General features: G+C 35.2%; 2 protein-coding genes, 1 non-coding gene and 1 pseudogene across 3 annotated transcripts; all 4 read left to right on the top strand.

The window, feature by feature from the left end:
• Positions 1–22032: 22032 nt before the first annotated feature.
• LOC105099628 (mediator of RNA polymerase II transcription subunit 16-like) lies at positions 22033–30408 on the top strand (annotated as a pseudogene).
• A 64849-nt stretch (positions 30409–95257) lies between these two features.
• On the top strand, positions 95258–869271 carry SPAG16 (sperm associated antigen 16). Its single transcript, XM_031451824.2, has 16 exons — positions 95258–95445; positions 109008–109054; positions 110480–110575; positions 117195–117313; positions 123839–123976; positions 132465–132572; positions 137394–137511; positions 141671–141740; positions 148347–148456; positions 237399–237526; positions 470509–470652; positions 513144–513329; positions 567231–567357; positions 640500–640565; positions 661046–661172; positions 868949–869271. Exons 1-16 carry the CDS (start codon positions 95319–95321, stop codon positions 869122–869124), a joined length of 1887 nt encoding a protein of 628 aa, XP_031307684.1. The 5' UTR covers positions 95258–95318; the 3' UTR covers positions 869125–869271.
• LOC116153197 (U6 spliceosomal RNA) lies at positions 104252–104358 on the top strand. Its single transcript, XR_004136985.1, has one exon. It is a non-coding gene; the product is annotated as a U6 spliceosomal RNA (small nuclear RNA).
• A 3577-nt stretch (positions 869272–872848) lies between the features above and the next one.
• VWC2L (von Willebrand factor C domain containing 2 like) lies at positions 872849–1009509 on the top strand. The gene is made up of 3 exons (XM_010992481.3): positions 872849–873298; positions 894635–894764; positions 1009258–1009509. Exons 1-3 carry the CDS (start codon positions 872909–872911, stop codon positions 1009404–1009406), a joined length of 669 nt encoding a protein of 222 aa, XP_010990783.1. The 5' UTR covers positions 872849–872908; the 3' UTR covers positions 1009407–1009509.
• Positions 1009510–1058735: the final 49226 nt, after the last annotated feature.

The following is a 1058735-nucleotide window of genomic DNA, read 5'->3' as shown; positions in this document are numbered from 1 at the left end:
TTAGATTAGTTCTAAGAAATACTTGAGGATACTGTGGGAGTCTGATATGAGAATCTGAAGAATTAACTTGGGAGGGTATCAATGATAGTCAAGGTATGGGATTAAATTCAAAGTGATGTAATGAAAGCATTGTAATATATTTTGACACGACTCATTCATTTGATATATTGTTTATCATATCTATGTATTTCAGGAGGTCATAGTCATAAACTTTGAATATCCTTTTTAAAAATCTCTGATAATTGAATGAAATTAACTGTGATGTGAAATAATAAAATTGTAAAAAAAAGTACTATAGCTTGAAGATTATTAACTATTACTGAGCTTTGATTCTTTACTCAAAGTTGATACGTTGCTTCCCATCGCCATGGACAGAATGTGTTTCAGAAAAATTATCCAATATATCTTTTAATAAAAGCCAGAAGATCTTTTGAATAGAATTAATAAATATTGCTTAGATTTATTTTTAACAAAGCAATTTTTATCAAGACTTGTCTAGCCAAGTAAAATAACAACAATAAGGGGAAAATCAGAATCTCTCTCATTACCTGCTTCTATAATTGTGCATGCATAAAGTGTGCTTGAAGCCTTTGAAAGGAGAGATTGTGCAACTTGAATACTAATTTTTTGAGTACTGTAATTTCACGTCTGCTCTCCATGTTCAAGCTGGTTGTGCTTTGAGGAACAGCTGAAGCTTTATGGAAAACTTTGTAAAACATTCTATTTAGAAGTGATTCTTTTTCTTTGCATTATGTGCTCTGTATTTTATTTTGAGAACATTTGTATGCAGACAAGATCTTTGTTTCTTATAAGCACATCTGCTCTTGCTGCTTACAGATTACAAGAAGTCATCATCCTCTGTGACATCATAAGCATTTCCATGGCAATCTGTTTGGCTTGCTTTTTTTTTTTTAATATAAGAAAAAGTTGCAGAATGTCAGCAGCAACAAGGTGTTTATCTCAAAACACATACATGGTAACTTCCCAGTTTTCTGCCCCCACTTCATGTGGCCTGCTCATTGCAAAGCACCAAAGATTTAGCCTATTGCATTTAATTCCCTTAAATTCCACAAGACTGTCAATTCCAGTTATCCACAATTTAGAGAAAAAATAGGATGCCTGGGGAAACGAAATCTGCCTCATCACATGGCTTGGCGGGTGTCAGTTCAATGAGGGAGGAAATCCATGAGACCTTCGTGTTTTATGTTCTACAGTAAATAATGACATAGATTTGAATAGCAGCTGGAAGGATCCTGAAGCCCTTTCCTTGAAATGATTTTATGAACCGTCTACATCCACTTAGCCTCTTCAGTGCTGTCACTAATGTGATGAAATGTAGCCACGAGAGATCTCAGAACATAATCATTTGGATGTTGAGCCAAGACTAGTAAAGAAGACTGGAACTAGGAACAGACTTTGTGGCATGTCCTACTTACATCAATATTTGTCAAAATCATGAGCTTTTAGTCACAATAACCAAATAATCCATAAGAAAATGTTTATTGAGCACTTGCTATGTGCATAATACATTGAAGGTGGTGCACACCTCTGATCTCCCAAGCCCTTCTTTGAGATTAATATCTAATTATTAGCATCACCTTTTTTTTTCCCCAGCACTGCTTAAGTAGTTTTGAATTAAATCCTTTCCCCTCTTATTTAAACTATCCCATTTTATTTTAGAAAGTGTTCATGTTTGACATGAACCACATTAGTTCAGGATACTGGTGAGCTGAGCCAGAATAATTTGTACTGTGTTGAATACTAAGGAAATTTGGAAAGAGAGGGCTCAGAGGCTGTCTGGACAAGCTTGGATTCAGCATGACAGCAGTAAGATACATGATCCTGGACCTGCGCATGAAGCAAGTGTCAGTTACACTGGTAGCAAATGCAAAATCGTGAGTCTGAAGACAGGTCAGGAATGAGAAGATGCGCACAAATACTAAGGACAAAGCATCCAGACCAAGGGAAGAAGTCCTCGGGGATTTATATGGGCAAAGGACATAATGGCAGGCAAATGGAAGAAGTCTAAACAGTGGGGTGGGTGATACCGTAGAGGTTCAACTGCATGAATCAGGGACCCAGTCAAGCAAGACTGAGCTCAGACGTAGGTGGTACCAGGGGACAAGGCAGGAACCAACTGAAGAGGGTCTAAAGTGTTAAATGTCCAAATGAGTAAGTGTAGTTTTTGTACGTATTCAGATATTTATTTATTTATTCCCTTGTTCAGTGCCAAATATTCTGACACAGAAGTTAATGAAACTGACAAAGCTGACCTTATGAAACACGTTACACTGGATGAAAAGTGAAGAATTAAGCAGATAAAGGTACAATTAAAATATGTATTACATGTCATGAAGAAAATGCCTCTCCCTGGAAAACAAGAGAAGGAGGACAGCAGAGGATCGTGGGGAAGGTTCCTACAGGCCAGGCACAGAACTGCTGTGCCTCCTTCGCTTCCGCCCACGTTCCACTGGACAGAGCTCGGTCCCGAGGCACACCTAACTACAAGGGAGGCTGGGAAACACAGTATAACCATGTACCCTGAAGGAAAACAGAAATCGATTGTGGTGACTGCAATAAGTGCAATAGTGTAACTATTTATTTAACAAAAAATTCATTTCACTCTTTTTCCCACACAAAGAACTTACTCATCCTCTCCCTAAATGAGCTCATCGAAGACTCCATCCATGGAGTCACTGAGAGACCATGCTTTGGTTGAACCAAAAGCTTATTTTGAACAGAGTGAAGGCAATAACATTCTAAGAAATACAAAAGACCAAGGAACATTATTAGTATATCCTTTTTTTTCTGGCACTACCTTTCCCTGCGTTAGCCAACCACTTACTAAAAAACAATGTGGAAGGAACGGGAAAGGTCAAGCCACCATAGTTCCTTCTTTCATTTCTTCCTTACTCATCAGTGAGCCAAAGGTAGAGACTTATTGAAAGGATGCACAAGCATCGAGAAGCAAAATAAAAACAGTTGGATTAATTGTGTGCATTTCCACTGTTCCGGCAAGCACAAAATGCATATGCATATTCGAGCCACAAAATAAGAATTGTGCAATTTCAGTAATTCCACATTTGAGTTAAATGTTCTCATATTTGCATTTAAAACTGGCATTGCATCATATAAAGATGAATTGCAAAATTAAGCACTTATTTAGAATGACATTAAGTAGTAAATATAAAATATCATGATAAGTCAAAACATGCTGTAGAAGAAAGCATACGGTTTTATATTTTAGTAGCTTTAATGGCAACTCTTCTCAGGCGCGCCACATTTTTATTTTGCAAAGGGCCCTGCAAATTATGTAGCCTTCCCTGGGTCCAGTGATTTATGTCCTTTCCCCAGTATAACTGCAATAAAAGCTTCTAGTCAGAAAAAGGAGGAATGGGATGCACACAGCGGTCCACAGTCCATAGAAATGATTACTCCTTCTAGATAAGGGTTAGAGTTAGGGTTAGGGTTAGCGTTAGATGTGCCAAGATGTGGATAGTTTCTTGTTTTGTCCCTGATTCTGTTTCCTATGGACCTTGGCTCCCCTCTCTGAGAGCATCTCCCTTAACCATTATCATCTGCAGAAATATCTGAGATGGTTGTTAGGGACTATCCCCTCCTTGTGGATTGTGAACCATTCATATCTTGTCTAAGGGTGGTTTTAAGACCGTTTTTAGCCCTGGCTCACAATTTCTTTGGCACTAAAATTTCTTCCAAAAAAATTTTTAGTAAGTCTCTGATCTGTTTGCTTCCAGTTAGTTCTAAGTGCCAAGGTTCTTTACTAGGCATAGTTATTAAACTTGCCTTATTCTTTGTTTCTTTGTCCCTGTGTTTCTCCTTCAATTTAATGGCAGGTGACTTGAATCAATCAGCAACAATATACTATGGTGGAAAAGACCCTCTCTTAATCTGATGTTTACTGAAGGGAGGAGTTACTTGAGAAATCTCACTAACCCTTTGTCATTCAGAGTCATTCTTCTTAATTTCAGATCCCAAAGCTATCAACTTTTTCACCATGGAAGACCCTCGATCCCTGAATTTTCTACTCTCCCAATTCTCCACCTAAGAATCAGCCCAAACTCACCTGAGTGCATGGCTTTCTTGATTCAGGAGTGGCCATCACACTATCATACTGACAGTTCCAGCTACTTTCCCTAGAGCTACAGGCTCGAGAGTTCGCCGTCTGCCTTCCAAGTCCTCCCATGACAGCTTTACTGAAAATTTGCTGGTGCATGGCAGAATTCTCCAGATACCCAGCTCGCTTATTGTATCTTCACCTTCTGCTGGCCAGTCCCTAAACCGATGCTACTTGTTTTGGGGTTTTGTTACAGCAGCAGCACATGTCCAAGTACCAGTTTCTGTTCTTATCTGAAAAGGATAGCTGGTGTAACTAAACACTAAAATCTCAGGGCCTTAGCATACTAAGCTTATATTTTTGTTCATGTAACACATTCTGTGGGTTTATGAGGAGTGACATACAACTCAGTGATTAAGAGAATCAGGCTCCTTCCATCTTACATTATTTCATGTTGTATTAGTTAAACTTATATTTCTAAAAATCTAGGTTTAAATTTTTTTTTGTTGAAGCAATTCAAAGGTCTGTTTAGAAGTTCAGTTTATTTTAATACTTATATTTAATGGCTGTCACATCTGAAAAAGGGCCCCTCACAATCAGAAGTAGAAGCAAACAGAAGAAACATGTATTTGCCTGCACTTAAAAAAGATGATACTCAGTTTTCAATCCTGTTCACAAACTCATACAAAGATTTTTTTTTTGAAACTTTACTTGGAAATTTAAATTTCCATCTTCCTTGTTGTCAATTAGTGGTTCTTACAAACAATCAAAAGATTGACTATTTTGATTTTAACAAATGCACTTCAAACTTAGTGAAATATTTTTAAGCTAGTCAGAAAATTCTGCTATTAAATTTTCTAGGTATGAAGATATGAGAAGTATTTTTTAAATATAGCTGATTTGTTTACATTGTTTAAGCTGTAAAAGTTATAGTAAAAATTATTCCAAAAATCCTCAAAATGCACCCTCCACACCAAAAGTTTTTTTGAAAAGTAAGCGCTATTTCACTCATTGTTAAGACGTTACCTTTACTGTGAGGGATTGATGATTTATATTTTCCTAAGTGTCTGCAAGGCAGTTTAGCCACTGGCTGTCACAGAAAATGTCACCAACCAGAAGCTGAGAGACAAAGGAGCCCTCGGGTGTGACCCGTAGTCAGTCTTTCAGGGCACAGAGGAGAGTGTAAAGGGGTGAAAATAGTCGATGTGGAGGAGCCGATGAATGATATCTGGCACACCCATAAGACCACCCGGTCATATGCATGTAATTGGTAAGAGAATGAAATGAATGAATGAGTGAGAGTACCACTGTCCAGCCCTCCAGCTGTGGAACTCCTACACTTCCCTCAGAAAACTTCATGTTATCATATAGGATAAAAGACTGCTGGAGTCTCTCCGAGCAAATTGAGGAATAAAATGACTTGTCGTATAGGCAGACATATGATCATTTTTATTATTAAAAATCTAGGTTAGAGAGTGTAACTTAATGTGGGAGCCCAATGGGCCAGCTGACAGGACCCCAGGATGAGCAGCCTTATGCACTCAGTCTAGGCATTGCTAAACTGGGGCAGGCCTCCCCAAGAGAGAACTCCACAGGGGTGACACTGACAGCATGGGGTCAGGGGGTGGAGAGACTAAAAATTCACCCAGGAAAGTCCCTTCTGATAGAAGCAACATGTGAGAAAGCAATGTCCCCTCCACCGAAGATCACTTAAATAGATCTAGTGCAGGGCCAGGGTCAACCCACATATTAAATATCAGTAATTTTAATGGATTTCTTTCCAGATAAAAATATATACAAGTTCTAATGTTTTCTTCCTTTAACTGCAAGAGATTTTTCTGCAGACCCCTAAGGGTGCACATTCACCACCTTTGAAACCACTGGGTTAAAGAGTACACTGTTGGACCACTGTTGGCAAGTTTAGTCCTTGCTCAGTTCCTGGTACACATCCTGGCCAAAGGCAGGAAGGATTTCGTACCTTGTTAGTTTGCCTCTAACACTACTTTGACTCTTATCTAGGTGTACCAGAACCAGAGTCAACCCCAGGGCTTCTCCCAGCCGAGTTCAGGCCCATCCTCCACCGAATGTGTTCTCTGGCTCTTTGCGGATAGTTCAGCATCAGCCTGTCACCACTGCTCAGCTCTGAGCTGAGTGCTATTGACAGCATGTCAGCCTTATGATTATATATGAAGGACAACACATTATGTCAATGCACTTAAGTCATCTTTTAATCTGGTATGAATGTTGGAATGACTCTTAATTTTTTATCTGCTTGATTCTTGGCAAATCAAGCAAGAGATTTTAGAAAGAAAAAGAAGAAATATAAGGCAGTTTATACAATGAATGGGATTTTAGGTTCCTACCCAATGGCTTCATAGTAAGAGGATCTAAAGCAACCAGAAGACAGAGGGAGACAAATGACATCAATCCATCCTTCTATCTTTTTTTGACAGGAACCATTTTTTAAACAAATGTTTAATTTTAGAACAGTTTTAGATGTATGGAAAAACACTGCAAAGATAGCGTAAAGAGTAGGCTGTATAATTTCTCACCCAGCCCCAAACCCATTAAAAAAAAATTATTTTGCTTGTTTATTTGCTTAGATTGGTTTACTTTTTATTCTTTGAAATCATGTTCATTTAATGTCACTTCAGCAGATCAGGGAAATAATTCCAATATTTGTGTAAGGAGATACCACTGCTATATTCCAGGGATTTCAGGTAACAAAAACACCCTGCTGAGTTAGAATAAGAATTCAGAGCTATGACCTATGGCCTCCTTAAGAAGATTTAGGAGAGTTTAAAACTGCCCCTCTGGGCAAATATTTTAGGAGTTGATGAGCATTCAGCTTCATTTAAGACACAGCTTGTCATCAATACACCCAAGAGACTAACAATTTCTACTTACTGCTTAATGAGAGATAGTGAGCCTGGAGTCTACTAGAGTTCCTTGCCAGCCCTGGAACAGAAAGGAGAATCATTCTGAGGAGTAGACCAGTCTTTCTAGGAAGGTCACTAGTTTGTAGTAGCTTCGAAGCTTGCTGTCTAATAGCCCAGAGAGAAGAATGAATGAACTCAGGATGAGGGAGTGTTGACTGCCCCTTTTCCACTCAAACCTCATGCCTTTAAAATATGAACTACTTGGGGGCAGAGGTCCTGATTCTCCATGTAGAAATTATGCCTGACAAATAGTTGGCACTCAATAGATATTTGTTGATTGACTGACTCCAAATAAACTTGGTTAATTCTTATTTGTATAAAGAGTAAGAAGAGGCTACTGAATTGTCAACATGAGAGAGAAGCCCTAAAAGGAAGAAATTCATGACTTTGCACCATATTTTTAAACATTTGGCATCTGTAGGGAAAATGCACCCATGGTCCAAGAAGCAAACAAAATTTAATAGCCCCTGCATAGAACATGAAAACCATTTCTCACTGGAATCTAGAGTGTTTGAATATTTGAGTGTAGTTGAGAATGGCCATTGGCTAAGAGGAGAGTGGACACAGAAAGGCTTGTCAGTAGAGGTCGATGGTGCTGACCACAGCTGGTGATCGCAATGGGCTCTCATCTCCACAGAAGATTCTCATTACCTAGGATGCTTTTGTATCTACTTGTAGTGGGGCATGAAACTTGGTGTAAGAAAGATTCTTCTTTGGACAGTTCTCATTGTTTTACATTATGAGACTTGAGGTCTTTGCAAGCTACCTGTTGCAAAACATGTATCCTCATATTTTGTGTAATAATGATTGACATGCTGTAGGCTCAGTGTGCACCAGGGGAGAGTATTTTTCAGTTCTGAGGTAGACACCACATGGCCACATAGTAATCCCTTAGAGTGACAGGTCCCCATTATATTATGGATATCTGATAATAATAATATTTACTATTTATTGAGCACTTACTAAGTGCTCAGCAGAGTGTGAAATACTTTGCTCTAGTCTTAAAAAAAAAACCCATATGGTTTATAGTATTACTATCTCTATTCTAAAGATGAGGAACTGAGACTCAGAGAAAAGTTAAGAAACTTGCGCATTTTCACAATTCTAATATGTTTGGACTGAAACCTAGATTTTGTTGATTCTAGAGCCCACATCACTCTGTTAAATTCATAGAAAGCATAATAAAATGAACTGTGGTGCATTCTTTTTACATTGTTCCATTACTTTGTTACGATACAATGTAATTTAAAAACAATGTAGTATAGCCGTATGAATGGGGGTTTACTGCCTTAGAGCCAAGTTATTCTTCATTTACTTCATTCATCTGTTCTGTACTGTGCCCTCCTTATGAACTTAGCACTGTATAGAGGATACAAAGAAACATAAGACACAGAGCCTACGCTCAAGGCTCTTGTGTTCCGGAGAATAAGAGCCCATACATACACATGACAAATTAAGTAACTGTAAAATCTACACGATAAGTTTCCAAATGAGTTGTATAGACACGTGCCATGGGAGTTCAGAGGGAAAGGGACCACCATGTGCTTGAGTGGGCACAGATGATCTTGTGGAGGTGGAAGCTGAATGATTCCTTGGAGAGTAAGAAGGATTTGGATAAATACAGAAGTAGGAGTAGCTTACTTCTGTACCTACTTCTTCCTGTAGGAAAGAGGGTGAACAAAGATTACAAAGTAAAAACAATCAATGATGTGTCCATGGGGTAGTAACTAAACAAGTTTAACTAGAAAGTTTAATTTGTACTGGGGAACAATAAGAGAGAAAATGAAAATTAGAAGCATGTAAGGAAAGCCTCAACAGGCCAAAGTTTTCCCCTTGTGGGGCAGGAGAAGTAATCTGTGGCTTAGAAAGTTGTAGCAAGAAGGGTCAAGGGGATTGGGTGAAGTGCAAGGGATCAAATGACTAAGCTCCGGATGGAGGGAAAATAAAGAGCAGGTACAGTGGGAAAGGGACAGGTGGTAGATAAAGTTATGGTCAAAGAGGGTGAGGATAAATACTGAAATATTGTTTAGTCTGAACCCTATGAGAATGCCATCTGCAAAGAATTGGCGATGTTGGCAGGGAGCCATTGTAGAAAAGACATAGCTTAGTGGATTTAACGAAAGCAAAAAATTTAACTATATAATATAAGCATTCAACAATCAGTTTGAAATTGTTGAGGATGGTACCCAGTTTTAAATACAAAGGGAAAAAACTAAGCCTGATTCTGAAATTCTAAAAATAAAAAGGAAGAGTTAGTGTTTCTTGGGGGGAGGGTGGGTAGAAGCAGAGAGAAAAAAGGAAGTGCAAAAAGGTCAAAAAGTGGTATATCTGGATTTTCTAAATATCAAAGGAAAAAAATGGGAATTATAATGGTGAGTTAAAGATCTGGAGACCCAAGAACTAGTCAATTTCTATTTTCCCCATTGAGTGATAAGAGGAAGGGCAAACCAAGGAGGAATCTTTACTAGAGACTAAACATATGCTGTGGTATTTTCTAAAAAAAAATAAATAAAATCCAGTCTTGCTTAAGGGAGTGGGTGATGAAATAAGGTCAGAAGACAATGACTTTATTTCACTTTTTGGGTGACAATTATACATACAAAGCCGTGTAAGGAGAGTTGAAATAAATACAAGTTTTTAGAAGATGTAGTAGACAGAATGGACTCACTGTGGGAAATGGAAACAAAGAATGATAGAATCAAATCTGAGACTTAGCAAGATGTTGTGGAGGAGCTCTGGACCTCAGACGTTCATATGATGAAGAGGAATTAGGGTAAGCGGTTAGTGCAGAGGCTTCTGAAGAACATTAGAGGCATTTCCAGGGACAGGATATCAGGAGAGATAAGCCTCTCCACAGTCATGTACACACAAGGGTCAGCTTCAGTATTTAGCATAGAATGTTTCAGTTTTGGAAATTTTGACTTTGAGAAGTCTCTTGGGCAAGCAAGGAATGAAGGGGAGATTCTTTATGAGATGCAAGAGCCAAAACAATTCTGCCTCTAGGAATACCATTCTCTGTATGAAACTAAATTGACTCTGGGGGACTTGAATAACTGACTTTTCATTGCTTCTTCACTCCAGAAAATTGAATATAATGATGTCCTTAACTTACTAAAAGATTTTGAAGTGCGCCCTGAAATCATCAAGAAAAAATGGATTATTATGTATGTGTGTCTTGTTCTTCAGTGGTCACCACAACTGCTGTTTCTTTTAAGAAGGCATTTGCATGGAAAGGAGGGTGTGTATGGAATGCATGGAGTGAACTGGAGTGGACAGAGTCGGTTGCCACCTGGTATTCTTTCTCCATTACCCTCATTGTCTAGAAGCCCCATGTTTTGAGTGAAATTAAGCTTGTCTAACCTCTTTAAGATTGGACTCTGATTAGCTGATACTAATCTGAGTGAGGCCCCCTTAAGTGGAGATTGGTCCATGGACAGTGGGTCATGTGAATCAGGACCTAAGCCAACTGAATACATGGAATTCCCCTGGTCAGAGAGATTGGCCAAGAGTCAGTAGAGGACTTACGTAGTTCAATTCGATGGAAGGCCTAGACTTTAGTTACTATTTGGGGCAAGAATTTAGTCAATCCATCATTCTCTTACACTCCTTCACTCCCACCCTCACTGTGGTTATTGGTAATTTGGTAACCACAAGGTTAACTGGCCTTGGAATAAATTTTCCGCATTAGAAAGAAAACTGGAAAGAAAAAGGAACTGCTCCTTGGTGAATACCATAGAACTGCTGGATCAAGCCTTGCCTGCAACTTCTACTACAAGTGATATTCTGATTTTGTGAACCAATAAATTGCCTTTATTGTCAAGTCCAGTCAACTATCATAACTGAGACACCTTTCTGAATTACACTTGTACTCATCTACTAAAATAATTTATTTTTCCCATGTATTTGAATCTCAACATAGGCTTTCTTTCACTGAATTTATTTGCCTATATTTCTTATCTTTCTGCACAATTTTTGAGCTCCTTGAGGGCAAATACAGCAATTTACATAGTGCCATGTTTCTTCTAGCTTTCAGAGTACTGCTTGGCATTTAGTAGTACTTAATAAATATTTGTACAATGTATAAATCAAACTTGTGAAAATGTGCATTTGATCTCATTAGCATCACACTCTAGTTAACACATGTTAATAATTCTAAAACCATTAAATGAACTGAATATGAAACCGTCATTATTTCATATTTTGTTTGCTTGTTTCTCTTCCTTGCTACAAGAAAAGCTGTAACAGTGATTTCTGTTTTGTACTTTCTTCCCCATGAACCACAAAAATTCCTGAGAGGTCATGACAATTCATCTAAAGTTCCAAAGATTAGCAAGAAATAATCAGTGTTACCAGTTCTTTGGTGTAATTCTAGCCAAAAGCTGAGTATCTTGATGTTTTAGTTAGCTAATGCAACCTTATCTTGAGTAAAGAAAAGATTTACATTAGAATTTCTATACATTGAAGAGAGCCAAAGGCAAAAAGGAATCCACTTTGCTTTTAATTCAAATCTTGACTCTTACTAGATATTTGACCTTGGCAGAATTACTTTATTTCTCTTGGTCTCAGTTTTCTCACCTATAAAATGGTGATAATGTTGGGGGATTAGAAGCACTTGAACTTCTTATTTTATTTTATTAAAACCTTGTTATAAGCAGCAAAAAAAATATTATCAACCTTATAAGATTGTGATAAGGATCAAATGAGTTCATAAAAGTAAAGCACTTAGATCAATTTTAGTTATAATAGACACTTAATCAGTGTTATTTTTCTTCTTTCCTTCCAATTCTTCCTCTCTTCCTTCTTCTTTTTCTCATTCTCCACTCCTCCTCCTCTTCTTATTGCTTTACAAATATTGTTTTGATGTTATTATTATTACCGTCCAAGTTGGGAAACAAGCATAGTTTTTCTCCATGCAAAAATTACTTTCTTTACTTTCAGGTGCAGTAAAACATTGTATTTGCTGCTTCAAGATAAAAATATAATCTTGCCACCTATCTGATATAGATAAACCTGGCTGATCTCTTTTTCAGTCACATGCCCATGCAACATATAAGCCTACCTACGAGAATAGTAACAAATGAGAGGATCCTAGAAGAGAGTACCAAAGTTACAAAAATAAAATAATTATGTAAATATAACGTACTTCTCCAATAAGGCAAACACAATGGCTTTTAAAATAAATTCAATAAATGAAAATTTTTAATTCATAAAAAGTAGTTTTTTAAAAATTAATTTGATTTTTATTTTACTTCAGTGTTTAATAAAGTTAATTTAAAATTGTGTAATTACCTTTCATTGAAATTTTCACTGAGGTAATTATATACTCACAGGCAGTTGTAAGAAATAATACAGAGAGATCCCTTATATACACTTTGTTCAGTTTCTTCCAATGGTACGAGTTTGCAGAATTATAGTATAATGCAACATCACAACCAGGATGTTGACACTGATTCAATCCAGCCATCTAATTCAGAGTCCCACGGTGACTTGTCCTCATCACCAGTGTTAATTCCCATATTCGCCGCCACAGGCAAGATGCTGAACAGTTCCAACACCGCACCTCTCTCGAGTCCTATATACTTACTTTTTAAACTAAAAATAAGTTAATAATAGCACAGAACAAAATGAATTATCAAACAAACGAATCTTATGAATTAGGCACCCCAGCGCATGCTAGTTCTACTACTATTACAAAAGACCAGGTTCATTTGCAAATGGTCATGTGCTTCTGATGTAATTTCCCTGAGCAACACTCATTAACAGGCACACCTGACTATGTATTTCTGCGAATGTACATGCCTTTCTCTAGCATCTCTATACATATGTATCTCTGTCTAGGATAGAATTGAAAACACAAGGACTCATTTATTTACTCACTTCACACTCAGCTGTCATTTATTTGAATTACAAGAATCTATTCAATATTATTAATGTCAAACCAGGGAGGGACTTTGCTATCTGGTGTAATCACCCCAAATTCTTATCTCATCTTTTATATACAGCATTTTACCCATGTTAGTCAGATGTACATGACATTAAAGTCCATATAAGGAAAATAGTAAAATATAAATACATATTATATTTTGTTTGTATTTTAAATAGAAGTTTATTTAAATGTATTTTTCATAGAAGATGTTAAAAATACAATATACTTAGATTTTCAATATCCTTTAAGAGTAAAATTATGATTAAAAATGCCTATCAGCCAGAAAATACTTTGATCAAAGTGTGACAAATTATAGAAAACTTGACATTTCTGGCAACAAAAGGGAAATACAGGATGATGAACTCAGAAAGTGTGCTGCCAATTCTTCAAATGATTTCAGTGCAGAGAGACGAGGCACTCAGGAGCTACTTTGGAGAATAGTTGCCTCACTGTGTTCCCTTCCCAGTCATCGGTCCTGTCAGCTGAGACGATCTCTTGAGGTTTTCTCACCAGGAAATGGAAATAAGTCCATTATTTTTAAGAGATTAAATATTGATCACAATTTTATATTTATTTCATATTAAAATCTATATGTAAGTGCTTCATTATTGAGTTCAGTTTCTGTATGATTGTTCAGTTCAAAAAGCAACACGAGAATTTGCTTCTACTGTCATGTAAAAAAAAAAAATGAATACTGCATCATAGAAAATGACAGAGATAACATTAGGTGTCATTTTGCAAGGTGTGGTGTTTGAGATTTAGCCCTCACCAAAAAGTAAATGTTGACAAATGAATGGCTAACATGATAAAATATTGGAGGCAGCATAAGTGAAAGGAAAACGAACACAGTGCTGTAGTCAGACTGCAAGTGTTCCTGGCTGTGCCGCTGAACAAGCAAAATTCTCAAACTCAGGGCCTCAGTTTCTTCATTTGTAAAATGGCAATCATCATCATCATCATCATCATCATCATCATCATCATCATCATCTACTTTGTAATATTGTGCAGTTTAAATTAGTTGATGCGTGGATAGCCCTTAAAAAGTTCCCAAGTATATGTTGATCACTCAGTAAATGTGAACTGTTATTAAACAAGACATATTTTTTAAAGTAATCTGAATTTGTATCCTGAGTACCTTAATTGTGTAAAATTACACCGAGAAATAGCATTTACAATTGTTCAGAGAGCTATGTTGGAGATCTTTCTATAATACTCAGAAACAATCATTAAAAATTAGTTGATCTCTGCTATTAGAAGAACTACCTCTTTATCCTAGGAACTGACACGGAGCAACACGACTCTGTAGACCACAGAATTACAGTGGAACCCTTATAAAAGTTTGCCAACCACCTTCCCCTACCACACACACACATATGCTGATAAGGAGCAATCTCTAGAGATCTCAGTGTTGCACAATTTCACAAGAAAATGGTCAGTGTAGTGGAAAGATTGGGGGAGAATGGGTACAGAGGCTGTAAGCCTTGGTAGGATATTTCACTTCCCTTTCTTTTATCTCCACTGTCATCATTTCTCGACTCGACATTTCCCAGCACCTTGCTATCCGTTATTGCTTATTTATCATATACCATAGTTAATGCCAAGCATGACATTGTATTGATCAACCCATTATGTCTTTCCAGCTTGTCCATCTCCTCTGTTCTGATGGTTTTACACATTAGCTCTTTTGAATGATGGTGTAATTTGATTCAGAGTCTCCTGGTACCTACTGTTTCTTGAGAATATATTAGGCACTTCAGTATGCTGCTTCAGTTCTTTCTGGGCAAACGGCAGTACGTTTTGCTTTCACCTGCTGATCCCTTATTCTCCTATGCAAGCTTTTCTTTCTCGGCCTGTCTTTAACATGTCTTTTTTTTTTTTTTTTTTCATGTTTTTATCCTAAATTCTTCTCAACGTTTTATCTTCATGGTCTGCTTGAATGAGCTTGTCCTCAATAGCTCCAAATATAATCTGTATGATAAATGACTGCAAAATCTAAGCCCCTAAGCGAGACCTCTCTATGACTGGCTTTATGAAAACTCCATGTGAGTATTTTGACAGTGGAGTTTGTTAAACAGGAGATTTAGATTTTCTTTCTGGGTCCTTCTCATTTTGTTTATTTACTTCATGACACATTTCATGCTATTTATCTCAAATGCCACGTTGCTGGTGAAATCTTGAGTCATCAGTCCCAGGCTCCTTAGATCTAGAGCAGTGTCACTTGGGGCAGCAAAAGAACAAGCTAGAAATACTCCACTTTTTAAGTATGTTTTTCAATGTATGTAAAGATTATTTTTTTTATTACCTTGACATTTCTTCTTTTAAACTAGGAAGTTGGTACACTGTATGTAGCTGCTAAGTTATGGGTGGCTTATGAGTTGTCATTGCAAGAGGAACTACCAGGTTGCCTTAAAATGACCAAGTTGAACATGTTTGGGAACGGTCTTGGGGAGGACAATATTAGTATATAAGGAATATCAATACATTAGCTTCGATCAGTTCTCAGAATTTAGACCAACAGGTTGAAAGAGATTTTTTAAAAATCCTTTTCCACATATGGTAAAGAAGGCTTATTTTACCTTAATTTTTTAAAGTAAAGCAATAATTTCAGATATAATAAAAAGAGCCACAAAAGTAATTTATTAGGGAAATAACAGTGTAGAAAAATTATATTCTGAATAGTCATGAACCAAATTTGTCGCTGAGTGAATCTAAGGATCACAGGGTTACAGTGGGATGCTAAACACTGTCTGCGTTAATTGCCCTCTCACTGAGGGCAAAAGGTTAGCTTTTAGCCATATGCCATAATTTTTAAAGTGATTTTTTTTCTTGTCCGGAAAACGTACGAAGTATATAACTAAAAAGCAATGGAAAATATTTCACATTAAGACCAGAATGATTACTTTATAGCCAAATTGAGGTTATAATTTTCTCTCTTGTTAAATTCTTATCTTTCTTTCTGTTCTTTGTTCTCTCTTTCTGCTCCACCTGCCTCTTCTTTCATGGGTTTACATGTCTTATGCTATTTTTTTCTTTTTCCTGCAGAGCATAGATAGAATTTCCTGTGTGGCACTCAATATATCCAAGACCTAGGATGCTCCTTGAGAGATATGGTACTATTTTGAGGTAAGTTATAGTGTAAAACTGCATTAGCTACCTCATTTGTGAAAATTATACCAAATTCCCAGATATGTGGTAAGCAGTTGCTGGTAAAAACACAATCCTAATGGTTTTCATAATTGACGTTTTCAAAACCAGAAATAATTCTGACCATGTTGCATCCCCCTTTTAGGACTTTAGTGGTGAGAAAGATTTTGTGTTTTATGAGGTTTAGTAGTATTATATTTAGACTTTTTTTCCGCTGTATTTTTGTAGCAGAAGGACTTTAGAAGTTTTTCTTACACTGGTTTCTGAAACACTAATGGAGATTATATATATATGTATACATTTTTTCTACTTTTATTAATTCATTGAGGGCTCTCTCAGTTAATTTTTAAATTATTTTGTCCTACTGTGGAATAGCTTTTGGAATTAAACTTTCTGCAGTCCTTATTGGTCTACACATTAATTATAAACTGCTTGACCTTAATCAATTTCTCTTCTATCTATTAGTCCAAGCTTATACTTAGTATTTAAATAACTTAAGGTATGTGATCTGACTGAGTCAAACTTCCATTGACTTTTACTGGAGTCGGTGAAATTTTGTCAGACATCCAGAGTCTAAGTTGTTGTGACATCCCAGAATACAAACTATAAACGAGAAACTGATGAACATTGTGCCATACAGCAGGTTAATGTTCTTTTAATGTTTTTCCTTGTCTCAATGGGACTTTTTGATAAATAGGTAGCATTTATAATGACATTTAGATTCCTGGTAGATAAGTAATTTATAATTACAAATACTTAATGATTTTATTACATAAAATATTAACATTACCACTTATTATTATCATTATTGTTATTTTTCTTTAATGTCAGTTTCTAGGCATCCTAGTTAAATGGAGTCTGTGTACAGAAACAATACATTCTTGCTGATTGTTCATTCCTAAAATATTTAGGCATAGTTTGAAGGATGATATTGGGTAGCTGAAAAATGTTCCTTGTGTAGATGGAATGAATTAAAGATTACCTAAAGTAGGATGAACCACAGGGAAGCTAACAAATCCAGAATGGTGGTGGCATAAAGGCACACGCTACCCTCAACCAAAAAAGTCCCTCTTTGATCAAAGTAAAGCAACCACAGGGGAAAGGTGAAGTGAGATGTGGGGGGAGGATGCTTACTTTGGAAATGACACCAAACACAGACCACAGACGTCAAAGACTTCTTTCCAGAGTACAGTTTAGAAGCAAATAAAAGGAAGATGCCATTTTTTTCTTTCGAGAGTATAACAGGCTTATGGAAATTGCGGCGGGAATCAGAGGGACAAAGATTGGAGCTGCAGGCAGACTCAGAAAGGATGGGGCCTTGGAGCCTCTTTCCCACCACAGTTCAACAGCATTCCAAGGCCCCGCTGGCATCCCTGGAATGTGAAGTGAGCACTCAGCCAGCCCCTCCTCACTTTGTCTCTCTGATCTGGCTTTTTGATAGTTGCCCGAGTTCCAGGCGAAGGAGGGAATCCTCCTCCTGTGAAGGGGTAGGTCTGAAATGGAGAGGGACAGGCATAAGGAAATCAGAGGAAGCGGAGAAGAAAATATCCTCCCAAGGCAACAAATTAAAACAGAGGGGGCAGCAGAAAGCATGGAAAACTGAGACTGACGTGACAGGAATAAGCTTGCTCTGCAGTCGGTTACCCCAGGGTCCCAATCCTGGGTCACTGATTATTACCAGGTGTGTGCAATGGAGCAAGTTTCTTAACCTGTTTGTGCCTCAGTTTCCTCATCTATCATGTGAGGATAATAAACCCTATATGTGAGGATTAAATGGTACTGTGTCAATTAGATTCAAAGGAATGATGACAGCACCTAGCACAGACTGTGTTCCATAAATGTGATTGCTTTTATTAAGTGAAATAATTCTATACATTTAGTTTAAACTATTAAATGAAATATTGCTATGATTAAATCTAAATGAACATGGGCTTAAACAACACATTTATTTAAAAGATGAACCCTCAAGTTAGGTCAAAAACAGCTTCAGTGTTGTATAAAAGAAAGCCAGCTGAAACAAAATGACTTAAAATTTAGAAGAAAATGGACAGTATGGTAGAAAAGCTGGCTGCTGTTACCCAGGCACAAGAACAACATCTAATGTCATTCCAACCACAGGATAAGGGCCATAGTCTTTATCCCTTGACTCTGGCCTGTCCCTGGTTGTAGCTGATTGAATCAGATACAGATTCATAGATAACCAAGGACAACCAAGCCACGGTCTGGCTAGTGGCCTGTGCTTTGTCTCTTGGCTGAAAAAAGGCTTTGGAGGAAATCAGATTCATTTCTTAAATTTGTGAAATTAAATGAGCTGAATGTGGAAGACTGTTGTTGGAGTGAACTCCTTGTGCCTTAAATGCAGTATAGCAGGAAGAGACTCATGGAAGGAGGCTTGTCCTGGCCACCAGGTGGGGAACAGACAGGGAAATATGTGAACATAGTAGCTCCCTGTAGCAGGAAGTGGTTTCTGCTCCTGCTTCCTGCTCAGAGACCACTAAGTGACAGCAGCAGAGTCCTCTATTAAGCCCTGTTTCTTTGGTTGAGATTGGGATCCTGACAGGGAAGAGTGTTATACTGGAGAACGTGGGGGGGGGGGGGGGAGGGTAACTGGGGATTGTTGGAACCCTAGCCTCTCTGTGGTGCTTTTCCTTACAGGTTCCCTCCTGCGTGTGATGAGACTTCTCTGTATAAATTCATCCTGTGACCAAAGCTTGGAATGCAGCACGGGCTTTTGGAAGTAAGCAAAGGCAGATTAAGGAAGAAAGGCCTTTTACTGGGAGTCCTAACTGATGTTTCCCTTCAGGGCCCTGAGGCTTAAACCTTCATTTCTGGAAGAATGGGGAAAGGAGGAGCTAGTCCCATTTGTTGCTTAGCGACCAAAGCTTTGCAGGCCTGTTCTCAGGTCACGTTTGCAGCTATTGAGAATCAGTGACAAGGTGCATGTAGCAATGCAGGGAGGAGCCTTTCGTTTCAGAATTTCTGGTTCTGTGATTTCAATGATGGCGTTCTCAAGAATAAAATTGATTGGAAACCTATCAAAGTTCTTCAAGAACAGTACTTTTAGAAATAAGCCAGGCCTGAGAAGGAGGGGGTACATTTCAGACTCAAACCAACACAACAGGGCATCTTATCTCCCATACAAAGTCCAGGCCCAATGCAAAGGATGCCAAGAAAAACTGAGAAATATACTAAATCTGTGTGAAGACAAAGCAGAAACCAACCAACTAAAGGAAGAACGTGAAAGGATATCAGAACAAATGGAAAGACATTGCATGTCCTTGATGGGAGGACAGATACTATAAAGGTGTGAATTTTCTACCAATTTATTTGTAAATAAATATACCACAGAGATTCCTTCTGTTTGTCTTTTCTTTGTTTTGTTTGTTGGTTTTTTTTACATGACAACATAATCCTCATTTATTTGGAAGAATAAATATGTGGGATTATTTAGAAATATTCTTAATAAAGAAGAGCAATGAGTAGGAATTTATCAAAGACATATTAAACCATATTATTAAGGCGTGACAATTGAAACTGTGACAACAGCATAGGAATAAACACGCAGATTGATTGAAGACATCAAAGAGTCCAGAATTAGACACAAGTGGGAATTTAGCAGGCACTATGGGTGATAATTCAAATCAATGTATTGAATGAATTTTCCAAAAAATGTTTTGGAACAAATAACTTAGCATTTGCAAAAATATAAAGTTGAAAACCTACCTCCTATTTATGCCAAAATAAATCCTATCTTTATTTCAATATTTAAAATTAGAGATTGAAATTGAAAAAAAATAGATCATAAGATACAAGAAGAAGACTTAGATGGATCATGTTATAACCCCAAGGGAGGGAAATGTATTAGTCTGCTAGGGCTGCTGTAGCGAAATACTACACGCTGAGCAGCTTAAATCACGGAAATTTATTTCTTATGGTTCTGGAGGTTGGAAGAGCAAGATCAAGGTGCAAACAGGGATGGTTTCTTCTGAGGCTTCTCTCCTTGGCTTGCAGATGGCTGCCTTTTCACTGTGTCCTCAAAATTTGTTTGGCGAAGCCCTAACCCCTAGCATGACTATGTTTTGAGACAGAGCCGTTAAAGAGACATTTAAGGTAATAGGTCATAAGGAAGGGGCCCTAATCCAATATGACTGCTGTCCTTATAAGAAGAGGAGGAGGCACCAGGGATGCAAGTATGCAAATAACAGGCCATGAGAGGAGATAACGGTAAATATTTTCTAAGTATTATCTCAAACGCAGAAAACGGTCATTAATTTCACCAGAAATAAAAGGCATTCAAATAAAGTAATAAAAACCTCACTGTTCATTGATTCAGTTTTTTAAAAAAATTGTCCCAGGTAGGTGGGAGAGTCAGCTGATATAAATGCTGTGCAGGGCCATGTGGCAATTTGTGACATATTAAAAGAATGTGTATGTTTCCTAGATTTCATCCTAAAGAAATACTCCAATGGGTGAGCAAAAATGTATATACAAGCATGTAAGATTGTTTTGGGTAATAAAAATAAAAAACAAATCTAATGTTAGTAAATAAGGGATTGAAGGAACCAGTTAGGATGCCAGTTATTCAATGAAATACTCTTTAGTCATTAAGAAATATTCAGTAGATCAATTCTCTGGATATGGACGTAGAATCTTTAAGATCTAATGTTAAGTGAAAAAAGCAGTTTAGAGTAGGTTCCTGTTTTTGTAAAAAGACTATGAAGAGAAGTACACATGTTGAAAAGCGGTCATATGTAGTCTGAATTGCTTACATTAAACATACAATATTTTGCTAATCAGAAAAGAAAGCTACTTTCTTTTTTTAAATGTTGAAATAAAAATCATATTCTATATACAGAAAGCATATTTTTAAAATGACAGAAAATGAAGGTAGACACAAGACTCTTGCTTGAGAAGCCTCAGAAAATAGAGAAAGGGCCTTGTAAGGTCTATGGGTTTAAACATTTAGGGAGCACACACTTAGGGCTGCCCTGTGAAAGGTGTATGCTGTCTACAGAAGGAATGTGGCAACTGAGAGGCGCTCTTGACACTGATGAGAAAGAGCTTGAGAAACACAGTCGAATGATGGAGGAGAGACCTCCTGCCACCTACCAAGAGCTGTCCTTTTAAGTGCATCTCTCAAGATGGAGGTTTATCCCTAATGTGGGGACGTGTACTTCAGATTTTCAAAATCAATAACATCAGCTATTAAGTTTAAAGAAAGTTTTAAGTCATTTCTCTCTTTATTACGACATGAAGTATTGCTTGCTTGCTTGCTCTCTGAAGTATTGCTCACTAAGCAAGTTTTTGAGTTCAGATTTTTTTTCTAAGGGGCAAAATTGTTTTTTAAAAGATCAAACATGTCCATATTATATATGTATACGAAGTTCTTCATTGGCAATCTGTACTATACCTTCTATTATGTGACTTTTGTCAATTTTATTTTCTTAATTTTTTTTTGCTTCCTAATAAGTAAAACGTATATTTAAAAATATGCAAAGTTCACTCTTTATGAACTCAATACTCAGTCTGTTGTGTTGATCCACAACATACTCATGATGCTAAAAATTCCATGCTGGCATTTCACATGGGATTGAAACAGCATACTGAACTACTTTCAGCAAGCCTAGTGCCAAATGATGAAAAAATATATATTTTTATTTATCATGAGTCCACTGAAGTACCAACATGTCTGATTTTTGCATTTAGTATTGAGAAGGAAATCAACAAGGAAGGAAAGAGCATTAGGTTTTGATTATACATCATACTCTCCACCACCTCACCATTTTTGTTTTCTTTTGAAAAAAGGTATGTGCAGATGGGCAGCCCCATCTTCAAGTCTGCATTCATATCTGTTGGATGAAATGTTTTGGCAGTAAGGGTGCAGCAAGAAAGGGCTGGGAAATTTGCAAGAGAGGGAATCAATCAGAGGGAATTGATTATAAGGGGTTATGACCCTGTGGAAGGTGAGTTCCAAACCCTGGAAACCAGAGAGAGAGAGAAAAACAACCAACCAAAAAAAGGTTGAAAGATGAGAATTGGTAAGTGCAAGGGAAGTTTAGTATTTGGAAGCTTCTTCATTACAACTACTGTCTGTCCTTTCCCCAACACATATCCAGCAGAAGTGCTTTGCTTTTTTCTGAGGAATGTATTGTTTTAATTCATGACATTTTGAGACAAGCACTGTACAGAAACATTCCATTATAGATGTATTACTTTTTAGAAAGATAGAAATTGTTCCTTCAAATATATTATACACGGATCTAACATTAGCCAAGAGGTTCAAAAGAGAGATCAAAGCAATGCCTGTTGTTTAAGATATTAAGACATTTTAAAAGAAGCAAAAATGTACAAGCAATTTAAGCAGTTCAAAAGTCAAATTTAATATGGGAAAAATATCTTTTTAGAAGATCATAATCAAAGAAAATTAGAAGTGAACTGTTATGAAAATTTTCTGAATATTTTATAAGTGATTAGTCAAGAAATAAAAAAAGTAAAATGGGCAGAGGATTCAGGTCACTCCTCCTGTTTCTTAAGTTATATATTCATGTTTAAACAAATATTGCCTCCAATAAATTTACTGTAATTATGTTGCATTAAAATAACTTTTAAAGAATTACAAAATAAAATTTATATTAAAACAAACATAAGTACAAATACTACTAAAGAAAAATATTTAAAAGTTTTCAGAAAATGAGATAGCCTTTATAAATCAGTTTGGTAGATTTGTTAACATAAAAACTTGTCTTTAATTTTCAAAAAATGTTTTAGGAGATCACTGTTTCCCAATCCACTTGCTTTTTAATGGGCAGCTAAAAAAACTTTGCACTTCATAGTCCCTTTTTCATATAGTAAGATTGTCAGAAACTTTAGACTTTTATGGTCAGTTTTTCTGACTTTTACTATACTCATTTGATACATGTAACTTGTTATTTAGAATGCAGACTTGCCCTTTAAAAGCATTCCCAAATGAATATATCCACAGTTTTCAGACTGTAAACAAAAATGATTCCTTGTTTTGAGGTAAAACTACTCTGTAAAAAATTTTTGGTTAAATATCTTTTAACAATGGAAAGTTTCTGAACTTGAGAATGTTACAAAATATAAAGGTTAGGTGGAAATAACTGTGATTACACAGCTAAGCACATTTTTAAGTACTAATGAAAAATTTCTGAATGAAATGTTTATAAATTCAAAATAATCCCTGAGAATCAATAGGTTTTAGACAAAATCAGTATGAAAATAGTTGTATTTTCTTCTTTAATCTAGGAAGTAATGACTCTAATCATTTGGGAATATAACATTGTATCTTTGATTCTCATCTTGTATTTGTACACCAATTAACAGTATTCAAAGCCCTCTCATTTACATATTTAATTTTACCATTGTATAACATTGTTCAGTTGAAATATCATCCTCATCTTTCAGATGTGGAAACTGAGAGATACTCATTCTATCAATCATTATATGTTAATTGACATTATATGACAGACACTGCTCTACTCTGGAGACACAAAAGTAAACTGGGCATCATCCTTGGCTCTGAAAATTTAGCAACAATGACAATGGCGTATGAGAGTTATAAAGATAGCAGTGTGTGTGAGATGTGCTGAGAACACATAGGAAAGAAAACAAATTCAAAATTGGATCAAGAAGGGCATCTTAGAGAGTAAGGCTGAGCCGAGTATCATGAACAGACATTAGACAGGCAAAGAGGAAGAGTGAAAATATGAGACATTTTTTGCAGAAGCAGCAACGTGGGTAGAGAAACCAATGACAGAGTATATTGCCTATTCTAGGAACAGCTAAAGAAGTACAGGTGTCCACTTTAGGTTGGGATGGGAGAGGGGAGAAGAAATGGTGAGAGATGGGGTAGGAAAGATATCCAAAGACTAGACTTTGAAGGACCTTGTGCATGATGCTAAATGGACTTCATACTGAAGGGTATGAAGAACCACAGCAATTCATCAGACTCAATTCTCTGAAGAAAAGAGAGGTTTTGGAGAGGAAGCAAGATTGTAGTGAGTCTTTTGGGGTGACTATTGTAATACCAGATACAAACATGAGTAAGGATCCAAAGTAAGGTAGCAGTAGTGAGAATAGAAAGAGATCAGTTGAGGTTATCTAAGACATTAAGCAATTGTTTAAACTGAGAATATACTGCTATAATTCATAGTGTAAACAAGTTAAAATGAAAAAGACATGTGGACCGCTAGTTCAGATGTCCAGGGTCATTTGTTAAATTCAACATGCCAAGGGGATTTAGAAAGAATGGCTGGATAAGAGTAGCCAAGAAAGATTTTAAAAATAAAGAAAGAAAATAGGAGGCTTGTATTATAAGATAATAAAGCATAATAAAGCTGGCACAATAACACATTGTGACTCTGGTACAGAGTCAGATCAATGGGACAGACCTCCAAACAACAATAGATGTATGTCTAAAAACATCATAAGCAAAATTAAAAGGCAAACAACAAACTGGAAAAATATATTCACCATATAAGAAAGACAATAAGTTTTTTCATAACTTTAATGAATAAAGATCTATTGAAATCCGGGACTTCAAAATTGTAGAATAGATAAACAAGATTATACTGTATAGCACAGGGAAATATACACAAAATGTTATGATAACTCACAGAGAAAAAAATATGACAATGAGTGTGTATATGTCCATGAATGACTGAAAAATTGTGCTGAACACTGGAATTTGACACAACATTGTAAAATGATTATAAATCAATTAAAAATGTTTAAAAAAAAGCTTTTGAAATTACAAAAAAAAAGGATATAACACTGACAGAGAATACAAACTTTTCCAAATATAAACAAGTGGGCAATAAGCATGTGTTTATTGAATGAAGTCCAAATTTATATAAAAAAAAGAAGTGTCTGAAATAAAGACAGGTAAGAATGGAAGGATCTAAATGAGCACTTAAGAAGTGTCCTACACTCTAGTCACAAGAACTTTCATTGTATCATTAAAGTGAAAGCAATGTAAATTTCCATCAATTTTGTATTTGATAAATAAATTATGCTATGTCCACTCAACGAAACACTGTGAATCCCTAAGAAAAAACACAGTAACAGAACGCTATATCATGATGTAAAAATGTTCACAATACATTTTAAATCGAAAAATCTGGTTAAATCAGCAAGTATGAACTGATGTTATGATATCAATTCGGCTTTGTCTAAATCAATTATTTTTTCATTCTTGGGAATGACTAAGATCTATGTACTGCCTAAAATTTTTTTTTATTGAAGTATAGTCAGTTTACAATGTGTCAATTTCTGATGTATAGCATACTGTTTCAGTCATCCATATATATATACATATACTCATTTGCACTTTCTTTTTTATTATAGGTTACTACAAGTTATTGAATATAGTTCCCTGTGCTACATAGTAGAAACCTGTTAATCTATTATATATAGTAGTTAGGATAGATTTATGTACTACTTTCATCATTTTTTTCCCCACAGTATATCTTGCTATATTCTCCTGAGTTGTACTCAGGCTGCAGAAGACCTTACTTCCTCTCTAGAAATTATTTCTGTCCATTAAAGAATTCCGGCTATCCCAGAAGTCTCCGGGAAGCGGCTGCTCTGCGCCCGCGACTCGGCGCTCCTGGGAAGATGGCGGCGCCCTAGGCTGAGTTGTTAGGGCGAGCGCAAGCCGCGGCCACCGGCTCGTCTAGGCCCACTTGCTGGCCCAGAGCGGGTGAGCGCCCTCCGTGTGTGACCTTGGCAGGTGGGCACGAAGGACCTGGCTTACGTCTGTGAGTGGGAGAAATGGCCCAAGAGCACCCACTGTCCGTCGGCGACCCTGGCCTGTGCCTGGTCCTGCCGCAACCTCATTGCCTTCACCTCAGATCCCCGCGGAGACGACCAGGTCCTGACCCGCGTGATCCACATCCTGGACACGGAGCACCCCTGGGACGTGCACTCCCTCAGCTCCGAGCACAGCGAGGCCATCACCTGCCTCGAGTGGGACCCAGCAGGCTCGTGGCTCCCGCCGGCCGATGCTGGCGGGCAGATCCAGTGCTGGAGCGTGGCTGACCACCTGGCCAACAGCTGGGGGTGCCACGTGGGCAGCCTGGGGGAAGGGGGCCCCATCGTGGCCTTGTCCTGGCTGCACAACGATGTGAAGCTGGCCCTGCACGTGGAAAAGTCGGGCGCCTCCAGCTTCGGCTAGAAGTTATCCCGCGTCAAGTTCTTGCCTTCACTCACGCTGTTTGTGGTGGGGGCAAGTCCACGGAGGGCTGGATCGCAGTGTGGGTCCGCGGCCTGGTCACCGTGTCCTTGCTCAAGCCCAGTGGCCAGGTGCTGATCTCGACGGAGAGCCCGTGCCGGCCGCGCGGCCCTAGCCGACACTACTTTCACGGGCGGCGGCAACATCGTGGTGGCCATCGCGGACGGCAGCAGCGCGTCCCCCACGCAGTTCTACAAGGTGTGCGTGAGCATGGTCAGCAAGAAGTGCCGCATCGACTCGGAGATCCTGCTCTCCCTCTTCATGCACCGCACCACCGACCTCAACCGCAGGGACCGCCTGCCCTCCATCACCCACCTCAAGTTCCTGGAGTGGGACATGTCAGAACAGGTGCTCTTGTGCGCCTCCAGCCAGACGAGCAGCATGGTAGAGTGCTGGTCCCTGAGCAGGGAGGGGCTCCCTGTGAACGACATCTTCCAGCAGCTCTCGCCCGCGGTTGGCGACAAACAGCCCATGATTCTCAAATGGCAGATCCTGTCGGTCACCAACGACCTGGACCAAGTGTCCGCTGTGGTGCTGCCCAAGCTGTCCATCTTGCTCACCAACACTGACCTGAAGGTGGCCAGCGACACCCAGTTCTACCCTGGCCTCGGGCTGGCCCTGGCTTTCCATGATGGAAGCATACACATGGTGCACCAGCTCTCGCTGCGGACCGTGGCCGTCTTCTACAGCTCTGCAGCCCCACACTCAGTAGACAAGCCGGCCATCAAGTGCCCTTGGACCACGGGCCCACCGTCCATTTCAAGGCCATGCAGCTCACCTGGACCTCCCTGGCCCTCGTGGGTATCGACAGCCATGGCTGGCTAAGCATGTTACGCATCTCACCGTCCATGGGGTCACTTGCTAGACATGGGGTCACCGCTAGACCCAGCGGCACCTGCTCTTCCTGCTGGAGTACTGTATGGTAACTGGCTATGTCTGGTCGGACATCCTGCTGCACGTGCAGCCCCGCATGGTGCAAAGCCTGGTGGAAAAGCTGCATGAGGAGTACATGCGCCAGAAGGCCGAGCTGCAGCAGGTCCTCTCCACCCAGATCCTGGCCATGAAGGCCTCACTGTGCAAGCTGTCGCCCTGCACTGTGACCTGCGTGTGAGATTACCATACCAAGCCCTTCTTCATCCCCATCAGCTCCACGCTCAAGTCACTGCTGCTCCCGCACATCCTCAACATGCCAGAGAAGAGCCCAGGAGACCAGCTGACCAATGATCAACCTCAAGACAGAGGAGTTTGTCCTGGACATGAACACACTCCAGGCACTGCAGCAGCTCCTGCAGTGGATGGGTGACTTTGTACTCTACCTGCTGGCCAATCTGCCCAACCAGGGCTCCCTACTGCAGCCAGGCCACAGCTTCCTGGAGAATGGCACCTCGCTGGGCATGCTGTGTGAGCTGATGGTCTTTATCCACATCTCGGGCCTGTTGAAACCCAGCTGCCTGCCTGTGTACATGGCCACCTCAGACACCCAGCACAGCATGTCCCTGCTCTTCCACCTGCTCACCAAGCTCTGGATCTGCTGCTGTGAGGAGGGCCCCAGGAACCAGCCGGACAAAGCGCTAGTTGATGAGTACGGCCTGCTGCCCAGCCAGCTGGTCATCCCCAGCCTGGACTGGCTGCCTGTCAGTGATGGCCTGGTCAGCTGCCTGCAGCCCAAGCGTCTGCACTTTGGCAAGACACCCGCTTTGCCCGGCAGCACGACCACCTTGCAGCTGGACGGCCTCATCAGGGCGCCAGGCCACCCCAAGATGGACCGCCTGCGGAGGCAGCACCTGGGTGCTTACCCTACGGAGGTGTGCAAGGCCTGCACCAGGTGCGGCTGTGTCACCATGCTTGTCACCCAATAAGATGACCGCTGTCAAACAGTGGGAGCAGCACTGGATCAAGACCTGCCCGTGTCGGGGGCTGTGGAGGCAGGTGCCCCTGAGCACACCCGGCCCTGTAAGTGGAGGCTCCGTATGGCCTTTAATTATTAGTTGGATGATTTCTTTTTTTATTTTTATTTTATTGAAGTGTAGTTGATTTACACTGTTGTGTTTCTGGTGTACAGCAAAGTGAAACAGCTCTACATATATATTCTTTTTCAGATTGTTGTTTATCTGTTTTATATATAGTAGTTTGTATATAGTGTTTGTCTGCTAATCCCAGACTCCTAATTTACCCCTCCCCACCCTTTTCCCCTTTGGTAACCATAAATTTGTTTTCTATTTCTGTGAGTCTGTCTCTGTTTTGTAAATAAGTTTATTTGTACCATATTTTAGATTCTGTATATGTGATATCCTGTGATACTTGTCTTTCTCTGTGTGACTTCACCTAGTATGACAATCACCAGGTCCATGTTGCTGCAAATGGTATTATTTCATTCTTTGTGGCTGTATAGTATTCCATTGTATATATACTCCACATTCTCTTTGTCCAGTCATCTGTGGATAGGCATTTAGGTTGCTTTCATGTCTTGGCTATTGTAAACAGTGCTACTGCAAACATTGGGGTGCATGTATATTTTTGAGTTAAGAGTCTTCTCTGGTTATATGCCCAGGAGTGGTATTGCTGGATCATATGGTACGTCTGTTTTTCATTTTTTAAGGAATCTCCATACTGTTTTCCTTAGTGGCTACACCAAATTACTTTCCCACCAACAGTGTTGGAGGGTTCCCTTTTCCCTACACTCTCTCCAGTATTTATTATTTGTGGACTTTTTGATGATGGCTACTCTGACTGGTGTGAGGTGATACCTCATTGTGGTTTTGATCTGCATGTCTGTGATAATTAGCAACATTGGGCATCTATTCATGTGCCTGTTGGCCATCTGTATGTGTCTTTAGAGAAATGTCTATCAAGGTCTTCTGCCTATCTTTTGATTAGATTTTTTTTTTTGTTACTGAGTTGTATGAGCTGCTTGTATATTTTGAAAATTAATGCCTTGTCATTTGCATTGTTTGCAAGTATTTTCTCCCATTCTGTAAAAAAACCCAAAGAATTCTAATAATAATAATAATGTAATTATTATTGTAATTATTATTATTCACTTCCTCTGCTTCTTTTCATACTTTGTTTTGTTTGCTCTTGTCCTTCATAGGCACTGTACCAAAATGATAGAGGATGAAAAATTAATGTTTATTCTGGGTGAAAGCCTCTTTCTGAAATTTCTTATCAATTACCTTGCCTGTTGTATTAGTCACTTTGAGCTACCATAACAAAATACCATAGAGTATGTGGCTTAAACAATAGGAATCTGTTTCTCACAGTTCTGGAAGCTGGGAAGTCCACGATCAAGGAGCTGTTCAATTAGATTCTTCAGTGAAGGCTCTCTTCCTGGTTTGCAGATGGCCACCTTCTTGCTGTGTCCTCAGATGGTGGAGAGAGAGCTGAGGCAAGCTCTCTGGTGCCTCTTCTTATAAGGGCACTAATCTCACCATGAAGGTCTTACATCCAGACCTCACCTAAACCTAATTACCTCTCAGAGGCCCCATCTCCAAGTACCATCACATTGAGGGTTCAGCTTCAACATATAAATTTTGGAAAGACACAATTCAGTCCATAGCAGCTATTGTCATTGATTTTATGGAATCATAGATTCGTAGTTCAGGATGAAATTTAGAGGAACTCCAATTCAGCCTTTTACTCAAAAGTAGCAATCTTGGCTATAGGATTCCTGAGAAATGATAGTACTACTTTATATTTAACATAGGAAGTTTACTAGACAAGAAGAATCTTTTCAGATGGTATATTTGTCTGTTAGGGAGAGAACAATCCTGAGGACAAAGTGATTTTAAAAATCTTAATACTAACAACAATAGCAAGTGCTTATTTTGCTCTTACAACGTGCCAGTCTTAATTAATCCAAGCACTTTTCAAATGTTAACATATTTAATCCTCGCTCTAGTCATATAATGTAAGTGCTATTAGTGTCCTTACTTTATAGACAAAGAAACTGAGGCACCAAGAGTTGGAACAACTTGCCCGAGGTCATGTGGTTAGTAAGCGGTGGAACTGGGGTTGGAAATCTAGCCATCTGGCTCCAGAGTCTGTACTCCTAAACATGACATCAAGAGAATGATTTCCAGAGCTTCCACTTTTATTTCCTTCATTCTCATTTGCCATTGCTCCTTTATTTTTCATAAGGTTTCTCTGATCTCTAGGCCAAATGAGGTTCCCAAAATAACAATTTTAATTTTCAAATCGAGGGCATGATTTCTAAATGGACCAAGTTATTTTTGTGAACCCTACATAAAATTCAGGAACAGAACCTTGGGAAGGAACTTCCAGATGGCAGTAAATCTTCACAGTTCAGTAATTAAGCCTTTTGAGAGTGTTACTCTGTGATGGAGCCTCTGCCTGATTAACTGTACAATATCAATTATATCAAACGGCACTACTTTAATTCTGTCAAAATTTAGAGGAATCTGACATGCTGACACGAGACTCTGTGAAGTGTGATAATGAGCTGCCAAGTGTCACAAAGTGCCACGGGGGGGAAAACACCCTTGCTTTCAGACTAAAGATGTTTTTTCTTTATTCATAATATAGTATGCTTTATTAGACACTATGAGCATCCAGGTACACACACTTGTATTTCTTGAAATAAATTGTCTACTCTTTTTTTTTTTAGATTTCATGAATGAAGTTCAAGTGGTAATAGTCCAATGTACAGAAGAAAATAAATATAGCATATATTTTTGGTTGAGAAAGATTATATACCTAGGAAATTAGGCCCTTATACCTTTTGTTCCCTCATTTCTGTGAAGACTGGTTCTCAGAAAGTTAACTGTAACTTTCCAAAAGTTTAGAGTTTGACTTGCCTAATTTTACAGTGACAGACACTTGTCTGGTCATTAAGGACAAATCCAGGCTGTTTAAATAGTAAAGCTGGAGTTATTAAGTGACAGGATCTTTCAACAAAGTTTGGCTTTCTTGGAAAGAAATGCCCTTTTCACAAAAAAATAGAAGCGACTTTATTATAAATACAATAGGTATCATCAAATGTAAGAGCGTAGGGTTTCATCAGTGAAGTAATAAGAATAGTTAAAAGGCACTGGCCACTCCGTTTTGATTTTTCCGTCATTTCTTTAATGGAATATTTAAATATTTTAACTTTCTGTTTGTGTCCTGAGGTAGACAAAAGGAACTCTGCATTGTAACATAGAGAGATGTATGGATGTCCTTAATGCGCAGCTCACTATGGAAAATTCATTCCCTTTCATAGATTCAGTGGTCATCTCTTTCTGAACAATGATCACATCCATACTCCTTGACCTTCTTTTTACCTTCTTTCATGCATTCCAGTTACCTCCTGGATATTTCTATCTGGAAATTCCAGCACTCCCTGGAACTCCCATGTCTAGCCTGTCGGTTTTTCCAGCCCTCTCCCTCTCTTTCCTATGCTTTAGAGAATCATTGTTTTCCAAGTCTGCCACGGTTGAAACCTCAAAGTATTCTTTATTTTTATATTGGCTGACTCACTTTCAGCTTTCTATGGATTTTTAACCTATTGTTTGAATGTTTTGGACTTAGTAAGACATAATTACAAAAAAGGTTTTATGTTTCTCAAATCACTGCTCACAAGTAACAGTCAGAACTTTGCCATCCCTTAGTGACATTTGTAGAAGATTCATTCTCCCGGAGCTCCCTGCACCAACATTGGTCGGGTTTTCCCTTTTTCAGAACTCTTCGGTTCCTGCAGTTTTCCTCCATGGTTACTCGCTGCTGATCTTCCCCTTACCTGGAAGCCTTTCCCTTTTTAGATACCAGCAAGATGGAGCAAACCTTTCACTTTTGTTTCTTGGCTCATAGAAAAATTTGGCAGCCCTGCCATGATAAATGACAGAAGACTTGGCTGATACATCACCTTCTTGTCTTTGTCCTGTTATGATTTTCCAATTATATTTCTCTTGGCTCTGGTAGGCTCAGGGGAAAACAACATAGCTATTTGCTGAACTGGATGAGAAGAGATGTAACTCTCTGCTTTTGGCAGGCATTTTCAATTTTTTATGAATGGTTTGCTTGGAGTTCTTCTCTTATTGGTCTTTGGTAAAGGAAGAACTCTTTAGCCCACTGTCTTCTTCCACCTATGGAGAAGGTGAGGGTAAATAAAAACCACAGCACTTCATTCCTCCTGTGTTTTGTCATATGGATAGTAAGACAGTTTATACTGGGATGATAGTTGTTGGGAGAAAATTGCTGGTTTAGCTGCCTCTTATATCCAAAATGGGTACCTTGCTCCTACTATTCACTCAAATATTTGCTACTTTATTTAGAGAGTAAGGTTACCTGAGGCTTCTTTTTTTCTCAATGTTGAGCCTTTGTAACCAATTCTGGGGCAACAGAAAGGGGTCTGTCTTAAGATTCTATTACATATCAATGAGTTGTGTTGACATTTCCTTCAAAATATTTTTCACATTCATAATAGGGGCAAGAATGTTATCTTATGAGCTTACATAAGATTTTTCTGTGCAAATGTATGTATGTGTAAGTGTGTGTAGGAAGGGTCATGGGGAACACTGCTCTGTTTAAGAAAACTCCTGGGTGTCTCCAAGTAGAATATACATTGCAAATAAGCAATATAGCCAACCGATGTCTCTGCTATCCACTAGGTAGTTGTATGTACCTACCTCTGGGACTTCAAGATCGCATTATACCCTTTGAAATCAGGAAGTACATTTCAGTGATGCTATTTCTCACCATCGTCCCTGGCCTGCATTGGTCAGATTTTACAGTGCTTGTCAAAGATGCTGGTGGCCTCTTATCATGCATTTATTAATGACTGAAAGAAAGCAGTACACAGTGGGTCCTTCTGAGGGACCAAATGAAAAGGTGGGCATGCAGGACACATACGATACATCCACTCTCACATTCTCATCTTCCTAAGCTCCCGATTCTTTCCTCAACATTATTTAAAGGAAATTCTGGAATCTCACCCTCATTAAACACAGTCTATCACTGAGTTCAGGTTTCTGTTAAGCAAACAAACTAACACTTAGATTCAGCTGTTGAAGCTTATACATTAAACACATAATCTCTGACAGGTACATCATACTGATAACTTTGTTCTGAGTCAATGTTTATTCCATCCCACTTGAGCCCACATTGTTAGAATCCATATTCCTCAGAAATTTGTCACTATAAATTAGCAAAATCTCACAGTTCATTAGGTATGGTCAGACTTTGTACTTTTCTCTGAGATATACTTGGATTTGACTGTGGTATAGGTCTAGAGATCGTGCAGAGTGTTGGAGGGTATTGAGAAAAATAGGCTTTACTTTGCAAGGTGGCTCTGTTACTGAGGTGATTATAGGATCTTCAAACAAGGAAATGGTTGTCTTTTCAGATGCTTCTGCTGGAAAGGGAGATTTAGGGAGATTTGACAGCTCCAGTTCCTTATAGTTGTCTGATTACACCCAGATGTGCTCATTCCACATTTAGAGGTCCATTAATTCCCCATCAAATTCTAAATTTCATACAAAGTATTTGGCAGTGCTTTGAATCCAAGTTATATTTTAATACTGTACAATACTCACTTAACTGTTGAGTTCAAGTTCCAGCCATTTCTGTGTTACACCTAGCTATCATTCAAGACACATTTCCAAAGAAGATGAAAGTCTACTACTGAAGGACTCTTGCTGAAATAACCATGTACTGAGAGAGAAACTGAACTAAGTAAAATGAATTAAATGCAAGTAGCAATGTTGGGCAAAGATATTGGTGAAGACTTAAGAAATCAAATTAAATACTGAATGTGAAAAAGACTATTAAGGAGGGGCGAGTATAGCTCAGTGGTAGAGCACATGCTTGGCATGCACAGGATCCTGGGTTCAATCTTCAGTACCTCCACTAAAAAAATAGACTATTAAAATAATCAATATAATAGATTTGATTATTACTCAGCAAATATTCATTCACTCTATACTCTTCACATGCATGGGAGGACTATAATTCTCCACCTCACTGATGCTGGGCTTGGACTTGTAAATTACTTTGGTCAATGGAATCCTAACAGATGTGATGAGAGAAAAAGCTAAAAGGCTTGAATGTGTGTTTCTGTTGCTCTTTTAAGATGAAAAGAGTATTCTTTGGGTAGCCATTGGTTTAAGTAAGATGAGAGACATCTGGAGCAAATCTGAACCTGATGCATAGCTTGGACTGAATGTTCAGTCCAACCAAATCCAGCCTAGCTCAGTTATACCCAGATGACCCAGACACATGAGTAAAAAATTATTGCTTATTGTTGAATGCTCCTAGAATTTTGTAGTTGTCAGTTAAGCAGCAATACCTGATATTTTAAATACTAATAAGTGTAAAAACAGAGAAAACTGGATTTTAAATATTTTAAGTTCCTTGAATTGTTTGGGAGAAGACATTGGCTAACATAATGTTAGTAATTATCGCTTTGTTTGAAAATGTAATATAGGTATATTGTACAAAATTTTAAATGTACAAAGGGTATTCAGTGAAAAGGATTTTACTTTCCACACTTAATTTCACATGTGCCTATTTCTTCTCTCCAGAGGCAACCACTACCAGTTTCTTAGATATACTTCCAGAGATATTTTGTACATGTTCATTCATTTGCATATATGAGTGCATGTACAAAAATAGTAACATTTTATACACACACAAAAATGTTCCTTGCATTTTCTTATTAAACTTCATAACTCAAGATTGCTCTGTATCAGTAATACAAAAATGCCTAATTAAAAAAGAACATTTACTAAAACCTATTGTTTGAAGTAAAATAAATTATTTAACTAGTTCCCTCTGTATAATGATTATCTTTAAATTTTGTTAATTGAGTAAGCATGGTGTATAATAAGGATAACCATTAAAATTCTAGAAATTGAATAAATAAACTTTTAAGCCAATTAAGGGGAAAAAAGGAGAAAGAAAAATCACCTACCCATTAGAAAGCAGGAAGAGTGAAAAAAAAAAAGCAAAGAAAAAGCATGGTAAATGGAAAGTTTGAATAATACGGTTGAAACGAATCTAAATACACTCAGTAACGTTACCATACTGTATATTAGTAAAGCTTGCTAGTTAAAAGATAAAGATTCACAAATTTTTTGAAAGCCCAGCTATATGTTGTTTATAAGAGATTCATTTAAAACATGATTGCATAAAACATTCACTTAAAATACAATTGAATGTATACAGATGGAAAAAGAAGTATCACAAAATCATTATCAAAAGTAATCTGGCACTGGTAGTAACAAAAGAGAAAATAGACCTTAAGAAAAAAACATTAATGTTAATAGAGTATGCATATAATTATAAAGTTTTAATTCACCAGAAAGATAAAACATTTCTGAGGCTATAGGCATATAACAACATTGCCTCAAAATATATAAAGTAAAAATGGACAGAATTGTAAGAAGAAACTGACAAATCCACCACTATAATTGGATAATTTAAAACCTTGCTCAAAGATCAATAAATTCAAGCTAAGCAAAAAGTGGTAATAGTAAAGAAAATTTGAATAACACATCTTAAAACTCAATCTGTTGGTCAATTATGCACTCAAAACAGAGAGTAAACACTCTTCTCAATCACATATAGATTATTTATAAAAAATAGTTCACACATTAGGTTCAGAGGAAATACCTGTAAATAATGAGGAATTTGTATCATGTAGAAGGCATTTTCAGACCAAAATGCAATTAATTTATAATATAAATAAAGGAAGAAAGCTCTGAGTCCTATCTTGGTAAATGAAAAAATTAAATTCTAAAAATTGTGAGTGAAAGCATAGATAATAATGTAAATTATGACATTCAGAACTGTGTATCTGTGAATGTGTTACATTAGAAATTTGTGGGACCCAGTTATAGGAGAGACATTTTTATCTCTTTATATATATCTAAGGGAAAACAAGAAAGATAGAAAAAATAATGAAGTAAGCATTGAACTTGGGGAGCTAGACTAAGAACAACAAAATAGAAGCAAGAAAGTAGAAAATAATAAGCAAATGCACAGAGTAAACAAGATCAGTAAAATAAAAAACTAGTCGAGACTGGCAAATCTAAGAACAAAAAGAGAAGGTACAAATAACAGTATTAGTAATGAAAATGGGGACATAACGAATAAATTAATGATTGGTTTGTATGAAGGTACAGTTTAAAAAATCATCCTATGTCTTATACTGGATTCTTCTATGCTGTTCATCTGATTCATGCTTGTTTTGAAGCTGTGAAGAACTGTCAGATTCTCTTTAAATGGCACTGCATCATTGCCCTTGGCAAACTATCATAGAGGCTTTTTGGACACACACATTACTGCTGTCTTTTGGTATACCTTCAAATACATCTTTAATGTAGTGCAGCTGGGATTCTGTATTGACCAGTACCATTATGAAAGGATTGAATCTTTTGAGGTATATGCAGGAGATCCCACTTTTCCTTTTCCTTTTGCATTCTGTATAATCTTTCACGATGCCATTTTTCCAGTATTGAAAGATTAGTCAGTTGACAGCCATTCTGAGAATTTCCTTTGCTCTCAATTTCTTCTTCCACTTACCAAAGACTTATCTCAAAGATAAGTTAGAAATAAAACAATAAACTAAGTTGTTTGTAACTCATCATAGATTAATGTAATAATTATTCTAATATTATTTGCATATAAATGGTTTTAAATCAGATAAATTACATTTTAATGGAATTATAGGCATCAAACATAGTGAAACAGGCAAGATATTTTTAAATGTTTGAAAGTTTTAAGTACTCAGAAACATCATGAAAGTTTTAAAATTTGAGGCTGGAATTGCAAAAATGATGTCATGAAGTTCTAACGCAGTGTTTCTAAATCACCCCAGTCCAGATTTTATGACTTAAAAATACATAGAATTTGTTCTTGGAAGAAATGTTCTCAGAACATGAATGAGTACAAATCCATCTAAATGACTTAAAAAGTAACAAATTTAATCCATATGAGAAATCAGAACCAGCTTTCTCTGGACAATCTTTTGCTTGGCTAATGCAGAAAAAGAAACAGCTAGAACCAGTTTGGGCAAGTCCGACTGCTAAGTGAGTCACCACAAGCTATAATGCTAATCTTTTTTTGAAATAACTGATTGTTTTCCCTTCAGGTTTGTTCCAGGGTCAAACAGAGTTTCAGCATTCCAAGAAGAAACATGGAAGTACCTCCTTGTTGTGGAACCTTTTGTCTTCACATCACAAATACTGATGCATATATTCAACCAACTGCTATTTCCTGATAAGAAGTGTTTCAAGACTATTTTCTCTATTTACATTTCACATGAAGAAAAGACTACTGTCCCTTGAGAAATCTATTTCTTCACTAGGGCAGGTTCCATACCTGATCATTTTGTAAGATCTGAAGGTAAAAACAAGGCTGAGTATGAAATAATTTTTGTGCAGTAAAATAAACTATCAAAAATTTCATTAGGAGCCCATGACAGAACTGAAATTAGAACTTGAGTATCTGCATATATGGAATATTCCAGAGCTTGAGGACCAGAACCCCTAATTTGTTTCTGACCTATAATACACTGCTGCAACTTCTATGTTAACAAAGAAATCTTATCACTATGTAATTGTGTAAACATGGAAGGAGACTATAACTGCATATTTTCTAGTTATAGGTAACTTTTTTGAGTATTTAGTATGTCACAGCCACTGAAAACACATCATCTCAGTTAATCCTCTATAACTATTGTCATCATCTCCATGTTACAGATGAGGAAAACGAGGCTTAAAGAGGTCAGAGTGCAGGACTTCCAAAATGACAAGAACAGAAATGCTCTCCAGGAAAAAAAAGTAACTGGTGAAAATGACAAAAAGCATTCATTTAAACCTCTGGCAACTACCCTAAGGGCATACAGCAAATAGGGAAGCATTTATTTGAGAACATCTTCTAAATCTCAGTAGGAGCAATGAGAGTCTATAGCACTTGAACTATGACTCTATTATTCAGCTTGGTGTCGTGAGAACTCTTTCCCAGAACGTGCATCTAAGAGAGGGGTCCCTATCTCTCCAGCTCCCTGTCTGGGGCTACAATATCCTTCTGTGAGGAGCAGGCCACCAGAAGTTCTTTTTCCCCCAGGTCCAAGGTGTAGAAGTAGGTGTGGCTGAGAGAATGCACTTTCCACCCCGCTCCCATTTATAAAGCAGAAGCTCTGCCCCAGGCACAACAGACAGAGAATATTGAGTTCTGGTTATAACCTTCTCCTTTCCCCTGCTCTTCTCCTAGCTGACTCATAGTGTTGAAATCCCATGTTGAGAGGGTCAAGCCAAGAAGACTGGGACAGCTGCCAATTGCCCCTAATACCCCTTGTAGAATAGGAGTATCATTTCTGGAAAAAACAGACCCCACCCCCAGCTTTGGTGCAATGGCACAGGGGTTCTGCCCAGGCAGAACCACAGGAAGGCCACAAGGAAAAGGAGCTCTCCAGCTCTACCTGAGAGGACTGATCTTATTTGGAACAGAGTAAAGAACTCCTTACCTAAGGCTGTTGTTATGAACAAGGAAGATCTTGGTGGAGAGCAATTAAGAGAAGACTGATAGTTTTGATCCTAGCAGAATTGCAGAGTAGTGAGAAATTTAATAGAACCAGGGAAAGACATCCAAGAAAACCCCTCCTGGGATCACAGTCGGAAAGGATGTGCACATAATTGAGGTTGTACATACTCAGGAATAATCAATCTCAATTCCTTGGTACTGGTGACTCCTCTCTTCCTTTACTGACTATTCCTTTCTTCAACTTTCTCCATTTTTGAATGACAGTGTCAATTGTTATCCTGTGTCTGCTCCATCATTGTGCTTTGGGGACAGATAACTTGTTTTCTAGATTCACAGGTCTAGAAATAGAAAAAATTTGCTCCCAAATTTATAGAAGTAAAGTAATTTATATACCAATAATGCTATTTAAGAAAAGATACAATCTGAGCAGGGATTGGAAAACTTTGGCCCACAGGCCAATTGTGGCCCTTTGCCTGTTTTTTATACAGTATGTGAGTTAAGAAGGTTTTTACTTTTTTTAATGGTTAAACAAATTAAGAAAAGGATAATATTTCATGATGTGCAAATTATGTGAAGTTCAAATTTCAATGTCCATTAATACAGTTGTACTGGAACACATACACACACATGATAAAGTAAGATTTTTAAGGTTATTTAAATAGTAAGAAGCAGACTTGAATTCAAACTCAGCTAGACTGAGTTTGGACCTCTCTAATATGACCTTCACAGAAGTCCTTTAGCTACAGTCATAGAAATGGGACTCAATTCAGATAGGTTCTGAAATACAAAGCCACCATCAACAGCCAGCACTGAGACGAGTGTTGGGAATGGGGACTACAAATGATCACAAGTGTTAACTAGTAGAAATTTTATGGGGAGGCAAAGGCAGGAGAGTTTTATTTCATTCTTGTTTATGGCTGAGTAGTATTCCATTGTATAGATATACCACAACTTCTTCATCCAGTCATCCATTGATGGACATTTAGGTTGCTTCCATGTCTTGGCTATTGTAAATAGTACTGCTATGAACATTCGGGTGCATGTATCTTTTCAAATTAGACTTTTCATCATTTCCAGGTATATGCCCAGGATTGTGATTGCTGGATCATATAACTCTATTTTCAGTTTTTTAAGGAACCTCTATACATTTCCCCATAGTGGCTGTACCAATTTACATTCCCACCAACAGTGTAGGAGGGTTCCTTTTTCTCTACACCCTCCCCAGGGTTTATTGTTTGCAGACTTTTTAATGATGGCCATTCTGACTAGTGTGAGGTGATACCTTGTTGTAGTTTTAATTTGCATTTCTCTAATAATTAGTAATGTTAGGTGTCTTAATATGCCTGTTGGCCATCTGTATGTCTTCCTTAGAGAAATGTCTGTTTAGGTCTTCTGCCCTTTTAAAAATTTAAAAAAATATATTAAGCTGTATGAGCTGTTTGTATATTTTAGAAATTAATTCTGTGTCAGTCTCATTATTTGCAAATATTTTCTCCTATTCCATAGGTTGTTTTTTTGTTTTGTTTATGGTTTCCTTTGCTGTGCTAAACTTTTAGGTTTAATTATGTCCCATGTACTTATTTTTGCTTTTATGTCCATTACTCTAGGAGACTGATTGAAAAAAGTATTGCTGTGATTTACATCAAAGAATGTTCTGCCTGTATTTTCCTCTAGGAGTTTTAGAGTATCTGGTCTTACATTTAGGTCTTTAATCCATTTTGAGTTTATTTTTTTTATATGATGTTAGAGAATGTTCTAATTTCATCCTCTTACATGTAGCTATCCAGTTCTCCCAGCACCACTTACTGAAGAGACCATCTTTTCTCCATTGTATTTAGTCTTGCCTCCTTTGTCATAAATTAATTGACAGTATGTGCGTGGGTTTATTTCTGGACTTTCTATCCTGTTCCATTGATCTATATATCTGTTTTTGTGCCAGCACCATACTGTTTTGATTATTGTAGCATTATAGTATAGTCTGAAGTCTAGGGGCATGATTCCTCCAGCTCTGTTCTTCTGTCTCAAGATCGTTTTGGCTATGTAAGATCTTTTCTGCTTCCATACAAATTTAAATTTGTTTTGTTCCAGTTCTGTGAAAAATGCCATTGGTAATTTGATACATTACAGTGAAACTGTATATTGCCTTGGGTAGTATGGCCATTTTAACAATATTGATTCTTTCAATCCTAAAACGTGGTATATCTTTCTATCTGTTTGTGCCATCTTCGGTTTCTTTCATCAGTGTCTTATATTTGGAGTACAGGTCTTTTTGCCTCCCCAGGTAGGTTTATTCCTAGGTATTTTATTCTTTTTGATGTGATGGTAAATGGGATTGTTTCCTTAATTTCTTTTTCTGATATTTATTGTTAGTGTATAGAAATGAAACAGATTTCTGTGTATTAATTTTGTATCCTGTAAGCAGGAGGATTTTAATGTCTTTATTTTCTACAAGGAAATTTGTGACCTAAAGAGTAAGCTAGGAAAGGCTCTTTACATTAATGCACTCTGACCCCATGAATACATAGAACAGGAGTATGTTTTCCTATGATAGGTTGCCATGCAACTTCATCTAGCATTTCTTTTTATTGTTGCTCCTTCACTCAAGGGATTCCTGCATGTATGCAGACAATTATATACCAAATATCATTTTACTTGTTTTATTTAATGAGTTCTTTGCTTACATAGAAGTATACAGTTTTCAAGAATATGAACAAACTTTTACAAAGTCTATGTGGAAGAATCATGATTTGAAACCAAGTCTGTCAGTCAACAGAAGCTGTGTTTTTAGTATACCACATGGCTTCTCACAGCAGCACAAAATGGGATGATTAATAGTCTTATTCTTTTCTTGCTGCAGAGAAGAATATGACTTTTTGGTTACTGAATGATTTATCTGCCTACGTCTATGCTTCTCTTCATGTTTGAGCATATGCAATGTATTCTGAACTATTTTGGCACCTATAATAATTCCCTAGTCCTTTCTTGTGAGCAGCTGTTTGTATCTGAGAGCCATCTAACTAGAATTTGGACACCATCTAAGGCAGAGACTTATTTCTACAGGATCCAGGCAGGTAGTATAAATGTGTGCAGTAGGTCAGATGTGGGACAAAAGAGAACAGTGTTGTGTCAGAGAGAGCCACAGTCTGCACAATATCCATTCCTCTTTTTATTCTAAATAATAGAACCTCGAATTTTACTCTGGGTGCATGACTCCTTGGAATAATGCTATCATTTCAAAGCCTCCTTGTAGCTACGGATGGCTCTGTGTTAAAGTTCTGGACAATGATATGCTGGAGTTGCCTGGGCTTGGCAGAGACAATTGTGCATGTCTGTCCTAATTTTTATTCAGTGATGTCAAGTTGGTAACCTGAAATCAGCATGGCAGGAGAATTTAAACAATGAAAATTACAGGGCTGTTTATCAAACGTTAACCAACACGCTACTGGTTTGAGACAGTAAGCTCTGAACTGCATTACTCTAAAAACACCTTGCATAAACCTCTCACCTTTTCTTTCTCGCATTTTTCTTCATCCTGCTGGTTGGCAGGGGGAGGTGATGGGTGGGTCCTGCCAAAGCAGCCTTTTTGTACTGCAAAGGTGGGAAGAGACTGGGTCCTCTTCATATAAGGACCATATTATGTATTTGTTGGCTTCCAGATGCTGCTGATGCAGCTGGTCTGGGGACATACTTTGAGAACCACTATTACTTCGGATTTTTTGTTTTGGGCAGCTGAATCAAATCATAGCAATTATTGGCAAGAGATTCTGGTGAACTAGAGAAAACGTGCCTTGTCTGAAGGCATTCATAGTCAAATTTTTAAAACATGAAGCTGATTGCTAATACATACCAACTACCCTTATTAAGGAGTGGAAAGAGCTGCAACCTTGGCCCATATAAAGCGCTCTGCTGTCAGCAGTTAATACCTCCTACCCCAGGGATCCATAAAGAAGGAATAAAGGAAAATACAATGTATGTGTAAATAAATTTAAAAAGAGTAAAGATGGGAAAGTAAGTTTAAACAGTGACCAGTGTGTAGATTAGAGTGGAACCAGCCATTGTGGGACAGAGCCAGAGTTACCCTCCATAAGACTTTGTACCACACACCTGCTTCCTCTCCTTTCCTCATGAGACCTATTTCCCTATTCCTCAGCCAGTTTTTCCTGGGAAAACTTCTAGTAATCATATTCACATGAGTCCTCATGTCAGAGTCTGGGGAACCCAACTTAAGACCAAGATAGTAAGAATTTTAATCTTCCCAGAAAGCAGTGGAAGAATGAAGATCAGTCATCTTGTTCTATCTCTTTTGAATTTGAGCTTCTCTACCAAGATGTCTCAGATACCCAGATACACTTGGGAAGAAAACCAACTCATTTTGTAAATCCAGGTTCATTTAGGAAGGTGGAAATATATATCTGGGTTTTAGGAGAGAGGCCAAGCCTAGAGGTATATTAAATTAAAACAGCTGGGTTGTCAGCTGATAATGCATGAATTAGGCTGATTTACTTTTCTATGAACTACTTGTCCATACTCTCCTAATTTTAAAATTCAGTACAGCTGTGAGTTTCATTAAATGTTTATGATCCTATTATAGGATATATTTTTAGCCTTACTAAAAGGAAGTTGATAAAGCTTCATTATCTGTCGTTTCAGAGGAAGAGTAAAATATCTAACATCTACCAAGTGAGTCTATAATATGTCATCATAAATCTTCTATTTCCCAATCCTTTGTCTCTCTCTGACATCAAAGATAAATGACTATTACTAGAATTAATATCTCTTAAATATATCATGATTCTTAACATTATTAGCCAAAAGGCTGTTATGAAAACTTCACTAAAATAGAATTTGATTTTCTTTCTATGAACTGTAAGGGTGACTGCGATTTTTTTTTTTTTTTTTTTTTAGTACCTGTAGTAGAACTGTCTTCCATATTAACTCAGCAGTTCTCTTAGGGGAATAAAATTATTTTATATGTGAGAAAGGAAATTATGCAATATAGTGGCAAAGTTATTCTGGTTTTTTTTTTTTAATCTTTTAAAAACCATGATCATTTAAATCACTTAGAAGAAGTTAGTATCACTTTCAGGCTCTGAATCTTGCTTTAAAGTGGTATGAACATGGTAGCAAAAAAGTACAACTTAATTGACCTAGGGAGAGCTCTTAAGAAACATCCTCAAGATTTTTGAAGTACTCCTATTTCTCCTACCAGAAACAAAAGATAATTTCAGGTAAGTTTCTTTGTACTATGGTGAGTTAGAAACATAATTTCTCTGGAAGCATATGTCCATGTAAAATCTCCTGTAACAATTGCTATGAAACTGTTTCTAATGCTAACATTATTAAGGCTTATTTTGGATTGGAAGGAAATACATCTGCAAGACATTGAAAATCGCTTCCATAATTTGGAACTGAGGAAGAAAAAAAACTGGGGAGTGGCAAAAACTGGAAGAAAGTAGTTCAAAATGTTAGTTACACCTGAAGATTCTATATGTTTTAATAGTGATAGTGTCAGAAAAGCAAGTATTTTATTACTATTATTTACTACACCAGCATCAATGAAAAGATATTTTAACTTCTGGGATTAGGACATTTTTATTTAAAAATTACATGAGAATTTACATACATAGGCAGAGACTGACAATACTGGCTCACATTAAGTTTTAGAAACTTGCTTCTTTGTTTTCAGGTATATTCCAGTGGAAGCAAAATTGGGAGTAAATCAAAGAATGTGAACCTCCTCTATGTCCCATAGGAACTGAGGGATTTTGATGCTTTCTCCACTCTTTCCCATGATGAAAACCTTACCTCTGATGGCAAAAGACAAATATATCAATTCACACTAAGATGAGAATCATTAGCTGCTGAAAAAATTACACCCAAATATAATGCCATGCAAACTATTTACCAACATTTCCCCTGACATCCTTTAATTTTCATTCTCCATATTTTCCCTCTTGTTCTAATTTTCCTGCTTAAGTTTTTCTATTTACTCTGGAAGCTGCCTCAAATTTATTTTGACATGAAATTGAGATATGGATACAGAAATAGAACTAAAATGAATGATAAACAAAGACTATATGATAATTAGCATTGTCTCAGTTTTATAGATGAGAAAGTTATTAGAACAGAGAGAAGAATGACTTGCCTCAATTTAGTGGAAGTATTTTTAGTTGCAAATTAAGGTCTAAAACTCAAGCACTTCTGATTCTGGACCCAGTATTTCTTTCAATGGAAACTCTAGCTTTTCTGAGGGTATCTTTGGAGCCAGGTTGGTTGTAATGATCATAATATGTTTCTTTTTTTAATTTTGGAAAGTAAACTGTTAGCTTTCTGAAACATATCCCTTCCCTAGTTTGAAATCATCCATCTTAAAAATAGTTGGTACACTTTTAGGTGCTCCTAGTCTTCCTTTCTGAGGATAAGCCCCTTGTAGAACAGGAGAACACAGGTAAAACCCACCATATTAGGTGGTTTACAAGGAGGAAACACTTTATAGAGTGGTTGACTACCATTAAAAAAAAAAAAAAAAAAAAGCAGGGAAAAAGTGTTGAAAACAAATGGGCTTCTTTATGTCAAGATCAATACTTTTCCATTATATCGTTGTCAAACCATCCCTCAAGCCAGTTTGCAAATTTTTATTCTCATAAATGAAGTATATAAAATGTAATAAAATTTAGTTTCCACTCTACCTTTGAATTTTATTTTTAATATTAAAACCAGATGCATGAAAGGATATGAGTTAAGTTATAATTAAAACTATATCATATTTGAAACTTGAAAGTTTTTCCCCAATTTTTAATTTTCTCAGATCTTCTGGATAAAGTTTGACCTATTCATGCAGATTTTTATCATCAAATTGTAGATTTTGAAAACATTTTCTTCATAATGCTCTGTTCTATTTTTAAAGTCAATGCTTACATTTAAAACAGAGTATTTTTTTTTTTAATAAAGTGTGCCAGTAAATAACACGGCAAAATAATGAATTAAACAACCGCAGGTAACTGGTGTATATGCTTATCAAATACAGTGTTACTAGAATGAGAGAAGAAATCTGTTGTAGTTCCAAGGTAAGGAAGTAAAAACTAATAGAGAAAAAGATGGTTATACGATTTTCCACTGAAATTTCTCTGTTGTTGAGATTGCTTTTAGAACCAGTGTTCTATTTTTATTATCCTCCTTTTGCCCAGATTTGACATTTTTAGAAAGTTCCCCTCATCAGAAATGCTATATAATTTCTGTGTACACTGCTTTCACATGTATTTTCCAGAATAAGTGTTGCCTAATTAAAGTAGAAGTTTTTATGTCACAATATCTAGCTTTTTATCCATTCTGAATCTACCACTATTAATATAATTGAAACAGCTATACCTGCAGAAACTCAAAATACCAAATGATAAAAGGATGTATTTAAAATTTTCTACCTATTAAACTGGAAGAAAAGATTAACTAAAATATGCTAGTTGATATAAATAAATTTAAAGCTAAATATCATTTTAAATATTGATCTCATGCTGAAAATACTGCTTTGGAAAAAGACAATTTAACGAACTAGCTGTTTAATCACAGTCAGGTCATTTAACATTTTCAAGCATCATTTTTTCAAATGTAATATTTGATGTTGAATTAGATGAATTCCATAACTTTTTCCAACTTTAACTTTACAAATGACCCTTCTTTCAATGTTCTCACTTAAAAATTATTTAAGATAATAATAGGGATAAAGGGACATTTTCCTCCCTGTATTTGTCAAAACCTAATATACTTTTGAGGGAATTTCATTAGATTAATCTGGTGAGACCATCTGTGGGATTTTTTCCCCCCTGTGCAATAGCTAGGGGCCAGAGTAGTTGAAAAACATGATTAATAAATAAAACGAAACTGAGATTGTGACTTAAGGAAGTCAATAAAGACCTGAGAGGCTAGGAAAGAGGGACTTTATGACTAGAAAACACCACAAAAGAATATGATTACCCTTGATTCAAAAGAATTATTGGCTTAAGAAAAAAGAATCTGTTACTTCATCAGCAAAATGAGTTTACACAGGGAAAAGCAGAGAATTGCAATCTGGGACAAGCAAACTGTGTCGAACCAGAGGCCAGTCCAGAGAACAGAGTGAGAGGGGCTTGCTTTTGTGAAGGAAAGGAGGATGTTGGGGAAGGCTGTGGTGGTTCTTCGTTAGCTGTGGGCGGTGGAGTGGGCAGTGTGTTGTTGCCGGGTGGGAAGGAAATCTTTCTTCCTCCTTGGGTCTGTTAAGCTGCCCTGAGTGATCCACGCAGGAGCACTCTCCCTTCAGGGCTTCTTGACTTCATTTTAAATGAGGAGTTGATTTATTTACACAGAAACAGAACTTTTATTATGAAAAGTAGAGTAGAGCTGAGTGTTAAAAAGATATAGTTCTCAGGGAAATATATAGAATTGTGCAGAGTATTTGTGTGAAGCTAAAAGGAGATTAGAAACAAACTTGGCACTATATCATAGTGGTTACCAGAATTGCCTTGGGCTCCTGTCCTAACTACATCCCTCATAGTTGGAGGACCCTGGACAATTTATTTTAATCTCTCTGTGCTTCGGATTCCTCACCTACAGAATGTGCATGATAATACCTTCTTCCCAGGGTGACTATGAGGATTAAATGAAATTAAACATGAAATTCCTGGCATAAAGGAAATACTCGATAAATATTAACTATTATTATCACTGTAGGAGTGTTCTAATGAGGACCTGACCAAAGAAAACGAATAGGTTAAATTCACCCAGTGCAAATGACAAAGCACACATTCCACTGAAAATCTCATTTCTTGACAGCAGAGCATTTGATAAATTCTTGTCTTATCTCACGGATAGTTTCACCCAGTAAAAGGTAAAGAAAGTTATTAGGGAAATTGGTACACGTGACCTATGCACTTGCATATTGGTGGCTTAAAAAAAAAAAAGAACAAAGTATGAAAAAGAACCCGTGTAACTTCCCAGGAAATTACTGACAGGATCAGATTTTAAATTGGCAAAACCTAAGAAGAAAGGCCACATACTTACACATTACGGTGATACTGTCAGGATAATGTCAGAGGTGCTAAAGTCTACAACGAATGGTGATATATGAAAAATGTTAAGGTTAACAAAAATCTTTAAATATGTAAGGGGATTTCCAGGAAAGCAGAATTAATATATGTGATGTATATTCTTTGGCAAAATGCTATTAATGAGTCAAGCATAAATCCTGCTGGTGAAGGAGGTGGTGAAGCCTGGTTGCTATTTGAAAGAAAAGGGATCAAGACCCCAAACCCCCTTTACCTGTGATTCAAAGTTGTTGAAATTTGTAGGGATAAGATGAAGTAGTTTTGACCTAGAACTCGTAGCATAGAAGGGCAATCACTCCCTAAAATAAAGTCAGCACTGAGGTGGGAAGAAATGGGGCTGTTGGGTTGACCCCTACCCCAAGTCAGGCGGGTGAATTAGAGTGAAGATTCTGAATCCACGAGGCAGTGGAATCCATGAGGGACGCTGAACATGTGTTGTCCCTAATAACCTGTGGGCAGGCTACATAAGGCAATCCAACAAGCTTGAACACTGGCAACCCAGGCTGAGGGTAACAATGAGAAAGGTGTTTGACAGTCAAGGCTTTGCAAAACTATAATGGGCAGAAACAGCACTTATTATTGGCAGCCCTGGTAAGGTTTTAGCAAGCAAGGAGAAGCTGCTCTAGCACCAGTCACATGGAAGCAGATGGAATCATGACGTCCACTAGCCAGATTTCACACAAAACACCAGGCAAAATTTGGGGTTTGGTGACCCTACTGATATTATGGCTATATGCCACCAAAAAATGACTTTAATTCCTCTGACTCAAGGGGTCAGGTATGAACTTGAGTGTTGAGAGAATGAAATCAAGCCTGACCCTTTGAATATAAATAAGCACAGGGAGAGTCCATCAAGGAAGGAGAGCAGAGGCTCAACTCCCTGTTAATCTAGGTAGATGTAGCCTGGAGTAGCCCTTCTCAAACTGTGGTGAAGCACCGTTACCCACCCCCACTCCCTTTGTGGACAGATACTTTTGTAAAACAATAAGGATGAATTACCTGAGAAAAATTTAAAAACCCCATAACTTAAAGCCTCATTTTTATTATTGGATCCAACAAACATAAAATTAGAATTCAATAAATCAGAACAAACATAACCTAGGGAAAAATAAGTACAAGTTGCACAGGTTGTTCATTGGAAGGGTGTGTATGTGTGTATAGGTGATTAGTATACAGACACACTGAACTAGAGCCCTAAACAACTAGCCTGTACCGCCCACCCTTGGGGCATGTGGTACCCATTGAAAATGACAAGTGAATGAGACCACTCAAGCCACTCCTAGATGCATCTCTGAGCCTGGGAAAAAGATGAGGCTAAGCTCATGTGGTCACATGAATAATGTACTGAAAGAACGCTTCTCTTGTTTGTTTTATTGGGGGGGGGGGGCATGCATGTTATAAGAAAGAACATTTAATTGCAGTCCTCCTTCACCAATATTCTCTCTAAGATCAGCTGGTTGCAAATGACATTGAAAACCTTGAAACAAATCTTGTTTTACCTAATATAAGTGATGAGAAACTTGGATTCACTTGCAGGCATGCAAAACTCTTTCAGGAAGAACCCGTACTATGATAACACCAGGATGCCAGCATCCTGCCCAACTGGGAGCCTGAGTTTTAATGCTGAAATCCTCTCACTGTATTAAAATGCACTATTCTTAATGTATTACCCTTCATGTTAAAAAGAGTTAACACTAAATTTTATTTATGCAAGATTTTTATTTTCCATTTAATTTAATGAGCAGTATGAAATTTTATGGTTACTGTTTTTCAATTTTTAAGACTCAAATGACATCGGTCAGGTGCTGAGTTGACATAAGGAGCAAATGGTGTGATCAGGTGTGGAACTCTGGAACGCCCTCCTCCTGAAGCAAAGGTCTTGTCAGGGAATAGGAAATCAAGATCTTCCTTTATCCTCTTCCCTGACTCGCTCTAGGTGATGCCTATCCATATGACAGAAGAAGTCAAAGCTCTAAAACTCTGGAAATGAGGAGTAACAAAGCAAGTTTATAGATGGGGTCTGTGAAGCAGAGGGATGGTGAATGGAATCACCAAACACATGGCCTAGGCAGAAGCACTGGCACGAGTGCGCTCTGTGGCCAGGAGCTGTGGATCTGGGTCCTGGCTTCATCACTGCTTATCCATTTTGTATCACATGTTGAAGTTCTCTGTAATGACAGCATCGGTATTAATATGCTATTTGAGGAAATGTGATGGACCAGAGGCTATTCTGTGATTGGCTGCCTGCCGTTATTGATAAAAGAGAAGATAATCGACCCCAGTAATGTGGGGTCCTCACCACAGGCTCAAACAATGTTTGCCTTTCTGGAATAGCAGTGGCTGAGCACTGCTATGTGCCGTGTGAAGGACTAAACACTAAAATGTATTATCATCTCTTTTAATCATTATAATAACCTTGTGAGATAGAAACAATAAACTTTTTTAAAGAAGAAGAAATAATAATAGCGTTTCATGTAATGTGCCCGAGGTTAAAAAGTGAATAAGTCACAGAGCTCGTATTTCAACTTGACTGTCTAATCCCAATATTCCTAGTTTTATGCTCCTCTCTGTTGCCTCTTGATTTTCTTCTCTGGCGTGTTTTAGGAGTGACACCATGAGTTCCCACTGGTCCCCACTGAGTTATTCTTCCCTCCTTTATCCGATCAATCACCTGAAAGAATTTGAAGTAAACTCAAGTTCAAACAGAAATAGTTGAAGGATCAACATTTCATAACCCCCAGGAATGTGTCCAAAGAACTCAAGTTTTCTGCTGATTATGTCATGGAGGCTCAGGCTCCTCACCAATAAAATGAGAATGATACCTTTCTTGTAGGATTGTTGTGACCATTAAATAGACTAACTTATGTTAATTGCCTAAAATCGTGCCTAGAATATAATAAGTAGCTGTTATTATTGTTGTCCTTGAGAGACACCTGTTTTCTAAGAGTGAGGGAAAGCGGGGAGCAGAGCTTGAGGAAGGAGAAATAATGGAAGGAAAGCCTGGGTGTTTTAAAGAGAAGAGTTCAAACATACGTGTGCCTATGCCATGCATATACTTTTTCAGTCCTGGGGTTACACAAGTTCTCTCCTTCCTACTACTCTCCTTGCTGAAAGCTGTGTCCTTTTAAAGCATATGGGTAAGTATCATATTGTGTGTGAAAATCAAAGAGGCACTAGTCTAAAAATATGTAACCTGGATTCTATTCCTGGCCTAGCTACAGACTCCTGTTAACTTATTAATATGTGTATGTCTCAATTTCTTATACATGTATAGAGTTAACGCCTTCTCCCCCACTTAGAGGAACTTCAGAGTGATGACTGAACATCCACAAACCTGTGCTTTGGTGACAGAAAAGGGATTCTATCTAAATGCTTATAAGCAGAAAACTGTGTTCATTTAATTGGCATTGACGTTTTTGATGAATTTTTGAGTTTTTATATAAAAAGCTTCTGATATTTAACTTTTCCAAAATTAAAAATGCTTGCACACTGAAGAAAGAAACTTAGCAAATACGCCCTTCACCATAGTGATCTTACACCGGGGCAGACATGATTTAAAGAACATTATCTAAGGGCACAATTTCAGTTGATAGTTGCATTCCATTTATTAACTGTAGGTAAATAAGCCACAACTTTGGAATTGGAAACATAGAGTATATACTTGAAAAATTATTTCTCCACTGTATAGTCTTGCTTTTTTAAAAATTATCCTCGACTTCTCTACAAACAGTTTACAATCAGGGCATGTAATGCCTTGTAGAGATCCAAATTTAAAAAGCATTTAATATGCATATGCCTGCTAGAACCTCAACCCCAGAACTTCTGATTCAGTTTGGCCTGCTCTGGGATCTATAAATTGAAAACAATCTACACGTGATTCTAAAATGTGACCTTCCATAAGCTGTGAGGTGAGTTTCACAGAACTTTGTGATCTGAGGGAAAGGTGAGCTTTGCCCCAGTGCTGGCAGCCACATCAGTAGAGAGAACATGCTATTGATTTCCCAGAAATTTTATTTTCCAATCTTATGTGTGTTTGGCTGGAGAGGAAAATAAGGACGTGTGAGAGAATGAATAGAACGTCTTGATTTGTGAGGGCCCGGTACCAAGTTCACATCTCTGCCAACTAGAGCTGCTTTTGTGTTCTTTTGTCTTACAGCTATCTATCTATTCCTCATGAAATTTCCCCAAACAAGCACGCAGTATCCTACTGCGGAAGCACTCGTGTTTCGGATTCTCTGAGTTTGACAGTGTTCCGTGAGAGCTCAGTGTAATGTCGCAAAAGTATTTTTATCTTACGTGGTGTTTTCTTGGACTTTGCTTTGATTATACTACTCCTTAAAATTTAGTATAATACCCACTCCAGAGGATTGTTGTTGCATAAAATATGGTCAGGAATGAGCACAGCACTTTGTAAGTTGAAAAGTGACATATGAATGTTGAATCTAATTAAAGATCACCTTCCTGAATTTAATGATCCATAGCAAGCCAAACCTCGAAGGACATCGTATTGTATGTATTTCCTTAAACCCCACCTTTTGCAAAAAGCTAATAAGACAGTTTTCTTAGAGAACATAGTTTGCCTTCATTAGAGGAAATTGTTCAAGGTAACTGTAAAAAAAAAAAAGGCTTTAAAAATAATTACCAAAGTACTATACGGTGATTGCAATAAATGCAAGCAATGCAGAAATTGAAAAAGTAAAAGGTATGGTTCCTACTCTTCCCTGTACCCCATGTTCCATAGGCAATAATCATTATTATATTGCTATGTACTATTCCAGAATTTTATGTAAGCACCCCTCTCTGTCTCTGTTTCTGTCTCTCTTCCCCCTTTCCTCCTTCTCTCTCTCTCAGCAGTTTATTTTTCCTATAAAAAATTATCCCTTTTTACATATTAAACATGTTCTCAGCAAATGTTTTAAGGCACTTCTAAGTTAGATGCCGAAAGCTCAGGTAATGCTGTGCTTGTGCTAATTTTTTGACTCTGAGGCTATCAAGAGCAAAAAGCTGTTGGTACCCAGTTTTTCTAAGTGTCAGGGAAACGCACACCTGTTTTCATGTCTTTGCATCTCTGTGTCTCCCCAGGGGATAAAGCTTTTACTCAGGGGATTTCTGGTTGGGGGAAAAAGGGTCTACACCACAGTCTCACTCTAAGTGATTATTATCACACCGGTAAGTTTCCACTGTGGCTGCTGGGTGCAGGCTGTGAACACATTTGAAGTCAGCAGGGGACCGTTAGAAACCTCCCCTTTGCTGAGAGGAGCTGCAGAAACCTCTGCTTCACTGAAGCATGCTTGCAACCTGCGGTCAGTCGTTTCTTTTTTTCATGCAGTGCTGTTTTAAACTGTCTTCTATCCCACAGAGCAAAAAACATACCCAACAAAAAACAGTACAAACAATCCCCATGAGTGTTTTTAAATTTTCCTCTGCTAATCTTACTGTTAATGGTGTGAGGTCTTGCCAGGAGTCATTTGTGGTTTAGGCACACAAAACAACATAACATTCACACACTTTAAAAACAATATCAAGCATCAAACCAAAGGCTACTTGATGCAAAACCTAGACTAATTGCTTTCCTACCTGTCTTCTGGAAAAAGCATTTAATCTTCCTTACAGGTTGCTGATTGCTATATGAGGAGGCATATTTAGTAATCTGTAGAAGATACAGGACGCTATACTTAATAATGACATAATTGCATAAATTGCATACTGTGCAAGTTTGCATATTAGAGTATTAGCAAAAGAGTATCTTATTTAAAATAAAAATGATCTCCAGTAGTTAGTGGAAAGTGATTCAGATCTATGTTCCCCCATCTCTGTTTGTCCTTCGCTGGCAGTGAATTTAGCAGCACTTAAATTCCTATTTGGTACAAATTGAAATCATGTTGTCCTTGGTTGAAAGCATTGATTTTTCTACCAAATGGAATTTAGGTAGAATTACCATGATTAGTAGAAATTTCAGGAAAAATTAGAAAGTCATATAAATAGAAAGGATTCTGCAACCATTAAGCCTAAACCACCGAGGACTGATTAATCTTCTATTAAGGAATACTTTAAAGTTTGCACTGCATGCAAAACTTGGTATGGAGAAGTTGGCGTAGTTACAGGTTTCATTCTTCTTCTCAAGTAATTTAAAAACTAATGGTAGCAGCAAATTAAATCCCACCACCAAATGACTACTGAAACAATGGTAGATCACGCTGCTGAGGTACTACCAGCAGGCTATTAGTTTTATTTGTTTATATATTTTTGTCCTATTCATAAGTCATAATATTATTGTATCATAAACTTTGAAGTAACTATTGAGATTCGGGCAAAAAAGTAATGTAGTGATAATCTTATGACTTTTACTGACTCAAGGGACAGCAGAAAAACTAGTTAAGTAAAGAACCATTAGTTTGAAAACAAAACTATGTAAAAATGTATCTTTCAATGTATTGGTCACTGATGCTGTCATTTGATTAAAATTATCTTTGGCATTTGTACTTAAAAGCACTGACTCCAATATTTGGAACAGTGAGATTGATTATAGGGGCTCAGAATTTCATTATCACCTTCACGTGATTTGGGGCCAATTATTTATCTTTATGAGCTTTGCTGGGCTCCCTTGGAACCAGATAGGATTATGTCTGTCTCATTGCTTTGCTTTAAGAATAACTAAGGCTTTCTGGGCAGGAGAGGGAATTTCTCTGCTGCTTTCCCTTCCTGAGGGAAAACTGCCCCAGTCTTCACTGTTACTTCTCTCCCCAAGGAGTGGGGTCAGCTCTCTGATTGGTTGGGACTTTCCCTCTTTAAAAGCATTCTTGGTATTCCTGATTCTGATGTTCCAAGTGTTCTTTCTGCTTCTTCCCTTCAGAAACTGCCATTCCCTCTTATGCTTCTGGCCATGTTGGATGACTGAGCTCAGCCTTCCAAAACTTTGTAAAAAGGGAGAACCTGATGAAGGGATAGGAGACAGCTCTGACAGTCTTAGGAGATGTCATGAATAATATAGTTTTGAGGTTTTTCTGAGGTGAGGCCCACATCTCTGTGGCAGGGGGCCCTTGGAGGGAGGCAGTAGTGACTGGGGAGAGTGAGGTCTCCACATCGTTGGCTGCTCCTCGTTATTTCTCAAATTACCTCATTCACACTCAGGAAGAATTCTTTCAAGAGATGCTCAGTTAGCTGGCGGAGCTTCTTAATTTTCTGTGCTGTTGATAAATTATATTGTTTGTTGTGTTTCCATGGATATTTCATTGGGAAATAGTTCACTGGAAAGGCAGAGGAGACTTAATCACACACATGGTTAACTAACTGCCAGAAAGAATCCAAAATCTCTTGACTTGAATTAAAAATATTTTTTAGCAACTAATACCTGCTTATTGTAGAAAAGTTAGAAGACAAGGATATGATTAAAATCATAAATACATTCTCACAATTTATATGGCTGTTGTTAAATTTTTTTGTATATTCTTTTAGAGTGTGTGGGTTATAGGCAAATAGATAATATATCTATAGTGTGCATTTGTACAGGGATATTTTTAGTTCATATTAGACATTCCAACTTCCTATCGTTTTGCTTTTTCCCTACCTTAACATATTTTTTCAGTTTATATATCATTGATGCTGCCATTTGATTTAGCAATTGCAATTAAAATATTTAAGCATAGAGTTTTTTTAATATTTGAATTTTGTTCAATAAATGTATGTCATTTTCACTATCACTATTTGATAATTTGTCCAATTTCTTTTTTCTTTTAAGATATAAATATTTGCCTGTCCAATTTAAGTACAGTATAAGATCTGTTTTGTCACCATGGATTTGCAAATTTCTATCTCTTTGCATTTGTGGTTCAACCACTCTGACCTGTAGAATTCTGAAGTCTGAGTCTACAGTCATATTTATTTTATGTTCAACTTGAAGACCCATCAAAATGGATGGTATTATATAAATCCTTAAACATACAACAGAATGAAGAACAACCAGAGATGTTTATTAAAATCAAATTTTTCTTTTGCATAGCTAATAGCTAAAGTAATTATAATTAGAAAGGAAGCTTTTTGCTGGTTCAAGATACTATGAATATGGGTATATATTTCTGTCTTGAATCACTGAAGTTTACAGTTTTTTACTTAGTCTTTAAGGTGAAAATAAGTATGTTTATCACACAATGAGTGACAAGAGAAATAGTGCTTCTTGCAGCATTTTGAGATTCCCAAAGAAAGGGCTTTATATCCATGAAAGGTCCTATTTTGATTTATTTTCATTGTGTTTAGTTTACCTCCCTCATGGCTCACTGAACCACAAGAGAATAAATTTCCTGAAACGTTAACTTTGGCTTTCAAGAAATCACTTTGTGTCAAATCATTCATTATTCTGAGACAACTTCTTATTCTGCTATTCTCTAGACCTAGTGAATGACCTGACCTCCCCGTTCATAATGCGAGGGGCATTCTGAGTAACTAATCACAAAATTGGTAGAGTATGTGGGGCTTTTCTTTTCTGAATAAGCAGATTACTTGTAAAAACTATTTTCTTATTGGAAGGAGGAATGTTAACTTGAGGAAAAGATAGTGTGTCATTTTTTGTGGGTCATCAATTAGATTTCCTTTTCACATAGGTAAGGTAGCACCCTTCTCTGTTCTTTTTTTCAATTAGAGGATATAGAGAGGCCAGAGGGAATCATTTGGACATATTTGGTAATAGATTTGAAGGTTCAGCTGGTCCTCCCAGCTCAGTGTTTATGTGTCTAAGGCTAAAAATAGATCAATCAACACACGCATGCCTTTTGTTTCTTTAATTAATCTAATTTTTCTAGTGAGGAGACTTTTAAATGCATCATGATTCCTTTTACATGCTGACTATTATACTATCTCATACTTTTATAGTTTATTTTTAATGGGGGGGGGGGAATAGTGCCACACTTAAGCCTGTGATAGAAGAGGCTCTGATACAATTAAAATGAGCCCAACAGCTGTGGACATATTTCTGCACCTCCTTGATGAAGAAGTAATCTAGTTTGATGGATGTCTTTATTTCTATCTTAATCACAGCGTGTAAGATTAGCAATACGTGTGTTTCACTTCAGTTAATTACTCAGAACGCATGCACGAATACAGGGCTTTACTTCAATTAATTACTTTGAATTTCAATGAACATAGAAGAGACCACACCGAAAATATCTGTGAGAGATAAAGCTAATGAATGTTAGAGAAATCTTGTTTAACAGCCTCCTCTGGGTCTAGATTTTCTGCCATCACAGTGAAAAATCTGAAAATATAAACATGTGGAACAATAAATCAGATAACTGCATGACCTAATATCCTGTCTTTAACCATAGTCATTACTCGAGTGTTCAAAAAATAGTGAAAAACTATTGGATTATCTGTGCCATGGTTATAGGAAGAAAAGGAAAGGCATATGTTCTTACTCATACATTGATCTACCACTTATGGCCCTAAACATAAATTTTATTAGTGACTATTCTTTTGTCCTGGCTCTGGAAAAGTTTTAGACTTAAGACAAGATTATTTTCTCATTTTCATTGTATGTGCTAAAATGCCACGTCCTAAACACATCCTGATTGCTGGGCACCACATAAATAAACAGAGTTCTTTTATAGTTGGAAACTAGAAATGATCCTTTCACTGGCTCTGGGTTATGAGGAAAGCTTCAAAATTGAGAAATAATAATAATAACGATAGAATGTAGACTATAAAGAAACAGTCTAGAAAGGAAGACAAGTAAAATTTAAAAAGCAGTTTAAGCTTCAGGTTCATCTATCAGAGACAAAGACTGGTAGCTGGTTAAGTACACCCTGGAGAGAAGTCAGCTCACCAGCATGGATGCTGGAGTTCATTAAAAAAGGTACCTTCTAGAAACATGACACCAAAAGTAACAATCGTGTAAAAATCAAAATTTATTAGAAAGAATGGTTGCTGGGTAAAAGGAAAGTGACGGCGGCAAGTACAATAGAAAATGTGCCAAAAATTAGGCAAAGAAATTTGTTCAAAATTCCCCAAAAATAATGACTGAGAAGAAATCAGTTGTGGCTGGGACACAGTTAATTCACTATAACAACTAAAGTTGAGAATTGTGGAAATCTATGTAGTAAAAATGTATCCATAACCAGCTTAACACTTTCCCATGGGCAGCATTGCAGATGTCTTCACGAAAGAAGGAAGGACATATTTGTATCTGTTTTATATTAAAGCTAATTCCTATTTTTAGGAGAAGGGCCAAATCTCCTGAACTGGGAGGAACCCATCCAGGGTGCCTCACAGAAGTTAGTACCAATTTACCCCCTCTAAGCTCTGGGCATTTTCACGAGAAGTAAAAATGCAATATTGAATATATACATATATTTAATACCCTAAGAGCACACACCTCAGTGGAGCTTAAATTCTGCCCTCTGATAAAAGTTGTATTGTAACTCCATTTGTATCATCCCTTAAGGGCACATTTATTTATACAGCAGAGTTACAGTCACAGGAATTTCAAGTTTGGAAAAACATTCTTAAGGAATTACCTTCCTAGTTTCACTTTGACTCCTTTGTCAAATGAGCATTTAAAAACAGTTAAAAAGAAAGTGAAGCAAAGTAAAAGAAAACAGTAACAGAGAAGCCCGCACAGCTTTCAAAAACTCTAATAAAAAACTATCGACAATAAATGGGAAAAACATCAATTTATTTTAGGGGTTACATTCACAATATGACACAAGTTCAAGTGCCCCTTCTAAAAAAACTTAACAGATGAAAATACTTCATGGATTGCTGATGTATTCTTGAGAAAGAATATTCTGGTAGAAAGAACAGTTGCTTTCTGACTTCTGTTAGAAAATCTAAATTCCAACATAGTTGTTAGATGAAACTATACAATCCAAACCTCCTCTTATTGAAAATGGAATTTGGCTTTGGGTAAATGACTTCATTACTCATCTGTTAGTTATTCTTTGAACAAAAGCAGTTTTGTTGCTCAACCTAGGATTGGAACAGATAAATGCCTAACATCCCTTGCACTGAGGCTTGGGATGCTGGTAAGTGCCATGATATTAAAGGGTCTCAAATCAGATTCATTCACATTCAATGTCCATGAGAAGCAAAATACACAAATAATTACTTCTCCTGAGATAACTTAATTTTAGACTTTTCTCTGGTTACTAAACTGGAAAGTTCAGCTTTTCTGAAACCAAGATGTCATGTGTCCTATTGTCACAAGTACAATTAGACATAACTGACATTATAAAAATGGTGATTGTTCCAGAATATTTTGAAATGAGACAAAATGAGGCTCATTTTTATCCCTGAATTAATATGACCTATCCAGATAATAAAAAAGAGAGTTAGATTGTTTTTAGGTTACATTGGTTGATAAATGAAAGAAACAGTTGTAAACACCAAGTTATTGTGAAGGTACAAAAAAGGGTGGATTTCCCATACTGTATGTTTAGAAACCAGAGACATATACAAAGCCTTATTTTTATATCAGAACAATGTTAGTGGCTGATGACTTTGATTTTGATTTAAAAATAAGTATATATTAAAAATGAAATACAAAAGAAAAATTATTTTTATTTGTTGGCACTATTCTCATTTGACTTAATGTTAATACTTAAATTAAAAAAAAAATTGAGCCTGAAAAATAAGTGAATATTCAGAGCTAAAACTCTCTCTCTCCTTTTAGAGAATTTTTTTTTTTTTTAGTACACCTGCCCTGCCTATTCTTTTTGGACATTTCTGTTTGAAAGCATGGTTATTTTTGTAAATTTCCTGTTTATATGCATTGCATAGAATGTGAAGATATGCTTCAAGACCCTACAAAATATCTATAGTTAGAGAAATTTTTGTTACTTGAAAGTCAGTAGGCATTTAAAAGTGAAATATTTATTAGTCTGTATCTATGCACATATGTACATACATATATACATTAATTTTATATATGTGTGTGTGTACATGTATGTGTTTGTGTGTGTGTGTGTGCATATATATATATATATGCTCCTATTAACCCCAGAGAGATTAGAAATAGTATGCATCTTTTTTATTTGAATCTATTTTCACCCTATTATGGTCTGAAGTCTCTTTTATTGAATATCTGAAAACATAGTAGATATTCAATAAATATTTATCAACTTTGCAAAATTATTTGTTTTACACACTTAAAATAATGTCCAGTATTTGAGCAATTTCATTTATTTTTAGAAATCACAGGTGAATTTTAAAAAGTAAGTTGCCTTTATTTTAAAAACATTGTGTCAGGGAGGTGCCAAGATGGCAGAGTAGAGAGACTCACAGCTCACCCTCTCCCACAAATACACCAAGAATTAAATCTACAAACCCATTCATTGAATTGCACAGAACATCTACTGAACTCGGGCAGATTGTCTCTTTCTTCAAAATACAGGAGGATTCTCACAAAACTTGGTAAGAGAAAAAAAGAAAAAGGAAAAATCAGTGCAGGACTGGTTCTGCAGAGAGGGAGCAACATAGGAAGAAAGGAACCCTCACACTGGGATGCCCCCTCTCCAGCTGCGAGGTCAGCAGGGACAGAAGCAGAGCTTCCAGAGCTCAGAGGAGAAAGTGGCAGGTGCTTGGCAGACAGAACTAAGGGAAACTGGCACAGAGAGTCCCTGCAATCCCCAGCCCTAGATGCAAGCTGGCAGGGGTAAGCCAGGACTGGCTGCTGGAGATTGGTGAGGAGCCCGGGCAGAAGGCTGGAGCCCACACAGAGGAGGAGTCAGGGGACTGGAGGCAGCATGAGCTCTGGCTGGGGGTGTATGCAGAACAGAACAGCCTGGGACACCCCCCCCCCCCCATAAAAAAGCCCCACTGCTAATGTGTGTTGGGGATGGGCACAACACAGCTGCACCATAGCCACTTTCTCCTTTTGGCTCCATTGTTGGTGTGTTCTTGCGAGAAGAGAGGTGGGGCTCAGTCACAGCCATCACTGCTGCATGGAGGTGGGGCTGAAAGCTGAATCCATACCTAGGGTCCTGCAACTTCACATATAGGACTAAGATTTGTTTACAGCCCAGGCAGAGAGGGTAGATTTACTCTCTCTGGACCCTTTGTGGACCCATGCCTCTGGGACTAACAAGTAGTGAGCGGAGTTCTGGCACAAGGTAGGGAAGAGTATGGGTATTTAAAACATTTACAACAGGCCAGCATATGCAGAGGCAGGACTGGAGTCTGCACTGACCCTGTGGTGCCCCACAGATTGAGGTGTGTGACTGCATGCTTGCTACAACGGGTCCTAGTGCCTGACATTGACAGATCTGCACTGGTGGTTCCTGGGGCCCAGAACCTGGGGGACACCAAAGCAGGTATCAACACTTCTGCAGCTAAGGCAGGGACAAAGGCAGCGTCACAAAGAGTACTTTATAAGCCCATGTAACGAGTGACAGACAACACCACAGAGGGCACTTCCCAGTGGACATCTCCTTCTGACTCTTCCAATGCTGTCTACCACAGAACAGCTCAGAAACTGGTCTAGAAGCCTCTATTCCAGCAACAGGGGAGCAGATCTGGCCCCTGTCAGGGCTGTGATAACCACAGAACAAAAAAGGAGGTCCTGCTCAAGAACAACAATCAGGGAAGCTCTTATTACCACAACACCAGCCATGCCCCCAGTCAAAGGGTAACAGCCAACACACATGGAAGAAAGACATGGCAGCCATCCATACTAAGAACAGCCCTCGCAACAAAAGTTTAGACACACTGTCGACACAGGAACAGTCCCATTTAAAAACAAAAAACAAAAAAAACCCCACAGCCCTTAAAGACCACAGTGGATAACTGATGCTCCTAAATCCATAGAGCCAGAGATATATAAGTAAAATGAAGAAGCAGAGGAACCACTCCCAATTAAAAGAACAAGAGAAGTCCCCTGAAAGGATGAACAATGAGCTAGACCTCGACAGTCTACTAGATCATGACTTCAAAAAGGGGGTGATAAAAGCACTGAAGGAAACAAGAGAGACTATGAATAGAGACACAGAATACTATAAAAAGGAATTAGAAACTATAAAGAGGAGCCAATTGAAAACAAAAACTCAATGGCTGAGATATGAGCTGAGCTAAAGGCAGTTAAAAGCAGACTAGCTAATGCAGAGGAACAAATTAGTGACTTAGAAGACAGGATAACAGAAGTCACCCAATCAGAACAGCAGATGGAATAGCAAGTAGAAACCAATGAAAGCAATATAAGGGACCTATGGGATAATATAAAGTGAGCCAACCTACGCATAATAGGGGTCCAAGAAGGAGAAGAAAAAGGGGATTGAATAAGTATTTGAAGAAATCATGACTGAGAACTTTCCAAACTTAAAGAAGGAAACAGATATCCAAGTACAAGAAGCACAGAAGTTCCCAAACAAGAACCCAAACAGACCTACACCAAGACATATTATAATAAAGATGCCCAAAGTTAAAGAAATGATTCTAAAGGCAGCAAGATAAAAACAAAGAGTTAATTACAAGGGAACCCCCATTAAGCTTTCAGCTGATTTCTCTACACAAACACTGCTGGCCAGAAGGGAGTGGCAAGATATATTCAAAGTCCTGAATGAGAAAAATCTGCAACCTAGGATACTCTATCTGGCAAGACTATCCTTTAAAGTAGAAGGAGTGATGAACAATTTCACAGATAAGCAAAAGCTAAAAGAATTCAGCAATACTAAACCTATTCTAAAGGAAATATTGAAAGGTCTACTCTCAATAGAAAAGAAGCAAGAAACTATAGAAATGAGAAAATCATAATTGGAAATGCAATAACTACAATGAATTGCAGGAGAATAAATATGAAGATGTAAAAAAAAGACATCAAAATTATAAAAGGTGGGAGTGGAGCAAGAAAATACAGATTTTTTTTTCTCTCCTTTTTTTTTCTTTTTTTTCTTCGTTCTTCTTAGTATGTATTTGAGCCTGCATGACTTACCAGTCTAAAGCAAACAGATATAGTAATGGATTAACATACTTGAAAAACAGGGTAACCACAAGTCAAAAACATACAGTAGAGTCACAAAACCAAAAAGGAATCAAGCTAATACAAAAGAAAATTATCAAACCACAAAAAGAAAAACAAAAAGGAAAAGGAAGGAACAAAGAAGAAATACCAAAATCAACTGGAAAACAGTTCAAAATGGCAATAAACACACATCTATCAGTAATTACTGTAAATGTCAAATGCTCCAATCAAAAGACATAGAGAGGCAGATTGGATAATAAAACAAGAGACCACAAGAGACCCACTTTAGAGTGAAGGACACACATAGTGAGAAGATGGAAAAAGATATTTCATGCAAACGGAAACAAGAATGTGGGAGTAGCAATACTCATATTAGATAAAACAGACTTTAAAATAAAGGCCATAAAGAAAGATAAAGAAGGACACTCAGTGGTCAGTGCTGAAGTTTGTTTCTGTTCTTCCTTTCAGTATATTACCGCTTATTTAAATGAGAGCTTCCTGGAAGAGACAGTGGTTACGAATATTGGCACTTAACCCAGAAGCAGAATTTGAATGAAATGTGGGAAAATAAACTCCTCTTTACCTTGATTTCAGGATTGATATCAGCAGGCAGTTGTCTCAGCTATAATTGTTTTCTGAATCTGCTGCTTTTTGAAATTACATTCGGTAAAGAAAGCATTCTAGTGAAGTGATGCACCACATGGATCTCCCTCACTTCTTTTTTGTCACCTGATCTGTTTGCCTTGCTGCAGTAGTGTCTTCAGTTTGTCACCCTCAGACCACTATCCCATGACTAGCTCCTGATATTTCAGGTAAGTGTTATTTCAAAACCTGTGTTGTCCTCACAGGCTGGTTCCTGGATGGGACATGGGGACCCTGCAGAACTAAAACTGGCCATGTGATGAGGAGAGACTGGGCAGCGGGGGGAGCCCAATCAGGTGGTGCAATCTCAGAATCCAGAGGATTCTGGCAAGAAGCATTAGCCAGAAGTCTAGGCAGTTAGGAGTCAAAGTGAGGACAGTAGTCATGGGCATGGGGATTTGGAAGGAAGTCTTCAGTATCAGGAGAGTGTGGGAGGCATGGGCCTGCATTTCGGTCCTAGAGCAACCACAGTCCTGGATGGGAACACAAGCAGAAGCAAGAGCAGCAAGGGAGAAACAAGACTCCCCTACCAGGAGGGGGGCCGAAGTGTCTAATCTTAGTTCTTAGGTTCACAGGTTCTTACTCCAAGAACCTCATTTTTAGAAGCTGGGTTTAAGGTCAGAATGAGATTTGATTCCAGGCTGACTCTTGGGAGACTTAAAATTTTCTTGTTTAGCATCAAAGATTTGTTCCAGAATCAGATACCAGAAACTAGAGAATTTAGTTGACCTATTCAAGATCACAAGCTAATTAGTATGGAGGCCAAAATTAGATCCCAGGTTTTCCATTTTCAAACCAGGGCTCTTTATGCCACACCAGAAACACATATAGAAATATTTAATTGTTTCTGATATGTTCACCTGTCACTTCTTTCATAACCATAAAGAGAATTAATAATTAGGGACAGATTACTGGAGAGAGAGAGCAACTCACAGACACATCTAGTAAAACTATACACAAACTTGTCTTGGATTTTCAGAAAGCCTCAGAAGTGATTGATTTTTCTGATTATTATTTATACATCTCTATGAGTTGATTATAGATTCATTATAGATTGTCAACAATCATAAGATTTTCACATTGGAAAGCTCCATTGCAAGTGAGTTACTAAATAATACATAATTCCTTGTGTCCATCTTACTGACAACTTTTTCTTTTCTTTCATTCTCTAAACTTTGCATTAAAGAAATTTCTTGAAATTCTATGTTGTCATGAGTTGAGCTTTTCTGTCCTTATATTGCTCTAATTACCAAATTTTGAATTAAAAATTTATACAAGATAGATTCCTACATTATCTGAAAAATCAACCATTAATTCAAAGCAATTAATACTCTATCCAGTCATAATTGCATTTATAATTTTGTTTTCTGTTTTTGTCTTATAACCCTTAAAGTTAATATAGACCCCCTCTTTTCATACATGAAATCATTTCACCTCCATCTTGCAGAATTGATGTAAAAGGAACCAATATTTTTTATATTAACCAAAACATAAAACAAGTACTATTTTGAAATTTATCAGATGGTGGTACTTGGAAATTAAGTACAGGATTACAGCATCGTTGCCTTAGAGATCTCAGGGTTTTGTTTGTTTTTAAGCAGAATTGATTTTTTTACCAGCAGAATCATGGAGCTTCCTGACCTTCATGGGCCCAGGACACTGATATGACAGTTTCATCTTTATTACACAGAATCACACTCAGCTGGAGACTAAGCTCTGCCATCAAGGTGCCTAGGGGAAGCTGCAGGTATGGAGAATGGGAAGAGAATGGGTCAAGGTGGAGAGGTTTTTGAGAGAATTTCTGCCACTGAGAGTAGAGATTCAGGTAGTCCACAGCAATGGGAAATTTTGATTTATTTATACCAGCCAGGGAAGAATAAGCAAAACATGAATGGCATGTCCAGAGATTGGGAGAAATATTTGAAAGAGCCAGAAAGAGAAGGAGAAAACATGATGTGAGAATATCTAGAACAAGCTGAAGTCTACTGTCTTGCTACTGAAAACATGAGTCGAGAGCAAGCAGCGTCAGCACCAGTGGGAACTCGTTAGAAATGCAGCCTGTTGAACCCAGATCTGTAACTGAACAATATCCCCAGGTGGATGGTATGCACGTTAATGTTTGAGATTTAAATTTGGGGAGCTTTTTTTGACATTAAAATGAATAAAAATATAAATTCAAACATGATCAAAATTACTTAGACTTTTTTTTTAAAGTTTGCATTTTACATTTCAAAGCTCTAGGAAAATGTTAGAGAGCTTACCAAATTCTTTTTTTTTTTTTTTACTTGTAATTCACTCTCAATTTTTTGCCTATGAAATATTAATTATCAAGGTATTTATGAAGTGTGCTTGGTCCAAAGCATCCCATTAAATGTTTTATTATAATACTAAAATCTTTTATTTTTTTAATGGATTGAAATGTACTATGAGCTTGTTTTTTAAATTACAGTTGCATACTTCCCCCAGTTTTTGATGGTGAATTTTTCTTTTACAACATTAATTTTAATAAATGTGTGAATTTAAGCTTTGAGATTGCTTTACAAGTGTCACATTGCTTCCATTATGTTTACTAGATTGTAGCCCCCACGCCGTACTTTGTTTTGTTTTGTTTTATTTTATATTTATTTTATATCTCATTACTCAGCTTAACCCAATCACCTATTAGTCTTGGCTGAAAATACTTTTTAATGCTGTTCAAAAAACTCAAAACCCACCACCCAAAGCAAAGTTTTGCCAAAAAAATAGTCAAAAAAATGTGCTACCAGCATCGAAAGCAGTCTGCAAAGACGAGTTTTAAAAAATATTTTCGACAAGGGCAGTACCAGTGGGTAAATGTCAGTTTCCCCACGTGTCTGCTTTTAAGGAGTTTACATTCAGACATGTGTATAATTCTGATATATTTGCTAAAATTATCTATTTCATTGCCTTGAAAATATAGCAAAAGCTAAAGGGAGAAAAAAAGCTAAAATTCAAATTGTACCTTTCTTTCTTAATTATAGATGAAAACTTGTCTCACAAGTAGACACAGGGTAAAGCAGTTCATTATAAAAATGATAGAAGGTTCTAGGTCAAGCTGACTATTGGAAATAAAGCCACTACGAAGTTTCATCAAATATTAGGATTCAGTGCCAAGAGTTTTCATTATACACAGGGTATGAAGTACTTTATAAATCACCGTATCTGCTGACATTCAATTACATTCAGTCTTATTAATATGAACTGGAGAGTGTTTTTAGGTGTCTACTGGCAGTAAAACCAGCCTTTTTATTAAAAAAGCTGGGCGTTCACACATAGCCCAAAAGTTCACATTACACCTTTAAGCATCCAAGGTATAAGTGATGATTATTTTTAAATGTTTCAAACTACAGACTAATTACCTAAGAACCTAAAAAATAAACACCTGTCCATATGCCCAGGGTCTGACTGAAAGAGCGTACCAGAACCTGTGTAAATCGAGTAGTGATTTTTCCAAGAAAAAGTAGTCCTTCCACATCTCTTTCTATGTGATTTCTATTTATTTTACACAGTAATACATTTTTGGGAGTGAATCTGATATGATTTTTAAATAGTCTCAAAGTCTCTAGGAGAAGAAACACCTGCCCTGGTTCTTGCAATTCCACAATAATAGCCCCTGTGCAGAGCAAGTGATGTTGAAAATTATGACTCAACATTTTACCATTCTCACACTTCCTGGTAGTGTGGACTCATCTTTTCTCTCCATTCTATATACTCTCTTCCAGCTGAAGAATCCTTACATATACCTTATAGATATTAGAGGTTTGAAACATTGGCTGTATTTGAATCATTTATAAAACTATCGATTCCTGGACCTGATATTCTGATTTAATGTCCTGTGGGATACTCAGAGATGGTATTATTATAATTATTGTCATTACCCCTGGTAATTCCAATATGCAATCTGGATTGGGAGATGCCCTTAGACCATGGCTATGAAGAGCTGAAAAGCCTCTTTGTAATTTTGCAAGTAGTACAAGAGAGAGGAGATATTCTTGTAAGACGTTCTTGAGGCCACCACAAATTTTATGGCATTTATATTGAACCGCATGATCTTTTGAGATTTATTTGCATACTTATATTGAAATAAATATAACAAATGCACTTATGCCACATGTTTAGAAAGAAATAAGTATTTTGTTTAAATTAGGTTTAAATCATTTATTCAAAGCAAGATACTTCAAACGTTAAAATACTCTCTCTGGTGTCTAAGGGTTTTGATGAGAAATATTTTCCATGACCACAAGGGGGTGCTAATGAACTGTGAATGTAAATGGTGCACTTCAGAATTCAAGTAAAATTGGTAATCTTATTGCAAGTTGAAATCATTGTTATCAGCAAATTTTTCTTCTTTCTGGAAATAAATGTTATGATTTATAGTGACAGTAACATAAACTGCTTTTTATGCTGTATATATATTTTCTGCACGGCCGCAATAGAATAAAGGATTCTCTTTCCTGGGAAAATATTTTCCTATAGAAATGTTAAAGTTTTCTAATTTAAATGCTTGGCTATTGTTAGAGTATAGATTTGTTAAATATGTTTTAAAGGGACAGATAAAAATGTTTCCTTCTAATTTTAAAATTATTCTAATGCCCAACTTGTTTTCCATGAAAATATTGTAGTTTTATCAGATTAAAAGTAACATTTATTTTTCTTATGACTAAGAGTGACTTTGAGAAGATTTAATTGTTTGTTTCCTAACTTGTAAACTCAGCATTGGAGTGTACTCAAAATTGACAAATGTGAAAATAATTTTTTTTTAGGAGCATTAAGAATTTGAGGAGATAACTATTTTACTTGGTTTGGACATTAAATAATTATTTCCGCAAACTTAATTTTGTAACAAAAGAACATTCTAAAATATAAACACAGAAATCACCTATGGAATTTACTACAATAATTATGAATGCCTTTTATTTTGAGGCAGAAAGTGCTAGGATTTCATGAATAAAGAAGCCATGTTTCCTATTCTCAAGAACGTGTGTGCAGTTTAGTAAATTTAAAATTACTATTATAGTAGAGATTACGAGATTTGTGATTCCCTCTCTTTCCTCCCCTCTCCCCTGCATCATCTGGTTAGGCCTCAGGATGAGACATCTTCTCATATGCGAAGACTCAAAGCATCCATTTTTTGGAATAATTGAATTTCCATGCAGCATGATGAGTTTGTAAGGAAGCTTGAGTTCCGTCTTCCTGAATGCCCGTACCGGACTGAGTTCTCCACAAGGACGTTGAGCTGCTTCCATGTTGAAGCCCTTCAAAGACCTTCTTTCGGAGATTTCAGAGCCCTTCATAGCACACCTCCTTTAGTTAAGTATTTTTTTCCATTTTTTATCATGTGCAAACTTCTGCGCATTTCTATTCTGAGGACCTGGGCTGGATTCACTGTGAGGCTGGTCCATGCTTCGGAAAGTTTAAAATAGTTAAAAGTCTTCAGAGATGGAGCTGAATGTAGTTATCATCATTGTCATTTAAATCAGGATTTTCTTGCTGCTGAGCTTCTCCAACGACTGCAGAAAGAGCTGAGTGAGTTTTGGCCACTCCTCTGTCTGGTCTCTTAGCTTGGGGTCAGGATTCCTGTCCCCTGGTCTCACTGACCACCAGCAGCCTGAGCCATATATGTTCCATGATGACTTGCCGAGATGCCTTTCCCTATGCGATGGAGATTCTGGTCTGTGTTTCGACTTTACTAACCTGTTGTTGGATCCTGTGGGTTCTGATCCTTGCTTAACTCTTTTGACTTGAATCACTTATTTGGCTGCAGATACGTCCCAGGCCATTTCTGTACCTGACCACTACCTTGATTGCCCAATCTTGAACTGATGTGACTTCTCCAGTGTCCACAGGACTCTGATGCATCCGTAGCTAACAGGTTGCACCTTACCTCACGATGTGTATTCTCTGCTTTCTCATGCCAGATTTTCCTATGCCACAAATGCAATGGGGTTATTCTCCTATGTATGCTTGGACACTTGCACTTCCCTTTTTTATGACATCATCTATTGAAAACGTGACTCTTAAAACACTATTTCTACTTCCAAGACCTTTTATTTCACTAGAATGTTTCTCTTGTAAACATAGAATTTTCTTCTGTCCCATCGTCTGAAACATACCCGTCTCTTCATATTCTGGCTATTTCTTTGTTGCCTAGATTTGAGTCAGATCTTTCCTTCATTGCTTTCTGGAGATGACAAGCTTGCCTTAGCATCAATCCTGGGTGCAAGTTATTAACTTTAAAAGGTTAGTTAGGTTCTTCGTTGAAACTAAACCTGCTGCTGGCGGCTGATTTTTATTGAAATGGAATTTGTTTTAAACAAGTTGATTGCTATGCAGAGGCTTACAATCAGTGAATGCACCAAAATTAAGTTACATTTTAGTTTATAGTGGATAAAAACTGCCTGGATAGGAAACAAAAAATAAAAGGGCAGTCTAGTTTCTGCTGGATTCAGGACAGATGCGTATCACTGCAGAAGATAATGTAAAGGAGCAAAACTGTAAACAGAAAAATGAGACAAAAAAGAATAAAGCTGTGAACTCAGCACAGAGTCATTCAAGTTAACTTCTATGACTGGTGGGCCAGGGGATTCTTGACAGAACCCACGGAGGATGAATTTTAGTCTTCAGTACTCCACATTCCTAAGTAATGCTTTCGCTCGAGGTTAGAGAAGTCAGAATGAAATAAGATGAGAAAATAGACTTTGGGGACTCCTGAGTGAGGTTAAAAACTGGTCTGAATTGTGGAAATGGATGGAGAGATTTTTATAACTCTTAGAATAACCCAGTAAAACCTATCTTCAGGTAGCAAATGCAGAGCTTTCTGCTGTATATCAGCGACATCCCTACATAGTTAGAGCTTACTCCTTCCGTCCCTCTACATTTCTGCACCATAATCAGAAAGTTTCTGAACTTTAGTCATAATAACTTCTTATGGTGTTTATATGGGCTCACTATTGACAGAGTACTGGAGTAAATAAGGAGCATAGCTGTGTCCTTTAATTGGACGATAACATCATGGCAATGGTCACACTGATACTAGCAAGGTCCATGCGACATGAGGATCTCCCTACCCTTTATCACAGTCCAGTAAATATCTTAGAAATATCCTGCATTAAAAACACTATGGCAGAGTATTCTTGATTCCAAATTTTAATAATACAGACAATCAATAATTTTCTTGCTAATTGCCCATTGTAACACTGATATCAATAGACTTAGCAAGTTTAGTCACGTCAGGTCACATTTCATATTTTTTTTAAAAAAGTATTTGTTGACAACTAAAGCCTGTTATTTTTTCTAAGTCTGGTTAATTTTTGCCAGCATCTCAGTTTATAAGCTCTTTGTGACTTACATAACAAATGCAATAAGTCTGTATGCCTTTTAATTAAAATTCCATGTATGTGGTCTATTTATTCAGGGACTTCAAACTTTCTCCTCAATAGGATAGTTAATATAGAAAGTACATTAAGGGATTCTCAATTGTCATTTAAAACTCATTATTGGCGATGTGTAGCAGCAATACAGTAAAGTCATAAACACTTCTATATGCTTCTTTTACTATCTCATTTTGTGCAATTTTCTCTAAAAACAAATTTTCTGAATTTAACAAGGAAAATTTCATTGCTAATTAGATTGAGAAAATGGTCTAGGAACTAATGGAAAAAATAAATTTAAGAAGAGGGGGCAATTAGTTCAAAATTATCCATGAAATCTTTACTACTACCATGTAAGGTATATTTTCCAATTTACTTTAACATTCGTAAAGCAGGGCTTAAGATAATAAATGCATGCATACAAAAATGACTGGTGGAAGAAAGCGTATCTTATCTATATGGAAAAATGATCTCATATTCTTGTATATTTTAGAAAATTTATACTTACTATCACATAATTTGAAGATTTAAAAATCATGGTATTTGATGGAAAAAAAATCTACTGGTCACTTTTAAATGAGTGATACCACATATTGACAGTAGATGGCACCATTGTCATTGTCTAACAATGTGCTGCGTCAGAGTGGGCGGAGGCTCACGTGAGCGCCCGGTTTGTGCTTCAGGAGGCTAGAAGGAGGCTCATCCAAGAATCAATCTTGAAAGTCGTTATTAATTTGAAGTAACATCAAAGTTCCATTCTTTTGTCACTCTCTGTTTTAAGAGGACAAAAATTCCCTTATCCTTTTGCTGTTCACTGCTCCATGGGGGGGTCGCCTAAAATTCTTTTAGATGTAATGATTTTCTTTTCAATGATGTCAGTGCTTTTGCTGGTACGACAGAACAAAGTCTAACAGAAATGACTCTGAGGAAAAACCCATCTCCTCATGATAAGGATGACAACACTCTTTATTCATCTTTGGTATTTATTATTCCTGTTCAGTAGCTTTAGGTGTGTAGTGTGGCAATTATCATAAAGGTTAGAGACAGTTTTCATTAGCAAGATTATCTGTGTTTACATTTTCTTACAAATTGCTAAAATTACCTCCCACCAGCTCTTTTGTCAATCCCCAATCCATTTACTGCTAGTTTTTCTTTTATCCTAAAACAAATACCACAATAACAGCGACAACAATAAAATTTAGTTTACTACTTTTCCCTGCCATGGTTTGCTGCTTCTTTTGTCCAGTTTAATGTCGAGTCAGCCATTAGTCACTAATGGATTAGTCACTTGAAAAGGTGGATGTTATTGGCAGGCAAAAAAATGGATATTGAAGCATTTCTCTAAAACTCCTTACTAATGTTCCTTTCACAGGAACCGTTAAGCCTGCCAATCCCTTCTGGCAATATTTGGGTTTTGGTCCAATTGAAACGATAAGGCTTGCTCTCCTGTGATTTTCATTTTTCTTTAATCATGGAGAACTAGCTTGCCTTCCTAGGATTTTCATGGTTGATTGATGGGGTGAAATAATGCATCGATAAAAGAAAAATTTGGAGACAACTCCAGGAAGATGACCTGTTTTTGTTTTACTTGCTGTTATGCTTCCCTCTAACTCAAAAAACTGACTGACGACTGTTATACTTGAGACTGTGTGTATGTGTATAATTTTCCTTCTCGTTCTTGAGATGTCTTTTATCTGCTACAAACGTGTATTTTATACGAACTAATTTGGGTATAAAGAGGGCATCTTCTGATTATCTGATTCACTGTATCTCATCTACTACTAGAGCTAAGGAAAAAAGCTAACTTTAAAATATCTGATTTGACAATCACATTTTTAAACAGAAGTGGTATAAACAAAGGTGAAACATATTTTCTAGGGCTATTCAAAGAGATCAGACATTGCATTTTGCTTAGATCAAGCATCATTCGACTCTGCTATCCTACTGGTTTGGCTGAATCAGGACGGAATTACTGCTATTCTTAAAATTTAGGATTGACATTAGATACCAAATACCTGTGGCTGCTATTGAATGCCTCAGCCTTTATTAATAAGTGGAGCAATCTGAGACAAAATCATCTCTAATTTCTGTTTCAGTTTGATTCAGCTCAATCATGCTCAGGAATTTGACCTTGTTTTCATCAGAATCCACATAAGACTTGGCTTTCATTTCTGCAGATGTGCTGGGTGCTGTATACTAAAGGAGAATGCCAGGTGCTATGCTGCAAGTAAAATAAGACAAGTCCTCACATGCTTCTTGAAGTCAAGGAATGTTCTTATTTCTCTTTGTGCCGCACAGCTAGTGTGATGCCTTAGATAGGCTGTTGCATAGTGTGTTGCTTCTTGAATACTTACTGAAGCTTTGAACAGGACAGCTGGCTATCTGATCAGCCTGGCAATTCAAAGTCCAGTCTACCTTGGGCTCCCTACCTCAGTCCATCTTCTAAGCCGGGTACTGATCCTCTCTTCTACCCTCTCTAGAGACAAAGACCTTCCCTAAAAACAGTATTCTGTTTGACTTGGTATATGTGCCCTTCTTTAAAAAATACTTGGAGATTTTTATTTCTGGGTTGCATTTATTTTTCAATCTGAGATTTCATCAAGACAATACAAAAGATTAATTGGGAAATACAGAAACCATATATGTATATAGTATTTGATTTTTCATAAATTATAGACTCACATGTGCGATCATAGAACTGAACTTAGAAATTGTGATCTAGTTATGTCCAGGCAATGTAAGTCTTTTTCAAGATTTCTCTCAGGCATTTGGGATTTAAACTCAGTTAAATTCAGGGTTTTACCTCTCTCCTTTCTGTCTGCATTTGATTTTAAGTCATGCAGGTGGCACAGGGTATGGAGGGGCTTGTCTTCCTCAGTTCTCTGCAGATCTCTGCTGAGACATGCACCAGCTCTGTACAGTTCTCAGGCAGTGAGTTCCTTCACTTTGGCACTTGCTAAGAGTTATTAAGCCTCATTGCTACTGACAGAGAAGGCTCAAGTCTCTTTTCCTGTGGTACCCCTTCCTCATATCTGAGCGACATCTGCTAAGTGTCTCTCTCTGAGAACTCTGGCACTTTCCTCACAGGCGCTGGGAAGGGACACCCCTCTCACGTACTTCCTCAGGATGATGGGAAAGTTGCTGGGGCTACATCAGGTTATCCGCTGGACCCTGCAGCCCATCTGCGCCCCTGCTGCTCAGCATAGAGGCACGTGTGAGGAGTTCCAGGTGGACAGTGAGCCATTCTTCTCTCCCCTGGGGGGATCAACCGTATTAAGAGGACCACGCTTCTCTCTGCCTCCCCTTCCTCCATCATCACCCCCTTTCCCTAATTGAGAACAAGACGCAGGACTTCCCATCCAGGCTGTCCATCTCTTACTTTGAATCCTCTGATTCTTTTCCACCTAGCTTGGAAGCTCTTCCTCGTTCTACAAAGTAGGCAAAAAGTGAAGTAAAGCAAACACCGTCCTCAGTAGACATTCTTCCAAGTGCTTTACACGTAGGCTGGCTTTTTAAAACTTTAGACTTTGCTCTAGGTTTTCTGATTCTTCCGTGGACATCTCTCCCTCTGGAAATGTTGATCTACAGAGTTCGAGTGTGTGTGGGAGTGAGAGATGGAAGGAAATCTTGAGCTCGTGCCTCACTACCACCCCAACCCTAACACGGTATAATGAACCCTGGGAGGAAGGCACCCTGGGGCACTGACTTAAAAAACCTTTATCACCATTCTATAAATAATTACTGTTACCTTTTACAAGTGAGAAACTGGAGATTTGGAAAGATAAACATGTCGTAAGACCAAACGACAGAGGAGTATGATGGCAGTGTGAATTCAATGCTACCTGTCAAACTTCTCTTCCTTGGGTGTTAGGGGAAAATTTTAGGCACAAATGCCCAGGGGATAGATTTCCTAGTTCTGGCCTGGTTGTCTCCTGCTGTTATTCCAGTTCTACGTCATCTGCTTCTACAGTCTGGGAGGGTCCACAACCTCATTTTGATTCACACTGGTCCACATCAGAGTGGCTCTTTCCTGGCATCACTACTGACGGAATATTGTAAGTCCATCTTCTCTCTGACATTCTTAGTGTAGGCCGGGTTTCTCAGCTTTGCCATTACTGACATTTTGGGCCAGACAATTCTTCAACGGATTCTGATAATTTGGACAGTCATGGAGGACTGTTTTGTGTATTGTAGCAGCATCCTTGACCTTTACCTACAAGGTACCAATAGTACTCCCTCCAGACACAACAATCAAATATGTCTTCAGACTTTGCCAAATCCCCCTGGGAGCTGAAATTGACCACTCCCATTAAGAACTACTGTGTAGGTTTTTTTGTTTTTTGTTTTTTCCATCTCTGACTCTACTGTACTATACTGCTTCAGTATTATTTCTACTTACTTGAGACTGCAGAATTCTGTGTGAATGCTTGTACTATGCTCAGGGGCAGTCCAGTTTTGAAGGGCTTGAAGTTTATGTAGTTTAAGGGTCCCTAATTAGGAAAAGGAACACAGAATTATGAAAATAAAACTAAGCTTTAATAATAAGTTAGTAACTATTTGAAAGGACAAGAAAGAAATTACAATGAATCACAAGTTTTAAAAAGCTAATAAATACTACAAATACCATAAAATCCAGAAAAAGTACAATACATTTATTAATTAGCTGTTTATAACACTCTTTTGGACTGTATTTTTAGCTACCTATTCTTTGATAGCCTTTAAAGTTATTAACATTATTTTTTATAGAGAGAATAGATCATTTAGGTTTTCTCTACCATGGGTAGATGTGACATTTGTTTGTTATTCTTGATGTTTATGAAAAGTTTATTTCAGCCTCTCAACTTGTCATGCTTGTGATCCAATATATTGCAATGCATGAAACATGTGACTTTATACACAGATGTTTTTCTACTTTCAGTACTGCTACAGATTGGTGTTTTGTACAGGAATTCTGATGCATTCGATCTCATGTGATTGCCATCAAAAAAGAGATAAAATGGGGAGAGTGTTTAATAATAATAAATGTGGGGCATTATTGAGCTCATTCATAACAAGGGGGAATTCTGATTTGACTAGTCAACCAAGAGAACAAAATCCTTTGCTCACAATTTTACAGGTTAGATTATTGGAAGAATTTTCTACCGACTAGCTTCTAGATCCACACATTTCAAACCTTCTTCTTCTTCCACTTCACCCAGTCTTTTGCTTATCTTGGTGTCATAGGATGCATTCACATAGAAATACAACCCCTATTTTTCACAGCAGTATCACTATCCTGGGTAAGTCCACAAGGCACACAGTGGGCACAGTACACCAGGAAGGCTAGCAGTAATGTAATTATGCACAGAACTGCCTGCTAGCCCCATGAACATATCCCACTTTACTCAAACTAAATATATTCTCTACTCTCCTTGCTCTCAGAAGGAGCCCCAACATGCCGTGGCCACTGCAACACACCCTTATACAAGATGGAAATATCACAGGGAGGACATTGGAGTGGAAAGAGATGGAGGTCTTCTTTGATGGTAATGAAAACATCTTACTTTTTGCAAATTAAAAAAAATACATTTCGATGGTCTCTCCCCGGGCCTCAGAGGTTACATGCGAAGAAAGAAAGCTGAAACATTGACTTAATTTAAAGCAAACACATTTTAACCATAGCTACAGGTTCAGGGGAAGATGGAGGAGAGAGGATGAGGACAAGAGATTTAAAGTGGGTCACAGAAAACAAGTGGAGAATAAAGAGGTCATGTTTTCTAAAAAAATGGAAGGAACATTTCCTACCAGTAGTCAATATGTCAGTTTTATGTTTTTATCTTAAAGCTAATAACACTCCCTCCCTCTGAAACAACACAGAGGAAGAAGGCATTTTGTAGTCCTTGAGGTACGTGGTGCATTTTCACTGGGTTAGGCGCCCCCTTGATTGGTTTTACTTGCTTTTAGAATTTCATATAAATGGAATTATATAGTATATACATTTTTGTATCTGGCTTTTTTTTTTTTTTTTTTTTTTTTTGCTCAGCATAATGTTTTTGAGATCATCCATATTGCTGCGGATTTATCAATTATCTATTTCTTTCATCTCTGAGTAGTATTTCACTGAATGCTGTACTATGATTTGTTTATCCATTCATCTGTTGATAGATATTTGGGTTATTTCCACTTTTGGGGTATTATAAGTAAAACTTCTATGAATGTTTATATACAAGTCCTTATGTGGCTATATGGTCTTGTTTCATTGGGTAAGTAACTAAATTGGATTATAAGGCAGGCGTATGTTTAAAGAAATATTATGGGCAAATTAATTTCTCTACACCTCAGTTTCTGTAAAATGGATACTTCGGTATCTAATATATAGGATATGATGAGGCTAATCTATGCAGAGTATTTCACAACAAGTCTGGTAGATAGTATGCATTTAATAATGAGATGATGAAAGTTATTATGAAAAAAAATTTTTTTTTTCTCCAGGGCAGATGAAAATTGAGGTGCCAGTAACTAGGGTTGTAGGTTGCTTTCTAGATGCAAAAGGAAAATCAAATTTTTTGGAGCCTACTGTCAGGGTTCTAATGCCAGCACCATCACTTGGTTGCTTGGCATTTTTAGGGAAATTCTTAACCTCTCTGTGCACAGTTCCCTCATCTGTAAAACTGGAGAAATTCCTGTATTATTATTAATATTATAGTATTAATAGTACTAGCAGTATTCAATTATATTCAGATTTTAAAGGTAGTCTTTTATGTCGGGAAGGCATATTGTTCATACAGATTTTGTGTAGCCTGATATTCAAACAGAAGATGGTGAACTGCTTTTGATAATTGAGTTACTTTGTACAGGTTTTGTTTTTTTTTTTAAGTATAATGGACTGTTTGCCTTTTTTTCCTTCTGTAAAATGCCCCTTATGCAGGAGAATATCTTCCCCTATAACCTACAGGTTTCATAGTCTCACTCAATCAAAGGATTCCCTTAAGGAGATTGTTCATTTTTTAAAACAACCTTGTTGGTGTTTATGGACATATATTGATGGAGATCTTTTTATCCTTAGCTGCCCTCTGAGATTTATATAATTTAGGATTTTGTTTTGAAGTACCTGACAGCTGAGGGAGGACATGGAGTTGAATGGCACTCTCAGACATGTAAGTCAGGAGCTGTGATGCATCTAGAGTTTTTATAGCCCAATTTCTGTAGCACATAAAATATCAAAAGCTCAAATTCTGCCTCACCTAGTAATGCCTGAATATAGGTTGCTATGGCATTAGAAGGGGCTGGAGTGATCGGGAAACCAAGGAGCTACTGTGATATGGGAAGAAAGGGACTTGCTTATATAAGCTTTCATGGAAAATTCTTTCTTTCAGCAAGAATAGACATACTGCATAAACTGGTCCCAGGAGGCTGCTGGGATTCCAAGTTCAGTGAAACATCGTTCACTTCTGTAAGCCAGAGCATCTCTGTTTTCATTTTGTGTCTTGATGTTATGATACTTCCATTTCCTATTCTGTAAATAAGATAAAATAAATAAATTTTCAACTAATTTTAATAAAAATAATGATTATAAAAACCTTAATTGCTTAAGTATGCACATGCAGTAGTTAAAGTTAAAAAGTGGATCCTTCATGAAGTCTGATAGGTTCATCCTCTAAATTCCCCATAGAATTTGGTTTATGCATTTGTCTTCTGCTGTTTATTCTGATTGTTGTCCTCCCAGCTGATTGCTAGAAGGCAGCGATCATGTCTCACTCATGGATAGCTGGTAGGACCTAGCCGAGTCTTGGTTTTATTGCCTGAGCTCACACTATGATTGAATATAAGAACATACCTGTTATTCTCAGTAAAACTCCAATTAATTCCAAGTTTTCTTCAACATTGTATCTCTGATGCCTAGTACACCACCAGCTTAAGGAGAAGCTTAGGATAATTTTAAATAAATGAACCACTTATTAGTCTTATTAAAATTTAATGGAAATATTAGATAAGGTTTTTAAACGTAATGGTTCATATGGAGAGGGTGAACAGTAAGCGTGATACAAAACACTTGTGAGTTTTTACATTGAATATGAATAATCTTTTTAAGTGTACGATAGAAAATTCTGGTGCAATGTGGACTATTGATGTTTCTGTTTGTAGAGCAAATGACTTCTGTTGAACTTTTTAGAATTAAAATTTAGCTTCAGAATAGTTATCTTCTTAATATGAGATTGCATCTCAGCAATATTGCTTGTTCTATCTGTCATGTATTAATTACTTAGGGTTAATAAATTACTGCTATTATCAAGAAAGTTAAAAAGAAGTGTTTAATCACCAGGTCATGAGTTATATTAGTACTGTGTCTTGGCTACAGGTAAACTGTAAGTAACATAATTTGACACCCTCATCACCTTTTGGGACTAACATTTGGGCTTATGACCAAATCCACGTCAGGACCAGCTTCTTTAAAAATAATGAACTATAACTGTGCATTGATAATTTGACTTGTTGATCACTTTAATTGAATTTTAAATAATTATTTTTAGTTTATAATGCACCCTGTACTCATTAGTTTTGTTCTAATTATACTAAAAACATAGTGTATGGTCATGGGAGCAAAAGAGCATTATAGTTTTAGAAACAGTAGTTGAGAGCTCGGACAGAAAGGAGGAAAGATGTAACTTGAACAGTGATAGCTCTTTGGGGGCTACTGGTATAATCAAGGGGGCACTGAAGCTGTTTTATCTTATAGATAGAGTTATATAAACTCTGTACAATTCTTATGTATTCATTATAAGCTGATAGATTTACTGGGTACGTTGAAGTGATTTAACATAGAAACAAGCTCATGTGAAATCAGTATTTCAGTATATTCTATTTTTCTTAATGGGTCCAAGGCCAAAAAATTCATCAGATTCTAATTCAAAAGGCTGGAAACTGGTTTGTGGAAATGATGTAATGAATGATGTAGGGGAGAAACTATCCGTGTTAATTATGTTTGAGTGCTTTTCTGTGCCTGCTCAGAGCCGTTCTAATTTGCCAAACCTTCTCTGACTGACGCTGGCTGAAGGTTAAATTTAAGAGCGTTTCTGTCAAAGTATTTGGTAGGTTGAATTATTGGGTTCCAACTCTTCAGTCCTTGAGATGACCTTATGGCAGGTGCCATGGCTTGGTTTTTGGGCTTTATTTTGGATCAGTTTTTGGATTGGAGTTTTGAGTTTTCCTTTAGTCAGTGGGAGTTTTAGTAGGTGTGACTTTACTGTGTGCTGGTCTCAGCCTTTAGACAACCAGTGTTGCGGCCTCGCCCAGGTCCCCTTGTGGTTCTCATTATCATTGCAAAACGCCCCCAACAACCACCGTAGGGAAACTTTGAAAAAACAGGTTTATTACTTACAAGTCCTGGAAATTACATGGCACCCCTGGGGCCACAGAGCTGGGCTCAGGGAGGGGCAGAGAGAGAGAGAGCGTGTGCTAGAGAGAAAACCAGCCTGGGGTTCTGCTTTTATTGGGGTTGAGGGTGGTTTCAAGGGCTCACTCTTTACTGGTGAGTTTAAAACATAAGAGCAGGATTTTAGAGTGCTGGAAGAGAAAAATAAGTAGCCCAAATGGCCAGTTTTAGGAACCAACCAAGAGCTCTAAAACAAAGAAGCCTGAGCTGGGAGAGGGGTGGGGAAGCCTGGTTCTTTGTCTAGTCATGTGATAGGCAATGTGTTTATTCAAGGTAGCCATCTTTGAAGTGGGTGCCTCTTGGAAATGGATGCTGAGGTAACCAAAGCTTGTCAGGCACTTATACAATAAAGAGGAAACCCACCTGTCAGAGCTCATGCTACAGACTTCTGCAAAGGCCTGAAATGCACTTGAGTGGCTGAAACGGCCTTCTTGTTCTCTTTTTACCAAGAAAAAAACATGCATTGTGGTGTCACTTGTCAAGGAGGAAAGACACCTGGAAAATACCTGGATTCAACCCAAACTTTGGGGTCAAACCTAACTGCCCAGTATAGAGCAGCTGAACCCCAGGCGACTCAAATTCATAAGCAAGAAAGAAGTCCTGCCTGCTGCCCACTCCTGTGGGACAGCTGACTGGTAAAGGATTCAAGGTGTTCCGACTGCCAGAGAAAAGTCTGGGCTTCATTTTGCTAATGAGACTAACGGATTAAGTGATTTTTCTGAGGTCAGACCAAACCTCCCACAGTAATCTGAGGCTACCTGGTCAACATTACTTTTCTTTGAGCCAGGAAATTTTAAATCAAACTCCAAACTAATAAACATCTTTGGTGTTTGCTTCAAAATATTCTTGCAAAGCAATTTTCTGGGCAAACAATTTGCTCATCTGGGTAAATAACTATCTAGTCACCATATCAGTTTGCTCACCTGAATAAACGACTCACCTATGAGGACATCAATTAGTTTATTGAGATGAACTTTAAGACTTCCACCTCTGATCCTAAACAGTCCAATTCCAACCAGATTCTCCCTTGGAAGACCCACCTTAAACCACTTGCAGGCTCCCAAGCTCTCTAAATGCTCATCTCAAACCCCTATTTTTGAAATATTACCAGGACTCTCAAGATGAAAATCCCCTTTTGCTGAAGTAAATTTCATGCGCTTAGCGTTGCTTGATCAGCTGGTTTTCCTGGTGGTCTTTGGGTAGGAATTGGCATTTAACACACATTGGAATGATTCTGTTGTGCAGTAATTAATACATACACTAATAAGAACAGCAAAAAGCTAAGACTTTATTGGCTTCCAGTCTTTGCTCCACCATTAACTTACACATCAAGCTGATATCTATAAAGGAAGGGAGAAAAGGAATCATCTTTAAAATTTCTGTGTCTAAAACTATGATTCTGTGCTTCTGAGGGAAAAAAAATTACTGGAACAATTTTTTTTTTTGGTTGTCCTTGGTCTCTCTTAATAAGGAGTGCACAAATTGTAACATAATTTAAAATGATTAGTCTACTTTTTTAAATTAATTAATTAATTAATTGTCTATGATAAATGCCTTTAAAAACACAGATATAATTTGTCTTTTAAATTAAAGGAGTTTTTGGTTATATAATTAGTTTACATTAGGAGTCTGAACTCAAGTATATAATTTTCTGATGCTATTTGTATCATCCTCAAATGATAACATTTGACACGTTTAGAATTCACTGGCGAGCAACATTGCCTACCCTGGATAGAAGTTCCATCTTCCACCCGGAGGAAAGCAAAAAAGTCTCCTGCTAAAGAAGTATTACCTAGCTTACTGGCACCTTGTTTCATTTGGTCTTCTTTTGTAAGGTGTTTCTTGTTATTTTGCACAATTCTAACATGTGTTCCACAGATTAGAAACAGTAAAATCATCTCTGGAGTGGACCTATATGTAGGCTTACTGGGAACATGTAGAAGTTAGCAGTTTGCAAAGGAGGAAACCCCATAATGATTGAAAGTACCTATCTGATCACAGAGTACAAAGTCTAGACACATTTATAAGGGGTCAGTCCCTACATACCTTTAATCTATGGATAGTGAAATAGCATATGTTCGTAACAATGGCTTCATCATCTGTAAGTTGACTTAGAGTTTTAGCAAAATCCTTCATTTAAAGATTCAGAGAAATGTGCAATACATTTTAGAAACATTCAGGTACCAAAATTTTACTTTTTAACTTTTAGAGGCAAAGCATCACACTCCTGTAAAATCTGAGCATACAAAACAGCAAATTCTTTGAGGAGTTCCATATAGCTGGAGCTTTACAATACTTTACTTTTTGGAATAGTCGCTAATGTCTTCTGATATACTCTTTGTTAGTTTTATACCAGATTTCATTTTCAAGATTTTATTTATTATATATATAGTCCTTTAATATCTTGTAATCAATTCATATTTTCACATTGGCAAGAATAAAGCTTTGTCTTTTACTTGTATTTCCACCACTAGCTTTATTTCTACCCTACTCTTTTCCTTTCAAAACTCTTTATTTCAGATATATCAGGAGGATCTTATATGTGATTCACTGAGCAAAGGTCAACTCTAAATAGGGAAATGTTACAGTTTTGATTTAATCTATTTTGGTGTGGAAGTAAATTCAATTGGGAGATTTTTTTTCTTCTAAATGAAAAACTTTATTTCTTATAAATAAGATATAGATTGATTACACTTTGTACTTCAGTTGTAATGATTCCATAGACTTAGCCAGAAACAGTCCAGTCTCTTTGAAAGAAGTCACAGTAGAAAGTAACTTTAAAGTCAGGTGTTGGCCTTTTTCGGTAATTGTGGCTGCTGAGCTGCAGTCTCTTTCATATGTGAAATAATAAGGGTGTTTATACAAATTACCTGGAGTTTTAAAATAGTGAGCACTAAGCTTTTTACTGCTTAACTTAGCACTGTGAAAATAAATGTAGAAATGGATGAAAGGATAGGTAAAGGAAAAAAACTAAACTCTCAGATGATAGGTGAGATGAATGAGAAAGAAAAGAAGTTATATTTTGGAATTTACAAATGGAAATTTCCTAGCACAATAATGATGGTTATGACATAAGGAAAAATTTATTAACCCCCCAAAATGTTGATATTACTTCTGACATAATGCTGGTTTATTTCTTGACTTGTTCATTTAAATTAACAATGGTTTGGGCCATTTTATTTAATAAATAAATTGATTTATTTTTTGAATTCTCTGTAATTATAAAATATTTTCTGACAGGGTGAAAAATAACTGTATAAGTCCCCGTTCAGTAGCTCTATAGGTAATATTGTTGAATTTGTTTGAGAGCAAACTTTTTTTAAATAAAGGAAACATACTGCCTTCTACAAAATTAATCACTGACTCCTGTTTTTGGGTGGTGTCATAATATGTCTTTTTCCTTTTGTAAGTATATTTTGTCCTTTTTATACAAAATATTACCTGTGTTTATATATTTAAATGTCAAATTGAAATGAAGTAGACATAATTTTGTTTTTAAAATTTGACTATGAGAAAGATAAACGGATACTTCCCATGGTCTCAGAAACTCAAGACTGCGAATTGATTAACTGCAACATTATAACTCATGTTTTTAATTTGGTGATTAGATAATTAAGTGTTTTCAAGTATTTTGAGAAGGATGAAATCCAGGTTAAGCTCAATGCATCTGATAATTCACTATCAGTTTCACTAAATTTGGAGATATTTATTTGAGAAGTTGTGGAACTCTCACCTCCCTGGGCGACCTGTTAGAATTTTTCCTAAGATTTTCACTCTACTGGGGAGAATTGTCTTCTACTTTAAAACAGATATAAATAGAAATATAGGAATTATTTTAGTGAAATTTACTTTACAGATGGCTGTAACACACATTGAGAAGCAATGCCCTCAGGCTTCCTGTTCTTGCTCGATTCTTCAAAATGTTGAAAGAGAAACTTTAGGGCAACAGAAATCCAGGGGGAGACATCTGGGCACGCTTCAGAGAAAACCACGTGCAGCATTATCATTACGCTAGTAGTTAAAGTTTGGCAGATCTGCTAAGCTCAGGAGGCATACCAGTCTTAGATTAGTCTAAAAAATAATTACTAATATACAAGATTTATTAAGCTCTTAGGATGTTCCAGAAACTTTGCTACAACTCCTTAAATTATTTTATAATCCCATTTTATGGATGAGTAACTGAGGTGCACAAAAGTTAAATAACTTTTCCAACATCACACTGGTGGTGAGTGTTCCAGAGCTTGCAGTATTTATATATATGCTGTATAGCTTGTAGTCACTAATATTTTCTTCTTGTCTTTGGGGTTTTCCTCAATTCTGATGCCTTACGACTCTGACAGTCATCAAATGCCCCCTCAAAAAGCTGTTTTTAGATCTTCGTCTGTCTTTGTCCCACTTCACCTGCCAGGTGACGATGATGAAGATCTAGTACTGATAATGAGGCTTCTGGTTTGGTTAAGAGGCATAATATGCCTATGAAACTTTTATTTAAAGGTCAGTAAAATTAACAGATAAAACTCTGTATATTAATATGTAAGACTGATTTTAGCTTTAAGAGTTCATTCTTTTACTTAACATACATGCAAATCTTACCTGGATGAAATCCATTCAAATGCTCCCTATGCACTCAGATGCATCACTTCAGTAGCAAAAGCAGGGTTTGGATTTCGCTAGTTTTCTCATTTGTCTTGCTCAGGTTCCTAGCTATTTAGGAAGTGTCATATGAGGCTGTTGAAATGTGTTCTCTCTGCATATTTTTTGTCTTATTTTATTTCATTTCATTTTGTTTTGGAGACTATTCAATACTATTTGTCTCTTTTGTAGGTACTTGCCAGGGCACTATAAATAATAACCATTTTGGAGGTGGAATTAATGTCATTGTCTCATTTTGTAGACAATGTCATCTGACCCCTTTTGGATAGTAATTAAAGTAGCAGTGGGATAGTGATCTACTGGGAAAAGCTCTTGTGTTTGGGAAGTAAAAGATAGGCTGGATTATCTAGAGATCAAAATTTGTTAAAGAGTTATCCTGCCTATGTTGGTGACCCACCAACTACTTGTGTATCCAGAGAGAACTCCAATATCTTTTAACCACTTAAAAGCACCGTAACAAACATCTGTTTATAAGTACTTTTTTCCATCCTTTTTCCATCCAAATACATTGAAGACACCTGTTGGAAAATAGCAGGAAAAATGTATTAGAGCAATGGTTCTTAAACTAGTGTCTGTAAGAATCACCTAGACTGTTGGTTAAAACACAGATTACTAGCTTTCACCTCAGAAATTCTGACTCAGTAAGTCTGTATTGGGCCCTAGAACTTGCATTTCTGACAAGTTCCCAAGTAATGCTGCTGCTCCTGGTCTGAGCACTATACTTAGAGAACCATTTGCAAGAAGGGTGCTTGTTTTGTACCTTGAAATTTTATGATCAGTTTACGGTTTTAAATAGAAACTCAACTATGACAGCATACATTTTTAAACTTATTTTCAAAATGTATTCAATATGGTTACACACCATCATGTATTATATAATGCACTTTTTCTCTCTTAAATTTTTAGATATTTTTTTTCTCCTGTTAGTCTACGTTTTATTCTTAACCAAAACTCTCTCCTCTGTGCCTCCTTTCTGTTTTGGTAACATTTTCCAATTTTATGCTATCATATGTTCCGTAATATTCATTCTTTCTTGAGTAATTTTTCAAATTAGAATTATCTACTAGATTGTTGGCTTTAGGAAGAAGGAACCTTCTGCTATTCAGTTTTGAATTCCTATTCGCCTCCTCTCACAGATGCCTGTGCTCAGTATTGTACATAGAAGAAATCCTGAGTATTGTACACAGAAGAAATCAATACATATGCCTTGCCCTGAATATTACATTCTTGCCTCTACTTTTTTCTCCTGAAAACCAAAAACGTTATGTGCAGAGTTTCAAATAGCCTGTAGTTTCAATATGTGAAAGGCAAAAAAAGGAGGAAGAGATGAATAGAAGGCAATAGGAATCTGTAGGAATAGAGTGTCATATGCAATAATTAAACCTGAATCAGTGTGGACCTTGACTTATTAAATTTTTTGTTTGAATGAGCCATGTTACTTTATTATTTATTTGGTATTTTATAGTGCCATATATCAAGAGGCAGCAATCAATGAAGATATATTGATCAAAAATGAATTAGAACAGAACAAAAAACTAAATAGAATTTTACCTGAAAATAGTTTTTAGATGACATTGATTAAGTTCAATAACTATTAAACAAGTCAGATGAAATGAAATCATAGAGAACCATTCACAGGACAAAACAAAATGATTTAAATTAAGGAACTCATCATAACTGGGAGTTGCTATGTATGAAATGTTTTCCCAAGCAAAACAATAATTTAATCTCTGTAAAAGGTATATATAAATGATTTGTAATACTTTTATATATGTTTGAAATATTTCATGATATAAAATCTTACTGAAAGACATAAAACAAAATCAAACAAATGGGAAAGCCTACTATGTACGTCCTTGGATGGAAAGACATTGCTAGGAATTCAGTTCTTCTGAAATTAATATTATATATTTAATACAGTTCTAGTTAGAATCCCAGTGTGGATTTTTAGGGGGAGGAGGCATGTAAAAACAATATTAATGTTTATGCCCCAAAAGACCTAAGAATAACAGTGAAGCAACAAAAGGGACTTGATGTTCCAGATATCAGAACAGACAAATGGAAAAATCACTAAACACAAATCAATACAGCATTAGTAAATAAAGAGACAAATATATTACAGGAATAGAATAAATATTTCATAGATAAATATCAGTAAAAATGAGAATTAAATGTATAAAATGATATATTCAACTTGGAAAGGAGAAATTGTTTTGAAAAGTTCTGGTGTTATTGGCTATCCATCTGGAAAATATAAAATTGGAATATATTTTATCTCTTACACAAAAATTAACTCCAGTTGGATTAAATATAGAAAATAAAAAGTAAAAACTTGAGAGTTTTTAGACTTTAGGAGAGTGTTTATAATATCTAAACTTTGGCAAATATTCTTAATCAAAATGGTAAATAGAAGACAAAAATAGTCATAATTGACTATAAGAAAACGGAAAGTTTTTCATTTTAAAATACATTATGAATAATGCCAATAACAAGATGATAAACATAGACATATTTGTAACAGAACTGATAGGCTAAGACCTATGTCAGTCATTTACAAACAGTTCTCACAATCTGACAAAAAATATAGAAAAGAGGAAAAGGATAAAAGACACTTTTCAAATTGAAAAGGCAACAAACATGAAAGACACATTGTAGTTCACTAGTTGTCAGGGAATGAAAATTAATATAATTTTGAGAGGTCATGTTACCCCCAGCAGAGGGTCATAAATTAAAAGAAATCTATACATGTCCCCACTGCAGATATAAATGTGAGGTTTTATAGTTTTTTTGATGAAAATAATATAGCAACGACTACTGAAATTAAAAATAAATGTATCCTTTGACCCAGATCTTCTACCAGTCTACAGAATCTATACCATAGAAATTAAAGCAACATTATTTAAGGCTGTATGTACATGGATTTTATTCTAGTATTGCTTATGGTGCCATTTTATGGTAGAAGTTTAAATAAATAGTATTATTTGTACATTAAGGAATAAAATACAAAAAGCTGAGCTTTATTTATACAAATAATCCAGTCTCCCTCCCTCTGGGGAGCAAGCAGTTTAACTGGTGGTCAAATTGTGATTTGTAATCAAGTTGCAGTCCTCTCGACCTACCTAGTTACATATGTGACTAGAGAAACTGCTCAGTAATCAGGAGCAGTTAAGCTTTGTAAGCTTTGTAATTCGATACAATCAGCAAGAATATTAAGTGATGCTTAGTGGCCATAGTGGGCTGCAAATAAAAAAAAAAAAGTAGAAGGACATCATCTTGTTAACATGGATAACCTTGGTAGGAGTGAGCTGATGTGGGGAAAGGGTGAGGAGAAGGGAAAGTATGAGGCAAACAAAAAAGAAATGAAAAAGACTATATATAATAAACACACAGATCATCACATACACATGTAGAGGTATATATGCACATATAAATGCATTTATAATTATATATTTATTTAAAAGCAAAAGTTACAAATAGTTTTTTAAAAAAGTTACAAACCCTAAAATCTGGGCATTTTATTCACTTTTTTAAATCCTTTAGTGGTCTCCCATTAATTTTAGGGTCATGTCCAAATAACTTGCTATGGGCTGTAGTCACTTACAGGTATGACTCCTGCTGAACTCTGCATCTTCATGTTTGGTTGCATCCACTGAGTTATACCAGACGTTTCCTATATCACGACTGTGTCAAGAATCATGAAGCAAGAAAAGTCACATGTTCACTCATTGATTTGCTAACTTTTAGTCATATTATAGTTGATTTAGAAAGGTGAGTTTGAGAAGCTGTATGTCTCCACTTCTTACAGTTTTTGAGTTTCTCTAATGTTGCAAAGAATAGCACAAAAAGAACTCTGCCAAATATGCAAATAATTTTAGCACTTCTGTTTATTAAAATTGACTAATCACCACACCCTAAGCATTAATTTTTTAAGATGGAATGCTTCTTTGTTACTTTGAAGAACTATATTCATGAATACCAACAATAAGAAAACAAGTTGGGAAACTTTGCCAGAAGAAAGAATTTTAGAATTCTCTCTGACCCTTTAATTGTGTTGCATTTAATTTTTGAAAACATTTTAAAACACAAACTAATTATGAAACTTTGAGTGTTATATTATGTATGTAGGAGAAGCTTCCATACAATACTCAACAATGAATTGACTGAAGGAATTCCAGAGGTAGAAACATTCCCCTGTGTGCACATGGTATATTCCTGAGCCTTCCACCCCAGTCAAATTTGCTTAGAAAGAAGGGCCAGATGACTCGTCTCATTCCCAGTTGGGATGAAGTGCCAAGACTTGAAATAGAACCGGAAAAATGGCCTGAAATCTGCTTAGACAAATCATGACATAGCTAGATAGAGGAGTGCTGTAGAGCCACTAAAAAAGGTGCCATTTCTCTGTCTGACATGGATCAATGTCTGAAATACATCGTTAAATAAGTGTATCTTTTTTATTGTTGAGGTATGATTGACATATCACATTTTATTAGTTTCAGGTGTACAATGTAATGATTCAGTATTTATTTATACTGTGAAATGACCACCACAATAAGTCTAGTTACCGTCAGCCACCATACAACGTTACAAGCTTTTAAGATTTACTCTCTTGGCAACTTTCAGATATGCACTACAATATTACTAACTCTAGTCACCATGCTATAGATTACATCTTCATGACTTATTTATTTCATAACAGGAGGTTTATGCTGCTTGACCTGCTTCATCCATTTCACTCACCATTCAAACCCTCTCCCCACTGGTAAACACCATTGTTTTCCCTGTATGATGAGTTTTGTTTTGTTTGTTTGTTTGTTTTTGTGATGCTCTCCCAAGTCAGACTTTCCTTTCTACCTACCCCTTCTCCAACTCCTTCCTCCACCCCCTCACTGCCCTCTGTACAATTCCTCTCTCCTTCCAGTCACTGCGATTGTTTCTCCCTTTAACTTCACCACTTCTTTTTATCTTTCTCTTCTCAGTCTACAATGAGGAAGTGCCTGCCTAGTGGACAAGTTAGAGGAGCATACCCTGGACATTGAGACTAGGTCAGTAGTTCTCCTATGTGTGAAAGAAAACTATATTTCTTCCAATTGTGTAGGGGGGATATGCCTTTTCAGATCTAAATGCATGTAGACATGTTATATCAGACAGTTTTAGAGAAGAAATCTTTAGGAGTGAAATCTATCTTCAAATAGTTTAAAAAAATAAAGATACTCTAGTCAACATATCAGCTAGGTCTTGCTGAATTGCAAGTGACAGACAGCCCAACAGATACTTGCTGAAGGAAACATAATTTATTGTTTCAAATAAGAGAAAGGTCAAGGGGTAAGCTTTGTTTAAAGCAATGCTAGAATCAAGATGCAAGTAATTTTTTAAAAATAAACTTTTCAAAAATAGTTTTAGATTAACCCAGGAGTTACAAAGATATAGAAAGTCCTCAGATAGCCACACCCAGTTTCCATGTATGGGACGTTTGTCACATTTATTGATCCAATATTAATGCATAGCTAAATCCCAAACTTTATTCAGATGTTCTTAGTTTTCACTTAATGTCCATAGTTTGTTCTGAGATCCCACATTACATTTGATCATCATGCCTCCTTAGGAGTGTCTGGCTCACACTTCCTCTGTTTTTCATGATTTTGGCTCTTTTGAGGGATACCAGTGAGGTGTTTTGCAAACTGTCCCTCAACTGAGGTCTTTGTTTCATGCTTTTCTCATGATTCGTCTGAGTTTATGGGTTTTTGAGGTAGGGTTTGTCAGGTTTCTCCACTGTAAATTTACTCTTTTTTTTCCCCCTTCCCATCTTGTGCTCTTTGGAAGAAAGTCATCATCACGTGCAGTGCACACTTAAGGACTGACGAGTTATGCTCCATTCCTGGAAAGTGGCATATCTACATCCATTATTTGGAATTCTTCTTCACAGGAGATGTGTCCATTCTCTTCTCTTTATTTGTTTATGAAATCATTTATTTGTATCAGTATGAACTCATAGGTACTTGTTTTGTACTTTGGAATACTCTCCAGCACTGCTTTATTAGTTTTGTTGCTCAGATTGTTCTAGCTTTGTACATTTTGGGGGAGCTCTTTCACTTGGCTCCTGTGTCCCATTATGGTGGGATTTTTAGGTAGGGGGCACTTTTTTACTTTCTGACACTATAAGATGCTCCAGGCTCATCTTGTACATTCCCAGGCCAGCCCTATATCCAGCCATTTCTCCAATGGTATTCTTTTTATTGGAACATGGTATTTCGAAACCAAGATCTGGATAGTAGGTGTGATCCTTGCTGTAAGGGTGTTTTTGCTTCAAGCCCCTGTTGGCTGACAGAGCAAGGAAATAGGTAATATACATTCTAGAGTTTCTTTACGTGACTTTATCTGGACTCAGATTTTCTGTTTCTTCCAACTCAGTTTTCCATATTTACTCAATTCTTGGATAGAGATTTTCTTCATACTTGCAAAGTGACTGGAGCAACTCTAGAACTTAAGTCCCAAGGGATGAAGTAAGAGTCATTTTACCAGAATTTCCAACAATTTTCCATCAAGTCTCATTGGCTCTTTTTATATCACATGCCGAGTTGGCCCCTGATCACTGTAGCTAAGAGAAATGAAATATTCTTGTTATTGAACTTGGATCATGTGCCGCTCACTCAAGTCAGAGGATTGGTCCTATTTGAACCACATGGACTAAGAGCACAAGAGACATGAATTTGAGAATGGTTGTTAGTGAAAAAAAGGGAAAATATAGCTGTATGGCTGACCATAGTCAATTACCACTACTTCTATGAATTCTGAAATTCTAAAACTGGCTACCACTTAGTGTGAGGTTTTGAAAGAAAATGGGATATTTACTTTTATGAAAAGATGCATCAGTAAATTGAACAGTACTTTACTATGTCTTTGCATATGAATATTTTCTGTTTGAAACTATAAAATATGGAGAGTAAATCCATTGTCAGATTCTCTTCTGGTTTTGCTTTTAAAAATAATTTCACTTTTACAGAAATGGAGCATTTAGTCTGGGAGGAAATAAAGTCTGTTGACCTTTGTGGTTGTTGCTTCATTTTGACTGTCTCCATTGGTTTTCTTTATTTACCTCTTTCAGGAACATATTCAAAGAGAAATTAGATGGATTGATGTTCATTCATCAAAATGTTAAGGCACTTTCTTTTTTTCCCCTACTTCAAGGAAGTTTGTAAAATATTTTAAAAAGGAAGGGCTATAGGATGGAAGAACTATAGGATAGTAGTATAACTGAAACCACTACTGTGATCTGAAGTTTTTGGTTTTTCTTAGTAAGGCTTTCACACCCAAATTAAACCAGCAATTACCAGAACAAGAATTCCAATTTAAAAGGATTATTTTAAAATTCATCCATTGCAAAAACATACTAGTTTAAGATACTAGCAGTCACTACAGAATGCTGCATTCCAATTTTTATCTGAAGGCAATTATTGGTTCTGTTTATATTTGTTAAGATTACTTTTGCTTTCATTTCATTGCTTTTAAAAAATACTACTCATCCATTGTAGAGACCTAAAGTTTTACAAAATAACATATTAAAGACTCCACTAATTTGAAATTTAAAATGCACTGGTCCCAGTGAAATGTGTTCACATTTTAGTCAAGCCACACGTCTTGGGTGACATCTAAATTTAAATTTCGTGAAATGAACACAATCACAATCAAATTGATATCTCTGAATTAAAACTTTGATTATTTGGAACCCTTAGAAAATGAGATGTCTAGAATTTAAAAAAAACCATTTTTTTGAGGATTACAATAATGATACTTGTTTAAGTTATAATATATATAAAATATATATTTAAATCTTTTGACAAGAATCTTTCCCACTTTTTCTCTTTCTTAAGCAGTGGATACTGGTCATAATTTATTTGTTTTCTTCTGACTCTTAAGATCTTTTTTTGAGTGCTGGATATTTCTAAAACTACTCAAGTTTTGTCTTAAATTTTTTTCTATACGTGTAAGTTCCTTACAACTATAATATCCAATTCAGGATTGGCATATTCACTCAATATTTCAAGTAAATTTTGTTAACAATTATCTATTGAAAATATTTGATATACTAGACATGGTGATAATAAGTGCTTCTTACATATTTCATTTAACCTACATTTTAGTAAGGTGGGTATTAAAATATTTGTTTTAGAGAAGAGGAGACTAAGGCTCATAGAGCTTAAGTTAATTAAGGTCATACTGAAGAGCCAAGATTCAAACCTATTTGTAGAACATGACATACTATTTCTAAAAATTAAGAGAAGAGCTGTTATAACACACACACACACACAAATCAAAGTAACCATTAATTGTTCAGAGAGATCCCCCTCTGTGATTCGTTCTTGTTTCTACATGTGTCACCAAGTGTGCAAGGCCCAGGCACTCCTTACCCAGGCCTATCTCAGGCTTGTGTTCATAGGAAAGCAACCCCGAGGGATGAGGTAATATCTCCCTTTGGAAGGAGGAGCAGGCTCTCTATAAAAGCAGTGGATTCCCCAATTTCTCCTTTGTATTTTCAGCCCCTTCTAATTGTTCCTTGCATCTTAATGAGCACTCAGGATATGTTTGACATGAGAAATCAAGGGCAAAGAATAAGTTATTAAAAGAATACTACTACTAGGAATGAATTCTCCAACTATTATATCTAATTGTGACCCTTGAGTATAATAATAAAAAAAAAACCAAACAAATACAAATAATAGCTATTTCCTAGTGTCTACTATGTGACTAGTGAGTTCTTAATGCTTTATATTGTTTTAACCCTTGCAACAACACTTTGAGATAGGTAAGAATATCTCCATTTTGCAAATGAGGAAACTGGGACCTAGAGGCATTGAACAGTTTGTCCAAAGTTTCATATCTAGTAAGCGGTGGACACTGGTTCTGAATGCAGCCTTGCTGCTACCAACACCAAAGCTCTCAATTATCTCAGTAGGAAGTTACTGTTATTTTATTTTATTTTATTTTTTTGGTAATAAATGAGAAATTTTATAATGAGCTGTTGTTTGGCATCCAATTATCATCAAGAAATGTAGGATGAAAAAACAATCTGTGGGAAAAAAGGGCCTGGTAGATACTTCTGATACATACACAATATAAATCCCAGGAAGATTCTGTCTTAGAAAGACTGCACATAATTGGGCAAATATCATACTGTAATAGAAAGGAACAAATCTGACTCCATTTTAGATCTGTTCCTTTGGCTTTAACCCTGTGCTCTGTTTCCTGAGCTGGTTCTGCACCTTTTGTAAAAGAATTTTACCTATAGGCTGAAGTATACAGGATAGCCTATTCTCAAGGCTCTGATCTTTAAGGTTATTGATACTTTTCTATTCATATAAAGATATAAAGTTGCAGAATAGAAAATATTTATTTTGTTGGAGGTTTACAGGGACACCATGACCTGACCCACGTGGACAGTTGCAAGAACAAAGGATTCCAACACCAAGCAGTTTGCAACAAGCATACCCCCTCCCCTTTTTAGTATACAAGGAGCCTGAATTCTGACTTGGGGAAGACGGTTCTCCTGGACTTTAGTCTACCATCTTCTTGGTCTGCTGTCTTTCCGAATAAAGTTGCTATTCCTTGCCCCCACACCCTGTCTCCCAAATTATTGTCCTGTCCTGTGGCGAGCAGTAGAGTTTGGACTCCGTAACAATACATTATTTTAGGACCACTTGTACCTCATAATTTTTCTGGAAATGGCTTTACTTTGGTAAGAATCAACCCTACAAATATGGTTACAAGTTCCTGAGTATAAAACCAAAGTCAAACAGATGTACAGATACTTTAAAGGAGCACAAGATTGGAATTGACCAGGGTGACCATCCTAGTTCTTTATTGGTATTTCCTCTGGGCCAATCTCTCAATTAGGATTACTGGGACCTCCCCCCCCCCCCGCCCCTCTCAATGGGCACTGAGTTTGCCCTTAGTTTTCCCTGGTGACAACTAGGACTACATATATCTAAAATCTGGGGACTGATGATGGGCAGGTGAGAACCAATAGAAAGGCAATTTAGAGAAGAAAACGAAGGAAGAAATGCTGGGGTCAAAACTAAAGAAAACCGAGCCGCCTGGGGAAGAAAATGTGTGCAAACCAAGTCCACTGCTTTATTTTATCTCGTCCACTCCTGGAGCTGCACCCTGAGCGTCCAGGGTAACTAGGCAACGAGGTTGCCTCGGTAACGTAGGAAGCACGGAGGGCGCCAACATTCAAGGCTCAGGGCGGCCCTTCTGGGCCGAGCCCGCCCGGTGGGAGGGGTGAAGGGTGCCAGGCTCTCGCGAGAGCTGCGTGGGCTTGCCGGCCGCCGTCTTTGCCGTTCCCCTGAGGAATGCGGTTGGCCGGTCAGGGTCTGAAACCCCCGAGTGCTGTAGATGGCGGCTCAGCAAGGGATGCCCACCTCCGCCCTGCGGGGCCGGGAAGAAGCCTTGGGCATGGGCATGACGGTTTCCGGGGACACCAATGAGGCGGTTGCCGCCGAGGGCGCCTACTACCTGGAGCGTATCCTTCCGGTGTAGGCGCGGCCCCCACACGCTGGCCGCGGTAACGGGTGTTGGGGGCGAGGGCGGCCGCTTCCCACTGGGGGTGCCCCGTGTGGCTGGAGGTCACCGCGCCTGTTGAGAGATACCTGTTGGACCTCAAGGTGGCTCCTCCGCCATTCTGACCCCCTGATACCTAACCCACTGTAATTTTTCGCCTCTCAGTAGTCGTAGCCCGCTGTGTTCCTGTTGGAACAAGAGTAGAAGACCTTCAGGAGCCTTCTATTTAGTAGTAACCAGACAATAAACTTTGCCGTTTTAATTTAAGTAGCACAACAAATTCACTCTATCCTCTTTTCGCTCAGTAGTTTTCTTAAGCCCTCCAAACCTTCAAAATGCCGTGAAAGCAAATTCCATCGGGAAACGTTAGGAGATTAGGGAAAGACCCGTGCCTTTGGCTGTAAGAAGAGGAAGCTCGGACTATCAAACCGGATCCTGTCGATGGCCCAGTTGTCTAATGCTTAAATGATTTGGTAGCATCGACTTAATGGGAAGTTTCAATTTTGGCTATTTAATGAAAATAATTATTTTTCTCCTTTAGCAGCTAAGTAGTAACCTGGTAAGTTGATAAGGCTCAGAGATGTTAAGAAGAAACCAGATCAGATAGTGATGAGCGATTATCGATGGAAAAAAACAGAAAAATTGAATAGCCATAGGTGGAATAATTGGATTCACTGTTTCTTGTGTAAAGCATTGAGCTCCTCTTCTGTAGGCATATAAATTAATGGGGAAACGGGGAGGGTTCATGAAAAAGTGGTATTTACTCCATTATTCAGGCAGGTGAGAGAGAGGGTTATCTTTTATTTTTAAAGATATCAAGGAAATTCCAAAAGCTACCTTTTTTCTCTTTGGTCCAGATATAATCCCCCTCACCCAACTTCGATTCAGAGAGTTCAAGGATCCAGCAATGATTCATTTTGGGGCTTTGGCAAACTGATGAACCTGTTCTGACTCAGCCCCAGTGCACATTCCTGCTACAGGGAGCTTTGAAGAACTTGGTTGAAAAGCTCAAAGAAAATATATAGTATCTTATTCAATGCAAACATGATTTTTACAAGAATATGTTTGAATAGTTTGAAATCAATTTAAATGAAATATGTGGGTGCTCTAGTGTCTTCAGTGAGGTTTTATACTCTATTTTCATAGCACTTAATAAACTGTAATACTTCTTTTTAAATTCAGAAATAATCCAATGATTTTTTTCAGAGCTTACCTACATCAAAGTATGAAGTTTTACAGTGTCCATGCTAGAGAATGATAACCAGGCATCTTATCATATCTGTCTGCATTAAATGATTTCTATCACATATAGTTAAATTGTTAACATGAGGCAAACAGCGAGGTAACTTGCAAAAATCTTTTTTGAAATAAATGGTGAGAATTTAATATAACACAACTTTCACTGATGAAAGTCAGGTTTACTTAGTTTGCAGGGAGATTCCTGAGTTACAATTGCTAACATATAGCAGTTTGCAAAAAATCTGTCTTACAGACAGGTTTGATTTTCCAAGTAATCATATTTACAAATACAAGCAACTGTAACTTTTCAGGATTTTTTTAATTGAAGTGTAATTGATTGACGTTACATTAGTTTCAGGTGTATAACAATGATTCAATATTTTTATACATTATGAAATGATCACCATTATAAATCTAGTTACTGTAAGTCACCATATAAAGTTATTGCAATATTATTGATTATATTCCCTTTGCTGTACATACAACACCATGGGAGTTGTACCTCTTAATTCTCTTTATCTCTTTCACCCAAACCCCATCTCCCTCTTCTCTGGCAACCAAAAGTTTGTTCTCTGTATCTATGAGACTACTTCTGTTTTGTTATGCTTGTTTGTTTTGTTTTATAGATCCTGCATATAAGTGAAATCATACAGTATTTGTCTTTCTCTGTCTGACTTACTTTGCTTAGCATGATACCTCAAGTTCCAGTCATGTTGTTGCAAATGGCAAGATTTCAATTTTTTAATGGCATTGTGTGTGTGTGTGTGTGTGTGTGTGTGTGTGTGTGTATAACCACATTTTTATCCATTCATCCATTGATGGGCACTTAGATTACTTCCATATTTTGGCTATTGTAAATAATGCTGCAGTAAACATATGGTATATACATCTTTTCAAATTAGTGTTTTGTTTTCTTCAGATAAGTTTCCAGAAGTGGAACTGCTGGGTCATATAGTAGTTCTATTTTAAACTTTTTGAGGAAACACCATACTGTTTTCCATAGTGGTTGCACAATTTATGTATTCTCAACAATAGTGTGCAAGGATTCCCTTTTCTGCACATCCTCGCCAACACTAACAATTGTTATTTCTTATTTTTTTGATAATAGCTATTTTGACAGATGTGAGGTGATAACCTCATTGTGGTTTTGATTTGCATTTCCCTGATGGTTAAAGATGTTGAGAACCGTTTCATATGTCTGTTGGCTGTCTATATGTGTTCCTTGGGAAAATGCCTTTTCAGGTCTTCTGCCCATTTTTAATTGGATTGTTTATTTTTTGATGTTGAGTTGTGTGAGTTCTTTCTCTACTTTGAATATTAACCCCTTATCAGGTATATCATTTGCAAATATCTTCTTCTTCTATTCAGGAGATTGCCTTTGCCCTTTTCATTTTGTTGATAGTTTTTGTTGCTATGCAGAAGCTTTCTAATTTGATGTACTCCTGCTTGTTTATTTTTGCTTTTGTTTCTTTTGGTTGAGGAGAGGGATCCAAAAAAAAAAAAAAAATCAAAAGCACAGTACCTATGTTTTCTTCTAGGAGTTATATGGTTAAGGTCTTATATTTAAGTCTTTAATCCATTTTGAGTTTGTTTTTCTATATGGTGAAAGAAAATGGTCTAATTTCATTCTTTTGCTTGTGGCTGTCCAGTTTTCCCAACACCATTTATTAAAGAGACTGTCTTCTCTCCATTGTATGTTCTAATTGACCATATAAGTATGAGTTTATTTCTGGGCACTCTATTCTGTTCCATTGATCTTTGTATCTGTTTTTGTGGCAGTGTCTTACAGTTTTGATTACTATAGCTTTGTATCATAGTTTGAAGTCAAGGAGTGTGATACCTCCACCTTTGTTTTTATTTCTTAAGATTGCTTTGATATTCAGGGTATTTTGTGTTTCCATACAAATTTTAGGAGTATTTCTTCCAATTCTTTGAAACATGCTAGGTTGTTATTAGTGCAGAGAAAGAACAGATTTCTGTATATTAATTTTGTATCCTGCAACTTAATTGAATTCATTTATTATTTCTAATAACTTTTGGTGGAGTCTTTGGAGTTTTTCTATAAATAGTATCATGTCACCTGTAAATAGTGAACTTTACTTCTTCCCTTCTGATTTGGCTATCTTTTACTTCTTTTTCTTGTGGCTAGAACTTCCAATAATATGTTGAATAAAAGATGTGAAATTGGGCATCCTTATTTTTTTCCTAATCTTAGAGGAAAAGCCTTAAGTTTTTCATCCTTGAGTTGGATGTGATCTGTGTGTTTGTGAGATATGACCTTTATTATGTTGAGTTATGTTCCCTCTATACCCACCTTGTTGAGAGTTTTTATCATAAATTTATATCGAATCTTGTCAAATGCTTTTTCTACATCTGTTGAGATCATCTTTTATTTCGTTAATATGGTATATATTACATTGTTTGATTTATTGGTATTGAGCTATACTTGCAATCCTGGAATAAATGCCATTCAATTATTATGTATGATCCTTTTAATGTGTTGTTGAGTTCAGTTTGCTAATATTTGTTTAAGATTTTTACGTCTATGTTTATCAGAGATATTTGCCTGTAATTTCCTTTTTTTTTTGTAGTGTCTGTTTGGTTTTGGTATCATGGTGATCCTAGCCTCGTAGAGTAAGTTTGGAAGCATTCCCTTCTCTTCAATTTCTTGGAATTGGTATTAACTCTTCTATAAATGTTTGGTAAATCTCCTTGTAAAGCTGTCTGGTCCTGAACTTTTGTTTGTTAGGAGTTTTTTAATTACGAATTTAATTTAATTATTAGTATCCAGTGTGTTCAGATTACCTATTTCTTTCTGATTCAGTCTTAGAAGATTATATAATTCTAGAAGTTCATATATTTATTCCAGGTTATCTAGTTTGTTGGTGTGTAATTGTGGTAGTCTCTTTGACTATGTTTCTATGGTATTGTTGTAACTCCTTTTTCATTTCTGATTTTATTTATTTGGGTTCTCTTTTTTTATTCAACAGTCTGGCTGAAGTTTTATCAATTTTCTTTATCTTTCAAAGAAGTAGCTCTTTATTTCATTGATCTTTTTTCTTGTCTCTGTTTCATTTATTTTTGCTCTGATCTGGAATTGAAGTGGGCTGGGAAAGAGGGGGATCCTGGGCCATGCTGAGTGGGGGCTGCCTTGGTAAGGCAGCTGGAGATGGAATGGCCACAGGCTGGGAACATGCTGGGATGGCTTTGGTAGGTCAGTGAGAGTGCCAGGTGCTATTCAGTCTGCTGCATATGTGCTGATACTCAGAGTCAGTGAGTTTGTGCATGAGCCCTTGAGAGTGGAGATCTGGTTTCTCATAAGAGCCCTCTAGCTCTTCTGTATGTAAGCCCCACTGGTTTTCAAAGCCAGACCTTATGGGGGGCTCATATTCTTGATGCAGGTCTCCTGGCCTGGGGTTACCAACATGGAGCTTGAACCCCTTGCTGTTTTGGAAGGGCCTCCTTTGTGTTTGTGATACCCCTTCTACTAGTGGGTTGCCACACTGGGAGTGTGGGTCCTGACTAGATCACACCTCTGTTCCTTCTACTGTTATGATGTAATTTTTCCCCACTTATATCTTTAATAAGAAGAGATGTTCTTCTAGTCTTCAAGTTATTCTCAAAGAGTTTTTCTGTATGTAGTTGTAGTTTTGGTATCTCCATGGGAGGAGGTGAGCTCAAGTTCTTCCTACTCTGCCATATTGATCCCACCCTTCTTTCATGATTTTATTATCTTCTTTATGAATTATCTGGCCACTTTGCTCTTCTTCCATTTCTCTTTGGTTCACTATTTGGGGTTTCAACCAGAAGGTAGTCAGGAGATTACTAAACATTTAACCAATTAGTTTTTTCTACATTCAGTCTTCAGGTAAGAGGTTTAGTCATGTGAGAGGCTTTAACTCTTAGTTAAATGAAGTTTGAGAATTACTTTTGAATTCCAGTTATCCCTGTATCTCTGAGCTGTCTTAACATGCATAATTAAGAGTTGACTATATAGTTTTATTTGACATGGTTCTTTAAGGCAATTATGATAGTTGCTGAAGTGAGTCTTTTCTGGGCTTAAAGTCTTTAGTTTTCAGGTAATTTAATTGAGCTATTGTAGTGGATAAATAAAAATGTTAATACTCACTAATGAATCAGAAGTCTGATGTTCTTTACTTTGCACATATACTTAATCATTTCTAATCCACTGCATTTCGTCCTGGACATCCCTTATTTATGACTGAACAGATGCTCCTAGAACAGTAGGCAATGAGCTATCAATATTGAGCAAGGCTTTGAAAGAAGTTGACTTAAAATTCTCTAGGAAATCTCCCTTTTCTTTGCTCTTTAACATTCAGACATAAATAACATGGATAGGTTAGTGTGGTCCAAACCAGAAGCATAGCCAAGATCCACATTGGTGGGGAATGGCTTCATTAGTAGAAACCTCACATTCTTTATGACAGTTTAGAGAATGTGTCCAGGAAATAGAATTCTTACCCCTATGGCAACCCTCCCTTGTAACATCTTCGCTATAATGGTGCCACCTGTTTCTCTTCTGAAGCACTTCATGATATCATTGCTTGTGAGTTTTAAACTTGCATAAGGCGAGATATAGACATACATGACTATGTCATGTATGTCTACTCAGCTTTCTCCAGAACATTAAGAAATCTAGTCATGGGATATACAAATCCTCTAGAGAACTCTTCATTAGAAAAATATTTGCAGCTTCGTAAAATATAAGGCTAGATTTTACCTATGTGATCTGTAAAGGGGCAAGTAGGTATCTTTAGTAATTGTAAAGAAGGTTGATCGTCTTTTGTGAATGAATCCTCTATTAAAAATCAGTACAACTTGGGTGAGGTTTTCAATTGTAGTAGTGACCAGGGGTTGCCTTTTAATGTGTGGCTGCAGACATCTGGGAAGTGCAGTCTGGAACGTATTGTATTAAGAAAGCTAATGCTTAATTGATTTTTTTTTTTATTTGTCTAAAGAAAGAACTTGTTCAAGGAAGAATAGTGGAATGCATGGACTCTAGGGAAGTGGAGCTCCCAAAGTAGTATTGTTTTTGTTACCTACCTGCCTTTGCATTGATTCTCTGATCCCCTAATAGGCTTTTGATTATTGTTTTATCTTTCTAGGCATTTTAACACTAAGAATTTGACTTCTTAGACTGTGGACATAACTTTGCTGGCCCCTGAAAGGGTCTCATCTGGCCCCAACAACAATTTCTGAGGGTTGAGTGAGTTTAAGACAGTTCTTTGAGGCTAAACAACTCTAGGTGCAGTCCCAAAGTCAATTATTTCCAAACATGCAGAATTAAGGATTACAAACCCTGAAATATGGTGATCACACTAAATTTATACCTCATCTAAGGGTGCATGCTTTTCCTCTTAGGTGATATCCTTAGCCATTTTCTCACTGCAGTAGTAATGTCTGCTGATAACTTTGTTTAATTAAAACTGAACTTTTGCTATTTTAAAAAAATTATTTTATTTGTTGCTTTTAACATTTAGTTATTTTTCTCCTCTAGAATGTTACTTCTCTGGAATATTTATAGTATTAAGTGAGAAGATACTTGTAAAATCCTTAATAATCATTAGGTTCTCAAGTAGTGTATTCTTTATTATCATTGGAAAACTGAATTTGCCCATGGGTGCTTTGTTGCATCCTACATGTATTCAAATAAAAAGGATAGATAATCTGAATGTAGAATGTAGATCAAGAGGCATATTACTAAACTGGGAGTGCTGAATTTGACATGCATAAAAATTTTGGAGACAAAAGTTTGTATTTTGTTCTGTGTCCTCTAGTCTGGGCACACTTTAATGTGCATATGAATCAAAGACATATATCTTTAAATGGAGATTCTAATTCAACATGTCCGGGTCTGGGCTGACATCCTGCATTGTTAACAAGTTCCCAGGTGCTACTGGTGCTTCTGGTCTAAGGACTATAATTGGAGTAGCAAGGCTGTATTGTATGGTAACCTCTAGCCTTTATATTTTCAGATAGAGGTATAATATGTAGACCCCATATCTTTGGGTCTCCTGATTTAGAAGTTGGAAAAACTTACACCACTACTCCACTATAAGAACTATGAGTCCTATACATTGAAAGAAAATTGGGGAGGAAGGTATAACTGAATGGTAGATCATGTGCTTAGTATGCACAAAGTCCTGGGTTCAATCCCCGGCACCACCAGTTAAATAAAATAAATAAATAAATAAATAAATACCTAATTACCCCCCCCCCTCAAAATAAACAAAAGAAATTTAGAAAAATAATTTTTATATATATATTAAAAAGTTATCTTCCAGCTTCTGAGGCAGAGATGTGCAATAGCTGTTTAGGGTAGGAATGGCCAGTAAATTTCCACTCTTGCTAATTCTGTTGAATTGGTAGTGATTCCCTGGCATGTGGTGTTAATAAGACTGGAAAGGAAAGACTGAAGGAGGCAAACAGCAGTGGGGAATGTGGCAGCAAGTTTGCCAGTTATTTGCCACCTTTGGTCTATATTGTTCAGTTAACTATTTAAACTGGCTTTTCTAAGAAAGGGAACATGACTGTGATGTTTGCTCTTTACATTTCTTTTTATTTCAATGTAATGAGTAAAATGCTGATCATGGAGGATCCAGGCTAGATTTTAGATGCCTCTGTGTGCATTGATTCTGCAGTGATGGCAAAGATTATAAGGCAATTTCTGTCTATAGTAGCTTGGACGTCATATAAACTATAATTAGCTATATGTTTCACTCTGGTTCTTTATAAAGATGGTGCTACTAGCAGTGATCACTGCCTACTAATGCTTGTGAGGAACTTTGTAGGCTACTCTCATCTGAAAATTGTTCCTTTCTTTCTGGCTGTGGTCCGTTTGCAGAACCTTGTTTGTAACCCCATCATACCAACTGTCACCTCAAGCTCTGCTCCATTAGGCCAGCTGAAATGCTTCTCTGAAGCTTCTTGCAGTTGTGTCTTCTGTGGTGTGGTGATAGATTTGGGGCTTCCTGGCAGTTTCACTGTGGGTGTATATTGGCCTATTTTCTGACAAGATCTACAAGGTCAGGATCTGGTGCAGATTCTGCTGGTGCAGAAGCTACCAGTTAGTTCACCCAGGGTGATGAAGTACCAGGGAACTAATTCATAGTATACAAACTCACAAGTACTACTAAATTCCTTGCAGAGCAAGTGGAGATGTGGAGGAGTAGGACCCTTAGTCTGAGTCCAGGCTGTGACCCCAGGATATAGCATCTGGCCTGGAAGGGTGTGTTACTGTGGACCGTGGCTGCAGGCCAAGGGGGAAGGGAAGCCACAGATAGTACCCTGGGCAAGATCAGACTAGAAAACCAGGCACAGTATTAAGTGTTAAGTCAAGCTCAAGCAGGCAGAAAGGCAGGAACTAGATCTGAGGGGAATAGACAGAATAGAAAAAAATGAACTTTGGAACTGGAGTTCAGTAATATTTTTTGATGGAATACTAGGCAGGTAATGGGAAGGGAGTTTTGTAAGGGCTCAGAGTCAGCTTGGCTAAGAAACTGACTTTTGTGCTCATTTCAGCAACACATTTACTAAAATTGGAATGATACAGAGAAGATTAGCATGGCCCCTGTGCAAAGATGACATGCTAATTTGTGAAGCATTCCATATTTTTTTGAGATGTGCATACTACTATATACAAAATAGATATACAACAGGTTTTTTTTCTGTATAGTACAGGGAACTATATTCAATATCTTGTAGTAACCTATAATGAAAAAGAATATGAAAATGAATATACATATATATGACTGAAAAATTATACTGTTCACCAGAAATTGACACATTATAAACTGAACATTATATACTTCAATTAAATTAAAAAGAAAAAAGAGAGTGCTTTTAGGCCAGAAAGCCAATTTATTATTCTGCAGTGGAAAAATAATTTTGCATGAAAATTGTGACCAGTTTAATTGCATGGACGTTTCCTAGAGAATAGGCTCACCGAAGAGATTAGACAACAGATGAGAAAGTTGCTTAGTACAAGTAGAATCAGAGTAAAGGGTTTTATCTTTCAGGCAACTCTTGATGAATTGCCCATTTCCACTCTACCAATATTGCTTCTAAAGCACCTTTTTCACCTTTTTCACACACAGTGCTCCATCAGATCCTGCTTCATTCTGTCTTTTCAAGAGGATCAATGTCTGTATGGTCCACAGTGTTCTCTTTATGAGAAGCTAAGGGTGTAATTTCTCTCAGGCTTCTGATCCAGAAATTGCTATACATCTGCTGAGAATCTCATCTGTTTTCATTGGATGGATACTGAATTGATCTCTGATTACATTCCTCTCTTTACCCTGACTGCTGGGAAGCTTAGAATCAAACCTGTGGCTTGTATTTAACAAAGTTCATGAAACTTTATGGCATGTACTGCATCTTTAGGTTTCTTTTACTTCTATTTCCCTTTCTCCTCTAATTTCCATGTTCATTTATTTTTATCTTCCTGTAGCTGTCTGCATATTTGTAAACTGACACAGAATTGTTTTGGGATTTGTTTGTGCATTTGTCCATGTGTTTCTAGCCAGCTAGCCAGCTAGACAGATGCATACAAACATACATGCCAAAGTACATTTACTTCTTCAGTAACAATGCAACATCACGTTTCAGCTGAGTTGCTTCTGGGAAGATTTTCTGTACAAGTCATATTGTCTGTACTAAAAATAATTAAGGAGGACACTGATTCCTGCTTTGGGTATTTGTCCTCTGCTTGACCTTTTGTTGGGTTAATCTCTTGCCCTTGGTTTATTTAATCTTTGGGTGTATAGCCCTGTAAATCTTTTATACTTCTTCCTTTAGGGTCTTCAAACTGAGCTATTTAAAGAATTTAATTTATCTGTTAGTAATATAACACTTGAGAGTTTGGAAAACAAACAAGTGAGGGTTCATTACTGAGGATATTGGTAAAAATTGCTTATTGCTATTGTGTCACTGTAGAAACAATAGCGTGTCGTTGAAGAATCATGTCATTTGATTCAGGAAACTTTGTCACTTGTAGCTATGATTTTGGCCAAATCTGTTAATCTTCCTGATTCAGTTTCCTTTTTTTTTTTTTTTTTTTCAATTTAGAAGTGACTATATCTGTGCTATTCAATCTCACAGGGTTATAAGAGTATATGTGTTTATGATCCATGTGACAATACTTTCTAAGCTTTATAAAATGGTAGTTATTTTTTCATTTACTCTTTTTGATTGTGGGGAAACAATATATTATTAGAGATTAAAATCCATTGCCTAGAATATTTTTTGGCTAGCAGTCTACAAGTGTTGTTTGATATTTCCAAATCATCGAGGACAAATCACTTTTTCCTCTACATATAGCCATATTTAAGAAGCTTTGCTTTGATGTTTCTTCCTCATAGTAATCTTGTCAGCAGTTGGCTTATTTATAATTATAAAGTCTATCCAGATCATTTTATATTTACTTCTTTGTGAAATTTATTATGATATAAGCAGTGATGAAGGATGGCATTACTTTTCTAACAACTTAAAGGCAAGTGACTGCCTACAAAATCAAACTCCAATAGCTGTTTCTCAGAAGGGGATGTATTTTCCATAAAAAGAGGCTGAATTTCTGTAGCTGAACCTTAGGAAATTTTATTTCATTAAGTGAAAATGTATCAGAAAAATAGAAATCTAGAAAAGGAAGAAAATTCAGAATGTCTTTTATTTATCCATTTATCTTAACATATGGAGGAACTAGATCATGGAAGACTTAACGAGGCCTCTCCACAGGTTCTCATCTCTTTCTAGAACAAGGAAAATAATAACAGATACTTGTATAGCATTTACTATAAGCCAGGTACCAGTCTGAATGATTTAAGTATGTTAATTCTTTAATACTCTTGAAACCTTATGAGTTAGTATGGTAGCCAGCCTCCAAATGATACCCATCTCCTGGTATAAATGCTCTGATATAGTATCTTTACATACTGAGTAGAGTTGACATATGTAACCAATAGGATGCTGAACAAATGATGATATATGACTTGTGAGGCTTGTTCATAAAAGACATTGTGGCTTCCACTTTGTTTTCTGGAATTGCTTGTTTTGGAGGTAGCTAGCCACCATGTCTTGAGGAGGCTTAAGAAGCCTGTGAAGAAACCCACATAGGGAGGAACTGAGGCCTCCAGCCAACAGTGCCAGTTAGCCATCTTAGAAGTGGATCCTGTTGAATCATTTAAGCCTTTAGTTGACTGCAACCTTCATTGCCATCTTGACAGATTTCATGAGAGACCTCGAATCAAAGTTTTCCAACTAAGTCACTACTGAATTCTTAACCACAGGGACTTGAGATAAAGGATGCTTATTGTCTAAATTTTGGGGACTTTGTTGTGTAGATTTTGATATCTAGAAATGAGGTTCTAATGTAAGAAATACCTAAATACCTCAGAATGGCTTTGGAATTGAATATTAGGCAGATGGTGAAAGCACTTTAAGTAGAATGTTAGTGAAAGCTAATACCTTGAATGTTAGTGGTAGCCTGATGGTCTTTAAGGAGGTTGCTGGCAAGCAATTAAAGGAAGTGTGAGGCAAATGCTATTGGAAACTGTTGTGAAACAGTGGATCACTAATGTATAGGTGGGTAATTCTCTCCTGGTGCTTAGTATGAGCAAGTTCAGGCTATGGGGTGGACTGCAGGTGTGCAATTTTTTGTTTGCTTCTTGTTTTTAAATCTACTTTTACCTAGTTATTTTTTTTAGCCTAAATTACTTTTCACTATATTAATGGGAGAGACACTCATGTTTGACAATTAAATACTGGTCCTTTGACAGTTATCTGGTGCCTGAGGATTGGTGACAACTGAACTAGGCTTAAGTGTCTCCTTAAGTAGTAAGACAGACGGTGACGTTATTGCTTATGGTGGGGCTGAGAAACAAGAATGCATTATCTTTTAGAGGTTTAGAACTGTGTGTAGGATAGTTGGCAAACACTTCAAGTGTTTGTATAGCACAGCAAACCCATATAGAATAACAAGAGAAATAGTGTAGCACAGTGAAACCTGAACTCCTGGGGCTGATTCCCAACTCTGTTAGGCCCTGGTTGTGTAACTTTGTGCCTTTGAGTCCTGATCTGTAAAACGGAGATAATAATAGTTCCAGCCTCATAGGTAAGATGAGGATGAAGTAAATTAATGCATGTAAACTCTCAGGACAGTGCCTGGCTCCTATTAAATACTAAATAAGTGTTATCAGTTCTTATTACAAACAGCAGAAGTTCTTATACACAGCTTCAGCTTACTCTTGGAGGATGGAATAACAGAGACAATTTCTTATAACCAGCAGCAAAATGAAAACTAGGCTAATCTCATCTTTGATTTTCATAACCACTACTGTGCATTGAGGTGTTTTATTTTATACCTTTATACTTGGCATAATCAAGTCTGTACATTTGAAAAAAATGTAAACCTACCAACCAAGCAACAAAGCAGGATTACTGCTATATGTTGTGATTTCTTTTAAAACTAAATGTTACATTGAAGTCTTCATTTGTAATTAGAGTAACTTGTAATTTTTGAAGGTCTTACAGCAATGCTATTAGAATTTTTATTAGAATGATTTCCACTGATATTTTAATGCTGATATATCTTGATAATTTATGAACTACTGAATTACTACTATATAGTTTATATTTGCTTAAAAATTAGACTGCCTTTCCTGAGAGGATAATTAAATTTTAAAATTGAGATATATAAGAAAGAGAGTGGAGATGTGATTAACTTTTATGGATGAAAACATTGAAGTCTATTTTTTAACTTATATTTGAATCTTGGTGAGCTTTTGTTTTTTCATTTGGAACACTTTAAACCAAAAAAAGAAGTCACGCTGAACTGGGAACGACTCAGGGACTCTGGAAAATTTAGTGTGGTTTGAGATAAATTTGAAAAATTTACTGTTACAATTTTCCTGTCCATCATTTCTTATCTCTTCCTAATTTATTTTATGATGCTGTGTACATTTTCATTAGCCTTCTTAGAATCAAGTTGGAAATTATTAGATAGTAAATAGATAAAAATTTAGTTTTTCATGGGTTTGGGTTGTGTAGAACAATAATTTAAAATAACAATTAAAATTTTTTGTTTTAAAATATTTCCTATAGTTGTAAGCTGTACGGGAAGACAAATTTTAAAAATAGCTTTAATTTACATATATTTACTAACTTGGTGAAATACTCAGATCTACTACTGTATTTTAACATTACATCAATTTTTAAATATAATAATTTTATTTCATTTATTTTGAGATTAAAACTTGACAGTATATTTAGAGGTCACCCTAACTGAAGCATCTGAAGATGATTATGAATATGAAGAGGTAATTTGTTCATTTTACATCCTTATTTTGTAAATTCATTACAGTCATTTTTGTTAAATACTCATTTTATTTTTAATCAATTTTTTTCTTAAGTGATGGTAGTTTTTGAACTCAATTTAACTAATATCAGCTGGTTAAGAGTAAGGTGTGAAATTCTATTTAAAAATTTAGATTTGTTAATACATCTGGCTCTTTTGGTTTTCCTGTTACTTGTCCTTCAGAGTCAGCTCTTTATCACCCATGGATCTGAACCACACTCTGTCATCTCTGTCTAGCAGGTATTCCTTATCATCTAGTCTGCAGGGTTTCCAGATTCCTGCTACCTGCTGGAGCTCAGATCCTATGCTTCCTTCCAACTTAGCTATTCTTCTGTCTAATGTGGTTACTATTTCAACCTTTCCTTTAATTCATTGTTCCAGTGGGACCAATCATTACCTCTGAGACTTGGAGGGCAGAGTCACTCCTAGATGACAGAAGCTGTGAATAAAACTGTCTGGAAGCCAGCCTGACAGTTGTGGCCTGGGCAAGCAGGAGACAGGGTGAACACAGAAGATAGGCTTTGTATTACTACTGGTAAAACAGAGAGAATATTAATACATAACTACCTGAAATTACTGCATGAGTTGATAAATGTAAAGGGCTTAAAACTGTCATCAGTACACAAGAAGCAGGCAATACGTGTTAACTCTCATTAATATCATAGTTAGAGTCAATTGCCTTCTTCCAAGAACTTAACATTCAGGCAGTGAGTTTTGTTTTGTTTTGTTTTTTAATATTAGACTCAATTTAACAGAGATTTGCAGTTGCTAGTAGTTATGAAAAAGTAATGGTGGAGAAAATCTGGGATGAGGAGAGAATGATGGCTTTTAGGTGGCCTAACATCTTTTTTCCAGCAGTTGTTAGACTACATTTGTCATTATAGATAAAAGCTATTGCCCATAAGCTAATCTCAAGTTCATTAGAAGTGACATTGAGTGATATTTACAAGGAAGTCAGAGGGCTGCCTGCTTGTTAGTTGTACATTTTTCATAGATCTTCAGAATGACATGGTATCTTACATAAAGTGTATTTCTATGATCCTTTGTTTTATAAGGAAAATTATTATTTTTTTTGTTTCCTAGGTTGACCATCTTTTTTTTTAAACATTTTTTATTGATTTATAATCATTTTACAATGTTGTGTCAAATTCCAGTATTCAGCACAATTTTTCAGTCATTCATGGACATACACACACTCATTGTCACATTTTTTTCTCTGTGAGTTATCATAACATTTTGTGTATATTTCCCTGTGCTATACAGTGTAATCTTGTTTATCTATTCTACAATTTTGAAATCCCAGAGGGAAAATTATTTTTAAAATGAAAATAAAGTATTTTTATATTCCTGCTAACTCTTTCTATCCTTCTCTTTCTCTGTGATTTAGATACCAGATGACAACTTTAGCATTCCAGAAGGTGAAGAAGATCTGGCAAAAGCAATTCAGATGGTCCAAGAACAGGCTACAGATACGCAAATTTTGGTGAGAATTTGGAACAGAACTATAGCCTATAGTTCAATGGTGCTACTTTTTTATGTGAAGTTTCAAAAGTCATGTAAACTTTAATAGCAGCTAAGTAAGTAAATGGATAAATGAATCACTGAATGAAAAAAATTATGATCCAAACTGTAATTGCATTTTTCTATCTGGTATCATGCTAGAAGGTGTTTGTAAATCCAAAGATGAATCCAAGAAAGACAACTGGGGAATAAATACAGTGTAGTAGCCGTCATATCTACTGAACCAAATATCAGTAACTCTTTTTTCACCAATTTCTCATGAGCTTTCTTTTACTATAACCTTACAAGTGTTAACTCTCTAGATTTGTGACATATTTATAGCTGGTTGACTCTTATTTAAGTTTTTACATTTTTTTTTGAGTTCTTTGAAACAATGCTATGCAGAAAATTCACAAAAGTTTTCCTTAAGCATTTAAAATTAAATATGGATACATTTTATGAAAGTCATTTATGTATTTCTGATTTAGATTTTATTTCTATAGTATTTTGTCTTCAAAAACTAGCTTTAAGTTGTACCATGGCCTTTCTGTTTTAAGAATATTTATTGCTTATGAAACCAACTTCATTTTGTTACGATTTTATTACATCTGTTCGTAAGCAAGATACATTTTCTTCTATGCTAGAGGATAGTAGTAGTTCCTATTCAATGAGGACTTTTAAAATTTTCATTAATGATTGCAGGTAAAAGATCATCATACTATTAAGAATGTTAAATATAGTTGAAATTATTGAAAAATTGAAAGTTTGGAAATAAAGTAAGTAGTTGTATTAGTTAAAAAATTAACAAGGACTATTTTTCCAATAGTTGACATTTAAATGAATTCTTATAATCTTCTTTAAACCTAGGTAATACATATGAAAAATTTGATAATTGATGCATGCTTTATTTCATAATTTTAGATTGTCTATATACTATACAGTATCAGTTTCTGAGGGGTGCAGTGGTTCTGAATTATGATTTTAAATATAGTTTCATTATTTATAAAGTGAGTATTGAAAAATTAAAATATAAAAAATGTTATTATCTATAACAAATGTATAATTTGTTTATATTGTCAATTGTTTCTTGATTTTTTTTTTTTTTAAGTGGAGGTACTGGCGATTGAACTCAGGACCTTGTGCATGCTAAGCATGCACTCTACTACTGAGGTATACCCTCCCTGCTGTCAGTTGTTTCTTGAAACTAAAGTGTTTTTTGTAAGTGTGAATATAAGTAGAAACAGGAATACAGACCCCCCCCACATGCATATACACACAATTATATTCCTTCAAAATATTCGTATGTAATTTTATGATAAAAAGTCTACTTACATTCAAGCTGGATTTTCCCTTCTACACTGTGAGCCTTCCTGTTAGCATATTATTGCCATTTTGGGAGAGAATTCTTTAGCTGCTTTGGTTCTTGATTTTTTTTTAATTTTGGGGGTGCAATTTCAAAGGCCCTTTGTCTTGCTATAATTCTATAATAATATAATTTTTATAAACTTATAATTTTGATCTTTAAAGATAACAGTAACAAGGCACCCAAATCATATAATTATTAAGTTTACTGACATCTCCCCTCCTCCTCCTCTAAAAATAGAAAGCATTTCTTTGAAATATTCAAGAGTTTTTTGAGAAGATTAATTGGTAAATGAACCAAACCACTATATTATTTAACATATTTATCAATAGTTCTCAAAGTACTGTTGGATATTTGGTAGGGGTCCCCAAGATTCCTTTCAGGGGTTTTGAGTTGTCCTCGATTTTTTGGCTACACATCTGGCTGTTGGATTTTCTTTTTTTTCCCCATCTTTTAAAATTGAAATATAGTTCGTGTACAATATTATGTAAGTTATAGGTGTACAATATAGTGATTCACGACTTTTAAAGGTTATACTCCATTCAAAGTTATTATAAAATACTGTCTATATTCCCTATGTTGTACAATATATTCTTGTAGCTTATTTTATACACAATAATTTGTACCTCTTAATCCTCTACGTCTATATTGCCCCTCCTCCCCTTCCCTACTTGTTCATTTTCTATATCTGTGAGTCTGTTTCCATTTTGTTACATTCACTAGTTTGTTGTATTTTTTGGATTCCCCATGTAAGTGATATCATACAGCATTTGTCTTTCCCCGTCTAACTTATTCACTTAGCATAATATTCTCCAAGTCCATCTGTGTTGTTGCAAAAGTCAAAATTCCGTTCTTTTTTATGGCTGAGTGGTATTCCGTTGTATATATACACCACATCTTCTTAATCCATTCATCTGTTGATGGACACTTAGGTTGCTTCCACATCTTAGTAATTGTAAACAATGCTTCTGTGAACATTGACTCCCCTGTATCTTTTTGAATTAGTTGTTTTTGTCTTTTTTTTTCCGGATACATACCTAGGAATGGAATTGCTGGATCATTTGGTAGTCAAATTTTTAGTTTTTTGAGGGACCTCCATAATGTTTTCCACAGTGTTTGCACAAATTTACCTTCCCACCAACAGTGTATGAGGGTTCCCTTTCCACCACATCCTCGTGAAACTTTTGTTATTTGTGTTCTTGATGATAGCCATTCTGACAGGTGCAAGATGTGGATTTTCTTCTTATAGCTCAACCAAGACAGCATATCACAACAGGTTGAATGCAGAAGCAAATATCAGGATCCAGCCATGTCCCCTAGACATTTGAAGAGTTTTGTAACAGTGCCACTCTTCCTACTGTTTTTTTGTTTGCAATATTTTTTTTAATAAAAATATGTTAATCTGTGGTACTGTGTAAAAGTTTTATTACAGTTATTTAAAAAATATTAAAATATTTAATTTCTAATGTAGTAACTGTCGATAGAGATAATATAAAAAAAGCTGTTTGGGGTCTTCAGTAATTTTTAAGAGTATGCAAGTGTACTGAGAACTTAATGTATGAGAATTTTATAGAATTTTATTCTAAGATATTTTCCTATATGTTTATTAAGAATTACTATCAAATATTTTTCTTGATAAAATTATGTTATAACAAAAAAGTATTCAGGATTAGTAAGTTTGTATTCCTTTCACTTAGACTTTGGTTTCATGAAAGTTCAGTGCCTTTATTTTAAATCTTACATATCATAAATGCTAATGAATTAAATACATAAAATAATTTTCATTACTTTTATAGGCTCAGTGACTTAAATCACAATAAGAGGAGCTGTTTATCACTGTTGAGCTTCTAGTCCCTTGATGTACCCATTTAATTTCAGTTAAAGAACCAGGCTACTTGTACCCCAAGTCTCGCCTATAGATTCTCCAAGCCGCTATATTTGATTTGACTTGAATTAAAGAGTTGATTCTCACTAGTCAAAAAACCAAAAAACAAAAACAAAACAGTTTTAAAAGGAACTCACTGACTTTGGAATAGTTCAAAATATATCAAGACACTTTTGATGTATGGTCCAGTAATTCTTTGCTATTCAACATTGAATTAATCCTTGAGTCCCATCGGATTTTATGTTTTCAGCATATTTCATATCCTTGTCCTTGCTTTCATTCCTCACTTAGTTTCCCTTAGATTCACCTTCTGTCTTCTCTCATCAGAGCTACTGTCATGCTGCTGGTACTGTGTTTCCTTCTTCTTCCACCTAAGAGAGGTTTTTAAACACAAATTTGAATTTATCGCTCCTCTGCTTAAATCACCAGTGTCTCCATCCTTCTGTCTGCCTTTGCCTTCTTGATATGCATTTTGTCTGGCTTTTTAACTTTCTCTTTGGCCTTTCTTCATAAGACTTTGACTTTGAATGAAATAAACTCGCATTCTTTGTCTTTGCCTCTGATGTTTTTCTTGCCTCGAATTTCCTTCCATCCTTATTCATCCCTTGAACTTCCTCTTCTGTAAACTCCAACTTAATAATCTTCTTAATAAAGCCTTCATTCACCTACCCAAGATCAGTGAAATACTTTTCACCTTTATCTATTACTTTACCAAGCCTACCTCTAATTTTGCACTCATCACACTATCTAGAAACCTGTCTACTTAGAAAACTGCAACTTTATAACTTTCATACACAAAAATAAGCTACATCCTAGAGCTACTTTTATTATCCAACAGATTTCTGAATTACTTGTGGATGGATTTTTTTTTTTAATAATTCAGCATTCTGCAAAGTGAGGCATGTTTGCTGGTTTTTAGAGTGCTTTCTCTTTTTGTGATTATTATGAGGTGTTTTATTAACATCATCATTAAATTAATTATAAAGTTGTAATAAGAGTTGTATGTAATATATAATTGAGATAAAAGTGCAACTTAAAATTATGTAAACGTACCTATTGATTTTGTGTATGGTAACTGTGTAGACATATAAACAGCTTTTATAATCAAACCTAATCACAAATACTGGAGCTTCTGTATTGTTGTTTTTGTTTACATGTATTGTTTTTACTCAACTAGTCTTTCAATTCTTTGAGACAGGGACAATCTCTTATTCATATTTAATTCCTAACACACATAGTGCCTGGCATATGGATGATGTTCAGCAAATACATGTTAAGTGAATATTATATGTAAAGATAAAAAAGACATTTATAATCACAGTACAGCTAGGAACGTGTGTGTGTGTGTGTGTGTTGTGTGTGTAATGCTGAAGGACTATGGATTAGACACATAAATATATTGACAGGATTATAAATCTCAATGTGTAAGTAAGAACTATGGCAGTTCAAGGTGGTTGGATTTCTGTTTTGGGTGTTTCAAGGTGTCTGTATCATGTGTATTCAGGAAGAGAAACACATTTATTTGAGAGCACAGGAATCTTGTATGTTGCAATCATATATACATGCATCCTGTAAGCAGCCCTTGGGCATCTTTAGAAACTACAGTAGGTACAAGCTCTCTGTCTTCACTTTCCTCCTATGTTTCTGATTCCTTCAGCCTCCATCCATCTCATCTTAAAATATCTTATTCAAATTTATTGACCCAAAATGCCAAGGCAACATTTATTATTGCATAATGAATGTTTGCGTCTACCTGTATTATACCCTCACCTAACAGTTATATATTTTAATCTTGTACCACAGTGCAGCTACTTGATGGATGGCAGGCATGGCATGCTGTACTCTGCTACTTTGGCATCTCCCATGCTGTTTGACATAGATTCCTACATGTAATCAACATTGTTATATAATATAATTTTTAATGATCTTAGGAAAGAGATTTGAAATTATTCTGCATGAGCTTTAAAAGTTATTTAAGACCCTATCATTTGTTGGGAATTTCCTGTAGCCCCCCAGATTTGCTTAAACTCACCACTATTTCTATTGTCATAATAGCTATTAGTAATCAGCATCAGCATGAAAGTGTTTATAGAACTTTTGAAAAGGATTTTTTTTATGGCAAAAAAGATTCTCTTTCCTCAGTGCCTTTCTAGGTAAGCATTCTGTGTAACTTAGTATGTGACCAGTACCAAGTCGGGAAGGAGAAGTAGAAAGGAAAGTCCACTGCTGTGTTTCTATAGGTGAAAATAGCTCTAACTATTCAACTGGTCTGCAGTGAGATTAGTGAGTTCTTGCCCAATGAGAAGAAAATGAATGTACTCCGGAGACACTGGTGCTGTTGATAGTTTTAAGAATCTACCCATTACTTGATTTATTTTATATACTGACTTATGTGATATGGTAGTTTTTATGACTGTCCCAATTTCATATCTCACTTGCTGAAATAACTCCTTTTTTCTAGTTCAAGGATCTGTAAACTTGTTCTTTCAAGGGTCACATAGGAAATATTTTGTGTTTTAAGGGGCATAAGGTCTCTGTTGCAACTGCTTAACTATCTCATGTAGTGCAAAACCAGCCATAGATAATATGTAAAAGTGGGCATGGTGGTATTCTAATATGAACTTTATTTACATGGACAGTTAGCTGACCCTTGACCTAGTTGATAGACTGACTGACTTCCATTATGATTTGATAGTAGTGCCAGAGCCCTGTATTGCACATAATTCCTTCCAGAGTGTTCCTAAAAATCAAGGCACCGAAACCACATTTCTTTTTATAATGATAATAATTAAAAGAAATGAAAAGATCCATCCTTTTTTTCTTTTTAAAAAATATGTTAAATGCCATGGCCAGAGCAAGCTGACCCCCCTTATTGCTTTTCAGACAGTCCAATCACATGCTTGCCTGCCTTTGTACTTGCTAATGCTGGGTCTGGAATGTGACTCTACCTCTTCTCTAGATTTATGCTCAGAGGTCACTTTATCAATGAAATTGTTCTTCATCACCCTCTATACATAGCAGCCCAGCTCCATACGTATATCTGCTCCATACCTGGCCTTCGCTTGCTTCAGTCCTCTACTTTTACCCCCAGACACTTAGTCCATCTGCCATACTGTATGTTTTTAATTTACCTACTCATTTTCTGTCCCCATCCACTTTTCTGTTAGTTATGAAGACTGAGTCTTGTCTGTTTTCATTACTGGTTTATCCCTAGTGATTAAAATAGTTCCTGGAACATGGTATTGAACAAAATTGTTCAAAAAAATGAATGACTGACTGAATGAAAGGCCTATCTGTACCATTAATCAAAACTTTGATATTTTCAAAATGAATAACTGTGCACTTAAATTTTAGGAGCAGAAAACAGTCCTTTCTTCAAAGCATGCAGTACCTGAAGCAATAGAAGACTTTCTCTGCAATTTCCTGATCAAAATGGGAATGACCAGAACTCTTGACTGCTTTCAGTCTGAATGGTAAACAATTAAGTGGATAAACAGTTCTCTAGAAATACTACCATTATTTAACGTGCATACTTTTAATCATCTTAAACGACTTTGAATGATTCAGCTTATGCAAAAATGAATGCACTGGATAGAAACTTTCCCCATCATCACCACTGAAACCACAGCACACACACACACAATCAGGATATCAATTTCAAAGAAATTTTTATTAAACGTCTTTTCTAAATATTTAAATTTAGGTGGTTTTCAAGAGTCAAGAAAATGGAGTGTCTCCTGGAGTTATATAACACAAAACTATTTTATGAAATATTTAAAAATATCTTTTGCATAATTATGAGGGTATTATTTCCTGCATTAAGACATCCTACTAACAGTACTACTTGGCTTGTTTTAGTTAGAGTATAATGACTTGCTTTTCTCGCCTCACAAAATGACTGATTCTTATTCTATAAATATTCCTTCATTTAGAAGTAAGTTGAATTATATTTTCAAATGATACCTAAACGTAAGGTTTTTTTTGTTATAATTGAAAATTTTAATAATTACTGATTATGAAAATCAGCAGGCATACTGTCGTTATTCCTTTGCTGTAGTGGTAATGTTACCAGGCATGCTTTTAGAGTCTTAGCATTCTTCAGTGGAGTATTACTAAATAATTGGATATTAAAATGTTTGATTTTTAAAAGCCATTGCATATTACCAAAAGAAGGAATAATGTGGTATGTAAAGATATTTATAGTATTTTGGAGTTCAATTCTAATTTTAAACATAGGGGCAATTTGTAATTTATACTAATCCAACTGCAATTAAATTTTTATATTCCACTTTTTTGGTTCTCATCTACTAAGACCATGCACATAGGAGCAATCAATTTCGTTATTTTAAAATGCATATCTAATATTAATAAATTTAATGAAAAGGACCATTTTTCATTAATATAGTTTAGGAAAAAAAAGCAATTTTTATAGTAGAAAAACAATAAATACCCTTCCTATTAAATCTGGAAATTGTGTGAATGATTTTTAGAAAAATGTCCCTAAGAAATAATTACACATGTATTAGAAAATACATTTCTGTAAAAGTAGGTAGATGATTCATTTGCAGGACTAATGAAATGAAAGATTAATGTGGTTCAGTTTCCTTTTTTCTTCTAAGCATACGTGTTAGGACATTTAGTGCTTCATGTTTGGCCAGTTTGAAATGTGAAATGATTCCCTGGGCGAAATTGGAACCAAGTGTACTCTTAACAGTTAGGTACTTGTTGCCTAATTGTCCATTTAGATTTAGCAACTTGAATTGAGATGAAATTTTAGGAAACTAAAATAATATTACGATTTATAGAGCCCCTAAGTAAGCATACCATTTAGCATAATACTACAATCATAGAGTAAAATTTGTGTAAGGTATCTCTTCATTATATGGGCTTAGTAATACCACGGTTCAAATACTTTTATCCTTCTTCCTAGGTGCCAGTTTGTAATGAGATTACAAATTATTTGTAATGAGATTATATTGTATTGGATGTTTTTATTTCAAATGAAACATTTTTTACTTTGATCAGAAACCTTTACTTATTCTGTATAGTAAAACTATAAAATATTATATATAATTTTAATAATTTCTTATGGAGAAAAACACTTGTAATGTATCATTGCTATGAATCTATTTAATCTTACAAAAGGTGATGAAGCAAGGTTTCTCTATTGTTGGTTTGTAAAAACAAAAGCAAAAACAAAAAATACTCCAAAAATTTTTTTAAAATGGGCAGTAAAATTTGACTTATGTTCTTTCATTCCTCAAAAAGTAATTGCAGTAAATTTACTAAATCATTAGTCAGCAAACTAAGACCCTAGGGCCAGATCTAACCTGCCCCATTTTTGTAAATAAAATTTTATTAGAACACATCCGTGACTTATCTTTGAGGTATTGTCTGTGGTTGCGTTCATGCTGTAACAGTAAAGTTACTTAGTCATAACAGAGACCATATGACCCAGAAAGCTTTTTTTTTTTTTTTTTTTTTTGTGGCAAATTCCAAATATTTATTTTCTGGCCATACAAAACTTTAAAGATTTTTTATATATATATATTTAATATTTTATGAACCACAAAAAATGTCTGCAGTGTGGATTTAATCAATGATTTTTATATGACCATTTTAGAAGTACTATGGGTACAATGATAATTTCCCTGGGGGCATAATTAAAGAAACGGTTAAAAATGGAGAAAGTATGGTAGTGCAGTTTAGCTACCCTTTCCTGAGTATATGTCAACCATCTCCTTTCCTCCACTGGACTATTTTGCTGTCTGTTAACAAGGTCAGGACTCCCCCAGAGCATACATTCTTGCTCTTTGCCTTTTCCTCTTATTACCTCCCACTCGCTCCAATTCTTCTTCCCCTTACAGCCAAATGTTTTGGAAACAGGGTCTTTATTTCTTTCTTTACCATTTTACTCCTATTTAATCCTTGGTTCTTGCCAGTTTGGTTTCTTTTCCTCCCATTCCACTGAAGGCTGGATGGTAATAAAAATGCCATCACAGGTAATAATGCAATTTTTTGTAATATTTAATTGCTATTTTGATTTTTTCTTAGTTATAGAAGTTATAAATTAGTAGTATATTTTAAAAATTTTCACAAAAGGTAAATATTGCTCCTTTAAGCCAATAAAATTTAGCTTAATATATAATTACTCATGTGAGTTGCACAGTTACAACTTTCTGGGAATGGCTGGGTCTTAAATACAGAGCCTAGAATTAAAATTACCCTGGAAAAATCCCTTATGTTGCCCAGTATGTGTGAGACATATGTGTGGTGTTGTGTATACATTACTGATTCTCAGTGAATACTACACAACTATGTAGTTCTTCTTTTAGCATTTAAAACTATTGCTGTTCAATTAAAGTAGGCTTCCAGTTATGTGTCATGTAGGAACTTTTTTCTCCAATCAAGATTAAGTTAAACACAAGAATGTTGTAATTCTTCTATAAATCTAACTTTTACTATGCTGCAATATGCTAAATTTGAGTTCTGTATATGCAGAGATCTAAGTGCTGCATTGTCAAGAAGGCAACCTAAGTGAATATTTAACATAGCTTAAATTTTATAACCAAAATTAATATAGTGTTTATTAAATATGAAGGATTTAAAGATATTTAGGAAGATGAAGCCTTAGGCTTATCACTCAGGAAAGTACTTTGTATTATTTTTATTTGTACAATATGATCTCATGCTTTATCTCATTTACTTCTCCCAACAACTATATGTAACACAAAACTACTGTCATATCTCCATTACATGGATGAGGAAATGGGCTCAGTTAGGGAAGTTAGGAAGTCTGCCAGTCACAGCCAGTAAGTAGTAGCGTCAACCCAGGCCAGGTTGATTTCCCTGTTTTTTATATCCCATGTCTTGGGTGCCATCATGAAGGAAAAATAATTCTTACTCTTGACACCATTTAAATGTTTACTGAAATTCTACCAAACTATTTGTCATTTATGGCTGTAGGTCTTAAACTCTTTGGTATATATACAAATCTTATGAAAGCCTAAGCACTTTCTGCCTGATACACATATTCTCCATTTCAGTATCCTTTAAGTGGTTTAGGGACTTTATGGTAAATATGAAGACCATTAATGTAATTTTATGGCGATAATTTCTTGGCAGTTGTGTTGGTAGTAAATTTTATTTTCAGGTCCTTGTATTTACCACACTCTTTTTTCCCATCTGAATACATTTTAGTCTTATTCCAAGGATGAGCAAATAAAGAGGAAGAAATAAAATGGCCAGGATATTTCTTTAAAAACACACATGCACACACCAAAATAACAAAAAGAACCTTATGTAGGAAAAGGCAGGTTTTACTGAGAAATATATTTCTGGAGTTTGGAGATTATAACAGTTTTAGTGAGTTTAAAGTCATCTTTGATAATTTTATATGGATGGTAGAAATTTTGTGTGATAAATGATTTTTGAATGTTCTAGGATATACATGATGTAGGTTGTATGTTTGATTTGTACTATTTTACCACATATTAATTTATTTACATAACATTTCATTTAAAGGACTACATATCACTTTTTTTCTTATTGAAAGACTTTCTTTAGTGACTTTTCTGTATTAAAGCAAATTGCTGAAAACCAATTTTATGATCAGAAAAAGTATGGTTCAATACTTCAATCAATCTTTATATCTTCTCTTCTGAGATGAGTATAAAGCACATTCCAAATATGGATAGAAAATAGATTTTTTTTGGATTAAATGGTTATCTGTTGTTTTATAAGTTGTGGCAATTATCATTTAATATTGATATGAATATCTTTTGGATATTCTGCAGGGGTTCTCTTTCATATCAGATAAGTATGTAATACAAAAACATATGGCTACTAATGTATGTAATATATTAATACAGTTAAGATTTATAATATGAACATACTGGTAATAAACATTTTTAAACGAATGTTTAGCTTAACTCTAGCAAGCCTTGTAGTGATTTCTTTGTTAGTATCTATTACTTGAGATGTTTTTCTAGGCTGTGGTTGTTTTTTATTTGACTTTATTAATTGCTTCATATAATGATTAAAATTACAATTATTTACAGATTTATAAATGATTTTCTGATGTTCCTTATTTCCCTGAGATAATAGAAGTACCACAACCCTTGCCTCCTCTCTACCGACCTGCTACCTCTGTTCTCAGGCTTCACAGCCGCTGAGCCATACACACATCTAAGGCCAGCTGTCCTCTTGTTTACTGGATCCCAGCTGTCTCACCTACTCAAGGGCATTACTCCTGCAATTGTCCCCTCTCTCTCCTGCATTGTTTACATTTTCCCTCTGCTGGATCATCCTGATAAGCAATCAGATGTACACTAATGTGTCATATTAAAACAAAAAAGATAAAAACACCCTGGACTCCACTTTCTCTTCTAGGTTCATCTGATTTCCTAGGCTCTGCTTTATAGCACATTTCCTTGAAAGAGTTTGTTGCTACTTCCTCATTTCCTACTCTCTCATTCCTACTCTAGTTACACTCATCTCTGTGACTCTACTAGAACTTTTTTCAGTGACTTCACATTGCCAAATTCAATGATTGATCCTCAGTACTCCTCTTATGCATCCTCCTTCCATCATTTGTCACTGTTGTTCATTTCTTCTTGGAACACTTTCTTCACTTGGTCCCTTAGCGACAGCACTCTCCGATTCTTTCACTACTTCACTGCCTCCTCTTTTTCTTTGTCTCTATTTGGTAGTATTTCCTTCTTTTCCCAATCTTGAAATCATCCTAGCACTTCCTTACTTCTCTCTTTGCATTCACTCCCTAACTGTCCTCACCCAATCTTGTGACTTTAAAGAATTTCTATCTACTGATAATTGCCAAATTTAAGTTGTATGTCCTGACTTTTCCCCTGAACTACAATGTTCATTTCACTTAATTGACCAGGAGACATAGAAAGAATTCTGACTCCTTGATTTCTCCAACCACCCAGTTCCTGTTGCATTTGTCCTCATCTCACTAAGTGGCTGTCTGTTGCTCAGCCAGAAACCTTGGAGTTATTCTTGACTTTTCTTTCTAATCAACACCTGACATCTGTGCCCCAAGAGGATCCTGTTGGCTCCACCTTTATAGCATTTCCAGAAGGGACTCATTTCTCATAATCTTTTCTACTACCAACTTTGCTTAAGCCACCAATCTGTCTCTCCTGAACTATTGCAGAATGCTCTCTGATTCTACTCTTGCTTCTCTGGAATCAGTTTCTTCAAACAGATGCCAGAATAATCATTTTAAAACATAAAGCTGATCAGCATCACTTGTTTCTCAAAGCCTTCCAATGGCTTCAGTCTGATTCAGAGTAGAATCACATTCCTCTCTCTGGCTCCCTGCTGTCTTCCTGACTATCTCACACCTCTTTCCTTCTTGCTCTTAGTTGGCTCCGTTTCCAAATACTCCAGATATTCTGGCTTTTTGCTTTATATTGTACATGTCAAGTACCTCCTTGTTTCAGGGTCTTTATATTTACTTTTCTATCAGCCAAGAACACTTCTCTCTCACATATCCACATGGATTGGTCCTTCAATTCCTTCAGTTCCTGCTCAAATAGTGCTTTGTCAGCCATATTTTCTCTGGCTACTTATATAACCTAGCACAGACACCCCCATTACTCTCTACTTCATCTTCTCCGTTCCTCTTATCCTGCTTTGTGTTCTTCATAGAATGTATTACCATCCACATTAGAATGAAAACTCCATGAGATAGGTAGGGACTTGGACATTTTTGCTAATTTCACCAGTATCTGAGTTTGTGCTTGGAACATAGGAAATGTTAAGTTATAGTTTATGTACCATGATGATATTAGTACTCTAGCCATTAATATTTTATTTTAAAAATATATTATGAATATTGACATTTAATTTAATAAGTAATAATGCAACTTATTACTATAAACATTACCTAAGACTTAACTTTTTGTCATGTACACAAATTAAATCAGCTTAGTAGAAGGAAACAACTTAAAGCCTTTTGTTTGATTTTATCCTAGGTATGAGTTACTGCAGAAGGGAGTGGCTGAGCTTAGAGATGTTGGGAACGTTCCAGACGTCTACTCGCAGAATATGCTTTTAGAAAATGAGAACAAAAATTTGAAGAAAGAGTTGAAGCACTATAAACAAGCAGCTGAGTATGTTATTTTTTAAATTATTTTCTTTTTCTTTTGGATTAAATAAAAGTAAGGCATTGAATATGCTAATATGTGGATGACGGTTAATGTACTGGAGCTTTAGTTCTGGAGAACTGAATTATGTTTCGGTTCTAGTTGGGAAGAATGTGAAAGGCTTCACCAGAGAATCCATTGAACAGATGACCAGAGCTATCACAACTGCAGCTCACCAGCAAGAGTGGCTTGCAGAGGGTTGTGTAGGAGGTTGTATATTTGTTATGTAACATTAGCTTCTTTATGTATTTAGATAATCTTATCATGGCTTGAGGAATTCTTCCCTTATGAGGCTAAACGGGTTTCTGAAATAATAATAAAATTATAGAAAGCATAGAGAAAGAAAGGAACTAGTGTAGTTTCAGTAGAGGAATTTCAGTATTTGAAATTCCCCAAAGAAAACTGTTATTTTGTAATTTCCTAGCATGTATTTATGCACAGAGGAGAAACTTAACTGAAACCAAATTTCTCTGCATGTTTCTTCCTTTGTAAAATTAATGAAAGACATTCAACTTTTGGCAAACGAATTTAGATAAATGGGCAGTGTTATTCTGGCAAAGACAAATATGTGAATGCGTTGACTTGGGGTGAATCTACTTATCTCAGACAATGTTAGATGAAAAATCGATGCTTAAATATGAAGTAGAGACAGTTCATGCTTTGCTCATTAATTTTTATTAAACATTTAAAGAGGGACTTTCTCTGTGAAAGAATTGTATTTAAAAATTAGATAAACAGAACTACCATGTAGGGACATATTTCTAAGATCTTTGTAAAAAAGATTAGTGCAAAGAAACAAGACTGTATTGCAAAGTAAAAGAAACATTTAAAATAAGCTCCTACTTTTAAAAGGTGGTGGTAAATGAAAGATAATTTATATGATCATTTATTCAGTTATTTTATGCACTTATAGAAATAAGTTTTGCAAGTTATACAAATTTCACATTATCTATGGATGTACTATTTGGGATTTTACATTTTAAATAGAAGTTTATGATGATCCACAGAATGATGTTACTAGAACCAGCATTCTCTCTATTCTTGGTTCTATTTCTCAGAAGTGGTTTTTGCACTGTTGGCCCTGATGCTAACTGTGATTTTGTATAGATACATAATGGATGCAATGGGAATTTGACACAGCAAATTTTTCAGAGTGCTGCCTGGCAAACTGTCTCAGGTCTTGATCTCCTTTGAATTATTGCTTGAGTTTGCTAATTTCTTTTGAATAGAGCCTCTTTGTGCAATGAGTTTTGCCCCAGTTATATTAAATAATCACTTTTTATAACTAGTTATTTATTGAATATTATATTTAATAACTATAATCAAAACCATATAAACTATTACCCATGTGAGTTATTAACTTAATGTTAAAAGAAACTATGACTAAAACAGATATCACTCAAATGAAAATGATCTCTTGTTTGTGTTTACTAAAATATCAGATCACTAAATATTTATAAAATATAGTTTAAGTTTCAATGGGCTATGGTTATCTCTCAAACCTATCTTACTTGATATAACTAAGCTTATACAAATTAGAAAAAGAAAACACTTATTTACTTTAATCTACCTGACATGGAAAATTTGAAGGAAAGCTGCTTGACCCTTAGTCAGTGCCAGATGTTTATATCATTGAATGAATATTAAGCATACTGTGCTTCACAGCACCTTTTGATGAAGTGTGTCCCTGTGGCCTAATTTTGTTGGATTCATTCTTAGAAAATGGAGAATTAAGTTTTGTAAAAAAAATTCCCACAACTACATCTTTCATGCTACAAGTTTGCCCCAGGTTGAAATGTTTCATCACAAAGGTTTTCAATTTGACTTGTGAGGATATTTTTCCAGGAGGAATTAATGATAAACATGGGATTCTCTTTATGAAATTTGCATTAAAATTTTCTTCTTTAGGATTAAGACTATTTCTTAAAGCAAGATAAGTATAGATGTTAAATACTTTTCTAACAATAATTAATATTTAATATGTAAAAAGAGTCAGTTACAGATCTGCTATATGTTATCTTGCTTAAACTGGTAGCATTTAGTGATGTATAGAAAAATCAGTGAAATCGTATAGCTGTAAGCTTAATATTTATCTAGGGGATTGTTGCCATGGAATGAGTACTGAACTTAAAGTTCAAATACCTAGCTTCCTTCCACTGTTCTGCTACTTATTAACTCAGTTTTCTTATTGTTAAACTGGGAATAATTATGCATAATATTATTAACTCTTAGGGACTGATGTGATAATTAAACAAGACAATCTCTGTTAAAGAGCTGTATAAATCACAAAGTTCTTTGAAAATGTCAGCTGTTGCTATCAGTATCTCTAAAGGCTGTCATCCCTAGATTTTTAAAAATTATCACAGTATTTTTTTTTTGAAATTCAGCAATGGTGAAGCATGAAGGAAGACATGAAAAGGGAAAGTACATCACTCAAAAATATCATTTGAATTGCTATAATTAAAAAAGAAATTGACTTTTTCTCTGCTGTAAGCAATGCCGATTTTAAAACAGAGGTTTTGCTCAGCCAGTTGTACATCTGTAACTAATATAATGTTATGGGGTCAGTTACACCTTGGAAAAAAAAAGTTTAGGGAATAACTGGAAAATTCCTTTATAGATTTTTTAAGGGAAAAACAGAATTATTAAAAAGATTTAATAATATATGATATGCTAGACACTAGAGAAGAATGATATAAGCAGTAGTTTTATATTCTCTCTTAGAAAAATAGAATATAACTACTTTTATACTGAAACATGGACCAATTATTATTTCAAATACAGAGGTCTATAATTTAAGTGACCTCTCACACACTTGCAGATAACTATTAGTTGAATGAAGATTAAAAATCATAACTTAGAGTTATAATATCTTTCATGGTTAAGACACTATTTCATAAACCTTGTTTTATTTGGTAGTTGACATGCCACAGTATTCACCTAAGCCTGAGGTGCATAAAAACAATTACAGGTTTTATTAAGTAGAAACCTGTATCTTGACTTGCATTTTATGTATCTTTCTAATAATGTAGACATTGCAGATATTCTCACTTTGATGACTTACTCTTAAAAGCATCATTGTACTTGTATTATAGCGTCCCATAGTCTGGCTTTCACCCCATCTATTCTACTCAAGGGTGCATCCTATGTTCCATTCTTCTTCTTCAGCTTCTGTGAGAACATTCTGTTCTGCCTTTACTTCTGTCTCAGTGAAGGCTTCTTACCTCCACACTGTTTAAGCTCTTGAAGCCTGTGCTGTCCAGTAAGATAGCCACTAACTACACGTGGATGTTGACAGTTATAATGTGTCCAGTCAGGTGGTGGTAGGTGCTATAAAGGAAACTAACATGGGTAAAGGAGACAGAGATAAATGATGGGCTGTTTTATACAGGGGGTGAGGGAAGTCCTCTCAGATATCTGAAGAAACTGAGGGAGAAGGCCATATGTAAAACCTAGGAAAAGGGAATTCCAGACAGAGGGAAAAGGAAGTACAAAGAGTGTATGGTAGGGACAGTGTGGCTTGTTAGAGGACGAGCAAGACCATGGTGACTAAATCCAGGGGTAATGGTAGAGGCCTTTGTTAGAACTTTGCTTTTTTCCTCTGAGTGGTATTGTAGGCTAATGGATAGCTTTGAGGAGAAGCATGATGTAAGGTGGCTCCTGTGTAGAAATAGACTAGATGGAGGGATGCAATGGAAGCAGGGAGAACATTATATCCTGTATCACCTTCTTATGGGTTGACTTATCTGGTTATAACATAGTAACAACATCAAAGTAGCTCCTTATGTGACAACTAGGTTCTTGAAAGGACAACATCTGGTGTTCTCAAATTTTGCATTACTTATTAACCCCACTCAAGCTTTGGTTCAAAACAGATACTGATATTAGATCAGGTATTATGGATAGAGCAACACAAATACATGCTATCTGCCATTTATTAGATATAAGAATGTAACGATCTGTTTTCTCATGTGTAAATGAGGTATACCACCTATCCTTGAGTGAATCATTTTAAAGCGTTTAATACAATATCCATCACATGGTAAGTGCTCAATAAGATTAATAAGTATTCTGTGTTATAGCATCCTCTTTTTTCCCTTTTCACAGCATCACTACAGTTTATGGTTATATATGTTTTATTTCTGTATTCATTTTCTCTACCCTCCTGTAAACTTGAGGAGGGCAAATACTGTGCTTGTCTTACCCATCACAGTATAATGAACCTTGTACCTGGTGCACAGTTTATTAAGTGGGTGGAATAGCATTATCATCTTCATCAACCTTATTATTAGCAGCAGCAGTAACAGTGAATAAACACCCCAAAGTGGTATTTCTCCCAGAAGGCAAGTACAGAGCAGTTTGTTTGTTTACATATATCAACTTTTTAATTCTAAACAAATATCAAGCATATAGAAAGTAAACAGAATAGAATAATGAACCTCATGGGCCTGTCAGACAGTTTCAACATTTATCAACTTTCTGCCATTCTTATTTCATTTCTGTCTCCACACATATCCTACCCCATACCCAGTTATTATATTATTTTTTACAGTTTTTTAAGTTATAATTTACATAAATTGAAATGTACAAGTCTTAGCTACATAACTTTGACAAGTGTTTTAGTCTTCTATTTATACGATATCTCTCTCCGTTCATTCGGGTATCTTTAATTTAATACTCTGTTCATGAAGGAGCTTGAAATTTGTGCCTTGTACATCTAATTATCTAATGTATACATTTTGTTGTTACATTGTGAGCTCCATATAATAGAGACTGTGTCTTGTGCTCAATATATCCCCAAGACCTATAGCTGTGCTTGGAAATATGAGGGGCTTAAGTCAATGTGTGATAATAACATTTTGGCTCTTTAGTTAAGCTTTTAATAATTCTTAGTGGTTGGTTGATTTTTGCCCCTTTCATAGTATTCTTTAAGAGTAGGCAACATTTTCTTTTCATGATGGGCATTTAAATAACTTTTGCTAAAGCTGTCTTGTCCTGTTTAGAGGACTGTCTTCCTTTGCTGGGCTTTTACATTAAGGAAATATAATGCAGACCAGAAGAGTTTTATTGAGAGTTCTGAAGATTTGGCAGAAAATAAAACTGACTGGGATTACTAATTAGATTTAAATGTACCATTTTAAAAATAATGAAATGCTTGATTTTTATCTTCTACCAGAAAATATAGACATAAAGAAAACTAAATGGCAATTAATATTTAGGAAAAATTAGGTGCTTTACTAATGGGCCCTAATTTCACTCACAAAATTCACTTCTATAAAAGGTCAAAGGGTACACAGCTTTTCAGAAGACCCATTTAATTTAACGACTTTCAGAAACACACACTGTGGAAATAAAAGATAATTGTGAGGCCCATAAAATTTCATGCCTTAGTGTTTAGGTAATTGCTTGTTAAATTAAAAAGGTATTTTTTTTCTGGACATGGATATACCCTTCTTTTTTGGTTAAGAATATAGTGAAAGTTTGCCTCTAATCTGGTTGAATTACAACAATCCAACTATTATTCCAATATTAATTTTAGTGGGTTAAACTAATTTATTTATAACCAATTTAAGACAATGAAATAATTGGTCATTATGTAGTACTGTTATCAGAAATTACTTTGATTCAAATTTGCAAGTAAGAAAAATACATGACAAAGATGGTCTACTTTGGTGCATGTAAACAGGAAAATGTTTATGTGCTACCTTTTGTCAAATTAAGATAACAAAAAACCCAATAAATCTGTTATTAAATAGTCACTCTAAAATACTTAGTTAAAACTATTCAGTTAATAAAAAATTGTTTTACTTTGGGCATTCAGTTAGAAGTAATTTTTTAGAGTACATTATTAAATTACATTTGTATGTTAAACGTGGAGTTTTGGGGACAGTGCTTTTATAGTATGATGAAAATATGAGTATCTTGATATTTTATAATTTAAGTATAAATTTTGGTGTGCTGCTTTCCTGAAATGGAGGAGTTTAATTGTCATTCTGCCATCTCATTTAAGAAAAGCATTAAAGAAGTGTGTTCTTTATGATAGACAAATCTAAATAGAATGTTTCCCTGAATAACTCTTACTTTATTATACTTGAAATAGAATTACTGTATTTGATATGTGACTTAATAAAAGTTTTTTTTAACCCTAAGATGCTCTACTAATATAATGAGAAAATACTATGTGGTTTAAATATTAATTGGTTATATGAATATTTTAAACTTCATTGCACAACTTTTATTTTCCTTTTATTAAGCAGATGGGCAGCAGGAAGGTCATAATAGGAGAAGCATCACCATGAAATGAATTTAAATTATTTTACTGAGTAGACTTCATTTGTGCAAACAGAAAGCAAGCCCCTGAAAACCAATTTAATGGTCAGAAAAACTTTAAGGTCTAACACTTCGATCAATTCCTGTGCTTGCTTTCCTGGGATGAGAACAAATAGGCCTTTAAATGTATATTAAAACAGTGAGTTGACGCAATGCTACACATTTGTGGTTTTGCTTAAGAAACTTTGCAGCATTATTTTTCTAAGTTTTTTTAACCTTTTTTTACATTTTAGATAAGATAAATAAAACATAAGCTAGTTTCTATAATTCATTAAGTTGTTGGAAATAAGACAGTTTTAGTAGACTCAAAATAGATGTTTATCACGTTTAAATTTTTTAAATAAGATATACAGTGTTACTGTTAATCATGTGTACTGATATTTTTGGTCCATTAGAAGATAGTGATCTACTGGCATGCCCCCTATTTTGGGTAGATAAATCTAGCTGTTAGAGGAATTGAATATACCAGTTCTATTATATTAAATAGTAATAGTAGTATGATGATGATGATTATAGTAACATTCATTGTCTATTTTCTGTGTGTAAGACTGTATCTAATCCACTTTACATACTTTCCTAAAGGAATGAGAATTCAGGTGATGTTTTTGTGTTTTCACAACAAAATGTCAACTCAGCCATTTATTTTTTCCAGTCACTCTACTTAATCTCCCTTCTCCTTTTCACTCACTACTCTACTCATTAGGCACGTTGTGGTGGCAGAGGGGTTCTCTCTTTTTTTGGCATCTTCACTCACACAGAGAGAGTTAAAACCTGGAAAGAATGAACGTTTATCTAATAATTGGAATATTTCACAGATGATTTTTCAAGTCTGAATATTTTAATCAACATTTTCTTGTGCCTTCAAGATTGTTGACATGGAAATGAATCTGAGGATTAGATGGTTAGACTGTGATGTACTGTGACACACTGTTTATTTACATGTGATCAAGACTACACCATTAATAGTAGAATGAAGAACAATACAGGTCATCCAGAAAAAGTGGGAGGTGGTAGGGTGACAGACAGAAACTTGGAAGAATGGGTGAGACACTTTCACCATATGCCATGTGTGACTTGATCCTGCAGCAAGAAGTCTCACGATCATAATATGCTCCATTAGAAGCCTGAAAACCTAAACTCATACCACTACTTTGGCTTTATCCAAGCCACCACTCCTCAGTGAGTGCAATGACGTAGCTCCTAAAACAGAAATCTATTGCATGCATTTATTTCATATGAATCTGAATTTTGAAATACATGAAGCCGATTTATTCCATTCTGATCCTTTTGTGAGATGTCAGTAGTCTAATTCAGTCTATCCGTTCTATCAGAACGTGAGAATCTGAATGCGTAGAACTTTGTCAGTTAACTCAGGCTGTTAGATAACTACTTTCACATTATTACCTTTTACATTATTATAATAAAGCTAACTTACATTGTAGAGGTAGGTGAATCATTCCCATTAATTTTTCGCATACGCCTGGGCTTATAAAGAGTACTCTTGCTTGCTTTATGCCAGGGGTCTGCAGAAGATATATGCAGTTGAAGAATGCTTCTGTATCACAACCCTGATATTGAAGACTCTTCTCACTAAGCTACCAATTATTCTAGTAATATGATCTGTATTCAGTGTACTATTTCTCATATGCATTACCAGAATAAAATCTTGGTTTTCTAGAACTTATATGCTTTCTTTTTCACAGTTTTCAGAACTAAGTAACCCACTTAACCGTATATTCTAGCAAGTTCAGAATTAAATTTTGTAGTCTTTTTCTTTATTTTTAATTATTTTGAATTATCTTATTTTATATGTATTTCAATTTTTTAAACAAATTGTCTTTGGAAATAGATGGACGATAGGTTATTGTGGCAGCATACCTTAAATTTTTTTTATTTAAATGAAATGTGAATGAAGATATTTTTGAAACTACAGGTTTTAGCCTGTTCATCCCCCACCCCAATATATGTTATGTTGATTGGGATAGTTCAGTGAGAATTATAATAGAATCTTTGCTTTTCGATTGTCCTTTGGGTTCCTTAGGACTGGATTTGAATTGGTAAGTAAATAATTTTCAAAAAGAAATTATCAGTGATTTTTAAAGTTATTATTATTTTTATTTTTCAGCAAGGCTAGGGAAGATCTGCTGAAAACTCAGAAAGTACGTGATTTTCATCGAATGCACCACAAGCGAACAGTCCAGGAGAAAAACAAATTAATTAATGACCTCAAAGGGTAAGCCGATAATATTTGTTGGCATGTTTATTAAAGAGCTATTTAATTTGTGTTAAGCAGCTTGGCTATCTCAGAAGGTTCCAGGTTGTTTTTCACTGAACATTTATTGAACATCTACTGTCTGCCAGGTATTATACTATGTGTTTAATACAAAGATGAGCAAGTTTAAATCCTTGCTCTCAAGATCCCCAGAGACAATTAAGGAGCTCGGATTTGGGAGTCAGTTAAATATTGGAAGCCTGGCTCCACCACTTACCTTTGTGTGCTCGTTGTTCTGCTTCTTATCTGTAAAAATGGTGATTGTATAAGTACCTAATACAGGGTCTGGAACATAACGGACGATAAATACTTTGCATAATAGTGAAAGTATGTGTTAAATATATACTATTTCATATAGACTTCCCAGTTCTTTTTTTTAGAACTGTATATTGTATTTTGTTTTTAAAAGCTTCCTTTTATATTTGGGAATTATTCTACTCTCAGGACAATAAAGAGGCCTGTGGCTCTTTTGAAGTCACATAGAAGTCCTGGAAAGATAGCTATGTGTTTTCTTGTCCGAAGATAAATAATTGCTGTGCCATCAGGGTGAGATAACCCGTTTGGCAGGAGGAAAAGCCTAAAAGCATTTTAGTAGGGGTGTGTGGGTGTGTGTGTGTGTGTGTGTGTGTGTGTGTGTGTAAGTACACATACACATTTAGTTTGAATCACAGTGTATTCTTCATGGGAAAAATCTCAGATTTGGCTCTATTTCCACTCTCTGTGCTGATACAAGCAGCCTTCAGTACTTAAGTTGCTTGGATTGATGACAGTCTAAGAGCACCTTTGTGTCCATTTGTGGCAGCTGAAATATGATTGTTCACTGTTGCTGCTTGGATGTTCTATTCTTTGGTAAACTGTTGTTTGAGGCTTTAAATTTTTTTTTGAGACTCTAGCATATGTTTAAAAATATATCATACTTATTAAATTTCCTAGTATGTTTAAAGGGAATGCTGTTATTTATTTCATGTAAAAATTCAGCATTTTCAGATTATACTTTTTGTAAACCTTAGGGGTCCCAGTGAAGAAGCCCACATTATGTTGGAATAGGATTATATTTAGTGTATATTAAGGTAGCGTTTGTTTCCATAATTAATCATTAAGAATAATGTATCTATTTAACGATCTGGGTGAATCATTAATTTTTTTTCTGTAACAAAAAAAAGTGATGTCCTGAGAGTCACAGCAAAGCTAGTCATGAAGTTAATCACCAGTGAAGTTAATCAGTCGTCAGTGAACATCTTGTCTAGTAATTGTGCCATTGTATAATAATTCAGCTATAGAGAAGGATGTTTTTGATTCTAGGATAAGTTAGGGTCAGAGTTCCCTATGTCTTATTTTACTCAAATATTTCAGTTATGTATTTATGTTTCCTTTTATCATAAACCACAAAAAGTCAACTTTAGTTTTTTCTTTGAATTGTTCAGCTAAGTTGTAATTAGTTGCTTTTACCTATCAATTTTACAATAGTTCTCATTTAACATGAGTGCCTTATTATGAATGTACTTAGTTTCAGAATTAATACTAAAACTTTGAACTTATAAGCAGGTGAAATATGAAGTACTTACAGAATATATCAAACGGATACACTCTTTCAATCTGATTAAACAGAAGGTTTCTTTGAATGTTGTTTCCTTTTTATACTCTATTGGTATTTATGTGTTGCTGACTCTTTGCATGGGGGATAATCAAGTCATATTTCATGAATGAATTAGATGTCAGAGTCATCAATAATAGTGATGCTTCAATTGCCCACAAATTACAGCACACATTGTGTGCTGAATATATGTTTATAAATGTATAGTGTTCATAGAAGTGTATAGTATACAGAAAAATGTATATATGCCAAGTTCATTAAGTGGAATGGGCATGAAACTGTATATACTACTTATATTTTTATTTTATTACTCTCACTTGCTTTGCTGAGTATGGCTGAATTAATACCCACTAAATATATATATAATATTTTATATATAAAATTACATATAATTATACATAATATAATATATATGGTAACTTTAATGCTTAGATTTTATTACTGTCATCAGTGAAGTGTAATAAAAATTATGTTAAGAGAAAGAAGATTTACAAATCAACAACTTTCCTAAACACTTTCATGAAAATATTTATTGTCTAAAATGAGGACTGTTTTAATTTTTAAAAATAAAACAAAAATAAAACAAATTTAGTATTATTTTGGGAGACTTCTGTGTTGAATCATGTCAGAGTAACTGGTATAAACCTAGCTCTCCAACTAGTACTGGACTAAGCTGTCCAACTGTAATGAACTACAAAACTGGACAAAAGTTTTGGCAGTTTTTCGGATGCTGGAAAATTGCAGAGTGAGACTGTGATGCCTAAGAGAAGAGAACACACAAAGTGAGCAGTATGATAACCCCAGATTTCTTCATGGAGTAACTCCTCAGATAATAGTGTGACGAGGTGGAACCCAATTAGACAGTAGTCTTGATGAGCTGACTAGGCAGACATTGTACACAAAAGGAGGTTGGTGTGTGAAAAGAAACTTAAGAAAAAGTTTTTCCTTTTATTCTTTGACCATATACTAAGTTGTGGACATATGTGGTGAGAGAATATGAGGCCTGCAAGGAACAGCTCCTGGGAAACTGTGAGCTACATGCAGATTCCATTGATTGCAGATGTAGTTCTGACCAGCCAAAATGGCAAACCTCACTTACTACTCTGAGCATTCAGTTAAGACCCTTGATAAACCATGCCAGAGGAACAGAGCTATTCTAGTCCTAGAGAAGGAACTGTTTTAGACTTGCCCTAAAAGTAAGCTTTGAAAGGTGTCTGCAGCAGCTTGCAGTGCAGCTGAAGTGATACCTTTTTTTAGGGTAGCAGGGTGACTTCTGCAAGCCCACAGGGCTTGAGGAGGAGGATTACAGAAATAACATCGTCAAGGATATCCTGAGAAACAGAGAAAAAGAGGTCATTTCATACGGATACGAGTCAATTCATCAAGAAGGTATAAGAGACTTGAAAATATATGAAGCAAAACCTAATAAAGTAGAAAGGAAAAATAGATATTTCCAGTTATAACTGGAGATTTTAACGTTTCTCTTTTAGCAGTTACTTGAAAAATAGGCAAAAAATGCTCAAGTCTACAGAACAAGACATAAATTAATTGAGAATAATTGACATTTCCTGAATTCTACTTTGGACTTTTCAAATGCATATGGAATGTTCACCAAAATAGGTCATATGCTGAGCCATAAAACAAGTCTATAAATTTCAAAGAATTGATATCCATACAAAATACGTTCTCTGACCACAACCAAATTAAATTAAATTATCAATGACAAAAAGCTTTCTGGAAAAGTCCCAAATACCTGGAAATTACATAACACACTTCTAAATAATCCATGAATCAAGGAACAAAATTAGATTATATTTTAAACTGAATGATTGAAAATTCAATATTAAAATTCATAGGATTCAGCCAAAGCAGTGCTTAAAGTGAAATTGATAGCTTATTATTAGAAAAGAAGGAAATTTTAAACCAGCGATCTAATTTTGTATTTTTGTATCTTAGAAGCTCAAAAGTGAACAAATTAAGCACAAAGAAAGAAAAAGAAATAAAAATAAGATTAGAAACCAATAAACTGGCAAAATTATAAACATAAGAAAAAAATCAACAAAATTGGTTGTTTTCAAAATATAATAAACTGATAAAATTGATAATTGTCAAACCCTAGATATACTACTTATCACCAAATGTTGGCAAAGAGGTAAAGTAACCAGGACTCTCATATATTGCTGTTTTAAGTATAAATTACAACCCAGCAACTAAACTCCTAGTTATTGTTTCTAAGAGAAATAAAGATATATAACCACAAATATCTTTTATGACTTGTGTAAGAATTTTCATAGAAACGGTTTTCATAGTAGCACCAAACTGAAAACAACTCAGTTCTTCATCAGCAGAATATTGGATAAACACATTGTAAAATGTATGCACAAAGGAATACTACACACAATAAAAAGAAATGAATTATTGATATATACAACAACATGGAAGAATTTAAAAAATATTTTCCTGAGTGAAAGAAGCCAGTTTCACTGAAATGTTAGAAACGCTCCATATTTTGATAACAATATGGATTAATTGGGTATGCATATTTCTGAAAATTCTGAACTATAATACTTGTGACCTGTGTATTTTACTCCATATAAATTACACTTTGACAAAAAAGTAAAAAATTATTTTGAAGGCACTTTCAAATAAAATAGATTATTTAAAGTTATATGTTGAGATAAATTTTTCTCCTATGAGATATCAAAATATTTTTAGACTTAAGTTTCTTAATAGGAGCTTAATCATACTTGTTTTTAAGACAGTCCTTTATTTTGTTTTGAATGACACTCTGTTTAATCATCCATTGTTTGTAGCCAGTCTTTTTGAAAACTGTTTCTGAGTTAAAGAAAATGTAACTTTGTTTTCTCTCAAGAATAGCAACTTCTGAGTGCATACTCGAATATGCAGAAGGAAATAGAGAATTAGTTAACTGCATACTAAAATACACAGAAGGAAATAGATTATTAGTTAACTCAAGAGAAATGTGACTTTACCCCGCTCCGTCCTGGTTGCAGGGAAGTTGCATGCCAAATAATACTTCTTACACTTCTTAGCTCTGTTGTGTTGACCTTTATATAGTTATTCATTTTTTATTCCAATGCAAAAAAAGAAAAAAAAAGATTCAGATGTTAGATGGAAATCACTGATTTAATTCAACTACCCTTTAAGATGCCCTTTATTTTTCATAGGTTGAAGTTACATTATGCATCTTATGAACCAACTATAAGGGTGTTACATGAGAAGCACCACACTTTACTGAAGCAGAAAATGCTGACCTCCTTGGAAAGAGACAGAGCAGTCGGACAGGTAAAGAGACCATCAAAGCTACCTGAAAATGATTTTTAATCATTTGTTTTTTTTTTTTATAACACTAATGGAAATATTGGTTTTGTTTCTGAGATAAATTTTGAAAGACTTCCACCAATTGTCATGTTGTAAAAAAAGATTCATTTGGAAACATTCAGGGAATTATTTTTTTCCATTTTAAACCTACAAAGACTTACTGAATTGAAATTATTTAATTAAAATATAAGTTTTTAGGAGATCATTCAAATATAGTTAGAAGAAAAAATCCAGCCATTATTGTCAAACAAACTTGGGTTTAAATGCCAGCTTTGACAGCTATAAACCTGGACCTTACCTAAACACTTTGAACTCAGAACTCTCATACATCAAGTATAGCTACAATGACCTACTTTTTAATATTGTTGTGAAACTTAGATGAGATAATGGATAGAAAGTCCTTGTAATTCACCTCCAAATGAGTTCTTGACACACCAAGTTACTGACTCAGTTTTCAGTCGTGTTTGCTGTTAACACCCTTTCCGTTCTTCCTGCAGGAGTTTTGCCTAGGTGTAGGCCTAGGGCTATGATGAGGAACCTCTGGTACAGAATTCAAGAAAAATAAAATGTTTATTGGCTACATTAAAACTATGCAATCGTTTATTAGAAAATATAAAATTGCTACCATGCTTAACATTCTCATACTGTTTTCTGGAGATTTTAATTTTTGGCTAACTTTAAGAAGGTCCAAAAGCTTGAATGATGGTTACAAGAGCTTGAATGATTTTATTAAGACATACTTTAATCAAATGTATATTGCCTTTTCTTGAGTGTAATTTTTAGCTACTAAAATGAAAACATCTCTTGTTTCCTTGCTTCTTTGCATTTGAAATTTAATTTTGTGTCTTCAAATGTCTGAATTGTTTTATTAGTAATATTACTTAAAATGAGTTTAAAAATAATTTATATTTTTAAGGCATTATATTATCAAACCATCAGAATTTCATCTCCTTGCTCCTTTTCATCTAACCTGTCCCCTCAGCTCCCAACAAGAGGCACAACCCTACAGCTTGGATTCCTGTGAGCTAGAGTCAGGTTGCTCCTACTTCTTTTCCTGCCACAAACTCAGCTTAGACTTTTGCTGCCCATCTTACTCTCCTTATCCCCCTGTTCTCATGCTTATCTCCCTATTACCCTTCTCCTGGGAGGAATCCCTCAGTGAGCTGGCCATACATTCCCCAGTGACCACGTATACTTTGGCATCTCTGACAGACCACTCAGACTAAGTTTCACTATTCAAGGATATCAGGGCCCTCCAGGCATCCATGCTGGCCAGTGCCTACACTTCCCTCCAGATTGTTGATTTCTATATCTTCAACCTGTCTGTCATTAGATCTTCTACTTATCATCTGTGTGATACGGGATGTTATCTTTCTGTAAAAGCCATCAGTTCCCCTCTCTCTAATATGTTGGATGAAAGGCCATATTGAAAACATATTTAGGCCACATACAGTCTTTGGGTTCAGATTGCTCTTTGCTAGTTTAGTTAAAAGAGCTAAGGATTAGGAGTGGTAGAGATCGGCCCCAATTGTGCTGCAAAGTAGCCATGTGAACATTCACCTAATTTTTCATATATGTCTGTTTTCTTACCTATTAAACAGAGATAAAGTTACTTGCCTTATGATTGATATGTATCTAAGATGAAAACATGTTTAAAAATTAAAATCACTCTCTGAGGCAGGGTTGAATTTTACACACTGCCATTCAGATGTGCAAAGAACTATATCTTTATTATCTACAACTTATTTCGTCTTTGAACCCTACTCCTGCTGAAGACAAAAGAAAACATAACTTGCTATTACAGACTATCCAGATCTTTCTGGGTAAAACAGTGTCTTTGAGTTTAACACAGGATATTTGAATGTTATATTTTTAACTGATTATTTAGCTAAAACATAACTATCAGTGTTAATTTTCTCCCTTCAAATGGCATCCTCTTCTCATTCTTCCCAGGTGGTTTGTAGTACAAGGGCCACTTAGCCACTGGCCCAAAGTCTACATGCTGTTCTCTTGGCCTTCATTTTCTAGAGTAGTGTGAGTGGTTTGGTTGTATTCCTGATTTTGAGGTACGTGGTTCTGAGTGGGTTTTTTGAGTGTAAACCTAGTACACCTTGCTCATTCCGTGGCCTCTGCCAAGCATGTGTGAGACCCTTAACATCTATGACCTCATTGTCCTGACTCTTATTGTCATTTCCCTAAAAACTTTATCTTAATGAACTTACTGTGTTTCTCTAAACATACAGACCTCTCAAATACTTTGCATGAGGAAGATTAGATTTTAGAATCTTTTAGTGCTATTTTGTTTGTATATCCAGAAGTTAAAGTATACTGTGAGATGACAAAAATCTAATAAGCATGTGTTTTCAGGTTCTTTGATATGGTAACTTTTAAATTTATTTAAATCTTACAGAAACATATATAATTTAATTATTTTCAGTTTCACAGAATTACCAAAAACATCAATAATTCTGAATTAGAGCTCTATGTTTGAAAAAAGCTAAAATATAATTTATTTCTTAGTATATATTTGTATAATAAATTAAATTTTATCTTTTTTGGATCATGGGGTTTAATTTTTTTAAGAATATTTATATATTTATTAAAATTTCATTTATTTATTTATTGAGGGGCAGGTAATTAGGTTTATTTATTTATTTTTAGTGGAGGTACTGGGGATTGAACCCGGGACCTCTTACATGCTAAGCACAGGACTCTTCCACTGAGCCATACCGTCCCACCAATTCAAGAAATATTCTAAAAATCTGCTGAGAGGCTCTGTCTGCTGAGAAGGTCTAGAAGTAATAATACTGTAGTGGCAGTGCTTATACCCGGTGCCCAGATATTGATTTCTAATACTATTCTCCAATAAAATGAAATAGTGTTCCTTGGAGAAGTGGCTGATTGTAGTCTCGGCAAGGAAAATACAAGATGAGCTGGATGAGCATTTGGGACATCTTGTGTTAGAAAGTTAGGTAATGTTCATAAAGTGAAAAAGCAAAGAAGAAAGGAAAGAAGGACGCAAGGAAGGGATGAAGGAAGGAAGGAAAGGAAAATGAAAGAAAGAAAGAGGGCAGGAGGAGGGAGAGAGGAAGGAAGGAAGAAATACCCAACACACTAATGGGGTATGTCAAGGGACAAAGGAGCTATTGTGGGCACCTACAGATGGACCACCAACCAAACTGGTTTGGGTATTGAACCTAATGTTGTACCATGGTAATGCATGACATTAACAGGGGAAATGGGGTGCAGGGCATATAGGAACTCTCTGTTCCATATTTGCAACTTTTATGTAAATTTTTATGCTACTCTAAATAAGAAATTCATATAAAATTTTTATAATCCACTTGGCATCTAAGAATAGATATAAATCTTTCACTTTTTTTTCTAACCTAGGCATTTCATGAGTGCTAATCTATAGATTACAATTTATTATGTGCTATTTTCTATTAGTAAAGAAATGTTGCTACTCAGTGATAGCAGAAGAATGTGTGTATCTATATATAATTAAACAGATGATATTTTTGTTAGTATAATGATATAAGGGATGAGATAGCTTTTTAAGATTGAATTTTTAATTTAAGTTTATTATTCAGGAAATATAGGTAAATGGTATGCCACCAAACAAATGTTCTTAATTATAAAATATGTTTAATAAAACAAAGACTGTTTGTGGGTGGAAAACGAGCTAAGAGGTTTAGGATAATAAGAGTCTCTTCATATTTTTCTTCCTAACTAAGACTTACCTCATCTTTTATGGACATAAAGATGAATTAAGTTGTTGTGAAGCAATTTCAACAGAGGAGAAAGCTCTCAAAGTAGAGACCTAGATAATTATCATTAAAAGTGTGCAACATTCAGGTTCAGGAAACTATGCTTTGAAATAAATATTTCTGATGCTTACCCATAATAGATACTTAATACTTGCTTGTGGAATTGAATTTACATTTAAAATTATGTTTTCTTTTGTTGAAATTAATGTTTAAAAAATTTAAAATACATAGGAATTAACCCAAGAGAGATTAATATTTTCTATATTTTGTAATCAATATTTAAACATTGAATTTTAAACCCTTTTTTGAGTCATTTAGTATATAACCCCATATCTTTGGATTTTATTTTTTAGATTTATGGACTTCAAGAAACATTGAAGCATATGGAAATAGGGCATAGTTCCCATGCTCCTGAAATTAAAGGTAAAAGTAAAATGTGATAAAATTCTAATTTTTTATTGGTTGTTTATTTCTCAGCCTTATCAGAACTCAAAATTCTAGAGATATTTAAATTAATAAATGGTATAGTAATTCTTTTATAAATTGAAATATTAATGAAAATATGAAGAAGAAATATAGATGTAATATTGTATTTTAGAGAAACATGTGAATAAACCATAATGGGAGGACTTCTGCTTTGGCCCTGATAGAGTATCTGGTACTAGACTAGCTCTCTCTTCATAAATAACTTAAAACTGGACTATATATGAGGCAACAAATTTTAGGTGTTGGAAAATTGTGCAAATCACAGAAGGCAAATGACAGAAGGAAAATTTATAAGTATCTCTATGGCTTTTTGTCTGGGAAATTTTCAAACCAAACTCCATGGAGATGGAGGTCAAGAAGAGCACGGCATCCTGTATAAACTGAAAAGACAAAGACTATACTTTATAAGTTGTTGAAGCAACCAGAATCTGTAGGAAAGGGCAGCAGATAAGAAGGTGCTACAGTGAGCACTGGCCTGGTTTGTGAGGGTGTTTGCTATGAGTCCTTAGTGGATGGCTGGGCTACACATGCAAGACTACCTGAGACTTACCAGAGAAAGAGGACTCTATAGGATTCGGAGGGGACAAGGGGTTCTAGACGTCAAGCAGTCATGGGATGCATTGTTATCTGTCCATGCCTGGATGGAGAGACTTTTTTAACACCTTGGTAACATTAAGCATCCTGTACCCAGCCTATAAAACCAAATATAAAGGTTACACAGAATTCTTGGAGGAAACGGGGTTTAGATTTTCAATTTTGCCAAACTAGAGAACCTTGAGAAATACTTAAAGCTTTCCATGGATCCACTCTAACAAAGCATAAAATTAGGCCTAGAATTCAGGGTGATTATCAAAAAATTAAACTGCCTGCTGAACAAAAATCAGCACCATTAGGATTAAGGTAATTGTCTAGAGTCTTTATTATCTATCATCATACTGCCCAGTGTATAATTTCTAGTTTGGTTATAGAAACTGGAAAATGTGATCCACAATCAAGACAAAAAGCAATAAATGGAAACCTACACTGAGATGGCCCAGGTGTTGGATTTAGCAGATAAAAATGCTAAAGCAACTATTTTCGATATGATCAAGAACTTAAAAGAAAATATGACATTGATTAGTGAAGAGACAGTGAATCTTGGCAGATAAATGAAAAGTCAAAACAAAAAAAAGGAAATAGAAATCTCGTACTGAAAAATACAATAACTAAAATTAAAATTTGATACTTCATAGTAGATTAGAGATGACAGAAGTGTCAGTGAATTTTAAGAGCCATCAGCAGAAAGCATTTATTCTCAGGAAGGGAGAAAAAAATTGAAGGGAAATTTGCCTGTTTAACGTACAGATATTTGGAATCCCAAAGGAAAAAAGAATGAGAATGGGGCATAAAAATACTAAAAGAAATGACCTAAAGTTTTTCAAACTAGATGTAAAACATCAAATTTCAGATCCAAAAAAATTAGCTAACTATAAACACAAATAAAATCATGCCTGGCTGCATCATATTCAAAATTTATGTGAGATAACCTTGAAAGCAAGAGAGAAAAGACATGCTATCTATAGGAGAAAAATCATACAAATAAAGGCTAATTTCTCATCAGAAATAACGCGGGTTATAAACAATGAAATGACATCTTTAAAATGTGGAAAGTTTTAATTTGGAATTCTATATTTAATAAAAATGTCATTCAGAAATTAGTGTGAAATATATTTCAAAATTAATGAAAGCTGAGAGATTTTGTTTCAAGTCATTCTAAAGTACAGGAAATACTGAAGTATTTTCTTTGGGCCTAAAGAAAAGTAAGCCAGAAGGAAACTCAGATTGGCCGACTTGACTGCTGTACAGAGATTTAGAAATGTTAAATTCTAGTTGATACAATGATTAAGATTTCCTCTTAATTTCCTTAAAAGGAAAGTGACTGATAAAAAAAATTACAGCATTGTAAGGTTATGTTTATAACGTATATAAAGGATAAGAAAACAGTAATTTGGGAGGTAGTACAAATTTCTATATCTTGATTTTGCTGGTTAGTTTTGTATGCCTACTTTGTCAAAACTTATCCAAATCTACACTTAAAATGTGTGAATTTTATTGTATGTAAATTATCCATCAATAATGTTGATTTAAAAGAGAATGATCTAGAAATACTGCAAAATGGTGAGTTTTCTTAATAAACATAACATCCTGTTATTTCCAGATAACTATTCATTGTGTTCTCTGATTAATTAAGGCTTCAAAGAAATATGTAGCATCCTTACGTTTGAAATTTTTTTCCTAGCCTTGATTTAGTAGTTCCTCTCCTAATATTTTATGTTAAAGAAATACCAGTTATGCTCATTGATGCCTAGAAACAATGTGCAAGGATGTTTATTGCAGTCATATCTATAGTAACAAAACAATACAAGCAGTCTTAATGTTTAGCCACAAGTGAATGTTTGAATATAGTTAATCATACAATACTAGGAAGTCTTTAAAAATTATGCATAAGAAAATGCTCATATTATAATATTAATTTCAAGGAATAAAAATGTTTATATAGTATAAGAGCAGTCTGTTAAATATATGCAAAGAAAAGTGATTGGAGGATGTGCACCAAAATGTTTATATAATTTTCTTTGTGTGATTTGATTATTTTCTATATTTTTTCTCACTCATTTTTTCAAACAGTATATATTTCTGTCACATCAAAAATTATTTGTTTTATGTGTAGATAACTTTTAAGAAGATTGTAATTAGATATGAAAGGAGAATGTGAAACTACCATAATCTCAGGAACTTTAACTCTCAAAATGACTGAAGTTTATGAGAAAAAATATATACAAGAAGGCTTAAAGATTGAGGAATTATGCATTGGGTAGATGCTTGTATCAGTTAATCTCTAATGTTACATTCTATTGTAAGAGTTTATGGTTTTATTTATCCTTGGCATCTCTATTAAAATAAACAGATGGTTAGATAACTCCTTTATGAAGTTATCTCCTGGTGTTTAATCTAGTTCATAAATGAACATACTACATATTTTTCTAGACTGACATTTATAAGTTACTTTGAAGATCAAGTTTGTAATTATATTTTTATCTGTGATATGTTTAATTGATTTTGATCGAAAGAAATAAATTCCAACCCTTGAAGAAAACAGGGTTCTTTTAGTTGTATAATCTCAATTACCTGAATAAAGTTTCTAAAATTCTGTACTGAATAATTTTGTGCTCCTTATAAACATGCATTCTAGTTTTAGATATGAGACTTGCAGTACCTTTTCCTAAGCTTTTTGTGTCAGTATTTGGCTGTGTGATCTTGGACTCTGTCATCACTCAAATTGGTTGATCAACTTAGAACCTTACTTAAGCAAGGACTGTAATTTGAAAAGAAGTGGTTTATTGATTAACTGGTCGTTCCTCATAAGTCCTGCTGTCCTTCACAATTGTTTTCATATGTTTAACTCCTTCCCTCTTCATTTTCATATTTTAGTTTAATTTTTAAAATATTTTTTTTCTGTCTGTTCATTCATCTATCCGTTTTTTATTTATTTTGAGCAGAAGTTGGTATGGCAGTAGAAATTCTTCAGATTAAATGTAATTCACTCTGTAGTTAGGAAACAATGAATTGATTATCATTTACTCTGAACTTTAGGAAAAATACAAAGTAATTGTTATTTAATCTGAATTTAAGGAATAAGATAAAAGTTGGACTCTATCAAAGAATTTTAAACATACTGTATTTTTTGACTATCAAAGTGACATGCTTATTACAGAAAATTTAAATGATAAAATAAGTTTAAATAATTATCCACTATTGCTGCCACCTAGAGAGAATATTATAAATATTTTAGTACTCAACTTTCTTACCTAAAAAGGGTTTATAATTCTGTATTTGCTCTTGTATGGTATGTAGAATTTAAGAAAATCTAGGAGAAGCTTTGAAATACTGAATTATTATCAACTACATATTTGAAGTAATAGTTTTGTGTTACATTTTTCTTTGTCATGAAAAATAGTTAAGTATCAAATACAAGAACTACACAGAAAGCACTTTACTATTACATATTATGAGATAAAACTTTTGGGGCAAGTTACTTAAGTTCAAAAGTTTATGAATATGCTGGTTTTATTTGTATGTTTGTGTTAGTTATTTACATATATTACTTTGATTTCATGTGAGGGTACAATTTGAATACAATAATGCCTATTTCCAAAGCAGGTTATAAAGATACATATAATTGGTTTTTATGCTATCTTATAATTTATGATAGGAAATTATGAATTCAGGAAGAAAAGCTAGAAATTGGAAACATTTTATGAAGTGAAAAAATGTGAAAGCTGACTTCAGAGCTTCACAAATAGATTTCCTATATAGTAGAGCAAAGTATTCCTTAAGGTTTAGTTTAATTAACTGCTCCTTTTCAAGTTGGGTATTTATTGCTGCTCAGAATTGCACTACGAGATGTCAATGTCTTATGATTATATGGAGTATATGGTCTAGTTTAGAAAGGTAAATGATCTCTTCAAATATAGCCTCTTCCCCTTTATCTCTATACCTTTTTCTGAATTCCAGTTGTGCACTTGATCTCATTTTAGCTTTCTGATCTCTTAGATATTTTCTATTTATCTCTGTAAGGTAAAGTATGGATAATTTTTTCAAAACATTTTTTCAGTTGAATAATTCTCTTTTCAGCTATGTTTAATCTATAATGGAGGTGTGGACTGGCACAATGTAGAAGCTTAAGTATTTGTTAAATGAATATATTCATACATTTCTGACATTTAGCCAGGGTCCTGAACATGTTCAGTTAACATTGGTTGAATGTGTGCATGCATGGAGAAATGGTTAAAGGGGTGAAATTTAGCACTGAAAGTACAATAATTATAATTTCTGTAAGTGAAAATGTGTTCGTTTATTTAATGTTTGTTTTATTTCTGTTAAGGAATTGTACCTTCCTTAAGATGATGATCGTACTCAAGAAAAATTTGGGAAATAGCATAGCATCAGTTGGTCCTATAGGCCTTGTCATTAATAGGCATTAGATGATGAAGATGAGAATGCTGTGATAGAGACATGGACGTTGCTAGGATCTTACAAAACATTAAGAAGCACTATGTGGAATTTGAAAATTATAGTCACTTAACCATGAATGTGACACAGACCTTAACATTTGAGCCTCTCATTTGTTCTACAAATCTTTATGTAAATAAGAGTTGCTTATCTGATGGAGAGTGGAAATCATTTATAATTGGTACACTGAGAAATAATAAGTGTTTCTCTGCCAATTCAGCATACATTCTTCAATGTTTATTCTTATTTTGGTTTCAAATGTTGAATTTTTTCCTAAAGTCTTGTTAAAGTGTACATTTTTAAAATTTTGCTTGTGGAACAACTATATATATACTCATAAACCAAGCCCTTTTTGTTTTTTTACTTTCATTTATCCGTACCACTTTGTTTGTTTCTTGTTTTTATTTTATTTCCCTTATGAAGTGGTGCTTAATAATGTTTTACATACTACTTGAGATCTATTCATATTCCTAGAATTACCTGCTAGAATCCTGAGTTTCACTCCTTACTGCTTTCTCCTTTCTTCTTTATATATATTACTATACAAATTCTCCTTATGTATAAAAGGGAGCAAATGGTAGTGACCTTCACAGGGTTATTGATAAGATTTCATGAAATAATACATGTAAATTGTTTAGACCAGTTTTCTCCTTTGCCTGAAACTGGACTGAATAAGAAAAATTAGATCAGAAAAGACAATGAATGCCAGCATGCACTTCCTTACTTACCTTCATAACATCAGGATTGTTTGAGAGCCTTGACATTAAAGCTATCCAGATATTTTTTGTCTTTATCATCTTTTCTCTATTATAAATTAGTGTCATAATTTATAACATTGAGTTCTTTCTTTTAATTATGTGTTGATGATTATAACCATATTCATTATTTGAAATCAGCTTGTTGTTTAGAAATACAGGGGGAAATTATGTGTACTTAAACATGTATATGTATATGGAAACAGACTTTTCCCTTCAGATGCTTCCTTTAGGGCTGCCCTTTACGTCCAAGAGAGTTTAGAGATCAGTGTTCAACTGTATTGGAATGTTACGCTGTGTTTTCCTAAACATTGAGAAGCATAGAGGATATTTTATTAATACAATATTTATTTTAGAATCTTTTATTAATTATCCAGTTCCACTTGGGAAATTTTGTCGTTGTTTACCATTGTCTCCTTTGAGCCCCATCAACTTTGTTTATAAACACTTGAAACCTCATGACGACAGGAAGTTAGATGTCATGTAGCTAGAGATTGTCTCCTATGTTCTCCATCTGACTCACCATTGCCATTTCACTAAGCTTGCAGCAATGCCACCCTCCTCTTTTGGGAAAGGAATTTGAGTCTTCATTTACAACATTTTGGTATGGTTTTAATATTATTAGTTTGATACCTCAAAACATATGTGTATAATGAATTTGGCTTTTTTTTTCTTTTGGCTGTAGTATTTCTTACAAACAGTATCAATGTTAAGCGTAAATTGTATTATCTTATAGTTGCTCCTAATTGTGAAAAGGAAAATGCACCAGAAGGTCCTACTCAGAAAGGTCTTCGTGAAGCCAGAGAACAAAACAAACGTAAAACAAAGATGAAAGTTAATAAGAAGGTATGATATTTTTGTTTCCATTAGTTCATTCTTAACTCTCAGATGTTCAGACTCATGGACTAACGTTGTATCATTATTTTATTGGAAGAGGAATTTAGAAGTTATGTATTTCAAGCCCCTTGGTCTATAGATGGAAAATGGGGGTTCTTTAATGTTCCTAGTAGCTAGTTAATTGAGGGACACACACTTACTAGTGGCAGAGACAGCTTAATGAGTCACTCTGCCACATACTCCAGCTTAATCATGGATGTTTCTGCTCACCTGCTCATTTTTCTGTTTAAAATAATCTTTGTCCAAAAGAAATCACTACCAGATCATTACTTATTTTCTCGTAGTATAACTTTAGACTTTTCTTAGTATTTTTAAAAAGCAGAATGGAAAGAATTATGTCCCATTTAAGAATCTCCTTATATCTGAGTGCCTCTTCTTTGTAATCAGGCTGGTAGTTAAAATCTGCTACAGTGATTACAGAAAAGTAGTATTAAAAATGTCTGATCACACAGACAAAGAGATCAAAAATGAGGAAAAAAAATTACATAAAACCTATGAGGGGTTTAGTTTCTTGTCATGAAAATTGAATCAAAGTCCAGCTGAGGTAATGACTGTTTTTATAAAGTAATTGTTACCTTTGAGTTCTAAAATATCTGACATTCATTTAGGAATGACAATATTTATAATTATAATTTTTCAGGAGTAGTAATGCTATAAGAACAATAGATTTTTATGAATTCAAATGATAAATCATTTACCTAGCTAATATCGATAACATTTTTTCCTGAAAGGTATGCATTGGAATGCTAGTATGATATACAGTATTTGAATATAATACAGAATAAATACTTTTAGGTTATGCTAAGTCTTTGATAATCACTTCTTTGTGATATTTAAATTACTATTTTACTGTTCCTCTGTTATCAGTATTAATTTACAGATTTGTTATGTTTGAGGGAGATCTCTTTTCAGCCTGCCTCCAGCTTCCCCATGCCTCCAATGTCCCATCAGGAGGGACCTTACCTCTTTTGCTTCCATAAAGCTTTTTCACTCCTTCGCCTGCCTTTAATTCAATTCTCTACCAAGTGCAGGCAGTGATGGTGGACAACTGTCTTGCTGTCAGTAGTAGTTCTTCTTCTTGTGGTTATTAGTTTTTTCTCCACAGAGGTTATTAGTTCAAGGAACAAGTAAAGCACTCACAATAATAAAACAAAAATCAGAGTTAAGCATTTTGGGTATGATAGTGGTGGTTGTCATCAGGAACATTTTTGTGTTCTAATGCCATAGACATTCTTTTTCAAGTAGTAAGTCATATTTAGAAATGATATGTTGATTCACTCACTAATTGCTTATGGCTTGTAAGCCATATATTAGTAATGCAAGATTGGCTTTTTATGTGACAAAAAGTTGCTAAAATATAGAACAAGTACATTACATGTTTATGTATAGTATGTTCTTTTTCAGTGTTGCATCAAAATATTTAACATAATATCTACAACATGGTAGAAAAACCATGACTTACGAAAGTGCCAAATGTATAACAAAGTGAATTCTTCCCCGCTTTACCAAGTAATAATTTTTACTAGTATTTTTCTTTTAATTTTTTTCCTGCAAGTTTGTACCCTTTGACCAACATCTCCCCAATCCCTCCACCACCTAGTCCTTGGTAACTACCATGCTCCTCTGCTTCTATGAGTTCAGCTTTTTTAGATTTTCCATCTGTCTGTCTATCTATCTATCTATCCATCCATCCATCCAATCTATCTATCCACCTATCCATCTGTCTCACATCCTATTTATCCATTCATTCATTGACAGATACTTAAGTTGTTTCCATATCTTGACTATTGTAAACGATGCAGTAATGAACACAGGAGTACAGATTTCTCTTCAATATCCTGTTATTATTTTCTTTGGATATATACCTGGAAGTGAAATTGCTGGATAGTATGGTTTTCCTATTTTTAATTTTTTGAGTAATCTCCATAATATTGTCCATAATGGATGTACCAATTTACATTCCCTCTAATAATGCATGAGGGTTCCCCTTTCTCCACATCTTCACCAACACTTGTTATTTGTCATCTTTTTGGTAATAACCATTATGAGAAGTGTGAAGTGATATCTAATTGTAGTTCTGATTTGCATTTCCCTGATGATTAGTGATGCTGAGGATCTTTTCATGTGCCTGATGACCATCTGTGTGTCTTTGGAAAACCATCTATTCACATCATCTGCCCATTTTTAAAAATCAAATTGTCTTACTTTTGCTATTGAGTTGTATGTGTTATTAATATATTTTTTATATTAACCCTTTATTGGATATGTTGGATTTGAAAATATTTTGTCCAATTCACTAGAAATTCATTCCTATTCAGTAGGTTGCTGTTTCATTTTGTTGATTATATCTTTTGCTGTGCAGAACGTTTTTGGTTTGATGTAGTCTCACTTGCTGATTTTTGCCCTGGTAGCTTGGGCTTTGATGTCATGATCCAGAAAGATCAGTGGCAAGACATATGTCTAGAAGCTTTCCCCCTGTTTTCATTGAAAGTTTTATAATTTCAGGTCTTATATTTAAGTCTTTAATCCATTTTGAGTTGATTTTTTTTTGAGTGGTATAAGATAGTAGTCCAGTTTTATTTTCTTGCATATAATTATCCAGTTTTTCCAAAAGCATTTATTGAAAAGGCTATTCTTTCCCCATTGATTATTCTTGGTTCCCTTGTCAAATGTTAGTTGTCTATATTTGGAAATTTATTTCTGGGTTCTCTATTCTTATTCTCTTCCTTTGGCCTGTGTGTCTGTTTTTATGTCAATACCACATTGTTTTGATTACTATAGCTTTGTGGTATAGTTTGAAATTGGTAGTGTGATGCCTTCAGCTTTGTTCTTCATTCTCAGGATTGCTTTGGCTGTTTTGAAGGTCTTTTGTGGTTCTACACAAATTTTAGCATTTTTTTTCTATTTCTGGGAAAAATGACATTGGAATTTTGATAGTGATTGCATTGAATCAATAGATGGCTTTGGGTAGTATGGATATTTAAACAATATTTATTTTTCCAACCTATAAATATTGGGTAGCTTTCAACTTGTCTTACTCAGTTTTTTTTTTTTCATCAATGTCTGATTGTTGTCATTGTGCAGATCTGTTACTTCCTTGGTTAAATTTATTCCTATGTATTTTATTGTTTTTGATGCTATTGGGAATGGGATTGTTTTCTTTATTTCTTTTTCAGACATTTCACTGTTAGGGCATAGAAACAAAACTGATTTCTGTATGTTAATTTCATATCCTGTAACTACCAAATTTGTTGACTAGTTCCAACAGATTTTTCATTGAGTCTTTAGGTTTTTCTATATATATAGTATCATGTCATTTTATAGAGACATGTCATCAAATAGAGACAATTTTACTTCTTCCTTTCTGATTTGGATAACTTCTATTTTCTTGTCCTGCCTGAATGATCTAGCTAGGACTTCCAGTACTATTTTGAATAAGAGTGATGAGAGGTGGGCATCCTTGTCCCTTGTCTTGTCCCTGATCTTAGAGGAAAAACTTTCAACCTTTCATTGTTTAGTATGATGTTAGCTGTGGGTTTTTTTTTGTGTAGGCCTTTATTATATTGAGGTATATTTCTTCTGTACCTAGTTTGTTGAGGGTTTTTAATCATGGAAGGATGTTGAACTTTTTCAAATCCTTTTCTTGCATCTATTGAGATGGTCATATGATGTTTTTGTCTCTTTCTATTAATGCAGTATGGCATTTATTGATTTGCTTATGTTGAATCATCCTTACATCCAAGAGATAAATTCCACTTGATCATGGTATGTGATCCTTTTAGTGTATTATTGAATTCAGTTTTCTAATATTTTGTTGAGAATTTTTACATCTATATTCATCAGGTATATTGTACTGTAGTTTTCTTTTCTTGCAGTGTTCTCTTCTGCTTTTGGTATCAGTGTAATGCTGGCCTCTAAAAATGAGTTTAGGAATGTTCCAACCTCTTCAGTTTTTTTGAAAGAGTTTGAGTAGCACTGGTATTAATTCTTAAAATATTTGATAGAATTCTCCAGTGAAACCATCTGGTTCTAACCTTTTCTGTGTTGGGAGTTTTTTGATTACTGACTCAGTCTTCTTACTTGTTACTGATCTGTTCAGATTTCTGATTTCTTCATGATTCACTCTTGCTAGGTTTTATGTTTCTTGAAATTTATCCATTACTTCTAGGTTGTACCACTTTTTGGATTATAATTTTTCATAGTAGTCTCTTATCATCCTATATATTTCTGCATTATCAATTTTAATTTCTGATTTTAGTTGTCTTCTCTTTTTTTAAGGTAGTCTAGCTGAAAATATCAGTTTTGTTTATTTTTTCAAAAAACAGCTCTTAGTTTTGATCTTTTCTATTATTTTTCTGTTTCTATTTTTTTTAATTCCTTCTCTGATCCTGTTATTTCTTTCCTTCTGCTAACTTTGGGCTTATTTTGTTCCTCTTTTTCTAGTTCCTTGAGGTGTATAGTGAGGTTGATTATTTGAGATCTTTTTTGATCTTAATATATGCACTTACTGCTGTAAACTTCTAAGAACTGCTTTTAAAAAATCCCATAGGTTTTGGTGCATTGTGTTTCCATTTCCATTGTTTCAAGATTTTTTTTTTTAATTTGACTTTTGATTTCTTCTTTGATCCATTGGTTGCAGGAGTGTGTTGTTGAGTTTCCACATGTTTGTAAATTTTCCAGCTTTCCTCTTGTTGATTTCTAGTTTCATGTTATTGTGATCTGAAAAGATACTTGGTATGATTTGAATCTTCTTAAAGTTACTAAGACTTGTTTTATGTGCTATCATATAATCTATCCTAGGGAATGTTTCTTATGCACTTGAGAAGAATGTATATTCTGCCACTTTTGGATAAACTGTATATCTGTTAGGCCCTTTTGGTCCAAAGTGTGATTAAAGTCTAACATTTCCTTGTTGATTTTCTGTCTGGTTGATCTATCTGTTTCTGAAAATGGAATAGGGAAGTACCTTATTGTTTTGTTTTGCATTTCTTCCTTCAGATCTATTAATTTTTGCTTAACATATGTAGGTGCTGCAATGTTGGATGTGTATATATTTGCCATTGTTATATCTTCTTGATGAGTTGACCCCTTTATCATTATATAATGATTTTCTTTATCTCTTGCTACTATTTTTGACTTAAATTCCATTTTGTTCCATATCAGTATAACCCCACTTTTATTTGGATTTTTATTTGCATGGAATATCTTTTTGTATCCCTTTGCTTTGAGCATATGTGTGTCTTTAAAGCTTAGATGAATCTTTCATAGGGAGTATATAGTTAGGTCTTGGTTTTTTTTTTTTTTTTTTTAACCCATTGATCCACTATGTGCCTTTTGACTGGAAAATTCAATCTGTTTACATTTAGAGTAATTATTGACAGGTAAGGATTTACTAATGACTCTTTTTCATTTGCTTTCTGATTGTGTAGTTCAATTCTTCCTTTTACCTTCTATTGCTGCCTACCTTTGTGAAATGGTGAGTTTCATGATGGTATACTCTGATTCTTTTGTCTTTATCTGCTGTGAATATATTGTAAGTTTATGCTTTGTGGTTACCATGACACTTATATATAAACATCTTATAAATTTAACAGTCCATTTGTATTGATAGCAACTTAACTTCAGTTGCATATAAAAATGCTACCCTTTTACCTTCATTATGTTTTCACTGTCACAATTTACCTCTTTTAAAATTGAAGCATAGTTGATTTAAAATATTACATTAGTTTCAACTGTACAACATAGTGATTCAATGTTTTTATAGATTATACTCCAGTAAAAGTTATTATAAAATAATGGCTAACTTTTTCTGTGCTATACAATATATCCTTGTTGCTTATCTATTTACACATAGTAGTTTATATCATTTAACCCCATACACCTATCTTGATCCTCTGCCTTTCCCTCAGCCCATTGGCAACCACTTGTTTGTCCTATATATTTGGGAGTCTGTTTCTGTTTTGTATATAACACATTTACTGGCTTTATTTTTCAGATTCCACATGTAAGTGGTAATATAGAGTTTTTGTCTTTCTCTGTCTGACTTATTTCACTAATAATGATACTTTCTCGGTCCATGCACAGTGTTGCAAATGACAGATTTTCATTCTTTTTATGGCTGAGTAATATTCCATTGTGTGTGGGTATATATATATGTGTGTGTGTGTACTCCATTTATGTGTTGATGGACACCAGGGTTGCTTCCATATCTTGGCTATTGTTAACAATGCTGCTGTGAACACTGGGGTACATGTATCTTTTCAAATTAGTGTTTTCCTTCTCTTCAGATATATGCCCAGTAGTGGAATTGCTGGGTCATATGGAAGTTCTGTTTTTACCTTTCTGAGTAACCTTCATTCTGTTTTCCATAATTGCTGCACTAATTTACATTCCCACCAACAGTGTATGGGTTCCCTATTCCCCATATCCTCACATTTTTATTTGTGTTCTTTTTGATGATAGCCATTCTGACAGGTGTGAGTTGATATCTCATTGTGGTTTTGATTTGCATTTCCCTGATGATTAGAGATGTTGAGTATCTTTTCATGTGCCTGTTGGCCATCTGTATGTCTTCATTGGAAAAACGTCTATTCATGTCTTCTGTTCATTTTTTAACTGGATTGTTGCTCTTTTGATAATGAATTGTATCAGTTTGGTTATTAACCCCTATCAGTCATACCATTTGCAAATATTTTCTCCCATTCTGTAGATTGTCTTTTCATTTTGTCAGTGATTTCCTTTGTTGTGCAAAACTTTTAAATTTCATTAGGTCTCAATTGTTTATTTTTGCTTTTATTTCTGTTGCCTTTGGAGACAGATCCAAGAAAACATAGCTATAATTTATATAAAAGAGTGTTCTGCCTATCTTCTCTTCTAGTAGTTTTATGGTTTCAGGACTTACATTTAGGTCTTTAATCAATTTTGAGTTTATTGTTATAGATGGTGTGAAAAAATGCTCTGATTTCATTTCTTACATGTAGCTGTCCAGCTTTCCAAGCACCACTATTGAAGAGACTACCTTTTCTCCATTGCATATTCTTACTTCCTTTATCACAGATTAATTGACCATAGATGTGAGGGTTTATTTGTGAGCTCTCTATTCTGTTCCATTGATCTATATGTCTGTTTTTGTGCCGGTTCCATGCTATTAATTAAGTAGCTTTGTAATATAGTCTGGAGTCAGACAGTGTGATACCTCCAGCTTTTTTTTTTTCCTCAGGTTTACCTTAGCAATTTGGAGTCTTTTGTGGTTCCATATAAATTTTAGGAATATTAGTTCTAGTTCTGTGAAAAATACTCATGGGGATTTTGATAAGAATTGGATTAAAATTATAGATTGCTTTGAGTAGTATGGACATTTAAACAATATTAACTTTCAATCCACGAACATGGTCTATCTTTTTTCTTCTTTATATCATTTACAAATTCCTTTATCAGTGCTTTATACTTTTCAGAGTATAGGTCTTTTACTTCCTTGGTTAAGTTTGTTTCCAGTATTTTATTCTTTTTGATGTGATTTTTAAATGGGATTATTTCCTTGCTTTCTTTTTCTGATAGTTAATTATTAGTGTAAAGAAAAGCAACATAATTCTGTATATTAATCTTGTATCTTGTGACTTTAAAGAATTCATTTATTACTTGTAATTGTTTTTTTTTCCCCCTTTTATTCTAGTTTGTTAACTGGTAAGGTTGAAATTGGAAAAAGAGCTGTAAGGAGAATAGAAAAGATAGTCTTTGACTCTAACTACTTTATGATGACTTAGGATTCTTGAAACCTGGCACATATGAAAAGCCATTGTCCTTATGGGCACTATCATGGCTCTTCAGAATCCCCTACCAACTTCTCTAAGGAACTTCCTTCTCTGGAGCAGTGCCTCCCCTTGGGTCAGCCTCCATATTCTCCCTAGTGGTACCCTTCATAGTTTCTGTCTTCTTGGATCTCTTATCCCTGTCATGCTACCCTCTGAGTTGTTTTTAAAAGCAATTGCAGGACTCACATGAGGGCTTACTCTGAAGAAATCCTCCTCACACATATTCTTCATATCTATTCTCTTAACCCTCTTATGTCTTTAATTTTATGAAAAGTTTAAAATTGTCAACTGTTTTTAGTTAAATCTTTAAAAATTTTTGAAAATGGTCTAATATTTCCATTGGAATATAGGAAGTGTTGAATCCTGGTGTTTTTGTGAAGAAACAGCCTTGTCTTTCTATTCCCTATTATCTTTTAAGTATTTTTCTCTTTTTTGAGGAGTTGTCAAATTTCTACAGAATATAGCCATCTATTTTGCATCCTGATATATCTTTTCATCTTTGCCTCCTTAACTTACTGCTTAGGAATTGGCTTTATCCAGTTTATCACTAACAATGTGTTGAATATGTTATTTTGAAAATTTGATTCTTCATTTCCAAGTTTATTTCTGCTTGTCTTCATCCTTATCTTACTTTGTGTTTTATTATTATTACTTCTTCATATGACTCGGGATGCTTGGTTGAAAATTCAAATTCATGAATTAGAGACTCGATTAGGCAATAAAATTGGTTCAAGTCAGTAGTTACAGATAATTCGGTTCTGTTTCATAATCAGAACTCCAAACTGGTATGAGTTTCTTGTATGTTGAAGGATGTGTGAAGGCTGAATGTGGGCTTTCAATAAGTGGGTGAGCGAGTCAGCTGCCAGGGACTTTGGAGCAGAGCAGACAGGAAACCTGGGCAGGCTGCAGCACCAACAGTGGCCAAATAGAGAAATTCTGGAACTGTCCAGTTAAAACACATTAGTATATTTTACTGAGTCTGCCTTTCCTTTCCTACACCCCACTCTCATAGCCTGTCATTCTCTCCCATGGAAAGGTGGTAGATCTTGCGTGCATGTGTCAGGGGCAGGGGTGCTCTAGTGTCACTCCAAGCTTTATTTTTCCCTCCAGTCCCAACACATATGTGTAGGTCTCTCAAGGCAGTTTACCTGCTTTCATTAGGGATCGATTGCTTGGGTTTTAGTCTACATACGAAAGCTTTATCATGTATCCTCTGTATAAAGGTGAAGGAGAAATAGGGTAGGAGGAATGTTTTGTTCACTTTTGTAATTTTAAAAGCAGTTGTTAAATGACTGTTCCTGTTGTTTTGCTTTGCATTCTGACAAAGACAGAAAAACATTTAGGGTTTAAGTCAGAAAAGAACTACTTTAGATCGTTTGAATAAAATAGCTTTAATACATGGAATTGGTTACGTAGTTAATAGAAGCACTAAGATGTCAAATAGGGGACAGGCAGACAACTCAGAGATTGGCAATGGCAGGATACTTTTTGTGTTGGAGGCACAATGGGAGAACTTTGTTGCCAGAATCCAGGAACTGGGTCCATCTGGTTGGAGGACTGTAAAGTCAGGGACTGTCTAGTAGTAGCTGGAAACATTGAAGGGATACGTGGTATGGCAGAAGGAACTTCTAACACTAGGAGAGGGATTTGAAAAAAAAATCATTAATATATATGTAACAAAAATATTCAGAGCTGAACAGTCTATTTCCAGTCCTGACATGTATTTGCTATGCTTCTTTCTTCCTTTAATGCTCATCAGGGTTTGTGTTTTGCTTAGCCAGCACTGACTGGAATTCTTTGTATGGTGAGTTGATGCATATCTTTAATCCTGAAGGGTCTGAGTATTTATTAGTCCTGCTATCTTGGATCATTGTAGTTTTCCATCGATGTTTACTAGTTAACATGGAAGTACTAAGATGCGCCCCAGATTTTTGGCTATGTTCCAGAAAGTCCTTTTTAAATCCACCATTTAGCAGCAATTCTATCAAAGAGTGCCAGACTGTCACAGAGATCCCTGAATCACTAGATGGCAGAGTTAACTTATAATTTGATGGTGCCTTCTGTATGTGCCACAATAGAAACATTCTTCCTTTTTGAATGAGGCCATCTAGTAGCAGAGCCTAATGTTGGGGCAGGAAGCAGGATCTTTGCAGGTTGGTTATTAGACCTAATAGTTAGAGGGGCTACTTCTATTTCTGTGAACCTTTGGTTTCCATGACTATGTGAGAACAACTTTGCAGGTGTTTTTATGCTAACACTGTAACTGAATTTTTAAAAAGCTATTCCACTATTCTGTCAGGCCATCTGTTTCTGGGGGATGAGCTATCATTGAATCTGTGGATATTAGCCCATGAACATATTTACTGTAAAATGCATATTCTGGACATAAGCATGAATTGTGGGGATACTTCATGACAATGAAAGAGGGAATTTGTAAGTATGTGTGGATTGTGGTACATTCAGAACAATGAAGGCAAATATCCAGTCAGAAATAGTAGTTACCATTGTGGACTACACCTTATTAATTCTATGGTAATTCACATTCATTTTCTAAGATCCGTAAATTTTCTGTATAGGCCAAACTGGTAGTTAATGAGGGTGTGATGGGTATCTGTCCTTTATATCTTTCAAATACTTCATTGTGGCACTAATTTATATAACTCCCACAGAACTGTGATTTAGTTGCTAGTTTACTTTCTTGGTGGGGGTGGGAAGGCCTGGGGCTTTCACTTGACCCTTCCTGCCATAGTAGCCCTTACTTCATAAATCAGTGAGCCAGTGAGGAAATGGAACTAATTGACTAATATATGGCTATTCCCGGTACACAATCAGAAACTGAGGAACTAACCAGGGCATGCGTCCACCAACCCACTGGGCTTACTGTGAAACAGCCTTAAGCCAAAATACCATTTATCATGAGGCTATCATAAGCCTCTAGTTTGGCAGTCAGATGGTGTTTTTGTGTTTCTAGCAAAGGGAATTCACTCAAAGTTAATATCTAATTGTTCCTGAAATGTCTGAGGTAAAAGAATTGCCCTTGTTGTGGCTGCTGTCCCTGTGGAGGAGACATAGAAGGTAATTTAGAGTCAGATTTTTGTTTTCCTGAGTGAACCCTGCATGATAAATATGAATACATAAATGGCCAGTGAAAACAAAACAGTAATCCCTCCAAAATGGGAGAGATCAAGCTAATGTCTACCACCAGGTGGCAGGCTGGTTTCCCGTGGTAAGGTGCCGTAACAAGGGTTCCATGTTGGCTTCTCCTGTTGGCAAGCTGGACATTTAGCACTGAGCCAGATCAGCTTTGCTTTAGGGGAAGTTGCTGAGCCTGTGCATAGTCTTCAGATTCGACATTATAGCTTCTTGGGCCAAATCAGCATGGGGGCCTCTTTGGCAGAGTTACAATCCAGTGACTGGCCTTTGGTAGCAGGGAAGGCATATTGTGCGAGCCCATTTAGACAGTAGGCTAGATTTTTAAAAATTTCTCAGTTACCTGGTCATGGTGAACTTCTAATAAAGTCAGAGATTTAGTAGAAGAACATGTGGCATTGAAACAGGAGTAGAAATTTGAGATTCTAAGCTACCTGCTCATGCAGTTTGCTCATGCCTTTCTGATGTGCTCAAGCACAATTTCAATATAATTATTACTTCTTAAGGTGAACTGTTTTTGCATATCCAGTTCATTAGCTTTGAGAACAGATAGCATTCCTGGTTCATGATAAGCAACTCAGGTTATACAGTCACTTGGTATTATAAGTCCTCAGACTCTGCCAGAGCTCAGAAACATACTGGGAGCTGACTCTTTAAAGGAGAATAGATAGGAATAGTGATCGACATAGATAACGTGACTTCTCTAGAAGTCTAGAGGTCAGTACTGTAGTTCTCCTATTGGAGTGTTTTGTAGATTTCCTTACAGCATCCTTATTTTCCATAGATACTTAGAGCACATTGGATTTGCTGGGCCATAAGACCTAAGGGACAGGTATGATACGATGTCTTGCATCATACCCTAGACCTGTTACAAACTTTCACTTGGTCCAAACATCATTTAAACTATGTTTTTTCTTCAGTAAGGAGGATACAGTAAGCAGCAACTTGCCTTTTATTTAGAAGCACTATCTCAACATGCTGTAGTCCTCAGAATTTTCTTAGTGTCTGTTTCTTCTCTGGCACACATGTGTCTTATTAAGACATCCAGGGTTCTTGCCACTTCCTGTTCACCACATGCATTCAGGGTGATTTCATTAGCACAGTGGAATGTAAAGATAATCAAGAGTACTATAATTTGATGGAAAATAGAAGAACTTATATGGCCCTGAGGGAAAGGAGTTAACTGTCTTTGCCATGCAAAGGCAACTTTTTTTTCTTTTTTTTAAATCTCTACTGATGGGAATTGAGAAGACAGTCACCAAATCAGTAGCCTGGTAACAAGTACTAGAGGATGTGTTAATCTGTTCCAGTGAAGATGCCACATAGGCACAGCTCACACATTCCAGATCCTTAGATGATATTCTTAATTTTGCATCTGAATATTTTCTGTGTGCTCAGTTTAATTCTTGAATAATATTTATATAGTAAGATTCTGCTCTGATCTCTCTTGTGCTGGGCTGGGCAGTCTACTTTCAAAGTGAGCTGATATACTGGGTAATATATGTGCAAGTGCTTTGTAAATTATAAAAACATTATGTAAATGCAAAGGTATTATATTTTTAATGTTGTTGATGTTATTCTTGTTATCATAAAATATGATAAAAATATATCTCCTCACCATGATGCTAAGGTTCAGAGTCCAGAGTACCTTGCTGACCTGTGTTGATCTAACTTCTTTCTCTACTTGTCCCTAGGCTTTTCATAATGAAATGCAAACAAGAATTTAAGGGTCTTATGGATTGAGTTGGATGTCAAATAAATTTTTCACTTGTTCAAAAGGTTTCAGATTTTAATCAGTGTATTTAAAGATCATATAGATCAGTGAGTAGTGGTGTGTACTCATGAGTAGATATAAGGCCTGAATGAATTCCCCAGAGGTAGCTGTATGTTTCTGTTATAGGACCTTACATTCTCCTGACATCTGAAAACTGTATCTTTCCTTAAGCACATCTATAGACAGTCAAAAATGTGGGTCATGGATTTTTGTCCTGTTTGCATCAACCCGCTCTAAGGATCAGAAACTATCTTGTTCATCTATTCTGATTAACATAATATAGTGCAAGTGATGTTCTGTGATATTTCTAGCTAGTAAAAATCCCTTCAGATGATCTTCCTGACTGTGGGTGCAAATGTTAATTTGGACAAGAGTGTAAACATATTCTGTTGTCTGTCCCAAGTGAGTACATACTGCTTCTGATCCTACTTTCTGATAGGACAAAAAAAGAATACGTTTTTAGCTCAATGACTGCACACTATTTACTTGAGGACATGTTAACCTTCTCCTGCAAAGATACATCAGGCAGGATAGTTGCAGTTGCAATTTAGGCTACTACTTGATTGAGTTTGCAGTGGTCTGTCATCCTCTGGGATCTGTGTGTGTGTGTGTGTTAAGTTTAACTAGGATAGCACCTGATTGTTTTTCTTGTGATAAAATGTACAAAACATAAAATTTACCATCTTAACCATTTTTAATTATCTGGTTCACTGGTGTTAAGTACATTCACGTTGTTGTGAAACCATCATACCACCTACTGACAGAACTTTTTCATTTTCTCAGACTGTAATTCTGCGCCCATTAAACAGTCACTCCATATTGTCCCCTCTTCTCAGCCCCTGTAAACCACACTTCTACTTTCTGTTTCTATGAAACAGACTCATCTGGGTACCTAATATACAAAATTTTTTACAGGAGCTAGACGAGGGGATTACATGGGAGTATGATGGTAACTGCCACATCGACATCCTTTGGCAAATTTCTGCCAACACTCCCCTTGCCCTGTCCCAGTTTGCAATATTATTTTTGGTTGTCTTGATCAGAGAAGAGAGCAGTTTCAGAGCCTTTCACTTGGCATTTCCAACTACGGCAACCCTTATTCCACAAGTCACAGGTTTATGGTGGGGTTCTGACAATTACCAAGTATATCTTTTCAAATTACTTATTTGGATGCTAAAGAAATGGCCATTAAGTGGGTTCATGGATCCTTCCTCTTGAGCCAGACCTGGGCAAATACTGTATTTTCTAGCCTCCATCTTCCTCAGCTCCACTGGGGAGCATCATAACACTGCAAATTTTTGAGTTTCAATACCATGCTAGACCCTGTTTTAATAGTCTCAAAATGTGTGGGTATTCCTTCTTCCACTGTATATAGTTGTCTGAGTAAATTATCATATATACTTGCCTTTGTGTTGTAGGACCCTTGTATCTTAGGGACCTGGCCTCTTCTTCAATCAGTAGGTTCAGTGTGTAAGAACTGGCTCAGGTCTAGAAATCCGGCAAGAGATGGCAAACTTTTATGGGATGGCTACCCTCAGCATCCTGATAATCTATCCTCAATTTCTTCTGATTATACAGATCAAGCAGTACCTTTGTTGGCTTCCCATGTTTCTGGCCTATAAGGTTGTTCATTCTATTAATTATCTACCTAGCTCTCTCTCTGGATCAGGCTCTCCTCATAGTTACTCTGCCCTTTCCCATGATTGTCCTCACCTTGCTTCTGCTGTTTACATGCTCCCATCTGACCTCTCTTATCACTGGCTTCTATGATCCCCATTGGTTTCAGGGAGCCTGGTTCTCTAATAACATCTACCATCATCCTAGAGGAGAGCCACAACTGAGTTTCTCAGTGATGTTGTTGCCCCCCCACCCCCCAGCACAATCTTTGATGCTGTCATGGTTGCTGTGTCCTCTGGTCATCTTGTGGTTATCTCCTGGGTTTTTCAGCCTCAACTGCTATATCCACTCTCACATGCTTATTTCTCTGAGTCTTCTGATCCTTTTTTCCCACCATTTTTCATGGTAGCTTTGGCATTTCTACCTTATTGAGTTAGGCTATCACTTTTTGAAGCTTCTAGGAGCCATCCTAACATCTTATTAACACCAGGGTCCTTAATCCTATATCATAGTAGAGTACTCCCATATTTATAAGCTGTCCCTTGTCCAACTTTATGTTCTACCTCTCCTGCCTCAACAGCCTCAGAATCTAGACCGATTGTGCCCTCTTGGCACTCACAGGTACATGTTGGCTAATTCTTGCAGTTCCTTTGGATGTAGTTCTTTTTCTCTCTTAATAGAGTCAGTTCTCCCCTTGCTAGTTTATATTGTGACTCAAATGGATTTTGGTCAATTGTCCAGGGATAAGGTGGGGAATGTATTGTAAGAGGGGTATGAATTTTCTTGCAAAGCAGAGGACTGAATTGCTCTTGGTCAAGGAAGTCATGCTAGCCTTTAACAGGGAGGTGCAGGCCACTGAATTTCAGGGAACTCTGAAGACGCAAGATTTTCAAGTGCATTTTCTCAGATTACTCCTTACCATCTCTATCTACTATATATTTTCCCCCATGCTTTTCTGCCAAAGTGTGTTCTTGTTGACAAAGTAAAACATTAAAAGAGAAAATATTTCACAAGTACTATAGATGGCTCAAATTAAATTAAGTAATATTCTATAACTCTTTTTGGAACTCAGAACGCATTAATTTTCTCCACTAAAGCCATGTTTAAATAGAGTTGGTTTTCCTAAAATGACTTATCTAACTTCATAATATGTTTTCAAATATAACTTCTTTGCTGATGGCTTTCCAACCTACATGTTACCATACTGTAGTTTTATACTGATACTTCAGCTATTTATATGAATTTCCATTTTCAGATACTATTACTTCCTAATTAACATAATTGACAAATCATCATCTTATTTCACAAATAGGCGAATTTCTTTATTTTTGAAATGCCTTTTAATAGTGTCTGCATTCACTGGATAATATAGCATTATCATCTTCGATTCTACCCTTCCAGTGCCTCCCAATCTCCCATTGATGCCTTTTTCACATTAATTAGCAGGTTCTGAATTTTTAAATGGTGGGTAGGGTTGGGAGGGGAGACTTAGGGGTTAAACTATGGTTGGAAAGGTCTTAAGGAACTTACCTTGAAGCTTCATCGACAGAGCAAATTTACTTAAGTTAAAAGTTTATTTTGGTTGGTGGAGATTATGGGGGGCTTTCGAAAACTACCTTTAAATCATCTGTTTCATTGCTCCTGTTTCCCACTCTTCTAAAGCTGCTCTCCCTGGACGACCTTAGCTGCCCTCTGGACTATTCACTGAATGTCTCTTCCTGAAATTTGCCTTTATAAACTGGATTAATTTTTCTTAGGCAATTGTATAACTTTACTTCTCAGGCCAGTTAGATTTCTGGCTTCCTGACAGGCCATACTAATTTCTCTATATTTTTCCATAACATGAGATTATACTCTAAAGTTAATTCTTATGGTTTAACTATTTTCTTTTGAATTAAGGAAACAAATTGTATGAACACTGGGAAAGCAGTTTTCTTATGTCTTTAAGCCAATCAGTGTGTTACTAAAATAGTCAATGGATTAGTTTTTGTGAAGATAACTACATTCTAACATTTCCTTCTGTTTGTGAAATATATGTTACTCTAAAAGATATAAGAATCAGTATACAATTAATTGACTGTCTATTGCAATCATATAAGTCACAGTTAAGAGAAAGGAATTACTACTTTATTGAGACTTTGATGATTAAACATGTGAAACTTTAAATGTATCAACATATATATTAAAGAGAAACAAAATAGAGGTATTCCATATAGATTTGAATAACTTTAAAAGGTAATATTAGGTGCATAGTTTATTTTTCATTGTAGAGGGGGCAAAAGAGAATCATATGGAATCCACTGTAGCTCATATCTGTTGCTTTAATGACTCCTTGAAGAGTTAAATTGGGAGCGAGGTTACTTTTTGTATATTAAAAATCTACCAGTCACCTTGTGTTCTGACCTGTGTGTGATCAGTGATGATGCAGGAAAAGTGGAAACACACACACACACACAAACACAAACATAAAAACCAGCATTGAAAATATTTCAAGAAAGTGGGGAAAAATTAGGAAAGATAAGGGACTGATAACTCTTCCCTTTCACCCTTTTGCTGCCTGATTTAATTCCTAGTCTCTTCTGGGTCAGAGTGTAGACATGCTCTTTTTTTTTTTTTTTTTTTTTTTAAATTTAAGTACCGTCAGTTAGAATGTGTCAATTTCTGGTGTACAGCACAATGTCCCAGTCATGCATATACATACATATATTCATTTTCATATTTTTTCTTATTAAAGGTTATTACAAGATATTGAACATGGTTCCCTGTGCTATACAGAAAAAACTTTTTTTTGAAATCTATTTTTATATATAGTAGCTTACATTTGTAAATCTCAAACTCCCAAATTTATCCCCCCCCCCCCTTTCCTGGTAACTATAAGATTTTTTACTATGTCTGTGAGTCTTTCTGTTTTATAGATGAGTTCATAGTGTCTTTTGTTTTCTTTTCGGGTTTCTTTAGATTCCACATAGGAGTGATATCTTATGGTATTTTTCTTTCTCTTTCTGGCTTCCTTCACTTAGAATGACCATCTCAAGGTCCATCCATGTTGCTGCAAATGGCATTATTTTATTCTTTTTTATGGCTGAGTAGTATTCCATTGTATAAACATACCACAGCTTCTTTATCTAGTCATCTGTTAAAGGATATTTAGGTTGCTTACATAGACATGCTCTGTTAAATGAAAAACTTCTATCTAGATTGTTATGCTTCTGTCTGTAAACAGGTTAATGTTTTAATACCCCTAAAATTGTTTCTGCTGGAAACCATGTTATAAAGTATTGTAAAGAGATGATCAAGAAAACATTGATATTTTTTATCCCAATGGGTAGGAACAGAGGACATGTTGAGAAGGATATAGAAACATTGCAATATATGCAACAAAATCTTCAAAATATTTTACATTGTTGAATATTTAAATATCAAATTTAGAAACAAGTAACTATTATATTTTGGGAAATATTTTTATTATCTTTATATTCAAATAAAATTTAACAATCCTATTAAAGGAGCAATTAAGAAGGCTATACTAAAATTATAGATTATTTACCCAGTCAACAGCTGGGATTAGCAACAATTATTCAGAGCTTATTACAAGGAAACTTTAGCTAAATTTTAGGTGTTTCCTTTAAGGTAGCTTTCAATTGCAATTAATAACTTAAATTACATTAGTTTCTAATCATTTGATTTTGCTCATTAATCAATAATACATGTTACTTAAGATGAGTTTTCAAAACCTAGCTTATTAACCAATATAAATATTAAAATAACTGCTTTCTCATAAGTTTGGATGAGTTTTCATATGCTGTTGATTAGTTTTTATATTTGTTCATTTATCCTAACTTCTTTTAGGTCTTTAGAAATTGTGTGTATATATATATATATCATATCTTTTGGAGCAAAGATACTATTTTTTAGCCTTAATTTAATACTTTAATAACTTATCCTTGTATGAGTTAACTATGAGTAACACTAAATGGAAGTCTGTTAAGACTTCTAGATTCATTACTTTTTAACCATTTTTGTCATTTTACTGTATCATGGCTTGAATAATTTAGCAGTAGTTTTCTCTGATTTAGATATCGTTTCTCTGATTCAGATTATATCCACACTGAGATATGGACATTAGAGCATTATGGTGATAATTCTGATGTTCTAATGTTTGCATGTTTCCTGTCACATGTTTGAAAGTACTACTATGATTACAAAAATTGTGCACAACTCTCAACTTCTTTAGAGGCTATTTTATATTTTCATTCACTTAATGAAAATATGGAATCTTATTTAATATTTTTGTCATAAGATGTGTTGGTGTTTACATAAAATAAAATTTAAATATAATGATATGAAAATGTGGAGAGGAGAGAAAGTACTTTTCAACTCTGATGTGTGAGTGTACGTCATCATGTTGTGTTATGTCACGTTGGCCATGCTACTGGTGCACTTCAAGAGCAAATAAACACACTCACATGCTGATATCTTGCTTATTAGAGCTAGTTTAGTAGCATTTTGGATAGTATCCTTGAATATTGCTAAGAAGTTATTATTGTTTTTGCCCAAAGTATTGTGATTCTGGCACCAACCAAGGATCTGGTTGACATTTTGCCAATATTTATGAATATTACATTAGGATGTTAAATCATTCTATTTATCAGACATAGAGTTGCAAAAAAAGAAATTAGTTTTGCATTATTTTTAGAGTTTAGAAATATGAAATGTATTAAAAATTCTAAAACCATGTACAAATGGGAATTTTAATGCCTATAATTTGATAATAATGTTGAATGTCTTCAACAGTTGAAATAATTCATTAAAAATCCCTGAGGAAATATATTAATCAAAATATTTATTCATAATATCACAGCATGTTAAATACATAAGGATTAAGCCAACTTGCTTATAATTCTGAGTAGAAAATCAAATAAATAGAAATACTTACATTATTACACTAAATATATTCTGCTTTACATAAAAAGAAGTAAATGTTGATTAGAATAAAAGTGATTAAGAATTACTAATTATTCTCAGGTTTTTAGCTCTACTGTTTGTTTTGAATTATGCATAAGCACGAATGATTTAGAAAATACAAAAATGAGATTGCAATGAAAAAAGCTTCAGATTTTATAACATTCTGAAAACTTCAGTCAGTATCATAAAATACAGATAATATTATCTATATTATCTGTATTTTAAAATACCACTATGAAAATTTATGGATTTGTGGATTAAATATACCACAATTTAAAAAATAAATGTGTCCAAGTACTGTTTCTTTAAGTTAAGTAAACTATGAGTATATTTGACTGTAGCATATAAATATATAAATTATATCTATTTACATATATATAAATAACATAACTGCAAGTTATATACTACATATGTAGTCTTATACAATGTGCTGTTTTCTTTTGGTGTTTTGTTTCCAAGGTTCTTCCATGTCTTTGTGTGTGGCTGTAATTCATTTCACACTATTTACTTTTATATTCTGTTATTAATGGATGTTAAAGTTGTTTTCAAAGCCTTGTTCCAATAAATAATGCAGTCATGAATATTCTGGTACACATTTCCAGGTGTACATATGCAAAGATTCCTGTGGGATGCTAATCTAGGGGTGGAATTGCTGAAGAGATGAGGATTTTACTAGATAATATCGTATTATTTTTCAAATTAGTTGAACATATCCACAAACCCACATGTAGAATTCCTATTACTCTGCATCCTCTCCAGCACTTGGTGTTACCAGGATTCTTTATTTTTGCCAATCTAATGAATAAAATACATTACCTCGTGGGGTCTTAATTTTCATTTTTATGATTAATAATTAAATTGAACATGTTCTCTTTTATTTATAAGCATTTCATGTATTTGCATCTTTGGAACATCAGTTCATATCTTTTGTCCATTATTCTATTAGGTTCATGACCTTTGAAGAATATTTGTAATGTATTTTAAATACTAATTCCTTGATCAGTTGCATGAATGTAGATATCTTGTCCCAGATGGTGACTTGTATTTTCTGTTTCTTTATGGTGTCTTTTAATAAATAGAAGTTCTTTATTTTGTCATGTTTTATATCTTAAATATATATGACTTTTATTTTTTAAAAAGTAACCCAGAAAAAATGTTCATCATTTCAATGTAGTCAGATTTGTCAATACTTTATTTTATAGTAACACTTGTTGTCTCTTGCTTAAGAGATCATTTTCTATCCTAAGATCAGAATGCTTTGCTTGTGTATTTTGTTTTAGTATTTTTGTTTATTTTTTCCCTTTACCACATATTTCAGCTTGTAATTCCAAAAATATAGACATTCTCTTACATAAATACAGTATAACTTTTAAATCAAGAAAGTGACTTTGAATACAGTACTATACTAATATTTAATCTACAGAATTTATTTAAATTTTTCTGTGTTCCACTAATGTCTCTGTAATTTTTTAAAAACCACCTTTTTATTTTGAGATAGTTGTAGATTCACATGCAATTGTAAGAAACAATACAGAGAGATCTTGTATACTCTTTATCTACTTTCCTTCAGTGGTAACATCTTGTAAAACTAAAGTACAATATCACAATCACCATATTGGCATTGACACAATCAAGGTGTAGAACAGTTTCATCACCAGAAAGATCCCTGGTGTTGCTCTTTTATGGTCATATCCACCTTCCTCTACTCCACTCCCCCTAATCCCTAGCCCTTGAAACCACTAATCTCTTTTTCAACACTACAATATTGTCATTTCAAGATAGTTATTTAAATGGAATCGTACACTATTTAACTTTTGGGGGTCGACTTTTACACTCAGCATAATTCCCTTGAGGGTCTTCCAAGCTGTTGCATGGGTCAATAGTTATTTTTCTTGCTGAGTAGTTGTTAATTCTTTTTAAAGTATCTGGTAGACTTCTTCAAAGAAACCATCTGGAACTGAGGATTTCTTTATTGGGAGTCTTTTAATTACAATTTTTTTTAATGGTTGTAAGGCTATTAATATTATTTAATTTTAATAGAGTTTTGGTAGTTTGTGTTTTTTGAAATTTTAAGTTTATGAGCAGAAAGTTGTTTATAATATTCCCTTGTTATACTTTTAATAACTGCATGATCTATAGTGAGATCTTCTATTCCAGTATTCTTGGTATTTGTTATTTTTGTTTTTCCCCTTTTGAATTTTTGTCAGTCTTGCTAGATAGAATTTTATTAATTTTACTGACTTTTTTTTTTAAGATACTTTTGTTTAATGATTTTCTGATTTGTTTTCTTGTTTTCAGTTTCATTGAGTCTGTTTTTAATTCTTACAGCTTTGGGCTTCTTGTATTCTTTTTTTCCTACTTTTTTGTTAGAAATGTATTAATTTGAGGCATTTCCTCTTTTGTAATACACGCATATAGTGCCGTAAGTGGCTGTCTCAACACTGCTTTAGCTGCTTGTCACATATTTTGATATGTTGTACTTTCATTTTTGTTCAATTCTGTATTTTTATTTTTATCTTCTTTGAGACTTCCTCTTTGGTCTATGGATTATTTAGAAGTGTGTTGTTTAATTTTCATGTGCTTAAGAGATTTTCCTCTCATCTTTTTGTTACTGATTTCTGGTTTGAATTGATTACAATCAGAGAATACATTACCTTTTGTTTCTAGTTTAGGGATTTGACCTGAGTTACCTTCTGTTCAATAGGGAGTGGTAAAATACCCTGCCACTATGCTATTCCTTGAATCCTGGTATCTTGAACTAGTTCATCCCTATTTCCACCTTTCAGAGTTCTGCTTTTGTTATGTCTCATGTTATTTCCATGGTTTATAGTTGTACTTAGCAAGGAAGAGCTAGGGGAGAGGTAAGTCTACTTCATCTTGTCTCCACTGGATGTCTCATCATAAAATTTTGCTTTCCAGTTGTAATATTGAAACTACCTTGAATTTGAATTCAAAATCAGTTACTTCAAAACTGAATTTTTCTTTTTAATATGGAGTATAGTAGGAATCCAGTTTCACTTGGTTTCACTCAGATAATTGCTATCTCAGAACAATGTATTCTACAGATCTTCTTTTTCCCAATGGTTTGTGACTACCAGCTGTCATTTAACTAGTTCTGTGTAGACCTGGGTTTGCTTTTGGGCTTTCTTTTATGTTCCGTTGGTGAATTTGTTTACTCCTTTGTCAGTGCCGTATTTCTTTTTTGAGTAAATTTGACATGTAACATTGTGTAAGTTTAAGGTATACAGAATGTTACTTGTGTTACTTGATATATTTATATATTATACATTGATTGCCAATATAGCAATATTTATCACATTACATTATTATAGTACAATATTATTATTGTATTCATTGTACTGTACATTAGATCTCTATGGTTTAATTACTGCTCATTACAAGTTTGTATTCTTAAACACCATTACTTTTATTCTACTTCCTCCATCCCCTGGTAACCATCATTTTACTCCTCCTGCTTTTTTTTTTTTAAAGGTTTAACTTTTTTGGATTCCACATACAACTAATATCATACAGTACACCATACTTTAAAATTATTACATTTTTAAGTAAATTTGAATATATTTTAGGGCAAGTCCCTCAATCTTATTCTTGTTCTTCAGAAATATTTTAGCTATTCTTTAGTTCTCCATAAATTTTAAAATGGGCTTGCCAAATTCCTAAAAAAATTTTTTTCTTGAGGCTTTTATTAGGATAGCTTTGGTTTTATACATTGATGTAGAGGTAATTGGCATCTTTATGATACTGAGTCTTTCATTGCATGAATGAACATGGTTTATCTCCACATATATTTGAAAAATGTCTTTCAGTAATATTTTTATACTTTTTCCACACAGATCTTGTACATGTCTTTGTTAAATATAATTCTAAATGCTTTATAATTTTTGCTATTGTAAATGGTGTTTACAAGTAGTTAAAATAAATAACTTGTCCCTTTGTTGGCTTTGAGGCCTCCTTCAACAGAAATCAAGAGGGAGCCCATGAGTTCAGTGCAAGATCAGCCCTCTGTCCAACTCCATGCTTCCATCATCAGGAGTGGAGAGGGAGCTCTCAAACTTGGAATAAGATCACACCTCTGCAGGACATCATTGGCAGGAGACAACAGGGTGCCCCAGCACTCAAAATAAGACCACTCATCTACAGGACATCATACCTCTGTCAGCAGGAGCCAAAGGGGAAATTCTGAGCAACGTATGTTTGTGGTCTTTTCTCCCTCAGTCCTTTTTCTTCAATACCCATAAGGAGTCTTGGACTCCCAGTTCATCATTTATTCCAGAACTCTAATTTTCCTGAAGATTCCCTGTGTCACTTTTTCTGACCCAATCTCTTCCTCCCCTTTCCTGACTCCTAAATCCTTTTTTGTGCACTCTCTGAAATCAAGATCATTGACCAGCAAAATCCTCTATATTTTCAGTTTCTACTGTGAATGTTCCCTTCATCTTCTGTGCTAATGGAAATTCAGGTTTTCCCTTCTTATAGTTTCTCCTGCAGCGAGGTGGGTTCTAGTAAATGTTTAATGGTCAGCTCTTTTGGGAAAAAATGCCTTGATTTGTAGTATTTTCCAGTTTCTATGGTATAAATAATCATGCCATAGCCATTCAAGCTACCATCTTCCTTCACCAAATGTGGAATTGATAAGTGATGTCCGTAGTCCACTCTCCTGAGATAGCTCCAGTACACCATGACCTACTGTGCTCTCAAAGTTGACTTCTCTCTTCTCCCCACTCAGCCATAGCTTTGGACCTGGAGGTGAGATGAATGTCTCCTTTACTTCTCGTTGCTGCCTTTGGTCCCTTTGGCCTGTATTCTTGAATACATCTTGCCTTGAATCTCATATAATAAGATTATCCCAGTCAATAATAACCCCTTATTACAGGTACATTTCAGATCATGCCTTGTAAAATTAAAAAAAGAATCGCTGTGACATTTGTCACTGTTGTAAAAATGATTCTTGCCATAATTCTTTTTTCATATTTACATGGGTGGTCCTTCTAACACTCTGGATTTTCATTTCTTTCATAACCTCTGTTTTAAGTGATCCTGTTCTCCAACCATTCTTAGCCACTCACTTTTTGCTCATTTCCTTGGCCTTGCTATTACCAATAACTGCCATTATTTTTCACTTCCTTTGCTAGTTGTTCCTCATCTCTCCAGCTTCTCTGAATATTGAGATGTTCCAAGGCTTAGTTCTGGGGCCTCTTCTTTTTAGTGTCATCACTCCCTAGGTTATCCCATCCAGTCTCATGGCTTTAAATTACCTATATGTTAGTGACTCTTTAGGTTACCTCTTCAACTGAGATTTCTTTCCTGTACTATAGTTTTATATGTCCAACTGCATACTTGCCCCTTACAGTTAAATACCCTTTCTCCACTATAACTGTATCCCCTGCAATTTTCTCCACCTTAATTAAGGAAAACTCTGGCCTTCCGGTTACTTATCCAAAAACCTCTGGAGTAATCCTTGAGTCATTGCTTTCTGCATCAGATATGAAAAGAAGTTATTTGGGTTCTATCTTTGAGGAATACCTGTACTTCCATCTTTTCTTATCACCAGCAGTGTTGCCTTATTTTTTTTTCCATCATGTCTAGCCTGAGTTATTGCAAAAGCCTCCTTTTTTTTTTTTTGCTTCCTGTTTTCTTTGCTTTCCTTCAGTCTTTGAACATAGCAACCAGAGTGATCCTTTTAAAACATAAATCTATCCATAACATTTCTCTTTTGAAAACTTTCTAGTGGCTTCTGATCTTTTTCAGAGCCATAGGAAAGTCGTTATAGCCTCTGAGACCTTCCAAGATCTGGCCCCTTTTTACCTCTCTGACCTCATCTCCAGATACTCTCCCGTCTTTTACTCATTTGCAGCCACACTTGCCTCCTACGTGTTTGTAGCACACTCAAAGCATGCCCTGCCTCCAGGCTTCTGCACTTGCTGTTTTCTCTGCCTGAATTGTCTTCCTTCAGATATTGGAATGGCTTGTCCCCTCACTTCCTTTAAATTTTTAATTAAATGTCTCCTTTTAGGGAGACCTTCCACAGTCACCCAATCTAAATTTCAATGCTGCCCCCCATTCCCTTTTTCTTCCTGGATTTTTTTCCTGCTCTGTTTTGTATGTCTCACATATCATTTTTTTATATGTCTCACATATCATTCTCTTACATACTGTGTTGTAGTTATTAACTTGTTTATAGTATCACTTCCCCACTAGAATGTAAGCTTCACAAGAGAAGGAATATTTATCTGATTTATTCGTTGCTGTATTCTCAGTGCCAAAAAACATGACTGGCCGGTAGTAAGTATTCCATAAATATCTGTATTTGAATGAGTGGATAACTGAAAAATATGTGTTCTGTTAGTCGCTCTTACATAGAAATAAAATTGACTAAGTCGATCTTAAATATAGGGACCTTGCTGAATTTTTCTATTGCAAAAGTTTTTTTTAAATTTTCTTGTAAATAATGATATTATCTATGAACAGTGATAGTTGTGATTTTCCTTTCTGATCCTAGAAAATTTTATGCATATTTCTTATCTTTGTGCATTGTCAAGGGCCTCTCCACAGTGGCTAAGTTGAAGTGGTTGGAATAGGAATTCTTACCTTGTTTATTTTAGAGGAAATGCTTCTGATGTATCAACACAGAAATAGTGTTTATTAAAAACCTTTGGTAGACATACCTTATTAGGTTAAAGCAGTTTCCTTTTACTTATACATTTGCTTAGTTTGTGTTTTTTATCATAAATGAATACTAAGCATTTTATCATGTGTAAGCATTAATTTTTATTTTGTCATGAATGAATATTGAATTTTCTGCTTCTGAATTGATTTTCTCAATTAACATTTTAATGTGAATGACATTATGGATTTTCTAATGTAACATTCTCTTCCTTGGCATAACCCTAACTCATTTATTGTGTGTTATATTATTTTCATATCACTGGATCTAGGTCACTGTGTTTTCTTAGGATGCTTCTACTTTATGAGTAAAACTGGCTTTTAAATTTTTTTAAAGTCACTGTCTTTGTATAATTTTGTTATCATTAAATGAGTTGTGGAATATTCCTTCTTCTTCTTTTCTTTGAAAGAGCTTCTATATTGTGGAAGAAGACCTGTTCTTTAAATGTATGGGTAGATGTCTTGGTGAAACTAATAGGAGCTGCTGTGTATTTGTGGGAAAATTTCATGCTGTAGATTCAGATTTTAAAATATAGTAGAACTCCAGAGGTATTTTTTCTTAAATCTATTTTGGTAATTATAAAGTAATATATATTCATATGAATTTAACCATTTTATCTATGTTCCAGATTTTCCAGCATAAAGGTATTTGTTACATTTTTATATTTTAAATATCCAATGAAACCATAGTTATATTCTCTTTTTATATATCTATTTTCCTCCCTTCTTAATGTCCCCGCTCCCAAACTCTCCCCCATCTCTCATCTGTCTTCCTGGAGATTTATGAATTTTATTGGTATTTTCAAAGATCCAACTTTTGAGTTTCATGATCCTCTATTACTATTTTTTCCATTACTTTCCTTTTTTTTTTTTTTTTTGGAATGGGGAGGAAATTAGGTTTCCTTATTTATTTATTTTTGGAGGAAGTACTGGGGATTGAACCCAGGACCTGGTGTATGCTAAGCATGTGCTCTACCACTTGGGCTATACCCTCCCCACCTTTTTCCATTACTTTGTGCTTTCATTGTTATGATTTCCTTCTGTCTACACTCTGGGTTTATTCTTTGTTTCTTTTTCTGCTTCTTAAGTAGGATACATAACTTACTAATTTTTGGCCTTTCTACTAAATATTTAATGTTATAAATTTTCCCCTAAATATTATTTTAACTATATCCTATAGGTGTTTATATGTAGCATTTTAATTTTTGTTCAGTCTTAAGTATTTTAAGATTTCCTTTATGATTTCTTGTTTGTCCCATGGTTTATTTAGAGGGTATTTTCAAATTTACATATGCATGGTTTGGAAGGTTTTTTTTTTTTTTTCGGTTATTATATATTTCTAGTTGAAATAAATGTCAGAACACATAATCTGTATAAAATCTATTCTTAAAAATGTTGGGATTTGTTGTGGAAGAGATTGCTAGTTCTCCAACAAAATATATTTTCTTTAATCCATGGTTTTTATGATATAGCTAGGCATGTAGTTAGACCTTATATTTCTCAGCCTCCTTCACACCTGTGTATGACTATAATGCCAACTTTTGCCAGTAGAATAAGCACTTACTTGGTGTGTGCCTGTGAAATTATTTTTCAGAAATATTTACACTTTACCCTCATTTTCAAGGAAGGATACTACTTTAGTCATCAATGCAGAGCTTGATTATGTACTTGTTTTGGCAATCAGAACCTGGTCCTCTGACATAGCAGATGATTGGATGTGTTTGCACATTTTGGTTTGCTCTCTTTACCTCTGCCATGGACATTAGAAGAACATGTCTTAGCTAGTCTCTGGTTCAGTGAAAACATGAGGATCAGTGCTGCCATAACTGGGCCAAGTCCATATCAGCTGAGTTCCAGCTTATCAACAGGGCATGAACCGGAATAATGCTTCCTGTGAGAGGATTATTTCCTGTTTTTTTCAACCCACCCTTTTTGAGATCTCTCAACTTTTGCAACTTAAGGTTTATCCTAATAGTACAAGTGCTGTATCAACTAGTATATTGTCTATTTTTGTAAATGTGTGTACTTGAGATGAATATGTATTTTCTAATTTTGGAGTTTAACATTTCAAATATATTTAATGCAGTTTGATTTTCATATATTCATATCCTCTGTATCTATACTATATTTTGGTCAATATCAGTATTTGAGTAAGTTGATAGATATTTTTATTCTTTTCCTACAATTTAATCAATGTTTGCTTTACACATTTTTAAGCTATTTTATTAGATGCTTATAAGTTTAGAAATGTTATATCAACTAGATGAATTGAAACATTCTTTGTAGTAATCTTTTCTATTTCTTTTTCATTTTCTTTTCCATTATGTATTACAAAACAGTGAATATAGTTCTCTGTGCTGTACAGTAGGACCTTTTTGTTTATCAATTTTATATGTAGTAGTTTGTATCTGCTAATCCCAGACTCATAATTTACCCACCAACCCCTTTCCCCTTTGGTAACCATAAGTTTTTTTTCTATGTCTGTGAGTCTGTTTCTGTTTTGTAAATAAGTTTATTTGTATCATATTTTAGATTCCACATATTACTGATACCATGTGGTATTTGTCTTTCTCTCTCTGGCTTACTTCATTTATTATGACAGTCTCCAGGTCCATCCATGTTGCTGCAAGTGGCATTATTTCATTCTTTTTATGGCTGAGTAATATTCTTTTGCATATATGTACCATATCTTCTTTATCCATTCATTTGTCAGTGAACATTAGATTGCTTCCATATCTTGGCTATTCTAAATATTGCTGCTGTGAATATTGGGGTGCCTGTATCTTTTTGAATTAGTTTTCTCTGGATATTTGCCCAGGAGTGGGGTTGCTGGATCAGGTGGCAACTCTATTTTTAGTTTTTTAAGGAACCTCCATGCTCTTTTCCATAGTGTCTGGACCAATTTACATTCTCACCAGAAGTCTAGAAGGGTTCCTTTTACCCATACTTCCCCCAAGATTTCTTATTTGTAGACTTTTTAATGATGGCCATTCTGTCTGGTGTGAGGTGATACCTCATTGTAGTTTTGATTTGCATTTCTCTAATAATTAGTAATGTTGAGTATCTTTTCATGTGTCTGTTAGCCATCTGTATGTCTTCCTTAGAGAAATGTCTATTTAGATCTTCTGCCCATTTTTTAATCAGGTTTTTTGGTGTTTTTTGTTATTGAGTTGTATGAACTGTTTGATATTTTGGAAATTAAGCCCTTGTTGGTTGTGTTGTTTATATATATATTTTCCCCATATTGTAGGTTTACTTTTTGTTTTGTTAATGGTTTCCTTTGCTGTGCAAGACTTTGAATTTGATTAGGTCTTCTCCTTTTTTTTTTTTTGCTTTTATTTTTATTGCCTTGGGAGACTGACCTAAGAAAACATTGCTATGATTTATGTCAGAGAATGTTTTGCCTGTGTCTCTCATCAGTGGAACAGAATAGAGAGTCCAGAAATAAACTCACACACCTATGGTCAATTAATCTTTATTTATCATAGGAAGCAAGAATATACATTGGAGAAAAGGCCATCTCATCGGCAACTGGTGTTGGAAAAGTTGGACAGCTGCATGCATGTCAGTCAGTGAAATTAGAACACACCCTCACAACATACATGACAATGAACTCAAAATGGCTAAAAGGCTTAAATATAGGATATGACATTATAAACCAACTTTAATAATGAATACTTTCTCTAAATTCCCCTCTAATATTTTTATATACATATGTAAAATATATATTTAAATGAATATGTAGAACAACACTTACATATTTTTGCAAGTAAAGATGCTAATATGATGTATTTTTACACATTTTATATACTTTTGTAAATTTATTTTTCATCTAACAATGTATCATAAGCATTTCTCGTAACATGTATTTTTCAGACACACTAGATTTGATGTCCTTGTAATACTTCATGATTTGTATATTTCATAATTATTTATCTCTTCATATATACTCAATTTGGTTGTTTCCTTTGTTTCATTGTTTTAAGTAATTTCATGAAGTCAGTCCTTGTACATAAAAGCAGTGTTTATATATCTGATTATTTCCTTAGAATAAAACTCAGGAGTTGGCATTTTTAGGTCAAAGATTACAAAAAAGTGTTTTAGAGTATGTTTGAAATTGAAATATAAGGACATTTCCTTTAAAAGCTGCTCCTTTTCATTCATTTTTATTTTACACATTTTTTTTTCTTTACTTCAAATATCTCTGTTACTAGTAATGCTTTGCCTTGTTTTCTATTATATACCTACTTCATCTTTCTTTGATCAGTATTTGCTTGGTAAATTTTTTTCATCCCTTTATTTTGAACATTTTCTGATATGTTTAGTTGTTGTCTCTGATAAATAGTACATAGATGAAAATCTTAATTTGGCTGGTAATTTTCTTCTGTTACATTTATTTATTTTATACTTATTATAAATATATTTGACTAATTTTGGTCATCTTATTTTTTTGCTTTGTATTTTTCTTATCTTTTTATGCTTTTATTTATCTTTCCCTGCTTTAAAATGTATTGATGTTTTCTACCATATAGTTTTCCTGTCACTTTCTTTTTTTTTTAACTTTTTTTTATTGACTTATAGTCATTTTACGATGTTGTGTCAAATTCCAGTGTAGAGCACAATTTTTCAGTTATACATGAACATACATATATTCATTGTCATATTTTTTTTTCACTGTGAGCTACCACAAGATCTTGTATGTATTTCCCTGCGCTATACAGTATAATCTTGTTTATCTATTCTGCATATGCCTGTCAGTATCTACAAATTTTGAAATCCCAGTCTGTCCCTTCCCCTCCCCCTCCCCCTTGGCAATCACAAGTTTGTATTCTATGTCTATGAGTCTGTTTCTGTTTTGTATTTATGTTCTTTTTGTTGTTGTTGTTGTTGTTTTAGTTTCCACATATGAGAGATTTCATATGGTATTTTTCTTTCTCTTTCTGGCTTACTTCACTTAGAATGACATTTTGCAGGGACATCCATGTTGCTGCAAATGGCGTTATGTTGTCGGTTTTTATGGCCGAATAGAATTCCATTGTATAAATATACCACATCTTCTTTATCCAGTCATCTGTTGTTGGACATTTAGGCTGTTTCCATGTCTTGGCTATTGTAAATAGTACTGCTATGAACATTGGGGTGCAGGTGTCTTTTTGAAGTAGGGTTCCTTCTAGATACATGCCCAGGAGTGGGATTCCTGAGTTATATGGTAAGTCTATTCCTAGTCTTTTGAGGAGTCTCCATACTGTTTTCCACAGTGGCTGCACCAAACTGTATTCCCACCAACAGTGTAGGAGGGTTCCCTTTTCTCCACAGCCTCTCCAGCATTTGTCATTTGTGGATTTTTGAATGATGACCATTCTGACTGGTGTGAGGTTATATTCATCGTAGTTTTAATTTGCATTTCTCTGATAATTAGTGATATTGAGCATTTTTTCATGTGCCTATTGATTATTTGTATTTCTTCCTTGGAGAATTGCTTGTTTAGGTCTTTTGTCCATTTTTGGATTGGGTTGTTTGCTTTTGTCTTATTATGTCATATGAGCTTGTTATATATTCTGGAGATCAAGCCTTTGTCGGTTTCATCGTTTGCAAAAATTTTCTCCCATTCTGTAGGTTGTCTTTTTGTTTTACTGATGGTTTCCTTTGCTGTGCAAAAGCTTGTAAGTTTAATTAGGTCCCATTTGTTTATTCTTGCTTTCATTTCTATTGCTAGGGTAGACTGCCCTAGGAGAACATTTTTGTGATGCGTATGAGATAATGTTTTACCTATGTTTTCTTCTAGGAGGTTTATTGTATCTTGTCTTATGTTTAAGTCTTTTTTTTTTTAACATTTTTTATTGATTTATAATCATTTTACAATGTTGTGTCAAATTCCAGTGTTCAGCACAATTTTTCAGTTATTCATGGACATATACACACTCATTGTCACATTTTTTTCTCTGTGAGTTATCATAACATTTTGTGTATATTTCCCTGTGCTATACAGTGTAGTCTATTCTACAATTTTGAAATCCCAGTCTATCCCTTCCCACCCTCCACCCCCCTGGTAACCACAAGTCTGTATTCTCTGTCTGTGAGTCTATTTCTGTCCTTTATTTACGCTTTGTTTTTGTTTGTTTGTTTGTTTTTGTTTTTGTTTTTTAGATTCCACATATGAGCGATCTCATATGGTATTTTTCTTTCTCTTTCTGGCTTACTTCACTTAGAATGACATTCTCCAGGAGCATCCATGTTGCTGCAAATGGCATTATGTTGTCGGTTTTTATGGCTGAGTAGTATTCCATTGTATAAATATACCACTTCTTCTTTATCCAGTCATCTGTTGATGGACATTTAGGCTGTTTTCATGTTTTGGCTATTGTAAATAGTGCTGCTATGAACATTGGGGTGCAGGTGTCATCCTGAAGTAGATTTCCTTCTGGATACAAGCCCAGGAGTGGGATTCCTGGGTCATATGGTAAGTCTATTCCTAGTCTTTTGAGGAATCTCCACACTGTTTTCCATAGTGGCTGCACCAAACTGCATTCCCACCAGCAGTGTAGGAGGGTTCCCCTTTCTCCACAGCCTCTCCAGCGTTTGTCATTTGTGGATTTTTGAATGACGGCCATTCTGACTGGTGTGAGGTGATACCTCATTGTAGTTTTGATTTGCATTTCTCTGATAATTAGTGATATTGAACATTTTTTTCATGTGCTTTTTGATCATTTGTATGTCTTCCTTGGAGAATTGCTTGTTTAGGTCTTCTGCCCATTTTTGGATTGGGTTGTTTATTTTTTTCTTATTGAGTCGTATGAGCTGCTTATATATTCTGGAGATCAAGCCTTTGTCGGTTTCACTTGCAAAAATTTTCTCCCATTCCGTAGGTTTTCTTCTTGTTTTACTTCTGGTTTCCTTTGCTGTGCAGAAGCTTGTAAGTTTCATTAGGTCCCATTTGTTTATTCTTGCTTTTATTTCTTCTAGGAGAAAATTTTTGACATGTATGTCAGATAATGTTTTGCCTATGTTTTCCTCTAGGAGGTTTATTGTATCTTGTCTTATGTTTAAGTCTTTGATCCATTTTGAGTTTATTTTTGTGTATGGTGTAAGGGAGTGTTCTAGCTTCATTGATTTACATGCTGCTGTCCAGTCTTCCCAACACTGTTTGCTGAAGAAATTGTCTTTATTCCATTGTATATTCTTGCCTCCTGTGTCGAAGATTAGTTGACCAAAAGTGTGTGGGTTCATTTCTGGGCTCTCTATTCTGTTCCATTGGTCCATATGTCTGTTTTTGTACCAATACCATGCTGTCTTGATTACTATAGCTCTATAGTATTTACTGAAGTCTGGGAGAGTTATTCCTCCAGTCTCTTTCTTTCTCTTCAGTAATGTTTTGGCAATTCTAGGTCTTTGGTGGTTCCATATAAATTTTATTATGATTTGTTCTAGTTCTGTGAAATATGTCCTGGGTAATCTGATAGGGATTGCATTAAATCTGTAGATTGCCTTAGGCAGTATGACCATTTTAACAATATTGATTCTTCCAATCCAGGAGCATGTGGTATCTTTCCATTTTTTTAAGTCTTCTTTAATTTCCTTCATCAGTGGTTTATAGTTTTCCTTGTATAAGTCCTTCAACTCCTTGGTTAGATCTATTCCTAGGTATTTTATTACTTTAGGTGCTATTTTAAAGGGAATTGTTTCTTTACTTTCTTTTTCTGTTGATTTCTCATTAGTGTAAAGAAATGCAACTGATTTTTCAATGTTAATCTTGTAACCTCCTACCTTGCTGAATTCTTTGATTAGTTCTAGTAGTTTCTGTGTTGATCTTTTAGGTTTTTCTATTTATAGTATCATGTTGTTTGCATATAGTGACACTTTTACTTCTTTTCCAATTCGGTTCCCTTTTATTTCTTTCTCTTGTCTGATTGTTGTGGCTAGGACTTCCAAGCCTGTGTTGAATAGGAGTTGTGAGAGTGGGCAGCCTTATCTTGTCCCAGATTTTATTGGGAAGCTTTTGAGTTTTTTCACTATTGAGTACTATGCTGGCTGTAGGTTTGTCATATATATAGCTTTTGTGATGTTGAGATATGTTCCCTCTATACCCACTTTGGTGAGAGTTTTTATCATAAATGGGTGTTGAATTTTATCAAATGCTTTTTCTGCATCTATTGAGATGATCATGTGCTTTTTGTCCTTTCTCTTATTGATGTGATGTATTACATTGATTGATTTGCATATGTTGAACCACCCTTGTGTCCCTGGGATGAACCCCATTTGATCATGATGTATAATATTTTTTCTGTGCTGTTGGATTCTATTTACTAATATTTTGGTGAGGATTTTTGCATCTATGTTCATCAGTGATACTGTTCTGTAATTCTCTTTCTTTGTAGTGTTTTTGCCTAGTTTGGGTATGAGGGTGATGGTGGCTTCATAGAATGAGTTTGGGAGTATTCCCTCCTTTTCAGTCTTCTGGAAGAGCTTGAGAAGGACTGGTATGAGTTCTTCTTTGTATGTTTGGTAGAATTCCCTAGTGAAGCCATCCGGTCCTGGACTTTTATTTGTAGGGAGGTTTTCTATTGCTAATTCGATTTCATTTCTAGTGATCGGTTTGTTCAAGTGGTCAGTTTTTTCTTGGTTCAGTATTGGTGGACTGTATGTTTTCAGAAAGTTGTCCATGTCCTCTAGGTTATCCATTTTGGTTCTATACAGTTTTTCATAATATTCTTGTATGATATTTTGTATTTCTATTTTATTTGTTGTAATTTCTCCATTTTTCCTTTCTTGTTTTGCTTATTTGTGCTCTCTCTTTTTTCTTCTTTGTGAGTTTGGCCAGAGGTTTGTCGATTTTATTTACTGTTTCAAAAAAACAGCTTTTGGTTTGATTGATTTTTTTCTTTTCTTTTTTCTTTTTTCTTTTTTTTTTTAGTCTCTTTTATTTATTTCCTCCCTGATCTTTATTATTTCCTTCCTTCTGCTGCCTTTTGGGTGTTTTTGATCTTCTTTTTCTAGTTCTTTTAGCTGGTGGGTTAGATTGTTTATTTGAGATTGTTCTTTTTTGAGGAATGCCTGTATTACTGTAAACTTCCCTCTTAGAACTGCCTTTGCTGCATCCCATAAATTTTGTGTGGTTTTGTTTTCATTTTCATTTGTCTCAAGGTATTTTTTAATTTCAATTTTGAATTCATCATTGACCCATTTTTTTTTAATAGCATGTTGTTTAATCTCCATGCTTTCCTTTTTTTCTCCTTTGTTTCTCTGTTGTTGATTAGTAGTTTCATGGCATTGTCGTCAGTAAAGTTGCTTGAGATAATTTCTATCTTCTTAAAATTGTTAAGGCTTCTTTTGTGCCCAAGTACATGATCAATCCTAGAAAATGTTCCATGTGCACTTGAACAGAATGTATATCCTATTTTTGGGGGGTGTAATGTTCTGAAAATATCCACCAAATTTAATTTTTCTATTGTATCATTTAATTTCTCAGTTGCTTATTCATTTTCTGTCTGGAAGATCTGTCTAGTGATGTTAATGTGGTGTTCAAATCTCCAACAATAATTGTATTCCCATCAATATCCCCTTTATCTCTGTTAGTAATAGTTTTGTGTACTTAGGTGCTCCTATATTGGGTGCATATATATTAACAAGTGTAATATCCTCATCTTGTATTACTCCTTTAATCATTATAAAATGTCCTTCTTTATCTTTCTTTATAGCCTTTGTTTTAAAGTGTATTTTGTCTGAAATCAGTACTGCCACATCTTGTTTTTTGGCTTTTCCATTGCATGGAATATGCTTTTCCATCTCAGACTATATGTGTCCTTCTCCCTAAAGTGGGTCTCTTGTATGCAGCATATTTAAGGTTCTTGCTTTGTTATCCAGTCTGCCACTCTATGTCTTTTGAGTGGAGCATTTATTCCATTAACATTTACAGTAATTAATGATAGATGTGTGTTTATTGCCATTTTGAACTTACTTTTGCAGTTGATTTGGTATTTCCTCTTTGTTCCTTTCTTCTTCCTTTTGTGGTTTGGTAATTTTCCTTTGTACAATCTTGGATTTTATTTGATTTTTGTGACTCTCTTATAAGTTTTTGGCTTGTGGTTACCCTTTTTTGTAAGTCTTTTAACCCATTTCTATAACTGTATTAAACAGATAGTAATATAAGCTCAAACACATCCTACCAAGAACAAAAAATTTGAAAAAGAAAGAAAAAAAATACTCTATATTTTCTTGCATCCCTCTCCTGCTCTTAATGATTTAAAAGTCTTCTTTTACAATTTTCTGTTTATTCTATTTGTAATTCATGGTAATTATCACCTTTCCAGTTATGAGTTTCTCATTTCTGTAGCATCCTGCTTCTTTTCTATTTAGAGCAGACCTGTCAATATTTATGTTAGCATGGGTTTTAATGTTGCTAAACTCCTCTAGTTTTTGTTTGTCTGTGAAATTCTTTCTCTCTACTTCTATTCTAAAGGATAGCCTTGCTGGATAAAGTATCCTAGGCTGCATCTTTTTTCATTCAGGACTGTGAATATATCTTGCCACTCCCTTCTGGCCTGTAGTGTTTGTGTAGAGAAATCAGCTGAGAGCCTTATGGGGGTTCCTTTGTAACTCACTCTTTGTTTTTCTCTTGCTGCCTTTAGGATCATTTCTTTATCCATGAATCTGGCCATCTTGATTATGATATGTCGTGGTGTGGGTCTGTTTGGGTTCTTCCTGTTTGGGACCCTCTGAACCTCCTGTACTTGGATATCTGATTCCTTCTTTAGATTTTCCTGTTTCTTCTTTTAGTTTTTACCCTTAAAAATTTAGCATGAACATCTTATACAACCTAAAGTTAATTACTTGAATAATATAAAGATCTTCAAACCCTGAACAAAACACTCCCAATTTGCTTTTTTTTTTTCTCATTAGTTAGTTCGACTTTTGTATTATAACAAAATAGACATTGTTATTTTATTAAGGCAGTTTGGGCTATAAATAAAATATTTGTTTAGATTTATCTGTAGATTTATTAAATGCAGTTTTGTGAGTATTTTTAGGATTTCATCTTTGCCTTTTCTGTCTAGAAGTTTCACCATAATAGGTATAATATTTTTTATTTATCCCATGGAATATGTTATGATTCCTGTGTTTGTATAGCATTTTAAAAAATTTTTTCAAAGTTCTCATTCATTATTTCTGTAACTATCGCCTTTTTTCCATTTTAAAAAATTCCTTCTTTCCAGGGCTGCAATTAAATATGTTATACTGTCTCATTCTATCTTCCATACTTCTTAAGCTCTTTTTTGTATTTTTTATGTTTTCATCTCCTTGTGCTGCATTCTCAGAAATTTCTTCATTTTTACCTTCTAGATCTCTCTTAATATTTGTTGAATCTTCTTTTTTAAAATTCACCCAGACTCACCCTTTTATTGTAGAAGGGCTAAAGACTAAGGTCTGAGACTGGTGCTATGTCACAATGAGATTGTAGGAAAAAAACAAAAAAGAAACCACCATAGTATAAAACGTAGAAGAGTAGGAGAAAAATACTATAATAAGGGGACATAGATCCAAGAAGGAGAGATAAACAATAGTGTCACAAAGAAGAGACCAAAGAGTGAAAATTTGTAAATCTTTAATTATCTCATTCAAAATGAGTTGGAAGGTTAGTATTAAATGTCATTATGAAATTGATTTTTTTTAAGATCTGGAGTATTAGACTTATAGTACCATATTCATACATTATATATCTGTAATATGAGAAACTTTTTAATCTGTAATATCAGATATTCTTGGGTTATTGGATAATGGTATTAATTAATATATTGATACAATACTATAAATGGTTTTACTGAAACAAAAGAACAGATTAATATTTTTACCATTCTTACTGCATTTTCTTAATATATGTCTCCTAGAAAAAATGCTATGCTGTTTCCACAGAAGCTCATACATATAGACTCTACTGAAGTGCTCATATATTTATTCTGGTATCCATAAGATTAGGTATTATTTCAAAAATTTATTGTTGAAATACTGCTGCAACAGTGGATAAAAAATCCAGTGATAGTTTTTGTTTCTAGAAAAATTATTGTTTTATATGTGTGCATGTATGTTTATGTGTGTATATCTACATACTAATTAAAATATTTGAGTATCCCACTATGTGCTAGGCATTTTACTCGGTGTATTATATATATATTTCCTAACTTTAAATTGCTCTATTTAAAATTTAATAACTTTCTTAAAATTGTACAGAAAATTATGTATACTAGTTAAAATTATTTACATTTTTTAAAGTAATTTTTAAAAAGATTAATTTTAAAAGTAGGTGTTTATAGTAGCAAATTAGTTCATAATTAAAGTTTCTGATAAATTAGGTGATTTACAAAAGAATGCTTATGTTTGTAGTGAGCAATGATGGCAGGGTAAAGTAACATAACAGGAACATGTGGTACTCTACACATCATTTCTCAGAAGTATGGACCTGACTATATCATCAATATATTTAACTATGACAACACAAGCCCAGAATTTTACTTATTTTCCATCTGATGGGATTTAGTACCTCTTGTAACTATGTTGTCAATTCTCTGGGAAACCTCACTATGCAGTAGAAGTTGTGCTAGATTGAAAGCCCTGGGTCTAGAGATATACTGGATATAAGTAGCTGGTCTGTTTTTATCACAGCATCATTATTTGCCAGATATCTACAATCTTGATGTTTAACTCTGTGTGTGTAAAAAAAATAAAGGAATAGTTAAATGTGCTTTCCCATTTCATTCATATCTCCTCAAATAACCATAAAATGTTTATAATTTATTTTAGCCAGTCTCTTCTAATGTAGAAATTGGGAAATATTAAATGCAAAACTTGTATAGTAGATGGTTGCCAAGGATAATTCCCTCAGTGAGCCATGTCTCCCGATATTCACACCTTAGTTTAGTTCTTCCTACAATGGGTCTCATTTAACCCTGTGTAGCCAATGGAATGTAGTTGAGTTGATATACATGACTTCTGATCCTAGGTCATAAAAAGGAAGGCAATTTCCAGAAGTGTCTCTTAAACACTCTACATGGGGGAAATGGCCACCATGTACCAAATGTGGCAATCCTGAGACCATTGTACTTTGAGGAAACTCACCGAATGGAGAGGTCACATATGGAATGAGATAAAGAAATGTGGCTAGCTATTCCAGCCATTCCATCTGAGGCACCAGACATGTGATTGAAGAGTCCATCTTCAACATCAAACCAGTCAAGGCTTCAGATGTCTCCAGCCCCAAGCACTGTCTGATTATAACTGCAAGAGACACACCACATGAGAACCACCCACCTGAGCCCAGTAAAACATGAACAATAATTATACACAGTCATTTTAAGCCAGTAAGTTTTGGGGGTTTCATTAACACAGCAAGAGATAACAGTATATACTAAGTGTTTTGTTAGCTTTCATGAGAGAATCTGTCTCTGCTTTATCACTTCAACCTAAAACAGCATCCTTTCCTTATGGTCAAGGGCAGGGTATTCACTATTCATGAGACAACTCTGTTCATTTTAGGGTAGAATGTCAGTCATCTGCTTTATTCTATAGAGACTGCCCCCTAGCCCTGCCCCTACCTTAGATTTCTCTCTAAAATACATGGAATATGCCTACTACTGCTTTTTACTAAAGCTCTTCAAGTATTTAAATATGCATTTTGTTATATGTGCATCTGTATCATTTCAGCTTTATCTTCACGCTTCTTCCCTTTGAAGCTCCTTCAACAGTTTCTATACTCTGGAGCCCCATTAGGGCTCTCAAACAAAAATACTGTTGGCACACAATACTTGGAACTCTAAGTTTCCACATCAGTTATTACTGGATGCTTTGTTATGGGATTTTAATGTACATTTTTTTCTGTAATTGACTCTGACCTAGATAATCATTAAAATCATAGTATGTTGCAGACAGCTTTATATAATTTAGATTTGAGAATGTCTCTACCTTAATATATTTTCTTTGAGCAAAGGTGATATTCTTTACTTAATTGTACCCTTAGGTGTTAAAACATTTTGATTGTTGTTATAATTTGATACTCTTAGAACTTGAAAGTTGTAAAAATGTCACAAGGGAAAAAATATGCTTTCTTTTAGAATTAATTACCTGGAAATTATTTGTCATTTGTTTTTAATCCATTTTATCTAGTTATATGAAAATTTCCTCATGATTTTAAGATTAGTTCTTGATTAATTTGGTTTTTTAACTGTAGAAAATGTATAAATCTCAGTTCTTTAAAATAAAATGTATTTTTATTTTTAGTTTAAGTTGTTTCTTAAATATATTCAGTTTATGGTATTCTTATTTTAGATGATTAATTTTGAAGTTTTCAAATTCTCCTTTTAAACAATGAAATTAATATAACAGTGAAGTGTTCAGGGAAAATTCTTTTCTCCATATCAAAACTATCACATGATTAGTTTGACACAAAAGTGATTTGGGGTTACAAAAGTGATAAATTCCCAGTTGTGATATACTCCTAATGCAAAAATTTAAGCACTGTGCCTTCAATAGGAAGTCAAGGCAGTTTGATTTATGTTTAATATCAAGTAAATAAGTAATAAGTATTAACTCCTGATAAACTATTTGACCTAGATCCTTCTAAATGATAAATGAGAACTTCAAGCTCTAATTTGTTTGTACCTAATGTACTGTATTTATATATATAAGTAGCTGATGCCACTGCTGCATTCTTGGTGGAGTGTTCTGTGCAATTTTTTAATGCAGTAAAAAAGTACACTTGACTAAGAATCTGGTGACAGGTTTTGACTTTGCTAAAAAATAATGGTTTTTGTCAGTACTCTCTTAGGACCCTATATTTTTGTAAAACAAAGCTTTTTTGTTTTGTATCTTCTTCTCTTCTATTTTAAATGATACGTTTTTCCCATAGTTAAAAATTATACTTAAGAGATAATTGGTAAAGTATCTCTTAATTTAATTAAATTAATAATTTATAAATTAATAATTTTAATTAATAATTAATAATTTAGTCTATTAGATAAGTAAAATACCACTTTTAATATTCAGATAATATGTACTTATAGAAAATTATATAAATGAACATATTATCTAATAAAGTTTAACATCTATTTAATGGCTTTAAGATTTTCAACACTAAATATTTTGAAGACTGCTTTTTAGAGCAGTTTTAGGTACACAGCAAAATTGAGAGGAAGGTACACAGATTTCCCATATAACCTTTGCTGCCACACATGCGTAGCCTCCTCCATTATCATCTCCCACCAGAGTGGTACACTTGTTAACAATTGATGAACCTACATTGTCTCACCATAGTCATCGAAGTCCATAGTTTACATTTGGTTCACTCTTGGTGTTATACATTACAGAGATTGAAAAAATGTATAATGACATATATCCATTATTATAGTATTATACAGAATATTTTCACTGCCTTAAAAATCCTCTGTGTTCTACATATTTATCTCTCCCTAACTCCATCCTTAGTTCCAGAAAACTACTGATCTTTTTACTGTCGCTACAGTTTTGCCTTTTTCAGAATGTCATATAGTTGCAACCATACAGTATGTAGCCTTTTTACTGGCTTATTTCACTTTGTAGTATGTTCTTAAGTTTCCTCCAAGTCTATTTTTGGCCTAATAGATTATTTAGTTTTAGTGCTGAATAATATTCCATTGTCTGGATGTATCATAGTTTATTTATCCATTCACCTACAGAAGGACATCTTGTTTGCTTCCAAGTTTTGGTAATTATGAACAAAGCGGCTATAAACATTCCTGTGTTGGTTATTGTGTGGACGTAAATGATTACCCAGGAACATGACTGCTGGATTGCACAGTAAGACTGTGTTTAGTTTTGTGAGAATCTTCCAAAGTGACTGTACTATATTGTATTCCCACCAGCATATAATGAGGTTTTCTCTTGCTTCACAACCTTACCAAAATTTGATATTGTCAGTGTTCTGGATTTTGGCTTTTCTAATTGGTGTGTAGTGGTATCTCATTTTAAGTTGCATTTTCCTGATGACATATGGTGTGGTGCCTTTTTCATAGTTTTATTTGCACTCTGTATATCTCATTTTATGTGGTGTTTGTTAAGGTCTTTGATCAATTTTTTAATTGGGTTGTTGGATTTCTTATTGTTAAGCTTTAAGAGTTCTTTGTATATTTTGAATAATAGTCCTTTATCAAATGTGTGTTTTGCAAATATTTTCTCCCCGTCTGTGGTGTGTCTTCTCATTCTTTTCATACTGTCTTTTTCGGAGCAGAACCTTTTTAATTTTAATGAAATATAGCTTAACAATTTTTTCTTTCATAGATCATGCCTTTGGTACTGTATGTAAAAAGGCATCATCATAGTTTTCTCTTATGTTTTAGGAGTTTATAGTTTTGCATTTTACATTTAGTCTGGGATCCATTTTGAATTAATTTTTCTGAAGGGGGTAATGTCTGTGTCTAGATTCTTTTTTTTTTTTTTTTTTTTTTGTATGTGCATGTTCAATTGTTTCAGCACCATTTGTTGAAAAGACTATGTTTGCTCCATGGTATATTGCCTTGGCTACTTTCTCAGAGATCAGCTGACTGTATTCTGGGTCTATTTCTAGGCTGTTTATCTTGTTCAGTTGATCTGTTTGTTTATTCTTGTGTGAATACTACAGTGCCTTGATTACTGTAGCTTTATAGCAAGTGTTGAAGATGGGTAGTGTCAGTCTTTCAACTTTGTTGTTCTCCTTCAATGTCATGTTAGCTACTCTGCATTTTTGGTTTCTGTATATTTAGTTTAGAATTAGTTTTTCAGTAACCACAAGATACCTTGCCTGGTTTTTGATTGGCACTGCAATAAATCTATAGATCAAATTGGGAAGGACTGACATCTTGACAATATTTAGTAATCCTATTCATAAACATGAGATATGTCTCCATATATTTAGTTCTTTGATTTTGTTTATTCATTTTATGGCTTTCTTCACATTGATCTTATACATACTTTGTTAGATTTATACCTGAGTATTTTATTTACAAGGGTGGTAATGTACATATTATAGTATTTTTAATTTTAAATTTCACTTGTTCATTGTTTGTGTATAGGAAAGTGACTGAATTTTGTATATTAATCTTGCGTCCTGAAATCTTGCTATAATTGCTTATCAGTTCCAACAGTTTTCTTTTTATCAATTTTTGTGGATTTTCTACATAGACAGTCATCTGTGAACAAAGACGGTTTTATTTCTTTCTTCTCAATCTGTATACTCTTTATTTCTTTTTCTTGTCTAACTGCATTAACGAGGACTTAACACTATGATGTTGAAAAGGAGTGGTGAGACAGAATATTCTTGCCTTGTTTCTGATTTTAGTGGGAAAGTTTTGAGTTTCTCACCATTATATGTGATACTAGCTGTAGGTGTTTTGTAGATTCTTTATCAAGTTAGGTAGTTCCCCTCTATTCCTTGTTTACTGAGAGTTTTTATCATGAATGAGTTGCATTTTTTCAGTTGCTTTTTCTGCATTTATTCATGTATGATCATGAGATTTTTCTTCTTTAGCCTGTTGAAGAACTGGATTACATTAATTGATTTTTGGATATTGAACAAGCCTTGTACATCAGGAGTAAATCCCACTTGGTCATGGTTTATAGTTCTTTTTATACATTATTCAATTTGCTAATATTTTGTTGAGGGTTTTTGCTTCTGTGTTCACCAGAGATATTGGTCTGCAGTTTTTTTGGTTGTAATTTCTTTTCTGCTTTTGGTATTAGGGTAATGCTGGCCTTGTATTACCCTAAGGTAATATTCCCTCTGCATATAATCCTCTGAAAAAGATTGTAGAGAATGGATATAATTTATTCCTTAAATATTTCATGTAATTTACCAGTGAACTCATCTGGGTCTGATGCTTTCTGATTTGGACAGTTATTAATTATTGATTCAGTCTCTTTAATAGATATGAGCCTAGTCAGATTGTCTGTTTTTGTGTGTGTATGTTTTGGCAGATTGTCTTTCAAGGAATAGTTCCATTTTATCTAGGTTTTCAATTTTGTGGGCATAGAGTTGTTCCTTTATTATCCATTTATTGTCCATGTGATCTGTAATGATGTCCCTTTTACATTTCTGTTAGTAGTATTGTGGCCTCTCAGTTAGCTTGGCTAGAGGGTTAGCCTTTATTGATATTTTTAAAGAATCAGCTTTTATTTTTATTTTTCTCTATTGATTTCCCTTGCAGTTTCAATGATCTCTGCTCCAATTCTTATTTCTTTTCCTCTGCTTACTTTGGATTTAATTTGCTCTTCTTTTCATAATTTCCTAAAGTGGGAATTTAGATGATCCATCTTTTTTAATACATACACTCAATGCTATACATTTCCCTCTAAGCACTACTTTCACTGAATCTAACACACTGATAAGTTGTATTTTCATTTTAATTTATTTCAAACTATTTTTAAATATTCTTTCGACAGTTTTTTCTTTGACTCCTGTTATTTAGATGTGTCTTGTTTACTCTCAACATAATTTGGGATTTTCCAGATGACTAAATTTTTTTGAAGACATAGTGGGTGCTGGCTGACTTTGCATAGAAGTAAATAAATCAAACACAGTTCCTGCCTATATGTGACATAGATTCTAAGCCTTGAAATCAACCAATTGAGAGAAACAACTGCAAAGCAATTATTAAAACTTCTCTGATGAGGGAAGTATAGTTTGTTAAAGAAGCACAGAGAAGCATGTACTTCATCTATGTTTGGGGGATCACTAAAGGCTTGCTGCATCAGTGACATCCCAGCTGAAGCTTGAGGAGGTAAGTAGAAGCAAGCTAGGTAAAGAAGAAGAGAGGCTCTAGCAGCATTGGCAAAGACCTAGAGATCAGCCCAAAGCATTTCAGTGTGGGAGGGGAAGCACGCAAGGGGCATGAGGTGTACATAGCTGACATGGGCCAGGCCATGCAATCCTTTTGAAGCCATGCTGATGAGATGGGACTTTTTTTTTTTTTTTTTTTAAGATAACCCCTCAGGCTTCCACTGAAGGGGCTATATTTAGAAACTTTGTGCCTGAAAATATTTTTTCGCCCACGCAAAAAAGTTGAAGTGAAGCAAAACTGGAAACAATGATGCCAGGTCAGGGATAAATGCAGTGATTCCTGTGAGAGAGGGGGACAGTTTGTCTAGAAAAGTAACAGGTAGGGATGGAGAGGCATAGGCAGATTTGTTACTTAGGCTAATTGGTGAGTCTTTGTGGTTGATTCCCTGTGTAGTGTGTGAGAGCATGTGAGGAAGCTCTAAATGTCTTTGGCTTTAGCAGCAGGATTGATGGTGTTCTCATTCACTGGATGAGGGGAAGATTTTGGAGGAAAGAATTTTAGTTGGTTTGTGACATGATGAAATTTGGGTGTCTGTGGTACATCTGAGTAAAGCTGCCTTGTTGACTGTTGTACACATGGGACTGGAGTTCAGGATAATAGAGAAGATCACCACAGGCTCTGTGTGGTATAAGGAAATGAAGGGTCTCCATTGCTGTGAGGGAGTGGGGCCTTTTGGGAGGGGGCCCGGTTTCAACTGAGGCAGGAAGCTAAGGCAGTGCTTTGTGAACATGTTGCGGACACAAGAGAGTTAGTTAACCATAAAATTGGAAGGACCTGAGCACACAGAGAAAAGGATTGATTAAACATAGAATGGTGTAAAGATGAGATGGTGGGAGAGAGTAGAAAGCCAGAAGGGGTACACATTTTGAATGGTCATCTGCCTGAGCAGGACATCATGTATAGTGAATTTACTGCTTGAACTTGCCAAAAAGCATCAGTAACAGATGCCCTTGTTGGATAGGGTGTGCGTGTGGGTTGGGAGAGGCTCTAAGTCATCTCAGGAGTCTGAATAGAGTAGATTTCCAAATCCTAGCCAGTGGTAAAGGGGGAGACTCCAAATATAGCCTGATTGTGTCACCCACACACAAATTGTCTGTGAGCCACAGACTGCTCTTTACACAAACTCTCAGAGTACATTGGAGGCCAGATCTTTGTGTGAGTCCCAGTAGTTTTTAGGAGCCAACAGTAGGTCATAGACCAAATTTATTACTGGAAAACCAGATGAACTTTAAATACCACCTCAGGGTATGTGGCATGCTCTTGGTGCTATGAGCACAACATGCCACAAAACTGAATGTTTTAGGTGGTACTTTATTTCTTCCCTGTGGCATTCAGGTACAATATTTATATGGCCAACTGAGATAAACAGACAAGGCTTTTCACAGATGGAGGAATCAGAGGTTGGGTCCTGGCTGCCTTTGGAGCTAAAAAGAATCAGTATTTGGGGCTTGGCCATAATCCATTTGTGGCAAACCAGTTGGGAAGCCCTGTGTTAGGAGGACACCAAAGTGAGTTAGAGGTAATATTAGATCTGTCCTCAGGGTGCTTGGTGTTTTAGGGAAGGGGACACATCTGTGTGACATATGATTTACCAAGATAATAAGAGGTGATGATTTCCAGAATAAAGATGTTAATACAGTGCTATGGCTGTTAAAAGAAGAAAAAAAATCCCTATGTATTTCTAAAGTCCTTAGATGATAATCCTTTTTTCTTTACTCTTCTGAAGTTCATAGAACAGTAAGTCACAGAGAGATCATGGATATCAAATCCTCAGCATTTCTGATTTGAGGTCAAAGCTGTTGTAAATACCAGGAACTTCTGACAACGCTTAGTGATTTTTGCTTCCATATATTCACATAATTTGCTTTCACAGTATCTCTTACAGAGAAGACAGTATTATGTATCTAAGAAATTATCGTTGTGTAATGTACATTACACAGCAAAATGGACATGTTTTACTCCTTTTTTAACTATAGCATTCTCAGTGTGACATGGTCATATACAAATATTCAATGGGTGTACCTTGCTTTATGAAAAACTATATACCTGCTGACATAGATGTGAATTAATTTTAGTATAGTAAAGTATCTGTAACTTAAATAGCTGCAATTTTAAAATAGAAAATAATGTATTCTCATTATAAAACATTCAGAAGTTATAGAAAAAAATAGAAAATTGTCATAAAGGAAGTAAAAATCAAATATAATTCTACTATTCTGTGGTAGTCATTATTGTCATTTAAGCAAATAGTTCTTTATTTGGTTGACAATACACAATTGACAAAAATACATAAGTAACGTAATATTTACTTATGCATTTGCTTGTTTTGGTTTTGCAAAAATGGGATCCTATTATGCATAATTTGAAAACAACCTTTTCACTTATGTTTTCTTATGAATAAATATATAGTTGATTCATCGTTTAAATCAAAGTTCTGCCTCTTCAGCTATTAAATGGGAGTTAGGAATTAATAAAGAAACATGATGTAGACAGTAAAATTTCTTCTTATTAAAAAAAATGACAGTATTATTTTAATTTGATTTGCAGTGTTTCGTTTGTCTTTTGGAAGTATGTACTGATAAAACAGACATGGTAATATTCTTCAGCTTAAAATTTGATTTCTTGAATAGTCTTTATGTCTATTTTAAATTATTAAAATAATTTGGGGAAAATAATTCACTTGAGTAGGAATTACAATTCTTAAAGGCACTTTATGAAACATTATGAAACATAAGTTCAAATAACATTTTTTGTAGTTACGTTGAGAGAGAGGGGCAGTTATCTGCACAGATTACTTGCACAGTAATCTGTAAGTGTTGGATTATGTTTGGTTTTGCTAAAATTAGGTTACTTGATAATGCAGGGCTATCCTGTGGACTGTTACTGAGCATAGGTAGAAAGAGGTAACTAACATTTAAATAGTTTGCACTGTGTGTCAGAAACTGAATTATGTGCTTAGATTACATTATTTTAATTTTGCAAGCATTTTCTATTTTAGAAATAAACTCCTATATAAAGAATGTAAAACTTAGTTGGAAATATACATAAACTATAGCCCCCACAGTATGTGATTATTTTATCTAACTGTATTTTGTAATATACATGTTAAGTGTATACAATTAGTTTGCTTCATAGGCATATTACTTTATATATAAATGGTATGCTAATTACATTGTTAAATATATTATAGATCTGTATATTGTACATGCACTATTAAACATCATACACATAATATATGTGCATGCAATTTTATCTGTAGATATATATATATATATATAATATATATATATTTATACATCTGTCTGTCTAGATGTGCATGCGTACCCAAACACGCACACACACACACAACTATGTCAAGAGCATCCAGCTTTGTTGTAGGAACTGTAGCCCCTAAAGGGTGTCCCCAGCTCATTTGAGAGGATTTCCAGGGTGGGCTACAGGGCTTCAGGAGGAGATGAAGTGGATTTTTTTGAGTTTTTCCGTGGCTTGTTCTTTTAAGCTTGCTGCTCTGCTCAGCGTGTGGGTTTTCTGCTGTTAAGTATTTTTGAGCATTACACTTGCTCATGATTAAAGACAAAGGAAAAAACAAGTTGTACAGAAGAGCCTACAAATGCCCTGCACTGCTCTTAGCTACCTCAAATTTTCCTTTTGAGGGACAACTATCTCTGAAAATTTGTCTTTGTGCTTCTTTTCGTAGTTAACTTCCACTTCTTACTAATATTGTCATATTTTATTTTTTGACTTGTCAACTTTAGGTGTTGTTAATTGACTGCCTGATATGTTGGTTGAAAATTTAGATTATTTACTATTTTAACCTTCTTGTTCCTCTTGATACAATTGCATCACTATCTTTATTCTTCCTGGTAAATAGAATAAAATACTTAATAGTCACTAGTATACTTAAGCCTTTATTTTTAGATTCACGAATTGTAGTAGCTCTAGTTTCTTTCCTTTGTGAGCTCACACTATTTGAGCTCCTCTTTGTTTCTTTACCTCTCATTCTCTCTTCCATTTCTTAAAATCCGGCAGCTGTGCCTTTACATTTTTCAAGATTGATAACATTTAGTTAGGTAACATTTTAATCTGCAGCCAATTTTTAAACCTTTTGTGCTCTCCCCATAGGTTGTTTATACAAATTGAACACTAATAAACTCCTCTTTCATTGCTATGATGATGTAAGTATCATTTCTTCTACAGCCAAGTAGTGTTCTGTGAATATGTATTTCTTCTTTACGTCAGAGCTCTGGGGCTACTCAAAGGAGACCATCCGCACACAGTGTCCTGTTTTCACTCTCCACCGAATACTCAAAATACTCAAGAAATCCAGCCACATACTGATTTTCTTCATATTTGTAGCATGTTTTTTTGGTTTTTTTTTTTTAAGTACAGATTTTCCACTCAAATCTGTAATCACCTTTCCAGTTTCCTGTAGGGAGAAGAAATATATGCTTATTTTCTGTACTTCTAATATTTATTATATCTATTGCCTGGAGTATATGTCATTCTTCTGTGAAGACAACTGATTTCTTGTTCTAATAAGAGTTGTTTGCTTTATACTTAGATGCTAACTTTTCTATGGAGGTTTTTATTTTCTTTTATTTCTCTTTGCCTTTATATTTCCTCATGTTCTGTTCCTCTATAATGTGCTAAAGCTTTTCAAACTTTCAAACATATCATATTATCTAATTAATAAGGTCCACTTTCCCACTCTCCCATAGCTTCAACATTTTCCTGGAGATCTTCCTTACAAAACTGTTCAGGAGTGGTTACTCTCTAGGTCTGGTGCCCAAATGTCATTCTGGCATTTCCATTCACTGCTTTCCTGCATGGATGTTTTGTTTCCTTTTTATTGGGATTCACTTTATTTTTACTAATGTACCTTCTTGAGTAACTTGCTAAGAAAAAGTGCAGTGTGTACTAATCTGAATTTTGGCCAAGAATGAAATTCCAGATTGAAAAACTTTTGGCTCAGAACTTTAAATGAATTGAACTGTTTCCTTCTAGCATCCTATGATGCTAACTAGTACCAAGTCTGAAAACAATCTAATCATTTTTCCTTTTGTGAGTTTTGGTTTTTAAACTTTTACCAAAAGTCTAGGTGCTAGCATTTTTAAATGAACACTTTAGTAAGCAATTTTATTTTAGAGAATTATGTGCTGTGAAATAAATTGAACCTTTTATTTTTTCTCTTTTTCTGGAACTTCTAGTTTTTTGCTGGTCTTCCTATATTAATCCTCTCTTTCATTTATACTTTCTCTTATTTTTCATGTCTTCATTTCTCCTGAAAATTTTTGTTTTGAGAATATGTCTGATTTCAAAGAGTCCCTGTTTTGTGATATTTCAATGGCCTCTTCTTGTTTAATCAATCTTAATGAATGTAACATGTTTTTTCAAGGGTAATAATTAGATTTTTTGTATTATATTTTGATCCTGGCAGTAATAATTAATCTAGAATCTTGCCTTTATTTTTTTAAAATATTTTTTGCCTTCTGTCATGGTGCAGGATTCTCTTAAATGGCTTCTGATTATTGATGTGATGCTTACTTTTAAGAATGACGCTCAATATTGTTAAAATGGTCATACTGCCTAAGGCAATCTACAGATTTAATGCAATCCCTATCAAATAACCCAGGACATATTTCACAGAATTAGAACAAACCATAATAAAATTTATATGGAACCACTAAAGACCTAGAATTGCCAAAGCATTACTGAAGACAAAGAAAGAGCCTGAAGAAATAACTCTCCCAGACTTCAGACAATCCTATAGAGCTATAGTAATCAAGACAGCATGGTATTGGTACAAAAACAGACATATGGACCAATGGAACAAAATAGAGAGCCGAGAAATGAACCCACAAACTTTTGGTCAACTAATCTTTGACAAAGGAGGCAAGAATATACAATGGAATAAAGACAATTTCTTCAGCAAACAGTGTTGGGAAGACTGGACAGCAGCATGTAAATCAATGAAGCTAGAACACTCCCTTACACCATACACAAAAATAAACTCAAAATGGATCAAAGACTTAAACATAAGACAAGATGCAATAAACCTCCAAGAAGAAAATATAGGCAAAACATTATCTGACATACATCTCAAAAATGTTCTCCTAGGGCAGTCTACCCAAGCAATAGAAATGAAAGCAAGAATAAACAAATGGGACCTAATTAAACTTACAAGCTTCTGCCCAGCAAAGGAAACCATCAGTAAAACAAAAAGACAACCTACAGAATGGGAGAAAATTTTTGCAAACGATGAAACCGACAAAGGCTTGATCTCCAGAATATATAACAAGCTCATATGACATAATAAGACAAAAGCAAACAACCCAATCCAAAAATGGACAAAAGACCTAAACAAGCAATTCTCCAAGGAAGAAATACAAATGATCAATAGGCACATGGAAAAATGCTCAATATCACTAATTATCAGAGAAATGCAAATCAAAACTACAATGAGGTATCACCTCACATCAGTCAGAATGGCCATCTGTCAAATGCTGGAGAGGCTGTGGAGAAAAGGGAACCCTCCTACACTGTTGGTGGGAATACAGTTTGGTGCAGCCAAATAGACTTACCATATGACCCAGGAATCCCACTCCTGGGCATATATCCAGAAGGAACCCTACTTCAAAAAGACACCTGCACCCCAATATTCATAGCAGCACTATTTACAATAGCCAAGACATGGAAACAGCCTAAATGTCCATCGATAGATGACTGGATAAAGAAGATGTGGTATATTTGTACAATGGAATACTATTCAGCCATAAAAATGACAACATAATGCCATTTGCAGCAACATGGATGTCCCTGGAGAATGTCATTCTAGGTGAAGTAAGCCAGAAAGAGAAAGAAAAATACCATATGAGTTCGCTCATATGTGGAATCTAAAAAACAAACAAAAAAAAGAACATAAATACAAAACAGAAACAGACTCATAGACACAGAATACAAACTTGTGATTGCCAAGGGGGAGGGGGATGGGAAGGGATAGACTAGGATTTCAAAATTTGTAGATACTGACAGGCATGTGCAGAATAGATAAACAAGATTATACTGTATAGCACAGGGAAATATATACAAGATCTTGTGGTAGCTCACAGTGAAAAAGAATGTGACAATGAATATATGTATGTTCATGTATAACTGAAAAATTGTGCTCTACACTGGAATTTGACACAACATTGTAAAATGACTATAACTGAATTTAAAAATATTTTTTAAAAAAAGAATGATGCAATATAAAATCTTAGTGGGATCTCTTCTTGTATTAGTTGGGTCTGTCCTCTGGCAAGCGATCTTTTAAATGCCAGAATTCAGGAGGTTTTGCTCCAGGCATCAGCACCTATACTCATGATTAACTGACTGACTTTTTACTTTTCCCAGCATTTAGATCAATTTCTTTAGAAATGGACTTTTTTTTTTCCTCCAAGATCTAAATGCCTGGCTCCTGATCATTCTAAGCTGTGGGAGTAGTATGGTGTAGGGGTGGAAGAGCAATGAAAAGTGGGAGTAAAAGGGTAAACTATGCTGGGTGGATCAGTGAACCCTCACCTGTTAGCCCCTCTTCTCACTGATGCTCTAAATAAATCTTCCCTGCTTTTTTCTAGTCCTATTCTGTGTGTGAATATGCAAAGCAAGTTGGTTGTCTTTGAGCTGTACCGCCTCCATGAAAATTCTAGGCTATGGTTCCCTGTCCTTGCTTCTTTAGTCAGTATTTTCCAATTACTTTTTCTCTTTTATCAATATCCCATTTGGTTTTATTTTTGTGGAAATATAACTTTTTATTTTCCTTTATATTAAATATTTTAGCCAGTGCCCTTTTCCCCTTGCTTTTTCATCCTGCCACCATTCTCTTCCTTAATATGTTCATACACCAGATTATTTTAGTGGCACTAATTGAGGTCAAATAAAAATAAGTGGCACAAAGGACGATATTTATAAGAAGGGATCACATTCTGAACTTTGTAATATTTGTATGGTACTTAGGACCTGACAGGCCTTCAGTAAATGATGAGGTCCAATAACATTTAAAAGGTGCACAGTTTTTGAAAATGAGTACTGTTTTTCCCTTTAAAATAGTTGTGCATTAAAAGCATACACTACTATTTTTTTTCTTTGAGAAGAACCAGTCATAGTACATATATGCTTCTTATTGTTATATGGACTACCCTGTGGTTGGGCATAGTAGATGATAGGTTTTGAATGGAAAGTATGACTTAAAATAATATGTTGAACATCAAAATTAAGATAGTTTAATAATATAAGAAATCACTGTGAGCAAGTCATCTTATAGACATATCTTATTTCAACTACTTCAGTAATTGGACTCTGTGGGACCTCCATATGCAAAAGGATGCATTAAGAGAACTAGTTATATATACTTTTCTCCCTGTTCCTAAAGCAGATTAACAAATGACAGTTTGCATTTGTAGTAATCTCTATGGATAATATTGCTTTCTCAGTTAACACAAGATAAAGTATACATTTTTTTTTATCGAGCATTAAACGATAGTAAAAGCACTATTCTTGGTTTACAACTTTCGTGTATACTGTATCTCAGTGGCATTTTTGCCTAGTGTGTGACATATCTCCCACTGACATTCGTAATGCATGTCAAAATGGCAGTGATGTTTATTACTTTCTTTTGGAACTTACTCTTTACAGAAAAATAAACCCTGGATAAATGATAAATTTGATCTGATGATGAAGGATAAGAGCAGTGATATGTATTGTTTGGAATAATCTATCACAAGACACTGTCAGATAATCCCTAGAGAATGCACTTATACTTTATATATTGTATTTTTCTTCAGAGACAGACATTACGCACTTTGAGATGACAAAAGTAGAGCAAAAGAAAATAGGTTTCTGTATGAAGCAAAGATGAGTGTATTATTACTCACAGAGTGTTATTATAAACTGGAAGACACAGATACACTTTTTTATTTTGAAAGATAAAGGCTAAGAAGGTATTTAGAATTTACACAGTAATGCAGGATGTGAATATAGAAATCACACAAGTTGCCTTAATACTCTTTAACAAATTAAATCAGTTTCCCAAGTTCATTCTGTGCAAACATCTGTTGAATTATTTTGTGTTACATGAGGTTCTTACAGTTCTTTTAATAACCTAAAACCCTTATAGATTTTTAAGAAGCATTAAATAATTGGTATAGAATGGCTTCTGGGTTAATTTTAGTAAATTTTTGTTAGTTTTTAAGAATTTATTTTTGAAAAATTAATCATGCTTTTCTGTAGGAACTTTTGAAAAAAGAAAGAAACAATATCCTAAGCATGCATGTTCACACACACACGTAGAGAACTGCCAAGCTGTTTATTTGGTACATAAATGGGAAAATCAGAGTTGGTACCTGGTGTCACAGGGCCACTTCCCTCTTCTGCTGTTCCCGTACCCCCAGCTATGCCATTCTCCAGTTTTTGACCCAAGATAGAAGATTCCTGTAGGCTGTGCCTTTTGCTCCTTTGCTGACATGAAGTTAATGGATAGTGTAGATCAAAGCTTAGCCCTCTGGGTACCATCTTTTCCATCTCGGAGCCTTAGTCTCCAGAGGTGGATAGAATATCACCAACATCAGCTCAGACTTTCCAAATACTTCCCTCCTTGCTCCGGCTCTTATCTGTCTTCCCACTAGTGCTTCTCTTTCCTCAAACACTTGAGGCTTGTCTACTTATTTCTTCTTGTGACTCAGGCAGAGGAGAAATGATTTGTCTATTATTGGTTTAACATCTTTATCTCATTTGGGGGAGATGGATCATTCTTTTCTCTTGATTGTCTTGCTCAGGACAGAATTATCTCTTATGGTATATTTTGAGCCAAAACATTCTTGCTACTTAAAGCCTGAGCATTTCTCTGGCCTTCTTTTCTATTTCTTTTCCAAGGGTAGAATTAAACATGAGAAGAAAATTCCTGTTCACAGACCAAAACTTGCTTTATTTTCTTTATGTTCGACTCACAATATTAGACATACACAAATAAATGTTAAAAAAATTAGTTCACTATTAGGTCACCTAAAAATTAATGGCATAGTATAGCAGGATCATGAAGATCAAAGACTGGAGAGAAGGATAGTGCTTGTGCTCAGATGCTAGGTTGGTCACATACTAGCTGTGTGGCCTTGGTTCAACTAAGTAGATTACCTGTGCCCTACTGTCTTCATCTATAAAACATGGCCAAGGACTGTACCCACATGTGATGGCTGTGAAGTTTAAAGTGTTTAGAACAGTTCCTGTCTCAATTGTTAGCTATTATAACTAATATTTTAATGACAGTATAACACTATTAAATACAGACACTTTATTATGTTGTTTAATTTTGGTTCTTTCAATAATCCCAAAAGAATAGATGCTATTCCTGTTTTGTAGGTAAGGATACTAAAGCCCAGGAAGTTTCATTAAGTTGTACCAGATCATCCATTTAGCGCTGGGGTAAAGCTAAACTCAAACTCAGTGCTCTGCCTCCAAATCCTTTGTTCTCTCCTCCAATAGTCTTTCTTCTTTTGCTGTTTTCAGGGTCTTCAGTGAAGACTTTAGAGGAAACTGTATAGTATTAGTATAGTGACTGGTGTTATGAAAGACTGGTATTATTTTTATAGAGCATTTCAGTGGTGTACATACGCTATATTCACAACTGGCCTTAAAGATCATTGAACTACGAGATATGATGTGGGAACCAAAAGGGCACTTTCCATAGGAAACCTAATTTCCCTGTATACCTATTCTAGAGATACAGAGGAAAGGGGATGGACCCTGGGATTATCTCAGAGGGAAGTAAGTCCAGTCAGCAGTTATAGTGGATGCTTTGAGCCTTGAAAGGGTAGCATGAGAAAGGTTAGGAGAAGGAACCAAAGGGTGGGAAGGAACATGGGATGTGAAGTTTTCAAACACATTTCAGCTGCTTCGTAATGTGATTTAGGCAAATCGTTATTATAAATAGGTATGAGAGAAGATGAAATGACTTTTAAAAATGAAATAATTCCTGTGAAAGAGTTTACCCATTATAGACCCAACAACTTCAGTCTACAACTAATTATGTTCATTTTTTAAAACCTGAATTTTTGACACAAGATGGACACAACTGTTCTTTGCATTAACAGAGTTATATTAAAAACATTACTGAAATACTCTTCAATTAATTAAATGAGTGATTTTCTCTTTATAGCAGATTAACTGAAGGAGGAGTTATCTTTTTGAGATACTAGATCTTATTTTAATGTGTACTCTTATTCTTTAATAACCCATCTTTATTTTAACTCTGAAGATATTAATTTCCTGATGCCTAGATGACTCTAATGACATGGAAAATGCCTGTCATTTATGTATGCTCAGTATGTTCTATTGGCTGATGTTCCATTTCATACCAATAAGGACCTGCTCTAAGGATGGCATATTCCTCATGCTTTTCCAAAGATATCCCAGTAGAATTGGAGCTTTGAGAATCTGGGATTTTAGGGGTCTTGTTCAGTGGTTCATCCTCCTCTTAGGCTGTGGGTTTAAAAAAGGAAACCTCTGGCAGGTTGAGAATCTGGCCTCTGAGTGGCAGGCTTACCAAAGGGAAATAGGACATAGGAGTTAACCTGAAGGAACTACCAATGACCAAAGCTGTAACAATCTGAACAGAAAACATGGAATTATTTTGTAATTCCAAGTATAAAATTAATATGCATGAGTCAATACTGATATAAATAAATTCAAGCAAATGATTATATATATTCATACATACATACATACATACATATATACATAAAGGAGAAGGGACAGCTGTTTATTACATAAGAATTCCAAAATAATGTAAGAACATCTTTCCATGTCAATCAGTGTTGTTCTACAATATGATTTTTAGTATTTGCCTGGCACACCATTATTTAAATATAGCATAATTTATTTAGAACACACATCTTCAATATTTAAGTTCTCTTCTCTACTTCCCTGATATAAATTATTGCCACTCAGGTCCTTTCACACATATTTTTAGTCCATTATTGATTTCTGTATCAGGAGTTTGTGACTGAAAGCAGCAGAAATGTATACAACTTAGTGGAAGTATAACAATTTATTGAAAGGAAATGAGTAAATTCACAGACAGAAAGGAAGATTTAAAGCCCTAGGTCTTGGAAAGGGGAAATAATAATACTTCACTTCTGGAATGACTAACTTCTGTTATTTCTCAGTTTTTAGGTCTTAGTTTTAGTTTTTTAGTTTTAGCTCGGTGTTAACTCCCTATAGGGAAGGTATCTTGCCAGCTTAGTTTGGGTCATCCATTGGAAGGCAAGTTACCTTGGATGACTCCAGCCAAGACTGCAATGTCAATAGAGAATTAATTCCTCCAAGCACAGTATGACTGCTGAAACCAGAATGAGGGAAAATGGATTTTAGTGGTAAAAACTGTGAAAGCCTTCACTGCATTACCATAGCATAACTTTCTCTAAGTGGAATTTCTATGTCCAGCAGTATATGCATGTAAAATTGTTATATTCATTACTAAATTTACCTCAGGTGAGGATATAAGTGTTATACTTCCTGTAAAAATGAGAGTGTGCTCATTTCCTCATATTCTCACCAATACTTGTTTATCAAATTTCCCAACACAGCGAAAGAAAAGTATTTGCTATTATTATTCAATCAGAATTTCTTTAGTAGTGAATTAACATTGTGTTATATTTATTGGTCATTTGCAACTCTCATTTAATGAATTCTCTGCATATGTTCTTTGTTTATTCCTTGCCTATGTGATTTATAAGTGTTAGTTATTGAATAAAGATACTTACTCCTTTCTTCTGTGTACCTTGAAAATAATTTTGAAGGTTTTTTCTTATTATTTTAAATTGGTTTATGATAATGTTCACCAAATAAACTTTAAAATTTTCTTTTGTCAAATTCAGCACTCTTCTTATTTTATTGGATTTTTTCTTGATATTTTCATAAAAATTCTTTCCTCATCCATATATTATATTAATCACCAAATTTTTTTCTAGTACTTTCATGGCTTTATAGTTTACATTTATGTCTTTAATTTGTTTTGGCATATCTGGTGTAAGGTTGTAATCCAACTCTCTTTTTTCCCTGTGTCTAGTAAGTGATTTGTTTTTCTCCAATCCATACAGATTTAAAAAATCTACAGTCTACACAGCCCAAAAATGTTCTCAAAATTTGTATTATGTATTAGCACTCCTAATTTGTTTGAATAAGAATGACGTTTTTAATCCATATTTTTTGCTTCTCTGTTTAGAAGGCAGATATTATAACCTTCTCTGGTACTACCATCATCTCTATAAATTTTCTCCATGAACTGCTCTTTAAAAGGTTAGAAATGTCATGTATATATGTATCCTATTTTAAAAGGCTACAATCATTGGAATCTTTTCTTTGGGAATTTGTTCTTTGAATAACCAAGGTTTGTTTTTTTTTCTGTAATATGAATGGAGTTAAAAATTGAATTTCAAATAATTCTTACTGGATTTGTGGCCCCAAAGCAGTGAAAGTGAGGATGATGGATGAGGATGCTAGTCTCCAGGGATAATTGCTGTATTGAATTATAGGAATATATTCCATGATATCTCAGCTTTAGTTATCAAGACTAACTATCTTATCTGCCTTACAATGATTGTTTAGGAAAGACTGTTCTGGCAAATGGCTGTCATTAAAATATTCAGTGCAAATTTAATTTCCTTTGCTGAATAGAAAATTCATGTAATACTGCATCTTATTTTGTAGATAGTGATTTTTGAGGGAAATAGTGCTGAATGGAGAATAAACATTGTTATCTCTTATTATGTAGTTAAATCAAACAAATAATCAAAAGCTGATACAGAAAAACAATGGGATAAATTGTATTTAATGATGATGATGATTTCATTTTGTTATTTGGGCATTTTTCATCCCTATGGAGCTTAATATAATTTTCTTTAGTATTTATTAAATCTAAAAAGGTTGATAGAATTGTATTACAATGCACCAGTTATTCAGGACTAAAACCAAATCTGAATGTACTTGACTACATCAAATTATCTATTTTAATGTGTTTCATCAAATAGCAAAGTCATACAACATGTATTTAGGACCAGAGTTGGCCATCTTTAAGATGTGTTTCCCAGCTCTCTTAAAATCCTAGTACAACTCACTAGCTATGTAATCTTGGACAATTAACCCTAGCCTTTGGAACCAGCTCACCTTTCACTTGGGTATCTTCTCTCCCTTGTATAAAAGGCAGGTATGTCCTTATTCCTTTAATCCTTTGTGTCTTTTAATTCCTGTCTCCTAATAAATTTAGATGTCTGAGAATTATCCGAATTCATTCCCAAATTTTTAATCAGATGTAGTTGAAAGTACACTGGGCTTAGAGTCATAAGCCCTGAATTTCAGTCCTGTCTCCTGTTATTTATCAGTTGTTTAATATTAAGTAAATCACATAATCAGATTTTGCTGCAGGATTATGAGTAGGACTACATTGGACAATTGAAAACAATTTTAGTGGTTTTCAAACTTGAGGGAGTGAGGAGAAATGCCTAGGGCTAGTGGAGGCATTGGGTAGGGAGGGAGATGACACAAAAGGTCACTGTGGCTTTTTTCTGAAAGCAGTCAAATTTATTTGAGCCCCATATGTCAAGCAACGAAGATACTGGGTGTTTAGAAAAATATATGGTACTGTAGACTTCTGATAATTGTATCATTAAACCTATATAATCTAACACAAATAAAATTGCTTTTAATATAATTGTGTAATTGGATTATTTTACTCATACTATACTGTTAGACTTGACTTAATGTCTTATCCAGTCAAGTAGTTTATGAGTTATTTAAGGGTCAGAAATACAGGTTGGATTGTATTATGCATTGTTATTTCTTGATGTTACCCACATCTAGCAAATCTTTATCTGAAATAATGTTCCTTTCCTAATACCACTTAATTCCTTTTCAAATACCATTAAATTCCTTTTATGTGAACATTTGCATTAATCATCGTTAGTGGCACCCCTGGACTAGATTTTTCACATGTCTTGATTTGCAGTGTTTTCATTCTCAGCTTAGCATGTGCAAAAAGCTGAAAGCCCTCTTAGTCTTTAAGCATTTTAATGAAAAGTATGAGAACCACATTACCCATGCCTGTCTCTTACTTTCTTTGGGACCTTGGGCAAGTTAATTTCTCTGACCTTCAATTTTATCATCTATAAAATCAGGAGTGTAATACCCTTTTTTAAAATAACTTTTATTAGAGTTAAATATTAAAATGTCTGTGTAGAATTCAGTCAGGTGCTCAGCACATGGCAAGCCTTCATATTGTTACTGTTAATAAGAATCTATATTTTTAATTGTTTCTTAAAAATATTTTTTTTCATCTTATAAGCTTGGGATTCCTGCTTAAACCCAATTTATTCTACCACAAATCCTGTCAAAATAAAGGTGACTTCAACATTAACACCTCACTCCATCTTACAGACCCTTGACTTGTTCTGCTTCAGTGAGCTTTACTTTTTTACTCCAAGCCCACAGTTGTGCCCTGGTGTTTTGTTTTATGTGGCCAGGGAAATTCGAGTGCTTGAGTTAGGGAAATGCTTGGTAACTCTTGATTGACTTTCCCTTGATATCAAAGTGCTCTCCCTGCCTGTTCCTTTATCTTATTCCTCATGCTGTTCCTTTGCCCACTTTGTGGCTCAGAAGAACACGTGGGCATCTTCTATTAATTAATGCAGTAGAAATTGTGGCCCCTCTGTCCATGTCACTTCAGGCTCTTTTGGTTGATTGTGACAGAAACCCATCTCAAGCTAGCTTATGTCAAAACTCATTTCACAGTAGCTTAGTTTTACCTAAAAGATAGGAAATCATTGGTCAATGTAATTGAAAAGCCCACGTGCCAGTTCTGGATTTAGGGATGGTTGGATCTGAGAGGTTCAAGTGATGCTATCATGTTTTCTTTGTTTCTCTTCAATGTTTTGTCTCTCTCTCTCTCTTTTTGCCTTTCAATCTAATTCAGTCTTTTGGCTCTTTGTCTCAGTTAGGTTTTATTCTCAAATATGTGCTAGTTGGAAGTTCTGGCCCCTGCATTGCTCACTAAATCTTGTACAAAATTCCCAATCCCCAGGGCCTTCTTTTGGGTACTCTGATGTATCACTGCGTCTCTTGTGACTGGGCCTTTGCGTTGCACTAACCCAACTTAAAGTCACTTGCCTTTGAAAGTGGAGCACTGTATCAATCAGACTAATAGAAGTTATTTTCCAAATAATGATTTTTCCTGTTATCATTAATATAACATAAAAAATACTACAGAAGCTTCCAGGTTGGTGAGCCAGTGCATCCATGTGTCAGGCCTCAAACTCCATGGACAGGAGGCCCTGCGTTCAGGACCTTGATGTGTGTGTTTCTCCATCTAGCAGTTCATTCATATCTGTGTTAAAATCACTTATAATAAACCAGTAATCTAATAAGTGAAAGAAAAGAAAATGCCATATAAAATATTAGAATTTGAGTTTTCTTTTGGAGCGATCTTTTTTGAATGAACAATTTTTAAGACTAATTCCTGTGTTTACTTCATATGTCAGCTCACTCATCATTTCCTCAGGAAAGTTTTATCTGGCCCTTCATTCTAAGTCAGGTTCTTTTGTTATTCTCTACTTCATAAAATCTAGACCATTGTTTCTGTTTTTCTTAGGACATTATGTCAGTTTGTAATTCTACATTTCTTGATACAACTTTTGATTGATGTCTCTCTTCCTCATTGTAAACTCAGAGCAGGGCCTCTGTCTCTTTTTACTCATTGCTGTCTCCAGCCTATCACAATGTCCGGTTCATAATGATAAATAATGATAAGTGATTTTTGAGTGTCTGAATATAAAATGTTATTAAGTGAGAGAGCTGGTATTTAAAATCAGATCTGACTCTGAAACCACTGTTCTGTGGTAACAGTATTTTTTAGCTTATTAGAGTAATAAATTACCATACTGAATCGTCAGTACTTGTCCTAGATATACTTAAAAGCAATATATGAATCCTTAGCCTTTCCAGTTTAATCAGACTATTTTCATAATTTGTAATATTAATGAAATGGGGAATTGTGGTGAGAGATGGTGGGTGCATGCGGAGAATTTTGGAGGATGAGATGTTATGGGCAGACACTATGGCCAACTGCCTGCCTGGCTTTGGTAGGCCAGAGGGCAGAACGCAGCTCCTGGTTCCAGTACTGGGAGGACTCAGGCAAGAGGCAGTGAGCGTGGCATGGACCACTGACTTGTCTCCTCTCTGGGCCCAGTGTCCCAAGTCCCAAGTAGCAAAGTGAGTCAATGACAATGAACTGGTTCCAGGGGAAGGATATAAGCATATTATGGAAACACATGGGTGGATTTTATGTTGTTTGCAATTGTACCCAAAAATATCTCCAAGAGAAGCAGAGGGGGATTCTGTATTAAAAAGTGAGTTAACTGCAGACAGAATTTAATATTTGTTCTCATTCTCTCTCTCTCTCTCCTTCTTTCCCCTCTCTTCTATTCCTATCTTTCTGTTCCTTCTCCCCACCCCCCTGTCCCTGCTATGACTCCTTATACTTTACTACAAAAGTATTAAGTAATATGACCCCAAATTAATATCATAGGTTAGATTTGCTTCTTTGCCTCTATTCTTACTCAGAGTTTCCCCAGAATAAAAGATACTTGGTTGCCAGGTGGATAATTATATTACTTTAAAGTGACTCTTTGAGCATCCTGAGGTTGCCTATTAACTAGAGATTCTGACTGGGCTGCAGGATTTGTTGCTACCAATGTGTGAGGCAGTTTTTCTGATAAGCCTGATATAAGGCTGAGCTCCTCTTTCACAGTCTCTGTGATGCATACCCAAACCTAAAAATGGAGTGGTCAGGTTGAGCCTGCCCTTAGATTTAAATTATATATCTCAGTATCTTGTTTATTTATTGCCTGATTAGAAAGGATGAAATCTTGTAACCCAAGCACAAGTCACTTCACAAGATTGCAGTCAACTAACCTAATTATGGTTTCATTTTATTCTGAAATGTACATATTCTTCCCATCTGTTAGGCACACATCTCTTTTAGAGGTTTAAATCATATTTGGTCTGTTTCTCATGGTTTTGTCTGATTCTTTACCATAAACTTTCATAGTCATACTAAAGAGACCTAGAAAGCATCTAGAGTTAATTCTAATTTAGTGAGAAAAAGTCATTTTAATGTGTTATTTTTAGAAATATGCCAGATGATAAAATCTGTCCAAAATTTGACCTTTTACCCAATTTTCTTATCCCATTAACTAGAAAGAACCTTGAAGTTCTCTCATTAATTAAATTTCTTAAAGAATATGATAAAATTTATCATTGTAATCTGAAGTTTTACCTGAGGAAAAAGAAAAACTCAAATGTACTTTTTTGCATAAGACCCTTTATAAATGTTATATACTATATTGTTACTCATAATATTGTTATAGAGATAAGATTTTTCATACCTCCTACTTCTAGCAGTATGTTTAGAAGTTTGAATTCTATAATTACACACTTTCTTAATCATGCTCTTCTTGCATATTCCAGTGCTACCAGAACTGTTTACCTTGAACTCCATTTGTGATCTGTAACCTGGAAAAACACAAATAGTGGGATTCCCTTTAATTCCAACCTATACTAAGGGAGCTCTATTCAGTATGTGTGGCTGGGGAAAGAATATCAATAGCTGGGAAGGGAACTGAGTAGAAGGAAGAAGCATTTACAAGTATCTGAATGCATATGATTGAGTCAAAGAGGGCATGTGGGTTCAAGTAATTATTAGAGAAGTGCATAATCTACGATCATATCCCACAAGGTCTGAAATAGCATGTGGGTCTAATGCCAGAAAAGTGCAAGCTATTAGTGGATTAAGATTGTTTCTAGGCAATTTTGGATTAAAAAAAAAAAAATCCTTCCCTCAAAGTGAAGCCATACTGATTAAACCTTAAGTTGGCAACAGGAAGTCTTTTTTCAGTCTCTCTCCCAGCCTACAACACGCATACACACACCCTGGCCAAGATCCTTGTTGGAGAGGCTATGGTGGATCATCATTGTTTAAGTCTTCTAGATTCTTCAGAGTTGAAATATCTATGCTCATATACACCCACTTACAGAATTTTCTCTCACTAATGTGGTATATAAGTTCTTGGCACATAGTCCATGCATTGTTTTATAATCAAAGTCTCTGTTGACTTTTTAACAAAGACCCCATATAAAAACAAAACCTATTCCTGCTTCAGAAACTAAGGGAAAACTTTTGTGGAAAGAGAAAAATGGCTGTATGTGCAGAGAAAAGTTTAAAAAGAAAAGGCTCAAATTGAAAGAAGCAGAAAACAATGAATTAAAAAGATTCCATGGATCAGAAAGGATAAAAAATAAATTCCGAGGAATAGGAGACTGTGCAAATCCAAATGTTCAGGACACTACTTATCCACAATTTCAGTAATCTTGATCCCTGGACTTTTTTTTTTCTTTTTTGTAAAGCTACTTTTAAAATGAAGTATAACGTGCATTCAGAACAGCAGAACACAAAGTTTTAGCTAATTCCTCGTGTCCCCTCCTAATTTCCATTCCCTCCCTTCTCCTCAGCACTAGCAACTAGCCTTCCATCAAACACTGCAGTCACATTTGCCTGTGTTCACAATGTGTATAAATACCTACAGTAGGTATGCTTTTGTGTCTGGCTTCTCCTCAAGAATATGTTTGTGAGATTCTTCCATATTGTATGTAACTATAGTATGCGCATTTCTATTGCCGTTTAGAATTTTATTATATGAATAAACTAGAATTTATTTTTCTATTCCACTGTTGTTACATATTTATACATTAGTCATTGAGTCTTCGCCAATTTTATTTTAGTCTTAGACTTGTAATTATATATATTAAAATGGTCACTCTCATTTCTTTTACTGAAGAATCTACAGTCAATTGTTGGTTGGATGAAGCTCTTAATAGATTCCTCAAGAGGGATGTGAGGTACAGAATTATCTAAATTCTTATATGTTTAAAATTGCTTTTCTATAGCCTTGATTTTTGAAGGACAGTTTGGCCACATTTACAATTTTTAGTTCATACTTACTTTTATTAAACTTTTTTTTAACATGTTGCAACATTGATATTTTTCATTTTTTTTTAAAAAAGGGAAATGCCACTATACCCTCTCTCTCTCTCTCTCTTTTTTCCTTTGTAAGTTATTTCATCTTTTTACCTTGGGACCTTGAAGATTTTTTAAAGAGCTCTAGTAGTTTTACTAGGATATGTCTCAGATTTGGTATTCCGGGTTAATATTTCCCAATTGTCACTGGACTCTTTCCTATATGTAGGCTTGAGCCTTCTTAAAATTTATGGAATGTTGTCTTGAAGTTCAGTTTTAAATATTATTTTTGTTTCATTGTTTTATTTTAATTCTATAGACACTATAATTTTGTGAATGTTCTCTCTTCTTTCCCTGTCTTCCATTTCCCTCACTTTCTTTGAAATTTTCTACTAACTTCTTTCTCATTTTTATCCCCTTGGTTTTTTTTCTACCTTTTTTCAGTACCCCTCAATAAATTTTAATTTGAATCTGTTTTCCCTTATTTTTCATTTCTGGGATAATTTTGTCTTGTCTTTCATTTCCTTCTTGAGTTCAGAGAAATCTTTTTTATTTCTTCCCTTTTTTGTCCATTTCTGTTTTTAACTTTTGAACTTCCAATTCAAGATGCTTTCCCTTCAAGTGCTTCTTTGAGTGTCCACAAGTTGAGTTGAATTGTGTCATACAGTTTTCTTCCAGTTCATGGTTGTTTTTGAAGGGGAATTTTCATCAGCTGAGAGATGACCAATCTTTTCCCCTAATTTTGGGGGGATATTAATCCTGTATGTATTAATTTTTTCTTCTGTTCATTTTTGTTGATTTCAGGTTGTTTCCCAGATTCCTAATTCACGAATGCCCCTCTCTTTCTGTATATAAAAGCTGGTTTCTTTAGTGCATTTAAAAAAATTTTTAGGCAGATCTATGTGTCCTCCAATTTTTGATTCCTTTTGTGTTGTAGGATCCTAAGTTTTTCGACTTGTATTTTTTCCTTTTCACTGTTCATCTGCCAGGGGCCACATCTCCCTCTCTTTTTGGCTTTTTCTTCCCAGAAATTATACCTTTTGAAGATAATGCCTTAATGTTGCATATTTTTCAGATTCCTTCCCCTAAAACCCCAGTCCTCTCCCAGGGAGTGATTTTCTTATTTTATCATGTAGGATGGACTTGTTCTTTCTGTAGATGGATATGCCTGCTAGCATCCTCTTTCCTCACGGTTTTTCTTAGCTTGCCCTTGCTCTCCAAGAGAAATATTACAGCCATGGGGAGGTGTAAGAGGTTGTTTGCTGTAATCTGGCATTTAAAAAATTTACTTATGGTGATTTTTAAGTTTGGATGATTATGACGAAGGCTTGATTTTTGTAGTTTCTTCTTTTTTGTGCTCTTCTGTATTATTTTTGGTGAAATTTTGTGAAATGCTCTTATTATTCTTGAAAAATATGAAGTGTATATTTTGAAGCATTGTGCAGAAGAAACCTTAGAATTGTTATATCTACCCAGTGAATAAAACTGATTAATATCCTGGATGTTCCTTTTCAATTGTTTTTGTGAAAACTTTTTTACTTTTTGTTTAGAATTTGGTACTAAAGTCCGCCTACATTATTCTAGCCAGGTCAGGTTTCTTTTTGGTGTTTGCATGGTGTAGATCTTTTCTTTTTTCTTTTATCTTTCCTTTTTTTTTTTTTTTTTTTTTTTTTACCATTTTTGTTTTCATGTATTTTAGTTTTGTGTCTTGAACAGCATATACTTGAATTTTGCTTTTATTTTCTGTCTGGCCACCCATGTACTGGGCTAAACTTTACTTTCTGATTATTTTCTTTTTACATGTCTCTCTTATTTTATATCCCTTTTTTTTTCTTTTTTTAGAACTAATTTTTTTTTCATTTTTTTCCCTACCAGCTTGGTAATGTTTAGTGGACATATTAGATATTACTCCCTGAATCCTTTTCTCATCAGATTCTAGTACAAATTAGTATTTTTGCCTTTTCCCACGATCTGAGAATTTTATTTATTCCCTTTACATATTTACTATTCCACTCTTGTCAAATATCATCATTTATATATATATTTTAAAATCTATAAACCTTCATATTATCATTAATACAATTAATTTTTAGATATACTTAAATATTTACCTATTTCATTTCTCATCATTACTTCATAAATCCTTGAGATTCCTTTTGAAATCATTTTCCTTCTAACTCAAAGTTTTAAAAAAATTTCGTTCAATGTAAATCTACTCATAAAAAATTCTCTCAGATGTGTTTGTCTGAAAATGCCTTTATTTTACCTCCAGTTTTGAAAGATACTTTTGCTGAGTACACTGTTCTAGGATGGCAAATAAATTCTTTCAACACTTTTAAACTACTATGCCCTCATCTTTGGCTTCCTTTGTTCTGTTGAGAAATTAGCTGTAATTCTTACTATTCCTCCCTTGAATACAATGTATCTGTATTTCCTTCTGTCTGCTTTAAAGATTTTCTCTTTGATTTTCAGCAGTTACATTGTGGTATACATAAGTATGGTTTTCTACTGCATGTGGGTTGTTGTTTTTTGAATTTGTGACTTGATATTGTTTATCAGTTTGGAAAATTCTCAGCCATTATCTCTTCAAATATTGCTTCTTCACCACTTTCTCTCTATTCCTGTGATGCCAGTTTACATTTTTTATAATTTATATAATTTATAATTTACCTTTTATTCATTTTGTCTCTTACATTCTTTTCCATATATTTAACCTCTTCCTATGTCAGTCAGGTCATTTCCTTTGGATCCACCTTCCAGTTCACAAATTAACATCTGAGACTGATTTCTTCATCATCTGCTTTCTTGGTGGGTAAATTTTTAATGTCCATCATTTCTCTTGGGTTTTGGTCACATTATCTTCAGTTTCATTTGCCTGTTTTTATTTGCTTTTTTGTTTGTTTGTTTTTTGAGTATCAGAGAATGTTTCCTTAAAAAATGGAAGTCTAACTTGAGGTCTGAGAGTGATATCTTTTTTTCCAAATAGGATTTTTCAAAGACATCTTGAAGGCAGCTATGCTAGGAGCACTGTCAATTGCCTATCACCTTATTCCAATCAGTGATTGGGAAAATTCAAAATTTAGCTCTGGTCTTTGGAAGGTCAAGTCTATTTGTAATTTACTCTCATTCCTCAGGCTCTCAATGCAAAGCCTGGAGTGTGTACAGAACCCATCCTTCTGCTGGGTCCAATTTTAGTCCTTCTAGTCTGAATTTCTTAGCCTCCTTTATCAAGATTATGTGACAAGCGGCCAAATCATCAGGAGAAAATGAACTTCAAATGCCAGGCTCGTCTCTATGTGTCTTTCTTCTTTTGGATCTTGACTTCATTATTCTTCACTAGATTTTAAACATTCTGATGGTTTCAAAGGCATCTTCTAAAAATGTTTTCGCCATATTTTCTATTTGTTTTCAACTGGAGGGCTCTTCCATGTTTCTTCATTCATCATTACTGGAAGTCATCTGCCTTGAGAAATATGTGTGGGCTTAACTTTTTATATTTACACGTAGGGTATACCATCTATTGAATAACTTAAAATAGTACACTTTGTTGAAAATTGTGATATATTTTGTTGAATTGTGTTTTTCCCCCCCAGAAATTTCAGTGCCTTCAGTGTCTGTTAAAGTCCAACTCTTTTACTGGTCTTCTGGATCCTTCATGGTCTTCTGCTGTTCACCTTTCCAGCCTTTCCATCCTTACCTACCCGTACCTTCTGTTTATGCATTTTCACTTGCATTTGGATTTCATATTTCCATACTCTCTCTGTCTTTAAAAATATCTGCAGTACCAGATTTTGATTTTCCCAGAGTGCAAATTCTTTTTATATTAATGCATGCTGTTTGCTACCATCTTATTCAAATGCCATTTTCTGTCTATAAGACTGTGATCCCCTGCAGCTTGAAACTAATTGGTCTGTATTCCTAGAACAAGCCTAATTATTCTGTCAAGATAGGTCCCTATCAGATACTTTGCTCCTTCCTAGTTATGTCACTCTGCTGAAAATTGTCTGGCTGTGGATGAGGGTCTTCATTCCAGTGTATGTGCCTGTTAGTGTTGCAGGAACACTCAGACAGGGATGAGGAAACCTTCAGGCAGAGAGATTCAGCTAATTTTGACCAGAAGACAAATCTTTAAAATCAGTGAAACACAGGTTATCTTGAATTATTGCTGCCTAATCTTTGATTTTGTTATGAATACAGAGTAAATTTGGCATATGTATGCATGGCTAGAAGTCAAAAGATAGAAGTTGAATCAGGGTCTCTGAAAGGTATTATTAAAATATAAATGTGTAATGGCTTAAAAATCATATTTACACAGTGTTGGTCATTGTAAATCAGTAGGTGCATTTTTAGAGTCACTAAATCTTTAACACTCATTATCATTCCATAGTGCAAAAATGAATAATGTTTCTAGCTTGCCTCGTGTAGGATTTACCACCTACTGATTGAATTAGGGAAATAAAATTCCTAGGTAAGTTCATGCACAACCATATAAATTATAAAGTTATTTTATACCATTTCTACCTCAGAGGAATATATTGACTCCATTCCATGAATGAGATATGAACAACACATCGACTTTTGGGAAGGCCATTTGTTCACTAAATACTCATTTATAGAGTGCCAGTTATGTGTAAGATGCTATGCTGGAGAGACAAAAGTGAATAATATTCTATACTTGTCTTCAAATGGCTTGTAGTTGAATGGAAGGACTATGCTATGACACAATTACAATATTTTGTAATAAGTACAGTTCTACATTAGTATCGGGGTGGCACAAAGAAAGAGGTAATGTGACCTGGCTGTTTATTTAGAGAAGTAGTCAAAGATGAAATTGAAGAGACAGGCTGGAGTTACTCCCTTGGATGGGCTGGTGTCATAGGAGTTTAAACTTTACTCTGTGGACAGTAGGAAGTCATTTGATGGTAAGACGTAGAGGAGTGATATATGATTTTCCAAACCTTTTAGTAATGTCATTTTATGTGGGGAAGGGAGACATGTTAGGGGCTGCAGCAACCTCTTGTAGAAAAGGACGGAGACCTATAAGGAAGGAGCAAGTAAATGCAGAAGGGAGAATTAATTTTTAAAATGTGGTTTAAGAACTATTAGAATGATGTGAAATTGCAGACCTGCAAATGAAAAGTAGTGCCATTAATCATGGTCATTAATTGAGAAAGTGAAACTGATTTGGGTGAAAGATAAGGAAAAAATGTCTGGTATTAGGCAGTGAGGCACATATGGAACATCTAGGTAGAATTAGATGAAGTCAGCAAAGATATAGGGTAAATCTCAGCCATGGACAAAAACACTACAGTCACACATGCAGAATGAAAAAAGACAAGTGTAGTTACGGACTCTGGAGAAGCTCAGTGTTTAAGGGACAGGTCTATAAATGTAGACTTCTGATGAATAAACTAAATATAGTGGCAATACCTGGAAAGGCCAGAGAAATTTATGGCTAACATTAGATCATTGGTCATAAATGAGACTTTGGTAAATGTTGAAAAAATATGAAAAATTTTGCATTCTGATGATTACCTTAAGTGTTGATACTGAGATACACAACAAATGAGTAAGAGGCAAAGGCATTGTGTTGTGCAAATTTGACGGACTGACTTGTTATCTTACCCTGTGTTATCCAAGCCCACTTCTAAAGAACTGATAGTCTTTGGAGATGGAACTCCTACAGTCAAAGGCAATCTTTTACATTAAACAGAGTGCGTATAAACATGCAGAAAGTATTTGGAATTAATTTCAGCTGAACAGATCGTATTCCATCATTCCCTAATTTGACACCTACAGCCTTAAAAGAACCTCAGCACAATTCCTAGAAATTGAGTGGCTTCCCATTTTAGGTCTTTTTTTAGAAGTTGGATACAAAATAAAACCCTGATTGTATTTGGGAGAGATAACTTGTTATGTGGGATTATGTATCAGGAATCTTACAAAGATAAAAAATAAACAAGTACATGTAAAATTATGTGATTATATCAAATCATTATGATTCTAATAAACAAATCATTTGAGCTGTTTTGTTGTCTTAAGTCTAGCCATATGGCAGAATAAAACACTATGTCAATGCAACAATACATGTGAACTGTCTTTGTAAACTTTGTAATGTCATAATTATAAGTACTGTTTTTATTACTAATAGAAACATAGTTAACAGTGTTACTTAGTGGGTGATGGTAGCTAGTATGTATAAATGTAGTCACTCACTCCCTATTCTTTACTTCTGAGGATCACAATTCATTAACGGCAGTTTCTCTTCAGGTACCTGTAAGTTCCTTGAGATCAGGGAATACCTCCCATATCTCTGTACTCCCACTCAACTAGTTCACTACTTGTACATTAATACATTTTTCCTGTATGTAATAGAGAAATTAACAGAAACCATGTAACTGTTCTGTAAGTTTCTGCCCTATTTCTACACAATGAGTGGGGGAAAAAACTAAAAAGGATTCATTATGAATATTCATTCATCTTCTATATACTCTTAGGAAACTTCAATGAAACTGACAGTTTTAAATAATCCCAACTAAAAAAAAAATAGCAGGTTTAATAAGTTATAGATCAGGGGTAGGGATAGAAAAGTGGCAGTCCATAGATGTATTTAGTTTGTCCCTCCCAATGTGACGTTTTTCCAAAATTAAATAATTATTATATAAATTTGTTATCAACATTTACAGTCAATTCTAATTCCCCTAACAAATGTATTATTCTCCTTCCTTCTTTTCCAACCACACTGACCTCCTTTTTGGTTGGAACACACCATGTTCACTCCATCCTTCAGGTCTCTGAACTGGCTTTTCCCTCTGCCTGAAATACTGTTCTCCTAAACAGCTTCATTGTCAAATCCATCACTGCCTTCAAGTCTTTGCTCAAATGTCATCTAGGCTTACCCAGACCACTGTATATAAAATTTCACAACCATCCTCACAACACACTCTTCTCCTGTCCTGTAAGCTCCCGGTCTCTCTTACTCTGCTCTTTTTCTTCCTGTCTATAGAAGTATTTGTATTCTAACATTATATGTGATTTACCTATTGCTTATGTTTATTATGTATTTTATGTCTTCCCAATATATTGTAAGCCACACGTGGGCTGGGATATTTGTTTTTCTGTTTGCTTGCTAGTATATTTCAGACAGTGGGAATAGTGCCTGATAAATTAGGAGTATCAACACATATTTATTGAATGACTCAGTAAAAACCTCAAATAGATGGCTCCTTTAAAAAAATGTACTATATTTTAAGATTGGGATTGCATTCACACTAGATTCCCTCCGTTGTTTGGGACTTAGTGCCAACTGATACTTAAACAAGATATGCATGCATTCCTCAGTCTCTATAGTTATCACCACCCCAGTTGTCTTCCCAGGACTACTTATATACATTGAAATTAATCTTAATATCTCTGCTTTCATTTTTGTTATAGTAGAGGGAAAAGTTAATTATGTTTTGTACTCATATCTTTACCAAAAGAGGGAACATGGGATTAAGAGAGAACAAGAAAGTTGTATGCTTATTAAAAAGTGGAGGCAAGCATTCTTCTATGTTGAAGTGAAGAATTTATCTATGAATTAAATATAAAAATGTATATCTTTCAGTGCCTGCTTAATTAATTCATTTGAATTATCTTCCTGGCTTTTGAATGTCTGACCCTGCTCTACGTAGTCAAAGCTGCAACCTTATTTACAATTCAAAGAGAAGGACCACTGAAGCATGTTTTAATAAAAAGAAGATAAATATTGCAGAAGAGCATCTTGATAGCAAATACCTTTAGCAATGCAGAGTGGAAGTTAGTTATTTTACTGTGGAGCCTCATAACATTATGTCACCAAGAGACAAGCAGATCATTCCTGTGGATATCAATAGCCACGAAAACTTCAGCAGCTGAGATGGTTATCACTTTAGGTGTAAGCTTGCATTTGTATGTGTACATGTAAAACAAACAGATGTCAATCAGTTGGAGCAGAAGTATTAGGCATTTCCCCTTAGCCACTGATGAGAATAACTCAACCTTGCTACAGCAAAGTTTTGCATTGCTTTTGAAGGATGGAAACAGATAAAAACAGTGAGGAGAGATGTCAGTAGTTACCTATACTTTCTATCCCCAAAGCTAATCCAAAAATCCTTGACATTTACTCAGAGAAATGCCATAATTCTAATAAATTTAAGTTGATTTGTTGAATTAGGAAATGGATTGAAAACAGGACCCACCATTTTCAAAAGCTGCTCCATTTATTGGCTTCTGCATAAAGCCTTGCCTAGCACTGCTTCAGTGTTTGATGCTATGATAGAAATGGTCACTCGTGTCAGCATCATGGTAGACTTTCATGAATTCCATGTGCTTTCTTCTACCTGTGTCTCCATTTCATTCACCCTCCTTTTGAATATTTTTGACTTTGCAACACTTTCCTGTGATGATAACAGTGTTGAACAGAAATTCTTCACTTTAAAACACAAGTTTATTGATGTTGTCATAGTGTGATTTTTGTAAATGAAGGAAGAATCAGAGTACTATTGTAATGGTTACTTTAGTTGGAGATTACAAACAGTAATAGGTTATCTTGACTTGGTAATGAGCAGAGAAAATGAGACATTACCAAATATCTCAGTGTGTGTGGTCTTATCTACATCAGTTTGAAATTTGAGCATCTTTGCACAAAAACAAAACGACTCAGATGTCTCAGTGGCTTAAAACAGAAAAACAAATATCTCACATATACTACTTGGCCTTTGTGGGTCATGAAAGGGGCTCTACTCATCATAATCACTTCAGAATACAGGCTGATGAAGAAGTGCTTGTCACGTGCTTTCGCAGTATTGAAGGAACCAAAGAATTGGCACTGGCTTGTTCCCTGAAATGCCACATGTGGCTTCTGCTCACATTTCACTGGTCAGGTAAATCACATGGCCACACCCAGGTTCAAGAGGGCAGAGATGTGTAATCCTATCCCATATTGTTTCTCTATCATACATATATTTAATATCATGCTTTCCTAAATGTTAAAAATAATCTCAGTTCCTTACAGAAAAATTTCAAAATGCAGAATTGAGTACAAAATAAATAGCATACAGAGTAGTTATAGTTACTATTAATATTTTGACAGTCTTTTAGTTGCACATGCATATGTGTTTGCAGGTATGTTATATGTATGTCTTCTATATTAGTGGATACTTTTGTATGTCTATAAATACTCTTTGTGGATGTAATTTTTAATAGCCAAAACATGTCCCATCACTTGGATGTATGGTATCCTGTAATTCAATTAACTAATCCCTTTTTATTAGAATTTAGGTGTTTCTAGTACTTAACTATAATAAATGATGCTCCATGGAATATCTTTATATACATCTTGGCACATTAATATGAATATTTTCTTAGAATGTATGTTTAAAAATAGGCTTACTAATTGGTATTTTGTACTTGTTTGTTTCTTAATATGTTTGATACATATCATCAAATTTCCCTCTAGAAAGTTTATGTAAAATTTTGGCATAGGCTTATTCCCAGAAATGCCACATGTGGCTTCTGCTGACATTTCACTGGTCAGGTAAATCATATGGTGAATTGGTAAACTATATTTTCAAATGAAAAAATTGATGAGGTACTCTCATACACTGCAAGTAGTGTATGGTTTAACATTGAACTCTACTCCATCTGGAATTAATTTGGGGGCAGGATAAGATGCAATCTACCTTTTCTTCCCAGATTGTTAAGCCAGTTTTCACAACAACTTTCATTGATTAATCTACATTGAGTCTTCTGTAGACTCAGTCACCATCGTGCTACCGTGTACAAGATCTTAATAAAGCAACTTATTGGCGTAGTTAAGAAAATGTTCTTAATTGACTTGGTTGTAGTATTTTGTAGCTTATAGCAGATTAGAAACTACACAAAAAGGGGACCAAGAAAAGGGTGGAAACTGCTATAATTATTATAATTAGGAGACAGAAAAACTAAAAAGTAGACAAAGTTATTCAACAGTAGGGTTCATCATGATTACCAACCCATTAAGGAAACAAAGGTTTCATTATCCTTACTCTTTGTTTAAGAAACCAAATTAAAAAAAAAGAAAAAGTTTAAAACAACAGGCCTTGATGAAAAAACTGGGGAAAATATGGTATAATGAAAAGGATTTTGCAGTCAAACAACCTTAGACTTTAATTTGAGGTTCTCAACAAATACATGACATTAGGAAAGGGATTAGATTATTTTAGCCTAATTTTACCTATCTGTAAAATGAGCATGATAAATGATCCTTGTATGGCCACGTTGTAGTGAAAATGATTTACAGTCTCATTATGCTCATCCCTCATTTACCTCCTCCTCACCTCAAAGGCTGCTTCAAGGTGGATTTCTAAATTTCTAAAAATTTCAGGTCGTTGTGGCATTCTCCTCAGCAAATTCAGGGGCTCAGTTTTGTTTGTAGTTTGTAGTTATGACAAATGATTCTTTTAAGCTTGAAGAAAAGTCAGGTGTCAAGTATTTCATCAATGGATCTCAGTTAACAGGATCCAGTTAGAGACACAAGAATACTGAAGTAGATACTGGAGCTATGAGGCAAAGAAGAGATAACTAGGGCTTTGGGGCCGGGAAGATGGAATCTGACCCCTGGTCCTACCACTGCCCACTTAGTCATTATCCTACCTGAGCTGTATTTTTGTCCATTTATAAAAGAGAGATGATATCCAACATGCAGAACTGTTGTGAGGATTTGCGATGGTGTATATGTAGTCTATTAAATAAATGATAGCAATTATTATTTTCAATATTAACCTTAACTATACAGACTTTCACTGCTCTTCTTGTCTGTTCCTCTCCTGAGTTTTGGTGATAAGTTGACTATTTACAATGAGGATAATTATGTGAATAAAAGTTAATATATATGATAAATAAAAAAGGTGAGGGTTTTCTTTCATCTAAAAATATTAAACGTTTTTCAATTGAGTTCCTGCCTGGCAAGTGTTTATTGATGATACTTCAGTGAGACAAATATTGAAAGGGTATAATGAATCATATAAATTCCTATGCATTATAGTTTTTTATTAATAAATATAAATTCCTTTTGATATTATAGAGGTTATTTAAATATTAAATACCCATAATTTATTTCTTTTCTCTAGTTCTGATTGTATGGCATATAGGTTTCAGCTATTATAATGATGCTTAATGCTTTATAAATCTTTTAGCTAAGCTTGCTAAGTTTTGAAAGATTGATTGTTGATCACATAACCTCAGTGGTTCTCAAATTTTAGAGAGCATCAAAATCACTTGGAGATTTATCAGAAATATCAGAAATACAGATTGCTGGGCCCTATTCTCAGAGTCTCTGATTTAATAAATTTGGAGTGCAGTTTGAGAATTTGTACTTCAAATAAGTTCTCAGCTGATGTTGATACTCTGATCAGAGGACCACTCATTGAGAATCACTGAAATTGACTAATGGAAGTTAATTTTAAAAGAATATTCATTATTATTCAACATAGTAAAAATGTACATTTGTTTAACTTTAGAAGTTACATTTTTTGAAGCATGTCAATTTTTGTTAATGTTCGATAGTATCCTGAGTATTTCTTAAAATAATTTCTTTCATGCAAAGTCCTGTATAGACTAAGAGAATGTATAAATCTACTTGTCAGTCTCTGTTTTTAAATCAAGCAAAAATTTGATCTCTGTTCTATTAGTAAGTTTATGACACAAATAAGCAGTTTAGCCAGAAATATATTTTTAAAATGTAATGAACTAGGGAGTTTCCAAGTGATAGTTTATTTGTTTTACATTTTGTTTTTGTTGTTCTTTTTACTTCAGCCAATTTGATATGGGTCAAAGTATAGAATGACTCAGTGATAGCTTTAAAATACATCAACACTATTTTGTTTGATATAATAATATACAGTAGATACTTCAAAGGATTATTAGATACCTTTAGAAGTATTAGATCAAAAATGCCTAAATACATGTGAAAACAGCGTTTTGCAAGTATAATCCTCCCTATAATCAAAAGTGACAATAATGCAAACAAACATAAGAGTCAAGCGATTGAACAAATACATAAATAAGGAAGGGAGACTTTCCCTGACTCACCTTCATTTTCATTCTTAGACTATGAATGTCAATTAGCTCAATCAAGTCTTGCAGATAATGTCAGCTGTCAGTCATCCCTAGGTAGTGATGTGTGAACTTTGTCAGCAGGCAGTGGACTACTTGAGCGATGAATGAAATAATGAGGGCACAAAAGCCTGAACAAAACTTCTCTGTTTCTGCTTAATTCCTCTCAATATGGGAATTTAGAACAGGGATAGAAAAATCACATTAAAATCCATTTTAATGCTGTGTTTATTTAACACAATGTCTATTTTTAAAAATTCACCTTTTAACTTTGTATTTTTAAAAATTAATGGAAATGTCTTAATGATGACTAGGAATCATCATTTTCAACTATATTGGTGAGTGTAAACATTAGCTGCTACAAGGGATAAACCCACAAATCAAAAGTCCCTTTACAACTAAGGTTCGTTCTAACTGGGGGTGGTGTGACTCCTCTGTGTGGCTCTCCTCCATTGAGTGACTTGGGTATATGGGTAGCCATCTGGTAGCTGCATCATCTGGAACAGTCCTCCAAAGTCACTGTGGCAGGAGAAGGGAAGAGGTGAACTGTGTTGGGATGTGTGAAGGCTAGGACTGGAAGTGGCCTCATCATTTCTAGTCACATCCTGTTTTTCAGAACCAATATCTTTAACTCAGTTTAAATGCAAGGCAGTGAAATGTAGAAGAGCTCTTAATAGTCTCTGCTATACCTACTAAACTTGTTTTATTGAAATAGTCATTTAAATCTAGGTTTTTAACTATATCATATCCAGTTAAGCCATGATTTAAAAAAAAAAACTAGTTTCAAATTAAAGGACATTTACTATGTGTAGACTAGATTCTTTATATACATTACTTTATTTGAAAACTTAAGGAAATAATACGTCTATGATAAAAATAATACGTACTTAAGATAAAAACAGTAAAGAATGATATAAGAAGGAATTCTATTCCCTTTGCTCTGATTTCTGCTTACTAACCCATTGGTGACCACTGGTTTAGTTTTCTTTTGGCTTTAAAAAAACCATTTATTTATTGTCTTATAGTTCAGGAGGGTGGAAGTCTGAAGTCGATGGGTCAGAGCTGGGTTTCTTTGAGAGGCCTTAGGGGAGAATCCTTTCCCGGTCTTTTCCAGCTGCTAGAGGCTGCTTATAGATTCCTTGGCTCATGGCCCCTTTATCCACCTTCAAAGCACATCACTGTAGACTCGATTTCCATCATCACACCCCATTCTCTGATCCTGAACCTCCTGCCTCCCATTTAAAAATTTTTAATACTTTCTTATTTAAGTATAGTTGATTCACAATATTATACTAGTTTCAGGTGTATGACAGTGATTCAATATTTTTATATATTATATTTAAAGTTATTATAAAATATTGGCTATATTCCCTATACTGTGTAATATATCCTTATGGCTTATTTATTTTATATTATGGTTTGTGCCTCTTAATCTTCAACCCCCATTTTTCCCCATACCCTTTCCTCTCCCTGCTGGTAACCACTGGTTTATTCTCTATATGTGAGTCTGTTTCTGTTTTGCCAAATTCATTTGTTTGTTTTATTTTTTAGATTCCACATATAAGTAATAACAGGATGTTTGTCTTTCCCTGTCTGAATTATTTCCCTAAGCATAATAACCTCCAGGTCCATCCATATTGTGCAAATGGCAAAATTTTTAATCTTTTTTATGGCTGAGTAATATTCTATTCTATGCTACATCATCTTTATCCAACCATCTCCTGCTAGAAAATTAAGTTGCGTCTATATCTTGGTTATTATAAATAGTGTTGCTTTGAACATAGGGGTGCATGTATATTTTCTACTAGTGTTTTTGTTTTGTTTAGATATATACCCAGGAGTAAAATTACTGGATCATATGGTAGTTCTAATTTTAGTTTTTTGAGGAACCTCCATACTGTTTTCCATAGTGGCTGTACCAATCTACATTTCCACCAACAATGTATAAATGTTCCCGTTTCTTCACATCCTTGCCATTATTTATTTGTAGACTTTATGAAAGGCATTCTAACAGGTGTGAGGTATAGCTCATTGTGGTTTTGATTTGCATTTATTTGGTTATTGGTGATGTTGAGCATCTTTACATGTGCCTGATGGCCATCTGTGTATCTTATTTAGAAAAATGACTTTCAGGTCTTTTGCCCATTTTTAATTGGGTGGTTTGGTTTTTTGATATTGAATTGTATGAGCTACTCATGTATTTTAGATATTAAGCCTTTATCAGTCATATCATTTGCAAGTATCTTCTCCCATTCTGTAGGTTGTCTTTTTGTTTTGTCAATGTTTCCTTTGCTATGAAAAGTTTTTTAATTTAAATAGGTCCCATTTGTTTATCTTTGCTTGTTTCTTTTGCCTTGGGAGACTGATCCAATAAAAACATTGCCATGAATTAGTCAGATTGTTCTGCCAGTGTTCTCTTCTAGGAGTTTTATGGTTTCAGGTCTTACATTTAGTTCCTTAATCCATTTTGAGTTAGTTTTTTATATGATGTGAGAATTTCATTCTTTTACATATAGTTGTTCAGTTTTCCCAGCACCACTTACTGAATAGAGTGTTTTTTTCTCTACTATATATTCTTGCCTCCTTTGTTGTAAATTAATTGATCATATATGGTGTAGATTTATTTATGGGCTTTCAATGCTGTTCCACTGATCTATGTATCTGTTTTTGTGCCAGTACCATACTATCTTGATTACTGTAATTTTGTGCTATAGTCTGAAGTCAGGGAGTACAATACCTTCAGCTTTGTTCTTTTTACTCAAGGTTACTTTGGCTATTCAGGGTTTTAAAATTTAGAATTATTTGTTTTAGTTCTGCGAAAAATATCATGAGTTTTTAAATTGGGATTGCATTAAACCTGTAGATTGGTTTGAGTAGTATGGACATTTTAATATTAATTCTTGCAGTCTGTGAACACAGGATATTTTTCAATTTCTTTGTATCTTCTTCAGTTTCCTTCATGAATGTATTACAAGTTTCAGAGTATAAATGTTTCACCTCCTTGGTTCAGTTTATCCTATGGTATTTTATTCTTTTAGATGTGATGTTAAATGAGGTATTTTTCTTGCTTTCTATTTCTGATAGTTCATTATTACTATATAGAAAAGCAATTGATTTCTGTATTCTAATCTTGTTTCCTGCAACTGTACTGAATTCATTTATTAATTCTAATAAATTTTTTGCTGGAGACTTTAAGGTTTTCTATATATAGTATCATGTCATCTGCAAATAGTGAGTTTTATTTATTCCCTTACAATTTGGATGGCTTTTATTTATTTTCTTTGTATTGTTGCTGTGGCTAGAACTTCCAACGCTATGTTAAACAGAAGCGGTGAGAGTAGGCGCCCTTGTCTTGTTTCTGATTTTAGACAAAAATCTTTCAGCTTTTCAATATTGAGTATAATCTGAGCTGTGAGTTTGTCTTAAGTGGCCTTCATTATGTTGAGATATGTTCCTTGTGTACAAACTTTGATGACAGTTTTTATCTTGAATGGATGTTGAATTTAGTCAGATGCTTTTTCTGCATCTGTTGAGATGATCATGTGATTTTTTTAATCCTTTTTTAGTACTATAGTTTATCACACTGGTTGATTTGCTGATGAACTATCTTTGCATCCCTGGAATAAATCCCACTTGATAATGGCATATGATCCTTTTTATACATCATTGAGTTTGGTTTCCTAATATTTTGTTGAGGATTTTTATATCTATATTCACAGAGATACTGGCCTGTAATTTTTTTTTTTTAATAATGTCTTTGCCTGGTTTTGGTATCAGGGTAATGGTGGCTTTGTAGAATGAATTTCAGAGTGTTCCCTCCTCATCAATTTTTTGGAATCGTTTGAGGAAGACAGGTACTAGCCCCTTCTTTATATGTTTTGTAGAATTACCCATAAAGCTGTCTGGTCCTAGACTTTTGTTTCCTTGGAGATTTTTGTTTTAATTACAAATTCAATTTCACTACTTGTGATCGGTCTGTGATTATCTGTTTCTTCCTGATTCAGTCTTAGAAGATTGTTTCTAGAAATGTATCCATTTCTTCTAAAACTGTCTAATTTGTTGACATGTAACTGTTCGTAGTTTTCTCTTATGATTTTTTGTATTTTTTGTGGTATTAGTTTTTTTTCTCCTCTTTCATTCCTTATTTTGTTTATTTGCGTACTCTCTCTTTCTTTCTTTTTTTTTTTTCCCATGAGTCTGGCTATAAGGGCTTATCAATTTTATTTAAAATTTCCCTCTTAGAATTGTTTTTTGCTTCATCCTGCAGATTTTTGAAAGTTCTGTTTTTATTTTCATATTTCTGTGATATTTTCTGATACCCCCTTGATTTCTACATTGACTCATTTTTTTTAGTACCATGTTTTTTAGTCTCCACATGTTTGTTTTTCCCATTTTCTTTCCTGTAATTATTTTCTCGTTTCATACCATTGTGGTCAGAAAAAATGCTGGTTGTAATTTCTATCTTCTTACCTTTGTTGAAACTTGTTTTCTGACCTAGCATGTGCTCTATCCTGGAGAACATTCCACATACATTTGAAAAGAATGTGTGTTCTGCTGTTTTTGGATAAAGTGTGCTGTAGATAATTTAAGTTCAACTGGTCTAATGTGTCATTTAAGAACACTATTTCATTATTTATTTTCTATCTGGATGACCTGTCCATTGATGTAAGTGGGGTGTTATTATACCCTGTTATTGTATTACTGCCCATTTCTCCCTTTATGTCTATAAATATTTGCTTTATATATTTAGGTGCTCCTCTGTTAAGTGCATATGTTAGTAAGTTTTATATCCTCTTCTATTATTTTATACTACCCTTCTTTGTATTTTGTTATAGACTTTATTTTAAAGTCTATTTTGTATGTTATGAGTATTGTTACCCCAGCTCTTTTGTAATTTCCATTTGCATGAAATACCTGTTTTTGTCCCCTCACTTTCAGTCTGTGTGTGATGTCTTTAGCTTGTGAGTCTCTTGTAAGCAGCATATAAATTGATCTTTTTAAAAATCACATCAGCCACCCTATGTTTTTGAGGGAGCATTTAGTCTGTTGATATTTAAAGTGAATATTGATAGGTATGTATATATATATCCCAATTTTGTTACCTGTTTTCTGGTTGTTTTTGTAGTTCTTCTCTGTTCTTTTTGTTTTTAGTTTCTTCCTTTGATTTTCTTTATTGGTATGCTTGTGTTCCTTTTTCTCTAGTTTTTGAATATCTATTGTAGGCTTTTGATTTGTGGTTACCATGAAGTTCATATATGTTGACCTATAACTATATCTACTTGGTTTAAACCAGTAATCATTTAAGTTCAAACATACTCTAAAAGATCTACTTTTTAAAAAAACTCTGCTCTCCTATATTTTGTGTTTTTGATCCCCTGTTTTGCATCTTCATGTTTATCCCTTTACTGTTGTTTGTAGTTTAGTTGCTTTTACAATTTATTGCCTTTTAATCTTTGTATTTCCTTATTTCAGTTGTCAGTCCACAGCCTTTGCCATATATTTGTCTTTACTAGTGGGATTGTTTTTCCTATGAAGTGTTCTTTAGATTTTTCTTTTTCATCTAGAGAAGATTCTTTAACATTCCTGTTAGGGTCAGTTTAGTATTGATGCACTCTTCCAGTTTTTGCTTGTTTGAGAAGTTTTTTTTCTCTCCTTCAGTTCTGAATGATAATCTTGTTTGCTGGAGTATCATAGTTTGCAGGTTTTCCCTTTTCAGCACTTAAATATATCATGCCCTTCCCTTCTGGCCAGTGAATTTTCTTCAGAAAAGTCAGCTGATAGCCTTTTGGATGTTGCCTTGTATGTGACTTTGTTTTTCTCTTGCAGCCTTTAGAATTCTCTCTTCATATTTAACTTTTGTCCTTTTGATTATGATATGCCTTGCTGTGGGTCTTTTTAGGATATCTTTTTGGGGACTCTCTGTGCTTCCTGCATCTCTATATCTGTTTCCTTTGTCAGGTTCAGGAAGTTTTCATCCATAATTTCATCAAATATATATTTGACTCTTTTTTATCTTCTGCTTCTGGGACCCCTATAATGAGAACGTTGATATGCTTGATATTGTCACAGACATCCCTTAAACTGCTTTCATTTTTTAAATTTGTTTTTCTTTTTTCTATTTTGATTAGGTAATTTTTATTATTCTATCTTCCAGATCACTTCTGTGTTCCTCTCTATCACCTACTGTAATTTATCACTTTTATTTCTTTCTGGTGCATTTTTCATTTCAGTTATTGTATTTTTTCAGTTCTGTTTGGTTCTTTTTAATAGAGTTCTAATCCTCTGAACTCTTTACCTGGTAAATTCTGTATCTCTGTTTCATTAATTGTTTTTTCAGGGTTTGTTGCTGTTGTTGTTGTTGTTGTTGTTGTTGTTGTTGTTGTTGTTGTTGTTGCTGGGTCCCAGGGCTGGGGCACCCAATATGTGGTTCAAACTGCTCACTCCTGAGGAAAGGTCTCCAAGCCCATGTATCCCCACTCTTACTCTGTGACCCTTCCTAGGAGCTCAGGTCCCGATCTGATTGCTTCTGTACCATTCCTATTTGACTATGTGTGGATCTTTCTTATAGTATTGTTTGTATAAGAATCTTTCTGCCAGTCTCCAGCTTGTTTTCTGTGAGAATTGTTTCACATGGTGATGTATTTTTGATGTGTTCATGGGGGTTGGTGAGCTCCGCATCCTCCTATTCAGCCATCTCTTCCTGGTGACCACTTTTAAGATTCTTTCTCTGTCTCTCTCAGAAAACGTTTCACACATACATTAGCACTTACCCATATAGATCCTTTTTTATTTTATAAAAATGGAATAATTTTGTTTATATACTATTTTGTAAATTTCTTTTTAAAAATTAATAGTTATGTCATAAAGATAATTTCATATAAATTAGAATTATATTCAGAATATTTAACAACCATTACAGCATGAGCACTGATTAGTCAGAATGGATGCTGGATATAGGGGAGGAGAAAGTTCCTGGAGGCCGGGTGTGCCAGGCATTACCTTAATTAGGGAACCATAGTGAATAAGTCAGGAGCAAAGGATGTACCCAAAGAAGGTGCTGTGGTGGTGGGGGAGAGAGGAACATGGAGTATGTGCCCAGGGTATAAGCTGTTTTCTAAGTAGTATGAATATCTTTCAGTATTTTAACAACCGAGAAGGCCATACTGGTGCACTAGGGTTATATCAGCGCTGCATTACCTCATTCTATTTAAGGTAGTATATGAGAATAGTACATGTTTTTTAAATAAATTAAGGTATTGATGCACAATTAGATTGTTTTTAATATCTAATATTGTAAAGAATGCTGGGTATTAGAAAACAAAAGCAGGAACCACAAAAACAAACTAAAGTACCTTAAAAAAAAGAATACTTTCATATATAATTTGATGAAACTTTGTGAGAACATCTGTAAGGCAAATTCCTAGCTGTGGAATTGCCAAGTCAATTTTTATTCTCTAGCTATTTAAAATTTGCTCTTTGGAAAAGTCAAATCAGTTTATACTCACCCCAAAAGAAAATATTTTTTCCAATCTTGGCCAATAGTTTGCATTTTTATATTATCAAAACTTATATCTTTATTCAATTTTATAGTTGAATGATTAAAGAAATAATTTGGTCTTGTTTAGTCATCATTTTGTAACAGATGAAAAATTGTTAGATTTGGGGTCATTTAGACCAGACTTTCTGCTTGTATTTGAACTAATTACTATAAGTTGGTTTTCTCAACTGTAAAATGGAGAAATTATGAATGTCAAAGCAATTTTGCCTAGTTTGTTATTCCAGATTAATTTTAGATTGATTTTCCAAGGTTTCTGAAAATTCACACCAAAGTTTTTATTTGAATTGAATTAAATATTTAAGTGAAACTTCTTAAGAAGTTCATCAGTAGATGTTCTGAGTCCATGGAGTATCCATATTAAATCAGACCTTGCTTTAAGTCTCCGAATAGAGTGTAATATCTTTCTTCAGGTTTAGTACATTTCTTACTAGTGTTTCATTAGGTACTTTATATCATATTGTTGCTAGATTTAATAGAATATTTTTCTTTTATATATTGTGTTCACTCATTGTATATATGAAGGTTACTAATTTTTATAATTTATAATTTGTAGTACATTTGTAGTAATATGACCTCTTAATAGTTCCTTTTCCCATGTGGCTTCATACACATTGTCTTTCTATCTCTATTATCTATCAATGTAATCACAATATATGTAATTAATGATAATTTTATCTGTTTCATTCCATTAGTTTTATTGCTTATTCCTTCACCATAGTATCTTTTGCATGTTTCTACTCTAGCTTTTCTTTTTCATTTATGTTGTTCCTTAATAAGACTGTGAGTGCTTGTAATGGAAAGGAACGTATTTTACTTATATTTGTGGTATGGTAACTAACCTAATGCTTGATACAGAGTAAACACTTAAATATTGAGTGAGTAATTTTGAGCTTCAGTTCATGCGTAATTCCCATGCATGTTAGCTCAATGGAAAGCAATGAACAAGATGGAGAATCAGACACAAGTCAAATGGCATAGATACAGAGCCTGGGTACCCAAGAGACTCATGTGGAAGGAGGCCAAATAGATAATTGGCTTCCCAATCAGGATAGATACAGAGGATGCCTAACTGATATGTCACTGAAATGGAGAGAAAGTTACCCATCTGGTCTTGCATCCTGTGAATATAAGCAACAAGTTTGTATTTAATCCCAACTGGCAGGCCAGTGAAGCAAGAACTCCTTTGATTATTGATCCTGGGACAAGTAGAGATAACCAGTAGTTAACTAGATATGGAACTGGGATTCTGACAGCTGGGATCATACTGAAGTCTGCTTTAATCAATATCTGAGGAGAATTTAAACCTGCAATTTGGTTAAGATAGAATATTTTATAATAAGTAGAGTATGAAATAACTCATAATGAATTTACTCACTTTTTACTCATCAGATGAAATTAACATGTGCCACTAATTGCAGCAATAATAAAAATAAACACAGAAATATATCTAATGTTTGTTAAGGATTAACTAATGTGGTCAGTGCTTTACAGAAATTCTCTCATTTAATCCTCACAGCAGCCTATGAATCTGGTATGATTTTGGTTATATTTTACAGATGGAAAATACAGCTTAGAAAGTTTTTAAAGTAGCTTGGCTAAATCTATATACTAGTATGTGGTGGAGCTGAACTGCAAGGAAAAGTCAAGATTTTCAGTCCCGACTTATTTCACAGTGATTTCTTTAAAATAAATTCCAATGTCAGACCCTCACTTTCAGGGATTATTAATTGGTCTGGAGCGGGACCTGGTGATATTGGTATTTTTTAAAAAGCTGCCTGGTGATTTCAATGTGTACTCACCAGAGTTGAGAACCACTGAACTATCAAAGCATGTTACTGAGGGTTTAGCTTTTGCCCTCCAGTGTACTTTGTCAATACAAAGAAATGATAATGGTTATGTAGCTTGAAACAATAGTTTTGAGATTTATTTTGCTTCCTGTATCCTTTACACCTCCTCCTTATTTATATATCCCACATTTACCTCACTGATCCTGCCTGCCAGTTTACTGGCTATCGTCTTGTGGAATGTTTCAGTGTACAGGCTGGGTTATAAGGGTCTTAGCTTTTGCCTCTGTAAGTGCATCTGTGTTTTGATAGGATTGCTGTTACTAGGCCTTTAATTTTCTTTTAAATAATTGTCCAGTTATTATTATATTTTCCCAAATTCTTCTCAGCTGTACCAAAAATTCTATAGTTGATTAGGTTTTATGCAATCTAGTTGATTAGGTTTATTAAAGGCCTCATTGTATTAGATGATCAGTTTAACAGTGCTTATACAAATTGCTGTAGATAGTAAGTTTATGGTTCTAGATATATCCATGTAGTCAAAAAATTATATTAAGAGCAGATTCTGCTCCACCTTGCTTTATTTTTCAAATAGTAATTTACCCTCCCTCCATTTTCAATCCAAGCAGTATTATTAAAATGAAGTGTCATCACAACAATAGGAAAATGGACAAAAGGTATAAAATACACAGTTAAGAAAAAATGAAGTACAAAAAGAAATACAAAAATAGTTTAATCTAAGCAATTAATTGAAGAAACAGGAAATACAGCCTTATATATGAATTAGCAACAGTATTTTTCAGACTTTTTACCTTATAATTTATGTATTTATTATTTTTATTGTTCATAGTGTCCTCATGCTAGAATGCAGGATATGCAAGGGAGGCAATGTTGTCTGTTCTGGTCAGTGATATATTGAAAGAGCTGGAAGTAATGCCTGTCCTGAAATAAACACTCAATAATAGGTAATAGTCAAAGAAATAATTAAATGTGTGTATGTGTGTGTGTGCATCATCACAAAGATGTGGTAAATTGTACACGGTACTGTCTAACTGGAAGCGATATGAATTCATACAATTCTGAAGAGTAGTCTGTGAAAAGGTATCATGTCTTTTGTTAAATATTTTATTTGGATTATCATTTATTTACACTTCTAGAACTACTTAATGATGTCATCAGTAAAGTGCAGATTTGTAGACAGAAAACTCTATTCACAGCATTGATAATCTTAAGGGAAACAGAAATAGCTGATGTTAAGTAAAATATGGCATCTTCATTCTTTCAAAACAGACTAAATAATGTAAAAATGCAGTGATATAATGTTAAGTGAAAAATGGAGGGTTGATAATAGAACATGGTTCCAATTTTTTAAAAATTGAGGGAGAGAGACAGACAAATTGTTAAACCAAGTGATAATAGTTTATATCTAGGTGGTAAGAGTAATTGTTTTCTTTGTAGTGTTATAAAATACATAAAATTTCTATATGAATGTATAATACTTTGTTAATCTGAAAAATATTTCATTCACAAAAATTGGCTTTATCATTTTCTACCTGAGTATATATTAAAGAATCTATTGTAATGTAACCTCCACAAGGGCAAGTCTTCTTATCTGCTCTGTTCATTGGTGCATTCCCCATGCCTAGAATAATGTTTAAGGTAAAATAGCACTTATAAATATTTTTTAATAAATGAATGAGTGTACAAATGAATGGTATGTCTTCCTCTGTTAAAGGCAATTTTAAAGTGTTAAGGGTAAGTGGATCGATGACTCCCTTTTCTTTGTCAAGTAGAACAATTAATCCATCCATCATTAATTACGTCCTATCCATAGAGTGTCTTCTTTCCACTGGGGAGAGACCACTTTCTCATGGACTGAAAATGATCTTTGATCTCTAGTTAGAGTTTGCCATGTGGGGAGGGAAGTGACCAATGCATGACAGATGTGGATTCTAATGTATGTGAGATTTAAAGCGATTATGACAGAAATCTTTTACCTTCAGTAAGTGCCTTTAAAATAGCCCTGTGTCCTCAGATTTAAAGAATAAAACCATAATTAACAATTAGCAAATGTTGTAATTTTGTTATTATAATTAACATGTTTTTAGTTCACTGTTTATAGAGGACAAAAGAAGTATAAAAATAATCCCAGATTTTGCTGATGTTACTGTTGAGGATGGAAACTTATTGAAAAATGATAATAGACCAATAATATAAGACAACACTGTTTTATGCTTCATTGTAATTCAGTAAGGGAATGTATATGAGTAATTTTTACCATGTAGCATGCAGCTTAGACCTATGCAAGTAGATGTATACCTTATTTAAAATTTTACCTTTTTGCATATTTTCTCAAAGCTAAAATTAGGAATGAAGGGCTTAAGGTAAATTCTGATGGATTATAAAAGTAATGTTTATTTTATAATTTAATATTAAATAAGACTGTATCAGTGTGTACAGTGAGTTGTCTATTTTACACAGAGCTCTTGCTTTATTTTTTCTCTAGGATTCAGAATTTCCCACAGATATGCAACCAAATCCAAATCTGTCTTTGTGTAAAGAAAATATTTGTCCAGCAAAATTTGACTACAAGCTGAATAACATATTGAGACTTCACGAACTTCCCGTGAGCTGGTAGGATTTTTGATATTTTATTAATGCTTTTGAGATTTTATTGTCATGCCTAAATTATGATGCTCTTATAGCCATTCATGGTCGAAGTGGTTTGCCCTCAGCCTTTTTCCAAACTGCTACTCATAATACTGGAAGCATCTGCTTATAGCTGCTGCAAGAATCTTAAAACTAATTGGTTTAGGCGCTTGGTGGCAGTACAGACTAAGTGCGCTACTGGGCATATTTAATGTAGAGGTCGCAGTTCTGGCTTAAAATAAAGCACATACCGTTTTTAGACAGTTTTGTAGGATTTATTTTAAAAATAAGATCTCAGTAACCATGCATTTCATTTGTTTATTTTACTTATAATTTTACCAGTGTATTTTTTTCTCATTAACAAATTGTTATGTTTTGTTGTGAGGACCATAGTTTTGTGAACCATAACCACATCAGTTTAAAGAAAAAACTTATTATTTGGTATTTATTAAAATGCATTATTTTATGAATTGCCTATTTACATTCATAGGAAATTTATTTTAAATCTTGTAAAATTTATACTACTATTATTCATAGTTTTTAAGAAAAGTATTTCTGTGGGGAATCTGTAACTATACATTCTATCATACAGTTCTATGGTTCATTAAATTTTAGTTAGGTGATTAGCTTTTATTAGTCAGATAATTGTGGATATATCATTTTGATCATTGTTTAGGTAAGTAATATTATTTTCTTGCAATTGTTAATATAACCCATATATATCATTGGTCTTCAAGAAATCTGATATCTGTACAAAAGGTAAGGCAAACATTATGTAACTGCTTCTGTTATACGTAATGAGGACAAATATCTCAGAATAGGATGTTAATCAACTCTAATAACTTAACATACATTTATCTGTGGTGGGTTTTGTTTTTTCATTTGCAAAGTTTCCCTTGCTGTTGATGACTGTGTGTGTAATTTACCTTCTAAACCCTGTTTGATTATTTTTGTGTAGCAAGAATATTGTCTATGGCACCTTACCTAAGAGCACAGCAGATGAGATCTTATCCGCCATGACCAAACCAGTAGGTTAATGAATTGAAAAGGTCTGTTATAAAAGGAAACATAATAATGATACATTCATACCTTAAGTATTCTATTTCAGCTTAAAATAGTTCATTTGCATTCACATGCCAGTCTTTGATGTAAGGCCATGGCTTTTTCTTTGACTAAGTGACTGTTGATTGGAATTCTACATCGTATTTCTGGTATAAGCTATACCAATAATGTATCACTAACAGTTACAATTTTATGATTTCCTTAATCTGAAACAAGAATGTCAGACACTCAGATGATGATCTCCTCACCTTTCTGTAGCATTAATTTAATTTGCATTGACAGCAGTTCTCCATATCACACTCATATTTCATCACCTTGATTAATTTTTAATTGCATTTTAATAGGAAACACAACTGGTTTATGAGGTTTAGTAACAGACTCCTTTGACTCTTTGTAATCATGAACTTGCTGGTGGGAGTAGCCTTGCTGGTCTACTGGTGTGTGGCCTGGGAGCTCTGAGCAGTCGAGGTGCTGCGAGTGTTTTACAGAGAGAGTGGGAAATATTGATCAATGCAATGATTAAGTGGAGGATAAGAGGAAAGCATTTATTAAATGAAAATGTGGGGAAGAGAAAGAGGGAAACATTTAACTCTTAGTCAAAGACAAAATCTGGACTTCTGCTTAATTTATTTGCAACCTTTGGAAAAACACCTGCCCTGGTAACTGCTACTGCAACCCAGGGAATAATTTCTCTGTCGTAATTTTTGCTACTTAGCCCATTAAAAGATAAAATTCTAGCATTATGAGTTAGGCAGTAAAAAAATGAATCAGTAGTAGGAAAAATAATCACTATTCTTTTAGTGATACCCCAAAGGAAGATTAAGCTGTGACTTTAGGACAACTCATTTACCTGGGCCTTTTGTTTCATTTTACTTTATTTTTTGCTTGTCTTCTTCATTTCCAGTTTACCTCAGTTTTTGCTTCCTTATACCCCCATTTCTTCTTGGTCACATGTTTGTTTCTCTCCCATTTATTTTATTCTACTGCTTTCTCTGTACTCTTATTCTATACCAACAGTCCTTAACTGGCCATAATATAAAATTCAATTGTAAATTTCTAGTGTTTCTCAGATAATTTCATATTCTCTGTTCTTAATTTTGAAACCGAATCACCCACTTATCCCACCCCACATGAACACACAGGACTTTATAGGCCTTTAATAATATGTTTATTGACTCATGTTTCTTTAAAGAATTAAAAAAGGATTTTTTTATTTTATTAGTAACTATGAATTTATTTAGTTTTTCAATTATTGTCAGTGGGATAAAATTCCTTTTCTATGGTGTATAGGTTCCTTAACTTTATCAAAATAACAATAATAGTAATGATAATGATAATGAAAGAATATCAGTAATAACAATAAACTGTTTACTAAGCATCTGTAAATGCCAGGATTCAGCTACTTCCCCCCCCTCATTTTTCTCCCCTCTCAATCTCTCTCTTTCCCTCCCCCTTCCTCCCTTCTCCCTTTCTTTCTCATACACACACACACACACACACACACACACACACACACACACACTCCCCCCTCTCTCATATACACACACACAAATGAGGCTCAGAGACCTTCAGAACCAGAGAGAAAGAATTTGCATCAGGTCTGGTTAACTTAAAAGTAAACCATAAAACAGTGGCTAAGCCGCACATTATTTTAAAGACAATAACGGATGAAGTCATTTTTATTTTTACACTTAAGCATATAAGTTCTCCAGTAACATACAATTATATGACCTTTGAGTTTGGCTAAGATCTATTTTTCCCCTAACAAGCATGGCCTGGGATAATTGTTTTAAACTTGAATATTAAAATAATTAATTAGATTGTGTTTAATTGCAAAATTTGTTCATTATATGTTCTTTCCCTGGAAAAAACAGATTTGTTAAAATGTACTTTTACTATGTTTTTGTAACGGGGTCATAATAAAATAAATGCATATTAAATTCCAGATAATTTTAAAATTCTTAATGTCTCACTAATTTGCATTTTTATGGAGTGCAATTTCATAGGCTGAAGAACCAGAAGGATTTTAAATCAGATAAGTTAAGAGAATTTTTAAGTTCTGATTTAGATAGATATCTTCCTCCTACTTTTGCAGGCTGGTCCCCATCAGCCTAGAAAATATCCTCAGTAACTCCCATTAGTTAAAAAGAAGATTTTTTTTCTTGACCAGACAACTCTCTACCAAATCTATCCTGTTTCCCCAGAACCTGCTGTGCTCACTTTCACTGAAAAAAAGAAAAAAGGTTGGCAGAAGTACTGACTGAACCAACAGCCTCCACTTGGTCTTCCCATTCTCCCCACTGGTGGTGGAGTTCCCTTCCTTTCCTCTGCTCTAGAACTAGTCTTGTCAGTCATTTGCTGCTTCCATGCCCACCACCAGTGGTCACTTATGTCTTCTCATTTTCTTCACCTCTCAGCTGCAGTCAGTACAGTGCACCACCTTGCTTTTCCTCTCCTGACTCCCATTATTTGTATGGTTCTGGTCTTCCTGCTGACTCCCAGGCTGTCTGCTCAACGTCTCCTTGGCAGGCTGCTTCTCTTCTGCCATATTTCTGGTTGACAGATGGTCCCCGGTTCAGCCTCACAGTTTCATCTCTTCACTATCTACACTTTCTTAAGTGGCCTCTTCCTTTTTCATTTTTCAAATCCTCTCCGGAGATTGATAATCCCCGTGGGGATATCACTACCACTGCCGTCTCCTTTGAGCTTGAATATCTATCAGGCTCCTCCAAATTATCATGTTCAGGAAGAACTCCTGTTTTCCCTCAGAAACCTGGCTCTTCTAATATTCCCCATTTTTGAAAAAGCAAAATGTGAACTTATGTGAATTTACTAAGCTAAAAGCCTAGGAGTCATTTTGATTACTCATTCTCTCACCTCACAATTCCCATCATTAAATCTCAGAGTAAGTCTGATAGGCTTTTCCCCCAGAATGTACTTACAGTTTTCCACTTCTCTCTATATTACTATGGCCATCTCTCATACTGTTGCAAAAGCCTACTAATTCACCTCACGTTACCCCACAATAATTCACTCACTTCACAATAGCCAAACAGATCTTTTAAAAATGTAAATCAGATGATGATTCCCTGCTTTAAGTAGGATAATGTCTTCCCCTTGTTTTCAAATAAGATCCAAGCTTCTTACTGCAACCTACCGGGCTGTGCAGGTTGAGACTGTTGCCTGCCTCCTGTTGTACTGACCACAGGCTCTCCCACCATCCCTTGCCCAGTACCACCAGCTACCCTGTCCTCTTACTGTTCTGCAAACCTGCCACACTTATTCCTGCCCCTAGATCTTTACACTAGCTCCTTCCTCTACTTGTGCTGTTATTTCTCCAATTTGTGCATGTTTGGCTCACTCTTATCTCTAAAATCTCAGCTCAAATGTCACCTCCTTGGAGAGGCAGTTCCTGAAATAGGTAACTAATTTTTCACTCCTCACTCCTCGAGTTACTTGAAATCCTATCATTCTACTTTATTTCCATCATGGTTTTCAGTAGATATGCAGCATAAATTTTAAAGTATTTTATAAAAATAAAAAAGAACATGAAATCTTAGTGTTTTCCTAGTTTATGGGTGGTGGAGACAGGCTAGATGCCCAGTTTCCTCCTCCCTGGGCCCTTTGGAAGATTTTCTCTCCCAGGTTTCTGAAGTGAGTTAAACCGTGTTACTAATTCTGACCAAAGCGAGCGTATACCATGTCTAGGCTGAACCCCTAAGACTTCTGCCTACATTCTCTCTGCTCTTTCCATCTTCATCCTCATAGCTGGAATCAGAGGACTTTGAAAGTGATGAGCCACATGCTTAGAAGGAGCTTGGATCCCTGGGTCATATGTTGCTTGGAGAGTTCCCCAACCTTCATTAAGTTTTGCCTGAGGTACTACTTTAGTTTCCCTGACTAATAATGCACTATATTTTTGTGAAAATAGATTAGTTAGATGAACAAAATTCTTTTTTAAAAAGACTGAAGGTACTTTCACATTGGCTCCTTTATTCTACAAAAATTTATTAAGCATTTATCAGGCACTATTCTGGACAATTAACTAAATACAAAGAAATCTGTTCCCAGGGAGCTTATATTTGTTGCAGAGAAGAAGTAATAAACGAATAATGAACCCATATATGCTACAGTATGCTTGATGCCCATAAGTGCTGTAGGGAAACCTAAAGCAGACAGAAAGAATTAGAGTACAGAGTGGCTTGAGGTTTAAACACAAGTGTCCAGGACTGTTCTGAAGGTGACATGTAATGAAAACCTGAAGGGTGAGGAGGTGAGACAAGCAAGGAATAAGGAAGAAAATTAGAGTTGGGGGAACAGCAAATGCAAAATCCCTTGAGGTGGGAGCACATCAGAATGTTCCAACAAAGAGGCCCGCATAAACAGAGTCAGTGAGCTTGCAGAAGAGGAGGAGGTACTTGCGGGCCAAAGGGAGTGTGACTTAGGGCCTTACAGATCGTAGTAAAGAGGACTGTGAATTTCATTCTGAGAAGGCTGGAAAGCTATTGGAACATTTTGAGAAGAATTATGCAGTTTGGCTTTATGTAACAATAAGATACTCTTACTACTGTGAGGAAATTAGTCTGGCATGAGGGTTAAGGGTAGAAGCTGGCAGACTAGTTAGGAACTATTTCAGTCATTCAAGAGAGTTAGGCAGATTTTCTGCCCTAGGATGTTAGTGTTATGGAGCCTAAGTGGTAAGATTCTTTTTTTTAATTTGAACTATAGTCAGTTACAATGTGCCAGTTTCTGGTATATAACATAATTTTTATTTTTTGATGACAGAGTAAACAAGATTTTTGGAGAGGCTAGTTGTAGGGTGAGAGAGGATTTAAGGAAAACTCCAAAGTTTTTGGTCAGAGCAAATGGAGGTTGGGCGTGTTAAAGTTCACAATGCCTATTCAACTTTTAGGTGTACTTAGATGTGAGTGTGATCCCTTAGGCTGTGCTATGAACACAATTCACAACTATGTGTGCTGTGTGGCAAGTGATTAGGTTCATGTCAGTACGATTCCATGCCCTTCCATAGAAGCAGCACCAGAAATAAAGAAAAAGTGACCAAGTAGCTTCTGATGCTAAAAAATGGGCATTATAGAAATGTATTTTTTTAACATGAGTCAATATAAAGTTTAATTTGTCTTCTTGTTTTAGCTATAAATTATATATGTTTATAAGAAACTACTACTATATTTTAAAGTGTGAGTTTCCAAGTTAAATAATGAATCATTTTTATAAGTACAAATTTGGTATTTTAAATGTATATTTACAATAAGCTTAAGTTATACTGTAATTTTTATGTTTTTCTCCCCAAACAAATGAGCAAAGTGTATATTCAAACTTTGAATTATCAAAGAAAAAGAACTTATGGTTTCTTGAAGCTTCAAGAAAATTCTCCTTAGAAGAGTAATAATTATATGTAGATAAAAATATTTGTAATCATTACTTATAAGTAGTGTACTGAATAATTTAAAATATCTTCTATAATGTAAAGATATATTCTGCTGGTTTTTTAGTTTACTATCAAAGTTTTAAGGTATTCAGTTAGCTTGCATTAAATGGTGATGAAATTTATGCCAGAATCTTTTACATGAATTCATTGTAAATTCACGTACGTGAATTTACAATAAATATAAACATACACTTTTATGACCCATTTATCTTTTTGGAGTGTGTTCCATGAATAAATACATCATCTAGATTAGGAGATTAGATTTTCAATTTATTTCAGATTGTGTTCAGTGTCCTTGCATGTATCTGTCTTCTGCTTCAAACCAAGTTTATTTAGGCACTTTAGATTTGTTTAGCAGCTGTCATCTTCCAGAACGTGTTTTGATTTGTTTTGGGGTTGACTTACAGCTAAAATTACAGAAAGGCCTTTTCATTGGTCACGGATGATGCACAAAGCATGTTCAACTCCAGGGTTTTGTAGACTCAGAGGGAGATCAACAGTTGCCCTTCTGGGGCTGTAATAGTTTTTCACTCGTTTAATTATCTAGAGCCATAATAATAACCACAGTGACCTACAAGAAGGCATTGTTGGACATATTATAATTACATATAGCAATTATGTGTAACACCAACAATGCATAAAAATCCCACTTAATAACTAAGGTCGGTAAAAATGAAACTATGGTAGTCTCCCTTAGGACATAGTTTCACTTTTTGGAAAAACAGAAGTCATTAAGTTTTTGCATAAAACTTTTTCTGGTGTGTATTATTATAATAAAGCAAGTCAGAGTTCCATGGAATGACAATGCAATAATAATTTTCCAGTAAATGTGGAAACTATCTCTCACTCTACTTTCTTGCTTAGCTGCTTACTAGTATTTCCTATTAACTACTGTATAATAGAAAGGGAGATGGAAGTTAAAAGCAAAGGTTAATCTTTGTAATACAGTCAGGGAAGATGGTTTAGGACGAGCATCAACAAACATTTTTCTTTTTAACAATATAGTGTTTCAAACTATATCACATTCACACATATACTAATAATTCTGTTTAAATAATTAGAGATGGCAAGATTTGATGAATTACAAGTAATCAGTGGCTCTATCAGTTTCTGTCATTACTTGGTGGAGCACCTCACCTAACCTTGCCAAGACCTTGTCTTCGATCCATGATCAAGTCGATGTATGTGGAATGGGATCTAATAATTTGCTTCTTTCGCTGTTCACAATTATATGGTGAATGAGTTATAAACATTAGTGCTTGTACCAGTAGGTTTAAACCAATTTTGGCAATTTTTTATGTGGCCATGACTAGGATGTTGATGCCATGCTCATTTTATATTATTATTTTTTTCATATCAAGAGTTTTATAATCTAAGAGTAAGTAATAAAGTTTTTTGTTAGATTTATGCATCCAACATATGTAACAATATTTGTGTTCTGAAGTCGACTTGAATTTAAAACTACTGACATTTTCCCAGGCCAGTCGCTGTTAATGCGGAGTACCTCGTGAAACAGGACGTTTCAACTTGCATGTCTTGTAAGCACCTCAGACTTAGCAGTTTTCAAAGCCAGTTCCCTCTTTCTACCATCCTCTTCCCCTCCACCCTCACTTTCTTCTTTCTCCCATTTTGGTTTGTGTCATTATCATCTACGTAGTCACCTAAGATGATCTGTGAATCTTAAGTCATCCTAACCACCTACTGTCACATTCAGTCAGTCACTTAAGGCTGTGTATCCTCTCTCCAAAATGTGTTGTGCAGCTATTCATTTCTGACAGTCCATCACCTGTCACTTAGGCTCCCCCAACAGCTTCCTACTGGTCTCTCTGCCTCCAGTTGTTCTTCCGACTTAAATTTATCCTCTTTACTGCCATTATAATTATCTTTCTAAAATGATCTGATATCTTGTGTCTGCTTTAAAATTTATATTTGAAGCCCTCCAGACACATGTGGTTCTTTCCAATCTAGCTCCAACCTATTTTCCTAGCCCTTCTTGTACTCCTTGCATCTGTACAACTATGCTGCAGACTCAGTGAAGTCTTTTCACGTATTCATGTCTTGGATCATGTTCCTTTGACTGGAATGCATTTCACTCTTTTTTCTATTAGCAAATATCAAGCAACCTAAAGAAACCCCCAGCTACAAATCAGAGCTTTCTGTTCTCTAGATACTAGATGTGTAATATAATAAAGGGGCACAAAGAAGAGTTTCTTTTGAATCCCAAACATTTATTTATGTGTTTATGTCTCCCAAACTCTCAACAAGGACTTATGAGGGGACAGACCATATCTCATTTTGAATAGCCTCTGACATATCAGTGGTGTTTGGTGTGTGTTCAAGGAATGAATGCATGGATTGAATGAAAATATTGTGTGCAGTCATAGTTCTAGAGCCAACTTTAAAAAATATCTTATCCACTTAAAATTTAGGTGTCACCTGATGTCACCCTGTCCTTTAAATTTAATTTGGCTTAAATATGCAGTGATTTTGGTGAATGTGATATAATTTTTCTACTCACATTCGTAGCCATAAGTTGCATATTCTGTGTGAATAGATTAGCATAAATGGTACTTTCACAGAAACTGGAGCTACTTCCGTCGTGCTCTCAAGGCCCAGTTCATTCGGCAGGAAATGTAAAAGAGGCCCCTTTAGCACAGACTGCCTTCTTTGCCTGACTTCCTGCTTTTCTTGGTCTTCCTTGTCTGTGTCCTCAACAGTCAGTCCCCCATTCTCATCTATACTCTCTCCTCCCAGTTCCCGCATCTGACTTTTTAAAGTATTCCTAAGACTCTTCCAGGATTCCTGACTCTTCTGCTTTCCCCTCACCTAGTTGGCCTCCTTAATTTGTTTCTGATACCTGCCAGCTAACTAACTTTTAACTCTGACCTTGGTGACCGGAACCTGGGCTTTCTCTCAGTCATCTCCCAAATCTATTGCTTCCCTGTCCAACTGTATATTCTTGGCAACTATATTCCAGATTGTTTGCCATTTTAGAAGTGAGGATATATCTGACAGACCTAAATAATGCTTTTATGGAGGAATTCAACAACAAATATAAATTTAGTATCTACTGCCAATTCTAGAATGTCTCCATGAACTTAAAACTCTTTAATTGATAAAGAATACGTGAGAAGGAAAATTAGGCATTCCAGGTACCTTTGACATATGAATGTTGTGGATATGAGGCTAGGGGGAGTAAAATATAGTAAAAATTTCCTCTCTTTTCCAATTAGATCACACCTGAGAACAAGGGGCATTGATTTGGTCAAGGAAAGGACATGATTATATCACATTGCTAATACCTGGAGCTATACGTGAGAGGAGATCAAGTGGTTTTGAATTGGGACAAACAGACTTTTTCCCATTCAATTTCTTTATTCATTCAATAACGGTATATTAAATGCCTACCATGTGTCAAACTGTTGTAAACATTGGGGATAAAATGGTGGGAGAGTGAGAGAGAGTTCGACTGATTTCTGGGTTTCTATTTATTATTTCAATATTAAGACATAGAGACCCAATTATTGACTGTGGGCCTAGAAGAAATGGATGGGGGAGGATTGATGTCATTTTAGGCATTAGGGTGGAATTTTAGGAGCAAAAGGGGTCCATCTGTTAAATCTGAGAGTAGAGATTAAATAGTTTGCATTTGTCCAGTGTGTTCTTTCTGAATATTTTCTTCAGAAGAAGCTCATGGGTACCTGAGGAAGGATATAGGCCTCCTAATTTCCAAACAGCTTCAGCTTCGAATCACATCAGAACAATGTCTGCAAAGATGGAGGAATGTTTAAACTGTATGTGCCAAGGGTAATGAGAAATACGGTTTATGATATCGAATGCAGATTTTTTTCTGAACAAATACATGAGTGATTCTGGGGAAGGGAGACAGACCCTTCCCAGAAGAAAAAGGTAACCGTAAATTTCTGATCTCAATATGAAATTCTAGATTAAACCTTTTAAAGTTGTTGTATCTGAGACAGTTCTTGAAGCTGCCACTGACACCATGTAGATTTTATAACTTTCACAATATTATGTTAAACCGGGCTAGTATCAAACATTTCTCAAGGTAATAATCACTTACCTTGATTTACTAAAAATATTTAACATTTCTTAAACTGAAAATGTTAACTGCTTGAGAACTTGTCATCTTGGAATAGGAAGAATTTACCTGCATTTGCTTTACATTTTTGCTTAAGGAAACCCAAACAACCAACATATCACTCGAAAAATACTTGGGAAATAGTTACATCTATTTCTAAAATTTCCATTTTTACTTACAATATTTTCTAATGTAAAATATTCTCAGAAACTGCCATTTAATGTCAGCAGTTCTCTTTAGAGGAAGCCAAATGTTGCATGTCTTAAGACTTGCTCTATGTATTTAAATAGAAGGAAAGATTGAGAAATGAATCCATCACAATTTCTTGGTGGTCATTTTGAGAACTTCTTTTGAGGAGGGGGAGCATACTTCAGTACATGTAAACCTAGTTGTCTAGTACATAATATAGAATATATATATTTTTCCTTTTGTGTTTGATAGAGGAGATATATCTATTTGTAATCCCTTTGTAGATTTTGAAAATAGATATTGGACTAATTATACTGAATCTTAGTTATTCTAGGAAACTAATGTCATTGATTTTAATCTTTGCTGCTAGTTATCTTGGGATTTATCTATTTTTCTTTTTAAAATAAAACCAACTAGAGAGAAATTCTGAAAATTGTTGTCACAGATTTAGGTACCAGTTTAGTCCAAATGAATGAAGTCTTAGGCTATTAACCAAAGTCATTTAAGAATTACATGAATTTATTTTTGTTTAGCTGGGCATTTCCAAGATGATTTTTTTATGTTAACGCATGGCTTTTACCCTGGAGTTGTACACAGTATGTATTTTTTTTCCCATTTCAAAAGTTTTACCTTTACACAAGAAGCTGTACTTAATAATTTATTTTTTAATGTTTGACCCTACCACAGTGTCAATTAGCTGAAAGTTTAAATTTTGAAATAATAGGCTAATAAATAAAATAGTAGTTTATGAACTAGCTTACTAGTTTCTCTTTACTGTATCAGTCAACTAACATTTGATCTTAAATCTTGGGTGATGCTGATGTGAGAGTAATCACAGAGAATATTTATTGAGTTGAGCCAAGTACACTGCTAAAGATTTCTCACATACTGTCTCTTTTAATCCTTATTAGACATTCTTTAATATGGTATTGATATTTACCCATTTTACAGAGAAGGAATCTGAGATTTCAGGATATATCTTACTCTTTATTGATTCTTGTGTGTTTGCTTCATCTGTATTGCCAATTAGTTTGAAATTTTTTAAATTAAAAAGTGTAAACTTAGGGAAACAATATAGGTGAAGATGACAAATGCCAGTGCTAGATGGCCTGTGTTCAAATTGTGATTCTACTACATACTAACCCTGTAGCCTTGGGCAAGGTACTTAACCTTTTTTTTTTTTTTTTTTTTTGCACTAGCCCTATAACCTTGGGCAAGTTATTTAATCTCTGTTTACCTCTATCCCTCCCAAATCAGAATTATTATTATACCTACCTCATTATTTTATTATATACCTCAAAAGCTGTTATGATGTCTAAATGAATTAAAATTTGAAAATAACCTAGCATGTTGTTAATTCTAAATATGTTTATTTAATAATAAGTAACTTAAAGGTCTGAAAAGAATGGCAAATTATATCACTTCTATTAGGAAAATTTTACAGATAAAAAATTTACAATTTTTGGTAAGGAGTATTTCATATTTCAAGATGGAAGAATTTTATATTTAGAAGTTTTCAGGGTTTACTGAGGAATATAGTCATATGAGGTTTAAAACTTAGAAAGAATTTTTTTGATTATTTTACCTTATTAGATTAAGGAATTAAGAAATGTCATGATTTTATACAGACCTAGAGAAATAAAAGAGAAATGTACCGTAGTATTGTTAGCATTGTTAAAAATTATTTAAAGGAGTTAAAATATATATTTAATACAGTAAACTAAAATAAAATAATTAAAATAATTATCTGGAAAAAAACAACATGCTATGGAATATATTTGACTCTGGGTATATGTAACTGAAAATAACTCTTACTTGGCTATTTGTTAGAGATCAGGGATTAGAAATGTATGTTCTGTAGTTATTATAGCTGGACCTCACCACTTGCTTATTGTTATATATTCATTTGCTCAGGCTGTCGTAACAAAATATCATAGCCTGGAAGGCCTAAACAACAGAAATTTATTTCTCATAGTTGTAGGTACTAGAAATCCAAGATAAAGATTCTGGCAGGGTTCAGTTTCTAGTGGGACTCTCTTCCTAGTTAGTTATTTTTTCCCCTAATTCTTTCCCATCACTCAAGGTTCAATTTGTGTCACTACCTCAGAAAGAGCTTCTCTGATACCCAGAGAATAATCTACATTATTCCCTTTATAGCACTGTATTTCTTTTCTTTATAGTTTAAGCCTCAAAGCTCAACTTATTTTTAATAAGTTTTCTCTTTCACACAAAGCTGTCCTATTTGGTATTCAGATGTTTACACATTGACTTATATTCAGGCTGACTGGAGAGAACATTTTCATATGATGTTATTGACTTCTTATGTCAAGTAAACCAGGATAGACTGCCAGGTAGGGGTCTGGATTTTTTGAGCAGGAATGACTTTCAAATGCCACCACTTTTAAAGTATAAATGAAAAAAGCTAACATAATTTGAAGGCCAGTTTGAGAGAAAATACCATTGTTTCCAGATACAGAAAATATATGTAGTTAAATAAATCACTTGGTGTCTTTTTGAACTATAATCCTGCATTTTTGGTTGTAGCGTTTTGAAGTAAACTGGCTCTAAAATATTTGATCTAAGAAAATAAATATTAGGTTCTTCTACTGAATAATTATTATTTTATTTTTTATTTTTGTTTAACCCTGAAGCACATTGGAATGGATTGTTACTGCTTAGAAAGGGCCTTTGTATTATGATTAGTTTTCCTCTGAGATTTTTTATCCTTGATATAGTAATATTTTCCTAGAACTATATTTTAAATTAAAATGTTTCTACCATCAAGCTTAAATTATTCTGTTGATAGTTCTTACCTTTCAAAAGTACAGTACTGTATTTCCTCTAGGGTCTCATGTTCATTCTAGTCTCATCTTTGATAGATATAAAGTAATAGATTAGGGCTATATAAAATAGAGGAACTAATCTATAAATAAGGAAATATAAATGTATTATGTATTTTTCCAAATGTTTATTTTGTATTAAAATATTTGTACTCATATGATTCCAAATTCAGTTTTCCTTGTGAAGCCCAGTAAAACATTACAGATGTGCAATTATTCTTTTCTCTTTAGGAGAAAATGAGATAAAATACTATTACGTTCTTGTTTCAGAGAAGTACAGATTATGTTTTAGCTTGATTAGCGAAAATGGCTATTAATATAGAAAAGTCACAGCTAAAATCTGTTATTGCAACGATGAAACAAATTTTCAATGGCATTGAAAAGTCAGTGATATGTAGAAATGCATATAAACGGGGAAGAAGGTAATTTACACAACAAATAAACTAGACTTTCAGATAAGGTGGTATACATTTATTGATTCTACTCCAGATATGTAGTATGATAAATGTGGCTTAATCATTCTCTACGTTGTATGCAGCACTTTGAGGAAAGGGACCTACGAGCTCTGCAAATGTCTCTTTCATATCTCTGCCTCCAACATTCCATTCTTAGATATGTTCTTAGGCAATTTGAGGTTCAGGGCCTTGTACGGTAAGTTTATTTCTCTTTCAAACCTGGTTAATGGAGATTTTCCTGTTTGGATAGCTTTCCTGAGCATCTCTTTTCCAAGTGTTGATTCAGGAAATCTCAAAGACTTAGGTCTATTTTTGTAATTCTGGCATTCTTTAACATATGAATTTTGAGGTTCTGAAAAGTATGAAAAAAGTGTGAAATTTTCCCATGAGGGTTTCATGGCTAGCGCTGGGAGTGTTACACACCTCCAGAACTTAGTTGCATGATACTGAGTTAACTGCAAGGGAAACTGGGCAATATATGCTGAGGTTAGTAAGCACATAGCAAAATCTCTGTCCTGTCATTTTTCTGTTTTATAATTAGGCTTATTTCCTTCATGTTTATGAAATGATTGCAGCAGCAAATGTATATCCAGCAGGAAAAGGAAAGAAATCCTCTCTTCTAACCACGGGCTGTTAAGTCTTCCCTTACAGCTTTGGTCACAAGACATTTTGCTATGTAGGGGAGCGCTGAATACCTGGACAAAATCAGGATTCTATAAAGGAAGGAAGAAGTAGTGAACAGAGGCCAGGCAGGTTGACTGTGAAAATGATAAATAGCCAGGGCAGAATGGTATCACAAAATCCAAGAGAGAAGAGATTTGAAAAGATGGAGCAGCCGATCTTCTGCAGAGTTCAATAATATGAGGATTTTAAAGAGGCTGATTAGAAAATTAGATAGTCCTTAGTGAATTCAGTATAAGTAATCCAACAGAAATGATGAGATTATTTCTCACATTGTGGTTTATTGAGGAGTGCCTGGTTGCTGAGGAAATGGGCCCATGGTTTTCACTCATAACGCTGCCGACATGCAGTTGACTTTCCGAAATGAATATTTCATTCTCAGTGAAAGTTTAGGCTAAATACAGTGAATGCTGACCTGTAAAAATAATATAAAAATATGATAATTGTAGTTTACTTTATTGAGAAGTTAGTTCTATTGAAATTTAGCATAATGTCAATATATTATTTTCAAGTTTTAACTTTTCAATTTCATAGATCTAAAGTGAAATATAATTTATAAAATTGATATTATTTTATGACAGTACAGATACAAATCTATGCTAATTGCTCTAATAACCCAGATAATTAATTATTATGCATTCCTAAAATGGAATCCCATTAAGTTATTTTACTATGATGGATGTAATCATTTTGATAGTATAAGTAATCTACACATTTTTCTAAATTAATCACAGATGCTGTTCTAAAGCTGTTTTAATGTGATGAATTATAATAGTTCACTTATTATCAACAGCAAGTGTCCTTAAATGCTCTTAATAATCATATTTAAATTTTATCACTTAGAAGTAAATTGACTTTTTACTCAAAATAACATATCTAAGAGGACTTATTTTCTACAAAACAGAGAACTTGTATGTAATCATGAAATGAACTAAATAAATATTAAAACTATTAAATGAATAGTTTATATTGGTAAAAGCCCATGCTATCTGAAACATTGTAAAAGTTACTTAAATTAGGTCTTCCTGATTTCTTACTTGGACTCAATAGCCCCCCAGTGATTTCTCGTACCTGCAATTCATCCTTCAAAGTCACTAAATTCTTCTTTCAAAACAGGAAAACCCACCCTATAATATCCCTATTTTAATATCATATTGGTGATATTGTTACTGATGTTACTGAAGGATGAAAGCCAAATTCGTCTGTACTTTGACCCCTACTTCCAACCCCTATTTCCCTTGGTAGCTTCATGTCCCATTTCTGTCATACTGAGTGCTTCCTGAGCCATGCTTGTGCATCCGCTGTGTCCCCTAACACAAGCATAAAGTATGTGAATCAAAACTATTTAAATTTTAACTGACTTTTTTTTTTACCATGGCAATTCCTTTTTCCTGTTGCCTTTATCCCACCTGGAGTAGTTTGGTTCTGTACTTCTGCCCAGGGGGAAAGATATGACAGAAAAACTAGAGAGAGAAAAAACAGAAAATCTTTCTTTCTTAAGATAGCTTGGGTTCTTGGAGGAGCAGAAAAGGCTCCTGGCACAGTTAAAACACATTGGAGAAACAACATAATGAGTTAAGAGCAGTGCCCACTCCCTTTCCTTTACTTCCAGATAATTTTGTAGAGTCCATGAACACAAGAGATCTGTGCCCCATTTCCTAAGTATAGCTCTAGGGATAAGATCTCAGAAAAGAAACCACTTGCATGGTGTGTCTAGACAGAATCACAATTTCCGTTCTCTACTATGGAGTAGGAGTTGCCAAATGATTCCTATGTCCCCAGTAATAGAACAGAAGTAGCAGAAAAAGAGCTACTGAACCAAAACAGGCCACAGAACAGGACCCAAAAGTTTTTCTTATTGAGTCTTTTGTGAACTATTAATGTATTATTTCAGTGGTGCCTATAAAGCCAGAAGATACTTAGGTTCTTACAGTCTCATTCCCAGCATTGATATAGAATGGGATACCCTAAAAAATTATGCTCCAAGGAGAAACTCAGTTAATGCAGAGAAAGATAAAGAAGGTACTTTTCTTAATGCACATGAAATTTTACTCTAAAATTCATATCAGCTATGGAAATTTATACCTACTTTATGTATCTGTTTAAGTAATGGCATAATAAAAATAAATCACTACTGAGGCCCAGTCATCTATTTTTTTTTAATAGGTAAGAATTTTAACATTTACTCCTGAAAATGACCTCTCTCCACCAATGTAGAATGTCTTTGTATTCAGTTCTCCTGTAGAATCCATGTAAGACAATAAAATTAGAGCAAACATGTTTTTGTAGAATAGTGTTCGTTTCAAGTTGAATTGTGTCCCTCAAAAAGATATGTTAACCTCCTAATTTCTGGTACCTGTGAATGTGATCATATTTTGAAATAAGATTTTTGCAGATGTATGTAATCAAATTGAAGTCATACTGGATTAGGATGGGCCTAATCCAATATGACTGTGTCCTTATAAGAAGAGAAAGATACACACATACACACAGTCATACAGGGAGAGCACCATGTGACAATGGGGACAGAGATCGGAGTTATGCTGTCACAAGCCAGGGGATGAGAAGGACTGCAGATGACCACCAGAAGTTAGGAGAGAGTTGAGAGAGTCATGGGACAGTTTCTCCTTCACAGTCTCCAGAAGGAACTGGCCTTGCCCACACCTTGATTTCAGACTTCTAGCCTCCAGAACTGAGAGAATAAGTTGCTGATCTTTTAAGCCACCTACTTAGTGGTACTTGTTGTAGCAGCCCTAGGAGACCAATACTGTATTCATTCCCATTGCCTTGCTCATAGACTTCTTAGAAACAAAATTTTTCCAAGTTAAGACAAAAACAAAGCAACCCACAAGTTTTGCTTTTATTAGTCATTTATATAATTTGTGTTTATTCTGCATAACTTCCTAAGTAAATTATTGTCACAGCAAGTTGTTTGGAAGCAGTTACTCAAACGGAGTTTCAGGTGTGTTTATTAAGGATCAACAGCCATCTTACCCTTATCCTTAGACATTTTGGCCTTCTCCTCTTGCCCTGAGCCCCACTATTTGCAGTGACTTTCTTGAGATTTTTCACTCCTCCTTTGGTGTTTGGAACTGTCTGGGGCTAGCAGAATGTCTGCTGGACAACATGCTTGGCATTTCTATTTCTCCTTTTTGGAGTCTTCTTTGATCCTTTCAACAGGATGCCTTGAGGGGCTCCTGAACTTGTGCCTATGGGTCTTTTCAGGACTCTAATGTCAGGATCCTGGGGTACATAAGGTGGTCTGGTCAGAAGAGTGCTCCTGCCTACTGATATGATAACATTTCTATAGGATCACTGTATTGGGCTTTCAGAATGGTCCTGACATGCTGATTCTGGATTCCTTCTGACTTTGTACATGGGATCACTTAGGGGCCTGGGTGTCGGATCTTATCCACCTGTGTGTCTGCTCTCCTCTGTCCACTTTCTTACTTACAGTGCTAATTCCAGTGTGTAACACTGGAGGATGGTCGCCCACCTCCTCCTCAGGCTTGGAAGCATATTTTCAGGCAGTCTGTATGGCAGGGCCTATCCCTTTTGAGGGCTTTTGAGACTGTGCTGCACAAAGCTGATAGATTCCTCCAGTTGATAGCCTTTCTTTTGTCTAATCCATGTGGTTATATTATATGCTTCTAAGTCAGTCTGAAGCCATGCCTGATAAAAGACAGACATTGCTTGCATGAGTGGGACTGGTCCTAGGCCCCCTGCCTGTCTTCCCTACTAGTGGTGTGTGTAGAAACCCAGGGTCAACATAGGAAGAGATAGTATTCTAGAAATGCACTGATTATGGCCTAAAGAGTCTAGCAGTATGCATGTTTGAAAATGTGTTGTTTTACATTTATGCTACTCCTATGGTGTAATGTGTTGCTTCACATTTATGTTACCATTCCAAATGGTAGAGTTAGCATAACCACACAAAAAAAAATGATTATTTATGCTTTTCTGTGTGCTCTGGGTAGGACTTGCCTTTGTGGTCAACATCAATGAAGCATAGCAGTATCGCTTGAGAGTGTCATTGGAAGCCAATATTCATGATGGATGATTCAGCATCCTGAGCAGCAATGTGAGCAACAAATAATAAACAGCTTAGGGAACTGCAGAGCCAAGAATATCTGTATTGTTCAGTATGAACAAGTTCTGAAGAATGATGGCATTGTGATTAATAATCGTATAGCTATCTTTTTTCCTGTGACTGGATAAAACAAATTAGCCATGAATGGCATATTTGAATGTAAGAAACTAGAAGATGGTTGCAGAATCTGAACAGGAAGAGATGGAGCCTGGATACTATGAAGAATCTTTTCTTTTATTGATTGCATAATAAACAAATATATAAATACTTCTCTATTCTTCATGTTAAATCTTTATTGGTAACTCATTGCACTTCACATGACACAAGCTATTTTAAATAAGATTGTTCTTTTAGACAATATATGTTTGTATATACAACAACATATGCAACATATAAACAGAAGCCTCACAAAAATATTTGCCCTAGGCCACATGTCCCTAGGGTGGTCCTGTCAATAGCTGTGAAAGGGAGACATGAGGGGAGCAGGATTGGGTGCAGGGCGTCAGCCAGCCCAGTGGGGTTATGCCCCTCTCCTCACTGAAATGGTCTTGCCTTCAACCTCTGTCTTTCTCGGTTACTGGCCTTGGAGAGATATGGCCTTGGGCAAGGTGGCCCTTGAAGCTGAGGACGACACTGAAGATGCTGATAGCTGGTGACTATCTGCTGTTCACACTTCCCCCAGGCTGGACATTGCTTGAAATGGGAATCTAGAGGGCATATCTTTGTGTCTACCACAGTTGCAATTTCAGATAACCTTTCCTCAGAGTGTTGAAGTACAATGTCTTATAGCTTGAGAATGTGTAGGGGCTTGTCCAGAAGACCTCATCATAAGGGGAAAACTCAAAAGGTCAGTATCTACCATGTTTTCTCTACAGGCTAATTTATGTTTTCTAGAGAAGTGTCCAATGACCTGATTTGGCTGATGAGGGAAGATGAGCGAAGAATCTCACTATTCAAAATTTAATTTCAGTTAATCTCTCTGTTGCCAGTGTTGATTCTAACCCTTATTCTCAGGGTGTCTGGTATCCTTGAGGCCACATCCATGGTGATTTAATGTCTTCAAAGGGTAGACATTTACCTTCTGCCAAGGAGGTTGCATAGGCTGGGGAGGGACATCAGGGTGCCGAGGAAGTCTATTACTGATGGTAAGTTTCAGTGACTGCCAATTTTGAGCTTTACTCAGTGTTTCATACACCCTTTATTTCCATCTGGGAGAATGAACTGACTTGCTTTTTGTGCATGTTTCCCCTGCAAGCTGTTTGTTTTCAGCCTTTTCTGGACTGTTAGATCAGTTAACATTCATACGCTTTGCAGTTTCCAAAATTTCGTCGTCTCTCCACTGCTATTGCTCTTGTCTGTGACTTTGTGGGATTTTTTTCTATTTATTTCTTATCATCATTTTAGTTGAAATTTGAGAAGTTAAGCGTGTGTATTTAATGTGTCATTTAAAGTGTAACTTCTGATCAGCAGCTTCAGTGACATTTCTGCCCTTTTTGTCTGTGTGCTAAAATACTTCTTTTCCTGAAATTGCAAATATTGATAATAGTACAAAATATTCTGATCAAATATGGTAACTGCCTTCATTTCGCCAGAAATGTTGAAATCTCTCATCCGCCAAGGGTCATAATTTTGTTCTTATTTTTATGAATTTATTTCATTTTTTCCTATTAATAATTTGAATGTGAATGGGAACTTGAACTGAAAACTTCATTATCATCGGACTGTTAAATGATAAACCCATTTGTGATACTACCATCATAATGAACAATTTCAGTGCCTCTGTGGGTACTATTCACATTGCATCTGGTATATGTATATAATGATGGTTTTTGGATGTTGATATGAACATTAACCAAGTACTGAGCATTACTGTCAGGGTTTTTTTTGGGGGGGAAATATCAATATCAGGAAATTATTGTCCTCTAAACGTGTACCATTTGTAAAATTTTTGTTCCAATTTCGGTTTTTAAAATTATAAGCATTATGTATGAAGTCTGAAGTATATTTAGGAAGATCTCTTCATTTGGAAAAATAAAACAAAATCTTATGTATTATTACAGTGTTGTGTTGCTGGATCTGATTCTATTTTTATCACAATCAAAATATAAGTTTGCATTTCTTAATGCTTCTTTGGCCAAATAATCTTAGAAAAAATTTATACTCATATTATTTAAGCCCAAAATACAAGGATTATTTCTTTATTATATGTTATTATTCCAAAAAATAATTTGATCTGGGGAGGGGCTTAGGAGCCCAAAGTAATTGACATACTGAAGATAAATTCAGTTTATTAACTATGAATTTCACTTACTATTGGCTTAATTGAATTTCTAAAACGTGAATATTATTTTATAATAAGCTATAATTTTATTTTCTAAGTATTTTAAAACAGATAATGTAACTCACTCTGTTACCTCCTAACCATTCATAGTTACTTAATTGAATAGTCATTTAGAAATTTACCCTGTATTTTAATATTAAATAAGTTATATAAGAAATAGGTGTTCACATTTTAGAACTAATTTTAGAACTAATATAGTTGGACAAGAATATAAATATTATTGTCCTCATTTATTTCTATGTATACTGTTATGAATACAACTAATTATTCTTAGAATTCAGTTTCTCTCCATCACAGAATAAATATCTGTAGGAGTATACATAACTTTAATGTGTGTGTACATATTAAATATGAAAGTTAACATATATGTGCATGCATGTAAGTCAAATATAGTCACCTATGTTTCAGATATATGCAAAACATAACTAAAATATGAGTGTAGGTAGTGTATATACACCCATCTTTGTATGTATGTATCTGTGTGTTTTTAAGGCCAGATTAAGCCGAGTGCTTCAGTCTTCCCTTTTCCTCCCATACCTTGTTATTCTGCAGCATGCATTCACTCTTATTGAGTAGTTAGGGTTAGGCTGACACTTTTCAGGCTGAAAGGCAGAAACATTTATCTTCACTGACAAAAAATTTGGAAGTACCTTTCTTGGGTTGCAAGACACTTGCTCTAACATAATTCTCATTCTATTCTATTATGAAGCCCCTGCAACACTTGGCACCTTCTTACTGTATTTGCATGTAATGAGCCAAATGACACCAGAGGTTGACTGTAATCTGTATTAAAAGGTTTGTGCAGAATTTTGTCTTTGAAATTTAAAAAGTAATGTAGAAATTCTTTTGTGTACATTTTTTGAGGAAGAAACATTTTACTTTTCCTCTGAATATAAATGAATTATGTGTTTCTATTAGAAACTATGAAAATATGAAAAAATACCAAGAAGAAACAATATCTACAATCTTGCTAGTCAAAGATAATTGTTATTGATATTTTATATATGTCCTTTAATCATATTTATGCATAATTCTGAATTATGCATAGGTGATAGTTATACTTGGAGTCATGCACCTTATATTTACGGACTTTTTTACTTAATTTGGATGGCATCTTATATGTTATTTATATGTTAAATAGCTTGATAGCTTGTTTTTTAATGGATGCATGATATTCATTTGATGTAATTCTGGCATATAATCATCCTATATTATTGGATATTTATGTTATTTTCATTTTTTGCTCTTATACATTATATTATGATAAAATCCATTTATGAATTTTTATGCACATCTACAATGGTTTTGGTTATTTTATTTATTTTGTGTAATCTGATCACATTCTTAAACGTTTTTTATATTTTAATATGTCTTTTCTTATTGATTTAGAAATTAAAAGTCTTTTTTTTTCCTTTAATGGTATTAATCTTGGGGCTATCCTATATGTTGCAAATTATTTTTCTTACTTGTTTGATTGCTTTATAATTGTGATCATTTTTGTTATGTGCTTTAGTTTAAAATGTCTACATTTAGTAAGCCTCTATGGGGAGAAAGTTGGCAGTTTCTCAAAAAGCTAAACACGCATATACTTTATTATCCAGCAACTTTTCTCCTAGGGATTTACCCCATGTAATTAAAAATATATGCCCACAAAACAGTTGTAAAAATGCTGTTATAAAACTCTTTATAATAAGATATTGGAAACAACTTAAACTTACACCAGAAAAGAATGGAATGGATGAAAAAAAATGTGATATATTCATAAAATGCTCAGAATTGAAAGAAATGAACCATAGATTGACACAACATAGAAGAATCCTAAAAACATTAACGAAAGAATCAAGATAAAAAATAATACATAATGTGTAACTTTATTTCTGTTATGTTCAACAACAGGTGTATGTGATCTTTTTTGGTTATATTTATACTCTAAACATTTTATCAGCAGAAATATACTGTTTAAACATCACAGTGTTCTATAAAAATGCATTTTATTTAATTTCTACTTCAAAGTATATATACAGTGGTTATCTTCTAAGAGAAGTGATACACTTCTTGAAATTAAGACCTGTCTTCTGGCACTTTCAGGCAGAGTTTGAACAATGTTTTACCTGATTGAATTTATGGTAGAAAGGCAGAAGTACTCTTAAATACTGTCAATTTTACAGATGCTCAGTTTAACACACCTCTTCAGTGCTGGTAAAATCATCTCTTTAGAATTGCTGGTTTTAGTGATAGCAGTGAATATCAAATCTAAAATAGTTTATCTGTGGCAATGGGACACTGTCCCTTATGGCCACCTTCCAAATCTCCAATATGCGTTTTATCTGAAATTAACAGCACAAGACAACAATGTTTGAATGTTTACTAAGTATATAGACTGAACATCAATAAGTTCAAAGTAAAATTTAACTGGCTTAAAACATAGTACTGGAGTCTCTTTTCAACTTACACAGCTGTCATTAGATGTTTGTGAAAAAGTCCAAACAAGTTTTCATTATAGAAATGTTCGTTTTTTGTATCCCTCAGGCATATTTTGGTGTCTGGCAAACACAGCAGGCAATTATTATTTTTGACTATTATTATTATTGTTATATGGCTTCCCCTTAGAATAAGAATAGTTTAGCACTTCAGTGATTTGTAACCTTAGAGAAAGTTTGTACTAGAGTTGTCTTTGTTAACAAAAACCGTATTATTAAATGTATTAATTATGTTAAAAACTTGAGTAAACAAATAGTAATAATGTATACCATAAATGAAAATTATTTTCACATTGTTACTGATATTAAGCAATTAAGATATTGTAATTTTAAACAATTTGCCAAAAAACAAATTTAAATACTAAGACTGGCATCATGAGTTTTTAAATTTCGTCTTTTATACCATTATTTTTGTCATAAATATCATAGCACAATTTAGACAAATGAAGTAAATAGAGCTTTCCTATTAGCACAGTGATATTTCAATGTTGAAAGTCAAATGAAATGAGATCTATTGAGTTAAAATCACAAGACCACAAACAACTTAAGGCTATTGCTTTTTGTTTTGTTTTTTTTTACTTTAAAAAAAACCTTCATTAAAAAACATTGTACTTCTTTTTTTTGATTGAAGTACAGTCATTTTACAATGTTATGCTAATTTCTGGTGTACAGCATAGTGATTCAGTTATATGTGTGTGTGTGTGTGTGTGTGTTCCTTTTCATATTCTTTTTCATTATAGCCATTACAAGGTATTGAATATAGTTCCCTATTCTGTACAGTAGGACGATCTTATTTATCTATATTGTATATAGTAATTTGTATCTGGTAATACCAAACTCCTAATTTATCCACCCCATTCCCCTTTGTTAACCGTAAGTTTATTTTCTATGTCTGTGAGTCTGTGTTTTGTAAATAAGTTCATTTGTGTCATTTTTTTAAGTGACACCATTTTTTTTTCTCTTTTTGGCTTACTTCACTTACTATAACAATCTGTAGGTCCATTCATGTTGCTTCAAGTGGCATTATTTTTATTCTTTTTTATGGCTCAGTGGTGTTCCATTGTGTATATATACCACAACTTCTTTGTCCAATAATCGGTCAGTGGACATTTAGGTTGCTTCCATGTCTTTGCTATTATAAAATAGCACTTTTATGAACATTGGGGTGCATGTATCTTTTTGATTTAGAGTTTCCTCTGGATGTATGCCAAGGAGTGGAATTGCTGGATCATATGGTAAATCTGTTTTTAGTTTTTGTAAGGAATCTCCATACTATTTTCCCTAATGGCTGCACCAAACTATATTCCCACCAACAGTGTAGGAGGGTTCCCTTTTCTCCACACCCTCTCCAGCATTTATCATTTGTGGAATTTTGAATGATGACCATTGTGACTGGTATGAGGTGATACCTCATTGTAGTTCTGATTTGCATTTCTATGATAATTAGCGATACTGAGTATTTTTTCATGTGCCTATTGGCCATTTGTAAAAAAGAAAAAATTATTTCTAACTGAACACTTATGTTTCACAAAGTCTGAAGTGATCCAAAAAACACTATATTTTTTGAACTTGGGAATACATGTATGAATAGAAAAAGAAGAACTGATAAACCCAAAGCTAGTAGAAGGAAAGAAATTATAAAGATCAGGGCATACAAAAATGAAATGAGATTAAAAAAAAAAGTAGAAAATCAATGAAACTAAGAGTTGGTTCTTTAAAAATATAAACAAAATTGGTAAACCTTTGGCCAGACTCATCAAGAAAAGATGAGAGAAATTCAAATCCATAAAATCAGAAATGAAAAAGGAGAAGTTACAACCAACTCCACAGAAATACAAAGTATCATAAGGTATTACAATAAGCAATTATAAACCAATAAAATGGACAACCTAGAAGAAATGGATAGATTCCTAGATAGGTACAATCTCTCAAGACTGAACCAGGAAGAAATAGAAAATATGAACAGACCAATTGCCAGAAATGAAATTTAATCAGTAATTAAAAAAAAAAAAAAAAACTCACAGAAGACAAAAGTCCAGGGCTTTTCTACCACAGGTGAATTCAACCAAACATTGAGAAGAGTTAGCACCTATCCTTCTTTCAAATTCATTCTATGAAGCCACCATAACCCTGATATCGAAACCAAAGATTACAAAAAGAAAGAAAAATAGGCCAATATTGCTGATGAACACAGATGCAAAAATTTTCAACAAAATATTAGCAAACCAAATTCAACAATACGTTAAAAGGATCATATACCATGATCAAGTGAGACTTACCCGAGAAATGAGAGGATGTTACAATATTCTCAAATTAATGTGACACATCACATTAACAAATTGAAGAAAAAAATCATAAAACCATTTTAATAGATGCAGGAAAAGCTTTTGACAAAATTCAACATCCATTTATAATGAAAACTCTTCTATAAAGTGGGTATAAAGGAAACATACCTCAACATAATAAAGGCCATATATAAGGCCTCAGCTAACATTGTACTCAACAACGTAAAGCTGAAAGCATTTCCTTTAAGATCAGGAACAAGACAAGGATGTCCACTCTTCCCACTTTTATTTAACATAATATTGAAAGTTCTAGCCACAGCAGTTAGACAAGAAAAATAAATAAAATGATCCAAATTAGAAAGGAAGAAGTAAACTGTCACTGTTTACAGATGACATGATAGAATACATAGAAAATTCTAAAGACACCACCAAAAAACTACTAGAGCTTATAAATGAATTTTGTAAAGTTGCAAGATACAAAATTAATATAAAGCAATCTCTTACATTTCTGTACACTAACAATGAACTATGAGAAAGAGAAATTAAGAATACAATCTCATTTATATTCACATCAAAAATAATAAAATACCCAGGAATAAATCTAACTAAAGAAATAAAAGACTTGTACTTGGAAAACTCAAAAGACACCAATGAGAGAAATTGAAGGTATCACAAACAGATGGAAAGAGATATACTGTGTTTATTCATTGGAAGAATTAATATTGTTAAAATGCCCATACTACCTAAGGTAATCTACAGATTCAGTGCATTCTTTATGAAAATAGCAATGGCATTTTTCACAAAACTAGAATAGATAATCCTAAAATTTGTATGGGAACCCAAAAGACATTGAATAACTGAAACAATCATAATAAAGAACAAAACAGGAGTTACTATTCTCTCTTGTATATACACAGCAGAATGTTATTCAGCTCTAAAAAAGAATGAAATCTTGCCATCTGTGACAATATGGATGGACCTAGAGGGTATTTTGCTAAGTGAAATACATCAGACAGAGAAAGATAAATACTGTATGATTTCATTTATATATGAAATCTAAAAAACAAAACAAATTTCAGCAATTCACTGGTGATCTTGGAACATATCCTCCCAGAATAAAGGGGGGGGGGTCTACTGTATTTATTATTTTTATTGTCAGAGACTGAAGTCATACTAATCTAAACCTGACTGGTCCAATTAAAAAACTAATTAAATGTTTTCATTTTCCAAAATCAATACTCAAGTGGTTATACAGAAAAGTATTTGATATTTTGAAAGTTTATGTTTCAAGTTTGTGTGCTTAAATGATATGTCCTGTTGGAGTGAAATGATATTTGTTTATTTATTTCTTACTCCTTAGAGATGTCACATAAATTTTTGGAAGTCATGTTCCAGGACTTCCTCAAATACCTCTACCACTCATGACCTTATTAGGTCATATTTACAGAGAAAGTGATTTTTTGACTTTGGGGAGTCAATTTATATTTTAGAATAAAAAGTTATCAAGAAAGTGAAAGATTTATAGTGTGATAATCTATAATACTTTATATTGTCTTTTCTTTTGGACGAAAGTAATTAAAATGTTAGAAATCACCTGTTAATTTCTTCCACTCATCCTTTCTTTCAGCTAAACTTGACAAGTCTTTGTGTGTCTCCAACTCGTAAAATTTTCCTGGTATGCTAAAAAAGACATCAGTCTCTTGTTTGGGTGCAGTGGTTCCCTGACCTACCCAGGAATAAAGAGATCGAGGTAGATAGAAGACCTAAGATGAAAATGAAAGTATACTTCACCACTTTTAAATATCATTTGATGACCAACGTGGATACCGGTGAACATTGTTCCTCGGGATAGTTTTGCCAATTAATTAAGGAAGTGTGAAAACGAAAATAGGAAGAAGAAAGGTGGAGGAGTAGAATCTGGGGCTTCAATGGAAAAATGGAATTTGAAATGCATCAGCAAGTAGTCTCCATCTCTCTCCCTAATTTTTCATTTTCTCATTGTCTCTCTGTGTGTGTGTTAGCTCATAGAGTTACAAGACTAGAGGTGGCTTACCTCTGCATAGCTAATATTGGTACATATGGGTTCTTTCAACCATTGATTAGGTCAGTACTATAAACACCATGATCCTTCTATTCTTATGTCTAACACCTCCGTGGTGGTTTCATTTTTGTATAATTAATAGTAAAGTCTGAGAATGGAGGCCACAAAGAAACAGAAATCCATGCAGATAGGGCAGTCAGGTGTTTGAAGGGGGTTTTAGGGAGATAGCCCCTAATCTTCAGAAGGAAATCCCTCAAAAACTTAAAGTCAGGGTGTAAAGAGAGCACACTAATGTATGAAAAAATAAGTAATGAAAATATAGAATGTAGAGTTATATCATGGAGAATTGCACAGTTAACTACCAGATTTGTGTTACAGATTGTACAACTGCTTGTTCCTTTATAGGAGGAAGAGATTGCTGAGGGTTATGGCTCCCAAGATTCCTTAAACAGTGGGGAATGTTAGGCTAGATATAGAAGAGTGAGAAAGACCCTTCCTGGATATATAATAAAAATAAAAAGCAAAACTATCAGACCCCTGTCAACACACAACTAAAATGAAAACAATGGTAGTTTTTTCCCTTTTGCAAAAAATGATGGGCATTTTATGTCTTCTTTTATCTAGATAAAGGAATGTATTCTAATAGATGAGAATTTTGTTTCACAACTTTAATTATACCCACAGAATCCTTCCTGAGTGAGGGTGGAAGTATAATAAGACACCACCTTTATGGCTATCTTAATACTCCTGAAAATCACCCAGGTGCCACTACCTGTAATGCAGCAAATTCAGGCTTAGGTTAATCCAGAAAAAAAACTTAGTTTTCATAGTTAAATCCTCAATATTCAGCCTGAGCTTATATTCGATCTTTTAAACTAGCTTGATGGGAATTTTCATTTTTGATTGGAAAACATAAATAATGTGTATTTATTTGGGGAACTGTCTCAGTGAATGAGTAAGAAATTTAAAAATCTTTGCTATTATGTAATTTTAGCTAAGTTAATACATACTAAATTCCTTTGAAGATGACATTAGTTATGATAATTTATCCCTTTCATTCTTATTTTTTGTTATGTGAAATCAGGCAAATATAATTATTTTCATAAAGTTTTACTTTCTTTAGTGTTTTACTATTTATTAGGAAGAAAGCATTATCTTCACACTATTACAGTTTACTTATGAGATTAAAACCCTATCCAGTCCAAGATTAAAATAAAGAAAAATAAGGAACAAAATATTGAGTTACAGTTGCTACTTAGTTTTTGTTTACTTCTTTCCTTGTCTGTAAAATCCCACCAATAAGCCTTTGCATTAGCACGACTTTCTCAATTACTTTCCCTCACTGTTGTCACTAATTGTGACTCATTAATCATGAGAATGCTAACAGAAGGACCAGAAAAATAAAAACAACTCATCCTAAGTATAAATATTCCTAATTAAAAGATGAGGCATATTTTCATTGCCTTTATGCAAAGGCAAAGGGGAAAAATGAGATGATTCAGGTATGTTTGTCTCTGATAGTGAACTTAATGTTACTAAATATAATTTTTAACTTTAAATGTTCCATTTACTCAGTGCTATGCTTTTTCTTATTTTACTTGAAACATGGAAATATTTATGTCAGTGAAGAACAACAAGTTAAACCCAAAGTAAGCAGAAGAAAGGAAATAATAAAAATAGAGTGAATCAATGAAATAGAAATAGAGAAAGAATAGAGACATCAGTGAAATGAAAAATTGATTGTTGGGGAAGATCAGTAGAATTGATAAATTTCTAGCCAGACTGGTTAGAATAAATGGAGAGAAGATTCAAATGACCAATATCAGGAATGAGAGAGGATCCATCCGTACAGATTCTACAGACATTTAAAGGAGATTCAGGGAATATTAAGAACAATTTTATAGCTGATAAATACATCAAATTAGATAAAATAAACAAATCCTTTGAAAGAAGCTGTCTCACTCAAGCAGAACTAGATGACCTGAATACCTTTTTATCTAGTAAAGAAATCAGTGAGGTTTAGCATCTCATTTTAAGCTCATTGCTCTTTTATGGATGTCCTTTTCATACCTTCTGCCCATTTTCTGTTGAACTCTCAGTAATTTTCTTTTCATTTGTTGAATTTTATTTTTTATTTTATACATTGATTACTTGTCAGTTTTAGACATTTCAGGTAACTTCTCCCTATTTTCTATTGGTTAATTTTATCTATGATGTCTGTAACTGAATTAAAAATGCTTAATTTCATGCATTTAAATTCATTAAATTTACCCCTTATGGATTTTAATTTTGGACTTTTATATAATTTTCCCTACCCCTAGGTGGAGAAGATACTCATACATTTTCATTTACTGGCTTTATACATTTCCATTTAGATTTATGTCTTTAATTCCTCTGCATTCTAGTCTGTTTGAGATTTAATATAGCAATCCATCTTCATATTGGTACTTTTCTTAGCTTTCTATGCTGTTCTATTGGTCAATTTGTCCTTGGCCAAACAGCTTTATTACTATAGCTGTTTAATATATTTTAATAGTTTAATGAAACTCCCTATTTCCTTTGCATTTTTCCCCCAAACTTGGTGCAAGCTTTAAATGGACTTTAGTTTTCCTATATATACTTTTAATTAAATATGTTGTCTTCCTCAAAAAAATACTCCATGTGAAACTTTTATTTGAATCATGTTGAGTTGACAGGTTAATTTGGGGATAACCGAAAGAGTTACACTGGTTTTATCCATGCACATGGTATGCCTTTTAAAACATCTTTCATGTCTTTTAGTGGAAGGTTTGTATATATATCAATGACAGTCTTGTGTACTTTGTTTAATTTCTTTAGGTTTCTCACAGTTTTCTTGCCTTCTCTTTCAAGAATACATAGTACTCAAATATTGGACCTGTTTATTTGGCTTTCTGATTTTATGTCTTTTTCTCTCCTACTCAGTCAATTATTTGTTTTTAACATATTGTCCCACTCTGAATAACTTCTGTGACATTATTTTTCAAACACTTAATTAGCATTTTAGTTTTTACTAATATATATTTAATTTGAAAACTTTTTTATTTTTTTGAGTGTTCTTTCATTATGGTGTTCCTGTTTATATTGAATGAATATTTTATGGTTCAGAGAATATTTTGGAATTTTTGAAGTATTTTTCTGCTTGTAGCACTTCCATTTATTCTGAGTTGCTTATTATTCGTTCATATATTTTGAGTCCTGTTTTTCGTGTGGGAGGCTATCCTCTGATATCTGGTGATAATTGGCTGGCCATTCATGATTAAGAATGAAACACTTCACGCATAGGAGGAGCTTGTGTGATTTGTCAGCCACCATTTTAATAGGGGCTTCCCAAATGTTGATGTCTCTAGGTCTTTTCTCTCTGTAGACATTGGGCTACCATATATGAATATCCATGAATATAAGCCTGGTTTCTGTTGTCCCGGAGCTGATTAGAAGAAAAGGGCTTGCAGAGGGGTCTCTATCATTCAATTTGTAGAATATTACTTAATCACTCTGTAGTCTAGCACCTCACCTTTGCCCTACTCGATAATTGGGTCCCCAAGTTTAAAGCCTCTACTGTTGAATATCTTGCAACTTTTCTATTCATGAGAAGAGAATGGAACCAAGGACTCTTAGATCTAACTGCTCCTTAAACAGACTGCATAAAGGTTCCTGCCTTTGCTTGAATCTTTTCTTGATTCTTTCTCCTCCTTGTTATCCCTCATTGTGAGCACTTAGGTTTCTGCGTTTCTTCTCTGCAAAGTCATTACTGTTTCTCCGTCTGTCTCCTGTTTCTTATATTGTAGGTTGGGATTACAGATGCCTCCTGCTTTCATCAAGCATTACGTGTGTTATTGCTCTGATTGTTTTTTGATATATCTTTGCCTTGCAGCATTAGAGTGAAACTCAGAAACATATATTTTCCATTACCCATTTGTTCCTAGTGGTCATATTAGTCTTTCCACATAGGAAGAGTTCCATAAAGCTTTCAGATCTAATGTGTATCTGCCATAACATGTATAAACATGTAGTGATAATAATTTGATTTAACAAATATTTTACTAAGTGTCAGTCACTGTGCTAGGTAATAGGGAACTACAATCTTGTGAATAAGAAATAATAAATAAGAACTTGTATGACAGTTGAAGTTGGTGATAAGTGCTACAGAAAAAAATATAGTAGATAAGGTGATAATAACAAATTAGAAAGATGTATTAAGCAAGTTGTTCAAGGAAAACTCTTCTCCTCTTCCTTACTGCTTAATATTAAAAAAAATACGTGTATATATAATTAACCCAAGGGTCAAGTGAGTCACTAAAAATTTACTTAGAAATAAAAATGATGCTTGTAATGGTTAGTAGGAGTTATAATTACTTTTCAAAATTGTATCTCTCCTTGGTTTCCATTTTTTGGGAGAATTGGAAAAATAAAGCTGTTTAATGAATTATGGTTTAAATACCCTTTGAAAATCCAAGTTGCTATTGAAAAAGATGTATACTGCAGTTACATTCTTTTGTTTATAAAGCTGGAGGAGGGAAGGAAAGAAACCTGAGGCTAATAGAAATAGATTGAATTTCACTTATGGAACATTGATTAAAATAATATATTTTATTGTGGATTTCCCTTCAGAATTTAAACTAAATATCATTTACTTTTTCTATTTAAGTAATAGCCTCAAGGCTTTTAAAAATCATTATCAGAAGAAGACCTAATATATCATTGATATAGCTTCTCCCTATCACAGTATCATTGACAAAAATATCATGTAAGCAATATCACCTTTATAGTCTTGAAATGATAAAATAAAAAAGGGCTTGCAAAATGCACTTTTTCCAGTAAAAGTAATCCTGGTATATTCTCTATGGTCTTGCTTTATTTTATTAAAAGAGAAACAAATATCAAATACTCTCCTGTCCATTGCTTTGAAAGTGAACATTTATTTGTTCCATTTAAATTCATAACGTACTTTCTTTTGAATATCTTGCAGATATTTATTATATGATAGTGATTTAATGTAAAAGTTTCTAGTATCAGTAGTTTTCTACTAAAATTATTAAACATAAACATTTAAAGGATTTTAACCTCATTTATTATTGTTTCACTTATTTTTAAATAAGAGTATCTTTGGCAAATAGAAGGAGTGTGTTTTTAAAATGAGGAGTATTATTAAGTTTAGGATTATATCAAATATATAGTTCCCAAGTTTAATATATAAAACTAGGTACATATTGACTGACATTCCCTCTCCCTCTATGGCTCTGCCTCTCACAATGGCCCTGCCGACACCCAGTCTCCGTACCCTATGTGGAGGTAAACATTTATTGTATCTTGTGTATCTTTCTGAAAGTTTTATTCATATATAAACAAGCTTGAATATATATTCTTGCTTGCCCTTATTAATGTAAAATTTATATTTAAAATTGTTCTGTACATTATTTTTATTATTTGTGTCACATAAGTATTTCTGTATTTGTATCATAAAGAGCTTTCTCATTTATTTAACATCTTCATATTATTAAATTTTATGGTATCCTAGGAATTATTTAATCTGTCTCCAATTGATGCATATCTAGCTTTTCCCTAATCTTTTATTACTACATTCAGTGACATATACAGTTGATCCTTGAAAAACATGGGTTTGAACTGCATGGATTCACTTGAATGTGGATTTTTTTTTAATGAATATATACTACAGTACTACATGATCCTCTTTGGTTGAATCTTCAGACTTGAGGATACTGAGTGTGAACTGTAAGGTTATATGTAGATTTTTCACTGCAGGGAGGGTTGGAGCCCCTACCTATGCATTGTTCAAGAGTTAATTGTACTTACATTGTTCTGCACTTATAAATCTGTAGAGAATAGCCCCTGAAGAAGGAATTACTGAATACAAAGGTCCAGATTTTGTAATTTTGATGAATTTTGATATTACCACAGTTTCCCCTTTGTATTACTTTGTATTCTCCACACCAAAAATTGAGACAGGTTATTTCCCTACAATATCTTTTCAAGCTTTTGAGTTTGTACAAATATGATAGGTGAAGGATAATACCTCAGGACAGTTTTAATTTATATTTCTCATATTATAAGTGAGATTGATAATCATTTTAACAACCACCATTGTATTTCTTTTTATGCAGGCATATATATATATATATATATATATATATATATATATAAACCATTTTTCTTTAGGGTTGGTTTTATCAATTTATAGGAACTCTTTATGTATGAAATGATTTATCTTTTCTGTGCTATAAATTTCAAATATTTTCCCCAGTTTTTTGTCTTTTGAGTTTGCTTATTATCTTAATTTTTAAATTTTGTATCAAAAATTTAAAAGCCTTTCCCAAAGTTTCGAAGGGATATTCTCATGACTCCTGATATTTGTAACATTTTGCTGTACCATCTGTACTTGGGCTAGCTGTATAACTGCCAAGGGTGGTGAGGTTATGGAGGATATGTGCTCCTGCACCCATTAAAAACTGCTTCTTTGTTTGCTGCAGTCCTGTGGGACTCATGAAAGCAAGCCCCATTGGCCACTTGAGCCAGGTGATCCAGAGGCCATCCCTTGGGCGGCAGCTACAAAAGCTGGTAAACCAGACATGTACACAAATTCCTTCCAGGGAGATACTGGAGACTTGGAGTGGGCTAGAGAGAGAAGGCGATGCTGGTGTCCACAGGTTTCCCTGGTCTTTGGGGAAGATCTCAGTCAGCCCCTAAGATGTGTGTATGTTAGAAGCTTGACCCTCAAGCAACAGCTCTTAAGGTATGCAAATATAGCCATTTATAGGAAAGACTGGAAAATGGATGTTTCTATTTGTTTCCTCTGAGCTTTGGGGTGATAGCTACTCATGAATTGTGTATTTGTTTGCTACATGCAAGATCATTGGCTATAAGAGCCAGGAGATCCAGGGAGCTATCCCTCGGGAAGCTAGAACAGCTGGGACATACATGTGTATATATGTTCCTTCCAGAGAGACATTGGCAATTTGTAGCAGGCCAGTGGGAGAAGGCCGAGAAGGTGTCTGCTGGCTTCCCTGGTCTCCAGGATGGATAGCAGTCAGTCCCTATACGTGTGCTAAATTAGAAGCCTGACCCTTAGGCAACAGCTTTTAAAAACTATGCAAATAAACCTTTTTAAGGGGAAGACAGATCTGGGTGTTTCTGCCTGCACCCTCTGCTCCGAGCCAGGGGGAGAGGGAGTGGTTGTGGGCACAAGCCCTGTTGGCTTTCAGAGCTAGGCAGAAGTTGGTGTTTTGGGGACTTGTGCTTCAGGTGGGGGGTCTTAAAATTGGGGCCATAGATATGGGATCCAAACACTTGCTCCTCAGACAGAAGCTGGGAGTCAGGTGTTTTCTCTTGATTGTACGGACTGTATGGTATTGTGCCTCCAGAGATGGCTTTTGCGGTGAGAGAGTCTCAGCTTCTCATACCCATTTCAGTGTGGATATTTTCTTGTTTGACCAATGTGTCAGAGTTGCTCAGCCTGTTTCTGGATTTTCTTTTCAGAGGAAATTGCTCCATGTGTAGCTGTAGATTTGGTTTGTCTGTGAGAAGAGAGGGGTTCAGGAGCTTACTATATCATCATCTTGGACTAGAACCTGAATATGCGTGTGTGTGTGTGTGTGTGTGCGCGTGCACATGCTCAGTGATAAATAGTTATGTACTTCATTCTTATACCATGTTTATATTGTTCCCTTCCTACTCTTAAAATATGCATCTGGATTTTGTTTTTATGTAACATTTGAATTAGGAATATAACGTAGTAGTTTTTCCATATGGCGAATTGACCAGCATCTTTTACTGAATAATGATACTTTTCCACTAATTTTTGAATGCTACAATTACCATGTTCTAAATTCTAGTTTTCTTTGGTTATGCTCTGACATTATTTTTCACTATTTAAATTATGTGATAAGTTTTAATATATATATAAATGTTTACCTTTTATCTTAGAACTTTCATCTTTCAGATAACCTTTTACAATTTATTTGGTTCATTAGCAACATAGGCTGCTGAAATTTTGATTTGGAGTGTATTTTATTTTAGAAAAACACTTTTTCAAGATAACGTATTTTTTCAATATTGAGTAATGCCATTGAAGACTATGTTGTATGACTCCATTTATTCAAGTGTTCTTTTAGATCTCTCAAGAAACTTGCCATTTTTATCATATCAGGTGTACAGAATTTCTGTTAAATTTATTTTTAGTTATTTTATATTATATTCACTGTTGTGAGTAGTATGTTTCAACATTTATTCCTCTGATTTCACTTACCCATCTAAATGTGTTTGCCATAATTTCCATAAAAATATCTTTATGAAAATAATGAAACTAACTGTGAGCCCCTTTATATTATTTATTCCTGACTTTAAAGATAATCCCCATCTAGTTTTAATAGTAAGTATCATACTATGTATTTGATATATACATTTTTAATCATGTTTAAGCATTACCCTCTTATGTCTATTTTGTTGATTTTTTAAAAAGATCAAGATTGATTACTTTTTGAATTTAGGGTATTTCTAATAAACATTTTTTCATCTATTAATATAATTGATTGTATTAAGACATTTTCTAATACTGTGTCATTCTTGCATTCTCAGACTAAATCTCACTTGGCAATGTTGTATTTGACTTTTATACTTCCTTATTTGGGTGCTAAGGCTGTGAGTGACAGAAACCCAATTGAAATTAGCTTTAAAAAGCAAAAAGAGATGGGTTAATTTGTTGGAAGAATAGAGAAATAGCTCATGAAATCAAGATATTTTATAAAAATTCTGAATCTTCCTCACCCCAGTAGCTAGGGAAGTTGAAATCTAGTTGGGATTCTGGTTGGAATCTTTCCAGCTCTTACTATTTTCTTCTTCTTCTTCTTTTTTTTTTTTTTTTTTTTAATATGGTCTTCCTTTTCTTCTACTGCAGATAGCTTTCATGTGACAGAAAAGAAAGCTATAGAGAGCTCCAGTCCTTTGAGAGAGGTTCCTCTGAAGATTTTTCTGGCCCAAAGTCCAGAAATCTTCAAAAAGGCTTTTCTCCCAACTCTTGGGTCAGTTTCGACTAGGATAAAAATGCTTCATTGCACAAGATTGTTGTCAGCAATTAGGTTCATGTCTTGTTGCAGAAAGATTTCAGAGAGGTGACATGGGGGGACAAGAAAGTAAAGTGAGCATTTATTGAGCAGTAGGTAGTAGGCTCTTCAGGGAAGAGTGGGCAGGCTCAGGTGAGCAGCTGTGCTGAGTTTGTTCGGCAGGTTGGTTACTTAGGCTGTAAAAATTAATAGCAGAATATTCATTGGGGAGGGATGGGATTGGGGTCATATTCCCTGATTTTCATCCCAGCTCCACTGTCCCAAGGGGAGGAGGGATTTTTGTCCTTATTTAACCTTGGTTGGAAATGTCATGGTATCAGTGCATAATGGGTACTTCTAATCTGCAAGGCTAATTTTATTGTAATGAGAGCATACGAAGCAAAAAGTTGCATTCAGAAGCCAAAGATTCCTGCCTTTTCCCATCTTCCTTTGCTTGCCTCCAGGACACTTGTCACCTCAAAAATGTGTGACTTCTTATCAGCCAGGAAGTTTCTTCTTTTCTTTGTACATCCAAGGACCCCTGTTGTTCACAAGATGAATGGTTTCCTGCTGTTCGGCCTGTGCCCCGTTTCTCTGCTCATATCTAGCTATCTGCCTCCTCTAACAAGATGATGGCTCCTTCAGTACCCATGTGATTTTTCACTTATGCTGGGGAGCATTTCCCAAGAAATGCTGCCAGACAGACGATTCTATAGGTCATCATTCCAAGCACCCAACAGTGTTTTACTTGCTAAATATTATTTGTAGTATAAGTGAGATTAGTCGATGGGGTTTAAACATTTATTATCACTATTTTAATAAGGTTTTGGTATCAGGAATTTGCTGGCCTGATTAAAAGAACTTGGGACAATTCTGTGATCTCATAGTTCTATTAATGACCTGGATAATGGATTTTTGACAGCATAGAGTTGGCACCTCTAACCCTTGTATTGTTCAAGGTTCAGCTGTATAGAGAGTGCTTCTAAGAGGGCACTATAAGGGAGGGACGCTCACTTGTTCGCTGGCTAGTTTCCTTTGTGTGTTTGCTATATTTTGAGTAGTGACTGTCCTACCCCACTTCTGTTTTTGACCGGGACACCATTTTTAGAAACCAGCTGAAGTGATGCCAGACCCTTGCCTTGGCTTGTCTTACCTCGCAGATAATGAGTGAGGACGAATACAGTGCTCAGAAGCTCCGATGAGTATTATGCCTAGCAGCACTTCCCAAGATCATTATAGGATTGGGGATTGTGTGTCACTTGCCTAAATCTGCTTCTACACCGTGAAATTTGGCTGTCCTTTCTCCACCTTCTTTGTTATTTAATATCAACTGTTTGTAGGAAATAAGGAAGTGGGAAATGAAGATGGTGTGCAGAGACATTCTCTGCCTTACGAGAAGCCTCTTTCTCCTCTCTATTCATCCTTGTTTTCAGGTCCAAGATAGCTTAGACACTCTGGCCTGACTTATCTTGCTTGCTTCAACATGCACACACTCTCCACTCAGTATATAATGGAGGCGAGTGTTAAGTTTACATTTTGGATTGCAGATCCTGGAGGTTTCTAAAATTGCTTGATTTGCCCAGCCCCTAACCAACTAACTACAGCATATACTTACTGTCCTCCCAAGCCTGGCTTCTCCAGGCTCGGTACTTATCTACAGAAACTGAGGAGAAGAATTGATGAGTCACTTTCCTGGTGGGATTCTCCTTGGCATATGCTCTACTGGATTGGATTCTTTCTTTCCTCAATTTAGTTATATTTCCATCTTGACTTATAGAATTTTCTGTCCGTTGATCAGCTCTATTTTCTAGACCTAAAATAATTTTATTCATTTAAAACATATGTTCTGGTTGATATTTGGAAGGAAATAAGTTTAAATGTTTAAGGTAGACATGCCATTTTAAAACAAAAAATTTCCAATTTTTTATTTCTTAAAAATATTTTGATTTTATATGCTTATTTGAAAATTATACCAGGAATATTGACAGGAATCTCTTACAATTTTGTGGATATCTTGACATAAAAATTTAATGTAGTTCTTAACCACTTGTACCAAAATCTTTTACTCTATCCAGTCTTGCTATTTAAGTGAATATTTTATCTTCCAAATTTGTTTTCCTTTTTTTCCCAATATCTCTTCTATAACTTAATTAGTATATGTCATTGAGTAAAGAATGTGACTTTTTTTGTTTTAATTATTTATTTGTATTTATATCCAATGGGACATCAGATGTCTTCCTTTATCATTTCTCAGCCAGATGCCCCACTGAAGTCTAAATTAATGAAAGCCCTGCTTATACTTATTTCTTCATTGACTATTGCCTTAAGATTCTTCTCTTGCTAGTTTTTTCCCTAGAGTAAAACCTCTCTTCAGTGAGAAGATCATGTGTTTCGTATAATTTGAGTGTTCATTTAATTGTTTCGTACTCTAAGGGGAACAGACACAAATCTGCTTACAAGTTGGTGTTCTGCTTGTACTGGTTTTCTGTCTTCCTTTTCATTCATTTGCCTGATACAGAATAATATTGTTTCTGTTAACATTACATCAGGAAGTCAAAAAATATTCCACTAAAATAAAATATTCCACTAAGCATGATGATTGGAACATACTAAAATTAGTAGAGCTAAATCAAAAATGTCATACTTATATGTTATTTGTGATTTTCCCTCAGTAAATGAATTCCGTTTGCTCAGATGACTGAGTAGTGAACAATCAGAATGATATCTCTTTAGAGCTCTTGAAATCTACCAGCAGATAGTATCTTCATAATAATGATCTAACAACTTCCCTTTTTAATCTCTTAGTTGCCCTTTGCTTTTCTCAGTCTGTTGTTGTTTCCTTCTAAACACCCACATGCAACCTCCATTCCCTTTAATTTTATATATTTTGGGACAATTTTGAATAGCTGGAAAATTTTAAACTTTTCAAATATTTTGCCTTATTTCCTACATTTTTATGAAGTACAATGATATATCCATGGGATAATATTAATCATTAAGAATGAAATATTTTGAAAATTTAAATATTGTTAGATCTTCCCAGGATACGGTGTATGGAGAAGTAAGAATTATAAATAAAAGGATAAAGAAAGTTATAAGTGATAAAATGATAATAAAAAGCAGATGATTATATACCTTTAATGAATTTAGAATGAAAAAATCTTTTTCTAATTCAAAAAAACCTGTACTGACTTGTCTAAAATTAATTTTCTTCTCAAACTTGAATACATTTAAATGCATTGTTTTGGTTTGGATTCACAAGCATAATTCTATTATCTCTTAGCAAAGATTTTTTTGTTTGTTTTGTTTGAATGAGGAAGAAGTCAGGAGAATAGAATAAAGGGTTCTTTATAAGTGTTTTGTGAGTTTTTATTTCTAAAGTGTATATGTCTTCTACTTGAAATGTAAGAAATTTTCTTTTGAAAACAACATTCCACAGTAACAGGTTTAACAGTGATCCAATAACTTAATAGAACTTTATCAATTATGTCTTTGTAAAATTTATTAATTTTTTATAACTATACTAGTACTGGAATGAATATAAATATATTAGTGACTGATAAAGTAACCATGTGAAATCCGTTCCACAGTCAAATTTACTTTCACCTCCCATAGAGCATTATACTAACAAGTTCTAGAAATTAAACATAGGAAAGAGAACTCATCATAATATATTTAACTATGGGATAACTTTTAAATATCATCAAAAACTTGATTTAAAAAATATATGGTTTTATGATGAAAAGAACAAATTGGAAGCTTTTTATGACATTGATATTATTAAATGTTAATAAAATGTTTTCATTATTTATATTTCTTGATTTAGTTTGGTTCATTTTACTAGCATTTTGTTAACATTTTCTGCATGTTAGGTACTAGGGATGTGGAGCTAAAGACAATGTAATAATAAAGTCTTTATCCTCAAGAGGTTGATAATCTATTTAAGAATATAAGCAATACAATATGGATCTATAAGAAAAATATTAATCATCCACACATGTGTTACTTTTGATTCTTTGAGGTCTTTAGCTATGTTAAGAATATCTTTTTAGTTAATTTTATTTTTTCATTATAAAAAAAATCAAACACCCATAAAGTAGAATAGTACAATGAACCTCCGTGTTCCATTACTCAGCCTCGAAAACCATCAGCTTTTTATCTTTTAAAATTTGTTTCTTCTATTTTTTCTTTCCTGAAAGGTTTTAAAGCAAATTCTGACATCATATCACTTCACTCATTAATATTTAAGTATGTATCTCTAATCAGTTTTTATCTCTAGATAAAAAATTTAATATATGATAATATTATCACATGAACAATATTGACAAGAATTCCATATGTCATCTAAGACCTAATTCCTCATTCACTTCCTTCAGTTACACAGAATTCATTCTAACCATTCAAAGTGTGATTAAACTATCAAAGAAATAAGACTATTAATTTTATCCTTTCATCACAATAAGAAGAAAATAATGAGTACTAGTTTTCTATGCCTTTATCTTCTAAAGCAAAATAACAATTGTTGTCCTACAGAGATCATCTCTGAATTATCTACAAAAATTCCAAATGGAATGGCTGTGTTTATTCTCATTTCAACTTAGAAGATCAGCAAGTGCATAAACTTCTTACCTTGTAACGGTAGCGTGATGTCATGCAGGTTTTCAGAGAAAGAATGTAATTAGTGTCAGCTGCATCAAATCAGTGCAGTCATTTTTAAGGAGAAATAAGAGGAAAGAATCTAACCAACTGAAAGAAAAAGGTAACAGCTATATGGCAGCTTTTGTGGGCCCTTGTTACTCAGCAACTAAATTACAGTGGGAAGAAGGATCATGATATAAAATCAAATTACATTACATATCTAAAAATCATATTCTAATTTAAAACAAAATGTTTGCCTGTCTGAATGCTTACATGTTTAATCAAATCACAAATTATGTTTTAGTCACTGAATGTTCATTACATTTTAAAAGATTTCCTCAATATATTTGTAAAATTATAGTACACATGTTTTAATTTTAATTATTCTCACAATAAGAGACATGGAAGTGCCAAAAAAATCCAAAACCTTGTAAAATTTTTATTGACTGGTTTTTTCCTAAAGATGTAATTTCCCAGTGGGTTATTAGATTGAAGCTATATAGAGATGATCTTTTTCTAATTATAGATACGTAAATACACGTACACTTACTTTGAAGACCAAAAACTGGCTAATGATTAACAAGGGAACATTTAGGATAATTCTTACATTGCTTTGTGAGTGACAACCAATACTTTAAATACAGTATTCTGCTAGTATGCTTATAATCCTTAAAGGTATTTTCTTGCATTTTTTTCCTTTCATTAGGCCATAAATCCTACACACATAAAAATCAACTATACAAGTTATCGGTAGCCTTAAGTGAGTAGGCCCTGGGGCCCAGCCTTAAGTGAGTAGGCCGTGGGGCCCAGGCCAAAGTTCACAATAGCTTGCACCTGGTAAGAGGTAAATGTATGCATGTGCTAATAGTGTGAGTCAGCATTATGAACACCACGCATGCGCCAGTGTGTGAGTCAGCATTATGAACACTAGGCATGCGCCACTAGCCTTATAAAAGGACAAGCGCGTACACTTGTGCGCCTCCCGCTGTGTGCGCCACCCGCTTGTACTACAGTAAAGTGCTATTTTGCTCCATGTCAGCTCCTTGCGCATTATGTCGGCTCCTCGCGCATTTTTCCAGTTGGGCAGCTCACCTCCTCGGATCCCTTTCCAGCTTCCCTCGGCTGACAAAAGTCAAGTGAGATTCAAAGGTAAAAATTCAAACTGTTCTCTACACCACCTAGCCTGGATGTGGACACATATTACTCATATATTGCTTATATATTATAAATGTTGAATGTGTATATGGTGTTTACTTAGGAAACACAAACGTGAAACTATATCATCATGTCTACTCTAAGTACCCTCTTGTTTATAATTTTCCATTTATTATCAGGCCATAGGAGAAATGAAACCCATTAAGGTTTGTGGGTCCCAGAAAGAGTCTGGAACATAATGAAGTATTAAGATATGGAGGGTCATAAGCAGTAGTGAATTGTTTATTATTTGGAGAAAAATAAACCCAGAAACCATGGTTAGAAAATTTCCTCAAAATCAATAATGTACCATTTTTCTTTCACAGAAAGAAAACTCCACATATATTTCAAGTAAGTCTAGTAGGATGAAGGGAATCTACTTAGGTTTACAAGTAATATTATTGGACTGTTTCAGCAAACCTCAGAATACAATTTTATAATTTTAATACTACATGACATGAAAATAAAAATTCAAAAAGCACTGAAGTAAAATTAATAGTAAAAACTCCCTCTTAATTCATGCTCTCATTTCTTCTTAAATGTAGCTCTTTTGACCATTAACTTCCTCTGGTGTAAGTTATATCCTTGTGTATTTCTTGATATATCACCTCTCAGGAAAATCTACTGTTTCTGGAAAACGGAAGGTGAGAACTAGTTCTTTTTGCTCCTTGGACTTTCTGCCCTTTAAGGGTTTATTTTTTGTTTTTGTTTTATCATTTGGATATGTTTATATATTTAATGAAAAGTAACTTTCATTTCTGATTCCATCTATTTTGAACAGTTATCTCTGACTTAGCACAATGAATGATGAGGAATTTAGTATCTATTACCTCTCCTCCAGTATTCTTCCACATCTCAAATTCTGTCTGATATCCTAATATTTTAATAATTTCGGGTATAAGTCAATATATTAGGTATACATTTCTTTAATTTTTTTAATGGTAAATTCATTCTGAAAATAGATTTCAATAAATAGCTTTTGTAATATTATTGTTACATTGCTACTGTTGACTAGGTAATGTACTTGGATTTGTGTGCAAAAGAGTGTAATTCTTTATCTCTAGCAAAACTTTTCTTTCTGAAGGAGTCTATTCATGCATGTACAACAATAGGAGCTTCTTAAATTCAATCTCTTGCCTAGGCTCATGCCATCATTTCAGTTTCTATATTTGAACAAGGACTTCAAAAAACAATATTCTTTTTTTTCCCAAGTTTCCAATTGCATTTATTTTTATTCTCTTGACAGAAAAAAATGTTTTCCATTTGTCATATTACTTACTCTAGCTCTTTTATCACATTATGTCTTGAATGTGCTAATCAGTAATGATTTCTTATTAGATCCTTTGGTCAGCTGACATTCTGAAATCTCTTTGTTGTATTCCTGTCCTACACACACAGTTTCTTGAATTTCAGTTCATGCCTCCCAATTCCTCTTTCTTAAAACTCCTCATTCACTTGAATAAAAATGTCTTCCACTAATTTAAAAAAAGCATGGAGATGCATATACTGAGTTTTTCATGTCTGGAATATCTTTTATGGCTTTCATATTTTATTGATAGTTCTGTTGCCAGAGAATTCAGTATTGAAAATCTTTTCCCACAGGTTGAAGACATTTTCCCCCATTGTCTTTCAGAATTCAGAGTCACTAACAAGGAGTCAAATGCTAACAGACTTTCTTGGCACGGTGGAGAAAGGAAGGTTCTGCATGTTTTTAGGATCTTCTCATGGTTCTTGTTCTGAGATTTAACTATGTGTCTAATACGTGCGGTTTTCTTTTGCTTTATGTGACATCTTTCATTCTGAGGACTTCTATCTTTAGCCTTGAACAGTTCATGCTATTAATTATTTCCGTCTACCCTCTTATCTCTTTTCCCTTTTCTGGAAAGTATATTTATTGATGTTGATCTTCTTGGATTGATCTTCTGTGTCTCTGTTTCTCTTCATATATTCCATCATTTTAATCTTCTCTACATTGGAATTTTAAAATTTTTTCTTTTAGAACTTAGTATTAATTTTGCTTTTATTTTTACAATTATAACTTTAATATCTATGAATACTTTCTTATTCTCTGCTTATTTTAAATGGTAGTTTTTTTCATGTATGCTGTATGTCTTTTTGAATCTCTTGAGAATGCCGGTTATAATTGGTTTCTGAACTTTGAGTTATCTCTGTTTTCTCTGCTACTGATATGTAACCTTTGTCTTTCCTTTCTCTCTTGTTTTTGTTTTATTCATCTTCATTAGTGTTTATTGTTTGCACATATTTATCCTTTATCAATGAAGGACTAAATTGATTATGATAGGTGTCTTGTTTTGGTTTCCCCTGTCATTATATTACTCACCTCTGAGTGATTGTGCTGATTGCAGGCACCGCATCTATATGGAAGGACAGCCACATAGGCAAATCCTCTCCTTTCCTGCCTGTTAGGAAGTGGGGAGGCATGAGATCTTTGTCACTGTAAAGAAAACAGCATCTACCTTAGTTAAGCCTTCTCATGTGCTGACCTGAGCTATGACTCTGTTTGGGTTAATCTGCTTGTGCAATCCCATTCACCTTCTCTGCATTTCTACCAACGTCTTTTGTCCTTGCTTCTATTTTAATGACTGACACATGAGGAGGAGGTGGCAGAGAGCAATACATGTGCTTGGTCCATCATCTTGAACCAGACATTTAAAAGGTATTTGAAAATATTATTAACCTTTTACATCATAAAGTTTTGCAAAGTAACTTAAAATGTGGGTGAAATATTTTAAATTTACCTGTGAATCATGTGGTGACAAGTTGTAATTCATGCCTTGCAGCACATTAAATAATTAGAAAAATACTTTGTGCTATAACAATTGCACTTCCTAACAGTTGTTGAACATACCTCATGTGTCAAGCGCTATTTTGACTATTTTACATATATTAGCTTCATTTGCATACACAAGAGTTTTGTGAGCTTTATACCACTATTAACTACATTTTATACATTAGGAAACTGAACTTAGGTTGGTAAAGAGGCTTGTCCAAGGTGAAACAGCTACTCAACAACCAAGCCAAGATTCAGTCCTATAGTCTTGACCCTGACTAAATTATATCATTACTGTGGTGAAAATGTTACAAAAATAAGATTACATGTGAAAATAAAAAAATAAAACAACTTGCTGGCTTTTTTATGGCCACTAGAATAAAAATATTTATTTTTAACAAATACAGTAATACATTTTTAGAAGATTGTTCAAAGTAATGTGTCAGTGTTACTTTTGGAGGCAAGAACATGAGACTTAGATGTACTCCCAGTTCCACCACATACTATTTCTGCAACTAGTATAGATTTATTTGCCTTCTCTGCTCTTCAGTTTACTTTTCTATTACATGTTTATTTCATCCCTCATGAAATATGCATTAAATGCTAAGTTCCAGGCTCTGTTCTAAGAGTGTGGGAAACAGTAATGAGCAGAAGATGATCCTTCAGGAAATTTATATTCTAGTGGGAAAAACAATCCATGGGTAAACACAAACTCAATATGGACTTCTTCTGCCAGCAATGAAACTAGCTTGTTTTTGAGCAGTTCTTCCATTCAAAACTAGAAACTGAGCAAAATATAAAATATCATCTATTAAAAGGCATGGGAGGGCTATTGCTAACAGCAAGATTTACCAGAGTCAAAATTCTGGAGAGAAGGAAGATGTAAATAGGTGAACTTGGCAGTTAAAGCTGTTTTTCCTCTTGCTGATGTCAATTCCAAAGCAGCTGTTGAGTAGCTGTGTAGATGAGAAGCTGAGCAGGAAGTGAAAGCTAAGAGGCTGAGAAATGGACCAGGGTTTTCAAAAATCAAAACTTGGAAATAATCAGGGCCTACAAACCTAAAAGCTCCCTTGCAAAACTCCTGACTTTCAGTTGGGACCCCGAAGGGCTGAAAAAGGCTACAGCCTAGGGTTAAGAATCAGCTGGTAATATCCCAGGACTCACAAGGACTGAAGACCAGTTTTGAATTAGCTCAGGACCTTGAAGATTGTTTTTTGCCCGATTGAATGCCAGAGTAAAAGAGAACATATTGATGGTTATAAGCAATGATGGAGATGTTTTTGTAGAATAGAGAATAGGGGAGGAAAATGCTGGTCCTGCTGAGAGTGTGTTGAATTAAATGATTATGGAGTCCATATTGAATTGGAGAGGGAGTAAAAGCAAGAGAGGAGTCACAGGCTGGGAGAACAGGAATGGCTTCAAAATTGGAGGTCCTGGTGATTAGACACAGGGAAGCTGTGAACAGAAAGCTCATTTTCCCAATTGAACAGTTCAAGGACTGAGTGATGACACACTTCAGATATGGTGAAGTGGTTGCTGGAGTGAAAAAAAATATATAATTGAACAAGAAGAAACCAAGAAACTGAACAGCTAGGTAGTTGGAAAAATTATCCAAATTCGATGGTGCAATTGCATGGAATATTGGCAGGAATTAAATTGAGAGGAAGTCAAGGCCTCTCAGAATCAAAGTATTAGAAAAGTTACATAACTAATATTTTCTCTAAGAAGATTTAAACTTTAACAAGAGAAATATTCACAAGGGAAAAAAATGCAAACCATTTTTCTTTGGCTAAGGATCATATCTTTCCTCCTCTTCAATCTTTCTATTCTTCAATCTTTAAGAAAAAATATGTAATTTGAGGAAGGATATTTTTCAGTTTATTTGACAACTCAGACAAGTATCGAGAGGAGAAAACCCTAAATTTCATAGCTATTATTTTATTATAATCATAAGTAAATTGCTATTCTTCACAGTAATTTTTAAAAACAGATTAATGACCTAAACTCACTGTGTAACATCTGGTATACCTTATGTTGACTAAAAATCAATTAGAATTTTTAATTATTTTTATGCAACATCTGCAAGACAGTCTAATTCAAAGGCAAATTAAATGGTCTTTCTGGTGATGGTATAGAAAGATAGATTTACAGCTTAAGAAACTGCTCTTTCCTCGAGTGTACAATTGGAAAATATTTGGCTTGTCTTCTCTCATTTGGTTATCAGGTTTAATTTATGTGGTTAATAGTGTACATTGCTATATCTTAATAGATTTTGAGACCCAATATCAGAAATCATTGTTAAATTTTCTGACCGTTTCTTTTAACTCTAGCACTTGATTTCTTCTCAAACTTTTTTCAAAGTTGGCAGACAATTTCAAATAATCCCCATATAATTAATTGCTCATGATATGATTTTCATCCTTCTGGTTTATCTTGAGCCATTGCCAGTGCTGTTTAAATCTTTTGATTAGGAGAGTCAGATGCAAACAGAAATATAATAGTGACCAAAAACTCTGGAGACAAAATTGGATGCTCTTTTCTAATCAACACAGATTCTAATCAACTCAGACGTCAGTTTTTAATCCTTGATTAATTATAATCATCTATAATAATCATTTTTATTACTCTCATGATTTTTGACATGTTTGTTCTTCAATAGGATGCTAGTATTTTAAAAGAAAATGTAAATAAAACTCTCCCATCAAAATTGGCATTAATCTGTTGGATGATTGGTGCATGCTATTGACCTCTATTGCTTGTATTCTCATTATAATTGATTTTGGTTAATAGTAGCCATTTCTCAGTCTCAAAGCTCAGCCACTAATTTTGTACGTGTATAAAATTCTCCTGAAATATTGTACTTTGTTTCTTGTTGCTATAATTGCTTTGGGAATGTCTTTCTTGTATATTCTATAGGTAACGTGTCTATGGTCTCTGATTTCGTCTACTTTTTTTTTGGAATTTGAATTCTTTTAATTATGTCATAAATTTATATGCATGTTTGTTTTGCTGGTACATAAAGGTTTTGATGATTTTCTAAACACTTCTAGAGGCTTTTTGATAATAGCATGAATGTATTTATGAAATATGTGAAAACTCTATTAAAGTTTACAGTAATCTAAACCAGTATGTATCAAACTTTAGTGTGCATACTGTCACCGGGGGATCCTGTTACAAAGTCAGGTTCAGATTTACTAGGAATGAAGTGAGGTCTGAGAGTCTTCATTTCTAATAAGCTCTCCAGTGATACCTATGCTATTGGTCCTCAGACCATAATTTGAAAAACAGATATAAATAACTATATGTTTTGATATGTTTGATTATTTTTCATCAAATGAAACTTTGAATATTATTGAGTATATTAATTTTCTGTAGTTGTATGTAATGTACTATTCTTCTATCCTTTCATTCTAAAACTCTTTAGAAAAATAGTCTAATCTTATTTATCCAGTTTTTCATCAACCCTACTGGGACCACTTAAAATCAAATTTATGCCCACATTAGTTTCCATGACTGATCTTTTAATGTTCTGTATCAACCCCCTCATCTCCAAATCAAAGTTATTTATGCTCATTGCTCATAGCAAATTAATGGATAGAGGGCAAAGCCAAGCTGTCAAGGAAACAAGGAACATCCTACATCAGAGTGATTGTGACAAGAGAATCTGTGGTGCTAGAGGTTTTGGTATTTAAGGACCTGAACGTGGTGTTTGGGAAGGGAGGAAATCCCCGGTGCCAAGACGGATATCTTGGAACAAACACCTTCAGTTACATGTGAATATGTTCTTGTGCTGCTAGATAATGTTAAACCACACTAGTTGTGTACATGTGAATACATTACTCTTACTTGTGAGGATTACCATATACATATCACATGCGTATATATCAAACATGCATATACATACCAAAAATTTTAAGCTGTATCAGGTCAGTGCTATTGTTGTCTTGATCAGTTGTAAACTAGAGGACAAATTATGTTCAGCACAGGTCAGCATCTAATAAGTTATACACACATGTATATTTGTGTTTATATAATATATACACACACACGCATACAAACCCATAGTGGCTCAGTGTCTGTAGTTTGCTTTCCCATTTGATCCCAGAGGTCAATGTATGGACCATTTTTTGGCCATTTCCTTTGTTTTCCCTTTGGTCTCCTTCCTAACAGTCCTGAGATCTTTTTCCAACAAAAAAGGGTCTAACCAGTGTAGCCATTTTCTTACTTCTCCCATAAGCGAAACCCCATGAACCATCATCCATAAAAATAATGCTCCTAGTATCTCTCAAATCCTTGAGTTATAACTGCTTGTCTGTGAAATTAGGAGAAGAGACTGGCAAGTAATACCCCTATGCTAGATTGAATGCATTAATTTAAATATCAGGATAATACCTATGAATATCTATTTTCTCAAATAGCCTACAGTGATACTTATACTTTTACAGGATTTTGAGAGGAGGTGGGCATAATTATGCTGGCTTCTTGAATGTAACCTTAAAAGCATTAAAATAATAGTCTAGCATTTTTATAAACTGAGTATTTTTATTTTCTTTTGTATTTTTCTTAAGCTTTCTTTATTCATTAGAGAGCTATGATCCTCATTTCAATTGATTATTAAAGTCATATTGGAAATGAACTATTATAACTTCAAAAGAAATTTGTTTATAAGTTGTGTGTTTTATGTATGCATTTTTTTCCCGGTAATTTTCACTGTAAACCAAGGCTATTTAATAAAATATTGACACATTATTGATCTATGAATTGTCATGCCAGTTTCTAATTGCTAGATTTTAAAATAATTTCATATTATATTTTTATTCATTCAATTGTTCATTGAATGCATTGTTCAGATATTCAAATCAGCACTGATTTACTTCTGTTTGTCAATACACTGTGACTGGGTCTAGTTTACTTGCCTTGTGATGCTCCTCTACATTTTATGAGGTTTACAGTCATTGAACACTATGCTCATTTTTCACAAATGATAGTTGCACATGGTCATTAATCATTTATCAATCTCTGAGGTTTTTCCCAAATAGTTCTTGCATCATGAAATGGAATTTCTGATAATGAGCATATACCAGAAGCCCATAAAACTGCTCAATTGATTCCTATGTTTTTCATACTCCATTTTAATTTTCTTTTACTTTTTATTTGGAACTCCATTTTTTCAAAGTTAAAAAAAAATACAAGATCCAATTTTTCTTCTTCTCCTTAAATATAATCATAAACACATAATTTATACATGCTATAAAGAGTACATTTCAATACAGAGATGAGCATTATATGCTTCTTACGGAAAGGAAAGGGAATTTTTAGATTAAAAAAGAAAGTCTTCCCTAGCAATACAACCCCAGATAGCTCAAAGTATACACTTGTTCTAAACACTCTGCCTGACTTGAGCAGTGTGACATTGTTCCCTCTAGTTCTACAGTCCAAATTAGACCTAGCATGGCAGGCGCTTTTCTTCCTCATGCTAAAATTTATATTCCCGTTGAGACCTGTGACATTGTTCCCTCTAGTTCTACAGTCCAAATTAGACCTAGCATGGCAGGCGCTTTTCTTCCTCATGCTAAAATTTATATTCCCGTTGAGACCTCTGCACTTTGTACTTGATGCACCTGTTCCTACTTAGGCAAGACTTTATGACCATGAGTGTTTTCCCAACCTCCATTTCTGTTTTCCAATGGACTTGCCTTTCTGTCTGTCCATCTTGTCTCTCTCCTCATGACCCCATCTCAAAGCTGTTTGTTTCTGCTCAGATGCTACATACCTGTTCCCAAGTCTGCTCTGGGACTTCCAACAGATACCGTCCAATTTACAAAAGAATGCAGTCCTGAAACTTCAGAGAATTCTGTTAGTGGCAATAACTGTATTTTCCCTTACAGTATTCTGACTTTAGTCATGAAAATATTGACCAAGCATATTTTAATCATCATTTTATTCAAGGCTTCCTAAAAACAGAAACTCACTCAAAGTAGCATAAATATTTAAGGGTATGACAATGTTGTAGAAATGAATGAAATACAGCTGGGCATTCTGGTGACAGACACTGAGATGTTGGAAGCTACTGAGAATAGAGATAATGACTCTTTACCCCCCACTCTTCTTCTGGAGCCACCAGCTCTCTGCTCCATCCTTTCTTGTGTGTGTTTGCTTCAGGCTTCTCTCAGAAGAAAGGGGTTCCTTGCTTACATTAGATTTTTTTTTTCTTTTCAATCACTAAAACTCTTAAATGAGCTCAATTATCATAACACAACTCTGTATGCTCATATATCCATCCCTGCTCCAATCAGCTGTGACTGAAAAAGAGGTAAGACATATGATTCAAACAGCAAAGAACAATTTACAAAATAAGGCTCCTTGCAGAGATATTCCCTGGAAGTGTCCACTGTAATATGCTATTTTGTTCTATATATATCAGCACTATCACAGATACGCACAAGTAATGTTTTCTTTAATGAAAAGAGCATAGGATCTTATAAAGTTTCAAGATACTAAAATTTTTAAATGATGCAAACATCTCATGAACAGTATGTATAGTAAATCTCTATTCTATAATACTACAAATAAAACCTAGGATTTAAGACACTATTTTAGGGAAGATGGCACTTTAATAAAATAAAAGTAATTCAATGGTAAAGACAGTCAAGATTTTATTAGTTTTAATTAATATGGAGACAGAATAAAAAGACAATTTTTTATCTGCTGATATTTTTATACTTTAGTTTTTGAAAAAATTTAAGGTAGTAAATAATCAGATTATTTTCCTGAAAATCTGTTCTTTTACATAGAAGGTCAGAGTTCCATCCCATTTCTTTAATACGTACCATTAATATAGCTCAGGAAAAATTAACTGTAGTTGCCCAGGTAATGTACATTTTATTATAAAAACTGATTTAAATATTTCTCAATGTAAATAAATTTTAATAATTTGCATTCTTTTAAGACAAAAAAAACCTTATCAGTGGTCTGTTGTGCAAATTTTAGAGTACTATCTTCTAAGTATTTTTACTGTATTACCTGAGTTGGCTATTTCCCACTGTACTTTTTTCTAAAATACCTTCTCTAGGTCATATTCATCTCAGCACATTTTGGGTTTATGTTATTGTATAAATTCATTTCTTCATTACTTTGTTCCATAAGAAGGAATTATTGGGTTCTGTGAGAAGATCTTCTGTATCTGAACAGGGCCAGTACAGTGCTCTATTCCAAAGAGTGATAACAAACATTTTGCTGCTTCCTCCAAGGAAAGCCAGGTGCCCAGGGTTTGTACATAGAGCATATTTCTCAGGTCTCTGCAGCTTAGGAGCAAGATATTTTTTATTCTGTCATAAAACACAGCAATTTCTAATCCATAGTTAGGTTTTCTTTGTTAAATTTTTAATAAAGCTAAAATCAATCTAATTAGTGGTAATTCTCATTAATTTGCATTTAATCAGGAATAAATGTGCTCTCCTTGATAGTTTATGCTGAAAAATAAACTAAGGTATAGGCAAACTCCATTAAAAATATTCTCTTTCTATAGATATCTATGTAAAGAAGGAATAATTTTTGTGTTTTTCTTTATAAATGATTTCTCTTTATTCTTTTTTATAATCAATGTCTATGTGCATTTAACTGATTTAACTGTATTTAAATTGAGTGCACTTGAATTGATAAAATCTATAATTTTATGCACAACTCTTCATAAACATATAAAATGTTAACATATACAAAATAGTTTTGTTGGTCAAAGTAATAAATTTAGAGATAAAGTAATTGCTTCTCATTCTCCCCTGGCTCTCCTCATCAGCTTTTTATCTGTGATCTAGTATTAATTGACAAGACATTATCATCATATATGATATCAAAATAAAAAGCACAGTTGTGCTGTTGATCATGATTGTAAATAAATATCAGAAAATTGATGTTGGTTATCTGAATACCATTAAATATCCCATTCCATAATTCCATGGTGCAGTGTATCTAAGATTTAATTGTAATTAATGTTGCTAGATTATTTACCAGAAGATTGTAGTGATTCACAACCCCAGAAGTAGTGGGTAGAGTGACATTTTAAAAAAATCTTTGCCATTATTCATGTTATTGTTCTTCAGTACTTTTTTTCCACTCAAAATGGAAGGTTATACATTGTTGTTTTGACTTGCTTTTCCCTTACTAATAGTGAGATAGATCATTGTTTGACAACTGTATTGATGATGTACATTTCCTCTTCTATGAGTCTTATTTGTATTCTTGCTTAAATTTTTTTAGTAGTTTGTTGTTATCAGATAAATTTATAGGTTTTTCAGGCCATACATTTAATTATATGCCAGAGGTTTTGCAGATATATCTCACAGCCTATCATTGTTCTGGTTTTTGTCACTTAGACTTAATTACATACTTTATTGTTTATCTGTTCTTTATGGATTTCTTCCTGTTTTGCTTCATACGATTCCTTCTAATTCAAGTAATTTTTTTCCTTTTTTTAGTATCTTACATTTAAATGAAAGAATGTCACTCAGTTTTACAAATGAAGGCACAATGACCTAGAAAGTTCAATGACTTTAAGTAACTCTGTAGCTCTTTTCAATTACTACTCATTTTTGCTGTCTTTATCATAGTCATTGTAGTAATACATGGCATCTGCTCTATTGAACATCTGTTATCAGGTGTCTGGTAACCTTTTTCCCTCTTGCTTTTTAAAGGCCTTAAACGTTCATTAGCAAACAGCAATTTTTATCCATGTATTTTGATCTCACTCCCATATCCAAACTGATCTAGATTGGATTAAGCTAACCATCCCATCTCATTTCCAGCCCATTTAGAGTCAGTGGATCTCTAGGAAATGGTGGGGTGGGAGAGGGGAAGTAGCAAAAAAGAAGCCTTTCAGTTTTCCTCTTTTTGTGGTGCTAAGATACAAAACTTAGAACATCTTCTGCCTCCTTGCTATGAAGATGGAAGCCAGCTGAAGATGGACCTATACTCAGAAGAGGTGTCACTCAGACATAGATGCTGTGATATGTGAAAGGTGACTCAAGCCCTACCAGAAGTAAGTTCTATCAATGGAACTTTCAGTTAAAAGAGCCAGATAATTCCTTCTGACATTAAGCCATTTTCAGATGTGCTCTCTCCCCTCCCCTATACATCATAAAAAGTCATCAAAGACATTCCCTAATTTTGGAAAATATAAACTATGGAGTGGAAGCAGAATCTAATATTTAAATATTCTAATACAGTCTGCCTTTTGAGCTTTCTTAATCTAAATTGTAATATTATATTTTACTTACAATGTAAAATCTTATCTTTTACTCATAAAATACTTTTAAAGAGAGAATAGGTACTATGTAGAATCTATATGTGGTTCTTTTGATACTATCCAGAATATTCTCCAAGTCTCAACTTTATAGCTTAGCTATGACTTTTCCTCCTATATTGGTTCCTCCTTAAATTATTATTTTAACATCACCATAGATCAGATGAATATATCTTAATTTTATGCATAATCTTATTTTTTAAGTAGCCAAGTGTTCTGGGTAGAAAAATTAGTTATCTTAAACAATTGGCTTCAAATTCTTCTTTATAAAAAAGCGTTTTCTAATTAGAAGGTTCCTGAGTACAGTCATCCTTTAGGATCCGTGGAGGATTGATTCCAGGGCCTTCTGAGGATACTAAAATCCACAGATGCTCAAGTCTCTTATATAAAATGGTATAGTATTTTCATACAACCTATGCATATCCTCCTACATATTTTATACATTTCTAGATTACTTACAACTAATACAATATAAATGCACTGTGAATAGTTGCAGATACAATGTAAATGTTATGCAGGTAGTTTCCAGTGAGTGGCACATTCAAGTTTTGTCTTCAGGAACATCCTGGAATTTTTTTCTTCCCCTAGTATTTTCCATCAGAGTTTGATAAAATTTGTAGATGTGGAACCTGAGGAAATGGAAGGCTGAATCTGTACAACTTTAGCCATGACACATGTGGCTGTGAGGTCATGGATTGAAAGGGACAGGGAAACAGATGAAAATGTGCTGTGTCATCAGTTGTAGTGCTTGGAATTTGGGGCAAGGACCAAGAGAGAAGTGAAAAGTTGGAGACTTTAAAAGCAGGAGATTTTACTATTCAGTTTTAAGTTGTTTCCTATGCTAGATGAATGTGTTTTAGAAAGGGCACTGTGTGCATAGAATGGCATGTTGCTCACTGCATTGAAGTAAATTCAGCTGCAGGAGGTCACAAGTGATTCATGATAATCATTGAAAATTATTTTTTCAGTGGAAGAGTAGGAATTTAGGTAACTCTCTGGTTCAATTTGTTTACATTTTGGTAGAAGGGAACACTGTTCTGCAATGAGTAAAATGTGATTTTTATTTAGAAATTCTTTGGGCACCAGTGAAATTAATTACATAAATAGCCAGAACCTCAATTTTAAGAAACAGTACTATATATTACATTCAATTTTTTAAAAAAGATTATATGGAACTATTAACTCAAATGAAAAATGGGAAAAGTCCACTGACATTTATTGAACGTTATTTAATTTATTATTTAATGTCAATAGCTACAATCATTTAAGCAAATTAGGCCATTATTTTTACATTTTATTTCCATTGCTTCAAACATGAGTACTGTATATGCAGCATACAGTGTGTTTTAAAATAAAAACCCAATATGCTATATTGATATATAAATTAAGTTGGCTACTGTATTTCAGATATTTATTTGCCAATATACATTTTCTCTGAAAAAAACAGGTTTCAACAAACTTGTGGTTGCCAGGGGGGAGGGGGGTGGGAAGGGACAGACTAGGAGTTCGAAATTTGTAGATACTGACAGGTATATATAGAATAGATAAACAAGATTATACTGTATAGCACAGGGAAATATATACAAGATCTTGTGGTAGCTCATGGTGGAAAAGAATGTGACACTGAGTATATGTATTTTCATGTATAACTGAAAAATTGTGCTCTACACTGGAAATTGAACCAACATTGTAAACTGACCATAACTCAATAAAATAAAATTAAAACAAAAACCAAAAACCAAGAAACAGGCTGCTTTCCAGATGGAATGAAACGCATATCAACTTGCCAGTGTATGAACAATCTAGATCTAGTTTTGAAAATAATTAGTTACACCATATCCAAAACAAAAATATGATATACTATTTAATATTTTCTCAAATGTTTGTCATTGGTTGTCAGTTTTCCTTCAAATGTTCATTGCAACAGCTCTTAGAAATATCATTTGTGGTACAGCATTTTTCCAAATTCCTATGAACCATTTTGGCTTTCTTTAGAAATAACACATGGTAGAAAACCATACTGCATTTTGTCCCTAAAATGCTTGTGTAATGCTTTATATATTGCTAAATCTTTATGGAAGATTGAAAAAGAAGGGGTTATGTCAGAGACAATTAAAGAGTAGATAACATTTTTTCAGGTAGCTGAGGAAGCAAACACCATCTTGGAAGCTTCAGTAACAATGTTAAAACACTTTCCCTACTGCCTTTTGCAGAGAAACTAAAGGATTTCCCTATAAAGTTTCCCCCCTCCAAAGCTGATCTTGATTATGATTTCTTATTTACTTTTTTTTTTTAAAGAAGCCAAGTAAACGATGAGAGAAGAAATTTTTTTTGAAGAATCTGAATTACTCTGATTTGTTTAAAATGACTTGTAATATTTTGTAGAAACTATTAGCAAGATGTTAAGAATAATTTTAGGTTTAAAGGGTGACAATGGATTATAAACAAAAGGAGTGTAGACACTTCCATACACCATTTGGCATATTAAAGAGAAAAAAAAAAAAAAAACAACTCCTGGCAGTCAGACATTTTATGAAATACCATGGGCTACTCTAATTGTAGAAATGTAAGTTTTAATAAGATTATAATATCCTTGAAGCTAGGGATTATGTGATAGCCAACTTCTGATATCCTTTGTCACCCAGCAGAGTGCCAGGTCCTCCAATGTACAGTTTTGGTTAAATCTATTTGAATTGTTTTTAATCATTCTAGAAACTTACTCTTCATTGCAGTATAATTTTATATAATGAACATTTCAAAGCAACCTCCGGGAAATGTGGTTGGGTTACTGACCTTGGATCCTCCAAACTGCAGTGGGAACAAACTGTGAATTGAATGGAAAATGGTAAAGCACTGATGAGATTCAGAGGAAATTGAAGTTGGGCTCAGAGTTGCCCAGGAAATCATTATTTTAACATATGATAAAGAAGGGAGTGTCAAAGAATCTTAGAGAAAAGAAAATTACAGAATTTTCTGCTTATTATTAGGTCGTGTTTTATTATAAGGTAGTGTTTTCTATCAAAGGGTCAGAAACCAGGTAGGGAAAAAACAACAACAACTAGACATGTGTGGGGGGCAGGCTTTGAAGGGAGGATTGAGAAAAGGATATTATAAATCTAGGTGATATATTCTTGAAAGAAGGAACTTGGCCATTTCAACAACTCATTCATCAGCATAATTCACTGATGTCTTCACTTTAAAGATTTATTGGCAGCTAAGAAATATATTTTAATAGTAATGAGTCCAACTAGCATGTATCTTGGTGTGTTGGAAGAAGCATGGCTAAAAGGGACTCTTGTTTTTAATTTCTCAACTGCTTAACGATAGCCTTTAAAGGACTCTTAAAATAAAATTCCCTTTTATTTGTGAATGATGGAAGAATTTTCAGAAGCATAAAGACTTTGATTGAAGACAGTCAAACATGACCGTATATGTCTTGCTAAACACATTAATTTCATCCATGCAACTAATAGCAAGTTTGGATTTTTAACCTCCTTTAATTGCATTACCTCTAAAATACAGCAACGTTTCCATTCTTGAAGAGGTAAAATACAGTCTCTGTCAAATCAATAAATTAATTTGTAAACATTTAAATTTACATAAGTTTAACCTTCACAAAATAATTTTTGGAGGCAACAAAATTGTCAGAACTGGTTTGAGCTATGACTCTTGCCCATGACAAGGAAATATTACTATGCAAGATTAAAAAGGACTGTTTTTGAAATATCTATAACCTATTCCCCTCTGTTTCTTCTCTTTCTTTTTTTTGGCAAATGAAAGCATTTAATGTAATCATCTCTGTAACATATCATGATGTATACAGTGATGAATGTACTGAAGTATGTACCATATATTCAGATTCCTGCTTGTTCTAGGGATTGCACAGAAAGGAATAGTACAGACAGCTCAAATGCTTCTTAGTTACAGCAATCTCTGTTATATGAAATCTTTTCTCAGGATTGTTTTTCAGTAGATAGTAGCTAATATTTGAAATTAAAATGTACATTTTAAACAGCATATGATTTAATCTAAAATTCTCTATTGAGTATATGCTCAATCTCAAAATGATCCTTTTTTGGGGGAGAGGGTCTTTTTTTTTTAACTTTTTTTATTGAGTTATAGTCATTTTACAATGTTGTGTCAAATTCCAATCTAGAGCACAATTTTTCAGTTATACATGAACATACATATATTCATTGTCACATTTTTTTCTCTGTGAGCTACCACAAGATCTTGTATATATTTCCTTGTGCTATACAGTATAATCTTGTTTATCTATTCTACATATGCCTGTCAGTATCTACAAATTTTTGAGGAATCCTCTGTTAGTTGCCTTCATAACTGACCATAAGTTACTTTTTTTGCTTTAAATTTATGATTTTATTTACTTTTCCAGCAGCAAATATCTTACCTGTATCTGTATCCATTTATGCTACCTTACGTCTTTTTGTGACTAATGAACTGTTCCTGGCAGTTCTGTGCACTGGATCCCATGCCCTCTTACCTAATGCAAGGAGTTTCCTTCTTCAGTTATCCCCTCTCTCTCATAAGCATCACCTGTGTCCATACTGAATCATTCTCATCAGTAAACATCTTAGAATATTTACTGTCTTAAAAGCAACCTGCTCCAGTTCTCATGTTATTTTTTCTGCTCGCCTTTTAAAAATTTTTAATATTTTTTTAATTGAAGTACAGTCAGTTATAAAATGTCAGTCTCTTTTGTACTGCACAATGTCCCAGTCATGCATATACATACATATATCCATTTTCATTTTTTTTTTGCCATTAAAAGTTATTACATAGGGAACTATGTATAGCATAGGAAACTATGCTATACATAGCATACAAAAGAAATTTTTTAAAATCAAAATTTTTATATATAGTGGCTAACATTTGTAAATCTCAAACTCCCAAATTTATCCCCTACCACCCCCTTTCCCCAGTAACCATAAGATTGTTTACTATGCCTGCGGGTCTGTTTCTGTTTTGTAGATGAGTTCATAGTGTCCTTTTTTTTTTTTTTAAGATTCCACATATGAATAATATCATATGGTATTTTTCTTTCTCTTTCTGGCTTACTTTTCTTAGAATGACGATCTCTAGGTCCATCCATGTTGCTGCAAATGGCATTATTTTATTCTTTTTTATGGCAGAGTGTCACTTATTTTTTTAACTGAGGTAAAATTGACATAGCGTATTAGTTTCAGGTGTAATCTCCAAGTATTTTTCTTTTTAATAATAAAGTTGTTATATAATAACATTCAACCTGAGTCTTGGGTAACATAAGACTAACAGTTATTTTAGAGTTTTCTTTAAGATGAAAGAAATCCCTCTCACTACAGGGTGTAACATCTGAATGCTTTTCATTTATAGATCAAAAAGATGAATCTTGCAGGTAATCTGCCCAGCTAATAATAACTATGGGTCACCACAGTTCACAAAGTGTGTCTGAATTGGTGACCTTCACAGGCACAATCTGTTTTTGTGAAACTACTACAGTATGCATAAGTAGATTTTTTTTTCAATTAGAATTACAAAAAGTTAGCCTAGCCATAATGTTGTCAAGTCACAATCACAATAAAGATTGTATATTTATTACAATCCACTATGTGCTAAGTTCCATGTGAGCTTCTAGGTGTTCAGACATCAAAGGCTGGGTCCTTGACCTCTGGGAGTTCATAGTAAGAGAAGATACTAACAATACAATGAAATATCTAAATACTAAATGCTATAAATACAAATAATAGAGGGAGGTGGAATTCCTAAGTCAGCTGGAGGGTTGAGTTAATCAGAGAAAGTATTTTGACAGAGATATTTTAGAACCAATTATTTACAGTTTAATTCAGGATTTGGGGGTGAGTTGGGTGGTAGAAAGAAAGCAGATGATGATGTAAGGTTGAAAAGAAAAAGGGCTATGTTTTAGAAATACCTAAAAATGTAGAAAACCATATGTTACAGGAGAATCACAAGAACTTGAGTATGTTGTAACAAAACTTAGTTGTGGAAAAGATCTAAAAGACATTAAATATTGTTAGAACAAAGTGTAAATGTGATAGACAAGATTAAAGTGGTGGTTAGAGACCAAATCACATTTGATGCCAAATGCTATCCATAAAAAGGAGTTTGGACTTTGTAAAGTTAACTTGTAGTCATTGATGGTTTTAAGCAAGGGAATGACATGATGACATACATTTTTGGGAAAAGGATGGGTTAGAAATTATTAAAATTGGAGACAGAGAGACAAGATATAATAGAAATTCTAGTAAGAAGCAAAAAAATACTTGCACTAAGATAACTGCTTTGGGGATGAAGAACCTAGGCAAATTAAATAGGATTTTGTGGGAATAGAATCTAGGGCAAATGCTTAGAGTGAAGAGAGAGAAGTCTTGTTATCCATCTTGGTTCATTGAGTGGATGGTGGTGTCATTCCTTAAAATTAGGGGCATAAAGAGAAAGACAGGAAGGTAGGAGTAGGGGGGGCAGATAATGAGTTTAATGCATGAAATATGATTACTAGTAGAAAACTGAATGTATATCTGAGGCTCAAGAAAAATGAGCACTGAGGATGTAAATTTGGGAGTCCATGTAGTGTTCTTATGTCTATTCCTGTGTACTTCTGTTATTAGATTGAGAAAATTTTCTTCTTTAAAATTGTCACCTGAGTAGGGTGAAAGGGATTTTTTCATTATTTAAGCAATATATTAAACATCAAAGGCATATGAATAATTTAAAATGGTTTCAGTTAATCCATTTCCTCCTTTTTATCTTTTTTAATAGAATATTTATATGTTGTCCATTACTTAATCAGTCTAGAAGACACATCCTCATATGCATATGTTAACAGGAAATTGAATATGAACCGTCACAGTGAAGGCCCATAGTAATTTAGTATGACAATGACTTAGACTGTTGGAAAACTAAAATTATTTTTAAACAAGACACTAGCCACCTCATATATTTGTGATTTTTTTTGCAAGAAAATTCAAAAGTACAACATAATGGTATTGTGCTATCCATTTTTGGGGGTAGGGGTAGGGGGAGAATCAGGTTTATTTATTTATTTACCTTAGTGGAGGTACTGGGGATTGAACCCAGGACCTCATGCGTGCTAAGCATGCACTCTACCACTGAGCTATATACCCTACGCATTGTGATATCCATTTTGAGAAACTACAATTAAACAGGAAAAAGCAGAAAATACAATCAGTTTTATATCAAGATTCTTACCAGAAAAATACTGGTTTAGAAATGATAAGCTAATCAAATATTTTTGAAATGCAAAGCCTTATTGCTGATAATTATTTTTTCAAACATTATTTATAATGTTTTGTGGGTAAAAAGACCAGTAAGTATAGTAAACTGTTTATTAGATTCAACAATACTGTGAACAAAAAAGAAAAACTAACGTAGACTACTTAATTGTAAAGTTTCCTTAGTTCTGTTGGGCTAATGTAGCTTGCTCAAACTTCTTCAAAAGAGCAGAAAATTAGATCACAATGAGGATGAGCAAACAGAAATATCTCTCCCTTAAGACTTTGTATAACCAACAGCGTAAATAAATATACCCTCATATTTGAAATATTTTATCCACAATTCACGGGTAAATACTTATAAGAATTTTATTGATAAATAAATGGAAGGTCCTAATTTTTCAAGTCAATAAAATGATTTCTATATTTTAATTAACTACCAAAGTTGACTTCTAATTCCTCCCAATATTGCACCTTGTAAACTACTCTAGATTTTGTGCACAAATTGTAGCAGATGGGACCATGGCTGTAGCTCTGACTGTGGCAAATCAAGTTTCTTTAGCCATTCCCTGTGCCAAGCAGGGTCTCCCTTCCCATCCTTCCTTCCCCAAAGAACTCTGCCACAGCTTCATCTTTCCCTGAGAATAATTTCCTTTGAACATCGGGGATTCTTGGTGCTCTTTTGATTTACAAATTTTTCCTTCTATACCTCAGAAGTAATAGTATTCCCTCCTAATGTTTTTCAGATCTGCACCATTATAAATCTTCTGAAAGTATCCATGTTCCTATCCTAATCCTCAGCCCAACTCAATAATCAAGAAAGCTACATTGACATGCAAAATTTCAGGGCATTTGCTATGAAAACGTGCGTGAAAATGGCCGGTTTCCTGACAAAAGACCTAAATTCCAATAACATTTACATATAACTGTACATCTTTGTTCTACATGTGGTCATCTTTATCTTCCAGAATTAGGAAGCTGTACAGTCTGTCACTTAAGCTATTTTACATTCTGGAGTACACATTTCAAAGTCAGTTCAGTATCTACTTGCATTAAGGAAAGATCAATGTTGACCCTAAAAAGATCCTGTTTTGAAAATGTATAGTCATTCCTACTCCTAGAAATACTTCTGCACACATTCTAGTTTCTTTGTTCCTTGCCAGTATCAACCAGTAGTAAGAATTATATAATTTTTAGTGATATGTTCCAAGGAAGACAACGCCTCTGAGATAATAAACCATGAGACTTAAATTAGGGATGCAATTCCAATATATTATAAAATTTAACAATTTATAAATTTTAATCAATTGTATTGGTTATACATCTAATGTACAATTTTAAAAGATTACCACATTTAAAATTCCTTGTTCCATATCTCTCATTTATATTTGGACTTTTCTTTATATTAAAGAAATTAATGCAAGGGAAAAGTTTTCATCATTACAGCATCTAAGTATAAGAAAACAATTAAAGAAAGGATCTCTAATTCCAGAAGTATGAAGTAAAACTATGCTTTACTCTGGATACTGAAGTGTATCTATGTAAAATCTGTAAACAAACCTATGCACATATACATAATCATGAAAATCCATCTTCCTACTTCACTCATGTGTGAAATGAACACCCTTAAAAAATGGCCTCTGATTGAATCAGCCTAGTATTTTAACTTTTTATTAGAAAGTTTAAGGGATTTATAATTCTATACACTAATATTTGTTCTGAAGTATCTGCTTAACATTAAGAACTTTGTAAAAGCTCAGTAAGTCACTATTGGTTGAAAAAATACAAGTACATTTAACAATTTAAATAATTAAATATATATGTCCTTGCCTTGTACCCTAATGTTCAATATTCTGGAAAGCATCTGGCAATCTTAACAATGAGGGTAATAGACTAGATGACTCCTTAGTCCCTTTTAGCTTTAAGTTTTATGGAGAACTGTGGGAAGTCCCTCTTCACAAGAAGGATCTTCAGTGCAGATTAGAAATGTTATCCATGTCTGTTCTCCAAGAAGGGAGGAAGTTCAGAGTTTGAATGGCCCTAATGAAACTCCTTGCTGTGCAACAGAGAGCCAGCAATTTGAGGTTTTTGATGTGGGGTATCTCTAAAATGGAATAACTGCATTGCCACTGAGTGTTCTGTTCTTATAACAGAGACCTTGTCTCCCTTTTCTTCTTCCCATTTGAAAACAATTTGTCTACGAGACAATTATAATATATTGTAATTTATTGTAATGATTTAAAGAAACTATATTAAACTTCACTTTAATAGATACCACCCCCACACCATCACCACCTCCACGATTGTCTTGAGTTTTCTGTATCCCTGCTTTCATCTAATTGGAGATTTGTAGAAAGTACTTAATTTATCCATTTTTCTTTCAAAGATTAGCTAATGCCTTTTCTTGGAAGCCTCCTTAGAAGTAAGAAAAACTGATGTAATGTATTTAGAGCTCTATGTCATGGCATATGTGCTATTTGTTATTTTACTGTGTGACTTCTAATACTCGTCTCAGATATAGCACTGTACTTTCCTCTAGCTCATGTCCTTTTCTGACACCTGACCAGATCCTGCATACTTAGATGCAGTGTCCAGCTTGGTCAATTCATGGGCTCATAATCCTAACTTTGATCATTTGGAAAGTGCCTTTTCCTTCTCCCTTCATTTCCCTTCCCATCATCTCTGTCTCACTTCTGCTCATGAGCTCTTAATATGACGTGGCTTTTAAGTTAACAATATGCTTGAAAGTATTGTAATATTTTAAATATTTGCAATACTTTAGATGTTTATATTTTCAAAATTCTAATAGTGTGAATTTTGTATTGTTTATATTTGGATATTTCCTGAAGATTTGCTTCAATATTGGAAATCATCTTGTTTGCCAGGAAAAAAAAAGTTTTCTCTGGAATTCTTCAGAATGAGATCCTTCTCTTCTGTAAATCAGCTTCTTCTGTATTTACAATTAGCTAATGGTTGTGCCCTAACCAGAGAATCAAAGTTGACTTCGTCTTACTTTATCGCTTTCACCATGTCTTATCAAGTATCATTGCTTCCTGAAAATGTTTTCCATTTCCCTTTGGGTTCACTAAGTGATCCCCCTTCTGGTTCCCCAATAAATGTTACTGTAATTAATTATTTTACATTTCTAACTGCTTCAGTTTTTGAAGCAGGAACTTGGCAGATATGTATCTGCGACCTGATATAGGGCCAAACACATAGACAATCAATAGAATGTTTGTTGAACTGACCCAAATTGAACTTTTCCATTCTACTTAAAACCTTCATTTTGAATATATATTTATTTAAAAATATATTCTCCAGTGTTTCAATGTACATTTTGTGTCTTAATAGAATAGCATAAAGATTTAATGATTTTGCAATTAATTTAATGTTATAGTAACCATATCCAGGTGGGTCGGTCTGTCTGTCTGTCTGTCTATGTATCTATCTATCTATCTCAATTATCTCAAGGTTTTAGACTTTTGACAGTCAGTGTGTGACAACTTATAAATGTAACTTTATTGTTAAATAAGTATAATAGGTGAGTTTCCTGGGGTGGGGGGGATACATTTTAGATGATAATTTGGAAGCGTATATAATTTAACTTTTTTTTTTTGTGGAAGCAACATAGTTTCCTTTTTTTTTAATTAATTTATAATCATTTTACAATGTTGTGTCAAATTCCAGTGTAGAGCACAATTTTTCAGTTATACATGAACATATATATATATTCATTGTCACATTTTTTCTCTGTGAGCTACCATAAGATCTTGTGTATATTTCCCTGTGCTATAAATTACAAAATTGTAGAATAGATAAACAAGATTATAATTTAACTTTTGAAGTGTGCAAATGATAGGCTGCTATCCCATCAAAAATAAGAATAACAGACTCAGAATAATTCACATTCTCACCTATGAATTCCTCTTATCTCTACCATAACTGTCATGCAATTAATTAAAACTCACTGGGATATCGTGGTGAAAAATTTAACATCATGTGGTTACTTCTATTAATAATACTGTTTTTTTGTCAAGTTTAATAACAAATGAGTTTATCTAGCTGGAAAAAGTTAGACAAAGATAGATGGACAAGTAATTCTTTGTTGTCAATTAGCTTAAGAAGAAATGCAGATTTTCTTTGAAAATATATCAAACTTGATGCATTTTTCACTTCTAAGTTTACTTTAAAATATTTTATGTGACAACTGTAATATAGGTAATTTAGTTTAAGGTAGTTATAGAGCTAATAGTTTTAGAATTTTCTTGTTACACCACGTAAAGTTCTTTGTACCATCTATAAAGTCATACAACATTTGAGTGGAAACAAGTATTTCTAGGCATTGAATAAATTATACTGCTGTTTCAAATAACATACTGGACTCAATTCTAACTAGGCCAAGAAATATTAGAATTGAAATATTCTTGAGGTTTTTTTTTTATATTCACTAGATACGTTATCAAGTAATCCTCATATGTAAATGGCAGAAGTAACTATTGTGCAAATTAGGTGGCAATTTTTATTAAAATTGAAAGTATTTATTCTGCAAGTTATTATATTCATTATTCAGTAATACATTAAAATGTGCTCCAGTCACCATTGTGTATATCATCAACGTGCTTTTGTGCTTCATTAAATAGTAACTGATTGAAAGCTAATGTTCATCATGCGTCAGTCTCCTCAAGATAGATCATTTTGCTATTCAATGCCAAATTACAACATATTATCAATTACCAGCAACATTTCTTTATTTTACTTCTTATTATAGTAAATTCAGAGATCAGACTGATGGTATATCAGATAAACCAAATAATACATTTTAATTTAAGAAGCAAAAGGCCAGGCACATTTCTCTATGGGGAATAATAACTCCTTGATTGAGAACAGAAGGAGGTTGTAAGCTTTTGGGTAATGGGACAGAGTTGTGATACGCTGATTTGAACCCTGAATAAATTGTGAATGCTTCTTGTCTCTCTTGGGAATTCTAACTCACTTTAAAATTTTGGTTTCTTTAGGGCACTTAAGGATTAACATTAATTAAATAGTATTTTAGGTTTCCATTTATGCAGACTTCAGTTGCACTCAAGATCACACTAGTATCTCTCAAGAATATACTTTTGAGTATAAAACCTGAAAATATGAGATTGAAATCCTTTAAACCTAAGGCCTCTCTCTGACCTAAACTTCAGATCATATTTTTAGGAATGATATTGAAGAATATGAATAAACACATTTTCAAATGAAAGCAACTAGAGTACAAAATTTTTGTAATTTTGGATGTTCATATGCTTATGTTTGACACTGGGGAAATTGTGGTAAATTATGATTAAGGATTCTGAGGTACCGGTAATCCTAATGGGTTGTTTCATTTTGGAAGCTAAAGGAGAGCAGATTTATGAAAGCCAAAGGAGTGGAATGAGCTCTGAATTAGGTGTACACCAATTGTGGAAGCAATGCAGCTAGAGATCCTATTTAATGTTATTAAATCTTTGAAATTAAATATACTTCCGTCAAACTGATTCCATGGTCACTAAGCAAACTTCTGATTATTTGACACCCCTGTTAATATCTTTCCTTGCAGAGAAAATGTCTGGTCAGCGAATCAGTAGCCAGTCAGTCACTTACCTGTTTATGAAAGGGCTGGAGGTTACAAAAACATTTTGCTGAGACTTGTGAAAATAAAATTACCAGAATGGAAATACAGATAATACTTTTCAAGACACAAAAACCCTGGCTTTTTAAAACAGGCAAAAACTGAAAGAAAGCTGGTATGAGAATCTGCCTCAGCAATAGGCAATGTTGCCCTAAGTTTTTGAAACTGAAGGTGGCAATTCAATAGAGTCTTACTCACTGTAGAAGATTTTGGCGCCCAAAGTCTGATTTATATTGAAAGTCATTCATTCATTCATTCATTCATGTTTATTCGTTTGTTAATATAACACATAATTACTACATAAAGTTTTGCTCAAGGCACTTTGCTGATCACTGGAGATAACAGTGTTAGCTGTATATTCTGTTTCTCTGTCCTCGAGCTTATAGTCTACTTAAGACATATGTAGAATATTGTTGCTATATATTTTTATGATTTTCTCTCCATCCTTAATTTACCTTAAGTCCTTTTTCCTGCTAACCACAGTTCTACAAACATCAGAATATTTTTAAGAACTTATTTCACACAGTTATAAAAGGTACACTGAATCATCTGTGCTAAAAACACACACAGTATAATTTCAAAAATTGGCTAAAGTTGGCATTTTCATTAAAATTTTTATTTTGTTCCATTAGAATTTCTTTTTTTTCTAAAATTAATTTACTTCAGTATTACCTTTGGCCAATTATATGTAGTAACTAAAGTTCATGAACTTTGTTTCTCTGAAACCTTGACAAATATTGCTATTTTATTTAATAAATAGATATTATTACATATTATGCAAACGATGTTTATCAGTTTTCAGATACTAGTATTAATAACAATATTTCATGTATACACTGAGCATTTCTGGATGCCTTCTGAGATAATCAAATTAATCTTTATTAATAATGTGTCAAGCAATATGGTATCAGTTACAGAAATAAGACTACCAGATGCCAGGCTCACTGGAGTATGAAACTTAGAATACTCAGCATCAGTGATCACTGGGAAGAATTCCAAATGACTGAGAACTGTGAACCCAATTGACTTTTGAGATTTACATGAAGGGTTATAAGAATGATCTGAACTACTCTTGTGAATTACTTCTTTTATGTTCTATACTAGAATTTTTGTTCAAAGGAAATTTTTCAGACTGAAGTCAATCAAGATCTCAAATGAACTAAGAAAATTAGAATTGCACATACTTTCTCTCTCTCTCTCTCTTTTGTTTTGGGGGTGTTTTGGTAATGGGTCCTAAAAGTGAAACATAACTAAAATTTGGTACATGTTGTTACATACACTTTGGTGGGAAAACAAACTTTATACACAACCTGGTTACTTATTGCCTGTGAATGTGAAGTATTTGAGTCAGAAAGTTGACCTTTAGAAAATAATAGCTTTATGTCATCTAAACTGAGCAACTGTGTATTAGGAAAGGTTATGTCTCTTCAATGTCATTCTGTTATATTCTCAAACTCTTATGATCTACTTATTTGTTCTTTAAGAAATGGTCACAAGAATATTCATTTCAAACTTTAAAGACTCAGTAAATATAACTTTAAAACTCAATTTACTTGTAATGAGATGACAATGTAAATAGCCTTATGATTATAGAATGAAGAAAAGGAGGAACAATTACTAAGAAAACATTTCTGGAGAGCTATATAAGAATTGTATACTTCTTCATGTCTGTCTCTTAAATATCAACTGTAGATGACTTACAGTTCCAGACTATCCCCAGGATCACTGAAATAAATTATTGGCTAAAAGTTTATGCTTAAATTTTCTTTCTCTTTTACATTTTTCCTTTACTTTCCTTTAATTTGATTTTATATAAAACATTGGGATAACTGGATAATCTTCTTGATTCTTAGCCTATCCTCCTTTCTTAGCCATCATCCTTTCCTCATCTCTCCATCCCAAGAGCCACGTGTTATAGTCAGGGTTCTCCAGAGAATCAGAGCTCATTGAAGATATACGTGTATAAAGAGTTTATGATATGGAATCAAGATCTACAGTCAGCAAATTGGAGACCCAGGAGAGCCAATGCTAAAATTCCAGTCCGGATCTGAAAGCCTGAGAAGCCGAGTGCCTATAGTAGAAGTTCCAATGTGAGTTTAAGATGGAAGGCAGGATGAGACCCATGTCGCAGCTCAACGATAGTTAGGCAGAGAAAGTGAAGACTTTTGTTCCCTTCAGGCATTCAGTAGATTGGATGAAGCCCACCCATGTTGGAGTGGGCAGTCTGCCTTTCTCAGTCTAATAATTTAAATGTTAATCTCATCCAGAAACATCCTCACAGATACAATGTCTAACAAAATATCAGTTGACCAGTCGAGTTGATGCCTGAGATTAACTGTCACAAGTCCTATATACACACACAGACACACACACAACGCAGTTTAGATTTGCAATATTCTGTTCTACTTTATTCTTGTTACCAGGGGAAGGCTCTAGAATCTTGAGGATTTTCCAAATATTCAGTTACGAATTTCCTGCACCTTTTTATTGCTTCCTTTTTCCTAAGTGATTCAAAACCATCAAAGAGTTAATACTGTTCTGACTTTAAAGGTTAGTTTTGCCTTTATGAACTTTAAATGAATGCAGTTGAATATTGCCCTTGTGGTATCTGGTTTCTTTCACTTAATCCAGTATTTCTGAGATTTATCCATGTTGTTAAATGGATATTGATAATTATTTTTAGTGCTGAGTAGCATTTCATTATATAAATTTACCACAATTCTAATTAAAGGCATTTATGTTCTTTTTAGTTTTGGTTATTTTAAATAAAGCTGCTGTGAACATTCATGTGTCTTTGTGGTGACAAAATGCTGGAATAGGAAAGAGATACATTCAGGTGTAGTAGATATTATGAAACTATTTTCCCAAATAGTTGAACCAATTTATAATCCCAAAAGCAATGTAACAGAATTCTAATTACTTCACATTTTTTGCCAGAATTTGATATTATTAGTCCTCTTGATTACAGATATTTTGTTGATATATGTTGATATTGCATTGTGTTTTGACATTTTCTGATAATGATTTGAGCACTCTTTCATATATTCCCAGATTCTTACTAATAACAAAGAACGTGGCCATGAACATTCATATATATGTCTCCTTACTTGGTCTAGTTACTGAATGTCCACCTGATAGTGACTATTAACTTGCAGCTGGACCCACTAAAGATCATGATCCCTAGACTCATCTTCAAGTCCAGATTTCATCATCTACATCTGATCCTAAGTCTCTTTTGTTTCGCTTACTGATTTCAGCTGATTACTCCATCTCGCAGTCCATATTTAGTAGTGAGTACTTCCATAATTTTGTTGTCCTTCATGCCTGCAGTGAAAGACAGCGCTTCATCTGCCCTTCAGTCCTACTGTCTTACCTTCATCAGAATAGAGACAGTGGTGAATTAATCTGCAGAGTATTATGAGAATCATCAGATAAAAATAAAGATAAGAGAAGGTGTTAATAGAGAAGGGAAGAATATTCTCAGGGAAGAAAATGGCAGAGAGTAGAAATCAGTCAGTGTTTATAGTGCATGCGTCTGACTTACCAGAAAGAAGGTATATTTTGGTTAGATGAAGGAAGAGGTGATAAACTACCTTGGAGTTTGGTCAGAGAGTTTCAATTTAATTTAAGAGAAAATAGGGAGCAACCAGCCGTAACAGTTCCCAAATTATTTTTCCATGGGTATATTTTACATTACAGATTTTTAAAAGGCATATTTGATTATTTAAAAAGTTAATATAACTGTAATACATAGTCTAGTTATTGAACTTTTATTGAAATTTTTATTGAACTTTTCTATAAAAAAGACTTGGGCCATATTTTTCTCAGTGCTTAAGTAATAAATTAGGTATATGAGTTAACTTTCTAGAGTAATATTGGTAGATGATCTGCACTTGCACCTGTGAAATTCAGAAAAATTAAGCCTATTCACTCATAGCATCTATGTTAGAACATATCAAAATTTTCTGATCCACAGTTTAATTTAATGATTTACTTTTTTATGAGAGTGCTAATAGACAATTTTATTGTCATTTTATACTAACAAATTACTTAAGTTGACTTAGTAAGAACAGAGCTTGAACAAACACCTGAGTCTAATGATTGAAGCCCATTCTTCCGTCCATCATGAGCTTTCTGCTGTATTTACCATGTGATCTACACCTTAAATGCATTTTAAAATCTATCTAAGATACAACTGATGTTCTGACCAAGAGGTATTCACTCTCCCTATCTCATAGAGTGCAGGGAATACTCACATTTTTCTCTGGAGAAAGTTGGTAACTTATCAGGTACAACTGCCACTGATTGCAGGAAGTCATTTAATTTCCCTTCCATTAAGGTTAATAAGCACCTTTCAGATTTTAATTTTTTACTTTCTGTGTCTCAATCCATTTTTAATATTTTTAAGGTACTGTATTTAACTGTGGTCCTTTATAGTGTTCAGTATGATACATTTTGTTTCAATGAGAATCATGTCTACTGATTCTAGACACCACATATCCAAATCCGTACCTAACAACACTTTGTAATTTTGTTTTCTCTAAGTGTGTGTGTGTGTGTGTGTGTGTGTGTGTGAGAGAGAGAGAGAGAGGAGGAGAAAAGGGAGGTGTGGTTCACAAATGTGATAGATTTTGTACGTTCAAAGAGAAAACAAAATCTACCAGTAAATAAAAGCAGGCAAAATTTTTAAAAAAAACAGCCCTTTTAAAAATTATGTATCTTGTCCTTTTGCAGAAGTGATGATAAAACTGGTTTATTCATTGATCTCAGAGGCTTGACTTTATAGCAAAAATCAAGCAAGTGTCTAAATATTATTCAGTGAATTTGTTCTGAAAATAAAACCTAGGAAAACTCTAGACTTTTGGAAACCTCCCAGGAGCCTTTTTGCAGCTATTAGCTTGATTCTCTACATTTGTTCTGAATTACTGGAACAGTGATTTTTATTGACCATTCTAACCCTGTTTCTTACTTTTCACTAAATTTACTTTAAAGAAATGGGAGCCTCTTTTACTCTACATTTATAAATTTTGTATATGCCAAGAGTTACCTGCCACTGATGCCATCTTGATTTTCCAGGCTTATATATTATTCTTCGAATATTTTTAATATATTCCTCTCTGATTTCCTGTGTTACCCTTTAAATGTATTCTAAACGCTGCATCTTTTATTTGCTAAGTTAATTCCCCATAGGACTCATCAATGACAATATATTAACTTCCATATCTCACTAAATGTCTTTTCAAGTCTTAAATGAATCAAATTCAGGTTATATTGCCTCTCCTCTTATTTAATGTCCTCTCAGGTCATTTTTTGTCCCATTTCCCCATCATTTCATTTTCAGTCCAAACTGTCATTTACATGATTCTCCTCATTAAAAGTGCCGATCAATCCTTACTTTCTCTAAGACTGTCCAGATTAAGAAAATTGAGCATTGATCTTTAATTTAGCTTTTAATGATAGTAGTGATGGTTGTTGTGTCCTAGTGGTGTGTGTGCATGTGTAGTTTTAATTCATAGGCTTTTTAGTTTCTACTCCTCTAAACAAAATTTACTCTGCCTATTCAAATCCAGCCAATGTAATCACCAAAGGAAAAGAGACAGCAGTTCACAATTAAGGCTTAGTCAGGCCTGCTCATGGTTGACTGAAGCTCCTGGCTAGAACTCCTCCTAGCCCCTGTGTCATTGTCTCAGTGTTGTAATTATAGCTAGTTTTATTTAAATATTCTTGCCACTTTTATTTCAAAGTTTGTTGACTTGTTTTTTCCTCCTTTTTTCCCATTTTAATCATAACATTCTTGAATATTTTACTATTAAGTATATTGTTGGTTGGAATGAAATAGTAAAGGACATTAATTAAGATGAAGATCAATAATTATATATTAATAGCATATCTATTATATGATTTTATATTCAGGGAATTTGTACTAATGCTATATTTCTTGAAAAATATGTCTAATGGTTACTGTATTGAATAAAAAACTTAAATATCGATAAGCTATATTAGATACAGTGTAAAGGATTTCAATACATTTTTATGGCTTTATTTGGCTTAAATGGAGTGTTTAGTTAATAATACCATGAATTATGTCTTTTATTTTATTTTCTTCACAGATAGCTACACCATTAACTACTCCATTTTTAAGGTGATTCGCTATGTAAACTAGTAATAGAATTCCCACAAGAAATAGAATTTTCACTAAGAAACACATTTTTGAAATTCGTAGATATCCTACTTTTGTATTAGGTAATGATATGTGATCACATATGCAAGTATATAAATGAGGGAACACTAGGTTTCATTGTAGAGATGTAGAGAGGTCTTTTATTTCATATATTTTTTTTAACATTTTACCTTTTACAATTAAAACCAGGGATATGATTTCTTTTCTTTCATTCTTTTTTTTTTTTTTTTTTTAATTTAAAAGCAAGCTTCCCTACTTTGGTTCACAGAAAGCTACCAATTTTTAGTACTGCTTTTGGGATGTTCTTTACAATTAATAGTTTGTACAGGTGGAGCTCTGAAAGCAAAGAAGCAATAGCTTGATGATACAATAATAATGACAGTAAATAATAAGAGTTGCAGTGCTTTATATAAGTGCAGTGACATTTGTTTGTTGATCTCAAAATTATTTTTGTGTGTTGATTTTAATTTTGGCCAAATTGTATATTTAAATACCTACAGCAAAGATAGAGTGAAAGTTTGAAGCAATTGGTGAGCATTTCCACCTGGAATGTTACATCTTTCATCTTTAGTTTCAATTTGGATAATATCCTTATTTTTCTTAATTAAAAAACATAAGTAACTAACATGTATTCAAATAATATTCAGAGAGGAAATATCAAGATTAATATATTTTTATATAAGATATAAACATCTAAAATTTTAAGTACCACAGGATCAATCATAGAAAATTTTCTTTTTTCTCCCTCTTAGAATTATATCCAGTCTTAACTTACTGATTTCTAAATATTTATCTTCAGCCTGAACACCTCCTCTGGAGTCTGGCTGCTTACTTTACACCATCACTTGGATACCTAAAAGGCATTTCAAACTTAATGTGGCAGATATAACCCTCTGAACCTGTATCTTTCCTATTTCAGTTAGTTTCCTAACACCATTCTCATAGTTGGTTCAGAAATCTTGGAATCCTTCTTGCATCCTCTTTTATACTAAGTATTCTATGGGGAAACCTGTTGGTTTTCCTTCAGATTATATCCAGTATCTGACCACCCATCACTGCCTTTATTTTTAACCATTATTTGTCCAAGCCACAATTACATATCACCTAGGTTATTACTGTAACCTCCAAACTGGTCTCTCTCTGTTTATGCCTTTGTTCCCTTTCAACCCTAGCCAAGTTTGTTCTCAACACAGTAGCCATAGTGATCCCGTTAAAGTATCATGTTACCCTTCTGCTCACAAAACCCATTGCCTTTTTATTTAACTTAAAAGTCAAAATAAATCCTCAAAAGTCAAAGGCCTTACATAATTTGGAGCCCTGTTCCTCTCTGACCTCATCTTCTCATACTGTACTCCTCACTCACTCTACTCAGCCATTAAAGTCTCCTTGACTTGTTTTCAATAGACTAATTCCTTCTTTAGGGCCTTTGCAAATGACCATTCCTGCTGCCTGAAATAATCTTTCCTCAAATGTCTACGTGTTTTTGGTTTTGTTTTTTTCCTTCACCCAACTTTAGTCTTATCCACATGACAGCTTCTTGATCAGGACTTTCCTGCCTAAATATTGGAAATGCCCTGACACTTCCTATCTACGTTTTGTCCTTTTTTCTCCTTAGTGCATATTCTGTTTTATTCTTTGCCTCACCTCTAGAATACATTTTCTAAGAAAGCAGAGGTTTTTTTTTCTTTTTATTTTCAATACTCTATCTCCAGTGCTTGACATATAACAGATGCTCAGTAATATCTGGTGGTTGCATGCATAGTTCATCCTATTCCTTTTCCTATAGGGAGCAAAATTTGGAAGTGAATGAGAGAGGGTTGCTTGTAAACCTAGAATGGAAGTACTCAGCTCAAAATTTCTAAATTGAAACTGACATTATGATGAATCCTACCTCTCAATCTCTTTTTCATACATACAGTGTAGCCAGGAAGCAAGAGCTCCTCTAGCTTTGAGAACAGGATAGCAATTTATTTTAAAATCCCATCCTCACATCTTGCTGGGAGAATATTCTGAATAGACGGTGTGGTAAATAGTATTTCCAAAACAACTCACTCATTGAAATCTTGTTGGTTTGGGTATATCTTTGGAATTGGGGAATGGAATTACACAAAACTAGGTTTGTTTTATGAACATAAAATGAAAATTCTCAGCATTCACTAGAATTTTAGAAACTCAACGGGTTGATTAATTTAAGCTCTCATAACATCTGAATTTTTGTAACAAATTTTATTTAGAAGGCTGAAAAAGTTGTAAGATACATGGCCTATCTCTCCCTTTTCCCCATCTTACCTTCCACTGCTTAGTGTTAGCACCTGAAGATGACCATTGATGGGAGTCATTAGGCCTCAATCATCTTCTAAAGCAAAAAGAGTGGAGATAATTAAATCTAAACTTTTCTCAATTCAATCTTTGATGCCTGGCCTATTGCAGAAGCCTGACCCTTCTGTCATCAGTCCTCTGGAGGCATCAGAGAATGAATGCCCATCACAACAGCCCTGTTATTTTCCTTGGAAATGGGATGCCCCTATCTTGAAATCAGGATATGCCATCTATTGATCTGTTTGATCACAAAGTTTGGGAACAGTCCTAGGTAGGTTATTACTTAAATTTGACATTTACATTTTAGAAAGCTTTACTGTTATTTTATTTCATTTATGAAACTTCTTTATTATGCTTTCATAAGACATTAAGGGGCATTCATATATGAAGACTGGTTAATTTTGTACTGTCAGTGTATAATTTATGCTTATAGCATAGGTAACTTTTGATTGAAATTATGTTTGAAATGACCAGTACAAGAATGACTGGCAGTGAATTCTGTAACATTTTATCCAATGATAAAGGGTAGAAAAGGGTATCAGTGTTTCCATTGATTTTCTCATTGCTGAGGAATATGCTAAGTACTTATATACGCTTACATCAATTTTAAAATAATTCTTCAACACTGATGTTATTAGAACCATTTTGCTGATATGTAAACTGAGAGCTTAAGAGTGGTTTCCCCAAATCAAGTTGATCATCAGACTGTTAATCTTCAAATATTTGCTGAATAGCTATTATAGACACAGTTATTCTAGTGAGTTGATGCAAGTAATAAATACAGTTGTAATCCTTCTGATTTGCCAGGTGAGCAAAACCCACCAGTGAGAACACCAGTGTTGTTATTAGGAGTGAACAGTGTATTTGGATCCTTAGCATTTTGCTCATTGAAACTTTTTTTTAAACAACTTCATTTTGTAAGTGTAGATATGATACTGTATTAAATAAAATAACCTAATAATTTTAGCTAAATGATTTATTGTATTACTATTTCACATTAGCAAATAGTATGAATAGTATAAGTAGCAGCAGTTATACATTAAAGAGAAGTACAGAACTAGAATATAGCTGTAGATAATAAAATATATCATGAGTTATACGGTTTATGAAATTGTTACTTGGTGCCATTAGCACAATAACTCTGTGAAGTTAGGCCCTTTTACCTGTGAGGAAACCTGAGATCAACTCAGTTAATGGATGCTCAAAGCCACACAGCTAGTAAGTGGCAGAGTGAAAATTCAAACCCAGATCCTCTAGTGCCATTTTCTCAGCTCTTTTCAAGAATTTGTAAACTTATATCCTGTTTCTGTGTATGGAAAGAAAGATCCTCCAGCAAATTGTTCTAATTTTACTGCATAATTAAGCAGATTATAGTATAAATTAATGTGTTTGCACAGTTAACTATTTCTTATTTACTTTTCATTCCCTATGGAGTCTGCTGGTCTGCAGAAGGCCTTTTAAATGGGAACATTCCATTAGCTTCCTTAACAGAGAGGTGCAAAAACAAACTCAGCAACAAGTACAGCCACAATAGCTGCCCTGGGGCACCCTGAAAGATGTAACTCAAACAGTGGAGAACAATAAATCCTAGAAGGAAGGCAGTAGGGGGAAGCTAGAAGATGGTCTTAACTTACTTTTTCTCAAAGTGCAATTTACTGCAGAATCCTGAGGAAGTTTATTAAACATGTGGATTCCTGGGCTCCTGCCCAAACTACTGAATCTGAATCTCATAGGTGGGTCCCAATGTGCCATTTTTAAAAGCTCCCTAGGTGATTTTTCCATTCAAGCACATTAAACATTATGCAATATATGATATCTAGATAATTCTGAATCATTCTGGACAAGGTGCTTCAGTTAGGGTACTTTGCACTAGAGCACTCTGGCTAATTTAAACAAACAGTAAGTTACCAAAAGCTCTCAGAAGTTAATAGAGGCGGAAGAAGCAGTATTGGGCAAAGAAGGAGCCAACTTAATCTCTGGAGTCTAGGAAGAGCCAAATGCAACATGAGCAATCTGTTCAGGACACTGCAGTTCACTCAGGATGGATGACATCTATTTTCAATGTCTTTACCCCCCAGGAATACAACACCTCAGGGCTGGGCCCTTGTCTAATGGGTAGCTGCGTCCCTGCAGCCCAGGCTGGATCCAGTGGGGGAAAAACAATTCCAGTAAAGAATCTACATGCTATTAGAAAGGGGAATTAACGCTGAGCAGTGCTGTGGGCACACACAATATAGTGGGCTGGTGACGCGGGTTAGTAGCGGATTACCACAGACGGAGAAAAGTTTAGGAAAGTTTAACAGGGGTGCTGCTATAGGCAACATCAGGCCACACAGGCGAGAGGTGCCTGCGTGAGTGCCGGGGATGGGTTTGCGGGGTCTTTTATTGGGGGGAGGGGGCTGTGCACACAGGGAGAAGGGGCCTGCATGATCAGTTCATACACTGGTTGTGAGATCTGTCAGGGACTTCTCTGAACAACAGGTTTTATGACTTTGATAAGGGCAGGATGAGAGGCCTGTCTGCCTAGGGTGTTGTGAGATGGGATGTCTCCTGGGGCAATGAGTTTTGTTAGGGTAAACACACATCAAGAGAAGATGCTTTATATCTTGCAGAAATGCAGGTATGCAAAGCATCCTGCAAATGGGGAGTGGGGGCTAAGGCTCCAGGCACACAGAGAGCCCAGGGGTGGGGGTCTTAAGACTCTGGGAGTGCCAGCCGGCTTCACAAGGAGTCCAAGCATAACTGCCCTCTCTACAGTAGGGTTTAGTTTCATTATTGGCTGAAGCCTAATATTGCATTCTGCAAACAACCTCAGTAAGAACTAGCCTGGAAGGGGCTTCCACTTACAGAAACAATGAGTGCTTCAAAGCCAGTTATGAACTCTAATGCCATCAAATGACTGCATGCTGGAGCTTTAGAAAGCCTCAGTCCAGCCTGTCTCAGCCCTTTGGTGATGTTTTGTATCCCCAGAGATTTCATTTATGCGCACCTAATTATTCCCTTATCCTTACTACAAGAGGGCCTGGCAAGTTTTAGGCTGTAGCCCCTAGGTTTTGATTAATTCAGCAACGTTTTGCTGTGAAAAGATAAGAGATAAAACACTTTTCCTATGGAGTACTTCCCATTTTAGTTAATTTAGTTTAGTTGTTGATTGACATTTAATTATTCATGTAACTATAGTCTTCATGCCGTTAAGTTTCCATTATCTGCCCTCTCCCTTAAAAGTCCCTCTACCTAGAACATTCCTCCAGTACATCACATTTGGACTCTTTATTAGCATTCATACCTCAATGCAAATGAAATTTTCTAAGAACCCTTTCCAACCATCAAATCTCCATAAACTTCCCCACTGCTGCCCCTGCTTTCCACCCTGCCTTCACTGCCTGGTCACTCCCTACTCCTTTATGTGTTGTCTGTATTGCACCCATCATTACCTGAGATCATTTATTTGTAAGTCGGTTTACTTGTTTAATACATGTTAGAATATTAACCCCCCTTCCCTGTCACACACACACAGATGTAAACTAGAAAGTGTTTGCCTTCTTCACCTTGGCATGCCTAAGACTGTCACTTATTTTGAGTAGGACAGTATTTCTTACTTGAATACCTAGTTCTTATAATACCATTTTCATTCCTATCTTCAACCACTTCTCATCATTCACCCCATGCCTTAAACACACCACTATTCTTTAGAGTTTGCTGAATATGCTACATCCTTCCATTCTCCATCAGGATTTCTATTTTCCTTGCCTCCACAAAGAGTTCACACACACACACAAAATAGAAATGTCAGAGTGGGTTGGGTTGCTAGACCTTGTGACACCCTATGATTTCCTTGTTTCTTTTATCTTCTCTTCTATTGCTAAATTTTCTCTCCAGATTTCCTTGCCTTTTCTTTAATAAGAATTTGTGCCATGCACAAATCAGTAATTTAAATGTAACTATACACTTAGTAACTAGTTCTAATAAGAAGTTAGATGATTGGCTCATATTAACAAAGTTACGCATTTTATTTTTAAAGTTAGTATTACTGTTTCCTTAATTTCTCTTGCTAGTAGTTTATTATTAGTGTATAGAAAAGCAACCAATTTCTGTGTATTAACTTTGTATCCTGCAACTTTACTGAACTCATCGATGAGCTCTAGAATTTTATTGCTGGCATCTTTAGGATTTTCTGTGTAAAATATTGTGTCATTTGCAAACAGTGACCGTTTTATTTTCCCTTTCCAATTTGCATGTCTTTTATTTCTTTTTATTGTCTAATTGCTGTGGCTAGAGTTTCTAACACTACATTGGATAGAAGTGGCAAAAGTGGGCATCCTTGTCTTGTTCCTGATCTTAGAGGTAATGCTTTCACTTTTTGTGTCTTTGAGAATATTAGCTGTGGCCTTATCATATATGGCCTTTATTATGTTGAGGTATGTTCCCTCTATGCCCACTTTCTGGAGAATTTTTATCGTAACTGGATGTTAAATTTTATCAAAAGCTTTTTCTGCATCTGTTGAGATGATCGTATGTTTTTTATTCTTCAGTTTGTTACTGTGGTATATCACAATGGAGATATTATATTATTCTGTTTTAAAAAATTTTAGCTACAAATCTCTTACGATTCTATGCATTTATGGAATTTAGGAGAGAGATCAATGAGCATAGCGTAAGCTAAATTATTTTTGTGTTTCCAGTTACTGACATAATCAATATTTAAATTTAAATTATCAATTTGAAAAGATAATCTTAGCAAATTTTTATTACTTTTTCAACATAATTACTGTTTTTCTCAGAGAATAATATAAAATATATTATCATTTATCTTACATACATATTAATGTTCTTGGAAGAAAAGCAATTAATATAGAAAATGCACACTTCAATTCATGGGGGTAGGAACCTGTAGTGAAAATAGAGTGCTATATTTCCTACTATTAAAAAAAGACATACATATTAAAATGAAAGTAATTATCACAATCAAGAAAGACAAGATTGAGGACATTTTTGGCTAATTATGGGTCAGCACATAATCAAATGTGTTAATCTTATCCATTTAAAATACAAATTTTCTTCTGTAATGTGTGTGTATTATTATATTTGATTTATAATGCATAAGTACATTTTTATTAAACAGCAATCTAATATTTGAAGAAGAGCTTTATTTCTATGTTTAAGTCATTCAAATTACAGAAAAACATTATGGGATCATAAGGTCTTAGAGTTTACTATCTATTTGGGCAACTGCAACACCTTTTGAAAAGACAATTAACAATGCAAACAATATACTTCATATGTAAGGGCAAACATTAGATATAAAGGCCAATCTATTTTTAGAAAGGAAGTTCTGTGCTGTTAGAGGAGGCTACTGTTTGTTTGACTACAGTGAAAAACTTTCTGATAGAGGACTTTTAATAGGCGTAGAAAATTGATATTAGGAGGCAGAATGTTGATGGATGAGACTTTCAAGAAATAGTTGATAGAGTGATATAGAAAAGGAAATAGAAATGTTCAGGAGACAAAGGGGATGTGAATATGACCAGAGAGGATTAATTGTGTACTCAATAGTGAGATAAATTTGAAAAGATATTTTAGGATAGATTGTAGGAAATTCTGAAGAATTTAAGTGTTGGAATCATACTTTGCCAATGGTGGATCATTTAATAGTTTTTCAATCTTTGGAAGATTTCTTAGAGAGAAGGATTGGATATATTTCTTTTTAATGTGTGTCTACACACAGACCACCTGATACAATGATATGGGGAGTTGCAGAAATGCATACTGAAGATACCTAAACCTCAGCCTTCTGATTCAGTAAGTCTCAGTGGGATCTAGGACTCTGCATGTTTAGCAAGATGTCCTATTTCTCACTTCACAATGAAGTTCTAAAACTACTGGAAGAGAGACCATTGTCAGTGGGACTCTATTTTGGAGTTGCTTGAGCCCCAGTATATCATTCTTCTCTCCAGTACTTGTCTTCAAATGCAGATCATCTCAAACATTCTAACTCAGCAATGCACCTGTCCAATTGAAGATGACTCTACTTTTTTATGATAAATCTGAAATCATCAGAAATGTTGATTTTCTCCCAATCTGTGTTCAGAACCAAGGTCCTCAGAGAATATTATTGGTTACCTTTGTTTAATTGCCATCATATTATTCAGGACTTTCCTGGTTGAATGAAATGGAATCCAAAGAATATGCAAACTCAGCAATTTTATTTATGTATCTATGATGAAAGAAATTTATTTTTATGAGTTAGTTTCACTTGGGATTTTGTTTTTAGGGGTTTTTAAAATTTGCATTTAAAAATTCAAGTCTAAAATAACATTTAAGAAAAGAAATACAACTACATTTCTCTGTTGATGCATTAGTTTGAGTCATTTTTATAATGTTTGTTAATGTGTCAGACACATGTGAAGTGTGTGTGAAGAATAATGAAGGATTCAGTTTCTTGTTCAAGCATCTATAAATGTTTTTCCTTTGTCTTTCCCCTTTGAAAAATCAAATCAGTGCTCTTTAGTGTTTACTTAAAAGAGTTGAACGTTTATGTCTGCACAAAAACCTACACATGGATGTTTATAGTAGCTTTATTTATAATTGACACAATTTGGAAGCAACCATCATGTCTTTCAGTAGGTAAATGGATTAATAAACTGTGGTACATTCATACAATGGAGTATTATTCAGCAGTAAAAAAATTTAAAGTTCTATCAAGCCATGAAAGACGTGGAGGAACATTAATTGCATATTGTTAAGTGAAAGAAGCCAATCTGAAAAGGCTACATACTGTACAATTCCAACAATGTGATATTCTAGAAAAGGCAAAACTATGGAGACAGTAAAAAGATCAGTGGTTGACAGGGTTTGGGGAGGTGTTATTTGGGAAGGGAGGAATAGGTGGAGCATAAAAGATTTTTAAGGCAGTGAAAATACATTGTATGATATTATAATGATGGGTACATATCATTAGACATTTGTCCAAACCCACAGAATATATCGCACTAAGAGTGAAACATAATGTAAACTATGGACTTTGGTGATTATGATTGTCAATGTATATTTATCAGTTGTAACAAATATACCACTCTGGTGGGGGATATTGATAATGGGAAAGGCTATGCATGTGTGGGGTAGGACTTATATGGGAAATTCTATACATCCTCTTAATTTTAATACAAACCTAAGCTGGTCTTAAAAAAAAAATCTTAAAAAATCAACCATTCCTATGTCTTTTCATTTGCTAAGTGTTGATATTCAGTATTCAAAGTTTCTGTAACCTCTAACTGATGAAAGTAAGGCTGTTGTGAAAGATGCCATGTGAAATGAATGCTGAACCGATTGCTCAGAAAAATATCAGGTTTTATTGCTTCTGATATTTAAGACATTAACTCATCTGAGCTATTTTTACTCACAACACTTCTGATACCAAACATGTTCATTTTTTTAAATACCGGCAACCAATTCTCCAACTCTCTGTATATCATTGGTTGTCCTACAATTCAATTTAGTCTTGACACTAACTACCTAGAGTTAGCACAGACTTCACAAATTAAGGTCTCATTCTCGTAAGGCTGTTCCCACTTGAACTATCATAAGTCTCATGTTGCCACCTGTAGTTCTGACCAACTGGCCATGAATTCAGGGGGTTCCTACAGTCCCCTCTCCAGGTTTGATAAGTTGCTAGAACAATTCACAGAACTTAGGAAAGTGCTTTACTTACTATTATTACTTACTATTATGGTTTACTGTAAAGGATATAAATCAGAAACAGCTAATGGAAGAGATGCATAGGGCATGGTATGGAGGAAGTGGCATGGAGCTTCCCTACCTACTCTTCCCCTGCCTCGATGTGTTCTTCTACCCAGAAGCTCTCTGAGCCCCATCATTTAGGAGTTTTATGGAGGTTTCATTATGTAGGCATAACTGATTAAATCATTAGCTGACAGTGATTGATTCCATTTCCAGTCCACCCCGCCTTCCACTGAGATTAGGGGTGAGGCTAAAAGTTTCAATTCTGTAATCATGCCTCAGCCTTTCTAATGAGCAGCACCCATCCAGAAACTATGTAGGGCCTCCCCAGGTACCAGTCATCTGGTTAGCATATATAAGACCTTCAGCACTCTAGAGACTCCAAGAGCTTTGGAAAGTGTGTGCCAGGAACTCGGGCCAAAGACCAAATACATATCCCTGATCGTATCACAACCCATCACTTACTTTTCTTCAAAAAAATTGAAACAATCATTGGTTTATCATGTGTATAAAATTATTTTGCTGTGCTGTCACTTAATTGAAAGTAAAATTTTGTGGTTTTGCCTGGACCGAATTCTCTGCCTCCCTTGCAATAGATAAAATAAAGATAGACAAGTAACACGTTAGAGGACTCGAAAATATTCATGAAGCATCCACCTTTAGGCTTATCTAAAGTAGTCAGGATTTTCTTATTAGTATTCTACTTTTGTATTATGTGCTCATTTTGTATCATTTTTTTGTTCTATTGTGTAACTAAAGAAATGGAAGCTTTCTATCTAGCAACTAAACTAGCCTCCCTTTTTCATGGAGAATGTGCATTTATTTGATCTGCTTTGAAAAATAATAATTTAAATGGAAGAAGAGGCAGATTGTTCTAGTAATAAATATTTAACTAAAAATACATTAGGCACTTTAAAAAGCTGAAATAATGCATATAAGACATATTGGTTAGTATTAAAAACCTGACTTATTAAAAAATCATAAAAAGATGTGTTGATCAAAATGTAAGAAATAGCAGAATAAACGTTAGTGACTCTATCTCTCTATCAACCTTAAATTGTCCCTTAATATCCAAATTTTGTACAATGAATATACTCTCAAGGTCAAACTTAGGCATTTATCAGTTTATATACTGGAAGATTATATGGCATTATTTCTTTATGGTACATAGTTAATAATGTAATAAATTAATAAAATTAAAAGGCACTTTTTTAGATTATTGCATGAGACTTAATTAGTAATTATATGAACTATGATATAATGTACTTAAACCAATTTAAGGAAAATGGTTTTTTCTGTATCTTTGATTTTTTAAAAATATCTCACAACCTTGTAGAATTTAAACTAGGGGGAAAATCTATCTGCATTCTGGGTTTTGATTATCAGTATTTTAAATCACAAATGCTTGTACTTGGACAAATTGTATTATGGTAATTTTTTCCTTTAAAGGGAGAATACCACTGGTTGAAGAATAATTCAAGCTATTTATCATCATCTTTGAAAAAGTAAAATAACAATAAAGCCCATTTAGGAGACACATTAATCTCCTGTGTGACTCCAGAAGCAAGCAGAACTTTAAAAAGCATATTCAAAATTTATTTGGAACATTCCTTTTCTGTTCTCTAAGAATGTATCTCTAACATTCTTTTAAGAAGTTAAGATATATGGGCTGATGCAGTGCTAGACGCTGATACTTCAGGAAGTGACCAAGTAGGAAAGTTTTGAAGATGTCTTCTTCCTGAGGCCTTGAAAGGAACGACTGAGAAGTGTCAGCAGGGGAAAGATTAATTACAATGACAAAAATGATGTCTTATTTTTGCACATGTTAGAATACCAAGTGTTAAGTGACACAGCTGGGATTTGAACCCAAGTTTGTCTGAATCAAGTCCCCATACCTTTGACCACAATACCTTGATACAGTGCTTAAGAAGGTATTTTGTTGAGCCAGATAATCGGGGTTCAAACCCCTGCTTTGAACTTAACAATTGCATGATTTTGAACAAATTACTTAAACCTCTAAATCCAGTGTTTCAGTTTTCAGCAATAAATGGAGATGAGAATACTAATAGTACTTAACTCATAAGGTTGTTATGAGGATTAAATGAATTTGAATATTTTGAACACTCAGAATGGTCAGTGGAAAATAATAAGTGCTTGAGTAATTTTTTGAATAGATAGATGAACATAGTTACTTTGGAGTATGTTTGCCATCAATTTTAGTGTTGCCTGGAAATTTATGTTGTTCACAATTACATATTCCATTTTTTCAAAGAATTTATTGGCACTTGAGAAAAGTGCAACTTTTTTTTTTGTTTGTTTTGTTTTGGCTCTTTTTTCTGTACTTTTTGCCATGTGAGAAACTAGCAAGTACAAAATTCTGATTTAGAAACAAGTGTGTCTTTGTGGTTCTCAAAACAGGCCGATTTGTTCCACCTTGGACCTTGGCACTGGTTGTTGCTTTGCCAATACCGTTCTCCCTGGATTTTCATAAACTCAGCACCATCTCATCTTTCAGGTCTCAGCTCGGTGGCACCTCTTGTGTAGCCATCCCTGACCGTCCAATCCAATAGTCTAACACCACCATGGCAACCCTCTCTAATCGTGCTCTATCCCATTGCTGTATTATTTTCTTCTGTCATTTACGTTAAATGCTATTCTTATTCATTTTTTCGTTTGTTTACTACTTGGTTATTGTCTAATTTGCCTGCTAGAATGTCAGCTCCCTGGGGGCAGAAACCACGTCCTGGGCATGCCACTTACTGCTAATTTTACTCCAGTGTAGCTGGCTCTTGAGGACGGTGGCAGTGCTCTTAATGGTCTTCTAGGTGCTAGTTAGAAACATGTACTCTCTACTCTTTACTACTTACCTAAACATTGGTTATGAGGAAAAATACATTTTTGAAGGTCTCTGCACCATACTTCTATAGATATTCTTTATTTTATTCTGAATTTTTGGCCAGCTACCATGAAGATGGGTGTCTGGAATCCTTCTACTACGGAGAAAATTGTAGAATTACTTTTATTGAACTGTGTTTTCACATCATGCCCTAGCCCACACGGAGGAATATCATAAGAACTAGACTTGTAAAACTTAGCATTATTATTTTAGAAATGATGTAATTGAGGATTTGGATTGTCTTCAATATCAGTCTACGAAAACAGAAACAACTTAAAGTAGTTAAAACAGAGGGAAGGGAATTTAATGCAGGGCAGTGGTTATGTGGATGATGGAAATACTGAGAAAAGAAATGAGCAAATGAGGCAGATGAGAAGATAGTGACAGACTAGCTACTGCTGTGAAGCTGGAGGGACAAAGTGAGTAGGTGACGTTCCTGAATTCAGGAGGTCAGGGTTCCTGGAAAGAAGAATCTGAGCCCAAGCCATGCAGGAGACACAGCAGCTTCTAGAGGTTCTTATTAGAGAGGCTGGGGAAGAAATAACCTTGCTGTTTCCCTCTGCCCCCTCCAATCTCCAGTTAGTTCTTTCCATTGGCTGAAGCCAGCTGGATGTCAGCTGACAGGGGCCCTGGGGGAGAAGTGGCTTTCACCTCAGCCCCTGCAGCATAGAGCAGAGGAGGAAAAAGATAAGGAGTAGAACTGAAGGCCGACTGGCCCAGGGCTGGCATACCACTCCATGAGCAAGCAGAAGGGCAAGTTGTACTTGGTCCACAGGATAGGAATTAGGAGTGGCCCTTCATGGCAGTTGAGCTGTGTATATAGAATGGGCACTAAAATATGCCATCAATCATAGTTCTCTCCTTTTGCTGGTTTCTAAAGAACATAAAGTCAATTTTAGGGCTCTCTTTTGGCATCCTGCACAGGAATCTTCTGGAATACATTTTGAGTTGTGCTCTTACTCCCAACTTTATTTTTTAAACGTGGTTAGTCACTTGACCAGGTGCTGCAGCACAACTGTGGGCTGGTAGCACATGCAGTCCTTTGTGGCAGTGGCTCTGAGAAAGTGGCTACTGTGATTCTTGCTGCTATCATCCTGACCAATTTGTCTACTCTTACAGATAAGGCTGTTGAAGAGACAGGGTCAGCAGTTGTGACGTAGAGTTTGTCTTCGGATTCTGAATTTCAGACTCTAAAACTTACGCTCTTTCAACTATGCTGGCATTTTAATACTCCTTTCTAAGTTTTCTCCCAATCCTTAGTTTATGTTGCTTCATCTGAGAAAGTTATTGCCTTACTTCTGTCATAGCACGTAGAACACTGTAATAGGACATTCACCTTGCTCATTCTCTTTCTCTTAGATACTTTGGAGATAGGTGTCCTGTTCTTTATGTATTTATTTTCAGCACCTACCATAGTGTCTAACACATACAGCATGCTCAATAGACACACTTTGGATGAATTAATAAATAATGGAATGAATGAGAAAATGAAATGAGTACCTTGGCTAGGTCAATCCATTTTCCTTATTGATGAGGTAAACAACACATTTAATACTTTTACAGTTAGCATTTATTTAAAAATAGATATTAATAAGATTAAAATTAATTGAAACCATTTGACAACATGTACAAAAATTCATGTCATACAAAAATTGAATTGAATTAAGACTAGTTATGGGATGTAAACTTTGCAAAGCAACCAAGTCAAGAAATAGAAGATGGAAATTACAAGTAAAACACAAAGTTGTGTTGATCTATAAGTTATAATGATATGCAAAATAAATGAGTCCATGGTGCAGTGTGCTATGATCAGGCATTAGGCACTTATATTTTCTTAGCCAGTTTTCTAAATCTGGTACACACTTCTTCTTTGGTGAAATTGTGCACTACTTTGAATAATAACCATATAGAGGGGTGGTAAGACACTTAATAAGAGTTAAATATAAAGATAATATAGAGACTAAATCCCCTTAGTGCATAAAAATTCTGAAGAACCATCTGGACTTTTTGGTGCACAGAAGAGTCATAAGTAGGTGGAACTTGCTTTGTGCTTTACTAGATCCCTGGGAGGAATCGGGAGCCCGATTTAGCTCAAGCGGCTATTTGTAAAACTGGAAACATTTACATCCTGGAAAATACTCAGGATTTTTCTAACCTCATAAGAAAAGGCTAAAAACATAGTTGCTGAGAAAATTGATCTCATGATTGAACCATAACAATATTTACAAATTTGTGAAAATTTGACTGTGGTAACACTGGGAGATGAAATTTCAATCTAGTGTTAAAAAAAGCACAGCCTTGTTCACTGACTTTTTAAGCAATGCAGGGTATAGAAATATGGGTGAGACAGTGCTAAGGTCTATATTCTTCTTTTTCTTTGGCTAGAATTCTGTAGAAAAAGGGTGACATTTTAAAAAATGCTGTAAGTTTTCAATGATGACATTTCTTGATTTAAAGGGAAGAGAAATACTACTTTCGACTTTGATGATTTAAGAACTAGCACAGAGTAGTGAGTGATGGTGATGCTGTTCTGTGAAATGCTAGCTGGGCCAGAGAGCTTGACTTCAAGGTAAAGAGGGGCTATGCCCTGGCAAAGAGGTTTAAGATATTTATTCTGTGGGTAAATTTACTTTATGGAATGTTCCATTAGCATACTGTTTGTTTGTATGTCTGAGATCTCAGGGCTGTTTTTTTATTTAGCTCACTCATTTGTCAATTTATTCATTCCTTCTCATTCTTTCAATTGTCAGTTATTAAATTCTTTTTGATTTTAGACACTAGCAATAAAGCAACATGATGCTCTAAGAGTTCATGGTGTGGTATAGGAGGAAGATAGCTAAAGTAATACTCTATAGGGAAATTGCTAAAACAATGGATAAAACTGCTTTCAAATGAAAATGAAGGAAATGATTAGGGAGTTTGAGAAGTCAAAAAGGGAGACTTTGAGATGATTTGAAGCAGATTAAATGTTCTATATAAGTGAGAACTGCATCTATTAATATGAATATTAATATTAATTAATATGAATGTTAATATTTTAATTAACTGATTATTAATGTTAAATTAATAACTTTTGATTTGTAAAAGACACCTTAAATAAATTAAAAGACAAATTACAGATTGAGAGAAAGCAATTTTACTATACACAACCAAGTATTAACTATCAAGTATATATATATAAATAAATCCTACAAATCAATAAAAAAAGCACAAATAATCCAATAGAAAAATGGGCATTAACCATGGATAGCACTTTAACAGAAAAGGAACTATATCCTACCAATAAATATATGAAGAAAATCACATATCATAACATAATGAGCTTTATTTTACATCAATTTGGCTGGAGAAAAAAATAAAAAGCTCAAATTATACCAAGTGATTAAGAGGATATGAGTCCTCAGGGTCTCTTACACGTTGTTTCTTTAAATATAAATTGGTACAAATGTTGAAAATGGAAATGGAAAATGGAAAGCAGTTTTATTGTGTATAGTTTACCTTCCCTTATGACGAAGTAATTTTAGCTATAGATCTAGGAAAACATCTTTCCTGTACACACTGGAAGCATGCATAGGGAAGTTCAGAGTAGCTGTCTTCAGGATAGCAAATATATAGAAGCAAATCATATGCTTCCATAGCAGGGAGTGGCTGAATATAGTGGAGTAGAGTGTTAAAAAAGCAGTACAATAAATAAACTTCAGTAGTGTGGTGGTTAATTTTATGTGTCAATTAGTCTCAGCTAAAGGATGCCCAGATAGCTGGTAAAATATTATTTCTGGATTTTTCTGTGAGGACATTTCTAGAAGAGATTACTATTTGAATTGGTAGACTGAGTAAAGAAGATTGCCTTCACCCATGCAGGTGAGCTTCATCCAATCCATTGAGGGCTTGAATACAACAGAAAGTTTGGAAGAAATATGAATTTGATATCTCTGCTTGACAGAGACATTAATCTCCTACCTTCAGACACCAGTGCTCCTAGTTCCCGGGCCTTCAGAATTGACAGGTACTTACACCATTGACTCCCCTGGTTCTCAGGCTTTCCTCCTCAGATGGAATTACTCTGCTGGATTTCCTGATTCTCCAGCTAGTAGACAACAGATTGTGAGACTCCATGAGCCAATCACAGGAGTCAGCTCCTATAATAAATCTTCTCTTAAGTATACGTGTGTGTGTGTGTGTGTGTGTGTGTGTGTGTGTGTGTGTGTAATTGGTTCTGTTCTTTGGAGAACCCTGACTAATACAAATGGTATAGAATGGTATGTATGAATTCTAGCAGTCTACACCTGGGCAATTTAAACATAAAACAATTGAAATTAAAATACATTTTTATCAAGAAATAAAGATGAGATAAAGTAAAACTATATGAAAAGAAAGACAATGGCAAACACAAGCTTCATGAGGGTTATTCTCTTGGGAAAGGGAAGAGAGGGACTGGAATGAGGGAAGACCCCAAAATTGATATGAATGATTGGTGAGATCCTACTTTTTGCATTGTGCATGGTGGACTCTCAGTTGCTTATTACACTACCTGAGAAGGATGAATGCATAAATAAAAACAGAGGGCCACATATAGACGAGTTCTGAAAGTGTCACATGCCAAGACCTATGAATGATCAAATTCTCTGCACCATGACATGGGACAAAAAGTACTACTGTTTTATTCTAGACTTATTTTTCTAAGAACTGTTTCTTTCTCTCTGAGTCCCCCTTAGGAGAATGCTATTACTTTCTCCACTTGTTTAGGACTTAGCTCCAGATGCTGGCATAGCATATATGGTGATGATCCCTAGAGTGGTGAATGATATATTTGCTCTGCTCCTTTGGGTCTTTGACTTATCAACAGGCAGATTTAGAGTTCTTGTTGAAGCCTCAGAAGGAAAAACATCTGCTCAGCAAATCTCATTGTAGTCTCCTAGCCCTAGTTATAGAGAGAACCTTGTGGTTCTTCTCTAAGCTAAGCTCTGAAGGCCAGCCAGAATAGAAGCACCAATGAGACATATGGCATCTCCCCCCAACTCTGAGGAGCTCTGTAGACAAAATTCTTCCCAGAATTCATCTCAGTCTAATGTAAACCATCAGTCTCTTCATCACCAGGCCCCAGACTGTGTGCTTGGACAGGTACAAGTCATGTCCCAAGGATTTTCATCAGGACCAAAAGAGATTTGAAGGCTCAGTTGCCTCCTGTAATTTGTTCCTCCCTTCTGGCCACAGCAGCTTCTTGGCTCACAGGAGGTAGACGTGTTGGATTTGAGAGTGAAGGGATCCAGAAGATTTCAAAATTGCTATTCACCTGGAAACGTCTAATCTCTGAATATATTCCTTTAGCTTGGCCACTGTTTTTATTTTCATAGGATTACCAGATCAAGATTATAGAAATTTTCTACTTTACCTATCTACCTGTTGTCTAACCATTCACTCATTCATCAATCATTTTTGTTCTCCTTCATTTGCTAGACTTGAAGTTTTTAGTTTAGACACGGCAAAATGAAGGAAAGAATAATCCCTGAGAATAGCAAGTGAAATTTTAACATTTACAGCTGGCAGAGCAGTTTTGAGACTAATCTGACTTTGTGAATGACTGCAAAGGGTGTTAATTAAGTAGCAGGTGTTTTATCACCTACGTCTATTTGGGAAAAAAATGCAGCACAGATGTAGAAAGCTTAAGTACATCTATAGTTTGTATAACAAAACTCTATATTCATTGGGTTCCATCTGCCATGGTAACCTCAAACCACACTTAGTGCCAGCCAATTAACACCTTGATTAAGCTATAGACCACTGGCAGCTTCAGCAGTGTAATGAATTCACTAACTTTCATATAAAAACTCATTGTAATACTTAGATTAAAGCAGCATAGTGAAAGGGGGAAAAATTTCACCCTTCCGCTTTGGCATGTGACAGGCACACACACACACAGACATACAGACACAGACGCAGATAGAGGCATGTATAATAGTTGTCTCATCTCTTCTTCTCTCTTTATTTCTTCATTCTCTGAGTCATGAGATATTTGGTCGAAGGCCTTCCAGGCTCACAAACCCACCAACTACAATTAGAAAAGAACATTATATCCTATTCCCTCAACTAAAATTTGAAAAATCCCAGGCAAGTGCTCAGATTTTCTTAGCTCAGGTCACATGCTGTTCTGAACATGATTGGGTACCTTGGTTGACCAGTTTAATCTGTTGCCTAATCCTTTGGCCACAATAAAAAGAGCCCGTCATAACCACATTGAAGGAACAGATGAATAAAGTATTTTTGATTAAAGAAATAACCTAGATGAACAATGTAGAACAATTAAAGTTTGTACGTATTTTTAGATATACAATATAAATGATCACTTTTAAAAATAAAATCTGTAGTGTTCACTCACAAATTGTGAAATAGATTTTCCTCTCATACTGAGAAAACACAGTGACTGCCCACGAGAGAAAACTAAGATACCAGTTAAAATATTTTAAACAGAAAAGTGACATTTTGGACAGTGAGTTTTATGACACCTTACCTAGCAGCAACTTGCAGGATTGTTCAGAGAGGAGAGAGCTGAAAAATAAGACACTATTGCGGTTATCCAGCTGTAATGTAATACAAGAAGTAGAGGTAGAGCAGAAGGGCAGGTTTATGTTTCTACAGGAAGGTTCAAGGTGAGGGGTAGATAGGTGACAACTAGTCTAGTCACTCTGCCTCAGTGGTTACAATAGTTACGGATGGATTTTTTTCTCAACCTGTCGTGAAAAATAATGCAGAATGCTGGAAGATAGGAAATATAAGAAAGGCAAAATAAACTAGAGTAAAAATAGATTTGATTTTGCACATCTCATTTTATTAAGAAGATCACTGCTGAGTTATTTGTTCATCCAGTTATTCAGGACTCAACATCAGAGAACATTCTTAATAAAAGGGCCTAGAAACTGTCATGACCTTAGGTATTATCATTCCATACAGATCCGTCTATTAAAAATGAAAAAAAGGAAGTTCACGACTTTTATTATAGTCTATCTCAAGGGGAAGAAAGGCAATTTTTAGTTTAATTTATTTCAAGTCTTGTAAAAATTAGCTTAAAAATCCTTTACCTACCGTGAAATGGTGTTTGGATAAATGTAAAAGACCAGTTAACATTCCCTGAAATGTAATGGAATAAAGGATTTTGTAACAGGATTTGACTGTATGCAATTTGTGGAGCTGATTGAATAATCTCTGTAAGTTGAGAAGGGAAGATGGATGTAAATTGAGTGAGAGCAAAGACAAGGTGGAACCCATGGGCAGGAGCTGGAACCAGTGAGAAAGGACTGAACATGTGTGGGCTCTCATTGCCCGTAGCCTTGTTGATATAGATGTCCTGCAAGAGAAGCTGGCACCATTTGTCTCAGAGCTAAACACACACCTGGCCTAGAAATTGGAGAAAGATCTAAAGGAAGGTGGAACATTTGTGTGCTTGGCTGGTACTTGTGCCAAAGAGGCAAGCAGGCAGGTTGATGACGATGTGTATGACCTACAAAAGCAGCTGGGGACCCTGCCAGGACATTCTGAGGGTAACAGTTCATATGACTCCTGCTTTACTTCTGGGAAAAAATACCTCTGGTGGTCTGCCCTAACGAAGTATACAGAGAAGGGAATTCTGGGAAACATAGTTCAACCTGGTCTGGTCGACACATTATACAGTTGACTGTTTTCAACCTGAAGCTTCCACATATATTTTTAACCATATTTATCCTATAAGTAAACAAAGTCATGCTTTTGTTTAATATAAAAAGATGACACAACTATCCTGACTTATAAATAAACATTACACTCATTTTTTCCCACCAGCAGTATGCAAATTTCCATTTAAAAAAATAAATATTTTTCTTCTTTTAGCTGATTTCATCCTCCTCCTTTGATATCCTGTAAATTAAATAGTGAGATATATTTTGTTAACTACTATTAACACATTGTATGTTACATAATAGGTGACTGGGAAGGGGATAAAACAGTATTTGTTAATTTGTTTTTACACACACACACACACACACACACACCCATATATGACATTCATATCAAAATAAGGAAGATAAACTCAACAATTATAGCCTTAATTTCTGCAGTTGGTTATGTGATAGTAACAGATATTTCCATCTACTTCCTTCCTCTACCTATTCCATTTTTTCAATTGTCCCTTGCAAGACACCTGCCTCAGGTGAGGGCATTACAGGTTCATCAGGCAAGGGAAGACTAGCTTTCTAAGGCAGAAGGAGAAAGGGTGCTTTTATTGGTAAAGCACTCTTGAGAGAATTTAGGGGTTCAGTGCTCCCATTTCATCTAAGTTTGCCCACATAGTCTCATCCTAATTTTCAGGATCCCATTCCTTTCCAATCAATGCTCCAATTTTAACACAAATTATCTTGTGATTTGGGACCTTGGGAATTAAATTTGAACTGTAATTCAGCATTTGTGGTTAGACTTTGAATTGGGTTTCAGTTATGTCAGACCTGAGGTTACAGGCCATAAGGACTTTATTTAGGGCAAACTTGGAAGTTATTAGGTTCCTTATGTGCACTTCACCCACGAATGTAAAGCCCTGAAATCATTTCCTTTGATATTTACCAAATACTGTATCAGTTTGAAACAGAATCATTCAGAAGTTCCATGTGCGTAAACACACACAATTTGTTACAAGGACTTGTCCATATGCAGTTATGGAAGCTGGTTACAGTAGTCTTTGTAAGCCGACGGATTTTGCATCTGATGCTGGAGCTTGATGTATGTAGGGCAGGCAGTTAGAAGAACAGTGTTAAGCGAGAGAGAACAAAGACAAGCTGAAACCCACACATGTGAGCTGGAGCCCATAAGGACAGACCACAGCATGGGTCAGTTCTCACCCACCACAATCTTGACGGTATGGGAGTCCCACAGGACAACCTAGTACTTCCTTCTTGAAGGTAAGTACAAACCTGTCCCAAGGATTTGAGATGCTGAAGGAAGATCCAAGGGAAGGAGGAGGAGTCAGGCCCAGCTGCTGCCCTGTGCCAGTCAGTTGAGTCAGCAGATGAATGACAACAGGTGTGCTGTACAGAAACATCTCTTGACTCTGCCCCAAACTCCTTCTGAGCATAGAAAATATGGCTGCTGCTTCACCTGTTTGCTCTGCATCACAAGTCAAAAATGTCACTTATGGCCCACTTTAATCTGAAAACATAGAGGAAAGGGAATTTAAAGAAATGTAATTTAGTCTAGACAAGTCCACACATTACTAAGCCACCACAAAATATCTTAGGCTGTTTCTATATTGTTTGGGTACTGTGTGTATAAAATTAATAATTCTAAATTTGGTTTTGGAAATTGATTTCATTTTTATCAAGATTAATTTCTTATCAGGTCAAACATGTAGAAATACCAGCAAGTCTTGGGATAAATGCTTGTCACTAGCTGTTTGAAATATTATACACTATGACTTGAATAATTTTTTTTCCTTATTGCTCTAAGCTCTTGAACTAACGTTTGAGTTTCCTATCTCTTCCCTCTCTTACCACTTCCTTTCTCTATACACAGATAGTAACTACATTTGAAGATCTCACTCAATTTAGATAATCTGTGGCAATATTTAAGTTTTTCGTTCTAATTTACACTGGCCATAACTTTTCCTATGATTTTAAACCTTAAACAAAACCTTGGTGTTTTATGAATTGCTATTATTTTGAGCAAAACCTACCTTTAAGAAGAAAACATTATATATAGTGGCAAATTCTAAGATTTATCCATCTCTCAAAATTGTACTAAAAAAAATACAGTAACTTTGTACTGCAAAATAGACCCAATTTCTCAAATTGGCAACCAGTGAATTATTTTTTTTCTTTCTTTGAAACTATACAATATCACCCCTTCTGATTAATTTTAGACCCAATTTCTCAAATTGGCAACCAGTGAATTATTTTTTTTCTTTCTTTGAAACTATACAATATCACCCCTTCTGATTAATTTCTGTTATATAAATTGCATTCTTTATATTTTGCATTCATTTTCTTGATATATTCTGTGAATAAAACATGCAGTTCTAACGTAGTTACTTCTTTTCCACACAATAATTGAATGTGTATTTGACTGTTACAAATGTGCTAAAATCTGACTTAAATGAATGTTGCATTTTTATAATATTTATTTTAATAGAACTTCTTGATAACTTGAAACAGAATGTGAGAAAAATGAAAATTTTCATTTTCTAAATATAGAAATTAAATAGTATACTCCACAGTAGATAATGGTAGGCTTTTTTTTTCATTTTTTTAATTGCAGTATGTTTGATGTACAATATTACTTAAGTTCACAGTTTTTAAAGGTTATATTCCATTTATAATTCCTGCAAAATACTGGTTGTATTCTCTGTGTTGCACAATACATCCTTACAGCTTATTTATTTTACATGTAATAGATACCCTACCATTATCTTTGCCCCTCCCCCCCCACTGCTAGCCACTAGTTTGTTCTCTATATCTGTGAGTCTGTTTCTTTTTTGCTTATTTTACTAGTTTGTTTTATTCTTTAGATTCCACGTGTCGTATCACATCATACAGTATTTGTCTTTCACTATCCGACTTCTTTCACTTAACATAATATTCTCCAAGCCCATCCTCATTGAGCAAATGGCAAAATTTCATTCTTTTTATGCCTGAGTAATATTCAATTGTATATATATACACCACATCTTCTTTATCCATTCTTCTGTTGATGAGCACTTAGGTTACTTCCTCTTGGCAAATTTAATTAATGCTGCTATTAACATGGGGGAGCATGTATCTTTTTGAATTACTGTTTTTGTTTTTGGTTTTTGGATATACACCCAGGGGTAGAATTGCTGAGTCATATGGTAGTTCTATTTTCAGTTTTTTTGAGAAACCTCCATACTGTTTTCCACAGAGACTGCACCAATTTACATTCCCACCAACAGCATAGGAAGATTCCCTTTTCTCCACATCCTCACCAACATTTATTATTTGTATTCTTTTTGATAATAGTCAATAATGTCAGATTTGTAGTTAAATTAGAATGTCTGCTTCATTTTCTATGCATTTGTGTGATAATATTAAATTAATAACTTGAATAATATAAACCTCCAAAATTGGTTTGATCCGTATATTCACTTATTCACATATCACTAGACTGAATCTTAAATTATTGAGAACTCAACTGAAACTCAGTATGTCAATATAAAATGCACTGAACATCTAAATAACATATTTCAAAACCTACTGAATAATGAAACCCTTTGACTCATTCTCAAGAGAATCACTAAGGTAACCTGCAAATCTAATGGACACTTACATGTCTATTTTCCTAATGTTAGCAATTTAGAAGTTACAATAAAAAGACAGAGGAGGCTTTAAAAACAGAAATTCTCATGCAACCATAAGTGGCATCACAAAATTTATTGTATTATATTTGATGAAGGGCCAAAACAAGGAATAACAATAATCATTGAAAATGATAACATTAGCAGTTACAGGGAACTTAGCTTAAAGGGAAAATAACGAGGACATAGGGATTTTAATTGAGGAGCACAGTAAAATACTTAATGGTCATAGTGATGACCCTGAGTCATTATATAATATACAGTGAACCTTAAGTTCTGATTTAAAAAGCCATGAAAATTTGGTATAATATTTAGGAGGTTTGATTTTGATTTTGTTTTACTTTGTTTCTAAATCTCAACTGAAGGGATACATGGAGTACTTAAAATGTTATTTCCACAAAAAATAATCCTGACATTGCTACAGAAATGAGTATGTAACAAGAACTAAATTTAATCGACTCATTAAAGAAATAAAATAAAACTTAATATATAATCTTTAGAATCCTGCTCTCATATTGTTGATATTACTATGAATTAAATTTAAATTACTAATATTGAAGGATAATAGAGCAAAGAAGGCAGCCATAATATGAAAATGTAAGATCTCAGAGAGAAAGGAAGTACATTCAGGTGAGTTTTATAGTCATTGCATCTTTTCCTCTCAGACCATTGAAAACCAAATAGTAGTCATTAGACTAAATCTGGGGGCCTCCTTAGACAAGGGTTCAGGGCTGTGGAGACCAAAACAGAGGCCAACAGCTCATAATGAAGAGAACTTCAGAGTGGCAAGCCTAATATTTTACATGCAATTCCTCAAGGATTTTGTTGACTCCCAAGATACACATGTGTTAGGAGAGACCCTGAGTAAAAGAAAAGGAGAAGGAAGATGTTGAGGCTAAGACACTATCTAAACAGTTTTTTTTCAGTTTCAGAGCAGTAAGGAAACAAAATTTAGAGATAAGGGCTTGAAAGAGAAGATTCTCTTTTAAATACCTTGGTCTTTTTAGTTCTTAAGTGCCAGAGCCTTAAATATAAGGAAAATAGGCAATTTTCAGCATTATCTGTTTCAGATTGACTGTCTCATATCCTATTTGCTAACCAAAACATATTCAAATATAAAACATCTAACAAAAGAAAATTACCAGGCATTCTAGGAAACAGGACCAAATGACCTCAAACCAAGAGAAAAATCATACATCAGAAACATACCCAAGGGATGCATATAATAAAGTTATAAGAACTTAAGATAATAATTTTAGTATGTTAAGTAGATGAAAAGCTACATAAATTTACCAAAGAACTAGGGCTTTAAAATGCCAAATGGAAATCCTATATCTAAAAATAATAATAACTGAAATTAAAAATTTAATAGATGAATTTAATAGTAAAGTAGATGAAGCAAAATGAAAGCTAAATGAACTAGAACAGAGGTCAGTAGAAGAAAATTCAAATTAAAGCATAAAGATAAAAAATGATAGAAGTACCCTTGTCCAAATAAAACAATGTAAAAAAAATCTATGGGATATGTTGAAAGTCTAACAGATTTGCCATTGGAGTCCCAGGAAGAGAAAAAAATAAAAAATGTAGCAGAAGCAGGATTTGAGGATATTCCGTCTCCAAATAGTTCAAAACTGACAAAATACATTTACCATAACAACATATAATAAATGCAATAGTGTTATATAACATTGTATAATAAAGTTATATATCACATACAATATGAATGTAATATAATGTATATTACATGTTATATGGGTGTATATATGTACACATCTATGTATATTGCTGTCACAAACATATGTATATATTACTGTCACCATAATGCAGACACATTTTTCTGATGTCATCTATAACTATATAAAATGCATTGTTGTTGAAAAGGTGAGATTAAGATCTGAGTTCATAATCCAGTTTCACCATTTCCTAGATGTATTATCTTAGTTCATTTATTTACACCCTCTGATCCTGAACATTTTAGTATTTTAGGGGATATCTTGCCTAATATAATATATAATAATCTCAAAAGTTGGTTGATACAAAGAAAAAATACATACAATAATGATGATCTCAGAAATATTTATTATTATTTAAAACTGTTCAGTTGGATATCACGGGCAAAAAGAAAAATAAAATGATTTATCTTGAAATCTTGATCTTCAACTCTGGATTACATGTGCCTAAAAACAAAACAAATTTTAGCTGCTCAGACTGCAATATCTGGATTCAAAGTACTCCACAGTTCCTAGTAACACTGGGTGCGAACTTCCTTAGTGTGTAACTAAATGACATATTGGGGGTGGCATGTGATGCGGTTGGAAGTTAGGTAGGGGATCCCCTTTCAAGGGCGGTTATTTAAAGTAGGACTTCTGGGATGATGGTAATATTCTGTTTCATTGATCCCAGAGCTGGCACATAGTTCTTTTTAGTTTTGGAATGAGCCTGACCTTAAAATCAATTTCTTATTGGCTCCCCTTGGTTGATCAAATCCCATCAGCTACTTCATAAAAATACACATTAATTATTAAAATTTAAATGCACCTAATCTTTAATCAGGTTAAGTAAGTGGAAAGAACTTGGATCTGAGCCCAGTTCTAGTTTCTTAAGTTGATTTAGTTGATGTTAGCTTTAAATTAAAAAATACAAAAAACATTAGTTGGAGACTTTTCTAGAATTTCCCGGGCATTTCTGTAAACTATTTCTGGTAGCTTTTGAAATGAAATGTGGTTACGAGGCAGTATTTTGGAAAATATAATCCTTTATTTCTAATAACTAGTATTCTTCACTCATGATTAATATCTTGAATATTGTAAACTGTCTTTTCCATCCTAATATGCTAACATAGAGTAAAGTGAATATAACTAGGAAAATACCCTTCTCTCAGAAGTATGTCCTACTATTATTATATGCAAATATTGTTTTGGTGTATGCCATTTTTATGTCATAGACTAGAATCATTTAGTAGATTTACTTAGCATTTTGCCTCTTTGATTGTGGAAAGTCAGGCTTTGCAATGTGTTTGTGTTCACGTGTGTTCATAAATGCCGTTTTCATTTTGTTTACCTAGCAGGCACAGAAAGATCTGTGGCTTTCCTCACTAACAGGAGAGCGTATGTAAATCACACACATCAGCTAGTGTGATTACAGTTCATTTACAATTTAGTGAGTACTTTCTTTTTCTAACAATAAAAATATTTTATGATTTGAAGAATCTTAATACCTTATATGATTCAAAATTGACAATTTATTTTCAGGAATTTGTATTTTAAACGTATGTGTTAGAGATAACTTCGAGTAGTCCATAGAGAATCTCTGAAATCTCTGAAAATTTCTTTGAAATGCTTTTTTCATTGAAATTCCCAAGTCCTTGGCAGGATAAAATTCTTTCTTTTCATGTCTTTAAAATATTTTGATGATCTATGCATTCTCTTTTCATTTTAACCAAGGCTAAAACAGAGTTTGTTAGGTTTTCCATTTTCTATCTCATGTTTTCGCCATGTTAATACGTTAATTGATTCTCTAAAATGATAAGTACAAGTGCATTATTGAGTGTAGTATGTAACTGGTTGAATTTGTAAACATACCCAAATTTGTATCTTTTAAAACAATGCTGTGAAATCCTAACAATATTGAGGTTTTTAAAAATGTGAATCCCACAGTCATATTTCAAAGATTCAAATATCAGTTTAGCTATTTATGATGGCGTTGACTAGGTTACTTAATTTCTCTCATTCAGTTCCCTAGTCTGTAAAGTGGAAGATACAAAAATATTCACTTTATAGGGGGTTAAATGAGGTAATATATTTAAAATTTTAGCATAGTGCTTGATACATAAGTGCTCACTGAATATTAACTATACTGTTATTTTAGAGTGTTTTACCGTGACATTGTATATTTAATTATGTTTATGATAGCTTTTAAAATATTACATTTTTCAATAAATAGAAAATAGCCACCATAATTTGAAGTAAAATACAAAGGTTGCTGTATTTAATTTTTATGACTTTATGCAAGCTTTTGGGTGCTTTTGGATGTTTTAGTGACTTCCAAAGTTTTTTTCAGCAGCATGTTCCTACAGAGTTATTAATTTCAGCATTTTTAAATGTCTTGCTTGGAAATATCTTTACAGAAAGGAAGACAAGGATCATAGAAAATGTGCGATCCCAAATCTCCTCTTAAAACCAAGTTTCTGCTTCTTAATTGTTTATATCATAATCTAATCTTTGTAGAGAGAAAAATATATAGACTTGTATTCATACTAGCTTTTCTGTGAATATTTTAGAAGGAAAGGAAACAGGAAGAGTTGGTAGAGGTTTCAGTATTCTATTGATAGAGATCAAGAATGAGTCTTTTCACCTGGAATTCTTCCTATGATTTTTTAAAAATGAAAAACATGAAAATACCTTGTGAATTAGCTACTCAAAATGCACTCACAATTCCTTTTTCCTTTGTCTTTCATTACTTTACAGAATGAAAAGCTTACATTATTGATTTCCGAGGGTTCGTTATATCTAAGGTTACTCATGCAACACAATTTTGGTCATGAGGAAGGATTTCCTTCCTGTTTAAAAAGGCTCCAGTTCACCAGGAGAAACTCTTTTGCCCGTCCTCCTTTCCCTGACGTAAAATCTTACATGACTATTTCTCCAGTCTCATCTTGATGCCTCTCCTCTCTTTGGACCATAAGCTTCTACTTTCACTTGCTCAAGATACTCCCTGTGCCCAGAACACCCTCCTTAGTAATCTCCTCCTTATGGTATCAGTTTACTAGATTCTTCCTTGTGAAAGAGCAACCGCCACCCTTCCTCGGTTCCTCCAGACTAGATCATACTCCTTCTTTCGTGTATTTCTGTGTAGCTTTCAAAATACTCTTATGTATGTGATGAACTATCTGGCCACAAGTCACAGAGTGAGAACATCAATCTTGTTTATCCCCGTGCCATAGACAAACAGCATTTAAAGAGCCAGGCACTATGGGGCAAGCACTGTTCCAACCACTGTACATGCACTGACTCATGCTATGTTCATTGCAACATCCTGTTTTACAGGTGGTGCAACTGACAAGTGAAAAGCTGAGGAAGTGACAAGTGACAAAGCTGGATCAAAAGCAACTAGCTTGCTCCAGAGAGTCTTTGTTTAACCACCATGATCTTCTCAGTCTCTAGAAATGTGCTGAAAAGTGGAGAGAGGGCATTTTATATGAAAAACAACACTTAAAAGCCACTCTGTTGTGTAATTAGAGTTTTAAAGGATGTTTAAAACTTTTTCTGTACTGTATTTATGAACTCTTCAGTATAACTCATGTCTAAATGCATATTGATTTTACAACTTCCTTTTGCTACATCTCTTTGTTATGTTTGAAAGCAGTTGTTTTCAAATATTAAAGTGTATAGAAAGACTACAGAAACCTTTAAAAAGTATATAGTTTCAGGCCCCTTTCCAAGGTATTCTGATTTAGCTGTATTCAAGTGAGCCCAGTAATCTTAAAAAAAGAATCCAACAGGCTAACTGATAAAAGTGGGCTCACTGATAAACATTTATATAAGAAATACTGCATTGATGAATATGATAAAGCTGATCAGACTTTTGTATTAATTATAATAATAAAACTTCTGTAATTATAAAATTAGGATATTCACATTACCATATTTTAAAAATATAGAACTGTCTTGAAACATCCCCGTGGCCAGAGTTACTATTTTTATTTTTAGATTCCTTCTGGATGATAAAATTATAAATGGCACTATGAGTATAAAAAAACAAAGTGGACTAATTAAGACTCCTAGGAAGTGATTTTTGATTCACAAATCAGCCTGCTGGGCTTTCTAAGCACAATTAAACGCAATAAACAATGCCATTGCAAAATGAGACAGATGGATTTTTTCCCTAGTCCAGACAACATATCACAGTTGGTTTTTCATCTGTTATCTAATTATTGCACTTATTTTATTGATGTGCTGTTGATTGTATTTAAGTCTATGAATCTCTCTTTATTTCTCCCCTGCCCTCCTTCCCATTTGGTAACCATAAATTTGTTATTTTCTATGTGTGTGAATCTGTTTCTGTTTGGTAAATAAGTTTATTTGTAGTATTTTTTAGATTCCACATATGAGTGATATCATATGATATTTTTCTGGCTTACTTCACTTAGGATGATAATCTCTAGGTCCACCCATGTTGCCGCAAATGGCATTATTTTATTCTTTTTTATGGCTGAATAGTATTCCATTGCGTAAAGATACAACAACTTCTTTATCCAGTCATCTGTTGATGGACATTAGGTTGCTTCCATGTCTTGGCTATGGTAAATAGGGCTGCTGTGAACATTGGGGTACATGTATCTTTTTGAATTAGAGTTCCCTCCAGATATATGCCCAGGAGTGGAATTGCTGGATCATATGGCAAGTATATTTGTAGTTTTTTGAGGAATCTCCATAGTGTTTTCTATAATGTCTGCACCAAACTACATTCACACTAGCAGTGTAGGATGGTTCCCTTTTTTCCCCATACCTTCTCCAGCATTTATCATTCATAGGCTTTTGAATGATAGCTGTTCTGACTGGTGTGAGATGATATCGCATTGTAGTTTTGATTTGCATTTCTCTGATAATGATATTGAGCTTCTTTTCATGTGCCTGTTGGCCATCTGTGTCTTCACTGGAGAAATGTCTGTTTGGGTCTTCTGCCCATTTTTCTGATTGGGTTGTTTTTTTTTGTTGTTGTTAAGTTATATGAGCTTATAAGTTTAATTAGGTCCCATTTGTTAATTTTTGCTTTTATTTCTATTGCCTGGGTAGACTGCCCTAGGAGATCATTGCTAAGATTTATGTTGGAGAATGTTTTGCCTATGTTTTCTTCTAGGAGGTTTTTAATGTCTTGTCTTATATTTAAGTCTTTAAGCCATTTTGAGTTTATTTTTGTGTATGGTGTGAGGGAGTGTTCTAACTTCATTGATTTTTTACATGCTGCTGTCCAGTTTCCCAACACCACTTGCTGAAGAGACTGTCTTTTCTCCATTGTATATTCTTGCCTCCTTTGTTGAAGATTGTCTTTAGGTCTGTGGGTTATTTCTGGTCTCTCTATTCTGTTCCATTGATCCATATGTCTATTTTTCTGCCAACATCACACTTTTTTGATTATTGTAGCTCAGAATTATTGTCTGAAGTTTGGGAGGGTTATGCCTCTAGCTTCATTCTTTTCAATTACTTTGGCAATTCTGGGTCTTTTGTGATTCCATATAAATTTTAGGATTATTTGTTCTAGTTCTGTGAAAAATATGCTGGGTAATTTGATAGGGATTACATTAACTCTATAGATTGCTTTGGATGGTATAGCCATTTTTAATGATATTAATTCTTCCAATCCAAGAGCATGGGATATCTTTCCATTTCTTTAAATCATCTTTAATTTTTTATCCTTTAATTCCTTTTATAGTTCTCAGTGTACAAGTGTTTCACCTCCTTGGTCAGGTTTATTCCTAAGTAGTTTTTGATAAGATTTTAAAAGGAATTTTTTTTACTTTCCTTTATTGATATTCCATTGTTAGTGTACAGAAATACAACAGATTTCTGTATATTAATCTTGTATCTTGCTACCTTGCTGAATTCACTTTTCAGCTTTAGTAGTTTTTATGTGAAGCTTTTAGGGTTTTCTATATACAGTAACATGTCATCATGTCATCTGCATATAGTGACAATTTTACCTGTTTCCTCCAATTTAGATCCCTTTTATTTATTTATTTTTCTTGTCTATTTGTTATGCTACGACTTCCATTACCATGATGAATAGAAGTGGTGAGAGTAGGTATCCTTGTCTGGTTCCAGATATTAGCAGAAGTCTTTCAACTTTTCACCATTGAGTATTATGTTGGCTGTGGGTTTATCATAAATAACTTTTCTTATGTTGAAATATAGTCCCTCTATATCCACTTCGGTAATAATTTTTATCATGAATGGATGTTGAATGTTATCGTATGTTTTTTCTGCATCTATTGAGATGATCAGGTGGTTTTTGTCCTTTTTTTTGTTGATGAGGTATAGTATATCATACTGATTGATTTGCAAATGTTGAGCCATCCTTATGACCCTGGGTTGAATCCAACTTGATTGTACTGTACAATCTTTTTTACATGTTGTTGGATTTGGTTTGCTAATATTTTTTTTGAGAATTTTTACATATATATTCATCAAAGATGTTGGCTGTAATTTTTTTTTTTTTTGGTAGTGTCTTTGTCTAGTTTTGGTATGAGGGTAATGGTGGTTTCATAGAATGAGTTTGAGAGTGTTACCTCCTCTTCGGTTTTTTGGAAGAATTTGAGAAGGAACAGTATGCGTTCTTCTTTGTATGTTTGGTAGAATTCCCCAGTGAAGCCATCTGGTCCTGGACTTTCGTTTGCAGGGAGTTTTTTTTTTACATTTTTTTTTTTTTTTATTACAGATTCTATTTCACTTCTAGTGATTTGTCCATTCAAATTATCTATTTCTTCTTGATTCAGTTTTGGTGGACTCTTATGTTTCCAGAAACTTGCCCATTTTTTCTACATTGTCCAATTTGTTGGCATATAGTTGTTCATATTATTCTCTTATTATTTTTTTATATTTCTGTGGTATTGGTTGTTATTTCTCCTCTCCCACTTATTATTTTCTGTATTTGGGTCCTCTCTCTTTTCATGTAGAGCTTGCCAGAGGTTTGTCGATTTTGTGTACTCTTTCAAAACACCAGCTCTTAGATTTATTGATTTTTAAAATTTTATATTTCTTTTTATTTATTTCTCCCTGATCTTTATTATTTCTTTCCTCCTGCTGACTTTAGGTCTTGTTTGTTCTTTTTTCTAATTCTTTTAAGTGGTAGTTTAGGTTGTTTATTTGAGAACATTCCTTTTCTTAAGGATTTTTTAGTTTAGCTGATAAACAATATACAAATAAATGTTTTTAACAACAGCGAACAAAATAAAAGAAATATTACAAATTAGCATCAAATAAATATAACAGATTATGAGTTTTTGAGTGCTCTAAAGAGGATTTCAAAATGAAATAATAGAATTGAATAGTCTAAAGGGTTCTACAACCTATACTACAGATAGACTTAAGAATAAATAAGACAAGATGATTCTGGAAAGATGCTAGAATAGGAAGTACCTGGAATCTGTCTTCCTATCTAGACAACAAATACACTGGCAGAAACAGTATGATGTAACTATTTTGGAACTCTGGAGTCTATTGAAGTCTTGCAACTTCTATGGGAAGGTTTGGAAGATAACTTGCAGTAAATTTTGGTCAATATTAGCTCTTAGCAGCTATATATCTCCAACTCCCCAGCCCCATGGCAGGGATATGTGCCTAAATTATTTTTATAATAGAAAAAAAAGAAAAATAAAGGAATTTTTATGATGAGTTCTTAGTTCCTTCTGTATACTATGACTATGGATCCTATAATTTTTATCAAATATGATCTTGATTTTTTATGCATAGTCTCAATTTAGATGTATAAGAATGTATAAAAATTTTGTTAATTAATATACAACATTCAATAATCTATGCTTTTAAAATAATTTAAATAGTAAGTTATATTTAAAGATAGTAAATTAAACTGATTCATTGCATATGTAAAATTAGCTGATATATTTTAAAAAATGAGATCAAAGCTTTTTATCATTTTAAACCTCATGAAATGGTTGCTCTCAAACATGCTTAGGTATATTGTGATTGCTAAAAATTGTATGGAAAGCTTTATGCAAGCTTTTGTCCAATCCAACTTGACTTACAAAATATATTTAATAACACTATTAAGAATTTGAAGATGACAACCACAGAACATTAACCCCGAGTACAGGACTCTCCTGGGTATGGGACCCTATGGGATTGTACTGGTTGGATGCTTGTGAAGCCAGCCCTGAGTAACAAGTTCTAGCTTTTCTTACTTTTCCGGGCTGTGAAAAGTCTTTTGTCTTTAGGGAAAGATACACTACTTAATGTGCAATGTATTCTTCTACTCCCATTTTTAAAATCATCTGCTGTAGGGCTGGCAAACTGTCCTGTTTTCTGATTTCAATCAGTCATCTGATGGAACAGGATATTATTTTTGAGTGGAGAAAGTGAGGAACCCAGTAATGTGTGTTTTTTTAATCACCTCTGATTAAGGACATTCCCAGGATTCTTCAAGTTGCTTCTCTGAAGTTATTTTCTGTAAATATTCTACAGCAAGATTTATCGACCAATAAATAAGATATATATAGAAATCTCAGAGCTAAATGTGTTAGTATTTATTAATTTATTTATTTGTCCTTCAAATATTCTTAAGATTGTATTAGGTGTTAGATGTGCAATTGTTTTTAAAAGACATAACTATAACATAGTGACACTGAAAGCATTAACGAAACAAATACACAGATAAATGTGTCCTGGAAATACACATTGCTATGAAAGAAAAAAAAAACAGTGTTGTATATAACTAAAAAATGGGATAATGGTTTGAATTTGGTTGGTATTAGGACTTGCTAAGAAAATATTCTTTTAATATAAAGGGTGAGAAGGCTCTAGTTTGGGAAAGAGGTAAAAAAGTATTCCAGGTACAAAAATCAGAAAATGTTTCAGTCCTGAGGTAAAAGGGATGCAGGTTTGTTTAAGAAATTAAAAGAAAGAAAGCCAAGTTTAGATGGACTGTCAGGAACAATGGAGAAAATGGTGAGAAATCATTTTGGAATGCAGAGAAGGGTCAGAATTGTTGGTCCCTGTTAAAGAAATTTGATTCCTTCAAAGTTTAATACAAAGAAACCAAAAGGTTTTAAGCATGAGTGTCACATTGTTTGATTTTCGTTTCATGATATTCTTTTGGCTGCTGTGTCAAGAGTAGATGGGGAAGAAGCAGCAAGGGAAGCAGAACACCGTACAGTAGCAGTCCTAGCTTGACTCAGTAAGCATAGTGAGAAGTGGATGGATGGATTTGTTTTAGGAAGTAGAACTGATAGGATTTAGTGATGTCAGTTTTTGTGTAGAAGATGGGGTATCTAAGTTGATCAACTTGATAGGTGCCATTTACTGACATCTGAGTATTTAAAGAGCAGTTTCAGGGAAGGATGCAGAGGTAATCAGAGCTCAAGTTGGGATAAGGGTGGTTTGAAATCACTGTTGCCTGCTACTCTTCTACTTTCTGAAATCCTTTGCATCCTGAGAGGTTCAGTGGTAGTGTCAGAGTCTCCAGGTGCTTTCCTGATGCCTCCCTCCCCCCCAGTGCAGACTGCATTTTTCCTTCACTTGAGCACTCACGTATATTCTTTAACCCCAGTTAAGTCATTGGTCATTATTGTGCCTTGGATGGCAGGGAGTTGCTTATATGCCTTGGTTTAACCGTGTCACAGAGAATTTGAAAATAGAGATTCAGCCTTATATCCCCCAGTGACTTGCACTGGCTTTGCAGATGGGAATTTTGTATTGCTTTTTAAACTGATTGTTACCTCGTGGAACTTAGCCTACCTGTTTCAGCCACAAGTCTGTGTGCTTTTGCTTCTTGTTTGCTTTTATCCTGTTCTTGCTGATCTCATCTGTCTGGACTTGCAGACATATCACATTTAATGTCAAGTGTTCTTACATTCAAATCTCTTAAGTACCAGGATTTTGAACTTCTTACTCTCTCTTAGGATCAAATCTAAGAAGTGAAAATTCACCCTTGGCTCTTCAGTATATCACAACAACTAAATGTACTTCAAAATGATACTTTTGTAATCTTTATTTTTGTTGGGATGGAATGTCTCTCTTTCCTTCTCATTTTATTTGAGCAGTTGCACCAGTTATCACTATAGAGCCATTTATATGTTACAAACAAAACTTACCACGGAAAGATGTAACTTCACTCTCTCAAGTCTATTTGAGAAATTACAGCCTGATGCCGTAAATTTATTCTGGACCTGGTCTCTTTGATCTGTGTTTAATCGTTTAGTTTTCTCTCTGTTGCCACTCATACGGTGTGATATGCAGTCTATTTCTTAACTGGCAGCGACACTCTGTGTAAAAAACATCTTTAGTGGAATCAGCAGTTATGCCACCTTAATCACTGGTGGCATATATGCTTAATCTTAAAAAATCTGGAAATGTATGGATCATGTTTATAAAGACACTTCAACTTTTGACTAACACCAATATCCCAATTTGGGGGTCTACTCAGTTTAAGTTTACTTGACCCTTACTAATGTCCTTTTGATAGGCTTATAGAGCTTTGTTTTCACTCACTTCGAACTATACATTGATTCAGTTCAGAGGGACAAACACAAGGTCCATTCATACTCATTTCATGAAAATTCAAGTGTTCTTTATTTATAAATGTAACAGTGGATTTGATGTAGTTAATGGAAGAGGAAGAAGAGACTTTAGGAGTCACATCAGACTCGAATGTGTGGTTCTTTAGCTGGGCAAAGAAGACCAGCTAAAAGGAAAGTATAGGTGTCTAGATGTGAAGAGATATCTCCGTGACCAATGACAGTTGCAATCACGACAGAGTGGAAAGCTGGACACTGGCCACCTAATCTGGCTGCCTGGTGCATTTCTGTATAAAGTGCAGAAATGTATTAATATCTTCTAAGATCCTTTGCCTGATGGAATTAGAAAGGTGACTGGCAAAGATAATGCAAAAAAGGTTCATTGCCCTCTTCTAGTCACGTTCTTCTCATTCTTGAGCATCTAGTTTTAGAGAAAAGGTGTTTCTAAAGAACAAAATGAATCTGGACAGAGAAATATTTTTGTCTGTCAGTCACAAGGTTAAACCATGAGAACCCATGACATGATCCAGATGTTAAGGGTAGACTAAAATATTAATATAAAGTAATGTAAAACAGAGCACTGAGGGAATCTAGGGAGAGAAGTTTTGAAACAGAGCTGTAAAGAGTGAGCTGCCCTGGGAGTTAGGAGGCACTGGAAACCCCAAATTCCAACCAGGTTCTCATACCTGCTCTGGGACAGTGGGCAGGTCAGCTTCTTGACACTTCAAGTTCCCCATTTGTGAAATGGCTGGAGTAAACTAAAGTGATCTCTAAGAGAGCCCCATGTCTAGTATTCAGCAAGTCACAATAGTAACCGAAAAGTGGGAAGACTATTTTAAATACCTATCTTAGATGCTGTAAAGAATAAAGTGACAGGACTAGAAAGTCAAGGAGATTGGCATTGGAGACTGGCAATTTAGTAGTCTTTGATCACATCCAGTGTCAGTTTATTAAAACTAAATTATGGGAAATAGAAGTGGAAGTGGCAAAGAAAGAAGTAAAAATCTTTATATGCCAAATAATAAATATTGGCAAGTCATATCTCACATTTGTAGAGATGAAAAGAAATGTGATCAGTTGATATTTGTTATTTTCTATTTTTCCAAGTTCTTTCTCTAATTTATTTCCTTAGATTGGGGAAGTGCATAGATAGAGTACATAACTACTTTTATATGATTACAATTGAGCACATTTAGTTAAAAATCTTGTTTTTAAAAATACTTCTTATCCATATTTAGATAATTTTCTGTTTTAGCAGGGATATGGGTGCTTTCTTTTTTTTTTAAATCCATACACTATTGGTCTTAGAGACACAAGGACACCCACACAATTCTATTAAAATAATTCAGGGACTCATCCATGCATGCAATCATTACGATTATGAGCATCCAAGGAAAATTAGTGTGTAATGTCTTAATTAAAGCTGGGCAACACAATTTTATTTACAGATTGAATTCTATTTAATCTTTAGAGTTGTGTATTTTTATTTTACTCTCATGTAATTAATATTTAGCATAGCTCTTTGGGTAGTACATTGCATTTATTAATGCATATTTTGTGAGAAACATAATAGTAGGTAAAAAAAAAAAAACCTCTAACTGGAAGATAGCCCATAAATTTTGTTATTATATTAAAATGCAAATTTTGCCTCTTGCTTGACTGTTCAAAATACTTATGAGTTGCATATTTGCTTATTCAGAGGTATTATCTGAGAAAAACTGTAAAAAATCAGTTTGATTTTATTCGGATGTTTTCACATTTTTCAACCCAGTGTTGGGACTCTTTCCCAGTGGCATTCTGAACTCATGGTTGTGATGTGAATATTGTGTTTGCCTTAATCCTGATCTTGTTTTCTTTACAAAAACTGTGATTCAGATTAGTAGCATATTACCAAAGCTACATGGCTATTTAAGTTTGAGCCTTGGGATAGGAGAGTAAGATTTTCAAATTCTTATTACTGCTCTTGTCACAAGATGTTGTTATTTTGGCTGTAGTATTCTCTCTAAGGCAGCCTCAAAGAAAACATCATTTATCTTAGTTTAGCTATAAGAAGTCTACAGAAATCCTTTCATTTTTTTAAAATGAGTTTTCAGAAATAACCACATATAGAAAACTAATAGTTAAGCACAAAATTCTATAATGTTTGAAAACTCCAAATAGATGTTCTGCTGAGTCATTTTTATTAACAAAAATAAATGGAGAAGAAAATAAAAACTCCCCAATCTTTTTATTCCTTAACGCTAAAATAGGACAACATAAATCCTCTGTTAATCCTGGTGGTTTCAGATTGGGAGTAAAAAGCCCCTAAGTTTCATGAGAGGTATTCAGCTGGAATGAAAGAAACTGGCTTTCTGAACTCTACGCACTAGCTTGTTAATAGTACAATATTGTTCCCACGTGAACACCATCGCTCCCGTTTCTCACTTACTTCCACTCTTCTACTCTTTCATTCTTACCTCCTGCAGTAGGAATGGTGACTCTGTTCCTGGTTCAACGCAAAAACAACCAGCCTTTCCTTAGCAACATCTGATTTTGTACTGCTTCCTCCTGGATGATTATGTTTAGAAATCTATGAAAATGGGGCTCTTCTACTTTTTGTTTGGCAAACATGTTCTCTCCAATACTTAAAATTCATCTGAAAATGATGGATAAAGTAATTTCATTATTGTTAAGTACTTTCAAAAAAACCTGTTAATTAACTTTATGTCACAAAAGTAATGTTTCTCATAGACTGTTGTATCACTCTTACAATCCAGAATTTGAGGAGATGGTTATTTTATTTTGTTTTAAATCACTTAATTGTGACTTTTTTTTTTCTAAAAAGATAATTTCCTAACGATTTTTAGCCCTTTCAAAATCAAAATTTTTCTCTTTGCGTTAAAATATTTAGTATGTTTCATGTGTCCTAGGAAATATTAGTGGAACTTTTTCACATTTTGGTAATACATACATTAATATTCCAAAGCTAGATCTCTAACTACTGCAGGTTGATCATTGGAGCACTGATTTGTTCACCTTGTGCATACAAATATAAAACTTCTGTCTTGTCTGTTTTAATTCTAGTTTTTAAATGTGTTTGCAACATTTTAGAATGCTGGGGTTAATTTTGGACTGTCTCAAATAAACAAGCCAAGTAAAGTGCATTAGAAAATTAAAGCAGAATTGGAATTTCAAGACAAAAATATTGGCAATTCCCACGTGATAAATTAAAGGAGGTCAGAATTGTTTCTCCAGTTATTTACAGAACACTACAAACCAGGAACCCCACATGGTTACTACAAAGTATCTTTAATTGTGAAAACAACTATGAAATTTTTTCATTATTATCATCCATGATCATCAATTCCTAGATTATTTTCAAATTGAAAGAGGCCCCAAATTGCATAATTTTAAAGGGGTGCATGGAAATAGTCTTCTGTTTGGTAATTGTGCCTTTAATTTACTTTGCTAAAAATAATGACTGCTATATTAAAACAAAACTTTGATGCTGTTTGAGGTAAATCTAAAGAACATTTATAAGTGAAAAACTGTGTCACTTTAAAGAAAAGATTAAAGGATATGTAGGACAATTGGAGCTTGGCTGTGGTAACCCTTCTGGGGATGGTCCATGATTCAGAGGTTCAGAAAATGGTGGTCCGAAACAGCTCTTTCATATTCGTAGGTATTAGCTGATTGTAAAAAGCCAAGATTTCTCAAAGGATTCTTGGAGCAAGAGCCCTTGTTCTGGAGAAGAACCACATGACGGGAAGGGAGATTTTACAGTAACTGAGACAGTACTTTGGAGCTGCTGCTTTCACTGCCTCTCTCCTGGAAACCTGCTCTCTCTCTCCTCTGGTGCTTCTGTTGCCTCCTGTTCCCTGTCATCTTCTCCACAAGACTTCTTTCTTTATCTGCCCTTTCATTTATATAGTGAGGGATTAGCTTGTGTGATTATGGAGGCTGAGAAGTCCTACCATCTGCTGTCGGCAAACTGGAAACCCAGGGAAGCTGGCAGTGTAGTTGAGTCCGAATCTGAGGGCCTGAAAACCAGGGGAGCTGATGGTTTAAGTCTCAGTCTGGCCAGAGAAGACCAATGTCTCAGCTCACGCCCTCAGACAGAAGGGACAAAAATCTCCCTTCCTCTGCCTTTTGTTCTATTCAGACCCTCAGTGGATTAGATGATGCCCACCCACATTGGGGAGGGAGTCTATTTTACTGAGTCTCCCAATTCAAATGTTACTCTTGTCCAGAAACACTCAGAAACAATGTTTAGCCAAATATCTGGGCACCCTGTGATTCAGTCAAGTTGACACATAAAATTAACCATCACATACCCTAAATTTGGATTTGTTTGTGTTAGACACCCCAGTCTTGATACAGTTAAGGCCAGTGTTCTGTAGGGATGCCAGATCTAATAGAGCTGTGAACAGGGTACATTTATTTAGACAGGCTGTGAGCTGAAGATGACAATGTGATGTCATCTCTAAGGCATCATTAATGTGGGGATATTGAGGCCTAAGGATAGTCATATGAGTACAGATCCAAAAGTAGAGCCCAGTTTTGATGCTGCTCATTGCTAATCAAATTTTATCACCATTTGTCAAGATTTATATATTATAGATCAAAAGCACATAAGATATTATTAAGTGCCTAAGAATGATTTCAACATGCAAGGCTTTTTCCTTTTCCCCAACATATGGAGAAGTATTTAAAGGATTATAGAAGCAATGGTTTGCTAGAAAACTGTGAAGTGTTCAAGATAATTTCTGAATTTGCAGAATCACTTTGACCATATTTCATTTCCCTTTATGATTTTCCTTTCCCTTTCTGGAGCCTGTTACTATCATGCTGTGTCCTGTTCTAGAATTCCCTTATTTTCCTTGCTCAGTTCTGATCAAGATATAAATAAATGTATTTGTTAACAGTAGAACAAATACTTAGCTCTCCCTCATGAATTTTTTTTTTAACATTATCATTTGACAGTTAACTCTTCTTAGGTTAGGACTTTCTTACTTGGAATCTCTAGCACTACATTTATTTCTCTTCTGTCACTCTTTTGTTCCCATCTTTTAGATTCCCTATGTCATCTCATTGACTGAATACTGCTGTTCAACTAGAACTCTGTATTTGTACCTATTTGCTTTTCTATCCTATCAAATCTATTCTCATAACTTGTGCTTTTGTATCTCCTCACCTTCTATTACGTGTTCCTATTCATATTTCTAATTATTTTGGAAACACTTAATGTGGATGTCTAACTATTGCTTCCTATCAATGCAGTTGAAAATCAAAGCATCATCTGGCCCACCCGACAATAAAGATCTTCCAAATAACTGATTCTTATCAATGATCAAGTCTCTAAACTTGCTCCATGGTCTCCTCTTTCTTAAATTTGGGGGTTTTGCCACTTTTTGCCCTTATTAATGTTTGTTCATGAATGATTTTCTCTCTTTTCTTCTTTATTAAATTTTCCCCATCTTGCAAGGACCCAAATACCACCATACTCACAAAATTTTCTGACTGCTGCAGTCTTTTATCATCTTTGTCTACAATTGTATTTTCCTAACATGATAGAAATTGGCAATCATTAAATATATATTTTAAAAATATAAAGTCATATTCCTAGGAATAGAATATTTTTATGAGAAAAGTTTGTAAGAAAGTCAATTTTTAAACCAATTAAACCTAACATGCTCATTATAATGTCACTGTAGTAGAGAGGCTTATACTGCTAAATATATATTAATTTTCAGATTCACTTCTACATAACATTATTGGGTCTACGTATTATAACAGAGTGGATGCAATCCAAGTGTCCATTAATAAGAGGTATAAGAGATTGGGAAAATAAATTATTACACTTTAATGCAGTGAAATATGACACAGTTTTGAAGGAGAAGGCATCCATGTTGATATATATGTTGCAATACTGTTCAGTGGGAGGAACGCACATTGCAGAAGAGTGCACCGTTTAACATCCTTGTATACAAAACTATGTTCATACCCAGATAAGCACCCATTTTATATATAGTTTATATATATATATGTAATATGTATTATATACACACACACACATACACATACAGAAAGGGTCTTGAAAATTGTGCAATAAATTGTCAACAGTGGTTCCTACAAGGGAGAGCAATAGTTACTTCAGACATTTCATTACATTTTGCAATTTTGAAATTGGCCTAAATTAATATAATAAAATTAATTTATTACAAAACAGCATAGTAAGGATAGGAAAGAACAGTCGAGAAATACCTATAACTTCAAAGAAAATACTCATTCCACCCCGAGTTGTTGAATTATTGTGAAAATAAAAAACTCGTATGTTACAGTGCATTCTGTATGAAATGTTAACAGTTTTAAGCATCATCTTTAAGTAGATATTTTAAAAAATTATTTCATTATCTTGCCTCTTTTTAAAGTTGCTAAAGATGTTTATATTAATTAACTAAAAACTATATAATACTTGTGTCTATCTTGTCTCTACTTGGGAGGTGTTACAAACTTTAAACAAATTTAATTTACTCATATGTATTTCAGTTGAACAGGGAGATTTAATTAACTAATGATAATAATGATAAAATAACTTTATTAGTCAGAAGACATGCAGTTACAACTTTGTAGTTACAATATTTTATAGTTTGAAATGTCATCCAATTCCCTAAGACAACATAGATTTTGGAACAAATAAGACATGATAATTATTCTTATAATACAGTATAAAATAAAATTGCCCAGGCCTTATAAATCTTACTGCTCATACCCTCTATCTGTATACCTTCAGAGTGACAATCTCTCATTTCATGCTGCAAACTCTCCTTTATTTAAGTTTGCAAGTCCCCTTGGTGTCTTATCTTCACTCGTTATCAGTTCTTTCATGCTTTTCTCTCCTAGTCTCCTGCTGCAGAAAAGCCTACTTGAGAGCAGGGCTCAGTTACTCCTCCCAGAGCCATCCTGGGAGAATGCTGCTTTCTGCCTATTGTGCTGTCCTCTGGGCTCCCAGAGCTGCAAAACAGAGATTGTACATGGGCATTTCTTCTTGGTTTTACCTCACACAAATGGTGGGGCCACTCTGCTCTCCAACTCTTCAACCCAGATCCCATCATGACCGTGCCACTGGTGCTTTCCCTATACGCCCCCTCTAGCAGAGCTGGGGAGAGGTGTAGGGAGATGCTGCACTGGGAAGTGTGCACTTTTCTGTCTGCTTCTCTTTCCTTTTCTTGTTTTGTTTCCTGGTTCCCTGCTTACAGGGATGCACCAAACATCCTCCTGGATTCTCTTTAATAAGGGACAACTTCCCTGAATGCAAAGCTTTAACAAAATGGATTCCTGGGGTGGGAAGTGTGCCTCAATTTCTAACATTGATCTCAAAATCAATTTAAGCTTAGCCTCATATCTGTGACATGAAATAGATTTATGCGTTTGCTTAACATTACACTATAATCATTAAAAAAGTTTTTACTAAAATGTTTAGAAGAAATATTCTTTACCTACAGTTTTGTTTGGTTTTTTGTTTTCTCTCATACCTTGAATTGCTATTTCCAAGAAGCAGATAATAACTGAAAATTTCATTCTTTTGTAGTCTTGCTACTTCCTGCAAGTCTGGTACTCCCGAAAGTAGAATCACAAGCCAAATAAGTAGTACACTTTGATTTAAAACTGTACTGCTGGTCCTGATACTAGGAATAACTGTAATTTTCCCTTAAATTCCTTTCCCCACACTTACCAGATGGCATTGAAACTGTAAATACATTTAAAAAGCATCTGAGTAGAAACTTTTCACTTTCCAAATCTTTTATCCTAACTGTATATCATAGTTCAGTGTTGTTCCAATGATTTATGTGTTTGCTATTTTATCTATGATGAAAATGTAAGGTTACCTTGGGTCTGAAGATTGTATTCATTAACTTTATGGCTATATGATATTTAGGACTAAATTTTTTAAAGGAATGGAATAAGGATATTATTTTAGAGAAATAGAGACTATTTGAAAAAAATTTTGTTTATTTTTCAACATAGCATGATCCCTATGTTGAATTATTCTTGTACCTTATATTCAATTCACAGATGAAGGCCAAATATATGCAAATCACATCTCACATCTCAGTTGTAGAATCTAGTGCCTTTTAGCTTTCTTATGACACGTTACTGCTCCCATAAGCATGCATACACAATTTGGTGGATATTTAGAAGTGTTAACGTTTTAAGAAACTAGGGCAGTATACTATGATCAGCTTTGGAAAAGATACCATTTGAAATCAAAGAAATTTTTTGAACAACAGATTCTTTTTTTTTATTGAAGTGTAGTTGATTTAAAACATTATATTAGTTTCAGGTGTACAACATATTGATTCAATTTTTTGTAGGTTATACTCCCATTTAAATTTATTATGAAGTAATGGCTGTATTCCCTGTGCTGTATAGGAACTCCTCATAGCTTTATACATAGTACTTAGTACCTCTTAATCCCCTACCCCTATATTGCTCCTCCCCCACTTTCCCCTCCCAACTGTTAACAACTATTTTGTTCTTTATATCTGTGACTCTGTTTCTGTTTTGTTATATTTATTCTTTTGTTTTATTTTTTAGATGCCACATATAAGTAATAACATATAATATTTATCCCTGTCTGACTAAGCATAATACCCCCCAAGTCCATCCATGTTGTTGCAAATTGCAAAATTTCATTCTTTTTTATGGTTGAGTGATGTTCCATTGTATATGTACATATGCCCTATCTTCTTTATCCACTTATCCACTGATGGACAGTTAGGTTGCTTGTATTTTGGCTACTATAAATAATGCTGTCATGAATATTGTGGCGCATGTAACTTTTCAAATTAGTTTTCATTTTCTTCAGATATATGTATCTAGGTGTAAAATTGCTGGATCATATGGTAGTTCTAATTTTTGTTTTTCGAAGAACCTCCATACTGTTTTCCATAGTAACTGCACCAATTTAGACTACCACCAGGAGTGCACGAGGGTTCCCTTTTCTTCACATCCTTGCCAACACATGTTATTTGTATCTTTTGGATAATAGCAATTCTGACAGGTGTGAGGTGATGTCTCCTTGTGGTTTTGATTTGCATTTCCCTGGTAATTAGCGATGTGCATCTTTTCATGTGCCTGTTGTATGTCTTCTTTGGAAAGATGTCTATTCAGGTCTTCTGCCCACTTTCTGATTGTGTTGTTTGTTTTTATAATATTAAGTTATATGAGCTATTTATACATTTTGGATAGTAACCTCCTATTTGTCACATCATTTGCAAATATTTTCTTCCATTCAGTAGGTTGTCTTCATTTCATTGATGGTTTCTTTTGCTGTGCAAAAACTTTTAAGTTTAAGGTCCCATTTGTTTATTTTTGCTTTTGTTTTCTATGCTTGGGAGACACATCCCCAGAAAATATTGCTGTGATTTATAAAGAGTGTTTTGCCTATGTTTTCTTCTAGGAATTTTATGGATTCCAGTGTTACATTTAAGTCTTTAATCCATTTTGAGTTTATTTTTGTATGTGGTTTGAGAAAATATTCTGATTTCATTCTCTTACTTGTAGCTGTTCAGTTTTCCCAGCATCAGTTATTGAAGAAACTATCTTTTCTCCATTGTATAATCTTACCTCCTTTGTCATAGATTGACCATGTAAGTGTAGGTTTATTTCTGATCTCTCTATTATTTATTTACTTATTCATTTATTTTTATTGAAATATGCTTGATTTACAATATTGTGTTTCTTGTTTACAGCAAAGTGATTTGGTTATTCACATATATGTGTATATATATTCTATTAAAATTCTATTATAGTTTATTGTAAGGTATTGAATATACTTCCCTGTGTTATGCAGTAAATCCTTGTTGTTCATCTATTCTATGTATAGTAGTGTGCATCTCTAATCCCATACCCCCAGTTTTTTCCTCCCCAGTCCCCCTTTGGTAACAATGTTTGCTTTCTATGTCTGTAAGTCTGTTTCTGTTCTGTAAATAAGTTCATTTGTACTATTTTTTAGATTTCACATGTAAGTCATATATAATATTTGTCTTTCTCTGTTTGACTTATTTCCCTCAGTATGATAACCTTTAGGTCCAGTCATGTTCTGCAAATGGTATTATTTCATTCTTTTTCTGGGCTCTGTTTTACTTCTTCCCTTCCAATTTGGTTCCTTTCATTTCTTTTCCTTATCTGATTGCTGTGGCTAGGACTTCCAATACCATGTTAAATAGAAGTGGTGAGCGTGGGCATCCTTGTCTTGTTCCTGATTATAGAGGAAAGGTTTTCAGGTATTCACCATTGAATATGATGTTAGCTGTGGGCTTGTCTTAAGTGGCCTTTGTTATGTTGAAATACATTCTCTCTATATCAACTTTGATGAGAGTTTTTATCATGAATTGATGTTGAATTTTGTCAAATACTTTTTCTGCATCTACTGAGATGATCGTTTGATTTTTGACTTTTATCCTTCCTTTTGGTAATATGGTGTAACAATTGATTTATTTGTGAATATTGAACCATCCTTTCATCCCTGGAATAAATCCAACTTGATCATGCTATATGATCCTTTTTATATATTACTGTATTTGGTTTGCTAACATTTTGTTGAGGCCTTTTGTATCTGTATTTTTCAGAGATATTAACCTGTAATTTTCCTTTTTTGTGATCTTTTTGCTTATTTTGGCATCAGGGTAATAGTGGCATTGTAGAATGAGTTTGGGAGTGTTCCTTCCTCTTCAATCTTTTGGAATAGTTTGAGTAGGATAGGTAGTAGTCTTCTTTATATGTTCTATAGAATTCCCCAGTGAAGCCATGTAGTCCTGACTTTTGTTTGCTGGGAGTTTTTTGATTACTAATATAATTTCACTACTAGTGATTGGTCTGTTCAGATTGTCTATTCCTTATTCAGTCTTGAATGATTGTATGTTTCTAGAAATTCATTCATTTCTTTTAAGTTGTACAATTTGTTGGTGTGTAACTATTCATAGTAAACTCTCATAATGTTTTATATCTCTGTGATATCAGTTGGGTCCACTCTCTTTTTTTCATGATGAGTCGGGCTAAAGGGTTATCAAGTTTGTTTATCTTTTTTTTAAAAAATGTTTCTTGATTTTATTGATCTTTTCTAATTTTTTGTCCTTACTTTTTAATTTCCTCTCTGATCTTTATTATGTCCCTCCTTCTGTTGACTTTGGGCTTGTTTGTTCTGTTTTTTATAATTCTTTTAAACAGTAAATTAGTTTGTTTATTTGAGATTTTTCTTATTTCTTGAGGTATGCCTTTATCACTATAAACATTCCTCTTAGAACTGCTTTTGCTGTATTCCATAGATTTTGGACAGTTGTGTGTATGTGTGTGTGTTGTTTTTTTTTTCATTTGTTGTGTTTTTGTTTTCATTTGTTTCAAGGTGTTCTCTCATTTATTTCTCTTTGGTTTCTTCATTGATCCATTGGGGTTTTTACTAGCAATTTGTTTGTTCTCAATGTATTAGTGTTTTTCCATTTTTCTTCCTGTAATTGATTTTACTTTCATGTCATTGTGTTCAGAAAAAGATGCATGATATAATTTTTATCATCTTAAATCTGTTCAGACTTGTGGCTTAGCCTGTTGTCTGCCCTATAAATGTTCTGTGTGTATTTGAAAAGAGTATTTATGCTGCTGTTTTTGGATATAATGTCCTGTAGATATCTATTAAGTACAACTGTTCAAATGTGTCAATTAAGACTACTCTTTACTCAACGATTTTGTGTCTGAGATGATCTGGCCATTGATGTAGGTGTGGCGTTAATTTCCCTTTTATTATTTATTGCCAATTTCTCGCTTTATATCTGTTAAATATTTGCTTTGTATAATTTGAGTGTCCTATATAAGGTAAATATATGTTAACAAATGTTATATCCTCTTCTTGTATTGATCCATTTATCACTATATTTTATAATGTCCTTCTTTGTATTTTGTTGTCAGTATTGTTTTAAGTCTACTTTGTCTGATATGAGTACTGCTGTCCATCATTTTTCATTTCTGTTTACCTGAAATATCTTTTTCCATCCCCTCCCTTTTAGTGTCTGTGTGTCTTTAGCTCTAAAGTGAGTATCTGTAAGTAGTATATAGATTTTTTTTTTTTAAATCCAGATAGCCACCCTGTGTCTTTTGTTGGGAACATTTAGTCCATTGAAATTTAAAGTGATTATTGGTAACTCTGTACTTGTTGCAATTTTGTGACTTGTTTTCTGGTTGTTTTTGTAGTTCTTTGTTCTTTTCTTCTTCTTTTTGTTTCTTCTCTTATGTTTTGATGATTATTTTAGTCAAATGCTTCTGTTCCTTTCTCTCTAGTTTTTGTGTATCTATTGTAGGTTTCTGATTTGTAGTTGACATGGGTTCATATATGTTGACCTATATCTACTTGTTTTAAACTGATAAGTCATTTAAGTTCAAACACATTCTAAAAATCTACAGTTTTTACTCCTCTCCCCTATATTTTGTGTTTTTGTTATTACATTTTACATCTTAATATTTATCCCTTAATTGTTTATTTTATAATTTTTATAGATATATTTTTGTCTTTTAATCTTTGTACTAACTTATTTAAGTTGTTATTCCACAGCCTTTACTTTATATTTGCCTTTATTAGTGGTATTTTTCTTTTCCTATAAATTCTTACCTTTTGTGGTAGCCTTTTCTTTTCCACTTAGATAAGACATTTCTTTTAGGATCAGTTTAATATTAATAAGCTCTTTTAGTTTTTGCTTGTCTGAGAATTTCTCTGTCTATTCTTCAATCCTGAATAATAATCTTGTTGGGTAGAATATCATAGATTGTAAATTTTTCCCTTTCAGCACTTTAAATATATTATACCATTGCCTTCTGGCCAGCAAACATTCTGCAGAAAAATCAGCTGATAGCCTTATGGGATTCCATTGTATGTGACCTTTTGTTTTTCCCTTGCTGCCTTTAGATTTCTCTCATTGACATTTGTCATTTTAATTGTCTTGGTGTGGGTCTCTTTGGGTTCAACTTGTCTAGGACTTTATGTGCTTCCTGTTCTTGGATATTTGTTTTCTTCAGGTTTCAGAATTTTTCAGCTATAATTTTATTAAATACATTATTGACCTTTTTCTCTTATTCTGAGACCTCTATAATGCAAATACTAAACTTGATGTTGTTCTAGAGGTATCTTAAACTGTTCTCATTTTTTAAATTTATTTTCCTTCTTGCTCTTCTGATTGGGTGATTTCCATTATTCTATCTTCCAGATTACTTACACATTCTTCTGTGTCACCTAGTATGCTCTTAATTCCTTCTAGCATTTATTTCAGTTATCGTATTCCTCAGATCTGACTCATTCCTTTTTATGTTTTTTTAGTTTCTTTTTAAAATTCTCGCTGTGTTCATCTGTTCTTTGCCCCAGCTTAATAAGCATTCTTATTATTAATGTTTTTAACTCTTTATATGGGAAATTATTTATGTCTGTTTCATTGGGGGTTTTTTTTCAGTTTTTTCCTTGTTCCTTCATTTGAAATAAATTCCTCTGTCTTCTCATTTTGCTTAACTTTCTCAATCTCTGTGAATTAGGTGAAAAGTTATCTATTTCAGACATGAGGTGTGCCCTTTATTGGGAGTGTCCCTATGCAGTCTATGTATGCCCAAAGACATTGATGGGTGAACTGAATCTAAAGTGAGCATGCATCATGTCTCTGTCAGGGTGTATTGGCATCTATCACCTTGATGGGAGATAGGGCTGGAAATGGAGGGACTAGAGCCAGAGTCAGGTTTCAGGGTATCACTATGCTCAGTGGCCATCACAGCCCTCTCAAGGGTAGGGGTGGGTCCCAAGTTACTAGAGCAGAAACCTTGAGGGTCAGATCTGAGCTGGTTCTCTTAGCTCACCTTCTCCTCAGACGGAGCAGCACTGGAGCAAGAAGGGCTGGAGTGGGTGCCCATGTGGGCCAGGGCAGTTTGAGCATACCAGGCAGAACTCCAGACCTCTTTGATCTGCTGCCTCCATTGGTGCCAGTAATGATCATCCTTGCCCCATTCAGATGCAGTCCTGAGTCCAAGCTAGCTCCATCCCCACAACTGTGCACCCTTTTTGGCAACAGCATCCTTTGCCCTAGTGTGGAGTTGTGTTGGAGCTAGAGGTGCCAGGGCAGGAGCTTGTTGTGAGTCAAGGCACATTCTGGGACAGCCATGGGAAACTGGCCAGAGTCCAGGGCAATTTTAATCTGCTTCCTCTGCCTTGTTCCAGGGAGTTAGCAAGTATGTACTTGTTCTTCACAAGTGAATTCTATGTTTCTTTCAGCCCTCCTGTTAGTCCCACTGGTTTTCAAACCAGCTAAAGGGGCTTGTCTTCCTGGTATTGTATCCAGGGCTGGGGTGCTCTATATGTGATTCAAACAATTTACTCTCCAGGGAGGATCTCTAAGCCTATGTAATCCGCCTTGTCTTCTATGTCCCCTCCTAGGGGTACAGGTCCCAACCTGATCATGTCTCTCCCCTTCCTACCCAACTTGTATGGATCTTTCTTTACAACCTTGGTTATGGAAGAGTCTTTCTCTTCCAGTGAAAGTGTTTTTCATTGAGAATTTCTCAACATGTAGATTTTTGATGTGTTAGTGGTGGGACGTGAGCTCAGCATCCTACTCTGCCATCTTGATCTCCTCTCAAAAAAGGTTATTAAATACTTTATTTCTAAGTATGAAAGGATTAACATTAGCTTGTAGAAACTTCAGACTCTTCTAATTTCAAATCTGGGAAAGGATTCTCTGTTGTCCTAATCAAAACTTCTTTCTTCAATTTTGTGGATTTGTAAGTGCATAAAAAGAATTCATCCTGACTCCAGACTGACAACATTGGATTGACAGCTGATAAAAGTTGTTAGCATTACCTGTAATAATGAAACCTAGTAGAGTACAAAAAGGCTGGTAAAAGTTTCAAGTCATCCTGCCAATACTGGGATTTCATACAGAATTAATTAAAACAAATCTGCTTGTTAATAAAGCTCAAAATGTTAATTAGTTCTATCACTAAAATATGTGACTAACTTGTATGTTATACAGTACGTATGTACATTTTCATGGTTAAGAAATGAAATATTATAGGTCTTTTTTTAGTTTATACTAAAGATAACAGTGTGCAAAGGAATGTGGAAGATTATTAATTAAAATTAGATCAGAGCATTCACATAGCCAAGACTAATTTCAATATTCTTTACAGCCAACAAAATGGGGGACAGTATCTTTTTACTTTGAGAACCACTCTAGAATTGATTTTATACTTAACTTTCATATTGATTCACATATTAGAAAACAATTAATTTCATTGAAAAAGTGAAAACAGATTACTTCATATGGCCAATTTACTACAATCTAATACAGTGGAAAACTTGTTAAACTTGTATTTAAATTATATGTTAAATTCATTAAATGAATTTATTTTATTTTATTCATCCATTCATTAAATTGCCAGGCCCTCATGACTTTTCTTCTCTTATAGCAATAATTGAATTATTTTTTAAGCTTTTGTGGTACTTGGAGTCATTAACAAGCAACTTTTTAAATTAAAATCAAGCTTATTTATTATGTAACAGTTATTTATTGATAATGTATTATATTTTCTGTATTCTGCAAAGTGATGGGGGTAAAATGGTAAGCAGAAGAGACACATCAGCTATACTCATGGAGCTAACAGTTTCTTTAGAGAAAATATACATATTTAAATAGTCCTACCATGCAAAATTGTAGTTCAAACAAGTTTTGTGAAGAAGAGATTTCCAATACTCTGTGACAGTGATAGGGGAATTTGACACAATAAAGCAGGTCAAGACAGTCTTGAAGAGGTTACCCTTCAGTTTAGATCTGAAGGGTTGGTAGGAGTTATTGGTGGAAAGAGTCAAAGAATCTGCTCAAGCAGAAGGGCTGCATAAAGGTCCATTGATAAAATGGAGTTCAACAAATATTGGGAGTGTTGTAGGTTAAACTGTGTTCCCCAAAAAGATATGCTGAAGTCCATGTCCCCAGTATCTAAGAACATGATCTTATTTGCAAATAAGGTGGTTATTTTCACAGCCTCTGGTGGTTTCCTTGTAAACATGTACCCAAATGAATACTCAAGGGGAGATATGTGCAAATCTCTGGAGTTTTCTTTCTGCTGCTCTCTTGTCTTCAGTATGCTGCTCTACAGAGACTAGCCACCTTGTCTTCTTTAGACTCCTAGAAAAATTGTTTATACTTTCTTTACTTACTATACTTTCCCTAGATAACTCATTTCCTCCTTTAAACCTCTTTCCATTTGACTTTCCCTCCCTCTAAAATTTTTAGCAAGTCACCGATGACCATCATTTTGATAAATCTGGTGATTGATTTTTCATCTACATAATCTGGCTCCCCTCACATTTGACCTTATCTTTACTAAATTACCCCCTCACTCACTTCATATTTCTTTTTGATTCCTCAAACATTGTCTGTACTTTTTTTTTTCTTGAGCATTTATACTGGCAGATCTCTCTGTTTGGAATGATCTTTCTTCAGGTATCTGCCTGCCTAATTCATTGCCCTTTTTCCAGACTTAATTTGTGTAAGCCTGATCACCCTACTTAAAATTGCAACAACTTCCTGTGATAGCCAGTTTCTAAAGATGACCCAGAGTGAACGTTGTGTAGTCCCTTCCCCTTTAATCTGGGCTGCCCTGTGACTTGTTTGCAACCAACACAATGTACCACATGTGACAATCTAGAACTTCTGAGGCTAAGTCAGAGGAAGTTTTGCAGCGTCTGTCTTGGTTTCTTGAAATACTAACTCTCAAAATGGTCACTGACACTACACGCTCTCTCGGAACCTAGCCTCTATGCTATGATGCCAAAGTCATATGTAGGGGCAGCCTGTATGCACTTTGATTAATAACCTCAGCTGAGCTTCAGTTGTTGGCCATGTGAGTGACTCATCGTGGGCCTCCTGCTCAGACAAAAGCCCTGGCTAATATCTTTCTGTAAACACATGAGAAACTCAAGTGAGAACCTACTGACTAAGCCCAGTTAAAGCACAGTACTTTAGAAGATAATAGTAAATTATTTTAAGCTACTTAGTTTTGAAGTATTTTATAGTTAAGGATGACTAAAAATCCCCTTTGCCCTGCTGAATGTTAAATACCTTGTACTACATTTTTTCCCCTGAGCATTTATGAACCCTTTAACATACTATATGATTTATCAATTTATTATGCTTAGTATTTATCTTTTGTCTGGCTGTCTCTGTTAGGTTAAAAAATTCTGAGAAGATGCCAATCCTTGTCTGTTTTCTTCCATGATAATCTTAGTTGTCTAGAACAGTATGCCTAGTATACATTAGGGATTCAATAAATACTCATAGAAAGAATGAATGAAGAAGGCAGTAGTCTATCATAAAAAGTTAAACAAGAATTACTCTAGAGATGATCACAAATTCACCTTAAGTGTGGCACATTCCCAAACCCAAAATGCTAAATTAAAATAACAACAAATATCATAGAGTGTCTTCTAATTTAGGGGCTTATTTAAATAGCAAACTGGAAGGTGACTGTTAAGAAAAATAGAAGCTAATTGAAATTGCTTTTAAATATTAGACTGTTGTAATACTCTTGGTAGTGATTTTATATTACTATAAAATTTTTTTTGAGTCATGGTGAACAAAAGACCTAAGTATTTTTATTCAAAAGTAATAAAATTTAAGATGAGGAGCAAATAGCCACAATTTTCCAGTAGAAGGATTTGTTGCAGCATCTTTTTTGAGTGATAAAGAGTTAACATAATTTGTTATATATGTTTTATGTTAAATAATTTGCACCTGTTTATTAACATCAATTTGGCATTATTTAATGAACTTTCCACTAGACTTGCATTTGGGCTTAAAATATATTTTAAAAAAGGAGAGGCAGAGAAACTGATTTATTGTGTTTGGTGTCCAAACACAGTTCACATTGCTTTTTGTGAAAGAGTGATGTCTCACTGCTTCCTTAAAGATCTTTTATCTTGAAAACTATATTTCAGTTCTTAGGTAGTTAAATAAGTGAGATGAAGAATGGCTATGAGTTTGTAAGGAAAAATACTGTGTTAAGAATGTTCACTGAAAATCCTTTTAAAACTACAGGGTCTGAATTTTAAAAATATTCAAATATATAACTAGAATCTTGATATCATTGTAAAAGAATTGCCAGTGTTTGACTTCAACATGCATTTCTTAGTAAACTAAAGCATAGAAAAATGCCAAGCACCCTTCTATAAATTTAGAATGCATATGAATTTTATGTTAATCCTTTTGGACTCCTTCTGAACTTGAACATCATAAGACTGTGATCTGATTGTGCAATTTATCAGTTCTCATGCTCAATGAATTCAGTCATTGGGCACATGCAACTTAAAGCAATGAGGCATAACGGTTGGGGGCACTTAAAAACATCAGTACAGACAGCAGAGAATCAGCATACAGTTTGAGATACCATAAAGCGAGCAAAGGGCAAAGACTAAAATTTAGCCTGAATTTGGAGCCAAATCAAAATTAAGACTAGATCCTACTGCAGTACACTGAAACTCAAGTTTTACTTGTTTGCTTTATAGACAGGACTATTTCTCATTTATTTACTTTTCTGTGATGCAACTTGCACTTTAAAAAACAAAATAAAATGTTGTTAAACAGTAATGCGTGAGGTAGGTTCCTAAATAATTAATTAAAAAAATATTGCTTCTAACAGATTCTAACCTAACATTACCTTTATCCTATATTCCTTTCCTTATAGAACAGTGTATCATGATTAAGTAGGCACGAAGTTAAGTCAATCAAATGCCAAGTTGCCCCTTTTGAAATAAAATTTTACATAAAAATAACTTGAGATTATTTAGTCTGCGATGGTAAAAATCTTTAATGTGAAGCTAAGTAATTGCCTTTTTTAGATTTAATTCAGGGAAGCCAAAACTAAATGCTCAGGGTCTGAAGCACAGTGAAAATGAGTAAAGTGGGCAGAGTAGGGACTGAAGCTTATAAGCCCTATCTGAATGGGGCAGCTACCACTCCCCTCTGCCAGATAGTTACCATGCTGGGACGTGGGCCCAGGGATGCCAGGTATTTTGTTCATGCAAGAAAAGCCAGAATTATGAATTTATCATGTCATATCTCCTAAATGATAAACATTAAAATTTACTTCATTCTTTTGTGCTCCATGTAAGGCAAAAAGAAATAGATGAACAAATAAACATTTATTTGTAGATTATATTTGGTCCACAATTTACTAGTTTGAGGTCATCTCCTACAATAACTTCTTCTAAACAACGACCATCAGGAGAACCTCTCAAATTTCCTCGCTTTTCTCATCTATCAATTTATCTTCACTAACAAGGTAGCATAGTAAAAAAAATATATGATTTATTTCTATCTTATGCTTTTTCCTTCAACCATACTTAGTGTACCATCTGCCAAAACCTTTTTTATTCATTCATTTTATATCTATATGTCATCTACTTTGTGCCAGGGAATGTTTTAGGCTCTTGGGTCACAGTAATGAATAACACGTATTAGGACCTTATTCTCAAAGAACTCGTATTCTATTGGAGGAAATAATCAGTTGCTAGTCAAGTATGATTAGCTTCATCTTGTAAATGCTTTGAAGAATAATAAGACAAGGTCATGTGTGAGATAGTGGATATCTGGGTGCCTACTTTTATATCATGTGGGCAGGGACACTTCCCTGAGGAAGTGACATTTGAGCAGAGATTTGCATGACAAAAAGGAGCCAACATAAGAAGATATGGAGGAGGAGCATATGATTTCATTGGAAAAAACAAGTGTATGGGTCCTAACTTGCGAAATGGTGTGTTTCAAGAATAGATGCAAGGTAATTGTGGATACATATAAATGATAGTAGGAAAGTACAGTGGGAAATGAGGTCAGAGAGTCAATCAGGAGCCAAAATAGGTTAAGCAGGAAGCATTTAATGATTGTTAAGCATGAGCGTGAATGGCATGATCTGATATAGATGAAATACACAGAGAAACAGAAACAAATCACTCTTTTGGTGGAGGCAAGGGTGGAAGAAGAGTTATCATTTAGTAGGCAATTCAAGTAATGTAGGTGAGAGAAAATGGTGGCATGGCTTTCATAGAAAAATAAAAAATTATTGACAAATTAAGAATATATTTTGAGAGTAGAACCAAAAAGACTTGTTGATCTCACTGATGAAGGAGGTGAGTAAAAGAAAGGAACAATAATAAATTCAATTTTTTTCCCTACCTGAGTAATTTTCTGGTACCATTCACTGAATTGAGGGGAATGGAAAAGGAATACTTTTAAGGTAAAGATAAAGTTGCAATATGGAGTTAAGTATTGGGCATGCTAAATTTGAGGTGTTTCTTAGACATGCAACTGGAGATGTCTAATTGGCAGTTGGGTATATAAACTTAGAGTTCAGAAGAGAGGTCAGCAATGGCCGTTGACATTTGAGACTTATAGGCGTATGGGTTGTAAAGTCGTTGAGTCGGGTGAAGTAATCTAAGGAGAAATTATGGAGAGAGAAGAGAGAAAAATCTAGGACATAGCTCTGGTACACTTCATTATTGTTCATTATTGAATAAAAGAGGAATATGTATAATAGTGGAATCAACAAAGGGCACTGAGATATAGCTAGTGAGGTAAGGGAGAAGCCAAGGCAGAGTGATGCCACAGAAGCCAAGAAAAGAGAATAATTGAAGAGGCAGCAAATGGCCAGCTGTTCAGCTGGGAGAGCTAGTAAAATTAAAACAGTGAACTAGCTGTTAAAGTTCGCATGGAGGAGGTCATTTGTTACAAGAGCTATTTTGGTTGAATGGTGGGCTTTTGAAGAGAGAATGGAAGATGAGGGAGAAGAGAGACAAGCAGCTCCTCCAGAAAGCTTATCATGAAAGAGAACCAAGAAGAAGAAGGATAGCTGCAGGCAACGTGGGCTAGACGGGGGTTTTATAAAGTAGGACGATTCTAGGACATGTATGCTGTTAGGATTGATTCAGTAGAAAGAAACTGATTACGCAGAGAGGGAATAATTGTCGGAGCCACGTTCATTAGAAGGTGAGCAATGTGGGAGCTAGAGCACAAATGGAGAGGTTTACTATGAACAGGGACATTTAATTTACTATAAAAAAATGGAGGTGGATAGAAGTTCCGTTTCATGTAGGTACATGAATTTTGTGATAGAAGAAGCTTTAGGCTGACTCTGTTCTATCAAGGTCATCATTTCAGAGGAAAGAGTGAGTAGAAAGGTGGTGGGGCTGGAGGTGAGGGCACCACTGGACAAAGGAGAAGGGGTGGAATGCTCATTCTGGACAGTATATGAGGAAATATACAGTGTAGTGGGGTTGCAGGGTGTTAGAGAATACCATTTGTCACGTTGTAGTCATACATTCTGAGTGAGACAAGACAGCATTATTGTGCATCATGGATTTTGTAACATGTGGTAGGCTGAGTAATGGTCCCCCCAAATACCCAGGTTCTAATCTCTAGAACCTGTGAATATTACCTTATATGACAAGAGGGCCTTTTCCAGTGTGTTTAAATTAAAGATCATGAGATAGATTATTTTGGATTAGCTGGGTCTCTCCTAAATATAATCACAAGTGTCCTTAGAGAGGCAGGAGATCTGATTAGAGAAGAGAAAAAGGTAATATGATGATAATAAATTTCTCATGTTTTAAGCCACTTGGTTGTGGTAATTTGTTATAGCAACCATAGTAAACTAATATGCTCTATTAATTAACTAATTAATTAATTCATTAATTCCTCTTCCTTTGTATCTATAACTTCTCCCTTATTTTAGGCTATTTCCCACTAGCATGTAAACAAGCTCAAGAGTCTCATTTAAAAAACAACAGTAGTAAACCAAAACAAGATAAACAAAATTCCTTAACTTCACCTGCTCAGCTCTAGCTAACATTTCCCTTTAATATAGTCCTTTTTACAACTACAGGTTTTAATTTTTATCTTCTCCACCTCAGATCTCATTCATTCCTTAACCCACTGCCAAATGTCTTCAACTTTTTACTCTAATAAACCACTCTCAATATTTAGCAACGTGGTTTTATTCTTAATTCCAGTGTAATCTGTTCATTTCTACTTTTCTTAGCTTCTTGGTTAATCAGTTGATTTCCCTTTTCTGGTGATAGTCTCTCCTCTTTGGTTCTGTGACACTACTTTTTTCATAGTTGCTTTTTTCCCTTCTCTGTCCATTCTTTAGGCTCCTTTGTGGGCTGCCCTTTTCCAATTTTTTTCCCAGTGTTCTTAACAGAACTCTATTTTCTTTTCATTCTATGCATTGTCCTTGAGTAATCTTATTTATTTCCAGGACTTCAATTACCATCTATATACTGATTACTCCAAATTTTATATCTGACCCTCAGAATACTCACCTGGTCAAACACACTCTGTTCTACTACACCTTACTGTCACACTGAGATGTCCTGAGTCAGAATGACAGCTTCTTTGCCCTGCCCCACAGCACACTCATTCTAAACTACAGTGGTTAAGAATATTGGATCCGGGGTCACCTAGTTGAATTTGAGTCTGGCTTTGCTCCCTTCTTACCTACAATAGCTTAGGCGAGGGATTTCTCATCGTAATCTGTAAAGCAGTAATCCCCCTCTTAACTATGATAATAAATGAGATAATGCACATCAAGTAAAGGCATAGTACCTGGCACACAGTAGGTGATTAATAAATGCTGGCAATTATCATTACTGCTGGTTTTCTTCTTTTTCTAAGTACTGTATCTCCTGGTAATTACTACAATGGCACTTCTACTTTCCAGTACCGTTTCTGTAGTAGCTTCTAGTCACTTCCACAACTTTTGATTTTCACAGCCCACCATTGCTACCCCTGCTCCTCTTTGCATGTTTCTCCATCACTTTTTCTGTCACTCCTGTCACTTCCGTTGTGCTTCAGTTTTGTTTCACTTTCCTTGTCATTCCCACACTCATTTTTCTGTTCTCTTTGTTACTTCCCTCCTCCTCCCAGGTCTCAATAGCCCAGACTACTCTTTAATACATTTCCCTCCTTGCCAAGTTCTGCTTCTTAATTTTTATAGTTGTAATTCATCTTATCATTATTATTTATAGTCAATATGAGAAGGAGAAAATTTCTAGAGGCCTGTAGGCCTCCCTTACCTGAGGACAGCTCTGGAAAAGAAATTTCCTTGAAATATATTAGAGACAGACCCCTGGCAAACACTAACAGTATGTGCTAGTGGGACAGTCATTGTCTGTGGACTGCTCTAAGGGGATGTCTAGGGTGCATATGAAAAACAACCATGGGATCTATGGATTTATGTGACATGGGCTCTTGGAAAGGTCATGTAAACTCTGTCACACTCCTAGTATGAAATGGAGATTTTTTTCATTCCAAAATACCCACCTTTGGGTAAAAACTAGGACCGTACATTGGGAGGCTTCATTTGTTAATCAGGGCCAGTGTGTCCTAACTGATAAGAAAGGCCTGGGAAGTTGTGTCAGTCATTCTGGTCTGTCCTGGCTTTGTCTGTGCTATCTAATTACATGCATCCTTAAAGTCATTAGTAAAGCTTGATACTGGGTAAGGTTTAAGATTTGTGTGAGTCTGATTTGACAATTCAAGCCTTTGGGTTTTCTCAGTAGATATGGTGACATTCCAGATGATTGAAGTTGTTAGAAAACTTCTCTCTAGATATCTGAGCCAAGCTAGGCTGTGATTCCAAAATAACTGTCTGTAATGGCTACGGTTCTCTTTGAGGCCATGCGTTATCGTAGTAATTCAGTGAAGAAATGTATAATGCAATACATCATCAATATCTGTATCTCTGGGTCCGTTTAATGCCACAGAGCAAACATCAATCTGACCAATGATTTGTTATGATAGAGCCTCTGGAATTTGATTATTAAAAAAGTAAAAAAATAATAATTTATTTGTTTAGCCTCCAAGTATTAAAGAAATCATTTCCATAGAAATAAATGTATTTTTCACTGAATTACATATGAACCATTTTACAAATAAGGTTAGCTTATTTTCAAAACATTCTATCTTCCTTTGAAAATTATAGTCTAAACTGTTTAGGTGTTATTTATGAGAAGCAGAAATATAACATAGTATCTTTGTTGTTTTTTTCTCTTTTTTTGCTGTTACAATAAATATTACATATTTCTCAAGTGTGCTGTTTTCCAGACAAATGTGTATTTCATCATATTGTAATTAGGACCACAGCATTTCCTGGAATGTTGCTTACTTACATCTTAATGGAAGCATAATCATGCTATGAAGCTTCATATTTTGGACATTACATTTATTCCTCAGTGATTTTTTTTTCACTTTGTAGAAACAATTGTCTTTCTTTTTTTTGTTTTTAATGTATCATGTACTTAATGGAGAATGAAGATATTCTTAAATGAGATTGATTGTTGTCTATTGATAAGAATTCAAATATCTATGTAAAGTCCCTTTTTTCTCCTTTTACAGATTTTAAAGTTTCTCTGTTTTCTTTTTTTAAGAGTTCCTGGAATCTTCTTTGCTTTTCTTTCTGGTTCTTTTCAAAGATGATCTATATGTAGAGAAGGTTACAATCTGCAGGGACTTGGGAATCTAAAAAGTCACGTGGGTTCTAGAGAAAGTAGAGTCAATGCCAATGACAATGTAAGAATGACAGTAGTTCATCACTGCATAGTCCTTTTAACTTTTCAAGATCATCTCATCATATTTCTAATGTGTAAACATCATAATTTACAGCACACAGAAGCTGAGATCTCAATGTGTACCAGTTTGTTGAATTATAAGGGTGAGCAATTTGACAAAATTAAAATTTCAAAATGGATTTTCTTTTGACTGCTTTTTGGAAAGGCCTGTTTCCTTAGTGGATAAAAATCGAGACAATTTAAGACTGTTCCTGAATAAAACAATCTCCTCATGGTAGGCAAAGCCTGACAGTAATGCTGCCACCCAGCCCTGCGGAGGGGGCCCCTCCCTGGGTGTCATCATGACTGTGTTACTGTCCACTGTATGCTCTGCCTTTCTCTGTAGGAGGGTTTCACCTGTCCAAGGTTGAACTCAGGGCTACCCATACGATGTGGTAATGAGATGTGAACAAAGTGAAGCGTGTTCCTTCCTGGCAGAAGCTTTAGGAGCTGGCACATGCTGTGCCATTCCGATTCCTCTCCTGTGGTGATGGACCTACTGTGTCCTAAAGGCAGATGACTTGACAGAGCTGCAGGCTACTAGCCATGGACATGCATGGAGAGTGAGAAATAACCTCTGTGGTATAAGTCACTGACAACTTAGACTGACCACTGATCAGGTTTGTTCACATCACTGGGGACTTCACCATCCTGTTCTCTAGTGCTCTGCTTACTCCCTTTTTAATATTCTGACCTAAATGTGGTCAACAACAGTTCTCTTGCCTTTCTATTGTTAAGAAAGCATCAACATTTAAAGGATTTTACTAAAACCAGGTGCAGGTGTCAGAAAACTGTAGAAAAAAAATGGAATCTAGTATAATCCCTCATATTTTTACTGATTCCCCAGTTCCATATGGAACCTCATCTTGATAGAAATCCAGTCTTTCATTCCCGCTCTTGACCAGCAAGGAGTGGCTCTTGTCTCCTGTGGTAGATAGTGCACAGTTACATGGATCACCTCCCCCTCCAGGAAGAGACTCATTGCCCAGATGTGAGGACCATCTGTTAACTCCTACAGGTCCACCTCAACTTGACCAGAAGCTGTCTTCTCCACAGAGGAGCCTTCATCAGTGACTAAGCCAGAACATGGGACAGGCACGTAGGCATTTCCTGTCCACAGGAGACTCATCTAATGGTCGTCTTTGGTCTGAAGCTCCCCAGTGGGCTGGCTGAGTCATTGTCAGATCTGTATTCTGTCCGGCTGCTCCTTCTGCCCAATCCTGCTTTCCCCTATTTCTTCACAGATTTTACTTTCTAAGATAATTTGTACTCCTAACTTTGGCTTGGCATCTGCTTCACGGAGGAGGAACAAACTCATACCATATTCACCAACTTTTTTGAGAGCCTCCTATATATAAGGGCGGGACCAAGAAAAGACAAAGAAAAAGAAAGAAATGGTGAGATTTATCTAGACTAGAGGTAGAGGCAAGGGATGCCTGAACTATGGTATTAATGACAAGAATTGGAAAAAAAATTTGAAAAAAATTTAGGAAACTTAAATTATAGACTTAGCTTTGCCAAGAAATTTGTCACCTTAGTCTGGATGTCTGATTCACCTGGACTTCAGTTTACTCACTTGTGAAAAGGAGATTTTTCAATGAGGTAACTGCTGAGGTTTTTTCAATAGTGTGATATCTATTCAGAAAGAGACATTTGAGGGGGTGGAGAAAGGGAAAGGGAAGGGAGGGAACAAGGTAGGTAGAACTGTAGGCATGAACATAATAGAAGAGATTTGAAATAACTTTAGTTTGGAAACTGCATTTATGACAGTAAGAAAGTCTTTTTTTAGGCAAAAATCTAAATAAATTGCATTTAACATGTTGTTTTATGTTCCTCTAGCCTCTTAATTTTCTTTTAAACTCCCTTAATACAATAAACATATTTATCTAGTCTTATGAAAGAAAATTAATAACATCTGAGAACTATCACTTTAATATGAAGAGGAAGTCAACCATAATAGGGGTATTTGGTCAGTTTGTGAAAAGCATTAAGCCAGCTCCCAATAAAACCAAATTTCTTTTTAAAAAATTCTAAGATTTATGTAAATCTCACAAACTTTGGCAGTCTCGGAAAATAGATATTTGCTGTAGAGAGTAGTGACTCGAGTCTGTATCTCAAGCAATACAGATAATTGTAGGAAAAGTAAAGAAAGAAGCTGCACTTTATTCTCCTGGGCTTTGACAAATTGTGCTGCATCTGCTCCAGACCTGGCAGAGTGAAGTGTATCATTTTGGAAACTGCTGCTGAGAGTGGTTATTGCACACCACCAAAGCAGACATTTCCAAAGACACCGCAGCGCTGGGGGGACAGGGTCACTAGGTGTGAGCACTTTCCGGGCTCTTTGTCAGTCTGCTGAATAGCTGACATCAATTTCAGGAGGCAGAAAAGTGCCAGAGTCTATTTTCACTTGGCAAAGCTTTGACAGATAATAGTTGAGTGAATAAAAGTGCTTCTAACTTACTTGTACTTCTCAAATTCCATGATGTTTCTTGAGTGTTGAATTAAATGAATAGGTGAATCAATAATTGCTTTTAAGTTTCCTTTGTTATCATTCTAAAAAGTTTCTGAAAGAATTCATATTTGACTTTTGACATATCAGTAAATATAAACGTAGCAGTGAAGATAAATACAGTAGTAAATATTTGGCTTAGTCTGGGGCTCCATCACCTCTTACCTGAAATACTGAAATAGCCTTTTTACCAGAAGGTTAGAGTGAGGATTGGGTAACTCCTGACAAACCTTTGGCACCATGTACTGTAAATGGCTAAGAATGTCCGCTGGAGTGGGAATAGCTTGGGTTCTAACACACTTTGTGTATCTTGTGGAAAGTGATGTAAACCCTCTCTACCTCCTCTGCCTTATCTGTGAAGCACCGCTACTTCCTCATGGGGTAGTGAGGGGATTACAGAAAGGATTCCTGTTAGAGGTTAGCACAGTTCCTGGCACACAAAAGCTCTCAGTCAGTGCTAGCCATCTTTTATTAGACCATTATCTTTTTATCTACGTGACGTTAGTGATAAAACTCTTTGAAGTCATTTCTTTACGTCATAGAAGACACAGGGTTTCTCTTAGAGGAAGCTGATATTTCATGAGGATAGTCCATTCCTCTTGTGTGAATAGGGAGGATCAATTAGATGTTGTTATCTACTGACAGGACTGCTCTGTTCTGGTGTGAGTGCAGAGGGTGTAGGAGTGTCACCCACTCCATGTACATAATGTATGGAATGAGCCGGTAAATGGGAAAACAATTGGAAACTAACTACAAGGTGCAATACTGTGTCAAGTAGGAAGTGATAAAAACCACACCAAGGGTTAAAAATTTTCCTCATCTATCTATTTAAGGCCTCTGACGAAGTTGTATTTCTGGGACATTTTTGAAATTTTCTTTTCTGGATTCCACACATGTTCTCTAGTTTGGTTCTCTTCTCTTCATATTTAAACATACAGCAGGTCTGCTGAAGTCAAACCAGCTCTTTCAGTTCAATTTCATTTTTATCTCCAGTACATTACATTTTTGAGATATACTGCTATTTAACAAAACTTTGATTTTTCTCATTATATAAAGAGTTAAAATGCAATAAAACATTCAATTTGTTGCAAAAACACTGCTCGATGTATCAAAATGGTGTTGGAGATAAAATGAGTTCCAGAGTGATCTGATACACAGCTTCATCACATCATTGCTGAAATGTTAATTAGCTGCTGTACAAGGTAATTTGGGGGTGTTAGGGAATAATACACAGAAATGCAGGCTGTAAACAAATTGCACAATTCAAAGTGAAATGGCTTAACTCTAGAAGCAAACCGAGAATTTGGGCTCAAGGAAAAATTGTGAGGTGAAAACAGAGTAACAAAGATGTTTTCTTTAATCAAAAATGAGAATAAGAAACTTCCCCAAGCAGGAAGTTGATGTTTCAAATTGCTGTTGTTTTGGCATCATTTATAACCATTTACCAACTGGCTTTTGAGAGTAAATCAGTTTATCTTTTGTTTGTAATTCTTGTGAGGGAAATTTAACTTCTTTTCTTTAATCTATCATTTCTAATTACCTTCAAGATTAACTCTAAACATCTTAAATCCTGTTTTGCTACACTTTATAGATTCTGGGATTGTCTTGTCACTACTCTTGTCATCTATAATTCTAAAAATTCTATTTGCAATCTGTAGGACCTGGAATGGTAAACACAGCCCGAAATAAAATGTATTGACAAGTGAAAATAAGTTCTTTGATCTTAGTGGGAAAAACAGAAATAAAGTCATACACCCCTGAATTCCACTGCTTTCACATTCTAAGGCTTTGAAGTTTTTCTTTCCTTTGCTATGTATACTTTGATTCGTAGTTTGTGTTTTATTTTTACCTGGTAGAGTTGGTTGATATGCTTAGAGTTGAAAAGTCAGGGATATTTTTAATAAAGATAAATTAATAAAGACAGGTAATTGTTTGTTTCTGTAAGGCTGAATGCAAAGGCCATAGAGAGCTCCACTCTATTCTATCCACTTGCCACATACTCCTACTGTATAGACCAGTGCTTTTCAAACTTCCCTGTGCATAGAAACCACCTGACAATCTCATTAAAAGGAAAGCCCTAACTTAGTAGGTCTGGAGACCTTAAATTCTGTTTTTCTAACAAGTTTCCAGGTAGTGCTCTGGGGACCACACTTTGAGCTGTAAGGATAAATAAGATGGTGGGAAGGCCAGACATATTCTAAATATTCTACCTTAATACCTTCACTATATTAGGCATCTTGTCTACCATTAACCCCCGTAATAGCTCTAGAAAGTGATATTATCCCTAACATGTGGGATAATAGACACAGATACAGCAATTTAGAATAACAAACTGATCTCTCTGCTCAATAAGCAAGATGTGCGTTGTGAAATTACCTTATCTCTGAAGGTCTTAGTTTTTATTTTGTAGAAACAGAATAAAGTCTGTACCTCACAGGGATGTTAGAAGGGGTTGGGATATATTTAGAACATCTAGTCCAGTACTTGACCCAAGTAAGCCCTTAAAAAGTTATCTACTGTTTTTGTTATAACTCCAACTCAAGCAGTTTATTTTGCTAATCAACCAAGAAGAAAACTTAAGTGCTTGTATTTCATATTTAGTGTTAGCCATTAAGAGATGATATAAATTGAATTATAGGTGTAATGGACAAATTTGTTCCTCCGTTGGCCTGATTGGTTAAGATACTTAATCATATAATATCACCCTCTCTCTTTAAATAATGAATCTTGGTAATAACCATTCATTGCAAATTATGAGTGTATTGACTTCCTCATAGTTTTCATTAGTCAGCACTGAGGCATACTGAGTGTATGTTTTTTTTCTCAGCATGGAAAAGTACAAGTCAAGTAGTGCACCCTAGTACGCCAATCATTTAGTAATTTCAAGATTGCTAATTAGCATCATGTTGAAGTGGTAATATTATCATGGCATAATGCATTAAGTTATGTTAATGAGTCCTTATTTTATCTTATAAAAGAATCATAAATTTCTCCTAGAAGTAAAAAGAATGAAAGAACCAACTGGAAGCTTTTAATAAAGTGTTAATACATTGAAATGTGTAATTAACTTGTAATCATATTGCAATCCTTCACTTTAAAGGAAATGATATAAAAAACAAAATTACATATTTATAAAAGATAAATTCTTTCTTTTTAAGCATAACTGACATTTCAATAACTGAAATGGGAATTGTCATAGAAGTATAAAAAGTGCTGTCTACCCTCAAGGAGAAAAAATTTCACACACAAGTAAGTAAAGACTAGCATTGTCTAAGTCTTATGAAAATAACTACATGCAAATTAAGAATTCAAAAGTAGGAGAAGCAAATTGGATAGGAGTAAATATAGAAATGATGGGTGAGATGATCTCAGGTTTGAAGTATGAGGTACAGGTAGATGGAGTATAGAAACAAAACACAACCACTTAGAAGATAGCATCTCTTTTTCTTTTTTGGAAGAGCATGGGACTAAGCATCAGAAAACCTGAACTGAAAGTTCGTGCTAGTGGTACACCTTTCATCACATTTTCTCATTTGTGAAACGACAGATTTATAAAAGATGCTTTTTTCACTACTCAATAGTTCTTCAATTCTGCAGTTCAAGGCCTAGCTCTCTAGGAAACAGAAGGGAGTGTGCAGACCACATATGTTTGCAGCTAGTAGGAGATAGGATTGTATACAGAACATAGGCCAAACGCTGACAGCCTTCTGTATCTACTATTGAGATAGGACCAGTACCTGCTGTTGAGGATGGCAGTAAGAGAGGGCAGCTCAAAAGAGGTCAAGATTAAGAAGTAGTTTCAGACAAAGAAGCCAATAAATATCAAAAGAATAAATAAGTCAAATATATGAGTAACATGGAGATTGACATGGATTATCAGCTCAAAATCATGTGTCCTAAGCATCCAAACAGTTGAGCTGGGCTCCATGTGGAAGTGTCAGAGCAGTGCAGAAAAGGTTAGGTGTCCAGAGTTAGTCCGGGAAACTCAACACAGTAAGAGTCAGTACTAATAAGATAAGGGAACATCAACTAAGCGAAAAGCCTATGGTTGAGAAGTCTTAAGAATCCAGGCATGGAACCAATGACCAAGGTACTGTTCTGGGTTTAATCTACTAAGAGCCACAAAACTAACCTTAATTTTTGACTAAATTCTTCTGAATTAGAGTACCTTCTGTAAGCTTTTCTCCAAGTCTTGAACTGGGAGTGGGGAGCTTTCAAATTAGCACAGCTCACGCTCTTGGAAAGAAGCTATCCATTTGGAGGGATTTTAAAAAGAGTAATATTCCTGGTCTTTTCCTCCACCCTTCATTTTCTTTTCTTCTATGGATGAAGAGTGACTTATCTGATTGGTAATTTGAGCTTCTTTCTTGCTTTTAATTTTATAATCTGATAAGCTTTCTGGACCACTCTCTCTCATCCAGTAAGGAGTCTGCCCCTGCAAGGATGGCCTGTGGCTGTCCAGCTTAGTCATTCAGTGGGATTTAAATACTAACTCCAGGGTAAGGTATGAAGAAGCCCTGGTGTCTGCATATCAAGTCATAATCCATAATCCAGGCAACCCTCACTATCACACTCTTTTGTCCATATTTCATTTGCTTCTGAAGTCTGAGAGGGAAAAAAAAAAAAAGGCTGTCATTATTGTGCCTTGAACTAACACAGAGGGTCAGAGGGTCAGATTGTCAAATGTAAAGCATAAAATCAGACAGTTTACCTATTGTCAAATGTTACCAGTAGTTTCAAGAAAACAAGCAATCAACAAACATGAACCCCCCAAAAAAAGGTTTGTGGGGGAAGTCTAGGACATTCTAGGTGGCTCCCCGGGTTTTTCTTTTGTGTATTAGACTTGCATACCAGCTCAGAGTAATAGATGCAATTATTTCTAGAAAGGTTTGCAGATCACCTCATCGAGCAGAGGTTTTTAGGTTATGAAACATCTGTATCTTACAGTCAGATTGTTACAGGGCTTATGTGACATTTTCCTGAAGGAGCTGTGCTTCAAAAAACCCACAGATTCTAGGTTTGTCTACCATAAACAAACCAAACCAGGGACATGTTAATAAGTATTCTAAGAACTCTCCTCCTAGTAAATATTATTGGATTATTTACCAGGAAATGCTTTATCAGCATGTTTGCAAGAAGGATAATCCAGATCACTTACTTTCTTTCCCTGAGTATGTCTCTTGGTAATCAAAGAGAGAGAGATGAATCACAAGCCACTGCTTTAACACCTTCCTCCCCAGACCCACTGAATCCCCACAGAGTAGAACAGAGAAGTACATATATGAGCAGAAATAGTGTAGCTTCTGACATTAAATGAAATAATTATTATTATTCGTTATGAGCAGAGATAATATAAGAAAACATTCATCTTGGAAAGAACCTAGAAAGATACTATAGAAAAGTTTTGGGGTGAGTAAATGGGGATAGATTAACCAGTCAGAAGGCATGAGATAGTGAGTTTTGTGATACTAACAATGACAAAGGGGAAGAAGGTGTTTTAAAGAAAGAAATAGTGGAAGTTGATAACTTCAAAATTAAAAATAGAATAAAGGTAAGGGCAAGAGTTTCCCCTACAACTAACTTCTAGTGAAGGAGATGACACTGAAAGTGGTAAAATTAAAATAAATAGCACATTTGCAGAGTAGGTCAAAGTCATAAAAAAGAGATAATCTGAATTTAACTGATGCTTGAGAAGATACGACAGTCATCCAAAAGGAAGTATGCCAGATAGATGTGTTAGAAAAAAGCAAGATTGGGGAACATGAGAAAATGGGGGAATGAGAAAAATCTAATAGTTCATTCAGTTTACAAATATGCATTGAACATAATACTCTGTGTTATATTTGTAGGCTTGGGGATGTAGATGTCAAATAGCTACAAAGAAAAACAAACAAGCAAACACAAATCCCTGCCCTTCATTATTCAATTCTCATGTGCCTCTCTTACCTGAGCTCATACTACTCCTAGACTCTGACCTCAGTGATAAAATCATATTCTGAATTTTATCTTCCTACAGTGAGCTTCCTTCCTCATCACTCACCATGAGATCATGTCAGGAAATATCTCTTCTTGAACATTTTTACCCTCTGTAGTATATGCAGTCAGTGCTCTGCCTTTATTCCCCCATACTTACCTCTTCAGTGCATGTCAGTCTGATTCCCAGCTGCAAACATGATGGCTTTTATAATATATTTATCTTCTAAATAATCCCTGAGGGCTTCCTTTCACTGCTGAAGCCCACTTTGCCAACCCCTGTGGCAGTCACAAAGTCATGTGGCATAATGCCTGTTAGGAGCCCTCCTCAATCAGTGACTGGTAGTCAGTCGTCAGTGTATGCATACTCCACTTCCCTCACCTCTGACGTTGGATATCTTTGAGGGACTTGATCTATACTGCAGACGTTCTCCAACAAGATTACAATTCTGTCCCCCAGAGTGGTAGCTGGCTTTCTAAGCCTTCATGAGCCACCTTTTTCCTTCTTGCCTTAGTGAGAATTGCTGTAGGCAAGGATAACAGAACACAACCTTTCCTATCCAAAATATCATTTACTGACTGTGGTTAACTATGAGTATGTTTAGAGATTATTAGTTGCCAATCTTTCCTTGAGAAAAGAAAAGAAAAAAAAAAACCTACGAATTTTAGCTGCTGAAAGCTATTGCAATCTATGATTGGGCAATGTGAAAATAAGTTAGGATCTTGGCAGTTTCCATCATAAATGTTCCCCTACAGGCATCACACTACACTGGCCACTAATTGGCACTTAGCATTCACTTTGAGAGTTTCAAGAACTAAATCGTAGAAGCAGGCGTTGTGTTAAGGATGTCAAGAAGCCATGACATGACACTGCTCACATCAAGTTGAGGAGTGAAACTACTTGCCTTCACTGGTGTGATCACACTCATATGGGTTGTTTCAAAATGTCCATTGTGCTTCTGGAGGAGCTGATGAATCTGACAAAGGGAGAGCTCCTTACAGGGAAATGAGAAGTTAATGTCAGAGGCGAATGTTAGATTCTTTTGTTCACTCTTTTCACTGTAAGGGTTCTCAAAAGATAGTTAATGATCTATACATGCACTTGACATCCTGCTGTGCAAGTTAATTTTGAACCTATAATCAAGGTAGAATTTTATCTTTGGAAAAGATTATGGACATTTTCATATATTCTGTCTTGATATCAATCATAGCCTTTACAGTTGTTTTGATAAGAATCTAACATTATCAAATCACTATCCTAAACTTCTCAAAATGTAATGAATATACACTGAAATTTCAAATAAACTTGCTTGCCAGACATAACCAAGAGGAAATAAGTCATTAGATTTCATATTACGTAGAAATGTCAGCTTGCTAGCCAGTTTCATCCACTGATGCATTCCGTCAGTCATTCACTCTGGGCACTAGAAATTGAGCAGTTACTGAAACATACATTACCAAAACACCTGCTTTCATGGAGATCAACTTTAGAGAAGAAACTGGCAGTTAAAAAATGTTTTTAAAAAATAATATAGATGTTAGCAAGTGCTACAGATAAAAAATATATACATCAAGGAAATGTGACAGGACAGGATGAGGTGGATTTAGGGGAATGGCTATTTTAAATAAGGTAGTCAGGGAAACACTCATCAGGATGATTGAGCAAAAGCAGGAAGCAGGTGGAGAGAGTGAGCAATGCCAGTATCTGCCTTAAGAGCATATCCAGCAGAGGGAACAATGCAAAGAATGCAAAAGCCCTAAGGTACAACTGTTTCCGCAGAGCAATTAAGTCAGTGCCAGGTGGAGAGGAATGCACGTGAAGAGGAGTAATGGTGATGTGGTGACTGATGTAGCAATGGGCCTGATGGTATAGGGCCCTGAGAGCCATGCCAGGGTCTTTGTTTCTCATTGTGAGCTATGTGAGAAACCACTAGAGGATTCTGAGCAAGGGAATGACATGAATTGACTTATATTTTAGTACCATCAATCTGGCTAACATGTTAAGATAAAAATGGAGTGTATTTGTCAGATTAGGCAAATGGCTGTTAAAAAACAAAATAACCTTCCAGTCACAGTGGCTTAAAATAATAATAGTTGATTTACTTTTTTCTTGTTCATAGAACTATATGAATGTGAGTGTTTGGTAGAGGAGGGCTCTGATCCAAGTCCAGTGAGAGATTCAGACTCATTTATCTTGTAGCTCCCTTAGAGTCCCAGCCCCAGGGTGTCTGCTACATCCTTCCACCTCCCTGCCAGTCAGGGGAAAAGAGAGGGAGAACCTCTGAGAACCGGTGGATATTATTTCCAACAATAATTCACTGGCCAGAACTCCATCACATGCAAAGTAGGCTAGGAAATGCTGTCTAAATCTGTGTTCAAGAGGAAAGGAAGTGGGTTTTGGAGAACAAATTATAGTCTCTGCTATAAGGGACCATGGCAGAAACAGGGACACTAGTTAGGAAGTTGCTTTTGTCCAACAGAGAGTTGATGGAAAAGAAAAATACCATATGATATCATTTATATGTGGTATCTAAAAAAAGGAAAAAGAAGACACTAGTGAACTTATCTACAAACCATAAACAGACTCACAGATATAGTAAACAAACTTTCTGTGTGACTTCGGGTTAGTCTTTTTTTTTTTTTTTTTTATTGAAGTATAGTCAATTTACAATGTTGTGTCAATTTCTGGTGTACAGCATTATGTTTCAGTCACACATATACATACATAAATTCATTTTCATATTTTATTATAGGTTATTATAAGATATTGAATATAGTTCCCTATACTATACAGAAGAAACTTGTGTATCTATTTTATATATAGTAGTTAGTATCTACAAATCTCAAACTCCTAATTTATATCTTCCCACCCCCTTTCTCCCCCTGATAACCATAAGTTTGTTTTCTATGTCTGTGAGTCTTTTTCTGTTTTGTAAATAAGTTCATTTGTGTCTTTTTTTTTAAGATTCCATATAGAGTGATATCATATGGTATTTTTCTTTCTCTTTCTGGCTTACTTCACTTAGAATGACAGTCTCCAGGTCCATCCATTTTGCTACAAATGGCATTATTTTATTCTTTTGTGTGGTTGAGTAGTATTCCTTTGTATAAATATACCACAGCTTCTTTATCCAACTCCTCTGTTGATGGACATTTGTTTCCATATCTTGGCTATTGTAAATAGTGCTGCTATGAACATTGGGGTGCATGTATCATTTCAAATTAGAGTTCCCTCTGGATATATACCCAGGAGTGGGATTGTTGGATCATATAGTAAGTCTAATTTTAGTTTTTTGAGGAATCTCCATACCGTTTTCCATAATGGCTGCACCAAATTACATTCCTACCAGAAGTGTAGGAGGGTTCCCTTTTCTCCACACCCTCTCCAGCATTTGTCATTTGTGGACTTTTGAATGATGACCATTCTGATTGGTGTGAGGTGATACTTAATTGTAATTTTGATTTGCATTGCTCTGATAATCAGCAATATTGAGCATTTTTTCATGTGCCTATTGGCCATTTGTATGTCTTCATTGGAGAATTGCTTGTTTGAGTCTTCTACCCATTTTTGGGTTGGGTTGTTTTTTGTTTTTGTTTGTTTGTTTTTAAGCTGTATGAGCTGTTTATATATTCTGGAAATTAAGCCCTTGCCAGTAGCATCATTTGCAAATGTTTTCTCCTCCATAGATTGTCGTTTTGTTTTGCTTATGGTTTTCTTTTCTATTCAAAAGCTTATGGGTTTAATTAAGTCCCCTTTGTTTATTCTTGTTTTTATTTCTATTGCCTGGGTAGATTGCCCTAGGAGAACACTGCTAAGATTTACATAAATTTTACATATTCCAGAATTTCATTGTTGAACATTTACAGAGCCATTGGGGTTGAGTATAACATGCTGGATTACTGATAAAAATTGTCCAGAAGATAAATAGAACATGTGAAGATGACTACTGATATACCTGTAAATGATTTTTTACATTCCTCAACTATAATACCTATAAAGATATAAAATAAGCTCATTTTATGGGATAAATTCTTAACAGTGTTAAATTAATATTCTTGGCATATGAAAAATCTAATTTTGGAAGTATTAGTATAGAGTTTTTTTAATTAGAAAGCATGAGATATATATACATCAGAACCTCAATAATTATCTCAACATAGAGATCCCACAAAACATCAATCTCAAAGCTTTAAAAATTTCATCATTGATTTCTGGTTTTAGTTTACTATTTTTTATTATTATTTTAGAATATTAAAAATTTACTCTATGAAAATATAGCACTTGTAATTCTGTTCACTAATTATTTCATTTTTAGGTTTATGGTAGGGTTATGTTTTTTAGCATGTGCCACGTCTGGTCATATTTCACTGGCTGTGGACAATTCTCTGAGTTCACATTCCCTCTGACACAAAAATCAGCCTTGTTATTGAGTATGACTGTTCTGCCTATATTGGTCTTTGTGAACTTACAGGACAAGCAAGAAGTAAAACTTTGTTGATTTAAACCACTGTGGTTTTGGAATTATTTGTTACTGCAACATAACCAATCATATTCTGCTCATTACAGAAAAGCCAGTTCTTGTTTATATTTGAATATATACTATTTGCTTTTCTAATTAGTCCTAGGAGCAATTTATGCCAAATAATTAATGAACAGTTCTGATTTCAAATTCATTTCATTTCTTTTTTCTATAATCTGAGTGGAAAAAGATAGCTTGGTTAAGTTGCCCCCCTGTGACTTTTTCTCCAGCAAGTTAATTTTATAGCTACTTATTTTATAATGTAAGTTTAATTGCTTTCATTCATTTTAGAATTAAAAATGTGCCCTTTGCATAGAAATATTTTATTTGCAGAAGAAATACTGGTTAAGTAATGAATGTGAACTTACTGTTTTATTTTTTCAACTCTTTCTTCTGTATGTGCCATTTATTTTTAATTTTATAGATATCCACAAGTTTATCAGGAATTCTTTATAAACACATCTCTTACTGATTAATCGATGGGAATATTCCAGGCATTTATTATTTAAGGGAGCATATTCTGCCACATTATTTATGGAAAATTTGTTTTGACACCATGTTACAGTGTGTACTCATTTGATATATCTGCATAGTCCTTAAAACATTAAATATAATTGGAATTTATATTAATATATTTGAATTTCAAATGCATTTGGAATATCTTGCTTTTTAGGGCAATATTACTATGAATTCTTTTAGAAAATCAAGATTTATTTAGTCCTTATTAATAATTTAAATTTTATAAAATGACTCTCTTTACAGTGAAAAAATCAGCATCATATTTATTCCCAAATTAAGTTTAACATCAGTATTAAATTTAATATCTATTAAATCAGAGTTGTAGATGTAAAATAATTTATAACTATAAATTATTTCCAGTACTTTCTCCTGAATATGAGCTGAGAATGATAAAATAATCAGTAAAACCACAATTCTAAAATTTAAACATTTGATTCCAGGAATATAAAATCTAGGATAGAGGCTGTATTAGTTGAGTAAAGTTTGTGTAACAAAGAAGCTATAAACAAGATTGATATCATGGGAAACTTGAAGGTTCTGTTAAGAGTAATAACCTAAAGGAACAGCAGTCCATTACCAAAAAGGGGCAAGTCCTGGCCAAGTGTAAGGTCAGGGCCAAACTACTTTTTGAGAAGTCAATTTTAAGTCCTTTGGAAAAGACAGTGGCATAAGCACCAGCCTTCAATATCTGCCTACCTCTTGTTACACTGACTGAAATGACAGAATGAAAATAATAAATATGGGAAGGAAAACTCATGTCAGCATGGAGTAAAATGCCACAGACTTTTATTGTATATGGGATGTATAGACTACTTAAAATGGAAATAACAAGGGTAACTTACTATCCTCCTTAATGAGAAAGCTGTGGAAAAATCAATAAGCTAAAAGAAAGAGTAACTGTTGTCCCGGTATCCAAGAGTGTGCAGTTAGAGATGGAACCTGAAGGTGAGCATGGACTGTGGACTAAACAAGGGCTAATCACTTGGAACACATTTTTTTCACTATCATGTATTTATAACACTCTAATCATACCCATCAGTGATTGCCGAGTCAATATATAACATTTTCAAAAAAATTGAAACAGAAAGTAAGGACTTTTTGAACATTTTAAAAGGCTTCTCAAAATTATACCATACCATGATACGAGTTTTAAAAGATTGGGGGAGTTTAGGTATACCACAGGAGGTACTGAGTGTTAAGCCATTCTAACACTGATTTGGCCCCATAACTTTTATTAATATAGTAATCAAAAGAAGTAAAATTTAATAAATGCTTATTAAGAAGAAAGCTTATTACTTTTTATTAAAGGTAAAGGGTTAAGAACACAATAAAAATCTGAGCAAAATCAGTATGATATAAGTGCATAGCTACAGGCACTATTTTAAATAGGATATGTATAATATATATAATTACATATATTTGCTTATATTGTCATCACAGTTCTATTTATTATTATTTTTCCATTTTAAAAATCAAGGAATGTGTCTATAAGAAGCCCCTTTTAAATATGAAGACACATATAAATTATAACCAAATGGATAGATAATAATATACCATGCTAGCACTAAACAAAAGAAAGTAGGAGTAGCTATATTAATTTTAGACAGAGCAGACTTCAAAGTAAGAAGAATTATAAGGGCTAGAGAAGGACATAACATAATGATAAGGGGGTCAATTCCCCAAGAAGGCATAATGATTCTTAACATGTATGCACAGAACAACAAAGCATCAACTACATGATGCAAAACTGATAGAACTGCAAAGAAAATTAGATGAATCCAGTATTGCATTTGGAGACATCAGCACTCCTCTATCAAAAATTGACAGATCTATCAGGGAGAAAATCAGAAAGTACATAGTTGAACCCAACAATACCATCTGTCAACTGGATATAATTGACATCTATAGATCATTTCATCCAACAACAGCAGAATTCATATTTTTCACAAGTTCATATTGAACACTTACCAAGATAGATTATATTCTGGGCCACAAAAATACATCTTAACAAATTTAAAGGAGTAGAAACCAACAGTGTCTGTTCTTAGAACACAATGGAATTAAACTAGAAATCAGTAACAGAAATACATCTTAAAAATCCCCAAATATGTGGATATTAAACAATATATTTCTAAATAACATATGGGTCAATGAAGAAATCTCAAGAGAAATTGAAAAATAGTTTGAACTAAATGAAAAAAACAATCCAACTTATCACAAATGATGAGATGCAGTAAAAGCAATGCTTAGAGGAAAATTTATACCACTGAATACATGTATTAGAAAAGAAGAAATACCTAAAATCAATACTTTAAGTTTCTACCTTAGGAAACTAGAAAAAGAAGAGTAAATCAAATAAAAGTAAGCAAAAAATAAAAACAATAATTAGAAAAAATGAAATTAAAAATAGGAAATCAATAGGAAAAAATAAAAACAAAAAACAAAACTGGTTCTTTGAAAAGATCAATAAAATCAATAAGCTTCTAGACAATGTAACTAAGAAAAAAACACTGAGGACACAAATTATTAAAATCAGAAAAAAAAAGAGGGGGCAATCATTACTACATGAAACAGGGGTCCCATTACACTAAAAGGATAATAGAGGAATACTATAAACCACTTTATGCCCACAAAGTTGATAGCCCTGATGAAATGGGCCAATTATTTGAAAGACACAATATGCCAAATCATACAAGAAATAGATGATCTGAATAGATCTGTATCTATTAAAGAAAGTGAATCAATAATACCTTCCAAAACATAGAGCAGCAGTCCTGGATGGGTTCACTGGTGAGTTCTATCAAACATTTAAGGAATAAAATTTACTAATTCTCTACATCTCTCAGAGAATAGAAGCAGAGGGGACACTTCCTAACTCCTTCTATGAGGCCAGCATTACCCTAGTACCAAAAACAAAGATCTTATAAGAAAGAAAACTACAGATCAATATCTCTTGTGAAATAGATGCAAAAATTGTCAACAAAATATTAGCAAGTCAAACCTAAAAATGTATCAAAAAAATTACACCACAACCAATCAGATTTGTTCCAGAGATCAAGTGTGGTTCAACATTCAAAAATCAATGTAAGCATCATATCTACAGTCTGAAGAAGAAATATCTTATGATCATATCAATAAATGCAGAAAAAGCAATTGACAGAATGTAACAGTTCTTGACAAAAACTTCCAGTAAACAAGAAATGGAGGGAAACTTTCTCAACTTGATAAAGACTATACAAAACCTATAGCTAATACCATGCTTCATGGTCAGAAACTTAAAGTTTTCCCACTAAGGTAAGGTACAAGGCAAGGATGTCCCTGTTCACCCTCCCTACTCCTTTTCAATGTCATAGTGGAGGTCCAAGGTAATGAAAAAAAAAGAAAGGAAAGGAAATAAGATGTATATACTGAGAAAGAATACATAAAATTCTCTTTGTTCATAGACGACATGATTATCTACGTAGAATATCTGAAAGAATTGACACCCTCCCAAAACAAACCTCCTGGAACTAATAAGCAATTATAGCAAAGGATACAGGTTAACATACAAAGCCAATTGTTTTACTATATCCCAACAATCAACAATGAACAAGTGAAATTTGAAATAAAAAATACAATGTAATTTGTATTACAATCCAACTAAATTAAATACTTCGGTATAAATTTATCAAAATATGTGCAAGATCTATATGAGGAAAACAACAAAACTGATGAATGAAATAAAAGAGGAACTAAACAAATGGAGAGATACTCTGTGTTTGTGGATAAGATTGCTGAACATCATCAAGGTGTCTGTTCTTCCCAAAGTGGTCTATAGATTCAATGCAATCCCAATAAAAATCCTAGCAAGTTACTTTATGGATATTGACAAACTGATTCTAAAGTTTATATGGAGAAGCAAGTGACTCAGAATAGCCAGCAGACTATTGACGAAGAACAAAGTTGGAGGATGAATGCTACCTACCTCCAAGATTTACTGAAAAGCTGCAGCAATCAAGATGATGTGATTTTGGTAAAATGATAGACAAAAAGGTCAATGAAACAGAACAGGCCATTAAGAGACCTCCATAAATACAGTCAACTGATCTTTAACAAAGGAGTAAGTCAATACAATGGAGCAAAATAATCTCTTCAGCAAATGGTGCTGAAACAACTGGACATCTACATGGCAAAAAAAAAAAAAAACAAAACCCACAACCCCAAATAGTGACATAGATTACACCCTTTACAAATATTAACTCAAAGGTGATTATAGACCTAAATATAAAATGCAAAACCATAGAACTCCTAGAAGATAACATAGGACAAAACCTAGATGACCTTGGGTATGGTGATGCAATTTTAGATGCAGCACCAAAGACATGATCCATGAAAGAAATAAGTGATAAGCTGAATGTCATTAAAATTGCTCCATATTATATATCATCAGGGAAACTTAAGACAACAATGAGATACCACTGCATACCTATTAGAATGGCCAGAATTCAGAACACTGACAACACCAAATGGTGGTGGGGATGTGGAGCAACAGGATGTTTCATACATTGGTAGTGGGAATAAAAAAAATGGTACAGCCACTTTAGAAGACAGTTTGGTGGTTTCTTAAAAAGAAAGCATACTCTTAACAAATTATTCAGCAATTACACTCTTTGGTATTTACCCAGAGGAATTGAAAACTTATATCCAGACCAAAAAAAAACCAAAAAACTTATACACAGATATTTACAGCAGCCTTTTTCAAGAATTGCCAAAATTGGACGCAAGTAAGATGTCTTTTAGTAGGTGGACAGATAAACAGACTGCAGTACATGGAGGTAATGGATTATTATTTAGCATTAAAACATCTCAGACTATCAAGTCATGAAAAGACATGGAGAAACTTTATATGCATAATGCTAAGTGAAAGAAGCCAATCTGAAAGACTACATAGTGTAAGATTCCAACTATAAGATACTCTGGAAGAGGCAAAACTATGAAGACAAAAAATGATCAGTGGTTGTCAGGAGCAGGAATAGGGAAAGACAGATGAATAGGCAGATTACAGAGGATTTGTAGGGCAGTGAAAATACTCTGTGTGATATTACAGTGGTGGGTATATGTCATTATTCATTAGTCCAAACCCAGAGAATGGATGGCACCACGTGTGAACCCTAAGTAAACCTTGGATTTTAGGTGATTATGATGGGTGAATGTAGGTTCATCCTTGGTAAAAAAATGTACCATTCTGGTGAGTGATGCTGATTGACTGGAGACACTGCATATGTGGGACAGGAGGTATATGGAAATCACTGTACTTTCTTTTCAGTTTTGTTGTAAACCTCAAACTGCTCTAAAAATAGTTTTTATTTAAAAAAAAATCAAGGGATTTGGGTACAGAAAGATGGAGTAATATACCCACAGCTCTATGTTGGAATTTGGATTAAACCTAATGTTTTGCTTTGCTTTTTCCTTCAGGAGTCTGTGAGTACACTCTATTGCCTTTAAAAATAGAATCAAGTTCAATCATATCTGTTGGACCATAATTCTAAATGAGATAACCTTACCTATTGAAAGATGCAGAAAAAAATAGAGTAAACTATCAGCTATAACAAAATTATGTAAAAAGATTATAAATTAAAAGTTAGTCAAATATATATTAATCAAACGCAAAGTAAGAAAACAGAGATTATAATATTGATTTCAGGTTAACAAAGAATTAAAAATAAAATAAAATTGAACATTTGTAATATAGTCATTTTTATTGCAGTATAAAATCCCTAAATATTCAGCTACAATTGTTATGAGAATGTGCCAAATAGTTCAATAGGTATTTTAAAATCTGCTTTATATATTTAGAAGTTATGTTAATTAATTTCATTCATATTTGGAATTGTATGTACCTGATGAACTAACCTTTATTATTTTGAAGTTACTCTGTTTAAGGCTTTTTTCCTTAACAATCTCTTTTGTCTGATATTAATAAAGTTATACTAGCTCTCTTTGTATTGGCATGGTATATCTGTTTTCATTCTTCTTGTATAATTGTATTTTGAAGTCTTTTGTGTCTTATAGCTTTAGTTTTTAAGTCTAGTCCTCAATATTTTTCTAAATGGAGCATTACATTCATTTATTTACATATCATATAATACTGATGTGCTTGGGTTTAAATCTGCCATGGTCTTGTATTTGCTGTTTATTCTGCATGTTCAATGTTTCTTTTACTCTCCTTTCTTGGCTTCCTTTTTATTATAAAAGAGTATTTTCAATTATACTTTTTTTTCTAAAATACAAGTTTGGGACATACATATTGCTTAGAACATTTGGGGGATTACTCTAGAGATTTGGTGTTACATGAAGTACTTACAGCCTAATATTAATAATTTTATCCTCCCTCTTAAAAATACAAGAATGTTAAAATACTTTAGTTTCATTTGCACCCCTTCTTACGTATATGTTATTGTTGTTGCATATTTTAATTTTATTGTTATTATGATAACCTAACAAGAAATTATTGCTATTGCTTTATTCAATTAATAGTGTTTAGATTTACTCATTGTATTTACCACATCCACTGATCACCTCATTTGAAATTGCAAATACTTCCACATATACATTCTTGCTTCTCCTTACATTGATCTATTTAATTCTATAATAGTTACCAGTTTCTAACATGCCACATGATTGTCGTGGTTGGTATGGATTTCTTTTACTTATTTTACTTTTGAAGGTTCATTAGATTTCTTAAATCCATGGATCGTCTATCATCAGTTCTGAAAAGTTCTCTGCCATAGTCTCTTCAAATACTGTTCTCTCCCCTTTACCTTTTTAAAACTGATTAGCGATGTGTTGGACCTCATTCTTTATATATTTTCTCTGCTTCTGCTGACTCTTACTCCTGCTGGTTCTCCTTGACAGTGAGTTTCTTCTTGTATGCTTAGTTAAGTTTTACTGTGAGCTGCTCTTTTTCCTTGGAAAATTATTTGTTTATTATTAGGAATTTTTAAGGTTAAATTAATGTATATTCTTTCAGAGGGAGTATGCTTTTGCAACCTAAAGGGCACTACCTGTCTGAGAGCAGTTTATGCTAAATTTCTGGCTAGAGATCTTTTTTGGTCTTCCTGGTGATGTGAAATTGGATTGCACATCGATACTAGTGATAGTCCGGGGATCTTACCCATCTGCTTTGCTCTGTGTCAATCAAGGCATATTTTCTCAGCCCCCATGGGATTGCACTGAAGTCGGGTACATTTATTTCTGGGTCATCTGTGCCCTCTGAGGATACAGCTTCGTTGTTAAGAATTCGATTTTCCACCTTGGTTGGAAATTGAATTTTGCTTTCTTTCTCTCTTCCCACCCCAAGCTCATTCTCAACCCTCCCTTCTCAGGCAACCTGTGATCATATAATCTTGAGTTCCCCAAGCTTGAAAACAACTCAGACAAATAAGCTTTAATGCTTTGCCAGCTTCCCTGGATCTCTGTCTTTATTTTTTTGTTAGGTCTTTGATGAGATGTTTATATGTGCAAGCACAAAATAACATATTATCAGCATGTTGAATAGTTTTCATTTTCAGCTAGAGATTCCATCTGACAACTTAATCAGTCATAGTATCTGTTTCAGTTCTCTTAGAAATAACTTCAAATCAATGGGGAATATTAGGGACTGTTTAATGAATAAAACATATGGGAGAATTGGTTAACAATAATTAGAAGTGTGAAGGAAGACTATGGAAGAGGAGAAGGATTGACACCTATGTAATTTGAATTTAGTGAATTTTCACTCTATGACTTGATATACTTTTTATTATACTTATTAATATTTTTGGTTATTAATAATAGTTGAGATAAGATTCTGGCATTCATAGGCTTTCAGACACAAGTTTGTGCTTACTCAAAAAGCCATTTTTGCCCATTTAAAAATTTTTATAATCCTTACTGAATTTTTTTTTATATTACATAATATAAATAGACCTTTCTTCACTCAAAGATCAAATAAAATTTTACCTATTTTTTTAAAAACCTATTGTTGGTTTCACTTTCTTAATCTCTATTTTTTAGAGGTTTAAGGATTAACATTTTATTTTTTTTCCCAAAGAGTTTGCCAGCTGTTACTTATTAACCAATTATAATTTATTAAATACAAATATTATGTCACTATTTTAGGATTCTACCTATATGATAAATTCATTTGCCCTTTTTATGGCCTCTCCATTTTTTATTCCATAATTATTTCCTATTATTAAATATTATTCTAAATTTACACATTTAAGTTACAGATATTTAAAGATATTTACAGTATTTAAAGATAAAGCTTATCTTTGTTTTCCCATAACTGTATTTATAAATAGTTTTGAATTGAACCTATATTTTTTCACTTAATTATTATTATTATTATTTTTTGTTCATGGTAGTTTATTCAAATGCCAAATCTATTAGATTATCCTTTAATAATCAGTTTTAAAAAGAGACATCCTTTTGGTCAAGGGAGACATTTTCTTGATGTAACTACATCAAGAATGGGGTATAAGAGAAGTCATCTGAAATGGTAAACTTAGCAAGTCTGTGTACCTTAAGTTTGAAAGTGAAGTTCATGCATTTTCTCTAGTTTATGTATTCACTTACATAAAGTCAATAGGTATGATTTCTTTATGTCTTGATTTCTCATACAGTTGATTCATGCTCTGATTCTAACAAAGAGGGTATAGATATGCTTGGTTGAAGTGAACTAACCAGTATTTAATTGACTTAGTTGCTCATAACAAATGCTTTTTTATTTTCCTATGACCATTGGACCTGGAGAAAAAAAAAATTACTGAAATTTTGAGCCCTGGTTATTTTCCTTGAAAATTATACATATAGGCATTACTTGAAACAAAATATGTATTTCCCATTATAGTGTATTCATTAAGGCACTGAAGTCTTCTGGAATATTTCATTATTTATGTAGATGTCATATATGTAAGTCCATCTGAATTTGAGGAGTTCTGAAATTACTGAGAATACTACTACCTCATTAATTTGGTATAAAAGATCTTTCATCTATAGTATGAGTCACTTTCTATGTTGTTTTAAATTCTTACCATAATAAAACACTTGATCAGAAATATACTGTCCTTGAGATGACTAAAATTTGAACTATACCATCTGTATAAAACTCAACCTTATATAGCAACTAACAAATTATGAGGTTATTGTTAGCAATTATCCATTTTTGCTATTTTAATTATTTTAAACTATTTTAAAATTTGTCAAACCAATTTTTTTTTCCTTCTTCTAGTACTTATCATAAAGTTACAGTATGGTCCAGGTACATCAGGTTACAAAACACAGACGTAGGGGCTCCAGATGTTTTTGCTCAGGAATATTTTTTTTAAATAATTATATTAAAAAAAGAGAGTGAACATATCCCTAAGTGAAAAAAATACTTTCTGGTACATGTTTCAGAAGTACTTTATTCAAGTCTCCTTAGTGAATAGAACTTGAGTAAACATCTGTTTTAAACTCTTTCAGATAAAACACAAACACATTTCACTTTCCTTGGGAACATAAACATATCTTAAAATAAATCTAAATAAAATTGCATCATTGTGAGATTGTATCTCCTTCTTAAACTATCTTTGCTTTTTAAAATTAAATTTGAAAAAATATAAAGCAATTCTTAATATGGTTAACTGGCTATTTTATTAGTTCTTTGTAAAATACCAACAGAATATGTAAAAATACCTCATGCTGCTAAAAGATATTAATTATATATATATTATTGTGTTTATTTTAAATATCATCTATTAACACATAACAAAAATTAGGAATAAATCTGAAAATAACTGTAAATTGTGTTGTATATAATTGTGTGGCATTTGCCATATCCAGATATCCATACACATGCTAAAATTATATAATCAGTTTATTTTAATTCCTTTTAAGATATTTAATGTAAATAGCAGATTTCATTATTCAGGGCTTAAATGAAAACAACAGTACTTTAGTATATTTTTATGGGTAAAATATTCATTTGACTTACTCTGTGCCTCTTAAAAAAACATTCAGAAAACATTAATTGCTGCCACTTACTTTCTACTTTGTTTTTTTTTTCTTTTTTCCTGTATCATTGGTCATTTGGTATTTTTCTGCATTTTCCCTGTTGTTATACTCTGGCAGCATCAATGGTATTGTATGTTCTCATTGTCAATTATCCTATCCCTGCTTTCTGGGTCTGTACTTGGAATGGAAGAAGCTTCAGGATCTGGGTTAGGGTTGAGGACAGCAAAAGTAATGATAACACTTAGGTAAAAGCAGCATTAAAACAGCTCTGGCCCCCATATGCCTGAAATAGTGTTTAATAACAGTTTATGATTCTTTTCTTAAAATGAGAAAGAAAATTATTGTGTTTATATTATTATTTAAATAGAATAATTTATTAGATAGAAACTGCTTGAGCTGAGCATATTGGGCATTAGCTACCACTCTCTGTGAAAATATTTATTGAATCTTAAAATTGATATTATTTTTATAAATATTACTTAATTTTATTTCTCTGTTTTCCTTTTTAAATTCCTTTACACACTATAAGAAATGCTTTCCAGCCTGAGTTTTCTCTTGAAAAACTCCTTCTGAGTAATTTCATTTTATTTTTTAGTACACATTGATACATGGGATCATGTCAATAAATATATGCTATTCTGTAGCAGAATCCATGACTTACTATCAGTGAAACCTTGGTTTAGATATTTTTAGTCTTATTTTCCACTCATCAACCCTTCTGGCCCCCTTGAATTGTATTCTGAGGCCTGGCATTATTATTCTTCTATATTCGGTGAGTTTACAGTGAGTCAAGTAGAACACCCTATTGTATCCTAGACATAATAACCACATTGAATATCAGGGTCAAAAATAATAATTAAGTTTTACTCTATTTTGTACTGGCAGACAAGTATTCCAACAAACCTGACTTGTTAACATGGTAAAGACAGAAAATGCTATACATAGACTTTGTAAAGGTTAACACTGGTACAGTTATGCAAGCACTTATTTTCCCTAAGAAGATTAGCAATGCCAGCTGTCTGCGTTCAAGAGAGAATTTAACTTCAATTTCAGTATTGTATGAAACACTGAATAAAGAGACAATAATAGTGAGATTGTATCATAATTACAAATGAAGAAATTAAAGCATACCTTCATGTTACCTGCTGTGATTGTTATAAATGAACAAAATGGAATATTTGAATTTCTATTAGGAAAAGGTATTTGCAAAAAAATAAAATAATATTTGATTATAATGCAAAAATTTTACATTTTTGTACTTACTGTAATATTCTTTTATGATATGTTCTCTTCTTTATAAATCCCAAGAAACTAAAAATTCATGTTCCTTTATCCGACGGTGGGTATAGCAGATTGATACTTGCTTACCTGGCTCTATACAACCTTTCTGACCTCCAAAATCTGGGGAGTTAAAAAACTACATTTCCCAGAACCACCTGAAGCTCAAGTTCTGAATGTACTTTGGGTTCTGCCAATTAGATGTACTTGAGTGAAACTTAGAAGGTGGAAAGGAGTCTAGGGTATGCGTCTGACATTTTTCCGCTGGAATTGTCTAATATCTCTAGGTTGCCTTTCCAGGATCATGGTTTCGTTGATCAGAGCTGTATCCTCATACTAAGTTCCTAATCATGGCCAGCTTCTAGGTCACAGAAGATGCATTAACTCCCTGGGTGGTTCGGTTCTGTGACAGAGCTCTCAGGGTTGTTCTGTTAAATGCAATTTAGCTTCCATCCTTTCAGCTTTCACTGTGAATCTGAAAGCCATTTAAGATTTCATAATGCATTTTTTTTCCTGCTGATAGTAGCAGAATGTGGCCTCTGCATTTGAACCAACTGATATCATTAACAATATCGTCTTTTCAATTTTATTTACTTCTTTCAATTGTTTTTTTTTAACCAGGGAAACATATTCATATAGTAAAATAAACAGAAAAGTGGAGATGATTCTATAATAAAAAGTAGAAATTCCCTGGCCCTACCTCCAATCCGTTAGCTATAGAGAATAACTTTTCAGTGTTTCAAGGTTTTATTTTTTTGGTGTTTCCTTCATGTCTCTGAACAGTGAAAACTGCAACCATGTTGATTTGCTCATGTCAGACCTGTTCTGTTGATTTTCTACTAGATTATACCTATGCTCTGTCCCATCTCTTTTCCCCACACAGTTATTTCACCACTTTTTATTTCCTTATTATGTTTGTAACTTAAATAGCTTATCTATACTTTTATTCCCTTTCTAACCACTCTAGAAATAACATTTTGACTTGGTAAGATAAGGATATCTCACCCCTACCCTTCTCTGACCTCTCTCTCCTTTCCCACTCCCACCTCCATTTTGTTTTTTCAGTAGTTATAATACCTATAGTAAATAGCACATTTTCTTTCTCTTAAAAATTTCTATTGAACTTCAAAAGAGTTTAAGCTTTTTAAAACATATTAAGATTTGATCATGAAAGTCTTGTTTCTCCTATCAGATTGTTCGTGATTTTATTAGTTTCTCATGGTCCATTAATGCCTGATCGTTCAAATCAGAAGTTTCACTTTAGTCTGTTCTCATACTGAAGCTGCCCTATTGCCTTGGTGTTTTATTTGTTGTTCTATTAATGTTTTCCTCTGCTTTATATTTTGTGATGCACCAGGAACTACACATTACACTAAAACATAACCAGCTCTACTTGGCCAAAAAAAAGAGTAGGCTTTGGTTTATTATGAGTCCCCAAAACCTAGAGGTCATCACTTTGTTAACCTTATTTAGTCTGCAGAATAACTCAGGGAACAATAAACAAAGACTCCTTGTTCCCCTTTCAAGACAATAATTGAAAGTTTACAAGCCATCATGTTCACAGATTATTTTTCTGAAATACCTTATTGTGTAATTGTTTATATTGAAGCCCATTAGCCAATTTTCTAACTCACAGAGTTATGATTTTATTTCCATCTTATGTCATTTAGCTTAGTAATCTTTCTCCTAAGTGTTTAATTTGACACTGCTGAGATTCCACTGGATTTTTTCATGATTCCTCCAGATTATTTATGATTATACAAGATATTTCCCTGTCCCTTTGTGAGTTAATTTTAATATCTGTGTATATGACATATTGTATGTATTATTATTATCAGTATTATAATATATATTCAGATAAAGGATATTAGTTTGTTGTAGTATTAACTTTTAAGCATGCTAAAGTCTCAGTAGTCACAGGTAGGGAAGAGACAGGAAACAGGTATATCCAGAGTCAGGTACCTTGGAGGGCTCTAGGACTAGTCCTGTAGGGATTGACAGTAAGACAGATGATGATGTCCAGTGTGGTGGCAGGTTTCTCCAGGGCAAGTCAGAATGCTTGCAGGTGGATTGGTGTCATCATTGTAACTGTAGATGGTGTGAATGATTCAGATTTGACTACAGACATGAAGACACGTGTGGTCTTAGGGAGAAAGGAATGGCAAAATACATCCAGATTCTCAGGAATCAGGAAAATGTTCTAGCTTTATAATGGACATACACTACAATCAAGAAACAAAATCATAATTCCTGTTGCATATTTAGGAAGCTATGGCCTAGGACAGAAAAGAAGTTTGCAGTTCATTGGGCACAGAAGTATCTTGGGAGTTCATTCTAACCTAGTGTTTATCAAAATGTCATCTATTATGATTGCCTGGATTTCTCACTAAAAATTCAGATATTTAGTCCTGTTCCAGTTGTTAGGTCTGGAGGAGGATCTAGAAATCTGTATTAAACTCCCTGGGAGATGCTTATGAATCTTAAAATTTGGAACACATCTCTAAGCATGCCAGAGACTGGGATTAGGACAGGAAGACAAACACTAGGCATTTTATTTCACTTGCTCACACCCCTTCACCCAAGTATTAGGGCCAGTCTTTTTGCTGTCAGCCTTGTCAGTATGGACAAAGGAGTGGAGAGACGTAAGCCTGTAGTTTCAAAGCATTTATACCTGCTGTGGAGGAGGGTAGAAAAGGATGGGACCGAGAAGGGATTTCTCATCTTCACTTTGTTCTCTTACTAGCTGCATATGGCAATGAAACATGAACAGTCATTTGAGCTTCATCGTATTCCACTGCTTTCCATAACAAGTACATAAAGATTATGTCTGATAGGTGTAGCTTCATAATCAATGTAAAACAATATATGAATATATTAAAGTTTATGAAATCTAACTTCCCTTTGCAACCTTCATTTTTATGAAAAAATTCATTTTTTCTTCAGTAAATGAGAGCTATACTAGTCTTAAATAGTTAAAAATGTCTTAAATATAATGTTGAAATAAAATAAAAATAAAATTTCACAGTCCAATGACTAGTTTCTTTTCACTCACCTGATGCATACAAAGAAGCTTGTTATTTGGAGTAAAATCATCTGAAGTGTGCTCAGCTGCATTAAACTGTAGAGGCTTTAGATGTTAAGAAATGTGATTTTGATTTCACCTGCTGACTTTTTGAAGGCAACTTTTTAAAAGAAACAGTTGATAGTGATATCATGCTGTTGGCTCTTGAGCTTTCTGCTGGAGGTTGTAATCCAGTCTCTGCAAACCTGTAATTACTATTTCCTAAATAATTCTAGGTTTTCATTATTGTATCTGGATATGTCTAAAAGTATTAAGCAGTAATACACAAACAAGCATAGTGATCAAATGATAAAAACAGATTTTTAAATTTTTTAAATTGAAGTATAGTCAGTTTACAATGTGTCAGTTTCTGGTATATATCATAATGTTTCAGTCATAAGTATACATACAAATGTTGGTTTTCATATTTTTCATTATAGGTTACTACAAGATATTGAATATAGTTCCCTGTGCTATACAAAAGAAACTTGTCTGTCTATTTTATATATAGTAGTTAGTATCTGCAAATCTCCAACTACCTTCCCACCCCTTTTCCCCCTGGCAACCATAAGTCTTTTTTTTCTTTTACTATATCTGTGAGTCTGTTTCTGTTTTGTAGGTGAGTTCATTAGTGTCTTCTTTTTTCTTTTTAAAGATTTCACATATGAGTGCTATCATATGGTGTTTTTCTTTCTCTTTCTGGCTGACTTCACTTAGAATGATGATCTCCAGGTCCATCCATGTTACTGCAAGTGGCATTTTAATCTTTTTTTATGGCTGAGTAGCATTCCATTGTATAAATATAGCATAGCTTCTTTATCCAGTCATCCTTCAATGGACATTTAGGTTGTTTCCATGTCTTGACTATTGTATACAGTGCTGCTATGAACATTGGGGTGCATGTATCTTTTTGCATTAGAGTTCCCTCTGGATACATGCCCAGGTGTGAGATTGCTGGATCATATAGTAAGTCATATGGATCAATGGAACAGAATAGGGAGCCCAGAAATAAACCCACAGACTTATGGTCAATTAATTTTACACAAAGGAGGCAAGAATATACAATAGAGAAGACAGTCTCTTCAGCAAGTCATGTTAGTAAAACTGGAGAGCCACGTGTAAATCAATGAAGTTAGAACACTCCCTCACACCATACACAAAAATAAACTCAAAATAGCATAAAGACTTAAATATAACACAAGATACTATAAACCTCCTAGAAGAAATGATAGGCAAAATATTTTCTGACATAAATCTTAGCAATATTCTCCTAGGGCAGTATACCCAGACAATAGAAATAAAAGCAAAAATAAAAATTGGGACTTAATTTATAAGCTTTTACACAGCAAAGGAAACCATAAGCAAAACAAAATGATAACCTATGGAATGGGAGAAAATATTTGTAAATGATGTGACTGACAAAGGCTTAATTTCCAGAATGTATAAACAGCTCATACAACTTAACAACAACAACAAAACAACTCAATCCAAAAATGGGCAGAAGACCTAAACAAGCAATTCTCCAAGAAAGACATACAAATGGCCAATAGGCACATAGAAAATGCTCAATATCACTAATTATCAGAGAAATGCAAATCAAAACTGCAGTGAGGTTTCACCTCACACCAGTCAGAATGGCCATCATTCAAAAGTCCACAAACAATAAATGCTGGAGAGGGTGTGGAGAAAAGGGAACCCTCTTACACTGGTGATGTGAATGTAGTTTGGTGCAGCCATTACAGAAAACAGTATGGAGGTTCCTCAAAAACTGAAAGATAAGAACAATTTTTTGTTTATCATATTAAACTTTGATCCTTCTGATGAAATAATGACACATTACTAGCAAGAACATTTAGTGCCATTGTCAAGTTAACTTTCATTTTTTGAAATTATTGTTATTATTGTTTTTAGAGTTATCAAATCTATTAGTCTTTCAAAAGGAAAAATATTTTATTCCAGTGTTATGAGTGTATACATCATAGCTTTGATAAAAAAGTGAAAGATAGTGAAATTTTAAATTAAAGTTTAAATATTTGTCCCTGGTTATTCTAGGTAAATGTTTTTAATTTTCTGTCAAAAGCACTTTGTATAAAAATGTGGAATCCATAGCATCTGTGCAATGGAATATGAAAAAATACATTTTTGTTTATTTTGAAGGAAAATCCTGGTAGAGTCACTATTTCTCCTATGAAATATATAGATAGTTTAAATGATCTACTAAACAGGTAAATATACACAGTTCAATTCTGCATGTGAAAATCTATCATACATAGTACTTTTTTGTGAAAGAGAATGAAACCTTTCTTTTTATTTTTACTTTTCATCATTTCACTTTAAAGTGTTAGATGTGGTCCATGACACAGGGAGTAGAGTTGTGAAGATGAGCAATGGTCTGATCTTGTAGACCATGTATTCTGATGGGGAGAGAGAGTGAACAAGTGACAACAATTCCAGGCTGATATGATGGTTGCTCAGATGACAGTTGTTGTAGTGGTGATTAAGGGAGTGGGCTTTAACAGATATTTTAAAAATGGCATTGCATGTGGTGTGCAACCAATGGAGAGGAATATGTAATAACTCCTGGATTTTGAGTGAAAGATACTGAACTATGACCAAATCATTCAGATATATAAGATAAAATAATACAATCTAAGAACAGACAAAGACCTTCATGGTCCATTTGGCCCTATCTATATAACTATCTCTCTATCCAGTTTCATATCTAATGTAATAGTTTAAAATATGTCCAGCATCATAAAGCTAACTAGCTGGCTGAGTTCGGACTACAAACTGGATATGGGGGCCCTTGATACCAGTCTCAGGTATCAGTAAGAGTGAGTATGACAAACGAAAAAGGCTGGCAACTTTCCAGGGAAAACTTAAAATGTTCAAACAGAAGTAATTGAGCAACATAATGGACGTAGAAAGTCTAATTTATACTCAGACACATCTCTGGACTAAGTGAGCGAGGCCTTCAGGAGACTTGTCAGTTTGGATTTGCACCTGCAGACTAACTTTTACAAATCTATAGCCACCCCACTACACTAATTTTGATGCCAGGTTTTTTTCAGAAATGCCAATAAATCATTGCTTCTAGGAGTGGGAGCCCCAAAGTGTTAATATACATGAGATTGATTAAAATGCAATGGCATAGGTATGTGTATACATGTGTATTCATATAAAAGGCATCAGAATATTTTTCTAAAGGGAGAAAGTAAATAAAATCTTGACACCAAAGTTAAGTGCCATAATGACTGTTATTTTAAGCCCACATCTCAGTGCTGGCATCCAGTAGGTTGGCAGTGGCTAGCCTCTCTTCAGAAGTGCTTGTGAATGCTTGAACATAAAGAAATTTCATGGAGTTAGCTTTGTGGAAGAAAGAGGATAAAGAAATGAATTGGGAGTTTGGAATATAATCCCAGCTGGGACAAAGTATGATATTGTGGAAAGAGCAGTGTACTTATGATGCAAAGATCTGGATTTAAGACTTGCTTTATTCCTTATTAGTTATTTTACCTAGGACAAGTTACTCAAGCTCACTGACTCACTCAGGGCTATTGTGAGAATCAAATGAAGTTAACTTTAAAGCAGTTCTTAACCTGAAGAGCACTGATGGCTGCAGGTGGTCTCTGAACCAAGTGAAATCAAACCCAAATGTAAAGGGTGTGGACTTGTTTCTCTCTTCACAGCCTCAAATGGATCTTGGTGATACTCTAAAAAACTCAACTATTGCTCTTAATTGTTACACACTTTCCCCTAATTTCTACCTAATTTCTCCACTACTTTGCCCATTAGGGGTATTTGTTCTTTTACAATTTTTGAGACAGAGCACAAGTGATTGCTTGGAATTGTTTTTTTCCTTCTTCTTTTTTTCCACTTGGAATTGTTGCCCCTACACTACTTTGCAGTGCTTATATCACTATATGTTACATTAGCACATTCAGAGAAAGAAAAAAAAAACTGAATAAATTTAAGATGTCAGTTACTGAAGATGAGAATAATCTGCCAAATGCCATAAATTGATGGTGAGCTAGAATGTAGTCTTAGATTTACATTTTGCAACTTCATTGATGGCATACTGTATTCCAAATATTGTTTCAAACTCTGAAAAATAGAGAGCCTAAGAATGAAATAACTTCTAGGAACTTTTTTTATTTATACAGCTAAATTGTTTCAGTTTTAGGGTTGGCCTCTCTCTGAATTCAGTTCTGGTGTTATTACCTTGAATAAAAGCAAAATACGTGAAACTGCTAAGAGGAAGTTGGATTATTCCTCCACAGGCTAGCATTGACCAAACGAATACAGAGAAGATTGTAAAACTATGAAGTATAGTATTATAAATGATAATATACTTAATAATATATAATTAATATTTTAATAAATTTATTGCCATCTAATGAATTCATTTATAACTTTCACATTTTAATCTTTCATTTTTCAAACAGTACTCATTCTGAGAGGGAGAAAAAGATTTCAAGAATACAAGTCTGGGAGAACATAATGATAATTATAAGTGCTCCACTTGGGCAAAGGTCATTGCTCCCCCATGTGTTGAATGTGGCCCTTTCTTACCATTCCAGGCTTTTTCCTCTTACAGTCATTGAATCAGGTAGAAAGCAAACAACAAACAAGCCAACAACATATAAAACTAAAAAAGCAAAACAGAAAGGTTGGTGATTCTTTGACTAGGCTTAGAAGAATGGAGGTAGAAAAAGTAAGCAGATCCCTAGTTAGGGAATCCCTTTATATTCTCTTGAGATTATATATATATGTATTATTCTCTACTTGGCTCTCCTATCTCAAACATCTCCAATATACCCTCACCCCTCCTTCCAGGTGTCTTCTCTTAAAAACACAAGCCCCTTTGCAATTAAGACTGGGACACTGTGCTGTACACCAGAAACTGAGACGTTGTAATTGACTGTACTTCAATTAAAAGAAAAAAAAAAAAAAAAAAGACCTTAACAGAGTCTGGTAACTTCCAGTTACTTAGGGAGGATTGCTTTTTTCCTAACACTGAAGCACTAGGGGAAAACGCTTTTGTGCTGGAAGTTTGTGTTTCCGTATTCGGAGCTGTGATGAGATACAACAAACTTGAATAAGGAGCTGTATAGACACGTTTAGGACAGTGGGGTCTGGGAAAAAGCGGTGCTAAGGAATGGAAACGTGTTGCTCAGAAAATGGGAGCAAGCCAAAGCCAAACCAAAGGAGAGCAGCGGTTGTATAACATTTGCCTGGAAGGACTTTGGAATGAAGAGGATAAGGTAACTTCTGCTTCCTTTTCGAGGTACTGAGAACTCAGCCTGGGGCCATCAGATTGTATTTCAGCTGCCTTAGGGATTTGGTGTGTGGAATGCTATATTCAGAGCTCTGGAAAACATGCTGACTTCCACGTGGCCCTTTAGAGAAACAGTTGAGGGGGTGGTAGCGGTGGTGTGTGGGGGCGGGGAGAGCATGAGAGAAGGAGAACGCCAAGCGCTGCTGAAACTGTGGGTTCTTTTTAGGGTGATGAAATTGTTCTAGAATTAGATAGTGGTGATATTCACAACCTTGCGAATATACTAAAACCCACTGCATTGTACATTTTTAAACGGTGAATTAATGTAAAATATATCTCAATACAAAGAAATCGAGTCAGAGGCTGGGAAGTCCCTGCAGTGATTGCCTTTCAGGCGCTCAGCTGAGCTGGAGAGCTAGCGTTGAGCTGTCAGGTTCAGGTTATTACAGTGATAAGCCAAAAGAAAGAGTGGACTCGAAACACTGCTATAGTGTAAGCACGAGCCTAAAACCAGAGAAAATACCGACCCCCACCCCTTCCATTTGCCCCAGGTGGAGGGTCAGGGGGATAAATGCAGACTTGCAGATCATCTCACTGTTGAGGGAGCCACGAACAGAAGGCTTAAACAATTTTATAGACCTCAGGATGCGGTTGGGAAAGGGTTAGGAGTGGAAAAGTGAAGTCCAGGGTACTGAGAGTTGGGGAAAGTGTCTTCGGTCTTCAAGCCCCGCGCTCCAACGCCGCCCAGTAATGAGGTATCAGCAGAGGTGCCTGAAGAAGACCTCAGCCCAGGGACTCAGTAGAGACCTAAGAAGGTAAGCGGCTGGGGATGCAAATATGCAAAGAGCATAGCTGCCAGGGGGTCCCCTGTTCGTGACTGTGACGTCCCTTAGAAACTGCGATGCGATGCGTCGACTGTGCACCAAGGCTGGAGTGGGGAGGGCAGCTCTGCTCTGTGAGGTCCGCCAGGTAAAAAGTTAGTAATTGCCTCTGGTTAGCCCTGAAAAATCACACGTTTTTAACCGGGAGACAGACTCCTTAATCTCTACATCACCAGTTTTGCGGACACAGCCAAGCATATTATTGCCATCCCTTACATTCTTTGCATTAGATTGCCAAGTAGGTTATCATCTCAGTCTTGAGAGGGAAAAAAAAAACTTTTCAGTGTATTCTAGGCAGTAAATTAATTCATACATCATTGGGGCTCTCTTTACCATCAATAATTTGACTATGCATTGTATGTTCTATTATCAAAGTATTAATTTTCCATTATATAATTATCAACTGATATTTAATACATACCCATACAATGCTCTAGGGCATTATGAAACGAATGGTCTCTTTAGAGTGAGGAATGAAAATTGATGATGTAATCAGGCGTATTAAAAACAAAATTAAGAAAACAACACTGAAAAAATTTAGATAAAAGATAAAGATTTATAAATCTTTTATATAACTAAAGGCAGAACTTTGAAGTTAATACATTATAGATATTTGTCTACTTTCTCCATAATTAATAACTAAAATTAATGTAAATCAAATTAATACAATATTTATTGAGCAGTTTATTATGAGCATGACTATTAAGTGATAAAATGGTAAAGAAGTAAACACAATCTCTACCTTCTTCAATTTTATAGAGTAACAGGAAGTATATACAAATAGGTAATTATAATATAGTGTAATAAATGCCCTGATGAGGGAAATGTAGTTTGTTAAAGGAATGCACTAGAATAGCTCTTAATGCAGCTTTGCAAGGATTTGGGCTGGCTTTTAAGAAATATCTACCTGGGTAAAGTAAGATTTTATCTCCAACTTAAATAATGAAAACAGAAAGGAAGATATAAAAAGAAAAGGGTGTCTAATGTAAAGGAGAGTACATATGCCAACACCCACAAACTAAGGTGTTGTCTGCGATCTGAATGGAGTGTAATATGGCTTGAGTATGAAGTATTAGGTAAGAGATTGGTGAGAACAGGAGCTAGAGAAAGAGGTGATGACTGAATTAGAAGGACTGGTTAGAGGGAAACGATTGAATGTCATTAAACAGGTGATGAAATAATTACATTTACATTTCACAAAGAGTCTTCCTGATGTCAGTGCCAAGAATGAATTGGTAATGAGCAAGAGCAAAGACAGAAAAACTATTTTAAAAGCTTTGGCATTAATTCAGGTAATATAATGGTGTTCTAATTTAGTCTAGTGGCCACCACAATAAAGAATGGTATATGGAAACTAAAAGGTTTAGAATTTAAAATGCATAGGGTGAGTGGTTGAAACTGAAAGGTATGAGAAAGGATCTAAATTTCTAGTTTGGACAACGGGGTGGACAGTGATGTAGTTTGCTCAAAAAGGAAACAAAGAAAGAGGAGTAGATCTGGGAAGATGACAAAAAATTTTAGACATTTTGAATTTGTAATATCTATGAAAAATCCTGGTGGAAATATTCAGTAATCATATATTGATGTGTGTATATGTGACTCAGGAAAGAAATTGGAAATGTGGCCATAAACTTAGAAATATCAGAGTTTTTTATTGAATATATTCTGGTTACAAGTTCTTTGTCAGAAATATATATTTAAATATTTTATTTCAGTTTCTGGCATGCCTTTTCCTATTCTTAATATTGTCACTTTGAAGAGCAAATATTTTTATTTTTGGAGTACAATTTATCATTTTTATCTTTTATGATTACTGCATTTTGTGGCAATAATTTCCAAACCCAAAATCACAAAGGTTTTCTCCTGTGTTTTTGCATAGAAGTTTTATAATTTTATCTTTTATGTTTAAGTTTATGTTCCATTTTAAGTACATTTTTGTGTATGGTTTCAGGTAAGATTTGAGGTTCATATTCTTCCCATATCAGAAAAAAGAAAGTTCATTTGTTCTGGCACCAGAGAAGACTTTTTCTTCCTCATTGAGTTGCTTTGATACTGTTATTGAAAACCAGTTGACTATATGTGCATGGGATTATTTCTGATCCATTGATATGTTAGTTAATCCTTTTACAAGTACATGTTTCTAATTTGTGCAGCTTTATAATAAGCCTTGATGTCAGGCAAATTAAATCTTCCATTTTTCCTTCCTTTTCAAAATTGTTTTGGCTATTGTAACACTTTAAATTTTCATAGAAATTTCAGAACCAACTCATCAATTTCTATTAAAAAAAGTCTACTGGTGTTTTGATTAGAATTGAGCTGAATCTACACAAAACTTGAGGGAAATTGACATTTTAGGAATGTAAGTCTTCTGTTTACAGCCATACCACCCTGAACGCACCTAATTTCTTCTGATCTCAGAAGCTAAGCAGGGTCTGGCCTGGTTAGTACTTGGATGGGAGGAATGTAAGTCTTCTAACCCATGAATGTGATACATATTTACATTTATTTTTTGAGGTCCTCTTAATTCCTCTTAGCAGAATTCTGTAGTTTCATTGTAAGGGTTTTTCACATCTGTCGCTAAATTGATTGCTATTAACTTTGTTGATGCTCTTTTGTTGGATTAATTTTATAATTTTACTTTCTCAATTATTTGTTGGTATTATATAGAAATACACTTGATCTTTGTTATTGACTTTGTATAGACTTATGCTAAATTTTTCATTAGTTCTAACTTTTGGGAATGATTTATTAGAATTTTCTATGTATAATATTGCCATCTGCAAATATAGACAGATTTATCTCTTCCTTTCAGATATTCATGACTTTTGTTTCTATTTCTTGCCTTATTGCCTTGGCTAAAATTTCCAGTATGGTTTTTAATAGAAATTGTGTGAGTGAACATCCCTGCCTTGTTCCTGATCCTTAAGTCGAAATTCTATCATTAATTGTAATATTAGCAGTATATTGTCTACTTTGCTGAAATTTGAAAAATATGAATTCTGTTGAATTGTCATGTGCTTTTTTTAATCTCTTGTAGTGATTGTATGAAATCACTTTGTTATTTTAATTAAGTGAATTACATTGATTTTCATATAAAAAACTACATTTTCATTACTGGAATGAATAACCTCACTTGGTCATAATGTATTATACTTTTTATGTTGCCAGATTTGATTTGCTAATATTTTGCTAAAGGTTTTTGTATCCACGTTCATGAGGGATATTGCTTTGTAATTTTCTTTTAGTATCTTTTGGTCTCAGGGTTATGTTGAGTCACAAAATGAGTTGGGAAATGTTCCCTTCTCTTGTATTTCCTGAAAGAGTTTGTATTCTATACTGGTAATATTTTATTCTGAAATGTTTGATATAATTCATCACTGAAGCCATCTGAACCTGGAGTTTTCTTTTGGCCTTTTTTATTTTTTTAGTGTTGGAATGTAATTTACATACAGTAAAATTTACTCTTTCAGTGAAAGCAATGAGTTGTGACAACCACAATCAAGATAAGGGACATGACAATATCTCCAAGTATTTTCTTGGAGCTGTTGGCAGTCAATGCCTACTCACATACCTCTACTTCTAGAAAATACATGTCTGATTTCTCTCTATATAGTTTTTTTTTTTTCCTAAAAGTCCTAACGGTAATCACATTATTGGTCCTGTAGTCATGTTATATAGCTGCTTGTCTTGCTTCTTTCATTTGGCACAATACTTTTGAGATTTATTCACATTGTTGCATGTATAATAGCTTGTTATTTGTTATTATCGAGCAAAAACCCATTGCTAATTGCTTATAGTTTCAATAATTGATGGGTATATGGTTTTTTCCTAGTGTAGGACTATAATGAATAGAAGTAATATAAATATATGACTAAAATGCCTTTGTATATATGTTTATTTTTTATATGCACCTTGGAGTATGATTGCTGGGTCATGTAGTAAGTGTATGTTTGACTCTATAATAAAGTGCCAGACTCTTTTCCAGAGTGGCTATGTAATTTTGCATTCCCAGTGGCAATATATAAGATTTCCAGTTGCTCAGTATCCTTACCAGCACATGATATTGTCAGTCCTTTCTAAAAAATTTTAGCTATTCCAGAGGATGTATAGTGGTATTTTATTTTTGTTTTTTATTTGTATTTCTCTAGTGACAAATGATATTGAGCACTTAAAAAGATTTTTTTGCATATTCTTAGGGGTTTAAGTGTCTGTACTAGAGCTGTTTGCCCTATATTATTAAGGTATAATTCTTTATTTTGTAAACAAGTCCTTTAATAAATATGTATTTTATCAGCAATGTATTTTGAAGAAAGGTTTAATTTTGACAAAACAAATTTATCAAATTTTTCTTTTATATTTTGTGTTTTTAGACTCATATCTAAAATTAGTTTGCCTGACTTAAGTCACAAAGATCCTCTCCTCTGTTTCTTCAATAACTTTATACTTGTAGGTCTATATTTAGATCTATGATCCTTTTTACATTAATTTTTATATGGTACTAGACAAAGGTGTGTATATATTAAGGTTGTATTGTGTTAAATAATCAAAACTTTTCATCATATGTAATGTTTCTTTTTATCCTTGATAATATTATTTTTATTTTCAAGTCAATTTTGATATTTCTAGTCACATAGACTTTTTTTAAATTAGTATTTGTATGGTATACCTGCTTTCATCTTTTCTCCTTGTGTTTCAGTTTGGGTGATTTCTATGGCAATTTTTTTTTTATTGGAATATGTTTAGTTAAACAATATGTACAGCACAATGTCCCAGTCATGCATATACATACATATATTCATTTTCATATTCTTTTTTATTAAAGGTTATTATAAGATATTGAATATAGTTCCCTGTGCTATACAGAAGAAATTTGTGTTTTTTAATCTATTTTTATATGTATGATGGCTAACATTTGCAAGTCTCAGACTCCCAAATTTATCCCTTTCCACCCTCTTTCCCCTGGTAACCATAAGACTGTTTACTATATCTGTGAGTCTGTTTTTGTTTTGTAGATGAGTTCATTAGTGTCCTCTTTTTTTCATTTTTTAGATTCCACATATGAGTGATATCATACGGTATTTTTCTTTCTCTTTCTGGCTTACTTCACTTAGAATGACAGTCTCCAGGTCCATCCATGTTGCTGCAGATGGCATTAATTTATTCTTTTTTATGGCTGAGTAGCATTCCATTGTATAAATATAGCACAACTTCTTTATCCAGTCATCTACTGATGGGCATTTAGGCTGCTTCCATGGCTTAGCTATTGTATATAGTGCTGCTGTGAATATGGGGGTGCATGTATTTTTTCAAATTAGAGTTCCCTACGGATATATGCCTAGGAGTGGGATTGGTGGATCATATGGTAAGTCTGTTTTTAGTTTTTTGAGGAGTCTCCATACATTTTTCCATAATGGCTTCACCAAACTACATTCCCACCAGCAGTGTAGAAATGTTCCCTTTTCTCCATACCCTCTCCAGCATTTATTGTTTGTGGATTTTTTAATGAGAGCCAGTCTGACTGGTGTGAAGTGATAACTTCATTGTAGTTGTATGGGCTGTATATATATTCTGGAAATTAAGCCTTTGTCAGTCACATCATTTGCAAATTTTTTCTCCCATTCCATAGGTTGCCATTTTCTTTTGCTTATGGTTTCCTTTGCTTTGCAAAAGCTTATAAATTTAATTAGGTCCCATTCGTTAATTTTTGCTTTTATTTCTGTTGCCTGGGTAGACTGCCCTAGGAGAACAATGCTATGATTTATGTCACATGATGTTTTGCCTGTGTTTTTTTCTGAGAGTTTTATCGTGTCTTGTCTTATATTTAAATCTTTAAGCCATTTTGAGTTTATTTTTGTGTGTGGTGTGAGGGAGTGTTCTAACTTCATTGATTAACATGAAGCTGTCCAATCTTCCCAACACCACTTGCTGAAGAGTCTGTCTTTTCTCCATTGTATATTTTTGCCTCCTTTGTCGAAGATTAATTGACTGTATGTGTGTGGGTTTATTTCTGGGATCTCTGTTCATTTCCATTGATCTATATGTTGGTTTTTGTGCCAATACCCTGCTGCTTTGATTACTGTATCTTTTTGGTATTGTCTGATGTCTGGGAGGGTTGTTTCTCCAGCTTTGTTCTTTCTTTAGTATTGCTTTGGCAATTCTAGGTCTTTTGTGATTCCATATAAATTTTAGGATTATTTGTTCTAGTTCTGTGAAAAATGTCATAGGTAATTTGATAGGGATTGCATTGAATCTGTAGATTGAATGGCAGATTTTTCAATTCGCTGATTCTTTTATCTACTATGTCCAGTCTTATTATAAGTCCTTAAAAGAAATTCTTTATCTGTGACATTGTATTTTCCATTTCCAACATTTTGACTCCTTTTTATATTCTTCATCACAAGGCCAAAATTTCACATGTGTTCATACATATTATCTCATATTTAATCCTCTAACATTTTAACCAAGATATTCTAATCTTTGATAGTTTCAACATATGCATTATATCTTGGTATCATTTTGTTTATCTCTTGAAAAAGAGTTCTTTTTATTTTTTTGTATTGTGTGTCTCAAAATTTTGTATATGACTTCATTTTTTTTTTTGCTGTCTTTAGAATTATCAATTTAACTTTTGTCATTTTAATTATGATACATCTTGTTGTGCATCTTTTGACTTTATCTTGTTTGGAACACTTTGTGCTTCCTGTGCCTGAATATCTGTTTTCTTTTTCAGAATTTGGGAATTTTTAGCCATAACTGCATTAAATACGTTTGACCCCCTTTTCTGTCTCCTCTCCTTCTGGGAACCCTACAATGAGAATATTATTCTTGACTTGATATTATCCCTATGATCCATTAAGCTGTTCTCATTTAAAAATTTTTTTTTCTTTTTGCTGTTTCGACTGAGTGATTTCCATTTTCTATCTACCAGATTACTTATGCATTCTACTATATTACCTAATCTGCTGTTTATTGCTTCTAGTTATTTATTTCTCAGTTATTGAATTCCTCAGTTCTGACTGAATTGTTTAATATTTTCTGGTTCCTTGTTAAAATTCTCACTGTGTTCTTCAGTTTGTTTTCCTAATTGAATAACATTCATATTACTTAATGCTTTGAATTCTTTATCTGGTAAATTGTTCATTTCTGTTTCATTAGGTGTCCCCCCCCCCCCCGGGCTTTCCTCTGGCTCTTTCAGTTGAGACTAGTTCCTCTTTCTTATTTTGCTTGTCGTCTTCTGCCTCTGTGAAATTATGTGAAGCAGCTGCCTATGGTGGTCTTGAAGGGGTGTCCTTATGTGTGAGTTTCCTATACAGTCTGTGTGTGTCCATTGCCTTTGGTGGGAGAGCTGGATTTGACATGAGTGTGAATCACATCTTTCTCAGGGTGTGCTGACAACCATCACCTTTGTGGCAGATGGGGCTAGAAATGAAGGGGCTCTGGTCCTAGCCAGGTGTGATGTGGAGCTTCCCCTCTGCTCAGTGGCTGTCCACCCTATTGGGGTGGAGTTAGGTCCCATATTACTGGAGCAGAAGCCCTAAGGTTGGGTCCTAGCTGGCTGAGTTCCTTTTAAGTGTTTGATCTTGCCCCTCTGTGAACTAGCATCCTCACCCCAAGGGTAGCACTGCTGGAAGCAAGAGGGGCTGGTATGGGTATTCGAGGAGGGTCAGGGCACAGAGTGCGGTGGTCTAGCTGCTATCAGATATCCAGACCATCTCTGATGCTCCACCTGTCCAATCGCCAGTATTGGGTGCCCCTTCCCTGCTTAGATGCCAGTTAAGAGTTTGAGCTGCTGCAATGTCTCATGGATGAGCTTTTTCCTTGGTTGTGGCAACCCTCTTTCTGGTGTGGAGCTGTGACAGAAGGCAGGTGATTCTGCAGTGTTCGCTTGCCTCATGGGAAGCCAGTCAGCCACCCGAACAATTTAAATCAGCCCTCTCTGCCCTTCTTTGGGAGCAATCAAACATTTGTGCACTCTTCCCAAGGAGAATCCAGGCTTCCCACAGCCCTCCAGTTAGTCCCACCAACCCTCCAACCAGCTGGGGGACTTGTCTTCCCTTTGTCAGACCCCACAGCTGTGGTGCCCAATATATGGCTTGAATCACTTATTCCCTAAGGAGGGTCTCTGCCCGTGTAATCCCTTTCCCTTTGTGTCCCATTCCAGGGACTCACCCAACCTGTTCGCTTCTTTTCCCTTCCTGTCCCGTTCTGTGTGGATCTTTGTTATGGCCTTGCTTGTTGTACAGGAGTCTTACTGCTAACTGGTTAGTGTTCAGTAAGAACTGTCCCACATGTAGATGTGTTTTTGATGTGTTTGTAGGGGAAGGTAAATTCTGTGTCCTCCTCCTCTGCCATCTTTATTTGTATTTTTTATAATTAATAATAATTTTATAATTATTCTTGTCAGATAATTCTAACATCGGGGTATCTTTTGGTCTCTTCTTTATCACTTTCTCTTTTGACTATTGGTTACTGTATTAGTTTCCTCAGGCTATTGTTACAAAGTATGATAAGCTGGGTAGCTTAAAATAGTAAAAATTGTCTTGCAATTCTTGAGGCTAAAAGTCTGAAATCAAGATGTCTGTAGGGCTATACTCTCTTTGAAATCTGAAGAGAAATCCTCCGTTGCATTTTCTAGCTTCTGGTGGTTTGCCGACAACCCTTGACATTCATTGACTTGTAGGTATGTCATTCCTAACCTCTGGCTTTACATGTTTCTCTGTCTTCATGTGGCTATCTTCTTATAAGGATGGCAGTCCTATTGGATTAGGGTCTGTCCTAACTTCCTCTTAATCCATGACAGTTTCATTTTTTTGTTTCTTTCCCTGTGCATGATTTTATATCAGATACTTTGTATAAAAGAACATTCTTCATTTATGACTCATAAATGTTCCATACATTATCACTAACATAATCTTAACAAAACATAAGTATTTTAAAGAATCTATAATAGTATAAAACAGGTAAATTTGGGGTTGTATAAGATTCAGAAAAGGAGTAAACCAAAAACAACTAATTTAAATTTTAGAACAACATCCAATTAGTTAATAAAACTTCATAGGTTTATTGTTTCACAATTGAGAAAATTATAGTATATTTTCCTTTTTTATCATTTGAAAAATATTTCCTAATGTGCTATGTTCCCTACTAAAATCCAACTTTTCTAACATTGTTCTAAGCCCAGATATTCTCATGGTTCTCCAGCAAACAGCCAGTTTTTAAGTACAATTTAATTGCACTCCAATTATACCTAATTCAGCTGCACTCTAAGTTTTCTACAGCCAATCCAGTTGCACTCTAAAATGTCATCTTCCTGAAGAGCAAAGTATAAGAATCCTTGAAAATCTGGCTTTTTAGCTTTGCTCTTGAGATTATATAGGTGAGCTATGAGAGAATGTATGAATAAAAAGGATGATTGTTTCACTGTCTGATATTAAGATTGTGTACTCTAAACTATCCTGATACTGGATGAGAATTGTGTAAGTACCTATATTATCAACTCACATGACCACTGTTATTTTCCAGAGGATGCTTAAAGTCCTCAGTCTGTCTACCTGATTTTTTAGCGTAAAGTATATACTCAGCTATAGATAAAATAAAGTCATTGCTAGGCTTCTTTTGACATTGACTATTTTGAGAAGTAATATCTAAAATCCTGACAGTGAAAATAGAATAAAAGGGAAAAGTTTAAAAATAGACTCAATAAAGTCAAATAATCTTTGATGATAGGGACAAAAATCTTTATAACCTTCACTTCCCAAGGGCAGTATACTTTATTACTGTCTCAGTCCTAGTGCTTACATCTGTATTATATCTTCATCCATCAGTTCCAATAACAATACGCTAGGGTTTTGTCATAACTCTTAATACCCAATGCTCTAAACATGAGCCAAGAACTTACTAATCTTATTAGTACATATTTTCTTCTTTTCCTCAATATATTTGTCTTTGCATACCATCTCTTCTGTTCCTACCTGAATCCATGACTCATCACTTCAGTCAACCTCTGCCACCATCCTCAGTCTCTGGCTCCATTGATCCAACTCATCAGTCTTGCTATCTACCAGGTAATTTTTCTTATACAACTGGACAGGTGAGAATTAATATCAATATTTGTCGGTGTCACATCCACAATGTTTCTCAGCAAGCCTTCTTTGCCCTCTTAGTCATCTCATCTCTCTATCTATCCAGTAATTTCCAAACAGGTCCACTCTCTATAGCTAATTACACAGTAATGGGGTCATTTCACTCTCACCCCATCAGTTTATCCACTTCTTTCCAACTAATATAAAAATCATCTTGAGTGAATATAATCAGCTTACCACCAGACTTGCACAGATGTCTCCATTTACTTCAACCCATTCCAGCTTTCCTTAATTTTTTCCACAGTAGGAGAAGTGCCATCTTTCCTACTAAGAATTCTACATTATTTTTCCAGGGCTTTTTAAAATGAGATGGACCATCAGATAGGAGCAAAAAGCTCCAGCTTTATGGACTGCAATTAGTAATGTATTACACATGATGTATGTCCACTAGTGCATACTGTGAGGCACTGACTGCGAACAAATCACCTTCAGCTATCATGTGTATAATTGTTATCTTATGTTTTAGATTCCATGATTGCCAAAATATCAATGGTTTGGTTTGTATAGGACTACTTCTCTGAGAGAAAATAATATAATCATCCTTGGGGAAATTATATAGAGTTCTCAGACTTGAAAACATGAGTTAGAAAAGAAACAAAGTAATAGCACATAAATTATACCTCTTTGCAAATGCACAGAGGTAAACGCTTTCTCTCAATTCTGAAACATCTAACTTACTAATATGCAGAGGAAGAGAGAGAAAGTGTCTCATCTAATTACAGAATAAAAGTTACTCCCTTAATGGATCATCCATCTTATGCTTGGATAACTGAACTAACCATTGGTATGAGGAGGTTTACCATGATTGGCTTAGTCTACTCAGGCCCCTTATCCAGAGCTCAGGGAAGGTGTAACATCTCCTGAATCCTAAGGACTATGTTACAAAAGTATAGATACTTTAAAAGGGGAGGGGGGCTTTTTTTCCCCAGTAAGGAGGAAAGAAAGATGCTGGATAAGCCACCAGTGGTGTCTATTACACAAAGAAACAAAGAGAATACAGTGAACCCAAATACGTAACAATGATTTTACAGAAAGGTAGAGCTCCAGGGTTCTATGAATATTCAAATTTCCTGATTTACTGCTTGAAACAGCTCTAGGCATACTGTTTCCTGTCCCTTTACTCCCCTTGTCTGAGGGACTTTGCCTGGGGTGGCTTTGGGTTACTGATCCTGGGGCTTGTCATGAACTTTACGCCCTTTGAGAGCAATGTCTAGATTTGGCTTTACTTTGGCTCCTCCAGCCAGCTCTAGGGCCTTTCCCCTCCAGACCTACCACCTACTCCACATTTTTGGCGACAGGTTCTTGCACACTGGTCATATGATGTTTCTACCAAATTCAAAATTAGCCTACCTTTAAGGATATTCTTTCAGCTGCGTTTTTCTTTCGGATTCCGGGCTCCTGCTCATCTTTCTGTTTGATTTGCATGAGGTATATATACATCCTTGATGTTTAGTGTGTCCTCTCCTCTTAAGCAATAAGACTTTTCTCTTTTATTATTCTTGACTATTTTCTGGACCTGATATTTATTCAGCCATTTGGATTCTGATGGTGGGTTCAAATAGAGCCTTTCTAAATCTGTAGCTTTGCCAAGGCAGATCCAAACAATTTTCTTCTTGTTTGGAAAAATCTCAGGTATCTTGGGAAATTCCTGCTGGCTTTGGATTTAAGAACTGGGAGAAAGCATTTACCTCTTTGTGCATTTGCAAAGGGGAACAATTTATGTACTATTACTTTGTTTCTTTTCTAACTCATATCCTCAAGTCCGAGAACTCTATTTAGTTTCCCCAAAGATGACCATATTCTTTTCTCTCAGAGTAGTCTTATACGTACCTAACCATTGATAGTTTGGCAATCATGGAATCTAAAACATAAGATAACAATTCCCACATAATAATAGAAGGTGGTTTGTTCATAGTCAGTGCCTCATCGTGTGCATTACTAGTGAATATACATCATGTACAGTATGGTGCCAGTTGTAATCTACATAAAGCGAGGCCTTTTTGCTCCTAGTTATTAACCCATATCAGAACTTGCCATTCTAAAAAGCCCTGGAAAATAGTGTAGGCTTCTACATTACTGTCTCTTGAGGAAATAGCAACAGGAGTAACAGTGTATATACACTGTGTAACACCCAGCAAAACTTAACACTCCCCTTAATTCTTTCATCCCTCAAGTCCTCAGAGTTCACATTACCCTTCTGTTAGCCTTTGTCTAAGACTTCTTCCTTATGAGGAGGGAGGACTATTGAGAAATTATATATAATATTTTGTCCTTATAACTCATTGAGAAATAATTTGCCTCTGACAGTTGCCATTAATGAATGCAAGACATTGCCTTAATGTAATAAAATTTTTTAAATAGAAGCAAAAACTTAGTGCCTTTTCTATCTAACTCTCTTCTTTCCATCTCTGTTATTTGGAGTTTTCATTTTCCTAACTCCTCCCCTGTCCATACCTTCCCATGGAGGGAGCAGGTACCTTCCTTTTTAACTTATAAATGACTAAAATGTTTTAACATGGCTCCTATTTACAGCAGTATTTATATTTAGAGGAGTCTTAAATTTGGACTTTCAGACATTACACTGTAACTGAGGAGGGATGCTCTGAGCTGGGTAAAATTTCCAAACTTCTAAAACCATGCATTTATTCAACTTTCTGTTTGCAATTTGGTCTTGAGGAAAACTACTGAATTTGTTTATTGAAGAGCTTTTTCTCCCTGTGATTGTCTTTTGTGGTATGAAGGACAAAATAAACCAAGGAATAGTAAAAATTTCGGCTACAGTTTAAAGTCTCCAAAAACCTTTTTGGTAAATGATGCCACAGTACATTTTATGACTAGAGAAAAAAGATCTAACAGAGGTATGTTTGCTATAACAGTAACTATCTCCATTGTGTTTTCACCCCTTCAGAGGCTAATAAGACTGTCAAATTGATGGAAAGCTTCTTGCTTACTAAATTATTTCACCTCAATTTACATTAGCGTAATATGTGTCAGAAATGAAATACTATTTCATTTTGAAGTCTGTCAATTTATTACTAATAGTTGATTCGCCTAGTACTCTTAGCTGTAATAGTGCTCTTTAAGTTGCTTTTATTGTTTTAACAAAAAAAAAAATAAGAAAGGAAGGAATTGAGAGAGAAGGGGGGGGGGGAAGGAGCGAGAGAGGGAGAAATCAGAAAAGGAAAATAACTGTGAGCATTGGTGTTCTTCCTCCCAACATGTTACATCATTAATGCAATAGGATTTTTTAACCTTTCCCTAATTTGTCTGGAATTAGCCTGGTTCTTTTAATTTCTCTTGGTGATGCCATAGGAAGTTGTCTTGACAAAAGCATTAACATTGAACAATAAAATGAAAGATCATATAGACTCCTACATATGTCACCTCTAATTTATGTGAGAGGATCTGTTTTGTACTGAGATTTGATTCTAATAGTGTAAAATCAATCTGAGTACTAAATCAAGTTTGTTGGAGGTGGCTAAGTAGAGATGTGGAGAGACCTTATTCAAAAAAGAAGCTATCATCGAATCCCGATGGAAACATAGGAAAATCTTCTCAAAAGAAACTGAAACATTTAATACAGTGAAGTATGCTACCTCATCAGGAAAAATCTAAGAGGAATTATAGTTCAAAGGTAACAACTCAAAAACAATTACATCACTATCTTTAAAAGAAGTCTTTGTCTTATGCTGATCTGTTATCCTTGTCAAAAAGAAATTGCAAAATCATTGATCAATAAGAAGATAACAAAGTTAGGTGGAATTTAAAGTTGAAATTATATCTATATTGGTTGTAATACAGAACTTTTAAAAGCATTATGATAGCCTTAAGAAATAGGTAGAGTAGATGCTAGTCTATTTTATAGGTGATGGAATGGAGGCTCGGGAAATTCAGTCATAAAACTAAGTACAAGAGAGCTGGCGGTGGGGCATTGATGCTAATATTCTAAGTATAGTGAAATTCTCACTACACCGTACTATTTATTTTTTTGCCAGGGTATGCACTTGAAGTAAGAATTAAGTTTTTTCATGATTGCGATTTTTTTTTTCCAAAGGAGATTTGTATTTTCTCATATAACATTGTGGTGCCTTTGCCATAAAATATAGAGTGCTGAGAACTCCAGAAACTCCATGTCATCCTTGCTCTCAGAGAGATTCTGATCTAACAGAAAGGGAAAGGGAAGCAAATATCCTAAAGTTCTTACACTTCCATTTTACTAGAAGCTTGGGCCTGCAAGTTTTGAAATACCTTTCAGAGCTAATTTCCCTACTTCCGTGCTCCCCTAGAATTCTCTGTGTACATAACAAATGTACAATTTCTACATGTATTATGATTATTTGTAAGTGTATTTCATAAGCATATCTAATCTTGGGCTTGTTGAGTGTGAGATTAGTTCCTACTCAGCCTATTTTTACAAGGCCAAGCTTGTCATACAGTAAGTGCTCAATAGATGTGTGGGATTATTATATGTGTATTATTAGAAAAGTACACACATCTTGCAGAAAACTCAAGCCGTGTAAAAGTATGTAATGTAAAAACATCTCCTTCACCACTCTACTGCCCTCTAACTACTATTAGCATTTTGATTCAGAAACTCCTAGACATTTTTTACATATACAAATACAATGTGATTTTTCGATTAATAAGTTAAATCCATAAGATGCTTTGAGAATACAAAAAAACCTTTAAAATATAGAAATTCTATGTGACTTAGGAACACAACTGCTAGAATTTATACTCTAGTTTCTCCTTGCATAAATTCAATATGAAATACATATTTCAGAAGGTACTCATATATCCTGGAAGTTTGTATCATTACTTGAGAAAGACTGACCTATCATATGTACGAATAATCAGAAAGACACATAACAACTAGTGGTGTTGATAGAAAAGTTGTCACTCTTATGCACTGCTGGATTAAATCATCACTATATTGCTACAGGGTAATTTGTTCCATAATAAAGTCTTAAGACAGATTCAGAAATGTATCTTTTAGTTACTTTTTCTAAGGAATGTATTAGATTGATATTCAAAGATTTAAGTACAAATGCCATGATAGTGTCATTTATAATAGCTAGAAACTAGAAACAAAAATAAGACAGTTAAGTAAATTATGCTACATTACACAGTTGAATTTTATGTAGTCATTAATATTTATAGAATGAAAGGACAGTCATAACACATTGTAAAAAGGGAAAAAAGTTATAGAACCATGCCTATGCAAATCCCATATAAAGCATATTTACATTTGTATATAAATATTATGAAAACCTATACCACGCTCTTGGTAGTAGTAAATCTATGATGATAGAATTTCAGGTAGTGTTTTGTTTTGTGGTGGTGGTCATCTCTACTTCCTAATTTTTCTACAAGTGTTATTTATTTAATTAGAAACACTAAGAAATTGTTTTATGTGAATTCTAGACCTCATCACCAGGATCCTTAAAGCCTTTGTTCTGCCTTTATGGGTTCATAAATTCTTCATCTAGAGGATTTACCTGGTATGTTAAATTCTCCAGGAAGGCTGGTTCACTGGGGTGCATGATATCATTGTTTGCATAAGGCTAGTTTAACCGAGGAAAAGGTTAGAAAAACTTCTAAACCAGTCTGTCACCTTTTGTTATTAGTTTGGTGTGCTTGCTTTCTCGATGTGACAGACTGACAGTAAGTATACTGTGTGGCTTCTGCATGGGGGGATGGTGCAGTCAAATCTAGCATGTGGCCTGACTCCATTCAGTATGCTGTAACTTTCAAACCTGACTGCATTAATATATTGTAAAAACTTCTATGAGACAATGATTTATCAAAACTTATCAAAAAATTTGAAGTGTGACAAGTTCACATAATTCAGCCATATAGCCCATCAGAACGTTTTGTTGCTTGATTGATTTTCAGTTTGGCCTGTGTTTTCACGTATGTAACCAATTTTGTCAGCTTCCTAAAGGATGTGTATAAAGTTCTTTTTATTTCACAAGTTACATGCAATTCTTGATCACCATGCCAGGTATCGATACTATTGAGTTTGTAGATGAAGTCACTGTCATTAATACTAAGATGAAAGCTCTCAAATAATTTCTTAATTTCCATAGGTAGAGTCTTTTCTTTTTATATGAATACTAAGTGATATAATTCCTTCTCTCTCTTCTTTTAGTAGCATGCTTGCTTTATAAAGATAGATATAAAACAGAAGTCTGAATATTTTTTGTTTGCTTTGTCACTGAAAGAAGAATATTGGTGTACTTTAAGATAAGCAGTTGAATGCTACTACGTTGGAAGGGTCATTTTAATTGCTGTGATTATAGTGGAGCATTTAAGAATGCATGTAATGGAATCTCATAATAGATTAAAAATTTCTTCAATAAAAGCACTCACTCATTTGATTACTTTGTAGTTGGAGACAAAAACATCCTTTCTGTAGGCTATAGTATTTCATCTTGGGTTAATCGCTAAATAAGATGAATCCAACTCTTGACATTTAGTGTGAATCTCAATGTTTTATCAAGTGTTTTAATACATTTGACTTCAGTGATTTATATGGTTTCTCACTGAGATTTTCCCATAATCATATCTACCAATAAGAGTAATTAATCAGTGCTTATGCTTGTTTTATAAGTAAAATTACAACGTTGAGAATTATCATTGCCCCTATTATTGCCCCTATATTAAAGTGTATGAGAGACAATGTCTGGCATCTCTCCTGATAGATATACACAAGAGACTATTGGTTGGTATTTTGTTGGAGATGCTGTTTGCAGAACTTAAATTTGTCATTTTATCTTTTATTTCACTAGCAGCCTAAAAAAGACACACCATTTTAGTAAACTGCATTCAACATTTGACAGTTCTGCTCAGATAGCTTTATTTATTTACATGATGTAATGATCCCTATTGTTTCAAAGAACTCTCCCTGATCTTCTTATGTTCCCACCATACTTTCCCCATAGGATATATGATGCTTGAAATTCCAAAGAGATTCATTTTGCAACTAAAATTGAACTTACTGTATCTGCCTATCCACTATTAACCCCCAAATATGGTCATCTGTTTTGCTTCAAAGTAAAAATAATATGTGAGCCCTTTATGTGCCCAATTTTTGATAGACATTTTTATTATCTAATCCATTTTGAATCAAAAACTTGATGTCATTTTTACTTTTCATTTTTCTAGATCTTTCTTATCATTTATATTAAAATCTACCCTCCAAAAAGGACCTTTAGCCTTGCCTCTGATCTGTTCTGCCCTTTCCATCCACTTGTTACTGCCTCTCAATATCATTTAACTTGATTATTGCTATTGCAGTTACCTTTTAATCCATGACTCCATCCACTCCTTTGTCCTCCACCAGTACAGGGCAGATCTTCCTGGTTTATGATGGAGTTACCTCCTCCTAAACCCTTTGTAAGTTGAAAATATAAATCAAAAGTGCATTTAATACACCTAATCTACAGAACATCGTAACTTGGCCTAGCCTACCTTAAATATGCTCAGAACACTTACATTTGCCTACAGTTGGGCAAAATCATCTAACACAATGCCTATTTTATAATAAAGTGTTGAATAGCTCATGGAATGTGTACTGAGTACTGGACTGAAAATGAAAATCAGAATGAGTGTATGGCTACAGAACAGTTGGGAGTGTATTTGTTGTTTACTCTTGCGATCATACGACTAAGCTGCCGCTCGTTGCTACTGCCCAGTGTCACAAGAGAATATTCTATTGCACATTACTATCCTGGGAAGAGATTAAAATTCCAAGTTTGAAGTGCAGTTTCTACTGACTGAGTATCACTTTCACATCATCATAAAGTCGGAAGATTATGTCATGCCATTGCAAGTTGCGACTGTCTGTACTCTTTTCTTATGGCCAAAATGACTCTTACAAATCACCGACTTCAAATTCTTACATACACCACTGATGACTCATCACTGCTTATATAATAAGATACAGTTTTTTTTTCTTTTGGCATTCAAGACCCTCAGCAGTAATTCCCTAAACTATCTTTTGAGCTCTATAGTTCACGTCTATGTATTTTAAACTCCCCATCACCCAACTCTTGGCTCTCAGTATTTATATCTTGAGTTCAATCCCAGTGGATCATTTACCATTCTCTGAACATTTTCTTCCTAAAGCACTATTCTCACCAACTTAAATGTTCCCTGTAACTCAGATCCTTATAATCAAAAGTATACGTGGTTTAATTTTAATACTGTCTTCTCCATGAAGGTTTTGTGGGTTATTTCTGAAATTTTAGTCAATTTTTACCTCTTTTGTACTTGCATTTTATTAATTTCTTAAATTATTAATGTTGTGTTAAATTATTGTATAATATTTGTATAATTCTGTTTTGTGTTATGTATGAGAAAACACCTGACTATATGCAGTGTATACATAACCAGGAGTGTGTGTATATGTACTCATGCATGCATAAGTGTGTGTGTGTGTGTGTGTGTGTGTACAGAAAAAGGAATAGCCTCAGTTAGAGGAAGTAAGCTTTGCCTATTTCACAAGTTTGTCATGGTCCAAGTCTGACAATGCCACATGAGTTGAAGTTGCACATCAAGATGTCTTAAATAACTTTCTTCTGCCTGTTCTGACCTTTGTTGTTTCGCTTTGACTCATCCAGCAGCTGCCTTAATATTTTGCTTTAGTCTGTTCTCTACTTAGCTAATTTAGAAATACTGTTTAAGCTGAAAATAACACATAAGTATCAACTGAGAAATCCCTGGTGGTTTAATTATCACTGATTTTTTTTAGAAACAGTTTGAAATGGTCTACAATTGTGGTTAATTTAGCAATAAGTTTTTTTTGTGGTGTGGACATGGCAATAAGTGTTAAAATATTAAACAAGCCTTTACCGGCTTAGGGTGGTTTTAATTGTCAAGTTTCTTTTAGAGCAAAACTAATATAGGACTCCTATAGCCAAGGGTTCTTTACAGATCCAAACCTTTATTGTTTGTTTATTTTTAAGCACATGGTGGAAAAATAAAAGTCTCTTTGGAGAAAATTTGAGTTTTAAAACAACCTAAATCCTTTCAAAATGTACTCATTTCTGAATCAAGAGACATGTTCAGTAAGTGGCAAGCTAATACTATTACTGATCTTTAATACAGCTCCTGTTTATGCAAAGAAAGCGTATTTGAGAAATAAAATGGTACATTGGGTTCAGCTACTGAGTATATAGTCATAATTTTTAGGAAAGACTGTTTGACAACAGCTTAAAGGATACACAAAGTAAGAGCATTAAACCATGAAAAGGGATTAAACTAGTGTTCTCTAGGAATGGGTGAACTGCATACATCTGGAACTTGACTGGGAGAAGAAATGTGTGCATCGTAATCCCAAACATGAAAAACATGCTCTTTCTTAAATATACATTCAATATTTTAAATAATAAGCAGGTTCTTACAATAGCCACATGGATTTTCTAAACTCTGTTATTTTTAAATGTAAGTCCAGCATGGTAAGACAAATCCTTATCATATAATGGAAGGGATTAGGTGTGAGTGTAAAAATATTTTAAGTCACATTTCCCAAAGATTGTTTTGTCGGAAGTAAGTCCTACAAGATGTTCAATGAAAAAATGTGTTCGTGAATAAACGTTTTTAAAATACCGCATATATTATGTCATCCCATATTGAAGTCAGGGCACTCATTAACTTATTAAAGACTGAGTATTTTGTGACACACTGGAAACCAATGTTCCTCAAACTTATTTCAGTATAAGATACCTTCTCAAGCCAAACACATTTTTTTTTCCTCAAACCATGAAACCAGTATTTGTCAAGAGAAATGCTCTGAAGCACCATTTTTAAATGTCACCAATCAAAAAAATACAATCTGTACAGGTAGAGAAGGGAATTGAAGTGAGAGCTCCTTCAGCGGCCCACCGTCTTTAGCACATAGGGCGAACTGCAGAGGAATCCTGTGGCTGGCGCTGGGGGCGGGGGAGTAAATTTTATGTTGGTGTAACATTCGCTGCACTGAATGTGGTGTCTTCCATTTGACCTTACCAAACTTTTGTTTCCTCATCTACAAAGGAGCAACAGCGGTGCCTCCCTCGATATGTGGCTGTGAGGAGTATATAAAGATACTTATTTTACTAATCCTAAAGTGCTACAGAAATTCCCATGCTTTCCAACTTCATTTTGCCTCACACTATCCGGCAACCTAAATTTTTCAAGTCAGTTTGGTTGCTCCAGTCTGAAGTGACTCTTTTAAACATGTTCTCCTCCCCTCCCATCTCTGAGGACACACCTCCAGCTGTGTTGCTCTTTCTTCCTATTTCTCAGTGAAAATCCAAGTCTTATGGGAAGTCCTCAGTGTCCTGCTGCCGTGTCTCTGAAACTCACCTACAACTTGGTGGTGCTCCTTCCTGTTAACATGGTGATGTACTTCCTTCAGGCACAGGAGGGCTGAATCCCACCCTCCTCGACATTCTCAGAGCTCTAAGCAAATGTTCCTTCCCTGTCTCATGTTTTCATTGTTTGTCTCCTTTGGATTCTCCCCATCAATGTGTAAAAACAGGTTTTTGTTCCTATCAGACCATCATCTCTCTTTCCTCCCACTTCGAGTCATATTTCTTTGAAATTATTGTCTGTACTTACTACCTCTTCTCACCTTCTAGTCACTTTGAAAAAATAAATCACTTTAGCTCTTACATATAGAACTTACTTTCAAGCTTGCTTTCAGATAGTCACTAGTTGTTTTTTTGTATCTAACAACTTTATTGTCCTCTGAAAAATACTTCAAGACTGATTTCAAATTTCTAAGTGTGATTTATGTGACATAGTTGACCTACACAAATGATCACTATAAGCACTAACAGTTCAAAAAGGAATTCTCTTAAAAGACCTTAAATAGATAAAGCAAGATTTTATTTCCAAGATCAGAAATAAAGAGACAAGTTAATGTTCCTGTTGCCTTTCTAAAATGCTAGTTTCTTTCCCCTATGGTTCCATTTGAATATCCCAGAAGTCATAAAGTGTCACATCTTAACATCACTGTGTATCTCGTCTAGACTGTGTAATTTATTGATGGGCTACGCATAAATTAGACATTTCTCAGTGGATTATGACTATGCACTGCCTCTCAAATGTCTTAGGATGAATTTTTTTAATGACATACCTTTGAATTTAACCAGGTCTTCTGTTCACAAACATCAGCCATTAAATTCCTAACCCTTATATCAAATCCAAATTTAAGAAACTCATCAATCTTTTACAAAGTATAATAAAGACTTCTCATTACATCAGTAAAATGTGTTTAAAGGACCACGGTGTTTTGAATTAAAGTTCAGAGTTTGTCCTTAACTGTTCATTTTATTCCTATTCAGGATACTCTTAATATCAGGGAACTACTTTGATAATTTTCCTATTGTATTCTAAAAACACTTGCTGAATTTGAAATGAAAATTATTTTAATTACAATGGCAAAAAAATCAATATGATATTTCCTCCCAGCAGTTTTTTATATGAGTTCATTTAAGAAGTGAAATTACTTTGAATATAACTTATATGCACATTATACAGTTTTAGTATATAAATGGTAGCTCAAGTCATAATGGTAGCCCAATTTCATAAGCAGTGTTTTAAAACAAAGTATCTGGGCTCTCTGCGAATAGAAAGAGGTACTAAAAATAGATTATTGGTTTTCTGCGTGTTCTCTTTCCTAGTCTTTTTGCTATTTTCCTCTGTCTTTTTCCATTCTTTTGTGTTGATTACATCATTTTACTTTAAACCTCCATAATTCTTATCTCCAAAGATAGTTGTTGAGATAGGGGAAATAAAATTGTTGGACTGGTAGCATAAAGAACAAATTATGTTTTATGGAAAACACTTCATATTTCACAAGTTAAATAGATACATTTTATTTAGTACCTTTTAAAGTGTTATTTATTCTCACAGCTTTCCTTTGAAACCGACAATGAAAGTATGCCCTGCATTTTACAAATAAAAAAACAGATTTAGGCTTGTAAGCTAAATAATGCCTAAGACTACAGTTGATAAGGACTTAGAATTACTTTCTCCCAATTTTTTAAGACATCTGTACTTTTGGTACAATCTAAGAACAATAACCCACGTTACTGAATATTTGCTCCAGTGTTTTCTTTGGAGAGTTTTATAGTTTTATCTTTTACAATTAGATCTGTGATCCATTATTAGTTAATTTTTATTCATAGGGATTCAAATTCATAGTTTTGCATTCATATGTCTATTTGCACACTTGTTTAAAATATTATTCTTTGCTCATTTAATTTTCCTGGCACCTCTGTCAAAAATCAAAGGACCATTCACATAAGGGTTTCTTACAGGATTCTTAATTACATTCCCTGCAGACAAATTGTACAGCCTACAGTAGTTGCCTTACATACATGTGCTGGTACACACTCTACTGTGTATTTGAGTGGGGAGCCTATATATAGCTTCTTATTTCTTCTACTAGACCAAGAAGTCAGAAACTTTTCCTTAAAGGGCAAAATAAAAAATATTTTAGACATGTGGACCATACAATTTCTGTTGCAACTACTCACCTCTGATGCTGTAGTGCAAACACATTCATTTGCAGTGTATAAAGGAATGAGCATGGCTGATCTGATACAACCTTATTCACTAAAACAGGAAACTGACTAATGACTCTTGGTTTCCTGAACCCTTTACTAGACTCAGTCTTCTAAGTAACCAGAGGTTCTCAACAAACTTTTATATTGAATGGATGAAAAAAAGTATTTTTCATATCCCATATCATTTCATATTTTTCATATCCCACCCTGTATGCTACATCTTTTAGAAATTCTACCTCTTTTAGAAGTTCTTTTGTTCATGTATGGCTTTCTTAAAATTATGATGTTGACAGATTGCTTTGATCTGTTCAAAGTATAGTTAAACTTCTGACCTCCCTTTTCTGGACAGCCATTACTTTTATAAATGCAAACTTAGTTTTTATGCAGCAATATTTCAGTTCTGGTTTATACTGATTTTTTAGTCACCGAATCTCCCAGTTACTTTTCCTCGTTAAATTTGGTTGAATCGTGCTTCTGCCATATTTCCTGTGTACTTTCCATTTGTCTTTCCTCTGCTTCATCACGTTGACTTCATCCCCTAGTAATGGGTCTTAAACAAGATCTCCTGACTTTATACAGAGATAGAATTACATTAAAAAAATTTAGAACCAAACCAGCCTTCCAGGTAAACTCCATCCATACAATTCCAAATCTCATACCAAATTTGCAATGATTCTTTATGTGAGTGTAACATCCCAGTCCTGCTTGAAGTGGCTCTGCACTTCAGGTAACACAGCAGAGTCAACCGTGCCAATATTTGTCTATGCTTTTTACCAAGTATGATATTTTTTACAACAGAATAAGACGTTTCAGTCAATTCGGAAAGTAGTGAAACTCAAGAATTTTATCATCATGTTTCTGATCCTAGTCTCCTACTGACTATATTTTTGAAACTTTAATATCTCATCATTATCACCTATAGTATAAAAGCAATAATATCAACTGTTGTGAAGAATACTAAGTTAGACACTTTCTATACTGTGGTTTGTGAGCAAAACTTTCTAAATAAAAAGTAGCCCACCAAGGGGCTTAAGGGTCAAATCTCCCCAGTTGGTAAATTGAATGTGTATAGATTAAAATAAATAGTTAATATCTATAATTATAATATGTGTATATGTATATATATATATACCTTCAGATCTGGTCTGGTATACTTGGAAAACAGTTCTCAAAGCAACCTTACAAGAATATTGAACTGTGAAATAAAGGAGTGAGGAGGAATCTGTTCTTGTTTTGGAGTAAGGACTATAGTTCCTAATTTATGATTCTAGGAATCAGCAGTCTTCAAGATAATAATGCATTTATTGGCAAAACAAATTTGAAGACTTTCACTAATTCTGTCACTTATTCCCATTGTTTTCATCATGACCTAAATAATAAGAAGTACAAAATTGTATTTCAGAAGATAGATTATCCAGGTATATGCCATATTAGTTCCACAGCGAAGTATGTTTTGCAGAACACAGAATATACATTATTTTCAAAAGAGCAACTGGAAGGGGATGAAAGTATTCTAAGTTTGCAAATAATTGAGCTCCTGACAGTGATTGTGGCACCCAGATATTCAATGTGAATGATAATTTGCTTATGTGACAAGATTTGAGTTTGCTCCATTCATTTACAAAATTAGAAGGAATATTTTATAAATGCCAAGTCACATTGTTATAAATTCCATGTAAAACATAATTACATTTGGTCCTCTGTATCCAGTTTTACAGATTCAACAAACCACAGATTGAAAATATTTAGGGAATAAGAATTCCAGAAAGTTCCAAAAAGCAGAACTTCAATTTGCCACACGCCAGCAACTGTTTACACAGCATTTACATTGTTTTAGGTTTTATAAGTAATCTAGAGATGACAAAGCATTTGGGAGGATGTGCATAGGTTATATGCATATACTTTGCCATCTTATATAAGGGACTTGCACATCCATGGAGTTCGGTATCTCATGGAGGTCCTGAAACTAATCCTCTGGGAATAAGAGGCACCACTGTACTTAAACATAGGGGACATTGGTGGCAAATTACCACTAACTTTTTCAGGTCATCAGTACATGAATAATGATTGAAAAGAACACGAGAAAAGGCCACATATTTTGGTTTGCATTTTTCTTATGCTGTAAGGAAAAGTTTGAGATACACCCACTTTCATACAGCAGCTTTTTAGTGGTGGGTGATCATTTTGAGAAAATGGACTTGTTGATGAGAGGTGATGAGGGAGGTATGTTTTAAATCTTGGCATATCCCTGACTGGCTCCTCATTAGTGAGTATACAGCGATCAGGACAGGAAGAAAGAAGTCATTCAGACAAAAGGAGAGATACAAAGCTATTCGATCATAACGATTTTGCCAATGACTGATCCTTACCTAAGTTACAGGATTTCTAAAAAAAAAAAAAAAAAAACTACTAAAAAAAAATCCCTAAATGACTTACATCTTCTACATATATGAACTTGGAATTTAAGTTCTTATCATGATCTAACTGTGTAACTCTAATTTTCTGAGATAGTCAACTATTCTATTTTTCCAGGCATGGTATGAAATAGAACATTTTCTTCTGAGAAAAGTTAAATCAAGCACCTACTTGGATATTGGAGACAAAGACAGTAATGAATACTTTTAATATTGGTCTGAAAGAACCAACATCTGATTCCCTAAGAGGAATAACATTAAGAATACTAATGATTTTACAAAAGAAGCAAAGGTCTTAAGAGGAGTAAGATATATAAACTATCTGTGATTATTCAGAGTTTAATTTGTACATTTTTCATTTGGTGAATTATTCATACCCTTTTGTCTCTCTCTCTCTTATTTAATCTTAATGCTTACCTTTCACTACTTTTTATAACTTCCAGAAAACAACGTAGACTAAAAATGTTGAAACAGAAGGAAACCCTCAAATCATAGCAATGCACATCTTCTCTCTACTATTCAGAATAATTGTTTTTAGAATAGAAAGTTAAAAAAAAAAAACCTTCCACATCTCAAGGTATAGCTACTATACAAGAAGATGAAAGAGTTCTGGGCAGCTTTTTAAATGAACTGGGAGTCTTTTGTCTCATACAGAGCATACTCCAGAGTACAAATACATAGGAATCTTTTGTTTTCTGTATTAAGCTTCTATTTAGCTGTAAATTTATCTGTGCAAGTAGAAACAAGTGACTAATGAAAGTTTGAGGAAGCCAGGTAATTCCAACAAATATAGTTACCCTACAAGCAGGAAAACAGACAGGTCACCTTTAATGATCACTTATAAGAACTGTACAGAAAGAAGGTCCCTTGGAATATGGCAAGATAATAGATTGGACATGAATTATAGCTCCCAAGCAGTAGATATCCCCCATCTCCTAAGAGTCAGTAATTTAAGACAGTCCTACTAAAATCTAATGAGATGGTAATGAGGCACATTAAATAGAAAAAGTGAGACAAGATGTCTTATGACAAACATTTGTTGGTCTTATGTGCCAAAGGGGGAGGTGCAAAGGTGACAGAGGAGCAGAAAGACAGATTTTTACCTTTGAATAGTATTATAAGCACAGCTTCCCAATGTTTCAGTCTCTTCCAAGAAGCTGCAAGTGGCCTCAAGAGACAAAGCCTCAAGAGGGAGGAAAACTCTAAATAGTTCCAGAGGTCCCAACCAAGAGCCTAAGGTGCTCTCTAGATTCCTACTGCCAGTTTCTTACTGAGAATTCAAGTCTGCTTTTCAGTGGCTCTCCCTAACTTCTTAACTTCCAACCCTTTGCATCTTAGAATCAGAAAGTTCCTTGAAGGGAAAACTATTGCTAAATACTGGGCTTATGACCCTGTGTCTTTCTTCTTTCCAGAATATCCATTTCTCAATTTTTGGTTTCTTTGGCAGCCCTCAATTTCAATTTATTATCTATAAATATTTACTGACTATCTATTATAGACCAAGTACTGGGATAAGAGCTAGGGGAAAATTGAGAGCAAAAGCAGATGTAATCTTTGCCCTCATACAATTTAAAATCTACTGGAAAACCCAGACATGATCAAATAATTACTTAAACACAAGTAAAACTGAAGTTGTGATGAGTAGAGGGGAGTGCAAGGTGCTGCAAAACCATCTATTAGTTAAGTTGACTTTGCCAGGGAGATCAGGAGATGATACTTTCTCTCTAGCTAAGGTTGAGTAAGGGGAGGAGGAGAGAGGAGAGCATTCCTAAAGAGGGAGCACAGTTGCAAATTCCTGTGCCGCATGGTAAGAATAAGAGATGGAGACAAGACTTCTGTGTCTGAAATGAGATAGAGCTTTGGGAGACATAATGTGTGGTATGCCAGATATGACGCTAGAGGCCAATTCATGCAGAGCTTTTAAAGCCAAGCTAAAAGCTTTATTTTCATCTTAATCCAAGTGACCTTATGTGAAAGAAGAGCATACCTAGAAAGGACTTAAAGGGAAGCACTGCTAGTTCAGTTGATGACCCCTGGAGAGGAGAGGTTAGTCTTGAGCTCCATATTTTAAAATTGGAATAAAAAAGAAGGACCAGGTTGGTAGAGAAGCTGATGTTATGGCATATGAGGAATAGTTGAAGGAACTAGGTTTCTTTATACTAAAGAAGACAAATGTGGGTGGTTGTATCATACCAACTATCTTCAAATGTTGAAGAGTATATGTTTATTCTGCAGGGCTGCATAGAGCTAACCAAGGCTGAGGTGGAGTAGGGGTGTGGGTAACATACAGGGAAGTACATTTTAGGTTCTTAGAAGAATTCTCTGGGATGGGTGTTGTCAAACTACAGAACTATAGTGGGATTTTCCTATTATGCAAAGTGTATAAGCAGAGCTGGATAACTACTTGCTAATGATAATTGTAGAAAATACTTATCCTTTGGGCAGATAAATGAATCTTGTGACATTGAAGAGTCTATGATTTAGTTCTATGATTCTCTGTTATATAAATAACTGCGTGTAGTATTTTAAATTTGTTAAATGAAGAATCCAAGTATAAAAACACACTGAAATGTCTATAATGCAAATGAGCTTGCTTATAGTTCAAACTGCTTTTTTTAAAATAATATATTTTCTTATAACAATGGTTATTACAATTCCTAAGACACAGTTGAAAGCTGGATTCTAGACAATGTGGCAAGTAAGAAATACTGGGTTATATAACAAAACATCAATTCCTTGAAAACCTTTCTTGAGATATATCATTAAAAAAAATTTAGGCTAGAAATTGCTGTATATGTAAAATAAGTGGAGAATTATTATCAGATTTTATGTCTGACTTGATTGTTGGTATAAAATTGATGGTGCCTTTGTTAGCGTGAGGCATTATTAATGTACTCAGCACGCAGCTATCAGTGTTCCAAACAACTGCAGAGAGCACTGTCCTATTAAAAAACAAAAACAAAAAACTGTAAATGTTGAAGTTTTTCAAGTGCAGAATGATACCTGCAATCTGGGAGATTAATTTATGATTGCTCAATGAGGCCTGTTTTACAGCCTTAATGCCAGTAATGAATACCCTTTCGCTTCTGCCACCAGATGGCAGAAGTAGGCATTGCTGAAGTAAGAGTTTAAAGTGCTTTAATATTTTTTTAAGTAATTAGATTAAATCAAAACAGACAATTTGAATATTTTTAATAGCTCTTGTAACAAGTTTGGTAATGGTAAAGATGGAAAATATCAGCTAAAGTGAGATTTTGGAATTAAATTCATTACAATTTTTTTCAGTACTTCCTTATGATAGCAATTTTCTTTATTTAAAAAAGTCTCGCAAGGAATTCCCACTGACATTTAATGCATGAGGTAAATATTTTAATTAATCCTTTATATATTAATGATTTCTGTGTCATTCTAAAGATGGTCAGTAGACTTAAATAGGGGTAACTTTAAAAACATGCATTTGTAAGGAACATATTAAAGTCAAAATGTGTAATACAGTTATTGAGTTAAGACAGATGATTTAAAAGAGAATGACAAGTGTTACAAACAGAATTCAAATAAGCATGTGTACATTAATATAAATCTACCTGACTGGTTTTAATATATCAAAAAGATAATAAAATTCATTATCTAGACCCTACACATGTTTAAAAAGCCATCCAAGGGGATACACATTTTCTTTACCAAAAAATAAATGCCATAGCTTATCAAGAAATGCTTTTAAAGATCAAGGACACATTAGCTTGCTTTCCATATCAATTCACATTTTCCATATCAATTTGCATTTTTGCTCTGGTGTTTTTTTCAATTCTTTACCTCTTCTACTTCCTTGTGTCCTGTTAACTCTACCGCGCTCTACATCTGACTTACCATCCTACCCATGACAAAGGAAATATTCATATCTAGTAAGTTTGTCTGGTTGGAGTCATTTGTATGGACAACGTCTTTGCCAAACGAACAGCTAATTTTGTTACTAAACTCACAGTAGCAAGTGCCAGAGTTGACTGTGCTTTCCTTGTTTAAACACGGTCTTTTCTTGACTTGCATGATTCCACACTGCTCTCTGTTCCTTTCTGTATTCCCTTTCAGACTCTTTGTTGGAAGGGTGTTCTGGTCCTCTACCCCACCTGCAGATATCAGAGGTCATGGGACCATGTGTTTTCTCTCTCACCAACATTTCATTATATGGTGTCATCTATTCTTTTACCTCCAAATGTTATCTATGTGATGACGTCTCGCAGATACTTACCCCAGCCCACTTATGTCCAGTGGCCTCCAGGCTCATATATCCAACTCCCTACTTGAACTAATTTTCTTTTATTCTAGTATATTTCCTTTTTTTTATGTCATTGACTTTATGTGAAGGCTGGACTGGTTTTCCTGCGTAATTTTCCACCTTCCAGTAAAAATGTCAAAAATATGCTATAATGAAAGCCACACAACCTACATTCTTACCACAAGTGAAAAATAGTGATTGTGCAATAGAGGGACCAAACTATCATTACTCTCTTACAGAAGTAGTATATTAATAAAGGACTTTGAAATTTTATTTCTGCATTGAGCAATAATGGCTATACAATTGAGGCACACTATAATTTACAGAACAGACAACTCAGCTCAAATATAAACTTGAGACCCAGTGCATATTTATTCATAAATGTGTTAATTCATCATTTTTTAAAAGTGAGGATTCTTGGTTTATACTGGTGGTTTTATATTTAAAGATCATTCAACTTGACTATATCTGTAACATATATTTTACATGTATTGTTACTTCTGGCTTGGAGTGGAGAACTGCCAAGAGTCATCCCCCCCACAAGGCTAGTTAGTGGCCTATGACAGGTCTTGGTGTGAAATCTTTTGTCCAGCTGAAAACAAGACTGCAGTACAGACTCACTTGGAGTCTTGAATTTGAATCAAGGAACATGAAAGAATGAGACGTAACACAATAGAGTCTGCAGTTGTGGAGTCATGGATTAATTTGCTGAAGGGACCATGAGTGAGGCCAGTTATGAGTGAAGCTGTCCCGATGAGGAAGAACAGTGTTAAAATGAGCCCTTACCATGTGCCAAGTATCATTCTGGGCACTTGAAATACAGCAGTAAACAAGGCAGACAGTCTTTGCAGTCATGGAATGTACAAATTGGTGGGAACACAGAGACAAATATGTAAGTATGCAAATTGAATAAGCAAGATAATTTCAAGGTGGCATGAGTGTTACAGAACTATGGGGTTGATACAACAGGTGTTGCTTTAGGGTAGGGTGGATCGGGGAGGTCCTGGAAAAGCCACTTTGAGATGGTGACAACTGAGCTGAGATTATGAATGTGAGATTGTGAGTTTCCCCTGACAAAGATTTTTGCGGAAGAACGTTTTAAGCAACATGAATAACAGATGCAAAGGCCCTAAGGCAGAAGCTAGAAAAGGAACAGACAATGTGACTAGAATATTGTGAATGAGAGGTGTTTGGAGATGTGGGAAGAGACCAGATGATCCTGGGATGAGTTCAAATTCCAAAGAAAAGCAAGTTGAGACTTGTAATGAGATGTTACATATGATTATTCTTGTGGCTCTGTGGACCATGGACCAAGGTGAAAGCTGGAAGGACAGCTCAGTTAGGAACCAGAAAAAGCTTCAGTATTTTTAAAGAGCTCAAATAGGGTAAAGAGCTTAGGAGTAACTGGAGGGGTGACAGGATCCAAATAGTGCTGTTTTCCTTTTGAAAATTTTTTGGGGATTGAGAAATCTTAAGCATCTGTGTAGGCTTGCATAAAGGAGAACACAGAGGAGAGGTTAAAGAAACATGTAGAGAATAAGAGCTACTGGTGTAAGATCCCAACTGAGGTGTCAAGGATTAAATTCAAAGAGTTGGCTTTTGTTGTGCCAGATGGGTCCCCTTGGAGCAGTCTCAAGTTATGCAAGAAACTGGGATACATTTTATGACATCAAGCATGAAGGGTAGAACCTTTACTGGAGAAAGGAAAACCTTGTGTGGCTGAAATTAGCAAGCTAGAGATGTGAAAGTGCCCCTGGTCTCATTATCACCCCACAGAGTGGCATACTAGGAACAGGGCATCTGCTGGACATGACGTGTTTTTGTTTTAGTGGAAGAACCCTCAGTTCCGTATGTCTCCCTATTAAGAGAGCAAGCATGAGAAGTCCCCTCGTCAGTAGGGGAATACACTGGTTTTTGGCATCAGGCAATCTGGATTTGGCATGCTAGCCAATTATTAGGAATTCTCTGGGAAAGCCAAATGCTCTATACCTGGAAAAACAGGGATCCTAGAGGTCTGAGGAATTCTTGGGAAGCTGGACTTGGATGTGTACCTTGAGCTGGGAGAAGAAAGAACTCACCCAGGTCCTAGCAAGCTCATTGTTCATGCCCCCAGCAAAAGTACCTGAAGTCATATTTGGATATTCCTGCCAATGGTAATAATAGCTTTGAACAAGAGAAGAGATACTACATCCGAGACTAGAGAAAAGAAGTGGTTATATAAAAGTTAAAGTATTTGAGGTGGGAAGCAGACAGGCAAGAAGGAATTTAAGTAACTGATATTTCCAATTTTTTCAGTGAAATAGTCAGGAAGTCTTTTGCTGAGAATAGGAGGAATTGTGTTAGGGAGCTTGAAGAACAGAGTGAAAGTTTAAAATTATCAATATGAAAATGAGACAAGCTAGGAAAAACTAAAAAGATTGCTAAACAATGCTAAGGGCCCCACCGATGGTTTTCATGGAGGAGGGGGTTATGAATTCAGTGCTTCTGGCATTCATGTGTTTATGTATGCTTGTGTATTCATCCTTTTAACAACAGTTAGCTTTCCGTTTATAGAAATAAGGTAAGCAGTTATAGAATTGTTAGATATTTGAGATTTTCCTTGGTGCATGTAATAGAAGGGTGGTATCCATGGTAATTGAAGAAGCTGATGAGAGATTAGTTCATATATTAAATCACACATCACGGCATCCACATTTAGTGAGAAAAGAATAGAAGCTATCAAGGAGCCTGTAGGTCAAGAGAAAAGGATTAATGAAGAGGTTGATAATCTCACCATTTCAGAAACCCTATGGATCATGAAAGAGAACATGAGCGACTAGGAGAGTTGGAGGCTTTTATCAGCCTGTGGAGTGCTGGTGTTTGCATAGTTTTAGGTAGAGCTGCTTAAGGTGAGAGCTAGAATATAACATTAGGATTTTGTTGCCAAAGTGGACTGACAACAGCATTGGAATTAAGAAGCTCCTAGATTTTTTAGGAGTATTGGATAGGTCATTCCCATAAATTCTGAAGCTTGCTAATATTATAATGGGAATTCTGATGGAAGGAGTATGAGAGCTCCCAATTTTTGGCAAATTAAAAGAATTTATTGAGAATTTAGTTGATGGAAATAACAAGGAGAAAGTAGAGTCCATATAACATTATGGCATGAGCCTTCAGAGAAAACAAGATTTTATAAAAGATGGAAGTTTTCCTGAAAATTGTTGTCAGCCCCCAATTGTATCCAGATGGTGCAGATGTGGGGACATGTGTCACCTCCTCAGAAAATAAAATCTCAGTTCAGCCATTAGATGAGAAAATTTGAAGATAATAGAAGACACATCCAGAGAGCTTGAGAAAAGGAAGTCAACATAGCAGGAAGAACAAGGGGCAAAGCGTATCAAAGAAAGAAAGTTAGGGAAATGCTTGCCTTGAGTTTGGTGGTGGTGGATTCCTGGAATAGTGGTGTAAGTGATGGTATGTCGCTTCAAATATTCTGCTATTGGCTTAAAATGTTTTGGCTGTAGAACTGGCTGCAGGTCGCAGGTAATATCTGGCCCACCGTTAGTAGAAGTGTGGAGGTAATGCTGTTTCAAAGTTGCAGTCAGTATCTTATTTTGCAGAAGGACAGTTATGATCTGGAGCAGTGACTGGGGCCCTGGAGAAGCAGGGACTACCGTGAAGTCTGTGGAGTAGCCATATGTCCTCTTTCTAGGCCTGGCTTGTGTATAATGTGGAGAACAAGAGAGAAGTGGTAATGAAGCTAGAGCATTCTGGAAGTCTGTTTTTCACATTGACTTCTATTTGATGTAATAAGGAATAATTAATGCATATACTTTTAAGAATAATTAAAACATGTATTAATGCTCACTTTTTTTTTTTTTTTTTTACTTCTGCTTATTTTTAAACAAAGACTTCTCTCCTGGTTTAACAGTGTAAACATTACTGCTTGTCATTCAATATATCTCTTGGAAGTGCAAAATCTCTTTCATTTACTAATGACTATAATTAAAGTGCATGTTTTCTAAAAGACCAGTAATTAGGTTCCATAATAAATATACCGTAGTAATCGTTAGCTGTGACAGATAAACCACGGCAAGACGAGGGTTTGCTTCCCTTTCTCTTTCCCTCCAGTTTACACTCTCCCTTATAAAACTCTTAAATACCCCGTGTCTGTGCATGTGCATGCAGGTGTGTTTCTTACACGTAACGTAGTCATGATGGCAAGAGAGCAGTGGGCTTTCAGTACAGTGCAGAGGACCAGTGACCTCACTGGATGACAAGCTGAGAGTTTCCATCGTCTTTGATTTCTCGTCTCCATTCCTTCCCATCCTTCTCCTCTACCCTAGCACACTTCATTCCTGACAGGGAAGGAATGAGATAAGAAGTGTGGAAGAGAGCAGCCAGAAAAGAACAGAGGGCGGATGTCCCAGCTGTCTGCTGAGAAGGAAATACAGGCTCCCCAGGTGTGGTGTTCATTAAGACAGCTGGTTGAGACCTGAGATGATTTTATACTGATAATTGATATGGATAAAATGTTTCTTTACAATCCTGACATAAAATTGGGTGTCATTATCAATAAGATGGCTGATGGATGGCTTTCGCGTGGTAGGTCATGGGGAAAGTCAAGCAGTGGGGGCTCATCCTGGAAACTGCACGGAGGTGGCAGAACAACATGGGCTGACTCAGCTGCAGGATCCTAGAAGAAGTCTTGGCCAGCAGAGGGTATGGAAAGAGATAGCACATAGTCATGCCTGCGGGCTTAGGGGCGGTTCCACAAGAGCTAAGAGGTGAGCATAATAGCAGGAATCAGCAGCATGGTGAAGATGCGTTAGGGATAGAGATGGGGGAGATTCAGGGTCACAGAATGAGGGGAAGGAGGATCCTTGGCCCTTTATCAAGGAGAGGCACAAGGAAAGAAGAGGGAGACCAAGACATTGGAATAAGTGTGCAGTAATTGAGAAGATGCCCCTTTGCTAGAGCTGGGACCCAGGAGTAGAGCAAAGTTGTTAAAATCAACGTGGTACTGAATTGCCTGCACAAACAAAATCAAGGTGTGACTAAGGAGGATATTCATCTCTGACCTGATCAATGGAGCTAAGTTGGCAGCTGGAGGCTAAGAGACTCAGCTCTAGGTGACAGACAAAGATAAGAACAGGACACCTTGCAGGTTGTTACAACCAGAACATCTTTTGAAATGTAATTAGAATTGAGTTTGAGAGAAATGTGATTCCTTCAGCTGTTTTACAGTAATTACCTAGTAGCAGGAACATGCTTACTCTGGGGAAGAGGGTACAGGGCAGTACAGAGAATTGGTTCTGGGAAGAAGGGACTGCGTTTTTACCTCAGAATATACTAAGAGATTTTTTTCTCCAAATGTCTATAATATTTGGTGCCCAAATAATTTTAATGCTGCTTAACCTAGTAGAGAACATTTGGTTGATTGATTTAGTCATTCATTCACACAACAGATATTTATTGTTTTGCCCTTTAATTATGTGTAACAAGGCAAGACCTAGCTAACCTTTAGCAAACTGGGATGAGTATTTAAAAACAGAACATGTTTTGTCTCTGCTTTGACGTATTGTTTCTTATGATACTAACTTTTAAAAAATTCAAAGAACATGACAGGAGGTTATGAGATTTAATGTTTAAAAAACAAGATTTTTTAAAAGATTAAGAAACTGTCCTTAATGTATAGTTTCCAATTTGATAAAAAAAATGAAAATTAAAGTCAGAGGTGATAAAATTGACAGTTTTTTGAGACATTCTGCCTCACCTTAAAAATAGAAAATGCATGACACCGTCAGGCCAACCCTAACAATGAAAACAAACCAGATAGGCTACAAAAATCTTCATATTTCTTGAGCCTGTGAGAAAATGAAGGTCACAGGAAACCAGGTGAACTGAATTCAAAGGGTGACAGAATCCCTCAAAGAGAGGCCGGGCACATGGGTGTCACCTTTAACAGAACAAAGCGAGTAAGGAGAAAAGAACTGAAACTTCAGTGAAGTCTTAAAAATCAAGTGTGTGCTAGTGTAGCCAACTAGAACCCCAGACCTAAGGTGATCCAGTTCCTACTCACCAAGTCTTTTCCACAGACTTCTACCCCATGCTCAGGAGGAGATTTGGAGTAGGCAGGAAATCTGAGAGAGCACCTCTCAGTTTTTGCACAGACGAAAAACTCCATCTGATTTCCACACTTAAATCTTATTGAAGCAAAAGCCGTCTGCTGCTGGAGGAAGAATAAGAACCCCTCTGTTTCCTTTTCATAGGCAAAGGTCAGTTGCAACTGGGGGACAGGTAGAAGCAAAAGTTATTCACCACTGAGAAAGGAGCAAGAAACATGTTCAGTTCCAAATTCTTGTGCTGATAAAAGGCAGAGGTCTACTGCTACTTGTGAAGTGCAGGAAGCTTGCTTACATGGCAGCCCCTCCCCCTTGAAGATACAGAACATAATTTGGCTGCCCTCAAGAAGAAGGGCAGAAATTCTGAGAAAGCCAAACTCTGCAGTCTAGGTGAACAAGCATGCCCAAGGCTGAGGCTGGACCAGGAAAGTCATAAGCCTTAAACATAGTAACATGCAACAAGCAGTTTATTGTGGAGGTGGGGCAAGACTGTGGAGGGAAGCGCCTTCTGTGGTGCAGACACTTAGGTGCTACTGATGGCTGAGAATGAAACAAAAACGCTGTGAAATGTTCTTGGGTGTATCAGGCCTCACAGTAAGGGCTAATTCAAGTTTCTGTGATTAACTGAAGGTAACTACAGCAACAACAAAACCCAAACTCAGCTTACCTCCATACTAGATGGATATGAAGGACCTGACAGAAGAAGAACTATGTCTGTCTCTGTGTGTAAACACTGTTTACCTCAATCCCTTAGTGCAATAACAAGCCTTGAATCAAAAATTACAAAACACATACACACAAAAAAGGCAAGAAAGAAATGACCTATTGTCAAAAAATAAAGCAGTACTAGAATCATATGCAGAGATGGCCCAGATGATAGAACTGTCAGCAGACAGGGACTTTAAAATTGTGTTGGTTGTTATGTTAAAGGATATACTGGAAAATGTGGGAACTATACATGAACAGATGGGTAATTTTAATAGAGAGATAGAAACCATTAACAGTTCAGTTGGAAGTTCTAGATATAAAAAGCATGATATCAGATATAAAGAGCTCTTTCTGTGGTCGTATCAGCAGATCAGGTACAAAAAGAAAGCATTAGTGATCTTGAATATAGGTCAATAGGAAATATCCAAAATGAATCAAAAGAGAAAAAAAATGGATCAGAACCCAAGAGCAGGAATAAAAGAATATCTAAAAGCCAGGAGACAATATTAACTATCCTAACATATATGTTTTTGGAGTACTAGCAGGAGAAAATAGAACAAGGAAGAAGAAATATGGAATGCAGCCAAAGAGAAGAAACACATTGCATGAAATGATAGTGGGCATCACAAATGGAAAACAGCAGAAGACAACGAGAAACATTTTAAACATCTTCAAAATATTGAAAGAAAAACAAAACACAAAAAAACAAACTGCCAAACTAGTATTCTTAGCAAAAAATTTATTTAAAAAATGAAATAAAGACTGTTTTAGAAAAATAAAAGTTTAATTCTAGCAGACCCACACTACAAGAAATGTTAAACAAATTTCTTTAGGAAGAAGTAAAATGATGCCATATGGAAATCTGTATCTAAACACAAGGCAATGAAGGGGACCAAATATAGTAAATATGTGGATAAAGATAAACAGCATTTTCTCATTTTTAATATATTTAAAAGTTTATTTCTGTTTAAAGTAAAAGTAATAACACTTTATTTGAAATTCATAATAAATATAAAATGTTGACTAAATTAGCAAAAGGAATGGGAACCAAGGACGTGGATGTATAGTTGTTAGGTTTTTAGAGTAAACGTGAAGTTATATCCCAACACATACTGTGATAATTTAAGATTTATACGCTCATTGCTGCAGTAACACCTAACAAAGATAAAATGAAATGGTGTAGCTAAGTCACTAATGCAGATGAAATAGAATAATAAAAAATCAATCTAATAACTTGGTAGAAGTGTTAGTTAATACTATAGAAGTAAACATTATAATTTATAAATGTATCAAATTAATACATTGTATACCTTAAAATTACATAGTGTTATGTTAAATTTCTTCATCTTTGGGAAACTTCAGTGTTTGCTCTTAAGGCCTTCAGCTGGTTTGAAGAGGCCCACCCACATTATGATGGATATGCATTAATCAACGTCTGCTGATTCAAATGTTAATCACATCTGAAAAAAATAGGTCACAGCAACATCTAGACTAGTGTTGAGCAGACAGCTGGGCACAATAGCCCAGTCAACTTGACATGTAAAATTAAACATCGCAATTAGTATCAGAAAAGTACACTTCAGAAAAAGAAACATTAACAGTAATGAAGAGGGGCATTACATGAAGATAATGGCATTTTAGGGGGTGTATGTCTTGGAATGCAATGGCTAGCTCATTGGACATGCACATGTGTTCAGTTTTCCTCAAAATGCATCTTTTTCTCAAATGGAATTTATTTTTCTAAGAATGGTATTTAAATTAAGTTGTATTGGATTATTACTAAAATTGACAAATTATGACAAATGATTAATACTACCTATCTACTTGGCATCCTAGGAGACACCTACGCAAGTATCCAGAACACATTATTTTATATCTTTTTGTAATGGAAAGATAGTTTTCACGTACATCTTTTAGGTACATAATTAGTAAGATATATTATTTTCTGGACCTTCGGTGACACTTTAAATTTGACAATGCGTGATAACTGCTAAATTCACAGATTAAAAATCTGCATACTTTTATATTTCATCACTCTAGGAAATGTTATTTCTGACCTTATAGTGAATGCAGTTGTCAGCATTTCGCTTGCAAAGTCCAATATTACTGTAATAAATGCTCTAGAAATGAGATTAGAGGCTTATTTAAGTGCCAAGAAGAATTAGAATATGAATATGAAATAATGACCTGCAAAGATGGCTTACCTGAGGGAAATTTGCCTAGGTCTTGGGTGAAGGAGCTTTTCACAAAACGTGAATTTTAAAAAGACAAACTTAAAAAACAGAAAAAAGGAGTAAAGTTTATATATTTAATAGGTGTAAAACACTATAGTTACATAGTTATATTTTCTCCAAAAATAACTTATGAAATAATTTTTAATACTCAACAGTTCAACTTAGTACCTTACATAGTCTCTCTTTCACTCTCTGTGGCATATACTCACACATACACATAGATATAAAATATACATATATTATAAATTGATTTCTATAATTAAATTTTCTCTATACAAAAAAAGGAACAATATATAGTAAAGATAATCATAGTTATATACATACAATGATATTGACATACATGCAACCAGGAAAGCTCAAGATGTCATATGGAGGCATATATAAATCCATGGATGTGTGCAGTCACCTTTCTGTGTAATTATCCTTTAAAAAAATTACTGGTTATGTTTATGTTTCAGTGATTTTTTAATTAAAGTATAGTCAGTTTAAAATGTGTCAGTTTCTGGTGTACAGCAGAATAGTTCAGTCATACATATACATACGTATGTTTGTTTTCATACTCTTTTCATTGTAGGTTACTACCAGATGTTGAATATAGTTCCCTGAGCTATACAGTATAAACTTGTTGTTTATTTATTTTGTATAAAGTAGTCAGTATCTGCAAATCTCAAACTCCCAATTTATTCCTTCTCACTCTCTTTCCCCTCTGGTAGCCATAAGTTTGTTTTCTGTGTCTGCAAGTCTTTCTGTTTTGTAAATAGTTCACTTGTCCTTTTTTTTTTAAGATTCCAATATTAGTGATATCATATGATATTTTTCTTTCTCTTTCTGGCTTACTTCACTTAGAAGGACAATCTCCAGGTACATCCATGTTGCTGCAAATGGCATTATTTTATTCTTTTTTATGGCTGAGTAGTATTCCATTGTATAAATATACCACAACTTACCTATCCAGTCACCTGCTTATGGACATTTAGGTTGCTTCCATAGCTTAGCTATTGTAAGTAGTGCTGCTGTGAATATTGGAGTGCATGTATCTTTTTAAATTAAAGTTCCTTAGGATATATGCCCAGGAGTGGAATTGCTAGATCATATGTTAAGTCAATTTTAATCTTTTGAGGAATCTCCATATTTTTTTCCATAATGGCTGCACCAAACTACATTTCAACCAACAATGTAGAAGGGTTCCCTTTCCTCCACACCCTTCCCTGCACTTATCATTTGTGGACTTTTTAATGATGGCCATTCTGACTGGTGTGAGGTGATGCCTCATTGTAGCTTTGATTTGCATTTCTCTGATAATTAGTTATATTGAGCATTTTTTCATATGCCTTTTGGTCATTTGGATGTCTTCCTTGGAGAATTGCTTGTTTAGGTCTTCTGCCCATTTTTTGACTGGGTTTTTTTGTTGCTGTTGTTGTTGTTATGAAGTTGTATGAGCTGTTTAGATATTCTGGAAATTTAAGCCCTTTTGTCAGTCTCACCTTTTGCAAATATTTTCTCCCATTCCATAGGTTGCTGTTTTGTAACTTCACTGATTTACATGCAGCTGTCCAGGTACCCCAACACAATTTGATGAATAGATCTTTACTCCATTGTATATTCTTGCCTCCTTTGTCAAAGATTAATTGACTGTAGGGGTGTGGGTTTATTTCTGGGCTCTCTATTGTTTTCCATCGTTCCATATGTCTGTTTTTGTTCCAATACCATGCTATTTTGATTACCATAGCTCTATAGTCTTGTCTAAAATCTGGGAGGGTAATTCCTCCAGCTTCATTCCTTCTCTTCAGTATTGCTTTGGCAATTCTGATGTTTTTGTGATTCCATATAAATTTTAGGATTATTCTAATTCTGTGAAAAACATCTTGGGTAATTTGATAGGGAGTGCATTGCATTTAATCTGTAGATTGCCTTGGTCAGTATGGCCATTTTAACAATATTAATTCTTCTAATCCAGGAGCATGGGATATCTTTCCATTTCTTCAAGTCATCTTTAATTTCCTTAATCATTGTTTTGTAGTTCTCTGCATATAAGTGTTTCACTTCCTTGGTCAGATTTATTCCTAAGTATTTTGTTGTTTAGGATGCAATTTTAAAAGGGATTGTTTCTTTACTTTCCTTTTCTGATATTTTATTGTTAGTATAAAGAAATGCAACTGATTTATGTATGTTAATCTTGTATCCTGCTACCTTGCCAAATTCTTTTTATTAGCTCTAGTAGTTTTTGTGTGGAGCCTTTAGGATTTTCTATGTGTAGTATCATGTGATCTGCATATCATGACAGTTTTACCTCTTCTCTTCCAATTTGGATCCCTTTTATTTCTTTTTCTTGTCTAAATTCTATGGCTGGGACTTCCAATACTATATTGAATAAAAGTAGTGAGAGTGGGTATCCTTGTCTTTTTCCTGATTTTAGTGGGAATGCTTTGAACTTTTCACCATTGTGTATTATGCTGGCTATAGGTTTGTCATAAATAGTTTTTATTATGTTGAGATATGTTTCCTCTATACACAGTTTGGTTAGAGTTTTTATGATAAATAGGTGTTGAATTTTATCAAATGCTTTTTCTGAATCTTTTGAGATGGACGATGAAAACAACCACGTAAAATCTATGGGATGCAGCAAAAATAGTCCTAAGAGGGAATTTCATAGTGGTACAGGCTTTCCTCAAAAAATAAGAACAGTGTTAAACAAGCAACCTAAACTAGCACCTAAAAGAATTAGAAAAAGAACAAAGAAAACCTAAAGTCAGCAGAAGGAAAGAAATAATAAAGATCAGGGAGGAAAGGAATAAAATAGAGATTTTTTTTAAAAAATTGAAAAAATCAATCAAACCAAGAGCTGTTTTGTTTCAGTGAGTTTTTTTAAAAAAATGAGTATGTTGAAAATTTCTTTATAAAATTGAGCTTTAAGGTGTGTAGAGACATTAAATAACATTGCCTTTTTGCTGCCATGGTGCTTTACTAAAGCAGGCCCTACAGTAGTATTAGTGTGTGAACATCCAATTCTAATCAGTTTTGCATTTCTTTCTAGTTTCTAGAAAAGAGTATTCAGTGTATAACATGGGAAATGTTTGGACATTTGAAAGACGTTACTGATAAAATTGTGTGTCTAAGCCCTAATGTGGAACTAATCACCAGCCAATCTTTTATTATGTGTCTATTTGTTAATCTGTTTGTTTAATGTCTGTTTACTTTCTCAGAAGGTGTATGTGGACTATTTTTTGTTCACTCTTATATTCTTAGTTACTAACTGGTACTTAATTAATATTTGTAAAAGAATATTTGAATGAATGAACCTTTAATGAGACTAATTTTGAAGATACAAGCTGATTTATTTATGTTTCTACTTCTTTGTTGATTTTTGATAACATATTTTTTGCAGGAAAATTTTTTATTCCATCAAAGTTTACAAATTCCTTTGGTGATGGGCCCAGAGATCTGAATTTGCACCTTGGTGATTTGTTGGCTACTTTCATAAGAATGAATGCTTGAAAAGTCCTAATTTCAGTTTCCATAGGTACTTGAAAAAAATGTAATCTTTGTTTAGTGACTATAAAGTATGAGAATAATTTTGAGACATTATATTATTTAGTTATTATATGTCTGTATTTGTTTTTTGTCTACTTAATCTGTTAATTGTTAAGAGGGACATAATGAAGATTCCTAGCTTCAAATTTGCTATATATGTTTTCATGATATCTTATGAGATATGTATAGGTTTATGGCATTGCACAGTCATCGTAGACTGTGTCTTTTATTAATTTTAAATGAACTGTGTCACCAGTTCTGGCTTCTTAATGCAATTGCTAATCGTGTAAAATTAGTACTAGCAGTCTTTGTTTTGTTCATTTTTCATATTTGTACTACTTTTGTTTATAGTTCATATGTAACTAATTATTAATTGGGCCCCAAGTTTGCCTACTATGCAAGAATCTGAAATAGAGCAGTAAACAAATACAAGGAATTCCATTCTGAGTTCTGATAAATATTTACCCACCCTTTTTTCCTTAACATTTCTGTTTTGTGTTTCTTATAAGCAGAATATGGATAAATTTTACTGTGCATCCACTTTCTTTTATCTAGTCTATAAAATCTTCGTTTGTAATGAGCTGTTTAAATCCCTTAAGTTCATTTTTCTGTTATATAGTTTTCTGTTTTTATGCATTCATGCAAAGCATTGGCTTTATTTTCTGACTTCTGTCTTAATGAAGTGTTTCCTTCTCCAGTAAATTGGGAAGCTGATGGGTATTCCAGTTCTACTGGGGTTTACTGTTACATTTACAAGAGATTCTTTAACCTATATTTTTTCACCAGATAGCAATTATACAAATTTTAAATTTCATCTGTTTATTATAAAAAGGTACTTGACTTATATTGTTATTAGTAACTGTTTGTTTATCAGTAAATTATTGCTTATTGTAAAATGGGCAGACTCATTTTCAAAAATTATGATTTAATTTTTGTGTTTCACATTGGATCCACATTTATAACAATTGTTTGACTTTATGCTGTATTTGATTTTATTCAGTACTCACTATAATCTGTTTTCCTTCCTTTAAGGCTCACTGCCTTCAATTCCCCAAACCTGAGTTCTTAATTTTGATTTATATTTTGTTGACTGCCAAATATTTTTAAGTATTTCTTTTTTAAGACGTTTATTAAAAGTGCTGTATTTTCTGAGATGCTGACAAGCTTAGATTGGCTTTGTCTGATCTTTCCATGTGAATGATAACTTGGCACAATAAGGGTCTGATTTACAATTCTTTCCTCTCAAAATTCAATTGTTTCTTCATTTTCTTCTAATTTACTGTTGAAAAGTGAAGCATGACTTCTTGTCTTTGATGCATCTGATATTTCTCCTTGCCAAAATGTTTCCAGAGATTTGGTTTAGTTTAGCTTTGTTTTGTTTAAAAACTATTTTCAGTACATCCCTTTTTTACTCTTATGTAGAGTAGATAAATCCTGTTAGTCAATATTCACAGTTCTTTGTTGTTGTCTTTGTTGTGCTGGTAATTCTTGTTTTGTTCGGTATTTGTCTGCTTGCTTGTTTGTTTTTAGCTCAGGAAAGTTTTCTTCATTTGTGTCTTTGATTTTAACTTTACTTCAATTATACAACTTCCTTTTAAGGAACATGTATCACTTAAGTATGTTATTCCCCACCTCCCAGCTCCTTGAACTTTCTCTACATTCCAGGAGACTGTATACATGCCACTTGCTACACTACTGATTTGGTACAGTAGCTAGCATTTATTGTTTTAAAACTTTGCAAGTATTAACTCATTTAATCCTTCCAATAGTTCTGTATTGAAGATGCTGCTATTATTTCCCCATTTTGTAGATGAGGAAATAGAGTCATAAACAGGTTTTGTAATATGCCCAATAATCACATAACTAGTAACAATTAGAACAATCTTGCTTCAAGTCAGTGATCTTGACTACTGGTCTATATTACCTGTGAAGGGCAAATTTTTGTTTTAATTATCATACAGATTTTAATTCTGCTATGAAAGTTGTATGTTCGTTTTATATAATTCTTTTTATCTAGATCCTCTCTGAATTTCAGTCTTAAATTATTATGCTGTACTCCCCTTTTTTTCTCATCTTGATGTGTACTCTCTTCATGGCCTTTTAGTCCTTCTTCCTGGAAACCACACCTTTAACATTTTCAGGTATCCCAAACTTTACTTTCATTCCTGTTATATTCCCCCAGAGATGGCCTTCTTCACCTCAAATGCTCTGTTTCCTTTATGTGGTAGTATTTCTCGGGGGTCTTAAGCTGTTGCTATTTTTATTACAGCTGCTGTTTTCTCTTGACCCATTTTCTAAGGAGGAAAGATCCACCAGACTGTTTTCTAACATACAAAGTATATGAATTGTATTAACCAAATTCTCTACCTATGTCCTGTTATAACCCCATTTAACACCTACTGCTGGAGGCTGACACATGCATACAGATCCTAGATCTAACTTATTCAGATGTCATTTAGTTTCTGAGAAATTTAAACCAACAGACCACACGAAAAACTTGTCTTTGTAGTCTCCCAATCTGAAGGCCCTTACTTTTATACACATCTCCTATGATGAACCTACCACAGGTACTTTCCCTTTCTCCTCCTTGTCGTAATTCATAAATATTAGTTATAGAATTTGAAGTAATGTAGAGAAGAGCAGTATTTATATAAAGAAGTCATCATATTCTGTTTGCCTTCAAAAATAATTCTCTTTCAGGGGAAGCCAAACTGATTGGTCTATAATCTTGTGTCTGATTTAGGGGGCAAATGGTTGGGTAGATTGAAGTATCTTCCCACTCTCTTTTGGTCCCAGACTCTTTCATTGGGTATTGCTTCAAGTTGCAAAAGACATTTGAACCTCCCACCCTATTGCAGACTTTCTTGGTCTCTAGTTACAGGTTGTTGTTAGATTTACAATAGAATATTTTGTGGATTTTCTTTTTCTTTGATTTTATAAGCTGAATTTTAATGGGAACTTTAGAAAACCAAGCTCCAACAAATTTTGTCAAGACACAGAAACAAAACTCAGAAATACTAAATACAGTTGAACAACGCAGGGGATTAATCCACCTATAACTTATAATCAGCCCTCTGTATCCAAGCTTACTCTGCACTCTCTGATTCAGCCAACCTTGGAACACGTGATATTGTAGTATTTACCTTAAAAAATATTTGTGTATAAGTTGACCTGAGCAGTTCAAACCCATGTTCAAGGGTCAACTGTAACTTGCTGCAGGTCTGAATGTTGAGCCAGTGTTGAAATCCAGAAATGTCTGATTGTAATACCATGTTGTTTCCACTCTTACGTTTATGTCTGCTTTTCCACTTACAGCCTGAGGTAATTTTTTTTTTATGAAAAACAAAGATTTGAGTAAATAACAGATAATTCTATTTCATAATCCAATAACATTTAGCGACATTCCCACACAGTTAACTTGTCTCAAAATTGTTCTTTTTGAGTGGGCTAGATCTTAGAGAATCCCATGAACTATTTATTCAAACCACTGTAAATCTAAAGTTCACTGTGAACTTTACCTCTCAGCTATGTTTTTGTCTAGAATCTATGCTAACATATTATGGTCTCTCCTGTTTGGATGTCCAAACGTTAAGCCTTTTTCCCAAAGATTTTATTGTACACTGAAATTTTTCCCTTTTTCCATAATTGCAAGTGATTACATAATGAGAACCATCCCAATGGAGAATCATGCCCTTAAATTTTAACCTCCGTACGTTATAAAATGTACTAATTTGGCATATCAACATTTTATATTCACATTGGAAAAATACTGACCAATTTGGGATTCATAGGGTAACAAACCCAAGCCAGGTGAATTTATCCATTTGCTCTTTATTTTAAAATCAAAAGGTTATGCTTTCTCACTTGAAGCAAAGTAGGAATGGATAGATGGGAGTGTTGATGGCGTTTCGACACCTTCCGTTATTTATTCTGTGGTATAAGTAAAGCAAAGTTAAATCTGTAGCCATTTTTACTACATACTTTGAAAATAACTATGTTTATACATTTTAATAAATAGATCTCTTTATGAGGAACAGATTCAGTGGACACTGGGTTACTGAATGAGAATATTATCTGTTAGTTATCCGAGACCAACAACATCTAAAAGCTTGATGGATACAAAGAATTAGCAGTACTCATTTTATCTCTAATAGCAATCTCAAAATAAACACTTAAAGTATTTTCAGTACTTTTTTTTTCCTTTTTCCATGACTGAGAGAATAAAAACAGTTCTGAAGCCATTAGATGTTGTAATTATTCCTAATTTTTTTTTTCATTTTAGAGGCACACTCAAGAAATATATTAGACAAAGGGAAAAGTAATTTTACCAAAATTTTCTCAGCTAAGTATATGAGAAATATCCTTTAGTGGAAATTCTTTGTCCAAATTAGAAAAGTATTGCTAAGTTTTTAAATTAATACATCTTTTATCTAACTCAACAGTTACAATGGAGAATACAAAACATTGCTGCTATTACTTTGCATTTATATTAGGTGTTATGTTGCTTTAGAATTGTTTTAAATTGATCTTTCATGATGGCAAACAGCTATCCAACTGGTCTTTTTAAAATGTCTCTATGCCTGCTGTCAACTCTGGTTTTTATTGTAAGACCTGTCTCCAAATCTTAATATTTTTGTTTGCCCGGCAGTGCCTTCCCTCTGAAATAAAGAAGTTGATATTAACCCACCCCCAGGTATTTACTTATTTTCTCTGATTCAACCTCCAGGATCTCCCGAATACTTTTCACTTTTTCAGAGATGCCTCAGTTTAATTCTCCTTGCTCTTGTTCCCACCATCAATTCTTTTTTCTTATCCTGAAGAGGCTTAGTGGTTTCCCTCCTTTGTGAATACCGTATGATAAGAATAAACCACAAAATTTATTTCTGTGCCCATACACTGTTTCTGTCTACCTGGAGGGTCACCATAGTAGGTAACAGTTTAGTGTTATCCTAGAAAGCTAAACTAGAGAAAATCTGACTTAATTTTCTATGTAGGCCTTAGATCAAATATAAAAAGAATTCTTTTTGTTATGTCCTAATACATGTTTAAAAAATACCATGTAAAGCCTGACAACTTTTGTGCTCATCCTAAATGAGAATCACAAATGAATCCCAACTATGCCAAATTGTATCTGTTCTATGCAAAGGGTCACTTTTAAACATGTAGAAGTCACTTCTACCTCTTTGAATGTTTTATAGATTTTTAAAATGTACTTTTCCTTACAGTGTCAATATAATGTTGCTATTTTTCAGCTAAGGACATTGAGTTATTTTCATGCAGTGTTTATATCAGCAGCGTTTCAGTCTTTATTTTTTGCTAAAAATAAAAGTGAATATTGTGGTAGGCAGGATAATGTCCCCTCAGAGATGTCTGAGTCCTAATCCTTAGAACCTGGGGAATATGCTATTTTATATGACAAAAGGGACTTTGCAGATGTGATTAAGTTAAGGATCTTGAGATCAGAAGATTATTCTGGATTATCTGGGTGGTCCCAGTGTCCTCACAAGGGTCCTTATAAGAGAAAGAGGGAGGCAGCAGTGTCAGGGGAGGATGTGATGATGGAAGCAAATGTCAGAGCCAGAGAGAAATTGGAAGCTCCACTAGTTGTTTTGAAGATGAAGGGACCACGAACCAAGGACTGCAGATAACCTCTGAAAGCTGGAAAAGGCAAGGAAATAGAATCCCTCCTAGAGCCTCCAGAAAGAATCTGACCGGCAGCACATTCATTTTAACCCAGAAAAACCCACTGCAAACGTCTAACCTCCAGAATTGCAAGATGATCTGTTGATGCTGTTTTAAGCCACTTTTGTGGCAATTTATTACACCAGCAATAGAAAATAACACAAGTATCCACAGCCCTTGAGCAGTTTATGGATCCTTAGGACCTGTTAGTGATTGACTCTGAGTGGTTTGTGCTTCTCTGAAAAGAGATCTGTCCAAGGACCCTGAAGAAGCAGCAGCTCCTTGAAGAAGGAAGACCACCAGTGGCCCGAGTCTCAGTCCATTTAATTGGCTGCTGCTAGTTTGAGAATATATGGCAACCGGTATAGCACCCTCCATCCTCCTTACTTGATGGTGTTGCTTAATTTTCTGTTTGGAGGTGGTAGAGATGGGGGTGTTGGCTTTCCAACCATTCTAGGCTTGAGAGTTAGTAATTTTTGAAAATATAACAGAGAAACAAGTATGTACTCATTGGTATGTCCTGTTTGTAGGTGTGCTGTCTGCATACAGCATACGTGGACTTGAGCAAATTTTTCACTAACATGTTACCGGTTACTAACTTTCTAGCCTTAAATTCTTAGAAATGTCTTCTCCACTGGAGGAGTTTCCACATTTTAGGATCTGACACTACAGCAGTGCACTTTTCAGGTGCCAAATGGGTTATCAGTTAGAACATGTTCAGCTGATAAGAGACATCATGACTCACAGTCATTTAAACAGGTAGGGATTTCTTTATCTCCTGCTCCTGCCAGCTCAGCAGAATCATCACGCGATCTGACTCCTTTCTTCCAGGACTGTCATCCTTAGTGTGTTGCTAGTGTCTTCACTGTTGGAGAACATGTCACTGCACTTTCGGGCATCATGTTCATGACTGGCAGGAAAAATAAAATGTAAAGAGCAAAGGGCAGAAATCAAATGGCAAAGAGCTTTGTCCCCTGTCCCTATACATGCAGGAAAGAATCTCCTTGCCAAGGACTTCAGTCTGTATCTCACTGCACAGAACTATGTCACATGGTTACTGTTACTGTTAAGACAGTCCAGGAAGGTGTTTTAAGGTGTTTCCAAGCTCTGTAGTGAAAAAAAAGAAGGAGAAGTGACATTGTGAATGATTGGGGGAGCCAATCCTCAGAACCTGTGAAATACAAATTTAAATGAGTGATTTCTGTCAGATGGATGTGGCTAACTCTACTCTAGATAACATCGTTCTCCAGCTTTCTTCCTATTTAAAATACTGAGCTGCATAGTGCTTCCACAGAAACACTTGGAGGGTGGTCACCAGATTTAGTTGAGCCTTTTACTCTTCTTGTTCTTTGATTCAAAAAGAAAATACGTGCAATGTAGAATTTTAATGAAATTATTTAAAATGTATTCTTTTCCTCTCTCTGTATATAAAGAAAACATTTTTCATCCTCTCTTTCCTCCTCTTAACAACAGCAACAAAAAGTATTGGAGTCATAATTAATTCCTAAGAAAATGTCAAATATCTCAATGGACTTTCCCTGTCAAGATCTTAGACATAATAAAGACGAAAAGTAAATGATCCTTACACTTAGTAGGCTAATCAAGTAGCAAAATTCTAAAACATTTTGCAGGCTCTCTCTCATATGGTATCGAGCCAAAGCCAACAATTCTGAAATGAGATCTTTTTTATTATGTATTGCAAGTTTCCTTAAAAGAGAACATATTTCACAACCTAGAATGTGGCATTATTGTTGCACAGCAGTAAAGTTGATGTGTACAGTGTGTGGCATGCATCCAACCATGTCATCCATCAATGAAATTTCAGGGGTTGATTATACTACAGTACAATCTTATAGTGGAAAATTACCCACTTTCTCATGAGCTACCATTTAAAGCATCTTTTTTGAAATGAGATTTGTGACTTCCTGCTAACAGCTATAGAAAGCAGATGAGGAAGGGAAATGGAGGGGAAGGCTCTTCCTATAAAGAAAAGGAAGAGAGAAGCAGAAAAAGTAGGAAAAGAACACTTAAATTGGCAACGTCTCTAAAGAGAAAGCCATATGCTCAGCCAGCTTTTCATATTCCAGTTTTATAATTACTTTTTAGGTTCCTGAAGGTTTCTAAACCAGGCCATTTCTGAAAGGAGGCATAATTTTTCCTTGTTTCAAATTTGGATAATCCTTTCACACTTGGGAATTAGGAATGCACATTAAAATGTCGATAGGAAATTAAGTAGATAGAGAAGGAATTTAAATTTTTAATCATTTAAAACTTTAATAATAACCACATTTAGGCCAGGTCTGTATTACTCAGTGAAGGGAAAATAGAGGCAATTACCTTGACAATTGAGACAAAACTATACAGAGGATATTATACTGTTTAGTTAGCTGGATACTAGACAAGAGGCCTGAAATTGATGGTGCTTGTTCAGGAGGCCCTGAACTACTTAAAATGGAATAGGAAGGTTTTTGTCTTTTTTTGTTTTAATCTTTGACAAACTGTTGCATTGGCTTCCGTTTTGATAAGAAGTAATTTAAAAAATGAAAGAGAAATAAAATAGTGATTGTATAACTTTGGAAAGTCACCTACAATTTAGGAAACTTGATTACTGCTTACTAATTTGGGAAGGTAAAAAAAAAAATCCATCTGAGGCAATGTAACTTACATGCCATAAATATCTACAAAAGCACCGTGAAGGTTCACATGTGGAAGAAGGCTACCAGTTAGAGGAAACCAAGAAAGACTTCTTGGAAGGGGTAATCTTTGAAACAGGATTTCTGAGTCTCAAGTAGGGCTAAGATTGGTGAGTGGGAAGAGGGGTAGAGTATTGTGTGTCTTCTGGAAGAACAAGCTGTCACCAGGCAGCAGAAGCAACACAGTAAAGTTGAAAAGAACATTGTGTGTATTATTGAGCTTGTTTGTGAATCAGGGAGGGTATAGTTTGGAGGAAGAAGACATTATTGTGCCTTTTTTGCTTTTGTTTTTGGATCAATTGCCCTTAAAAATATGAGAGACAGACAGACAGATTTTGTTAAGCCCAAACATCCCTGAAAAAGTAGTCATGAGCATGACAATTGTGGCTAAAAGAGTAAGAACAGTGGGGAGGTAAGTACAGACTCAGGTTGTAACAAGATTGTTTCTTCTCTTGGTGGGAAGCTGATGGGACACAAGAGTATTTTAGATCGTTGGTCTACTTAACAGCTTTACTATTTGTGTGATGGTTATTAGTACTGTTAATTTTTTTTCCTGAAGAAACCTCTTAATAAAATGAGTGAAATAATTAGTTTAATGGAAATAGACTTAAATTTTGAAAACCACTTAACTATAGCAATAATTTGCGTGGGCTTAGCATTACTCTTGATGCTTGCAGTTTTGACTTAATTGTTGATATATTTTTGAGGTTTTATTACTTTTCAGGTTTAAAGTGGAGTTACATGGTTAAGTTAATGAAATATAATGCAGCCTTTTGGTAATTGAGGACTTATTTTTTAAGTACAGAGAATACTCTTTCTTGTGGACTCTAATTATAGCTGTGTTCATTGTGTCAAAATTATTCATACATTTTTAGAAAACTTCTGACCCCTAATTCTGTACTTTACTGTTTTGGAGCTTTTGCATAGTGACACAACTATTGAGGTAATCAAAATCTAGGTTATATTAATAAGAAAAAATCTTATCTGAATCTCTACATTCTGTAGGATCTACTTTCTCAATGGTAAGAAACAGAATATTTTAATGGCAAAGATGGGATGAGGTATAGTTACTAAATGATTTTTAAATTCATAATTAAGCATTCATATAAATTTCTAGAGTCTTGTAAAATAGGTCTACATCATATAACCTTTTTTAAGGCTAATGAAATACGAAAGCATCATAACATTCCATGCAATACATGAGTTAAGAATTGTGGGTTTTGAATAATTTTCTTCTTAAGAGTATACTTTTATTTCTTTCCTGAATTCAGAAAGTTTAGAATCTTGTGAGATGTAATTCTTTCACATGGAGAACCATCTACTGGGTTAGTCTTACAAACAAGGGACTAAAGGGTTAATCTGAATAGCGTCTATTATTACTGCGGTACATATAATGTGCACTTACACTTTGTACATTTTGAAAGTAGACTTATTTTCTTGGCGGTCTCCTCAGAACTCTTTGGTTCTTGGTTTATGTGTGTTTTGGCTTTTGCTTTTGTTTTCATGATTCATTTAGTGGTAAGAAATGAGATCTCTATATATTTCGCAAAAAAATTACATGTACAATTTATAAATAAGCATTCAACTCCTTGCAAATAGGCTAACCTAGTGGGGCGTTGATAATGCTGAGTGACAGCTGGCCTATCACACAGGGGCCTATCCTTGCAATCAGTGCACAACACGGAAGGGTTGGAAATGTGCGTTCGCTGCAGGCAGGCTGATCCAGAGGAGGGACAGAAGTTAGAAGAAGATGACCTTTGTAAATCTGTCCATTACTCCAGAGTTGCCATTACAGCCTTTCAGGTAAGTTTTTCCCACATCCTCAAAAGGAGTGAGTGATGGGGTGGAGAGAGGCCTGGAGTGTAACTTTTACTGGAAATTCCTCATTAAAACACACAAGACCTGGGGAGAGGCTTCCCTCTAACCATCTTTCATAATTATATGAAAATTACAGTGATTTAAATTGTTTAGAGCCATTTGTAAAAGTTGTAGATTGTTCATAGTTCAGAGCATCAGGTCTGGGTGGCAGTGGTTACTAGGAAAAGAAAATTTAAACCTAAAGGTCAAGGAACTAGTTGCCTTCTAATTGCTGTCCTTTTATCTTCAGACTGTCAGCAAACAGAAGGTAAAAACAGGAAATATTCATTTTGCATCAGGATTTTCTACTTCTCTTGACATTTCGAACAATTTAGTAGCATGATCAAATGAAACCTGAAATGAGGGATGGGAAAATTTACATGGGAGGAGTATCCAGTGTAAGAATTCTGTCTCAGCCTAACATTCAAGGATCAGATGGAAAAGATATGGTCATAAAGAAAGAAGAACAAAAATTATAGGGAAATTATGGTAATTGATAAAGAGGGGCTAAATTGATAGAAATTAAAACAGTGATTTTGGTCATCTCTAATTTCTAACAAGACTACAATCACTTACAGCAAAATGTTTTGGAATTTCTAACAGGTTAAAGATTATTAGGTCAAAGAAAGTGAAATTTGAAAAATATATCATTTTATTCAATATTCACCATATTCATTAGTTTTTGGAAGACTAAGTTAAATGCCTCAGATAACAAAAACAACAACAGAGAAAAAATATTTCATATTCTTATTTTATTGATTAGTGAAATGTTGAAATCATTTTTAATCACTCATCTATGTATGATATAACTCTTTTTAAAATAGATTTGCCTTCCAAATTAAAAATTTTTGTAAGATAATAAAATAATTATACACACATAGCAGTATAAATAAATTGAAAATACAGGATGAGGCCCAAAATTATAAGAGGCTTGGAGAGTGAACTTGGAATTCAGTGTTTTTCACAATGAATATGTAACATGGTATATATCCAAATGAGCAGTCTCTCTGGCTCCAGTGTCCAATGCGTATGACTCTAAATGCTATGATTTATACAATACTTTAAATACTTTCTCTTGTGCAAACTGTCATAAGAAAACAAATGCATGAGATATTAAATGGGAATATTTTAAATTGTTAATATTTTATTTTTATTTACCTAGTTAGATTCTTAAAATGAACATAAAATTTAATAAATTCAAAATAATATGTATACAAGATATGTTTTATTTCAGCACAGTAAGTGGAGAAAATGTGAAAAGAACTTTTTTTTTCTGATTCTAAAAAGGGAGTATCTCAAAAGACACAAGGTATTAAAAGTGTATCTGTAACAGTTAGCTTTATTTACCTTAAGTCTGTGTTATGAAAAAGAAGAAAAAAACAAACTTTCAGTGATATACAAGAGTAAGTGTTTAATGTGGGGGGAGCAGCCAAGGGAAGCACTGATACGTTGTACAAGAGGATGGAAAGATATTAAATAGATTGAAAATAAGTGCAGTTATTAAATCAGATTGTACAGGTCACTGAAACCTTATACTGGGAAGAGATAAAGCCGAGTGTGCAAGCACACAGAACCAAAGTGTCTTACGCATTCTTTTACTTACATGAGTGAGGTAAAGATAGGACAAGAAGATGGGGGAGTTTAAACAAGCAGGGTTAGGGGGTTAATTAACACTGCAGCAAACACTTGACCGCCTCTCCTGATTGCCCTTGCAGTGAGATTCCCTCTCCTTGCTAAGGACAACAAAATGTGAAAATACAAACTATACACGGACACACACTGGCACACACACTCACATACACAAACACACAGACACAGACACAAACACAAGCACATAACACACAACTGGAGGCAGAGGCAGAGCTTTATGGTACAGGAGAAGCGTTGGGTTATTTCGAGAGGGGTCTGTGCTGTAGACGTTTAGTGCCCCAATGAGAAAAGTAATTGGAGTAATTTATAAAAGGAGGGTTCATTAAGCTGTGTGCTCGAGAGAGCTGGGAATGGTGCACACCTTTTATCTCTCCAACTGAATTTGGGAGAACTCAGGGTAGATAATAAATCACGGAATTGAGTATCTGTGTAGTTACTCCTGTTCTAACTGATTGAATATTGGGCTGGGTGAGAACGGAAGCTCCAGCGCTTCCCTGAGATGGTAGTGATGCAGGAAAACAGATGTGGGGCGTGAGGAGGGCTGTGTCCCAGGTCTCAGTTGAGCCCCTGGGACGTGCCCCGCCAAGTGTGGGTCCTTGGCTTCACACAGGAAAGAATTCAAGAGCGAGCCACAGTTGAGTCAAGGTAGATTTATTCAGAGAGATACATTGAAAGGCAAGAGAAAGGCCATGAGGTGTGGGGGTTGGGTGCTCAGATTAAAAGTAGGTACACACTCCGTAGAAAGAGTGTGGGCCGTCTCTGAAGAGGGGGAGAGAGGGGCGGCCGCAAGGCGCTGTGTTGCTGGTTTTTATGGGCTTGGTGGCTTTATATGCTAATAAGTAGAAGGACCAGTCCAAGGGGAAGCGGCTGGGATTCCCAGGAAGCTGGCCGTTTTCCACTCTTTGACCTTTTGTGGCTAGCCTTGGGACGGCCATAGTGCCTGTGGGCATGTTATTCACCATGTTGATATATTACAGTAAGCATATGATGAAGCTTAAGATATACTAGAAGTGAAATCTCTCATCATCCTGAGCCTCACGGCCTGCTGGGGGTTGACTCTTTCACTATTTTGATGTTAATTGCTGTAGGATTCCTTGAATGGCTGTGCCCTGCCCCGTTTCTGTCTCAGTAGCAGGTTGCTGCTTGGGTTGCTTTCTCTGCACCCTTTTCTTACCCAAATTGGGCAGCTGGAAATAGAACAAGGAGTCAATACCATCTTTATTTTTGCTTCTTTCACATGGAGTAGAAGAAGGAGGAGGTCAGTAGCATCTCTGATGCAGAGACAAAAGCATGGGGATAAAAGACAGATGAAGCAGCATCTCACAGCGTGGCCAGTTATCAGGACCCGTTTCATGTCTGTTTCTTGCTTTTCTTAATCTGCCATCATTTGGATGCATTTCTGTCTACCTTGTTCCTGCTTTAGGACTTATGTCTCACTGTGTTTTGTTTATCAGAATTCACCTTGGCCCGACTGGCCACCTAATTCTACTCTTTAAACTTACACTTTTTAGTTTTTTCATCAATTCTGGCTATATACATATGGTAGCCATCTCTGAATTCAACTTGTTTGTGTTTTTGAATAGATTTAGTGAAATGCTTTTATAACCTCCGTTCTTACTCCTGTCCCCTTCATACGAGTCTCTGTTTCTTTCCCTTCATCCACTGGAAATTGACTGGGGGCCCCCCCGCCGCAGGTCTCTAGCTTCCTCTAACATGAGCAGCTACACACAGTGAGTGCCAATCCATTCCCTTTTCTTGTCCCCATCAGTTCTGCCACGTGGTCTCTGACACAAATGAGGCATGATGATGTAAATTCATTGTCTTAGCTCATTTTTCAGTGTAGAAATTGAGACTCAGCATGATTTATATAACTTATGATAATTTCAGTATGTGTCCCTTAAATCCCAAAACTTACTTTGTAAAAGAGTGCTGAATTTTAGTTAGTACTCCTTAATAATAAACCAACTATACATAATTAGTTTTGGCTTTCTAATTTATTTATCAAATAAGTACCAAAAGAAGTCATCAGTTGTTAAACATCACATCACAGTCATCCCACTGGCTTGGTGGTTTCTAATAAATTGGTCCAAGTTCAGAACAGACTATTGTACTATACTTCAAGGTATAAATGTACTGAAGTTCCATGTCTTAAGTAGTAACACTTCCAATTATTCCTAGATTATATGTCAGTTATATTTCTAAGTGCCCTCCTTGAAAAGAGAGTTTCATGATAGAGCTCTTACCATGAAAATGTTTGATTTTAGCTTAAAAAAGCATCTATTCTATGTCACTAATATACTAAGGAGATGTGAAGTGGAAAAATTATTTATTCATAACTACACAGAATTCTTGTAGATTGCTGAAACATGAAATAACCAAATAAACTTTATTACTGAAATGGGTTTCTTAAGAACATAAATGTGTAATGTAACTTTTCAAACTTGTTAAACCATAAAGAACTACAGCGATTTCAAAACACGAAGCGCAGTTCGTGTAAAACTATGTAGCATAAAATATTCAGCTGCTAAGGTAGCAGGAAGGTTCCAGGAGATATTCATAAATCTAGAAGTAGTTAACCAGTTTCACTGATCTTCTTTATTCCATTTATCAAAATTTGGGGGGCCTACCTTCCCCTGTCTTTGGAGTTTATAAAGTTCTTTTTTTTACTTGACTCTGTATATTTTGAAATGGCTTTTTCCCCCACATATTAGAGCAACTCCTGGAACAATAGCTTTTGGAAAAGATGGAAATTATATTTAGCTTAAGAATATCCTTTTCTAAGTTTTGTTTTATTTAATAAAAAAAATAAGAATGAAACAAGAATAAAGTGAAAGAGACAGTATATATGATATCACATTTATTTAAGGTGAAGAAACAGAAACATAATCAGTTTAAATGACTTCACGAAGGCCACTGGTCCCAGATCTTAAGAATTTTCTTTTGGGAGATAATTGGGAAATGGCCTGACTGTGCACTAACCAATGTGGAAGCTCCCCTCACCCCATGAAACAAAGATATCCAGCCGTGCAGTTGAGGTGAGAGTATATTTTGCAAGATTATTAGGCTGCATATTCACATATATGTTGACTTTTGATAAATGATGTTTGAGTTGAATGTTGGTCGAAAATCTTTACATTTGAATACGTATTGGGGGAATTTTTTCTTATAAAAAATACAAATCTACAAATTTCAATGGAGCATTTATATTAGTATACAGAAGAGGTAGCAAAGATGGTATTGCCCTTATTTATAAATAGTCAATTTAATTAGGTTTAATTCAATGTCTGATTAAGAGTAGCTAACTGACCTTTGTGATTATATTTGATATTTAACTAAAGCTTCTGTTTAAACGTATAAATTGGTGCCAATATAATAACAAAACAGATTCTTAGAAAGTTGTGTGGAAATGTTAACCTTTCTGACTACCCCCTGGTGCATTATTAATAAATCCATAAACTGTGAAAATGCCTCACCTATTCAGCAAAAATGAAAGGAAGGTACCATTTTCCAGATCCTGATGAATACAATCTGTAATATTACATTTTTATTTATTTATTTAGCTAATATTACATTTCTAAACTTAAAGTGCCAGGGAAGTATTAAGATTTCATATTTTCACATTTTCTTCACTGACTTCTAAAAAAGAATGAGACCTGCTGTCTTATTTTGGCAGATTTCTGATTTGTTTTGTACATACTTTTAATTTGTTTTATGACTTTTAATCCATTTTACTTTAAGACTTTTTAAAGTATACTTAATTATTTAATATTCTTTATTAGTGAAAAGAACTATGAATTGACTTTCCCTGGAGATGATGGCAAAAATGTTAATATACTAAAGTGACATCTGTCGTAATAATGAGGAACTGTTATGTTAAGTGGATCTAAAGTCATTATTACTAACTTACCACTGTATACCCCTAGCTGTTGTCTTGATTTCTTCTCTTGCTCTCATTTTCCACACAGGAACTGGGAGATCTTTTAAATAATTATTATTTGTATTATCAGTCTCCTACTTAAAACCATTTGATGATGTTAGGGTAAATTTCAGTCTTTTCTCAGCCTATGAGGCCCCGCAGGATCTAGTCCTTGGCTTCCACCTGCTCCTCATCCATCCTGGACCCCAGTCTTTGTCACTCTCTGCAGTGACCCTCACCTTCCTTTTGTCCTTTCAATACACCAGCTCTTTTGCCCTTTTGCATGTACAGTTACCTGTGCCTAAAACCGCCTGCCCCTAAATTGTCCTAAAGATGCCTCTTTCTTCCTGCTATTCTGATCTCAGCTGGAATGTCATGTCTTCAATGAGGACTCTAGTAACCACCTCACTGAAAATAACTTTTCCTTCAAGTTATTGTCATTTCCCTTTGTTATGTTTTTCTTGCAGCTGGGTTATTTCGTTCAGTCACTTTGTTACTGCTATTGTGTTTCCTCACATTCACACGTAAGATCCCTGTGATGCCCCTGTCTGTTCTGCATACAGCATCATAGGCTCTTTATCCATATTTGTTGAAATAAAGAAGAAAAGTTGCATGTTAGAGTGCTTTGTAAATCCTGATGCATTTCCAAATATAAGATGCAGTTATTAGCTAGGCAACAGTCAGACAAATCTTTTATCTGTGTTCGTCCTGGTAAGCTGGATAAAAGCATATGCAGTGTGTGAGTGTGTGCTGTCGTTAAGGACGCGTAGATAAGTGGTCACCCACTGTTCATGGACACACATATTGATACTGATTCTTTTTCAATCCATTGTTCATCTTCTGTGTTGGAAATAATTAGAGCCTAAGAACTGAAGCGAAGGAAACATTTACAATGCTGAATAACCCAGTGAAGACAGGGGTATCTAATTAGTCTTTCTCGTGACAATCTTTTTTTAGATTAATATTCTTCTCTTTGAAAAGTCTAACAGTGGTGCTTATGTCAGCGACTCTACTGATAATTAATAGTGTTCACCGTACACCTACGCATATTCCCTCCAAAATATCCTCGTGTAATGCCACTACTGCAAAGAACAATTTCAATTAGCAAGGAGAGCTTTTGAAGTGTATATCATGTGGTCTGTTATAAGGGATGTGTCCTATTATAAAAGAAAGAAAAATCTCTGCTAGAACATAATATTTTATGTAATATCCCTGGTATATTGTTTAACAAAACATTTTATGGATACTTCATCAGGACATGACTTGATTAAGAAGCAGGGCTAGCATTCACCCAAGTTTTTTTTTTCTGAATTCTTAAGATGTTTTCCTGTACTATTTTCACTCTCGTCACAAGCTTATTAACTTGGGAATGAGGTGACAGGGCCTTTGTCTTCGAGTCTTGCAATTATAATTAATAGTAAGTTAAAGGGAAGCAGAAAGGTTATATTCAAAGTTTAAAGTAAAATGACTTTGTGGCACTTAGGGCAGGTGCCAGAAAGATATTAAGTAAGAGCTCATTATTCTTATTAATTAGAACTTCGGGAAGACGTCTTTGAGAATGAAAGTAGTTTTGTGGTTGGTTATAAGAGGGATACCTATTTGTGGACAGAGCTTGAAGAGAGGAACTGTGTTACTAGCTTGGCATGCCCAGGGCCCCTCAGAGGCCATCCCTGATAACCGGCAACTACTTGATGCCAGCTGTATACATGAAGGCAGGGAAAGGAGTCAGTGTGTACACACTGTCCACTGTTTCCCTCAGTGCATTCCTAAAAGCCATATTATGAAAGAGGCAACCGCAAATCTTCCTTTGAATAATTTGTGAAAGTATCATGTGTAGGGGCTGCATTTTTGTGAGAGGATTTAACATCAAATAAAGCCTAGCAACGTCTGGTGTATCTCAAAGCCATACAGAAACATCATCTTTCTATAAATAATTACATTTTACATCCTAAATTTACTACCTGTGATCTTTAAAAGAGGTATGTGTGGATTATAAAAGGTAACTACGTGAAAGGCCAGGTTACAGTCAAGTGCAATAATGTTGAATGAAAGTAGTAGCTAATATTTATGGAAAGCTGACCATGTTTAGCTGTCTTTCCAGGGGCTTTACCTGTGCCAACTTGTCCTCACAACACGACACCCTTTTGAATCAGTTTTCGAATTCCCTCGTTTCCACAAATCAGGATCCTCATGCTGTAGAGGTTGAGCAGTATGATTTGCTAGTAAGTTCTCGGCCAGTGTTCACATCTGGACAGTCGGGCTTCAGCCCCCTCTCTCTGCGCTGTGACACTGCTCACTGAGTTTTCATCATGCGTCTAGCACTGCCCTGCGTTCTTCACGTGCATTATTTAATTCTCAAAACCTATGACAGCAATACCATGTTCTTCCCATTTCCCCCATCTGCAAAATGGGAATAACAGTAGACCTAACTCAGAGGGGTATTATGACCACTAAATGAGTTAATGTATGCAATTCTGAGATCAGGAACTGATTCCTATAAAGTTTTAGTTATTTCCCCCATTTTTCAGCTTCTTCAAAAGACCAACTCAGAGATAAATAGAATGATAAATGTTGAGGCCTGAGTAAACTTGGGAAATCCTCAATAAATTAAATGCCTATGAAATTGATGCTTGTTAAGTATCCTTCTACATTTATGTATGCTTAATGTATTCTTTACAGAGAATATTTATTCTCTAAAGAGTGCTGTATGAAAACAGGTGAATAAAAATATTAATGTCCTCTGACAACTTGGAGTACAGTTCAAGGCTCATAATATTGGCACAAGAGAACAAATTAAAGATTTTATTAGGTGCAACACATAGTACATCAGCACAAAAGCCTTTGTAGACAGGAATGTAGGAGGGGTGCTACCCACCTTGTTTCTCTTACAGCACCAGAGCATGTTAATTATAAAGAGTAAGGTCCTCTAACCCTTATTTTAAGACTGTTAGGTCAGGGGTTACCCAGCTCTGACATGTACCTTGACAATTCCTAGATGTGTTCTTTAACTCAGGGCTTAGTGGTGACTAAATGACTTAGACATTTACTGAGAATGATAATATCTCCAATCCCTATTATAAGAATTATTGATATTTACAATACACACATATAAATGACAAACTACAAATGACTGATAGTAAGTAAAAATACCTACAATCGTGAGCCTCAAAATCAAACCATCCTGGATTCAAAGGCAGCCTTCATCTATTATCAAACTTGAACAATTTATGTAATATCTCAACCTCTGTTTACTTAGTCATAAAATAACAAAACTAATTGTACCAAAGTCAGTCCCTCAGTCAGACATTTGAGAAGTATCTACTGAGTAGCTAATATGTGCCAGCCTCTGTTGGGGCTGAGTACACAGCAAGTATACAGCAAACAGACAGACATAAATCCCTGCCCTCGTGAGCTTTCATTCTACTTGCTGTGAGAGTTAAGCATTTAGGTGCAAATTCTGGTGCACATTAAGTTTTCAAGCAATGGTAGATATTATCATTGTTAAATGATGATCCGGTGAGGAGGGTTTCAGACACCCGTGCCTCATTGTGGAGTTGATAATAGCTCTAAACTTCACTAAACCTCTGTATCTGCAGAAATATTTCAGGTCTGTGGCCCTAAACCTGTGTTTGCCGTCTTGTTCATCTCCCACAGGAAATTACCTGAATCAAGCTCTGCATCTTTTGATTGGGAATCTTTATCACCATGACCCAGTCTTGGCTGGTACACTCACTCCATGACTCATTTAATAAGTAGTTATTAATTGATTGTTATGAAAGCATTAAATTCCCCTCTGTACATGCTGGAAATATTTTTGGTCACTTCAAGACCCTTTCATGGATGAAGTAAATTGTACTCTTTAAAGAATAGATCAGTGTTTGACTGAAATTGGGTCCAAAATGATTAGGAAAAAAAGTCATATGTAGATAAGATGTATTTAAAAAAAGAGTCAGTGTTAGAGAAAGAATGTATACCCAAAGAAACCAGAGAGAGTGACTGGTGGGATCAGGCCACGTGAAGTCGAAGTAGAGGTTGCAGGTGAGGTGGAGGGGGCCCCAAAGTGGAAGGAATCAGAAGAGTCTGGAAAAATGCTTCTAAAACTGACCACCAGTCGGTTTGTGTTTGTATTTTCCTTAACTTCTACAAATAGCTCCCCTCGCAAAAGTCATTTTGGAAACTTATCTTTCAAAGTTCGTAAAAATATCAATAATTTAGTTATCTTCACCTGAAGAGGGTAATTTATCATCTAGTCAAGTGTGCATGTGTCTGCCAGGAAAGCTGTGAGCCAACGTACATCATACTCAGTAGCTTCAAGGATCTGGTTTGCCTTATGTGTGTTTGAATATAGAATTCATTTCAATCTGACATTCTTTTTTTTTTAACCTCTCATCATATTTTTCTTCTAATTAGTTCTATAAATGTATCCTCTTCCCAGTTTGAGCTGTAATAAATTCCTTTCCTGAATTGGCTTTCTGAAAGTCACAAACCAACATTGTGATGAATTACAAAATGAATAACTTCCCTTCTACCCTGTTTATTTTGAGCAGCAAGGTGTCAGAGAAAAGGGAAACACTGTTTCACTAGGAGAGGTCTGCTCAAAGTGGTTCCCGCCCATGAGTTGAATGTTTTCAATAGATTTGCAAATCTGTATGGATGGGTCTAATAGAATGACATGATTTTTCAGCTCAAAATTTTGAAGTTTAATGGAATCACTGGAAGTGATCCATAAGGAGAAAAGTTTTGCTGTCATGTAAGCCTTAGAGTTACCCATGGACAAAGACCATGATTTCTCTGGGAAATTGATTTCCCAAAGGCTATATTGCAGAAGAAGGGAACAATGATGTTCATAGAATGGACTGTGAGAGAAATTAATGTGTGATTTTTATTTTTTAGGTCACTATTTGTTTCATTTCACTGTATATGCAAGTAAATGCATTGTCTCTTTGATTTGAGTTGGCTATGTTGAAATTGAACAATTTGTTGCTAATATTTAGGCTCATATTTTAATAGGTGCTTAACACTGGGCACATTCGTTCCCATCACATTGTAAAGCATAGATGAAAACTTTATATAAATAAGATTAAAGCATTGCCATAGATAAAATATCAGACATTAACCTTATAGATTCTTGATTTTAGAATGGTTTAGCTCCAGTATTTCAAGAGCCATAGTGATAGCTGGTTCAAATAATACTGCTTCATATGTTAACCATTAATTTTATATACTTCTTTCTCATTTCCCTCTATGCCTTTAGAGAGTGGGAATTGCCTTATGCATCCTGAATTCTTACTGTAATTTGTGTACTGTGCATTGACTGAAGCCAATTTAAGTGCCGTATTAGTGCAGAGTTTGAGCTCCTTTGCTTTGTGTAGATAGTGAGCCGTGGAGTTAATGTTTCATTTATATAATTTATTATGGATCTATGATAATGTGGTTATGATTCATGATCTTTTCCTGGATAAGGCCTGATTTAAGATACACTGTAGTCTGAAAAGAAGTTTGAATTTGTAGAAAGTCATGGCTACTGGTCCAAATATCCTAACACCAAATTATCACTGGCATAACTTTTTCTTCTTAAAATGAAAACTTGAGTTACTGTTTACAGCTCAGAATTAGACATGAGCATTCACCTAAATCAACCATCCCATTTTTCATATGAGGAATCTGAGATCCAGTGAAGATAATTAGATTTATGGCAATCACTGATGGTGAAAAGTTAGAGCTGTAGCCAGGACATGGAACCTGGTGTTTCTGCCTTCTGGGCCAGCCCTGTATGTGAGCTGCCCCGCCTGGCTGAAATGAATAATCCTTGCCATCTCATTTATTTGCAGCATGAAACCATTCACTGCTATCTCCCCATAACTACTTCTCCTTCTCTTTCCCTGTGCAGCATTGTCGTGCACCCCCACAAAGACATCCTAGTCTCCTGTGGGGAGGACCGCGTCTGGAAGGTGGTGGGGCTCCCCAGAGGCAACGTGCTCCTCACAGGACTGGGCCACACCGACTGGCTCTCAGACTGCTGCTTCCATCCCAGGTCAGTACACACAGCTCCCAGAGCCAGCCTAATCTTTCCAGGAATGCATTTGTTTATGCTGCGTCTGCATTCTGCTGGCTTTTTTTTTTTGCTGTTGTTGTTCTTACACCACCTTATTGAAGTATGAATAACTACATATTTAATGTCTACAACCTGATAAAGTTCTGAGACAAGTATACACTCTTGAAACCATCACTACAATCTATATCATACACATATCTATCATCTCCAAAAGTTTGCTCCCACCCACTTTTATTATTATTATCATTATAAAAACATTTAACATAAGATCTACCCTCTTAGCAAATTTTTAAGTATTCCGTAAGTATTGTTAGCTGTAGGCTCTGTGCTGTACAGTAGATCTCTAGGAATTACTCATTTTATATAAATGAAACTTGCAACTTTGTGCTTTGCTGGCTCTGATGCTACTTTTCTCTCTGCAGTCCCATCTCTTCCACTGAATTTCAAAACGTGTAGATAAATGCTCCTTTGGCTTTGGGTTATATTGACTTTAAATTGGTTGCTTTTGATATTTGGTACATGTAAAACTTAGTCCACAAGCGGATGCATTTCAAAAGAGTCATAAGCTTCTCAGGACAAGCATTATAAGTGCTTGTGCTCACACGCTCTGACAAGGCATATGGACTTCGAGTCAGTAATGTGTGCCAGTATTTACTTTCCCTCTGTTAATCTTGCATGTTTTCCTTGGAGAATTAAATTATCTGCCAAAAAGGATCAGAAACCAGTCATCATTTTTTAAAAAATAATTCAGTGATACTCAAGATATTAAAGAGAACAAAGTAAAACTGAAGGCGTTGAGCCCTGCAATTGGCAGGATTCACTGAATTTTTATACCTAGAGAACAAGGGCACAGAAAGAGAGACACGTATACATTATTCTGGTGGCAGGAAGCTCTGCCCGCAGTTAGCTTGTGGTCAACTCCTACCCCAATCCCAACTGTCATCTTTTATTTATCGTTATACCTGACACTTGTAAACACCCCTGCATTTAGTTCTTTCTAACAGTCTCTGTTATTACTCAGGGAGGCTCATAGTTCTTAGTGCAAACTTCTCAACCATTCCACCAAGAAATTTTGTTCTTAGGAGAAGTTTATTGATTTATTTTCATGTTTTCATGAAATTTTTTTAAACTATCTTTGTCTTATCCTTGGTATAAATGTCAATAAAATTAGATCAGAATAAAAATAAACTAAATTGTTCAGAAATTTGTGTTAATGAGAAGATTGAGCTATTTTTTTTTATTTTAATTTTTGAAAATCTTTTCAAAGTATAATTTTACCTTTAGTGCTGGGTGTTTGAATTTAATTTTTGAACATGTAGTGCTTTCCGTATCTGGTAAATGGATAAACAGATCTGCACCACCTCTCACCTCTCAGGAGCATAAAGCCCATCTTGTGAGCAGAGACAGCACAATTAGAAGTATAGCCTCTCATTTCTGTAGCTGCTGGGCATACTAATCAGAGTTGCATAATGCCTCGTCACCATGACAGCCAGTGACTGAGATTTTCTCATTAGTGTTTGACCAGCGCACTGTCCTTTTAATACATCTTCCTGTTTTCCCACTCAATTACTGAAATTAAAATGAGATGAAATACATCATGATTCACTCACAGTATGCATTTACGTTCAGTACTTTCTTTGGCAGAATTGTAGTAAAATGCCACCACACTGCTTTTTTCAAGTGTACGGGATTAAAAATAATAGGAGACAATACATTTAGCCATAAGGGTTTTAAGTGAGAGATACAGAATAGCAAATGTTCTTTTTGAAGAAATAATGAAAAATAATACATGATCATTAGAAAAAAACCAAAAACTTCTTTTTTATTTGGGATTCAGATCAATTCTGAAGGAGTTTATATTTCAGGCCTCAAATATTTTATACTTGATGTATGTAAATCACTGAAGACTATATGCATATAATATAATATAATATGCATATTATATATACATATATAATATTTATTTCTTAAAAGTCAAAATGCATGCTCTCTGAAATTTAAGTTTGTGATATTGGATTTTTATTTTGGCTGAAGTAACCTGGTCGGTAAAAAATAATTCATTGTTAAAGATAATATTTTCTCATCTGTATACTCATCTGTAATTAAAACTCAAACATAGAATAAATTTGATTCAAATATGACAGTTTAATATGTAGTTGGATCTTTGATTAATGAGTGCAGTCCCAGGCTTCCTCAGAGCCCACCTATGAGATCAGCTCAATTCTGCTCCCTTGGAAGAGGTCCAGAGTAGACACATTATACCATGACGCCTGCCTAATTCCTCTGCTCTTCACATAGAAAAGTAAACTCATGCATTTTCTTTATTTTATTTTTAATTGCAACTGTTCTTAGTTGAGTGTTTTCTGTAACTTCCAGTTGGATGAATTCCTGATTACTGTGACATTTGAGCCACTGTCTCTCCCACTACAATGACACAACCCAGATTTCTTTCAGGGGTCAATTCAGGGGTCAAACCTACTTGATATGACACTGATAAACTCTGACTGACCCAAATCAGTCTTAGTTGTCCTGTTTCCCTTGTTGTAACAGACATCTTCAATATATAAACAACAAAAATAATAGGCATAATAATATTAATATCAGACAAAAGAGGGCTGACAGATAAAAATTAAACTGAGAGGGCAACTAATTATGACTTGAGGCTTGATGATATGATGTTGAAATATATAAAATAAAAGATCTTATGAATACAGGACGATTCTGACAAAACCATAGTCATCAGAGTCAAAAACTTCAAAGTATATCAATTTTCAATCTGTCAAACAAAATTACAATGGAACTAGAGAAATTAATAAAATAGTAAGTGTATTTAGTAGTATATATTGAATTTTATACTTTATGAAGAGAGAATATAAATTCTTTGAAATCATTCATTGTTGGGTTTTTAAAAATATGTAAATCTAACACCAAAAATTTAGTATAAATGGATTATTCAGAATAATAAATATACAAACTAAAATTTGTGAGCAGTATTGTAATAGTAAAAGAAAATAACAAATAATAACTAAAATATAATAAAATTTGAATTATTGAAAAGTAAATAAATGATTGTTGGGTCAAAGAACTGTAAGCTGTTATTACCTAGTTGGTAAACAATGACAAATGCACTACTTATCAAACTTAGGAGCTGTAACTAGAACCGTCTTCAGAGTAAAATCCATACCATTAAATGCTTTACTATTAATTTGAAAAAGTGAATTATGGGTTCAAATTAAAAGGTATAAGTGGTCAATAAAATATAGAAAAAACAAGAATGAATAAATAGAAAGAAATTAATGAATTAGAATAAAAAATAAATTTATACTAATCCAAAAAAAATTTTTTAAGAAAAAATAATAAACCAAAGAACTATAGTGAAATAAGTAGATACCTCAAAAAACTGCTGGAAAAATAAATTAGGAAACAAAAATGTAAACCTAGGCGATTTGGAAAGAGTTAAAGCCACATATACAGAGACTAAATTATATGTATATTTGGAATTTTTGATAAAATAATACATTTCTCTAGAAATAAGCAATACCAATACTGAATCAATATGGAACAGAAACCCAGAATAGACGAAAGGTTGGAACAAACTGAGTTTAGGAGTTCTGCTTTTCATTCCAATCTTCTGCAGTTTTATGACTGAGTTTTAAAAAGTTTTTTTTTAAAAAAGAGAATCAGTTAATTTTAGGTTCATTGAATTTTCTGAAGACAAGAAAAATAAAACTGAAATTTTATTAGTGGGTTCACAAGTATAGCATAAACATCATTCTAAATTGAACAAGTATAGTAGCCCCACAACTATAGGCCCATTTCATAAATATAGATGTAGAACTTTTAAATAGATTGCAAAAAATGGAATTCACTTGTATGTTTAAAAAAAGCAATATACAATGACCAAATAAGATTTGTACTTGAAGTGTGGAATATATAAATGATCCAACTATGAGGACATCATATTATAAATTATATTAATAATTAGACATTGAAAGTTACTTTAAAATGGTTGGATAAAAATCTAATACCTATATTTAAGATACATATGTTTGCAAATGTTGTTAAGCCCCATGTGTTGGAATTGACAAGGAGAGTGGATTTTGGAACAGCTGGGAACAAAGAAGTTCTGGCAGGTGAATGTAGAACTTGGATGCCATGGAGTTAGATGAGTCAATGCAGAAGGGGTACTTACAAGTAATAGGGCAAAGTGGGGAATGTAAAAACAAATAGGCAAAAATACCTAAAAAACCTAAAATCAAAATAAGAGCAAGGTCTCTTTGTCCAAGCTTCTATGCAAGCCTTGTTACTTCTCCAATTGATGTTTATTCTCAATAAATATTAACCATAGTTTTTGTTTTTTTCTTTTCCTTAATGATGATTATCTTTTATTAAAGTATTTTGACACTGACATTTTCTAACATGTTTATAACTCAGAAAACAAAATATATATGGAAAGCTTTAAACTATAAACACTGTACAAATCTTATATAGACTATGCAAACTGAAAGCAATTTAAAACTTACTATGAAAGGGTCAGACTCCCAAAGGCTGTATTGTGTTCAAAATAGCACTCTACCCACAACTAATCAATACCATCTATTATTTATAGTAGAATTGGTTTTGTTTGTATCTAAGTTTTTAAGTTCCTTAGTAGAGTTTGTGTATCAAGACACTTTAGGGGAATGATACAGGTAACTGATCACTGTAAAACCAGCTATTATTACATATTTACCGCTAGATGGCGATCATACATTGGTAAGGCAAAGCGCCCTTTGCATTTCCTGGGTAGACTGATGAAGTAGCTGTCCGACGTGATTCGTCAGTTCCTAAAATGATGAAGGGGTGGGGCGACACAGAGGATGGGCATTGTCTCTGCCATTGCACTGTTGAAAGAGCAAAATGTACAATACGAAAGAGCAGGAACCTTAAGCATAATCCAGTGCAAGCTAGACAGCATGCTCTAAACTGCTAATACTTGGAAGCAGAGTTTCATGTTACTATCCCAGCTTCACCTTTGCTAGTCCTATCAGTTTTCTTATCTGCAAAATGGGTATAATAATGATACCTATTTGTAGGTTAATTACGAAAGTTAAATGCTATCATATATGAAAAACACAAATTCTATTGCCTGGCACATAGATGCTCAATAAATATTACCTATCATTATTTTGTATTGATCGGTAGATATGTTGTGAACTTAGAGATACCTCAAAAACTTTTATAAAACTGGTAGCCTTAAGCACAGTAGGATAAGAAGGGAAGAGTATATGGTGATGTCTGGGTTACACTGACCTAGAATGTGAAGAATGCTATTGAACCATGAAACATTAGAAGATCATGTCTGAATTTCTTGTCAAGTTAAACATAAAAACATTTATAAGCTGAAAGATGAATATAATAAATGCAAAAATATGTATGTTATTTATCTGTTCTTAGCCCTGGAAATATTTTTCTTTAAAAAATTGTACCAATAGGTTCATTATATTTTGTTTTTACAGAAGAGCAAAGGAATTTTGCATATTTCCTTTGCTTTTAGCTTTTAGAAGAAAAAAGAAGTTGGCCAGAAACACTAAAATAATTACTTTAAAAAATACTTATTATTTAAAATACTTTTTAATATTTAAAATATTTTTTAAATATAATATTTTTGTTGTTTTTGAGGAACGTAAAGCACATAGTGTTTGACCTGCTATATCCATGAGTATGTATTGTTATTTTTGGTTTAATTAGACTAGCTTTGGGCAACTGAAACAGAGTTGCATGTTAATCTCCAGGTTCATATTAATAGATCAATAAAACACATACTACACTGCTATCTCAGGGAATGCTCAATGCCAGTAACATAGTTTTGAAGGTAAATATAATGTCCAGTTCTCTAATGCTTTAGGTTGCATTTTCTTTTGTATGACCACAGCTTATTATGTGAAACAGCATGTATCTTCCTAAATATCTCTGTGAAATGAAAGTAGTTGGGATTAGTGGTTTAAACAATTTCACAGTGCTGCATTTTTTTCCTGATTTCACTGCCTGAGGCAGAAACAGAGTTGACAGCATCTTGTTAAACATAACTTCTACCCTTATAAGCTGATTGATGACTTGTGAATAAATGGGCCTCTACAAAATCCCTCATACTCTCTCTTCGCTGTACAAGCTCACTATTCCTGTATTTATATAGTGCCTAAAACTATAGTAGGAAAGCTCCTTGACAAGCATATTGTTTAGTTATTAAAAAAAATAGAAGCATGGTTAATCATTTTATTTTTTATAAACATAAAACCAAAAGTTCAACTTATTTCCAATATTAGGAGGATAGCTTTCCATCTTACATCATTAAGTATTTTAGCTGTGAAATTTTTATAGATATATTTATCACATTGAGAAATTTCTTTTCTATTCCCAGTTTGTTGAGTGTTTTCATCATGAGAGGTGCTGCATTTCATTTTTTTGCAACTATTAAAATGATTCTGCAGTCTTCACCCTGTATTCTATCCATATAATATTTTACATTGATTGATTTTTGTGTGTTGAACCAACTTTGCATCCTGGAATAAATATTAATTGGTCATGGTTATAACCCCCCCCCTTTTTTTTTTAAAGCATTGGCTTACAGTATTTGATGAGTTTCATGTGTACAAATTATATTTCAACTTCTGTATATACTACAGTTCGCTCACCACTAAAGGTTTAGTTTTGATTTGTCACCAGAGAGTTGACCCCTTTACGCCTCTCCGCCTCTGGTAACCCTACTCTATCTTCTGTATCTGTATGTTTGGTTTTGTTTGTTTATTTGTTTGGTTAATATTCTACATATGAGTGAAATTATGTGATATTTCTCCATCTGACTTATTTCACTTAGCGCAATACCCTGATGGTCCATCCATGTTGTCACAAATGGTAAGATTTCACTGTTTTTATGGCTGAGAAATGTTCCATTCCATGTCTATACCACATCTTTACCCATTCATCTGTCAGTGCGCCCTTAGGTTGTTTCCATATCTTGGTTATTGTAAATAATGCTGCAGTGAATACAGGGTGCATATATCTTTCTGAATTAATGTTTTCATATTCTTCAGATAAATACTCAGAAGTAGAAAAGCTGGATCCTGTGATACTTCTTTTCTTAATATTTTGAGGAATCTCCATACTGTTTTCCATAATGGCTGCACGCACTTACACCACTGAAAGTGTATGAGGTTTCTTTTTTTCTACATCCTCTCCAACACTTGTTGTTTCTTGCCTTTTTGAAAACCCTTTTAATATGTTGCTGGATTCAATTTGCTAGTTTTTTGTTGGGGAATATGTACATGTATAATCATAAGAGATATAGGTTATAGTTTTCTTCTGTTGTCTTTGTCTGGTTTGGGAATCAGAGCAATATTTGTTTCATTGAATGAGTTAGGAAGTTTCCCTCTTGTATTTTTTTCAAAGAATTTGTAAAGATTAGTGTTAATTCTTTAAACATTTGACAAACTTCATCTGTGAAGCCATCTGATTCTGTCCTTTTCTTTGTGGAATGGTTTTGATTACTAATTCAATTTGAGGAGTTTGTTCATTTCATCAGATTATCTAATTTATTGCCATGTTTATTGCCATGTTGTTCATAATTTCCTATATCATCCCTTTTTAATCATGTAAATTTGGTAGTGATGTCCCTGTTTTATTCTTGACTTTAATAATTTGAGTCTTCTCTCTTTTTTATTGATCTATCTAGCTAACAGGTTGTCAATTTCATGGTTCTTTGAAAAGAACCATCTTTCATTATAGGTTTTCTATATACTTTTACAATTCTTATTTCATTTTTTCCACCATAATATTTATGACTTCATTCCTTTGTCTTGCTTTGGATTTAATTTTCTCTTATTCTCCTTTCTTAATGTAAAAAGTTAGGTTATGTTTGTGATCTTTATATTTCTAGTGTACTGTTTATAGCTACAAATTTCCCTCTCTGTGCTATGTATAGCACATCTTGTTTATCCATTCCTCTGTTGATGGACATTTAGTTTGCTTCCATATCTTGGATATTGTGCATTTATAATAATCAAGGCATTTTTATTCATATTATTAAAATAATTAATTTTTCTGATTCATCTTTTTGTTCTCTTTTTCTGGCATTACTCTTAAACATATGTTTGATTTCTCAAATCTGTCATCTCTGGGTGTGCGTGTGTGCATGTGTGACTGTGTATGTGTCGGGGGGTTTCAATGATCTTTAATAGATATTATGAATTATTTAACAAGCTCTAATGGTAGTCTGAATTTTACTGTGTCATCTCAAAATTCTGAAGTATTAGTCATTCTTTAAAGATTAATGGGACATTGTGGGTTCGTCAGAAGTCCCACCGAGATGGAATGAATTACTCAAGACTTTGTGGAAAAAAGTCAAGAGAGTGAGAGGGAAATGGGAGCCAACTCCCCGAGCCTCTCAAATCTCCCATGTTTATTGAGTACAGTCAAAGGAGAAATGCAGGAATTTAGGGAAGGACAGGGTGGGATCACATGAGTACAAAGGCTTTGTTTATTGTTGGTGTTTGGCTCAAGGTCAGAAGGCCCTTTTTGGTGAATCATGTTTCTGTTGAGCCTTTCAGCTTATCAGGGCTGAACATATGAGAATGGGCTGCTTAACAACTTGGACTCAGGCGGCTGTGCCTGTCTTAGGTTGCCCCCCTCAGGGGATCTTACCCGTCACTGGCTAACCAGCCTTCTCACCTCTGAGTCTGCAGCTTTTTATAAGTTGTTCACCATTCCAGCCCAAGGCTGTTTTGGGGATAGAAGACTAACAGCAGGCACGCCCAGCGTTTATAGCCAGGGGCCTGGGTCACTGCTAAAACCTCAAGGCAGTTACTGAGCACATCTTCTTTAAGGAGATAAGCGGCTGGGATCTGTTACAATTTGTTAACCCAATCATGGGCTCCCACAGGACATACTGTCAAACATACACATGATAAACATATGCCAGTTAGGTGATCTTGTGTAACCTAGCTAAGAAGTACAGCAATCTGACTTTTATGCCCTTGTGTTTTTTTTTTTCTTATTTTAAAATTGAAGTACAGTTGACCTACAATATCTTACTAGTCTCAGATGTACAATATAGTAATTTGACATTTATAGACATTACAAACTGATTCTCATAGTAAGTCTAGTAATTGTCACCATGCAAAGTTATTACAATATTATTGCCAAGTCTGTCATCTGTTTTTGTCTTCATTTAATTCATCGCTTTGTCCTTCTCTTAGTTAGATGCAAAGTTAAAATGATTATTTTTTACTTATCTAATAACCATATATAAAATAACGTATTTATGTTTTTAGCTCCCTTGCAGATTTTCATTAGGTAATTATGCTTTCCCTCATTCTATGGAAGAGACATGTAGTTATAGTTCTTTTAATGTCTGTAAACAACTAAGTACCACACACGTAACCCCATTTAGGGTTGCTCTCTGTCTTCCCCTGCAGAAGAGCTAGGAAGCAGCCTCTGCTCTCCTCTTCTTTCTCCAGGTCTCCAGTTCACATCCATGTCTGCCACCTGCCACTGCCAGTGTCAGGGCCCACCCTTAAAGAGCTCTAATTGGACTCATGTTAAAATAGCTTATTTCACTTCCATAGAGCTGTCGTATGAAGTCCTGTTGTTTTTACCAGACTTCAAGATTTGATCTGAATCTGTTTCACTGCATGGCAGAAAAATACTCAGTTTTTACATAAATAATATATTTAGTTCACAGATTCATGCTCAGCAAGCTTGACAGACTGCAGTAGTTCACACCCACATTTTTTTTCAGCTTGGGTAATACAAATGAGATAGCTTGGAGAGGGTGTTCTTGGTACAGCCGCCCCGAGTTCCCTGGGTCTTCAGCCAGCTGCTGGTGGACGTTCAGGAGCCTGTGACACTCGCCTTACTTGACCAACCTAAGACGCTGTCCATGGCCTGTCTCATAAAACCCTTGCGGATAAGTGAGCCACAAGCTGTACTTTATCCAATTAGCGGAAAACATTGGAACACAAGGAATTGATAGATTAATCTTAAAATACGCCTACAACATATATAGTAATTATTTATAGTTTTGAATTCCTTTCCTGAGTGTGGTTTATCATTCTTATATCCCATTTTTACAAATGCCCCTGTCCCCGAATGCATTAAGTGATCTTCATTTCAGATTTTTTCCTACCTCACCACTACTCTATCTAACTTTATAGATGCTAAGTTGTTTGATGCTAAGTTGTCTTGGACATTTTGGAAATAGGATGCAGCAGTTTTCTAACGATTTTTCCTTTCTTTGTTAGTGAATGGATTTCAGAGAGAGCTATTTTCTCAGATTCGTTAAAATTGTCCCCTTCTTCTGACTTTTAGCATCACTTCAAAGATCTTCTGGTTTAAGAAAAAAAAAAAAAGTTGAAGAAATAACTCAATTGAAAACTGGTCTGTGTGTTGAGTTTCCAATTATTTGATGTGGCCTTTCCAAAAAGAAACCTTAGGGCTTCATGAGTTTTCTGCTGCTCTTAGTCCTTTTTCCAAAAGGAATTCCAGCTTCTGGGGTTTTGTGACCCATTCAGATCTAGAGGGAGCTCCCGCTGGGTGTTCTGCTTATCCTTTAGACGCTTGTTCCAGAAAAACACTCTTCGCTGCATTGACCTTCTGCATATTATGACAACCATTCCCACAAACCCCTCTCTCTTCTCTAAGGAGGTTTTAGTAGAATTTTCCAGGCTCTTACTTAAAAAAATATTTTTAATAGAAGTACAGTTAATTTATAATGGTTCAGGTGTACAGTGAAGTTTTATATGTATATATATATCTATGTGTGCATGTGTGTAACCTATAATGGAAAAGAATCTGAAAAATAATTCTTTTTCAGATTCTTGTCCATTATATATTATTACAAGATACTGAATATAGTTCCCTATGCTATACAGTAGGTCCTTGTGATTTATCTATTTTATGTATAGTAGTTTGTATCTGTTAATCCAAAATTCCTAATTTATTCCTGCACCCCCACTTTCCCCTTTGGTAACCATAAATTTGTTTGGCATGTCTGTGAGTCTGTTTCTGTTCTGTAAATAAGTTCATTTGTATCTTTTTTTAGATTCAATATATAAGTGATACCATATATTTATCTTTCTCTGACTTAACTTCACTTAGTATGATAATCTCTAAATTCTATCCATGTTGCTGCAAATGGCACTGTTTCATTTTTTTCTTTTCTTTTTTTTTTTTTTTTTTTTGAGTACTTCTTAATGCTGCTGTTTTTAAAACTACAAACAAGACCTTTATGGATTCTTTCAACCAATTTGGTGTGTAGTGTCTTTAGCAGACATTCCATGAGATCTTGGGCATTTGATGACAAGTTTCCTAGTTTGCTTAGAGCATGTTGTTCTTTGTTTTTATTTTTCCCTGGTCATTCTTGCAAACTCTGGGTAGGGGAAGTTAGAAGCTTGGGTCTGTGTCATCATCTTACTCAGAAGCCTGTGTTTATTTTTAATAGATGATTAAAATTGGCCTTTAAGGTCATTTTCATTCTTGAGTTTTTATATAAGCAAATTTTGCCCTAAGACTATTTCCGTAGGCAAGAAGTTTCTCAGGTCAAATAGATGCTGTCAAAATAATGACTCCAGGAACTGTTAAATGTCATGAAGAACTAACATTTTGCCTCTAGTTAAACCAAAAATCATTCAACTGTATCTAAGCTGTAAAGAAATATTAGCTTGTATGACCTAACCTTGCTGATTGATGGCCTGATTAAATTACAGAGGTAACCGTGGCAAGTTACTGCACATTTTAGAAAATTTTGTTGCTTCGCAAATATCAGTAAAGCTCCAGTGCTCATCTCGGAGAGGCATTATACCATGTATGAAAGCATTCTAATTGAGAGGTGTAACACCTTGGAAGACAACGTCAAGCCCTCAGGCTGAGAGTTGTCATTCTGGATCTACAATGTGCTTCGATGTAAATGTGCACCAGGGCCACATCCAAATGGGTGAACTGGCTCATGGCACGGCTATTGGGTTGATATTCAACTCTCTTCAAAGACTCTATCAATACTCAGCACAATCATGGAGTGATAACAGGCATCGTAAAGATAGTGACATGACCCCAGCAGGTTTCCCTACCTAGGTGTCATTACTGATAAATAGCAGGGCAAGCAATATAAAGGTATTGAGACTATAGTACATGTACCATTGTTTTAACTTTGTTAGCATCCCTGTCAGAGATAATCATCTTCTTTTCTTAAACAAAATTCTCTCACAGATGAACAACAGTGGCAAAGTCTAAAGCAAATCGTAACTTAGAAGAATGTGGGGCTAAAGGTAGAAAAACCAGGTAAATCATTTGCAATGGTCCAGGTGAAAACTGAGCAAGGCCTAGCAATCTTTTTTAATTTGCATTCATCAAGGGAATTAAAGCCTATACAGAAAATTACTTGAGTGATACTTTCTCAATTCTTTAATTCTGGATGTATGGGAGATCCATAAATGTAGTACATTCAATGCATGTATTAGGGCATTAGGGCTTAAGTCTCTTGCTAGAGCCCTGATTAAGAAAGGCCCAGTGATAGTAATAGAAAAAGCAGTGACTTATAAAGATATATAAGGGACACAGTAAGAATAGCTCTCCTATTGGAATTGGGAAAGATTGAACATTTAATATGGTCCCAGATTTTTAACTTGAAAAACTGGGCTTCTGAGATAAAGAATACATTTCTGGAAATTTTCATAACCTTATTTTGGGTTTATTTAGTTTGAAATGTCTTTAGGACGTTTAGGTAAAGATATTTAGTATATGAATCTGAATCTCAGGAGAGAGATTTGAGCTAGTGTTAGGCTATCTACTGCCACAATAATGTCACATAATAAAACAGCCCAAATATGTTTAACTATTAATATAAGAATTTTTTCTTCAGCTCATAATTTTGTAGGTCATCAGTAAAGATTGGGCTTATCTGGGAAGGTCTGATTTCAGCTGGGCTCCTTCAGGTATCTGTTTTCAGGCCAAGTCTGCTGCATGGCTCAGCTTTGGTAGTGTCATTGGAGTGCCTTCAAAATCTTCCACATGCCTCATCTTCTGCAGGCTTCTCACATCCCTCCCACAGGCTAGGTTGGGTGTGTTCTCACAAAGAAGCTCCGTTACAAGGACTGGGAAGCCTCAGCTGTGCAAGAGAACCAACAGACTAGTGCATGTTGTCTTGAGGACTAGGCTTGAATGGACATAACATAATTTCCTTCTCATTCTGTTGGCCAAAGCCCAGAGCGAGAGAGGGTGGGCACTACAAAGTAACAGGATCAAGGGCTTGGATACAGGAAGAGGTGGAGAGTTGAATCCATTTTTGCATCCTGTCATTTAATATGAATGGATTGACCATGCATCCGGGTTTGCCCAGAAAGTCCCAGTTTATTCCTGTTATCTTTAAAAAACTATTAATAGCACCTCTTTACTCTAAAAAGTATCCCAATTTGAGTGATAAATTATATGGCAGCCCTACATTGCAGGGGTTGATTAGGAATATATGAAGTAATTGGAGCAGAATGTACAAAGGCAAGAGAAGAAATGATTTAAGGTTAGAGTCCATGAGGGAAGTGCCAGGGAGCAGGAGATGAGCTAGGACAGAACAGATCTGAGGAAGCCAGGAGAAAAAGAGATGCATGAAAGACGTCTAAGTGACAACGTCAGCACCACCAAGGTATGAAGTAAAAAGATACGGTGTGAGTATGTCCATGACATTTAACAACTAGAAGTCTTTGGTGAACGCAGTGAAAAGGATTCAGAAGAGTGATTGCAATGGATTAAAGAGTAGACCCTAGTTCTTGTTCTCATGCTTTCTTAACATTGAAACTTTTTATTTGACTATCCTGGGTCTTAAATTTAAAACAAGAGGGACTGGGTTCTGAAGAATGATGTCCTTAGAGTGCTAACATTCTTGGGGTCTGAACACTAAATACCGACTCCAGATTAAAACCAAATGTGCAAGAACCAGGATCTATAGCTTAAATTTCTTCCCTATCCATCATTTTGACACTAAATAAAAATGACTCTGATGTGTATTCATTAGGAATTATTCTCATTTTAGTTTATTCTTACTATAAATGCATTTTTTCTCTGTACTTGATGTCCTTGATTGATACAAAACTCAGTAAGACCTACTGTAGCTATATTAAATATTAACCAGGACAATATTTTAAAACATTGGGGAAGCTGTGATAGCTCAATCTGATAGGAAACCCATACTGAGTCTATCAAAATAAGACACCTTTAACGTTTATCAAGATATTTTTGACAATTGTCCTAACTTTGATGAAGCAAACAAGATACTACCAATTTCCCTAGTAGAGAGTTTACTTTAAAAACCCTTTGCAGACTTGACACTGTGTGAACATTTCCAACTAAAAGCAGGTGCAGCCTTTATGGCAGTAAATGACATTAAAATTTTTGAATAACAAAACCCTGCATTTCAAGTGTAGGAACATTGCTTTCAGTAATTTGAAACATCAGGTATAACTAATTGAATAACACGTAAAAGAACAGAAAATCTGACTAGTATTGACTTTGTAACAAAAAAGAAAAAGAAAAGAAAAGAAAAGGGAGAGAAGAAACTCACAATCTTCATGTAGTTGCATCTTTTTCTTGGCTGCTACTTACACTTTGCAAACATGTTTGGTGTGAGTGGACTTCAAATTCCCTTTAGGATTCTCAATTTCATTTATTTTATCAATAAAAAGAGCCTTCTTGTGGAGAAGGGAATAAATCACACATAAATGAAATACAAAAGATTACGCCAGGGGCAGAGCTTTTACCTTGACTTATCCAGTAACTTTGGCCAAATATCTCAATGTCAAAGGCATTATAAGTATTCTACAAGGTATGTCTGGCAAGGAGAAATCAATAACAATGTATTGGATTTGATTAAAATGTTTACTTTTCCCCTCCACCCTCTCCTTCCGATGCTAAATAGCCCTTTCCCATACTAATACGATCTTTGTTATGGTTATTGGCTGGCCTTGTTTCTTGTCATAATGCCACAGACCTTAGAATTCATTTCTGAATCATGTATCTTTCTGCCTCCCCATAATGTCAGTATTGGGGTTTGTGATCTGATGTCATGCCATGTGTCACTGAGCCTGTTAACAGACTTCAAAGCGATTTTAATAAACTTCATTTGTACAATTTATTTTGATTCTGACAACTTTTTAATGCATTTTATAATGTTTAGAGAAGAAGAAACATGCTGAGCAAGATAATTCAGGTCAAGTTTGCTCAGCTCAACTCTAGTTAAGTCTTTTCAATCATTTTGCTTCTCAAAGACTCTTAGATATCATAGAAAATTACAAAAGTCTGATCATGAGGTTTATCTAGCACCTCAAGCCTTTTACATAGTCTATTTTTTCTGCTTGGAACGTTCAGTGAACTCTCTCTCCCCTCATCATTTACATGGCTAACTTTTAATCTGTTTTCAGGGCTAAGTATCTTAGTTTAGTTCTGCTGTAACAAATTGCCATAGACTGAGTGACTTAAACAACAAACATTTATTTCTCAGTCTGGAGACTGGTAAGTCCAAATCAAGGTGCCAGTAGATGGGATGTCTGGTGAGAGCCTACTTCCTGGCTGTCTTCTCGCTGTATCCTCACATGGTGGAAAGCATAGATGAAGCAAGCTCCCTACTGTCTTTTCTTATAAGGGCACTAATTCCATTCATGAGGGTTCCAATCTCATGAACTAATAACCCCCTAAAGGCCCCATCTCCGAATACAGTCACATTAGGGATAAGGATTTCAACATATGAATTTGTGGAGGACACAAAAGTCAGTCTGTAGCACTAAGTTTCAGAGTCACTGTTAAGGGCATCTATCCGTGATCCTCCCAGATTAGGATAATTTCCAAGATATACTTTTTCACTTAACATCTCCTTATCAGCATTCATCACACAAAAGGCTTAAAAAAAAAGAATAATCATCGTCTCTGCTGGATTGTGGACTCTGGCATAGTAGGACTAGGAACCATACTGTTTGCTTCTGTAGTCCCAACATCTGTGGCATTGAAAAATACACATCATCTATAATGTTCTAGTTGCTACGTTAAAACATCATGTTCTCATTCATGGATTATGCCCCCCCCCCCCAAAAAAACCGCTTCACTTTTATGCCTGCTTTTCTTAAGTCCATATTGTCCGGCCCTGGCTGATTTGTTATCCTAAAACACTGCCATTTATCGTTGCCATCTGTTATTTGTGGGGGAGAGAGAGAGAAATGAATAATTCTCTTTAGAGAACTAGAGGCCCTTCCTAATTGTACCCAGATAAATTTTCTTATCTTGGCATACCCCCTTTTCTCCAACACAAGCACTTAGTCCTAGCCAAAGTACCCAAGAAACTGGATACAAAATACTTACTCCTTCTCTTGGACTTTATTTCTACCCTGTTTCCTTACTCACTTTGGATGCTCTTCACCTTCTCCTTTGTCCATCCAGAGCCTTCTCCATTTTGAAGTCCAGGCACATCTCACAACTTCTACAAAGTGTTCTGTAATGGGTCCAGTCTTTAGTGGACTCTTTCTGTTCATTTTCCATTAACTATTACTATTTTAGTTATGGTTCTATCACATTTTATCATTTAACATAAAGATGCATTTTATTTTTCCTTTATCATGTCCTTTTGAACTCAGAGTTTCAAAAAGCTGAATGATAAATGCAGAAACTAGAAATATGTATGTAAATAATGAATACTTTTTCTTATAAAATTAATTGATAATTCATGACTGTGAATGCATACTTCTGAACAACACAGTGTTAAAATGGTATTAACATGCTATATCAGTTAATATATATGATTTAAGAAAAAGAAGACATTGGAGAGCCACTCAGGGATATTGCAGTCTAAGATGGATCAAGCAGCATTTCTCCCCTTTTGCTGGTTACAGATAAATAAGCAAATGGACAAATTCTTAGGAAGGTATAGTCTCTAGGATTTAACCAGGAAGAAATTAAAAAGTATGAACAGATCAATACCAGTACTGAAATTGAGTCAGTAATTTAAAATCTCCCCAAAAACAAACAAACAAAAAAATGAAGAATAAGAACCATGTGATTATCTCAATAGACGCAGAAAAATATTTTGATAAGATTCAACATCCATTTTGATTAAAAAAAATAAAAAATCTCTCCAGAAAATGGGCATAGAGGGAACATACCTCAACATAATAAAGTCCTTATATGACAAACCCACAGCTAACATCATACTCAACGGTGAAAAGCTGAAAGCATTCCCTCAAAATCAGGAGCAAGATGAGGATGCCCACTCTTGCCAATTTATTCAACATAGTTTTGCAAGTCCTAGCCATAGCAATCAGAGAAGAAAAAGAAAAAAAGAGAATCCAAATTGGAAATCTAAATTGATATCACTTATATGTGGAATCTAAAAAAATGATACAAATGAACTTATTTACAAAACAGAATTAGACTCACAGATACAGAAAACAAAATTTTGGTTATGAAAGAGGACAGTGTCAGGGGAGAGGGTTAAATTAGGAGATTGGGATTAACATATACACACTTCTATATGTAAAATAGATGAACAATAAGGACCTACTGTATAGCACAGGGAACTATACTTAATATTATGTAATAACCTATAATGGAAAAGAACCTGAAAAGGAATGTATATGTATGACTGTATTACTTTGCTATATACCTGAAAGTATTACAACATTATGAATTAACTATACTTCAATTAAAAGTAGTTATAAATAAATAAATTAATAAAACATGGCAAAATAATTCACCAGCTGCTATTGAAAAATAAGATGCATGTAACTCCTTGATATAAACTTCAGAAAAGAATAGCTAAAGAAAGAAAGATTATGTTGCAACACTTGAAGTCTCTAATTCTTGCCTCAATCCTACCTACATTGCTAGAAACGTTAACTTAGAATGTGTTAAGACTTTTCAGCAATAACCCACAATTTGGAGATATGTAAATTAAAGGAGGAGCTAGACAGCTAGGGAACGATAATAGAAAAGCTGTAAGTGCAGATGTAACTTTCTACCAGGTTTTCTTTAGGTGCATGAGGAACATCTAGAAGTTTCTCATCTTCTAGGGCCTCTATCAGTTAGTAGGAAGAGTCCAAGTCATGCTATTTTTAGGGGAAAACAATACTTGAAATTAAAAAGATTACTTTTAAGAAAGATTTTTTAAAATCAGTAAAAAGGGCAGTTCCCAGGATATCTCAGTTCTCTACTCCCTTGAACAAAAACTCACATGATCCAGGTTTGCCCCTTCACACACAAGTACACACAAACACACACACACACACATTCACACGGAGAGACTTTAGTATAACACAAGTGAAAAATATAAAATCCTTAACTCTTACATTCTAGATAGGAGGAGAAGACAAACAGATATCAAATAAATAGGCAAGAAAATTAAGGAGAATTCACTCCCACCATATCAAACCAAAAAATAAAACATATACAGGGCTAAAAATAAATTTTACTCTTTCAAGGGAGTGATAATATAAAAATGAATTACTTATAAGAAAGCTTGCAGTAATAACTGTAATTGCAGAGAAAATAGGAAAATAATTAGAAAAGTTAGAGAAAAGATAACATGTGGAGAACATAAATGTCTCAGCCTGAGTATAGCTGATGTCATTGACATGAAAGAGAAAGCATATTCATAGATGTAAAAAAATTTCCCTGAAATACAGGAAAAGATAAATCTATAGAAAACTCTGATAGATTATTCTAGACTATACCAAGCTATATTCTTGTTAATTATTAAACTTCAAGGATAAATAAAGTAATTCTCAAAGAAGCAAGTGGAAAAGGAAATTGCCTACAAAGGAATAAAAAATCTGGCTGATTTCATCTTTTTCCACTGTAACATTCGTGCTATAAGATAACAGAACAGTATCTACAAAGTGTTGAGAAGGAGAAAACTATAATCCATGTACATTATGTGTACTCAAACATTGCAAATCATTCCCAGGCATTTAAGAGCTCAGAAAATAGAGAATCCATGAGCCTGGCCTTGTTGAATAAAACAAATAACAACCACACCAGCAGCAGAAAAATATGAGAATTCGATCCACTTAACAAATGATGAATCAAGATGCAGTAACAAAGGACTAGCATAATACTCAATGCCAGAAAATACTGAAGCAGGGCCAACAAACTTCTGAGAGAAAACAAGCAATACTATTGCAGCAGAAAATAATCTTAAAAACAGTAGAGGTTGAGAGCATAGGACTTATAACCTCTTACTGAAAAAAAAAATATATGTATAATTGGGCAGTGAAATGTATCTAACTGAAAAATGAAAAACAACTTAGGAAAAAGAAGCTATGAATAAAGAACTGGTAAAGATCATTGGCTTCATTTGGAAATTAGAACTGGGGATGATATGTCGTATATATTCTAAACCTTGGAAAGAAATATTACAAATCAAGATTTGGTGAGGAGTAGAAGTTTAACAATTCTAATTTCTATGTGCTTCAGACCTGGGGGTTGGCAGAAATAGTTGAAAAGTGAAACATAGTATGTTTTGTATTTTTAAAGTGTTTTAAATTTTGATACAATTTTAAGACTTACAATAGATATAGTTTAAATATAGTACAGAGAGTTCCCTTGTAGTCTTCATCTGATTTACCCTAATCTTAACATCTTACATAACCATGGTACAATGAACAGAACTAAAAAATTAACATTGACGTAATACTCTTAATTACACTATAGATTTTAATCAATTTTCTCTGGTTTTTCTACTGATGTCCTTTTAGGATCCAGTCCGGGATCCAGTGTTGCATTTATTTGTCATTTATTTTTCATTTCCAATCTATGACAGTTCTTCTGTCTTTCCTTGTATCTCATGATGTTGGTATTTTTATGAAGCACTGGTTATACATTTTGTGGAATAACCCTCAAATTCTTTTTGTCTGATGTTTTCTTGGAAGATAGTTTCTGTGAAGAATAGCATACAGATTATGTGTCCTCAACACATCATATCAGGCAATGAAACATGTCACTTAAAATATTAATGACATATTTTTCAGTTATTTCTCATAAACTGGAATGGAAGAAAAATATATTTATACTTAAATTTTAAAATTCCCGCAGTATAATTTTTTGAGGGGGTTGAGAATTCAGATATTGGTGATTTTTAGCAAAATCTTACCATGTAAAGTATGATTCTAATTTTAATAAAATTATATTTTCATCTTCACTGTTTCCCTCTCTCTCAACATCTATCTCTTCACCTCCATCTCTATATAGTTCTAGCTGCAAACATGTAAAGAGAAACATCAAATGAATTTTAGGAAATATTGACAATTTATATTCCTGGATGGTGAAATTTATGTATATACTAATGAACTGTGTGCTTTTTGTAAAAAACTTTTTGTGTGTAATTTTATGTTTTGTTTTATTTTTAATTTTCTTTTATAATGAGATTATGTAATTTTTGTTAAAGAAGAAAGCTAATTTTTTGAGCAAATACTTAAAAAAAAATCTGTATTCTCTAATTGTCTTCATATCTCTCCAAAAAACAATTCTGGAAAAATACAGCTAAAAGTAGTGTTTATCTGAGGGTATAAGGATTGTGGATGTTTTGCCTAGACTTTTCTTACCTGTAGTTCTAAATTTTCTACAAGGCACTTGTATTATTTTGGAAATAAAGTATCTATATAGTTGTTCTTATGGACTACGAAACTGAAAATCCCCCAATGGGAGCCAGTATTATTGACGTGGTTCAGTTACTTAGTTAGTTTCTTTCTACTGTAACATTCTTGAGAGAAAAGATGGTTGGTATCTTGCTTATACTGAATCTTTGATACTAGAGAGTACTCTAGCTCAGTAAAGGTATTCTTTAACATTTGTGGGATTGAATTGATAGCCTCTGAGAAACCCTGCACTTTAAAGGACCCACTCTCCATTTAAAGGCACATGTAAATAGTTCTATTTTCTTTGGGGAAATTTTAATATTCAGAGGTATATTGTTGAAGGCTTTAAACACTCCCATATTTGAAAATTTCTGTGAAATTTCCTGATAGGTGAATAGGATTATCCTTTAAAGAACAACCACCACCAATCCTTCTCTAAGTCATTTTGGACCAAAACTTTGGTCTTTTAACTTAAAGAAGTCAATTAGTTTAAGTCATCCCTTATTATACTGCTGATGGAAATTTGAGAAACTTTTGCCTGGAAGGTGATTAATGTAAAAGAGTGAAAATAAAACAGCTGTATAAGTTCATTGTAACTTGTCAGGGGAAACTGTATGTTAGCAGAAGAAAGGCATTCTTCATGGAAGTTGTGCAGCCAAAAGTAAGAATTTGTCAGTATATCAGGCTTCTTCTAGAGGAGATGGTGTGTGACAGTACCTTTGTATAATAATGAAGATTACATCCACATACCATAGATATTAAAACAACCCAACCCTTCTCATCTAATTTCATGGTCAGCACACAATATTCTAACCACGAGTTAGCTTCCATTTCAGACTCTTAAGGCTGAGAGAGAATGTGAAGATTTAGTATTCTGGCTTGCCAAGCAGCTGTGTTTCATACTAAAAACTATCAATTGTATTTATTTCTGTCCAGGTTTTGTGAGTTTGAAAAGGATTCTTTTTCTCTGCCTGAACTACCCATGGTCCACCATAGTGTCTCCCCATCCAGTCTCTAACTGTGAGAGGCTCTGAGCAGCCAGTCAGGCTCTCACTTTGACATATGTTGCCTTTCATTACAGACCACAAAACTATACCTGTCAGAGTTAGCATGAGCCTGAATTTAAAATCTTTAAGCTTACAATCAACGAGTACCTTTTAATTTTTAACTTTTCAAGCAACTGTTTTTCTGGTTACTTGATACCAAAGATGGAAGCAAAATTCTCTCAGGCAAGAGAGAGATATGCTGAGTGTAGGGCCAATTTATTCCTACTTATTCTTGTGAAATGCTCACTGGACTAGATTACAGAAGTAGATCTGGAAAAAAACATTTTTCCCTCATTCCTACAAGTGGAAACTGCTAATGTATTCTTGTATATACAGAACAAAATCAAATTCACTTCATAGTATTGAAATGCTGCATATATGGATGACCAAATATGATAGACTATATTTCTGCTTTAACATTTGTTCTTTTTATTCTTAACTAATTTTAAAGTACCATAAAATGTTTATCAAAAAAAAATGTAAAGGATTTTAAAAAGGCCACACCTTAAATGTCTTTGCATTATAAATTTCACAAGCAATACTACAATTCTTGAATAATTCTTTAGTTTGATTGCAATGTCAACATAAATTGTACTGTGCAAATATTTTAAAAATTGTATCCAAAATATGAATTAAAATTACTTCTAAAAATAAATTAAACATTTTACCTTTATGTAGAAAGTAACAACTTAAATCACCTTCAGAGTATATTACATAGCATCTAAAAGACACCTAACCTCCCATGTAAACTATTGACTCTGCAGATTGTACCACTCTGAGAAGACCTCAGAAGAATAATTCAGGCATGTAGTTATTATATTAAACTACCAAGGAGAACTTGGCTTAGTTATGATATTTGCTTCAACACAAATACAGTTATTTTCCCCGACTAAATATTTTTCAAGGTAGAGGAAATAATAGTGCTGAAAACAAAATGTTGTCTAATGAAAGAAAACTTTTTTTTTTAACATTTGACATAAGTTACTAAATCTGAAAATTTGAGAAAAATACTGACATAGAAACCTTTCCATGGGGAGTTTCTAATCTATGAAACACTTGGACTTTATACCCACATATAATACTGTGTGGCTATAATGTGTTTCATATCCTCTGAATATAAAATTGCTAACAATTCCTACACTATACTTTGAAAAAAGAAATAACCAAGGAATAATTTATAGTGTGATAAGTAGTATATGCAGGTGAAATATTTGTAATATGAATAGACTGAGGTAATTAAGTAATTTTCTTTGTAATTATCTTCATAAAAAAATTATATAATTTGAGTTCAATTTCAGCCGACCAACATCAGCCGTAAATTGTCATCCTTCAAGCCACTTAAGCAATGTCAAGCCTTATAAACTTTGGCAAGTTTAGTGAGAGGGACACTTTTTAGAAATTTTCTGAGCTAATGATTTTCATGGCATTGTTAAATATCCATAGATTGTATGACAAAAAAACCCTGAATACAGAAATACGAAATTTAAATAGAAAAACTATCATGTTAAATATGAAAGATCATATTAGTAGGTGATACTTTCCTTTCAGTAATTTTATTGTATTTCTCAGTCACCTTCAATTATTTATTTGCACCAAGGAAGTATTGTTCAGGATTTGACAAGTAAGTAAATGTATAGGAGCCACAAAAAAGATAATTATTAGTGAACAGCCTATTATAAACTGAGGAGTCTGAAGAGTAGATAATAGGATAAAAAATATTTCCCTTGTTCTCCTTTCATTTTCCGTTGTCATTACAGTAAATACAACAGTTTTATCATGAATAACAATAATTTTAAATTACTTTCCTTTGTTAACTTTGGTAGACAGAAAAGATAGTTTTACTTCTATTTATATTTCTTCAATTATTTTATTGATCACTATTCTGTGTGTAGATTAATTATATTCTCTTATTTGTTAGTTACCTGTTTATTAATTTTTCTTGTGGAAATATTGAATGGAATTATATAAAACTTTTTTTTTCTTTAGTTAAATTTTGGTATATTGAACTTTGGAGCTTGTAATATTTGTCAACATTTTTTGGAGGAGGAGGAAAGGATTTTTTTTTCTGTAAGTGCAGAGCTTAGAAAGTCATCCCTCACATCTACAATTCAATTAAATAAAATTCAATTGATTAATATTCAATTACTTTTCTTCTAGTTTTCCAGTATATTTTTAAGACTTTTTTTTTATAGCAGTATTAAGTTTACAGCAAAATTGAGAGGGTGGTACAGAGATTTCCAGTTTACTCTCCTGCCCTCAGACATGTATTTCCTCAACATCACTTACCAAAATGGTACAGTTTTTACCAAGAATGAACCTACATTGACACATCATAATTACCCAAAGTCCAAAGCTTGCCTTAGGGTTCACTCTTGATGTTATACACTCTGTGAGTTTAGACAGAAGTTTAATGACATATACTCACCATTGTAACATCAGAGTATTTTCACTGACCTAAACATCCTCTGTGCTCTATTCATCTCTTCCCACCATCCCCTCCAACTTCTGGCAACCACTGATCTTTTTACCATTTCCATAGTTTTGCCTTTTCCAGAATGTCATATAGTTGGAATTATATAGTATAATATATCCTTTGCAGACTGGCTTCTTTCATTTAGAAATATGCATTTGAAATTCCTCCAGGCCTTTTTGTGACTTGATAAGTCATTTCTTTTTAGTGCTGATAATATCCCATTGTCTGGATCTACCAAAGTGTACTTATCTATTTACTAATGAGGACATCTTGGTTGCTTCTACATTTATGAATAAAACTACTACAAATACTCATATGCAGGTTTTTAATGTGGGCATAAGTTTTTAACTCCTATGGATAAGTGCCAATCCTTTGTTGGATTGTATGGTAAGTGTATGGTTGGTTTTATAAGAAACCATTAAACTGTCTTTCGAATTGGCTCTACCATTTTGCATTCCTATAAGAAATCTATGACAGTTCTGTTGTGCCACAATCTTGCCAAGATTTACCGTTTTCAGTGTCCCAAATTTTGACCATTCTAATTAGGTGCACAATGGTATCTCACTGTTGGGTTAATTTGCATTTTCCTGATGATATATGATGTAGAATATCTTTTCATATGCTTATTTGGAATCCGTATATATTCTTTGGTGAGAAATCTGTATATATTCTTTGGTGAGATGTCTGTTAAGGTCTTTGTCCCATTTTTTAATCAAGTGGCTTTCCTATTGTTGAGTTTGAAGGTTTCTTTATGTATTTTTGATGGCAGCCCTTTAACGGATGTGAGTTTGCAAATATTTTCCTCAGTCTGTGGATTATCTTGATATTATCTTTCACAGGGCAAAAGTTTTTTCATTTTAATGAAATCTAGCTGACTTATTATTTCTTTCATAGACCATTTCTTTGGTGTTTTAACTAAAAAGGTATCACCATGACTAAGGTCATCTAGATTTTCTCCTGTGTTATCTTACAGGAGTTGTATAGTTTTGCATTTTACATTTAGGTCTGTGATCCATTTTGAGTTAATTTTTGTGACGGGTGTAAGATCTGTGTCTAGATTCATTTTTGGTATGTGGATGTCCAGTTGTTTGAGCACCATTTTTGAAGAGACTATCTTTGCACCATTGTATTGTCCTTGCTCCTTTGTCAAAGAGAAGTTGACTATATTTATGGGGGTCTATTTCTGGGCTTTCTGTACTGTTCCATTGATCTATTTATCTATTCTTTCAGCAATATAACACTGCCTTGAGTACTGTAGCTTTAGTGAAAGTCTTCAGGTCAGGTAGTGTCAGTCCTTCAACTGTGTTCTCCTTCAATATTATGTTGGCTATTCTGGGACTTTTGCCTCAACATACAAACTTTAGAATCAGTTTGTCAATATCCACAAAATAATTCGCTGGCCTTGTGATTGTGATTGCATCAAAAATATAGGTAAGTTAGGAAGAACTGATGTCTTGAGACTATTGAGTTATCCTTCCTCTGAACATGGAATCTCTCTCTCTTTATTTAACTCTTTGATTTCATCCATCAGAATTTTATAGCTTTTCTCATATAGATCTTGTACATATTTGTTAGATTTATACCTTAGTATTTCATTTTGGGGGCATTCCCAGTGTATTTTTAAGTCATGATTTCTTCAGAGTATTTTTAAATTTTGACATACTATTGCTAAGTTTTGGCTTGTCGATATTTTTTTTCTAGTTTAATTTTTATTTTTAAATGTAAGTTTATATACACACAAATATAAATTAAAAAGCATAAAACACAATTTTATTTATGCCTCTTTATGATATTAATGATCCACCAGTAAGACTCTCAAATAGTGGCAATATGAATAAAATTTTAAATTTGCTTTATGGGAATTTTGAATAGGGAATAAAATAAAGAAGCTTACCATTTGTATGCATGTTGTATGTCCCCAAATGTGTCAGTCCTCTTATTAGCCAGGGATACGTGTAATAGTTAAGTAATAATATCTTACAGTATTCCAAGTACTTTTGTCATTGTGATATTTGGGGACACATATCACACAGGTAGACAGATGCCTAAACTGACACAATTCCAGTGTAGAGTTGATTATTAAAAGTCACTCAAATTCATATTCTTCTACTTTAGAAGAAACATGTTTAGAATTCCTTAGTTGTTATTCAAAGAAAAAGAGATAATTAAAAATAATACAATTATGCATAATTTGATGCAATGAATAGTAAATCAGCATTGATGCATGTTTGGCTATGCTTTACAGCCAAATCTGAACACCAATATCCCGTCAATACACAAACAATAATAATAATCAGGTACTATTTGATTCTAGGACTGCTTTTTTTACCCACTGTGTTTCTGAAGTTTTAAGTTTGAATCTTGAGGTGGTCTGCCAAACTTCCTCACCCCTTTCTCCTTACCCAGTTATTTCATATCTAAGGCTTTGTTGTTTTTTAAAATATCTTTACAACTATGATTCCCCTTTTATTTGTGCATTTCCTCAAGCTTTCAGCATTATACTATTTTATTTTCTAGAGATTTCACTCTCCAAGAGTCAAGCTGTCTGTTGTGCTAAGGCTAAACCTTGTGCTTAGCCCTAGTGGGTCATTCGCAGTCACTGAGCTCATCACACTCTGTATTTATCCATATATTCAAATGCTGTACATCGAATTTCTAATTCCAGCTTCTACAGTAGCTAACTGTTCCATAGCCGGTAATTTAGTCTTTACATGGAGTGATTGCACAGTGGGGGTTCACATTTATTCTGCTCACAAAATCCCATCTTTTCTGCAAGAAAAAGCTGACTTCCTTGAAGATAGCAAGAACAATCATCCTTCTAAAAACAGTGCATTTCCTGCCCCTGAGTTACTTTTATTATTATTATTTCTTTAAAGCAGTGTACTCCATGTAAGTAGTAACTCCTTAAAGGCTATTCTACAGAGATCCACAAATTTTACTTTTTAGTGCCCACAACTGCTTTGTGGGTTATATTTTGGCAAACATCCTTAGTTTGATCCACACTAGGGAGTCACATAGAAAGATATCATTTCTTCCTTTTACAGACGAGAATACTAATCTCTAGAAAGATTGTTTCACAAGCAACAAGGCTTTTAAAATGGCAAAGATGTGATTAGAAGATCAGAGTCTAGCTTCTGCTAGCACTCTAATTTAACTTATTTCTAGAACAAGTAAGAGCTACTGAGCTATACCTAAGGGTCTTAGTACACCTAAAGGATCTGATTTACTTATACTTGTAAAGCTTGAGGTATAAAATTCACACAGTTAGAAAGTAAACTAAGGTCTATCCTGCTGGTTATTGATTCCTTGATGAATGGTACAGCCCTGGTGAAGGAGCTCTGATCTGGGAAGACTTGGCAAATTCAGGAGAAATTTGTGCGGTTTTTCTAGAGTTTATTAGAAATAGGATGGAGCATATCTTTGTTCCCCTACCCACACCACTGATTTTATGGTGAAACAGATGACACTCGCAGAAGGACCAGCAAAACATTTTAGGGATTATGAAATCTTTGACAGGAAATGAGATAACTTGAGGATGCATGTGTTGTTATGGTTACTTCTTTCTCTTATCACAGTTGCAAGGATGGAGGAACAGGAGGAATAAACAGCTGGCTTTAAACATGATTTAAGTTAATGGAGTTTGGATTTCTGAAAAGTGGCTTTATGAACTGAAATGCTCAATTGGGTTCCCAGGTAGAAATACAATTTAGCTTAGAATATTAGAAACAGCTTTGTTTATCAAACTAATCTTATCAAGAGAACTAAGGCTTGAATGTGAGCCTGGTCATTAAAAAAAAAAAAAAAAGTCTGTCAGGAAAAGGAAAATAACAATTTGAACATGAAACTTGAGAAGTAATTAGTGAAAGAATAATATGAGTATCTAATGCCTTAGAGGATGGAAATGAAGCAAAATGAATCTCATATTTTGTTTATATGGAAATACATATGATTTTATATTTATTACCAAGATTAAGTGGTAGGATACAAGAATGGAATAAAATAATGGGAATACATTCTCTTTCACTAGAAGTAGACCAGTTATGAGTCAAGGTAGAGTAGACATATAGCTTCTTAGATCCTCGTGTACTTTTACAGTAGAGGTGACATGAAGACGCATATTTGGGTAATAAAGAAAGGAGATGAATGGGGTGTCATTCCTAAGACATGACAGCTTTCCTCATCTACTTTGAAGGCTATTGAGCAAAAGAGGGATTCTTTGAATTCTGACTGATACCAAAGATTATTACTAACTTTAATGAGGGGCGAAGTTTCATGTAGAAGAAAATAAGCTCAATAAAAGGAAAATAGAACTTCTCAAAACCAAAGGACCTGGATTTCCTGTTACCAGAAGTTTTAAATAAAGGCTGGGCAAGAAAATAATATAAAATTAGTAGAAATAATTAAAGTGAGGGATATGTAGATTAGATTAGATAGATTTAAGAACTCTTCTAGCCTTGAGGCTCTAGAATTCCATGATACATGAATTCACTTTCCTCAAGCTAGTTTTGAATATATGTTTATTGCATTATAATACTGCCAGTTATGGAAAGCATCTTATTTTGTACTAGAGACAGAGGCACTGCTTCTTCTGTAACTGTAGAAATATCCTGCTCATTTGTATTCATTGTAAGGATTTCAGCCAGTGTGGCTTTAGCAGATGTGGATCATGAAAAAACTTTATTCCAAAATTGAGTGTTTCCCTCCTGAAACATACAAGGAAAATCATTTGCTAATTGCACTTTACAAACTGGAGGTAGAGATATTTGGAAAATATTGTCCCAGTTTCACTTAGAATTTTCACGTGTCTGGGGAAGCAGTTCTCTTCACTGCACGTCTTTTCTTATTGTAGCTTTGTGCAACAACTCTTGGTGCCAAAGCAGAGGCTGCTAAGAAAGGACTCCATCCTATATTTATTCATTGCTTTCAGATGATGAAATATGTATCTTGCTTCTGTTGACCCTGAATATTTTTGCCAAATCAGTCCTCCAAAGACTTGAACTCAGCATTTATACCTGCATATTTTGATTACCATGTACTCCTGAAAGTCAGAAAAGAGTACATTGAAAAATTCTGCAATTCAGGATTTTGACTAACTCAGATTAGAGGTCAAAGAAAGCAAGGTAAAGAAGTAGCATCACCACAGGGGGCTTTCCACTGTAAAATGGTGTATCCTCAGTCATTACAGTTTAGACTTGGAGCAATTCTTTAGCTAATTAGAAAATACAAATGTTAGTTTGAGACTTGGTCTTGAGAATCATTTACCAAAATAAAGGAATGACTGTGATTATACAAATCATACATCTCAAAATAATTAACTTCAATCATTCAGTGCAAGCCTATACTAAAATCACTATCAATTTTCTAACACACTTTCTGCTTTCTCCAATAAGTTGGTCTTTGTCATGTTCCCAGAGTTTTCATCCTGAAGTTAATATGTGACTACTTTTCCAACTCCCCTAAAGACTCTTTAATTTCTTAGCTTAGCATAGCTTACAAATTAAAACTCTTTAGGGCTATAGGGAAGATCTTTTATTATTTGACTGTTTTTTACCTGTTTAATTTTTCCATTGCTCTTTGCTTCTAAAAGCAAAATACTTCAAAATTGATGAATATGTCACAATTTCCAAATGCTGAATCCCTGCTTATATAGAGTTTGTTCAAATGTTTGTCTTTTTAAAGCCTCCATGACCATTTTCCAAGCCTAGAAAATTGATTAAACCCTTCTCTATCACTATATCCTGTTATGTCATCTGTGAAGACACTTACAAAAGTATTTTAATTCATTGGTTGTATATTTATGTAACCTATTATACCGTGAGGTCTTTGAGGGCAGAGTTTATTTCAGTTATCTTTATACCCCTAGCCCATAGTACATTTTGAGATTTTTAAATTATATTTTATATCATACATTTTCAAAAGGAATTTAGAGGAATTGCAAATGTAGGAAGATAATTTTTAGAGATAATTAGGGTGACGGATAACTCAGAATAGGTAAAATAAGTGGGAGCCAGGTGTCAAGTTAATACATAAAATGCCAGTAATCTACCTTAAATCATTCCTTAAAATTTGGCTACATGGACATTTACTCATTAATAAAAGCCATAATATAATGTTATTTTTTTAATTGCTAAAGGAGGGCTCAACTCTGGAGCAAGCATTGTAGCAGTCAACAGAAAGTAGGGACAGAAAGTCCCTAGTCAGCCATGGGACTGCCATTGTTGATGAGAGAAACCACCTCCAGCTTTTTAGCAGCAATGCAGTGACTCCCTGCTATTAAGGCACAGATGGCATTTCCACGCTGGGTCCATATTAAAAGTCTATGTGTAATATATAATCTATTGAGCAATAGCCTCAGCAACAGACTTTGACTAATGCAGATTTTCACAGTGCTGTGCCTTTTAACTTTCCTTATTATAGGGCAGCAGAACAAAACCACCAGCAACTCAGTAAAAATACTTCTGTGGTGGTGAAGGGGAAGTGAAAAAAGTGATCTCTGAGTATCCAAACTTTGAGCTCTCATAATTTAACCCAAAGAAACAATGGAAAGAATTTGAGAAATATGTGTACTTTATATCCTTCATATTCTTTGTATCCTTGGTAAATAGTGGATACTCAGAAGGAACTGAATAAAATAACTTAAAAAAACACAGTAATCTAATTATCGCTCAGAACTGGCTGGAAGAGAGACGCAAGCACTAGAGAAACTGGGTTGTAGAAATTTCCTCGGTATGTAAGCAGACTTGGTGATGTGCAAGACCAAGTTTGAATGTAGAGCAGGTCTGCTGTGGCAAAAAAAAAAAAAAAAAAAAAATTCTTGACGAAGAGTTGCTTCTCTGTCTTATGGACCAGGTGAACACTGGGCCAGAAGTAGACAGAGTGTTCGGAGATGGAGAGCTCTTAACTCTAGTGAAATGAGAAACAGCCCTGGGTCCTGGTCTGGATGAAAATGAGACATCTCCTGGAACTGTGAGAAGAGGGACAGTAGCTGGGTCTTCACATTCTAGGCTCAGAGGAATGGTGATTTTAAACACTGCAAGATGGTGAGATTCAGGCTGTTAGTAAATACAGTCATTCCTTAGTATGCACTAGTGGATTGGTTCCAGGACCCCTGCAGATACCAAAATCTGTGGATGCTCAAGTCCCTAATATAAAATGGTGTAGTATCTGCATATAAACTATTCACATCCTCCTATACCCTTTAAACCATCCCTAGATTACTTGTAATACCTACTATAGTGTAAATGCTATGTAAATAACTGTAAATACAATATAAATGCTGTGTAAATAGCTGCCTAAGTGCAGCAAATCCAAGTTTTGTTTTTGGAACTTTCTGGATTTTTAAAAAATATTTTCAATTCACAGTTGTTTGAATCTGCAGATGTGGAACTCATAACTGCAGAAGGCCAACTGTAATATGTCGCTATAAGAACTAGATTCAGGCAGGATGTGGACTCTAACTTAAGGCATTTATTATTTGTGAATATATTAAACAGCAAAGAACTAGGTAAAGCAGAGGCCCACAGAACTGTGAGAGCTTGACGAGAACAAATAATAAATAAGAGAAATTAGTTAAATATATAGTGAGTTAATAGTGATTAGTGCTACTGAAAAAAAAAAAAGTAGGAAAGGAGCCTAGTGTTAGAGGTGGGATTACATTTCAGACAGATGTGTCTTTGATGTGTCCTCGTGCAAAGCCCTGAAGAAAGGGAAGGAACCAGTCATTGGTTTTTCTGGGAAAGGACATTCCAAGAAGAAAGAACAGTGGATGCTAGAGTAGAGGGCAGGGGGGTGGGGAGGTGTTAGGAGGAAAACAAAAAATCAATGGTAACAAGGCGTGTGGTGGGTGGATTGTGTGGGGCCTTATTTCATAGTTAGGATTTTGGCTTTTACTGTGGGAGATGAGGGACCATTGCAGGGTTTGAGCAGGAGAGCAGCATGAACAGGATCTTTTCGGCTTTTTTTAATTGAAGAAAGATTGTAGAGGGCAAGGGCAGAAGCAGTTAGGAGGCTACTGGTATAATTCAGACCTAATGCTTGGAATTCGTCACACTAACACATCTCTTTATTAAATGCCCTGTTGTGATGATCCAAAGACTTAGTCAATTTGACTTTCCACTGGGAATAGAAGATGTATCATTTCTGCAACTTACTTTATGTTAGCTAATTTTTTATTCACTGAACTTATTTATGTCCTACATCTTTCCAAAAAAAGACACGAGGTGGATGGGGGATATGCTGTTTTCCTGAGGCTCTGAAATTGTATGTAAAATAACTCAGGCAAAGTGTGGAAGCAAATAACTTATGCCATGAAATAAAATGTCTTTAACTAAATATCCAAATAAGATATTCAGTGATAAAGTGGGCACAAGATCCATTAGCCTACATATATTTTATGTTTTTAAACCCGGAAATACTATTCATTAGAAACAGGACTTTAAAGACATTGTCATGTAACTAATTGTGTTTCATTCATTGATTCAGCAGCTACTTATTGAGAGTCCCTATGTGCCAAATACATAGCTAGGCATCGGGGATGTGGCAGTGAATAGAAAAAAGTTCCTGCCCTCAATACATGTTACAGTCTATTGACAGAGAGACAATTAATGAAATAAGTGATAGTTTAATAGATAGTGATGTGTGCTTTAGAAAAAATAACACAGTGAAGGGAAACAGGGAGAGGTAGAAAATTGGGGTGCTGCAATATTTTTAGTGGGATTGTCAGACGTTCTCCATGATAAGGTAAAGTTAAAGGAGTGGTTTTTGACTGAAGTCATGGAGAAATCGGTGGGAAATACAAGGTGGGTAGCATCCTGGCATCAGAGGAAATGTGTCCAGATGTCCTGAGGGGAGCACGGTTAGTGTGTTTGAGAAACATGGAAAGATGCTGGATTGGGTTGACTAGGACAGTCTGGAGCATGTGACCAACTATAAAATGAATGAATGCATCTCCTGTCTTGTCATCTCTTAGCACTTAGGCTAAATTCCAAACACCTCACCATTACCAATAAGGCCCTGAGTGGTCTGGTTCCTCTTGCTTCTCAGGTCTCCATTTCTACATCTCCACCCCTCTCTCCCACCATCCATTCTATTCCCCACCTCCTCACCCCTTGCCTCTTCCCCTTCCCCCATCCCGACCTTTCAGCTTGAGAAAGGCAAGGGCCTATACCCTGAACTTTGTGCTCTGCTTTACTTAGAACATTGGGTCAAAACAAAGGAAAAGAAAAGAAAGTGTCAAATGTAGAGGTCTTGAGATAGTTGAAAAAATTTAGATTTAATACCCTGAAAATAATTTTTTCTAGAAAGAAACCTAAGGTATGCATAGAAACTTAATTTTAAAAAGGATGAGAACAGCATTTTAGCAACTATAAATATATATCAAAATATTATTGTTACCCAAGTTTGCATTTTTCAAGAATATTCAATTTTAACATACCACACATATACATGTATATGCATGATAATTTGGGAATACTCAGAAGCATGTTGGATGCAGTAAGAAAACTACATACTAAAATATATAATCCCAAAGATTTAAACTGATACTTGAAAGTTTGAAGGCATTCTGGGGGCATCTCTATCTTATTTCCAGGATGACAGTGTTATTCATTATGTCCACATAAATTTTCATAAACTAACCTTCTAATTTCTATTCTTCCGCTTCTACAACCTAAACAATAACATAAATGCAAACTATAAAACAGAATAAAAAAATTAGTAAAATGTTAGTAGTTTCATATTCTATATATTCTTTCCTCTGTACCAGGATGTGTTGCTATATGTAAATTTGTTCATATATGCAACCCTAAACGATGCCATTCTGTTAACACAAATCTAGTTCCAAATGAACTCTCTCTGTCCTTACTACATATATCATTTATGCATTCACCCAATAAATCATGTATCTTATAAATACTGTATAATAGGCACAGAGGAGTGGCGTTCACTTGCCAGCATCTTGCCATTCCTATTTAATAGATAAAAGGTTGAGCTGAAAATCCCATTGAAGGTTCTCAACTGACAGAGGTAAACCTGGAGCTCCAATCAAATACCCACCCAAGAAAGGGCAGTAGTTTTGCAGCTGGGGAGGGAAAGCCTGTTCTTCCTTCAACACTCAGTAGTGCCTCTTTGCTTTTGCTGGAGTCTGGTATATTAGCACATATTTGTAATATTAGCACATAATGCTGTCTTTTGAGTCCACTTTGCTTATGATTCTTGGCTGATTCTAGATTTTCACACACACACACACACACACACACACACAAAGGGCATATCACTTGGGAGTAAAGGCAAGAGTATTTGGACATGGGCATCATTTACTTCAGAAAACCAACCAAGACCATTCTGTGTGTGAACGTGTACTAACCTTTGCTCTTGTCACAGTGATCTCACCCCCACCCCTCACCCCCGCCCAATGTGGCAATGGAACTCTGTCTCAAAGACTAAGTAAAGGTTTAGACTAATTTGTATGAAAGTATTCATAGCCTTTTTGTTTTAACTTTTAACTTAAAGCTTGGGGGATTGTCACAAACTGGGCACACTAAATATATATCAAATATAACAATGTTTTTCAAGTAATCTAATTTCCAAATATGAGTTTTTCTAATGTAATCATTTTATAAACCTAGTGAAACCAAACTTATATTTTTTACCTAATACAAAAATAGTGCAAGATTTTTAATTTAATTTAATTAGATTTGGTTACATGTTATTCTGCTTCATAAAATAATACATGTATTCTGTGGCAGCTGAGAACATTGTGAGTTAACTGATAGTCCTTTTACAAATTCAAATAGTCCTATTGAGCATGTAGACACAGGCAGATGAGACTACAATATAATGGTAGTAATTGGATTCCATTCCACTCTTTATGGAAATGTGGATAAGCAATTTCACGTAAAAACTAAACTGGAGATCATAAAAGTATCTTAAAAAAAAAAAAGTCTCTTTTGAATAATACCTGGAATTCAAAATGTGCTGTTGTAAGAATTCTCTCACTTAATCTTCAAAACAACACTTTGGGTTATATTGAGCAGAACTTATCATCCACATTTCCAGATAAAGATGATGAATTTCAGAGGTGTTAAATGGAAATGTTAAATGGCCTGTCCAAGGTCACGTACGTTGTCTAGAGGAGCCAGAGTGAGAAGCCAACCACATCTTCTGGCCTCTACACTTTCCACTTCCTATTTTGCGTTGAGGCATTGATTCTTCCCACTCCACCTCACTCTCATGAAAAACGTTAGCAGGTTTCTTTAAAAAAAGATAATTAGCATCAATCTGGAAGCTGTAATATATTCAGCTCTAAAAACTGAAGTCTTTTTAACAGTAACTAACTCTAATATTTCTGCAATTATGAGCTAAAATCTGAAAAGTGTCAATAATTTGTATAAAGAATATGCAAAATAGGGAATAAAGCAATTACAGAAAATATAAACTATTTCTAAAAATAAATGATACTTACTACTTAACTGTTTGCAAAGTATAAACTGGTTTGACCCAACCAAATTTGATATAATCTATTTGTAGACTGTTCATAAGCTGCAAAGAACTCATGTTAATATGAATAACATTTTTATAAAAGATAAATCCTGATTATAGTATGTCTTGATGTGGGTCTCTTTGGGTTCTTCTTGTTTGGGACCCTCTGTGCTTCCTGTGCTTGGATATCTGTTTCCTTCTTTAGGTTTGGGAAGTTTTCAGTCACGATTTCTTCAAAAACCTTCAATCATCTTTGCTCTTTCTTCTTCTGGGACCCCTATTATGCGTAGGTTTGCATGCTTTATATTATCCCACAGGTCCCTTATATTGTTTTCATAGGTTTTTATTTCTTTTTCTCTCAGCTGTTCTGATTGGGTGACTTATGTTGTCCTGTCTTCTAAGTCACTTACTTTTCCCTCTGCATTATCTAGCTTACTTTTTACAGCCTTTAGCTCAGCTCTCATCTCCGCAAATGAGTTTTACATTTTTAATTGGCTCCTCTTTATAGTTTCAATTTCCTTTTTGACATATTCTCTGTCTCTAGTCACAATTTCTTTTAGTTCCTTCAGTACTTTGATCACTCCTTTTTTGAAATCATTATCTAGTAGACTATCAAGGTCTATTTCATTGATTGTTCTTTCAGGGGATTTCTCTTGTTCTTTTAATTGGAAATGGTTCCTCTCCTTCATTTTACTTATATCTCTCTGGCACTATGGATTATGGAGTATCAGTTATCTACTGTGGTCCTGAAGGGGTTTATTTATTTATTTGTTTTTCTAAAGCAGATGTAGAAATAAAACAAAAAATTTAAAAGAAAAAAAGATTTGAAAACAGTATAATCAATAACAGAAGAACAAAACAGAAATAAAATCAAATTGAGAAAAATTTTTTTAATTAATAATTTAAAAGAAAAATTTAAAAGGGACTAAAAATAAAAAAAATTAAAATGAAAAAGAAAAAAGAAAAAAAAAGGTGGATGTATTCTGGTGGAGACTATGTGCTCTTAATAATTTTGTCGAGAGGTCCTTTTAAAGTATGGTTGGTTGCCAAGTTTTCCTTCCTTGCCTTTTGTCTGTTCTCCCTTTGGTTGGGGGTGTGGCTGTTGTTCCGGTGGCCAGAGTCTGCCCTGGCTATTGAGTGGGGCCTCCTTTTTGTTCTGTTTGTCGCCTCTCCTGCCCTGGCCCTCCTGCGTGAACTCTTCTCGGTGGTTCCAGAGGCCCTCCATTCCTGGTCTGTGCTGCTCCCAGCGATGGCAGGCCTGTGGGTCGCACCCCCTCCCGACACCACATCCCAGCGCGGTGCTTCTGTCGCCCCCCCCCCCCCCCCCGCGGCTTCCAGTGCGGCTTCCAGCACCGCGTGGGGTCCACGCTCTGTAGGCGGGCTTGTTGAAAACAGCCGCACCAGCCCTCGCCCCTGCTCTGTGCCAGAACTCCGCTCCTTATTCGTTTGTCTTAGAGGCCTGAGTGCACAGAGGCACCGGGGCAGAATGGTTCCCTCTGCCTGGGGCTGTCAACAAGCCTCAGTCCCGTCTATGAGGTTGCGGAGCCCCCCAGGTAAGGATTCAGGTTTCCACCCCACCTCTGCCTGGGAGCTGCGCACTGGAGAACATGGCGGCCGTGGCTGCGCCGCGCCTCTCTTCTCCCGAGGATGCGCCCGTAATGGCGCCGCTGGTCAGTGGAGACAGAGGCTACGGTGCCCTTCCCCAAGGGCACCCCAGCAGTGTTGCTTTGCTTTTTTCCCCTGTATTTTATGGGGGACCCAGGCTGTTCTGATCTGTACACCTTTCCAGCCATTGCGCACAGCAACCTGCAGTCCCCCGGGGTTGGCTCTGTACAGCCGGCCTGAGTCCACCTGGCTTGGGCAGCCTGTCCCAGCCCCCACCTGCCGGCTCGAGCTCGAGTCTAGGGCTGGGGGTCGCTCTAGGGCTAGGGGTCGTAGGGACCTTTTGTTCCTGTGTAAGTTAGTTCCCATGGTCAAGAGCTATTCCGTACAGATCCGAGCCTCGGCGCTTCCCCCTCCATCCTGCTGACCTCTCTGTTGGAGAGGGGGAAACCCAGCGAAGGAGCCCTAATTCCTCCTGTGCCACTCCTTCCCTGGTGGAACAGTCCCACACTATTTTCCTTTTTCTTCTTTCTTTTTTTCCTTTTCTCCTAGCAAATTTGTGGCAAATTTTGTCTTTTGAAGAAGGTGATGTTCTGTCAAAGTTCAGCAGGTGTTCTGATTGGCTGGATGGGTCTGTGGATGTCACTCTTGGTGTATTTGTGGGAGAGGGTGAGCTAGGAGCATCCTTGTACCCCGCAATCTTGGCCTCCTAGTTCTAATTATTTTTAAACATCCATTATTATTTCTTCTCTGATATGTAAGTTATTTTAAACTGTTTTAAAATCCACCAATATACAGGTTTTAAAAAATATGATTTTGTTGCTTATATATAGCTGTTGAATTATGGTGAGAAAATATAACTCCTAAGATAACAATTATGTTAAATATGTTGACTTGCTTTATGGCTTATATATTTTCTGCTTTTATAAATGTTCCGTATATGCTTGGGAAGAATGTGTAGTCACTAGTAATTTGGTGAACGATTTTTATATATGGCCATTAGGGTTGTAATTTTTATTCCCTAAATATCCACATCGTTATTAGTATTTTGAGTTTAGAATTAGAAAAATAAATTGAAAGAGGTGTGTAAATCTTTCATGTTGATGGCCGGTCATTTTTATTTCTATGGTTCTAACATTGTCATTTTTTATTAATTAAGATGCATTTAATATTCTTACATAATTTAGTTTTAAAACTTTTCAAGGAATGAAATGTTTTATCATTTTATTTATTTACATAGGAACTATCTTTATCCCTAATAACGCATTTTTGCCCTAAGGTCTTTTTATCTGATATTAATATACCTACTAAATCTTTATTTTCATTCCCTTTAGCCTAGACATCTATATTTTTGCTTTCCATCTTTGCATGTCCTTAGGAGTTTAGTGTGCTTCATGTAAACAATGCATAGCTTACCATGTTAGTTTTTCAGATTTAAAAATTTTTATTTTTTAAATTCCAATTTTAGTTCATTTGTATTTATTGATATTGTTATGTTTGATTTTTTTCTATTTTTGTTTTCTATTTACTTATTATAGTGCTGTTTTCTCCCTTCTTGCTTTATTGTGGGTAAATGTTTATAATCTGGGTAGAAGTTTCTAATTGTTAGCTTTCTTACCTATTTACTTTTTCTTAAAATGGCCTAGAAGTTATATACTCTTATTTCTGTTCTTTTAGTAGTTACCCTTAACATTTTACCAGAATTCCTTAATAAAGTTAAAAAGATTATCAATGTGGTATCTTCCCTTCTGAACAGCACAGGACCATTTTTGTCAATATTGTTGTTGTTTTCTTATTTTTATTTTTTTCAAGCATTATTGATATATGTAAATGTCTGGATATACTGACATGTTTACTAAATTCTGTGCTTACCCTTCCTTCATTTCAGATCTTCCTTCTAGGTTTTATTTTTCCCACTTAAAATACAGTCTTAGTAGTTCCTATAAGGGAGAACTGCTTTGTTTAGCTGAAAATATTTTATTTGCCTGTATCTTGAGAAAAATTGCTGATAATTGTAAAGTAACATTATTTTCTCTCGGCTCTTTGAAGAAATTCCAGATCTGCCACTTACTAGCTCTGTGATGTTCAAGTATTTGAAAAATAAGAAAGGTGCCAAAGTATTGGATGCTTATGAGGATCAAATATATATAATGTGCTTAGTAGAGCTCCTAGCACACATTAAGTGCTATATACATGAATAATCTCTCCTATTTTTTTCTCTTCTACGTATTTTTCCAGTTTTTATTATTGTTGCCTGTGGTGCTCTACAATTAACTAAAATTTATCTAACATTTATCTAAGATTTCTTTTTGTTTACACTATCTATCCTGCTTGGTATACATTTTTCTTCCTGAATCTATAGTTCTAAGTCTTACATTTTCTAGTTTCCGTAAATTCTCAATCTTTAGTATTTTGAGTGTTTTATGTATCTCATTTTATATTATTCTCTTCTGAAATTTTGACTAGGAAAATATAATCTTTTCTTTTATTTCATTCAGTCATGGACTGAATATCTAAATTCATATTTTGAAGCTATAGCCTTCAATGTGATGTTATAAGGAGATGGGACCGTTGGGAGATAATTAGGTTTCGATGAGGTCATGAGGGTGGAGCCTCATGATGAGATCAACGCCCTTGTAAGAAGAGAAATAGCAATCAGAGCTTTCTCTCTCTCTGCCATGTGAGAACATAGCAAGAAGACAGCAGTCTACAAGCCAGGAAAAGCCTTTACCATGAATCAGATTGACCTTTATCAGCCTCCAGAACTGTGAAAAATAAATTTCTGTTGTTTAAAACATCCAGTCTATGGTATTTCATTATAGCAGCCCAAGCAAACTAAGACATCTACTGTTTTCATTTCCTAGTCTATCTGTACTCTAGTAGAAGTAAATTTTTTTTTCATATTTATCTTCCAGTCCATTGACTCAGTCTTTTGCTGTGTCTAATCTGCTATTTAATTTATCCACTGATTTCTTAATTTCAAAAATTAGTTTTCTTTAATTTTTGAATTTTCTATTTTGTTTCAGATCTGATTCCTTATAAAATCTTTGGTTGCTTGATAATTTTATTTCAACTTTTCTTTCTTTATACACTTAATTCATAGTTATATTATGTACCTTATAATTACAACTAGTCTTTCAGGATATAAGTGTTTGTTAATTTTATTACCTCATCCTAAGTCATGGCTTTTGATTTCCCATTATGTGTGTAGTAACTTTTTTTTTTTTGTAAGAAACATATCTGGTGGACTTTATCTGGTGGAATGCTTATAGCCTAAATTTGAATGATTTAGTCTATATGTTAACAACCTGGTTCCACTTCTGCTTTTTTTGAGGGTTTGGCTTCTCCTGTTTGTGTAGAACCAAAGAAAATCCTGACTTTAACATGATTTAAAGAGCCTTTTGAATTGTAGTTCACCATTCTTTCTGTCTCTCTTGCTCTCTTTCAGTCCACAGAGATAAGCTAATTTTTTTGTGAACCAAAAATGTACAGTTTTCCATATTTCAATCCATGTCTTTTGAAAAGCAAAAACATTTCAAAGAAATTCTGAAACTCATATTCTATGCATCTTAGATTTGGTTGAGTTCATACTCATAAACAGCAATTTCAGTGTACTAAAAAATTATGAGAACATTGTTCATATTTATTGTTGACTAAATATCAATCTATGGCACATGTGAAGCTACTTACAGGTACATTATTCAAGTTGTAGTAGTTCCTCTGTGATTTTTGTTTTTCTTGTCACATGGTTAAAGCAAGAGTGAAGCATACAGACTTATCTGAAGGGGTTTTTCAGTCACAGGAAGAAATATACCATAGTAAATCTTACCCTAGAGTAAGACTTATGTCCACAATAACATGCTAGGCCTCCAGAAACACTGATTTGAGGAAAAAAAAAGGCATGGCTAAATTATTTCTGATAATTATGTTTGCTTGGATATTTTTAGCCAAATGTTCAGTTTATAACACTAAAAAGTAAAATTTTGAATGGCAAACATATGTACAAATAAACAACAGCTGCCAAGCAAAGGACAGTTTTTAGTATCTACTTATTAGTGAAGGACTGCCTTCATAGAGGACTTTTTAAGTAATTCTTAACTCTGCTAATTTGAAAAATTAAATAAATGTCCTTTAACAAATTTAATAAGAATCTCCTCACCCTATAATTCACCTTTCCGGCAGCACCTGTAAGCTGTCCCTCTTCAGTAGTTGTTGCTCCTCTGCACATAAAAGTTTTAATTCTCTCAGGACAGAGATAAGCAAATAAAAGCAAGCAAAACACTGGTCTTGATCCAAGTGCCATTTCCTTTCTTAGAAATATTGAGCACTTCTTTTCTTCATTTGTAGCATAACTTTTCACTCATTCATTTAATGAGAACTTCAACTGGTTAATCATAATGTGTGATGCTGTGGAAACAGAAGAGAGGAGACAGTTCCCCATCAAAAACACAGGGAAGGAGGCAAATAAGCAGTTCGTTATATTTAGCCAGAGAAAAGTTACTGTGAGAACACGTAGAAGTAGCAAACAATGCCAAAGGATGAGGAGAAGATGATGGAATTTAAAGTTTCTTGCAGTTGATATTTTACCAAAAAAACCTAGATGTTTCTATTCACATCACTGACACCCACTCATTTCTTAAACTAGCTTTTGTGTCCACCACTTGAAAGCCACTGCTTTTTAAATCATCTGCTAATGACTCATGTTCCGCCACCCAGCACTTCAAAATCTTCCATCTCTCAAGATCTAGCTCCAAAGCCCCCTCATTCCTGATTCACTTCTTCCTTCATCATCCAAACTGCACTCCAGCAGCATTTAATTAATCCAAACATAAGCAATGCTGACTCACGGTTTTGTATTAGGTTTTTGAAATTGTCTTAGCCCATGTCTAAATTTTCATTGTTGAGGCTACATCACTCACAGAACCTTAACATATACCCCTGAACCCAACATATGCTTAAAGTACTGAATTAATCTAGAAGAATATAGAAGAATTAATCTCGAAAGTGTGCAACAGCACTTTCTCTTATCAACTTTAAAATACTAAACAATATAAGTAAGTATCAAATTGTGTAGTCTCAAATAAGATAATTAGATTCAGGCATTTAGATATGCTATTAAAAGTAAAAATAACTCAGACAAACACACATGCATTACTCAAGAATACAACCATTCATAAAAACAAGTCATAAATGATATATTTATAACAAATTTCCTTTTTGTGTTCTTGCAAATAGTGGCAACAAATTGGCTACTGCAAGTGGTGACACTACAGTTAAATTATGGGACCTATTTAAAGGCAATTGCATTTCGACCTTTGAAGGACACACCCATGCAGTATGGTCCTGCACCTGGCACTCCTGTGGTGACTTTGTGGCTTCTTCCTCACTGGATACAACTAGCAAAATCTGGGATGTTAACAGGTAAGAAGTACTTTAAACATTATTGATACTCAATGTTGATAAATATACATAGGCAGTGTTTTTTTTTCCCTCAATTAAAAAAAATTAAAAAATGTTAATTGATAAAATTATAGAGAGCTACTTAAATAATCTCTGAAACCATTTCTAACTCCATTAATCTTTGTTGATATAAAGAGTCCTTTCTAAATGTAGGTCTCAAAATCAAGCCCGTATAATAAGATTAGAATTGCTTCATTGGAAAGCTGTTTGTTTTAAGCAAGATTGAAACAAATACTTTAAAGAGAGGTTTTTAGTTCTTGCTTCCACAGGACTGCTATCTCTCTGGATTATCAACTAACAATTTAATAGACAGGAATATGACAGAAATAAGTATTTCCTTTGTGCTTAATTTTGATGTATTATAACATTTCTCAAATTAAATGCTTCTTGGCAATTTACAGATTGTAAGAACTAATGCAATTACTGTCTGCAAAGTCCTGTACAATATTATACGGACATAGAAGTTTCATGTTTTGATCTTAATTCAAGACAGACATCTCTATTATGTTTTCAGTGTCAAAATACCTGTCATCTATGTATTTTTGGGTAATTATTCCATCCTGTTAGGTATACAAATAAGATAAAAAATGCTAGTATCAAATACCCTGATTGCTTTGGTTAGCTAAGGAAATAAAAATCATCAGTCAGACTTCTAGTCACTTGAATTATTAAACCAATGCCTAGATTCTGTATATAAATGGTAACAGCTCTTAAAAATTTAGGTAAACAATTGTTGCTAAGCCATTGTCATTTATTTCATAAGAGGAATATGAACTCATGTTAAAGGTGGATGCTATTGTTTTGGGGCCATGGGTAAAACAGGTACATTGAACAAATTTTCCCCATTCTTCCTTGAATCATGGGTAATATATTTCGAAGAGAGGGCAAGTGAGGTGCTTGCCAAAAAGTCAACAGGGAACATTAGTTGAGAGTATATGCTCTGTCCTGTGTGTAGGTTAATTATCTCCTAGGGCCGTGTACCAGGTATTATGCTGTTTTCTGACAGCACCAAACTCACCCTTCATTTTTGTGATGCTGGAAGTGGAACTTTGCAAACCACATTTTTGCTTTGCCAGCTGACTGTCTGTTACACTTTGATGATAGTGGGTGCTTATAGACTTCAAGGCTGGAGGAGATAGAGGAGACCTGTGTCTTTCTGTCTCCTTCCTGTGGGCTTCTTCTGGACTTGTAGTTCCAGTGAGCCTTACCCTAGCAACACTTCATCTCAGCAACAGCAGTGCGTTCTCAACACAGCAGGCGAATCCAGTTGACAGGTTTTCCAGTCCTTGCAGAAACAGCTGCATTATACTATCATGAAACATTAACTCCAGCAAAGAGGCACCCCCTTTTCGAGGTCTGTATTCCCAGCTCTGTATTCCCAGCTCTGTATGGCCCCTTTTCTAAGATGAGGAACACCTATACCAGCAGTCACATGCCCCCTCTTCAGAGGGCTGAGGTTCAGCTCTGCAGTGCTTCCCTTCAAGGTTCTAAATTTCAAAAATTCCACCCCAGTCCCTTTGTTCACTCAGCCCTATGGGTGGTAGCTCTCTCCTGCAGTGCCTTACTCCATGATATATAATGTTCTCTTTTTCCGTTTTGTAGTTATCTGGTTAACAACTTCATACATAGTTAACAATCCCATACATTCAGTTCTTGCTATTAAAACATTAAGTGCGAGTTCTGTCTCTTGTCCAGACCTTGAGAGATACAGAGCATTAATAGATACAGAGTATAGTCCACCTGAGTTACAAAGATAACAGCTAAATAATGTTTGGCATCTTCTGTATGAGAAAATTACTTCTAAATGATACATTTGAAACCTGTTTCTATCTGAACTAGTGACAATTTAAGATATGTAGTCTTATGGGTACCATTTGGTTGTCTGAAATAATCATTCAATTCTTAATTTATTGTTTCTATATTATACAGATTTTATAAATGTTTATTATAATGGATTACTTGAATAAAAAAATCATTTTATTGAGATATTGGTTGGCATATAAAAAGCTGTGCCTGTTTAGTGTATACAACTTGATGAATTTGGTGATAAATATATACCTGTGAAACCATCACAATCTATGAAGTGAACATATCTATCACTTTTGAGTTTCCTCCAGCCCTCTTTATTTATTATAATTATTTTTGTAAAAACATTCAATATAAGATCTAGCTTCTTTGCAAATTTTTAAGTATACAAACAGTATTGACGTTTGTGGAGTTTTTAAAAATTTTTTAACTGTATTGGTTTTTTTGTATATTTTTTATTGAAGTATAGTCAGTTACAGTGTGTCAATTTATGATGTAGGGCACAATGCTTCAGTCACACATGAACAAACATATATTCTTTTTCAAATTCTTTTCCACTATAGGTTACATAAGATACTGAATATAGTTCATTGTGCTATACAGTATGAACTTGTTGTTTATCTATTCTATATATATATCAGTTAGTATATGCAAATCTTGAACTCCCAGTTAATGTCTTCCCACCCTCTTTCCCTCTGGTAGTCATAAGTTTGTTTTCTGTGTCTGTGAGTCTATTTCTGTTTTATAAATAAATTCATTTGTCTTTTTTTAGATTCCACATATAAGTGCTGTCATAGGGTATTTTTCTTTCTCTTTCTGGCTTACTTTACTTAGAAGGACAGTCTCCAGGTCCATCCATGTTGCTGCAAATGACATTATTTTATTACTTTTTATGGCTGAGTAGTATTCCATTGTGTAAATATACCACAGCTGCTTTATCTAGTCATCTGTGGGTGGACATTTAAATTGTTTCAATGTCTTGGCTATTGTAAATAGTGCTGCTGTGAACTGCAAACACTGTTGTTACCTGTAGGCACTGTGTTGTACAGTTAATCTCTAGGATGTATTAATCTTATATAACTGAAATTTTAACACTAGTATCCAATTTTAATTTTTATCCCTTTAGTTTGGATGAGGATTTTAATAGAAGACAATGGCCCATTCTAAAATATGATGTATCTTTAAATGTCTTAATCATTCAGAGTGTTTAAACCAAACTAAAAAAAAAAAAATAATAAAACAAAACAAAACAGATTCCCGGTAGACTCAGCTGTACTTAGAACAATTTCAGACACTATGACTTGACAGCTTTTTGCCACAATCTTGATAATCCAGGTACTCTTTTCTAATTGAGGTCCAGTAGGTATTGACTTAACAAATCAAAATTGCTTTTGATCAGTGCCAAAAATTTTTATATTTCAAATTTCCCATCAATGTCAAGAACTCACCTTTATCATCAAAGACAAATTATACCAACTTTGAAGGGAAAGTAGTGGACAGATACTGACAAATAAGGGAGAAATTGATTGTATAGTGTCAGTTGCTAGAACTTTCTGAGTCATCATCAAAGCACTGAACTGTAATTTACAATTATTCATGAATCCTTACTATGTAGATATGTCTAAAACTAGTGTCTTGCTTGACAATTCCATAGATTATTGAAACTAGCTTGGTGACTTAAAGGGAGAGGTTATTTGCTTTAGTAACTTGATGCTGGTAGAAGCTGGGCAATGCTGGGTCATATCCTCTTATGTTGATACCACATAGTCTGAATTTAAAAAAAAATATTGATAGATCCTGGTGTTCACCAGAGAAGGAGGAATTTAGAATATATTATTTTTTTTTATATTTACAGCCTGCTATTCCCTTTGAACTCCTGGCTCAGCCTTGAATATTTTTAGTTGGTGTCATATCCCCAGCCCTGCAGCTCTTCCTGAACTGGGCATTACCTGCTAAGACCTTCTAATTAGCTCCTTACCAGAAGGTTGGATACCTGGAAATAGTAATTAATGTAAAAAATCTAGATCAAGAGCCATGTTGAGTAAATGCTAATAAGAATCTCTGAATAATACCTGTGATACTCTACAAAGTTTCAATGAATAATTAAACGTAGTACTTCAGTGATATTTTGAATGATCATTTATAAAAAGTAGAAATTTATATGTTTTAATTTGTAATCATTGATTGCTACCTTAAACTTTCAAATATATTCTTTAAAAATCAATCTTAAATCACACCTACTCACTTGAAGACACACACACACACACACACGCACACGCGCACACACACACACACACACACACACACACACACACACGCCATTGTATCCTAGGTGGAGAATGCTTGACACATGGCATTTTGGTTACATGAATGATAAAGGGAAAATCAACATATACATATGAGGAAAGTGCTCTCCTTGCTTCCATCCACACTTGAACTATAGTTTATTTATTTAATTGTCTTATCCTACATAAATCTATAAAGTGATGAGAATGGGATAGGAAAATCAGAAAATATCTCAATCAACTATAAAAAAATTATGTTTCTTTAAAGCATAAGATTGTCAATAAGTACTCATGAAGTATTCATCAAATGAATTTTCAGTGTTGGACTGTTATAGACATTAGATAAGACTCCATTACTGCCCTCAATGAGATTACAAGTAATTTAAAAATGCAGCAATTTTGAAACAGAATATGCGGTGCATCTATAATTTATAATATCAGATAAAAGATGTTCTGGTTGACTCCTGGATGCTTTTCTTCCATGGTAGCTGGATATTTGGATGCATGCCTACACCACAGTGTCATTTGTTGGAGAGCAGACCTTGTTTGTGCTTAGCTTGTAGTTTGAGGGGAAGAGATTGGGAACAGGCAAAATGTTACCAAGTGTAGCTGCGCCCACTGCTTTGAAGAAGCTATTACACAGGCAACAATTGAGTATTTGTAACAAAGAGGGAAACAGGAGGCTTTGTAGAATTCAACTTCTGGACCCCAAACAGTGGGAAGTAAATCTGCTGCCTTTATAGTAAGTGTGTTGTTTCATATGACCTCAAGATTATGTTGAGAGGGAAAAATAAAGCAGATTTAAGAACTATGTTTGGAAAAGTAATTTGTGATTACTGCTGCATTCTGTTGACTGGAAACAAATATATCAGAAACCTACCTAGTTTTTGAGAGAACTGTGTTAACAAGGAAATTATGACTCTATCCTTAACCCCCCCCTCCCTTGACTCTTCAAACTATTAAATAGTCCTCAGGACCCTGAACTTGCATCCAAAGAAAGTGAACTGCCAGTGAAGTCACAGAAAACAGAGCCCACATCAGATAGAGGTGGTCATAGAGGAAAATGGACAAAAAAGAACTTTGGCCATGGAACAAAGCCAGAGGCCACAGAGAACATTAAGCAGAGGAGCTCTTCTTAGCTAGAGATGCATGATTCAATCACAGGCTTTCTTCAGTGCCATGGCAAAGTTCCTTATGATGCCTGCCCAAGTTTCTATCACTCTTTGGACCAGTGACTCTTATGTATCTCCCATTTTTCCTCCTTTCTGTACAGGAGTTTGTATTGCAATTATTCTGTCTTCCTTCACCATTATACATTGTGTTTGTGATGGTGGGGGAGGCAAAATACTTGTCATCTATTTGGCTGGTCACTGGAACACAAGAGAAACCTCTGAACCCAGTGGAGCAGATTGTGTGTCATGCAGAGGTTGTGGACTGTGAGATACATGCAGTGAACGAGTGGGGTTGTGTTGTCTTCCTTTGAGGGGGAGTGTCAGTGAATACTCCGCATGCAAAAGGAAGGATGGCACAGATATTTGGTGGGCAAAAGGCCAAACTGTGCCAGAGACTGCTAGCTTTTCATCAAAATCCACTCTCTCCTTGTTCCATATGAACTGGACACCTGGCTGTCTATCTAAGCGGTGTTTCTCAGCCTCCCTTTTAATTAAGTGTGGTTATGTCACTAAGTTCTCTACAACAGAACCTAAGTTGAGATGATAGGTACCATTTCTCTGTTTTCTCCCTTGTGGTGGAATGGGATATAAATGACAGTGACCAGACTAATCTCAGAAGCCAGTCACTGAAAATTAGTGTGATTATCAGCCTGCTTGTTGTAAAGCCACCTCTATTCACTATCTCCAGGTAGCCTGCAATATTCTCTGGACTTGTCAGCAAGAAGAAAATAAATTTCTATTTTATTTGAGAAATTATATCCCCAGTCTATTTGATGTAGTACTTTAATCTGCCCAGTCCAATATAGGCACCCTGTGAATATTTTTCAGGTGATATGTTTTTTCCTCATGACATATTTATAAGGCAACTACCATAAGCCCCATAATATTATCAAAATTATTTGGTTAGGGTTGTGATAGAAATTCTGTGCTGATATTACATGGCTATTTAACTGCTTTTTTCCCTTGCCCCGACTCACTTCCCATCCTTAATGTCTGTTGCAATACTCTTGGATTCTAGGGCCTCCTATTTTCCATTAGCAATATCTGTAAATCAAATAATTGGTTTGCATGGAAGTTAATGCCCATAAAAGTAGCTGTAAAAATGCAACTGCAATATATTAGTGTTTCCATTTAGTGGGAGGCTGATTCAATAATAACGATTTCATTCAAACAATAAAAAAACCACTGAGAACCTCTATTTCATAGTAGCATTGAGTATACTTACTGATGAAGATCAGTTTTACTGATTGCAGTCAAGCTGATAGGATACAAAATAGTACCCTCCATGTGGTTGACCTTTTAATTTTGTTTTTTTTTTCAAAAAATTGTTTATAGATCCAACAAATATGCATTGGACATGTGTTATGTACATTGTTCTAGTCACTATGCTCTATCAGTTAACGGAATAGACAAAAACTCCTATATTCATGTATTTGGCATTCTGATGAAAGGCAGAAAATAAGTCAAATTAAAAAACAATAATGAATATTTAAAGTATTTGCAGGTGTTACATTTGGTAGAGGAAAAAATATGAAAGGTGGAAAGGAATAGTGGGCATTGGAAGGAACTGCAATTTTAAACAGGATACTCTGAGAAATTCTCACTGTAAAGTTGCCATTTGGGCAATCTGAGGTATGTGAGGCAATGAGCCAAGAAGATATCCAGGAGAAGAACATTCCAAGCTCTTCTGAGTAATTTAATAATTAATTGGGCAATCATAATCCCCAGACTGGACGAGATGAGAGAAACAGGTTAGAGATAAAGGGAGCCATTAAAATTAAGAAAAAGGAAATGTAAAATATTAAGATTCTCTTATGGTGAGTTATCTTCTTTTAATAGTATGTACTATTACTTTCTTTTGATCAAATAACGCACCAGGGTGGGCTCTAAATTGGGAGAAATGTATTTCTTTATTACAAAGTTAGTAATAATGAAATAGTATCAAATAAGTTACAAAAAGGGAGTGTAGTGTTTATACTGTATTTTGTTAATATATATCTAGGTTCTTTATGATACATATGCAAAACTGGATATGTTAGAGATGAAAGACATATTGTAAAATATTAATGGTTTTAAATCATAATAATGTAAGAAGAAGTATTAAGACTCAAGGGCATGGGTTATTGGTGCATTAATACCTGTCTCATATTGTAAAAACCCCCAGGTTGCCTTCTTGTACTTGAAAAGACACCCAAGGTATATATTAGTAGTCTAATAAAGCAAGGCTTTAAACATAATTATGTTACATTAAAAGAAAGGGTAACATTCTAAAATTGACCTCTTATGATCACTTTATCCTGTTCCATGGAAAATAAATCAGTTACTACATCTTCTTGGATTTTCATTTATATTCAAATGAATAATTCCCTCTTGAAATATAGGCTTTAAGAGATAGCTAAGTATTATTGAATAGAAATACATAGATAAGCACAAAAACTATAAAAAAGACAATAACATATTATTTTCAGTCATTTTCCTCCCCAAACAGTGCACAATTACTAAGCACTATTAAAGAAATATCGATTTATGAAGAAAAATATATTAAAACTAAAGTTCAAATTTCATTTAGCAAGTTATACATTGAAAAATCAAGCTCTCTCACAACCAGTATGGTTTTGTTTGTATGCATCAAGAATGCTTCAAGCAACCGTGTTCACTGTGATAAACTTGATGTGAACATTCTTTTGCATCAATATATATGAATTGATCAATAAGAGATAGATGTCATTAAGAATTTAATATTTAGCTCTTTACATTTATAAAACACATACTATTTGATATAAATGTTATAATTTGTATCTCACTTACACTAAATAAGGTACACTTTCTGTTTGTTATCTCACAAACTGAACTGAATCATATAAGTAACTGAATGAGTATCGGTGAAACTTAAAGATATTCTAATAAGAATGAATATATATATTTTGCAACATGATACATTATTATTAGCATCAATCAAAGCAAGCACATTAACATATAAAAAGATGCAGTACTCTTCTACCCCCTCCCCCCAAAAAAAGAATCTGGTCAATAGATGAGTCTTATCCTTCGATGATAATGACTAAGAGAATTCAATGTGTTTCTTCATTAATACATGTTAAAATGAATATATGGGCATAGTACACGTGAGGTAAAAGCCTAAAATTGCATGTACTTTTGTTTTTTTTTAAGTTTTGATATATAGTATGTGTGTTTGTGTGTATATACCAAAATGTTTATGAAGTATTAAAGTAGTGTGCTTAAATGTGCAACTCTAAATTAATTTTAGAGTGACATAAATATTTGAGTATCTCATATTTTAAATACCATCTAATCAAAATTATATTTATTTATTTACTTATTTATACTTTTTATATATATATATAAAACTCAAAGTTTATATATATATAAACTTTATATATGACTCCAAACCCCAACTTGTTTCAAAACCACTTATTTGAGGCAGCAAAAATGAAGTAATGCTCCTGAAACATTGTTTTGGAATTACTGAAATGTTTTTCACTTAAAGAAAACGCTAAGATTTGATTCAGTTTTTATTGAAATGAAGTGAATGTCCAAGTGCATCAAATCAAAATAAAAGATGTAAACTGGTTGATATAAAAATAGCAAACAATACAAATGTAGGTAGAATTAAACTACTTTCTTATATAAAACTATGTTGTTAGATGCAAAATACCTCCTGTTTAGACAATAAAATTGAATTTGTTCTCTTAAATGAAATACCAGGAAATAAAATTTCCATAGAGAAGCTAATATTGTTTCTTCATAGTATCTGGTGTGAGTTTGTACAAAATCCTAACATATATCAATAAGAGCAGAACTTAACTTGTTAATGTCTGTCCTGGGTAGGAAATGAACCAGACCTTCTTTAGTCAAGGAGCATGAAAGTTTTACTCCCTGGTCTGGCCTCTGATCCCCTCACAACCTGGAGTGGATCCTGCAGGAACATTACCTCTAGCAGAATTTCACCTTCTAGAAAAGTCATCCTTTCTCATTTGGCCCATGATCTCTTCAGTCACTTACTAGATTTGACTATGAAATTATTAAAAATAGTTTTGTAACAAAAATTGATTATTCATTTACTCAATTTTTACCAGTTATTCAGCAACTCATATCTCCGGAGTTGAGGATACAGCACTGAACTGCATAACAACCACAGCCCTAGTGCAGATTACAGTGTAGAAGAAGGTATTGCTGGTTTCCACACCTTATAAATTACTAGACAACTCTCTGACCTCACCATTGATCAAAAGATTAATTCCTTACCTTTAGAGATGTCAAGCAACTGTCACTGAGGGTGACTGACTTTCTGAGATGCCATGAGTGCATGCTAGTTCTCTACTCTTAGAAAGAAATAGAGCCTTCGGGGTAATAAGCTACCAATGAGGTGGACATTAAAAATGGTGCTGAGTCTTCTCATCTTTACAAAGATGCTTTTTTTCAATGGTATTTGGGTTTTATTAGTAGCCTGTAGGTATCCATCATGCACAAATGATCCCATTAAGATAGTTTAGAGTAGTTTTCACATGAAGAGTGAAATTTCCTGCTATGGTTCTATTTCAGTTTGGTTTGGGGTTATGGTGTCAGTTTGTTTTTTGCTTTGCACAAGGAAGAATATGATGAATTTTAAAATAATATGCATTAGCAAGAAACAATCTAAAATGCTATTCAGTAATAACAAATAGAAGTAATTATACTAAGATGTGTTGTATACCACCCTGCTTACGTTTTTTTTTACTTCTGGCTAGAAAAATCCATACCTATATTAGATTTCCTAAGTATACAGACAGATTCAAAGGGATCCAAAACTTGTATTTACTTATGCTAAGTAATGCAGACATTTAAAAATCAATCTTAAAAATATCAGATGAGTTAATTATAGTTGATTTATGTGTTATTGTCTGACTACGTTTCCAAGTAAAATTTCTTACCCATAAATTTAAAACTTAAAGTTACTGTTAGAAATTTATGTTAATTATCTAAATATAAATTTTAAAATGTGCAATGTTTTAGATGAGAGACACAAAATATATCTTTATATGAAAGCTATAGCTGCTGTAAAAGAAAGTGGGCATTTGACTTTATTTTTTTTTTCTTGATTATCTTTGCCCTGATGTCTGACAAGTTTTTAAAAGGATCTGATGCTTCCAATTTTAGAGGTGTTATATAATTAATTTCATTATCTATTTCTATAGTTATCATGTGACAAATTAAATGTACTTTCTAGAGAATATTTATGGCAGTATCCCCAGAATAAATTTAACTTCACTTTGAACTTTGCTTCACTATTACACAAATATAAATTAATATATCATAGGTATATGCAAAGCTGTAACAGTAAATTACATGTCTGCACCTTGAAGATGCTGCCTACATGCTTAATATTCATTATGAATAATAAGTCTCTTACACAAAAAATATTAACTAGCAAACATGTGGTAATTATTTATGTAGCCACCTCTATTCCTCGCTCTCATTTCCTCCTACTCATATCTAAGCAGGCTAGGATGTCTTAGACTTGAGGCTTTCAGTGATATCTCCAACAATAAATTACTTCTTTATTATCATGGCTCTTATTATTTATGTTCATATTCTTACCACTGAAATCTACCTAAGAACCCAATCCCCAAATTGGAATTGATTGTTCACCTTCCCTTAAAAAGCTATTAGGATTAATCCCATGTGACTAAGAGCCTTGCTTATTTGGGTCACCACAATAAAACCAACCATTAGATCCTAGATATTGTCCATGTATCCACCAGTCAGCTCTGATCTCTCGCTCACCTCTGATCTCCCTTCCACTGTATGATTTGGAATTCAGTGCCTGTCATCAGCAAAATATTTTATATCCTCTACTTCTTCACTGTTCTTGTTTATCTTAAACTGATCTCCCTTGAGGAGATGGGGTCCCTTTTTTAATGGAGTCTGTATCTCCCTCTCTTTAATTCTTTACAAAAAATTTACAGCTCATTATTAGTGGTAATCATTAGACCCAGTCTTTGAGTTACACATGTAAACTGTTTGAGTTCTATATACATTTATAATATATTAATTTATATATGTATGTATATGTATATATATTTAAAATAGCAAAAGTTAAATTTGCCTAGGATACTGACACTAATTTCCCTTACCACTGGGTATGGAGGTTTGCTCACTTATATGTTCCCAGTACTCAAACAGCTTGGAACATACTGGGAAAGTAATAAACATGTTTTAAATTAATATATAAATGAATGGTTTATGTTCCATCCATGCTCTTCATTGTCACTTCTAGATCACTTTCCTCCCACCTCCTCCCAAACAACAGAAGCACATGCTTCAAGACCGTACCATTAGCCACTCCTTCATTGGACAGCCATATGACGTCCTGGTCATCCCCATCAGGTTTGCAATTTAGCACATGCCTTACTGTGTTCACTGAGTGCAATATCAATATCCAAGCAGAAAACTGATCTCACATCTCAGACTTCCAGTTTCTTAACTTATGACAACTTTCAAATCTCTGTTTTAGGTTTTCTGCTTTGTGAATACTGTCTTCTCCTCTCCCTGGCTTGTATTCTCTAGTACCACCCATTCCAACAATTCTTTGATTACAGTGATATTGGCAATTCATTGTCTCCACTGTTTTTTCTCTTTCCCTGATGACAGCTTTCCTGTTTCTCCCTTCTTATCCAGAGTGAAATCCAAGGTCCATCACAGTGGTCTGTCCTTCCCACACAGGTTCGATTCCCTTGGTCCTCTCTTCCTCCACATTTCTTTCCTGTCAACACCCCAGTTCTGTTTAAACCAATTTCTCAGCCTGTTCAGCTGAACATGGATAAGAAACACACACACACACACACACACACACACACAGAATCATGCTAATTGGTCTCACTTTATATTCATAGCCTCAATTTGCAAGTTGAATCTTACTGCATTTCCTCTGTCAATTAACCTCCTGTCATATGAAATGAATATTTCCTCCCTTTCCCCTCTTTTTTTAAATCCCTAACACCCTTCCTACTCCTTTTTCCTCCAAGTTCATGACTTGGATATTTATTTCACTGATCAAAGCAATCAAAATAGAGCTTTCTAAACTTCCCACAACCAAATCCATCAGTTAAATAAATAAACAAACACACACACACACTTTTTTTTTTTTCTGGGTATTGGCTGGGTGGTTATTCTGTTCTGGGCTGGCTTGCCTGGGGCTGGATGGTTTAAAATGGACTGACTTACAAGTCTGAAGCTACAGCTGGGGCAGCTGGGGCCACTCTTCTTGTGTTCTTTCATCCCCCAGCAGGATTGCCTGAACTTCTCTCTGTTGTAGCAAAAAGGATTCCAGCAGTAAGAGAGAGCAAGCCCTAATGCGTAAGAGTTCAAGACTCTGCTTGTAACAGTTCCATTGATCAAAGTGAGTCACATGGCCAACACCAGAGTCAGTGTAGGAAGTGACTACACAAAAGTGTGCCTTTAAGGGGAAGAATAATGGCAAATGTTTTGCAAACAATACACTCTCTTTCTAATCCATTATTCCTCTTATAACACCTCTTTGTGAATGTGAATATAGCATTATACTTTTAACTATATTATTTATATATATTTTAACTATTATATTAGAGAATTCATGCCATAGGTATTAAAATAGACTTTTATGATCATTCCTAGGGGAAAATGGAGTCTGGGTTCTTGTCTCAATTTTTACAAATAGATTGTTGTTGGAGAAATTGTTGTTGTTGTTGGAGAAATTTATTGGAGTAATTTTAGGCTACTTCTCTGCTCAGTAATTTTAGGTGATCCCTATTACTTTTTTATACCTTTTAATTTTGAATTAGTTTAATACTCAAAATAAATTGAAAAATGAAATCATTTTCATGTACTCTTCATCCAGATTCCTCCAATGAAAGTATCCAATCATTGTATATTATCAGAACTAGGAAACTGACATTGGTGCAGTATTATTAACTGAAGCTTAGTCAAATTTCACTTAGTCAAATTTCACCAACTTCTACCTGCATTTGTGTGTGTGTGTGTGCGTGCGTGTGTGTGTGTGTGTGTGTGTGTGTGTAGTTCTATGATAGTTTATCATGTGTAAAATAGAGTAACCAATGTAACTCTACATAATTGGGATGCAGACTGTTCCATCACCACAAAGAAACTCCCTCATATTACCCCTTAATGATCACACTCTTCCCTCAGTTCTAACCCCTGGCAACCACTGATTCCATTACTATAATTGTAATTTCAAAATTGTTATATAAATTGACTCATACAGTATGTGACCATCTGAAATTGGCTCTTCTTCATTCAATGAAATGCCTTTGAGATTCATTTAACTATTTTGTGTATTAGTAGTTAATTTCTTTTTATTGTTAAATAGTAGTCCATTGTATGGCTAAATGACAGTTGATCTATTCACTCCTTGCAGGACATTTTGTTTGTTTCCATTTTGGAGATAGTACAGATAAAGCTGCAGTGAGCATTCATGTACAGATAATTGTGTGAACATAAGTCTTTATTTCACTAAGATACATGTCCAAGAGTACAATTGCTGGGTTGTATCATAAGTATATATTTAACTTGATTAAAAACTGACAGACCATTTTCCTGCAAGGCAATACTATTTTACATTCCCATAATAATACATCAGAAATCCAGTTTCTCTGCATGCTTGTCAGAATTTGGTGGTATCAGTATTTTTTATTATCTTAGCCATTCTGGTAGGTTTATAGCTGTATCTCATCATGGTTTTAATTTACATGTCTCTAATGGCTAATGATGTTGAACATCTTTTCAGATAAGTTGACCCTTGAACTATACAGGGGTTAGGGGTGCCAACTCCTACTCAGTTGAAAATTTATGTGTAACTCTATAGTCAGCCCTCTGAATCTATAGATTCAACCAACTGCAAATTTTGTAGTACTGTAATAGGTATCTATGGCAAAAAAAAAAAAAAAAATCCATGTAGAAGTAGACCTGTGCAGTTCAAACATATGTTTTTTAAGGGTCAATTGTACTTACCTGCCATCTGAATATCTTCTTGGTGAAGTATCTGTTCATGCTCTCTGGCCCAGTTTCTAATTGGATTGTTTTCTTACTGTTGATTTTCTGTTGAAAGTTCTTTGTATATTTTGGATGCACAACCTTTGTGAAAGAGTGTGTGTGAGGTTTAGGATAAGGAATTTTTTTTTTATAAATTTCCAGTTATTCCACACCATTTGATTAAAGTTTATAAGCAAAAACAAAAAAATCTGATTTTTGAGAAAGGCCCAAAGCAATTCAATGGAGAAAAGTAAAAATCAATAGAGTGTATTTACGGGGGTCTGTTTTCTGGGTACTCTGTTCTATTCCACTGATCTACGCATTTATTCTTCCTCTAATGCTGCACAGTCTTGATACTGTCACTACGTAGTAAGTCTTAAAATCAGGCAGTTTGATTCCTTCAGTTTTTTCTTTTTGTTTATTTTTCAAAAAAAAATTGGTGATTCTAATTTCTTTGTCTTGCCAACCCTTTTTGTTCCCCTATCTAAAATCCCTTCAGCCTGGTTTTCCTGGCCGGTAAATTTCATATTCCTTTTCTAGTTAATATCTATAGCTTTTTTTTCTTTCTGACCCTCACTAATGTCTTTATTTATTCCCACTTGTTTTTTCATGCTGCTCTTTAGAATTAAATTCCCTCTAGACTCTTCTGCAATAATCTGACTACTTTTTTTTTTCTTCCAAATTTGAGTGGAAGGCTATTCCATTTTAAGAAGAGTCTGTGCCTAACCTCAATCTCCGATGGCCACACTTTTCTTTCCTATTTCTTTTTCCTTGTTAGAGTCAGATGAGTTTTTAAGGCTTTAAGCACACAAAAAATTAACTCCTCCCACATAGAATTCAAAATTTAAAAAATAAAACAAACAATAAATGATGTGTGTAAGAAAGCCCATAAAAACTTGATTTTTTTTTCTTACGAAAACCCCTTTGATGTTACTTTGTTTATTTATATTTTGGAATATAAAATTCTTTTAAAAATTTTTTCTCTTTCTCTCTTTTTTTTCCATTTGCCCTTTATCCAACTCTTTGGTGTAGCTGCTTTGCTGGCGCCTAAGGCACATGCTTCACCTTTCTATTGGACAGTCCAGCACTCCTACACTGGCTTTTATGAATCATTTATTCTGTGTCACAAAGCATTCATTTTTCTGCTCTAATTCTCTTCATCTTTGTTGTCCTTCTGCTATATCACAATCTCCTGTTTTCTCTGCGTTTTAAAATACCCTATGTAGCCCCTAATGGCATGTTATCCCATCTTCTGCCTCACATATTCCCTTAGAATCCATTCTTAAAACTTTACTCTGTTCAAAGTAAACTGTTAACTTTCCACCTCCTCCCATGTACTTCTGTTATAATGGTTGTTCCACAAATTGCAGTTAAACTACTCCTCCACAACATCGCTCTCTTTAACGGGTATATTCCTGCAGTACCAGAACTTATATAAATTATTTCATACAATTTCTTTTCATCCATTATCTTCTACAAAAGGTCTCTTTGGTCTTGTGTTCACCTAGCCATACTGAATGAGAACTGAAGACACTGAGCACTTTTAGAAACTTTCTCTCCTCAGTTTACTAACATCTATGGGATAGCATCATGAGAGTGTTCAAATTGTGTGTGTGTGTATGTATATATACACACATATACACATACACATACATATTTTTTTTTTCTGGAGTGTGGGCTTCACAGACCTATAACACTCATTTTCATTTTTATTTATTTTTATTTTTTTTATTGAAGTATAGTCAGTTTACAATGTTTTGTACAATTACAATGTACAGCATAATGTTTCAATCATACATATACATACATGTATTCCTTTTCATATTCTTTTTCATTACAGGTCACTACAAGATATTGAATATTTTTCTTGTGCTATACAGTAGAAGCTTGTTGTTTATCTGTTTTATATATAGTAGTTAGTATTTGCAAATCTCAAACTCCCAATTTATCCCTTCCCCTTGGTAACCATGAAGTTTGTTTTCTATGTCTGTGTATAATACTCCTTTATAATATGCCATTTTTATTTGTCAAATACTGAAAATCTCTAATGAGTTAAAAAAACATTTTGACAAAATGATCACAGATCTTCACTTTCAAATGTATATTTGCATTGCAAGGTCTTTGGTATTCAACCTTTTTCATCAAAGCAAGTAAGTTTCAACTGTATGATTGAAAGACTATTGTCACTGAATGTTTAAATCCAAATATTATTTACCATGCCTACATGTGCCCTTTATTTTGATTACATGATGAGGTGTATGAAAGCAGGTTTGAGTCTGACAAAATTAAAGGCACACAAAACTATGTACAGAGATGCCTGAGCTCCTATATTCAGTTAATGTTAAGCAGCAGATTCAGGTTATTTTCTAAAACTAACATTAATTAAGATGATTTGATTTCTTTTTTTCCACCCTTTTAGCAAATCTTCACTGTATAACCCTCCTTCACTGAGTACAAGCCTTACATGTGTGAACAAAATGTAACCTTTATTCAGATGACACAGAAATGTATAATGTTGGATCAGAAGTAACCAAAGCATCTTTCACTGCATACATCTATAGTTAGGTGACAGAAACTGGCGCGAATTTCTTATTCATGAGTTCTACTGCACAAGCCAGAGGAGTCACCTGAATCTTAAACTGTTATGAACCATTAGTACATTCTAACTTGGAATTAGATAAGCTGATTCCAAACTATATTATAGCAAAGAAAAGCTTCCTGCAGTGGCTGCTTCACACACGTCAGTGCTTCTCATTTGTATTCCAGTGCCTGTGGCCTGTGACTGTCTTTGCAAATGGTCTTTATTTCCCTTTATTCTTCTAAAACCTTATTCTTCCCTTTATTTTTCTCAGCTTAAGAAAACTGAGATTTTAAAACAAAAATACACTGTTAGGTAACTCACATAGTCATAGATTATTTTTGTCCTAACCTGTACGTGCTTTTGGAGGGGTACATGTGTACAGGCATACTCGTCCCCCTTCACCTTTGGCCTACTTCAGTTGGAATAGGAACACAGGTCACATAACCCTGTAGTAATGGTTCTCCTGTTCAAAAGGTCTCCAGAGCATCGCGCTGAAGTCAGTAGCTTCTAAAATGCATTTGTACCTTCTCAAGGCATTTAAAGCATAGTATTCAGGATAGGATCTCTTTTGCGTTAGAAATAAGTTTTCTCATTTCTCCTGTAACATGTTTTCTTTATAATACATTTGGCGTAAGTTGATTTATATTTATCCTTAGAAAATTTCATTTCAGTAACCACGGTTTTTAAAATGCATCCCCATATTCAAACATAAGATAATAGGGCTCAAATTCTCCTATTTGAAATTTAAGATTTAATAATTTGAGGATGACATGTAAATTCTGAATAAGTAAAAGATTTACGGAACATTTTGGAAAATATAAAATCTACTTTCCTTCATATTTACAAAAACCTGATGTATTTAAAATTTGACTACTATGGTGACACAAAATAAACATTCAAATAGAAATGTCAGTTATAATTCACTGAATTTAAAAATTATTTCATGTATATAAGAAATGTAGCGTGTCCATGAATTCAAGATTACAGTAGTAACATGTTCCTTTACAGCAGAGAAGTGTTCAAAATCAAGATAGCAACGTAGCAAGCCTATCATGGTTTCTTCTGTTCCTGTTTTAAACAGTGAGAGAATATGCAGAAGGCAAAAGTACATAAAAGCAGAAAATATGAACAATAAGCTAAAGAATGCTTAAACCAGGCTTAATTTACACTCTAAATTTGATTTATTTATATTTTTAATTTTTTCCAGAAAAGTTTTAAGCCAGCTTACAAGGATACATAAAATATGGCAAAAAGATCTAAATTAAAGTTGAAAGAAATAAGAAAAGATAAACATTGTGGAGAGAAAAATGGAACCAAGAATATACCAAATGCTTGCTGTGATAACTCACTCACTAATGCTGAGTCACACTTTTACTTCTAAACTTTCAAACAGCCAAGCAAAGAACATTTTTCTTTTTATTTGTAAATTGAGAATGTTTGAGATGCGCTCAAACCAAACAGTTAAGGGAAAAAAAATTATATTATTATTACTAAGGGAGAATTTTAACTGAAGAACTCATCAGGGAATGTAGGCAGGTGCATTAAATGATGTTCTCAGCAATATTGTTATAACGGAATGATAAATTTGAAAGGGTAGCTCTCCATAATGCATAAATATACTCTAGGAACATCACCTTGGTCCATCATTCAGGGATGAGCCAAAGGATTACCAATTGGAAGTGCCAGAATTCTTCTCAGAAAATTGCTTTGATTCATTTTTAGACTATCAAGGAATTTAAGTAAGCCCAATATGATAGTAGAATACAGAACTACATTCAAGATAAATTAAGAGCATAACTGATATTGGGAAAAATAAAAATAGTGATATGGAGTATGCATGTTAAAGGGCATGATAAAATGCAGAGAAAAAGGAAAAAAACATAAAATGCTTGAAAGGGTTATAATAAATAAGGAAAATAGAGGATGTGGGGCTATAAACTCCAGAAAACTTACATACTCAAGCAGGTGAGAAACTGGCAAATTTAATAGATTAATCATAGGGATTTCTGATAACAAAATATAATTTGTTAGCCAAACATAGAACTATATGCTTTCTGAGATTTTTATAAAAGTAAAGAGATAGAAATATAAGGATAAAATTAGATCAGCACTGGGAAATACCATGTACATATTCTATTACATGGCATGCCACATTTGTTTATTCATTTATCAGTTGAATATTTGAGATGTTTTTCAGTTTTGACTATTATGAAGTATGCTGCTCTGGAATATTTGTCTGTAACACTTGTGTACAATATTTGTGTGAACATATGTTTGTATTTTTCTGGGTTATGAGCCAGAATGGAATTGCTGGGTCATACGGTAACTCCATGTTTAGCATTTGGAAGAATATCCAAACTGTTTTTCAAAGCAGCTACACCATTTACATTTCCATCAGAAACATATATGGGTTCCAATTTCTCCATATCCTTGCCAACACCTATTATTATCTATTTTAATATTATTTATTATTATAGCTATCTCAGTGGGTGTGACATTCTGTCGTATCATGGCATTCATTTGCATTTCCCTAGTGGATAGTAATGTTGAACATCTTTTCATGTGCTTATAGGCCCTTGTATATCTTCTATGGATAAATGTCTAGTCAGATTCATTGCCCAATTTAATTGGATTAACTTTTTATTATTGAGTTTTATAATTTATATATTTATGTAATATTTATATATTTCTTTATATACCATCAGGCATATAATTTTCAAATATTTGCCCATTCTGTGGGTCGTCTGTTTACTTTTTTGATAGTATCATTAGAAGCACAAATGCTTTTGATTTTGATCAAGTCCAACTTATCAATTAGTTCTATCATTCCTTGTATTTTTGGATTTGTATATAAGAAAGTATTGCCAAAGTCAAGAACAGGGAACATTTGTTATGTTTCTTATGTGTTATTCCAGAAATTTTATAAATTTGGCTTTTACAATTAGGTCTACAATTAATTTGTGTGTATGATATAAGTCAGTGGTTCAGCTTTATTCTTTTACATGTGGATGTTGTTCCAAGTTTTGTTGAGAAGTATTTGTTGAAAATTGTACTACTTCTGTGTTGAATTTTCTGAATATCTTTGTCAAAAATGAATTAACCATAAATGTAAGGGTTTATTAGGTTGGTTTCTGGACTCTCAATTCTATTTGATTGACCTATATGTTTATTTTTGTGACAGTACCACACTGTCTTAATTACTATAGCTTTATTGTAAGTTTTGAAATCAGGAGATATGAATTTTCCAACTTTGTTCTTCTTTTGATAGGAATTGTTTTGGATCTGTAGATCAGTTGGTTAGTATTATCATCTTAAAAAATTTAGTCTTCTAATCTAAGAACATAAGAAATTTTTCCCTTCATTTATATGTTGAATTTCTTCTAAGAGTGTTTCTTAGTTTTCAGAGTACAAGATATGCAAGTATTTTCTTAAATTTATACCAAGGTATTTGACTATTTTGATACTATTTTAAAGGAAATTTTTTTCTTAATTTGAGGGGGAGGTGGTTCTTTGCTAGTATCTAGAAATCCAGTTGATTTTTGTATATTGATCTTGTATCCTGCAATCTTGTTGAACTTGTTTATTAGTTTTATAGTTTTTCTGTAGATTTAACAGGATTTTCAATATAGAAGATCATGTAAACTAAAAATAGGCCATGTGAAGACACAGTAAGATGGGCATCTGCAAGCCAAGGAAAGAGGCTTCAGGATAAACCAAATGTGACAATACCTTGATCTTCGACTTACAGACAATAAAACTGTGAGAAGTAAATATCTATATTTAAATCACCCAGTCTATTATATATATATCTATTCAGATTTTCTTCTTGAGTCAGTTTCTTTCTAGTAATTTATCCATTTAATTTAAGTTGTCTTATTTATTGGCATACAGTTTTTGATAGGGTTTTCTTATAATACTTTTTTATTTCTGTAAAGTTGATAGTGATGTCCCCTGTTTCATTTGTGATTTTAAAAATTTGAGTCTGGTCTTTTTTCTTTGGTCAGACTAACTAAAGATTTGTCAGTTTTATTGATCTTTTTAGAGAAATAATCTTTGATTGTATTGCTTTTTTTCTATTATTTTTCTATCTTCTAGTTAGTTATTTATACTCTAATCTTTATTATTTCCTGTCTTCTTCTTGCTTAAGGTTTAGTTTGCTTTTCTTTATCCAGTGTCTTAAGGTAGAAACAAAGGTTACTGGTTTGAGATCCTCTTTTTAAAAATAAGCATCTACAGTTACAAGCTTCCTAATGGGTTCTACTTTAGCTACATCTAATAAATATTAATATGTTATGTTTTCATTTTCATTCATCTCAAAGTATTTTCTAATATCCTTTGTGATTTCTTATTTGACCCATTAAATATTTAGGAATATGTTACTCAATTTTCACATTTTTTGATTCCTCAAATTTAATTTTGTCATTGATTTCTGATTTAATTCCACTATGGTTAGAGAACATAATTTCTATGTACTAGCTACTCATATAATATTTTATATTTATTAATTCATCAAATTCTCACAAGAACTACATGAAGTAGTACTTTTGGTATCCATATTTTACTCATAATAAAATTGAATTAAAAATAGAATTACCATATGATCCAGCAATTCCACTTCTGGGTATGTACCCAAAAGAATAGAAAGCAGGGTCTCAAAGAGAGATTTGTACACCCATGTTCATAGTAGAATTAATAGACAAAAGATAGATGCAATCAAAGTGTCCATTGATGGATGAATGGATAACAAAATGTGATGTATACATAAAATGAAATATTATTCAGACTTAAAAAAGAAAGGAATTCTGACATATGTTATAACATGGCTGAAACTGTATAAAGTTTCATCATGCTAAGTGAAATAAGCCAGTCACAAAAAGATAAATACTACATGATTATACTTATGTGAAGTACCTAGAGTTGTCAAATTCATAAAGACAAAAAGTTGAACGGTGGTCACCAGGGTCTGAGGGGAGGAGGAAATGAGTTGTTTAATGGCTACAGTTTCAGTTTTGCAAGATGAAAAGAGTTCTGGAGACATGACTGTATAACAATGTGAATATACACTATTGAACTGTAGACTTATAAAATGGATGGCAGCCATTACCACCATAAAAATATGCATCACTTTTATATTATTATTGGCTAGCAGGACTAATGTTAGATTAATTTAATAAATAATTTTTATAGGAAAAAATCATAAATGAAAAAGTGTGTATTCATTTTCATGTTTTCCAAAAAGAATGGTTAAAAGTCAACATGTTTTCCTGATTTTAAAACCTTTACAAAAAAGTAATAGAAGAAAAGTTACTTAACTAAAATAGAATTGTCTTTTTCAGACTTACTGCCAATATCTTACTTAATGCTAAAACTTAAAATGTCTATCACATGAAATTGGATGTAATATAAAGAATCTACCATCACTTTTATTCCTAGAAATTTTAAGCCTGTGAACTTTTTTCTTGTAATTTGATAAAGCAAAATTGATTTAAAAAGTTTGCAAGCAAAGTAAGACATAAAAAATGAGAAAAAGGATTCCATAATGGAAAGCAATAGAGTACAAATTGGTCTGTTATATGTCAAATATACAATGTTCTGAGCATATAAAAATGTATCTAAAACTAAAGTAGAAGCTTAGACAATTAGTGAATGTTTGAGGAAAAAATATAAGTTTTAATTTTAATTTTACAGTATAAATCAAAAATGTTAATGAATTAAAGAGTTAAAAGTATAAAAACATTAATTTTTTCATAACATTAAAACTGCCCCTAATATTAGATTAGATATAAAAGTAGAAGTGAAACTTTGTATTATATACTATAAAATACTTTTGAAAAAAATATTAATACAAACGTAACAGAGAGTAAGAGAGAGAGAAACAATTTTCTTAAATATAACAAATTTTTTTCTAAGCTATGTGATTAAGGGTGATTTTTATTGGTCATATATTTACATATTTTCTAAGTCTTCTATAATGTATATTTATTTTTTAATAATAGGAGAAATAGGCATTATTAAAAATGATAATGTTTGAATGAATTTCATTAAGTGCTTTTTGGCTGTTTGCCTGATAATTTTTCCCTGGTCTCCTGACTCTACTTTTGCCTACTCTGTCTTGGTGTTTCATCTTGACTGGTCTGGTAGGTGACCTATGTGGCCACCTCCGCTCCTCTACTCACTAAGGGAAGCATGAGGGGAAGATGACATTCACATCTAACATGAGGGGAAGGTGAAATTCACACCTGAGTAGTTATTTCCTCAGCTTCCTTCTGGTTCCAAGCTGCTTACAGCTCATGTAGGTCATGGGAAGCTCTGTTATATATAGTCAGCGCTTGCCTTTTGAGCCAGAAATTTAACAGTATTCAGCAGGGGCTTCTCAGCTGTTTCAACTTTTGAATAGCTTAATTCAATTCAGTGCTACTTTTTCTGGCTTTACATTCAAGGAATCTTCCTTATTCTTGTGATTTTCACCTTTTATGTCTTGCCGCATGCCTAATATAGCTGTTCTTTCTTGTAAGAACAGCTCCACTAGACCCTACTACGAATTCACCTCAGACTATATTCTGTGTGACAAAATTTCCTATCAGCACCTTCTTTAAGTTGCACTCATAAATCATGGCCGTTAACAAATCTATTTATCTCTTCTTAGGTATCCATTAGAGAATTGGTTTTCTGTTGCTTTGAATTTCTCCCAGTAACACCTCTCAAATCTAGCAAAGCCAACCTCATAGGTGAATAAAAAGGTCAAAATAGAGACCAAAAGAGAGACATGTTAAACACAGAGATGAAATAGTTTATATGATTTAAAAATACTCAGATTCTACCATAGGAATTTGAGGGAAAAAAAGATACTTTTTAACTTGTAATTCTAAGGTCAGTTTTAAATAGTTAACTTTAATACAGAAAAATGCATAGACATTAAAATATTTAGATATAAGCTTTTGTGAAAAGAACTAAGATGGAAATTCTACTTTGACCTCTGCTATGAAATGAGATAATTGTAAATTAAGGTGTCATAATTTTTTTTACATTTATTAGAGCTAGCATTTTAATTTTAGGTTAAATATGTATCATAGGAGTATAGTGTTTTATAGACTTAGTGCACATTTTATGATATACTGAGGCTCTTTGCATAATCACTATGTATACTATATTAAGGCCAATTTTATGGGACTTGAAGGGCAATCGTATTACTTGAAGTGATAATAGGGTTTTATAGTGGTTATGCTTCCTTTTATAGCATATCAATGATTGATTTATTTAATGGGCAATTATTAATGTATTTCAATGTGTAAAGGTAGTCTACTTCTATAATATCCAGCATATTATATGAAGCTGTCCACATAGTTGTCTAAATCCATTGATTCACAATTTCAAAATATCAACTACTTTCTTTTAAGCCTATAGTTTCAGGTTTTTGCTGATAGTATAGAAAATTTACAGGGCTAAGTTTCAGAAGAACCGAATTCAAATCCTGTGTCCTTGGGCAATGATTTAACTAGCCTCTCTTCTTCATTTCTCTTCTCTAAGTTCTATAAAGCTATGAATTTGAGTTGAAAGTCTTAACTTTAAATCCTTGCTCCATCTGGTGTTACTAGACATTTGACACTGGACATACATCTTAATTTCTATGAATATCAGCTCCACTTTGTGAAATGGGAATTACCACTTTGAGAAAATCAAATGAAATAATAAATATAAAAGTATTTTGTAAATTGCAGAGCTTTATTCTAACTTTTGTACGTTATACGTATATATTTACGATTTTTATGCTGAATTCTCTTTCCCTTGAAGGGCTCATATCTTAATTGAGGCAAATATGACTAATATTCATTCAAGAGTCAGATAATATAGAGGCTACAAAGTGTTACAGGAAGCTTGCAAGAGAATGATTCTTTAAATAAATACGGGAGATGTGACTAAAGTGGTGGCATTTGAACCGAGCTTTAAAAAGGGAAGAAAAAGAACTCTAGATTGAAAAGTATGAGCTATTTTAATGGGAGCAAGATCTTCCATGGCTGTGGAGTGATGCAAAATCAGTTTTGACTAGAGTGTAGGATAGGAAGAAACGTGGTGGAAACTGAGGTTTGAAAAACATTTTTACCTGGAGGGCAAAGAGCTAGGAGGCCTGGTAGGAGTTTGGACCTTCTCCTTGGTTCAGTGGGGAGCCACTGGAGCTTTTTCATTATTCTTTATCCATATTATGGCCAGTTGATCCCTATGCCTTTTACATTTTTTACTTTAAATCTGGTGGCAGTAGCAGATGCCAGGTAGTAATTCCTAAGACCTGAAACCTTGAACTCAAGTGTCACAACTTAATGAACTGGGTGTGGGTAAAATGCAGAAGAAAAAAAACACTTTAGCCAAACTGCTTATAATTATTTAATAGTAAAAATGGCACAGTAGTGAAATGTTGACAAATAAATACTAAAAGTTTATAACGGTACATGTTGGTGAAAATGCCTGGGTAACCTCTTGGTTAATAGAGTCTGCAGGCATAGTGCTTTAGGAAAAAGTGCATCCTGGCCTCATGGAAATTTTCAGTAGAGGTCCTTCTGAGAATATGCATGAATTCAGACAATTCACATAATATGTGTATGCATATGGTCATCAGACAGAATAAATGCTTAAAAGACATGTGTGCTGAATGGATACATGGTAAAAAGTACATTTACTTATTAAGTTTACATAATTACCCCTTTTGCTCATTAACACTGACGGAACAGGCCTAATTTTCATTAAGCATGAGTACAGTTTTCCTACACTAATCATATTAATGCCATGCTTGTTATGATACCCAAGAAAGTAATTAGGTTGTTTTTGATGATAGTGGATATAATATGTATATTAGCAAATTGCTATATGTTTCATTTCATTTTTTCATTTCAACTTAAGTATAATCAACTGTTAGTGATCCTAGTCAGCTAGGTAACAATTAAAATATGAATTTTTGTTCCTAAGTTTATTTAGTTCATTATTTGAAAACATGATTTTAATAAATTTTAGAAGATATTTTCAAGAAGAATTAGGTTGTTGATATTCTAAATCTGAGTATATTGAAAGCACATTTTCAATCATAACTATTCCATCATTAGTGCTAAACTGCACATTGCTAATTGAATTAAGTACTTTGCACAGTGAAAGAATGGTATATGTTAAACCCCTTTTTTTAAAAAATGGTTTTATGGAATATTCATTTATTTGAAACTAAACTACACAAGTCCTTAGAAATTATATCTATCTGCCATCTTCTGCTTAGCATTACTACATACACTACTTGAATGTAAAATTCATGCACTATTTTTTTTTATTATGGTAAAATATATATAACATTATTTTGTCGTTTTAACCATTTTTAAGTATAGACTTTTCAGTGGCACTAATTACAATTACAGTGTTGTTCAGCCATCACCAGAATCTATTTCAATATTTTCCATCATCCCAAATAGAAACTATACCTTGAAAGGTCTAAACATAGACTTATTATATGATCCAGCAATTCCACCTCTAAATATATACCCAAATATATATATACCCAAAATATTTGAGGGCAGGGACTTAAGCAGATACTAGTACACATACATATGTTTAACTTTTTGAGGAACTACCAAACTGTTTTCCACAATGGCTACACATTCCTGCCAGGAGCGTACAGGATTCCAGTATCTCCACATCATTGCCAACATGTGTTCTTTTCTTTTTTTAAACTGGTATTTATTTATTTATTTAATTGAAGTATAGTCAGTTTACAATGTGCCAATCTCTGGTGTACAGCATGTTTCAGTCATATATATATATATTCATTTTCATATACTTTTTCATTATAGTTTACTAAAGATATTGAATATAGTTTCCTATGCTATACAGAAGAAACTTCTTGTTTATCTATTTTATATATAGTAATATATTAATTAATATTTGCAAATCTCAAACTCCCAATTTATCCTTCCCCACTCCCTTTCCCTCCTTAACCGTAAGTTTGTTTAGTATGTCTGTGAATCTGTTTCTGTTTTGTAGGTAAGTTCATTAGTGTCTTCTTTTTTCTTTTTTAAATGTTTCTATTATAGCGACACTAGTAGGCAAGAAGTGATATTGTGTGGTTTTGATTTGCAATTTCCTAATGACAAATGATGTTAAGCATCTTTTCATGTGCTAATTGGCCATTTGTATGTCTTCTTTGAACAAATGTCTACTTACGACCTTTTCCCATTTTTAAATTGGGTTATTTGTCTTTTTGTTCTTGAGTTGTAGGAGCTTTTTTTATTTTTTTAATGTATTCTGGATATTAATCCCTATGTTCATTCTTCAGATAGCCCCCAGACAAATGAGAACAGAGGAACACAGTAATATGTTAATAAAATCTGCTCTGCTCCCTCCAGAATCAGGGGCCAGGATCCCACGCTGGGAATGTGGTCTCTCACCTTCATTACTGCAGCCAAGTCAGGAAGGCGGGTGGGCAAGGCCAAATAAGAATGCCACACTCTTTCCTACCATTTTTAAGTTGCCTTGTTCTTAATTCAGCATTTTCTTGGTTAGTATGTACCTTTGATTGTTTGTTCTAGAGTACAGACAAAGTCAGTTGTGACCGTTTCTACCCGTTTTTCAACGTTTTTGTGACGAGCCTGGTATTTGAAGCTGCCTACTCTGACATTCTGCTGAAGTCACACCTCTGTACTCGAGTTTTGTATTCTACTTGGAGTCAGTGGAATTAATAAGTAACTGGCTAACTAGAAGAGAAGCATTGTGCTGTAGGAGATATGCAGGTGGGAGACTAGGCCCTCAGGAATTAAGAGACTGATATGGCAGGCATATGCATTTCTATAATGCAGGTAGTTTATGATCTGTGTTGAACCAAGGGAGTTGCAAAAGGATTAATAATAACTTTTAAGATGGACTTTAGAGGTTAAGTAGGATTTTTATAGTTGGCGATAATGAGGGAAAAAGTTCAGCTGAAAGTGACAGCAGAAGTATATGAGGAATGAGAAATAGGACAGAAGAGAGTCCTGTTTTATGGGTAGGCTATTTGTAGAGTTTTGGTAGAAGATAGAGCCGGATGATAATTACTTACATGTTTTATTCAGAAGGCAATGAAAATAAAAGCTTTTAAGCAAAGAAATGCTGTGATTAAAGCTATTGCTTTAGAAGTTTAATTTGGCAGGGATGCGTAAAAATGTAGTGAGAACACAAGAGTATGTAATCAGATTGAAAGGGGTATATTTTTCCTTGTAGCTGAATTCCTGTATTTTATGTATAAGCCCTTAAGAATACTTTTGATTTGGAAAAGTTAAATAAATTAATAGCTTAAAAAATCCAGCAAAGTTTAAAAAAGTATAAAACAAATAAAAAACATTCTCTGGTGTTTAGTTATCAATCTATGGAAACTTTACATTTATAATATCTAACGCAACACAATATATAAAGATTATATTTTGCAATAAAATTTTAGAATAATTAATGAATTAATGGATATTAACAAATATAGACTCTATTCACTAATGAATAGAGGTTGTCCATGACAATAACAGGCATATTTTCCCCTGTATTTTTTATCTAACAGGTGTCTGTTATAGTAACTTTAAAGGCCAACACTAAAGTGTGTACAGAATTTTCAGTACCTTCTATTCGTAGTATTTTGGCTCTCACTTTAGAAACAGCTAGCATTTTCTGTTTAAAAATATTCCAAAGTGTTTTTGGAACCATTTTTGTGTTTGTTTAAATAAATCGAATTGAAAATAAAACAAACTTTGATGGTCAGCAAAAATAATAAATAGCCAAATAAACTGATAGATAAATAAATAAAATTGCATTCCAATTCAGATATTGTCATATTATCCTTTTAAAATTTTTTTCAGAATTATTTCTCACTACTTGAAATAATCTGTTTTTTACCTGCTGTTTTTTGTCTAACTCAGTGGAATTTAAGCTCCATGAGTGAAGGACGCTTGTTTTGATCTCTTTACTCACAACACATAGATGAGTGCTGTCATTATATAGGTTCTTGATGAATATTTTTGGATGTATGATTTAATGAATACCTGCCTTTAATACAAAGGTAGTATTCTTTTAAATATACAGTTTATAAAAGACCCAAATAGTTAAAATTTCTCATAGCTAAGTTACTTACTCATCCTTTATATGGGTTTAAGCTAATAATATTTCTTGCGGAAAATGTGTATTTTCTCTGTCAAACCTTTGATGAAAATAGAAGAAATTACATTATTAACTTCTTAGTACTATTTTCACTGAATAGAATGATGATGCAATATTTATTTTTTTCCTTATAATTTTCTGTCAGATATCTATTAAGATTTATAAAAGAAAAGCTTGGTATTTTAACGTTATTAAGACATAACCTAGGGGAGAAGATGAGGAAAAGAAAAGCTAGAGAACATGGAAATTCTGGTGATTAATGGTGATAGGGTGATAAGAAATTTTGTTCTGTATATCTCAACTAATGGACTTTTATCTCAACTCCTAATGTGTTCCTCAAATGCCAATTTTACACTCAATGCCACATTCACAATTTGGTGCTTTTCTGAGGCTTGATTCACGAATCAGTGTTCCCTCCTGCATCTTGGCATCAAAGGATTTTCCCTCTTCCTCTTCTCAATAAAAATCAGTTCATTTAATGAACAAATTCTTACTATAACTTGCTGTAACAAGTATAACTTGCTAATCAGACATGCTTAAGGAAAATTGTCTTTTTTCCAGGGTTCTTCCACTTAGGTTTACATTTTAAAAAGTGATATTTAGCAAATTGTATACTGCTTTGACTGATAAGCAGATGAATGTCTCTAAGGGTGGGAATATAAACACGGCTAGAAGGAAAAATCATTTGTTCTTTATTTTATCCTAGTGGGACTGGTAAATTAGCATATACAGAGACCATGGGACCTTGCAGTTTTTCTTTCAAATGATCATTTATTCTTTTATCTAGTAATTGGCTGTTCCTAACTTCCTAGTCTTTCTGTGTGCTGTGTAAGAAAAGAATAAAGTCACTAAACTTGAACACGATCACCTTTTTTGGTAGAGACACAGCTCCACAAACCCATTAATAGTGTTTTTTTCCCTTTTCTCATTTGCTTTTGGCTTTCCATTTATCACTAAGTTACCACTTAATTATCTTAAATCTCTGTTATATACTTTCAGATGAGTAAACCTAAACAAGTAATATAGCTCAATTACATACAATTTTAGTAGAGATACCTAGTTCTTCCAAGTTCACAAAGAATTTGCCTACAATCTAAGTCCCCTAATGGGTCAACTTCTGTGGTATAAGCTGACTTCTTGAGATCACTGGTATATACAGGAAATCTTGAAAATATTAGATACAACCTTGGTTTGGTTATATGACACTAGGAGAAAAATAATTCCAAAATATTAATTAATTCTATTACTTAAGTCTATGTCAGTTAACAACATTCTATATATGTGGCATGATTTCTAATTTATTTTTAATACCCTAAGATATTTTACCTACATTGGATTCTTAATAAATGTTGTTTTCTGACAATGAAAGATTAAACAATTTTGTCACTAAAAAAATTCCTATAGTTGTGGTAAACGAATCTCATGCACTTTGATCCTTGAATAGTAATCAATCCATGCTACTCTCCAAACCAGCTCTGTCCCAACTCTTCAAAGTGCAACAGAGTACAAAAATAACAATAAAAATAAAATGACTGTCTCTTCAGTGACCAGAAACTTTTTGCCTATGTTTTGTGGCTGCCTCCCATCTCCAGCAGTTTGTTGCAATACTTAATTAAAACAAAAATAGATTAATCTGTTCCTGAGCAAATTGAAAGGAAAAAATAATTCCCAAGTAACAGAGTCAGCAAGACTCTTCATCCTGGGCATTCAAAACTGGGAGAGTGCATGCTCACTATTGTGCATCAGCAGTGGTTAATACAGCTGAAATACCCTCTACAGAAAGACACTTAGCCTTGACCGGAGATAACATGTATGAGTGTATAAAGACGATATATCAGGACCTTACCTAGTGGAACCTCAGAAGTCATATGTAAGTTACTTCCAGTCCAAGATATTGATCACATCTGTGTATTTTACTCTCTGCTTAAAATTTATCATTACAAGGCAAAGGAAGGAAAAGGCAAAGAGAAAGTACATATCCTCACCAAATCTAGGCAAACATGTCATACAAATGCTAAAAATGTTGAGGAGTTTCATAAAACGTAGCTCATTGAAAACCAGAGTGGAAGAGGGACAAGGTGAGTTTATACAACATTAAACACATACGTATGTATGTACATATATACGTACATGCATAAAAAGAAAACAAAAGAGCTGGGGACTCAGGAATTCCATATCCAGTCTGTTGCTGGCTGGAAGTTACCTTTCTTCCTTCTTGCAAATTTCTAAAAATATTCCAGTCAACTTAGTAATTAATTAAAATTAAGAAGTCAAACTACATATAAATGAAACAGTAATAGAAACAAGACAATATAGTACAAAGTTTATATTTATTATTATGGATATTAAATTTCAAGAAAAGATTGAATACTCTATAAGAGAATGTGGTGAGATTCAAATAACAATGTGGATCAAATGTCCAAGATTATTTCTATATAAATCTGTAAGAGTTTGAGGGGTTTGGTGAAAAAGATGTGAAATAATACATTTATCACCTTCCATAAAGAGAAATCAGTTAAATCAATTGATACTGTTTTATTCTTGACCACTAGTTAAAGTGTAATTTATAACTTAACTTGTTACAGAAAAGAGAAACAAAACTAGAATCAATACTGTAAAAGAAAGTTTTCAAAAAGATAAAGAATGATAAGAAAAGTGAAAGCATTAAGTAAAGTGACAAATAATAGCATTAATTATAATAAATGTGATCATGTTAAACCATCTTAAAAAAATCAGGGCTCTCAGTTTATTTCAAGAAAGAACTAAATTTGCTTATTTTAAACCCACTGAAACATCACGATGCCTACAGTTTTATAGAACTAGACAAAAAAATCCCACCAAATTGTGTTACAATATCAATATTAAATCAAAGCACATTTTAAGGAAATACTATAAATAGTACAAGAAATATATAAATATTTATTTTAAAACCCACAGTACAGATAATTACACTTAGGAGCCAGTGCTTATTGAGTGCTTCCTGTGTGCCAGGCATTATTCTAAGTGTTTATAAGTAACTCTCACAGTAACCCATCAGTTAGGTACCATTATTACCATCATATACATTTCAAAATAGTATATATATATTTTTTTTACTATTTTTAAGGAAAATGTGAAGCTTATAACAGAAATAGACAAGCTATTGAATACATTAAAGTTAGTAACTGATATATGTTAAAGCCAAAGCATAAGAAACATGCTCTTAATAAAATTTAAAATGATGTTATTATAATGACTTCAGAGCTCTAGCTAGCATTATATTGTTTTTATCAACTTATGTTTAAGTTAACAACCTACTTCTGAAGTCAGTAAAGTAAGGAATTACTTTAAAAGTAATTTTAAGACTAGAGACTACCATGTAGCCATATGTTTTGATCCATTTGTCTGCAACTGTTTTTTGTTACAATTAAAAACTCCACAAAATTTTCCTTTTAATTCCTTACCTCAAAACAGCTCTGAAAAGTCAGTTGCTCAACTATCTTAGTTACATTCTCAATCATATCATTTTTACTGATGAGTTACAATCATGAAATTATTGTCTTAGGAACTGGAAGAAAATAAATTGGAAGATGCCTTTGTATTTTACACTTATTTACAACAGAGTTTTGAAGCATTTTCCAGCTCTGGAAAGAAATTATAGCATTGACTTTAAGAAATAAAATAAATCTTGCATTAAGTAAGTATAACACAAACAAATAAATCTATCCCCAAGGTATAGTTTTGTGTATGTGTGCCTGTGTGTGTTTGCGCCTGTGAGTGTGTGAGGGAGGCAGGCAAGTATTTGCAAGACACGGTTCATTTGGAATTACAAAATAATGAAGTATTTGACTCTAACAATTTGACAACATAAAAGCAAAAGATGATTGAGCAAAATATGACAGTTGAAGGTTAACTTCTGTGGAATTTGGAAAGATCACAAAGTCTTTGCTTTGATTTTAACTTGTTAATTGAAAACAGTGCATTTTATATGAAATTGTAAGTCATAGGAAAGTTGTAAAAATACATTCTGATAGTATTATTATTTTAAGATTTTTATTCTTACTATACTTTTAAATAGTCATCTTAAATTCTTACAGTCTAAAATATGACTCAAAATATTTTGTAACCTTGAACATTTACTTTAAATCACATTGTCTCCTATAAATTCTAAGCTTTTGTGAGCAGTGTTGTAGAATATAATAAATAAGAGTTGCTGCTATTGAACATTTCAAGCATAAGGGAATAATTTTTTAATAAAGGCTTAACCTTATAATTTTTTGCTTATGATTTAAAAGAAAGAACTCTGGTACCCTGTTTTGCAGATTTAGGGTGGGTAAAATTAGTTGGAAATGCTAAGTATATCAGTCATTTAAAGGTCACTTGAAAATTTGGTATTTTGCCTTGAAGATCAGGTAACAAGTTTAAAATGAGCCAGTTCAGGCTTCATTAAGATAAAGTTTTGAGGTGGTTTGTTTTTCAATAATAATAATAATAATAATAATAATAATAGTAGTAGTAGTAATAATAGTAATAGTAACTCATAACTCTCAGGTACCACTTTATGCCAAACTCTGCTACTGTCACCCTTGGTTTCTTAATAACTACTTACCCATGACTTAGAAGGCCTGTATCAAAAGACTTGCTTAACATCATGAAGAATCTTATAAAGCCTCTTATAGTCCATAGATTAGAGTCAGATTTAACATAGTTGTGAAGATACTTTGAAAGGCCTGTGAGATTCTATGAAAGAAGAACCTGTGGGCACCAATTATTTCACCTTCTACAAGTAGAATGAGTTTTGAATCAATATTTTCACACTTCCCCCAAATGAAATGTATTTCTTTTTAGTATCAACAAAACTTTATTGTATCATTCATTTGGCTAATTTGTCATTAGTAAACAGTATTTATTGTGTGCTTAGCAATGGGCGGGGGAGGGGGTTTGAGGAAACCCTTGACATATATAATAATGTAGAATGGAAAAGATAAAGACATTACCTTAGCTTCCTAAGCATTTGGGGCATCACAGTAATATCATTGTGTTGACATTAAAACAAACATACAGTTTATAAACTCCCACCTCTAGCACATACATCAAAAACAGAAGTGATAATGAAGTAAAATAAGTGGAATTGAGTGAGATCAGTCAGCACTGGGAGATTTTGTGACTAGTAAATTCTCTCCATGTTCTAGCAGGAATTCCCAATAGAGAAGTAAATGCTGCTTGTATCATTATATGCATGAATGAATATGATTGAAATAATTGATATGTTATCCCTATCAAATCCAATTACATGAATGTTATCAACCCACTAGAAAATCTAATTGCTGGTTAGAGAACTTATTACTGAAGTTCTTCCCAACATGTTTCAGATTGACATTGCATACAGGACTGTACCTCATTTATGGTTTATGGAAACAAAATGCTTGGCAGTGCTTTTATATATATATACACACACACATACACACACACATGCATGTATACATATACATATGTGTGTGTGTGTATATACACACATACAACCAAATGTATACAATATATGAAACGGTATATAACATAAAAGCCTTCTTTGTGTCCTTTAAACTTGCGTGACTAGACTGCAAGTAACTCTAAAACCACCAGTTTCTGTACTGCCTCTAGTCCAGTAAACCGGCTCCACAGTAGGCCTTGTCTCTCGTGTACCACTATGTTCAAAACCCCAGCACATCTCTTGGTACATGGGAAGCTGGCAGTGAATCCCCTTAGTTCAAGCATCTTTTGCCTTGGTTATCATTGAGAGCCATTTTAAAGCTATGTTCTGTGGAGCCACTGGTGTTTTGAGAAGATGATTTAAATATAGCTTTGGTGAAACAAGTAAGGGAAGAAGGAAACCCCCGTCAAGGCCTCCTACTCCACTGATGCTGTCTGTGACCACTCTCCCCGTCTCTCTCTCCAGGCCAGAAGCCACTGGCCTCTCTGCTGCTCTGCCTCAGCAGCCTTCCTCCTCCTGGAACTCACTTCCTCACATGTCCACATGGCTCACATCATTCCCTCACTTCCTTCAGCTCTCTGATCATGAATCATCTTAGCAGAGAGAACTTCCCTGACTACCTACCTAAATAATACCTTCAACTATTTTTATTTTTCTTTATTGAGCTCACCACAATAGAATATCTTAAATATTTATTTGCTTATTGTCTCTCACACATAAACAAGAATGAAAGCTTTGTGAGAGCTTATCAAAATTATACTGATATGTCCCACTGCTTAGAATATACAAAAAAGGACATCCTCAAAAACTGCATGTTGAATACATAAATGAAAAAGTGAGTCCCTTATATCCACGTCAACCAATTTTTTATTTTGTGTTCTTCTATTTAACATAATAGGCTTTTAAACACACTTTTCTTTTGTAATAAAATCTCTGTATTGGAAAAAAGTTTGGAAAAAAAAAAGGTTGATTTATTAAAACCTGTGATACTAGGTAGCACAATATGTTTTTGACTTTAGTTCTATGTATGTTTTGGATACTACCAAAAATAATTCTATAAATTATTAAATCATCTAACAAAAATAAGATTAAATTAGTTTATGAAACTACCCCGTGCCCAACAATTGCCAAAAATACTTAAGAAATGCTCAAGTTTTCATATTTCTTTAGTAAATATAATAGGTTTTAATACATGCCTTGTAACAACTTGTGAAATTGGGAAAAAAAGAAACTAGACTATATGTATAACTATAGCAGTTTAATAAAGCATAGCACAAGCATTTATTTCTCTTTTTATAATGCCTGATAAATGAAGACAGTTTCTGGTCAGTTTTTCTGCCCCCAGCTATTACCGAAAAATCTAAGAAGGTATCCAAAAACTTTTAAAGCTTATTTTTATAATAAAAGAGAACTAAAACAGATGTTCCAAAGCATTTTTGTTGTTGTTGATCCTGAGATCTGGTCACAGTTGTCCTCTATGGGAATCCAAGATGGAGGAAATAAAAGAACATCTAAAGTCCATTTATTCAAGATCATAATAGTCTTGTTAATTAGTCATGCATTATATTCATTCATTTATTTATCATTCATTCATTCAGTGCAGTCTGAACTACCATATGCTAGAGATTGCAACTTTCTATTTAGACTCCTTTTCACCTGGCCCTGAGCCCTGTCCTTTCTCCTCAGACACTGGTACTCCCAAACTTCTCTGCCACACCCACTGCCTGCTGCCCTCATTTTTAACTGAACTGGCTCTGTATTGGAACCTCTGAGCCTCACGAACCTGCAGGAGAAGAGCAGGTTGAATTTTGGAGCCAGTACCTTGTTTTTAATCATCCATGCTACCTCTGCTTTCAGTCTTAGATTAATTTTCTGATAAATCAAATTGACTTTAAAACAAATACGTTTGATAAGTCAGGTCATGCCTTTTGTTTCTGGATTAAGTTCTCTAAGTAATTTTTCATATCCTAATATACCACTGTTAATATTCCCGTCTTTAACTCCCTGGCTTTTGTCTGAGACTAGAATTGTAATCCTGGACAATTCTAGTTCTTCCCACTTGGCTGATACTTAATTTCTCAATTAAGCATATATTTGACACTGCAAAGAAGGGCAATATTGAACTCTGTACAGATTTTTAAGATACGCACACTCTTTAACCACAGAGTCTTTAAATTCTAATAAATGGTGTTAACAACACCACTTGCTAAAAACCATAAGAGAGGAACTATATTTTGAGCAAATTGCATAAAATTTTCTAGGGTGAGGGGGCTCTATTTTAAGAATATATTTTGCAATGTCAAGGAGTAGTCAACTGAAATGAGAGAAGGAAGGGTTTATAAACACAGAGTTGAGATGCTTGTATCGTAAGATACAAATAGATAAGTAGTGGGATAAATGCCTAAGCTGTTTCAAGGTGGGGGTTCCTAACCCACTGATATAAACTAAGATCATTCATACAAATACATGCTATCAGTCCTCGATAGAACAAAAAGACAGAAAATCAGTAAAGATACAGAGAACTTGAACAGTACTACCAGCAAATTTCCCTAATTGAGATTTATAAAGCACTCCACCAAACAACAGCAAAATACACATTCTTTTTAAGTATACGTGGAACATCACCAAAATAGATGGTATGTTGGGCCATAAAACAACATCAATACATTTTTAATGATTTAAATCATACAGAGTGTATTTCTGGTACAAACTGAATTAAATTAGAATCAATAACAGAAAGATGTCTGGAATATCTCCAAATATTTTGAAAGTACAAAACACATTTTAAATCACTCAAGGGTCAAAGAAGAAAAAGAATCACACAATTAATCTGATCAGATAAAGGTACAATATATTAAAAATTTTAGGATAAAATTCAACAAAATTGCAGAACACAAGGTCAACAAACAAGAACAATTTTATTTCTATATACTAGCAAAGTACAAGAGTACTAATTTAAAAAAGCAACCTATTCACAATAGCTCCAAAAATGGAAATACACAGGTATGAATAAAAGTACAAAATGTACATAGTGAAATTACAAAATAATAAAGAAATAAATCCAAAAAGACCTCAGTAAATGAGAAAGATCATGCCCATGGTTTGGAAGACTCAGTATAGTAAAGATGTCAATTCTCCATAAATTGATATGCAAGTTTATGTAATTCCTAGCAAAATCCCGGAAATATTTTCATAAATGTAGGCAGATAATTTAATTGTGTAAAACGGGGTCCTATTATTGCAATTATTGAACTAGCCAAGGCAAGTCTGTGTAGCTAGCAAGCAACAATTGCAGGGGTTTGAATGCTGCATCCAAATTTATGCTAGGTACAGGGTTGATACTGGATTCTATAGTGGACTGAAACTACTAGAACAGTGAGAATGATTCCCCAGTTAGGGCTTGTTTTGTGGACCCAGTCGCTGTAGATTACGCCTGGGGGACCTGAGGACACAATATGCCTCTGTTTACTTTCTTGTTTCCCAGGAGTCAGTTTCCTAATGTTTGCTTGGCTATCTTCACCCTTTTCTTTATATCCCCTCCAAACCTCCATATTGAAGATAAGACCTTTATCTAGTCCAGTTTGTAGGAAGAAAAACCAAATGTCAATTGCATTATATCTACATTTGCATTATCACATGGTGTGTTATCATGAGGTTTTCTATTTTTTAAAATAATTCTCTTATTCCTAAAGCTCCAATTTAATAAATTCATTTGAGCATGCCCTTAGTAAAATTATCTACTCCACCCTACCCAACTCATTCTCATGCTTTCATAGTTGACTTCAGCCAAGACCAGTCATATCTGGACCATTATGTTCAAGTAAGACTTTAAACAGAAACATTCCTGATGGGGATAATCAAATTCTTATTGCCTTGATTTGACAGATAAGGGGTGTAAATGATATTGAATAACTTTTAACCAGCCTTTCATAATTCTCACATTGCTTTCAGACATTTTTCACTTTATCCTGATTATATTACATAAATGTACAGTATTTGTGATTGCCTCTAATCATGTAAATGGAAGAATTGGTTCATAACTTCAAACCCCAGTCTAGTACTCTTTCTATAAAACTTTTAAGAAGTAAAGTGTTATTAAATAGTCCTGTAAGCAATATATAGCATCAGAAAATTTTAAAATTACCTTTGATTTTAGAAGAGCCATTTATTTTATATAGTTTTTCTTTGATTCTAGTGGTTAATAAATTTCTTTTTTGCTTTATTTCAAAAACAATTTGACATAGTATGATCTTTATCAGGAAGTCTCAGATCTAAATTGAGTACCTTCCCCTTTTACATTTCTGTATCTTCATCTTTTGCTTTGACATAAGTATAATTAGAAATGTACGTGGTCCCCAATCACAGATTATGTAAAAATAAAATAATTTTTCTAGAGATGTAATTTATAACTACATTTGAATATTAGTTGATAGATTTTCTTTAGCCAAAGTACTAGAGTTACATTGTAGGGAAAGATCATATTAGAAGCTGAAATATTAATTACTTTTTTTGCAGTCTATCCATTCATAATTTTTCTGAGACCACTCAAAAAGATACTCTATATGGAATTTTTAAAACAACTGGAATTTTGTTACCTCACTCATTTTCTTCACGATGACCTTGAATGACGGACCACAAAAGTATACCTTGTAGGAATGGCAGCAGGTGGAGGGTTTTCTGAGCCTTTTCTTCTCTAAATCCTGCTGCTCCCACCTTTCTGTAGTTAAGCATCCTCACATTCCATTTCTTCATCTAACTGCATTTATTTCCCACAACCTGATCCTCTTGGTCCTCCTCCTTGGTCCTCCTTGTCTCCTGCTGCTTTGCCAATTTCTCCTGGCACTCCAACTAGTGGAGGTGTGACAGCTGTGAGCCAAGCCCCCAACTGTAACCTTATTTTAGACTGATGTAAAAGAGAGCATTAATAAATACAAAATTGGCTTTCCTCAAATCTTCAGTGCATGAGTTTTAAAGTCTTTTCTGCGCAATAAATGACAAAGTCATTGTAATCATTAAGTCAGTGATTCACCAGGGTGGAGGGCAGTACCACTCCCAAAGGGATGTTTTGATAATTCACAAAGTGTTTGTTCTTGTTTCAGTAATTCATGGGCACTGAAGTGATTGGAGCCAGGCATGCCATACATCTTGCTCAGTAGGGCAGTCCTGCACAATGAACCAATTTTTTGTTTACCTCCTGACTTCCAAGTGTCCCTGTGCATATTCATGAAGTTGAAAGAAAAAGGCAATTGATAATCCTTCTAACACTTTATTTTTAGCGGAGGACCCAATTTCACATTAAAAATAAACCAAAGGATTGTTTACAAATTTTAGAAATTCAACTATTTTGAAAATGAAGGGAATATTTAATTAAATTTTTATTGAAACATGACCAAAAGTTGTTTACCATTGCAGAAAATTACCTCAGTGGTAGTAAGGTGACTTGAATTTGGGTCTCCTGGATAGCACACCTTAATAATTTGCATTTATGGGAGTTGCAACCATTACAATTCCATAGCTGTGAGCCTCTGGCTTCATTATGTATACTAATGTAGTTGAACCTAAGCATTTATGTTTTGAAAAACACAGTATTTTTTTACAAATCACTTGCTCTTTATTTCTTTGTATGTAATAGGCTAATATATTGATCTTTTAAATTATTATGTATTAATTTTATTTCAGTATAGTAGGTGGAGCATTAAATACATTTGTTTTTCAAAATGAACTGATTGATCTCATAGAATTAAGAATTACTGTGTGAAATAATTAAGCAGACTAGTACTAACTAATTGGGGTAAAAATTGCATAATAAGTTATTTGGCCAAACGTAAGTGTTAATTATATAAACCTGAAATCAAGATTCGTTGGGAATAATTAACACACTTATATACATCAATTGATATTTTTATCATGTATAAATGAAGTGATACACAAATGATAAAACAAAGTCATACGAAAGCTGGCCTTACCATACAGATGTCTAATAGGCATGTAAGTCATCCACGTCAACTTTCAACCTTGCTGATCAGTCATGTAATGAAAATGGTTGGCACCTGAAATGAGAAAACAATTATGTGGCTGTCGGAAGGGAGGGTGGCCATACCCGAAGGATGAACAAAATACACCAAGCAAAACTAACAGCAGCATAATGAGCTAAGAAGTGACAAGCACAAGCACAGGCAGATCGTGTTTTCTTGAAGCAAGCAGAGTCTGAGCTGCTTCACTGCCTCACTTAAACAGAAGAGTACGCTGTGCATGGAACCAAGAGACAGCTGACAGAGAATGACGCCCTGTAGGTAACAGCTGCTGCTAACACCCAAAGGACAGAGTTATATAGAAGATACTTATTTAAGTTTGCAATTTGTTAGGAAGTCTTTTTAGACCCGCTCTTATGAGTAGGAAGCAGCAGGTCAGTGGACCAATCACACAGTGCAGAAGTTGTTGCCATTTTTATATGATTCAGTGGAATAGCTGAAGTCATTTTAATGGGACTAATATACTTGCACAAATATAAATGCATTGCTGATTGTGGTTGTTCTTAAGAAAAATATACATTTAAACACTAAACTTTAACATTAATGTGTATTTTTAATGGCTCTGCCCTACAACCATATAAGTATTCAATCCCAATTTCTGTTCTGGAAATTGGGCCCAAATTGAGTCCAGTTCAAGGTCCAGGCCAAAAAAAGCAGGGGAAATCCAGCTTTAAGTTAAAAAAGTACTGATTCCATAAATATCTACATCAATTTTTAAGAAAGATACGCTTAATAGGAATACAATATTTTCTCCCATAAAATCCAGGTTTTAGTTAAGAAAAATACTGAATCCAAAGATAAAATATAGCCAAAAATAGTATGTGCTTCTTTATTGAAATGCTAGTAGTTTTAAATTCTTGACATGAGTAATTGGATATCATACATGAATTTACCAAGGAATAAAATGGAGGTCATAAAATGTACAGATATGACAGGACATATTTATAACCTCATGAAACAAAATGGCATTTTGATATCTTAAGCTGGCCACTTTCCTTTATTTGTATATGGGTCCTCACTACAAAGTTCTGTCCCAGACTTGAACACATCACATATGAGAGGCAAAAAGCACATAGTAGATGGAGGTACAAGTGATATTATGTTTATGTCTCATCTTTAACTTGGTAACATTCTGTCACACAAGCAAGGTGATGATTATTATGACTGTCTTCATTATAATCTGTAGGATCCTGCAGAACTTTTCCAACAGTATATTCAGATCCTAACTAATCAGTTTGTGGTGGAAAAACAGCAGATGGAAGTTAAGAAAAGTTAGTGCAGTATGATGTTGTGAAGAAAAGCATGTGTGCCTTTTCCAAATTTGGTTTAATATATATTTTTACAGATGGCAGTTTTCTTTGAAAACATTAATTAGTTCAGTTTGTATGATTTTATGAGGAGGAGGTATGAGTAGCCATCATGGTGGCAGTAAAATGCAGTGAGCCCTGACATTTAATTCATTGTAATAAAGAGGAGGAGCACACCCCAGGTGACATATCTTAATAGACTAGTAAATGAATGACCAAGAAAAGAGAGACCTTCAGTTTCAGTATGAAATGTAGAGGCCATTGAATAAATGAAATGGACCTGAGAAAGCAGATTATTTAAGTATTCTTTAAAATCTGCTACATCAAATCATTCTTGTAGTATTTAGCTCTTTCTGACCAACAAGAGGATCAAAAATTCATTAATTACTTTATTACAGATGAAAAATGAGATCCTTTTAGAAGACATGCCTCTTATGATCCAGCTATCATTTAGTTAGATGTTTCAGAGAGAGAAAATCATTTTCAAGTAATTTAGAAGACTAAGGTACAAGTGGGAAATAATTACTATTCTTACTATTAAAGTATCTTTTTCCCTTCACTGAATCTGAGACAGATCTGATGGATTTGCTTACACATTCATGGCTGCTTTTAAGTGCCCTTATTCTAAATTTTGCTCTCCTTTTATCAGTTACAACATAAAGGTTATACTTTACTTAAAGATATCAATAGAGAAAAATTATTTCCGTAATCAAGAACAGATCCATACCCAGACAATTGACATACAATTTAAAAGTTATTACAAGGACCTGCATGACCCTGAATATTTATTTTCCCACCCACTTACTATCTTATTTGTTTCTCTTCTTACATGGACTAAAATTCCTGTGATTAGAATTATTTCTTTTGTAAGAAAAAAATAAAGGCTTTATTACGGTTTTTATATAGCATTTATTATGATATTTAGATGGTAACTATTAAAATACACTCAGGGAGAATGGGCCCAAGAGAAATGGGAGGGAGGACACTAATTTCAAAGCCTTCTCATGCATCCTTCTCATTTCAGCAGCACAGATTAATTTATTAAATTTCCTATTTGCTTACCAAAGCCTGACCCAAGAATTAAGAAGTGGAAAAGCTACTCAGTGTAAATGTGTGTTAGAAACAAAGGAAAAAACCCTAGTGGATTTGGTGAGCAGCATGGACTATCGCCAGGTAGGTTTTCATGGAGGAGACGTCCAGGAAAGCCTCGGGGAAGCATCAGGGTGTCTGGTAAAGCACGTCTGGAGTGTAAGAGGCCATGGATGTACTCATGGTGTAGCTAGAAAAGACTCATTTTCCTCCGCTTAATTTCTCTCTCTTTCTGCCACGAATAACATGTATGGCACAACTGAAGTTCCCCTGAGAGGCTTAAAATATTTTCTCACATTTTTCTTTACCAGGGGTTCTGTCCTAATTCAGACATTTAAAAATGCTCATTTTACTAACATTTTAAAATCACACAGTCACTGCAAAACCGAATTAGTGAATACAGAATCATTGCTCTTAGGAGAAATAGAGGGTTAGTTTCCCGCAAGCTGATTCGTAAGTCAGTCAGTATGTAACTTTGTTTTGCATGTGTTTCTGTTCAAAGGCACCTTATTTAATATATATTGTTAATTCATTAACATTGTGTCAACAGCACTACAACTCATGCATGAATAAAGCTTATCTAACACATTGTGTTCTCCAGAAGTCATATCACAGCCTTCTTGCACTCAGAAACACTGCACTCAGGGGCCATTTTAAATAGCAAAATCACCAACATTACGACACACACACACACAAAAACCAATAAAGATGCAAAAAAAAAAAAAAAAAAAAACCAAACCAGAACCCAAAACGTGGCACTGAATAGACTGCAAAAAGGACACTGCTTAAGGTATGAAATCTGAAACAAGAAGGCATAGCATCGCCTAGTTGGACCTCAGTGGAAAATGTCCATGTCAGGTGACTCAGTTTTATGGCCACTCTGTGCATCTCCATGTGTGCGAATGCCTGCAGGAACACTGGCATGTTATCAGGCAGGCAGTTCACAAATACGAAACCTTCAAATAACGAGGACAACTGAAACTACAGTGTTAAATGTATGGACTGTTTAGATATAGAGTCATTTACTTTTTGTCTTTATTCATTTGCCCCAGGTTGCCATTTCAGTATTTGGTCTTTTATTTTATTTTTTTCCGTTGTCCAGTTTACTGCCATTTACCATCAAGAGTTCACTTTTTTCTCACTCTTACCAGTGTGCACCTCTCCAGCCTCTTAACCCCCTCCCTGTGCTCACGCTCTGCAAAAACAATTCAGTGACTATTTAGCAAGTCTGAGTGAGGATCTGAGGTGCTGTGAGTCCCCAGCTCTATTACAGTTATTTTAATTTTTCATTCTTTGCTTTTATTCCCTAAATCCTGGGTGCATCCTGGGTATTTGAGGTTGCCAGGAATCTTCCCTTTACCTACGTGAAGTGGAATTTTATTACCATTTGGGGGTTAATTCTCAGACTGTGTGTTTATTGTCAAGGAATTTGGCCAAGAACTTTCCTTGTCTCAGAGCTGTGGCCTATTGATGATCCTTCCAGGGTGAGACGCTCAGACAACATAATAGATTATTTTTTCACAATAGATTATGATGACCTTTAAGATAGGGCTTTTGGCAGACTTCCTGGTAGATTTTATTTAAGTACTACTCCCTCTACTAAATCTTCAGTTGAATTCCATGGTCACAAAGAAACTATTGCACACTAAAGGATTTTATATTAATTGTACAAATGCAAAACAACATTAATTAAAATGTTCTTAACTTTTTTAAGTCAAAATATGAATGTCACTTGAGGACTTTGCTTTACTGAGGTGCAAATTCAGATGGTTTTTAAAATAGCTTATGTATAAACTTTTAAAAATAAGCCAGGGGATGAGCAAAATCCCTCACTGAAATGGGATGTTATGAATTGTAGCATGAGGGCTTAAATAGGTTTCACTTATGTTCATGTTGGGCTTATTAGATTGAGGTATTTCATAAAGAACTTTTATTTCAAATAAGCCCCATGATAAATGTTATCATTGTATGTTGGCTCACTTATATAAATACTATTTAAAATTTGGGTCTTACTGAGATATCTTACTTAATACGATAATGAATTCCAGTACTCTTTCAAAACAAGGATTTTTTGACCCATTTTCTTCATATTCACTTAAATAAATATATATATACATTGCTGCTGCCTTTTATAAATGTTTCATAATTCCATTAACCACATTTTGTTGATCTGTAAGTCCGTAGAAGTCTGAAATTTTAGAGATACAATTTAATATCCAATATTAGTGGTGTTAAAACAGACACACCAGAGGAAATAAAACCTTTAAAATTTAATGCTTCACAAAGGAAAACTATATATTAAAATAGTGCCCTGTTACAAGTTACAAATGGGAAGGAAATACATTTCAAATGAAAACTCGTCTGCTCAAAAAGAGTAGATAACTTTGATAGTGAGTTGAAAGTAAGATCAGAGAAATAGCCACTGTTCTGTTGCCAGAAAAGTAAATTCAACTGGGGGGGGGGGGGCAAGGAGAGAGTATAGAAGAAACAAGAAGAAGTAAAGTAAAAGCAGATGATGGGTTAGTTACTAAAGATTTTTATCTTGTGAACTAAGTTTTCCCTACAAAAATGAGAGGAAAACAGCAGACAGGGCAACAGAGGGAAAACTGCATCAGGCTTCAGTGTTTACGTTTTTGATGGAAATGTACCAGTCATTTCCGTCCCTTGCAGCACTGTCATGCTCCATCACTTTAGTCCATTTTCACCTTGCAAGGAATTCTGAATGGTCCTTCCTTCTCTGGCAGCTAATTAATCTCTCACAAGCCTGCTCTTGCAGCCTGTCTGCCTGGAATGCCCCACACCTTAAACCAGTGACTTGTGAGCACATTTCTTCCCCCCTGAGCAGTTCTTTCTTCCTTTAAGCTTTGTGAATACCCAGCCTTGTCTTTTCGTTTGGGAAACTTATGTGTGCTAGAATTGTGCATGGAAAACCACTCCCTATATCCCACCACCATAGCTGAACATGCTCTCAAATAATTAAATTGGGTTTTTATTGACAACAGACAAAGCCTGAGTATGAATTGTGAATGTGCCCAGTATTTTACTAATAGTGCATCTAATACGTAAGGACACACATTACTAGATTATGCATGTTCTGTTATGTGTATTTGTTAGATCTTCATTGTGATGAGACAGATATAATCATATTTATACTACTGTTGCATTTGTCTTAAAAACACTACCAAATTTTGCAAATAGCAGACTTTTTAGTTTTTTAACAAATTCTGAGTGTAAAAACAAACAAAAAACAAGGTAAAAGCAAAATTATAGGTTGAAATGCTTCAGTTAAAAAAATTTTTTTTCAGGTTTATTCCATTTAATAAACACAGCCATTTATTTATTTATTTGTTTGTTTGTTTGTTGTTTACATTTTTTATTGAGTTATAGTCATTTTACAATGTTGTATCAAATTCCAGTGTAGAGCACAATTTTTCAGTTATACATGAACATACATATATTCATTATCACATTTTTTTTTCACTGTGAGCTACCACAAGATCTTGTATATATTTTCCTGTGCTGTACAGTATAATCTTGTTTATCTATTCTACATTTTGAAATCCCAGTCTGTCCCTTCCCACCCCCCACCCCCTTGGCAACCACAAGTTTGTGTTTTATGTCTATGTGAGTGTTTCTGTTTTGTATTTATGTTCTGGGTTTTTTTTTTAGATTCCACATATGAGCAATCTCATATGGTATTTTTCTTTCTCTTTCTGTCTTACTTCACTTAGAATGACATTCTCCAGGAACATCCATGTTGCTGCAAATGGTGTTATGTTGTTGGTTTTGATGACTGTATAGTATTTCATTGTATAAATATACCACTTCTTCTTTATCCAGTCATCTGGTGATGGACATTTAGGCTGTTTCCATGTCTTGGCTATTGTAAATGGTGCTTCTATGAACATTGGGTTGCAGGTGTCTTTTTGAAGTAGGGTTCCTTCTGGATATATGCCCAGGAGCAGGATTCCTGGGTCATATGGTAAGTCTATTTCTAGTCTTTTAAGGACTCTCCATACTGTTTTGCACAGTGGCTGCACCAAACTGCATTCCCACCAGCAGTGTAGGAGGGTTCCCTTTTCTCCACAGCCTTTCCAGCAATAAATGCAACCTTTTAAAAACTTACCACTAATGAACTGCTTATAAATAGCAATGCTTAATTTTGTCACAGATGGAACTATATTTTAATGGTAGCTCATAGGATGTTATAAATACTGTTTATTAATATTTTGCTGATGCTGTTACTATCTTTTTTATGCAGTTATTTGTATTGCTTTATTTTCCCCCATGTGTTTTTCTGTTAAATCTTTTGTGGATTTTTGGTGTTTGTCTATTTGTTTATATTTCTTTTCCTTTTTAATTAAACATAAAAGACTTCCCAGCAGCTGTGTAATGCATGCTTTTGGAAAGCAGAACATATATATGTGAATGGTACAGCTATTCCAAATATTAGAGTCTTTGTCTAGCTATGAAGATGCATGTACTTGACCCATGCATGTTTGGGAGATGTACTTGATAAGAGAATAGGATTGCTATAAATATTCAATTATTCACAGAAATATGTATTATGAAGTATTTATTGTGTCCCACGTATCAGAAGAGTGAAGCCAGAAGGAAAAAGTGTTCTGGCAAGCCATATTTATTTTTGATTGTTTAGCCAAGGTAATATATACAAACAGTGAAACAGGCAGTTATTAAGTGTTCAATTAGATGGACTACTCTTTTCTTGTGTGTTAAATTTAGAGGGAAAAAAATATAAGACATGTTTTGTAATATATTAGAAAAGTATCAAAATCAATCATAATTTCTGAGTTCTGGACAAATGTATATACCTTTAAAACTGATGAAGGTACAGACCATTTCTATGCCCAGGAAAAATGTCCCTGTTCATCGAATAAAAGCCTGCTCCCCATAGCAAATGTCATCTGGTTCCTGTAACCATAATTTTATGTTCTGGAACTTCATATGAACTGAATCATGTAATATATAAGCATATTTGTCTGGATTTCATTCAGTGTTCTTGAGATTAAGTATATTGTTGTAATAATCAACGTTTTATTATTTTTAATTGCAATGTAATAAGAGTTAATATGGTACCACTTCATCTAATATGTAGGGACCTTAAAACAATGTAATTCTGGTTTGCCCCATCTTTGTGATTTTACTGTATTGGATTATACCTCTGTATCCTTAAAATAATGTCCAGTACAATGATGATATTTTTATTTTAGTCAGTTGTCTTTTAAAAATTAGAAAAAGGTGCCTTACATTTACCCATATATTTATCATTTCAGATGATGTCATTATTTTCTCTATAAAGACATTTCCATCTGGTGTCATTTCCATTCAGTCTGAATACCTTCTTTTCAGTATTTCTTGTGGGAAAGATCAGCTGGTGATGAATTTCTCAGCTTTCATTTATCTGAAAATTTGTTTCATCCTCCTTCCTGAAGGTATTTTTAACTGATTATTAGATTTTCAGCCCTTAAAAATGTTGTTCTGTTATATTCTGCCTGTTATTTCTGTTAAGGAGTCAGTTGTCATTTGCATCGTTGTCCCTTCCATGTTATGTTTCTTTCATTGATCATGACTTTCAGATCTTTGTTCTTTATTTTGCTTTTAGCAGTTCTACTATGATGCACTTAAGTGCGTTCTGTCTTTTATTAATCATGCTTGGATTCTGCTGAGTTTCTTGGATCTGCACACTGATATTTCTCATCAAATTGAGGAACATTTTAGCCATTACTTCCTCAGAAATGTCCTACCCCTTTTCTCTCCCCTCTTTCTCTTCATCCCCAGCCCAGAGACCCAATTATTCCTGTGTTAAGCCATGTGATATTTCCCCACTGATGTCTGAAGCTCTGTCCATTGTTTTTCAATATCTTTTTCCTCTGTTCTTCAGATTAGGTAAGTTCTATTGATCCTGCCAATGTTTTTTTCTGCAATTTCCAATCTGCTATTTTGCTCATGTAGTAAACTTTTAATTTCACACATCATACTTCTTCTTTTTTATAGTTTCCATTTATCTTCTGAGATTCTCTATTTGTACACCTATTATAACTGTTTCTTTAAATTCTTAAACATCCTTACAATTTATGGTCGAAGTCGAAGTCTTTGATTACCAACATTTGATTCGTCTTAGACTCTGTTTCCACTACTGAGCTTTTTCTTGATTGTATGTCACATTTTCTACATCTTCAGATGTGTAGTAATTTTTAAAATTATATGCTAGATGTTGTTAATAGCAAATTGTAGGGAATCTATATTAGGTGGTCTTTCTATAAAAGGCACTGAGTTCTAGCAATCAGTTTAATTATAGGCAGAACATGTTTGCCTTTTCAGGCTTAGTTTTGTTCTTTGTCAAGACAGCTCTACGTTGGTTGTGAACTTAATTCATATACCTGATCCTTACTCCTATGGTGGGGAATGTCTGTAGTCCCAATTAAAAGTCTAAAGTGCCCAGTGAGTTCCCTCTACTCTGGTTGGGATAAAGTCTAATGTCTCCCAACAGTGCCTCTGGGTATCGTCGTAGAACAGTCAGCCACATGGCAGGACATTTCTGCTAGGGCTTACGGAATGTTATTTTGTAGAAATGCCATTTAGACGTTGGCCAATGATTCATATCAAATCCCCACACAAACTACTGCCACTTTCCATACAGCTCCCTTTTCTCAGGTACCCTTCACTGCAAATTCCAGGCACATCAGCATCCCAGACTATTCTCACTACCCCTTGGCTCAGTGAGACTTTAAGCCTACTGGGTTCTACTATTATATTTGATAGCAGGGAAGTGCTTCCAGGTTAGGGAAGTCATGGAGCTCACAAATTTTTTTCCTTTGCTCAAGGATTCCCATCCTGTGCTGTGTTTAGTTCAATGCCAGAAAATAGTTGCCTTATATGATTTGTGTCATTTTATAGTTGCTTACTGTGGAAGGAGAAGTACCGTACTGGTTACTTTATCATGGTAGCACAAATCCTTACAAGGCATTTTTATTGTTAGATAAAGGAGATTAAAGGAGACTGCCAGAGGTGAGGCAGGTTGAAGGGGCAAGGGGTCAGAAGACTTCAGAGTTAATATAGAGCCTGTGACTTGAGGGGTTTTGCAACCAGCTACATCTATACTTTAAAATACAAAATTGAGGAGAGATGAACTTCACAAATCAAGCCAGTAACACACTCAGTAAGAAGTCTTTTTAGAAGATGACAAATCTGATTAGGAATTAGAGATAACCTAAAGTCCAGTTCTCTCTTTCTGCTGTTAACCTTTAGTAAGTAGCTGTCCCATAAAAAGATAAATCATAGTAAAATGAAACCAACCCAGAACTTATAATGAATTGCAAAAATTGAACAGTCAATGAATATAAACCAAATTCCACTGAATACAGTGCAAAAGAAATTACTAAAGTTACCAATAATTCAGACAAAAAGTCCTCTATATTTTCAGAGAAATTACAGAAATGCTATATTTCAAGTTGATTTTATATAATAAAATAGAACATCAGAAAAGCTAAAGTATTTTATTATGATTTTATAAGACACTAGATGCAGTGAAAAGCAGACTAAGAAATATTAGGAAAAAAATGAAGTAGAAAAAATAAAAAGATTTTTGATTACTCCCTCTACACACACACTCACACACCATTGAGAATGATAAAGAACAGGTGTGAAAAAGAAATTATATAGATAGGTAGATACAAGGATTAGAGAGAGTATTAAATGTAGAGGAAAATGAGACAAAATGAAACACAGCTGGTGTTCCTGGGGGGGGGAACAGTAAATGGAAGAGAAAAATATAAAAGATATAGTGGAAGAAACTTTATTAGAATAACAAAGGTCCAATATGGAAATTGCTATCAAGTCATGCCATTCTGAAATTTCTAAACTTCAGTGTTTGCAAAAGAATCGCTAGGGCTATGAACGTAAAAAGCAAATCACCCACAAAGGAAGTTAGCCTGGGAATGGAGGAGAGATTAGACTGGCCTCAGACTTTGCCCCTGGTACGAGACAGTGAAATATTTCTCCCAAACATCTGAGGAGAACTGGTGACCCAAGATATTACAGCCATTTAAAATTATTCTTGAAGTACTGAGTTATCAAGAAAATATATAAAAATATGTGTTCAGAGGATTAATTTAAAGAGGTATTAATTGAAAACTAGAAGGATGTGGGCACTAAGCAACTCTGGGATTTGTGATTACTGCTCATACATGTGTTATGATTTTTGACTTTGTAAGATTAACAATATGGTTTCAAAAAATTGGTAGCAGATTAAAAATATGGGAGGGATTATAATGTGTTTACTTCCTTTTTATACTTTTTATATTTGAAAATATGATTAAAATAATATACTTAATTTTAATATTTTTCTTAATATGAGGATGTCTTTTAGAGAACGATATCTGATATTAATAATAAGATATTGACTTTCAGCAATGCCTTTAATTCTGCTTGTTTTGTTTCATGGTTAAATCTTACATAATTTAATAATTTACTACATTATATATGTATAATTCTCATTTTTCTATGAAATCACTGTCTCTCTCACTTCCTCTTTCTCTTTATCTCTGTCCATAGAGGTATATCTGGAGAAATTACTCCAAAAGTTAAAGATAATTATTTCAATACAATGGGTTTTGGACTATACTACCTTCAAAAAAATGTTTTGTACTTAAATTTTGACAAACGTTAGAACACAGCCAGTAAAATTTGTACATAAAACTGTAATTCTTTAAAAATAAAAGAAAATAATTTATCCTGTAAGTTTTAGCACCTACCTCAAAAATAATGTCATAAATAAAATCTGAGCATACTTATAATTATTTTTGAAGGTTGAGGTATTAAATATTTTAGGCTTCAAAACCATATGGTCTCTCATAACTATGCAGTTCTTCTATTGTAATGGGAAAACAGCAATAGACATGTGTAAACAAATTGACATGTTCCAATAAATCATTATTTGCAAAAATAAACAGCCAGCCCATGGGCCATGGTTTGTTGACCCCTGATATATATTGACATTTCATCAACTTCAATGATCAAAATATTGTCAACCTCTCTCAGATACACTGAGATAAAGAAACTGATACAAAATGGCCCTAATTAATGAATGTATTGATTTTATTTCCTTGTACTTGATATTAATTACTACAATACGTAACTTTGATATGAAAAGCTTCAATCAAGGGGATTGCCACTGATTAACTTATATACATCTCCATATACAGATAAATCTTAATATCTTTTGACTTCTCAAAAATGCTAACATTTAAGTAAGGAGGAACAAACTTTGCTCCTAACAGTTCTTAGATGCTGTGCTTAGTTTGACTTTTTCCCTTCCCTTTCACATTTATAACCTTGGTCAGAAATCCCAGAGTGTAGGGGCTAGATTGGATCTCTCGGTGCATCAAATTAAGTGATCTCATTTTCATAAGAAGGAACCTTACCCACTGAGATGAATAACTTCTCCATGGTAACCCTGCTAGTTCTTGTTAAAGGTAGGACTCAAAGCCAGTCTCCCAGCTCCCGTTGCAGGGTTTTCCCACTTCTCACTGTCACATACGGCCTGGCTTAAGCCAGAAAGCAATCACTTGATCAGAACTGAACTCACTGGTTATCGTATTAGAAATGTACTTATCTTGACTCCTCTGTTCTTAATATTATTAGTTCTTAGTATTATTAGTTATTCCTGCTTCTCTTTCTCTATTTTTAAAGTAGGTTTGTGAATAAAATTAATTAAAAGTCATCAACAACACAGAAACAGACTCACAGACAGTAAACAATTTTAGGGTTCCTGGAGAAAATGGGGCAGAAAGGGATAAATTTGGGAGTTTGAGATTTGCAAAGGTTAACCACTATATATAAAAATAGGTAAAAAACAAATTTCTGTATAGCACAGGGAACTATATTCAATATCTTGTAGTAACTTTTAATGAAAAAGAATATGAAAACAAATATATATATATATATATGCATGACTGGGACATTTTGCTGTACACCAGAAATTGACACATTGTAACTAACTATACTTCAATTAAAAAATAAAAACAAAAAAACCTAAATAAAACAAAGCAAAAGGCAATCAAACATTACAAATGAGAAGATATACTTCTCTGTGTATATATCCTGCTTCATTAAGAAACACTTCTCTCATAAAATGACAAAAGGCAAAACTGTGGTTGCTTCTCCTTCTTAGTTATTTCTAATCATTTAGCCCAATGAGTCTCAGACATTAGCATGTGTCAGAATCACCTCGAGAGCTTGTTAAACCACAGATTGTTGGGCCCCAGCCCCAGGGTCTCTGATTCAGTGAGTTTAAGACAGGCCTGATTTGTATTTCTGAAATGTTCCCCAGGGCTACTGATGCTGCTGGTCCTGGTAAAACACTTTGAGAACCACTGGTTTAGATTCTCATCCCTAAATGCAAATTATAACCACCAGAGGAGACATTAATTCATAGTCTTGCTCAGGCTCCATCTCAAACCAAGTGAAATAGAATGTCTGGGACTTGAGGCTGAGAATGTGCTAAAAGCATCTCAGGTGATTCTAATATGCAGCTTCGGTTGAGGAGGGGGAAAAAAACAGAAACTGAACAACTTAAAGAAGTTTATCTGGCCTTAACATGAGTGCTTTCTCAGCATATTCCTTTATTAGATGGGGACAATTTTTAAGTAGTCATTTCATAGTAAGGCATAAATGAGATAGTATAAAGATGGCTTTATCAACTGATTTTATAAATTGAAGGTATTTTAAATTTAGTCAATTTTATGCCACGAATTCTATAAAGTGGTTAGAATATAAAGTGATTGTAGAATTTTCCTTATAAAATGTTCTTGTACATTTTAGCCATTTATAAAACTACTTTATGCCTCAAATACTTAAACTATCTTTATTAGCATTGCACAGATAGCGTTAGAAACATATAGGTGCTACCTCCTAAAACTTTTAACTCTTAATTTTTCTCTATACAGTGAAAGATGCAGATATACTTTGTATGGACATACAGATTCTGTGAACAGCATTGAGTTTTTTCCTTACTCCAACATTCTTCTCACGGGTTCTGCAGATAAGACCCTGTCCGTATGGGATGCAAGAACGGTAAGCAAATCAACACTTTTTCCTGATTTCGATAAGTTGTCACTCTTAGTCACTTTTCAGGTACTAGGTACAACTTATAAAGCAATTGTACAGGGCCATGTAGGGTAAGGGGATGGTAATAGGTTTCTGTTTACAAGATCTTGTCTATGTGCTTTTCTTGTCTATGTACTACTCTGCCTCCTAAATGTAGGGACTATAAAAATAATGTAATTACTTTATTAAACATTAATGCAACAATTATTCATTGAGGTAGAAACTCTGCTGGTAACAATAACTATTACAGGGAAACACATAGTGCCTCTACTAAGGACTTTGTAGCTTGGAAAGGAAGGAGAAATGAGACTCTTTTAATGCAAAGAGATATGTATCAAAATGGAAAAATACATAAGACACTGGGGAAAAGCAAGGAGAACCCTCATCTGTCTAGAAGAGTGTGGATGGTTTCTAAGAGGAGCTGTGCTTGAGCTGAAATTTGGAGGGTATCCCAGGTAACCTCAAGAAGGGTGGATTCTAGGAAAGAGCAGTGCATGTACAAAGCCATAGAAGTGTGAGGCTAGGAAGGTGGACCCGGGAGTAACAATGTGTATGAATAGAGCTAAAGGAAGAAGACACAGAAGACAAGCAAGAGTATCAGATAGATAAGGGCAGGATCAGGAAGCTTGACTGAAATTTTATAGTGTTTCAGAGGGAATCTGTTGAAGGAGGTTAAGCAAACAAGGTAACATGATGGGATTTGCCTTTTAGAAAGGTTAGCTTGATAGTAGAGTAAGGGAGTCGGTCTGACTGAGGGGGCTAGTGCACCAGGCTGTGAGAGGATGAGAATGTGAACTAGGATATGGTCTGTGAGAATAAAAAGGAAAGGATGGATTCAAATAAGGGGTTTAACTCTCAAAATTTGGAGATTGATTAGAGATGGAGGTTATGAGAGGAGAAAAGATTTAAAGTGACCAACTGTCCCAGTTCATCTAGGACTGAGAGTTTTTCTGGGTTCCAGGGTTTTCAGTGCTAAAACTAGATAATCCTGGATTACTGTGGCTTCAGAAGTGAATTTGACGTGCAGAAATAGAGATAGCATGCGGGGAGTACATTTTCAAAGAGTTTGGCTGGGAAGAGGAAGAGGAGAAAAGGCTGTATCTCTAGGATCAAATAACGGGCCCTCCATGTTCAGATAGGAGACAGCATGTTTATTTGCTTAGAGGTAAGAGCAGGGGAAGAGGGACTGAAGATCAGGAAAGAGAAGAGGTTAACACAGCTAACTGAGCACACACTTTAGTAACCCGAGGAATGCCAAGATATGCAAAATAGGGTCTCCATATTTGTTCTTAGCGAACTTTGATGGGGATTATCAAGGAAACTAGGACCCTAGGAGACTACAAAAAGAAATAAATATCCATAGTTTCTGGTTCTTGGGTCTAGAGAAATGCACCTTGTAATTTTTCCCATTGATCCTCCCATGACTGACATCAGTAAAGGAATATTGTGGTGAATGTACAGATGGTTTGAACAGGGTCCCAAATTCAACATGGGACACCTATTTAGTCCTCTGAGACAAACTGATTTAGGATAAGTAGAGAATAAGGAGTTCTTAGGTTCACATATTATAGAAAAAAGCTAATGTTGGAGTTACAAATGCCTTAGACTTTCTGAGGAAGCAGCAGTGTATCAGACATGAATTAAGACTAAAATCAGAATGATTTTTTGTTGGGTAAAAAAGTCCCACAACCTCCTTCTTGCTTTAAAATAGCTTAGACCCTGGTGCAGCAGAGTTCATTCCTGCTAATGGAGCATCAGTGGAAAAACAAGGTTTTCAGCGCATTAAGTGGGTATAAAAGCAATTGGTAAAGGAAGGCCCACAGAGAAAATATTAATTTAGCAGTGACCTACATTTTATGCTCATTTTCTTTTGATTTCAGATTGTTTTTCCTCTCTCTCTCAGAATGTTGTAACTGAATGTTCTCAGAAAGCATGTCTCTTATTTATTTTCTCTCCTGTGAAAAACTGAAGCACTAATGCTTGGAAGTAAAACTGCTCTTATTAAGAGAAGTTGCCTCTCATGTGTCTGCCTTAAATGCATAGAGTTGTTTATTGACGGTGACCTTCCTACCTGATGTTGGAAACTTTGTATTCTAGTCTTATTTCCAGTGGTCTTTCTGAGAACAGGAGAAAGGGATTCAGCACAGCACCGGGCCTTTAGCATACTGCAGATAGCATTTGAATTGAATGTATGTCCATAAAAAGGTGGTATTTCTTTAATCAATATAAACATTTAAAATTGGTTAAAGGCAAATTAAAATTAATATTATTAATATTTTTATTGAATTTTTATTATTACTATGCATGCTAGCTTTATATTCATTAATGCTAGGGAAAAGACTCTAAAATATTTTGGTATAAAGGAAATGTTATTCATAATTAATGGTAAATACATCAATGATTAGAAATAAAATTTACATAGTTTCTTTTCAAATATTTTCAAACCAGATGGTAAAAAATATATATTTAAGTTGGTATCTATATAAAGTAGAATTAACATGTAAAATAAAGATAAATTCATTTAATTTAGGTTATTAATTGTTAGACAAAGGTTTTTTACTAAATATTGTTATAAAATTCTGCAAATAATATATGACAACAACTCTAGAATTAAACAGAATCATTTTACTTAAGTTGTATTAGGCAATTCTGGTGAGTTTGTTTCAGATCTACTTCATTTATTTAAAACAAAACAAAAACCTAGGAATAGCCATATTTTAAAAAATTCTTATTTTATGCATAATTTTAAAAGGGTACATGTTGTCTGTTGTTTATATATTAAATTATTAGCTGTTTTATATAACAATGAGTTGTGATGGAGTTAAAAATAAATTTATTTTTGTAGTTAAATATTATATTGAAAAAAGTAACCAGGATATCTATAGTTTTTTTCTGTATAGTAGTAAGAACATTCTGATATAGATATTATTAGATTTGTAACATCAACTGCATCTGTAATATTCCAGTATTCTTCCTCTTTATAACTTTTATATCATGTTAATTCCTTGATGAATGGTAAACTGTCAAGTTATACTGAAATTCTGAACATAAAATGAGAGGAATGACTTCCTTCTCTTCTTAGTAAAGCAAAAGCAGAACATTATGCCACTTCAGTGTGATCAATTAGTATTGAGACATTTTGTAAAATATTTTTTGATGAAACATGAAGATGACCAGTGGATTATATTCCTATAAATTAGTTTTAAACCTCTTTCTCCCATTCTCAAACATACACTAGTTTTGAATCATTAACCTAATCTAACAGTTTATTGTCAGGAATAATGAACGTGGAGACCTCTAAGTCAATTGGACAGATCTGCTCTGAATTTTGTGGGAGACAAGGAAAGGAATATATATCTTTATAATTACCAAATGGAGGCTGTGAAATACCTTTCAGTTTGGAAATTCATGAAATTGCTCTGTTTTATAGGACTACATGCAGAGTATTTTTCCTCAAAGTTATGCAACAGTAAAATTATTTTATGAAAACTGAAAAATGAGATTGTAATATTGCCAGAAAATGATGTATAATGTAGTACATTTAATGAAAATGTATGATGCTCTTTCAAAAAGCAACATGAAAAGTTCAACTATACATTAGTAATTTAGAAGCTCATTTAAAAACATTCAATGAGATTATTAGTCATTCACAAGTCCAGTGAAAATAGTAAGGCTTTAGAATTTTGGGGGGAAAAAAAAAAGAAGGTGCTTACTGTACAGTAAAACATAGAATAGAATGAGTAATAAACTTGTGAGTTGTTCAGAGCTGGGCTGGTGACAGTCACGGTTGCTGACATTTTGTCTCTTATGATGAATCAGACACACAGAGTTCACAGCCTGGGCTGCCTTTGGTGGTCCTGCCTTGCTCCCTAGACTAACTGCAGGCATCCCGTGTTGTCCCGACTTAGCTGTAGCCAAGATCCAGTAGTTGGTCACTATGAGTTCTTATAAAGTGAAAAAATTAAGAACTCACCAGATAAGTTACTCTTGGGTCCTGTGTGGTGCCTAAACCCATGGTCAGCTCTACAGTTCAGCCTGCACCTTGCAGAGAGAGGGCTGTTGGATTCCTCAGCTGGATCTGGGGAACTCTCAAAGGAGCCTCATGTTATTCAGAAACCAGAATGTGGGAGCAAAGGCAAAGCTTGTACCTTCTCTTTCTAAGTTTTATTCCTCAGCCGCATTCAACTTAGTAATATTCACTAAAGATCTTTGTGCCAGGCAATATCCTGGGTTCTGAACTGTTAAGTATGACAGAGTCCCTGCCCTCAATGAGCATGTAGTCTATTAGGGAGCAGACATAAAGATAAATTATCTTAAAATAATGTAGTAGTTGATATATACTCAATATAAACTCAATATAACTATAACTTTGGCTTTTTGTGCCAAAGCTCACTATTCCAAGAAGTGATCTCGTGAACAACATTTATTGAATACCTACCACGTGCTATCACTTTACCTGTAATAGCTACGTAACACATAATGGAATTGTCGTTGTTATCTGTATTAGTAACTGAAATAACAGAGGCTTCAACCTCAATTCTATATTGTTATGATACCTCTAATCGCAGTTGGTTCTCACGGGAAATTAGAATATTGTTAAAATGGCACTTCTGTAAGAAAAGATGATTCACTGTGCTTACATTTTCAGAAATACTGGCTTAATGCTGTAATTCAGTGCTTCACAAGTCAGATCTATGCTTGGTTTTAGCAACTATCAGAGCTACAAATGACCCCTCAGGAAGACACAAAACTCTGAAGAAAAAACAGTGCGTCATGGTCTGTAGCTATCAATTTGGATACTGGGTTTTCAGATTCATCCAATTAATGCAAAGGCATTTTCGTTAAAATTTTGTTAGGCATTTCTCTCACCCTGAGGTTGATCATTTGGTCTTGTAAACTAACTAGAAGTTATCAAATATTTTAAAACCAAGTAGGAAATTCTGTTCCTACATTTTTTTAAAGAATTTAGCTCAAGAGCTTTGAAAGGTGATTGCCCTTAGGTAGATTTGGCAGGGGAAACATTTCCAAACAATTGCTATCAAATGCTCCTTACAGCAAGTTTCTTTTGCAAATGATTCCTTTTTTGTTGACTATGAAAACGTCACCTTTACTTTGATGGGATGATTAACTGTATTACTGTTTTTAAAAGTATCTTCTTTATAGCACACAGTTGACAAATGCTTGTCATCACACAGAGGGTCAACAGACTAGGGATAGTTGGGTTTTAGGGGGGAAAGCATATAACTCATCTTTAAGGTCAACTTAAAAATGCTTTGCTAAATAAAACAGTGAAATTCTGTGAGAGTATGAATTATTTTCTTAGTCACTCCCCAATTTATTACAAAAGATGATGAAGATTCTAATCATCAAAGGACTTATTTGAATAAAATTAACCAACTTAAAAATACCCAAAGTGTTCTAAACTGCAGTAACGTATTGCAGTTACACAAGGAAAACTTCACGGCATTGTTTTCCATCTATTGTGATGCACCTTACTCTGGAGACCTCAATTCGAAGACCTTAATGTGTATTACACAAATCCTATGCAAATCTTACTGCTCTCTCATTAAATAAATGCCAGCTTCCATCAGTTATTAAACACACTTTACCCTAACCATGTGAAATTAGCCGATATGTGCAATGATCATTTCCTTTGTTGTTGTTGTTGTTATTATTTTTAGCTAACTGACCTCTTCCTGCCTTCCAATAGAGAGTTTACTGCTATTCTTAAAGACTTACTTACCGTTCCCTAAAATGTTCCTCATGTTTGGCCCTCTAGATTAGGTACCCCAAGAAGCAACCAAGAAATTTATACCACAAAAAAATTTTGCCATTTTTTTTGGATAAAGTACTTAAAATGTTGAACTTGACAAATGAGGCATTTTTCCCACAAAAAGACAAACCTTACCAAGTTGCTGACTTTTTGTGTAATAAGTAGTGGCTTTGGTAATGTGGTACAAGCAGATATGTTTGAAAAATAAATGTATTTAATTGTATTTCTATAGAATTCTTGGCTTAAATCCTATATTACCTTGTATTTGTGTCAGACAGTGTACAGCACAGTAATAGCACACAGCCGTTCTGCCTGGAATCAAACCCAAATTCTGCTGCTTATTAACAGTGTGGCCTTGGTCATCATTGCTTTAAATCTGTGTACCTCAGTTTCTTCATTTGTAAAATGTAGATGGGATAGTCTCTATCACATAAAGGTCAAATGAAGATTAAATGATTAATCATATGAAGTGCTTAGGAAATTGGTGGATACATATAAGAACTTAATATATTTTATATATACTTGTAGCAGCTATCATATCATAGTTTTTTCCTACTAATACTTCTCTATCATGAATCTCTGAGCTTTGTCCTCTGCTTTCACAATGTAAGTGTTCAATATTGAAGGACGGAAAAAAGGGAGGGAGGCAGGGAGGGAGAGACCAAAGATCAGATGTTTTACTCTTTATGTAAAAGAAGCATTTTATCTGAAAAATCCACTCTTTTCTAAAAATTAAAAATAAGCATTAAAAAATAATAAAATAATCATATAGTAAATAAATCAATTTAATACATGGTTTCAAAAAATTGCTATAAGAAGAATGAAGGAGGCCAGCAGTGGGAAGATTAGATTTTTGTATCTGGTTATCAAGCTTTGAAAAAAGTCATACTTCAATAATGAAAATAAGGGTTAATAATCACTGTCTATTTCTAACTGAAACATATGGATTAGTTTCATGAGATTATTTCAATTCTATAAGAATTAGGAATAATGCCTGCAGTTCATTTAAATTAAATCCAATAAACATACAAAGTTGTGGTGGAAGAGGGTATAAAAGTAAGCAAAATCCCTAATCAGTTGTTTAGGGTAACCTAAATATTCCTGAGAAGATAGTTCTTTATCTTGTCATAGTTAAGACACTACTTTGCACTGTCTTTTATGTTGAATTGTCTGGATTTGGTTGAATTCTAGGATTAGCAGGAACAATCCAAAAGAAAACTGTTAGGTGTTAACAACTCATCCTTTGAATAAAAAGAATATAGCCTAAATATTCTCAAAAATGTTTTTCCATGTGTTTGTGCAGTTTTTATTTCATGGCTAAAATGGGTTATTTGTATCAATTTGGAAGTATTTATATTATTAGGAAAGAAAGAAGCATCTAGGAAGGTACGAAATTTAAGTATAGTAGATATAGACAATTCAGGTCCTCTTAGGTTCTTTAATAATAGCTGTAATAAAAATAGCAAGCATTTATTGTGTCAGGCACTTTAGACACATGGTTATATTTAATCATCACAGAAACATTGCGAGTTAGAGACTGTTTTGACCATATTATAGCTAAAAAGCTGAGGACTTTGAAATCAGATAGATTGGAGTTTGAATTCCAGGTTCTGTCACTTACTGATTTTGTGTAGTAAGGCACAATAGTTAACACCTGTAAAGTTCAGCATTCTCTTTTTAAAATAGAAATAATAATTAAATTACCGTGTTAGCACTTGGAATATGTATTTGGAGGTCAAAAAAAATGGTTATTTTTTCCTATATTGGTAGCTGTGAATGCTAGTGGCAGGTCTTCTCATGATTTGTGGTTCTGTCTCTTTGGTTGATGGGTTAAATGATGCTTAATGAAATTGAACAATTCCATTACAGATTGCTTCACCCAGTGTTTTGTCTGTTGCTGTCGCTTTCAAGAACTCAGTGGCTGTAATTCATTGCATCAAGTTCTAATTCCACTGTCTGGATAGTGTTTATTTGACCTATCTTGTCTGTAGGCTTCTAATTTCAGTTGAACATATGGAAATTACTTAGGAATAATCTTGTCACTTGTTATTTATTCTTTTATACATTGAACCCATTAAAGCTTCAGTACTGAGGGCTTGGCTGTACTTCAAGATGGTCTTAACTTTGAATTCATTGTAGTGCTACATGTTAATTATAATTTTTAGGTACCAGTGGTGAAACTAGAAATTAAAGGCAGCATTTTTGGCAAGTGTTTCTGGCATCCTACTGTGGTTGTGATCGGTCTAAGGTAAAACTACACCTGCTGTTATGTAGATCTACAGCATCAGAAAATTATTAACAATTAATTAAAGTGCATTTTTAATGAATAATCATGAATGCTCTATATAATCATTTTAACCATTAAGTATACTCAAGGCTTTCATTTAATAAAGAAAATACTAAAAAAAAAAAAAAAAAAGAAAAGAATAAAGACAAACTGCCTTGTATACCCCTCTTTACTCATCAGTCCACAAATTACCTGGATTCTTAGTAAATTGAAATAAATCCAGACGTATTAGTTTGTGGCAGTTACATGTTCTATATTTAAAGGCAAAAGTCTCAAATGTAGTTGTACAAAAAGATGAAATTATGATTTTCTATAAAAGATACGTTGAAATGGCCATTTGTTTTTTATTTGACTACGTGGCATCCAAGAAATAATTTCTTTTGAGGGGAAACTGATAATGCATGAAACTTGGTGGGAGACAGGGATAAAGAGGTCTGGGTTTTTTTGTGTTTGTTTTTGTTTATTTTGTGGTTTCTAGGAAGTTAGTATATATGTATGCCAACCTAGAACTTTGAATTTGGAGAGAGTAATACAAAGACAGGATCAGGTAGGAAATTGTAGTTGCAGCTTTGTTGAGAGTCCACATTTACCAACAACAGTGTCCTGACCAGACTCCCTATCAGGTACTTGACAATGTTTATTGTTACTTAGTTCCCTTTGGTTCTTGCGCTTTTTCCTCAAACCTTAAAATTTTTGTCTTTATTTTTTTTTGTGAGGCAGATAGTTAACAAAGTAAGTTTCTGTTGCTTACATTCATGAATACTGAAGAATACATACATCAAAACTGAAACAGTACAAAATAAAGATGGTCTGTTAGATACCGAGTGAATGCAATGGAAACGCAACAGTAATCAACAGTAACAAGGGAACCTGTGAACTGGGGTATTTATGAAGACCTGAGAACCAAAGGAAAATCCTTAATACATAAATATGTGTATGCGTGTGTTTTCATCCTAAAAGAGTAACAAATTACTAAAATAACAATAAGGAATTTATTTCATGATAAAAATTTTTGAGCAACAATCAAAAATGTACTTAGAAGGAGTCATAGTCTTAAATGCTTTCATTACTGCTCAAGAAAGCCTAAAAATAAATTGCTACTTTACAGTATTTGGGATAAAACAATAAAATTAACTAAAATAGAAGAAAATAGAAAACAATATTAAAGCATAATTTAATGGGGAAAGAGAAAGTAGAAAATTTTGACATGAAAACTATTTCTTTAGAAAAGCCAATAACAAACCATACTTAGACCTGCTGTGTCTTTAGTTCACTATTATTTATTATCTTCTTATAGTTTATACCATTTCAACACTGTGCAGCTGTGTTTATGTATATGTGTGTGTGTTTAAGACAAATAGACTGACAGTTACTTTTTGAGCAAAGATAGGTTTATTTGGGATCAACAGAGAATTGCAGTTTGGGGTCTGCAAGCATTCCTTGCACAGCACGGGAAAGAGAATGCTTTCATAGAGGGGAAAGGAATTGGGAGGGTGATAGTAAACAGAGTCCATGGCCTTTCATTGGCTGAGTCGTTGCCAGGAAAGGAGAGCAGTCTTTCGTCATCTTGTGGGGCTCTGCTGTTGTCACAGGGTATGAGAGCTCCCCCATTTTGGTCTCCCAACTATATTTAATTGAGAGTTCTGTTACTATATTTTTACATTTCCCCATTTTAATCAAGAGCTTTCTCTGAAAGCATTGCTGATCAAGAGTCAGATTTACCAGTTTCAGAGGTTTTTTTGTGTTTTGTTTTTTTTTTTTTTGGTCCCTAAATGCCAGGAAAGACCTTTCCTGTGTGTATTGTCCCACATTGGAAGGAAAGTATACATATTGGAAACCTGTGGATGTCACATTTGAGTAACAAAGGCAGGTAGGAGGGAGAACTCTCAAGCACTTTGAATATAAAGTCCATATATTATCAAGATTATAGACACTGGAGATCATCTGAAACATTATCTCATCATCAGAGGTTTGGCAACAAAATTCTTATAGGCCTGGTCCAGATGTCTTGGGAAAGCTGTCTCATCAGATGTAGTCTGCTTTAATTCCAGGAAATCTTTTCTTTCTGGTCACCAAATTATGTGCATTTCCAGTCAGGGTTCAGTGCTTTCCTTGGGTGAGTCATGTGAATCCAAAAGTTTATTCCTTGAAGTTTGGTGGTAGAAGGGTTTGTTAGTAGTATCTAATAAGAGCCTTTCCAGTGAGGTTGAAGAAAGTTTTTCTGGAGGTACCTTTTCTGATAGATGAAATCTCCAGGTTGCAAAGTGTGATGCTTAATGTCTTCATCTCCTGAGAGTGTACAGTAAAGAGAGTGCTCTGGTAAACCACGGTTATTTTTTAATAGAAGCAATTAGGCCTTTGTAATTTTAGAGTGTCTCTCCTTTTATCAGTTGTGAGTCGAAAGAGGCAGAAACCAAGTGCATTGGATGTCCTGTGACTATCTCAAAGGGTGAAAGTTTATGAGTTCCAGAAGGGGTGGATCTACGATTTAAAAGAATCAACAGCTATGCTTTTGGCCAAGGCATTTAGAGGACCTCTACAAACTTTGCCAACTGAATATTAATAATGCAGGTAATGCATTTCACTGAGCCAGAAGATTAAGGGCAGTAAGCGCAGTGAGAATGCTGTAAAACAGACAGTACAGACTTGCTGAAGTACCTGACCAGTAAGAGGGGGTCCTCAATCACTGTGAAGTTCAAGGAAAGTTTCAGGTAGGAACAGTCTTTTCCAAAATTACTTGAGCCACAAAAGAGTCAGTAGCCTATCTGCAAAGGAAGGCTTAAGTCCAGTGTGAAAACACAGAATTTTATATCCAGAAACAGAGGAAATTTGTATGAAATTCATTTGCCAGACTTCTGCTGGTCCATTAGGCAGTTAAAATGTCTAGGGAATGTACAAACAGGCTTCCCTGGGTTGCATTTTGGACAACTGTATAGGTACTTTCTGTGGCATTGTTAATGTTTTCCCACCAATACTGATGTATGAATATCATTTGTCAGTAGACCAATGGTGTAATGCTTGTACAGTGATGAAGGAGTGGGAATTTTCAGAGTCCCTGGTAGGACTAGGTTGTTATTTGGTCTAAACCAGAACTTTCTCTTTTTATCAAACCAACAGTTTTTGAATTTGCAGTTTTTTTTTTCCTTTTCTGAAGCCAACTGTTGGGCTTCTCTAGTCAGTTTTTCTAAGTTACCATTAGGTAAAATATTCTGTCAGACTATGACAGGGTTTTGGCTGCTGTTGGTCCCTTTAAGGGCAGCATTCTTTGCTGAAATGTCAGCCAGATGATTTCCCTTAGCTTCCAGAGAGTTAAGGTTAGAATGTACCTGAATCTTAGTAATAGCTAAAACGGCAAGTAAAAGTATTATATCCAAAAATTCTTGAACATAGGAGCCATTTTCAATTTTATTTCTGCTGGAAGTAAGGAAGCCACATTGCTTCTACAACATTCCAAAATCATGAGCCACTCTGAAGGCACATCCACTATCAGTATGAATATTGGCAGTCTTGCCTTTGCCTCCAGTACAAGCCCCTGTAGAAGCATTATAATTAAGCCTGTTGGGCTGAAGTAGCCATAGGTAAAGATGCTGCCCCAATAACATCAAAAGGAGTTGTAATAGCATACCCAGCGTAGTGTTTGCTGTTGTCACCTTTTAAATAAGAACATCATGGATCTTGGAGTTACAGCCTGACCACAAGTCGCTGAGGGAGAAAGACAAGATGGTGGCGCCAGAGACAAAAAAGCCAAGGTAGAGGAACCTGAGGTTTCAGGAGCCATTTTATTTTTCTTTAGTTTTTTGTTTGCCTCAGTTAACCTTAAAATTTTGTTTTGCAGAGAGGCAATTTTAGGGTCCTGCTAATGTTTGGAAGGCTGAAAATATCAATTTGAAATAGGCACCCCATTCAGTTCTGGAAATTTGGGGGGGCTATTTTAGTCCAATTCGGTGTTTAGAAAATTAAGTTTGGGGATTTTAAAAGTTACCCATAATGAACATTGATAACCTAAGTTGCCTTTGGTCTTGTTGGTCCATTGAATTAGAAATGTGCATGAGGGAAAACTGAGGTTTTTAAACATGGAATCAGCTGAAGTCCTTGTAGGGGTGGTGCCCTCAACATACTCAGATAACTGAGATACTATTTCTTAGAGATTTTTCTCTAAAGTGAAAGAACCATTTGGAAACAGATTAAACAGCATGCAGCTCAAACAGATCAATTCAAACAGCTTGCAACTCAAACAGCTTGCAGACCTAATATCAACCAGTTCTAAGGTAACAGCTTGGTCCTGGAGGAGCTAGGCTGAGGCTTCTCAGACAATTCTCATAGAAGAGCTTTTTTTCCAAAGGAATGGGCCGAAGGCTGAAAATTGACAAAATTTTAATAAAACAACCCCTGTTTCCCAAAGGAATAGGCCAAAAGCTTCTCAGCCAGTTTCATTTGAAACAGTCTGATCTCAAAAACAGACCAAAGTATCAAACAAGTCCAGGCATACAGAACAGGTCTGCAAACAGAAAGAATGACAGCTTAAAATAGATCCCAAATAAAGCCTGAGGAGCTTCAAATGCAAAGAGAGTGAAAACTTGGATCAAGAAGAAACATGTATCTTCAAATTCCAGGTTCAGGGAGGAGAGCAGTGAGCAACGAAGACTCAGTTGTGGGTACTGCACCTATTGCTCCTCAGCCCTGGAGACGTTGGGGATCTTCTGTGGTCTCCATATGGGCCGCCAGAATGCTGGCTTAAAACAATAGACTGCCAGTTATTTCTCCAGCAAAGATGTATTTAGCAGAGAATGCAATTCAGGGCCTACAGCCATAAAAACTGTGTGCAAGTTTACGCAAAGCAAGAAAAGGAGAACCCTTTTATAGGGAGGAAAAGGAGGGTGGGAGGGCCACAGAAGACAGAAAGTCCATGGCATTTCATGGGCTAAGTTCTTGTCAGGAAAGAAGAGGAGTCTTTCTTCTTCCTGTTGGGCTTTGCTGTCTCTTCAGGGAGTGAGAGCTTCCCCTTCTGGTCTTCTGATTCTATTTAATTGAGGTTTCTGTTTATTAATTTTTTACAATAGAGATAGAAAAATCTTATTTTTAATAATTTATTTAGGAAATGCCAAACAAGTACCAATTCAGAGTTTTAGAATGAATTGAATTATCATAAAGATAGCCCAATAAAATTTAATTTTAAAAAATTAGTAGTTTTCCTCTCTACTGTCAAAAGTTAAAAATGCAAATGAACAGCATCAGCAAAAAATGTACTATGTAAACAAAAATGTTTAATATATAAGAATAAATATTTACAATAATGTGATATGCAAATAGACATACACTTAAGGACATGCCAAGTACCTTGATTAAAAGAGACAAACATACAACTTAACTTCCTTATAAGGTAATATATAGGTTTAATGAAATTCCAAGGAAGATCCTGATATTGTTTTTGCTTTGATGTTTTGGAAATTGACAAAGTGTTTCTAACATTTATATCTAAAAGAGCAGTTAACAATGGTGAAAAAATGATAAGGAAGACTAGTTTACTAAGCATTAAACTATAAAGTTACTATAAATAAACATTATAGAACTGAAGAAAGATTGATAAGTCAATTAATGTAATAGAATATAGAGCCATGAAACAGATCCTGACTATGTAGTATGTATATAATATAAACTCTTGATTTCAAAGGGAAGTCTCCTTGAGCTTTCCTAAAAGAACCATCCACATTCTCACTTTTTTCTTTTCAGCTTGTCCTCATTTTAGTCCATTGTTGCTGATTCCTAAATTCCTCTCTACATAAATACTCTGTATCTTTGGACTTTGCCTGTTTGGTTAAAGTTCCATCATCTTCCAAAAGTCTTTATGTCACTGTTCAATCAGTTTTTAGTTTTTAATCATATTTTATTTATTACATGTGTAAAATATTGTTTAATGCAGAAAAAGTTGACTTCTCAAAAGTGCTAAAATCCACTGTAAAGATAACTAATAATAAAATTTTATTGTTATAACCTTTCATATTTTTATATACTTAGGTATTATTTATATTAAACTTTCTATTTCAGAATGGTAGCATTGTGATATACCTAGTATTATAGAAGTTAATATTTCTTTACTCAGTAATATACCTTAAATATTTTAAATATTATTAAAAATACATTTTCATTCTCACTATCAATACATCATGGAAACATTATAATTAATTATATAAATGCATCACTGTTTGCTTGGACAGTCTCACTAAGTGTTTGATAATCTAAACCAGACTGTAGAAAACATCCTTGCAGTTTCCTTTTTCATACCTGTCAGCTCATTTTATTTAGATACATTTATTGGTGATGTAATCTGCATTTTAAAAAAACAAATTTAAGTCACATTGACAAAGGATCTTTGAAATGTCGACCATACCTACTTTTGTATTCCCTCCAGCAATTCATGAATGTGCCCACTTTCTCATGCTCCTGTCACTTTGATTGGCAATTAGATAGGTTAAAATTATCTTGTCAATGCCTTAATTATGATTATATAATTATTAAGACTGTTGAAATGTTTTATATATTCATTAAGCATATGTTTGATATGCAGGCTACCATTGGCATTGATTTCCTTGTAAGCTGTAGCTGATGTTTAAATTATTTGACATAGAATTTTGGGTAGTTTTTAAAAAAATAGTTTGGTTAAATGGTTTCTTTGTGTTGAAATCAAACTAATTGAATGTTTTGGCTAAATTTCAGTTATTTTTTCTCTCTTTGTCTTGGGATATTAGTGCTTGGAATTTATTGTGATTCTCTTAATACTACAATTAATAATTGTCTTTTAGTTAAATAATTATATATGTGTATGATATATATTTATTTATTTATTTATCTGTTGTAATATCACCTTCCAGTGATGATATCCAGTGTTGTAATATGACTTTCCCCACTTTCTTCCCATCTGTCTTCTGGGATTTGTGGTATTTGTTAGTTATGGAGTGATGATGTAAGATTTTGGGAAATAACGCACTATTTATTGTACCTAAATTACTCTACTTTAGTTCTCAGGTTACACTGAGTCAGTCACATCTTCCCCATATCTTCTTTAGTTATTCTCTGGAGTTTGTAGTATCTGTTCGTAGTGGTGGTGAGTTTGTGAGAAACACAGCATAGAATGCCAAAGAGCAGAAGTAGTGTATTGTGTATCTTTCATGTGCTCATGGGATTTGAACCACACTGCTATCAATCTGTTAGTTCATAGAGGTCACGGGACTTGGGGGTCACTGGGCAGACGATGGGACATGTAGGAAATATCTTCTCTGCCTTTTTGCAATCAATCAGTAGTCCATGAAGCAAAGCTACAGCCTGATATGTGCTAAAGCCTGAATAAGATTCTCAGCTCAGCAAAATTAGGAATTAGGTTATCTTTTCATATTTTTTAATATGTTTGCATATTTAGTCTCTTTCTGTATCTTTGTGGATACTATGTGTATCCTGATACCCAGTTACAATTTCATATCAAATGCCTCAAATCGAAATTTTAATTTTAATGTACATTTTATAAAATTGTAACAGTTAATTAAATTATTTTAATATTCTTAAATAGAAATCCTATATATCTCTGATGCAGCAAAATTGAAATCACTTAATCTAGGATGCTGAATAATAGTACTAATTCTGTGTTATATGTGAAAAAGACTTTCATTATTTTTAAATATGTGTGTATATATATGTATATGTATACATAAAGAGAGAGGGGAAAAAGAGAGAGAGAGACCAAGACCACCAAATCGTCACTACTGAATTTCAGTCAGTCAGCACATACATGCTGGATGCCCAATATGCAACAGGCACTATTTAAAGTTTTTTAGATCAATAATTAAAAAAAAAAAAACCACTAAAACAGACAAAATGCCTGCCTTTGAGGAGACTTTGTGGAGGGAGGCAGATGAAAAAATAAATAAGAATAATTAATAGGTTAGATGATGATATATGTTCTAGAGGGAAAAAAGTCAGGTAAATAAAAGGCTTTGGCTGGTGGAGAAGAGGGATGTTACAGTGGTAACTGATAGAATTTGAACAAAGCACTGTAGATACCTGGGGGAAGGGTGTTGCAGAAGAAAGAAAACACAAGTACAAAAACTCTTGGATAGGAGCATGCCCAGTGTGTGTTGGAGGAACAAGCAGGGAGTAACTGGAGTGAATGAGTGAGGGGAAGAGCAGTTGGAAAATACAAAATGAAGCCAGAGATGTGTTGGTGGGTAGGAAGAGAGGGGGCAAGTTCCATAGTCTCAGCGCCTTTACCAACGGCTGACAGGATGTAACTTTCCAGATGCCTTTGGCCTTTACTTGGGGTGATGTTGGAAGGTACAGGGGAGTTTTGAACAAAGGAATGACTTTACCTTTCTTCCGTTTCAAGGTCTGGGACAGGGGACAACAATGATGGAAGCATAAAAATCACGTGTAGCTATTGTACTCCGGCTGTGCAAACAATAATGATGACTTGCACCAGAAGAGAGGAGGATGTGATTAAAAAAAGAACACAGAGTCTCTCTCTCTCTCTCACACACACACACACACACACAGGAAAAGAATGAGGAGAGAAAATGAACAAGCACTTGGAAAATATGAAATTGCCCACAAATAAGACACACTGAAAATTCACTCTTAGCCTTTTTCTATTATCCTAACCTTCAAAAAGGGAACAGATTAGTCACTCAGAAAGGAGAAAAATAAAAGGAAACATACATGATTTTAACACATAAATAACATTTTAGTTTATTTTTATTATTTTGACATTATATACTAATCTTGCAAATAACTATTGTCAGTTTGTGTTTTCTTTTATATGAATTACATAGAGAAGTGCTTTTTTTTTAGTGCCATAGTTAGGAATTTGAGGTCCATGTGAAATCAATACTAAAAATGCAAAGATTTCTATCAGTGACTTATACCTTTCAAGTGAATTTGATTCTACGAGTGTTCACTGAACCTCTCTAAGTTCAGGGGTGATGTAGTACACTGAGTCAGCCTCCAAAATAAAGCTAGGGACTGCAGGAGATGCTGTTGGTGCTTTGCCCCATAACCTCACATTCACCTGCAGCCGTGCTGAACAGGCCCCGGGCCCATTTATTTACTTCCCACCTCAAGGGCTCACAGCTGCATCTTCCTGAGGTTTCCTTCCCGAGAGCTCTTCTTAGATGCCACAGATTACTAGGCTTCAGTGTGAAGAAACTAGTGCCCCTGGGGACAGATGGAGGTAAGAGGATGAATAGCTCGGCATCCCTGCCCCTGACCCAAGTGGGTCAATTGTGAAGCATGTTTTATGCGGTTCCTCACAGGGTCCTCAGTGGGCCCTGGTCCTAACTGCTCATAGTGCACCCATAACACACCCTCTACTGGCTTTCTCTCTTCTTTCTTTCACTTCTCCTTCTCCCTTGTGTGTGCTTTCTGGGTTCATCTCCCAAGTAAACGACCTTCAAAGTCTTTGTCTCAGTGTGTATTTAGGAGGACCCACGTCAAGCCAGGTGGAGACCCTTGAATCAAGTTTCTCATGTCTGGTTGACAAAGCAGGAGACCCAGCAACGTTCCACAGGAATTAGGCAAAGGTTAGGAATGGCCCTTTTGGCTTAACTTGGCCCCTATTCGGCCTTATGGATGTCATTTCATTCAGCATAAGAGACACAAAGAGTCTTAAAGAGCTAGTGAGATCTGTATGTCCACCTACCAAATGCACTTAGTGTTAACATTTATTTTACAAGTTGTGAATCTAGTGCTGCTTCCATAATTAATCATTTTTGTCAATAGTTGCAAGTGAATCTAGCCATGAAATACAGAATGAACAGGGAGATGAAAATTTATGAGCACACTAAGGAAATACAATGATCACTTTTATCAATACCAGAGAAGCAAGAATACAGCTGCTTGGAGCCTGGGCCAGATTAGATAAAAAGGGAGACTTTGCCGGAAGACTAAGTGTTTCTCCCACCCAGAGTAAAGCTGGGGAGAATTTAAAGTGCCACAGTTATTTGAAAGACACAACTGGATTCCCACTTTAACTGAATTCTGGTGACATCACATCCTGTAAGCCATTGGTAAAGATCAAATCCTAAAAGTGATCTGAAATTGGCAAGAAAAGAATGTAGAAAAGACAAAACTAAGACCCCTAATTCTATATTAACTTTTGATATTAATGTACTTTGGGGATATAACAAAGGCTTCCGGTTTGAGAAAGTTGAGACATAAAGACTATGAGTGAGCAAAATATTTGGTGGTCCTTTTCTTTCCCTCTTCTGGCATACTCTGAGCCTTAGGAACAGAAATATCCATGATGTGGAGCATCCTTTTTTATTTTTTCTGTTATATGAAGAATCAGAAAGACTCTATTTGTTTAGAGGTCTGAGAAGTCCTAAGAGAGAGCACATTCCTGTGCTATGAGAAGAGTTTCAGATAAATCAGATAACAGAGAAAGACACGAGAGGGACTTTAAAGTCAGAGGCCCTTTATCATTTTTTTGCAATGATAGTAAAAGTGAAATGTTGTTGATCAAAGCAGCATGAACCAAATTAAGGTAATATTATATAAAAGCTAATAAACTTGTAAAATAGATGAAAATTGGAGTAAATGCATGATCATGTCTTTTCTCCATGATTGGTATGAAATAGATTAATTCCACGAAATAAACATTTACAGTGTGTCAGTTCTCAGATGGGTGTGTAGGTGTGGGCAAGAGGCAGAGAGACAAACAGAAATGAAATGCATCTCTTTCCTTGAGGAATTTAATGTTTAGTGGTTGAAAATGATACGTAAACAGTTATTTCAGTACAGTGTGAAAAGGGCACTGTGTCCTTTATAGAGTTAGAGCCAAAGGAGTGACATGATCTGATTTATATTTTTAAAGAATTACTCTTGCTATTATTGTCAAAAATACCCTGAAAGGAGGCAAAGAGACAACAAGCCAACCCGAAGACTTCTGTGGGCTTAGAATAAGATGATGGTAATGGAGGTGATGAAAATAGTTTTATTTATTCATTCATCACGCGTGCATGCATTCCTTCATTTATATACACATAGGTGCTGGCTTACTGAAAATAATACAATACAGTCATCCAGGGGGATTGGCTCAGGACCCCCTATCCACCCCTCCAGGATACCAAAGTACTCAAATGCTCAAATCCCTTATATAAAATGACATAGTGTGTGTGTGTGTGTGTGTGTGTGTGTGTGTGTGTGTGTGTATCTCCTATGCATATTCTCCTGTATACTTTAAAAACATCTCTAGATTACTTATAATACCTAATACAATGTAAATGCTATGTAAATAATTATCAGCCTGTGGAAAATTCAAGTTTTATTTTGTGGAACTTTCTGGAAATTTTTTTGCAGGTACTTTTGATCTACCTTTGGTCGAACCTGTAGATGTGGAACACACAGATATGGCCAACTGTATATACTTCACCCAGGTTCCCTAACTGTTCAGATTTTACTGTATTTGCTTTATCTTTTTCTCTCTTCCTGAATATACACATGCATATGTTTTCCTGGGACGTTTGAGAATAAAGTGTGGTATGATATCCTTTTAACTATAAATACTTCAGTATTTAATATCTAAAAACAAGAGCATACTTTTAAACAACTATAGAAAAATTATCTAAATCAGTAAATTTGCATTGATACACTGATGTGATCTATAGACCTTATTTAAATTTGACCAAATGCTCCAATGACACCTTTATAACAGAAGAAAATCTGGGATCATTTGTTACATTCAGTTATCTCTTTGGTTCCCTTTAATCTGGAATAGTTCGTCAGTCTATCTTTGTGTCTCATAATACTGACATTTTGAAAGAGTACAGACCAATTTTTATAGAATGTCGCTCAATTTGGGTTTGTCTGATATTTCTTCTTGATGAGATTCAGCTTATGAAACTTTAACAAAATACCTCAGGAGTGATGATCTTTTCAGGGAATTGTATCAGGAGGCATATGTTGATCTATTTTATTATTAGTGATGTTAACTTTGATTGCTTGGTTATGGTGGACCCTGCTAAATCTTTGCACTATCGAGCTAATATTTCACTTTGTAATTAATAAATATGCTGTTATTTTGAGATGATGTAAATATCCTTTGTCCTCTCAAAATTTCACCTACTCATTTTATTTAGCATTCATTGATAATCCTCATCTTCATCTACTATTATTAAAATGACTGTCAACGGTGATCTTCTAATTCCATCATTTCTTCCTCATTTATTAGTTGATTTTCTACTGAAAGGAAGAGCTTTCCTTTCTCCCTCATTTTTTATTTATATTAAAGTGGATTAATGTATTTCTACTTATTCAGTAAGTTATAGTCCTTTATGTTATTACTTTAATACTCATATTGTTCCATTCCTGGTTAATGAAATCTCCTTCAAGATGACCACAGTGTCATTTTGACATGCCCCCATAAAACTTTGAATGCTTCCCTCACTTCTAGCACGAGATACCTCAGTCTCATCTTGTCCTTTTTTTGTGCTAAGTCTGGAATCGGCCATTTCTCCAAGAAGCCTTGGTTCTTTCCAGTGAAGAGTGTTATTTGAGGTCAAAATCTGGGTTTCACATGTTCTGTTCACTGCAAGGGAGTCATTGCTTCTAGTCTCTCTCAGCGAATAGAACTATAAATAGATACAAAAATGAATATATTCACACACACACACACACACACACACACACACCGCACACCCCTCTATCTATTTACACAGCTAACTAGCTATATTCAAATCTATGGATTCATACTGATATCTCTAATTCTAATCCAATAACAGAATTCAGTCTGTTTTCTCTTTTTCCATATTTAAAAGTCTCCTCTTTGTTAATGACAAACATAGCTCCCAGTATCTCCAATAAATTTACTTATATGGTCAGTCAATCTTACATTGTACAGAAAGCAGTTTCCGTATTAACTAACCCAGGTCTCTAATAAAGGAAGCCCATTAACTAGCACTCAGTAGTTATATAGAGTTCTTTTTGCTTTAGCCTGAATAGTCCAACTGCTACTGTGTTCAGCAGTTGTTTGGGCTAGCTCGCCACTGTGTCCCTGTTAGTGTTATTCAAATATTACTTACTTAAAATACGTTGGGTCTTTTGTTTCTGTCAGTGTTCAATTTTAGGAATTAACACCCTTCCTTTTTTGTTTTACTTATTTTTTTTCTTTTTCTTTGACATTGTTAAACATTAACATTCTAAATATCAGAGCTACATTAAATTCTACTTACACTTATATTATTTCTTCCGTGTGTTTTCTTTGGATTTGGTTTCTTTTTTATATTCTAGATTTTAAGCAGAGTATTTAATTAATTCATTTAGGCATATTCTTTCATTTCGAGTAATAAAATGTTTAAGGCTATATAATTTCCTTTGATCACAGCTTCGTGTCTCATAGGTTCTGATATATATATATATTCTGATACACACATTTTCATCCTTTAGTAATACATTGTTTAACTTTGTATTTCAAAATTCACTCAAGAATTATTTAATAAAATACTTTTGTTATTTCCAGTCAAAATGACCTTTTCTCTTTTTTGTTTTCCATAATTTCTAGTTTTTTATATTGTGATAGTTTTAATTGTAATATTTATAATTATGAAACATTTTTGTGTCATAACATGATTAAATTTTATGATTGTCTCATGAGTGCTTGAGAAGATATATTAATTACAGGGTTTAAAATTCTCTACATACACAATATCTACCATATTGATCAGATTTTGTGGGACTTCTATATCCTGTCCTTGTGTCCACTTGAATTATCTTCTACTTCTTCTGATGTATTAACATTTCCTGTGGTTAATATGTTTCTTCCTGTGTCTCTTTGCATCTCTTACAGTTTTTGCTTGCAGAAGTGTTTGCTGTGTTACTTTGGTACAAGGATACTCATAATTGTAATATCTTTATTTTGAATTTAAGTTTTTACTATAAAAACAATATTTTTGCTACATTTAATGCACCTTAGTTTGAAGTCTATTGCATTTGATATTAGTGTTGCCTTTGCTGTATTTTTATTTTCAGAAACCTGGTATGACTTTGCCCATCTCTTTGTATTTAGCCTTTTTGAAACATTTTAAGTTTGTGTCTTGAATACATCTGGGTTTAGCTTTGTCAGCCAAATTGAGAATCACTTCCTCCTAATAGATGAGCTATCCATTCATTTACATTTATTGATAAGTGTGAAATGTCTGATTACAGCTCTGTCATATTTTTAAAAAATTCTTTTCAATTTTATTGAGCAATAATTGACATGCATCACTGGTCTAAGGTGAAGGCATATACAGTGATGGTTTGATTTACATATATTATGAAAGGATTACCACAGTTGGTTCAGCTAACATCCATCTATTCATACAGATGAATAAAAAAAGAAGAAAAGAAAAAAATTTTCCTTGTGTTAAGAACTTTTAGGATTTACATTCTTAACTTTCCTATATATCATAGAGTAATGTTAGCTAGTCTGGTCATCTGGTTGTACATTACATCCCTGGTACTTACTTATCTTATAACTACAAATTTGCAACTTTTAACCACCTTCCTCCTATTTCCTCTCCCCCAGTCCTCTGCCTCTGGTAACTGTAAGCCTGTTCTCTTTTTCTGTAAGTTTGTTTTGTTTTTTAATTAATTTATTTTTTATTTTTACAATCCACTTATAAGTGAGATCATACACTATTTGTCTTTCTTTGTATGACATTTCATTTCATTTAGCATAATGCCTTCAGCTTCCATCCATTTTGCCACAAATGGTAGGATTTCCTTTTATTAAAAAATGGCTGAATGATGTCCCATTGTATAGATGTACCACAACTTCTTTATTCATTCATCCATCAATGGACACATAGTTTGTTTCTGTCTTGGCTATTGTACATAATGCTGCTGTGAACAAGGGGGTATAACTATCTTTTTTAGTTGGTGTTTTTGATACTTTTGGATATATTCCCAGACGAGGAACTGCTGGATCATGTGGTAGTTCTACTTTTAATTTTTTGAGGATCCACCGTACTGTTTTCCATTGTGGCTGTAACAATTTACAGTCCCATCAACAGTGCACAAAGTTTCCCTTTTCTTCACATCCACACCAGCATTTGGTAACTCTTGTCTTTTTGATGATGGCCATTCTAACAGGGATATCATTTTGGTTTAATTTGCATTTACCTAATGATTAATGATGTTGAGCATCTTTTCATGTACCTATAGGCCTTTCGTATGTATTTTTTTGAGAAATATGTATTTAGATCTGTCATATTATTTAACATAATCATTGCATGTATATTATATTTGCTATATTTCATTTGTATATAAGATGATTTTTTTGGCTCTTTTAAAAAATTATTTTGGTGCTTAGGAAAGTCTTTTTGTTGTATGTTTTTTATTTATTTCTTTTTTAATTCTTTTATCTCCCTACTTTCTATTTTTAATGTGTTACTATGTTGTTTGCAATTCTGAATGACATATTTTTAATTCCAACCTATTGCGTACATAATGATAACTTCTCTCTTTCCTCTCCTTTCTCCTCTCATTTTTAGTTGTATTCTGTCTACTTTTTCAGAACATACAACACACATGTAAGTATATTTCATAAAACAAATTTAGTCTACCTCAACTTCATCTTAGTTTTGATCTTAAATCTATGATTAAATATGTCAAAGGTATATCATTAGTTCTGTTGCTGAAATTTCCCAGTTCATCATTTGGTTAAATTCTGTGAGGCATGTGAACTGTTTTTCAATAGCACTCATCCTTGAAAAAACAACTTAACCAACTGTGAAATCTTCAGTTAACATTTTCTCTCCTTAAATTATGTTGAAATGCTATTTCACTCAGCATTATTTTATATGTAGTTTTTTACAAGTCTGCAAACTAACTGTCTTGCCCTTGTTATCTGTCTGTCTGTCTATCTACTGGCTAGAATCTATACAAACTTCTTTATTTGTAAAATTTAGTATTTTTACTATGATATCATTTGAATTGAATATTACTGATCAGTTTTTTCTGTTATCCAGTGAGCCCTTTCAGTATCTAGATTCAGGACTTCTTTTATTTCTGGAAAATTACCTTGGATTATCCTTTAAAAAATTGTTCTTTTCCATTGTTTCAATTATTTTCCTTAGAAACCAATTATAATAAGTTGGATGTCCTTTGCCTAGCTTCCATTTTAACCGTTTTGTTTCTGACATTTTTTGTTTCTTTTCTAATCTCATTTTCACTTTCTTTATTGTTTTCTTACTCTTTTAATGCATCTTAATATGTTTTCATTTAAATTCATTCTTCCTTGAGCACCTTATAATTTAGTTTTCATTTTTTATGTGATTTAGTCTTTTTAATTTTTTTTTTCTCTTCTTAATTTTTTGAATTTCTGGCTCAAGATTTTGTTTGTTTGCTTTCCACACATTTCAAAATGCTTGTTAGAGAATAATTAATTTAGTTTGAAGTGTTGTGCTACAATTTTCTTTTTCTTCACTGTTGGTTTTTGTGGGTTTGTCTTTATACGTTAGACACCCACTTCTGAGCAAGAACTGTGAGTGACATCTCCGTTTGAGGGTCTTGGGATCACTTCATGAATGGTAATATTTAAGTTAGGGAACACCTCAGTTTAATAGCTCCAACACTTGTATAGCTGACACCTTATTTTCCAGAGAGCTGAGCCTCATAGACCCTGGATTCTGTAGTTCACCTTTAGCTAGACCATCCTGTGAAGTGTACTTTAGAGATAAATTCTCTTCTTAGAGAATATTAAGAGTTTATAAACCCAAATGTCCAGTTCACAAGGACATTGGACTGAGCCACCTGCCAATATTCCTTTCCCTAGGAGCACTCACTCCCTAAAGGGAGTGCTATGGTCTGAATGTTTGTGTCCCCGCCAAATTCCCTCCTGTGTTGAAATCTTGACCACCCAAGTAAGGGTGTTATTAGATGGAGCCTTTGGGAAGCAAATTGATCATGAGAGTGGAGCCCTCATGAACGGGATTAGTGCCCTTATAAAAAAGACTCCAGAATTCTCTAGCCTCTTGCAGCGTGTGAGGGCACAAGAAGTCTGCAGACCAGAAGAAGACTCTTATACAACCATGCTGGCACCCTGGTCTCAGATTCCAGCCCCAGAACTGTGAGAGAGAAACTTCTGTTGCTTATCAGCTACCCAGTCTGTGGTATTTTGTTATGGCATCCCAAACAGACTGAGATAGGGAGTTAGTGGATTGTGGTTCTGCAGTTTTAATTCCTTCCTTCTAGCAATTTGTTGTAAATTTCCTTTTTTTTGCATTTTCTATTTTTTTCTAAAATATTAGGTATTGAATGGATAGCTGCAAGACAAAATATTGTAGTGGAAGTTGGAGGAAAAGTCTGGCCATTTAGACCATGAAGTTAAAACCGTTCACTTAACCTGGTTGCCGCAGTGGTCTATGTTCATATAACCAGATTTTATACCTGAAGGGTTATTCATCTGAAGGAATAAGGCAGTGGCCTAGTTTCTTAGGTACTTGATGTTATCCATGTTATCAGAGGAAGAACTGAGATGTTTTACTAAGTCCCTTTGAAAATTAGAAAGCAGTTTAGGCAGTCCATGTATGTATAGTACAAAATACTGCACACACACACAGATTCCCTTATTCTCATTACAGTAAATCAAAGTTCTAGATGTATATACTGCTTATCTGAACACAAATTTCTCCTATCCTCCTCTGCTTTTTAGTGCCTAATTCCATGTAGAGTATGATTTATGATATATTATTGTCCTGCTTTCTGAGCAGAAGATGTGTTGAATTACTTCCCCAGGATCTTGTCTTCTGTCTCTTCTTTATCATGTCAATATTTTCCTGATGTTTTATATCAAAAATGAAATAAGAAGAAAATAATCATAGTAACAGTCCTTACATATGTATACTTTTTAATTTATAAAGCACTAAAACAAAAACCCTAGAAACTGCTCTAAATATTCTACAATTCTCTAGTAATAAAATAATTGTGAAAAATGCTGTAAACATCATCTCAGTCATTTCCGTTCACAAAGCACCACTGCCTTTCGTCGTCTCCCTGCCAGCAAGCTAGTTTCTCCCCGTCAGCAGCAGGTGCCTGCTGAGGCTCTCTGAGGTCACAGCTACCCCTGTACAACTTGGTACATGGCTCTCAAGAAAGAAACAAACAGCTCTTATCCATTACTCCCCACTGGTGAAATCTAACGAGAATTTAGTAGTTCAGACATTTTCTAAAGTGCAAATACACTCTGAGCAATCTGAAAAAGCTTGCCTCAGATGACTAGAAAATAACAGCTAAGAGATTAAATGGAGCTTTGCTGTGCTAAAAGTAGTCTTGATTTTGATCATTTGAGCAGACACTTTCCCCCTTTTCCTCCCAATATTTGGCTTGTTTGATCTGGATTATATGTACTGGGCATGAGCTGTGGGTAGCCCTCATTTTCTTTCTTTTTTCTTTCGTGGGGGTAGGTAATTAGGTTTGTTTATTTGTTTGTTTATTTTTTAGAGGAGGTAGCTAAGCATGTGCTCTACTGCTTGAGCTACACCCTCTCATTGATCTGGATTATATGAATGATAGCCTTACCTCCTTACCCAGACTAGATGAGTTAAAGATGTTTTTTTTTTCCTAACTCCTCTTATGCTCTCTGATTTGCAATAATCTTTCAAGTTTTGTTTCAGAAATGACAATACTATTTTAGAGAAAATCATTTATATATGAAAAATACATTATTATTCTGGTTATACATATATTTAATTGTAGATGTATTCCTTTTCCCAGTTGGTGATAGAAGTTTATATTGATGTAAATTATGAACTTTGAAACACATACTTAAAATAAATATTTTCTATTCACATAGTTTTATTTTTTTAAGATGTCTCAAAACCAAATTTTGCTGTTAGATATTCAGTGGGCTTTATGCCAGGTAGCTAGAGACCAGCAAGCTGCCTCACAGCCATTGTGAGTTTACTGTGAGGAATCTGGAGGGAGCCCTTGGGGACTCTTGAGGGTCAGAATCCCAGGAGGGCAAGACTAGACCAAAATGTAACTAATTTTTGAGGGGAAGTTGTATAAGATACCTCAAATTACAAGGCAAAAGGAAAAAAGAAAATTTTTTTTAAATCATGCTTTGTTATATAATTTGTAGAAACATGGTTTGAAAAATACACAAAGAAATGCAAGATACGTTCTGTATTAAGAAACAGAGTTGATGGAAGGAAGAATATATAAAAGTGAGATTTTATTTGTATGTGAAGTCGACCCTTAAACAACACAGGTTTAAAATGCATAGGTCCATTTATATGTGGATTTTTTTCAATGAATACGTTAGAAAAAAATTTGGAGATTTGTGACAATTTGAAGAAACTCGCAGGTGAACCACATAGCCTAAAAATATCAAAAACATTAAGAAAAAGTTAAGTATGTCATAAATGCATGAAATATTTGTACATATACACATAACATACAAAATGTGCATTAATCAACTGTTCATGTCATCAGTAAGGCTTCTGGTCAACAGGCTATTAGTAGTTAAGTTTCTGGGGAGTCAAAAGTTATACCTGCATTTTTGACTGTACAGAGTGGGGGAGTCAATTATATTTCAGATAGAATTCTTTATTTTTGAAGAGCATCAGCAAAGTGAAAATACCTCTTATTTTCACATTCCATGTTATCCAAACTTGACCAATTAAATTACTATATTTTTTTCTCTTTCAGTAAAAGCCTTTATTTTAAAGTGGCTTTATTTCTATGCCTTTGGAGACAGTCAACATGACTGGCTTAGCCCTACTAAAGGGTCTGTTAGAAACACCCAGCAGTGAGCCCCAGATGGTAGGAAGAGGTGAGAACTAAAACCAGAAAGGTTTGTCTTTTGTCTTCCTTAGCGACAGGATGGTGGTCTCAGTCAGCAAGACCAAGAGGTAAAGGAAATTCTAGTCCTTGTTTTTCAGTTTCACTGTGCTTAAGAATCATCTGATGAGGTTGTATTTGAACACAGAGTCCTGGACTCAGCTCAAAAAAATTCTAATTGAGTTTATCTTGAAGACCCAAGGAATGTGAAGTATAACAGGTATCCCAAGATGTTCTGATGAAGGTGATTCTCTGAGCACCCTTGAGAAACAGTCTTGGTCCTTCCTGCATCAGCACCAGTATCTAAGTGGGCTGATCTGAGGAACTCAGGTACCACACAGCAGTGGAGCTTCAACTCACCACATTCTTGTCCAAGCACTTGATGTAATCCACATTGCTTAAGTAACTGACATTATCCAGGAAATCAGAAGAGAATTTGGACTCTTCTTAAGTTCCATAGAAAATTAGAAAACAGTGTACATACTCTATAGAGGAACACATGTAAGAGTTTTTTTTATTTATATATATATGTATGTTATATATATATGTTATATATATGTTTTTATATATATGTTTATGCATATTATGTAATGTCAACCTCAGAAATCAAATAGCAATTTATTTTACCAGCAAAATGGGTTTATTCGGGAATAGAACATTGCAATTTCAGACAAGCAAGCTATAGTGAAACACAGGCAAATCTGAAGAGACAAAGGGAAAGTCAAGTTTTAGGAGGAAACTGGGAAGGGTAGTTTTGAATCAGAGTTCACTGGAGAAGAACAAGGGCCCAAGGTTGCAGTGATTTCTTATTGGCTGCACGTGGTGGTTAGTCCATTGTTGCTGGGGCACGGAGGGTTCTTCCTTCCTTTTCTTGAAAGAAGGAGGTGAAATTCCCATGTGAAACATGTCCTCCCTTGTACCCAAAGCAAAATAACATTCTTTTCATCATGGATAAGAAGTTGACACTGAGGTGATTTGTACAAATGATTCTATACAAACAGACCTTGTTGAAATAATTCTTATCTTCCTTCTTCCTGCTGGTTATGCAGGCTGCAGTGGGTGGTACCACAGGTGGTATGTGAGATCTCTCTTTGCAGGGTTTCCTTACTTCATGTTAAATTAGGCTTTCCTTTATTAATATTTTTTCATTAAACACATACATTTTGCCTCCTTCTCATTACAACAAATCAGAATTCTAGATCTGTGTGTTGAATATGTGAACATGTGTTATCCTCCTAGAAAAAGGAAGAATGACCCTGAAGGCAGGGCTGTCCCCTCCTGAGTTCCAGAGGGCAGGGCCACCTCCTTAGTTATTTCTGTAATAATGTCTTATTTAGTCTATCCATATATAGTCTACATGATATACTTTTCCCAAGTGCATTCTGATTTTGTGTATTTATACTTCCTTCTAATCCCACCCCTCTCTAGTTTAAGTCATTTTAACACTGTGAACAGCTTCACAGTGTTCTCAGGAAAAGTAAAAAATCTCTCAATATGACCTGAAAGACCTCAAATGACCTGGCTTCTGCCTACGTCCCCAACCTCATCTTACATCCTCCTCCTCCTCCATCTCTCTGCCCCAATCCAGATGATCTTCCCACAGTCCCCATACTCACCAGGTACATCCTCTGCAGGGCCTTTGCATAGGTGGTTCTCTCGATACTTACAATGGTCTTCCTACCTTTCTTTGCCGAGTTAACACCTACTAATCCTTTATATCTCAACACTAAAATCACTCATTCAGGGAAGCCTGACAGTGTGACATTTCAGTGTCATAGTCACTCTTTGAGCTGCAAATTCTTTTTCACCCAACACTGTAAGCTCCGTAAAGGCAAGGAATGTGTTTTGTGCCCACATTTGTATCTTCACAGATGGGCACTTAACTCCGAGTAGGAAACCAATGAATATTTTTGAATAGATGCATGCATACATGAATGAATGAATGAATTTAAAATCTCAAAGAGAATTTGGTTTTGGATTGTTACTACTATCTGCTTTAATTCTGACTATCTGGCTTTGTTTAATAATAATTTTAAAAACCCATATAAATATTTAATGAATGAACTGGTTAATTTTAATCCTGTCTAATATTCACCATAAAGAAGCAAACTTACTTACATAGAATAAAGCAGTGAATGTAAAAGTCATTTCCTGAAAATGGCACAAGGGTTCAACCCTTGGGATGCACTTGAAGTTTGAAAGTCTGCATTGCTAAATTCTGCCCCCTGCTTCTTTTCCCCATCTCTGTCACCAGACCATTTCTTCCCCCGAGTTATTAAATGAAATTATTTCCCCACCAAGATCATATGGGCTTTGAAAAGAAAAAAAAAATTAACCTGCAAAAAGATTACAGGGTATGAGCCAAATCATGACAGTCACTGGTAGAACACTATTACTCATTTTCACGCTAAAATATTATTGTTGAGTACTCAGAACACAGAAGGATGAGCTATGTTGGAAAGTTGGGGCTGCTTATTTCCCTGAATGACTGTACTTTTTGAAACATACAAACACAAGCCAGTGTCTCATCCTTTAATATTGATGACACAATGTTTTATTATGTTTTAATTTAGCTCTAAGAATATGTCTGCACTTCAGCATTACCTCTCCTGTGGCCACCACCCGGAAGTTACCCTCGCAAGGACCATGTGCAGTACTGTTTTGCTAATGCTAGTGTTTTGCATGCCAGTCTCTTACTCAGCGCATTGTGGGTTTTTTTTTTCTCTCTGAAAATATTTTATAGCAAAGAAATAATATCTCAAAAAGAAAAGACATTTATCAACCTATGGGTAGAAAAAGGGAAACCAATAAGAATTGCCAAGAAAAGCTTTTACATGAGGTATAACTTTTGTTATGTGCAGAAGCACATTCTGTGAGTGATGAAATGGCCAACTGAAAGAGTGCTAACAGCTTTTAGAGAGTAAAGTTGTATCAAGCTCATTGGCTTTTTTTTTTTTTTTTTTTTGCTATTTTCTCCCCAACTCATTCACTTCAAAGTTTATATTTACTCTTCCCTGTGGTTGCTAACTTTCATTTTGCTTTTCTAAATGGTGTAGTATATCTGCTGTAACATTCTAATTAGGGCTTTTCCAGTGGTACTTAGAATAGTGTAAAATCTCAAGATAGAACTTTCCTTGCACCTGGAGAGTAGATGACCCTACGAGGGGAAGTTGAGATAGATGCGGTTTAATACAGTCAGCAAGAATCCTGATGTCCCCATGGGGGATCTGCCTTCCAGAACCTGTGAGACAACATCTCTGAGGCAGCCAGTGCGCATCACCATCGCTTTCCTTGGGGATCAGGCTCCAAGCAGCTGCGTCTCAGAGGGGTTTTAGCCTATGTCGTTAGATGTATTTGATAAATTTTGCTCAAGAGGCAGACTTAATATGAACATTTTCCAGTTTAGTGAAAAATAGATTTCCCTTTTATCCTATATGATTTGTAATACGGCATATTGACATGGAATGGAACATACTTAAGTGTTGTATTTAAACACATGATGAATATGCTGTATAAGCTCTATTCATGTCAATAAAAACAGTGATTTTCTTTTTTTTAAATTATTGTGGAATCATTTTTATTGATGGGACTATTTTTACTTGGAGTAGGCAAGGGCAGCCCATTTTAAAAGCTTCTTAAAACATAAACATTAGCACTTTTCTTCATAGTGCTTCCTAAGTGCTTGATAAAGTAAATTGAATTAACTGGTCCAAATGAGCTAGACTGGACAAGGAGTTTGGTGACCAGTGCTTAGCCATCAGGTCACCTTTGAAGCAGAAGTGGACTCTAGAAGTCTTAAGACCTTTGTTGTAGTCACATTGCTGTTGACTTTTTCTGGTTTAACTCAAAGTGTGGCAGATAATTAGGAAGGGAAGGAGACTTACTGTCCTTGGGGCACAATTAATTCGTTTCCAGATACTTCTGACTTGCCTGCATCAACCACAGACTTCAGTACTGACTGCAGTGTTGCTTACATATGAACCAGAGACAAGTTCTCATCCATTTCTTCTGGACTTAGTTTTGGAGAAGCTTTGCCTTTTTGTACCATGTATTATAATAACAGGAGTATGATTCAATGAAAAAGAGAGGTGGTTTTAATAGTAAGCTAAAAAATCTTCCCTCCCAATTTTAACTGTACTTTGGCTTCATCTGTGTATGCTGATATCCAAACTGATGCAGGAAAAACGAATGTGGGGCGTGAGGAGGGCCACGTCCCAGGCTTCGGTTGAGCCCCTGGGATGTGCCCCGCCAAGTGTGGGTCCTTGGCTTCGCGCAGGAAAAAATTCAAGAGCGAGCCACAGTTGAGTAAAGGTAGAATACTCAGAGAGATACATTGAAAGGCAAGAGAAAGGCCATGAGGTGTGGGGGTTGGGTGCTCAGATTAGAGTAAAATGTATGTACACACCCCATAGACAGAGCATGCACCACCCCTGAAAAGGGAGAGAGAGAGGGCTGTGGCCTCGAGGCACCTTGTTGCCCCTTTTTATGGGCTTGGTGGTTTCATATGCTAACAAGTGGAAGGACCAGCCTAACTAGCCTGGGGAAAGGGCTGGGATTCCCAGGAAGTTGGCCATTTCCCATTCTTTGACCTTTTGTGGCTAGCCTTGGGACTGTCATGGGGCCTATGGGCATGTTATTCACCATGTTAACATATTACAATGGGTGTGTAATGAAGCTCGAGATCTACTAGAAGTCAAATCTCCCACCATCTTGAGCCTCAAGGCCTGCTGGGGGTTGAGTCTTTCACCGTTTTGATGTTAATTGCTATAGTATTCCTTGAATGGCTATGCCCTGCCCCCTTCCTGTCTCACAATTGCCATACAAAGCTGACTTTTTCTCTTATAGTTCCCCTTTGCTTGCTCCTTACAGGAAAGTTCCATTTAAAAACAAACAAACCAAAAAAACAAAAAAAAAAAAACCAAAAAAAACCCAAAACCATGATCACAAGATGAATTTTAAAAAAAGAAATAAAAAAGGAAAACTTCATAAGTTAGCTAATTTTCTATAAAATGCCTTTCATACCTCAGCAATGTGGTTGAGGCACGCTGCTGGAAGACAGGCAAAAACCAAAAGTGTCTTCTGTGAAAATGACAAAATCTGCCTACATTCAACACTGTGTGGGCCCTCACGTCTTCCTGTTTGAGACCACAACTCAAATGTTCCAGAGTTCAAATGGGACCCCCAAAAAAGTGATTTAAGACTGGAAAACTGGAGACTCTGAAGAAAAGTTAAAGAAAAATTAGATTATTTTACCTGAAGGAGAAAGACTTCAGGAGAATACAATTCAAGCATGGTTTGAAATACTGTGTAAAATGTGGAAGGCAACTATACCGTTTGAACCAGGGATTCAGATTAGTCCCAGCTGAGCTAAAATTAAGTTTAGTTTTAATTTTATCCCAGGAGGAATTTATAATTCATATGAAATCTTCTTAACTAGACTATACTAAACGGAAATGAAAACTAGATATTCTTTAGTTATAATTACAAATTGACCAGAAACGCTCTTTGATTAATGCTGCTTAGTGCATTGTAGAATGAGAAAGGATGTGACTCTGTGTTCAGTATTTACTGCATGCCAGACCCTTTAAAGCAGGAGTCGGCCCTCTAGAACTGCTGTGACCTCTGTGTAGTCACACTGCTTTTAACTTCCCCTTGGTTTAACCCAGAGCTTAGCAGAGAAATACAAAGCAAGAGAGAAACCTTATTCCTGAGACACAACCAGCTCACTTCCAGATAATTCATTCCCAGAAGACTGACTTGAGGCACTAGCCATTGACCTCAATGCTGATTGCAATACTGCATATGAATTTTCAAGAGTCAAGGTCCAGGTTGTCTCAGGTTTGCTTATGTAATGATCACAGCAATACAAGTGATGAAATGGAAGCCCAGAGAAGTAACCTGACCAGATTTACACAGCCAAGCAAGGCAAGCTGAGACTCTCAGTCTGTGGATGTCAAAGCGTATGGTCTTCCCATCATTCCACACATCATTCCTTTTCAGACTTTGAGATGTATTTATCCATGTCACTAGCAATAGAGTCAAATGTTTTAGTTTTGTTTAAGGGGCTAAGTTAGAACTCAAAGGTTAATAATGAAACAGTGAAATAGCTGCTTCTCCTCCCCTTCTCATGTTTTATTTTAAAAACCTTTATCTCTTTATTGCTGAATACAAACTAATAATTAGAAAATCCATAGGGAATTCTTAGTCAAGGATTTATTTATATAATTGTGCCTATCAGAAGCTTTTTAAAGTGTTTCATAGAGCATTAAAGAGCACAAAAGAGAAAATATAAGAATTACATGTTTCCTTTGAAAAGCTTAATATATTTTTGAGGTCTAATAGAGTCTATTATTCATTAATTATTTAATTATTAACTAAATCCATGGGAAAGAGACCATCTGGTTTTCCGTTTCTATACTTTTTTGATGAGCATGCCCTGCTTTGATGAACAGTCACCTTGGACTCCTCACAGACTCCACGTCTCTAAGTCAGGATGTGTGTTCCTCTGCTTATATCGATACATATCATTTCAGTCCAAAGAGATTTTTTTTTTGTTTATTGCAAATTTAAGGTGATTAAAACGATGTTTAATGTCAGTAATCTTACAGTTCTAACTACAGTGTTTATTATCATGGAGAAATTAATATAAATATGTAGCAATTAGCAATGTTCTGCTGGGGAAGGCTGAAAATAATTTGTCCTAATCTAGAGATTTTCTGAGATCCATTGTATGTGTACACTGATTTCTTTGCCCTAACAATACCACTGTATGAAATAGCTCTAGGGCTTTATAAAGGTTAAAGAGATATTCACAGCAGGAGAGTGACAGAGCATATACATGAAACCTCCATTCTGCAGCCATTTAACTGGATTTTTCCCCATTAAATCACAGTAGCATAAAATTAGATACGTAAAACCACTTCATTACATTTATTTTTCAACTAGAGTTTATGTATTTTAGAAGTGCCTGGGAAAAGCTCTCCAAATTTCTTTTCTTGTACCCTAATATATTTGAAACCCTGTAAGAATTTCCAATTATATGTTGGTGATTTCCATTTTTGATTTATAATTTACATATAGAACTTTAAAAACATCCATTCTATGTAATAATCCTACTGAATGAGCAGGGTTGCTTTATCCATTAGCCCATCCTGCATTACTGAATGGATTACTTTTCTTAATTAACTTGGCACTTCTCAGTATATAAAGATGCAAACAATAATGATTTTTTTAAAAATTTGACTTTCAAGGCTTTATTCCACTTCCTTAATTTTAACCTGCCAAAAAATGCAACAAATGCCTTTGGAAAAAGTAATTACTTTTCTCCTTCTTTAACTTCTTCTTAATTAACTTTTAATCTATGCTATTACACAGGGAGCATCTCTTAATACTAAATGTGTCTAAAATGTAGGAGAAAGAGATTTAAATGATTTAGATAAACATCTGCCTAACACAGAGTCATAAAAATTACAAAATTAGGATATGGGTGGCTAAGTGCCAATAGCAGTTGCCAGCAAAAGAAAGATACTGCCTTCATTTTAAAAAAATCTCTTGCTTACAAACAAAGCAACTTAATAAATGCCTTCTAACCTAACATCCTTATTTTGGAGCACATTTCTTGGTTTATCCTGTATAAAATTCTAAAAACTTACGAATTAGAAGTTGTAGAAAAGCAATTATGCAATCCTTTATGAAAGACATGTTTAATAGAGAAACATCAATAAATTGGAAGAATTCAGTATGAAGGGAAGCACTATTGTTTTGTTTAGTTGGAGTGGATTCTGTCAATAGTAATTTAAAATAATCAGTTCAATGATATGATCCCTGGTTGTGTTCAGATAATTACTATACTTATGTCTAGTAATTTCCATCTATTAAATGGAGCACAGAGTGGCAAGACAGAAAGCTTTGACTCTTAACACCTCTTTTACTATGTGTGTATAATTTATCTTCTAATATCTGAAAGAACATGACAGTAACATCTCAATATGCAAAATAGAAACAGTCACACCATTCTTTAGGCATATCCAGTAAACCAGAATGTCTTGACTATTTTTGTACAAGATACAGTGGAAATGTGCATGTGTGTGCATACACACACATATGCACACAGTGGTGCAAGCATTAATCTCCCTCTGTCACCAAATCCCACTGAAGCAAAGGAAGAAAAATAAACAAATACATGAAAATATTCATGGAAGTACTCAGAAGAGTAAATGGGGACATTACAGACCAGAGATTTCCATGAACTTCCGAAACTAAAAGATGAATAGGTCCTATTAAGTGGATAACCTAAATTAAAGGAACCGCCAGAGACTGCCAAAGGAATATTGAGAGATTAATGGATTCTCAGTTGGTTATGGGATTTGAGGATTGCGGTCTTTTTCTCTCAGTAATCTCTATGCAGTGTTCTACTGTCTTCTTGTTTCAGTAACATATGTAAAATCTGTCAATATAATTTTCATATTTTAAAAAATACTTTGCTTTTTATATGGATTTCTCTTTGGCATGTCACCAAAAAAATAATTTCTTTTTTTTTTTTGGTTTATCCCAATCAGAGGCTTCTGAAGGATCAAGGTTTTATTTTAGTGTACGGATTATTCTATTATTTAATTATTTTTTCATCTACATTTGCCACTTTTCCCCTTCCTCTTTGTATATCTCTAGGATCTGTCCCCTGTTCTTTTATCTTTCTCTTATGATCCTCATATTCTTGTATTCTTCTCTCTGTTCTGGTATTTCTTCCATTTAATCTTGTCATTGCAAATATAGTTTTGAAGGAGATCTGGCCTTTTATCTTTTCAGATCAACTATTATATTTTGTAAGTTATGAATCAGGATTTACTTGTAGAAAAATTTCTAACTGTATCCCTTTGATGGTTCTCATTCATTTTATGTTAATGTTTTCTTTTGACTCATTTACCAGTTTTACTTTATTAGAAATTATTATTTATAGAATTTTGGCTCACTTTCCATTTCTTGCGTTACTAATACTATTTAAGTATTTTTTCTTTGCCTACTTTGTATATACCATTGGCTGTGATATACAGGGATGTTATGAGTTTTGAGCCATCACATTCAGTGGGAGGTGGTGAAATAAAATTGAAGGTATAGCCATTTTTGCTCTTGGATTCAGGTTACATTATCTGTCAAATGGATTGTTCTTTCCTAAAGCATAGAAGTACAGCTTCCCTAGTCCTTATTTTAACTGAGAATAAGTAAAAGCTGTCTATTAGTCACAGGAACTTGGGGCTACATAGCCAACTAATGCAGGTGTGTGCAGGGTGAATGGGTTTCCTCCAAGTGTAAGAGAGAGATGTGGATAAGGCAGAGCCTCAAAAGAACATAGAGCCAATGTGTCCCCTCATCCGGGGGAATTTGCAAGCTTCTTTTAATTGATTCTCCTTATGGAGATTTTTTTTTTCCCACCTGATCTTCTGGATGCATCATCCAGGATTCACAGCTTGCATACCCTAGATCCTCAACCACTCCAGAGGGTTAGAAGAAACAAGGGGCCAAGGATGAGAGCTTAAGTTCATGTTCATTATTTTGAAAAGAAAGAGGCAAAAATATCATTAATTATGGAAAATGTGAGCGTATACCTCTAAAACCCAAGAGAATAAACTGAAATGCTGTTTGAAAATAGTAAGTGAATTCAATAAGATGATAGCTTACTAAATGTCCAAAAATCAAACAAAACAAACAAAAAAATAACAAAAGATAAGGGACCATTTACAATAACAATCAAACCATAAAACTCTTAGAATGAAATCAGTAGGCAATGTGTAATACTTACAATAATAAAACTATAACATTTTGGGGGGGAACAGAAAAGTCTTGTGTAAATGTAAACTTTTTATTTTTCCTTTCCAGTGGAATATTGAACATTGTAAAGAGGTCATATCTTGTGAAATATCTTTAGAAAATCAGAGCAACTTTTCAAAATTCTAATAGGAAGCCTTCTTTGAGGGGCAGGGATAAATTGTGATATAGCCATATAATAGAATACTATAGCAATAAATGTTTAAATTTTAAAAATGAATTATCAATACACAACATGATGAAGCTCAAAATAAGTTTTCTAAATAAAAGAAGCAAGACGCAAAAAGAATACCTTCCATTTTTATAAAACTAGGAAATTTAAACTAATTTATGGTGACAGAAAACAGATCAGTGGTTTCCTGGGGAAGGTGGGAGTGAGAAGGGGCAAGATGGAGGGGTTACAAAGAGAAATGTGGAAACTTCTGTGGGTTATGGTTACATACATTATCTTGAATGTGGTGATGGTTTCACAGGTGTATTCACTGTCAAAACTTCCAATTTTTTCTTTAAATATTTCTATTTTGTGTCAGTTCCACTTAATGAATCTCTTAGGTAAAAGGCAAAAAACATTAACAATTTATAGAATAATAAACATGAAAACATGATCAATAGCAGCAACAAAAAATGATAAAAGATCAAAGAGAGACTGTTTTTGCTTATCTTACGAGCAAAGATTTAGAAGTCTGGTTATGCTCAGTGCCTATTCCAAGAAAGCTAGAAAACTGCTTTTATGTTCATCATGTTTGCAGCATAAATTGGTACAATATTTAACAATACCTATTAAAACTTATGTAGGCACATTTTTGACCAAACAGTTCCATTTGCCAAGGACCTTGACCATATTATCCTTGTTAAATGTAAAAAACTGAAAAGACTCCAATCGTTTGTTAGTGGGAGAATGCAAAATTAAGGATGGTGTATCCAGGTAGTTCTCTCACCTTTCTCAGGTTTTAAAAATCCATCTCCTGTTACTTCTGGAACTCACTGTTCATAATTGGCAAATTCTATTATGTCTTTATCTCTTGGAGGAAGCTTTTTGCTTCTTATTTTAACAAACCCAGATATACCCCGAAGATACTGAGTCCCCTATGGCCTTTTCAATTGGTGGCTGGTTTTTCTCTCTGAGTCTTCCTCTGCTGGGGCTGGAGGTATGCTATGTCTCCTAACTCTTTGTTGCCACATCTAAAGAATATACTACCTACATTGAACATCTGTGTTTCCTCAGGGACAGTTTCTACTGCCTGCTATTTTTCTTGTGTATGGGCCATAATTTCCTTTTTCTTCGTATACCTTGTAATTTTTTGTTAAAATCTTTGATGTAGTATAATATGGCAATCCTGGTACTTGATTTGGTTTGAAGATGTATTTATTATCATTTTCTACCTAACAAATCAATAGTTGGACTCTTTACTGGAGTTTTGGCATTTCAAGTGCAAAGAATGTCCTGTCCACCATTTTACCCTCAGCACCACAGTATTTTTACTCCTCTCTTTCTCTCTTATTCCACATCCAGTTCATTAAAATATTGTTGGCACCACCTCTCCTATTGCACCCTTCTAACTGTTCTTGTTTCAGTCCCTGTTCTTCACTTGGTAAGCAGAATGATTTTTGCAAAATTTAAGTCTAATCATTCACTCCTGTGTCCAGTCTCCCCATGGGCTCTTCATTTTATAAAACAGAAGCCAGTGTCTGTTCAATGGCCTACATAATCTGCCCCTTCCCTTTCATTCTGACTGCTTCTCCTACAGTTTTTATTAAGCTCAGCACTGCCTCAGAGCAATGTAATATGACTAACATATGGGATTTTAAGGTTTTTAGTAGCACATGAAAAAAAGTCAAAAGGTGGTGAAATTAATTGAAGGTTATTGTATTTAACCCAGTATATCACATATATTACCATTTTAACACATAATCAACTTAAATATTTTAATAAGATATTTTTCAGTATTTTACAGCACATCTAATATTGTATTAGCACAATAGCAACACACGATTAGCGGGTACCATATTGGACAGTACAGTTCTAGCTCATTCCTCTCCAGTCACACTGGTTTCCTTGATATTCCTAGAACATGCCAACTACATGGCTTTTCCATCAGTCTTTTCCTTTTTCTGAAATATACATGGCTTGTTCTCTCACTTCCTTCTAGTCTTTTTTCACATTTCACCATTTCACAGAGGTCATGCCAGACCACTCTATTTACAACACCTCCTACCTCACCCCCCCTTGCATTTCTTATTCCTCTCACCGGCTCTAGTTTTAAGATATTATTACCTTTTAATAATATGTAAATTACTTATTTATTGTGTTTATTTTCTGTCTCTCCCCCAGCAAGAATCTCTCCCATGAAGGAAGGAGTTTTGGATTGTTTTGTTCATTCATGTATCCTTATCCTTAGCTTCTCAAGTAAATGTCCAGTAGGTTGTTCAATAAGTACTTGATGAATGAATAAAAAAATAATTGCAGTGCATTACTCTGCAGTCATTTAACAAGGTAGAGTCATGGGTATTGATGTTGAGAAATATTCAAGATATTTTGGTAAGGGAAAAAAAACATGTTGAAGAACTGTAAAATATATATCCTTTTGTTGTTTTAAAATACACATCTGTAGATAGGTGTAACTGTGTTAAGACAGCGTATCTTACAACATTAGTATAACTTTAAAGACTGGTAGTAGCTATAAAATATTATGAGCACCTATTGTCTTGCTCTGAAAATTAACTCATTTAGGGTGCTCAAATCCATTTCTCAGAGGTCATCATCGAATGACGCTACAGGTATTTCTCCAGAAATATTCTGAGACCTCTTCTCTTGCTCATACATGTATTATTATGCCATCTTTTTGATTGTATATATAGAGCCATATGGATTTCATCACTTTAATCCCTAGAAGTTATTTGATAAACTGTTCCTCGGTTCACAGTTTTTGTAATTAAATTGTAAGTTGACCTACTAACCGAATTACAGAAATCAAATATAAACAATTGAACAGGTTTCAACTGTCCGTTTGATATAGTGATTTGAATTAGTTTTAATGGGCCCCATGGCAATTTTCTAGGCTGTAACTGCTATTAAATAGGATTTTGTAAATTTACTGAAGATGTTTAAATACTGTCTGCAGTAATACAGCTGATTTGTGTTTTATACAAGTAATAGCTGGGGCTTGAATTAAAAAGAAAGTATGCCTCAAAGAAAAGAAGGATTATTTAATAGTTTTTTATTTTACTGCTTTAGAAAATGTACAGTTTAATTCAATTTTTCTTTTGAAAAATGGAAATTTAGTAATATTCTAGTAGTACCTAGAGTTGCCACTGTGCTGAACACTTTGAATATTTTATCCCATGTGATTCTTACAGCAAGCCTATAAGTTGGTAGTATCACTATCATCCCTGTTCTTACAGATGAGGAAGTTGAGGTAACTTCCCCATGTCTACTCAGCTGGTGGGATTAGAATCAGCACTTAAATACCGTATTTGGTTTTATTCCAAAACCATGTTCCCAAGTGCTATGCCACTGATATATGTACTATAGTGAAACCAATGACTTTCAATTATCTTCAAAAATAGTCTTTAAGTTACAAAACAATTTTGACTTAAAATGTGTTTTAAGTCAGTAATATGAAACTGACATGTGTAAAACTGTATCACAACATTTAGGACAACAACTGAAACAGGGTAGGCATACAATAAATAATTGTGAATTAATGAATGAGGAAATTTGTGTCTGTTGCAACGTTCTCCATATTTACAAGGAAAGAAAAAACACCATGTGAAGAGGAAGGAGCAGAAGCAAATAGAATGGAGAGCTGGTAGAATTTGAAAATGGAATAGACAAATAAAAAGTATTAAAATTCATGTGACTAGAATCAGGTAGAAACAATAGAGGAAGTTGGAAAGTGCCAGGATATTCCATGATACATCCATTGAGATGTCACTACACAGAGATACATTTCTGAATACTTCAAGTAGATAATAATACACCTCTATTGATTAAAAAAAAAACAAAAACAGGAGAGCACCTAAGTTTGTATAACTGTTAGAAAAATATTTATTTTCTCTGTGATTTTATGCATTTTTAAATATTTAAGAGCCTAGTTAAAATAGGAAACACTCTCTGAAAGCTGGATATTATAGGTTGTTCATTATTCTCCATTAAAATAATTTTGTTTTGGCCTTTGAAATATCACTTGGGCCTAGTCAAGCAAACTGATAAGGCTTCACTTTCTCTTTGACCCACTTTTTTCTCTAAACCTTGTCAAACACCTTCAAAATAGCACGTCATGCTGGATACTATGTATATAATGTTTCGCCAGTTCATCCCATCTTTTCATTCTTCCTGCTATTTCACTAGTGTAGATCATCATCTTTTGCCAGAACCAGTGACATCATCTTCAAAATATTCTGCTTGTGTTAGAAGCCTACTTATCCTCCCTTCCCCTGGCCACGAACACGGGTCTGTTCTTAAACCTTATTAGTGCTCTGTCACCGACAAAACTGAAGTCTAAAGCATCCACATAAAATTAAAGAATCCCAGAATCTTGCCCCAGCCACCTCTCCTGGCTCGCCTTCCCACAACCCTCTAATGCACCTGAATTACAGTCATAAAGAGCTCTGTATGACTGCCCCAAATGGCACAGTACCATCTCATACTAAATCTTGTTTCTGAAACGCTGTAGTCCTTCCTTTGTCATCAAAATCCTCCTTAAGCGTCAAGGCTTAGAAAAAATATCGTCTCTCTCATGATTCTTTTCCTAGTCTCCCCCATTTCACTCCCAACTTATAATTATTTCCATCAAACTTTATTGATATCTCTACTCCAGATCCACTCTCCCTCTTTATTATAGTTATTATCATGTATTTCCTTTTTGAGCTTGAACTCTGTAGACAAGTACAATAGGTTAAGTTTTTGTACTACAAATGCCTAGGATAGAGCAATATTTACAAAAAGAAAATTCAATACAATAAATATATGTTATTTACTGAAATATCCAAAAAATTCAAAAATCTGCAATAAGCTGTTTTTAAGATATACAGAATAAGGATAGCACAAAGGAGAAAACATAATCCCTGTATTATAGAAATGGAACATGATAAACTTATATTGATAACAGGATGAATTTAGATGGATATCTTATTAGAAATGAGAACTAGAAAAGCAGAAAGGAAAATAAATCAAAATTATTCTTTGATTTCAAGTTTTCAGGGAAAGATTATTTTCAGGTGCTAAATTTGCTTGCACTGGGGAGGAGTGATTTTGTAATTTCCAGAACTGTCATCCTTTGTTACACTGTTGTCCTTCACCCACCACGCTCACCGGGGGGTTTTCAGCAGATTTCACACCAGGAGCTTTGGACACAATGGCACCGAAGTCTTCCAGCGCAGGAAGGCTCAGTAATCAATATCCCACTTTCCAAGTGATGCTGTTTGGCTCTATTCACATTAACTTTTCAGCGCTCTATGTGAAGAGAGCCTCCAGATAGTGCAGAGGGAGTGAGAGCAATAAGACCAGTGATTACAAATCAATCACTTTTACTGCTGCCAGAGCCAGTAGCAGAACACAGAAGACAGACAAAGCAATGGTTTCGTTCAGTAATTGGGTTGTTTCTTATGGGAGAAAATGAAGTCTTTTCAATAGTCCTCTCTTTTAGAAAATATGTATATTGTTTCAAACACCAGGTGGCACACAAAAGAAATGGAAGTTTTAATAGTGGATCTTACTGTGAACATCGAATGTTACAAGGCAGATTTGATTAGCTCTGGGGGAGGATCAGTGCTAGTGCTGGTACACAGCCAGAATGTCTGTGACACCTGGCCACATGAAAAACAGAGGGTGCACATTCTATAAATTAGGGGTGATTCAGGTGAGTTACTGATGTCGAGTAAATTTAGAAAATGCACTCAAATCTTGGGCAAAGATAAGAAAAAAGAATTTTATGCACATAGGTATGTATGTATATTTCTTTCTGAAAAAAACAACTAAAGTTATGACAGTCATGAATACTGTATCATCATAATTAAAATATAAGTAAAATATCTGTCTGGATTTGAATATATCAGAATCTTCAAGATGGACCTTGTCAAAACTTTATTGAAATAACTTTTTACACTATCAGAAGCTCTAAATGTCTCATGGTGGTTTTGTTTGTTTGGCCTCTACTTTTGCCCCTCATTCTCATGTCATTATTACCAAATGTAACTTTCACATTAGTTATTAAGTGAGACAGAAATAGTATGAAACAGTCATACTGATTAGAAAGAAAGTATTTACTTGGAAAAGAGGATACAGAACTATACAAATAACATGTACCTTTGTAAGTAGAATTCAAATTAGAGCTTAACCCTCACTTTTTTTTTTTGGAAAGTTATGAGGGAAAATCCAATCTGTATAGGAGTCGTGCAATGTAACAGAAAATGTCCCATGGTATAAGGACAAAACACAACTTATTCCCACAATAATCATTGGGTTTTATGACATTAAAGACTGTCATTTAATTTCTGGAGGCCTCCAATCATATTATTAAAAATGGAAGCAATGACACAGATTCCTAAGAAGAGAGCATGAAAATACTGGGATGACATATAGCATGGGACTGTATTTTAGTTGCTCAATATGCCATTTTTGTTACTATTTTCATGAAAAGATCCACTCCCAAAAGGAAATTACAGAAAATAAGCACTATTGGTGTACACTGTGCTATTAGATATTTTCACACAAACCATTATGCTGAACTTGGAAAGAGCATATTTTAACCGGGCATAGAGTCTTTATTTGTTCTAATAAAACCCTTATTTGCCCAAATTCTATAAGTAACCATGGTTTCCACACAGTACTCATTGAGGTGGACATACTTTTTATTTCCTAATAAGACTCGCTGTGGTACAAGGTCTGACTCAGAGCTTTTCCTAGGAATACAAAAGGGATAAATAAAAATGTAAAAGAAAAATTACAAAACTGTCCCTTGAAAACTAAATGGTTGATCATAAATTGAAGTGTCTATGCAAATGAAGTAAATAATTAAAAACTCCAAGAACAGCATTGACTAGGTAGTTGATGACTGGCAATTATAAAAGCTGAATTTTTAATATGCATACATCTAAGGAGCCAGTAAAAATTAGCTCCCAGACTAATGGACTTGCCTTTCTTCCGAGGCAGAATTTTAATGAGAGCATTATTTATAACAGAGCGCCCAAGAACCAGGGTATTCTTGCTTAGTCTCATTTTTTAATTCCCTGACACCTTATCCATTAAACTATGAACTTCTTTACAGAAGAATAATACTTTATGCGCTAGGAAGTAAAGGTCAAAATGACCTCTGGAATTAGTCACACTATATATACTCTAAAGATGTGCCACTTAGGAGAAGAGAAATTATAAAGCCTGTGTTTCTAAACACCCAAGTAGTATTGCTTCTCTTATATATTCCACATGATTAAATCACATTCCATGTAGTTTTGCTCTTGAAGCTACACACATTGTTACTCTTCCACAAACCTCCTGTGTGCATGATTGTTTCATACATAAGATAAAGTTTAATATCCTTGAAGATATTAAAACCATTTTGTATGTATTTTGATAATGCTTCAGAATGATTTTAATTATTTTGATAACTGTATGTTATTTAGCTGTTTATTTTTTTCAGACCATGGAAGGGGTTGCATTTTTCCCTTGGGACACTATTTCATTCCTGGTAGTCAGTGTTATGAGCCTTGCAGAGTCCTTGGGGGCTCTTCTTAAGGTTAGATGACTCCTTTCCAGTCCTAAGATTTCACCCAAAGCTATCTCTGGCCTTGCTTCCGTGACGCCCCTGCCCCATAGTGTGACTAAACAGGGAATAATTGGCAGGCGGCATCTCAGGAGATTCTGCTGGCTGTGTGACAGCCCCGATAGTCTGTGAGTCAGTCAAAAGCCTGGTCTGAGGATGAGTCAGAAGAGTGGTTTTACTCAGAGCTGCTTTAAACAGAAATTCGCTAGTGCTCTTCTGATTCCACCCCTTCACCCTCAGCGCAGCCCTGACCTGAAATCATTAGACCAAGGGACAGGCATGGAGAAGGCACTATCGAGGGGACATGATAAATGGGCTCTGATTTGTTCAGGCATCTCCCCTTCTAGCTTCTTTTTTTTTTTTTTGAGCCCTAAGCATTTTATAAACTTCTGCATCCATTCATAAATACTGAAGAATTTGGGCTTTCTAAGAAATTTTGTTTTATTAAAATTCTGAGGATGTAGGTCCTTCGCCAGTGTTCACCATCAGACAGACAGCAGGCAAATGCCCAGGGTGATGTAGATCCTTTATATCAACCAGAGAAAAGCCAGGATGTTCTCACTGGGCATCTCTGCTTAAAAAGCTGGGTTGGTAACACTGCTTCATAACATTAGATTGTGAATGCAGTTAAGTTCTTTTTGCATATGTTTTGGCAATTTTGTTTTTCTTCTCTTTTTAATTGCTTTTTTGCCCTTTGCATATTTTTCTTTTGGGTTTTTTTTTTCTGATTGATTTGAAAGAATCATGTATTAAAAGACTTACTTCTTTCCTTGCTGCAAATATTTTTCCAGCTTATCATTTGCCATTTAATTTTTATATTCTTAATGCATACTTGTGTTTACTCTTTTGTCTGATCAAATATATCAGTATTTTCCTTAATGTTTTCTTATGTATTTTTTATGTTTAGAAAAGCTGTCCCTATTCTGATAGCAGATAAATCTTAACTTTTAATTTTTTTTCTGTAATTCTGGTTTGATTTTTACAGCAAATGTAATTCATTTGGTATGTCTTGTGGGGTAGATCTTATTATTTTCCAAATACTTAACAAATTGTCCAAAGACCATTTATCAAGTGCAATTCTTTCTCTGCTGCTTTGAAATAGCTTATTTATAACCTAGTAAATAACTAAATACACTAAATATGAGTCTATGGCTAGGCTTCTTAGTCTGTATCAGTCATTTATTTATTTTTCACTCCAATATCAGGAAATGTTCTCCTATTCTCAGAAACTAAAGCATTTATTAAGTAATAAGTATTCAGTTTTTTCAGTTGTCTTTTTAGCATCAGTTGAACTGATAATATAGTTTATCGCTCTTGATATGATAACGTAGTAATATATTAAAAGGGTTTCTAACATTTAACCATACTTACTTTCCTAGAATAAATCCTGTTTGGTTATGGTTTTATTATATTAACACATTACTAATATTGTTTGGATTTCTTCATATCTAGTGTAACCAAGAATATTCTATCATTTTCTTTTCGATCTGTCATTGCCCAAAGTTTTACAAGTTTTTTCTTCTTGATTCATAAAATAAATTGGAAAATATAGCAGAAGAAGTTCTAAGAATATAGCTGGCTTAACTAAGACATTCAGTGCTTCCCTTTCATCTACCCTACCCAGAAACTGCAGAGATAACCAAAGCAATAAAGACAGAGAAAAAACTAAAAGTACCGGAAACTAAGAAAGGAGTGCATCCACACAGCAGACAATATTGAGTAATTTCTGCTGCACATGGGGCATGTGCAAACAAGTGAAAGAATTTCATGATAGATAACTCACAAGTCCATGTCCCAAGAGAATAGTAGGGTATCTCAGGAAGAAAGTAAATATCTAGGCAGATCTCTAATAAAATTTTCTAATTTAAGTGCTTGAGTCCTGAAAACAAGGACAGAGCTGTAGATAAATGACATTTGAAATTTCTACCACCACTGCAATAGTGTAGCCAAGTGAATTGCACCTTTCCTTAATTTTCAGCACTGATTTTTTATATGTATGCCTTTGGTCATTGCAGTCAGGATCTAGGGTAAAGAACCTAATTATTGCCTTTTGTTGATCAAATCCTTTTATTTCTGCCATATTTTTAAGGCAAAAAAAAAACCTGTCATTAGGTTAGAAATTTCTTATTGACTCAAAAGAGAAATTATAACTAATTAATATTAAAGTCTTCTAGGTTAGGTTTTAAAAGTTTACGAGATTTTTTTTTCTCCTTTGGTTTGAAAGTTAATTCATCCTAAATATGTCCAAACTTTTTTTTTTTTTTTGAGAAACAACTTCTTGATCACAAAAGTCACAAATTGAGTTTTTTGAAAAGTAGTATATACAAGAATCTTCTTTTTATCCTTGCTGTATTTTCTAAAGGTAAATGCATGACCCTTGAGTTTTCCAATTTTCCAGTTGTCACACTTTCTTAAAATGGCAAGCACCGATTTTGCTCTTATTATGTGGGAGAAATGTCCCTTGGAATTCTGACAGATAAAGTATAACAAAGTAAAGAAACGAAGATAATCTTATATAAAAATGAAATGTAGTATCTAGTGAATAGTATGGGAAAAGTTGTTGCGATTTATGGCCTGTCTGTCTAATGCTTCATGTTCCATTGTCTCAAAGTCTCAAATCCTATTGAAGAAAACTGCTAGAAGGTATGTTAAACAAGGTGTTCTGTTAAACATATTATGTCATGTCACACCTACACCCACAACAATCCACTGTGCTTGCATAAATCTGCCTCAAAAAATATTAGTCAGGATTTTTTCCTTCAGTTTCATACCACTTAAGTAAAGGGAGATACTGGACTAGGGAATCTGTTTAGTGAAATCTAGTGTTGAATAAAACTGACATAAATTTAATAATATAGTTAATTAAGATAAAAATGTAGATGTTTGACAGAAATTTATGTGATCACAGTGAAGGTATTTGAAGATAGACATTTAAGGTATTTAAAATGGAATCTAAGGTGATGTCATAAAAATTGTTATTCTCAGAAAAAGTAGAAGAAAATGTATACTAGTTAGAAAGACTAGGATTAAATTTTTTAAATTCAGATGTAATGCATTTCAACAATAAAAGGTGGGGGGGAACCCAAGCTAGTTTTTAATAATGAATGAATTTGAATTTAGTTCTTACAACATTTTAATATTTGTATTTCTAATGTAGTCACATACTTACAACCATTAAGCATACGCACGACTTTGAACACACACAAACATATTAGGCCATTCTTTTTGTCATAAAGTTAAAAATTAAAATGATAATTATTGGCCCTTTACCCCTTTTCGAAAAGTTGATGATGTAAGGTGAATATAGAAAAATAAACAATAGTTCCACATAGTTCAACAAACTATTAGAAAATTAAATTTAAAGTATGACATCATTTAAAGTAGCATTTTGAAAAATCCAAATACCTAGAAACTAATTTAATGAATGATGTGGAAGTCCTACAAAATATTGAGAGAAATTTTAAAAGACCTAAATAATGTAGGAATATTCTGTGTACAAGCATTAGAAGAACTCTATATCATAAAGATGTGAATTCTTCCCATATTGACTTGTATATTCAACACAATAGCAGTTTTTAAAAAATCCCATCAGTTTCATCTGTGGAGAGCCAAGTTGATTCTAAAATTCATATGGAAACTCAAAAGAGTCATAGAGTATAAGTTTTTAGTTATTTGATGAGTATGTTCTAGGGAGCTAACGTACAACATGATGACTATAGTTAGTAATTCTATGTTGTATACTTGAAATTTGCAAAGACAGTAGATCTTAGTATTATTACCAAAAGGAAAAAAAGGTAACTGCGAGCTGATGGATGTGTTAATTAGCTTGACTGTGATAATCATTTCACAACATAGATGTATATCAGATCAACACACCGTACACATTCAGTGAATACAAATTTTGTCAATTACATCTCAATAAAGCTGAAGGAAAAAGTGACACCAAAACACAATGAAAGAAGGGATGTTTTTACTAGTGGTACAGGACCAATTTTATATCTATATGAAAAATAATAAATTATTACACCAAAATTAAACAATACACAGAAATTAATTCCAGGTAGATCATAGACCTAAAAATGATGTGTAAGTCAATACATTTTCTAGAAGACAATAGAAAAGGATAGTCTCGTCATCTTTGACCTTTAGGTAGGTAATGATTTATTACACAGGCCACAAAATGTATTGCTACTTAAAGAAAAGATTTGTAAATTGGATATTATAAAAATAAAGAATTCTAAACACCATTATGAAGAAAACGTGGGAGTGGGAGAAAACGTCTGGGAAAAAATAAAAAACCTGGGACACAGAAAAATATTTCTATAAATCAAAAGATAAAGACAGAAATTTTCCATTTAAAAAATAGATAAGAGATTTCAACAAGACATTTACATAAGATATTCACAGGGCTAGTAAATATATGAAAAGGTATTCAGTATCATTAGTCATTGAAAAATGTAAACTGAAAACACAACTAGATACCACTATATAACTACTGTAATGCCTAAAAGCAAAAAAAAAAAAAAAAAAAAAGTGAAGTGCCAACTGTAGAACATGTGGGAAAAGAATATTCATATAGCAATATTTGTAGTAGCCATTACCTAGAATAACTTCAAATGTCCAACAGTAGAATCAATCAATAAGCAGAGTAGCTTAATACATTGGAATACCATAAAGCAATGAAAAATAATGAAATACTGCTGTACACAGCATGGATGAGTCTTATAAGCATAAACTTAAAAGAGAACATAATTAGTCATTACATTTATATAAAATTCAAAACCTAAAAAAAAACAGCAACAACAAAACTACTGGAAAAATCAAAACGGTGGTTACGTTGTGGGGAGACAGTGATGAGAAGGGACAAGAGGAAAGCTTCCGTGTCCTGGTAATGGTCTGTAACTTCATTGGGGTGTTTTCACTTGGAATAAACTCTTTCATTTAAATACTTACGGTTTCAGCACTTTTCTGTTTGCATGTTATGTACTTCAGTAAAAATGCTTTCTTACAAGATAAAATAAAAATGTGCAAAGAAAAACTGCACACCCTTGGGGGAAAAATAAAACATACATCTTTAAGACAAGAAGCAAAATTCAAATGCATCCCTGCTCATTAAGTCTAAGACAAGAAAATACAAACATGATGATAACTAAGTTAAGCTGATTTATTTTTATCTCAATATATATCATCATAGCTCTTTGTATCTTTATGTGTTGTGCTTCAGGAAAAATGCATTCTGATGTCTGCAGTAAGAAAGAACAGATTGTAAATTCAAGAACTGTGCTTGAGTTTAGACTTTTCAAAAGTAATTGTTAATTTTCTTGAGTAAAGATCTCTGTCTTGATTATAACTGATTAGTAAAAGAAAATTTCTTTAATTCACATTCCCATGTATGGAATAAAAAATATAAAAATAAGTTATGCATATGTCTATATTTGAATATATTTTTATATGTGAATATCTACATTACATATTTAAATATGTATTTTATATAGTAGAGTATATATTTAAATACAGAGTCACACAAAAACATATATATTCCGTCTTAAATGAATGGAAAATAGTTATGGATAATCTCAGAATCATTTTCATTTCTATTTGAATTTAGAAAGACTTGCATGATTTTTAAGGCATATTTATCTTCTTGATTAGAGTTTGTTTAGCCCAATATTAAAATTAGTCTGCACTCCTTAAAGACACATACCTGATGCTGAAGAATTTTATTTACAATATATTGGATAAGAGAAAGAAGTTACCTGGGGATTAAGTATTTTATACCAATATTCATCCAAAACAATCAGCAACATACTGATAAATGAGAATTAGCTGTAAATTAAAACCAATCTCTAAAATAAGGACATAGCTAAGGGTTAAATGAAATTAAGAAATTTGCCACAAGTGAAAATTAGGATAGCTCAGTGAATTTTAATCCTTCTTACTTCTACTCCTGTGTGTGTTTGTGTGTGTGGCGGGGGGCGGGTGGGTTAAGAAAGTGCATGCACTATAATTACGTGATCACAGTCTTCAGATTCTGGCAAACAGGTGTTCAACTACAGAGTCTGTTAGTTTTAAGTTGTATTAGCAAATTACTTGGCCTCTTGTAGCTCTGTACAAGATTCCTGGACTGTGATTGTGGGAATTTAACCACAGTGGTGTGTAAGTTAATAGTTTGCTTTTGGTAGGGCAAAGTCAGCAGGTAAGCAGGGGTCAGATTATGAGTAAGAGGTTTTTGTGGAAGACGATGAATTCAGTTTGTGATACAGTGTAAGGGGACCATCCACTTGTACCATGACCAATAGCAAGTTGAATTTAGAGAGATCTGGGCTGGAGATGTAAGTTACAGAGTCATGTGTAAGAGAGGAGAACCTAGAATCTAAAAACCTAAGAATATTTATCTGATGGTATGGCTAGAACATCCAGACCATTTGACTCCACATACAAATAAACAGAAGCAAATTTGAGCAGGTAGAGAAACATTATTTAATCAAAATAACAAGTGACAAGTCTCTGGGTACCTAAGGACAAGAATATAACTGCACTTTGGAAGGGACTAGAACCAGGAATAAGAAGCCGTCAGGGATCCTGAGAGTATGTTCCCTCACTCTTACCTCTGCTGCTACCTGCATGTCTTCCTTACTCTTACACAATTCATCTGTTCCTCTGAACACATACAGAAAAACGTTTATACCACAGATTCTGGCTTTTATGTATCATGTATCCAAGAAGCCAACTCAACCTAAAAGTAGAATTTAAGTCTTTATTCTGAGTATTAGAAATGGGTATTGGTTCAGGCACAAACCCTGTGCATTTTCATCGACTGCCCTAGCACTACCAGTCACAGACCGTATTGCTGTGCCAGAGCCATCCACTCGCTTGTCGTGAGAGTATGAGCTTTCCCCTTTCCGTGGATGTCCCTCGCAGGCAGGCTGACTAGCCAAGTGCCAAGAATTCTGACTCTACTGACCACTTTTCAGGCTTAAAAGAAACACCACACTGGAGGGTATGGACTTAGGTTTACTGCAAGGATGCTATAGTACTCAGCAGGTGCAACCCAGAAGTAGAGGGGGCCTTTGATTTCTAAGAAGCAAACTTTAACTGAACCTCAGTCCTTCCTCACTCCCATGAATTATTCAGGCATAGTTTCTCCTGCATCCTGGCCTCAGAAGTCCTGCATGCCACGGGGTGTGGGGTATAACTGCTGAGCACCCTGCTGTTCTTTTTGCGTAGTAGCCGATGCAGTGATGCCTCATTTCCCATCTGTCCCTGGCTCATTTCTCTCTCTTCTCACGATAGCTGCCCTGGGTTTGCAGCTCCCAAATAAAGCATTAACACGTTAGTCCTTGCTTCAGGCTCCATTTTCTAGGGAAGTCAGACCAGGATAGGCTGCCGGTTGTTTAGATGTTCCCCAGTACCGCCTCTGACTCGGTGTTCAAGGTGAAGGAAGGCAAAGTACCCCCAACGTGGCTGCTAGAGGCCCATCCAGGTGACTTTGTGCCTTAGAGGACACAGGAAGCTTGTTTCCCAAGGAGAAAGAATCACTGTCTTCAGGTCAGACACCCAAAAGGTATCTGACAGAAATTAAAAGTGTAGTCATCAGCGATTGCTCTGCTGGTTACTGCTCCTTTCCTGTGACTCTGATCAGTGCAAGCTCCTCCCTTTTTCACATTTGCCTCTTTAAGCAGTTGAATGGATCTGATCACAGGAGGTGTAATAAATATGGTGTAATTCTTGGAGAAAATAATATTATTGGGAAATTTAATATAGTTAATGATTTTTATAGATCGAAGTAGTGACATGATATATATATTTATGATATGTATGATATATGTGGTATTTATGATACATATAATATATAAATATAAAATTAGGATATTTCTCTATAAAACTTAAGAATATAATTATTTTCAACGTACTTTTAATGTACATATAGTAACTTTGAGGTATAATTATATGCCCTTATCAAAATTTTCTTTCAAGGCATATCTTTTGGATTTCCAGGAACCAGACAATCACTGATTGAGTTTGGCTCACTGAAGTAAGGTAGGGAGGATACACAATTTGCCCTCTCTACCACAGAGAAAGGCAACACAATCACTGAGAAGATGGGTTAGGGCTTGATAGTCGATCTTCGTGTGGCCTCTGGGATTGGTGTTTATATCTTTCAGGTCACCCCAAATCTCTGCCCTTTCATTGCTTCTTATAAGCCTAAGACACATCCAGGCATAGTCAAGAGTAAAGATAGGCAAAGCAAGATAGAAAATAATGTAGAAAAATATAAGCTACTTTAAAATTAGATCTTCCAAACACTGAGAAAATTAATATATCACTAACTTCTCTTCACATCCCACCTCACCATGAGAAGGCACTAGTTAGCTTTCTTCCTTTCCCTTAATGCATTCAACAAATTGTATGAGGCTTACCATATGTAGAGCACCATAGAAGAGCTGTAAATACTAACCAAATTATATATCCCTGCCCTTGGCAATAATCATTTCACAATCTGCTAGGGAGATCACTTTGTTTAAATAATTTGTTATGGTCTGAATTCATGATGTTTAAAATGCTGAATTCTACTATGGTTTTAATATTCCCTTACTCATAGCAGTTCTTAAATGAACCAAGTTAGAAAGCTAGAATTCCAGGGAAGGCATTAATGAAAAAACGTAATCATTGTGTTTAACTCCCCAGTAAAATTCAAGCAATACCTAGAATCTGGCAGTCCATGTTGAAATGCCAATGCTTAGGGCAAATTGCAGAAACAGCTAAGTTTTTCACTGACAAGAGGAAAGACAGTGTAGAGTTTCGTGAAAGTCCTATCAGATTTCAGATTCAGAGAACCTAGGAGCCGGATGTCAGAGAGAAGATACTGTTCTTTCAGCCGCAGCCCTGGGCCCAGATCTTTTGTTTTTGTTTTCCATGAGTAAAGAGTGTTGAGAGAAGCAAACTAATTCTGATTAATTTAAGCAGCTATTTAGGTCTCTAAGTTGAAGCAAAGTAGTGTAGTTGAAGGAATACGTGCTTTGCAGTCAGTAAAATCGGATTTGAAATCTATTTTTTGTCACTCCTTGCTGTGTAAATACAGGCAATTTAATTAACCTCTTGGTATCTGTTTTTCTTTATTCTTAAAAGGGTGATAGTATTTGTGATAAGATTTTTATAAGAAATCAACTACATCACTTAATATATGACCCATATAGTGTACCTGGCATATGGTAAACAAGAGTGAGGCCAAAGATTTGTGGACAGCTGAATGATCTGAAGACTTGAAGCATGAAAACCACCAACAGACTTCAGTAAACAATCCTAGTCCTAGACCTTTCTCAGTTAAGTTCTAAAGAACTAACAAGACCTTTCAAAGAATACTAACCATGTGAAAGATTTTAAATTTTCATGAATAACTCAGGTTAGCAGTGTTATGCTGAACCTCTTTATGAACCAGACCCTTCAGGACGCAAGCTCTTCAAGCCAGAGCACCACAGCCAAAACAAACATATCCCTCACCTAACAGCTGCCTTCCCTATTACAGGCAGGTTTCTGTAAGCAGAATTATCTGGCTCTAAAACCAGACTCACTGTGAAGGCTCGGAAAAATACAAATGACTAGTCAGAATTCTGACTCAGTGGGTCTGGAGTCACTTCAGACAAGTTCCCAGGTCATGTTGATGTACCTGGTCTGGGGACCACAGTTCAAGAACTACTTACTGTACAAGGAAGTTTTCTCTTAGGTGCTTCAAATTCAATGCTATAAAGTAAAATAAAATAAATGGGAAAATATTATTTATGAAAATAAAAATTAAGTCATGTAAGGACATATAAATGTTATTTAGGGTAATCAACTTTCTCCTTTTCTCTGTCTCCTTCCTGAAAACCACAGTTCAACTGAGACATCTTCAAAAGTAGAATCCTTCCAAAGTAGGATCATACCAAGTTTCCACGCTGCATAGTGCTTTAAATCCTTTCATTAAATTGTACCTAACATACCCTATGTGTTTGGTTGTAAGGTGTCCCCTCAAAAAGATGTGTTCAAGTCCTAACCCCCAGTACTTGTGAATGGTACTGGATTGTAGGTAGAGTCTTGCAGATGTAGTTAGTTAAGACGAGGGCATAGTGGAGTAGAGTGGACCTAATTCAATATGACCAGTGTCCTTGTAAGGGGAAGGGAAGACAAAGACACAAAGGAAGAATGCCATGTGAAAATGGAGGCAAAGGCTGGCTGAATCTGCAAGCCACAGGCTGTCAGGGATGCCAGCCACCACCATAAGCTGAGACAGAGTCATAGAACAGATTCATCCTCAGAGCTCTCAGCAGGCAGCGGCATTTCTGACACCTTGGTCTCAAGCTTCAGCCTCCAGAATGAGAGAATGAATTTCTGTTGTTTCAAGCCACCCCTCAGGCTGCAGTACTTTGTCATGGTAACACATTAACATACAAATACCTACCCATTACCTACAAGGTTCTCAGCCTGCCTCTCAAATTTGCTGCAAATCTCGACCCCTTAAGTATATTTTCCCCACTTATTCTTAAGAGTGAAAATGAAGAATTTTCTCATTCTTAGGAGGGCTACATTAAAAAAAGAGAAAGGACGTGAGAAGAGGGTGGGGCATGTGGGACCGTCTCACTGGAATCACTAGAACTGAAGAAACCTGAATCACCATGGAAATGCTCTTCTGACCATTTCCCTCTGGGTCTGCATCAGTTTTCTCAAGCTCTGGGTGCTATGTTAATTCTCCTTCACCTTTAGCTTCAACGTCCTGGCTCGATTATTTATTTCTGGCTTTAATCCTTGGCTTTCCTCTTGGCTTTTCTTGCCCCTTGCTCTTGGCTTTGATACCCCCGCAATGTCCTGCAGCTGGACATGGTAAAACTTTCTACTTGCCCTTCATATTTGGCTCCTGTCACTTGGATTTATCCATTTCTTCCCCGTCTGTGCCTGAGTCCACTCATAACAGTTTAACAATCTCCTCACCTAACAGGTCCACTCAACCTTATTTTTCGATAAATAAATTTCTATCAGTCTCCTTTTATTAAATTAAATGTGTCTTCATCCTGAAAACACAAGATCTTTTACATCCTTTTTAACTACTTTTATTTTTCTTTCTCCAAGTTCCCTGAATTTTGGGGCCCAATAGGTTCCTACTACTTTAGTTCTACTGCCATTTTCAGGCTGTTGTTTCATGGCCTGACCTCAGGCATCTCCCCTACTTTTGCCTTTTTCTCTTCCTTGTCCTATCTGTCTTCTGTCTTCAGGACAACATTCTATATTCATCACTGTCTTTAGTAGCTGTTTTGCCCAGTTTTTCCTTTCATTGTCATCTGACATAGTGATTCTCAACTCCAGCTGTGCAGTAGAATCACCTAAGTTTTCAAAACTGGTTCTCCAATAGCTCTACCCCAAGAGATTCTAATTTAATTGGATAAGGCCCAAACATTGTATTTCTTAAAATTGCTTCCCACCTAATTCAACTCTTCTTCCACTGTTGATATCCACTGGCTCAGCAGTGTCAGCACCTATGATAAAGGCCTTCCTCATGCCCTAGCCTCACAGTTCCTCCGATCCAGTTCTAAGCATGGTCATTTCATTTCACCTGCCTCATCATTCAGAATGCCTTGCAACTCAGCGTAACTTGAAATAACTCTATCATCTACCAGCGTAATCTCAAACTCTGACATTGAACTAATTGCAACCTTTTTCTCAACGTTTCCACTTCCAGTAAATAAGCTCTAAATTCTTTTTAATGACCCTTTATTGCTCCTTGACTTTTTCCAGTTCATCATACTTGATGACTACTTTCAGGCCTACACAGCCAGAAACGTGGTTAGTCATTTCAATAATGCTACCATCTGTTAGGAAGGAATACTTCTATTGCATGTATCACTTTTCTGCAGAGGGGGAGGAACTCCTGCTTCCTAAGAGGAAAGCATTGGAAGAATACTTGAGACCCCTTCTCCATAGACCTCCTAGACACACCCTGAAAGGAAGATATGATTGATAAGCACCTGACTGGTAAGCACGCAGAAAGAACCAGTGCCGTATGGATCAGTTTCTTTATCCCTCTACTGAGTTGAGGAAGCACAGTTGTTTCTTCTCTACCAGGCAGTAAGGTCAGTTTTTCTCAGCTCCACCAGTAACTAGGTGGATAAGTTCAATTTTGTGGAGAGAATACTTAGATATTGGTTCCCAGTCTACATTATTTACTTCAGCTAGAACAGTAACAAATCTTGTGTTCTGAGCCCTGTCTATCAACAGACTCAATTAATAACCTCCCTTCATTCTCTTTTTGTTGATTATCTGAGTTGGGAACCATAAAATAGGATTTCTGTCCCCCAGCCACTCCCGTTGCTGCACACTGTTAGAGAAGAAGTCATACTTGTTGCATCCACTGTAATTCTTTCCTTCTAAACACAACTTGACCCTCTTTTTTGCCTCATTTTGTAATTACTCCTTGTGTGTCCTGTTTAGCTCCTTCCCCATAGCCATTTCTATTCTCCCTGCTCTCCTAGAACTCTAATCCTAATTCTACCTACTTCCAAATTTTCAGTGAGTAAACTCAGTGCCGACAGTTTTGAGGTCAGACAACATTTACACTCTTCACTTGTCTTGTCTTTGCTTTAAAATGTACTTCCATCTTTCTACCCTTCCTTTGTGCTTTCTCTCTCAGGATTAACCGTTCTTTTTCCCTTGGAAATCCTTCACAACGTTCTCAGTCCCTCCCTTGTCTGAGACCTCATTCCGTAAAGTCCTCACAATCGTTTGCGTGTTGAACTTCTCCCTCTCTGCAAAATAATTTCTCTCTGCCTGCCAACTTGGATACAAGAAACAAGGACGTACACTGAAAACAAAATCCTCAGTCCTACTTATTTTCTGTCTCTCCCGTACATAGTTATTGGAAGAATAACCTAGATTTGCTGACTTCACTCTTATTCTTAGGACACCTCACAACATTAATTCCCTTAAATCAGTGGAAATGCCTCATTGATAATTCATTGAAAAAAAAAAATAAACATCCTATCAACAGCTTTTTCTTTAGTTCCCACATCACCTCTCTCCTTACTCTTCCTTTTGCATTCCATCCAGATCCTAGGCTTCAGCCCTGATGGTGGGTAATCATGTAAAGTTGTTGTCACTCCTCCCACTTCATATTCATATTTACAATTGTTCACTTGAGCCTAGACTCAACAAGTCTTTAGCCCCATTTCTCATCTTACTCTTTATTCCCTATTTTAGTAAATAACTAGTGACTCAGGCTCAAAGTGTCAATGTCATTTCATACATTCATGTATTAACTTTTCCATCATTCATTGTGTACCTGCTGCTTGCCAAGGAGTGCATTTAGCTCCTGGTTTTACAAAGGAAAATAAAACAATATCTCTCTCCACTGATCTTATACTGTATTGAAGAAGCAGACTGGCAAGTAAATAAAGCATGTGATAAGTGCTCTTCTAAAGGTACAACTAAAAGGCCATCAGAACAGACTGGAGAGTGATTCATGATGTGTGTGGAAGTTGAAAAATGCTTCATGAGGTGGGTACCTCAGTTGAATCGTTAGTAAGAATTCGGTATTTAAAAAGCCAAGAAGGCCCTTCCAGGAGGTTACTAGGACAGCATTTATAAGGTCAGTGATGCAGTAAAGCCATATGAAATTTGGTTTAACTGGAGTAAAGGGTTTAAAAAAGAATAAGATAAAGAGGGATGGGTCTTAAGAATTATTATGAAGGCTTCTGTATGCTGGCTCTTCTGAACCTGTGATCGTATTTGTTTTTAGGGCAGTCATGTCCTAGCAACAACAGAGAGAGGAGGAAAGAGTCACCTTTGATTCAATTCCACCTCTTCAGTTTCCCAAGCATTCAGTCATTGCTTAAATCCTGGAAATGTGCCCTTTACATTCTCTTACATCTTTCCCTACTGTCTACATCCTGGTGAATATAGACCCAGCTCCGTTCAGTTGCTCAGTTTTTTTCCCTTGGGTATCAGGCTACCGATCTCCAATTCTGGCCTGTACTATAGAATGGGACTTGATGACGTCTTCAGAGAGAACAATTCTAATCGTGTTATTCACACCATCATAGACTTTCTAGGAAACTCCACTGCCATGCTGAATGCAATTTCTTCACCATGACAGTTAAGACTTTCCTCAATCTACCTAATTATCTGCTAATGTGAAGTAGACATGTTCAGTATCACAGCCGAGTAGCCTGTTGCCTGATCTTTATACTTACAGACGCTTTCTCGCCCCTGTGCCTTTGCTGTTGTGTTTCTTCCACCCTAAACACTGTCTTTCCCTTGCAGCCTTTTGAAATATTTCCATCCTTAAAGATTTATCTTAAAATACACCTTCCAAGATTAGTATTTGAAATTATTCCAAACATATGATATGGTTGTCTCTTTTTGCTTTTATGACACAGTCTACGTTTTTTATATTGTGACATAAAGATGTACCTGATGCAGCTATACCCCCATCCATCACCAGAGAATATAAACTTATGAGAACGACACTAAGTTACTGGTTTGCATTTTCATTTTATTTCAACATGTTGCCTAACCCATAGTCTATGTTAATTAGGGTAGTTATTTTAACTTGATTTGAGAGGTCACTAGATGATTCTCTTTTTGATTAACCTTCATAGTTCAAGACAGCTGTGTGTTTAGTCATGACAATTCCTTGTGCACCAAGCAAGAAGTGAGAGCCTTAAAAACTACCCTCAGTTTTGGACGTCTTCCCCTACTCCACTGCCCCTAGAAGGTAAAAACAAGCAAACAAACAAGCAACTGGATCAATCATGTTTCAAACTCAGTGCTCAGAAAGTATCTTTGGGCATGATAGTCTGGGAAAGAAAGAAAATTTAAATTTTGTAATTTCAAATAAACCATATGACTTAGTTTTTTTTTTCTTTACTGTTCAACTGACTGATATGATTTTACCTCAAACTACCATGTCCACACCCTGTTGTGGTTTTCCTTTCTTGACTCTATGTGATATCTTAAGACCTTTATTCATTTCTGTCCTGAAATGACAGATCTTGGATGCTTTACTAATAATATCTGAATATCTTTCTTGGCTCAGTGCAAAGGCTTTCAATCCTGTGATAAAATGATAGTGATGATAAATAAAACAAAGGTTTAAATGCAAGTATTATGTTCTGTCCTAATTTGATTTGAAGAATAAAATAATTTAGGAAAGAATGTACAGACATACATATAGAGACTAAAGAAAAGCAAGGCATTGTTATATAAAAAAGTGATGGATACTATTCCATTCCTACTTTTTCCCTCCTATTCAACATGACAGTAAACTATTAGCAGTTATTGAAAATAGATGATAATTTATTCATGTGTTAATTCAGTCTTAGTAAGTGTTTATTAAGTGTTTACTACATCTTAAGCAATTGGACGAGTTATTATGAATATATAGATAAAACATATGACCCTTTCCTACAAGATGTCACAGTGATGATAAGTGTAAATCAGCAAAGAAAAGACTGAAGACAGAAAGAAGTCGGGGCACAATGCATGCTGGGAGTTATAGGTGAGTGTCCCAAAGTAACAAAGAGGGACAGAGAGGGATGAAGGAGATGGGAACCCCATTTCTGTTCAAAATCAGGACCTAACCAGGGAATAAAACAAAACTTAAAGCTGCTAGTTTGAAAATGAAAGTCAGCCATGTCAGCATAATTTAATTTAGTGAAATTTAGTGTGCCATCCAGACACTGATTTCAATAGGCAAAAACAATGTTGAGACAAATCTTTCTCTTTTTTGGATAAAACAAAATAAAAATAAAACATACATGGAGGCAATAAATGAGAATTATCTGGAAGAAACAGAAGAATATCCCTTGGAAAATGATTTTATGCAAAAATTTTATATATATATTTAAAAAATGGTGTCATTGATAAAATCCAAGAGAACATTATATGTACTTAAAAGGAGCTGAGATGTAATAAGATAAATGAATGGAAAGAAAACCCACAATGTGAAAAGGAAGAAGAATGCAATTTAAGAATGTATTGAAAGGAAATTACACAGTAGCAGGAGATTGATGCCACAGAAAAGTAAATCAGCATGTGGAAGTCAACTCTGAAAATCTTTTCTAGGGAGTGGAAGAAGAGGCTGCTTCCGTCATAGTATATAAAGAAACAAAAGAATTAAAAACATGACATAGAAGATGGTAGCTATGGAGGTCTGAAAACAGAATGATCAACAAAGATAAATAACATGTCAGAAGAAACTGCCAGAACACATGTAAACATACTATTCCCAGCCTTACTAAACATCTGTATATGCAGTTTGAAAGTCTCTGCAGACTTCTGCAGATAAAGACGAAAGACTGCACCCAATTCTTTCTCATAGATTTGAGCACCACAACCCTATCACTCACAGCACTAAGTTCATTCTCTCTGGTAGGTTCACTTTAGAAAGCCACTTTAATTGAAATAATAAAGAAAAATGTACAAGTCTACAGGAATAAAAATACATTAGGCATGCTAAAGAATAATTCATCTCTGAAACATGAAAGGCCAGGGTACAACAAGAACTGATTTAAAGGGAAAAATATGATCAATAATTTTATAGCACATCAAATTGCCTTTTACGAGCGCAGGAACAAATGTACAGTTGTGTATGTCCAAGAGGCACTGGAAAATGCACATATATAATCTACATAAACATGGACTGAAGGAGAGAAGGCACAATGTACAAGGGCTAGAGCTGTAAAATGTGTAATACTAATAGTTTAAAATATTTCAAATGGAGATAAAATCGACAGTGTAACCACAGAAATGATAACAGGGCCTAGCACAGTAGCATTCACTTAATATTGGTTGAAAAGATAAATGTTCCAGACAATTATAAAGTAATAAAATTGAAACAAACAAAATCAAAAGAAGTAGAGAACCTGAATAGAGTCACATCCTGAGAAGAACTGGAAGTAACTGAAGAGATGTAACCTCTAAAACAGGTGCTGGGACCAGATGGTTTTACGAATGAGGCCTCTTACCCTTCAAAGGACAAATCATGCCAACGTTGTCCAAACTATTCTAGGACATGGAAAACTAGAAAAATACCCTTGTCATCTTGTAACACTGGCATAACAGCAGTAGTGAAACATGGAAAAGAAAATCAAAGAGATAAAAATGGCAGACCAATTTTACTTTAGAATCAGATAAAAAAATAATAAAATACTTGCAGACTAAAATCCAGCGTGATATTAAAATGTCACAATTGAGCACATTATATAATAATAATAATCGCTTCTTAATAGAAAATTCATTAATATGCCCTATATCCCGTCCATCCCCACCTTCTCAAGTGCTTCAACTGTAAATTCCTTTGTGGCAGAGAGAGACAGTGGTTATATCTGTCTTGGCCACCTCTGTATCCCTTGTGCCCATCCTATAATTTTGCCAGAGTGATCAAGAAATCGCTCTCAATAAGTGGAAAATTGACTGGCAAGGTTGTCAAAATGATGAGAGTCATTAGCAATAGGTACAGATAAAATATGGCAAATAAAAAAATGAGTCAGCTATTAATTGGGAGGAGGAAAGTATAAGAAAATAAACCTCATCTCCATATATTACTTGAACAACAGTGAACATTATAAACACAATCCTACTAATGTGAACACAGAATACTGATTTTACTATAAATGTTATATAAAAGATGTGTGGGGTTGAAGGGAAATGTGGTGCTATTTTAAGATAGCTTAATAATTGTTCATAATAGAGAAGAAATCAAAAGACAGTGTCTAATATCTGTGCTTCAGTTTGTAGCAGTTTGGGGTTTCATTTCCACATATGGAGGCAAATACTAAGATTATGTAAAACAAGTAACTAAAGGAGTTTTCCGTTTGGTTGTCTCTGGGAGTGGAGTTGCTGAGGCCTGGGCAGGCCTGCTGTTTTGCAGTATTATAATCATGCTTCAGTGTTGTAAGCAAGGTCCTAAATGCTTGAATGACCTTAGAAGTACTGCGTGAACATCTTAAACTTTGAGCATATATTTGATAATGTAAGAATTTACAAACAAATTAAACTTGGCTATAACAACATTAATGTCAAAATCATAATACCTATTTGGGACAAGGGTAGAAGAAAACTGGCCATTGAATAAACTTATTGTGGAATTAAAACTGATAGATTTGCTCCATAGGGCATTTTTGCATTATGTATTAAAAGATTTAGGAATCCATAATTTCTGATCTAGTAACTCTCTTCTTAAATTTATTCTCCAGAAATATTCAAGCTCATATACAAACATTGTCATCATTTTCCTTATTTGTGATATTTTGCCGACTGAAAAGATTTTTTTTTTAAGTTTTGGTAATTAGCCTATTCACATGTTCTATCTATGCCAATTATTAACTTACTGCTTGCAGCTTCAAACCCACCCTTCTAAACTCACTCTTTAGTCCTGGGGCTGAGACCCTGCACACCCCATTTCCTTTTGCAAACTGCCTCCAAGTAGAGCTCTGCCCATTTGAAGTGCTAAGACAGATTTCCAGCCTGAAGGAGGAAATGTAATTCCATCCTTCCTTCCTACTACCTGTGGGTTTCCTGTGGCTTTTGTTGGCTCCCAGTTCCATGCCAGCAGTAGCTGAATTCAGTTTTCAGTTTTTCCCAAATTTACAGAAGCATCCTCACTGCCTGCTCTCCAGAGATACCAACCTCAGCTAAGCAGCAACCCCTCTCAGAGATCTGAGTTTAAGTCCTTCTAAATTTCTAAGATTTAATAACTCAGACCTCTTCCCTATGGTCTCTCAGCCCTAGGGGTTCTAGTGGCTTCCTACAGTTACTACCTCTAGGATCCTTTAGGTTCTCTTTTAACACTTTCATGTACGTGGTTAGCAAATTTATTCTTATAACATTTTTCCTCTTAAATTCTTTTGGAATAAATAGCATGGTTTCTAACTCCTGAATCTGCCTCAGTGTAATAAGTGTATGTTTATAGTCACAATTAGAAAAAAAAAAAAAATTCCCCCAGAAACCTTGAGAAAAGGTCTTCTTTCCGCTGAAAAAAAAATTATTTATTAAAAATAACAGTAAACCCTTAAACAGGCAATAAAATCAAAATAATATAATACAATATTCTGAATTTTGGAAATTAAACTTGTAGGGTATGATGGTGAGAAGAATTAATCAAATAGATAAAACAAAGGGAATGTGGAAATTTTAAACCTATTTGCCCTGACATGTGATTTTTCCTCCCTTATCTGGAGTCAATGAGATTGCCTCTGAACTTTAATGGTTGTCTTTCCCTCTGCCTTATACTCTATTCCCTTTGCGTCGTTCCCAATAACGATGTTTCTTGTAAATGCCCGACTTCATGTTTTCCACATGATCGACATGTGGCTGCTGGGTTTGCATAGAGAGGTTTGTTTTGTCAATGCAGGAGAATTTATTTTGTCAAAGAAGAGACACTTACACAGACAACTTTGGTTCATTTGATACCTCCTGCTCTAGCCAGTCTCTGTTCTACTTAATCATCATGTTGGATATATTGGACATGTGACTCAAGTCTCATTTTCATCAAAAGAAATTCCCAGAAGGCTTGTTACTTTGATGAAATGGCATTAATTAAACATAGTCTCAAGAAGGGTAGTTGGAAATAGATATGATAACAATTTAGTTTTTATGCTACTGGGAGCATTTTTTAAAAACCCTCCTTTCTAAATGATACCCTGAACTCCATGTGAAAGATTTTCCTCCCCCTGGGAAAAAAAATTGTGTTTCTTCAGCAATTTAGCCTAGAACAAAGAAATCAAAAATACTGTGTGCTAAAAAAAATTCACAGCTTAAATTTTGTAGAGGCAAGGCAAACTAACATTAATAAATGAAGCTAATTAGGCTTGATTTGCATATTTAACTCATCTTAATTACACATGCATTCAGCAAACATTTTAAAAGCCGCAATCAATCTTTCACAGACATGGTTAGCTACTTATATAGAATAACAAAAACCAGGAGCCTTGCTAATGATTATTCTGTTTCCAGTTTATATGCCATTAAGATTATTTCAATAATAATAATAGAATACATATTTCTTTTACAAATTACAAACCTATAAAGTTAAAATGCTTTGATTTCATGAAGTTATTTTTTAAAAGATTTGCAGAAAATATTGTTATATAAATTATTATATTAAATATTTGACCATATTCAATTAAAAAAGGATCTTCATAAACGTCTTTGACATTAATTTTGAAACTTGATAATTAAAGCAGTAACTATAATAGAAACAAGCTATGTCTAGCTGATAGTGAGTAGGAAAAAGTTGTTCTGAAGCTGGTATCAACTTTAATTCTCTCACCCTTGGACAAAGTTTGCTTTCTCTTCTTTAGCAGTACTTTTCATTGGTTATATAATTTGAAATAAAAATTCATAGGGCACAATTGCACAATATAATCCTCTTTAACTTCAACAAGTTTTATTTAGTTAATTTTTTCTTAAAAATTTAAACTGTTTTCCTATAAACAATTATTTTCTAGAAATATGCACGGAAATAATGCTATGAGGAGACAGTACCTCTGCATTGCGATGTAAGGTGCTGGCAGGGCTGATGGGGTGGCCAAGTGCAGGGGGTGCTGTCAAAAGGAAAAATCAGTGCACAAGATTTATTCTGTGCAACTGTCAAATGGGTGTGAAATTCAACTATTAAGGCTCCATTTCCTATAGTTCCGCTCCGTGAGGATTCTGTTATAAAATCAAAAATCCTGAGAGGTTAACCCTTTTGCCTGACTTCCCTCGAAAAGGTTAAGGTCATGTGAAGAAAAGAAAGTTGGTGAAGGGCAAACATATTACACTTAATAACTTTCCTAGAAATAGCCCTTTGTGTGTGTGTGTGTGTGTGTATACTAACTCCAAAAATATTTATTAAGTACCTCTCATGAGCAGCTCATCCCTACAGTTACACTTGTCGGACTACACTTATTTAGCAAACCCAAATGCTGATCTCCTATCCAGTTTTTGTGAAAAGTTTACTTTGGATTGTGTTGGCTATAGAGGCAAGAGTAGATAGGTCAGTCTTCGAAGAGTGGCTGTGTTGCTTATTGAGGCTTGTGTTTGTCTGTTACACAGGAGGGAAAAGGTTAATATCAGCCTTAGGCACATGTTCACTGTAGTGAGTCTGGCCAATTGGCTGGCTTTCAAATCATGAGTCTGATGCTGTTTGGCTTTTCAGAGTGTTTACTGAAGTTGCTTGTCATTGATTAATTAGATAGGCTTAAAACCACTTCTGGTTGTTTACTTGTAAGCAGGGCTGTGGAACTGTTACTAATTGATTGGACAAGTTTAAAACTAGTTCTAGTGTTTGTTAACATGGCTATAGAAGGGTGAGTCTTTTCCTAGGAGAGTGGCAATTTTTTGTTTGTTTTCAGTGACTAATAAAAACTGAGAAGTAGAATAAGAAATAGAAAAGAAGACCACCCGTTAATCTATGAATGGCAGTATCTCCTACTTATGTAGGCATGATGTAATCACTTTACATAAATTTCTCCAACTGTAAATAAGAATTTAAAACATTGATAGAAATTAAGATTTAAGTTATGTAAAGTACTTAGCATAGTAGTTATATAGTGAGAAATATTGCCAGTAACTTTCCAATGAGCTGAGTTCTAAATCTTTCAATTTCACTCGACTATCACAATCTTTACCACCAAAATATACTACCTTTCATAATAAAATGCACATGTAGTATGATTTCATTTATGCAAAAACTGGGGTAGATAACATGACACAGTAAAGTGAATGTATGTGCACAGACTATTCCCTGAAATACATAAAAGACACCGTTCATAGTGGTTGCATTTAGGGGTGACCTGAGATAAGAGACCACATTTTCATTGGCTGGTCTTCTGTAATATTTGACTTTTCAACCATATTTCTATATTTATTTTCTCCCATAAAATATAGTTCATAAATAATCATGAGACTATTTTTACTAAAAAGGGCGTGAAGAAACTTTCTGGAGTGCTGGAAGTGTATCTTAATGTGAATAGTAGTTATACAAATATATATATTGATAAAAATCCATTTAGCTAAGCCCCTAAAATTTATGCATTTTACTGGGTATAAATTATATGTTATAAAAACACTTTAACACATCAAAAAGACATTTTAAAAGATAGCTTTGTTCAAAAACAAAAATGAAAAAACAAAAAATTTTTCTGAGTTGGGAAGGCTTATTTTACATTTACAAGCCTGTTAATTTTTTTCAAAAGAATATTATTGAATCTGTTGGTTAAATAAATGTAATTATAATGACATGGAAGTTTAGTGATTTTAGTAATGGTATGTTCAGTTACTTATGTGATGATTATTTGTGATTTTATATTTTATGATTATTTTATAATTTTATATTAGGCCTAATTTTTAAGACTTTAAACTTGTATCTTGACTTCTGATAAGTATTATTTTAATATTTTTAAGTCTTCACATGGCAGTATTGATAATAGAAAAGCTTTTAATATTTGAAGAGATAAGATCAATCTTCCTATTTTGTGTTTACATCAGTCAGGTTAGGCTTGGTTGTGTTATGGTAACACACAACCTCCAAATCACAGCAGCATTCTTACCTTGCACGTGGTCTGTGTCCTCTGTGGGCTGGAAGGGAGGGCTTGTTCATCATATTCCCCAGGATCCAGGGTGATCTAGCAGCCACCTTGAATGCTACTGGCTTCTGCCACAGGAAAAAGATATCCCTGGAGAGCATTGCACCTCTAATTAAATGCTAGAAAGGTAGGGTTGGAGAGAACATGAGAGGGGTACTGCATGCCATTTATACTCACAATTCTTGGACCAGAACTCGTTACATGGCCCCACACAATCACGTGGGGGCCAGGAGGTATATATCTACCAGAAAGGAGGAACACTGGAAAATACAGCAGCTGGGAAACTCAGCCTCCTTCCATTTGTGCTCCACCATCTTCCAGAGCCCTTCTGCCTCCAGCCTGCAGACAGGCAAAAATAAACAACTTAGAGGATTGTGGTGGGTATTTTATGGACCAGGCCTATGCTGGACTTCACAGTTGCCCATGTTTCACTGGGCAGTTCTCAGTCCTGTGGCCACACCTGACCTGAACCCTGGCTGAGTGCCCAAAGAGAAAAGGACAGTGGCTGCCTAGAATAGTTCCTGCTACTGTAATGAGAGGATGTAAGAGAGGAGGCAGAGTGGTGGGTATTAGACATCACTGAAGCGGTTGTATTGGAGTTGGAGCAGAATGGGAAGCAGGACAGGGCATGGCTGAAGCTGCCTGGAAACATCCGAGGTAGAGAAAACAGGACATTCTTGGCCTTAGAAGGACAGGAAGGCCAATGGAACAGCATCATGGTTTTGTGTCTGTATTTACTTGTTTATTTATCCTGACGGGAAAGAGGAGGTTTCTGGATCAGAGGTCACACCATTTATTTACTCCCAGAGCAGCTCATGCTGATTTCCCTTCCCCACTTCCCCATGGGGAGAGGCAGTGAGAGCCAGCTGTACCCCGTGAGTGCAGCGGGCTTATGTACCATGGAAAGGAACCCCCAAATCATGAAACTCAGTGCCCCTCCACTCCTGCAGTAGAAACACGCACACACACAGAGATAGAGAGAGAAACTTCTGTTCTGAAATGTAAGCAAATCCTCTGTAGGAAGAGGAGGGGAAAGACTCTCAACTTTTGACCATTGTAATGTAAATAAATCATCTCAGGAGGGGATGCTTCTAAATCTCTCCAGAAGTCTCCCTCTTTAGGGTTGCTATTCAAGCATCTTTTGACATCCAGGTGCAGTACTCTGTTCAGAAAGCCCTGACGGTGTGGAAACATGAAAATAATCATGGAGTACAGTGCCTGAGAAGGGAGAATAGTAAGGGATGAGGTCAGATAGGTAGACAGGAGCCAAACAATGTAGAGCCTTTGGACCTACGTAAAAGTTTAGAATCATTCTGAATACCATGGTAATTGCTTAGATGGCTGAAGCAGGAGCATGGCGTGATCTGATTCAGGTTTAAATGAACACTCCAGTGGCCAAGAGAGAAATGGATGGGGAATGGGGTGAGAGTAGGAGGAAGGAGAGGAATAAGGATGCTCCTACTGCTGTCCTCATGCTCCACGAGATGATGTCCTGCACCAGCATGGTAATGGTGAAGGTCAGAGGTGGGCAGAGGAGGGCTGTATGTTGAGGAAAGAACTGATATGCTGGACGAGGGCTGGGGAAGAAGGAGAGGTATTCTAATTCTCAGGGTTTTGTTGTTGCCTAGTTTTTTATTTATTTGAGCAACAACTGGTGATGCCATTTAATTAAAAGGAAATATTTGGTAAGGGTCAAGCTAGACAGTTGGGAAGTGGTAAATCTAAAAGTCTGCTTTGCATATTATGTTTAACATGCTGTATTAGGCAGGTCACCAGCAAGAAACAGATAAGGTGGAGTACACTCAAGTTGCATGCTTACAGAATTAAGAACAGGGTTAAGGGACCGAACACAACACCCAAAGGCTAGCATAATAGGATGCCATTACTACTACTCCTAGGTCTGAAGGGGCTGGGGAGGAGAACACTACGGGGCACAGTGTGAGCTGCAGTCTTTGGAGAAGACGTGCACAACACAAGTAGTGGAATGAGGTTGAGGACAGAGCGACTTAAGAAAATCCCGGCTAAACGGGAAGGGAGCTGAAGTGGTTATTTATCCATCTTCTGTATCTTTTTGTTCTTCCCTGTCCTGCTGGTGTTTTCCTCTGGCTGAATCTAACCAGGGGACAGAGAACCTGAGAGCCCATGGTGATGTGGTTAATAGCAATCAGGACATGGAGCAGGGCAGGGCCACTGGGGAATGAATCTGAGAGAGAAACAGGAAAAAACCACACTGATGCCTCTAAGACTCCTTCCTGGGGTCTCTAAGGAGGCTAATAGGGGCTAAGGGTAGAGATGTTGATTTGGACATCATATCAGTAGTATATGTCTCATGTACTGAGTGCTAATATTTGTTACAAAGCTCTTACTTTGTGCCCTGTACCAACATTCCACATGCAGTATCTCACTTAATTCTCAAAACAGACCTATAGGTTAAACATCGTTATCTCAGTGGACATGGGTAATGACACTTAACCTGTAGGTTTGTTTTGAGAATTAAATGAAGGAACTGAAGCACAGTGAAGTGAAGCACTGACTAAGGTCACACAGCTATTAGGTAGCAGATCTGAGAATTAAGTCCCAGACGTTTCTATCCCCAAGGCCAGTCATAGAAACCATCATTGCACACAGCTTCTCTGAGACGGGCAAATATTGGAGCAATGACATGGTAGGTCATGTATGTGTGTGTGTGTTTTTTTTTTAAGACTTTTTCCTCTTCTTCATTTTTTCCACTTCTTTGAAAGAAAACAATTCTGAGAAGAATTCATCAAAGAAGATACTCCAAATTTTAATGTCCCGGTTTTGGTATTGCTTTTGATTAAGGCTGTTTGCAGACTAGAATATTAGTAACCCACATATTCCCTATACCACACACACACAAAGAGTAGATTCACTATTATCTTGGGAACAATGCTGGATGGAGAAGCTTTTTTAACTTTTCCTAATTCATGAAACATTTATCTTCAAGTCAGGTTTTGTTATAGCAGCACAAATGTGGTCCATCAGCATTTCCATTATAACCTCGTATTTCCAGGGCTTTTCAAGAGTGCCTTAGAGATTCTACTTTGAATTAAAACTTGGCATTCAGGATTTGAATCAGAAAACTCCATTTTCCTTAGCAACTAATCAAATAGTTCAGAGGTTCTCAGTTTAGAAGAGGACCGAATGTAAAACTTCTATTAATGCAAAAAATATTTTAAGACAAAATGGCTAATTTGAATGTGTAACAAATATTATCATTCACTATACAATTATAATATTATGTAACTGTATGTGATATTTGTTCTCAAAAAAATTAACCATAAATGTTCCTAAGATAATATGTGAAAGCTCACTGTAACATCTTTGCTCACTATAACATACTTTGTCTTTTTGCCTTTGTAAGTAATTTATATTCTACTTTGGGAACTTGGATGACTTGAAGTCCACAGCATAACTGGTTTAATGTTATAACAGTATGAAGATACTGAACCAGGACACCTTGGGTAGGGGGAATCCTGAGAAGGGTGACAAAGTGGTTCAACATATTTTTTTGAAGTTTAAATTCATGTGGGGAAATTTTGCATCCTATGAAAAAGGGATTAATAGCATACATTAATTCTGTAAATAGGTATTTGAAATTTAATGTGCTGAATGCAATGGCAAGAATGGGGATTAAATAAGTTTATTTATAAAGCTGTTCCACTTAGTTCCAAAATACTCATGAATGTTCTGCCACAATGAGGGGATATGGCGCTGGCCCTCTGTCTTTAATATCTGATTCTGTAGTCTTTTCTGTGGTCTCTCTTCCAGGTTTACATGATGTAGGACCAAGAGATTACATGGTAGTGAGTGGAAGTAGATGAAGCCTTTTGAGTAAACCTACTCTCCTGGTTGACTTCTCTCCAGTCACACTGGCCCCCTTGCTATTCCAGAAACACTCTGGGCAGACTCCCACCTTGAGACATTTGCTCTAGCTTTTCCTTCTTCCTGGAATGCTGTTCTTCCAGATGCCTGCTGGGCTAACTCCCTTATGCCTTCTGTCTTTGTTCAAGTCTTACCTTCTGAGCGTGGTCAAACTGCATCACTCTACTTGATAGTTTGATTTGCCCCTAGCCCCTCGATCCCAGAGCTCATGACACCCTTTACCCTACTTGGCTTTTCTTTCTTTTTTTTTCCACAATATTTATCTTCCAACACGTTTTATACCTTTTTAAAATGTCTATTCCCTCTCTCTTCCCATAGAATGTAAGGTCAATGACGACAAGGTTCTTTGTTTTATTCATTGACATAAGCCTAAGCACGTAGAATTGTGCTGAACATGTATTAACTTCTCTAAGATACTTGTTAAATGAGCATTGTGTTGAATGAAATCTGAGTTTCAGCCCATAACAAGAATCAACAAACAGCATTTCAGATATAATTTTCTCTGGTCTTACAGAATTTGGGTTATTTCTCTAAGATAGTTAAGAATGCTCTTTTAAAATTGATGTCAAAATGAAAGATCCCACATTTAACTCCCTTTTGTAATGTGTTATGGGGCCATTTTTCTAAAAATTAGCTGCTCTTTGGGAAAGATGACCCAAATGGGTAGATGCAAGATATGGTTTTCGCAAAACAAATGCTTATTTTGTGTTAAAAAATGATATTAATGCCAGACTCAAAAGTCAGGAATTAAAATGTGATCTTGTGATTAAAAAGAAGAAAGAACCCCATACACCCTCAGGAGTGCTGAAAATGTACTGAAAACAAGAGCTTTCTGTAAAGATTTCATTACCTGGCACCGTGGCTTGGAAGCTATGCTAATTGCAAAATGGAGTCATTTGGTGAGAATTCACCACCAGCTCAATGGTATAAAATGAGGACACTAGGGTTTCAGTGTAGATGTCAACACTGGTGACACACTCACCAGCACAGCCCTGATTCTGAATGGTAGCTGACTACAGAAACTAGCATTTCCTACCAGGAGAATGTATTAATTTTATTAATAGACTTAAACATTACTTTAAAACAAGATTAATTCTCTTTCCATTTCTTTTCACATATTGAATGGAATTTATTTGACTTGTGTTTCTGCTTTGTCTTCTTAGGGTAAATGTGAACAGTCGCTCTATGGTCACATGCATTCCATCAATGATGCCACCTTCACTCCTAGGGTGAGTTCAGTTCTCCCAATAAATTATTTTACTGCTTCATTTATGCAGGTTCACTTTAATGAAACAAAGTTCCAGAGGAAAGTGGCAAGTTAACAGTGAGAGGAGAAAAATTTGAGAATTAATTATGGCAATGAAAAAAATATATAGCTAATATAGGGTTACAGAAGTTTAAAACACACACTGTACAGTATTAGGAATGAGAAGTAATTCTTCTATTGTGCTCACCTCCACTTAAACATATTTTTAAAAGCTTTTTGTCTATTTTGGCTTCAAGAAAATAAATGGGATATAAATTTGTAAATTTTAGTGTAAAATCATAAAAATAATGAAAATGCTTGAATGGAAACCCAAGAATAAAAAACATTAAGGAAATCAGGACTTTCTTCAAGCTGGAATAAAGCAATGTTGATTTGACAGCTTTTCAGTTTCTCACGGAAAATTTTCAGATGTGTCTTTATACAAACTGATGACATAGCAAAAATATTTGTCTGCAGTTTGAGGTGTTTAGATATATTAGGATGACTTTACCAATCATGAGTGAAAATTGTTCAACATTGCTTTGAGTTGGCTGTGCTAGTTGGGGTTGTATCTAAAAGAGTTCAGATAGTAATCAGGAAGGATGATCTGAGTGTTTTCCTTCTCTGATGAAAACAATTTGACTAGATAGATAACGTCTCAAGTCCCTTCAAATTCTACGATTTAATTATATCTAACATTTTAATTTGCCTCTAAGTTCCCAGTACAGTGTGAATCTTAATTCCACATTCCTGTTTCTTTTCCAATTAGCTAAAAAAGAAATCTGATAGATCACCTACACCTAACTTCAAAATAACAGAATAGTCAAAATTCTGTTACTATCATGCTGTTATTGTTATTTCAGAGAGAGGAAAAATGTTCACTACAATTTTTTTTTTCTGCTAATGGGCCTTGTTTTACTTCTATTGAAATTGTGCTGGTATCGTCAGCCCTGGAATGTTAATGATGGACTCAACTAAAATTATATTTTAACAAATTTATCTTAGTAAGGAAGTTCCATTTAATTGACTCTATTGAACCAATACATTATGGATTAGTTCTAGATACCAAGTAAAATTTTATTTCTAGCAGAGTATAGAGCCATTTAAGCACCACAGAACCATATGATAGGATATTTATGCTAAAAATCTATTAAGTGGCTTATAGCTTTGCCTACCCTAGGAAAATTTAATGGAAGCTAAAATGAAGTGAACTAATATTTTCTAAGTCAGGCATTTATTTTGGTAGGCAATTTCATAGCTGAAAAAGAAACACCATTTAACATTCTAAATAGCAAAATTAATAAATATGGAAATAGCCAAGTTAGATTTATTGAACAAGCAATCAAGGGACCCATACATTAATTATGCATATTTCAAAAGCAGGATAATAAATACGAAGTCCAGGTGTCCAATATCAAAACAGCTAACCTGTTTTTGTTTACACATTTTGTTCATACCAAAGGGACTATCACAACACTATCCCAAATCAACACCCCAAATCTTCTCTGAATTTTTCCATTAATTTATCTCTTCTTTGCTATAAATGTTTAATAACTGTGAAGGAAATGATGTTTTGTTGGGATGACTGGCACTCCTGCATGAAATTTTCAGTCACTTATGTCAACTGTTTTGAAACTGTTGTATTTCACATACTTGCTAAGGAATGTCAGGCAGTGGGGCGGCAGCAGAAACTGGAAGAGCACAGAGACTTTCAGGATTTCTCAAGGACGTGGCATTGTGACACAGTCTACATTCAAACTCTCAGACAGAGCTGTGACAATAAATGCATTATATGGTACATATATAGCAGGCAGAAGATTTGAATTATTTAATACTAGCTTTGATAATTGTTTGATGCCTTTAGGGATATGTGTTCAAGTGACATTACAAGTTAAAAATGCATTTCAATACTTTATTTTAAATATTTCTATGATGTGCCTACATGTAGATATGTATCCTTTTTGTGTTTCTCAGAACTTGATGAGCTTCCTCATTATGAGTACCCTTGTCTTTCTGCACTTCTGGAAAATCTTTAGTCATTATTTCTTTAAATATTTTTTTCTTGTCTGTTCCATCTAGTCTCTCCTTTAAGACCCTCCTTTTATACTTTCATATGCTGAAAAGTTTTGTTCAATTCTCCAACTTTCTTAACTTCTTTTTAGAGTTCCTATGCTTTAGTTTTCTGTGCTGCATTTTGATGGACTTCTTCAGATTTGTCTTCCAATTCACCAAATTTTATTTGGCTGAGTCGAGTTTACCACTCTATCTTTCTATTCAGTTTTCATATCTCTATTATTACATTTATCATTTATAGCATTTCTACTGGATTATTTTAGAATTTCCCTTTCCTTATTTCACTGTGTATTCTTTGAGTTCAGATTTTTTTTTATTTTTTAATCCATAATTTCTTTGAATTTGGAGTGATGGCATTATTTCTGCATCATCTTATTCCACCATTTTCCCAGAAGTCTCAAATACCATGTATTCAAATATGAACTCTAGCCAACAACTCCCCTGAAATTCTCTTGTTTCCGTATTGTTACATCCAATGACTATTTCTCTATTATTATTAGACTTAATTTTTTATATAACTTAAAACATGCTTCTTGAATCCTGGGAATTAAAATCTGTTTGATCACTATTTTTAGTCTACTCTGCTTGATCCTCATCTACTATTTGACTGCTAAATATTAAACTGTGTCAAGACTCAATCTTAAATCTTGTTCTCTAGCAGATTCTCTTCTTACATCATCTCACTCAAACCTGTGGCTTTTAATTTCATCTACAAGTGACGATTTCCAAGTAAACCCTACTCTGTACTCCAGACTCACTGTTAGCTATTTTGCCTCTCAACCTACATATCTATAAGATATCTCATTTTAATATGCTAAAAATGAATCTATTGCTTTCCCTTTTGTCCTAACTGGTTTCTTTCCCCATCTTGTTATCTTAGTCATTGTCACCCTGTTCATCCCAATGCAGAAGTTGGAGGATCAGTTGTAGTTCACAGTTGTCTTGGGACTTAGTGTCTGTTCACTCTTAAAAAAAATTTCTCTACATGGGAAAGCAGTAATGAGATTGAGAAAAAGGATATTTAAAATCTTTTTTGGCCCAATATCTCCAGTATCTAGTATAGGTTATTTTACATACTTAATATTCAAAAAAAGTGATGAATAAACTCAGTTTTAGACAAATGGAAACACAAAGATTTCATTGCACCATTATATCATTGCATCTTATTTAATTCACCTTTATTGGAATTCCAAGTTCTGTGGATAATGAACTGCAAGACAAGCTCATTTAATTCTCACAATACATTAGTTGCTCCTTAGAAAGCTTCTATTATATCATAGCATCCCATGACTTTGGAGCATTGGAAAATTACCCAATTTCAGTTACATGTATCTCCTAGTACCTTTTGGATCCTGGCTTTGCCGTTCACAAGATATATAATCTTGAGAAAGTCATTTATTTCTTTTGTAAAACTGAATGATAAAAAGAAGTCATTATATAATATATGAAATGTGTTTAACATAACCTGGCAACTAGAAAATGCTATTACTATCACTCCTACTCCTACGACTCCTATTATTATTGTTATTACTATTCTATTATTGTTACTACTATTAGTAATGGAGCTAATGTTCCTTTCCAGCCATTTCTGTTCAAATAAATAGAAGTAAATAAAAGAACAAACACACACACAAATATATAAGATGACTTTCTTATATCCTATAATTTTATTTAATGTAATATCAATGTTACAAATACAAAGTGGCAGTATGTGTTTTGCACATTAGTAAAGATAAGAAATTGGAGTTCTAAAACTTCTAAATAAGAAATTATGGAATTGTATTAAACTTGAGCTAAATTCTACTCAAAAATGGCTAAGCCTCAGTTAGGAGTATTTTGTCTTTTTATATCATATTATACCATTTAATAATGAGGCAGTTAAGAGTTTTAAATTTGATCTGGGAAGATTAATTGCTTTTCCTAAGTTACTATTATGTGGATATAAATGTATTAATTCATATTATCTTTTTTTTTAAATCATGAATAAACAAATACAGGTAATTGCCTACCTAAAAAGTTATCCTCACTGCATTTTAGCAAAGGAAGCTCAATTTCTGAATTTTGTTTGTTATTATTCAAGCTCAAACAAAAAGTGATTAGTATCAATCTTTCGCCATGTTATGTAAAGAAATACGAACAACATTTAGATCATGTAGCCATTGATCTTCTGAAGGACAAATGATGTCTGGCATTTCTTACACACCAAAATAATTTTAATTTTGTTTACTTCTTCAGCAATCCAACTTGATGTCAACTACCATTTAGCTGGGCCAATAATATTGATATTTGATGCCAGTTTTTATTCATTACTGCACCTAGATGATGCATAAGTCAAAACTTTTAGATGTGTGGTGAAAAACACTAAAGCAAGTTCTAGCTATCTGGGGAAATTGGAAAAAACAAGAGAATAGAAAATTCAGGGACATAGAACATGGCATTTTTATTTTATATAATATTTAATTATTTCAGTGTTCCTAAATATTAAAAAACTAACTTCATATCTTTTAAACTAATTCCATACTGCATAATATTCTTAAACTGAAACTTTTAGGAAAGAAACTTTCTGTCCTAACACTTTGTGAAGAAAATAATTTTGATAGAAATATATGATACTTAAAAGTAAAGGAAAAAAGTTTGTGTAAGCATTCAAAAAATAATTAGGCATTTATTTTTAAATGTAATAAATTGACAGAGGTTCTTTATTTCTACTTCGTTCTGTTCTTAAAAATTTAACACTGTATATGACAAAGAAGAAACAGCTTATTTGAGGTTTCACCCTGCCCGCAAAGTTTAACCTTCAGTAACTTCTCTAGTTGGATAGAGATGATGTATGCATTTGTAATTTTCTTCATGGTTCCATGAAAATTAAAAGCAACATGATTATGTCGTATTTCTTCACACTTTCTCTTTGACTATAAAACTAATCATTTCCATATATACACACACACATACACACATCCTTTGGATGACTTAAAATGTTTTGGTATATGTGAAAAATTCAGTAATGGAATTTCAACTTAGCAATTTTTTACTGAGCAGCTACTGTGTCCTGGGTACTGGTCTTAAATACTAAGAGTTTAGCAATGAACAATACTAAATTCTGTCCTTATGGACCTTATATTCTAGTAAGAATCAGAGATATTAAACAAGTAAACAAATGAATAGTTTCAAGAATAAGTGTTATCTATCCCAAATCAATTAAGGTAGAGAAGAGTAATGAGTTAAGAGTTGGGGCTTATAATGAAATGATCAAGAGTGACATTTAAGAAAACCATGCAAGGATTTTAAAGAAGAGAACTCAAGCAAAGGCCAGCTTCCTGAGATGGTAGAAGTGAAGCATGATAGAGGAACAGGGCATATCAAGTGGACAAGGATTAGATTAAGCAGGTGGAATATCTTACATCTAATAAGATAACTGTTAACTTAGGTTGTTCTAATTGATTAAATATGGAATAGTTGCCTTATTAGAGTAACCTCATAGCATTATCTATGGCTTCCGAAATGCTTTTTTTATACAGAAATGCCCAGACTATGAGAGGTACAATAGATTCTTTAGGCTATATAATACCTTAACTTTTTTGCCCTATAGCTCTTGGGATAATTCTTGGTATGGAAAGTAATCAATAAATATTTACTGATTAGAAAATACTAGAAAGCCAACAGAGGTCAAAACTCAAGGAGTATTTTAGAAGACATACTTAGAATGATGTTTGTTATGGTATGATTAAATTTATTTTTTACTATTGATCTTAAAATATTTTTTAAAGTTTAAACACTTTTCAGATTTCCCTTGTTTTAAGCATATATAGCTGCCAAAAATTGTTCAAAATATATTTACTACTTTTATAAGAAACAGTGTCACTCCTCAGAGTATTTGGCCATTTAGGCAAGTGATCTTCTAGTACAATGAAATTTCATCTCATATAAATGGTTTACACAATACAAAAATGTTTTAAATAATATCAAAATGTCAATATACAATTTACACTTTTCTCTAGTCATGATTAATTATAGTCAGTCTAAACTTGCTTGTGATTTAAAAAGTTTGAAAAACTACATGGATGATAAATAGCATGAGTTTTTCTTTTTTTTATTTGGGGATCCATTTATTTTATTTTTAAATATAATGTTATTTTTATTTTTCCTATGTTTTAATTGAAATGTAGTTGATTTATAATGTATTAGTTTCTTGTGTACAACATAGTGATTCAGGTATACATATATATACATATATGTCCTTTTTCATATTCCTTTTCATTACAGATTATTTTGTTATAGGCATGAGTTTTTCAAGTGATTTTTTAACATAAAGGGATAATGTCTAATGCATCATACATTATCCTTGAATCACATAATTAGAGCAAAAAGAATTGTCACACCAATTTACTCATAAGCGTAATTACAAGAAAACTTGATTATCCCCTTTAATGTCATTTTCTCCACTTAATTGTGTGCTTGTGGGCAAATGTGACCCTGTGAATCCATACTTCAAGAAATGACTGCTAGTTAAGATACAAAACTATAGGCAGAGCAGGAGAATCTACCCTTCCTCTTCAGAAGATTTATTTTCTATACCCAGAGTGGCTCTGCAAGGAAAATGTTACATCTCCCAGCAGAGGGGCTGGAATTTCCTGTGGCAGATTTTACCATGGTTTTGAGGACCAATATGTCAATCACCGCCATGCACCATCTTTCACTTCACCCCATTTAAATGGTTGTATTGAAAAATTCAACAGTTTTCCAACTAAAGGAATGGAAGCGCCTATATCTAGCTTGCATTTGGAAACCTATTAATTATTTTCTTCTGAAATATTCAAGTTTTCATACTCATTTTTTATTAAGAATTGCAAGTATTCCTTGACTTCCTACTTGGGTGATAGTGAAGCAAAGAAATCTTTTGTTTCTAAATTAAATACTGGTGGCATCTAGATCTTTTCTCTACCTGAGCTGGAGAAAATTGAAAATATCCTGTGTGTGTGTATATTGTGTGAATTACTCAGGCTACCACATTGTGTATGTGTATCATGTTATAATGACTTAAAGATTGGGTGAGAAGTTTGTTGGTGTGTTTTAGTTGTCTCTTATATTTCCCAGTTTAACGGAAAGTGACAAGAAAAGTTATAAAACTCTAAGCTCTATTCAGGCTTTTTACTGGCCACATTTAGTAATGAGCCATGTCACCCTCCCTCTCCCTCAAAATCTTGTATTTTACCCTCAATTTTGCTAGTTCCAAGTTTGCTATGCCAAAATCAAATAATAATGTACATCAAAATTAAATAAAAAGCTTCGAATAAAGACCTTTCTGATTTACATATGAATTTATTCCTGACTTTCTTCTTCTTTATCTAATGGATTTGAATTCAATCAAATTGAGTTTCAGATCCCAGCTACTACTTACCAGATGTGTGAATTAGAAATAGAAATTAGCAAGCCTTGGATGATCACGATGGTGGAGTAGGAGTACACGGAGCTCATCTCCACCAACAGACATATCAAAAATATATCTACATCTGCATGTGGAACAATTCTGACAGAAAACCAACTGGAAACTGGTAGACGATCTCTTATACAACCAGAGCTGCAAGAAAAATTCCCACATAACAGGGTAGTATGGAAAAAAATATAGGCATCAGGACTGGACCGTGCTCTTGGGAGAGATATGTGAAGGAGACAAAGCCGATATGGGCAGGCACTTCCCCTAGGAAGCACCCTTCCCTGCTAGGATATCCACTGGGACAGATAGGCTGGAAGGGCCTGATTCTGCTCAAGAGGAGCATGCACATGCTGGCTTTCTGGCAATCAGGGCAGAGAGAGACCTGTGCTGATGGCTGCCACCTCACTGTACTTCCCTGCCTGAAATGTGTACCAAGCAACACTGTTAGTATGTGCAGCAACTAGGCAGTGAATATTTGGAGGATGAGCCCAGGGAAGGAACTCAGTCTAGCTTCTCAGACACAGCTCAGAGGACCAGCAGTGGGTGCTCTGGCTCCCAACACCAGCCTAGCACTGGGTCTGGGATAAACAAAATGGAGAAAAGCATATGACCTTCAGTTGCTTCCAGACAGAACCATGGATTCCTACAAGGGTGGCACATAGTTTCGCTGTAATCACATGGGCCTCACTTCAATACGCACCTCCTTTGGGACAGAGCACTCACTTAAGGGCACCAGACCCTTATTGAACTTGACCTTCAGGGCTTCTACTGTTAACAACTAGGGAGAGAAGCTTACCCCTGACAGGGCTGTGACAGCCATGGAACAAAGAAGAGGCCCCACCTAGCATCCAGTGCAGGCTCTGGACACCACAACACCAGTCACAGCACTAGGAGATAATGTCCAGCACACACTGAGGAAAGATGTGTCTGACTTCCATACCCAAAACAGTCCTTGCACCAAAAATGTTGGACTTACACAGTCTACGTAGGGATGCTCTCACATAAAAACACCTCTTTAAGACCACAGTAGATAACTGTTTCTCCTAAATTCATAGAGAAAGTTAAGTAAAATGAAAAAGCAGAGGAACTACTCCCAATAAAAAAACAAGAGAAATCCCCTGAAAGAACAAGTAATGAAACAGACCTCACCAGTCGACTAGACCTTGAGTTCAAAAAAAGAAGTAATCAAAATGCTAAAGGAATTAAGAAAGATTATCAATAGAAATGCAGAACACTGTAACAGGGAATTAGAAACTTTAAAGAGGGACCAATCAAAATTAGACACCTAAATTGCTGAGATAATAACTAATCTAGAAGCAATGAATAGCAGACTAAATAATGCAGAAGAATGAATAAATGGTCTGGAAAATAGAATATTGGAAATTACCCAATCAGACGAGGAGAAAATAAGACAAATTAAAAAAATGAAAGCAACATGTGATATCTATGAAATGATATAAAACATGCCAACCTATGCATAATAGAGGCTCCAGAAGGAGAGGAGAGAGAGAGAGAAGATAGGCAAATATATTTGAAGCAATTCTGGCTGAAATATTCCCAAACCTAAAGAAGGAAACAGATATCCAGGTATAAGAAGCACAGAGGGTTGCACACGAGATGAACTCAAACAGACCTACACCAAGACATATCACAATTAAAATGACAAAAGTTAAAATATAGAGAGAGGATTCTAAAGTAGACAAGAGAAAAACAAAGAGTTACAAGGGAGCCCTATATAAGGATAGATACTGGTTTCTTTAGAAAAATATAATAGACCAGAAGGAAGTGGCATGATATATTGAAAGTTCTTAAAGGGAAAAACCTGCAACCTAGGATACTCTACAGCAATATTATCATTTAGAATAGGAGAGATAAAAAATTTCTCAGACACATAAAAACTAAAAGAATACAGCAACACTAAACCTAACCTAAAAGTAATATTGAAAGTTCTTCTCAAAATAGAAAAGAAGCAAAAATCTATAAGGTAGGGAAAAATCACAGTAGGAAAGACAGATATATAAAATGATTGAAGATAACTTAAATAAGCAAGTACATAGATTTAAAAAAAAATCAAATAAAATTTTGTAAAAGTAATTATAACTACAATTAAGAGCAAAAGGATAAACATGAAGATGTAAAATAGGACATCAAACTCACAAAATATGGGGAAGGGGAGTAAAAAAAGGTAGATCTTTTAGAATATGTTTGAACTTATATTACTATCAGTCTAAAATAGATATAGGTCAGCATACTTGAAAACCAGGATAACCAAAAATCAAAAACATATAATAGATTCACAAAAAAACAAAAAAGGAACTCAAGTATAATAGAAAAGAAACCCATCAAACCACAAAAGGAAAAACAAAAAGAAGAAATGAACAAAGAGGAACTGCAAAATCAACTGGAAACAAAGTTTAAAATAGCAATATATACATCAAGAACTATTTTAAATGTCAGTGGACTAAATGTTCCCATCAAAAGACACAGAGTTTCATATTGGATAAAAAACAACAATCTACAATATGTTGCCTACAAGAGACTCACTTTAGAGCGAAAGACCAGATTGAATGTGAGGGGATGGAAAGAGATATTTTATCTAAATGGAAATGACAAGAAAGAGGGTAGCAATACTCATATTAGATAAAATAGACTTTAAATGAAATTTGTAAGAAAGACATAGAAGAACATTGTATAATGATAAAGGTCAATACAAGAAGAGGCTAGTGCATTCATAAACATATATGCACCCAATATGGGAGCTCCTAAACATGTAAAACAAATACTAACAGACATAAAGGGAGAAGTTGACAGGAATACAATAATACTAGGAGACTTTTACACCATACTCACATCAATGGACAGATCTCTCAGACTGAAAACCAGTAAGGCAACCAAGATCCTAAATGACGCAATAGACCAATTGGACTTAATTGATATCTACACCACGTTAAAAAAAAAAAAAAAGTACATCCAAAAAAACCAAAACAAACAACAACAACAAAAAACCCCACCTCTTTTCAAGCCTGCATGGAACATTCTTTAGAATATACTATATACTAGGTCACAAAACAAGCCTCAACAAATTTAAGGGGATAGAAATTATTTCCAACATCTTTTCTGACAATAGTGTGAAAATAGATATCAACCACAGAAAGAAAAAAAAAAAGATTGTGTGGAGACTAAACAACATGTTCCTAAGAAACCAACGGGTCAACAATGAAATTAAAGAGAAAATCAGAAGATACCTTGTGACAAACTTCAATGAAAACACAACCATACAAAATCTATGGGATTCAGCAAAAGCAGTTTTAAGAGGGAAGTTCATAGTGATGCAGTCTTTCTTCAAGAACAATCTCAAATAAACAATCTAGCCTACCACCTAAAAGAGAAAAAAAACCAAACAAACCAAAACCTAATGTCAGCAGAATGAAGGAAATATATTAAAATCAGAGAGGAAATACATTAGAGATCAAAAAAGACAATGGAAAAGAGTAATAAAGCCCAAAGCTGGTTTTTGGAAAGTATAAACAAAATGGGCAAATCTCTGAACAATAGCACCAAGAACCTTATAAAGTAATTGAATTCATCTTATTGAGTGCTGAGATATTTTTGTATTCCTATAAATATTCTTGAGCTTTGTTCTGTTAATTTGCTTAGAAACTGTTTGGTTCTTTCACGTCTGCTCTTCAGATTTGTTAGGTGGGACTGGAGCCATTCTCAATCTAGAGCTATTTCCCCATCACTGAAGCAAGACACTCCTTTGTGTTCTAATCCACCCGTTGCCCCTGAATCTTGAGGAGTTTTTGTTTGTTTGTTTTTGTTTTTGTTTTGGCTGCTGGGATAGACACAATTCCCAACATTGTGTAAATGCCTTTCCCTGCTTCCTCTAATCATTTCAGGTGGTTTTTTTTCCAGGCCTGTAGATAGTTTCTTCAAATGCACATGACAGTCATTACTCAGCTAAATACTGGAGGAAATTTCTCTGTAGATATCCAGGGTTCTCTCTGTGCAACTCTCTCTCCTGCTGTACTCTGTTCTGCAAACTGGAGCTGCCTTTGTCTCCTGAGACTCTCAGCTTCATCCCTTCAGTGTTGGGAGTCAGCCATGTCCCTTCTGGTTCCCTCTCCCTGTGCTGAGAGCTAGAAACTGTCATGGCAGCATGTCACAGCAACCTTCTATGGCTCTCATTGTTAGTTTCCTATATCTCAGTGATTATTTTCCTTTGTTGTCTGATGTACAATGTCTTGCAAACTATTGCTTTCTGCATCTTGCCCATTTTTTTGCTTACTTCAGGCAGGAGAATAAAGCTGGTCCCGTTACTCCATGGTGACTGACAAAGGAGTTCTTTTTGTCATCTGCTTTTAATTGTCAACAGATTTAGTCAGAAGTTATGTGATTATAATGAGAATGACATTCTTTTAAAAATTTTTGGTTAGTCCTTCCTCCTACAAAAGATAAAGTTTGACAGGATGTTTGTAGGAGACCTGAAGTATAGTACTAACTGGACCATGGATTTCATGTGAACGATTAGACCAGTCCCTTAATTTCTCAAGTCTTCACTATTCTGATCTGTGGGAGACATTGATTTGAACAACCTTTATATTATCTTTCAGAAGTATGTCAATAATCATTAATGTTTTGTTTAGAAACTGAGAAAAGCTATTGAATTTGAATGTATCAGTTAGAAGGCTTTTCAGGGAAATACAAGTGTGTTTTCAATATCTGCTCTATCTGAAATACAAATGACCCATTTATGACTCAGTACTTGCTAGCAAACCCAATAGCAAAACTGAAATCTTTCCTTTGATGTGCATAGCAATGCCAAACTGAAATAATTTAACGTTGTTATCTCTTCAGATATTAAGTACTAAGCTTTAGTTTTTACTTCATGTCTCTTTGGTTTATTCCTTCATATTCCAAAATTCTTATTGCCCAAATCAACATTACAGTATGTTACTATGTAAATATATCATGAAAGACTACTGTAGAATGATAAGCCACATCAGAAGAAAACACCAAGGGCCTACAACAAAGACCTCATACATGAAAATCTGAAATAATGCCAATAATGACACTGAAAATGAAGTAAACTCACATGAGAGTCAGAAAATTCTTCTCTAGTGCTTTTAGAAAAGGCTTACTGCCAGGGGCAGAATGCATTAATTTCATATGCCATGTTAGGAATTTCCATTTCTCCTTGAATAAAACATTTCAAAAATTGTCCTTTGAGTAGAAAGACTCTCACAGATTTATTAAACATTCTTCTCCCATTTACCTCCACGAATCAACTAATTTTGCACTATATCTGGCAGACAGGAAGTTGAGTCAATTTACTCTCAATTCTACCAGAATTGTGCTTTCAATTCATTTAGTATTTGCAAAATGAAAGGCATTATGCTAGGTTTTGTGGGAGATTCAGACAAGTAAAGCATTTAGTCCTGCTCCTTGATGAACTAGAATATTATTAAAGAATCAAAATCTCTACATAAAGTAGATAACTATCAATGTAATGCAACAGATTATAAATACCAAAGATGGCTAATTAAAACTCAATGGGAATATCAGGTATGATTCTTGAGAGAGTTCTATCAACCATTAGAAAAAGTTATGCTCTGACTGTTCAGCTATGGAAATGATTTATTAACTCATTTATTTAAATATTTATTAAGTGTATAATATAAGCCCCAAGCTGAGAACAAAAGGATTACAGCAGTACTGTCTAACAGAACTTTCTGTAATGATGGAACTGTTCTTTATCTAAAATGTCCAATATGATAATTACTAGCTATGTGAGGGAATTTCAATTTAAATAAAATTTGAAAATTAGTTTCTCAGTTGCAGTAGTTAACATTCCAAGTACTCAGCAGCCACATGCTGCACAATATAGGTCTAGAAGGAAAAGATATGCATGTGTACAAAAAACTACAATTAGTTGTATCAGTTTTATTACATGGTTCTTCAGGAGCAAAAGAAAGAATACCTTACGTTCTCTACGGTAATTTAGAAGAAGAAATAGTATTTGAGCCAAGTTTTATGTATAACTAATATTTACCAGAGGAAGAAAGTAAATAAGCATCTTAGCGGAAATAGCAAGAAGAAAAGGATGCGGGCATGGTATATTTGAGGGATAGAAAGCAGAGTAATGTGTGGGGAAGTTATGGGAGACGAGAGGCAGGACTTTGAGTCAAAGAGGGGCTCAAATTTGTATTTTAGAAAAAAAATAGCAAGTCACTAGTTTGTCAGCCATGGTATTATTGACATTAGGGACCAGGTAATTTCATTACCTGGGGGTGGGGGTGGGGCTGCTCTGTGCATCATAAGATGTTAATCAATATCCCTGGCGTCTACCACCTGAATGCCAGTGGTAGGTTCCCCTGTTGTGACAATCAAAATGTCTCTAGACAGTGTTGCCAAATGTCCTGTGGGAGGTAAAATCACCCTGGTTGAGAAACGGTTGTGAAAATGAAATGCAAAGATAACATGATTGAAAGCAGGGAGTTCACTACATGTGTCTATGTGTGAGGTGAGGAAGATCTGAAGTGAGGAATTTGCGGAGACTGGAAGCCTATCTCAACTGAGCAGGACTGGAGAAGAAAGAGGTGCAGGATAGGTTAGCATGCTCTGCTGATTGCCTGCAGTGTGGAGCCTCTTACTGAAATGGAAAAGTACAGCAGAAAACCAAGTTTGAGGAAAGGATGGACTTGGCATTGAATATGCTGACTTGTGCTATCTGTGGAATATCCAAATAACAATATTCTGTAGGGGGTGGAGATAAAGATCTGGAATTCAAAAATAGAGATGTGAATTGGACATGTCAATTTGGGAGTCATAAGTATGTAGATAAATTGTTGAAATCATGGCAATGTTTCTTTCTGCCCCCAGCAATCTAGACTTAATGACGACTGTCATCATCTCCAACTGATCTCCAAATATAGTCCTATTCAGTCCATTCAAATGCATAGCCCAGTTTTGTTTTTATTTTTGTTTTTCTCCTGATTTTGTGTAGAATCAAGGACTTGGAAGTCCAGCGACACTGGCCCATTTATTTTCAGTACTTCTGCCTGGGTGACTTTGGCCTTACTCTTCCCTTTTCCTGGATCACTCTTCTCCTACAGCAGAACCTGTCCCTTTGCTCTTAACTCAAAGGTCATATTCCTAGTGAGATTCTCCTTGACCAAGCTATTTACATTTTTATACTCTTTCTGCTAAATATTCCTTGTCTACGATTTTTTTATTCTCCATAAAGCCTATTAACATTGAACATACCACTTATTTTACTGATTTGTTTAATTTATTGTATAATTCTCAGCAGTATACAAGTTCCATGAGTCCAGGACTTCTGTCTGTTTTGCTCACTTCTGTTTATCCATCACTTAAATCAGTGCCTAATACCTAGTGGGCTCAACCAATATTGCTTTGATGAGTGAAGTAATAGGTTTCTGACTAGTCCAGGTAAGTTCTCCTGGATTCAGCCAAACTCTTGCTTAGACTTATGGTGCAAACTAGAAAACCACAGGAAAGTCATGTTTACTTGGTTTTCAGGGTCTTGGGGACAAATTTTTTACTTAGTACCTGCTTAACTTTCTGAGACTTCATTCTTTTTAACATATCAATATTTATGTTCAAAACACATTACTTTTTTCATATCATATATAAAATTCATATTTCTCAGTGTGAGCTCTAAAAACTTCAGGATTTTTACACATGATTAACCTCATCATAAATTCACCATATCCCCCCTAGTGAGACATATTAATTTCTGCTTTGTGCTCTGACATTGTGAGGTTTTTAATATTAACGATGCCCTCCCACTTTCTCTTCACTAATATCTCTTCATAATCTTCACCTATCTAAAATGCTGTCATTTCTAGAAAGCCACATTCACTTAATGGACCTATCGTAGGGATGAATTCCTAGAAGAAACCTTCTCTGATCCCACAGGCTTGGGTTAGGTGGTCAGTCTGTACTGTAAACAACCCTTTACCTACTTCTAACATTTAACTTTGTATTGTACTTGCTTGATTACTCCTCTCTCCAACAGTTAGCTCTGAGTTTCTTTTGAGTTTATATCTACTGTATCTTTTGTTCATGGCCCCAAGCCAGGGACATAATACAGCTCAGTAAATACGTGTTCCTTTCTACACATTGTCTTCATCTATTTCAAATTATTCCTCTGTCTTGTAAATTTAAATACCTGCTTGAGCAATTTCTTTGCTAATAGACATTTGTTGATATTCTATTACAGTACTATTAACTATTTCAAGGTGTTCTACCTCCATAATGGATTATGCTCTTTAAGCACTTAAGTGGGACTTCATGGGCTTCCAATTCTGCAAAGCATCTAGGTCAAGGCATGCAAAATTTTCCCTTGTTAAAATTTAAGTTAGCTTGGACATGTAGATCAAACTACCTGGATTTGAATCCTGAGTCTACATTCTACTAACAAAATGTCTTTGAGCAAGTTGTGTAATATTTTCAGTCTCAGTTTTCTCACCTGAATAATGTGATAGTATAACTTAACCATAGAGATGAAAGATTAAATAAGATAATAAATATATATCACTTTGAACAAGTTATGTAGTGCATTGTTGTGTACTGTAGGTGTGAAGTAATTGTTTGAGATGTCTAGTTCCCATACCTGTGGAGCATGATTGATGATTCAATTTATTGACACCTAACAGATTGACAGTAGCATTGGGAAAAGTACATACTGACAACTGCTGACAACAGCAATCTTACCTGCATCTTTTTGGTGCTTTATATTCCATCCTTATTTAGCCTCCCACTCCTTGAACATTCCCAAAATTTACCTTCTCTTTCCATTTTAATTCCACAATTGCTTTGCTTTATTTGTGCCTGTAAGATACTAAGGAAATAGTGTAACAAGCAAATGCTTAATACTGCACAAGCCTGTCCTAAGAGACACACTAATGTATCAGTACTAAAAATGTTTGAAATACTAATTTTCCTCCTAATGAGCCTAAACGTTTTATTATAGTTATACCTTAACACCAAGTTGCACGTCATTGCCCTCACATATTGAAAGCCCTGATGTTTCGAGGGCTTAATGTTCCTGCCATTCAGCTTGACGACCCCTCTTTCTTGCTCATTTTACATAGTGGAATTTTAGGAAGCAAAAATTAGATCACTTGACAGGTATTGTGTATGACAGTTTGATTTCATTTTTATTTATTCAAAAATGTTTTTTCTGATTATAACAATTAATAGATGCTAATTCTGTGAAGTTTGACTTTTGAAAATATGAAAGGGAGCAAATAAAATGACCCATCTTCTCACTTAACGATAACGACTTCTGATTTAGTTCCTACCAATCTTATTTTCAACATATGCTTTTTTTGTGTGTGTATAAGTATAAACAATTTTATTTGCTGTTTCTTTCATTGAACTATGTATATATGCTTTCCCTTGTATTAATACTCTTTGAGAATGCCATTATAATAGTTAAAATAATAGTTTAGTTATGTAACTATATGCTACAGTTATATCTATATGTATAGATATACATGTGTATCTGTGTGTCTGTCTTTCTTATTTATTTAGCAACTAATTTTCTTATGTTTCCACTCTCCTATCTTATAAATAATATTGTGAGGAACGTCTTTGTGATAACTATTGAGCTGAGGTATTGGCTTATTTAAATGTATTAATGGAAAATATATTCAATATATTTAAACACTTGCTATATATTATGCTATATTAGTTAAGAACTAGAATGTAATATATCAGTTAAAATCTCAGACCCTGAAGTCAACCAGACCTATGCTTAAATCCTCACACTGAATTACTCCACCTAGGTAATTTTAGGAAAGTCACATGACCTCTTTCAGCCTTACTTTCTTTTCCCCATAATAAAATGAGATTATTACACATAATGAAATAATACTGTAAATAGTATTGAGTATATTTTATGACAATAAAAGCTGTTATTTTAGCTATTAATTATGCTCCCACCTGGAATGCAAGTCTATTTGTTTTTTTGTACTCTTATCAATATTAGTATTTTCATTAAAAATAGATTCTAATTTGATAGGAAAAAATAGGAAAAATTTTAAGTGAAAAATGCAAGCTCAAACTAGCTTACGCAAAATGGGGATGTTAATTGGCTCACAAAACTGAACTTCAGACAGGGCTGATGGCATCTGATGTTTAGGTTTGGCTGGAGCCAAGACTTAAATGCCACCAGATTTCCTGAATAGTCTTAATCTTATCAATTTCCTTACTGTGCTGAACCTGGACATTAGAACTAAGTGACAAAAAACAAAAAAAACAAAACCCAAAAAACTAAGTGACGTAGCATAAGTAAATTATACATGTTTCACAAATTTTAATCAGAGAGGAAAGAGCTTATCTTTCTCAACATTGGTTTGAAAAATACGGGGCTATATTTTATTGCTTCTACTTGAGCAAGACGCCTATGCCTTAAGCATCTATTCTGTCCATGGAGATGAGTTTCAGTGAGGAGACTAGGTACAGTATATGGGGATAAGAGGCAGTTCTTAAAAGATTACAGACTTGGCCACTAGGGTGATCTTGGCCTGGAGAGTCGAGCTAACTGAATCTTCATAGGAGACTACTGTGGATGTTTTAACTTGCTCAATTCAACTGTATTATTAAGGTCAATGAGAAGGCTTTCAAGTGTTTGTTAATCTTTCCTTCTGTCTAATGCTCACTTGAAGAGCAGTTTTCCAATAGGTTTGGTGTTTCTTTTCTCTTATTTTTTTTTTATTTTTATGATATTTATGGCTGTTTTTTCAAAGTTATATAGTTAATTTTTAAATTTATGTTCTGAAAACTCCATTTGCTGAAGAATTCACAGTTAGCATCAAGTCCTTCATAGTATTTTGGTGTGGTTTCTGTCATCTGTACCATATTTTAAATTGTCCTGCTTCCATTTTATAGTGTTGCTTAATTATGACTTCTTTTTTCTTGGACACTTTTTTTTTTTGGTAACTATTTTCTTTTTGTCTCTTTTTCACAAATCTTTCAATTCATCTATCTGCATATTCTTTTCAAAGGTCAGCTTTTGATTTTGTGGATCTGTCTTTTTAGTATTTTAAGAGTTTTGTTTAATTTTGTTTTCTCTATGAATTTCCACCATATCTTAATGATCTCTTTCTACCTTTTAATTTCTTCTGTAGAAAAGAACATCTTCAGTTGGACGATTGCCCCAGCACCTGGCGATTCAGTGTCATAGTATATTTCCTCAAGTTTTAATATTCAGTGGTGTGAAGCACATTTAAGATTGTCTCTATTTCATAGAATCTGGACCAAAAAAAAAAAAAATTACATGAAGTCTATATACCTGCCTTTGATAAGAAGTGCCTCCAAATTAAATTCTGATTAAAACTTATTCTCAAAGTTGAAAAAAAATTATGTTCTATGACTTTTCAAAGAAGTTTGAAAGCTCTTATATCTAGAAAGAGTTCTTTATAATTTCTAAGAGTTCTTTACAATTTTTAATCTTAATATTCCCTAGAGTCCTGAGAACTGTTCTTTTCTAAAAATTAAATTTACAGATTCTTCACAATTCTTACAACACATGTTTGTATATTTGAAACCATTCCAAGTTTTCTACATTCTTTTTAAGTAATAAAAGAGATTAAATATCCCACTTATTAGATTGGGGACAAGGTTATTATGTTGCTTTACCAGTGACAGCAGTTACAGAACTTTAAAACTGGCATTTGTTGCTTTACGGGTATGTTTAGGGAAAAAACAAAAAGTTTACTTGGATTTTAATACAACATGCACATTTTATTTACAGAAAGGTTGAAAATCAAGGAGTAAATGAGAAAAAAAATTTGTGTGAGCTAGTTCAAAATGATGAGGGGAAATTGTATAATAATCAAGTTACTGTGTAACATTTTAGAATACTTAGGAAGAAGATAATGAGAGGATGATTTTTGACTAGGCATTAGAGAAAATTAAGCTGGATCTGAAAGGGAAACTGTGTGTCGAATTGGAGACTGTAATGATTTACCATAAACGTTATATGTGGACCTGGTGTAGCCAGTACTCATATTCACTTGGTCAGTGGACACAGAAATTAAGTGACAGAATGATGAGAATGAATGTAGATTATGAGTTTCTGAACAGCAGAACCCTCTCTTACTCGCCTCTGTGTCCCAGTCTCTGACATGAGGTAGATGCTGAATAGGTATCTCCTGAGAGGAGTATAGGCAGACCTTGAACTCCACACTGATGCCCTTGGGATGGTACTTCTGTGCTGGGAAGTGTCTGCCCCTGTTTCCATAACACTTGAATCCATCCACCCTTCCTTTTGTTTTCCATGCCTCTTAGCCAGTTACCTTCTTTCTTATCCCACTGCATGTTACAAAAATAGCCCCAAATATTTTTAATAATTTTGTCTAACAGACCAAAGTAGTCACTGCTTTCTTGCCATCCATGTTATCAGGCCCCAGGGATCCTACCTGCTGCGACAAAAGCTCTTCTTTCTCATCCATTTCGTTTCCTACCTGTTTTTATTTTTATTCTGAGTTATTAATTATCAACACAATAATTGTAAGCATTTAAAGTAAAATAGGCTTTTAGTGCAATATTTTCACATATATAGATAGCTTTTGCGTGTAGATTACGTATATCATATATGTGATATGTGTACGTATAGACAAATTACATGGGTATGTATGTTTCTGTTTTATTATATCTTCTCTATAGTTAAAATCATTAAAATGATTTCCTGAAAAATTATCTTCCAAAATTGGTGTGAAATTTTATATATTTCAATTGTCATTTTATAACATTTTTATGCCCAAGATAAGGGTATAATGAATACTTTCAGTTTAGAGGAGCATATTCTTCAGATTTAATAAAATTGTAACGTATTTTTTTGTCTGAGTTACTGTATATGTTTGTAGATATGTAATATGTATATATGTATGAATATACATTTCTCTTTTTTTAATACTGTGAAGGGTCACGTGATAGCGTCCTGCGATGCCTGTGGAGTTACAAAACTGTGGGATTTTCGGAAGCTCTCACCAATTGTGTCCATTGATGTAGGTCCAAGTCCCGGCAACGAGGTGAACTTTAATTCATCAGGTAGGATCTCTTTTGTTTAACATTTTTAACCAAGCTAACAACTTTAATATATGGTCTCCAAGTATTTTATATTTCCACTTTAGTTTTTTGGTGTTCCTCCATTGTAAATTTCTGTTCTTAATATTATACTAGAATATATTATATTGTTATATTTATCATATTATATATGTATATATGATGAAGGCATTACATTTATCACATATGTAAAGGAAGAAATAATAGAGGAGGTAAGTGTGTGCTAATATAGATTACTCAAGTTCTTAGCAGTGCAACACAAAATTTGGAGTCTGCATCCCTTAGAATCACCATCCAATGTAAGTAAATTGAGCTTTTTTAAGATAAAATAGCTAAACATAGGGAAGAACAAGTTTGGTGAAGGTAAACTAAAACATTTTAATGTAATATTTTAGTCTATAATAATTTAATAATATCTCATATTCTATCAATTTTACCATTAATTTAAATATATATTCATCTTATTGCAATTATGTCCAACAATTATTTTAATTGGTAATAGTTGTAATATTATTATTTGTATTTAGCTTTTTTTTACAGTAATATAAACGTTATCAATGAGATGAAATATTTTATCCTTGCTGTTGATAAATAGTGTAGCAACTGATAACAATCACACAATGTTTCCATTTGTCCGTTTCAAAGGTTAAAATTACAGTTACATCTTTGTCTTTAATAATAGCTTATGCTAAATAAGATATATCTGTTATTGTATGACGTATCTTTGCTATTGTGATACATGTTTTAAACTTTCAGTTTTGACAGTTTAAAAAATCTTTGGTATTTATTTTCAGTGGCTCAAAGTGGTAGAGATGGTGATTTTAGAAAAAGAAAAAAAGATAGAATAAATATAAAGAAAATAATAGTGTTCTATTTAAAAATTATCCAGAAAGTGTAAGTATTCTAGGAGCAATTCTAGAGCCATAAAGTAGTTGTGTTTCATGGAACTGGTTTCATGATATTGTCATCACATATCTGAAACATAGAATGCAGTAAGTTTGTCTTCTCAACAAACTTTAAGTTGTGTTCCCATTGCAGATTGGTATATAAACCATACTCATAACAATTACCTCTTTTAAATTATTTTTATTAATGTTCTTGACAGTAAGGCATTTACAGTCTACCAGAATTCGAACAGAAAACACTATACAGAATAAAAGATCCTAATTATGAGAATTTCATTCTATAATGTGAAGTCTCATTAATATTTCAGTTTATACTTTTTTGATATATAGAATATGCATTGGCATCACAGTTCTGAAGGAGCTTTAACTTGGTTTTCATAAATACTTTTACATCTGTAAGATCCTTTTTATTATCTTGAGGTAGCATCCAAGTGTTCATGTCCTTGAGTTTCGAACTCTGAAATTTCAAAACTTTTGGCTGTACTTTCTCATAGTTGAAGTTAAAGGGTGTTTTGAAATGCTGTACAACTAATACTAGATATATATTTTACTGTCATTATTATTAAATATGTTGCCACTGTTTTTTACTATCCTTGTTATCCAGCCCCAAATTTCTTTCCTATGCATACTCAGGAGGCAAGCTTTATTTTAAATAAATGTCAGTTTCTATTTTACTGTCACACAAGTCAATATCATCTTAAAGTCCCTGGTGTAATAAGCTTATTTGTTTCTCCCCATGACTGCTATATACTTGATAATACACTAATATTAAAAAAAAAACTATCAGAATCAAGGGTGAAACAATGAGAAACATAAAAGACAAAGAGTGTAAGTCAGAGACCCTGTTAATGAAAACATGTCATCTGTTCGAAGGAATATAATTGCAACCTGACCTTCCCATCCCTTTGACCATTTCTTCAAGGAACATACTATAATTAATTTTAATTCTATGTGCTTGAGAAATTAATGTCATAAGTCTTTTTCTCATTGAATAATGAGAAATTTGTGCTTCTGTTGAGAAGTCTTCAGCGACTCGTCCTTTAAAAAGTTTGAAATATATCAAAAATTGAAAGAACTAGAGAGAGCAAACATGAGGTCTAATGAAAATCTGAACAGAGAGATGAAAATCACAAAGTAAAATACCAGAAATTATGTTCATCGCAAGAGAGTAAAGAAAAATCAAGAGCAAAACAAAATCGAAATAGGGACAGGGACATACAGATCTCTTCTCATCTGCATTTATTCAGGAAAAGATGATTGAAAAGAAAAGTATAAAAACATATCATGAAAATATTTGGACCATGACGATAAAATCAAATCTGAAGTAAAAAGCTCAAAATATACATTCATTTGACGTAACGTTTATTTGTTCCCAGCGGCCAGCCAATACAAGCATATATGATACAACAACTGTCTGAAAAAAGCAAGGATATATTGATGTTATTAACATTTCTTCAGGGTTCACAGTAGTTGAGTTTTACCAAATCATGTTTCCAGGTCAAAATTCTGTGACAAAAATCAAATTGTTGATCACCTCGAACATGTTTTGTCACAAGTTAACTGATGTGAGGCAGGATCTTGTCTGCTGTCTCAGCTGTGCCCTTGGACCTGAGGAAACATTGATAATACACATATAATATCATATAATATATGTGCAAGTGTTGATACTATTCTTTCTGAGAAATTTAATATAAGGAATATGAGTCATTTTTAGATATTCTAAATAATCAGCATAGAAACAAAAATTTTCTCATCATATTGCTTGTCTCTGAATTAGTTTAATTGAAGGGCATCTTAAAATTATAAGGTGTGCTGCTTAAAAAGAGCTGTTTCATGTACAGTGGCTTATCTTTATAAATAAGGGATTTCTTGTCTCTGCAAATCCAACACAGTATAGAAATAAATCGGAGTCAAGGTCATTAAAGACTGAAACTGTGGGCCATAACATTTGATTTCAGATTTTATGTATATTAAAATTTCCTCATTACTTATTAACCTCATAAAGAAATATTTTCTTTTTAAATTTATAAAAGTAAATTAAGTACTAATGAAATAGTACTTTATCTGTTTTAAAACTGATACTTCTTATAGTGTATCATTTAAAAAATGTATCTTTGATAAAAATATTTGAAAACCTGTGGTGCAGAAAAAGAATATAGACTGTAATTCATACCCTTACCTCTTCCCAACCTTTTAGACTTTAAGCAAATTATTTAATCTTCTTGAAGTAAGTTTACTCATAGAAATAATGGGGGAGATAATTGTCTTACTGTCTTCTAATGTGTGGCAAAGGGTTAATGTATATTCTGTAAAGAGGAAATCCTAATACAGTCTCATTTTCATGTAATATTAAAAATAATTTAAATGGTTAACTAACAAGTAAAGTTGTATATAGTATTGTATATGCATATATAATTAAAATCGAAAGATTTAAAGATGTATGAATCACCATCTAGATTTTAGCTTTTCTTTCGCTGCGAGAAATCAGCTTCACACACATTTAAAAGAGGAGTTGCTTGTGGCATAGTATTATTTACATAATGTTTTATTTGCAAATACTTGGCTTGCAACAAACACAGATTGTCTGTTTATAGAAACATACATATATTAGTATGTGTTTATAACTCGTGTATTTGTAAAAGGATAAGTGTTCCTTTCTCATTAAACAGAGAGCCTCCTGGTAATATAATGCTGCACATTTTTACAAATATACACTATCTAAATACCTCTCACTTGGCATACTCAAATGCCATATGTTTTGCCATTCAAAAATGTATTACTATTTCAGAAAATGTTAAATGTAGTGAAAGTAATGGAAATGAATTGTGAGAATTTATACATACACTTTTCCACATCTCTCATTTCATCGTGTTTATGTAGGTTAGCAATATTTTTCACTCTTTTGTAAAAGGTAATTCCAGTACATTTGTCAAGAAGTCACATCCCTAGAGATTGTAGGAGCTGAAGTTTGAGCCAGATGGGGACTTTCTAGTAGAAAGCGTATCAGTATTAGATCATCAAAATAGGCAAAGTTTCCCACCATTTGGAGGTAATCCTAAATATCCCTGACAAGCAGAACCACAAGAGAAATGCTAAAAGGGAAGAAAAAAATAATGACCCCCTTGTAAAATATGAAAAGTATTAGACCCCTCCAGAATTTTTCAAAAATCATAAGATAACCCCCAAATCCTTGGTTCAAACTTGATTTATTTGTTTCTGTTTGTATAGGCTGCAGTTCATTGTTTTGTATTTAAAAAAGAGATTGCAGTTAATTCCGTCTGTGGGAAGCAGTGTAGTGTAATAGAGTAAGCGCTCACTTAGAAGTTAGAAGCCCTGGTTTTGAGTTTTGTCTCCACTCCTAAGTAGTTGAATGATCTGGGTGAAATTTCTAAACATTTCTGAGCCTCAGTTTCCTTGTATGTGAAATATTAAAGACCTATTGTGACTTCCACTTCCAGCCAAGATGGAGTAACAGGGGCCAGATTTACCCTAACACCTGAAACAACTGAAAAAAAACAGAAAAAAATAATGAAACAGTGGTTTTCAAACATTGAATACTGGGCAGTGGAAGAAGTACTGAGAGAGGGGAAGTACAAAGATGCGCTCTATAGCTACCCCAGAATCCTGTCTGGAGAAAACTTCTAGGTGGTCCAGGTCATGCAACTCAGAGATGGACAGGAACCTAGGGGAAACCTGGCGATTTCCCAGAGTTGAAGAGATGGAGTGGGAAGTCTGGGAAAGCCAAGGAAGCTAGAGAGTTTGTAGGCAGAATACAAGGCAGGAGAGAGCAGCACAGAGAGTGAGCTCTGGAGATTTGCAGAAGATTCCCTCCCACCTTCAATAACCTAAAGCTAGGGGAAAATCTACCTGGAGAGTTAAATAGAAAAATCTCCAGAGCTCACAGGAGCCTAAGAATAGTTTATGCTCCCACCAACCAGGTTGGTAAAACCTTACAATTCAGGAAAATTGAGATAGAGCAGAGATTGGCAGACTACTTCCCACAGGCCAGCTTGACCTGTATTTATATACAATTTTAATAGTACACAGACAGCCCATTAATTTACATATTGTCTAAGGCTGCTTTCACACTACAGCAAGAGTCAAGTATTCACAACAGAAACCATGTGACCTGCAAAGCCCAACATATTTACTATCTGGCTCTTACAGAAAAATTCGCCAAGGGAGGATATTCAGAAGGCTCTTACCTCAGTAGTGAGGCAACATGAGCCCAGACCTCTGGATCTAGTCCCTTCGCTAATGTCCTTAAACCGTCTGAGTTGGCTCATATGAAAACCTGTTTATTCTTTACTACAATTTAATGAGATTGTTACTGTCGGCCCCCTTTTTACAGATGAGGAAAATAGAACAATAAAGACGTGAACAACAATCCCAAGGACACCTTGCTGATCAAATGTGGAGTCACAATTCAAAGCCAGGCAGTCTAATTCCAGAGACTAGAATTTAGACTTTATATTATTCTGCCTCTCATTGTAATAGTAGTATTCAACTTCATATTGATACATGACATCTGTTAGGAGAAGTAATTTATTTGCTATGAGTATTGAAATTGTCGAATTAATGACCACTTGGCAATGTTTGACTCAAACCTGATTAAGACACAGAATCTTGTCACTATTTGTCAATTAGTTATATCTGGAAGAAGAAAAAAAAAAAAAAAAAGGCAAAGAAGATCTCCCTAGTGTTATCTGCCAGGTTTTTGATGTGTATTTACGTACAAGGCGGGATCCTAAGTACCTGTATGTTCCTCATGGGCTCTGGAACTCCAACCCCACACCTCAAGATACATTCCTATCAGAGTTATATGGGCTAGAATACGCGAGTGCCTGCAAGGCCCCCTTTCTTCCACTTATTTAAGCCCTCACCTGATTAGAAACTGAAATAAGAAAGGAAGAAAGCAAGCTAACCTCTTACGTCTCTAAGGCATAAGGCAGAGCCAACCTATGTTGCTCCTCCTAAGAGCAAATCCATTCTACCACCAGTTTCCTGGGAAAGAGCTGCAAGGAGAAAGGATAAAATATAAGAGCACAAGGGAAACCAGATGACTCTACTCAATTATTTATAGTCCCATTATTTCATTCCCTGTTTGTATGCAAATCCATTTTGTTTTTGAGTAGAATATGGTCTTTTCTGCTCCTGGAGAAAGGAACTGGAGGAGCTGAAGGAAATCAGATTATTTGTCTCCCCTGGAGACCCAAGTCTGTGATTAATACCTGCAGTGAAGTATACTGTGCTCTAGGAACTGGAAAGGTGCTTTTTCTTTTAATCATCACAAAACTATGAGTTTGGTTCCATTTTCCCCATTTCAAAGAGTGTTGAGAGCTTTAATTACATATGTGTATTAATAAACATATACATTTGCACAGTTCTGTGAGAGCCTGAATTAATTCATTTAATCTGTAGCTCTAGGAAATTGTAAAGAAAAAATTCTGGGGATTCATAGGGATGGTTTTATACTTTAATTGTGAAAATAAAAAAAAAACTATCTTTTCTGCTTGGTTTTAGTCATGCTAGTCCCTGTTTTAGAAACATTTTTATTCACCTGACAGCGAGTATGAAAAATAACATGCTAATGATAGTCAGGACACCTTGAAAACTTTTAACTAAAGGTGTATTGACCAAAGGTATATTAATTCAGAAATAATATTTGTAGTTTACGAAGTGTTATGACCATGAACCTGTTCTGATTGGTCTATTGTCCATTCTGATTGGTTCATTTTTAAGTATTTAGACTGTCATCCTAATAATGGATCATAAATTCTGAGAACTGAAATCCATTTGAGTTATGTAAATTATGAAAGTTTAATATAAGTGAAAGTTACTGACTTTTTTAAAATACAAGATTTATAAATAAATTGTTCCTTTCATTCAGATACTATGTTTAAAAGAGTGTATGCTTAGCCTAATAACACCACCATTGCACAAACTGTGAGACTCCTCTTTTGCAATTGTGTTCATAGTTTTAGGAATAATGATTTCATACCTTGAATACTCAAAAATGTCTAATCGGAGTCTGAATTGAATTTTTAGAAACATCTAGAAATTACTCACATCCCATGTGTCAGAAAAGGACATTTGAGTTAAGCACAAGGCAAGGCTCTAGAGAATAAAAAGATTCTTGTTCATCTGTGATTTGTAACATGAAATTGAGCAGGACGCTTAATCTCTGTTGACCTCAACTTGATCTTCTCTAAAATTAGAGATTTGGATTAAGTGACTTCATCAATTAATTTTACAACCTAAGTTTTACTCAACGGAGTATTGCATTTTCCCACTACTCATTAGAACGTGATATCCTGAAATTAAAATAATATTCTAATGTAAAACGTAAATGCTCTTGTATACTATTGAAAATTTTAAAATAAAATATCAAATTGTAAGTAAAACATTCTGCTCTTCCTTGATCCAAAATAAAAATACAAGTTGATATAAGATTCAATATTATTTAAAAATTGAGCCTCAAATTTAAATGACAACTGTATTGCTTGCAACACAAAATGTTTATTCCTGCGAATCTAGCAACACGCTCACTCTCTGTAGCAACAAGAGTTTCGGCAAAAAAAGAAATACATACATTTCAACATTTTAATAAATTAATAACTCAAATTCTTATAGGACTTTATGAGGTAGTAAGAATCTGACCTATTCTGGTTTAATTAGAGCAGGAAATAATTTATTAATCTTACAAATTAGAGAATTTTGCAGGTGCAGTCAGCTATTGCAGCTGCAATTACCTGGATGATACAAAGAATTCACACTTATGTCATTAGATCCTCAATTTTGTGAGTATTTTCAAAACAAGCATAGTTACAATTGTATCTTAGTTCTCTAATGTCACTTTACGGCATAGAAGTATAATTGTAACATTATAAGCACAGATGATCAAAAGGTGCTTGGAAATGTTTTCATATATAAATAAAATATCTCCTTGGCAGTTCATTACAATGCTTATGTGCTTAATTATATACAAACAATTTAAATCCAGCACATGTCCAAAGAAGTGACAAATTCTAAATTACTGTCATCATATTTAATGAAGATTAATTTTGTAGTAGTAATGTGAGAAACAGTTTTCAGATAACGTTTACACTAGTTAAATGAATATAACAATGTGTTAATGCCAAATTATTGTAAACACTTTTAAGAAATTCAAAAAGATTTCTATCTATATAACAAGTATGAAAAATTAGTTTCATGACTAGCTGTATCTTAATATCATCAAGGCAATGAAATATTCCAATGCATATAATTAGCTATGCCTGTATGTGTACGGGTATAATAAAAATTACATATACATGCTAGCATAGATCATGATGAAATATGGCTAATGATATTTTTACACATATATTAATCAAGAAAAATACATTTTGCGTAAAGAAATAAAGCATAATCAGACCCTTGCATTTTTCTAAGGGGTACATATTTATGGTATTAAGAGTAATGTTATTACTTTAATCTAATAGTATATGTTAGTTATTAGATTTTAAAATAATACAGTTAAAATTTATAGTCCACGCATACTTCATGACCCAGTCAAGTAGCCCAAGAATTTGTCTACTTTTTAATAGATTGTGCATACAAAATTGAATAGATAATCTCTTTAATCTGCCAAGCTGATGCTTTTTAATAGGATAATCCTTTAAGAGAAGTTGCAGTTCACCAGATGGGCAAATCAACCCAGAGTAAATAGCACACTACTCTTGGAGACAGAGCCTGCACAGTTGGTGCTTGTGATAACACACAGTTACATTTATCTAAAATTGAATTTCAAACAATATTCAAATATGATTTACTCAAATCTGACTGATCTCAAAAGTACCTTTTCTCACTTGTAATATAAGAGGAGTGTAAAGAAAAATTATTTAAAATCATCCTCATGTAATAGCCACAACTATGCACTCTACCACCAAAAGAAAAAAAATTGAAAAGAGTAGCATAGTACTGGTATTATGAAAATCAACACTCTGTAAATGCTTTGAAATAATGAGTTTGACAAACAGAACAGTGGATATGCATTTGGAATTATAGATTTGCATTTCAGGCCGTGCTGTCTATCCAAGAATTTTATTATTCTCATTCTTGTATTTTTGTTGGTCTAATGGTAGAAATTATGTTAATTCAGCTGACAAATATTTAGCATAAGCCTATTATGTGCCAGGTACTGTTCTAAATTCTGGGCTTCAGCTGTGAAGAGACAAGAAAAGTTCTATTTACAAAGTGAATTGAAGCAATAGACGTGAATTTGCAAGTAGTAAACTGGGAGTGTTGAAAACTTTAAGTTAAACCGTTCCACAAGTAATATGCTATATTTGCCATTAGAGTGTGATTTGTAAAAAGTATCCTGTAGCTGTTTAGGGGGCTGGAGAAATAGGATGGGCGCTTCTATACTGGCAGCTATATAATTACCTGTTTCTGTTCTCATGGACTGAGTTCAATTGGAGGTTTTAATCTTCTGCTGTCCTTTCACTAGGCCTTTTATAATGTTGGATTTGTTCCTTCGTCCATGCTGCACTAGAAACCATTTATCTTTATCAGAATTTGGTTGTAACAATAGATGCTTCTGCTGCTTTTGCTTCAGCTTCTCTTTCTCCACCTCCTACTTCTTTCCTCCTCCTCCGACTTAGGTCCCTTCCCTTCATCCACCATATCTCTCCCTTGTTTCTCTTATTCCTCAACTACAAAGAGCTGAGCTCACCATACTTCTCAGTATACAGTGCACAATTATCCTTAGATTGTATTATATTTCCCCCTTCATGTTCCTCCTTACTCTCATTCCCTCCCACCCTCCATGGAAGTTGATGAGTGTCTTCGATACGTTTCCTTAGATTTTCAGGTACCCTTGAAGAATATATAGAATTATTTTGTGTATGTTTGCATCTAAGATTTTTTTAAAACTGTGTTTTGTCATAAATTCCATGTGATTTCTTGCTTTTTTAAAATTATATTTTATGTTCTTAAGTTATATCCATACTGATAGTTGTCTGTCAGGTTTATCAGTTTGGTCTACTGGAGAGTATTCCATTTTTACTCATTTTTATCATTTTATTTATCTGTTGTACTAGTATTGGGCACCTAAAGTCCCTGAAAGCCTCTGCTCCTTCAGGGTATATGGTGCTAAACATCCTCATACACATCCCTGTAATGGGCATCTGGGAGAGTTTCTCTGTGGTATATCCCAGGGGAGGACTAGCTACACCATAGAATGTATGTTATTTACTTTCATTATGCACTGCTGCATTGTTCTTCAGAATCACTACACTAGTTTACAGTGCTTCAAGGAATCTCATTTTCAACATTGGTAGTGCTATGGGCTGAATTGTATCCCCCCAAAACCCATATGTTGAAACCCTAACCCCTAATGTGATTGTATTTGGAGACAGAGCTTTTAGGAAATAGTTAAATTTAAATGAGGTCATAAGGGTAGGGCCCTGATCCAATAAGATTAGTGGTCATTTAAGAAGAGGCTTGTGCACACACAAGGAAAGATTATGAGAGCTCACAGCTAAAAGCCACAGTCTGCAAGTCAGGAAGAGAACCTTCACCAGAATCCCACTGTGCTGACACCCTGATCTTATATTTCTAGCCTCCAGAACAGAAAATAACTTCTGTTTTTCAGGCCACCAGTCTGTGGTATTTTGTTATAGCAGCCCAAGCAGACTAATAACAAGTAGTATTTAATTTTATAATTCTGTCATTTGTAGTGGGCACTATGTACATCACATTTCTCTAATTACGAGTAATGTTGAGCAGCTTTTTACATACTTGTCAGTTTTTCAGCCTTCCTCGTCTGTGAATTAATTGCCTTTGTCCATGTTTTTCCTATTGGATTTCCTTTCTCTTGGAACCTACAGATTTGCAATAATTACCTATATTTAATCTATGGTTTTAAGTGACTATTTCTCCCAAAGAGAGAGAGATTTACTGATCTCATCTATGATATCTTTTATTAAATTGAAATCTTTAAATTTCATAGAATCAAAACTACTTTAGTTTTATTTTAGTATTTTTTTTTTCTTTTAGGGGATTGCTTGAGAATATTATCCCCACTGTAAGGTCACAAAAGTATTCTGCATCTTACTTTTTTAGCTTTATGTTGTTACCTTTCACATTTTAGGACTTTAATTCAAGGTGCAAGGAGTTCTTATCAGTCAGTGTTTCCTGCAAAAAACAAACACAGAATCATCCTAATTTACTGGAGAATTTGCTTCTGTGCTCTTATGAGAGAGCTTGGAGTCAGCTCAGGCCTGATGGATTTTCCTCGTCTCCAGCTGAACTCCACGTGTCTTCTCATTCTGAATACCAGGGCCTGTATGTGGGACATGTTAACCGCCTACAGTAAGAAGAGCAGGAAAGGAGAAGAAGCAATCAATGCAGTCACATTTATATCTTCTTTCAGATGTGACAGATACTGTCTACTTAATATACCATTGTCCACAGCATGTTCATAAGAAAGTCATAAGCCACTTAGATGGGGACATATACTATTATTAAAGATTTCAAGAACATGTATCAGATTAATGGCTAGGGATTTAACCTTATTATAAGAAAGAAACATGAAATTGAAAACAGTAGTTCAATGACTATAGTGGGAGACCCAACTTTATTTTCCTATCTATTGACACAATTTTCTTGACATCATACAACGTCCTGACTGTGTGATTAAACCCTACCTTACTGATCTGTGATGCCACTTCTGTCATATATCAACCTCCTATAGAGACAGACGGACAGACAAGATCTTTTCTGAATTATTTTTTCTAATCTTTTGGTAACATTGTCTTTTTCTGAGCTGGTACAATTCTGTTTTTTACTAGTAGATGTCCCACTAGTACTTAATATACGAATGTGAAGCCACTCTCTTTGCTCTTTTCCAGGGCTTATTATCTCCTGGGAGTTTTAGAGCTAACATTTTTTAAACTTTCAAATTTTATTTGATTATGTCAGAGAACATAGTCTGCATTAAGTTGATCCTCTGTGTCCTCTAATATAGACACTTTTTTTTAACATCTCTTGTATAATCAGAAACAGTGCCTGTGTCAATCCCTTGTTGCTTCAAACGTTTTCATAGTATTTAGTTTGAGCTTATTTACTGGATAGTCAGATCATTTATAACATTTATTTTGATGGCTTGAGCTCTCGGTTTCTGACATGGATATAGTAAAATTCTTAACTACAAATGTTAATTAATTTATCCTTGTAATTCTGTCAGTCTTTGCTACATATACTTTGAAGCTATATTTTTAGATATATTTATTCATAATCAAGAATTTTTATTTTTTTAATGTTTTGCTTTTTAGAAATATTCTTATCTTTGGAATGATGAATTTGATCCACTTATAATAGTGATTTTTTTCTACATTAATATGCTGGCATAGAAAAATGTTTGTATTAGCCAGGATTTTCCAGAAAAACAGAACTAATAGAATGTGTCTGTGAATGTGGTGAGTGTGTGTGTGTGTGTAGGTGTGTTTATACAACTTGAGTCCAAAGGCAATTTGAAGGCAGAATTCTTTTATTTTCAGGGACCTCAGTCTTTTGTTTCTTAGGACATTTAACTGACTGGATGAGTTCTGTCTACGTTTATAGAGGGTAATCTGCATTACTCAAAGTCCACTGATTGAAATATTAATCACATAAAAATACCTTCTCAGCAACATTTATTCTGGTGTTTGATCAAAACAGGGTACCATAAAGTATCATGCCTTAGCCAAATGGGCACATAAAATTAACCACCACAATACCCTTCTGATACCTTTACGGCCCTTGTCTTTCTTTTGATGATCTTAATTCTTTCAAGAAATATTTGTTTTTCCCTATTCTAGGTGCTGATGTTAGAACAGTGAAAAATTGTATGTTTCTGTTATCATGGAACTTACATTCTACTTAGTCCCCTAAGAGAGAAGTAGATGATAAATAATTAATGGAATCAGCACTAACATATATGCCAAGTGGTGATAAGCACTATAAAAAATTAAGAGAATGGAGAGTGGTGAGGTGGAATAACACTTTATAGAGAATGTACAGAAATGATGTCTCCATGAAGTGATAGATGTGAGCAGAGACTTGAAAGAAATGAGGGAATAGATCAAGTGGTTATCAGAGTACAAAGCCTCTAAGTTGGAACTAAACTCATTTTGTGTAAAGTCAGATAAGGAGCATTATGCGAGATGAGTCAAAATATTATCCACGGGCCTGATCATGGGTGGTGTTGGAAGCTATGGTACCAACTCTGGTCTTTATTCTTAAGAAATATTATTATAGTAAGTTATCTTAATTTTTTAAATGCGTGCACATTTGGTGGGGGTGTAGGTAAATTAGTCTTGCCAAAAGGGAATAACACATGAAACTTAAAAGAGAGCCAATATGTTTGATTGAGTCAAAGAACAGTCAGTAAATTGGTTTGCTATTAATTATGGGTGATTAAATAAAGCAAAATTGTTATCCTTATCTATATTTAAAGACGTGGTGGGACTTAAGTCACAGACTCAACTGTGTGAAATACAGAAGTCTAAGTGCAACAGACACTGCTAATAGACAGTAATCAAAATCATGATAATGTACAAGTTCAGAAACTAGTTACCTTTGTAACACTTTCCTGTTCTTTAAAAAGCTGGCATGGTATTTATCTATATGAGTATTGCTGAATGTCCTGTTGAGGAGGACACAATTCATGGATTAGCTACTATCCACTCATGTCAGTAGATAATTCACTACTCATTACCACTATGGAAGCTTATACAGAGACACTTTTACATTGATAATATTTAGAGGTGCTTAACTTTTACTACAGTCAACCTGACAGCAATATTTTAAGATTAAATTAATTTGATTTGTTTTTAAGAATCTCCTTGAAGATACTTACATCTGTATAAGCTTACATGAGGAAAGTATTTTCATTTTAGAGAAAAAATTTTATCAGTGAGAATTTTGGAATATTTTGCTATACATTCTGTAACTGTGAAGCAATGGAAAAGAGTGCTTAGAGATCTCATCTCAACATGGGAGGCCTAGAGTAATAATATCCTTTATCCGTAGAACACTTTATCAATTTTAGTACTATTCATTTCACCAGCATATTTCTAATACTTAGTCTTTTGAGTTTTCATCATCAAAAATGACTTCTCTTTTTAAATGTTTTAAATTGTTTTTTATTGTTTGCCATAGTTGACATTCAGTTTGTTTTAAGATAGTTAAACTAGGTTGTATTTCTAGATTTATCTCCATTCTTCTGCCTAGACCCAAAGTATCCTGGAACTTTCCTTTTTTGTTTTGTTTTTTTGTTTTTGTTTTTTTTCCTCCTGAAGTTGTAGTTTTAATTACACATTGATACTTGTAAGAAAGCCTTGACCCGGCTTTAGAGTTTTGGATAGCCAATTGATCATAATAATGATGAGTATTTTGTTGACAGTAGTGCTCAATAGCCCCATCATATCTCAGTCAGTCAGATTAGAACATTGCTCTACTACTTTCAGTAATGAGAGCAAAATTTGTGTTAACAAAGCCATATTTGATATAATTCAAAGTCAGTTAGCTTTCTCATGTAATGAAATTATTAGAGATTCTCATTTTAAGTGTTGAATGATAAAATAAAGAGAGCATTATTCATACTAATTATAAATAATCATCAAAAATAATTCAGAAGGGCATCTGTGAATACCAGTTATGAGAAGATAATAACTGAAGACAATTTAAAAGTATGTTAGTGTGAACATAAGACTTGTTCAAATATCTCATACAATGGAATAGCACTTAACCATTAAAATGTCCTAAATGTGTATATAATGAAGTACAAAGATAGATTTTCATAATTTATCTTCATAATCATAGTGAAGATAAAGGTAGCGGCCGAACAGAGTATCGGACATGATTTCATAATGAGTATCTAGATAGATGGATGGATGGATAGGCAACCAAACAGGGAGGTGGGTGTTACACTGCTGTTACACTGCTCATTCTCCACTGGCTCCCTCCGCACATCCATTCTGTGTGCTTCTCTTTCCTCCTCTGTTCCCTAAGGAAGCTGCTTGCCCAGTGACTTATGTTTGGAATTGACCGATGAGAGGCACTGCCAGGAGAAGAGAGAGCAGAAAGAAAGGTGGGCACATTTATTCCTTCTGCTCCCACCTTGGATGCATTTGCAGTGATGGCTGCATTGCTTGACAGGTACAGCTCCCGTCAGGCAGCCGCACTTGTAAGGCCCAGTTCTTAGCTAGGTTCTACTTGGGTCATTTTCATTCTTTGCCCTTTCGAGCCTAGGATAGGTAGCAACTTTCCACTGCTCCTAATTTATATATTAGTTTTCTTAATTTTTTCCTCTCTGTAAATGTTCCCTTCATGAATAAGCCTGTTTAAAATTTCCATCAGAGTGTGTGCTCTTTGTTTCCTGCGAAGACCCTGACACTACAGATGTGCATAAAGAGCCTGGCATGAACCACCAAAATGTGGGCAGGAATTCTCTGTGAGGTGTTTTCCCTAGGTTCTGTCTAAATTTCTTAAAGTAAATATGTAATAATTATTTAATACGAAAAGGGAAAATCCTATACATGAAAGAGAGAAAAATAACATGGAAATAAATAATGGTGGTATGAAACAGCGAAGAGCTGGTATCTTTTTAACTTCTCATTGCAGTTGGCCAGATTAATCCTAATGATCTTCTGTATCCAATTCAGAGTCCTATCCATCTCCTTGCAACATGAGCCAGAAAGAAAAGGGGTAGATAAATATGATTCATCTGAAGCCGAGAGAAGTTGCATTTCTATCTATGAAAGGCAAACAGCGTAAATCCTCTACTGTTAATTATTGCATAGAGGAAAGAGATCTACAATATTCCTAGCCCCTTTCTACTCCATCTCTGCCCCTTCCTCCCCTCTCCTTCTGTGCAATGGGTGTCTTGCTTAACTGAAGAGCTCAGAAGGAACTGACCAAGTCGCACTGAATAGCTTCTCCAGTGGCCGTCTCCTTGGGAAAGTCTGTCCTCTGATCACACAGTTTCTTCCATCCACTGCTGCCAGCAGACTACTCCAATAGCAGAAGCTGGAGTTTTTGCAACTCTGCCAATAATTGGACAGGCAGAGTTACTTAATTATGGAAACTGTTAAGACACTGATGAGGCTGCATATTCATATCATATTTTAAAATTCACCCTTGTCACATTAAAGTGATATTTTGATCTCCATCCCTATTATTCATGTGCCTACTCCTCAGGTGGTTCCAAACTGGAGTGGAAAGAAAAGGATATTTTACCACAATAAATCAGACTATGGTAACAGTCAGATTCCTTTTATTTATATTATTTATATTCCTTTTATTTTTAAGATGTGTACTTTTGTTATTCTAAATGGTTTATATGAATATTACTGACATTTGCAAAAAAGCAATATGAAAAATATATAAAAGAAAAATAAATCATATGAAATCATACAAATCAAAGTTTAAAATTTTTATATTTCTTATGAAACTCCATGAAAAATTACTGTACATAATTATATGTATAGTACAAAATTACTATATATGACTAAACATAGTAAAAAATACTGTGTATTTGTATAATATATAATGTTTTACACTTTATATTTCTATCTTAATGATTTCCCACATCTAACCTTATGTCCTACAGTATTCTAACAATATGGCATTTTACACTTTATACTGAGCCTTTTTTCATTTTAATTGCGCACAGAGGCAGTAGAGCAGTTAAGAACAACAGCCTCCAGAGTGACAGTGATTGGTTGATGGGTTTTGAATCCAGATTCTACCACTTATTAGTTCTCTAACCTTGAGCGTGTTCCTTAGTCTTTCTATGCCTAAATTTCCTCCTCTGTAAAATGAGAATAACAAAACATAACACCTGCTATTTTTTGTGAGCATTAATGAGATAATCCATATAAACATGGTAAAAAAAAAAAGCTGAAGTCTCTGCCCTCCCATGTTTACATTCCAATGGGAGAAGCAGAAAACTCTTTGTCTCTCTGTCTCTCTCTTTGTTTCTCTCTCTCTCTCTCTCTCTCTCTCTCTCTCTCTCTCTCTCTCTCACACACACACACACACACACACACACACACACACACACACACGCATAAGTGATATAAGAAAAATAAAGTGGAGGGAAGGATATAGTTCAGTGGCAGAGCTCATTCTTAGCACGCACAAGGTCCTGGGTTCAATCCCCGGTACCTCCATTAACAAATAAATAAATAAACCTAATTATGCACCCCCCACCCCCCAAAAAGGAAAAAGCTGTGATAAGTGTATAGAGTTAAAGGGTGGGGAGTTGCTATTTCAGATTAGATTTTCAGAGAAGACCTCTGAGAAAGAGCAACTTGCATGAAGCAGGCGTGCAAGTCATGCACAGGTCTTGAGAAAGAACATTCCAGGAGGACTCCAAGGAGACAGACCTTGAGTTAGAATAAGGTTTAGGAGATCCACGTAACTAGAGCAAAATGAATAAGGCAGAGATAGGCATGAGATGACTTTGGAGAGATAAACAAGAGCTAGACCATGAAGGGTCTCATAGGCCATGGTAAAGAGATTGAATATTATTTGAATATGACATGAAAATATTCAACAGTTTTTAGCAGTGAGGTAATGAAATTTAATTCACATTAGAACAAGCCAACAAACAAAACAAGTTGACAACTATGTGGACAAATACTCTATCTAGGACAAGGATGTGTTAGTAGACTGTATATTCCCCTCCACTGATTTTTCTTTCAGTTGATTTGTCAGTTCTACACTATATTAATTGTCTTTCTTTATAATATGTTTTATTTGGGGGTAAATTGAATACCATTTAGTTAAGGTTATTTTTCCAAGCGTTCTTAATTATTCTTGTTCATTGATTACTGCATTGGTTTAGATGCTTTTGGCTGCAACTATCGGAAACCCCAACTGGAACTGACAGCAAGGAATCTTGTCATCTCACAGAAAGTCCATGGATAGAATCAATTTCAGATTTGGTTGATTTGGCAAATTTAAGATATTTTCAAGGAGTCAGTTTCTTTCTTTCTCTCTGTTCTGTCATCCTCAGTGTTGGCAGCAAGGAGGCTCTTGCATCTCCGCAGATCTTACTGCAACGAGACATCATCCAGGAAAGTGATGAGAGTATCTCTTCCTCTGGCTTTCAGAAGAGAGGGAACTGTCTCTTTAAGTCCCCCAAGTAGACTTCCCTCATGTCTCTTGGGCCAGAATTGGGACTGCACATTTCAGAATGAGAACCTAGAAAGGGGAATGATTACTTTCACATCAGTTAGTGGTGTCAGCTTCTCCTTGGGCACACAGCTCTGTGTGTGTGTGTGTGTGTGTGTGTGTGTGTGTGTGTGTTTTGGGAGGAAGAAAGAAAGGGAGAGACGGAAGGCAAGGAGAAAGGAAAGGAAGTAGACGGTGTAGAAGCATCTCTAACCAGTAGAACAACATAAAACTAGTTCAGGAGGCAGAGAGTATCTACCCCTAGAATTATTTGCAGAGAAACTAGAGGAACATTCCTTTGAATAAGAAAGGGGAAACAAAAGCTTTAGAAAGGATTTGAAGTAAAGCAGTGACTTGAGAACTTTATTATTAAGACAGCCAACATTATGATACTTATTTTATGTCACAACCCTAAAACATAATCTTACATGTAGATGTAATATATATTATATATTTATGTATGAATATTTCTATATAGCTCTAAATAGATTTTTTCTGTATCATATCATTTTAAATACTGCACTACATTATTTTCATGTCCCAGTTACTGGTTTAAAGCTGCAATGTAGAAAATTCTGGCCTAGTAGATCTCTCAAGCCAGCATCTAAAACACCTCAAGATGCATGGGAATCTTCCTGATGGTGGTTATTCTTTGTATCAAGTTTGTATAATGAGTGGTAGCGTGACTCATCTCTTTATCTATTATTTACTCTGTGTGGCCTGTGAGGGAGTTGGTCTGAGGAAAGGCATGCTGGGTGCAACTGTCTGAGAGCAGAGGGAAGCACCCCTCCACCGCCAGGTCCCTCTGACTTCTCAATCCCCACAAATTTCTAAAGAGGGTGTTGGTACTGGTGGGAAATCAAACCCACGGGACACTGTGACAAGGCAGCCTGAGCTAGTGTAGCAAATGTCATTTGTCCAGATGCAGCTACTTCACCAGAGCAATTTTGCCTTTGGGATACAACAGTTAAGTATTTTATGTCATTTTAAAACTAATCATGGTTTTGTAAAATGTATTGTAATTTCTCCTATTAGTGGTTTCTGGAAACATCCATCTTTTTGTAGGTTAGAATACTGAATAAATTCTCGTATGAAATAGGATGCTTAGAAAAGAACTAGCTATATCACATAAGTCATCATTTGATAATCCTTAGGCATTTATGATTATATTGTAAAAAGTCATTATTTTCTGGCCTTGAAGAGCATCCGAGATGTATATCAGTCTGTTTATTTAATGCTGCGCTGTGTAGTTCAATTCCGTGCCGCTTAAACTCCTCATTTTGTATTAAGAAAGATTCAGGTTCATAATCTGACTCTTTTATTCTAAGGACCTAAATTAGATTTCAAAGTGTTGAGCTTGGAAGTGAGTTGGTGAATGTTTATTTTAACTTTCTTTTGAGGATTTCTGTCCCAAAAGCCAGGCGGTATTTTGCATTTTGGTCATTTTTCTTTTGCCGAGATAATGAGGGTGGGACTCTTTAAAACTGCAGGCAATTGCTTTGAGCTCTAAGCACTTTGAAGAGATTAGCCCCATTGATATTCTCTTCATTTTTTTCTAGAGAAATGCTGCTTTCCCCTGAGTACAGGAAGATGGACAGCTATTGAATAGAAAGTACCTTTGTCTAGTAGATAGTATGGTATTAAATATTCTCTTCTCAGAGACATACAAGCAACATTAGAAAGTCCTCTAAGGTGACTGGGAGCCTCATTACACTGAGTTGTTAATTTTGTCTGAACCTGCAAAGTTAAATGTAGTATAATTTGCCTAGAAAATATCCTTAAAGGGGTTAGAGCCTGGATTGTATTGTTATTGAGCCAGTCTACTCGGTAATGAACAAGTTAATTATTCTGGGGATAAAAGGGGAAAAAATGGCATGATTTCTGCCAGCAATACAGTGAAAAATACTCAAATGAACTATTTGGAGGTCTGGCCACCCAGTAGGACTTAGGTGAACAGTGACTTGTCTCTCCTGTGTGACTTCGATCAAAGATGTTTCTTTGATTTAAAAGTGTTATATTTTGCTAGAATTCAGATGAAGCCATATAAATCATGTAAGTTTTACGCCAGATGATTCCACATGCGTGATGTTATTGCTGTTTCAGAGTTTCAGTTAGCAAAAAATCTCAATTCAAATGACTTTTCTGTCATTAAAAAAAGTCTTCTGTGGGAGAGGGATATATGTCTGTGTGTGTGTATATTTTATATGTATGTATGTATACGTGTATACATATCTAAATATAAATAATATATATAATATATTAAAATATGTGTGTGCATATATATGTATTATTTTAAATTTCAGTGCTGCAGTTCTATCCAGTGTCTGATTTAAATACAAGAGCTTCATCTCCTGATTAGTTTGCTCCTGCAGACAATCAGTTAGATGCTGAAATCCTTTGAAGGTCATCATATCCTTTCCTTTCTGAAAGCATCCTTGAAGTTCAACAGCTTAGCAAGTTTCTGTTGCCTTTGTGCTTCTTGCTGTGTTACAGATACATAAAAAGGAATATTTCTTTCATTCAGAGAAGGCAATGAAAACCTGGGATTTAGGGAGCAAGGTTGTCATCAAATAAGCCTTTTATTTATGCTATTCAGAGTGCCTGTTTCAGGATATCACAAGTATCGATCAATTTCAGGTCAGCTGGATGTGTGAAATACAAGTGGCATGCCATAAGCTCATGATTATACCCTGTGGTTTGAAACAGTAAATGTGATTACATAACATGTTGCTGTGCCCTGTTGGGTCCTACTGCCTGTGCACTTGAGATAATCTACCTGTGCAAACTCTCAGAGCCAGTGTCCTGGGAAAGGATCTGTAATATAACTCTAACCATTACTTCAGGGTGTTAGAAGTTAAAAACTCCTACCACCCCTATCCCTAGAACTTTATAATTGCAATTCCAATATCATCATCAAAGATCCTGGGCAGGCTCCCACGTGGCACTGGGATGGAGAAACAGGAATGGATGTGGGATTTCCCGAAAGATGTCTAAGGTCAGAAAATTGCTATTGTGCCTTTATTCCTTTATCTCCAAGAGCATTTCACAGAATCCCAGTAATTTTTGACTCCTTAGCCCTTGAAATTAGAGTCAGTGAAATTTTTCCAAGATCAATACAACTTTCAAGGTAATGAGATATGGTAAAAAGAAAATTCTAATTTATAGGTCTGGTCACTTTTACTTGGGGCCACCACCTTAGTTATGTTGGACCTTAATTACAGTGGTAAAAACTTGAAAGACAAATATTTGGTTCCTTTACATTGAGATAGTTTGTAGATGCTTAGAATGTCAAAGCTTTCCTTTTCAGTGTACTTTTCTCTAATTTACAAAATGTATTTTGTTCTTTTGTTGCACTTTGCTGAATTGTTTGCATTTCCCCTGTACAGATACTAGCATTTCAACAAATATTTGTTGATTGATAACTACACAGAAAACATTTATTGAGGTCCTTTGACCCTAGTCATTATTAGTGCATACATGGTCTCCAGAGTACTGTCAAGGAGACAAGATGGCTGCAGCTGCTTTCAGCCCAGGTGTTAATCCAGTCAAGATTCAGGAAGAATCTTTGATTAAAAGAGCCTATGATTAGATGGTCACTTTTCCTCTTCTTTACTTATGTCTAGGGCGTATCTGGATTAGCAGACCTCCAAGATTGTGTCCAGTGAGGAACAGATATATCCCTAAAGGCCAGACAGCATAAGGCACTGTCAGAGGAGGAGATAATACAAGATAGGCAGATTAAACTATATATGCTTTTTTTAAAAAGTTTTTTTTTTATTATTGAAGTATAGTCAGTTTACAGTATTGTGTCAATTTCTTGTGTACAGCACAATGCTTCAGTCATACAAGATATTCCAGACTACTTTACATTTAATAAATTCAGAGCAAGAAAACAGTTTCTGCTACAACCAGCTAAGAGAAATAACTAATAAATCAATATCCAAAGTCTATTAAAGGATTTCATTATCTATTGTCTACACAGTACTTCTCCCTTTTTGTTGTAATTCAGTGACCTTAGATGAAATTATGAATCTCTCAGAATTTAAGTTGCTTTTTCTATAAAAATGCAAAGGAGGACATTCTCTGTCACGTGAGGCAGGGTTGTTTGGCTGTGGGGATTCTTGGGTTGCAATCAATAGAAATTGACTGGAGAATGATAAAAAAAACCAGCATTGAAAGGTAATGTATTCATTATTTTATATGTTGTGATTCTTTGGAATATTCCATAATAAAGAAGATGATTACTGTTTATAAATAATTTTTTAACCTGTGTTTCTAGAGTGGCTCCAGATTACACATAGGGTAATTAAAGACTTTAAAAAAAAAAGAAAAACTGTACGCAAATTCCCCATCAAAGAACTGCGGGGTAAAATACATCAAGAGAAACAATATCTAAGTGGATAAATTTTAGAATACTCTGAAGGATAAGATCCTCCACACAGATCTTAGTTTGCCCCTCTTACCAATTCGCTCTACCCTGTAGTTGTAGTTTTCTGAGCAGGCTGCTAAGTTGTCTTTCAAAGGTTTATTTTAGCAAATGGCTGTTCCACCTATGCACAAAGAAAGTGAAATAACCCTATAATTTTGTGGATTTTTAAAAGGTACGCTAACAAAAAGATTCTTCTCCTTTTCCTTTGATTCCAAAGAATGTACCATTGTACTTTCTTTTCCTTTGGGAACTCAATAAGACAATCTTCCCCTGAATGTTTCTTCAAGTGTCTCATATTACAATACAAGTACAGTAATGGTCAATTTTTTTTAAAGCATCCTGGGCTTGCTTGCTCTCCCTTGAGACTCTAGTGGAATTTACCGTGTGTGTCTGTGTTTATACATATGTCTTTATAAAGAGTTCTTTACCAAAAAATAAAGAAGTATCTTTCCTTGAAGTTACAGTCGTTTTTCTCAACATTATTAGATCTCTGGGATAGCATTTTATGCTAGATTATTTGTTCTTTTAAAATTTCTATTTGTGGAATATCTGTTCTTTGTTTCTAATTAGGGCTAAGCCCTAACTCCAGGAATGCTCATAAATATGGAACAATTATTAGAAAATTAATTCAGGTCTAATTGTAAGGTTAATATTTGGAATGATACCCTGTTAATGGCAACTTCTAGTATGTGAATTTATGAGATTTATATGAAATCTAAAACCATCTCTCCTGCCAAGGGAATAGAACTTACTGTCCTGTTAAGCATGTGTATCCTGTTTCCTGTAGAAAGAAGCATCATTTAGACCATTGCCTAAGTTCAAAACCTCTGCTTTTAAAAAAAAAATTTTTTCTTTTTCTTTACATACGGATTATCACCAAGTCCTATTTTGCTTGAGAAATAGCTACAAAATCTTCCTCCCTAGAATCATCTTCAAGACTTTCCTGATGATGGCAGTTACCTTCTTTTAAATCCTTGATGGGAGCTGCTGTTCCACCAGCCATTTCTTTAGCATCACAAGCACTCAGGATTCAACACCTTTGCTCTGTGGATTCCCGACCTCCCCTTTTCTACCTGGAAAACCTTATTCATTTCTTAATGTTCTATTCTAATAACACTTTTTCTAATATCACTCCCTCACTTGTACTCCTTAGCTCCATCTCTAGAGCAGAATAACTTCCTTTCTCAGTAAGTAAGTGTTCTAACTGCACGTTGTGCGGATCTCTGAACTAGCGCTAGTTTGTTTCACATGTCATCCCCCTTGCAGGAGTGAATGCCCGGAGAGAGGGATACTTGTTCACGCTCATGTTCCAGGTCTCTGTTACTGTGCCTGCCTTATTGTGGGTGCTCAATAAATATTTATGGATTTGCTTTGAACTTGATTTTATGCCGAAATAGATGTGGTTAGAGAAGAAAGAATTCTAGAACTACCTGTGGATTGAAACATTTGCCTACAATAATTAAGTCTGCATGTAATAATTAGACTGTGAAGCTTATAATCACAACTGCAAAGTCTAAAACATGAAGACACTGAGTCTTCAGCTTCTGAGCTCATCAGTCATCCTAAAGAGAAATGGAAGTTTCTGTGCCTCAGAAAGTCAGATCATTGGGAACACAGTAAGAAATATGCCAAAAGGAGGTCTTTTGTCCAAAAAAAGCTGCTTATGGAAGTTATTATATTTGCTTTCCAGTTTGTGTTGATGTGTTTGTAGTAAGACTAAATATTAGTATTGTGGACTAGTGTCAAATTAACATTACAGTGAGGTTTAACAATAATAAGAACAATGAGCTTCTTCCTGTAAAAAGAAATTTCACATGACTTAACAATAATTTCCTAATTATAGAGAAATGTTCAAGATAAATTTTAAGTGAAACAAAAAGGATATAGATATTTGTGTGTATCTCCCAATTTTATAAAACATATATATATATTTATACCATAATATATATAAAGTATGTATCATAATGATTCAGTACCTATGTTTAATATGTAAGTATTAAGTGTATATATATGTGTATGTATGTATATGTGTGTTTGTGTGTGTATATGTGTGTGTATATATATATATGCATACCTACATGCAAAAGAGGAAAATGTAAGTATTAAGTATATATATATGTGTGTGTATGTATATGTGTGTGTGTATGTATGTATTTGTGTGTGTATATATATATGCATACTTACATGCAGAAGAGGAAACTGAGACAACATGTAGGTGGTTATCTTTTCTACATTTTCTGTAATGGTCATATTTAAATTTTATTAACTATAAAAATCTTATTTAAAAAAATTAGTTTTTCAGTCTAATCTAATTAGATCTAATTAGGATATTTTTGTAATAAGTTCTGGTTTGCATTATCTTTCTTTAGGCAAGAGATTGGATTTCTGCAAACACTGTGGTTTATTTTTATAATAAGCTAATCTAGGAAATTGAAATGTAAGAGTCTTGTGGTTGTTACGTTATGTAGTTTGTGAAATAAGGAAAGTGATGGTAATCAATGTAGAAAACTACACATTTACAGTTGGAAACAGATGCTAATACACAAGTGATTGTACAAAAAATAATATGGCCTTGGTTCAGTACTCTTGTGCTAATGGAACATCTGGACGTGTGTGTTTTATCCCAAAGCTAGAACTTGCTAACAAGAAGTAAAATAAGAAATTTCTTGAGTGAATAGAGTTGAATCAAAAAATGGTTTTCAAGGTGATCTTTAAGTCCACATTGCTTTTGAATGCCTATAAAGTAATGAGGCTGACTGACATGAGTCATGCTTGAAAATATGCTTGCAAATATCTTATTGATATGTCACATGTGCATATCCAGCTAAGTTTGTTTTATAGTACATGTAGGTTTTTTAAATATTAAATATTTCTAACATCTAATAACCAATATCTGAACTTAAACATTCTTATATAAATATTCTGCTGATTTTACTAACAAACGTTTTCTGGAAATTGATTCTTCTGAAAGTACTGTTTATTATATGCAAAATGTGTATAAAAGCACACTGTGTCTGTCATATAGTGAGTGGAATGCTTATAAAGTTTTCATTTGACTATGAACGTTTTATTTTTTACAAACTAAGATGACTTACTACACATTCCTTCTTAAGCTTCCACCAAAGCAAACTACAAAACTGGACACGCAACCAGACATGACAGCTATAGTATCTGAATAATGAAAATATTTCCAAGCTCCAGCCATTTGCTTATTCTAGAAGCTTTTAGTGAAACAAAAGTTAGATGTATAAGGCCAAAAAAAAAAAAAAAAAAAAAAACCACTCATCTAGTCCCTAGGAATTTGTTGTAATAGCATTTGGGCTTCACCATTTGCAAAATCAGAAGGAACAGATGGGCCTGCATTCAGAAAGAACCCATTCTCTGGTGATGTTTTTATAGCCTGCATTGTTTCCTTTGAGTTTTGTGCTACCAGTTTGTATAATTATTTTTTCCTATTTGCTCATAATATTGTGAGCATACGAAATGGGCAATATGTCAGGAATAATTAGGCCCTGTAGTGCTGAAACCCCAATGGATAAACTGCCTGTTTTATAGAGGCAACTCATTACCTGTAGACCTGTCAATTTTACTTAGTAAAGACCATCTGTTTGTAGGTACCTTTTTTTCCCAAAGGAGCAAATTCCTCTTCCATGAAGAATAGCTCATGATGTCAAAACGCCTTGCTCCACAAAATGGTCTCGCGTCTTCTCTTCTTCCTGTTCCTTCTAAACTGGGTTATTTATTACAGAACCAGCAAAGGTGGCGCTAGTTAATTTAAGAGGTAACATAAAATGAATCTGACAGACAATGCCTCCAACAGAATAGGTGTATTATAGATGTGCTTGGATGGATTTATGGCTATGGGGAGCTTTCTCATGGATAATATCACAAAATATCACACGTACCTATAACTCAAAGTTTACCAGCAGCAGGAAGCCAACCAGTATTTGTCAACCACATAAAACTGGTATATTTAAATTTCAACTTAATTTGAACTTATAGGGAACATTACTACTGAAAAAAGTGGTTTCATATGCCTAGAATTTATTTATTTATTATTATTCATCAAGAAAGTACATAATTGGTGTTAGAATAGTTCAGGTATCACTAGGCCACTCTTGGTGGGCAATTATATAGAAAGAGGCTGTCAATTTTATATAAACCCTCCTAGATAAATAGTATGGAGTTATTTAAATTTATACAAATTAGTGATGTTCTGCATCCTCCACCCCCCAATTCATTACTGGTTTGTACGTCAGTTTTACTAAATGATCTGTATTATAAAAACCCCAGGAACTACAGTACCTACATCACCTATGGTTGGAGAGTAGTTCAGAGGGACGTTAGGAATCTACCCAGTAATTTGTGCTCAAGGTTGTATGTTTTATACACATATTAAAGGAAGAATGAAGTAAGCCTGACATTTCTGCATATTTCATAGTATTTAGGAGATTTGTCCAAAGCATGTGGGAATTTTTTTGTTCTAATTCTTTTTTCTTATATGATGCCACAGTGGTCTGCAGTGAGTTGATAGATAATGGCTGCAGTATTTCAGTGTAAAAGAACAGTTGATCATAAAAATTACCCAGAACTCAGAATTAGTATGTAGTCCTGTTATAATCCCTGGAATAGTATTCAGGGTTCATGTATTCCCAAGATAAGTTTCAATAAGCTATAAATATATTAGAATGTCCTTTCAATTTAATTACCAACAAACTCTTCCTGAGAAGTCAGCATTCATCCTCCCTCTAAATGACAAGTTAATTCAGTAAGAACAAGGTAGCATTCAGAAACCAACATGTACTGTAGTAGATAGAGTAATCACAAAAGTAAGGAAAAGAATGTCTGGATATTCAGAGTTGGGCCAGTCAACCATGTATTACTGTAATAAGGTATAAATTGTGAATGGCGTCTTTGCAGTGTGAGTCCTGATGATGATTCCAGGATTAGATTTTTCTTATTCTTAAAGAACTTTTCTGGAATAATTAATAATTCAGGTGGAATGTAAAAGTTGTAGTATTATGCCAATGCAAAATGACTTTTGACCTTTGCCCAGTCTAAGCTCAAGCCATTTTGGGGCCATTTTGGTCTTGAATGGATTTCATTCAAAGCTTTGTGTTTTCTCTCAGTTGAAATCATCTCTGATTGGTTTAGTTAACAGTTGTATTAAAAATACAAGCATTCTATTCTATTCGAAAGTAAAGGCGACTTCTGGCTAATTTTACTTACTGTGTATTAGTTTATGTTTTCCAACTAAATTTTGAAATAATTTCACACAAAAAAGTGACATCAGTGTTGTTTGAAAGGGATTAAGTTACCGATAGTTAGAAAATAGTCAGAATATAGGTTCAAACAGAACATCTGGGAAGGAAGAAAAGCAATAAATTTGAGAAGATACAACAAAGGAATAAATGAGAAATTAGATTTTTAAACTTCAAATTTGTGTACTTATAACACATCTCTCTCCATAGTACTAAGTAGACAGAAGCATATCAGCTGAACATGATATAATGAGAAGGAAGGGAAGTCATAACCAAGAGGTTAAAGGAAATTGTATAAAATATGGGCCTCTGATTTGACATGGCAGAAAACATAATGTGCTCTTCTCTATCAAGGTGATCTGAAGGGAGGTTATAACATAGCTTCCAGTTTTATAAGCAGTCTTTTTTCTCACTTCCTGGCTCTGATGGCTACCAATACTGCTGTATGAACATAGTGGAGGGACACGCAAAGTGTCTCCATTCGTAGACATTCTCTATAAAGGGCAAGAGAATGGCTAGAGCATGGCTCTAGAGTCTTATTTTTGACGGTTCCTTCCTCCACTTTTACTTCTTTCTTTACACATCTAGGTTTGAATTTTATAAAACAAAAGTTCTTATAATTCTGTGCTATTGTCACTTTCATAAGATGTAAAATTGCATATTTTAGTCCAGGCAAATAAATACCCAGTAGTCAAGCAGAGGGGTTTAATTTTTTGCATTAAAATATAAACAAGAGGACTTGTCTAAGATGATTCTGATATGGTCAAAGTTATGATTGAAAGCTTCTTGTATCACAGTGACTTGAAGTACACTTTTAGATGGCCCGTAAAATCAAAACTGCATGCTATTAAATTCCACCCACCACCAACACACACATACTCCTTTTACACACAGATTCACTGAGAACAAGGAATGTAAGGGTGATTTGAAACCTTATGTTATCTAAGAAGTTGCATGGTTGTTAATCTTCTGTATATTTTCCATTAGATTGATCATGGGGTAAAATGAACTGTTTGTCTCTTTATCCTTCTACCTTTTACTGGAGATGAAAAAACTATAACAGAAGAAGGAGGCAAATAAAAGTTAAAACTAGATACATTTTACACCAGATAGTAAACTTCATAGTTATCAGGAATTTGCTCATTTTATTATTTTATTATTTTTATGTTTTTTAGATTACAGATAATCAGTTTCTTCATTTTAAAAGTAAATGCACTGATGCCTCTGGTAATATATGACCATTCACAAATACAGTCTGTGTCTTTCCAGACAGTGTAATCTAAAATAGATGTGAGTAATTAACAGAGAGTATCCTTAACAGATAAACTAATGTGTGCATTATACAACCTAGATTAAAAGGTAAGCTTTTTTTTAACAATTCTTTCATCTGTTTAACATAAGTGCTACAAGATGACAGGCGTGCATTAGTTGTATGTATTTCCTAATAAGGATGAAAAAGGCTCTAAATCTTGAGTCAAAAGGCTCTTTCTTTTTACTTTCAATCTTTTCGCAGCTGCTGCATAATTGTGTAAGCTGTAAGAATATAGATTTATAAGATGTATAAGTATTAATGTGATATATTGGAACCAAGACTGAATCAACTACTCTAGTAGATTCTGTGATTTTAATACTTGCCCTGCATTTTAGCCAATTTAAGAAACTGATCTCTTTGTAAGATGCCAGGTCTTGTCAGGATCATGTCACTTTATTATACAGTAGGTCCTCTTATCCTCATAGGATATATTCCAAGACCCCAAGTGGATGCCTAAAACGACAGATAGCACCAAACCTAATATATACTGTTTTTTCCTATACATATATATACCTGTGATAAACTTTAATTTATAAATTAGGTGCAGTAAGAGATTAACAACAGTAACAAATAATAAAATAGAACAATTATAACAATACACAGTAAAAAAATGGTTGCATAAATGTGGTCTCTCTCCCCCCAAATATCTTATTATACAAATTTAATATCTTTTCCATCTTAACTAAGCACTTATTACGTACTGTGGCTGTAACTTTTGCAGTTTGAGGTGTGACAGCAAAACGAGCATGAATTTCTCTTTCCTTCTCCCCAGTTTCATGGAAGGAAGATTCATTGTTACCATAGATCTTAGCAACTTCAGCATACAATTTTTCTTTTTCTTTCCTTATTAAGTCAAGAACTTTTACCTTTCACTTAAAGGGTACACTTTATGGCTATTTTTTGGCATAACCAAATTGCCAGCATCACTACTCTTGCAAGTTACTAAGTGACTAATGAGAGGGATAGGCTGAACAAAGGAATGATTCACATCCCATGCATTAAATCTTATCATGCTACTCAGAGGGGCATGGAGTTTAAAACTATGAGTTGTTTACATCTGGAATTTTCCATTTAATATTTTCAGACCACAGTTGACACCACAGATAAGGGAAGAACTGCTATACATAAATACAAGATCCATTGCCCAGATTGTTTCTAAACTTTTCTACAAAAATCTTGAAAAAATGAATATAATATATAATTTTAAAGTTAAATGATTTTATTTTTATGGCCATTGGTGGTTTATTCTTATATCCCAAATTATCAGGAACTTTACAGGAGCTCATAGCAATGTAGTAGTACCTGGCATATAGTAGAGACAACCACATGATAAGTAACTTTCTTAAAACGTTCAACGGTTTTGACATAAAAGCTGCCACATTATCTCAATATAACCTACATTCATTCCAGTTCCAAGTGTGGTATTTACTACACATTTAAATAGAGTACAAATGCTTAAATGCTTACTTTCAGTTTCTTTGCTTGTCTCGTCATGGACCAGTAACAAAGAATGGACATTACAGCACTGCTTAGCCAGCCACATGTCATGTAAGATAAATATTCTAGTGTTCTGATATTTTGCTCTTCATTTTTTTCACATGTGGTAAACATCTTCCTATGTTTCTTTTATCTAGAAATGAATGACTCATGGTATACCATTTAAATATAATTTGATCATAATTATCTGATATTAAAAGTTACCAAGGCTTATTTAGGTCACAAAAATGTAAAGTTAGTTGAAACCCTTTCAAACTTTATTAATAATGGGAACAACCACTCATTTCAGTATAATCTCTGTATAATTGCTAATCTTCACTAGTTTACTGCTAACATCATTGAGATAGCTGGGCTCACCCCAGCAGATTAATGTTTAGACTCATTTCTTTTGCCTTACATAACAACAAAAATGTAAGCATTTCTTCTTCACCCCATAATATTCTCAGGAAGAACTACAGGACATCATAAGGACAGCTATTGGCTGAATATTACCCATACATTTCTTAAGGGTGAATTTGCAACCAGTTTCAGAGCCAAAAACAAAAGGGCATAATTTGATAAAAATCTTACTGCCTGATAGCTAGCAGACATCTGTCAGCAATTTTGGTTTTTTTTTAAAAGGGCAGCACATGGCTGACTGATCTCATAGTAGGATTTATAAGTATAATTATTGCCATATAATTCAACAAATCACTTTTATCACCGAAAACCTAAAGCTTTCAAATTTTTACTTTTTAGTTGTTGGGTTCCTAGGGAGATAGGCTTCTTCTGTAAAATGAATTTTACGATTAGAAAGCCTTTAGTAAAATTTAAGTAATTTAATTAAAAGTACTACATAGATAGAAATAATGGTTTCAAGTCTCTAAAAAATTAGTTTTTGCTTTTGCGTTTAGAATATTGCTATGGATACTAAAAAATGGTAGTTGAACATTTTAGGATCACATTGCTTATTAACATCAATAATTAGTTATATTTATTAAGATCAAAAAACTAACATCATAGCTGACTGACAGTTAAAGTAGATTTGCACACACAAAAAACTGATTTATGCATAGGTTGAAAACGCTTCAAAAAGTTCTCATTGTAGAGGCAGCACTGCTTTCTAAGCACATTCCTCTGTAATCCAGTATGTATAGACAGTTCAAGAAAATAACCTTTCTGAGCTTGGGTCTGCCTCTCTCATAAAGTTATTCTATGCATAAAATGATAAATTTTATGTAAATTAGTGAGTACCATTGCTACTACATCATATGCACCTGATAGCTTATGGTTATCGTGGAGAAGCTTATTTCTTAGTTATTGAGTGGATGTACTTTGCATTTGGAAATAACAATACTAATTTGGAGCAAAATAAGTAAAGAACAGAACATACTAGCACAAACAGAAATGCCTGTATTAAAGGTCCCTGACTTAATTTTTGTCTGATAAATGGAGTTTACAGAATGATGATGAGATGAGTGAGAAGAGATGATAGAGAGAACCAGAAACATTACAAAGAGATATTTCCATAAACATTTAGCAGATATAGAAAGAGTTCCTATATATTATTTTATTCCAAAGAATGGAGAGCTCTGCTTGAGCTAGAGAGGTTTGAGAAGTTTTTGCAGAGCAAGCAAAACTCACAGGATGGAGGGAGGCCGATTAGTGGAGACCTGACTGAAACTGCCTGTGTAGTCCAGGAGTAAGGGGCAAAGGGCTACATGAGACAGATGTAGAGTTATTTAGAAATCAGAGAGCAGTGGGACCTGACCATTCATTACATGGAGAATAGCCCTGCAACACGTGGTCACCACGGTTACCCTTCAACCTCTTTATTCCTTCATATCAAATTTTATATTTCTTCTTTTTCTATTTCTTTAATTTACAATCCATCTCCCCAACTACATTGTAAGTTCTGTTAGGGTAGAGTCCTTGTCTTTTCTTCAGCACTTTATTCAGACATACCAAGCGCTATACCAGACATTATATAAAATAGTCAGTGTTCAAAAATAAAAATCATTACTGTTTTGATTACTGCAGCTTTGTAGTATAGTATGAAGACAGGGAGTATGATTCCTCCAGCTGTATTCTTTCTCAAGATTGCTTTGGCTATTTGGGGTCTTTTGTGTTTCCATACAAATTTAAACATTTTTTTTTCTAGTTCTGTGAAAAATGCTGTTGGTAATTCAATAGGGATTGCACTGAATCTGTAGATTGCCTTGGATATTAGGGCCATTTTAGCAATATTAATTCTTCCAATACTAGAACAATGTACATCTTTCCATCTGTTTTTTGTGTCTTCTTCAATTTCTTTCCTCAGTGCTTTATAATTTTCAGAGTACAGGTCTTTTGCCTCCTTAGGTAGATTTATTGCTAGGTATTTTATTCTTTTTTGAGGTGATGGTAAATTGGAGACTTTCTTTAATTTCTCTTTCTGATATTTCATTGTTGCTTTATAGAAATGTAACAAATTTCTATACATTAATATTGTATCCTGCAACTTTACTGAATTCATTGATGAGCTCTGGTAGTTTTTTGGTGGTATCTTTAGGATTTCTATGTATACAGTATCATGTCATCTGCAAGCAGTGACAGTTTTAATTACCCCTTTTCAATTTGGATTCCTTTTATTTGTTTTTCTTCTCTGACTGCAGGCTTGAATTTCCAAAACTATGTTGAATTAAGGTGGCGAGAGTGGGCCACCTCTTGTCTTCTTGTCTTATTCCTGATCTTAGAGAAAATGCTTTCAGTTTTTCACCATTGAGGATGATGTTAGCTGCGAGTTTGTCATATATGGCCTTAATTATGTTAAACTATGTTCCCTTCATACTCACTTTCCAGAGAGTTTTTATCGTAGCTGGATATTGAATTTTATCAAAAGATTTTTCTGCATCTATTGAGATAACTGTATGTTTTTTATTCTTCAATTTGTTGATGTGGTGTACCACATTGATTGATTTGTGGATATTGAAAAATCCTTGCAAAACTGCAGTAATCAAAACAGTGTGGTACTAGCACAAAAAAGACACATAGATCAATGGAACAGGATAGAAAGCCCAGAAATAAACCCACATACTTATGGTCAATTAATCTCTGACAAAGGAGGCAAAATATACAATGGAAAAAAGAAGGTCTCTTTAATGAGTGGTGCTGTGAAAACTGATCAGCTACATGTAAAAGAATGAAATTAGAACATTCTCTAACACCACATACAAAAACAAACTCAAAATGAATTAAAGACCTAAAGGTAAGACCATATACTCTATAACTCCTAGAGTAAAACATAGGGAGAACACTCTGACATAAATCGCAGTAACACTGTTTTTAATTGGTCTCCTAGAGTAATGCAAACAAAAGCAAAAATAAACAAATGGGGCCTAATTAAACTTAAAAGCTTTTGCACTGCAAAGGAAACCATAAACAAAATGAAAATACAACCTATGGAATAGGAGAAAATATATGTAAATGATGTGACCCACAGGGATTAATTTCTAAAATATACAAAGAGTCTATATAGCTCAATATCAAAAAAAAAAAAAATGGGAACAGCTCAATCAAAAAATGGACAGAAGTCCAATATAGACATTTCTCCAAAGAAGATACCAAGATGGCCAACAGGCATATGAAAAGATGCTCAACATCACTAATTACTAGAGAACTGCCAATTAAAGCTACAATGAGGTATCACCTCACACCAGTTAGAATGGCCATCATCAAAAAGTCTACAAGTAATAAATGCTGGAGAGGATGTAGAAAAAAAGGGAACCCTCCTACATTGTTGGTGAGAATATAAATTGGTGCAGCCACTATAGAGAACAGTATGGAGGTTCCTTAAAAAACTAAAAATAGAGTTGTCATATGATCCAGCAATCCCACTCCTGGGCATATATTCAGAAAAGTTGAAAACTGTAATTCAAAAAGATACATGCACCCCAGTGTTCATAGCAGCACTGTTTACAATAGCCAGCATATGGAGGCAACCTAAATGTTCACTGACAGGTAAATGGATGAAGTATATATGATATATATTGCCATGGAATATTACTCAGCCATAAAAGAGAATGAAAAGCCAATTGCAGCAACATGAATGTACCTAGAGATTATCATACTAAGTGAAGTAAGTCAGAGAGACAAATATCGTATGGTAACACTTATATGTGGAGTCTAAAACAAAATGATACAGATGAACTTATTTACGTAACGGAAATAGACTTACAGACATAGAAAACAAGCTTATGGTTACCAGAGGGGAAAGTGGTGGTGTGGTGGGGATAAATTCGGAATTTGGGATTAGCAGATACATACTAAATATATATAAAATAGATAAACAAGGACCTACTGTATAGCACAGGGAACTATATTCAACATCTTGTAATAATATGTATATGTATAACTGAATCACTTTGCCATGTGCCTGAAACATTGTAAATCAACTATACTTCAATTTTAAAAAACAAATAAATAAAGAATATATGAATAAATTCATGAATATGAGCTGAAAATGAAAGGGTTATTTATTTTAAAAACCTTTATTGGGTAAATTGTTGAATGACATTGTCAAGAGTTAATCAGAGTATTCCACGCCACCTTCACTCCACCACACTGTCTTTCACCATTGAACTGTTCTCAGTGAGTTCTCTCGTGCCGCAGGAGTTGTCTTAGCTCATGGTGAAGCCAGAGCATAAAGCATCTTACTTTTCAAGTTAAGTCCATAGTTCACGTATAAGAGAAAGATGTTTAGGGATCTAATAATTTGGAGTTTTTCTTTCCTCCAAGCTAAATAAAGGATCCATGGGCTGGGGGAAAAGGAAAAAAAAGAATGAGAGTATAAGAAAGCAATAAAAAGTAACTGAGGATTGAGACCAATGCAGAATAATGATTATGAAATGATTTAGTACACTAGTACAAGTTATGTGACTAGGGAATTTAATGACTTTCAGATGAATCAGTAGATGCTACCATGGAGGAGTAACAGGGGCCAAGAACCACACAGCTTCCCTTTCCTCCGATTGCAGTAACGTTATATTATATATGCCATCTAGAAAAGAAAGGACAAATGGAGGAAATGAATGCTAACTTGACTTCGGGTACTAAGAGTTGCCAAAATGGAGTTCGCCCCTAGGGGATGGAAAAAGCTAGATACAGATACTTATGCAATATGCAAATAGTCTCAATAGAAGGGACAAATAGAAGATTTTCAGAGTTTACTCTCCCAAGAACCACTATGATGGGACACTATATGGGCATTAAATAATTATACCTTAAATGAACATGCATGCATCAATATACACCCCCACAAATACACACAAAGTTCCAGTATACTTCTGTTTTAATCCATGAGACTCTTGTCTTAAATATCTCTCAATTATTCCTTGACCTTGACTAAGCTGCTTAGCAGGTGAGAGTTAGGTATTGTGTCATAAATTATCAGTATTTTATATGGGCATGTTGGTGTTATAAATCACTCCAAAATGGGGGGAAAAAATCTTGACAGCCCAATCTTATCATTCTGATTATGAAACTTAAGCACTCATCTGTCCTCCTATCATACATTCAACAAATATTTGTCCCTTTTATCATAGAGCAAGAACTCTTCCAGAATTTACCAGAAACTTAAGTTTACATACCAATGGCCATTTATGAATAATACGCCTCCCCTACCTACAAGGGAAACTAGAAAAGAGTCTCTTCCAACATCTATAGCAGGAGGCAACAAGGAAGAAGGTTGGCAACTGTCATGTAAATAACAATGTCTGACACAATAAATAATAGAAAGAAGCTCAGGTTAAGACAAATCTGCCAAACCAAATCTTAACTTTCAGATTATTTTTGTGACTCCATATTTCTTAGCTTCCTTATTTTCCTACTGGACAGAGAACAAAGTAATAAGAAAAAGATGAGGAAAATGACATGGTTTCTAAACTTTTATGCAAAGTTCATAAAGTTATACTTTGAGCTACCTTCTGTATCCCCACCTCTTCTTTTTTATTATCAAAGTGCATTTTTTTTTCAATTTAAGAAATTTTCAGATTGGAGAGACCTTTAGAATATATGACTTTGAAAGCTGAGGCTCTATTTCAACAACTCCTTCTAGAATCATGAGAAGCTCTAGTTATGAGAAGCTGAATAGATCAGAGTCTGCACCACTACCTCTGCCCAAATCAACCCCTTCTTTTGTATCTCCATTTCTCCCTGAGTATCTGCCTCTCACATAGCTCAGTCTCTGACTTGACCATGTGAAACTGGTTTGCTAACACTGGAGAATGAAAGTCTGCAATTGAAATTTGAGAGGCTCTGCCAATAAAGCATTAATTAGACAGGCTATTAAGTATATTTGAAAGTATAATGAGGCTCTATGGGGAGACTCATTCTTGTCCTATATAGTCTTTTAAAGACATTGTGTATTCAGTCATTCAACACTTTTGTATAAAGCATATACTGTGTGCCAAGCACTACCTACCAGAGTATGTGTCCCCTGTACTTGATCTTTGTTTAGGCACAATTATAATGCAACATCTGAAAATTAAGTCTAGATGCAGTTACTTTAATTATCTCTGATTCTTCAAATCTTAAATCAAAACAATTGAAATTCCGTATTTCAGAATACAAGGGGCTCATTAAACTGATATAAAGATATCTGGATTTCTTTTCTTTACGTTACAAAAACTAAACTTTCTTTGGTACCTAATCCATATAGGATTTTTTTTTTTCATTTTCAGAAAAATGCAAACTCTTTGCAAATGCAATTGTTCAGTCTTTAGAGGCAAAACAGCTTTACCTCTAAGTCTCTCCTTAGCCTGGTATTTACCTGCCATGGTCCTGAATACTAATTTTAAGAATATTGAACTCCTGTTAGTCAGCATTGTTTGGACGTGAAAATCTGTTAATACAATTAATCCCACACTTCTTAAATAACACATCTATCCTTGTAACTTGTCTTTTACTCAAATCAGAGCCATCAAACTAATTCATGATAATCACTCATTGATTCAAATGTGAGATTGTTCATCTCTGTCTCTGCTTCATTTATAAGGAGGTTTTGAAAGTCTGGGTGTGATTTAGGAGAAAATGAGTAGTCTTTTGTACTCAGCAACACCTCTTGACCAAGAAATCTTTACACAAAAATCCTGGCTTTTTCTCTTTTAGTTGTATGAATTTTCACTTTTGGAACTAAGAAGTCAGTTCGTATAATTACCTTGTATTGCTTAGATTTGCGCAGTACTTCTCGCAGTGATTCTCTGTGACTCCTCCAAAGCTTTTGGCTGGCGAATGACAGACTCACAGCTATTCTGCTTGTTAGATTAACATCAGAAAGCAGAATTTGCATCTGGCCACCAGGCCTTTACTCATCAAATCAGCAAATGGAACTAATGTGGAATAACAATGGGATAGCTGGCTTTTGAGAACAGGAGATAAAAAAGGATTTTTATAAAACATGCAGTTCACATAAAAAAAAAATCACAAAACCCATTAAACACTGAATATCTTATTTTTCATGTCAGCTAAGGTTATTATTGTCTTTTCTAGGACATTCGTGATTTTCATGCTATAAGTAATGTTGAGAATTTTTTGATAGCCATTTTAAATGCCAGTCATGTAAACAGTGTTTCTTGTCTTGGGACAAAATCCTATACTCTTACCTGTGCATTTTGCACATTTTGAAATATAAGCTTGAATTGGGGACTTTTTAAAGACTACAGTGAAATGTGATCCTAGGAGACTATCACAAAAACAGCAAATGCTAAATATGAATTTTCTGTATTGAATACATAAATGCCTTTTTTACATTTTTTTCTCCATGGTATTTTGATAGAGTGATTGAAAATACTCCAGGGAAGAGAGAGGTTTTTAAGAGGTTGTTTAAAAAAATCCACTTAATTATACAAACTCCTCTACATATAAATTAATTTCTGTAACTATTTAAATTAGATGTGTGTGCTTCTCTATCAAAGATTGAGCTTACATAGTTTATCTTTTGAATTATCAAAACTACTGACAATCCCTTTAAAAACTAGATAATACCATAGAATGTTCACAAATTCAGATTTATAGTTGGAAATAGTAGAAGGATTAAGAATTTTAATTGAGTGAGCCAGTCTTCAAAATAACCACCCTACCCTGAAATTATCTTCTATTTCCCTGTTTTACATTATTTTTTTCTACCTTGATCATGCATATATGTAGTCAAATACCAATCACTCTCTAAACATTCATACTACACACAGTGTCACTGGAATTTTCTCCAGGTCTTTCCTCTGAGTGTGTCTCAGTACAGACTCTCTGGTACTCCTCTCAGAATGAAGATAATAAAGATTAAGGAGAAATATGACTGGGACCTTTGCAAACTTTCTTCCTCACTTGCCAGATACTATTGATGCGGGAAAAATGGATGTGGGGCATGAGGAGGTCCGTATCCCAGGCTTCAGTTGAGCCCCTGGGACGTGCCCGCCAAGTGTGGGTCCTTGGCTTCATGCAGGAAAGAATTCAAGTGCAAGCCACCGTTGAGTAAAGTTAGATTTAAAGAGATATATACTGCATAGAGCATAGGCTGTTTCAAAAGGTAAGAGGAAAGGCTGCAAGGTGTGAGGGTTGGGTGCTCAGATTAGAGTAAAAGTAGATACACACTCCATAGAGAGAGTGTGGACCATCTCTGAAGAGGAAGGAGAAAGGCTGTCATGAGGCGCAGTGTTGCCAGTTTTTACAGGCTCACTGGCTTCATACGCTAATAAGTGGAAGGACCAGTCTAACTGGGGAAGGGGCTGGGATTCCCAGGAAGTTGGCCGTTTCCAACTCTTTGACCTTTAGTGGCTAGCCTTGAGACTGTCATGGCACCTTGTGGACACGTTATTCACCATGTTAATATATTACAATCTGTGTATAATGAAGCTCAAGGTCTACTATAAGACAAATCTCCCACCATCTTGCGCCTCAAGTCCTACTGGGGGTTGAATCTTTCGCCATTCTGGTGTTAACTGCTGTGTTATTCCTTGAATGACTGTGCCCTGCCGCCTTCCTGTCTCAGTATTGTTTGCTTTGGAATTTATCTAAGAGAGATGGTTTAAAAATTTTAGAGCAGTGTGCATCAGTGTTTTTCTTCATATATGCCTAAACATTTTGAAAAGTAATATATACTCCCCCACAAAGTTGATATCTAAAATTGTTTCATAAAATTAAGTAGTCACAAAGAATGTTATCTCCAACATATTGTATATTGTATTTTTGCTATGAATATAGTTTTGCCAAAAGCTTACAACTGCAATGATTCAATTAAATTACTCAGTTTATGGTAAATGGTAAAAAGCCAGTCTTACTACCAAACCAGTCAGCCATATCAGGCTTACTTCGTTATCAATTCATAGAAAAAAAGTTGATATCCATTCTTAAAGATGATCACATCTTCTGAATTCTAGATAGAAAGATAAAATAGTAAAATGATAGATAAATAAACAGATAGATAGATAATAGATAGGTAGGTAGATAGATAGATAGATTGATTGATTTTTTTTTAAAAAAAAAAGGACCATGAGACCTTGCCCGGAGATTTTGGTTACTGGGAAAAACGGCGCAGCCCCCTATTTCTTGCCAAAGCTCTCTATACTTCCCCCTGTAAGATTCTTCCATTAGGAGCTGTGCGTTTTCTAATTGCCTCTTCGTTTGGCACAACTGACTTGGTTATACCCAGGGCAGTAATATATTTCTCTTTAGCAAAGTAGGAAGAAGATAATTGAAAAAGAGAAGTTGGCAAGGAAAAGCCAGCATGCTGTGAACCAGAATGGAAGGAACCAATTTTAAGGAGTTCATGTAGAAGTTGAGATTCTAAAATGATTATCATGTAACTATGTGCCTACGTGCCCATGTGCCTATAGGAAATTCTTTGTGACTCCCAAGGGTCCATGTATACTGATTTTGAAGACCACTACTTAAAATGCCTCCCCGTGCCCAGCTTTATTGAGATATAATTGACATATAGCATTGTATAAGTTTAAGGGTTTAAAATACTTTCAATATGCAAATTCTTGAGCTTCAGTTCCAATAGGTTCTTATTCAATGAGTCTGAATAAATCCCTGGACTTGACTTTGAGAAAACAGAACTAGGGTAAAGGAATCAGTGAGGAAGAAAATAAATACTACTCTAAGAGAAACTAAGGTGAAGGATTTACCGCAGAGGTTGAAACCCTGAGGTGGCATGGAAGTCCATCATTCTAAGGAGGAATTTCTGAAAATCTGGACAAAAAACAGAGGGTTCCAAGAAACTAAGCAATTCTCCCTTTCTGGTGACGGTGTTCATATTGGTTATAAATTCACAAAATATTAAGGAAGACACCAGAATGATTGATGGAGAACAAAGTAATTTTCTGTTTCACTGCTCTACTTTCTTTAATGTTTCTTTTTTCCTGTTGCTTTAAGAAAATAATACCTCTGTGAAATAATTAATGAACAATGCTGAATCTGCTACTGAGTATCAGCTTTACATTCCAGTAAACCACTGTATTTTCTATTTCTTTAGGAGAAATGGAGATTTGTTTTTTCTATTAAAGGGATTGGTCCTGCCATCTCAAGGGGCAGAAATCAAGGAGAAAATAGCATTTCTTTTGCACAACGTATTTAGCTACATTCAGCTTTATTTTTGTAATACATTCTACTAAAAGCTGTTTCCTTCTCTTTTTCTCACGTATTAGAGTTTGTTCTATTTGTTGCGTTTAGTGGCATCGTACAATCCTTTACATCTTTTTCTAACTTTTCCAAAGAGACAGTTCTAATGTCTGATGCCATTTGGGATGGTTTTGTTTTCTTTAAGATTTTTTTCACATAGTATTTCTCCTCTTTAACAAGGACCCATGGGTAAGCAAAATATTCTGTTTGCCAAATTATGCCTATATAAGATTGTTGCTCTGTTGACATAATGCATTTTTTAAAGTAGGTAGTGAAACTGCAGTAAGCCTCTGCTTTACATCAGATTCCTTTAAAAGAAGACCTTGAACCACTGAGAGACAGGGATTTTAATGCAAAGGAGTGCCCTTAGGAGAAACTTGTGGTGGAGTCGGGGAAGCAGGATAGGGAAGGGACAGAAGCCAAGCAGTGGTGAGGTTTCAGCTCAAGTCTAGCATCAGCCTGACCCATGGGAAGCTCTGGACCATGATTAACACTGTAGCTTCCACCAACCTGGAGGCACAGGAGCCAAGCTTTGTGCTCCTATATCAGTCAGATATTGGCTGCAGGAGACCATATAGGGGGAGAGAGTGAGCCGTAATTTCTCAAACACATCCAGGCAAGATGGCTTCTAGCAAAAGATTATGTTTTTAAAGAAAATACCACCTATGAACGATTATCAGCCAACACTTCCAGCAGCTGGGGGATGGATGCTGTACTAGCTGGAGAAGGGGACCTGGCTGAGGCCCCAGTCTCTACTGCAGCTGCTAAATCAGTCAAATGTATTTATGTAGAGAAAATGTTAAGAGTTTTCATTAAAATTCATTAACATTCAATTCAAAGTAAGGTCTTCCCTGTGGGTGTGTGTGTGTGTGTGTGTGTGTGTGTGTGTAAGAAAGAGAAATAGAGAAAGTGTTACAGTTAATTTGCTTCATTTGATAGAGCTTGGGCCACTTCTGCCAAGGTTTCAGGCAGTTTGGTTCAGTTAAAAAAGTAGTCCTCTGGTAGTAATAGATTTGTATGATGTATTTGCTGTGTGATCTTGGGGAGTTACTTAACTTTTCTGAATCCAGTTCATCATCTCTGCAATGGCAGTCACAATACCTTCCTGCGGATTATGGTGAAACTATGTATATAAGGTTGCTAACCAGAGGGAGAGATGCACTTAATGGTGGCTCTTTTTTTTTTTTAATATAGTGCTGGTTAATTTGTTATCCTCTATTTCATGGCCTCAGACTCTTGCTATGAAAACAAAAAAATAGACCAACTGAGAAAGTACGGCTGTGTCGGTGCAAATGTCATCTGCACTGGGAAAAAAAAATCAACGCTGGGTGTCATCTCTATGTTAAGAATTCAAAACATTTAGTTTTATATTTTTATTTTAAATGATAAATTTCTCAGACACTACTGAGGTGAACGAAGAAATGCAGCATTCAAATGCACCATTGCAACTGCAAAATTGGCTGACATTCTACAGAGATTCTAAAGAGAGTTACTCTTTACACAGGACTTAAATATAGTCAGCAAATGGTAAACACAACTTGGACAGGCAAGATATTTCAAATGGTCACTGACACAGTCTAAAAGAGGGTGTTATTATATAACCTATAGACAAGAATAGATGACAGGCCTTCTCGGGGCTTTTGCTCTTTCTACTGGTCACCACTAGATGGTGATATATGAAGAATCACTTCCGACTTGGATTTCCAGAATCAGCCACCGGCAAATGCATCTACCTGGATCAGAATAATCACAAAGTACATGCGCTAATACGCAGAGGAGTAAAACTCACAGATGACTACAGTATTGACTAGATCCGCTCCACCCTTTTCTCCTTGAGAGACCTTGGCATTTTATGGTGTTTAGCTTCAGGACTTAAGCTTCAGGATTTGACACCTGGATTCCATTTCTCTTCCACATCTACATGAGCTTCATGATGGTTTAGATACCACTGAACGAGTAGGATAAAAAGGAAAACTTCCCTGAGACAGGGGGCACAGAGTCTATTCCTGGGTGACTATTTGTTAGGGAAATGAAGAATCGAGACAGATATCATTACCTAATTCAGAATAGTAGAATGGTAAAATATCATCTAGCCCCAGAGTATTCTCCTGATTCCAATCAAAGGTACACTACAAACCTAGAAAAAATGCAGAGGATGCTCAGAAATTGTATAGAAAAACTTTGGAGAAGAAAGATGAGAAGACAAAATCAATCTATATGCTTATTACATTATTAGGGATTGAATAAAAACAAAATGCATCATATTCAAACTAGGTAAATTTCTGAATTTAATTGAATTGAATATTAAAGTATCAAAATCAGAATACTGATTTAGACTTGAGCTAAAAATAATGTAGGAGAGAGGTGAAGAATAATACAATGCGGTGAATCATATAGCAGAATATAATCCATCAAAGCCACAGAGCCGACAATTTTCTTTCTTTATATTAGATTGAAAAATGACTTCAGAGTATATGCTTATAAGTGATGAGAAATGTTAGGTTGAGAGAAATCTATTTGAATACTAGCTTTATAGGCTAAGGTATAAATCTGACAACCACAATTAATAATAGTTAAAAGCTTAAATGGCCTTGGGAAATACAGGTAACCGAAGACAGGTACACCTGTCAATATGAAGCTTTGGAACATTACTCAGAAAAGTTAGGGCAGTTAACCTGACAGCGTTCCACTGAATTTCTGAACACAAAACAAATGTGATAAAAGTAATGTAGGTCAGAAATTGACTTACAATATTATTTATAGTTCTGACACATCATGTTTAAATTAATCATTATTCAATCATAACTTCAAAATCAATGAATAAATCTGAACATGAAATTTATACAGATGAAATAAATGGGAAAATCCTTTCTGAATCTATATTCATATTTTGACATTAATGTTACTTTGAGTGGTTGTTAGGCCTGTTTAGAATTTACAGAATTTCTGAATCAGTAAAGTTTAATTTAAAATAAAACATTTTTGGACACATTGTACAATATGATTGGACTAAACAGTAGATCGCCGTAGTGAATAACTTTGAATCTCCTACATTTTTACTGAAAAATATAATTTACTAAAAATACCATTGTCATTGCAAATAAAATATCATTGGCATTATGAATTAAATTGTCCTAAGTACTCAATATAACTTAGTTCACAAAATTTTTTCAGATTTCTATATCATTCGAGCTCTACTTCAACCCATTAACTGGTAAAGTGCTTCTGAAAATACTGAAGACCACAATTTTAAAAGAATCAATCATATGTATCATGAAATAAGTATTTCTTTCATTCTCACTTCTTTTGTCTATTTGGGCCACATTTGCTATTGATTTTTATCTGGCCATTGGTTGAAATGGCCCAAGGTTTTCATAGTCTATGATTCCATGTGTACATACTATGTAATCTAATACATAACTTGTTTCCACTTCATTACTGATTTGGTACCAGAATTTACTAATTGTTTAAAATGTAGAAGATACGCTAACTACGCAAGTGAAAATCTAGACCAAGATGCTAACTGAAAATTCTTAAAAGCACAAATTCATTTCTAATGCACACAAATCTTATATTTTCAAAATATGAAATATTTGTACTGCTTTATCTTAAGTCATAAGTAAAAAAAATAAATTGAAAAAGATTTAACTATATATTTCTTTATAATTCTTTGAAACCTCTCATAAAATACAAATCTATAAAAATTATAATCCTATAAAAATGTAAAGTTTTTTCAGGGTTTTTGAGAAAGTGGGATAAAAATCTAAGATTTCTAAAACAAATGTAGAACATGAATCCATAATCAAGATTATTTGACTCCAAATGCCAGTCCTTTTCTCCTAATGGTAATGCCTATTAGCATTTTTTCAATATTTATTGCGGTAAAAATATGCATAACGTAAAATTAACATCTTAATCATTTTTAAGTGCATAGTTCAGTGATGTAAAGTATATTCATACTAGCAGCAATCACCACCATCCATCTCCAGAACTTTTTCATCTTGTAAAATTGAAGCACTGTCCTAAACAAACAGTAATTCCCCTATCCTCTCTCCCTCCATTCCTGGAAATCATCATTCTACCTTCCTTCTCTATAATTTTGACTACTCCAGGTATCTCATATAAGTGGAATCATTAAGTATTTGTCTTTTTGTCATTGATTTATTTCACTTAGTTTAATAGCCTTAGGGTTCATTTATGTTGTAGCATGTGTCAGAATTTTCTTCATTTTTAAAAGTCTGAATAATATTCCATTATACATATATACCATATTTTGTTTATCCCCTCATCTGTCAATGGACACTTGAGTGACTTCCACATTTTAACAACTGTGAATAACGTTGCTCTACAAACATCTCTTGGAGATCCTGCTTTCAGTTCTTTTGGGTGTATAGTAAGATGAAATGACTAGATCATACGGTGATTCTATTTTCAATTTTTTGAGAAAACACTGTGATATTTTCTACAGTGCTGCACCATTTTGCATTCCCATTGACAGTGCACAACTTCTTGACAGTTCCAATTTCTTCCCATACTTGGCCAGCATTTGCTACTTTTTTTTTTTTAACAGCAATTATCCTAATAAGTAGGTATCCCATTTTGGTTTTGATTTGCATTTCCCTAATGATTAGTGATATTTAGCATCTTTTCATTGGTTTAATTGGTCGGTCATATATCTTTGGAGAAATATCTGTTCAATCCTTTTGCTCATTATGGAATTGTTTGTTTTTGTTGTTGAGTTTTAGGAGCTCTGTATATATTCTATGTATTAATCCTTTATCAAATATGTGATTTGCAAATATTTACTGCTGTTCTTTAGGCTGCCTGATTTTCACTGTGTTGGTAGTGTCCTTTGATGCACAGAAATTTTTAATTTTAATGATGTACAATTTATCTATTTTTACTTTTGTTACCTGCACCTTTGGTGTCATAACCAAAAAATTACTGCTAAACCTAATATAATGAAGTTGGTATCCTGGTTTTTCTTCAAAGTTTTAGGATTTTGGCTCTTATGTTTAAGTCTTTGATTCATTTTTTTTAGTTAATTTTTATATATTTTATGTTAAGCAAGGGCCCAACTTCATTCTTTTGTATATAGATGTTCGGTTTTCCAAGCTCCATTTGTTAAAAAGACTGTCTTTTTCCCATTGAATGGTTTTGGCATCCTTCTTAAAAATCATTTGACCAAATATGCAAGGGTTAATTTTTTGGCTGTCTATTCTATTCCATTGGTCTCTGTGTCTGTCTTCATGCCAGTGCCACACTGTTTGATTACTGTAGCTTTGTGGTTGGTTTTGAAATCAGGAAATGTGAGTCCTTCAACTTTTTTCTTCTTCAGGATTGTTTTGGCTATTCAAGGTTCCTTTTGAATTTTTTACTGGATTTTTCTATATCTGAAAAAAAAAAGATTTTTATAGGGATTGATAGAATCTGTAGATTTGGGGGATCATACTGACATTTTAATAATAGTAGGTAATAGAATAGTTTTTAGTTGTCATTATTGTTTCTTTTACCTTCTTGGTTCACTAAGTTGATTCTTCAGTACTTTATTCTTTTTGATATTATTGTAAATTGAGTCATTTTCTTAATTTCCTTTTTAGATTATTCATTGTTAATATATAGAAATACAATTGATTTTGTGTTGATTTTTGTATCCTGGTAATTTGTTTATTAATTCTAACAGTTTTTTTGTGTTTAGGATTTTATCTTTAAGATTTTCTTTAGGGTTTTCTACATAAAAGATATATTCAGTGAAGAGGTCATTTTATTTCTTCTTTTCTAATTTGGATGTCTTTATTTTTCTTACCTAATTGTTATGGCTAGAACTCCCAGTAGTATATTGAATAGAAGTGATAAAAACAAGTACCCTTGCCTTCTTCATGATCTTATAGAGAAAAACTTTAGTCTTGCAACAGTGAGTATGATGTTCTTTATGGGTCTTTCATATATGGCTTTTATCATGTTGAGAAGATTTCCTTTTTTTAATTTTAAAATATTTTATTTATTATTTTATTTTCATGGGGGTGAGGGAAATACTTAGGTTTATTTATTTTTAGAGGAGGTACTGGGGATTGAACCCAGGACCTCCTGCACACCAAGCACACACTCTACCACTTGAGCTACGCCCACCCCCGAGATTTCCTTTTATCCCTAGTTAGTTTAGTGTTTTTATCATAAAAGTGTTGAATTTTGTCAAATGCTTTATCTGCTTCAGTTGAGATGATCACGTGGACTTGTTCCCTTCATTCTGTCAAAAGGTGTGCATTACATGGATCTAGTTTCATATATTGAATCATCCTTGAACTCCAGGAATATATCCCACTTGGTCATAGTGTTCATATAATCTCTTTAGTATGCTGGTGAATTTGTTTTCCTAGTATTTTGTTGAAGATTCTTGCATCAGTATTTATAAAGGATGTTAGTCTGAAGTTTTCTTTTCAGGATGTGTCTTTGTTTAGCTTTGATACCATGGCAAAGCTAATAACCTCATAGAATGAGTTGGGAAATGTTTCCTCCTTTTCAATTTTTCTAAAAAGCCTTGAGAAGGATTAGTGTTAGTTTTTCTTTAAACATTTAGTAGAACTCATCAGAAAAACCATCATGTCCAAGATTTTTTGTCAGGAGATTTTTGATTACTGATTCAATTTCCTTACTAGTCATAGTTCTATTCAGATTTTCTTTTACAATTATTTTTATTTCTGTACAATCAATAGTAATGTCTTCACTTTCATTTCCGATTTTAGAAATTTGAGTCTTTACTCTCTTTTTCTTAGTTAGTCTGGCTAAAATTTTGCTAATTTTGTTGATCTATTCAAAGACGCAAATATTAAATTTATTCTTTTTTCTCTGTTGTTTTTCTATTCTTTATTTCATTTATCTGTGCTCTAATTTTTATTATTTTCTTTATTCTACTGGCTTTAGGTTTAGTTTGCTCCTCTTTTTCTAGTTCCTTAAGTTGTAAAGTTGGGTAGCTGATTTAAAATCTTTCTTGTTTTTCCATGTGTTTATAGCTTAATTCATTTACATTTAAATTTATGTCACATTTGCATTACTGGTAAGGAGAAACTTACTTCTGTCATTCTGCTATTTCTTTATGCCTTATAGCTTTTTGTTCCTCATTTCCTGTACCATTGTCTCATGTTTATTTTTTGTAGTGAAATAATTTAATTCCCTTCTCATTTCTCTTTCTGTATATTCTATAACTATTTTCTTTGTGATTACTGTGAAGATTACATTTAACATTATGAACTTACAACATTCTAATTTGAATTTATACCAACTTAACTTCAATACCACAAAATAACCTGCTCATTTACAGCTTTATCCCCACCTCTTTCAATTATTGGTGTTGTATAATTACAACTTTGTATATTGTGTTCAAAACATTACACTAATAATGACTTTTTAATGCATCAGTCCCTTAAATTATGTGGAAAAAACCCAAAGGTGGATTTATATTTACAATAATACTAGCTTTTAAAACAAAAATTTTTTGTATTAGAAAAAAATCAGTCTCTTAAGTCATGTAGAAAACAAAAAGTGAAATTACAGACCACTGTTACAATAATAGGGGCTTTTATAATTGCCTGTGTATTTACATTTACTGAGATCTTTATTTCTTTATATGGCTTTGAGTTATGTTTAGTGTTCCTTTCAACTTTCAGGACTCCGTTAAGCAATTTGTGCAGGGCCAGCCTAGTTGTAACAAAAGCTCTGTTTTGTTTATCTAATAATGTCTTAAATTCTCCCTCACTTTTAAAGAACAATTTTGCTGGATATGGGATTCTTGTCTTCTAAGTCCCTTAGGCTTTTTTAACTTTTCTTTAATCTTTTTTCTTTATGTTCCACAGAGTTAATTTCAATTTGTCTGCATTTCTATAATATAAAAACCTTAAGTAAGGTAAGATCTGTTAATAACTAAAAAGAACTTGGAGGAAGAGTGTTTAATAAAAATCCTGGAGAGGGGAAAAATCCTAAATATAGTCAACATCAGGGCAGAGGTGGAGGGACTTTGAAAGGGAAAGACTGAAGCCCAGGAATTCATGTGCGCCAGTGGAAACTGGAACCAATTTTAAGAAGAAAATTGTACTTTCCTCAAAACATGAAAGTTGGTTTGAACTAGTCTTATCTATCTAATACCTAGCTAATCTATCTTTATCTTTAAGGGCCAAAAGACATGATACACAAATCTGTTCGAAGAATCAGTATCCAAATGCATTCAAACCGAAAAGCAAAGGAAACAAAAAAAATTTTTTTTTCTGATTCCCCATTGGTACTACCACAGAAAGCATCACAGATTGTTTTATCCTGCTATCTGATATACTGTTAAAGAATGTGATCCTGGGAAACAGACCTAAGAGAACTACCTTCTCTTTTGGTATTAAAAATATATTCCTAAATTTCTATTTTTTGAAATCTCTCAGCAGGTGAAGTCAGTATAGAAATCCAAATTATGGTTTTTTGCTGTAGCAATTAAATGTATTAAAATTATTCTCTTTTATGTTGCCCAAACTAAATGAAGAAGTCCTTTTCTTATATATGAGAGATTATTGATGATGAAGATAACTGTATCGTGATAAAGAAAATTGGATGGTCATCTAATTTAAAAATAAACTTCAATATTATTTTCAATGATGTGTTTAATTTTCTGGTTTTGGTATATTTTTTAGAGTTCTTTTTAAAAAAATAAGTTGATAACATTACTTTGCATGCCTAGTTTTTTTTTTCTTCATTAATATGAGAGTTAAAAACTATGTCACTAAGAAGTATGATTATTTTTTCATTTTTATATTTATAAATCTCATATTTTGAGATTTTTAGTAGATTTTTATTCGTAGAAATATTTTTAAGCTATATAGTTAGTACAAAAGCATCAGTTGTACATCATCTTGCCTATATATGTATGTGTGTGTGTGTATGTGTGTGTGTGTGTGTGTGTGTGTATATATATTGGAAGCACAGCTCACCTGAAGACATTTTTACTTTAGTTGAGGATATAAGACCTACAGTCATATAGTAATTTGTTATCCCTCCAAAAAATAACACATCAAAATATTCAAAATAAAGTTATGCATCTTACAAATTTTGAGGTGACTTTGAGAGATTGAGCTAAAAAAATGAATCCCAGAAAATGTATAAAGTCAGGAAACCCATTGCCGAAAGTTTAATACCAACCACATTAAAGTTGATTTAAGACCATAAGCAAGGTGCTTAATTTTCCTGTGCCTCAGTTTATTCTTTTGAAAAACGGAGATTGTAATAGTAACTACTTCGTAGGCTTATGGAAAAGAAGAAATAAAATAAATGGCTATGACATTGTCTGGCACATAGTAAGTGTTGAGTAAGTCAATACTGGTTGTTATTTTTGTTTTTACGGTTTTGGGATGATGTTTTCTCTTTCTTGAACCCAACTGATGTTTTTGTTATCCTTTTTTTTTTTTTTTCTATATTCTGGCTGCTGCAATGACCACGTAGCTCTTTCTCCAAATCTGTGATGAAATTTTAAATTCCATTAGCTGAAAGAATCATTTCCTCTTTAGAGTCCAGACTCAGAATAGATCTCTTTTCAAGTTCCTCTCAATACTGGAATATAGTCCTCTACAGCTACTACATAACTTAGGTTGTTGATATTTTATCTGTTCATGCCTAATATCCTGGGGACACCCTGGAACTCTGGATAAAACCAAAGAGCAGAAACTTTCCAGTCTGAAAAGGCTGTTGAGAAGCCCACAACAACCTGTCGGAAATAGGAATTCCGTTTGTGCCTCGCAACCGCACCGCCTCTGTTTCCTGAGCCGTAAAAAAACAGTAGACAAGGCTCTGATTTATTTGAAATTTTGAAAATGTGCATTACCCAAGAGTTGTTTAAATACTCTGGAATGTTGTTCAAACAGCACACCCACTCATGAAATAGTCCACAAGGCGATGTCCTCTGCTCTTCTCACTTTCTCTTCAACAACTTAACAAAGTATTTTGGGCCTTAGAAAAAGATCTATCTTTGCAGCTGACCCAGTCTTACCACAATAGCAGAAGATCCTAACCTTTGGTTCCAGGTGTTATTACCAATATGATCAATGCCACCCATTGATTAGTTACTGGTACTAATGCCCACAGCAATGATACCCTGGCTCTGCCCAGAAATATCAGCAACTTCACCTTGTAGCCTTGTAGTAAGCCCAGTTGAGGTTATTAACTTCCAGCCTTCCACAATCAATAATATTAAATAATTTATTAATGTTACACCAAGAGCTATACTGCAGTAAAATATGTGAATTTTTTAATAGCGATAACACCAAGGGAGTTCTTGAACTCCATCTACTGTTTGTCACCTGACCTTTACCAACCCCAATCTTGCTCTGTCCTTATCAAGAAAAATGGAGAATTTAGTGTCTGCAATGAACGCCAGATGTTGAACAAGATCACCATCTGAAATCAATATGTATTCCTTTGTACAGTTTTCTTGACCTGTTTGATGAACTTGAGTAAGTATGATTTGCATCAGCTGAAACTCTTGGACAGGGTTAGAAGGTGGAGAAGAGAGGAGGGGAAAGGTCTTATCTCCAGTCAATATCAGAATGACTTTTTTATACATGAAAGACTGTTTTTAGATCCTCGTGACAATTTTGAATATTTGGTAATGTCTTTTGGGCTATGTAGGATACCATCACTGTTTTAACATATCCTAAATAATGTTTTCTAGAATATAATTAGAAATTACATAAGCATATGTTTGAGCAGAAGTTAACATATTCATGTGACCCTAAAAAATACACCTCATAACCATTATGAATAATTGGAAAGAGGGATAATTATTCAGTGAATGATCTGAAGACATTTCGTTACCTCTCTGTGGCGGTGATGATGTTGGTAGTAGTGGTGAATTTCGACTTTCTTCCATTCATTGAAAAAATTACAAGTGGAGTGAAAAACCTAAAGCTAATAAAGTCTTGAGAGATTTAGAAGAAATAAGGCTTGGTTTGTCCCCTGCCTATCTCTCCAAACTCATTCACCATTTCCCCCACTCTTTTGGGTCTAACCTTGTTGCTATTCCTTGAATGTGGCAAGCTTTCCCTGCCTTTATATTTGCTCTTTCCTGTGTCAGGATTGCTCACCTCCCAGACCTACAGATAATTCCCTACCTAATTCCTTGCAAATTTTAGTTCAAATACCACCTCCTCAGAGGCAACATCCTCGAATAACTTATGAAAATAGTTCCTCCCCACCACAGCCACCACCCATCTATCTCTGTGCCCTGTTCCTGCCTTTTCAGTTAACAGCCCTCAGCACTGATAGTCTGTTACATGTACGTTGTCTGATTTTTGCTAAAATCGCAGTCCCACAAGGGCAGGGAACTTCTCTGTCTGATTGATTGCAGTTTTGCCCCCAGAGCCTAGATGCCCATTGAATTAGATGGGTACTGCATGGTGGAAGGCAGGCTGCAAAAGGACACACTGAAGTACCAGGCAGAAACAGAAGGAGAAGTTGAGAACTGGTAGAGCTTTAGTTCTCTGAATCATCCCAACTAGCTCTATTCTTTACCTTTTTCATCTGTTAGGTTAAGTGAACCAAAACAGTCCTCCTTTTCTCTTTAGTTAATTTCAATATGATTTCTGTCACTTGAAACAAAAAATCCCTCTAAATAATAGCCAATTGAAGATTCAGTCTCAGGATCCAAGGCATTCTGTGAGGAGTACCATGAAATACCACACATCTGTGACCAGAACACTGTGATGTAGAACTCCACACAACATCTCCCAGACTAACTTCTGAATGCACCATGGGCCACCATTATTATCAGCATAGTTAATAGGCCCTTTTCTCTCCCCCACTGAGTACTTTGTTCCTAATATGATTGTATATTCCCTGCATCTACCTTAAAGACTCATCCTTGGCTCCTTCTTTCCCTTCCTATCCTTTCCCTTACCCTTCCAGGTTTGCAGATCATTTTCAATTTATAAAGGACAGTCTAATCTTTCAAAATTGAGACCACTTGCCTTCTGTCTATCTTTCACATGGTAAGCAAATGATACATGAACCATGTTCTGTAATACCTTTATCCCTATCCAGTCTTAAAGCAGACTGCTAATCCACTTATCTGCACCCCTGATTTTGTTTATACAAATGTTCATGTGAAGCTACCTCTTATTCTTGCATTCCAAGCAAAGCTGATGACTTCACAGAACTCTGTAAACATTGAGCATTCTGAAACCACCCCCATAGCAACATAAGGCAGTCTGAACAGGCAGGGAGCTGTGTCAAAGCCAGGACCAGAGACCAGCTGCCAGAATTCTGCCTCAAACCCAAGGGAGCACGTCCAAGCCTGTGGCAGGTTTCTCAATTACAGCACCATTATTGACATTTGGGGCTGAATATTCATGCACAGGAGCTGTCCTGTGTATTGTATCATGTTTAGCTGCATTCCGTTGTCTCTACCCGCTGGATGCCAGTAGTACCACTTTTATGACAACCAAAAATATCCAGACTTGGACAACACAACTATCCCCTGGTGTGTGTGTGTGTGTGTGTATTGGGGGAAGGACTGAATCCAATTCAGAATGACTTGTGTGTAGAGGAAGAACTTGTCTGATAACTTGGAAAAAAAAAAAGTTCCATCCATTATCCTCTGAAAATAGGCAATGAGGGTCGCACCTCTTCTTTAGAGGGCTGAACCAGTTTTAACAGGTCCTGGCCTTTATTACCCATTAAGGATGTGTTAGGAGTGAAACTGGTGGATTAAGGTAATCTATTTATATATCTGAATTTTTAAAAGTGGTCTGATTCTTCAGAGCCTCACTGCTTTCATGGCTAAGTTTAAACTCTTTTTCACTTACAGTGCTTTTTATGATAAAGCTCAGACTCACTCCCTAACCTGAATCCCCACTATCCCTTAGCATGTGTCCTGTGGCCAGCCATACCAGGGTTTTTAGGGGGTTTTTTGTTTGTTTTTATTCTATGGGGAAAAGTTGCTTTCTAGTATCTCCATTTCATTTGGACATACTGTTCCCTCTACCTAAAATTCCCCTCCCAACCTTCCATATTTTCCATGACATAATAATTCCTATAACATTGAAAAACTTTCCTCAAATACAGTTCATTCTTGGCACTCCCCCTTCCAAAGCCAGTAAGCCCTTCTCTTCTCTGATTCACCAACTCTTACTGGTTATCCTGTCCTATAAATATCAGTTGGGTTTTTCACCCATCTCCCATGAGGGACTTGAGGGCCATATTTTATTTACTTAGGCAGATCTAAGTTTTGTGGGTCCTGAAGCATATACAACCTGAGATGCCCTCTTTATATATAATATATAAAAGATATATACATATGAATTACATATGTATATTATTAGCTGCATTTATTAAGAATTAGGAAAATGACAACGAATGCCCAAAAGCTTAAATATTTAGGCTCCTTATCTTTCGAAGATCTCTTTAGTCAATTTTCCAGAAATACTTATATAGAAATATATCGTAATAGCAACCTTGCTTTCCCCACCATCTAGAAGGTTCTGTGGCTATCAGCCTCTGACAGAGTTCTTTGGAATGAAGGGGCCCTGGAACTTAAGAGTCATTACCTTTATGATAAATCTACCTTTTAAAAATTTATCTCTGAATCTCCAATGCCCAGTGGTTAGCCCATAGAAGGAAGCTAATAAATGTTAGTGATGACAATGTTAAATTTTACTTGAAGGTTAAGAAATCTTGCCCTTCTGTTCTCCAGAAAAAAAAGACTTCTAGGAAGCTCTTCCAAACATGACTTAGATAAGGCTCATGGGTGCCCCCCTGGTCTACATAAGACAAGGTTGTACACAGACCTTCCAATTCCCATTCTTTCCCTAAGAAATGACTAGCTGAACTTCTTAGGCCCACTGATCAATTAGAACAAAATACTTTCTAACCAACTTTGATTAAGCTTCTGTCCTACCCCCAGGCCCCTACACTTTGGCCCCTCTTAAGAGTAGACTGGCCTCGGGGTAAAACGCTTTCTGACCTACTATCCTATTAGGCCACCCTTTCATCCCACTTGCCCACACCTGTTTCTTTTTAGCTTTGCCCATTCTTCTCTATAAAAGGACATCTCTTTGGTCTAACTCCTGAGAAGCTTATAGTGCTTATAGTCACAAAGATATCTCTGTTATAGTTGTACCTTTCCCCAGCCTTGCAAGAAGTCTCTTTTCTCCAGACTTTTGAGTAGTTTCTCCTTACTATGGCCAGATTTGTTTTTCAGTTGACAGTGGAATTACTGGGGAAAAAAAAAAGAAGAAAAAGAATAAGTGAAAGTGAGCTCATACGAAAGCAGCCGGTGTCCTTGGTAACTGCTGTGCTGCTGCAGTGATAACGCCCTTGCTCTCCTTCTGATCCCATGTGGGCTCTGGTTTTTGATACTGTTCCACCTGCTACAATCCACTTATCTGTCAGCCATAACTATAAACTTAATTTTTCAGTATTATCAGTCTTGACCTCTCCCTTCATTCTGGCTTACATTTCATCTTCATCATGAGTCTAGATCCCACTCCATTCTAATTTTCTCTTGACTTAGTTCCCAAGAAAACTTGACCCCTGTTCTGCAATTAAGCTTAAGAAGGTGAGTTTTGAAAGTACTAATAGATAGCAATTGCAAAAAATTTGGGAAAAGCCATTCCAGATGCAAACAATTATATGTGAAATCTTGGTGGTGGGAATTGGAAATTGATGCCTAAAGACTATAACGTTAGCTTAATTTTAGTTTAATTGGTAGAATAATGAGAGAAAGTTGGAGATATTCAAGTGATAGCATTATGGTTGGACAGGAGTGATTGTACTTAGTACAAAAGACCAAAATAGTGAAATGCTTGATTGTGATGTGGACATATATAGAATGTTAGGTTAAATGGAGATAGGAAGAAGTTGGAAAGCAGGAAAACAAAACAAAATAGAAGACAGACTGAGAAAATAATGCAGCTGGAAGGTGATCAGGATACTGATTTACAGGGATCTTTGAAAAAGAAGTATGTTAGGAATGCATCCTGATTGTCATGAAGATCATTATTTTTCTTTAGGAGACTGATCCAAGAAAATATTGCTATAATTTATGTCAAAGAGCATTCCAGCTATGTTCTCTTCTAGGAGTTTTATGGTTTCAGCCTTACATTTAGCTCTTTATTCCACTTGGAGTTTATTTTTGTATATGGTATGAGGGAATGTTCTAATCTCATTGTTTTACATGTAGCTGACCAGTTTTTTCCCCAGCACCACTTATTGAAGAGACTGTCTTTTCTCCATTGTACTTTCTTGCCTCCTTTGCCTGCTTTTGTGCCAATACTATGCTGTTTTGATTACTGTAGCTTTGTAGTATAGTCTGAAGTCTGGGAGAGTGATACCTCCAGTTTTGTTTGTTTGTTTTGTTTTGTTTTGGCAATTTGAGATCTTTTATGGTTCCATATATAAAAATGTGATGAAGATAACATTAAAATATGGGGTTACCTTTATAAATATCATTTTATAGCTTGACAAATACAAACTTCATCAGACATTAAAGTCCATTATTGCAGGTAAGGAACAATGATTTATAAGAACCAAGTGGCAAATATAATACAACTTCACATTTTAATACAAAGTCTTAGTTATTAAAAATTCAAAAAGATTAACATTTTAGATATAAAAAGAGTAAGGCACTGATTCATTTAATGGGAGATAAAGGGTAAAGCATGCAATGCTCAGACTTTAAAAATTCAATTATTCCTGTTACCCTGCATGCACCAGGCAGTCATATTTTACTGCTATCCCATGCCTCACTTGTCTTGCTGCCTCTCATCAAACCTCCTGTTTGCATTTTAATTGACTTGGGGAAAAGCAAAGGGGAAAAAGAAAAAGAAGCTGTAAAATAAAGAAAGGGCTCTGCATATTTGAAAGCACGTAAGTAACCCTCTCTGACTATGTTATGCCAACGCTTTAAATACCATTGTGCTGTGACAGTCAGATCCCTGTCAGCCTAGCTGTCTTTTTTTTCCCTCCTTATTTCAGAAGAAAGTCTAGCTGTTTATGAATTGACACTTCCAACCTAAATACATTCTATGAAAGTTTATATCACCACCTTTAAAAGTGCATAATACACTAGAACCATATTAGACTTATGTGACTAAACTCCCACTAGGCTATACACACTTTCCACATGGTAAAAAAAAATAGGCCACACATTTGGGGGGTTGTGTTTCATAATTATTTAATGCCTGTATTTGTCAGTTTTCTCATCTGAAAATGGGGATGGCCAAGAGCTACTTCATACAATGGCTATGAGAATAAAGGAGAAGTTAATGTCTGGACATGTCTGATAAAGCGCCCTGATGAAGTGGGCTCTCTGGAAGTTGATTTGTGGTTTTTTTGTTTTAACTTCTGAAGTGGTTTTGAAGCTGCTTTTAGGGCAATGGTTCTTGAACTTCTTGCTCTTAAAACCCTTTTACACTCTTAAAACTTATTGTGCATCCCAAAGACCTTTTGCTTATTTAGATTAAATCTTTCAATGCTATATTTTAAATTAAAATTTAAATATATGTATAGTTTTAAATACATATTTATTAATTTATTTTACATAACTATAATAAACTCTACATCCTGATGTAAATATTTTACTAAAGTCTATATTTTCCAAAACAAACCCAAAAAAGGAGAGAAGATTGGCATTGCTTTACATTTTTCAAACCTCTTTAATGTCTAGCATAAGAGATTTGTATTCTAGTATCTGTTCTGTGATCAGTGTTTTGTGGTACATTGTTTTGGTTGAAGTATAGAAAGAAAATGGGGCCTTACACAGGTCTGTCGTAGGAAAAGGAAAGACCTCAAGGTCTCCCTGAAAAAGTCTTGGGGACCCCGAGAAGTCCTGAAACTACACTTTAAGAATTGCTGTTCCAGGGAATAGAAGCAAAGAGAAAGAGAGCAGACTGTTTCCAGCACTGGCTTCATGTCAAATCTGGGGAAATTAGACAGGAAAACATGGAAGACCTAGAGACCTTCGTTTTGCCGTGAAGCTGTCTTTGACCTAGCTGTCTGTCCGTTGTGCTGTTATACTCATGTGCACTTCGCTCCTGCTAAGCTGATCAGAATTTTAGTCTACACTCATTTGACGAAAGACGCTGGAAAGAGAGCATAGGAGCTACTTGTATAATAACACATTTGTTGACCAAGAAATAAGATCAGTGCTATAAGACAACAAAAGCATTTATTTAAAGTTAAATTGCAATTCAGGAGACACAGGTTCAGGCAGAAACCCAAATGTGAGGAGTGTTGAAAGCCAAAGAGTTTTTAAAAGAAAAGGAGGAATCTTACGTAAGTTGTTTGGCAAGAATCATGATTGGTGCCGGCAGATTGAAACTACACGTAATTGGTTGCTATGCCTGTTACTATACGAGAGGTCATTGTGTCAGCTTATTTTCCAGGATGTTGTGGTCTTGGAACTTAGCCCAGTTCAAAGCTCGTGTTCCTTCCAGGTGGAGGGTGTGCAGGTCCTGTTTCCACAGTGGCCCTGGCTCCGTTTTAGTGCTCTGTTGGCAACACAGACTCCATTTTCACACATTGATGCTGTGGAGGTTTTACCATACTAAATTTGGAGGGGGAAATGAGGTTTGATTTATTACTAAATTGTGTAGATCCCTTGCTACATGCAGATATAACATTTGCTGTTTCACAAGTGGTCATGAAGGTGCTTGGCATGTAATCCTTGTAGCTTTGTTGAGGCATGAGTTTGGAACAGACCTTGAGGCTGGTGTGCAAGAGTCAGTGAGTCATGTGACAGGTGAGCTTAGTGGATGCCCAACATCTCCATCCCAGTGGAATTTACTAATGGCCACTTCCGGAGGAACTGCCCCTAGAATAATTAAAGTCATTGTTGGAAGTCTTGGGATTTGGGAGAGAAATACGTTTGTGAAAATGGATGTGAGGAATTGAAAACCCAACTACTTGACTTTGTAATGGAAACAAATCAAAAATGAAACTATCTAAAGTATGGTGTGTGTTAAAATAATAACTCCACATTTCACTACAGTCTAATATTTATGAAATAATTAAGGATCCAAAGATATCATTTAAATTTAAGAGTTATTACATTTTATGAGGATAATTAGTTATAATTGTGATATTCACAAATTTGGCCATTTGAAAATGTTGAGTCTACTAGAATAAATCTATGTCTAAATTTAATATTAGAATAATTAGTGTTGTTTTTAATTCTCAAGTTTGATTTGGTGTGGTTTGGGAATCTTTGGTTAAAACCCAATCTTTAGGAGAAACTAAAATTATTAGTTATATTAAATAGTATTTTTAAAAACTTTATAAAGCAAAACAGAAACAAATTGTCATATTGCCAGAAACAAATATGTCATATATTGCCAAAGTATCATATTTAATTTTTTTCTCTAATGTAAAATTTTCTGTACTATCTATAACTTAAGATGATCTGTGAAGCATTATATTTAAAAGGCTTAAAACAATTGCTTGGCATATATAAAGTGCTATGTAAGTTTTTGCTATTTTTATACTTTCTTACAAATACCAATCACACATGAAAAAAAGATGACAAGAAAAAATAATATAATTTATGGAGGGCCTGCTCTGTGCCAGTTACTATTTTGGGCATTGAGGATAGAGAGCCTAGAATAGAACTGGATAGTATATGTTACACAGCACAAAATTTTATTTCATGAAAGTCTCCTAATTTTTAGGAAAACATCGTGCTAGCTTCCCTCTGTCTATCTTTGTGTTTACTGTAATTTCCATGAATTTACTCTCACTGAAATAAATTATCCTACATGGCAAGCTCACAGATGAGTATTTCTGTCTGAAATACTAGGCCAACTATTCCTTTGGTTGCCATTAACTGATGATGGACACTTAAAGAGTATAAACCTTAAAATAAACTTAATAGGCATGAATGCAGGAATTAAAAAAACCTATTGGTAGATTCACTCCCTAGAGAATCATTATATTTAAATATATATATTTTAAATTATTGAAAAATTATTTTTTATTACTATGTTTTCATTTTTGGAGAGTTTATTTTATAAGGAAATTTTATATACATAGATGAAAATACTCAGTAAGTTAATTTTTTTTACCAAAAGTCTTTATTTTTTGTGGATGCAATGTGTTCACTGTTTTGATTAGTTATACATAGATATATGATATAGAGAAATGGATGGATAGATAGGAAGAAAGAAAGGTGGCTTCATGCTTTCAAGCATGTTGCTTGTTTTGCTCATTGCTTTATAATGAACACTTAGGACAGTGGAGCATAGCACATGTATAAGAAATATTTTCTTTAATGAAAAATACTAGATTTCCATTAAAGAAATAAAGTATATGCCCTTCTTAACAGCACCTCCTTTATTTTTAGCGATTTTATTTTATTTTTTACTTTTATTTTTCGTACAATTTTGAAAAGTTGCTTTCCATTTACAGCCATTACAAAATATTGGGTATATTCCCTGTGTTGTACATACATTCTTGAGTCTATCCAATAGTTTTAAAGTGCTAATGTTAAAAGATTTAGAATAAGATGTTTAAAAATATGACTGTAATGATTTCACATCAAATTTAGTTTGAACTTTAATACCAGTAACTATTTAAACTTTATCTTATAATAAGAAAGTTTACACATTTTTAGAAAGCTTTGTAGTTTTGATCCAGATAGTCTTTTATCTAAGCTTTTTAGAAACTTACCAAAAAATCAGCCTTTCCACTCAGCCCACCCACAATCATCTAAAACTTGCTTGATTCTTCTGACTGGTTCTATATGGTTTCAGATATTGGAGATTATCAAAATATAGTCTGGTTGAGGTATCAAAATGCTTAATTTAATGTCTGACTAATTTCAATTGTATTTGAGCTTGTTAATTTTTAATCAGTAAAATTTTCCACATTCTCAGTAAGGAAAGATACTCTACAACCTGGAAGTTATGTCACCACCAGCCCAAGCCCCATCGAAAGCCCTCTCAGACTCCCCAGTCACACCTCTCACATCTCATCATAATTAAACACACCTGTGTTCTGTAACACTTTGTACATACTACTATGATGAAATTTGTCATAGCTGATTATGCCAAAACTGGATGTAAATTCCAGGGGACCAAAGGCTTCTGTTAGGTTTTATTCTCTAACTTTTAGGGTAGTGACAGGGAAATAATAAACTTTCAACGAGAATTTATAGGGATTAATGAATTAATCTTCAAGTAGCTTTTTACTTAAAAGCAAAATGAAATTAACATGGTAAAAAAGAAAGACACCATATTCCCTGTGGTGGACATATTTTATTTTCTAGCTATTCTTTATCTTTGGAGGGAAGACTCCTGCCACATTCTTTTTCCATATATTGGAAAGAGAGTGACTCTATCTCCATATCTTCAGTGTGGTCATATGATCCAGGACTTTTTATTATTATTATTATTGAAGTATAATCAGTTACAGTGTGTCCATTTCTGGTATACAGCATAATGTCCGTCATTTTCATATTATTTTTCATTAAAGGTTATTATAAGATACTGAATATAGCTCCCTGTGCTATACAGAAGAAATTGTTTTTTATCTATTTTTAATATATAGTGATTAACATTTGTAAATCTCAGACTCTTTAATTTATCCCTTCCCACCCCCTTTCCCCCAGTAATCATGATTGTTTACTGTGTCTGCAAGTGTTTCTTTTGTAGATGAGTTCATTTGTGTCTTCTTTTTTCTTTTCTTTCTTTTCTTTTTTTTTTTTTTAGATTCCACATATGAGTGATATCATATGGTGTTTTTCTTTCTCTTTCTGGATGACCTCACTTAGAATGATGATCTCCAGATCCATCCATGTTGCTGCAAATGGCATTATTTTATTCTTTTTCATCACTGAGTAGTATTTCATTGTCCAATTTCCTTATCCAATCATCTGCCAACGGACATTTAGGTTGCTTCCATGTCTTGGCTATTGTATATAGTGCTGCTATGAACACTGGGATGCATGTATATTTTTGAATTATAGTTCCTTCCAGTTACATGCCCACAAGTGGGATTGCTGTGGTCTAGGACTTTTGGAACATCTTTTCCACATCTGATGTTTTAATTATGAGAACCAATGTATTCCTCTATTTTGCTTTAGATAATTCCAGCTGGGTGTCCAAGACATTCAACGGCCTCTTGGCTAAAACACTGTATTTTAGAATCCCCTAGCAGAAATATTTATCAAGTTCACATGCTTTAATACTTTCCTAACTACAGATTTATATGCATATGCAATGTTATGTTTTATTGCTTCTTATTCTACAGAAAGTTTTCAGCTCCTACAACTAGTTTTTATTTATTTTTCTTTTCACAACATTTCAAATACTTTGGGCAAAGCCAAGCTATTTTTAAACGCAGAATTACAGAGTGGTGATTTCTTTGCACCATATCTCATTTCTTCCCTGAGTGCCTAATATGTGAGAATTTTCACCTTCATTCTCTTTCTCATCCATGCCATTTGTCTCTATTTTCTCCAGTGATCTTATTTTTCAGCCTGTTTTTTCTCACTCAAGATAAAGACAAAAGTAAGCAGATATAACACTTGAGCAATATTCACCATTTAAAAAAAAAGCACGATGGGTAAAGTAAGCTGTCTCACAGTATGTCATGAATTGATAATGGCTTATCTTTCTCTTTTAGAAGAGAGAAACTACTAAAGAGTAGATATTTGTTCCTTTTGAGTATATTTCTTTAGCTCTTGATCCTCCGCCCTTACTTATCAAAAAATTTACAAAATGAAAAATTTAAATTCCAAACCCTATGTACAACCAAAACTAGCTTTAGAACTTTTAATGCAGCAGTGTGCTGAAGAAAGTAAGAAAAATATTTCATGCTATCTTTAATGTTTTCAGTGAGCATTTCAGTTAAGTTCTTATTAGTACACATTCTTTTTTATGTTTGGGTCTTTTTTTTTTTACTTATTTGTTTTTAGAGCAGTTTTAGGTTCACAGCAAAATGGAGAAGAAGGTGCAGAGATGTTCATATCCCCTGACTCTATCCAGGCACAGCCTCACCAGTTATCATCATCTCCCACCAGAGTGGGACATTTGCTACAATTAGTGAACCTACATTAGCACATTGCAGTCACCCAAAGCCCATAGTTTACCTTAGAGTTCACTCTTGATGTTGTACATTCTATGAGTTTGGACAAATGTATAATGACACGTATCCCTCATTTTCATATTATACAGAGTATTTCACTGACCTAAAAATTCTCCATGCTCTGCCTATTCATCTCTCCTCCTCTCCTCCTATCAAAACCCTAGGCTACCCTTGCTCTTTTTTACTGTCTCCATAGTTTTGCCTTTTTCAGAATGTCACATATTTGAAATCATTCAGTACATAGACCTTTCAGATTGGCTTCTTTCATTTAGTAATGTGCATTTAAGGTTCTTCCATGTCTTTTCATGATTTGATAGCTCATTTCTTTTAGCACTAAATAATATTTCATTATCTTGATGTACCACAGTTTTATTAATCCACTCACCTACTGAAGACCACCTTGGTTGCTTCCAAGTTTTGGCATTTATGGATAAGGCTTCTCTAAGTGTCCATATTCAGGTTTTTGTGTAGATGTAAGTTTTCATTTCCTTTAGGTAAATAGTGAGTAGCATGGTTGCTGGATTATATGGCAAAAGTAGGTTTAGCTTTATAAGAAACTGATAAGTAGCTTCCAAAATAGCTGTATCATTTGACATTCTCACCAACATAGAATGAGAGTTTCCACTGCTCCACATCCTTACCAGCATGTGGTAATGTCAGCATTCTAATTTTGGTCATCCTAATGGCTGTATAGTTGTATCTTATTGTTTCACTTTGCACTTCCCTGATGACACGTGATGTGAAGCATCTTTTCATATGCTTGTTTGTCATCTGTATATCATCTTTGATGAGGAATCTGTTAAAGTCTTTGGCCCAATTTTTAATCAGATTGTTTCCTTACTTCTGAGTTTTAAGAGTTACTTGTATATTTTCAGTAACAGTCCTTTATAAGATACATGTTTTACAAATATTTTCTTCCAGTCAGTGGCATGTCTTTTTCTCTTGACATTGTCTTTTGCAGAGCAGAAGTTTTTTATTTTAATGAAGTCCAGCTAATTAATTATTTCTTCATGGATCATGCTTTCAGTGTTGTATCTAAAAAGTTACTGCCTTGGTTTCATTTTAATGAGTGTAGAACCATGATTCTTTTTTTTGAATGTTAGCTTTATTAAAAAAAATCAACCAACACTATTTAAGAATTATTTTAGAATTAGTAAAGTACCAATTGCAAAATATTATAAGAATTGGGAAATACCTGAATATTCATTTTAAATGAAAATGTTTGTGCCTTGTGATATCCAGGGTGGTGTTAGGTGATACTGAATGTGACACAGTACATCCATGTCTCATTCTTAATAGCTTTGATTATTTACCAACTAACTAAAAGATTAATATATGTTAAAAATTTAGTTCTCTTGCTGCAATGGACTGAAGTTTATGTCCCACTCCCCCACCCCTAGATTTATACGTTGAAATCCTAACCCTTAATGTGATAGTTTCAGAATTAGACTTTGGGAGGTCATTAGGCCCCGAGAGTAGTGCCCTCATAAATGGATGAGTGCCCTTTTACAAGAGACCCCACAGAGCTCCTTTCCCACTTCTGCCCTGAGAGGTTACAGGAGAAGACAGAGTTCTGTGACCCAGGACATAGATCTTCACCAGACACTGATTGTTCCAGTGCATTGATCTTAGACTCCAGTACTGTGAGAAATAAGGTTCAGTTCTTTATAAGCTACTCAGTCTTTGGTATTATGTTATAGAAGCATGAACTGAGACACGTGCTGTCTATTAGCATGATGTAGAAAGATGATCTATTTTGAGCTCTAAATAATCTAACCATCCACACAAACTCTTGTTAACGCTTTTTAGTTGGCTTATACTTTGACAGTTTTCTCTTAGAAGAAAACTTTTACTATGCAGTCTGTAAAACACAGAACCCAAGTAAATGCTTTTTGTTTAAAATAAACTTTTTTTTTCTGTTGTACCTGTCATGACATCATTGTTTACCAGGTAGAATATCTACTACTGTTAATGTAATTATCAGAAACTGTGTCAGAAACATCTATTTTTAGTAAAGCCCTGTGACTAACCCAGCTAAAACATATACTTTCAAGAGATCCACTCCAGGGATATTTACCCTGGGGTTCTCTGACCTAGTAGGCAATTTAAGAGTTACCTGAAACTTCTATAAAATGCCTGCTGGACCAGACTCATAGCAATTAAATAGCGATCTTTGAAGATGGGGCCTTGGATTTGTTTTTGAAAGCTCCTCAGGTGCTTCTAAGGTACAGCTAAGGTGAAAATATCATTTATTTGGGCCAAATGAATATTCAGAATCTTACCATTTCAATTTTTAGTCATTTGTTGAGATCCATTTCCTTAACAAAAAGACATTCATTTAGTGTTGATGGATAATGGCAAGTGTTTTCCCTTTATTTTTAACATGAAACATGTTACAAAAACCCTTGAGAATCATAAACATATGCATTTTAAAAGATTTCCATTGTTGTGAACTATTTTTTGCTCATTCAGCTCTTCCTGGGGGAACTTCATCTCACTGGGAGGTAATGTATGTTTAGTCTTAACTCAAAACATGAAAGCTCTTCAGAAAAGCTTGGGGCATATAGGTCATTAGCAAAAAGCTGAAATTGAAGTATTCAATGAAGTATCCATTAAAATAATGAATACTACATTACTACAAGATTTATTTTCCTGGAATAGTAATTTTCCCACATGGACACTCTGCAATATTTTATTGTAGTAGATTCACTTTTAAACTTATTTCTTAATGCATATAGTATATAAACAAAATCAAATAGGTTATAATGACTATAGCACAAGAGAAGGATTTAAAACAAAAGACAAAAGTTAGGTCCAACTTTTTCCTATAGAACAGTTGAATGCAAACTATTGGAAAGTTTGATTAACTTATGAGGTAGTTGTTCACTAGTAAAAATCAAAGCAGTGAAAATAATTTGGGGAGTAATACCTAAAAATAAGTTTAAATATTTGCTACAGAGTATTCTATATATTCTAGATTCTCCCTATAGAGAAGATATTTTTATTATAATAAAATACCCATTCCCAATTGCAATATTTAAAATATTTATTAAGTGCTAAATGTATCTAATACTGGATAAGAGATATAAATATGAGTAGGACATGATTCCCACGCTTAGGTAGTTAACCATGTTTGGATAACACAGTTATGCATAGAAAATGCAATATAGTGAGTGCTGTACTAATAAATTGTGGAGATCAGAAGAGGGCGTGTTTCATCCTGAGGCGCTGAGCAAGGCTGCCCAAAGGAAGAGGCATTTGAAATGGGTTTCAAAGGATGAGAAGTTTTCCATAGAGAGCAGAATGAATAAAGCAAATCAATAAAAACTGAGCACATTCTGCAGAAAGGCAAGCTGTTCAGTATGTCCAGAACTGAGAGTACAAGTGTGAAAACCAGCTGTCAGCAGGGCTGTGGTCATTTTGACCCGGGATCATGAAGAACCTTGAATGTCACACTAAGGATTTTGATCTTCTTCCCGGAAGGCAATGAAATCCCATCCATATGGTGTAATTTTGAGTTGTTTAAGACTTCTGATTTCTTTGCTACTTTCCTTGGCCTGACACCAAGCTATCTCTCTATAGCCATACTTCAACTTTTCTTTCCTATTAGTCAATTTGCTAAGTTACTAAAATGTTTTACAATTACTCAGTTTCTTTAAAGTTAAGACAAAACAGTGAATGTCCCAGAAAGATAGATATTAGTACATATTAGTTATTTCTATTAAAAATAAATCATCATGATTGAGATTTATTATTTAATTGATATGTATAAGTGCTATAATTTTGTATGTCTAAAATGAAAATGTCTAAAATGTATTAAATACAAATTTAACTTATGGCAAAAGTTTCAAAAAGACTTGCAATTTCCCAACCAATAAATTATACATATGCTATGTGAAAGACTTGTAAAAGTTAAATTATAGGAAAGAATTGCAAAACTAAGGGGTTTTGGAGACAATGCTGTACAAATAATTACCCTGAGAACAAAGCTTTGCTTGTTTGCTTATTTGTTGGTTAAGAAAAACCACTTTAGTCTTAAAGTTTATATTACAATCCTAGGAAATTTTAAATTTTTTAAGTATTTTGCTTGTTGAAAGCAAACAAATAAGTATTATAACAAAAATTCATTCATTTATCAAATATTTATAGAGAACCCAATATGGGTGAGGCAGTGTTGTAGGCACAAAGGTAACAGCAAAGGGTACTTTCTGGCTGATACTGATTTCCTGGCTTTTTTAAAATGTGCTTTTAATATGCACTTAGTTTCTTAAAATTTCAGTAATCAGATCTTTGAAAGTTTTATTTTATGCATTCTTATATCTTAGACTTTTACACTTATCTTTTATTGATATCAGACAATAGCTAAATTGGTGATAAAGTATGAATAAAAATAATTCAAATTGCTTAATCTTAAGGACAGCTCAAAGACAGAACAGTGTGCCAGTTTAGAGAACTAGTCCAGAAAGTATAAATAAGTTCAATAAAGTGTTTTTCAGAAAAAGCTTTTAATGTATATCATTCATTATTTTTAATTGACTAATAAAAATCATATAACCTTCATATATAAAATGTGTTAAATTCTATCTTCCTCCTTATAGTTATTCCAATTAATTTGCAGTCAAATAGTGATCATGGAAGTTTTAGAGATTCTGCGTCTTCTGTATAACTTTGACTGTAAACCATGATCTGAATAACTTGATGTCTCGATAATGTCAAAATTAATAAGCTAAAGTCAGTATTAGGAACTATTTCAATATTTGCTGCCAAATATCCCTAAATTTCTTTTCAGGACAAAGTAGGACTAAATAAATGAAAGCCAATGATATTAATAATTTATTTCATTATTCTCAAAAGCTACATGTATTTTATCTCCTGTCATCCTTGCTCTAACTCCTTTTCCAGTCAAGACTGCAATAAGTACTCAGCTGTCAGCCAGAAACAAACATGTTGACTTTGCATAGTCCCACTTTTCCTGTATCAAGATGTGCATCCCCCTTCTTCCCTTGGCTGACTCTAGTAGTCGCTGTGGCTGCACTCTGTAGAGGTTCCCTTCTTTCTGCCATAGGTGGTGGCCATTTTGAAAATTCCAGCTTCCCATGGGGTAGCTAGGAGTCTGTGTTATTAATAAAATTTGTTCTGTTTGGAAACTATATACGTCTGCGTGTGTCTGTGTCTGTATGTATATACCCTAAAACCTTTAATTTTCTTACCATATACTATCTTTTCCCCATTATGGACCAATCTGGGGTTGTCATTGTTTTATTCAGACTAGGAGCCAAGAATAGCAACTAGTTTAAGATGAAAGTCTGGCAAATTCCTTTATTTAAGCAGTTAACTTGGAATGTCATTTCTTTCTACACGCCTCTTGCTGAGATTCTGTTCTGTGTATATTTGTAAATATAAAAGCTGCTCCTGGAGATAGATGGTTATTTACTGTGCTTTCTCCATTATGCAGGATAAATTATGAACCAGAAAATAATTGAATATTGAATATGCCCTGGCAAAGAAATAATCTTTAACCAAGTCTGTCACATAGTGTGCTGCAAGCACACATTACAGTTAGTAGAGTGGATCAAATAAATTAATGTATCAAATTTTTTAAATTCATAATCCAAACCTACTTTCCTTAAGAACTCAGTACAACTGTGAGTTAATTGTTATTCAAGTTTATTAACTTTCTGCAAGTATTAACTGTATTTTAAGACACATGGATTTATATCATAGTTCAAAATGCATACCATTGAAAAAGTTTTCTCAAAAGTATGTTTTCATATTTTTTTCATTTTGATAACATATTATAGCTGATCAAATAATGTGTCAATTTAATATATTAAAGTGTATGGGTAGGAAATATTTTACATCATTTTTATAAGTTTTCAAGCTACTAAGTATTGATATTGAAAAGAATATATGTAGCTAGGCTAAGAAAATGACCAAAATATGTGACTGTCAAAAGGTTGTAATGTGAACATAGGAGCAAACAAAAATGTTTTACCATTATATAACAACAGTTCCCTGTATCAGTGATTCTCAAAGTGTGGTCTTTGCATTGACATCAACAGAAGTGCCTGGGAGCTTGTGAGAAATGCAAATTTGCAAACCCAAGAATTTCTGAGTCAGAAACTCTAAGGGTGGGTCCTAGCCATCAGCATTTTACAATGACCTCAAAAGGATTCTATTGAACACTAAAGTTGGGCAACTATGTGCTACAGAATTATTTATCCTTTTCAAGCACTCTTATAATCATAACATTATTTAATCTTCATTTAAAAGTCAAAAGTATTATTATCCACATGAACAACTGAGAAGACTAAAATTCAGCAAGATTAAGATTAACTTCTTCTAAACTCCACTGCTAAATTGATGACAGAACCAAGACCTGATTTGACTCACTAACACTTGTCTCCATTAACAAACTCACAATTTTCACTTTAATTGGACCAAAAAATTAAAGGGAAAGGAAGGTCTAAGGCAAGTCATTGACTTTGGTGTGATGTTGAACGTAGGGGCTTGACAATCAATACACTAATACTCACTAAGCACACACCTCGGGAGAGGAATTTCTTGGTGGAATAAAGGCTGCAAAAAATTGTTATATGGTTTCTGTCACAGAACATTCTTTTATTTTTTTTAACAAATCATACATCAGTAACTGTGTTAAGCACCGAAGATACAACCATAAGCAAGACACAGTCCTTACCTTCAAGGATCTTTCAGTCTATAGGGAGAAACAGACCACAGACTAAGTAATTTCAACATAGAACAAAATATGCTCTGATCTATAAAGGATGCTGTGGTAAGTACATAGGAAAAACACTTCTGGCTCTGAGTTTGAGAGAAGGCTTGGCTAATGATCGAAAGACCACTTCCTGGAATATTATAGAATCTCTCAATAGAGTAGAAGAAGAAAGATCTTAACTCATAAAAATAGCTAACAATGTGAGAATGAATCTATAGGCATAAATCCTTATTTTCTTTGCCAATTTTTATCTGAAGAAGAATGTATACATTTTCAAATGTCATTATTTTGAAGGATTATTGTCCATAGATACATTTGAAATCCAGAGAAGTTTTGAATTGCATTGGAATACAATTTAAAAATTTTACAGTATGAAAATCAAGCACACACTCACTTTGTTTAGAAAATACTCAATAATTTAGAATACTAAAAAAAAAATATTATAGTTCAGTGCTTATTTCATGTTTGGGGAAATCAGATATTAAAGATGATTTGATGGATGTCATTAAAAAATATTGACATAGTGCAAAAGTAGGAGAGCATTGAACATGTTGTAAACTAAATTCTAATGAAAGATCTGTAATCTCTATATAGCTTTAGGGTCTGCTGTGAGAGTTCTTATGATGTTAATATAGTTCCTTTTCATAGCAGTATCCACCAAGTTCAGCACGGTAATGCTGCACTATTCCATTTTTGCTGATTAAACCTCATGGAGTTTTCTCTTACCTCCCAACATTACATTTGAATGTAGAAAAACAAGAAATACCAAATATACTGGAGCAGTTGGAGTAAAAAATAAAAAATCCCTAAATTTTCAGTATATGAGACAATAAAAGTGAACATTTAATACACAGCAGCCTTTCCTTTATAATTATTCTACAACAGTAAACTCAGGGTGATTAGAGTATTTTGTGTATTAAATTATGTTGTTTTGCATTAGTGCCTCCTGATTTGGATAATATTTGGATCAGCTAACTAATTTCTACATTAACCAAAATGAGTACCTAATAGACCGACAGACATGACAAGAGAAAAGAGATGTTTCTAACCCTTCGTTAGCCCACAGAAACACTAAGTTGTAGAATGTATAAGGACAAATTAATTTTATTATTAGTAAAGTAATGTCAAGGTTAGGTGCAATTCTGACTGATTATGCTTCAAATTCTTTTTTTGCAACAAGATGAGATAAATGTGTCAGTGATATTAAATATTTTGTACATTAAACTTTTACATGTTAAAAACAACAGTCTATCTCAGGGAGAAATATTATAATAGTTTAAAAATCAGTTCATAAATAATTGGCATTTATAAATTTGGTAGGTGCTCCCAGCAAGGGATTAAAATATACCTCTATGTACATGCTGGTACAATAGGCATGAAATGTTGATCAAGGAGTCCCCAGAGGACACCAAGATTCTGAGACAAGATACAAAAAGAGGCAGAAAGATGCAGCTCAATTTTAATTCAGTATCTGATATCCAAGGAGAATGCCACTGTTGTGGAGATGCTGAATGGGAAGGCACAGAGCAGAAATTTCAGAAATAGCAGATTTGTTGTAGATCAAGTTTAACAAAGAATATTTTGAAAGCAGGATGGGTTAAGCAGACCCAAACCATCTCTCTGCCATCTTGGGTATCAATGCCATTGGGAGAAAGTTATGGAAAAACTCCATTCATCCAAGAAGTCTTAACTAGAAGCATAGCCAATGAGTTTCAGTGCCTTCTTTGATTGACTAGCTCCAGTTCAGAATTCTCATTGAGACTGTAATAATTCTTGATTTCCTACCTCATTGGCGCTAGAAAGGGTTGGAACAGCCAACCATGTCCTAGAACCATGCCCAGTGGAAACAAATGAAATGAGTGCAGGATTAGGACAGGGCTTGATATAGTCTATGTTATTTATCAATAAATATATTTCAAATATAATCCAGCCTGTAATAAAAAAAAGGAGACAAATCAACCTAGAAGAGATTAAAATGATTAAAATTAGCTTTACAAGTGATGTTTCAAATACAACAGTGTGTTGTATATGATTTCTTAAACAAATATCTTAGATATAAAATTATATTATTTATGACATTTCAGAAAAGACTAAGGAAACTCATGATTTAAAATAAGGCAAAAAATATCTATTTATAAAAGATGTGGTCAAATAAATGATATTCATGTTTTTAAGTTTACAGGTGTTATATAACAATACTCGTGAATATAAGAAGTCATGGTATTCTTCCTTTTACAGTTTTGAGATGCATATTTAAATAGATGTATTGATCCTATTTAATTATAATTTCTTCTACTAAATTTTTTTAAATCCATCATTTATGCTAGGGGGGCCCATGTAGCCAGGAGGTATTAATAAAATATTGAGTCCTAAAAGGAAGAAGGGAGGTATTGAGGTTGAAAAAAGGGTGAGAAACTTAATGAAGAAAAAGGGAACCTTAACAAAGTAAACTACTTTTGCACTTTCAGAGACATTACCTTTTCCTTAAATACATTGATAGATTTTATCAGGAACTATTATCTATTTTTTTCAGAGTATGATAATATACTTATGTATTTTGATTGCTAAATTAAAAATTAAGTATTCAATGTGCTTTTTAATTTTTTCAGTAAATGAGAGTAAAATTTAAAATGGTTTATTTTGTAAAAAAGTTAGCATATATAGCTTTATTCAAAGAGGTTTTTAATATTTATTTATTATATAACTAACAAGACATATCATATAATTTGTTTTTATGCGTTAGTATTTGATATATCTTTGAAAATTAAACTGATATCTTTTAAGATGAATAGAAGGAACATTCAATATCACAAAAGCTGATTTTGGAGTATACTAGCCTGCACTAACAACTATTTTCCATTACACAAATTGTTAAATACACTTTGTTGTTCTTGTAACCGTAACTAAGGAAGTAGTTATAGGAAAAAGTAAAATATGGTATATTCTATTTATTCTCCTTTCCGGAAATAAGAAAGGTCAAATTTAGAATCTTAAATTAGAATTATCTTGGAGTATAATATCTTTTTGCCTTATATATATTCTAAATTGGATGGAATATTTCAATATTTTATCCAAAATGGAAATTACATTTACCTTTATTATTTTTGTTTCCCTGTTTAATGTTCTCTATTGCTTGTTCAACGTTAGTGGTGAATTGGTTGTGGAAAGTCCAGTTAGTCATGGAATTAACAACTGTGGAAGAATTTTTTAGAGTATTTTAGATCTTTATATTGAGAAATGTAAGTTAGAGGGATGCACTCAAATATTAAATAAATCACCAGTGACCTCTGAATTGAGGGAAGGGGGTGTTTCTGATTATATTGCATTTTTTCCATCTATTCTAAAAGTGCTAAATGCATATTTGAACAATAATTCATCTTAAACTCCTTCAAATATCACTATTGTCATATATATGACACATGTCATTTACATAAATATAAACACACATTAACAAACAAAACTTAATGTGCATTCAGTCACTTGTTTTTAGGATTATCCTGCTTTTCCCTCTTTGGTGATTTTAGAGGATCACTTCAAATAGGAATGGCATCACTAAATTCTGAAGTGTTATGTTTTTCTTTATTGAATAGATATTACAAAATGTTAAGGCTTTAGCTAAGATGAGAAGTGAAAATACATCCCAGACATCAGTCAATAGTAGAATGGATAAATAAAGTGAAATGTATCTGTGAAATGTTTTACATGCTGTCATGAAAATGAATGAGCACACAGCAAAATATAGTGTTGAGTGAAAGAAATCAAACAAGAAGAATATATAATCTGATTCTTTTTATAAGAAGTTCAAAATCAAAGAAAACTATTCTGTGTTATTTAAGGATGTGTACTGTACAGAACCCCACAGCAAGACAAGGGGAGGATCAATATAAATGTTAACATAGGTTTACCTTCGGGAGGGAGAGCAAGGGTTGGAAACAGGAAGTGGCACAAATAGGAGCACTTCTGGGGGCTGGCAATGCTTTCTTTCTTGACATGGATGGCAGTTACACAGGTGTTTGACTTTCAGTAATTCATTAATCTGTGTAGTCTTCTGTATGTGCACCCTAATTCTCAGTAAAAAAAATAAAAGATAGATGATAGATATAATATATAAATGTAAAAAAGGGGAAAGAATTAAAATTAAAATCAAGAAACCAGGGTATTTGATGTTGTTTATTTCACCCAAGGTGTACAGTTGAACTCCTATAGTAAACATATCACAAAGCCTTACAAGAGATACTTTGAAAGATTAAAAAACTAAAAATTTGGGTTCAGAATCCAGATCCACACTTAAACACTTCGTGTGAATTATGTAAATTCACTTCAGTTCTCTGAGCCTCAGTTCTTATCTGCAAACTGGGAGTAATAATTATTTGTAGAAAAGTGGGTAATAATTTTAGTGAAAGTATAAAAAATTTCTAGATAATTATCTTATCTCCATCCTTCTCACCATAAATTATCACTCTTATGCATGAAAATGTGGAAACAATGTCAACTATAATTGCCAAAAAAAAGTATGAAGTACTTTTTACATAGTTCACATGTTCGTTCAGTTTTTTGTTCAACAAACCCTCGGTAAACAAAGCATTGTGGTCATGAATAAAGAAGAGGATGTTATTATTTTTTATTGGACACACACACAAAGACTCACATACACACTCACACACATGTCTACCCTTTGCCAGAGCAAAGCACATTGGGAAAAAATTCAAGGAAAAACAGGGCGAAGTGGTTCTTAGCCAGGATTCATCTGTTATTCCTGTTTGTAGGGACATAGCAAAGGAACATATTACAGGCATCAATTGGGCAGAAAAATATGCTCAACAGGAATAAGGAAAAAGGAATGATGCTTACTGAGCATCTCTTCCTCTTTTGTTCCATGCACTGTACTAGACGCTTTCTATTCCATTTAATCTCACAGAAATACTGCAGATAAAAATCAAGACTCCAAGAGGTCAAGTGATGTTCTCAGGTCTCATGGAAGACAAATGCCAGAATCAGGATTTCACCTCAGATTTGCCTGACTCTAATACTGCAGGGTGTACCGCCCCCCACCCATCTCCCACCCTCAAAACATACACTTACAGAGGCAATTTTTAAAACTTATTCATTTATTTTTTGTTGGTTGCTGTCTTTAACGTGCCACGGGAAGAAAAGAACCAACTGATGACCCAGAACCAGTTTGCAGAAATATTTAGGTGATACTCCTGAAACTTATGAAAAATTCTTTCAAATAATGATCCTTTTGAGTAAGTTGGAAATAAATTTATTTTGCATTTGAGTGTCACTGATCGATTACTAAATTAATGTATACCTAGATTTTGTGATATTTATATAAAGGCTGTAGGTGAATGTTTATATCATACTGATTTAGATGGTTTTAACTGATAGCAAGCTAACTGTTTAATGGCACATTTGACAAAAGCAAACTTCTACAATTAAAATAAAATGTAAATTGATTGAATTAAAGTCTAAATAATATTTCTCTGCTTTAAAATTAGTTCCCCCAACAAATAGTGCAAGAAACTATTCTCAAATAGTCATCAAACAGATATTACACCCTACAGTTTTCAAATAATTATTGAGCTATACCTGAGCACTGAGATGTCTTATACCAAATACATAAATTTGTAAACATACCTCCCTGTCCCCTGAATAGAATGAATTCAATAAATATGTGTTGAATGGAACTGAAAAGGTGTATCTACCTCCCTTTTACACCACTGAATATCTTACCACTAGTGGGATAGAGGAGTGGTCGTCATCACCAAGGTTTTTACTAATTACTAAGAATTAATTTTTCTTTTATCCTCATGGCCATTTCAAGTAACACAACTTGCAGCTTTTAGACCATTTAGGTTTCATTTCATTTTCTTCTGATCATAACAGTAACATTTGTTTCCAACAATCCAATTAAATTTTTTATTTGTTTTCTTTATGTATTATAGCTACCACAGCTGAACAATATATCCTCAAATTATCATTATGTTCTACAACTAGTAGTGCAATTAGAATTTTTGTCTATTTTTTAGCTTTTTAATTTTGAGCTAATTTTAAGGACATAGAAGTACAATGTGTTGAGTGAAGTGGGGTGGCAGTTGCTATTCTGAAGAATAACATGTGTATTAAATTCATATTCTATTAAAGGAATATGGTAGAAGTATAAATATACTTATTTCATTTATGATTTTGCTAACTAGAGCCTAACCATCTGCCAGACCGTATTACTGCATAAATAATTCCCATCAGGTGCCCAACTAACAAACTCAGATCAATTAATACTTCTAATTGAAGCTCAGTAACAAGTACAGCTACATCTATTAAGCATTTATTTCCTACGTGCCAAGCAGATACAGTTTAAGCTCTTCAAGCTTAATAGAATAAAAATTTTATTAAGAGTGCAGAAGATTATAAACAATCATAGAAAACTGGATGCGAATAGTCTTCAAAGATATAATTATTTTTATTGACGTATAGTCGGTTCACAATGTTGTGTTAATTTCTGGCATACAGCATAGTGATTCAGTTATACATATATGTATCCCTTTTCATATTCTTTTTCATTATAGGGTATTTCAAGATACTGCATATAATTCCCTGTGCTATACCTTCTTGTAGAATCTTCTTGTTTATCTATTTTATATACAGTAGTTAGTATCTATAAATCTTGAACTCCCAACTTATCCCTTCCCACACCCTTTCCCCTCCGAAAATTTGTTTTCTATGTCTGTGAGTCTGTTTCTGTTTTGTAAATAAGTTCATTTGTGTCGTTTTTTTAGATTCCACATATAAGTGAAATCATATAGTATTTTCTTTCTCTTTCTGGCTTACTTCACTTAGTATCACAAAAAAGTTATCATTTTTGAATTTACCTTCTTTATCTTGATTGCCCAGCAGTAATCATCATAACTCACCAAATATGGTGACAATCATGCATAGAGATTTTTAGATCATGAAGCTTTAGGCAGTCTCTTGATTCAAATGAGTGCCCTGAACAAATCCTGCATTCTGAAAATGACTGTGGGATGAGAAACAACCATAAGGTTTATGGCTAAGCTGCGAGTGACAAAGAGCCTATGACGTCTTCCTTAGAAAAACCTTGTGATGTCTATTTTGAATCTTCCACCTGGCATTTCCCTCATTTTATTCCTGGAACTTATTCTCCTCAGAGTGACCCCTTTTTCCGTATCCATAATGTGTACTTCTGATCCCTGGACCTCATCATGAAAGGACAGGTGGAAACTTCTTTTGAGAACCAGGATTTTTTTTTTTCACAAAAATCAGAAATTAGAGTATTATATGTGGTCAACGATAAGGAAAGAACAATTTTATCACTTGGGCGCATATTGTTACTCTTTATGCTCTGCATCCATGGTCTGTTTCTATATGATGTAATATTTATAAAGACAAAGAAGGAACTTCTTAAGAGCATTCTGAGATATGGTCCATAGGAGACTTGGAACATTTTTTTTTAGTTAATCGTGTTCAATGAGCTGGCTATCAAACATACACAGATTTTAATTCATTAATTTGTGTTAGTATTTTATTCATAAGTAAATAGCATCATGTGATCATTAATGAACTGCTTTCATGGAGAATGGTATTTCTGAGATGTTTTCAGAATTAATTATCCATTACTAGGTTTCTGAAAACTATGAATTTCCTTTAAAATACCAATAATATATGTACTCAAATATTTAAGACTTATAATTTTCCTAGAAAACGGGAAAAATAACCTGCAAATTGCATTTACACCATTTTAAAATGCAGTAATAATCTAGGGACCAATATTTTGTTGATTCAACTTCTGTCGCTTACTAAATTAAAGTAATGGTCTGCATCATGTAATTTCATTTCTATGATTTTATAAATCCATTCCTGGAAGTAATCCTTTACTTCTAATTTTTCCTTATAAAAAGTCATTTGGGATCAAAACATATAGTGTAAAACTATGTTTTTGAAAGAACATTTAGAAGAAATGTAATATGACTTAGGTTTTGTATATAAAGACTAAAATTAACAGCTTCAGTAATTTTAATTGCTGTTTTTACATTTAGAAACTATACTATCATTCTTCTAAATATCCAGAATATAGATTTAGAAGTTAGAGCATTATATCTAATTCTAAAACAAATATTTGAATTATAAACAAGATCTCATGCTGCAGAAACTATTGTCATTTTGATTGTCATTAACTTCACGGAGATTTCTTAATTGCATTAACATCCTTTAATTTAGTTAATCATACAACCTGTTTTTATTTCAGAAAATGCAACATTTCCATATAGGTTATTAAATACACTATTTCTAGCTTTTTAAACATTACTTGAAGTCATCGATGTCAGAATTGTATATTCTGAATAGATACGACAGTCAGATACTTCATGTGTAACTTTCCATCTTCTTGAGTTACTGCTCTTTCACCCTCGTTCATCTTATCCTGTCCAGTTTCCGTGGAATGTGCTCCTCTAATCTTGTCAGTCCTTTGAAATCAAGCTGTCTCTTATTCAGGAATTATTTTTATGCCCAGGATCATTTTGCAAACTATTTTGTATCATTGCAAACAATCCTGCTATTACCTTTTCAGTGGTTGAAAGAATTACATTTCCCAGTGTTAACGTTCCATCAGGAATGGTGCCAAGTTCAGATGGCAAAACTGTAATTGCATTTTAATTAGAATAATTAATTCAATATATGCTGAAGATATTTTATTAAATTAATATTATAGCTTGTTATTAACAAGGGACTATTGAGTGAATGTTGCACAAATGAAATTAAATACTAGAGCACTCAGTTTAGAATTTCATGTGCTATCTAGTTTCCTTGTCCCACAGAACTCATGATCTTTTGTGTCTGACTTACAAAAATTTAACCTACAAGACTAATAAGCATTTTAAATGACTACTGTCCCTGACAGAAGTATCTTTGTTCCTAAAAATGAACATATCTGAAGCTAACGTTTCTTGGGAGTAAATGATATTTGTTATTTAAAAATTGGCATTTAATTGCCATGCCTGCCTGTTCACCATTAAACTCAATTTACAAATTTAATTTGAGGCCTTTGAAGCTACTGGAGTCAGAACTCTGATGTAGTTAACCACTGAATTGCCTTTTATTTATTTATCTTAATTGTGATGAAAAAATACATAATATTTATCATCTTAGCTATTTTTAAATGTACAGATTAGTGTTATTATACTCACATTGTTATGCAGCAGCTCTCTAGAATTTTCCATCTTGCAAAATTAAAAGCCTATACCCACTGAACAATGAACCCCTTTTTTAAAACTAGATTGCCTTTCTAGATTTGGAGAAGCTCTCCTTCATTATTTCCCTTTTCTTCAATGAAAATGGACTTTAAATTGACTTTGAGAAAACAAATACATAAACATTCATTTTAATAGACATGTATTAAGGCTATTTTAATAATAAGAGCCAACTTTAATTCATCTAGCTGTTTTCAGTTTACAGGGCCCCTGTAAACTGCAATTACTTCATTGCTTTTTTCCTATAGTCCCTTTGACATTGATGGAGCAGTATTATAGTCACACTGGATATAGGGGTAGAGGACATTCAGGTTGTCATATCCCCACTCAGTATCCCTGAAAGAGGAAAGTTGTTGCTGCTGGTTTCATTATTATTAAATACCTTAAATCGGCGACATAAACTAGGAGGCAGAGACACACTTCTGTTTTATTGAGACAGTTTAAAATTCATAAAATTCTTATTGAGAGAAAGCAAAAACAAAAAAATAGTAAGAACTGTCACCCATAGGTATACCCTCCATCAGCCAGTCTGTGTAGCCAATACCCAACCCAGATCAGGACTATGTGGCTACGTGAAGTGAGCATTAAAGAAAGATGAGGAAACTGAGCCACAAATAGTGTCTTCCCAAACTCACATGATCACTGAGACACACAACTGGGACTAACGTCAGGTCCTTTCCCTCATCCCTCAGTGCATGTTCCATCTTTCCATCTCCCCATGTTGGAAAGGCTTTCCTTTATCACCCCCAATCTGGGGGTCTCAAGCAGCACAAAACTGCCCTCAGAAGACTGAATTACTGTTTCTGATTTTCCTCATATTCATTCCATGGTAAAAGAATTCCAAAGGCAAATAATTCAAATGCTAAGTTGTGCACTGGAGAGAATGTACACTCTTTGAGGGCAGATCTGTGTCCTGTTCATCATTGTATCCCTCAGGCTTTCTCAGTATCTGCCTTATGGTGATAAGAAATTTTGATAAATTAATGAATAATTGGCTTCCAGGGAGAACATCTGAACAACTATCTGACAAGTTTTATGTCTACTCCATGCCACCACCAAAGCAGTATTTAGGAAGGGTGTCTTAGTATGGAAAAGCAAGCTAGATGTCATAAAGTAAGAAATATGAAGTTTTCCTTTTTATTTCTTCCAGAAATTCCCTAAGGATTTATAAAATTTACCTATACAATCTACCTCAGTTAATGACTTCTTGAAGCTATTTAGAAATTGGCTAGTTGTGCCAGATAAAATCATCTGAGATCACAATTCAAATCAGTCATCATCAAAAATGTATAATAGAGACCTAGAATTTATATAAATCCTACTAAGCATTTATTTTATATGAAAAAGGAATACATTCCATAGCACAGACATAATTAAATGTAAATGTATGCTGAAAAAGCTCATAGTCATAAAAAATACATATCCTGATGGACTACTTTTATTTGGAACCCTTTTCCTTCCATTATCTGTCTTAATATTCAGTAGATTAGAGATTGTATCTTCAGTCTCAACTCTGTGAACTATGTGTAGGAATAGGTATAGATAATTTATTTTCCGTCAGCTGTACCTAGAAATGGATAATTACACCTTTCTGAAAACTTAGTGAAGCCATTAGGTCTCTTCTAACCTTAATGTACCTCATAGACTCAAATATTGTCAACTAGAACGACTTAGTTATGTGCTGTTATTCAAAGCTGCCCATCCCATTTTTCTAGCATCTTTTATTAAATGTTTTTGTAACATTTACACACAGTATCAGTACATGTGGCTTCATTGTTTGACTTAAATTCTTTATGACAACATTTTCAAAAAGTAGCATTTTTACTATTTGGTTAAATAAAAATAACTTGATGATAGGCTCTCTCTGTATTTTCTATTTAATTTTCTATGAATCTAAACTCCTCTAAGGGATAAAATCAATTAATTAAAAAAATAAAATGATGGAGGAAAGGTTTTTAAAAGTATCTCTTAAACTGGAAGTAAAGAGGAAGGAGAATGGTTTAATAATTTTGGAGTTAATTATTTTACAGGGAATGCTAACTGCTTTTCATCTTTCCTAAGTCTAAGACCAAAAAAAAAAAAAACAAAACAAAAAAAACAAAACCAGACTGGAACTGCCATAAGAGAGTTGTAAGTTGTATAAAAGAAACATTCTGAAATTAGAGTTCATTAGTAGTATTGAAACAGATTCCTAGCTGAAACTTCTAGCATTTCATATCCTAGAGAATTTAAAGAAATATGCAGATAATCAATCAATCAAAAGTGGTAAAACTTCACTTTCTCTTACCTAGAGGCAAGGAGAAAAATCAGTCAAAACTAGGAAAGCTGGTCCAAATCCCTGTGGCTATGATCCTGTATTTCCTAGACTGAATTACTCAGTCCAGTAGGAAATTAGGGCTTTATGAATTTAGGGTCACCAGTTAGCTTCCCTTTTTTCCAAGGTTACAGACTGTTCTCCTAATTTTGGCAAATTATCTTGTAGATTTCCTCCATTCACAAGACAAGCTATTTGAAGTGGCCAGGCACTCCATCACCCCAAGTCTCCAAAAGATTCTCAGTGCAGGCTGGACTTACACCAAAGGAAGATAACATGCAAAAGCAGAGTTGAATAATTATAATTTCTACTTGTCAAAAACATAGAAAGGCTAAGATTAGCCCATCAAATTCTGATTCGCCAATATCAAGAAAAAGGAGGGCACTTTAGAGGGTTGTTCTGTTTTCTCCTTCAGACACATACATTGAATGATTTTGAATTTTGCTTCTCCAATCTCTTCATTTCAAATGAGTAAGAAACCTCTCAAATGTATTTACTGAATTCACCAAAATATTCTGTTTTGGGAAAAAACTCAAGAAAAAATACACTTTTTCTGTATTTTTGAATAATACAGTAAGTCCCCACTGTGTAAAATAATGCAAAATTCATATTTCACAAAGTCACCATAATTCAAATAACAGATCTTTTATATTAAAAAAAAAACTCATGAAACATGTGATAACTTCCATCAGCATCTATTTGGCATCTTCTGCTCAGATGCTAGATGTGATCTATTAACTATCATTTCAGTAGAGGTGGCCCTACACCAATTGTTTCATCCTGTTCTTGAAATAAAAATTTACCTCAGGAATGACTTGCTGGTTAGAAAAACTGAATTCTCCTAAGCTGGGGACTGGGAAATCAATAATTGGAAAGATAAATGTTTGGGGTCATAATGAAAAGCAAGTATAATAAAATCCTCTCTAAGATCCTGAGGCTTTGTCCAAATTTATAGAAGTGGTAACTAAGTTTTCAAAGACTGAGGAGACAGGAGAGAGCCTGAAAACCTGTTTCGATGTCTTGAAATATTTGTCTCTTAATAGTGATAAATGAGTTTTAATCAATTTGACTGTAGAAATAGAACCAGAAGGAGCATTATTCTAAGTATTATCAATAATCAAGGAAGAAAATCCTGGAGTTAAGTGCTCACCGTCTATTTCAGTAGTCCCTTGAGATGAACTCAAGGTATAAATGTAAAGAACTTGATTATAACATACAAGTTTGCCCGTATTTATTTACAAAATAGTCTCAAAGTATAGTTTATTTTTGAATAAAACTTTCTCCCTGGAGTAAGAGTTCCTAAAATTCATCTATAGAACCTGGCGTAATGTTTTATGGAGCTGTATGTTAATTATGTTACTGTGAATCACTAACTAATTAATTAGTCTCATATATTGAGTATAATAAATTATCTTTTTATAATATCCTTGACATACATATAATCATGTAACAGGCTATAATGTGTTGTAAACAATGGGTTTCAGTCTGTGTCTCACAGTTGCCTAATTTAAGAATAAATATTCATATATATCACTTCCTGTTTAAGAGTTTATATTTAAATGTCAATATTTACCTTCAAGAATTTGCTAGTCATATACAATCAATGTTTATACACAAATAATTTTCTGAGAATTTGAATGAAAAAGACATTTTAAATTGTCTTATAAATATCAGACAATGTAGAGTTTGGATTGGCACCAGTAACACACAGTGTCTTCCTGTTCCCATAGTCCTTCTCTGCAGATTTTCTCATCAGATTCATGATCTTGGTTTAGAGTTCCAGCATGTTGACTGCCTCTAGGCAACCTATGAATAGGAATGAAGAAATTCTCAAATGTTCACAGTCACCTTAAGGCTATCAAACAGAAAGACATGAAATTATAATGTGATCATCAGTAATGTTGCTGAAGTTGAAATTTAGAATTTTTGCAGCCATTTATAAATTATTTTATAAATATAATTTTAATCATAATGTATTGTGTATCACACAAACTCTTACTGTGTTGGCTTTCTTGCAAACCCACTCAATCAGTTATATATGTGTAAGAAATAAGGAAAAGCCTTCAGATTATTTTTTGAAATATTGAAAGTAAACATTTAAATTGAATATGCTTAAAATAATTACTTTTTATATATAATACCACAGATAAAATCTATATGAAAATTGAAGACATGTCCTTTACTAAGCAGCTCCCAATGCAATTATAAACAGGTTTAATTGGCATTGGGATTTAAAGTTTACTTACTAGTGTGTAACTAATTAATAGAATTTTCAGCTCACTCAGCATGTGACTTCTTCCACGATAAGCTGACGTTCTGAAAATAAAGACTTAAAATGACTATGCATACAATTTTTAAATTACTCTGTGTTTTCAAAGAAATTAAGAAACTAAGCGTAGTACCTGAGATTGATATGAAGCAAAGTAAGGATGTAATATGATAAAAATGATAGTAGGTTAAAATATTGGTACAATAAACAATTGCTATAAGTGAACTCATACTACTAAACCATTTCAGAATGTAATTAAAAATTAATTTTTAGAAAACCTTTCCAAATGAAAATCTATTGCTATTTTGAAAAGTTTATTGTGACTGTCAGTGCTCTCTTGATTTTCAATAAATAACATTGACATTTTATTTTTATCATAATGCTCTTCCCTGCTGATTGATATAGCTGATTTTATTATTATACTCTAATTATTTTTCATATTCAGCATATATTTTTATTTTGTACTCTAAACAAGAAGTTAAGTTTAGAAATTTCTGTAGTCTTATCATCTCTACCTCTTCTAAAAGACAACTTTTTATTCCAAATATTTTTTCTAGCTCTAAGCTTTCTTAACTATCTTCAAACCTTAAGTTATGCCTAGACATCTTTCAGTTTCCTGGCACTGTTGGTGCTTTCCTTGTGTTCCAATGTCCTTGAACTACTATTGTCTGAATCTGCATTCTACCTATAAATTATGCATGTTCCTCAAACACCACCTATAAACTGTGTATGTTCCTCAAACACCACGTATAAACTTCTACTTCTGTATCCTCGTCCATAATTGCCAACTTAATGGTACATTTTTATATTTTGAAAAATTAGATGTTTAAAAGAGGAATTAAAAATAGAAGTCATTGAGCATATTTTCTATATACATACAAAATAATTAATAACATATTGACTAAAAGCTTTAGACAGAAACCTGGGCTATAATCTGAAGCATTTTTGTCCATAAAAATACTGTTTTGAATTTAAAAAGAACCTGTTCCCCAAACATAGAGAGGCTGTCCTTTTATTTTTTAGATTATACTGAACACAAGTTCTAGTGTGTACCTAAGGCAGCATCTGACCACCTACTGATGAAATCTAAGGATATTTCAGGTCAACTCAAGCAGACAATTCTCAAGCAGACAGTTTTCTTTAAACTAGGGATTCATGTCAATATTATATTATATTTGACATTTGTACTTTTTTATTGAATTAGAGCCTTAAATAGAGGAAGTTTCTTGAATTTACCTGACATGTATTCGAATATCCCCCAGCATACATCAAAGGGCCTAAGACAAATTTTGAATGAATAAATAACTGAATGCATGAATTTGCAATTTAGAAATCATATGTTCAGTTAAGACAGTCTATGTACACCCAGATTTCCAGTATATGCCCCCACTGTATGTGTAATTTAGTTTGTCCATGCTCAGTAATCATTTTGTATGCCTTAGAAATTCCCAAGGAATTCACATCAACCATGTGGTCCTAGATCCTGAATTTCCTTTTAGCTGACTCTGCTGGCAAAGGGAAAAAGGGGAGAGTAGAGTTCAGGAGATATATGTTCTATTTCTAGCTCTGACACTAACAGAGGTACTTTGGACAAATCTAAACTATTGGACCCCATAGTTTACAAATTCATAAATTAAGAGGACAGACTACAATGAGATATCACCTCACACCAGTCAGAATGGCCATAATTCAAAAGTTTACAAACGATAAATGCTGGAAGGGTGTGGAGAAAAGGGAACCCTCCTATACTGCTGGTGGGAATGTAGTTTGGTGCAGCCATTATGGAAAACAGTATGGAGATTCCTCAAAAAACTAAAAATAGACTTACCATATGATCCAGCAATCCCACTCCTGGGCATATATCTGGAGGGAACTCAAATTTGAAATGTACCCCAATGTTCATAGAAGCAGTATTTACAACAGTCAAGACATGGAAGCAGCCTAAATGTTCATTGACAGATGACTGGATAAAGAAGTTGTGGTATGTTTATACAATGGAATTCTACTCAGCCATAAAAAAGAATAAAATAATGCCATTTGCAGCAACATGGATGGACTGGAGATTGTCATTCTAAGTGAAATCAGCCAGAAAGAAAACAGAAAGAAAAATGCCATATGATATCACTCATATGTGGAATCAAAAGAAAAAAAAGAAAGAGGACACTAATGAATTCATCTACAAAACAGAAACAGACTCACAGATTAAACAATTTTATGGTTACCCGGGGAGAAGAGGGGTGGGAAGGGATAAATTTGGGAGTTTGAGATTTGCAAAGGTTAACCACTATATATAAAAATAGATAAAAAACAAATTTCTTATGTATAGCACAGGAAACTGTATTCAATATCTTGTAATAACCTTTAATGAAAGAGACTATAAAAAAAAACAAATTTATGTGTATATATGCATGACTGGGACTTTAGGCTGTATACCAGAAATTGACACATTGTAACTGACTATATTTCAATTGAAAAAAAAAAAAAAGGCAGGATTCAGTTTAGCCCTTAGCAGCTGTGGGAGACTGTATTTTTCCTAAATGATTGCAACAGTATCTCCCATACAATCGCTCTTCTATATTGTATTCTTGACAGCCCTCCTACTCCTTACTCTTAAGAAGTGAGGTCTAGAGTCTCTCCCCTTGAATCTATGTGGTCTTGAGACTCACTTGTTACTAATAGATGTGACAAAAGTGACATTGGGTGACTTCTGAGGCTTGGTCAGAAAAGGTGATGTAATGCAGAACTGGCTTCCTGAAACACTTGTGCTGGAGTCTTGAGCTCTCTTAAAGCCTTTGCCTTCCCTGAGTCCACCATGCTTTTAAGAAGCCTAAACTAGTTCACACAGGAAGGTAACACAGAGAAAACCAGCCACTCCAACCTGCTCCAGCCTCCCATTGTTCCAGCTTTAATCAATCTCTGACTGCAGCTACAGGAGAGACCCTAGCTAAAACTGTTCAGCCAAATCTTTCCTGAATTCCAGATCCACAGAAAAAGTCACATATAATAGAATCATTTTTGTTTTAAACTGCTGTATTTTAGAGTGATTTGTAATGCAGCACAGAATGGCATTCATGAGGTTTGAGAAAACTATTTCATGGCATAAACTGCTTCTTTATTCTTTGATAAAAGAAAAATCCTGACTTTTTAACTGACTGCATAAATGTTTTTGGCACAGATATATTAGCTAAGTGCCTTGAATTGTTTCTGGAAAACATACATAACAATAATCTTGCTTATTAGATCATGGGCTCTTTAAGAGTCCATAGAATATGTCTTTTAGTTGAATAGGTGCAATTCCCATCACATCATCACAGGAGTAGAATCACATGTAAATTGTAGTTGAAAATGTCATTTCCAAGGGCTACAGACTGGTTGTGTATAGCCTGCTTCCTACTCCTTTGTTGTTTTCAAACCTGGCTTCCCTGAACCGTCACCAGTGAAATCTCTGTTAAGAATTAATTTCACCATGTATCCCAGAAGAGTCATTGTTAAGTATGACTTAGATGATATATTCCATCACAGAAGAAAAATTAGAAATCTCTAAGATCTGATAGTTTTTGTTTGATTTTCTGTTTTCATATGTTGCATTAATGTGGCTCTCTCATATATTGTGTCCTGAAGGATATAACTCGTATTTATGAATGGATTCTTCATGCTTACCAAGTATTTTCCTGATAGTAGATGCTCAGTAACTGTTTGCTGACTGAATAAAAGCCTATAAGAAACAATGATTAATACAGTGTAACTTTAAAAATTAATCAGCCAATATATAGTTATTACACTTCGGTCAAGATGATACACTAATTTTATAGTTTGAGACACTACTCCTCCAACTAATGTCAGCCCACTGTCAGAAACTATAGCCTTGTAGCAAGCACTGGACTATGATAGTGGGAAGACAGACTCATTTTAACAAACAGAACTGGAATAAGAGAGCATCTGTGAGAGACTTACTGTCATCTCAGGACAAAACTTATAAAATGACATTTAAAGACCTAGTTTTGAACAGAGGGCTCAAATGACTAGGCAACTGAAAAACAACTAGAATGGGAAAGATAAGTAGATGAGAAAAAGATAAAAGTGGAGGGAATCACATTAAAAATGAATCTAAAATACAAAATTCCATTAATATTTAGAAAAATTAATCTGAAAGACAGGCTGCAAAAACATACAGATAAGAAACAAAAACAGCTGATATTTTTTAAAAAGATCAATAATAAATCATAGAAATGATATTTATAGTCATTAAACTTAAAAAAATAAGATAGTATTGAGGAATTTATCCAGAATACAACAAAAAGGTAATGAGATGTAAAAACACTGAGAAGTAAAGTGTGCATCAGTAGTGCCAGAACTAAGAAGTTGGAGGATATTTCATTGACTGAAAATATTTATTGAGTATCTACTATGCGCCAGCCACTGTTGTAAGGACCTGACTGAACAATGAAAAAGCAGACAAAAAATTTTTTAATTGGATTTAAATTTTAGAAGGATACGATGATAAATGAGCAAATAAGTATATAAGATGTAGAAGTAATTAATACTATGAAGAAAACAGCAGGGCAAAAAAAGTGATAGAGAAGAGAGTGAAATTTGAGATGAGATGATCAGGGAAGGACTCTGATACAGTGAAATTTATGGAGTGGAACAACATGATGATATAAACCTTGCAAATATCTGGGAGAAGATTGTTCCCAAAACAGAGAATCTCCAAAAGTAAAAGTTTTGAAGAACAATAAAAAGTCCTGTGTGGCAGAGAAGTAATATTTAAAGAAGTGATAGGTAAGAATTTCCAGAATTTGGGAAAAAAAAACCATGAGACCACAGGTCAATAGTGCCCTTTGGAGGCAAAGAAGTAGAAATTTACTCCTGGACACACTGTGTGAAATTAAAAAAGTTTAAACAATAAAAAGGAAAATCCTCAAGGTTATCAGGGAAAAATTATCAGGGGAAAACACTACAAAATTATTTTGAAAATGATAATGAAAAACCTGTAAACTAGATTTTTATAACAATAAAAATACATTTTTATTTAATACTAAGGACAAATTAAAGATGTTTCTTCAGTATAAAAGAACTGTTTACCCTCCACAGATAATACACTAAAAGAAAGAAGAAAAAGCATAGGCTATCAGAAACAACAGAGAATGTAGAAATTGGTAACATGTCAATTAATCCAATTAACTACTGAAAAAAAGTTTACATGAAAAAATAAGACTGAAACTATTGACAGTAACATGATGGAAAGTTAAATCACATTATTATTTGCATTATATTTAGCCAGAAAATGAAAACAATGAAAAAAGCACTTAAACATTTTTTATTATAATTTTAAACCGATACATATGAAGTATATGAATAATGCCTAGTAGTAGTAGCACTAAAAAGTCTGATAAAAAGACTAAATTATTAAACATATTGTTGATTTAGGGCTTTCTGTACACCGTATTATTTTGAGAGAAGTCGCTTTAGATACTGTATTAGTAAGAAGAAGATTAGCTATGTAGTTACAGTAACAACTAAACCCTAATTTCAGTAGTTGAGACCAATGAAAATTTATCATGATAAGGTAACTCTTTTGGTAGCCTTTCTCCAGTGATAATTCACCAATTCAATCTACATTTATCTCTCAGTTCAACCATCTTGAAATTTGCTTCCAGCTACAAGGTCAGGAAAACTCACATCCTCTCTTGAGAGCCTTAGACCAGCAACCATACTTTGAATCACACTCACTGACAAGAATTATCCACATGTCCACAACCAAGTCACAGAAGCCTGTAGAAATAGGTGCTCTCATAGATATTTGGTAAGTGTTATCTCTGCCACATTTATTGACAGTTATCTGTCACTTTATATAAAAGATTTGAATATGTTTTTGACAAGTGAATTTCAAAAAAAGTTAAAAGAAAGTGAAACATAGACTGACAATGTAGAAACCATTCAGAGGGAGAACATTGTGGATAATTAGGAATCTGAAAGTACGGACTATGCCACCTTATAAGCCTAAGGCCAATACAAATGGAGATCAAGTTCTATTTGCACTGAAACAAATATAAATTCCATTTTTAATGTATTTATGTTAAATATTTTCTAAGAATAGAAAACAGTCAAATGAATGATTTAACAGATTCTCTAGTTAATTACTCAGTTTCCTAATCATAATCACATTGGAATAAATTTAGCATTTTAATATCTGTAAAAGGAAAACAAGTTAAAAGCTACCTTATTGTTATTAGTTCACTAACCTTTCATAAATCAGAAAACAGTGCCATTTATGTTTGTAATATTATAAAGATATAAAGCTCCTTTGGAAAGAAATATATAAATGGCCAAACATTAAAGTTTAGAAAGATAAGCAGACTTTAAACCGAAAGAGTTTTTGCCATGTTTTTTCTTAAGTAGTCTGATTCTCCCAGATTTTGATTCATCATTTTGATGATTTGCCCCAGTTTATTAGGTTGGAAAAATATGCTAATATAACATTAAGAAGATAGAAGTTTGGCTTCAAACTACCATTACCATTAAAAAATAAAATATTTTCTCAGTATATATATAGAGCATTATTATTTTAGCATATCAGTTGAGTACAATTTAATAGAAATGTTGAAATATTCCTTTATTCTTTACCTAGAGCATGTTTTGTTTTAAATGCATATTTATATGATAAGTTGCAGTGTAGGCAGGATATTTTGAATAAATACTTCCCAAAAATCAGGACTTGGGTATGTTTTGATACACACACACACACACACACATACTCTCACACACACACACACACACACACACACACACACATGCATACTTAAATATCTCAGACTTTGGGGCCTGAGCAAATTGAGGACTACTGTGTAAAGAGAAAAATTTTAAAAAGTCACTGAGAAACTAAAGGGATGTGTCCATTTCAAAAATTAAAAAAATAATAGTGAGCAAAAGAGAACAAAGGCTAGAAAAAATTAGAGTTCTTCCTTTACTTTCACCTGTATTTCTATGTTATAAAAATAAACTTATTCTGAAAATCTTAAGTAACCATGATGACTAATTACTATCGATAAACATCATGTGATTATATTTCATTCTGTCAGAAATATACATATGTAAATATTAACTTGCAAAATTATTAATCAGCAAATTTATTTTATATGTCATGGCTAAGGATCCCATTACCGAATTTTGTGGTTTCCTCATTCATATATTTCAAGAACAGTGTCATCCCATGGGCTTGCTCTGTGTCCAACAAATAAACTTCTATAATGTTCTTGCTTGCTTTGATTCATTGCCTCAGATATATTCTAGTGTATCTGTTCAAATCTGCTTTTCAGTTCAAGGTTAAACTATTCATACCTGAAAGCACAGATTGCTAAAAAATAGGGCCTAAGTAGCCAAAGAGATGTTTATTTCTGCCTTCTAAAATTTTCAGAGTAAAACACTGGTAAAGTAGCATAATGGCTTTAGTTAACTTATTGTTTCCTTTTAAATTCTCAGGAATTACATCCAAATAACAATAATCTTAAATGAATTAATTTGGTGTTCTAAATATTATCATTTTTCTTTTACATGGATGATTTTTAAAGATTTCTACTTTGTAGGTAAAATTTTATTATGTTCAGGTCATAAAAATATTCTCAGAGGAATGTATTTCCCATTTTATAGGCGAGGTCATTAAAAAATTAAATTCTTTGTAATTTGGGGGGTGACATCTGTTTCTAAAATGCAGTGTGGGATGATGGCACAAAGAACACTGGATTTGCAGTCGAACACTGGATTTGCAGTCAAAAACTTGAGTTCAGGGCAGGTTTTGACACTTGTTAGCCTGGGGAATAATCACTTAACTTTCTGCATTTATAAAATGGAAGGAAAATGCATTTTAATACATGTAATAAACCAACATATTCTTCCATTACCAATGATTATTATCATTGTTGCTTTAACATGATATATTATGTTATTATGTCAAGGTTACTAGTGTGAAATAAATCATCAGTGAGTCATTATCAACATGAGCAGTGACTGCCTGGAATCTTTGTCTCTCCTGCACACCCACTTCCTTCTTTTGGAAATAGAACTAGCTCTTTTCCAGTAGTGAACACATTTTGTGACTTGGGAATATTCTCTTATTCTCTCGCCTCTTATTCTCTTGCCAGTGGCAAAGGAATCAGTCAGAGTGCCTGTCACTGTAGCCCCCGTGTTTTACTAACATAAAGAAATGCTTAACGATTTCAACCCTGAACACCCATATATCCACAACTTTCATTTTGCAATTAACATGTTACTGTATTTCATTTATCCGTCTATGTATCCTCCCTATCCTTATTTTTTGATTCATTTAAAATTAAGTTACAGATATTACAGTTTACTTCAGATACTTCAATATATATATACATATTTTTTAACTAGAATTCAGCATTTATTTTGTACAAATCTTAAATGTCCCATTTCCTGGCTTCCCAGATATGCATACAGCAATGCAACGCAAACCTCTATCGGATATAGAATGTTATTATCCCAGGCAGTTGTTCTCTCGTGCCCCTTCCCACTCAATCTCCACCTACATCCCTCAGGAGCAACCACTGCCTGAGTATTCTTCAGCCACAGATTACTTTTTCACTGTTTATAGAACTGCAAATAAATGGAATCTTTCATGTAAGGTTTCCTTCACGCTGCATAGTGTTTATGGATATCATCTGTGCTGTTGTGTGTATCAGTCATTCATTCTTCTTTATTTCTGAATAGGGATCTGTGGTATGAATATATCATTTTATTTATCAATTCCCCTATTGATGGACATGGACTGTTTTTAGTTTTTGGCTATTGTTAATAAAGCTGCTATGAGCATTCTTGTACCTGGTCTCTTGGGGATGTGTTTTCATATCTCATGCTTAAGTACTGAGAAGTAGATTAGCTAAATTATAGAGCTGACGTAGGTTTAAAAAAATCTAAAGTGTTCTCATAGTGAGGGTATAATTCTACTTTTCCATCAGTGACACGTCTAAGTCCAGCTACTCTGCACCCTCACCATCGTTTGGTGTTGTGAATCTTTTTAAATTTGGCAATTCTGGAGGATGCATATGAGTATCTAAAAGTTTTAGTTTGCATTCCCCTGAAGTCTAATGATGTTGAGCGTCTTTTCATGCTCTTATTGGTATTTGTATATCTTCTTTGGTGAAGTACTGTTCAAATATTTTGCCCATTTTTTATTGTGTTGCTTGTCTTTTTGTTGCTGAACTATAGAATTCCATTATATATCCTGGATATCAGTCCTTTCCCAGATACTTGCTTTGGAAATGTTTTCTTCCAGCTTTCGGTTTGTTCATTTATTTTCTTAACAATATATTTTGATGAGCTGAAATTTTGCTTTTGTTGAAGTCTAAATTATCATTGCCTTTCTTTTATGGATAGTACTTTCTATCACCTATCCTAAAAACCTCCATTTGCTCCTAATTGGCAAAGGTATTCCCTTTTGCTTTCTTCTAAAAAATTTATAGTTACAAGGTGTAAATCTAGAATTCATCTCAAATTAATTGTTCAGTATAATGTGAATTTGGTTGAGTGATTTTTCTTTTTGCTATCTGTTATCTAATTATTCCAGTACCATATATTAAGAAACTTTCTTTTCCCCATTGGTTTTCTTAGACGCTTTTATCAAAAATGAAATATCTATAAAACTCTGGGTCTGTTTCTTATCTCCCTATTTTGTTAAATCGATCTATTTGTCAGTTCTCATGTCAGTACTACACTGTGTCTTCATTAATCTAGCATTATTGAGCCTTACAGTCAGGTAGTAAAAGTGCTCCAAATTGTTCTTATTTGCAAGACTGTTTTGAATACTCCAGTGTCTTTACATTTCCATATAAATTTTAGAACCATCTTGTCAAAAAAGATTGAGGTAAATGATTGTTATTATATAAAATCTATAGAATTGTTATTATATAGAATCTATATATTAATTTGGGGATAATTGACATCCTAACAATATTGTATCTTGCAATCCCTAAACATGATATATTTCACAATTTATGTGATCTTTAATTTCTCTCAGTAATTTTGTGGTTTTCAGTGTAGCAGTCCAATACTTATTGTTTTAGACGCAGTCTTAAGTATACAATATACTTTCATACTTTTATAAATAGAATTTTTTCATAATTTTATTTTCTAACTTTGCTGCTAGTATAGAAAAATGCAATTAATTTTTTGTACATGTAGCTCATATCCTATGACATTAGTAATTTCACTTTTTAGTTGTAATTGTGATTCTGTAGAATTCTTAGGCTCTTCTATATAGACAATCATGGCATCTGCAAATAGAATTTCCTTTATTGGACTCGGCAAGACTTACAGTAAAATGTTAACTAGGAATGATGTGAATTTCTTTGTTCCAATTATTAGGTTAGAATATTCAATATTTCACCATGAAATATGGTGTTAATTACAGATTTTAATAGATGCTCTAGTTTATATAATGAATAGGTATTGAAATTTATCAAATGCTTTCCTATATCTGTTGAAATGATCATATGATTTTTCTAACTTAGTTTCTTAATATGTTGAATGATAATGTTTGGATTTTTAAATGTTAAATCAATTCTGAATTTGTGAAAGACAAAACAACAAAAAAAAAAACATGATCGTGTTGCATTGTGATTTTATATATTGCAGGATCACTTTAAAAACATTTCCAAAGGATGTGAGGGACGTTAATCTATAGTTTTATGCTTTAAATTCTGTATTATATTATGTTGCCTTCATAAAACCAGCTAAGGAGTGTTCTCTCTTTCTCTATTTGATAAGAGAGTTTTGTAGGATTGATGCTATTTCTTCCTTAAATGTTTGATAGAATTCACTACTGAAACCATATGGGCCTATAATTTTCCTTGTGGGAATCTTTGATAATAGTATGTATATAATATATGTAGAACTACTAAGATTTTATGATCCATTTTGTCTCAATTTTTGTAAGTTTTTTTTTTTCAAGGAATTCGCCTGTTTTATCTGTGTGGTAGAATTTGTTGGCATATTTTCGATCTTTTAATGATGTACCACGGGTCCCTGAGACACTGTTTATTATTTTTCAGTCATTTTAGTTCTTTTTCCTTCAAATTGGATCATTTATATTGGTCTACCTTCCACATCATCTTCCTTTCCTCAGTCTCCTCTTACTTCAGTCATCTCCATTCTATTAATTGTATCTAGTAAATTTTGCATTTCAGATACTGTATTTTTCCATTGTACAATTTCCATCTGGTCATTTTAAATAGTTTCTAATTCTCTTCTGAGATTTACATTTTTTATTCTACGTGAGTATTATTTTCCTTTATGTATGTGCCCGCTGTTTTAAACTCCTTTCCCAATTTCAATATCCAGATCTTATTTGGGTTGCAGTTTGTTGATGTTTGCTTTCTCCAATGGGTGACATGTTTCTTTTTCTCTGTATGTTGAGTTATTTTGGTTTGTATCTTGGATTTGCTTAATAATAGGTTGTAGAGACTCTAAATTTTGGGTTTGTTGGTTTGTTTGTTTTTTTTTTTTTTTTCTCAAGAGTGTTGATTGCTTTTGTTTAAAAAGCATTTTATGGGATGAACAAATTACAAAATCTGTCTTCCCGGAGAGTGGCCAGCAGTTCAAATCTCAGTTCAGTTGTTTTAACTATAGCTGAATTACTTGGAGTCTGTCACCTGCATGCTTGATTTAGGGGTCACTAGGTATCTGAGTGGAGTTTGTATACATATGTGGGGTCTTCCACTTTCTGTCTCTCTTCTTTCATGGCTACACATACACACACACACACACACACACACACACACACACAAATTTATTAGATATATTTTACCCAAATTCTGTCCTTTGTGTTTTTTGATGAAACTACAGACTAGAACCTCCCTCTTGCTAAAGGCAAAAAATACTTAACATACCCTGAGCCATGTCTTTCTTCCCAGTGTTCACTCCCCTGTATCTGCCTGTTTGTTTGTTTCACTCTCCAGTGACTCTGAGTAATTGTGTGTTGTCTAAATTTGTTGTTTTGATAGGAGAACTCTCAAGTCAGAAATCCCAGAATGTATGTTTGGATTTATTTTCTAAGTGAACTTCTCAATTGCCCAGATAAATTATCTACATAGAGAGCTAGAGAGTATGTCTGGAGCAGTTCGTTTTGACCAAACCTTTCTATTATGAAAGTTCAGGGATAGTAAGATAAATTTCAGATATCTTTGTTAAAGAATTTACCAAGATTATATAATTTTTAATGCTTTAACACAAAGGAATAAAACAAATTTATTTAGCAGAGGATTAAACTACTCTGTTGTAATTTAGTAACTAAATAAAATAAACGAATAAGTACTTATGATAAGGATTTTGTTCTGATTATTGGGCAATGAGATCTTTTATACAAGAAGCAGATAAAATCTCAGCCCATTACCTCAGTGATGGAGGAAGGTTAATTTTTAAAATTTTTCTAAAATAGGTTTAGTTTCCATTATAAGCCTCTGCCACCAGGTGGGGAAGTTAATTTTAGTCATGCAGCATCTTCCTAGTTCTTTTCCCAGAGGTTATTTCCATATTCTCTGAGCCTTATAGGTAGCAAAGGAGAGAGAAAATTACTTAGTCCTTGGACTAATGGGAGAATCAACACCTATTTTGAAGGGAGTAATACTGTAAGGGGAATAGGAATTGGAAGTGGGGAGGTAGTTAATATTTTGGAAATACTATCTTACCATGTTTGGCACTTATATATTTATCATTTTTGCAAGTCAAATAAAAGTAAAAATCAATACTTTTTAAAGAACTAATTTTTCATCCAGGTGTTCACTAAATACCATTTTTTCTTTTTCCTAAGAACTTGAAAATAAAAATCATAGTATAAATATATAGATACATGTATATATAATTACAATCAAGAGTTTAATAGATTATGTTTTAGTTACCTTATTTATCAAAGTTATGCCAAATAACTTATTTCATGAGAGATATCTATGCAGTTTTGATGCAAATATCAACCAAACAATGTTGGCAACAAAGACCATCTATCTAATCCAAGACATAATGCAGAATTATGAGACAGGCATCTCTGTAAGTAGGAGATTGTTTTGTTTTCATCACAAATAAAGGAAAACTTTCAAATGGTTTTCTTTTACTCTTTTGTAGACACATGTTAATGTCTAAATACTAGACACATGCATTAGATATCTAATTAGATTACACATATAATATTCATTAGATAACCTAATGAAATTATTGCTAGTCTTCTGTAATTTTCCTTATTTCCAACTACTTTCTGTTTTTAAAATTTGCCTTTATTTATTCCAGTATCCTATGTATTTTATACAAGAAAGACTTCTACATACTGTCCTTACCATGAGAAAATATAATGTGCCAGGAAGCAAAAAGGGGATTTTAGGAATGGGGATGTTATATCAAAACTTTTGGGATTAATTTCGTGAATGATTTTTTTATGTTTAAAAATGGCCATATTTGGAAAGTATCTTGAATTGCTTTTATAACATAACTGATTTCAACTTGTTAATTTTTTTGAGAATTTTCAAGTACTTTGAAAAATAGTATTAGTCTTTTTTTTTATTACCATAATATGACGTTCCTGTTTCAGTGACCAAGAAACAGCACCCACTATAGACTGAAATAAAATTGTTATGGCCCCTATGCTGTATACAAACTGGTCATTAAAATTTTTCTTAGGATGATGAAATTTTGAAGGAGTCTTATTAAATTAACCAAAATTTTCACACTGTATCATATCAAAGTGGCAATTTTCTTCTTGCATCACATTGCAAAATAATCTTGGCTGTTATATTTCGAGATCTCAGGTGTTGAATCCTCAGCAGCTATGAAACAGATCAGAGATGCATTACAGGGGCACGACTACAAACCAAGGGTAATGCAGGTTCTCTCAGGCTTAACATCAGCAGGTGGACAACTCTTCAGCACTTGCCTGGAAGAGTTAATTTGGGAATTTTGAGTTAAATTCCCTCAGGATTATCTCTCCAAATAATTTTAATTTCTATAATGCAAATAGAAAGGCATGTGAAAATAAGCAGTGCTCAGTTAAAACAGAGAACAATAACATGGACATTTGTTCCTACATCTTCGAAAACTGATCATTTTACAATGAATTGTAATGTGATATATTTGATTTCTACTTGCAAGCTTTTAGGGACTATTTAGTTCATTAACATCCTTGGTATAATTATAGAACCAGATCTATTAAGAATTTATCAACATTATTGAGTCTATACTTAAAAATTAAGCACAAAGTGGCCTCTATCCGAATTAGAAACAAGAAACTGAGTTGCAAAAAAATTTAAACTACAGAAATGTGCATGACTCTCTGGACTATGGAAACCACCTTCTAGTTGTGTTATCTGATTGAAACCTCTGCCTGACTGTACCCTCAGCCATACCCCTGAAATCTATGCTCCTCCTAATAGCCAAATGGATTCTGGGAAAATGAGATCATTCCATTTAAAACTCCAGAATTTTTCCCATTGCATCTCAAATGAATGAAAAACATTTCTGCAGCCTCTGAGAACTTCTGTGACAGCACTGTCCTCATGGACCTCATCTCCATCCACTCCTCTCTCCTCTGCATTCCAGCTATAGTAGTTTGCACATGCCAAGTGTATTTCTGCTATGTTTGCTAATCTTTCTGCTTAGGATTCCCTGCCCTTGCCCATGAATCTTCTAACGACTTTTCATTTTAATTAATGGACTTTATTTTTAGAACAGTTTTAACAGATTTATTTTAAAAATGAGCAGAGTACAGACAGTACATATATTCTCTCTTTCCACTAGTCCCCCACACTTCCACACTCCCTTACACAGGTTTTCCTATTATTAACATCCTGCAATAGTGTTGTACATTTGTTACAATTAATAAACAGATATTGATACAGTATCATTAAATAAAGTCCATAGTTTGCACTCTATCTTATGCACATGTTCAACTTGTGTTCTATGCTTTGCTTTTCTGTTGCTACAGCATCATACAGAATAGTTTTATTCCTCTAAAATTTATCCCTCCCTCCCTCTTCCCAAACACTTGACAACCACTGATCTTTTTACTCTCCATAATTTTGACTTTTCTAGAGTGTCGTATAGTTGGAGTCAAACAGTATGTGAGCTTTGCATACTAGTTTCTTTCCCTTAGTAATATGTGTTTAAGGTTCCTCCATATCTTTTCATTGCTAGCTAGTTTATTTTTTTTTATTTCTGAATAACATTTCATTATCTAGATGTACCACAGTTTTACCTACTGAAGGATATCTTGGTTGCTTCTTGTTTTGGCAGTTGTGAATAAAGCTTCTTAAAAATCTATGTGCAGGGTTTTGTGTAGATGTTAAGTTTTCAACTCCCAAGAATACAATTACAATTGCTGGATAATATAGTAAGTTTAATTTTATAAGAATCTGCCAAAATATCTTCTGAAGTGCCTATGCCATTTTGCATTCCCACCAGCAATAAATGAGAGTTTCTGTTGCTCCACATCATCATCAGCATTAGCTATTGTCAGTGTTAGCGATTTTAACCATTCTAATAGGTGTGTAACAGTATTTCATTGTTGTTTTAGTTTGCAACTCCCTGATGATATATGGTGTCGAGCATCTTTTCATATACTTATTTGCCAGCTGTATAAATTCTTTAGTGGTGTGTCTGTGCACATCTTTTGACCATTTTAAAATTAGGTTCTTCGTGTTCTTACTGTTGAGTTTTTGGAGTTCTTTGTACATTTTGGATACAAGTCCTTTATCTGATAGATGTTTTGCAAATATTTTCTCTCAAAGTCTGTGGCTTATCTTTTTAATCTCCTAAAATGTCATTCACAGAGCAGAAGTTGTTCATTTCAGTGGAGCCCAGCCTATTAATTTCTTCCTTTCATGGGCAGTACTATTGCTGTTCTATCAAAAAGTCACCACCAAACCCATGGTCACCTAGATATTCCCCTGTGTTGTATTCTAGAAGTCTTACACTTTTTTAATTTTATATTTAGGTCTACAGTCCTTTTTGAGTTAGATTTGTGAAAGTTCTAAGGGATTTTTATAGCTTCTTCTCCTCACTTGTATTCTCCTTTTAATGTCACCCCATCAGAGAGGTCATTCCTGATCATACCAACTAAAACAATAACTCACAACCAACCACTGACTAACCCACCATTCTGGTTTTTCCCTACCATTGTCATTATCTAGAATCGTATTGTCTTTTATTTGCATGTTTACTTTCTCTTTGTTTAGAATGTAAGTTCCATGGGTGTTAAGACTCAGTCCATCTTGTCCAGGGCTGTATCATTAGTACCTAACATAATGCTTGGAACATATTAAGGACGTGGCAAATATTTGGAAAATAAACGAATGAATAAGACATACACTTGACCAAACTCTCAAGCACATCATGAAATATGTTAAAGATTTGACTCTGAGTGCCTTGATAATTAACAGGAGTGAAAAGGGAGGATATAGAAAATGAATCGAGATTAGAACAGAAGTATAGCTATTTTGTTTGTTCTGCCTGTAACGCACATTAAGCCCTGCTGAATCTAGAATATGGTGCCATAAGATGAATGTGACTTAAGGAAATTAAATGATTTGCATGGAAGTGTTTACAGTCCCTGGTCAGTTGCCAGTAGACTTTATTTTTGGAGAACACCTATTTAATCATTTGGAGCAGTCAACAGAAGACTCAGATTGATTTCCTCTCCTTTCCACAGAATGCAAATTAGCTCTAACTGATTTTAGTTGAGTTTCTATTAAGCAAATAATGGATAAGAATGTATTTGTAATCTGGGTTATAGTAAATGATAATTTATCATATCTTTCTCCTACATGGGGAAATAATCATATGACACAGTTTTTCTTACAGACCGTCTACAGAATATTAGAACAAACCAAAAGCCAAAGAGGTTTCATAATTGTTTCATAGGCTGCTGATGGGTCTTTATGTAAAGATTTCTGGAGTTTTCACAGTATCTGTGTCAGATTTGCCTGCCATAGACCAGGGATGAGTGCCTAGTTTAAACTGTAATCATTATTATGAAGGTATTAATATGTATTTTGGGACCAACTAATCATCTGCCACTTGACTCTTTCTGGTCATTTTTTATAGTGTACAACTCATAAAAAAGAAAAATTGAAATTGTTTTGGTCTTTCCTACTGAGTCTCATTGTCAGTGATTCTACAAATGATAATGAAGTCAGAGAGAAATATTTATCTTTGTGTATTTTGATAAAGCTCATTAGATTCAACAATACTTGTTGGACAAATGATTATGTGACTAAAATGGCTCAAAGCACTGTGATGATTACCAAGAAAAAATATGTGACACAGGTTCTGCATTCTGTCTTCTTGGAGAAGTAGGATTTAGTTATTCAATAATTAGAAGGAAAATATCAAAAATAATTTTTTAAAACCTGCCAATTTATTTAGTATTTTACTTGACAATTTTTTATATTTATTGTTTCATTTATATCTCATGGTAATTTTTGAAGATGTCATGACAATAATTTATAAAATGGAAAAGTAAGATATAGAGAGATATTTTCCCAAAATCATTCAATGGTGGCTCTGGGATGGGACCTAAAGCTGGGTTGTAATCGCCACAAAACTTGCGTCTATATGTGTATTAAGCATCCACAGTGTGTACATTAGACCCTGGGACCCTGGGAATACAAATATGCTCATTAACTAAATCTAAAACAGGAGTTTCATCCAATGGCATGCTGTTCAATTGACTGTGCAGCTCCTGGTTGTATAGGGACTGTTTTGTATTTGTCCTAGTTTCCCCTAGTTTAGTACTAATAGTTCATCAGTAGTGGATGCTTAATATAGATGATAGGCGAAAATATTCTGGGTTCAAGCCATGCATCAGAACAAGAGAGAGAACGGAGTCTACTATAATGTTCAAGAAGGCTTTACAAAGGAAAAAAAAAAACTTGAATAGAGTTTTTGGGAGGAGAAGAGAGAAGGAAAGAAGGGGAAGGGCATTCCTTGTGGAAAATGCTGTAGGAATAATCATATCATTCCAAGACTTAATGTTTTACCTTCCTGAGGCCAGAAAGAAGATCTAATGTAACTGAAAATGAGTGAGTGGCATAGTGACATTTGTATTTATTCTGAATGTAAGCAGTGGGGAAATTATGGCTTAATGAATACTATGAGGAAAGAGAGCTAGAATCTGAAGAGTGTGTTTGTGTGTGTGTGTGTGTGTGTGTGTGTGTGTGTGTGTGTGCATTCTTCATTGTGTATTTATGTACCATTAAACACACTATTAGCTTCTAGTTTTCTGCATTGATACATGTAATGCATGTAAGAACAGTATAGAACTTTTTTTCCTATTCTATTCAGTTGTAATTTTTTTAAAGCAAGAGAGTGCTACATGTGAATGTTACTAATTTATTTTACTGAAACTGTGATTCAACAAAATAACTACTCTGATTACCTAGTGCCTAAAATTTGGTGTCTTGACTTTAAAATGATAGAACCAATTCCTAAAATTTGCATTTTATAACCACTTGCCAGATTTTTCATTTAAAGAAAGAAATAGGATATTGTTATAAATACAGCCATTGGAAATTTATTTGCCTTCCAATAAGATATTTTCTGGGAACAATTTGAAATTTTTAAAAAATCCATTTTAAATTTGAATTGTAATAATGGACATTTTTGTTCTAAGAATATTTATGCAATATATGTACATTAAGATAAATTTGTTTCAGTGTAGACAAAAAACATCCTAAGTAAGCTATCATATCATAATAAAAGTAACTGCCTAATATGGGCTCCCTGTTTTATTATAAAACATTGTAACATTAATGTGATTTTTAGAGAAAAAAATAAATCATGCAGTCTAATCCTACCCTTCCCCCGCAATACAGTAATTTATTTCTGTTTTAGATTATTTCTTTTTTACCTTTGGACGTGTGCCTCTTCTTTGCATGGCTATACTAGCTGGATTAGTGAACTTAGAATTGTATGTGTGTACTAATGTATCTGTGTGTGTGTGTGTGTGTGTGTGTTGCTTAAATAAATCGCATTAGTATTTAAATAATTGTCTGTATTCTCTGAAGCATACATTTTCATTTAATGTAGTAAATTTAGTATACCTTTGACTTTGCAAAATTATTTCAATTCACTTGACATCAAACTATAAATTGTAATGCCATATAAGAAATAACTTGCATGTGTTTTATCACTCCAATCTATTTATTGGAGGGGAGAGGTGGTACAACATATATCATGTAGCTATTAGAGGAGATTTTTCTCAGGTAGTTCAGCAGAAGATTTTCATTTAGGAGAAAATAATTACAACAAAAAAAAAGTCTGTGAGAAGAATCTACCTGAAGCACTTAAGCTGAAACCAGAATCCCAATATTGACCTCTGAATCATGAGAGGATCTCTTATCCTCTGTTTACTTTAAAATTAACATTTGGTAAAGAAGCTTATTCTGAAATATTTGCTTAAGGACGAATCTTGTACCCTGATCCAGATCCTATAATGAATTAGTGCCAGAGATAGAACTTGAAAAAGAGAAAAGAAAATGTCTTTAGACTTTCAGGTTCAATATTATCAAGTCTCATAGCTTGTTTCTTCACAGTGGACTCCAAATTCCTTTAAAATGAGAACTATGCCACACTTACTTTATTGTCCCTCAGAAAACAGGGCACAATACCATGTATTCAAAAATGTGTTGAACTGAACAACTTTCCAAAGGAGCCCACTTATCTATAAATATTCATTTGGCAGATTAGACTTGAAATGATAGTGTTACCGAGTGTTGGCTGCATCTTAACAGCTGCTTTGTTAATTCTATTTGCATAGTCATTGTTCAAGTGTTTTAGAGTTCAGAGCTTCCTTTTGAACCATAATCCAAACATATTTAAAAGGTAAAAATGAAGTCCTTTGTGGGTATTTTTGACTTTCGTAAGAAATGTATTATTAAACTTGTTGGTTGATAAATGGAATAAGTATCTTGAGATATGAGTTTTTTTTCTGTCACTCTCTGCTTACAACATATTACACTTATTATAAAACCAAACTCCTCAAAATGGCACACATGAGCATCTGTGATATGGCATCTTTATCTCCAGTCAAGCTACCTCTTTCAGCTCATCATGCTTCAACAGTATTAGCTGTTTTTGTATTCCTAGAACATCTCAATTCTGTGACATCTTAGGAATTTTTATTTGCTTTCCCATTTGCCTGGAATGCTTATTCTTTGATTAGTCCCATGATTGACTCCATAGCCCTGCAGGTCTTGGATTAAATATCCCCTTTTAAAGGGTCTGTTTTCTGACCACCTTATCTAAAGTAGCTTCCCACCAGAGTTGTTATCACATCATCTTTTTATTTCTTTCATAGGACTTATAACAATGCTGATCATATTAATGGGCTATCTTCTCCAACAAAGTGTAAATTCCATGAGTACAGGGATCTTTTCCTACCTTTTCCCCTGGTGTACCCACTGTGCAGAACACAATGCCTGGTAGATGGTAAGAATCTGAAGAATATGCAAATATTTGCTGCAAAAAATGTAACATTTAATATCTTAACATAAGCACCAAATTAATTTGAAGAGTGAAGTGTATTTCTGGTGCTCATTTACATTCTTGCTTGTCTAAAAGCAGTTACTAGTTAGTATTCTACATTGTGAGCCGGCCAAACTGTATTATTATTTCAACAATTGAGACTACAATATACAAAGTTAGGAGATTTTTCCAAAGCTAATGACTGGGATGAATAATAGAGATCCGTGCACTTTGTGTTTATTCAGAGAAGAAATAACCAAAGTCGTCTTTAAATTTTTAAAATGTAGATAGGTGTCTTATAATATAAAATATTTCGAATTCCATATCTATATCAATTTTAATAATTAGCTTGGACATGGGTTCATAAATTTGAAATAATTTCATTGAACTTAACAAGCTTTAAGGTTGAACTTTGAAGAGTTTTCACTATATATGTGATTCTCACAGTATATATCCCATTTTAAAAGAAATCAGTGAGAATAAATTTTATATAAAATAAAGAAATTTATGATCTTAATACACAGTACTATATAACATTTACAATATTTCATAGGCATGCTGAATATTTTTTGCCTTTCTTTGAAAATTTTGTATCATATTCCACCATTTCTGTTTGCGAATATTTCTTAATTATAATTAGAATTTACTAATTTTCCTTTTTAAACATGGTGCAGGGTATGGAATAGTGTTAGCGTCCTTTCGCTTAGGCTAGATGGACTATATCAGTATAATATTATATTTCAGCTACTATTATACTGATAGAGTCTTTCTACATGTGGTTAAAATATAATTTTACCTAAATGCCTTAAATAACTTGGTATTTTCCAAAGGAGCACCATCCTTGGGGAAAGTTTATTTTCTATGAAATAAAATGAGGAAATATGAAGGAGCAAAGATGAGCATTTTCAACTTTCAATTATTAACTTTTAATTTTATATTTGATTTGGGTTTTTGCTAAAGTGCATACATACAAATCTTGTTTTTCAAGTAGAATAACTTATTTTCTTTCCTTTGAATGCTTCTGTTTCAAACTAAAAGAACTGAAGTTTGAAATACAGCTATTCAAAAACAAGATCTATCAACTAGTAAAAAATGACTACATTTTGACCAAAATGTGGACTATGATTATAAATAACATTACTGTCAGCAGTTCATTCAAACACTACTTTTCCTGTACCATGTTTTATGCACCTTTGCATATTTCTCATTTTGAAAATGATACTTGACTTCTTTTTCCATCTAAGGTAGAGGAACAGTGATTGAATTTATGCTCCTGCCTGAAACAATAACAGCAACAACAACAAAAAGTCAGAAAAAATATATGACACAAGTGTTCTCAAGACACTGGAAATCAGGCAGTGAAGTACAGTGAACCCAGAGAGATGATAAATGTAGTGAGCCCTACATTTTCATCAGCTTACTGCCTTAGAGTTTCTAGGCCACAGCTCAAGGAAGGAGAGCCCAGGTGAAATTTGATGAACTCTATAAGGTAGATGGAAATAACAGGTTACAGATATCAAGCTTCTGGAATTCACAGAATAGAATTCTAGAGAGAAGATAGGTATACAAAGAACTCCAGAAATTCGCATAGGGTAAGCCTTTGTCAGAGTATAGATCAGAACACGCATATGTGAGAACTATATGAGGATAGAGAAAAATTCATCTGAGAGGAGTAGAGGGAAGTGTCCTCATTTACTTACACAGAGCTAGGAATAATGCCTATTTCTACCAGCGAGACAAAAATCTCAGTCTCAAAATTCATGAGGCATTAAGCATTTAGAAGGACTTGATTCAGTGGTAGAAAATAATTAGAACTAGACTAAATGCTTTTCTGATTCAGATTGACAAATACTGAAATCAAGACCCAAAAGGATTAAGCTGTTTCCAAGTTACTTAATTTCATCCCAGAACAAAGCTCAAGAATATTTATAAGAATTTTTTTTTAATGTCTAGCACTTAAGAAGGTAACATTCACAATATCTGGCATTGTATTCCATCTCCTGTTGTTTTCTTTTGATTGTGTATCTGAAAAGTCATTATTTTGCCTTCAATTTTGAGAAGTTTTTTGCTAGGCATGTAATTCTAAGATGACACTTTTTTTTTTCTTTTACTGGTTTAAAAATGTTGCTCCATTGTCTTCTCACCCTATCTCTGACAATAAGTTTACTACAATCCTTAATTCTACTCCTCTTTATATAATGTGTCTTTTTTGTTGTTCCTTTAAGTTTCTCTCTCTTTTTTCTTTTTTGGTGAACAATTTGATTATGATATACACTGGTATCATTTTCTTCAAAATTCTTGTATATGGGGTACATTAAGCATCTTGGATTTGTGGCCTTTTAATTTCTATCAGATTTTTTTTTTAAATTGGAGATTATTTCTTTAAATATTTTTCTGTTTCTCTTCCATTTCTTTTAGGGCGTACAAATATATACCACTTGAAAATTGTCTCAGATCTCTTTAATGCTCAGGTCAACAGATTCTTTTTTCTGTTTGTGTGTCATTTTGAATAATTTCTATTGCTATGTCTTTAAGTTCAGTATGTTTTTCTTTTGCCACATATAAATTTGTGTTAAACCCATGCAGTTTATTTTTTTTTAATTGCTGTAGTTTTTATACCTAGAATTTTGATTTAGGTCTCTCCTATATATATGTATACTTCATTGTAATCTGAATAAAACACATCAAGAATCTGTAAGCAATCCAGAAATATCAAGAATGAAGTAAAAATTATAAATGACTCAGATTGAATCAAATCTGATTAAATTGATGAAAATGTAATCAGCAAAAAGTGAAGAAAGTGCTATTTTCATGTGGTCACAATAAATAGCAAGGAAAAAATTTAAATAGTACTGATGAAGACCAGTGGGTTTTTTTCTAATTATTTAATCCATTAATTTAATATCCTATGAGTTTAATATTACTCTAGTTTGTGAAACATTCGTGTTTAGACAGTTGATAGGTTGTTCATTTCTTCTAAATGCAAAGGTAGTTTTATCTTGAAATTGAGTAATTTCCAAGTTATCCTGGCTAACTACCTAACAAGAAATGGTTCCCCAGATATATTCTTCTTGATTTTGAATAAGGATTTAAAGAGACTCGTTTAATTCTCAGATGCGTTTTTTTCTATAGACTTAGAATCCAAATTTTAGAGCTGAAAAGAATCACAGAAATCATGTAGTCTATCACTTCATTATATGAAGACAAAATTTGAGGGCAATTTAAATGACTAATTTAGAATCTGAAAAATAAATAGTGGCAGAGATAGGACTAAAATTCAATTCTCATAATATCCCTTCCAAAACTCTTTGTGAGACATTAAGTGGGTTATTTCAACTTGATATATTATGTATGGTAGCATAATGGATTTTCTAAATAGGTTGAACAAGCCTTTACCTTGGACTGAAAGATAAGTTGAAAGAAGACAAAAAGGATCACAGCAGGTTCAGATGAAAAATTGAAAGGAGACACCAGCTAAATCTGATACTGACTCAGTGTGAGATGTATGGATGACAGCAAGAAATACTTTAAAATATGTGTATATAGGGGGGAAAAGATGCAGCCTGGTAAAATCATAAAAGTACATGACAGGTAATTATTAATAATTATTAATAATTCCAGTGCTCACCAGTCTCCTGTCAGTAAATTGATTTTCCTCTGGTTTCTTGACTGGATAATTTGTTTGTCTTGCCTGCATTAATTCTTTTGTTGAATTGCTATCATAATTATATATATATTAATATATATATGTGAAACAGTGTTTTTGCAAGTGTAAGGAATTTGGTTTCTTTAAATTATGGCTTAAAAATAATAGAAACAACAACAAAAAGTAGCAAATGCTTGTAAAGTTATGCCTGTTACAAACTGGCACTCTATAATACTTTATATATTTGTAATCCTTTAAAAACTTTAGATATTTCCAAATACATTACATATTTCAACTCCTTTAATTGCCACAAAAACTTACAAGTTTGGTTCTTTTATTATCTCCATTTTACAGATGAGGAAACTGAGGAGGACTTCCTATGTTGTGAAACAAAATAAACTCTGGAGATAAATACCCTTAACCACTTTTAAAACATGTAAAATTAGCACATTTAAAAAAAGAAAAAGCTATGAAGCTTTAGCAAAAAATGAAAGGAAAGGTTGCATTCCAAACTGATATTTTCTGCTGGTATTGGCAGGATTTTTGCTATTCTGATAGTTTCTGTTTAATGAGAAAATTGCTTTAAGTACACATATACCACTGTGGCACTGAAGATAAAGATATTTAGCCAATTTCTTTCTCATTTGTGATAATTCCAGGGCTGCCTATTTATACAATGACACTCCAAATTTAACCTTGAAAAAAATATAACACTTAAGAAATTAACATTTTAAACTTACAAAAATTACTAATGCATAAATGGGGGCAATCAAATCAGTAGTTATGCTTAAATAAAGCACAATGAAAGCATTCATTAAAATGTTGTTCTGGAAACAGTGATTAATAATCAAAATGTATCCTATTGATTTGAGAGCTCTTCAGTCAGGAAACTTTCAGAAAACATTTAGCAGTAAACACCACCCATCCATCCATCCATACGTAGAGATTTTAATGAATAGTCCATAGCCTAGTATAGCACCCTCCTTTTTTCACAGGGTTATACTGGTAGTGAATATTCTTTGAAAGAGTCTACTCCATGGTGAAAAATAGAAAATGAAGATTTCCTTCCAAGTCACTAATAAGGCTTCATTATTTTATGTCATATTGCCCTTTCTTCCCTGTGTCTTGATAAATTTTGTCAGTCTTCCAAAATTCAATTTAATTATTTGATCTCCAAAGTTTTCCTTTAGTGCGATTTCATTCTCCTTTGACCTTCCCCAGCACTGAGCGCTATGCGCCACATCTAGCGTTCAGTTATATGGTATTTGTGCTATTAACTATTCATTCCAACAACTAGACTGTGTGTATATTAAATAATACACACCTTGCAGGTTGTAGCTTTGCCTCTTGTTTCTCTAACTCTAGCACTTACCATAAAATCACAAGTAGGAGACTCTTAGGACATTCTGGTCCCTTTTTCCACCCCCCGAAAAGTGCATGTTGAGTTCTAGTCCACAATAGTAACATAGGAGGCTCCTGAACTCACTTCCTCCAACAGACACACCAAATCAACAGCTATACACAGAATAATTCCCTCTGAAAGAAATTTAGAAACTAGCTGAGCAACTAAACATCAGGCAAATGACAAAATACCCACATCAAAACAGGGGGGAAAGACTGAAACACACTCTCACCATAAACCTCACCCCTAGTGCAACAACAAAATTCAGAAAGGAACTCAAAACTCCAAGCTTTTCCCTGTAAAATAAAAGGCTTGGACCCCACATCTAGCACCCCAACTTTTAAGACATCCACCTGAGGGGAGGGCACCCAAAACATCTACCTCAGAAAGCTGTTTAGGTCCATAAAACCTGCAAGACTATACCATTGGCTCACAAGGACTGGCTGTGGCTACCCCTCCAAGGCTCAGCACAGAGGAGAGGGCAGAAAGGACGTCTAACCCTAGTCTTTTCCTGAAAGAGGCCAATTTGTGTATATTAAAAGCTGCTGGCTGAGAATGCCAACTCCACATTCTGTCTCTGGCTTGCTGCATACCAGTGTCTCCCTGGAAGGGGCTTGTGAACATGTCTAGCTAGACTGACCAAGAAAAAAAAAGAGGAATCAGAAAAATAAAATTAGAAATGGAAGAGGACACATTACAACTGATACTACATAAATACAAAGAATCATAAGAGACTACCCAGAAGAAAGAGACAAATTCTTGGAAACATCCAACCTACCACAACTGAATCATGAATAAATAGAAAATCTAAACATCATAAAGACCATATATGGCAAGCCCACAACTAATGGGATACTTATAGGTGAAAAGCTGAAAGCTTTTCCTCTAAGATTGGAAACAAGACCAGGATGCCCACTCTCACCATTCTATTCAACTTGATACTGTTAAGTCCTAGCTAGAGCAGTTAGCAAGATAAAGAAATAAAAGGCACCCAAAATGGAAAGGAAGAAGTAAAACTATCTCTGTTTTCATATGACGTGATATTAGATATAGAAAACCCTAAAGTCCACCAAAAACAAAAAACAAAAAACAAAAACAAAAACAAAAAACCTGTTAGAACTAATAAATGAATTCAGTAAAGTTGCAGGATTCAAAGTCAATATACAAAAATCAGTTGTGTTTCTATACACTGACAATGAACTATTAGAAAGAGAATTTAAGAAAACAATCCCATTTACAATTGCATCAAAAATAATTAAATATCTAGGGATAAATGTAACCAAAGGGGTAAAAAATCTGTACTCTGAAAATGAAAAGACATTGGTGAAAGAAACTGAAAAGACACAAAAAATTGAAAATGAATCCCATGCTTATAAATTGAAAGAATTAATATTATTAAAATGCCTATACTAACCCAAAGCAATCTATAGCTTTAATGCAATCCCTGTCAAAATTCCAATGACATTTTTCATAGAAATAAAACAAAGAATCCTAAAATTTGCATGGAAACACGAAAGACCCAAAATGGCCAAAGAAACCGTTAGAAGAAAAACAAAGCTGGAGGCGTCATACTTCTTGATGTCAAACTATATTACAAAGCTCTAGTAACCAAAACAGCATAGTATTGGCCTAAACGCAGACATGTAGATCAATGGAACAAATAGAGTGCACAGAAGTAAACCCACACATATGTGGGCAATTGATGTATGACAAAGGAGCCAAGGCTATACAATGGGGAAAGATTGTCTCTTCAATAAGTGATGTTGAGAAAACTGGACAGCCACATGCAAAATAATGAAACTGAGCCCCTATCTTATACTATATATAAAAATTAAGTTAAAATGGATTAAAGATTTGAATGTAAGACATGAAATCATAAAAATCCCAGAAGAAAACATGGGGTAAATTTCTTGACAATGTTTTTTTGGATTTGATACCAAAAACAAAGACAACAAAAGCAAAAATAAACAAGTGAGACCACATTAACCTAAAGCTTCTCCATAAACTATAATGAACAAGAATATGAAAACGAATATATGTATGTATACATATGACTGAAACATGCTGTACAACAGAAATTGACACAATGTTGTAAACTGACTATACTTCAATTAAAAAAATAAAATAAAAACTTCTGCACAACAAAGGACACCATCAACAAAGTGAAAAAGCAACCTCTAGAATGGAAAAAAAATTTACAAATCATATATCTGATAAGGGGTTAATATCCAAAATATATAAAGAACTTATACAACTCAATAGCAAAAAACAGTCTGATTTACAAATGGGCAGAAGAACTGAATATTTTTCTACAGAAGACATATAAATCACCAACATGTACATGAAAAGATACTCAACATCACTAATCACTAGTTATCAAGGAAATACAAATCAAAACCACAATGATACATTACCTCATGCCTGTTAGAATGGCTGTTGTTGTTTGTCATCAAAAAAAAAAACAAGCAATAAGTGTTGGTGAGAATATAGAGAACTGGGAACCGTTGTGCACCGTTACTGAAAATGTAAATTCATGCAGCCACTATAGAAAATAGCATGTAGGTTCTTCAAAAAATTAAAAATGCAACTATCATATGATCCAACATCTCACTTCTGAGTGTATATCCAAAAAAAATGAAAACAGAATCTTGAAGGGATATCTGCACACCCATGTTTATTGCAGAATTATTTGTAATGACCAAGATATGGAATGAACCTGTATCAACCAAGAGATAAATGAATTTTAAAAAAGATGTCATATATGTACATACAATGGAATGTTATCCAGCCACGACAAAGAAGGAAATCCTGCCATTTGCAACACCATAAATGACCCTTAATAGCATTATGCTAAGTGAAATAAGACAAACTCACAGAAACAGAGAGTAGAAAAGTAGTTGCCAGGCCTATTGGGTGGGGTAAATATGAAGAGTTTGGTAAAAGGATGCAAACTTGCAGCTATAAAATGAATAAGATTTAAGCATCTCATGTAAAACGTGGTGAATACAGTTTATAACAGTGTATCATTTAATGGAAACTTACTAAGAGAGTAGAACTTCAGTGTCCTCACAAATAACAAAAAAGATGATCGATAGGTAGGTAGGTAGGTAAGTAGGTAGGTAGGTAGGTGATATGTGAGGTGAGAGGTGTGTTAACTAAATGGCAGGAATCCTTTTACAGTATATATGTATATCAAATCACTGCAGTGAACACTTTAAATATATTACAATTTTGTCAGTTATATCTCAATTAAGCTAAACATTTTTTAAAGTGCATATTCATTTGTAGATGAGAATAATACTAATTCACAAAGGATGCAACAACTGAAGAGTTTTCATCTTTGAAGGGTTTTAGATAGTGTTCTGTTGATATCTACAGAAGGAGAAAGTTAAAACTACAGTGAAATATTTATTAGGTTGAATATGATTGAGGCCTCCATTGGATAAGAAAGTCTGTTGGCTCTTCTAATCTAGACCAATTTTGTTACCAAATTTTCCTTTATCAAAGAATCTCCAGTGACCTCAAAATATTTATATCAATGCTTACCTAATTTATTTCTCCAAAACCCATGTAAAGCCTCAAATAATACTGTGAATGGACTAAACAGAGTTTTTTTTTAAATAATAATAGTAACTTATTCTAATGTTCCTCAACTGAATGCTTTAGAATCATTCAAAATGGCGTATAGATCCATTAAAGTATGAATGTTCTCCACAATAGGCTGGTGGATCACCTTCTTGAATCCCAACTCCCTTGTCTCTTGAGTTGAGTTATAACTGCCTTGGAAGATTGTTTCCCAATTATTTTAGAGTCATTGAATTAGCTGAATTAAGGCTAGAAACATGGACTTGGTGATTAATAAATAGTCCTTTGGAAAGGATGTTTTTAATGACATTCATTTCAGGGATAAGGTTCCCTGAATCTCAGGATTAAACCCACAAAAATACCCACGATAGTTGTCTTTACTTGTCTTTCCTTACACATGTAACAATGCCAGAGCCTTGCATGGTCTGCTGTTATCTTCCAAACCACCTCCTATTGATTGTATTCATCAAAATGTTGACTTTGAATGATTGCTGGACTCTATCCATAAATGCACTGAAAGTATCTGAAAGTAAAAGTCACTCTACTCTTCACATTTTCCTTCCTTTTATCTTTTCTCCAAGAACTTATCAGTGATCGCTTTCTGTATCCCAATATAGAAATAGCATCATGAAATAAAATATATGCTGGCAGTTCACACATTTATTATTGTATTTGATATATTCACATTTTAAAGAGTGATGGTTTGCAGTTAAATGAATCCGAAGAGATTAAATCTCCTTAAAAGGAATCAGTCCTCTCAGAATGGTATTTTTTACCAGCACGGCTTGATCAGACCATAATTGGGTGTGGGCTTTCTGTGATTGAAACACTTTTCATCTGTTCATCTACTTGAGGTAAAAGTATTTTTTTATCTTAATATCTAAAATATTGATTTTCTGTCTAATCATTCCAGTCGAATGCATTTACATCAGTGCATTTCAACGAAAGTATCTATACCAATGGAAAATTCCATTTTGGAGGTGGATTTGATTCATATTCTTAAAAAGTTAGTGTGTGTAGAAATTTAAAAGTCCAATTTTCATGAATATTAGTTTAACATGTTTCGATTGAAATGCTAACTAAGCTGCTGGGAGAATCTAGTTCTAGGATGAGCAGTGAGTACCTTCCACTTGAGTTCATGATTTGCCACTGTTCACTTGCTTCCTATCAGCCACGACTGGATGACACCCAGCCTGGGTCGGCGACAAATCATGGACTTAATCAGAGGGACTCTGTTGAAGGCCTGATGTTTGACTGTGTCTATTCCATCTCTATTTGGCTGTAAACAGCCTGCTTTATACCTAGACATGCCCCTCTCCCTTCCCCAAAGAAAGGGAGTTTATCAAAGAAGACACAATAATGCTGTCTGATCTTACTGCCTTTCCCAAGATGCTTGTTTGATGCCAAATTACAAATCCAGCTGGATTGGACTTTTGAGTGTTTAACCAATATTAATGACTGTTCTAAAACACACTTAATTCCGTTTCCTCAGGATGGGGAATGCTTGGTTTATTGCAGGATAATGGTTGTGCCTGTATCCCTGTGTGGGATATAGGAACTGATATAGTCATGGTCACAGTGCTTATCTGCACAGGGTTTTGGGACATCAGACCCATAGATTACGGTGAGGTTGAGGGTAGAAGAGATAGCACCGAGATCTAGCACTAAAGGTCATTTCCTGTTCAGGTCTACCATTTCATTCCCTTTTTGAAATCAGAATTTCTGCTTCCTCATCATCACTTTCTGCCAGGTCATGCAGTTGGTGCCCAAGGAGAAAAAGTGGGCAGGGCATTTCAAGGAATGAATCCATGTGATAGCTACTTGATCAATGTATGTTCTATTACATAACAGATTTTCTGCTCACACCCATACCATGGGGCATATTTGTTTAATTCTAAACTTACTCCATATTCTAAGGAAATAGCTTTTTCTAAAAAGTATTTAAGAATATTAACCACAATAAACAATCCTTAAGAGATTTTAAATACCCTGTCTCCTCAAGCTCACCTTAGTTGGAAAAGAAGGTATATGAGATCAGACCAGAGTAACCAATCTGTTACACATTGTCAAAACATTTTCTTGGCCATCTTTAGTCAACTTTCCTTTCTAAAACTTTCCCTTTGATCAGGTAGGTACAAAATGTAATGTTCTCCAAGAAATAATGGTGTACTCACTCTTTTGTGGCTGAAATGCACAACTAAACTTCTCTGTCTACATAGTATACTTACAGGATGAGACCTACCCTCACACACCACCGTTTTTTTTTTTTTTTAAATTAGAACAAAACATACTATTATCACATAGAAGAGATTAATAGGACTGTTATTTTTTTTAAATGAGGAATTGTAAACCTTCAAGGATATTTCTATACTAAAAAGTTAAATTATTCAAAGAAAAGAATAAAATATTTGGCATGGGTTTTAGTGTGTGAATTATTTTCTTAGTGATGAAAATCACCATGTTTAATGATGTGAATCATATCTTTTAACAATTATGATAAATCCCTTAAATCCAAACCGAAAATTATGTCAGAGTCTTCCAAATTAAAAACAAACGAAATATCCTCCCAGGGTGAGCTAGTAGTTTTTAGCACTTGAATACCACTTGGTAAGTTCACCTGCTGCACTAATGCATACTTTGGTTTCATGCAGAGGTAAAGATGACTCATTATATCCTTTTAAAATTTGAACCCAAATGGCTCTGGAGAGAATAATTTTCATCCTGTGTAAATTTGTTCATATTCCCAAGGAGTACCTGGGCTTGAGTTTTGAGTCCTTTGCATGGGGTTCTTGGTATCATACATAAGTCTAGGACATTCCACATAAGATTAATCCTCCTCTAAGTGCTCAATTCTTATGGACAGAAATCTATCTGTTGGCCTCCCTCCATCTGTCCTAGCCTACTGAGCTGTCCAGATTTGAGTTAAAGAAATTTGATCATCCTTAACACTAATGATCTTTTATCACTTTATGTATGTGGAGCCCAAGGCATTGAGTTATATTTGATTTGAACAGCAATCTTTCCTTAGAATATAAGCAATTTAAACTTGCTTTTCAGAAGTATCATTCAGTTATTCTAATCAAAAAGTTTTATACAGTGGAATATAATCAGTACCCTATTTCTGTATGGTTTTGCATTTTTTGCTTTCTTTGAGGCAGATTATCCAAGTTCATTTCTATTGCTACAGGTCCTGCTGACAAAGCATTCAAACCAGGATTATCACTGTCAAGGTGAAGTGGAAAATGGAAGCAATTCTTTTTTTCTATTATACGCCCCTCCAAATAATTACTTAGTATTTAAAAAACCCATGACTACAGAAAAGAAAACCAATAAAACTACCTGTAATTACCTTAATACATAATTTTAAATGCATGAACTATTAAGTTATTTCAAGTAAACAAAATACATTTTTTTTAAAAACCAGATAAATCAAACCAAACATCTACTTTAATGAAATTGAAATTATGACCTATCTACCTAAGTACCATCTTCAAGAAAATGAAAATCACACTAATGTTTGTGAATGATGCAATATGCACTTGTTATTCCAACTAATAATAATGTGCATTACTGGAAAAAAAACCTCTGTGATTTTAAAATCACTTCTTACTTAGTTTTAAGGACATTTTACTACTCAAACTTTCCCTTATTATCTTCTAAAGAATTCCTAAGTATTTGATTATATTTAATTTATTCAGACATTTTCGTAAAATATGTTTGAGAAAACTTCTCTAAAATGTTATTTTATTTTTAGTAAAATCAAAATATATTACGCTAACCTTAGCCTAGCTCTAAGGGTAAAAAAGTGCACAACCTGGACACATAAGAATTTCATAAATATTAGCTATTTTGAAAAATTTTTATTCCTGCTTATTATCATCAACATCCTCTAGTTTAAATAGTCTCTCCAAATTAATTTTTTTCTCTTATTTCACATGATTTATCATCAATTTATCTATCCTTGATTTTTTTCCTGGTAATTTTAATTTACAACACAAAATTCCGGAAATAAACAATCAAATAGAAGCTCCACATTCAGGCTAATGATCACTAACAAGGAATGGCAACATGACATTTATTGCTTTTTTTAATTTTTAAATATTCCCTGATACACATTATCAAGGTTTCTTCTATTTTATTCTCTATTTTCTTTTTCGCTTTTCTGTATTATTAGACAATGACCATCTTTACTAAGCTACCTATGATGATTTTAAAGTAACTTAGAGAGATTATTGCTAATTCAAATTATGTCTCTATGTAATAATAATTATTCAATTAAATCTATTCCATAGTGGCACTATTGACTTGTCTACATGAGGCATTATATTTGTATCTAAGCCTGATAACTCTTTTTTAATTACAACTTTTCTTGTGGTTTAGTGACCAGCATTCAGTAGTGGTAGATGGGTAATGTGAAAATTAGCAAAATCTGGTCAATTTCTCTTATTTCATTTCTGATAATAGTGTATAACTCTATTTTGGATTATGCTGTCTTAGAATCATTATTATCTCATCAATAACATTTTCACATATTTAAACATATTTTCTCCTTAAGTTAGTTAGTTCCACTTATGTAATGGTTATAGTTGCATAATGTTAAAACTTATGCATGACAATTAGCATTAATATTGAGTTCTATTTATGTTGGATTTCTAAAATTGTTTAGTCTCCAAATTCTAAAACAGGAGTAAAGTCCTAGTGTTCCATTTTGACTTTTTATTTTTAATACTTATATAATAGTCAGGACAGACTTTAGAGACAGTCTTTCTGGATTTGACTCCTAGCTCTACCACTTACTAGAGAAGCTTTGAGCAAGTTATTCCTGAATATCTTGTTGAATTTGGAAGGATGATTGCTTTTAGGATGAGTGGAGGTGGGAAGAGAGGGAATTCCAATAAAGTAGGACGGCTTAATGAAGTCATGAGCAGGAAGTGGTCAGGAGACCCAGAGAAGTATTTGACTAAGCCAGAGGATGCACACGGCGGCATGAGTTAGGAAGTGCTAGGGGTAGTTAGGTTGGGTGGGTTCACATCATGGAAGGCTTTGAGCGTCTAGAAAAATAACAGTGAGGAGAAAGGTGTCATGATGAGAGGTGTTTTAAAAGACAATCCATACATGAAGAAAGAAGAATAAACAATGTGTCATTAAAGCAAAAAAGTAGCTACTATATTATCCTGATGTGTGGTGAGGAAGATTCAACTGAAGATGATCACATAAAAGAAGAAGGGATTGAAACAATGCAAGATTTTAATGGAAGAATGGAACTGTCTGGGTGAAGTCTCCTGAGTCCTTTCTCTCCCAGGCACCATTCCTAGTTTCATCAGTTTTTTTTTTTCCCCTCACTATTTTTCAATAGCCGGGAAGGAATTAACAGCTAAGTGAAGGAAGAATCAATGAATGGGAAGAAAATGATAGGAGTGGAGCAATCAGGAGATGGCTTAGTAGCAATGGTATTTTGTATGGCCTTGTCTGTACCAAAGAATACAGGTACCAAAGGATACAGCCCTATTCCACCTACTTTTTCCACCTGTTAACATCATTTCTGGAAACCAAGCCTGCTGTTGAATTTATGAGTAGGTGGTATTTATTATTAAATACATTAAACTGATTTAGAGACCTTTATTTCCTATTGTTGGTTCAGTTGTCAGAGCCTCAGTTTAAAAATTAAAAAGGTTCTTTGTTGACCTCCAAATGGAAGGAAAAGCATAAGTGATTTCATTTTGAACACGAGGTCACCTAGGGAGACAATGTGGTTAGCTTGAGGTGAATACATTTTTTTCTTCCTACCAAATCATGCATAAATATTTCTCTTATTGGCTTTGGTTGTTCAGACTTAGTTTAATATGGAAATGCACTTTTCTGGCAGTACAGACATCTGACTTCTGATCCAATGATAGTAGTAAGTGAGAGGAGATTGGAAATCTTCTCATTTATCTGCACCAGCTTGTTTGGTTCAGGGAGCATTAATAATGAAGAGGTGATTGTACTGATTGTCGTCTTCCGTATAACTAGCTTCTTTGTTATACTCGCCTTTGTCACCTTGGTGACCATGTTCTATTCTGATTTTCTGTTTTTTTAAGATTTCCTATTCAGCTTATGAATCCCGAGTGGATTAAGGAGCACCTCTATAGGGAGCCTATTGTGCAAAGCTGTAATAAAGCAAAACAGCGCGCTGGAAATGCAGTGCAGCAGCAATCTTATTGACTGAGGCAGTCTTTGTCAGAGGCAACATAAAGAGCACTCTGAGTGAGATGGGACATTCTGGCTTGTCCATGCGCTGCTGAACAAGAGACTCTCTTAACCTCACCATAAGGGATGAAGCAAGCCCCTTGCTTATCATGCTACTGTTCAATGACAAGCAGGTACTCTTGTCTGCTATGTTGTTAGCACCTTACTAGGGGCTCTTTTAACAAGGACCAGTAATGAAAGTTGTATGTAGTAACTATGAAGAAATCTCTTCCTTCTGCTACCTTTGCAGGCCCTGAGGTTTGAATAAAATGTTTTTTGGGTTTTTTTAGGAAAATATTTCCTACACTAACTTCTGTAACTCTAAACCAGATTTCTGAATTCTCAATCTTAAACAAACACGGTTTTCTTTAATTTTTCAATTTGGATATTTTGTCTGTAGGTTCCATTAGTGTCACATGATATGAATTCTCATATCATCCAATAACTTCAAAACCAGCTGATATACTGCCACATCTTGGCCATTCTCTTTGTTCCTACCTCCATGCATACATCTGCCGTATCCAGCACTTTGCCAAATGGTCAATAGGCCTGAATTTGCCAGACTCTATGCAGATAACACTGTGATTTAAATTAGTTAATGAAAAAAACTCTTGTTTGTGGATTAGTAATAGAACTTTATGCAATAAGATGGGTAGATAATGGAACACAAAAAGTAGAAAGTATATAAATTACATCTCCTTGTTAGAGACACCCCAGGCTGGAGTGCCTACTCCTGATTCTTGAATGCAAATTGTGGGTATGTTTGCACTGTAGAAAATTAGAGCCTGAACTCCATCGGAGATAAACAGGTATAGCCTCCTGATTTAGCAGTTGAGAAAGCCACACCACCGAGTGTTCTGTTTTCTGACCAAGGTCACACAGAGACTTTGTATCAATATAAAGACAAGAATCCAAGCCTTCTGACTTCGAGCCCAATGTTCTTTCCACTTCATTCTACTGCCACAAAGTGGAAGTCATTAACATTAACATAGAAAGTAATTTGAGCACATGCTCCATTGAAAACAGACTGTGTTGTAATATCAAACATGACCCAAGTCCAGGAATGTAATCATTATAGTGTGAACTAAACAACCAGTCTCCAAATGACATGAGCACAGCCCATGACTCAAACTCCCTTTTGAGAGATGCCTGTCAGCCCCTTAAGACTTAAGACTTTAAAGCCCATATTAGTAACTTCCTAGAATAGTTTAGATGCTTTAGACTACAAATATCCCAGTGGTTACTTCTAAAAGTAATGTAAACAATAAAGGCTTTGTTAATTTACAAAAAAAAAGGTTTATTAATTTACAAAATTTACAACAAAAACTACTACTTCCCTTCCAGAGGTAGGGAAGTTCCAGAGTTAGTTAATTCACCACTTTCACAATGCCCAGATTCTCATTCTCTGTGATTCTGTTGGCTTTGATTTTCTAGTACCACTTTGTTTCCCAGCATTGCATGCAGTCATAGGCAAGAAAAAAGAGTGACTAAGCTCTGCCTGAGTGTCTTTTGCAAAGTGGAAGAAACCTTCACTCACTCTCCCCAGTAGATTTCCCCTTCTAGCTCATTAGTCAGAATTGCATCACATACCCTTGTCTAAACCAATCACTGTCAAGAAAATGGAATTACCACAATTGTCTTAGAGTGACCAACCTTCATTTCCCCAAAGCCTCCAATTCTCTGGACAAAAACAGGATTCTGTCGGAAGGAAAAGACTTAAGAAGTTATTTGAGGGAGGATGGGATTAACTAATATGATTTGGGCATATTACTTAATTACTAAGCTCCTGTTTCTTTTTGAAGATATTTAGGGTGTAAGACATTATCAGAACCCAGGATTCATCAGCATTTGACAGGACACTACTACTCGCTACAAAGCTGGAAACATCTGCTGTGTGCAGTAACACGGCACCTGGGAATATGTGCTTCTGTGCCAAGTGTGACTGATCGGCCATACTTGGAGGAATCATTATTCTACTCACAGAAGCAGGAAGCTCAGCAAATGGTAGAGAACAAGACTTTTAACTTAAGCAATAGCGGAAGGTTTGATTCACTTCCCTGCCTCCCCCACCAATCTCATGATCTCATTGGCTGTCCCGGAACTGGTGCTTGAAGAGGGGTGTGGACTCTTTAATAATCAGGCTTCCCAGGGGCTCAGAATTTAGACCTGACCTAGCAGGATGGTGTTTTAAAGTCTGCTGTAGGATGGTGAGCAGAGGTGAGAACAGGCATCTTGTCTTCAAAGCACGCTGCATAGACTCACTTGGCTCTGGCAGAGTTCCTGGTATATAGGTGTTTCCAGAACCTAACCTGAAGGGGAGGCCTGCCTGGGGTGAGGAGCTAGGTAAATTATGAACAACTAAAAACATGTCCCTCTTTTTCAGCTTTCTTCATATCAAAATCTTCTTTTTTACCTTGCTTCTTCTAAAGTACTCTCATTATTTTGTTGGAAACCTTTAAATGGACATATTACCTTAATGCACTTTTGAAACAATTCCAGTTTGGAGAATTTGTTCAGGATGGGCGAGTCTTTCCCCTCCTCCTCCCAGTTACACTTCAAAGTAGAGAAACAATTGTAAAGCTGGAATTGAATTTAGATTCTAAAGGGTTTCTTAATGTTAGGCCAAATTATTAAAATGTAATATATATTTTATTTATTTATTAAAATATATTTAATGAATTTATTTGTAAAATATTTATTTTATGTACATTTAATAAATATGTATTAAAATATATCCTTTATTTTATATATGCATTATATAAAATACATGGATTCAATATTAATGAACTAAGAAAACCAGAGGATGCATTTAACAGAGTAGTGTTAAGAGTGAAATCACAGTTTCAGAGAGACTAATATAATTTGGACTGTGTAGGACTGGAGAGTGGAACAGAGGAAAATAGTAAAGGTGGGAAATCAGCTAGTGAAATGCATAATTCAAATGGCAGTGATAAGATCTCCAAACACGGAAATGACTAAGGCAGAAAGGGCCATTACAAAAGAATAATAATAGGAATGAATGGAGGATGGAGGACTGTATTATGTGGAAAACCAGATGGAAGTAGAAAGCAGTGATAGAAGTTGATTCCAGTGGCCAAGGCAGGGGGACAGAAACAGTGACAGAAACAGAGTTGTTGTTTGTTGTTGTTGTTTGGGAAAAATCTATGGTTTTGTTTCTTTCTAACCTCGATATTGCAGGAAAAGATGGCATTCTTCTCTTCTCACTTTTTAACTCTAGAATATCTAACACAATACATGGAATATTGTAGATGCTCATTAATACCACTGAATAGATGGAAGGTTTATTCATCAATCAATTGCTGTTAAAAATCTCTGAAACTATAATATAGCAATGGTCAATTAACAATGAAACTTAATTTTGTAAGCCACTTTTAGAATCTAATTTTTAAAAAGGTATATTTACCTATAACATAGAGTATTTCTCCAGTGCCATGTTGCTTAAAGTGTTTGTCTAGAGCCATGAAATTACACACAAAATGCAAGTCCAGGTGGAGTTGGTCCATATAGTTCAGTCTGCCAATGTTTAACCTTGCTTTCAAGACCCCGTGGGATCTACCCCCTGCCAAACTCGCCAGTCTCATCTGTTGCTACTTCACCCTACCCCTCCAATCCCTCTGCCCAGCCATGATGACCCTTTTGACTTTTCATTGCCATGCTCTTTCTTTCAGTTTCTTTACCTGAAAATTTTTACTCCACTTCTACCTTTATCTGTTCCAGTTCTGCTCATTTTTAAGATTTCAGTTTAGTTCCTTCCTTCCAGAGCTCTCTGCGGTCTCACATCTGGGTTAAGGGCCCCTAACTACTCCCGCAACACACTAGCCCTTCTTCACATAGTACACATGAGACTATCTGATTGCTTCTTTGTCTCCACTATTTCTTGTTAGCCATACTCTTACAAGCCTGGAGTAGGTAGCTTGATACTTAGTAGTTGCTCAATAAACATGGTTAAATTAATTCATGCATTAATTAATAAAGAAAAATAAGTTTGTCTTGGCTGGAAAACTTACGAATGCTTGTTTAAAAGTCCCAAATCATCTTTAAAAAGTCACATAAGCCTGTTAGTAAATAAATATCTTGCCTGCAGACTGGAATATAATGGAAGTACCACAGTACTTTCAGACTACAGAACAATACAATACAGACAGTATTTCATCTAGTTTGTATTTCAGTGTTTCTTTACCAGGAAAAAAGAAAGAATAAGACAATGCCTTTCAGAGAAAGAATACATAGAACAACTTAATCAAAAATAGGTTTATGTGACAAGAGTATGATTAGAATGATTTCACGTAGGAGGTTAAATAAAGCAATGACAAGGGAAGGATACAAGTCTTCGTGTAGTCAAGGAGAGAAGGAATTTGCAAAACTCCTGAGTAGATTAGTAAGATCATTTATTCTACCAAAAACTTTGCATGGGTAAGATAAAACTATGGTTGGATATTTAATCATTTTGACCACTGAAGACATCAGTGGGCTTTTGTATAGAGAAGAAAGCAAGCATTCTTTGTTGATGTTAATGCTCTTATTTTGCAACTCACTGTTCTTGGCACAGTTCCACTTAGGGATACCAAGTAGGACTGCTCAGACCTACACAGTCAAAGGCAGTGGCCCTGGTTCTGCCCTGTTCAGTAGGTTACATTGATCTATTGCCCAAATTGTCTTAATTTACCTAAAACCACTATATGTAAAAATATAAATTTCATAAATTATAACATTTATCCTATTTATTTTAGACCACTTTTCTGATGTATAGAAATACTAATACAGATTCCAATTATAAGTATCAGACATAATTTCCTGTTTATTAGAATATAGTTGTTTGCTTATTAAACTAGAATATTATTGGAAATTAAATAAATGCTACAAATAAGTACTCTATATTTGTATAATATTTTATTGATGAGAAAATTCAAAACAGTTTTCAAACTGATTGATAGATAAAGGTTTAACCTTATAGTTAAACTTACATTTCCTTGAGAAAGCCTTCTGTGGTCATAGAACCTAGAGTAGTTGCTGTTTTCTGTGCTTCTGTAATATTTTATGCATACATTATTGATATTGAAAGCATCTTATTGTATTGCTGGCTTTTAAGTTTCAAAAGTAACACTGTTTTTTTTGAAATGACTGTATACAGAGTTGTGTTAAAAAAAGCTAACAACCTTCTGCTCCCCTCTTCCTTCCAAGCCCAGCTGCCCTGAGTTAATCAGAGAAATAACCTTGTGGTTTTTCACCCATACTTTTCTATGTCTTGTGTATGTTTCTATCAATGCTGTTACCACATTGCTTTATAATTACTTGGTTTTGGTCTCTGTCTTGCTCTCGTCCAGTGATTCTCAACCCTGACTGCACCTTAGAATCACCTAGGGCATTTTTCACAAACTGCAAATAAACTGACATTCCCTCCCCAAATTTTGATTTCATTGGTCTGAGGGGTTGAGGTGAAAACGAGGTGTCAAATTTTTAAAACCATCCCAAGTGTTTATTTATTTATTTATCCAATTTATTTAGGTGTTCTCCATCCCTACTTTTTCCTCATCATGAAGTCTCTTTAAAAAATGGTACCCATGGTTGTTTAATAAATTGATTAATTTTTTTAGGGAGGTAAAATTGCCTGATTAACTGGAATGGAGGAAACCTAAATCTCATGTTTCTGATTTGCATTACAAAAATGCCTTACCTTATTGGAAAAAAATGCATCACAGAAACATTGATTGTGAAGTATATTTCTAAAAAATACATTTCCAATCATTTTATAGAAAAGTGGAATACATTTTGAATAGAGGGACATTTGGCTCTAAAAAGTTTAAATTATAAATTTTAGTGAATATTTCAAATATAGTTAAGATATTAACCCTCTCACTTCACCTACCATTGGAAAACTGCTGGCCATTATTTGTAAAAATCAAACTTGCATAGTGAGACTTACTTCTCCAGGGAAAAAGGTGAGTTGGTAATAAGCCATGCCCTACTCTGACCTTACTGTGCTCACAATCACAATGCGAATCCAGCAGCCTGGAGCCAGCTCTTCATGGCAACACTGATTGATACATGGGGAGACCAAGCCCATGGTTGTAGTTTTGTTTCTAGCTTAAGCACAAAGGGTTCCTACAAATCCAGTTACTGACTGGTGTAAGAATTCATTTTTCAGATAACTAAGAGCTATGAAGTCTTTCCTGGGCACTCAGTCCATTATTTTTAGCTCTTCCATCTAAAAGAATTTACCCTGTGCTTTGTTGCTTATTCTCCACTGCTGTTTCTTGATTATTTGTTGAAGGGGATCTGTCCTGTTGAGGTGGCTGTTGATACTGTTTATTTAGTATCTGTCCTATGGTTTTTATCCTAATATAAAATGCCTGTTCTTTCCCTTCTCCCCACCCCACTGAGCTTCAGATTGCTTGTAAAGGTGATCTGGCAACCACTGTGTGCCCTGTTTTGTTTTTTGGTTTTTTTTAAGTGCTTACCTCATTTATTTGTGAGTTTTTTAAAGAATATTATTGAAATGGATTATATTTGTATTTAGGGGAAAATTTGTATTTATATAAAAGGAAAAAGTGATATCCAGATCAAGTATTAGGGCATATTTATCTCAAGCAAGGAATTGGGGCATATTTTAACAACTTGAATGAGTAGAGAAATTAGTTCCAACTGTTTTTTGAACTCCCACCTGGCCACCCTTAAGTGAATTAAATCAAGGACTTTTCTCCCCATGGAAAGTTAAATAGCAGGTGTAGGACTTAATGAACTGCAGCAACTTGGGCTTATTGGTGTGGCAAATAGATTGTGATATTCATTTCCAATTAAAGTTCTTTTGCAAAGATCAATGAAGCACATTTTCACAAATTGAATCACACTAAACTAGTAAACAAAATTTTCCTATCCCTGTTGATGCAAATTATTATTTCCTTAACATATAAAATCCCATCACACTATTAATTATAAGATGCAAGTGCTAGGAAAGATCAAATATTCATTTACCGTATGTTTGTGTTTTACTTCCAGTTTTATAAGAAAGGTAAGGAACATTAACTATTTGTAGGAAGGCTGTGTAGGAATAATTTTCTAAACTTGATTCTTTTTGGTCTTTGATCTATAAGCATTTTTTCTGTTTACTAAATAACATGCTTATCCTAATGATTAAAAGGTCTGATCTTTGGTAAATTAGAAAAGAATCCGTCGTAGAGTACCCTTTAATTAATGAATGCACAATATACACTTACATCAGAAACAATGGGGTCTGTGGGAAAAGGAAAATAGCTTAGGACTTTGCCTTTTGAATCACTGAGTTGCTTCAGAAAAATTAAAATGTTAATTTAGCAATCTTAAATGTCACTAATTTATTCAAAGAATGCACAAATGTTATGATACCCATTTTCAAAGACCTTATCACCTTTCACCCTCCCCTTAATATTTCTTTCAAAGTATAATTTTGAAGACATAGTACAGATCTGCATAGTTTTCAAAGTTTTTAATGTTTCAGTAATTGGTTCAGGCTAACTGAGACGGAGCCATCTCTGAAGCAAAGGGTAAGGTTTGAAAATGGACTTCTATTTTCAAACAACAAACAAGGGACATTTGGTGGATATCCACATGCAAGAGTTCCCCTTTGAGAAGATTCTAGAACCTAAGGATACTTTTCACACCACTGTCTACTACTTCAAAAGATGTTTTCCAGTAGCTCATGGAGTGAACTGTATTTTATGAACATTTCTAGCATGAAGAAGGGCTTATCAAGTAATACTCCCAAGCTGAGCAGCATTATGGTAATTTGACAAGCCTTGTCTGTGTGGTCTCTCCAAAGAGGTCCAGCCTACAGGAAAAAAAAATTTTTTTTAATGTTAAGGAAAAACATAAAGAAAAATTCTTCTTTGATGTTTCCCTCTCCTTTCTTTTCTCTGCTAACTCCACCCTTCTCTTCAGTGGCTCATCTTCTATCCAAATCACTTTCGGATTTTATAGGACAATAATTTAAAGGGAAAAATACTGTATTTGTTAAGCTCATCTTGTAAATAAAGGGTTAAACATGTACACACATGCGTCCATGCTGCATATGACCAACTTGTATTACCATCATTTGAAAAGAAATGAAATGAAGTAGTAGGAAGCTCGTAATTCCAGAATAAAAGACATTTCTTTGCATTGAATAAATATAGCTTCACAGAACTCACTAGATAAACTTATTTTTCTCATTTTGTCACACACTGCTGACCCTTGTCGTAAATGAACATAAGCCTGCAGTCTACCTTTTGAGAACTATACCAAATGCTTTCTTTCAACATATTGTACTAGTTGGAAAGGATATAAATAACATTTCAAATGTAAGGCATCTTCTAGTTATTAGGGATCTTATTAAAAATGTACATGCTGGTTTGGTAGCTCTGAGTAGGGTCTGAGATTATGCATTTCTAACAAGCTACCATGTGATCCTGATTTTGCTGATCTGGGGGACACACTGAGTATCAAAGAACAGAATTATTTTCCCCAAGTGTTAATAGCTCACCTGTAAGGGATTATACTTTCTAGTATCCTTTCTAGAACTTTTATAGTAGGGGAGAGGAGAATTTTATAGTGAAAAATCCTTAAAGACGCAAAGAAATTAACCTGTAAAGATGATGTTATCAGGACATCATTTTAGGGGATGTTAATCAAACATAATTCATTTACAAGTTATTTTGTCCAGGAGTCAAATCATGCCACATTCAGTACTGTTACTCTTATTCTACTTGGAAAACATTCTCATCAACATGTGTTTCTGATTGATGCTTTCTTCAGTTACTCCCAGACAATTCCCTATTATTGATCAGTTTCCTTTGACATGTGTTCTAGTCACAAATAAAAGGCAGCATTGATGTGAAGCCCAATTTTTTTCTCTTATTAGCATACTGAGACAAAAAGCAGGAAGAGAAATGGAGTTATTAATTTTAAAGGGATGATAATAACTTCCACTTTGCAGTATTTTGTAATTTCCAATGTCCTCGCAGCAGTTAAGCTGCCCTCCATGAGCCTGAGGATGATGCGTGTTTCTCCAAAAGCAGTCTTAGCATTCAAGTCCAGAGCTTGGCAGTTGGTAAGTGCATTGGGTTGAATAGTGGCCTCTCCCCAAAAGATGCTAAGCTCCTAGCACCTGTGAGCGTGATCTTATTTGGGAAAGGGGTCTTTGCATGTGTAACTAATTTAAGGATCTAGCGATGAGAGCAGCCTGGATTGCACAGGTGAGCCCTAATTCAATAACAAGAGTCTTTATAAGAGACAAGTGGCGCCAAGAGGGAACAGAGGAGGAAGCAACATGAAGATGGAGACGGAGAGTGGAGTGAGGCAGTCACCACTGATGGAAGAGGCTAGGAATACAGTCTCTTTCAGAGCCTCTGGAGGAAGAGCAACCCAGCTGACACCTGCATTCTGACACTGGGACTCCAGAACTGTGAGAGAATCAATTTCTGTTGTTTTAAGTCACTAAGTTTGTGGTGATTTGGTTTAGTAGCCACAGATAACTAACATAGTAAGCAAAAAGGCAAATATTCATGAGTTTGTTACCGAGTCCATGCTCGTTCTGTTCGCCGCCCAGCAGGCTGATAAATCGGCAGACAAGGTGTTGAGGAAAGGAATGGTGACTTTTTTCGGAAAGCGGGCAGACCGAGAAGATGGCAAATTAATGTCTTGAAGAACCATCTTCCCCGAGTCAGAATTCAGTCTCCTTTTATACTAAAAAGGGGAGGGGGTATGGTTGTTGCAAATTTCTTGGTGTAGGAATTCTTTATTCTTGTAGCTGTCCACGTGGGCCAGGACATGGTGCCCCTGTAAAATCTCTAACAAAACAAGTGTTACTTTCTATTCTGCTGCTTGTTGTCTCCATATAAGTGCAAAAGTGTTAATATCCTTAACGATCAGCTTCTTGGGAATAGGCTTCCCTATGTATTTCAGGCTAAAGGCAATATTCGTTTACAAAAGGTACAGAACTAGCCAAGACTAAGCCTAGAAAACAGGGCACAAGGTCAAAGCCAAAGAAACAGATCTGATACGGAGTCAGATTTGTTCTTTCCCCTTATGGAATGACTGAGTAACTGAAGGACAACAGGTAGTAGAAATATCTTTACTCTTAAGCATAAGGAAGGGGAGGTACAGAGTGGTGAAGTAACTTGCCTAAGTGTTCTCAGCTGAGCGTGATAAAAGATCTCAAGCATCCTATCATTTCCATTTACTTACGTTGGTGGGCTAAGACTTAAAACATTTAACTAGTTGTCAAGCTGTTATAACTTTCCACAGAAGACAAAATGTTAGGTGAAAATACGGATATTGGATAACAATAAGATCATGAATATCTTTCTCTGGAATAAGATTAACATTTGTATAAATACCTTTGTGACATCTAGTTTCTAAAAGTTTAAGAATTATAAAATGCTCGTATCATAATCCAACTAGATCATGTTTGTGAGACATCAGTGGTCCTGATCATTTCGGTTAAATAGCTAGTTATTACAATGACATGATTTTTAAAAAAGGAAGCAGTTAAGAATAAAAGTTAAGCAGGCATTTTCTCCTGGAAGATAGACATGGGTTTGAATTGCGGTTCTGCCGTCCAGGGACAGTGAGACCTTAGCCAAATTATTAACCTCTCTGTCCCTCGGTTTCCCAGGGATACAAATTGTATTTTCTTTAAGAAATGTGAGGATTAAATGAGACAGAAGTTTAAGGTCCAGATCACAGACCTTGACACGTTGCGTCATTACTGTGTGGTAACAGGTGCACAGTAGGAGTTCAGTCAGTATTTGTTGAATGTATTTACTCAAGCCTGCAGTTGGATTAAAGTAATAAGATATTTTAACTGTCTTAATTGCTTAAGCAGTCTCATAGCAGTCTCATAGTCTCAAAGTTCGATTCAAACTATGAACTTAGCTATATGAAGTCATCTAGATATCAAATAAATTCTACTTTCTTTATTTTTCACATTGTCTCATGAGTCATGAGACTTTGAAAGATCTGCTACTGGGAGAGCCTGCATTTCCTCAAGAGTAAGAAGGTAAAATATAGTGTAGGCTCCTTCCATTTTTTTTTTTTTTCAAATGTTCATTCCTCTGAAATTGATTTCTCCTTCCTGATTGAAATGTCTGGAATTTGTCAGCCTGCAGGGGACTTTGCAAAAGGCTTATCTGGTTAATCAGTCACTTGTCTGACTGATACTAGAGCATCAGCAGAGTGGGGGTTATAGATCACGGAATGAATGATCTGACAGTGAATTAACTCGATGTCATCTATGAGCAGGTTCCTGGAGACTGTGGTAGGAGCAGGAGAAGCTATTTGTCTATGTTAAAGTCAGTTTTATTTTGAACTCATGTATGTTAGTCCATGAGTAATTGATAATATAAAGGATTCCTTAATAAAATTTTGGTTGAAGGGTATCATGTTGAATCCCAGCACACTCTGAACCCCCAAGTTCCAGTTATCTTGCATGAACTTACTGAAAGCTGGGAATTACATATTTGAGCTGTTCAGTTAAACATATTTTTTTCTCACTGATTTATTATAAGCATTCTTTTTTTTGAAGTATAGTTGATTTACAATATTAGTATCAAGGGTACAGCATAGTGATTCAGTATTTTTACAGTTTATACTCCATTAAAATTTATTATAAAATAATGTCTATAATTCCTTGTGCCATACAATGTATTCTTGTTGCTTCTGTATTTCATACATAGTAGTTTGTATCTATTAATCCCTTACCCCTAACTTGCCCCTCCCCACCGGTAACCACTAGTTTGTTCTCTACATATGTGAGTCTGTTTCTGTTTTGCTATTATATTTGTTTTATTTTTTAGATTCCACATTCAAGTGATATGATATAGCATTTTCTTTCTCTGATTTATTTCACTAAGCATAATACTTTCTAGGTCCATCCACATTGCTGCAAATGAAAGAATTTAATTTTTTATGGCTGAGTAATATTCCATTGTACATATATACCACAACTTTATCCATTAATTACTAATGTACAGTTAGGTTGCTTTCATAACTTGGCTATTGCAAATAGTGCTGCTGTGAATATTGAGGTGCATGTATCAAGTCACTGCTACTGATTTTTTCTGAATGTATACCCAGTAGTGGAATTGCTGAATGATATGGTAGTTTTATTTTTAGTTTTTTGAGGAAATGCCATACTGTTTTCCATAGTGACTGCACCAATTTACATTCCCACCTACAGTGTACAAGGTTTCCCTTTTCTTCACATCCTCATCAATGTTTATTTGTAGACTTTTTGATGATAGCCATTTTGACAGGTGTGACATATCTTATTTTCAGTGTTTTGATTTGCATTTCTCTAATAATTAGCAATGAAGAGCATCTTTTAATGTGCCTGTTAGCCATCTGTATATCTTCTTTGGGAAGAATGTCTATTCAACTCTTTTGCTTATTTTTTGACAGTGTGTTTTGTTTGGTTTTGTTTTTGATACTGGTTTGTGTGTGCTGTTTATATATTTTAGATGTTAACCCCTTTTTGATTGCATCATTTGCAAATATTTTATCTCACTGCATAGGTTGTCTTTTTGTTTTGTTGATGGTCTCCTTTGTTGTGCAAAAGCTTTTAAGTTTAATTAGGTCCCACCTGTTTATTTTTGCTTTTATTTCTTTTGCCGTAGGAGGTAAATTGTAGCAATTTTTTTTGATCTGTGTCAAAGAGTATTCTCTCTATGATCTCTTCTAGAAGTTTCATGGTTTCAGGTCTTACATTTAGATCTTTAAACCATTTTAAGTTTATTGTTGTGTGTAGTTTGAGGAAATGTTCTAATCTCATTGTTTTACACGTAGCTTTCCAGTTTTCCCAGAGCCACTTACTGAAGTGACTGCCTTTTCTCCATTGTGTATTCTTGCCTCATTTGTTTTAGGTTAATTTGACCATAGGTGCATGGGTTTATTTCTGGGTTATTCTGTTCCATTGAGCTATGTGTCTGTTTTTGTACCAATACCATGCTCTTTTGATTACTGTAGCACAGTCTGAAGTCTAGGAGGGTGATTCCTTCAGCTTTTTTTTTTCTTTCACGATTGCTTTGACAATTTGGGGTCTTTTGTGGTTCCATACAAATATTAAGATTATTTGTCCTAGTTCTATGAAAAATGTCATTAGTATTTTGATAAGAATTGCATTACATTTGTAGATTGCTTTGGGTAGTATGGACATTTTAACAATATTCCAATTCAAGAACGTGAGGCATCTTTCCATTTCTTTGTATCATCTTCAGTTTCCTTCATCAATATTTTATAATTTTCAGAGCATAGGTCTTCTTTCAGTAAACTTATTCCTAGGTATTTTATTCTTTTTGGTAGGACTTTAAATAGGATTTTTTTTTTTAACCTTCTCTTTCTGATAGTCTATTATTAGTGTATAGAAAAGCAGTAGATTTTTATAGGTTAATTTTGTACCCTGAAACTTTACTGAATTCATTCACTAGTTCTAATACTTTTTGGATGAAGGGTTTTCTATATAAAGTATCATGTCATCTGCAAATAGTTATAATTATTTCATGCCGTTTAGGTGCCTTATTTCTTTTTCTTGTCTGATTTTTGTAGCTAGGACTTCTGATACTGTATTAATACATTGGAAGTGGCAAGAGAGGGGATCCTTGTCCTGTGCCTGAATTTAAAAGCTTTTAGCTTTTCCCCTTTGAGTATGATGTTAGTATGAGTTTGTCATAAACAGATTTTACTATGTTGAGACTGAGTATGATGTTAGCTATGAGTTTGTCATAAACACATTTTTACTGGATTGAGATATGTTCCCTCTACACCCACTTTGAGAGTTTTTATCATGAACAGAAGTTGAGTTTTATCAAATTTTTTCTGCATCTACTGCATTTTACTGCATCATGTGATTTTTATCCTTCTTTTTGTTAATGTGGTTTATCACAATGATTAACTTAACAAATACTGAGCCATACTTGCATCCCTGTGATACATTCAACTTGATCATGCTGTGTGATCCTTTTAATATATTGTTGGTTTTGTTTTGCTAAGATTTTGTTGAGGAATTTTGCATCTGTATTAATCAAATATCCTGTTATTTTCCCTTTTTTGTAGTCTTTGTCTGATTTTGGAATCAGGGTAATAATGGCTTCAGAATGAATAATATGTATGTTTAAATCTGATATCTCAGATTATATTTTAAAATCTATTTCATCAAAATCAAAAATCAAAAATTCACATAGTAAGGAATGAGTCTATATTAATCAAAATTTTCCACTTCTCTTTTGATGTTATAATTATTTAAATTTACTTTTGGTTTGTATCTTCTATTATAGCTTCTAACTTTGTGAATGCTCCAATTCATGCAATAATAGCAATAGTAGAAGTTAACATTCACTAGCAAGTTACTAGGTTCCAAGCATTGGTGAAAGTACTTTATATATCCTTTCCAGTGTACTCTGTGTGTGTGTGTGTGTGTGTGTGTGTGTTAAGTTTGAAGGACTATTCAGGAAGCTAGCCTAAATTCTTCATTATGCAGATAAGAAAACCAAAGCACAAAGAAGCTAAGTTACCCAGCCAAGGACAAGAGATGGTTAGAAATGTATCATTGAAGCATCACATCTCCATGACAAAAAGAACAATAGCAAATCTGTGATGCAGAAACAAAGGTTTCTCCTTCCATTCTGTGAGAGGCAGAGCTGCTCAAAGAATAAAGCTGCCTTTGAAGCAGGGGATTGCTCCATTCTCCTATCAACTCTATGGGGTGCAGAGTATGATATGATGGGGTCAACATAGCAGAAAAAAAAGTGAAACTCTAAAATTATTTACAGCTCTTTGCTGCCAATCCTTAAAAGAATCATTATTGTATTTTACATATATTTCTAACTTGTCTTTGTTGGCTTTTCATTGATATTTTGGAAAATCAGTTTAAACTTCAATAGTCTTCATTTAGTCTTCTGATTAAATCAAACAACAATATATTAGAATCAAACAGCAGTATTTTCTGTGCTGAGAAAGCAGCAATTCAAGAAGTGGGGAAAAAATGCAAATTGAAATTAATCGATGCTTGTATATAGTACTTCATAGAATTTCTAAAACCCACTCAGATTTGAATGGTGAGGAGGAGAAATTTTTTTAAGTTTCCAGAAGAGACAGTCGAATATTTGACCTGCTGTGCATGGAAGGTTAAAAAAAACTACTTAGAAAAAGATTGAAACGGAAGTTTCAGATGGTGGCATTTTTGTCCTGTTCCTACTAAAGCCCTCCCTTCAGGTAGGATTTTCTTCAAGTACTTTCCCTAGAGAATATAAATCAATGCAACACTGCCCAGTAATGCTGTCCTAACCTGGTAAAGTATCATAAGACTATAAAAGACTGCTTTTAGCAAAGGTCCCAACTTTGCCCCCTACATCATCAATGAAATGTCAACTTGAAAGTCCAGGTATGTTGGGGCCAACAGAGAGAAAAGGAAAGGAAGATAGATGAAAGAGGCCAGAAAGTGGACAATTTAAAATGAAAAGTTTATGGGACAAGCACAACTAGATCTCCTAGCTCTATGGGAGTAGAGTTGAAGGTAAATTAGAAACGCGGAAATATTACAAGAATATGAAAGGGCACTGCCTTATGTTGCATTCCCCAGGAAATGCTCTGATACGGAGGTTAATTGAAAAGTGCTCTTGGGAGCACCTATAAAAGAACGAGAGATACATAATTGGGCAAATGCGGAAGTTGTAATGCATTGGCAAAGATGCCTCAGTCAGTCCTATAGGAAGCCCTGCATCTGGGATGGCCCTTCAGAGTTATCACAAATCAAAGCAAGGGGTTGGGAACTTTGACCCCTGTATCAATCCGTCATTCTGTGCTGACTAGCCTAAGAAGGGGCAAAATCGTGAGCCAAGCATCTTCCTTTAGCTAAAGGCTATGCCTGGACCTGCACCCAGCTGTGGACCATAAGACAACACTCTCAAAAACCTGGGGGAATGAGTGTGTTGGCCCTGAATGGGGGATGTGGGTAAGATCACAGCATTCACTAGGGCTCCACCCTGTGCTTCTCATATCTGGTGCTTCATATAGTAAAGTGACCATATCTGAGAACGGCACTTCAGAGGTTCCAGTTGGTCTCTTTCCTGGAGGAACTTTAAAGACAAAGGGTCTGTGAAACAGAGGACAGCTTCTACCAGTGTAATTGTTCCTAATGCTGTAGCTGATAATCATTTATTCTCTTTACCACCATGCTATATTTCCATCACCTTTGGTTCATGTCTCTGTAGGTCTGGTAGGGTGACCCAGACCCTCATTCATGGTAGGTCTGAGCACCTAGTCACCATGCCCTTTTCAGGATGCAGTAGTTTTGCTTGTTTATTTACTATCAAAATTGGCCAAGGGAAAAACCATGGAACGCCACAGTATACCACTTGGGTCCCAAACATACTTTTTGCTGATCCCCGTGCATAACAGAGCCCGACCTCTTCCTGATCATCAGTGTCAATTACTTCAGCCAGGGTGGTGACTCCTCTGATTAACGTCCTGCACTCTTGGAAGAAGGAGAATGAAGTGATCACATAACAGTCATAGCTTATAAAGTTTAATGGGACTCTGAGTGTACCCCCCTGGTTGAAGGGTTTTCCCCTGAGAGCTGCATCTCTACTGCTTAAAGTTGCAGACATAGAAAGCAAAATTTCCACAATATGTCCCTGGGAGTAACATTCTTTCCTGTTCATACAGATTATCCTCCAAGCTGGCCTTTCAGCTGCAGTTTCAAAGGTCCATTCCATAAATCTTAGGCAGACAACTTTGGCATGCTTGAGTATTTGATAGGACCTATGGATCCTATTATCCTGTGCCTGTTTTCAAACTTGATTGTCTATTTAAAAAAGTCTCTGGGTCTAAGATTATTTGGGGTTCTTCTATGTTATTTGAACAAACACTCTATTAGCCCTCTGATAGTAGAGCTAGCCAGAGCCTTGTGGGCAGAAGAGGCAAACCCATAGCAGGAAAGTATATCCATGCTAGTCAAGAATCAATACTACCTTTCAAGGGTACAAAGTGTCTAACAAAAACATTTGTTGCAATGTAGGTTTATGGGATTCTTTGAGGGATTTTTCCATATTAAAGACAATATTAGTTTCTTTTAATGGCAAGTTGTACATTCAGAGTGACAGTAGCTAGATCAGCATTTGGGAATGGAATCCCAAGATGTTTGGTTCACACATGGGTACATCTCTGACACCTTGGCTGCTGGGGTTCTTGATGACAGATACTGGCTGATGTCAAATGGCCAGTTCAATATATCTGTTTAGTTTTTTTGTGACTCTTTGATTACTATCAGTATATACATAGAGTATCTACTGATGCTCTCCTGGAGGTATTATCATGTGATTTAAAGTTGATGCTGTATGCTTACTCCCTAAGTCTGTCTACAATATCTTCTCCATTCCTTTATCCCCAGCCTCCTAGTCTTTCTCCTTCCAGGCCTTTGACCAACCAATGAAGATATTTGCCACTGCCGGAGTCTTTGTGTATTCTTACCTCAGGCTGCTTTTTTTTCTACATAAAGTAGATAATTGGGTTCACTACCTGAATCTCTGCCCACTGGGACGATTTCCCTTTACCACTGACTTTCAGAACCACCCCTAATGGGGCTAAATCAGTAGTCCGTTTTCAGTTTGCACCGACACGCTGATCTGGCTGATGAGTAAATCAAGCTTACCCTGTTATGTTTTTTGTTACTTATTTCAAAGGGACCCCCATGTGCACATAGGTGTAAGCTAAAGAAGAGGTGCTGGCGCAGTAGTGGATTGTCTGGGCCATTCCTGCAACTCCCTTGTGTTCACCTAAGTCTTCTCATCTCCTAAGTGATCATGTGTTTACTTTAGTCAATAGGTCTTGAATCAAGCATTGACCCAGCTCTGGTAACTCAGGTCAAGGAATTTGACTCTTTGTCAGTACAGCTGAATTCAGCCTCCTGATCACACATACATGATTTGTTTAGATTATCTAGACTGAGCAATTCTCTTGTTGGCTGCATGTCTGTCTAACTTGTACCTCCAATCTCTGTGCTAGTCACTATCTCCGTAGTGCTCTGCATGTTGAGCCACTTTGGCTACCACTCTAATAGTCTCACTCTTTAACTACTGTATTTTTTTCCTAGAAAAATATACTGCAATCATATCCATTAAGATTAAAAATAAGAGGGAATGTTTATGACTAATCTAAAAAGATTAATGTTAGTCTTTACTGCTGGCAAGTTATTGATACCTATGAGATGTACAAATTCTCCTCTATTGCTGAATAAATCTCCTAGGTTGCCTCATTTCTTTCAATAAGGCTGAACACTGACAAGTATAAAGAGACAAAGATTGAAGCAATGCAGAACCTGCCTGCAAGTTCTTGACCCAAGTTCCCCACTTCTGAAAGAACAACCTTACAGTATTTGGGCCCCATTAGAACTTGTAAGAAATCAGTGTTGATCCCATCTGTATAAATCCTTGGGGTTTGCTAAGATTACTCTTGTGTCTAAACGATTTTTTTCCCTTTTATAGTAAAGTTTTCTCACTCCAAATGGGTAAAAAAAACCCACCATGGGCAAAAAAAAAGTTTGTAAAGTTTATTTAAAAATATATAAATATGTGTGTGTGTGTGTGTATATATATATATACACACACACACACACACACACACACACACACCCCATATTCATCAACTTATTAAGAAATCAGTTCCTAAAATCTTAACCCTGAGTAAGCCACTTGACCCCTTTTGGACACTGTTTCCTCATCTACCAATGAGAGAATTAAAAAATATGACTTTGAAGACCTCCACAAGTATGTTTTGCTATTTTCTATACAGATAGCAGGCACATGGATGGCTGTCTCTGATTCACAATTGCAGAAAAGTCATTCTGTGTAATGGTAATCATGTCCTATTACATTTCAGATTAATTTAGGAATACCTTTTAGGGAATGTTTTCTGGCTCTTCTAAAACTAGTTCTATCATTCTGGTATTCTAGGGAAAACAAAATACAATGTATCGTCTACAGATATTTTCATCAAGGAAGTGCATAGCTACAGAGAGTGATCCAGTACTGGTTCTGACTGCCTCATGAGAATAGATTTTATTTATGCATGTATATTCATGCATATATATTTATATGCACTTCTCTTCTAAATTCTGTATTCAGTGATGTTACACTGGTGGCTTGATTTGGGCCATGGTGGGAGTATTTAAACTTCCGAAATCAGCAAACACTGTAATCCAAGGCTTCTTTTTTTCTTCTTTTTCTTTTCTTTATTTTTAAGCTGAGTACTAACCATTTCTACCCGAAAACAAGAAGATGAAACTAGGTGACTAAAATATTACTCCAGGCCCTAAGGTAAGTCTTCTTTCAAGACAAGAACTTGAATTCTTTCCAGAAATTAAAAGATTATTTTTTCCAAAAGAACATGACTAGTGCTAGGGATAGTGAGGTTTTTATCTAAACTACTGCGGATAGGATACTTGAATATTTTTAATAGTTTAAAGTTAACATCCCTTTACCATAAGCATATACAGGTGAAACCCAAAGTTACTCTATTTGTAAGCAGTTCATTTCAGCTGTGTAGTCTAAAATGGGAGGCTACAGTGTTGAAGATTTTTTTCCTTTTTTTTAATTGATCAGTTTACAATGTTGTGTCAATTTCTGGTGTACAGCACAAGGCTTTAGTCATACATGAATATACATATATTCGTTTTCATATTCTTTTTCACCATAAGCTACTACAAGATATTGAATGTAGTTCCCTGTGCTATACAGTATAAATTTGTTTATTAGTGTTGAAGATTATGATTAAATTAATAGGTGTAGTATCAGTCAAAATGGATTCTATCTTTTGCAACCTCCAAGAAAAAATTTTCTCCACTAGAATTCCTATAGTTAAGAGATTAGATTACATTGGTTCTACTTTTGGTTCTCTCTCTCCTCTTGTTTCTGTCGTTATCAACTTAAATTCTAATTGAGGATTGACAGGGGTAGAATGAAAAGGCAAATCTCAGTTCTGTCAGTTTTTTTCTATTTGTAATGGGTTTATGAAATGATTTGGTAGAAATAAAGTAAAAATCTTTTGAAGTATGCCTAATTATCAGAAATCCCAACTATTATTCTCCTATACCCCCAGTCACAGTACACAATATTGACACTAAAGAGTAGTAGTAGTAGTTGTTATTTTCAATTGTAATAATTACCTGAACCATGCTTTTTGACACTTGATAATACCCAAATCGAGAGCTTTGCTAATGCTGCTTAATATTGTCTTCATTTTTTGACATTTACAAATGTTTACGCCAACAGAACATTTTTGATACTTTATAGGTATCCAACCACAGCAACCAGAAGTTATAAGTAAAAACTAAGAAATCAATTAATGCCCAATCAAATGAAGCTATGACGATGGCTTCTCAGAGGATTGGATTTGGTAAGGTACTATTTAGAGGTTGGTTACCTTCTTTACTAAGCAACTGCCAAAAATTTGGGTTAGTGAAGAGGTGAGTGACTTGCCTTTTTTGGGCTAAATAATGAAGGAGGGCTACTGCTCCTGCATCACAGAAAACTGAAAAGCCAGTTAACCAAAAACAGTTTTTGGTTATAAAAGTATATATTTATTATTCACTCCTCAAATGTCTCTTGTTGGCCTATAATGAAAGACACTAGATAAAAATGACAGTAAAGCAAAAATTGCTGAGATAACTAATCTTAAATGTGTTATGAAGTAAGTAGGACTTGGGCTTGATAAGCGTAATAAGCCTGTCTTAGTTGATTACTTCAAAATAATGTAATTTAATTTTACCTCACCATTTAATTTCCAAGACAGTCAAATTCTAGGGAATGTCTGAAAAGCAGTTGTTGTAAGAGATCTTCTTAGGGCTTCAACATCTCTATTTTAGCCAAAAAAACAAATACAAAACACTTTTCAGTTTGTAGGATAGAATAATATGCTTATTTCTTGCCTGCATCTAACTTAACTATCATTTCATGCAAAATAAATTCCTCAGTATGGATTCCTCCCTTTTAAGAGCTGATATTCCATTATTAAAAAAAAAAAAAAAAAAAACCTTAGCTTTTTTGAAACGACTTCACTGAGATCTGATTGACATAGAAAAAGCCGTAGAGGGGAGGCTATAGCTCAGTGGTAGACTGCATGCTCAGTATCCTGGGTTCAATCCCCAGTGCCTCTTTTTAAAAATAAAATAAATAAACCTAATTACTGCCTCCAAAAATAAATGAATAAAATATTTTAAAAATGTAGGTATTTAATACAATTTGATGAATTTGGAGTTAAATATGTTATCTGTAAAGCAATGACCACAATATGTACTGTAAACATATCTATCATCTCCAGAACTCTCTTCCTGCCCTTTTTTTTGTGATAAGAACATTTAATATAAGATTCTACCCCCTTAAAAATTTTTAAGTATACAATACAGTACTGTTTAACTGTAGGCACTGTGTTATACATTAGATCTCTAGTGCTTATTCATCTTGATTAACTGAAACTTTGTACCTTGGCCTCCCTGTGTTCTCTTCCCCCCAGCTCCTGGCAATGACTATCCTACTCTGATTCTGAGTTGGACTATTTTAGATTCCTCATAAATGGTATCATATAGTAGTTATCCTTCTGTGTCTGCCTTATTTTACTCTCTATGACATCCTCCAGCTTGGCAGGATTTTCTATTTTTAGGCTGAATAATATTTCATTGTGTGTCTATATTACATTTTTTTTATCCATTTATACATCAATAGGCATTTAATTGCTTCCATGTCTTGGCTATTGTGAATAATGCTGCAACAAATATGGAAGTGCAGATAACATCTTTGAGATCTTGATTTTAATTATTTTGTATATAGATTTAGAAGTAGGATTTCTAGATCATAACGGTATTTCTATTTATTTCCTTAAGAAACCTCCATAATGTTTTTTCATAGTGGTTATACCATTACATTCCCACAATCAGTATGCAAGTGTTCCCTTTTCTCCGTATTGTAGCCAAAACTCATCTTTTGATTTTTTTGACGTTAGCTATCCTAATAGTTGTGAGGTGATAACACCATTGTGTTTATTTGCATTTTCCTGTAAATGAGTAATGTTAAGATATTTTGTTAATGTACATTTAACTCCATGAGGTAGGCAGAATTTTAAAATGATGCACAACATTACTTACCCTCTTTAATTCTCTCCCCTGAAATATGTGCAGAACTCACGATTGTGATAACAAAATCAAGGGATTGATATTGGATGTTACATGGCAAAATGAATATGTACATACAACTTAGTTTATCTATCAGTTGACATTGAGTTAGTCTAAAAGGAGATTATCTGGGTTGGCCTGATCTAATCACATGAGATCTTTACATCTGAGTCTAAATGTGAGAGGCAGGGGAAGTCAAAACCAAAATAGCTGGCCTTGAAAGAGCAAATGCCATGTTGCAGAGAAGGCCAAGTGGCAGGCAACAGTGAGTGGTCTCTAGGAGCTGAGAACAGCCTCAGTCGTACAACTACAGGGAACAGAATTCTGCCAACAATTTGAAAGAGCTCGGGAGCGGACTCCAAGCCTTAGATTGGACTGCAGCCTTGGCCAAAACCTTAATTGCAACCAAGTGCAAACGTAAGCAAAGTATCCATCCACGCCATGCTTGACTCCTGACTGATAGAAACTGTGAGATAATTAACATTGTTACTTGAAACAGCTAACCTTGTGGTGATTTGTTAAACAGTAATAGAAAACTAATACATTATATATACAGAGTAGGGAAGATTGGAGAAAAAACAAGAAGGCAAGAGAGTAAAAAACATGTGTAGGAGCTAGTCACTCATGGGCATCTTCCGTCCAGGTACCTGTTCCTTAACTTTTCTTGAAGGCAGATCCACATTCTTCATTCTTCTGCTCCAGTCTCGTACTCTTCACTCCCAGTATATGGGAAGGCTACACGCTCACACATCCTTTCTACATACATTTCACACATAACTTTTGCCCCAGTATCATCCATTTTGACATCAAGAGCTTTTAAACTCATAGTTAACACAATTTCTAGAGGGAAGAACATACATTTAAGAATTTAAGAAATTATAAATGAAACTGAACACAATAAAATACAGCAAATGGTTTCCAAATAGATGTGAAATGTTGTAACATTTTTAGAATATGAGTATTTCAGTTTTCCCTGATTGCTGTGCACTGCCCCAGAGCATGATGGGCAATGAGGGAACTGCTCATCTGTCCTTGTTCTGGCAGCCCTGGTGTATGTTGCCTAGTTCTTCCTCCTGTTCCCTCCAAACCCACCCTTCTCTTCCTCATGGGGTCTTCAGTTACACATGAAAACAGTATTTCTTATCTGGTAACCAAACAAAATCAATCTAGCCAATGAGTCACTTTATTCAATATTAGCAATGAATAAGGGATCACTAAGCATAACAGAGCCAGTAATATGAAGGAGAAATATCAAGACAATAAAACCTGTCCCTGGAGGACAGAGATCATTGAGAAAGAGAAGAGAAATCTTAAAATTCTAATTAATGCATTCAAAATGATTTTTGAATATATTATGTCCCCAAAATTGCATATTGTGACTAAGAGGGAACAATTAGGGAAAAAAATTTCCAAAGTGAAAACTATCATTGCTAAAATGAAAAAATCTAGATAGAAAGACAGGCAAGTATTTGTAAACATCCCAGAAAGCAAAAGGAAAAGAGAGTTGGAAAATAGTAGAAACATCAACTATTAATCCAAGAGGTCTGATACTCATTCAACAGCCGTACTAGAAAGAGAAGAAAATTTCCCACAATTAAAGGACTCAAGTCTTTAGATTCAAAGAGCTCAGTGAAAATCTAGCACAGTGATTAGATAACTGACACACAGAATTAACACTCAACTACAAATTTTTAAGGAGTCTGAAGAGAAGGAAATAGTCCTGACTTCTCATCAGCAACCCCAGATTCAGGGGTGGGGTGGGGAATGAACTGATTTTTCATGTTTTGAGAAAGAAAATAACTTTGAATCCAGATTTCTGTAGCCAACCAAAGTATTAATCTGAAGCGATGTCATGATAAACATACTTTCAGATATGGAATAAAGTTTACCCTCGATGTACTTTTTTTTCCTTAGCAATTTGCTTAGGAGTGTATTCTAGCAAAAGAACTTCCTCTTAACCAAGAAGAAGGAAATAAAATAACCAAAAAACAACTGTTTCATCTCAGAACATCAGTGGAGTGTTATTCTGGAATAACTGTTCGCAGACCAAGGGAACAAGATCCAAAGTCTTAAGTGCTCTGACAGCAAGGTCTCCAGGCCAAAAAGTGGAGTCAGTAGACTACTAGAAGATGTAACTAAAAGTCTCCTTTTTAAAATAGGGATATAATAAACAAAAAGGATGCAAAGGAAAAAGAAAATTAGAAACTCTGGGGGAAAAAACATTGCCTCCCCAAAATTGTAATCTAAATATAATATAAACTAAAATTTTAAATTGATGTATTTTTTTGAAATTCATTTGACCGTAATGCTAGAAACATCCTTTTTAAAATATTCTAGAGGTTGCAGCATCCTAAAGAGGGAATTCAGTCTAACTGACCTATTATTAAGCAATACTTACACCTTCACAGCATAGTTATAAAAACATAAATACTCTCAAGCATTATCAGGTTTTTTACCTAGCCCTTAAATAAAGCTGGGGGCACCATTTCAAGTCATAGAATTGGATGTAACTATTAACAATCCTGAAAATGTAAAAGGTTAGCTAGCCAAAAATGGAATTTGGGAAATAGGAAGATGGTTGAGTACAGGACAGAAATTTAAGGAAAGTATTTAGTATGTACATCTTACAAAATACTAAGTTTAAAGATATTGTCAAATATGCCATGATGTGAAATGTTAAGTTTAACAACTACCTTATTTAAAATGTTTAAGATACTGTCAAACATTAGGAGAACAAGAAAGGAGAAAAAGTTACCTACCAATTCCTCCTACCAGCAAGGAGGAATTAAATATTGCCTCAAGAAATGGGACTGTACACATTTTAACTGGAGTTCCTGAAGTAAGTGTAGAACTAAAAGCAGACACTGCCAAGAATCAGGCTTGTAGGGTAGAGGTGTCAGGAAGCTTCCCATCATAGATTCTTTTATATATTTGATTTTTCAGAAGCGTAAGTACTCTGGTAAAGCATAATTTTTAAAGCTTGATTGTATTGGATCATTAGGAACTAATAGAAAATGTTACATTTAAAAGCCAAAGTATAAAATATATAGCCAAACACTACAAATACATGTTTGTACAAATAAGGTATATTTAACAGGTTTTTCCCAGCTTTATTCAGATATTATTGACATACAACAAATGTAAGTTTAAGGTATACAACATGATGATTTAATATATGTATACATTGTTAAATGATTGCCACAATAATGTTAATTCACACCTCCATCTCCTCACATAATTACCATTTTTTGTTGTTGGTGGTGACGGTGGTAACATTTAAGACCCACTCTTGCAACAACTTTCAAGTATATAATACAATACTGTCAATTACAGTCACCATGCTATAATGAGACCCCCAGAACCTATACATCTTATAGCCAGAACTCTGTATTCTCTGGTTAAGATTTCCCCATACACCAAATCCTCCAGGCCCTGGCAACCAGCATTCTACTCTCTATTTCTATGAGTTGGTTTTTTCAGATTCTACATGTAAGTGAGAACATACAATATTTATTTTCTCTGTCTCACTTATTTCATTTAGTGCCGTCAGGGTTCATTCATATTGTCATAAAAGCAGAGTTTTTTTATGGTTAAATAATATTTCATTGTGTATATATACACAACATGTCTTTTTAACCCACTTATCCATCAGTGGACACTTAAGTTATTTCTTACGTCTTGGTTGTTGTAAATATTGCTGCAGTGAACATGGGGGTACAGTTATCTCTTTGAGATAGTGTTTCCATTTCCTTCAGATATACACCCAGAAGCAGAATGGCTGGATCAGGTGGTAGTTCCATACTGTTTTCCATAGCGGTACCAATTTGTATTCCCACCAACAGTGCACAAGGATTTTCTCTGCAGCCTCACCAACACTTGTTGTTTCTTATCTTTTCCATGAAAGCCATTCTAATGGGTGTGAGGTGACATCTCATTGTGGTTTTGATTGGCATATTCCTGATAATTAGTGATGTTCAGCATCTTTTCATGAATCTGTTGGTAATTTGGAGGTCTTCTTTGGAAAAATATCTGTTCAGCTTCTCTGCCTGTTTTTAGTCAGCTTTTTTGTTGTTACTGTTTGCTATTGAATTGTATTAACCCCATATCAGACAGATGATTTGACAGTATTTTCTCCCATTCTGTAGGTCGCCTTTTCATTTTGTGATTTTTTTCATTTGTTGTTCAGAAGCTTTTAAGTTTGATGTGGTCCCCCCTTGTTGATTTTTACTTTTGTTGTTCATGCTTTTGGTGTTATATCTGGGGAAAAAATCATTGCCAGAACCAATGTCAGGGAACTTTCCCCTTATGTTTTGTTTTAGTAGTTTTACAGTTTGGGGTCTTACATTTAAGTCTTCAAACCATTTTCAGTTACTTTGTGTGAGTGGTGTAAGAGAGGGGTCCAATTTCATTCTTTTTGCATATGAATATTTGGTTTTCTAAACACCGTTTTTTGAAGACCCTTTTTTTCCCCATTGAATATTCTTATCTCTCTTATCAAATATTAGTTGACCAAATATTTTTAGTTTTATTCTGGGCTCTTGGTTCCATTCCATTGATCTATGTATTTGTTTTTATACTAAAATTATACTGTTTTGATTACTGTAGCTTTGTAATAAAGTGTGAAATCAGGACGTGTCACACCTCTAGTTTTGTTCTTCTTTCTCAAGATTCCTTTAGCTAATCGAGGTCTGTTGTAGTTCCACGAGAATCTTAGGATTTTTTTCTATTTCTTTGAAAAGTGCCATGGGATTTTGTTAGGGATTGGATTGAATCTATAAATGGCTCTGGGTAGTATGGACATTTTAACCCTATGAATTCTTCTGATCCATGCATATATATCTTTCATTTATTCAGTTTCTTTCATCAATGTCTTATAATTTTTGATGTATGGATCTTTTACCTCCTTGGTTAAATTTATTTCTATGCATTTTATTATTTTTAATGCTATTGTACATGCAATTGTTTTCTTATTTCTTGGTCAGATACTTTAGTAAGTGTGTGGAAATACAACTGATTTTTGTATGTTGATTTTTGTAGACAAATGTTCTAAATGTCAGTAATTATACTGTTATCCCTAGTAGGTTATGGAACTAGCACACATTTAAGCCAACCAGATAAACTTATATACTATGAGGTATTAGATTTTAAAATAATTTAAAGCTCTTTCTATTTAAATCTAGTTTCTACTCCAGAACCACCTCTAAATTAATTCTCAAATTTCAAATAGACCATAACTGAAATAACTGAGTAACTCCCAATACAGTAAATAATTTTACTGAGCATAATTAACGAAATTGACCATCTGCCTTACTGAGCTTGAATAAGGGAGAATGAATGAGATAGAAAGAACCTGCTGAAAATAATGAGGTAAGAATATTCAGAATACAATTCTGAGTCTCAAATTCAACCATATGCAAATGGCTTGTGAAGAACAAATGTAATTTTGTTCTTTTACCTTCCGTTTTCACCATAGAACTTTTTTTTTTAATCCCATATACTTTTAGTAAAAGCACATTTATCAAGTATCATTTATTGAAAACACTGTTACATTCAAGAGAGTATCAGTGTGTATTGAAAAAAGAGATATATATAGATTCCATGCATTTGAATGACCTTTTAAAACCTGACTTTCTTGTGTAGAGGAGATAACACTTAATTTTAAGGTCTTCATTTAACTTTTAAAAATCAGAATGTCATAGGTTTGAAGTATTTGAAATAAAAACTGCCTTTCCTGTTGCTGTGGAAGCTTCAACTTGACTCTGCTTTTAAAGCTTTAAAAAAATGAAAAGACTTAGTTTGGGTGTAGACTTCCTTGCCTTTTTTATAAGTATGAATTACTTAAAGAAATTATCATTTTTACTACTGTAATACGAACTTCTGACAGGTTCTTTTGAAAATCTACTTTATTCAGTATGATTCTGTGCCTTTTTAAAATATTAACCAGAAAGCAGGGTCAATATTTTTAAAGATTAATGTTTTTCTTATTTTTAATCAATAATGGAGATCAAGATTAAACTTGAGTCTTTTTTTTAACATGATCTTATCTAAAGTACCATGCAAATAGTGGTTCATGTATGGTTTGTAACATGGGAATTTAATATAAGCCATTTCTATGGGCATGACTCTGTTCTTGCAGCTGAGTTACATACAAAGCTGGAACTACTGAAAATGTACTTGCAGTTTCAGACCAAACCATCCTGTGACATCACCCCTGTTAACAAAGAAGGAAATAGACACAGTCCTGAACCACCAGCTCCAGATGATCTTGCTCCTCATGTGATATAAATTATTTCTTTGTTCTAGTAACTGGGGTCTTAATTTATCCACATTTGATTAAGCTTTCCCCTTGAACCTCAGTTCAAGTGAATGAGTTATTTTTATTGGCAGTCATTTATTTATTGACCAATTTATCAACTTTTTATTATATGCCCATTCTCTATTCAAAGGCACGTGCTACTTTGTTAGTCTATCATGAAGAACAATAATTCTTACCTTAGTAAACTTTAAGTCTAATGGGAGAGTAAAGTAGTCTTATTTGACTACTGAATTCAGGATCCCAGTTCTGCTTCTAGAATCTAGTCTTTCTAATACTTCTAGGACTGTGTCCTAGAAGCCCCATCCTTTTACAGTTGAATTTAAACAGTGTTCTATTGAAGTTGACTTGCCATTTGCCTGCACTGAGGTCTGTTATCTGCTGTTGGTACCTGTCTTGATCACAAATGCAGACCCTATAAATATTTCTAATTTCTTGGATGTGATAGTTCCTATTCTGTCTGTCTTAGTGACAAACTGTTAAACCAGCTTCCATCAGACTCTCATCTCTTCCTTTGCCTCCTTTCTCTCTGTCTTTGCCTTAACTCTCTTTTTATCTCTTGCCTAGACAGTTTTCTCCTAAACAGTCTTCCTGTCTTGTTTCTTCCACTCCAGTGTATAATCTATCTGCTATATATTTTTAAAAAATTAATATAACTTGCTTCAAAAGTGCACAAATCCTAAGTATGTGTACTGTGAATTATTATAAGGTGAACATAACCCTGAAACCACTACTCAGATCCAGGAACAGAACATTACCAGCATCTCAAAAGCAACCCACAAGCCTTCCGCCAATCATCTTCTGCTCCCTCCTCCCCAGTGGGAACCATTATCCTGACCCCTTAGCCTTTTAGGGTTCAGGGAAAACTGGTAGCTTCAAGTTTCCCCCAGGATCCACAGATCCCAAAAACCAAGTTCCTCTACCAGATCTTGGGCCTCCCTACTGGGCTCCGATGGTCTTTTCAGTAGTTGACCCCTCTCATGGTAGAGGAACTCGCTTGAACTCTCTCCTAAGGTAATCCCATAGTGACTCCACACTCGTCCATAGCCCTTGGCCCTCTGGCCCTTCTAAAACATCATACATTAGTTTGGCCTATTACTGAAGGCAAACAAATAGAAGCACAGAGTGCATGTTGTGTTCCCAGCTTCTTATGTTCACCTTGACATCCAAGAAATTCATTTTTTTCTCTTCTTACATTAGCTGGAGTTCATTCAGTGCATTGCTCTGCCGGATTGTATTGTATGAGTTGTCCACACATTTTTTTATCCATTGTATTGTGGACTAACATTTGAGTTGTTTCCAGCTTAGCCTCTTACAAATAATGCTGCTATGAACATTCATGTACAAATTTTCAGTACACATGTGCACACACTTCTGTTGGGTTATGACTAGGTGTAAGATATTTTGTCATAGTATTTATATGTTCAACTTTAATAGCTGATGCCAAACAATTATCCAGAGTGGTTGTGCGAAATTTACTCCCATCAGGAATGTATGAGAAGTCCTTTCAAACACTTGGTCTTGTCAGTCTTTTCAACTTTAGTCATTCCAATGGGTGTGTAGTGGTTTCATTATGTTTTTAATTTTAATTTCTCTGATGACTAGTGTGGTTGAGCTATTTTTCAAATGTTCACTGACCATCTTGGCGTCTTTCTTTATGAAGAGTATCTGGCTAAAGTCTCTTATTATTCTTTTGGGTTTTGTAATGGTTTTAAATCATAGCCGCAAATCCTTTGACACGTCTTCTATTGGAGAGTGGGGTCTGTGTCCCTTCCTCTTGAATCTGTACAGGGTTGTGATTTCTTTAGTAATAGAATAGTAAGGAAGTAATGCTATGTGATTTCTGAGGCTGAGTCATAAAAGGCCATTCACCTTCCACATCATTCACTGGAGAACTTGATTTTAGAGCCCTGAACCACAAGATATGTTGCTCAATTACCCTGTAACTGTAGTCTTAAAGAGGCCATGTGTCAGCACTCCTGTCAAAAGCTAAACCCACTTTTTCAGCCATTCTCAACAGGGCACCAGATATGTGAGTGAAGCTGTTATGGACCCTCAAGTCTACCTCATTCTCCAGCTCAAACTTGCCTGGGGCTTACTGAGTTTCTTGGGTATATAATTTATATCTTCCAACAAATATGAGTAAATTTTGAATATTATTTCTTCAAATACTTTTTCTTCCTCATTCCTTTTTTCTTCTTTTCTTCTGGGATTCCAATTATATATATAGTGGGCCCTTTGATATCGTCTCACAGGTCTCTGAAGCTTTGATATTTCTAGGGGGCATCTTTTATCTCTCTGTTCTTCGATTGGATAGTTTTTATTGTTATCTCTTTGCATCTCTCCTCTGTTATCTCCATTTCTGCCTTTAAGCCCATCAAGTGAATTTTTATTTCAGATACTGCATTTTTTCAGTTCTAGAATTTTCTTTTCTACCTTAGAACTTCCCTGAGTGGATATGTCTTTTGTCATGTGAGAGAGATAAGAACTGTCTGACTCTCACCTTGAAGAAATGAAAAACTGAAAAGTTATACGTAGTTGGCTGGGTTGGAAGTGAGCTCCACATACACAAAGGCAGGAAATGGTTCATGTTCCTCTTGGTCTAGATGTTGTCTCCCTGAAAAGCTTTTTCATCTTAAGAGGGACTCTACCTAAGACAATCTCATGAAAGTCATGTAATTCCAATTTAGTAATGAACTTTGGGAAGCTCAGAGGCTGAAGGGGAAGTTGACAGCCGACAGGAGTAAAAGCAGTATCAAAACAATGGATCTGTAATAATCATTCTGACCCCAGCATGGGATCTCTTGAGAAATCTCCAAAGGAGACCCATAAAAGAAAGATATCCTCCTCTGAGCTCACCCTGGAGTTGCCCCAAAACTTCAGCTGCAAATAGTTGGAATAAGAAAAGAAATAGAATGAACCAGACACTCCTTCTCCACTACAAGCATCCAACCTGCTGCAGATCTGAGCTGGATGAGCGGAGAAGCATTAATTAGATCAGAGTAGGGGTTTTGATGCTATATGGGAATTAAGGACATGTGATGACTAGACTGGAATAGACATTATTGTAATCTAACAGTTAACAGAAAAGCTATGGAATTTTTTTTAATGTTTTCTTTTAAAGCTAAGGGGAAAAACGAATGCACAAAGCAAATCTGAGGTAACAAAGAAAGAAATAACAAGGTTGGTGTCAGCCTGTATGTATGTATATATAAATATGTATGTATTCCATTGCATTGTAGGATCCCTTCCTTCACTTTTATCAAATTATGTCCATATATTAAAGTTATCTATCAATCATATACCATCATATATTGATGCATACATATATATTTTATCTATATACATATGAAAACACTGAAATATTGACAGTGATGTATGATGAGATAATTTTGTTATCCATATTGTTTTGTTTTAGTTTTTCAGTTGTCTTCTACAATTAACATGTATTCTATTTACTTATTAAAAAAAAGCAATATGATTTCTTTTTAAATAGTATATGAGCTAATATATAGTTTTTGTTAATCAAGTATCCCAGATATTCTAATTGAGTCCTTAAAGTTATCACCATTTTTAAAGTTTTAATTTTAGTGATTTAGAGAGACTAAATATTTTATTGTCCTATATTTAAAGGAAAAATCACATTTTGGTTCTCTTGATTAAGTGATACACTTGATAATTCACAGATGCTTCCACAGCATTCTTCTTAAAGATACTTTGCCTTTATTCTGACTTTCTCCAGTCTTCTAATCCTGTTCTGATACTCAGACCTCAGAGTTTTAACTTTGTTAACAAGGATTTTTCTTTTCCTGATTTCTTTCTCTGTGTGAGTGTTAAACGTGTTAAACGTCACTTAATCCTTCCTAACATTTTCTTCTCTCCTCTTCTATGGATATTGCTTACAGCGTTTTAGTGTCCTCCTGGGTTTTTTTTGTTTCAAGATTATTTGACATTTTAAAGTACACTTTTCAAATCCTGCTTTGCTTTTCCCTTTATATTGTTTGCCCATTTACTGCTAGCTATACAAACTATTTACACTTCTTCAGTTTTTATGCTGTCTTCAGGCTAATTACTTAACTTAAACATATATTTTATTTTGCCATTGAATTTGCTTTCAATCATTTGCTCATAACAGAGAGCCTTTAGTGATACAAATACTCCACTATCTCCTTTGCAGTATTAGCTCTTTCTTGTGATTCTAGATCTAAATGGGTCTGTTGAGATCCTCCACTCTTTTTTTCTTATAAATCATTTAATACATTTAATATGTGACTCACTGTCCTTCCTACTTGTATCTTCCTAGTTTTGTGTTTTTGATTGACATAACTAAAAACTATAAATATTTAGCCTATTCAAATTAATGAATTTGGAGATAAATACACACCTGTAAACCATCACCAGAATCTATGCCATAGCATACCCATTACTTCCAAAAGTCTCTGCTTGCCCTCTGTCCTGCTACTACACTACTACTGCTACTGCTTCTTCTCTTCCACCTCTTCTACCTCCTGCTTCCTTCTCCTCCTCTTACCATCATCATAATCATTATAAGGGTGCTTAACTTAAGATCTAGCCTCTTAGCAAATTTTTTAGTATATAATACAGTGTTAACAGTAGACACTATGCTGTATAGTCGATCTCTAGGGCTTACTCATCTTGCGTAACTGGAATTTTGACTAATATCACCCTTTTTTCCCCTGCCCTCAATCCCTAGTGACACCATCCTACTCTCTGCTTCTATGAGTTTGACTATTGTAGATTCCTCATATAAGTGGTATCATGTGGTATTTGTCTTTTGTCTGGTTTATTTCACTTTGCATAATATTCTCCAGGTTGATTCTTGCTGTCACAAATGGCAAGACATCCTGGTTCTTTATTTGAGGAGTCCTATTTACATTATCCTGTTACAAATGGGACTTAATCTGAGTATGGATTTGATCCAACTGTCAATATTTCTTTACTGCATAAAATTCACACTAGACGATAAAAAAAAAAATGCAGGCAAAAAAGAGGGGGGAGGTATCTTTACCAAAATGCTAAAAAAAAAAAATCAAGCTGATTAATTCAACATTTCTTCAATTTACTACTAATTATATATGAAATTGCTGATGGAAGAAAAATCAACTGATTTCATTTTCTAAATCCTAGGATAATACTGAGCATAGAGAGATCAGTATAATAAATTTCCTAAGCCTAACCACCATGCTTGAAGCATAATCAAGGATAAAAATGTCACATTTTCAGACCTACAATTTAGGTTTTAAATTGTAGAATGTTCCAGTACCCAGAATCTATATGCAAGAGATTTGGGCAGTCCTTGATGAAAATCTCAGTAAAGCCATTCTTTTCTTTATGAGAGAGGTCCATGATACTCTCTTTACAGATTAAATCCTTCATTTCATCAATAACAAAATACTCAATTAGACAAGGATCAGATGCTAATAAGCAGAGTTGAATCACCCAGGAATAAAAGATGTAATTGCGTAAAGATGTAAGACCTTCCTTAGAATTCCAAAATATTTAAACTTCCCTTAAATCTCAATTCTTCTTTAATCACATGAAAATCAACATGTTATTTATATGGTCAGTGATAGCCTGTGATTGCAGTTATTATCACATAAATATAGCAAAGCCACTAATTTCTAATCTGCTTCTACTACGTTTATGTTCTAAGCATGGCAGTATGTCTCTTAGCTATGATTGAATTATGTTAATGAGAAATATAATCCTGAAAATATGGGCTGGAGAAACCAGTCATTTCCATTGATGTCAATTTCTTCCTGCTCATGTTCTTCAAAAAAGATATACATTTTTCCTATTAGAGTAAACATGTCCAATAAACACATTTGCTAGCCTTTTGAACAGAAATTATAGAGAAAAACGTGTAAAGAAAATTATGGAGAAAAGGGGCAAAACTTATCCCTAGGTAAGATTGCATACGAGTGTTGCCAACCAACATAAGCTGGAAGAAAGTGTGTGTGTCTTTGTGTGTGTGTGTGTACCTCCCAAAAGTTAACCTTTTCTGTGAAAGGCGATTGATGTGTGTCAGACAGAAGAGTTAATTTTTTTTAAATTATATTTCAAATGCACTTTTAGGTTTTTCTTTTTCTCTTCTTTTGGATGTACTGAAAGCTCCCACCTCAATCCATATATCCCTCATCTCTTTACTCAGAACTTACATACTTTATTTCTATTCTTCTAATGTTTACTATGAAAATTTCAACATCACTATTCACCATAAAGATAATCTGTGTTAACTTTCCTCCAGGATAGTATAAGACCTTAAACAATTTAACTCGAGCCACTGTGTCCTCTCTTAACTAAACTTTTATAAGGTGGTATTTTAATTCTCTTAATTTTTAACACTAAATGTTAAAATTGTAACAATTATTTAGTATTTCCAACATAACTATCTCCTTAGCTCAAATTTTCTTCTTCCATCTCACACCTTCCTTTTGTGGTCCGTTTTGTTCTAGAAAATGTTACAGGTGCTCTGTTCATCCTAAACAGTGTTTTCCTTACTACTTTCATTTTGCCTACAGTCTTGAAAGTCTTGTTACTATAGATTTGTATATCAACAATTGTCTTAGAGCACTTTGAAGATACTCCTATCTTTACTGGTTCCCATTGCTGTTGTGGAGATACCACTTTCTATCCAGAAGTCTTTCCTTGAAAGGTGCCTGTCTTTTCCTGACTGCCTTGCTATTCCCTTGTGTCTGAAATTTCTCTACTATGTGCCTAGTATGAATTTTTTAAAATGTATTATTCTTAGTTTTGGTGCTTTTTTAATCAATTCTGGAAAATTACCATTTTCTTTTGGAGTATTTTCTCTCTCCATCCTCTCTATTATCTCCCACTGGAATGCCATTGAAAAATACATTATACTCCTCTCCTCATCACCTCTCATATTTCCGTCTGTTTGTGTCTATGTGCTGCATTCTGTTTAATTTCTTTTGATCTACCTTCTAGTTTATCCATGTTCCCTTCAGCTGTGTCTAATCTGCTCTTTACCCCATCTACTGAGCTTCTAATTTCAATTCATTTTTTTTCTAAATTTATGGAAATTCTATTTGATTCTTTTTCAGATATGCCTAGTCATTTGTACAGCCTCTTGTTTCTTTATCATATTTTGATGCTGTCTTTTAGTTTTTAATATATTGTATGCTTATGGTGTAGTCTATATTGATCTGCAGTCTTTGTGGGTCTGGTTTATGGTCTTTTATTTCTGCTGACTGTCCCTCTGGTGGCTTGTTACCTGGTTTATTCTGTGATTTTCTTCATAGTGACTTCTGTCTCATAGGAATTCTTTGAGGGTTGGATTTAAGAGGTTCTGTTAGGAAGGATCTACTTGTGTTTCTGGCAAGTGTCTGTGTATGTTAACTATCTATGTTGAATTGAGGAGTTTTCAGATAATGTGGTTGATGTGGATTTGGGGCCCCAAATCTTTTAGGGGTGTGATTTTTTTGTTTAGCCACTTCCAAAGGATTAAAAAGAAAGGACAAATCTTCTCATTACTCAGAATCATGGCTGGAACATGCATATATCCTTAATGCATCCTTCTGAAATTCAGGTTTTTCTCTAATTCATTCAGTGTTGGTGTTTCCCAGAGTTGCCATGTATAACCTCAGTGGCCCACATTCACACTGTGGTTCACGCAGAGAGCATTCCCTGGAATTGTGTAGTGTACAATGTTTGCAGTTATATATGACGGTCTTGGTGTCATCATTTGAGCATCCTAGTTTTAATTGAGTCTGTAACCTGACTACTCACCTTGCTCACCAAGTTTGCCACCCCCCACCCCCATGTCACTTGGTTTCTTAAAGCACAAGCTCTACCCAGTATCATGTCATCAGGAATGAGCAGATAGATCCCTAGGGCAAACTCAAACTTTAGTGATCTTTCAGAATTTTTGCATTTCTACTTTTTTTCCTAAACTATAACCTACACTCTCCTACAAACTAAGCAATGTATTAAAAAAATTTTTTTTAATAGTTTATAGGGTATTGTTACGTGTTTTGTTGTAGAAGCAGTTCTCTGGACATTTGTTTTATCAGATTGCCAAAAAAACAGAACCTATATATACATAGGACCTACCCCCTACTCTGAAATCTCAGACCTGGTCACTGTTATTGCTGCAGCTTGCATCACCCCTGTGAGCAGAAGAGCTTTACCAGCTATGGCTCCAGAATTAGGAGCTGTAGTTATTGCAGTCTTCTGAACTCTGGTGGTTTTATTTCATCACAGAGAGTCTACAGAGAGTCCAGTGATGATGAAAGTTGGGAAAGAAATAACAGGAAGAAGGATGTACTTCTAACTTGCCAGGCTGATGAGTTGACTCTATGTTGTGAGTTTTCAGTTTTCCCTTGCCATGCACACTGTTACTTCATATTAATGCAGTATTTTTGTCTATAGTTTAGACTCCATGATCATATGCCAAGGAGCCCATTTATATCAATCTGCATTTTTTTCTTGTAAATAAATGACTGATTCTGTTCACAACCTCACAGGGGTGTGGAAGAAAGGATCAATTATTAAAGGCTTACTTATAAGCACTTGCTAGGTACTACCTGTGAGTTATTTTTATTATTAAAACATCAACACAATACTAATAATCACACAAGCTTACATTTATTGAGAGTTCAGTATGTGTCAGGAACTGCTCTAAGTATTTCATATGTATCAAATTTTATAATCCTTACAACAACCCTGTGAGGTGCCCTTTCTATCCCCTTTTTACAGATGAAGAAATAATCTCAGAGAAGTCAATTTTCCAAATTTATGTAACTAGGGAGTGACAGATCAGAGTTTCAATTCGGGATTACCGGACTCCAGACATTATGTCCTTTCTTTGTGCAACAAATAGGTTACTCTCCAAAAACATATTGGGCGTTTGAGGAGGCAGTATTTTTGTTGAACAAAACAGCCACGCATTTCAGTGATGCTACAGAGTTAATACAACTTTAGAGTATAAGAGAGAATATATTTTAACAACTGAAAAAAATCTAACACTTTGGCCTTTCAAAGAACACTTAATTCTCATGGCTGCGCCAGTCCTGTATTTCTACATCAATTGCAGATGAACTATTAACTTTCAAATTAGTCGCTCCGGTGTTCTATTTACATTTTTAATAGAGAAAATATCAGAGGATCATAGGCCTAAGTTAAATTGAAGAGAATTTTCAAGAGAAACAAGTGATCAGAGCAACAAAATGAATCCCAATGCCCTATATATCATTAAAGAGTTAATTAAATGTATTAAGGAAAATGTAAGTGTCAATTTGCTCTAATTGAGAAAAATTTTGAGAGGAATTATTAAAACCAGACTCAAATGAAGAAGGCTTGGTCTGCATAATCTGCAGGAGACTTGTCTGGCCACCAAGGACTCCTTGCTAATGAGCTCTGACTTGGTTAAAGTCCCTCTGAGGAAGAGTGTTTAGTCTACAATTGGCTTGCTAACGAGCACTGTCAAAATGTGAATTGGTCTCAGGTGCTGTCCTCTACAACAAGCAGGAAGTTTCCCTCTAGAGTCAACTTCTTGAGCAAAATTTGGTACACAAGTTCACCACACCCCTTCCTCCAGCTGTAAATCACCACAGTTGTGTCATTTCTTGGTACAAAGCACAAAGAATATTTGTCATGAGATGAGATGATTTGTAATTTTTAGGGCATCAGGAATTTCCCCTTAATGGCTCTCCCGGCCAAATAACTGATGGATTATGAATTGTTAAAAATCAATATGATATTTTAATAGATTTAAAGTAGATTTTAATAGATTTAAAGTGGTATATTCTTTTGGACAAGAGAAACGAGTATTTTGGATATTCAGGCATGTTGCTTTAACTCTTAGCTGCAGACAGCAGAAGTCACTAAAAATAAACTCATTCTGTGGTGTCAACATCTCATTTAACCACAGCAAACAGATTGAAAAGTCTAGGTATTCTATAACTTTCCACCAACTTCATCTTTATAAACACCTTCAAAGATAGTTTACAATTATTTTAGGAAGCACTATCATTTTCACAGCATAGCCACCTTATATTAAGTGGAGTTTTCATTGCCATTTTTACAGGCTATTCCAAGGTGGATGCTGATCTGTTTATCCTAAAAGTCCATCACTATGTAGTTACATACTTAAAGTAGGTTATTAGGGCCCAAACTTCTCAAATGAATGAAACCACTTCAGTGCAATACAGTTCTTACAATTTTAAGTTGTCTTTGCTTTGTACTAATCAGAAGCTGCCAATAATTGATCAGTAAATTAAAACCCTTCATCTCTGATGTGTACTTTCTTGGTTGGTTCAAACCTTTCTATTATTCAAGTGGTCAGGGCACCAATAATATCATTAAGAAACGTAGACACCAAATAAAGTAGAATTCTTAGGTTACACCCACACACACCCACATAAACATGCATAAGCATACACAGAGACACACTAATTTATGTTTTTGCCTTTGTTACCAAGTGTATTATTAGGTAGTCATATTGAATGAGTTGCTAGTCCAACTGTGAAATCACCTCTTAATCTAATTTTAGCTTTTTTAAGTAAAGAACCAATTTGAAAGATTATTTTAGTAGAGATGATTAGACTTTCAAAATTAGAAAATTTAGGAGGCTCTAAATATTCTGGACATGAAAGTCTGTGTGTTTGAGACAACATCCTCATTCTTCTCTTTAGCTCCTGCTCCTTGTCTTTTAAAACTCAACTCCAAATACAGTCCTTCTGTGAAGTCTTTACTTTTAGCCCACCTGCTTCTATCTTCACACAAGGCCCTCAAAAATCCACTATTAGGGATAATTAGTTTATATTCTTAAATTGTGTTATTTGTCTACATCTTTGCTGCTGCTAGACTGAATGTGTATCAAACAGTACGCCACTTGTCTTCATGATTTAAGGTAGCTCAGATGACTTCCCAAGTCTGGGGAGGAGAACGTACCAGTCTGGATTGTTTGCTGTGGTAACAATCTCAAAATTTCAATAACCTGCTAGAACAAAGTTTTATTTCTCAGTTACATAAATGCTCATTGATGGGGCAGAGGTTCTGCTTCATGTCATCTTCAGTACTGGACACAGGGTAAGGAGTAGCAGCTCCTTATTGTTAGTCTCATGGCAGAGGAGGAAACAATGTATTGTTAGTCTCTTGGCAGAGGAGGAAAAAATTAAATTGTCAAAACATAGTACCAACTCTATATAAAATAGATTAAAAAAACGAATTTCTTCTGTATAGTACAGGGAATTATATTCAATATCTTGTAGTTATCTATAATGAAAAAGAATATGAAAAGGAATATGTGTGTATATGTATGACTGATATATGCTGTACACCAGCAATTGACACATTGTGACTGACTATATGTCAATTAAAAAAAGAAGAAAACATCAAAACATGTCACTTCTACACTTTACTGTTAAAAGCAAGTTACACAGTCATTTCCTGAGTTCATCACAATGTGGATATATACTTCCTTCATGTTAGAAGAGCTAAAGCAAGTCTTAAGGCTAAGCCTGAATTCAGTGAGTAGGGAGGTATAACCCTTCCTTGGGGAGAGATAATAATTTAACAATAATATAATGTATCATATAGGGAGAGTATAGGAAGAAAATCAAACTTACCAACATAACATTCTCTCACTTCTTGTACTGCATAGGAGGATCCACTTGATAGGCCATGTTTTACACTTTTTCTTCTGAATGCAGAGAATCTTGACAATCACTCTTCTCCAGCCTCATACTATGCCTGTGGTTTCCTCTTCACTGTGCCTAGTCAATAAAGAATTTACATAACAAATACATATTTATCTATAGAGACAGCTACAAAAATACAAATATAAGTTCCTCCCAAATTATGATGTACCAAACATCACCTACGTGCATAGAGGAAACATATGAGAACTAGACATGTTACCTGATCTTAAGCAGCTTCTAATTTTATAAGGAAGTTAAAAATACAGATGCATCTATGATTCCAAGTAGATTGTGACAAATGCTTTTAAAAAAAAATAGAAAATGCCATAACAACACAGTAAGAACCATTAATGTGCATACACAAAATTGGATCCACTGAACTCCCTCAATTTTCCTCATTTCCATCCCTAAACTTAATTACCATTTATCCTTATTGGTCTTCCTCCTGCTTACCTAAACCATTCTTTCTATCGAGACTTTTTTTTTCAATTCACATATAGTTGATTTATAATATTGTTAGATTCAGATGTCCAGCTTAGTGATTCATTATTTTTGCAGATTAGATTCCATTATAGGTTATTACAGATAATAGGTATAATTCCTTGTGTTACACATTATATCCTTGTTATTTATCTGTTTTATATATAGTTGTTTATATCTGTTAATTCCATACCCCTAGTTTGCCCCTTTCCCCTTTGGTATCCACAAGTTTGTTTTCTTTGTCTATGGGCCTATTTCTGTTTTGCTATATATATATATAAGTTGTATTATTTTTTAGATTCCATGTATAAGTGATATATAGTTTTTGGCCTTTTCTGTATGACTTATTTCACTAAGCATGATATCCTCTAGGTCCATCCACATTGCTACAAATGGCAGTATTTTATTTTCTTTCATGGCTGAGTAATATTCCATTGCATATATAAACACCTGTTTTCTCAATCCAGTGATCTGTTGATGGGCACTTGAGTTGCTTCCATATTGGCTATTGTAAATTGTTCTGCTGTGAACATTGAGATGCATGTATATTTCCAAATTAGTGTTTTTGTTTTTTCTAGATATATATCCAGGTACCCAGGAGTGGAATTGCTGAATTATATGGTATTTTTAGTTTTTAGTGGGGTTTTTTTTTTTTTTGCTTTAAACAATAAGTTTTAGTAAAAAATTACTTTTTAAGGAAACTCCATACTGTTTTTCATAGTGGCGGCACCAATTTACATTCCCACCCACAGTGCACGTGAGCTCCCTTTTCTTCACATCCTTTCCAACATTTGTTATTTGTAGGCTTTTTGATGATGGCCATTCTGACAAGTGTGAGGTGATACCTCATTGTGGTTTTGATTTGCATTTCCATAGTAATTAGTGTTGTTGAGCCTCTTTTCATGTGCCTGTTGGCCACATGTATGTCTTTGGGAACATGTCTATTCAGGTCTTCTACCCATTTTTTGATTGAGTTGTTTGTTTTTTTGATAGTGAGTTTTATGAGCTGTTTATGTATTTAAGATATTATCCTTATCCTTTGTATCATTTGAAAATATTTTTACCCATCCTGTAGGTTGTCTTTTAATTTTGTTGATGGTTTCCTTTGCTGTGCAAAAGCATTTAACTAGGTCCCATTTGTTTTTCTTTTAATTTTTTAAACAGTTTTTTTGAGTTATAATCATTTTACAATGTGTCAAATTCCAGTGTAGAGCACAATTTTTCAGTTATACGTAAACATACGTATATTCATTGTCACATTTTTTCTTCACTGTGAGTTACCACAAGATCTTGTATATATTTCCCTGTACTATACAGTATAATCTTGTTTATCTATTCTACATTTTGAAATCCCAGTCTGTCCCTTCCCACCCCTTTCCCCTTTGGCAACCACAAGTTTGTATTCTATGTCTATGAGTCTGTTTCTGTTTTGTATTTATGTTTTGTTTTGTTTTGTTTTGTTTTTTAGATTCCACATATGGGTGATCTCATATGGTATTTTTCTTTCTCTTTCTGGCTTACTTCACTTAGAATGACATTCTCCAGGAATATCCATGTTGCTGCAAATGGCGTTATGTTGTCGGTTTTTATGGCTGAATGGTATTCCATTGTATAAATATACCACATCTTCTTTATCCTCATCTGTTGATGGACATTTAGGCTGTTTCCATGTCTTCACTGTTGTAAATAGTGCTGCTGTGAACATTGGGGTGCAGGTGTCATTTTGAAGTAGGGTTCCTTCTGGATATATGCCCAGGAGTGGGATTCCTGGGTCATGGTAAGTCTATTCCTAGTCTTTTGAGGAATCTCCATACTGTTTTCCACAGTGACTGCACCAAACTGCATTCCCACCAGCAGTGTAGGAGGGTTCCCTTTTCTCCACAGCCTCTCCAGCATTTGTCATTTGTGGATTTTTGAATGGTGGCCATTCAACTGGTGTGAGGTGATACCTCATTGTAGTTTTGATTTGCATTTCTCTGATAATTAGTGATATTGAGCATTTTTTCATGTGCCTATTGATCATTTGTATGTCTTCCTTGGAATTGCTTGTTTAGGTCTTCTGCCCATTGAGCTGTTCATGTATTTAGGATATTATCCTTATACTTTGTATCATTTGAAAATATTTTTTTCCCATTCTGTAGGTTGTCTTTTAACTTTGTTGATGGTTTCCTTTGCTGTGTAAAAGCTTTTAACTAGGTCCCTCTTGTTTATTTTTGTTTTTATTTCTTTTGCCTTAAGAGACAGATCCAAAAAATACTGCTCCCATTTATGTCAAAGAGTGCTCTGCCTATGTTCTCTTCTAGGAGTTTATGGTTTCAGATCTTACATTTAGATCTTTAATCCATTTTGAGTTTATTTTTTTTGTATGGTATGCAGAAATGTTCCAATATCATTGTTTTACATTTTAGCTGTCCAGTTGTACCAACACCTCTTATTGAAGAGACTATCTTTTCTCTATTGTATATTTTTGCCTCCTTTGTCATAGATTAAACCCATAGGTGCATGGGTTTATTTCTGGGTTCTCTATTCTGTTGCATTGATCTATATGTCTATTTTTGTGTCAATACCATGCAGTTTTGATTATTGTAGCTCTGTAGAATTGACTGAAGTCTGGGAGGATGACAACTTGAGCTTTCTTCTTTTTCCTCAGGATTGCTTTGTCAATTGGGGGTCTTTTGTGGTTCCATATAAATTTTAGGATTATTTGTTCTAGTTCTGTGAAAAGTATCTTGGGTATTTTGATGAGTATTCCATTAAATCTGTAGACTGCTTTGGGTAGTATGGACATTTTAACATTATTAATTCTTCCAATTCAAGAGCATAGGACAGCTTTCTATTTCTTTGTATCATCTTCAGTTTTCTTCATTAGTATTTTATAGTTTTCAGAGTACAGCTCTTTCACATCTTGGTTAAGTTTATTTCTAGGTTTTTTTTTTTAATGTGATTTTTAAACAGGATTTTTTTTTTACTTTCTTTTTCTGTTATTTTATTATTAGTGAATAGAAACACAACCAATTTGTGAATATAGTTATTGTATCCTGCAACATTGCTGAATTCATTTATTTCTGATAGTTTTGAATGGAGACACTAAGTTTCTCTATTTAGAGTATCATATCTGCAAAACGTGACATTCTTACATGTTCCCTTTCAATGTGGATATCTTTTATTTCCTTCTCTACTCTAATTGCTCTAGGATTCTCAATACTGTGTTAAATAGAAGTGGCAAGAGTGGGCATCCTTGTCTTGTTCCTGAATTTAGCGGGAAGGCTTTCAGCTTTTCACTATTATTGAGTATGTTGGCTGTGGATTTGTTGTAAATCATTTTTATTATGTTCCTTCTATACCTGTTTTGATTTTCTATCATGAAAGGGTGTTGAATTTTTTCAAATGCTTTTGCTGCATCTATTGAGATCATGTGATTTTTATTCTTCCTTTTATTACTATAGTGTATCAAATTGATTTTGTGAATGTTGAACCATTCTTGTGACCCTGGAATAAATCCAACTTGATTATGGTGTAAGATCCTTTTTATGTGTTGTTGGATTCAGTTTCTAATATTTTGTTGACGATGTTTGCACCTATATTCAGCAAAGATATTGGCTTGTAATTTTCAGGGTTTTTTTTTCTTTTGTTTCTTTGTCTGGTTTTGGTATCAGGATAATGGTGGCCTTGTAGAGTGAATTTGGGAGTGTTCCCTTCTCTTCAAGTTTTTCGAATAGTTTGAGAAGCATAGATGTAAATTCTTTATGTGTTTAGTAGAATTATCCTGTAAAGCCATCCGGTCCTGGACTTTTGCTTGCTGGGTTGTTTTTTTTTTTTTTTAATTATAAATTCAAGTTTACTTCTGGTGATCTATCTGTTCAAATTGTCTGTTTCATTTTGACTTAGTCTTTGCAGATTGTATGTTTGTAGAAAAGTGTCCAATTCTTCTAGGTTGTATAATTTGTTGGCATAGAACTATTCATAATACTCTCTGGTGATTTTTTGTATCTCTGTGGTATCAGTTGTTATTTCTTCTCTTCTTATTCATTTCCTACTTTATTGATTTGGGTCCTCTCTTTTCTTTTTGGTGAGCCTGGCTAAAGATTTATCAATTTGGTTATCTTTTCAAAACACCAGCTCTTGGTTCCATCTATCTTTTCTGTTTTTTTTTTTTTTTATTCTCTATTTTATTTATTTCCTCTTTGATCTTTATTATTTCCTTCCTTCTGCTGACTTTAGGCTTTGTTTATTCTTTTTCTTATGTTTTTAGGTAGTAGGTTAGGTTGTTTGAGACTTTTCTTATTTCTTAAGGAAGGATTGTATTGCTATAAACTTCACTCCTAGAACTTCTTTTGCTGTATAACATCGATTTCAGAGTGTTGTGTTTCATTTTCACTTGTCTTGAGGTATTTTCTGATTTCTTCTTTGATTTTATCATTGACTTTATTTTTTTTAGTAGCCTGTTGTTTAGTCTTTATGTGTTTGCTCTTTTCTCATTTTTTTTTATCACAACTCTTGATTCCATTCCCTTCTTCCTCTCCAGAGTGAGATTTGTCATTTCTTCCCTTTCTCCCATAGCTTTAGTCACCTTTCCATTAGTGTGTTTTCTTCATTTCACCACTGAACCCAATTTTTTTGCCATCAAAAATAACCTCTTTTCCTGAACATGTCTATATTTCATTATTTCACTTTCCTTTTAGTTCTAAAGCTTCTTGGGGAAGAAATCTCTTAGTACCTCATAACCTCAAACCACTGCAATCTGCCTTTGCCATCATTCTTTTATTACTGTTTTCAAATTAAAAGAGCCTTGTAATGGTTGAATCCAATAATTTGTATAAATGTTCTTCACTAAGGCTGTTGACCACTTCCTATATCTTTAAGGATTCTTTTACTTTGAGATATCTCCTCTAATCTCAATGTGCATATTCTTTTTAAAAAATCCATTCCCATGAAACTATTCAAATATTATTTAAATATTATATTTTTCAAATATGATTTAAATGTTGATGATTTCTATGGACCCATATTTCTATTTCCCATGTGAACATCCAGAATGTAATTAAAACTTAGTATGTTGAAAAATGACCCAAACAGTATTCTCTAATTTGATTAATGGGTTCATGATCCCTTCCAATCAAGAAACCCAAAAGTCTCAGTGGACTTTTTCATCTTCATACTTAGACAACTAAAGAGTAACTATTATTTTTCCATTTTACTAAAACATGTCTTTTAATTCTTTCTGTTCCTCTCTGTCCTTCCTATGATAGTATCTGCAGTAATTAATAATGTCTGCCATATAATAGATCATCAATAAATATTTTTTGAATAGATTAACTGTCTACTGCTTTTGAATGATGTTTCTTCCATATGGAATGTCCTTCCTTTGTTCTACTTATGAAACAGCTTAATTCACACTTGGTGTATAAAATGTTCTCTGACTCTTTAATGAAGAGATACCCATTCCTCTGTGTCCCCATAGTACTTTGTTAATACCTCTATGATAGGTAAAAGTTACATACCATTTATGTCATATTAATGTTGCTCTCTGTTTTCATATTATTTCCTCATTAGACAGTTAAGTTATCAACGGTAGGCATCAGTGTTATATATATATTTTTTATCCTCATAATCCTTACAATGCTTAGATAAATCTGCATGGTTGGATGTTTGGATGGTTGTGGTATTACTAAAAGCTTCACACAGGGGATAAAATTTGAACAGGGCTTTAGAAATGGATTATAGTCTGGTATGATGAGAATGGCATTCTGATTAGACTGCAAGTACAGAGTATTCTCTAAGAATACAGAGAAGATCAACTCAGATAAGATATAGGGATACTTTGGAGGAAGGATTAATGGCACATAAAGTTGGAGATAGACCAGAGATGATTACAGGGTGCACTGAATGACAGACTAGTGTATTTATTATATTTTCCCCTCTGGGCAGAGGTAAGCTATATATGGTTTGTGTGCAGAGAGGAGTAGCTTATTCAGATTTATAACTATAGGGAGATTACTATGATGTCAGTATGTCTTACGGAATGGAATATAGGCTGCAAAAGCTATTAGGAAGATATTGCAAAAGTCCAGAAAGGAATAAATGTGTAAATGACAAATGAAAAAATAAAAGTATGGTAGGAGACACATTGTAAAGGTACCATCCTAAGGACTGAGGAATGTGACTGCTACAGGATAAGGGAGAGAGAAGATAAACTAAGGTTTCAAGCCTGGGTGGCAGACGGGATGCTTCTGCTTTTAACAAGAGATTGGAAATATAAGAGGAAGCATAAATTTGTAGGAGAAGATTATGAGTTCAATTTTGGACATAGTGAATTTGAAGAACAAATCTGAATTTGAGCTTGAATATCAGCACTTATTTAAACTCTTTATATTAGGATTGCCTACTTTTTCCTATTAAATGACTTAAGGAACTGTCACTTTGTAACATATTCAAGACCAAATTCTCCTGCTAACAGCAGCCTTCAATGAATGACTGCCATTTTCACGGATGGGAAGTTGCCATCCAAGTGTAATCTAATAGTTGAAGCATAAAGCACCACTACCAATGAAGTAAACAGCCAAATTAAAATAAGACATAAGAATTGTAACCTTAAGAATTTTAAATAGAAGAAAAGTCATGCTTCAGGAGTATTCCTTATATAATATGCAGTAGTGTTAAGAACTGAGTAAATGGAAAAAAATCAGTTCCCCCAAATTGATTAAAATTATATTTTCACAGGTTTTCCACTAAACAATATGGTGACTGATGCCCATTTCCTATACTTTATATCTTTTGAAATATATTAATTTTCCCTGATATGAAAAATGGCATTCAAAAACAAGATGATAGGGAGAGATGACATCTTTATTATTCTGTCACATAAAACTAGTTCTTCACTCTCTTCAAGGTCTGTTTCTTTCTAAAAATGACAGTCTGATGCATTCTATTATCAGATTCTAAGTAGCCTTGATAAAGCATCAATAAATTTATCCTTACAACTGAAAATAAAAAGGAATTCTATAAATGCATACCTAGGAAAAATGTGAGAGGATGATCATCAGAATGACTATATTTGTCAGACAATTTTAAAAGACCTTTACTCTGTGTTTCCTGTGCATTACTGAAATTGTGCCTATGATTAAATAGTGGGTATATAGCTTCTACCAAAAGACGTTTCCACTACTGAGTGAAGGTTTAGTATGACCTACTTTTTCAAAGTATTACCTAGATCAGAAATATTTAAACATTTCCTCCAAGGAAAGTTACTCAACCTAGTATAAAATGAAATGTGTATATAGATATGCATTAGAAATTTTATTATATATAATAAAATACATAAAATAATAAAATCTCTAGTACATGTCTTTCTGCTGCATATATGTATATATAGCACACACATATATACACCATCCATATATAGCAAGTCTGCTATATATAGATATATGTGATAAATTGCAGATACCTATATATAGGGGGGTGTGTGTGTGTGTATATATATATATATATAGTGTGTGTGTGTGTGTATGGATCTTTGTGCTTACTTGAATTCTCTCTATGCTATATGAACACAAAGTTCCATAAATGAAAATTTCAACAGCTGACTCAAGGGAATTTGGAGTTTAGTGAATATGTTCAATTTTGTGCATTGAATCATTTAATACTGAGTATGTGAGTCACAATAAACTCAGCCAAAGCTTGGTTTGATTGATGCTTCAGTGAGTTTCCAATCGTTGGAAGGAAATGATTAGATTGTTGAGGGAAAAAAAGGTTAATATACAGAAAGATAAGTAATAGTATTAAATGCCAGTTGCTCAGCTCCTGCTGTAACTTAGGTTACATACAGCACCTAACAGTGTAGTTCAGAAAAACATTTGTTAGCGTGAATGTTCCCCCCAAATAGTCCTTCCTAGCATGTTATATTTCAAAGTCTATTGTGAAGACTCTTTTCAGATTCAAAGCCTTAAATTCTCAAGCCCAACTCAACAGAGGTGGTCAGGAAGGCAAAGGCTCGTAGCCTTTCCCCAGCTGTTCCTCTCTGGTCTGCCTAGAGAGCAGGCTTTCTCTGGGGAATCGGGGAGACAGGGGTGGAAAGTAGGCAAAGACAAAATTCATCTTGCCTTAAAATGCCAGATGAGGAAATTTAACCTGTGATATCTTAGTGCTATTGTATAGAAAATGTAAAGAGTTAGGTAAAAATAATTTTTTAAAACAAACGAATTCACAAGTACGAAGTTTGGAACTTGCTTAAGCAATTCATGTGGCCAGGAAACGTCACATTTATTATCACAAGGCAAAGAACTCAGAGTTAGCTGCACTTACGTTGACTTGCTCTCTGTAAGCATGCTCTCCTTGTCCTTTGTGAGCACGGGGAACCACAGATACTAGTATGGGCTGTAGGAATAGTTCCATGGAATTAAAGAAACTCTATACCAAACTTAACTGACTCTGATTGGCCTAATAGATTAATGACTTCTTAGTACTTCTGATTATCTTAGTAAATGACTAAAAGCTGAAAAGACTTCTATGGTATATGATTGCAAGAAGCAGTTCTATAGGGAAATGAGATGAAATTTCTTTGAACTCAAAGAATCTTCAGAGGATGTGGACTAAACTCTGAGGCATGTAAATCAAATAATGCCTTATTCTCAACGTACTTTTTATATTATGGTGTAGACAAAATAGTACTGCTGTCCCGTATAAAGACACCAAGTGCCTCATGTCCCTTTTCCCCCTGCTCCTTGTTCCCATGTGATACATTGTTTACTGAGTATAATCTGGCCGTGTCAATCACCTTCAATTTTTTTTCCTGAAAATTCTGTTACTGAATAATTATTCTAAATGTTTTTATTCTATCAGTTTCCACCTCTTCCCACAGTAAGTCTCATTCTCACAATATGGGAACATTTTCCCACATTCTCTGATCTATATCTTGAAGGCCAGGATGATGTAACCATATGGTGAAAACTTCGAAAGTTTTTTTGAGAACTTGGTGGAGAGAAAGATGTTCTCTTTCTAAAGACAGGAATCTCAATATTGTTCCTATCACAGCTCTGAATTTCTATAAAGCATATGAAGCCTTCCCTTTAGTTACATAAGTGTATCATGAAAATACCCTTTATCAGTCCCATATCAACATATTTTTGAAATAACTTTTCTTGACTTCCCTAGATATACTTTTCTTTTCAGAACTATCACATCTGTTAAAACATAACCTTGTTCTTCGCTATTCCCACCTTCAAACACATTGCGTCCTGCTTCCTAACTTTTCCCTTCTCTTCTTCCTGATCCTATAAAACTTTTCTATTAAAATATCTCCTCTGATATTTTAGTCTGAAGTCAAGAAACATCTGAATATTTCCTTCTTCTTTTGAGTGTAGACCATCAATCGCTTTGCTTAATTGAAACTTGGAGTTTTCTCACAATGTCTCACAAGTAGTTCTCACAAGTGGAAGCCATTCATTTTTCTTTTCTCTGTGTGAAGGTAATGGGATAAATTTACAGTATTTTTGCTCCACCTTACCTTATTCCAGACCACTTGTCTCATGCTACCCTAGAGCAGTCCACCCTGATTTAAAGCAAAGCTTCTATTCATTTCAACTTAATCCTAATTTAATCAACAAACTAAGCTATGTCTTTCCTGATTTTTGGAAGACTGAGTGCCTACTTAACAGTTATCTTCTCTCCACTATTTCTATCATCCTGAGAAAATCTCAAGATAGTCTACCTAATTAATTAACGTCAGTCTTCTATTCCTTGTATTCCTATGACGAAACTGAAAGCCATTTTGGAAACCAGTTCACATGACCCCACCGTGAACATTTGTTCCCAGCTAAAACACTAATACTTCTTGAATGTAAACTGTGAAATTCTCATCTCTGCCTACAATATAGTTTCTTAGCTTTCCATTTCTCCAGAACTCCTACTCCATCTTAATCTGTCCTTCATCAGAAGTCTTCACCAGAAGTCCTTAATACTCACGTAGTTCATCTTCTCCATGTTGGAATTACTTCTTATCTTCTGCAACAGAACCCCATGATCAACTGTTTCACCCACTGTTGCCTGGAACCTGAATCCTGATGTGTTCCTCTACCTTCTATCCCACCTCTTGTCAACCTCCACCTTATGTCAACTTAAGGACTGTCTGAACTTCAAGACTGTGTAAGCAGAAAAAGAAAATGAACAGGCTTTGAAATCTAACTTAAAGATTATGTAAGAAGAAAAAGAAAAAGAACTGGCTTAGAAGTCTAACTTGGATCAGAATCTTACTTTACCACCCACTAGGTTTGTGATGTTGAGAGCTTCAGTTTTCTCATCTGTAAAGTGAAGATAACTCGTCTTATCACATTATAGGGTTTTTATGAAAGGGACATGATACGAATACCCTAGCACAAAGCAGACAATAAATGATGATTCTGCCTCACTTTCCAGTGTGAGAGAGAGACTATCACTTTTTAACTTTATCTCAATATTGATCCTTGGTTAACTCTTCTCATTCTCTATAATAATTTATTTCACTTTTTTTGCGAGATATAGGTGCCACATCAGGCTCCTGATTCTCAACATATGCAACATGTTCTTTTTTTGTTTTTTTTTAATCAGGAGAATATAGATCATGAGGTTGTGAACTGCCTAAATTTTTTTCCAAACAACTAAAGAGTCATCTATGCTGTCTCAGGGAAGAAGTAACTCCTTTCCAAGGCCAATCTCTCCATCTGTCACCTTGGTCTTATCTTTTACCTCCTCTCAGATGATACTACTCTATCAATTTTTTTTTTCTCTAGTATCATGAGTCTCTCATTTCTGGAGCTTTTCCCACTCTACCAATTCACTTCATCCATTTAAAAATTTTTTTAAATAAAGGCTATACATTTCCCCTCTCACCTCAGTATTGACATTCTTTTTTCAAACATCAAAAATGCCCTAGTGATGGGCAAACGGTAACACTAGGTCTTTATATCTGCAACTCTTGACACTGCTTCCCATAACCTATTCCTTGACAATACCTTCCTGTGACATCTACAGTACCTCCTTTCTGGGTCCTTTCCTCCTGTTTTGCTGACTGACCTTGTGTATGTCTTTACTAATTGCTCTTCTTCAGTTCCGCCATAACATTTCTCCAGATTGACTGACATTATGTAAAGAAATGGTAGGGTCCTGCCCATTTCTCATTAAGTAGGGTGGTTTTTAGAAAAAGTCACAACAAAATGGTTAAGCTGTTTCTATTTGACCCCTCCCATCCACGCCCGAGCCACACCCAGTCTCTAGTGAGCCTCCACTTCCCCTGCTGTGCTGCAGGTTACGGAGCTGCAGTGCTCACCTGAACGTGCATTCATCCTTGTTGAAGGATTCCATTTTCCTGGAAAATCTAACCTGCTGTGTTTCTCAAGGACAATGTGTTAATAGGTTTTTGTTGTGGCGATGAACAAATGAAGTCAGGTTTCAATCTTGTTTTCTAGTTTCAATCAAGTTTTCTTATTAGTCCCAAACTCTTTGACACTCTCAGGCCTACCTGTAGTTGAATATTAAATTTCAGGATGTCCACCCCCATCCGCTATGGTCGCTCTAGGTCTTTTTGAAGCTCTGAAGGGGCTGTCACTCTAGTGGAGCCATTGGTAGGTTCACAGTCTAAGGTAGACTGTTACTAGGATAATTCACTACGTCTGACTGAAGCCTTTAAGACTTTAAGATGTAGGTTAACCCTAAGGCTATGCTTGAGTGAAGTCACCCTAATATAAGTACTCGATGGGGGAAATCCCTTGTCCCTGTGTAACAACAGCCTAAAGTTGGTCATTAGCACTTGCTCTTCTGTGCCAAGCTGTCTGCTGGAAGTTGTCTGTAAAGGCAGCTAAACCTGAAACCATTGTAATTCATATCACTGTCTTATGTGAATTTGTTTTCCTGCAGTGATTAGAAGATTCTGATACACGTATGTGTATGTGTATTTATGCCTATCTTGTGTATAGTTTATTACTAGACCTTCCCTTGTCTTCTCTTCACTTTGAGACATATCTCCATCTCACGGGTTTCTCCTATCAGATCTCTCCTATTTTGAATAAAAATGATAGACCATGTAGACAATTCATATGGCAATCAGATATTAGTGATTCTTCACGTACCAGGTTTGGAGACAGAACTATATATAAAACTCATTAAGGACCTAAATTCCATGCTGTTTTACACTTCATCTCTATGATAGAAATAGTATAAACAGACCATAGTGCATTCTACTTCCTGCCCATAGCCAAATGGGACAAATAGAGATCTCAACTTTCCTTGAAGCACCATAACAGTGTAACTAACCAGTCTCAAGCTTCAAAATTAAACAAAATCAGACTTCCTTTCCTAAAATAAACCAAAAAAAAAAAAAATCAAATTGTATGTAATCAAGGTTACCACAAGAGCTTGAAGAAAAAGAGTAAAAAACAAGTAACTTTCCTGTTTGATATCATTTGAAACGTATCTCTGGGATTTATTTCAAAGAGGAAAAAAAGGAAGTCAGTTTTTTGTTGAGGGTGCAAAAGTGAGGGTGTCAAGCTTTGTCCATAAGTCCTTTCTCTGTGTTTATCCACTCATCCAGAGAGAACTACATGGGTTTCAGAGAGTTGGTCCCAAGAAGGTTACAATTTAGGGCAAAGGAATATATCAGTCTCCTATTTATATTGTTTTATAATGAGATAATTCCTAGACAGTAGGAGTAAGAGAATTAGAATTTTTTTTTTTGCTGACCTCTAGTAGGAAATCTCAGCCCTTCCTTTGTTACCACTCTCCCATCAAAAAATAAATGCCATGATATTTGTTACCCATCTTGCTATTTTTAAGACCAGAAACAAAAGTTTTATTTAACTTGAAATACTCAAATATGTACCAGGAAATGGTGCTAGCTACACTCACTGATGCTCTGGATGACAAAGCAATACTCAGAAAGGAAGGAAAATCATGATGAATATTTTAAGTGACTTCAAGTCTATGAGAAAATCAGAGCATATCAAAGAATGTAGTAAAATTGCATATTTTTCTTATTTATGAAATCTTGGTGAGGTTAAATTGGCCTCCAGACTGCTACTTTCTTCATAAAAAGAAATAATTGCCTCAGAAAAAAATGCTTTCAGAATAAACTAATAATACCAAGAATTTGTTTGGACAATTTTATAATACCTTTAATAAAATGTCGCTTTCTCACCAACAGACATGATGCAGAGGATATGGAGGTGCTATAAGCCAAAGCAAAAAGAGAGGATTACATTTCCTTTCATGATTACATGGCTATAAAGCAGTGAAAGTGATTACAAGAGCCACACATGAAGTAACAATTAAACCTATAATGCAGCTCATCCTCTCAGAACAACATAAAACCTAGTAATATTTGTATGGGATAAAAGTTAAGAAGTTTATTAATTTGCAAAATAGAAATATCTTAAATTATTATCCTGGCGTTCCGTGACTTGCAATGATCAACTTATTATCCATGTGCAGAAAATAAGGACAGAGAGATCTGAGTAAAGCCCCCACTTCGCTAGAACAATGGTCCTTACTTTCTAATTCAAAAGTTCTGGTAGGGCATTCAGAGAGAGGGAGACAGGGACAGAGATGTCTTTGCTGATGGGAATGAAAACTTGAAGGGAGGAGCCTTCTTTCATCAAGAGGCAGAGGTAGAAAAAGTGAGTAATTTATTTTGGTTTTACATCTTTTTTAATCTCCTGCCAATGATGAACAGACTAGAAGAAGTTCAGATTCCATTTTCTGATAGTGATAGTTCCATAAATTAAGGTTATCATTGAAATAATGTGGAATCATTCCTTCATTTAGCAACAGTCCTTTGAACACCTACTATGTGCACAAAACTGACCATGTTCCAGGAATACAGAGGCAAGGAAAACAGACATGGTTTTCGTTCTTGAGTTTGTCAGTCAAATGAGAGCCCAAACCAGGCAAAATTGGAATGCAGTAGGATAAAGTTCTAAAACAGAAGAATGCAAAGTCAGCAATGAGCAATGGCTAGAGATAGATTGAGGCTCGCTTGCGAAGAACCCACCTGGAACTGTACGCTAAAGAATTTGGACTTTACCTTAATGGGCAAGTGATAAATACTGCCTTCATGCTAGTTATTTTAAATGAACATCCAAAAGCATTTGCTTGGCAATGATATGCCAGGAAGGGAATCTGGAAATGACTCTAAAAATATCCAGAATGATTTTCTTCATATCAAAATCCCAAGTAAGCAAATTTGTCCAAAATCTACTTGATAGATGTTAAAATGAATCCTTACAATGAAATATATCCATATACATTAAACAGGACAGGACATTTGAGAGGCTACCAGCATAAAAACACTAACCTTTCCTGAATATTGAGCAGAAATAAAAATATCCTACGTTGAAATCACTTACCAGCTTATTCCTCTAGCTCCTGTCACCTGACAAACTCTCTCTTCTAAAATATTTGGTATCATAAACTTTTATCAAATAGAATGCAGACAAGAAAAACATCAAAATCTCTAAATTTCTCAAAATATACAAAACGCTGGAGAGGCAGCCTGCACCTGCAGCCCCGAAAGCAAATGTGTTGAATAATCAGGGATCCCAAATACTAGAGCTACACTGGAGTAATTTACTTAGCTAATCATGTGAAATAGAACATTTGATTTCTGTACCAAAGTTACATCGAAGTAGATGCACACCTCATTCAATTAAAAAAAAAAGCACCACAAACAAAATCATTAAGCTCAATGTGTGGTTCTTAGTAAGCATTCAGTAAATCTAAGTTCTTTCCTTAGAGAGGGCACTGTGTCTTTTATTTTTTGGTGTGTGTACTTCCTGGCACATGGACATGAGGTATGCATGATCCCAAATCCTGTTACGTAATGTTTGCCTGTCATCTAAGTTCTCAGGATGTTGTGGAAAGATAAACTACGCTCTAAGATTTTTATACATCAAAATGCCCTCAGAATAAGCATGCTGTTAGTTTATTAGTATAAATATGAGTCTTCAAGAACCCATGTCAGAACAGGGCTTTTCTCCTCTAATCAGTCATAGAACTAACATCTTTAGCCGCTTGATTAGTAAAGATTTAAGGGAAGGATGGCAGTCTTAGCTCACTCCCTTTCTCTAGCACTTGCTAGCTTTTCTAGACCTCAGCTAATTTTGAAAATGAACTTTAATGTAAATAGTTTTCTAGTGTAAAAAAGAGTGTGGTTTTCCCAGAAAATATTTGGAGTTGTTAGAAAATGTAGAAGTTAGAGTATCTCTAAAGTGAGATTTTTTTGGTAATTGTGGTTTATTTATTTAAAATTGAAGCATGTTTGGTTTACAATGTTGTGTCAATTTCTGGTGTACAGCATAGTGATTCAGTTGCACAGATACAGATATCTATTCCTAAAATGAGCTATTTTGGTTTTCCAGAAACTTGTTAGTCAACAGTGGCTCAAACTAGTTTACAAAATGGGACAGAGATTTTTTTCTCTATTTTTTCCTTATCTTGGCCTTTATATTCTCTCTTCATTACTTGAGACTAGAATATAACTTTTCATGACATATGACCTCCTACTCTCAGTAGACTCTCCACCAGCATGAATGTGTGCTGACACACACTTTCCCCATCATCTCTCTCTCTCTCTCTCTCACACACACACACACACCCCCCATATAAATGAAGACACTTCTATAGCACCATTCCTGAAATGTTGTGGTTGCATATGCCAAGTTATGGGAACAGTGAAGAAACAGTAATCCTGGTGTGCTTTATTGCCTATCAATATGTCTATAAATATTAGGCATATAGATTCTTAACCATGGAATCATTCAACATCATGCCCCCTGTGGGTTTTCTTTTCTCTCTCATAGGTAAAGTCGGTATTAAACTCAGAACCAGTGGTTTCTTTGAAATGAGAGGAGAGGAGAGATTTTCCTACTTTTACAAGTTAACATCTCCACAATTGAGAATCATTTTACAATTGATAATGTGTCAGCTTAATTGGAGGTTTTTTTTTTTTTTTCCTTTTTAGTGGCACATAAAATAGCAGCACATCTCACAGTCTGTGTGCCTTGGATTCTAGAAGATAGGCTGTTTTTAAAACAGTTGCATAATAGGTGATTTTTGTTTTCCTGTGATCTTCAGTGTTTTAACATTTTTCAGTAACAGAGGAAGGAATAAAAAATAATGAAAAATGAGAGGAAATGCTGAAAAACAAAATAGGAGCTGATAATGGGGCAGTTCATGGCAGAATTAAATATTCTAAGGTGTATTAAATGTATTTTTGTTGTTTTGTGTATCTGTCCTATCTCTAATTGGAATACAAGAGACCACGATCTCTTAATCAACTTTGAGTTATCTCTGGGATGCAGCATACTTCCTGGTAACTTAGTAACTTAGCACTCATTGGTTGAATAAATAGATGATGAAATGAATTAACTTTTAAATGTACTGTGCAAATTTATCCAGACCACGTTTCTCAGATCTTAGTCATTTCCTCAAACTATGCCTGTTTGATCTAAGGAAACCAGACCTCTGGAAATCTGAAAAAAATGAATAGTTCAAAATGATTTTTAAAAATTAGAAATTGATTAGTTTGAAACAATATTTTTCTTGATGATAACCTTGTGTTGTTACAAAATTATTGTCTGTATCTGTGATTAAAATGACCTGACAGCAGTTAGAGTGAGGGTTCTTCTCTGTTCACATAGTTCTCCTACAGCACTGAACATTCTCTAAAAAGGTCTCCTGACTCCGTGTCTGGTTTCCCATTTTGAAGAAGCACAAAAACACATTTATCTTTGTAAGCAAGATGCTTAGCACAGTGCCTAGCATGTGGTATTCCGTAAATGTTGATTAAATGACATGAAAAAGTAACAAACTTTTTAAAATGTAAAACTTGAAATTAGTAGTGCTTACTGGTAGCAGACCACACCAGTCCCCCTTAGGATTGTAGCCATGTGGCTCTGGTAAGCACATGTGGCAAGCAGAATGATGGTCACACACACACACACACACACACACACAGAGATACCATGTTCTAATCCCCAGGATCTGAGGATATGTTACCTTATAGGGTAAAAGGGATTTTGCAGATGTGATTTAATTAGAGATGTTGCAATGAAGGGTTTTCTTGGATTTATTCAGTGAGCCCAGTAGAATCACAAAGGTCCAGGTAAGAGAGGGCAGGAGAATCAGATTCAGAAATTCAGATTCAGAAAGTAGAAGTGGGAGTAATGAGGAGCCAGAAGCCAAGGGATGCAGGCCGCCTCTAGGATCCCAGAAAGGCAAGAAAATATATTCTTCCCTAGACCCTCCAGAAAAACTGTAGTTCTACGGACCCATTTCAGACTTCTGAGCTCAAGAACTGTAAAATAATAAATGTGTGTGTTTTGAATCATTACATTGTGGTAATGGTGACAGCAGGAATAATAAACTACTGTAACAGGTAAATGAGTTAGGGATAACTTGGCTTCAAACAGCAGGGACCTCAAACCAAACTGGTTAAAATAGTAAAGAAGTATGCTGGTTTACAAATTTGGAAGTCTGATATGAGGTGGAGTGGCTCACTCCATTGTTTCAGTAACATTGCCAGTGATGCCCTTTAATTCATTCCTGTATCTCTGCTCTGTAGGTGTTGCTGTTCTATTGACTTCATCCTAAGACCAGTTCTCTCATGAATTTGGGAAGGCTGCCAGTGGCAATTAGAGTTAAATGCTTCCTTGTTGATTTTTAGCAGTAAAGATCCAGGCTTCTCGTAATTATCTATTGTGATAGACTTGGACAAATCAGGGCCCATCCCTGGATCTTCCCCTCAAGGACTACCTAGGACAGGGCAGATGCCGGAATGAAATCAGTGTTCTGTTAGGAAAGGGAAAGAGGAAAACATGCAGAGGTAGAGTATTTGCAGTGCCCCACAAGGCACGTCACAAAATCCTGTGATTGGGAGAGTACAGGGATGACAGCGGTTCTAAAAGTTGCAGGGATATTGTGCTCAGTCCCAGGTTGAGGAAACAAGTTCCAGCTTTTACTTGGCCATGTTTTCCCTTACTCTGGAAGGACAGTTGTGTAATAGAAGGAGCAGCAGCAGTTACTGAAACTCACGACTCATTCTGCCAGGCTGAGACTGGCAGTTAGTCTGGGCTTCTTTCCACCTGGGGAAAGGCAACATGCCCAGCCCCTCGGCTCATCACACCACCGTCTGGCATACCTGCTGCAGGTTGCTGAACTCTGAAAGATGGACCAGAGATAGCCTCTTGTGACTTACCCCTAAAAATGGTACATTCCCTTTGAAAGTGGATACATTCCTTTGTACACATGACTGCATCAAAATCTGCTTCTTCCTATGTGTTACACAAGCATCTGATGTAATAGTTCTGAGGAATTTCCTAGCTCTGTAGCCAGGCAAAGTAATATGGGAAGGAAAAAATACAGAGAGGATGTCAATTAGGTGATTAAAAGGTATGTACTGAGCTATATACAAATACTTTATTTATGAGATATTTAATCTCCAACTTTCAGTGCATTGTTTTCTCTGATTGTACAGAAGATGAAATTTACAAGCAAAGCTTGTAAATATCAGAGCTGTTATTAACCTTAAGGCAGTATGATTCCTAAGCCCGTGTTCTTCCCTCTGAAACTCCTAGGGGCTGCTTCCAGAGTTGGGTATCTAAATAGAGTTGATCTGTTTGTGCTGCCTCAACCTTAACACTGTCCTTGTGGTTTAAGGTTCATCCCAGAACTGGCCCTGATGACCTACAGAGAGGCTGAGAAATCTGAGAAATATCACACTTCCCCTAAGTTTGTTAGAATTAAAGATAGAGATGAAGAAAGGTCCTTCTAGACTAGTTCCAGAAGAAAGCTAGACTACATCTTAGTGGCCTCCGTGGTCTGCTCCACCCCAACTAACAATAAGGGAAACTAGAGCAGTAACACTGATCACAGTAATTTGGCTTGCCAGGAGGGCGTATCCTTCCTCTGTCATAGTCCTAAGCATTTGCAGAGGATTAACACCAAAGATAGGAAAGAATTACCCTTCAATACCCTTCTGTTTCTGGAGACTTTTCAAAAATAACACTCACAATGCCCCACCCATACATACAGCTCAGGAGAGCCCAGGCATCTAGGAAACAGGGTATCAATGGGCCAGACTCTGAATTTCCCAAGGGCAGAGACTGCATGTTGTGAACACTACATCTCCAGTTCCAGGTACAGTGCCGGGTACCGTGCCTGACCCACAACAAATCATTATTGTTATATAAAGGACTAAACAAACTAACGAATTGACAACTTAGTAAACACTTAATCAGCAGAGAGGAGGGCAAGGATAGAGCAAGATGGTAAAATAGTGGTGAACAAGGCTAGATTTGTGTCATCCAACAAAACTTATGGAACATTTTGCCTTAAACAAGGCAGATCCTTAAGTCCCAGACCTCTAGTGACAACCTTTAAAATGGCACGGACTCCACTACTGACATTCATGGGGTAGACATGTAAGATCTTTTTACCCAAAAAGCATAATATGAATTTTCAAGCTTTGTAAAATGTTAGTATTTGAAAAGCATTTCTAGGTACTGGCAATCTTCAAGAAAACGCCTAAAATGATTTTCAGAAATGCTACTATTGAACCCTACTGAAATTGCATTTTGTGTAGTCCTGTATGATTGCTTCTGCTTTATTGTTCAAGAATTGTTAATAATGAGAGTTTTAATATGCAGAAAACGAGCAACAGAATGGGACCCAAGGGTTTTTTTTTTTCTTCTTCAATAAAACATAAGTAAAGATCTAGTTAGTCAGTTTCCAGAGATAATATACTGGCATATACATTGTTTAATTTATTACTAATTTAGAGATAGATCAGTATGTAAAGAAGTTAAAACAGGGCATACCCTCAACATGAAATGGCTCAGAGGCTCTTGGGATCCACAAAACATTTCTTTCATGGCAGTTGTGACTTGAAATCACAGAACGGAAATGATAAAACATCACAGCACATCTCTGGCAACAGCAGTGAGTTGAACATGGTCACCAGTGTTTCCATCACCATTTTCAGCGGATGTTTTCCATGGTGTGAAGTCAATTATTGCTTCCACTTCTATATTAATGTAAGTGGTTCTTACTCTCCAGAGGAAAATTTATTAAGGCACTTTCAGTAAATAAGGAGAAAAGGGTCCCAATTTGCTATTGAATCCACTGGGATGGATAATCACTCCTCTCTTCCTCCAGATCCTGTGGGAATTCTTGGTACAGCTGTGTCTATAAACCCTTTTTTCTCTTTGCAAGGGAAAGCAGAATGATACTTTTCTTCAAAAATAAACTATGTTTAGTGACAACAATTCTAAGGAGCAGTACCAGTGAAAGTATTGGTTATCACATGTTTTAAAGAAAACTCAATGTGTAGAGGATAGTTCAAAGGAATGTACAAAGCACATGTTGTTTCTAAATAATTTTCAATTCCCCGTTACTATTAAGAAAATGCATGCCAAAGCTAAATTTCCAACAGTTTCCGCATCAAACCAGATCTTTGGTAACTTAGCAAAATCAAGAGGTGCTTTTCTTTTGGAAAAGATATTCCAAGTATGAAAGAGCGACGATGACATTCTATGTGGGCAAGTTCTTCACGCATAGAGTGTGAGATACGGGGAGGCATAATTCTCAGAGATGGTTGCCTCTTTGCTGCCAACATCTTTGATTATGAGTAAAATATTTTCAGAATGCCCAAGAGATTACATTATTTGAATAGGAAGCTGAAACATCATATTTACAGCATATTTGGCAAGCTTTGGAATGTAATATAGAAACCAGAAACATCTACAAAATTTTTGATGCATTCTCTGTGGCGTCTGATGTTGAGTGATGCCACATTTTATGCGTGAAGCCAGCTTTGGGAGGTGTGGGGTCTTCAGGTGAGGACAGAGCATCAGAATCTGTGCTGTCTCCAATGGGACATAGGTGACTGTCATTTTGCTGGCCTTGGAGAACTCCAATTCAAAGTAGTAAGCAATTTGTTACTTCATAAAAGCTGAACAAAGCAAAGCAAAACAAATGTAAAACACTCTATTAGATGTCTATGCAAATATACCAAAGACTGGAACAGTCATTTAGGTGAGGACAAGCAGTTCTGCCTCTATTACCTGGATTGTTGCCCTAACCCTCAGTTTTGCTTTGAAAACCAGACCTCACTTTGCATCCTCAGAGCAATATTAATTCAGAACTGACTTGGATTTTGCTCCTTGGGCAAAAGGTTAAGTGATCCATAAATTTATTTCCCTGCAGATTTGGAAAAGAAAAAGTAAATATCACAGTGATTTGTTAGCCAGGTTTTGCAGCAACAGAATCATTGACTGTCCCTCCTGTTGCCAGAGTCAGTGCCATGTGGAGAACAGAATACAATTAAAATACTTGTGGCTCACCCACATGAATGATGCCATGACCAGAAAGATCAAATCCTCAAAAAAAAAAAAAAAATCTGATGAATAAGAAATGGCTCTAACCTGTTTCATGTTTGCCTAAGAACTAAATGCCATTACAAGTGTGCAAAGAAGCACAATTCATCCCTGCAAAATGGCATTTTGTTAACAAAACTCCACCACAAAGAAATGCTTAGTATCTCTGAACCAAAACATACTTGTTGCAAGACAGAACCTACATTTTTCATAACCTAACCTTAGATTTTGTGGCTCCCTGTCCAGTGACTCAACATTAGTGTAATAAGTACCTTTATAACTCATGGCAGGTGCTTCTCTGTGCAGCAGATTTTGTGATTGCAGGTAATAGCCTTCAGACTTAAACGCTTGCATGGAGGAGGGTGTGCTTGAAAAGATAATAGTGGTAGAGAGATCCTTGGAGTTGGCACCATCCTCTCTCAGCAACAACAGCTCAGTTATTGAGTATCCATCAACCACATGACATTGGCCTATGCTTACTGAAAGTTCTCATACTGAATCCAAGCATCTTTTTCTAAGTGAAGGGCGTTACTTTCATGTCCCTTTGTGTGTCCAAATAATTGTTCAATATGCACCCAGAGACTAGGCTTTTTCCTCTGAGTTGTAAAAAGATGTGCCAGATACAGATAATCAGAGTGGAAAGGGCCCCCTAAGACCAGCTTGTTTGTCCTTCTGCCTCTTAGGCGACTACTAAGGCCTTTCTTAAAGGATTACTGGGTGTCACAAACCCACAGGCTTGCCATGCAATCCCCAACTTTGTCTCTGCTCATACTGAAGCTTCCACCCTACCTTAGTACCCCCTCTTCACTCTTCTGTCCCCTAAGAAACCAACTCCATTGTCAGTAAACTTCTTATTGAACACAATATACAGTGTTTGTCCTTGACAATAGAGCGGCAAACAAAAACAGACATATTCCCAACCTTCACTGAATCCACAGTCTAGTGGGGAAGACAGGCATTCTGTAAGATGGTCACAAATAATTATGTGTTGCATGGTGCTGGAAAGAGGTATAGGAACCGTGGAGGCGTATAACAAGAGGTCCTACACGTAGGCTGAGAGATGAAAGGAGGCTCCCCAAAGGAGGCGCATATGGACTAGAACTAGAAGAGAACTCTTTTAATAAGGAAAAGAAGGCATTTGGAGGGAAGAACATTCCAGTCAGAGAGAATCTAATGTGTCAAGGCTGGGAGGTGGGAGTCAGGTGGGAGCGAGTGATGTAAAAAGTAAACAGAAGGGAAATTATGTAAACCATGAGGCAGATTGGAAGCTACCAAAGGACAGGCAGGGACATGATAAAATTTAGATTTCTTAAAACTCACTATTGTGTGGAGATTTGTTGAGAGAGAGAGAGAAAAGATACTAGGAGACCAGAGTGGAGGAGGCTGTTGGGACAATCCATGGCCATGACAAACCCTTAAACAATCTCTGTTGATAAAACAGCTTTGCCCATCAGGCTGTTATCACTGACATATTTCTACCCTCCAAGTGATTAATACATATTTAATGCACTGGGTCCAGGACTTCTAAAATAGCATCATTACTTTGAATATGAGCTGCTAACCTATCGAAGACCATGTCAGAACATTTCAATTTAAAACCAAGTCTCTGCTCTTTAATGGATATATCAAGTGGAACCAAACTGAAAGCCTTATTAGAATATAATAGACTTTACCTCTGCTTGATCTTGGACACAGAGAAACCTGAGTTGTCTGGACGGACTTGCTCTTCACCAAGGCATGACCATTACCACCAGGACTGTATTTGTTATATTATTTCCCCCAATAATGTTTATTTAATATGTGGAATTCTCCTTTTCTATTTAAATAATGCCAGCACTTGTTAGCACTCATTTGTTCCCTAGACATAATCCTTTGACACCAGGTGAACGGAAGTTAAATCGGACGGTTACTACGAATGTACTTCTCACTACGCCTCTGTTTCTCTGCCGTGATCTTTGCTCAGGAGACCACGCTGGGTGTCAGAGTGGTGCCATGTTTCCTGGAAGGAGAAAGATTGAATTTTCCTCCTCACAACTACTCTCTCTACTTTCCCACCCTCTATTTCACTTATACTTTGTAAAAATGTCTTAAGTATCTTGGATGGCTCTCCTGGTAAACACTGCATCCCTCTCTAGGCAGAAGGTAGGGACTGACGTGCCAGCGGCAGCACATGTTTTCTAGGCAGGAAGACTTTTTCAATTTCTTCAATTTATGCAATAGGTCGCCAAACAAACCATCTGCCGATCTGGTTTCCAAAGCATATGGCTGCTTCCTCAATCAGAAATGTGGGAGACGAACTAAAAAGTCATCTTTAGGAGAGAGTAACTAAAGCACTTGCCATCGAGTGACTCATCTGTGTGTTCTAAATTCTATCCCTGGGTCAAGTTGGAATTCTTGAAATTCTCCTACTTGGAACACATTAGAGTTGCCTTTTGCAGAATCACTGTCACTGAGTTCCATTTTAATACTGTAATTTAAACATAAACAACAAGAGACAACCATAGAAAATCCATGACTGTGTTTGCTTTCAGATAGGATTGAAACTGTTCTCTGTCGTCAATCTTAGTACTAATAGCCATTAGATATTAAGCACTCCTGATGGGCCAGGCACTGCCCCCTGGCTCTCGTTGTTTCAGATGGGCAGCACAGAGCCTGGCTTCAGAGCCAGGCCACCTGGGTTCAAATTCTGGCTCTCTTCTTCACTGTTCTATGCTCTTTGGAGACTTAATTAACTTCTCAGTGCCTCATTTGTAAAATAGGGCAGAAGATACCAGTCCCCAAGTTGGGAGTTATCATGAGGATTAAATGACTCAATGTATGTAAAGTAACTTAGATCAGTTCCTAAACATTATATAAATCTTCCCTATTAGCATCTCATTTAAACCACATTTGCTATAACAGAGCTTAAGTAACTACCACCAAGGCCTTCTGACTCTAGGGTCCAAGAATTACTTGTTTTAATAAAAAAGACATAAGTCAGAATATTGTTTTTAGAGTTACATCTTTTTTATTAAAACTGTGAACTTATTTTTTTGACTTAGTTACCAGCAAGCCCAAATGCAAATTTGAAGTTCAATAATGAAGACATGGTGTTGAATTTTCTGGTTGCCATTGTTGTTACCTTTTTTCATGATCCTTATTTTCTACTAATATTTCAACTTGGCTCTTTCTTACGTTGCATATACCTTTGGTAATAACAACCTCATAGCATGTTCCAGAAAGGGAAAAGCTATGAATATTTTTTTTTTTTAAAGAACACTACACTCTGTAGAGGAAAAGGCAGCTAAGTATGGTAAACAAAGTTCATCCAACAGAGAAACTGTGTTCTAACAAAGACCACTGAGGAATGAAAATCAGGACACAGTATAATCATATGAAACGAGGAGAACTAGTTGCCTCTGGGCAGCTGCCTACCTTTTCGATCCCAGCTCCTATCAGTCCTATACAGATACCCTACACACCAAACCCACTTAATTAAACTTCTCCCAACAAGTCAAATTTCTTTACACAGCTATGCCTTTTTATATACTACTTCCTTATAACCAAAATGTTATCTGTTCACTCTTTTTTCCTTTCAATTTCTCTTTGTCTTTTGAAGATTAAGCTCAAGCATCATATCCTCTGTGAAGCAAGCATTGTTTGACCCCCTTAGGTAAATAACAGCTCTCATTTTATTCTCTTATAATGCCATATACATAATACCATTATAGCATTGTATCAATTCACTTGTTTATTCCTTTTTTCCCAGTTTTATTGAGATATAACTTGCTCACAGCACTATATAAGTTTAAGGTGTACAGCATAATGACTTAATTTACATATATTATGGAAAGATTACCACAAGTTTAGTTAACATCTATCATCTCATATAGTTTAAGAAAGTAAAAGTTTCTTTCCTTGAGATAAGAGAACTCTTAGGATGTACTGTCTTAAGTTTCAAATTCACCACAAAGCAATATTAACTATAGTCATCATGTATACATTATATCCCCAGTAGTTACAATCTTAGACTCAGAAGTTTGTACCTTTTGACCATTTCCATTTAACCCCCCAACAAAGCTCTCATCTTTTCGTAACCACGTATCTTATCTCTTACTTGCTTCTTCTTTTAACAAACCTTCATTGAGTACTCTGCATGAAACTGGGATCATCATGCAAATGTTACTTCTATTTTTAAAAATGGAGCCCTGTTTTATCCTCTAGAATACCTGAAACAAAGCAGGTTTTCAATGCATGACTGTTGAAGGAAAGAGTTGGCCAGATAAAATAGTCCCATGATTTTGCAGTCACATTCTAATTTTTAACCAAAGGTAATACTAGTCTAATGTCTCCTCTACTTTTCATTTTCATAAGACTCTAAATACCTTTTGATTGTTTCAAAAAATCAAATCTATCCTTAGAAGCCAACAATTTTCTATCACTTAGAAAATGTGAAAGTACATACTATATTCAAAATGTGGTTGTACCATAATTTTTTAACTTCTCCCCAAGTGATGAAAACAACCAGACTGTCATTATTTTTAATATCTTAAAAATGCTACAATAACCCTTGTATGTAGTTCTTTGTTTTTGTGCCAATTCTGTCCTACTGGAAAGATTCACATTCATAAGAATGCTAGAACAAAAAGAATGTACATAAGCCAAACCTACTGGCCTAGAAAGAGGTACAAGATCAGAAAGAGATCCAGATTTTGTAGAGCCTTGTACAGTAAAAGGTCAAGGGCCTCCTTTAAGAATAAAAAATACAAAAATTAAAAAATTGCTAAGACCTCCCCCTTCCAGGGCCTTGGAAGAGGCCCATAAAAGGGACCCTGAAGTTCATGGTTCATTCATTTCATGGTAAACCTGCCCATATCCATGATATATTTTTAAGGTGAAAAGAACAAGTGAAAGCATATATACTAGCTATACATTCTCCTTAAAAACTCAATCCACATATATAGTATATATTATGAGCAGTCACAAACTGTAGAATGATTGCAAACCAAATTATTAAGATCAGCTTCATCAAGGGGGAGTTCAGCCAGGGGTTAAGGTACATTGTTGGGGTACATGTGTGGTCATCATTTTAATTTTAGATACTTTTGTTGATTATTACTGTGATAATCTATGACTTTAATTTCAAATACTAAAATAAACTTTATTGAGTAGGAAATAAAAGCGTGTACTGCTGTACACTCTGAAGGCATTCCAAAGAAAGTATCCTCCAATTGTCTTTGGGATGAGCCCACATGTTCCCAAAGTAACTATATGAATATACCACATATACTGGTTTAGGAAGCCCCATTGTACTTGTTACAAAATTAGCTACATTCTTTTATGAGAACATCCTTTATATTAATAGACTGCCCCCAGGCTCCCATAAACACATACCACAAGAGAACCAGATAAGAGGAGAGAACATAAAAGCTCAATGACCTACCCATGGGGTGCCAAGAAAACCATCTTTGGTAAATGAAAGACCGTCCAGTATGTCATCTTGAAATTACTTAAATCAGTCACATTTTTTAAACCAAAAGCAACATTCCTCCCAAGATAAGACAAACTTAAGATGAAAGCAGAGACATACGTAACTCACAAGAATAGAATATAATCAAGACAAGTGAAGCCAAAAACAGTTTTCTCGATTTCTATGCAGGTATTACTTGATTGTGGCAGAGAAAAATTTCAAAATGTATATCATTAAAAGAAATTAAGGCAGATTCACACCAGGAAAAATTGTTTTTGAAATAACTAGTTTCACCAAGATGTGTGCAGTATAACTTGGATGATATAGATCTATGCCAATAGCATTTTCCAGCAAGAGATTCTATGGTTCCAAAAGGCAGATTTCATAGAAGTGTAAGGCTAACAATTACAGTGTGTGCGATGCTAGTCCCGGCCTCAGCTCCAGGCACGAAAGCAGGTGCCTTTCTCTTAGGTGCTCTGACAGGCTGGTACTAAAGAGCAGCACGTGTCAGAAGATGTATCAACTGGCCTCGCTGCCAGATTTTACAGTGGAATGTTTGTACTGTCAGGGCAGTGGATATGACAAACCTAAGGGATGACAGTAATAGGAGTGTTTAGGTTAGAGAACAAGCTTAATGGAGATGCCACTGTTGACAATAACATGCTTATGTTGAGTCCTTGCTTTCTTTTTCTACTGAAAATTCCAAATCCCATTTTTGAACCTGTTTATTCCCCTAAGTCTTACAAAAACGCCTTTTAGTTCTTTGCAGGGTTAGAAAACTAAACTGCCAGTCATATTTTCTTATCTGTTTTTCAAGATGCCTCAGATCATCATATCATTGGCATTCTTCAGTCAGGGCATTAGTCTGGACCGAAGCAGAACATATGTAGAATTTTGAAATGACTGTGAAATGATTGCCTATTTTTCTGGAGTGTACTTCAGATAATTAACCATGGAGCCCAAGCTCAGGAGTGGTTACTACCCAACATTTGTACTGAAGCCCAACGCCACGTACTTAGCAACCATTCTAACCAACCATCCCATCACTGTGCACCACAAATAAAATGTATGAAACAATATAATTTTCTCCACAAACACACACATTTTATACGTTTCTGTAGATGTTCAGGTTAATTATAGCGTCTGTATCGCATCCTAGGCAATGACCTATTTCTAAGTTATTTGAACTCCTGCAGAAATATTTCACTCTAACTCTGTATGCATGCCCAGTGATAGAGCATTTGGGAGAATGAACTGCCAGTTGTGAATTGACGCTAAATGAATGGGTATGCTTAAAAAAAAAAGTCCTTTTCACTTGTGGGCTTTAATACTCATCTAATTATAATGATTTCAAATTCTCTCAAGGCTAAAATTAAACTTGGCTTCCTGGATAGCCAAACAAGTGACTATTCTTTTACATCACCCAGTTCCTATTTTATCTCAGGCTCACTTTGAGTATAAATTGGTTAAAAACAGTCATATTCTGAATGTGGAATTAAATACCACTAAAAATATAATTTGAAGGAGCAGTTAAATTCCAATACCATCCAATTAGAATGATAGTAAAGCACTGTCACTCCCCTCCCCAATGAAATAGGACAGGCAGGTGGTAGTAGGAACATAGCATTGGTTCTAGAGGGGAGTGTTGGTCATGTTGCTAATATTCAACTGGAAGGAGTATGTGGAGCCAAGGGGAAAGTTGCCAGAAGCACAGTTCCAACAGAGCCAGATCAGAGTCAAAAAGATGGTCCAAATTGAGCTGCCAATGTATAGAAGGCAAAAGAGACAAGTTCACGTATGAAACTAATAACCACAGGCAAGGAATGGAGGCTTAAAGGAAGTACAGAGCAAAGCCCAGAGATATTCCGGAGCTGGTGATCTTAATTAGGTATCTGTGGCTTGAGACACAGCAGTTCTTGTTAGCTCTTAAGGGCAATAGAGGTAACTATTATTATATAAAAGATCACAAAACCATGACCTAAACTTAAACAGGCTGTATGCATATGGTTAAGAGCAGAGATCTTGGACCCAGACTTCACTTTTTTTGACCTAAAGATTTCTATATTTATTTATATTTTATTTTTTCTCCAGCTTTGAGGTATAATTGACAATAACATTGTATTAGTTGAAGGTATACCACAATGATTTGATATATGTATATATTGTGAAATGATTACTACAAGGTTAATTTTACATTCATTACCTCATCTAGTTACAATTTTTTCATTGTAACTTAAAAATGATTAGAACTTTTAAGATCTCTTCCCTCAGCAACTTTGATATACAATATAGTATTGTTAACTATAGTCACCATACTGTACATTACATCCCAAGAATTCATTAATCTTATAACTGGAAGTTGGTACCTTTTGACCACCTTCACCCATTTTGCCCACCTTCTACCAAACCTTTACCTCTGGCAACCACCAATCTGTTCCCTGTATCTGTGAGATCATTTTTTGATTCTTGGGTAGTTTTGTCTTGGTTTTTTTTTTTTTTTTTCTGTTTTTAGGATTCCACATATAAGTGAAATAATAGAGTACTTCTTTTTATTTCATCAAGAGTAATACCCTCAGGGCCCATGCATGTTGTCACAGTTCGCAAGATTCCATTCTTTATCATGGCTGGATAATATTCCATTGTATCTATAAACTATGTTTATCCACTCATCCATCAATGGATATTTACATTACTTCTATGTCTTGGCTAATATAAATAATACTGTGATAAACATAGAGATACACATATATATTCAAGATAGTTTTGTTTCCTTTCAATATATATTCAGAAGTGGAATTACTAGATCATATACTAGTTCCATTTTTAGTCTTTTGTGGAACCTCCATACTGTTTTTCATAGTGGCTATGCCAATTTAAATTCTCACCAACAGTATACAGGGTTCCCTTTTCTCTACATCCTCACCAACACTTGTTATTTCTTTTCTTTTTTCATAATAGCCATTCTAATAGGTATGAGGTGATATCTCTTTGTGGTTTTAATTTACAGATCCCTGATCATTAGTGATACTGAGCACCATTTCATGTACCTGTTGGCCATCTGTGTATGTTCTTTAGAAAAATAATCTGTTTGGAGCCTCTGCCCATTTTTTAATCAGGCTATTTATTTATACTGTTGAGTTGCATGAGTTTTTAAAAATATATTTTGGATATTACCCCCTTATCAGAAGTATATGATTTGCAAATAATCTTCTACATCTTGGTAGGTTAACTTTTCATTTTGTTGATGGTTTTGCTGTGCAGAAGAATTTTAGTTTGAAGTAGTCCCATTTGGGACTACAAGTCAACAACTTGTTTTTGTTGTTTGCTTTAGTTGTTTCCACTGTTGATGTCAATTCCAAAAATCATCACCAAGACCAATATCTAGGAACTTACCCTCTGTTTTCTTCTGAGAGTGTTATGGTTTCAGGTCTTATGCTTAAGTCTTTAATCCATTTTGAATTAGTCTTTGTGTATGGCATAATATAAGGGCCCAGTTTTATTCTTCTGTATGTAGCTGTTCAGTGTTCTCAACATTAGTCAAGGAGACTATCTTTTGTCCATTGTATATTCTTAACTCCTTTGTAATAAATTGGCCATATATGTGTGGGTTTCTTTCTTGGTTCTCAATTCTGTTCTGTTGAGCTATGTGTCTCTTTTTATGCCAATACCATTACTGTTTTTATTACTATAGCTTTATAATATAGTTTGAAATCATAAAGTGTGATGCCTCCAACTTCGTTCTTCTTTCTCAAGCTGATTTTGGCTATTCTGGGTCTTTTATGTTTCCATAAAAGGACCCAAACTTCTTGTGTGTTCATGTTTGACCTACTACTGACTAGCTGTATGACAGACACAAGGCATTTTTCTCAAGCTCTGTGAGTTTAATTTCCTCTTCTGTAATATTGGAATAACTATTAGGATAATTTTGAGGAAGAAATAAGTCAATACATGTAAAACACCTATGGAGAGTAAAGGTCAAGTAGGAAAAAAATTTAAATATGTTGGGGGATTTATCTTGTTCATTCAAAATTAATATTTCTTAAGATCTTGTGAAATAATTTTTAAAAGCATATACTTAACTTAGATTACTTAATTTACTGAATAGAATACATATGGAAAGTTGGCACCACTTATAATCCACTAAAATGTAAATGTGACACTGAGGAATGCATTAAATATGGTAAATTAAATAAATGCCAGGGCCCCACCACAATGACAGTAAAGAAGGTCATGAGTATAAATACACAAAGACAAAAAAAAAAAAAAAAAAAAAGGGAAGAATACCATAATGGGCTAGAGATGTTGATAGGAGACAGAGGGAGGCGTGATAATTGACTTAACAAAGTAAGAAGAATCAGGGACTTTAGTGCCTAAAAAGGAAAACTTTAAGATGATGTGCTGTTTTGAGCCACAGAGTTCTCCAGTGATTCTGGAATTTATGTCACCTGCTACAAAGAATTTAGGGATGAGGCATAGAGCTACACGGTTGTATAAAGAGCAATTTAAACCTGAGATCTTCTCTCCAACCCTGCCGAACCATACATTCTCCCTCTGAACCACAACTCTCAAAAGAAAGGTTTGTTTTCCAGGAAAATTAAATCAGAAGGGTTTCTGGACTCAGAAACACACAGCATGGAAAGTGAACACAAAACATGGATTTTTTTTTTAAAAGATTCCACATATGAGTGACATCATATGGTATTTTTCTTTCTCTTTCTGGCTTGCTTCACTTAGAATGACGGTCTCTAGGTCCATACATGTTGCTGCAAATGGCATTGTTATTGTTTTTTATGGCAGAGTAGTATTCCATTGTATAAATATACCACAACTTCTTTATCCAGTCATCTGTCGATGGACATTTAGGTTTCTTCCATGTCTTGGTTATTGTATATAGTGCTGCTGTGAACATTGGGGTACATGTATCTTTTCAAATTAGAGTTCCTTCTGGATATATACCCAGGAGTGGGATTGCTAGGTTGTATGGTAAGTCTATCTTCCATTTTTTGAGGAATCTCTGTACTGTTTTCCATAATGACTGCACCAAACTACATTCCCACCAGCAGTGTGGGAGAGTTCCATTTTCTTCACACCCTCTCCAGCATTTATCATTCATGGACTTTTGGATGATGGCCATTCTGACTGGTGTGAGGTGATACCTCATTGTAGTTTTGATTTGGATTTCTCTGATAATTAGTGATACTGAGCAGTTTTTCATATGTCTATTGGCCATTTGTATTTCTTCATTGGAGAAATGCTTGTTTAGGTCTTCTGCCCATTTTTGATTGGGTTTCTTTGTTGTTGTTAAGTTTTATGAGCTATTTATATATTCTGGAAATGAAGCCTTTGTCATTCACATCATTTGCAAATATTTTCTCCCATTCTATAGGTGGCTGTTTTGCTTATGGTTTCCTTTGCTGTACAAAAGCTTATGAGTTTATTTTTGCTCCTATTTCCATTGCCTGGGTAGACTGCTCCAGGAGAACGTTGCTAAGATTTATGTCAGAGAATGTGTTGCCTATGTTTTCTTCTAGATTTATTATGTCTTGCCTTATATTTAAGTCTTTAAGCCATTTTGAGTTTACTTTTGTGTATGGAGTGGGGGAGTGTTCTACCTTCATTTATTTACATGTGCTATCCAGTTTTCCCAACACCATTTGCTGAAGAGACTGTCTTTTCTCCATTGTATATTCTTGACTCTTTTGTTGAAGATTAATTGACCATAGGGCTGTGTATTTATTTCTGGGCTCTCTATTCTGTTCCATTGATCCATATGTCTGTTTTTGTGCCAATACCATGCTGTTTTTGATTACTGTAGCTCTGTAATACTGTCTGAAGTCTGGGAGGGTTATTCCTCCAATTTCATTCTTTTTCTACAATATTGCTTTGGCAATTCTGGGTCTGTGTGATTCCATGTAAATCTTATGATCATTTGTTTCGGTTCTGTAAAAAAATGTCCTGGGTAATTTGATAGGCAAAACATGGATTTTGACCAACAAGATTGTCTCCACCCTTCACCTCATCCAGCTCCTGGAACACAGGCTACCAGTTGGTGTTCACTGCTGGAAGAAGTGAAGAGGACCCAAGTAAAATGTTGATAGATACTAACATGAGGGTCACACAATGAGAATGTCAGTTTGCCTCCCACTCAGAATTTCATCCCCACATACACCCTTTCTCAGGAATCCTCAGATACACTTTCCCCATGCAACCAAACTCTTGTTTTGGAGGTATGGTCTCCAGGAAATAAGAATCCAGAAATAAACGATGTATTTGATCATGCAATAAATAGTACTGAAAGAAGTTCTACACTTCTAGAGAAGAGTAGGATTGATTAGTGATACGTGTATAGAAAACCAACCCAGAAAGGAAAAACAAATCTGGGAAGTAAGTTTGTGCAACAAGGGATATGTAATCAGAGCACCCTAACTGGGTTAGCACTGAATGATATGTGTAGATGTCATAATAATGTAACTCAGCTCAATATTAACTGAATTTGTTAATACTGAAACTAGAATTGTAATCTAAACTAGTTGGAAGGGTGGAGAGATAAGAAGTGAGCATAATTACACATGTCTACTATTCTCCCTTAATAGGAATTCCATGGAAAATGTCTGAAATTGATACATTAAGAAATAGCAGTGAGACAAATTACTGTCCAATAGGGAGGCAAATTCAAAAGAAGCAGCTAAAAAGATTTTATATAGGCATTTTGGGGAATGAGCCTGAGTGATGTGAGAGGAGGTAGGGCAGAAAAGTATTTTTAATTAGCCTGTAGAACTTGTTGATTTCTTTAACCATGTCATGTATTTCCTCAATTAAAATTAAAATTTATCTAAAATGTAAATATCTTGTATGGAACCAGCCTTTCAATCTCTCTTCTTGAAATTAAAGACATTTTTATGAATCTTAGATGACTTCTGGGTAGCTTATCCCTGTCCTGCTTAAATGATAAAATACAGTTTGCCTACAATTATGCCCTGCTCTTGGGCTGATAGCCTCTGAAGGAAATATGCAAGATTTGACTTTGTCTTGCCACATCCTTTCCATCACCAGCTGGAAAAGCTTGGTTCAAGAATATCTAGAATTGGGTTTAAAAAAAGTGTTACTTTTTTCTCTTAGACTAGTTCAGTGAACAATAAACATGAAAGGTAAGATACTGATTGGATTAAGTATATAATAGATGAGACTTAGGAAAAAGATGAAATACTTTTTATAAATATCTTTGCCAAAATTACAAAACAGTTATCTAGTTAAGTAAGTTGCCATTCATATAAGTTAGGATTATTTAAGTCAAAGTATGCATGTGTTTTATATGCAGGATTAAACAAGACCCTATCCATCTCCAGAGGCATATTTGCATTTGATTAAAAACTAGGAGTATTTTGAACTCCTCATGCTTTACAACACTAGTAACATTAAGTTAAAAAATCAGGAAAATGTTATACATGAGAAATATTAAAAGAGGACCATATAAAGCTTTAATTTGCTCTAAAAACAATTTTTGTTCTATTTTGAAAAATATCCTAATTTAGAAAGTCCAAATCATGTTTAATTTTTTTAATGGAATCTCTCTCCAGTCATAGGAAATGTACTATCAGAACTATGTAAGCAATGTGAAGCAGATGGTGGAACAATTATCTGGTGTATTTGGGCACTATGATTGGCCAATTCATAGAGTGTGGGCCAAGAAATTCGTTCTGTGTTTTCAATCTGCTTTCTGGTTATGATAGTGGTTTGTTTTTTTTTTTTAAGACAATCTTTGTATTATTTTAGTGTTTATGATATAAGCCACATCAACATAGGCAACTTTTTTTAAGTTCAATTGGCAGTGTATAGTGATTTTAGGAGTCTAATTTTTGAGTTTGAGCTATAATTATTTTTCAATATTAGCATAGCTTATTACTATCTATTCTTTGGCTAAATAACTGCTTCTTATACTAGTATAAAAATCCTAGTATTTCATTTTAAAACTAAATATTTAAAATTATATGATAGGGTTCACAATTTAGAGAAGACCTTTTGAATGCTAACTTAGAATTATGTACAAAAGTTAGACTTTAAAAAGATATTCAAAGCACCTACTTTTATCACTTAGGATAAGATCATCCTAAGATTATAAATATATATATAGAGATATATATAGATATATAAAACATTACAATTATATTTCCCTGTGCTATATAGTATAATCTTGTTTATCTATTCTATATATACCTGTTAGTATCTACAAATTTCGAACTCCCAGTCTGTCCCTTCCCACCCACCTCCCCCTTGGCAACCACAAGTTTGTATTCTATGTCTTTGAGTCTTTCTGTTTTATATTTATGTTCATTCTCTTTTTTTAGATTCCACAGATGAGTGATCTCATACGGTATTTTTCTTTCTTTTTCTGGCTTGCTTCACTTAAAATGACATTCTCCAGGGACATCTATGTTGCTGCAAATGGCACTATATTGTCAATTTTATATGGCTGAACAGCATTCCATTGTATGAATATACCACTTCTTCTTTATCCAGTCATCTGTTGATGGACATTTAGGCTGTTTCCATGTCTTGGAGGTTGTAAATAGTGCTGCTATGAACATTGGGGTGCAGGTATCTTTTTGAAGTAGGGTTCCTTCTGGATATATGCACAGGAGTGGGATTCCTGGGTCATATAGTAAGTCTATTCCTAGTCTTCTGAGGAATCTCCATACTGTTTTCCATAGTGGCTGCACCAAACTGCTTTCCCATCAGCAGTGTAGGAGGGTCCCTTTTTCTCCACAGCCTCTCCAGAATTTGTCATTTGTGGACTTTTGAATGATGGCCATTCTGACTGGTGTGAGGTGATACCTCATTGTAGTTTTGATTTGCATTTCTCTGATAATTAGTGATATTGAGCATTTTTCCATGTGCCTATTGATCATTTGTATTTCTTCCTTGGAAAATTGCTTATTTAGGTCTTCTGCCCATTTTTGGATTGAGTTGTTTTTATTAAGTCGGATGAGCCGGTTATATATTCTGGAGATCAAGCCTTTGTTGGCTTCATCTTTTGCAAAAATTTTCTCCCATTCTGTAGGTTGTCATTTTGTTTTTCTTATGATTTCATTTGCTGTGCAGAAGCTTGTAAGTTTAATTAGGTCTCATTTGTTTATTCTTGCTTTTATTTCTATTGCTTGGGTAGACTGCCCTAGGAGAACATTTTTGAGATGTATGTGAGATAATGTTTTGCCTGTATTTTCTTCTAGGAGGTTTATTGTATCTTGTCTTATGCTTAAGTCTTTATATGTTTCTTTTTAAAATATTTTTTATTTTATTGTTTGTGAATTTTAATACATGTTTTTAATTATAGAGATTATAACAATTATTTAACTTAAAGGAAATTTAGTATGACTTTCTTGGATGATATTTTTTTGGCAGGCATACATTGGTATATGAATGTAAAATTCGGGTATTAATAATCATAGTATCTAGTCAATGCAAAAGAGGCCTGAATTTGGGAATAATTTTCATTTCCTAACACATACTGCTTGTCACAGAGTATTCATCTCTTTCTGTTCTTTTGCAACTGTAACTCCCATTTCACCCTCACTGTCCTTGTAATTTTCCTTGGGATTTTTCTGCATTTTACAGTATGTCAAGGGACTCTAAACATTGGTAATCTGTCTAACAAAATAATTGTGCTGATTTCTTAGTGAAGCCAGATGTAGTTTAATTGCACTGGAGTCTTTTAGGAAGCAAGATTATGGAGTGAGTTGGATTGCCAAATGGAAAAAACAGTGGGAAAGTAAAGCACTGTTTCAGTGGTGTCCCTTTCTCTTAAATAAACAGCATCTTGATCTTCCTTTGGGTAATTCTTGCACACTCTCAGTTTTTGTAGTGGGCACTCAGCCCTGGCCTGGGCCATCACACTTTTCTACTGGGCAACCGTGATAACTGGTTCAGGGATAAGCACATGATCCCAGCTAGCCAACGAGGGCCATTTGTACCCAATATAAAACTGCTGGGCAATAAAGGTACTCTTTCCATGGATCTTAAGTTTTGGAGCCTCTAAACCTGCTGGGACTACCAAGTGGAAAGAGCCTGCCTAAGAGTAAATCCACACTGCAAAAAGCAGAGCTGAAAGAATGTCAGCTTTGTCATTTTTGTCTCATGTACACATATTAATCATTTCTGTCTTGTTACTTTAACCCCAGATATTCATCAGTGCCCTAAATCTCAAGTTGTCTCCTAGCTTTTAGCAAAAGCCTGTTTGAAACAACTTGGAATGCCATGTTAACAGAGTAAGAATGAGAAAGTGTGATGGACAAAGAATGAGTAAAGAACTAATCACATTGTTGCTTTAAATTTTCTATGAGATACAAAGCCCGGCCATCAGAATACAATACACTAGAATATTACTTCAGATTTCCATAAAGATGCCTTCGCAGAATTATGAGTTAATATAAATTTATTTAGTACTTCATCTAACAGCCAAATTAGCTTAGCTTCCTTGCATAACTACTTTTGTTTTCCCCCAGTCTATAGGGTAGAAAAGGTTTACAGCAATCTTGGGTTGGCATTCTTGCTCTAACACTAGCTCTCTTATCTTGAAGTTACCTAACTTCTCTGTTCAATATCTTTCTATATAACATGACAGTACTGCTTTAACCTGTGATTGTAAGTACATCATATAATAGAAAATACTGAGGAAAAAGAAGATAAAACCACTGGCTTCCACTTATTATCTACTGTCAAACCCTTCAGATAGTTTTGAAGGTAACATATCACTTAGGTGTTAGTCTGTGTATCTCCTCAGGTAATGAATTATGACAGATTTGGAATTTAGGCTAATCTTGCTATGATTTCAAGGAGTTTAATGATTTTCTACAAACCAACAAATTATATCATCTTTAATTTATTTAGCCACTCTATACTCAAAAGATAATAAAAACTTTCTCATTGGTATCCCAGCCATTCTTTCTCTTTTCCTGGCAGTGGGTAAAGGGGCTATCATCTGCCTATAAATCTTTGATACATATGCGTATTCTTCACTATAACTATTAATGGTGTAGTGATGCTGAGCTATTACTTAACCACTGTCACCTGACGGACAGTGTTGCCCTGGAGTAGGAAAAAAGTTCTGAAAATAAAGATGCAATTATTAATTATTCATCAACTCAACATTACAGAAGCTGACAGTATTTTCTTCCCCACAGACAAGACTCCCCATTCAGGAAGAATTCCTTTATGATGAAGTTAGTGCATACACGAATCTCTATAAAGAGAAAAATTTCCAGAGTATTAGAACTCTGATTTTTAAACTGTAGTAAGTATTATGGTTTAAGTAGTTAAAAATGAGAAATACTAAAAGTTCTTTAATTACTTTATAGTACTATTTAAAAATTAGCTTTAATTGTTATAAAATACAAGCCTTCAGGTCCTTTCTCTACTCATGAACAACAAAATACTGTGATCTATAATTTGCACTGAACTTCACTTTATCATAGCTTATCTGATTCCCAGAACTGAACTGAAACTAGATTTTCCTCTGACATCAGCAAAAGCTTTTCTGAAATGTTTGCAAAGCTCCAGGTGCATGGGTCCCTGAATAAATATTATTTCAACACTGATCAGCTGCATAGGTGAAGACCAAGTTAGGAAACAGGTCTACAAGGATTTCTTAATGAAAGCAGGTGGCTGTTGATAGTCTAAATAGATTCAATAATTAGGACGTTTTTAGGACTTAAGGTGCATCTCACACGGGATTTCTGTAATATTCAGAAGACAGCTCATGTAGGAAAGTTCTTGTTCAAGACATTATTCATTCATGCTCTCCTAGGAGGGGGGCCATAGTTTAAAAACTACATATGGTAAGACCAAAAGCTCTGTTCCTAGCAGGAAAAAGACTTGACTTTTTAAATTTATTCACCTGCTGAATTTTAGGAATTTCTGCAGTATCAAAGAACTGCCTTCCTAAATACCATGTGGATTTCAAGTAAAAGAAAAAAATAATTGCCCTATTTGTTTAAAACTTTAGGGCAAATATATAAAACATAGTCTGTGAACAAAATTCACTTGCTTAATAAGCAACATTCATAATAATAATAGATTGTGTCTTCATCCTCTGTTTGTTGTATCCATTAAATACATTGTCTATTCTAAATAAGGTAAACACATCTGCTTGACTAGAGTCCTAAAATAAGATAATGAAACTTTCCCTCGATTGCCATTTTTTATGATACGAGTTTTTACCCAAAGAAATTTAAAATGCATTTATTTTTTAGTCTATATTTAAACTTTGACTCAAATTAATCCTTGTTCAAGCAGTTCTTGCCTACAAGAGAAAAGTTTAAACCTTTTAGCAAGAGGAGATACATAGTAAAAAATAGTGGAAAAGTTTATGCATTGTTACTAGCACTTAGGCAAGTTAAATTCCCAAGAAATTTTTTTTTCTAAAATGTATTGATCAGGAATAGGGTACAAAATAAACTAAATCAAATTTCACATCTCCTTCAATGATGTTTTTGAAATTCTGAGTAACGACCCAGGTTGAGCCATTAATGCAAATCCTCAAAACTTACGAGTTTCTTGATACGTTTCATTTTGAGGCATCTTTTAAAGAAACAACAGCTGCCTCTCCACATGCATTCTAAAAATCAATACAATTAATCAATAATGCTCTCCACAGGTAATAAATGCTGAGAAGCGTTTCTGCCTATCTATATTGATTGAGAGAATTGCTTCAAATTGGTTCTGATGTGTATAAAAATCATTTCCTTATTGATCAAAGCCTCCCTTCTCCACTCTGATATGTTATTTCATATACGGCATTACAACTGTTTTAGACTTCATTCATGTGTATTTGTGATAAGTTTCCTATGATCTGTGTATGAGACTAATTGAAATGAAATGTAAAATGGGTGTTTGTTTTTTGGTGGGAACATACTGCTTGAAATTTAATCAGAGCATGAATAATCACAAGAAATTACTGAACTTATTTTAATGAGAAATGTAATGATGTATTTTCATTCCCATTTTCATTATTTGTAAAAAGCTTAAAAATTTTGAGTCAGCTTCTGTTTCTTACAACAGAATTCCATTCATGCAGACACATGCATTTAATCCAAAACAAAGCTATTCCTGATAGTATAAATAGAAAACTTCATAGTTTTAGTCAACTGTTGACTTATAATATTGCTGGCAAATTATATTTTTGTAATATGATTAAACATATAAGTGCACTTTGTGACAATTTTGCTAATACATGCGTTACATATGTAGACAGAGTAATAAGAAAAATAAGCCTTCTGAATTAATTTTCTAACAAGAAGTTTATAGTTTTAATAGATACAGCATTCAGTGAGTCTCATTAAATAGGACTCTATTCATCTTTGACCCAAACAATCTATGTATCCACAGTTGCTGTGGCTTATACTACATGATAGCTGATGGCTCATTGGGTAAATAATAGAGCAATTAAGGACTTTTCCAAGGAAGCTTGGCTTCTAACTCTTGCTACATTAAGTGGTGTTGTGAATTTTAACAACAACAACAACAACAACTCAAAGATTCCTGCCAACCTGACCTAGTGAATTTCATGAAGTACCTATTTTCTTTATCTGAATATTCCATTACAAAATGGTATTCTTTTGGCCAGTGACTAAACTACCATGGCAAGTGTCCCTGAAACAGCACCTTCTTAAAACCTGACCACTAATTTTTACTTGATTGAAAAATCAAGTAAATTTTTTTTACTTAATTTTTAGGACTTCAGGTGCATCTCACACAGGATTTCTGTAATATTCAGAAGACAGCCCATGTAGAGAAGTTCTTGTCTAACAAGGAGGCCATATTTCATTCCCTTCCTGGGAATAAGTGAAAGACTTAGGAAAGCAGCCTTTAGTCTTTGAGAGATTCAGCTCATGATTTTTATTTGGAATTTCAGGGAGTATTAATTGTCATATTGACAGCTGGAAAGGTCCCTGTATCTCTAGATAATTTTACTTTATTAATCTAATAATTTAATTTTATCTTTAATTCTGAAGGAATCTTTTATGCAAAACAAATTAAGTTAAAATCTTTCAACAAGAACTGTTTTCATGAACAATTCATGTAAGGAATTGGATAAAATGTTTACTGTGTTGAAAAATATCACTTGGGTGAGTCTGAGGAAATAATACTAGTCAATGTTGAAAGCATAAGCATTAGATGGATGATGTATTCTAGTTTGTTTTCCTGAGAGCAAAAATAAAGTACATTTATATTAAGATGTTATAGAAAACACTCACCTAAAGATGTGACGGTATCTTTTCTGCTCATTCAGGCACTATTGAATCTTGGGTATACGGATGGGCTCTTTGAGCCCTACAAGAATAAAGGCTGCTTTCACTTATTCCCAGGAAGCTAATTGTACAATAAGATTCTCAGAGTCAGTAAGTACCACTAGGGTAACCACAGAAATGAAATTTTTGAAATATTTCTTGTGCCTAAATAGAAATTAATTTGAAAGTATTCCTAGAAACAAGCATAGATTCAGCTGGAAACTGGAGCTGTACACCCAAGAGGTATTTACTCTGACTCATGTTACATTTTAGAAGGGGCCGCTTAATCACAACAGAAGAGACAACATTGAGTCAATCGATAAAAATTCATCTGGAGGTATTAGGGCATGACGTAGAGGATAAGAGCATTGGCGTTGGAGTCATAGAGGCCTCATGACCAAATTCCAGCACTTACAAGCTTTGGCCTTAGAGAAGTTGCTTTTATCTTTCTCTGTCTTGTTTTTTCTCCTCTCTGAAACAGAATATATGCTACCACTGTCCAGTAGAAAAATAATGTGAACTATATATAGCATTTAAAATTTTTAGTAGCCATGTCTTTAAAAAAACATGTGAAATTAATTTTAAAATGTATTTTATTTACTGTAATATAGCCAAACTAGCATCACTGTGATATGTAATCAACATAAAAATTATAAATGAAATATTTTACATTTTTTTATAATAAGTCTCTAAAATCTGGTAAGCATTTTACAATTACAGTGCATTTCAATTTGTAGTAGCTGCATTTCAAATGCTCAATAGCCGTATGTGAGTAGTGGCTACTATAAATGGATAATGCAGGTATATATTCACCCCCATAGGGTTGTTATAAAAAAAAAAAAAGTAGTGAGATAATGTGTATGAAGTGCTTAGAAAAGTGCTTGGCAAGTAAAAAGGACTAAAAAAGGTAGTTGTGAAAACTTACTATTATGACTGAGTATTGACTACAGCAGCCTAGGTGCTAAACTGGGGTGAAAGTAAAAATGTACATGACTCCGTTCTTGAGTAATTACAGTTAAGAAGGCAAGAAAAATAGATGGTTAACTATAAATTATGGCATCTTATTACCACATAAATAGTATGCATAAAATGCAACAAATGCTCAGAAAAGAAAGATCTTCCTCACTAGGGATGCCTTGTACCAGCTTAGTAAACTGGGATTTAATCAATGGGTTGACTTTTTTTTAGGAAGATAAGGTAGGGGACCATGGAGATAAGAATATCTACCAGAGGGAATCACAGAAGCAATAACTCAAAGGTGGGGGAGTGAAAAATATGCTCAAGTGATAGCAAAATTTTGATGGAGAACATAGGGTTCTTGTAAGAGTGTACTTATGTGAGTAAATGCAGATTTGTATTAGTATCTTAGCATGACTTTTAAGCTCTCTATCCTAAGACATTATTCAGGGTCAGAAGGAAATAGTAAAAAGAGCACTTATTTAAGAGTCAAAGATCTGATTGTAACCAGGCTCTACAATTGCTATGAGTACATTTTCTTACCTTGGGCAAGTCACTTCATCTCAGCTGTGTATACATAAAATGAGATGATTGGCTCTAAAAAAAAACAAAACCAAACCTGAATGTCAGAGTTGTAAGGGGTCTCAGTGTTGTCACTGTTTCTACTGTTTTTGTTGTTCAGTTCAAATTTATGGTATTTTAGGATGGGAGTGAAATAATTGGAGAAAGCTGTAGGAATTAATATAGGTAGATTCAAAAGTAAAGAAATTATACAAAAAATCACTTGGGGTATCTTTTCAATGGTCCTGACATCTAAAAATAAGGAGTTCAATAGTGTGGATATAACAGTTGGAAATGGGCAAATTATAGAAAAGTAGTAAAGAAAAATAGATAAAACTTGGGTTGAGGATGGAGAAGGAGAAAAGGTGTGAAATGATTGTCACTGCAGTTGGGAGTATGATAAACAGAATATAGTGTTCAAAATAGAAATGAAAGAAGTAGGCATATAATTTTTCTGGAGATGTGGGAAGGGATATAACATAAGTCCTTTTAGTTATCGGTTAGGTAAAAACTTTTAGTATGTACAATAATGCACTACAATATGTGCATTTAAGAATTAATTGATATAAATGAATTCTGACTCCTGCAAGAACATCGATGTTTTAGTTTTCAAGTTTTACAAAGTAGTAAAATCAACACTGAAGAAAATAATTATGAGATTAACATAAGCATTAAATTTGAGCCTATTTACTTAGGAAATCATAGAGAAGCCCCAAGTGTCACATTTATCTGAGTCTTAATTTATGAAAGAAATTTTAAAGCCTGTAAATGAAGCAAGAGTTGTTAAATAATAGCTATTTCAGTTCCCAGCTTTACCTTCTGAGTCTCCTCCTTCATTTGCTAAAAGTGAGGATATCTACTTCATAGGGTTGTGTGCAGAACGTGTGCGGTAACAGGTGCAGCTCTAGAGTTCTAGATGCTCAATAAATGATGGCTACTGGGAACTCATTCTAGCAGCCCTGAAAGAAAAAAGCCTCATACATTCTTTTCAAAAAATATCGTACTACTATTTATATCATACCACAACTCCTCCTGCAGCAAGCATGCATGAAGCAGTGATTATATCAAGTTTCATACTTAGTGTCAAAAATATTGCAATAGTTCTTATGCAGAATTCCTAAATATAAGAATTTGTCGAGGTTAGGAGGTAAGTGTTGGAAAGATTAAGATAACTCTTGGCTATTTTAGGTGTATATGCTCAAAGTCAAATAGAATTTTCACACATGTATGTATCTAAAACTAAAATTCTTTAGTTTGAAAAGTGCCAACATTTTATTTGCACATTTTGTTAGCATGTGATTGAGTCTCTGATTTATGTTGGTTTATCCAAAGTGATTGCATATATCCAGATAAAAGGTTACCAATTTCTATGGGCTAATTCATTTCATAAACTTGAAGAGATTCTATTGCTAATGATGCTTATATTAGAAAGCACATTCAAAGATTCAGGTTTTTATACCAAATTTGATCAAGATTGCTTTGCTCAAGATATTACTAGACTTATTTTATTAAAGAAATTGCTTTTTAAAAACAAAATATAAAGAAGCTATATCATCTTAACTTATAAGTTTATTTACAACTAAAATTTGAGAGAAATACTTATTTTTAAAGGTTTGTTGGCTCATCCAATAGAGCAATACTTTGAATGTAGGTGAAATTCTTAGACTTGTTCCCTAAGTCAAAAGACGTTGACAAATTAATCCAATAGGTTTACTTACTGGATCTGAGTAAAATGGATGGCAATACATGTTATCCTCATTCAAACCTATTGGTGAACAAAGAAGACGGTGATTTGATCAATGAGAAAATACTATGAAGTCTTGATAAATAAAAATAAGTATTAAGATTTTTTTAGGAATATATGAATGAAGAGATAGTCATAACCACTCATTGTTGCTGTTCACTAACTTATATAAAAGAATACCAATTATATAATCATGTCAATCTCCCCAGACTGCCTATTTTCTCCTCATTCTGTGAAAAGTTTGGGCATCCCAATAAATAATAACCAAAAAAAAAAAAAAAAAAAAAAAAAAGCAAATCATTTTTTTTACATAGTAGATAGAGGTTCAAATAGTTATATTTTTAAATATAAATCAATTTAGCTATTTTTATTTTAAAATCAATGTTGACAAACTATCCTACTGTTTTTTAATCTTATAGTTTTAACCCATATTATATTTGTGGAATGTGTACATTGATAATTTAGTATAATTATTCTTAAAATAGCATGCTAAATGGTATTTTATATAATCTACTCAGGGATTGTATGTTAGAAGACAATATTTTATTAAAAGGTTATAATGGTTAAATATTTTATTAAATGTTATAAAATTTAAAGTAGAAATAAATATAATCATTTATTTTTATTTCACATTTTTAAAGAGGCATATTTACTTTAACATGACCATTATTAGTACTGTGAGGATTTATGAAAACTTGTACTATTTAAAATTTTATATCTACCATATTTTAATTCCACTGACCAAGTTGGATGCAGGCAAATCATCTCTTCTTCATAAATTCATCATTAAGACCCTAACATTGAGGTGACAAGTGATTCATAGCATAGTTTGTTATTTACTGCCAATAACCAGGATATTTAGAAAGACAGCCATGCACATGTTTGTAAACACTCTACTTTCCAGGGATGCCACCAATAATCATACTTCAAATTTTTTTTTTTTTTTTTGAGAGTGCCACCTCTCTCTCACACCAACGAGATACTAAAAGTAGTAACCGACACATCCTGGTAAGTAGTTTTGAAAATCTTGTAACTTAGAAAGAGTTCAATCTCCATTTCCAGTAAAACCAGTTTTAGGTCAGACACTATATGTCATGTAATAATCTAATATACTTCAGAGTTGAACATGATTATAAATTTATACCCCTTTTAGGAAGTGTATATATATAAATATATACACACAATCTTGCAGTCTTTTGAAAATGAGTTCAAGTAAACCTGAGAAAGCTCACTCTAAACTTGCTGACTCAAATCTGTTCTAACAAAGACATATTTTTGAAGTATCTGAGGCTCAATGCTACTGAATTATATAATCCTGTCATTAAGTTCCAATATTATCATTTTTTTCTCTATTTTATTGAACAAACTTCCAGAAATTACCAAGAACCGTCATAAATAATTTCCAGTTACAATTTTTACAGATTTGACTTCAACAAAAGATAATGGTTTAAAAGCTAAATCCTTTCCTTTTACTTTGACTACACTTAAATAAAAATAGAAGAAAAAAAAGTTTACAGTGTCAGTTTGTGGTGTACAGCCCAATGCTTTAGTCACACACAAATACACATATATTCATTTTCATGTTGTTTTTCACTATAAGCCACTACAATATATTGAATATAGTTCCCTGTGCTATACAGTAGAACTTGTTTACTTTATATATACCAATCAGTATCTGCAAATCTTGAACTCCCTTTTACTTGGTGAGCTTTGATTCTGTTTGGTTTTGTTTGGTTTCAAAATCAGAAAATAATACTTACCACTTTCCTAGCTGTTGTACGAAGACTACAAGAAAAAAGTTGATCCTTAGGAAAGTCACAAACAATTGCCTATAGAGTGAAACTGGAAGTGAAATCCATATGTAATGCCTCTGTCAGCAAAGACTTAGTAGAAGAGGGTTTATAATAAATATTCACATCTGCTGCTTTGGACACTAATCCATCCTAAGGATCTTTGCTGTGTCAGGCTTTGTTGTAGATGAAGAAGCCCAGCAGATACAAAGGTTTGCAAATAGGCCATATTTATCATGGTTAGCTTTACTTATATAACTTAACTTTTCTCTGTTTTAGAGATGTTCATGGCAACTTGGGTTATAATTTGTGATTAACTATTTCTCTATGAGTTTTTTGGTGATGCCAGAGAATTTTTATTACGGACTGGACAGATTCTACTTTTACAGTCTGTCACCTACTTGACATCTGTCAAGAAGGCATCACTGATAACAATGCTATGCTGGGTGTGGAAAACACAATGAAGGCCCAGGCTCTGGATTCAAAGTGCTTGTGATGAAATACTAGTTTCCTCCGTTCCTAGGGTGTCATCTTAAGCAAGTTATCCAGCCTTTCCAAGCCTCTCTTTAACTATTGTAAAGATTATATGGTATTACCTATGTTAGGTACTAAATCTAGTATCTGCCATGTTGAAAGAGTGTAATGAATTTTATTTTTTAGTTAATAAATTGTAAAGGTTATTAGTGGAAAGATAATATATGTCTTCTAAGTATGATTAGATAATCCCCTGGCTAATACTAATGTCATTTATTTACTCCATGTACTGAGCTTATGTAGACATATTCTATTGCCTTTACTTACCTCCAAATTCCCTGATAGTTTGCTTCTGGAATTCTTTAATAAAAATATTCGTCAGAACTGGATTGCCGATAAATTTTCCACTTTAAGGAAATTATTCACTAACAAATATGTAGTATAAAAATGATGAGAATACTCTGTGCTATATTTAGTTCTTATGTAACAAAATTTTAGTTTAACAGAATTTTAAATTAGAGTGAAAAAACCTAAGATGTCTTTGAAATGGAGGTATTTATTTTCACTTCAGCTTCAAAAATAAATGCGCTGAGTGTCACAATTTTAAAGCATAAATGTATACTATAGTTCTAAGTAATGATTTGATAAAGTTTAAGTAAAATGCGAATTTTAAATATAAATTATCTCTTGTGTGTATGTATATATGTACATATATAGCTTTGCCATAGATACATTATGAATCCTATGCTTTTTAACAGTTTTGCAGAAATAATTCACTTGAAAAAGAAAGCTTCATTCTTCGTTGTTTTCAATCTCATCTTTTCAAAATTATTTATTAATCTCAAATATAAAGAGACTAGCAGGGCATTTGATGACTCTGCATATAAAGTAGGTAGAGCATTTTAAAATTTTATAATCTAATCACTGCCATGTCTTAATTTTGACTGGAATTATTTCCTGTACAGCCAGGAGTTAGTTCATATTTAATGGCTGACATCTAAAATAAAATGAGTCTGAATTATAACTGAAACAAAATTGTATATTCCGTTGCTTATAAACTGTGACTGCTTGAAATAAAACTTTGATACTCATTCTGCCTGCCTGCCTTTCTCTCTCTCTCCCTCTCTCTCGTCAGGTCGAGTTTTAGCTCAGGCAAGTGGCAATGGGGTTATCCATTTGCTGGATCTTAAATCGGGGCAGATCCACAAATTGATGGGCCATGAGAGTGAGGCTCACACGGTCGTGTTTTCTCACGATGGAGAGACTCTGTTTTCCGGAGGTTCTGACGGCACCGTTCGAATGTGGTCCTGACAGTCAGCATATCCCACTGTGGAGGACATTCACTTTAGAGCTTGAAAATATCTCATACAGTCCCAAACCAGTAAATATCTGGCTAAATATGCCAGCAGGTAACATTTGCAATTTGATTTAAAACACACTTTGGATATACATTTTAGCACTCACATTGTTACCAATAATAATAATAAAAAAAAAACCTTTCTGCTAATTTATTTGTATCTGGGTCTTTTTTCTTTCTCATTTTGATAAGAATTTCGAGACAGCATCCTTGCTAGCTGTTTGGAAGAAACAGCTTTACAATGACGCCTAATGACAGAGTAGATGAATTACAGGAGATTGATTTTGAATGTTAGAAAACAAACTGCAGGAGAACCAAGGTACTTGTTTTAAATCAAATTTAAACTGCAGGAAGACCTGAAGTTTAATCATGTAGCACAGGAGAAGCCTTTCTGCAGCCAAAGGGTCAAGTAGAATCGGGGAGCATACATTTTCACAGATTCTTTGACAATGATTATGCTTTATCTGTTAATAATCGGAGACTGCAGATGGCTTAAATCTAAATGCAAGGCTCTTCCGGAACTTTCATCTCTGCAGCCAATGCAAGAATGCATTAGGTATAATTACAATTTTTTTCACTTTTACTGTAATTTCAATGCAAATAAGTGTCTCAAATACAAAATGCCTTTCCCCCTCCTAATGCACGCATCCTCTGTATAAAGTGCGACTGCTTAGAGAACACTCTAGCCCGGTCTGAAGGAGCAGCTCGGGATTTCGACTGAGCTGGGCTTTGAAGCCAGTTGTTGGCGCTGTCCGTGGTGCTGAGGAATTCCCGGCTGCCGGCATAGAATGAGCTCCAAATCAGCAGTCTGCAAACTGCTCCCAGTGATGCAGAAACCCAGCTAAAGTTGCTCCTTTCCTTCACGTCCACAGTTAGTATTTTCTGATGTGTAAAAGGGGATTCAAGCAACGTATTGTGGATGATGATGATGATACTGCCGGCGGAGCAGGCTTTAAGCTACAGCATGCTGTTGCTGATTTTGATCCTCAGAGCCTAGCCAAATCACCTCTACTGCCGTAGCAAACACTGTGTAAGTGAACTCATGTGTGGAGGAGGCGTAATCAGCCAGGAAATTTCATAGAAGGACCTGGGAAAAGCCTAAAAATAAGTTCAACATGATTCTGCTACTGGGGTCTGGATTGCTACAGGACCAGCATTGCTTCTTGCTTTGAATTCTGAAGACAGGTCTAAAGCATATTTCTTATGTGTGTCTGCTGTGTTTCTCTCTGGAAGGGCGGGAGACTGCTCCTTGACTGTGGTTTGAAATGGGAGGTAGAATGGATTGCCTTTAATTCAAGCCTGAAAATGTATTCTTTGGATAATTAAAGAGAAACTGCTTTCCTAAAACATACCTGCTCTTTTAGTTCATATTGGTCTATGACCCCCACCACCACCATTAACCTCCAGAGTGATTAGGTAAGTGTATCTTATGACATGAGTTATGTTTGTTTTCTCAAAGAAATAGATGCAGTCATTTTAAATCATATGTAGCAATATGGGGAGGGGGGAAAGTTTAGCTGGGAAGTGATCTTCAGTTTAGCAATGTTTACTTACTTATGAAAAATCTTCAGATAAACATTTTGATTTCTCTAATGTTTCTTCTCTTAAATAGTATCTTAAAATGCACTAGAGTAGTGCATTGATAAAGAATGCTTTTTTAAAAAGATGACTAATAACTTTCTTATATTGAAAACACCTTGTTTTCTCTATACAGATTTTATAATGTATTTCATATAATAAAAGTATGTTTAATGTTTATATAAAGTGGGTGTTACGCCTTTACTTTTACCTTTAAGTTTATATCTACCCTAACCTGACACATTAATGCCTACCTGTAGCTTGCAGAGATGATTTTCTGTCTGTCCTTTTGAAACAGAATGATAGTGTATTTTGTGACTTATCTTACATGTATTGACAGATACTACTAAAAACTATAAGAAAACACAATAGCCCCTTTTTCTTCTAAGATAAACATTCTAAATATGTAACAGATGTATAAATGCATGCCTTAATTAGTAAATTATGCTTTTTCAGAAGCTTCTGTTATATTTGTGGCCTCTGTAGTAATTTAAGAGAAAAAATGCTTTGTCAAAGGGAGCTTCCAGCTTCTCAAGTAGAATTATAGGTTTGCATTTTTTTGTTCTGTCATGACTCATTATTTTTGACATTTGTTAAAAGAAATCTATCTCCGTTAGCATTACCTACCCCAAAGGAATTTTAACATTAGAGAGCAGTTTTCTCTTTAAGGAAGATGTGATTATACTACCTTCCATTTTACTATTATGAAAATTTGCATATCTAACTTGAAATGCAAATATAATAGTTCAGGAAGTTTCCTAATGCCATCTTTAGCTCATTTAAAATAATCACCTATATATGTTAGACTAAGAGTTTACCATTTGCTATTATAACCTGAACATAAACCAATGAATAATATTTATAGATGATCTGAAAATGTCCTATGTATAATTTTAACAATATTGGCATAAAGCCAGTAGCATTTAAATAGGCAAATGAACTATCTGGCACTTCTCTTACCTATTACTCCCTAAAGTCACAGTTTCCCCAAGGCTTTCTATGAGTTAGTCACTCTAAAACATTTAAATAAGAAACCACTACCAAAACTACCCACCAAGCACTAATACTAAGTGAAGTTTACAAGAGTAAATGACACCAAATTAATAAGGTATATTTCCTATGAGTGGCAACATCTTATTAAGAAACTTCAATAACCAGTTTTATTTACACAGGCATTTTTGTGCAAATTGCCTAAATGCAAATATCTTTGGCATGTCAAAAAAAAGTATGTTTTTCAAGACTACGTGACATTTTTTTAAATTGAAGTAATTAATTCGAATAGTATTTATTACATGGATACTAGAATCAAGCTGCTATAAGAATAATTTACAGATACATCTTTCCTGCCCACTAGAAGCTTACTTCCTGAGTAAAGATTTGGACAATAATAAAAATAAATTTTTAACAAATCCTTTTAATACATGGCATTTGCTTATTTATTAAAATTTTCTTTCTCTTATTCATTGTGGAATAGTTGTTCTATTTTCCTTCTTAACTATGTTTCAAAATCCAGATTCATGCTCACTAATACAAGTAACCCATATTGAGACCACTGTTCTCCAACTATGGGCTTTACACTAGCTTCAACCCAATTATAATTTACACTCAACTGTTGGTTTCTTCCCTTTGTTTTAGAAGTAGGATGTTTCCTCACTAATCTCTTGAGTTTTCATACAGATGATTGTAACCTACATACATTCTACCACTGATTAGTCTAAAGAATAATAGAGAAGGTGAATTCAAATACTCTTGAGTCATTTGTAAGGAACTACTAGTAAAATCCCCCTTGGAGTCTCAGTGAAACCACTTCTTACAATTTAGACAAGGCAAGACCTTTGAAATTCATAAGGTAAATTTAAGCTGAAGATTCCTAGGTGAAATAACTCCATAAAGGACACATTTATCAACCCTCCAAACTTTATAATAAAGTACAGATGGTTGCATGAACTTAGTATTTAAGTATAAGATCTTGGTATCCTCCAGATCTAGCTCAAGTAAGCAGGTTAAGAGCATGAGTTTAAATATATCTATATTCTCTTTATATATGTCAAATTGTTCTTTTTAAATATTTAATTTTCAGCCTACCCCTCTTGTGTTCCCATGGAAGGCGCTGAGTGTATCTAATATCAGGAGCACATCCAGAAGCCTTTAAGGAGGGGGATGGCTCTTCATATTCATGAAGCTTGCATACTTCTGTTGGTCATCCCTGGATTGGTCACCTCTGCTGCTATCAGTCATGAAGACTATCCTGCTGATGAAGGTGACCAGACCTCCAGTAATGACAATCTGATTTTTGATGACTATCGAGGGAAAGGGTGTGTGGATGACAGCGGCTTTGTATACAAGTTGGGAGAACGATTCTTCCCAGGGCATTCCAACTGTCCATGCGTCTGTGCTCTGGATGGACCTGTTTGCGACCAGCCAGAATGCCCTAAAATTCACCCAAAGTGTACTAAAGTGGAACACAATGGATGCTGTCCTGAGTGCAAAGAAGTGAAAAACTTTTGTGAATATCATGGGAAAAATTACAAAATCTTGGAGGAATTTAAGGTATGAGTTACCCTCCATATTTACTGAATACTAACTTTTTACACCACATACTTAGATTACTACTTTAAAACTAAAGTTGGAAAACACATTTTTAAATTTCTCTTTGATTTACAAAAATATGATTCCAGTTAGCATAATTACCACTGTGGTCAGAAAATAGGCAATTGGTTTGTACATTACTATTTGTAGGATTTCACGATAAACTTTCCCTTCAGAAATATTTGGGGTATGCCTACCAACCTTTCCTTTTTGTCCTTAAACATTTCTTCTGTATTATTACAAAATATGTTTTCTGAGGGAAACAATTTTTTAAAGGCTATATGTCCATTAAGTTAATGTTTAAATTTTGTGTGGTATGTGTGTATGTGGCTTATTAGCCTGTATTTGGAGTCATTTAACTATAGTCTAGAATTACCCGTTTGGTGTATGAAAATGCAAGTGGTAAAGAGACACACTTTTACCTATGGTCTTTATACTGATAATATGCATTGGACTTACTTGTTGTAGAGCATGGTCCTCATTCTGTTCTCTGCTTGTTAGAATTTTTTACTTATAGGAACCCAGAAAGAACTGAATTTTTATCATAGTCCATTGTGAAGGGTAGTAAAAAGAAACCTAATTTTTCAGTCTTTCAGCCTTCATGATATTTCTTATTTTTATGCTTGTGTTATATTTTCAAGTAACTTGGATTCATTTTTATCTTTTCTTGGAGTCTCCTTTCTCTAACGGCTAGTTTTAATTAGGGTTTCCTACAAGCCAGATCTGAACCCTGAGCGTATAAATATATCAAAATGTCCTCAAATGTAATGGCAGTTTATGCCTTGGAGTTTCTGTCATACTGATGGCTTGATGAAGAAGATTTTCATTTCACTTAATGAAGTTATGTGACAAGATGCTCAGAACCTTGTAGGCAAAAGAAGATATAGCTAGTTTTCAGTGTGACTATGTTTGAGAGAAGAATGTTCAGTATTAGCACTGACCTAACTTCCTTCTTTGCAAGAGTCAAATGGTAGAAGTCAATATGGGGGGAAACGGTTTTAACTGATCATGATCAGAGTCCTTCTGTGTATTGGCATTTCATTGCATTCCGTCCATTACAAGTTCTGGGTTCAAGCCAGTTCTAATTTACTCAAGATACTTAATAATTTTAACTAGATTCTTCAGGACAAGAGAGAAATTTTAGTGATAATTATCACATTCAACTTTCTTATACATAAGTGTTACTCTAGACTTTTCTTTTTCATGTATTATACTTTGTTGCACAATACTGAGGTTAGAGTCTTGAGAGTCTAGTAAAATTACGATTACTGATTTTTTCCTTTAGGGTAATGAAAGTAAAGACAAGCACTCAACGCATGACTGAATCTAGAATCATGTCACTCTCCTCTAACATGCATATTTAACTAGAGTAGAATGCAGAAAGACATTATAAGATAGCCCAGCCCAAGCGAAAAGTGTTATCAGGTAAAATTTGAGATTATTCAATCTCGATTAACAAGTTATATAAAAGAAAAGATATTGACTGATTTTTCTAACTTAGTTCACCACTGAAAATGCTATAGTTTTCCCTGTACTTGTTAGATTTTTATTTTATTACAAAGATAATTATTTTACCATGCCAAACAAAGCTGTATCAAGTGATAAACCCCTTCACTCTAGTTATATATCCCTGCTATAGTTAACATTTAATCCACTGATATGCACAACTTTTCCCTGACTTTCAAAATCATTGATTTTAAATCAATATGACTTTAAAAACAGATGCCACTTCTTCACAAGTATTTAGTTATAAGAGCTTTAGAGATTATCTAGGGTAAATTAATAAGAAATGAGGAACCGAGGTGAAGAAAGTTTTGTTACTTGTCCAAAATTGTCAAGTTATTTAACCTATATCTAAATACTGCCATTCTAACCATGAAGTCGACACCACCTCTCAAAGCACTTTTGCTCTAGAGTCAGACAGACCTGGATTCATATCCCAAATTCATCACTTGGATGTAAGATTTTGGAAGGAGAGCTTAAAGTTTTTGAGCCACATTAGCAATGGCTATAAAATGGCCATCATGATAATTACTTCTATTGGAAGGAGATGTTGGAAAGTTTTTTTTGAGATAACTTACATGAAGTTATCAGTCTTGTGAGGACTGGTACACAACAGACATTGAATGAATGGTGGTTCTACTCCTTCTAAACCCTAATGTCCAGGGATTTACTCTAAGTTCTAAATTCCTCTATGTCTTTACTTACATTTTATAATAGAAGTTCAACTTTAAAATTCTTCTAAAGCTCCACTTTAAAAGGAATTGAAAGAATTCCAATTTTTTTTAATGTTATGCTTATCTATGTGAACTGTGTACCCCTAAGTAAATATCAGCCATCTTGATTGTCTTCCAACTTAGTTGTCTTCTGTAAGCTGATCTTTGAAGATGAATGCAACTTTCACATAATAATCTTGGCATGTTATTAAGGAGGTTGTATTACGAGCTATGTTTATATCTTACATGTTCATCCAACAAGCATTTGTTGGGCTTTTCAGTGTACAAGATACTGTAGATGTACTCTGTGTATATTGGGAAGATATCTAGAAGGCAAACTCTCCACTCATAAGGAAGGCATGAACGAGATGGAGAGAGAAGTGGGGAAAAGTCAGCCTAAGCTTTGTGATTGTGAAGATCAAAACCAAGGGACTGTGGTGCCAGAAATTTATCAACATGGTGTGAGGTTTGGTCAAACTTTTTCTTCAGGATGGTCAAAGATGAGCCTGTTCTTAAAAAACTAAAATTTATCTAGGGAGATTTAAATTCCAAAGAGGAAACTGCTTGTGTAAATTTAGACTGGGATGAATAAAATCTGCAAAGAGAGGAAGGAGATGGGAATAAGAGAGGTAAATTTGTGTACGTGTTTTTGGAAAGCAGAAGAATTCGGATACTGGCCATGTTATTTAGATTCAGTCTACAGAATAATAAGGGATAAAATTTAGGTTGTTAAACAGAGATGACCTAGTTAAATATGTTTTTAAATAAGGTCACCTTGTAGCGAAGTATGTAACTGAATAGAGGTGAATCAAAATTAATGGCTGGGGAGGTGGGGCTGTTATTGAAAACAAAGAATGAGATGACCAGCAGGCATAAGGACAAAAACACTGAGTAAAGTCTTTAGGATAAAAATCTAAATTCCCTAGAATTCTTCAACCTCTCCAGGTATCTCAGACTCTCAGTGACTTCTCTTCCCATGCACTTGCACAAGCTGTCCCACACTTTCTCACCATTTCCCCCACTTTTACACACCTATGTTTAAGTCCTACTAGACTTCAGAACTCCATTCAAATCTCAGCTCATCTGGAAAGCCCTCTGACTGTTATTCTGCTGTATCTGGGCTGCATCTCGCTCCTTCCTCTCTTGCATATTCCCACAGCATGTGTTGCACACCATTACAACAAGAACAGTAATCATAGCCAGACACCATTAAGACCTTTCTGTGTATTACAGCACATTTCATTTCATAATAACACTGAGAATTACTTCTATTAGCACTGCTTTACAGATAAGGACACTGAAGCACCAAAGTGTAAGAAGCTTGCTCAATATTGTATAGCTCTAAAGTAGAAGGACCAGCATTCAAACCCAGGCATCCTGGCTTCAGAATCAAAGCTCTTCACCATCTCTACCTCCTCTGTCACATGGCAGTACTACAATGTGAAACCGTCTGTCTCTCTCACTGGACAGTGAACCCTTTAAGTCTAGGGACAGTGTTTTCTTTTATCTCCTTTTTTCCCAGCCCCAGCACCATGTGAACCACATAACAGGCATTTAATATATTTTGGAGAATGAAATGAGTCAAGTGATAAGTTGAACACATAGAATAAAGAAATTAGAATTCCTATAAAATACCTTAGGTTCTTTACATTTATGTGTTGATCTCTACATTTTAATTAAAGCAGCACTCAAAACTTCAGGTAAAGCATGCTCTTTGGCTCCCTAAAGATGACACACATGGTTTGGGAAGCACCTACTTCCCTCCTGCTTCTACTTTTTCTACTCCTCCTCTCCACCCCTTCCTAATCACAACTCATCTCGGATTTGTCTCCATCCCAGTTTCATAATGCCCACCCAGTTTTAGTTGTGTGATCTCACTCCATACAGTTGCAAAACATATGTCCCTACCTCAGTCTTTTCTGATCATTGAATTTAAATGTAAACTGATCCACATGTCACCTGATGGAAAGAATAATATTATTTATAAAAGTTGGTTTGTTTTTTTTTTTAACATGTACTGATGCAAGCTTTGGAAATGGATTTCTCTCTACTCGTTGAAAACTAAATTTTCCAGTGTTCTGGTAATAGTGTATTAAGATAAAAGTCATTGTAAAGTAGGTTTTCTCATCTTCCTTTTTGTGTACCCAGGCAAAATGGCACTGGAACCTACTTTTTTTAAGATATAAGGAATATAAATAATAAATTACAATAGCATTTCCTACAAAAAAAAAAAACTGGATTGGAAATGTAGGTTCTCTATCTCATGCTGAGTTTTTGAAAGGGAGAAATAATTTCTTATTTTGCTCAGTATTTTTATAACTCTCAACTAGAATTAGCCTTTTTTAAAACGTGTACTGATTTAGTTTTAGGTCAGATGCTGAAGGTTATACTTCATGCAGCTGAAAGAGATCTTTTTATTTCAGCTTTTGCCTACCCTGTCTTATTTTAAAGTGATTTTCTGCAGTCAACACCCGGTATCCCTAATTCAGGATTTGGATTTGCCCAAAATCTGCCTTTCTCTGCAGGCCCTTACCATTATACTTTTCCCAGTATGGCACAAAGACAGTTGATCAGGTTTCTGATTTTTATTTTTAAAAAGCTCAGTGTGATCATTTTCTCATGTTGCACATTTTGTAAATATGCTGTTGCTTTAAAAAAAAAAGTTTTTGTGCTGTAATAAGCTGTCTAGTTTTCGCCCTAAATTTTGCATTTAACATTTAAATCTTGAGGAAAGAAGCAAAGAAGACAGCAAAGTAACCAGAGTATTTTGCCAAATCATCACACTCATAAAAAAGGTCAGTGCCAGTTAAGGTTTAGAACTGACTTGATCTTCAATGGGTACATTCATAGGAAAACAGGTTTTCCAAGTTTCTCATTAATATATGCCTCCATCATTAATTGTAACATTAAATCTGTAAAAGTGTTTGAGTAGAAAGGATTTTTGAACTTAGAACTGGGAGATTTTTGATATCTTTATTTGTTTTAATATGGAGAAAGAATGAAAAGAAACATTCTAGGAATTGATATGTGAAAATACAGGAAAAAATGAAGGCTGTAAAGAAATTTCAATTGAGGAGACCAACAGTTAACACCTTGTAGAAACACAACTTTTAGTACTTCATCCACTCACCTGCTATTGCACCAGTTTCTATGAAAGGCATAGAAACTAAGATTTTGTACTAGACAAAGGGGGACATAATGCATCTTTCTAGGGGTATGAAGATTGTATGTATTAAATATGTATTTTAACTTCACCAAATGGAATCAAAATTTGTTAAGTCCTGCTGAAATATGGGAGACAAGGCAGTGAAAGTTTTGTCTTAACAGCTGGGATGGTTTTGTCTAGTTTTTTTGTTTGTTTGTTTTGTTTTTTTGCCCCCCTGTATTTGTTACTAAAATAAAGAAATGGGTGAATTTTAAGAATATGGGCAGGATTCTTAAAGTTTTTTTTCTTTAAGAGGAGATTTACAAGTTCTCAACAAATGGTTAATGGAATAACAGGGCATTTGTAAGATTCCATCCAAAGAAAAGTCCTAGAAAACATCATCATTTTATAAAACAAAGATAACTGAGGTCTTTGTTGAGAGATTGAGAAGCCTAATTCCACCATTGTTGACTCTGCAAAATGCAGTTTTTGTTTTGCAGAACATGTTGTAGTTTTTAACATTAAAATTGCCTTTGAATGAATTCAAGAATGGCTTCTGCTTTCAAGTAGCTACAAAATAACAGAGATCTTAATCAGTAATGACTGTTGCTCCTCAGAAGCTCAGCCCCAGCACACACAACAAACAGGCTCAAAGTGGGTAATTCTCACTGGGGAAACCCCGTCTTTATAAATAACTAGGAAACCTCTGCTTAATTTGTATGATGTCTGACCAGTTTCAAAGATTAGACATCAATTTTGTTAAAACTTAAATTTATGAAGTTCCTCAAATTCTTTCTCATTTTTACATTGTGCTCACTTAACATGTTTTAATTCTACAAAACTATATTACATCTAGGAAATAGATCAAATTTTTGAATTTATGTTTTCAAAAATTCCAGTGATATAACTAGAAATGATCCTCTTTATTTAACACTTTTTAAAACGAGGTAGTAGAATTGTAGGAATAAATGGCTTCCAAGTTAACCCCTGAAGGTCTGAAAAAGTCTCTTGCTTTAAATTCTTTTTCTTAATTTTTTTTTAATTGAAGTATATCAGTTTACAATGTTGTGTCAATTTCTGGTGTACTGCAATAATAGTTCAGTCATACATATATTTGTTTTAATATTTTCATTATAGGTTACTACAAGATATTGAATATAGTTCCCTGTGCTATACAGTATAAACTTATTGTTTATCTATCTTATATATAGTAGTTAGTATCTGCAAATCTTGCTTTAAATTTTAAAAGACTTGATGGTCAGTGGGCCCTTTGATTAGTTGTATATAGGGATAATTTATCATGCTCACCAACTGATATTTATTGCTGTCCTTTCTATGGCAAGATGCTGCTGTTAATGGTGCTAACGGTGTGATAAGCATGACTACAGAGATTTGTGTCCAGGCTTCCATTCCCTTTGCACATGGGGAGATTGGTGTTTGATTTGCAGCCACATCTGAGATTTGCAGAGTCTGTCACTGTGAGTGATCACTTCAGACTTGAGGTCAGTCATCAGCTGTTTATAGACTTTGGTGTCCATTCCTTCCTGACTCTCCAATACTGTGAGAAGATGAAACTGAAAAGAGAGTGACCTAACAGTCTCCCCTGCAAACTTTAACTCTTTGTCCAAGATTTTGGATATACTAAAAATTTTTTTTATTTTTAATTATAATTTTACTCACCAAAATATCTGTAATTAGTCAATGGTGTGATACTAACAAGTGTTTTTTCCTATATCTTATTTTATAAATCAAGTCTACACATTTTATGCAAATTTTGTAGTAATCTATAATCTATACAATCTAAATTGAAATTGCTTCATCTTTGCGTTGTGTTTGAAAGTTGAGGGAGCTGGGAAGTGTTCTTTAAGAAAATCTTTTAAGATTAGGTGAATCCTTTATTTCTACTCCTCCTTATTCACCCTGACCATATTTTTTTGTTTTGTTTTCCTAAAGCTTGATTTATTTATCAGGCAGTGTGTTTTATGAAGGACAGCACAAGAAAAAAAACTGTTGGTTTATTTTTCAGTTGTACTTGGCTAAGCTTTCGAGGAAGAGCTTGAAAAAAATAACTAGAGGCAACTTGAAGAGATCAGTGAGCTTGCTTATTCAGGTGATCTTTCTCAAGCCATAGTCATTATTAATTGGGGACTGGCTTATTTCAGAGTCTGGACTTTGGACTTTTATCATCACCGCTGATTAGCATCAGTAATTTCAGTCTCATGTTACCTCCATTGTTGATTTCCTTGCCTCCAGCCTGCCATACAGCACGTCACAATAAAGCCATTCTTGCAAGGATTTAATGACACCATAAAAAGAGTGAATAAAGTACTAAAGTGACAAAATTCATTTGTCTCCTGAAAAAGTTTTTAGATGGTATTATTTTATGGCTGTATAAAGTTGTTTAAAGTGGATATACATCTACTGAACACAATTTTTTCCCTATTATGTCATGAGATCATGAACAGAACTCAAAAATTTTTAATCTATCTATAGGATGGATACAATAATGTCATCCTGTGTCTTAATAGTATTGGGAATAATGTCATCGTATATGTCTTAATATGTCATACTTTAATTTTCAAATCCCCAATACTATTAATTTATAGCTAACAATTCTAACTGCTCAAAAGTTTGTTTTTAATTAAACATAATTTGAAATCATTTTGTTTTAATATTGACCCTTGACTACCACTGTTATTTCTTGGCATGGGATTGGATTTCTAGTATCTGAGTTTATATAAATTCTTCTATTTATAAAAGGCAAACATTATATATATATTTTTTAATAATCTAAGTCCTTCCTATTTTTAAGAGCTGACAACAGAATTTTAGATCTGGAAAAGAACCCTGTACTTATTTTACAGATGATAAAACGAAGACCAACAGAAACTTAGTGAAAACACCACAGTGGCATAGCTCATTATTTGCAAAAGCAATGTTAATGTATTTCCTTCCTGTGGTCTTTTATCTACATTTTATGCCTTCAGGTTTAACATGAAAATGCCACTCATTTGCATCTTCCTTTCCAATAAATAAGTTGGATGCAAAATTTTATTTCAGCCAATTGTCTACAGAATCGTGATAACAGGACCCATCTCCATGACAACCCAGAGTTACAAGTTGACAAGAACAATAAAATATTGGCATATCTAAAATCAGTCTTTGACACAGATAGAGGACAATTTGCAAAAGGAGTCTAAGTTTGCAAAGGCTCAAATAAAAAGGAGATCCTTTACTAAAAGTGAAAAACTGTGATTAAATCAAACAATACAGGCCAAAATAAAATTGGAATAGATTATACACTATTTATTTTCAGAGCCTACTTTAGTTCCTTTATACTAGGAAGTAACAAAGTAGCTGCTTTTGCCATATATTTGGTGGTTTTAGGAACTGAAGGACCCATGTTATTTTTTTTCACTCTGCAAAATCCCACCTCCCATTACATGGCAGGAATGGAGTGTGAAAAATGGGTGGAGTGTACAGAAATACCTAGTTGTATGGCTTTAGAACAAAGGAATATCCCTAAACTGGCATATGATCTAAGTATCATCTAAGGCAGGAATGTTGCAGCAATTCACATTCCTTGTTCTTGGAATGATTTAGATTTATATTTTCCTAAAGTTTCCCGACTATTCTAGTAATCAGCTGGGTTTTTAGTAAAGATTTTTTCTTTTTCATCAAGTAAAATTGAGAAATGATGCATCCTTTAACATCTCTTGGAAATGTGCAGGGCACATTACTCTACTGACAGTGCTTGAGCAAAGAGCTCAACAGTGTGGTAAAACTACATTTTAGAGTAGGCTCTACCCCTTCCCAGCCAAGAGACCTGGCACACATTTACTTTACCTCTGTATGTGTCTTAATGAACACATCTCTAAAATAGAGATAACAGTAAAAACTACTTGGCACACAATAAGAGATTCATAAAAGCTGACATTTTTACTACTATTACCACTAACCTGTATTTAGTTCAGTATTTCACAAATTTATGTGACAGCAGAACACCTTTTTTCTCTGAACATCTATTAACATCTTGAAGTTCATAAGAGTTCAATGGAACAGTTTAAGTATTTTGTTAATGACTCAAGATCATCCTTTATTTGACTCTTATGGCTAGTTAATGATAAAAATCTATATATCTCAGCTTAGCTTTTATTATCTGGTCCTCTGTAAAAGTTCCCCAAATTGCAGCTTATGTGATTATTTATGATACTTCAGTAGTTTGTGTTACATAAAACAATTTAAATGGACAATGACTTATTCAAAATAATGATGATGATGCCAGTCACCTATAACCAAAAGTCTAAGGCAGGGATCAGCGCACAGTGAGCCAGATCCAGCCCACCACCTGTTTTTGTAAGTAGAGTTTTACTGGAAAGCAGCAGTGCTTACTCATTTCTGTGTTGTGTGTGGTGGCTTTCAGGCTGCAATGCAGAGTTAAGTAGTTGCTCCAGTGACCATGTGACCCACATGGGTCAAAAATACTATCTGGCTCTCTGCAGACAAAGTGTGCCAACACTTTGATCTAGGATTAATTCTTCCTCCTTTTCTACTTCCCTCAAATTGTATGGTCATCAGATCTTTCTAACCTGCATTCTTCAAGGCTACAAATTCTCTGAGTACTGATAGATACCGGTCCTACTTCATTTCTAGGTGGTCTCAGGGATCTCTTTTTACATGCATACATTTTTAAAAGCATCTAAATTTGCCTATTTTACGCGTATTATGCATACTTAACAGCAGACACGTTAAGTCATATGTTTCCCCAAAGGAGTCATGGCTTTGCTCTTTGCGTTGATGTATAATAATTTAGTAACCTTCCACTTACTAAGAATTTTCAGATGAAATAGATAAGCACAGATGATAAAAATGCCCTTTATTTTGATATCTCATGTGCTCTCCTCTGATAGCGTGACAAGTCAGGTAGGTATTTTTAATTTAATATATTTCCTATTATATTAATAAATGAAAATATGTATGTGGTCTGCTTACTTAGGTATTAAGTTCATTCACATTTTTCAAGTCAACTTATGTGACCCATGGTTTGATTCCATTAAATGTCAAATGTCTCTTACATGTGGAGAGATAGTACCAAAATGTATGAGACGTAAGTAAATCTGACCCTCAGGGTGCTCCGAGTCTATCAAAATGAATTAAACAAGTAACACTGCTAGCAGATGGCCTGTGATGATTGCTCTAGAAACTTGTACGAAGGAATAATTCAGTCTGTAAAGCTTAGGAAGACCCTAAGAGTGAGGATTTCAGTGCCCTGAAAACATTTTAGACAAAATTGGAAAATTGGCAAAAGTCAATGGAAAGCACGGTGAGAGAAAAGTGAGTTAACCCAAGTGGCCGGAGCCTAGGGTATAGAGGAGACACAAAGAGAGAGATGAGAGTGGGAAGGGAGTGAGGCGCCCGCTCACAGTGTGAACGCCAGGCTGAGGAGCCTGGGCCAGAGCCTGGACTGAGTGGAAAATCACCAAAGGGCTTGAGCCAGGGAACTGACACAACCAGACTGGGCCTGAGGGAAATACAAATAATAGTTGACAATTTTATGAAATATTTTGCACCTGTGTTCACTCATTGAATTATTTAGTTCTAAGATATTTTTATTCACATTTTGTAAATAAAGGAGGCTCTGACTCTAACTCCAGGGCTCTCTCCACACCCCCACCCAGATTCTGTACATTCACTGCGGACGTGATACAAGAAGTGCGAGGGAGGTGGCTTCTCTCTCATCTGAGTGTGCACCTGTTCTGTATTCTTAAAATGCCTGTTCAGTTACAGCTCTGAAATACTCTATGTCAGTGTCTTATGTCCTTCTGACAGAAATGTAGCACACTGCTGCCGTGAGGGAAAGCCTTCCCGGTCCCTGCTCTACAAGGCTCAGTTGGCTTCATTTAAAAGACTCCTACGGCCCTAAAGAAGAGTGCATCAATGTGCATTCCTAGCATAAACACACAAACAAACAAAAAAAACAAAAAACAAACCTTACATTCTGAATGCAGTGAGGATTGACCAGGAGTATTTTTACAAATTTAGTTATTGTTTTTGTTTTAAAAGCCTACATCAGGAAAATACAAATTAAAAACAACAAATAGATAAATAACAAAGACCTACTGTATACCACAGGGAACTATACTCAGTACCTTGTAATCACCTGTAATGGAGAACAATCTGAAAAGTATATATATATATATAAATATATATATATATATATATATATATATATATATAAACTGAATCACTTTGCTGTATATCTGAAACTAACACAATATTGTAAATCAACTATACTTTAATTAAAAAAATGAAAACAAAGAAAATGTGGGCCTTACAGCTTTTCGCCATCTTAGAAATATCATAGTCATTGTAGAAACTCCCAGTGGTTACCAAATTAAGTCATATTTCTGTCACAGGAGAGAAGAGCCACTGGTCCCTGAAACTCCACTTATTTTCACTGTATGCTAGTTTAATTTCACTTTTCTAAATATGGAAAAAAATAAAATTGTTCTTTCTAACTTTAATTTTTCCCCCCAACGTTAAAAATAAAATCCTGCTAAAACAGCAAACTTTTGACTGCTGAGATTTTGAAAGCTTCATTAGGGAGATAAAGGACAATCATAGAGAATTTTCCTTTTGTTAATGAGACTCGAGGACATTCACATTGAAACTAGAAGACACTTAATCCAGGACTCCGAAAGATGTGAGCTCAAGTTAGCCTGCTGCAAATCTGTTTTTGGCAAGACTCTGATTAGAGACTGAAGTTTCATCTCTGTAAATAAGAATCTAATTAACTACCTAAAAAATGTTGTCCAATGTCATTCTCAGTCTAACCACAATCTGAGTGCCAATATTGCTACGTTTCAGAGATGCCACACAGATTGCTTACAAAACTCTAAAACATATATTCTTTACAAATTTAATATTTCAAGTAATTTATAATGGAAATGATTATTCCATAACTTAATAAAAATTATTTGTGATCAATGTATTTCCTTGAGAAATACACAGCCATTGAAAACAAAGGGAAATTAAAAAAAAAAAACTGTTTAAGTGGAAAGCTATGATGACAATGATAGGCATTTAACCAAAGCTACGTAATTTACAAGCTCTTTCAAATATTACATTATTTCCTTTTTATCTTGTACGAATCCAGTGAAGAAAATTAAAGCTCTCTTAATATGCTATTATTAACTCTATCTTACAAATGAGAAAACAGAGTTTCAAGTAGTTTAAGAAACTTGTCCGAGGTAATACATCATTTGATGGCAGGACTTAAAACTACAAGCGTTCCTATTCCATATTATCCTACAGCTGAATTCCACTGGGCGATAGCACTAACAATTTTTATACATGGTTACAAAGTGGTGACTGCTCTGATGTATTTGCACACAAAAAAATACACATTAAGTCAGAAATACACACTAAAGTCAAAAGCTGAAGAAAAGATTTCAATTTTAGATTTCTTACGTGATAATCTGATTGGCACTCCCAATGCAAATGAATTTTTGTATAGGAGTGTCTGTAACTCCCACCCTGCAGACCTGAAAATCCCTGAATTCAGTGTCATCCAGGCAAAGCTGAGCTCTGGCCCTCTCTGTTATCACCTCCATTCAGTATTTCCCATAGGCTAGTGTTTGTCTCTTACATGATTCTTTCGCTGTAGAATTCTAACAGTGATGTACTCTACCCCATCCACACATGGTTTTAATGCTATTGTAGATAAGCTTTTAACTGATATCAACAATCTGTCCTTTTCAGTGTCAACAGGAAAGTTTTGAAGTTACTCAGTTGCTCACTTTACCCCTGTTGCATTAATGGGTGATAAATGGAGCATCATACAGTCCCTTGTCAAAGACCTTTCTTGTACCAAAACCAACTGTCAATCCAGCTTATCAGTAAAGGACTAGAGGCTGCTGCTTTTCTAGGCTATTTCTCAAGTACAGGTGTGACCCTGTAACAAAATTTTTATCCTGTATCCACTAGCCTTGGTCTGTACCTTTACGTTCTCCTTCAGAGACCTTAGAGGCAAATAAAACATCCTTTTTTCCCCTCTTAAATACACACTGATATTTCCTTGTCAAATATACATTTGCCTACTTTTTAAAAATGCATCTGTGAGTATGACTAAGGAGAGATTTTTGCTTATATTCTGCTTATCTATATTTTATTTTTATCTATGCTATTGATTTTTCAGGAAAAAAAAAACCCTGCATTTTATTGTCATACAACTCCTTGAAAACCTTCAGATTTTAAAAATGGTTCTATATATCATCAGTTTATCAGGATAGGCAATGTATAATTGTAGAGTTGCCTGACCCTAAAACAATGGCCAAAATATATTTAAATACTTTTTAGAAAGAAGTATTTTAGAGAAAAAAAATAAAAGATTAATATGTCTTTATGTTGAACTATAATGATGAATTTTCAAGAAGGACTAAACTTTTTGTACTTGATCATTGATTTTAGTTGAGTATTTCATCAATTGTTTTTGCAATATTCTTGTGTTTTACATTAGCTCAGAGTAAATGCAAATAAAAATAGAAAGATTAACTTCAATAATTCTGTCTTCCATTATAATAGTACCATCAGTTATTTTTATAAAAAAGCATTTGTTTCAAAAACTCAAAACTTATTTTTATAGATGTCTAGGTTATCACTGTTGTCATTCACTGAGGGCAGGCTAGCTTTGTAGTTCATCTCTGTATACCTTATGTACATTATCTTGTATATAATACACATTTAATAAATATGCTGAATAAATAACTTTTAAAATTTATATCTTATTTCTGAATCTTAGTTTATTATATCCATGGGCAAAGCTATGTGCACTCCTTACAACCACTTGGCTAAAATGTTTGTTTCCAACAAGCATGAAGTAGTTTTTGAGAGACCCCAGAAGTATTCCAGAATATATTATCAAAATACCAACTTCTCAGAAAAAGCCAGAACAGCTACTATTTAACTTGTTATTCAAATGATACTATCATATACATTTGCTGACCAACTGAGTTATTTTTAAAAATCTATGTACTTGTTTTTTTTTAATTTGCTTCAACAATATTAAAATTCTTAAAGAAGTTCCAGCTCTATGTCCATAATTTGATAAGACTTAACAACCTCAGTGTTTCAAGTATGCTCCAATCAATATGACAGATCACTGAAGAGGTCACCACAATCCCGTTAGATACAGGACACTTAGGAGCATTTTAATCAGTGACACAATCGGTCTTATTTCAGATAATTGTGAATTTTGTTTAAAATCCATTGGATCCATTGATTATTAGGTGACATCTGCCACATGCAAATTATCAGCTACAGGAGTGGCAGTGGATGTTAAATACTCTTGTACTCCATAATTTAATGTATATTTTAATGAAGTGAACAGTGAGATTTCTGACAGGCATCAGCAACTTTGAAATAGAGACTTCCAAATTTCTCATACAGTTTGAAAGTAATGAGATCTGTTCTGTAAAGTGATGAAATTTATGCCATAAATTATCTCTAAGAGAAGAGTGCTTCTTAAAGCAGAATCTTTTCCTTGGTAGAGATCAGATTTTAAATAGCTGTTTAATAGGAAGTTTTTGGAAAAGCAGTCCAAGCTATGTTCTGATAACTTTTGCCCATTACCAAAGAAATGGAGTACCACATGGTGTCTGAAGCCTAATATCACTTGGTCAGAAGGAAAGCCATTGAAAATCATTAGCGTGCTAAAACCTGGTGCTTAGAATATATCCCATCCACTTATGTATCTGTCCCTTTAGCCTTCAACAAAATTCCCAGAGGGCTTTCTAGGGACCAAGTTTTGTTTCTCAGAACATTCAGAATGTGTTTTTTGGACTTCATACTTTTAACTCATCCTTTAGGAAAATGGACGTGCTTAAAATCAAGGCTTTTTCCTAAAAAAATATTTTATAATATACTAAAATAGTTTTGTTTAGTAGTAACCGTTAAACTTGACACACACAATAAAATGAGACTAGCTTTTCCGCAGACTTTAGCAATTCCTCTGCATGTTTTCTTGTCTTAAATATAGCTATCATGGTATTATCTAGTGCAATAGAAGTTTGCAATCATCAAGTGCTAGCTAGTCCAGTCAATGGGGTACTTGAAGATTAACTTAATTTGTGATCCATACGATGGATATTATGAATTTCAAATTATCTTTAGAGAGTGAGTTTACATTTATTGCCATAATACTGAAACTCAAATAGTTATTTCATGATTCGTAGTCAAAAAGCTTCCCCCCGCCACAAAGTGCCCTTTACAGTATTTAAATAAAATGCAAACATCTTATTGAATCAGAATCCTATCCATGCAAGATGGACATAGAGGAAATTGCCCAGAGGTATGGTTTAACAAATAAGGAAACATATTTTGCCTAAATAATTGTGTATATGTTATCAAATATTTATTGAGTATCTAGTATGCACTAAGATGTCTTCTTGGTGCCAAGAATACAGCAATGAACAATATACTATACAAAGCTCATAAACTATGGGGAGAGCAGATAAGAATAAATAAATAAGCCAATATAAACAAATCAATAAGGTAGTTTCATAAACTGATGAGAGTACTGAATAGGCAATGTGTTGGAGAGAGATGATGGATAGTCAGGTAAGACCTCCCTGGAGAGAGAGGGCATTTGAATTGACATCTAAATAACGAGACTTCAAGAAAAGAAAGTAGGTTTGTTGCTTTTCTTTTTTTTTTTTTTCCTGAGTGATTTATAATGCTCATTTTAATCATTCACGGTTACTCTCTATCTAGAGGCTTCTAATAGGAATTTTTCTTCAATGTATTTCTGACCTGATTAATTCTATTCATTCACAAATCCCCCCACCAAACCAAGTCCTAGAAAACTTTATTACAACTACCTCTGCAATCATCTACTTTGAACAGGAGAAATAACCTAAATATTCTTTTAAATATAATCTAGTGCTTCCAGTTTTACACTTTTTGAATTTTTTTTCAGGAAGCCATCACTAGCTAAGTGTGAAAGTGAATAATAGTAATAATAATGTTACGGTATTTCTTACGTATTTTATGTGCCTCACGGCAACTCTGTGAAGTTGGTAGTATTGTTATTCTTTTCCTTTACAAATTAGGAAACTAAAGCATGGAAAGGTTATGTAATTTTCCTAAGATTCACAGCTAGTCGATAAAGCATCTGAGACTAGAACTCAAATACTAAAATTATAGAGAATTTGCTTTTAACCATGATACCACAGCCACCCAAATAAAGCCAACAAAATGAAATCTTTTTTCAGTTTTTCCTAATGTAGTGTTCCTCAACTTGTAAGAATACTGTTTTCTTAAAACTTACCAAATTAACATAATAAACCAAACACTGCCATGTCCCTTGTCACTTTGAGGTTTGAATTTGTACAACAAACTTTACAGGCTGTGATCATTTCTTCCTGAGCATTCCACATGCAATGCCAGTAAAAAGCCACCACATCAAGAATGATACCATGAGGTACTGCTGTATGGACCAAATGTCCAGCCTTTCCTCCGGTATGGATAAGTTATCTCAGTGTGCGCAGAATACAAAATAAGCGTGCGTTTTCTATAAACATTTGGAAACTTCTATGCAACCAGTCTCTAATAACATGTTCTAATAATCCTGTGTTGACTTTTAGTGATGACCACGTTAGCTTCCAAATTCCCACAAAGAACATATTTGACAGTTTTTCTGGAGTTATTCAGTCACTCCAGTAATCTAAATTACTAGTTCTCGGGCTACTTTTTGCATTTTAAAAAATTATGGAGCATTCTGTTGTTTCCAGAGTTCTGGAATTCTTTACAAATTAAGAAACTAAGGCATGGAAAGATTATGTAATTTTCCTAAGATTCACAACTAGTAGATAAAGCATCTGAGACTAGAACTCAGGAACTCTGGAATTTTGGAATTCCTGTTCTCCAAAGATTCTCAAAAATCACAGAGAGTGACATTGGGATTTCAGCTTCAGGGTCTTCAGAAGTTAACCATTGTTTAAATGGTATGTATTCCCATGCTTTTATTCTAACACGAAGGAGGAAGATTTGAATTCTAGTCACCTCAACCAATCTTTAACAAAGAGCTTTTCACTCTTTTATTTTATATATATATATCAGGAAACCCCTTTGAACTTGAGAGACAGCTAGGACAGCATTTGGATTTGCCATGCCAATATATTCAGTGACAGCAGGAACTACAGATAAAATACATGGTTTCTGCTTAAACAGAGCCCCATGTTAGATATTCAAAACCCACTAAGCTGGAGGTGTACAGATTCACAACAGATATATAATATTCAGATCATCTAATACATACATTAACAAATAAATTTGATCTCTAATCCTAATTTCAATGAAAATTTATGTAATGGTATATATAGTGAACATTATTTTTCAAAGCTTTCATTGAAATAAAATGCTCTGTGAGATTTCTTAGGAAAAGATTTTCCCTGTATAAGATTTTAGGATGGTGTCACTTAATCATCTTACTGACCAAATCTCTAACTGACAAAAGCCATGTACTGGTCCTAATTTCACGTGTTCTTCTTTAAAAAACAAAACAAAAAAACTAGTAAGAATAATTTTTTTCCCAAGCACTTGTTCCAGTGTTCTTTCTCTGTTTCTCTAAGGGTAGCTTTATTGTTTAATCTTTGATTTTACGGGGATGTTTTCAGATTTAATCTATAGTTTCACATTGAAGAGCCTGATAAAAGGAAATTTGTAACCGTCTCAGTGCTTAAGATGTAAGGATTTATTCAAAGCACCAAACCTTTCAGAGTTTTACACTGTTAAGTTGGGAAGGATTTTTAAAGTCTGAACTTAATGTCAAAGTAGCACACTGCTCACTCCTAGGAATTTTACCCTGTGTAAGCAATGCATTTTTAGAAGCACAGTGGAAAGCTGGGGTAGTGGAGGAAGCTAAGTGAAGCAAGAAAGCAACGGTGGTGCCCACACTGGTGAGCTTGTGAAAGGAAAGAGTCTTGGTGAGGCCAGAGAGGATGGAAGGGACTTTAGTGTAAGGTCAGTAGGTTAAATTTGATAGTGTGTTTAGACGGGGTGGGGATGAGCATGTGGAGGCTTGGGGTGAAGAGAAATGAACTGTAACAGAGGCTTTATTTGAAAAAAACAATTGAATGAAAACAAAATAAAAAATAACATGTTTCTGGCAAGAGAGTCTGGGCCAGGACAGGAGGCCAGAACAGACTGGTATATGAATAAAGCCAGGTTCAGGGAAGGATTGACTAGGAGCTGCCGATGGCTAGGGTGACACTTTCATTTTTCTAATTTATGTTTCCCATTATTCAGAATCCCTTAAAAAAAAAAAAAAAGACAGGCATACTTTTATCACTAAGCCTTGTAGTCTTAACTCTTCCTCCGAGTATTTCTCAGAATTCCAGTGTGCACACATCCAGCCTCCACTGACCTCAGGCACATGCCCCAGGGGCTCTAATGGACCATTATCTGTTACTGCTTCTCCCAGATGGCAACCATGAGTGTAGCTACCAGGTTCCAAGGCTTGAAGATGCCAGCATCCCCAAGAACAAGCCTTGTGGCCACCTGACTTCAGACTACTACAATTTTCTATGAATTCTGCATTTTCAGAAGGTTGAAAAGCTCTACAACTTCATAAGAATCTATGCACTAACTACCCTAGTTAGTGAAATTCTCTCTCCTAGCAGGAAGGATCTAGCCTCTATGAATGAATTTTTCAGTTGCTAGTGGTTATTCCTGTGGATCTAGTCTGCCTAGAGTACAAAGCACTGGATGATGGGGGTGCGCAGAATAGCCATTCTTGCTACCTTGTGGCAGTACAATCTAAAGTCAGGCTGCCTAGATTAAAATCCTGCCCCTTCCCCTACTGCCTACAGGACCTGGGTAAGCTACTGAACCTGAAAGCTCTCTCATCCTATCTCCTTATCTGTGAGATGGAGATAACGAATTATGCTTCAAATGGTTATTATGAAAAATCAGTAAGTTGATACAGGTAAATTGCTTAGTCGATACCCAGTAGTTAATAATATTCCAGAACATTGTTTGAATCAGAATGGTGTTCTTCCTCAGTCTATTCGGAATCTAATAATCCAACAAATCTTTCTCAAAGACCATGGTTACTTTGAGGGAAATATTTTGCATTGGCAAATTTAGGAGCTCTTTGAGATTTTTAATGCCAGAATCAGTCCACTAGAGTTGCCCTTCCTTCAGCAAGAAGGGAACCAACAAGAACAATCCCAGCTGTGGAAGGGCAGGGCGCAGAAACCACGGTATTAGTGGCTCCCTCTGTCTCTTACATCAGCAATAAATGCAGGCCAAGTCCTTGCTTTCACTTCAGAAGGCTGTGTCCAAATACTTCATTGCAACTAATTAAGAAAAGGGAGACACCTGACAATTCTGCTAGGGAATTTAAGATATCACAACAGGACTTGCAAAATAAGCAGCAGGATAGCCACACAAATTTTCATCTCTCACATTGCTTCCTCACTTACAATTTCCTTCCTTAAATAATGTGCTCTGGTAACACATCTTTTCCTTAATTTACTGAAATTGTTGAGTAGAAGAACTTCAGGAAAATTCCAGCCCTTGGGATAATCCAATCGATTTTTCTGGAATACTTGACACAACTCACCATGTGGTAAAGAGCTTAACTGCACTCTTCAAAAAACTCACCAACCATGCTGAGAAATAGCAATACTTTTCCCACAGTTTCTAGGGCTAATTCTTACTAAATGTGAAAGTAAAATAGTTAATTGAAAGCTAGACCATCATTCTTCAAGCAGAAAGCAAAGATAACATTAATTTAAAAATAATTAGTTGAAAGGTTTCCATTCTCACAGACTACCTGAATCAAGGAGCACTGATATTACCCAAACTGTCAAGTTCATGAAGAAACAAGAACTGACAGGGATTATGGACAGTAGCCACTGAGACAAAGGCAGGGGTCTTTAATTAACACAGTTTGGCACAGGATTAGAGGCAGAATTTTCTAGCAACAAATGGCTTGTTTTGAGAAGTACAGACCTGTATAACTTATGAGACCTCCAAGTTTTCATTCCAGAATTCTAAACCTCTGTTTCATGAGAAAGGAGAGCTAGAACTTGTAAGAGATGAAAAAGTCACAGAGTGGCCATTGCTTTAGATTATTTGTGGTCTAGGAAGTTTCTAGAAAGGAAACACAAAACCCCAAACTCACTCTTGGTCGGTAAGTACTGTAAAGACAAAAATTGTTTCTTGCTTTCCTAATTCTTTTCTCTAAATTAGTCACCTTTGAATTCCACTTTCAGACTCTCTGACTCTTAAATAGTGGCTTTTTAGGTCAATCAATTTTATCTCATTCATAAAAGCAAGCAGGCAAGATGAAAGGTATTTACTAAATCTTTCAAGAGGCAGAACCTGGATGTTTGGATCCCAAATGCAATCTCCTCTATAGTTTACATTGGGGAAAAAATGCCCTTTAGTGTCTAGGTTAGCCTGAAAAAGTTCCTACCAAGGGTAAAGATGTCCATTTACCATTTTCTTATTTCTCAGTAATCCTTTTCTTTCTTAGGGAGAAAAATGACAAATGGCACAAACTTATTTCACATGTTCCAGTATCATTCCTGTTTATCAGAGGAAGGCAGAGCAATCACTGCATCTGGAAACCAAACCAGGAGGTGACATATTAGTTGTCCAAACATTTCTTTGAAAAGTAGTAACGTAAGACATAAGAAGAGTCGTGCGTGAGCTCTCTGGTTGCTCATGGCAACCTCAGCTGCATATGGCAACCCACTCCAGCTTGGACATCCAGGTTGCCTTCCATGGGGGAAGAATGATCATACACATGGTAAATGAAGTTAAACAGTAAAGCCAATATAAACACTGATGTTTTGTCTTCTGACAGCATATGAATGTGCAAGCATTAAGTTATAGGAGAAAAGGGGCTAATTTTAGATTTGTTCCTAGCCCTCTCCATGTGAATGGTGTCGCTGTGAGCCCAGCAATGAAGTTCACTGTGTTGTAGCAGACTGCGCAGTTCCTGAGTGTGTCAACCCAGTCTATGAACCAGAGCAATGTTGTCCTGTCTGCAAAAATGGTAAGACCGTGCTGCGTTAGCTTTCAGAGGGGTTAGTGCATAATCCAGATACTCCACCACTGCACACCATGCAATGCAAGAGCCCTCCAAGGTCTGCCTGTGGTGTTTCAGTATGAGCATGGCCAGTTTATATTTTTATCCCACCGTAAAGTGAAAATAAGCCAGCAACGGGTGAATCGTGAAGCTTTCCATGTGGGGAATTAAAGCTCTTATAAGCTGACTTTGTGGTGATCCCTGTTACTTACTGTTGATTTATAAGGAGAATTTTGGAAAGAATACAGTAGCATCTTTTTGTAGTGATTGAATTACTCTCCTGTGGAGGCTATGAAGCCATTCACAGTGCATAACCCAGGAGAGAGCGGACAATAAATACCAGGTATTTTGCTTTGGGCGTAGATAAGACTTTAGGTTTAAAGTTAAGATATCAAAGAATTACAAAATTCAATTACTCACATACTTCAGTTGAAGTAAAGAGGATTAGAAAGTTTAGGACTTTTACTCTAGGTTTTTATTACAATGGAAACTTGCTCGTAGTAACTGCAATGGAGAAAAACTTGGTTTATAAGTTTATGGGTTCCTTTTGGCCCTCATAAAAGGGAGACGTTGAAATGACTACAGCATGTGAATCACTCAAAATTGAGGTGATGCTGCAAAGAGGACAATGCGATGCCATCCGTCAAACCCAGGACAGCATATCAGCAAAATCAGTATCATACTCCTTCCACTGGTCATATACCACCGCGAAATAGAGCTTCACTACCTTTATAATGCCACCCCTCTTGGCATTATTATCTGCTTGAAAAAGTAGTTCTAGCTCTTAAGTAAGCTGAGGTCACTCTAATGCTGAATCCCTATGCCTTTCCTTGAATTAGCGGTCCTCATCTTCCTCTCTTACCATTTTTGTCCTGAATTTGGCATTATGTTAGTTCACCTACTAATCTTTTCCATCACAGATTTATATTTAGTAAAAAGAGGTATTGGGTGATTTAGCCAAAGGAAAAACAAAAACAGCTGTGATTATTTATCTAGTACTTGTAGTGTTTTGGTATCTTCTCGAATGACTTACTAAGAACCCTTAAGAACATCTTTCCAGGCAGTTTTTATCATTTTTGATCATATAAATCTATTGAATTGAACATTAAACTGTACACCTGGCTTCTCTTTTTCTTCTTACCCCTTTCATGCAAGTAGCCTTTGTCTTAGCGACCATCTCTGTGACTTAGAAGGTAGAAATAAATTATCCTTCCTGAAGTTCAGATCTACCTAATGTATGCCAAGATATCAAATTTAAGACTTTACATTTTTAAAAGGATATTGAAGAAACTGGAAAGATACAGGGAAGAACAATGGGATGATTTCATGGTTGAAAAATAGGACCTATGAGGACAGACTGAAGGAGTTTGCATAATTTGTCCTGAAGAAGAGAAGGCTCAAGGGAGACCTAACTGTCATAAAGTGTATGAGTGGTTAGTCTAAAGTGGAAGAGCACCTGTTATTTTTCCTTTTCTCCAAGGACAGGAGGAAGAAAAAAATCAGCTACCTAATCAATCTTTAAAACTAGGATTGACAAGTCTTTGACTGAAGGCTGTTTTTTTTTCTAGAAGCAACTGTCTAAACAGGTCCTTGAGGATCCTCTCTTCCCTGGATGGTCCTGGTTAGCTATATTTCACATTTAGGGTAAACAAAACTATACTTAACGTTAAAAATTCTCATCTGGACATACTAAGAATACCGCGAGAATTAAAGCACACTAGACCATGGGTGTAGAATACAGGGTTTACATGTGCACCTGCGGTGTCACCCCCGGACTCCCTACGAGGGCCTGTAGCAGGTCCAAAGTCAATGTCCCTGTCAAGTGTTCAATCAGCCACTGCAAACCAGTCACACTTAATTTTAGGTCACCCAAGATTATCCTGTTTCTGTCACATGCCAGACTAGAAATTTGTCCTCAGATGAAACTCTCTTTGTACAAAAACGCAGAATGAATGGACTTTAATTGTTTGATTAATTAGTTAATTAATCAGTAACCCACCAGCATTCCTGAAAAACGTATGTTGAGAGAACAAAATATATTAGTTAAGTTTTCCAACTTTTTGTTCCAGAAGCACTACAAAATGACGACTTCTGTTCCCTTTTGCCATTTCCAAGGAAACCTTTTTTCTTTTTTAAATAAGGGAAATAAATTAACCTGAATTAGAATTAGTCAGAAGACTAACACTGATTGCAATATAACATTGTGACATGTTATCTTTTTTATTATTAAATGCCACTAATTAGTCACTTATGTCCCCAAAGTAAAGTACAATCACTGTCAAAGAAGAGCATATTAAGGGCTGCTGGAGAATCCTTATGACAGCAGTGGTACCAGTATTTTTATTGAGAGAACAGACAGAACCTCAAGTCTTGCTTGCTCTCGTTTTCAGTCCAGAAAAGAGACACAACTGACCCACGTATAGAAGAGCTGAAGGCAATAGATGCTTATCATGACAGAATATAACAGAACAACTTCTTCAATTTCCAGCACATGATAAGCCTATCTCATTCTATACGACAAGATTCATTTGCCTAGTATAGTGTAAACTATTTTTAAAGTATGGTACTATTTTCTTAGATTAGAAAAACAACAAGATAAAAATCTGCCCTATGGAGTCAAAGTAGAGGCAACAGACCTTAATCTGTAAACAGCCCTATAACATTTTCTACATATTCTTAAATCATCATAAATGTTGAAAATTTTTAGTTTGCTAAATACTATCTTAAGCTGCCAAATACCTTCTTTTTGCATACTAAAATTGATTTTTCTGCATTCCAGAAATATAATTTGCCAAGAGCAAGAGACATTAAAGATATAAAATGAAAGTTTAAAGCAATAGAATCTACCACAAACTCAATATGCACCTAATATCAAAATCTTTCAGATTAAGAGCAAGAAAAAAGAAGTATATTGATATATATGTAGATATATATGTAGTTTTTCCAGAAAACAGTGGTTTACCAATGAAAATATAACATTTGCCTTTATAAATAAGTATTTTTAATATTATAAAGTACAAGGTAATCTTCTCTCTAGATAAATGATAGCCTCTATTCTCTGTAATATAATTTATAGAAATGAATATAAAGAAATATACTTCTAAAATTGTTCTCTAATGATGTTAAAAAACAGACAGAGAATTTTTAATTTCTTGGTCTCGACGGTTACCTCAAGCAAGATTTTCCAGTGGTTATCGATAAAGACAGCCAAGCCAAAAAATATACTCCATCCTTATTAAAGTTAGTTTAGCACCAAGAAAAGACTGTCAACTAAGTCTGAATAAAATAAAAACGTTAAGGAAAGATGTGAGTGGCTGAGCATACAAAAAACAGGAGGAGAAAGAGGAAAGTAATTTTTCATTTGAAGAGGATTAGAGTGATTGACATAGGAATTTATTGTTTTAAAAAATATTATTAAGCATTCGCTTATCCCTCCCCTATACACCTTCAAGAGCTAAGAATAGAAATGCCTCTGAAAGATAAAACATTTCTAGACCATTTTTCTTCCCCCAAGACTGTGTTACTTTGACCTATTTTTCAGCCCCATTCTTTTCCATGGGAAATAATTAATACTCTTTATCAGCTTTGTTTCTATAATATGAAAAATAAATCAGCACAGCAACTGCTTAAAGGAAATATTTCTATTTTGGAGTATCATATAAATATTTCAAATATTTGGTAAATGACTATTCATTCGACTAGTGAAGTATTTGATCACTAGATCATTAGTCAATGCACATGACTAACTGCATTTTTTATATTTCATCAGCCAGTATGTCAGTGAGTTCTATGTTTTCATTGGGATATACAGTCAGTCATTATTCATCGTTCAGAAGAAAAAGTCACTTCGTGAAAAATTAGAATAGACAGGAAACACCCACAAAATCCTCCATACACATTAAGTGAGAAGTTTTCCTATCCTTTCCAACTATTAAACTGAAGTTATCATAAGCCCTGTTCAAATATTTCATTCCATATCCCTTACTCTATTCTGGTTTAGTAGTGATACAAATAAGGAAGGAAACAGTCTGGCCAAAAGGCAAATGGAAAGGAAGAAGACAAAGGGGATGGGCAATGCACAAATAGGAGAGAGGACTTTAGAGGCATCCAACACCTTCTAAAGGTGCTTGGGGGAAAAAGGTGCTATGTGTCAACACATACAACTGTTACTGTCCCTATTATACAAAGAGCTCCTTGAAATAAGTAAGAGTGAAAAACAATTCTACAGGGAAGTAAATGGGCAAAGGATATATAAAGAAAACTCACAGAAGAAGAAAACCAAATGTCTAATAAATACATGAAAATATTCTTAACCTCACAAGGGATCGGGGGATAAAAATTAAAACAATAAGATACCAATAATGCATTGATAATAATTTGAGATTGATATAAATTGGCAAAGATACTGAGTTGAGAAAATGTTGAAATAACTTTTAAAAAGGTACTCTCTATCAAAATTTGCATGTAACTTGAAATCAGCAGTTCTATTTCTTGTACTTTGGCCTACATTCATGCACTAAATTTTCACTGCACTTCAAGAGCAGAAAGCTGGGAGAAAATGTAAAACTCCCTCAATGGAGTAGTGAAATATACTACAGCCTTTAAAAGGATTCTATTGACATTTTCACTGCTGTGTAAAAATAAGCAAGGAGTGTATTGTGGACTATACATATTTTATATATAATATAGTAATGTATTCTATAGAGAATACATACATTTTAAGCGATATATATTTAAAACATTTTTAGTTTTAACTTACATACAATTTTAAATAGATATTAAATGTGTATGTACACAGGAAAAGAGCCCAGTGTGGATACACAATAGAATATTAACAATGATTCAACAATTACTTTTAGGGAGTAGAAGTGAGAAGGTAAAGGGAGGGGTGACAAGAGCTAATCTCTTTAGAATATTAAATCTTTACAGATTGATAATAAAAGCAACAGAAAAATACACAAACAGGCAGTTCATAAACAAAATGCAAATGTTAAATACAAAAATTATTTAGCTTCACTAACAAATTCAATTATTTTTATTTTTTTAAGCCTTCTTTTGTTATTTTGTATGTAGCATAGGAAAAATTCTGGAAGAATACACACCAAATTTTTTTTAACAGAAGTAGAGAACTTTGACTATTTCATGGATCTCTTTACTGAATGAGTTTTCAAAAAACTAGCCTAGTTTTGTAAGTTAATAGGTTTTATCAAGCCTTTAAGGAAAAGATAATTCTAATGTTATTTAAACTCTTCTGGAGGAGAGATGATACAAACCAAAGATTGCAAACTAAGAAAAAGTAACGGGGAACTATTAAAATATAAAATCCCCATTCTAAGACCCTTGGGTTGTAGACTTTAGAGAGGGAACTGAGTTCATATCCTATAATATATTCCATCACCAAGTGGGTCCAGAGCAGCATTCTTCAATCAGTCACATGAACATTTCTGCCACAAATATATGATAATTACATTAGGGAGATGGAATAAATATAGTCTCTCACATCATCTTGGGTCAGGTTTTAATCCCAACTGAGTTTTGGTATCAAAATTGTGAAAAAAAATGGGTTTTCAGAGACTCTGGGAAAACGATTGTATATCTGTGTTAACAAACAGAATCTAGCACCAGCTTAAAATAATTATTCATTGTGACAAAATGGAGTTTAAAAGATAGTTCAATATTAGAAACTCTATATTAATGCAATTTATCTTATTACTAAATTGAAGAGAAAGATCGTTTATCGTTTATATATATGAGACATAACCAACAAAAACTACTGACAAAAGCTCTTAAAAACATGAGACTAAATAATAAGATTTATATGATAAAACCTCAGCCCCAAAAGACAGAATCATGCTTAATAAGTAAATATTAAAGCATATTTGATAAAGCCAGGACTAAGATAAGGATGCCCACTGTTATCCAAAATTTCAGATAGACAGTAGATATGAACTAGTTAATATAGTTAGAAAAGAAGGAATTCAAAGGAGAAAAATTGGGAGATAAAACTACAGCCGTTACCATAGATATGAGATATACCTGAAGAACCCAAGAAAATAGACTAAAAACTGCTACAAAGAAAATTTAGTAAGACAGCAGGGTACAAAATAAGAGTACAGATCTCTCTCTCTCTCTCTCTCTCTATATATATATATGTATATGTACATAGATTATTAAAATAAAATTGTGGCACTAGTACACAATGCAGAGATATCGATGGAATATAACAGAGTTCATAAACACACTTAAGACAACATATGAAAATTGATATTTGATGGACAAAGTAGTTTTGCAGTTCAGTGGGGGAAAGATAATTTGTAGAAGAAATAGTGTTGGGAAAACTTGACTGAACAAAATAATTTTAAATTATTACATATATTTTAAATTCTACCTTATTTCATAATTCAGAAAAACTTTCAATTCAATCAAGATTTAAATATAAACTGTTTTCCCAGTCAAAGAAGAAAACCTGGACATTTGATTTATGATCTTGAAGTGGCTAGATTTTAAAAGCAAAAAATCTCCACATAGCAAACAAAAGAAAACACTACTACAAACAAGTAAAAAACTAAGGGAAAATAATCTTATATCCCTAAGAGTTAATCTCTCATATATATGAAAATCTCTTTGAAATTGATAAGGAAAAAGATCAATAAATCAATCTTAAAAATGGGCAAAGAACTTCAAAAGTCATTCCACAAAAAAAAAAAATTGAAACAAAAAGTTCCTGAAACTTACAAAAAATTTCTCAAAAGAAAAATGCAAATAAAATTTTGATACCATTGTTTTCACTTACAGATTGCCATATATCCTATAATTTAATAACCTACTATGTCGCTGATAACTGGTAAAACAGCAGTCTTTCATATTGCTGGTGGCTATATGAATTGGTACAATACCCATGGAAGGAAATTTAACAATATGCCAAAATTAAAATGCACATACCTTTTACCTGAGCAATTCCACTTCTATTTACAGACATGTGAAATGACAAACAATCAATGTTGCTCATTTTCTATGCTGTACTTCAGGTTTTCTGATTAATGAAGAATAATCAGAAAATTTGTAAAAGTAACTATAGCTTTACATTTTTTTAACATGCCATTAGTTGATAACCAAAAGAGTTAATTTTTTTAAATACTCAATATTTTTAGTCATTTATAATTTAATTAGCTTTCACTTAACTTTCTTTTTTTAATCTCATGTGATACAGTTTTAAACATTAATTTCAAGTGGCTCAAAATTGTGAAAGTAATAAAAATCTACTTAGCATCAACTGATAATAGGCTACTTAAAAATATTAAATATATATTAATATGTAGATGATAAATATGTATGTATATATAGAGAGAGTTTTTAAAAAATCACAAAACCTTACAAAGAACTATTTTATAAATAATTAACAAGGAGCTGTACCTGATTTCTAAATGTGAAAACTGAAATTAGTTAGGTTGCTATTTCTCTAATGATAAATAGAAATCTATCAAATTTTCCATGTGATGTAATTTTCTTTTATAAGTTAGAAAAGGCTGGAAAATTTAAGTACAGAAAAGAAATGCACTTGGTAAGTTTGGGGAATTCAGTCTAACAGATACATTAAAATAATATGTAAAGATATAATTTTGAACAATGTGATAGTGGCACAAAAATAAATAGAATACAAATCAGAAAGTAATCTATATTTGTATCACAATTTAGCATACGATTAAGGTGACATCCAGTATCTGATGAAAGAATATATTATTCTAGAATTATATTGTGAAGGTTAATCCTTTTTTTTTTTTTTTACCAAAGTGAAATTACATTCCTGTCTCACCCACTATATAAAATTAACTTTCAGTTAAAGATTAAAGATATAAATCTAAAAAAATGAAACCGTAAGGGAGTTTTTTAAATAATGTAAACATAACTTTACTCTTTGGGTAGGGATGGTCTTCCTAAACATACGTGCAAATAAAAAATGTATAAAAGGGAAAATTAAAATACAATTTAGATAATATATAATTTTATCTTTAAATTTCTTCATAAATTATTTTTGGAAAGGTAAAATGTAACAGGCATTCTCATGTTTCACTGGTGAGAGTGTAAACCAATATATCCTCTCTGAAGGGCAGTGAAAGTGCAGATCTTTTATCCAGCAATGTGGCTTCTAGAAATTGATCAAAAATAAATAATCAGATAAGAATATAAAGACATAGGTAGAAAGATATTTATTATAGAGTTGTTAATAATAGCAAAACCTTGGAAAGCCTGAAACCTAAAAATTTGGTGGTTTAAAAAGCCATAGTGTATCTACATGGACCGACTACTAAAAAATTATTACAAATAATGTCATAGAAGAAAAATTAACAGTAAGCCAATAAATGATTTTCTACTTTCTTCCCTTAACTAGCTCGTATTTTCTAAATTTCCTACAACTTGTATTATCTCTGATATTTAAAATTACTATTCAAAAGATAAAACAGAAAAATTCTTTAAAAAGATCATGTAAAGTGTTTTCTATTTTTGTGATTTAATAATCAATGATGTGCCATTTATTAGAAATTGCACTATGATTTCTTGTTAGAATTTGTACTCCGTAAGTAATTAACTAACTAATAATTCTACCACTTGACTTTCAACTCCTTTAACTAAGAGACTCTTTGTAAAGCATTTAGAAAACCTCATTGCCCATTTTATGTAACCATTAGGGCAACTGTTAAAATACTCACCTAAATATATCCATTTATATTTCATGAAGCTATTTTGCAAGATCAGCCTTTTAAGTTTGAAAACCGGATGCAAGTCTCATCTTAATTCAGTACTTTCTCACATCCTCTAAGGTAGACAATTAGTAACAAGTGAAACACAGACGTTAAACAAACACACTGAAGACGAAAAATTTTCTGACAATTGCTCATATCCATTGACCACAGAGCCCCTGAAACAGTTCATGATGGAAGCACATCCTATGAAGGACAGTTTCAAAGTCTGTATTTCACTGACTCCATAACTGAAGGTCAGAATTATCATCTTCATATAAAGCAGGTGTCAAAACAGAATAATTACAAATAGCTATCTAATCAGCCACAAACAATAATTTCCTAGTGCTTTCATAAAGCTTCCTGCAAAATATGAAAGGAAATATTTACATTTATGTTGTCTTAAACCAACAGGAATCCCTCTTAATTCATCAGCAAATTAGATTTCAAAAACATTATTTTATACATTTGACACAATGAAAATTAATGCCACATTCATTTCCTGCTAATGACATCTCTTTCATTATCAGGGCCACCCAGACCTTCAGAAGATGAAGGGAGGAAAACTAACACGTGCAAAAATGAGAACTTTTCTCTGTGTTTTCTCCTCAACATACAGGAAACGCTTAGGGGCTTTTTTCCCTATAGAAGCATCTGGAATGTTGGATCCGGTTCTCCTATAAAGTGCACACTGACTCCTTTGAGAACAGACACATTAGGAAGAAGCACTCAGTCCTTCAAATGCCGTGTAGTTACTGCAGTGTTCAGCCCACCACCCCACAGGGCGCCTGAGAGCCAGAGGAAGGGTGATGTACGCTCATGCACTCAATGTCTTGTTCTTACCCATTCATATCACCTCAAAGACAGCCTGGCTCAAAAACAGTAGCTTGGCAGAGTGTTGGACACATCTCCCAGAACGGACCATGCATTTCTCTCAGCCCCGCCTTCTCTCTTGAGCCTCTCTTCAACTATGTTTTTATAGAATAGTGCTGACTTCTTGGTCTGTAAGCAGTAATCTCTGATAAAACACCTCTGTGCACTGTAGGTGACCATAAACAGGCAACTGGGATCATTAACAGGTTCCATGGGGAGTTGGAGCTGATTCTAGGAGTAACTAAGTGGGGTAGGGTCCGACCTGAAAGCCAGTCTTGCCAAGTTTTGGAATCACCTAGAAATAATCTCTCTCTAAAGGAGGCTTGAGTCACTGACCATGGGAGAGCCTCACTGAGGGAACAACACAACTGATCGTCCCAGGGGTGTGGAGCCGCCGGTCCACACTGACCCCCAGGCTCTTCCTCACACAGCCTGGGTGTCCGTGCAGCTCTCACAGGCACCCAGAGCCCAGTGGGTCACTGCTAACGATGAAGGCACAAACTAAAACAGAGCTGCCCTTCATCCAAACCTCCTTTCTGAGGGAGACATGGTAGGACGCTGCATTCATGAGGCTCCACCTCATGTCAGCCTCACCATATAGAAGCTCAGGCTTTGCAGAGAGGAGACAGACCAGAGCAAGCTGTGTCCAGCCACCCCCACCACTTTTCCCCCTCGCTAATTAGTGTAAGCCTTGTGCTGGTAGACAGAAACAAAACAAAGTTGCCACGGAAATAGTGTTCTTGACCTGCTTTGGATTTGACTGTCCTCAAAAGCAGTGGGCAAGTTGGGCCCGGGGAGCCTGGAGGAAGCTATTACTCTACCTTCCTCAGAAGTTGCAGAGGTCTGGAGCAACAGTCCCAAACAGGCTCCTCTCCAAGCACAGGTTCCAAGATTCCCTTCCTTACAGATAAGACCAAACCTCTTGGGCCTCTAGGTCCCATGTCTCTAGTAAAGAAGGGACCCAGAACTCTTCTGCGTGCTCCTGGAAAGATCCTAACATCCCCTCAGCCAGCAGTCACAGCCTCACCCCCATCCTCACCATCAGGCTGGAGATACTCAGGACTAATTTCTTCCTGCCTGGCTCCCAGACCCCACCAGGAGCCCAGGACCACCAAGGGCACCCCTCATCCCTGGACTCTGCTCTTCACATGGTGCTGTGAGCTATGAGGTGACACCCCAAACCACCACTTTCCAGTTTCGCCCCCCTGCTCATCTGTTCTCCATCACACCTGCTGCCACATGAACAGTATATATTTGCCTTATTTAGCTGCTTGTCTCCCCTGCTCACAGAAATATAAAGTCCAGGCAGGCAAGGATTTTTGTCTGTTTTGTTCACTGTTGTATTCCCACTACCTACAACGCGTTGTGGGTGCAAATATATGTTTTTGAAAAAGTGAATGAATGAACACCCATATGGTGCCTTTGGCAGAGCTAAAATTAAATAAGAAAATTGATTCTTTTGAGTTCTTTTAAATTCTCTTTTGAAAAGTATCAGTCTTCTATTTCATGGAGAAGAGCTTTCATATGCAGAGTTTGAGAGGCATTGTGTGATGGGAAAGAAGGTGCTTATTAGAAGATTTTTTCCCCTAATTAATGTTGTTTTATTTTACCCCTAAGACAGTGGTACATATATTGATGGGAGGCGTATCAAGGTGATCTCATGGGCTGATTGCCAAGGGAAACCAAGTCCAGCTTGTTGTTTTTTTCACCACTTTAGAACCTTGCTAGGGACACCTAAAGCTTCTGTTTCTTAAGAAATGACCGCATGTAACACATGGATCACTTCAGTACAAAATTAATGTAACACTTCAGCCAGTATTGTCTATAATGAGATATTGTATCTAATAATAGGGATTGGACTTTTTATTAGTTAGGGGAGCCACGAGCATTTATTGAATGTGTGATTTGTCAGTATTTGGTAAAATCAACTCAACAGAATGCGAAGACATGAAATAGACAGAAAAATGTGACTTGCTATCAGGGCAAGGGGAAAACAACTGATTGCAGGGGATATTATTTAATTCTAGAAATCAAACTGTGTGCCTGAAAAAGAAACCAAAAATATGGCATCAAACAGGGACCAAGGAAACCTGCTAGCCACTGTCTTTTCTGGGATATGGTAATTGGGAAACTCTCGCAGGGCTGCTGCGGCTCAGGCAGTGAGACCTTTGATGTTTAAATGTAGCTCTGAGCTGCTTCAAATCAGTCTATCAGAAATGTTAAACCTCCTTTGAAACATATTTATGGTTGGATGCCCCTCAATTGAGAAAAGGGAAATGTGAAGTCCCTGCGTGCACACTTATTTTGCTTACACGAGCTTCGTTTGTACAAGGTGATGGCACAAAATAGCCATAAATGCTGCTGCTTGTCAGGGTAGATAACCAGCCAACCCTGAGTCCTCTCTTCCTCTCACACGTCACTTTGATGTGCTCTGCAGAAAGGTCCATAAAGCAACCCACCTGCCTCTGGAAGGCTAAGCTCGGTTAGTTTCCAGCGTCATTAAATAACAAAATAGTTGGCAGTGTTGTATCCAAATCTTAAAAGCCTGCCTCGCTCCAACTTTCTGTGTTGGGATTTAAAATCGGGGTTAAGAGGCAGGGCACCAAGGACCGAGGGCATGTGTTTAAGATGGGGGGTTCTCAGTGTCTGTTTAGACTACAGGCTTTGATTTGATTTGATGATTTCTTTAAGAATGGAGACAGATGACATTGAGAAGCAGCAGAGGAGGAAAGCTGCAGTGTAGAGGAGGGCATGCCAGCTTGTCAAGCCTGAATTTCTGCAGGTAGATGGCAAAGAAACTTACTTGGATTCTGTTTTAACTCCCAGTAAGTGCAATAGTCAGGTCCCTGAGCTGAGTGAAGTAATCAACACACATGCAATGTCATTTGAGATGTTCAGCCCATCAAAAATAGCACCCCTTCTAGCCTGCCAACATACATGTCCACACACACACATTCATACATACTCTCATGCTCACAATTTCTTTTATTTCTAAAATTTTTATAATTACCCTTGAGGAAAAGAGCTGGTACATCAGGTATTAATGACACTCATTAAGTTACATATGTTTTCTTGGGTTTATGAGATGACTAGATCATCAAACATCGGGCCAATTAGCTTAAGTGTGGGGAAGAGCATTGGGGAGTCCTCAAAATAGTCCCAAGCCAGCAACATCCCCACGATCTGGAAACTCATTAGAAATACAGATTTCTGAACCCAAACCTACTGAGTCAGAAATTCTGGGAGCGAGACCAGCATCTGTGTCTTAGCAAGCCTTCCAGGTGATTCTGAGGGTCAAAGTTTGAGAACCATGGACTCTTCTCAGGTGTCCGTTAGGGGGTCTGTTTACTTTCAAATAAAGGGTAAATGTGTGTTGGGGGAAGTTAGGGGAGAAAAAACTAAAATAATGATCAGCCGAGATAATGATTTAGGAGGACAAGAAGTAAGACAACACTGGAAAGGAAGAGTCAGATACACAACGCCCTGGAGTCAAAGCAAGGCCACTAGGATTGGAGAAGATCCAGGAATGGAAAACCCCAATGGGGGCAAAGGCGGACCCCCATTGGGGCCTAGAACTGATACAGGTGGGAGACATCAGGGAGATGACTTTCAAGCTAAGCTATTAAGAATAGTCAGACCTAAAGATATTTCTTAATAAACAAAGCCATGATCACTGAGAACTAAATTCAACTGACTTTTAAAGGCAGCAAAAGTCACCAGAGAAGGCACAGTCGTGAAGGGAAAGGCAGTGTGAGATGAACATAACTATTGTTAATTTATTCATCATTCACCATGTGCCTCTTTACTGATCTACTATGAAGAAATGATTGCTTCAGGTGAATTATGTTCTGGATTAAAATTATGATAACTATTAATATTTTCCAAACCATCATTATATTTAAGAATATTTTCATCCCTTTAAAGAGCTGTGCCAAGATCTAATTGACATAAAGTCAGTTCTATATTTTTGTCTGTAATTTGATGCTTTGACATATGTATACCTGTGAAACTATTGCTATAGTTAGGACAGTGCCCCTACCTATCACTCCCAAAAGTTTCCTCATGTTGCTTTGTAATTCTTCCCTTTAGCCCTTCTCTGCCCCATTCCTTCCCTGGAAACCTCTGCTCTGCATTCTGTCATTACACATGAATATGCATTTCTCAGAACTTGGTATGAATGTAATTGTTCAGTATGTACTCTCCTTTGTCTGGATTCTCTCATTCAGCAGTGATTATCTTGAAATTCACTCATGTAGTGCGTGTCCCAGTTCATTCCTTCTTTATTGCTGAATGGTACTCCATTCTATAGATATACCACAGTACAATTTAGCCAGTCACTTGTCGATGGATATTCTCGTTTCCAGTTTTTGATTATTACAAATAAAGCTGTTTTAAACATCTCTGCACAAGTCTTTGTAAGGATATATGCTGTATTTTCTATTGTGAAAATACTTAGAAGTGGAAAATTAGATCATATGGTAGATGTATTTTTTCACTATTTTTTCTTTAGTGCTTAACTGTTTCAAAGTAGCTGTATTATTTGAAATTTCCATAAAAAATGTAGCAGAGTGCCAGTTCCTCTACATCCTCACCAATGCTTGGGATCATCAGTCCTGTTTAATTTTAGCTACTCTAATAGAAGTGTATTACCATTTTATTATGGTTTCAAATTGCATTTTACTAATAACTATTGATGTTGAGCATCTTTTCTTATGCTAATTTTCCATCTGTATTTCTTTCTTAGAGAAATGTCCGTTCAAATCATTTGTCATTTAAAAAAAAATTATTGGGTTGTTTGCTTTTGTAATTTTGAGTTTCCAGAATTTTTTATATGTTCTAGAGACAAGTCCTTTATTAGACATATGATTTGCAAATATTTTCTTCCAGTCTATTTTATATCCTTTCATCCCTTAACAGTGTCATTTGAAGAACAAAAGTTTTTAATTATGATGAAGTCCTATTTATCAGTTCTTTTTTATGAATTATGCTTTTAGTGTTGTAACAAGAAATTTTGGCCTAACTCATTATCAAAAGTATTTTTCTATTTAGAAATTTTTAGTTTTAGATTTTACATTTAGAACCATGATTTGAGTTATATTGTGAATATGATTCAAGGAATTAAGATTTTTTAAAATACGGATGTCCAGTTGTTTTAGCATCATTTGTTAAGGAGACTATATATAGTTGCCTATTGAAGCGCATAAACATTTTCATCAATTTCTGAACTTTCCATTCTGTTCTACTAAATTTGTTTTGGCTATTCTAGATGCTTTGCATTTTATCTGAATTTTAGTGTCAGTTTATCGATTTCTATTAAGAAAAGTCTATTTTGATTGACATTACATTGAACATACATACCAATTTGAGAATTGGCATCTTAACAATATTGAGTCTTCCAATTCATGAACATGTTATGTCCATTTAGTTCTTTCATATCTCTCAGCACTATTTTGTAGTTTTCAGTGTATAGAACTTTCACATCTTTGGTCAGTTTTATTCCAAAGTACTTTATTTTTTTTTTTAATGTTACTGTATTACTGTGCATTTTGTAAAATTCTGATTATTTGCTGCTAACAAATAAAACTGATATTTGCATATTGATTTTGGATCCTGAAACATTGCCAAACTCAATTATTAAATATAGTTGGGGTTTTTATTTTTGTAGATTCCATTGGAATTTCTACATAGGCAATGTTACCTGCAAAGACAGACAGTTCCATTTCTTTCATACTAATCTAAATCCGTTTTAGTTCTCTTTATCTTACTGCAATTGCTAGAACATCTTATACAGTATTGAATAGAAGTGCTTAAATCACACATTCTTGTGCTGTTTGGATATGGAATAAAAATCATTCAACCTTTCCAATTTAGAGATGATCATGTGATTTTCTTTTACAATTATAAATACAGTGAATTACATTGATTGATTTTTAAATATTAAGCCAACTTTGCATTCCTAAGTTAAACTACATTTAGTCATGAAATACTACCCTCTTCATATGTTGTTGGATTTTATTTGCTAATTCTGTGTTTAAATTTTTTCATCTATGTTTATGAGGCATATTAACCTGTACTTTTTTTTGTAATGTCTTTGTTAGGTTTGGGTATCAAGGTCTTGCTGACCTCATAGAATGAATTAAAAAAATATTCCCCCTTTCTCAATTTTCTGGAGGAGTTTGTATAGAATTAGTATTAATTTTCCCTTATATGTTTGGCAGAATTCATCAATTACTTACAAAGTTATCTGAGTTGCAGTTTTCTCTGTGGAAAAATTTTAAAACATATATTTAATAGGTATCGAGTGATTGGGGTTATTTCATCTTAAGTTAGCATTGGAAATTTGTCTCTTCAAGGAATTATACCATTTTATCTAGGTTTCTGAATTTATAATTGTAAGGTTGTTAACATTCCCTTATTATCTTTTGAGTATCTTCAAAATCTGTATTTTATCTTTCTCATTCCTGGTACTGGTAATTTATCCTTTCTACATTTTTTCTGATTAGTTTGGCTAGGTGTTTATCAATTTTATTTATAAATAACCAACTTTTGGGTTCACTGATTTTCTCTAACATTTTGTTTTCTGTTTCACTGATGTCTGTTTTACTCCTTGTTTCCTTTCTTCTACTTTGGGCTTAATTTACTCTTCTTTTTCTAATTACTCAAGGTGAGATTTGACATAATCAACTGATATCTTTTTCCTTTCCTAAAATAGGTGTTTCTGTAAACACTCTAAGTTCTACTTTAGCATCATCTGCCAATTTTCATATGTTGTGTTCACATATTTATTAAATTTAAAATGCTAATGTTCTTTCTGATTTCTTCTTTGAACCATAGGTTATTTAGAGTGTTAGTTTCCATTATTGGATATTTCCCAGTTATCTATTTGTTACTGACTTCAGATTTAATTTCATGAAGATGAAAGAACATGTGTTTATTACATAAACATTTTTCATATCTATTGAGACTTGTTTAATGGCCAAGAATGTATTCTATCTTGGAAATACTCCATATGTATAAAGAAAGTATATTATGTTGTTTTTGAGTATGATATTCTATGTGTTAATTAAGCCAAATTGATAGTGTTGTTCAGGTCTTTCATATTCTTATTGCTATTCTCTCTAGTTTGTTCTGTTCATTATTGAGAGAGGGGCACTGAAACCTTTGGCTATATTCGGATTTGTCTGTTTCCTCTAGCAGTTTTATCAGCTTTGTTGCATATACTTTGAAACCCTTTTATTATGTATATCGTATTTAGGATTTATCATGACCTCTTCATAAATAGACTCTTTTATATTTATTAAATGATGTTCTCCATGCCTTTCTATTCTTTGCTCAGTGATCTGCTTTGTGCTGACATTAATAGAGTCAATCCAGTTCCTATTGACTAGTGTTAAATGCTGTATCCTGTTCTATCATTTTACTTTTATCTGTTTGCTTGTATATTTGAAGTCCTTTTCTTGTAGGCAGCATAAGAGTAGGTGTTCCTTTTTTTTTTTTAACATTTTTTTATTGAGTTATAGTCATTTTATAGTGTTGTGTCAAATTCCAGTGTAGAGCACAATTTTTCAGTTATACATGAACATACACATATTCATTGTCCCTTTTTTTGTTCGGGGTGAACTACCACAAGATCTTGTGTATATTTCCCTGTGCTATACAGTATTAGGTGTTCCTTTTAATCCAATCTGATCATTATTATTGGCTGGCAGTTTTTTTTTTTTTCCTTTAGTACTGAAGATGTTGCTCCACTGTATTTACCTTTGCATGTTATCTTTATTCCTGTGAATGTAAAACTTTTCCCCTCAACCCCACCCCCAGCTGTTTTTAAGATTTTCTCTTTATCACTGTCTTGGTGCGATGTGATTATTTTGTATCTTGATGTAGTTTTCTTAGTGTTTCTTATGCTTGTGCTTCATTAACTTTCTTGGTCCTGTGGATACATAATTTCTTTCAAATTTGAAAAAAGATTTCAGCCCGTATTTCTTCAAATATTTTTATCTTTTGCCCACCTTTGAGAATCCCAATTATACATGTATTAGATTGCCAAAAATTACCCCATACCCCATGCTCTAGTCATCTTTTCTGATTCTCCATTCTATTTGATTTCCATTTTGTATAGTTTCTACTGTTCTTAAAACTTAATCTTTTCTTCTGCATTATCTAATCTGCCAACAGTATCTTGTATATTCACATTTTGTAGTTTTCATCTCTAGAGGGTAGTTTTTTTTTTTTTTTCTTCTTGTTTTTGGTTTTGTGTTTCTGGCTTCCACTTAACGTTTTTTTGAATATATGGAATAAAGTTATAACTGTTTTAGTATTTTTTTCTGCTTATTCTGATATATGTTAGCTGTAGATCTTTTCTTTTAATTTATTAATTGAGTGTCGGATATTGTAATTTTACCTTGTTGGGTGCTGGACATTTTGTATTTCTATGATTATTATTGAGATTTGCTGTAGTACAGAGTTAAGTTACTTGGAAATATTTTAATCCCTTTATATCTAGCTTTTAAGAATTGTTCAGCAGGACTGGAATAGTGCTTCATCTAGGACCAATTATTTCCCTACTAAGGTAAGAATTATTGAGTCGTGTACCCAATGCCCTGTTAATCATACAATTCTTGCATCTGGCTGGTGGGGATGGTACTTTTCCCAGCCCTATTCCCTAGTAGTTCTTTCCCTGAGATGGGTAGTTTCTTCACATGTATATGCTGATCAATAATCAGCTGAATATTTGAGGGAGACCATCTGTAGGTCTCTGGAGTTCTGTCTCTAGACAGCTCTCCCCTCACCAGTAATTTGTTCTGCAAACACAAAGTGACTTGACTCCACAGAACCTTAGCTCTGTTTCCTCAACACTTGAAGTCATTTGGGTTTCACTATCTAACACTATGACCTAGAAACGTTCCAGGCAGAAACATAGGGCAATTTTACAGCTTCCCTTATTCATTTCCCTTCTCTCAGGGATAACTGTCCTTCCTTGTCCAATATCCAGTGTCTTGAAAATGATTGTTTCATATATTGTATTTGTTTTTTCATGATTTCTAGTAAGGGTATAAATCTTGTCACTTACTCTACGTTGGACATAACTAGAAGAGCATAGTTTAATTTCATAAACTTGTATTTTTCAACAGAGACCCAGCCTCATACAATCTCTACCTGTTACAATGCTGAGCAATTCATAGCTAAACAAATTAAAACAGTAATATCCTAATATCCATTGCCCTCTCAGTAACTGCCAAATGGTTGTCACTCAATAAATAATGAGTACCTACTATGTCTTAGCCATTTTGCTAGATAGTTTACACAAGTTATTTCTACTCTTAATAATACATTATGAGGTTTTACCTCTTTTTTATTTTATCTTTTACGTAAATGAGGGAAATTTGGTTTAGGGATGTGAAATAATGTGCCAAATACCCAATAAGTGATGTATTTAGCTTTCAAACAGATATGATTCTGATTCCAAAGACTTTTCCCTTCCCATAGTGCTGTGGTTATTATTTACTATAAAATAGAACTAAGACATTTAATAATGGATTATCTAATTATGCTTTCCAGCTAAGGACATTAAAGCATTTCTAACATACTACCTTAAAAGATTTAACTGACTAGTAGAATTTTAAAAGTGATTTTCTGTAGATCAGCAGGGAAAGAAAATTTATACCGCAAGAACAAAAGTGATAAAGTGAAAAGAATATAAAGTGGTTAATTTTAGTACTCAGTTTAATACCAAATTCTGAAAGCAAGAATTTGCAGTAGGCGAGTTTGCAGTAGAAGAGAAGGGGGGCCCAGAGTTTCAGAAATCCAAAGGAAGACTCAGCAGAGGGAACTGGCTCATTTGACAAACCACCAAACATAGGGTTGCTGACTTAAGAACAAAACTTTTGGACTTTTTAGAATCTGTACTATTTTGGTAGCTTACAGACCCTTCCTTAAATGTTGAAGATACAAGCTTTTTAAAACAATGTTACCAATTTAAACTTTGCTAAAGGTATCAAATATTTTTGACTTAAAAATATTACCAAAACGTCATGTTCTTTTTATTGAAAGACACTTACTCTCAGATCTTGGTTTAAATATTTTAAATAAATAAAAATTTAATAAATATTTTCAGTATAAAATACAATCGCTTTTAAAATGTCTTATTGTAACTTTTACAAAACAACAAATAATTGAATTTTACTACCGAATTTCCCAGTGATAAAAAAAAAGCCACACAAAAAGCTAAAAGAAAATTTCATACATGTTATGCTAATAACACTATTAAATAGTCAGGAACGACCAGTTAAATCCAGTGTAATGCATGCAGTCAACCAAAACCATACATGAGAAGTGAGTCTGTCTCAGATTCCTACTTCCTCACCAAACAGCTCTTTAAAGTACCATGGGTACAATGTAAATGAGAATATGAAAAGAAAATTTATATAGCATTTGAGATCTCTATATTTCCTTATGGATAACTGGAAGTAAAATATCACCTTGAAAGGTATTAGGACAAAATAATAAATTTTCTAAAACTACTCTTTATTCATTTCAGCTTTTTAAGATGTCCTACACTGAAGGAAAATGTAAACTATAGGACTATTTTATTCTTGAAGAGAGGTCTAAGAACAAATCTTGGCTATACAAAAGAGTACTTGTAATATGATTATTTTTCTTTACAGCATGGTTATAAAGAATGGAAATGGAACTGATTTCCCCTATGTCTCAGCATTCTTCAAGCGTCCAAGGAACTTAGAGCTAACTCCTTTAGAGACAGAAGAGACTCTGATACCTTTAAACAAGGTTTGACATTTAAAAAAAAAAAGGGAAAGGGCAAAATGATGTTATATTTAAGTCCTCAGATGAACTATTACTGTATGTAAAACATTATGGTGATAATGTGGATACAGTTATAGACCCAGTACAGAATAGATATAGTTCTAAGAAGAGGACTGGACTGCAGACTCTATAAATGAATTTTTCCCAATTACTTCCTAGAAAAAATTGAAAATCCTAGAAGAACAGAGTTTTAAAACTGAAAGAGACCTTAGAAATTATTTGATGTAAATCTTTTATTTTGCACTTGAAGAAAAACCCAAGGATGGAAGGTGAAAGTGAATTGTTTGGAAGACTATAGCAGAAAGAGTTAGGACTACAGCCCAGCTTTGCCTACTCTCGGGGGACCCATATTTTAAACTAAAGAAATACACATCATATCCCACAGGTATTTGTGATTTGTTTTTATTTAACAGGAATGCTTGTACGTTTCATGACAAGTATTTTATAGAATTTAATTTGTTTTTATATGCCGCTGGGTGTTGAGTGCCAATCAAACGATTCTTAAGGTTATTTTTGATTTGGCAAGTGCTTGTGCACCTACAAGTAAGAATGTGTGGTTAGAATGTTAATGATAATATTCACTAAAAAAGATTAGGGGATTTGGCATGTTAATAGATTTGGGAAACACCATGCCCCACAGCCAACTTTGGACAAAAAAAAAAAAGGAAATCCATTTTTAAAGTAATTCTTGGGAGAAGAGACCCCACAATTTTTTAGTGAAATGTTGAAAAATGTCTGAATGGGTCAGGGGAGGGTATAGTTCAGTGGCAGAGTGCATGCTTAGCATGCACAAGGTCCTGGGTTCAATCCCCAATACCTCCGTTAAAATAAATAAGTAAATAAAACTAATTATCTCCTCACAAAAATTTTTTAAAAAAGAAAAAGAAAAATGTCTGATGAGAGTTCCTTTTTAGCCTCCATGTCTTTCTAGTGGAACGTGTCTCTACTGTCACGATGAATATATTCCACAGCACAGTAAAATTAAAATATCAACCCTTTTGTGCTCAATTCTGTTTTGCAGGTATTTACTGTTCTTCACTTTGTCAACACATATTTCTTGAGAACCCACCACATACCAGGTATTGTGCTAGCTGCTAGAAATACAATGGTGACCGAAATTAGTCCCTACCTTTAAGAAGCTTCCAGCTTTAAGGGAAATCTAGGCAAGCAAACAAGAAAGAAGCAATGACTTGTTATTGCAATATGCTCAAAGAAAATTATAGGAAAAATCTGCTAAAGAACACCCAGAGGGCAAAGAAAAAAGTAAACAGAACTTGAAGTCACTTTGGCCATATTGGGGAAAATTAATTATAAGTAGCCAATTATGGGGCAATCTATTGATCCTTCTGCTTTCCCTTCTACAGAATCTTTGGACCATTATGTCCAATAATTTGAGCACAGCTGCAAAGACCGATTTCATGTACCTGCAATTTAATAAATACTTAATATCTTTTTTTGGTGTCTGGTTATACAAAGTATCGATAGAGTGTTAGGAATTGGCAGTTCAAGTAGATGTTTGCCCTGCTTCCTGCTCTCGACTCCCACAATAAGAACAAATCATATAGAATGCATTTAGGAAAATAATAAAAATAGGAATCAAAGATTAGAGCCCAAGAAATTAAGGAGATGAAGATCAGAAAGTTTATTTGAAAATTTCTGTGAGTTTCTTTATTTTCTTCTCTTTGCTCCTACATCACTTCTCAGTCACCTCCTCTCTGTTCTTCTGACAGACCTAGCTACTTAAATTGTCTATCATTTCACTTAAAACACCAGCAAGTAAAGAACAATCTAATTCCAAATGAAAACACCTGTGACTTGTTCCTTTAATTCTTAGAACTGGAAAAATATTGACTTCCACTCTTGTTTCAGGGACTTCAACAGAAAATGCCTAAAGTTGTCTGAAAGATTCCCTATAGGAAAATAAAAGTACTTGCTTTTCAAAGAATAAGTAAGCAGAAATAACAGAACCTCAGTTTGTAGTCTCCTATGGAGACTTATTGATAAGTGAGCGTGTCATGGGCAGATTAAGACTAGGCACAAACTACTATGTATAAAATAAATAAGCTACAAGGATATGTTGTACAGCATAGGGAAATAGAGACATTTTATAATACTTTAAATGGAGTATAATCTATAAAAACATTGAATCACTATTGTACACCTGAAACTAATATATTATTGTAAATCAACTATCCTTCAATTAAAATTTTTTTTAAATTAGGTCCAAGGTCATTAATGAAATGTATCCTCTTGATCACAAGACATCTTTTTCCTCACTAGAATTTTTAAATGTTATCTCAATGATTTTTCAATAATTTTTATTGTTCGTACAAATGTCTCAGTATCCCAGCATGAGGAAAATGACACTATACAGATTGGCCATGCTCTAAGCTGCGTTACTTTCCTGGAAATCTGTTGGGAGAAGAAAAGTATTGAAGCTTAAATCCTGTCCCCCTAGAGCTTGTAGACTGTTTCATCTCATGGGTATATGAGCATGTGAAATTTAAATGGAAAACTGAGGTTATCCATTAACACTCACTGGATACTAAAACTGATGAATGAATGAGTAAGCTAAGGCAGGAGTGGGTAAAGGAGGCGTTGTTTTATGCACTGTAAGATGAGTAGGTTAGATGAGAGTAAAGCTGTGAAAGGTAAATGTGTCTGTGAAATAGACATTTATTGGGCATCAGTATCAATTACTGTACACATGTAATCTCATTTACTCTTTTCAACAGTCTTTTTACAGATGAGACTGAGGTTTAGAAACTTACGTTAGATCACATAATTGGAAAGTTGTAGCACCTCTGTTCATCACTCTTTCCTATCCAAAGCCCATGCATTTTCCACTAAACCGCACAGCCAACATGGGCTCAATGAACAGACCACCTGGGGTAATACTGTCATTCATGTACTACATTCACAAAAGGCAAAACTAATGGGGGCCTGGGACTCTACAGGCTTTAATATAACAGGTGTGTTCTGCCCTTTGCCTTTTGCTTTCTTATTTTCCTTGGTTGCATTGGTGAGAACCAGCTCAGCTGCAAGTAACAGAAAACCTAGCTACACTTGACTTCAGCTAAAAAGGTTCACCTAACTGAAAAATCCAAGGGCACTGGCTCTTGGTCTAGATGAATCAAGGGTCTCAGGCAACTGAGAACTTATTTTCTGTCAGTTCTCTATTCTGCATTTCTCTTGTTGGTTGCATTTTGAAGCCCTTCATGGTGACAAGATGACTGACACCAGGTTCAGGCTTACTTCTCCATATGTCTGTATCTAGTGGAGGATGAAGGAATGGATAGATTTTTTTTTTTTATCTAACATTAGCATTCAGTATGACTCACACTGGTGAGAGTAAAGAGATTTCTGAACCAATCCCCCTGGACAGAAGTTGGCCAGGCTGGAGCCACATTCCCATTCCTGAAGATGGGGATGGAGACAATACCCTGGAGTCACACGGTGGTAAGAGCAAGTACTTTCCCAAGGAAAATAAAAGTAGTATACACAGGAAAAAAAAAGTTTTACATTTCCTAAATGTCAAAAAAAAAAAAAAAAAAAAGACCCATGACATTTTCACTATAGTTCAGAATTGGGAAGAAAATAGAAATATTTGCTATTAAAAAGTCCGTGTGTGCATGCACCAAAGCTACAGGTATCTGTGAATAACAGTGACAAACACATCATGGATAATTTAAGATCAAGCAAACATTGATAGAAAATATACCATGGTCATGCTTCTGCATGGTCAACTCATACCTGAAGAGTGAGAACCACCTTTGTATACAAGGAATAATAATGCAAAACGTGACCCAAAGACAAGCAAGAAACCTAGAATGTAAGTCCTATCTTCAACGGCCTGGCATTCCATGTCACCATGGTGGCGGCATTCTCCTTATTTATTCGGAATATGTATTAGCATTTCATGGAACACAGTTTGAGAAATGTATTTTTAAATCTTCTCCTCAGTTAATATTCGTGTAGGAATATATAGAGAAATACACTTAGTTTATGCATAATTTTTTGATATCCCAAGTGTGGGAGAGAAAGCACTGAATTTTAGCACTTCAGTGGCATCAAAATAATTGGCCCACTTTTCTGGTCTTTCCTATGACCTGTAATAAATGTAGTCAAGGTCGGGGGCCAGTCTGTATCCATGGACATGAACAAAGCTAAATCACCTTCTTGGTCTTATTAGCACATGTCTAGGTTAAGCCACTCAATTACAAACAGGTTCCCTGATACTAGGAGGAAAGAATTTAATCATCACAGATACCTCTCAAAGATGGCAAGCCAGTCTGAGAATTTTAGCCATGGCAGACAGGAGAATCTATGAATTTAAAATGAACAGATTGCTATATCAGTGTAACCCAATTTCCAGTAATATTTTTGTCTTATTACCATCCACACTGCAACATCCAAAGAAAAATAGAGAAAGCAGGAAATATTTTACAGTTCACATAGAAGGAAGATCATTAATCCTCACTTTGTAAGAGAAGAGGCTCTTTCATACATAGAACCTGACCAACCTGCCAGCCTAAAAGAAGGGAGGCAGCATGGCATGCTGGGAAGTGATGAGGATGGGGCACACGAGAACTACCGTTCAGTCCCATTAGCAGGGTGACCTTGAGCAAGTCACTTCATCTCTATGGAGCTCAGCTTTCTTACTTGCAAAATGAAGTCAGTAAGACCTGGCCTGCCTGCCTGCCTGCCTGCCTGCCTGCCTCTTGAGTCTGTTGTGAGAGTCAAATGTGTGTCAAAGTACTTTGTCAAATATGAATTATAGGAAGACAAATAGATGCACATCTGTAGAAAACTATGACAACATTTGACAGGAAAAATACTTTCTATTCTGGCATAAGGAAGCCACTCATTTTATCCCCTTATCCTTCTTTTTCAAAACTATTAAGGCCATTATATAAATACAGTGAAGTGGTTCTGAGCAGAGCCCATGATCAGACACCAACTCTCCAGTGCTGCTGGGTGACCCTGAACCAGCTCTTTAGCCTTCCAGCACAGCAGACTCCCCGTGTGTTTTGAGGAAAATAATATGGTCCTATTAAAGTAATTATGAGGATTAAATGAGATAATGATTGTAAAATACTTTATTTAGCACCTGGCCCATAATAAATGCTGGCAAACTGTAGCATCCATTATCAGGAAGGGTCTGAGATGCTATTTCCCTCGGGCTGGCTTCTCCCAGCTTCCCACCCCGCTCAGGTCTCTCTGATTGCCAAAAAAGCTCAGTGCAGTGCCCAGCAGGATAGACATCTTCAGTTCATTGCGGAAATGAAGGAATACAGGGAGAAAAGACATCTGGTACAGGAACACCATTCTCTCTAGCACACAGCACTCTCACCAAGGCCCCGGAATCAATAGGAATTGCCTATAATTGTTCAGCAAGCCACTCTCTGGCCCCCAGAGCCTTTCTTTTGAAAGCTTTACATTGCATGTGCCGCAGTCCTCCTTCTGGCTATTAGATCCAGACGTGTTCCAAAGAAATCCCCTCTCTGTTGCACATCAATGGAACAGTTAAAGGAAGACGTCTATTGAGAAGTTTCCTCATGAAGTTGTAGAACTGTAGCGTTTTATGCCTAAATGGGCCAAGGATGACAAAGTTAAATGCCTAGAGAGGCCAGGCAAATAACATAAATAAGTAAAGTAGGCTCATACTCTTTCAACAAGAACCCTCTTTGTTAGCATATTAAAACCAAAGGGATAGTCTGCATTTAAAAAGGAAATGTACTCTTCCCATATAGTTTTGAAATCTGTCGATGCCTTGACTTTTATTTTTTCCATATTAGATAGAGATGGTGGTGGAGACTGAAAAATATACCCACTCTAGAAGAAAATAAACAATAAGCATAATAAATGGAACTAGCATTTCACCCCAGCATTGGGGTGAGAATAGGGAGTTAAGACTGAGACAGATGGAGGAGCACATGCCATTTGAGTTGGAGGCACCATTCTGCTCCAGTCTCTTTTGCCATATAAGAACGTGAGACTGGTCGGAAGTCTTCCAATTTTTGAATGGAAGCCAGAAATCTGATTTTTAAGTGAAATTTCCCAACTTTTTAGCATTGGCCGGGAGAAATTTAAAAGCATTATGCAGGTCAACAAAAAATATCTATAAGCCAAATGTAGCTTTGTGACAGCTGGCAATTGCAAGAGCCCCTGCTGTAGAGAAGTAACTGATTGCAGACGAGGCTAAGGGACTTGTTCAAGGTTACACTGATGCTGGCAAAGCCAAGAAGTTGAAACTGAATCTCCTGACCCCGCCCCCCAGCCCAGAAAAATCAATCTGTCTTTTCACACCTAAACCAGTCACAGTATTGTTGGCAACAGAATTCATGAAAATAGAACAGAACAGTTGAATATACATGTTCTTACTATTTCTTCCTTTTTTTTCCCCCTCTAGAGATTTCTCCATTTTCTCATGTATTACGTAGGACATGATAAGACCCCCTTTCTCCTTTCTTTGTGTGATAATAATTCTCACAGTCACAGAAAGCAATCTTCTGCTTGATAGCTAATGTCTGCAGATTTAAGAAAATATGCTGCAGCCAATATGCAGAGAGACTTGGTACAAGAGGCACATATTGTATCATTTAAATCAATATTTTCAATGATGTACATTCAGATCAAAATCATGCACATTCCAACTGCTAGCTTGCATAGTTTTTAATACCCGGTATGAAATTTACAGACCACATATTGACATTCTGGTCAAAATGCTAGTTTCCATAGAGCATAGCAATTGCAAAAATACTCATTTGGTTACAGATCAGGGCATCAAATGCCAAATATTAATGAAAAGAATTTTTTAACATAGTGCATCTAATTTGTCCAGCCTCTCATGCTCTGATGCACCACAGGCTTCAACTAAAGAGATTTACTCGTGGTTACCTGGTAAGCTAATGTCACCCAACCCAAAAGCTATGTGACAGCAGGTGCTGAATAGCAAATTATTAGGTAGTGGAAAAACAGTGATTAAAACCGAAAGCTGGCCTCGTTCATCCATAATTATATTTATTCAACACATTTGAAAGTGAAACTACATTTTTCCACCTGCCTTTTTTCATGCTCCCTCTCTTTCTTTTTCCTTGTGAGCTACTGAAGTATTTTTCTATTTCACCTACTTATTAACAGTGTAGAAACTCAGTAAGAAAAGCTGAACTTCAAACATTTATTTTGTCAATTGGTTATGTAGCTGGAACCAAGGTATTCTTTCCACACATCCAAGGACATTGATTAACTTCCATTAAGGTCTAAACTCCTTTCAGAACACTGTGCTCAGAGAGACTGGATTTTATGCTGTGATAAATCAAAAGTTCTGAAAACAGAAAAAAAAAAAAAAAAGAAAAAAAAGTTGCCAATGTTAATATATCTCACATCTGCTAAAGCTACATGGCACCTGCAGCTAATTCCACCCCTTCAGGAGAACTGAAGCATCAGGAATACGTACGTAAGGAGAGAAGGGATAGAGCTCAGTTAATTAGAAAATGTCATTTGTGTGAGCATTCCCTCCCTCATGAGGCTGTGGACTGAGTTCTTACTACCCTACAACAATGCTGGAAAATTCCCCAACAAATGCAAGGAGCCAGGATGCTCTCGCCTTCAACCCATCACGTTCCTGGAAGCTATTGCTGTGCTTTTGGATTGCGGGCAAGCCTTGAGAGAGACGCAGAGGTCATCCTTGGTTCAACTCTAATGGGAACTTGTGTCTCTGGCACAAATCTCTGGTGGAAGATTTGCAACACCCCTTTGATTTATGAGAAAATATTCTTTGCTTCTCTGATGCACAACCTCAGGAATAGGGACAGTCCTGCTTCATTTCATCACTGTCCCTGGAACCATAACAAAAATAACAGCTAACGTGTGTAGAACACTTAATATTTTATGAGTGAGCTTATTTAATCCACACAACAAGCTTATGAGGCAGATATAATTATTCTCACCATTTTACAGCTAAGGACACAAAGGCTTAAAAATACTAGGTGTCTTGCCTAAAATCTCACAACTAGGAAATGATATGGCAAAATTTGAACCTAGGCAGCCTGACTCTTAATCCCTGTATAATGCTGAACGGACAATGAAAGGCCACTCTTTACCTTGAATTTCATTCATTCTTAGAGAATACTTTGTAATAATAAAGGAAGTGATTAGGCTATTTCTGAGCTACAATTTTTTTTAGAGTTTTTTTGTTTGCTTGCCTGTTTTTTTCTCATATATATATATGTATATTTATTTATATTTTATTTTGTTTTATTTTATTGTGATATGAACTCTTAACATGAGATCTACTCTCCATAAAATTTAACTGTGAAATACGTTATTGTTGACTGTATTGTTAACAGATCTCTAGATCTTTTTCACCTTGCCTGACTGAAACTTCATGCTCATTAGAATTGGCAACTCCCCCAGTCCCTGGCAACCGGCAATTCACTCTGATTCTGTGATTTGACTACTTTAGATACCTTATATAAGTGGAATCATGTAGTTACCTCTCTTTTTGTGGCTGGCTTATTTCCCTTAGCATAATGTCCTCAAGGTTCATTCATGTTATTGCATATTGCAGAATTACCTTCTTCGAGGCTGAATACCTTTCCATTGCATGTTTATACCATATTTTCTTTATTCATTTAGCTGTTGATGGACATTTAGGTTGTTTCCACATCTTGGCTATTGGGAATAGTGCTGCAATGAACATAGGATTGCTAACATCTCTTTGAGATCCTGATTTCCAATCTTCTGGGTAAATATCCAGAAGCAGAATTGCTGGGCCATATGGTAGTTCTATTTTTAATTTTTTGAGGAACTTTCATACTGTTTCCAAAAACAGCTGCACCATTTTGCACTTCTACCAACAATGTGCAAGGGTGCCAATTTTTCCTCACTCTTGCCAATGCTTACTATCTTTTGTTTTTAACAATAGCCATTCTGACAAGTGTGAGATGGCATCTGTGGTTGGATTTGCATTTCCCTGATGGTTACGATATTGAGCATTTTTTCACATACCTGTTGAATATTTGTATGTCTTCTTCATAAAAATGTCTGTTCCAATCCTTAGCCCATTTTTAAAATTGGGTAATTATTTTTTCTTCTTTTTTACTATTGAGTTGTAGGAGTTCCTTATATATTTTGGAGGTTAACCTCTTTTTAGCTACATGGCTTACAAATATTTCCTCCCATTCCACAAATCTCATTTTCACTCTTGATTATTTCTTTTCTGTCCAGAAGCTTTTTAGTTTGATGTAGTTCCACTTATTTTGTTTTTATTGGCTGTGATTTAGTGTCTTATCCATGAAGAACAAGACCAATGTCATGAAATTTCCCCCTAAGAGGTTTTTAGTTAAGTCTTATGTTTGAGACTTTAATCCTGTTCGAGTTGATTTTTTTTTTTTTGTATGGTATATGGTAAGGATCCAATTTCACTGCATGTGGATATAGGTGGATATAAGTTTTCCTAATACCATTTGTTGAAGAGACTATCCTTTCCCTATTGTGTATTCTTGCCACCCTTGTTGAATATTAGTTGACCATACATGCATAGATTTATTTCTGACCTCTCTATTCTGTTCCACTGGTCTGTATGTCTGCCTTTATACCAATACCATACTGTTTTGATTAGTATAGCTCTATTGTAATAGAGTTTGAAATCAAAAAGTGTGATGCCTCCAGTTTTGCTCTTCTTTCTTAAGATTGACTTGGCTATTCATGGTCTTTTGTATACATTTTATTTTTTTTTTCTATCGCTGTAAAAAAAATGCCCTTTGGATTTTGATAGGGATTACATCGAATCTGTAGATGGATTTGAGTAGCATGGACACCTGAACAATATTAAGTCTTCCAGTCCATGAACACAGGGCACCTTTCCATTTGTTTGTGTCTTATTTAATTTCCTCCATTTTGCGGAGGTGGAGAGTCTAGGATTTTCTACATATATGCTTATGACCTCTACAAACAGTGACAATTTCACTTCTTCCTTTTGATTTGGATGTTTACCCTACCATTCCCCCCTGCTTCTTACCTACTTACTTGCTCTGGGGAGGATTTCCAGTACTATGTTGAATAAAAGTGGTGAGAGGGCATCATTACCTTGTTCCTAATCTTAGAAAAAAAGCTTTTCATTTTTACTGTTGAGTATAATGTTAGCTATGGACTTTTTATATGTGGTCTTTATTACATTGAGGTAATTTCCTTCTCTTCCTAAGTTAAGAGTTTTATCATGAAAGAGGTGTTGAATTTTGTCAAAAACCTTTTTTTATCTATTGAGATGATCATATAATTGTTATCCTTTATTCTGTTAAGGTAGCACATAATATTAATTTTTATGTGTTGAACCATCCTTGTATCCCAGAGGTAAATTGCACTTGGCCATGGTGTATGATCCTTTTAATGTGCTGCTAGATTCAGTTTGCTAATATTTTGTTTAGGATCTTTTTGCATCTATATTCATCAGAGATATTGGTCTGTAGTTTTCTTTCCTTGTGGTGTCCTTGGTTGGCTTTGGTATAAAAGTAGTGATAGCCTTACAAAATTAGTTTGGAAGTGTTCCCTCCTCTTCAATTCTTTGGAAAAAATGGAGAAGAATTAGTATTAGTTAGTATTAATTCTTCTTTATATGCTTGGTAGAATTCTCTAGTGAACTCATCTGGTCCTGGGCTTTTCTTTGTTGGGAGGTTTTTGAAATAGCTGTTTTAAATTTTTTTTCAGATGATGTTCTGCATATAGTCTATTGATCAGGCTAACATAGATTAGGAAAAAATGTAACTTTATTTTTGATTCTTACCTTCTCTTTAAACTTCTTTGGTATAAGTTACCTTTCCCAGATCATAGATGAAAACTCAGTCAGGGCTTTAGGCACTTCAGGTCACAAACATAGCCTCAACACATTAGTTTGAATGTCTAGTCCAAGATATTAATCAAAACTCTAAACTTTATATAATGTCAAATCTCTACTTTAGCTTCAGTTTGGAAGCCAGGAATGGATGATAAGGTGTGGTCCTACTGCTATGTGATTTTTCTCCATGCTTACCTCCTCCACCCACTCCCAAACTTTGGTTTCCATTAAGTTCATCTCACCTCCGTGTAACACTACTAGGTAGAACCCAAGACAAGCCCATGGGTTCACTTTCCCATGGATCCCACAAGTGTGCAATGGGAAATACTCAAGCCCCTCTTGCTTTGACAAATATTTCTATTGGTTCTGCCACAAAAGCAGCCAGTTACCCATTCCCTTGCCCTCATTATTTCTCAGTCCCTATCCCTAAGCCACCCTAGCCTTCCCAGGGATAGGTCAGACATCAATCTTCTGTATCTCCCAAAATGCAGGAAATATATTTCAAAACTCTCGAGTAGGTCCCCTCACTGGGCTTGGGGTCAGTTACTAGTACCACCACATGTCCCTCTTCCAAAGTGGGAAGCGAGGACTCCGGCAGGACAGCTACGTCCACAGCAGTCTCTTCAGCGATGTCCCCTCCCACTCGGATCCACTTTCTGACACCCAATAATACCCCTGATGTTGAAGAGGAGCCAAAAAGTCACGGAGCAGTTTGCTCCCTTTGTAAATCCTGCACATGGGTGAGGTCATCTCAAACTCACTTTGTTATCATGATATCACAGCATTCAAAACTGAAGGGACAAACTTCCCATTCTAATATCTTTTACAGATACATTCATAGTAGCCCAATAATATTATATTTTACTATTTTACTTTACATTAGCCATAAAAATTTCCTATCATCATTGTGTTTATCATCATAATGACTACATAATATTTATCTTTATATTTTCCATATTTACCTGTTTGTTCCCTATTGTTGGACTTTTGGATTATAAAACTTTGAATTTTCATCTCTTTTTGCATCTACCAAGGAGGTAATCAAAACATTTTTAAAACCTATTAAAAGGTGTACTTTCTCAAAGAATTGAGTGTTCTTAAACTTTTTCTTCATAGTTTGGAAGTAGAGCAAATAGTAAGAACATTAGATCCAATTAAATTTTATTAGTTTTTATGTTTTAGTGTTTTTAAAAATAATAACTAGCTCCTGGTTTTCTGTGTTAACAAAAAGGAGAGATAACTTGAATTAACAAAATTAGAAAAATCCCAAAGAAACTGATTTTGATGTTGTATTGAAGTTATAGATAAATGAGTACAAGGAAGAAGATAATTAAGTTCCTATCCCTGCATGATATCAAAAGAATAGACAAGGACTTGATGATAGGTTCAGTACATTCTGAACGGCTCTCCAATTATAAAATAAAGGGAGATACGTTCATGCAGGTTCTTCTGCAGATAGTGCTCAGACAACTTGGAAATGTTTTTCTCTTTCACATTCAAGGGACCTAGAAGAAATCAGTCCAGAACTTGTGTAGTATTTCTTGGGGCTAGGGAGCCAAAGGTCTATGTGCCCAGCTTAAAAAAAAAAAAATAGGGTATTTATTTCTGATAAGGAAGGAAATCATGGATTTTGAAGGACAACTAGCAGTCTCTGCCACAGAAGGATAAAGCATTTTGTTTACTCCTATAACCCAAAACCAAAAACAGAGTACTCGCCAAGTCGGAAGAAGACTACAGGGACAGAGAGAGGTGCAAACTCCCAAAGGAGGAGTCAGCTTAGAAAATGATAGAGACGGACAATAACCACCCCAGTGTCTTCCTCTGTACAGTCCCTCTTCAGTGTGACTCTTTCATCCTCCCACTAAGCAGCATGGAGGCTATTTCTCCACCCCTCGAATCTGAGTGGACCTTCTAAATTGCTTAGACCAACAGAATGCAGCAGAAATGATGTGACACTTCTGAGGCTCAGCCTTAAGAGACACTGCAACTTGTATTTTCATCCTCTTGCAATACTCCTACCATCATGAGGGGAAGCCCAGCTAAACTAATGAATTATGAGAGACCACAGAGGAAAAGGCCCAGCTGACAGCTAGCACCAGGATCTCAGACTTGTGAATAAGGTTATTTTCAGACTTTCCAGCACCATCTGAGCTAAGTTAACTGAAACCTTGTGAGTGAACTCAGAAGAGGCCCATCACCTATTCAACCCACAGAACACGAGGAATAATAAATCATTGCTCTTTTAAGCCACTTAGCTTTGGGGTAGTTTGTTACGCAGCAACAGACAACTAATACAATGGGGTATTTGAAAATCATCACAAAAATGGTTTGATAGCTGACATACCTTGAGATGCTGGCTTTTAAATTTTACACAAACTATATTTTAGTCCTGATGTTAAACAAACTCTCTTACAAATATTGAAAATATTAACTTGAATTCTAATTTTAGAATATAAAAGCATTAATACCGTCCAGTTTACCTTCTTAGAAAGACATCACAAATACTTTATTGAATTCTTGAGAATAAAAGTCAACATAAAGCCTTACTTCCAAATTTGTGCAAGATGACTCTTCCCAGACACTGGTGCCTAGTATAACTTTTAAAAAAATGTTCCTGATGAATAAGGTGAAGATGTTCAATACGAAAAAGATAATGCAATAAATGGTGGTGGGGGATGGTGAGGGGGGATATGGCTAAAAGCAAACCAGTTTCTTAGTTTGTAGCACATATTCAAAAGCAGCAAATGATACTAGGGTCTGGGATACTGATAATTGAAACACTGGCAAAAATATATTAAAAAAACTATGTGGATACACCAAACACAGCAGAATAACTACCGTGAATAGTCAAGGAGGAAGAAAGACCGAAAGGGCAGCCATGTAGTCATAACCTTAAGAAAAGCCTTCAAAACCTTAGGCTTCATCCTCCTCAATGTTAACCAACAGCATTTGATACCTCACAGTATATCAATTTCTTTTATTCTAATAAAACTAAAAAAGGACACAAACAGAGATGTAAAGCAGACCAGGTTCCTCCTAAGACATTACTCAATGCTTCCTTCCCCACAGCTCCTTACTGAGAATGTGACCCATCCCCTCCCTGACCTCAGCACCAACTTGAAGATTTTTCTCTACATCTGTCTCCTCCTCTCTTATTCAAGAACAATAAGTATGTTTGCATGTTATTCCAAACTGTTGGAAAAGTAAGATAGAATTTAAGTGTTCATTCAACATTGATTTTAGTCTACTTGATGGCCAGTTTAATTTTTTTCCCCCTATTTCTCCCTAAAACCTATTGTCCTGGATTCTGAGCATCTACCCCTTCCAGGGATGCACAGAAATGTCAAAAGACCATTTGCACTCAAAGCACTTGTGTTCAGTCTATCAGCCCACTCCTGACGGCAAAGCACCTACCCCTTCTTCTCTTTCTCCTTTGATCACAAGCAGCAGTATACAAGCACTGGGCTTGAAGTCAACATATTCTCTTTCTTGGAGCATCTCCATTATAAGAATGAGGATGCTTGAAATGTGAAGTTCTGACTGGTTGTTTACGTTCCACGTAAACAACACACAAGTGCTTCAGTCTAAAATGACAGTTCTGCCCTACCTTACTCCTGTGTGGCTGCAGACTGAGTGCAAAGTAAGAGTAACCAGCTATTGCTACGATATCCAAGAAGGCAAATACATGGCAAGCTAGAGATGAGTTTAAACTCTGATAAACTATAACATAGTCATCTGAGTTAATGGCTCAACTTTCTTTTTCTCCTGTTAGACTCTTACCTTCAATGAACATGGTAAAAATCAGAACAACCTATCTGGCAAAATTAAAAAAAAAAAAAAACACCAGGATTTTGAAAATTGCAATGTGCCAGTCTGTGTGGATTTAGTGCTCAAAATATCAATATTTCTCTTACCCTGACCTCCAGCAACCTATGCTTTCTTATCAGTTCTACATTTCAAGATGCACAACACCTAGGAAGTACTTTCCCCACATTCTATTCCTGTTTGGTATAAAAGCAAGCAGCAACATATCTACATTCAATTTAAATAGATCGCGGCTCCCTGTGATGAGATTTAAGGTGACAGTACAGCTAATTGGAACAAAAACAACAGTAAGTGTGTTTGTCAGGTGTGAGTGCAAGAGCCCTTCAGTTTACAGATTCAAGTGCCGTCCTTCATATTTGCAGACAGGACTCCTAACCTACTGGCAGGGGCAGTACACTTCAGGCTTTTTATCTAGAAAAATGCCTGGGATGAGCCATGGTTAAGCAGGAGAGATGGTACTGGTTTCCTAAAGCTGCTGTAACAAACCAGGTGGCTTCAAGTAACAGAAATGTATTCTCTCACAGGTCTGAAGACTAGAAATCTGAAATCGAGGTGTTGGCAGAGCTGTCTGCCCTCCCGACGCTCCAGTGCAGAGTCCTCCCTTGCCTCCTCTAGCTTCTGGTACTTAACAGATACCCTCAGTGTGCCTTGGCTTTTAGATGCCTCACTTCCATCTCAGCCTCCATTGCCTTCTCCCCTATGTGTCCTTGTGTCAGTTTTCTCTTCTGATAAAAACCCCTAGTCATTGGATTAGGGCCCATGCTAATCCAGCATGACCTCATTTTAACAAATTACATCTGCAAAGACCTCATTTCCAGCAAGGTCACAGTCTGAGGCACTGGCTGGACGTGAGTTTTGGAGGGACGCTAGTCAACCCCACAGAAGGATGCTAGAGAGGGATTCAGGTGATGTGAGTTCTTCCCTGAGCTTTGTCACCAGCTAATTGTGTGACACTGGACAGCTCACATCACCACTGCAGGCCTCAGCACCCTGCCTTAAAATGAAGAGATTTAAACCAGATGCTCTCTGAGAGCCCCCCCAAACCGTAGCCATTTGTGATTCTCTCTTGTGGGCTCAGTTTCAGCTGTCCCAATTTCTCCTTAGGAACAATGGCACATACTTAACAGCCAGCTGGCAAGCCAGGGAGCAGTGCTCACGTAACAGAGCAGTGGTCAATGGTCTCCTGTTAGGTAGCTTAGCGAGAGCGTAAGTTTCCATTTGACCTCCACATGAATTCTCTTAAGATACAGCACCAGATAGAAATTGATGGAGTTTTTATAGCTCAAAAAATATGATTTCTAACATGTTTATTTTAAAGTCTTTGGAAAAGCTTTTCTAAGTCATAGTAAAAGGTGAAACAACATAACATCTGTGTTATGTTTTTTCATAATAAAATTTGGTTTACGCAAGCTACACGGCCTCATAAATTCTTGGCATTACAGAGTAATGTTGCTGTAGATCATTCCATACGATGAACTTTTCAGCAACATCTTTTCCTGGATCATCTGCATTTTTAAAAACATAAAAAAAAATCATCATGATATATATCATGATAAATATATCATGACGATATAACTTATTAAGGGCCTGATTAAAGATGAGACACGAAAAACAAACATTTTCTGCCTTTAGAAGTCTGTATCTTAAATACAGCCTATTGGAGAAGAAAGAGTGTGCAGTAATAAAGAGATAAGCCTGGATTTGATTTCTAGGTCTGCCATTCATTAGCTGTGTGACTTTAGGCACCTTATTTAACCTCTCTGAATCTCTTTTTCTCATCTGAAAAATAAGGCTAAGAAAAAAAGGTTTTTTTTTTCCTATAGGGTGGCCATAAGAGGTGAAAAAAAATGTATGAAACTCCCTTAGCTCAGTGCCTTGCACAGAGAAGAAAAAGGAGAACCCAGTGGGAAACATGTGGAAAGCTAAAATTCACACACTCGCCTCCTCCCTGTAGGACACATGCTTTCCTCTCCCTCTAGGCCAGCACTGCCTCACATACATCTCTACCCACACTCGGAATTTAGGATTGCCACTGTTCTCATGTTTCTTCTCCTCGAAGACAAACCACCACCACAGCTCTTTCATCGTTTCCTCTCCAGTGCCCAGCAGAGTCAGCACTCTCGAACAAATGAGCGAATTAAAAGAGAGAATACTAGGAAAAATTTCACGTCATGGGTAGATACTAAAAGATATAATAAAACCTGCCAAAGTTTGTTCATAGAAATCAGTTATTAAAGGTACAGCTGACATAGGCCCTGACCTCTAAATGGTGAATTTGAGCATCTCATCTGAGGATAATTCTAAGTCTTTTTCCTTCCCAGGTCATGTAATATATGAGTGTAGACTGTGTATGTGTAAACAGGAAATAGCCATTGCTATATGAAGCTATATTTATGTACTTGGAGCGCTTTTAACTGCTTCTTTATCACAACCACCTGAGGAGGAATGTCATAGAGACCATCATTTTTTACAGAGAAGACTCTGAGCCACAGAAAGGTTAAGTGGCTTAGTGAGGTGTCTGCAGTGAATCAACGGCAGAGCAGGTGTTAGAGCTCTCAGCCCTGGAATCCTCTACTTATTGCTTAGCACCACTGCACAGGAGTTATCGCTATTGTTAATAGCATGTTCTTGTAAGAGACCTTAGGAAACTGGGGTTGAAAATTGATCTCAGACAGGTTGCCACCTCCCTTTAATTCTTCCTATGCCCCAAACAGACTATCTTATTCATCTGGCAGCTTCATAGAGCTGCTCAGAACCACACTCATACTACTTGGGTAATTACCTACATATGTCCGCATCAATGAGTAGAAATTAGTCATTGATGAGGGAGGCAGGGCAGAAAACCCTACTGCCCCCACATGCTGGAAGCCTGGAAGAGATCTTGATACTTGTTGCTCAGGGACTTCACTAGTTGAGCCTCTGGGTTTTTCTGTTTGTATTTTGTTTTTCATAGAGTCTTTTTTTTTTTTTTTTTCAAAGCAGATTTAGGTTGATAATGAAACTGAGAGGAAAGTAGAGAGATTTCCTATAAACCTCCTGCCTCCATGGATGCACACCTTGCCCATTATCAATATCACTAACCAGAATGATACAGTTTTTACCAGGGATGAACCTACATTAATAGAGCATCATCACCCAAAGTCTATAGTTTACCCTAGAGTTTGCTCTTGGTGTCATACATTCTTTGGGTTTGGACAAATGTAAAATAACATTGTATATATACGCATGACTGGGACATTATACTGCACACCAGAAACTGACACATTGTAACTGACTATACTTCAAGAAAAATAAATCAATCAATCCTGGAAAAAAAAAAAGAAACCCACATACATCCATTATAACACCATAAAGAGTACTTCTGCTGTCCAAAAAATCTATAATCTGCCTATTGATCCTTCCCTACCTCCCAATGCCTGGCAAAGATTGATCTTTTTATTGTATTCACTAATCTTTTATTGTCTCTATGCCTTTTCCAGAATGTCATATTGTTGAAACCATACAGTATGTAGCCTTCTCAGATTGATTCCTTTCACTTAGTAATATGCATACAAGTTTCCTCTATGTCTTTGCCTGGATTGATAGCTTATTTCTTTTTAACACTGAATAGTATTTCACTGTCTGGATTGGTGTTTTATCTAAAAAGGTGTGTTCTCCTGTTACCTCATAGGAGTTTTATCATTCTACATTTTAAATTTAGGTCTATGGTCCATTTTGAATTAATTTTTACAAAGAGTATAAGGATGTCCAATGTGGACCTTTTTTCTTTTTTTTATTTCATAAAAACATTTTATCTTTTTTTATTTCTACAGTTCTAATTTTTTCTTCCAGTAATATTGAGATATAATTGGCATACAGTACTGTGTAAGTTTAAGGTGTACAGCATGATGGTTTGACTTATATACATCATGAAATGACTACCATAATAAGTTTAGTAAACATCTGTCATCTCATGTAGATACAAAATTAAAGAAATAAAAAAATTTTTTTCCTTATGATGAGAACTCCTAGGATCTACTCTCTTAACAACTTTCATATATAACATACAGCAGTGTTAATTATATTACTCTTGTTGCATATCACATCCCTAGTATTTATTTATCTTATATCTGGAAGTTTGTGCTTTTTGGCCTCATTCATTCAATTCCCCCTGCCCCATCCCCACCACTGGTAACTACAAATCCGATCTCTTTTTCTATGAGTTTGTTTTTGAAGTATAATTGACTTACATTCTTATATAGTGTATAACACAGTGATTCGATATTTCTACATATTTCAAAATGATCACCATAAGAAGTCTGGTTATGGTGGGTTTTTGTTTTTCCTTTATTTTTCCCTCATTGTCAGGTGCAGCTTCTCTGTGTCTGGGTCTGCTTTAGCTGCCTTTAGTTTGTTTTTAATCTGCTCTGCACTTTAACTTAAAGCAGAACTCAGAGCTTATAAGGAAACAACTTAACACATTTGTTAATTTTGTGTTCTGAGCTGAATTGTGCCCTGATTTGTTAAAGACCTAAATCCCCAGTACCTCAGAATGTAACTGTATTTGGAGATAAGATTTTTAAAGAGGTAATTAATATAAAAAGAGGTTATTAGGGTGGGCCCTAATTCAATATGATTGCTGTCCTCATAAGAGGAGATTAGGATCACACAGAGGAAAGACCCTGTGAGGACCTAGGGAAAAGATAACATCTACAAGCCAAGGAGAGGTCTCTGAAGAAAACAAGCCTGCTGACACCTTGATCTCAGGCTTCCAGGCACCAGAACTGTGAGAAAATAAACCCCTGTTATTTAAGCCATTCAGTCTCTGGTACTTGGTTATGGTTGCTCTAGCAAACGAATTCATTTAGGAATCTTAATTTTATATTCACTACTAACTGGCAAGCATTGGCTCAAAGAACTGAGGGTGTTCAATCCATCACTTAGTGAGTACCTACTATGTTCACTACAGAGCACCTACTATGTGCCAGGCTCTGTCCAGTTGCTGGGTAGACAGTGATGATCAAGACATAGCTGCTGTCCTGAGGAGGTTTGCAAGCCTTTAAGAGGAGATAGACAAAGGAAGAGATGATGTGATAAATTAACAAAGAGTAATGCCCAATGTGCTGTGGGAACACAGAGGAGAGACATACAATCCAAAATATGCTGGAGAGAGGTGTCAGGCAAGGCATCCAAGAGATGTGAGCAACTGTCATGTTTTGAAGAATGCGCAGAAATCAGCAAATGATGAATTTCCATGAGACCAGGAGCCACAGCTTGAGAATGCAATAATCCCTGAGCACAGTGCACTGAGGAACGCTGCACAGCCAGCATGGCGAAAGCTCCCGACGAAGTGAAAGTATCAGGAGAGGAAGCTGGAGAAGCAAACAGGGGGCAGATCATGATGCCTCGTGGACCACGGTCCCTTTGGTAACCATGCTGCAGTACTCGGTTTAAATCAAGTGACAGGGCTTTATTAGATCAGGCAGAGGAGTGAAGAAACAGAAAACGTCTCATAATTAAAGCCGTCAGATCTCACTGGCAAAGCGGGATGTCGATCAGCCCGCAACAACGGCTCTAGGCTCACTAGTATTCTGGCTACTTCAGCAACATTCAGCTCCTCGGAAGTGGGCGTCTGTTACTCTTACTCCAGGGACTCACCACACCTTACATCTTACTCCTCTTGGCTCTGGATCCTACTGTGCCTAGATCTCCATCTTCTCCCCCGCCAGTTCTTTCCTCTTCTCTACCTCTCATGGATTTTGTTTGCTGCAGCTACTAGGGCTTCATAGCCTTTGCTCACAGGTGCCTTCATTCGATGCATTTTACTATAAGACTGTTTCCTGGGATGCTCTTAATATTTATGTTTCTCTCATGCCTCACACTTAAACCCCGTAGGATAGAGAATCTGATTAGGTTAGTATGGCAAGCAATATAGAGGAACCTGGTTGCACAGAGTTGGAATACAAGGCTACTCCATTAGCTGCTACACACTAATTAGAAGACTGACGTTGCTTCAGTTTCCTATCCCTCGTCTCATCACCTTTGGCCATAATCATATCATTTAGTGCTCAAAGAGATAACTCCAACCAGCGAGTACAAAAGTGGGCTGTGATAGTGGCAGGCAAATGGAATTTCATATATTTTACCCAGAAGATGTTAAGAAGCCATTAAAAGATTTTAAGAGTAATAAAATATGATTTTTTTGTTTGTTTTAAAAGCTTACTATAGCAAAGGGCAAGAATGGTTTGAGGTGAGATAACTTAGAGACTAATCGTAAAGCTTCTGTGGTAACCCAGTGAGAGATGCCAAGGACTAGACGCAAAGCATTGACAGTGGTGATGGCAAGAAAAGGACAGAACGGAGAGATGTTAAATACGTCAAATTGACAGTAGTTGCTGACCAGCTATAACTGGAAAGTACAGCAGATGGAGCAGTCAAGTATGATGCTGAGATTTCTGGCTTCATGGACTTTACAACTTGTGAAGTGATAGAAAGCATGTATATTGGTTTATACCCTTATAAACCCCTACAGGTAGGAATACCAGGAGCATCCGTTGTTCTATTGGGGCAACTCTGGAGGGGCTCCTGGATGCAGGCTGGTCACCAGAAAGACCAAACCATGCTTATAAACCTGGAATTTCCAGCATCCCCCCGACAAGCACACACACTTCTCTAGAGAGGTGACAGGGCCTGGAAACAAAGTCAGTAACTGATCATACCTCTGTGAAGAGGCCTCCATAAAATCTCAGCAGCACGGAGCTCAGAAGAGCCTCCAGGTTAGCAAACACACCCACATGATGGGACGGGAGAGGGGGAGGCACCCCACTCTATGGAAACTGAAGCTTCTGCACTCGAGACCCTCCCAGAGACCTTCATCCAGCTGTTCACCTGTATCCTTTATCATATCCTTAGTAAACTGGTAAATGTAAGTAAGTGTTTCCTGAGTTCTGTGAGCCGCTGTAGCAAATTAATAGAGCCCAGGGGTCATGGGAGCCTTAGAGTCACAGTGAGTCACAGAAGCATGGGTGATAACCTGGACTCAGAACTGGCATCTGAGATGGGGTAGGAGCAGTGTTGTGGGACTGAGCCCTTAACCTGTGGGTCTGGCACTATCTATGGGGAGATGTTGAGTTAAATTGTAGGATACTCAGCTGATGCCACAAAGAATTGTCTGGGGGGAGTCCCCCATATATCTGGTGTCAGCAGTGCTGTGAGTGTGGTAGTAGTCAGAGAGTAAAGTAGAAACACAGGAGGGAAGACTGGGTTTCTCCTATCACAGAACCCTTCACTAAGGTCATGGCCATTGGAGAGAAACAGAAGATTAGAAATGTGGTTTGAGATGCTGAATTTGAAATGGCTGTGAGACAACACATTAATCAGGGTGAGTAATGCTGTGACAACTGTTATAGCTAAACTCCCTAAATCTCAGAGGCTTAACACCATAAAAGTTTATTTCTTGTTCAATTGGTCTTGGGATGGAGGGTGATCTGCTCCATGCAATCATTTAGGGGCTTTCATCTTCAACGTGTAGCTGCAAGGTCATCTTGACAGTGTCCCGCACTAGATGGGGGAGGGGAAAAGTGAAGAAAGCACGCCCACTCTTAAGCACCTAATCCCGGAAGTAACATACCATCTTCAGTCACATTCTTTTGGCAAGAACTAGTGCCGGGATGCAAGGAAGCTGGGTATAGTTCAGCTGTGAGCCTAAGAAGAAGAAACAGCCATTACCTAGCCAGTCTCTGCCACAAATAGTTGAGTGCAGTTTTCAGAGGTAAACAGACATACAGAGCAAATTGTGAGCTGACAGTTTATTTGGGACTGGATCAGCTGGGTCCCAAGGACAGGGATGTAGCAAACCATCTTAGATTCAGAGAATGTTATGATACCTTAGAGTAAATTTTTCTCAACCCTGTCATTACCTAGGAAGCTAAATAACTATTCCCAAATTATGAATTTCCCTTCATGTCCCAGAACTTTTTCACCTAATTGTAAGAAACAGCATCACATAGAAGAGAATTTTGGAGCCAGATGGAAATAGGTTTGAATCCCAGTTCCATTACTTATGGCACTTTGGTCATGTTACTTAACCTTCTTGACTTTTATTCCCATGGGTATAAAATGAGAAAAATAATATCCACTTTTTAGTCAGTATAGTTTCCTAGCCCAATAATAGACACATAATAAGCTGTCTTCTCTCCCTTTTCCTCCTGTATTCCATCCTCACTTTCTGGTTTCCTCCCAATTATGAAATACTGAAATTTCTAGAAATCTGGCAGCTGACAAGGAATATTGTGGTTTTTATTATATATATATATATATATATATATATATATTTTTTTTTTTTTTTTGCCAAAAATATGAAAGGGGACGTAGTGCAACTCAAAATACTTCAGGGCTTTGGGAACAGAATGTCAGAGGGATAAAAGTAAGCATGATGAAAGCGGGTCTTAGAAAATTAAACACAATGGACAAATCAAAGGAGAAGCCGGAAGGATTTTCAGCGTGTAGTTCTGGGATGCACAAAAGGACCTGGGGTGACACAGTAACCAACAGAGAGCCTCTTGGAAGCAAGAGGGCAGGATGACTATCCCTAGAGGTAGCGATTGGTATCAGAGACGCGCTGCACTCAGAGTGTGATGTGTGACAATGGGAAACAGATGTTCAAAGAATGCCGCCGCCCATCAACCGTGACCACAAAAGGCTATTACAAAGGAGGTGCTGCTGTGACAAGTGCCTTCTCCTGTGACATTTGTTGGCAGAGGAGCTGAGGAGCTGTCAGCTTAGAACAACAATACCTCAAAGAGATCTACCAAATCAACAGCTCAGTTCCATAGAATACCGTATGGGTGAGACACACAAGAACAACCAGAGCCCAGAAAAGTCACCCAAGGAAGCAAATGGAGTTATAATGCATTCAGGACTGGGGAAGACTTTACAATGAATGTGTTCATTTATCTTGTATGAGTTATTTTTTTCAGCAAATTGCATATTATAAGTCACCAGAGGAACTTATAATTTAGAGAAGACATCCATTGGTACTGTGAATCTTTATCTTTAAATGATCATCTTTTCTTAATTTGGGTTTTTTCTATGCCTAATGTACCAGTCAGTGTTTATTAGGTTTTGCTATTGTAACAAACAAACCTCCAATCTTAGGAGCTTACAACAAGCTATTATTTCTCATTTACATTTACATGTTGGATGTGAGTTGGCTATGACTTTCACAATTTCTTTACTCTGGAGCCCAGGCTGAAGGGGCAGTCCCTATCCAGGACCCACAATTTTCTTGGCAGAGGAGGGAAAAGCAATGGCAGAACAAAGCAGTGGCTCTTCCAGGTACTGCTCGCACATAGGGCTCATCACTTCCATTCACATTTCACTGGTCAAAGCAAATCACCTGGCCAAATCTGTGCTGATGGGGCAGAGAAATAGAACGGTTTTACAGGGAAAGGGAGACAAATAACTGAGAACTATATAAAAATTTATCATATTCCTAATGTAGCATATGCCTGCATATATGTACCTGCTAAGCTTTGAAAATTTCACTAATTCAAGTTAGATTAGGCTAGCCTCTCTGAGAAAACCAGGCAGAATGTAACATACCTTACCATCTCAGAAGACTATCTCAGGGAAGAACTCTATGGCTTCTGAGAGGCAGGGTTTAAGTGACTAGTTCAGTAAGTATTACTCCTATTAACCCGTATACTATTCAATTAGGCAGCCATCTTTGTGCAAATGACGAAAGCTAACCCCATGTTAACGAGATCCAAAGGGGGTTACCTGGACCTCACGGACTGAATAGGATTGGTACAGAGATGACAGAGGTTGTTGACCAAGGAGATGCTGTGCAGAAAGCAAACAAGCAAAGTACATCAGATACTACCTGTGCACATTTCTGGGGTGAGGTTATTTTCTTACCCTATTCACCACACGTCACTTGTTTCTCACTGTCTCCATAATGAACCAGTCCAGTACCACCAGCTCCCAATGGGCTAAAGAACATACAGCCAAACTCTATAATCCTATTCCTAATTTTTTAAGTTCAAAAGGAGATCACTGGAGAGGTCCACTCTGTTTTGCTGTTGTTAATCTATTTCATGCTAAACGCACCATCAGTACACGACGGGACCATAGGAGTCTTATTTAGCATAACCTCATTCCCAGATGAACAGGGAAGCCTGTAAATTGCTTATCTAAAGTTTTGTTTCTTGGTACAATGCCTTCAATTATTTATCCGGTCCTAGGTGTAATAAAATATTATAATTTATTCTCATAGGCACAAAATAAAGTACTTCTCAATTATTCTGATTTGGAATATGTTTTAGCAAAGAAAACTGCTTTCCCATGCAGAGTGAGCACAAGGCTATTAGAATGACTTAAGACAGATAAACTTTGCCAAGTACACTGCCAGAAGCACTTTAGCAGCAAACCAAACAGTGAAGCCCCATGTCTGCACGTTGCTGAAGAGCCTCCCAGTGAAGAAGCAGGAATGCCTTTGACCTTCAGCCCCTCCAGAGCCAGTCTTCTTTAACCTCTCACATCTGTGACAGTCTCCTCCATTTTGGAGGAAAATCTCTCAGCTCATCTCTCAAAGTCTCTTTGGATCAGCTTGGTTTACCCCTTCCTCTCAGAGGTCCTTCAAGTCAAATCAGAAATTAAAGTTTATCAGAACTAGGCAAGTGTTGCCGGCCTGGAGACTTGAATGTGCTTAAAATTCATCCTTGAAATGTTACACAACTATGTTTTTTTATTGCACTAGGTACTTTTTTTTTTTTTAAGTTTCTAATTTGGTGTCTTGGGTGTTTTCTTCTTGTTTTTCCTTTCAAGGGCATACTTCAAGTAGAAGAAACCTTCCGGAAAAGTGACAAACACACTGCTGATCTCATTTGCCCATTAAAGTTTCCATCTAGAACAACTCTTAGATTTCTAAAGTCTTTGATTCGGAACTATCTTCTAATGTAACATAGTCTTTGATGCTTTCAAAGTAGTCTGGTTTATCCAGAATTTTCATAAACAACTAAGTATTTCATAACTTTCTGTTGATGACTAGTTTAATGGGTTTTGATGTTTTGTTTTTTTTTTTTACATTAATCTGACTTTATACTTCTCTGGATTGGAAAAGTATCCTGCTAATGCTTTGTCAACAACAACAACAAAAGCCAGAACCTGATAGCAGTATAGTGGTAAAAACAGAATTTGTTCAGGAACTATTGGAATAGGGGAAAGAGACCTCAGTATAGAACTGGCCTCAATTCTAAATCCAACATGGACAGGTGGGAATTTCCAGCCACGGAACAGCTTGGGGGATCAGTGAATGGAAAATTACTAAGAGGCGCATCAAGGGTAAAGGGGGATTTCTGGCTAAATGGGCTTGACAGGATTCTTGCCAAAGGTAGACCAGAGTGAAGAAATATCCCCTGGGGGATGTTGGGGAATGAGGAATTGGATCAGATGTAGACAGTAATCAGACATCCAGGCTGGGGATTCTGCTAAACTGGCTTAGTAAGATTCTTGTCAAAACTGGGCAATGCAAAGATGGATGGACAGGAGTCTGAAGGTCAAGGCAGTTGGGAAGAGGGTTCATAGGATCCTGACTAAAGTTTGGTCAAGGAGAGAATCTTTGTCAGCTCTCTCCTCCCACCATCAAGTCGCCAAAACTTTCAGAGCCAGTCCTTCTTCCCCATTGTTTACTGACCCGTCACTGCTGATGAGCCACCCGACGTTTGCCATTTTCCCTGGCCAAGCCAGCCTCGACGCTGAGTGCCTGTTTTGAAAGTAGTTGCTTTATTCTCCTCAGAGGACTGTGAGCTTCTTGGCAGCAGGGATCATGCTTTCTCATCTGTTTCACCTGAAATACCAGAGTAGCTTCTCAAGAAACATTTCTTAATTCAAATGATTTCGTTCCTGTTTCTTGCCAAGATAATGAACCAGGGGGCATTAATAAACATCAGTTTTGCTCAGCTCCTGCCAGACCACCTCACTGTCCCACTAGTTTAGTGGGGTCACTTAATCTCTTTTTGTTTTAGTTTCCTCATCTGTAAAATGAGAACCAACATTTCCACCAATCTATTTCCACCACCTGTGTCAAAAAAAAGATCTCTGTCAAAGTATGTTGTCACCTTGAAAACCCTATGACCATTTTTTCTAAAGAAACAAAGCATCTAAAACTTTCACACAAAAACTCATCGTTTTACACACAAGGGCTATAAGCTTGAATAGAGCATGACCTCGTTCTGAAATCCTCATGGCCTGCTTCAAAACATGGACATTACAGGAAGTAGTATTTCAAAAAAGCCAACAAAGACTTGTTGTTCAGATATTTCATGAACTGAACATCCTACGTATGTGAGAAGAAAGATGCAATAGAACAGCTGCAAGCATATGAAACACCATCCTCTCCATGACTTGGTTTTAAACATACTCAAGGTATCAGGCATCTTCTCACAGACCGTGCCGCCTGGGCGCTGCCCTGTGTTATTTTAAATTATCAGTAAAGCTTAGGCCTCCAGACCTGTTAATCCACATGAGCACCAGCGTTCAGAGCATTGGTGAACCCCTTAATTAATCTGCTATTTCTAAGAACATGTTCATCACACTGCTTCATCCATGCTGGGGTTTGGTTTCACTACTACAGAGCAAAGATGTTTCTAAGTAGAGCACCTGATTTCACAAAAGAAGTACAAATGAAGAGAAATCCTGTGCATTTGGGTACAATTGCTTACAGCTGTTGCTGACCAATTCAGTCTTTAATAAGTGAGTGATGTTTTAATTTATATAAAAAGTTGTAATTTTATCAACAATTTATTCTAAAAGTGCACTTCTTTCAGATTCTCTTCTCACCAGATACTTGGGTCTCAGTAAAAACCTGGTGATGGTCGTACCTAACAGTACTCATGATACGGCCTTTGGGTAACCAGAAAAAGAGGTGCATTTTTCATAGTCCTTGGTACTAGACGCGTGAATTTGAGTATGTTGGTCCTTTCACCTCTTGCTACAATCTTTCCTTTAATTATCCTAATTATACAGTACCAAAAGACCATATTTCTCTGATGGGAAAAGATGGTCTGTTCCACTTAAGGTGAAACACAGATTTCCCACTAAAAGGCAAATTCTGCATTTCAAAAGGTTGAATAGACTGGTACTTACAGAATCCCAGCCGGTTAAATTAAGAGCATTGGAAAAGATCCAATCCAAGAATAGTCTCTGGCTTTAGGCCCTGTAACATTTTTATTTGATAGTGTATTGGAAAGAAAAAAAAAAACATTCATTTTAGGCTCTTGCCTTTCCACATATTGTTCTTCTGTGAGAGGAGAATTGGTGTTGATAGTGGTGTTGGCCTCAAAACTGTTGCTTCTCTTAAATGATCTATTTCAATTGTGTTATGCCAGTTTAAAGGGGCTTCTGTTGGCAAACGTTTATACTGAAACTATCCTCTCCTGCCTCTCTAAATGTCAATTGCTTCCTTTTCGGCTTCGCCCCATTTTTGCAACCCCATCTTTGAGCCTGTATCCTTCTTGAAAGATGCAGGGTCACAAGTGCCCGAGTGTCAGTACGCACTGCTGCCATCTGGAACTTGTCTTTGACAGTTTTCACACTCACTAATTTCTAATTCACCCAGCCCACACTGGCTCAGGATATAACCTGCTGTCCAGTTCCAACCCGAGATGCCCAGCTGCCATTTCTGCAGCTCTAATATCCCTCCAAATGTGCATCAAAATCACGTGGAGTGGTGATTAAAATGCCTATTTCTGGGCCCCATCCCAAATCTAATGAATCAGAATATGGGAGTGAGGCCTGGGGGTTTGTATTTATAACAAATTCTCCCCAGAGGATTCTGAAGTTTGAGAACTACTACTCTCTACCCAGCCAGTTTCTTAACAATGGTAGCTTTATACCTGCTGTTAAAGCTGCAACTTAAGTGTATAGTTGAGGTAGTGCCTGGTGCTATAACAGAGTAAAAACCAAAATCTCTGTGACTTAACCCAAAATACGTGCAGGGAGAGATGCTCTGCTCTAGACAGTCATTGTGGGACTGAGCCTGACAGAGGCAACGCCATCATCAGTACATGTTTCCCAAGGTCACCCTGCACATCAACATCCAGCCAGTCAACTGGGGAAGAGAGAGTGGAAGATCCCCTAGGATTTATGGGCCTGGCCTAGAAATGGCCTCCATCCCTTCTGCCCATGTCCCCATGGCATGAACTTGGGGTTTCACCTTGACACCTGGGAAGTGCTAAGGAAAGTAGGCCCCAGGCAGCTGCTTCTCAGAAACCACTGTGCCCTACACGCTGCACTGTGCATTTCCAGATCCCTGGCACCTCTGCCACTAATGCCTCCCAGAGGGTAAAGAAACCAAGTGCATGGCTCCACAACACATGGTGGAGAATCAGAGGTCTGTTATTCAAAGACTTCCATTTCCAGAACTTCCTTCCTACCTTCCAAAACCAGGATCCCCTCAAGGCTTATCTCTTGAACTGTATTTCTTTTTCTTAATATTTCTCCCTGGTTATCTAGAAACACAGGGGGATTTTATTAAATTTTAAAGATGTGCTATATGAATACTATAATACATAACAACTGGTGGGTGAATCAGTATATCCCTGATATTGAAAGCCAAGAAAGTAGTATATGTGTATACAACTTTGTTATTTTCCTCACTCATATACACACACATATTCTCTATATATACATGTATCATATAGTATGTCTACATATGTGTACATATTTATATATGTATATTACATACATATCTGCAGCTGGATTCTGTTGTGTGTGTGTAACAAAATCCAGTGGCAGACGTTATTTTTCATGAACATGAACCACTGCTTTATGTTCATTTTATTACTAAGGAGACATAGGGTACATCTGCCCAAGAAAAATTAGGGACTGTGTGGCCAAGTGAACATAAAGGTGATTTATGAATACCTTCATGTGCCTTTGGAGGCTTAAATCTTCCCATCCTACTTCTTTCAGGTAAAACTGAAGTGAAGAGATCAGCAAAGTTTGAAACATTGCCTTCTAGTTTAAACACTACCAGTTGCAAAGAGCAATTTTAACAGACATATTATTTCAACAGGCACAGAGCTATTCTGAAGTTTAACAGCATATTTGAAGTTCTCAACCTGAAATGGGCTATGTGTCCTAATTTATTATATATACATTGTTTTGTTGGTAGGTTTCTTAGAAAGCTTTCAGAATCAATGTGCATTAGTTTTGCCCTTTTCATTAAGAGATATTTGTTGAGCAACTACTAAGTGTAAGATATTCCTCTAAGCACTGGGGGGACAATAATGGATAACAATAAAGTAAAAAAAAAAAAAAAGTCAAGAGTAGGGAGTGAATAGCATTAAGCTATAGAGAGTAATGGGGCTATTATTGTATGTACATTGATTAGGAACATCCTTTTCGAGATATAGACATTTGAACAGAAACCCCAGTGAAGGGAGGGTGTGTGCCATTTGAAAATCATGAGAAGAGTATCAAAGAGTAGTAGAAAAAGTGCTAGAGTGTATCTTATATGAGAAGTCTCTAATATATGTCCCTATAAAAGAATTCTCTCATATGATTTTGAATAAATATGTCACATAAATGGCAACTTTCTTGGAAAAAGCATCAACTACATACTTTTATTTGTCTGCACAGTTAAAGAACTGTGTTCCCCTGCAAAGTAATAGAAACATAAAAAAAAAAAAACAGGAGCATAAACAAAATAAGGTATTTTCTTTCCTCCACATAAATTGAAGTTGGGGAGTGGATGATGGAAGGCTGGTATATTTATGATGTTCCACCACACCGTCAAGGTTCAAGCCCCCTAACTTTTGCCTTTCCATTCTTAGTGCACAGATTTCAACTTCAAGTTTAAATCATGTCCCCTTCAGCTTCAAGCCTTATATCTAAATTCCAGATAGGAAAAGAGGCACATAAGCACCTCCTATCTGAATCTGCTCTCCGGGTCCCTCCCCTACTGCCGGCTTCTGAGGAACTTTCCCACAAGTCTCACTGAACAGTTTCTACTTACCCATCACAGGTCAGTTGGGACATATGGCCCCTTTATCTGCAAGGAATGTTAAGAAATATATTTTCACCTAGATACATGCTGTTCCCAACAAGATCAGGGTTATATAAGGATAAAGGGGAGAATCATTATCAGCAGACTACTAAAATCAAATAACCATGGCTTCATTTGCATCATTTTTTTTTAGATTCCAGGCATAAGTGATATCATATGATATTTATCTTTCTCTGTTTAACTTGTTTCATTAGTATAATAATCTCTAGGTCCATCCATGTTGCTGCAAACAGCATTATTTCATTCTTACAAACCAGAAACAGACTCACAGACATAGAATACAAACCATGGTTACCAAAGTGGGGAAAATTAGGAATTTGGGATTAACATATACACATTCCTATATATAAAGTAGATAAACAACAAGGACCTACTATATAGCATAGGGAACTATATTCAGTATCTTAGAATACGCTATCATGGAGAAGAAACTGAAAAAGAATATATATATATATATATGAATCACTTTGCTGTACATCTGAAATTAACACATCATTATAAATCAGCTATACTTCAATTTAAATTTTTTTTAAAATTTAAAATGGCTTTAGATATAAGAGGTGTACACAAATGATCGACCTTCATTCTATAACTGAATATGAGTCTAAAGCCCTATGACTCCATCAATTATGTATCCTCCCTAGGTTATGTAATACCTTTGTCAGTGTATTCATCACTTACTCTTCATCCCTTTTCTTGGAGTACCCACGCATCATTTATAATCTCCTCAGGCTGTTATAATCCCTGAGGAGGCCTTTAAATACCATTCTTCTTCCCTGAATTGAAAAATGAAACTAATACAGTAGCAGGCAGAAGCCAAACATCAACTTGGTTACTCACAGACCAAGTTGGGGGATGTGGTTTCAGGTTTATTAGCCAGTAGCTACTACTGAACCCCCAAATAATACAGACTTTCCTACCAGGAATGCTGGATTCCTACAGAAAAGCTCACTCCAAGGAGGCAAATGTGTTGTTGTATTACACAAACTTAACAACTGGATAAGCCACCCCACCAGCCCAGCAGTAGAATATTTCACTGTTACCACCACCTAGAAAGAAACCTGAGGTATGGGGTAATAAGTTGTCCCTAACACTTGTGGTATCTGTTACACTGGTGGCCCCAGGGAATCATTCCTCCCAGAATCCATGCCCTGCCCGCACCCTACCCTCCTCTTCAATCTGCTTGAACCCAAAGAACGCATCAGCCTTACGCCCAAGCCTTAAAAAGGTCACTTGTTGCTTTGATCACTCTTTGGAGAACTGTGAGCCAATCTGTAAGAGTCAAGCTACCTTTCTGGAAAGGTCACATAGAAAGTCCACTTAGAGAGGGAGGGGACCTGAGATTACACAGAAAGAAAGGGAAGTCCAGCTGTCCCAGTGTTCCAGCTAAGCCCAGGTCCCTGCTGATTTACCTGCCCAACTCCACCTTATGAGTGACCACCAGCCAGATGAGCAGGACTGCCCAGCAAGTGCAGCCCAGACAGCAAGGACGGAGCAAATAAATATGACCATGGTTGTTTTAGATTGCTAAACTTGAGGCTGGTTTGCTACAGACCCATCAATAACCAAAACAATTAAACTCTGCTATTTCTTCTGCTACAATAATTTTCATACTGTTTCCTTTTTATCTAGCCTTGGCTGAACTTGAAATACTGGCAAGTACTCAATAAATATTAGCTATTATTATGTAAGTCACTTTGTAAATGGCAAATATAAGAGTAGAAGTAAATATTCAGAGTAACAACCACTTTCAAATACTGTTTGTTGTTAATTACCTTCTCGAAATTCTAAGATGACACCCAGCCCTCCTGTGATCTAAAATTGTCACTTTCATGGACTTCTATCAGTTGAAGTCCCCCCTTCTATTTCTGTCCAACACCAGGCCAGTCTTTCTTGTTTGCTTCCTCTTAGTTCTCATGAGTTCTGTCATGTTATGAGCTTCCTTCTTATCTACACTGAGTTTTTCATCTTCCCTTTCTCTTTCCTCCTGTTCTCTTGCTTCCAATAAGAAGGTTTGCCAGACTCTAGGCACTGGGCCCTAATAGTTGATATTCCTGTAGCATAATATTTCAGAAACTTGTATTTGTATGTAGCTGTCATATGCATTTATTAGCATCACCAAAATAGGTGACTTGAGCAAACTTGAGACCAGTTTTCCAAGCAGACTAGTCTTGAATTCATCCTAGGCTGTAGGACAAACAAGGTATAATGCCTAATGCCCCAATACTTCTAGGGGCTGATGAAAATGCTTGTATTTTTTCCCCAATCTGAAGAAATAATGACCTTAGTTAGGCTGAAGAAAAAAACTGACTATATAATATGAATATAATCATTCATTTACTAATACAGTAGTAAAATACAATTTTAAATATTTTTTAGGGAGGAAGAGACCCATGAAGGCCAAAGTGCCTAGAATCCATGAACGTCAAAACGTGGCCTGAAATTTATTAGGCTAATCATTCTCAAAATGCAGAAGGCATTGGAATTTCTTGTGATCTTTCTTTTATGGATTTTCAGACACAATAGCTGTGATTCTGTGAAGCCAGGCTAGAATAAATCTCAGAAATCTACATTCTTAATGAGCAATTTAGGTAATTCTACTACACGCTGAATTAGAGGAAAACTACAGAAGGAATGCCAGAAATGATAAATGTTTTTGTCTCTAAGGAACAGAGTTGAAGGATGGGACAAATAAGGTATGAGTATATTGCTTTTTGTTATAACTTTTCTATCCTAATTAATGTGTTCCCACCACCTGTGTATGAAAAGTATTAAGCTGTGGCCTCCATGATCAGGATACCTTGAAATTCTATCTGTGGGTAGATTATTCTACAGGGGAGGAGCACAATTTATTGACTACAAGAAAAGCACTTAAACTGTACACTGGCAAACGAGATACATCAGATTAGCCTTGAAAACAGCTGAGATTCCAGTGCCTTACACAGATTGTAGCTGGGTCTGTGTCCAAATTGGATCAGTTGGGTAGATGATTGAAATGCTAAGCCAAAAAAAAAAAAAAAAAAAAAAGGCGTACTTTAAAACAAAAAGATAGAAAGGTTCTGGGTTATTCATTTTAAATAGCTTTAGAGGATTTCCTAAGAGAAAGGCGAAATCAAAAGATAAAAGGTGAAGAGAAAATAAGAGACAGTTGGGTTGGAATGACTGGTGTGGAAACCAGCCACCTGTGACCGCTGCACTCACTGGATGTATCAAAGGTCCTACGAGAATGGGCTGCTTTGCATACATAAGTATTTAGAACCTCCATCTAATTACTCACTTGTGATAGGGTATGTAACAGCAACCTACATGGCTGACATTTTAGGGACCTGAAATTTATTCTGTTCAACCAGACTGCCCAGCAAAAGTCAGCTTCTAGCCAAGCTGATTATACGCAGGCCAGTAAATTATTCTTTAATTATGATGAATTGAATAACCACCAAAGAATTTGTCAGGACACAGGTTCTGAACAAAGCTAGAAATTTTACCCCATTATAAATAGTATCTTCCCTAAGAGAGACCCTGATGTGAGCCACAGCCTGAACTGAAGTTATTAGTTATTCCCCTCAGGTTCTGGCAAATACAATCTAGTGTTTCAATCTGGCAAATACAATCCAGTGTTTCAAGCTTACAAAATGCCTCATAACATTTATTATTTTATCTTACAACAAGCCTGTTGGACAGCCTGGGGGTGTGATTCCCATTTTACACAGGGGGAAACAATCAGACAGAGATTAAGTAACTCACCCAATGTTCCAGAATAAAAGAGGATAGACAAGTCCAATTTTGAGCTGTGAATTTCTAGCACATCATTTAGCTCATTGCCGTCCTTGCCTAAACTCCCAAAATAAATTTGACTGGTCTGAACATTTTAAAAGATAGTATAATTAGTTAACTTAAAGATGTCTTGATGGACTTGAAAGCTATTTCTTGTCTGCCCCCATCCCCCTGGACATGTTCTGTGAAATTTCTTTTCTCAAGGACAGTGTTGATTTAATTGGAAAGAATCATGTTCTCGTTTCCTATTTTGGCTACCGCAGTACCCCAGCCATATGCACAGTGGCCATCTGGAAAAATCCGTTTCTAACTCCAGGGAGTATTGTATCATTTGCCCTGAAACTGTTTACCCACTGGCACTGCTCTTCCTTTTCAGAATCAGTGTGATTTCTACTTGGGTTTACTTGAGATTTTGCCTAATAACCAAAACAAACAGTAGTACATAAGCCTCCACAGAGAATCTGCACACATATTTAGAGAATACTCCCTCAGTGCTACTCTGTAATTTGTTCCTTTTTTTGAAGTCTTTGTTTTTTATAAAGCTTTGTTGAATTCAGCTTTTGTTCAGTCTATTCATGACTACAAAGCTTGTTTTTTTCCCCTTTCCCTTTTTTCAGATTAAGAAATACTCAAAGGTATAATCAGGTCCTTCCACAGTATTTAATTAACCATAATTAAAAGACATCTACACAAAGCACAGTGTTCTCGAAGTATTTTCTTCTGTTACGTTGCTAATGAATTAAGAAATTAATTGGCAATGTGAGTTACAACAGAAATGTCAATAAGAAAACCTTAACTGTCTTATAAAACTATCTTTTTTTGTAGATCACGCTCTCTCACTGTGTTAAATTCAATGACATTCCCAATCATTAAATTTTTTTTTAAATGCCAAAGAATAAGAATGGTGGAAGAGGGAGGGCAGAAAATGGTACAGACCCATATTCTAGTAAGACTGTTTAAAATGATCAAATCTCTGAGCTATGACGTTAGATTTTGGAGATGTTTTAAATCTCCAAATGTCTTAGGGATGGTGGGGGTGGGGTAGAGGATAGGAAGAAGTGTTGGAAAGAAGATGACATTAATAATATACTTGGAAATATTATACATAGGATTAATTCTAGCAACAATAACATTAGGTCTCATGAAGGGCAGTTTAATAAAGAATTGGGAAAATATTACCTCATGTTTCCATCTTTATTCTTTCACAAGACTATGTTCTATGGACATACATAAACTTTATCCTTTCACTTTACATGATATATAACAGTTTATATTTGGGCAAAAAGAAATCAATTAAAACACACATGATAGATTAAAGACTTGTATGTTTAGCATGTGTAAAGCTTATATAAATTTGTAAGTAATACAAAAATACCAATGCAGGCAGGCAAGGGGCATGAACAGAATCACACACAGACAATACTGATGGCTAATAAATATAAAATAGATCAGTTTCACTAGTCATCAAAGAAATACAAATCAAAAAGGAATAACCCTTGGCAAGAATATACAATGTCTCCACTGTATATTAAAGACAGTCTCCTCAATAAGTCATGCTGGGAAAACTAGACAGCTACATGTAAAAGAATGAAATTAGAACATTCTCTAACACCATATACAAAAATAAACTCAAAGTGGATTAGACCTAAATGTAAGACCAGATACCATAAAACTCCTGGAGGAAAACAGAGGCAGAATACTCTTTCATATAAATCACAGCAATATTTTTTGGATTCATCTCTTAAAACAAAGGAAATTAAAAGGAAAAACAAATGGGACCTAATTAAAAGTAAAAGCTTTTGCACAGCAAAGGAAATCATTGACAAAATGAAAAAACAACCTATTTAAGGGGAGAAAATATTTCCAAGTGATATGCCAATAAGGGGGTAATATCCAATATATATAAACAGCTCATACAACTGAACTTCAAAAAACAACGAACCTAATTTTTTAAAATGGGCAGAAGAACTGAGTAGACATTTTTCCAAAGAGGTAATGCACATGGCCAACAAGCACAGGCAAAGATGCTCAACATCATTAATCATCAGAGAAATGCAAATCAAAGCCACAATGAGATATCACCTCACATCTGTTGAAACATCATCAAAAAGTCTACAAACAACAAATGGTGAGAATGTGAAGAAAGGCAACTCTTGGCCACTGATGGTAGGAATATAAATTGATGCAGCCACTGTGGAAAACAGTGTGGAGGTTTCTCAAAAAACTAAAAATAGAACTACCATCTGACCCAGCAATTCCACTCCTGAGTATATCCAGAAAACAAAACAAAACAACACTAAATCAAAAAAATACATGCACTCCAATGTTTACAGCAGCATTTTTCACAGTTGCCAAGATATGGAAGCAACCTAAGTGTCCATCAACAGATGAACAGATAAATAAGATGTGTTATATTTATATGCAGTGGAATACTACTCAACCATAAAAAAGAATGAAGTTTTACTATTTACAGCAACATGAATGGACTTGAAGGGGCATTATGCTAAGTGAAATGTGTCAGATAGGGAAAGACAAATACTGTATGATATCACCTATATGTGGAATCTAAACATACAACAAACTAATGAAAATAACAAAAAAAAAAAGGAAGACACACACATACAGAGAACAAACTAGTAGTTACCAATGGGAAGGGGGAAGGAGAGAGGGCAATATTGGGGAAGGTGATTAAGAGGTACAAACTATTAGGTATAAAATAAGCTACAATCATATATTGTACAACATGGGGAATATAGCAAATATTTTATAATAACTTTAAGTGAAATATAACCTTTAAAACTGTGAATCACTATATTGTACACCTGTAACTTATGTAATATTGCATATCAATTATACCTCAATTTTGAATAAATGAAATAACCCTTAACTCCTATCATTAGGAAAGTCTTAAAATCATAATATTTAATATTTGGGGAGACTAGGGTAAGTTGACATTTAGAAACAAGCACATGCTTTGACTTAATTATTCTAAGAATTTTTTCTAAAAATATTTTCAAAGGTGAAGTGAAGGACTTATATAAGTTATTTATCATAACAAATATCATAGTAAATTTGTAACATCAAAAAAAATAGAAACAATTTAATGTCAATAGTAAAGTTTGAAATATATATTGATCATCCATTTACTTGAATATATGCCAATAAAAATATTTCTGAAGAATATATAATGACATGGAGAAAGATTTATGATACAATGTTTTGTGGAAAACAGAACATAAACCACACTATCCAATGTTTTTAAAAATTTGTCTTAATGTATAGACAGAAGAATAGAAATACATTACAATATTAATGGAAGTTATCTAGGTGGTTGAAATTACTGGAAATTTTCTTCTCTAAGTTTTGTAAAATGCTTTATAAGGAAAATATTCTATTTTATGACTACAAAATACAAAATTTATTTTATAATATAAAGTTAGGATTGATATGTTTCTCTGAAGCAATAAGTACTAGAGCAGAAGCATATTTAAAAATTAGACCTGCCATAATTAAATGTAACTGAAAATATAATATTTAATCTGTATATCTAAAGACCTTAAAGACTCAATATTCAAGCCATAGATATTTTAACCTTGTTCAATTATTTAATAAATAAACAAGACAAATGTCATTATCTACCTAAAAAATAATCAAATAATGTTCGATTTCAAATCGAACTCTATTTGGAGTCCTTAATTCTGTGCTAAACAATTTGGAAATCCACTAATTAATGAATCAGATAGAATACGGTAGGTATAAAATGATCATACAAATAAAGATCAATAAGCATTAATAATGTTTATATATATTACTATATTTGACCCTTATATTTATAGACAAGAATAGCGCTTTTCTGATTAGAGATACGGAGACATTTGTTAGAGCAAAATTAGGGAAGTTGCCCAAAGTCTCTTGGCAAGTCAGCGATATAAGCAAGTCTTTGACTTTGTACCTCTGATTTCTAATCCTGGACCAAAGTCCAAAGTTTGTGCCAATGTTCCATGCTGGCACTCTACAATAGTCACTCTCTCTTATCCACTCATGTAATTCTACCAAAAGTATTTGCTCTTAAATCTAAGTATATCATCATCTGTAACTGGTGAGTCTGATGAACAACACATATTAGTACTGAACAGCTGTGGAGACATGAAGTCGTGAGCCTGAAGTGGGCTCCTGCTCCCACTGGGTGGCATACAGCCTGCTTCTCACCTGATGAATGGGTTTCAAAGAATCTGCAGCAATTTGCCACACTTTTAAATGTAATTTAAGCAAAATCTTAACACATACTAAAAAGTCAATTAATGTAAGGGCTTGAATTATCACTACTTTTTTGAACTTTTAAATGATACCGTTACTTCTATTTCTTTTTTCAAAACTATAGAAATGCCCTCTGGATTTCCCGTTTGATTAAGATGAAGATATTAATGTCTCTCCCACTTCCTTTCACCCCTTTCCCTTTCTACTTCCCATGACTGCCATCTGTTCTTTTACATGGAAAAAGTTGGTGACATTTACAATCTGTCTATCCAGCTTTGTTCATAGGATGATTCTAAATGTTGGAACTATAAATAGGGTAACATTATAACTGACAACATCATTTTTTTCACTAACAACCAAGTAGTTTACTGTAATCACATTTCCCTTCCTATATAACCAGTGTATGTTTGTATTAACTTGGAGTTTCCCATCTCCTTTTCCCTCTATTTTTCCTTTTTCTCATAAAATGCTTTAACTTTTCTTCTAATACATCCATGTAATATTTTTAGTCATAATCATTTTTAACTTCCAAGAGATCATTCAAGTTTTCAGATTTTACTTTTTATATAGTATACTGTTTCACTTTTACTAATGAAGTTTCTTTCTTCTCAAATCTACTTGAGAACTTAATCTGTATTTTATTTTGGAAGTTCATACTACTCCTGGAAAGGGTGCTATTTTCTCAATGTGTTTTTTTCCCTTCTCCTCCTTCCTTCCTTTTCTTCCTCCCTCCATCTCTTGTCTCTCTCTTTCACTTTCTGGGTATAGCAGCTCACAGGATCCCTGCCTGCTGTGTGAATCACTCTGTAGCAAGTTTTCAGTGGCCCAGAGGTCCTCCGTGAGACTGGGCCCCGGTTGTACACAGGATTTTATTGCCTCCTTCCCTTCCTAGTCTCACTCTCCCACCTTCCCACTAGAGTTTCTAGAGATCACTTCCCAAATTATCTAGTCATCCCTCGGAATCCACAGGGGACCAGTTCCAGGACCATCATGGATACCAAAATCTGCCAGCACTCAAATTCCTACATAAAATGGCACATAGTACAGTCAGCCATTGGCACCTGCAGGTTCTGCATCCTTGGATTCAACCAAAATAGATGCAGAATCCACGGATATGAAGGGCTGATTGTACTTGGATCTAAACAAAACAGTCAATTGTTCAAGGGTGACAGATCTTTGACTGCCCATTCATATTAAATGTCAAGTAATTGATTAAATGATCATAAGGCATTCATTTTGTTGGAAGATTTCTACTTAACCTAAATTAGATTTTTTTTGCTCTTAAGCATGAAAACTTCACAATCTGTCATTGCCTCTAGTTCCTAAGATGCCACTCATACACCCCCAAAACAGTATTTTTTTTTCTTTAAAGAAAAAATTTACTACTTTAAAACTTTTTTTGTTTGCTATTGATGTTGAACTTGCCTGGGAGGTAGAAGTCTTCACTCCTACATGTTGCAGATTTGGTTGGTGGGGTTGGTGCGGGGAGGCAGGTGCTAAGGGGGATACAATTGAGTGGAAAACAACCTTGTTATTCTCTTCCTCATCGCCTGCTTTGCTCTATTCTGTGTATCTGAGAACTGAATTGCTTTGAGGTTCTGCAGGGCACAGTTACTCTCTGCTTGGCTGTAACCCCTTACTGCATAATTTCAGCAATAGCTTTCTCTGCTCCACTTTAAACCTCATTTTTAATCCTTCTTCTAGAGTGTTGTTGAAGTTTCCTACTGATGATGGCTCATTTCCTATTTGCTCCATGATTGTAGATTTATACATTTTTGTATCAATCACTTTATGATCAATTTAAGGATGGCCTCTTGAAGGAAAGGAAACACACACATGTGATTAGGGTACTATATCAAAATAGAAGCTGGCTATTTTCTTTTTATTAATAAAGTTATCAGCAAAATATACTTTATACCCTATATAACTATGAACTTATTAAAATAAGATCCCATCTGTGACTAGAGGATCATAAAATATATATAATTTTGGCTCAATTTTGGCTCACTTTTTAAATTAAATCTCTGTTACATCCCAATCTTCATTATAATTTTGTCTCTCTTTCTTCAGAATCAGAAAGCCATTTGACACTCATTCTGGAAACTTTTGAATCCTAATAACTCATTAATGGGATCCAGATGTAAGCTGAATTGACTATCAGAGATTGTGATGATCAATTATGTTTGTACTTCTGGGCTCTCTCTGTGGCTCTGCTGAAATGTTTAGAAATTACAATTTATTCTTCTTATGCATTAAATATTGAATTCATTCAGATGTTATCTAACTCTTCTTTTTAGAGTTGCTTTCTGTTCTAAAAGGTCTCCTGAGTCTCCTATATTATTTCCAGTTTTCCCCCCACATCTTGTTCTTCAATTTATCCTTCTCAGTAAAGCAGACAAGGCACTTGTGGTTCTGAGATTTTCTTTTTCCTACTATTTAAAAGGAGACTTCATGTAGTCAATTAACTTACACCTAGTTTCCCCTTTCCTAGTTCTGAAAAGGACTGCTTAATGTAATGTAAAACACTGGAAGGACGGTTAATCTTACTTGAGACTTTCCCTGACCCTTGCAGATACCTTCTAATGGCTCCTCTACTCAGCTGGAATTGCACCCTCAGCCATTAAACTCTGCACCCACAGAGTGTATTGCCTGGCATGTATTCATTCCCTAAGAGATAATTACTGAATAAGCAAATGAATCCTAGAATAGCTCTACCCTTGGCCCATATAGTAGACAGAATAATAGCTCCTCCAAAGATGCCGGCATCCTAATCCCCACAACCTTTGAATATGTTACCTTACATGGCAAATGGTGCTTTACAAATGTAAGTAAGGTCATTAACCCTGAGATGGGGAGACCATCCTGGATTATTCAGGTGGATCCAATCCATTTACATTAGTCTTTAAAAGCAGAGAACTTTTCCCAGCTAAAGTCAGAGAGATGCAGTCTTGCTGACTTTAAAGATGAAAGATGAGGCCATAAGCCAAGGAATTCTGGCTGCGTCTAGACAGTAAAAAAGACAAATAAATAGGTTGTCCCCTGGAGCATCCAGAAAGAAATGTGGCCCCGCTGAAACCTTGATTTTAGCCTAGTGGGACCAGACTTCTAACCTACAGAACTGTGACTTGATACATTTGTGTTGTAAGTCATGAAGTTTACAGTAATTTGTTTTAGCAGCAATAGAAAATAATATATTGTTAGCCTCTATTTCTGAAATATCCTCATTTTTGTTTCCACTTGTTGCAAAGTCTATCCATCCTCTAGCACCCATCTTAAATGCTACTTCCTCATGAACCCTTTCATGCCCCCTCCTCCCCAAATGAATTGACCTTCCTTTTTGTAAACGTTTATTGCCTATTTTGATGTTTCTTTTGTGTCTCTTAACCTTATTTTTGCTTTGTAAGTCCCTTGAGAGCAAGAAGCCAACAAGCTTTACTGTAATCTTACAGTAAATTCTTACTCTTGAGGATTGAGAATCCTGTCTTTTTTATTTTTTTATCCACCAGCATAACACCTTGAACCTTTACGTAAATATTTGTTAAAGTGCCCAGGTAATGAAAACTCATAACTATACTGCTGTGGATTGAATTCTGTTATGGTAAAGCCTTGATCTCCAATAAGACTATACTTGGAGATAGAGTCCTTAGGAGGTAATTAAGGGTAAACGAGGTCATGACGGTGGGGCCCTAATCTGATAGGACTGTGGTTTTATAAAAAGAAGAGAGAGAGATATCTGCCACATGAAGCTACTGCTAGGATCCAGGAAGAAAACCCTCACCAGAAACCTTCGCCAGCACTTTGATCTAAGACTTCCCAGTTCTACAACTGTGAGAAATAAATTTCTGTTGTTTAAGTAACTCAGTCAATGGTATTTTGTCATGGCAGCCCAAGCAGACTAATTCCCACACCTGGAAAAGATGTCACACTGAATTTGTCCATAAGAGATACATAACCTCGTGAAATCCTATGCTTAGACTAAAACTGTAAGGATGTTGAAATGGATGAAATGCAAGACATGTATGTGATGTTTTTGTTCTTGCTCCCAAGGGGTGATGAACTTAATCCTTATCCATTTGTACTTCTCTTTTTGAGACATGTTATTTACAAATCCTCCCTCTTTCACAAATGGACCATTCATTTCACTTGATCTCATTTGATTATAGTCTTCATCTCATTTGATTACAGTTTCATGTAATGTACGCAAGAGGGATTGAAATGAATTTTTCTTTTTACAACAAATTAGCTGGGAAAAAAATGTACTGCTACCTGCTCAAGCAAAAATAGGTCAGCAGGTCTTTTGTTTGCCATGTTTATTCTACCTTTATGGCACCTCTACTATTGTAAGTGATAAGTCATGTGCATTTCAAAATCAATCACTATCACTCTCTAAAAATTCTTTTATCAATGTGAGAGATGGCTGCTGATGAATAACAGGGTTTATGCTACAAACCAAAAGCCAGTGTTATCAGGTCAAAATACAAAATTCAATAGGGGATGCATTAAATCCAACACCCAGGAATTTCAAATCTAAGAGCTGTCAGAAGAGGTAGCTTCCCCATACGACAGTGATAGACCACCAGAAGAATGTATAACGTGAATGTAACTGGAAACGGAATTGTTTATGACTTTTTGTATCAAGGTTGGCAAGATGAATTATAGAAGGAAGATCATCACATAAACTACAGTAAGTAAAATATGTGCTAGAAAGTTCCTCCTGAAATATAAGTGGTTTTCAAGGCTGACTCCTTACAGAACCCACTGAAATCAGGGGTTTTCAAGATTTAATGTGTATAGAATCCACTGCAGGGGTGATCCAACTATAACGTGTGGACAAAGACAGCAAAGCTTTTGAAAAAAAAAAGCCTGCACCTTGGTCTTTAAGTTCAGTTAGACAAAAGATTATCACACAACTACAAACAAGGGAGATCTTAGAACTGTCCTAGAACTGATGGTAAAATTTTAAATATGAATGTCATTTTGGTTAGATAAGTGATTCCTTTAAGGTCAAGAAGAACCAGCAAAGTCTCCTCAGTCATTACATACACTAGAACTTTAACCTGACCTTCAAGCTATTTAATTCCTTTATCTTGAAATTTAATCAATCAGCCTTCCCAATCAGGAACAGCCAACATTATGCAAGCCAGACTAATGTGTTTGTGAATTGATTATTAAATGATGCCTAAGATGCCAAAATAAGAATCCTGAGTAATGTTTCTGAAGGTGTGCAAAATCTAATTCATTTTTCCATTCAACCAATATGAGAGGGAAGAAGGTCCTTATCAACTGATATTTCACCTGCAGTGTAAGAATCACATGTGAACACTCATAACGTGGCAGGGAAGTTACTCATGAGTGATGCTACTCAGAGGTAGGACTTAGTGGCACAAAATTCAACATGGTATCTGGCCAGATATGTCATTCATTCATTCATCCATTCATTCATTCGCTCAAATATTCAACATATTATTTTGGAGAGCTGCTCAATGCCAAACAAAGGTTGCTACGGATGGTCCTAATGAGCCAAGTATCCCTTCTTTGTGGAATAAGGGACCAAGTTAAGCGGGAAATGTGTAAGTTAAAGAACAGAATCCTCCATCCAGTGCAACAGTATCATCTTCAGCACCCTTAGCAAGTGGTCATCCAGTCTCTGGTTAAAACTTTCCAGAACACCGTACAAATTTTCAAATGTAGGAAGTCTGCTCCCAATATGATTGCCAGCAGCTACAATGCTCTGTGCTGGTCACATGGCATGCTCAGTTCAGTCTGCAACTTGAAGGGCTGTCATCCTGCAGAAGTGGTCTGCAGGATGACAGCAGGGTGTTGGTGGAGCAAATATCTTTGGCTCCGAGCTTTATTTGTCAGTAAGAACTGATTGATGGTTCAGCCCACATACACACACTCATGCTAATGGCTTCATCTTTACAGCCCTAAATGTAACGCCATGTTAATTTGGTAAATGGTTGCTAAGGTTCATATCAAAGGGTTGTTTTTTTCTGTAATCATTTACTGAACATTTTAATTCTCAAGCTTTCCAATTTAAATTGTTTAAAGATAATCTCTGTGTTAATACCAGATATAGACAGAAAGCATCTGTAATGTGTCAAATGTAGACAAGAGAAACAGAAAAGCATCAGCTTCTGATTGTTAGGTAATTTTTTTCTTTCTTGACACCGTTTCATGCAACATAGTAAAATATGATATTTGAATATCAAGGCAAATTTCTTTAAAACCTCTCTTTCCATTAATTCTGGTCTTTGTCTAGACAGATACATCAATCCATCTGCATATATAACGGAATAGATTATGTTTACAACTAAAACCTACCCCCTCCTTCAGAATATTCGGTAGCTAAGGGGCTACATTTTACCAGTGTTGTAAGAGGAAATCGTGATACGTTTTTGCAGTCCTATGTTCTCTAGCAGTAGGATATAAAGTGCCTAAGGCATCTCACCTAGAAATCTTTTATCAAGTCAACAATACGCAATCTAATGATGAGAAAAGGAGGGCTGGATCCTGTAAATCCATACACGTCTGAAAACTGGTGGTCACTCTTTTGGTGGTGATGTGTTATTCCAAAATTGGCATAATCGCAGTTTCTACCTCGTTTATGACCAGCATAAAAAATTGCATAAAATATCACGCACAGCTGTAGTCAGAAGGAAGATTCAATTCAGGCTTTGTGTAGACTTGACTGGCTGCCAGTGCAGTTATATACATCATCCAGGGCTGCATTTCAAAGGATAAAATACAGTTTTAATTCTTACAGCAAATTTATTTTTTAAGAGGGATAAAAATGTTAAAATAGATCATAAGGAGCATTAAACCCCTTCCTGCTCCTGCCCAGTCCATCTTTTGTTAATATAATGTTAAAGGGTTAGCAAAAGATGGGAAAGCCATAAAATTAAAGGTTAAGACTGCAGTTCTATCTACCCCCAGAATGAGAAGTTATCTGGTGTGATTACATCCTCCTTTTCATTATTTAGACAGCCTCGTTGGGAACATGCTACGTGAACAGCCTCAAGTCTCCATGCTGGTTTCTTTGAGAAATCTCACAGGCCACAGTGATAGCGAACAGCACGGGAAAGCTACTGAGGAAAGACAGTGTTTTCATCTGAAAGTCAAAAGCATAATTAGCGCAGTTTTACAAGGAGATTTTTCTCCACCCCTACGGAGGGGAGGGAGGGCTGATTTCAACATCCTGTGTGCAACTGCATCACAGCATCTTCAAACTCTCAACAGCCTTAAAGAGCCAGCTGCTTCATTACCAGTCAGAGTCCAGAGAAAATAAGTCAGTTGGCAAAAGCCACAAGACTAATGATTGACTGAATCACAGCCAGACCACCATTCTCTAGACTTTGAATACAATGTTCTTTCTGCCTCTTTGCGCTGCTTTGGGAGATGCTTGGCGCCTCGAGGAATGAGTGAGAATGGCCACTGAGAGACACGAGGAAGAACTTTTCCTTTCTTCTCTGACAGTGTGCTGCAGCCAGCTTGCACAGACTTTGGAGAGTCTATGGTTCTCATCTCTTCCCGGCTCCCAGGTAGTGACTTCACGCTGATGCCTTGAAATTAGCCCTGGGGAGAATGTTTACATTATAGAAGTAGGCAAATACTACAAATCAAGCTTCATCTTTCCCCTAGAGCGGGTTGTTCAGCATTTATCAGCGTGTTTCTCCTCTTACTGCATCACCCCAGGTGTTAGCGTGTCAAGGCTCAGGTGTGATGCTGCTCTCCCCACCACAACTCATCCTCTGCCTCACAGTCTCCAGTCATCAGCTCTGTCATTTGCAGGGCAGCTTGCAAGAGGCTGCTATGAGGCTCCTTCAAGACTGTAAGAGATCTTGAGAATTACTTGTATCGGGGGCTAGGACTCTCTATTAGGACACCTGAAGTCAAGAGACACCAGTACAGGCAGTTCTGTCACTGATTTACAGGAAGCTAATGTGCTCAATAGTTTTGTTAGAGCTTCAGGTTCCAAGATTCTTTTAATTTAAAGAGTGCATTGGTATCTAGTTTATGTAGATGACATATAGTTTATCATTAAGCACAATTTGCTGTGGGAGAAACAGGTACTTGAAATTAAGAAAAGACGCTAAGGAAGAAATGTATATAAAATTGACTTGGCTGAAAATAAAAGTGCATTTCTTACCAATAAGAGACAAGGGGATGTATTTGCTATGAGCATTATGAGCAGGTAGGCTCATATCTGATCCCAGCCCTGACAACGTGAGCTCTGCAACCATGGACAAGTTAGTAACCTGACTAAGCCTTGCTTTCCTCATATGTGAAATGGGAATAGAAATAATATCTACCTCTTAGGGTTTGGGCAAGGATTAAATCAGTGACATACACTAGACCCCACTCTTCTTCCAACTAAGAATGTTGCTCTGACAATTTTCTCCCTCTCTCTCTTGCATCATCATCTTTTGGTTTTCTACTCAAGGGTTTTGTTTCCCACCACTCCAGTGACCTCTGTCGATCTTGTCAAGATTGCCAGCGACCTCCATGTTAGTAAGTCCATTGGTCACGTCTTTGCTTTCATCTTATGTGACTTAACACATGACACAGCTTATCACTCATACACCCCTCCTCACTCATACACTTTCTTCACATGGCTTACCAGGGGTACTACCAATTTCAAGTGGTCTGTGAGATGTAACTACATCGTTTTATGACAGACTGTATTGGGGACATCGAACCCTAGTGGAAAGGGGCGAAAGTGCCATGGGTGAGATACGCACAATGAGCAGGAAATGCTCAGACCAGTGTTTTTCAATTTGGGCTGCACATTTAAATAACTTGGGAGCTTTGGGGAATCTTGATACCCTGGCCACACCAGGATATCAAGTAAGTCAGAATGTCTGGGAGTGAGACCCAGGCATCAGTATTATGTAAGGATCCCCAGGTGATTCCAATGCACAAGCAACATTGAGAAATACTGATTTCGATGAAGGAGAAGTAAAAGCAGACCCCAAGAGGAGGAAGCTGTTTATAGAAAGGCTCCATGGGGAAGGTAGCAGGCAAATAAATACCAACTTTGAGAAAGGTTAGTGACACTGGAGCAGAGAAAGTAAGGAGAATATAGCATTTGCACACCAATGGCTATCCTGCAAGACAGAATGTGATTTGAAAGATGCCATAAAAATATACTTATAAAGTACTAGTACTTAAGAGATTCAGAGCAAATAGAGATGATTTGGGCTTATGAGAAAGTATATAAAGATAAAAATTTAGAGAAGCAGTGCTGTGTATTAATTAATAGAGAGACTGGAATCAGAATGGCTGGGTTTAAATTCCTATTTCACCTCTTTTTTTGACCTTGGGCAAAGTGCCTCAGTTTCTTCATCTCCAATATGTGCATAACAATAAAGTTACAGGTTTCTTGGAGGATTAATTTAAGCAATTCACATATGGCTCTTAGGATAACGTTTGACAAATAGCAAATACATATTAAGTGTTCATGATGATGACAACAATGATAATGATGATGGTGATGACAAGATAATGATGATGGTGATAATGATGATAATGGTGATGATGATGATGATGGTGATGATGATAATGATGGTGATGATGATGATAATGATAATGATGGTGATGATGATGATGGTGATGATGAAGATAATGATGATGGTGATGATGATGGTGATGGTGATGATGAAGATAATGATGATGGTGATGTTGATGGTATGCAAGCCTTTGCAAAATTTCAGGGAATTAAGTTGAGAAGTTGGCCCACATTTGGGCTTTCAGTTTTAAGGGAACCATGATAGATGCTAAACTGGATTTTCTTCCTCCAACCAGAACTAGCGCAAGGAACATTGTAAATCATGAAAAACTTCTCTCTGATTAGTGTGTTTATGTCTTTGTATGGCATTTCCCCCTCTTCCTGTCCTTCAAGGCCAGGATATTTTCCACTTGCACATACCTTGCAGTAGAAAATGATCTGACAGCCATCCCATCACTGGGATTACTTTTCTCAATAGCACTCTATTGTAAAGTTTTATCTGACGCTGTGGAATGAACGGCTTTGTTCTCAAAGGAATGTTAGAAATCAGCAAATTAAGTGAGATAATGTAGATGAAATCACTTTTAATCTATAAATCACAATCCAAAACTTAACCTTCACGTTGGATAACTTACTTCTACAAAGCCCTTGAGTTACTTAGGGGAATACCCTGCTTTATTTGCCAGATGCTCAGCATAGAGCATGCTGGATCTTACTGGGAGGCCAGTGTTCCTCACCAGCAGCACATTCATGCAATTTTGTAGAAGAAAGACTTGACTGCATGAGCTGCAGTCAACATTGTGACAAAAAGCATGTATTCAGGTTGGTTTGGAAAGTTTCTGTTCTTTTGAAAAGTCTTAACATGAAAATCATGCTGATTTATTCATCATCAGTGTGATTAGGGAGCCAAGTGAAGAGAGGAAACACAGGGTTACATGTGAACCTGGCCACTGTCAGATCATGTCCTTCCCTTTGGGATTTCCACCTCTTACCAATGTACTAAGGTCCCCAAAAACATTTATGAAGCTCCCACTAGTGCCAAGCACCTTTCGTGGCACTGGAGAAATAAAAATGAGTAAGAATGAGCCTCTGTCCCTGAGAAGCATGCAAAAGAGAAGGGCTTGGACACACTTAAGTAGATAGATCGGTTCAACATAGTAGAGAAATTGCAAAGATGGAAGCAGGCACAGGGTGCTCTGAGGGAACTGCTTTGTGCTTACATTGGAAACCATTATAGCACAAGCATGTCTTAAAAGGGAAAAGCCTAGCCAAGCACTGAAATTGGCAAAGAAAGTTCAAGATAAGAGAAAAAAGAAAGGAAAAAAACAAAACAAAACAAACCACCATGATGTGGCCTCAGCAGCATGCTGGTTAAATTCCCTCCCCAAGCAATAGGTCATCCAAAGGATATCCTGGTCTCCAATTAAAAAAGCCTCTTCCTTCCTTCCTAAAAGTGCCACATTGTCCTCTCCACTCTCTGAAGGGATGGTCTCATTTTCTCCCTCCTACTCCTGAAGGTGCACATCCAGTTATGTGTATGCACAAGCACAAATCTACCCCCAACCCCTAGGTTCACTTACATGACCCAACAATGTCTTTGTGCCACAAAGGGAATGGTCTAAAAATGCGAACAAAGCTATTTATGTGCAAAGATATACATTGCAATTACCTACACATTTTGAACAATACCAAAAAGGGTTAAGGACTTTATGGTGTATCCTCAAAATGAAACACTCTAAAGCTACTTAAAATACATAGTCCTTTCAATATCTTGCAGTAACCTATAGTGACAAAAATATATAAAGTATGTGTGTGTGTATTACTGAATCACTATGCTGCACACCAGAGGTGAACACAACATTGTAAACTGACTATACTCCAATTAAAAAAAAATACATAGTTCTGAAATGTTAAGACTAATGGCATGGGGAAATCCTCAGGATATAATGTTTGCTTCTGTCTCATATGAGTGTATATGTGCATATATATGTGTATATGCATGCACGTATGTATTTATATTTCTCAAATTTTCTACATTGAATATGAGCTTATGCAAACACTAAAGGTGAATATGTGTGTATATGCATGGATGTATATGTATGTATGTGTATGTGTGTAGGCATTCATATTGGCCTTTTATGTTTATATCAGCCCATGCTCAAAGTACCAAATTCGATAAATTAAAATCAATAAACAACTAAATACTTAAATGAATATCTTATATAATCCCAACAGCCAGATGTAATCATTACTAACATTTAGGCATCTATTTCTCCAGGCCATTCTCTGCACATGCTCACTTTTTCAAAAACTAAATTGAAACATCGGGGTTTTACAGCATGTATTATGCTCATTCTATGCACCATCATGTCAAGAATCCTTTCCCATATTATTATTCTTTGTAAACATTTTTATATTTTGAATGCAGTATAATTTATATAGCAGTTTCCTTATGGTGGCAGTAATGATTCTCTGATCCTCCTATTGTTACAAATGACTCTTCAGTGGACTTCCTTGACCATAAGTCTTTGTTCAGATATTCACTTGTTTCCTGAGACTGGCTATATAGAAGTAAAATTACCAGGTCCAAAGGTAAATGACTTTAAATGCTCTTGAAATATATTTCCTAAATTGCTTTCTAGAAAGGTTATACCGGCTGACACTCTCACCAGTGCTGTACAACAGCGCTTGTAACTCAGTCACAAGTGTTACCTTTATCACTGTTGCCAACTTGATACCTGAAAAGAGTTATCTCTTTTTGACACCATATTCTGTTAAATAAAACACAGTATAAAAAAACTGCATACAATATGGTCTCAACAATGTAAAAGCATCTCTAGCAAAAAAAGAATGGGAGGGAATACATGAAAATGTTAAAATGTTTAACACTTGATGGTAGACTATTAGATTACTGTATTTTCAAGTAACAATATTAAAAACAGTAACAGTATTATTTATTCAAAAGATACCATGTTTTAGGAAGCATGCTAGGCAATGTACATGCAGTATCTCATTTAATTGTCAAGACCCTACAAAGTTTTATTATGCCATTTACAGAAGAGCATGTCTAAGACAAGAAAAGAAAAAAAAATACGAGAAAAGTACGTAGAGGCCAGGCTAGGATTCCACAGTTCCTGCTTTTTCCTCTTCTTCCTCTTACTTTCCCATATTTTTGCTTTTTTGTTAATGAGTTTTGTTCTTTTTAAAATCACAGAAAACAGTAGAACTTTTTACAGCCATTTCCAAATAAAAAGGTCCCTTCCTAAAACTGTTGTCAATAAAATTTGACCAGCCTTCCCAGAGCTTATTCCTCCAGCTCAAGAAGATGTGAGCATGAGATACTCTGAATGTCCCCCAGTGACCATGGGTTGCCCAAATGCAAGGGATCATCAGCATTATGACTTGAAGCATCACTTCCTGGTACCCCTGTAGACATTAACTGGGCCTTGGCTTGTAACACTACACTCCGTCCATGAGAACCACCACCTCTGTGAGCAAAGTGGCTATATTAGGGAGATAGACAGTCAGAATCCAAACTGCTGCCCTTCTTGCATTAATAGGATGATTGTACTTTCTCTGTATTAGTATTGATCTTAATAATTTTTAAGAAGATAGAAGACAGGAAGTGATGATGTAAATATATGCTCTCATGTTTATACATGACAAGTGTGTTTCTATTTTCATTAAAATCTGGATAACAAATAGTTTTTATGGTGGTCTTTAAACATGCACACAATATTTTAAATATATACTCCCTACTTAAAAAAAAAAAGTCCTAGCATATCCACAAAGGAGTCATTATGACTTCTCTTTTAAAGATACATTTCGGTAAAGTTTTTAAAACCTACTAGTTAATGATCATTATGAGCTAATGAAACACAGGTTTGTACATAGATGAATACAAGAGTTATTTTATAGGCTAAGAAGCTACTTTTCAAGCTGTTAGTTCTGTTTTGAGTTTTATTAAATCTTGATATGTTAAATATTTATACTGAAAACACAATACACACCACAATAAGGAAGAAATAAAGCATATTTGTATGCAAGTGAAAAAGTCCCAAAGCTAACTCTCTTAATATTCAAGGAACATGCTGATTGTTTGTATATGCAATATATTTCAGACACATTGTCAGATGTTATATCAATAGAGAAACAAAACATTAACAAACCAGACTCTGTTAGTAAACCTTCAGGTGAAAGGAAAATCCTCTGCTGATTTTTGTTAGAAGAGAAGTAACTTCATTATGATTCTGTCATTTAGCAGTGACTTCTGTCTGTTTCTAAGCGCCAACGTCAATGTCCAGGCCCTGTTCCCCTGGCCCAACACCACTGCCTCATTTCATTTTAACTGCAATCATGTCCTGATTGTTGACAACATGAATCAAAGCACAAAAGCCTTTGAGGCAGTCACATTTTTGAGAAAAGTGTCACTGAGTTACCTATTTCTTGTTTTCCAAGAGCCAATAAAAGTCTGGGAATCTGATCAATTTTTGCTTTTCCCATTTCACTAAGACGTCCAACATATTTCCAGTAGTTTGACAAGCTTCTAATTTGCTGATTGTCTTTTGCACTTTAAAGGTGAGGATTCCTCATTAAAAAAGAAAAAAAAAAGTATTTTAGATATCCTATCATTCACTTTTTAAAATTGAGAAACTGAGTTTTTTCCCCAAAGATGGCAAAAGAAATGAGTTAAGATACCAAAGAGAAATAAATATGAAATTATTGTTAAAGTCTTGACAAAGACTCAAGTTTTACCAAATTGCCTGCATTTTCTGGTAATAGTTACTTCCTGGGGTTGGCTATGATTGTGAAGGAAAGCATGGTGGATGGAATGACTTCAGGTTACTTTAGACAAGAAAATTAAGGAATTCATGTCTGATATAGCTACAATCTCAATTTAAAGAAATCATTGTTTATTACAAGAGAACAAAAATAAAAAAGGAAGTTTCAAATAGATTGAACCATACCATGTCTTGTTATATAGAACAATTTTTAAGAAGCAAATTATCATAATATAAGCTTTGTAACCTGAGAGCAATAAAATTCATGTAATATTGGTCCCCACCTTTGTCTGATTTGGATCATGTTAACCTCTAAGTTTTCTGGTTCTATCGATCCAAGTTATTCTCAGTTATTAAATGTTGACGTTCAATCACATAATGTCACCTTAACATTAGGAAGGATAACGTATCGGTTTTCTAAAGGTAACCAAACCTGGTTCTGGAAATTCTTTTTCCGAGAGTTTCTAACTTCTATAAAATTCTTACATCTCAGCCAAGTGCTGAGAATTTTTCTCCCTTAGTGTGAGTTGGAGCTTAGGTTTTCTCAATATTAAAAATGAAAGGATTAAGCCCGAAGGACTCCCTGAACTTTTTTGGCAGTAAAATGAAAATTCAGTCAATTCAGATTCTGAGCTACTTTGTATTCATTCCACAGATACTTAGTGAACATCTCCACAGGCCAGTCACCATGTTAAGGATCAAGGACACGACAGTGAGCGAACAGCACAAGGTCCCTGTCCGCATCTAAGTTCCCCCTTGTGAGTGAAACACGGTGTCACACCGCTGCCTCGGTTACTGCGGTTTTCTCGCTTGTGTCCTGTCCCTTTCAAGTGCAGGACTCTACTTTTCACAGCTTATTTAAAAGCACCAGGCCACTTGATTGTCAAACTAAATTTATTATAGCCAGTTTATCATTTAATCTTGGCTCGAACAAAGGTTAGAGGAACACAAAAAGATTTTCTTTTCTTCACTGACAGCTTCAGAGGCAAGGGCACTTGGGCTGACTTTACGCTTTTTAGAAATGCCAAGTACAAGAGAGGCCCACACTTCTGGAGTGGTTTGTGTTTAGAAAAGTTTGGAATCGGAGGGGTCAGGGAGATCAGCTTTTTTTTTTTTTTTTTTTTTAACTTTACACAAACAATGAGCTCGTTGGTCTCTCCATAAATTATTTTTACATTAGCTAAAAAAGGATTTCATCCTACTATGTATGTTTTTCTGCAAGGAAGATCTCTGTCTGGGATTCTTAACCAACCTAGGGGTCAGAGATGCCTTTGAGAATCAGAGAAAGGCAATGAACCTGAGGCCTGGAAGGTAGGCGGACCTGCAGAAGGTGAGCAGTACATATGGGCAAGAAGTATATATGTGCAACATTTTGCAGTTAGTCTTAGGAAGTTCATGGATCCCAAGTTAAGCAACTCCAATCAGAATATCGACTGATTGCTCCACCTGCAAAAGACTGCACTTCATAAAGTGTGTCCTACAAAACTTGGTATGACTATTACTTGGAGAGGAAAATATCTCCACAGGGAATGAGTCTGGGAAACTCTGGGCTTAAAATGATTTTTCAATTTTCAAAAATTCTTTAGTAAATTAACGTTCACTGCACCTCCCTGAAAAGATGTGTGTGAAGCAGTTTCCTAAGTGCTCTGAGCGTGGAACCCCCTTTCAACACCCACCCTTGAATTGCCTTTTATTGTTTTTGTTGTTGTTGTTGTTTTTACAGAGGCATCGATGGCTTTTCTGGTAGGGTGAGTTGCCTTTTCTAATCGGTGTTCTAAGAAACACTTTGAGAAATAATTCGTTCCTCACGTCCTACCACATTGTCAGAGCCGTCGCCTGACTCTCGCTGAATGAGACCATCTGCTATGAGAGAACAGTCAGCCAACGTGGAGACGTGGGCATTAACAACAGATAAACGTCTCCTTATTTTGATGGATTTTTTTACTTTTTATTTAAACCTTTGGCCTTTTACATGTACTGTGGGTGTCGGCAGAGCAAGTTTCTAGGCAAGTCTTTCTCTGCTTCAGTTTTCTCACATATTAAATGTGGCTAAAAAACAGTAGCTACCATGTGCCATTATTGTGAGAATTAAATGAGTATGCATATGTAAAGCACTTCAGTTAGCATCCAGCATACACGTGCCCAATAAATATTAGCTATAATTCTTATTTCCTGCAGTTATGTTAACATGCCTTGCTGCGTAAGCAGCGCTTGTGAGTATTTTATATGCCAGAGAGAGGGTAAGTAGTCGTGTTTTCAAAGCAGGCAGTGGCTACTCTTTTTAAGATGATCTGAATATGCATTGAAATATTTGGAGGGAAAAAAGTCAGGTAGTTGGAAAAAAGGCCATTTTCTAGCCAGAGAATTGGATGCATTTCCATTCTGTTTTATACAGATACAGAGAACTACGTCCTCATTTAGAAACTTGGTTAAAGTGTAAATAAAGACAGATCAGTCTTCTTGCCAACATCTCCCCATCTTCATACAAGACTTCTTTTGCATTATTTAGTTTTTTTAGAGTGAAATAAAATAAATGCCACAATGAGGGCCTGAGGTAATTAATGGCAAAACAACAGCCCACTGTAAAAAAAAATAAATAAATAAAAAAGGCATCATTATGGATAGAAGGACAAGTTATAAGACAAGTAAGTTTGGGGTATCTAATGCACAGCACTGTGATGAGTTAACAACATGGCACTGTATTCTTGAAAGTTGCTAAAATGGTAGACCTTAAATGTTTGCAGCACGTAAAAGAAATGGTAATTATGTGAGGTGATGGAGCTGTTAGCTAACACTGTGTTGGTAATTACTTTGCAATGTATTTGTGTACCAAATTAACGTGAACATCCTAAACTTACATGATGTGGTACATTGGTTATATCTCACTAGAGCTGGAAAAACATAGCAATTTCTTAGAACTCAGCCCAATATGTCATGTATATAAGAACAAAATGCACTATCAACCTTGTTCAGGCAAAGACATTAGTTAATGGAGAGTAAGTAACTTGCCTGGGGTCACCAACCAGATAGTGACAAGGGCAGGAGCAGAAGCCAGACTCCTGACCCAAGGCGCTTGTCAGCATGTCACATGGTCTCTACCTGAGGGCAGCCTTTCGGGCTCGTAGAGAGGAAATGAATATGTTACATTGACAGGCAGATTCCATCATTTTCTCCATGTTAAAAATGTAGAAACTGACTTTCAGAGAAGTTTATGGGCTTAGCCAAAATCCCAAATCAAGGAGCTGGGAATTGGAACTCTGATTCAGGGCAAAGCACTCAGCCAGTGTCATACTGTGAATTATTTCACTGCTACCATTTACCTTTACAATGAATAGTTCCTGGTTGTGAGGGGGTTTATGACTTTTTTTTTTTTTTTAACATGGAAAAGTCAATAGAAACAAAATGACCAAAATCTGTTTTCTCGTTTTAATGTATTTTTTATAAGTCATTTCTTCCTACAGGTACACAAAGAAAGCATATTTGTTCTACATCTTTAGGCAGTGGAACCATGGAGAGAATTTGGAAAAGCTTGTGAGCAAAAAGCATTTGTACCTAAGCCATTGCCAGGTTCAAGTTTTGTTTCGTCAGTTTTACATCTAAATGATGAGGCTCTTCTACAACTGGGTTCATAGGGAAGGTACTGAGTCATTTCCGTTATTGCACTGATCCTACAGGGTATCACTGCAATGTCTGAGGAGCTCAAAACAGTCACTGTGGTTTCTTCAATTTATACCTCAGATCAGTGGAATTATCAAATCATGTCTGTCCATCTATTAAAGTGAGTATTTGATAGTTTTATCCCTTATCTTCTGCCATATGATGGACCGGCAGTTCCAGAAGCGTCCATCCTAAAGTCATACATCTCAGTAAATTCAGTGGCATCCTACATTTTAAAACACAGGGTTTCTCCTAACTGGGAGTTTTTCAGATCTCACAGCACACACAGCTGAAATAGCAATAACCATGTCAGAGTTGTGAGAATTACAGTAGTTCAGAGAATAACTTACCATGCTGGGGGTGTGGGGGGTGGGGAACGAAATTACTCTGCACTTGGGTCTCTACTTTCTTGGCAAAGTACTTTTAAAGTGAATTCATGCCAAGTGGGGCTCAAGCCAAGCATTCTCCCCTTCACAGCTCACCTTTCCTTAGTTAAAATGCGGAAGTCATGACAGCACCCTCATTTCCACGGCTTGTGGTGTGTGGATCACAAGGACAACCAGCAATTATTCCGTGGGGAGGGCAAGTTAATGCCAAAAGCAGGAGGGAGGGGGTCAAGACCACCTGTTAGGTTCAGCTGTGAGTGACGGCAGAGCCCTCGTTTTCTAATATTAACACTGAGCCCCACTTAGTCATTTGCTTATAATGCACATGAGGCGACAGTTCTCTGCTCCAACGCCATCGCAGCTGGTCCTTCAATACAAACACATCCTTAGCACTGATGAAGCTGGAGAGATAGGCAGACCTGGCCACCCACTCCTGACTCATGAGTTCATGACCACTCGCAGGAACAGAGCAAGGGCACTGTAAGAGGAGCCACTTGGGGAATCGGATCTGAAGTGCTCAGGTAGAGAGAGGATAAAGAGGAGATCAGGGATCGAAACAAATTTCAGTAAATCATGCATAATGCGTGCAAGTGCTGGAAATAAATTGGTGTCACAAGAACCTGTCCTGTTTCCGTACTGTAGCAAGTTAATGGTGTGGGTATACATAAAATTTATGCACACTCATGAGTAAAGCTTGTTACAAAAACAACATTAACATGGCAATCCCCCCAACAATAGGGGTGGTTTAACATGGCCATCCACAGGGTCATTTTAATGTTTCCTAAATCTAGGATATTTCTGTTTTCATTCCTAAGTAACCTTTACTGTGTTTTGGCAATGATCTTGCTACCTCTCTATAGACTAAATGAGGTCTGTGAAAAGCAAAGTGGGTCCTCCCCAAGGACCTTCCTGCCAACACCTGTACAAATCTCGAATCGTGTTGGAATCATAGAAAACATGAAAAATGCAAGCAGTGCAAAACAAGCTAAGCAGCTAGCAGGTGCTACCTTTGCACCAGCGTGTGTGTATACAGGACGTTCCCCATGCTAACACATTCTGATTGTGTGTGGACTGTATTAGTTAGGACACATTTTCCTGCTGAGCATGCGAAGAAATGGGGCCAAATAATCATTACTTGGAAGTAACAAATGCCTCTTCGATCAAGTTATTTTATCCTTAGTGTGGCATTCCTTCTTCCAGATGTACAGAGGAACAGGTAATTCGTTCTGGCACAGTAGAAAAATGTGAAAATAAAAGAAGTGATTTTGCATTTTCTCTGTACTGGAATATTAGGTCTGTTTCTCAGGTAATCAACTTTCCTGGGAGTGAAGTGTTCTGTTTTCCGGAGAGGGTAAACTGTTCCGTAGGCAGATGTCGAGCAGAAGCCCTTTCCTAAGTGGGCTCTTTGCAGAAGTGGTTTGCTTCACATTAAGGTAGAGTCAGAGCTCCAAGCGGCCCATGGGACAGAAAATAACCAGCGCAATTTCTCATGTTTTTGTCTGTGCCGAGCACACAAGAACGTGACTGTCAATGGAAGCTACCATCTTACTCTCTTATTGAAACAGAACAGGTTTGAATGCCAGGGTTCCCACAGTTTCCTCACTATCAGATTTAATGGATGGTTAGAAATGAGAACTCTAGTAACACATCCAGGGGCAGTGTTACCGTATTTCTGCTCACACACTGACTTTATATTTCTGCAACCCATGGTCTTTCCTACAAAAGGAGCTATCACATACCCTGACTATTTCTCTGCAGGCTCAGTAAGACTAGGGGGAGAGAAAGAAGTCTACTTCTCTGGGAATTTCCACAAAGCATGGTTATAAACCTTGAGATCACAGATCACAGAGGCAGCCATGGAGATTCGAAACAGACCAGGGACTGACAAAAACCTGCTCTACAATTTGATATAATCCACCTCCAGTCACAGTGGAACACCTGCACTGCCCTTGGTACAAAGAGGGGAAGCAATAAATAGCCAGAAGTCACCGTAGGGGTAGCAATAATGTTAGGTGTATCATCATTATTACTTCAGATTAGAGATGTAAGAACTATCGGTAAAACCCGATTTCTTGCTTTGCTCATGTGGGTATTACTGAGGTAAAACTGCCTTTTTTGATAAACATACTAGGAAAAAAATAACTCACTTCTATGGATCCGCACTAAGAAACAAATCTCACATATGTGAGTGAGCAGCCTTCCCACTGACTTGCAGATCAACCAAATTCCCATCTTTCCTGCCAACAGTTTAATAAAAATTTTTATGATTACGTTGAAATATCTTGTAAATCCATTTCCACTTTGTTGGTACCATAAACAGGAGAGGAGGGGAAAGGCTAATGTCTCTGATTTTTAGCTCCACTGTAATTTTGCAGGCTTTTACCAAGCAATCAAGCTTTTGTGTGTGTGTTGCCATGTGTTTTAAGCCACATATTCCTGAACATAAAAGACTGACAATGGCAACTTTATCTATTTGGTGGTTTCAAGTAACTGGGAATAGAAGGCAGGGTGAAGAGCAAGGAGCAGGGTTCACTTTAAGAGTCAGTGCACAAACTTCCAACTTTCTCCTACCTGAGTCTTTGCCGCCAGAGGCTGGATGGGAAGAGCCAGAGGCAACCTTGTTAAAACCCTTGAGGCTGGGTTGGGGATAAAATGCCAAAGCCTGTGACCTCCTGCTAGAGGGATGGGTCCCAGGTAGGTTGACCTCTGCATTAATTTTTCTGACCCCCTCGCCTTAACCCAAATAGTTTGATACATATACCAACTTCCAAAGTCATGGCTCCTTTTATACAATAAGACACGGGAAAGCCCCCAACTTGTTCAGGTGAGCAGAATGAAATTCTGCCTCCATCACTGTATCTGATTCACAGCTCTGCTCAGTTACCTGATAAACTGTGAGCAGTTATCCTCGACAAGCTTCAGTTTCTCTTGTAACCCAGAAACCCAGTAATGTGCAAATTCACCTCATGGGATTGTTTTGAGCAGTGATTATAAATACATGCGTGTGAGTGTGTGTGTATTTAAAGCACTTTAGCTTTATCAGGTGCTCTAGCAACATTTAAAGAAAGTCAGAATTACTGAATAAGCCTGCAACTGTAATAGCCTGCTCCCCATACGAGGCTGCCAGTATTAAGCAGCAGTACTCAGAGCTGTTCTTCCCAGGGCCCTAGCCTGGGGCTCTGCCACTGACTTGCTCTGTATAGCTTCTACTTTGGATCCCCCCTGCCTCAGCCTGCATCCTTAAAACAATCAAAAGTGATGAACTCCCGTGCAAGGCTAAGAAGGGGAAAAACAAACAAACAAACAAAAAAAACCCAAGGGATTGAAAAAACAAATAAGAGGCAGAATCCATCCCTCGAATGCATACTTGTTATTTCTATTCATATAAATGCAAACTCAGCCCAAGAGTAAAATCGCACAGAATTCTCTGATTTAAGGCATGTGCCTAGTAAGTCACAGACATTTTTCTGGTTTTAGCCAACCAATGGAAGAACAGGAGATTTTAGGGAGTGCCTATAACTTCGCCCTGAACTACGTGTATGAGGCTTCAATAATTTAAATTGATGGGATTATCTATGGACAACGGCAGGGAGGGTTTAGCCATAAACCTTCCAAGTAACCGTGACTTCCTGAGCCCCTCTTCTGACAAATATTTCTAAACTGTTTTCTTTGACTCATTGCCAATAACATGGATGGACACTTTCAATTCTCTTTCTTTCTTGGTCATAGCTTCAGAACCCTAACACAGCTTGATTCCCTTCAGATATTGGTGGCTGAAATCAAGGGCCAAGCCCCAGAAAAGGTTCACAGAGGGGACTTACGTAGGACCAAATCAGATCCTCTGATTCAGTGTGTGCCTCTGAGATGTGTGCTAAGTGTCCGAGGTACCGATGATGCTGCAGCCAAGATGGTAAAACAGAGCCAACACCGCACGTGCTGTCCTGAAAAGCCTTGCTGCATCCTAATGCCCATCGTGCCGCAGCACTTCATGCTCAGGCACCACTGTCCTGGCGCCATGCATTTTAATTGCTCGCACTGCAATTAAAATTTAGGATTTGAAAGAAAATGTTGTATTCCTTGTGTTTCCAGGTCATTGTCTAGTATCTCTGCTTTCTCTGACAGAAACATTTGAAAACCCAAGTTGTAATCTGGATGGAGTCTTAAGGACTGTGTTTGAGCACCTTCCACTTAGAAAGAAATACATCACCATCAATGAGAAAGTGGTGGTGGGGGTTACAAAAGGTATACCAACCACTTCAAGTTGCCGCACAACCCTGAGGGGCGCCATTCACTCTGATGACAATGTGGACAGTGTCCCATGGAGGTGTGCAGTGAAGAAATCCTACAAGATCACAGATACCCTGAGGGAAATCTTCCTGAAGGAAAACTGATTTCAAAAATTACAAATGTCCATCTAGGAGACATGAGCTCCCGTCCTGCTCTCTGGGTCTTGACTTCTCTCATTTCCAACAAGGTTATGTGAGATCATCCCCAGTATTAATACCAGCTTTTAGACTCTATAATTATGAGTTAAGGTCAATTCATAAACATCAAGTAATAGGACTGATGCAAATGTGTCCCTCTTTCAAGCAGTGTTCTCATGCTGGTGAAAACTGGATGAAATGCCAGTTACCCCTGTTTGTTTGCCTTTGGTAACTGGTTAAATCCCTGGACGGCCTGACCAGTTTAGTTTCTCCCACAACTAATGAAAATACTGCATAAATATGAAAGACAGATGAGAATCATAAAGAAAAGTTTCATTGAAGTAATATAGGCAGTATTTCAAAACTGATTTTAGGAGGTTTATTCCCCCCAAGCTGGAAGTATTTTGAGCTAAATAACAAAGTCTGCTTTAAATCAAACCAAAACAAAGCAACATCCTTGATTTGAGGGAGTGAGATAGATACAGACACACACACACATATATACACACCGACATATACACAAACATATATATATACACACACATGTATATACACACATATACAAACCCATATATACATACACAAACATATGCATATACACACACATATATATATACTCACACACGTAAATATATATATTTTAAACTATATTCTTTCCCCTGTTTTTTCAAACTAATGTTTGCATACCACCAGCCAAATTCTTTACTGAGCTTTACATTCTGTCATTTGATCATAAAAGTAATATATACTGAAGGTACCTTTTCTGTAAAATTCCCCAGGCCTCTATCTACTCCCCTGGCCCAAGACTCTCATACCGTGTTATGCCACAGCTCCCTAGTCAGGAATCCCTTGCATCCACACTGGCCTGCTGAAATGTGAGCTGCGCTTGGCTTCCTGCTGGGAAACACCAGGTTTATTGCATTCAGACTGACTTAGTGCCCACTTTAAAAGACTATAATCCAAGTGGCACTATGATTGCTTATAAACCATGAGCTTTTGTTTCAGAAATATAAACAGAAGGGTGATTCTTAAAATTGTGCAAGTCATCCCAATTCCAAACATTTGGTTTTGGGCTGTCAGTCTAACTCAGGTTGGATACAGCTACCCAAGATTGAGCTCAGTTAGATAAGTGGAGTTTTGTAACAGAAGTTAGCAATCGTGATAGTCATTCAAACATAAGTTACAAAAAGGAAAATATACACACACATGATATTTTGTACCTGGGAACATCTAAGAGAGAAGACACAGGGCTCTGACCTAGTGAGTAACACACACCCTTTTCTGAAGGAGAATGGGCTAACGTTGTCTCAGTCACTCAGGCTTTCTATCCAAGGCTAAGCTTTGCCCTGAAGTCCTCCTGATATATCCATTTAAATATTCTCCAATACTGTTTATTGGTACAAGGAAGGAGATGTGTTTTTCCTAACTTTCTAACTACGTTCTCACCCATCCATTATTACACTACATTCTGAGTCCCATGAGGACCTATTTTTGTTCACCGTGGAACCCCAATGGCTAGTATATTCTATGACACACAGTAAATGCTCAGTAAATATTTGTTGGATTACTGAATGAAAGAGTTCATTTTTTTCTCTCATGAAACACACATTTATTGAGTACCTGCCCCAGGGCCTTCCTGGCCCATAACAGTACTCGATAAACATGGTAGTACACCTTCGATTCAAAGTCAGATTTTAGGAGAAGAAAACAGCTTAGATGGACTTGAATTCAGTTCGACCAGCCATACTTCTATCTCCCCCATGATGGCCAAGCGTAGGAGTAAACTGCATGACCCTGGCTATTTCCTGCAGTGCCTGTGTACTATTCAGCCAGCTAAGAGACTGCCTCCTACATGACCAGTACCTACACAATCCATTATCGGAAATTTCAAACTTTGGTAACATCCAATTGAGGCCCAAAAACTTATTTGTGTGTAAAAGTAGAAAAAAAAATAGAAATGAAGATTTATCATTTACTTCTTTTATAGAAAAATATCTCTTTTTATAGAACAAAAATTATCATTGTTCTTATGATCCTCCAAAGTGGTTTTTCCCCTTATGGCCTCTAGAGAGAGTTTTCTTTAAAAAAAACAAAACAAAACTGATCTTTTCCCTCCATGCTCAAAATTCCCACAAATGCCTTCAGTATAACATCCAGGTTCATGGTATGACTTACCAAAAGCTGGATGATCTAGCCACTGCTTATTCTGCAAGCTCAGGCCCCAGCACTAGTCCCCAAAATAACCACCAAACCCCCTAAAAAATTAATCTGTAATGCTTCAAGTTCCTAAATACACTTTTTTTCTCCCTCTTGTCCTCTCTGTATGAGAATGCCTCTCTCTCTTCAAACCACAAACTCGTACCCTACACACACACCAAGCTAACCTCTGTTCATCTTTTTAATTAGCTCAGGGATCATTCTCCCAAAAACACAAGCCCTCCCCTATCACATCCTCCCATAACCTGGGTTGGTGGCCCTCTTAAATACGCTTTGCACTGTCGTAACTCATTTGTCAGTTCACCCCTTCCCCAATAGTCTATAAGCTCTTGGAAGGCAGGCTTGAGTCTTAATGTCTATGGAACCCTAGCACCCAACCTAATGCTTATTATTATAATCAAACCTTAATGAAACTTTATGGAATAAATGAACAAATGTATCCACACCTTTTTTATTTGTTTATACCTCCTCCCCAAAGATTCTGCATGGATTTCTGATTGAGCTTATTAACTTAATGAATAAACCCTAACAATGCAACCAAGGACAAGCCGATAGCTTCCAAATGGATTGGTGGTGGACTGGTTTGGGTGGGCTTGCTGTGGATAAGATTCGACCTGTACACTGAGTAAATACATATGTCATCATGCATGCCCATCCCCTCCCCCCAAGGAGTTTTCTACTTCTTCAGTCTCCTTTTTGGGCATGTGTATTCTTATTGCCATTCTTAATGAGGGTACTGTAGGAAATGGGGTGACTTTGGTTGGAAATAGATCATTAGAAGATGTGGCAAATGATGTGACAAGTGTATGTGCCAATACCTGCATGGCCATGATGGACAAAGAGACCGAGAGACAGATTGAATATTGTTCATTGACAGCTGCCGAATGGCTCTTCCTAAACTACTAATTCACTCACATACTTGGGAACTGTTATCACTCTAGAAAATTATCACCTTGATTAGACGTACCCATAGGCAGGCTCCTACTTTGTAGGTGAGTACAGCTGACTTCTTGTATGAGTAGAAAGACAGTGAGATGCTCAGCCTATTTTATGCAGGTTAAACAAATACTATCATGTTACTAATGTCTCTGACTCAACCAGTTCAACAAAAGTGCATTGACAAAGTAACTTTGTGTCTCCAAATGCTGTGGGTGAGAACATACTCTAGAGAAAAATGTTCTGACCAAAGCAAATATTTTTTATTGGGTGACTATTACAATGCAAACTCAAAAATACAGATTCTTGCAGTTCATTGTCAGTATAATTTTAGTAATTTAGTATATATACTAATTAATGTGTATGTATATGTAGTATATATAACTTAGTGTAATTGTATACTTTTAGTTAAAGAAGTGTCCTAATGGAATGTTTTCTCTATCTTCTCCCGAGTACATTTATAAAACATTTTACTCCCTGCTACCTTAATGCTAATATTCTGCTTTGTCAACTTTCAGTTACTTAAGATCTAGAAGTCGTTAAGTGGGTGAATGCAGGGTCACTTCTGTCCAAATCCTCAGTTCTCAGTTATCTGAGAGAGAAATTAGCTGTCTAGCCTATTTGCACAAGTCATATTAAAATTTCCATTGGGGAAAAACCCTCATAATTTCTAAACTGAGCACTTTTAAATTGCATCTATAGATCTTCCCTGCATGAACAACTATCTGGCTTCTTATCTAGCGATGCTTGCTGCAATGCCTCCTCTGAAAATTAAGCAACTGTACAATCAATTAAATTTTTTAAAAGGCAGTATGACGGCACTCTCCTTGGATGCCACACTGCCTCTGATTTGTTTGAGGACTATGAGCTTGACTAAGAATGATAGCAAACACTTGATAACATTGTAAAGGAGATGTAAATCAACTCAGAGGAGCAACAGAGCATAGCCTGGTTGGCATCAGGGAAACCTGTCTCTTCCCTAGATGTATTCAGTTCAATGGCAGAAAGGTTGCTACAATTATTTTGGTAGCCCTTTCATTCCTTTCTCCAAAATTTGCCACAATCAAAATGCAAATGCAAAATAAGTGCTGTGATTTGTTCACTGTTAGCAAAGTTGTCACTGCTGGCTGAAATCTCTGTGTGTACCTTGTACCAATTAGGCAAAAAGATCAATGAGAATGAAAGAGACCTTTAGTTCCGTTATTATCTGACTGCTTATTATTCTGAACCATTAAACTGAGAACCTCCAATTTCCATACTTTCCCACAAACTTTGTGAGTGAATAAGGAAGTTATCTTGAAAGTAGCTAATATAAGCTTAGGGTTTTGCTTTGTGTTCTGTATTCTCTTGATGTACTGTTTCTTTTTGAGAGGCAACTTGTAATTAGATTGCCTAAATTTTCAACAGCTAATATTTTAACAAAGATACTACCTTTCCTGAAGCAGACCATTTTATCCTCCTTTAAAATCAATCACAGCTATGAACATTCACTGATATTGGAAAATACAATGTATTACACAATTTAAGTAGTTTACATTTCACCTCTAAAATAATTTTTAAATTAAGATTAATTTTGATTTGGGGTATACATGTTTTCATATATAGGGCTTTTTGTGTGTGTTTTGCATTGTCAAAATTCACAGAAAACTCAAAAACATCAGATAAATTAGCTAAAGGAATGAGGTTAGAACCTACCACTTCTGATTCATCCTTTTAAAGAAAGCCTACTTGGAATTGAGTATCTCCCTGGAAGTGTTGACATCTGTTTGGTGAGAGGCTCCTACGAAAGAGTAGATAATCTCTACTGCTTATTGAATAGACTCTACATCTCCTAAGGATACCACATAAGCCCTCTGAATTGGAAAACTTGGCTGAAGAAAAATCAAAAAGAAGATAACAGACAATTGCATCAAAAACAATATTAAATGGTCACTTAGTAGAAACTTTGTGTGCATTATCTCTTGAATCTTCACAATAACCTATGAGCAGGATATCCCATTTTACAACTGAGGATACAAGGTAACTTGGACAAAGTCCTACAGGTAACAAATTCTGGAGCAAGATCTAGACCCAAGTAAGGTGGCCCCAGGGCCTCCACTGAGAAGCAGTGTGTGACATTGTCTAAAAATGAAACACTATCTTTTTCCAGAAGAGATGGTGGAAACATATATATGGTGGACACTTATTGGAGAGTTGGTGTCTAATTCTTGTACAGAACCAACATCTTCTGTACCTGGATGGAAGACACTTATTTCCAGAGTTCCATGTTTTTAAACACTAATGAGTATTAAGTTCTCACTAATATTTACATGAGAAGAACCCAGACCTCCTCTGAATTAAAGGAATCCCAGGGAAATAATTTGCTCCTTGAGAAATGTATGGTAAATAGCAGACAGCTTTTCTTCTAAAATGCCTAGCATCTGTAAACAATACATTGAAAAGCAAGATGAGAGAGACCTGGGGTGGATTTTATGATGATGTAATGTACCCTCAGTAATGTCAGAATGTTCTCTGCTTCACCAAATAGTGAGCAGATGGGACCAAAGCCTTTGTTTAGACAGCACATGAAGGAAGCCAAAAAGCACCCCCCCCCGCCACACACACACACGTATTTCACTTTCTTTTACCTCCTAATGCCTCAAAATTTAGCTTTTTCTCTCCCATCTCAGGTGACACTTTGTTGTTGTTGGGGGTTTTTTTGAGTTTTTTGTTTTGTGTTTTTAACATGATAGCTAATAATACTTGGGATAAAATCACAAAAGATTACTACTCAGTAAAATGTAAGGAACAGTTTTGTTCAGACCAATTCCAGAAACACATTGGCACAACGTAGTGGGATGCTGTGTAAGAGAACTACCAGGCTGGTCCTCTAGTCTGCCATCACCTGTCAAGGCCATTTGGTTCTTCCTTTAGCTTATTCTTCATCTCTTTTAATTCCCTCATTTTGTTTCCAGCCTTGGTACCACCAATAGGCAAACAAAAACCAAAGCTCTCCCTTCTATGTGTGTACTCCTTGTTCACGTATTTGATTGATATTTAGCTATTTCCACATCAGGTTGAACCGCAGCCCCCCACACCCACGCCCACCCCCACCCCAGGTGCACATCCTCCTGAGGCTCCTTATCCCGTCCCTAGTACGGCTGCTTCCTTGCTCCACATAGACTTGATCCACTGATGAGCATCCTCTCTGGCACCGAATAGGAACTCAAACGACCTTTGTCAAGGAAGTGGGTGAAGGCACTCGCAATTTCTAATGGGAGAGTTTTCTGGGCCGTGCATGGGGAACACTGGCAGTGTGCATCATGGTGGAGAACTCAAGCTTTGGGGTAGGGTGGTCTTCATTCTTCATCCCTGCTCTACCACATACGGCCTTGGGCAAGTCATTCAACTAAACACTTGGCTTCCCCATCTCTAAAGCTGGGACCATTAGCAGGTTCCAGGCTCAGCTTTGTGCCTGACACCAAGCAAATACCCAATAGTCACATTTTTTAAAACATTTATTCTCTCTCTGGTAAGCAGTTAATGTAATGCACACTCATAGTGTGGAGATTTTAATATAAATCATTGAATTCCCTAGATTCTAGGTGAATTTTAGCATAGCATTAGAGTTCTGGGGAAGAGTAAGCACCGTTTTGGTTTTTTTTCCCTTTTTTCCTGAGGTGAAAGTGTTCAATCTAATTTAGAATAATTATAAACAGCCACCAGAAGGGAAGTTCAGCTGCTGAAAAGCTACGTAGTTGTTTTATTTTGCTCAGGTGGAAGAGGGCATTCATTATGGGACAGTGTTGGCTCTCCAGCGGGGAATGTAATGCCGATGACAGTCTGTCAGGTTTGAACAGCATCCCCTCATCTTAGATGGCTCTCGAGGTAAATTATTAATAGGGTCCCATCAGCTTGTCCTTGAGTCCAGAGTGGTAAAATTTGAGGAAAACAAGCTATGACCACTGGGGACAATTTGCATCTGATCATTTGTCTACAGCCCACCGAGCTTCCAGGCAGCTTGGAAAATTACCTAAACACCCTGAAATCTGATCAGGAACACAGTCCCACTCAGGTGTCTGACCTAGCGGCCGTCGTGCCTGTCTGGGGACCAGCACTGCCAACTGCCTTTCCATCTTCCGCACTTGCTGCCTCAGTGAGCAATCATTGCTGCTGACAAGACTCTGATGGTCTCAACACAGAGGTGGGAGCAAAGTGGAAGTGACTGAAAACTTCTCCTGCTGCTGCCTGGCTCAGATTGACCCCAACATCGTTCAGAAATGGGCAGTTCATGCAAGATGCAGATGCTGGTGGTGTTAGAGCTGCCAAGGCCGACGGAGTTCCTGTTTTTTCAGCTGGTCTCCACCACGCGGTGACTGGACGTTGTAGGCAAGCAAAAATCGCTGCGGGCATCCGTCAAAACAAGCTCCCTGCAGCTGATTATCCCCCGAGTGTGCCTCTCCTCTGCCCTTTCCAATCTTTCAACCTTCATCCTCTCTCTGCCTTTCCCACTCCAGGACTGGATTTATCCCACAGGTGATTACAGCTAATGGCTGTACAATTTTTGTACACTTTCATCCAAGACATATTTATATAAACCTCCCCATTACTGAAACATGTGCACAATTTAGAAAGGGTGCACCGACTGGAGGTTCCCTCATACGGCAGGTGTTTATTGCAACCCCACCCCGTGTTAGGTTGTCATGGATCACACTGAGACCCTTTTTTTTTTTTTTTGCAAGTTTCTGATAGTTCTCATTGAAAAATCTAAGTCCTGCTCCTAGAATGACTTGCACCTAAAAGAATGCAGTTTTCAGTGTGCATCCCTCTGACAGATATTCAGTAGAGACAGCAACCTAGTGACAGCAATTTTTCTTTTTCTTTTTCTTTTTTTTAGGTTAATGGGAAAAGCTGACAAGTTAAAATACAAAACAAAAACAAAAATAAAAACAAAACCCTTCCATTCGGATCCACTCCCTGGGTTCCTCCAGAAATCTTAAAAAGGTTGAATGAGAATGATTTCATTCAGATGTGTTCAAGCACAACTTCCACCCGCGCCAAACTTTTATTAATTTTTGAGGCCTCTCAGTTCTCCAGGGAGTGTTTTCCTTTAAATACGTCTGGTTGAACTACAAAAAACTTACCTGTGATGACAGTAATTTCACATGGGTGGGGTTCAATTTAATACAAATTAGAGGGAAAAGCTAATTCGATTTCACGACTTAAAAAGTGAATCAAAAGTGAACCTTGTCAATATCGTCAGGGCCTTCCTTTCTCATTTCAAGATAGTTACTGAATCTAATAGTCAACAAAAAGTATTTGTCTTATCTAGAGCACGTTCCAGAAATGCAAACGATGTTGTATTTGCTCCCAGAAAACATAGATTAGTCACCCTCCAGCAGAATATGCTGACCAGAGAAAGCAAGAGAAATAAAAGACAGAGGAAAATGAGATGGTTGGCAAGGTCTCAGCTTCACTGAATAAACGAGGGAATTCCAAGTACTGTCCTACGTTCTCTCCCAAAGCCAAACCAGTCTGGCTGATTCCAAAGTGCTAAGTGACTCCTACAGGGCATTAAGAAGTCCTGGCTTCCAGCCATGTTTGCCAAATGGCTTCACTTTCACTGTGTTGCTGGGTGAGAGGAAAACCCCAGCGTATTTATGGGGCACCCACAAGTGTGATGATTTGTCAGTATAGTGACTGTGGAAATCAGAAGACTACAGTGCTCTGCAAGTTACTGCAAGGGAACGGCTTCTTACTTATTTTATTTGGTAATCCTGCAACTCTGAGGACAAAAATACAAGAATGATCTTCCTATTGCTGTCTGAAAATGAGGATTTGGCATTCAGAAAGATCACACAGCTGACAAGACACAGAACCAAAACTAGAGCTCCTGGCTTCTGATTTCACTTCTGTTGTTTTGTGCTTGTCAGGGAGGGTGGGGAGTGACTCCAGTCATGGACAACATTCAGAATATTCTGAGACCTGTGTCTCTACAGGCATAGAGATGTATCTTCTGAGTGCTGATACTTTTGGTAACTAAAACCCAGTGCTCTGAGAAGATCTGGTTTGTAAAGCCTTCAAGAAGGTAGTAGCTGGCCACCAGCAAGGGGCCAGTGGGAGCCACTGACCCAAGCTGGTCAGCACAGACCCTCTCTGACTTACAAGTTCCTTAGGCCTGGTGACCTTCCAGAACCCCCCCCCCCAACACTCGGCTGTCTTTCCTAGGATATTCCAGTCAAAGAATGGAGCACTTGATTCCCCTTGATACAGCACTCTACCCTCATGGTTAGGTAAAAGCAAGACTTTTTAACAGGTGACTGAATAATGGTGAATAGTGCAGGAATCTGACACTGACCATGAGAAAGTCTTTTAACCTGAGTTCCAATTTTCTTGTCTATGATTGGAGATAGATACTATTCCGTTCTTTGCAAATTTGCTGAGAAAGTTACAAAATGTTAATGGATTAATCTCTTAGAGTGTGCTATGGACCAGGCATTATTCTATGCCCTAGAGCAACCCTAACAGGTAAGGACTAGCATTATTCCATTTTGCAGATGAGAAAACTACAGCATTGAAGAAGTAAGTAACTTGGTTAAGAGCATACTGATAGTAAGCAGCAAAAATGAGAATTCGAACCCAGGCTCCCAACTTCACTATCTTAGTCTGCTTCCCAGTTATACTGATTTCTCACATATTCTGTGTGACTTAAAATGCAAAATAATGCTTGTGACTTGCGATAGCAGGATGTAAAATGCCTACTCTCCAGGAACTCATCACTAAATGCATCTTCCAGCAATTACAGGGTAACTGCTATGAAGGGTACAGAAGACATGTAGAACTTTGAAGAATTATAAAACAGATGATAAAAGCAATGTAGTAAAATAGTCAAAGTCAGTCTGGAAAGCTGAATTATCTGTATTCTGTAAAGATTAGTTAAGTACGAGAAAAATCTACCAGGCACTTTAGATGCACTGGCGTGTGCTGTATGTGGGTACAGACTCACTTTGAAAGCTGTTGTTATTAATTACTCATCTTTAGGTAATATCTCTGCCAACACACTGACTCACAGCGCCATCCAAGCTGTTGTAGAAAATACAGAACGATCCATGGTGTTGCCTTGTGAATTAATGACACAAATTATATTTAACTAAGTACTGTGATAGCATGTGACAATTGGAAAGGGTGTGTTTTAAACAAGACATCGTTCTGCTCAAAACACAAAAGGTATCTGTAACAGCAGTACTAAGTCTACACAAATGTTAGCATCTTATGTGGAACAAAATATTTTCTAAAATAATGTGGTATCTCTGATGTTTCAGAGCTGGCAGAAAGCTCAAAACACTGAGATCTCTTCTGAAAATAATCTATCTCTGTGGCAATTTTATAAGCATTTAAAAACATTTTAGGCAAATTTAAAATACGGTTTTAAAAAACCCTTCTTGGTGGGACTATTAGGGAACACAAGAAATTCCATAAGCATCCTTGACAACTATGTTCCAAGAATCTAACTGCAACAACAACCATGATAACCCACTGGTCTTTGCTACACAATATGAGGAATGCCTGGTTTTCCTTCCTCCCACACCCTAAAGGAAAAACAGTCCATGAAATCATTTAATCATTTAGCATCAACTGATTCAATTTTTTTTTAACCATGGATCTAACAAAAATAACTAGGGGATGCTCAGTGAAAATTATTCTCTCCTGTAAGACATTCCTACACCCACCCTCCTCTCGCCTTCATCCCCTACCCTGTTCACTAACTTCTGGATCTGATTTGGGATCTCATGCCAAAGCATAAATATTAGCATACTGGGGGTGGCATGGGGGAGGTAATTTATATAAACAAGAGAGAAATGACCCTAGCATAGCTCTAGGAAGTTAACTGCCCCTTAAAGAGTCTAGTGAGCTAAGCCTTAATAACTTGTACTTCCTTGTTATTTTGAACCTTTCATTTCCTCTGGTTTGGTTTGGCCTATTTACTGAGCGGTGAGAAGGAATTGCTGTGGCATTTGGCACAAAGCTGCTAAGATGGACAAAACTTCAGTGTGATCACCATATGTTCATGGTGTTAATTTTCTCTCAGCCAAATGCTCCTTAGATCTCGTCTGCTGAATCTCTCAGGGTCTCCTAGATTCTCCTGAACCTTCTCCTTCCTTTCTCAATAATGCTCTAGTGGGGAGCATGCAGCTCTGTTTTCTTCTAGAAACGGCCACAGGAGGACTAATATTGCACTTCCATCTGGCAGCTGTCCTCACTGCCAGTGGTGGTTAGTTTCATAAAAATGAAGTGTCGTGTTCACAGGCAGGCCAAGTAATTATTGCAAATAGTAGATTTTTAACAACAGAAAAATGCATATAATGTTCAGAAACTTGTCATATGACTTACAGGACAATGTTTGCACGTCTGAAATGAATGTCATTCTTTCTTCCCTGAAGTTCTAGCTTTTATGAACATCATTTCTAGCAGACATCGAGAACATTGATATTACAAATCATGTAAATGGCTGAGTGAGAAGGGTTTTCACTGGTAGAGCTGGAATGTTCCAAGTCATTCTTTGCCAAAACCAAGAGTCACAGAGGGAATCCTAAGGAGAATGATACTGTATTTTTAATACCAATGGCAAAATCTACTTTCAGGAGTGCTGTTAGATAAATGCTGTAATCATTGACTGAACTCCTCCTACACACTGTGCCAAGTGCCACGTGGTCTGCAAGGCCCAGCATGGAAATGAACTTGTAAATAAATACCCTTCTGTGCCAGAGTCTGCAATAGAGATACAGAGCATAGAGCAAGGAAGACCCTATGGGGAGGATGGTGAGTTCAAACTGGTAGCATTTTGTTACTTAGGATCTGAAGGCCCCCTTGAATGCCACTATACATCTCCAGCAATTACCTGAGGGCTTGGTTAAGTTCCAGGAAATCAAATACAACACTTGGGGCTACACCCCTAAACATCTGAGTTTACACCCTCCTAAAATCTCTGAATCAACCCAGAACTGAAGCAAAGATGATTAAAAGCCAGAAGAGATGAAAACAGACAGGTATAGATACAATATGGCCCAGAGTAGGCTGGAGAACGTTTTACATATGCAATCTGGGGCAAGGTAAAGTTTGCCAGGGCTGAAAACATGGGAGATATTCAAAGACTTTTCACCAAGTGGTCCGTGACTGTTAATATCAGTGTTCCTGGCTCTCTTTAAAAATAAATGCTCCAATTAATTTGTTTAATGATAATGCCAGCCTCAATATGAAAGTTACTGGGGATTAGGATATCCATTGAGCAGTACTCACTGAAGACCATGCAGAACAAAAGTCAGCGAAATCTGACCTAGCTTCCTCCCCTTGTATCAGGACTCAATCATTTAAATGTTCAGGGTGTGTTCAATGTCACAGATACCTGCAAAGTATAGAGATTCCACGAGATGCAAATAAGTACAAGCACATACCCTAAGTGTCTGGGTTTTAGTGGAATATCATCTTGCCAAAAACTCATTCATACTGAAAAAAGCACAGTGCATGGTATACAGTAGGCACCGAGCAGAGCTTGTTGTGTGGATCCATTAATGCATGAAGAGTTTCCTCTTCTGTACACATGAGAGTTTTTATTTCCTCTTCCAGATTCTTTCACTGACTTGGGGTTCACACTGAGTCACACCAGCTCATGTGAATTCTGCTTTCTTCAATGTCATCTCAATTTGGAGGCAATGCCAATGTAATTCTAAGGTTGTCATTAAATCTACAAAAATCCAATGACTCATGAACGTTTCCTCTCTGGGGCTCTGCGCCAGGAGTACGCTAGCGCAGCAATCAGTCACTCTTACTCCTCAGGACTCTAGTTAGTTCTGCTCAGCCATGTGACTCACCGTCTCGCCTTGTGTTCCAGGTGTTGCATCACTCCTTGACAACTCCAGGCGTGCGATTTACAAGCTTAAAACATTTACACAATTTTTTTTAAATTCTTAAATTCTTAAGAATTAAATTTTAATTCTTATGCCAATATTCTCTAAGATCTGTGTGGGCAATTGTTTAAAAAATTGCATGTTGGCAGAGATGATGTACTTTTGATTTCTGAAAGTGAACAGGGCAAGTCAGGACTTAAATTCATAAATAAATTTCCATGTTTTTCTCTGTAGGATATAAATACTCTAAAACGCTGCCTGGAAATTCAAATCTGAGCAGGAAATTCAACCCAATCCAGTGGATCAAAGTACCATTCTGAGAGCACTGAAGAAGCCTTGATTTTTTTTTTAGTAGGCATAGGCAGTTAAGGGCAGACCAAAAAAGCTTCAGTCAAATCCAACCAAGTTGTTCACAGGGACAATGTGTCAAGTGACCACCACAATAACCTGCTTAAGGTGGGCAACTTTCTGACCTTCTGCGTTTAGGACAGACCAGACCTTTATCCCTCCAGAGATTCTTTTTTAAAGCGCTAATAACAGCATTAGTAATTAGTATACAGCTTGAAATTCTTTTCAAATCCACTGGGAAACTCTATGCCCAATTTTACCCTTCCTGCTCTTACATCGTTTACAAGGTGACTCGAGGGGCGGTGTTTTAGTTTCCTGTTGCTTCTGTAACAAGTTATCATAAGTTTACTGGCTTAAAACAACTCAAATACTGGTCTAGAGTCTGAAGTCTAAACTCAAGGTGTGGGCTGGGCTGCTGCCTTCTTCCTGGAGGTGTCAGGGGCAGACCTGTTTGCTTGCATTTCCCAGCTGCTGGAAGCCACCAGCCTGACCTGGCTTGTGGTCACCTTCTCCCATCACTTCAATCTTCTGCTTCCTTCACTGTATGTACTTCTACTGACTCCTACCCTCTTGCTTGCCTCTACAAGAATCCTTGCGATCACACTCGGCCCACGTGGATAATTCACACTCATCTCCCCATCTCAAAATCCTCGACTGAATCACATTTGTAAACTCTCTTTGACCATGCAAGGTCACACAGTCACAGGCTCCAGGGATCAGGATGTGAACATATCAAGGAGGCCATCATGCAGCCTCCCACAGTGGGTAGAGCAAAAAGGACACAAAAATAGCAGCCCCACGTATTCAGGACCTTATTTCCTCCTCTAAAGCGTCAGAGAATCACAGATGAAAAGAAGCAATTAGGACATAATTCTGCTTCTGCAAACAAGCGGTATTAATAAATTGGCCTAGCTATATATGAATGCTATAAAGAATTGGAGGGGAAAGGTGTAGCTCAGTGGTAGAGTGCATGCTCAGCATGCACAAGGTCCTGGGTTCAATCCCCAGTACCTCTGGTAAAAAATAAATAAATAAATAAATAAAAAAAAAATAAACCTTTTCCAGAATGTCATTTGGTTGGAATCGTACGGTTTGTAGCCTCTTTTTTGTGGCTACAGTCTGTGGCTTCTTTCACTTACTAATATGCCTTTTAAGTTTCTTCTGTGTCTTTCATGGCTTGATAGACCTTTTTTATTTATTTTTTTTCTGGAAAAGGCACAGCTACAGAAACAATAAAAAGATCGTGGTTTCCAGGGGCGTGGGAGAGGGAGGGAGTAATTAATAGATGGAGCACATGGGATTTTCAGGGCAATGAAATTATTCTGTATGATACCATAGTGGTGGCTACATGTCATTATGCATTTGTCAAAACCCATAGAATGTACAACATCAAGAGTGAACCCTAATGTAAACTATGGACTTCGGTGGATAACAATGTGCCCGTGTTGGTTCATCGATTGTACCAGATATGCCACACTGATGAGGGGTGTTGAGGGTAGGGGAGTATATATGTGTGGGTGGGGAGAGCTATGTGTGAACTCTTGGTATTTTCTGCTCAATTCTGTTGTGAACCTGAAACTACTCTAAAAGAATAAATTCTATTAAAAAGAAAAAAAGAAAAGAAACCTAATTACCCACCCCACACACACACACAAAAGAACTGGGAACTATGTTGAAGTATAGGTACATTTCTTGGATCTTCCTTCTTGATTCTTAAACATAACATTCTTGATGCCCCTTTTACAGCCTTACCCAGATGCCTCTGCTAAGTCTCAGAGGAAAACACTGACTGGATCAGAGACTTGACTTTCGAACATCTTTCACAATCACTTGCAACTTGTCTGATGCCAAGAAGAGACAAACTCCAATATGCAAATATTTTTAAAGCGCCTAACTCAGGGTTTAGAACTAAGTTGGCTCAGAAATCTGCATGTAAAAATGCAACTGCTGCACAAATTTCTCTTTACTGCTCAAATGCTCTGAGAAGTACAATTCCTAGGGCCGTGCTGTGCCATTTGGAATGAAAATGAGCACCAGAGGGAAACATGGGTGCATCTAAAGGTCAGTGGAATCTCAACCAGATGTTCTGCTCCCCCGCCACAGACTTGGCAGTAGGAGTGGTTTATAAATTCCACTTGGGGAAAATAAATGTAAACATTTTTAATAACATGTTTCCATTTCAACCTTGGCTCTTCTTTAAAGTTCACAATAGTCTCATATTCATTTTTCTTCTAATGTAGTCAACCACCATTTATGACCACAAATAAAATATTTTTAAATTTCTAAAACCAATCACTCCCCCTTCCACATATCCTCGCCATCCCCTCTTCCCTGAAACTGCTTCTCTTTCTGCCCATCTCAGTGAATGGCATTACCCATCTCACTCAATCCAGAAACCAGAGGGGAGCTACAGGTTTCTACCCTTGTCTCATCCCCTACATCCAATGTCATTACATCCTACAATGTAGTCAGTGAAAATGTTCCTGTCCACATTCAAAGGCATGCCTGGTTCCAGACCCTGGTCTCTCACCTGGACAATCACACTGGTTTTGTAACTCACATCCTGGCCTCTCACCTTGCACATTTCTGTTTGGTCCTCCAAGCTCTGGATAGAGTGAGCTTTCAGAACATTAATATTCCATCACTTCCCATCTTAGAGTTAGAATCCAAACATTTAATTTTGGTACAAAAGGCCTTTCATCATCTTCCACCAGCCCTCCCTCTAGCATGTATGACCCTATTCCTGAACCCTGTAATTCAGCTATGAAACCTCTTTGTTCAGCAATGCAACAAAAATTAGCAAGACAGCTCCTCATATTTAAGACTTTACAGTCTCTTAGAAGGAATGAAGCTATTGAACTATGTTCTATATAGTTGATAATAATCATGTCTGTGCAGTAGAAAATCCAATAGGTGGCTCTTCCATATCCGTGGTTCCACATCTGTGGATTCAACCAACCATGGATCGTGTAATACTGTAGTATTTATTACTGAAAAAATCTACATATAAGTGGACCCAAGCAGTTCAAACATGTGTTGTTCAGGGGCCAGATGTATCGTTAGATAGTGTCATAAGGGAGGAACAAAGTGCTTTATGGTTCAAAAGTTAAAGAGCATCTGGAGGAAGAATCAGTGTAATGTTCACTACATACTTCAAGTATACATTTGACAAATGGTTATAAGGAAAATAAAGGACGTTTAAGACTCAAAAGAACATTAGTCTGGGAAGGGAGGATATAGCTCAAGCGGTAGAGTACATGCTTAGCATTCACGAGGTCCTGGGTTCAAACCCCAATACCTCCTCCAAATGTAAATAAATAAACCCAATTACTCCCCCATAAAAAAAAGAAAAAAATTTAAAAAATAAATAGATAAAATGATACCAGTGTTTAAAAAAAAAAAAGAACATCAGTCTGATCTTTTAAAGTCCTGGATCAGATTTTATGAATCTTATTCCCATGTAAGGAACTGAGAAGCTGTAGTCAAGATCATATAAGGAGGATGCTAACTTAGTGGGCATTTTCAGTGCCTGGAGCAGCCTCAGACTCAAGCTAGGTAGGTGACCAGGGGAGGGAGGACAGTGAATGGTTTGACAGTGTTATTTGTAAAACATACAAACAAAAAGACTCTACAGCAAGAAGGAAGAGCTTTTTTTTTTTTTTTTGACGGATAGCCTTGTTGCTGGCAGTGTAATATTTCTAATTTCTATGATGACTGAGATTGACCATTTCCTTCCACTCTGTCAGTTCCCACTGATTTTTGCTGACATCTCTTTCTAACATAGACCCTGTGGTTCACTCATTCACCTTCTTTCTTGCTGACTCCAACTTTTGCTAAAACTGCAAATCAACATCAAGCAAAGTGGCCGCTCCCTCCTACAGGACCCTGGGCTGTGGGAGGCATCACACAAACGTTCAGAGGCAGACCACAGGAAGTGCCAGGCTTTCTCTCTCTGTCCGGTTTTCAGTGCTGCCCATTCAAACCCATGAGCTGGCTCTCTTTCCCTACCGGTGCTACTCCCCACTTATTCTCAGGAAATTACATCATTCCTTCACGGCCAAAAGAGACAATGTCATTTTAACTTTTTTCTTTGCCAACATCAAGAAACTTTTCTGTCCTAACTTTCTATCTTATCTTCACATCTCAGGAAAATGTTATTTTTTGTTAAAGTGCAGATTCTGGTTGAATAAATCTGGGGTCTGGGGTGGGGCCGGAAATTCCTCATTCCTCACAAGCTCCTGGGATGCTTTGCTGCTGCCCTGAGATCATGGCACTTTGATGAACAACTCCCAGAACTCATCCCTGCCAAAGCCCCTGGAACTTCCTCTTCTCCAGACCTGCCATCTTCCCTTCACTAGGGCCTCTTTCCTCTCAGCATATAGAGAAGCATGTCTCTTAATTGTTAAAAAAAATTTTTTTAAATTAAAAGAAAAAACAACACAGAAGTTCCTGAATTAATAAATTCCAGTACAATAAGTTCTCTCTCATCATTTAGCCCTACATTTCATCTTTGTTTCAAAATAAGTTCTCTTGTATGTGTAGTTTACATATTTCTGTCCACATATCACTTTTAAACCCAATGAAAGTCCAGCTTCATCTCCACAATGACACAGAAATGCCTTTGCCAAGGCCATGCAAAGGATACCAAATTCCATGGATAAGTTCAAAGCTTATCTTATGCAACATCCAGCAGCATTTGACTCCTTATTGAAACCCTCTTCTCCCCTAACTTCTGTCATATCATCTTACTGCCATCTCTATCATCACTCATTCACGGACTCATTCCCAGGGTACCATTCCTCTAACTCTCAGTGTAAACGGTAGTTCCTTGGAGTTCCACCAGTGATTATCTTCCCATTGTTTATTCTCTCTCTTCCTAAGAAGCCACTTTCATGTATTCAATCACCATCTATATCCTGAAGAGTTCTAAATTAACTGATGCTTCCAGTTCAACTATCTCCCCTTGAGATCTTGTCTTACCCTAAACATGCCACTTGTTATAAGCCAAGGACATTTAAAACTCAGTATGTCTAAAAAAAAAAACAAAACAAAACCAAAAAACAAAACCAGTATGTCTAGATGTGAACTCTAGACCTTCCATCTAAACTTGCCTTTCCTATGTTTCTTCTTTCCATGGAAGATACCAGCTGCTAGCCAGTACTTAAGCAGGAAACACAGGTATCATTTTATCTCCCTTTCTCTTCCGCATTACTTACAGGCATATTCTATCACCTCTACTCCCTTTAATATCACTCCAGTTTATCCCCTCTTCTCCATCCCCCCTACCACTGGTTCAATACGGACTTTCCCCATTCCTTTTCTGGAATGGTTACTGCTTTTGCCTCCACCAGGCTGGGTACCTTCCAACCCCACACCCTACACAGCAGCAGGAGCAATCTGGCTAAATCAAAATATGGTTATACCAACTCTACCATTTAAAAGTCCTCCAGCATCCCTGCAGTGCTAAACAGTCAAGTCCATTCTACTCAGTACGGCTTACAAGGGCTTCCAGAACCTGGCCAATGCCCTTCCTTCTCTTCCAGCTTCAGCTCCCTAGTCTTCTCCTGGGACCCTAAACTCTAGTGGTATAGAATCCCTTCCATTTTCCCAATGAGCCATAACCCCTTCTTGGCTTAAACTACTAACTTCTCCACTTCCTACTACCATCTTGATCCTTTATCAGAACTATTCCTGTTCACCCCACATGATCCACTCAGTCTTCACATCTTCCATGAAGACTTCTTCTTCCTCAGTTTTAATGAGGTTCCCTTGTACATTCTCCTATAAAATCCCCTCTCTAACTTTGTACTTGCCTCACTTCTGCTGGACGATAAGCCTCTTGGGACCTGGGGATATGTCTTGTTATGACTGTATCTGCAGGGATTTGCACAGCCTCTGGCACATAGGAAGGTTTCAATAAGTGCTTTTGAATAAATGAATGAAGTATCCTTAATAATTGACATCCTTCCATTGGCATTTCCTAGGAAGGCAGCAGATTCAGGGCCCTTTGGAGACAATGATGGGATTTGCACCTAAAATGGACCACCCTGATCTCTCTTCTCTCCACCCTCCCCACCTCTAAATTAAGAGAAAATCATTTGCCCTGGCAGGAATAAAATCAAGATTTCTAGACCCCCCGGGGGTGGTGGGGGCAGGCCCTAGCCTATAATTGTACTTTATTTATTTGCTTATCAGTGCATGAAACTATTTTCCTATTTTCAGAGAGCTCAGTAAGTTTGTCAGTAATATTTTTACCATATGAAGCCTCAATCATTTTCCTACCTGGAAATAAATGTTAGTGTCTAAAGTCCATTTACATTTATGATAAAAGGCCAGGGTCCCAGTGCAAGATCTAAATGATCATACAAAACATACCGGAGACAAAATAACACCTCTGAGTGTCTCAGCCCCTCAGCGATGCAGAGAGTTCCCTTTAAAGCTCACTTTTGGAGGCTGGTTATTCTGCAGCACTTCAAGCTTGGGCTAAACTGATTGTTTTTCTGGCTTAAATTGCATCACGGACCTCAAGGAGAAGAATAGGAGCATTTGGCAAATTTACAGCCTTTACACAAAATTAACTTGAGGGAATTCCCTTAATTTTGCTTCTTATATTTTTTTCTTCTTTTTTAAAGAACTGTCCCATTTCACAGGAATTCAGAACATGGAGTGTCACACACAGGATCTGCTTCAAGCTAAAGTTCTCAAAACAACAACATGATTTTGATGTAAATTCCTTATGGATTTGGGTACCACAGCCAAAGTATAGGAGAGAAGCTGGAATAACAGAGCTCAGATAATTTTATTTATTTTCAATTAACACTCTAATTCTGTCAGCAAAACTGGCACACTCTGATCTTGGACCAAGAATCCCTATTCGGAGGACTTCCAGTCAATACAAAATAATCTGGTGATTTCCAAAGTGGCTCTACTTCCCTTGTTTTCCAGTTTGACTCCTCAGTCTACAATTTCAACCACTCCCTTGTTAATATTTCCCATTCCTTTACTCCCATCATCTCATGCCTGACAAAACCCCAAAGCTGAGGAACAGCTAACACTGAATGCAGAGTGTACACCACCTACTAAGTATCCTCAGTACCTCATGTGTATTAAGTCACTTAATAATCCCAACTATCCTATCAGGTGTGCACTCTTCCTGTTCCCAGTTCCCAGATGAGGAAATGGAGACAGAGAGAGTAAGGGATTCGTCCAAGGTCACATGGCTATTCAATGATGGCCACCTGCCTGGGGCACACGTCCACAATATCGCCGAGCTCCAACGAGAAGATCACACGAGCCATCAGACGGGTACCACAGAAAACTGTAGTCAGCATCCTCACCTGGACCCTCAACCTGTTCAATGCTTTCACTATGTTTCCCCAAGCTGCTGTCTTCTTCACTGTCTCCAATGACTGCCTCCACCCTCTTTTTCCCTTATCTTTGTACCCCTCCTACTTTCCAGAGAAAACAGAAATGATCAGACAGAAACTCCTTCAGCCTCCTACTGCCTATTACAGTGGAAGAGGTTCCCCATTTCCCATCTAAGGACACAGAATCCCATGCCCTTTTGCTTTCTAAGAGACTCTGTTCTACCAAGTATCTCCCCAACCTCCCTTTTTATGTTCAACTTCCCTCTTCCTCCCCACCTCATTCTCTCCCACCAGCATTTAAACATACTTCTTTCTCTTATCTTAATATCCTCCCTCAACCCTGGCCTCATATAGCTACTGGCTGGGCTTTCTTTATGTCAATATTCCCTTACCACCCACCCTTCACAGCCTTCTGACTTTTGCCTTCACTACTCTGCAGAAAGTGTTCTTGTGAGTCATCAATAGACCTGTCTCAGCCCATATCCCATTTGCCACCTCAGCTGCATTTAACACTGCTGTCCCACTGCTCCCACCAGAAATGCTTCCTTTTCTTTGATTTTTCGGACGCCATGCACTGCTCATTTTTTTCTCCTCCCGCTTTGGAGACTTCCTTTTAGTCACCATTGTTGGCTCTCCCGTCTGCCATCCTAGGCCCTCTTTCTTCTTGCACTGCACCAAAAGCTTCTAGGGATGCCTTGTCACCTCCCCTGGCTCCAAATACCATTCATTTGCCAGGGACACCCACCTCTCTCTGCCCAGCTCAGTCAATTCCATTCTGCTACTCTTCTCCACTTAGATGACGCATGTGTGCGTAAATTCAAAGTTTCTAACATAACCTCATTCTCTTTCCCCCAAATCCTGCTCCCTCATCCGTGTCTTGTATCCTTACTTAAATCAGGAACTTGAGAAGCATCTTCTACTTTATTCCATACATTTGCTCTACCACCACATCATGTTGGTTGATCTTCTAAATATTGCTCACGTCCACTCATTTCTCTCCATTCCCATGGCACCATCCAAGTCTAGCCCACACTTTCCTTGGCCTGGACTAATGTAAGAATTGATGAAATTGGTCTAAATTCTGCAACAAGGTTTTCACTCTGTTTCAACTCATTATTTACATTGAAGCCAGTGTAATCTAGTTAAGAAGTAAACCTGGTGATATCATAGTTTCAAATGCTCTTTAGATGCAATCCAAAACCCAAAATGCAGTTTTTAAAAACACTAAGAACTGGCTCCTACTTATTTCATTACTTTTATCTTTGGTCCCCCCTTCCACCAGCTCTCTACTCTGCAGTATCTCAAATGCTTCCTTGGGAGCCAAGCTTTTATTGCACTTAGGAGATGGTCATATGCAGCTCCTTTGACCCCTCACCTATCACCTCCTCAAGCACCCTTCTCTGACTTCTAGACTAAATTAAATCCCCTTAGTATGTGGGCTATTTATTTATTACAGATTTTGTCCCGTTGTTATTTATATTCAATATCTACTTCTGCTATACCCATACCAGAAGGAAATATGCCTACCTAGTCAGCATTATATTTCTAGACTAGGCTCACTATACAGTTTGTGGACTATTTATTTTTACTAATTTTGTCATAATTTCTGTGTCACAGTTATTAGCTATCTACAGGCATTGTTAGATGAGCATTAAAGAAAATGTCACTTTGTTACTTAATTTATCCATGTCATGTCTAATAATACATTACCATGAAAATCACAGAAATGTCAGTAGGGCATCTTTGGTCATATGATCCACTAATGAAATAATCTGCCTATCACCTTTTTTTTCCCCAGTTGCAAGACATTTTGTGCCTTTGAACACAGAAAATGAAAACGGATAGTTTTCTGCTTCATCTCCATTATGAAACGTGTTGTGTGGATCATGTTGTGTGGTGATGCCAACTTTGTTGACAAACATATGTCCCACGCCCCTCTCTCCAAGAATGTAACTGCCATTCTAGTGTGTTCACTCAAGCGTTTTAAGGAAATGAAAATAGGTTTGCAATTTTTCATCAATGAAATAGGCAGTTTTAAAGATGATACTAAATTTGCTGTCAGAGGTAGAAAGTTTGTTGGTTCAAGAAATTCTGTTTTTTATATGAACATTAGATACAGCTGAGTAATACAATCTTTTCTAACCTGTTTCTATCCCAAAGATAAATATATATTATTTTCTTTCCAGTGATAACCAACTTGTTTTTGGAAAGGGAAGTCATTAAAGTGTCCAAAATCGTTTCAATTGTTAAGTTTCACACATGACTCTTTGATTCTCAAAGCTATCATATGGGTAAAAATCACACTTATCAAAGAAACACAATAATGACAGCTCAGAGGCTGATGCTGAAACCTGAAAGTAATTGAACCATTTAACCACCGTTTTCTTGCTCAGAATTTCTCCTCAGGAATGACCCATTGCTAAAAGCCTGTGTAGCACGCTGAATGCAGGGCCGTTCGGATAAACTCTGTCTACTTTGAGACATCTTCCAAAACTCAGACTAATGACACTCTCTTCCTGGTTCCCAATGGCACGGTTTTTATCCAAGCTCTGCCTTACCCTAAAGCAGTGTTTCTTACACTTTAGCATGCGTCAGAATCATCTAGAATGTTTATTAAAGCACAGGAACACACATCCTTGGGCCGCCTACCCAGAGTTTCTGATCAGTAGGTGTCTAGTGGGGCTGGAGAATTTGCATTTCAAGGACGTTCCCAGTGATAATAATGTGGTTGATCAAGGACCCAGGCTCAAAAGCCTGGCCACTCCTAACACCTCTTCATCTCTTTGTAATTTCTATCGGACAGTACTAGCCTGAAGGAATATCACATGAGCCACACCCTGAATTTCATAGTCTCTAAATTTAGTTTCAAATTTAACCACATTTTCTAAAATTATATTTCAAAATTCATCTCATTAGAAAAGTAAAAAGATGAAATTCATTTTAATAATACATTTAACCCAATATATCCAAAATATTTTCGCCCAACACATACTTGATATGAAAATATTGAGTGATTTTACTCTTTTTCTCCTATGCTCAAAGACAGACTAAATCTTTGAAGTCCAATGTCTGTTTCTGACACTTAGAGAACATCTGATTTTGGACTAGTCTCCTCTCAAGTGCTCCATAGGCACATATGACTAGTGGCTGCTATAATGGACAGATTCAAGGGAACTGGGGAATTGAGGGGCTCTGCGTGGTCTGTCCACTTCTATGATTTTTCACTATGTTTTCTCAGTTTTAAGATGTGTCTGAGTGTCAGATGCACTATCAATTTAGTAACAGGCTTTTAGGGAAAAAAAAGAACAATTACATCATTAAATATACTTGTTGGTTCTAAAATGCATGCCAGTATAAGAATTCCCTATTTTTATACATAGAACCAAATATAAATATATCATGATGCACTTGTATTTCTCCTACAGCTTTGTCCTATCCCCATCCCCTCCCGCATCGGCAAGATAATCCACGTAAACCACCTAGTATTTGTGCATCTTTATTTTTCCCCCATCCTTGTATAATCCTTTACAAACACATACACAGAAGTTTGTCTATATTTGTTTTATTAGCATTTAATAATAATTTTTATTAGCATTTAATACCCACTTCTCTGCATAATTCCTTTCTTACTCAATAATAACTCATAAAAACCTCTGCAAGTCAGCTAAAGGCTATAATTCATTCTTTTCAATGGCTATGAAAGAGTCTATTGAGTGGGGCACCATAACTCATCCAACACTTCTGTTATTGGTTGGCATTTACACCTTATCCTGTTTTTCTTTAAGTACTAAGAAAAATGCTGTAATAAAAACAAAACTTTAGATAGACAGACAGACAGAGAGATCAACTGATCAGTCAGTAGATACCTATCATTGCCTACTCTCTTTTTTAATTAGGTTGCAATCTCTTTTAGACTTGACTTCAGACATTCACCATATCTGGGCTCTTTCTTTCCAACAAGTGAAACCAGTTATCAATAGCAGTCCAAGCAAACCATTTTCAATCAATTTCCTAATGAATTCTTACACAGCCAATAACTGGTTCAAACTAATGCATCTCCCTTTAACCCTCATAAATCATGTTCTTCCTGTTCAGGTGTTTCCTTCATCTGTCTGGTTCCTGATAAATAGTAAACAAGCCTGGGTGGAAACCCACGTAAGAATGATTCTTATTACTGCACATCCACTCACTTTGCAAAAAATATTCTTTGACATTAACAAGATTAATTTCTTCACTGATATTTTAAAATTAAAAAAAGAAAAATTAGACTGGGAATCAAAGGGCCTGGAATCCATTACCCAACCAAATTAGCATAGATTGTAACTCAAGTTAATAATGATAATCAGGATGATAAATCACAACATTTATTGTTAGTTCATGATAGGCACTGTTTGAAGGACTTTGCATATGTTAATTCACTTGTTCTTCAAAACTGCCGAAAGGTGGATACTCTTATTGTTTTAATATTATTCCCACTTTATGGCTGAGGACACTGAGATCATACGTCTAGTAAATGGCAGAAGGATTGAAACACAGACAGTGTGACTCCAAAGTCCTATCTCCTCACCTAGAAAAAAAGCACTTCACCTGGGAAGTAAATATGTAGCAAATCACCTCATCTCCTCTCTCTGAACCTCAGTGCCCTCAGCTGTAAAATGGGTAGAGGAATACCAGCTCTTCCTACCATTAGGATTGCTCAGAAGAAATCTGAAAGTGATTTGAAAAACCACCGTAAGCTCTAACAAGGGGAGGTCGACTTGTTTCGGCGTGGAAGATTTGACTAAGACGATTTCATCGTTTGAAGCGAAAACTAAGCAAATAGTGTTTTAGATGACAGCAAACCAAGCCATTTTCTGACCACACACATCCCTGTGAAGGTGAGACTGGACCTAGAGGGCCAGCTAACACAGACCATGAACTATGCCAGATTCTCACCACCTGCTGATTGGCCTGAAGTTAGAAAAAGAGCAGCCAGCCTCTACCTCTATTGTCCACCCTGACCGCATCCTTCCTCCTCTCGGCTCCCATCTTTGCATTTTGCTTAATTGGAGCACCACGCTGTAAATCTTACATACTTAAGGGCCCAGAAACTCTCTGGAGCCCTCACACTGAAATTTGTGTGGGAGCTCAGCAATACTGAATTTTCAAATAAAATGATTCACAGGCACCTGTAGGCCAGCCTCTGAGAAAACAATCCTTCCTGCTTCTTTCCACCTTAATCTGAGGAAGCTTTGCGTTCTTAGGCTTAATAAAATGGTTGGAAAGTAAGGTAGGAATGAGGAACTAAATGTGGGTTGAGAGCGGCACCCCAGTCTCCAGTCTGGAAACTCCCTCCCGCAACTGGAATCTCGTCACTGCTCTCCCTTAAAAAAGGCCATTGGTGGAATGTGTTACTGGGGAGGCTTCAGCCATTTCGTCCAATTTTAACTGCAATCAGCTCTAATTACTGGTCTTTAGAAACATTTTCGCCAAGATTTTAATAGTCGCAAATGGGTTTACCTGATCAGAAAGCCTATTTGCTTTTCCGGAGCTTAGTAACAACTATGAGAATTCATGACGCCGAGAATTAAAATCAGTTAAAAGGATGAACATAATCTAATCCAATTCAACCCCAGACTGATGCCCACAAGCCTACTATTTGCTGAAACCATGATTTAGATGCCCTGCCAAATACATATAGGATGTTTATGACCTGCCACAATAGGAATCTGCCTCATTTATACAGCAGGAAGACCGTTTACAGCCAATTTCTAAACGACACCAAGCATAAATAATAAATTTTCAAATCAAGGCCAGAAATGACAATACTCAAAAAAGGACTATTAAGCAATATGAAGTTGTGGTCGGAAGGAGGATTTTCAGGGACGCCATACCAATTTATAATCCAGAAGCCTCTATAAAATGGTCATGACCAGCCTGGGTTTCCTAATCTCTGGGAAGGAGGAGGCTTGGCTATAAAAAGGATCTGGGTCAACAAACAACAAGAGCAGGGCATCTCCTAGTGAGACATCTCAGTGTCCGCCTGGCGGCCTTCCCAGCTGATGGCTAGAACCACACTCTTTCTCAGCCATATCTGCTTCTTGGGAGCAGTTCCTGCTGTGCGCTTAGGGAGAAGAGGCTGAGTAACGCTGCTGGAGGGGCTCCATTCTCGGCCCCACACAGACTTTGTAGCCAGACCTTCCCCTTCCCAATCACCTCTTTACCTACACATATGCACACACGCAAAAACAGGAATTTAAACATCCTCACCTTTCCCTCTAATCCACAGCATCCCAGGTGCAATTAAAACCCGGAGGAAATGAAAAGTAGTCCTACTTACAGGCAGACTGACTCCCGGGGAGGGAAGCATGGAAGACTTGTTTTGTGTCCCAGTCACTCACTCACCAGCTGTGTGCCTTTGAGGAAGACTTCTGTGTCTCGTTGTCTCACCTGAAAAACACAGAAAATGGTACATCATGTGAGGAAGAGATCAGGTCTTAAAAAGAACTCCAAAAGTGCTGGCTGAGTTAAGTGTTGTCAACCGGATCTGCTCCTCCCCTGGGCTTCCTACAAGAGAAAGCTGGGGAGTCAGGAACGGGGGAATGTGCGATTTTGACTGATGTTCAGAGTAAGTAACAGCACACACACTAAAAGAGATTCTACCCAAGGAAAGGGGTCAGAGTAGGAGGGCTGAAATTGAAGCTCACCCATTGTTCAGTTCCCTGCCTTTCCTCAGGTCCTTTCGTCTCCCTGGGCTTCACTTTCCTCACTTGTACAGTGGGATTCATGATAATACCTTCCAGTGTCACGGTGAATATGAAATGAGAAAACATATATGAACATGTTCTGAAAAAATTGTGTTCTAAAGGATGCTCCCTCCCTAGGTCTAGGCCCTCAGCTATGCTGTCTTGTTTCTTTACTTTATAGCATGGAATGACTTGAAACACCTTATTTTTCTGCTTTTTTGTCTGATTCACTCCACTAGAATGTCAACTCCCCAAAGGCAGAAACTCTGTCTTATTAATAGCTGTGTCATCAGGCTTAGCGTGGTCTTGTTCTGAATGAATGTTTATTTTGTCACCTGATCGCCAGACAAGCATACTCGTAGTCAGCCCTAGAAGATTTCTGAAGCAGACGAAGTTTGTCCTCACTGACTCCTTTCCCATCCACCCTAGCCTCAGAAATGAACAACCGTCTCCTTCCTATGACTGGGGAATCCTCTATGTATGAAGAATCCTCATTTCTCCCTAGAGAAGCTAAATGCCAGGTACCCATGGTCCAGCCTCCCTTGCAGCTAAGGTGCTGGAACTTGACTAGGCTCTGTCCTCAGGCTCACCTACTGCACACTTTCAACCGAAAGCTAGTGATTTCAAGAAGGACTACACAATCTCCATCCTGCCAAGACTAGGCAGAGAGCCAGCTCTACCAATGGTCCCCACAGCAGTATCCAAGGTCCTGGGCTGGTACTGATGGAGTAAGCTGCTATAACTGCACCCAAGATGTGTCATCACTTGGTTAGATCCATGGCGTGATTTTGGCCCTTGCTCCTAATTCTATTACCTCCAAGCTTGATTCTTTTGGCTATTCTGGATATTCTCTAGATACAACTTTCTTTAATTAGTGCTTTTTACATTTAAATTATCGAAGACTGGCTTGTTGCTTGGCTGACAGGATCCTCCAATTCCCCAATCTCCATCAGATTGAATGTGATCCTGGTCCGCTAAGGGACCCTGACTAAGCTATCCTCCTAGAAATTACCTGCTCCCCCTCCCCAGCCCTTTTCCTTCTTCCCTCAGATCAAATTGCACATTTCCTGGTGCCTTTTCCCTTAGGACCTTACATTCTATAAGGGATGATCTGATCAGTTAATTCAAGCCAATGTGTTCATTGCTGATGCTAATTTACTATCACCTCAACAATTTAGCAGATATTTTTTAAGCCTCAGAGCAAAGGAGAAAGGAATGTGCTTTTACTATCACACAGTGTCAGGGCCTGTGAGAATTCTACTCTTTGCCTGCAATCTCAAAGGTCCTACATCCATCAACACATATCACGTATAGTCCAATGATAGGTGCACTGTGGGACAATCATATAGTGACATTGGTGCTGTTTATGGACTCAGTCTTTACCTCATGATCATAAATATGCATGCACATACACAGACGTTTGCATGCGCACAGACACACAACCCTACCTACCTTTTCTCCTGGAAAGATTAACTAAGACAAATTCCTGGCATGAAGTCCTTAAGAAATTATCACTACGTGTTTCTTTTAATTAACAAATACTTCTGTATCTATATTACTAGGGCTGGGCCTGATATATATGTAAGGCCTGATCTATAATTTCAGAAAATAATTTTGCTTCCAATATATAACTAGCTAGTTTATACTATTTCACTCAGTTAGGCAAACATATACAGATTTTTTAATATTTGCTAGGTACAGAATTAGGCCTCGACCATAAAGAATAGCATATTCAATTTCTGTTTTCAAGGCGCTGACAATTTCAATCATACCTGACAGATGAGACCGCCTACATTCTTAAAGATCTCTGAGAAGATCTCACCACACTACGGGCAACTGCCACACTCAATTCTCAGTTGTCTGAGCAATTTGTGTGTGTGTGTGTGTGTGTGTGTGTGTGTGTGTGTTTCCAATTCCTTGAGAATCAATGCATCTTCATTTCCTCTTATTCTGGGTGTCAGAAGAGAAAAAGAACAGTTGGTCACCATTCTTCCCATAATAAGCCTTTACTCCCTGAGCGTTATTGAGTTATACCTCTGTCGTCTTTTTCTAGATTAAATAATTCCAATCCCTTTAACCTTTCCTCGGAGGTCCTATTTGCCAGCCTTCAGTTTAATCATTCACTGCTTCCCTCTGGAGCCTCTCCAAGTCTTCTGCATTAAAATCTGTTGCTTTTGCCACTGAGTTCACTCTTCTAAGCAACTTATTCTTTCACATAAACCAAGACAAAAGGAAAGCAACCCTCAGATATAAAAGGGAGAGAGTAGGTAGAAGGGAATTCAAGTAGGACACTCACATGCTCAGAGCAAATCAGCATTTGCTGTCACCACTATCAAGGAGAAAGGGCCAAGACCCGAAGAATCTCTAAATAGTGCCAACCATTTTGCTTGACAAATATCTAAATTACTTTTAAGCAGATAAGGCTATTAACAGCAAACTTGAGGCTTGCTTTAGTTACACCTGAAGTTCTCAGATGAGTGCTAATAAAATCGCTCTTAATAAGATCAAACAGGAGTTTCTGACTCTCTGAAGTACTTCTGGCTGCCAAGCAGACTGTCCAGAGGTTACTATGTTATTCTGTTACTCACAGGCAGTGCCTTTGACTGGGAAATCCTGGCAAAGCACAAAGGATCCTTCTTGCACTCTGTCAATCAATATAAATTAATATTTCCTGAGCTGAGAGGGCAGGAATTCTAAATGACTCTTAAGAAATGATGTATAGAGGCGGATCAAATACATGCTGATCACTGTATGGTACCAACATATGCAGAAGGGGACAGACGTGAAACCTGGAGCCATAGTCAAAAGTCTCTTCAAGATAAGCATGGTGACTTGTCAGATTTCTTTCTACCGAGATCCCTTACTGCCTTTTCCTCTCATTGTGCCTCTGAGATGAACTTGCCCTCTGTGAGTCAGTCGAGTGCCTCTACTCACACACACACACATACACACAGAGTTAAGATTCTACTGACACATATTTCCAAATCCTCTCAAGAAACTAGGAAAACTCCCTGAATAATATTCTGCCTGTTTCAGAGACTTCTTTGTTTTGAAACCACTGTTTAGGAAAAAAAAAAAAAAAGATTTTCCCATCTGGAAAAGTTAAAAGTATACAATTTGTGTGAAAAGAGTTGGTTAGATGTGGGGAGGTGGAGCGAGAGAACTGCTGGCTCCCCTGGGCAAACAGGGAGCTAGTGCTCCTCTAGTCCACATTCTGAAGCCACTGTGGCTCTGGTCAGCCCCTGTCTGGCCGAGAACTGGCAGGGCTGAGAGAGGTCTGTCAGCGGCAGTCCTGAGAGGACCAGCTATACTCCGAAAAAGTCTCCTTGCCAAGTTCTCTCAAGACGCTCTCAGTTCTGATAACAGAACAAATGCATGACTTGGTGTGGAATTTTCCCGGGAGGTGTAGTCCCAAAGACAGTCCAATCTATCAAACAATGACTTAAACTCTAAGACTAATGGAATTAATAACGTGATCTTTAAAGAATCAGCAGTTTAGACGGCCAAGAACTTATAACCACAGCATCTTAACAAGAAGCGCCCTCCTGGGTGAAAACAGACAATTCGCTAAGCTGTTTAATTATCAGCGTTGACTCATTACATCCCTCCTACTCTCGCTGCTCTTCACGCCCAGGCACACGCCGAGGTGCGTGTCCACCAGAGAGCAGGAAACACACAGGCACACAAAGGCCAGTGCTAAGTGCAGGCACAGTTCAGCTCTGGGAGCTCTAAAACCGTGCCCAGTAAAGCCACAGCATATTAAACAGTTCTGTGTTAAGAAATAGATGTTGTAATGGGATAATTACCATTATTACAAAGGCAAGATCCCAATTATGAAGGGAACTACAAATCGCCCCTGATTTCACTTATTTGATGGTAAAGACAGACTTGTAAATTCTTAACAAGTGGTAAGAAAGTGAAAGTAGGGCGCTGATACTGATGTATGTTGCCACGTTACTTTGTAGTGGCCGTGGCAAGTGGCTAGCAATGCTGGATGAATAAATCACAAGCAGACACAACTCAGGGCTCCCTCTCTTTATTCAAATACGTACTTACACAAAATCGTTTCAAAGAAACAGCAGTTTCCACCACCCACCATAATCCACTGCAACTTGGGAAGCAATTTTTATCCCACTCGAATTTGAGAAATAAGATCACCAATACCAAACACTGGCATTTCTACACTGGGAAGGTTAAAAGGAAATATAAACAACAACAACAAAAGTGAGAAAATAAATAGAAGGAAATGAAGAGAAAGGGGAGAAAAACAAGAAGAAAGAAAACTGAGATAAGTGAATGTATAAAACATCCGTCTATAAAGAGCAAGTAACATTTTCAGTAAAGCTTTTTTGCATCTGAAAAAGTAAAACAAAATTCCTGCTGACTTTCAAAAGCCAACCCTTGGGTCATTCTTTAAAAAAAATAGCCAGCAGATTAGAGGAACTCCATTTATAAAAATCAAATAAACGAACCTCTAACAAACCTTGTTTGGGACATGAATAAATCATTTGGTCATGAATTATTCATTGTTATCAAGAAACAGGCTGAAGGTTCCAGGAACTGGGCTCAAGGAGGTACTGAAACCAGGGAGTGAGCGAGTTCATTGGCTCACACCCACCGTGGGAAGGGAGAGGACGGGCCACGGGGGACTGGCAACTGCTGCAGACCATTTTGGACCCCGACTCAAGGTTCAGGAGACACCCTAGTAGCCTTTCCATCCCAGAGCATAAAGCAAATAAGAGTTAAATCCACAGAACCTCACCTCAGAAAACGGCATGTACTTGGTAACAGACAATAAGACTTTTTGAGCATTAGATCTTTTTTCTTTCAAATGCATCACACACATGGGGAATATGAGCTGTGTGCAACAGATAGGAGGAATTGAAAGTTTGCATTTAAAGGAGAGCTAGAAAATTCCTTAAAGATACACTGTTAAGAGTAGTCTGACCTACTCATTCATGGCTTTCAGGTTTGGACTTTATATTGGGGTGGGGGAGGGAAGAAAGGGAGCCTCTTAGATTTAATCAACTAATCCACGATCGTATGTGTTCCAGGTCCAAACTGCTTTGCAGGAACTACGATAATTCCGGCTGGCATTGAAGTGAAAGTGGATGAGTGTAACATCTGTCACTGTCACAACGGGGACTGGTGGAAGCCTGCTCAGTGTTCCAAACGTGAATGCCAAGGCAAGCAGACTGTGTAGAACAGATTCCCAACCGATGACGAGTTCTTAGGAGAATATGCTATGGCTTCGACACTGCACACGTTTGAAACAAGACAGAACAAACAAACTCCTGCCAGCTACAACAGGGTCACCAGCAAAACCTTCTAGGGTTGACAAAAGTGAATATTTTACTAAGAGGAAATTTCTCTTTCTTTCTTGCTATATAAAATATACATAGTATATAGCTATAAAAACCGCTTTTGTAATTATCCATGCTTGATGGTGATTTGACATCTGGATTTCTGGGACTAGAAGAAATAGCCTCATAGGGGCTCCTTCTCTGGTGACATCTCTGGCCTGCCAGCTCATCATCAACTGATTTACTCCATTTTTTACTCTTCTGTAAACATGGCATTTTTTGCTCTTGTAGTAATTTTTTCCTCTTTGGAGTCTAAGGGGCCAGATTTGACTGCAAAGTAAAGTTCTGAGTTGTGTCAAACGAGCTTCGGTAAAGCAATGTCAGTAGGGAGGACCCTTCCTGACCAGGAAGATGCAAAAGCATCCAACCAATCGCCTCCCTCGAGGGAGTCACGCCCTGCAGGGTCAGGAGAGAGATGCGCAATGGACAGACCCACTGCTGGGCTGGGTGGGGAACCGGCGCGTGGTGCATTACGCAGGGGCTCACAATTCGATTCTTAGAAACCACACGTTTTATACACCAAACCTGGAAGCTGCCAATCAAAAAGTAATACATGAAGAACACCATAAGCTTGACTAAAGAATCCAAAGGGAGACAGGTAGTCAGAATTGCAGCGTTCATCACCAGACTCTCTCATGATGCTGAATTTAAATTCGGCTTGTAACTAAACACACTCTGAACCCGCTCTGTCACCTGGCGTGGCAAACACCAGAACCAGGGTGAGTCACCCCACTGTGAATCTGAATCCTTCTGAACACTTCTGGCTTTTGAGTTCAGGTCTGGCTGAAAGCCAGTAGTCTACACAGGCAGTCTTTCCAGTCCGGGACTATGTCTGCCGCATTATAGTAACAGCCGCTCAGCCCTGTGTCTAAAACCCTGATTCAGGACACTCTTTCCACCTCAAGTGCTGATTTAAATTAAAGATTAGGGTAGAGGAGTCTTGCACAATACAATTCCATTTATTGAACTTCTTTTTTAAATGTATATATTAAATACTGAACAATTAAAGTGAACCTTTGAAGAGACTCAAGGTTGCCCTGGTAATGCTGCTAGTATAGTAATAGAAAAAATAAAACACACAGGGTATCTGACGCCACCTGGATTCAAGTGCAAATTTAGCAAATTCTGAAACCACATGGCATAGCTAGTCGTTTATTCCACTCTCTGTCGATAACCCTGGCGAGATCTGGCAGGGTCCTTGAGGAAACTTGAAGGTTGTCTTCATTGTCGACGTTCTTTCCTTTTCTGCTCCCCACCCCCACCCTGGGCTTGGCCACAGCTCCTGTGGAGTACTGCATTCCAGCACTATTGACATTTGGGGCCGATTAATTGTTGTCTGGAGCTGTCCTGCGCATTTTTAGGATGCTTAGCAGCATTCTTGGCTTCTGTCCACTAAAAGCCAAGAACAGCACCCTAACTATCATAACAGAATGTCTCCAGACATTGCCAAATGTCCCCGAGGTGTGGGAGACGGGCAAAATTTCACCTGGTTGAGAACCAGTGGTCTAGAATAATCAGTATAAAGTGGGTTTCTACCCAGGGGACAGACCAGGCAAGGTCTGGCTGAGGCTGGGGCTTTGCTGAGCCTCTGAGCCCTTCCAGATGGGCACCATCAGCAGCCCCGACAGGGCGAGTCAGTCTCCTCCCAAGGGAGTGATGCTTCTACGCCACAGGTCCACCCTCAGGACACACATTTCTTTAGTCTCATCAGCTGGGTTTTCATTTAAAATTGTCAAGCCTCTCCTCCCTGGAAACACCTCCTGTCATCAAGAAAGAGTTGTCATTTTCAAAATCAATGTGTTGACGAGTTGGACCTGACACTTCTCACGCACACCGTGCTCGTGTTATGACACAAGTAGCCACGCCGGCGCCATCCGAGGAAGAACATCGAGCCACCTTCCCTTAGAACACCAATTTGCATCAAGGTTGGTGCTTTTCAGTTGCCACCCTGGATACATCATATAGACAGTCATGAATCATTCATGAACAATTCTGCATGATTTATTCCTGCACTCCAAACTAAAGGCACTCCACACTTCAGCCTGTGTCTGGACAGAGATGTATTATAGAGCTTTCTCTGCCCTGAGGTTGCCTATTGCCAGCTTCAAAAATCTACACTCTTGGAAAGAAATAATCATAATAATAAATGACAGGAATAAGGTTTGAAACCCAGAAAACATCATTAATAGAGCCATGTAGCATAGTACCCCATCTATTATTAAGGAGTTACTATGTCCTTTTTAGGAAATAAAAGGAGAGAACAACTGGGAAGCCAGGGTACAGAAATTTTGCATCAAAGTCTTGGCACAGTGATGGTCACAGCAAGAAGTTTCTGGAATGGAGTATAACATCCAACAAGAAATTCTCTTCAGAGAGTTTGCAGAATGAAGGCTGCTCAGCGGCCTCTGTTACCAACCAGAGAGAGGGATTTTTTTTTTTTTTTTTTTTTTTTTTTTTTGTCCTCGGCTCCTACCCCCACCCCCTCCAGAGTTTCACTACAAGCTGTTTCCTTTAAGACTCTGTAGCACTGACATTCTCCCCCTTTCGGGAGAGATGAACCTATACTGTGACAGAATTTCTCATCAACTGATAAACATTTTACAACTTCTTTCTGCCCAGGTCTCTGAGAAATTCTTTCCAAACTCTGTAGAGTTCTGGTCTTATCTGTGGTTGTTGTTTTTTGATTTTTTTTGTTTTTTCCTTTTGAAAGCTCTGTTTGCAGCCACCCTGTCACATCCACCCTCCTATTTCTCCTCTGCCTTTGGTTCTTGGCTTTAACCACAGCTCTGTTTAAATAAGGGAGCAACATCCGGTTTGTTAGCTGATGCCTGTTAAAAAACGATTCAGTTCCTAAAATCTTTGAAAAACGGTGTGCCTGAAAACTCATGAGAAAACAAACAAAACTTAACATTAAACTGTAAAAAAGGGGATTCTAGCAACAATATTTGATGTGTAAAAGAATATATTATTAAAAAATTATTTTGTTAAATATAAAGTGTGTTAACCAGCAAATGCTGTTTGTGGACTATTTCTCTTCCTAAATTTCTCCCTTTTCCCTGCTCTTATCCTTTAATGACTCATTCTCAGGGACTCCTAGCTGACCAAACATGTGTCATTAGAGCTCTATTCGATTAGAATTAAGCGTTAGCTTTAGCAATGGCCAGTGTACACTTTTTATTTTTCATTATGTAAGGCAAGGTTGACTTTGGGATCAGAGAGGAACTCAAATACACCAGCAGTGAGAGCGTAAGTGTTGGGAACAATACTTCCCTGACCCGTATCCACGCACACTACTCGTGATAACCTGTAATCACTGACACCTGCTCTGTGGCAGCCCCCGTGCTATGCACTGAACCCGCAGTGTTCTGTTCCATCCACACAGCACACCTACCAGGAAGGGACTCTTATTATCTCTGCTTTGCTGTTAAGGAAACCAGGATACAAAGAAATCAAATGCTTTGCCCAAGCTCACTGGATCCTAAGTGGCAAAGCAGAAATTTTTTTACTGTAGAAGTTTTTAAACATGCACAAAAATTGAGAAAACTGTCAAAGTAACCATGGAGTAACCATTGCCCAGATCCAACAGTGCTGAAGATTTTGCATAAGGCTTCAACTCTTTTTTTCTTTAGTATTTGAAAGCAAATATCAAGTATATCATTTCATCCCTACATCTTGCTCTATTTATCTCTTTGAAAACAAAGGGACAGGTTTTTTTTAACCAAACCTAATAACATTAATAATTATTTCTAAATATCATCTCATACCCAGTTTATATTCAAATTTCTTAGATTTTCTAAAATATGGGGGAGAGAGAGTGCCTGCATGAGCCAAACCGTCCATAACATTGCATTTGGCTATTACGCCTCCGAAGCCCACAGCAGGAATTTGAACCCTGCCCACTGACAGCTGTGAACTCTCACAAACACCTGGGCTGGCTGTCATTGGAGGTTTTGTGCTGGGGAAAATCACTCCTATACAGTCCATGTTAAACTCCCTCCTAGACACTGAGCAAGCAACGAGCAAGAGGCTTTCTACCAACTGATCTCCGAGGGGCAACAAAGAACCCAGAGCAAGAACCACCACCAACGACCAGCACCCAGAGGATGCTGCCTTTTACCCGTGTGTAAGCTTTTCTCAGGGAGTAAGAGTAAACTGTGATTTTCCGTCTCTTTGAGACAAACATACTGCCTAGTACAGAGTAAGGTTGAACAATACTCTATAAATTGCCATCATCATCTGCACTGTTAGAGGAAGAAGGAAAAAAGCCAACCACCAAGAAAACATCAGCATGGAGTCCCCACACACTTGTATACACACCCTGCCTCTCCACCAGCATTTTCTTAAAACAAGATTAGACTGTTGCTTTTCAGTTTCCCATGTGTTCAGTTCTCCGCTCCCAATATCCCTTGCCAGGGATTGTTTACAGTTCATTTCTGATTCAAGTTTCCTGGAAGGACACATCAAAGCAGAGGAAAGAAAGCTATGAGCTGTGACAGAGTCCTAGGTTTGTCATTATTTCAAGGTTTATGTTGGGAAACCACTCTTTTAAAGAAAGGTACCTTCCTGATTTTGAAGGACAGATGCTGTCTGTGCGCTGGCAACCTCACCTATACGCTTTTAACCCATTTGGAAAGGGTTTATATCTCAAATTGGGCGGGGAGGTGACAGTCTGACTAATAAGCCTCAAACACCTGTTTCTTCCTGGTCAACCTCAAACATCCACAAGGTATATTATTCTTTTGATGAGTTGGTACCAGACTGCCTTTCATAAAGTAAGTTACATCAATTGAGTTAAAGAAATTTCTTTCATTTAATTTTAAGGACTCAAAATTAGTTTTATATTCCAGACATTTTCAGTTGTGATAATGATTTGATGACTTTTCTCTCGAAATTGGAAAATCTTGAACTCACCGTTCTTTGAAGCCCAAACTCCAATTTAATCCCAGAACTTGCCTTACTCTCTGGCTTTTAAAAAGCTATACTTATTAAGTTTGAGTTGTAGAAATGTTCATATGAATAGTTATGAGGTGGGGGAGGAACATGGATACAAATTACCACATCTTGCACCCCTTCTGTGAGTCAGACACTACATTGGCTACTTTACATGAGATGATTTACATTCATCAGGTCAACTACTCTCATAACTATCATGAAATCTTGAACTGGCATTCCCATTTTGCAGACTGACACAGTGAGATTTAGAGGTTTTGTGATTTTCTTGGGCTCACACAATTAGAGCCAGAACTAGCTTTTATGTCAGAGTTGTAAGTATTAAACAGAGCATTACCCATAAAATAGCTTAGAATAGAGTCTGGCACATAAGAGTATTGGGTGTTAGCTATCACTATGAGGATTGGCTACAGTGTGGTAAGAGAGACCTCATGGAGAAGGCAATCCTGGGTTTGGATCATGTAGCTTGAGTACAAGTTGGGCAAGAATTTAAGGGATGATGCTATAGCATATGAAAAATTAATAGTGTCTTTGGAGTGTGACAAGCAGTTAGGTGTGACTTGAGAGTGAAGTCGCAGGTGGTGGGACACAGTGAGAGATGTGTCCAGGAAGGAAACCTGGTTGTCAGGTGATGGAAAATCACGCTAAGAAAATTGGACCTGGTTTTTGCAGATTAATTAACATCGAAAGAGGGTGACACAGCCTTACGTAAGTCTTGGAATAATGATTATGACAGCAGAGTGAAGGATGAGTTGGGGTCTGGGGAGAGGGATGGAGACACTAATGAGAAGCAATACAAGAGTCTAGGAAAGAATAATGAGGATCCAATCTGGTTGGGGCAATAGGACTTCAAGGAGGATCAAATGGGATTCAAGAATTAAAATAGCCCTCATTTCTAGTTCATATGATCAGAAGGATATTGATGCTTATAGCAACCATGAAGAACATGAACACCCCACGTTCCTGGGGGTGGTGCTTGCCAGATGAAGAACCTGGTAATGGCAAGGCATTTAAGCTCAATCTCAGATTCACTTGTCTCCAGGACAGCCCACTCTGTTTCTATTTGCCAATTCTATTTTCATCCTGGTGTGAAAATTGCAATTTGAATAGCCCAAGACCTCCACTGGCCACACACTTTTTCATAATATTCTTGAAATGGAAGTCAAAGGTAGGACTGGCAAGAACAACAGAATGATTTACTAATTTGTGGTAAATATTAACTTCACATCATGGTGAAATCATTGCTTTTGCATATTATGATACAAACTGGTTATACATTTCCTTCACACCTCTCTCTGTTCATGCCCCTTCCAGAATATAAAATGTCAGCCTTATTTTCATAGTGTTGTTCACCAGGGTTCTGGAAATTCAAAAAAGGAATATTTTAGCCATCTGCTGTGGCCTTTTCTATTTTTCTTTTTTTTTTTTCCCTTTCAGAACATATACGATTAAGTGGCAAGTGAGGTCCTGGGAGAGCCTTTCAACTTGAGATTTCCAAGGATGCCCACCCTGTTCCCATTACATTTTTCTTGGCCTTTGTTTGTTTTTTGGTTTCATTACCCTTTTAATTAATCACAACATTGGGTCAGCCAGACCTATTAACTGCATTTCTCATTTAGACCTTTCAGAGATGCAGTCGCAGATGCAATTTAATTTGTTGACCCATGATCGATAGCAATTAATAGCATCTCTTTAATCTTGTTGAAATGTCTGTCTCTGGCTTCCAGTAGCTACCATCTCAAGGGAAAGGTATGCACACACACAGGTTATTCAGCTTCTAGGCAGTAGCTGCCCCCAACCACCTACTCTTCTCATGACTTAGTAGCCATTTTGGAAGTCATCATTCTCCAGAGCCTTTTCAATTAACATAAAAAAAGTTCATCTGGACTCTCTTATCTGATTCCTCCACTGCAAGTTCATTATGCAAATGAACTCTGAGAAAAATACTATCAAGGGCTTTTTTAATTCAGAAAAATAGATTTGACTTTTTAAAGTGCATTATGTTAAGTAAAAGCTCGGGTTTCCTGGTTCTTCCCCATGTTGTCTTGTGGTTAACGCAGTCACTGCAATCCAGAATTCTCCTTTTTATCTGTCACATTAAAGAGTTTATTCAATCCTCAATAAATAACGTTTCAGCTAGGAAATGAGGCACTGTGGTTAAAACTAAATAAGGCTTTTTTTTTTTTCCTGCTCTCAAGGAGCTTACAGTTTGATGGGGCAAACAGCAGGAAAAGTCCACAACACCAGAGAGGGGCGTGCTGTGCTCTAGGTATGAACAGGTACGCTGGGGATATTTGCAAAAGGCGAGGCATCTTCCTGGAAGTAGCCCGTGCCCTTATGCAGTTTATAAGATGAACTTTCTACTGATGCAGCTCAGACCATGTAACTGCCCCCATTTTGCTAATAAAATCCATCCAAATCAGTACATGTTTGCCTGACACCAAACCAAGGACCCTGAGGTCACCTTCATATGGTGAAGGAATAACCTAGTTGCCTTGGTGCCATCTGCCCTTTTCTCTGAAGTCTGCTTACTGACCAGTGGAACTCACTGTCCTTTACCCCACTGGGGGTACTCAATACACTGCTTTTTATCAAAAGTTGTCCTTGCACCTCAGTAGGAATTTGGGTGATGCCATCCTTCAATGGTATTTACATTTTGGGCTTCATCTATGGACTCATTACTTGGTACTAGGCTCAACTGTGGAATGGGAGCCAGTGGCCCCTGTGAAAGCATCAGAAAGCAAGCAAGAGGTGGACTGTTGAGCAAGAAGCCCTTTCCAAATGTTCAGAAATGACCATCTCAGGATGACCACGTGCTCTGCAATCTCACAAGATAGCCTTAAAACCAACTGTCAGGAAGTGTCCTGTGTTACAATTTTACAAACAGATAATAAAAAAAGGTGCTAGACAACCTCTTATAGAGAAGATTTGCAGTTATTTGATATATAAATATAAGGCATATGATTTATAAGCAGCAAGTAGAAAATGTCTAAGGTGCGTGCATGTGTATTTGTGCAAGAAGTGTAAAAAGTGCAGGACTATGTATCTATAGAAACGTAAGCACAACTGCAGGCTTGTTTGGCCTACAGGAATTCTTATCCCACCTTTGCCTTGCTGTGAAGCATTTCATTAGTTCTGCCTGTTCATAAATTTAATTCCCCATCCCTAATCATTTGTGGTTCATGTGGTACACTGCTTTCAGAGGGAGGCTGCACACAAGTGAAGGAGAGCTGTGGAAGGGAAGGAAAATCAGGCTGCCATGGAACCTAAAGTCATTGTGCTGACAATGATAGGTGTATAAAAAAGAAAACGATTCTTATCTAAATGTGTAAAATATTAACACAAACATAGTTGGGGTTTTTGTTTGATTGCTTTTGTTCAGGTTGGTTTTTGTTGGTTTCTTTGTGTTTTGCACCTAGACAGTCATTTTTTTCTGTTCAAGAGTACTTTTCCATGTATCTGTTCTGTTTACTACTTGATGTGGTCCTGCAGGGCAGCAGGGCTAGAAGGTGAACAGAGGGCTTCCCTGTGTATCCAGATACACAGACGATACCTGTGTGCAATCAGAAGAGACTGTTCTCCAAGGAAGAGAATGTTCTCTAAGCCGCTTCACTTGTTTACATAAAGGGCACTCCTATCCCGCTGGTTGGGCTGGATGCCACTTTAGTTTCTCCAGAGAACCCAGCAATGTTCCAGGAGGTTCTCACCACGCAACTGACTGTTTCTCAGCCTGACAAGTATTCTGCCTTCAGGAATGTTAACTTTAATTGCCTGAGTTTGCTTTAGATCCCCAGTTGTACCTTCTGGCTCATAACAGCTCAACACAGCACACTTTGGATATAAATAGTAGCAGGAGAGGCCCTAGAACCACTTAAGAATGAGAGCAGAGCCAACCAGCGTTCCATTCCCCACTCCCTTTTGTCCAGCACCTACTTTTTATCAGCAGCCAGGCCACTGGCTACCAAAACTCCAGTGTCAGCAGCCTGTAAGAGCTTCGTTAGAAGATTACTGAGTGTCTTTAAAAAAAAAAAAAAAAAAAAAAAAGAACTTCAGCTATCCTCCCATGAGTGGGGATGGCCAGGGTCACAGTGGCAAAGCTGCAAAATGAGATGTCCAAAAAGCATAAAGTAACTTTCAAAAAATCGGACTGTGCACAGAATTGTGCTATTTCACAACACCAGTGCAGCGTGCAGGGGTACCTCCCTTCTTTGCACTTGCAGAAGTAAAACCAGAACAGACATCTCTAATTGCACATTCCATCCCATTGATTTGCTCTCACAGAAAATGGGAGGTCAGCCATCAAACTCATATGCCTATTGAAATGTCAACTCAGAAAAATAGTTTTTGTTTACCATAAAATCTATACTTCAGTACATATCAATCCACTGTATACATAGACTGCTATACAGCACCATACAGTCCTCTTTCTCTCTAGCTGTCTTCTGGAGAAATGAGAGGGCACGTTGGAAATGCATCATGCACGCAACCAAATACAACTTAGAAGCGTGGTCTCTTACCCTCTGCTCCAGCACGCAGTGAGATACAGATTTTTAAAACTATTTTGCTTGGTTTGAGCAATTGCATCCTTAGCTTCATCAGACTTGAGGTTGAACTAAATAATCTCACCCCAAGTAATTTTCTTTGAGACCTGATTTATGTCTATTGAGCTGAATCAAAGAACCTGGATCACTGTGAAGACCTAGTTCTTAATGGCCTGGTAGATATTGCCAGAATCATGTTTACAGAGCCAAATGCTTTCTTCCTTTATATAAAGGATGCACTGTAAGTGAATTATCTTTTTTTAAGCTTCTTATTGACTTACACTACACTGACATAAAAGCACACATATTACAATGCTTATGACATGGGATATAGAGAGTGTAACACTAGCGCCCCAGAAGTCCCCACGAGTCCCCTGCCTCACCACCACTAAGGCAAACCCCCATCAAGAATGGCTCAGCTTCCAAATAACACAACTCACTTTTGCCTGCTTTGAAGCTCAGTGTAAACAGAATCAGACAACAGGTATCTTTGGAAGCTGGCATCTTTCATTCAGCATTTCATATGTGAAATTTATCTTGTTGCATCCCTTTATTTTCTTTATGAAAAAGGAGATTTGATTTCCTTGACAGAGCTATACCCCTTTATTTCCTAGGAGAAATGTAATTATTAATATTAAAAAAATCTAAAATCTCACCCAAAGATCAGAGATTATGGGGAAAAATTCTCTATAAACATACTTTTTTTTTGCTTCTTCTAGGGATTTCAAAATGTACATTAATTGAGGAATGGATGGACTCCCACATCAGGAGTCGCTTCTAAGCAGAGGTCAGTGTGGAAGAGCACCAGCGGTGAAGCGAAGTCTCTGTTTGAAGGAGAGGGCTTGTCCTTCATTATAGCATTTCATCACTTCTAGCTGAACTTGTCATTTAATCCCTGGCTCCTTTGAATTGTCAGTCAAGTCTTACACTGGCCTAGAAAGAGAGGCAAGTCTCCCTGACAAGTGAGCTCAGAAAGGTCAGATCTGAACAGAGGCAGAAAAAGCGTCAAGCATCAGGACATCCAAGGTAGGGTCACTGGAGACTAGAGTAGGTGTCAAAGCACTCCCCGAGGGGGACAGCTCATCCTAGCAGGAACGCTGTGCTCGGTCGTCTTTGCCTGGAGCACCTGGACCGACCCCACTCCTCTCTCCCTCCTTCTCTTTTCCAGCCCTCAGTTCTCAGCCTACAGGGCACGTCTTAGGGAGCCCCAGCTTCACACTCTGATTGGGTCAGGTCCCTCAGGATGGTCTTCCCTAGCCTGCTGGACTTCTCCTTTTGGAAAACTTATGACTCCAAAAGTAAGTTATTTTTCAACTGTCCCTCCCTCCAGACTGTAAATTGATGAGGCACTGAGCCATGTGCCTGGCAAGTAGCAGATATTCCTCTAATATTTCCCGAATGAGGGAACAAATCAAGGAACAAAATTTTAAAAACACTGCTGGCATCCTCAAGAGACAAAATGAATTTTACCCCCCAACTTTATGATGTGTTTCCTTCTTCCTGATTTTCTTATGGCAGGAGAAATATGTTAAGTCTCTCTAAACAAACAAGCCCAAAATTCTTGAGTGTCAAATAAATCCACTTCTTTCTAAACACAAAATGTTTCCTCATTTCCGGGAATACGTGCATTATAGCTTCTTTAAATTAGAGGTCCAGCTGCTCAGCATTTTGGTGCCAAAACCCACCAAATGAAGAGAAAATCAGTAGGACAAACACATGTGCTTAAAAAGAAGCATATAACCCCATCTCAGAAAATGGATCCATGGAGTCTATCAAATGACATCTTAAAAAAAAAAAACTTGTAATGTGCGTACCCTTCCTCACAGCTTACGGATCCACTGAGGAAGAAGTATTTGGCAGAGAGAAGACAGCTGAATTCTTGTGTGCTTTTACTTTAACCTCCTGCTTCTTCAGGAAAATGAGACCCTTTGGCCTCTTCTTTCAAGATTCTTAGATTGCGAGGAAATTTACTAAAATGATCAGGAAAGCACGACGACACCAAGTGCTCGGGCTTGCTTCAAAGTGATGCAGATGGTCGCACGACAGGCTCAGTTTATGCAGTTCTGGATGAACAACACGACCGAGTGACAGTCTGATTTGCCAGGTACAATAAAGTGAAAACAATTTTTATTCTGCTTTTTTTTTTTTTTTAGAGGTGAGAAATTCCTAGAATGCCAAAACTGGAAGACCCTCAGAGGCTGTGAATTTCTTAATCTTATGGGCATTAATTATTACCAATAATTTACACATAAAGGTAGTTGCGTTTCTAATAGTTAAAATGAATTCATAATGCATGTTATTACATGTGACAGCAACAATCCTATAATCCTGGAGGTGCAACCAGTTCCCAGAAACTTTTAACCAGTATCTTAAAAAGTTAAGCTGAAACTTGGGACCTTAGGACCTTCCTTCCTTCTTCTCTCTCTCTCTCTCCCTCTCCTTGTCCCTCTTTCTCTCTCTTTCTCTTTCTCTAACACAATGCTTGCTCTTAAAACCTGTTTCCAACCTATAAGTGGCACAGAGGGTACTGAAATTAAGAAGACTTCCAAGGTTTTTTTTTCCAATAATATACCAACTTATTCAAAATCCTCAGCCAAAGGAAATCTTACGTAAAACTATTAAATGTATTCATTTAACTCCAAGACAATTTAACAAGCATTTTAAATCATTTACCAAAAGGAAGGCATGGGGCTTCATGTTGAGGGTACTAAGATGAATACAAAATGGTCCTTTTCTCAAAAAAGTTAGAGCCCAGTGAAGTAGAGACAGAGAACAGTCAATAAAATTTCAATATATAGAGGTTTGCCCGGGATGTGATGGAGCATAAAAGAAGATTATTTTGCATTGGATTTTAGAGAAGGCTTTCTGGACAAAAAAGATGCTGCAGCTGAGTCTTGCAAGGTGAACAAGGGTAACTGGATGCGGAGAGAGAAGTGCTGTTGTGGCCAAGGGAACTCCACGGACAAAGACGCGCAGTGAGGGGCAGTGCTGAAAGCGGGGAGCGTTAACCCGCACATCCGTGGTCCGCCCGGACTGAGAGGTGGAGCTAATAAGGCGGGTGCAGGCCAAGTAGGGGAGGATCTTGTGAACCCTCTTAAGAAGTTAAACTTCAGCTGACAGATGTTAGGAAACCATTGGGAGATTCCGGAGAGCTATAGTCAAAGGTGCGTATCAGAGAGGATTCTGGTTCTGACCACACCGTGAGATCGTCACTCTAAGTGAAGTAAGCCAGAAAGAGAAAGACAGATACCACATGAGATCACTCATATGTGGAATCTAAAAAAAGAAAAAAAGATACTAACGAACTTATCTACAAAACAGAAACAGACTCACAGACATAGTAAACAGTCTTATGGTTACTGGGGGAAAGCAGGTGGGAAGGGATAAATTGGGAGCCCAAGATTTGCAAATATTAACTAGTATATGTAAAATAGATAAATAACGAGTTTCTTCTGTATAGCATAGCGAACTATATTCAATATCTTGTAGTAACCTATAGTGAAAAGAATATGAAAAAAAAATGTATGACTGAAACAGTGTGCTATACACCAGAAATAATCAATGCATCGTAAACTGACTATACTTCAAGTAAAAAAAGTGCATCTGGGGAAGTGACACAATACTGAAGGGTCAGAGGGTAGCTGGACTCAAAGCAAGAGATGGTGAGAGTCCACACTAGAGCATTGTTGACAGGGATAAAGAGCAGAGGATCCATCAGAGCTAACTTTAGGCAGTAAAATAGTGCGGACTTGAGAAGAGGAAGCCTTACAGCCTGAATGAGAGCTGACATACCAGGGGAAGGGTAGGCTGAGTTTGTAGAACAGGACTTTAAACGTTAGACATGTTGAATTGCAGGTGACCATGAGATTGCTATGTAGCTTTCTCCAGTGGACCATTGGGTATATGAGTTTGAAGTTCAAAGTCAAGCTCAAGATAGGGATACAGGGTGAGGAGTTCTAAGAAGGAGGTAAGCTTGCCCAAGACCATAGGGCTGGGGAAATAATTATAGCACATAGCAACAAGCCAAATGAAGATACGTGGGACAATGATCAGGAGATCATACATCTGTACAGCTACACGTTCTTCTGTAGTCTGTTCACACTAAAGCCCTTACCTGGTGTTTCCAATGGTCAAAATATTTACTAAATCTTGTCATTTATATTTTAGAGATGCAAAGCCAAGAGCTAATGATGGATTGATGAATGCTGAGCAAAATTTAAGTGGCCTGAATGAAAACTGATTCTCAGTTATCTCTGAGAGATTCAACAGGATGCTTTGGTGTTATCTACCCATATAAATAAATATATAAATTGCTGGATAAAGGGCAGGTAAGTACTTGATCCTCATACAAGTAATCCTTACCTATATGTGCTAAAATGCTCATTTCTCAGTCCATTAGGTTCAGTTTAATGCATAGAGAACATGTCTAGAATCAATAGGACTTTGAAGGTTTCATTTTTAATTTTACTCAGATGAAAAATTCTCAGTGTTGCCTGATAATTCTAGCATTTACACAGCATCGGCAACAAGCCCCGCAGGAAGCATGAGGCCAAGGTTAAAACCCTTCGCGTTCAAGATGCTACGACACCCAAAGAACCAATTTTCATTGTATTGCATGTCTCCTAGCATTTTATTGGTACGTGCGGAATCTGAAAGCAGAAGGGGTGCGCTGGGACTAGTTTCAGTTGCAGATGTCTAACTCTTGGCATTAAATTTTCCTTAACTTTCACAAAATTGAAGGTTACTGCTTTAGCTTATTAGTCTTCAGCTAATTTTGTATCATGTACAAAAATAGGAGTGCCGTCTTCTTCAAAAGACAACGAACAACAGTGTAATGGGGATGGGGGTTCTGGTTTCTGCTGAATGAACAGGTATGTGCTAAAGAAAGAATAGCTTGATTCAGTTTTCCTCATGACAAAAAGAAGCAGTTGTCTGTATACAGAGGTGGTGTCCCTCTGGTCCAGTGGGCATTCCCTTAAATTGTTTCCTTATTCTTAAGCTGATTTATAGCCTGGCTGTATTTATATCCTCATTTGCAAAACTGCAGATTAAGAATAGGACTAGGGTTGGGGTAATCAAGAATAGAGTGCATAACACTCGTCAACAATTCAAACACAATCCAGAAAATATCTTCGGGGGAAATAAAAAATATCCCATACTATTTCATCACTAGCTTATGTGCCTTAAACTCATCCTTTACTGACACATCATTCCTGGTGATCCATGCATTAGTCTGACCCATTAACTTGTTGAATGATACTTTATACCTAATTTTTTATTTCTGTAGTTCTTTGCCATTTTGATGTATTTTCAAATATGCTATTTAATTTTCCATCCTCGGAACTCACTGCAGTGACGGCAGCTGTTACTGTTGCATTATTGTGTTCGGGAAACAAGCTCCAAGAGGTTAAATGTTTTGCATGGAATTACATGATTGATAATTGGTGGAACTGGTCTAGAAACTAAGCCTTCAGACTCCTAGGCAAACTTGTCTTCACTCTACCCCAGGCACTTAGCAAACATAAATAAGTAAATAAAATGAAGTCACTGAGGTTTTACTCAGGCTGTGAACAGTGCCTGGTGTCGTGGAATAAAGGATTTTTCTTGTGATTCTTACCTGGCAGAAGCAGATGACAACACAATTAAGAAACGAACTTTGTCTTTGACATTCCTATCTCTTTCCCCAGAGCCCCACTTCTCCCTCCATAATTTCACCTTCCAGATCTGGATTTTGGGTTCTGAGAATGCCTCAGATTCTTAAGTCATTCCTATCTCTCGCTAGCAAGCAAATTCACCCAGTCTTTCACAAGACACAAACATGTCCTTCTCTGAAGATTTTCCTGATTTCTCCTAGAATCATTCACTGTACCCTCCTCTAAGCTACTGGAAGATAGCTCTTTGTAACTTTTTATGTCACTCGCTACATTATGTTTTAACATTTCATTCCACCATTTTTCTACTGGTCCATGAGTTCCCAAAAGGTAGATACCTATGTTTCATCTTTGTGTCATTCATGGTACCTAGAAGAGTCTCTGGAACATAAGAGATATTCAAGAAGTGTTGGGACTGTGGATCTGAAAACCTTTAGCCTAAAGTGTTCGTGACAATGTACTTGCTCCCTTACAAAATAAATATAGATATAAATGTTGAGATGTCTTTATAAAGAGGTCAGTACTTAACACAAAGTAATGACTCTCTCATGAGGAAATGGACACTGTAATAGTTGGAAGGAATTTAGGGACTGGAGTTTTCCTGTTGTTTTTCATATTACATAGCCAACTTCCAAGACCAATTCAAATTAGTTCAATTGACAAATATTTGCCGTGGACATCCCACATTCATTATGAATACTTCCAGGGTCCTCTACCTATCCTTGAATTCACTATTTTAGAACATTTTGCAGAGGATCTTAGTTTTCTCCAGAACCACATTCTATTGAACATCACCAGTTTCTTTTCTATATCCAAGCAATAAGTTTACCGCTTTAACTTTTTACTAAATCACGTCTCTTACTTCTGTTTTATACACATAAAAACATCCAGTTGTGAGCACCTGATGATGACATGAACTAAAGATCCCTTGATAAAGAAGAGAGAACCACAAAGTCATGTTGAGATGCACATGCTGGGAGCAGCAAAATTCCAGGACCCTCTGGGGGTCATTTGGGAAAATTCAAAATCACAAATGTTAAATCTGCAAATGCTAGGGGTCTAATGGATAATGAGTATCTATGACATGCAGTGCATTGTGAGTGCTGCAGAGAATTCAGTACACATAATTGCCCCTGCCCTAAACATTTTACTAATTAATCTAGTACCTCTATCTGTTGTATTACCATTTGCGCTTACATTTTTATTGACTAGAACTTGCTAAAGAAACAGCCTAAAGGCTTCTAGTCACAATGGTGCCTTGACTTGAGGCTTCAACTTTCTCTTTGACACACTCACACACATAGTATTTGTAAATTAGATACTTTGAAAAATATTAGAACCATAGGCATTTAAAAATATATGTATAAATATGATCAAGAGCTGGAAATAGAACAGAAACAAAGATAAGGATGGGGATATCACCAACCAGATCAAGCAGATTCCAGAATTAGTCACAGCACATGGCCCAGACAGCTAAGGCTGCTACGGCAGAGTGCTGCAGACTAGGAAGCTTCATCAACAAGAATTGATTTCTCGCACTTCTGCAGTCTTGGAAGTCTAATAAGATCACAGTGCGGACAGATTCAGTTCCCGGTAAGAACCCTCTTCCTGGTTTACATACGGCCACCTTCTTGCTGCATCTCACATGGCCCTTCTTTAGCACATGCTCTTGGAGAAAGCAAGCTCTCATGCCTCTTCCTCTTCTCATAAAGGTGCTAATCCCACCATTAGGGCCGTACCCTCATGACTTTATCTGAACTTAATCACCTCTCAAAAGCCCCATTTCTAAATATCATTACATTGATGGTTAGGGCTTCAGCAAATGAATGGGGAACAGATTTAGCCCAAAACAGCATACACACACACACACACACACACACACACACACACACACACACACACACACATACACAGACATATATGCGCATAAATATAGATAGATACATAGATATAACTGAAAACTGGAAAGAGATTTGATTCCTGTAGGATGTGGGGAAATACCTAAACCAGACCAACTGCATTAACCAGGCAGCTGCAGTAAGGCATCAGAAGTATTAAAAAGAATCTGGAAAAACTATGTGAATTCCCAGGACCATTCACAGACAGAAAATAAATTTATGGTTACTGGAGAGAAAGGGGATGGTAGTGGAGGGATAAATTGGGAGTTTGGGATTTGCAGGTACTAACTACTATACATAAAATAGATAAACAACAAGGTTCTACTGTATAACACAGGGAACTATATTCAATACCTTGTAAATAGCCTATAATAAAAAAATGTGAAAAGGAACGTATCTATACATATATGTATATAAAACTGAATCTGTACACCAGAAGTTAACACAGCATTGCAACATTGTAAACCAACTATATTTCAATTTAAAAAAATATCCCCAGGACATTGGTTTATATAAAGCAATATACTTGGGTTGGGGAGGGGGGCTAAAGGAAGCAGAGACAGCCAATGGGACCCCAGCCAGGCTGCCCAAAAGCTCACAGTTGGGTCTGTACTTTCTCCAGTGTCACCAAGGGACAAGACCACAGAGGCACCACTATGGAGCCTGGCTCCAGACAGGACAAACCAGAGTCTGTGTAGATGCCTCTACAAAACCATAGACAGGAAGGAATGAGCATAGAGAATGCAAAAAAGGAACGGTTACTCAGCTTGAATTTTCAAACTAAAGTTTCAAGTGTATGATAAATAAGAGTCGAAGAAAGAAAATCCAAAAAGGAAATGTTGAAAATGACTTTGAGGATATAAAACACATCTTTAAAGAAATAAAGGAGTAACTTTTATAAAATAAGAACAAAAATTGTGAGACCAAAGCAGTCAGATATGAGTCAAGAATAGGTAGATGGGGGAGGGAGGGGAAGAGCCAATTAGAATTCTTAGAAATTAAAAATTAGCTAAAAATGAAAAAAAATATTCTGTTTCTAAAAGGCAAGGTATAACAATGATGGTGATAATGATTATATTAAACTGCTTAACATGTATCCTATAACTCAGCAGTTTCTTTCCTAGGACACACAGACAAACCCTCACGTATATACGTCCCCGTATACAAGCATAAGTATAATCAGAAATACTGACTGCCGTGGCCAGGAAATCAGAAACATCCTCAATATCCATCAGGAGGAGAACACATAAACAAAGATACGTTTACACAGGGGCACATTTCATAGCAGTGAAGATAAATGAACTAGAGCAGTACACAGGACGTGGTCAGCTTGGATAAATCTCACAAACACATCGAGTGAGAAAGCAAGTTGCAGTAGAATACATAAAGTATAATACCTTTCACATAAATTTGAAATCATGGAAACAATAGTATATGCTGTTGATGGAGATACACACATAGGTATACATATATACACTATATGTGCCTACATATGGCATACTTTAAAATTATACCAGATTGCTAAAAACTTAAGTCTGACGATACCAAGGTTATAGGGAAATACTAGTTCTCACATGCTGTAAGTGGGAGTATGATTTGGAATGACCCACTGGAAGATCAATTTGATACATTTAGTGAAGATGGAGAGGTGCCTACCTGTAACCCACCAATTTGGTTTCCAGCTATATTCATCTAAAGAAAACTCTTGCAACATAGACACATGGGACAAGCTCAGTGATTTTCCACTGCAGCATTACTCTGTGCAGAATTATTTTTACTAGAAAATATAGTGAGAATACTAAAATATGGGCTGAATATAAACTAAATTAATGGCTGAGTTTGCCTTTAGGGAGGATGAAAAGGAATGATCTATAAAGAGAAATATTAGAAAAATATCCATAATGATTTATGCCTTGAGGAAAAAAATCTGAAGGAAACATATTAACTTTTGTTAAATTTGGATGGCACCAAAATGGGTGTTTATAAAGAGTATTTTTTGTGCCCTTTTTAATTTTTTTGTGTTTTTTCACTTTTTAAGAAAGATAATGTGTGGGAAGGGTATAGCTCAGTGGTAGAGTGCATGCTTAGCATGCATGAGGTTCTGGGTTCAATCCCCAGTACCTCCAATAAAATAAGTACATAAATAAACCTAATTACGACCCCCTCCCAAAAAGAAGGTTAAGCTCATCCCAAACTAAATGTAATTAATCTATTGATATTAATCCATTGGTCAAATATTAGAAGGAGGCCTGAAGGATGGTGGGAGGAGGTTTTAAAATTCAGCTTCTTTCTTTCAGATGCACTGTGACACCTGTTTGCTGAGCCCTGGGGTGAAACAAAAGGCTCTACCTCCCGGCTTCCAGTTTGTCACCGCACACCCAGTGCGCTCTGCGGGATGGAGGATGATGCTAGCAATGCCAAGACCCTACGTCTGATTCCCTTCAGAGCTCATTAGCTTCACTCATCCCTACACACAGTTAGCCACTTAGCCGTCGCCGGCTGACCCACAGAACAACTGAGGCCAATAAGAAAACAGGGCAATGGCTTTTCAAAAAGCGCTGACTTCTGAGTCCCAGATCTGTAACCTAATAGCAGGAAAGACACAGTGGGAGGTGACCTCTATCCCAGTTCAAATAGCCCCTCTCATGTTATTTCAGAGCTCCATGGCCACGTGATTAACACTGGGCCAAAAAAAGACTTCACAGAATGGAACAGTCCAGACAAACCAACAAATGGGAGCAGCCAATTTAGCTAAAATGACCTCAATATACCAGAACCCGGGGTTAATACCACAGTCCTCATGCAACTTATTTCTTTTGCACCTAATGAAACAATTACAAACAAGTTTAAACTGAATAATCATTCCTTACAAATACCCCCCCCCCATTTAGCAACCATTCTAGCTTTCTCTTCTGTAAAAACAAACAAACAAAAAAACCAAAAAAAAACCAAAAAACTGGACTTTCTACAGAATAAGCTATTCTAAACCTTACAAAGAAGACCTGTATCTTATGCCCCTCTTTTGTTGTTTGTTTTGGTTAAATCTCAGTTGTCTATAATGACAAGGGCCTCTGTGTTCAGAAGCTGAAGATGGCAATAACATTCCTGATTTCTCATGAAGGCATTCAAAATTTCCAAGTTTTTCCTCCTTACAGTGAGAAACTCTTGGCTCCCTCCTGCCTCAGGAGCTCTGAGACTTAGAACTGATATGCAGAGACATCAGCCAGAAACACCACCCACTGGATGCTTCATCACCTGCATATAACTTAGGGTAACTATTTGTACTTTTCTCCTTGTTAATATCCTCAGAACAACGACCTAAGAACATGTGTATGAAAGTCTTCTTTTGGTTGCAAGTAATAGAAAACACAATTCAACCCAACAAACAGATTTTTGACCTCTCACTATTCAAAAGTCCGGGAGTCTACCTCAGGTACAACTGGATTCAACGCCCAAACTTCAGGCATCTATACCCCTCCGTCTCTCAGGTCTGCTTTCTTCAGATAATGACACAAAGGTCCAACAGGAGCTCTCAGATCACATCACATTCTACCAGGTTAGCCAACACCAGAAGAAAAACATAAAACTTCTCTTTTCTGAAATTTCCAGCAAGAATCCCAGGTTTCATGATCACATGCCTATCCCTAAACCAACTGGTGTATCTAAGCACGTGCTGGACTCTTATCTACCATGTCTGGTCCAGGTATGCACCCCCAGAGCCTAGGAGGGGATCAAACACCCCAACCATATGGATTCAAAAGGGTGGGAGCTGGTTCTCCCCCAAAATTTGGGTGCTATTATCAGGAAGGGAAATGGTAGTCAAAACCAATAGAAAGCCAGTAAAAGCTTAAGTTGTTATCTCAGGGAAAAAATACTATTACTCACAGGGGTGAAGTCAAAAAAAGCATGGCAAGTTCAATACAAACTCATTGCCATAACTGGAAAAAAAATCCATTTTCTCCTGCTGGAGGGTCAACAGTACATTGTCATGTGGACAAGTAATTATGATAAGAAGTAGTTATCATTTGGAAGCTGCTATGAAGCCATGGGAAAACAGCAAATGAAGAGAGACACTCAAAGGTTGTTTACCGATTTCCCGGCCACCAATAAAACTGCACCTCAGCCTTCACTTTTTGAAGACCCACAGAAACAAGGTGCTATCATAATAATTTAATTATAACGGCATGATTAAGAAAAATGATATATGCTGTCTTTCTAAGCCTCTCTATGCAAGAGAATCACTCCTTCTGTACATGTCATTAATTAATTTGGTGTAATAATTAGTTTCAGTGCTCCTGTGATACCGGCGAATCTCTCACCACGGTAAAATGAGGCACTTTGATAAAAGTTGTGCTTCTGGGAGGCATGAATTTCCAGCCCTGATAATGACTTTTGGATCAAAATACATTCCCTCACCCCAAGGACCCTTCGCATGGAATTCAAAAGGCTGTGAAAGAGAAGATAACCTCACTAGGTGTGCTCTTTCGATTGCCAATTAGGACAACCCTCCTGTTGGAAACTTGGCCTCCTGCCATTCTGTCCAGTGGTAAGATCAGCCACAAGAATCAGGCATCCTTTGCTCCCACTGTAACACTCTATTCCATCATAATGTCAGTGTCACACTCCACTTAATAGAAATTCATTCTATGTTTGTCCAAACAACCCACTGCAATTTGTGTTAAGTTTCATGTGTAGCCTGATTTAATGCATTATCTGGTTGATGGAAAAGACATTCCTCTACAGAGGGTTTTTGGCGTGAGTGTGCGTGTGTGTGTGTTTAGGAATTAAATAAAGGGCTCACCATATGTGCAGCCTGGAACATTGCTTGCAGCATTTAGCAGGGTCAGATTATCAAGTTTCATTATTTGATACATTTTTCAGGCTTGCAACAGAGTTGCAAAGAATTGATGGGAGCCACAGATTCATTTTAAAACGGGTTTATCGCTTCACCAGATATTCATTTAAGCAGAATCCACAGCTTAACTGGACCTCTTTGGCCCTGTGTGACACGTTTTTCCAAATGGAATGATACTAAGCATAGAGATGTAATATGTAGTTAAAGACTTCCCATCTCCATGAGGCACTCAGACATTAAAAGGAAGAAATTACTTTCATTCTCAAGCCACTGCTCACTAGGGGATCAGTGGCCAGCTGTTTTAGGGCACTGCGAAAGAGAAACCTAGAGATGCCACAATCCTTTCGGTTTCTAGCAAATGAGGCTGACATCTACCTTTTAGAGAAACCATCACAAGAGATTTCATTTATGGTGAGAAAAAATTATAAATTGAGGATTAAGTAAACTATTCTAATACATATTCTGAAAGCTGCTAAGCCAGATCAAATAGGGAAATGGCAGGAAATTAGTTAAGAATATAAAATTATAATGCAAAAAATGTTATTAGGAAACATCCAGCTATTTCAGATGTCCACAGCATGGTAAGTTACGCATGCGACATTTACACCAATCCAAACTACAATATGCAATTTCCAGTCTGAGATGAAGACTGCTAAGTTACTGAGTTTTATGTAGACATTTTGTAAATGTCTTCCATTTAATGAATTCTATCCTGACCTTTCCAAAATTTTTAGCTCAAAATATTAATCATTGATTTTCCATATCCATACTGACATTATATTTTAAAAATATAAAAAGCTATTGGATGGTATAATGGCATGTACAATTGTTTCATATAACAAAGGCTTCTTAATAGATTGTACATATTATCATTGGAATACCATGGACACAAATGATGTGTAAAATGACACGCTTGTGACTGATGATGCTATATTGAAGGGTAGAGCTTGGATCTGCTACCTAAGAGGGTTGACTACTGCCCCCTATTTAGACCACTGGTTCTCAACCTAGACTGTACTTTAGAATTACCTGGAAAACTTGTAACGTACCCCGTGCCCAAGCTGATTAAATCGGAAGACTCACTAAGGACTTTCCCCAGGCATTAGGACTTTTAAATCCCCTCCAGGTGCTTCCTCTGTGCAGCCCAAGTTGAGAACCACTGGTTTAAAGTGCTGGTTCTCCAAGAGAGGTCCTTGGAGACCAGCATCACCTAGGATCTTATTAGAAATGCCAATCAGGGTCAGACCTCCTGAATCAGAACCCCCTGGGGAGATGGGCAGTGGAACCGACAGTGGGTGGTGCTGATGAATGCTGTAGTTTGAGAACCACTGATCTGAAGCTTGGAACAGAGGAAGTTCGGATCTGCAGAGCAGACACACTTACCTAGCAGGATGGTCACCTCTCGCTCGTCTATTGGAAAGTACAGAAAGCCAGCGGTCGATCCAGACTTTGTGGAGCTTGAAGTCAACACAATTTCAAGACCTTTTTAAAAGGAAAAAAAAATACAAAATTAGGTACAAAGTAAATATTCATTTAGAATTAGAGAAATAACAAGTTTAACAAAAACTTGGTGCTCACAAGTATCACAAACTGCAAGATAAAAGTATTACGTTATTACTGTATCTCCTAGGACTCCTCTCTAACATTTTATCTTTTTTTTTCCCCACTGAATACTCTTTGGTTGTCTTTTCATAGGATACAAATTTTGTAATATTTTCTCCAGAGATAAAAATGGTAATCCATTCTTTTCTCTAGCATGGTGATTTTTTTTTTTTAACTTGAGAGTTTAAATAAGGTCTCTTCAGGCTTGTTGAATTTGGGCAAAGCTCTGGCAAGTTTCATTCACATGGGAGCTGTAGTTTAGGGCATTTTTAGTATTTTATTGCAGCAACTAATCTTAAGCCCTCTTTGAATTGAAGAGTCCCCAGTCAGGGCCTTGGAAGGGGTCTATGCAGAGGGGGAGTCTGACGCTGTCTTCACCTCCTGCTGAATCCATCCTGCACAGACTTGATAAGTTAACTTCTCTAGTCAACCTATCACCTCAGTAATTCTTTCTACTTTTGTAGAGGGGAGGAGATGGTACAGACAGCTAGAGAAGGGAGGAAAAATCCCTTCTGATAGAATCCAAATGAAGAGAATCTTTGTTCCCCTGAAAAGGAAGGGCAGCCCTGGGGGTTATCCACAGGTGGAGAAATGTGTGCAGTCTCCTGAGGTCACATAACCAGACTCCCTTCCCATTCCTCTAAGAAGTGTGATGCTTCAGCCTCTGAAACTGGTAAAGGCCCCCACGGAGTCTAGTGTAATTTTATAGATAATGAGGTAAGACCAGGATGTATACTGTGGAGCTGGACACCAAAGCCTGCTTCCCACTTTGTGAGAATCAACTGTTCAAAAATAGAGTGATGGCCCTAATCAGGTATCTCCAGCATGAGAATTATCACTCGGACACAGTCCAAAATGGGATTTTATGTTGGTGGACCCTCAAATCAGCAAATAAGCAGAACACAGGAGGTAACATGACAAAGATACAAACACTGATACAAAGGAATAGCATGGCTTCCTTTGTCACCTCCTAGGAGTGCTTGGTCACCTGCTGGCGTGCCACCAGCTGGGGCACAGGATGAACTAACCACCACTTAAGAGGAGCTTGCATTTTGTGTGGGCTTGCTAGCTTTTATACCCCCGGCCACGTCAGCCCCCAGACACACCTTATTTACTAGAGCAAAACAGTAATTCTGCTACTTGAGAAATATATGTCCAGGTTTCAGTTCCTAAAATCCCCTTCAGGTCAGCACTGAGACATCTCTCCGTACGTGCATCTGCCTTGTGCACTCATGAGCTTTCTAATTCTGTCCACTCAGAAGCAGAGCACCCAGAACGTAGCAGGTGCCCAACAAGCATCTGTAAGACGAATGGATGGGTGAGCTAACTTGTAGTTTACAGGGTTATTAGATGGAGTGTGGTAAGTACATACATGAGAAACCAAAAATAAGTGGACCTGACACAACAATTTCTTTTAATTTGATAGTTTAATAAATGCCTGCTGAAATGAACACCTGTTTACAAGCTGTCTTTTATCAGTATTTGTCTGTTGACAGGCTTAAAAAAAAAAAAAGCAAACATCTCTAGTTAGGGAACTCAAGAACAGCTTAATGAAGTAGGTGGCATTTTGGATGGGTCTTGAAAGAATTTGACAGATGACATATTTCAGGAAGATATTCCAGACGGAGAGAACCTCTTTAGCGAAAGACACAAAAATAAGAAAGCATGAGCTGTGTTTGGAGATGAGCAGTCAAACAGTTTAACTGAAATGGAGGACGCCTGGAAGGGAGAAAACGGTTCTGAAACTTTGGGTCTGGAGTGTCAGTCTGGAGAGCTGGGGTTTCCTTTCTCAGTGGGAATGTGGGCGCCACAGACAGTTCTGATAAAAAGAGTGACATATCAGAAGTGCCCCTCTGGAAAATGAATCTGTCAAAGGAGCATCATGGACTATAGCATGAAAGACCACAGATCCCCAAGATCAGCTAGATTATTTGAGCAACAACCCACGTACAGAGGAGCAAACCTTCCCTAGGATAGTAGCTCTACAAATAGAAAAGAAGGAACAAATGTAAACAGCAGTGCAGGGGAGGCTTTGTCATTGTCTCAAGTGGGAGAGTTTGCAACCGGAGGTCTATGGGACTACATGGCAGGCGTAAGGATTCATGCAAGAAAGCTCTTAAGTTTGAAATCTGGAATCATCACTGTAAATCCTGCTGAGAATATGCTGTGTAATTTACAGGGGCTGATCCTGCAGACAGGCCCAGCAGACCACTGGATGAACAGGTCAGGGCTTTGGAAGTCACCTGCAGACCTCAACCTAAGCTCTATGAAGACAAGAACTGTGTCTTTCTTCACACGTTGAATATTCAGCATATAATCTGGTAACTGCTCAGAGTACTAACTTAAGAAATATTTGGGTGGCGGAAAAGGAGAGATGTTGGTCAAAGAACACAAGCTTCCAGCAATAAGATGAGTAAATTCTGGGGATCTAATTTGCAGCATAGTGGTTGTAAGTAATAATACTGTATTATATAGTTGAAAGTTACTGAGAGTATATCTTAAGTAGTGGTAGTTTTGTAACGTGATACAGGTTATCTGCTAACCTATGGTGGTTATCATTTCTTGAGATGTAAGTGTATCAGGTCAGCACACTGTACACCCTAAACTCATACAAAGTTTTAAGTCAATTATATCTCAATAAAGCTGGGAGGAAAATACTTGTTGGATAAAAGAATGAAGATTGTAGCTGAAACAATGGAAAAGATTAAGATAGCAAAGTATATAGGTACAGAAGTTAGGGAAATGGATTGAACACAGAACCTTAAATACCTACAAATTATACTTTGCAAGAAGCAGAAAACCATCTAAGACCAGCAGCAATACTACTATGACAGTGTTGTGATATAATAAAAATTCCTAACACTTAGAGTAAGCAGGTTATAATTCATATGCTTAGAGTTCACTGGGAGCTAGGAAAGAATTTGTACATAGGATATTTGCAAACCCTGGAGGGAAAAATGCAACTTCAGAAGTTGATGCTGTTTTATTCAAAAAGTTATTTAAAAGCAGTGAGAAAGATGGAGTCTCATGGAGCATTGGGATGTGTGAACATCTTGATGCCATAAGAATCTTTTGTCTTTTGTAAGTCAAGCCTGTTACTCCTCAGTTAAAACCCTTCAATGACTTCCCATGACACTTAGAAAAAAATCCAAATTCCCTAACATTGCCCACATTAGTCCTGCAATATCTGTTTCCTGCCAGCTTCTCCCGTCCCATGTTATGCCTTCACCTCCTATAGCCATGACACTCCACACCCACCTGCCATCTTTAGCTTCCCGAATAGGCTCTGTTCCCTATTTCTCTTTGATTGGAAGGCCAGCCCCTCAACCACCACTCCCTTCCCCCATCTATTCACTTTATCTAGTTAATGTCTGTTCATTCTTCTATCTCAGTTCAAATATCCTTTCTTTGAGGAAGGCTTTCCCTTCCCCTTAGTTTGTGTCAGATTCCCCTATTATATACTACTAGAGTTCCAAGTATCTTCACTGTGAAGGCTTTGTTGTAGTTTATAATTAGACTTTTGCCTCCTTTTTAATTATCATTCTCTGCAGATCAACCATCATCTCCATGGGGATAGTGTCAGCTTTGGTTCACTGTTACACTCCCAACATCCAGCAGAGTGACGGGCACATAACAGTGCTCTGCAAAAATGTTATTAATAGCAGCTAACTTTCTCATATATGTTAAGCAGCTAAGTTTCTCATATATGTTAAGCATTTTCTAAGTCCCAGAATTTGTTCAAGTGCTTTCATGAGTTGAAGGCAATAGAATGTAGCATAAAAAGCATGGCCTTGGAAACTGACAACCTGGGTTCAAACTTCAGCTTTGCCATTTAGTACATGTGTGGGCTCAGGAAAATTACTAAATTCTCTGTACCTGAGCTTTCCCATTAATAAAGTGGAGATAAGGTAGAGCTGTGTGAGAACCGGAGATACTGATTAACCTACGCCAGGTTTTAAAGGTGCAGGGCTGGGAACCAAACCCAAGAAATGTGAATCTGCTACTAATCACTATATAAAAGAATAATAGTATGCATTATAAATGAAGATGCTTTCCATCTCTGAAATTACTGTATCGATAGGCAGAGAGATTTGTAAGCACCCACACCTATCCCTCACACCCTACCCTGCTCCTCCCTTTGCTTCAAAGCAGTACATAGAACATCAGACCTAGATCCCTGAGAAAATAACCCCAGAAGTAAAATTGGACTAAGATTCTTTTCTACCAATGCCAGAGTCAAAACTAGAACAGGAAGACCAACCAGCACAGGTGCCCTGGAGTAGCCTGGTGGCAAACACAGCTGCTCCGGTGCCTTGCTTTTAAGTGGACTGTCACTTCACCAACAGATTTCAAATGTCCCTCCTTTTACATGCATACCAATATGCTTTCTTTGATGTTCATCACTTAATAAAGACATGAAAGGCTGCACAAAATCTGTGTCCAATGATCCTTGATGACAAAGCAAGACTGAGCCAATCCTTTTCCAGGCCTAATGATATTTTGCTCCACTAGCCTCATGCTGTATCTCACATGAAACAAATAAGGCACTCATGCATAAAATTAATACAGTAAGCACTCCAGGCAGTGATAAATTTGGAAAGGAAACAGACCCTCATAGTCATTTCCTCCCTCTTAAAGGCAGATTTCCTATAAAACCTTGAGTCACCTCCATCTTGACTTGTAAGGCTTTTTTGGAAATTATGCCATCATCGCCCATGAAACCCAATAGGGCATGTGCAGTCAAGGTAGAAATAAAGGTGCAATGAAGCTGCTGAGAAGATGCTTAGAAATACGACCACTTCATTTTGCGTGGGAAGGCGATTGATCTCTAAGCACCGAGAGTGCTCTCAGTTTGCCCTTTGCTATTAAGTTATCCTCATCACGCTACTCCTTTCAGTTCACCTGTGTACAAATAAGCCCTGAACTCTCTTCTCTGATGCAGGGAGAACTGAAGGTGACTGCATGCCTTGGAACACAGAGAAGCAATGGTATCCAGAGTCTCATCGCAGAAGAGCAGGGTTGCCCTGATTTCTTCAATAATCACTAGAAAGCACCTCTACTTCTGACACCGTGAGTCTCATGAGGACTTTCATAAACAAAACCCACGTGTCTCAGGAGCACGTCTTAGTCACCCGCACAATGAACCTCACTGCCGAGGTTTGAAACAAACGTTTTAAAGTGGGTTTAGCTTTTTTTTTTTTTTTTTTTTTGCAGTAAGCCATCAAGATTTAGAGATCGTTTGCTGTCACAGCATATCTCAGTTTGTGATGACCGCTAATCATAAAAAGCAGCTACCAGAAATCTGTAGCACACAATACTTAATGAAAAATTAACCTCATTTCCTTTAAAATCAGAAACAAGATGCCTTTGATTCAACGTGCAGTAAGACAAGCCAAAAAAATTAAAGTAATTATAAAAGAAAATAAAGTGGGCTTTAAACTCTGAAAACTGAAGACTACTGTATTCAAAAATTTGCATTTAGAAGTTTGGAAGAACAAAAGAGGTAACCATTGCTCCATGGATCCCAGGAGACCCCCAAAAAGAAAACGAAGGGTTTGATTTACGTAGGGACTACATCGTTAACTTGCTGTCTGTGCCGTGTTATACTTGAGTAGCATCTAAGAAAAAATAAGGGATTGTGGTTGAAATGATACTGAGGATGGTGGTTGTCGGTTTCACTTCACCAGGCTCAACACAGCATCTGTCATGCTATGCTATTTTTTGGTTTGATTTAATTTGCACTGCAACTCTAGTTGCAAGAGCGAGTTTTCAGAAGGCATGTGTCTCCATCACTACTATATACTCAGTAAATTACATCCATAGGTGGATGTGTTTGATGGATTCCTTTTGACCTTGTCGGTGTTTGTTGCTGTGTCATTTTAGAGAAAATGAAAAACAAATACTAGCTTCCAAGGTTCTCTTTTTCAAAAAGGGAACTGGCTAACATTCCCTTTTACCTCTTCCAGGTGGGGGGGGGGGGTCCTAAACCAGAGTGGTTTACATATTAAATTGTTAACACGAGTCTCTATGGAAAATGAAAGGCAAGCTAAAACACACCTCGAGGGGATTCCAAGGGGCACAAATGTGATCTTGCTTCTGTACAACCAAATCATTAATATTAATAGTGAGTTCGGTGTACTTGCTTAGCAAGCAGCCCTTCTCCCTGGGGTGTTCTCAGAACGCTGACAATACCCCCTGGTTCTGATTCTGTTTTCTGACTTTGAAGTCCAGACACCAGGGTGTTAGCATTGTCTTGCAGATTCCTCCTTTTCCCTACAGGCCAGAAAGAGTCGAGACTCACCCTTCAATTGAAATACATACTCTGGCTCCACAGTTACACATGATTCCCTTCCTCCACCCTCCCTCTAAGCAGGATTCTTTTCCTTCTGTTTCTCCCATCTTTTTGTTTTGTGCTGAATCATATCATTTCCAATAGTAACAGCCCTAGATCCTTGAATTATGGGAGCTAGATTTAATTAAATGTTAACTGGAAAAAGATAAGTTGTTCAAGTGTGCGTATGAAGTTCCCAGGAAAATACAACCCCCCGGAAGAGAAACTTTACCCTACTCTGCTGAGATTTCCCCTCATGTGAGCCCAGTTCTGTACCTCCCACTTCTATTTCAGTGATACATGTCTTTGGAAATGTGGTGAAAATATGTGAGTAAATGTTACAGTTACTGATGAGTAACATGAGACAAGTTACAAGGATGGTAGATTTTTGTGTTATTACTGGTGTTCCTTTTTAAAGCATTTCAATGAACAACAGTTAAGATTACCGCATTCTGTACACTGCAAATAATTCATTCTGAAAAAGCCATTCATACACATTAGTCCCACCACAGCACACACAGGGTCATTTGGGATTAAGACAGACTGAGTCAGTCTCTTGGCCTCTGTTTTGGCTTCTTAAAGGAAGATCAGATCTCTGTGCAAAATAGACACAAGGATTTTTCTGTGTAAAAAGACAGGATGGCTTTTATCTCATTCAAAAGCTGCTAATGGGGATCGTTGCTATAACATTTGTAGGCTCACTGAAATCTACATGATTTCTCTCTCTCCAGTAATTACATCTTAAAGTAGGTATGCACAAATAAATAATTCTTAATATTAGAAAAGTAAGTCTATCTGCCTAATACCCCACACCCCACTAGAATTTCAAACATGAAATTTTAAAAAATGTTTTCATTGAAGTATTGTCGGTTTACAATGTTGTATCCATTTCTGGGGTACAATGTTAAACCTGAAATACTTTAAAGTTCATATTGTTCGCCCAATTTTATACATGAGGACATGAAGCCCCAAAAAGAGAAGTGATTTGCAAAGATAACACAGTAACAGAAGATTTTATATAGTTATATAGAATTGGGGTACCTAAAATATTATAGTGGAACTTCCTGTTAAAAAGAATGGATTGAATACTTATGTTCATCTCTTTTTTATACCACTAAAATATTAGTAAATATTTTTAAATATAAACTCATAACAGCAAAGAAAACGAGAAATGAGGCAGCCTACAGGGTAGATGGGGGTATATATGACAAGGAAGTCATATGACAAGATGAAAACAAAGATAACTTGAAATGCCTGGGAAAAAAAATGCTATCCAGAAGAATATAATCATAATTAGCAGTCAGATGTATCCTGATTTTAGATATTTGAGAACTAGTGAGATCCATATACAAAAATAAACTCAAAATGGCTTAAAGACTTAAATATAAGACAAGACACAATAAACCTCCTATAAGAAAACATAGGCAAAACATTCTGACATAAGTTTTAGCAATGTTCTCCTAGGGCAGTCTACCCAGCTAATAGAAATAAAAGCAAAAGTTAACAAAATGGGACCTAATTAAACTTATAAGCTTCTGCACAGCAAGGAAACCATAAGCAAAACAAAAAGACAACCTACAGAATGGAAGAAAATATTTGCAAATGATGCAACTGACAAAGGCTTAATTTCCGGAATATATAAACAGCTCACACAACTTAACAAAAAAAAAAAACAACCCAATCCAAAAACGGGCAGAAGAACTAAACAAGCAATTTTCCAGTGAAGACATACAAATGGCTAATCGGCATATGAAAAAGTGAGAAATGCAAATCAAAACTACAATGAGGTATCACCTCACACCAGTCAGAATGGCCATCATTCAGAAGTTCACAAACGATAAATGCTGGAGAGGGTGTGAAGGAAAGGGAACCCTCCTATACTGCTGGTGCAAATGCAGTTTGGTGCAGCCATTGTGGAAAACAGTATGTAGATTCCTCAAAAAACTAAAAACAGACTTACCATATAATCCAGCAATCCCACTCCTATGTATATATCTGGAGGGAACTCTAATTCGAAAAGGTACATGCACCCCAATGTTCACAGCAGCACTATTTACAATAGCCAAAATATGGAAGCAAACTAAATGTCCATTAACAGATGACTGGATAAAGAAGCTGTGGTAGAAGCTGTGGTATATTTATTCAATGGAATACTACTAAGCCATAAAGCAGAATAAAATAATGCCATCTGCAGCAACATGGATGGACCTAGAGATCATCATTCTAAGTGAAGTAAGCCAGGAAAAGAAAAATACCATGTGATAGCAGTCATACGTGGAATCTAAAAATAGAAAAAAAGGACACTATGAACTCATCTACAAAACAGAAATAGACTCAACAACATAGTAAACAATCGTATGGTTACCAGGGAAAGGGAGTGGGAAGGGCTAAAACTGGGAGTTTGATATTAGCAAATGTTAGCAACTATATATAAAAATAGATTTTTAAAATTTTCTTCTGAATAGCACAGGGAACTATATTCAATATCTTACCAAGACGAACAAACAGAATAATGGTGAGGGAATCAGAACTGATACAAATAGTTAGAAATGACTTGTTTTCATTCCAATTTTGATTTGATTTTAATTAATTTGAAATTATCCTCAAGGATCATAGAGAAAATATTATTACATCCATAAAACAAGCACAGGTTGCTTTTTTGTTTTTTTAAAGCAATCTGAGAACAAGAATGGATTCCTGGAAATTATGTATATAATTACCAAAATATAAAATTCACTAGAGAGATTGAATCTTAGAATGGGTATGGCTGAAGACCAAGTCAGACATCTGAAACAGAACAAAAAATAAATCACTTGGAATTTAAAGCTAAGAGACAAAATGATGAAGCAAAGAAAAATTAAAGCACACAGAAGCTTGATCCAGAAGGCATAACATCTGTCTACTAGACATTCCATAAGGAAAATACAGAGAATTGAAGGAACGAGATGAGCAAAGAATAGAAAAAGTTACCAAAAAAATACACACACACACACACACACACCATTTTCAGATGGATAAGTCACCTAATGTCAAGATTGACCAAAGGCTCACCCTTAGCTGTTTTGGGTGAAATTTTGGAAGTTCCAGATTAAAGAGAAAGCTCTAAAATTCTCCAGAGAGGGTGGTAAATCTGACAGTAAGAAGACCCCGATTAACACTGAATTCTAAAAGACAGTAATTAATGCCTTCGAATTATCTGTCTGAGGAAAAATGATTTGAACTTACAATTTCATGTCTTGTCTAACCAGTAAGCAAATGTGTGGACAAAATAAGTCCCTTTTCAGACATGTGAGAACTCAGAAAACTTATCTTCCAAGAGCCTTCTGAAAACAGTTGTATTCTAGCAAAATGAGGAAAGTTCAAGAAAAAAAATGTGATCTGATAGTGAAAGTAACTGAAAAGGGCAATGAGATGATACCTTGAGATTACAGCAGTAAAGCAGGTCAATTATAACAAGACGGAAGTCACTAGGAAGAACGATTCAACACATTTCTTAGAAAAGGTGGAAAATCTTAACAAGGTTTTCATAAAAGAAAACAATGCATTTAGAAATTTGGGGGAGACAAAAAAAAAAAAAGCTCTACAAGAAAGTCCTTGTCCAAATATAAAGCCAACTACTGAGTAAGAGAAAGAAGAAAACATTTATCTTAACACTGTGGGTATTCTCCATCAAATACTGCAGGCTTAGTGGCAAAGCATTATATTTCCTTCTCTCTGGATCTAGTCATGAACTTCTTAGTTTAGTTCTGCAATGAATATAACTTAATCATAATATGCTATGTAATGTTTATTGTTTTAATTTTTATTTAACCTATGGGCAAATCTCAGAATCCTAGCATCAATTTCTAAAATGTATATATATATATATACACATATATATATATAAAATAAATACAAACATACACACAAATGTATTTTCCATATATATATTCACCTATGCATGCACAAAGGACTCACATTATACAAATATGTATATATGTATATCCTTACCCACCTCTCCTCGATTTAAAAAAAAAAAAAAATAGAATAGCTGACCAGAGGAGTGAAAAGAGTGGCAGAGAGTGTAGTATGTTAATTTCCTAATTTTACATAATTAGACACTGCTTAAAATTATTGGTTCAAAAATCAGAGGTTTAGATACCATAATTTATAGTTCTAGAGTAATAATTACAAGAACTAAAAAGAATAATATAACTTAAAAAAATCCAGAAATGAGTAGTAGGTAGCACATACATGCTAAATTCCTCAGTTTTTCTCATGGTGAGTATATAGATGTTACTTAAAGATACAGCCTGTTGCCCCCCAGGAAGGGGCAGGACCTTTTCGGAAGCAGCTCTATTGAACTGAAGGCAAATCCCTGCCAAGCAGCTGGGGACTGAGAGCTTCAGTCCTCGGTGGGAATGAAGTGCTGACCTATGGCATCCAGTCCAGTGAGCAGCTGTGGTTGTTGTTAATACCTCGGAGCTCATGTAAATGATATTCAATAACTGGTGATTTGTTATATAGATATCTCCTATGTTACTTAGTAATTATGAGGTGGCTCTTACGTGTATTAAAAATATTAGCATTAGAAATAGCATAGAAATAATTTCAAATAATTCTTTCCAACATGAATATCTTTGTGTAATAGACTCTCTGAAGATTCATGTGTAATTAGGACATATTTGCTCAAACCTTGCAGAACATAAGGTATATTCCTCTTATGCAAAATGAAGCCTTAAAAATGTGTGGAAGTCTCATCTCTCCTAATTACAATTCTCTGTTGTTTATTCTACTTCTACTCTGTACCATGAAAAAATAATAGTACCTATTCAATTCCATCACTCCCTCACCTATAGGGTATAAATACAGAAGTTTGTTAATCCTGTTCCACTAAATTAAATTTATAATTATTGTAAAAGAAGATGGCTTGACATTTGTTTTTATTCTATGATTTTTAAAATACCTTTATAGTTTTTACAAAAAATTATATTCATAAAATATTCAATTACAGGAAAATGTAAAGAATACGGCAGTTTATCACTTAAATCACACCACTCAAATAACCAGTGTTAACACCATGCTAGATCTCTTTGTACAGATGGAGAATGGGTGGATAGAGGGAGGGAGATTGTCAGACAGAACAGATAAATAGAAAAAACATCTATAAAAGTGGGGTTACACATACATTTTACTTTACAGAATCTCATGTATTTACAAGAGTAATGACTATATGTCAAATTCTCAAATTATTTGTGACAATAATCTTCTAGCCCCCTAAATCATCTCATTAAAAATTATTGTGCTTTGAGACCTAGCCTTTTTCCACTTTCATTTTAAACAATCTAAATTATTTCTGATTTATAATTTTTGTTTTCATAGTAAAAACACTGCTAATGTATATTAAATGCTTACTATGTATGAGACACTATGTTAGGCACTTTTACATAGGCCATCTCATTCAATGCTTCCAATTCATGCATAAAAAAGGGAGTCTGAACAGAGAGGTCAAGCCACATGTCCCAGGTCACATAGCTGAGTATCAAACTGGATTAGAATCCAGACATTTGGATTCCAGAGCCTGCACTCTTAAGCACTAGCCTGTACAAAATTAATAAACCCCTCATTAAGATAACTCTGTACAAGACTAAGAAGTTAATCACACTTTATTCCTCATCTGAATTTCCAGTGTCTTAAACTCATGACGGGACACTGCCACATTCAGTAAATCTTTAAGACTCTTAGATATCGGGCACTGTGCTATGCGACAGAGAATTAAGAAGGGGGGAAAAGAAAAAAATGTCTGTGTAAGGGATTTTTATCATAAAAGAATAAAATCATGACCAAAAGAAACTGCTTGTCTATGTTTATATTTACTGATCGGAAAATGAACTGTGGTTTATTTCCGGCCTGTCCTTTTTCTATATACACTATATGTAAATAAGCATTTTCTTGTAAAACTGAGAACATAATTCCCACTCCATTCTGTAGTCTGCTTCTTTTTCACACATTATAGATGAGCATTTCCCACATCACTAAATATTATTTTGAAAAATACTTCTTAGTAGCTCTTGGGATGTAATTTTAATGAGCAAATTCTAGCATATGGTTGAGCTATAAAATATTTTAATTATTCCCCAATTGTTCAATGTTGATGCTATTAACTTTTTTCTATTATAAAACAGTATCTTTAATAACACTTTGGAAGTCCTAGAGCAAAAATAAAATACTTCAACTTTTTCTATTATTCAAGGCAAGAAAAGGATGAAAACTTATTGAAGAGATTCTCTGGTCGTTAGAATCCCAAAATAGTATTCTACTTTTTTCCCTTGTGTTTAGTAACAATTTCATTGTCTTCTTTAAATCTCTTCCTTGTTCAATGTAATGTCTTTTCATTTATTTTTTCTTACTTATTTTTACTGTGTCTCTGATTTTTTAGAGGATCCTTTTGTTTTTAGGGGGTCTCCTTTGATACTGAAAATAGACAATGAGAGAATATCTAATCTGGGGGAAAAGCAATTCTTATTCTTTCTCATTATTTACTGTCTCCTGTTTTCCAGTTAACACAGATTTGTAGAGCACCAATCTGTCCCCAGTTGCCCAGTCTTAGAGTTTACTGCCACCACTCTATAAAATTTCAAGCTTTGGTTTAGAAAATTCATACACTTTTAGTTGAGGTCCAATTCTCTTAAAATGATGTGATAGTAAAGGCTTTTGTTGTTTTCTTTCCCTTAGCAGAGGCAAATAGTTCAGTGGCTTAATTTTTCATGCTTTCTGAATTAAAAAAAAAATAAAATTATCCAAAGGCAATGAATTATTCATCATGTTGCTTAGTCTTAAATCCCTGAGTAATTTTTTTCTATCAGTTCCACATATACTTTTTCCTGTTCCATACTACTTCAGATACCAGTTAATAAATATGTGTGCCTGCGTGTTGATCACTAGCTTTAATCACATGAATGTTTTTCAAATCCAAGGGACTAATTATTATAAGCTTTCTGCTGCATTGAGGAGCATTTTGCTGGAAATTGAATATTAAAAATGCAAAAGATCTCTCTCCATGCAAAACATAAAAACCGATTTATTCTCCCAAGAAAAGGTAGTATAAAAGCTGAAAGAAAATTGGCAAAAGAAAGCAAAATATATTCTAATTGGCTTCCTTAAATCCATTTTTATTTTTTCCTGAAAGAGTTGAAGAAGGAACCATTTAAAGCAGTTAGCAAAGAAACACTAAAACCAACCATCATATTTGGTACTAAAAATGCTTCCAGAATTTCATCTACCACACTTTGGGGTTAGACATTATAGCTATAACCATCTGGGTAAAGAAGTGGTAACCAATGTTTAAATCTAGAATATGACTTCATGTGTATGAAAATGCCTCTCTCATGAGTCAGTTAATCCAGAATATTGGCCCCAAGGCTTTTACCAGTGTAAACTAAAAACTGACAATGGGACAAATACCAGCATTTTGAGTTTTGTTAATGGCTGTCATGCATTTAAAGGATGCAGATTGACTCATGGCATAAAACCATGGATAAAAGCAGCCACAAGTTGAGGGAAAGTTTGTTTTTGACAATACTGGGCCATTTTTGAGAATTTCTATATGCACTTTTGCTGGTTATGAGTACTAGGAATAGGTCTCAGAGACCATTTTGTCCAAGGTTTTTAAACTGTGTTCCCTAGAATCCTGGGAAACTTCCACAGAGGTGGTCTGAATGACAGAGGGAAAAGGTGCGTTCAAGCAGACCTCCCCACCTTTTTACCAAAGTTGCTTAGCTTTTATCTATGTTACAAATTGGGGCAGGAACATAAAATTTCATTTTAAAATGAGAAAATTCCTTGGTTCTACTCACTCATTTTACAGGTGAGAAAACTAAGTACCAGATGGATTAAGTGTTTACCCAACTCTGCAATTATCTGGTGCTAAAATCAGGTGTACTACCCAAACCTTTTATCCAGTAACTTTTTTTTTTTTTATGGTTAACACTTACACATTTTCAAGAGGCCACTTTGGACTGAAAATTACCAAAAGTCAGGTTATTTTTGGCCAGCTTTCTTTTCATAATCTGTTGAATACAGGTCAAGTCAAGCTTGGAGAGAATTATCAACAGGGAAAGATCTTATTACAGTGACCCAGCTACCCTTTTTACACTCCAGGAATCTCTAATAGGTCTATGAAGTTAGGTTATTAAACTTTGTTATGCATTAAAGTCTTCATTTTTAGAGTAAGAATGTGATACCAACATGCTACAACAGTAAGATGCCATTTCACATCTATTAGGCCAGCAAAGATAAATATCTGATGATACTAGGTGTTGTTGAGAAAATGAGGCGACAACATTCAAGCACTCCTCACAGGAGGGTAATTCAGTTTAACCTTTGAAAACGGTTTGGTCAAGCATAGTAAAGTTGACAACGTAGCATAGTCAGAGATAGTACTTCTAGTTATATGTACCTAAGTATCTTATAAGAAACTTATATGAGTAAGCTCATTGTAGCATTATTTCTTAAAGTGGAAAACTGGAAACAGATGTCAAACAGAGGACTAGGAACGGTGGGTTCCAGTTACCCCTTTGAGGAGCTTGGAAAATCACCACTCTGTCCAAACAACAAGGAAAAAGCTGAACAGACTGAAAAATCAACAACTCTTCTCGCATCCATAACAGAGAGGAAGACACAGAGCAAACCACAGCCCCCAAGACTGAGGAGACAAAAGGGCGAATATAGGAGTTGTGGCTTACCTGAGCAGAGACCCTCACGGAGGAGAAACTGCTGAGGAACCAGCTCCGGGAAGGAAATTTTGAACTGTAATCAATGAACTGCTGGAAGCTCAGTGCAGACAAGTCACAGAGGAACCCAGTCACAGGGGAGCTCCTGCACAATTGTGATATTTACCTCCAGGAGCTTGGGCAGATCCAGTAAATACCGGAGAAAAGTCCCGACAGACTTCCAGCAGGGAAGGGAGAGGGAACCATTTTGAAATTCATCAGTGCACCCTGTTCTTAATAAGGGCTACCTTCAGGAGAAAGTAATTAACAGAGCCTAACCTGCTGGGGTAATATGAGAGCCTAACTGACCTGGGGGAAGGGAAACACCCAACTCCAGCTGGCACTAGTCAGTCCCGCCTAAGGGGGCAGAAGAAGTAGAAATACCTGTGAAATTCACAGCCCAGAGGTCCAGGCTGGCTGAAAGACTGAGACTTAATCATAAGACTAATAGGAAGCTCCCCCTCCCCCAACCCTCATCACCACATCACGAAGGGCCTGTTTACCCAGTGCATCACATCCAGTGAACAGGAAAAAACAAGGCACACCAAAAGGCAAAAAAACGTAAAGAGATGGAGCAAGCATCAAAACTTGACATGGCAGGGACGCTGGAATGACCAGAAAAGGAATCTAAAACAACTACGATTAATATGCTAAGGGCTGTAATGGATAAAATGAACAGTGAGCAAGGACAGATGAACAAAGTAAGCAGAGTGATGGAAATCCTAAGAAAGGGCCAAAAAGAAATACTAGACATAAAAAAAAAAAACAAAAACAAACAAAAAACACTGTAACGAATATGAAGACTGCCTTTGATGGGCTTAGTAGTAGACTGGACACAGCTGAGAAGACTCTCTGAGCTAGAGGGTGTATCAATAGAATCCTTGAAAATTGAAAAACAAAGGCAACAAAGACTGAAAAAAAAAAAAAAAAGACTATCCCAGGACCGTGGGGCAGCTGGAAAAGGTGTAAGTAACATACACGTGATGGAAATACCAGAAGAGAGAAAGGAACAGTAGAAATATTTGAAACAATAATTGGACAGTTTCCCCAAATTAATGTCAGACTGCAAACCACAGATCCAGGAAGCTCAGAGAGCAACAGGTAGGATAAATGCCAAAAGAAAAATAAATACACCTACGCATATCGGTTTTAAACCACAGAAATTCAAAAATAAAGAGAAAACTTGTAAGAAGCCAGAAGGAAAAAACACCTTACCTACAGAAGAACGAAGATAAGAATTACATGCAACTTCTCAGAAACGATGCAAGCAAAAACAGAGTAAAATGAAATACTTCTTGAAAGAACCGCCCCCCCAAACCAGAATTCTGTACCCTGTGAAATTATTCTTCAAAAGTGAGGGAGAAATACAGACTTTCTCAGACAAAGAAAAATAAAAGGAATTGTTCCATAGAACTGCTTTGCAAGAAATGTTAACAAAAGTTGTAAGAGAGAAGGAAAATAACACAGGTCAGAAACTCGATCTGCATAAAGAAAGAACATTAAAGAAGGAATAAGTGAAGGTAAAATAAAAATTTTTCTTTTCCTATTTCCTAATTGACCTAACGGATAACAGTTTGTCCAAAATAATAATACCACAGTGTATTCAATTATGTATGTTTTTGTATATATGTATGTGTGTATAGATGTGTATATATGTATCTTTATGCTATGTATGCTTATATATAAGTGGCTTTAATGATAGCAATGATACTCAAAATGGGAGGAAGGAATTAGGATTATTTTGTTAATGTAAGGTACTCACACTACCCATGAATTAGTATGATGTTATTAGAAAGTGGACTTTGATTAGCTACAAACGTATATTGTAAACTAAGGCACCCACTAAGAAATGTAAAAAAAAATTAAAAAGAAATATAACTGATGTACTAAGAAAGGGGAGAAAACTCAGTTACTCATATGATAAAATATTACATAGCAGTTAAACGAACTAGAGCTTTGTGTATCAATATATATATAGCAGAGCGATCATGGTCAAGTCACTTAATCTTCTGTCCCTTTTTAAAAGATAATGATGGTAAACTGTCCCACAGGGTTGTTTGGGTGGTTAAATGAGTTAAGACATGCAAAGTGCTTAGAACAGCCTACGTGGTAAGCTCTTTGAAAATGTTTGCCCTCCATACAAGACACCTGAAAACAACATTGAATGAGAAAAGCAAGTAGCAAGACCACACCAAGTACCAACCAGACTTTCTATATTCTGGGCAGATACTAGTCATCAGGCTTTTGGAGTGAGAAATTGAAATTCTCAGGAATTCCCCCGAATCACGATTTATTCTGTGTTTTTCATAAAACCTTTTTTTTTTTTTTACAAGTTTTTAAAATAATAAGTAGCCACAAAAATAAACAGTGAGTCATTTTTATGTGATGGCATTATTTCAGAAGTTTTAGAGGTATCCTGTAAAACTAATTAATAATAATAATAAACACATGGCTTATTGTTATCACTAACCCCTCTAGTGTGATACAAATGTATTTCATTGACATAAAATTATCTCCATCTGATACAGATATTAGACGAGAAAACATTTTAAAAGGTAACAGTAACACCAAAATTTCAAGGAGTCATTTTTTAATTAAGGATAATTAATATTCCCCATGTAGAAAATAGCTTTCATTTTGCACTGACACTTGTCAAATCTTAACAGTGTGCACTAGATCATCTTCATGTTGGATGCTAGGGTGCATGTAGCTAAATCTGAACTAATTTTCTTTGTTTCCAAGAAAAATATTTTATCTGCTTTACAACACACTGTAATTCATAACAAATATTCAAACACCGGAAAACATCAACAAACATTATTGGGCAGTATCCAAATAATGTAATGTTTGAATTTCCTAGCAAGTTCAGGGCATGACACAGACTCACACACTGAAAATGCCAATTAAAGGACTTATTTTCAAAACTTATTTCTTGGAAAACCACTCAGAAGATTTGTCTAAAATATACTAAGCCTGTAAATCTATAAATATTTATTTTATTTGCAAAAATGACTCACCCTTAGCAGCATACAGAACCATGAACACACACTTTAGATACGGCCACAGTTGCAAGCAAGACTATCAGGTTAGATGGCGAATACTTCTCTCCTGCACACACCTGTCCTGATTCCCGAAGGCATCAACCTTAACCTTCAACCCCACTTTCTGGTATTTTCTGCCTTTGACTTGACTTGAACGGATTCCTTCCAATCAGCAATGTCTCTGCATTGATCACTAAATTTTAATTCCTTACAGAGAATTATATTTTCCCATTTTCCCAATTTCTCCACTAATTCTTCTCAAGATTTGGGATTTGAAAAAATTATATAAATTTCCTAAGAAATGCTAAGAAATCCCCACATGGAAACCATAATATACATATAAAACCTGGACTCAAGAAATATTCACCATACTTATGACTGTGATTACAACTCAAAAAGGGGGCAGGGGGATCAGTAGAGAGGAAAATGAAAGGAACTTAAATGGTATCTGGAATGTGCTCAAAGCCAAAATGATCAAATTATGTCTGTTAGTTCTGAAGGAGGATGTATGTGTATTTGATAAATGATTTTACTTTCTTGGGTTTTTTAAATCTTTCCAAAGGAGTTGCTAATGCTGATTCCTGAGCCTCACTGCCAGGGATCCTGATTCCGTGGGTCTTGAGTGGACACTAGGAATCTTCATTTTTACTGGCTCTACAGAGGATGATGGGGCAGATGATACAGCACCCAACTTGGGTGAATGCTGGCCAAGTCCGTGGAAACTCAGACTCAGATCAGAGGTACCAGGGAAACCAGAGGTACTGGCAAAGAGTCTGAAATCATGGCCAAACAGGATTTGCAAATCACAGCCTGAGGTTAAAGGAACAAGCCCCAGTATTAGGAGCAGCTGGGCGTCTTTGCCCTGGGTGGGCGTGGTAGGAAAGGCCTCCCCATCCTTGGGACACACCCCAAGTGGACTGACGTGGCTGTGACCGCCAGCTGCCTCCCACTGCTGTTCACTAGTCTCAAAAACACATGGCTGATTTGCAGTAACAAGGGTGGACCTGAAGATCATCACACTAAGTGAAGTAAGCCAGAAAGAAAGGAAAATACCATCTGATATCCTTATATGTGGAATCTTAAAAAAAAAAAAAAAAAAAGGACACAAATGAACTTATTTACAACAGAGACAGATTCACAGACATAGAAAACAAACCTGTGGTTACCAGGGAGGAAAGTGAGTGGGAAGGGATAAACTGGGAGTTTAGGATTCGTAGATACTGACTACCATATATATAATAGACAAACAAGGCCCCACTGTATAGCACAGGGAACTGTGTTCAATACCTTGTAATGACCTATAATGAAAAAGAATATGAAAAGGAATATATCATGTATAAGTGAATCACTATGCTGTATACCACAAATTAACAATATTACAAATCGACTCTACTCCAATCTAAAAATAAAAGGCTGGATGGAGAGGCCAGGGAGGCAGAAAATAAAGCTCTGTACTGAAGGAGCCATATTTTAAGAGTTTCCAAAATTATTCCTTTATTAAAAGAAAAATTCCAACCCACATTTGTGCATTTGCTTTATGATGTCCTTAAAAGGCACTGTCTGACCTCATTGTGTTTCTTCTAAAGCCTTTTCATTGCACTTTATGATTTCTGATTGCTTTGCAATCATAAACCAGTTAATGATTAAATTACTAGTTTCAAACCCTCATTATAAAGCAATAATGTCAACTTCCTTGTTTTTCTTGATTGCTTTATTTTAAAAATTTTAAATTGGTACCATCAGTTAGTCCATATGCTAATATTTGAGAAATACTTATGCCATGAGAAATTTATGTATGTTTTATGATCCTACAAAGTGCAACAAGAAGCAGGTTTCAAGGCTTATAATAATTAAGAGAAAATAAATCCAGACTCCTGAATTCTAAAACCAATGTATGTTCTCTCTTCATTATTTTTGTGTAGAAAAATTGGTTCTTGATAAAAATATAGGCATAGCTACCTGGAGTTCTGTGTTTGAATTCTCAGAAAAATCCTGGTTTCTTAATCAATCCTTTGACCTCCACCAGCAGAGCCACTGAAAGCTTCGCCAACTTGACCTCAGCTTCTGAGCCCAAACCTTTCTCTTTCCTCACATTTCCTCTCGACTTTTCATATCTGATGTCAAACTGAAGGGAGACTCCCCTTCCCAAATGCAACTGACATGGCTCATTGTCATCCTGATCAAATCTACACCATATGGAAATTATTTAGATATTTATCCAATGCTACCCAGTAAGTGGGATGCCATCTGTACAGGGAGTTTCTCAGAGTGTTGCTAGGACTTTCGCATTTAAACAGTGCCACAAGCTGCTACTGTGGCATGATGGGCGACACTAGCTACGTAAATGAACTCTCAACTGTAAAAAAAATTAAACTTTTTAAAAATTGTCTTCCATGACTTCCAGTTGACAAAGACATCTACAAGGAACACCTGAAATACACCCCTCCCACTTCCCACTTAAACTCAGTGCTTACAAGTAACACTTGCAATTAAGACTATTGGATAGCTCAGTGCCAGAATGTTGGTGGTCTCTGCCCTAACTCTTAGGCAGATGGAGTGAGATGCTGATGGTGATACTGGACCAAGAAAAATTGACCCAGGTTGTGCCTCATGAAACACAGACAGCGTGAATAAAGGTGACAAGACATGTCAATTTCCTTTACTATCTGTGCCCTGACCCTAGAGTTCTGTAGTTGGTGTCAACCCAAACCCTGGGACACTACCCCTCAACTGCATAAGACTAGTGTTCTTCAAGACAAACAAAACACTATACTTGTACCCTGTCCTCACCCTCATCTTTTGCTATGCATTGACAGGTAGTAATATTCCAGAATGCAACCAGGCAGCAGCAAATGTGGTGGCAAGAGAGCAAAGAGAGCCATGGAGTTAGCCATCGCACCTGTTTACAAGAAAAGTGTTATCGTGGAGGTGATGAAACGAAAAAGCCTGCTAGCCATCCTTGCTGAAAAATACTGGTTTTTAATCCATCAGTATAGAATATTTCAGAAAAACACAGTGGGTGTAGGAAAAGATGCATAAAGCAGAACTAAATTAGGTGAAAATACTTCGCATGCATTGTTGCATTCATTCTCACTTTAACCACATGAGTTAAACACCATGGGCTGGAAAAACTATTTTTCTAAACTCGAGTGGGATCTTGTCCCCAGACACTTTGGAATCCATTTATTAATTTAGCACATATTTATTGCACACCTGCAAAGACATGGTTCTGTTGCAAAAGTCAAGCCAAATCAGAGACAGATGGTGCGCATGTCGCTATACACTGAGCTCCCCCAAATCACAAATAACCAAAATGCAACTGAAAAAAAAAATGTAAGTGACAAAAGAGGAGGAAAGATTAAGTTTAACAAGCATGCAGAGGAGGGAAGAAGGCACTTCAAGGGAAGGAAATAAGAACTTTGAGCTTCCTAGAGTTTGAGCTGAGTCGTTAATTATAAGACTAGGGATGAATGGAGGCGAGGAAAAGCAGCCAAGCCAAGGCACTGACAAGAGCCAAGGCGAAGAGCAAGAAAGAAACAAAGAATACGACTGAAGAGGAAGAGCAGAAGCACAGACTTGGAGCGTCTAGAACACTCAGCTAACAGGGCTACAGATTTTTCCCCACAGAAATGCATTGGCGGGTCTTGAAAAGTATAGTGAAAATCTCAGAGCTGTGCATCATGAGTTAATAGAAAACAGTGAATTGGAATGAAAGAGAAGATTGAAAGAAAGCAGGAAAAAAAGTCCGTTGAAATAGCCCAAGTGAGATTTACAGAAAGCCTGATTTGGCATTATGTTACCTTTCATAGATCAGGAAAGAGAAGCGCCCAGAAGTTGAGTAACATGTTCAAAGTCACACAACTGGTTTGTGACAAGAGTCAGGACTCAGGTCTCAGAAATCTCGTTCCAGAGTCCGTGCTCTGAACTATTTAGCTGTAGAACTTCTCAATATTCAGACTTCAAAAATATACTGTCCTTGCCACTATTCTAAAAGCAAAGGGCATAGCCATGGCATGAAAGTCAATAAACAAATACTTAAGGTATAAATAAAAGTAAAAATTAAAATATGAGCAATTTAAAATTCTATAATAAGCAAGAATGTAGACATAGACTATGAAACATATACACTATGGGCATTAAATGGACATTTGAAAGAATAATTAGTGGCATAATAGCTTCATAATATGTTCAAGAATCAAATTACCAACCTATGTCTAAATCTACATTGCATAGAATAAACACAGGGATGATTTATACAGAAATATTTACAGTTTTTGTTTATCGTGAAGGCTGGATTTGGAGTGAATTTTATTATCTTTATTTTTCTGCATTTTATGACTTTTCTACTTGACTTCTGTAACAAAACTGCACAATTTTCTAGTGCTCAATAACCAATTTGCTCAGGTTTTTCACCTCTCATCCATATTTATTCGGTTGACAGACCCTTATGTCTTCATGTTTGACTCCTTTAATGTAGTTGAGCACTTAAAGAAAGTATCAGACCCTGTGTGAAGCACTGGAATTACAACTATGAATAAGACAAATAGAATCATGAACTTTACAGCCTAGTGGAGAATAAGATATTGAACAAATAAATTAAAAAGTGATAGCTGTTTCAAAAGTTAAATTATGGGATGCTAGGAGAGTACCCATGAGTACAAAGAAGGACTGACTGAAAAAGGAGGTTTACGATGAAAAGTAAACATGAAGGAAAGTGTGGAGGTAAGGGTATTCTGGGAAGAGCAAAGAGCATGCATTATGTCCTTCAGAGAGGGAGTGTGGAGATGGGGGAAAAAACAAGGGTTCTGGGAAGACAACAGCGATCTCGGCCTGTGTGGAAGGTGGAGGGTCTTGGAGATGATAATTACTGTGGAATCTGTCTTGAAGATGATGGGAAGTTGTTGTTATCCTGTGGACACTGATCTGAAGAAGGGCAAGAGACATTTAGGGAGACAAGTTAGGATGGTTTTCTACAAAAGATGGTGGCTTGGACGAGGAAGGTGGCAATAGTTAAAGAGAAAAGCAGTCAAGAGTATTTAACAAGTAGAATCAATAGGATTTGATTGGATGTGGTTGGTGAAGGTGAGAAAACTGTCAAAGATGACACCCTGGTGTCTGACTTGAACAACCGGATAGAACAGATGTAATTGAGCTAAAAGACACTAGAGGTAGAGGAAGCTAGCAAAGAATGAAACAGAACTTTCACCTCTAAAATGTAAACTAGTTTAACTAAATTCTGAAGTAACGTCTACACTTCCTAATGAAAAGTTAAACTGGCAGAATATCAGCAGATCTAGAATGTAATTTTCAGGGACCTGGGAGAGAGTAATTAGCTTTCATAAGTCTTCGAAAAGATAAATGGTCCTGGAGGAAGGCAGAGATAATAGCTAAGTGGTAGATTGTGTGCCTAGCATGCACGAGGTTCTGGGTTCAATCCTCATTACCTCCATTAATAAATAAATAAATAAATAAATAAATAAATAAATAAATAAATAGATAGATAGATAGATAGATAGATAGATAGATAGATAGATAGTTAGATAGATAGAAAGATAGATAGATAGATAGTCCTCCCAACAGCTGGAATGTGAAAAGAAATACAGAATTCCAACCACTTATATAAGCAATAACTTAAGTAGAGCTTAGCATCATTTCATCAACCGGAATGTCATCCAGACCATCAGGCAGATGCCTCTTTGTACATGAACTCTGACAGGAATCTGGAGGTAGACATCCTAATTCAGTTACAGCAGCATGCTAAGCCACTTGCTTTCCAGAGCTTGATAACAGGGTTATTGCTCCAAGATGGAGTCTGTTTTTACTTTACTAGTAAGGAACTTCAAAGATACTGTTTTCAAATCCTTGCCTGATACTTCTTTGAAAATAAGCCTTTTCGTGATATTACCTTAAGGGTTGTCGAGCAGCACCATTTAATGATGCCAGTGATTGGTTAGATACCTGGGTTGGCACCTCATAATTGCCAAATAAGCAGATCAGAAAGACATGCCGGTAAGAGCAGGACTTAGAAAATTAAAATGCTTACAGGCACAAGGCAAGCTCTCTGAATGACTGAAGTAGGCTGAGTATAGAAAAAAATGCAAGCAATGTTAAATGACGGATCACATATTGCCACAAAGTTAGCAACACCTTAGGGAGAAGTCGAGCCTGCAGCATTATGGAGTTTGCATACCCTCTCCAAAAGCCAAAGAGCTACTCAGTTGATTGTTGTCATGCAGGAAAATGGGCCTTCAGTTGCCAGCAGTTTTTGTTTTATTTTATTTTCAATATTTATGTGAGTCTCTTGATTTGTATGTGTTAATAATTAATTCAACTTTAAAAAAAAATATAAACCAAAGAAGACAAGCCTGTCATAGGCTGTCAATTTGCAACTATGATAGAGAAAAAAAAAAGCAGCTTCGCCAGTCATCTGCCACACCCTAGTTGAAAGGGGTAGTCCCTTCTGATTATGATATCGGGCTTTCTCAACTACAAAAATGTTATGAATCCTTCCCCGTGTGCTCCTGACAAGAGAAGGTGCTAGAAAAGCTAAAACTTCGGAGCACATTATCTTTGCAAGACACAAGCCTGAAAAGTACCTGTGGCATTGCCAGTCTCTGTAGATGAATCCTAACTAAGTGAATCAAATCCATTTTTTAAATTATATTTCAGCATTTGTTAGGCAGTAGCACAAGACAAGACAAAATGGAAAATGTGGTCCCTGCCCAAGGGGCATGAAGTCTACACAGGGAAGGAAAAAAACATTACGGAAATAAAAACACCAGCTGGGAAGGAGACATAATTAATGAAATAGTGCCAAGATTATTGTCTCGCTGCAATTACCAGGTGTTTCTGATACTTCAGCAGAGACTGATGACTCGTGGCGCAGGGGACAGACCAGGGACTCACACACTCTGGCTTCTACACAGACTGAAATGGAGTGGAAAACTCTCAGATGCTGCAACACTCACTTGTGTCAAATAACTGCAGCAAGATTTGCAAAGCACTGCACAGTCCTTAATAATAGTCATTCTACATTTACACAGTTGCCTTGACCTTTACAGAAAACTGACTGCATTAAAGAGCCTTACCTCTCCCAGATTCACCCCAATTTTTTTTTAAGGATTTTGCTGTTGTCTAACTTCTTTCTTTAAGACTTTAGTGAAGGACTAGGGAAAATAGATGAGCAACATGACTACCCAACAGAATATGATCCCAATTTATGTTTACAAAATGTATGGAGGCAAAGAAAAAAGGCTGGAGGGAAAGAAACTGAGATGCACCGGTTATCTGTGGATGGTCATTATATCAGGTGATGTTAGTACAAGAGCAAGCAGAGACCAACCCCGTTTTCTCAGTACTGCTTTTATGAATCCACTCTATGAATTTGCTATGCCCTGTCCTTAGAGGAAATTTCACAGAGTTCCCCTATTTTTTCATGGTGACTCTTAAATAATAAAGAAATAGTCTTTTTTCTGGATAATAAAAAGTCTGATCCAATCTGAGAATCACACGATCCCAGGCAGGTATAATAGTAAAACTCCAAATCTGTA

This window comes from Camelus dromedarius, chromosome 4 (assembly GCF_036321535.1).
Source record: "Camelus dromedarius isolate mCamDro1 chromosome 4, mCamDro1.pat, whole genome shotgun sequence".
In the NCBI taxonomy this organism is placed as follows: Eukaryota; Metazoa; Chordata; class Mammalia; order Artiodactyla; family Camelidae; genus Camelus; species Camelus dromedarius.
The sequence above is the reverse complement of the archived record's forward strand: the minus strand, read 5'-3'. Positions and strand labels throughout refer to the sequence as shown.

Bases quoted from the DNA above. Each gene is read 5' to 3' on its own strand.
- VWC2L (XM_010992481.3), top strand. From the start codon at position 872,909: ATGGCTCTTCATATTCATGAAGCTTGCATACTTCTGTTGGTCATCCCT. The intron at 873,299-894,634 runs GTATGAGTTACC...ATTTGTTCCTAG, and splicing joins AAATCTTGGAGGAATTTAAG to CCCTCTCCATGTGAATGGTG. The intron at 894,765-1,009,257 runs GTAAGACCGTGC...TATGTGTTCCAG, and splicing joins TTGTCCTGTCTGCAAAAATG to GTCCAAACTGCTTTGCAGGA.
- SPAG16 (XM_031451824.2), top strand. From the start codon at position 95,319: ATGGCGGCTCAGCAAGGGATGCCCACCTCCGCCCTGCGGGGCCGGGAA. The intron at 117,314-123,838 runs GTAAACAATTAA...ATTTTATCCTAG, and splicing joins GACTGCTTTCAGTCTGAATG to GTATGAGTTACTGCAGAAGG. The intron at 237,527-470,508 runs GTAGGATTTTTG...TTCCCTGTGCAG, and splicing joins CACGAACTTCCCGTGAGCTG to CATTGTCGTGCACCCCCACA.